The sequence below is a fragment of the Pectinophora gossypiella genome, chromosome 19 (genome assembly GCF_024362695.1).
Source record: "Pectinophora gossypiella chromosome 19, ilPecGoss1.1, whole genome shotgun sequence".
Taxonomy (NCBI): domain Eukaryota; kingdom Metazoa; phylum Arthropoda; class Insecta; order Lepidoptera; family Gelechiidae; genus Pectinophora; species Pectinophora gossypiella.
In genome coordinates this window covers 7,675,257-8,590,009 of record NC_065422.1, presented here as the reverse complement: position 1 = coordinate 8,590,009, position 914,753 = coordinate 7,675,257, and the positions used below count along the sequence as shown (strand labels likewise).

The 914,753-nt window shown below is 37.6% G+C and overlaps 12 protein-coding genes, 3 long non-coding RNA genes and 1 other non-coding gene across 36 annotated transcripts; 9 read left to right on the top strand and 7 right to left on the bottom strand.

The window, feature by feature from the left end:
- Positions 1-5,365: 5,365 nt before the first annotated feature.
- Positions 5,366-17,094, bottom strand: LOC126375714 (fibroin light chain-like). The gene is made up of 7 exons (XM_050022811.1): positions 17,021-17,094; positions 13,803-13,891; positions 12,088-12,283; positions 11,236-11,349; positions 8,429-8,526; positions 7,077-7,221; positions 5,366-5,913 (listed from the first exon to the last, which is right to left on the bottom strand). Exons 1-7 carry the CDS (start codon positions 17,063-17,065, stop codon positions 5,839-5,841), a joined length of 762 nt encoding a protein of 253 aa, XP_049878768.1. The 5' UTR covers positions 17,066-17,094; the 3' UTR covers positions 5,366-5,838.
- Positions 17,095-44,186: 27,092 nt separating this feature from the next.
- Trnaq-cug (transfer RNA glutamine (anticodon CUG)) lies at positions 44,187-44,258 on the top strand. The gene has a single exon. It is a non-coding gene; the product is annotated as a tRNA-Gln (tRNA).
- Positions 44,259-62,309: 18,051 nt separating this feature from the next.
- On the top strand, positions 62,310-64,455 carry LOC126375691 (uncharacterized). The gene is made up of 2 exons (XM_050022784.1): positions 62,310-63,199; positions 63,531-64,455. Exons 1-2 carry the CDS (start codon positions 62,408-62,410, stop codon positions 63,984-63,986), a joined length of 1,248 nt encoding a protein of 415 aa, XP_049878741.1. The 5' UTR covers positions 62,310-62,407; the 3' UTR covers positions 63,987-64,455.
- Positions 64,456-73,217: 8,762 nt separating this feature from the next.
- On the top strand, positions 73,218-77,037 carry LOC126375690 (uncharacterized). Of its 2 annotated transcripts, none has more exons than XM_050022783.1 (2): positions 73,218-74,086; positions 74,982-77,037. In XM_050022783.1, exons 1-2 carry the CDS (start codon positions 73,288-73,290, stop codon positions 75,431-75,433), a joined length of 1,251 nt encoding a protein of 416 aa, XP_049878740.1. In that variant the 5' UTR covers positions 73,218-73,287; the 3' UTR covers positions 75,434-77,037. The 2 variants fall into 2 exon arrangements, with proteins under 2 accessions (XP_049878740.1, XP_049878739.1); XM_050022782.1 differs by having other exon boundaries at positions 73,219-74,082; positions 74,978-77,037.
- An 813-nt stretch (positions 77,038-77,850) lies between these two features.
- LOC126375689 (uncharacterized) lies at positions 77,851-79,765 on the top strand. Its single transcript, XM_050022781.1, has 2 exons — positions 77,851-78,941; positions 79,239-79,765. Exons 1-2 carry the CDS (start codon positions 78,153-78,155, stop codon positions 79,704-79,706), a joined length of 1,257 nt encoding a protein of 418 aa, XP_049878738.1. The 5' UTR covers positions 77,851-78,152; the 3' UTR covers positions 79,707-79,765.
- A 22,723-nt stretch (positions 79,766-102,488) lies between these two features.
- On the top strand, positions 102,489-103,380 carry LOC126375758 (uncharacterized). The gene is made up of 3 exons (XR_007567644.1): positions 102,489-102,587; positions 102,866-102,921; positions 103,023-103,380. It is a non-coding gene; the product is annotated as an uncharacterized LOC126375758 (long non-coding RNA).
- A 41,869-nt stretch (positions 103,381-145,249) lies between these two features.
- Positions 145,250-148,971, top strand: LOC126375681 (uncharacterized). Of its 12 annotated transcripts, none has more exons than XM_050022766.1 (6): positions 145,250-145,611; positions 145,717-145,818; positions 146,157-146,754; positions 146,806-146,907; positions 147,010-147,264; positions 147,316-148,971. In XM_050022766.1, exons 1-6 carry the CDS (start codon positions 145,453-145,455, stop codon positions 147,537-147,539), a joined length of 1,440 nt encoding a protein of 479 aa, XP_049878723.1. In that variant the 5' UTR covers positions 145,250-145,452; the 3' UTR covers positions 147,540-148,971. The 12 variants fall into 12 exon arrangements, with proteins under 12 accessions (XP_049878723.1, XP_049878721.1, XP_049878722.1 ...); XM_050022764.1 differs by having other exon boundaries at positions 146,157-146,907; positions 147,316-147,366; positions 147,418-148,971; XM_050022765.1 differs by having other exon boundaries at positions 146,157-146,856.
- A 3,875-nt stretch (positions 148,972-152,846) lies between these two features.
- Positions 152,847-779,344, top strand: LOC126375645 (brain tumor protein). 7 transcript variants are annotated; one of them, XM_050022678.1, is made up of 5 exons: positions 152,847-153,252; positions 320,524-320,562; positions 586,892-586,966; positions 681,112-681,186; positions 775,875-779,344. In XM_050022678.1, exon 5 carries the CDS (start codon positions 775,894-775,896, stop codon positions 778,429-778,431), a length of 2,538 nt encoding a protein of 845 aa, XP_049878635.1. In that variant the 5' UTR covers positions 152,847-153,252; positions 320,524-320,562; positions 586,892-586,966; positions 681,112-681,186; positions 775,875-775,893; the 3' UTR covers positions 778,432-779,344. The 7 variants fall into 7 exon arrangements, with proteins under 7 accessions (XP_049878635.1, XP_049878638.1, XP_049878636.1 ...); XM_050022681.1 differs by lacking the exons at positions 152,847-153,252; positions 320,524-320,562 and adding exons at positions 345,854-346,156; positions 406,053-406,095; XM_050022679.1 differs by lacking the exons at positions 152,847-153,252; positions 320,524-320,562 and adding exons at positions 345,854-346,156; positions 356,625-356,672.
- On the bottom strand, positions 267,153-270,015 carry LOC126375755 (uncharacterized). Of its 2 annotated transcripts, none has more exons than XR_007567640.1 (4): positions 269,875-270,015; positions 268,618-268,686; positions 267,998-268,123; positions 267,153-267,276 (listed from the first exon to the last, which is right to left on the bottom strand). It is a non-coding gene; the product is annotated as an uncharacterized LOC126375755 (long non-coding RNA). The 2 variants fall into 2 exon arrangements; XR_007567641.1 differs by lacking the exon at positions 269,875-270,015 and adding an exon at positions 268,807-269,028.
- Positions 779,345-844,226: 64,882 nt separating the features above from the next.
- LOC126375670 (nuclear pore complex protein Nup58) lies at positions 844,227-857,073 on the top strand. Of its 2 annotated transcripts, none has more exons than XM_050022737.1 (14): positions 844,227-844,424; positions 844,588-844,799; positions 844,953-845,117; positions 845,452-845,565; positions 845,818-845,964; positions 846,799-846,828; positions 847,607-847,681; positions 848,420-848,550; positions 849,185-849,326; positions 850,164-850,307; positions 851,313-851,471; positions 851,870-851,992; positions 853,029-853,112; positions 855,270-857,073. In XM_050022737.1, the coding sequence occupies exons 1-14, from the start codon at positions 844,345-844,347 to the stop codon at positions 855,398-855,400; spliced, it is 1,737 nt and encodes a 578-aa protein (XP_049878694.1). In that variant the 5' UTR covers positions 844,227-844,344; the 3' UTR covers positions 855,401-857,073. The 2 variants fall into 2 exon arrangements, with proteins under 2 accessions (XP_049878694.1, XP_049878693.1); XM_050022736.1 differs by having other exon boundaries at positions 846,799-846,849.
- Positions 857,074-877,956: 20,883 nt separating this feature from the next.
- On the bottom strand, positions 877,957-882,351 carry LOC126375809 (uncharacterized). The gene is made up of 3 exons (XM_050022896.1): positions 882,102-882,351; positions 880,253-881,803; positions 877,957-878,058 (listed from the first exon to the last, which is right to left on the bottom strand). Exons 1-3 carry the CDS (start codon positions 882,336-882,338, stop codon positions 877,957-877,959), a joined length of 1,890 nt encoding a protein of 629 aa, XP_049878853.1. The 5' UTR covers positions 882,339-882,351.
- A 6,834-nt stretch (positions 882,352-889,185) lies between these two features.
- LOC126375808 (uncharacterized) lies at positions 889,186-891,261 on the bottom strand. The gene has a single exon (XM_050022895.1). The coding sequence runs from the start codon at positions 891,259-891,261 to the stop codon at positions 889,186-889,188; it is 2,076 nt and encodes a 691-aa protein (XP_049878852.1).
- A 2,623-nt stretch (positions 891,262-893,884) lies between these two features.
- Positions 893,885-895,550, bottom strand: LOC126375710 (uncharacterized). Its single transcript, XM_050022808.1, has one exon. It carries the CDS (start codon positions 895,018-895,020, stop codon positions 894,127-894,129), a length of 894 nt encoding a protein of 297 aa, XP_049878765.1. The 5' UTR covers positions 895,021-895,550; the 3' UTR covers positions 893,885-894,126.
- A 7,147-nt stretch (positions 895,551-902,697) lies between these two features.
- On the top strand, positions 902,698-905,097 carry LOC126375707 (uncharacterized). Its single transcript, XM_050022804.1, has 2 exons — positions 902,698-903,271; positions 904,161-905,097. Exons 1-2 carry the CDS (start codon positions 903,252-903,254, stop codon positions 905,047-905,049), a joined length of 909 nt encoding a protein of 302 aa, XP_049878761.1. The 5' UTR covers positions 902,698-903,251; the 3' UTR covers positions 905,050-905,097.
- On the bottom strand, positions 903,919-905,224 carry LOC126375766 (uncharacterized). Its single transcript, XR_007567652.1, has 2 exons — positions 905,099-905,224; positions 903,919-904,064 (listed from the first exon to the last, which is right to left on the bottom strand). It is a non-coding gene; the product is annotated as an uncharacterized LOC126375766 (long non-coding RNA).
- Positions 905,225-910,203: 4,979 nt separating this feature from the next.
- LOC126375807 (uncharacterized) lies at positions 910,204-913,523 on the bottom strand. Its single transcript, XM_050022894.1, has 3 exons — positions 913,389-913,523; positions 912,741-912,939; positions 910,204-910,673 (listed from the first exon to the last, which is right to left on the bottom strand). The coding sequence occupies exons 1-3, from the start codon at positions 913,521-913,523 to the stop codon at positions 910,204-910,206; spliced, it is 804 nt and encodes a 267-aa protein (XP_049878851.1).
- Between the last annotated feature and the right edge of the window lie 1,230 nt (positions 913,524-914,753).

Sequence of the window (914,753 nt, the reverse complement as noted above, 5' to 3'; positions counted from 1 at the left end):
TGGAAACCTGTTATTGGCTTAGTTTTTAAGTATATTTTTTTTGCTATAGTTGTTAAGAGCTGTTGGTCTCCCAAATATAAAATAAATAAATAAATAAATAGAAGAAAGAGGTTGGAAGGGTCAAGTGAGCGCAAAACGCGCGCCATACAGTTATGAGCAAATAGTTCATTATCAACTTTGCACTCCACTCGTCCGCAAACTTTACGACGCACGGAGTTCCACGATAGTATATTAAAAGGTCGTCTTGTGCATTATAACCTGCAGGGCAAAAAAAAAAACAAATATCGACTATCATACAAGAAGATCCCTTCTTATCACAGGACAGCTAAAATCCTTAGTATGATCGTCTATTTAAAAAACATACTTTTCTATAAGTACAGTAGCTTACGAAAATTAGGTATTGATAGGTATTCTTTAGGTCTCAAACGATTTGTATTTAAACTAAAGAAGGAATCATTCAGTGTTTACTGCATTTTTAGTCCAGTTTAACGAGGTCAATCATTTGATCTCACAACGCGCACGACAGAAGATTGTAAAGAAAATCTAAATCAATTTTCACTTTTTTGTGAGCTGGAATTTCACAACAACATCGTGAGGAAACCCACATTCCCGAGAAATGCATTTTCGGAGGTATGTGACCTAACCTGCTTTGGGCTGGTTTTCCCTTCGCGGGCTGGAAGGTCAGACAGGCAGTCGCTTCCGTAAAAAACCAGACCTGTCAAATCTTCAGTTTAGGTAAGCGGACCCTGTGAAAAACGGGATAATGCTAGAGGCATAATATGAGCTTGGATTGTCCCAATTTTCACTTACCAAAATAAAAATAAATTTGAGCACACACAGTTTCATTGTTTCCATCAAACGTGTGGATATTATCTTTCAATTAAGCGACATCGGCGCGGCGTCTCGACATGAAATCAATTTTGGACTGTTCATGAAATCCGCAACGGTGCTATGTCATTTTAAGTTGCAGTACGCCGTTTTTGCTCTAGCAAACACAAATAGCCTATACGAGTGTACGTTCCACTGTTGGATACAGGCATATAATAACAAATTACACTGCGTATAAAACGATTAACTCTCCACCTCAAACCAATTTGTATCAGGCGCCGAGCAAGCATATTTAGGCTATGTGCTAAGACATAAAAAGTACGAGCTGCTGCAACTCATAATGATGGACAAGGTCACAGGAAAAAGAAAAGTGGGTCGGAGGAAGAAATCCTGGTTGCGTAACATCAGGGAGTGGACCGGGATCACGAGTGCGGTCGAACTGTTCCGCCTCACGGGAGATAAAGATAAAATTTCGGAGCTGATGGCCAACCTCCACTAGTTGGAGAGGCACCTGAAGAAGAAGAAGAAGTCGAGCAAGACTTTAATCTAAATGGCCATAAACCAGACCATGCCCAGGCAGTCTAGTTTCTCTTACGCTCGCACTTACGTACGGTCACGAGCATTAATATATATACATTTTGGTACCATGTCACATTAACTTTTTTGACAAATTGAACTGTAAGTCTCACTAAATATCAAATATGCTAGTGCGACAGAGTCGTAAAGTGGGTACATTATATTGCTCATGACTGTACTGAGCACCTTATGATAATAGGCCCTTGTTTATTATTACTGTTTATGTATTTATTTATTTATTATTTATTTACATTTCACGACTTTACAGTGCAGAGGCGCCAATGCGCCGTGAAACTTTAAATATAAACAAGAATATAAAAACATATTTAATTTTCACACATCATTCATCTTCTCGCAGAACCTCAGACACTCGCGACACACATACGTCCACTACTCACAAACAGATCACACTCTGGTGCTGATGCAAGGAGTGCATTAAGCATGTGCACGGCACGGAGGAGTGGCGAGTGTGTGCGCATTTATAGAGCTCTGTTGATGTTTTAGGCTACTCAGTAGACCAAAGGATGATTTTAAGGTCCGAAGGTGGTAAGGAAATTTCGTGCAGCAAAAGGGAGTTTGCAAGTATTTTTATTGAAATTATGAAAATGAATCCTTGGGTTTGAAATATAAAATTCCTTTACAAACTGAAGAGGCGCGGTTAATAAATTATTTATACGAGTTGTGCGGCTTAGCTGTCTCCACAGAGCGATTCTTCCGGGCCGCGCCGAAATATTTACTCTGGCAATACTGCCGGAAGGTTATATATACAGAGTGGTCCAGAAGTTCATGTTCAAAATGAAAAAAATAGAAGGGCTCATTAGCTACCAGAAACACCCCCATATATGTTCAGCGATTATTTACGGTTTAGGAGATATGACCCATTTTGTACCTTTTTCTAGATTTTCTACCTTACTTCAGAAATCATTATTTTGTCGCTATCCCTTTCTTAATAATTATTTTATTTTACTTCTACTCTGAGTTTCTTTCAGGTTTCTGTGGTGTCCCTTTATAATAAACGTTTCTTTCTTTCTTTCTTTAGTCCAAGGTTAGCTGGAAGAAATTCCAACTAGGGATAAGCTCGCCTAGGTTTATGTAAGGATAAATTATATGTAAATTTCCTTTGTATTTTGAAGCAATAAAGAGTTCACAAACAATTTTAAATAGCAAAATTGCTTTACCTAACCAGAAACAGTGTACACGGTGTGAAAGAGAAGAGATATACCAATAAACTGTACTATTTTAACAGCTTATTTATTGTAATTGTTTATTCGAAACTCGATGACAATCTTACGTATAAAATTGTAAAGGCATTTTCTCTGCGTTCGCCCTTGCTACATCATAAAATATCAAGAATTCAAAACACAATAATGCACTTTCAAAATTCAACAATTTCACAGAAACTGCGCCGTATGTTTATGAAACGAAGGCTTCTCGACGTGGTATTACTCTTACAAAGTCAAATTCTGAGGTAAAGGTAAGGCCCCATTACTACTGAATGCAAAATTACTGAAAATGAACCTGACGACTTGACAGGTCCGGTTTTTTGCAGAAGCGACTTTTTACTATCTGATCTTCCAACCGAAGACGAACTAGGGGCCAGAAAATGATTTTTGTGATTTGTTCCCACCGGGATTCGAACCCGGGACTTCTGGGTCATTGGACAGCAAAAGGTCGGTATTACAGAAATCTAATTGTTACGGTAAGTACCTCCTTTCTCAACCGTCTCCCGTTGGTCTAATAAGGCTCGGTAAATTGCAGGTACAGTCATGAGCAGTATCATGTACCCACTTTAGAACCCTGTCGCACTATCATATTTGACATTTAATGAGGCTTACGGTTTAATTTGTCAATAAAGTTAATGTGACATAGTTGCAAAGTGTATACATATTAGTACTCGTGACAGTACTGTAAGGTTCATTGCACGCAAGTATCAATTTTAGGAATATTGTCATTTAAATATCGTCATTGTCATGCAATCTTGTTTTAACATCGTCGAAATTTAGTGGTATACTTAATAGGATTTATGTTGGCAACACTAGTGAGAGCCTTTATAAAAATAACGGTAAAATGTAGCTCGGCGAGGGCGCACTATTTTTCGGATATTTATGCAGTAAGATAGTAAAAGTGTACGGTGTATTCCACATGGTGCTAAATAAACTTTAAGAAACTTGTTCCCTTGGTTTCACTTCTGGATTTCCTATAGTACCTACTTAGTTCATCATGCGAGGGCCCCAATAAATTGGGAGTATACTTAGCTGTGAGCGACCATTTTTTTACAAAGAAAGCCGATCAAGTGGTACTGAAAAGACATTTCCGAGACTTTAACTTTGCTTACCCTACGCTGTATCTTTGAATTGCTTTGATTTATAAGTTTGCATACAGCTTAAATTTGAACTTGATACATCCACGCGTTCCCGAGAAAAGGGCCTTGACAGATAGACTTACGGACATTCGGACAAACAACAAAGTGATTCTAAAGGGTTCCGTTTTTCCTTTTGGGGTTCGGAACCATAAAAATAATGAAAGAAAGGAAATAGTCTGTCCCTTTCTTATCGTTATACAAAAATCACGCTAGCACTGCTACCTCGCCTTCTCCAGCAAATCTACAGTCAAAGCTGGAGATAATCCCGTCTTTCCTGTGGATCTTCTTTGTGATTGCGAACGGAGACTTTGGAAACAAAGAAACTAAACATAAGACGACCGAGGGAGCAAAAGCACTACTTTCATATACAAACGATTACTACTAAGTATGTTTCGTATCTGCTGCTGTTATGCAACAATTGACATAACAATACAAAGTGTTAGTGACATCGATCGTAACGAATACTCAAGTGTAATTTTCCGTCGCAAAATTCATGATATTTTTAAAAAAAAAATCCACTTCATATTAACTCAGAATCATGAGCTTCAGTATTCGTTAGCCGTACGAGTACGCACGGGTGTTAGTGACATCGTAACGAAAATTTTGGGGTATGGTTTAGACCATGATTCTGGCTTGATATCAAGTGGAGTTTCCTGCCGGAAAGTTCTTGAATTTTTTTGTCTTTTTACTTATTTTCAGTTCCATACTTTTGCGACGGAAAATTTCACTCGATATTAAATCAGGATCATGGTCTGAATCATCTCTCAAAGTTTTCGTTAAGTATTTATTATTTTCCAACCATCTTACCAACATCCAGCTTACTTCCCACCAGGGTAAGCAGAGACCATAGGATACCTACCATTTGCTTTGATTCCGACATACTTCTCTTGCTTCCTCTACATTCAACAATCGCTTTATATACGAACGCTGGTTCAGAGTAAACCTAAGGACACCCTTATAACAAGAAGCTCACGCCTATATCCCAATTGCGGCAGTCAGATATTCATCGCAAGATGATCGTAGTATCCACGTCTTACCGAGCTTTCTGTTAGACCAACGTGGCAGGAGGTGAGCCGTATCGCCGTCTATAATAGTCAAGCCAAGTGTGTTAGTGAATACTGCACTAACCTGTGTTAGTAAACTGCACACTGCACTGTTGCAGTAGACCGATAACAATAAGCGCTGAAGAGAGAAAGCATCGGCCACGCTGGCGGGGTCTGTATCAGGGTCCTGAAGTGTTAGTTGTAGCGAGCTGATTAGTCGCCTCTATGGCTAGCGTATTCGGGTCGTCAGGGTGAAAACGCAAAGTGGTCTGGTATGCATACGCTACATTAAGAAAAATCTGTCTTTTGGCTTTTCTATTAGTTGTAGATACTACCTATTTTAAACGCAACGGTCTAGTTCAGAACAATTACTGATTATATTTCAATAAACAGTTAGATCTTAGAGATTATGATCTCCTTGGATCTGTCAAAGTACAGAAGCTAGTGTTGTGACGTTCATTAGCACAGTGATGTATTCATTAGCACATTAGTCAGGATTTGGCAGATCGATTCTTTACTTATCTACTTAAAACATGGGAGAGTAAAAACAAAATAATTAAAATTGGGATACATCTTTATTGTAATAATAAAAATCATCGTGTGTCCGAAATAAAAATGCCAGGTCGATTTTGTTTTGTACATAAAAAACGTATATTTACATATCTTATTCTTCGTCTATTTTTCTTCAGTTCATTAGAACACAACTTACTACGTTACTTTCGTAACTTATTTTGTAACTTGCCTTCGTGGATGTATAATTATATACACGAATATATAAATTATAATATACCCTTTTACAGTTTGACCAAAAACAGTATAATTCGCCTCAATTGACAACACTGTCTTACATTGACCAATCAAGTTGAGTTAATATTCCTTCACTGACCAATCAGAATGGTTGGAAGAAATGTTGCCAGAGTTGGTAAACTTTTTCTTTTTTAGTCTTGCTTTCTGGGGTATTTAGCTGGTGAGAGTGACACGTGACTATATATATAATTAATACGATATATTGTGAGGGCTGGAGGAGGCTTAGGAGAGGAGTGCTTGCTTGGCGGCGGCGACGGCGGCGGCACCAACGTTGCCATTGGCAGCGGCTCTCAGGAACTGTGAATAAAAATGAAAAACATAGGTTATTCTAAGTCATTGACCTCGTTATAAACTTATAAAAACTTATTATGTATAGTATGTAAATTTTTTAAGTGCAGTGTTCACTAACAGTTAGCTCGACCATATATATGGCGATGCGGCTCACCACCTATCAAGCTAGTCTAACTGAATGTGAGGTGTGAGTACTTAGTTCATCTTACGATGGATGTACCTCTGAGTACCCCAACTAGAATAGTCTATTCGCTCGACGTAAAGGGAAAACGAAGCGACCGCATCTTTCACAAAGGCGACCGTAAAATGATTCTCCATCAATACCGGGAATCGCGAATAACGCCATAATTCTATTATGTATGTAGATAGAATCTCGTACACTGTTAAATGGGGCACTGGCGAGTGCTTTTTAACTGTATTAGGCGGTTATTAAATTTGCCAATGCATCCTACACAATGCGTCAAGGACACGGGTTTGGAAATCGTGTACAATACCAATAATTGGTGGGCGTAACCATGGTAACCGCGATCGAGCGCGTCTAATCGCTTCGATATTCCCGATCTAAATGCGCGCGAACCCGTGACCTTTATACATCGGGCTGCAACTGCAACAGGGTGACCACAATAACCGCTTTAGAGTTACAGCCATCCATATGAATTGCGGTCGAGAGTTTGTGTATATGCAGGGTGTTAGTGACATCGTAACGAGAACTTTGAGGGGTGATTCAGATTATGATTCTGAGTTGATATCAAGTTGGAATTTCCGTCGCAAAAGTATGGAACTGAAAATAATATAAAAAAACACATACATTTTCATAAACTTTCCGACAGGAAATTCCACTTGACTCAGACACTATCAACTAAGAATCATGGTCTGAATCATCCTCCTCAGTATTCGTTACGGTGTCACTAACACCCATACCTACTTGTATAGCTACATGTATGTGCTTGTACGGGGTGTAAGTGACATCGTAAGGACTACAGAGAGGTGCATTATTACGGAGTTAATAATATCAAGTGGAAATTTCCATCGCAAAAGTACCTGTATAATTGAAAATAATTAAAGAAAAAACATGAATTTTGCGACGGAATATTAACTCATTCAGTTTTTACATCTTCCTCAGTATCCGTTACGATGTCACCTAACATCCTGTATGTGTGTGTACTTACGGCGAGGACTGGTCCCAGGGCGCGTTGGACAGCAGTCACTACTGGAGGCAGGGCGGCGGCGGTGGCGGCGGCTCCAACGTTGTTACTACGAACGTTCAGCGCTTGGTACAGGCGCTTAGCTGTGCAGTACTCCTCGTTCACCAGGCTGAAAGGCATACGATATCGTTAGCTACTTCGAAGAGACCTTAAAGGGAGTTTTTACACATCTTAAGGAAAAATTAAAAGTTTTGATTACATTACAGGACCCGCGATATAGTCAGTACAATGACGTTATCTGGGGGGTTAAAATGGCCACATCGAAGCAATTCATCTAAGAAAGCAATATTCCTTTTTGACATTTGTTTGCATTGCGCACTTACTTTTATATGCGCAAATGTCAAATTGCAATATTGCTTTCTTAGATGAATTGCTTCGATGTGGCCATTTTAACCCCCCAGTTATTATGTTACAGCAGGCCTAGTAGAGCAATTTTTCCTTTTGCCCATTTGAGGGACAGGCTAAGATCGTAAGACCATGCTGCCTACGTAGCCATAGAGCAACACGGACCTCCGGGCGCGAGTAGATGTCTTTTTTTTTTTTTGACGTGACTTATTGTAGATTTGCCGCAGATGTCATTAACTACTTGGCCGGACAAATGGGGAGCGCTGAAGGCTCTCACCCGGTACAACGTTTAAGACAACAGGCCTGAGGGTGCCCAGTTGGGCGCGAACCTCGGCTCAGGGCGTCGTCTGAGAGGAAAAATATTTGAAAGAATTAATCGACCCTAGTGGGTCGATAGCGATAAGCGCTGAATGAGGGAAATCGTCGACCACGCCGGCGGGGTCGGTATCGGGGTCCTGAAGTGTTTGGTGTCGCGAGCTGATTGGCTGCCTCTATGGCTAGAGTAATCGGGTCGTCGGGATCGTATATTACGTCCTTCGGACGCCGATACTTTTCAGTACCGTCCCTAAGCGGGATGTATTCGGAAGCCGCAACAACCAGGGGATTTGGGTGGTGCGGAGCAGAATCGAAAAAACGTTTGGAAGCTAATTTGAGCCATTGGGCAATGGTTGGCAAACGAGTAGATGTCAAAGCGTACTAATATATACGGGTATCGTATACACTTTGATACCATGTCACATTAACTTTTTTGACCAATGAAACAAAGTCTTATTTAATGTCAAATATGATAGTGCGACATGGTTTTAAAGTGGGTACATGATATTTCTCATGACTGTACGTACTTATTATTTTCGATCCCGTTAAAAAATTGTGGTTACAAAAGCGATAAGCGCTGCATGAGGGAAATCGTCGACCACGCCGGCGGGGTTGGTATTGGGGAAAGTGTTATACTGACGTAATAAATTACTTACCCAATGGTGTATGGGTTAGCTCTGTTGAGGATGGCGTCCCAAGCGGCTTCGAATTGGTATGATCTGCCGCCTCCGGCGCAGTTTCCGCGTTGACCAACCTAACGGGACGGAATTTGAATAACTAAATTACGACAGTGACAAATAATAATCATCAAACTTTCATTCTATACAAGAAGACCTTAATACTGAGCCGCCAAAGGCCCCTGATCCGCTATTATTATACTCGTACAAAATTTTCCTGTACCCAAAAGTTGTCTGGAAGAAATTGCTGCATGAGCAATAAGGCCGCCTGTTGTGCTTTTCTGTATAATGTTGTTCTTATTTTGTGTCCATTGTGCTCAATAAAGCATTTTATCTATCTATCTTAATAATATTTCCTTCTTAAATGTTTCTAGTTACATCCTTTATCATTGGGTAGTTTCCTTGGTCAAAGATAAATTATGAAATTCTGATTACTAAATAAAGACACATCTAATAAAGGTGACAAAAAAGTTTTCTTTTTTTTCTATTTACTTAACTTATTTAAGAATTTTAATAAAGAGAAATAATAAGTCCGAAATTTTATTACGTTTTTCTATGACGTCACAGGTTGGTTTTTATACAAATTCCATAGTAATTTCGTGTTGTGAGGTTTAGTAAAAAGTAACTGATTTGATTTGTTAGAGGCTAGCCTATTGCTCTGTTTTTGTATGCGGTAAAGAGTACTATCCCGCTATAGCATATACTCAAAGGAAGAGATAGCTACTTAGCAATAAGGCCGGCTATTTCTATTTTTTGTTTGTTTTATAAGTATTGTTGTATTGCCTGTATGTGCAACAATGTATTTGTTACGCTATGTTTTGTATATAAGTATATAGTATACATAGTAGTTTTGTAGACATAGTACATAACATACCTACATATACTATATATACAAAACGATGCTTTCTATATAATAAGCATCATTTTGTAGACATAGTAAATAATTGTAATTATCCTTTTCACAAAGAAAAAAGTAACAATCAAGGGAAATTTTTGGAACTCAATTAAAAACTTTTCAACTTGGAGAGTGGGGGTGAAATAGAAGTTTCTTCAAACACAATTAATCTTCAGAAGAGCGATAGACACGGAAAAATCATCAATAACAATAACAGAAACAATAGCACAGGACGGGAAGTATTCGTACACACGACAACGACACGATTTGTTGGCAAATTATCTTACCTACTAATATTATAAATGTGAAAGTTTGCGCGTATGGATGTTTGGATGTTTGTTACTCTTTCACTACTGAATGGATTTTAATGAAACTTTACAGTAATGTAGCTTATACATCAGCATAACACACAGGCTTTAACAATTTAAAAAAAATAGGAAATTCTTATCGCGGAAACTGAATACCACGCGGACGCTGTCAGTAATATTATTTGTATAAATAATTACTGTCGGTAGCTAAATTAAGATATAAACATATGAGCGCCATCAAATTTCATAAGTTTGGCGGGGATGATTTGTAAATCTACCGTTTAAATTTTTCATTTCAATAAATTAAAAAAAAACGAAGTCGCAGGCGGCCACTAGTTATTCATATAGGTAAAATAATACCTTATTTAGCCTATTCGATCCCACTGCTGGGCGAAGGCTTCCACTTGATTTTTCCTGTCCTTTCGCCTTAGCGCGATCTCCGGCCAATCCCTCTGATAAGCATTGAGGTCCACATACCATATTTAACGTGGTCTGCCTCGACTTCTATTTCATAAAATGCTCCATAACATAAGGGGAGGTTTGTGTTCAGGAGTGGGCCGTATAACCATACGATATTTGAGTAAATGCTCATACTTCAACTTTGCACTCGCACGTTTCTAGTTACATCCTTTGTAATTGGGTAGTTTCATAGGTCAAAGATAAATTATGAATTTCTGATTACTAAATAAAGACAGATCTAAAGGTGCCAAAAACGATTTCTTTTTCTATTTAAGAAAGTAACTTTTTTAGGAATTTGAATAAAGAAAATAATAATAATAAGTGCGACTTTTGGTCACGTTTTCTATGATGTTACAGGTTGGTTTTTCATACAAATTCCATAGTAATTTCGTGTTTTGACGTTTAGTCAAAACGTAACTGATTTGACTAGTTGGCAACTACCCTCTTAAAAGTTCCGACGTTGTAAAGGCCCTTACTAGTGTCCACGTAGAGACAATACAGTGACAGGATAGACCAATGATTTATCACCTCTCCCGAATGTGATTAATGGTCCGTGCGTTTATTACGAATGCATTAGTGCATGTGCAAGGAAATTAATAGGTTTAAGGTCTTATAGCAGCTGGATGGCAACCGTTCTTTGTAAGATATAAGCTATAGTTACAAATTTGGCAATAAATAGTACGGTACCTACTTAATTTTTGTATTCAGTAAATTAATAATTTATTTCGTAAACAATAATTTGTCTTCATAAAACATAACATACGTCCCACTACTGGGAACAAGCCTACCCTCAATCAGCCGGAGTCACTACGGGTCGTAGGAGGTGTGTCAAGCTTGCAATATCCTTACTAAACAAAGGACTCTCACAAAGTGATTTCGGCAATGTCCCCATTGGGAATCGAACCCGGACCTCCAGATCGTGAGCCCAACGCTCTTACCACTAGACCACGGAGTAGAATTTCAAATAACGTTATTTTTACAAGTGTGACCGGCCTTATGAAATTATGTAATGAAATTAGTAATATCTAAGATTATGGTGACTTTATTCTGGCAGAATGAAACGACTGAGCCATAATGCCATATGACTAAATTATGATGATGATGATAAAATAGTCAATACTCACAGCGTAACGCAGTTTCTCTGGGTTGTTGGCGAGTTGAGCGATGAGGTCAATATTGGCAGCCAGTTGGCCGAGGTAGCTGTTGCCGCCACGTCCGCTGGCGTAAGCGTTGATAGCCTGGCCAACAAAACATCATGATGGAAAAAAAAACTCTTTTCAGACTAGAAATATTTAGTATATAAGTACATACATGCATATATAAACTCTTATTTCCAACCGGGGTAAGTAGAGACTATGGAATTCCATTTGCTTCGATCCTGGCACAGTTCTCTTGCTTCCTCCACATTCATCAATCGTTTCATACACGCACACCGGTTCAGAGTAGATCTTACTGAACCTTTTCTAATAAGGACATCTCCAATTTGGCATATGTACGTCCTTCTAAGTCTTTCTCTGCTAGCCCTACCACCAGCCTTCGCTTATTATGCTGCTTTCGTAAAATACTTAGTATTAAAAAAAATAAGTTTCGAAAGCGTGTTCTAGAGTTTCCTGGAGTGATCCTATATATAATTATGCCGTTTTGTCGATTGGTGCTAATATGTGAACCCAAATAAGTCATGTCGTTCTGTCGATATCGGTACTTTTGGACAATCTCAAATTATTGATAGGTAGTCCAAAACAATCGATAGTAGAGATAGTATTATGGCGCTCCGTCAATACTATAGTCACGTTTGGAGTTATCGATACAATGCTCTTTTTTATCTAAAAACTATCGATTGTAAAACTATCGGAAACACTAGTTTGGGGATATGTTAGTTTGTGGGCTCAGTTTTTCAAATTTAGACCCTAAGATGGTTCATTATGCGTGAGAAGCGGGGGAAAAACTAGTCTTAAATAAATGCTGTATATCCTTACGTTGGCAGCATTGCAAGCGTCTCCGGGAACACCAGTGGCTAGCTCTCCTAGGACGGCAAGGATGGTGGCGACGGCTTGCGCCTGCGCATAGCTGTTTGGTAGTCTGGAGTAGTCATTGACCACTTGTTCCAGGGTCAGGATGTGGACATTTGTGTCTCCGCCATCGCACAGGTCCCATAGGTTCAACAACAAACCGCTAAAATACAAAAAAAGTAAAAAGTATTATTAAAAAAAAAAGAAAAGTATTATTATAAAATATTATTGATTGAAATACAAAATAGAAATCTATCTTCACGCTCATGTTATGGTAGCAAAACGGCCAAGCCACATATTTAGGTACACACCTATAGTCAAGCCTAAGGTGTAGAGTTTGTGAACTTAGTGTTTGTATAGTTAGGGCGTGTAGAGTTACAAGTTTGGCTCTAAATGAGACCTACGCGTTAAAAATGACCACATAGAAGCAATTCATCTAAGAAAGCAATATTGCTATTTGACATTTGCTTGCATTGCGCACTTATTTTTACATGCGTAAATGTCAAATAGACAGTAGTCTTTTTTCTGGTTAAGTACTTGAGTTATTGTTGAGGTTTATTTTTGTCAAATTGCAATATTGCTTTCTTAGATGAATTGCTTCGATGTGGCCATTTTAACCCCCCTGATAAGTTTTTGACATTGAAATCGATATAATCGTCTTGGCATAATAGGCTAGTTTCCAACTAGTCAAATCAGTTACTTTTTACTAAACGTCAAAACACGCAATTACTATGGAATTTGTGTGAAAAAGCACACTGTGACGTCATAGAAAAACGTGATAAAATGACGGACTTATTATTATATTTTTCTTGATTAAAATTTAAAAATAAGTTAAATAGAAAAAAGATAATGTTTTTCCTTAGTTTTAGATCTGTCTTTATTTAATAATCCGAATTTCATAATTTATCTTGAACCTAGTACACGACCCAATTTTACATGAAAACGTTTTTGTTGGGATACAATATACATAACAATACAATAACATACTTAAGACTTGGCATCCCGTTAGATTTATCTTCTCTTTGGATACGAACTTGGCCTTCTTTTACATTTATGTTTTGGGTGAGATTTCTCTCCTTACATACACACACATACATACATCGTTGTATATAGTTATATCTTCACTGGCAAGAGATTTAGTCAATACATAAGAGAAGGTGTAGGCCAAAACCAATGGTTCTCGAATTCGTGTTTAGATGATAAATGATTATCACACGCACATCTAGTTCTTTAAGGTCATAAATGTAATTTTTAAATATTACAGTAGAGCGCTTTAACGATTTTTGTTTTGCCATATCTACGTTAATTACTAAGTTAAATCAATTTCAGATTTATTGTCATTTATGACTTTTAAGAACTAGATGTGCGACATGCTCAGCGGTGAAGGAAAACATCGTGAGGAAACCCACATTCCCGAGAAACGCATTTTCGGAGGTATGTGACCTAACCTGTATTGGTCTGGTTTTCCCTTCGGGTTGGAAGGTCAGACAGGCAGTCGCTTCCATAATAAACAGGACCTGGCAAATATTCAGGTTAGCTAAGCGGACCCTGTGAAAACCGTGACAATGCGAAAATTTTGAAAATTTAAAAAAGAAATATTTAAAAGTCGAACATACAACATTTTTAAGTCCTCCGCCACTCTAGAAGTCGATTAAAAATAAAAGGTATTTTTCGTATCTTACGGAGTGACTCCTCTTCCACTGTCGTAGGCGGGTGCAATCTCATTGATGGGGACTTGACTCACGGAGACGGATGGAGCGGCGAAAGCGCCCTGTCAACACAAACAAACGAATATCAATAAAATGTACTTAAAGTAGAACAATGAAATTGTCAACGCATATAGAACACAGGTACCTACTTATATTTCAATTAACGTAAGGTGTTCCATGTCTGCTCAGGATGAAGTATACTTTTTAATTTTATGATTAACAATCAACATTGTTACTTCGTTTGTGTGGGATTTGCTTAAACAAATTAAGTTTAAAGCTTCGGCTAAGGCGTGCGCAATAAAACTTTACCATTTGAGGCGGATACAAAAATTGCGAAGCATATGCCCCGCACGCCATACGCCGCATGGCCATGATATGAGAAATACGTGCGTAGCACATGGCTCGCCACAAATGTGAAGGGATGTAGGGTACTCATTGGCGGTACACATACGTATATAAACTCACGCCTATTTTCCACCAGGTTAAGCAGAGACTATGAAATTCGATTTCCTTCGATCCTGATACACTTGCTTCCTCCAGAATCATCAATCGTTTTATTTACGCCGGTTGAGAGTAGATCGTACTAAACCTATTTGTATTGTTGGATCCGGCTTAAATCTTAAACGGATGAAAGAAGCATTCATAATTGAGTTAAAATAAAATTCTTAACTAACTAAACAGAGGTTTACCATTCAAATAAGTTAGTTTTGACCCTCAAAAGTCATATTTTAAAAGAAGTTGTTTCAGAAGAGTATCTATTGTAAAGTTTTTCGTACTCGTAAAACATCTAACATACATCCAAAATCCATATCCATAGTATGCTTGTTACCACTTGTACAGAGTAACAAGCAAAGCAAGCATTCTCCTTTGTATTTCTCTGCATTTTCTCTGTTTTAAAACCTGTCTATACGTCGGATTACCTTGTGACATTACAAACTATATTGCATCTGCGGGATTGCCCTGTCACGGGCGTAACTGTTTTCATAACTCATAGCGGGTTTCAGCATCAATAGTGGGCAATTTATCCCACTGTCGGGCGTTCGATAGGTATATTAAATGTCACTCAATACTGACGCGTGTTAATTGTTTCGTCATTGGTCTGTTCATTGGAGTTTATATATTTATTGGATTGGTTTGGCTTAGCGTGGCTTTTTGACGTGTGTAATTGTTTTGTTGAATGTTTAATATTTTAATATCGAATACTGCATACGATAGTGCGATGAGTTGTAATTTAATTTGTTTATTTGCATTCAAATGAACAAATGAACCTGTCAATTTTTATTGTGTGGGTGCACCTGAAGCTATCTTCATATTAAACGTAAGTATATTTATAAAATGTAAAAAAATATGTATGTACTTAAGCATACAAATGCGTATAAACATATTTTTGTGTATATACATTTTACATACTTCCATAATCCATGTTAGGGTAAATCAGAACTTGGCTCTTTCATAATAAAATACCACAAAATGATATGCAAATAAAATTCGTCAGTACACTATAGTGATGTTGAGTATGGTTTGACGAAAACTTGGACATTTTCTTGAGGTAGTCCCATAATAAAAGCCCTGTTGTGCGACTTTTTAAAAGTTCATGCGAATTTTGAAAAAGGAACACTTTTGATATATTTACTACTACAGTCAGTTGCCGTATGCCAACGACCTCCATAATAGCTATACATAGCGTCGTATAAGTTACATTCAATCCGCGTCTTGCAATAAAACATTTTTATTCCGTTCTAGACTCTAGCGAATATTCATTTTTATATACAGATAAAAGAAAGTTCTCATTATAAAAATCGAAAGCTCCCACGTTTCTGTTTCGTAAGGATTGTCATAAAAATGTTGCATAGGAGTAAGGAGTAAGTTACGTGTCTTTTACAGTGTAATTGATGAAGGAAATACGACTTACGTAATAGCAGAAGCTTGGCAATGTTCGTGGTTTTTAACAAAGCTGGGTATCCCGCGAGGAAATATTTTTGCACACAGTCTTATTTAAATAGTTTTTTACACAACACAAAGATAGTTTTTTAGTTAAACTCACAGTCACTGTTTATAGCACTAAATTAACACTGAATAATTATTTTAATGGGAAAACAAAAAATATTAATTTGGTTTTGTTTGACACTGAAAAAAATCTTTTTTTTATATTTGCCCATTCGGGCAGGCAAAGGGAACTTAGCCCATATGAACAAACAAAACTGTCAGTCACTTATTGAAAAAAAAAAAAAGAAACTACCGAAAAATGTGTGTGATGAGGAAATGGCCATTGACAAAAAAGGTTTTTTTTACCTTTTCTCAATAAACCAACTTCAATAGTAATTATAAGGTAATTCATTTTATAATGAATTGTTCCAAAATCAAATGATTAAATTCTTACTGAAGTGTTTCGATTTTTTGGTGAGAAATATATTTTTAAGTACTTAGGAAAATATTGCCACGTTACAACTTGCCGTATGGTCACCCTACTCTCAACCCGTCATATGCAGAACGCGATTTCAATAACGTGCTGCGAGTGCCGTCGACGACGTGTTGTATTTACGTGCAAATCTCGACCGATGTACTAACAGGTAACGTTATATACTGCTAATAACTTGCGGAACCCAAGCTGCTACTTACTTGCTATAAATTTTAGTCACTTAAGTCATAGTAAACAGAGAACAGTAGTAAAATGTGTGGATAACATAACTGTGTGCCAGCATTTAGTGTTCTCCAAATAACTTTTAGGATCAGAGACCCCCAAAGCTTTTTGAAATGGTTGAACATGGAATATAATTATGTATGGTGGCCTCTAAGCTTTAAGACTTGCGTGGGTCATCTTAATACACTGTTTTCCTACCATAAGTTAAAAGTTTTTGTTTATTTCAGTCTATTACAACATGTATGATGTACCCGCACTTAAGTCGATATTTTTATTTTTTGACCTCACTTATTGTAGATTTGCCGCAATTGGCATTAAATACTAGGTCGGATAATTCTTTACGAAAATATAAGCTGAAAGCAGATAAAAAATTGTTTCACATCATGCGCGCCGTTAGAATTTTAAGTTTTATATGGAAAGTACAATGCTACCACATTGTCTGATATGTTCAACCCAGAGTGGACTCGTGGCCAAACTTGGCCAATTAAGACTTAATTAAATCAATCATACCAAATGTGAAAAAAGCAAGTGTAATAAAAAAAAAACTCACCGTAGCGACGAATAATACCAGCACGATAGGCAGCATCTTGGTCATTCGGTATAATTATACACATACTGTAGAATATACAACTAGTATTTATACATCTACATAACAATAGTCTAAATCTCGTGCAGTTGTCCAAATATAACTTTACTGAAAAACAAAAATTACAAATATACATTTTCAGTGAGAGAAAAGTTAATACGACTTTATTGTAAGGTCTTAAAGAGTATTTTTGAATTGTACTATATTGATGAAACAGAAATAAGGTTTGGCTTTTCAGTAATTCTGGATAAAGATGTATTAATTGATTCGTTTGTTCGTATGTTTGCCGTTGCGCATGTTATACATACAAGCATTATTCATGTTCATACAATAACAAATTAAGACTTTTTTTAGTTTAACGTCATTTGTTAAGCAAATTTATTGAAGGTGAACTTAGGGTGACCATGCGATCAAAGATTTATGAAAATTTATATTGACAAATCTATTGTCGTGAGGTTTGAACAAATCAAAACCGTATTGTTTCATTATTGTGTTTGAAAAAATACTGGCCTTACGAGGTTAATTGGATTGGAAAAATGGTTAGGTCAAGTGTACCTAATACCTACTCTAAACTGGCGAGTAAGTTTGAAATAAGAATATGTATGTTGGATGCGGGCAGCGCAGGACCGATCGTCGTGGAGATCCTTGGGGGAGGCCTATGCCCAGCAGTGGGCGTCGTACGGCTGATGATGATGATGATGTATGTATGTTTGCATATGTATGATGTCTTTGTCTTTTATGTATTTGTCCCGTTTGTTTTTTTTTGAAGGTTTTGATGACAAAGAAACACGTAAAAGCATGGTCTATAAGGAATGTTCTAAGTAGAATTCCATAGTGTCTACAGCTATACTGTCTACCTACCCCAGTGGGAAATAGGCGAGATTTAAGCATGAGATAGAAGCGACGCGCGGCTATGTATATATATAGTCTATAATGAACAATACCTAATGTTATTTGCAAGAGACGTCCTAGTAAGCTACGTGAACTACGTAAACTACGTGAGGTAACTCACGTTGTAATCAGGACCGTAAACGTACGTCTACGTCTACGTTTACGGTTATGAAGGATGAAGGAGCAAGTTCTAGACTTGAGGTTAAGTTTGTGTAGTGTAACCATAATTCTATGTATAGTTTGGAAATATCCAGAGGTATGCAAAATGTTGTAGTTTTTGGACAAGGCTCTACCTTTTTTGTTTCAGTTAAAAACTATTTTATTACAATTGTTCTTTTGGAAAAAAAGCACTGCATCTTAATATGACCATTTCTAATGTGAATTACATACAGCAAATAACTACATGGAGTGTGATAAAACACTCAAATCATAAATACTACTTAACTTACGTTACACTTAGGAGTTATGACGTTATGAAAGTAATGTGTTTTTTATATACTTAACTATAAATTCACGTCATCTGAGGTTAAAAAGGCCGCATTGAAGCAATAAAAGTATTTGACATTTGTTGAATTCTGCGCTTACTTTTATATACAAATGTCAAATTGAAATATTCCTTTTTAGATGAATTTCTTCCATGTTGCATTTTTAGACCCTCAGATGGTAAGTGAAGATTTGACTTAAGTTGGGACATGTTTACCTTATTCTGTTGCGTTGGGAAATGGGTGTCGCCACCCGGTATACCCACTAAAACCCAACGGTGTTCCGTCTTGTCCACTGTGTTGCCAGGACCCGGGAATCGCCGAAGCATACTTCCGCGGCCCAGCAGTGGATTGGGACATGTTTACCTAGCAAATGCCTATGCACTCTATCCTTGAAAACTACGAGATTATATTGTTTTGGAAACACAGACTGCTGCAAGCAGAATTGGTTAGTCAAAGCAAGTTTAATACTTAAACTTGTTGTTATTATGGTTGAACTGGTTAAGCTGTTTTCTGACAAATGAGTGATTCAGTTACCCCCATTTGTCCGGTCAAGTAGTAAATGCCATATGCGGCAAATCTACAATAAGTAAAAAAATGAAACCTCGCAAGAGCCTTTTTGAAAAATCATATTGAGATGTTACTTTTTTTACTAAAACTTCGCAATAATCACGCTACTTTTAATCCAGGTAAAAAAATGTAGTTGCTATTTTTACCCGAAATGAAATAAATTGAAGGAAATCGACGTTTTGTTTAAGAAAATTACATGAGAATGTGATTTATCAAAAGGGCGCTTACGGACCATATAGGATTTTCATTTTATGACGACGGTATGTAGGTATAATTTATGTACCTACTTAGATACTGATTTTTGTGCCAAACAACATTTACAAATGCGTATCCCCGTGTCAAATAAGATTTTATTAAAAAGCGGAGTTAAAATTATTTCCGTAAAGTACTTAATTAATTTTTATTGGTAAAATTTTATGTTCGATTAGCATCCATATCGAAAGAATGTAATGGTTTTAATTTTTAAATACTTACGTCAGGTACCTAATAGTCATAGTGTGAGAGCGTCGCCATGTTGGCTGTAAAATGTGTTGCTTTGGTAAGATTGTGTTATATTAAATTATCAGCTCTCTGTAACACTACTTACTATAATATTAGCATATAAGTTGAATTGTAACTATTAATTTATAATAATGAAAAATAAACATTTAAACCATAAACAAAACAGTTACAATAAATAAAAATACTACTTATTTAACACTTCTAATAATTGGGTAGTTTCCTAGGTCAAAGATTAATTATTAAATTTAGATTACTTACTAAATAAATTCAAGCGACAAAAAACTTTTTTTTTCCTATTTAACTTATTTATGATAAATAAAGAAAAATTTAATAATAAGTGCGACATTTTGTCGCGTTTTTTTATAACGTCCCAGTTTGCTTTTTCACACAAATTCCATAGTAATTTCGTGTTTTGACGTTTAGTAAAAGTAACTGATTTGACTAGTTGGAAATGACCCTATTATCCTAACTCTCACTATAAAATATATAAAAAATAATAGACATATTGAGACATAGAGATGACTTTGATTAAGGTAGTTGGTGCAGTACTTTTTGTAATGGGTCCTTTTCTGGTTAAAAAATCTAATAATAATATGAATTTACGCCACTGATATTAAGTGTAAGTATTTCGATGGTAAGATAACGCCACACCTAAAAGCGCCGCATGTTTCGGTGTTAAATACGTGCTTTTTTTTGACGTGACTTATTGTAGATTAATTACACCAATCCGCACTGGGCCCGCGTGGTGGTTTAAGGCCCGATCTCCCTATCCATCCATAGGGAAGGCCCGTGCCCCTGCTGTGGGGACGTTAATGGGCTGGTGATGATGATGATTGTAGATTTGCCGCAGATGGCATTAACTACTTGGCCGGAAGTGAAATACGTGCGCAGCGAATGCCTCGCCATGATTATAAGGGTACTTAGACAGATTGTCGGGCATGCGGGGCACATGCCTCGCATTGTGTGCATTCGGGTTTAGAAATAATAATAATTATCTCGATGGCGAAATACTATTTGATGGTCTTTTTTCAGGTGTTTTTAGCAAACATATTTGCATGCTATGGAAAGGATTTCCAAATTACTATCAGCGTGTCCTCCGGAGAAGATGGTAAGACCAAAATTAAAAAAGATTTTTAGTTATTTATAGATTGAATGGCTTAGAAAATAGCTTACAAGATCATGTCGTTTTTTATATAATATAATAAAATATATGCTTATTTAGTCAACACGTACATAGATGCTTGTCGACTTTCAACAACTTCAATAAATCATGTAGGTTTTAAACTACCTCAAAATACGACATTAATTAGGTATTTCCCTGTATCTAGAACTTTAATGCCAACGCAACGTGCTAAATAGCCTTTTATTTCTAGGAAAAGTACACATCTCCCAAAATTCGTCAAGGGAGTTTCGAACGGGTCAAAATAAAACTGAGAGGCACCATCGAAACGTACACGTAAATCGGCACGGATCAAATTTCTCTGAAGATAATCCCCATGGTATACTTACGAAGAATAAAGACCACAGCCATGTTGGGGGACGAAGACCTTATGTCGCTGAGAAGAGAGGGTTACAAAAGCATCATTCTACAGTCTCCAATGAAGATGCCAAAGGATCTACACAAAAGTCTGAGGATGTGAAAGGTAACTTGGCTGTACGGTATCTAGAAAATCTAGAACGACCGTTCCAGGGAATGCATCCAGAGTGGGAATATTCCTGTCGTAAAAACTCTTTAATAGTAAGGATACTGGCTGTTTTTTTACAAACTGTTCTTTCTTGTTCTCGGATCCTATATGCTCTGCCTAAGGGCTAGGTTATAAACCTCTTTTTACATAACTTTTGCGCCTTTTACTCCGAAATTTTTTAAAAGTCAGTATTACATTAACAGCCTCCGTGGTCTAGTGGTAAGAGCGTTAGGCTCACGATCTGGAGGTCTGGGTTCGATTCCCGATGGGGACATTGTGGAAATCACTTTGTGAGACTGTCCTTTGTTTGGTAAGGACTTTTCAGACTTGAATCACCTGATTGTCCGAAAAAGTAAGTTGATTCCGTGCTTCGGAGGGCACGTTAAGCCGTTGGTCCCGGCTATTAGCCGTAAAAACACCTCCACCAACCCGCAGTGGAGCAGCGTGGTGGAGTATGCTCCATACCCTCTCCGGTTGATTGAGAGGAGGCCTGTGCCCAGCAGTGGGACGTATATAGGCAGTTTATGTATTACATTAAAATCTCTTTTATTTTGTATTTTTTTTCCTGTGTGTGCTATAAATTATTTGTCATGTTGTTATTTTTTCAGATATGGACAATGAAATAAGAGCGTTCATTTTGGCGATTGACGAAGGCGTAAGATTGGACACGAAAAAAAGTTCTATACTTCAAACGATACTGGAAAATTTGCAATAAAATATAGCAAAATTTAATTTTACTTTCAAATAAAACACTATTACTACTTTACTTTTTTTAAATTTACTTTCTTTTGTTTTTCTTTTTTACTTTATTTTAATTATCACGTTGGTTTAACAGAAGGCACGTCGAGGTGTGGATACTAAGTTCATTTTGCGATGAACGTACCTCTGATTTTTGTTGAATATACGGTTATAAATAAAATAAACAATTAATTTTAAGACAATGAGGTACTTTCCCGGGTACATTCTTCAAAAACAATATAGATGGCGTTGCTGTAAGATTTTCCTTCGTTCAACCTAATTTCGTGGATAACAGACATAATGCATCTTATAAAATATCTTAGTTTTTAGGTATAAATGATGACTTTTTTATTACTCTTAGGCACAATTACATCTTCCACCCATTATTATTCTGATCAAAATAAAGAGAAGCAACATAGGTAGCAACATAATTCGATACTTAATTTAATCCAAATATCAAGCAACAAGTATTTTTATATATGCTTCTGCCATTATATTGTATTTTTGAATAATATTGTACACGAGTAATGAGAAAATAGATAACTAATCTCGTTAAATCTGTACAGCGCCATCTATATTATTTTTGGGGAACGCAGCCTGGAAAGTTTTTCATTGAATCTATTGCAAAAACTAAAAACTTACTGACAAAAAAGGCATCGCGAGTCATCTATTTTTTCGCTTTTTTTCTAGCCTATTTCAACTGTTTCTTCTTTTATTTTTCTGGCCTTTTCTAGTTGGTATATTTTTTCATTTGTAATTTATTCGTTCACCAGTAGTGTTCCGATGCGTCAAACCCCAAACGCCAGGCAGCAATGTTCACTGTTTGCAAAACGGTTTTTTTTTTACTCATTTTCCTCTTTCACTATGCAGTGTTGCCTTTCGTTCTATATTCCAGCCATGCAAATTGCTGTGGCTTGGCTAACACTGGGTTGATCAGTGTGAAGCTGTTTTTGTTGCGCTATGTGTTTGTACACATAGGAGACATTTTAAACCAATTTTTTACTCGTAAATCGACCTACAATCTTTGCCTAAATTTTTATGCCAATTGTGAAATTAGCACTTTATCGATTTAAATTTTCTCTTTGTCAGTTTCTCTAAGCGTGACTGAGTGCTATAAAAACGATCACACAAACTTACTTTTAATTTTGTTTAACAGTTTTTTGTTTTATTTTCGATAGTCTTATCGATAGTAAGTATAAATTTTCAGAGTCAATAATCGATAGCCTACTACTACTACAAACAATAACCGGCCATTATCTCATTTGATTAAGTAGACTAGGCTATTGAACTAAGAAGTCAAAATGTAACATCTCACTTTACAGAACTGTAATCCAACTGCCATTGGGAAGCCGATTACATTTAACTGCCAACATTTTGCGTGTTGTTAGCGTAACTGCATTGCAGTTTTCCTGGCTTATGCGTGTGGCGGACCCAACCAGTAGACTAGCGACTTCCGCCTACATGCAACAGATGGCGCCATCATTCAATAATGCAGTCCTGAAACGCGCTACCGAAGTTTGCACAGCGCGACGCATAATACAACTTGCAAAATGACACTAGTGGATCGTTGATCCCTAATCACACTACCAACTTGTCGCTGGCGGGATACTATGCTCTGTTCGGTACCCCGAATACCATCCCTGGCAGCAATAGTGATTTCGGCCAATTCATACTTAAATGCTGTACAAGCGGAGCGAAGCTAACGTTCCCATCTATCTCATTCATCCATTGTTAAGTCTTCATCTTGCTAAACAACACCTGATCCTTTGGTAGATAAGCAGCATAAAATATGTTTTTACGCTACATTATTCAAAACAAAAACTTAAGTACATTTAAATAGCTTGTTCCGGGTAAGAGCTCTCAGCGGTTCCCATTTGACCGGCCAATTAATGCCATCAATTTCCATCTAAACCTCAATAAGTCACGTAAAAAGAAACTAAGTATTGGGTATAATTGTGACTACCGATTCGGTAATTAACAACACCCGAACTTGCTCAATTTCGTTTATCATTTTGCAATCGACGAGCGTAAATTGCCCACTAAACTGTATTTACAAGGCTTAAAGTGCCTAGCACGAAAATTTTGCTTATTTAATATTAATGGAGGCAATTTATTCCCATGATTTTATTACCCATTGTCATCCTGAATAGAATTTCGCGTTTCCCATCGCAAAGGCCATATTTCGCAGAAGTTTTGTTTCTCTGAAACAATTTAGTGGACAAATAAAAATTAATGCGCATACCGACGTGGTGCATACAATTTAAGAGCAAAGAATAAATGAGAGTTTTACAGAAGGGGACGTTATTGTACCTACTTACAATACCTACCTTGATTCTTGAAGGTAGAGACCTTGCCATTGTATAGCTTCACCAGCGTAAGAAACGTGATTGTCACTTTTTACCTCCAACACTTTAATTTACTAATAAAAGAAAATACATATTATAAGTAATCCATTTAATTAGAAACATCATCACTACAAGTAGTGTTATTCCCACATCATTAGTTTATCTCGTGATGTATGTACCTTTGATTACCCCAATTGGGATATAGTCGTGAGCTTATGTTTATGTAGGTATAATGTGTGTCCCTTCTACCGCTGCTTACTCTGTGGCTATGATCGCACGCAAACAGCGTACGGCGCATATTTCCCGGTTTATCTGTGGCCCAGTGGGTGACAAAAAATGCCGCCACGTGGGATTAGTAGCCCACTGTGCATTGGCGCATAGCGCTGCAGTGATCAAGCTGCCACTTGCATAGTTTGCTTGAGCTATTTACTTCTACATAAAACATATTTCAGTAAGATTTTAGTTTAGCTGCTTTTACTTACTGAAGAAGGCCTGTTGATTTTCTTCCGGATGAGAGCCATCAGCGCTCCCCATTCGTCAGGACAAGTAGTTAATGCCATTTGCGGCTAATCTACAATAAGTTACGTCAGAAAAAACTTAAAAAGTGCATAGTCGCTACACGAGTCATGTCAGGGCTAACGCCAGGATTGGTGAGGCGGCTTTTGAGATTACAGACTTATTTGCAGTTGGTAAATTAATCGCAACCCTCTGTGCACGAGCCGGACTCGCACTTGACCGGCTTTTTTATATGCATGTAAATTATAGGTTGTAATTTAGTCATAGTTATAACCAGTGGAAAGTTTTTCCATAATTATAGGTAAGAATTTGAAATATCGTCTGGCATTGGTAAAAGTTCTTTCGAAAATTGATATAAAATAACCGAATAAAGTGGCGCATTGCGAATTTCTCTGCAGTTGGATTTTGTAAGTGAAACAACCCGACTTACTGGAGTCCCACAAGGCTCGATCCTCGGCCCTCTATTGTTCTTAATAGATACCAGTGACATTTTTAGATCTTACTGTTACTTGATTATTTTTTAAAATATTTATAATGTATATTTTCACTAACACAGTTGGCTCAACCATTTTAGACGGCAATATGGCTCACCACTTATCACGTTAGTCTAACAGAAGGCTCGGTGAGATGTACCTCTGAATACTCCATTGAGATATACTCGTGAGTTTATGATATGATAAATGTGTTATGAATGTTATGATACATAAACTCACGCCTATTTCCCACCGGGGTAAGAGAGACTATGAAATTCTATTTGCTTCGATCTGAACACATTTCTCTTGCTTCCTCCACATTCATCAATCGTTTCATACACGCACGCCGTTCAGAGTAAATCTTACTGAACTTTTTCTAAGGACATCTCCAATTTGGTCAATGTACGTCCTTCTAGGTCTTCCTCTGCCAGAGTCTACCATCAACCTTCGCTTTATAATTATATTGCTTTCGTAATTCTATTATCCTTCATCTGCTTTACGTGTTCAAATAAAATAATATAATAATGTATGCTTATACCTGCTCGGCTTAGCCATCATTTATAATTTGAATCAAATAAATAAAGTAAAAGAGTGTTAAAAAGACTGCCATCCGAAAAAGTTTCGTCCAACGTTTTCGGGATAAGGAAAAGTTGACTTCAAAACGAAGGCCTTTAGAGATATCTTTAAATGCAATCTTGCCTCACCTGCGTATCCAGAATAATTTGAACTACTTAATAAGGAATAGCCGAAAGAGAGTACCTTTATAAAACAGAATACGAAGTTTTTTCCGTCCTAATGAACAAGCGCCCTGCGTGGTGAACGTGGGTAGGATACCGGTGGTCAATTTCATTACTGTTAACGCAAAAATATCATAGAATATTTATTGGTCTTTTTTCAAATAGCCAGCTAGGACTTACATAAGTTGGCGACATACATAAATTCCAATTGGATATTTCCAAAAACAAAAAGATTCTACGCTATTTCTGCGTTCACGGTAATGTTTTTGACTTCCGGTGTTCCAAAAGCCACCCATGTATGGCGTGTAGAATCGGTCGTTCAAGAAAAAATATGAAATTCTGATTACTAAATAAAAACAGATCCAAAGGTGACAAAAAAGGTTTTCTTTTTTCCATTTAACCTATTTCAATGAATTTTAATCAAGAAAAACGTAATAATAATTCCGACATTGTATCACGTTCTTCTATGACGTCACAGTGTACTTTTTCATACAAATTCCATAGTAATTTCGTGTTTTGACGTTTAGTAAAAAGTAACTGATTTGACTAGTTGGGAACTAGCCTATTCTCCGAAATCAAAATACGAAATTTCTTTAAAACTTTGCATTCGCAATTCAAAAATCGAGCTAGTTTGCTTTTTTAATATCTGATGACATGACACACATTTCATATTCAACCTGCCATCACGTAAACATGTTACCGTCTCTTTGAAATGTTGTTTCGTGAAATTCAGCGTTAGTTTGTTAACAGAAGACAAGTTTAAAAGCACGAGCCCAGTGAGACCTGCATCGGCGAGGATTTAAATATTCATTTTTATGCCGTTTCAAGGGAACTCGGCCAAGTTGTAGCTTTTATTTACACAGTAGGTACAAATTTTTATTTACAAATGTTCCGGACATGTTGCATGGAATATTTTTAAGCTTAACGCTGAATGCCATGGCATGTGAGGGGCAAAATGTAAATGATATCATTTAATTTTTTGTAAAATTTTTGTAAAGCTGTTGAGAAAGAAAACATTTTGACGGGACGGCACATTAAAATGTATAATACTGCAACTTTGGATTTGGTTCTCATACAAGACTAACAATAAAGAATATAATACAAATACAATAGAGAATATCAGCGTCGTGGTTCACGCCGCGACTTGTGCTGAGTGAGGCCCTTTTATCTCAAGACGTCCACCACCACCTTATGATCATTTCGACAAACTTCCGTCGTGCTTTTTTGTAACTGTTTTAGTGGAAATTTGATATGATGTTGTTGTCTTTTTTTGTGTGTGTGGCGTCCTTTTATAATATACTATTTCTATTCTATTCTATTCTAAGACCAGTGCCACTCCAATATCGGGGGATCGAACTGGCGCTCCTCATTTGAGAAGCAAACCAAAGGACTATAGTGACTATATAATAAATATGATGAACCGTATTGTGACAGACCTCAAGTTTTGAAGTTATTTTCATTTGAAAGAATAAAAGCAAGACGAGTATTAAAAAATAGATACTAGTTCTTAGTTGAAACGATCCTATAACAAAGTTCACTTACCTTTTATAAATGTCGCCAATCAAAAAAATATTCTCGAAGCATTTCTTGTATCTTTGTAAAGACAAAGAAAATAAAAATGAGATGAAAGAAGCAGGAAAGCTCTCAGTTCGACCATTACTATTTAATGGATGCAAGATTTTTCTTAAAGGATTCATGAAAGTCTTTTGTACTGTACAAGATATAAGTACTTACCCCACGAGCGAAATCGTCTTTCCAACATAACCAAAAAAAAGTTGAAGTAAGTGTATAAAATGTAAAAGTAAAAAGTGAAAATTCTTTATTTATTTATTTAGGTATAGGAGCAATAAATATAAACTTTTACAGACAGCATTATAAAACCTTCCCAAATTACATGGGTACACAGCATTTACCGTTAATGACAACATACAAAATAAATACTAAACTAAATCAACACAAAACACACAAATGATATTAACACAGGTTGATAGTGGAACTTGCACCCTAAGAAATAGTGTAATCAGTATGATATTATTTCTAATATTATTTCCAACCTAAGTATAATTTTCACTTTGGTTTTGTCTAAACTTCTTCTTCTATCGTTTGGTTGTGAAGTAAATTACCAACCTCATCAACGCTCAAGGTCATTATTGAGTCACTAAAGGTCCCCTGACATGGCTCATGTGACGACTACTTACTTACATTAGTAAGTAATAACATGCACCAACAGCTTAACGTGCCTTGTTTAAACTAATATCCTTAGTTAAATAGCAGTGTAACACTCTGGATGAATTACAAAGTCACAACACTGAACAAAAAAACACCAAATAGCAATTTGGCTTTTCCAACACGCCCTTTATGAATTTCAAAATTTCCAGTTACAACTTTTCCACTACATAAATCACCTCCAACCTGTTAAAAATATCAAACTACCTGCACTCTATTTTACAGCGACAGAGTCCCATCACCTGCGTAGGGATTCTGATTGAGTACACAACATTTGCTCTCAAAACTCGGAATATGCATATGTAAGGACGTAAAAAAGAAATAAAAGCAGTGCACTAACTCTGTACGAGATTGCTGTTTGAGTAGTAGATGAAAAATGCACTCTGGCTCAACAGGGAATATTTAAGTGAACTTTATTAAAAAACGTAAAACATACGCGCAATTTTTGACCGTGCAGGTAGCGTTTGAGAGAAAGTGCAGGTTGAAATATTCGGTACAAACTCTATTTCCGTGCCGTGTAAGGGCTGTCACAATTTGTCCGGCTAAGTTGAGAATGCCGTCGGAACTTAGTTGAATAGATATATCTATCTAGTGGAGACGCGTGTGAACAATAACCAGTTTCAAAGAGGAACCAGAAGCAATCGGTCGTAGGAGAACGGTTGCAGAATCTGAAAAAATATACATACTCGTCCTTACAGGGTGTCCAATAAGTCATGGATTTACCAGCTGATAGTCCTGATAACGACTTACTAAAATAAGAGTTTGACCTCAGTAGCTCTACAGAAGTTTTCATCTCTAAGTTTTCATCTCGAGCTCCTCTGTGCTTCGGAAGGCACGTTAAGCCGTTGGTCCCGGCTGCATTAGCAGTCGTTAATAACCATCAATCCGCACTGGGCCCGCGTGACGGTTTAAGGCCCGATCTCCCTATCTATCCATAGGGAAGACCCGTGCCCCAGCAGTGAGGACGTTAATGGGCTGATGATGATGATGAGCTCTAGAGATATTTCTCGGATTTTTACACGCAATTTTTGCAAATAACAGTATATCGGTTCTATAGCAGTAGCTAGATAGTTTTCTGCGAATTTGCAAATTGTCCTTTGGATTTATTTATTTTTATTTCCATTTGTGTTTGGCTGTAAAAACCTGCCACTTTTTAAAATATTTTTGACGCGCGTAATATAATTATTATATGAAAGCATAACATGTTGTCGTTGCAATTAACGCCCTTGTTTGTTCCTCATAAAATTCACAGTAACCTTTACAGAAATTATTAAATTATCTCCTCCCTTGCTTTTGTACATTTTATTTTTGCCAGGTTTGTTTTAAATAACGGAGTAGAAGGTTGAAAAATTTGAATATATGAATAAAAAAATACTCTTTCCTTACTACAGATTTGAAAGAGCACTGCTCCGTTGCCGCCTATTTGTCTAACAGATACCATAGAATAAGAAATAATACTAGGTACATATACATCAAAAAGATCTTATTAATACCTAAAACATCGGTCTTTACCCGGTTCATAAATAAATCAAATGTACTGCACCAAAAGCGTGAGTAATAATTCAAGAGGTACGCGCCAACATAGGCGGAAAGAAGGATTGGAATTTTCACCTCAGCCTGATTAATATTTCAAAAAAGAAAAGTGGATACATGAATCTTCCTACTGCAGTGAACTGAACATGTGTGTTTTGTTGGCAGAGTAAATAAGTAAAAATTCGGCACCGGCTCGTGTTACATTCAGCCTTGTTGTACGTTTTGTGAGCATTGCAGTTGATCGCGAAAGAGTTGGGTGGATAAGGGGTTTTTGTAAGGATATTTTTGTATAAATAAATATTAACCTTCTCAGCTGAAGTAGGAGCTGCTTGTTATCCCAGGCATGTCGTGAAAGTCAGCTAGGAAAACGAATGTCCAATGTCCATTTAGTGTCTATACGCGCCATAACTTCATAAAAGTGAAGCGAATTCCAAATTCAAGTTCAGATTTTACAGAATTTCACGGCATTTACGAGTTTAGCAGTTTACTTAAAATTTTATTTACCTATATTCCGAGGTTTCGAAGCCATTTTAATTTTGATGGTTATGACATACTATTAAACGATAAACTACGATAAATTTTATATCGCGGGTCCTGCTTCGCATTACGTTATATTTTACTTTAATAGCCTTGGTTTTCAAGACGAGGGAGTCTGGGAATCTCCGGGAATATTACGTGTTGAAAGAATTTGGTGACAGACAAAAAACAGGCTAATATTTGTGTCGTCTCTAACGTGACGGATCATTGTATAGGCGGTGGGCCGAGCAGCTGTCACAATATGGTTCATCATATTTATTATACAGTATTTATTATACTGTGGTCCTGTGGTACACCGGCTTGCTTCTCAATCGGGGGAGTGCCGGCTTGAACCCCGGTACCGAACTTACACCAATTACTTATAAAGTAACACGATTGGCTCGACCATAACGTTGGTCTAACAGAACGCTCGGTGAGGTGTACGTACTTAGTTCATCTATACCTCTGACTACCTCAACTGGGATATAGTTTATCTTATGCTATATTTATTATCCATCTCAGGACGTCGTATCAAATATGACTGCAAGCTGCCGTATGATAACTTCTGGCCCTGCTCACCTTAAGATTATGGACTAGAGTTTATATTTTATATATGTGTATGTATCACGAACTGTACCTACATCCACAGTAAGATGTGTTGCTCGGATCAAGTTGTGGCCAACAAATATTTGATATCGGCGACACTCGACATTCGATTGACATTCCGTTGTCCACACGCGTCCACCCCATTCTATTCTATCGTGGATCACCCTTACTATTTGCTTTTCATTGTTCTTCAGAGCCGACGGCAAAAACTTCGAATTTGGTTTTATCTTCTTCTTTAGGTGCCTTATTGACAGGAAGTTTGCCGTACTTCATTCTGTTCTTCGCGAAGTGAAGAAGTTCAACAGGACTGGTGTTCTCCTAACACAATGAGTTGCTGTAAGTATAGTTCTCCTTCTTCTTCTATCGTGTGGGTTGTGAGGTGGATTATCAACCCCATCAACCCTGACAGGGTTACTATTGAGCCGCCAAAGGCCCTTGACATGGCTCATGTAACGACTACTAACTTACATCAGTAAATAGTAACCGGGACCAACGGCTTAACGTGCTTTCCGAAGCACGGATCATCTTTCTTTCGGACAATCATATGATCAGCCTGTTATGTCCTATAAGCAAACTAGGGATCACGAAGTGATTTTCGTGATGTGTGGGTATAGTTCATAATACTGTTTATCACCTCAGGTTACAGCAACCAAGCAGTCGTAGAAGTATTAATACAGTCAACATTCACTATTTCACCATACAAACTTATAAAGCTGTTTTCCCTTTCACTTTTATGAAGGAGACTCTTGCTATAAGTACAGAAAAACTTTAAAGGCGAATACTTTCAAGATGGTAACAACATTTCCAAAGGATAAGTACGACTAAAATATCGCAATAACGAGCGTGTGTTAGGCTACGTTTACCATGAATGGTGTGAGCATTGCGCTTAGGCTAATGTTGCATAACGAAACACCAGCTTAAATACTTTTGTCGCCAACTGAGAGAGCCAAGGCGTTTTCTCAGTAGGTTCTCAGTGAATTTCCGTAGTAAGAGCTTTAGAATATCGGCTAAACGTTTCGAGAGGCGGTCAAGCGATCGCGGCGCATCTTTACTGGAAATTTATTGCTAGCTGGCCATAGTCAAGGGAATTTTTGGCATACTTGCGCTCTAGGTTACAGTCTGCGGCAGACGGGATACGAGTACAGTTTTATGTGAAAACAGGGATGTATTCTGTAGCAATGCGGGGGTAAAGGGTCCCATTATTACCAGACTGCAGCGAAGCAAAAAGGTGGTTATGTGTTTAACCGCTACGTATGTGAGTGTATGAATAAGAATTTTAGAGAAATATACTTATTTTCTTATTTCATACTTTTTAGAGCGTGTTTTTTCCGTAGTCGGGTTTTAATTTTTAAACTTACATTTTTTTCTATAAAGTTGTATACTGTATGAATGTGCTTCTAGATGAAAACCCAATTTCCATGCAACTTTTACAGAGAACCTTATAGAGATAAATTCAAGATTGTATCCCAATTGTCAGAGATGCATACATCGCAAGATGAACTAAGTACCCACACCTCACCGAGTTTTCTGTTAGACCAAATATTTTTTGTCTTATGACAATCGCAAAAGGTGCAAATCATATTCGCCAACAAATTAAGATATATAATCTCTCAGCGACGTCAGCGACGAAATGACAGGTGGCGAGCCAATAAATCCAAGGTGAATGCGGGGAAGACCGGCATACTGTTCTAAAATTAGAGTTTAGCTGGATTTATTGAAAACGATATTATGTAGAGCAAGTCATGCCATCGGATATATGATAGATAATTTATTTCCTTATATTTATGAGTTTAGAAATGAGAGAGAGTGCCATAACCTTTTGATTTACAAGAAGTTATTGTCATTAGATGGTCTTTTAGCCCAGACGATCTTCCCCACATCTAGTTTATTGTTTTATTTTTCTACAGGTGTGCTTGGTGATTCAATAAGGATTTATATTAATAATTCTTTGTTGCTTTCCTGATGGATGCGACAGTAAAGTCAAGTGAAATTGGCACCGTGGGTCGTTGGCACTTTAACGTTGGTCACGGCTATTAGCCATAAAACATCTTCATCAACCCGCATTGGAACATCCTGGTGCAGTATGCTCTTGACATTCCTACCCCTTCCGGTTCATTAAGAGGAGATGTGTGCCCAGCTGTGGGACGAATATGGTCGTTAGATGTAGATATTGTTTTTGTGTTTGATATTGACTGAAGATTGACTGAAGGAGTCGCTTCTATAACAAACCGGACTTGTTAATCCTTCGAGTGAGGTAATAAAGGAGATGATGGTGCTAATTCCTGTAAATACCATCTAATTTTATTTTAAGTTATATCTGTCATTTTCTTATCCGCCGAAAAGGAAAGGGACGGGTAATTGACAAGCATAAAATTTATGGAACACACGTCAATTTTAAGCACAAATCTAAACCAACCGTCTAAAAATTTTACATCAGTCAATAACCCGACACATTCATTTACTCATTTTTCCTAAAATTAAGAGCTGTGAATCATCCGTCCCTTTCCTTTTCGACGGATATGAAAATGACGGATATAACTTAAAATAAAATTAGGCGGTGTTTGCAGGAATCGGGGCCGATGATTGACTAAAAACTTGAACTATTACCAACACCTACCTACCTACAACCAACCATACCTGTACCTGTGTGTGTTGTGTTTGTGTTGTATTTATTACCTTACAATAAAAACACAGTTTTGTCTAACACAAAGCTCGGTGAGCTTATGTTATGTTATGTATAATAAAATAATATGACTACATCTGCCTGAATCCGACTCTGTGACTTTCCACTTGGCTGCAAAGGGTATTATTTAATTTATACTTGGAACTGAAGGAGGCATTTTGTTAACGTCGTCACGTTTAAAGGACATCCGAATATTATTACGTATTTTGTGACCTGACCTAATCTGTACCTGTGGAGCCGTATTAGCTCAGTTGGAGGACGCATGACTGTCATTTTGAGGTCGTAGGTTTGAATCCCGGCAATGGCCTAAACCAATGACTTTCGAACTTGTTTTGGAATTCATGTTTGGATCATATATAATTATCACGTGCTCAACAGTGAAAGAAGATATCGTGAGGAAACTCACAATAGTGGCTTGTCATAGGATTGAGCATACTTACCTGGTTTTCTTATACCCTGATAGATAATAGATATCACTTGGTTTCCAGAATTTGTGCCCGGTTAATCGTCACTAATATGCTCAACCCAGATGTGCCCCAAAAATTGTGGGACGGGGCATGATGAAAACGATTATACATACATACATACATAAACTCACGCCCGTAATCCCTAACGGGGTGGGCAGAGCCACAAGTGAACGATTATATTTTCTTCAATAACTTGTTTTGTTTTTTGAAAAGGTTTTTTATTTTTACATCATTCATTTTTGAACAACCGATCACCATGTCCCTGTTATTCTGCAATCCTCTCTTCTCTCCCGCTCACTCTTCGCTCTCTCTTTCACACACCTTTACATTCTGTCTCATTTAGCATACCATTTCTACATTCGGCCATCCTGCTCTCAGTCTGTCCTCTGACTGATACATTCTGAATTGTATGGCACAGGGTACTAATTTATGATTAAAATATTCATGTATTTTATAGCAAGCTTTGACAGTATTGGTGTTAATTCATTCGAGGCACCAACTACCACAGACCGCTACAAAGGACAGTGCCAGAATATTACATAAGCTAAACCACACACAATTAGCCTTTGTGATCAATATATACGTACGGTCACGAGCATTAATATGTATACACTTTGGTACCATGTCACATTAACTTTTTTGACAAATTGAACTGTAAGTCTCACTAAATGTCAAATATGTTAGTGCGACAGAGTCTTAAAGTGGGTACATTATATTACTCATGACTGTATATACATGTTAGTGTTATCGTAACGGAAACTTAGGTATGATTCAGACCGTGAATCTGAGTCAAGCGGAGTTTTCCGTCGCAAAAGTATGGAACTAAAATTAATTAAAAAAATAACAAACATTTTCAAGGTTTCAGGTTTAAGATACTTTATTTCTCAAAATAAAACATTTGATTCGCTTACTGAGAAACAATCACTCAATAATTTCAAGAATTTACTTTAGAATCCACTTGATATCAACTCAGAATCACGGTCTGAATCATTCCCCTCAGTATTTGTTACGCTGTCACTAACACCCATACGTACTTATATGGCTACCTGTAGGCACTTTTACAGGGCTAAGCTACATCGTAACGAATACTGAGGGGGATGATTCGGATCGGATCGTTATTCTGACTCTAGTGGAATTTTCCTTCGCAAAAGTATAGAATTGAAAATCGCACATAACATTAGTCCATCATGATAGAAATGACATCTGTCAGGTTTTATGACATCCCTGCGAAGACAAGCGGCAATATTTCTTTCCGAGATGAATTGTTTCATTGTGGCCTTTTGAACCGTCTCCTGAACATGTTGTATGTTTTTTTATTGTTTGTAACACATTTTTTTTTGACGTGACTTAACTCAAGCCACGAGTGATTCAACTCAAGGCTTGTACAAGCCATATGCAAGCAATATGTCAAAATTTCAGTCTCTGGAACGCCTCACCACTTCCGTGTGCTTTAAGCTTAAGTTACAGACAGCCAGGTAATTTCATCCACAAGTTTCCTAAATACATAATCTTTAGATATTCCAAGACGGTGTACAGAGGTCGTTGCAGTATTCCTTAATCCTCGGTCAGGAGATTTCAAAGCAGGTTTCTCTTGGGGATTACTTGCACCGACTGCATATTAATACTGTAATCTTTAATAATACCTCGCCAAGATATTAAGGTAAAGACGTTTTAAGGCATTTTACGAGTAGACTGATCGTAGCGATATATCGCTTGAGTTGAGACTAGATTTAATTAATCTTCTATCGTTTGAGTTATGAGGTATATGACCGACCTCAACAACCCTGGTGTCAAGGTTATTATTGAACCTCCAAAAACACCTAACATGGCTCATGTAACGACTAAGTTTAAAACCATTACTTACATTACATACGCACATTACATATTACATTGCATTATATTACATTACATCATATAACATTACATAAAAATAACATTTTTGATTACTGTCGGATGCTAGTGTAAAAAAAAATTATTCCAGTGTAAGCTAGTTTCTATGTCACAATTCAAGGATACAAACCTTGCTCCCAAGTTTGCTGTGGGATCAGACCGGACATAAACTGACGCCACTAATCCCTTATGGGTTGGGCAGAGCCACAAGTAATCAAAGACAACTTGCTGCCACTGTTGATACGAAGTCGTAAGCTGGATATGATGAACCTTATGGTGATAAGGGATTAGCCTATCGCCCATAACATTAGTCCATCATTTTAGAGGACACAGTTCCTCTTATCTATAGTTTTCTACTTACCGATATTACACGATGCGCTTTATTAATAATTAATCGGACTTAGTCAAGGATCGCAATAAAGATAAGAACATAATAAAGTTTAATTAATTTTGTATTTACGGAACTTCCTTAGAGGATTACCTACCAGCAATTTTTGTAGTTTGCATTTTATTTTCTACCTAGAGAGAAAGTAATACAGGGTGTTAGTGACATCGTAACAAAAACTTTGAGGGATGATTCAGGCCATGATCCTGAGTTGATATCAAATGGAAAAGTATGGAACTGAAAATAATGAAAAAAAAAACTAAAAAATAATCAATAATTTTGCGACGGAAAATTCCACTTGATATCAACTCAGAATCATGGTCTGAATTATCTCTCTCAGTATTCGTTACGATGCCACTAACACCCTGTATATAAAATTATATTATGTGATTCCATTCCTAATCCGCCTTTCACCTCCTCTGCATACATATCATCCCCATCCATAAATCATAGGCGAAACGTTGAGTATTCAACATTCATAATTTGGGTGCTTAATAACCGGTTTAAACCGCTCCAAACTGGAACGATCCAGTATGCAAGATAGTTCAAACGTTGCCAAATCCACTTAAACTGAGAGCACTTAACGATTTTTTTTTCTTGTGGTAAAGAGGCTAATCGGCCAGTTTAAGGGAAGCGTACGGTATTCGTTTTATTCAAATACGAATTTCGAATTCTCGAATTCCGAAAATTCGGATTTTGTGGGCCTTTAAAGAGATTTTGATTGAAGTTCGATTTTTTGGTGTAGATTACATTTCTAAAGCGCGGAAAAAATCTAGTGTAATTAATTTAAACCTTCGCGTTTCCTTCAATACATATTCCGCTTGTAGGACTAGACCTAACGAAGGCAGGTGAAGAATTTAAAAAAAAACTTACCGTACATTATTCGTTGTTTTATGCTAACTGGTTTATAAAGTTAAGCCACTTCACTCAACAATTTCTTATTACTATTTCTTATTTCAAGAAGCTTCCACGCCCATAGAGGAGGCCTGTGCCTAGCAGTGGGATGTATGTATCTGGGCATGTTAAAAATCTTTCCGTTAAATAACTGTAAGTATTTTATACAAAAGCAAATAAAAAACGGAATTAGAAGGTCTAACAGAAAGCTCGAATAGATGTAAGTAGTTCACGGAATTAGAAGGTCTAACAGAAAGTTCGGTGAGATGTAAGTAGTTCATCTTGCGATGGATGTACCTTTGACTAACACAGTAGGGATATATACGTTTAAGACAACAGGCCTGAGGGTGCCCAGTTGGGCGCGAACCTCGGCTCAGGGCGTCGTCTGAGAGGAAAAATATTTGAAAGAATTAATTGACCCTAGTGGGTCGATAGCGATAAGCGCTGAATGAGGGAAATCGTCGACCACGCCGGCGGGGTCGGTATCGGGGTCCAGAAGTGTTTGGTGTCGCGAGCTGATTGGCTGCCTCTATGGCTAGAGTAATAGGGTCGTCGGGAAGTAGGGATATAGTCGTGAGCTTATGGTATGTAAAAAAAAAACGCGAAGCTAAGAAGCTCCTTCGTTTCCAATACCTACATGACTTGTTTCTGTAAAATGCGAAGGTATATTTTGCTCTAGGAGACCAGGCTGCCTTAGTAGAGATGCCCTAGTTTCTTTCTGCATAATATATTGCTGTACCTGTGAAACATCACTGGTATTATAATAGTTTTCTTCTACTCTACTCAGCCGATATCCACACACTGCTGGGTATAGGCCTCCTCTCTTTCACGCCATCCGTCATCATCGGTTAATTCATCATCATCATCCCTAGCATTATCCCGTTTTCACAGGGTCCGCTTACCTAATCTGAAGATTTGACATGTCCGGTTTTTTACAGAAGCGACTGCCTATCTGACGTTCCAACCCGCGAAGGGAAATCCAGCCCAATTGGTTAATTGTTTATAAATAATTTGATAATAATTATTTCAAACAAATAATGACGGGTTCTTACCGCGTTTAAATCAGGGAAATATGAGACTCCCGATATTTCTACACTGTGTATGTTATTTTAATTATGATAATACCGCGTAAACTTAAAACAATAAATTATTTATTTTGTAAGTTATTCTGATTGAATGTTCTCAAATGTGCCGTAATGTAAGACTGCTAAGATTTAGTTAAGTTTAATTGTGAATGATTAAGAAGATGCTCGACTAGGTATGTCATGCCTTATCTTATTAGACATTTAAGTCTTTTTGAGTGACTTAAATAAGTCAAAAATGGATTTTTGAAAATTCGTCCCTTAACGAGTTGAAGAAAGGGATAGGAGAAACAAACATTTTGCACTTTCTTGTGTCACCATCGTAAACCTAGTACAGTCATGAGCAATATAATGTACCCACTTTAGGACTCTGTCGCACTAACATATTTGACATTTAGTGAGGCTTACAGTTCAATTCGTCAAAAAAGTTAATGTGACATGGTACCAAAGTGTATACATATTAATGCTCGTGACCGTAGGTCTTGACATGACAGTCTTGTTTTAATTTTTTGGGTTTTTTTTTAATTAGGAATTGTCTTATTAGGAATTACGGGCGTGAGTTTATGAACGCTTTTAGAGAATTGCATTATTTTATCTGGTTCTATGCTTCTTGGTACCAACAACCCCACCACTATTCAGCTTTCACGTCTATTTTCAAAGCGCATTAAACACAAATATTGATTCGCGAGATCGAGCGAGGAACTCGTTAAACAGACCGATGCATCGCAACGAAAAGCAAAGATAATCAATTCCCGGGAAAGTTGTAATGGCGCTATCGCTCGTGATAATTCCTTTGACATCACAGTCTTCAACTAGAAGTTGGAGGAAGTTTAATCAGTTTTTGTTTAGTGAGGTAATGGTGCTAATTCCTGTAAATACCATCTAATTTTATTTTAAGTTATATCTGTCCTTTTCTTATCCGCCGAAAAGGAAAGGGACGGGTAATCGACAAGCATAAAATTTATGGAACACACGTCAATTTTAAGCACAAATCTAAACCAACCGTCTAAAAATTTTACGTCAGTCAATAACCCGACACATTAATTTACTCATTCTTCCTAAAATTAAGAGCTGTGAATCATCCGTCCCTTTCCTTTTCGACGGATACGAAAATGACGGATATAACCTAAAATAAAATTAGGCGGTGTCTGCAGGAATCGGGGCCATTGACTCGCATTTTTCCTTCGATAACGAAATACCACAGAACTAAAAGGTTGATTTATCTTCGGTTTTAAACTACAGCACTTTGTCCCAAAAAGTAAGACGGAGGTCCTTACTCTTACTAGGGGGCGGGTAAGAATCTTAATACGGGGCATTGCAGTCTTAACAAGCACCTACATAGAATGGAGCTGACCGAGTCCCCTTTATGCAGATTCTGTTTAAAGGAAGATGATACGCCATTACACCTGCTGTGCAGCTGTGAGGCTCTCATACACAGTAGAAGCAGAACCCTGGGGGGGGGGGGGGGTTCACATAAGGGATCCCCAGGAGGTCATGGAGCTTCCTCCGAAAAAGACACATACATACATACATAAACTCACGCCTATTTCCCACCGGGGTAAGCAGAGACTATAGAATTCCATTTGCTTCGATCCTGACACACTTCTCTTGCTTCCTCCACATTCATCAATCGCTTCATACATGCACGCCGGTTTAGAGTAGATAAAAAAAGACGCTCGATCTAATCGAAAAGATCGGTCTAGAGGAGGAGTTTTAAATAATATATATTTGTAGAGGGACTTGGCCCTAATTGATCTGACTAGGTCGCAGTGGCCATTCGGGCTGCATTACTTCGAGCCATCTTGATCAAATAATAATAATAAGACGGTTCCGTGCTTCTGAAGATCTCAAAACAACTCCTCCAACTCGCAGTGGAGCAGCGTGGTAGAGTATGCTTCATGCTACCTCCGGTTGATTGAGGAGAGCCCTGTGCTCAGCAGTATAAGATGTTTATGTATGTGTACTTACGTATATATAGAGATGTGGTGTTGGAGGCGAATGCTAAGAATACCTTGGACTGCGAAGCGCACTAGTGCATCGATCATGACCCAGCTCCAAATAAAAACTCGTCTGTCCACTATATGCCAACAACGTATCCTTTCTTATTTCGGCCACACGATGCGCAGAGGTAATGAAAGTTTAGAGAAACTGATTGTGCTTGGGAACACTGAATGCAAAAGATCGCGTGGTCGTTCACCGACTAGATGGACTGATCAAGTGAAAGACTCGTCGTCAGCCAAGTTCTACTTCTAGTAAGGGAAGCGCTGGACAGGAACTGGTGGACGCAGATCATACGCTCTAGGTGCAACCCCGATGCTGACCACGATCCTCAGATATGAGGGACCGACCAAGAGAGAGACCGACATAAGTAGAAATAAACCTACCTAGTACCTACTAACTTTGCTTTACATTCCTAACGTATTTAAATCTCGCATCGGAAGTTATTGGTTCAACCTATTGCGCTTGGGGATAAACTCATAATATCCGGAGTGTTCCTCGCTCAATCGGAAAGAACTAGGGGATATAAAAGGAAATGATTTGTTTGTTGTTTGTTTTGTTTGTTGTTCGTATCAACAGTGGCTGCAAGTTGTCTTTGATTACTTGTGGCTCTGCCCACCCCATTAGGGATAACGGGCGTGAGTTTATGTATGTATGTATGTATTTGTTTATAAAACACATTCTGTTTTGCATCTGACCGAACACCAATGCGATGTTGTTTCCATGCATTTATGTGTGCGGCATTAAGTTTGCGCTGGAAAAATATAAGGTAGAGATTGCTACTTAGCAATGAGGCCGCCTATTGTACTAATTCTATTTCTCTTTTGTTTTGTATTTTATTTTTTCCTGTTTGTGCAATAAAGTATTTGTTATGTTATGTTATGTAATTGCTTACTTTTTAAAGAGCTGTAGCACATTGCCTTTTTAAAGCCGAGATTTACAGACACAATAGCATAGAATAAGGAATAATACTATGCTTAGAACGACAATTCTGCTCCCCGCCAGTGGCTGAGTCAGGTTTACCTCACTCCCCTCGGTCTTACTTTAGTCTTCAATCGTATAGACGCCAGACTTTAGAACCCTGTTGCACTATCATATTTGACATTTAATGTGACTTACGGTTTAAGTTGTCAAAGAGGTTAATGCGACATGGTTTCAAAGTGTATACATATTAGTACTCGTGACCGTACACAGTGCACGTGGACGATAACGTCAATGTGTAGTGTCTGTGTAAAACGATGTTTTGTATGAAGTGTTCGGAGTATGACGATACATACATACATACATAAACTCACGCCCGTAATCCCAAATGGGGTGGGCAGAGCCACAAGTAATCAAAGACAACTTGCAGCCACTGTTGATACGAAGTCCTAAGATGGATATGATGAGTATGACGATAGTTCATTTTTTAAGACTTATTGTAACAAATACCTAATAATCGCGAAAGTGACGTAGCACGTAGACTAAGGCACGCAGATAGCTGTATGGATGACAACTTCTTCTTTTTATCGTGTTGTGAGGTGGAATACCAACCCTATCAACCCTGCTCTCAGGGTTATGATTGAGCCGCCAAACGCCCCTGACACGGCTCATGTAACGATTACTCACTTACATCAGTAAGTAGTAACCTGGACCAACGGCTTAACGTGTTTTCCGAAGCACGGATTATCTTACTTTCGGCCAATCAGGTGATCAGCCTATAATGTCCTAACGAAACTACGGATCACAAGGTGATTTTTGTGATATGTCCCCACCGGGATTCGAACCCGGGGTCTCCGGATCGTGAGTCAAAGCTCAACCACTGGACCACATAGGTCGGTATGACAACTTATGAGGAATTGCAAATGACATTATTTTCACATAATACCTCTATGTGTTATAAGTAACAGCGGAAGAATGTGTACTTTTTCAACCTTTTTTTGTGTCTGGTCTATTGTGTGTGAAGTATTAGCTTTTTTATTATAGAACGGCTTTAATTTATACTTTGACATACAAAGACGAAGACAGACGAAATATAGATAGTATAAGGTTGCCGTTAGTATAGAATATTCTTGTTAACAATTGGAAGTATCAGCAGTCAATTTCTAGTTCCGCTGCCAAGGTAATTGTTCTACCAGTTCCGCGAGATTACATCAAGACTTAAAGAACTTTACCGAGAAATAGATTGTAGAGACGGTCTGTAAAGTTTAATTGAAAATATCAAATACTTAAATTCCAATAGTAAATTCCACCATTATTGAGGAAATAAATAATATGCTTTCAGATACGTATAGATGTTGCTATCTATATTTCTTCTCTTTATTTTGATCAGAATAATAATGGGTAAAAGATATGTTGTGCCTGAGTGTAATAACCAGGGTCATCATTTATACTCAAAAACAAAGATAAAAGATGCAAATGTCTGTTATCGTTGAAACTACAAGGTTAAACGAAACTGTAAAACGCTATCTACGGTTTTTTTTGGAAAGTAGCCTGGAAAGCCTCTCATTGATACTTGATACTACTTAACAGGAAAAGGTGCATTCTATAATGAAATTCCTTCGATGCAAGTTTCATTCAATATACAGTTCACATTCACAGACTCGTAAACTAATCGCTTTACATTACGCGAATCGATGCTTTTGCTCGACAAATTGACTCAGGCGCTAAGAGCGGGCTTTAATTAATTCCTCCTTTAAGTTTAAAATAGTCTTTATTACTGATACATTTTTATCAGACTTCAAAGAAGAAGGCTATTCATCTTCAATACCTACATTTTCTACAAGATACAAGATGTTTTGTTGCGTAATTTTGCCTGAAATAATACTTTAAAAAAGTGGTTTTCGCGGCTTGCTGACAAACTATCTATCTGCTAGATATAAATCTGATAGCAACTGGAACACATTTGGGCAAGTCTATGCCTCTCTGATGCACTCATCCAACCATAGAGCAACACGGCTTCCAACAGTGGGATTTAGCCCAATGTTCGTATATTAGATAAGTAGTTTAAGTATTCTTCTATTTTTTTTATCCCGATGGGGACACATCACGAAAATCACTGTGTGATCCCTAGTTTATTTATAGGACATTACAGGCTGATAACCCGATTATCCGAAAAAAAGATGATCCGTGCTGTGGAAGCCACGTTAAGCCGTTGGTCCCAGTTACTACTTACTGATGTAAGTTAGTATTCGTTAAATGAGCCATGTCAGGGGGCCTTGGCGGCTCAATAGTAACCCTGACACCAGGTTCGATGGGGTTGGTAATCCACCTTACAACCCACACGATAGAAAAAGTTTAAGTATTGCAATTGTAACCTCTCTCCATTCGTTGTCGGATCGCATTTGCTCTACAAATTGAGTCAGGCGCTACGAGGAGAGTTAAATTAATTCCATCTCTAAGTGCATGCTATATTGCCGACATAATTCACCTTCGATGCTCTTAGCATCTACGAGATAGAGTCTGTAAATCTATGGATAAGCTATACTTTGTCTTTGTTTTACCTCTAGGTACTTAAATAGGAAGTAAACACCAAAATCTTGTGCCAATGAAACATAAGTACGTAAAAGTATCATAATATTTCTATAAAATAAACGAAATGGGATTGTTACTTTTATCAGAATATACATATTATGCAGGTATAGGTATTCTTTACAAATTCTTAAAAAACTCATAGAATTTCCTTTAAAAATCTTATAACAAACGTTTTATTTTCTCTCCCAGTTCTAATTTTAGTATATTCCGGCTCTACGTCGAATAAAATTCACATTCGTCGTATTAAATTCCCACTTACACATTCGTTTTATTGATTGACCAAACAGTCACAGCGCGAGACAGAGACGGCACGCTATGAGTAAGACAGACAACGAAACGATGTCATGCGTACTACGACTCTCTTACCTAGTAATACGTTCTTTCGTCGCCTCTGGCAGCGGTCCCATGGTGTAATGGTTAGCACTTTGGACTCTGAATCCAACGATCCGAGTTCAAATCTCGGTGGGACCTAACTTTTTGATACTTTGTTTTGTAATTTTCGTAATTTTGTTTTGGAGATTTCTATAGTTATTATTAACTAATTCACAGTAGAGCAAGTTGAGTCTACTGGCTAGCTAGCTACAAATTTAAAAGATTCTGTAATACTTTTACGTTGCGTAGAGGTATAACTTCAGGATCTATAAAATTATCAGCATATACGGATATTATAATATATGTTATTCCAAAAATATTACAAACATATTGGTCAGATTGATAACCTCCTCCTTTTTTGAAATCGGTTAAAAATAAAGTGTTGTAGTAATAACACAAGTGTGTTTTCATATTCAGATTTTATGCCCGTAAATATTACTCCATTGAAATTTTCTCTCTATTCTACAATAATTCGAATTAATAAGCCTTTAATAAAGTGTTAAATTATGGAAGTACTCATTGCCAATAACTTTGGAGAACAGAGTTAGAAAGAAAAAATCCTCTACTGAGATGCGATAAGGTAGTTACAATGTTTGTAGCTGATGGTGGAGTAGAATAAAAAATATAGAAGAAATCCTATTTATTATTTTATTATGGGGTGAGTCCATTATTTTTTTTCTTTGGTTCATTGGATGAAGGATTTTCTTTTTATTAAAATTTGTTTTAATTTGTTTCCCAGCTGCTGGATAGATGGCGATGAAGTAAGCTTACTTCAAGGAACTGAACGTTATTATTATTTCTGATTTTTCATGAAACGTAACATATAATATGTCACAATAATAATCTATCAAATTAAATCAAATATACTTTATTGCACAGAACTTAATAACAGAACTTAATTATGTTAAAAAAATGAACAAAATAACAAGGAAAAAAGAAATCCAAAAAATAACCAATTTCGGCAAATCTATGGTCACGAGCATTAATATGTATACACTTTAGTACCATGTCACATTAACTTTTTTGACAAATTGAACTGTAAGTCTCACTAAATGTCAAATATGTTAGTGCGACAGAGTCCTAAAGTGGGTACATTATATTGCTCATGCATGACTGTACAATAAGTCGAAAAAAAAAGTTTTTTATTCTGCCGAAAATCTCTAACAAAGTTACCTTACCCTTAACACGGCGATTTAGTTAGCTTAGAAGAAGGAATAGGTATGGACTGTTCTCTTTGCATTTTTATTGGACATTTTCCTTCTTAGCTGCCATTTGAATAAATGCTTTTAGGACGGTAACTTCTGATTTAGTATTGCATAATGCTTAATCTTTACTCATTTGTATTCGGGAACGAAATTTTTTGAGCCTTGTTAGAATAAGTTAAAATAAAAAAAATATTCTTCTTGATGGTTTTCAAGTTCCTTTTTTTTTGGTATATTTTTATTTTATGTATTGGACTAATACATAGATTCATCTGAGAATAATTATTCTTCTTCTATCGTGTGGGTTGTTTGGTAGATGACCAAGCTCATCAACCCTGGTATCAGGGTTAGGTACCTATTATTGAGTCGCCAAATGCACCTGACATAACTCATGACGACTTACATCAGTAAATAGTACGTGCCTTCCGAAACACGGATTATCTTACTTTTTGACAATCAGGTGATCTAATTAATCTTCATTTCAAATGTCAAAGATCGTTTTGGACAAAAAACTTTCAAAATGGTTTTATAAATTAATAATTATGGTCTATGTTGCTGACCCTTATCATTAGTACTAACCAAAAGTTGTTTTTTTTTATTTAAGATTAGACAGGTGAAATAGAGGACTCAAGGTTACTTGCGGGACACTTTACATTTCCTTTACATATTTTATTGATTATCAAATAGGTAGGAGGTTACATTACGTGTTACTGACTTCTTAGTTAGGTAGTACTAGTAGTAGTAGTAGTGGTTTAGATTCATCTACACGGATTGATGCGTGATACGATTATAAAGTTAGTTAGGTATGTTAATACATACCTTGCCAAAGGATACGGATGAAGACCTCAACGGTTGCAGGGCGGAGATGGGAGCATCGGTATGGCAATGCAGTATGGAAGAGGCGAGTCACAGGGACTGTAACCTGGAACCTGACAGTGGGCAGCAGTGACTGTGAGTACTATTCAGAAGCGGAGGACAGGATTCCTAGTACGGCTTTGAAATAGACTTCTCTGGGCGCCATCCCACTCGCGTCAGACAGAGTACTGCGGCGCGGAAGGCGATAGGGAAACCACTGCTCTATTTTTCTATAAAAAGTAGCATGGAGAATGCTATACCGAAAAGAGCGTGGCTCTTAAATTAGTGATTATATTACTATATATATACACATACCTACATTTGCAATAACAACCGTCGGGATAAAACGTTTAAGTTTAAACGTTAATCACGACTGAATGTTGGACGAAATTGACTTTTTTGAGAGCTCCCGCCGTGGACCTGTAATTTATGGACCCTCAGCCTGATATTGAAAAAGCTTTCACTGTCTTGAGGATTCTTAAGCCGGCGAAAAGAGTTTGATTACAATTTTAAATGTTTTCTAGAATTATTTAATTTTTGAAATCGTTTTTACACTTTGAGACATTGGTTTTTTTTTGACATGATTTATTTGCTGTATGAAACCTGTTTTATGTTAGTGACATCGTAACGAATACTAAGGGGGATGGTTACACATACAAAAATCCTAAAGTTCAATGTAAGTGCAACAGTGTGCAACTACATTTAAAAAGTGATGCTGTGTCATGATCCTAAAAAAATACTAAACGCTGAAATACTTAAAGATTTTTTTTCTACTACTGTTGGCACTAACGTAGTGAATTTTACTATCCTCAATAAATTCTAAATTTGTTAACTAGGTGACTAGGTTCACAAAGTGATGTGAAATAAACTGCACTTAACTGCTCTAAAATGGTTGCAAATAAAAATGGGCTAACTCGCCTTATCGTATAAAACGGAGAATTATTGCTCAATAGGGGTGTCAAAGGCAAAACATGTTTTAACGGTAACATAACATACGAAACATATCTTAACCTACCGGGTAGATACTAACAACAAGGCTTGCCTTAATAATGGAGAATAAATTAAATAAATAATGAATGAAGTAGTTTTTGCGCGATATTGCCAACAAATACACAGAAACATGTCAATTTCGTGCAACTCATCACTTCACTAGCATAGTTGACTCGACCGTTATAGACGGCGATACGGCACATCGCCTATCACATTGGTCTAACAGAAAGCTCGGTGAGGTGTGGGTACTTAGGTCATCTTGCGATAGACGTATCTCTGCCTCTCTTTCTCTCTCCCTCACTCTCTTGTGATGGTATCGCCATAAATTGAAAAGCGGTAGTATTATTTAAATAATCAATCAACATGAAGGTTTTATAAGCCTGACATCCCTGTAAGGCATTCCTTAGCGAAGCGCCACTTAAAACAATTGCTTGATATTCCGTTTTATGACGCAACGAGAAATTGATGAGAGAGGAATCTCGTTTGAGTGAATTGAATGGTGACAGACACAGAGCAAGTAAAGGCACCAGGGTTAACCCTGACACCAGGGTTTATGGTGTTGGTGATTCTCCTCACAACCCTCAAGATAGAAGAAGAGAAGAGTAAAGATATAAACTTCGGTCGTTAGCAGAGGCTCCTGTATTATTTACATAAGTATTCCCTATATACTGAATGGTAGTATTACTTAAACGAAGCTTACGTCTCATAAAATACGCAAGTTCTTACGTATATAGAAACAGCACGTTAGTGTACGAAACATTATAGTGATGTCCATTGGTGCTGATTCCTGTACACACCATCTAATTTTATTTTACCTGTCATTTTTTTATCCGAAGAAAAAGAAAGAGACGGGTAATCGACAGGCATCAAATTTATAGAACACACGTAAATTTTAGACAGAAATTTAAAACCCCTTCCAAAATTTTATATTGGCCAATAACTAGCACACGTCAGACGGATTGCATATGAGCACGATGCCTATTTTATTCACTCGGGTTATTCATTCATTTTTAAAACAGTAGTCAATCATCCGTCCCTTTCCTTTTCAGGGGATAAGGAAAATAATAGGTATGACTGGAAATAAAATTAGGATGTGTCTGCAGAAAAAGGGGCCATTTTGTCCATACGTAGACGTTAAGTAAGTACCAACATACCTACGTAATTATTGTATTTAGGTAATACTAATATTTGTAAAACAAATCTAAAGTTTTGTGTTGTAATTTATCTCATCAATAAAGCGTTTCACTTATAAGTACTTCGATAGTTAAACAATTATTCTACTTCAGTAGCGGCCTGATTTCCTTTCTTGCTCTGTGGGTAAACTGCTGACAGAGGTCGATGGGAATGGAGGGATTTTGGAATGTCTCAGCTATGGGGTTATAGGCAACCTTTTGCCTACAACCCTATAGCTGTTGTCTTTGAGAATGTTGAAAACTTGAAATTAATGATTTCTGGTAAATAGCGAATTCCTTCCGACGCAATAATTGAAGTTAGAAGAAGAAGACTATTGACGTAGTTATTTTTCTATATAGGGTTGTGAGTCTCATCGACTCTGATGTTAGGGTCATTATTGAGCCGCCAAAGGCCCCTGACATGGCTCATGTAACTACTACTTACTAACATCAGTAGGTCGTAATCTACTGCCTTCCGAAGCAAGGATCATCTTACTTTTGGACAATCAGGTGATCAGTCTGTAATGTCCTAACCAAACTGGGGATCACAAAGAGATTTTTGATATATGATGTCCCCACCGGGATTGGAACCCGGACCTACGCTCAACGACTGGACCATAGAAGCGTTTATAGTGTAAAAATAATAAATAGTGTAAAATATGAATTGTTATTTAAGGAAGTACCAACCAAAATACCTACAGGTTAAGTACCGTGCCCCCGAAAACACATTTCTTAGGTATACAGGTTTCCTTTCAAGAAGTTTCTAGCGATTTACATATGAATTGACAAACAAATGGGATTTAGTGGTACACCCGACTCAGTAACTTTTTTCTAGAAGACGTTCTGTCTGACCAAGTATTGGATGCCGTATTTAAGAAAAAAAAAATAACGAACAAAAAACTTCTAGGTACCTGTCGCGATCTAGAAATCCAGCCGGAATCTTCAATAAGTCACGTCCGAAAAAGAAAAAAAAGCTGCCTAGAATTATCTACGGCAAAAAAAAGAAAAATATTTTTCCAACTATTATTCGGGCTAGAAGCACTCTCATTATTTGTGGCAATATTTCTTGTGAAGCCTCCTCGCTCGCAGTGAGAGGATGCCTAGAGTTCTTTGCAAATAACTCGGTGAAGCCTATTTCGCTACTTCTTGTAGGTTTGTTTGAACCACCTCCGTGGTTTTGAATAAGTAAAGTCATAGTTTATTAAATATGAAAAGAGTATTTTCTCAATTCGTTTTTGCTCAGATACTTTATAAACGAGAATGACAAGCGCACGCGTTTTTTTTGCTTACATGAACGATCAGTTCGTGCGGGTGAGAGCCTTCAGCGCTTCCCATTTGTCCGGCCAAGTAGTTAATGCCATCAAAAAAAAAAGATCAGTTCGTGTTTTGTTATTGTTGGTTTTACTGTTTAAAAAACAATGAATCCAATGCGAATAAATGATTTGATTGATTGATTGATTGGTTTTATTTTAGTATGCGTTTATGGAGTCGTTGATGTTTTTTCTTACTAGTGTACGGCAGTTGTATTGTATATGGATTTTAGAAAATCAAGCGCCGTAAATTTTAGATATTATAAGTACTTATTTAGGGAAACAACAATGAATTGTAAACTTCTTTATAACTCATAGATATATGTTAAAATTTAAGAAAAAATAAGAATGAATTAATTTTGTAATAAACACGAATACTGCGACAGGTAACAGTACCCCACCCCGGACACTTCATACAAAACACCTCGTTTTACACAGACACTACACATTGACGTTATCGTACACGCGCATCTGACGTCCATACGATTGAAGACTAAAGTAAGACCGAGGGCGGTGAGTTAAATGTAGCTTAGCCGCTGGTGGGGAGCGGAGAGTTGCCGTTCTGTACGTAGTATTATTCTTTATTCTATGACGATACCATCAATCACGCCTTCACGGCAGACTACTAAGTACAACATTTGTGCGATTCTGGCGGACAAAACTTAATTAAACAGCCGGATAGCACTAAAAGTACGAGTATAATGCCGTCCTTCACTTACGACGAGTATAAGACAGAGATAGAGCTAGTTTCAGAACTGTCAAACTAAATTAAAATTAAGTATTTTTTTTACAGTATGTTCTCCGATCACTTCGACACTGGCAGTTAATAATAGTTGTAAGATTAAGCGACCCGCTGTCATAAACTAAAAAAAAAGTAGAATTGGGACCATTGTCTTATTTACGAGACTGTACCTACCTATTTTTTACGTTTAAAAGGATTCTGTTAAATATTTGTACTCAACCAGAAATTCACATTTAAAACAATCGATTCTTGAATAATAAGTTATTAAATTCGTTTTCGACGGACCTGAGTACACTATTCCGGTCAAATAATGAATGCTATTCGAGGCAAAAATATAAAGTCACAAAAAAAAATCTACTCTATCGACACGTCTATTCTAACCGACGTCTATAGTGCAAATGAGCAAAATTAAGTTCCGTAGGTCAATATATACCCACTCCCTATCAGAGGTCCCATGAAAATACCGTGAGAATTTCTGTTACCATTACACAGAATACCATTCTACTTATTAAGCTTTATTTTGAGGTGTTAAGGTTGAATATTGTGTCTGGTATTCGCGGTATTTGTTAATATAAATAGGCAGAGCATCACTTTCACGCCCGATGAACGTGGGACACAGAATCGTGGGAAAATATACAGGGTGTTTGGACTTTAGGCGTAGAATAAAATAATACTACGCACAGATGGGTAATTCTCGTGATCGTGAGGACACCCACATTCCCGAGAAATGCATTTTCGGAGGTTGACCTAACCTGTATTGGGCTGGTTTTCCTTCGCGGGTTGCAAGGTCAGACAGGCAGTCGCTTCTGTAAAAAACCGGACCTGTCAAATCTTCAGGTTAGGTAAGCGGACCCAGTGAAAAACAGGATAATGCTAGGAAGATGACTGATACCTAGGTAATTTTACGCACCGCACTAAGTCGTGACGGGTGCCGACCTCACCCCTTCTGAGTTTGACTTTAGTCTTAAAAGGCTATAAGCCACTAACGAGTAAGGGGGGGGGGGGGGCGCATTGTCTCTTTCGCACTTACGCGTTATGCGACTTTTGATGCAGTGTCTGGGTCTCTCTCTCTCTATTTAAGAGCTGCGCTCTTGTCGGTGGAGTGTCCGGGTACGTAGTATTATTTCTTATTCTATGGCCCGGGGTAGGTGTTTTAGGTCAATTATTCAAGTATGTAATTGTTGTAGTTGCTTCTTTCATGATGCATCTTTGGATTTTATTTAAATATGGCTCCAAGTGTGCTATTTAAAATTATGCATTACAAATTTATTAATTACTTAAGGTTATTAGGTAAGTATATGAATAATCATAATTCATCTTGGGATTTATCTAAATGCGGATAAATATTCCTAATTCATTTTATAAGAAATACTTTAAAATATCTGATAAAATAAGGAATAAATACACAATTTAAATTAAAATGTCATAGAGTAAAAATAAATAAAATATAATGACAATAACAACCACTTGAAAAGGCAATTGTAAATAACAAAGTGATCACAAAAAAGTGAATATTATTGTATCATACTGTATATCTCAATGTAATTTAGCGACCGTCGAAGGTCAAGGCCGTTCCCACGAAGTGTGGGTTTCGTGTGGGAAAGACCAGTCGAGTGTGGGAAACTGGAGTGCGGAAAGTTAAATCGTAGAGCATTTTTGTATAGTTTTTTTTTTATTAAAAGGCGTTTGCTCTTGACTTCGTTCTTCCACGAGGAGAAGAATATTAAAGGTTTTTTGTATAGTTTGTAAATATACCCATATTGTTAAACTGTGTTTATGTGTTTAGTTATACGTAGGCTAATAGGGATTATTTTTGACGTAACTGGCATTAAATACTTGGCCGGACAAATGGGGAGCGCTGAGGACTCTCACCCGGTACAAAATTTAGGACAACAACAGGGCTAAGATGCGCAACGTGATAAAATTATCGATCGATTAAATACATTTTGTCGAAGTCGATAAGTTTGTTTTTTTCTCTAACATGCGTGCCACGTGATTTTGTTCGTATTTTGACAGAACGACACGACTTATAAGGGTTTACATATTAGCACCAATCGACAAAACAACACAATCATATCGTAAGAATTGATAAGATGACCGTGATAATAACAAAAACAAAAATAAATTATTTCAATAATAAACAACATCGACTAACTGCTTTAATAAAATTTCTACGTCATAAGTCCACAATGTGTCCATAATAGTTCACAGACATAAATACTTAATAAAAAATGAAGTACCAACCCCACTACCCAACAATTTGCACCACATTAACCAAACCACATGTAAAACCAAGCGCCCATTATATCCTAATAACCCTCCTTACAGAGCGCGGTCCCCTCTGCTATCTCGGATATTTCCCACAATATTACAATTCCCATACGAAATATTTTCCTCCATGGGAACCTTATTTTATTAGAGTATTTACATACTGACAGAACTTATGGTTAAAAACATTATCTCATTAGATCGTAATGTTAAACGAAATTATATATAATGTGATTAGGTTTTGTAGATCTTAGAACATCTGTTATTGTGTCAAACATTACACACCAGTAATCACTGTTGTCGTCGAACGAAGTAAATACTCTATTGGCAAAAACTCTATGGTCTGGACCATACAAAAGAAACATAATGGCGGACATTTTTAAGAAGAAAAAACAAGAAAATAGGACAATTGACGATCTGGCACGAAAAGGATTAGTCGTCGTATTGAATAAATACTGGTAATTGGTAGATAATCGAATCAAATGTAAGCGTATAATGAATGTTGGTTGTCAATATAAATGTGCATGAACTAATATGGGTTTTCGTTATTATCACTTTTAAGGGTAAGCAGCTACAAGTCATTAGACGACAGTTTTGACGTACTTGTTATTGAAATCCTAGTAACAATATCAATATTACTATGTTTAGGGTTTGTTTTACCACACTAACTTTGCTAACTGACGTATATAATAAATAAAGAACAAAAAACCGTTTACTTTTTTTTTCTTTTTTTTATGAATTTTAATAAAGAAAAATGCGACATTAATAAGTGCGACGTTTGCCATGTTTTCCAATAACGTCACAATTTCTATGAAAAAGCACACTTTGTGCTTTAACATTAGTAAAAAGTGACACTACCTATTGGTTTATAGAGGTGAACAAAAAATACTTTCTTTTTTCAAATAAAGAACTTATTCCAAAACATCACTATCATTTCAATTCGTCTATCCAAACAACTATATCAAGTACAGGATATTACAACTAACTCAAAGAAAAAAAAACATCGTGTGAAATTCCGTTGAAGTGTATTTAGTGTAGGGTATCAGTGCGTGATTTTTTGCCCCCATGACATGGGAGGTCAACCGTCAAGGACGTTTGGGTTCCCATCCCACGAATCCCATGTGAACAGTCCTGGTGGGAATTTTACGTGTGACGAGTATTTTTTATGAAAGATTTGATTTTTTTTATTGGATAAAGTTTTTAAAAAGTGGTTTTTAAATTGCCTATTTAACGTTACAATTAATGATGCCTATAATTCATTGGGTTGTTTCCTAAGTCAAAGATACTTAAATTATAAAATACTAAATAAAAATAGATCTAAAGATGACATAAAAACGTTTTCTTTTTTCTATTTCACGTATTTATGAATTTTAATAAAGAAAAATGTAATAATAAGTGCGACATTTTGTCACTTTTTCTATGACGTCCCAGGTTGCTTTTTATACAAATTCCATAGTAATTTCGTGTTTTGACTTTTACTAAGTAAACTGATTTGACTTATTGGAAACTACCCTTTTGTTTCGAAGAAATGTCGCTCGAAGAGATAAGCATATAATAAAATATTATTTGATTGTAATGAAGGTGTTTATTAATTATTATTTTTGTTACGGAGAAGATACAGCAGTGGAATATAACATCTTAATATACGTAGCCTAAAACAAGTCACACGGTTGGGTAAAGGCTACTCCTTATTCTCTCTTTCCACTGTAACAATTAAAAACATACTAACATTTTATTTCGATTACAAATGTTAAAAATCAATCAAATTCGATTAATATGCAAGTAATTATTAATGTCAAAATTACGATTTGTAAATGATCTAATATTTTTAATATTGATAGCATTACGAAACTCTTATTAAAAGTCTATACTACTTAGCACATCGTAGTCTCATTATAAACACGTTACCCCTTCCCCTGAGAGATGAAATTCCCACGTTCCCTGAGATTCCTGAGTGAAGTGTGCGAACGTGTTTTTTTACTATGATAACGATGCAGACGTGTTGACCTGATAATTATATCGAGAGTGTTTTATACGCGACTACGGCGAAGCAAAAAGGATGTATAGTATGTGTGTATGCGCGTCTGTTCCAACCTAACTTCTAAACCACCTGTCAGAATTTAACAAATGAGGTGTCACTGGAAACGTCTTAATTATCTGGTGGTTATTAGGTGGTGATGTCTTTTGAAAAGGTTTAAAGAGTGTCAACTCATCGTGGAGCAATTTAATAGAATATGTATTATTTTCCCCAATAAATGAATGTTTTTTTTTAGAATATGTTTTTTTTTTTCTCCTCTGCTGGACTGGGAGTAAAGAAAAAGCATAGAATGCGTTCAGCTGCCTATTTTCCCGTGCATGTCGTAAAAGGCGATAAAGGGACAGCGTCCTGTCAAACATGATGGATCATCTGTAAGAGCGATAGGCTGATCCCCTATCATCATACGGTTTATCATTATCCTTAGGACTATGTATCAAAAGTGGCTGCAAATAGTTTCTTGATTATTTGTAGTTCTGCCCACCCCTTCGGGGAATACGGGCGTGAGTTTATGTATGTATTATTTTCCCCACTAATCGGCATGGGTGTTTCCCCAATGAGGCACTTTCCAGGCTACGTTCTTCAAAAACAATGTAGATGGCGTTGCTTTAATTATGATCATTACCTGTGTTCTGATTACTCGGATACATAATTATTCCAAAATACAATGTAATGGCAGACGCATATATGTAAAAATAATTGTTGCTTGATATTTGGATCAGATATGGTATAAAATTATATTGCTACCTATATTGCTTCTCTTTGTTAATGTCCGTTGTTTGGTAAGGACTTTTCAGGCTTGAATCATCTGATTGTCCGAAAAAGTAAGATAATTCCGTGCTTCGGAGGGCACGTTAAACCGTTGGTCCCGGATATTAGCCGTAAAAACACCTCCACCAACCCGCAGTGAAGCAGCGTGGTGGGGTATGCCCTGGTTGATCGAGGGGAGGCTGTGCCCAGCAGTGGGACGTATATAGGCAGTTTATGTATGTTTGTTATGATTAGTATAATAATGGGTGGAAGATGTGCCTGGGTGTAATAACAAAGGTCATCATTTATACCCAAAAACAAAGATAAAAGATGCATATTCTGTTATCCATGAAAGTAGAAGTTTAAAGGAAGGCAACTCTGTACAGCGCCATCTATTTTTTTTTTGGGAATATAGCCTGGATATGGCCTCCACCAATCTGCATTGGAACAGCGTGGTGGAGTATGCTCCATACCCCCTCCAGTTGATTGAGGGGAGGCCTGTGCCCAGCAGTGGGATGTATATAGGCTGTTTATGTAATGTATAGCCTGGATAGTTCCTCATTCAATAGCGAATGAAGCACCCCTATCTTTGTTCTACTGTCTCTGTAATAATATTCATTGACACCACAGAAAAAGTTCCTTCGTAGGTCTTTTAATAAATAATGAACTCGACTTTGCAACTGCTCCAAAGATATACCATAATTAATTCAGATTCCCACAACTATTGAGTCACAGGTAACCGTGTGATAAGTTAACGTACGTAGCTGCCTTTCTCAGGGGTAGTGGGTTCGATCCCGGCGCAGATAAAGTAACAGCAGGGGGACATAACGTGTACATTGTTATGCCGATCGAAATCTAATTTTATGTATAGAGTTTAAATACCATTATCGTTTGTCAAGTCTTGTTACGGTTTAGAATTGAATTGTTATAATTGGCACGAGCGTACTTATTTCTTTTTGTTCGTTATTGAAATTCAAGACGCGTAAATTAATTAAAATAATAGGTTTAAATAAATAAATAAATATAAATGTAAAAATTTAATGTAATAAATAAACAGAAAAAAAAGAAAAGTTATAAATAATAAATATTTATATATTACTATTTATTTATTTCACATTAATAATAATATTTAATAAATAAATCAAAAGTAATAAATAATAGTATATATAAATGTCGTATAGGAACTTCTACTCAATTATCTACTTAAGTATTGATACTTAGTTAGAGCTACAGATATGGATATCTTTGTATTTATGCAACAGTGTAAATAGGTAAGTAAGTACATAATAGTCCTTTGAGATGTATTCTATGTCAATATGGTCATTGGCCATTGTACATATTTATATTAAGTTGTATTTTCATAGCGCATCCGTCAGTAAACAAACCATTTCCTATTATTCAAGCAAACATTGTCATAAGGCCAAAGTTCCCACAAAAAATAAGTTCCCATGGAATGATAGGGTCCCGTGTGATACTATGGCATTGGTTTCCGTGTGACCGACTTTAAAGTCTCTGGTGTCATTTGATCGGAAATATTAAGGGGGACACGGCGCGTGCCGAGTGCCGAGTGCCGAGTGCCGAGTGCCTTATCTTTTGTGACTATGTAATTCGCTACATGACAATTTTGGGATAAGTATTTTAAAATTACAGACCTTTATAGAGATATGTTTTTTTCTGGAAAAGCTTTATAATAATATATTAGAAAAACATATTTTTCTTCAATTATTTTAAATTTCGCGCCAAAACGGTTGTTAACGTGATATTTTTACAAGTGACGTCACATTTCAACAAACAAAGACACTGTATAACTTGAAACCTGACAGATAGTTTCTGTTTATTTGTGAAATGTGACGTCACACGAAGTTCAATCATGGCCGCCCGTTGTTGGGTCCTGTCCTGTAATACACAGATAAAAAATGCATTCTTATTTTGTAAAAAGTAAATATTTAAAAATGATCTTTATAGAAAAACTCTATTGGATAATTATAGTTAAATGAATAACTATCATATCCGACATATTTCATATTTTATTGTTACAACTAGCCAATTAGTTTTTTTTTTATTATTGAGTAATTTCAAGAAAACCATTAGAGCCAAATTGTAGTAGAAAGAAAACACGACGTGGTCAAGTAAATTTGAGATCTCTGTGAAATGATATCTAGTCAATTTGCGATATAGTCTTTAATGTAGTTAGTCATCTTAATGTGGTACCTAGACAATCTGAAACCAACCCTAGAAATGAATACCTACGAAATACATATAGAAAAATGTAAATTGTTACGGGAAATGCATTTATTTTATTCTATTTTTATTCTTAAATTATTCAAACATTCTTAAATTGTTCAGTTAGTAATACGTATCCTTGAACTGGGTTAAAAATTCCCACAACATCAGTTGGTTCCCATTCCCATAAACACAGTGACAGGGTCCCGTGAGAACCAACTACGGTTCCTCGTGTAACCGACTTTTGAGACTAGTGTCAATTGGTCTAAAAATATAAGGGGAATGGTCGCGTGCCGCAAGATCTTTCCGTGATGATTGCAATGTTAATAACCCTTTATTTACAATGGTGACGCTTTTTAATTTACATAGGGTAACAGCCTCCGTGGTCTAGTGTTTAGAGCATTGAGGTGCGGGTTCGATTCCCGATGGGGCACTATCGGAAATCAGTTTGTGAGACTGTCCTTTGTTTGGCTAGGAATTAGGGATATCAAGCCACATTTATGGTCTGAATCATACCCCTCAGTATCCGTTACAATGTCACTAACACCCTGTGTAACTATTCAATGATTTGCAGGGAAATTATTTGTATGCGATAGACGGGGATCGTAAACCTAATCCAAAAAGAGTTCCCAGGAATGTACCTACATAAATATATATTTTTTTACTTATCTTCACACAGACATCTTAATAAAAGTTCGTGACCTAAAAAACGTAAAATTCCCACAAAATTTTGAGTTCCCATGGTCGCGATGTGGTCTCGTGTGAAATTCGGCGAGTTCCCACAGGATTGTGTTAAGTTAGTAGACAATTTGAAAGGTCATAAATAGGGGGCTTGTCACGTGTCTGTACGCAACTCACGCTCGTAATCCCCATCAGGGTGGGCAGAGATCAAGCGAGCACTAGAAGAAAACTTGCGAACAATACTTGGTAGATCAATCAATCAATAAATATATTTTATTGCACACAAACAAAACATACAAACATTTAGCCACAGTACAAATGGGCCGCCTTAGTGCTCTGAAGCAATTTCTACTAGGTGGTTGCCTGGAATCAGCCATAAAAAACTTGGATGCGAGCCGGTGCAGTAACAACGGTTAATATAATAACTACAGTTAATATTTATACAAATACACTTTATTACATAATAATTGATGCTTTACCTCATCGTAATAGTTGCAGTTTTGACTAATTTAAGTTAATTTGGCTAATATAAGTTATAGTTAATTTTAGTGATAATTTTGGGAAACTTTGTAAACCTAAATTTTAATATACCTACATTTCATTTTACCTTATTCATACAAACTCAGCAACCTAATTGTAATTTGGTTCCCCAAGATACAGGCTGTGCCTAGTTTGGGGACCTCTGCTCAATTTTTAAGAGATGGATTTATTTGGGTCTAAGTTTGAATATATCTCTGTATTTATAATTAAATGAATGTACCTAATTAAGTCCTATATCGGATACAATAAAAAATATTTTCATTTTCATTTTCATTTCATACTCAATATAATATAATATAATACATATTAACCTAATAATACCGTGGATATTGGATTTTTAAAGATAGATATCCGGACATTTTGGCGGGAACGGGAATGGGACGTGTGGTGTCTTCATTGAATAATAAAAGTAATACGAAGTGGTGTTTTGTGGTTAATGATCGCATTAAGTTGGTCGGAAAATATTCGCGATAGTGTTATTATATCGGAATATTCAGTAAATAGAGTTTGTCTATTTTTGCTTCGTGCCTAGAAACCGCTTCATAACTCGAAAGTTTTTGCGGACTTTTGAGTTAATATGTTTGGCGTTCGGTCGGGTGGGACTCTTTTCCGACAGTGGGAGCTTAGCTTTCATCATTCATCGTCATCACTCAGTTTGATCACGTGACATTTTGCTCAGTGACGTAACATTTCAATAAACAAAGAAACAGTCATACAGTATCACTTGAAACCTGACAGATACTTCTTGTTTATTCTGTGAAATGTGACGTCACACGAAGCTCAATCATGGCCGCCGTGTTTCGGGTCTTGTAATAAATAGATAAAAAATTGCATTCTTATTTTGAAAAAATAAAATATTTAATAATGATTTCTGATAATATAAAAAAGAAAACTACTTATTGGATGATTATCGTTAAATGATAAACTACTATATTTCATAATTTATTCGTACAACTGTCAAGTGGCCAATTATGTGCACCCTAGAATAAGAATTCCCACAGAATGTGTCGTTCCCATGGGTTTAGTGGGAACCAGTAGCGGTTCCTGTAAAACCCACCAAAATAAATATGGTCGCGTGTCAACAGATCGGCTAGTGACGAATTGTGGTTTTCTATGATAATGACACGTGCGTACTTAAAAAAGGGGGTATTAATAAGTATGACGATCGGTTAGCTTACCAATTGGGTAAGATAATATAACATTAGATAAGATATTTATTACAGTCCTAATGTAATGTACTAGGTTCAAGATAAATTATAATTACTAAATAAAGACAGATCTAAAAGTAACGAAAATTATTTTCTTTTTTCTATTTAAGTAACTTATTTATGAATTTTAATCAAGAAAAACGTAATAATAAGTCGAACATTTTATCACGATTTTCCTTGACTGACTGACTTGACATGTGCTTTTTCAAACAAATTCCATACTAATTTCGTGTTTTGACTTTTAGTAAAAAGTAACTGATTTGACTAGTTGAATTAGCCTATACCTAATATACTTTATTGCACTTAACAACTAGTTACATCACAAACAAGAAATGGACGTATCGTATCTATCGGGTATCTTTAGGCATGTTGTCTTAAATCTTGTACCAGATGAGACCCCCTCTCTATTTGTCTCTCTATAAGTCCGTCTATAAGTAAATAATAATAATCTGTATTGAACATAAGACTTAGAATTTTTCATTAATAAGAATATAGACAATTATAATATGACCAATTACTCTAGATATGCGGCGGTCCCTGCACTAAGCTCAGTTTGTATTGCAGGGACATCTAAAATTATTAATCTGAATGAGCGACTTTCCAGGCTAGGTTCCCTAAAAAAATATACCTAAGTTGGAGTATGATCCACACTCCCTCCGGTTGATTGAAGGCAAGCCTGTGCCTAGCAGTGGGACGAATAGGCTAATTATGTTAATATTATAATATAAGTACAATAGTAATTTCCCCTGAAAATATACATGGTGTTAGTGACGTCGTAACGAAAACTTTGATGGATGATTGAGACCATGATTCTGAGATGATATGAAGTGGAATTTTCCGTCGCAAAAGTATGGAACAAAAAATAATAAAAAGAAAAACAAAAATTTTCATGAATTTTCTGACTGAAAATTCCACTTGATATCAACTCAGAATCATGGTCTGAATCATCCCCCTCAGTATTCGTTACGGTGTCACTAACACCCATACCTACTTGTATGGGTACAGTATGTACTTGTGCGGGGTGTAAGTGACATCATAACGAATACTGAGGGGGATGAAACAGCTGATTATTCTGAGTTAATATCAAGTGGTATTTTTCATCGCAAAAGTATAGAATTGAGAATAATTTTAAAAAACTAAAAAAAAATCATGAATTTTGCGACGGAAAATTCCACTTGATATCAACTCAGAATCATGGTCTGAATCATCCCCCTCAGTATTCGTTACGATGTCACTAACACCCTGTATATCATATTTCATAACCATCATCACTCAACAAGTACAATTATACTTTATCTGATTATAAAATATCGCAAATAATGATTTTGTTTTTTTTTCTTATCAGGAAAACCACATCATCAACCGCAATTTACTGAGAATGAATATTATGTCAAGGTAATAATTACGCTACACAATTTTTTTGAATTAATCAATAGGTATATATGACTGATAACATATAATATATTATCATAAATATAATAATACGTGCACGATACTGTAGTCTTTTTATATGTGTATATATATACACATATCTCTCTGCTCTGCCAAAGGTTTTCTGGAAGAGATCGGTTTTAGCGGTAAGGCCGCGTTTTTCCACTATATGTAGTAGTATTTTTGAAGTAAATGCCATGTGGATGTATTTGCAAGAAAGTGTTAATTATGATCTGAATTATTATAATCAAAAAAATCACGTGCTACTAAATAAAACAAATAGCTACTACGAAAGAACGCAGGCCTGCCCTCCGCCAACCGGAGGTACACCTATGGAGTATACTCCACCACGCTCATCCACTGGTTTGGGCTAGTTGCTATGAACACAATATTTAAAATCCAAGTAGGCACGTTAAGTCGTTGGTACCGGTTACTACTTAGTGATGTAAGTTAGTAGTCGTTACGCCATGCTAGGGGCCTTTGGCTGCTCAATAATAACCCTGACACCAGGGTTGCTGAGGTTGGTAGTTCACCTCACAACCCACATGATAGAAGAAGAAAACCAAATAACAATGCATAAAAGGGAGGTATCCCTATTTTTTTTTCATAGGCTGCACCTTGTTGCCTCACTAGTATTCTTTTCTAATCTTATCATTCGTTGATATTATAATGGTTCTCTTTGTGGTAACCAGATATTGATAATCCTTTGTATGATTACGATTTAATTGATATAAAAAGTTTTCACAATTCAATCGTCTTGCAACCGTTAACTTCCCCGTAGTCGGGTAATAAGTATACCATTTTAATCTTTTTAAGACTTTGAACTTTTATTTTTGTAAAAATGGCGAATTTCGAAGGTGATTTAACCGGATTAAGTGAAAAACAATTAAATTTTATTGAGAATGTTATTGAAAAACGTGGTTATGTTAACCCGAAAGTTACTGTACAACCACTAGGCCGGGCTGGTGACAACTACATAGCAATTGTGAAAAGAATTACAGTTGAAGAAAATGGTGAGACATTAAAAATAGTTGCTAAAGTAGCTCCTGTAATAGAGGATCTGCGAAATACTATGCAAACTAAAGAAGTATTTTACAACGAACATGTGGTATACACTGAATTGCTGCCCAAGTTTACCGAACTTGAAATAGAAGCTGAAATACCAAAAAAAGAGAGACTAAGATACGCTGTTTGTTTTGGATCCTTAGACGAAGAGCCGAATGAAATTATATTACTGGAAGATCTACAAGAACCTGGCTTTACATTGCTTGATAGATTTAAAGCTTTACAAAACGACCAGATGAAACTGATAATAGAAAATATAGCAAAGTTACATGCGCTATCTTTTGCGTTGAAGAATAAAGAACCAGAAACGTTTGGTAAGATCAGAAATAAGCTATATAATAGTCGCCTACATATGGGTAAAGAGCCTACTACAAAGCATTTTTTAAATCATATAGAAAACCAATTTTTGGACTTACTCGTTGAAGAGAAGTACAAACAAGCCATTAAAGGTAAAATAAGTGGTATGGATGGCTTATTGGGGAAGCTACACAAGGCAGATAAAGATTCAAAACATCTAGTTATACAGCAGGGAGACTGTTGGACTAATAACGTCATGTTTAGATTGCAGGTAAATAAAAAATTGTATCAGCATGAAGATTTGTCGTTTGTTTTTTGTTTAGTAAAATATTTGTAGTAATGTCCAATGCCATACCAAATACATCAATAATGTATTTTATTCTTAATAGGTAGTAAACCCTTTACTTTGCCTTTTCTTGGATTTACACGTCATAAGCCTCTTCTAAATACGTAGACTAGTTATTTGCTGTTACCATCCTTCTCATTGGTTGCTTTTCTTTCACTTTCTCTTTTCAATAAAACCTTTTCAATTTTGTTTCTTTCACAAGTTGATCTGTATAATATTATATTTATAGATTATTTACTATTCTTTCTTATTTCAGGACGAAAATGTGGTGGAATGCTGCATGATAGATTACCAATTTGCTTGCGCAAATCTTCCAGTAGATGATGTGTATCAGGTGTTGTTCAATTGTTCTGATTATGACTCGAGAGCAAAACACTTCCAAGAATGGTTGGACTATTATCACATGTATTTTACCAAGTATCTCTACCACTTTGGTCTAAAAGCAGATAATGTTTATTCTAAGGAACAATTCGAGTCGGATATGATAAGATATGGGAAGTTTGCCCTGGGTCAAGCGGCATTTTCTAGCAGTTTCCTGTTAAAGAATGACGAAGATGCGGAGAAAATGAAAAGTGCTATGGACAGCGGTATTACAGAACTGACTGATGAAATGCTGAAAGAGTTAACATCATCCGGATCGTCAAGTATGGTCAAGCTCAAAACGAGGCTGGAAGAATTAGTAGACAGTTTTATTGAGCTTGGTTACTTGTAACATTTTACTCAAAAATATTGCTACTGCTACTGTATGATTTCTTAATTATATAAAATATGTGTTCATGTTATATGTTATAGTTTTTTTTTAAAGAGGGTGTTACATCGTAACAAATACTGAGGGAATTCAGATCATGATTCTGAGTTGATATCAAGTGGAATGTTTTTTTTAATTAAGTTCAGTTCCATAATTTGGCGACGGAAAATTCCCCTTGATATCAACTCAGAATCATGGCCTGAATCATCCCTCAAAGTTTACGTTACGATGTCACTAACACCCTGTATACGAGATAGAGCGACTGTTCTAGATGAATGATGCTAGTTTGGCTTCGTTATTAAACACGATCGTGTCTTTATGTGTTCCATGTATGTAATCTCTTCTTGGTCTTTCTTTTCCTCTCTTTCTTTCCTGTATCCTGCATGATATTTACAATTAACACGTTCACTGTGTATGAACCAATGAGGCAATAAATTTGAAACTCATACTTGCATGACCCACATGTGGGGCACATTTTTTCTTGCCATAGTGTGTTTATGTACATAAATTCCAATATGTTTATTGAAAAATAACATTGCACGTAAAGGGTTGATATCTAATTTTGTGTTAACTTCGTTTATCGTGTCTGGCCGTTCATATTGCCATTTTTGTTTCCAATGTACAGTCATGAGCAATATCATGTACCCACTTTAGAACCCTGTCGCACTATCATATTTGACATTTAATGTGACTTAAATGGTTTAATTTGTCAAAAAAGTTAATGTGACATGGTTATAAAGTGTATACATGTTATCAAGAACGTTACTAATCCTTATACATTCGTGCTACCTTTTTACCATAATGATTCCCCATTTTTCATCTCCGTTTACAAGTAGCGTGACAAATCGACTGAAATGAACTATCTGAGCCCTCAATTAAATAGTACCCCACTAAAGGCACGTGCCACCCTAATAATACTACTGCAATCCCCTTTGGAAAAAAAAACCGAAACGAATAACATTCGTCTAAAAATGGAATTCCGTTAATATGTGACCGTGAGAAATTCGGTTACATACATTATGTTACATGCATATTCAAGCCTGTAATCTCTAATGGGGTAGGCAGAGCCACAAGTAATCAAAGACTTTTCGAAGTAATCAAGATTCGAAGTTCGGTTATATGGAGCAGTTTTTTTGCTATCTTCAACCAGGCCCACCACGCTACGTAAGCGCGACGCGATGCGAGATAAAATAAGTTCCTTGGTACATGCGACTACCGGGACATCCGCGATTTTTTCAAGATATCGCACCCCAAAGGAAATATTTTATTAACGATTATTGCAGAAGAGCTAAGAGAAAGAGAACCCAGATACCAATTTTCATAAGAAATGAGAAAAATGTACAGGATGTTAGTGACATCGTAACGAAAACTTTGAGGGATGATTCAGACCATGATTTTGAGTTGATATCAAGTGGAATTTTCCAAAAGTATGTACTTAACTAAAAATAATTAAAAAGATTAAAATTTTCATTAATTTTCCGACAGGAAATTCCACTTGATATCAGCTTAGAATTATGGTCTGAACCATACCCCTTAGTATTCGTTACGATATGTCACTTATATCATGTATAGCTTTTGACATCATTTGTGTGACACATTTATCTAATTCAACTCGCGCTTTGACATTTTCTTACTCGCTCTACTCGCGCTGGTAGCGTGCTAGGCCTGCTGACTAAAGTATCCCGAACAGTTTATTTACACATTAAAGAAAAATAATTAATAATTATATATTATTTAATATATAATTAATTATATATAATAATATAATTATTAATAATTAATAATTACATAATTAAAACACATAAAAGAAAGAGGGTAGACAGATATGTCTGCCCGTAAAAATATGGATCTACCTACTTCACTGCAATCTCATCAGTCATCCCGTGAGCATGGCACTTGCGACAGTGTCGAAATATCGGGAGTCTCAATCCCTTTTTAAAACGCGGTAAGAACCCATTATTATGTGTTTTAGTTTATTTACACTTTTTTTTGACGTGACTTATTGTAGATTTCGCAAATGGCATTAACTACTTGACCGGAATTGTGTAAGTGTAAGTGTGCTATCTGCATGATAAGGATTCGTAAACAAATCTAATTATAGCCCGTAGCATTGAATAAATATTGTGCTACGTGCTTCTCAACAACAGGAAAGATTAAACTGGCTGATGACAAAATTGCACAAAGTTCAATACAGGCACGTACCGGTAAGTAGTCATAATTATGTAGGTAGATCATTGTCCTCAGTACAGTGTGAAAATGACAAATAAAATGTTGTTTCGATCTCCTAACAGGTGTCGCTACTGTTTGAGTGTTCTTAAATTTTGACAGTTCCCGATAGTATTTCAGTAGTAAACAAACATAATTGTTTTGAGGTTTTGGTTGTATTTTAGCACTATAACCCTTTGCACAGCCTTTAAATGAAAAATTATAGTGTTATGTTTATTTAGAAAACTTAGAAAATCTACTTTTCAATCTTCTTCTTCTTCTGGCGTGTGGGTGTGGGTTCTTTTCAATCAAAACTGCCCTTTTCCAACTAGCTGCTTTTCTTTTTCTTAATTCATCCTGCAGACGGGAAACACTTCATATTGCTCCACATTTTATAGCAATTTATCACGAATTTTAGCTGGACAGTATGGAGAACTGTCAAAATTTAGGAACACTCAGCAGTGCTGCCGCCTTTTGAGCTTGTAGTTTTTATTCGCATTGCATTTTATTGAGGTATAACGTGATAAAATTATCGTTAGTTTCAATAAATAAGTGTGTTTTTTCCCTGACACGCGTGTCACGTGAGTTTGTTCGTATTTTGACAGAACGACATGACTTATTTGGGTTTACATATTAGCATCAATCGACAAAACGACATACCTAATTATATCGTCAGAATCGATAATATGACTTTGACACAATTTTTACAACGCCCTACTGAGGAACTTTATGATTATTAGGTGTCACAAAATTCTCACGAAAATTTTCGACTGTACTTATAAGCGTTCTCACGTTTTCGGTTCCCGTGTGAAGTCCAGCAGTGGGAACGTTTGTGTGGGAACCGGAGGGTCCTTATCGAGTGATACAAGCCACGCGTCAAGTCCGGGAACTTTGGACCCCTGCATGTGGTAATTGAGCGGTTGATATGATTATATTTTACATACATACTTAAAGCTCGTAATCTGTATCTAGGTGGCCAGGGCAGTCTGCTAAGTAATCATGTACTATGCGTCTTCGGATAGGATTCAATTATAACCTTGCAATCTGGCTTGATGAGGTATTGGTCATTGACTTTACATTTTTTTTTACTTACTTACTGCAGATTTATCGCAAATCAAATCAATTCAAATAAACTTTTTGCACAGAACTTAACATAGCGTATTGTTTTTTAATGAATTAGGTGGGATGTAGAATTAAAAGGGAAATTTCATTTATCTGTTTGTTTCCTTAATAAAGAAAAATAAATAAATAAACAATAGTTTGACCTCATTAACAATATAACGGATTGTGTTCAGATTAGTTCCCATAGGCCTCGCTCCCTGGAGAATTTGAACCGGAACTAAATAAAAAAGAAATGGGACTGGGAACTACTTATTGTGTGGCTATGAGATCAGCAATTATTATTTTATACTCCTTTCCGAAGACAGAAGTGCCATCAACATAGCCCAAGAAACCAATGATGACAAATCATCATAGGAAACATTTCTCATCTAAAATATGGAAACACCTTTCTGAGTTTAAATTCATGCTGATCACCTGATTGTCCGAAAGCAAGATGATCCGTGCTTCGGAAGGCACGTTGAGCCGTTGGTCCCAGTTACTACTTAGTAATGTAAGTAAGTAGTCGTTACATGAGTCATAAGGTTGGTAATCTACCTCTCAACCCACACGAGAGAAGAAGAATTTATGTTTTTTTTTATCTGTATTTATTAATTTATTTATCGTTGTTACAATTTAATGTTACAATGTTTGGATCATAGATAAATATAATGTGGTATAATGTAATATGATGTGGTTTCCAGTATTTTTGCCCGGTAAATGGCAACTCGCCCTCTATTACATGGGGTTTAAACATAGGTGGCGAGGAGTTTGTCGATATACTATACATCTCTCTACCTACACCTTGAAGTTTACAGGTGTGATACTATGTTGTGTTTTGTTAAAGACAAAATTCGGAAGTTTTTCGATTTTTTCGATGAGAAGTGCAATTTTTTTTCATACAGAATGAATCATCGATTATGCAATAATGCATGAACGACCTAAAACTATTTAATCTGATTTGGTCTAGATATGTAATTTTTTCTAGTGTTAAAATAATAAAATATAATTTAATAAGGCTACCTGTTGTGCCTTTCTGTATATGTTGTCCTTATCTCTGTATCTTGTGTCCACTGTGCTCGATAAACTATTTTATCTATCTATAATTTGATTTCTTTCGTAAGTGCAAAACAACGAAATTCTTTTATTTATTGTATCCGTTTCCGCTGTTAATATGGCCACACGTGATGTGTGAACATTCTCGTGTTAAGTAGCGACGCGTGGCGACACCCCACTATCTACTTAGATTATTATTCTGTCACCATATTTTATATTAGTTGAAATAGTGGACAATATAAACAGATTTTATTTCAGCTGCAAGACTAACAAATATAATATTCGTGTTTTGTGTGAGCTTATGTTTACATTGTTTATAGTGTTAATAGCCTTAGATACAGTTTCACCGGGGTTGATGAGGTTGGAAATCGGTGGTAATAGTCGGCGCGGCGTTACGGCTCATCAGCTATCACATCGGTCTAACAGAACCAATCAATCAATAATACTTTATTGCACAGCGACATATACACAGGACATAAACATACGAATAAGCACAATAGGCGGCCTTATTGCTAAACAGCAAGCAGAAAGCTTGATCTTCTTCTTATCGTGTGGGTTGTGAGGTGAATTACCAGCCTCATCAACATTGGTTATTTTCCATTATTAGGCCGCTAAACGCCCCAGTCGTGGCTCATGTAAAGAGTAGCAACCGGGGCCAACGGCTAAACTTGCCTTCCGAAGCACGTATCATCTTACTTTAGGACCATCAGGTAATCAGCCTGTAATGTCCTAACTAAACTAGGGATCACAAAGTGTTTTTTGTAATATGTCCCCATCGGGATTCGAACCCGGGGTCACCGGATCGTGAGTCCAACGTTCAACCACTGCACCACAGAGGCCGAAATCTTGGTGAGGTGTGGGCACGGATTTGTATAATACGGGGCGTTAGTGACATCGTAACGAATACTGAGGGGGATGATTCTGACCATGATTCTGAGTTAATATCAAGTTGAATTTTCCGTCGCGAAATTCATTATTTTTTGTGTTTTTTTATTTATTTATTTTCAGTTGTGATTAACCCAGAATAATACTGAATCATCTCCCTCAGTATTCGTTACGATGTCGATACCCCGTATTATACTTTACACCCACTACTTGCCCGCACGACGCAGGAATCATAAAAAGTAAAGTTCCTTTTGAGGTCTAACAATAATAAAGTACACTCTTCTAGGGTAGCTAGATTGATAACCCAGTTAACAGCGTCTAAAGCCTCATTCTTTGAGCTCGGACTATCCAAACAACTTTGTGTTTGCGGAACGCAGACTTGAATGCAAGAGGGAGCTAATTGAGGACTAGTCTAGCTTAGTCCAGTCGACTAGACTCGAGTGTAGTCTTCAAAGTCTAGTGTTGACTGGGCTGTGTACACGCCTTGGGCTAATCGGGAAAGAGGAAATGGTAAGGACGCTTGGTTACTGTTAGAGCGAATAAGTTATCCCTCCCGACCCGTGGTACAACTGCGATGTCCAACTGGTTGTATTACGGAGAAGTAAATTACCCATACATAGTTCAACTCTTTTTTTTTTTTGGGTGCAAAAGTGCAGTCAGTAGTCCATTGGTCAAAAGAGAGTTTGTCCAATTATTATTTATTTGATAATTATGATAGGGTAAAGTAGGCGCAGGTGGGGTATGTAAAAGTAGCATGAAGGGAATTAGACTGGAATGGAAAATGCTGCACCGACAAGAGCGTGGCTCTTAAATTGATGATGATAAATGTAGTCGTGTAGCTGAGTGAATGATAGGTGAGTTGAGATGATTTTGTGAGAAGTAGACGAGTAACATGAGTAGTACAGAAGGTATAGAGTATAGAAGGGATGCATATAATAAATGATATAGTGAAGGAGTGAGAAGGGAAGGAGAGGGGGAGAGAGAGGTGATGGCAGACGGTAGACGATGGTGGTGTAAATTGTAGTACTGGGAGAATAAAAAAAGAAGTGTTTGAACCGTAATTGACTGTTGAATTGATTAAAAAGATCCGTGCTTCGGAAGGCACGTTAAGCCGTTGGTCCCGGTTATTACTTACTGATGTAAGTGCGTAGTCGTTACATGAGTCATGCCAGGGGCCTATGGCGGCTCAGTAATAACCCTGACACCAGGGTTGATGGGGTTGGTAATTCACCTCACAAGCCACACGATAGAAAAGAACACAATAGTCGAACCTTGGCATTCAGAGGATACAGGTACACCTATCCATACCTACTTGTTTCTTATCTCTCGAAGCCTTAGACTATATTTGGGGCGCAATTTGCCTTGCCGAATACATTTTACGCGCCAAAAGTTCCTTTGGAAAGGTTTTCGCCGTGTCTCGTCGAACTTTCAACCCTAAAAGGAAGTGTTTAAGGTGGAAAACGGTAGAGATACGAAGTTTTCAAGTATGTTATATTCACAAAGTGAGAAATTTCATTTGAGACGATTCTCGATTTGCTCCACCTACCCCCGAGGGAACTGTCTGTTGATTTATCAGCAAGTATTGCACAAGAAAAAAATGTTTTTTATAACTCTAGTCCCGTGAGACTGAATTTACTTTTCTTTTTATTTGTTTCAGAATTAAAACGATTGCGCGGTTATGAATGTACAACAATGCAATGTTTTGGTTCAGCTGAGCTGTTTACAGATTAGTGGTAAGAGCGTACGGTTCACGATCTGGAGGTCTGAGTTTGATTCCCGATGGGAATTAAACACCACACACGATAGAAGAAGAACACAATAGTCGAACCTTGGCATTCAGAGGATACAGGTACACCTATCCATACCTACTTATCTCTCGAAGCCCCTAATACGAGTATACATACTATACTATAATTATGTAAATGTATCTTTACAATGAGTTCGGGAAAAGTTGCCGCAACAGAAGACCTCGTTTTATCGACCTTCAGGAACCTCGAATTATTTCCTAGAACCTCTTTATCACACTGATTAATATCACCCCAATCGCCTCTCCGGCCGTTACCGTTTGTATCAGAAAATAACAAGTAGGTAACGTTCCACAAGTGTTATTAAGTTACCTAACAATGCCCCCTTAACTATAGCCAATAAACCTATAACTCAGACTTACAAAGCCTTTATACACTACCATTACCTCAAAACCACTTTATGTACCGTCGACAACCTTCTAACATTGTTAAACTAACCTCTAAACTTAAAGCTTTAGGGCAGTCTGCAAGTGAATTCTATGTTACAGAAATGCAAGGAAATGTTTGTCGACAGACAATATATTGTTCTCAAGGGGTTTTCGGCCGGTTTTTGTTTAGTATTGAAAAGTTCGAAGGAAAACTTGTAACATAATATATGGCAGTAAATGTCCCGCCTGTGTTAGGACAGAATGTTCCATTTTATTTATTTTTATTTTCATAGCATTCACCCGTGTTTAGGAAAACTCACAGCACACTATAAGAATAGTAGTTTTTACTCTTCTGTTTCCCATCCGGTTTGACAAGAGCTGCAGGTTCAATATTTAATTATCCAATATTTAATTTTCTCTTTATTCTTGCAGCTTTTAAGAAGCAACTAATGCTTCGTCCACACTTTTTACGCTAAAGTAGGTAAAAAATATGTCAAAAACCAAACGCTTCAACATAGTTAAGTAATAAAAAAATCTAATCCAAATACTGAAATGCATGCAATCAGAGATAAGAGTAGGTTAGAAAAAGTTGTGTAGCATTCAACATGTTTCAGTCACAAAATATGTCGATAATTTGAAAGGCGGATCAATTCAGACAGATGGTAACCCTATCACTAGTCTATAAGTCACGATATTGCGACCAATATCTAAACTTTGCCACACTTTTGCCCCTGTGACGTCACTCACGGGTTACATAATCTCTAGAGCAAACCTACAGGCGGTTCTATTCTTGTCTTAAACATCTACCCGTAAAAAAGAAGCTGAAAAATATCAGAGCATTCCTTTTTTGTATCATAATTTATCATATGTTTAAATCTGCACGCTATCCCTTCAGAAATCTAAGAGATATGATTTGCATTCCCTCCAGAGATGTTTTTGATTTGAATAAGGATGAAATTGGGAAGGAGAGCCTTTGGGACCGGACCGTATTTGTGATTACCTAAGGGCAGAAAGGACCGCGGAAGTACTTAAAAGTCTTACAAGAAGTTTATAACTTATGTCCGGTATTCTATCTGAGGGCTTATTCGAAATTTTAGGTCAAATAAGATTGACACTTAAGGAAATGTCAATGCTTAGTAATACTTCTTTGTTCGTTTTGATTGCCTTAGCGGAGCGTTGATAAATAAAAACAATTCATAAGTCCTCAGTCCTTTCATCTAAATTTCACATGCAATATGTACAGGTTTATCAATTGCCTTTTCCTATCAGGTAAAGCAGACAGAAGAGAAAACTTTGCATGGATACGCCTGTAGCAAAATTGTACGCAATATTGATAAATTAAGTAATAGCTATGGATATTTCGTTAGGCGTTAGTTTTTGATAATTATGACTACATCAGGTACATGGAAGATAACGAGTGCTCGTATTTCGTGAAATGTTGATTCCAATACTTACACATACCTACACAGTGGGCATATTTGATGTAAATATTTTCTGATTCAAGACTGGATTTATGCTCTACAGACCATGCTATTCTATAATAATCTGAATTGATCATGGGATTTTTTTATAAAACGTAATGATGTTGGTACCTATGATTTCGAAGGCGGCTAACACTAAAAGAAATACAAGCTATTCTTGTGTTCATCAAATCCAAATCAAAGAAATCCTTATGTTTTGTATACAAACATTATCTGGGTGGTTCCGAGATCCTATTGTGTTTATTACGTTGTGACGTATCGAATCTCGCGTACTATACAAACTACACTTGTTTATAAGGATGTATTCATTTAATAACGCAGTGCGCGGCGCAAGATTCATACGCGTTCACGAGAGTAGCTAATAATCATGTGTGCAATGATGTTTGAAGGTGACTGGAAGCAAATAAGTGAACGACAGGTGTCATACATTGCTGATGTGTTAAAAAAACGAGGCTTCGACGGAGCTAAGCTTACTATAGAACCAGTTGGCAAACCAGGAGACAACTATGCAGCAAATGTGAAAAGAATCAGTGCAAACAAAAATGGACAAGTGTTTAAAATGATAGTGAAAATCGCTCCTACAATTGAACAGATAAGAAAGGTGATTAATACCGCTGAGATATTTCAAAACGAATGTTTAATGTACACTAAAGTTTTGCCTAAATTAACTGAAATGGAAAATCGAGCCGATATACCAGAAAGTGAACAGCTTCGATACGCAGCATGCTACGGCTGTTTGATGGAAGAACCGAACGAAGTGATTCTACTAGAAGACCTGCAAGTGTCTGGTTACGAAATGCGCGATCGATTCAAATCCTTATCGAATGACGACATCAAGCTTGTACTCAAAAACTTTGCTATGTTACATTCATCGACTTATGCTTTAAAAACCCAAGAGCCAGACACATATTCGGAGATTAAGGAAAACCTTTACAATCTTGCCGAACTTTTCAGTAAAAGTGAAATGGCAATGTATTTTACACAATTGGAAAACGACGTGATGTCCATGATGGATAATGAGAAATATAAAAATGCAATTAAAGGCATAGTAACTCAAATGACAGATAATATGATCAAACTGTGTAAGATGGACAAGGACGCAAAATATTCTATTATACAACAGGGCGATGCTTGGACTAACAATATTTTGTTTCAGATGGAGGCAAGTAAATTATTTTATATGTGTAAAACACAAATATACAAATGAAGTGGACATTTATAACTAGCAGTAGGACCTTATTAAATTAGATTAGGATAAATTATTTTGAATCCAGTCGAACAAAAGGCTAGAATATTAGATTTAAGTACTTTGGATGTTCTTAGTATGCTACGAATCAGAAGTATAGGATAGAAGCCTTCGCATTGAATATCAATTACTCATGACTCTTGCGTATCTGTGGTTTGTTTTACTTAATAAAATTTCAATATCTCATAAATACTAACATACAATTTTATTCAGGTTGTTTGATTGAAATGATAACGTCCTAATTAAAAATGCTACCTATCTTTTTCTTCTTCTAATCCTTTTTGTTCTAATCCCTGTTGGGATGTAGGGTAAACATTATAACTATAGGAAATAACATAAAAATATTATACATCAATGAGTACGTACAATATTGCCGTGGCAGCCCAGTTGGTAGAACGCTTGCCTCTCACTTTGAGGTCGCAGGTTCCAATCCAGCACACGCCTACACCAATGATTTTCGAATTGGTTTTCCAATTTATGTTTGGATCATAAATGATTATCACGTACTCAGCGTTGAAGGAAAACATCGTGAGGTAACCCACATTCCCGAGAAATACATTTTCGGAGGTATGTGACCTAAACTGTAATGGGCTGGTTTTCTTCAGGTTAGGTAAGTGGACCCTGTAAAAAATGCGATAATGCTAAGGAGATGATGATGATGAGTAGGTATAATAATGAATAGCAATAACATAATTCAAGATTACACCATAGTAATCATAAATTACCAAGAATTCAAAGACGTGCATGACTCAAGCGTTAAACACATTATTCTGAACAAGTTTATTACTAGATTTTATTTGTAAACTTTCAGGAAGGGAAGTCCGTTCAGTGCTGTATGGTCGACTATCAACAGTCCAGAATAAATAGTCCAGTTGGAGACCTTCTCTATATGCTCTTCAACTGCTCTGATTACGAGACCAGAGCCCAACACTTCCACGAATGGATTGATTTCTACCACTTTGAGCTAGAGAAACGCCTGGCCAACTACGGTCTTAAGGCCAACTTTGTTTACCCAAGAGGCCAACTGGACGCAGACTTAAAAAGGCATGGAAGAGTGTCTCTTGGGCAAGCAGTTCTTCTCTCCAGTGTACTGTTAAGAGAAAGTGGAGATGCGGCGAAACTGCAAGCTGCGATGGAAGAAGGTGTGAAAATCGAAGATGTGATGGATGAGTTCAGAATGTCCGCTATGACGGCAGGGTTCATACAAAAGTATAAGAGTAGAATTGAAGGGTTGGTGGACAGTCATTTGGCACTTGGACTTGTGTGATTAAAGTATTACGAGGATTTTTTTAAGTATTAGTATTGAGTATTTTTATATTACTTACTTATGTTTTATATTAGCTTTTTCCCGCGGCTTACCTCGCGTTAAATTCGGGGTATCACGGTCCCCTTTTCCTAATGTACCAAAACTTATCTTTCTACCTTGAAAACTGCGAAAAGTCCCATATACATTGTCAGCCCTCTTTGAAAGGGTAAGGGGTAGATTATCACAAAAAAATGATGCACGATTTTTTGTTAGTAACAATTTTTAGCATACTAATTTTACAGCTTTCAACCTTGAATATTTTGGAATACTCCATAAAAACTTCCACCCACCATTTTGGTCGACGACTTCCTTCAATCAGCGCTTATCGCTTTCGACCCTCCCACAGGGTCGATTAATTCTTTCAAATATTTTGTGCCGATAACATAGTTATATATAAATTCAGGAACTTGGATTATATATCTATATATATTATATTTTTATTTTGAGATATCTTCATTAGGTGATCATTGTTTTGGTTTAACTTATTATATAGTTCACGGGGCAACGCTGCGATTGTGATGGGCACATTCGGTCGAGAGGTGGTAAAAGGGAGTATTTTTAATTGAGCTTTTTAATAGTTACTTACGTGTACTTACTTTTGTTTTTTTTTTAGTTTTAGTAGTATAGTTTTAATTATTTGTAATGTTAAGATTAATAATATTTAATTGTTAAGTTTATATATTTTGTGAACTTAGATATCTTCTTCATATCCATTTTTCGATCAGTTGCATGCTTGGTTAAAAAAAAAAAACAAAATTGTGATTTAAGTAGATACCTGGTTACAAATTGACGACCTGGCCTTAAACTTGTACTTACTTGTACACTAAGAATTTTAAACATTGTTTTTGAACAATCATTGGCCCCGATTCCTGCAGACACCGCCTAATTTTATTTTAAGTTATATCCGTCATTTTCATATCCGTCGAAAAGGAAAGGGACGGATGATTCACAGCTCTTAATTTTAGGAAGAATGAGTAAATGAATGAATAACCCGGGCGAATCAAAAAGGTATGTCGCTGGTATGCAATCCGTTTGACGTGCTTTCTACTTACCTGTGTCGGGTTATTGACTGATGTAAAATTTTTAGACGGTTGTTTTAGATTTGTCCTTAAAATTGACGTGTGTTCCATAAATTTTATGCTTGTCGATTACCCGTCCTTTTCCTTTTCGGCGGATAAGAAAATGACAGATATAACTTAAAATAAAATTAGATGGTATTTACAGGAATTAGCACCATTATCAGCTTTGTAAAAGTTATAGACCGAAAGTTCACAGTTTATATTCTTATCTGTAACTATACGTATACAAATTGTTATTATGTAAAATAAATAAATATTGTGTAAAATAAATAAATGACTAAGCAATAGATTAGATAAACCGACCGTTGCAAAGGTTTGCAGCAAATCTTATCAAATAATGTCTACCGTGAATAGGAAACGTATAATCACACCGCACACGCATACACAGGAAAATATTAATTCATGTTATTACTGTACATTATTAATTGTTGATTTACTTACTGTTAGAATATTATATAGCATAAAAAAAACAAAATATAGCACTAATGAGTTTTTAATTTACTTATCTTAAGTGCAGTTTTCACTAATACAGTTAGTTGGCTCGACCATTATAGACGGCGATACGGGTCTCCACCTATCACGTTGATCCAATAGAAAGCTCGGGGAGGTGTGGGTACTTAGTTCATCTTGCGATGGATGTACCTCTGACTACCTTAACAGGGATATAGTCGAGAGTTTTGTGTTATGTACCTATATTTCGTAATTCTTCGTTAATATTTTTTATTCTATTTATTTATTTATCGTTTATTTCAGGTACTATTCCCATAGCATTACAAATTATAAATTACATTTCAATACAATAAATTGAAGTGAAGTGAAGCTGAGCTGAGTGAGCTGAGTGATTGAGCTGAAGTGGCAGTGGGCAGGACACATAGCGAGGAGAACCGATGGCCGCTGGGGCGGAAAGGTTCTAGAATGGCGAAATTTTTTTTTTTCGTTTCTTTTTTTTTTTGTCGTGACTTATTGTAGATTTGCCGCAGATGGCATTAACTACTTGGCCGGACAAATGGGGAGCGCTGAAGGCTCTCACCCGGTACAACGTTTAAGACAACAGGCCTGAGGGTGCCCAGTTGGGCGGAATGGCGACCACGTGTCGGACGACGCTCAGTGGGTAGGCCCGTTACAAGGTGGACCGACGATCTGGTGAAGGTCGCGGGAAGCCGCTGGATGCGGGCAGCGCAGGACCGATCGTCGTGGAGATCCTTGGGGGAGGCCTATGCCCAGCAGTGGGCGTCGTACGGCTGATGATGATGATTTTGACAATAAATTTAATTGTAATACAATAAAATAAAATAAATATTAGTTTACAATTAGTTTAGAGCATAAAAAGGCAATAACCGTGAAATAAAAGGTCTGTATAAATATATCCCGTTGCTAGGCACAGGCAACCCTTTCATCAACCGTAGTTGGGCGGAGGTATGAAGCATACTCCAGTAAAGCAGTGTCACAATGACTGCACAAATACCATATCACACGTTTTACTTATCAGCGTGACAATTTAATTTCAGATAATATTTATTATTTGGTTTATATAAACATCAAAAATTCTCGATAACGGCATTTTAATAGTACTCTTCTCATTAACACGTACCGAATATAAAATGGTTGAACCGACATTTGAAGGTTCGATTGGTGATATAAATCAACGTCAACTTGAATTCATCAAGAGTGTGATAGAGGAAAATGGATTTGGTGGAGCAAAAGTTAACGTGGAAGTGGTGGGTAAAGCTGATGACAATTATATGGCCACTGTGAAAAGGATCACAGCAGAAAAAGATGGAAACACGTTTAAAATGGTAGCCAAAATAGCGTCATCTGTGGAGCAACTTCGTATGGCCATGAACACAGCAATGGCATTTCGTAATGAAAGTGTGATGTATACTGAAGTCTTTCCAAAGTTCACGGACCTTGAAATCACTGCAGGCGTGCCTAAAAGTGAAAGATTGAGATACGCAGCTTGTTACGGATGCCTATTGGAAGAACCAAATGAAGTTATTTTACTTGAAGATTTGAAAGAGTCCAACTACGTAATACTTGACAAATCCAAATCACTAGAAAATGAAGCCATAAAGTTAATTCTCAAAAATTTTGCTCGCTTACACTCTTTGTCGTTCGCCTTGATGCATATTGATCCTCAGACATATACCGAATTTAAAGGAAAAGTTATAGATATTTGGCAGGCGGGTCCAAATATCGAGCAAATGACGACGTTCTTAGTTGAACTTGAAACTGAATTATTGGGAATTTTGGACGATGAAAAATATAGGCGACCTTTTAGGGGTCTGATATCCAATATGTTTGCTCTTTCCAAAAAGTACCAAGAACATGAAAAATATTCCGTTATAATTCAGGGTGATCCTTGGACTAACAACATTATGTTCCAGTTACAGGTAAGTTAAATATTGCTGTACACGTACTTTTACACTGTCTCAATTTGTTTGAAAAAATAAAATAAAAAATCTTTAGGGTGATATTAAGGTGAATTATAAACTAGAAATCTACCACAAAATCGCGCGATATATTGGAATTGACTCGATACTTGATTTTAATCTGTTATTTTAGAAATGTTGATATTGTGATGATGCCAAAGTAGCTTGCATTGCAATTTCACGGCTGAATAATATCTTTTCTTAATATATGTATACTTATAGGTAGGTAATCACATTATTTGTCATTTGTGTTTTCAGGACGACAAACCAGTGGAATGTTGTATGATTGATTACCAGATTTCCAGGTTTGGCAACCCAGCCAATGACCTCCACTACATGATATTCAATTGCACTGATTACGAAACGAGAAAGAAACATTACTTAGATTGGATCGACTACTACCATACCGAGTTGGACCACTGTCTTGACAACTTTGGTCTTAAGGTCAACTTTATTTATCCAAAGGACAAGTTTGATGCTGACTTAAAGAGGTATTCAAAACTTGGTTTAGTGTTGTCAGCAATGTTAGGCAATGTTTTGGTTAGAAAAAGCGAAGATGCAGTTAAAATGAAGGAAAACATGCAAAAAAACCTTGGTGGCGATATAGAACAGTTCATAGAATCTGGAAAGGTAACTAATTTAGATGACAATACTATATATAAGTATAAAAAGAGGATGGAAGGAGTAATTGACAGTTTCGCTGAACTCGGATTTATCTCGGTATAAACACAGGTTATAAAACTAAATAAAACTCAAATCAACTTTAATTAAAAACTATGACTTATTTCTTTCCAAACCTCCTTCTTGGGCCTAACTTAAATATATATATGTCGCAGGGATATGAAAAAAACGGGGATTTGATAAATTCCCTAAGGGATTTGATCCCTTAACCTTTAAAATACCAAAGCAAAATTATTTTTGTCATTTCACTGAACCAATTTAGGGATTTGTTCAATTCACTAGATTTGTTTAGGGAAAGGATAAAATCGTGTTGTTATTATAACATCCACCGTGATTTGATCAAATCCCTTACGGAATTTATCAAATCCCCGTTTTTATCATATCCCTGCGACATATACATTATATTTTGTTATTTTATTATTTGCTCATAAATACATGATGATGGGCAATGGAGAGAGCTATGCTCGGTATTTCTCTGCTCGATCGAATCAGAAATGAGGAGATCCGCAGGAGAACTAAAGTCACCGACATAGCTCGGAGAATTGCAAAGCTGAAGTGGCAGTGGGCAGGACACATAGCGAGGAGAACCGATGGCCGATGGGGCGAAAAGGTTCTGGAGTGGCGACCACGTGTCGGACGACGCTCAGTGGGTAGGCCCGCTACAAGGTGGACCGACGATCTGGTGAAGGTCGCGGGAAGCCGCTGGATGCGGGCAGCGCAGGACCGATCGTCGTGGAGATCCTTGGGGGAGGCCTATGCCCTGCAGTGGGCGTCATACGGCTGATGATGATGATATTGAATGATTGGTTGCTGATGTAAAATAAGATGAACAGATATTCTCAAATTAAATATTATATGATTCTTTAAGTTTTACCAATTATGATATATTGAATTTTCTTCATAAAAATGTGGTTAAAACAAAAAGAAGTTCAGGAAGACGTTATAGATACCCTAACAAAATGGATTTTTTAAAAGTTTTTTTAAAGTATTATTATGGCTGAGCTTAACTTCAACAATCGCAGACCGAGCGCATTGACTGCTATGCCACCGAGCTCCTCAAAGCAAAGGCCGGTCATAGGATTGGTGACCACAAAAAAAAAAGTTTTCATCTCGGCTGCACGACAATCGCAGTCGTCAATAAGTAACCATCAATCCGTTCTGGGCCCGCGTGATGGTTTTAGTCCTGATGATGATGATGATGGCTGAGCTTAGTGAGGTGTGAGCACTTAGTTCATCTTACGATGTATGTACCTTTTACTGCCCTAATTGGGATATAGTCGTGTGTGAGTTTATGTTATTTTGGTATTATGATGATAGTGACTATAACAAGCATAACAAAGAATTAGTTTTCCAACTTGCCAAGTTCGTTTACCCAAAAGACCAACTAGACGCGGACGTTAAAGAGACATGGAAGCAGCTCTCTCTTGTATACCGTTGAGAGAGAGTGGAGAAGCAGCGAAATAACAAGCGATGATAGAAAAAGAAGTGAAAATGGAAGATGTAATGGGTAAGATCAAAATATCGGCTATGGTGGTGGATACAAAAGTATAAAACTAGTGTACACGAGGACAATCGTTTGCAGTTTAGAAATCCAAGCACCAGAGCAACAAATTTTATCAAATCAAACCTAACAAATTAGGATTCGTTTAGTCACACCACACTCACACAGACATGGAAATATTTAGCCATCTTATTATTGTAAACTGTGAGTATTATTACACCAGACAAGATTTGCGAATGAATTAAGCTAATTACTGTGTTACCAAGAATATTGTATAACAAGAACGATTTTTATTATTTTTGGATAAAAATATTAGAAAAGAAAATCCAGGATTCAAGTCCTTGTCAGATATATATCCCAGTAGAGCATAATATAACAATATTATAACAACATTAACACAATACGTCCATCTTCTGGCCACACGCATCCCCTGACATGAAGCTCCCTCCAGTAAAGCAGTATAGTAAAACAGGTGTGTGGTATTTTAACCTCAGAATGACTGCACAAATACTATATTTTTATCGAACGAATCTCTTTACTTATCATAATTAAAATGGTATCTTCAGATAACGTTTCCTAATTGCGTTATAAAACCAAAATTATATTTTCGATCACTGTATTTCCAAGTATTCCTTCCATGTACCTACACCTATAGAATTAAAAATGGTTGAAACAGCATTGCTAGCAGTGATATAAGTCCACGTCAACTTTCGGACAATCAGGTGATCAGCCTGTAATGCCTAACCAAACTGGGGACCACAAAGTATTTTTTGTGGTACTTATGTACTCACCTGGAATCGAACCCAGAACCTCCGGATCTTTAACCCAACGCTCAAATTAACGTTAACATGTTTATCTTGAACATACCTATTCACAATTAGTTTTCTAGTGAAGATTATTAATGCAAAAAAAAACCCTGTTTAGTGAGGTTATTTCCTTACAAACTTACTAGTTAATTTTATTTCGATTGGCACTAATTACGACGCACTAAAGTGTATGCTTGAACGTGCCTGCCTGAAAGAAAACTAACGGCGAAGTCGAAGTCAGTAACAGATGAAAATAATAATGTTGTGTTATTTATTTATTTATTTACAGCTAGTTAATTTAAATTAATCTTTCTAACCTAATCATTATCACGACCATGAGCACCTTCTACGTAATTTGAACTCACGTCGACCCCACCAAGAAATGCTGAAACAAAAAACAATATATTATATTATTAAAAAACTTGAAATAAACAGACGCAGTACAATAGTTACGGACATTGAAGAGTTCAGTATCGGTATAAACTGGAGATAAGGGTGATATTTGATGGCGCTCAAGGATGAACTTTGGACAAAAGCGGTAATGGTAAATCCTCACTGGATTTAGAGATGGGAAACAGTTAGTGAGTACGCCAGCAGCTCGGACCGACGGCATAGTAGAGATGGTTGACAAATGAGATAAGCACACGACCATACGCCATACCGTACCGTAAGCAAGAAGAGGCTTGTGCTTGCAGTAGTGGGTGAAGAAGAACTGGATGAATGAGTTAATAACTTAAAAGAACAATGGCTCAAGCTGGCTGGTGTCGACAAAGCTGACTTCAAAGAGAATTACATTACCCTTGAAGATAACGAAGACTTGCAAAATGGAGGAGATTGATTAGAAAAGGAAACCCTGGCGGCTCTAGCTTTAACGTAACTTAAAAAAATATCATCAAAGAAGAGTGTTATGTTACAACTATTGTGTCAAGTTTGAATGTTATTGAGAATGTTGCGGTTTCTTTTCGAGTAAGAAAGTCGGATAGCAACGCTTCTGTAAATACCTGGTGGTGTCAGTTACATCAGGTTAGGAAAATGACCCTTGGAATAAACGGTTTCAGTATGCTAGGAAATGATTTCTAGAGATGTCTAGAGATTTTAATGTCGAGGCGCCAACCTCACCTGCTCATAGTGTTTCCTTTTTCCTTTGGGACCTTCGCGTTTGTATTTCATAATTGAATTGTTTAATATGTTCTAAATCACTGTCGGCAGCAGCATCAAACTTCTTAAACGGCCGAGGCCAGGCTGCTTTTGGTCCTGCTGTACTTAGTTCATACAAAACAGTACAATACTAAAGATTTCATAGCAAACACACCAAACAAAGCACAAAAAATCCAAGATGAAACCCATTATATCGTCTTAGTTCCAATTGCGTAAACACATCACTAGTATAAGTTTTGTGATAATAAATGTATAAATAAATAAGTAGATAAGGATAAAGTTATATCACAAATTAATCTCTTACCTACATAAATATGAATGTGTAATACTTAAATATAGTTTAAAATATAAAAAGAAAAACATATTAAAGGCACGAACCCGGACGTTTTCTGAGAAATTCTTTGTCGCCAACTTGATTGTGCCTAAATTGACGCGTTTTATCTAAGTTCACAAACCATTGCGTTTTTTTTAAACTTGACGTTGTCGAAGATCAAGAAACTCATAAAGGTCCGGGAAGGATGATAACATAATAATTAAGCTCATGACTAGATCCCAATGGGGTAGTCAGAGTACATCCATCACACGATGAACTAAGTACCCACAACTCACCAAGATTTCTGTTATACCAATTTGATAGGTGGGGAGTATAATCGTTAAGTATACAAAACAAACATTTAGGGCAAACTGCACAAATGCAAAATGTTACGACACACACATACTGGGAAACCCATGGAAAGATAAATAATGAAAGTTTGTAAAAATATTATACCATCTTCGTTTTCGCAAGATATAGTCGTGCAGGAGGTAGATCCATCAGCTGCGCACACGCATTTGTTACAGTCCATGTAGAATGCCGAGAATGGTGTGCAGGGTGGGGCTCGGTCTGAAATATAACATTAAACAAACATGCAAATAATAATCGTTTCTTTGAGATAACGCATAACAAATTAAAGAGAAGGCGAAGCCGTGTCTTATGAGGAAGTCAAGAAATAGCGTTTGGTAGACACGAATGGGGAATGCTACACCGAAAAGAGCATGGCTCTTAAATTATTGAGATGATGTTGCGTTTTAGGTTTTTATAGGTTTGCTTTAGATGGCACTTACTACTAGGCCGGGCAAATTGGTGCTGAGGACCTGGTTCAGCTTCGGGTTTAGGGCTGGGGTATGTGTAATGTATATGTTACGGCTAATACCCGAAGTGCGGCTACACCTAGTTATAGCCGGTTAGAACTAGGTGTAGCCACTTACTCTTGTAAAACCTGGTACGAGCCGATTGTTTTCGGGTAAAACTTGGTCTAGCCTTTATCATGCTGGCTACAACTAAGTTCAGCCATTCCGTTGGATAAAACTAGGTCTATCCGATATAATTCCGGCTAGAACTAGGTCCCGACAATCCCTGTTGGATAAAACTTAGATGCGTAAACTTAGAATCGTTTCACCAGGGAAAAGACGACCTGCGGTGTACAGAAAAACCTACTTCGGTTTATGAGACACCGCATTAGATAATGTTGTTTGAAACTCTGTTGTCACAATTGAATAAAAAAAAAATGTTAATACACTTACCAACTTTCCAAAACAGTAGCATATCGTCATCAGAGGGCATTCGGTTATGTCGGGGAGGCGTTGGTCGTGATTTTACTGAGAGCATCAACTAAACAAAAAAAAAAAAAAACGTGATAGGGAGTCGAATTCTCTGCCGTCTTCTGTATTTCCGAATGCATATAACCCGGGTGGTTTCAAGGCCAGAGTGAATAGGCACCTTCTGGGCGAGCTCCATCTTAGGCCTCGTCAATGCCTTCGGGCAAGTCTGGGGCCAAGAGCAAACCCATCAAAAGTAAAAAAAAAACACTTATAGCCTAAAAGTGCCACACACAGCAAAATACATCCGCATCGTACGCGACAATTCAGACTGCGCGTACTATGCAGAAGAATTTTGGTCTGCTTTCAGCTTTAGATACATACATAGGTAAGTACATATAATCTCACGCCTATTTCCCACCGAAAACCAAACCGCATTCCATAGTCTCTGCTTACCCCAGTGGGAAATAGGCGTGAATTTATGTATGTTCAGCTTTAGATGGAACTTGATATTTGAACAACTGGGGGCACTAAGAACTCTCACCTCTTTAGCAAGTATTCTGTATTTATTCATTTATTTATTTTTCTAATTATTTTCTTTTTTCTCAAATAGTTTACATCACGGTTTAGGTACATAATTATGTGCTTAGACTTTAGAGCCAAGTTATTTGTTTCACTGTCTTGTGATTCCCCAGCCGGCTGCCGCTGAAAATCAGCGTCATAATCAAGCTACAGCTAGGCCGTGACATTTGCTGAGCTGAATCCATTTCGGCATTAAGTAAGTATAATAATTATTAAGACATTTAATTACCTAAGTATGTTATGTTAAGTATGCCGAATAAATATTTTTTCTTTCTTCTTTCTTTCACCAGGTACATAATGACTACCTTTGCAATAGTAAAGTCTAGTTTGCTGATACCCGGAGAAAGCATAAACTTGCCTTACACGTCAGTCGACTGCATAAAATCACTAAATCTTTCAAGGGGCGTTTTTACTAAAACATTTCCATTGACATTCAGAATTTACCTTTGACAGTAATTAAACAGAAACATTGTAAAAAAGGTTATTATAAGATTATTGACTATAATTATTTATCTAGTCTAAGTACCTTTGCTGAGGTTTTTCTTGCAGCTTCTTTTCCCTGGCTATATGTATAGGTTGTGAGAAGCTGCAGTAGTTTTAGGCGGATGAGACATTCGTTATGTACAAAATGACGATTCAAAGTGTACCTAACTAAGTTACCTACTGAATTTAGATATGTTTTGAATTTGAGTTTAAAATAGTTGTGAGTGTTTTTTAATATTATAGTCGTTGGCTTTGCAATGCATAAATATTCACTATTAGACTATAAATTGGAAACTAAAGCACTTCGTCTCTTCTTCTTTTTCTTCAGTCGTGTGGGTTGTAAGGTGGATTAACAACCCCATCAACACTAGTGTCAGTGTTACTTTTGAGCCGCCAAAGGCCCCTGACATGGCCCATATAACGACTACTAACTTACATCAGTAAGTAATAAACGACTAAAGCTGTGACAAACTAGAAAATAAATGACCAACCTTTTTTGTTTAGCATGGTCACTCAAAAGTGAGGTTAGCACAGTTCGATAACGAATTCCAATTCACATGTACTATGCAACGCTGAGAATTCATTTAACTGTTATCGCATGCGCACAATCATGCGCATAATCACAAATTTTCACATAAAACTTCGTTTAAATTCCAAAACAAAACGAATGTACTATTATTTAGGAAACAAAAAGCAAACAGCAGATGTACTCACACAAAATAGCATTAAGAATTTCGTGTACATAGTTATAGCAGCTGCGTGTGGTACTGGGATAAGAAGTCAATTTCATTATGCATTCATGAATTTAATCGATTGAATCAGATTAATCAACAGACGGTTGTTTAGTACGCGCAATTAAACATTACATCTCTAGTGACAACATACGATTTATGTTTCACTCAAAGGTATGGAAATTGGAAATGACGGGCTTTCCAGGCCAGGTTCACGAAAAACAGTACAGATGGCGTTGTACAGCTTTAAGGTGATAATTACCTATTTTCATATTCATATTCATATTCATTTATTGCATGTCACAAACATAAATTAAGGTGGAACATAGTAAAAAGGTACATGTGACGCCCTGCAAGGGCACGGCAATATAAAAGACGCGACACTAGGTGCCTTATTATAATAATATTATAACAACAAACTAAATATTATTATTAAGTAATTAGGTAGGTACAAAATTATATCATACAGTTGTTTAGTGTGTGTACCGCACCACACGTGTAAAACTTAATAACAAGATTAGAAAAAGAAAAAAAAAAACAACTTAAGAAAAAAGAGACATCAAAGCAATTTTCTTATTGCTCGAGTACATAGAAAAAAACATACCAAAATACAATGCAATGGCAGAGGCATTGTCGCGTGGTATTTGGCGCATATTATGTATAAAATTACGTTGCTACCTATATTGCTTCTCTTTATTTTAGTCACAATAATAATGGGTGGAAGATGTAATTGTGCCTGGGTGTAATAAAAAAGGAAATCATTTCCCAAAAACAAAGATATGCATATGTCTGTTATCCATGAAATTAAAAGGTTACATACATACATACATAAAATCACGCCCGTAATCCCTAATGGGGTGGGCAGAGCCACAAGTAATCAAAGACGACTTGCAGCCACTGTTGATACGATGTCGTAAGCTGGATATGATGAACCTTATGGTGATAAGGGATCAGCCTATCGCCCATAACATTAGTCTATCATGTTAGAGGACACAATCTCTTTGTCGGTTTTTACGAAATGCCCGGGAAGACAAGCAGCTGAACGATTTCTATGTTTTTTATTTAAAAGGTTAAACGAAGAAAAAACAGTACAGCGCCATCTATATTGTTTTAGATAGCCTGAATAGTCCCTCCTTGCTAATGGACTTTAACTAATGCTCGTAATCATTTTGGGTACGCAGAGTTTCAACTTTTCAAGATATACGACAACTTAAAGCTACACTTATGAGTTTTTCAAGACGTCCTAATATGAGTTAACTTTTTAAAGGACGTTTACAGGCAGTGTCCCGATTTTAAGTCGTCTTTATGAGTGAAATCTCAATCACCCATGATCTGTGTCCTTGAAAGTGTTAAATTTTAATAGTCCAAGGTTACCAGCACATTTGTCTATTGTTTCTTCATTTTATATAAATTGTCGTCTTTTGTAGCGTAAATAAATTAGCATGTTGTGTTTGCCTATAATTGGACGAGCATTAGTCCGGTATACTGGGCAGAATGCTGTGGAGGCTGACATCCTTACACGGAAATGGCGGTGGATTGGCCATGTCCTTAGAAGACCTGTGGATCACCCGTCCCGAAGAGCTCAGACCTGATGTGCGTGTGGAAAACGCAAAATGGGGTTTTTGTCTGTTGGCCAACCTAATAAATCTCGCTCGTACCGAATCGGAGCTGTCTTCGTCTGATGACCTGTCAACCGGCTCATGACGTGCGCCAACTCGTAATGGAACAGCATCTTTGAGATTATTCCGGCGTCGTGTTGACTTTCTTGGTGCTGGGCTGGAGTAACCTGTGACCAACAGATGACGCATATCATATCTTCTTTTTCCCTCGTACAAGTTGTAAGGTCAACGACCAACCTCGTTAACCCTTTTTTTTTAACGTTGGGAAATGCGTTACGCATACCACGCCGCCCGGGGGGACGACGTGGTTATGTGGGACTCCCCGGGTGTCGCCACCCAGTATACCCACTAAAACCCAACGGTGTTCCTGCCTGCACCATTTGACGGGACGCGGGGGCGCGCGAGCAACCTCGTTAACCCTGGTATCAGGGTTATCATTTAGGCTTAGGGTTTACAACTTACAAAGGAAATCTGTTGAAAATTCCCACTTCAAAAAATTCACTTTTGTTGTTCGACATATTAATCTGACAAATAGGTGCTTCCCGTTCACCCGATCAATCGATCTATTAAGACTTTTCTCGTTCGCCACACTAATCTATCGGTGAAAAGGGAAAAATAAATCCCATGGGGCCGATTGACCAATCGACCGATCGGATGAATAGAAAACACCTGAAACGATTGTTCCTGAGAGACGTAAATCCGTATTCTCTTCGACTCTGTTCCGACTCTGTTCTGAGTTGAGGCAACATCAAGGTCTTCCTCGAACTCAGCTCAAAATCGGCATTCTTAGCATGTCAACCTCAACGTTATCTAAGTTTACTCCAGTAAGGTACTGCGTCATTATTTTCGTATTATTTTGTTGGCAGTATGATATGCTCGACTCCGGTGAGTAAAGTCCTCAAGTCGAACATGCAAATGTCAACTTAAAGTATTGAAATTCTCAGCTGAGGCAGAGTTCTTAGAATACGGGTGTTCGTATACGAATTCTCCGTATCTGTAAAAACATTTCATGTAGATTGGCGACTTCTTCCAATATTTCGATATTCCTTGAGCCGTGGTCGCCTAGTTGGTAGAAGGCTTGCCTCTCACTTTGAGGTCGCAGGTTCGAATCCAGCACAGGCTTAAACCAATGACTGTCTTTGGATCATAAATGATTATGACGTGCTCAACGGCGAAGGAAAACATCGAGAGGAAACCCGCATTCCCAAGAAATGCATTTTCGGAGGTATGTGGCCTAACCTGTACTGGGTTGGTTTTCCCTTCGCGGGTTGGAAGGTCAGACAGACAGTCAGGTTAGGTAAGCCGACCCTGTGGATTTAAGGCTAGAGAGATTATGATTTCGGTATTCCTTGATTTACTTACCCAGTTTCTCATCATTCTTCAGCTTTTTGCGACTATGAGGTGGCCTTGTATTTTGTATAACTACCTGTACAAAAAGTTGAGTGTTAAATTACACCTCAGATATCACTTATTACTTGGACAACTGGGAGCATTAAGGAATCTCACCACAAATGGTAAAACAAGCGAAGAATCCAGGTGAGTGCCGTCACCGCTCCACATTTGTCCGGTCAAAAGTAGTTAATGCCATAAGAGGACAACCTACAATAAGTCACGTCAAAAACTTATCATCTCGATTGTATATATAAAGAAGTTACCATCGTCACAGAATACGACGTTTTACTAACATATCAGTACTGAAAAAAGCCCCAGTTATAAAATACTTTATCTAATTCACTCTAGTACTCTTGTTAACACAATAATCTCCGTTGAACTCCCTTGTTTTAATTATTTTTTCCATGGCGCCTTTCTCCACTAAATGACAACTGCTTAATGCTCCTTCGCGCAAAAGGCTGCGGTATGGCGCCCCGACGCACGATTTGCTTTTTTTTTAAATTCACGCAATCGCTAACAGTACCAATAGTCTATTGATACATACACATACATACATAAACTCACGCCCTTAATCCCCAATAGGGTGGGCAGAGCCACAAGTCATCATCATTATCATCATCAGCCCGTTAACGTCCCCACTGCTGGGGCACGGGCCTTCCCTATGGCTGGATAGGGAGATCGGGCCTTAAACCATCACGCGGGCCCAGTGCGGATTGATGGTTATTAACGACTGCTAATGCAGCCGGGACCAACGGCTTAACGTGCCTTCCGAAGCACGGAGGAGCTCGAGATGAAAACTTTTTTTGTGGTCACCCATCCTATGATCGGCCTTTGCGAAGGTTGCTTAACTTCAACAATCGCAGACCGAGCGCGTTTACCGCTGCGCCACCGAGCTCCTCGAGCCACAAGTAATAATAAGTAATAATAATGAGTGGAAGTTGTTATTGTACCTTGGTGTAATAAAAAAGGGTTATCGTTTATACCCAAAAACAAAGATAAAAGATGTGTATACCCGTTATCCATGAAATTAGAAGTTTAAACGAAGAAAAAAAAAGGTAAAGCTAAGGTTGCCTGGCAGAAATTGCTGTTTAGCAATAAGGCCGCCTATTGTACGTATTATTGATTGATTGATTGTTTGGAAAAACTTAACAACGCCATCTATCGTGTTTTTGGGGAACGCCGCGGCGCGCCGACAGGAAAGTCAATCATTGCACTCTGTCGATCGTCTATTGTCAGGTTTCGCTATCGATAATATCGATGGAATGCTCTTGAAAACTATCGATTGAAAAATTATCGATAGTTCCGCAACATTGTTTCATACCTATGTTATTAATTGCCTTAGCGATTGACAATTTGTCTCGGACGTAATTCATAGTTCGGTTGGAAAATGTTTAGAACAGTCTTTTTGTTTTTGATAAGGCATTTTCAGTCACTTACCAGGCTGTAACGGTCTCCGTGGTCCAGTGGTTGAGCTTTGGGCTCCGGGTTCGAATCCCGGTGGGGACATATCACGAAAAGTCACTTTGTGATCCCTAGTTTGGTTAAGACATTAAAGGCTGAGAAAGAAATTTAACATTTTTAATATTGCCATACCAACTCGGAGCTGTCTTCCTCTGTAGTTTTTTTTTGCGGTACAGGTCCACCATCCCCTGCAGGACTATGATGGCGACCGAGCTGTATTTTCCTTTGCGGTCTAGGGCTGGAGTAGCCTGCAATCAGTTGAAGGATGTTTAAGGGATGTATATTTTTTGTTTAATATCTATCAAAAGAAAAAAGCAATACTGTCTTAAGAATAGGAAGTAGCTTCCTTTGACGTGACTTATTATGAGATTAAACGAACTTACCTGTAAGTGAAGTTCTATCACAATTTTACGAAGCTCCTTGTTCGAGACGGGGACGATGCTGGAGCATAAGACGTAGACTACACTGTAAACCGTCTCGAACAAGGAGCGAGTATAATAGTAGATTATCCGCAAATGGCATTAACTACTTGGTGGAATAAATGGGGAGCGCTGAGGACTCTCAACCGGTACAAATGTAAGACAACAGGCCTGAAGGTGCCGAGTTGGGCGCGAACCTCGGCTCAGGGCGTCGTTTGAGGGGATAATATTTGAAAGAATTAATCGACCCTAATGGGTCGATAGCGATAAGCGGTAAATGAGGGAGGTAGGAAGTAGCAACACACCTTTGATATTATATAAGTGTCAAAGTTTTATTCCTAAAATTAATGTTAAATCTGGCATATAAATTCTTCCGCTATTTCAACAGTTTTTCGTTTACTTACCAATTTTCTGCAATAATAACATATTGCCTTCCATTTGGCGTCTAGAAGGCCGTGGTCTTGACACCATCTTTATAAAAAAGAAATGGTTTTCACATAACTCATTTTATTTTGGCACTCTGATATCACATGTTAACTTTGAGTTACATGTACTTAGTATAAGACGGAAGATGCATTTAAGGGCGCTCTCACATTACCTTAGGAAACCATGGTGGCGCCATCACGGACAATATTTTATAAAGTTAGTTTTGTAAAATAATTTTGTAAAGTAGTTGTATAAAGGATACCTTACCTGGTTGCGCAAAAAAGAATCCGTCGGTGGCGCGACTGTGGTGTTGCAGTGAGATAGGGCCTTAGCTGCCATCATAACAAGCTCACAACTATATTCCAATAGGGTAGTTTCCAAGTAGTCAAATCAGTTACTTTTTACTAACGTCAAAACACGAAATGACTATGGAATTTGTATGAAAAAGCAACCTGTGACGTTATGGAAAAATGAGACATTTCGCACTTATTATTACATTTTTCTTTATTAAAATTCATAAATACGATAAATGGAAAAAAGGAAGCACTTTTGTCACTTTTAGATCTGTCTTCATTTAGTAATCAAAATTTTATAATTTATCTTTGACCTAGGAAACTACTCAATTGGGTCATGTACTAGGTTCAAGATAAATTATGAAATTTTGATTACTTACTATTATACTAAATACCGCTAAAGACAGATATAAAACTAATGAAAAACATTTTCTTTTTTCAATTTATCTTATTTATGAATTTTAATCCAGAAAAACGTAATAATTGTTCGACATTTTATCACATTTTCTATGATGTTAGTGTGCTTTTTTATAAAAAATCTGTAGTAATTTCGGGTTTTGACGTTTAGTAAAAAGTAACTGATTTGACTAGTTGGAAACTAGCCGATTGAGGTAGTCTACTTTGTTCATCTTGCGATGGATCTACCTCTAACTACCCCAATTCAGCTTATGTTATGTAAGCTATATACATTTTAGCGTCATACCACATCATCGTGGTCTTGTTTAGGCGATTTTTCAAGGTCGGCAACTCCATCATCCCGTAATGCAACAGGACGTTGGAGTTCATGCTGTAACTCCTTTGGTCTGGGACTAGGGTAACCTGGCTGTAAAATAATTAAAATTCATCTTCAGATATTTTTTCCTTTTGCCCATTTAAGAGACAGGCTAAGATCGTAAATAAATGACACTTAAGTGTCGATTTTCTTAATTAATTAACATAAAGTCCTTTATAATCGACACCAGTGTCATATTACTTTTTTATAAATTGAAAAACCCCCATAAACGCCATTTCGTTATGGGGCTGAGGTGTTATTGCTAGTCGCAAACCCATTAAAAATAGTTTTATTTAAGTCTAAGAGCCTGCGCCCCTTGCTAATAGCTGTCAGTGTCATCATGTATCTAGTAAAATAGGTTCTGAGCCAAAAACTGACTGCAGTTTTGTGTTCTGACCAGCTAATCGTAAGATTACACGCTTTCTGTCTGTATAATGTTCCAAGTATATATGTTTAGCCAATTTCCTATTCACGAGCAGAATAAAGCCCGTAAAGTACACCGCAATACATGCTCCGATCTCATTGAAAATCAATCCGGGGTCGTCTAGTAATCGCTGTATAATCCAGGGATGTTTGCGCAACTAAAAGGGTCACAAACTCTCTACTGCATGAAACTTTCATATGTTTTCTCACTTGCACTTAAGATTCGGATGACATTTTGTCTCGTTCTCGAATCATGAGATGTTACATAATATATACATGTAGATCAATAATATACATCATAAATTCACATCCGTAATTTCTACATGGGTGGGCAAAGCAACAGTAATCAGAAGACAATTTGCAGCATTTTTGATGAACTGTATGGGGCGTATAGTGATCAACCCACTGCAAATTGTCTTCTGAATACTAAATAATAATAAGTCAAAGTCTTTCTGAAATAAAATACCGGTGAAAGAATATCCTTGCATATGGTGTAAATTAAGAGTCAGCGCAGTTCAAGAAATTGCAAATTTGCAAGACAAGAGCAAAAAAGACTGCTTGGGCCTTCTGGGAAATTTCTCATTGGGTTTGTGCTGACCCCAAAGGTCACATTTGGTGTAACATGAGCTCATGCTCCTTGTAGGCGATGGGCAGCTCTTTCTGATTTGGACTCACATACCAACTGTAAGCTGTCATCTGATGATTGCACGACATCTCCACCAACCGGTAAAGGAGCAGCGGGCTGAGGTTCACGCCGCTGTAACTCCCCATTTGGTCGAATAGAGACACCTGTCACCAGTAAACATGGACATCATCATCTGCCTATAGTTATTCCTTTTCACAAGATCCGCTTGCCTAATGCGAAGATTTGACAGGTTCAGTTTTTTTTATAGAAGCGTCCGCCAATCGCACCTTCTTTAAGGTAAGCCGTTAAGCCGTTGGTCACGGCTACTAGCCGTAAAAACACCTCCACCAACCCGAAGTAGAGCAGTGTGGTATGGTCTATACCCCCTCCGGTTGATTGAGGAAAGGCCTCTGCCCAGCAGTGAGACATATATAGGCTGTTTATGATTATGTCGATGATAATAGAATTCTCGATCGTGTAAAACAACTCGCGTCGATTGGCGACTGCAATTTAATACTCAATACTCAATAACATAAAATATTATGATTCGTTATTTACTTACCCAAATTAGATAAATATTGCATATCGGCTGCTGAGAGCTTTTGATGAAGATTCTGTGTTTTTATGGCGGTTGCGAACTGTACAAAATATAAATATTTTTATACAGGGTGTTAGTGACATCGTAACAAATACTGAGGGGGATGATTCAGTCCATAATTTTGAATTGATATCAAGAGGATTTCTCTTCATGAAAATTTTAAATGCTTTTTAAATTAATTTCAGTTCTAAACATACCTTTGTGTTGGAAAATTCTATTTGATATCTACTCAGAATCATGGTCTGATCCATCCCTCGAAGTTTTCGTTACGACGTCACTAACACCGCGTATATAGGCATATTTTTTCAGATATCATTTACTATTTTGTGATTATTCGAGAGTACTGAGGCATTGTTTAACGTGGAGCGAAGACGTTACTCATACGTAAGCATTCACGCAACGCAGACACGCTGTCACGTTCTATGGAGTGATACCCTGCGCAATTCCTAACGCTTAAAGCTGATCAAAAAATTCCCGTATCGAATGCGATGTCTGAATTTTCAGTTTTATATGAAATTGTAGTTACTTTCACTGAACAAAATAATTCCGATGCTGACTTATAATTTTTTAAAATTCGAATGCTATCCAGTGACTACGTGAAGAATTCCTCAGATAATGTCATGATAATTTGACCTTATCTATTCGGTAACGCGTAGGATACGGAACTTTGGCTTAACACTTAACACAGATTACTTGTCTTAATAGTTATTATGTAAAGGTAAACTTAAAGGTATTTGAAACAGAACGGACTAAGTATTATCTTATTCTGGTGCTTTTTTTTTTTGACGTGACTTATTGTAGATTTGCCGCAGATGGCATTAACTACTTGGCCGGACAAATGGGGAGCGCTGAAGGCTCTCACCCGGTACAACGTTTAAGACAACAGGCCTGAGGGTGCCCAGTTGGGCGCGAACCTCGGCTCAGGGCGTCGTCTGAGAGGAAAAATATTTGAAAGAATTAATCGACCCTAGTGGGTCGATAGCGATAAGCGCTGAATGAGGGATTATTCTGGTGCAATAAAGTATATTTAAAATCGATTATGAAAGGATATGGCACATAACAATAGCTCACGACTGTATTCCAATTGGGTTATATTAAAGGTACATCCATCGCGAGATGAACTAAGTACCCACACCTCACTAAGCTTTCACTTAGGTGATAGGTGGTGAGCCGTATCGCCGTCTATAATGGTCGAGCGAATTGTGTTAGTGAAACAAAAAGGAAACTCACAAAAAATAGGATTATAGTTTTCTCGATCATAATCCAACGTATAGTCGTTTCGTTCTGAGTTCACACTGTGTCAAAAATATGTTTTAAAGGTGTAATAAAATAGGGAATTACGATGTTGATAAAAATACTATAAACACCATGCAGTTTTAAGTTTGTGTGTTTAGGTATTTTTGTGTTTTGCGTGTTATTAAGCATAAATGTGTGTTATTTATGTATTTTGTGGTAAAATATTTCCGATGGGACATTGTATGGATTAAAATTAAACGACGCGACGCGACGGGGACAGTTGGGTTTTTCCAAGGGAATTTCCAAGGTCAAAGAAAAATAATGAAATTCTGATTTATAAATAAAGACAGATCTAAACGTGAGAATTTTTTTTTCTCTATTTAAATTATTTATGAATGTCAATAGTGTAAAATGTGCGACATTTTGTCACGTTTTTCTATGACATCACAGGTTGCTTTTTCATACAAATTCCATAGTACCTAATTTCATGTTTTGCAGTTTAGTAAAAAGTAACTTATTTGACTAGTTGGAAACTACCCTTATGGGATTGACGGAAAATTCCACTTGATATTAACTCAGAATTATGGTATGGTGGGGCTTATTTAAGAGATTTTTTGTAATTATTTCTTTCTATTTTGGTGCAATATATTGTATTGTATTGTATTGTATTGTTTGTATGGTCTGAATCATCCCCCTCAGTATTCGTTACGATGTCATTAACACCCTTAATATACATATATGTAAGCGGTGTTCAATATTTTTATGCCATTTTTTTCTTACTAATATTATAATTTAGTTCTAAAGATCTTAAATATCTTTACTTTTTGAAGCCAACTTCATTACATTTCCTCCGGCGTATTAACTTCCACCACGAAAGTCATTGAAAAAGAAAAGTGGAATGCCGAAGCTATCTGCTGACTGCAGTTAAACGTTGAACTCAACTAAAAGTAAAACTAATAGCCCGGAGTCGAGTTGTAATTAGTTCTGAATTCTTGAAAAATTATATACAACTTCTCTGGTACTACTGCACAGCGCAGTTTTGTGATGGATATAGAGGGGATAACTACCCCGCAAAATTATTTAATTATTTATTCTTATTTTTATCACGTGCTCAGCGTTGAAGGAAAACATCGTGAGGAAACCCACATTCCCGAGAAATGCATTTTCGGAGGTATGTGACTTAACCTGTATTGGGCTGGTTTTCGTCGCAGATTGGAAGGTCAGGCAGGCAGTTGCTTCTGTAAAATACCGTACCCGTTAAATCTTCAAGTTAGGTAAGCAGACCCTGTGAATACCGAGATAATGCTAGGGAAATGATGATGATTTTTATTAAAAAGCTTTTAATGAAAAATTGTTAAACATTATCTCTTGTAGTGGATGTAATAATAACTGCACAGGTGCCTTACCAGCTAAAACAGCTTCAATCTGAATTATTCCATAAGAATATAGTTATGAGATTATCATAACTATATTCTTCCAATATCCTAAAATTCCACCTTCCTGCTCCATCGCGAGATGAAGGAGTTGTCGAATTTAAAAAATCACCTAAACAAGAACACGGCGATGGGGTATGAGCATCCTAAAATAAAGCTTGAATAAGCTCCCGACCAATCCCAATTGGGATAGTCGGAGGTACATCCATCGCAAGATGAACTAAGTACCCCCACCTCACCGAGTTTTCCGTAAAAGGTAAAGGCGAGCCGTATCGGTGTCTATAATGGTCGAGCCAACTGTATTAGTGAAAACTGCACTTAAGATAAATTAATAACTCATTGGTGCTCCAATAAATATCATGTATAATCGGTTGTATCAGCTCAAAGCGATCCCAATTAGCCAGGCCCATTATCGGAGTTCTCAAGTGAAGCTTCGTGTGTTGTAATTGGCTTTCAGGCGTCGACTGCAGTTCAGACGACGGGTGATATATGAGTCCGAGTCGGACACTGTTCATCCGCGTTCGGACACTGAGTTCTTTCGAGTTCGGACACTGCGTTCATCAGAAATCGGACACTGCGTTCATCCGAGATCGGACACTGCGTTCTTCCGAGTTGACAATGCGTTCATCCGAGTTCGGACACTGCGTTCATCTGAGTTCGGACACTGCGTTCGTCCAGGTGCGGCTGGAACCTGGAATACAAACGTACATACTTAAAAGGGCTCCGAAAAAAACATGGCGTGACGAGTGGAAAAAAGGGAGAGGCCATTGCCCTGCAGTGGGATGGTGTAGGACAGAAATAATAATAAAAGGGCTCGTGGTCAATCAGTATGCTAAGCCTTATTCTTCTTCTTCTTCTTCTTCTTTAATTTCATGGAGATCAGTGTTTAAATAAAGTTAAAACTAGTTTACTTCAGATATCAAGAATTAAAGTGGGTGAGTACCGCTGGTGCAAGGGTTTTCTGGAGTGGAGACCGCATCTCGAGAAACGCAGTGTGGGTCGACTCCTGGCAATGTAGCAGGACGACTTGCAGAAGGTGGCTGGAAACGCCTGAATACGTAAGGCTGAGGATAGGGCTTTGTGGCGCGCCTTGGAAGAGCCCTATATCCAGCAATGAACTGCAATGGGCTGATGATGATGAGGTGTTTCTGTCGCAATAGGGGATCTACTATATCTTTGTCCCATTGTCATTATAATCAAGAGTATATACAAAACAATACACATATAACACACTACATATGAACATAAGCATACAGTCAGTATTCGATATATTCGGTACGGTGTTACTAGCACCTTGTAGAGGTACATTTTTTATACTATCGGGAGCATAATATCAAAATCAAAATCGAGTTTTATGGTTTAAACTAGTAGTAAATATAATTCGGATCGGAAAGCTCGGTGAAGTTTGGGTACTTAGTTCATCTGCGATGGATGTACTTCTGGGATAGAGTCGTGAGCGAATGTTATTTTATAATTCGGCTTGAAACAGTGCAAAGTCGCCTTTTGTTCGACTGGTACTAACTAGTGGGCAGCGTGTGTGAAATACGATCAAAGCTAGAAACACAACTCGTGCTAGTTATGAAGGCTAGAAATTCACTAACTGGACACTGAAAGCTTTTACACTGTATTACTGTGAGGTATAGTGTAAAAGCTATGTAATGGTATTTTATGCAACAGTTGTATAAGAAGGGTCAAAAAATGCTCGTGGCGTCTCTTATTGCGATGTTCTTTTTTGACCTAGTTATACAACGTTGCATACAATACTTTTTCTACGACGACGTCATTTTTCCTTTTTATTTTATACTTTTTAGTGTTTTGAAACGAAACACAAAAATTTTCCAATTTAAAGAAAGAAAGAAAGAAAGAAACATTTATTACTTCCGGACACCACAGACACAGACAGACAGGTACATTACATTTAACACAGGACAGAAACCACACGGAAATCAATAAGTACACAGACAAAAAAAAATATATAAAATAAAAAAATACCAAAACAAAAAGAAAAACAAACCAAATTCATAAAACAATAATAATAAAACAAAGTATCTAAATGCAACGCACTGACGGCCCGATCATCTGCGGTTTGCGTTTATTTTCCAACGCGCGGGAAAATAGCGGCAAATGTATACTTTTTTTTTATAGTATATCTATGGCACCAAACAAAGTAAAGGTGCCAGTTTCCAGGTAATATATTTTTCTACTCCTCTACTTTAATCTGGCATTTAAATAACCAAAAAGTCTAATATAAGTACATACATAATTAAACTCTTTGAAAAAGTGTACGCTCTATGGCCTATAAAAGCATTGTTTACAAAGTGTAACTGTACTATAATGTCGCCAAAAAAGCATTGTTGTTGTTTTTTTTTTTTTTGACCTGGAAACTGGCACCTTTACTTTGTTTGGTGCCATAGATATACTATAAAAAAAAAGTATACATTTGCCGCCATTTACCCGCGCGTTGGAAAATAAATTGGAAAATTTTGGTTTCATTTAAAATTACGTCGTCGTAGAAAAAGTATTGTATGCAACGTTGTATAACTAGGTCAAAAAATGCTCGTGGCGTCTCTTATTGCGATGTTCGCCAAGGCTCACATCGCAACTCACGCCACTCGCATTTTTTGACCCTTCTTATACAACTGTTGCATAAAATACTATTACTACACTTATATAGAGTCCAGTTACGCGATGAACTCATAGAATGTACAACAGTGAACATAAGTCGCATGTTGTTATAAAGTCAAACAGTAGTTTGTATTCTTAAAACTTGTGTTCTACAAGTTTCCTAGGCAGCTGGACTGGTTTGAAATTGAATTTCTTATTTGTGTTTGCGGAATCTTTTTTTCTTGTTTGCATTTACAGAGATATTTTATATTCAGGACTGCTGTAACTAACGAGGTGCTGTCCACATACATAAATTATATAGTCCCACTGCTGGGTACAGACCTCCCCTCAATCAACCGGAGGAGATGGAGTACGCTCCACCACGCTGTTTCACTGCGGGTAATAGCCGGGGCTAACGGTTGAACGTGCCCTCCGAAGCACGCAATTACTTTTTCGGACAATCAGGTGATTCAAGTCTGGAATGTCTAAAGGACAGTCTCGAAAGTGATTTCGACAATGTCCCCATCGAGAATCGAACCCCTGACCTCCAGATCGTGAGCCCAACGCTCTAACCACTAGACCACGGAGGCTGTTCACATCATGAGGTATAATCATCCTTTCTACATGAATACTATATGGGCGATAGGTTGATTACTTGTATCCATACTAACGAACCGCCCCGGCTTCGTACGGGCAGTATGTTATGTGAGGTTAGGGTAGACAGCTTTAAAAATAAAATATTTTCCATACAAATTCACATCCCCTATTTCACTCCTGTGTGAGGGTTGTTTAGAAAAATAATGAAATATTTTTTTATATTTCGTGATGAGTGAGTCACCTTTCGCTTCGATACAGGGTTTTAGTGACATTGTAAAGAAAAGTTTAAGGGATTCGCAAAAGTATGGAACTCAAAATAATTAAAAAAAAAAACACAAAAAGAACATAATATTTTAGACAGGAAATTCCACTTGATATCAATTCAGAAGTCTCAATCATCCCCCTCAGCATTCGTTACGGTGTCACTAACACCACTTGTGGCCGTGGAAGTGAGATCGTAACGAATACTGAGGGGGATGATTCAGTTTACTATTCTGAGTTAATATCATGTGGATTTTTCCATCGCAAAAGTAACACAAAAATAAAAAAAATAATTTTGCGACGATACTAATTTCTATTCCACTTGATACTAACTCAGAATCATGGTCTGAATCATCCCCGTCAGTATTCGTTACGATGTCACTAACAGCCTGCATAATAATTATATAGATTGAGACTTGGTGTCAAAAAGTTGCTGCATATTGAGTTATAGACAATAAGCAGCTGCACATGCCCTATGCTTTCACTTGCTACCAGTCCAGCATGGAAGCAATACAAAGAAGACTTCCCACGATAATTCTACGATGTTCCCACGTGTAGTGAGTTACATAATGAAGGTCGTCCTTTATTCAATTATTGGATTTCTTGGGACCTTCCAAGCTTGCTTCATTTAATTTACTGTAACATAATAATAAATTGTTTACCAGGGTAGGCACTACACATATTTGAAGTCAATTAAGATAACATACGAGTATTGCGTACTCGTAATCTAGGATACACAATTTTAGAATTATCTAATACTTCAGAAATATTACCTTAAAGAAATAAACTTTATCCCAATTCCAAATGTACGGTAAAGGGTAATATAAATTACGGATTAAAAACATTACAGAATACGCAATACCCCTCTTTAATAAAAATGCCAACAAAACGCGCCATCGTCGTGCGTCAACTTCAACCAAACAAAACGCATTAGACGTCAGCTTCATTGTGAACCGCCCGGCGCCGGCGCATTAAATCAAGAAAAGTAAAAATTAAGTACCTACTGTTGCCGCTCATGTAAGTACTTATTCCATTTGCTTTCACTATCAGTTGAGTTGTTAAAGATTTTTGCTTAAAACTGTCATGTGTTTGTAACTAAAAACCACAGAGGTTTTGTGTCCTTTTTAATGTGACTAAAGTAAGACCTAGAGGGGGTGAGGTGAGTTGGGTGTCCGGTACGAAATGGTGCGGAGCGGGGAGTTACCGTTCTTTCTCTCTTTATTTAAGAGCTGCCCTCTTGTCACCTCCTGATACGACACGACCTTTTCTTTTATTTGTTTCATAAATGTTCTCCTAGGTCTACCCCTTTTTCCTTCTATGATTTTTCCTTCTATGATGTTTGTTATAAATGAATCGTGTCGTATCAGGTGGCCAATCATATTTCCTCTCCGGTTCTCTATAGTCTTCACTATGGTTCTTTTTTCTTCAACTCTTTCCACCACTTTTTCATTTGACACCATTTCAGACCAGCTTATATCCTCCATCATTCGTCAATACCACATATCAAACGCTTCCAACCTTTCTCTGTCTCTCTGTGTCATAGTCCACGTTTCACTTCCATAGAGTGCAATGCTCCAAATGTATGATTTAATAAACCGTTTCCTTATTTTTAACCACTCTACAGTCGTTGGTAATTATAGCTACCGATTCCAAATTCACCTCAGGAGTCGATGGTAGCTATACTTACCAATAGTCGGGGTTCCGTTAGGGTGACCAATTTTATGGATTAACTAGTTTTACAAGCTAGTATAGATTATAAAATTATACTAGTATTGTGTACTATAAAAATCCTTACTAGGTGGTATTTGCATCTCTTCCCTATGAGTTGGTAACATTAAAAAAACAACTGTCGAAGTCAGACGAGTGTTGGTCGAGTCTACTGTCAACTACTGTGTTTGCGATTGAGTGTTTTAGACAAGAAATATGCCGTAAGTATATAAAATATATTATTTTTATTGATTAGCATACATCTTGAATATATCCTCTACCGTTTTCTACAAAAACCTGAACATTTAAGCCATGATTTTGTTCCAAAAACATTAAGAGAAAAATATCGTATCAAAAAAAACGTCTCTTGACACTAAAATGGAGGCAAATTACGGAATATTACACGACGCATTATATTTTATAATGTTTTAAATATACCACGTTACTTATTAGTTACTCGTGGAAACACATTATTTACCGAAATAAACAATTATTTCAGCAGATGCCCAGGATATTGATTGCAGGGTACACCAAATTTGGTCAACTTTCATCATGGTAACTAAACCTACCATCGACTTATCTGGGTTTAAGGGTTCGTACAAACGGAGCGCTAGCGTTATTTTAATTTCAGTTCTAAACAATGACTTTTTTTTCAGAGATGCTATAGTTCAGCTATAGAGAGGACACAGAGAGTAATTACAAAAAAAAAACGAATTACTAAACTGCCAGTAGATGTCCGACAGGAGCTTACGGACAGAAAGCGGCAGGCGCAATTAGATTTAGCAATAAGGCCGCCTTTTGTCTCTAGTGTCTCGATTTATTTGTTTGGTACGTCATTTTGTGCAATCAAGTATATTGTATTGCAAGACTGTAATTTTAAATTCTAATAAAAAATATATATTTTTAAGGTCCGAATGTTAAGTGCTTGGTAAAAAATGTAAATAAAACAAGCATTCAATTATAAATTGGTTTTAGTTCATATTAATAAACCTTAATTTTTCTACTGGTTTTCTTTAATTCCTGAAATCACACACACAAAATGTCTATGTCAATCTTACCCGTTATTGGTAACCATAGTTACCATCGACTTAAAAAGGCAGAAACGCTCAGTGCGAACAGAAACTTAGCGAGGGCGGCCATCTTGGTAAGAATACGGTGTTACAAATAAGTCGTGACCAGGTGTTATATTTATATTTCTTGTGTTTAAACTAAATAACATTAAAATATAATTTGAATACTAGTAAAAAGTGTAAGAAATGCGCTTTCAAATAAAAATTATTACAGTCCCTAGAACATGATACTTTACATGCTATTAACAGGCATGGCTGGGATAACTGAAAAAATGAGCGGATTCTGTCAATTCTAATTGGATTTGAGATAGATTTTATAATGTGATCTTTTTTATTTTTATCTAATTAGAATCATTGCACATCTGGCTTGCTGTTTCTGAATTTTCTTTATTATAGCCACAGTAGTTTTTGAGTTACAAGCCTATTTATAACACGCCACGATATCGCCCACCGAACGCCGCGCAAGTTCGAAATGCCTGGACTGTTGAGGCTAGATTTGCTAGTGCGCCTGGACTGTCAAGTGTTAATGATATGTTTTTGGTTTTCAAAATGTACCGTTCTATACGTAGTATTATTCTTTATTCTATGGTTAGGGTTAACATGCATGTACACTTTATGTCAGTGCACTCTCTGTATCAACCGCAACACACCAACAATTTCCTTTGAAAATCAATCATACTTCAACAAATGTTTCGAAACCATTTCACTTCCAATATGGCGTCAAACGAACTTGCCACTCAAAAATTTTACGACAAATAAAAAATTTTACGTCCACCGTAATACACTGTGGGATATCAAAAGAAAACTCGATTTTGATGTGGTACACCGACACCTTACAATGTTAAAGCAACGGTACTAACGGCAAGATAAAAATATACGATAGGTTTAATGATTTCAGGATTTTGTGGGCAGCTGTAAACTGGACTGTTACCGTTTTATTACCCAATGCCCGGCTTTGGTTATCATTTATTGGAAAAAGTAGTTGACACTGCAGCGATGTCGACCTCTCTGGTTGACATCTTGTCCACCAACTTTACATCCTGGCAGGTTGTCTTCCTGACAACCGTTCTAGAACCACTTTTCAAATTCAAATTCAAATTTTTGTTTCCGCTCATATTTTTTTGACGAAATCAGAATCATTATTCAACGTAATAATCATGGATAAACTTGTTGAAGGTTTTTTTTTCTTTTTTTGACGTGACTTATTGTAGATTTGCCGCAGATGGCATTAACTACTTGGCCGGACAAATGGGGAACGCTGAAGGCTCTCACCCGGTACTTGTTGAAGGTCAATGTAACATCGCAAGGTGTTATGCCTGAGAAGAAGAAATGACAAGAAACTGCAACAGCAACACATATTTTAAAAACCAATGAGGGTATACATTACAAGTTATTTAATAACTAGAGTAACACATTCAATACCAGACATTTTTATCATTTAGTCATTAATCTTATTATAAGCTTTTTTACATAAAGTAAGGTTCACATGAGCTTTAAATTTATTTTCTGAAAATATTATCTGGTATTTTATTGTAAAAACGTATACATAACCCCAAGAAAGATGAATTTAATGACGTAACGTGACATATAGTAAATTTGTTAAAAAGGCGTTAACTTTTTGGTCAGACAAATGTGGAGTGCTGTGGGTTCTCACCCGGTACAAATTTTAAAACAATAGGCCAGACGGTGCCCACTTGCCCAGTTGGTCGCTCGGCTCAAGGCGTCGTCTGAGAGGGTTACGTTGGAAAGAGTTATTCATCTATTCTAGTGGGAAAGCAATTATCACTATTAGCGCATATGAAAAAAATCGTCAACCACGTGTTTTTTTTTTAAATAAAATAGGCTGCTTTGACCACAATCTCACCCGATGGTAAGTGACGATGTGGTTTAAGATGGATCACGTTTACTTAGCAAAATATCTTCACTCTAGCCTTGAAGACCTTAAATGCATATAAAATATTGAACTGGCTGCTTTTTGTTAAATTATGTCTATTTTTTATTTTTTAATATAGTTTATATCTTGTTTTTCTTGTTCACTTGATTGTGCATGCTGTGACTACTTGTAATTGAGCTAGCTCTTAATCTTTTTTTTATTGTCTGTAACTTTGCATGTGCAGAGTGTAGCTTGTTAGTTGTCCATAATAAATAAATAAATAAATAAAATAAATAAATAAAGACTCCCAGATTATAACGAGTTGGAAAAATAGACGACGGCAGACAGTTTTCGCTCATGAGTCGAAAAAATCTACTTGAACAGTCGGTCCCGGTTACTATTTGTTGCTATTAGTATGTAGTCGATCGTAACCCATGTTAGGGGACTTTAGCGGCTCAATAGTAACCGTGACACCAAGATGGATGAGTTCGGTCATTGATCTCAAAATCCACACTTAAGTATAGGAACCTGATGGGGATAACGGGCATGAGCTTGTCTGTTATCGCTATTGAAGTAACTACGTAGAAACCTATCTTCTATCGTGTTGGTTGTGAGGTGGATTACCAACCTCATCAACCCTGGTGTCAGGGTTACTATTGACTCGCCAAAGGCCCCTGACATGGCTTATGTAACAACTACTTACTTACATCAGTAAGCCTTCGGAAGCACGGATCGTCTTATTTTTTGGACAATTAGGTGATCAGCCTGTAATGTCCTAACCAAACTAGGGATTACAAAGTGATTTTTGTGATATGGGATTCCAACCCGGGACCTCCGGATCGTGAGCCCACTGGACCACTGGAGCCACAACCACTGGACCACGGAGGCCGTCAGAAAGAAACCTATGTCGGTTTATTACAGAGCAAGTAATATGAACTGACAGAATTACTCCGGATTCCGATACAGGACGTATGAAGAGGGATTTCGTGTAAATCGGGACAAAATGTTATATTTCTACATTACCAGGGTAACGGGTTGGAATATTCAATATCGAAGTCTTCGCCCCTCGAGGCGAACACCGTTCACAACAGATTTCCTCTTAGCATACATGAATAAGCGTCGCGTAATGTATGGTAATCCCTTTTATTGCAAGCGCGAACTTAGCTCGCAAAATTTTTCGTCATAAATTGTGGTGACATAATGTATAAGTGCTTACGAAAAAAATCAACGTTAAAAAATTTTATTCCGGGCGCAATCGTTTGATATCCTTTATAATATTTTTTTACTTAGCCATCCAAAAGGACACACATTTTTTGGCAGAAGGAAAATAGTTTTTATCAGGATTCAAACACCTGTGTTTTGTTAGACAGAATTCAGTTATCTATTATAATATACTCCAGTAATTAACCAGTTTCAGTAAACTATAATTACGCCAGGATAGACTACAAATGTAAAAATGTTTCATACACTCATTTGTTTTAAAATGAACAGCTGGAAATAATCCGTCCCTTTCATTTCTGGCGGACAAGAAAATGAAAGAAAGAAAGTAAGAAAAAATATTTATTCGATATACTTATTGTTTTCACATATTAAAACAAAATAATACAATTATGAATGTATGCTGAAATGAGAGGTACAAATTGCCTTCAACGTTCCCCGGTACAACGTTTAAGACAAAGGCCTGAGGGTGCCCAGTTAGGCGCGAACCTCGGCTCAAGGCGTCGTCGTCTGAGAGGAAAAATATTTGAAAGAATTAATCGACCCTAGCGGGTCCATAGCTATAAGCGCCGATTGAGGGAAATCGTCGACCATGCCGGTGGGGTCGGTATCGGGAATCTTTAAACGAAACGGCGCCAATGCATCGGTGTCCTACTAAAGATAATCTTTCATTCATGGAAGCAGTGAAGGTTGTACCGGCCTTGAAACTTAGACTTCTATTTCAGGCAATGAAAGGTGAAAGTGCGCTTCATTTAGACTCAGCCGTTCAATGGGCCTAAATATAGTGTCTGCTATATCAGTAACCGCCCAAGCTATTTGTAGTCCGTTGGGAAAATCGATTGTCAGTCTTTTTCTGTCGTGTGGGTTGTTAGGTGGATTACTAACCCCATCAACCCTGGTGTCAGGGTTACTATTTAGCCGCCAATGCCCCCTGACATGGCTCATGTAACGACTACTAACTTACATCATTAAGTAATAACCGGGACCAACGGCTTAACGTGCCTTCCGAAGCACGGATCATCGTACTTTCGTACAATCAGGTGATCAGTGGTAATCAGGGATCACAAAGTGATTTTTGTGATGTGTCCCCACCGGGATTTGAACCTGGGACCTCCGGATCGTGAGTTCAACGCTCAAACCTCTGGACCACGGATGTCGTCGGGATGCCTAAACCAATCATTTTTGAATACGTTTTCGAGTTCGCGTTTGGATCTTAGGCTCTAGACAGACGGACCGCATTTCAACTGCAATCTGACTGCCAAATTGCAGTTCCGATGCAGTTTGAATGCAGTTGACACGACTGCAATAGAACTTCACGTTGTTTTTGTGATGACGACTACGAATTGACCTAAGTAAATAAAAAACGGGAGTAAGGACCAACGACTTTTTAAAATAATAAAACTCAAGAATATTTATTTTCAAATAAAATTTAAAAAAGGAAGAATACATGCAGAGGATGTCACACGGCGGAAGTAATTCTTGATTCGCTCATTGAACCGGAAGTGCTCCAAGCCCGGTCATGTTTCCTGTGTATACCGGATTCGAAATCCGAATTTGGCGGGAATATGTTAAAATGAATACTTACATTAAATATGTAAAGAAAATAAATTTTAAAACTGCTGTATACTTTTAAAATATTTACCCATTATTAAGGTAAATACATATCGTCAGATACAGTACAAGCCATCACGCCAGGATTCCTGTCGGGGTGGGCAGAGCCACAAATCATTAACAAGACAAAAAAATACGTTCTACAGTGCACGATAAATAATAAAATACATAATTACAATAACAAAAAATAAAGACAAAATATAATCGATTCTAGTTCCGATTCGATCCGAATAACACGAGTAATATTTTACAACTTATTATAATAAAATAGCTTGTTCTACATTTCAGTCAGCATTTATGAGTGTGGACTCCTACCAGGTGCTCTCTAGCCAAATGCATTTAACGCGGACACTTCGTCGCCACACTCACTATAAGGTCGCAGGTTCGAATCCAGCACGAGCCCAAACCTATGATTTTCGAAACCGTTTTTCGAATTCATGTTTGGATCATATTTATTTATTTATTTATTTGTTTGTACACAATAAAACAGACACAAGAAACATACAAAGAAAACAGATAGTACAGGCAAGCTTATCTCTAAACAAAGAGATTTCTTCCAGCTGACCTACGTGACAAGAGAGACTTTCAACGTATAATATTATATAGATAGACATACATACGCGTACAAAAAATTTAGAAATTACTTAATTACTTATACTAATATAAAACAAAATATTAACCTAAACCTACAAACCACATTTAAATAAATTATATATTATATAATATAATTATATTTCATAAATATATTATAAACATATTATATACTTTCTATATAGGTTTATAAATATACACACTAAATACAATATATATACCTAAATAAATAAGTAAATGCATACAAATACGGCTAATGCAACTCAAGCAAGACTCAAATAATAATCCTTCAAGTTCCTTTTAAAACTACCCACCGTATCACATTCCCGAGTGACCCTGGGTGATCATAATAATTATCACGTGCTCAGCGGTGAAGGAAAACATCGTGAGGAACCTAGATACCCGAGAAATTCGTTTCAGAGTTATGTGACATAACCGGTGTTAGGCTGGTGTTCCATTTGCGGGTTCTATATATAAATCCGGCCCCTGTGAAATCGGGATAATACTAGGGAGGTGGATAACGACTTCATCGTATTGATGTATATGGCCTGATTCCTGTAGACAACATCTACTTTTAAGTTTTACCCGTCATTTTCTTATCCGCCGAAAAGAAAAGGGACGGATGATTGACAGCTATTAATTTTAAAATGACAAAAACAAAATGACTGATTAATTGAATAACCCGGGCGAATAAAATAGTTATTTTGCTGACATGTAAATCTAAATCATAAATTCTGAATTACCTAGCCCTTCTTCTTCTATCGTGTGGGTTGTGAGACGGAGTACCAACCTCATCAACCCTGGTGTTAGGGTTACTATTGAGCCGCCAAAGGCCCCTGACATGGCTCATGTATCGACTACTTACTTACATCAGTTAACTACTTACTGATGTAACAGTAACCGGGACCAACGGCTTAACGTGCCTTCCAAAGCACGGATCATCTTACTTTCGGACAATCAGTAGGTGATCAGCCTGTAATGTCCTAACCAATCTAGGGACCACAAAGTAATTTTTGTGACATGTCCCCACCGAGAATGGAACCCGGGACCTCCGGATCGTGAGCCCAACGCTCAACCACTGGACGACGGAGGTCGCAACCTAGCCCTTAGGCAGATAGAATCAGAGTACAAGAAAGAACAATTAAAAAACCTTACTATTAAGTAGTTTTTACAGCGGGAACATTCTCACTTTGGGAACGCGATCAGTGAGTGTCGCTACATAAGACAGTAGGCCTTCTTCTTTTTCTAATTCATTTTATCCCCTATTGGGATGTAGGGTTCGAATAACAGATTTCCGCTCCTCGTGATCTTTCGCGTCTTCGATTAACAAAAGGTAGGCCTTCGCCTAAAAAACATAAAATAAAGCAAGAAAATCTTTTTATTATTTTAAAATTATGAGTATGTTAAGTCTTCGGAGAATAGATGATACACATTTTGACACAAATGTAGTTGCAGACATCGTTGTAAAAACTTATCTTGAATGTTATGTTGCCGTATATGAAATTATCACTCGCATGTGATCGCCTCAAGTCCATAATAGAGTGATAAGTACCCTGAAAAAAAAAAACATATAAAATGTTAATTAAAGTAAGAATTACATGAACCGACTTCCACAAATGGAGAAATTAACACAATAGCATAGAATAAGGAATAATACTACGTATAGAATGGCATCTCTCCCCTCCCCATCAGCGACTGAGCTAGGTTTACCTCACACCCCCTCGGACATAGTTTAGGGTGTCAGACTTCACCATAGAGCAACACGAACCTCCGCCTCACACACACACAGATGCGCGTGTAGAATAACTTGAATGTGAAGCGTCTGTGTAAAACGAGGTGTTTTGTATGAAGTGTCCGGTGTGTAACAACATTTAAACTAGGATTTGGAGTTTAAAAGGCATCTGACTATTTACCTTAGCAATAATACAACCTGAAGTAATGCGCAATAATTGTTTAAATATGTTTTCAAGCACATTATTCTGACATAAACTATCAACTTGAATTTTTGAAATTTCTCTTCCTTCCATCGAGCCAAATATTCGTAACTGAAAATGAATAAATTATTAATTACTTACTTAATTATTGTCTACTTAACCTACTTAATACTGCAAGCATAATTGGGTAGGTTCCTAGGTCAAAGATAAATTATGAAATTCTGATTAATAAAGACAGATCTAAAGGTGACAAAAACGTTTTCTGTTTTCTATTTAACTTCATCATCATCATCAGCCGTACGACGCCCACTGCTGGGCATAGGCCTCCCCCGAGGATCTCCACGACGATCGGTCCTGCGCTGCTCGCATTCAGCGGCTTCCCGCGACCTTCACCAGATCGTCGGTCCACCTTGTAGCGGGCCTACCCACTGAGCGTCGTCCGACACGTGGTTCCCCATTCCAGAACCTTTCCGCCCCATCGGCCATCGGTTCTCCTCGCTATGTGTCCTGCCCACTGTCACTTCAGCGTTGCAATCCTCCGAGCCTATTTAATTTATCTATGAATTTTAATAAAGAAATATTTAAGAAGTGCGACATTTTGTCACGTTTTCTGTGACGTCACAGGTTGCTTTTTTAAACAAATTCCACAATAATTCCGTGTTTCGACGTTTAGTAAAAAGTAATTGATTTGACTGGTTGGAATGGAAACTACCGTGTTTTATAACACTGAACTTCATTGAAGTAATAAGTAGTACCGTTGATGTAAAATAATATTATAATACACTTCTCATCAAAAAAATCGAAACACCTTGCAAGTTTACGTTTTGTCAGGATTATCAGAAAAATGTGTACATTTAGGAATAAATTTTAAATGTCGTTTAATAGTGAGTAATATGAGCTTATCAAATCTTAATGTTAATGTTCTAAATTTAAATGAATTTTTCATAGGTTTCGTATTTTTTTAAATGAGTCATTTTTATTCCGTATGGAGTATAAAGGAAATGGATAAAACAACACACGTAAATGAAAAAAAAAGCTAAAAAACGTTTATTTAATAACTTGTATTCCCTCCCCGAGCTCTAATTACTGCTTCCATACGGTTCTTCATCGATCGGATGAGAGTCACGATTACATGCTGTGGTATATTGTCCCATTCCTCTTGGATTGCATCTTGCAGCTGGCTAAGTGTTTCTGGGGCAGGATCTCTTGCTCGAATTCGTCTCTTTAATTCATCCCACAGATGTTCAATGGGATTCATGTCCGGGCTTCTTGCTGGCCATTCCATAATAGAGATATCGACTTCGTTAAGATAATCTCGTACGACGCCCGCGGTGTGAGCCCTAGCATTGTCGTGCATGAATATGAAGCCGTTGCCAATAAAATGTGCATAGGGCATCACATGAGGCTCGAGACACTCTTCGACGTACCGATGACAGTTTAGTGCAGGCAGACGTGGCCCAGACACGAAAGCAAGCTCTGTCTTACCGTCGGCGCTGATTCCTCCCCAAACCGTCCACGAACCGCCACCATAGCTGACCTTTTCTTCAATGCAGCATTGTGCATAGCGTTCTCCGTCTCTTCTGTAGACCTTGTTCCTTCCGTCGTTACCATACAGCATAATTTTACACTCATCAGAAAAGAGAACTTTGCTCCACTGTAGGTATGACCAATTTAGGTGCTCACGTGCAAAGTTAAGGCGCGCTCTTCGATGGTCTGCAGTTAATTTCGGCCCATTTGCTGGCTTATGCGGTACCAGTCCACGATCCTTCAACCTTCTTCTAATTGTAGAGTCACTTACAGCCACCCTTCGTACAACACGAAGCCGCTGCTGCAGTTGAAAAGCGTTAAGGCGTCGATTTCTTAAAGAAGTTGTTACAATAAATCGATCATCTCGCTCAGAAGTGACCCGATTCCTGCCAGATCCTGAACGGCGCGTGAACAAACCAGTCTCCCGATAACGTTTATAGACTCTATGAACAGATGACAGGCTTAGATGCAGTCTTGCAGCCACAACACGCTGACTAAGGCCAGAATCCAGCAATGCCACAACTTGGGCGGCTTCTGTGGGCGAAGTATCCATACGTTTTAGAAAAAAACCTTTTTTCAGACGTCCCAAAGTCACAGTATTGAAATAAAAAACAAAAAGTTTAAGGATAGGCGCCAATTTTTAGTTTTTAAACGCTAAATGTACTCCAACCCTAAACACACATTTGTCTCAAAACAGTGATTCATTTCGTTTATAAGATAAACAAATGAAATTCTAATTTTGAATTTAGAATTTTCGCTTATTACTGTAATGGCCAAACTGCCAGCTATACATTTATGTATTTTTTTTCATCGTATGAATTCTTTTTTGTGTTAAATTCGGACAGAAACAATGAAAACGGAAGTGTTTCGATTTTTTTGATGAGAAGTGTAGTATACTATAATTCAATTTACTATAGTCGTTAATAACCATCAATCCGCACTGGGCCCGCGTGGTGGTTTAAGGCCCGATCTCCCTATCCATCCATAGGGAAGGCCCGTGCCCAAGCAGTGGGGACGTTAATGGGCTGATGATGATGATGATACTATAATTGCGGACAGAGACTATGCCCATACAGCCAAGTCTTATGTATTTTTTCTACTCCTCTACTTTAATCTGGCATTTAAATAACCAAAAAGTCTAATATAAGTACATACATAATTAAACTCTTTGAAAAAGTGTACGCTCTATGGCCTATAAAAGCATTGTTTACAAAGTGTAACTGTACTATAATGTCGCCAAAAAAGCATTGTTGTTGTTTTTTTTTTTGACCTGGAAACTGGCACCTTTACTTTGTTTGGTGCCATAGATATACTATAAAAAAAAGTATACATTTGCCGCCATTTTCCCGCGCGTTGGAAAATAATTTTTATAAATAAAATTTTTCTTTGTATAATTTTTGTTTCATTTAAAATTACGTCGTCGTAGAAAAAGTATTGTATGCAACGTTGTATAACTAGGTAAAAAAATGCTCGTGGCGTCTCTTATTGCGATGTTCGCCAAGGCTCACATCGCAACTCACGCCACTCGCATTTTTTGACCCTTCTTATACAACTGTTGCATAAAATACTATTTTTTCTTGATGATGATTAATTAAATTATGAAAGGTGATGGCGATGAATAACGAAACCGGCTTATTATGATCAGATTCCTACTCCGAACCGCAAACGAATGAATTAAAAAGTCCACATAAACTTTCCGAGTTATGAAGTGGCTTCGTGGCGCGAAGGAAAACTAGATAGGTTAGGTACACTTTCTTTATTGAATATTCCAATACAAGTAATAACAATATCGCGAATGATTTCCGATTAACTTAATGCATTCATTAACCACTGAACACCATTTCGTGTATCATTTAGATTATTCAATGACGAAATTAAGTAACCATATCTTTCACGTTCCCGCCAAAAAGCTGGAGACATATACTATCTGGAGTCATAGACTTGTGCCAGGTCATGGCGGGAATATAATATCGTAACATGAAAAACATAAACAAACAGCCTATACACGTCCCATTGCTGGGCACAGGCCTCCCCTCAATCAACCGGAGGGGGTATGGAGCATACTCCACCACGCTGCTCCACTGCGGGTTGGTGGAGGTGTTTTTACGGCTAATAGCCGGGATCAACGGCATAACGTACCCTCCGAAGCACGGAATCATCTTACTTTTTCGGACAATCAGGTGATTCAAGCCTGAAAAGTCCAAACAAAGGACAGTCTCACAAAGGGATTTCGACAATGTCCCCGTCGGGAATCGAACCCGGACCTCCATATCGTGAGCCTAACGGTCTAACCACTAGACCACGGAGGCTGTTTGTGTAGATCGTACTAAACCTTTTCTAAGAACGTCTCCTATTTGGTCAATGATCTAAGTTTAAGTGTGTTAGTTAGTTTATGCTCACCTTAACTTTCGCTAAGTCTTGTTTGATACGAATCTCTGTGCTGAGCGAACTTTTGTTCAATACAGCTACTTTAATCATAAATAAATCATTGCCGCAATTTTTCCGTTTCGGGCCTCTGCATAATCCAACATTTGTGACGTTCAAATCGTATGGACCCTGTTGATATAAAAAAAAAACACTTACAAAGAAATGGCTGCATGAGCAAAAAGGCTGCCTGTTGAAAGTACTTTTCTGTATTTTTATATTGTGTTATTTTTTTTTGTTATTTTATTTAAGGACTTTTAACAAAGTTTGCTTTTCCAGCCCCATTGATCAAGATTTACTAAAAATGATAAAAAACATAATATTTAGTTCATGCCCCCACCCGCAACAGCCTAAGATGTGATGCTGTTGTGAACGAAAGCATAAATCAAATATGATTCCCTGCTGCTACCAGCTCTGATAAAAAAGCCTCCAAGATACCTTTATAACTACTCTGACTCCTAACTTTTAGTTGTTTGAATAAAAACAGCCTGTGTGAAGCATTCCGGGTACATTCATATAAGATATGGTACATATCTTCCATCTTCCCACAAACTTCGCAGTTTGGGGAAGAGGTTTTATTCATTAAGTAAGCAAAGCTCTTTAATGGAATGTGCGCAGATCCTAACCTACCTAAAATTAACAAATGTCTTATATTATTATAAGTCTATGTCTTAGGTCTGTGCAATAAAGTATATTTGATTTGATTTGATCCCCTTGGGGTAGGAAAAGACCTCGAAATTCCACTTAACTACGATCCTGACACACCATTTTTCCTTCTTCCACTCTTATCAGGGGTATCATGCATGCTTGGCGGTTTAGAGCACTATTTTCTGGTAAAAGTAAAACAAATACTTACGAACATTGGACCTAAGCAATCCACGGAAATTATAAAAAAAATGATAATTATAATTCTACAAAATAAACGTATTGTCGCAAACATTCTGTGCAATATTGTAATTGACAAAGTCACATTGGAATATAGATTTGATCATTTTAATTTGACGTGAAAGCCCATTACACACAGACATGGTATATTACCGCGAGCGTTACGAACCGGGAGTAGGATTTTGTATAATACTAGCTTTTGCCCGCGACTTCGTCCGCGTGGCGTGTTACAAAAGGGAGATATTTGTGTGTGTGGGAGTGCATATCGAATTTCAAGTATCTAACTTATGCAGTTTAGATTTCTACATACATTTTTATTAAACAAAATACAGCCATAACTAAACTTTATATTTACTAAGGTATGCATGCATGCTAGATTGAAAACATCTATCTTAAGCGGTTTCGATTTTTTCATACAAATGTTTCTTCCGTTTCCGTGGGAATTTTGCAATATCCTGTTGCAACTAAGCTTTAATTTAACTAAGGTATCTGCATGCCAAATTTCAAGCGTCTAACTTAAGCGGCTTAGATTTTTCATACAAAAGGATTTTCTCGCTAATTCCCGTTCCCATGGGAATTCCGGGAATTCCTTTCTTAGTGCACCTCTACGGTACCTAAGCTACGTCCCTTCCAAATTCCAAGTGCCTACGTTTAGCCGTTTAGGCTGTGCGTTGATATGTCAGTCAGTCAGTTTCTCTTTTATATTATAATAAAATTGTTACGGATTTCTATGTGCATACGTCGCAGTAAGACAGTTGGAGATGTAATATTAGGTAGTTAAATTCGCGCATATAAAAATAAGTGCGCAATTCACACAAATGTCAAATAGCAATATTGCTTTTTTAGATGAATTGCTTCGATGTGGCCTTTTTAACCTCCCTGTAGATAATTTTCAACTGTTACATTCTTTGTTTACATTCTGTATTCAATAACCGTTGGATTTCCTTGAATAAATAAAAAATAAAATGTTATTTCCTTTGGATGTTCTTTAGTGGATATATAACTATTTAACCAGATTAGTTTAGTCAGATAATCATATCACTAAACTGGAGCCGTGTTATAAATTAGAATCAGAATCATTGTTCAACGTAATTATCATGGATAAACTTGTTCAAGGTCAATATTTAACATTTTTAATTTACGTCATTTCGCAAGGTGTTATGGCTGAGGAGAAATGACAAGAAACTGCAACAGCAAAAATTTATCATATTCTGGTCTATAATTAAGGGACATATAAGTAAATTAGGGCTACAACTATCGTACTGTAACATATGTACCCAGTAAACTTGTGTAAAATTTAAAAAAAAAACACGTCCCACTTGTGTGTGACGCGAGTTTAAGTCCAAATAATTATGATTCGATCTAAAACTGTTTTTTATTGCGCTATTTGATCACTGTTTATTTTGATTTATGGGAATATAATTGACTTGTTATCTAGAATACTCTCTATAATTTGGCCAATGAGATGGTAAAATGAACATGACTATATCCCAATTGGGGTAGTCAGAGATACATCCATCTCAAGATGAACTAAGGGCCCACACCTCTCTGTGACTGTGCTCTCTGTTAGACCAACGTGGTAGGAGGTGAACCGTATCGCCTTCTATGACGGTGGGACCTCATAACTCATTGGTGCAAGTCCGGTACCGGCGATCTAACCGGTGCTCCCCGTTTCAGAAGCAAGTCGGTATACGGTCACGAGTATTAATATGTGGTTCTCTATTGTATTCCCTAAAATTTCTTATCCTACTTTTTATTTTCCTTCACATTTTAGTCCTAAGTATCGAATGTCCTAATGATCCTAGTCCAATTTTGTTAACTCCTAGTGTTCATTGCCCTATTTTTTTTCATCCTAATGATGGTAAGCCCTAATGTCCATAGTTACAATCGTTTATATTCATAAAATGTATAGTCCTAAATAAAATGTGAAGGAAAATAAAAAGTAGGATAAGAAATTTTAGGGAATACAATAGAGAACCTTCACCGCCGCCTCTCGGCCCTTCGGGCCTCGATGGTCACAAGTAACCTAACCCACTCGGCTATATGGCAGGGGGCTCGCTTTGCTCGCCCCCTGCCATACAGCCTTCGTAACCTATATCTACAGTGTCGGGGTGCCGCGAATTTCCGTGCTCGCTTCGCTCGCACCCGTGACTGCTGTCGTTACGAAACAAATCTTCACCGCCGCCTCTCGGCCCTTCGGGCCTCGATGGTCACAACTAACCAAAATATGTCAAATAGATCATATAGGGAATGAAAAATTCGGAATTTCAAACTTTAGGGACATTAATATTAGAACTAAAGAATATTAGGACAAGTATTACGGTAGGATAATCAATATTTAGGATGATCGAACATTAGTACAATTAAATATTAGGAAAATGATGTTCGGAAAATCGACTTTAGGACTATAAACATTAGGAAATACAACAGGCCCCCTTAATATGTATACACTTTGGTACCATGTCACATTAACTTTTTTGACAAATTGAACTGTAAGTCTCACTAAATGTCTAATATGTTAGTGCGACAGAGTCCTAAAGTGGGTACATTATATTGCTCATGACTGTACCACAGGGGCTTAAATAAGCATGGAGTGAGGTAAACCTAGCTCAGCCGATGGTGGGGACCGGAGAGTTGCCGTTCTGGATGTCACGGAGTAGCGTGATGTAGTTTAGACACTCTTTTTTTTATTTATACTTCACTGAAGATATTTATATCACGATTTATCATCAGACAGTGGTCACCCACTACTGGATGTAGTATTACTATCCCTCTTTTGTTATTCTTCCCTTTGAAAATAGATCAAATGAATCGAGTGATAAGCGTCCCTAAAAATGTTGTTTGTTGATATAATCGAACAAAACAGGACACGATTCTTGCCAATAAGCCATAAAATTGCCTAAACTGAAATCTCATTAATGTAATGTATATCTATTTAATATTATTTGTCAAGTACCAGTTTCACCGGGACTCCATCTATGTGGTAGGAAAATCCTGAATCAATTCAGGTCCTCATGGTCATACATACCATCACGCTTGTGTCCCCAAAAGGGCAGCCAGGGGTATTACAATTATTATAAAACAGATTATATTAGGGAACGTTTAGTTGATTTGGACACAAAGAGCGGATGCAGGATCTTCTATCTCTCGTTGTAGTCTGAACAAAAGTGCGCCAAAAACTTGCCGTCTATTTCCTTCCCTTGACAAGCGAAACACTGCGCTTGCTAAAGTAGTTTCCTCGAATAAATTATAAGTTTAAAACGGCAATTTCAACTATTTTACATGACAATGAATAGAGCGCTATTATTTTATGTAAAGTCCGTCTTCCTTTAAATTCTAAGAGGATTGCACCAAGTAGTTCCTGTAATGGGAAGATGTATGCGCGAAATTTTTCCTCTACATTCCACTGTTTTGTGTCGTACATAAATATTCATGGATCATTTACATTACACTTCACCATACTGAGCATTACAATGGCGCACAAATAAAACGGCCTCCTTGGTCCAGTGGTTGAGTTTTGGGCTCACGATCCGGAGGTCCCGGGTTCGAATTCTGGTGGGGACAAATCACAACAATCACTTTGTGATCCCTAGTTTGTTTAGGACATTATAGGCTGATCACCTGATTGTCCAAAAAGTGAGATGATCCGTGTTTGGGAAGGCACGTTAAGCCGTTGGTCCCGGTTATTACTTACTGATGTACCTAAGTACATAGTCGTTACATGAGTAATGTCAGGGGCCTATAGCGGCTCAATAATAACCCTGACACCACCTGTGAGGTACCCACACGATAGAAAAAGAAGACTATGTTTTGTGTCGTACATAAATATTCATGCATCATTTACATTACACGTGACCATACTGAGCATTACAATGGCGCATATCGCGCACTAACTGGAGGACAAGGAGAAGACACTATTTTTTTCTACATTGAATAAATAAAATACAATAATAATTATAATGAGGGAATTTCGAGGCTACTTTCCTAAAAAAAAATAGATAGCGCTGTACAGATTTATTACTTATTTTCTCATTACCCACATTGAGGAGCTCGGTGGCGCAGCGGTAAACGCGCTCGTGACCACTGACCGTGAATAGGATGGGTGACCACAAAAAAAAGTTTTCATCCCGAGCTCCTCCGTGCTTCGGAAGGCACGTTAAGCCGTTAGTCCCGGCTGCATTAGCAATCGTTAATAACCACCAATCCGCACTGGGCCCGCGTGATGGTTTAAGGCCTATCCATCCATAGGGAAGGCCCGTGCCCCAGCAGTGGGGACGTTAATGGGCTGGTGATAATGACCCAATATTCAATATTCTTTAATTATACTACAAGTTTGTAAGTTACATAATGAGTTTCAAATTATAGACCCTTTCGGGCACAACAAAATAGAAGTTTAAAAGAGAGAAGGAATCTTTTCAAATAGTAACATCAGTATCATTAAGGTATTCAATAGTGCTGTAGTAACATTTATTAATTAGAAGTTCTTTTATTCTATTTTATTTACCCATACCGAGCAAAACACACAGAAACATGCCTGTAGAAATATTTTGCTGTTGTGTGATTTTAGGGGCTATAACCTGTTCATTGTTTTTGTATACTAACTTACATAATGAACTTACTGAACCAACAAGGCCATTTACTTTTAATGTAACGTTACCCACCACGGCAGCGTTGTAAATATAAAGGTTATTGTTTCACCGTGCAGAAGTTAGCTGCAGGTCAATGGAATTGCTAACTTTATCACGTGCCAGAGGCGTGCTCGTCTCAAATTCTGGCGCAGCGTGTTGTTACTGCTACATAAATTATAAAGCCAACAACAGTTTGAAATTTCGTGGGCAAATGTGCAAATTGTTCAAATATGCAACCGTAGAAACAATGGTGTGTATCGATATTGTTGTAATTTTCCATGTATGGTCACGAGCATTAATATGTATACACTTTGGTACCATGTCACATTAACTTTTTTGACAAATTGAACTGTAAGTCTCACTAAATGTCAAATATGTTAGTGCGACAGAGTTCTAAAGTGGGTACATTATATTGCTTATGACTGTATGTATGAATGATAATTAAAGCACTCTAAAGAAGGCTAAAAAGGCCGTATTGAAGCAATCTATCTAAAAAACAAAGACATCTGTTGACATTGCGAGAGCCGTGGTAGCCCAGTTGGTAGAACGATTGCCTTTCACTTTGAGGTTGCAGGTTCAAATACAGCATAGGCCTAGAGCAATGAATGTCGAATTCGTTTTCGGATTCATGTTTGGATCATAAATGATTATCACGTGCTCAGCAGTGAATGAAAACATCGTGAGGAAATCCACATTCCCGAGAAATGCATTTTCGGAATTCCTTAGGCTTCTTATTATTATGTTGTTTTCCGACAACAATATATACAGTGCAATCGTTTACATATAAAATCGTTATACAAAATATAATATATGATTTAGGTTTAAAATTACATCAGCCCAAAATATTTCATCCTTTATTTTATTCTAATTCAATTTCAATCTATCGCACAATTCGCAACCGTATATAAATCATATTTCGTCTTCTTTTCCAAAAGCACCTTGAGGAACTCATTATTCTCGACAATCCGACTGTGATAAGTCCGTTATCAAAAGCCTCCAGTAGCCGAGTTACCTTCACACCTACATTCTTCAAAGATTTGATCGTCTCGATGCCCTCACATAACGGTAGTAAAAATGATAAGGTGTGGGAGGAAGTATTTCGTGTCCTCTACGATTTGCGCGAACGAGATATTTTTTTATTTCGATAGGTAGTTAACATAAATTAAACTCATGACTATATCTCAATTGGGGTAATCAGATGTACATCCACCGCAAGATGAACTACTGTTGACGACAGGTCGACATGGCAATCGGGGCATGAGGTGAGCCGCGGGGGCGGGGTCGCCCCGCACACCCGCACAGTCCCCGCGGCGTCTTAGTCTTAGTGTCGCACGAGTCCGTATCGACCGCGTTTATCGATTATAATCTCGCTCACATAATTTATTACTATTGTGTTTTAAAAATGGCTACGGTTGCATCTTCGTCGCGTGTTCAAGCAAAAAAACCAATAACGTCACTAGAGAATTGCCATGTCGACCTGTCGTCTACTCACCGAGCTTGTTAAACCAACGTGATAGGTGGTGAGCCGTATCGCCGTCTTTAGAACCCTATCGTCTCTTTGAGGTGAAAAATCATATTCTGTTGCATATCTAATTACATTCCTTTGAAGTGAAAAATAACATTCAATTACATTCCGGGTAAAAATTGGGACCACAAATACCCGCATTGAAACTAGCTTGCCTATTTCAAGGATTTGTTAACAAAAGTCATGCGATTTATTAAAAAGGCGCTTCCGTGGTTTTCACTATCTTCTTATCGTGTGGGTTGTGAGGTGGAATACCAACCTTATCAACCCTGGTGTCAGGGTTACTATTGAGCCGCCAAAGGCCCCTGACATGGCGCATGTGACGACTACTTACTTACATCAGTAAGTAGTAACCGGGACCAACGGCTTAACGTGCCTTCCGAAGCACGGATCACCTTACTTTCGGACAATCAGGTGATCAGCCTGTAATGTCTTATCAAAGTAGGGATCACAAAGTGATTTTCACTATAAGGCGACACTGATAGTTCTTACACCCTATTGTTTTTTTTGAATAGGAAGAGAGAAAGGGTACGACCAAGAAGTCCTTACATGGAACAAATTAAAAAGATGGCCAACGAGGTCTCGTAAAAAGTCAATGAATTCGCCTCGAGTACTGACGGATAGAAAATGCTATAGGTACCTACCGACTAGAGCGTGGTACTTAAGTTGTAATTATAATTCTGTTTTAGTTATAATTACTTAATTATAATTATAAGTAACTAAATTGTTATTGCAGGTTATACCATAGAAATGGGTTACTACAATTTCAAACTTAAATTTATTGTTTGATGTTTGAAAATGTATTTTCTCGTAGATTACTACACTCAAGACAAACCTGAATTCCGAGTTGACTTATTATGAATTTCAAGTTGTTTCTCTTGCTTTAAAAGCGTCTTTGTCTTATAATTATTGTAGTATTTAATTGCATTTTAGATGCCGCAATACAAATTGTTTCTTGGGATTATAACCTGCCGGCCAGTAGACAAACTTTAGGTTAATGGCGAGAGAAAGAGTATATTTTCTGGATTCACATTACCCTTGTATATTTTATTTCTACATGTACAGTCACGAGCATTAATATGTATACACTTTGGTACCATGTCACATTAACTTTTTTGACAAATTGAATTGTAAGTCTCACTAAATGTCAAATATGTTAGTGCGACAGAGTCCTAAAGTGGGTACATTATATTGCTCATGACTGTACGATAAACCATACGAGACATACGATAAAAGAAATGCTCATGACTGTACACCATATAAATGAAAAAAAAAAAAACGAAATAAACTTCTTCATAATTTGGGAATATCCATGTGCTAAGGCTGGTAGCCTGTGCCCATTGAATTATCATATCCGCGTTAAATCATTACCCAAAATACTTATTGTTTGCAAAACGTTAATCTCTTTAGATGAAGACCAGTCTCACCCTTTTGTCACCAAACCGTTCATCATACTTATTTCAGGACTTACTGTCAAAACTAGCTGCAACAAAATCCGTTTATTTTCTTTTAAAATACGATTTTATAAAGCACACCCAAACTCTTAAAGTATATGTACGTATGTATGTTTAAGTTATGTTTATTTCTATATTATAATAAAAACGGATATTGAAATTCAGTATCCGGCATGCAATCCAGCCTCGAATAGTTTCACAAATAGGGGTCTAAGTCCATCTATCCGTAGATACGGGGGAAAATGCACCGTCGCAAGTTTCCGACCGACAGAGCATATTGAAAAGATCGACGCCGATGACGCCACAAATATTTATGCTTCACGAGCGAACGTGGAAGGAAATACTGTATCGGCAGCGCCCCAGTCAGGTCACAGTTAGGGTGAGATTCCGATGTTGCGCTCTCAAAGGTCGAACACATAACATAACATTAGCTCTCGGCTATATCCCAATAGGCTAGTTCAGTAAGCAGAATTAATTACAGAATTAATAACTTCTTAAGTCTTCTTTGTTAAGGATCTCTCAATGCGTCTTATCGGGGCTTCGGGGGATGCTAGGGCTGGTAGTTATTTCTGTCAGAGAATTAGTCTGGCGATTCAGAGGGGTAATGCTGCCAGCCTGTTGGGCACCTTGCCTCGATGTGACGCATTGGAGGAGGTGTTTTATTTATAAGGTGTGTTTGTTTTGTTTTTAATTGTGCAATAAAGACTTAGATAACTTCTGATATTAAATTTAATAGGCTAGTTTCCAACTAGTCAAGTCAGTTACTCTTAAGGCTGGCCCCACATTGGGCGTTGGCCGAGCGTACGCGTTTCCTGAGCGTGCTGCCGGCGTCGGCGCGGCGCGGGCGTCGCGTCAGCGCGCCGTCTGTGGGGCGCGGGCGTCGCGCCATCGAACGCCATGCAAGCGCTGCGCACGCGCCGCGCCGACGTCGCGTCTTAAGCCTGACTGACTGACTGACTGAGATGCTAGCGGGCGCGGGGGGGAATGTGTGCGGGGGGCACGGGCGGCCGAACGCCCGTGGAACGCGACGTAAGCGCGGCGTCTGCGCGGCGTTCACGCAGCGCTTGTGCGGCGCTGGACAACGCGAAGCCCGCGCCCCGCAGACGGTGCGCTGACGCGAAGTCCGCGCCGCGCCGACGCCGGCAGCACGCTCAGGAAACGCGTACGCTCGGCCAACGCCCAATGTGGGGGCAGCCTTACCAAACGTCAAAACATGAAATTACTAAGGAATTTGTATGAAAAAACACACTGTGAGGTCATAGAAAAACGTGATAAAATTTCGGACGTATTATTACGTTCTTTGTTATTAATAATGATTCATAAATAAGTTAAATTGAAAATGTTTTTCGTTAGTTTTATTTTAGATATGCTTCTATGCTGTTCTGGGAGCAAATAAAAAACATAGAAAACGTTCAGCTGCTTGTCTTCCCGGGCATGTCGTAAAAACCGACAGAGGGATTGTGTCATCTAACATGATGGACTAATGTTATGGGCGATAGGCTGATCCCTTATCACCATAAGGTTCATCATATCCAGCTTACGACATCGTATCAACAGTGGCTGCAAGTTGTCTTTGATTACTTGTGGCTCTGCCCACCCCATTAGGGATTACGGGCGTGAGTTTATGTATGTTTGTTATTTTAGATCTATCTTTATTTAGTAATCAGAATTTTATAAATTATCTTGCACGTACATGACCCAATTTGGGGTAGTCAGAGGTACATCCATCGCAATATGAACTAAGTATCCACGTCTCACTGAGCTTTCTGTTAGACCAGTTTTAGGTCAGTTCATCATCACTAATTTAAGAGCCACGCTCTTGTCGATGTAGCATTTTCCAATCTTGTCTATCAAAGGCCAATTCTTTCACATCCTTATAAGACACGACGTTCGCCTTCTGTTTAATCTGTTCCACGTAAATTCTTCTTGGTCTTTCCCTTCCTCTCTTTCCTTGTAGCTTCCCTTCTATGATGTTTTTATTAAATTCGTCGTGTCTTATTAAGTGTCCAATCATCTAACCTCTTCTGTCCTTAGTATTTGCCTCTCAATATTTGCCTCTTTTCCCTTACTCTTACTAGCACTTCCTTATTAGTAATTCCTTCAGTCCAACTTATTCTTTCCATTTTTTTTAAATTGCAAAGACCTCGAGTCTCTCTCTGTCTTTGTGTGTCAGTGTCGAAGTGTGACATCCATACAGGGCTAGTACTACAAAATTCCCCTCCATGATGTCAGTTCAGTTACTTATAATAAAATGTTCTAATGAGGTCAGATTGTAAAGTTCATTATAATTTACACTGTGAAAATATGGACACTTTTCAAAGAAAAGCACTTCTCTCGTCGATCCGGTACCCCATGTGGATATTTCAATACAATAATTCTTTATGGCTCACAAAAGAAACACATTACATAAACAATTGGTACAATGGACGGCCTTATTGATGAGACAGCAATTTCTTCCAGGCAACCAAAATATAGGATATCATTTCAGTAAATGCGGGTATTCGTCGGAAGATTCTATATGTGGAAGCTTGTAATTGGCCTCATTCTAGCTTATGTTTGTACGTATTTATTTAAGATTCCGTGCTGTTAGCTTTCCCCAATAAATAAATTAAAAATAAAGAAGAAAGTTTATCATTTGCGTTGCGCCACGCGAGTCTTGCGCCCCTGTTGCCACTAGATGGGGCCCAGGCGACACGTCTGGGCCAGGAAATTGGAGGGTAGTGCGGTGACAGAGCAGGTTAGGTGTTAAAATGTATCCTAATGGTCTGCTATTGAGGTTACGTCGCGGGGTAATGGGTAAAGATGATTGAGTTTGACGCTACGATCGCAAATAAGAAACAAAGTTACGTACGATGTTTTTAAACGGTTTATTGAAGTAAGCAATTTTCAGTATGATCCATCATAGTAGGTATTTGACTAATTACACTCAATAATAGAATTCAGTTTAAATATTCCCAAATTCGCTCACCAAACCAAATATGTGGACAGTTCCGGTTTTTTTACAGAAGCGACTGCCTATCTGACCTTCCAACCCGCGAAGGAAAATCCAGCCCAATACAGGTTAGACCACATACCTCCTAAAATGAATTTCTCGCGAATGTGCATTTCCTCACGACGTTTCCCTTCACCGCTTGAGCACGTGATAATATGATAAATTTATGCTCCACACACAAATTCGACAATAATTGGTTTAGGCTTGTGCTGGATTCAAACCTGCGACCTCAAAATGAGAGACAAGCATTCTTCCCAAAAAACACTAACCCATTATTCCGTATTCGCTGTTTTTGAAGCTGTATTCTATGAGAAAAGATATAATGAAGAAGTCACGTAGCTCACCTTACATTGAATCTGTCAATTGACTGAAAAATTTGCTTATCTGAACAAAATGTAAAGGTCGAGGCTCCACATTGTCTTATTTACGAGGTGATCATCATTCCCTTAGCGTTATACCATTTTTCACAGGGTCCGTTTACCTAACCTGAAGATTTGACAGGTCCGGTTTTTTACAGTTCAAGCGACTGCTTGTCTGTTATTTATGAGGAGATGAAAATAGATTAATCCATACAAACTTATTCTGTTTTCTCACAGGATTTTGGCGGTAGATCCTTTGCCTATTAGCCTTTATCTATTAAGTACCCCCATAGTCAGATCACAGTTTTTGGAAGATACATTACAACATCAGATTTACTTTACGCTAGTTCCTTCATGACTTCTTAGACCTCAATTTCCTTGGTGAGAGCTTCCAGCGCTCCCCAGTTCCATGGGCATCCCAAGAGAGTTCACAACCAGGCACGTTAAAAAATAATAATAAAGTTACCATCATCTCCTCCCTACGTCCGGGTTTTACAGAAGCGACTGCCTGTCTGACTTTCCAATCGGCGAAGGGAAAACCATCCCAATACAGAGTGAGCTATCAGATACCTCAAGAACGCTGTTCAAAAATGTAAAACAGTAGACTCAATAAATTTATATTTTATCTTATAAATGCGTATAAGTTTAAAGACTGCAGTTGGCGGTATCATAGTACAAGATAAAGTGAGATAGTTGCAAGTTGGACGTCAAAGAAAATAAGGATCAATTTACTGAAGCAACATCGTGAGATATTGTAATGTACACTTCAAGAAAATAGTTTCTCAGTTCACTCGACGATGAGTTTTGGTACGCTTCAAAACTGGCCTTAAAATCACCATATTGGATTTCTGCAACATTTCCGAGGTGACACCATTTATTACACTATTTTCTCTGAAAACTCATACCTATACAATAATTATATTGTACGCTACAGAAAATTGTGCAAGTCTGTTAAAATAGCTTGTTTAGAATGACTACAGCTCCCACAACATGGAAATCGCGGCGCGGCGCGAATTATATCGAGCTTTTTTTCGCGCCTTATTATTCGAGGCGGCTACTCCACCGACAAGAGCGCAGCTCTTAAATAGAGAGAGAGAGGATTATTCGAGGCTTTGACAATAGTCGTAAGACATCTATCAAAGTAGATAGCATTCGCGCGGTTGCCACGCTGTCATGAGGGCTGGACAGAAAAATAGTATACCTATAGCCTAGTGCGACAGAGAGAAGCGTCCCGAAGTGAGACGAATAACATAAATTGACGACTATATTCCTAATTGGGCTAGTCAGAGGTACATTCATCATGCGATGAAATCAGAATCATTTATTCAACGTAATTATCATGGATAAACTTGTTGAAGGTCAATGTAACATTTTTGAATTCACGTCATTTCGCAAGGTGTTATGGCTGAGAAGAAGAAATGTCAAGAAATTGCAACAGCAACACATCTTTTAAATCAATAAGGGTGGGTACATTAGAAGTTATTTAATAACTAGAGGAACAAATTCGATACCAGATATTTTTATCATTTAGGTAATCATTATTCTTATAATAAGCTTTTTTACATAAAGTAAGCTTCACGTGAGCTTTAAATTTATTCTCTGACAAATTTATGATTATTTATGATGAACTTAGTACCCACACGTCACCGAGCTTTCTGTTCTTAGAACAACACGAAGTCCGCTCCGAACCGCCGCCGGGAGCCTGTGTCTGTTAACCCGATAACACGGATTATAACGTACCAAATACGCTAGTCAACGATAAAATACTGTAGACTTGAGAATGAAATTCCGGCAAACATTGTGAAGACAGTTGTCTTCTAAGATCTAAGTTTCATGTCGACTTTTCTATTTTCCGCATTTATGTTGTGGAATATATATTCAGTAGCAGTAACATCGTGTAAAGGTCATGTTTTCATATTGAAAATACGATTAAAATCTTTTTATTATGTGCTTTAATTATGATAATAACCGCGTAAATTTAGACTTTTTATGTTAAACCACAGTTCATATAATACTGTTAACTTGAAGATTTGACAGGTCCGGTTTTTTATAGAAGCGACTGCATGTCTGACTTTCCCACCCGCGAAGGGAAAACCAGCCCAATACAGATTAGGTTACTCCGAAATGCATTTCTCGGAAATGTGGGTTTCCTCAGGATCTTTCCTTCACCGCAGAGCACGTGATAATCATTCATGATCAAAACATGAATTCGAAAACAAATTCGAAAATCATTGGCTTAGGTCTGTGCTGGATTCGAACCTGCGACCTCAAAGTGAGAGTCAAGCGTTCTACCAATTGGGCTACCACGGCGATTATATTATACCTACTATAATTATTTTACGCAGAGATTGTAAGAGTCCCCATTTGTCCGGTCGAGTAGTTAATGCGTTTATGGGTCAAACCTACACTAAGTCACATAAAAAAGTAGATAATGGAGCATTAGGAACAGCTTAGAAAATTCTTATCGATTTTTTGGTGCCATATAGTTGAGAAAAACAATCGTCAATAGCTCGACGATTACCTTAGAATAAAAAATGAGATAATGAATGAGAGTGAGACGTGGCCGCTTACTATGGGTCTCGTGAGGAGGCTCGGTGTCGCTCAACGGGCAATGGAGAAAGCTATGCTCGGTATTTCCCTGCTCGATCGAATCAGAAATGAGGAGATCCGCAGGAGAACTAAAAAGTCACCGACATAGCTGGGAGAATTGCAAAGCTGAAGTGGCAATGGGCAGGACACATAGCGAGGAGAACCGATGGCCGCTGGAGCGGAAGGGTTCTGGAGTGGCGACCACGTGTCGGACGACGCTCAGTGGGTAGGCCCGCTACAAGGTGGACCGACGATCTGGTGAAGGTCGCGGGAAGCCGCTGGATGCGTGCAGCGCAGGACCGATCGTCGTGGAGATCCTCGGGGGAGGCCTATGCCCAGCAGTGGGCGTCGTACGGCTGATGATGATGATGATGAAAAAATGAGATTAGCAGAAGTCAAAATAACCCCTCAATAATTACAGGTTAGGATACTCGTAAATGTTTACGGAGTTAGTAAGGCTGAAATACGTAAAAATAAGTACGAAAAGCCGTTACAAACACATTTTCCATTTACAGTCATTCAAATATGGAAATACCCGTAATGACTAACCAAACATGACTTAGCTTTCGACCCTGAATCACTTTCTAAATTCGTACCGTATGAATCATAATTGACAAAATGTTTTGTCAGGGGTGGGAAAGCGTCAGTCGTTTGTGTAGGTAGGCCTACGGTCATAAAATTATGACGCATCAGGGGTAAAAATAAAGAATATAACATAAACAGCCTATACACGTCCCACTGCTGGGCACAGGCCTCCTCTTAATCAACCCCTTTTATGGACCATACTCCACCACGCTGCTCCACTGCGGGTTGGTGGATTTGTTTGGGCTAGAAGCCCGGGACCAACGGCTTATCGTTCCTTCCGAAGCATCTTACTTTTCGGACAATCATGTGATTCTTTCCTGCAACGTCCTTACCAAACAAAGGACAGTCTCACAAAGTGATTTCGACAATGTCCCCATCGGGACTCAAACCCGGACCTCCGATTGAAAAAAAAAATGTTTAAAAAGGGCTGTATTTAACCGCTATAATGTATGTGTGTATGCACGTCTGTCCCAACCTAACTTTTTAACAAATGAGGTGTCACAAGAAGCGTCTTGATTATCCGGTGATTTGCGACGAAAAATTCCACTTGATATTAACTCAGAATCATGGCCTGAATCATCCCCCTGAGTATTCGTTACGGTGTCACTAACACCCGGTGTTTATTTTTAGTGGTGTTAATCCCTTTTTATTTAGTTTGTGTTTTAAGTAATTTCGTAAAACCAAAAATGAATATTTATTTTTACTGTAGCTTTTTAAAATCCTCGTCTGTTCTAAGTAATAACAACCAAGTTAGAATAACAACAACGACGAGATTCGATTAGCACTCTCCCATCCGGGATTCATAAATATTTATAAATACCTACAATCCAATTATACATCCCACTGTCGCCTTCGGTTAATCAAACCGAGTACATTTTCATTAGCATTCCACCAGAAAGCCCTAAATTGTGGACGAAAGTGTATCTCTTTGGAGCTACAGTTTATTATAAGCTCACGACTAAATCCCAATTGGCAGACGTACATCCATCGCAAGAAAATTATGGATGTATCTATTAGACTCCAATTTTATCAGTCACCTCGTGATCATGGCACTTGTAACATTATTGACATATCGGGAGTCTCATATCCCTGAGTTTAACGTGGTTAGAACTCGGCTCAAGTGTGACAGCTAACAATTCAAGGTTAGCCCAGCTGACGTCATTCCACCCTGCTTTGCGACTATTGTTTTTAATTAACATTGCAAGGAAATTTTGAACTTTTAGTAAAAGATATAAACACTTAGTTTTCAATAATGATTAAGTCCTTGGAATGTTGGCGATACCAATTTAATAGTAACACAGTGGTAATAATTACGTCATCAAAGGGCTGGCAATGGCGGCTTGTCATAGGACTGAGCATACCTACCTGATTTTGTTGTACCACGCCTGGTATTCTGTATTTTAATTTCGATGTAAGATTTCCATTTATTAACATTAACCAGATAAGTTATTAACCAGAATATGGTAGTTATTGCAATTTATACAGACGTTATTTACATTTGAGATCAACATGTTCGGCCGTTATTATCGGCATGCAAATGTTAATTAAATACCAGTGCAATTGATATCAATAGACAATTTAGAGGTCCGGGTTTGATTCCCGATGGGGAGATTGTCGAAATCACTGACTATCCTTTGTTTGGTAAAGACTTTTCATGCTTGAATCACTTGAATAAGTAAGATGATTTCATGCTTCGGAGGGCACGTAAGCTCTTGGAGTAGGTTATTCGCCGTAAAAACACCTCCACCAACCCGCAGTGGAGCAGCGTGGTGGAGTAGCTATATTCCATGCCTCTTCCGGTTGATTAAGGAGAGGCCTGTGTCCAGCAGTGGGACGTATATAGGCTGTTTATGTTGTGTATATTATGTATATACTTAATAGATAATTAGATGAAACTTTATTTAGATATTGTTTCTCCACTATGATCTTTCTAAGTCTACGCATACCTCGGATATTAATCAAGGATTGGAAGGAAGACGAAACAAAAGCCTCGTCTACCAAAAGTTACAGAATTAGAAACATCATTATAAATTAGGGGAAACGAATTATTGTCTCGAACAAGAAAACAATTTTAGCGCTGAATTATAATATCCCTGGCCTTGTAAAGTAATATCCTGAATAATATTACCCGCCGATTTTCTTACTGGATGCTTTCTCTTCTGATTTCAAAGTCATAATAGCTTTTGGTTATTCAAATCAAATACATTTTATTGATCAGAACTTAATTTTTATCCAACTGCTTAGCGCAATTATGCGCACTGCTAGGGAGTGGAATTTTATTTTATTTATTTTATTTATTTTTATTTATTTACTTAATTTAGATGACAATTTAAAACCATAGACTTATAATAAAATACAAGTTACAAAAGTATGCAAATATAATGCACAGAAATTACGACAATCGGCTCCAAAACTATATGGTCATTATTAATAATTAATAATTATTTGTCATTGGTAATTATTTGCCGTCTTCTGTATTTCTGTACTTCGGGTGCTTTCAAGGCCAGAGTGAACAGGCACCTTCTGTGCGAGCTCCATCCTAGGCCTCGTCAATGCCTTCGGGCAAGTCTGGGGCCAAGAGCAAACCCATCCAAAAAGGCGGGTTATGTGTTTTACCACTCTGTATGTATGTAGCCCTGTCGAATCCCAATCTCTCCTAAAAGTTTGGTTACCACAGCATGCGACCAGCTAAACATCACTATATGAAGGAATGTTAAAGGGTAGTGGAGAATATATTCTAGTTTCACACTTTTTAAAGCGTGATTTTTCCGTAGTTGGGTTTTAGTTTTCACACTTATATTTTTTTTAACAATCACTCACACCACCACATTAAATACTCATCATCATATCCGTAGCATTATCCCGTTTTTCACAGGGTCTACTTACCTAACTTGAAGATTTGACAGGTCCGGTTTTTTACAGAAGCGACTGCCTGTCTGACCTTCCAACCCGCGAAGGGAAATCCAGCCCAATGTACATACATGTACATAAATTGCTGTAGAAAAATTACTTCGCATTTATCATCTGCAATAACAGTAGGTTTGAATAGCAAAAGCCACACAATATGGCTCGTATAGCCAGTAACATATCTTCAACAGAATAAATTCGTTTGTACGTATACCGGAAATTGATCTGCGTGGTACCGACTTCCGGCTGGAACTGATCCTGCGGCAGCCATTTCCGGTAGGCTTTGTTCCGTTTCCGCTTTAAGCAAGCTTACTTCGCCGAGTTATGTGGCCATTAAATTGATTATGTTAGGAAATTGGAGGTTTTTTTCTGGTTTATGGCCTTAGAAAACCATTACTGTTTAGAAAAAAAAAAACAAGAAAAGGTACATTAGTATAATATGCATCTAGTAATTAACCTCTCATCTGCCGAGATACCAGACACAATAGATTTTACATTGTGTCTGGTCGAGATCCGCGTTCCGGCAGATGAGAGGTTAAAGTATTATGTAATTTTTAAATATGGTTAGGTTTGATAGTATGATAGGTTAATGAGACACAGTATTGTTGCTTTGAATAAATAAAAATAATATATAAAAAAAACAGCCTCCGTGGTTTAGTGGTTTGAAAATTGGGCTCACGATCTGGAGGTCCGGGTTCGATTCCCGAAGGGGACATTGTCGAAATAACTTTGTGATAGTGTCTTTTGTTTGGTAAGGACCTCTTTGACTTTTTTTAATCAGGCGTGATCGTCTGTAAAAGTAATATGATTCCGTGCTTCGGAAGGCATGTTAAACAGTTGGTCCCGGTTACTATACATACTGATTTAACCGTTACTGAGCCATGTCAGGGGTCTTTGGCGGCTCAATAGTAACCCTGACACCAGGGTTGATGGGGTTGGTAATCCACCTTACTACCCACACGATAGAAGATTCGTGTGGAAGTATAGGTATACTGTTTATAACTAATATTGGGACGCAAACATATGACGTCACTCACTTCTATTAAGTCCATTTTCTTGTAGGTACATCCTTTAAGGCTTAATGACTTCGGGAAAACCAAAAATTCGCTGACTCACGCCCTTGTTGCTTGAAAAACTATGTCTGCGCAGCGAATGACGCTAATTGGGTGGCAACATTGACGGGAAAACGTTTTTTTTTTTTGGAAATTTCGTTTTTAGTTAATAACGTTGCCAATTTAAAAGCTCTTATGTCTCTTTGCAGAAGCTGTCTGGACGCAGAAGAACTTGCCCCCCATGTAATCCTGGAATGCACGGGAGTGTCAGCACAACGGGTAAAAATCCTCAAAGGAATGGGGTCGCTCCGCGAAGCCTGTGAAAACCCCAGGAGGCTTCTGAGCTTCTGGAAGGACTTAGGTTGCTTTACGTAGTCAACGATTACACGCATAATGGGCCATCTTAGAGTCTAAATGCGGAAAACAGAGCCCACTAACATAACAAGCTCTTATGTGTCGCCCTCCAAATTTATTTTTTGTCAAGATCGAATAGTATTTTGTTCCTAAAACATTCAGTACAAACTCTTATGTATGTAAATATCAATTATATTTTAATATTTTTAACACACAGTTATACGCAAAATTTTCAGGCGGAAGTTTTTTTTCTAATTTCTGTATAATTGACCCGATTGTACATAATAGATTTTAAATTGGCAGCGACGTTAAGTAGAAAGGAAGTACCTTTTGGACTGAAGTTTTTATACACCGCACTAGATTTTTTATACATATAGCAATTTAGTTCAACTGGTTGCCGTCATTTGTTATCTAGTTTATTTCTATTTGCCCGAAGATACGGATTTTAGCGATAAAGCTGTCAATTGCTTTGTACCTGGACAAGATTCTCAAGATTCTGGTATCATGAGCCGACGACATGACTCGTATAACCACTACCTACATGCTTAAGCACGAATCATCTTACTTTCGGATTACCGAATGATCAGCCTGCAATTTCCTCAACACAAAATGATTTTTGTGAAGTGTCGTCAACGGGATTCGAACCTGGTACCTCGAGATCTTGAGCCAAACGCTCTACCACTGGACTACGCGTCGCGATTTGCCTCTGAAACCAAAGAGTAAGTAGGTACCTAATAGAAGCGAATATCTCGAGAGGCGCCAATTCTCTAAGCCCCGTTAAGGTTCCACAAAAGAACACTAAACCTCAACCATAAACCAGTAATTTAACGGAATAACCTAACAACATGCCTCTTACTAAGTACCATTTACGTCCTGAAAATTGCAGCGAAAAATTTTTAAATTCAAGCTGCGGCAGTTAGCGATTACAACGCAGGTTTTTTAGCCATAAATATGTTTTTATTGCGCACACGACGAGCGATCTAGAGTGTAGGAAATGGCTATTATTGCTGTTGTTATGAAAACATGACGACGCAGGAAATTGACTCTAATTTTCCTGGTTAAACCTGTTGATAGGGGTCTTGATTTGTAGTCTAGTAAACTCAGCACACCGACATCCGATTAGAAAAAAGAAAGAAATATTTCTTTTTAAATATTAATTTCTTTTAAACATTATTATTTATTGTTAGCCCAGTTGGTAGAACGCTTGCCTCTCACTTTGAAGTCGCAGGTTCGAATCCAGCAAAGGCCTAAACCAATGATTGTCGAATTCATGTTTGGATCACGTGCTCAGCGGTGAAGGAAAACATTGGGAGGCACATTACAATTGGGAGGAACATTGATCCACATTCCAAGAAATGCATTTTCGAAGGTTTGTGACTTAACCTGTAATGGGCTGGTTTTCCCTTCGCGGTTTTGAAGGTCAGACAGGCAGTCGCTTCTGTAAAAAACCGGACCTGTCAAATCTTCAGGTTAGGAAAGTGGACCCTGTGATTTTTTTTTCTTATTTCATGTAAGAATGGTTGTGCAATTTCTAATATGATAAACATTTTTCTGTTGTTGATAGGCTAATCCCTTATCACCATAAGGTTCATCATATTTACCTTAGGACAGTGGCTGAAAGTTGCCTTTAATTACTGGTGGCTCTGCACACCTTATTAGAGATTATGGGCGTGAGTATAGTACATATGTAATACAACATATACTTCCCATTGCTGGGCACAGTCCTTTCAATCAACCAAAGGATAGAGCATACTCTGCCACGCTGCTCCACTGCGGGTTGGTGGAGGTATTTAGGCTGATAGCCAACCTGATCGCGAGACTTTTGAAGTTACCTGAAGGTTCCAACTTTATGACTATCTATAAGTCGTAACTCGGCGATTTTGTGTACCCTCCGAAGCGCTGAGGATCCCGAAATGAAAGCTACATAAAAGGTCGATGGACCTTTTATGTAGATTGCTATTCGATGGAATAGCTGACTGATAACAAAATTGCTTAACTTTGGCCTTGATTATTTTCTTGCTCTGTCCACCCCATTTGGAATCCCGTGATTCGGAAGGCACGTAAAGCCATTGGCCCCGGTTACTACTTACCGATGTAAGTGAGTAATCGTTACATGAGCCATGACAGGGGCCGTTGGCGGCTCATCAATAACCCTGACACGTGACGTTACGGACGTGAGTTTGTGTGTGTGTTCACTATTAAACATCGACGGAAATAACATTGGAGGACTTTTCTTCAGCGGCTCTGCCGACCCCATTCGCCATTACGTATATAGGCGGATATATTTATTATTTCATAATACACGGGTAAAGCAGGTTCATTTGAAGCTGTGGCATACGAAAACAATGCGACCACAAATCCGAATCAGCTTGCATTCTCTTGACGTCACCGACCGCAACATCCCAGACCGTGCAATACATTTTGTTACCATGTTACTTATACGTACACATTATATATTCAAAAATACCTTTATTCAGTAGGTAACATATTTTCACTTTGAATCGACAATTTTTAAATAGCGAACGTCTCATCCGCCTAAAACTACTGCAGCTTCTCAAAACCTGTATAGCCGGGGTAAAGAAGCTGCAAGAAATACCTCGGCACAGGGCCCTAGACGTTCTTTTAAAAATAGACGTAAAATATTTTTATACAATTAAGTAATTTAGCTGCCTAATATTTATTAGTTCTCAGACAGTTAATCCCATGCATTCGTATCTTCTAAATAATCACTAACTTTATAATAACATAGGAGCAGATAGGAAGAGCTCGGTGGCGCAGCGGTAAACGCGCTCGGTCTGCGATTGTTGAAGTTGGGCAACTTTCGCAAAGGCCGGTCATAGAATGGGTGACCACAAAAAAAAAAAAAACATCTCCAGCTCCTCCGTGCTTCGGAAGGCACGTTAAGCCGTTGGTCCCGGCTGCATTAGCAGTCGTTAATAACCATCAATCCGCACTGGGCCCGCGTGATGGTTTAAGGCCCGATCTCTCTATCCATCCATAGGGAAGGCCCGTGCCCCAGCAGTGGGGACGTTAATGGGCTGATGATGATGATTATAATAACATATTTATACATAAGCTCAAGACTACATCCAAATTATAATCCCAAGATGAACTATACACCGTAATCGATCTGTTTGTTAGACCAATGTGGTAGGCGGTGAGCCGTGTTCCCGACGACCCGATTATTCTAGCCATAGAGGCGACCAATCAGCTCGCGACACCAAACACTTCAAGACCTCGATACCGACCCCGCCGGCGTGGTCGACGATTTCCCTCAATCAGCGCTTATCGCTATCGACCCACTAGGGTCAATTAATTCTTTCAAATATTTTTCCTCTCAGACGACGCCCTAAGCCGAGGTTGGCGACCAACTCAGGCCTGTTGTCGAGCCGCCAAAGGCCCCTGATATGGCTCATATAACGACTACTTACTTACATCAGTAAGTAGTAACCAGGACTAACGGATTAACATGCCTTCCGAAGCACGAATTCATTTTACTTTCGGACAATCTGGTGATCAGCCAGTAATGTCCTAATCAAACTAGGGATCAGAAAGTGATTTTTCTGATATGTTCCCCCGGGAATCGAACCCGGGACCTCCGGATCCCAGATCCACGATTTAAGATTTTTGATTAACGTTTCTTTCTGCAGTATTAGGGCATTACTTATTTTGGCGTGAGTGTACGTATGATGTATGAATTTATGATTACTGGTGTTTGGCTGCTCAACAATGCACCCATATTGGACCTGCGCCAATTTACAACTGTTGCGGTTTTCTCATCGCCCGCTAGCGCCATCATGTTGAACTATAATACAAAATCGTTTCATGCGGAAAGCCACGGGAGCTCCGTGGTTCCTTCGCAAGGAAAATCTGCACATTAACCTAGGTCTGCCAACCATTGTCCAATGGCTCAAATTAGTTTCAAAACGTTCTTTCGATTCTGCTCCACACCACCCAAATCCCCTGGTAGTTGCGGCTTCCGAATACATCCCGCTTAGGGACGGTACTGAAAAGTATCGGCGTCCGAAGGACGTAATATACGATTCCGACGACCCGATTACTCTAGCCATAGAGGCAGCCAATCAGCTCGCGACACCAAACACTTCAGGACCCCGATAGCGACCCCGCCGGCGTAGTCGACGATTTCCCTCAATCAGCGCTTATCGCTATCGACCTACAAGGGTCGATTAATTCTTTCAAATAGTTTTCCTCGCAGACGACGCCCTGAGCTGAGGTTCGCGCCCAACTGGGCACCCTCAGGCCTGTTGTCTTAAACGTTGTACCGGGTGAGAGCCTACAATGTCCGGCCAAGTAGTTAATGCCATCTGCGACAAATCTACAATAAGTACATCTAAATCTACAAAACATGTTGAACTAAACGAAAACGTGGTAGCATAGAATAAGGAATAATACGTATAGAACGGCAACTTTCCGCTCTCCACCAGCAGCTGCGATAGGTTTACCTCACCCCCCTCGGTCTTGCTTTAGTTTTCAATCGTATGGGCGTCACACCCCGTACACTTCATAAAAACAACCTCGTTTTACCAATATGCAGACGATACATGTATGGTATCAGCTGATTCAAATCTCAATGTTGCAATGCATAAATTACAAGAAGACTTTGATAGGGTTTGTCAATGGTCTCATGACGCCGGTCTGGTTCTTAATGCTGAGAAGACTAAATTAATGCACATACACTCAAGCTACAATAAAACCGTAGGCAAAGTGGAAATCAAAGTTCACAGCCATGATTGCCTACACCTCAGTTCCTGTAATAAAACATTATGTCAATGTAGAACATTACAACAAGTACCTGAACAGACATATCTTGGCCTTGTAATCGATAATAGATTTAATTGGAGTAATCACATTAATAAGGTATGTAGTAAGTTACGGGCAATACTGGCAAAATTCTACATAATCAAAAATAGAATACCCTACACACTAATGCTGACTATGTACAAAGCTTTGGCTGAAAGCATCATATCATATGGCCTCAGCAGCTACGGACGGACTTTTAAATCTTACCTTGACCAAATATATAGGCTACAGGTAAGAATCCTAAAATTAATTACACCACATAACATCAAAAATCAATTAAAAAGCTATAATGAGATCTTTATGTACAATAAAATTTTACCAGTTCATGACAAATTTAAATTGAATATGCTTACCGAACAGTACTTTAGAACAGAAATACAGCATCCAACAACACATACTAAGATAACAAGACAAGTCACAAATAAAATACTAACTAAGCCCCGTTATAACAATTATTATGGCAGAAGAACATCCGAATATATCTTACCAGACCTAATAAATAAACTACCTAATCATGCTAAATTAAAAATAAACAAAAACAACTTATCTAATACATTAAAAAATGAACTGTTAAAACAACTAGAGTATCAAAACAATAACTTATATAAATAATACATATTATACCAACAAAATACAAAAAGATAAATAAATAAATTACATAATTGCTACAAAATGTAAACAATATTACTAGAATAAATAAAAATATAGTTTTTCAGGTTAAATAATAATAAATAATTAATAATAAAATTAAAATATCCACATAATTTAAAATAAGTAGGTACATATCTAGTTAACATTATCTGTGCCTCCCTGTATATCGGTTCTGAGTACGCGGCGGAGGTGAAGGCGGGAGGGTCCGGCTTAGCAGTGAGCGCAACCATCACCACTGCCGTGTTGCTATGCACATCGGCCAGTAGGCATAAGTTTTATAGGTAAAATTATAACTGTAGTTATCATATCACTTGCTTGCGCTCTGCGATGCGTAGCCGAGACACGAACTGCACAAAATGTTTGTTTACCTTTTGCTTACCCACAAGTTTTTTGTTACCTACTTATCTATGTATAATGTAAGACGGACATCGTAGATACCTAGCATCGACACAAACCATGGTTTAACGATGCTAGTTAGTTTAATCACTGTCTGTACTTAATTTTTGAAAAAAAAAAAAAAAAAAAAAAAAAAAAAAAAAAAAAAAAATTTACACAGACATAAACATTGACGTTATCTTGTTCATTCTTGTTATCAGGTGTAAACTGTGTTCGAGGAGGGGTGAGGTAAACCTAGCTCAGACGCTGGTGGGGGGCGAAGAGTTGCCGTTCAGACGTCACTCACAGGTGCGCGTGTACTATAACGTCAATGTATAGAATGTATAGTGTCTGTGTAAAACGAGGTGTTTTATATAAAGTGTCCAGGGTGTGATGATAGTATAAAAATCTTTTTAGAAATCTTGTTAGATATATAATATAATCAGAATGTAAATGAAAATATGACTTACTTACATAAGTATACAAAGAATCTCATGCCCGTAATTCTTAATGGTCTGGGACAGAGCCACAAGTAGAAGATAATATGATAAAATAAAAATAAAAAAAATATTCTTTATTTCACAAATTTTTATTTACATCATATGATACTATGTGGTTTATTACCAGTGGTTAAGCGATGAGTTCACGATCCGGAGGTTCCGGGTTTGAATCTCGGTGGGGACAAATTACAAAAATTACTTTATGAGCCTTAGTTTGGTTAAGACATTACTGATCACCCGATTGCCTGAAAATAAGATGATTCGTGATTCGAAAGGCAGTTAGTTTTTTTTCGGTTTAAATTTTATCTTTTTACATTAAGCTTGTTTTAAGTTTAAATAACAAATTATAACGGCATTAGGGCGCTATATTCTTTTTTTTATTAAAATAAAACATGTGTTTTTAAGGTAATTTATTGTAGCTTTATATTACAACTAATAGTTACAGGTTGTATTTAAAGTTATCACTAACAGATACAAACAAACATTTGCCTGGAATTTGTGCTTTGTGAATAAAGTTCTAAAACAAAGGCATTATCAAACGCATCATTACCAAACTAGGTTAAAACACAAATAATTTACGTGAATAGCGAATGTATTACACGCTATATTATTAAATAGCTTTAGGACTGTATTGATTTTGCAGATTTTTGGTGGACATGATAATTGAGTCGTGTACTACTACGTTGGAGATAAATTATAAAATTCTGATTTCTAAATGAAACCGACCTTAGAATAAGGTTTATCCTGTAAATGGCCCCGATTCCTGCAGACACCGCCTAATTTTATTTTAAGTTATATCCGTCATTTTCATATCCGTCGAAAAGGAAAGGGACGGATGATTCACAGCTCTTAATTTTAGGAAGAATGAGTAAATGAATGAATAACCCGGGCGAATCAAAAGGTACGTCCCTGGTATGCAATCCGTTTGTCGTGCTGTCTACTTAACTATGTCGGGTTATTGACGGGTGTAAAATTTTTAGACGGTTGGTTTAGATTTGTGCTTAAAATTGACGTGTGTTCCATAAATTTTATGCTTGTCGATTACCCGTCCCTTTCCTTTTCGGCGGATATGAAAATGACGGATATAACTTAAAATAAAATTAGGCGGTGTTTGCAGGAATCGGGGCCATTGTAGCTTGCATAACAAAACCTTAATAAAATTTAGTACAGTAACCCACCCGCTAGAGTGCGGTGAGCAAACCGCAACAGTTTGTATGTTGGCAAGGGTCCAATGATGCATTGTTGAGGAGACAACACACCAGCACTCCTAAATTGTACTTATCATGCTCAAAGGAGCTTGTTTGAACAACTGCGTTTCTATATTAACGTAAACTTTCGAGTGAACATAGCTATAAGAAAAGGAAAGACAAATTTATAACCACTTTTCATATGAAGTCGTAGGATGAATACTTTTATGATGAACCGTGTATGATACATACGGTCACGAATACTAATATGTATACACTTTGAAACCATGTCATATTACCTATCGTTTTTGAGAAATTAAACCGTAAGTCTCATTAAATGTCAAATATGATAGTCCGGGTTCGATTCCTGATGGGGACATTGTCGAAATCACTTTGTGAGACTGTCCTTTGGTAAGGACTTTTCAGGCTTGAATCACCTGATTGTCCGAAAAAGTAAGATGATTCCGTGCTTCGGAGGGCACGTTAAGCCGTTGGTCCCGGCTATTAGCCGTAAAAATACCTCCACCAACCCGCAGTGGAGCAGCGTGGTGGAGTATGCTCCATACCCCCTCCGGTTGATTGAGGGGAGGCCTGTGCCCAGCACTGGGACGTATATAGGCAGTTCATGTTATGTTATGTTATGATAGTGCGACAGGGTTCTAAAGTGGGTACATGATATTGCTCATGACTGTACGTAAACTCAGGTCTATTTCCCAATTAAATTCAATTTGCTTCTATCCTGACACACTTCTCTTGCTTCTTTCACATTCATCAATCGTTTCATACGCGCACGCCGGTCCAGAGTAGATCGTATTAAACCCTTTCTAAGGGCATGTCCAATTTGGTTAATGCACGTTCTTCTACGTAGATCTTCCTCTGCCAGCCCTGGCATCAACCTTCGCTTTATACACCGCTTACGTAATCCTATTATCCTTCATCTGCTCTACGTGTCCAAGCCGTGTATGGTGACAGTACAAATGTGATCTCTCTCTCACCCTTTCACTTACTGCTCATACCTATAATGGTCCATAGTGTTAGAAAAGAAATAATTCAATAAGTACTTCTGTCAGTTTAATTTTGGACTGAATTTGGAGTCAGAAGTTTTTTTTTTTATATATTGGACACGCCACTAATGTTATTGCTATCTGTCTGAGGCACACCTACAATGTGTGTGGCACTTTAAAAAAAGATGACTGTGACGAAAAACGCATTTAAGACTTTATAAACTAACAAGGGGTCCATTTCACATACCTACTAATGCCACGTACTAACAGAACAGTATAGCGAAATTGGGACCCTTCAGGGGCCTGTTCAATAAAACTTACAATTGTAAATTACAACGACAATTTGATGTTCATTACGTAGCTAATATGAAACTGCAAAATATTCGTGATCACACACTCCGCAAGGTACATCAAATAGTCGTTGTAATTTACAATTGTAAGTTTTATTAAACAGGGTCCAGGTCCTAAACTAAAACAGCAGCTGGTCAACTACCGAGCAGTCTGATGGCGGGAAGCTTGCTGATATCGAGCATAGTCTGTTCTTCGTCTTATCGTGTGGATTGTGAGGTAGAATACCAGCCTCATCAACCCTGGAAGGGTTATTATTGAGCCGCCAAAGTCCCCTAAAATGACTCATATAACGACTATATACTTACACCAGTAAGTAGTAACCGGCTTAACGTGCCTTCCCAAGCACGGATCATCTTACTTTTTTCGGACAATCAGGTGATCAGCCTGTACTGTCCTAAAAAACTAGGGATCACAAAGTATTTTTTGTGATATGTCCCCACCGGGATTCGAACCCGGGGCCTCCGGATCGTGAGCCCAACGCTCAACCACTGGACCACGGTGTCTGTTAATTTGTGTCAATATAAATTTTATCGCAAAACCACGATTTAAAGCCGATATTTTAATGAAATTTTATTAGTCGCGTCCTCCTATTACACCATAGTTGGCTTTCGGAATCGTGTCTCTAGTGTAATAAAGGCATGTCACGTGCTCGTTGGAGGCTACAGTGACGTCACACGCCGTGATCCCGCCAATTTAGCAGTTGACCGCAGTTTCTCATCTCGCGCCTGTTCATAAACACATGCAATATTGCCATACCAACAACTAGTATCAGCTATACTGCAGGGGTGGACTTAATAATAACTAACCATATTGGGCTGCATTGGGAGCGAATAAAAAATAGAACGCACTTGAGGTCTAAAAAGGTAATAAACTTAAATCCGTAATAGCCCTGTTCTGAGAATTAATGTCACGGTGTCGAATCCCGATTGGGTCTAAACTTCTGAATTCGACTTTATGAGTTTAAATTCACGTTTGGATCATAGTTGATACCACGTGGTTTCCAGGATTTGTGCCCGGTTGTGTATACCTCTGCCTACCCCTTCGGGGATACAGGCGTGATGCTGTGTTAAAATTTTGAAAGTCGTTTAAGATTTCTGGCCAATACTGACCGTATGTTCTATGTTTATGCCTGTTGATTATTCGTCCCTTTTCTTTTCTATTTTAATGTAATTTTTTAGATGGAATCTACAGGGACCAGTAATAATGATAAGAAAATATAAAATATATTAGAATACCTACAGACTAAAATTCAAAAAGTTCATTAGTTCCCGTCAAAAATTCTTTCTACCGTCATTAAGAAAAGAAAATGTTTTGTTGGCACTTCGCCGTCGCGCGCGTGTCCTTGCAAGAACTTTGCAAACCTTATAAAGACTGTTAATACTAATAATCTCGTTCAAAACCCATTGAAAAGTGCATCTTAGAGTATCCCGGGATTAGAAGAAAACAAATGCAGACGAAATCCGGTAAGTACTTGTCCTTGTATTTTAATTGGTAACATTTCTAGTTAAGTATCCTTAACTTCTAAAGGTATATGACGATAATTATGACTGTATCTGTATTTACAATAATTAAAAAGTAATATAATAACTCGCGGGTGTGTAAGAACCTACTCGTAATACGCCCCTGTGTTTCCACCCAGTATGATCAAAGTTCCGTCCTGAATGGGATGCGTAATTAATCCGTCGCTTAACTACTCATAATCGAACTAAAGCCTATACAGCGTTACATAAGCTGAGAAGTTAGTAACATTTACAGGTATAATTTTATGCAGCGCCTGTATCTTTGTTTAGAGACAAAATGCTGTCTTACGTAACTGCTGTTACAAAATTGACAGGCGTTATCGTAGGTTTTTAATTTGCTCTTTTGTGAATGATTAAGCTTATTTCATAGTGTGTCTACCTTTCAAATATAAAATACAAATATCTGACGCCGTAGATGACGCCTAAATTTTAGAATATAATAATATTATTATTGTAGCGGTTACAATTCGCCTTTGATTCGCGTTTGAAACGCAAATTCAAGAACGAAACAAAGCAAGATAAAAAATTGAAGCACATATTACAACATAACATAAGCATCACGCTTGTATACCGAAAGGGTAGGTACGACCGACCAACCGGGGTGTGGTCTATTCCGCTATGGTAATTAAGTCCAATGTGTAAGTATCCAATTTAAGCAGTCTCAATAAAGAAAATAAATACGTTCTATTTTTACCGGGAAAATACGCTAAAATTACGTTAGGCATTCTAACAAAACCCAGTTGAGCTGGCCTTCATTAAAATGAATGCCTCAAAGCCTCAAGCTTAGACATTCTAAGTGGTCTAAGTTTTTTACAAAGACCTAAAGATTAGTCCGAGACCATAGTACAATAAAAACAGTAGATGTCTTCTATCCGCCGAAAACGAAAGGGACACATTCATGCTAACAACGTAGGTATACGTCGAAAATCAATCTAAGTGATGTAGCACATCGTTTTATCACGCCGAAATAAAAACATGAGTAAAGCGTAGAACGTACAAGAACGTTGGATATCCGTATAAAAATCATAAAACTACGTACTAGCGCCACACCATATCTAAATCTCGGACTTCTAGCGCCACTGGAAATGTGTTTTATTTCATGATGATTCCCAGTCACTCACACAGTTACAAGTACCCACACCACAAACGCACAACGTCATCACACGGTGACCTTTGTACGCGCCGCCATACTGTCAGTGAGGCTGTTGCGCTCGCAGCGGGAACACGACGCAAACCAATTACGCGCGAAATCACCGACGTAAGTAAACATTAATTTTCTCGATGTTTTTGTGTATTGTAAGTTATATTTCGGTAATAATTTTGATCTACTATCATTTAATTTTCATTAATTTTATTGTTTTAGATGGAAAGTAAGAGGAAATCTAAAAAAAGACGACCCAAAGGAAAAGACAAAAATGAGACCTGCAATAGAAAAAATACGGAGAAATCTATTGAAATGGACACGGTAAGTTATTTTTTATTTATAAGAACTAGGCAGGTAACTATCTAAATATACAATTTTGTGATAAACAATTTAGGTGTCAGTTATTGGGTTCTTGTGAGCTGATAAATCCTACTAATATTATAAATCTGAAAATTTGTTTGCTACGTTTTTACGCCTAAACCGCTGGTGCAAAATTTCATGGAATTCCATGAAATTTTGCACATAGATAGACCATATCCCGAAAAAAACATAGGATACTTTTTATCCCGGGAAACAATAAGGTTCTCGCGGGATTCCGATGTGAGCGAACGTAGTCGCGGGGCAGAAGCTATAGTTTTAAATAATTTTACTGTCTGCAGGAGGAGAAACGACCACAACGGACGAACAAGGCTTCAATGAAAATGTTTGAAGATAATGTCTCGCCACGGCAAAGTACACCAGACCCATTTAGCGACGATGGAGAGTATGGCTCCGATGAAGAATATGATCCTGCCTCTGACGATTCAGACAGCAGTGTTGTTAGTGATTTGGAATTTTGTTGCAGACGCACTAAACCATCGTTGGGGAGCAGGTCTGAGTCTGAAGCTGGTACAGATAATGACGATGATAACGAAACCGATTCGTTTTCGGAAGCTTCAAGTAATAGCAGTATTTTTGACTCTCATCGCCGCCACCGTTTAGCTCTTAAACGTTCCCATTCAACCACTTCAAACAATGGCACAAACAAACCTAAAACAAAACAGGCGAAAGTTGAACATGCTGATGACAGTGCAGACACAATTTCTTTGCATTCAGAAACTTTAAGGAACAACTTGGGTGATATAAATGTTTTAGAAATCTCATCTTTGCTTCCTGACCCGACAGAAATAGAAAATATGTCAATTTGTACGAGAAATCAGTCACCTCTGGCATCGCCGCCACCACCGGATCCGGTTGAAGCTGAAAGAAATGACTCACCTGCGTCGCCGCCGCCACCGGATCCGGTTGAAGCTGACAGAAATGACTCACCTGCGTCGCCGCCGCCACCGGATCTGGTTGAAGCTGAAAGAAATGACTCACCTGCTTCGCCTCCGCCACCGGATTCGGTTGAAGCTGAAAGAAATGACTCACCTGCGTTGCCGCCGCCACCGGATCCGGTTGAAGCTGAAAGAAATGACTCACCTGCTTCGACTCCGCCACCGGATTCGCTTGAAGCTGAAAGAAATGACTCACCTGCGTCGCCGCCGCCACCGGATCCGGTTGAAGCTGAAAGAAATGACTCACCTGGTTCGCCGCCGCCACCGGATCCGGTTGAAGCTGAAAGAAATGACTCACCTGGTTCGCCGCCGCCACCGGATCCGGTTGAAGCTGAAAGAAATGACTCACCTGGGTCGCCGCCGCCACCGGATCCGGTTGAAGCTGAAAGAAATGACTCACCTGCGTCGCCGCCGCCACCGGATCCGGTTGAAGCTGAAAGAAATGACTCACCTGGTTCGCCGCCGCCACCGGATCCGGTTGAAGTTGAAAGAAATAACTCACCTGCGTCGCCGCCGCCACCGGATCCGGTTGAAGCTGAAAGAAATGACTCACCTGCGTCGCCGTCGCCACCGGATCTGGTTGAAGCTGAAATAAATGACTCACCTGCGTCGCCGCCGCCACCGAATCCGGTTGAAGCTGAAAGAAATAACTCGCCCCGTGCGTCACTAATGCCATCAAGATCTGAAGATGCCCAAAGAAATAATCCGACCGGAATCCCGGAATAGGGTAATGTTAGACAGTCTGGTAACGACATTGAAGCTCCAAATGACTGGGAAACTACAAAAGCGTTGTTTGAATTTGATGCCCTTTCTGCGGGTGCTCAATTTAATGTCGGCCCAGGTACGACGGTCATAGATGATTTTCATAAAACGTATATAAACGTAAATTACTTAAAATGCAAATTATGCACAAAAAAGAAAATTAGAAAAGAAACTGGTCTAAGATGCAAAGGCTGTGACGATAAGCCAGCATTATGTGCTGTTTGTTTCGAAGAATGGCATAGCCAGGTATAATTTGTAGCTGTCTTGTCACTTGTGTCTTAGATACCAGGGTTTAATCAGTGGTCAATTGTTAAATTTAATTCTAAGTACAAAAAATATATGTGTGATCTCATGGGCCAAGATAAAATCAAAGATGCTTTTAGATTTAAGTGCAATTGCTAATCAAGAAATATTATTGTTATATCAAGACTGATTAGTACGAATTTAAATATTAGCTTTTCAGGATATTGTTAATTAAAAACGTACAATTATAATATTATTAGATACCTATAAATAGGTTAATTATTCTAGTATGAAGCTATATCCTAAATTGTGAGACTGATTAAGAAAAAATAATAAAAACAAACATAACCTTTAGTGTTTTATTGACTGAATAATACCTAAAAACTACATAACAATGCTTAAGTACTGAAAAATAACGAAACGTATATTATGTACGTCCTTGTTCATTAAAAAAATAAACTTGATGCAATGTTTTGTAGCACTACATGAATAACCGTCAACGTACATAAGCGTCCCTTTGTATTAAAAACGTGTATTAGCAATTTCTTACAGCAGAACGTAAACATACGTTAACGTACACGTGCGTTTCGGTATTACTAGCTAATATGAAAACTATGCTCTGAAACACAGCGTACACCAACGTTACCGTGATAAAACGTTGTTACATAAGCACAAAATTTATAAAACTTTTTGTGACACAACGGTTATAAACGTTAACGTTTATACACGTTCTAGTATTTCTGGCGAGTGTATTAACTAAACTAGAAAGCACAACGTATATTCACGGTACCGTGATAAGACGTGGCTACTTATTCAATAGATAAAATACATGTTTAGTGGCACAACGCCTATAAACGTTGACGTGTTATGACGTTAGGTCTTTAATAGACAAGCAAAATGTTTATGAAATATGCCGGAACGTATATATACGTTGACGTATAATTACGTTCTTTTTGTAATTCAGGGTGCAATCTTTATTTTGTGTGACAAAACGTATGTATACGTTGACGTTATACAACGTTAGTGTGAAGATGTATGTATGATAATTATTTTATATTTCTCGGGACGTGTATGAACGTCGTTTAATTTTGTATGGAAAGACCATGCGCAACGCCTCATCTGACGGACTTAGTGGGATGCTTGCATGAACGTGTTAATGACAGGATAATAATTTATAGAACACAGTGAGGGACTTTACAGGCTACCTTCACTAAAAACAATCTATATTGTTTTTGCGTTGTACAGCTTCGACCCACTAGGGTTGATTAATTCTTTCAAATATTTTTCCTCTCAGACGACGCCCTGAGCCGAGGTTCGCGCCCAACTGGGCACCCTTAGGCCTGTTGTCTTAAACGTTGTACCGGGTGAGAGCGTTCAGCGCTCCCCATTTGTCCGGCCAAGTAGTTAATGCCATCTGCGGCAAATCTACAATAAGTCACGTCAAAAAAAAAAGTTGTACAGCTTCAAAGTGATATGTACCTTTGTTTTCATTACTTGGGTACATAATTATTCCAAAATACAATGTTATGACACAAGCATATATAAAAATAGTTTTTGCTTGATATTTGGATCACATTATGTATAGAATTATGTTGCTGCCTATATTGTTTTTCTTTATTTTGATCAGTATAATAATGAGTGGAAGATGTAATTGTGCCTGGGTGTAATAAAAAGGGTCATCATTTATACCCAAACATAACATAACATAACATAAACTGCCTATATACGTCCCACTGCTGGGCACAGGCCTCCCCTCAATCAACCGGAGGGGGTATGGAGCATACTCCACCACGCTGCTCCACTGCGGGTTGGTGGAGGTTTTTTACGGCTAATAGCCGGGACCAACGGCTTAACGTGCCCTCCGAAGCACGGAATCATCTTATTTTTTCGGACAATCAGGTGATCCAAGCCTGAAAAGTCCTTACCAAACAAAGGACAGTCTCACAAAGTGATTTCGACAATGTCCCCATCGGGAATCGAACCCGGACCTCCAGATCGTGAGCCTAACGCTCTAACCACTAGACCACGGAGGCTGTTATACCCAAAAACAAAGATAAAAGATGCATGGCTGTTATCCATGAAAATTGAAGGTTAAACGAAGGAAAACCTGTACAGCGCTATCTATATTGTTTTTCAGGAACTTAGCCTGGAAAATCCTTCGTTTGAATTTTAGGCAGAAATATGAAATTGGGTTGGTAGTGTTGGGGGTAAGGTTTACTACGGTCACGAGCATTAATATGTATACACTTTGGTACCATGTCACATTAACTTTTTTGACAAATTGAACTGTAAGTCACACTAAATGTCAAATACGTTAGTGCGACAGAGTCCTAAAGTGGGTCCATTATATTGCTCATGACTGTACGATAAACGATACGAGACGTACGAAATGGAATTCCCAAGTCTCTGCTTACCCCTCCCGGTGGGAAATAGGTGTGAGTTTATGTATGTATTATTATGTTTTAGTGTGTTTTAATTATGATAATAACCGCGTAAATTTAAAACAACGATAGTTTTTAGTTTGCCATCGGCACGATAAGAAGAAGATGTAAACATAATCGCTTAAGAAGCTGTTAGTCATGCCGGGAAGCTTGTAAAATTATTTGAACAAAGCTTCACGCCTATATCCCTGATAGTGTAGGCAGAGGTGTAGTGCAACCACTCCTCGTCAGCTTTCATTTTAAGTCCCATGTATTAGGGGCGATTAACAAATTTTTTTTGGCCGGACAAATGGGGAGCGCTGAGCCCTGAGCGCAGCGCGAACCTCGGCTCAGGGCGTTGACTGAGGAGAGAATTAATCGACCCTTGTTAGCCGATAGTGATAAGCGCGGAAAGAGGGAAATCGTCGACCACACCGGCGGGGTCAGTATCGGGGTCCTGTAGTGTTAGTTGTCGTTGACATGTATTATTATTTATGTAATATCTTAACTCTTTAGAATGATTTTACAGTGTTTTGTTTTTGAAAAAAAAAAACAATAATCATGTACCTAGTTCTGAATTAAAATTTCGGTACACGATATAAATCAAATACTTGATGGGTATGGTACTAGTATTAGATTAGGATATCATCGTATATTCGAAGATAGTCGAAAAGGATAATATATGAAAGAATTAATCGACCAAGGATCTCCACGACGATCGGTCCTGCGCTGCCCGCATCCAGCGGCTTCCCGCGACCTTCACCAGACCGTCGGTCCACCTTGTAGCGGGCCTACCCACTGAGCGTCGTCCGACACGTGGTCGCCATTCTAGAACCTTTACGCCCCAGAAAAGAGATTATACACGTTTGGTATCGTTCTTTGAACTGAGATAATTACTTTGAATGTACTGAGAATACCTAGATTCGTGAGTGAGGTAAGGCCGGTGAACGGACCAAGGTTCCTTACAACCACAAACATTAACCGTTGTTCTTCAATTACAGCAATTTTAATACTTTTACAGCCACCTAAGGATATTTGAAAGGATAAATCGAGCGTGTAAGGTCGTATCCACGCGTTTACTTAATAAGGATACTAACTCGTAAATGTTCTCTTAAATGCGAAATCTAACGAGATTTTAATTTGTCTCGCATTTACACACACTACGTTTATACACAGATTTGCAAAGAAGGTCATTTGCATTGATGTTAAAGACTCTTTTAACATGTTTTCACACATAATTTAAGAGCCACGCACTTGTCGGTGTAGCGTTCTCCATTCTTGTCTATTAAAGACCAATTCCTTCACTTCCTTATAAGACACGACGTTCGCCTTCTCTTTAATCTAACATAAACTGCCTATATACGTCCCACTGCTAGGCACAGGCCTCCCCTCAATCAACCGGAGGGGGTAAGATGATTCCGTGCTTCGGAGGGCACGTTAAGCCATTGGTCCCGGCTATTAGCCGTAAAAACACCTCCACAAACCCTCATTGGAGCAGCGTGGTGGAGTATGCTTTTTAATCTATTCCATGTAAACTCTTTTCGTTTCAATAAGTAGTTGTAGTTTTCTTTTGATTACTTGTGTTTCTGCTCACCCCATTAGGGATTACAGGCGTGAGTTTATTTCCTTTCCTTTCTTTTCCTTATTCATGTATGTTAGGTACGTTCTACTTATTGTATATGTCGCGACAAAAACATTTGATTTAGTATACCTTTTGGTTGATAACCATATTCACTGCTATCTAAGGGCAGTACTTAGTGTTAGGTAATTATTTTGTAGTACTTACTTAAGGTTCATCATATCCAGCTTACGACATCGTATCAACAGTGGCTGCAAGTTGTCTTTGATTACTTGTGGCTCTGCCCACCCCATTAGGGATTACGGGCGTGAGTTTATGTATGTATGTATGTATGTACTTACTTAAAAATTTGTTATACTGTTTTTTTAAAAAAAAACTTTCTGATATCAATCTTCATACAAATAGCCGCCGTCGAACTCGGAACAGTAAAGTAAATACATTACAAACTCTAAAAAAACAGATTACCTTGTTTCCTACATTTTTATTGTGTTTTTAAATTAATAATCCGTATAAAATATTGTTACGTGATAAAAAAATAAGCATTAAAATTTAAAATTCTGAGCGTAATATGCATTCTGCCTTAAAAAGACATCAACGCGTTAATGAGCTTTTTAACAGCTCCTTTTTTTTAAAACTCCTCTCGTCTCTCACTCACACTCAATCTCAAGTCATGTTTTAATCGAGGTCAATACAGGAACAAGGAGTGTCTATTACAGAGAGTTATCCCGAACCATTACGTATTTACCTCTATAAGGATTAAGCAAGTTGTATGTTTATCAACACTTATCTACAACCTTAGTTGGTAGAGCTGTGACTCAGTTCATAGTTCTGCTAAAATCCGCTGGCAGCCGCTACGCTGGGAGGAAAAGGGAAAACGCTCTGAAGATTATTCAGAGGCACTGAGCGAGAAAGAGACGAAACTAATTTTCCAGTTGCGTTTTCCGCTTGAAGCGCTTGCCGGCCGTTCAACGCTACCGAGTCGGCTGTTTTGTTTTTTTCGTTCACTCCGCTCAGTATTGGCCGCGCCATCGAGGCGTACGTTTTATCCGTTCCACTGGCAAGCAGTCGGAAACTGATAAAATACGTTGCGAATATACCCAAATATCACCCTTATGTCTGTGTTTACTCATCAAAAACAATAATCAATCGCTCGGATAGCTCTGAGACAACTTCAAAGCGTTCTTCCTCTTTGTTTTATCTTTATTTTTTCTTTTCTGTTCCTTTATTTTCGCCGGGAAAACGCCGGGTGTAAAATTGTGTGGATACGCAGTAACTTGTAGTGCTTGTGTAAGTAACGTTCAGTGACGGTTCGGACAAAGAAATTTTGTTAGACAACATCGTTTTTTGTGTGTTTGTTTTGGTATTTTTGTTGGTTTTTGTCCGACGGAGGTGTGGTTAACTGTCACGTGGAAATCGATCGCCCGGCTTTTCTGAGGTGAGTGGATTCTCCCATAATTCAAATGTCAATTCGCATTCCATTTTTTTAAGTTCTTTATATTATTTATCGTTAGTAAAGTGAAGGCACCAAAAAGTTTTGTTTATTCTTTGTGTTTATTTACGGCCAGTGCCCGAATGTTGTTGTTGTTTGGTTTTGTCGAGTTTGTACATTCGAAAGCGCAGTTCGGCAGGAAAAAAGTAGAGATAAGTGCGCTATGGGCTTCCGTACGATAAACAGCTGTGTTCGCAGACTCGGGTGAACGTTTGAGTGACGTAATGTTTTCTCGCAAATGTAGTCGTTGCCACGCGCCGCTTACTCTGAACTAGGGTATACGATACATTCATTGCCTAACATCATGTACTTTCTGTACAAGAGTCGTATCAAACGATGCATTGTTGGTATGGGGTAACAGGGCGATAGCCGAGATGTTTTTCATTTCAGTGTAGAACATATTTAAGACTCTATTTTGATTAATTAAAATGTTAATAATTTAGAAGTTCTTTATAAATAGATACACCTTAAGCTGTATATACCTACAAAGAGATTTTTTTTATCGAAAACATTTTCTGACACGGATGGAGCTTGAACCCGCAGCTATAGTCATGTCGGGACGAGCTTGTTAACCATTACACCACCTCCTTCTGTCCATGCGAAATTCTTTCGATCCATGTATCGCCATTAAACCGACGCCGACTCTTCTATTACATTACGCGATTACGCATTATGCGTCGCATTGACCTGTAGCCTTACATTAAATGTATGGCAAAATCTTGGTCGGGGTGAGCCCTCAGCGCTCTCCATTCGCCCGGCCAAGTAGGTCATAGTCATAGGTCATTTGCGGAAAATCTGCAATAAGTCACTTAAAAAAAGAAATCTTAGTCCCGTCCACTTGATGTATCGCGTGTTCTAATAGGGTCTTACCAGCCGTAGGCCATATCGCTAGTTATTTACATACATATCAGAAATACCTAACTACTAATACAAACTTGTAAGTGAAGTCAGTAAGGTATTTACCGATGTCATATGATTCTTGTAAGGTTTCTTACATCATATAAGTATAGTCGCAAACACACTTTATTACACTTATACACTTTAGTAAGTAAGTAAAATGTTTATTTTTCATGAGAAATACAGAAAATATGGGTACAATAAAAACCCCACAAAACCAATTCCTCGGTTTGTCTGTGGGAGTGGAGTTCGCTTAATGTTATTATGTTTAAGATACTTAAAGTTAACTTACAGCTAAGAGACCATGTCATATTAACATTTTCGACAAATTGAACGAGAATTGAACTGTAGCTGTCACTAAATGTCAGATATATTAATGCGACAGGGTTCTAAAGTAGATACATGGTATTGCTTATGACTGTATAATGAGATTCCAATGATACATACATAAATTACACGCCTATAATCTCCAACGGTATAGGCTGAGCTACAAGTGATCAGAAGATAAAGTTCTTGCAGCAATATTTGGCATTCAAATAGATAGATGGATATGTTAACCTTTCATATTATTATCATTTAAACAGCCTCCGTGGTCTAGCGGTTAGAGCGTGAGGCTCACCATCTGGAGGTCCGGGTTCTATTCCCGATGGGGACATTATCGAAATGACTTTGTGAGAATGTCCTTTGTTTGGTAATAAGGACTTTTAAGGCTTGAATCACCTGATTGTCTGAAACGTTAAGCCGTTGGTTCCGGGTATTACCCGTAAACACACCTCCACCAACCCGCAGTGGAGTAGCGTCGAGCATGCTCCATACCCTCTCCGGTTGATTGAGAGGAGGCCTGTGCCCAGCATTGGGATGTATATGGGCAGCTTATGTTTTATGATTTTATCATTTAAATAGACAGTGCCGCTAATTCCACTAAACACCATCTAATTTTATTTTAAGTATACGTGTCTTTTTCTTATCCGCAGAAAAGGAAAGGGATAGGTAATCTACGAGCATTTTACGGTACACACGTCAATTTTATGCACAAATTTAAACACTGGCCAATAATCTGACCGAATTAAATTGACAGCACACGTCAAACGGGATACAAACAGCGACATGCCAATTTGATTCCCCCGCGTTTTTTGTACATTCACCCATTCATTTTAAAATTAACAACACTGTCAATCATCCGTCCCTTTTTTTCGGTGGATAAAAAAAAGACAGGTCAACATCATCTCCATGGCATTATCCCGTTATTCACATGGTCCGCTTACCTAACCTGAAGATTTTGACAGGTCCGTTTTTTTACTGAAGCGACTGCCTGTCTAACCTTCCAACCCGCGAAAGGAAAACCAGCCCAATCCAGGTTAGGTCACATACCTCCAAAAATTGCATTTCTCGGGAATGAAGGTTTTCTCGCGATGTTTTCCTTCACCTCTGAGCACGTGATAATCATTTATGAATTCGAAAACAAATTCGACAATCATTGGTTTAGGCCTGTGCTGGATTCGAACCTGCGACCTGAAAGTGAGTGGCAAGTGTTCTGCCAACTGGGCTACCATAGCTAAAAAATGACAGGCATAATATAAAATAAAGTTAGGAAGTGTCTGCAGGAATCAGGGCCATTGCCTCAAACTCATATTGATACTTACATAATATAACATCTGCGGCAAATTACAATAAGACAGTCAAAAAAGGTATCCTAATGAGATAGAGCCCTAGTGTGGCAGTTGCCTGACAGCTCTACCTACATAAACAAGTACATACCTAATTTATTTATCATTGAGATACCTTGGCAACCATTGAGAATGGTTTACGTAACTCACGTAGGTTTTCGTAATACTTATTATTGTATGAAGTAACTTTTAATTGAGCTTATAGCTCGTAAAGTCGAGGTGAAATAAAATTGTTTTTTCTTACATACATACATAAACTCACGCCTATTTCCCATCGGGGTAGGCAGAGACTATAGAATTCCATTTGCTTCGATCCTGACACACTTCTCTTGCTCCACATTCATCAATCGCTCCATACACACACGCCGGTTCAGAGTAGATCGTACTAAACCTTTTCTAAGGTCATCTTCAATTTGGTCAACGTAAGTCTTTCTAGGTTTTCCTCTGTCAACGCTACCATCAACTTTCGCTTTATATACCGCCGTAATCTCAAACATCCCATCAGGCAACGACGCTCTGAGTTGAGATTCGCGCTCACCTGGGCACGCTCAGACCAGTAAGGCTAACATGCGAAACGGGACAAATTTTGTCACGGTTGTTTTATCGATTCTGACGATATTATTAAGTCGTTTTGTCTGTTAGTGCTAATATGTAACCCTAAATAAGTCGACGACTTCGAGAAAATTTATTAAAGCTTTTTTTTATTTCTTGGTCCCGGCTATTAGCCGTAAAAACACCTCCACCAACCTGCATTGGAGCAGCGTGGTGGAGTATGCTCCATACCCTCTCCGGTTGATTGAGTGGGACGTATATAGGTTTATGTTTAAATCGATAATTTTAACACGATGTTAGCTCTGCTGGTGTCTTAAATTTTGTGTCAGGTAAGGGACCCATTTGTCCGGCCACATCAAAAAGCCTCATCTTCCTGGTTATGTTAAAAAAATATCCGACGGAGGGATTCTGTACTCTATAACAAGGTAGACAATTGCTATATTCGATAGGCTGATCCCTTGTCATCATAAGGTTCAAAACAACACTCCTGGTGTGCTCAGTGGGCGCAAACGACGGCTTAGAGCATCGGCATGAGGGAAATCGTCGACCACGCCGGCGGGGTCCTGGAGCGTTTGTTGTCGCTGATTGATCGCATATATGTGTAGAGTAGTAACCAGTGGAGTTAAAAAGGCCACATCGAAATAGTTCATCTAAAAAAGCAATATTGCTATTTGACATTTTTATATGCGCTAATGTCAAATAGCAATATTGCTTTTTTAGATGATTCGCTTGGATGTGGCCTTTTTAACCCCCCAGGTCATCAGGAACGTATGAGGCAGGTATAGAAGTCTGTTTATTATAGTAAAGCTCTCTCTCTATTTAAGAGCTGCGCTCTTGTCGGTGGAGTAACCGCCATTCCTCTCTTCTTCCCGCCAAAACCTTCACCTCCCGATACGACACGACCTGCACCTTCTCTTTTATTTGTTTCTTAAATGTTATCCTAGGTCTACCCCTTCCTCTCTTCCCTTCAATTTTTCCTTCTAGATAATGTTTGTTATAAATGAATCGTGTCGTATCAGGTGGCCAATCATATTTCCTCTCCGGTTCTCTATAGTCTTCAATATGGTTCTCTTTTCTTCAACTCTTTCCAGCACTTTTTCATTTGACACCATTTCAGTCCAGCTTATACCTTCCATCCTTCGCCAACACCACATCTCAAACGCTTCCAACCTCTCTCTGTCTCTCTGTATAGTAAAGCATCTCACTATAAATCTACCTTCAGCAGTAATGAATTAAAACATCGCAACAGGGACTACTCACCTGAGGGTAAATCCCTTGTGTCAAGCCCCCAACAAAGGTAAATGGAATTACTAAGTCCCGCTAGTTGGGCAAACTGTGTCGGTTAAGATAAGGAGATAGGTACGAAATGTACGTAACTCAAGGTTTGTCTAACGTAAACTGTTACGTTTTGGGTTTGATGAGCAATTTAACGGTTTAGACTCGATAAGTACATAATATAGTGCTACATAACACCATCATTATCTTGTGTTCTCGAAAGGATAGATGACCATCTCTAGGAAAACCTTAAGGAGTGGAATGGGAACCAACGGCTTAACGTGCCCTCCGTAGCACGGAATCATCGTATTTATTATTAAATGATTATATCTCTCTTCTATCGTGTGGGTTGTCAAGTGGATTACCAACCTCATCAGCCCTGATGTCAGGGTTACTACTGAGCCGCCAAAGGCCCCTGACATGACTCATGTAACGACTACGTACTTACATCGGTAAGTAGTAGACTACGTACTTACCGGGACCAATTGTTAAAAAGAGAACGGTATATAAGATGATTATACATAATAATAAGGTGATTCAAGCCTGCAATGGCCTTACCTAACAAAGGACATCTAACAAGTAATTTCGACAATGTCCTTATCCGAAATCGATCTCGTACCTCCAGATCGTGCGCCCAACGCTCTAACCACTGAACCATTGGAACTAAAGTTTTTGGATTTTATAATAATATTATGAATACTTTATGAATGCATCCCTCGTGGATACCTAAACTTATTAATTTTGACTATATTCAACCGTAATTCGTGCGATTTTCAATCGAATAAATAACAATAACGTCATAGAATGTTCTCTAGTGTAACATTAAATATCGGTGCGACAGTAATAGGCATATTAATTAATGATTTCACTATTTCCCAACTGGGTAGATTTATAAAACGATTATTGTGTTCCGGATAATGTATTTCATTATCCAAAGCCCACCCCTCATCATCTCCCTAGCGTTTTCCCATTTTCACAGGCTCCGCTTACGTAACCAGAAGATTTGACAGCTCCGGTTGTTTACAGGAACGATTGCCTGTCTGTCCTTCCAACCCGCGAAGGCAAGAAAACAGCTCAATACAGGTTAGGTCACATCGGTACCTCCGAAATGCATTTCTCGGGTATGTGGGTTTCCTCACGATGTTTTCCTTCGCCGCTGAGCACGTGATAATCATTTATCGTCCAAACATGAATTCAAAAAACGATTTCGAAATTATAGGTTTATGCCCGTGATGGATTCCAACCTGCGACCTTACAGGAAGAGACAAGCGGTTTTTAAACTGGGCTACCGCGGCTACATTCGATGCATAGCCCTAATAAGTAAAAAAATAGAACGCAAAATGCTTGATAATATCCATCGACATTATGCCGCTGCTTTTTTCTGCCGCGTGGCGAAAAACTCGTAGTGCGCGCCTGGCCTATGAGTATAATCCAGCACAGAAGCTATAAAATAAAATAACTATAAAACATAAGTCAATTATCCAACTTTATGTTATTTTCACTACCTCAGTGTCTTTCGTAACTAACTTTGTTGGGGTCAAAAGGTATATAATATACTTACATCGCAAAATTCACCTTTCGCTTTCTAACTTGTGCGAAAAACATGCTTTTATGAATGCGATTCAGATAAGAATATAAAAGTGTCTAGATGTAGAGTAACAGATTAAGAGTTAATTAATACAATTAATGCTTGTATAAGTGAAGTGATTAGCAGCTGAAATGCTCTGGTATCTAATTTGACTCACAGTTGAGTAATAATTAAGAAATCAATAATCTTGAATGTTTTAATGGTCTTCCACACAAAATGTATCATTGAATCGTAATTTAACAATGACAAAAAATATTCAAAATCAACCATCTTTGGAAATTTTGTGAGTGAATACAAAATAATCCTATATACAGTCGATGTACTAACATAAGTATTTATTCAGGTTTATAAGGTTCATAAAAAGAATGTATCTAGTAATAATAAATTTAAACAATAAATAATCTGCTTGTATAGAATTTGTGGTAATTTTTTAAGAAGTACGGATAAAATAATTATCAATGGAATAATGGAATAACAAAATTCAAATTTGGGACACGTCTTTATTCTGCGAATTAACGGCATCTGACTAGTGCGAAATCGGCCATAGACTATCCCCGTTTAAAATACTGGTAGCTTAGAAACTAAAAGACAGATTATCTCTGATAAATCAAAATCATCGCAGACACAACACATGTCTTCTATAATTAAACATTCTCGTAAGAATATTTCACAAGTGCGATGTAGGCTAATTTGATTGACCAATAATAATTATGATGATCATGTCACGCTGCGTTGTGTGTTTACATAGTGCTTCGTCATTGACTACGAGTGCTTGATTTGTGATGACCCCAGACGATTTCCAGGTCAATATAATATTACGCCACCGGGTCCTCGTCCTGAACCATGTGTCGCGTCATTATGCCGACAATATAGATGAAAAAAACGCAAATACTCCTTAATTCCTTTCATTCTTCTGGACTCTGCGCTGTCTCCCGCCTACCTTGTATAACAATATTTTATGTTTATTTATTTTTTAAGGACATCTAGGGCCCTGTGCCGAGGTTTTGCTTGCAGCTTCTTTTCCCCGGCTATAGAGGTTGTGAGAAGCTGCAGTAGTTTTAGGCGGATGAGACGTTCGTTATGTAAAAATTGACGATTCAAAGTGTAACTATGTTACCTACTGAATAAAGATATTTTTGAATTTGAATTTGGATTTACCTCTCCGACAAGCATTAAGGTCATGATCATCTTTTACGGGGTCTACCTCGACTTGGATTTGGTGGGTGGACCAGGTCAAGCAGGTGGTCAAGACCAAAGAGCTGTACATATGGCACAGGCCTGATCCCAGTGGAGAAAGATTACATATAATCACGGTCCTCAGCAGTGAGCGACCTCGCCTTCTGTACCAGTATTGAGGTACCCAGTGAGTAACAACTCGTGCCCATCGCTCTGAACTCTGAAGAAAAACAAATGAACTCCGTCGAAGTCAAAATTGTCCGACCTTTGTTTTAAAATGTACAAAAGCTATTTCCTTTCCACTTTCCAATGATCTTCAGCTGTTTTCAAATGTGGGGCACACTATTACACCCGAGCTCGAAGTGGTCATAAGCGCAAACACCGATAAGAGGATAAAATGGAATAACACCGGCGTTATCTGGATAAACATTGTAATGCCTTCGCTTCCTTGAACAGGTCAAGAGGCACTCTTTTAAGTATTATACTCCTCATAAAGCGAACGTCATATTCGATTAACTTAAAAGCGCAATGTAAGTGACGGATGTATGTAGTGTGCGTACTTACTAGAGCCCTTCTTCCTTCTCTTGTAAGGGTTGTGGTTGTGAGGTTGATGACCGACCTCAACAACCTTGGTGTCAGGGTTATTATTGACCCGCCAAAGACCGTTGACGTGATTCAAGTAACGACTACTTACTTACTACTTACTATCAGTAAGTACACCAGTGGATGAGCGTTAGGCTCACGATCTCGAGGTCCCAGACTCTAATCCCGGTGGGGAAACATAACAAAAATCCCTTTGTGAGCTGGGTTTGGTTAGAACACTGCAGGCTGATCACCCGATTGTCCGAAAGTAAGATGAACCGTGTTCGCAAGCCACGTTAAGCCGTTGGTTCCGGTTACTACTTACTGATATAAGTACGTAATCGATACATGAGTCATGACAGGGGCGACTCAATAATAGGGCTGACACCAGGGTTGATGAGGTTGGTAAACTACTATAAAGGGTGTTAGTGACATCATAACGAATACCGAGGGGGATGGTCCAAACCATGATTCTGATTTAATATCAAGTCGAATTTTCCGTCACAGACACAGAATTCATGACATGATTTCTTTTTGTGCTTTATTAAATTATTTTAAATTCTAGATTAGCGATGGAAAATTCCACTTGATATTAACTCAGAATAATGAGCTGAATCATCCCTCAACGTTTTCGTTACGACGTCACTAACATCCTGCATAACCCACACGATAGAAGAGGACTTAGTTAAAATACGATACATAATACAAACCAAACAAAGACAAAAGTGACCATTCAATCTGTATTCTTATCCGAAGTTCGTATCTAACATTCATTAATGTCTTAGCTCTTGAGGTAGCTAGAAACAATAGGTATTTAGGTCGGCATCTCAATTCAGCTGTTAGAGGTAATGTTGCAATTGCAAAGGTTACTACAATCGTGGTGAGAGGTTCCTCGCGTTGCATACAGCGGAAGGCTGCAAGGCTGTGCTGTACTGTGGCTGATTGTTATGTCATGTTTTAATTCAAATTTTTATGGATCTGTGCAAGGACTGTTACTGAGTCAGTTATTAGTATATTACCTTCACAGTACAAAAATAATACGTAGGTTTAAATAACCATAATTTATGTATTCTTCATGTCTGAAGTGAAACTTTATTATTGGTTTTACACTAATATTATTGAGTACCTTGGTGTTGAATGGAAGTTTTTTTTTTTTTTGACGTGACTTATTGTAGATTTGCCGCAGATGGCATTAGCTACTTGGCCGTACAAATGGGGAGCGCTGAAGGCTTTAACCCGGTACATGTTTAAGACAGGGTGCCCAGTTGGGCGCGAACGTCGGCTCAGGGCGTCGTCTGAGAGGAAAAATATTTTAAAGAATTAATCGACCCTAGTGGGTCGCTGATTGAGGGAAATCGTCGACTACGCCGGCGTTTTCGGTATCGGGGTCCTTAAGTGTTTGGTGTCGCGAGCTGATTGGCTACTTCTATGGCTAGAGTAATCGGGTCGTCGGGATCGTATATTACGTCCTTCCATGAAAGTTTGTGGGGGTGAGGTAAACCTGTGAATAATAATGGTCTGCGGGGAAGGAAAACATAATGAGGAACCAGAGAAGTGCGTTTCGGGGGTATGTGATGTGTGTATTGGGCCGGTTTGCCCTTCGCGGGTTGGAAGGTCAGATAGGCAGTCGATTCCGTAAAAAAACTAGACCTGGTAAAATGAGATAACGCTACGGAGATGATGTTTAGTTTGCGAGAGATCAGTAATTTCCGACGTCGGAACAAAGTTCTATGATGCACTATATATACTTACCTCTGCAACAAAGTAAGTAAATACAATATACGAGTAACTCAATGCAGATGTTATTAGACATACTAAGTACCGCGTTACACGAACTCAAATGAAGCAAAAAATCCAGGTCAATAGGATCATTTGTCAGCGACCTTCAAGAGCTAGTAATCGAATGGATTGCACGGTGATTTACTGATACTTCCATAATTACGAGCTCTAACTTCCCGTGGTACCTCACGCATTAAGACCTGGGCTCAGTTTGCGAGGGTTCGGTGATTTGCAGCACGGAATAAAAAAAAGAGGATGGAAAGGCCCTAACGCGCATTTCAACCCCGCTCTCTTTTACTACTACTCCTGCAAACAGCCTCCGTGGTCCAGTGGATGAGCGTTGGGCTCACGATCCGGAGGCCCCGGGTTCGAATCCCGGTGGGGACATATCACAAAAATCACTTTGTGATCCCTAGTTTGGTTAGGACATTACAGGCTGATCACCTGATTATCCGAAAGTAAGATGATCCGTGCTTCGGAAGGTACGTTAAATCGTTGGTCCCGGTAACTACTTATTGATGTAAGTATGTAGTCGTTACATGAGTCATGTCAGGGGCCTTTAGCGGCTCAATAATAACCCTGACATCAGGGTTTTTACATTTTACATTTGGAGAATCAGGTGATCAGCATGCAATGTCCTAACCAAACTTGGGATCACAAAGTGATTTTTGTGATGTCACCACCGGGATTCGAATCCGGAGCTCCCAGATCGTGAGCCCAACGCTCAACGACTGAAACACGAAGGCCGTTCCTTCTTGGTATTAGATGGGATAAATGCTAGGGAGATGATTCTAATCGCTCTAGCGTTTAGATATGTCTTTTATTCCGGAATCGATTTTGGCCTATATTTATTGGCAGGCATATGCTAATAGCTCTAAACTCAAATCGGAAAGCATTAGGCGGCTTTAAATGACCGAATACTGGTCTAACTACTAACCTAGATTCCTTCACCTTGCTACCTTCATATACAGGGTATTAGTGACATCGTAACGAATACTGAGGGGGATGACTCAAACCATGTTTCTGAGTTAATATCAAGTGGAATTTTCCGTCGCAAAATTCATCTTTTATTTTTTTATTTTTTTTATTATTTTGAATTCTATACTTTTGCGATCGAAAATTCCACTTGATATTAACTCAGAATACTCAGCTAAACCACCCCCCTCATTATTCGTTACGATGTCACTTACACCCCTTACCAGTACTACAGGTAGGCATACAAGTAGGTATGGGTGTTAGTGACACCGTAACGAATACTGAGGGGGATGATTCAGACCATGATTCTGAGTTGATATTAAGTGGAATTTCCTGTTGGAATTTTTTTTTTTATATTTTTTTAAATTATTTTCCGTTCCATACTTTTGCGACGGAAAAATCCACTTGATATCAACTCAGAATCATGGCCTGAATCATCCCTCAAAGTTTTCGTTACGATGTCACTAACACCCTGTTGAGGTGATAATTATGTTGAGGAGGTATGTAGTAAGTACAAAAACCAGGCAAGTAAATACAAAACTCCCTACTGTATTTAATTCCACATTAAGCGCAGTGGAAGCGTTTGTCTCTTATAGCCCCTTTTAGCAGGTATCTAATGGACAAAGGACATTAACTTAAGTCCTAGGTATTGCTTTGAACAGCGGTTCTTGAACGTTTTTTGGCGGCGAGACTCTTTTGCAATTCTACTCAAGCATGTGATGGAACCTTAAATTAAGTATTACGAATGGTATAGTAAGTTAGGTTAGGCATCTGTTACAGTCTCTCTTCTATCGTGTGGGTTGTGAGGTGGATTACCAACCCCATTAACCCTGGTGTCTGTTACAGTGCGAGTACGAGATGAGATCATCTCCTTAGAATTATCCCGTTTTCACAGGGTCCGCTTACCTGAAGATTTGACAGGCCCGGTTTTATACAGAAGCGACTGCCTGCTGACCTTCCAACCCGCGAAGGGAAAACCAGCCCAATACAGGTTAGGTCACATGCCTCTGAAAATGCATTTCTCGGGAATGTGGGTTTCCTCACAATGTTTTCCTTCACCGCTGAGCAAGTGATAATCATTTATGATTCAAACATGAATTCTAAAATAAATAAAAAGATCATTGTAAGTAGGTATTATAATATATTATGAGATTTTATACTCTCTTTCCACTTCTTTAAGTAGGTACTAGTACTAAGTACTGATGATTGATTGGAATGAGTACATTAAAATTTAGCGGCTCATTCTATTTATTTTTTGTTTGTAATTTCGTATTGCCCTTGTATGAAATACAGTATTTGTTGTATTATGTTAATATTAATATTTAACGTGTCTGGGAACTGATATTACGCAGCCAAATTACTAAACGATATAACAATATTTTCCCCGGTTATGCAGGTTGTCAGAAGTTGCAGTAGTTTTAAGTGGATGAGACGTTCGTTATGTAAGAAAAGGACGTGTACCTATGTTACCTACTAAAGATATATTTTGGAATTTTAGACCTTTTATATGCATATGACATCGTACCGAATACTGAAGTGGATGATTCAGACCATGATTCTGAGTGGAGACCTAGTGATATTATCCATCGCAAAAGTAAAGAATTGAAAATAACCCCGATGTTACTAACACCCTGTTATCAGGTCAGGCATTAATCAAAAGTCACAAATCATTTAAACAGTCAGTTGTAGTGGTTTCGGCTGAGTAGATATATCAACAGCATTACCGTCTACGTGTTATTTGAATGGATGACGAAGCTAGTTGATATATGTTTGCGATATGCATCTACGTTGTACACTGGTCATTCACCCAGAACACCGACTTAAACCGGTACGAGCCCGTCCGCGGTCAAAGTTGATATAATGTTTATAGTTTGATTTAGTATATAGTGTTGATTGCTGATTGCAATATGTATCTATTACAATTCACAAGATTAGTACCTATTTTGTTAGTACTTGTATATTTTATGTCGTAAAGTCTGTATATTATAATTTTGTATAAGTAGCTCACATATACTCTGTTAGGGCATACCCCGGACACTTCATACAAACAATCTCGTTTTACACAGACACTACAAATTGACATTATCGCACACCCGCATCTTTGTGTGTGACGTCTGACACCATACGATTCAAGTCTAAACTATGTTCAAGGGGGGTGAGGTAAACCTGGCTCAGACACTGGTGGGGAGCGGAGAGTTGCCGTTCTATACGTAGTATTATTCCTTATTCTATGGTACATATAAGAAGACAGAACGAGCTCCACGGTTCTTTATGAACCTTAATAAATATTCTCTTTATTTAGATACATTATGTCATGAAAACCGAAAGTAGTCACTTGTTGTCTCATGATTACCTACCTCTACCCACTCGAATAGGAAGAATGATGAGTTTATGTATGTTTGCATGTGTACATACAAGTAGATTAGACGATGTAAAACATGAATCCACTCAACATGTCGACATTGTGACTCATACAAAACCAAAGTAAGTTATTTCAATAACAGTACAGGAAAACGATTGTTTTATTTTACAGGAAGTATAATTGTGGATCGATGTATTGTGTGACATGTTTTATTATAAAATATTTTGTTGAACAAGACAGTTTGTGTATTTGTAACTGAAGAGTTGTTAGGTTGAAACGAAGAACGATATTTAAAATTTTCTTTAAGAGAAATGATATAAACATTGAGTAATGATCTTACTGTCTATCGTTTGTATCGATTATTGAATTTATTCATAAGAATATCTAGTTTCCATATAATACTAAGTTGTTTTCTTTATATCTTATGGGAAACAGATATGATAGAAGAACGAAATTGAGTTTTATAACTACAAGAAATTTTTCAAATTGGGTAATCTATTTCATGAAATTATTTCGTTAACAAAAAACGTTTTTCAGATTAATTTCTATTTGAAATCTTGCCTTATAACCATCTTATTACAAAAGTTAATGTAACGAGCCCCAAGACAATAATTTACGGTGAGTTAAAATCTATGTAGTACCTGTGTATAAAACGAAAAGGACCGGTCCAGGTATATTACCCTGGGGAACTATGAAGTTACTTTATGGTTATATGAATGAAGTTGATATTACTACACTTTCTTAATCATGCAAATACTTATTATCATGTTACCCACGACTTACTAAAGTTACGAGGCATATATTTTCGTGTTAATAATGTAATAGAGCAATTTAAGTTGGTGATAGATCTACTGACGTACTTACATAATACTCGAGCTATAGAGACAAACAATACCTAATTATAGAGAATTTCTTAACTATTTCATATTTAAAAATTTTTTCTCTATAATTAACTGAAATCATTACCCTACAAAAGGATATGTATATTAATTCAGCATAAATATTTCAAAGTATTATTTAGATTGAAAACTATTATAACTACAGCCTATTTGAGCGCGCAACATGATATTCAGACCTATTTTGTTTGGCTTCTAATTAGAATATGTTTCTGTTTCCGTAAATTATGGTATAATTACTAAAATATCGATGCTTGTAAACATACCATAACGTTTTCGTTTACGTTAGTGTGCCATTTTGATTACACTGATCGATATGGTAATTAGTATGTGCGAAACTAAACACGTTGGTAACAGTACAAACGCGATTGGCAGATAAGCAAATTGTAAATATGGACAAATGCATGTTATCTATTTACATTGTCGTTAACATCAAAAAAATACTTTATCAGTTATGGTTTGTTTAAAATGTATTGTATTTGTGTTAAGGTCAGTGACAGAATGAAATAATGTCATGACAGAATGAAATAATGTCATACTTTTGAATCCTGAAAATAAGTGTTTACTTCATGCGTTAAGCTAAAAATATATATATTTTTTAATTAATAAAAATAAAATCACCTTAAATGTCAATCACATACATTTTTATCACTGTCACTGTCGATTGTGTAAACGTTTGCATCTTGGTTAAGGCCCTGGGTAGGCTGTCGGTATGGTTTCAGTTGGACACCTATTTAGGTATTTTATTCATATAATTTTAATTGAAAGTAAAATTATTCAATGTGATAAAAATTATATCAAGGCGCCAGCATTATGGGTACATTTGGGCTTTTAAAAAATATTTAAGTATATAATTTGTTTTATTTCTAGTTTTGTTTAATCGTTTTAGTTTTATTTAATTTATTTTTTTATTTTTTAGTTTTCAGTTTTTTGTTTGATTACCTATTTCTAGTAGTCTATTTCTTTACCGTTTTGTTTATGGTGTAAATAAATAATGTTTATTTTTGTTGCATTTGAATAATCGAATTCATTTCATTCTTTAAAGACGTCTTGGAGAAATTTCTTTTCTTGACTAAATTTGCTCGTGTAGAGTAGATAAAATATTTTCGTAAGCTCTGAAGGCTCAAAAAGGTGTAATGGTATAAGGTTTAATACATTTTTACCTTTTTATCAAACGTTATTTAAAAATATTCATATTTCTTACAAAATTATCAAAATACACACCTGCAAAAGAAATCCAACTCTTCATAAGTCGAGCAATATTTACGTAGGTACTTTTCAAAATTAAGTACGCTTTCAAAGTTTAATTGATGATTTATTCAGGATTTCATAAACCCATTTTAAAGGATGTTTATTCCGTTCGAAGTTCAACGCTTGCGGGCAAGTTATCCAAGTCAGGTACCCCATGTTAAACGTATTCAAACTTTTATTTACTTAACCACACATCGAACTTGCAACTTTTGAGTTCGCGAGTTCTAAACTCAAGTAAAAGAGAAGGTTTTATCTCAAGTGGGTAAATTTTGAATTTCTAAGCGATGGCAAAGTTGTTTTGTAGCTTACCTACTTTTATGTGAGTGCAAAAATATTGTAGATTAGTTGTTTGTGTTTGTGGTTGGGACTAGTTTCTTGTAAATATTGCTCATTTGTTTCGGCGAACTTTATGTTTTTAATATAAACAAAAACCAGCTGAAAACCTTAGCTGCCAGTTTAATGCACAGAGAGTAATTGATGGATTATTTATTAACAATTGTTACCTTACTACAATGAGCCAGAAAAAATATTCCAAGAAGGATAAGCCCATTACCAGCCCATATTTCCTATACCTAGTCAATAATGTTAAAGATAATCCATTACTTGGCTTGTACGATTATTTTGATTTGTATTAAACGATATTTGTTGGTTTGGGCACATAGAGTGGATGAAGGATAATAGGATTACGAAAGCAGTTTATAACGTCAAGTTTGGTGGTAGGCCTGGCAGAGGAAGACCTAGAAGAACGTACAATCAAAGAGCAAAAGTTCAGTCTCTGAGCCCAGCGAATTATTTGTTAACAGTGGTGAAATTATGAACCATTAGTTGTCATAATTATAACATTTATGTTTTTGTAGGTATTTTCGGTCTATTACAGAAACGATATGTAACCAGGAGGTCTTAAGTGCAACCAGTTAATTTTTTACTATGCAAGAAACTGATTGGACTTTTGCAGCTTACCGTACAGTGACCAATTCTAACATGTCTTTAGAAAAGTTTCATTACGATCTACTCTAAACCGGCGGGCGTGTATGAAACGATTGAATGTGGAGGAAGCAAGAGACGTGTGTCAGGATCGAAGCAAATGGAATGCCATAGTTTCTGGTTACCCCCATGGGAAATAGGGGTGAGTTTATGTATGTATGTATGATAAGCGCTAGTGTTGCCGAAAAATCGATAGTTTTACTATCAATAGTAAACAGCCAAAATCATCTACCCAATCGATAAGCAACGATAGTATCGATACTATCGATAGTTACAAGATGAAAAACTATCGATAGCATCGATACTATCGATAGTATCGATAGCTTGCGCAATATCGAAGAGCGATAGTATCGGTAGTTTTTCATTTCTCAACTATCGACACTATCGATAGTATCAATATTTTTTCAAGTATCGCTTAAAAATAGCAATCGATACTATCGATAGAGTCGATACTATCAATTAATTATCGATACTATCGTTTTTTGGCAAACTATCGATAGTTCGATCGAAAACTATCGATAGGGCGCTATCAAGCGGCAACACTAATAAGCTCATTCTGTGACTTTATTCCTGATCTAGTTAGTAAAAAGAACTATAGCAAATCCGGGTTGGCTTTCGTTTTTTTTACAAACCCCGGTCACGTTCTAACGATGGATCGAATGAAACAGAAAAAACACACATGAATGTCTAAATCTACATTATGCTGATCTTGTTATACGATTGACAATTCTATCAGCTTCGTCGAAAGGTCACATTTGCGTGGGAATAAAGCCACAGTTGCGAAAAAAGTGAAAGTAAGTGAAACTAGAATGTCGCCAAAATTACATTAGGTGTTTATGAGATAATAGATTTGGTTTTACCCCACTTTAAAAAGACCATTAAGTGTTTAGAAAGTATTTTGTATTATTTATTTGACTCCCATACGTAAAACGCACGTCAGTAATCCCTAACGGGGTAGGCAGAGCGCCCCAGAGAGAACACAATCCTACCGTCTGTTTCTACGTACCCCGGAAGATAAGCAGCTAAACGTACTATGTGGTTTAATCCAATGTAGAAAAGTAATTAAAAAACATCCCAATTTATAAAAGGTATACCTATCCAAGTACAAGTACTGGTTTTGATTTTGTAATAATATTCAAAAAAAAGTCATCATCATCAATTTAAGAGCCACGCTCTAGTCGGTGTAGCATTTTCCATTCCAGTCTATCAAAGGCCAATTCCTTGACTTCCCTATAAGACACGACGTTAACCTTTTCTTTAATCTGTTCCATGTAAGCTCTTCTTGGTCTTCCCCTTCCTCTCTTTCCTTCTATGATGTTTTTTAAATTCGTCGTGTCTTATTAGGTGTCCAATCATCTTGCCTCTTCTATCCTCAATAATTCTCAGTATTTGTCTTTTTTCCCTTACTCTTACTAGCACTTCCTCATTTGTAACCCTTTCTGTCCAACTTATAAAAAAAATTGTAGTCATAAATAAAAATAAAAAACTAAATTCAAGAATGGAATTTAAACACTTTAATTAATAAATTATATCAAATGGTAAAAAAATGAAAAAAAAAATATATGAAATCCTGATTTTACTAAATAAAGACAGATCAAACGGTTTATTTTTTTCAGTATTACCCAATATTTCTCCACATTGCTCAACTTCAAGTCTTCAAGCGTCTGCTAACATGAGAAGACGCGGCAACCATCGTTACCGCGATCGCTTATAATTAGATCTACGCTACAATTACGAAGTTACGTTTCTGTTACGTGATAAGTTACGTAGTGTCGCAGTGATGGGTAAAGAAACGTGAAGGGATAATGGACGGAGGATTTTTAATTGGAGTTAATTTTATATCCATTACGTTTTACTCTACATCTTCCTTCTTGTTATAATGCTTTTCCTACGCTGCCACTTTTTAGGGCGTCAAGCAAGACAGCAAACAACGATCAAGCTTATAATTTTAAGCATGTTGTAAAAGTCGATAAAGGACCTATGTCTACTTCAAAATGAACCATCTGCCCCGGTAGCGGTAAATGAACCAATAGAATCGCTTCATTTATCGCGTAGCCTATAAGTTAGTCCATTATATCGCCAAGCGCGCGATATGCGTGCAGCATGCCACCGGTGCTGCACGAGTACTTATATCACCTTTATTTTTAATTTTATGCTATTATGTTCCACATATCGTCGCTTTATAGAGAAAACAATATAAACGGCTTTCTTTAAATCACAAAACCTTGAAATAGACATGCTAATTTAACTTACGCCTATTTCCCATCAAGGTTAGCAGAGACTATGGAATTCTATTTACTTCGATCCTGGCACACTTCTCTTGATTCCACACACAAACACGCTAATTTCAATCCAAGTAATTTCGTTTGATTTGGTGTTGAATGCTTCCTTGTATCAATTTTATTACCTCAAACCTCAAGATTGCAGAGTTTAAGTAACAATGATATCTCCTTTAATATTTTTTATATCAATGTCACATAATCAACCCAGATGTATAATACTAGAGCAATTATCACCACCTCCGGGTGGCTAAATGAATAAAAACTCGTTTATAATAATAACATTACACATTGTCTTAGATAATACTCGGTTAAAAGTGGTCCGTGACAATTTATTGATCAATTAGTCTTGATAATAATTAGAAGAAATGTATGAAGTCTAAAAGGTTCGAGTTTCCTTTATTTTCTAGAACGAGACAATAAGAATGCTGAAATAAAATCCTTGTATTTGTCCTAGGTGACTTTTATCGTCTCTTTCTGTGTTTGTGACGTAAAAAAATGTAAGAAGTAGGTATAATAATACTCTTTTAATATGAAAAGACAAAACGAAACTAAACTATTTATCAATTAGAGAAAAGGTAGGGTTGATTTATAGCGCGTGTGGGTGGACATACCACAAAAAATCCTTTGTGATCCCTAGTTTGGTTAGGACATTGCAGGCTGATCACCTGATTATCCTAAAGCAACATGATCCGTGCTTCGGAAGGCACGTTAAGCCGTTGGTCCCGGTTACTACATACTGAAGTAAGTACGTAGTCGTTATATGGGCCACGACAGGGGCCTTTGGCGACTCACTAATAAACCTTTTGGTTGAAGAGGTCGGTCGGTAATCCACCTTACAACCCACACGATAGAAGAAGACATTACGTACCATCATAGCGTCACGCCTGTATTCCTGAAGGGGTAGGCAGAGGTGTATGTTATATAAACCCATTCCTCGCCATTTATGCTTAAGTCTCATATAATAGGGGGCGATTCTATTGCCATTAATCGGGCACAAACCCTGGAAACCCCGTGATATCAACTATTGAACATGAATTCAAACTTATAAATTCGAATTCAGTGATTTAGATTCCATGATAGGATTTGAACTTGAAGGGCTATATTAATATAAAAATAATATTCACTCAATGCGGCTAGTGTTGTGGGCACCTTTGCTCCGGGAACAGTGAGGGGCGGGTTATTTAACGACTAGTTTTTAAGTTTGTATTTGTGACGTATTGTTATATTAATATCAAGATTACATTATAACCTATTTTGTTGATTAAATTTCTATTCTATTCTATCTTATGTCTCACATGAAAACACTCATCATCACTAATTTAAGAGCCACGCTCTTGTCGGTGTAGCATTCTCCATGCTACTTTATAGGGAAAAATAGAGCAGTGGTTTCTTTCTTGCCTTCTGCCCCGCAGTACTCTGTCTGACGCGAGTAGAATGACGCCCAGAGTTGTCTTTTTTAAAGCCGTACTAAAACTCCTGTACTCCGCCTCTGAATAGTACTGACAGAAACAAAAACACTATCATAAAATAATTAAATTAAACTCCTATAACTAAACATGAATATCGAATTAAGTATTTATTCAAAATACGAAATTCAATCTGCATTAATTTGAAAGCACTTTGAAGAGCTGTGAAGTGAGTCAGGTAATGAACTTTCGCGCGGAATTAATGAATGAATGACGTCAGACTGAGTGAATGAGTGAGTGGATAATCTCATTATTTTCTATACGATAGTATTGTGTAATTCTTTCATAATGCGGCTCTTTGAAAATTTATTTTTTATAAAATTTAAAACTGCATACTTATTTTTTATAAAATTTAAAACACTGGGTTTGTTTGACCTTCAAATATACAATACAATACAAAAACTCTTTATTACACTTAAAAAAATTAAAAAATAAACGCTGAGCAGATCAAAACATAAATTTGAAAACAAATTTAAATCAAAGGTGTAGGCCCTTGCTGATATTCGAACTTGCGACTTCACAGTGTGAGTCAAGCGTTCTTCCGACTGGTCTACCACGGCTCTAATAACCAGCCAAGAACTAATTAGTCGATGACATACCGGCCTCAAATACACACGCCCTCAATCATAATTGGGTTGGGCAGACCCGTAGTCAACTTCAACTAGCATTACCAAAGTCAATTTACATCTAAATTATATATTTCACAGGCTCCTTTACTTTCCTTGTTACCAATATATTATGTCATGTAATTAGCACAAATTAATATTAAGACACTTAGTATTAATACACCAACTTAGTGTTAATACACTAACTTAATACTATTACACTAACTTAGTATTAATACACTAAGCATCACATCAAATTAAGTATAGTCGTAAAATTTATCGTTTATCTTTTGTTTTCCAGGTAAGACTCCAGATTACAAATAATTCTCAGAAAATTATCGTAAGTAAAATGTTATTTGAATGGGTCAAAGATAAATTTAAAATGCTAATCTAGTAATTCAAATTCAAATTCAAAATCTTTATTTTCAGACTATTGTCCATAGATGTTAGTAACATAGTACTTAATCCTAATGTTAGTAGGCTAATATATATTTATGAAATCAAATTATGTAAATTAGAGTCGTCTAGCGGGAGGAGGTATGTGTGTAATAGAAGCTCGTCTAAGATGATCAAAAATCAATCTAACTTTTCGACTTCTTTTCAAATTTTAATGAGTAGGACACGTTTGACCTTGACTGCTTTTATTGATGACGTCACAGGACAGTATTTCCATACAAACTCCAAAGAAAATTTTCGTTTTGACGTTTCGTAAAAAGTATCTCATTTGAGTAGCCTATTCGATATTTTCGCATTCACCTTACTCTCATTTCATTAATTTTGTCATGAAAATAATTAAAGTCCAATTTTAACGAAATGACTTTGATGGTACGCAGCTAAACGTATTTTCTCTTTTATGTCTTTATACTTAGTCCTAGAGATACAAACTCTCATACCCATATAGAAGGTCGTACAATGAGGTAGTCAGGGGTACATCCATCGCAAGATGAACTAAGTACCCACACATCACCGAGCTTTCTGTTAGACCAACGTGATAGGTAGTGAGCCGTGTCGCCGTTTACAACGGCTGACCCTACTGTGTTAGTGAAAACTGCGCTATAAATTAATAAATCATTGGTGCAAGTCCGGTTGATCCGGTTGGTTGGTATACAGTCATGAGCAATATAATGTACCCACTTTAGGACTCTGTCGCACTAACATATTTGACATTTAGTGAGACTTACAGTTCAATTTGTCAAAAAAGTTAATGTGACATGGTACCAAATTTTTTTCTAATCCTTTTATCCCCTATTGGGATTTATACTTCTCGCGATCTTTCGCAGTCTCTGTAGCTTGCTCCATGGCGAGAGATTTTTAATTCCCGGTCAACCGAGCGTCACCAGGTCTCTTTGGGCCGCCCTCTTTTCCGTTTTTCACGCGCACACCAGGTCAGAGCTCATCGGGACGGGTGTTCCACAGGTCTTCTAAGGACGTGACCACTCTACCGTCATTTCCGCGTGCGGATATCTGCCTCCACAGTATTTTGCCCAGTCAATCTCCACAGTCGTCTGTTTGTAATAGTTTTACGCCAGAAGATCTTTAAAATTTGCAGTAAACATTTATTAACAAACACTTGAAGTCTTTCCGGCCAAACCGTGTCTCATACCCGTATAGTAGGACCCACTTAACGTTGGAGGTGAAAAATCACAGCTTCCTTCTTCGTGATATAGTGGACTTAGTTCGGGAATTAAGTTGGCAGAAGTCAGTGTTTATTGATACATTTACTTATAATAGCCGAAAAATCTTTATGACTGTTTTTCGCAATGAAACTATCAGAGTAAAAACTCTGAGCTTAATCTGTTTAAGCCATTTGCTGTCAAAAAGTGAACGAAATACAGTTAGTGGAGGCAGTTTTAATTCCATTCTCCGATGCAGTGCTTTGGCAGAGATACCACTAACTCACTTATAGAATTGAACGAGCTTAGTGCCAGCGGCTTTTTCTATTGTCCGCGCGTATCATCGGTTGTTTTGCTAGACTTTTGGATTAAATTTATTACAAAGTGTTCAAGAACTAGGCACACTACAACTTAGGCATCGGTAAATGCAGTAGGCATCTAGTATAAATGGAAGCATGAGTCACTGGAGTATATAAAATCTGTTTATTTATTTTAGTTGTAGAAACAGAGAAATATTTATTATGATCGGATGCCACAGACACAGACAGACATTACAACAACATTTATACACGACAGAATCTACACAGAAAAAACTAAGATTAAAAATTACAACATAAAAGAACCAAATTCAAAATCATAATTAAAATAAATAAATAAAATAATACTAGGTACGTGTTGGTTTCGGCCCCACGCACGCCTTCCAAAAGTCCGGGACTCCATAAGTCCGAGATATGGAAACGAGATAATGTAAATAATAAAAAAATATCATTGAAGAGTATGTAGATCTATGTTCGTTATAGTAGATTTATATTTATGTCAACAAGTCATATACCTATAAATATAGGTATATCAAAATTTGCTACATATGTAACGATAAAATATGTATAGGTTTACCAACAAAAAAAAAAGAAAAAAAAAAGAAATTGTTCTCTTCAAGTTCTACAATACTGTTATTATTCTTTGTTATTTAATAAGCTGTTGGATATCTTCAATAAATAAATAAAACCTCCAAAGATAAAAACTGCGTAGGTAAGTAGGTACCTAAACATATTAATTTCATACCAGTATTATAAAACATGCTTGTTTGATACACATTCATGCAAAAAAAGAAAAAAGGTGGAAAGGAAGAATCCTAACCACTTGCGCTGTCTCCATACCCTGAAAATAGCCCAGCTCAAAGAATAAGGGAAACACTTACTTGATCAGCTTCTTCACTCTTTTAACCAGGCCTGGTTTTTGTTGACAGCACACGCAATCACAGCAGTCTATTTATTATTATTCACAATGATGTTTGCAAGAATAAAAACGTAATATATATAAGCAGGCAGAAAACAAGAAGAAGAACAGAAACGTCACTAACACCGTCGGGGTTCACACACTCAAGCAAAAAGTTTTTAATTATTTGTTTTTAATTTATAAAGTCTTTTTGGTGTTTCCCTTGGGTAGCTAGGCGTATTAGCAGAAATATAAAGGACAGCACAAGTGGCTCGAACATCATCCCCCACCTTGAAAGGTTTCCTTTCAATAAAGCAGAAATATAACAAAATAAAAATTAACTCTAAGTATAACAAAAAAGCAATAAAAGAAATGAAAAGCGGTGCGTTTCTAATTTAAATGAGGGAGGGGGCATAAACGAACCACAGGTCGTTTGAATGTACCAGTTTTAGTTTTGACTAATGCAACTCTAACTTGATTATCGTCTCCGTAAAAAGTGCGTATTATAATACCTAACGGCCAATGCAAGGGCGGTGAGTTGTCTTTCATCATAACAACTACCGTTCCTTCCTTTACTGGACACGTGTCAGTGTTCCATTTGTCACGAAGCTGAAGTGTATGCAAATACTCATTACTCCATCTTCGCCAGTACGAGTGCACAAGTCTGTCTAGTAACATCCATCGCGATAACAAATTCTGACTCACTGCAGGATCATTAACGGAAGGTAAATGAGCCAGTGGAGCGGTATTCAAAAAGTGAGCAGGAGTTAAAGGTAAAGGTTCACTGGGGTCTTCACTTAATATTCCTAGCGGTCTGGAATTCAGCAAAGCCTCAATTTGACAAAGAACTGTCAATAATTCTTCGTACGTTAAAATCTGAGAACCAATTACGCGAAATAAATGCGATTTAAACCCTTTAATCGTAATTTCCCATCCTCCTCCAAAATGAGGAGCGTTGGGAGGGATCATTTCCCAAGCAATGCGGTTGTTAGCCAAAGTGGCTTTAAATTCAGTATCAAAAGCGTCAGACTGTAAAAAGTTGTAAAGTTCGTTCAAATATGCCTTAGCACCTATAAAATTTGTGCCATTGTCCGAATAAAGTTTTTCTACTGGACCTCTTCGAGATAAAAATCTCTTAAAAGCATTTAAAAATGATTCAGTGCTCAAATCTGTAGCCACTTCAATATGAACTGCTCTCGTAGTAAGACAAATAAATGCGCATAAATATGCCTTTTGGCTTTTGACACCGCGTTTCCTATTTAGGGTAATAAAGAACGGTCCACCATAATCGACGCCCGTATGAGCAAAAGGTTTGGACATTTGCAAACGACATAAAGGTAAATTAGCCATAACAGGCGAAGAAGCAAGTTTAGGGCGTGCCCTAAAACATGGAACACATGAGTGCACTCTAGCACGAACAGTGCGGCGTGCGGAAAGTATCCAAAACCTTTGCCTGAGCAAACACAACATGTGTTGCGGTCCAGCATGGCAAGCAGTGCGATGAACAAAATCAATAAGTAAATCAGTAATCCTATCTTTGTTAGGCATAAGCATAGGATGTTTATGATCGAAAGTCAAGTTTGCATTTTCCAGTCGTCCTCCTACTCGTATAATTCCGTCGACTAAGAAAGGCCTTAGTTTTCGAAATGCAGCTGGACATTGCCTTTTAAGTAGCAACGCCTTTAATAAATCTGGAAAATGTTCTTTTTGAACAGCACGAACTATGATCTTTTCCGATGCGTTTAGATCATCAGTCGTAATATGGTCGCGAGTTTTTAAACGTTTCGTGAATCTCAAAACGTAGACGATTGTACGGAGCAATTTCGACCATTGGGAGACTCGTTTGCTTAATAAGCGTAGAGGCGATTCCTCTTTATCATCAGAGGGTACCGTAACATTAGATAATGTTAGGATTTTAACTTCGGGCAGATCATTATCATTTTGACTAGCCACGTAAGCTTTAATAGGCCACTCCAAAATATCATTGCGTACCCAATAAGGCGCGTTCATCCACGTTGGATGATCAACTAGCTGTGCAGGTGTAAGTCCTCTGGACAAGCAGTCGCTAGGGTTTGTGTTACCAGCGATGTGAAAAACATTTTGCGGGTTAAGACACTCTTGTATCTTTGTGACTCGATTCGCCACGAATGTCTTCAGTCTGTGTGGACTGGAATGAACCCATGCAAGGGCTACCGTAGAATCGGTAAAAGCAAAAACATTATCAAATTGAAAGCGGTTAGAATATGTTGCGATAACACTGCGAATCAGTTTTGCCATCAGAAGAATTCCCATTAACTCTAAACGAGCAAGACTTATGGTCTGCACTGGTGCAACCTTAGATTTCGCACATAATAATCTTACACAAACACCAGATGGCGACTGTGTGCGAATGTATAAAACAGCTCCATAACCCTTCTCAGAAGCGTCCGAGAATCCAATTAAGCATACGTTGCAGGACTCAGTCACACCAACATGACGAGGTATAGTCACGTTAGATAAAAGTGGGAGTTCATTATAAAACTTTTTCCATTGTTCTGCTATATGCGCTGGAGGCTCATCATCCCAATCAATTTTCAGCAACCAGAGCTCCTTAATAAGCAGTTTAGCGTATAAAATCAAGGGGGCTGCGAATCCCATGATATCCCATAAGCGAGCGATCGCCGAAAGCATATTCCGTTTTGTACAACGACCATCAGAAGAGTGTGTCACAAAATTAAAAGTGTCATGGTACGGATCCCAAGTCACGCCTAATACCTTTTGCGAGGCATTTGTATCGAACGTAACAGCTTGTGGATGTAAATGATCTTCGGGGAGCGATGTAAGCACCTCAGACGAGTTACTTGACCATTTATGAAGTTTAAAACCTCCAGCAGCAAACATTTCTATAAGTTGCGTTGCAGTATCAATAGCGACAGCATCATCTTTTACAGAGACACATATGTCATCCATATAATAAAAACCTTGTTCGATGACGTTAGATGCAAGCGGGTACTTATCCTTTTCATCCTCTGCAAGCTTACGCAAAGTACGCAAGGCAAGGTAAGGACTTGACGTTAATCCGAAACAAACGCGTTTGAATTCAAAGAGTTGAATAGGATCCGAAATATCAAATCTATAAAGCACTCTTTGATATTTTTGGTAGTGCGGATGGACCTTTATTCTGAGGTACATTTGCTCAACGTCAGCACAGAGCGCTATAGGGTAAAGTCTGAAATTTAATAAAAGCAGAAATAAATCAGACTGTATATTTGGTCCCGAATATAAGACATCATTGAGGGACAGACCAGTGTCTGTGGGCGCACTAGCGTCCAGCACCATGCGAGTCTTTGTGGTGAGTCTATCCTCCCGTACAACACCATGGTGTGGAATCACATACCCATCGGTATCAGTATCATCAGTCACAGGCGTGATGTAATCTTTTTCACAATATTCGACAAAAATCTTGTCATACGCGGTGCGAAAGTCTTGTGAATTTTTAAAACGTCTTTCTAAAGCATGAAGCCTTTTTTTAGAACTCTTAATTGAGTCACCTAAAACAGAAGGGTCTGTTTTAAATGGCAGTGCTACGACGTATGTACCTGTCGAGTCGCGAGTAGTGGTAGACTTATAAATCTCTTCACAGGCCTGTTCATCTTTACTAAACGTAGCAGAGTGCGGGGTAGAAACTTCTTCTATTTCCCAAAATTTCTTCATCATGGTATCTAGCGATTGTCCAGTAAAAGCACATAACGTAGTATTATGTGTAACCTGTGCAAGATTGCAGGGAGACCGATTATGAATCGGAGCTTCACCCATCAAAATGAAACCAAGCGGGGTTTGAACTGCATCAGGTGTCCCTTGTGGGCCCTGAATATGTCCCGAAAGCAGTAAGCGCGGAAATAACTTAGCACCAATTAACATTTCAACCTCTCCAGGATCAGAAAATGTGTCATCGGCGAGCGGAGTGCGGGATAAATAGTGTAACATCGACCTATCAATAGGCAATGTCGGTATGCGGTCAGTGATTTTATCAACAACCAGCGGTTGTAGCGGAAACGATACTTTATGATCAAAACGCGAGTGAATTACAACATTAGTAACCCCTTTAACTTGTTTTGAAGACCCACCAAACCCATTCACGGTAATTTGGCCGGGGAGCGTATGCATTTTTAAAGATAAGCGGTTGCATAGCTCAACTGTAATAAAGTCATTCATTGACCCATTATCGATCAATGCGCGTGCAATATATTCGCTACCATCAGTATTTTTTATTACAACGCGAGCGGTAGCAAGCAACACCGTTTTAGCGCTTTGATTAAGCAGCGATGTTTGCGAGCAAAGCGACAACTGCGAAAACTCGTTCGATGGTGATTGTGCAGTAGCAGGCGCAGTGACAACGTGAGGTGGAGCAGGAAAAGGCGACGTGACTGTAGGTTGCGGCAGAGGCTGCGCAGGCAACGGCTTAACGTCACACGCTGCGGCTACACACACAGCACTCGACGGACCGGGTGTCTGTGCGGACGCGGGGGTGCAAGTAGTCAAATCATTTTGTTGCGGAAAATGCAATAATGAATGATGCGTTTTCGAATGGCAAATATTACAATTCTTATTTGAATTGCATGATAATGTTCTATGACTGAAACTAAGACAATTGCAACAACTATTATGTTTTTTAACAACACCATAACGATCTCTGGGACTTAATTTCATAAATTCAGGACATTTATAAAATTGTTCATGACCCGATTTTGAACACAAAGGGCATACTACGTTTGCATTATACGAAGTTACAAAAGATTTCGTAACTTTTGGGTTGTTAATAATTTTTGGAAAAGCTGGCGATTGGAAGCGATTATTATTGTTTTTATTGCCATAAATCTGACATGGTTTGTTACTAGTACGATCAATTATTTTAATTTGCTCTTTAATGAACCGAATCAAACTATCATAAGTCGGCAGTTTCTCTGATCGTACAGAATTTTCATAAAGGCAAGCAGTTTCCTTGTCAAGTTTTTGAAAAGCCAAAAATAAAAAGATAAAATCAACTTTATCTTTGATTTTTAATCGATCAAATGCACAAACTGATGCGGCAAACTTATCTAAAAAGTTATTAAGCCCATCAGCTGACGCCAAAGTCAGCGGTTTCAAATTAACTATCTGTTGTAAATAGGTAGTTCCTAGCGTACGAATATCTTGATATTTATCAACCAAAGCAGAATAAATTGTGCTATAATTATCAGCAGTGGGAGGAATGTCAGCAATAGTAGTTAACGCAGATTTAGACAAAACTCCTGTCAAATAAAAGACTTTGTCTGAGTCAGTTAGACTTGTGTTGTTATGAACTGCGTTGTTGAAACATTCAAAAAATGTTGGCCAATTTTTAATATCCCCGTCAAACGTAGGCAAATTAATCGGCGGCAGTTTAAGACGCGGTTTTTCCATTGATGTTGATCTCAATTGGTCTACTGAGACTTGCAGTTGTTTCAAACTGTTTTTAATAGAAGAATAAATATCTTCAAAAGCGAGAAAAGATGAGTAATCAGGCTTATAAGTGGAATCATATTGTATTTTAGCGATATTTAAATTATCTAACGCGGTTAAATACTCAGCGCGTAATTGTTCTATATTTGCAGCTGAACTTATGAAGCGATTTTGCAACTCTTTTGTAGAAATATTCCGTGAAACGTCATAAATGCTTTGTAGTCTTTGAAAGAAAGCTTGCACTCGAGCTTCATTTATAAGAATATTAGGTGGCATGGGGCCCTCGACATCCTCGTCAACAGGTGCCTTTTTAGACATTGTAAATGAAATATAAAAAATGTATCAACAATAAAATTAAAATTATAAAATAATAAGAAACAATTTTTATATTAATGCGATGCGATATAGAATTGGTTCTGCGCTCAATACGTAATTAGGATGAGTATATCTAGTTAGTAGAATAACTTGAACACTCGTAACAAAATTGTGGATAAAAATGTGACAAAGTAATGCGTTGCGTTTTATTTTATTAAAAAATCACTACTGAATATTATTAGCGAGCAGTTTTATTCAAAAAGAATGGTACATTCAAATGCAGATGCGGTTAATATGCGGTAATAATAAGCAGCGAATAGAGAGAAATTGAGTATAGAAATGCAGTAAGTAATAAAGCAGTATAGAAGTAAATAACTACAGCCCCATCGGTCTGTAAGCTATTACCATTTGTTACTTATGAAAGAGCAACAAATTGCGGAATCAAAGAATGCTATTTTGCGGTAAGAAATTACTGGTTCACGGATATGAATCCGGCTCGAAGGACCATCTTATGTGTTTGATACACATTCATGCAAAAAAAGAAAAAAGGTGGAAAGGAAGAATCCTAACCACTTGCGCTGTCTCCATACCCTGAAAATAGCCCAGCTCAAAGAATAAGGGAAACACTTACTTGATCAGCTTCTTCACTCTTTTAACCAGGCCTGGTTTTTGTTGACAGCACACGCAATCACAGCAGTCTATTTATTATTATTCACAATGATGTTTGCAAGAATAAAAACGTAATATATATAAGCAGGCAGAAAACAAGAAGAAGAACAGAAACGTCACTAACACCGTCGGGGTTCACACACTCAAGCAAAAAGTTTTTAATTATTTGTTTTTAATTTATAAAGTCTTTTTGGTGTTTCCCTTGGGTAGCTAGGCGTATTAGCAGAAATATAAAGGACAGCACAAGTGGCTCGAACAATGCTACTTTCAAAGTAGCATGGAGAGTATTTTACAGAAATGCTGCACCGACAAGAGCGTGGCTCTTAAATTGATGATGATGATGATTATAAAACATACGAGACATGTGTGTGTATTTCCATATAATACGATGAGAATATAGCTGTCCAACAGAACTTTTTTCATTTCTTAATATCCAGTGGTGCGATGTACAAGTCATGAGCAATATAATGTACCCACTTTAGGACTTTGTCGCACTAACATATTTGACATTTGGACTTACAGTTCAATTGGTCAAAAAAGTTATTGTGACATGGTACCAAATTGTATACATATTAATTGCTCGTGACCGTAGATGCGTACTTTATTTATTTTTTAGCAGTAAACTGCGTACATTTCGATACGCTTCCACTTTTAAATATATTCCGCCTATAATTCAGGTATACCCGTAAGCCTGCCGTTTAGAATTTTCAAATATTTTCCTGATAAAATCGTGATGGGCATGCTGACAAAAATGGTGTTGGATTTCCGTTGGTCTGAGAGTAAAAGAGTGCATGTTTTTTTTCTATCCTGTGGGTTGTGGGGTGGATTACCGCCCCCATCAACCACCAGGATTATTATTGACTCGCCAAAGGCCCCTGACATGGTTTATGTATCGACTACGCACTTACATCAGTAAGTAGTAACCGGGACCACCTTAACGTGCCTTCCGAAGCACGGAACATTAATACCCAAATCAGTCAAGTCGTTTTGTCTAAATACGAACAAAATAAGTTGACTCGATCGATAATTATATCAATTTGCGCATGTTAGTCCTGATGGATGTTTTATTTGAGATTTATGAGGAAAGGGGTTACCTTCGCTATTTGTGCGCTGTGTTTGTATCTACATCATCGTGTTTATGAGGATTTTAAATAAAATGTATACTTCACTCGAAGACAACCAACGTCTACGGTGTAGCGGTAAGAACGTTCGTCTTCAGGTTTATCTGGAGGTTCCGAGTTTGAATCACTTGGGAAATACATTGTTTTAAGTTTACGCGGTTATTATCATAATTAAAACACATAATAACGGGTTCTTACCGCGTTTAAATGGGGATATGAGACTCCCGATATTTCGACACTGTTGCAATTGCCATGATCACGGGATGAAATATCGGGAGTCTCATATTCCCATTTAAACGCGGTAAGAACCCGTTATTATGTGTTTTAATTATCACTTGGGAAATATCACAAAATTCACTTTGTGGTTTCTTTAGAACGTTTACATTTGTTTGTTTAGATTGATCACCTGATTGTCCAAAAGTTGGAAGATCTGTGTTTTAACGCATGTTTACAACCCGCATTGGAGCAACGTGGTGGAGTATGCTCCATACCCCCTCCGGTTGATTGAGGGGAGGCCTGTTTTCAGCAGTGGGACGTATATAGGCTGTTTATGTAAGCCATAGGGGCCTTTGGGGACTCAATAGTAACCTTGACACCAGGGTAATCAGGTCGGTCATTGACGTCACAACTCATAGGAGAGAAGAAGATACATCACTAATTTAAGAGCCACGCTCTTGCCGGTGTAACGTTCTCCATGCTACTTTCCTAGGGAAAAATACAGCAGAAGAAAAAGAAGATTAGATAACCCTTTTCTTAATAGAAACACGTGTACACGTCGTGTCATTTAAAGCATAAGTATTCCAAGATTTATTATTCACAGCAAATCCGAAACATTTGCGAGAATTGCCAATATCTGACGCTGTCAAAATATTCGCAGCCGAAATAGAAGCATAATCAGGGATTGTAGGGATCCCCGGTGATTTGATCGACAAAGGACGGCCTTGTAGAGCCAGGGCACGATTCGGGACGACGATTGAATTATTTTATTTCCTACATAGGTGTGTCGATTGAGCTAGTAGATTTATATATATAACATATTATACAATGCTTTGGATAACCTGTAGGCACCAATTTTCAAAAAACAAATGAATTGACACATATTTTTATGTTCATCTGAATTATTCTAACATTGAGATCATCATCATCATCAGCCCATTAACGCCCCACTGCTGGGGCACGGGCCTTCCCTATGGATAGGGAGATCGGGCCTTAAACCATCACGCGGGCCCAGTGCGGATTGATGGTTATTAACGACTGCTAATGCAGCCGGGACCAACATCATTGACATCAATCAATCAATAATACTTTATTGCACAACGACACATACAAAGGACATAAACATAATGAATAAAAACATAAGCACATCACAAAATATTTACAACAAAATTTGTGTAGATATGTGAAATAAAAACACGGAACAAAATATAAACTTGCTTTGTATGCCAGTCGAGTACATTAAATGACAAAATTTGAGCGGAGCAATGTATTCGTTATTAAAATAAGATTAACATTTGGATAGATTTATGACAGAAACTTTTGAAGAAAAGGACAAGATTAGTGACTACTTAGAAAACAAAAATGCTTCGAAATAACCCTCTGGGCACAAATATTAGGCAGGAAAATTACTGATAATTTACTACAATATTTTCTACATCTATTTTATCGACAAATTGAAACGAATTAGTAGCTTCTCAAGTACATGCTAAGCTTACTTTTATCCAAGTAAAATAGGTAACCATTTAATACAGTAACAAATGACAGTAATATTGCGTACATAATTGAAAAGGCCTACAATAAATTAGAACGGAATTCATTAGGAGGTTTTCTTTCAGCACATTACTTACGGAGCCTAAATCGAAGCCTTCGTAATTAATACGTACCTACTTATTTTCGACTGGACTTGGCGGTACCTCGAATTACGTATATATATTATTACTACACTGTGGTCTACTGCCACTGAGGTCCTGTGGTTCACCGACTCGCTTCTCAAACGAGGAGCGTCCGTTCGAACCCCGGTACCGAACTTGCGGTTATTAACGTATCTTAAATGATTTTTCCATTCCATCCAGTACCTATGTACTGGATTTGCACCAATAAGTTATTAATTTATCTTAAGTGTAGTTTTGACAATGAACGTCGAATATGTTTTCGAATTCATGTTTGGATCTTAAATTATTATCCCGTGCTCAGCGGTGAAGGAAAACATCGTGAGGAAACCCACATTGCCGAGAAATGAATTTTCGGAGGTATATGGCCTAACCTGTATTGGGCTGGTTTTCCCTTCGCGAGTTGGAAGGGCAGACAGGCAGTCGCTTCTGTAAAAAAACGGACCTGTCAAATCTTCAGGTTAGGTAAGCGGACCAGTGAAAACTCGACTGCTCGACTATTAAAAACGGCGGTACGGCTAACCACCTATCACGTTGGTCTTACAGAAAGCTCGGTGAAGTGTGGGTACTTAGTTCATCTTGCGATGGATGTACCTCTGACTACCCCAATTGGGATATAGTCGTTAGCTTATGTTAGTGTCGTTGTTATGTTGTTACATTGGTACAACAGATAAAATAAGAAAATTACCCACTGAGAGTGAAAGATCTTTATTATCGTTGAAATACGGATTGTTCAAATACCTAAACATAACCCTCCGTTCGCTTCGCAGCAGTCGGGTAATAACTTTTAATCTGCTTAGTATCGATACCGTTAATACTTAAGTACTTTTGTAACTACGTAGATCATTTTTAAACATTCTGTGGGTTGCCTATAAAATTAACAAAATATATAATTTTATCTGTTTTGCGTATTTTTGGGAGCGATTCAAATTAACAGAATATATATCTAGGAATATAGTAAATGGTTGACATAAAGTTTAAAGCCTTTAGGCTGTCTGGTGACATTATCTGTAAACTATTCATGTCAAAGGAAAAAAAAACATTTCCGAACTAATGAAAAGCTGAGTTCCAAACAGGTTTTATCGTGACTGGACTATACAAAAAAAAAATCGCGTGACGTCAAGACACGCCGTAGAGAATGAATGTACCTCTGACTACTCCAATGTGGGACTCTCCAGGCTAGGTTCACCAAAAACAATATAGATGGCGTTGTGTACAGCTTTAACGTAATAATTACCTATTTTCTCATTACTCGGGTACATAATTACACCAAAATACAACGTAATGGCAGAATATATAAAAAATAATTGCTGCTTGATATTTGGCTGATATATTATTTATAGAATTACGTTACTACCTGTATTGCTTCTCTGTATTTCGATCAGAATAATAAATGGGTGGAAGACGTAATTGTGCGTGGATGTAATACAAAGGTTCATCGTTTATACCCAAAAACAGAGATAGGAGATGCATATTATGTCTGTTATCCAAGAAATTAGAAGGTTAAAAGAAGAAAAATATGTACAGCGCCATCTATATTGTGTTTGAGGAACGTAGCCTGGAAAGACCCTCATTGGGCTTCGTGTGCTTATTTTATGCTATGTTAGGCCAGGCGCGCACTACGAGTTTTTCGCCGCGCGGCAGAAACGAGCACCGACATAATGTCGCACTGTAATACTGCGCCGCTGCGGTGGCTCTGCCGTCAAGTGCGCGCAATACAATTTAAAACTGTTTGGTACAGTATTACAGTGCGATATTATGCCGCTGCTTTTTTTTGCCGCGCGGCGAAACACTCGTAGTGCGCGCCTGGCCTTACTACCTAACGAAATGGGTATTAAAGGACTAAGTTATGGCAGTATCGTACGGAACTCCATTTGTGATTCATAGTACGTTTTTGTGTGTTCACAATAACTCATTGAGGACGCGTGGGTGTCAAATCTAATTTGAAACTGACACTGCAACCTCTCGGGGATATGAGTGGCCGAGCCTTGCCGGCACTCACACCGAAGCGTAACATTTGTAGGTAAGAATTTATTATAATAAATATAATGATACGGTTTTACAATTTATTACACATAATCTGTCACTATAATATGCTTCAAAATAGATTTTAGCGAAATAAATTTAATAGTTTAAAAAGTATAAGTACGACGTTTGACCACGTTTATTGATGACGGCCTCCGTGGTCCAGTGGTTGAGCGTTGGGCTCACGATCCGGAGGTCCTGCGTTCGAATCCCGGTGGGGACATATCACAAAAATCACTTTGTGATCTAGTTTGGTTAAGACATTACAGGCTGATCACCTGATTGTCCAAAAGTAAGATGATCCGTGCTTCGGAAGGCACGTTAAAGGCACGTTAAGCCGTTGGTCCCGGTTACTACTTACTGATGCAACTACGTAGTCGTTACATGAGTCATGTCAGGGGCCTATGGCGGCTCAATAGTAACCCTGACACCAGGGTTGATGGGGTTGGTAATCCACCTCTCAACCCACACGATAGAAGAAGGGAACATTTTTGGGAACGGCATACCACTGGTCAAAACACACAACAGATTACAATGCGGTGTAAATGCAGTCATGAATACGTATTCAAGTTGTCGGCTGTCAATCAAAGTTGAGATTGTGGAGATGTTCTAGTGGTATTACCCTGTATAATACATGAGGTATGTAGATTACGAGTAGATAGTTGAAAGGTCAAGTAATATAAGTAGGTCTGTTTATATTACATAACGGTTTTACTAATAATATTAGCTATAATTATAAGCGGTTGAGTATCTGTTTATAAAAGAATAAAACATTAAGAAATCAAGCATCATCCCGTTTTACACAGGACCCGCTTACTCAACCTGAAAATTTGATAGGTCCGGTCCGGTTTTTTACAGAAGCGACTGCCTGTCTGACCTTCCAACCCGCGAAGAAAACCAGCCCAATACAGGTCACGTCACTTACCTCTGAAAATGCATTTCTCGGGAATGTGGGTTTCCTCGCGATGTTTTCCTTCATCACTGAGCACGTGATAATTATTTATTCCAAACATGAATTCGAAAACAAATTCGACAATTGGTTTAAGCCTGTGCTGGATTCGAACCTGCAACATCAAATAAATCTGGCCGATATACAACCCGCTTAACGTGTACTGTTATTTTAATTCTATCTGGTTATTGGCCAATTTAAAATTTTGAGTGTTGTTTAAAAATTTCTGCTTAAAATTGACGTGTGTTCATGACGTATGTTCAATGACGTGGATAAGAAAATTATAGGCATTACTTAAAAAAGAAAATAGATGGCGTCTACAGGAATTAGCACCATTGTACACATAAAATTAAAATCGTAAATATAAATTCTTAAAATTATTATTGTGAAGCTCAACTTCTAAATCTTAAGTTGTCATTCCGAGTGCATTGTTTCATCCAACATGGTTCATTGTGATTTGATTTGTGTCACATCTAACTGAATAAATAAGTACTTTTTTCTTTCTTTCTTTCGTATACCATAATAATACTTATCATATATTTGCCCTTATATTGTATATTATACCATACAATATAATTATGTCACGTTAAAAAAGAAAAACTTCCAACAGTTACTAAGGGTGGTATTAGTAAACTAATCTTAGCTTTGAGACTGCTCTCAATATCATGTCAATGTGACAGTTCTTATATAAAAACAGGTTCTTAGCATGATCTTGAGGGTAGTCTCAGCTGAGATTAGTTTATTAATACCACCCTAAGACATAATATCTGCATTTGCAAACGTTCACTTCAAACCTTCCGACACAACTTCATCCTTCAATGCCTGAAACCACAAAGCCAGAAGACAAACAATGTTGTAACTGTTCGCTTCCTGAATAATCTAATAACAATATCGGAATATGATTGATACACAGCGCGGTAGAGTTCACCGAATTGTTTAGGGAGTTAAATACAATGTATCAATATTACGGGGTGCACTTTTGAAAGTGTTTAATAAGAGTGCTGTTTGTAAAAAAGTGTTAGGGTTCGTAATGTTTATTTTATTATTTGATTATATAACTTAATAACAGACGGAATGAAGTCGTGAAACTGTGTCACGACTTTATTATTTTTAATTTGTAACTGGCTTATTATTTCTTTTGTTTTGATTTTTGATTTCTTCTTTTTCGAACGGGAACGTGTTCTCGCCTTTTTAAAAGGCGGTGGCGGGAATTTTGTTCGGTTGCGGTAATCTGCTATGAAGAGTTGGAGAGTTAACATTGTTTATGAAAATATAACATTATTCAAGAGAATTGCTGAATTGTTTGATTATAACGAGCTCCTCCCGACCTGAGAGCAGTAGTATTATCACATAAGGAACTCAAAGACATTGGCAACAATACCAGCGAAACAGCGCTTTGTCATTGGATAAAAGGTAAAATTTTAAAAAAATAATGCCTGTTTTAGGCGGAGCGTACCTACTTGCTAATATTAACTCACTATATCGTACGTGCTCGAATTCTTCTTCTGTCGTGTGGGTTGTGAGGTGGATTACCAACCCCATCAACCCTGGTAACAGAGTACTATTGAGCCGCTAAAGGCCTGAATTAGTGTCTATTTTTTATTGTCACCCACTTACGAAAATTCACCTATCTATACACTGTCGTCTTAAAACGTTTTTCGTTTCTAGTTCCATGCTATGCATGCCACATTTAAATTTAGAACTTTCATATTGTTGTTTTCTTCAAAAACAAAACATTGCAAAATCGTACTGAATACTTAAGATCGTATTACACAAATACGAATACATATCAACGACAACTAACACTTCAGGACCCCGATGCTGACCCCGCCGGCGTGGTGTACGATTTTCCGCATTCGGCACTTATTGCTATCGGCCGACTACTTTTTCTTTTTCCAGTGCCAGTCCATAGGGCCGATTAATTCTTTCAGATATAATCCCCTCAAACGACGCCCTAAGCCGAGGTTCGCACCCAACTAGGCACCCTAACGCCTGCTGTCTTAAATTTTGTACCAGGTGAGAGCCCTCAGCGCTTCCCATTTTTCCGGCCAAGTAGTAAATAACATCTACGGCAATCCTAAAATATGTCACGATAAAAAACATTGAACGCTGAATACTAAAATGAATTACATTGCAAATAATAATTAATTTAAAAGCTAATATTAATTAATAGCAATCAAAGTAATCCTATCGAATTTACTGGATCAATTTGTTACGGACCAATAGTTTGGTGCAATTAGTAGATTTATTATGGGCAAATAAGCATTAGTTAGTAATTATTTATGTTTAAATATGTGTTTAATCCAATTCGGTATAAGTTTCAATTTTAATAAAAATAAAGAATGATAAGGAATAATATTAGGAATAGAACGGCAACTCTCCGCACCTCACCAGCGTCTGAGCTAGGTTTACTTAGCTGAAAGTGTTCAGAATTTACCCTTGAAACAGTTTTAAGACAGTAATTAAACATAAACTTTGTATAAAGGTGATTATAAGATTTGTGATTATTTAGAAGATATGAATGCATAGGATTAGCTGTTTGAGAATTGATAGTAGGCAGCCAATCTACTAAATTGTATAAGTGTATTTTTTTTTTAAAAAAAGAACGTCTAGTACCCTGTGCCGAGGCTTTCTTGCAGCTTCTTTTCCCCGGCTATACAGGTTGTGTGAAGCTGCAGTCGTTTTAGGCGGCAGATACTTTCGTTATGTAAAAAATGACGATTCAAATTGTGACTGTGTTATCTTTACTCAGTAGAGTAAAGATATTTGAATTTGTTAAATTGTTGTTTTCATGTGTTGTAACAGATCATCCCTTAAGTAATAATTACCTTTAGAGACACGAATTTCAAGAAAAGCGGCCTCATTTTAAGCTTTCGCGTGAAACAAAATTTAAATTCCTTCTGCCTATCAGACCTTACATAAAATATTCTAGCTTAAGCCTAAAATATACCGTACCACTCAGTCTCAGTATTAAGTTCCCTTTTCTAAACAAATTGTCTGCGGTGAGTTGAAAAATGATATGCCAAGAATATTCGTTTGTTTGGTTTACTTCCTGAACGGCCCTCGATAAAATGTAGTAACTCAAAAGTATTTAAATTATGGGTAGGTCACACATTATGACTTTAGTTATTTTATGGTCACCTTGACCACTAAATCAGATGTTCAGTGTTTCTATACCCATTCAAGTTAATTTAGAATACAGTTTTTTTTATAAAATTACCTGGGTTAGGTTGTTTCTCAACTTGAATTCGAAGCTTGATGATAAAAAATGAAGTGTTGACTTTATTATTAGACATTACAAAAGGAAAATCTATAAATAAACCCTTACAGCTTCTCAATAGAAGATAACGTTGCCAGATACTTAAATCCTATTAACAAAATCATCCTGAAAAGGTTCCTGAACTTTTTCCTGCTGAGATACTTAACCTTAAAATGCAATATTCTTAAGTTACGTACTTCTGCTCCAGGGTGGGAGTAGGCTCAACCCTCTCAAGGTATAACAAATAGGGTGAGGGACGTGAGAAGTTCGCTACACTGTCATTTCGTTTCATTTCTTCTGGATAAAGACGTCTGCACCTTTGGAAATTGAGTCGGAGTACACTATGGCTTTTCTGAAAATATCTCTCTTTATTGAAGAGCTGCGCTCTTGTCGGGGCAGTAATCGCCATTACTCCATAGATAGGGCGTGAAGAACAGTGGATGCCCCAATCAGCTTCCGTCCCGCAGTACACCGACCAATTTCTCAAACGGTGATGAAGAAAACGGTGGTGAATTCCGAATATATGTAATATGTCAAGGAATGCGTAATTAGCTGGATCAGTATTGTCCAGTTCCCAGTAAAAATGCGCAAAAGTAGTGTAAAAAGAACTTTATTACCAGGAAAACAACATTTGAAAAAGCCGGCCTAATGTCCGTACTTCCCACTTCAACATTCCCACTTTGGGAAAATTCTGGGCTTACATTCATTTTAAGTCTCCGGATCGTAAAAGTTTTATTTTCAATAATATAAGCACGCTTTTAACCACAATCTCACCTGATGGTAAGTGACATCGCCTAGCCCCGCGGTGCACCGCTGCATCCTTGTCGTGTCTGAATCGCCTTAATAATAATGCTCCAAATATAAGGTCTTTACCTATGAAATTGTCGTTCTGCAGTACTGGCCATTTCAAATTAAAAATAATTTTTGTTTGTCTAAGAATTCTAATTTCAAATTTATTTTATTTTAAAAACATGGAATTCTTTTTCCAGAAGTAGTCATTTGTTTATTAATGTTACATTTGCGTCGCATTTCAATATTTTTCGTCATCATGGATACGTCAAAAGTTCGAGTAACATTCCCTTGAACCCCTCAAATCTGATGTATCCTTTGTACCCATCTTTATCAGATTGGAGGTTTAAGACGTAATTAATCACTAACAATGACCTATCTCGCTGATAACTAAGAGATTAGGACCGGAAAGGTCAGGATAAGGTCAGAGGGATAATATTTGCCCACACCACCTCTATCATATATGATTTTGTCATATTAGAACTCGTTTTATTAAAACGAATAGATTACTTACTTTTAATAAATTTATCTTGATACGAATATTAGGATTAGTTGCAGATTGCTTTATCGACGGTTTGTAGCTCTGCTCACCCCGATAGGGATTTGTATCCCTATAGCGTGATATAATATATGTATTCATGTTCGTTCTAATTTATGTTCGACACATAAATGTAGGTAGTTATATTGGGTGACCGCACGTGAAATGTGGCGAATTACAATATCCGCAATATTTTGTAGTTGACAGGCTAAAATGTTAGTTATTTAAATCAAGTGGTTGATTTTAGTGAATATGCGCTCCAAATTACTATGTTTTTTTAGGAATTATTGCGTTGACAGCAACTCCCCAAAAGGTGATTTCCACTACGGCGAGTCTCTTTACGGCGAGTATACCACAAAACACACTTGGTTAATAACACACTCGATTTTTTTTTATTAAATTAACGACTTCGGATCATGGTCAAATATTTTAGATACTTTCTCTCTGTGAATATGTGCTTTGGTTATTCTTTCGAATAGATTGTACTTTTTTATAAACATTCTAAGTGAGACAATTTCGCGAACCTATTATTATTAAAAATTAAATAAAAACCACACAGTCATACAGGTACCTAACGAGTTTGATATGGGTTGTGTGTGTATGTGGGTTTAGAATTGTGGGCGTGTGTCTATCGAGGTATGGAACTGACAGGAGTGGGATGAGCTATTCATTATAACTTTATGTAATATTAAAATTTATCAGTCTATCGTAAAGATCCCTTTAACAAAAAGTATACAAAACTGTTTACAGGTGACACGGAAAAATACAGAACCGTCTAAAGAAAGGAAAAGACTGTGTTTGACAGGCACTTACTTGGCTAATGACGTAATGTACAAGATCTTAAGGTACAGACGAGAATTTCAGATATATTTTCCTTTTAGATTATGTCGCTCTAAACTGGGCGGCCAATAAGCTCGCGGCAGAGACTTAAGACCTTCCACGTTTTTCCTTCTTTCAGCAAGAAAAAAAAACAATCTTACAAAAATCAAAATTAAAGTCTGTCAGACTCCTTGATTCAGTCCGACAATAGACACAACATAACATAAGATAAGGTACAGACTATGTCCCAATTGGATAGTCAGAGGTGCATCCATAGCAAGACGAACTAAGTATCCACACCTTACCGAGCTTTCTGCGACTTTAGACGAATAGAATAAAAACAAGAGAACAGTGTTTGTGAACTTTCTTTAACAAAACATTTTATAACCTTTTGCTTCAAACAAAATTGTTTCTAACAGTTGCAAACACCGGTGTGGGGGCACCTTTCCACGTTTCTCCAAAGGACGGGATTATGTAACACAAGACATAGACCTTGATCTTTGCAAAACTCTCATAAATTAATTTCATTACGATGTTTTCGTAAACTGACAACAATGGCTTGTTTTCGCTAGCTCTTTCTGAAGGAAATTAGTATTAGGTAGTATTAGTAACCTACCTAGCTAATAGCTGGATTAGAAACGAATAAAAAACTCACCATGCATTCAGTTGCTAATATTTACAGGATTTTCGTAAAAGCGACTGCCTGTCTGACCTTCCAACCCGCGAATTGAAAACCAGCCCAATACAGGTTAGGTCACATATCTCCGAAAATGCATTTCTCGGGAATGGGGGTTTCCTCACGATGTTTTCTTTCACCGCTGAGCACGTGATAATCATTTATGATCTAAACATGTATTCGAAAACAAAATTAATAATCATTGGTTTAGACCTGTGCTGGAGTCGAAGCTGAGACCTCAAAGTGAGAGGCAAGCGTTCTACCAATTGGGCTACCACGGCTTCAACGGTTTAACTGTCATCATATGGCAAAAAATAAATCAATAACTAAAATATAAAAATGGCCGCAAGTTGCCAAGTTGTCTGTTGTTGTTGTGTTGTGTTTTTGTCGCCATTTGCCATGTACTTAGTTAAGAGACTTTTTGTAATTATTTATTTTTATTTTGGTGCAATAAAGTGTATTTGTATTGTATTGTATTGTCTTCTTAGGTGGGTTTCTGTTAGTAGAAATAACGGGCGTAGGTAAGTTTACGAGTATGTAGCAAGGTAGAGCGGCTGTAAGTTCTCTATGTTTTATTCGTTCGAGGTCCAGAATAGAAGCTTCATATTACGTAAGAAGATAAATTATGAAACTTTGCCGTCTACAAGCAATAACTCGAAAACCTAATACCGTAACAAGTCTAAAATCAGTATACTACGTTATTGAAAGTTGAGCATGAATAAGTACAGTCTCAGATTTTGGTAAGAAGCCAACCTCCTCTATAATTCACATTATTGCAGATTCGTTTCTGAACCCCGTTATCCCATATCTGACTTGCGATTTACTCCAGGAATGGCCCATCGATTATAGATTTACCCATTCGGTCGACAAGATTGCTTAACTTACCTATTAGGTCTTCTTCTCCTTCTGTGGGATTAGTGCTCGACCTCATGAATCTTGGTCTCAGGGTTACTATTGAACCGCCAAGGCCCCTGACATGGCTCATGTAATGTGCGCTCCGCAACACGGATTATTTAACTTTCGGACAATACGGTGCTCAGCATGCAATGTCTTAACCAAAATAAGCATCACAAAGTCAATTTTGTAATAATTATGTCCCCATTGGAATTCGAGCTCGGGATCTCCCGGGTCTTTAGTGGAGTAGACAAAGCCAGAAGTCATAAATAAAACTACCCGCAGACAATTTGATCTAAGAAGGATGTCACCAACCATCAGTTCTTCTATCGTATATGGGTTGTGAGGTGGATTACCAACCCCATCAACCCTGGTGTCAGGGTTACTATTGAGCCGACAAAGGACACGACTCATGTAACGACTAGGTACATACATCAGTAAGTAACTGGGACCAACGGCTTAACGTGTCTTCCGAAGCACGGATCGTTTTACTTTCAGACAATCAGGTGATCAGTCTGTATTATCTTAACCAAACTAGGGATCACAAAGTGATTTTTTGTGATATGTCCCCGCCGGGATTCGAACTCAGGACCTCTGGATCGTGAGCCCAACGCTCAACTACTGGACCACCGAGGCCGGTGACAGGTTATTTACCCATATCGCACGAATAGCGCATCGTTCTAGAATTTTTCTTCTAGAAACTTCGTCCAGCTGACCTGGGAAAGCGACATAAAACGTAAACTTCTCTGTCAAATCATCCGTCGGATTTAATGGTCGGAGATAAAAGCTCAGTTTGGAATGGTTAAAGTGAGCCTTTATTGGATCTTTAGTTTTATAGTTAGAAGCCGTAAATGTCAATATTTAATGATCAAATATAACATATTTTTATTAAGCATTATGATATTTTGATAATATTTTCAATAAACTTGAATTGAATGCAAGTTGTAATACAAGTTAGGTTTACAATTTGCGTTACGTAAGTTTTCAGTTTACAAGTTTTTGGATAAGTAGGTATTACAAAATGTAAAAACGCTTAAAGTAGAGTAAAGTAATTAAGTAATTAGGCCGCCATTTGCCATATACCTAGTTAAGTCTTTTGTAATTATTTCTTTTTATTGTTGCAATAAAGTATATATTCAAATTTGTGTTTTATTCTAAAATTCTACAACAACATAGTATGCAAATAAAGAATATTGAATATTGGACATAGAAAGGTAATTTTAATCATTACTGTAATGATAAAAAATACCTTGCAGTTTTTATAAATGTTTGCTAAGAACTTTTGGCTTCCGATGAAATTTCCGATGAAGCCTAGTCGCGTCAAAGATGTTGTTTTTGGCCGAAGTTGGCTGAAGCCGAAGCCTCGGTTCGACACTAGTAGAGGTATAACCAATTGGACGACTTTTTGAAAAGGGATAATCTGGATAATGTAAGAGGGAAGAGGGAAAAAACGAAGAAAGCATAGCCAGAAACTAAGTGATCGCAATAAGGGGATAGTTTTACCCTAAAAATAAATGGTTGGGCGGTGAAAGAATCGACTTCCGCATGAATGAGGAAATATACAGTTTTATTTCGGATATGTTTATAGGTACATATTCTTGCTTGACCAGTTTATCAGAAATTGAGTTATTAGAAAAGATTAACTTAGCAAATAACATCGACATTATCAATGAAAATCTAACAGTGCATGAAACCGACTGCAAGACATTCAAGTCCGTAATCTATTGGACATAAACTATAAACCTTCTTTTTTGACGTGACTTCGTTATCGTAGATATATATGCCGCATTTGCCGGACAAGTCTTTTTTTTTTATCGTGTGGGTTGTGAGGTGGAATACCAACCTCATCAACCCTGGTGTCAGCGTTATTACTGAGCCGCCAAAGGCTCCTGACATGTCTCACGTAACGACTACATACTAACATCAGTAAGTAGTAACCGGGACCAACGGCTTAACAAGCCTTCCGAAGCACGGATTATCTTACTTTCGGACAATCAGGTTCTGGACAAGTGGAAAGAGCTGAGGGCTTTCACCCGGTACAAAATTTAAGACAACAGGCCTGAGGGTGCTCAGGTGGGCGCGGACCTCGGCTCAGGGCATTGTCTTGAGTAAATAAGTAAGAGAGAATACGTAATAATCGCCTTTTTATCAGACTAAGAAACTTGATCCAAGAAATAGTATAATTTACCTTTCATGTTTGTTACGTACAGCTCCCACGGGTCTGACTACAGGAAAAACCTTAACAAAATACCACCTCACCGTGCTTTGTACGTTTGTTTTAATTCAGAAGCTTTCTTTTAGAGTCGCTAATAAATACACTTTCCTTGAATAATAAATGTTTCCTTCTCTGTAGCTTTTTTATTATCGATTTTTAGCTTTAAGTCGTACTACCGAATGTCCTTACTGTATTAAGAATAAATAATAGAGACACAATTTACCTCTGTAAAGCCATGCACGGTGTAATCGAATAAAGTAAGCCTTGCCTAATTGTCGCGTACTTAATTGACCACAACCACACCAGCCGGGTCTGCTTGACAACCGCAACGCGCGCGGCGCGAATTACGTATATATTGAGTGCATCGACCAATTAAACGATAGGCATGCTATCTACATAGATGGACGTCAAACGGCTATTGGTCGAAGGCCTCGATATAAGTCGCGCCGCGCGCGGCGCGGTTACCGCGCAGAGCCTACTGAATGTGATATTGTAACACAACTATATAAAATCGTACATGCGGCACGCCAATAGATGGCGTTAGTAATCTATTAGAACGCGGTATCGATATTGTATTCGATTCTAATAAGAAGATTCTATACTCAGACCCAGGCTTCTGGATAGCTTGCCTACCTTTAAGAGACTATCATAGTGCCTCCCTAGGAGCCCTAAGTACTTCTTCCGACTGTGAAGCTTGCGCTTCATGTGACGTTGGGACTGGGACTGTGCGGCGGTCATTGCTAACTTTGCGTTAGTAATTATCGTGCTTTTCTGTGAGACTTTACTTATTGAAAGTGACCTATGCCGTGTTTATCAAAACTTACAAGTATACACGTTCAGAAGCTCAAGTTACTTGTAATAAGTACAGGGCAAGTTTTGATATACAGGGCATTAGTTCTTTTCGTACTTCTCCTGTATTACTCGGCTAGGATGAACCTGATCAAATCCCCTCTACAATTTTTCAATAAGGCGCTTACCTGGTTTTCGCTATAAGGCGACGAATAGGGAATCCCATGTCACCATTTTATGTCAATTCCATTTTTATTCGAATACCCACACTGTCATTTTTCGCAATCGTTTGCAACTTAGCTAAGGCCCGTGTATACCAAAGCTGTAAGTACACGGAATAGTAGGGAGTATTAGGTAAAAGCATATAATTATGAAACTTCGCTTAATACTCGTCAAAGTTAAAAGTCGTTAATCCGCGGTATCTGGGCGACATGTTCTCGAGCGAGTACGTACAAAGTTTGTGTGTTGTTTGTTACCAACTCGTGTTATCTGTGGACAGTTCCCCGAATTGCTTATTACTCGTCCGCCATCGTGAATGGGGAGATGTGGTGTAAGATATGAGATATTGTAATTTTAAATTCTATGCAGCGGGCTTAGCACCATAAGCGCGCGACTCTTTCTCGCCTCGACATACGTCACCCGTCACTCTCTCACAGTACTGCACAGAAAGAGACAGACGATCTCTGTCGCGGCGAGAAAGAGTCGCGTGGTTACGGTGCTAAGCTCGCTGGATTTGGAGCGAATAAAAAAAAACGCATTCGCGGTCATGTTGTAAAATCATTAAGGAATCATACTCAATAATAAATACGATGTTTGAAAAAAAAAAGTTAACTACCTACAAACGGTTTAGTACGATCTACTCTGAACCGGCGTGCGTGTATGATGCGATTGATGAATGTTGAGGAAGCAAGAGAAGTGTGTTAGGATAGAAGCAAATGTAATTCTATAGTCTTTGCTTATATGGGAAATAGGCGTGAGTTTATGTTTGTATGTATGTAACTACCTACAGTGGTATAGTAGCTACGTCTACTTACAATATAAACAGTCTATATACGTCCCACTGCTGGGAATAGGCCTCCCTTCGTCAACCGGAGGGAGTATGAAGCATTTTATTGACACATTTTTTTTTTAATTCTTCGATTCGAGGATCGCCAGCCAACTTGACTAAAATAAATAGAAATATCTTCCGTGCAGCCATTTTAGCGATATCTTACATCACACTTCAGAAAACGTCGGAATAATAATCCGTTGCTTTAGTTTCGCTCTCAAATTGTCTATTAATTTTCCCTTTTTTCTTTAGACTTACACCAAACAGTTTGTTGTCGGCTTTCAGCTTATCGCAATTTCTCCGTAGACCCTGATGATGCTCAACATTGTGACAAAGCCGCAGGGAAAGGCGTCGGACTTTTATCTAAATGATTGAAGGACAGGAAAAACAAACTGTCTAGAAGTTTTAGCGGCTCAGACATAATGCCTAAAATAGGAAATGTACATACATTTCCTTGGCAAGGCCGATGAAATATTTATGCGAAATAAAAAAAATATGTATGTATAATGTATGCGAGTTTCTTCAGCAAAACCTCGATTTCCTTCAATCAATTTCATTCCGGCTAAACATTTAGAATAAGTACAATATTTTACCTGGATTGAAAATAATACTTATGTATGAATTTTCGAGGTTTTGTTAATAAATATTATCATTCGGATGTGATTTTTGATTTTCATTATAAGGCTTTGTAAGATAATAAAGTGATTCTTCACGATTTTCCGCCACTGTTCGTCAGGGTTCGCAATCGATTGCTGAGAAGAATGTAATAAGGGGTCAAAGGCGCTTCAGGATGTTTGCTGCGCTTAATTTCGTCTTCTCCTCTAGTCTCAGGATTATGTTTAGCAACCGCTTTTTGTTCAACAATAGGTAAATCGCTTAACTAAAACCTCATTTGATAGTCTATATGTAGGAAGCGATCTGGTGAAGGTCGCGGGAAGTCGCTGGATGCGGGCAGCGCAGGACCGATCGTCGTGGAGATCCTTGAGGGAGGCCTATGCCCAGCAGTGGGCGTCGTACGTCTGATGATGATGATGTAGGAAAGTGAGTAGAACGGAACGTAAGATTGGTAGAAAGTAAGAGAGAATACTATGGAAGGCACGTGGAAGGATACTGAATGGGGATTTGTTTGTTAATGAATGGGACGGAAGGAAGTTTTTTTTAATATAATGTTGTGTATGATTGTATTGGGGTCGGAGGGTCAAGGTGCATTTTTTTGCAAAAAGAGAAAAATAAATAAAACGAGTGAAGAAAAATAAAATATCACTTTAATTAATTCTATATTCCACTTATTTCCATCCTCATCAAGTATTTAAATGCACTGAATAAATCTGAACGCATAACTCGTACAGTAGATAATAACTATGAAAAACCACTGTAAAAATGCATATGAAAAATAAACTTAATAAATCTCACTATAAACTATTATAATCCGACAAAGAGTTATAATAAAACATGTAGGTTGAACCTTTGTTCCGCACAAGTTTTTAATAAAGCAGATCTTATCCAAGCATTATTAATAACCATAGTTTTGAAACCTTGATACCCTCTGTAAACTCTGCCCATTCATAAGAATTAAAACTTTTTGCCAACTAAAACAAGACCGAGGCATGTTAAATAACTTCAAAAACTCATGTTCCACTGAATGCCTTTTGTTCGGGGATTAAAACTAAATTTTACTCTGAATAGCCGAGGCTGCATAATAGAAACCTAGCAAGTTTTGATGAGGCTAGCATCTACTTATCAACTGCTGGGCCACAAAGTAATTAAAATAAGCGAAGCAAACTATCTCTTCGGAAAGTTCGCAAAGTGATCTGAGAATTTTGTTTGGGTTATTTATTATAAACAAATTATGTACTTAGTCGAAAATTTCCGTTTGAAGAGCTTCTAGACTTTGTAAAGTTTGATAATTTCTTAGAGAGGTTAATTCTTAACAATGAATAATGTTTCAAACAACAAAATCGTTATAAAAATATTATTTTCAAAATAACACGCATATATCCTTAAAAAGGTATGTAAGTACGTAGAGTTATAGATACTGCCGTGGATAAGCTAAAATGCTGTTATCTACAAAAATCACATTTCAAGAAAACTGGGATTAAAAGGCGGGATGGAAAAAAATACAGTAATAGTAACCAGCTTTGAAATAAAAAGCGATCTTAACACTCAACAACAGATGGATGATATCAATTAAATCTACACTCCTAAGTCTGATTCTACTGAAATCCTCCCCAAAACTTGCAGTGAGTATTAGAGCGTTTCAATCTTCACCTTTTTTTAATCAATATACTTAAGTAGTTAAAAGAAAAAGGGGGGGTAAAAGAAAAGCTTAAAGGTTGAGGTAGTTAGTAGAGAAAACATCTTCATAGAGCGTGTGGTAGACCTTGCCGCTCTTGCGTTGGCTTATACGTATAGTCATGAAAAAGGCGTCCCCTAGACACTATATAAATCATCTCGAAAAGATGTATGAGGTCTGATGACATGAGTAGTACACTTATTCGTATAACAAAAGCTTTAGGTACAAGAAACTTCAGTGATTTCCAGTCGATCTTAAGGTGTAACTTTCCGTTTGACATTTTATCCTGTCCTTAATTCTGTAAGTGGTCGTGACGTAACAAATGTCCCCAATAAATCTTGGTCGCTGTGTTGCCAGTCGTTCCGGATTTTCTGCAAAAATCTCGAACTATTTCACTTACATTTGGAGAATTAAATCTGGCTTGACAAGCATTTACAAGCTCACGTCTGTAATCCCTATTGATGTAGACAGAAACGCTACTTTATGAAAACAATTTTGCAGCTACTCCACTCTGTTTTATTGCGGGTAGCTGAAGAAAAATCGAGATAAAAAAGTGTCCTAAATTGAACCGACCGAGATCCGAATCTAGAACCTCTCTTGTCGCTGAGATCATGGTAATTAGCCGTTACACCAATAAGCAAAAATATTTATTTTTATAATCTTATTTTCTACTGGCATCCCTAGCCCGCCATCTTTGAAGATACTTCTCGGAAATTCTTGCAACATTACTGTGATATAAGGAAATGTCACTTCAACGTACGATAATTAATTGTATTAGAGATTGAACGTAGGCGTTATAGCACAAAACACTTATAAGTACGGATTCCCAATAGAGTTGCTGTCAAATACTGTACTTTAATTTTCGTTTTTAATTAATGCGACTATTAGGGGCCATATCTTAAAAACAATACTGCAATTCGACTTTTGTGCATATAAAAGTAAGTGCGCAATAGCAACAAATGTCAAATAGCAATATTGTTGTTTTTTTTTTACTTATTAACGGCTAGCTTTTTAAATTACTTTTCTCATATTTCTTACGGAGCGGATGAAGGATAATAGAATTGCAAAAGCGGTATATAAAGCGAAAGTTGATGGTAGGGCTGGCAGAGGAAGACCGAGAAGGACTTACGATGATCAAATTGGAGATGTGCTTAGAAAAGGTTCAATACGATCTACTCTGAACCGGCGTACGTGTATGAAGCGATTGATGAATGTGGAGGAAGCAAGAGAAGTGTGTCAGGATCGAAGCAAATGGAATTCTATAGTCTCTGCTTACCCCGGTGGGAAATAGGCGTGAGTTTATGTATGTATGTATGTATATTTCTTACGTATTTTTTTTATTTACTTTCTTTGTATTGCTCTATTTATAACATTATTAATGACCGTATTCCTGGAGGTGGAAGCCTGGAGACCTATAACACAGGGTACCCTAGTTTAGGCTCCAGCCTCTACAAATATTATTAATATTCATGTTATAAAATGATTGTAAACTAGTATAAAAATAATGTTATTTGTAGAGGAAATAAATATTTTACTTACTTACTTACATTACTGGAGCAGAGTGGAGCAGCGTGGTATGCTGGAGAGGCTATAGCCCCTCCGGTTACCGGTTCATCGAAGAAAGGCCTGTGCTCAGCAGTGGGACTTATTATAGGCTATTTACTTTAACCTTTTAACTTAAATGTGGCCTTTTTAATCTCCCCTGTTCTGAACATGAAAGTATTAAATGTTCATTATGCAGCCCTAAAAAGTAGTGTGATATTCCCAAACGTTGATTTCATTGTTTTGTTAGATTTGTCAAGCTTTTCTTGGTACTCCTCTAGTAAGCATATTGACCTTAACTGAACACCCTCAGAGATCCATGTACAAATAAATGTCCCACTATCAAACTAAGCGACAAACCACAAGGTCGGCCAAACGAATCCACTTATATCGAAGCGGCCAAAGTGTTCAAAGAGCGATTTATTTAATGCCCCAAGTCTAGCCTGATAAGTTCCAAAGCCATTCATCTTCATTATACGCCAAATTGAAGTTTGGAGGTTGCTTGATATCACTCAATAGGCGCGGACAGAATAAATTTTATTATTTATTAATAGGACTTTAAATAATGACGAAATTGTTTCAATGAAAGAACTTGTATTTTCAAAAAGCTTGTTTGTTTTATGCAAGACACAAGAAAGTTTATTAAATAGATAAAACCGTTATTAATTTTAATACGTTACACAACTTATAAATATTAAAAAAATAAATAGATATTTTTTTTATGTAAAACTTAAAAGTAATAAGAGTACTAGCTGGTGGCTAATGTCGTATAGACTTAGACTTATAGACTTTTAAAAATAATAATTATCTAGAAGACATTTTAATCCCTAAATAAATACATTTTGTAGCGGTAACAAATACGTATATAAGATACCTACAAGATGAATTTACTGTTATACCTCTAGGTCCAAAAAAGATATGCTTTGTTGATAGATTAACTAAAACCATTTACGGAACCGGATAGAATTATAATCGTCATAAAAAGGGCTATCAAAATGTCGCAGGTACTGACTATGAATGTAGGTAAATTAAAAAAATTACACCGAAAATATTATTTTCAATAGCACAATGGTAGGTATTGTAATTTAACATACAATGCTGCTTCAAAACAGACCGATAAAATGTTGGCGCTCTACCAACACACACATAAATAGCATGTGTAAGTGAAACGATTGCAACTTTTGGTTATCGATAGTCAGGTGGTTGACATTTCAATTTGTTTCTCGTCGAAAGACAATTAATGCTGTAAGTTCGTCAGAAGTGCAAATTTCGGTGAAGTAAATATTTGTAACGGTATTTGTGTAAGGTTTGAAATGGTATTTGACAAAACGCGTCGTGAGAAACTATTGGATGCGGGCAGCAGAAGATCGATCAGTGGCGAGGAAATCGTTGGATGCGGGCAGCAGAAGATTGATCATTGTGACAAGGAAACCTTTGTTTGCGGGCAGCAGAAGATTGATCATTTTGGCGAGGAACCCGTTGGATGCGAGCAGCAGAAGATCGATCATTGTGGCAAGGAAACCTTTGTTTGCGGGCAGCAGAAGATCGATCATTTTGGCGAGGAACCCGTTGGATGCGGGCAGCAGAAGATCGATCATTGTGGCAAGGAAACTGTTGGATGCGGACAACAGAAGATTGATCATTGTGGCGAGGAACCCGTTGGGTGCGAGCAGCAGAGGATCGATCATTGTGGCGAGGAAACCGTTGGGTGCGGACAGCAGAAGATCGGTCATTGTGGCGAGGAACCCGTTGGATGCGGGCAGCAGAAGGTCGAATAGTTGTGGCGAGTAAACTGTTGGATGCGGGCAGCAGAAGATCGCTCATTGTGACGAGCCTTGGGGGAGGCCTATGTCCATCAGTGGACGGTTTTCGGCTGATGATGATTACGTGTGAACTAAATCAACAAAAAATACAAGTGACTTCTTAGTAAGACAAATCGTATCTATGGGGTGGCAAACTTTCTATACATCCATAATCTTCTGGATGTATGTAATGTTTAAATATGTTTAAAACACTATATTGTGTCCGTCAGAACCGCCGATCACCTTTAAATGTTATTTTATTGCTAAAATACGTTGGAAACAATTTCTATTGATAGGTACTAGGCAGCAATTATGAAGCACTATTTCAAGTAAAAATATGCCAACAAAATACGAGTGACCCGCGATTCTGACGGACACAATATATTCCTTGTAGGACACAAGGCAAAATTCCGACTCATATTACCATCACATCATACTTCTTCCATTAAAGCATCAATTTGCCACTACCCCACTATACACCGCTTGCCAGCAATAAAGAAACAATATAAATCTAGCAAAAAAGCTCGAAGCTTCCTAGGCGCTATATTTCTAAATTATACGCCCGATGAATAAGGAAACTCGGCCTCATAAATCAAGTGAAATTTAACAGTCTTTCAATTTGCCGGCTAATGCTTTTGTATCTGAGAATTGCAATATTCATAATCTTTTGAGAGAATTTTATGAAAAATAGGTATCTACTGGCTGTGGAATGAGATCCAACTCCCAGTAAATTGCTGGGAAGGACTCATCGATCTTATATTTACGTGTAATACGGTCGCAGGGGACATGATTTTTTGGTAGTACTGTTAAGAGCAATATTATGTACCCATTTTAGAACCCTGTCTCACTAACATATTTGACATTTAGTGGGACTTGCAGTTCAATTTGTCAAAAAGGTTAATTTAACATTGTACCATAGTGTAATCATGTTAATTAATACTCGCGACCCATCATTTACCTGGTTGGCAGAGTCAAAAGACATCTAAAGATATTTTTGTTTTCTTCGGTGTCTTATTTAACTTTTATGGCATATCCAATAATAATGACTGAGAGATGATAAAAACTGAGAAACATACTTTTAAGTATAGTTTTATTTTGATAGATCGGGATAGCTTCACAGTAATTTTGAAGCCTTGATAGTCTGTTCACTTTTACGGGAGCAAAGTTTTTCTGTAAACGAGTAAAAAATACCTCCAGAAAGTCCAGATCAATACTTTACATTGACATTTACAAGTGCCCTTTTGGAAAATCATACACGTACCAAAACCGACCTTACTCAACATGTAGTTTTGCATTTTAAGTTAATTTCAGATAAAGAAACTGATTATTAATATCCATTCTCCAAAACTGTGTGTAGCAGTAACTCGTAAAAAACTGAAAATAAACCACCCCGGTTTGACACCCGACGTAGACACCTTCTGATTGCCAATTTGCGCATGGATCCCTTTTCGTCGTTTTTATAAACACGAATAGAATTCCTCTTCAAATAAATTTATTGCCAAATATTTTGTTTTTCAAATTAAAAGGTTTTCTGAATGTTGTGTTTATAATAGTAAACATACAGAGTTTGCCGAGTCAGAAAAATAAATCATCTCCTAAGCCAAGATGCAAACGAAAGACGTCAGTGTAGTCGAATAAATTGCACGGGAGTTACTTATCAACTTTAATTCGATTACACTATCGAATTTCGTGATCGTTTGCAACTTGGCTAAGCTCCAGGCACATTGTATACATTGACCAAGAAATAACGGTGATAGGCTGGTCATCTGACATCATGTGCGCAAGTTTATCATCAAGTTTATTTTATTCTTATTCTTATTCTTAAGTTTAGTGTGGCTGCAAGTTATTGGTGACTTGTGGATCTGCTTACTGATGTAGCAACTACGAGCGTGAGTCCATCTGCCCTTTCTGTTCACTCATTTAATTTGTCTTCCAAAGTCCTGACTGTGACGTTTCATTCAACACGGCTACGACCTCTTTTCAACTGAGGGAACAATAAAAACACGAGCACTCCAGGAAATGTGTCATATAAAAGTTTCCAAGCAAACTCCGATGTCCATTCGTAGAATCGTTAACTGCGATCCAAACTACAGTTTCGAGACTTTTTCTCTCAAAAGCGTCTTTGTTAGACACGTTTAAATTTTAGCTTCAATTCGTTTAAAAACAGCTTGTGAATGTTCTGTTTTTTGTCGCTTTTGCAGCTTTCAGGACGTGTTTGCATTGGTTTTCGAATTTCAAAATGTCGAAACTGCATCTACTATGGTATATTTTCGTTATTATTATACTTACATATAGCGTGTTAGTGACACCGTAACGAATAGGGACGGTTACGATTCAACTCATGATTCTGAGTTAATATCAAATGGAATTATCCAATCATCTCCTCAGTAGCATCAAGTGTCCCTCGAATATACTTACTAGTAAGATCCTGTACTTTAATACCTCCTCCAAATGTAAAAACAATCGTTTATCAAAGGGAAAACAATATTTATTTATTATAAGATTTTTAAGAAAAGAATTATAATGGTGCACTGAAATGCGCTCTGGAGGGTAAAAAGTTCCAAATCAAAGCAATTCTTCTAAAAAATCAATATTCCAATCTAACATTTGCCCAATGCAAACACATTTCAAATAGCAATATTGCTTTTTTAGATATAGCTCCTCACTTCTCATTTGCTAAATAGGGTCTACCTTGAGTTAAGTCCACTTTTTGCATCTTTCTTTCAAAATAGATACCTTAATTTTTGCTTTTTCTTGAACTAGAGAAACAAGTAACTTTATTTTTTCCGAGTTCCTAGCATTTGTGTCCGACACTTAGACAATCCTTTCGTTCTCTTTTTGCTGACGCTACTACGAATTCAGTTTCAATTCCCTTTCATTTGGACTTTTCTTTTTATTTACTGACTTTCATTTACATAATGACTTTTGGTAGAGCATCATACGAAATTAATTTGAAATAACTTTTTAGTATTGTACGTTTCTTTTAGGATCGAGAATGAAAAAAAAAATGTTAACTTGTTTTTATACTTGCTGCTTGTGATCCTGAGACATATCATCTTATTTTATGACTCGGACTGTAACTAATTTGTGAATATCGACTTCATTATATTTATCTTTGGAAATTGATTAGTTCGGTCAAGAAATGTCTCAAGGGGTGTAGAGTGCGTGAGAGGTATTTTTCTTTAGAAATGTGTTCAGGGTATTTAGTGAGTTAAGTTAGGGTTTTTCGATAATATCTCAAAAACAGTGCGTTTTAGAGAAAAATATGGAATGTGTCCCGGCTTGAGACCTTTTTTTTCTAACCTACTTTTATTTTTCGAAATGAGTTTATTTTGGAGTTGCCTTGAACGGCATTCACTACTTATCTTCTAATCAAATGTTTAAAATTTACGTGTTTATCATAATTCAACACATAATACCGGGTTCTTACTACTACGTTAAAATCAGGGATGCTCTAACCCCCGATATTTCAACACTGTTGCAAATGTCATGATCACGGAATGACTAATGAAATTGAAGTGGAGTAGGTAGATGCATAATTTTCTAAGTACTTACAAACATATTATCTGTCTACATTTCTTTCCTGATTGTTTGCACTTTTGGAATGTTCGGAATGTTCCAGATTTAAGGTAAGAACCCGATATTATGTGTTTTAATGACCTAATCAAAACACTAGAAAACGGTCATCATCGTTAAGTTAAGAGCCACGCTCGTGTCGGTGTAGCATTCTACATGCTACTTTTTAGGGAAAAATAGGACAGAGGTTTCCCTTGCCTTCCGTCCCGCAGTACTCTGTCTGACGTGAGTGGGAGGACACCAGAGTAGTATATTTCAAAGTCGTACTAGGACTCCTGTCCTCCTCCTCTGAATAGTACTGACAGTCTTCTTCTTCTTCTATCGAGTGGGTTGTGAGGTGAGTTACCAACCTCATCAACCCTGGTGTAAGATTTATTATTGAGCCGCCAAAGGCCCCTGACATGGCACATGTAACGATTACTCACTTACATCAGTAAGTAGTATCCGGGACCAACGGCTTAACGTGCCTTCCGAAGCACGGATCATATTACTTTTTGGACAATCATGTGATTAGCCTGTAATGTCCTAACCAAACTAGGGATCACAAAGTGATTTTTGTGATATCTCCCCACCGGGATTCGGTAACCCAACGCTCAACCACTAAACCACGGAAGCCGTACTGGCAGTTACTACTGCCCTCTGTCAGGTTCTAGGTTACAGTCTCTGTAACTTGCCCCTTCCGAAAAAAAAACTTAGGAAAAGGTAGTGGATGATACGTACAATACATGCTGAACTATTCTTTACAAGTAAGTACTTAAATCCGTTTTTCGTTCAATACGAAGCCGTAAGCCCGCGTTTGAATTCCCCATTCAGTTAGGTACCGCTCTTATTTACACCATTTGTCTCCTGTATGTAGGTAATACGTTTGCACATTGCCCACTCCAATGTTCTTTACCGCCTGTCCTTTTATAAATTGAACGTTAACATCGTTTTCTTGAAAATCTTTTAGTTTGGTTATGGCTTTATCTATTTTTAATCCCCGACGCAAAAACGACGGGGTGTTATAAGTTTGATGTGTCTGTCTGTGGCATCGTAGCCTTTATTCCCATCTGCCCCCTTTAGGCTTGCCACCGGGGTGGTGGTTGGCACTAATTAGGTGCCGTTTACCACCCCGGTGGTCGATGGCACTTAATTAGTTTCATCTGCCCCCTTTACAGTTATAGTACGGGGGTTCATTCTCATGTCGTACTGGACATTAGATAAAAAAACGTTCAAAGTGATAATATTTTTAAAAAAATATATGTAAATTTACAATAATGGACTAGTTTAATACTTACATAAAAAATAAAATAAACGATTGGTTTTCATAATAATGTACCTAACACTAGTTAACGAAAATCTAACAAAGATTTTTTTTAAGTTTTAAAAAGTATTTTTCAATTATCTAAATTTTAAAATAATTTTGTAAAAATTTGTAAATTTTCAATTTACTTTTTGGAAAATATTTTATCATTTCGAACGTTTTTTTAAACAAAAAGATTACTAGATAATTTTAATTAAGTATATAGCTCCCAAACGGATGATCCGATTTTAATGCGATTTTTTTTATTTCAAAGGTATATCAGTCGAGAGTGTTCTTAGCTATATTTAGTGGAAATCGGTTCAGGTCTTCAAGGTTATCAGGTCGTTTGTTAGGTGTGATAGGAATGTTACACGCTCAGTTTGCTTGCAAGCATATGTGGGATCTGACATTTGAAACACTAATGTCTTCTGGAACCCCTGAGCTGGTCTGCTGTTAGCGTACTTTTTTATGGTCGGGGTTTTTTAATTTTAAATATAATTTTGTCAGTTGCCATTGGTGGTTCAATAATAATCCTTACACCACGGTAGATGAGCTTGGTAATCCACACGATAGAAGATCTATATAATCGATTATTGTGCACTGAATATTGATTACGATTGATAAACTTAAAGAGTGGATAAAGCAAGTACTTATAGAATAACACTTCATCACTCTGCGTTGATGAGTTGACTGCCTCCGTGGTCCAGTGGTTGAGCGTTGGGCTCACGATCCGGAAATCCTGGGTTCGATTCTCGGTGGGGACATATCATAAAAAATACTTTGTGGTCCCTAGTGTGGTTAGGACGTTACAGGCTGATCACCTGATTGTTCAAAAGTTAGACGATCCGTGCTTCGGAAGACACGTTAAGCCGTTGGTCCCGGTTACTACTTACTGGTGTAAGTACGTAGTTGTTATATGAGTCATGTCAGGGGCCTTTCGCGGCTCAATAGTAATCCTGACTCCTGATTAGGTTGGTAGTATAACCTCACAACCCACACGAGAAAAGAACATATACTTAAACAATAAAAAGAGCTTCACTTTATCACTCTGCGTTAATGAGTCGATCTCGCAAAATGCCTACGAACCTATTGATAGTATAGATGTATTCAATTATTGCTTACAATATGAATCACCAGCCAAAACTAGCACAAACTATTAACAGCTACTTCAATTCACATATTAAAATTATTGTTATTGAGTAGTTATAAAACAATAGTTATTATTGAATCATAACTATTATAGACTCTGTTATGAGAATAACATTTAACCTTGTATTGGTGACCCAAATTCGCTAATGTTATTAAATATACCGAAATAATATTACAAGTATTATTGTAGTCAATTATAATGCAATAATGTTTACGTTCTTATCCTATGTCGGGAAGTATGTAAACCATTAATTAGATTCCATGACGAAAATCCAAGTTCAGAACGTTTTCTAATTTTAAAGTATCAAGACTGAATGTGCTTTTGGAATCCAAACCCCATAGTTTAACTAGTCTTCTTCTTATCGTGTGGGTTGTGAGGTGGAATACCAGCCTCATCAGCCCTGGTGTCAGGGTTATGATTGAGCCGCCAAAGGCCCCTGACATGGTTCACTTACATCAGTAAATAGTAACCGGGACCAACGGGTTAACGTGCCTTCCGTATTAATCAAATCAGTTACTTTTTACTAAACGTCAAAATACGAAATTACTATGGAATTTGTATGAAAAAGCACTCTGTGACGTCATAGAAAAACGTAATAAAATGTCGAACTTATTATTACGTTTTTCTTGATTTTAATTCACAAATAAGTTACTTAAATAGAAAAAAAAATATACCTATATTTTTCGTTAGTTTTAGATCTGTCTTTATTTAGTAATTAGAATTTCATAATTTATTTTCAACCTAGTCATCATCATCAATTTAAGAGCCACGCTCTTGTCGGTGCAGCATTTTCCATGTTACTTTTCAACCTAGTACACGACGAACCAATTCTTTGACTTCTATATTGGGGCAACTCTTTCATTTATTTCATATATCGTCACTGGAAAGGCAAAATTACGTAAGCGCCAAAAGGCCATTTCGAGAAAAAGCCGTTTAAAGTTTCATTTTTTCGTTTTTTTATCATAACTTTTTACCCAATTATCCAATTTAGATGATGTCAATGTAAGGTTACATTGTTTTTTAATTTTCTATGTCCAGCAATACATATCATAACAGTTGGATTGCTATTTTAGGATATAGTGGCGCTTACGTAAAAATGACTTCAGTTTACAGTAAAGCAAATTTACTTAACCGCCATCTGGTTAAAATATTATTTGGAAGCAAAATTACTTACAGCTCTTACAACAATGCATACGAGAACGACAATATTTCTTTAAATATAATAATACTCTAATGTTAGCGGATTAAAAGTTACTGTAACGACTTTTACCATCTGCTTTCATTATGTGAAAATTGCCTATAAAGTGATCGATTGATTATGTCAGTTCACCAAAGATTCTTTAAAGTAAGTTTTTGTAATATCTTACATGGGTAAAAAGACGTAAGAGACAAATAATTATTCTTAATACCTCCTTAAATTACTTATTACTTCAATTGATTTATAAAAATAGCTATTAAAATACTGAAGTGCCAGAAATAAAATTTCATAAAATATAAATAATAGCGTACAACCCGTTATCTGTTTGTAAAAGTTTCTTTTTAACACTTTCAAAGACAGAACGTATATGGACGTTCCGATTCCAAGGTGTCATACTACCTATTATGAACCACCAATGACCCATGGTCTCTGTCCGTGAAAGGGTTAAACGGTTTTATTTAGCTAAACCCGTACGGTATATTTGTATCAAAATTAGATATTGCAATTTAAGTACCTTCCTGTTGTCAGATTGATCTGAAATTTGGTACGCACCTTTAATTCCGATGTCAATACAATATAATAAAATCAATAACATTATAAATCTAAGATGACAGCCGGTACATAATGGGGGATTATATATTTTTCCAACCCCCCTCAATATGGATATCAAATGAAATAGCTACACAAGTAGAATACTGTGATTATGTCAAAATTTAAAATCCAAGATGGACGATATTACAAAATGACTGAAAGAAGGATGTTGCCCTTAATTTTGTCATTGGCATCCACCGTCCATAATATGCAGGGCAGCACAGTGGATCGCTGGGTAATGATGCCGCCGACGAACTGGCAAGGAGAGGATCAGACACCAGGGTATATGGACCCGAACCAATCCTGCCGATACCTTTCAGTCAGTTACGCTCGTGGGTAAGGGACCATACCCAGCAACTACACAACGACAGATGGGCACAGCTGCCCACATGCAGACAGTCGAAGGATATCATGTCTATGATATCCAATTCACTCGCCGACTGCTTCGCTTAAACCGCAATGACCTCCAAATAGTAGTGGGCAGTATAACGGGTCACTGCCCACTCAACAAGCACCTATTTAACTTAGGGATAACGGACAGCCCACTTTGCAGAGGCTGTCTGGACGCAGAAGAAACTGTTCCCCATGTAATTCTGGAATGCACGGGAGTGTCAGCACAACGGGTAAAAATCCTCAAAGGAATGGGGTCGCTCCGCGAAGCCTGTGAAATCCCCAGGAGGCTTCTGAGCTTCTGGAAGGAGATAGGTTGGGTTAGGTTAGGTTAGATAGGTTACGTAGTCAACAATTACACGCATAATGGGCCACCTTAGAGTCTAAATGCGGAAAACAGAGCCCACTAACATAACATAACATATGCAGGGCAGCACAGTCGACCATGCAGTAGTATATTTGGGCTCAAAATTGATTGAATTAGGATAAGCATACGTGGCTCTAAGTCTAGTCAAGTCTCTGGAAGGGTCAAGTCTTTTTAATTACTCAATAATTTCTAATTCCTCAATAATTCCCCTTATTGTTTTTCAGAGTATTTACCACGAAGTTTAATACACTTTTCCATTCGCTCGAACCAGGTATTATTTAACATTTATTCCACTCCAAAGTAGAGGTGTTCAAAATGGCTGACTTGAAAGCGTTGGCCGCTTCTTCATCGCACTGGAACCTTTGACCGCGAAAAGTTTCTTTTTTAATTTTAGGAAATGTAAAGAAATCATTGGAGCTTAGGTCAGGACTGTATGGAGGATGGTCAAGAATTTCTACGTTTTCCTGCTTCAAATAATCGTTTGACGAGCGGTGTGTGAGCTTGCGTTGTCATGGTGCAGCATCCTGCACCCCTGCGCATCATCATGCGTCGCTTTGGGTTAGATTTTCGAAGTTCGGCGATGACTTGTGGTAAACAAATTGTGGTATACCAATCCGCATTAACCGTCCTACGATCTTCAAGTGCAATTGTCGCAACATGACCGATTTTCTCCACGAAGGTAGCCACCATCTTCTTTGAAGTGCTTCGAGAGCGAACAACTTTAGTCGGCTTTGACTCGTTTTGGAAGACCCAAACTGTGGATTGTTGTTTGGAATCAGGATAATAGCATAAATCCAAGATTCGTCACCACTGATGATGTCGTACACGTGATTTGACTCTTCTCGGTTGAACCTCTGAAGAGTTTTCTTACACCATCTGACGCGGGCTACCTTATGATCGTCAGAAAATGCGGGATGCAACGGAACGCTGTGACTAAACAATTGCATTAATCCTAATGCTTTCAATTGTTTTGATATTCGAAATTCTAAATAATTTGAATTTTGAGTTCTCGATTCAAAATAGGCGCTAAATATGCAAACGACAGAACTTAAAAAGTATAACAAAGTCTTTTTCTGTCCCTATATCCCTATGTACGCTTAAATCTTTAAAATTGCGCAACGGATTTTGATGCAATTTTCTTTAGTAGATACGTAGAGTGATTCAAGAGGAAAGTTTATAGGTATGTATAATAACATCCAATAAATAGTGTAGACATCCAATAAATAGATAGAAATACTGTTATTTTTGAGGATTTAATGTGATGTCGTAAATAATTTCATTTTTCCTCAGCATTGCATCCGAGCGAAGCCAGGCGGGTCGCTAATAAATTATAAAATCAATTCTAAAATAGTTTTACTTTTAGACCTATTGTTAAAAAATAACTTCCTGGGAAACTTACTGCTAGCCCACAAACTTGCTTAATAACAGCATAAAAATGCGAAGGCAAATTTACGTACACGCCTTACTTATTCTAAATACTGTAAGTCAAAATTACTTATACGCCATTCACTGCATAAACATGCTAAGACAATTTTTTCTTATACGCCTTACTTATTTTAAAAGCTGTAAATAAAAATGACTTATACATAGTCTATTTTTTATTTTCAGTAGTCCAAAATTACTAATAAAATGATACTTTTCAAACTATAGAATGCCAAATTTACTTAAAGTTAATATGTAGTTATTATATAGGAACACAATATTACTTATACACCAGTCACAAAAAAAACACCAAAATCTTGTCGTTTAAGAAACTGGAATCGAAAAAAGTCAACTATTTTTAAATTTACGTAAGCGCCAAAAAAGTGCTCGTATCGCAATGCTACCCAGACAGATCGACGCAGAATGAAACGCTGATTCCGAATATATAAAAAACCCAAAATACCTATTTTGGCGCTTACGTAATTTTGCCTTTCCAGTGACGATATAATCTCTTCTGTCAATATTGCATCGCTAAAATAAAAGCCATATTCGAAATAAAATCCAGCAACCTTTACATCTGCCGCGTTACATTTTTCAGCAACTCGGCCATTTCAATTTAAAAAAGGAAATTTCCGCTTTTTTGTTCCAACACCTGTCGATTGAATATTCCGTTCAGACTTGCAGTCCAGTGCATGTTCACAGACTGTTGGATTTCATAATATTTGAGAACAACACAGGGTGTTCCGTTTCGACTCAGCAAGCTCAGCACGTTTGCTTGGATTTGATCCCGTCCATCCGTGCACTGATCCTCGCTCCACCTCGTATAAAATACATTGTGTAGATAAAACAAATTCGTTCTTTTCTCTGTTCGACGGTTGAATGCAGTTTTGTTCAGAAATTGTTTGCATTGAAATCCGTCTTTTAGGTTTATTCCTAATTTGTGCAACAAATTGTAAGGTATTGTTTCTTAGTTGGACTTGTCGATTTTACTTACTTGGTAATATTTAAAATTCAGCCTATTTTAGAAGTAGGTACTTCTTCTCTAAGCTTAAACGGATAGACAGAATCGTTACGGCGTCGTAACAGAAATTAGTCATAGTCGTTACATGAGCCATGTCAGGGGCATTTGACGGCTCAATAGTAACCCTGACACCAGGGTTGATGAGGTTAGTACTCCACCTCACAACCCACACGATAGAAGAAGTACAGAAATTTTCCACTATAAGTAAAAAAAAAATATTTGTTATAAATACACACTACACTCATGCTTATAAAACTCATGCTCGTAATGACTTTAAGGATACTAAATAGAAACTTATAAAGATTAAATTTAATGAAATTTTAAAAGAATTCTACTCAGCTTAATAAAACAAGTAAGTAAGTAGGTTAGGTTAGGTCCAAGTCCATAGAAATGTCAGTGAAAAACAAAACTATTTCCCCACTATTTTATGTGAAACAAGCTTCGAATCTCATTCGCCTTTTACGTCTTTTATCAGTTTTCACGAACCATTTGCCCCAAATGTCTAGGGTCGATGTATTTAGTTTACGAAGCGCTCCGGTGCATTGCAAGTTGTTCTGTAGTTGCAGAAACTTTAGACGTTAGAGTAATAGACTAAATAATTCACAGGACATATCTAAGCCTGCATTTGATACACTGGGAAAACTTTCTTAGTGGGGGAAGATTGTTGTTTATTTACTGTTTCTAGAAAGATCTATTCCTTGTAAAGTTCAGCATGCAGCTAAAGTTGGTTTGTTATTCTTTTTACTAAAAATATAGCGGTCTAACAGACCAGTGGTGTCGAAAGAAGAGAATTAGCGATGAGGGAACCCTTGAGGGACTTTTAATTTGAAATAAGAAGGAATGCTGAATTATAAACAGCCAGAACGTAAAATGTTGTTAATGTTGTCAACTGATGAAGTTGACGCCGTTATAACTTAGTCAACCGAAATCCCTTGGTTTTCAAATTCATGTTAAAAAAATAATTATAATCAAAAATTTCTTTCCGATATTTGTTTTTTGTATACTTACTTATATAAGGAAGAAAAGCACATCAATACTTAAAGGTGTAATAGCTAAAAATATTTGTCTTTTGTTTACAGGTAATAAATCAGATGCCATCACATTTTATTCTGGTAATGTACATTTTTAATAATAAGCACTTATTTTAATAAATAGGTAGTAATTTAATATTTTACTATTTTTTTTTTGAATGAACCGCAATGTTAGTCCCGTATAATTTACTTTCTCGTTGTCTTAAAGTAAGAGGAAATTTTCCGCCGAATGGACGCCATTTTGTTTTTGATATTATTATGTAGGATAATGTTAAGATCTAAGTTTGTTAAATAGTATCACAAAAATGTACTTATTATATTTACTTAAACATTTTACATTATCAAAACTATAATAGGATTGTTAACTACGGTTCAACTAGTGCAACCGGTCTGTGGAGTGTTTAAGAATGGTGTGGAGGGTAAGCATACAAAAATATAAGTCATGCTACTTCGGTGTCACACCGTCATACGGTATGGTAGATAGGGTTTATGAATTTCGACGGTATTGTAACAGACCGTCGGGCCTAGTGGTAAAGCGTCCGCTTCCAGTTTACGAAGTCGTAGGTTCGATTCCCAGCGAGGCAAAAGTCTTTTTGTATTTTTAAATTTCTTGAGTGGGAATCCAAAGTTAACCATTTTAATTTTTAAGTAATTGTACGCGACGTATGAGGGCATTCGACCATTTCTTGTGTTTGAGGTCAAACCTGTGTCCACTGCAATTACTGGTCATTCAAACATACCGACATAGATTGTGGAATTCATTGTGGATTTGTGGAATTTATCCTGGCAATTTTTATTTATATTTATTATTACTTACATTCAGTGTGGTGCTACAAAAAGGGGTGAGTCCATAAGTCATAGAAAGGGAGGATAGTTAATAGACAAACTTTAGTATTCTGCCTCGGTGACTAATCCGTACAATTTTATTGTTGTAGCCTACCGATACGCCCTTTTTGATGGGCGAGACCTAGAGAATAATTTCATCATAACCATTATTCATCATAACCATCCATAGCCCTGAGCTGCTAGCCGGTGGCGAGGTTTTGGCAGAGTTCCATCAACGTTGGCAAATAAAAAAACTCTCCTGGCGTCCAAGCATTAGATTAAGTTTAGTTTTAGTTTTTTTCTTTTTTTTTTTTTATTTAGCTTGGCTCACAAGTATTCTTTTATTTAAATTTGTTATTAAACCTACATATCATTGATAGTGTTTTATCATTACCTCAACCCATAACAATGACGCCCAACGTTAAAACTTGTGGCTGTTGAGGTAGTGACTTCTTAGATTAAGTTTAGTTACAATTATAAATTTAGAGAGCCGGTATCACTAACTCTGATTAAGTGAAGTTTTGATTTGTTTAAGATTAGTGGTTTAAGTTATATGTGTAGGATATTTTATATAGGCACTAGAAAGATATTTCTATATATTGTAAGACTAAAATTGTAGGTAAATAGATTATTTTCGTGTTAACTTTGGATTTGTATTACAGTATGGATCCCAACTATTTACTCAAAGATGAAGTGGAATTCGAACTTGCGTCTCGAGGTATTCACATTAAAACCGTTGTCTCGACATTAAAGAAAATTCTTAGTGAACTAATGCTCAGTGAACAAACAGGCGCTGTGCCTTACAAAGTTTCTTCTCCTAAACAATGTCAGGAAAACCCTGCAGCTGAGCTGGAATTGTGTTTCCAGAAGTTAGGTATTCTTTCATCCTACATATCAGAAATAACTGACAAACCAGACAAGAGTCTTTTCAAGCGTATGATTTCACGCCTTTACCATGTGAGAAATCGCCTAGATTTAATCACTTCTATAGACCCAAAAGATATAGAACGCAAGGAGTTACTATTAGTTAGGAGTGATAATCTTCTCGCACAATTAGAACAAAAAGACGATATCGTAGATGCCGGAGATTTAACGACAGACATTAAGGACGCTTTGCACGAAACATTAGGGGATTTGGCTGATCAAATAATAAATAAAATAGAAAGCAAATCAGGGAACGTTGTCAATATTAAAAATCATCCAAATTTCGAACACGGTCTAGGTGACAATAAAAATGTAAATTTTGCTATTGAAGAGTTGGAAATTTCAAAAATTGATAAATCAGCAAAATCACCTTACTTATTGCGTAGCTCTACTATCGATGAAGGCTTACCTAGACGCAAACTTGTTCCCGTTAGCCAATGGGGAGTGCAATTTTCCGGCGACAAAAGCTTAAGCGTTAATGCTTTTCTTGAAAGAGTGGATGAACTTAAAGATGCCCGTAACGCAACTAAGGAGGATTTATGGCGGTATGCTATTGACTTCTTTAAGGGGGACGCATTGATTTGGTATAGGGCAAATAAAGAATACGCCACTTCTTGGGATGAACTCATTTTACTACTAAAGCGCACTTTCCAAGCTCCTTATTATCAAGAGGAGCTATTGTCAGAAATAAAAGCAAGAACTCAAGGTCAAAATGAGACACCTACGATTTATATCTGTACCATGCAAAACATGTTTAACAGGTTACCCAATAAGATTTCTGAGCAGGAAAAGGTAATGATTGTTTTAAAGAACTTGCAACCGTACTACCAAAGAGCTGTGTGTAGAGATGTGTTCACGTCCATAGCGGATCTCAATAATGTTTTGCGAATTGTAGAACAAACTAAAGTAAACTGTGATAATTTTGAAGAACCAAAACATTTTAAAACCACATTAGAGCCTGATTTGGCATATAGGGTCTCTACATACGCAAATGTGAGAAAAGAAATAAATGCGGTTGTGCAATCTTCAGAGGTCAATATTGTCGAACCTAACAAAAAGCGCTGTTGGAACTGTCGAGAAGTAGGACACGTGTTTAGAGTTTGTTCTTTGCCTAAACAGCGTCTGTTTTGTTATAAGTGTGGTCGTTTTGGCGTAATTTCAAAGGACTGTCAATGTAAGGGAAACGGTACCGGGGAAAACGCAAGTCCTGCCAAGTAGGTTTTCCCTCGGATAGAACGAATAAAGATTGGCAGAATTGGCTACACACGGTTAATCAGTTTATGACACAGGGATCGATTAACCCACTTCTATTAAGGAAACATAATGATAATAGACCCTATGTAATTTTGGACATATTAGGGTATATGCATGCGGGTTTGTTGGATTCTGGAGCTAATCGTACAGCCATTAACTCGAAATTTTCAGATATCTTAAAATCGTTAGGTTTGAAATCCCATAAATCAGTAGCTACACGACTTTCTACCGCTGATGGTACATATCATAACGTGTCTGAATTTTTTGACGTACCAGTTAAGTTTGACAATCAGTTCAAGGTGGTTACAATGTTGGTGATGCCAAATTTAACTCAAAAAATTATTTTGGGCAAAGATTTTTTTGATCTGTTTGATATAAAATTTCAGTTTAGGAGTAACATCTATGATGAATCAGCCACAATTTGTTCTGTTATGCATCAACAGTCAGCCGTTATTTCTAGAAATGATTTCAGTGATCAACAGAATGAAGATTTATCTCAGTTAATTGATGAAATGAAACAAACCATCGGTACAGGATTGGGGAGGACCCATGTTATAAAACACACGATAGATACAGGTAACACTAAACCAATACATCAAAAGCAGTACAATTTCTCGCCTACCATTAGGAAAGAAATTGAACGCGAATTAGATAATATGCTCGAAAAAGATGTAGTTGAACCATCGTATAGCTCGTGGTGTTCCCCAGTTTTAATTGTTAAAAAACCTAATGGTGATAACCGACTCTGTTTGGATAGCAGACAGCTAAATAAAGTTACCAAAAGAGATACATACCCTTTGCCCAGAGTATCTTCCACCATCGATAATCTCCGTAATGCAAGATTCTTAAGCACTCTTGATCTCAAGTCCGCATTTTGGCAGATTGAATTAGACACAGAAAGTAAGGAAAAGACAGCTTTCGCTGTACCTGGTCGAGGATTGTTTCATTTCAAAGTCATGCCCTTTGGACTTGTGAATGCATCGCAATCTCAACAGAGACTAATGGATATACTATTTCATTCCCTTGAGGGTAAAGTGTGGGCTTATTTGGACGACATAGTCGTGTGTTCGGAAACTTTTGACGAACATTTGGAGATTTTGAGGAAAGTCATGACTATTTTAAAGGAAGCACACTTGACCATTAATGTCGAAAAATGTAAATTTGCACGAGCTAGTTTGCGGTTCTTGGGATATATTGTTGACAAAGATGGGTTGCGCACGGATCCTGAGAAAGTATCCGCTATCTTAAATTTTTCTAGACCAAAGAATATCAGGGAACTTAGGCGCTTTATAGGCATTGCAGGCTGGTATAGGAGATTTGTCAAAGATTTCTCAACAGTGGCTGCTCCATTACACAACCTCACTAAAGGTAAAAAGACCAGACATTTCATTTGGGATATAGAGGCAGAGAAAGCATTCATGACTCTTAAAACCTTGCTTACCAGTACACCGGTCATGATTTGCCCAGACTTCTCGAAACCGTTCGTTATTCAGTGTGACGCTTCAAACAACGGCATTGGTGCAGTATTGTGTCAAAAAATTGGTGAATCTGAGCAGCCTGTTGCGTTTTTAAGCCGAAAACTGAGCGATCGGGAAAAACAATACTCCACTTCTGAGAGAGAATTGTTGAGTGTATTATACGCTATAGAGAAATTTAGACCTTACATTGATGGTTTGCACTTTACTGTTATTACAGATCACAGTGCTTTGCTGTGGCTACATAAAATGAAAGACCCTCATGGCCGCTTAGCAAGGTGGGCCATGAAACTGCAACAATTTAATTTTAACATCGTTCATAGACCGGGCAAATGCAATATAGTTCCGGATGCACTATCCAGATCAATTAATGCTGTGGTTGAAATATCGCAAATTGAAATTTTAGATAAACACAAAGACGATTGGTATAAGTCAAAAGTAAAAAAGATCCAAGAAAATCAAGAACGGGATGGCAGTTGGCTAGTTAATGAGGGTCTACTGTATAAGAAAATACATTTAAAGCAATACCCCAATGAAGAAAATGTTTGGAAGCTTTATGTACCACAATCTCTCAGAAGGGAAGTATTGAAAGAATGCCATGATAAAATTACGTCAGGTCATTTTGGCATCCGCAAGACTGCTTTTAGAGTTAAGCAATCGTATTACTGGCCGAATATATTGGATGACGTCAAAGAATATGTTAGGTCTTGTGAAAATTGTGCTAAATTTAAAGTCTCCCAACTTTCGCCTTATGGACACATGGGTAATCATAGAGAAGTCTCTGGACCATGGCAACTAATTTCTCTTGACTTAATGGGTCCCTTTCCAAGAAGCAAGAAGGGTAATACGATGCTTTTGGTAGTGACATGCTGTTTTAGTAAATTTGTTTTATTGTTCCCTTTGAAGACTGGAAAGGCAGACAAAATATGTGAAATTTTGGAGAACCAATTCTTGTTGTTTGGTGCTCCAAAAACTATCATATGTGATAACGGAAAACAATTTGATTCGAACTTGTTTAAAGATCTGGCCCATAAATATAATTACAATATTTGGTTCACACCGAATTATCATCCACAAAGCAATCCTACGGAACGTACAAACAGAGTAATAGGCACGATGATATCTACATACACCACTTCTAAGAAACATAATGAATGGGACTTACATCTTCAGGAAATAGGACATGCCATTAGAACGGCAGTGCATGAGACGACTGGTTATACTCCTTCTTACCTGTTTTTTGGCAGAGAAAGCAACTGTCATAGGACTGACTTTTGTAATGTTAGTTTTGATGACTCGCATCCGCCTCTTTTCAATACAGAAGAGTTTATTGCAAACTTGCAAAACAGAAAACCCTTGTTAAAAGAGGTCGAAAACAAATTAAGACATGCTCATGACTGCAGTAGAAAATTCTATGACATTAAACGTAGACCATCTCTTTTTCAAGTTGGCAATATTGTGTGGAAGAGAACGAAATATTTGTCCAGTGCAAACAACAAGTTCATGGCCAAGCTCGCACCAAAGTTCGAAAAAGCTATTATCGTCGAGAAACTGTCACCTAACGTCTTTCGTTTAAATAACGCTTACGGCAAAAATATCGGTGTCTGGCATGCCAAGGATTTAAAACATGTATAGGAGTAAATAAATAATAATATAAAACAAAAACATATATATACATATATATTATATAAAAAAAATATATATACATAAATGGTTATATATATTTTTTTTCTTGAGGGTAGGGGTATATATTATGTAGGATAATGTTAAGATCTAAGTTTGTTAAATAGTATCACAAAAATGTACTTATTATATTTACTTAAACATTTTACATTATCAAAACTATAATAGGATTGTTAACTACGGTTCAACTAGTGCAACCGGTCTGTGGAGTGTTTAAGAATGGTGTGGAGGGTAAGCATACAAAAATATAAGTCATGCTACTTCGGTGTCACACCGTCATACGGTATGGTAGATAGGGTTTATGAATTTCGACGGTATTGTAACAGACCGTCGGGCCTAGTGGTAAAGCGTCCGCTTCCAGTTTACGAAGTCGTAGGTTCGATTCCCAGCGAGGCAAAAGTCTTTTTGTATTTTTAAATTTCTTGAGTGGGAATCCAAAGTTAACCATTTTAATTTTTAAGTAATTGTACGCGACGTATGAGGGCATTCGACCATTTCTTGTGTTTGAGGTCAAACCTGTGTCCACTGCAATTACTGGTCATTCAAACATACCGACATAGATTGTGGAATTCATTGTGGATTTGTGGAATTTATCCTGGCAATTTTTATTTATATTTATTATTACTTACATTCAGTGTGGTGCTACAAAAAGGGGTGAGTCCATAAGTCATAGAAAGGGAGGATAGTTAATAGACAAACTTTAGTATTCTGCCTCGGTGACTAATCCGTACAATTTTATTGTTGTAGCCTACCGATACGCCCTTTTTGATGGGCGAGACCTAGAGAATAATTTCATCATAACCATTATTCATCATAACCATCCATAGCCCTGAGCTGCTAGCCGGTGGCGAGGTTTTGGCAGAGTTCCATCAACGTTGGCAAATAAAAAAACTCTCCTGGCGTCCAAGCATTAGATTAAGTTTAGTTTTAGTTTTTTTCTTTTTTTTTTTTTTTATTTAGCTTGGCTCACAAGTATTCTTTTATTTAAATTTGTTATTAAACCTACATATCATTGATAGTGTTTTATCATTACCTCAACCCATAACAATATTTTGGCGCGTTATCTCAAACAGATAAAGAAAACGTCTTTATTTCATCAGGTAGTGGTTGATGAGACGAGACGACCCAGTCCGGTTTAAACTAGACAATAACTCGCCCTGTGTCTCCCCACTCCCCCTAGTATTTTCCCGCGTTTTTTATTTCGTTCTCTGCAGCCATCCGCTCATTTCCTGCCAGCAATTGTCTTCTTTCAATTGCCGTGCTCGGAGGCCGTATAACGTTTAGTCCGCTGCTTCGTTTTCTTTTTTTTTCGGAGTTCGTCCAAGCCTGAACGGGTCTGTTTCTGAACTGTCTTTTTCCGTCATACGTGGGTGGTGATGGGTTTTAATCTTGGGATTTATATATGAGCATACTAGAGGGTGTTTTTGCAGACAATGCTTCGTATTATAAATATAGTTTTGTAATAAATACACTATTGTATGTTTTTTATACTTTATTAATTTGGTCGGTTAGTCGATCCTGCGATTTTTGTACATACCTCCCCCAAAGGACTACCCCAATTTGAGAATATAGCTGTGAGCTGATGTTATGTGATATGTTATTAATTTATTTAGTTTACGGCCTCCCAGTGGTTTGAGCGTTCGGCTCACGATCCGGAGGCCCCGGGTTCAAATCCCGGTGGGGACGTATCACGAAAATCACTTTGTGATCTCTAGTTTGGTTAGTACATTACAGGCTGATCATCTGATTGTTCGAAAGTAAGATGATCCGTGCTTCGGAAGGCACGTTAAGCCGTTGGTCCCGGTTACTAATTAATGATGCAAGTTAGTTTTAGCCTTTGGCGGTTCAATAGTAACCCTGACACCAGATAATAGGATTATAGAAGAAGAAGAGATTTAGTTTACCGTTCAGTACAATACGAGTTTAACACCAAATGTGACTGCGAGTTGCCTTTTGCTGACTTTTATCACTGGTCTCGGAGGACGCGTGACTCAAATCGTACTGTGTGTCACGGGTTCGAATCCTAGCTCGGGGCTTAAACCACTGAGCTCGACTTGATGAGTTTAAATTCACGTTTGCATCACAAATAATTGATATCATGTGGTTTCAAGGAAAATAGCTGGCGAGGAGTGAGTGTACATACAGGATGTTAATGACATCGTAACAAAAACTTTGAGGAATGATTCAGGGCATGATTCTGAGTTGATATAAAGTCCCGTCACAAAAGTATGGAACAAAAATAATTTAACCCTTTCACGTACAGAGACCATGGGTCATTGGTGGTTCATAATAGGTAGTATGACACCTTGGAATCGGAACGTCTGTAGACGTTCTGGCCTTGAAAGTGATAAAAAACAATAAAATTTTCGTGAATTTTCCGAAAGGAAAATCCATTTGATATCACGGGATAAATCAATCATCTCCCTCGGTATTCGCTACGTCACTGACACCCTGTATACTACACATCTCAGCCTACCCCTTTGGGGATATAGGGGTGATGCTATGTTATGTTGTGTTATGCCATTCCATAGTAAACACCCCCAAAGGGATTACAGACATGTGCTGTGTCAGTAAATCAAAGGTCACTTAAGTAACAGACTATTTAAGACCATCCATATATTACAAAGGCATTACCAGTAATAGTGCCTACTATTAGATATACGTACATACATAGGTACTGATCGTAGCTCCGTTTTATTGCCAATAAATGAGTAAGTCCACTTAAGAGAACCAGAGGTCACGAATGGAATACGGTACAGGAGAAAAGCGGACCATTTTACGATCTCTTTAGTGTAATGGAACAATTTTAGAAACGTTAAAGTCATTTATAATGTATTTCCGATAATATGTTTTTAACTGGCTTGTAAAAAGAAGGGGTTATCTATTGGACTCGAATGTATGTAATAGCTAATATTGGGCTGCTAAACACGTGTTCCAAATTTTATAGGTGGATGTATGTTGATTCACGCATTTCTCACAAACTATAAATCGTATTACAGTAAAATTTTTTTATACTTTCTCTTACTTATATTTTAATTCTTTTAAATGACAAATAAAATCATATTTTGTCAGAAAAATGTATAGTAAAAGTAAAATTAAATTCATTTAATTATTAACGGCCTCCGTAGTCCAGTGGTTTCAGCGTTGGGCCCACGATCCGGAGGCCCCGGGTTCAAATCCCGGTGGGGACACATCACAAAAATCACTTTCTGATCCCTAGTTTGGTCCACACATTGACGTTATCGTACGCATCTGTGTGTGTGTGACGTCTGACGCCATACGATCCAAGTCTAAACTTTACTACGTTCGAGGAGGGAGAGGTAAATCTAGCTCAGCCGTTGGTGGGGAGCGGAGAGTTGCAGTTCTATACGTATATTATTCCTTATTCTATGACATAACCCAAACAATTGCAAATTTTAGATCCCTAAAAAATAAAAATATTCTTTATTTCACATTTTTTTTAGTTACATGGTAGCCGAGACTTCCCATTGGTAAAGGTTCCAAGTAATCCTAGGATACTTGTGGCGGGAATGTCTCGCAATTCCCAAAGGGTAGGTACAGTTTGTGAGTTAATAAAAGTAATAACAAGTACTTATGACTTCTAATACACACATAAGAAAAAAACACTAACACATATAAAGAAAACACTTAATTAAGTAGGTGTAATCTAAAGATTTTCAAAGTAAAATCCCTCGAATTTCTATTTTTGATTTCTCTCTCGCGAATTCCCGGAGGTTTGAAATATCTGTTCGGACATAAGAACAATAAATGTTGGATGGTTAAAGGAAGTGCTAGACAGTAGTTTCTAACTCGAATCCAATTGAGTGGGGTGCGCGGTGGTAACTTTATATCAAGGCAATAGTAATATAACTTGTGTAGTAAATACGTACACGCTTTTAAGCGATAGTTTTCTAGGTAGAGCCAGGATAGTCTATTGGAAAAACGCTTGACTCTCATTGTGAGGTCGCCGGTTCAAATCCAGATGAGACTAATTTTCGAATTTATGTTTGGATCTTAAACGATTATCATTTGCTCAGCGGTGAAGGAAAACATCGTGAGGATACTGTATTTTCCGAAGTGACCTAACTGAATATGGCTGGCTTTCTCTTTGGGTTGGAAGGTCAGACAGGCAGTCACTTCTGTACAAAATAGAACATGTCAAATAACGCTGGTGAAGTGATGGTTTTCTAGGGATACTGAAGATTGCTAAAAAAAGTTGAATATAATTAGTATATTCAACAATAAATGTGATTGAATTGTTGTAATGTGCTTAAATCAAGATTTATTGTAATATTTTATTCATAATTATAACATTCTTTATGTTATTATATAATGATATTTAGATATCAAAAGATATTTGGAATCATAGAAATAACTTTCATTGGATGCCGTAGCCTTATAAGGCCCTGATTTCTGAAACACAATCATCTTTTTCTTATCGTGTGGGTTGTGAGGTGGAATAACCTCATCAAACCTGGTGTCAGGGTTATTACTGAGCCGCCAAAAGCCCCTGGCATGGCTCATGCAACGACTACATACTTACATCAGTAACTAGTAACCGAAACCAACGGCTTAACGTGCCTTCCGAATCACGGATCATCTTACTTTCGGACAATCAGGTGATCAGCCTGTAATGTCCTAACCAAACTAGGGATCACAAAGTGATTTTTGACACAATAATTAAACTATGGGTTTTGAATTTTAAAAGGCCTTGTACATAAATGCGCAAGTTTTCATATGGGAAACAAAATTGAAAAAGAAACGGATAAATATGTGTCGTGTGTTTTCAAGTATTTACTCAGAGTAAACCGAGGCACGAACCACTTCATATTATCAGCTGTTGGAAACATAACGTAGTAGTAATAGTATTTAGAATGTAATTCCTCTTTAAGTACTTATCTATTTATGCGTACCTACATTGCTTCAATCATACAAAATGTAAACCGTGGATAGTTGTAATTGGCTTGCAACATGTTTTTTACCATTTGTAATTCTTATATTGATAAGCTGTTACTATCCCTTTTAATAAATAAATAAATAAATAAATAACATAATATATTATGTAAACAACGTATTTATGAATGATGCTTATTCCTGTCACACGTCACACGTCCCTTTCCACCGAAAAGGAAAGGGACGTGTCATCGACGACTGTTAATCTTAAAATGAATGAATGAATAACCCGGACGAATCAAATAGGCATCTCGCTGGTTTCAACTTAATTTTGTCGGGTTATGTGCCGATGTAAAATTTTTAGATGGTTGTTTTAGATTTTTGCTTGAAAATGAAGTGTGTTTTACAAATTTGATGCCTTTTTTGTGAGTAAACAAATAAAATAAAAAAAACAAAGTGAACGAATCCGAAATCTTAAAGTTTGCTTTTTTAATTTTTACAGCTAGTGGTCCACTTCTTTGGAAATAGGTATGAAGTAAATAAAAGAATTATTAAGAAAGAGATAGCGAGAAACTAATGATTTCTGAAGTAAGGCACAAAATCTAGAAAAAGGTACAAAATGGGTCATATTATCTCCTAAATACATATAATAATCGCTGAGGATACATGGGGATGTCTCTGACAGCCAATGAGCCGCTTTATTTAATTTTTCATTTTTAAACGTGAACCTTTGGGCCATCCGCACGCACGGAGTTGACCCGATAAAACACCAGCGATATTATTTAAAATAGCAACATTAAAATGTTCCATCGACATTCAAAACACATTCACTAAACACATGTTTATTTACGATTACGAACAGGGAAAACTTCAATGTAGAATAACATTCGGCGTCACTGAACTATTTTCCTCGTTTTAATTATAAATAATGGCCACTTATAATTAAAAAATCAAATATTTATGTGAGCATTAATCCCTTCCTAAGGTGAATCTGGTGCGCCGTATGATACCAGAGATGAACGGCCATTAGACAATCGAATCCATCCAACCCGATGCGTCAAGAGGGGTTAAAATGGCCACATCGAAGCAATTCATCTAAGAAAGCCTTATTGCGATTTGACATTTGTTTGCATTGTGCACTTACTTTTATATATGCGCAAATGTCAAATTGCAATATTGCTTTCTTAGATGAATTGCTTCGATGTGGCCATTTTAACCCTCAAGGTCGCGGGCTCGTGCATCGAGATCGATAGAGGATAACAACTGCCTATTTCTCCCGTCAGGTGTCGCTACTTCTTTTTCTTATCGTGTGGGTTGTGACGTGGAATACCAGCCTCATCAACCCTGGTGTCAGGGTTATGATTGAGCCGCTAAAGGCCCCTGACACGGCTCATGTAACGACTACTTACTTTCATCTACTTTCTTACTTACTTTCTTTAATTTTTTTCATTTTTTCTCACCTTATGGTTGTCTGGAAGAAATCGTTTTAAGCGATAAGGCCGCCATTTGCCATGTACTTAGTTAAGAGTATTTTTGCAATTATTTCTTTTTTTTATTTTGGTGTAATAAAGTGTATTTGTAAGTATTTGTTTTTTATCAGTAAGAAGTAACCGGGACCAACGGCTTAGCGTGCCTTCTGAAGCACGGATCATCTTACTTTCGAGAGTCGCTACCTACTGTTGGGTGTTCTTAAGTTTTGACATTTCTCGACCAAAATATTTGAGTAAACAGACATATCGCCTTGGTTATATTTTTACACGATTATAACTCTTTTCGCAGCGTTTCACTACAAAATCGTAGTGTTATATTTACTCCCTAAGGATTGAAAAGAAGAAAACTTTAGAAAAACTTATTTTCAATCAAAACTTTTTCCAACTGGTTGCATTTCTTTTTCGTAACTCATCTTGCAGACGGGATACACTGCACGTTGCTCCGCGATTTATAGCAATTTATCACGAATTTTACTTAGACAGTAAGTATGGAAAACTGTCAAAATGTAGAAAGACTCAACAGTGCTGCCGCCTGCATTTGAGTTAGTAGAAAGAGACAAAACATCGACGCCGTCGGCAATATCCGTATAATAAAGAAAGAAAGAAAGAAACATTTATTATTTAGGACACCATAGACACGGATTACATATATATACGAATTATATATATAAAATGGTCTACATCATCGATATGTTATTTCCCACGTTCACAATGATTTTATCAATTACTAGAAAATTACATAAATAATTATGATAATGTAAAAATCAAAGTGAATCGCAAAAGGCTGGTATTGTATAAAATTCCATGTAAAATTCCGTAACATTGTGATAAGGTTCCCAATGGTTGTTTGACAGATACGGGAGCGATAGGAAGGTTCTCGAAGGTTATGTTATTAAAAAAACATAAACTTACGCCTGTAATCCGTAAAGAGATTGACAAAGCCACGAGTAGTTTGAAGACAACATGCAGGCACTTTTAATACAAAGCCCTAAGAGGAATGACGTATGCTATGGTGACAGATCACAGATTACATCACGGGAACGCGGGTGATAATGCCATTAGCATTTTTTAGGCGGATGAGACGTTCGTTATGTAAAAATTGACGATTCAAAGTGTAACTATATTACCTACTGATTAAAGATATTTTTGAATTTGAATTTGACATGTTCACTGTGTAACTGAAAAGTAGATTTTAAACCCTCACGTGAATAAATACAAAAAACAATAAAAAAAATATGTAGACACACTACGGCAAGAAATCTCATAAAAGGACACAATAAGTGGCCTTTTGCATATAGGCTATCTCTTTTTCTCTTCTTCAAGGGATCTAAATTGATTTGAAAATCGATGCAAGCAGGTAGGTAGAGCCCCATTTTACAATTACAAAAAGACCTTATTTCACTTACATAGTTACTTACATTATGATTTCTTTGAATGTAAACTACTGACGTAAAACTAGAAAATACATAATTTAAATACAAATATCCAAGGTAATTTATAAGAATCAATTTACAAAAATCTTTAGATAAGTAGATGCATATAAATTAGGTAGAGAAATGAAACGGCCAAAATAGATTTTATTGTTGCCAAAACGAAATCTAAAAGTAGAAAGTTGACAAACATATTCTAAAAATATGAATGAAGAGATTTAACTTTCCATTTAATTATGAATGATTAGATATACTATTTAAATAAAGTAGGTATAGTTATTTCTGTAAAGTAACGTCCGCGTTGCAATTGATAAGATATTTTTTATCAATATAAATAAACAAAAATATTTTGAATAGGTATGTCTTTGTAAATGTGTACTATAAAATACCCAATACCTAATTATAACAATAATTATTGTCAAGGCCGCTTCCGTCCTCGTTCCAATTCCTTATACCAGATGGCGTAATCGTCAGCTGACGGGCAGCTATAACATATTGCCATTCTTGTCGCACTTTGCAATTGTTATATCACCCTTTCTCTGTCTACGCTTATCAACTTTATTTTTTGTATTAAAGTTGTTATTATTATTTATTTATTATATTTCTTATTGCAAAAATAGTATCCTGACGAAGTTTGAGGTAATTATGAGGAATAGTTTAAGAGTTATTAACGAAAGTCCTAAAACGCGGTGTTGAAGTTTTCGCGATCGGTTGTATAAATACAAGTTCCGTGATAAGTATGTCGGGGAGTCCGATTTTACTCAGTGAGTTAGTACAACTGAGGGTAAAGAGCTGATCTAAGTCTTTGGGCCCTCTGTGGAACCCGAGTGCTATGGTCCGGGGCCTCGAGGTTATTACGGCGCTGTGACGCCTATGGTTTCAGGCTGGTATGCCTGCATTGTGTAATTGGCTGAAAGTATGCCACGAGTCGGTCTTAAATGGCCAATATGTAATGGGCACGTCCCACATACGGGAGGGGTATGGAGTCCCCTCAACACCACTGCAGTAAAAGCTTTGACTCTCTTTTGCCATTTTTTCTAAAAAATATAATAAATCATATCATAATTTCTTCAGTAATTTAAAATTAGATCTAAGGTAAAACACTGATAGAGCGCTAATTTTGGTTAGTTTATCTTTTTATTTCAAGCACATTTAAGTATGTAGATTAGACAAAAACATAATAAGTACTTATACATAATACGAGTATATCTAATATTGAAACACGATCGTTGTCAAGAATAGCGTAAACGTATAATTAATAATGGTTGGTAGGTATTTACGAATATTATTAAAACCACATCATTTGTAGTGATAATTTGTAAGTGGTTATGTAACTAGTTCAAACTATAAATCAACACGAGGCATAATAACTGGTCATCTTAAAACCAGTTTTGAGCAGAACGCCCGTTGCCATTTTTTTAATAAAAGGACATTTGGTCGGTCGAAACTGAGACAAGGTTAAATAACCTGTTTTCAAGGACGCACAGATAAGACAGGTAGGGAGAGAAAGTAGAGATAATAATTTAACGGATTTTGGGGTGACGCTGATTTGCTTTTGTATTCTTTTGTTATAGTTATTTTTTACCTACTCTTATAGGTATGTAAATATATCGTGTTTTGAATATATATAGGTGCTAATATTATAAAGAGGAAAGATTTGTATTTTTATTTGTATTGACATATATACATACATAAACTCACGCCCGTAATCCCTAATGGGGTGGGCAGAGCCACAAGTAATCAAAGACAACTTGCAGCCACTGTGTGTACTGTCGCTATTTGTATTGATTAACCCAAAAACAACTGGACCGATTTAAAAAATAAAACACAATTAGAATGCTACATTATCCCTGAGTAACATACGCTAATATTTATTACTAAAAAAGAGGGGTCCCCAAAAAAAATTACTCTTTTAAAAAGAAGAAGAAGCTGGGAAAGGGCCGGTAGTTATTCATAATTTACTTATCCGTCTACTTTTACCTATTTATTCCTACTTTAATACTGACACATACACACATACATACATAAACTCACGCCCGTAATCCCTAATGGGGTGGGCAGAGCCACAAGTAATCAAAGATAAATTGCAGCCACTGTTGATACGAAGTCCAAAGATGGATATATGATGAACCTTATGGTGATAAGGGATCAGCCTATCGCCCATAACATTAGTCCATCATGTTAGAGGACACAATCCCTCTGTCGGTTTTTACGACAGACGAGGTTTTTAATACTGACAGATGCAAATTATATTGTACCTCTGCCTGTGGGATGAACACGTTACAATATAACTTGCCATACACATACTTGGCGTTATTTCGTATTGTTTTCTGTCGTGTGTCAAATAGTTATCAATTGGGTTGTGTACAGTCATGAGCAATATAATGTATCCACTTTAGGACTCTGTCGCACTAACATGTTTGACATTTAGTGAGACTTACAATTCAATTTGTCATAAAAGTTAATGTGACATGGTACCTACCAAAGTGTATACATATTAATGCTCGTGACCGTACTAGGTTCAAGATAAATTATAAAATTCTGATTAGGTACTAAATAAAGAAAGATCTAGAACTAACGAATAACATTTTAGTATTTAAATTATTTATAAATTTTAATCAAGAAAAATGTAATAATAAGTCCGCCATTCTATCACGTTCTTCTATGACGTCATAGTGTGCTTTTTAATACAAATCCCATAGTTTGTGTTTTGACGTTTAGTAAAAAGTAACTGATTTGACTAGTTGGAATCTAGCCCATTGTTTAAACAGAATACATTAGATTTAGACTACTTGTCATCCAATTAATTATAAATTAATGATAATTATAATTAGGGTACATTTACGAACTATCAACTGTCACATTATGATGTAGGTACCTCTACTTAATCTAATTTGGGATATAGCCGTTAGCATATGTTGTAGATATGTATTACCTATTAACAAGCACATGCTTACTTTTAAATGCGTGAATTAAAATTGCAATATTATTTTTATAACTAGAGGAGCTCGGTGGCGCAGCGGTAAACGCGCTCGGTCTGCGATTGTTGAAGTTTAGCAACTTTCGCAAAGGCCGGTCATAGGATGGGTGACCATAAAAAAAAAGTTTTCATCTCGAGCTCCTCCGTGCTTCGCAAGGCACGTTAAGCCGTTGGTCCCGGCTGCATTAGCAGTCGTTAATAACCATCAATCCGCACTGTGCCCGCTTGATGGTTTAAGGTCCGATCTCCCTATCCATCCATAGGGAAGGCCCGTGCCCCAGCAGTGGGCACGTTAATGGGCTGATGATGAGATTATAGCTTCCATATTGTTGTCTTGAACAATGAAGTCGTTGATGTCTTTTGTATGGAGGAAGCCCTTATCAATGTTACTCACAACAACAACGAGGCACCGATTCATATATTTTTCAAATTTCAAATACTGATTGTTTTGTGATTTTTTGATTGACATAGTTTTGTAATTTCTTTGATATAGGTATTTAACAATATTGTGTGTACATAGTAATTTGATATTGTAGTAGGGTTGTTGTAGCATTTACTTGGCACCCACTTCAAAATTATAAAATTAATTACTTATTGAAAATACGTACTTATTACTTTGTTTTCAAGAAAATTTCTTGTAATACATGGCTTGTAAGTTTTGGTAAAAAGGGCACTGGTCGTGTCGTATTAGATGGGTCCACCCACCCCGATGGGATTACGGGCGTTAGTATTGTTACGTCTGTCTATACTTATAGAAATGTTAATTATGCAGAACAAAGCTCCTGGGGGCAAATTGTGCTCTGACCAGTTAGTGTCGTGCGTAATATTGTTGAACCATTGGTTCTCGATCGAAACTCGACATAACTTGATGATATTTCTAGTAATCTAACTACCTATTGGTGACGATTTTAACAAACAATTTCGAATTTTAAAAATATATTATAATATAGTCCTCTCTGACATTGAATTCGCACGTTCGAATCCAGCACAGGCCTAAACTAGAAAAAAAAATGTTTTCGAATTCATGTTTGGATCATAAATGATAATCACGTGCTCTGCGGTGAAGGAAAACATCGTGAGGAAATTAATATTCCCGAGAAAGCATTTCGGAGGTATGTGACCTAACCTGCATTGGGTTTTCTCTTCGCCAAAAAAAACCATAAAAGCAATTTTACAACAATTTCGTAGTTACAAAATGAGTAAGAAGCAAGTTATAAAATAATAATTTCAGCTGATGGCTAAAATAGACTCAAGCCTGTGTTATCGACATTAGCTACCATCTTAGTGTTACAATCATTTATAAATATATTATAATATATATTATTTTGGACACAGATTCCACACACACACACACACACACACACACAGAGAGAGAGAGAGAGAGAGAGAGAGAGAGAGAGACATACACACACATGTATTATGTTTAATTTACCTAAGTTTTACTTTAAGACAATATAGTGTAAATCAAATTGTACTGGTTGCGTTGGAAGAGCGAGGCATTCCCATCACAAGTGTCATCTGACTACTTTTAGGGAAGCCCCTGTAACTTGTTTGTTATAGATTTACAGAAATAAAACCCTTTTCATTTTTATTTTTTTTTAGATTCGTTACACAACCTTAGCTTAATGTTTAAAAGACAATAACAAGATAGTTATCTAAAATGAGTATTTATCATGCTGCAAAAGGTTTAAACCTACACAACGTCACTTACCATCAGGTGAGATTGTGGTGTAATGCTTGCCTAACTTCCACAATAAAAAAAAAACTACTTACCTGTGACTCCCATTCGAAATCCCTTGGTACCGCATCTGTTCATATCACTAACGAATCTTCTATTGTTCCCGTTGACCGTACAAGCTTCGGACGAGTATTGTATTACGATTGAATATTAAATGCATGCCTTTTACACAACCACAGTTGCTATTGAAACATACACCACTGTTATGCGCTCAATTATTTTGTACCTACATTGATAGGTACTCGTGAAAATACCACTTTCAAAGGGTTTCACTTTTAAATCTTTCGCGCGGTACCAGCTATAACCGTAATTTGGACTCACAAAATAGCACGGTCACTTCCGCAAATAGTTGTAGTTCTTATAATCATTCCTATGGTCAATGCAGCCCAGTTTCGATACAATAATCACTTAGGCCACGCCCACTTCTTTTTTAGACACAGACCCTTTTGTTGCTACTGTCAAAATTGAGTAAAATATTTTAAGTTTCTTTGAGCCATAACTCACACATATGCAGTCTACACACACATCCACACTACGGTTATAACAGTAATAGGTGTATGCAATTTTGTTCGCCATAATACGGCTGAAGCTGTACTGAATCTTAGATTGGAGAGATGTGTTTCTCAACAGTGTAAATACGGTCATGACAGCACTGCGGTTGACGCCGTACTTTGATTCACCTGGATCCTATATTATGCTAGGTAGACACAGTACGGCTATTGCGACTACGGTTTTAGATGTACTGATCCTAAGTAAATATTTTTTCTATATTACCCTCATCAGTACGGTATATGCGATTACTGTCACAGATGTTACTATCGTTATGTAGTGTTTTGATTTCTCATTTTAACAGTATGGGGTCGATAATTACTACTGCTAATTTACGAAAAACTAACGCGCGCCAACGTGTTAAAACAATGCTCAGGACGCACACTGGGGGTCCAACAAGGCCATATTGAAGCAATTCTTCTAAAAAGGAATATTATAATTTGACATTTGCGCATATAAAAGTAAGAGCGCAGTGCCAATAAACATAATATAGCAATTGTTTTTTTTTGTGAATTGCTTCAATGAGTCTTCTTTAACCCGCTGGTTTCATTGGTCTTTTAAAAATTCAAGGATGAATAATAAGATTACTGTATAAAAAAGTGAGGTATAAAAAATCAATTAAGTACCAATCATAATTATTATGTGATTGATATTTGTGTATATTTTGTGAAGAACTTAAATAATAAATGAAGATAAAAAAGGACGAATAAACAAACATCTCATAAATAAATTCATGTTCGTATTCTTCGTCAGGTTGTATGAATCGATCTTTTGGAACCACACTTGATATTGAAGTCTTAAAAAGAACGTTATGAATTTAGGCGACAGATTATCCGCTCTTCGCACCAGTAGTCAACATTTAAACCTGCCTATTCCTCCCATGAGTCGATACTGTTGAGTGTTTTTACATTCGGACAGTTCTTCATTCTATTTGAGTAAACAAACATATTGTTTGGTTATATTTTTCACTATTTTTCTCTCTTCTTTTTTGATTTTTTGATTCTTTCACCCTTTGCGCAACGTTTCACTGCAAAATAATAGTGTTAAATTTATTTTCTGAAATTCAGAAAGAAGAAAACCTAGAACCTTGATGAATGTGGAGGAAGCAAGAGAAGTGTGTCAGGATCGAAGCAAATGGAATTCCATAGTCTCTGCTTAACCCGGTGGGAAATAGGCGTGAGTTTATGTATGTATGTATCAAAGAAAACCTAGGAAAAAGTGTTTTATTGAAAAACTGCCTTTTTTCAACTGATGGCTTAAGTCGTCCTTCAAACGGGATACACTCTACGTTGCTCCACATTTTGTAGCAAACTATCACGAATTTTAGCTGGACAGTATGGAGAACTGTCAAAATTTAGGAACACCCAACAGTGCTGCCGCCTACATTATGAGCTTCTTGTTTGTATCCGCAATAAATGTAATATCTATGTTGACTTAAACACAAAACAAAAATGAATCGCACTTCAATAGATATGACCCCGCCGGCTGAGACAAACTGAGCTAGCATTTTGTAACGATAAATATACAATATATATACAATATATCATCATCATCATCAACAGCCTATATACGTCCCACTGCTGGGCATAGGCCTCCCCTCAATCAACCGGAGGGGGTATGGAGCATACTCCACCACGCTGCTCCAATGCGGGTTGGTGGAGGTGTTTTTACGGCTAATAGCCGGGACCAAAGGCTTAACGTGCCCTCCGAAGCACGGAATCATCTTACTTTTTCGGACAATCAGGTGATTCAAGCCTGAAATGTCCTTACCAAACAAAGGACAGTCTCACAAAGTGATTTCGACAATGTCCCCATCGGGAATCGAACCCGGATCGTGAGCCTAACGCTCTAACCACTAGATCTCGGAGGTTGTTACAATACAATATACATATACAATACACGTAAATCATATTCCAATAAGACATAAGACATCAAAACATGATGTACTGAAGTAGGATTTCTAAGTTGATACGCATTCAAAAAGAACCTTCATTCTATTCGTCAAGCTCGCGTGACGTATTGGGATAGGATTTCAAAGCGCAAAGTAGGGGTTATCCTAATTCTGTTTGTCAACGTGAAGGTGAGATATAAAAATTGGTTTCTGGTTTACAGCTAGTGCTTGGAACGCCTATACATATACAAATATATCTTCATTATCATCAATTTAAGAGCCACGCTCTTGTCGATGCAGCATTAAAATAATAATAATAATTACAAAAGACTCTTAACTAGGTACATGGCAAATGACGGCCTTATCGCATCATAAGAGGAGGAAAAATGTAAAAAATGAAATTGAACATATCTTCTCTTGATTGATCGGTTTGATTGAATTGATTGCTTCGGTTTGTTTGCCTATCTGTGGTAGTTCACCTCAAAAGCAATATTGCTATTTGACATTTGTTGACAATGCGCATTTACTTTAATATGCTCAAAGTGTCAAATTGCAATGTTGCTTTTGTAAATAAATTTGCTTCAATGTGGCCGTTTTATACCCCTTGATCAACAGAACACATCCGATGTTTTATCTCCCAGCAGAAAAGTTACTCAAATTAAAATAATATTACATACATCATAATCAACCCAAATGTCAGTGTGTTCGTCATTTGTTATCAAGCGAACGGAAGCTCCAATTGGTTTGGTTATCTCAATCTGACAGACTGACTAACATAGCACAGTCAAGTTAATTATTATTATCATAGTGATTGCGTCCCTGGCAATATTTTGAACATTGTATAATTTATCTTTGACCCAGTCAAATACCCTTTTGTCTAACTCATAGCAAGATATGTTCACGACTGTATTCCTAATTGGGTTAGTCAGAGATATTTATCGCAAAATGAGCTGAGTATCCACGCTTCACCTGAGCTAAACGGCCTCTGTGATCCAGTTGAGCGTTGGTCTCACGATCTGGAGGTCCCGGGTTCGAATCCCAATGGGGACATATCACAAAAACCTCAGGATATTACAGGCTGATCACCTGATTGTCCGACAGTAAGATGATCTGTGCTTCGGAAGGCACGTTAAGCCGTTGGTTCCGGTTGCTACATACTGATGTAAGTATGTAGTCGTTACATGAGTCATTTCAGGGACCTTTGGCGGCTCAATAATAACCCTGACACACCAGCGTTGATGAGGTTGGTAATCCACCTCATAACCCACACGATAAGAAGAAGACCTCAGCTAAGTCTGCATAAAACATGATAATTCTTGTTAACCTGTTATAATTCATAACCTAACGGTACTTATGCCTGAATTCAAACAAGAAATAAAGAAATAATAACAAGTCTCGTGTATCTTTGAGGTCACAGTGCCCTTCAGGAACTCAGACCGACCTCTGGATCAGTTGTCGGGCTAGTAGACCGAGACTGGTGACGTAAGTAACTAAATCTAAGAATAATATAGTGATATAATATGATATTTTTGATGTTAAATCAAGCGAAGGCTTCCAACATAACTCATGTAGAGAATACATCTATGAAATAAATAAAAGGTAGGACTGTATAACGTGCCTTCAGAAGTTTTTCTGCACCGCAGAGCACGTGATAATCATTTATGATCCAAACATGAATTCGCAAAACTTTGACAATCATTGGTTTAGGCGTGTGCTGAATTCGAACCTGCGACCTGAAAGTAAAAGGCAAGCGTTCTAACAATTGGGCTATCACGAGTGAAGAGACCCTCTGACCTATATCCATCAAAATTCTATGTATTCAAGCAGACAGATTTCCAAGAAAGGTTCGCTGTGTATTGTTTTTATTTTGTCCCCGATTACGTCATCGTGAGTGGAATAAAACAGTGGCCATCCTGTTAACTATGGTTCGTATTATTTTGTTATGTGTATAAATGGTTTCACAATAACTCTACTCGCTACTGTATTCACTCAGTGACGTATCATCCCCGAGAATGGTACCAGTTTGGGATCACTTTGGGTACTTTAGGGGGTTAAAAGGCCACAACGAAGCAATATTTAGCAATATTTTTTTACAATCCCTCAACTTTTTTGATAAACGTAATTTTTACGTACTTGTAGCTTGTAAACGTGTAGACTTGTAAGTTTTGATAAACACGGGAGTGAAAAGACAATCCATTTTATCCATATTTATTAAGATTTCGTATCAAAAGCGGATTACGGGCTTGTGATTATGTACTAGAGAGTACGATCGGCTTTTTTATTATTATTTTCATTTGCGCCTTATTGTAGATTTGCCGCAGATGGCATTAAGTACTTAGCCGGACAAATGGGGAGCGCTGAAGGCTCTCACCCGGTACAACGTTTAAGACAACAGGCCTGAGGGTGCCCAGTTGGGCGCGAACCTCGGCTCAGGGCGTCGTGTGAGAGGAAAAATATTTGAAAGAATTAATCGATCCTAGAAGGTCGATAGCGATAAGCGCTGATTGAGGGAAATCGTCGACCACGCCGGCGGGTTCGGTATCGGGGTCCTGAAGAGTTTGGTGTCGCGCTGATTGCCTGCCTCTATGGCAAAAGGTTGAAGTAAAACCCCATTACATCCATAATTGAAGCGTATAATATACAATGACTCATAAAACACAGTACACTACTGAAGCACTACCGTATGACCGGATTCAGAATTCATGTCATTGCCCTATGCAGCGATAAGGCACGCCATAATACTGTTTACGTCATGTTTTACTGGTTGTATTGTGTTCAAGTACAATTTATTACTTTATATCATAATAAAGTCATAGGTACATCCATCGCAAGGCGGACTAAGTATCCACACCTCACCGAGCTTTCTTTTAGACCAACGTGATAGGTAGCTGTATCGCCATCTATAACGGTCGAGCCAACGATGTTAGTGGAAATACAATACAATACAAATATACTTCACACAACATACAAAACAAATTTACACAAACGATGATAGATACAGTACAATCTGGCGGCCTTATTGCTAAGCAGCAATTTCTTCCCAGCAACCAGTGGAAAAGAAACATTATTACAATTTGGTGCGGGACAGTGCAACATCTTGTATAAAATAATAAATACTATAAATAAAAAAACAAATAAAAATAAAATAAATAAATACTTAAATAAAAATAAAATAGAAATATATAAATATAAATACATACATACATATACCCATTTATATCAGTCGTATATATTATAATTAAATACGACATTACATGTAGATATGACAATAGTTTCCAGGTTTCAGTATATCATTTAAAACACATTAATAACTGCAAGACCGGTACCGGAGTTCGAACCGGCGGTCCCCGTTTGAGAAGCAAACTGATACAACAACTAGTCGTAGTTTTGAACTTGTTGGTGCTACATAATTTGATTTATTCCGTTCTAATACCAAATACTAATACCACTTGGTATTAGTTTATTTCCGAATTTATATTCCATTCTGAACGAGTGTCACATTTTAAAACCAATACCAAAACAAGTTTGAAGGAATTAGGTATAGTCAGGTTCAGTAAAATTACAATGCTTTAAGTTTTAATGAAATCACATGTAATGATTAATCAATATTAGGGTTTGATATACATAAAACTCACATAATATATTTTTTTCTTCTAATTTGACATTTTTAGAGATTAAAAGATATCAGATAATTTCAAGTCCATCAAATTAACAAACACTAACGTTTTGGTATTCGTTAGTAATAGATTTTTTATTTTAAAAAACGTGGGAATGGAGAATAAATTCGGAAATAAACTAATACCAAGTGGTATTAGTTTTTGGTATTAGAACGGAATAAATCCATAATTTGTTGGTAGAGTTGTTTATTTGTAGCTAAATAGTTTTATGGGTGTACGGTTAATATTTTTAAGGGACGTGCCTAGATGTAACTTAAGATTTTTGGTGAACAGAAAATTATTTACAAATCTGTCAATGTAACCTATTGCATAAGGAACATCCCATATCGTGTCCGTTGAATTTATTTAATCAATATGTTTGATAACATTATGTTATTTGTTATCATGCGATGATGTTGCCCCATTGTTTTTTCGTTGTTATATTGTTACCTTTGATCTGTTATGCTTCGTTGTGCCTATTGTTATGTGTTGGTGCAAAATAAACTTCCTTGTATGACATGTATATTGTATCTCTAGAGAATATTAACCTTCAAGCGGGCGCGTGGCCTTTTGTGACGGGAGCGGGCGCGCGTAACCGAAAAGACGTTTGGGATGTATAAAGGAAATAAAGCACTAATCATTCAATAATTATTTATTTATTTGTACTAACATAAATATATTATCATTGTCCTTAAAGTATAATTTGTCAAAAAATGAAATTAAAACTATGAAAAAGAAACGAAAAGTAACCAAATTAAAATTGGCGTGTGATGTCTTCAAGGATCCCGCTATGTATAATTTATTTATTTATTTGGAGAACAAACAGATATAGACTTAAAAGCTAGATACAATTATTTGCGTTGCAATGTTTAGAGTATGAAGCCTACATCCTTAACATTCTCACTGAGACGCTTATATCGAATATAACAACTGCTCCTCAATTTACGGACGGGCCACTTGGTGACAGGCCATTAGCCTATCGCTTAAGCACCCAATAAAAGAAAAAAATAAAATAAAGTAATAGAATATAAACTCAAATTTTGTTGATGTGTGTGTGTGTGTGTATAATAATCCGAAAAGTGCTTGGATTTCCACCGCACCGGGACTAAAACAATTGCGATCTGTGGAGTGGTGGGAGCGCCCCCAGCCACGGTTTATTCTTTATTTTACTCCCAATGACATAGCGACAGGCTACTAAAAGTGACAAATAAATGTAATAGGTAATAATAATAATATGAACGAAAATGTACTAAGCGCGGTCGATTCGACTACGCGCGCCCGCTTGAAGGTTAAATCTTAGGGACCTGTCTCACTAGGACTCGCAACCACGATTGCGCCCTCATGAGGAGGGGGGGGGGGGGGGTCATGATTATGTAAAATTTGTAACAACATTATATTTTTTCTTTCAAATATTTTTCCTCTCAGACGACACACTGAGCCGAGGTTCGCTCCCAATTGGGCACCCTCAGGCCTATTGTCTTAAACGTTATACCGGGGAGAGCATTCAGCGCTCCCATTTGTCCGGCCAAGTAGTTAATGCCATCTGCGGCAAATCTTAAATTAGATTGGTAGGAAGTTCTCCGCGGGCTGAGACGGTACTAAACTTTCTATCTGTCCTTAATAGTGTTTACGAAGGCAATGAGTCTTAATAGAATAACTGCGGAATCATTGTTGTGTCTAATAATAAACCAGACATTCTTAGAACGTTGTAACTATTTGTGTTTATGTACTTATAATTGTTTTTGCGAATCCAATTATTTTTAATTGCCGCCTGTGATACTTTATGGACATAATCCTATGGATTACGTATTTTATAAAATTATAAGAAGTGAGAGCACTGAGGGCTTTTTTCAAATGTTTTTTTTTTGACCAAGTTAAATCTACAATATCCTACTTCACTTAACGGCATTGCGGCCCTTTCTATATAATTTTCGCCACAATAGATGGCGTAAGTGTAGCCAGACCATTCGGTGTGCGAAATATTTTTTTGTCTTGGATCATCATCATTCATTCATTCATTCATCATCATTAAAGTCCCCACTGCTGGGGCACGGGCCTTCCCTATGGATGGATAGGGAGTTCGGGCATTAAACCATCGCGCGGGCCCAGTGCGGATTGATGGTTATTAACGACTGCTAATGCAGCCGGGACTAACGGCTTAACGTGCCTTCCGAAGTACGGAGGAGCTCGAGATGAAAACTATTTTTTTTTGTGGTCACCCATCCTATATCCGGCCTTTGCGAAAGTTGCTTAACTTCAACAATCGCAGACCGAGCGCGCCACCGAGCTCCTCTTGCTCCTCTCTTGTCTTTGATAAAGTAAGCTAATTGAGCTCTACATCTTTTTACCACTAATTGAAAGTCTAGAGAACCTACAAACAATTAAAAATATTACTTATAACTCTTCCTATTGTCTTCAGGTTTACTCTGGGCGTGAATCTATTGAGAAATTCCTATTTAAATGTTATTTTTATAACTTATTATTAGAATATACACATAAAAGTTTTTAAAGGATTATTTACGTTTATTTGTAACGAGGAGCTCGGTGGCGCAGCGGTCAACGCGCTCGGTCTGCGATTGTTGAAGTTAAGCAACTTGCGCAAAGGCCGGATATAGGATGGGTGACAACAAAAAAAACTTTCATCTCAAGCTCCTCCGTGCTTCAGAAGGCACGTTAAGCCGTTGGTCCCGGCTGCATTAGCAGTCGTTAATAACCACCAATCCGCACTGGGCCCGCGTGGTGGTTTAAGGCCCGATCTCCCTATCCATCCATAGGGAAGGCCCGTGCCCCAGCAGTGGGGACGTTAATGGGCTGGTGATGATGATGAAGCAAGATTAGCGTTCAAACACAGATGTACCTACTTCTGACTGACTCAGTAGGCCTCATCGATGCCTTTGGGTAAGTCTGGGGCTAAGAGCAAACGCATCAAAGATAAAAAAAAAATGTGTTATGTACTTACTCGTGAGTTTATTTTATATATGTAGCATGATAGTAATGTAGAACTTTATCTATGTTATGTTCGAGACAAAATTAATCTAAATAGTAAATACATGAATACACTCACATAAAGTCGAATACTGATTATAAACACCAGCTTTGAATGTTCGATCGATCCGACCACACCACTTCTGATACAACCCAGGTACTTCTGTTTACATTAACGCAATTAAAAAGCAACTATTTCTGAATTTACGATGTTCTGTTTTATTACACAAATTCCCGCAGTCTTCATTGAGAGAGCAAAGTTACAAGACGTGTGGACACAAAAACATCAATATCTCCCTAGCGTTTTTTTTCATAGGATCTGCTTACCTAACCCAAAGATTTGACATGTCCCGTTTTTTTACAGAAACGACTTATTGTCTGACCAAAAATTAAAAAAAAGCAATATTCATAAACAGCTTATAATGATCTTTTCTTGTATGAGTTGTGAGATCAATGACCAACCTCACCAACCCTGATGTCAGGGATATTATTGAGCCGCCATAGGCCCTTGACATGGCTAAACGGCTTAGTACGGTCACGAGCATTAATATGTATACACTTTGGTACCATGTCACATTAACTTTTTTGACAAATTGAACTGTAAGTCTCACTAAATGTCAAATATGTTAGTGCGACAGAGTCCTAAAGTGGGTACATTATATTTTATATTTTTTCTTGCCAGAAAAGTTTTATAAGAAATATTTTGAGATCAACTCGGACTATTATGCAACTTTCAGTGTAACACTTTTAAAGTAGCATTTACAAAGTACTTAATCGTAATTCATTACACATTATCGTGTTAATGTTAAAAAATTAACTTTATGAGTTAAATTAAGTCAGTAATATAATTAATCACTGCTCATAATTCTTCGTTTATGACTCGCTGATTAATCTACGTCAGATCTTGGATATTTAAACCTTTTTTATGCTAACCTTTTTTATCTGAGTTAAAAATTTACTAAAAAAACTTTTCTAGTAAATAACTTAGTACTCATCTATAATTTACCAAAACAAAATGAATTTTGGAATCCACATAAAATGTTATTATCAAACGTTAAAAAGTTATATTTATTTACTTTTCATGTTTTATGACGGAAGAGAGTTATTCGATTAATTAAAAAAATATATATATTTTTGCTTTAATGGGAAAAAAAGGCAGATCAACGGAACATGTTTCGGGTTTAAGAAGAACTTTATTTTCCTCATAAAGAATTACATTCGCTTACGTGAGAAAAAATTCACAAAATAATATAGAAATATAATATAGGTATAGATAATCATTTTTTGACAGATAAATCCTCGTTGTAACATAACACAGCACCACGCTTGTATCCCCGAAGGGGTAGGCAGAGGTGTATAGAAATACACGTTTTCCTCGCCAGCTGTTCTAGTCCTATGTAATAGGGGGCGAGCCTATTGTCATTAACCGGGCACAAATCCTGGAAACTACGTGATATCAATTAAAATCAATTAGGTCTCTATGATTCAAACATTGAGGAGCTCGGTGGCGCAGCGGTAAACGCGCTCGGTTTGCGATTGTTGAAGTAAAGCAACTTTCGCAGAGGCCGGTCATAGGATGGGTGACCACAAAAAAAAAAAGAAAAAAAAATTTCATCTCGAGCTCCTCCGTGCTCCGTGCTTCGGAAGGCACGTTAAGCCGTTGGTCCCGGCTGCATTAGCAGTCGTTAATAACCACCAATCCGCACTGGGCCCGCGTGGTGGTTTAAGGCCCGATCTCCCTATCCATCCATAGGGAAGGCCCGTGCCCCAGCAGTGGGGACGTTAATGGGCTGGTGATGATGATGATGATGATGATTCAAACATGAAGTTAAGCTCATAAAGTCGAATTTAGTAGTTTAGATTCGGGATTCGAATCAGTGATGTTGTGAGTCACGGATTATGAACTCACTATCAACTATCCCCGGTCCCGGGTTCGATTTCCGGTGGGGACATATCACAAAAATTACCATGTGGTCCCTAGTTTGGTTAGGACTTTACTGGCTGATCACCAGATAGTCCGAAAATAAAATGATCCGTGCTTCGAAGGCACGTTAAGCCGTTGGTCCCGGTTACTACTTGCTGATGTAAGTAAGTAGTCGTTACATGAGCTATGTCAGGGGCCTTTGGTGGCTCAATAGTAACCCTGACACCAGGGTTGATGAGGTTGGACCTCCACTTCGCAACCCACACGATAGAAGAAGAAGAACTCACTATCAACTTAGTTAATTTAACATCTAAGTCAGTTATCTATTTACGAAATAGGGACTATCACCGCCTCACCGGACGTTTATTAAACGCATAAAAAAATAAATATATCTTTTAAATCCCATCGTAATATTTCTGTCATTTGAAACATTTCCTAAACAAAGAAACGAAAAAAATTAACACATTGCAATGACCTGAAAGCGAGGCAATTGTCCACTTAAAATCAAAGCAGTTATCGCGTGAGCCCTGTGTTTAGGTAACAAGGGCCAATTTCCACTGTTATTTCAACTTGTGACTATAGTCATGGTGTTTACAGGCTGGTTGTAAAAAAGTCAAATAGAAATATAGATAGATTTTTAAGATGATTTGCTTCAATGTGGCGTTATTAGACCACTTAGACGAAACTTTTTTCCTACCCTACCTTGCCTTTAACGCCGATAACGTCTAAGTAACTTTAGCCATAGAGCAGCTGATCAGCTCGCGACAAAATACTATTATACATAAAACTTTTATCTATTTTTCTTTTCTTATCTTTTTTTACATAGCTACGACATCAATAACTAGTACTATTAGTCCTATTATAATTTATATATAACATACCTAAACTCTTTATTGTACACATTAATATAGTTGATAAAGGCAAAAATAAAAAAAGACACAAAAGGTGGACTTATCTTTAAAAGAGATCTCTTCCAACCCTGCGTGGTGTGAGAGGTCAACAAAAGTAACCTAACGTACTATCTAAATAAAATATTCACACTTACTGGACTAGTTATAACTTTTATATTTATAAATATTTTTATTGATACTTACATTTAGTCCCAAAATAACCCAAATATCACCTTGTATAACCCCACACATCCATACAAAAGCAACATGGCGGATTACCATAATCATTCCAGAGCACGCGACCGCAACAGGTACCTTCACCCTATCTGCAGATGACACTAATAGCGATACGGAATAAGTGTTTGTATGACAACGTAAATAAGGGTGAACATGTTTTTGCAATTCATATATTGTGTTCGTTATTTCTCGGGCCGTATTGTGTGACGGATTTTTTGTTCCGCAAGGTTATTTATAACGTAACGTAATTTATTTATTTATTTTTTTAGGTAATTGCATGGTTAATTTTTGAATTGTCTAAATTGTCTTATATACAATCATTTGGAATTGAATCCCGTAATGATACCATTTATTGTATAATTCAAATGTGAAACATAAGGTCACGAATATGTTCCCAATTGGGGTAGTCAGAGGTATATCCATCGCAAGGTGAGCTAAATTGGTACCCAGTGACTCCACTGGGACTCCCCTAGCAAAATATTTAGGTGGTGCGAGACTTCAAAATACCGAAATATACCTAATTAAATCTTTTAGAAATGTCGTTTACGGCTACCCATTATAAGTATGAGGCCGTTAAGAGGTCTAATTCACAACAGGGCAGATGTGCCCAATCTAGTTACTCCCCTGTGGATCCGGGGCTGCCAGCCAGGGTCGTCTCGTCTTGGTCCCCCCCCCAAAAAAAAAAAACAGTAGCGTCGCCACTATTGGTGACCGCACTTCACCGACAGCTCCACCAGGGGCCATAGCTAACATGCGAACGAAACGACTGTAACGGTAATAAATATATGTGGGATTAAAATAGGGAGAACAATTCTCTGCCGTCTTCTGTATTTCCGAATGCATATAACCCGGGTGCTTTCAAGGCTAGAGTGAACCTTCGGGCAAGTCTGGAGCTAAGAGCATAAACATTTTTATCACTATCTCTGTCCTGCCCGGCCAAGTAATTAACACATGCCACATGCGGCAAATCTACAATGAGTCACGTCCAAACACTGTCACTTTTCGAAATCGTTTGCAACTTGGCTAACCCACAGAATATTTACTTACGAAAATATAATGCAAAATAATTTTATTTATTTACCTGGCTTACAGACCAAGTAACCAAAGACCATGGCCTCGAATAACCTTACGAACACAAAACCGCATCCACACTAAAGCCTTGTAATAGAATTCTTTATTATCCTTGCGGGTAATCGTTTAATTACAAACGCTAATGCTGAGTTCATATAAATTTAAATTAAGTCCGTCCATCCAATTTTGTGGGAAGGGATTCAGTCCACGTCCACACTTGGGTATCGTCCACAAGAATCCCGGTCTTTCCCTGAATGTATAATGAAGTAGGAAAAATACCCAATTGTCAGCAATTTAGTAGTCGATTAAAGGGCCAGTGTTTCAACTTTCAAAGGAATTAGAGTTTGGAAACTGTGAGCGTCGTGTTTGTTGATTGGCATTTGGAATGAATCGATATTAACAATGCGGGTTTCAAAATTTCTTGCTTTATCAGTCAGTCAGTGATATTTTTCTTCTTATAAGTAAGTATAGACCTATTAGTTGGTAACGACGGCTCAATAATAACCGAGATACCAGTGCTGCTGAGGATGGTTATCCCAAAACCCACACAATGTAAGAGAAGTTTGTGACTTGGTAAAAACTGTTAGCGCTCCTCAGTTTTTTGTTCAAGATTTGTTACTCTTAACTGAAAGGATGAGGAGGAGGAGGACTGGAAGGCGTGCGTGTATGAAGCGGTTGATGAATGTGGACGAAGCAAGAGAAGTGTGTCAGGATTAAAGCAAATGAAATTCTATAGTCTCTGCTTACCCCGGTGGGAAATAGGCGTGAGTTTATGTATGTACTCATGTAATTGAAAGGAATGCTCAGCGGTGAAGAAAACCTACATTCCCAAGAAATGTATTTCGGAGGTACCTATGTGACCTAACCTATATTGGGCTGGTTTTCGCGGGTTGGAAGGCAGGCAGGCAGTCGCTTCTTTAAAAATTATGTTAGGTAAGCGGACCCCGTGAAAAACGGGATAACGCTAGGGAGAGATGATGATGAACTAAAGGGAATGTAAGCATAACATAACATAAGCTCATGGCTGTATCTGCTGATATAAGCACGACTTTTTGTGTTAAAAATACCGTATTAAAAATAATACCTACTTTACCAGATAAAAATGTGTAATAAGTAACCCAGATAACCTAAATGTCTGTCGAGGTACCAGGCAACCATAACGACGAAGAACATTATCCAAGTCTAGCGAAACGTTAACCTTGAGTTACGTAACGTTTCGGTCTAGTTGGGTGGTAATTAGATATTCGATAACCGTTGTAAGTAGCAATCCATCGCTGGCGACGTGTAATTCTGCAGTATGTGTTACAGGGAGCGTTGCTAAGTTGCTACAGCGAGTAATACTGTAGTAATACCAGGTTGTAATACGTGCGAGAAATTCCGAGCGAGTGAGAAATTTCGGTAATTATAGCTGTTTTAAGAAATACGAAACAATCGATAGACGTGCAGGCTTATTTAATTAGTAAGGGTTTTTTTTATAGACTTAGTGCGAGGAAAATCGTACAATAAGTTGTTAAAATGTTTAGCTTGTGATTCTGGATATGTCGCCAAACCCAACCATCCAAATTATGAACTTTATTTGCAACTGGCAAGTCTGTCAAGTTTCATTCATCACGTCAATAACATGGATATAAACATCATAAAAGTCCATCATCATCATCACTAACTTAAGAGCTACGTTCTTGTCGGTGTCGCATTCTCCATGCTACATTTTAGAGAAAAATAAGGCAGTGGTTTCCCTCTTGCTTTCTGACGCAAGTGTGATGGCGCCCAGATTAGTCTAAGTATGTCAAAGCCGTACTAGTAGGTACTTCTGAATAGTACTGACAGTTACTGCTGCCCTCTGTCGGGTTCCAGGTTACATTCCCTGTGACTTGCCCCTTCTGTCCTGCATTGACGTACCGATAGCTCCCATCTCCGCCTCTGCAACCGTTGACGTCTTCACCCGTATCCCTGGGCAAAGGTTCATTATACAAACCACGTAGGTCTGTGTCATAAAAGTTAGGACAGAGATATTTGTGGAGGCTAAACTAGGATGCCCTCCGCTTTATAGAACGAAGACTAAATAGATAAGTCAGTATTAAAATATAGCGAAATAGTTCCGGCGGCGGCGACGCGCCATTGTCGTAGATTCTGCATGGGATATCTATGACTCGTCAATGGGTTTTATTACAATCATCGTAGATTTCTTTCGTGGCGCGGACTATAATATAGACTTGGAGTCTTTGCTAAGTTACTAGCGAATTGAAATGATAACGAAAAATTACAGTGACAGGGTTAAAAATATATGAGATTGATACGAGTATTAAAAAACCTCATCACCTAAACCTTAGAACCTTATCGATATTTAAGATAATTTACTAACATAGTTCTTAAGTTTGTTACTAACCAAATGAATCTAGTTGTTCGATAATATTTTTTTTTTTATTATCACCTTACTTCGCTTTTCGAAGTCGTTTGCAATTTGGTCAACCCCCCTGGTACCTATAACATTATATTTAGTTTCGTTTAGTATTACGTTTTTTTTCGTTTTTTATTTTTGGCGATTGGTTCTACACACACATACACACAGTTCTACACGCCCTATCTATGGAGTAATTAATATTGATTGGCAATTACTTACTCCAAATAATAAGAGTGAGAATATTAAAGAAATCAATGTTTGTTATAATTGACATCGCATTCAACTTGTTCATACCGAATTCGCCACGCGTCCACATCGAGCGAAGAAAGTGCTCGCGCAAGTTTATCGACACGTCATGGCCGACCACACGTGCACCGGCGCACGCGACGGCTGTTCGACACTCATGGATTGAGACGATGGTGAACTACAGATCAGTTTAAGACGGACAGGCACAAATCATTAAACGTAAACATGAATTAATTTTAAGATTTTAAATATATTTTTCACTCACACAGTTGGCTCGACCATTATAAACGGCGATAGATATGGCTTACCATCTATTACGCTGGTCTAACAGAAAGCACGGAAAGGTTCATCCATCGCAAGATGAACTTATTTAATTCTGAGTACCTTTTATATTGTCAAATAGCTTTTTAGGTGAATTGCTTTCTATGATCCTTTATAGGAGAGCCTAGTTCACTAAAGAGGTAATTGCACATCGTAGCTACCAATGTGTATAACACGACAACTGCTAACAGCGGCGCGACCAATCAGATGCGGTTACGCAACCCGTTGCATGCGACGCGCGACGTCGCAAATCGCAAACCGGTCGCAAAATGGAGCGTGCTCCAGTTGGTTTTAGTATTATAAGACTCATTCATTTACACTGCTTCTTGAATTACATACGTACATAACATGCACTCACGCAAAACTTATTTTGGAGTAGGTAGAGTCATGTAAGAACCATAATAGAAACTTTAGAGAACCGGAGAGGAAATATGGTTGGCCACCTGACATGATACGATTCATTTATAAAGAACATTATAGAAGGAAAAATTGAAGGAAAGAGAGGAAGGGGTAGACTTAGGGCTTAGTGCAGGCCGTGTCGTATCAGGGTGAAGGATTTAGCGGGAAGAAGAGAGGAATGGCGATTACTCCACCGACAAGAGCCCAGCTCTTTAATAACTCTCTCATTATTTATGAATATCTATTCACTTTTGGTATGATGAACTGTGTAATTAATGACAAGTTATCTACGAGCCTATCGTCTACAAGTGCATCAAGATAAGGTAGATGGCTTTCTTAAACGCATTCTTCCTTACAATACGAAGATTTAAGTTTATACCAGGTTTAAAATAAAGTCCGCGTGAGAAAGGAACTCCTACGGCCGCAGCGTTAGTGGTGTGAATTTTGCATAGAATTATTATGACTTGTCAATTAGTTCCACTCAAATCCGTGGACTTCTTTTGTGGCGCGGACTATATTTTCAACCTGGTATTATCTTTGTCAGAAACTCCCGCCTTCCTTTTTTTCCCTTAATGGTAATCTAGCAGAAAAGAAAATTGTTTAGATGACAACAGAAAAATTATTATGGTACATTTATGAGGACTAACATGTACCTACCCTAAGACTTTGTGTCGCGTTATCATAAATCGCCATTTTTAAGACATACATACATACATATATAAAATCACGCCTATTTCCCACCGGGATAAGTAGAGACTATAGAATTCCATTTGCTTCGATCCTGACATACTTCTCTTGCTTCCTCCACATTCATCAATCGCTTCATACACGCACGTCGTTTCAGAGTAGCCGGTTTTTTAAGACATACAATTCAAGTTTTGAAAAAATAATTTTTCTATTCTATTCTATTCTATACATGTTATATTAATGCACTTAAGGAAGATTATAATTTTTTTAATTAACGATCAAGGGAAATAAGATATGTCAAACAAGTAATAAAGTAGTATAAAAAGCTTGTCTACCACCGTGTTTAATTAATACAATTAATTGTCCTGAATAAATCACATATGACTTGACTGTTCTTTATTATATCGTGTTAATTAACGAGTTCATAGTTCATAGAAGCACTCAATTATTAGTAGTCGTGTTATACGCGTGCGTTACTAAACTTGTCAAGTTGTCGTTCACGTAACAACAAAAACCTGTATTGGAAAGCGAAATATTTTGCGTATTGTGTACGTTTTTACCCGACTGCGGCCAAGCAAAAAGGAAGGTTATGTGTTTGACCTCTATATTATGTATGTATATGTCGTGGCCAGATCGTAGAATTGATATTTTCACGATGTGTTTGACTATTTCATGAAATGGTCATATTTCAGAACTTTTCCATGTGTTGTTTATTTTGTGGGTCTGTGTATGTACTGCTGTTGATGCACCATATAAATATAAATAAATAATATATAAATAATAAATATAACATACATAACATACATAAATGGCCTATATACGTCCCACTGCTGGGAACAGGCCTCCTCTCAATCAACCGGAGAGGGTATGGAGCATACTCCACCACGCTGCTCCACTGCGGGTTGGTGGAGGTGTTTTTACGGCTAATAGCCGGGACCAACGGCTTAACGTGCCCTCCGAAGCACGGAATCAACTTACTTTTTCGGACAATCAGGTGATTCAAGCCTGAAAAGTCCTTACCAAACAAAGGACAGTCTCACAAAGTGATTTCGACAATGTCCCCATCGGGAATCGAACCCGGACCTCCAGATCGTGAGCCTAACGCTCTTACCACTAGACCACGGAGGCTGTTAATAATAAATATATAAATAAATAAAAATCTAATAATGTAATATGGACCAAATGTTACGACACAAAAGGAGTTCTCTCTAGTAACTATTGAAAACTCGTTGAGTCATCGGTATAATACATATCGTGCATCGACGGGCTAACCCCTAGAGATTCGAGATGAAATTGGATTGTCAGAGAACTGTCGAGCTTATCTACCTGTACAACTGACAGGTTCAGATTCAAACTCTCTCAGGATGCTATTAAATTTTTGAATACATACATAAGATTTTTGTTTTTATAGCACTTCCCATGCTTAGGGAAACTGACCAAGGGAAATTTTAAATCGTAAAAACATTGATTCGGACCGGACTTGAACCCGCAAAAATTCAAAAATAATTAATTAACGACGAGTGGCTTTATTTTCCCCCTACGTCGAGCGAGTTTTGACGTTAGTAGAGTTATAGTAAAAACTGTTGCTGCTTTCTTATACTTTTTAAGCGCGTCGCGCGTCGCGCGTCTATGGATTCGCTGCCATAATGCACAAACGTTGCGCCTCTATGCTGACGCGTTTGCGCTCCTCCCCCAGCAGAATCCTGAATGTGTTTTCAGACAGGTGGGACTCTTCTCTGTTAAACAGATGGATTTACGTTCACACTCACCTGAATAAATGAAACATGTGAAATTTTATATGGCATTAATTTAATTTAATACTAACACTAGGCTAACACTAACACACATTGTTACTAACACAATAATTAATGGAAGTAATTATTCCATAATAAATACATCTGAATTTGAATTAAGTTTGTTGTTTTTATATAAGTAGTACAGCGTTAGACCTATTGTACCCGGAATGAAATGGAAGCTATGATCAAGCTTACAAAGTTGACACTATTTCAAAACCATATTTCTACCTAGCTTCCTACAATACTGAAGATGAAAATCTTGAACTAACCTCAGGTTTTATTAAACATAATCCGTCTAAGACCGGATGAGCGCAGTCTTAGCCGGTGCAATCCGGTTCCTACCGGTTCTAGCTTCCATCTAAGGCCCTTTACATTCTGCGACTTTTTCCAACGATATTGTCACAAAATCAATGCAAGCGCATGGCAAATTTTGCGCGCATACGCAAGGCAAACGCGACACAACATCGCTTTTAGTACCGCTTGCATGTTTCTTTCTCCTCTAATCCCGTATATGCATCGCTACTTACGCACGATTACATCGATTCAAACACGACACTAATTGATACTACGCTGCAAACGCATATATGAATCGATCAAAATGTTTGTCAGAAATATAAGTAGATATATTACATTGCGAGCATGTGTTCGTACAAAATGTGTTGTTATAAAAATACAGAAGTGAGTATTATAGTATCAACATGGGTCTGGGGAGGCACTGCGACTAATAATACTCGTATTTATTTCGAGTATATCATTACTCTGTATTTTGAAATTAATATTTATTTAATATTACTAGTCCATTATATTACTCAGTAATAAAATTAATATTTATCATACTATATTTTAACAATATTATTTGCATTTATTTTATATGTTTATTGCGATTAATTTATAAAAACTTGCATGTTACTGGGAACCTTATTCAGAACTACTGACTTCAGGTGACTTTCCATTTATAAAATATTATTAAAAATATTCATTTTAATTTATCATTTATGGTGTAGCGATGCTATCGCGTTCCTAGCATAAACTGGGTACCCTTAAGACTGTTGTTTTAAATTTTGTACCCGATGAGAACTCTCAGCGCTCCCCATCTGTCCAGCCAAGTAGTTAACGCCATAAGAGCCAACTTAAAAAAAAAAAAACAACTGTCAAACGCGCGGTTGCATCAGTGCAAACAGTAGCACTGTATAAATAAATGTTTTAGTTCTAAGTAGTAACTACAGGATTCTTAAGCCTCTCGTGAAGATTCCCGGTATGGAATCCCGGATGTTGAATACCGGGACTATTACAGCCGATATGTTGAGGGAATCTCATTCAACTCGAGGAGTATTCGGACAGCAAGCGAATCTTATCTTTAACGATGTGGTATTAAGAAATAGACAATAACGAATTACTTTTTGTAAATATTTTTTGACTATTTTTTCATTTAAATTGTTCATTGATGTTTCATTTAAATTGACTTTACGGGCCCAGTCTCCGGTTGCAGAATTCAGAATTTGAATATTTTCACCCCTCTCGAGGAGCACCCCCGCTGACGTCACTATACCTGAAGTTGTTCTACTTTACGATTCCAAACATTCGGTAAAGAAAGAAGTAAAAGTAAACTTAATGCTTGCGAAATACAGAATAGATTTCTCGCGGTCCCGTTCGTACTCTGGCCAGTCCCTCCGACAAGCGTTCAAGTAGTCACGTCATCTTTTTTGAAGAAAAATGGAAGGAGGAAGAGGAGGCCTTTGCCCAGTAGTGGGATCTTGTAGGTTAGATTATATAGAATAGATCTTTTTAGAATTACCTAGTACCGTTTTCTGTAGAGCAATTACACCAAAAAGACCTTCAGTGCTCTGCGCGTTCAATATAACAACGCCTTCAGGGGGTTGTTGGTTAAATGAATTCATTCGATTGGACTTTTTCGGCTTTGAAATAGACTACTCTGGCCGCCATCCCACTCACGTCAGACAGAGTACTGCAGGGCAGAAGGCAAGAAATGCCCTATTTTTCACTAAAAAAAAGTAAATTAGATTAGTGATGAATGAATAAATGACTTGTTTCTTCTCTTCTGTTATTTTCGCACATAAACCGCATAAATGGTGATAATTTAGTTGACCCCTCCTCGTATTTTGGAAGGGTCGTGAATTTACATAGAAATAGAATAGTGCGGGCCCAGATTTAAGTATGACAAATAATCAGTATGCGACGTCTGTGTCCATTAATCTTTTTAGAAAACTATCTCTGACCCTAAATGACTGTATTTTTTATTACAAAGAATTGTTTAATATTTGTTATGTCTTTGTTTCAGGTAATACTCGTAAAGTTTTGTTATGGAATTATATCGAACCCGGCACCTTTGGCGTGATGGTCAAGAGGTAACGGAATAAACAAACAGTATTAACCTCTCATTTGCTGAAATAAGAGGCACAATAATTGTTATATTGTGTCTGGCCCTGATCAGTGTTTCCCGCATTCGAAGGGTTAATACCTACGTAAGTACGTTACGCGCCTATTTCATGAGACTATCTTATTACATGAGACATTTTTTTTTAATCTGGCATACCTACTTCTTTTGCTTATTTTACTACACATTCAATCTTTTGCCTATTGCTTACCGGGATAAGGAGCTACTATTACTACTACTACTGGTAAGGACTATGTAAATAACATAACATAACATTAATAGCCTATATACGTCCCACTGCTGGGCACAGGCCTCCCCTCAATCAACCGGAGGGGGTACGGAGCATATTCCACCACGCTGCTCCAATGCAGGTTGCTATGTAAATAAGTAATTAATAATAATTTAGTAAATCATTACTAATAGTTTATCAGAGCCGAACGTAACCATGTGCTAACATCCAAAATAGCTGACGCATAAATATATTTTATATCCATACTATTCCGAGACCGGATACATTGCTCATAAATGTTCATTGATTCAATAACATTATACCTGACGAAATCGAAGATTATTAATAGAAACGTTATGGATATTCTTGTGTCATTTGAATGAGTATGATGATCCGTGCATTGGAACTGTTCATCATCATCAGCCTTACGACGCCCACTGCTGGGCATAGGCCTCCCCCAAGGATCTCCACGACGACCGGTCCTGCGCTGCCCGCATCCAGCGGCTTCCCGCGACCTTCACCAGATCGTCGGTCCACCTTGTAGCGGGCCTACCCACTGAGCGTCGTCCGACACGTGGTCGCCATTCAAGAACCTTTCCGCCCCATCGGCCATCGGTTCTCCTCGCTATGTGTCCTGCCCACTGCCACTTCAGCTTTGCAATTCTCCGAGCTATGTCGGTGACTTTAGTTCTCCTGCGGATCTCCTCATTTCTGATTCGATCGAGCAGGGAAATACCGAGCATAGCTCTCTCCATTGCCCGCTGAGCGACACCGAGCCTCCTCACGAGACCCATAGTAAGCGGCCACGTCTCACTGCCGTAGGTCATCACTGGCAACACGCACTGGTCAAAGACTTTCGTCTTGAGACACTGAGGTATTTTGGACGAGAAGATATTCCGCAGCTTCCCGCTGCCCATCCGAGTTGGATCCGACGAGAGATCTCTTTCTCGAAGTTGGACTTACCTAACTGGATTATTTGTCCTAGGTAAATGTACTGGTCTACAACTTCGAGTGTAACGTTCCCAACCTGAACTGGAGTGGGTGCGACATGGTCGTTGGACATAATTTTTGTCTTTGCCATGTCCATGCTAAGACCCACTCGTTGGGATGCGTTACTGAGATGCTCGAGCATGGTGTTCAGAACTGGAACTTGGAACTGTTATAGATTGTAAATGATTAATGTGACATGGTACCAAATTGTATACATATTAATGCTCGTGACCGTACCTTATTCTCATAGCCCGTCTTCCCACGCATCCTAGTCAGTCTCATCCTATCCTCCGAGCGGTTCACAACTGTCTGTTTCTAATTTCCATTTCTAAATTTAAATTGTTTTCCATTTCTAAATTTAACGTAAAATATAGTTTTTTTCTAGTTTAATTTAAAATAGTTTCTTTTTAAATCCACAATCTCGAAACCCGTATAGCAAAACGCATGTAAGCAGTCCCGGCTATTATTTACTTAAGTAAGTGTGTTCCAAGAGCCATTTCAGGGGCCTTTGGCGACGCAATAAGTCGTTAAGCCGGTTGCTGCCCTAACAACCCACAATAGAATTTCATGAATAAAAACAGATACAAGTTCTGTCATTTTCTGATAAGATGAAAAGAAAGGGGAAGGGTGATTTAGAGCTATTAAATTAAATAAAACTTCTTTGGATTCTGCAGTAATTGTTGTCTGTTTCTCAAATTACATTTCTACTAAGTGAAAAAAAAATTGCTTTCAATTCATATCCATTCCAGTCATATCATTGAAGAGCTAAGGTATTATTTAGAGAAGTTTTGATATTCAAGTAAGTACCTCCACGTATACCGTACATAAAATTCAAAAGTAGTAACTCAAAAAATGGAAAATTTGACAGTTCATAGTTTAGTAGGAAAGCTAACGAGTTTTCTGAACTCATAACTATTTTCGTATTACTTCAAAACATATACAGTCTTACTATTATGACATGGAAAATAATTGCTTGTTGTATGTTTTTTTATTTTTTTTACTTAAGATGGGTTTTCTCTTGACTTCGTTCTTCCAAGAGGAGAAGAAGAGATCGACGATAGAACGAGCTTACCCAGAGTATACCATTGTACACCATAACTAGAAACACCTATTTTTAAGTTGTTACAGTTGAATAGTCTAACAGACTGAGGTGTGGATACTTAGTTAAACATGTGATGGATTAACCTCTGACTACCCCGATTGGAATATAGTCGTGAGCGATATCTAACAATTACATTGAGACATTACATTCACTAAACTTGTAAACGTCACGCTAAATCAAGTTTTAAGCCGACAGTGTCCACTTGTGTAAGACTATGCAAAACCTCATAGATACCAGTTATTGTACCAACTGGACACATAAATCAGAGTTTAACTTACCAAAGCGAATAGTGTTGCCAGTTTGCCAGCAGTCCCAATATTAGCGGGACAAGTCTAAACCCCGTCTTACGGTTCCACGGCAGCTGAGCGAAACGCCAAATATCCCGATTTAGCCAATAGGCCAGATGTATCGGTCAAAAAATAAATTATAATTACTAATTTTGAAATAGAAGCCCTTCTAAAATGATTGAAATTCCATCTCATTTTGATAGATAGATAGATAGATCGTTTATTTGCACGAACACAGTACAATGGTCTTAATAAGTAATATGTATGTCCTTAGTGTATTCAGCCTGCTTGCAGGCGTGCAAATATTAATTTACAATAAAAAGTATAAGTAATACAAATTTAGCTTGAAACAATTGGCGATTGCACTCAAAACATAAAACTTGCTAAAATTGCTTTTTGACTTATTTTCTTTTTCTTCGAATTTTGAATGAGGAACACGTTCATTGATGACGTCATGTGTGTGTATTTATTTATACTCGTTTTGACGTTTCGTGAAAAGTACTTCATTTTGTCCCGTCTAAGACCCCATGTCGGAATTTTACCTCTATGTCCTAACGGCCTCCGTGGTCCAGTGGTTGAAAGTTGTGCTCATGATCCAGCGGTCCCGGGTTCGAATCCCGGTGGGGACAAATCACAAAAATCAGTTTGTGATCCCTAGTTCGGTTAGGACATTACATGCTGATCACCTGACTGTCCAAAAAGTAAGATGATCCGGGCTTTAGAAGGCACGTTAAGCCGTTGATCCCGGTTATTACTTACTGATGTAAGTTAGTAATCGTTATATGAGTCATGTCAGGGGCCTATGGCGGCTCAATAATAACCCTGACACCAGGTTTGATAGGGTTGGTAATCCACCTCACAATCTACACGATAGAAGAAGAAGGAGACCTTTATGTCCCGCGTTCCGTCCCATCAGACTTCGCAGCTCTATTTAACTAACTAGGGCTCAGCTGTTCAGTTAGTTAGGAATAGGAACTAACTTCAAGTTAAATTAATCGTTCGCCTCTATTTCTGGCTTCTTACAAACAAGGTAACTAAACTGTTGTTCTAGTCGAACCTAATTTGTTGAACTTGTGTAATCATTTGGTGAAAATCGATGAAATATTGTAACAGGAATTTGATTATGTAAAACAAACCACTTCTAACAAGGTCTGTAAACGAATAGAAAGTAGGTGAATTAGAAGTATTAATTACGAAGTATTAATCGAGAATTTTGTTGGACTTCAAACATTGTTACATTATTATTTTGACCAAATTGGAGATTTCTTTAGAAAAGGTTCAGTAAGGAGTAGTAGTGTCAGACAGAGCATATACGTGCGTCTGAGCCCTACGACATTGTCTTGGGATCAGAGGTTGCTCCAAATTATTACCGTCCTGTTGTTTACGAATTTGTTGACCAACATGCTTCATACGTTATACGGATCAGTCAAGCAACTATGAGCGTTTGTTTTCTAGTTGCCAGGGAGATTACAATTGTCATTTTCAACGAGTTTCATTTTGTTGAAAGCAAGTTAGTTAATCTTTTAGAAACGTGTATAGTTGTACCCATCATTCCAGAGGTTGCGGAGGTGAGTTGTGTGTTCTCCATCGACTCTTCAAGGGTAAATTTTACAATGTTTGTATTCTCATACAACCACGTTTACAATAGCAAACGGTTGACCCCCTTCTACCCCGACAATATCCCATTCAAAACTTCAACAAGTGTCACACAACTGACAAAGGGGTTACCTTCCAATAAGAAATAAAGTCTGGCTCAGTGGTTCCCAAACACTTTCCCTAGTTTCCAGTCAAAGAAAGATATTACACTCGCATACCTCTTAAATCGAAATTAAAAAAATAGAACAATGACCCCGATTCCTGCAGACACCTCCTAATTTTATTTTAAGTTATACCCGTCCTTTTCTTATCCGCCGAAAAGGAAAGGGATGGATGATTGTCAAAAAGTTAATTTTAAAATGAATTTGTAGATGTTGTTTCAGATTTCTGCTTAAAATTGTCGTGTATTCCATAAATTTTATGCCTGTCGATTACCCGTCCCTTTCTTTTTCTAGGAATAAGAAAATGACAGGTATAACTTAAAATAAAATTAGATAGCGTCTGCAGGAATTAGCACCAATGCCAGAATCGTTCCGTTGATTTCAATTGGAGTGGACTACTTAATCGTCCAGATTTCTTATTTATTAATTTATTGCGCATCATATGATAACACATTTTGATAAAAAGAAAGATAAAAGGCTCTATTGTACTAATTTCTTGATTCACTAGGTTTACTAAATTCGTCGAATCTTGCTAAAATTACTCATACCAATTCGTACATTCCGACGCTCCGTCCATACCGATTCCGCTTAAGTGGACGCGCAGCTTAAGCTTAGGTTTGAAATTCCACGTACCCCAACCCGGATTACCCCTAGGGGTACTCGTACCTCTAATTGGGAACCACTGGTGCAGCTAGAATAAAGCCCTAGGTTATTGTATAACTGGCTGGAAACCAAATAATAATTGCGGCCGTGTTCAAACGAGCAGAGTTATGCAATGTACTAGAATGGGTCGGGGTCTAATTCGAGCGGTTTAACACGTAAAGGATTCATGGACGTTAATATACGTGGTGATTTAAAGTAAGATCATGTTTCTGAATGAAGGTATCAATAGTTATTGGACAGGAAATAAAATAAAAGATAATGGCCCCGATTCCTGCAGACACCTCTTAATTTTACTTTAAGTTAAACCTGTCTTTTTCTTTTCTATTCATTTTCTTATCCGCCGAAAAGGAAAGGGACGGATGATTGACAGCTCTTAATTTTAGGAAGAATGAGTAAATGAACGAATAACCCGGGTGAATCAAAAGGTATCTCGCTGGTATGCAAACCGTTTGACGTGTGCTGTCAACATAATTCTGTCGGGTTATTGGCCAATGCAAAATTTTTAAACGGTTGTTTTAGATTTGTGCTTAAAATTGACGTGTGTTCCATAAATTTTATGCTTGTTGATTAACCGTCCCTTTCCTTTTATACGGATAAAAAAATGACAGATATGACTTACAATAAAATTAGATAGTCTTTACAGGAATTAGCACCATTATCTGGATAAAACCCTGAGCGGTGGACGCGGATCGTCACGCATTGAGTGCCTCATGACTTGCACAGGATCGGGAAAAATGAAATGAGTAGGCGGAGGATTTTGCTCAGCGATAAGACCGCCATTTGCCATGAACCTAGTTAAGTCTCTTTTGTAACTATTTTCTTTTATTTTGGTGCAATAAAGTATATTTGTATATACTCTGAACTGGTGTGCGTGTATGAAACGATTGATGAATGTGGAGGAAGCAAGAGAAGTATGTCGGGATCGAAGCAAATGGAATTACATAGTGTCTGCTTACTTCGGTAGGAAATAGGCGTGTACTTGTATTTGTGGGATCCTGTAGCCTAGATTAGATTAGATACGGTTAAAATACAGTCACGAATCAACAAAAGTCAAATCGTAGCCAGTATGGCTAACGTACGCAAAGTGATAAAAAATTGTCACAGTCATTTTATCGATTCTGACGTTATAATTATGTCGCTTTGTCGATTGGTGCTAATATATGAACCCAAATAAGTCATGTCCTTCTGTCAAAATATAGAATAAAATCACGTGGGCCGCATGTTAGGGAAAAAACATACTTATCGATTTCGACAAAATGTATTGCATCTCCCTATCCATCCACAGGGAAGGCCCGTGCCCCAGCAGTGGGGACGTTAATGGGCTGGTGATGATGATGATGTATTGCACCGATCGATAATTTTATCACGTTGCGCATGTCTTGCCTTGCAGATCCTGAAGTTTTCGCTCCAAATTGTCTTCTGCCTATTTATGGCACTGCCCACCCCTTAGGGAGATTACTGGTGTGAATGTATGTTATGGTCTAAATAAACATTACCACGGTCTCTCGCAGTGGCATTGCACCCAGACTGGAAAGCTTGCAGGACAGGAAACAGTATTTTGCCACGTGGGTAGATGTCGTGGGATTATCTACTGCGAATAACTGGTACACCACGGTAATTGACGCAGCTCAACGTTGAGACACCGGCCGACCTCGAATCAGGATTTGAAGTATTTTTTCTTCTCTTATATAATAAAAAATACTTCAAAAAAGAATGAAAATAAACAAGCAATACATATAAATTTAAATCTATAAACACTTTTTTCGTAGTTTGTAATTGTGTAAGGTAGTGAACATATCGCTAGAACTGATGGTAGAACCTCTAGGCCAGGAAGACCAAAATGGAGAGTCAGCGCAAATAAACGCAGAAGCGGCATTTTAATGACATTCTCCTAGTATTGTCCCGTTTTACACAGGGTCCGCTTACCTAACCTGAAGATTCGGTGTTTACAGACAGGTCCGGTTTTTACGCGACTGTCTGTCTGACCTTCCAACCCGCGAAGGGAAAACCAGCCTAACACAGGTTAGGTCACATATCTCCGAAAATGCATCTCTCGGGAATGTGGGTTTCCTCACGAGGTTTTCCTTCACCGCTGAACACGTGATAATCATTTATGATCCAAACATGGATTCAAAAACAAATTCGACAATCATTGGTTTAGGCATGTGCTGGATTCGAACCTGCGACCTCAAAGTGAGAGGCAAGCGTTCTACCAACTGGGCTTCCACGGCTCTTGTACTAATATAAATATAAACAGGAAAAATGAAAATACTTCAATAAATTCAATTCAGTTCAAATACCTATACCTACTTTATACACCAAAAAAAGTTACAAAAGCGACTTAACAACAGGTACATCGCACCCTTCGTGGAAAAACGCAGTAAGTTGATTTTATCAACTTTTCAGGAGCTAAAAAAAACTGTCCTACTAATTAGTTATAAGTCCTGGAAATAACCTTCAAAGAGAAAATAATAGCAAAAAGTAGCCCGGATTGACCCACATTTATTAATTTTTAATTAATTGTGTATATTTGAAAAAAAATTAAAAAAACACGGTTGCGTAGATATTCCACGTAACTATAATCAAACGTTCCGTTGTAAGTACAGACACTGCTTTATTATTACGTAGTGCAAACAACATTGACAGTTGTAACTTTACCTACAACGTTGTTCACCTTCCGATTTCATCTTACTCGGATGTTGTAAGTATTAGTTACTTCGTTCTTACACGAAAAATTTTAACAAAATGTTTTGCGTAAGTTGAGAAACCTATTTGTTCCACGTGAAAGTAAATGATCTTTGATAGTGTAACTATATAAATTGCTTTTTTAATAAGGAAATATCTCAAAATAATTGTATGTATCTTTAAATACTTGTTTGTTGCAGGGGTTAGTCTAGAATGTAGAAGTATGTATGCTCATACATTATACAGGGTAGCCCAGAACTTCAAGTTCAAAATGAAAAATTAGATAGAGTGGCTCATTAGCTACTAGAAACACCCTCATGTATGTTCAGCCATTATTTATAGTTTAGGAGATATGACCTATTTTGTACCTTTTTCTAGATTTTCTACCTTACTTCAGAAATAATCATTTTGTCGCTATCCCGTTCTTAATAATTATTTTATTTTACTTCACAACTATGTCTAAAGATATATACCGCTAGGTAAAAAAATAAAAACAGTCAAATCAAAGACAAAAAAAAAGTTATTGGAAGTCAAAGTGAGAATTGGACCAAAATTGTCACAGTTGTTAAAACTTCGCCGAAGAATAATTAACACATGAGATTGGCATGGACGCTGAAAGTAGGTATCTCTAAAAAACTGCTCCATTTAATAGCCTTTTAGACACATCAAAAAAAAGTACCTTTAATAGAAGCAATAAACTAAATAATTAGACCTCAAAGATTGCAAGATAGACAGATTTGAAGGAAAAATTTACATTCTCATACAATGTAGGTAGCTGCTTCTTTCTAACGTTGTTCTATAACAACCTTTAACTACCTTTGTGCTCAAAGACACATTTTCAATAAAAAAAATCACGCTCATAATCGCTAACAGGGTAGACATAGCAACAGTCTGAAGACAAAACTTGCAGTCACTTTTGGTATTCATATTGTAATGAAGGAAAAAGTTATCCCCAAACACTGTTGGTGATTCATACTATAAGATGCTAAAATAAAATCTGTCTGTCTTGCAATCTTTGAGGGCTAATTACTTAGTTTTATGCCCCTAATAAGGGTACTTTTTTGGATGTGTCTAAAAGCCTATTAAATGGAGCAGTTTTTAAAAACACTTTCAGGGTTCATGAAAATCTCATGTGTTTATTATTCTTCGGCGAAGACTTACAACTGTAACAATTTTAGACGAATTCTCACTTTGACTTCCAACTTCCAATGACTTTTTTATCTTTCATTCGATTGTTTTTATTTTTTCACCTAGCGATACACATACTTAGGCATAGTTATGAAGCAAAATAATTAGAAATTAGAAAGAAAAAATTAGAATTATTAAGAAAGGGATAGCGACAAAATGATGATTTCTGAAGTAAGATAGAAAATCAAGAAAAAGGTGTAAAATGGGTCATATCTCCTAAACCGTAAATAATCGCTGAACATACACGGGGTAGTTTCTGGTAGCTAATGAGCCCCTCTATCAAATTTTTCATTTTGAACGTGAACTTTTGGGCCTATATTGAAACAAATAAAATCAGTGTTAAATTAAGTGTTTATTCTAATTTGTATTAAAAAAAAAATATTTATTTACTAGCTGTGCCGAAAGCCGTTTGACCCGCATGGGTTTTTAGTTTTCAGGGAGTTATTTCTATTTGTAATTAAAATCCAACTTTTAATTTTAAAACGTTTATTAATTAATACATGCATAATCACAATATATATTAATACGGTATGGCACTTGCCTTTATTAGAAAAACCTTCATTTTCAGTTATTACAGTTAGTCATTAAGTGTTTTCTTGAACATTTTGCTCCTTTCCGATCACCCCCTCTTTGCTTTTCGGTAGAACCTGCAAATGACAAAATATAAAAAACTATTAAGTATGATAATAAATTACTAAAAAGAAAAACAACCATTAATACCTTATATAGTAAGCTTAGAGATGAGCCAATTTTCCAACGTATCCGAAAAAATGTATGTGATTGACATAAGGTCTGTCACTGTCGTTTTACGTACTTAATCGTTTGCAACTTGGCTAAAACCCCATAAAAGCCAGTTGGTTTGCATAGGAGATAACTCTAGAAAAAAACTACATTAAGCAAATTAAAAATATATCTGTGGTTGTTATGATAAGAGGAAAATGACAGAATAATTATACCATAAATACACAGGCACTGACTATTTCAGAGAAACTTTACCACGCGCCGCTTCCAGGTTAGTAGGTAAATACCTATATCAATCTAGAATACAAATACTGAAAGGATATTTCGGCATACAAAACATGGAACGTTTTCAGCTGCTTAGCTTCCCGGCCAAGTCGTAAATCAGAAATGGTACTAATATTATTTTTTTTGCCCAAAAGTAAGATGATCTGTGCGTCGGAGGGCACGTTAGGCAGTCGGTTGCGGCTTAATTAAGTATGCAGGTATGTCGTCGTTACATGAGGCATGTCATGGACCTATAGCGGCTCAGTAGTAACCCTGATACCAGGGTTGATGAGGTCAGTCAATTATTGTCTCAACCCACACGAGAGAAGAACTTTAGTAGGATACGGATAGGTACATACGAACCTTCAAGAGAATGTGTCTCATGTTGACTACGACGAGAAGATATCCCATAGTTTCTTGAAATATTTTTGCATTTCTGGTCATTCTTCCACTGGGTTGTACTGGATTGGGTTGCAGTATTAGTGGAATCTGTTAATTGTAACATAATGGTTTAAATACATTGTTTGTAGGTAGGTACATAATAGACGTTAAGCAATAAAAAGGACCCATTACCAAATCACCCTAAAAATTAGACACAAACCTAGATATTTTATCGTTATTTAGGTATTAAATAGAAGGTTAGTACCAATGCGTTAATAATAAAATGTATATCAAACTCAAGCGCACAAATAACAACAAAATCAAGGGTGTTTTTGCAAAAGTTAACTTATATACCTAGGTAGATAATTCACAACCAAGACGAAATACTACAGTTGATCACGTAACAGTTTTTTGTTCAAATATCTTTATTTTATTCATATACCAGGTGATAGCGAATGTACAAAAACGGCACACCCCAATTTAAATAGGTAGTTAGTTTATAGATTAAAAGCACCGAATAGGCACATAGGCATGCTTAGTTTACTTTAATAATTAGTACAGAGCAGTGCAATCATCATCACGCATTAACCAAACCAACTTACGTCAAGTAGGTCGTCAGGTAGGTAGGTAGGTAGGGTAGGTAGGTAGGTAGGATCTGCTTCTGTGTAAACCTTACAAAACAAAATATTTATAATATTATTAGTCTAATAAATAGTAATATACTAAGTAGGTAAGGTAGTAGGTACCTAAAATCTAGCTAGTCTATTAAAATTTATAAGTAAATAACTCACCATCTTCGATTTTGTCCAAGTTGAGCATACGTATAATCCTTGGGTTTTTTACTTCCAAACAAAATGCACGCTTCGAGTAGCCACCATGAACAAATTAAATAGAGAGATAATTATTACATCTATCCAACATTCGTCAATCATGACTTTTTATTCTAACAAAAATCGACCTTATTATTACTACAATGCGATCGTTATTTGTAGGGCCGTATGCTGACTGACGGAATACCGAGGTAAAACTACGATCACAAATAGACAATCAGCTTTCACTCTACAAATAACGATCACAGTGCAATAATAATAAGGTCGTTTTTTATAAACTTCGTCGGCAATAATTTTGTCTATGGGTGATCTTGGTTTTACCGTGGTAAAACCACAATCAGCATACGACCCTACAAATAACGATCACAGTACAGTAATAATAAGGTCGATTTTTGGTTGAATTAAAAGTCGAGATTGACGAAAAATTGGTGGATAGATGTAATACCTCTCTAATATCTTTCTAATACCTCTCTTTGAGTGTGCAGCCCGCCGCCGCTGGCACGGCGTAAGTACAGTAACCAAATAAAACATAGGGATTTACGCTAGTGATAAGTAAGTATATTTACTTAGGACATTAATAAGTAGTCTATATTTGCAGGTAAGTAATTAGAATAACACGACAAATGATTCAAATTATTGTCTTTAAAAGAGTTGTATTCATATTTACGAAGAGTATAGTGTAAAATATATCATCGAAAAATGAAGATAAATGAAATAACGTAATAGTAATATCAAACCTTGCTTGGAAAAAACTACGTGATTATATTTACACCAAACCGTGACACTAAAAGATTCGCAGAATAGGCAAGTAGCTGGAGTTACAACAAATAGTAACGCTAAAACATTCGTGGAATAACGAAGTAACTAGACGTACAACCACTGTCGTGTCGTATAATGTCGTGAAACATGTCAGTACGTTAACTTACGACTCGACTATCCTAAAAAACTTTCGTGTAAAATCGAAGTAAGTGTTATTATGACTTTACTATATGGGAAAATACCAAAAAAAAATCACGTATTTATACTTACTTTCTTATTATGGGGGAAAAATATTTTTATCAATGTTGCACAATTTCATTGTTTTTGTAATAATTTCTTCATTTTTACTGATATCTTAATGAAAATTTGTGAGAAGGTGTATTCGTGTACGCTGAATTGAATGGTGCAATAAAAAAAAAATGTCGCTAGTCCACTTATTGCGTTTTTCCACGGGGGGTGCGACATGCCAAATGGCGGCCTTCAAAAACTAGGGGACCGAAATTTGCGAGACAAGAGATAAAACTTAGCTCAGTAGCAAGTAAAAGTTTTCCTAATCTGTGGTAAGACTAAGAAGAAAGGCTCTGTTAGTGAGCATTTGTATAAATTTTTGCAAAGGTCAATCGTTCGGGGTTCACACAATAGAGCGAGTAAAAAGTTTTTAATTACTCATTTTTTTTAACGCAGTGTTGTGTTTCGGATTCGATGAATTCATTTGACACCCAGCCTGGACTTTTGACGTTCTGTCAGTGACCAGGTCTGGAGAGGAAGGGGAGGCCTGTGCCCAGCAGTGGGCTAGATTAGATTTTTTTTTTAAATGAATTGAGCCTTTTTGGCGTGTTTGCCTTGAGTAGCTAGGCTTATTAACAGAAATACAAAAGATAGAACAAGTGGCTGTGTCTTTTCTAAAGCAAGTATAATTATTCTCATGTTTTTAGACGTGACGTGTTAGACGTGTGGTACATAAAAGAGTTTTCTACCCTTTGAATCTTTGCACATGTTCGATAAAGAATTTTTCCATATAAATGAAGCACACGAGTATATTAAGTCAGTTTCGAACTACAAAGAATATTCTCGCGTTTATGAAAAAAGAACTATTTTCCAATAAAATATACGTGTTAAGCGTGCTCGAGGAATATGGAAATGTTCAAAGACAAAAAAGTATAACTTAAAAATACGTGTTTGTAACGTAGCTTGAAGTATGCCTATTTCTACAATAATAAAGGTATAATGGTGCTAATTCCTGTAAATACCATCTAATTTTATTTTAAGTTATATCTGTCATTTTCTTATCCGCCGAAAAGGAAAGGGACGGGTAATCGACAAGCATAAAATTTATGGAACACACGTCAATTTTAAGCACAAATCTAAAACAACTGTCTAAAAATTTTACATCAGTCAATAACCCGACATAGTTAAGTAGACAGCACGTCAAACGGATTGCATACCAGCGACGTACCTTTTTGATTCGCCCGGGTTATTCATTCATTTACTCATTCTTCCTAAAATTAAGAGCTGCTGAATCATCCGTCCCTTTCCTTTTCGACGAATATGAAAATGACAGGTATAACTTAAAATAAAATTAGACGGTGTCTGCAGGAATCGGGGCCAATATTCCTGTTTATTTACATTTATCGTGGAAAATATCGAGAGATGAAAGAGAAAAATAATTTCTCTTTTGTGCTCTATTTACATCGCACTAACTGAGAATAAAGGAGGAAATTGTTATGAAATGGTATGAAAACGAATACTTTTTCTATTTAACTTTAATAAACCGCCTGTGCTGGTTTTTTTTCGTAGCCATATGTACTATGAGGGTATATTGAGAGTGAGTTTTATATTGAATTATAATCACAATCACCACAGGGTATTAGTAGTACAGTATAGAATTGAAAATGAATTTTGCAACGGCAAATTCCACTTGATATTAACTCAGAATCATGGTCTAAATCAACCGCCTCGGTACTCGTTACGATGTCACTAACACCCTGTATCATACTTAAGCTGTGCTATCATAGAGCAGATAAGTCCGATTTTCGTTATGCGTTTTGTTAATTTGAAATTTCGAATGCCATTCAGTGGCATTATGCGTTGAATTCTTCTGATGATGTAATCAGAATTTCTCAAATTAACATAACAAAAATTTACCTTATCCATTCTGTAATAGTGATTATAATAAGATACAAAACTGATAATTCGCACAGCTCGTAAGATGTTTTTAGGTGATACCCTGCAGCAGGGTATCACCTAAACCACCATTTCATTGTTCAAGAGACTCAGTCTTATATATCGATAATAAGAAGAAAAAGCTAACCCACAAAACATTCCACAAACCAAATGACAAAAGAAGACACAATCGATACCTATCTGTCGCGCCTCACAAAGATTAAGTGCGTAATATATTTGTTTCATACTGTACCTATCACTCACCTAGAAACAGAAATCAACAAAATAAAAACCAATCCTGCTTACAAGCTAGCCGTATTAAACTCCCACGGTCAGCATAGAGTAGCTACGAGTACGGGCGCATAATAGACGCGGAACTGCAACAATACATAATCTACCTACATACATGTACACAGATAGCTCGTCCAATTGAGTCCAGTGGCAACGATCGCTCGCTGGTCACGCTCTGGGGTCAAGACTGCCACAGAGTAATGTGTAGACGCGTCACTGCGCTCGTGCCGTTGCCTCTGAGAGACTGGCATTTTGGGACGAGGGCGATTAAACTGGTGCATTGTTTATAGGGCTGAAGGAAGTTTCTAAGTATTTATTGCGTAATAAATTAATGAGTTTCAATCTCTTATGAACCGTGAACTGAATAATATATTGAGTTCAATGCATTAAATGTGTTAAGTTATACCAATAGTAAGATCATTTGCAAATAAACAATATTTTAGTAGGTAATATCCTAAAAAAAATATTGTTGTGTGAAAATATTTATGGAAACTATGATATCAGTAAATAACACTTATGAAAATAAACATTTTATAGCGTTATAAAACTCATAAACATTCACAGTGCAACAATTTGCGCACATGATTCATTCATTAGCACATTGTAAACATTGCAATAAAAATCTCACATATGAATTCGCCTTCGACAATATACGTACTTGACAATGTACCTAGAAACAATACAGCAGATAGGTGTGGTGGGACTGGTTAACGTCACAATTTTGCAAAGGCAGCAAAAGTTATGTAAAAAGAGCTTTGTTAGCTAGCCTTTAGGAAAATAGGATCAGAGTGAAAAATGGAACAAATTGAAAAAAACAAGTAAGTAGATAAAATGACATATCAAAAAGCATCCAGTGCCCTTGCTATAAAAGAGTTCTTACAACAAAAACTAGTATGATTTTAGAAGACCTACGTATTAGTTGAAGTAGGAAACAATTAGGTCATTTTAATATTATATAAGACTTTGAATCTACAAACTTACTGATGTAATAATATACCTCGTAGCACTTGCCACTGTTTAGATGTTATGTTTTCATCCTGGATAGTGTAAACTGTATATTTTACTTATTAATATTTAATATACAATATATTAATTGTGTAATTGAAATTCGTTGATTGGTATTCGTAAGTGTTTTTGCCTACAAGTCCCAGTGTCGCGTCTGTAGACATTAGTATTATTTAGTCTATGTCAAGTTGCACTCACGCCCTACGCGTGCGATGCCCTTGCCCTATCTGTGCTGTGTTGAGGCAGGCCTGTTGTTTTGTTTTTATACATTTTTACTCTGTGGAATGCAAGTTACTGCTTTAAAGTGAATAAATAATCTTTTACTGTGGGGTGTTTTCAGTGTTTCTTTTAGGAATGTTGTTTGTGATTTTATTGGTTGATTCGATTTTGGAGTTCTATAAATACTTACAAATGAAGTATTTTGTGATTTTTTGATAGTGAGAGAATTATGCTAACTGTTCTGTTGTTAATAATACTCATATTAGTACTCAAAATTGTAGATAGATGTCGCCGGTGTCAGCTTAATGCCAAAAATCGATTAAGTATGTTATTAGTAAACGTTTTGTTTTGTTCGTATGAATTTTGGGAGGTAATTTCTGGAAGTAGGAGGTACCAACCGACTTGATTAAAAAAATATTTCTCATATTTACATTTTGAAAAATCTAATTTGATGTGATTTTTGTTAACAAAACATTGCAACAGAGACACAGAGTCTCAGTAAAAACCAGGAATAAATTTAATTTAATGAAATCGATGTTTCTTGGAAATAAATCAAATAAAAACGTAATTTTTCAGAAAAAACCTTGCTAGGTTTTAACCATAAGTGGCGTGGCCAATAATAAATTTTTGCTGACCAATAGGTCAGCAAAAATTTAGTTTCGATCGCCATCGACTCGCAAAGAAGAAGAACCATAAGTTATATAGAATTTTACTGACCATCAATGGGTTGGTGTGGTGGAGTCCCGTCCATAGCTTGAGCATACCCACGTCTACGGTTGATTGGGGGGAGGCCTGTGTAAGTGGATCAGTGACAAGTCTCTCCCCATTTGACCGACCAAGTAGTTAATGTCATTTGCGACAAATCATAAACAGCCTATATACGTCCCACTGCTGGGCACAGGCCTCCCCTCAATCAACCAACAACAACAACACAGCTTAGCTTGCGACAAGCCAAGTCCAAACAAAAATAAATTAATCTGAAGAACGTATAAGCTGTTTATTTTGTTTAAACACCAGGAGAGAGCCTAGAGAGCCCGCATCTGTCCGGCCAAGTAGGAATCGTCATCTGTAAAATAAGTCATGTTTATGTTACATAAATTATATTTGCCCTAAGTAACAGGTTACTATTTACTGATGTAAGTGACTAATAAATACAAGAGCCATGTCAGGGGCCTTTGGCGGCTCAATCACAACCCTGATACGAGGGTCGACGAGGCTGGTATTCTACCTCACAACCCACACGATAAGAAGAAGTAGTAGGGGACGGGAAACTAGTATACAATAAAGTAGTATTATGCAACACAAGCACAAGTGAGGTTATCCAAGTTGTGTCGCGCATTGTCTGAGTCTCATTACGAGGAGAGACCCTTAACTCGTTGCTGCTAATAGGCAAAATGCGCCTATTCTGACGTGATTATGAATATTTTTTTTTCTTTTTTTTTTGACGTGACTTATTGTAGATTTGCCGCAGATGGCATTAACTACTTGGCCGGACAAATGGGGAGCGCTGAAGGCTCTCACCCGGTACAACGTTTAAGACAACAGGCCTGAGGGTGCCCAGTTGGGCGCGAACCTCGGCTCAGGGCGTCGTCTGAGAGGAAAAATATTTGAAAGAATTAATCGACCCTAGTGGGTCGATAGCGATAAGCGCTGAATGAGGGAAATCGTCGACCACGCCGGCGGGATCGGTATCGGGGACCTAAAGTGTTTGGTGTCGCGAGCTGATTGGCTGCCTCTATGGCTAGAGTAATCGGGTCGTCGGGATCGTATATTACGTCCTTCGGACGCCGATACTTTTCAGTACCGTCCCTAAGCGGAATGTACTCGGAAGCCGCAACTACCAGGGGATTTTGGTGGTGCGGAGCAGAATCGAAAAAACGTTTGGAAGCTAATTTGAGCTATTGGGCAATGGTTGGCAGACCTAGGTCAATGTGCAGATTTTCATTGCGAAGGAACCACGGAGCTCCCGTGGCTTTCCGCATGAAACGATTTTGTATTACCTGTAGACACATTTCACTCTATAATAATAATATAATAAAGGCGTAGGCGTACTCCATCGCCTCCTGGTGAATTCATCAGCGAACCTGGTGAACTCAACAGTGCAGTCAGCCTCCGCAGACCAGTGAGTGATGACGATTTGCGGACTGAATTTCGACAGTACATTACTTCGACACGAGACACCTGTACAACGCTATCTATTGTTTTTAGTGAAGGTACCCTGGAAAGTCCCTCATATAACACTCACACAGATAGTATTGCGGGCTATCATTTTCTCCTTATAACCTTCAATTCCGCAACGTTGCCAAAAGATCTCAAAGATTTCCAAAATTTCTACAAGATTGCCAAAAAATCCCCAGGATTTCCAAAAACTCCCCAAGATTTCCAAAAAGTACCAAATGTTTCCAGAATTTTCCCCAGTCAGGTCTTTTAAAAATAATGCTACAAAGACTCTAAACCCACATTTCCGTGGAGCATACTGATCGTACAGTACTATGTGGAACATTAAATAGTAACAACATTTTATGTGTTACGGTTAAATCTCAAGATGGACAACTTTCTTGATGATTCATAAAGTTACAATGTAACATCATGACATCTGTGATACTGTGAGAGATACGGCAAGATTACAAACTTCATTATGACTACCCTCATCGGAGTTTGAAAGCAGTTTCGAGGTTTTTAATTAGGGCTTTTGTACGGTCTACAACCGCACATTGCACTTTCAGCACTTACACCTCGTTTTGTAATAATTAGGTCATTACAGGTCACTGCGTACAGCAAACATTCCGCGTATACTCACATAACTCTATCATACTCGTATAGCATTAATTATGTATCAATTATATTACTGTGTTGTTACAAATAAAATGAACTATTTTGACTATCAATGAGTTATCATTCATTTCTATAATGTGCAAGCATTAGAAGGTGTATTTTTTTAAATAGCTCGCGTTTGACCACGATCTCTCCTGATGGTAAGTGACATGTGGTCTAAGATGGATCACGCTTACTTAGCAAATGCCTATTCACTCCACCCTTAAAGACTCCCAGATTATAACGAGTTGGAAAAACAGACAATGCCAGGAAGTTCCAATCTTTCTCTGCGCATCAAAAAGGAATAGGCGAAACGTTTAGTGCGAATTGGTGGTGCCTAGTTGTCCGTAGATGGAAATGAGTGGGTGGAATTAACTCACGAAGTTCCTGCGCACACTCACCGAAGTGTATCCTATAAAAGACCGACGGACAAGCTACCCTACGTCTGTGGTTAAGGCTTTGGAGTCGAGACGAGTGTATGTCGCTAGTGGCTTTACAGCTTTATTTTACCAGTCTACTCAAGCTGTATCCAACTACTGCTGAGTATAGGCGTCCTCTCTTTCGCGTTCTTTCTTTCCAGTTCTGACCATTCCCACTGCTTTCCTCCTAACCTTTAATAGCATGTAAAGCTTTTTTTGCTGGCACCTTAAGTTGTAAACCATTTCTTGGCTACCATTCCGTAACTCCCTTGGTTAATCTGTTACCGTCTCGCTTCGCCAATTGGGTTACTAAATATGGCAAAGGTGTTAAAGTTTATTTTCACTAATACAGTTGGCCCGACCATCACAGACGGCGATACGGCTCACCACCCAGCACGTTGAGCTAACAGAAAGCTCGGTGAGGTGTGGGTACTTACTTTATCTCTTGATGGATGTACCTAATATTATTAATTAAGTGGTCGAAGATAGGAGTCTGCCTGTACTGTATTATTATAATTACTTGTAAGTACGTCATTTCCATATCTTGGGCCTATATATAATTTAATCTAAATGTTGTGTGACACCAACCGGCGATTATCCCCGGGTCGTGTAGGACTATTGCAGATTATGGAAACAAAGGAAACTGGGCGATTGGGTTGGGGGTTAGTGGACCGGGATACTGGGACTATGGGGGACTAATGTGCCTGCTCAACAAGTTATTTCTATAATTAGTCAAAGTCGTCCCCCAGGTCTTTCCACAACTCACGGTCCCGTAGGAGGTCTGTCCAGTCCATCTTTTCCGGGGTTTACCACGATATCGGTACTCATCCCGTGGTACTCAATGCGTGATGATCCTAGCCCATCTTTCAGGATGCATGCGGCATACATGACTAGCCAGCCCTGTGATGTATATGAAACAGAAAACACATCGTGTAGTGACTCTATCATAATCATCACTAACTTAAGAGCCACGCTCTTGTCGGTGTAGTATTCTCCATGCTCCATTTTAGGGAAAAATAAGGCAGTGGTTTCCCTCTTGCCTTCCGCCCCGCAGTGCAAGAGCACTGCGATCAGAAACTCGCGTCAGAAACATCTGACGCGAGTGTAATAGCGCCCAGAGTAGTCTATTTCAAAGCCGTAATAGGACTCCTGTCCTCCGTCTCTGAATAGTACTGACAGTTCTTGCTGCCCTCTGTCAGGTTCCAGGTTACAGTTCCTGTGACTCGTCTCTTCCGTCCTGCATTGCCGAATCGATGGCTCCCATCTCCGCCTCTGCAACCGATAAGGTCTATCATAATATCAGAAAAAAAAATTACAGACGTAAATCTTTTACACAGAATAGGTCCGCGTGATACTCAACAGTTTGCATATCATTAAGCGCGCTCAATAAGTGGATGCTTCTCTGGATACAATACTAAGTTGCACATAAAGGTATCTTTGCGTCGTAGCCACTGCACTGGTTGGAATTGTTAACTTTTTCTAAAGCTACACTCGATAGAACGAGTCTTGTTGGCTTGTTCTCATTCCCTATTGGTTTCAAAAGCAACTGCGTTTTATCTTAGTAACCTAAGAAGGTGTTGCTAGTTAAACAGAAAAAAATATACACCAATTTTTCTAATAAGTAATGTTTTTTTTTGTAAATTTTATTGTTAATACATTTCGCATTATTTTTTTTTCTTGCTGCTTCTTTTATACCTAAATACAGGTTGTGAGAAGCTGCAGTAGTTTTAGACGTAAGATACGTTCGTTATATAAAAATGACAATTCAAAGTGTATTGTACCTACAGATATTTTTCTGGACAGCGTGATAGATTATGCTTTATTATTCCGGTTGCTTGAAAGGACAATTGATTACCTAAAATGGCTACACTGAAGAAAACTTTAAAGCAATATTGAAATTTGTGCGTAGTGTTTGTTTATTTATTTATTTATTTTATTAGGTTTGCCAACAGACAAAAACACTTTTACATGTAACTTAACCTATTTACAAATACTGGACTAGTGCTCGTCCAATTATAGGCAAACACAACATGCTAGTGTGAGTGTTGGGCTCACGATCTGGAGGTCCTGTGTTCAAATCCCGGTGAGGACATATCACAAAAATCACTCTGTGATCCCTAGTTTGGTTAGGACATTACAGGTTGATCACCTGATTAATCAAAAAGTAAGATGATCCGTGCTTCAAAAGGCACGTTAAGCCGTTGGTCCCGGTGACTACATACTGATGTAAGTAGTCGTTCATGAGCCATGTCAGGGGCCTTTGGCGGCTCAATAATAACCTGACACCGGGGTTGATGAGGTTGGTAATTCACGTCACAACCCACATGATAGAAAATGAAGACCGATACCAACATAGAATCATAAACACTGCTTTATATTATATAATTGAATGTTAGTGACCCCCCACACTAGCGTCTTTCGAGCGTCGTAATCGTGCCAGCGTCCAAAGAGAATATATGACGAACTATTACAATTGATTATGTTGTGTATTGTACTTGTTCGCAAAACACGTTAAACTGGCGCTGCGGCTACGCGAAGCCAGCGTTGCGCACGCTCGGCGTTCGGCAGCCGGCCAGCAGCGCTGCCGTCGCGTCGCCCCGCGGCGTCCACATCGCGTCGACGTTGTGAGGACGTTGCCAAGACGACGCTCGAAAGACGCTAGTGTGGGGGGTCTCTTAAGCCAGGAACACGGCAAGTAGCTTACTTACCAGCTAAAATGTCTGTATGTGCCATGTACTGTGACGACATCGTGACTAGACCTGACCCCAGCCTGAGTCACTTTAAACATAATATAAACAGTAACAGTAACTTAGGTATTAGAATTAAACTATTTTAATTCTAATGATGCCTGTGCCTATGTTAGCCATTGCAGTCGTCACACAATAAACATACATAACATGAACACATGACCAAAGTCGCGATTGGGGTAGTCAGACGTATATCCATCGCAAGATGAACGAAGTACCTTCACCTCACCGAGATTTCTGTTAGATTAACGTGATAGTTGGTAAGCGGTATCGCCAAATGGGCAATCAAGTTTTAGTGAAAACTGCATTTCAGAAGTATAACAATAGCTTTTTGGAGCAAATCCGGTACCGGGGTTGAACCTGCGCTCCCTGATTAAGAAGTAAACCAGAGTGACCATGCCCACATTAAACCTGCAATAAAACCTGTTCCCCCCCTTCCCCCTCCGCCGCAAAAACGACGGGGTGTTACAATAATTTTGACGTATCTCTGTGTGTGTGTGTGTGTGTTAGTGTGTAAATGTGTATGTGTCTGTCTGTGGCATCGTAGCTCCCAAACGGATGATCCGATTATAATGCGGTTTTTTTTTGTTTGAAAGATATATCAGTCGAGAGTGTTCTTAGCTATGTTTGGTGGAAATCGGTTCAGGTCTTCAAGGTCATCAGGTCGTTTGTTAAGTGTGATAGGAACGTTACATGCTTAGTCTGCTTGCAAGCATATGTGGGTTAAATTATTTTTTGCTTTTTATACGGTTTAGCATTTTTAACCTTTTGTCATAATAATTGAGTACGTTTTTTGGTCCGGGGTTTATTTTTAATTTAATTTATATTTAGATTAATAGCAATTAATGTAAAGTGAAGTGAGGGTAGTTACACCCACAACATTTACATAATAACAATCACTCGCCTCGCCAGTCACCTTATGACCGCGGTCATTGCAACACGACCGAACGTTGGGAAAGTGATTAAAACATTTGAATGACTGAAAAACAACACCAACAAACAAAAAATAAGGTAAAAACAAAATAAATAAGCTAATTGTTTTTCGTAATAATTGTTTACTCTGAAAGACAAGAAGATAGAAGAACTATTTATAATGTTAAGGCGCCACAGATCTAGTAAAATGTTGTTTTAGGTTTACGCGGTAATTATCATAATTAAAACACATAAATGGGTTTTTACCACGTTTAAATCAGGGATATGATCCCGTATCCCGTGATCATGGCACTTGCAACAGTGTCGAAATATCGGGAGTCTCGTATCCCTGGTTTAAACGTGGTAAGAACCCGTTATTATGTGTTTTAATTAGTAAAATATTATTGTGAATTTCTTAGTTTCATTTGTACACGAGAGGGATCCGTTTAATAGCGAAGCGATCCATAATGTAGTAATATGTAAAACGTGCTTTTTACGTGGCTTATTGTAGATTTGACACATGCCATTAACTTACTTGGCCGGACAATTGGGGAGCGCTGAAGGCTGTCACCCGGAGTTTTCATTTTGACGTGACTTATTGTATATTTACTGCATATGACGTTATCTACTTGGCCAGACAAATGGGGAGCGCTGAGGGCTCTCGCCAGCCTCTCATCCGAAATCTCGAATCTGTGAAAGTGACTGTTATCTCTACGTCTTTGTATTGTGTAGTGTTTGATGAGAGTGGAGGAAGTGAAGGTGGTGTGTCAGGCTACGATCCTGAGCTTGAATTCCGTGGTCTCTGCCTACCCCATAGGGCAATAGGCGTTATCTTATCTATGTATGTTTGATTGTACTCAAATATACTTTTTCTTTTCCTTTTTAATATTGTAAATTATTGTTTTTATAATGAAGTGTGTTCTGTTGTTTATATTCTGTACCTCTTGAGTTGCTTATTATTTGGCATTTTGTATGTACTATTTATATAGGTACTTATATTATATTTTATTCTTGTATCTATTTTAAGTATTTATTTATTATTGTGCATGTATTTATTGCGAAGTTGTACTTGTAGTTTGTACCCGCAATCTTTCAATTTCAATTTTTATATTTTTCGTCGCCTTACGGTTGTCTGGAAGGAATCGCTTTAAGCGATAAGGCCGCCGTTTGCCATGTGCCTAGTAAAGAGTCTATTGTAAATATTCCCTTTTATTTTGGTGCAATAAAGTATATTTAAATTAGTATTGTATGGTGGTATTTCTTCGAAGTTAGTCCACTCCTGGTATAGCGTGTCAAGTCGTGATTTTCTAAACAAGAACCTTTACATTCACTTCCCTAGTAGTTTAGGTAAACTGTTTTTACCTTCGGGTCCCAGGTCGGAGTATTACTTAAGAGAAATGTTTATGTTGTAAATTGTTCGTATTTTGTTCTAGTAGCTCAAAATTGTTGTGCAAATATATACTATGTACCTAGGCATCATCTAATATCTTAGAAGTTTTTCTCAACTCTTCTGGGTTAATCGGGATAAGTAAGTAGGTAAGTAAAATGTTTATTTTAAGGATACAATAAATTGAGGAGCTCGGTGGCGCAGCGGTAAACGCGCTCGGTCTGCGATTGTTGAAGTAAAGCAACTTTCGCAAAGGCCGGTCATAGGATGGGTGACCACGAAAAAAAAGTTTTCATCTCGAGCTCCTCCGTGCTTCGGAAGGCACGTTAAGCCGTTGGTCTCGGCTGCATTAGCAGTCGTTAATAACCACCAATTCACACTGGGCCCGCGTGGTGGTTTAAGGCCCGATATCCCTATTCATCCATAGGGAAGGCCCGTGCCCCAGCAGTGGGGACGTTAATGGGGTGGTGATGTGTATGCATAATATATAACGTATGTGTGCGTACCTCCAAGCTTCATCACTGAAAAACACGCAACTCGCTACTGAAAGCGCAAGCGAAGCGGTTATACCGGCAAAACATAACTCATAAAATACAACATTCTCTTTCAAAGCATGTTTATTTTATCATCGGAATGATGTGTGCGCTCTGGAAACACACCCTTATGGTGCCTACTTAAATATACACATTCGCCTTTACGATATGACATAAAATAAAATCGTGGAGGTACGTGAGGTAATAACGGTTTAGAAGAAAGAAGTGTACCTCTATACGGTGTGGAAGTGACCATGGTAACGAAAATTTTGAGGGATAATTCAGCACATGATTCTGAGCTGATATCAAGTGGAATTTTCCATCGCAAAAGCATAGAATTGAAAATAAGTAATTAAAAAAAAAACTAAAAAAAAAAACAAATGTTGCGACGGCAAATTCCACTGTATATTAACTCAGAATCATGGTCTGAGTCATACCTCAAAGTTTTCGTAACGATGTCACTAACACCCTGTATAATATTACTTAAATAGAAAGACCAGTTTAAACCAGTTTAGACCAGTTTTAGTGAATGTTTGTTTCCTTTTGGTGGTTGCCTGGAAGAAATTGCTCTAGAGCAATAAGGCCGCCCAAATTGTACTGTTTTCATGTGTTATGTCTGATTGTTGAAATTTTAGTTCTGTGCAATAAAGTATATTTGATTTGATTTGACCAGTTCTTATCAGATTGTATTTCAATAAGATAAAATTTTACAATAGTCTCAATGCGCGGTAAGAATTAGATCTGTCAAAGTACGTCAGCTAGTGTTATGACGCGCTATAGCGTTAAGCCGTTGGTCCCGGTTACTACTTACTGATGTAAGTAAGTAGTCGTTGCATGAGCCATGTCAGGGGCCTTTGGCGGCTCAATAGACACCAGGGTTGATGAGGTTGGTAATCCACCTCACAACCCACACGAAAGAAGACGAAGAAGTGTTATGACGTTCATTACCTGAAGATTTGACAGGTCCGGTTTTTTACAGAGACGATTGCCAGTCTGACCTAACCCGCAAAGGGAAAACCAGCCCAATACAGGTTAGGTCACATACCTCCGAAAATGCATTTCTCCGGAATGTGGGTTTGCTCGCGATGTTTTCCTTCAGCACTGAGTGTTGAAGTCTGGTCTTCCAATTAAACGCCCAACTTGAGATGAATAGATTAATTGGCAACGCGTAGGTATATAATATGATGCTTGTTACACAGAGCGAGAGAAAGTGACAGGATAAAAATTAACTCACAAAAAAAGTATTTTAGTTGGTGTTGCCTTTTTTTTTTAAGTGACTTGTTGTAGATTTGCCGCAGATGGCATTAACTACTTGGCCGGACAGATGGGGAGCGCTGAAGGCTCTCACCCGGTGCCCAGTTGGGCGCAAACCTCGGCTCAGGGCGTCGTCTGAGAGGAAAAATATTTGAATTGAATTAATCGATAGAGAAGAGAAATGGGTCGATAGCGATAAGCGCTGAATGAGGGAAATCGTCGACCACGCCGGCGGGGTCGGTATCGGGGTCCTGAAGTGTTTGGTGTCGCGAGCTGATTGGCTGCCTCTATGGCTAGAGTAATAGGGTCGTCGGGATGTTGGTGTTGCCAACACTGAGCACGTTAATAATCATATGATCCAAACATGAATTCGAAAACAATTTCGTCAATCTCTGGTTCAGACCTGTGCTGGATTCGAATCTGCGACCTTAAAGTGAGAAGCAAGCGTTCTCCCAACTGACCTACCACGGCTCAATCGAATCGAACTTCTTCGGTCTTACTGACATAATAATATTATAATGGCCCCGATTCCTGGACACACCGCCTAATTTTATTTTAAGTTATATTCGTCATTTTCATATCCGTCGAAAAGGAAAGGGACGGATGATTCACAGCTCTTAATTTTAGGAAGAATGAGTAAATTTATGTGTCGGGTTATTGACTGATGTAAAATTTTTAGACGGTTGGTTTAGATTTGTGCTTAAAATTGACGTGTGACCCGTCCCTTTCCTTTTCGGCGGATAAGAAAATGACAGATATAACTTAAAATAAAATTAGATGGTATTTACAGGAATTAGCACCAATGCCTACTTAATTATATTTGTTAATTTTGTTGCAGGTAATACAGAAATCTGGACTTACAAGGTTGCTACATCTTTAAATGTGAGACCTGTTCATTATACTTACTTTTTATTTGCATGTATTCAGATTTTAATTACATCAAACTTAATGCCCACTGAACAAACACAGATTACCAATTTTTCAACGCAGCACATCTAAAAAAAGGTTAACGTAACGTAAAATAAATCCAATACGCACACATAAACGTGGCGTCATAAAAAAACATAAAGAATTTTATTAATGTTACCAATATGACTTGACATTTAAGTCGACGTTATAGATTTTAGAAAGGCACAGACAGGAAAGGCACTAAGACATCATCTCCATTAATCATTTGGCGTTTTGATGTGAGGAACGATATTGTAACGTTACGTTATAATGAAAGTAACATTTTTTATTTCTTTATTTTATTTCACTTTTTTGCGAGCTACACTGCAGCTGTACAACTGTACTATATCCTCTGTCGAAGATTGTCTGGAAGAGATCGCTCTTATGCTTTGTAAATTTGTATGCAATTTTTCGTCGCGCAACTTGAGTATTTCTACTTTCATTTCCGATGGTAACTTCTGATTTTGTAATAATACATTTTAAACAGGCTTTCAGAAGATGACTCATCGTTCCTTAAAAAATAAATTAAGTACTTACTTAGTCCTTTCAGTTAGGGATATCTCAATATTGTGCTGTTTGTTTTTATGACATTTTCCATATATTAGATTTTCTCCACTTGACCGAACCACATCGAAGTAATAGAAGCGCTAAAGATTTCATCCGATAAAATATTAGAGAACTATATGGCCGTTATTACTCAAGACGGGGATCTTTAATTTTTTTTTATTTCCTGACCATACATAGCATTAAAGTACTTGGTACGTATTATTATTATACACTCTTTATTGTACTATCTATTATCCACCTACTGCTGGGTATAGGCCTCCTCTCTTTCACGCCATCCTTTTTGGTCCTGTGCAAGTCTCATCCATAGCTTTTTTTGCTTAATTGTACACACATCAGTAAAATTAACAAGGACAGAAAAATAAGTATCTATATCGTTTTCCAAAGTATATTCTCGTTCTCAGCATCACAACTCGGTTTCTTTGTTCGCCTACACATTTGCGCAAGAGGCGCGCTTTGCGAAACGATCACAATTGAATGACGACTCTATTGCGGTAATTCTAAAGTTACATCACTTTCTAAACGATTTTAAACTTAAACCACATCTAATCGAGTTGTTTGTTCTGTGGATTAGCCCTTGGTTTTACTGCGAAATGTATGCTTGCGTTAGTAAGTGAATATTCGTGTAAAAGTATTGTATGAAGAATATTTTAATTCTTCTCGACTTTAATACCAAGTTAGGCTACAAGTTATCTTACTTGTGGTTCTGCACATTTCTAAACGGGCGTGAGTAACATTACTGATATAATTTAGTAATTACATAACATACCAAGCCTGGACTGAAATGGTGTCACATGAAAAAAGTGCTGGAAAGAGTTGAAGAAACAAGAATCAGGGAGGACATTGATTGACCACCTGATACGACACGATTCATTTATAAAAAAGAACATCATAGAAGGAATAATATTGAGCGAAAGAGAGGAAGACATGAGCGCGAGAGAGAGATCTAACACTTTACTTTTTGATACTTGAACATCTGTGCTTTCTCCTTATTCTAAATAACTAGAATATTCGGATTCGGTTTTAGTTTCGGAAATTCACCACTCTAACCTAGAAATGTTCATTGGCTTTTGGGAACGAGACTAGGCTCATAAATAATGTATGAAATCTATGCATAAAATCAGCTACCTCTAGAGGAAAATTTAGTTCCAAATATAGGTAGATACCGTTGCCTGATGCGACGTATCGAGGCGGGACAGTGGGGTGAAAGAACCGGGACGTGGGATTCGAAGTCTGGACATAGAATAAGAAAGAATACTACGTAACAGCCTCCGTGGTCTAGTGGTTACAGCGTTAGGCTCACGATCTGGAGGTCCGGGTTCGATTCCCGATGGGGACATTGTCGAAATCACTTTGTGAGACTGTCCTTTGTTTGGTAAGGACTTTTCAGGCTTGAATCACCTGATTGTCCGAAAAGGTAAGATGATTCCGTGCTTCGGAGGGCACCTTAAGCCGTTGGTCCCGGCTATTAGCCGTAAAAACACCTCCACCAACCAGCAGTGGAGCAGCGTGGTGGAGTATGCTCCATACCCCCTCCGGTTGATTGAGGGGTGCCCAGCAGTGGGACGTATATAGGCTGTTTATGTATGTATGTATGTACTACGTATAGAACGGCAACTCTCCGCTTCCTTAGGTCCCCCCCCACCCCTCGAACGTAGTTTAGACTTGAATCGTATGGCGTCAGACGTCACACACACAGATGCACGTGTACGATAACGTCAATCTGTGGTGTCTGTGTGTAAAAGAGGTTGCTTGTATGAAGTGCCCGGGGTGTGGTCTGGATTAAAAAAGCAAACGAATATACGAAATTGGGACGCAGATTTGGGGAGAAGGTTGTCCATCACCATTAAACGAAATAATGCGGCGAGTGTAATGGGGATCTTTGCGCCTGGAACAACAAGGGTGGGGGGGGTTCGTCATTTATTATTTATTTATTTATTTGTACACAATAAAACAGATACAAGAAACATACAAAGAAAACAGATAGTACAGGCAAGCTTATCTCTAAACAAAGAGATTTCTTTTTTTCTTTTTTTTACTTCCAGCTGACCTACGTGACAAGAGAGACGACGGCTAATGACTAAATTACTAAGTAGTGATTTGTATGACGTATAACTTGAATTGTTAATATGACTTTGTATTCAGTTTTGTATTGTAATATTTACAAATAAAATATGTCTCCTTTCCATAGACAAAAAAGACATGTAATGAAATATCGAAAATAATTTAATCACTTTGCGCATGATAGCCCTGATAAAATTATCGACAAGACTCCCAGAATCAACTGCGTACATTTTTTGGTAGCGCGAGCGTGATTGCGGCACCATGGTATCCCCGATACCGACCCCGCCGGCGTGGTCGACGATTTCCCTCAATCAGCGCTTATCGCTATCGACCCTCTAGGGTCGATTAATTATTTCAAATATTTTTTTCCTCTCAGACCTCGAGGCCTGTTGTCTTAAACTTTGTACCGGGTGAGAGCCTTCAGCGCTCCCCATTTGTCCGGCCAAGTAGTTAATGTCATCTGCGGCAAATCTACAATAAGTCACGTCAAAAAAAGTCACCATGGTATCCTAGTGAAAGAATTCGGGACGTACCGTTTAAATTGGAACATACAACACTAGCTGTAGATAAGTAAATGCAAATACCGTGTTGTTATCGATGTGATAAGCTTCAAATTGGTTTGCTATCTCCGGTTTAGTATCGATTTTTTCCTATCTTTAAAGGATTTGTTTTCTTTACTGATTTACTATTTATATGCTTACATACATACATACATAAACAGCCTATATACGTCCCACTGCTGGGCACAGGCCTCCCCTCAATCAACCGGAGGGGGTATGGAGCGTACTCAACCACGCTGCTCCACTGCGGGTTGGTGGAGGTGTTTTTACGGCTAATAGCCTTGACCAACGGCTATTTATATGCTTATATTTTACAAATAGTAAATCTGGTGCTGTGAGCTACATATTAAAATACTTCTTTGCTACTAACATAGCATCACGTCTGTATACACGTAGGGGTAGGCACACCTTTAGACAAGTCCACAACGGATTTATGACGTCAAACTACTACTACGAAAGCTAAGGTCAGTCGGGCTGGCAAATATACTCAAGTCTATATTCTACATACTAGGGTCATTCTCCTGGCGATATAAATCGGAGTCACGACACGACATCGTTAAAAGGTATTGTTTGAGCGGCAGACAAGGGTCATTCAAGTTCAAGGTCATCTTAACAACACGTGTTTCTATTGTAAATTTTGCCCGTTCCTTCGCATGGAAATTACCCATGTTTTATAATCGAGCGAGCTTTGTGGTGTAACGGGTAGACTCAACGACCAAACCGTGAAGGATTCGTTTCCCGATCGGGTCAATTTAAAAAAAAATGAAAAAAATATACATATATTTTTCTCCAGTATTTTACAATAACGAAATTGTGGACCTCCCAGTAAGTTCAAATTCAAATTCAAAAATATTTTTACTCAGTAGGTAACATAGTTACACTTTGAATCGTCAATTTTTACATAACGAACGTCTCATCCGTCTAAAACTACTGCAGCCTCTCACAATCTGTATAGCCGGGGAAAAGAACCTGCAAGAAAAACCTCGGCACAGGGCCCTAGACGTTCCTTAAAAAAAATTAAACAAAATATTGTTATACAATTGAGTAATTTAGCTGCCTAATATCAGTTCCTAGACAGTTAATTCCATGCGTTCATAATATGATAGGTATATATTATCTTATTTATAGATATTATCTTCTAAATAATCACTAAGCAAGTAAAAAAGTATATTGTAGCTCTTATTTATCATAATATACCCTCAAAATGCTTTTGTACGTATACTTAGTTTTTAAGTTCTCAATTAAGTGAATTTATATTCTTATTGAGAATAAAGATTTATTTATTTAAACCTTGGGAGTAATTTTAGGAACGAAACTTCTAAACGCGCGCGTACGTGTGCTCTACGCGTTGGCTTCGGCTCCACGGCTGCCTTCCAAAAGTCCGGGACTCCATACACCCGGGATATGGAAAGGACATAATGTAACATAAAATCTAGACTATATTCCCAATTGAGCCAGTGCTATATCCATCGCAAGATGAACTGAGTACCCACGTCTCACCGAGCTTTCTGTTAGAACAACGCGTTACGTGGTAAGCCGTATCGCTGGCTATAATGGTCGACGCAACTGTGTTAGTGAAATTGCCAACATGTAACTTTGCTTTTGGTGCCATTCGTCACTGGTATGTGATTCCCAGTCCAATATACACTATCACCTCTACACGCTGACGTGTGATTGAAGCTACATTGCTACAGTACTAGAACTTTTTTGCAATTACACGAATCGAACAAACCTACGTCTATGAGAACTCGCTCCCGTAACCCCACAGATAAACAACTAAATACCTCAAGCCAGAGCACCATATATGACATATATGACATATTCGACATGATAATGACCAAATGACAATGCATTATGTTTTTTCTTTATCAATAACCAGTTGAAATACTTACATGAAGGGATTTATTCTTCGTTTGTCCCACTGAGTTTTGTCCCACATAAAAAATTCCTATGTCGTCCCGAACAATCTCGTTTATTATAATTATAATATAACAGCATCACACCTGTATCCACGAAGAGGTAGGCAGGGTTATACCTGGAACAAAAGGTGTATCGTTTATTGATAAATACTACACACTACACACTACTACTCCACTACTACACAACACTACACTACACTACTCCACTACTCCTACTACTACTCTCTCTACTGCTTTATTGATACTACTTGCTGTATATTGTACTGTATTCATGTGTTATGTCTGATTGTTGAAATTTAGTTCTGTGCAATAAAGTATATTTGATTTGATAAATAATGTTTTATAATAATTCTTTAACCTAAGCGGTTTCAGAATCAGAATTATGATACTACTACTTACATATCTAAATACAGATACGTACATAAGATCACGGCTATTTTCCGCTGGGGTTGGCAGAGAACAACGCAATTCCACTTACTTGGATCCTGACACACCACTTCCGTTTCTTCCATTCCTCCCATGCCACATCCAAATTTAGTACCGGATAATAGCTCTGAAAAGGATAGGTACTACTAAATTTGAAAAGGACCTAACCTGTATTGGGCTGGTTTTTCCTTCGCGGGTAGGAAGGTTAGACAGGCAGTCGCTTCTGTAAAAATGCAGACCTGTCAAATTTTCAGGTTAGGTAAGCGGACGCTGTGTGAAACGGGATAACGCTACGAGTAGGTCGATGATGATATATCTAAAAAGGATAGTAGTCTAATGAAATCTTTCCGCAAATGACAGTGTTTAATCGATGTTCGTTTAAGCAAAATACGAATACGACGTGTTGATGAATACAATTAAGTTCATAAAATTACAATGAGTTCAGTTCAGTTTATTGAAAACTACATAACACCTATTGATTTCCGTACGACCCCATGAACGGTGCGAATGTCTTTTCAATGCAGTTTCTGAACGAACTTCGACCATATCTTCAGAACGCAGCCGTTCAAATGACGTAATTCAAAAATGAATTTCAATAGGATCGAGTTTTTAAACGCCCTTTCCAGATTACGGTTTAATCCCTTTCCAACGAAAAGCTTCGACAATTTTTGAGCGAGACATGAAAAATAAATTTAATTTAGCTGTTTGTTTGCCTAAAAATACGTAATAATAATTATGATCATTACTTATTTTTATTTTATTTTCTTTGAATTAATCTGTAAATATAGGGATTAAATTTCGCATAATCCCGTCTTAGTGAGCACCTACGTCCAAAAAGAAATTAAGCCTTTTAGCATTTATTTTTTGATTTCTGTTATTTCGTGATGAGTGAATCAATCAGTGAGTGAGTGTCCTTTCGCTTTTATACATTCATACACACACACATATTATCCTACACATATTCGTATATTATATACATATATTATGTACATAAACTTACGACTGTTTCCTACCAGTGTAAACAGAGATTATGGAATCCAGTGTTAGTGACATCGACACGAAACATTCGAGGCATGATTCAGATCATGATTCTGAGGTGATATCAAGTGGAATTTTCTGTCAAAAAAGTATGGAACTGAAAACACCTACTTAATTAAAAGGAAACACTAAAATTTTCATGATTTTTTCAACAGGAATTTCAACTTGATATCAACTCAGAATCATCTGTCTTTTCTCGTTCATTACGATGTCACCAACATTCTGTACGTATATTTCAACTTGATATCAACTCAGAATCATACTTGATATTAACTCAGAATCATCTGTCTTTTCTCGTTCATTACGATGTCACCAACAGTGTTTACCTACTCTATTAATACGAAAAGAGCATACTAAACGGAATAACTACGTATCAACTGGTCCCACTGCCAACTAGCCGAGTGGGCGATCAAAGCGAGCTGATTATACACAGACGAATGCATCTCAAAGTCACAGCTTTGTGGGATATTTTCACGGTCGAATCCAACTAGGCGTTTTGTACGACGAATCATTCGCTGGACGGATAGAATGAGCCATTTGCATTGTTTCAAACGCAACACTCGTTGCGTTATATACTTTATTGCACTCAATTTTACGTACACAAGAAAGATATGAACCCGTGGCTGGAAAAAAAATGACGGTTAGGCATTTCATCTGGCAAAAGAAATAGAGCGTGGACTCGTCGGTTCGGCTGATCGAGAAGTAGGGTTTGGAAATTCAGCGGGTATCCCTTCCAAAAACCTCATTATGTATTATTAAACAAAAAGTTTAATTCAGTATAATGAAGTACTGATTACATTTCAATCGTATACTTCTATCGTGTGGGTTGTGAGGTGGATAACCAACCTTGTCAATCCTGACGGGTTATTATGTAACGAATACGTACTTACATCAGTAAGTAGCAACCGTGACCGACGGTTAACATAACATATATAATACATTACATTTTTTTACATTTCAATATAAAAATGTTTTACAATAGATTCGATGCACGATAAGAGTTATTAAATCTGTCAAAGTGCAAAGCCAGTGTTGTGACGTTCACTAGCATACAATACAATATGAAATTCTTTATTACACAATTTGCGTAAATACACAAGAAAAACACAGTATACAATTAGGACAGAAGACGTACAATAGGCGCGCTAGGATAGTGATTTATCAGTCGAGATTAGGTCGATTGTGTTTTATCTAACGTTCTTCTTCTTCTGTCGTGTGGGTTGTGATGTGGATTACCAACCCCATCAACCCTGGCACTGATACCAGGGTTGATGGGGTTGGTAATCCACATTAACTCTGAGGTTAATATGGAGCCGCCAATACCTAAAAACAAAGATAAAAGATGCATATCTGTTATCTATGAAATTAGAAGCTTAAACGAAGGAAAATCTATGCAACGCTATCAAACGTACCACTAATTGGGTTTTAAAATATTTGCGATCCAGCTAAATACAATATACTATTTGTCTTCCCGAGCACGTCCTAGTAAATTAAACTACCATGTCATCAAACGTAATAAACCTTATCATATGCAAGACGTCACTACCAAGACTGGATGCAGGTAATTTTAAACGTATAGTAAACCAGCTTTTGCTCGCGGCTTCGCTTGCGTTAAATTCGGGGTAACACGATTCCCATTTCCTAATGTACCAATTTTTAGCTTCCTACATTGAAAACTGTGAAAAGTCCCATATACAATATACCTCTTTAAAAGGGTTGGGGGCAGATTTCCAAAAAAAAAGGTGCACATTTTTTTTTTAGTCACAAATTCTCCGCTTTCTACCGTGAAAATTGCGAAATGCTCCATACAAACTTCTACTCCTCATTTAAGGAAAGTGGGAGGTTAGAAAGAGACAAAGAATATCCTATATCACCTTTCATCACTTCTACTATCTCCAATTCAAAATCACGTCAATTCGTCGCTCCGTATTGCCGTGAAAGACGAACAAACAAACACAGACATACACTTTCGCATTTATAATATTAGTATAGATTACCTATGCTGCAAAAGACTTGATAAAGAGAACACCGGATATTGAATCCTGCATGCCTTGACTTCACTTTCTACACTTGACTTGATAACGATTAAAAAAAGTTGTTGGAGTCGGCTTTGTACGCGCAGACTTCGGTTATCCTGTACGGTATGATTTATCCCCTTAAGAGGTGATTTTCGAAATTAAAAACTATTCTATGTTCTTCCCTAAGTCTCAAGCTATCTCCATAACAAACTTGATAGATAGACAGTATTTGGTGTGGATACGGATTATGTGATATTGCTTTTCATTGTATATCCTAGAAATCGACCGCAAGGTATAAAAAATATAACTTAGCAACACGCCTGCATCTCCGAAGGAGTAGGCAGAGGTATTTAATATACACATCCACTTCTCGCCAGCTACAAATAATAATACTTTTGGTCTGTTTAAGTAAATAAATAAATAAAATACATAAACAAACTGGGAAGTTCCTTATAGAGTTCTACTCTATTTAAGTAAAGAACAGTTTAGTCTGCTGTGCCATTTCAATTCAATCAATGATTAACATTTTGACACCTCGCTTCAGCATTTGCATAGATTCCCCGGGAGTATTGCAATTGGAATTCATTTACGGAATTGTCTCAAGTTAGTTCAAGACATTTCTAAACTACGGGATGAAATTTAACATGGTAAATACTTCGTGTCAAAAACCCACTTACTTTTGAAAATGTTAACTGATGACTAGCGTTTTTAAAATCACAGCTGACTATATATTTTTTTGACGTGACTTATTATAAATTTGCCGCGGATGGCATTATCTACTTGGCCGGACAAATGGAGAGCGCTGAAGGCTCTCGTTACAACGTTTAAGACAACAGGCCTGAGGGTGCCCAGTTGGGCGCGAACCTCGGGTCAGGGCGTCTGAGAGGAAAAATATTTGAAAGAATTAATCGACCCTAGAGGGTCGATAGCGATAAGCGCTGATTATCGCTATGGACTGGCTGACTATAGTCTGCTATAAAATTAAATTAAGTGGACATATTGAACACAACGAAACAAAATCTCACGACTATATCCCAATTGGGGTAGTCAGAATTATATTCATCGCAAGGTGAACTAAGTACCCACACCACCTATTACGTTGGTCTATCAGAAAGCTTGGTGAGGGATGCAAGCCCCGCATTAAAAAAAAAATGATCCTACCCAATTCGAATCGGATAGGTTAGGTTAGGTTAGAACATGACTTCTGCATGTCACTTACCTGTTTAATGAAATTATGCCGGATATAATTTAGGACTAAGAAATAATTATAATATATATATTCCGGAATAGATTTCTTTCATTTTTCGTTTTATTTTTTTTTAAGTTTCCCTGTTTCCGGAATTAGGGCAAATGATAATATGACGAGTGCAAAAAAGGATAAGTAAATAAAAAAAAAATCGTACAAAATTTTTGTCTAACAATTTAGGGCAAATGAAAATAATGCGTACATAACATACATACATACATAAACTCACGCCCGTAATCCCTAATGGGGTGGGCAGAGCCACAAGTAATCAAAGACAACTTGAAGCCACTGTTGATTCATACATAACAGTTATAGTTAAATATGTGTAATGTGTATGCGAATCAAAAATATGCATATCGAACAGTGTGCCAGCCAATATAGACCCAGGTGGTGCGTATCGCCGTCTATAATGGCCTAGTCAACTGCGTTAATGAAAACTGCACAAATTAGTAAGTAATTGGTGCAAGTCCGTCACCAGGGTTCGAACCGACGTTCTCCGTTTGAGAAGCAATCCGGTGTACCATAGGGCCACAGTGACATGACACATTGAAAATTATTGGAAAACTGATAAAGGTAGGTAATTGATTCGTAAGGCTTACAAATCAATTCAATCAACAATTAATTGATCACTCAATCAATCAAATAGCTTAATTATTATCACTTTACTTGATAATAAAAATCGTTCGTCGAAGATTGAATGAGTGAACGAATAAATGGTAATTACTGCAATAGAGTCGACGTCGAGGGTACCTATTAAGGCGCATTGTAGGCGATAAAGCGATATATAGCGATCTAATACAAACTTTTAATAGGTATTTACTTTGTTATTGTCATTTTGGGGCTCATTTTCTTTTGTTAATATTATTATATCGTCACTGGAAAGGCAAATTACATAAGCACCATAATATCCTAAAACAGCAGTTCATTTTATAATATTGCTAGATATAGAAAATGAAAAACCGTGTAATATTACCTTGACGTCATCTTAATTGTATAAATATGTTAAAAAGTTATGATTAAAAATACGAAATAGCTACTTTAAGCGGCTTTTTCTTGAAATTGCATTTTGGCGCTTACGTATTTTTGCCTTTTCAGTGAAGATAATGTTTAATGTCTCAATTTCATAGTTAGTAGAAAGAAATTGAAAACAATACCGCTAAAATGAATTCGGAAATAGAATTATAGCATTAAGCTTTTGTAGAAGTTTTTTTTTTAATTGAATTTTCTTACCTTTGGATGGTTGCCTGAAAGAAATTTCTGTTTAGCAATAAAGCCGCCTATTTTACTTCTTCGGTCCTACTTGTAAGCTGTTGTTTTTTTGTGTGACTCTGCGATAAAGAGGTCCTGTATTGTAGAGTGAATCGACTGAAAAAGATAGTGATGTGAGACAATGTACAAGGAAAAACACAAGTTTGCAAATTGCGCAAAATCAAACTTGTAATTCGTAAGGAAATGCGCAAACTCATTCACATAAACGTCGAAACGCGTGGCGCAAGAGCGTTTTAATTATTTATTTTCATGGGATAAAAAACAATTAAACATGATATGTTAACAATAGGTGTAGGATATTTTCACATAAGTACAATTAACCTAATTATCCTCGTATTAGTATTCATGTGACTAAAGAGTGGTTAGTTACAAAGTCGCTATTCGGCCATACTTACGTTTATCGCTTATCGCTCTCAATCACACATTAGCCCATGTCGTTGAACCCAGCGAACGAACTAACAGACAATAGAACCAAAGCTTATACTTGCGTCAAGGACTGACATGAAAAGCGTATTGTCAATTTAGCTGAAAAATGCGTTTTATTTTTTATATGAAAATGTTATGCTTGGCAACATTGACTTGGCCGAATAAATGGGAAGCGTTGAGGGCTCTCATTCAAAAATACTAAAGACAACAGTCACTTTGTGATCCCTAGTTTGGTTCGGACAGTACAGGCTGATCACCTGTTTGTCCGAAAGTAAGACGATCCGTGCTTCAGAAGGCACGTTAAGCCGTTGGTCCCAGTTACTACTTACTGATGTATGTACGTCGTTACATGAGTCATATCAGGGGCCTTTGGCGGCTCAATAGTAACCCTGACGCCAGGGTTGATGATGTTGGTTATCCACCTCATTAAACCAACCTCATTAACCCTGGTGTCAGAGTTACTATTGAGCCGTCAAATTTAGTGTTTTTCTAAATTTCCAGTTTCATACCTTTGCGACGGAAAATTTCACTTGTCATCAACTCTGAATCATGGTCTGAAACACATAATAACGGGTTCTTACCGCGTTTAAATGGGGATATGAGACTCCCGATATTTCGACACTGTTGCAAGTGCCATGATCACGGGATGACATCATCCCTTGCAACAATTAACAATTAATTAATTATGATAATAACCGCGTAAACTTAAAACAATGTATGGTCTGAAACATCCCTCAAAGTTTTCGTTAGGATGTCACTAACAACCTGTATAGTCAACGATTACAATATTTATAACATAAACTTGTGTTCATAAACTGATTCTCTCTGATCTTTGATTTTGAGGTTCTGTTTTATTCTCAAAAGAGGACGTTACTTAATAAAATTCGAGTAGACCACGCCGCAAATTCGTAATAGTAAACTCACCTACAATCAGCTAATTATTTTTTTTCTTTTTTTTTTGACGGGACTTATTGTAGATTTGCCGCAGATGGCATTAACTACTTGGCGGGACAAATGGGGAGCGCTGAAGGCTCTCACCCGGTACAACGTTTAAGACAACAGGCCTGAGGGTGCCCAGTTGGGAACCTCGGCTCAGGGCGTCGTCTGAGAGGAAAAATATTTGAAATAATTAATCGACCCTAGTGGGTCGATAGCGATAAGCGCTGAATGAGGGAAATCGTCGACCACGCCGGCGGGGTCGGTATCGGGGCCCTGAAGTGTTTGGTGTCGCGAGCTGATTGGCTGCCTCTATGGCTAGAGACAATCAGCTAAAGTATTGGGTGAAATGACCACTAATAATCTGAAAAGCTGGCAACTCACCCACTGGATGAGTTTACAGTGGGTGAGTTGCTTGCTACCTAAGCCTGTAAAGTAGGTCCTTTAGGCACCATACATAGCTTTAATGTGTAAACTAAATGTTAATAAAAACTAGAGTCGACACCAACGCTACGTAGCATTGAGTCCTAAAATCTTACATAATTCATCTCCCACCATCACCATTCGAAGTAGAGACTCATCTTGTTACGAACATAACGATTTTCTCATTTGCAGTACAAGAAGGTACATTATCATATTCGCGCGAGATGAGCAACGCAATAAAAAAGTTGAATAAAAGAAAATTGTAACTTTTGCAATTGTTTGGGACAATATACAAGTATTATTCGCTGATTTTTCTTTGGTTGCGTACCTATTTAAAGTGTTATGTTATAAATAGGGTATAGTGCATCGAACATCCAAACACATTTATAACATTTGAAACACACTAACACTCAAGTACTTACTGTTCTAGATAAATTACGTTAAATGGGGAGATTACTTGGTTTTCTCTGATGAAATTAAATGGAACCTAAGTGAAAAGCCGAGTACTGAGATAAGAATTAAGTTTTAGTATCAGTTGAAAAGCTTTAAGATTAAGTACTTACATACACACGTACTGAAACTTGTGAGGGTAGAAGCCTCTCGCTTAATGAAAGATGATGGTTTTGACTATTGTACTTATAAATATATTGTAGAAATATAATAAAAACCCGAAAGGGTCGGGCACCCTCAGGCTGTTGTCTTAAACGTTGTACCGGGTGAGAGTCTTCAGCGCTCCCCATTTGTCCGGCAAAGTAGTTAATGCCATCTGCGGCAAATCTACAATAAGTCACAAAAAAACCGTGTATCAATTATTTATTCGTAGTATCAAACAGACACTAAAATAATGGGCGCAACGCCCTGCGACAAGGGGGTTAAAAAGGCAATTCATCTAAAAAGCAATAAAACCCCGATACCGACCCTGCCGGCGTGGTTGACGATTTCCCTCAATCAGCGCTTATCGCTATCGACCAAAGGTCGATTAATTATTTGAAATATTTTTCCTCTCAGACGACGCCCTGAGCCGAGGTTCGCGCCCAACTGGGCACCATCAGGCCGTTGTCTTAAACGTTGTACAGTCATGAGCAATATAATGTACCCACTTTAGGACTCTGTCGCACTAACATATTTGACATTTAGTGAGACTTACAGTTCAATTTGTCAAAAAAGTTAATGTGACATGGTACCAAAGTGCATATTAATGCTCGTGACCGTACCGGGTGAGAGCCTTCAGCGTTCCCCATTTGACCGGCCAAGTAGTTAATGCCATCTGCTGCAAATCTATAATAATTGACGTCAAAAAAATGCAATTTCACATTTGCGCATATAAAAGTAACTGCACTTAATAGTATTGGGGCGGTTATAATGAAACATGTGGTAACAGGTAATCAGCTGATCGCAACGCTTGTTTGGTTCATCATATCTGAAAGGAAACAATTCCTCTGTCTGTCGGTTGTTACGACATACCAGCTTAACAACATTCGATGGCATCGTATATCGAGTCCGCTTGTAATCAATAATATACTTACAATTAAAAAAACATGTTATTCCTCTCTTTCTCTCTCTTTATTTAAGAGCTGCGCTCTTGTCGGTGGAGTAATCGCCTTCAATACTACATAGATAGGGCGTGTAGACCGGTAGTTGCCCCAATCGCCTTCCGTTCCGCAGTACACCGACCAATTTCTCAATCGGTGATGTTCTAGCTAGAGCCCTACCAGAATCCATTTCCTCGGCCTCCAACCAGTACTGATACCGCTGCTGCCCGGCATCAGGGGTGCGCTTTTGAAGTAGCGGCGCCTACCTACTTGCTACGTCACAATATCGTCATAGAACCTAAGTAAGCTCGTCCCAGTGAGCTACCCACTACGTTCTGCTAATCCTGGCGCTGTTTGGTCGGGGAAAGCTTATTTTTATACTCGCAGCTAACCATCATATCTGATGGCCGTTCCACTATCCGCCACCTGTGGACCCCGCAGCGTTATTGCTCTAGACTACATATTATCATTAGCTCTATCATTCCTCAAACGCTACAAAACGATAAAAATGTCTCATTGAACAAGGATCAAGGACCTGTTCTATCCCTTTCGTTTTCAATAGAATCTCTCGCCCTTTCCCTCTCAGTGAACCGGTTCCTCACACGCATCGCAATGCAGTCAGGAATGTTGTAATATGTCAGGCATAACTCTCTTCATCTCTTAAAGGTCGCATCTGGTTTTAACTTCTATTCGAAATGAAGATACGCACATAAACATACTGACGCCCGTAATCCTTAAGAGAGTAGACGCACAAGTAAATCAGAAGACAAGATCACAACGATAAAATTGAAATTGAAAATAAATTCTGAATCTGACGGGACTTGAACCCGCAACTCTTGTCAAGCCGGGACGAGCGTGTTAACTACCGGGTCCTAGGGTCGGGTGTCTTAGAAGACAACATGTAGGTAGCCACTACCTGATGTTCAATCCTTCGTCGATTATACTTATATATATTCTTCTTATCGTGTGGGTTGTGAGGTGGAATACCAACCTCATCAACACCGGTATTTATTGAGCCGCCAAAGGCACGACACATGGGACATGGCTCATTACATCAGTAAATAGTAACCGGGACCAACGGCTTAACGTACCTTCCGAAGTACGGATCTCATGTAGTCTGTAGTCAGTAGTAGTAATGTCAAAAGGTATCTAAAGGTATCTATAATCTGAACTCAATCTGCAGCTACAATTTTGTTTTCATTTTTCAATTTCGATCCCAAATGTGTTCATTACTTATTGGTCATGGCGCACTTTACACATAACTGTGTCATTGGTTGCTATAGTAACTAAAGTGTCTGCAGCTGCAAGGATTACACTCCAAATCCAGATTCAAATTCAAATACCTATTGTTACGCTAATTCTTTTTTTAAATAAACTCGTAAACATCTAATCTCTATACAGTTGCATAAATTCCACAAAATGCAACTCGCTCGCATAAAAAAAATGTTGAGCTGAAAAACCGCAGTGCCCGATTAAACCTTTCATTGGAAACCCGAACGGGAACGAATGAAATGAACGAATGAGTGAGCATGAATGATAAAACTAGTAAAAGGAAGACTGAGGCTTAATGAATCATCGATATCTCTTTAAAACGATCTGGTAGTCGATGTAGCAACGCATAATGCCCATTTAGGTATAATCACTTCGGACGTTTGATTGAGTTTATAAAGATAACTTCGACCCTATCTCAGTACCACGCCCATGGCCGTTGCGCTACCAACATAATGTACTTATGCAATTGTACCTATAAATAGTACATCACACGGCTGCGCAACCAATTTCGTCGCAAAATTCATTTTGCGTTTTAATTAATTACTTAAATTCTATACTTTTACGACGGAAAATTCCACTTGAAATTTACTCAGAATAATGAGCTAAATCACCTTCTTCAGTATTTGATACGACATCACTTCAAGTACGTACAGGGAGCCATAAAAGTGCCTATGGTGTTAGTCACACCGTAACAAATACTGAGAGGGATGATTCAGACCATGATTTGGAGTTGATATCAAGTGGAATTTTCTGTCACTAATACCCTATATAAGATAAAATCCTTTTTGGTCAACTTTAGAAGATTTAGAAAATATGAATACACGGGATTAACTATCTGGGAACTTATATTAGGCAGCTAAAATACTAAATTCTGTAACAATATTTTATGGTTTTTTAAAGAAATAGGGCTTTGTGCCGAGGTTTTTCTTGCAGCGCATTTTCCCCGGCTTTACAGGTCGTGAGAAGCTGTAGTAGCTTTAGGCGGATGAGACGTTCGTTATGTAAAAATGACGATTCAAAATAAGAATTTGAATTTGTTAGTTTAGTTTTGTTTATTGGTACGTTCAGTTGCTTTTCAGTCCGGGTAGGATATTCCAGTAAGGGTCGATTGAAGATTCTTGACAATTCCAACGTTACGGATAGGAGCGACATCTTAAGAATTCGTATTGAAAGTGACTGCAAATTATCTTGTTGCTTTTGGCGCTGTACACTTCGTTATGGAATCACAAACGGAAGTTTATGTTTGTATGTAAGTAGTTATGTATATAGTTATGGAGTATAGCCCTCTATGGATGTGAAACGTGGACGGTGACTCAGAAAGACAGAGAGAGACTCGAGGCCTTTGAAATGTGGTGTTGGAGGAGGATGGAAAGAATAATGTTGGACTGAAAGAGTTACTAATGAGGAAGTGCTAGTATGAGTAGGGGTAAAGAGGCAAATATGACGAGTCATTGAGGACAGAAGAGGCAAGATGATTAGACACTTAATAAGACACGAGGAATGTATTAAAATCATAGAAGGGAAGCACAAGGAAAGAGAGGAAGGGGAAAACCAAGAAGAGCTTACATGGAACAGATTAAAGAGAAGGCGAACGTCGTATCTTCTAACGAAGTGAAGGAATTGGTCTTTGATAGACAAGAATGGAGAATGCTACACCGACAAGAGCCTGATGTCTCTTAAATTAGTGATGATGATAGTTATGTATGTTTGTATTGTACAAAACATACTACGGAATGTTCTCGAGACTTCGCCTCTAACCGCCTTTAAAAAAGAAACCGGGTACTATAGTATAAGCACCATCGTTTACATTAATGTATCCTCCTATTTCTCTCTCGAAAAGTCTGCAAGATTAATGGTAAGATTTCATGGAGAGTTAACTGGGATAATTCTGAGTGATTTTTTTACGTTTCTCGGGAAGAAAACTGGTTTTCCGTCAGTAGTTTTTAACCGGTTAACGACTTACACCCGGGTCCGGATTTTACACGGGTAACTTTATTAAGGGTCTTAATGACCGGTTTTGTTTTCTAGTGGCGCTAGCGTAATTGCTATGGTTTAAAGAAATGAATGTTTATGGCTTGGCTATTTTAAAAATAAGTTTATTTACAAGGAAATGAGAAGGAATCCAGATTTTTGCATCTAATGACAATAAAGCAGTAGAGCATTATCAAATTATCAACATTGATGTAAGGCAAATTATAGTACGAATCAGACTCAAACCTTTACTATTACTATTAGTAGTAAAAATCTTAAATGCGAGCTACTTAATGTTTTTTTTTCATTAAATTCTGGTAATAACCAAGCTCTGGTAGCCCAGCTAGTAGAACGTTTGCCTCCCACTTTGAGGTCGCAGGTTCGAATCTAGTCATACAGATTACAGGCCTAAACCAATGATTGTCGAATTTGTTTTCGAATTCATGATTAATAAATGATTATCACGTGCTCAGCGGTGAAGGAAAACATCGTAAGGAAACTCACGTTCCCGAGAAATGCATTTTCGGAGGTATGTGACCTAACTTGTATTAGGCTGGTTTTCCCTTCGCGGGTTCGATGGTCAGACAGGCAGTCGCTTCTGTAAAAAACCGGACCTGTCAAATCCTTCAGGTTAGGTAGGCGGACCCTGCGGGATAATGCTAGGGAGATGATGAAATTCTGGTAATAACCAGTATTTACCAAATAATCCGGTTCAAATAACCGGTTTAACCCTACACGAGTCTACCCAACTATCCATACAAGGAGAAGCACTATTGTGTACGCGATGGAATGCCATTGAATGTTATCTCCTGCACCAAGCGATCGACCTTTGAACGAGAAATGGAAAGGGGATTTTATAGACATAAAATTTTTCAGCTATTGAAATTCTACATTTATGTCGCTCCGCCCCGACGTCGTGGCTTAAGTATTAAAAGTTGAGTATGAAATTTTATACTGCCATTATTGACATTTAAACAGTATATAATAATAATAATAAAAACTTATTCCTGCTCATTTATAGAGCTCATACACAATAGAAGTACACAACTCATGGTCACGGGGAAAGGTTAGAGCAGGGGGTCTAAAGAGGCCATATTGAAGCAATTCATTAAAAAAACAAACATGATAGTTATGCCATTTGTCGACATTGCACTCTTACTTTTCTAAGCGCAAATGTTAAACTGCAATATTGATTTTTAAAATGAATTGCTTCAATGCGGCCTTTTTAGTTAGAGTCAACATCCATCGCAAGATGAACTGAGTACGCTTCACTTGAGCTTTCCGTTACACCAACATGATAGGTGGTGAGCCGTATCGTCGTCTATATCTACAAATGGACAAATTGCACTTAAACAAATGAATAAGTTATTGATGCAAGTCCAGTACCGGGAATCGAAATGGCGCTCCCATTTGAGAAACAAGCCGGTTACTCACAGAACCACATTGACATTTTAAGTTTGTCTGCCCTAGGGCGGTGCGGGGTGTGGGCTGAAGGGGGGGGGGGGAATCAACTGGTTCACCCTGGTCACAAACTACCTTCATCGGGTTAGATTGCGGCCACATAAAACTCATATAGGGTGGCCATAAACAACATTCTTAAAAGGTTTAAATAGGTTTATTCAGGTACCTGTAAACTAATCGAAACAAAAAATATTTTAAGGGGCTGAGGGGTACAGTCATGAGCAATAAATGTACCCACTTTAGAACTCTGTCGCACTAACATATTTGACATTTAGTAAGACTTACAGTTCAATTTGTCAAAAAAGTTAATGTGACATGGTACCAAAGTGTATATATATTAATGCTCGTGACCGTACCACTACGAGGTCTCGCTCCACCTATTTTGCTAAGGCCGCCACTGTACATGACTAAATACTAGTCACCTTCCATCAAACGTAATCTATAAAATATACCCTTGCACAAACAGATCATAAATCAACCACATCGAAAACCCCTATTTCGGTTAACGATCTTCAGTAACGCAACGTGAAATATACCAACTGCTTATGATTTATACTGCAGTGATGTTAATAATTCCATATATGACTTGGGCTGGAAAGAAAACTAATACCAGTATTTATATACTGGGTGTTAGTGACATCGTAATGAATACTGAGGGGGATGATTCAGACCATGATTCTGAGTTAAAATCAAGTGGAATTTTCCGTTGCCAATTCATGTTTTTTTTTAGTATTGTTTTAATTATTTTCAATTCTATACTTTTGCGATCGAAAATTCCACTTGATATTAATTCAGAATAATGAGCTAAATCAGCCCCCTCAGTATTCGTTACGATGTCACTTACACCCCGTACAAGTTCATACGGTAGCAATACAAGTAGGTATGGGTGTTAGTGACACCGTAACGAATACTGAGGGGGATGATTCAGGCCATAATTCTGAGTTCATATCAAGTTGAATTTCCTGTCGGAAAATTCATGAAAATTTGAGTGTTTTTTAAATTATTTTCCGTTTCATACCTTTGCGACGAAAATTCCACTTGATATCAACTCAGAATAATGGTCTGAATCATCCCTCAAAGTTTTCGTTACGATGTCACTAACACCTTGTATAGTCCACGCCACGAAAGTCTCAGTCGCGGCCCAGGCGCTAGTGTTGCAGATTTAGCATATAATTATCATGACTTGTCAATTAGGTCCGCTAAAATCAGTGAACTTGTTTAAGAGCGCGAGTTTTAAACTTAGTATTCTTAAACTAAAGTAAACTTAGTCTTAGTATAGTGACTTCGTAACGAATAGTGAGGAGGATGAATCAGACCATGCTAAATACCCCTGACATGGTTTATGCTGGTTCATGTAACTTTTTTGTAAATTGTTTCTTATAAGATCGCGGGTATGATAAAGGCTTCTTTTCAACTGATGATGATAGCCAAGTAGCCAATGTACCAATAGGTTTACATTTGATGTAACAACATTGGAAAAATGTTGGTATCTTAACGAGGTGTAGTGTGTACCTCCACACCCATGTAATATACATATCTATGTTATATGTCATTATCCATAAACAGACAATAAACGACCGTCTTAGAAGACACACGTCTCTTATTTAACTCCACAACTCCGACGTCCCACAGTGCATGGCGACCCTGCCAGTGCTGCCTTACGGCGGCGCTGCGCACGAGTTACAATAGTGAAATGTGCGAGTAAAAAGGACTTAAAAAAAACCATAAAATAGTAAATACTAAATATAAAAAAAAAACAAATATGGGACCGGGTACAAAGAACAATTTAAAAATACAGTGCACATAAAATTAAGTTTTAATACATAAGAAAATATAGGATACTAATAATTTAGATTACTTAAAATAAAATAACATAGCTACTAATCAAGAAATTAAATATAATGAAAAGCGTTAAAATACCAAATAAATACAAGAAGATTTGGACTATCGGCAAAATTAAATAAATATAACAAGTAAAAATGTGGTGCGGTAATCAACTTATGGTGATGGAAGATGGAATTAAGGAAGATCAGAGAGCCATCCAGCGGAGTATTGTTCGAGTCGGATATAAGAGGAGATAAGATGCAGGCAGCCGGTTGATGGTGTAGATGGTGTCTGATGAGGAGGCAGCCGGGAGTTGTGCGAAATCATCGGCTTGCGAGTTTATCATTACGGAAAAGTGGTTAACAACATTTTATAAATTCGGTTCAGATGCGGCTACCACATTATTTTAAATTTTATCAAGAATGAAGAAGAGGTATTTACGATTTATTTTAAAAATATATGAAAGTGACTCTTGGTTTGAAAATCACCACTTTCATTGAACATTTTTTTTAATTCACTTAGTAAAATATGATGTAATGTTTGTAAGCTTCAAGTTAATCGAATTATTTTTAAGCATTTATAAAATTAATCTAAATAGGTGCGCACCTGACCCTATTAAGGGCATTTGAAGACTATTTTTCTTTGCATATTCATATATCATTTCTTATATTTAAATATAAGTCTAATACGTACTATAAGCCTTCGTGTTTAGCGTTTATAATAACAATGCATAGTTTTAATTCATAACGTTTTTAAAATTTTATGCTATTACTATCTAAATATAAATGTATATTTCGTTAATAATTGTACTTATAATGTATCTTCTTAACTCATTTTATTTTCAAAAAAATGGAAATTCCATTCGAATATATTTTACTTTACGATTTGATTTTGATTACGTTTTTTTGGTAGGCGGTTTAAAAGAAAATTTTATATAGAATTAACAATCGTTCAACGTTAATAAATATATACACGTAGTACGGAATTACTTTCAAAACGTAAACTACAGAATTGAACATTTTAACATGTTTATGACTGTATTTTTTTTTTCTCTCTGAATTTCGATAATTTACGAAGTACTTAATACCAATTCAGAACCAATTAGCAGTGGAGTAAGTAATATAGGAAAGAGTTTTATCAATTATCAGTCTAGGCACATTTATTTGATCACTTGTGTAATCTTGTGTTTTGAGTTACAGACTAACAGTATTTCCTGAAAAGGTAAGTGTAAACAGTAGATATTCAGCAGCTCATCATTTTGTTTAGAATTAGCATTTTTGTTTAAACGTGACGATTATTAAAAGTTATCCAAAATATATTAACATATTCTATGTGACTAAATAACTTTTTAGCACACATAGATTTCATTCTCTTCTAATTCGTAATGAAAGTAAATAATTTCAATAAGTATGCAATTTCATTTTTTATACCATTGAGTGTTGTTATTTCATACAATGTTTAATGATAATTATTTTAGTAGCGAATATTAATAGAAACAATATAAAAACATTCCTAATTTTCCATACAACTACTACTATTGGGAGCTATCCAGTATTTTCTGATTCACAGTTAAAATTGTAGATATAAACAAATCTATTATGTAAACTTAAACATGACGAATAGATAAATTCCATTTCACTTTATTACATTAAATAATATTATATACGTTATTTCGTGATTGATTATTAACTTATCCATTAATAATTATTTTAACCACAGAAAACCATACGTAGATAACTTGATGAAGAACTTTAGGAAACAATAAAACTATTAAGCAGGTAAAAGTCGTAAAATTAGAAATAAAACATGATAAGTAGGTACAATCATACAAAAATATATCATCGTTTATCATTCTGCTTAAAGCGTCACTGGATACTTGTTATTGCAATAGAACAATTCGCTTACGTTGCAGTTGTATGCAAGATAGTTGCATAGAAGCTCGAATAGCTGGTTGATTAAAATAGCCCTGCAAATGGCTACACGTTACAGGTTCGATTCCTGTTCACAGTCAATAATTAAATTATTATATTTGATCAGTGTCGTTTATCTTTCAGCTTTTCATTTTTGAGAACAGTTACTTTTTCTAGTTAAATGTTTACACTTAAAGTATTATTTCAATTAAGTAATTGATTTTGTTATTCATTAATATTCTGTAAAAATATAGGTTCACTTCGAACTGAGCAGCATTATAAAATTCATAAGTCAGGACAAGAAGGTCTACATTATTAAATAAAAATAAGAATATATTTGTTTAGTGTTTATTGTATATGTACAATTACTCACCAGTATAAAGGATAGAGCTTAGTAACGTCGCAATTTGATTTTAGCTGACGATCTCAAATATTTCTACTTCGCTCCAGCTCAAGTAACTGGGAACGTAATCATGATGTGTATTCGTGATCAGTAGATAATATATATATTTAAATATTTTTTGGATTTTAATGTTTATTGTGTATATTTAGTAGGTACCGTTCGTCCTTTCGATTAGTAGAGACGCGTTTCGAATTTAGGAATGATGATGTTTTTAAACAAAATAATCATTTTCATGCGAAAAAAAATGTATGTAGTAAGTGGAATTATAAAAAAAAAATGCTTTAGTTAGCTTCGCGAAATGACTTAAAAATGTTATTAACACTTTGGTAGATAAGCTTACGTAAGCAACTGGACTGATCACCCAAGTGCAACACGAATGTTTTATTAGCTAAAGCGTTATTTCAATTTAATGGAAGGAATGTACTGAAGAAAAGTTCGATATGAAATTGAAAGCTCAAAATAGGAATGAGAGTAAAACGTAAAAAGAAAGTAAGGATTTATTCAATATGTGGTACACGTATGAGGTACATAGGGTTCAGGTCCTTCCGTTTGTCACAGTGTGAACGAGCTTCCTCTGAGAATGCTGTTGGAGACCTTTATGTAGTTGTCTTAATTCTGACCCTATAGATAATACATTGTGGGTCAGATCCTTCCATTCGATCATGGTGTAATCGAGTATTCTCCGTGAGATAAGTTGGTGTCCAAATGAGACTTAAAAATGACCACAATTGTAAATAAGGATGTGCGCACAATCCATATTGAGCACTATGTTACCAATAAATGAATAAATAATTATAATAAATGAAAGAAGAGTACCTCATATAAATATAATAATATAAATAAATGAATAAATATAATACGAGTAAGTAGCCGGCTACTCAAAATAAAATACCAAAGGGATGGTATTAAGTGTACCGATATTGCATTAAAGGTTTGGTAGGAGGAGATATTGCATTAAAGTGTTTGATAGGAATAGATATTGCATCAAAAGGTTTGGTACTAGGAGATATTGCATTAAATGATTTGATAGGAATCGATATTGCATTAAAGGATTTGGTAGGAGGAGATATTGCATTAAAGTATTTGATAGGAATAGATATGGCATTAAAGAATTTGGTAGGAGGAGATATTACATTAAAAGGTTTTGATAGGAATCATTAAAAGGCATTTGGAAGTTGTTTTTGTAAGTTGTGTGTGTTGGTTGTTGTGTGAGTTGCGCCAACTGTATTAAAAGGCCAGGTTGTGTGAGTTGGTTGTGCGATACTGCATTAGAAGGAGAGGCTGTGCAAGTTGCGATAATGCATAAAGTAGCGATAAAGAAGTATTAAGTAAATAATGAATATTAAAAATGAAAGAAAAAAGTTGAATAAGCAGCAAGGGACAGAATAAGAGAATTGTTTAAAATGAAAAAGTGTTCAATCTGATTTTAGATTTGACAAAATAAATTAATAGATCATGAACGGTACGTACCTACGTCTTTTGTAATCCTAATACTATAATCTTAATAAGTATATATTCATTATAATGAAAAAAATATTATAAATATGAATAAAAATATAGTTATTAAATAAATAAATAAAAAACACCATTAGAAATAAAATTAATAAAAATAAAAGTAAATATCTATGCATTGTTGTTATTATTATATTGTAAGAATATTATTGTAATCAAATGTTAAGATAGTTATGATAGTGTTAAGATTTTAAGGCGGTAACATTTCCATTATTTTTCCGATAGACCAGTTAATTTTACTTAAAAAAAATCAGGTCTTAATGATAGATAAAGTATGTATAGGTATAATGTATCGTATAGAAACAAATATAATAATACAATTTTCATAAGGAACAGTGGTCATTTCAGTTATTAAAATTGCTTTAATTGCTTTGTATGTGTAATTTTTAAAAATGTTACTTATCATCGATATCATATTATTGTTTTCATTACTAAGGATTATTTTTATAAAATGAATTAGAATTGATTATGTACGAACAAAAATACACTTTCATAATATACAGGTAATACTGCATAATATATTATTGTGATTTGTTAAATGAAATTTAGGTGACAATAATACAAATGAGGTTATAAATAAAAAAAAGGTAAATTAGAAAAAAATATATATATTGCACCGAACTTAAAATTATGAGTCATAGTAACATTTGCCTTTTTATATAAGTATGAATGTGTAAAAAAAAAATAATTAACTTGTATTTTTTTTTTCTCTAAAAGAAGGGAGGTGTAGTGTGTACCTCCACACCCATGTAATATACATATCTATGTTATATGTCATTATCCATAAACAGACAATAAACGACCGTCTTAGAAGACACACGTCTCTTATTTAACTCCACAACTCCGACGTCCCACAGTGCAGAGGCACTTTTCAGGCTACGAACACCAAAAACAAAATAGATAGCGTTGTACAGCTTTAACGTGATAATTACCAGTTTTCTCTTGACTCGGGTACATAATTATTCAAAAATACAATGTAATAGCAGAATAGTATTTTATGCAACAGTTGTATAAGAAGGGTCAAAAAATGCGAGTGGCGTGAGTTGCGATGTGAGCCTTGGCGAACATCGCAATAAGAGACGCCACGAGCATTTTTTGACCTAGTTATACAACGTTGCATACAATACTTTTTCTACGACGACGTAATTTTAAATGAAACAAAAATTATACAAAGAAAAATTTTATTTATAAAAATGAAGATGTAAATTTTGAATGGTATTGTGTGATATGGTAATATTGGGTACATTGGTAGGTTTTACTGCAGTGTTGATATTATATTTTATACTTTTTAGTGTTTTGAAACGAAACACAAAAATTTTCCAATTTATTTTCCAACGCGCGGATAAATGGCGGCAAATGTATACTTTTTTTTTATAGTATATCTATGGCACCAAACAAAGTAAAGGTGCCAGTTTCCAGGTCAAAAAAAAAAAACAACAACAATGCTTTTTTGGCGACATTATAGTACAGTTACACTTTGTAAACAATGCTTTTATAGGCCATAGAGCGTACACTTTTTCAAAGAGTTTAATTATGTATGTACTTATATTAGACTTTTTGGTTATTTAAATGCCAGATTAAAGTAGAGGAGTAGAAAAACATTATAAAAATAATTGTTGCTTGTTATTTGGATCACATTATGTAAGAATTATGTTGTTACATATATTGCTTTTCTTTATTTTGATCAGAATGCTGGATGGAAGATGTAATTGTGCCTGGGAGTAATAAAAAGGGCTATTATTTATACTCAAAAACAAAATAAAAGATGCCATATTAAGTCTGTTATCTAGAAAACTGTTTTTGACAATACAACGACGGGAAGACAACAGCCATTATGTTGTTGCCTTAGTCCATACTAAGGCTGTTACTGAATGGTGGCCAAGGGATGTTATGCAATATCGAGGCAGACCATCAGCCCGGTGGTCAGATGACATTGTGAGGTATACCAGGAAAGCAATGGATGAGACTTGCACAGGACCGGAAAGGATTGCGTGAAAGAGAGGAGGTCTATACCCAGCAGTGGGTGGATACAGACTGAGTAGTAGTATTTTTTTTTTTGACGTGACTTTATTAACTACTTGGCCGGACAAATGGGGAGCGCTAAACCACCCGGTACAACGTTTAAGACAACAGGCCTGAAGGTGCCCAGTTCGGAACCTCGGCTCAGGGTGTCGTCTGAGAGGAAAATATTTAAAAGAATTAATCTACCCTAGTGGGTCAATAGCGATAAGCGCTGATTGAGGGAAATCGTCAACCATGCCGACGGGGTCGGTATCGGGGTCCTGAAGTGTTTGGTGTCGCGTGCTGATTGGCTGGCCTCTATGGCTAGTAGTAGTATTGTTTTTAGGAACGTAGCCTAAAAAGTATCTCATTGCATTTTCTTAGGTATGTATTGTCAAGCACTAGCTCTGAATTAACATCCTTGAAGTCCGTTCACTCAAGCTATCGAATAGACTGTCGTATTTCGACACCATATCTAGGCCAATACCGCTTCCTTTCTGTACCATTCATATTATAGTAATCACTATAACCGTGTTTACTACGAAACAAATTTATTATAGCTGGAAATAATATTGCAAATAAGTTTTATGCTCTTTACTGGGATATGACAAATCAAAAATGAACTATTTCACTAGGACACCATGGTTACTTATTTTGACTTGACATATTGTAGGTTTGGAAACTACTTGGCCGGACAAATGGAGCGCTGAGGGCTATCATCTAGTAAACACCGTCGTACCGCAACCAAAATAAACCAACAACACTTATCCTTGAGTGATGCAAGGTCAGCAGCCATTTTGGAAAAAATATCAGTTCGGCAAAGGAATTATCAAAGTTCTTCCCTATCAAATCCGAATTCTCCCGCTTCTTTCATCTAATACGTTTTGTTAAATCGCACGGATGACGTTAGCTTAAAAGTCAGTAGGTATACTTATCTGAACTGCGTTTATGCTATTTATTTCCTTTCGTATCTTCTGTTCCATCGACACATTATTGAAAGCCTCTCTGACGGCGAAAAATTTAATGAGGAAAATCTGCGATGAAACGCGGTAAAAAGTTGTTATTATCCATTTTTTTACTGGCCTTGATTGTCCCACTGCTGGGCAAAGGCCTCCCTCTGAGCTTCCCCTTCTCCCTGTTCTGAGCGACCTCTCTTCAATCCGTCTCAAACGCATACAGGTCGTCTTTTCGTTGCAGCTTCCTGGGTCTGCCCCTGCGTCCAAGAGGTGTTCACTCCGTGACAGCTTTTCTTATCCATTATAAAACAAAAATAGATAGATAAAATACTTTATTAAGCACAATTGACACAAGATACGGAAATAAGGACAACAGATACAAAAAGGCACAACAGGCAGCTATATTGCTCGTGTAGCAGTTTCTTCCAGGCAACCTTTGGGTACAGAAAATAGCCTGTATACGTCCCTCTCCTGGGCACCAACATGCTCAATCAGACTGAGGGAGAATGAAGTACATTTCCATTGCAGGTGCTTGGCAAATTGTGTTGCAACAGTTTCCAATTACGACCCAGGGGTAAAGAATTGACATAAGGAGACGTTTTATTTCAATCCTCTACATTTTATTCGATTACAGTGTTATTTGCAGTAATTGTGTGTGTGTGTGTGTGTGTGTGTGTGTGTGTGTGAGAGGATCAGAAGAGCTCACCTGGGAAGTCCAAGATCGTTATCTCCCTAGCAATATCCCGTTTTTCACTGGGTATTTCCTAACCTGAAGATATAACAGGTCCGGTTTTTTTACAGAAGCGACTGCCTGTCTGACCTTGCAACCCGCGAAAGGAAAACCAGCCCAATACAGGTTAGGTAACATACCTCTGAAAATGCATTCAACATTCATTCATTTTGCAGGCTCTCTGAACTCGGACTCCGAACTCGAGTCGTTAACAAGTATGAAGTAGTGAATACCATTCGAGATAAAACTACTTATAATAAAACACTTCGCAAAAATGCACGTTTATCTTCAACTATCTTTTAATCCAAATCGATCCTAATTCGTAACTTGACTTCACGCTCGCTTGGTCACGTCGCCGGAAAATCGCGCTCCTTTCCATTGAAACGTCACGTACCCAGTTCCAATGTTCAGCGAAGCCTCCCCGTAGGAGGAAAGTGAATTTAGTGGCCTAACGTTTCTTTTTTTAGAAATCGCCCTCGGATAATATTCCTCTTGTTGTCGAGATTGGGAATTATTTCCTTTACCGCACAAGAACGTTGCGCGTGAGTTAATGTTAAACCGGATTGGGACTCGTAAACTTCAGTAAAGAATTGTGTAGTATGCACCCGTTTGGTAGTAAATAAAATCGCGCTTAACAGTGTATGAGAAAATGGTCGGCTTTCTGGTTATTTGCGAGGGAAAATATTGCAATGTTAAATGTGTACTTTATTACTTTATACATTGAATCAGAGGGAGGCACTACTGGTTGATTAAGGGGAAGCCTGTACCCAGCAATGAGACAACAAATTATGTATGTATAAAGTTTAATTTTAATGCGGGTTTCCTTAAAGTAGAGAGATCTCATAGAGTGCGAGGCAAAAAGGCAATTCTAGTGAAAAAACACTATTAAATTTTGGCATAGATTATTGATATCTGAAATATAATAGATATTAATCAAATATTGTTGAGTTGCTTCATTGGCATTCACTGGATATTCATTGAGGATAAAAACTAGAAGTTCAAATTCCCTGTTCCACATATCCCTACTGGGCTATGTGGTAGGGACGAATGGAATATTTTTCCACATATCGCACCCCCCGTGGAAAAACGCAGTAAGTGGACTAGCGACATTTTTTTTTTATTGCACCATTCAATTCAGCGTACACGAATACACCTTCTCACAAATTTTCATTACGATATCAGTAAAAATGAAGAAATTATTACAAAAATAATGAAATTGTGCAACATTGATAAAAATATTTTTCCCCCATAATAAGAAAGTAAGTATAAATACGCGATTTTTTTTTCTAATTTTCCCATATAGTAAAGTCATAATAACACTTACGTCGATTTTACACGAAAGTTTTTTAGGATGGTCGAGTCGTAAGTAAATGTACTGACATGTTTCACGACATTATACGACACGACAGTGGTTGTATGTGTAGTTACTTCGTTATTCCACGAATCTTGTAGCGTCACTATTTGGTGTAACTCCAGCTACTTGCCTATTCTGCGAATCTTTTAGCGTAACGGTTTGGTGTAACTATAATCACGTAGTTTTTTCCAAGCAAGGTTTGATATTACTATTACGTTATTTCATTTAACTTCATTTTTTGATGACATATTTTACACTATACTCTTCGTAAATATGAATACAACTCTTTTAAAAGCAATAATTTGAATCATTTGTCGTGTTATTCTAATTACCTACAAATATATACTACTTATTAATGTCCTAAATAAATATACTTACTTATCACTAGCGTAAATCGTTTTATTTTTTATTATATTTTTTATTTTATTTACGTTTTATTTGGTTACTGTACTTACGCCGCGCCGGCGGCGGCGGGCTGCATACTCAAAGAGAGGTATTAGAAAGATATTAGAGAGGTATTACATCTATCCACCAATTTTTTGTCAATCTCGACTTTTTATTCAACCAAAAATCGACCCTATTATTACTGTACTGTGATCGTTATTTGTAGGGTCGTATGCTGATCGTGGTTTTACCACGGTATTCCGTCAGTCAGCATACGACCCTACAAATAACAATCGCATTGTAGTAATAATAAGGTCGATTTTTGTTAGAATAAAAAGTCATGATTGACGAATGTTGGATAGATGTAATAATTATCTCTCTATTTAATTTGTTCATGGTGGCTACTCGAAGCGTGCATATCTTTGTGTGGAAGTAAAAAACCCAAGGATTATACGTATGCTCAACTTGGACAAAATCAAAGATGGTGAGTAATTTACTTATAAATAGACTAACTAGATTTTAGGTAAGTACCTATTACCTTACCTACTTAGTATATTACTATTTATTAGACTATTAATATTATAAATATTTTGTTTTGTAAGGTTTACACAGAAGCAGATACCTACCTACTTGACGTAAGTTGGTTTGGTTGATGCGTGATGATGATTGCACTCCTCTGTACTAATTATTAAAGTTAAACTAAGCATGCCTTTGTGCCTATTCGGTGATTTTAATCTATAAACTAACTACCTATTTAAATTGGGGTGTGTCGTTTTTGTACATTCGCTATCACCTGGCACAACACCTGGTAAATTAATAAAATAAAGATATTTTAACAAAAATCTGTTACGTGATCAACTGTAGTATTTCGGCTTGGTTGTGAATAATCTACCTAGTTATATAAGTTAACTTTTGCAAAAACACCCTTGATTTTGTTGTTATTTGTTCGCTTGAGTTTGATATACATACATTTTATTATTAACGCATTGGTACTAACCTTCTATTTAATACCTAAATAACGATAAAATATCTAGGTTTGTGTCTAATTATTAGGGTGATTTCGTAATGGGTCCTTTTTATTTCTTAACGTCCATTATGTACGTACCTACAAACAATGTATTTAAACCATTGTTACAATTAACAGATTCCACTAATACTGCAACCCAATCCGGTACAACTCAGTGGAAGAATGACCAGAAAAGCAAAAATATTTTAAGAAACTATGGGATATTTTCTCGTCGTAGTCAACATGAGACACATTCTCTTCTTAAGGTTCGTATGTACCTATTCGTATCCTACTAAAGTCGAGTAAACTTCTCCTTCTCTCGTGTGGGTTGAGACAATTGACTGACCTCATCTACCCTGGTATCAGGGTTACTAGTACTACTGAGCCGCCATAGGTCCTTGACATGCCTCATGTAACGACGACACACCTGCATACTTATTTAAGCCGCAACTGCCTAACATGCCCTCCGACGCACAGATCATCTTACTTTTGGGCAATCCGGTAACCAGACTGCAATGTCCTAGTGATCTCGCCGCTCGGTTGCGTTATGGGTATCACTTTGAGTACTTATGTATGTCGGTAATTAAGAAATAGTACTAATAATAAAATTAATATTAGTACCATTTCTGATTTACGCCTTGGCCGGGAAGATAAGCAGCTGAAAACGTTCCATGTTTTGTATGCCGAAATATCCTTTCAGTATTTGTATTCTAGATTGATATAGGTATTTAACTACTAACCTGGAAGCGGCGCGTGGTAAAGTTTCCCTGAAATAGAGTACTCTTATCATAACAACCACAAATATTTTTGATTTGCTTAATGTAGTTTTTTCTAGAGTTATCTCTTATGCAAACCAACTAGCTTTTATGGGGTTTTAGCCAAGTTGCAAACGATAAGTACGTAAAACGACAGTGACAGTGATTTGAGAGATTGACATGTAACCTTATGTCAATCACATACATTTTTATCACTGACACTGTCGCTTTTTTGGATACGTTGGAAAATTGGCTCATCTCTAAGCTTACTATAATAGGTATTAATGGTTATTTTTCTTTTTAGTAATTTATTATCATACTTAATAGTATTTTATATTTTGTCATTTGCAGGTTCTACCGAAAAGCAAAGAGGGGGTGATCGGAAAGGACTAACTAAAAATGAAGGTTTTTCTAATAAAGGCAAGTGCCAAAATGTACCGTATAAATATATTTTGTGATTATGCATGTAATAATTAATAAACGTTTTAAAATTCAAAGTTAGATTTTAATTACAAATATAAATAACTCCCTGAAAACTGAAAACCCATGCGGGTCAAACAGCTAGTAAATAAATATTCATTTTTTTAAAACAAATTAGAATAAACACTTAACACTGTTTTTATTTATTTCAATATACAGGCCCAAAAATTCACGTTCAAAATGAAAAATTTGATAGAGGGGCTCATTAGCCACCAGAAACACCCCCATGTATGTTCAGCGATTATTTACGGTTTAGGAGATCTGACCCATTTTACACCTTTTTCTTGATTTTCTATCTTACTTCAGAAATCATCATTTTGTCGCTATCCCTTTCTTAATAATTCATTTTTTTTCTTTCTAATTTTTAATTATTTTGCTTCATAACTATGCCTAAGGATGTGTATCGCTAGGTGAAAAAAAAAAAAACAGTCGAATGAAAGATAAAAAGTCATTGGAAGTCGGAATTCAAAGTGAGAATTCGTCTAAAATTTATACAGTTGTTAAAACTTCGCCGAAGAATAATAAACACATGAGATTGTCATGAACCCTGAAAGTGTTTTTAAAAACTGTTCCATTTAATAGGCTTTTAGACACATCCAAAAAAGTACCCTTAATAGGGGCATCATCATCAGCCGTATGACGCCCACTGCTGGGCATAGGCCTCTCCCAAGGATCTCCACGACGATCGGTCCTGCGCTGCCCGCATCCAGCGGCTTCCCGCGACCTCACGGGCATAAAACTAAGCAATGAGCCCTCAAAGATTTTACGACAGAAAGATTTTATTTTAGTATCTCATAGTATGTATGTAGTAACGGTTTGGGGAAAACTTTTTCCTTCATTACAATATGAATACCAAAAGTGACTGCAAGTTTTGTCTTCAGACTGTTGCTATGTCTACCCTGTTAGCGATTATGAGCGTGATTTTTTATTGAAAATGTGTCTTTGAGCACCTTTAACAACGATAGAAAGAAGCAGCTACCTACATTGTATGAGAATGTAATTTTTCCTTCAAATCTGTCTATCTTGCAATCTTTGAGGTCTAATTACTTAGTTTTTTGCTTCTATTAAGGGTACTTTTTTTGGATGTGTCTAAAAGCCTATTAAATGGAGCAGTTTTTCAGAGATACTTACTTTCAGCGTCTATGCCAATCTCATGTGTTAATTATTCTTCGGCGAAGTTTTAACAACTGTTACAATTTTGGTCCAATTCTCACTTTGACTTCCAATAACTTTTTTTTTATCTTTGATTTGACTGTTTTTATTTTTTTACCTAGCGGTATATATCTTTACACATAGTTATGCAGAATAATAAGATAATTATGAAGTAAGGGATAGCGACAAAATGATGATTACTGCAGTAAGCTAGAAAATCTAGAAAAAGGTACAAAATAGGTCATATCTCCTAAACTATAAATAATGGCTAAACATATATGGGGGTGTTTGTAGTAGCTAATGAGCCACTCTATCTAATTTTTCATTTTGAACTTGAAGTTCTGGGCCACCCTTTATAATGTATGAGCATACATACTTCTACATTCTAGACTAACCCCTGGAACAAACAAGTATTTAAAGATACATACAATTATTTTGAGATATTTCCTTATTAAAAAAGCAATTTCTATAGTTACACTATCAAAGATCATTTACTTTCACGTGGAACAAATAGGTTTCTCAACTTACGCAAAACATTTTGTTAAAATTTTTCGTGTAAGAACGAAGTAACTAATACTTACAACATCCGAGTAAGATGAAATCGGAAGGTGAACAACGTTGTAGGTAAAGTTACAACTGTCGATGTTGTTTGCACTACGTAATAATAAAGCAGTGTCTGTACTTACAACGGAACGTTTGATTATAGTTTCGTGGAATATCTACGCAATCGTGTTTTTTCAACTTTTTTTAAAATATACACAATTAATTAAAAATTAATAAATGTGGGTCAATCCGGGCTACATTTTGCTATTATTTTCTCTTTGAAGGTTATTTCCAGGACTTATAACTAATTAGTAGGACAGTTTTTTTTAGCTCCTGAAAAGTTGATAAAATCAACTTACTGCGTTTTTCCACGAAGGGTGCGATATAGTTACTAGGGGGCATAGATTGATATTTTGCTTCCACCTATTTCTACTAAGATACAGCACAAGCACATAGAAAAAACATTTATTGCAGATACCTAAAAAACCATCCTGGACATTACATCGGTACTGAAATTAATAATTAAACTTCTTAAACAAATCAACATAAGTAATTAAAACACATAATAACAGGTTCTTACCGCGTTTAAATCAGGGATATGAGACTCCCGATATTTCGACACTGTTGCAAGTGCCATGATTAAACGCGGTAAGAACCCGTTATTATGTGTTTTAATTATGTTGATTTTTGAAAAAGGCAATTCTAGTGAAAAAACCCTATTTGACATAGATTATTGATATCTGAAATATACATACATACATAAACTCACGCTTATTTCCCACCGGGGTAAGCAGAGACTATAGAATTACATTTACTTCGATCTTGACAAACTTCTCTTGCTTCCTCCACATTCATCAATCCTAAAACCTAAAACAATGTATAAATCAACATAAAATAATCATCGGAGCATTTCTAAAAAATGTCCAACCGTTATATCCCCTGTGATCAATTGCATTTGTGTATTTTCTGCCATTCTTCCCTACCAGTAGGGATAAACCAGTAGGGATATATGGAACAGGGGGTTCTAATGTAGGCGGCAGCGCTGTTGTGTGTTTCTAAATTTTGACAGTTCTCTGTACTATTTAGCTAAAATTCGTAATAAATTGCTATAAAATGTGGAGCAACTAAGAGTGTATCCCGTTTAAAGGACGAGTTACAAAAAAGAAGTCATCAGTTGGTAAAAGACATTTTTTCTTTGAAAATATGTTTTTCTTCGTGTAGTCAGGAGGAATAATCCCTAAAGATCGGAAAGAAGTATTCATCATAGTGTTATATGTATAACACTGCATGTTGTTTGCATTGCGCAAATGTCAAATTGCAATTATTTTATATGAATTGTTTCGATGTGGCCTTTTTCAACCCCAGATGGCAGAAATAGGCAGTTTTTATCCTCATTTGTCATATTGTGTATAATCAATATGTCAATGACCGTAACACAAAATTGCCCCAAAAACCTTGTTTCACAAATACATACGCATTTTATAAATATATCATATCATATGCCAACAGAATAAATAAATCATCAAAAACATCATGTGGGCTTCAACCATCCATTACGGCTGTCATATCAGTTCCAACGACAGCCTCAAAATTCCGGTTACCTCCCGTTTCGGTCGTCTGATTGACGTTTCGACCGCGATAAAAGTGTTGAAGATAACCTACTCAATCCCTACTCCATTCATAAATCACTTCACGTCGATCGGGACCCAAATTCAAATTGCGAACGGCGAATTCAAGCCTAACGATGTAGGTATAGATAGGTCCAGATGCCATCGCGAATGCCTTAAGTGAAATTTAGAAACATGCTGGTTTTTACCTGACCGCAACATTTGTCATTTGCCGCTCCCTTTTTAAGAGCCGCAAGGGATGATCTGTCACCTTGATAAATGACCTCGTCTAATGCGACCTCTTTTCACTAACTTGCTCTCTGAAATACAAAGTATAAAGTAAACGGCGACCCCAATGTGACGTTATTAAGTTTATTTTTTGTTGGCCGTAAACGGCAGTGGAAGTTATCTCTAGACTTTTCAACTTTGATCTTCATAGTAATTTTCCTACGGCGTATTCCAATTATGTTTTCAATTTGTTTCAGAATCACGAGGACATTGTGTGCGCGCGGAACACTTTTAAGGTATGTTTATGATTACTTTTGAGTTCCTTCGCAAATACTAATTGTAACTTTTTGCTTAAACGCTTCAAGATTGACTTTGTGTCTCTCGTTTTATTCAAACGTTTTCATATAATTTGTACGTAAACAATCTTAATGCTGGGGAAAGTCATCTCCTAATAGAAAAGGCGATTTAAGAGCATTTTAAATGTAGAGAGAAAATTAAATCGAAAAAATACTGACCCGGACGGACCCGCAGCCATTGTCCAGCCGGGACGAGCTTGTTAACCATTATACCACCGAGTCCTCCTCCTGTCCATGCGAAATTCTTCATATCGTAATTAATAACGACTGCGGGTTCAAGTCCCGTCCGAGTCAGATTTTTTAGATTTAATTTTCTCTTTGTGAGTTCCCCTAAGCAGTGTTATAAAAACGAAAAATACTTTAAATAGGTATACTTACTGGGGAATCTCGCTTTGTCAAACATAAACTAGCATAGGCAATTCGACTGTCAGTAATATTTATTTTTCTCTAATCACTGCTTTTATGAATATTAACCGATTTGTTTGTGTAGGTGTGTATATCTAAAACAGAATCTGTGTAATCACGAACTTTAAAATGTAATACACTTGGTAAAATCACATGGTACAAAAGTGTTTTATCCCGTTATGATTTGTTTAAACAAAGTGTACCCAATCATAGTAAGTACCTTATCTTTATAAATCATCATCACCAACCCATTAACGTCCCCACTACTGGGGCACGGGCTTTCCCTATGGATGGATAGGGAGATCGGGCCTTAAACCACAACGCGGGCCCAGTGCGGATTGGTGGTTATTAACGACTGCTAATGCAACCGGGACCAACGGCTTAACGTGCCTTCCGAAGCACGGAGGAGCTCGAGATGAAAACTTTTTTTTTGTGGTCACCCATCCTATGACCGGCCTTTGCGAATGTTGCTTAACTTCAACAATCGCAGACCGAGCGCGTTTACCGCTGCGCCATCGAGCTCCTCTCTCTATCTTTATAAATAAAGAAGTGCAATAAAGGATAGGGAAGTGTCTTTCTACAAGTGACGTCTTTCATCTCTTAACTCGGGACCCATTTTCCTTTTTCCATTAGATTTTCACAATGTCCCCTCAATATTTCCACGCGGGTACCTTAAGAGGATTGTCCAGACATGTTCACTGGTGTTGACCAGGGGTGGACTCGGGGGGTCATGGTCATGTCACTTTATGACTAGGCGTGCTTTATAATGGCCTCCGTGGTCCAGTGGTTGAGCGTTCGGCTCACGATCCGGAGGTCCCGGGATCGAATGGGGACATATCACAAAAATCACTTTGTGATCCCTATTTTGGTCAGGACATTACAGGCTGATCACCTGATTGGCCGAAAGTAAGATGATCCGTGCTTCGGGAGGCACGTTAAGCCGTTGGTCCAGGTTATTACTTACTGATGTAAATGAGTAGTTGTTACATGAGCCATGTCGGGGGCCTGTGGCGGCTCAATGATAACCCTGACACCAGGGCTGATGAGGTTGGTCGAAATTCTTCTCCTCACAAACCACACGATAGAAGAAGAAGACTAGGCGTGGGCGCCGCTATTGAACTTTTGCTTTTTGATTGTACCTACCTACAACACAACACACCTTATATTATATCGTTACTGGAAAGGCAAAATTACATAAGCGTCAAAATATCCTAAAATAGTCCTAAAATAGTAGTGTCCATCTAATGATATCTATTACTAGACATAGAAATTAAAAAAACAATGTAAACTTACGTTGACGTCATCTAAATTGGATAAATGGGTAAAAAGTAATTATAAAAACGATTAAAATACTTTAAACGACTTTTTCTTGAAATGGCATTTTGGCGCTTACGTAATTTTGCCTTTTCAGTGACGAATTATGTATACATATAAGTGTGTATGTACTTATATATTTATTTATTTACAGTATATTTTAGTTATGTTGGTAACATTTTATGCTTATTGCACCATCCCACGCTCCAATGCATAAACTTCTTTCACCCTAATGTTGCCTGGCAGAAATTGCTGTTTTGTGCAATAAAGAATGATTTATTGATTGATTGATTGAACACAAATTAATATTTTAGCCTTTTTTGGGCCTTAGGTACCTACTATTGACTACTTAAGATTTGACTACTGGTTAATCTTAAATACTCGTTAAAGCTGGGTCTGCATAGAAACTGCTAAGCGGCAAAGGTTCTTGTGTATATCAGCCAAACAGCCCATCACAGTTGACCCAGCGTTGACCACAGCGTGACCAATCATCAGAGCATCCAGGAGTTCCTACTACCAATCTGTAGGGTGTCTGGGTCAGGACAATCCTCTGTTAAAGTTTCCTCCTGGATTCGCGCCTGGTGACGTCACAAGACTGGGCTGCTGAATCGAAACGACATTTTGTTGGATTACCGGGCGAGGCAATTTCGCCTCTCGTCTTAACTGAAAATTGTCACCATTTTTTTTCTTAACTAATTTTATTTGTCAGAGTTGGGTGTTAATGTTCGGATATGCTGAGCATAGTTATTTACCAATTTCTTTGTCTTTCTGTATTCGTCGAATACTTTAGTTTTTAGCAAATCGGGATTTTTCGGAAGTTTTGTTGTGCTTGTGTAGTGACTAGTGAGTGAATACGCCGCACTCATAATCTTTCCATCGGGAATACTATGAAATGGTTAACAAAGTGATTTTTGTGATATACATGATGGGGTATGGAGCATAAAAAGAAAAAAAATATAACGGATAGGAATCATTGGTATAAGTTGATAAAAATTTTAAATACGCCTAAATACAAAAGGAATTTGTTTTTAAAGTTGTTAAGTTTAATTTATCGAAAATGTACAGTAATGAACAACGTTCCTTTTGCGTAAATACGGTCCTAAGCCCATTGAAGTATGAAGGGTTTAGGGGGGTACTTACTTGTGTATTCAGAATTTGAATTAATAAAGTGCAAAAAAAAACCAAATAATTTAGATAGGTATGATGATGATGATGATGATGATCTCTCCGACCGATTTCGGCCACGGCGACTACTTCGACTCCTAGATAGGTATAGTGTGCTAGGTAAGATGCGAAGTGCGAATGTGTCCAGTTTAGTGGACGTTTTTGGGACTTTATAGCGCCATTTCTAGATTTTTTGTCACTTTACAAAAAGAAAAACGTATCTATAATGTTCGTCAAATAATGTTCGTCTTTCAACGGTCAATTGATTCAAAGGCCTCCGTGGTTCAATGATTGAACGTTGGGCTCACGATCCGGTTCGAATCCCGGTGGAGACATATCACAAAAACCACTTTGTGATCCCTGGTTTGTTTAGGACATTACAGGCTGATCACCTGATTGTCCAAAAAGTAAGATGATCCGTGTTTCGGAAGGCACATTAAGCCATTGGTCCCGTTTACTACTTACTGATGGAAGTACGTCGTTATATGAGCCATATCAGAGGCTTTTGCCGGCTCAATAGTAACCCTGACACTAGGGTTAATGAAGTTGGTAATTCACCTCACAACCCACACGATAGAAGAAGTCAAAGATTCACGTTTTCCATTTTGTAAAGTGTCCAAAAGACATTTTGGTCACCCGTTATATAATATAGGTCAAAATCGCCAACCAAAACTCAAAAGGGAACTCAAAATATTGTCCCTATTCTAAATGCAAATATATTGCTGTTTCAATCCCAGTACTACAAAGAAACAATTTGGACCCCAAATGTCACTTTACCAATGACATTTCAAAGGTTTCCTTGTCCACCATAGCTGTTCCAAAATTCCGATAGGACTCAATAAGTGTTTGAAGGTACAATCAATCAGTTGTGGGGATTATTATTTCGGAAATTAATTCCCTTTGTTTGCGCTCAGGCTCATTTTGAAGCCAATTTTCAGTTTTAAGGATGAAAGACAATGGAAGTAATATAATATTCGGTACCAATAATACCCTTTTTATACGCATTTCTATACGTTTAAAGTATAAAAAAGTGAAATAACATTTTCCTCAACGTACAAGAAAAGTAAACAAATGCATAACCCTGTAAATAATCAAATTATCGGGGTCCGTTCAAAAACTCCGCTAAGCGAGACACGTCCGTTCAACAGGTGTTCTTAATTTGAAATCCAAATAAACGTTAATGCCTGATGTTCCTTCGTTTAAATGGTGGCCATTAGAGAAGAGCGGAGGTGGAAACGGGATAATGCCATAAATTTTGAATTAGGAATCCCAATTAGAAATGGTTCCCCGCATTCCTCGTTATTGAGTGTGAAAAATAAATTAATTTCTGGCTATGTATTTTTTATACCTAACTTTATCATTATGAGTGATTCATTTGATAATTTATTTATTTATTTATTTTTATATTTTTTAAAGAACGTCTAGGGCCCTGTGCCGAGGTTTTTCTTGCACCTTCTTTTCCCCGGCTATACAGGTTGTGAGAAGCTGCAGTAGTTTTAGGCGGATGAGACTTTCGTTATGTAAAATTGACGATTCAAACTGTAACTATGTTACCTATTGAATAAAGATATTGTTGAATTTGTTGAATAGGAGTCAGAGATACAATATAGAATAAGGTAGTCCATAACCCGTATGTTAAAAAGTACGTACATAATCCATCCGTCAACTTTTATGTCATGCTCAGGATGATGATTCCTTAAGGAAGTGACAGCACTGTATTTATGGGTTTCTTTTTTCTTTCTTTCTTCTATCTCTTCCCGTCTAGCAGACAAGTATAATACGTAACATGCCATGCTGCTATAATTATTATTTTTTATTATTTAAAAAGAAAAGAGCTCGAATTGATGCAACCCGAATGGCCACTGCGACCTAGCGAGATCTATTGTGACCAAATCCCTACATTTAAAAATAATCTTCCAGACAGATCCGTTCGATGAGATCTAGAGTATTTTTGGCAGGAAGCTCCAGGACTTCCTGGGGCTCCAATATGTGGCCGCCCAGTGCTCGGCTTCTACTGTATTCGAGAGCCTCACAGCTGCACAACAGGTGTAATGGCATCTCATGCTCCTTTAAACAGAATCTGCATAAAGGGAACTCGGTCAGCTCCATTCTATGTAGATACTAGTTGAGTCTGCCATGTCCCGTGAGGGCCCTTATAAAGATTTTTACCCACCCCGTAGTAAGCTGTTATCAGACTCATGGCTGTACATTCTTCTTCTTATCGTGTCGATGGCAAACTAAATAGTATCGCCCCAAAACTTGGCAACAAGTATGGCGCTATCTGCAGCGCTCATCAGATCCTCCTGCGTGCAGGTGTTTGGGCACACAGGACACGATGTAAGATGTTCCATCGTTTGAGGAACAGTGCCGCACTTTGTCCGAGCCATCCGAGAAACCCCACCTGAACAAATTGTCCTTACTTCGGCCCACCTGAGTTCGAAGATTTAGAGACTTCCAGGTAAGCCAAGGCAAATCAAGACCTGGCGGAGGTCTCTCGGACGGCGAAACAAAAGGTTTTGGGAGGTGTACCCGTTCCTGTTGTACATTTAAATACTGTAATATTATCTTCAAATCGATGAACTGTCATATTATGAAGTAGGTGCGTAAATATAATATGAAGATCTTTTGAAAACCTGATTCGAGCAATGTACAGAGAACGGAAGTAGGTAGATGCATCGTGTCGAGTTAGAGAACCCCTCGGGCCAATCTTGTTCGCTTAGAATTTAGTGATGTACCTACTTTTATCGATAGGTTTACTTATAGAGACAAATATCAAGCTTTTGAAGATAAATAGATCGTTCAGATACTTAACTAGATGGCTATAAAGATCTTTGCAATATGAAAACAAAGAAAATCTTCTTATCGTGTGGATTGTGTGGTGGAATACCAATCTCATCAACCCTGGTGTCAGGGTTATTATTGAGCCGCCAAAGGCCCCTGACATGGCTCATGTAACGACATACTTACATCAGTAAGTAGAAAAATAAAACATAAAAATTATCATTTTTTTTATCGTGGCAATAGACAACTGCGATACTGGCGGCTTCCTTCGTAAAAAGGCCTCACTCAGCATAAGCCGAAGCGCAAGCCACAGCGCTGGTATCGATATAATCGATAGAATGTTCATCGACTCTCGGCAACACTATGTATACAAGTAAGTAAACTACTGTTCAAGAACGCGCGTTTCCTGAAGGCATTAATAATGTCTAACTCAAACTTACGTGGATTACAGGCGAGGTTATGTAATAAACATAACTGGGATATGTACTCGAGACCTAGCTCTGAAGTTTGTCTGAAGGTGCAATAATTTAGACGCAAACTGCCTTTATAAGTCTCAGTATTTAATAAACATACGTACACAAGTAAACAGTACGTATACTATACCCATAGCGCGTACACATAGTACGTACCCATAGCGTGTACACATAGTACGTGTGTATGTAAACTCGCCGCATGACGGCATTATGCCTGAGGTCTCTTACTAGGTATAAAAAATAAAGATAAGCCTTTGAGAATTTTTATCATATAGGTACTGAACTCCGTGGTCCAGTGGCTAAGCGTAGACCTCACGATCTGGGGGACCCATGTTCGATTCCCGGTGGGTCTATCACAAAAATCACTTTGTGATCCCTGGTTTGGTTAGGACATTTACATGTGCTCTATATTTATCTACGGACGAACCACTTTCTTTCTGAAATACCTTTGGGTTTCCTCCTTTCTATTGGCCTTTAGAAACTATAAAGTTCCACATTAATCCGTAAATACTTTCCATCCAATAAACGTCGTACTTTGTTACCTCTCCTAGCACGAAATGCGACCTGACCCGAAGTAATTTAAATTCTGTAAATTAAGAAAACGTAACTTCGAATTTTGTTTGGCAACTAAAAGTTGGAAATGGGGTAGTATTCGTGAGTACCAATATTTACTTTACACGCGACAATTTCTGTAGAAATAGGTTTAGATATTGGATTTGGCACTTCTGGTAGAACATAACATAGCAAATAGATATTTTATTGCGCACATAGGAAATACAAGATACAGGCACAAAAGAGAAAAAAGTAAAATAGGTGGCCTTATTCCTAAGTAGCAATCTCCTCCGGGTAACGTATGGATTTTGGGTCTTTGCAGGGCTGCGTTTTGAAGATTTTTTTTCCAAAATGATGATCATGTATTTTTTATATTTATAAAAAAAAACCCGCAGTTACTATGTTCTGACACAGAACTTCCTCCATTTTTGAACTTTCTCTTTTTTAGTTTTAAAGTCGCCGTAAAAGTCGGTTGATAGCTGATGTCAGTAGCGTAGCATGCCATGCGCAAATTCTATTGCTTCGCGATAAATGAAGTATTTCTATTTGACAGATTTACAAAGATAATTTATTGCCCATTAGGGGATTATATAACGGAATTTGAAGGGTATATAGATAGAATTGTGAGTCGTAATCTCCTAAAAAATTAAAAAAGCTTCGTTTGGCAAAAAAGGCACATGAATGCAATTGAATAAAAACACTACACGTTTCAACGGAAATTAAATCGGCAGCATATATTTTAACCCGATTGAACAAGTTTCAGTTTAACTATGCGGATGTGGCATAAATTTTGTTTATCGACACTTTTCAGTGCGGACGGCTTTTGTTTCGTTAGAAAAATTGCACCAAATAACATTTGAGTGTCGAAATACGTAAAATATTGGCGTAACAGGACTGTAAATTTTCAGAAAACTGTTCAAAATGTAGCAATAAACTTGGTGTTTTCATGTTTGAGATCCACGCATGGTTATTTTTTTATTCACTCCTTATTGAATGATTAGTGTGCCATCCTGCCGGCATACGAGTAGATACGTAAAATGGTTAAGGGTGTTGGGACCCTCGCTCTATACATTTCGACGACAATAGATGGCGTAAGTGTAACCGATCGAAATCATTGTTTTTGTCATTGATAAACTAAGCTAAATGAGCTCTACACCTTTTTGCCACCACTTGATCCGTGCTTCGGAAGGCACGTTAAGCCGTTGGTCCCGGTTACTACTTACTGATGTAAGTAAGTAGTCGTTACATGAGCCATGTCAGGGGCTTTTGGCGGCTCAACAGTAACCCTGACACCAGGGTGATGAGGTTGGTATAACACCTCACAATCCACACGATAAAAGATTAGAAAGTCTAGAGAATAAGTTCTTAAGAAACAATAAAAATATACCCCTTCCTATTTTCTTCAGGTTGACTCTGGCTCTGAAGTTATTGACAACTTCCTATTTAAAAGTTCTTTTTATGACTTATTATTAGAAACTACATAAAGAAAAAAAATGTGAAGGTTTATTTACGTTTATTTGTAACAAAATACAGAAACTAGGTATATACTAAAAAATTGTATGGGTAATAATTATTGATTAAACCCGTTATATTTATTCAATGATTTAAAGAAAATACATTATTATTTTTACCTATTATGACACAAATAAAATGAAGTCTCAGAAATAATGGTAAGTAAATGAGAAAAATACTAAATTATTTACGTTTTACACTGTGCCATACACGTACGCCATCTAGGTAAAGGATAGGAACTAGACTATGGTCCCCACACCCTTAATGCGTTAACACATACATTACAAAACAATACAATTACTATTTATCGCAGACAAAAACACATACATACATATTGTCGCGAGTTTTTCCTGCAGTACCTGTGTTGTTTTGACGTGCCTCATTGTAGATTTTCAGCATATTATATGGCAAGAACTACTTACGCGACTGAAGGATGGATAGGAATTAGTCTAGGGTCCCTACACCCTTAAGTGGCAGTGGGCAGGGCACATCGGTTCTCGAGTGGAAACCACGGATCGAAAAGCGCAGCGTGGGCATGGTCCACAAAGTGGAGGTGGCGGGAAAACGCTGGATGCTAGCAGCAGAGAATCGGTCATATGTGGCGAGCCTAGGGGGAGGCTTATGTCCAGCAGTGGACGGTTTCCGGTTGATGATAATGATGATGATAATTAATGTAAAATGCTAAAAATACATAACATAAGTTCACGACTGTATCCCAATTGGATTGGCGTACATCCATTTCAAGATGAACTAAGTACTCACACCTCACCGAGCTTTCTGTTAGACCAACGTGATTAGGTGGTGAGCCGCATCGCCAAAAATACATTTCTAGAAAGTAGCAAAACGAATTTTCTAGTTTTTTTGTTAAGTACAGTTAAAAACAATCGGTTGTGCCATGTTTACAGAAAACATTTTGTAGCACCTATTGGCAATTTTTTTATTGTCTTGCCAACGCTGACGAATGAAGTGTTAGTTTTATAACTAACTCATTTAATTAATTCGCTGAATGAATTATTGCGTTGACAGCGACTTCCCGAACTGCGATTCCCGCTACGGCGACTGTCTTGACGTCGCGTGATTTTTTCTGTATAGTACACTCTAGGTAAAAACTGTTTGGAAATGAGCTTTTCATCAATTCGCCGTTCGGGGAGTCGCTGTCAGCTCAATAGCACCGAATTATCGCCCTTATAATAATCGTTGAATATATTTATATAAAATTCTTTAAGCATTTCAGAGTTTCGGAGTAAAAAAAAACATAATCCCTTTTTTATGAAGCTTCTGTTGAAAGAGGAAAAAAGGAGGTAGGAGGTATAAAATTAACAAAGTTTAATGAAAACATTTGGCTTGAAGATCATCCTTCTATTAAGAAGCAAACAGGTGTAAAGGCAAATAGATAGATGAATATAATTTGTAATTTTCTTAAGGAAAAAGTAAAGTTGAGTGATGGGATAAGGTTTCACAAAGAATATCGATAATGTAACATAAAAAGTTATATACGTCCCACAGCTGGGCATAGACTGCTCTTCAATCAACAGGATATTCCTTTATTTATGTAACAATGCCTTAATACATAATAGATTACATACAAAACAAACAAATGATTCAGCTTATTTCTAGTTCTGCTGGAAGAGATCAACAGAACTTCACAATGTTTGTATAAGAATATTTTTGTATAAAAATATACAAATATTTCAAATATTCGAAAAAAAAATTATTGCACTGAATAAAAAACAAAATAAAATAATTTTAACAAATTTTATTTTTATTTGTTTATTTTTTTTTTAAAGAACGTCTAGGGCCCTATGCCGAGGTTTTTCTTGCAGCTTCTTTTCCCCGGCTATACAGGTTGTATAAAGCTGCAGTAGTTTTAGGCGGATGAGACGATCGTTATGTAATAGTAGGGTCGATTGATTCTTTCAAATATTGTTCCTCTCAGACGACGCCCTGAGTTGTAGTTCGCGCCCAACTGGGCACCCTCAGGCTTGTTGTTTTAAACGTTGTACCGGGTGAGAGCCTTCAGCGCTCCCCATTTGTCCGGCCAAGTAGTTAATGCCATCTGCGGCAAACCTACAATAAGTCACGTCAAAAAAAATGCAAGATTATGAAATTTATGATATCAGTAAGGATAAGCCCATCTCTAGAAGAGTAATAAAAGATAATAAGCATTGTGGAAGCGGCCACTGCGAACAAAGGTAAAGAAAAAAAAAAAAAATTAGAAACTTTATTTGCTTCCTCCTTCGGGTTGGTTCTTGAAGAAAATATTAAATTCCGTGGAAACAATATACATACTTCGTTTCAGTATAAGAGCGGCAGAATAAAAACCAAAATAAAATATTTTTAACAATTTTTTTTTTTTTTGTAATATAACAATATTTTACTTTATGTTAAAGCCTTGAATGAAAGTGTCAACCTTGGAAGAGATTATAGCTCGTAAAAAGAACTTGTCTAATAAAGCAGCTTGGTGAATTATCCATTACGAAGAATACTTAATCTTCGCTTTATAGTGAAAACGTCTTTTCTAAAAATCACAACATAATATAACATAGCATCGCGCCTTCGAAGCACGGATCATCTTTCTTTCGGACAATCAGGTGATCAGCACTTACTGATGTAAGTTAGTAGTCGTTAATGAGCCATGTCAGAGGCCTTTGGCGGCTCAATAGTAACCCTGACACCAGGGTTGATGGGGTAGGTAATCCACTTCACAGCCCACACGATAGAAGAAGAATAGCATCACGCCAGCATCCCCTGTGGTGTGTACTATACTCCCCATTGCCAGATACGTAAGTCCCATGTATAAGGGGCAAAAAGAGGGGACGAGAATGACTTACATTGACCAAATTGGAGATGTCCTTAGAAAGGTTTAATACGATCTACTCTGAATCGGCGTGCGTGTATGAAGCGATTGATGAATGTGGAGGAAGCCAGCGAAGTGTGTCAGTATCGAAGCAAATGGAACTCTATAGTCTCTGCTTACCCCGGTGGGAAATAGGCGTGAGTTTATGTATGTATGTAATAGTAGCAAGCCTATTGTCATTAGCCGGGCAAAAATCCTGGAAACCATATGATATCAATTTTCTCAGACACAATAAAAAGAGTTTATGACATAATGATACGAAAAGGTACTTATTACCTATTTTCTTTATTAATATACCGGGTGTTAGTGACATCGTAACAAAAACTTTGAGGGGTGATTGAGGCCATGATTCTGAGATGATATCAAGTGGAATTTTCCGTCGCAAAAGTATGGAATTGAAAATAATTAAAAACAACACAAAAATTTTCAGGAATATTCAGACTGAAAATTCCACTTGATATCAACTCAGAATCATGGTCTGAACCATCCCCCTCAGTATTCGTTACGGTGTCACTAACACCCATACCTACTTGTATGGCTATCGTATGTACTTGTGTGGGGTGTAAGTGACATCGTAACGAATACTGAGGGGGATGATTCAGCTGATTATTCTGAGTTAATATCAAGTGGAATTTTTCATCGCAAAAATATAAAATTGAAAATAATAAAAAAAAACTAAAAAAAATGATAAATTTTGCGACGAAAAATTCCACTTGATATTAACTCAGAATCATGGCCTGAATCTTCCCCCTGAGTATTCGTTACGATGTCACTAACACCCTGTATATAACAAGGCAGATGCGAAAATGAAGATATACTTTGGTGTTTGTCTCATAACGGTCAATACGCAGTTGCGTTTCTAAATATCTCCCATTGAATCAATAATTCGCTTACTTTACTTCTTTTTGAGTCTTTTTGTAATTATTTCTTTTTATTTTGGTGCAAAAAGTGTATTTGTATTGTATTGTATACTTCAAAAGATCTCGCTTCAAACACAAGTGTTATAATACCTCATAATTTCATTATGATCGACACAAAGGTCGACCTCTGCAATTGAAGGGGAAATCAATCAGATTTTACTCAATGACAATAATAGGGAAAAATCCGGTCCCATGAAAATTGGTCCGATAATTTATTCCATTACACAACTTTTCCTGTTTTCTTTGAAAATGAAAACCCCGTAAGGAATATATAAATATTAATAAATAATATTTATTTCAGACACTGGTATAGGTAGGTAATTGGTAAGCCGTGGTAGCCCAGTCGTTAGAACGCTTGCCTCTCACTTTGAGGTCGCAGGTTTGAATCCAGCATAGGCCTAAACCAATGATTGTCGAATTTGTTTTAGAATTTATATTTTGAATATTGAATATTGGATCGTAAATGATTATCACGTGTTCAGCGGTGAAGGAAAACATCGTGAGAAGACCCATATTCCTGAGAAATGCATTTCCGGAGGTATGTGACCTAACCTGTATTGGGCTGGTTTTCCTTTCGCGATTTGGAGGGACAGACAGGCAGTCGTTTCTGTAAAAAACCTGACCTGTCAAATCTTTAGGTTAGGTAAGCGGACCTTGTGAAAAACCGGATAATGCTAGGGAGATGATGATTGGTATAGGTAGGTATACTTGAATTATTTTTAAAACTTGAGTCTATTACATAGGTCATCATCATCATCACTCTATTTGCATCAAATGCAGTGGTGTGCCGTTCTCGGGAATGCTCTCAGAGCGGGAATGTCCCCTTTATAAAAAATCTTTAATAGTAAGGACACTAGTTGGTTTTCTTTTTCAATTTGATTTTTCTTGTACTCTAGTCTTATCTGCCTAAAAGTTAGGTAATAACGCTTTTTTTACATATTTTTACGCTTTTTACTACTGGGAATGTTCAATCAATCAATCAAATCAATCACTTCTCAAATTCCATTAATTACCTGACCGGAAAAAAATAAAAACGCAACCCGTTTATTTTTTATTTATGTTTAAGATATCACCTGGATTCAGATGATCGTCTGGAGGTTAGCCAAGTTGCAAACAATTCGACGTTTTTGTTTTCTTTAATTTTTGACGTGACTTATTGTAGATTTGCCGCAGATGGCATTAACTTCTTGGCCGGATACACAATTCGACGGAGCTCCGTATTACTCTATGTATTACATCAATCCTATATGTTTTTTCACTGTTACTTTCTTTATTGTCAAAATCGTTTGAAACCTGACTAAAGCCACACCACGGACACTTCATACAAACAACCGTGTTTTACACAGACACCACACATTGACGTATTCGTACACACGCAACTGTGTGTGTGACTTCTGACGCCATACGATTGAAGACTAAACTATGTTCGACGGGTGGGGGGTGAGGTAAACCTAGCTCATCTGCTGGTAGGGAGCGGAGAGTTGCCGTTCTACACACATACATACATAAACTCACGCCTATTTCCCACCGGGGTAAGCAGAGACTATAGAATTCCATTTGCTTCGATCCTGACACACTTCTCTTGCTTCTGTTCGGTCTCGCCATTCTATGCGTAGTATTATTCCTTATTCTATGCTAAAGCCCCAGTCTTGTTGGTTGTGCAACCAGTCAAACATTTTGTGGGTGTCCTAGTGAGATAGGGCCCTAAGTGGGATGTATTTGGAAGCCGCAACTTCTATACTAGTAAGTAATGTATAAGTGTATAAAATAGTCGCATAGTAATAGTAACTTTTCTTCTTCCTAATCCTTTTATCCCCTGTTAGGATGTAGTGCTTGAATAACATTTACACTCCTCGCGGTCTTTTGCAGTCTCTATAGCTTGCTCCCATGACATGCCGAGAGTTTTTAATTCCCGATCAACCGAGCGTCGCCAAGTCTCTTTGGGCCACCCCCTTTTGTATTTTGCGTAGTAGTAACTATGAGAATAGGTACAAATAAATGTCAAACTTAGTTTAGCTATGCAAGCTTTTGTACATTAAGTTCAGAACCAATAAAGACAGTAATATTTGAAATGGTTATAAAGGCTGTAATCTAGAGTTCGTGTGAAATTTCTATGCAAATAATAACAACAAAGAGGCGTGTTACACAAAATGGAAGTCTAAATGCAATTGTTGCTAGGTATGGTGGCAGTGTGGTGAGCTTAGCGTTTTTGCTCCTTTTGACGACTTAATGACATTTTCCTTTAGGTCGCACTTTTAGTATGTTTCTTTAGCCTAACGTGTCGTACCGTGTGTGTGTTCATGTCCTGTGTCATGTTGTGTCCTGTGTCGTGTTGTGTCTTGTGTCCTGTGTGTGTTGTATCATGTCGTGTCTAAGGTACTTATAATTCATTTATAGTAAACAGTTACCAACACGGTAGACGAGACGAAAACTTTATCTAAATCAAATATTAGGTATCCAAATGTTATCTAGAAACAACTACCTTAGCAGCAATGTCTTCGTTTAATACTACTCATAATACTATTTAATTACAATATTTGTTTTTATAGTATTATTGAGCAATATAATTAAATTATCCTTCTTTGACAAGTAATAGAAATAGAAATGTTTTATTGCGACCATGTGTTCGTACAAATTGTGGTGTTATAAAAATACAGAAGTAAGTAAAACCGGGTCCATATTGATACTATAATCAACATGCACCCGGTAAGGGCACTGCAACTGGTAGAGAGGACAACATACTTAATTATTAGTCAGTCAGCCATCTTCGGGCGCATCAGCGTCGTGCCGACTAGGAGTCGAAGTGGTCGCTATGGCCGAAATCGGTCGGAGAGATCATTCACAATTTATATTTATCATACTACTTTTTAACAATATTATTGCACTTATATTTTAAGTATTGTTTTATATGTCTATTATGATTTAATTTATAAAATTTTATTAAAAATAATAATTTTAAATTATCATTTATATACTCATTAACTGTGACGTCACTCGGGAGTCTAAATACATTCTCGTCTCTATGCCAGACTATGTCACCATACTACATCATACATACTCTACACCTTAGTGTTATTGAAAAATAACTCCTTCAAAATTCGCTTTCCCTGTCACCATACCCTCTTTCATCGGAAAGTGCTTACCCTCGCAGTTAAGAGCCGAGTTAAGCTTCAGTTTATTAAGTTTTAAACATCGTTTCCTGGCTATTGTTACTACGTGCACTAAACACTGATGTCGTGGTGATTTTAACAATGTTGTTCTAGCAAGAAGTGCCTAGCTCCTTGATGGAGTCAGACTGGGTGGAGGCTTTATCCAGTGTAAGAAAGTAATTGAGAGTGAGATGCCTCTGAGTAGCATACGTAGATTAAACATACATAAAACATAAATAGCTTATATACGTCCCACTGCTGGGCACAGGCCTACCCTCAATCAACCGGAGGGGGTATGGAGCATATTCCACCACGCTGCTCCACTGCGGGTTGTGTGGAGGTGTTTTTACGGCTAATAGCCGGGTCCAGTGGATTAACGTGCCCTCCGAAGCACGGAATTTTTTTTTTTTTTTTCATATAATTAGGTGATTCAAGCCTATAAAGTCCTTACCAAACAAAGGACAGTCTCACAAAGTGATTTCGACAATGTACCCATCGGGAATCGAACCCGGACCACCAGATCGTGAGCCTAACGCTCTAACCACTAGATCACGGAGGCTGTTTTCTTGCTCAAAGTTATACGTATTTGCCTTTCTGTATTTTTTGGTGTGTCCCTCTCACAATTATGGTCTTTGATCACACCTTAATTACCAACTTAATTGTCCCTGGCATACGATCCTATGCGATTTACACATCTGAGAACATAATGGAGTTAGTAAGTTATTAATTCCAGATATCTTAATTATTAATGTTATCTGCCATTTGGAATTCACTGATATATTTATTCAAACTATGTGGGTTTGATTGACGTAATTATTATGTTAGTTTCATATCAGCTGTTAGGTACTAGATTTAATAGAACTGGTTTTGAAACCATATTCAATCACACATAATATTGATTCTCTCCCGTGTAAAATGTGAAATCAATAATCGACTTCATCAACCAGTGTCAGGGTCATCTTACATCGTGTCCTGCGTGCCCGAACACCTGCACGCAGGAGGATCTGATGAGCGCTGCAGATAGCGCCATACTTGTTGCCAAGTTTTGGGCCGATGCTATTGAGTTTACCATCGATACGATAAGAAGAGAAGTCAGGGTTACAACATCGCCATAATCCCCTAATATTTATCCCAACAAAAACATTTTCATGTAAAATGTGCCAAGTCGAGATCATATCGATGGCAAAGTCAAAAAGTTATCAGATCTTATGTAGAGCTAAGCTTCTAACTCTACACGGGCCAACAATACAAACTCTAAGTTCACCAACTCTACACGTTGGGCAAAATATGGGGCTTGTCCGTTTCATTCCTACAACTCCTACAAGTAACCATGATGACGGCATAAAATTGTTTATTTTTCATGTGATGATAGCGAAACGGCCTACTTAAATTGTACGTATTGTCAGGTCCGATGACAATTTAATCTACTATCTTTCCTTATCCGCGTGGACTGCATCAAGCCTGTATCTCCAAAGGGGTGAGCTGAGATGAATAAATAGTATATCAAATCAAATATACTTTTAATTTCAACGTACAGACATTACACATGGATAGCTATGTCGGTAAAGTAGCATGTAATAGGGAGCAACCCTAATGCCATTAACCGGGCACATATCCTGAAAACCACGTGATATCACTCAGATCTGTGATCCAAACATGAATTCGACTTTTTAAGTTTCATAAAGTCGAATTCAGTAGTTCGAACTCGTGACACGACTAAGTCACGCGTTTTTCGAATAGGGCTTTTTTTTGACGTGACTTATTGTAGATTTGCCGCAGATGGCATAAACTACTTGGCCGGATACACAATTCGACGGAGCTCCGTATTGCTCTATGTATTACGTCAATCCTATATTTTTTTTTCACTGTCACTTTCTTTATTGTCAAAATCGTTTGAAACCTGACTAAAGCCACACCACGGACACTTCATACAAACAACCTTGTTTTACACAGACACCACACATTGACGTATTCGTACACGCGCAACTGTGTGTGTAACTTCTGACGCCATACGATTGAAGACTAAACTATGTTCGACGGGTGGGGGGTGAGGTAAACCTAGCTCATCTGCTGGTAGGGAGCGGAGAGTTGCCGTTCTACACACATACATACATAAACTCACGCCTATTTCCCACAAATGGGGAGCGCTGAAGGCTCTCACCCGGTACAACGTTTGAGACAACAGGCCTGAGGGTGCCCAGTTGGGCGCGAACCTCGGCTCAGGGCATTCGAATAGGGCTACCAGGGAGGAAAATATGATAGAATAAAAATAATAGAATATAAATACTTTCTTATAAAAGGACGCCCCACACATAAATACAAGAGAATAACATCATTTAAAATTTTCACAAACAATTACAAAAAAAAGCAAACCGGATGTTTGTCGAAATGATCATAACAAAAATACGTACTTAATACTACAATGAAAAGCGGTATCTGGCTAGACGAGTCCTTTCAACTTCGTAATAAGTACCATAATAATATGGTGGTGGTGGACGTCCTGAGATAAAAGGCGCGGCGTAAACCACAACGCTGGTATTATGCGGACCCTCTTGGTTCCACAATATCTGCTCTAGCTATCCAATTTTACCCTCAGCAGGCCGAAAGTGACCCAGGAGCCAAAAATGGCAATTTTATTCCATTCCCTCCAAGTCTATAAGCCTGTCTGTTCGTCGTAAAGTCAGTGTTTATAAGGAAGTTAATCCAATATAGTTCCCGATACGTCCGCGCTGACGTGCCCTGCATTATTTATGTCTACGAACTTATTGGTAACAGTTGACGTGGAGTTGGGAAACCAAACAGTTCTAGTAGTCACTTTGTATCTGTAAGCAATATTGGACACCTCTGGGATGCAGTGGGTGAGCGTTGAGCTTAATCTGGAGGTCCTGGGTTTTAAAAGAGACTGTCCTTAGTTTACAGGCTGAAAGCACCTGGTTGTCCAAAAAGTAAGATGTTTCCGTTAAGCCGTTGATCCCGCGTACTACGTATATTTACGGTGGTATTAATAAACTAATCTCAGCTGAGACTGCCCTCAAAACCATATTCAAGTCCCATCTTCTATCAAGTCCCTCAAGTCCCTATGTTTATATAAGAACTGTCACATTGACATGATCTTGAGGGCAGTCTTAAAACTTAGATTAGTTTATTTATACCACCCTTATTGTAGTAAGTATCGAATGTAGTCGTTACATGAGCCATATATGTTAAGGGTCTGTGGCGGCTCAATAATAACTCTTGACATCAAGGTTGACGAGATCAGTAATTTCCCGCACAAATTATGATCTTTCTCGCGCTGAGAAAGAGTCGCGTGCTTACGGTGCTAAGCCCGCAGATAACAACATAACCATTTTTCTATTTTAAAATTTTCTTCCTTCGAATAAATAATTCATAAAATTCTTATGAATATTGTAATTTTCCTTTCACTTAACACACTGCATTGATTGATTGAGAAGGGAGTGTTAAAATAGATGGTATGGCACGTGGAGCGGATGAAGAATATTGGAATTACGAAAGCGGTGAAGGTTGTTGGTAGGGTTGTCAGAGAAAAACCAAAACGGATGTTGACCAAATTGGGGATGCATAAAAAATGGTTTAACTAGTACGATTTGCTCTGATCCGGCGCGCGTATATGGACCCATTATATGAATATGGAGGAAATAAGTGAAATATGTCGGGATCGAAACAAATTAGATTCCATAGACTCTGGTAACCTCGCGTTAGAGGGCCTTCTTAGGCCTGTTGTCTTAAATTTTGAACCAGGTGAGAGTCCTCAGCAAATTTACATTGAGACACGTTAAAAAACATACGTCAATAGCGTGATAAAATTCTGTCACGGTCATTTTATCTATTCTGACGATATAATTATGTAATGCTAATAAATATGCGACCCCAAATAAGTCATGTCATTCTGTCAAAATACGAACAAAATCACGTGACACGCATGTTAGGGAAAAAACAAACTAATCATATCGATCAAATTTATTGAATAGATCGATCATTTTATCACGTTGCGCATGAGCAGGAAATAGTCGCGACTTTATATATGTATTGGTCCTGATGAGGACCGATCACATTGGATCGCCATGCCCTAACACCTGCACTATTAAAGACCTGTACGAAGCCACTGACAATGCCGTAAGCGTGGCCAATTATTGGTCAGAAATTATTTTTTTTTTTAAATTGAAAAAAGTTTCGATCGCCATCGACTCGCAAAGAAGAAGAATATATGTATTTTTTTTTTGTGTATTGTATGTGTTAACGCATTAACCGGTGTTACGAAGCCTTCTCCATGTCTTCATACATCTCGCGTAGATATTCTTTAGTGGACAGTGAATTCGGTTTCTTTCGGACAGAATTTCTGCCACTACGCTGACAGAATAACAATGTTGGACAAACAGCCAGACTCATTTTTCCAAGTAGACAGAAACTGAATATTAGTTAGAGATGTTTCTAGGGTTTCGAATATTAAAAGGAAACAAGTAGTCCTTAGTTTTTCGTCTGTCTATCTGTCTTTTTTGGCCACGTTCAAGTATCAAGTTGAAGTTAACATCGAATACTTTCTGCGGTCAATTGAAGCTGTAAAAAAATCACGCGTCTATATCAACGCAATCTAAAGATACGGCTATTTACTTCCAGCTACTTCCCATAAGTCTATAATCATGAAATTTGGCAAAAAGGTGTAACAGCACAAGTAAAGGAAAAAATCCGAATCTTAATGTAGGCAGGTATATCGAATGTTCTTCTTCTTTTGTATGGGTTGTGGCCGTGGGAGCAAGTAAACTCAATTCATGTACAAATTCACAAACATCTTAATTCAGTAGGTAACAAAGTTACACTGCAGCTGTACAAGTGTACTATATGAGCGGTAAGGCCGCGTTTGCCCACCTTAGAATAAGTTTATCTTGTAAAGTGTGTAATAAAGTGTTTCATTATTATTATAGTTACACTTTGAATCATCATTTTTTACACACCGAACGTGTCATCCGCCTAAAACTACTGCAGCTTCTCACAACCTGTATAGCCGGGGAAAAGAAGCAGCAATAAAAACCTCGAAATGGCCGAGCTCATAGGATTTAGTGGTACATGAGTGAACCAAGAGGGTATTTAACATTATTAACGTACCTAATGAAACAGTGCGTAATACCTATATAAGCAAGTAACATAATGCAATGCATGGCAATAATTGCACGGCGTGGGAATGTGTTTATGCAACGTTGCACCACGCGTGTGTTGTATGGCAATCGCGGTTACTTGTTGATAATTAGGTATATGGTTTGTTAATTTGTCATCGCATGTACGCACACTCATACATTCATAAACTCACGACTATTTCCCACTTGGGTAAGCAGAGACTATGGAATTCCATTTGCTTATATCCTGACATACTTTTCTTGCTTCCTCCATATTCGTCAATCGTTACATACACGCACGCCGGTTCAGAGTAGATCTTACTGAACCTTTTCTAAGGACGTCTCCAATTTGGTCAATGTTCGTCCTTCTAGGTCTTCCTCTGCCAGCCTTACCACCAACCTTTTCTTTATATACTGTTTTCGTAATCCACTACGTACACTCATAGACCTATAAAATAACTTACTAGAGTAAGGACCGTATCTTACTAGGAGCTACGAGCTCGCGGTGGACACTAGCGTTCGAATTCAGGTGGAGACATTTTTTTTATTGTTCTGTTACAAACACTAGATTAATTTGTTTATTGCTTGTTACTAACCTCAATGGAACATGTCCGAAATAAACTCTTATTATTAATTTATACAACAGCCTCCGTGGTCTAGTGGTTAGAGCGTTAGGCTCACGATCTGGAGGTCCGGGTTCGATTCCCGATGGGGACATTGTCGAAATCACTTTGTGAGACTGTCCTTTGTTTGGTAAGGACTTTTCAGGCTTGAATCACCTGATTGTCCGAAAAAGTAAGATGATTCCGTGCTTCGGAGGGCACGTTAAGTCGTTGGTCCCGGCTATTAGCCGTAAAAACACCTCCACCAATCCGCATTGGAGCAGCGTGGTGGAGTATGCTCCATACCCCCTCCGGTTGATTGAGGGGAGGCCTGTGCCCAGCAATGAGACGTATATATATATAGCAATATTTCCAGCATTACTCCAACATACGATCGAGTACGACCAAATGTCGTTCCTAATGTCGTTTCTTGAATGGCATTTGTGCACGTAACGATATGCTAGATACAGACTTAGAATTTTAAAGAAGTCTTGAAATAGAATTAAAACTTACTCATCTTTTTAGTACTTATTATTTATTTAATATTTAGTAACGTGATCAGCAGTGAAAGGAAACATCGTGAGGAAACCCATATTCCCGAAAAATGCATTCCTAAAACCTAACCTGTATTGGGCTGGTTTTCCCTTCGCCGGTTGGAAGGTCAGACAGGCAGTCGCTTCTGTAAAAACCAGACTTGTTAAATCTTCAGGTTAGATAAGGGGACCCTGTGAAAAACGGGATAGTGCTAAGGAGATGATGATGTATTTAATATTTAGTTAACATTTCCTTTATTTATTTGATCCAGGATATTTAAAAGAAAGGTAAAGAGTACTCTAAACCAGCGAACATGCATGAAGAGTTTGGTGAGAGTGGAAGATGCGAAAGTGGTATGTCAGGATCGTTGTAAGTGGAATTCTGCCTACCCCGATGGGAAATAGGCGTGATTTGACAGCCTCCGTGGTCTAGTGGTTAGAGCGTTAGGCTCACGATCTGGAGGTCCGGGTTCAATTCCCGATGGGGACATTGTCGAAATCACTTTGTGAGACTGTCCTTTGTTTGGTAAGGACTTTTCAGGCTTGAATCACCTGATTGTCCGAAAAAGTAAGATGATTCCGTGCTTCGGAGGGCACGTTAAGCCGTTGGTCCCGGCTATTAGCCGTAAAAACACCTCCACCAACCCGCAGTGGAGCAGCGTGGTGGAGTATGCTCCATACCCCCTCCGGTTGATTGAGGGGAGGCCTGTGCCCAGCAGTGGGACGTATATAGGCAGTTTATGTATATATGGATGTAATGTTTACTTAACTCTGACGTACTCCTCTTGCTTCCTTCAGGTACCGGGTGAGAGCCTTCAGCGCTCCCCATTTGTCCGGCCAAGTAGTTAATGCCATCTGCGGCAAATCTACAATAAGTCAAAAAATTAAAAACACCAGAGTAGATTGTAATAAACTTTCTGTAAGGACATTCCTAGTGGAATGAAATGAAATTCTATAGTCCCTGCTAGCCGGTGGAAAATTGACGTGAGTTTATGATGTATTTATTTTTTGTTATACTATAAAAAAGATGGAAAACCAGCACCATGGCGACATAAAATGGTTCCGTCACAGCACAAGCTGAGCCATTTCCTTATCTAATCTACACGATCCCACTGCTGGGCAAAGGCCTCCCCTTACTCCCCCCCACTTCTTTTTTTTTTCTTTCTTTTTTTTATTTCCTTATGCTCGTATTTATATAATTAGTACATACATACACAGTATAATTAGTTCTTATGGATGAAATAAAAAATGTTTCTTTAGTACTTATTAATGATTGTTAGGGTGCGTGATTTTATATATGAATGCACAGGTAGAAATAGAACCCAGCTGACAGCCAATCTAAGATAACCATTAATCAATCTCATTTTACTTTTCGACTTATGAGTACGGCGTTTGATCGCTTTTATTGATGACGTCACAGAACAGTATTTCCATACAAACTCCAAATAAACCTTTCGTATCTCGTAGGCTGCCAAGTAGCCTAAATGTTAAAATAACGCAGTAAAAGCCAGCTAATAACTAATATTATTGTTTATATTGACATTGGAAAGGTCAGAGTGATATGAAAATGACCGATAATTATTTTATTATTATATTTACGTTGTTATCTCAATGTCAAGGAGTGAATTATGAGGAGATTATGACAATGAGTAGTAATTATCTACAACGACCTTTATCTTGTTAGGGTCAGGCACCTGAGTTGTTATTTAGAGTTCCTGGGTTCGATAAACAATTAGGTTAGCTCGTCCCGAGTTACGGTCATTCGTACGATATATGTCTCTGGAGATATCAGCGATATCGCCCCACATCGCACGACATATTACCTCGCGACTTTGCAGTACAGTTGGAGAGATCTTATCGATTATCATCTTAGACTACAGGTGTAACAATAATTAAAACACATAATAACGGGTTCTTACCGCGTTTCAAGCAGGGATATGAGACTCCCGATATGTCATATCCCTGCTTGAAACGCGGTAAGAACCCGTTATTATGTGTTTTAATTATGATAATAACCGCGTAAGCTTAAAACAAGGTGTTACAATGTCATAATTATGCTTAGCATACCTGGTATGTAAAATTTACTATTTGTCTGCTTTCAAACGCGTTTAAAGTAGAAATATAATCGAAACAGCAGGTTTAAAAAAATTTTTTTTTTTTTTTGGTAATTTTTTTTTCTAACTCGGACGGGACTTGAGCCCGCATTTCTTGTCAAGCCGGGACGAGCGTGTTAACCATTATACCACTGGGTTCTTCTCCTATCCATGCCTTGCATGCTGGCTTGACCAGAGCTGCGAGTTCAAGTCCTGTCCGAGTCAGTTTCTTTTACGATTTAATATTCTCTTTATGAATTTCTCTAAGCATGGTAAGTGCTACAAACACAAAAATCACTTTTAAAGTAATTTGCAATTAATTGATAACATCCAATACCTATGTTTATTTCACACAATTAATTATTCGCAGCTATGAACATGATAATTTTTAACAAGAATTCGATTATAAGCGGTCATTCACCTATTTAATTATCAACATAAACACTGTTATAAGACAAAAACATAAAGTATAAATTGCTATAAAGCCGATGAACTGTTATGCTTTTATAATCTGTTCTTTACGCTTAAAGTCACGCGTGTTATGCTTAATAGGGCCAGTGTCACGAGTTTAAAAAAAAACATGCTTATGTCTTGCTCATACATAAGTAAATGTGAATATGCATTGCAGCATCCCGTATTATTTTTTTATTATTAATTAAGTATTCTTTCAATTTAAGAGCCACGCTCTTGTCGGTGCAACATTTTCCATGCTACTTTTTTAGGGAAAAATAGGGCAGTAGTTTCCCTCTTGTCTTCCGCCCCGCAGTACTCTGTCTGACGCAAGTGGGATGGCGCCCAGAGTAGTCTATTACAAAGCCATACCAGGACTCCTGTCCTCCGCCTCTGAATAGTTAGTAATATGTATGTCTTTTTATTTTTATTTATCATAAAAAAATTAACCCGACCCCAAGGGAGACAGAGTCTTCTCTGCCCTCCACTGGGGCAATTCCTGTTCGGCGCGTCCTTGCGGGGATGGGCGCCTCTTATTTCGGCAAATATACAATAAATCGCGTCAAAACATAAGAATTGGTGACGAGGTTTTCATTATAGTTGAGCTTCTGCCAATACCTAAAGAAACATCGAGCTGTAATGTGTCGCATTCAATAAACAAAGCCACTAGGTAACCGTCTTAACGAGGTTTAATTAGTGGCACATAATAATGTTGATATTTTTACACAATACAGTTTTGTCATCAATGCTATTGTTCGATATAACCTCAAAATATAAACACGCGATTATTGGCCCATACAATGTAAGGTGAGGTAACCCGGAAACCTTCTTGTAAAAAATATAATTTAGATCTTTCAGGGATCCTTAGTCGCGTGGTGGACCGTACAAATCTGTAGACTTACTTAAGTAATTTTATGGGGAATTTTAAATACCTATTCTAATAAATTTGTATTTAGAATTCAAAAAGAATTATAGCTACATAATGTGGTATAAAACTGTATTGTTATTTATTCGGAAGTCAGACACATCAAATTGAAAACTATCTCAATTTTACGTAAATATTGAAAAACATAGAAATTACTTGTGTACGCTAAAATTTCGACACAATATGGCCGATAACTGATACTGTCTGGCTATAAACCGTACATGATGCCACATAAAGCGCAACGCTAATTATGCAAGTGATTATCACATGTTGCTATCAGACGACGAAATGGATACGATATCGATTTATTACAACACTATTCGGTGCGAATCTGTAATCGGTCGATTCATCGGTTCAGTCCTTCTGCAGACTTGGCGCGTTGCCCGCGCGCCAATCTCACGCCGCGATTTGAATTTCGAACCTTTTTAACGCCATTGATTGGTCGACTGGCAATTCTTTTAAAAAAGGAAAAATCCTGCGTTCGATTTGATTTGAATTTTTTGGATCGGAATTGCAGTGCTGGAATAGTGCATTTATGAATTCTAAAACGAGTTTTAGAATTAGAAACCAGTGCATTTGTGGTTCTTTAGTGCAGTGACATTGATGTAGTAGCTACTTTGAATTTCGTTTCTAAGTGCACAGCAAGGAGGTATTTTACGACGTCTTTGACTGGAGGTAATTAATTACAGAATAAATCATATTACTAACTATGACAAGATTACATCTTTTAATGAATATGTACACCAGGAAGTTAGTTGTGAAGTAAATTGGAAAGTTTTATAATTTGTAGTTTACGTGTGGTGGGGTTGATGAATCTCTAAAATGATAAAAGCAGCCTTAAAAAACTCGTAATAAGCATATAGCTAAGTCTTATCTTATCTTATTTAGCCTATTCGATCCTACTGCTGGGCAAAGGCCTCCCCTTGATTTTTCCACTCCTCTCGACGCCAATCCTTCTGATAAGCATTGAGCTAAGTATACCTGAAAGGATTAATTTAAGGGAAGTGTTTATTCAGTTAAGTCGAATACTCGAAAGTTTATATCTTTTAGGTTAGATTAAAGTAGTGAATAATTTGGTCCGATCACGGCATTCTGTAATTTTCTATATTTGTGCATGTGGGCTGTGGGGCAAAATTTGTGGGTTGCAGGGGCGGACCCAGGAATATTTTTATATTAAACTTAAGCAATAGATTTCTGGATAGCTGGATCAATAGATTTTCATAATGGTGATACCGGTTTAACTTCTGATAAATTATTAAATAAATCTTCAAAAATTTTATTATGATCTTATTTAATCTATGTAGGCAATAGGGAAGTTTCCAACTAGTCAAATCAGTTACTTTTTACTAAACGTCAAAACACGAAATTACTGTGGAATTTGTATGAAAAAGCAACCTGTGACGTCATAGAAAAACGTGTCAAAATGTCGCACTTATTATTACATTTTTCTTTATTAAAATTCATAAATAACCTTAATGGAAGAAAGAAAACGTTTTTGTGTCAGTTTTAGATTTGTCTTTATTTAATGAACAGAATTTCATAATTTATCTTGGACCCCTAGGAAAGTACCCAAATATCAAGAATAGAACTGTTGAAGAACAAACATTTCGTAGTGTATTATGGCTGAGAACAAGAGATAACATAAGCTCACGACTATATCCCAATTGGGGTAGTCAGAGGTACATCCATCGCAATATGAACTAAGTACCCACACCTCGCCGAGTTTTCTGTTACACCAACGTGATAGGCGGTGAGCCGTGCCGTCTATAATGGTCGAGAAAACTGCTTAATTAGGTAGCTGAGACGAAAAAATAATAAATAGAAACCAATTTGGTCCAATATGCTCCATACCCCCTCCGGTTGATTGAGGGGCGGCCGGTGCCCAGCAATGAGACGTATATAGGCTGTTCATGTTTATGTTTTATGTACTTATGTCCCAATATGCAGGATTTAAATAAATTTGACACCATATATTAAAAACTAAGTCCGTTCCCTAACAAAATCTGCATGCATGCAGTTTTAGAGTGGGTACCACAATTCTTTATGTAAATTTTGGTAAAATGGTGACTTTTATAAACGTTTTTCCGGCGGCCACCATGTAAATTGCAAATGTGAAAATGGCTCCTGCAAAACCCAGTATGAAAAAGTTGTGTGTTTTTATAAAACTGTGTGGTTTTTTTAATACAGTAAACGTGATTAGTTTATTAACATAACATTTTTCGTTGAAGGAAATTATTACTAAGTACTTAAATATAAATACTAACCTTTTGTAGTTCTTCATGTCCGTCTAAGGTTTTTTTTTTGACGTGGCTTATTATAGATTTGACATTAACTACTTGGCCGGAATACATCTTAAAACGGAATAAATAAAGAGAAAAATAAAAAAAAAAACTGAAATTCACCTACAGGATGTTAGTGACACCATAACGAAAATTTGATGGGTGATTCGGACCGTGATTCTGACTTGTTTAGCTACCTGAAAGTACTTGTGCGGGGTATAAGTGACATCGTAACGAATACCTACTGATTAAAATGATTCAGCTCATTTTCTGAGTTAATATCAAGTGGATGTTTTCATTGCAAAAGTATGCATATATTTTTTTTTTAAATCCACTTGATATTAACACTGAATCATCCTCCTCGGTAATCAGTACTATGTCACTAACACCCTGTATATTATTCAATGCCAACCTAAGAATTTCAGTGCCAACCTAAATCCAAAAATTGGGTCATATAAACCAGAGGTCAGGCAAAATAAATTAAAAGCTAACAACCTACCATGGGGACTTTAATAGCTCATTCCATTACGTCCTGTACCCCAACACTAAAGCTGCGATGGTGATGTAACTAGTATTTATACCCTAGTATCAGATTAACACCTCTTTTTCTATCACCACCAACAACAACTGCAGGACCCCGATACCGACCCCGCCGGCGTGGTCGACGATTTCCCTCATTCAGCGCTTATCGCTATCGACCCACTATTTTTCCAAATATTTTTCCTCTCAGACGACGCCCTGAGCCGAGGTTCACGATAAATTAAATTAACATTGTTACTTAATTCGTAATAAAATTCGATAATACTCGTAATTCAAAAAGAAAAATGAGTTTTATATATAGAGTGTTAGTGATATCGTAACGAATACTAAGGGGGATGATTCAGACCATAATTCTGAGTTGATATCAAGGAATTTTACGTCCGGAAATGAAAATAAAAAAAATAATTATTTTGCGACGGAAAATTTTCCACTTGATATTAACTCAGAATCGTGGCTGAATCATCCTACGTAGTATTCGAGATATTACCTTATTTTCTTATTTATGTATACATATTTCTGGATTATTTTTTTTTTTGCACCAAGTCAAATTTCCAATTCTGTGATTCCTATTAAATAACAGGTACTCAAATATCCCTGAGTTGTATCGAATACCTACAACACTACGGTAGTCTCGTACGGGTATGAATTAATTATAATTGAGATTCGCAAGCGGCTCAATGGTGAACTGTAGCTATATCTACGACCATGTATATATAAGGGATTACTGCGTCGAAATTTGAAGGTACCTTACGTGGATAGAGAAGTAGGCTACTTGAGAAATTAGTCAAATGAGATACATTTTAGGAAACGTCAAAACGAAAGTTTTTTTTTGGAGATAATTCATAAATAAAATTCGAAAATAAGTTGAAAATTAAAATATGATTGATTTCTGATCATTTTAGACTGGCTTCTATTTCTACATAAAAAAAATCAGTTCCATACTTTTGCGACGGAATATTCCACTTGATATCAGACTCATGATCATCATGATCTGAATCATCCCCCTCAGTATTTGTTACGATGTCACTAACAACCTGTATTCCCACTTCTTGCCAGTTCTGTTTGTTTAAGCTCCAGGGTTTAAGTAACAGGGAGTAAGCCTATTGCCATTAACCGGGCACAAATCTTGAAAACCACGTGATACATGAACATAAATACACTTTACACGTCAATTGTGTGAATTCTTTCGCATACGACATTCATTACTTGATAGCAAAGGTATGTAGTCATTAATCCTCTGAGGTCAACAAACGATTTAATAATGAAGATACTATTAATAAGTTTATTAATAACAATGGCTGAAACAGATCATGCTTAATTATTTAAATCCTTTAAAGCTAAAACCAAGGAAATTACAAAATCAGTGCTATTACTTAAAATTAATTAAAATTTTGTCACTGTCTCTTAATTTACAGCTCCCCTAAAAATCTTCTCTTTTGTCTCAATTTTTCAAATAAATTAAGATATTCATCAAGCCTTTGTTTCCGGAAAACGAAAAAAGTATTCGACAGAAACAGAAATTAATGGAACGAACCTTAAACCCTTTCAGCGAAAAAACCCCTTTGCTTTTTTATTATGAATTTTAATTGCCTAATAAAATTCAGTTTATCAAATTCTCCTTCTGAAAATAAATAATTGTTTCAAGAATTTCACATCGGCTTTGTGTTAAGTTTGAAAGGTTGCCTTTTGAATACATAAAGTGGTCTTACAATGAATATTTATTTATTGTTGTTGTTACGTTTTGTATAACTGGGCACTCAGTTAAACATCCTATATTATACGTCCCACTACTGGGCAAAGGCCTCTCCTCAACAACCGGAGGGGGAAATAATAGTAACTACAAATTGTTACAACCAGGAGTAGTTGAATCTAAATGAAGGTATGTCGAAACTTAGTTTGTTAGTATTGTTAGCTTAAGGTTATATTCCCAATCGGGGTAGGTACCTACATCCATCGCAAGATGAACTTCATACACACGCTTCACCGGGTTCCTATTAGACCAACTCCGGGTGAGAGCCTTCAGCGCTCCCCATTTGTCCGGCCAAGTAGTTAATGCCATCTGCGGCAAATCTACAACAAGTCACGTCAAAAAAAAATAAAAAAATAGACCAACGTTATAGGTGGTAAGCCGTATCGCCGCGCGCCGCCTATAATGATAGCGACAGCTTAACCAGCTGTGTTAGCTAGAAAACATAGCAAGGATCTAGGTACTTAACAGTTTGTCAACAGTAAGCATAATTAAAACTGCTTACTCTGTTTCTACTTATGTAAGTTTGCCGTCTTCTGTATTTCCGAATGCATATAATATAACCCGGGTGCTTTCAAGGCCAGAGTGTGGCACCTTCTGGGCGAGCTGGCTCCATCTTAGGCCTAGTCAATGCCTTCGGGCAAGTCTGAAGCCAAGAGCAAACCCATCGAAGGTAAAAAAAATGTACTTCTTTGAAATTATGGAATTTCAAGGCAATTCGTAAGTATATTGATTCTAATTTTCCGCACAAAGTCAAGGGACTTTGACAACAGAAGTATTATTAAACCTCTCTTAACCTTCCTCTGAATTAACTGTCTTTGATTGAATCTACAAAGGCCCTTAAAAGACCCATTAACTCAATGGTTTATTTTGTGCGCGATTCGTTTCCAATCACTTCTTTCTTAACCCCTTCAAGTGGTCAGAATACCTACAGATAAATCAAAAACTTAATTAGAAACTGCGTCTACTATTAGTTGTGAGAGGTTTCTTTCGCGGTCTTCGAAGGGTCTAGAGGAAAGAACTCTTAAAAGTGAAGAGAGTAAAATGCGGTCTAGTGGGGTAAAGAGTGGGTAAGGATGACCAAGATCAAAAGATGGGTAAAACTCCCGTATAATTAGGTAAACATGACGTTGATTGCTCATTCTTGAACGCTCTCAACACCCTTTGATGTGATAATTCTTTTGAAATTTTCCCGGGAAAAATTGGAAGTTACTCGAGTCTGTTTTAGTAAAGATTTATTCTGAACTGCTCTTAGTGATAAAATTTTGTACCTGTAGGTTATTATAAATATAGGAGGAACATTGTAGGAACGGGCAAAATAGCGTCGATGCCAAGGATGTTTATCCACTATACTGGACTGAAAGTGTCCTAAAAGTCCACACAAAGATCATGCCAACTTGATTGACTATTTTTTTCGACAAAATACAAGTTCTAAAACCCAACTACGGAAAAAACACTCTGTAAAAAGTATGAAACTGACTACAACCGGTGGCTAGCGAGAAGCATAGTTTACACGCTTTTTTATACATTTTGTTGACACCCGCTACAGTAATGTCCGCGACTGGCCTAAGAATTCCAAATAATCAGCGAATAGAAGTTTCTTCCTGCGTCATTATTCCCCAATACTTGCATAATAATTCGGGGATTTTTAAGGCAAGAGTGAATAGGCACTATTTACGTTTGCGTGCTCCATTTTAGAATACATCGCTGTTTTATGACCAGCCTGGATCGTGTTTGACCACTTGTTTTTTTTTTTTTTATTAAAATAACACACATGCATACATAAACCCACGCCTATTTCCCACCGGGGTAAACAGAGAGTAAAGAATTCCATTAACTTCGATCCTCGTTCATCATCAATTGTTTCATACACACACGTCGGTTAATAAAAATAAACACAAAGTAATCGCGAATATTCTCGATTCCTAAAGACTTACTTACCAATTATATTTCCATTACACCGATTAATATCAGTAAAGCAATCAATTTCTGACTTGTGTCAATTTTAATTACTTGAAGCCGTCGTTATTATAATCACGGTCTGTATAATGAAAACAGATTCTGATGAACAAGACGTTTGATTCTGTCAATAGTCTTCATTATTAAATTGATTCTTGTGTGCCTACGGCGTTGACTCGGGAATTATTGGAAATTCAAATTATAAGGAGTGGTTTTAGCAAGATGTGCCGTAGTGGGCGAAAATGGTTAAATAACATAAACACACGACACTACGGTCACGAGCATTAATATGTACTTATACAATTTGGTACCATGTCACATTAACTTTTTTGACAAATTGAACTGTAAGTCTCACTAAATGTCAAATATGTTAGTGCGACAGAGTCCTAAAGTGGGTACATTATATTGCTCATGTTAGTCATGGAGGTCATGGGTGGCCACTTTAAGGTTGAGGTACGTCGAGGTAGACCACGACGACGGTGGAGGGACGAGCTGGACGCCTTCCGGCACACCTGGCGGAACGATGCCCAAGACAGGGAGGGTTGGAAAGAGAAGAGAAAGGCCTTTGCCCAGCAGTGGGACATTAATTAGGCTACAGAAAAAAAAACTTTAAGCATTTAACGAACTTGAGTTTAACTTAAACAAACAACTAGAGCTTAAACTTATATCTACATTAAAGATAATAACGTACCCAATACCAAGGTATAGCATTGAGGTTGTAAGTAAGCAAACCCTAATAAATTGTAGCTGGGAGTGGTTTTCTACTAAAATATCCTTGATAATGAGTATCCAGTGTAAAAGGCATGTAGGAACTGAAAGTGTGCTAGGATTTATTACTAGAAACGACCAGACTATAATACAGGGTGTTAGTGACATCGTAACGAATACTGAGGGGGATGATTGACACCATGATTCTGAGTTAATTACAAGTGGAATTTTCCGTCGTACTTGCAGGAACGTATGGTAATAAATACTGAGGGGGATGACTCCGACCATGATTCTGAGTCGATATCAAGTGGAATTTGGAAAGTGGAAAATAAACCTTTCTTACAAGGAAACAAATAATTTTCTTTTTTTTACAAAATCTAGAATACAATATATTTTTTACAATAAATAAATATATAACTAAGTGTCATATGTATATTATGTCGTAGCATCAGGACGGAGGGAGGTAGGAGGTAGGAATGTATACTGAGCAAGATGGTCTTACTAAACTCTATTCATTTTCGTACGATTTTTCGTCATCAGTGTCGGCGTTAGAAGACAAAAATGGCCATCATTAGTATCACAATCTTTTTATTTACTTCCATATTGTTTATGTACCACGATTAATTCTTAATTCATAACTAACTCCGACATGTATATGTTATAACTGTTTAGTTATAAATAATAAACTTTGTTCATATTATTACAGAACAGTTTTATATATATACTCGTAGTTAAGTAGTACCTAATACAAATTTTGTATTGTTAAACTGTTTTGTAAACAATAACTGTTATATTTTTTTTAAGTTTAACAAGAATTTAATTCCTTAGCAAATCGTGATACCCGTTTATTTTTTTCCTCTACTTTCCATTTACATTTTCATTGTTTAGGCTTATATAAGTAATAATAAAGCACTGGAGGATAAAAGCTTCGCATTTCGGGGAAAACAAGATGATGGCACTCGAAAAGCAATCTTGTAGGTCCAAGTGCTTCACGCTTACCTCCAAAGGTTTGGTCTAAGGGAAGAGAAAACCAGCTCTAGTTATTATACTTACTCCAACACTCCATACTTTACATATTACACTCTGTCGGCGCTGCAGTAGCTCCGGCGTGGGGTTATTGTTTGTTGTGTTGTAGATGTTTAGCAGATAGGATTGCTTCAATGAAACCTTCGTCTTGAGGGGGATTGTTTATTGTCTTGATAATGGTTACATTTTTGTGTTGTGCGCGTACGCGATAGTTGGTTGTCGTTACGTGCGTGACGCGGAGATAGATCGTAGCGTAGAGAACGAATTGAAAGAAGACCGGGACCGGGACCGGAACGTCATCGGGGTTGCCGTTTTTCAATATTATGGTGCGTTCACGTTGGCGTGAACACACTCTATTCGGGTGAATACAGGCAGGGGGCTTAGCCAAGTAGCAAACGATTTCGAAAAGGAACAGGGATGGTGATAAATATCTATGGGAGTGACATAGATGTAATGTCAATCTGATATTTTTATATGACTATGTAACAACAGGCACTACGGAGTCTGCACGGTTACGCTGTCGCAGGCAATGCGACAGATATCGCGGGCTTTGAGCAGTCAGCTAGTGGGACGATAGCGATAAGCACTGAATGAGAGTAATCGTCGGGTATCGAGGTCCTGGTGACCTGGTCCTAATGGCTAGGATAATCGGGTCGTCAGGCAGTATATCACGTCTTTCGAGCGCCGATAGTTTTCAGTACCGTCCCTAAGCTGGGAAATGAGGCAGCCCAATTGTACTATTTCCTTGTATTATATCTGACTAGCTGTTTCCCGCGGTTTTACCCGCGTGGTTCCCGTGGGAATATCGCAAAATCCTTTCTTAGTGCTCCCGTACACCAAAAGAACCTATGTTCCAAATTTTGAGTCTCTAGACCTAGCGGTATAGGCTGTGCGTTGATATGTCAGTCAGTCAGTTTCTTCTTTTATATTATTTAGATTGTTAAAATTAAGTTCTGTGCAATAAAGTGTGTTTGGTTTGATTTGCTAATAGTGTCTATGCCCCCGATTCATTTTGTCAACCGCTTTTAACTTAGACCAGCTTTACGATTTGGCATACTTGGGGCAATCGCTCTAGGTTTTAGAGAGCGGACGTCACGTGTTCAGGATTTTTCCACTTAATTGATTAAACCCATTGAACCCAACCTTATTTGTCTGTAAGAGTGCTCACGATTCATTGACTACTGGTTGAAGGAAATGAGTTGGGAAAGGGCAATTTTCACCATTTTTTTTAGGCACGATAGTACAGTCATGAGCAATATAATGTACCCACTTTAGGACTCTGTCGCACTAACATATTTGACATTTAGTGAGACTTACAGTTCAATTTGTCAAAAAAGTTAATGTGACACGGTACCAAAGTGTATACATATTAATACTCGTGACCGTTCCTATTTATCTATCACACAGTACCTTGTTATACTTAACTTTGTACAAAAAAATATCAACAAAGATCTGTGTTTTGACTAATCAAGTCTAATAAAATATTCCTTATTGCACACATTACACAAGAAAAATAAGAACAGAATATAAATGGGTACCTATATATACTATCACACACAGGTCTCACACACACAGGTCTCACACACACACACATGCACAAGGATGTAACCTGGAACCTGACAGAGGGCAGCAGTAACTGTCAGTACTATTCAGAGGCGGAGGACAGGGATCCTAGTACGACTTTGAAATAGACTACTCTGGGCGCCATCCCACTCGCGTCAAAGAGAGTACTGCGGGGCGGAAGGCAAGAGGGGAAACCACTACCCTATTTTTCCCTAAAAAGTAGCATAGAGAATGCTCCACCGACAAGAGCGTGGCTCTTAAATTAGTGATGATGACTTGTACTATCAAAAAATATAGATACTGCTTCTGCCAATCCAGCCAAGCAGTCATCATCTCTGATGTGGGTTGTAAGAATGTTCGGCCAGTGAATGACCGGGTTCATCAACCAGAATACCTATACGAATGATAAGTGAATGACATTCAAGACAAAAAACATTGAAACATTATCGTTGTCGAGTTTCAAGACACAGGTACCTAAAATTTTACACCGAACTTACTGTCTCGCCGACTCTTCCTAAACACACTAAAATCCTTGAACTTGTGTCCGCACAGACAACATTGTAAACAGAAATGACTCAGTAACTGAATAGGTAAGTGTTACAACACTAAGACATTCCACCGCTACGTTATTAGCACTGTGTTAACACGTTATCATAACATGTATGTTACCAATTTGAACTCTCAACTTGGTTGTTATACAAGGCAATACTTTGCTTACAATACAGGGTGTTAGTGACATCGTAACGAAAACTTTGAGGGACGATTCAGGCCATGATTCTGAGTTGATATCAAGTGGAATTTTCCGTCGCAAAAGTATGGAACTGAAAATAATTTTAAAAAAGCTCGAAATTCACACATTATTCAAGTATTTAATACGAAATAAATACGATAAATACGAATAAATATTTCGAACATCAGTTCGTGATAGTATAGGAAATATTTATCTTCTATAATAATATTTTGTAAATAAAATAACCTTTGGTGTTTGTACGAAGCTGTGCCACTATGTGTATATTATGTAAAGTTAAAGTTGTTCATTGCTGCGTTTAGTAAACTGTTCCTACCTATATGTTGAGGTTTTCGTAGTTCTAGAAAGTTCTAGTGCTTACATTATCTTGTAATTTCATTTGTTGCTTCTAGTTAGGAAGGTTTTAGACTGTGTTGATAACGGAGTTGTGCTAACTTCAGGACTAAATAATTTACGTACCATCATTCAGGAACACGCATGTACTTGGAAAAGAGGAAATGTGGAACACAGAGTTTAGCATTAAGTACTTACTTAATTTGCATTTGAACTAATTTATTTTCATTTTTTTTACAGGTAATAGCAGAGTTAGAGGTACCTACTAGAGCACATTAAAATCAAAAGGTAATTTCTTGTTTTTATCCAACTTTGGCGAAGCGTAAAGCAGGGTTATGTTTTTGACCGCTATGTATGTCCGTCTGTTCCATCCAATTATCTGGATTCATACTTTTTAGAGCGTGATTTTCCCATAGTCGGGTTTTAGTTTTTAAAGCTTATATTTTTTGAAAATAGAACACTTAATACTGACGTTTACAAGTGGGTAATATAACACAATCAGCTGGTGCGTTGAAAAAGGCCACAATGAAACAATCATCCAAAAAGCAATATTTTAATTTGAAATTTGCGCGTATACAATTAAGTGCGCAATGCAAAGAAATGTCAAATAGCAATAATGCTTTCTTAGATGAATTGCTACGATGTGGCCGTTTTAACTTTCTTAATCTTATATCTCCGTAGAATTCGCTGCTACATTATCAAATTCATTTTAAGTAGACGCGCGTTAGAACAAAGCATTCAAGTACCAAAGATAAAAACATTTTATAGCCTTTAAAAGTCTTATCAGTTAATAAGTAATATGATTATGATAAATTATACAACATAAAAGCGATAGAAGGCCAACAAAAAGTGCAATCATTGACATTTATGTTAGATATTTCTTCACAGAAGGTATTTTTCACCAAAATATGTGTAAGTAACTATTATGGTGAACTAACTAATGGTGTTTGTGTGATGTACAGAGATATTGTAATGTAATGTATATAATGCGTACCTACTCTTGGAAATATTTGTAACAAACGTCGCGTAATATTTATTATGAATAAAGAGTTGAATTATCAATTATGGCTAAGTAGCTATCTCCAAGCAATATATACGGCTCTGCTAAAGTGAATGTGATTGAAACGAACAATACAATACAATAAAATTCAATACAAAAATATTTATTGCACTTGAAATAAATATTAAAAATAATCAATTTTATGAAGTTCATAGATACGTAAATAGTCTATATACCTACGTCCCACTGCTAGGCACAGGGTCCCTCAGTGAACTAACAAAGAGGGGGTCTCGTAAAGACCCCCATAATTTTCCCGCGCGACATCCCACGCAGACGCCATCTTGGTCGGCCATATTGTCACGGCTCAACGCGCCCGCCATCCGCGCCGGAAGGAAGTCGAGTTGGGCAACTTGCTCCCAGCTATGTCGGGGAGTCAGGAGGTACTTAGGTCAAGGAAATCCTTGCGATTTGAGGTATACATAATATTAGGTTGTATTAGGCTGTTGCTTGTATTGAGCTGGTTTTGGTTGGGTTGGAACGTTAGACAGGCAGTCGCTTCTGTGAAAAACCGGACCTGTCAAATCTTCAGATTAGGTAAGCGGACTCTGTGAAAACAGGATAACGCTAGGGAAGTGAGTTTTCATGATGAACATCTATTTGATGTATTGTGATGTTTATTATTATTTATTCATTTTTACAAAATAAGAGTACAAATATATTATATGTATATTAAATAGGTATGTGTGTGTGTGTGTGTGTGTGTTTAAGGAAGTAAGTAATCGTTACGTGACCCATAAAAAGCTCAATAATAACCCGACAGCAGGGTTGATGGGGTTGGTAATCCACATCATAACCCACACGATAGAAGAAGAAAATTATGTGTTTAGTAAGTGGTGTATTGGGTATTCGTATTAAGGCCCTATCTTACTAGGACCATGCTGGCGCCACCACAGCTGGTCCACCGACGATTGCAGACGATTATGGGCGAGCACGATTAAAGCCGATGGCAAGCGATCATAGATGATGATGGGCGAGGACAGTCGAGTATACCCTCTACACGATCCTGCTCGCAGTTATGCCGATTGTGCATAGGAGGCTAGTCTGGCCCCGTAACTATCTCGACCTAATACGACGTAATACCTACTGGATTCTAGTTAATCTTAGCACGCAAAAAGTACGAGAAAGCAAGTTGGCTTCTAACATGTTAAGTAACTAATTATGTCAAAATTCAAATTTCAAATTAGTAAAATACTTCTTAAAGGCTTTTGGTAAATCCTGTGTAACTTAATAACTAGACCTCGCTGATAATAAACAAGCATAAAGTCATGAGATAACGTCTCTAAGGCACAAGATACACAGAAGAGAGGCAAGACGCAGACACGTCACGGACGCGACTCACCTCCGGCGAATGTGAATGTGAATGAGTGTGGTGAATTGAATGAAGAGACGCAGTCCGTAGCGTCCCGTCTCTTTTGTATTTTTTTTTTACCTTTGATAGTTTTGCTCTTGGCCCCAGACTTGCCCGGAGGCATAGACGAGGCCTAAGATGAAGCGAGCTCGCCCAGAAGGTGCCTGTTCACTCTGGCTTTGAAAGCACTCGGGTTATATGCATTCTGAAATACAGAAGACGGCAGAGAATTCCACTAGCAACACATAACGTCACGACTGTATCCCCAATTCGTCTCTAACTGACGTATCTGAAATTTTAGCAAATATGATTTGCACCGTTTGCTATTGTCAATATGACACAAATAATTTTGACAAAATATTGCTGATACGTCAATTTGCAAAATCAGCCACGCATTGGGCTATTCTGAGTTACATCCATCGCAAGATGAACTAAGTACCCAAACCTTACCGAGGTTTCTGTTAGTTAGACCAACGTGACAGGTGGTGTGCCGTATCGCCGTCTATTATCGAGCCAATTGTGTTAGTGAAAACTGCACTTAAAATACACTACAGATCACTTTTCTGTGTGTTTGATGAAAGTACACTAAAGACACCTATGTCTTCGACGCGTCCGCAACGATTCGCTTTTGTTACACCTCTTCTGTCTATCTTACGCCTTATGCAGTCGCAAAACCTAACTATGTCTAAACTATGTTCAGCCAAAAGTTTAGATTAGGGGTTTAGACAGTGTCACCTAGAGAGCGGTAATCCTACGTAATGTAGTCTAAAATATTATGCAAGTTTAGAAATGAGGCTAGTATTACGAAGTTTGGGAGTTTATGTACATAGTTCATTTTTATTGGTGGGAGAAAATACTAAAGAACATTTACCCACAAATCATTTCTCCACAGGTGGTGTAATCAACAGCTCTATCCCACTAAATTGATCTTGGGTTCGATTTCCGTTCAAACCTATTTAAGAACTGGCGTGCGTGTATGAAACGATCGAAGTATGTTAGGATCGAAGCAAATGGAATTCCATAGTGTCTGCTTACCCCGGTGGGAAATAAGTGTGAGTTTATGTATGTATTTTGCTAAATTGATCCTAGTTGTATTATTTCTCTGCTAACCCGAAGTAGAGCAACGTGGTGGAGTACGCTCTGTACCCCTCCGGAAGGGTATGGGATGCGTAGATATGCTATCAAAGTAGTCCCTCGTCAATATAAACATGTAACCATAAACAATAAAACAGATAAAAGTAGTAACTAGTCACCTATCACTCTCCTTTACGGCCGAGGAGTGGGGTGCATAATATACCTCTCTGCCTACCCCTTTTGGGATACAGGCCTGATGCTAATGATTGATAACAACACCTGGGAGGCTAAAATGGCCACATCGAAGCAATTCATCTAAGAAAGCAATATTTCAATTTTACATTTGTGCATATAAAAGTAAGTGCGCAATGCAAATACAAATGTCAAATAGCAATATTGCTTTCTTAGATGTGGTCATTTTATCCCCCCTGACTTAACAAAACCAAACGTTTCCAATTACTATGCCAAAGCAGATCCGTCTACTTCCCCAATACCAGTACCTAGGTACTGAATTTTAAACCTGGACTGAAATTTGCAAGTGAAATGCAGATTTTGGAAGCAAATAGCGCGTCCCGTGGTGACGGCAGCATCTCCTCGTCTAATTGCGACCGGAAGCGAGCGCAATCGATGACCGACAGATAGTATTTACTATAGTGATGTACCACTATCGAGTGTTCACCCATCGATGGCTGAGCATAGAAATTTTGACTCATCTAGAAGCGGCATCTTTAAACCGTTGTCGCCAGTTGGAAGTTGACTCTTACTGTGGGTTGCAAGTTTGAATCCCAGCACGAACCTAAACCAATGATTTTGACTTTGTTTTCGAATTCGTGTTTGGATCATAAATATCACGTGCTCTGCGGTGAAGGAGAAAGTCGTGAGGATTCTCGAAAAATGCGTTTCGGAAGTATGTGACCTAACCTGTATTGGGCTGATTTTCCCTTAGCGGGATGGAAGGTCAGACAAGCAATTGCTGAAAGATTGAAAATGTCGACCACGCCGGCAAAGATATCTTTATAAAACCAGTAAAAAGATAAGACAACGAACCTTATTGTAAACGAAAACGAAACTTATCTATACAGGCAATGCGTGGAATGATTCAACTACATCGGAGAGACGCTTTATTGAACTAATAGCAATGAGCACTAAAGCTTAACAGTATCGATACGATACAAATTATCGACAGTCATGAATAGTTCTCGGAATTGCAAACAATCGATAGATTATAGAATCTACATCACTCATTCCCGGAAAGGACGTAGCATTGTCCACTGTTTAATTGTGAAATGCAGATTTCAGTGTGCAGCGTTCGACCAAGCGATAGCGGCGGCGCCTCGGGCAGTGAAACTCAGAGCGAAGGGATTTGGCGTTGTGGATGCGAAATTCTATGATATTTTATGGAAGTTTACGTAACTAGCTCTCTGAAAGGAAGGAAAGTTATTTAAATTATAATAAGCAGTTATTCTGAATTGGACGGGAGTCAAAAAATGTTCAGATACTTACTTATCTGTTGTCACTACGTACCAGAATCTACATATCCTCGATAGCGATTTGATTGGAAGAATTGATTGTTTATCATCTCTTTCATGGTAATATTGAGATTTTAATATGGAGTGTCTGTGTTTCATTGACTAATATCAGATTTAGACTCTCCTCAACAACAAACCTCTAAGGTCCAGCACGTAGTCCTAAGTGAGACGCCACTGAGCGTGTTAGACAATAGCTCAGAACGAGCGGTCACGCCTCAGATCTCCGATTAAACCATTAATATGCTAACTGCATACACGACTGCGCCGTCCATAGGTGCACACATTTTCGTGGGCTTGGATATGGTATGATGCTTTACAGACTACATTTTTATAGTGTGGGTTGTGTGGTGGATTATCAACCTCAGCAATATTGGCGTCAGGGTTACTATTGAGCCGTTAAAGGCTCCTGACATAGCTCATGTGACAATTATTTACATTAGTAAGTAGAAACGGGACCAATCGGTTTAACGTGCCTTCCGAATCACAGATCATCTTAGTTTCGGATAATTAAGTGATCAGCCTGTGATGTTCAAGCCAAACTAGGGATGACAAAGTAAAGTTTGTGGTATGTCCCCACCGGGATTCGAACCCGGGACCACGAAGGTCGTGTTATTATACTTCTATGCTGGACTGAGAATGATTGGTAAGGGGCGTAACTACGTATCTATTATACGTTATATTTATTTTTTGTGAAAAATTTAGGGCCCCCAAACATTTTCTTAAACGGGGCAGTTTTTAAAAACAATCATACTATCCATCCCGAAGAAGACAATATATTATTTATTTATATTAGTTTAGTTTAGAAAGATAAATTGCTTATTAGATTGTAATATTATGAAGCATATATTTTTAAGTATTTTAATGCGTTATTAAAATAAAAAAAAAACCATGAAGAAGACATATCGTGACGTGAGTATATTACTTTATCGCCTTTATCGGCTTGGCAATATAAAGGTTGTTGCGCATAATGGAATTCTAATAGGGTAAACCTTACGAAAGGGCAAGAGGCATTTTGTTGCGAAATTTTATAATAATATTATTATAAATGAATTTAAATGCATAATATAATATATATAATATTTCAAATATAAATATATAAACTTACGCCTATTTCTGCCCGCAGTAGCAGGATCTTTGGATTTATATTTGCTTCGGTCTTTGCTTAAGTAATTCTTTTTGCTTTAACATGTCAGTAGGTAAGGTTGTGTTAGTAAACGATCAGATTCGACTTTTGATGATCACATCCCCAATTTAGCTTACGTAGCTATATATTCGTATATATCTTCTTTTACTAACTAAAAGTTGTATACACTTTTGCTTTTGGGATTCTATTATATGTGTTTCTCTAGTTATTCAATAAATTGTAATGTATACTACATTGATTTAAAAGATGTGTTGCTGTTGCAGTTTCTTGTCATTTCTTCTCCTCAGACATAACACCTTGCAAAATGACGTAGATTCAAAAATGTTAATATAACCTTCAATAAGTTTATCTATGATAATTACGTTGAATAAATGATTCTGATTATTTTCTCAACTGCTTTACTACGGTCGAACAGTGTGTGCAGTGTGGATATGTCTACAACATGTTAGCTCTCTATCAATTTCTATAACATCATCTTTTATGTACCACAATGATACCATATCGTTGTATTCTCAGATCTCTGTTAGATAAGTATACCGACACTTCATACCTATAAGCTATGATAATGTGCTGGTGATTGATTCGGAATTGTATTCCTGTTAAATATACTATGTATTTGTCATCATCATACGACATCGATAGCGCCATCTATACTTTTTTGGGGGAACGTAGCCTGGAAATACCATTATTTTAATTGAAAAATTCCATTGGAATGTATCATTTGACGTTTCGGAAAAAGTAGTCGTCCTCTTGTCTATTTATTAGTAATTAATATTTTTAAATATATTTTACTAAGTACAGATGAGGAGCTCGATGGCGCAGCGGTAAACGCGTTCGGTCTGCGATTGTTCAAGTTAAGCAACTTTCGCAAATGCCGGCCATAGGATGGGTGACCACAAATAAAAAAAGTTTTCATCTTGAGCTCCTTCGTGCTTCGGAAGGCACGTTAAGCCGTTGGTCCCGGCTGCATTAGCAGTCGTTAATAACCATCAATCCGCACTGGGCCCGCGTGATGGTTTAAGGCCCGATTTCCCTATCCATCCATAGGGAAGGCCCGTGCCCCAGCAGTGGGGACGTTAATGGGCTCATGATGATGATGATGAAGTACTGGTGTTTTTTGGAAAATTTCAGGTGGTATTTTATTTCGCCAGAATGACCTACAAAAGTCAAGGAAATCTTTACTTTTTCCCATCCTCACGATCATTTACGACGCTTCCTTATTTGCTAATGACTATTTTGATCTATTTCTGTCTTGTCAATCACTATGATAGATTACGTAATTAAAGTACAATGGTTTACATTTGATAAAGATGAATCGATACGACGCGACCTTTAGACAATAAGGAATACTACGTTCAGAACGGCAACTCTCCGCTCCCCGCCAGCGGCTGAGCTAGGTTTACCTCACCCCCCCATCCCTCGAAAATAGTTTAGTCTTTAATCGAATGGGCGTCAGACGTCACACACACACACGCGCGTGTACGATAACGTCAATGTGTAGTGTCTGTGTAAAACGAGGTTTTTGTATGAAGTGTCCGGGGTGTGTTTTAGTGGTACTTTAATAAAGATTTCCTACTTAGGCCAGGCGCGCACTACGAGTTTTTCGCCGCGCGGCAGAAAAGAGCAGCGGCATAATGTCGCACTGTAATACTGCGCCGCTGCGGTGGCTCTGCCGTCAAGTGCGCGCAATACAATTTAAAACTGTTTGGTACAGTATTACAGTGCGACATTATGCCGCTGCTTTTTTCTGCCGCGCGGCGAAACCTCGTAGTGCGCGCCTGGCCTCAGCAATAAGGCTTCCTAATGTACTCTTGCTTATTCTCTTTGTAGTTTTGTCTTTCCTATATATGCAAGTCCCGGGCAGACAGTAATAAATAAACCCATCGCAGTCAGGCCATAGCAGCTATGTCCTCGTAAAACACTTCAAAATCTTGTCCTTCATATCGTCACTACACTCAGGTTAGATAAACTGATTGCGCCACGCGCAGCGCTTTTAGCTCAACAAAAATTCCAACTAGCAACTAAATCTGCATACCGGGAGCCATTTAAATGACATTAGCTTCAGCCCTAAAGTGGTTGTACATATAAAATTCCATCTCACTTGGCCGCTTTCCATTTGGAAGTGAATCCTCGATGAACTGACTTCATATTGAGGCCGTTAACATTGGTGACAATCGCCAGTTTTGAACCGTGGACTCTTGGGATGAAGATTCATACTTGGAATCATAGATGTCGCTTCTTCTTTGTATCGTGTGGGATGTAAAGTGGATTACCAACCTCAGCAACAGGTCTTATTCTATCGTAAGGATTGTGAGGTGAATTACCAACCCCATCAACCCTGATGTCAGGGTTATTACTGAGCCGACATAGGCCCCTGACATGACTCATGTAAGGACTACGTACTTACATCAGTAAGTAATAACCAGGACCAACGGCTTAACGTCCTTCCGAACCACGGATCTTTTTACTTTTTGGACAATCAGGCGATCAGCCTGTAATGCCCTAACCAAACTGGTGTTAGGGTTAATAATGAGCCTAACCTATCCTTACATGGTTCATATGTCGATTTCTCGAGCTCCTCCGTGCTTCGGAAGGCACGTTAAGCCGTTGGTCCCGGCTGCATTAGCAGTCGTTAATATCCATCAATCCGCACTGGGCCCGCGTGATGGTTTAAGGTCCGATCTCCCTATCCATCCATAGGGAAGGCCCGTGCCCCAGCAGTGGGGACGTTAATGGGTTGATGATGATGATGACAATTACGTACTTACATCATGTGCCGCTATCGTGTGAGATTCCAAAAGAAAATCAAGTTTACGTCAGAAAAGCGGATGCTTATTATTTGGTTGTCTTAATACATAATAAAACACTATTCCCTGTCGATTACCCGTCTCTTTTCTTTTCGGCGGATTAAATGACAGGTATAAATTAAAATAAACTTATTGATCTAAATCAATGATAATCATATCGATAGTATGTATGATATACTCACACTATATTGCCGAACTATCGATAGATTGTCAAGTTATCGATAGTTCGGCAACAGTACTGTATAGAAAAGCAGATCAGCAATGAAAACACATTGCAAGTGCGAATCAATCTGCTGCGTAGGATGTACTGATGTATGCGCCTGCGCCGCGTCGTGCCCTTGTCTGGTCGTTGTCATCGCGGTGTCATTCGCATCGAGAGGTATGCAATGTCATGACTCCACATGCATTTCTGAAGCCATGGTATATTCTACTCTATATAGCGACAGTTAAGACTGTTGATTCTTTATATTCAACAAGAGAAGTTATGGTCTTTTGGTTCAAAGTAAAGACGTAGTTGTAAACGAATTTGAACGATAAAACAACACTCAATGAGTCGATTTTTGAGAAACTTTATAGAGCTACAAAGGGCATTATCCAGCTCCTGTAATGCATTCCGGTGTTTGCAATCCAAAAAGAAATCTACGTCGATGGGTTGGAATTCCGAATTGGTCTGTGGGGTGTTTGAGTTACGACGTTTGATCGCTCGGGAGGGCTCAATGGCGATTGTCGTTTGTTTTTAAAAGGACTATAACAACTTGTACGGGGTTTTCTAAAGTGGGTTTTGTACGGATGAAGGATAAGGTGGATTTTGGAGTGTTTCAGTGCAAGGTTACGCCCGGCGCGGTGCGTCGACACCACAATTTTAGCCCGGATGGTCTCATGCAGTTTTTGTTGTCATAGGGTCAACATGATGCTTTCTTTTTGCTGAGCGAACGATTTCTGAGTACTCGATAGTTTTAATTACGTGAGTGATTGCTGGATTAGTTTTATTTATTGCGCAGGGTGAATCTAGATTAGGGTAATTTATTGCGTCTTCATCGGTAGTTAGGTACTAATGGTAATTACTATTGCTTTACTTATTATTTGGTGTTATTGATGTTGTGAATACGTTATGAGAATAGGGAATGAGCTGTACTAATTTACCATCCTAACTATATCATGGTACTACCCTAAATGATAGTACCGCTTCTAATAATAGTACTTACTAGTCAAATGGACTTTAAGAGTGGACTTTTTACTAAACGTCAAAACACGAAATTACTATGGAATTTGTATGAAAAAGCAACCTGTGACGTCATAGAAAACGTAAAAAAAATTTTGCACTAAAATTCATACATACATAAATTATATACCCTATATACGTCCCACTGCTGGGCACAGGGCTCCCCTCAGTCAACCGGAAGGGGTATGGAGCATACTCCACCACGCTGCTCCACTGCGGGTTGGTGGAGGTGTTTTTACGGCTAATAGCCGGGACCAACGGCTTAACGTGCCCTCCGAAGCACGGAATCATCTTACTTTTTCGGACAATCAGGTGATTCAAGCCTGAAAAGACCAAACATAGGACAGTCTCACAAAGTGATTTCGACAATGTCCCCATCGGGAATCGAACCCGGACCTCCAGATCGTGAGCCTAACGCTCTAACCACTAGACCACGGAGGCTGTTAAAACTAAAATTCATAAACAAGTTAAATAGAAAAAAGAAACGTGTTTTGTTACCTTTAGTTCTGTCTTTATTTAATTATCAGAATTTCATAATTTATTTTTAAACTAGGAAACTACCCAATTGTATACCACCTGTTAATTTACATTAAGTGCGTTAATGTGCATCTTAAGGTCGTAAGGCAAATGCCTTTAAAATCCATCTCCATTATTTATCTATTGTGTCTAGAAATCCGAAACTTATGAGATTATTACACTTTTTTTCGTCATCATCCTCTAAATAGGGTAAGCACAACATGTACAGAAATGAGCAATATAATGTACCCACTTTAGGACTCTGTCGCACTAACATATTTGACATTTAGTGAGACTTACAGTTCAATTTATCAAAAAAGTTAATGTGACATGGTAGCATAGTGTAAACATATATTAATGCTCGTGACCGTACCTAAGCTAACAAAGCATCATACTAGTACCAGAGCTTTCTGCCAATTCGCAAAATGACAATTATTTTCAACAACCAAATAAAGACATCAAAAGCGACCGGTCGCCTTTGAAACACGCACTTCGTCCTGGCAATTAGACAGGCGCGTGCGGCGGCCGTGTTATTTTTAATTTTAGTTTGTTTTTGGGCCGTGAACTTGCATTCGTACGCATGAAACTTGTTCTTACATATTTATGTGGACATAATATTCTCATCGGGGTAGACAGGGACCACGAAATTCACTTAGTACACCTTACACACCACACGAGAGAAGAAGGTACTCGCCATCTTCTTATACATACATCATCATCAGCCCATTAACGTCCCCACTGCTGGGGCACGAGCCTTCCCTATGGATGGATAGGGAGATCGGGCCTTAAACCATCACGCGGGCCCAGTGCGGATTGATGGTTATTAACGACTGCTAATGCAGCCGGAACCAACGGCTTAACGTGCCTTCCGAAGCACGGAGGAGCTCGAGATGAAAACTTTTTTTTTGTGGTCACCCATCCTATGACCGGCCTTTGCGAAAGTTACAGAATGTTAAGTTACATAGACAAAATCACGCCTATTTTCTGTTGGAGTAGGCAGAGTCCACGGTATACCACTTACTACGATCCTGACTCTCCATTTTCACTCCTTCCACTCTCATTAAAACTGCATGCATGCTCGCCAGTGTAGAGTACTATTGACCTGGGCTTTCTTTAACACTTTCAAGAACAGAACGTCTACGGACGTTCCGATTCCAAGGTGTCATACTATCTACATATTTTGTGGCATTCTAGGTGTAATTATTGAGTGGTGTGCTGGTAATTAAATGACCACATAAAGAAATATTTTAAAGGTTTTATTGTTTTCTCACATATTTACACTTTTATTATTATTAATATTTTATAAATCACTGTGTTTTTTGTATTGTTTGAATTAACTTTTTAACACAAGAAATTATCAATTATGCAGCCATTTTTGATGCTAAGAAGGAAGTCTATATCTTTGTCTATGACAATACCTTTTTTATAGTAACCAAAACCGTAGACATTTTTACATTTTGTTCGTGATCCGAACATATTTTATGAACCATCAATGACCCATGGTCTCTGTCCGTGAAAGGGTTAAAACATCTTGGCTTTGATCGCGTCATGTGCGCCAAGGCATTCCTTTTCCAACTCTACCACTTAAAACCGCATCATAAATCTTTTCCGTAAGTCTTCATTGATTCTCATTCTCTCTACTTCCCCATTTGTCCGGCCAAGTAGTTAATGCCATCTGCGGCAAATCTACAAAAAAAAAATCTCTCTACTCTAAACCATCTAAGCATCATTTGCTCTTTGGTATCTTTAAAAAGGATTTTTGAGGAGCTCGGTGGCGCAGCGGTTAACGCGCTCGGTCTGCGATTGTTGAAGTAAAGCAACTTTCGCAAAGGCCGGTCATAGGATGGGTGACCACAAAAAAAAGTTTTCATCTCAAGCTCCTCCGTGCTTCGGAAGGCACGTTAAGCCGTTGGTCCCGGCTGCATTAGCAGTCGTTAATAACCACCAATCCGCACTGGGCCCGCGTGATGGTTTAAGGCCCGATCTCCCTATCAGTCCATAGGGAAGGCCCGTGCCCCAGCAGTGGGGACGTTAATGGGCTGATGATGATGATGATGATCTTTTAAAAAACATAATTAAGCACTCATCTGTCTGGCCAAGTAGTTCATGCCAGCACTGACGAGACTAAAAAAGAAGTGTCGTAGTCAATCTTAATTCTGAACTTTCATTTATACTCATACTTTGAACGCGTAAATCTGAAACGTAGACGGCTAACGCCCTCATACGACCATGAACCCCACATTTGCTCTTCACAGAAATATCTTGCTATAAATACTTATGGCGTGATGATTATTTTTGTTTTATTTACGACTGTCTTGGTCACGTTATCTTGCTTTTATGGAATAATGGATGGAGTTTATTTCTGTACAGATATTGTAGGAAAGTAGTTTATTTTACAAAGAAAAAATTGAATCGATAAAAAATCTGACTCGGAAGGGGTTTGAACGCGCAGCTCTTGTCCAGCCGGGACGAGGGTGTTACCCATTACACCACCGGGTCCTCCTCCTGTCCATGCGAAATTCTTTTCATCTATGTATAAACGCGGCGCGGGTTTGCACAAGTCTGCTCATAATGACAATGTACCTTTTTATCTTCATAACTTATCTAGGATAACCTTTAAGTAGTTTAAGTTGGTTTGTTAAAAACTTTGTTAAATGTTCTGTTTTATAAGCTGTTGGTTATCTAAATTAAATAAATAATCTATGTATCATCATACGTAGAACTGCTCAAATCCCGTCCGAGTAAGATTTTTTCGATTTAATTTTCTCTTTGTGAGTTTCCCAAAACACGGGTGAGTGCTTTAAAATCAAAAAATCGTTTAATTTATTTTACAAGTGTAAGTAACTATTAGTATCAATATCAATATCATAACTTGAACAACCTATTTCATACGAGTAAGTACATGTCGATGCTGCCACCTCCCTCAATCAGCGCTTATAGCTATCGACCCACTAGGGTCGATTAATTGTTTCAAATATTTTTTCCTCTAAGACGGCGCCCAGAGCCGAGGTTCGCGCCCAACTGGGCACCCTCAGGCCCGTTGTTTTAAACGTTGTACCGGGTGTGAGCCTTCAACGCTCCCCATTTGTCCGGCCAAGTAGTTAATTCCACCTGCGGCAAATCTACAATAAGTCACGTAAAAAAAAAGATGCGCCACATGTAACATAGCTGGCGAGGTGTGAGTGTATATACTATAGACCTCTGCCTACCCCTTTGGAGATGCAGGCATGATGCTATGTTTTGTTATACTCGATGTTTCGATAGGCCTTCTTTCAATCAACCGATGTCATTAAAATATTCAAATACACAAAAAAAAATAAAAGATTTGCTTGATAAAAAGGTTTATTTTAATCGTAGCAACAACAATCATAGGCAACAATAAAACTTAAGATAAAATTAATCGACGCTCTTTAACGGGTAAGGTCCCCATTAGTCCAGCCAAGTAGCGTATTCGTATCCGCCATAAATGTACTACGAGTCAAGAAAAGAAACGAAAAGAAATAGCCCACTTCAACTCAGCTCACTTGCTATCATCATAAATAAACTCGTCAAAAATTCTACCAAAACTCGTCATTTAGTAAGCGCTGACTTGCAATTTTCGTACTCCATTCACCTATTTACGAGGTCACTGCCCTCATTCTTTGTTCCTTTACAAAGAAAGAAGCTGGGAACTCACTACAGTTTACTAGATGACAAGCGAGTCTAATTGAAAAATCGTTACTTCTTGCTTTGTTGAACATTTCGCGTCTTCATAATATTTGTTATTTGAGGATTTTTTTATCAAAAGTAGTATTTTTGGTTTACGATTTTTACCTAAAAACCTTCTTAGGAAAATGCTGATTATAATAGTAAAAACCTCAAATAAATCCATTCAGTGGTTCTTGAGATTAACACGAACAAACTTCGTATTATAGGTAGAACCTATTGATAATATTGTAAAACTCTCACATCAAGAGTACCCAGGAGTCAAGAGAAAATATCTTTCATAAGATGCTTCCTTTAAGTAATTATGTTATTAAGGCAAAATCGACCTCAGTAGTCCAGGGGCTCACGATCCGGGTTCGATTCTCGACGGGGACATACCACAAAAATTACATTGTGATCCTGTGTTTGGTAAGGACATTACACGCTGATTACCTGATTGTCCGAAAGTAAGATGATCTGTGCTTCAGAAGGCACGTTAAGCCGTTAGTCCCAGTTATTACTTGCTGATGTAAGTAAGTAGTCGTTACGGCTCAATAGTAACCCTGACACCAGGGTTGATGAGGTTGGTACTCCACCTCATAACCCACACGATAGTAGTAGTAAGGCAAAATGGGATTGACATAATATATAGTCGTTTAGAATAAAAAATTCAAAACTAAAACATAGAATAAAAACACGACGTCTTTCCTTTCCGAATTTCGATCCACATTGCTCTGAACTGACACAGTGTCACCACTTCAGTTAAATACATTACCTACCTACTAAACAAACCGACCTAACATGCCTCTACCAATTTATTTCTTTCTACTTTTCCTCTTTTAACAAAACAACAATATTTCTCTAGACCATTACGAGAGAGGAAATAATAAAGCCTCAACCTTCAATGCTGGTTGGTGTCAAGCACGACTAATTGAAAAATCGATTTGTTGTCGTTAAGAGAAAAAACGTTATAAGAAGTGAATTGTAGCGCGCTAGTTGGGTTCTGCCCGTATTTATTGCAAAATTGACACAAGTTTAGATCTATTTATTTATCTGTCAAGATAATCAATTTCATGGGGCATTTATGGGCAGATGTAGGGTGCGCTGGTAGAATGTAACGTACAAAGTAATTAAGGTGAAGTTTATTGATGACTCACATTTTTTTATTTTATTTAATTATTTATTTATTTGTACACAAGGAACATACAAAGAAAACAGATAGTACAGGTAAGCTTATCTCTAAGCAAAGAGATTTTTCCCAGCTGACATACGTGACGGGAGAGATATTCAACGTATAATAATACAGGGTGTTAATGACATCGTAACGAATACTGGGGGGATGATTCAGACCATGAAAACTAGTGATTTTAGTGTTTTTTAAATTATGTTCAGTTCCATACTTTTGTGACGGAAAATTCCACTTGATATCAGCTCAGAATCATGGCCTGAATCATCCCCCAAAATTTTCGTTACGATGTCACTAACATCCTGTAGATATATAAAATTGTGTTAGTAATAATATAAACCTAAACCTATAAATTGAAATAAATTATATATAATACATATTATTATATGTTATGTTACACAATTATTACACTTAAACCTATGCGTTATAGATGCTGTTAGATATTTCTTTCCGGCTAAGTACTTAATTCGACTAAGTACCTAGCCCCACGTGCGACAAATCTACAATAAGTCCTGTAAAAAAAATGTTATTTGCATGACTGTAGATTAGTAAGGGGTACTAGCATCCCCACGAGTAATGTGCACATTATAATCTACACTTTGTTACTACACCGTTTTCTTTCAATTCCCAAGGAACCCCAAATAGTTAATGTACTTAATGGTAAGAATAATCAGCGGGGACGCTCAATGTCGTGCCCCAATGACTTTGATAGTTGCAGGTACGGAACCCCTATGCCGGTTTATGGTAATGTAAGCATTTGCGAACCATATATAAAACAGGTAATTAGTCTGTCAGTTATACCTAGATGAGTTCGCACGTGTAATTTTTTACCAACACTACAATTTCAACAGTCATCATCTCCTTAGCGTTACCCCGTTTCGAAGATTTCTTCACGTTAGGTAAGGGACCAAAAAACTGGACCTGTCAAATGACAGGTCCAGTTTTTTACACAAGCAACTGTCTGTCTGTCTTTCCAACCCGAAGGATAAACCAGCGTAATACAGATTAAATCACATACCTTCGAAAGGTATTTCCCGGAAATGTGGGTTTCCTTACCGCTGAGCACGTGATAGTCATTTATGATTTAACCATGAACTCGAAAACACATTCGAAAAATTGGTTTAGGCCCGTGATGGTAGTCAAGCGCTCTTCCATTTACGGCTGCCACGGCTCTTTCTACAGTTTAAACAGAAAATAATCTATTTGTGAAAAACTACCTATTCCACGCGACTTCTTCCGCATCAGAACTCTTTCCGGTGAAACCAGTCGCGCCACCAATAAAATGTCTGGCCGCCTGGAAGAAATTGCTGTAGAGTAATAAGGCAGCCAATTGTGATGTAATGACAATTGCCATAAGCACAACATGCTGCCTGTGTATGTTTTGAACTGTTTCATGGATGTCTATGTTTTGAAATGTTTCATATATTATAAAGTATAACAATGATTTGATAGCATTTACAAATAGGTACATACATTTTGTAGGTGGCGCGACTATTCTTGATGGTGGAATCCCAGTAAGGCGGAGTTTGATATACTTATACATAATTGTCATTATTACCTACTTTCTTTGCCAAGAACATGACTTATTACTTTACCGACATAATTTTTATTATATTTGTCGAGACAATTACACTGTAATTGCCAAGTAAATGGGAGCTGACGTCATATTTCACCTTGAGCGGAATAGGAAGTAGCAATAAGGATAACTTGGCGAAATGAAAGAGTCTATTCAATCCAGAAATAGATATTATTTTCATTATTTCTCTGAAATTGTAATCCGCCTGATTACAAAAGGTAATAACCAAGTTATAAATATAGGGTGTTAGTGACATCGTAACGATAACTTTGAAGAATGATTGAGATTGAGTACTGATACGTATGAGTGTTAGTGACACTGTAACGTATACTGAAGAGGATAATTCAAACCAACGATTCTAAGTTGATATAAAAAAACACACTAAAAAAAGAAATCCGAGAGGAAATTCTGTTTGATATCAACTCAGAATCTTCAGTTTTTAATAAATCAATCAATAATTCTTTATTGCACAGATCATATACACAGGACATACGAATACGAATAAAAATAAGAACAATAGGCCTTATTGCTAAACAGAAATTTCTGCCAGGCAATCTTAGGGTGAAAGAAGTTTATGCATTGGAGCGCGGGATGGTGCAATGAACATTAAATGTACTTAATGTATTTAATGTATTTAAAAATGTATTTAATGTACCAATATAACTAAAATATACCGCAAAAAAATAAATATAATATTCGTTACGGTGTCACTCAAATTCCTACGTATTTGTACGGGGTGTAAGTGACATCGTAATGAAAACTAAGAGGGTGATTCAGCTCATTATTCTGTGTTAATATCAATATGGCGTGATAATCTTGAATGTTATCGGAGGGACTGGACCGCAGCTTGTGGACATGGAGGAGGCCTTTGCCCAACAATGGGATCTAATGGGCTACCTATAATAATAATTCCAGCAAAAACATAATTTAATATGTATTGAGTAAAATAAGTACTTACAAATCTTTTTTTTTTGTCCTCAGGTATGCCCAAAGAAAAAAGTGCACCGTAAAATATTCGCCAAAGAATTTTGAAACAAAAAGTGAGTTATTCAAAAGAGGTAAAATTTCTTACCAATTAGATTGAACAATATTTTTAGCTGAACAGACTTTGAGTGTACTTAACTAAAAAAAAATTCTTTCACGTTTTTCGAACCGTGGTTTACGAAGTTCTTTTGACAGAAAGAAGTTTGCAAGTTTTTTCAGGGTAAGTACATCTGTTTCGAAAAAATGATCCGTCCTACGTTTCTCGGTAACAAAAATATTACCATGTTATACCTAAATAGTATGCCAGTGATTGTCGAATTTCTTTTCGAATTCAAGTTTGGATTATAGATGATTATCACATGCTCAGCAGTGAACGTTCACATTCCCGAGAAATGCGTTTTCGGAGGTATGTGACCTAACCAGAATTGGGCTGGTTTTCCCTTCGCGGGTTGGAAAGTCAGACAAGCAGTCGCTTCCGTAAAAAACCGGACCTGTAAAATTTTCAGGTAAGCGGACCCTGTGAAAAACGCTAGGGAGATGATGATAGATAGATAGATAAAATACTTTATTGAGCACAATGGACACAAAATACAGAGATAAGGACAGCATATACAGAAAAGCACAACAGGCGGCCTTATTGCTTATTGCTTATGATACCTAAGTAGTATGCGAGAACTCGATACTATTTTGCAACTGAGAAAAGTTTTCATATAAAGAATAAATGGAATCCTTACATACATACATAAACTCACGCCTATTCGCTACCAGGTTAATCACCAATACGACCTACGCATTCGAGAAGCGTCAACAATATATCGTCACTGGAAAGGCAAAATTACGTAAGCGCCAAAATAGGTATTTTGGGTTTTTTATATATTCGGAATCAGCGTTTCATTCTGCGTCGATCTGTCTGGGTAGCATTGCGATACGAGCACTTTTTTGGCGCTTACGTAAATTTGAAAATAGTTGACTTTTTTCAATTCCAGTTTCTTAAACGACAAGATTTTGGTGTTTTTTTCGTGGCTGGTGTATAAGTAATATTGTGGTCCTATATAATAACTACATATTAACTTTAAGTAAATTTGGCATTCTATAGTTTGAAAAGTATCATTTTATTAGTAATTTTGGACTACTGAAAATAAAAAATAGACTATGTATAAGTCATTTTTATTTACAGCTTTTAAAATAAGTAAGGCGTATAAGAAAAAAATGTCTTAGCATGTTTATGCAGTGAATGGCGAATAAGTAATTTTGACTTACAGTATTTAGAATAAGTAAGGCGTGTACGTAAATTTGCCTTCGCATTTTTATGCTGTTATTAAGCAAGTTTGTGGGCTAGCAGTAAGTTTCCCAGGAAGTTATTTTTTAACAATAGATCTAAAAGTAAAACTATTTTAGAATTGATTTTATAATTTATTAGCGACCCGCCCGGCTTCGCTCGGGTGCAATGCTGAGGAAAAATTAAATTATTTACGACATCACATTAAAATCCTCAAAAATAACAGTATTTATACACTATTTATTGGATGTTATTATACATACCTATAAATTTTCCTCTTGAATCACTCTATCTATTAAAGAAAATTGCATCAAAATCCGTTGCGCAATTTTAAAGATTTAAGCGTACATAGGGATATAGGGACAGAAAAAGCGAATTTGTTATACTTTTTAAGTTCTGTCGTTTGCATATTTAGCGCTAATTTTGAATTGAGAACTCAAAATTCAAATTTGTTGGAATTTCGAATATCAAAACAATTGAAAGCATTAGGATTAATGCAATTGTTTAGTCACAGCGTTGGTTTGAATCTGTCAGGTCACGTCCGAAAATGAATCTTACAAAGAAAAAATTTCTATAACTTTCGAAGAGGCCTACCGCGACTTCAGTGTTTCAAAGAGTTAAAATCTCTATTCCACGATGAAGTGCCATGTCTGCGAACCATCGAACGCTGGTATTTAGAATTCGAGCGTGGATCCGCCTTCACTGAAGATAATATCGTTGCTGTCATACCGAGAATAGAGGCGTTATTAGGCATTTCAGGGACAACCATTTAAACGATATTGCATGAGGCACTTGGTGTGAGAAAACTAGTTTGCCGTTGCATCCCGCATTTTCTGACGATCATAAGGTAGCCCGCGTCAGATGGTGTAAGAAAACTCTTCAGAGGTTCAACCGAGGAGAGTCAAATCACGTGTACGACATCATCAGTGGTGACGAATCTTGGATTTATGCTATTATCCTGATTCCAAACAACAATCCACAGTTTGGGTCTTCCAAAACGAGTCAAAGTCGACTAAAGTTGTTCGCTCTCGAAGCACTTCAAAGAAGATGGTGGCTACCTTCGTGGAGAAAATCGGTCATGTTGCGACAATTGCACTTGAAGATCGTAGGACGGTTAATGCGGATTGGTATACCACAATTTGTTTACCACAAGTCATCGCCGAACTTCGAAAATCTAACCCAAAGCGACGTATGATGATGCGCAGGGGTGCAGGATGCTGCACCATGACAACGCAAGCTCACACACCGCTCGTCAAACGATTATTTGAAGCAGGAAAACGTAGAAATTCTTGACCATCCTCCATACAGTCCTGACCTAAGCTCCAATGATTTCTTTACATTTCCTAAAATTAAAAAAGAAACTCTTCGCGGTCAAAGGTTCCAGTGCGGTGAAGAAGCGGCCAACGCTTTCAAGTCAGCCATTTTGAACAACTCTACTTTGGAGTGGAATAAATGTTAAATAATACCTGGTTCGAGCGAATGGAAAAGTGTATTAAACTTCGTGGTAAATACTCTGAAAAACAACAAGGGGAATTATTGAGGAATTAGAAATTATTGAGGAATTAAAAAGACTTGACCCTTCCAGAGACTTGATTCGACTTAGAGCCACGTATGCTTGTCCTAATTCAAACAATTTTGAGCCCAAATGTACTACTGCATGGTCGACTGTGCTGCCCTGCATATGTTATGTTAGTGGGCTCTGTTTTCCGCATTTAGACTCTAAGGTGGCCCATTATGCGTGTAATTGTTGACTACGTAAGCCAACCTATCTCCTTCTAGAAGCTCAGAAGCCTCCTGGGTATTTCACAGGCTTTGCGGAGCGACCCCATTCCATTGAGGATTTTTACCCGTTGTGCTGACACTCCCATGCATTCCTGGATTACATGGGGGGCAGTTTCTTCTGCGTCCAGACAGCCTCTGCAAAGTGGGCTGTCCGTTATCCCTAAGTTAAATAGGTGCTTGTTGAGTGGGCAGTGACCCGTTATACTGCCCACTACTATTCGGAGGTCATTGCGGTTTAAGCGAAGCAGTCGGCGAGTGAATTGGATATCATAGGCATGATATCCTTCGACTGTCTGCATGTGGGCAGCTGTGCCCATCTGTCGTTGTGTAGTTGCTGGGTATGGTCCCGTACCCACGAGCGTAACTGACTGAAAGGTATTGGCAGGATTGGTTCGGGTCCATATACCCTGGTGTCTGATCCTCTCCTTGCCAGTTCGTCGGCGGCATCATTACCCAGCGATCCACTATGCTGCCCTGCATATTATGGACGGTGGATGCCAACGACAAAATTAAGGGCAACATCCTTCTTTCAGTCATTTTGTAATATCGTCCATCTTGGATTTGAAATTTTGACATAATGACAGTATTCTACTAGTGTAGTCCTATCATTTGATACCCATATTGCCCTCAATACATATTACATATTTTTATTGGTACATATTTTTCCACAACCCCCTGGTTGTGGAAAAATATGTACCTAGTCCGCTATTTTGGAACGGCGGCCATCTTGGATTTTAAATTTTGACATAATCACAGTATTCTACTTGTGTAGCTATTTCATTTGATACCCATATTGAGGGGGTTTGGAAAAATATGTTTTCATCATCAGCCGTATGACGCCCACTGCAGGGCATAGGCCTCCCCCAAGGATCTCCACGACGATCGGTCCTGCGCTGCCCTATGTAATCCCCCATTATGTACCGGCTGCCATCTTAGATTTATAATGTTATTGATTTTATTATATTGTATTGACATCGGAATTAAAGGTGCGTACCAAATTTCAGATCAATCTGACAACAGGAAGGTACTTAAATTGTAATATCTAATTTTGATACAAATATACCGTACGGGTTTAGCTAAATAAAACCGTTTAACCCTTTCACGGACAGAGACCATGGGTCATTGGTGGTTCATAATAGGTAGTATGACACCTTGGAATCGGAACGTCCGTATACGTTGTCTTTGAAAGTGTTAAAAAGAAACTTTTACAAACAGATAACGGGTTGTACGCTATTATTTATATTTTATGAAACTTTATTTCTGGCACTTCAGTATTTTAATAGCTATTTTTATAAATCAATTGAAGTAATAAGTAATTTAAGGAGGTATTAAGAATAATTATTTGTCTCTTACGTCTTTTTACCCATGTAAGATATTACAAAAACTTACTTTAAAGAATCTTTGGTGAACTGACATAATCAATCGATCACTTTTTAGGCAATTTTGACATAATGAAAGCAGATGTGTAAAAGTCGTTTCAGTAACTTTTACTCCGCTAACATTACAGTATTATTATATTTAAAGAAATATTGTCGTTCTCGTATGCATTGTCGTAAGAGCTGTAAGTAATTTTGCTTCCAAATAATATTTTAACCAGATGGCGGTTAAGTAAATTTGCTTTACTGTAAACTGAAGTCATTTTTACGTAAGCGCCACTATATCCTAAAATAGCAATCCAACTGTTATGATATGTATTGCTGGACATAGAAAATTAAAAAACAATGTAACCTTACATTGACATCATCTAAATTGGATAATTGGGTAAAAAGTTATGATAAAAAAACGAAAAAATGAAACTTTAAACGGCTTTTTCTCGAAATGGCCTTTTGGCGCTTACGTAATTTTGCCTTTCCAGTGACGATATGTATTCAGTCTAATTTGAGCGACAGACCCATTACCGCGGGTCTCTTTACAAAACGCCAACAGACATCACCCTTGATAATAATGTAGCTAATAACAATATTTGCCACATTTCCCTTTTCATCATTCGTCAGAGACGCCCTCTGACTGGGCCTTAAGGGCTGTGTACATGGACGAGCAGGATCACCGAAAATCACGTGCGCGAAACTCGGAACTCGAACATTTTGGATCTTCCATACTACTTCAGTACAAAATTTAACACAACAGGCTTGAGAGTGCCCAGTTGGGCGCGAACCTCGGCTCAGAGCGATGTCTGAGAGGTTCAAATATAATAGAAGCCGATAGCAATAAGCGCTGAATGAGGAAAATGCTCGACTACGCCGGCGGGGTGAGTATCGGAGTTACTTCTGGCGACATTTTCTTATCAGCCATACACAAAGTAGCAGGAAAGGTAGGTAAGTTGTTATTTATTGAGCCACCATAGGCCGTAATAACCTAACCAGGATTGATGGGGTCGGTAATCTACCTTACAACCCACATTATAGAAGAGAAGAAGTAGGTAAGTGATACGATTGGAGAATAGACTAAATGGGATCTCAACTATGAATTCTTCCTTGAAAACAAACGATTTTTGATTGATAAGTAGAATAAACAAATGAATAAACTACGTATGGAAACAAAAGAGTAAAGCGAACACGAACAGTAGCTAATGGCTTTATCGACATTGGAAGTAGACGATAGTTTAGAAAACTTCACCCAACATAATGACGAGTTCATACGGAGCATACAAATTGGATCGCTACCCACTAACATTTTTGATAAACATATTGTCTTCGTTAGTTGATTACACATGCAAATCTCTTGTGTATCCTGTATCACCATTGTTTGCCAGTGTGTACACGCCTTAATAAGCTTCTATCTCGTCGAGGCACGCGGCTGCTTATCATAAAATTACAACAGATATATTTACGTTCCCCGCATAAAGAAATAATTTACGCCGAAAATCCGCTAAGCGTGCTCTAGGGTATAAGCGATTTTTTTATCTGTGTTTTTTCCTTGACTTCTTCCTTATAACATTCTATGTATACAGCCTGTATTTAACCGCTACGGAGAGATATATCTCTTCTCTTTTTCGCGGCCTCTTGAAATCTCATTTAATGTTACTTTCCACCATATTATGTCATTCAACAATCGGGCTGGTGGTTTTCCTCGAAGTCATAGACCATCACTTGGCTACCAATCAATTGACTCTTCCATTCAATTGTTATCATCCCTTTGCTATGAGCCTTATGCGTTGTTAAGTTCATGGTACGGATACTACACGTTGTTTTACTGACGGGAAATATTCAGACGCCAGACGACTTACAAAAATTCAGCTTCGAAATTGACTCCACCGGGAATTTACCTTGAGATTTCGTATTGGGTCTTCTTAAGTCAAAGATAAATTATAAAATTCTGATTACTAAATAAAGATAGATCTAAAGGTGTTTTCTTTTTTCTATTTAACTTATTTAATAAATGTGTAATAATAAGTGCGACATTTTGTCACGTATTTCCAAGACGTCCCATGTTGCTTTTTCATACAAATTCCATAGTAATTTCATGTTTTGGCGTTTAGCAAAAAGTAGCTGATTTGAATAGTTGGAAACTACCCTATTCCCAGCTACAGCACCTGTTTTAAAATTATCAGCATCAAGTGTCCCCGCAAGTTTTCCACTGATAACTCTTGGCTCTCACTTTTTATAAACGTGACTTGAACCTGTGACAAAATAATACTAAAAATCTAAGGGTCCCTTTTGGACCATACCCTAAAGAAGCTCCGTGGAAAAAATTACGTAGCTACCGTCGACAGGCCGTTACGTGAGATGTGATCGAGTGGCATGACTGGCGAGTTTACCCGGCGGGGTGAACTAGCTCAGGGTATGGCCAACTGCTGGCGTGTGATTAAGTTCAATACACGTGTAGGATACAAAATCCAATACTGCAACATATTAAAACAAGTATATGGATGACACTAAAACACGATATACTTATTTATATTATTTTACAAATTATTTTCACTATTTCTCACCACTCCGTTGTTCACGCCACGCATTTTGTAGCTCGAATGCCGCGCCCGTGGCGCCCTCTGTCACCAATCAATGCGAATCAAGTACGCAACTTATTTTCAGATTTACTCAAGAAATCCCTTTAATCAACGAATTTGAATTTAATCTTTCAATTTTAAGTAAATAAATTTGATATTACTAAAAATAGCTCAAAAAACATAACATAGCTTTATTACATGGTATGTACCATGTAATGGAGGCGAGCCTTTACCGTTAACCGGGCAGAAATTCTAGAACCACGTGATATCTATGCTGATCCATAAATTCATACTCAAAAAAACGAATTTACTAGTTTCGAGTCAGAGCTAGGACTTCTATTTACGTTATAAAGAGCAGCTAAACTCTCATTCTTTGTTTTAAAGTTAAGCATAGGAAAACACATAATATCGAATTTTTACCGCGTTTAAATCAGGGATATGAGACTCCCGATATTTTGACACTGTTGCAAGTGCCATGATCACGGGATGATTGATGAGACAATGTTTAAGCGTAGGAGTTTGCTTGAACCTAATGTATTAATTTTATACGCTTTGCGCGCAGCTCGGTTGCAGTACCGTGGGTGCTGTGTAAGTATGCGAACTCCAGCTGACCTACTACCTATAAGAAGAGCTACTCATAAAGATATGACAAACACAAACATCGCATTTTTTTTCTCGTTTAAAATGGATCGCAATAAGAATTTATGGCAGGCCAACAGTACAAAAAAAAGTTATAAACGCAAGGCATCCCTACTGACATTAATTTTTGATAAAAAAAGTACTAATGTATTTTATTTTTCAGCGACAGCCTCCGTGGTCTGACAGCCTCCGTGGTCTAGTTGTTAGAGTGTTAGGCTCACGATCTGGAGGTCCGGGTTCGATTCCCGATGGGGACATTGTCGAAATCACTTTGTGAGACTGTCCTTTGTTTGGTAAGGACATTTCAGGCTTGAATCACCTGATTGTGCGAAAAAGTAAGATGATTCCGTGCTTCGGAGGGCATGTTAAGCCGTTGGTCCCGGCTATTAGCCGTAAAAACACCTCCACCAACCCGCATTGGAGCAGCGTGGTGGAGTATGCTCCATATCCCCTCCGGTTGATCGAGGGGAGGCCTGTGCCCAGCAGTGGGACGTATATAGGCTGTTTATGTGTATTTTATTTTTAAACAAGATTTTTGCTAAATTTGCGCTCTTTTATAAGCCCGCTGTCACTGCGACCCGACCTTTTAAGCTCGCGATAGTGATATCCAACTCATTACGACGACGATGTCGGATATTATACACATTTGTTTGGAGCCGCGGAAGTGGGCAGAAAAGCTTCTTTTTTTATTTATTTGGGGTGATTTATTCCGTCGTTAATGGAATCGTGGGGTGTCGGCTCCTTATCTAGTGGCTGATCGCTGGTAATATAAAAATCGGGTGAGAGTTGTTTGGGGAAAACATTATCAATGGGGAAAATGAAAACAGACAGTCTGCTAAAGACATATATGGGCGACGCAATATTATGTGGTTGATGTCTAAAATACGTACCTACCTGTTATTCAAGAAAAAAAACCGCCAACCGCCAGAGTGCTTACGATCCAGAGGCTCTGGATTCGAATCCCGGCAGGAATATATCACGAAAATCGTTTCGTGGTTCCTCCACATACATCAATCTTCTGAAACTGAAGATCTACTCAAGTACGTCACTTAATAAAACATATACACCCACTCACACTTATACTCAAATGTTTATAGTTAGTGGAAGCTGCTTATTAAACAGCTTCTGAACCCAAGAAATAATTCGTAGGGCTAACACACACACACACACTAATAAATAAATATAATATGATACCTAATTAAAGCACATAATAACGGGTTCTTACCGCGTTTAAAAGGGTAGACAGATATGTCTGCCCGTAGAAAATTATGGATCTACCTACTCTACTCCAATCTCATCAGTCATCCCGTGATCATGGCACTTGCAACAGTGTCGAAATATCGGGAGTCTCATATCCCCATTTAAACGCGGTAAGAACCCGTTATTATGTGCTTTAATTATGATAATAACCGCGTAAACTTAAAACAATATGTTATACCTTTCTTATTTTATCAGTATTTATAGAAGAGCGAGGCCACCTGACACTGGTATCTTGCATACCTACTAGGTAGGTCTTAGCCCTAGCCTATAGATTTGATTTTTTGATAGATTTTGTGTGAGTTATTGAAATAAACATTTTATTTAATCTGCAATCCACAAAAGCTACATGCAGAATGCGAGATTATCATAGCGAGATACCTAATATTATCATCAAAATTTTCCGTTCGATTTACTTAAAACTCTCAACTAAAGTCTTTAATCAATTCGACTGCATCTATTTGTAACTGTACCAAGTCGAAATTTACCTCGGTCTGTATATAAATTCAAAATCGCTTAGTAAGTTTTTCTATTCTTTGGCGTACGTTTTCGGAATGGATTCTAAACTAAAAGAAATAGATTGATACAGACTGATGATGATGACTAATATACAAAAAGAGTAAGTGGTATTATATTTCTTGCTGCTTCCGTATTCTCAAACTTAGAACTCTTTAAAACTTTGAAGACCGAGCGAACGAACTTAAGGTAGGTACTCTAGTTAGCATGAGTAAAAGTACTTCCCAATGAGTTCGTTTTCATTATCATTTTTTGATGGTGAAAATGAAAGTGGAGGAAAGAAGTATCTATAAATATTAAAACTAAATTGTGGCCAAAAAATATCTTTTCTAAAACGATGAATGATTTTCGAATTCACTTTTGGATCTGTATGATTATCACGTGCTCAGCGGTAAAGAAAAACATCGCGAGGAAACCCAGATTCCTGAGAAAAGTGTTTGTGGTGATATGTGAGCTGACCTAACCTTTTGGGCTGATTTTGCTTACGGGTTAGAAGGTCAGTCAGGCAGTTGCTTCTGTAAAAAAAACCGGCAGCCCAGTTGGTAGAACGTTTGACTCTCAATTTGAGGTCGCAGGTTTGAATCCCAGTATAATTCAAATTCATGTTTGGATCATAAATGATTATCAGGTGCTCAGCGGTGAAGGAAAACACCGCGAAGAAACCCACATTCCCGAGTAATTAATTTCGGAGGTATATGACCTAACCTATATTGGGCTAGTATTCCCTTCGCGGCTTAGAAGGTCAGACAGGCAGTCGCTTTTGTAAAAAACCGGACCTGTCAAATCCTCAGGTTAAATAACCGCACCACGTGAAAAACAAGATAAGGTTAGGGGATGATGTAGTGTATATCTAGCCTCTTTATTCTATAGTTTGGAATAGTCATGATAAAAAAAGAACAACATGCAGTAAAACAGTAAGGTCGCTTTGTAATGAGTATAGAATGTATAATGCAGTGCTGCAGTGCAGTCCTTGATCTATAAACACAGTTGGCACATTTTATAAAGGAACGATGACACGTTATCATTTACGTATAGCGAGGGAATAAAGTCGGAAAGAACTTATTTTTTATTTATTTTTATGTTATTTAAAAATGGGTTTCCCTATTTATTACTTTACTCGGTCTATTATTATAAAGATAAAATTTCTGCCAACGCAAATATCGCATTTACTAATTAGAATAGAATATTAGCAATTGTATTTGTTGTGTTTCTCTGTTTGGCTGTAAATAAATAAATCTATCCATCTTAGAAGTATGTGAAGAGTGTGGCTACATTTTGACTGTTAGCACACCGAAAACTTCATACAATAAACCTTGTTTTACATAGACACTACACATTGACGTTATCGTACACGAGCGACTGCGTATGTGACGTCTGACGCCCATTCGATTGAATACTAAAGTAAGAACGAAGGGGGGGGGGGGGTAAACCTAGCTCAGCCGTTGGTGGGGAGCGGAAATAGATATACCATACTATACGTAGTATTATTCCCTAATAACAAAAGACGAATGATACGACGTGTAAAACTGTAACACTCCGCCCGCACCAATTCCTATCGGGCGCTACCTCACCCCCTCTGGGTCTTTTTTTCAACTTATATAGCCGAAAGGTGCTAAGGAGTAAGCGGGATCGCATGTGCTGTCTGTCCCGCTCGCATTTACGTGTTGATAATGAGATTTTTTTATGCAGTATCCGGGGCGTGCTTTGAGAGATAATTTATTTATGTAAGTAAATATAATTGTAAAATCTCTTGTAAAAGGATTGTGACTAAAGATTATAATTTGCATTCATCACCCAAGTATTCTGGATATGCATAATGTCGAACGGAATCGGGGTCACAACATACAACCCACACTGAACTGAACATACTTAGTTAATTGTTATTAGCCATTGTTCTCGCTTTATGTAAATAAGCTTATCGCGGTGGTATTAAGTTCGTAATCTCTCAACAGTAAAAATATTGTACCTTGCGTTTAAAAAAAATCAGTAATTAACCTTTCAATGATAAATTTACACACACGAATTTACTTACATATGACGGTCGCAAGCACAATATAGATTTAAAATCCTTTTGTTTAATTATTTGGTCTGGAAAACCCACGAGCCACGAGATTATACCTACTAAAATAAGATGAACAGCTATATAAAGATAAAGATACAAACAATTATGACATTCCTTATTTAACAGACAGAAATATGTAAGGTCTTCAATAAATCTCTACTATTTTAATTTTAAATATTACCTACTTACATAGGTATTTTACAAAAAACATCTCTTATTCTAATTATCAAAACGACACCAGACAGGAAACATAACCTCCTCAACTCCTCAACAGCCAATCTGTTAGTCAAAAGCGGAAAAACAAAACAAAAGTGGGGTAGTTGACAATACATCGTAGAGTAGTTTGGCACTTGTTCAAAGCCGCCTTAGTTCATTGAGAAAAGCGTCCGTAATTGATACTGTCGCCTCCGACAGTCTTCTGTTTACAAACAACTATTTTATTTATACTCCGTTCGCTGCGACTTTTTTCCTCCGCTATACGTGATGTATTTTTATCGCGTTCATCGTTTAAATGCTGTAGGGTAGATATATGTAATGAGGTTGTCCTTTATTAACAGTATTCGCTGTTTACTTATGTTAAAATGAGGCATACATTTTCTTATTTATTCCATTCTTCTATAACATAGCTTTTTTTATTAAAAGATTTTAGTGCGTTTGACCATGATCCAGCCTGGTCTTCAGCGATGTGTTAAGGTGGACTACGCAGACTCAGATAGGGCCTATTCACTCTTACCTTAAAAATCCCAAATTATAATATGTTTCGGAGAATAATGATGCAGGAAGAGAATTTCATTCTTTAGCAGTTCGCGTAATGAAGAAGGTAGGGAATCTAGCGGTTCAAAGGGGAAGAATGTCGACCACATATGGATGAAATCCTTCGCCGCGTCGCATCGTCTTATTAATATGATGGATAACCATAAGCTCACGACTATATACCAATTGGGATAGTCAGAAATACATCCATCGCAAGATGAACCTCTGTTTATACCCATTAATAAGTGTGTGGTACTTAAACCCACACCTCACCAAGCTTTCTGTTAGACCTACTGATGGGTGGTGAGGCGCATCGTCGTTTAAAATGATCGAACCAACTGTCTTAGAGAAAATTCTATTTAAGATAAATTAATAGGTAACTCAGTGGTGCAAGTTTCGAACCGGGTTTCGAACCTGCGCTCCCCGTTTGAGATGCAAGCTGGTGTACCACAGAACCTCAGTGACCGTAACTTCTATTCTTTTATAACGCCATGAAACCGTTATCTACACATACAAGCCATGCTACTTGTTGAACTAAATTCAACTCGCCTTTTTTCATAGTCTTTTCGTTATCAATCAATCAATCAATAATACTTTATTGCACAACAACATAATACAAAGGACATAAACATACGAATAAAACATAAGCACAATAGGCGGCCTTATTGCTAAACAGCAATTTCTGCCAGGCAACCTTGGGGTGAAAGAAGATGTTCTAATTTATTTCGTTCCCAGATCGAATCAAAATATTCTTGTAAGAATTTTTTATCTATACAATTTAATATACAGGGTGTTAGTGACATCGTAACGAATACTGAGGGGGTGATTCAGGCCATGATTCTGAGTTAATTTCAAGAGGAATTTTCCGTCCCACTTACTTTTAAATATCCGAATATATCTGAATCTCGCCTCTAACTTTTGTACCACATCTATAGATTTATGTTTCGACGATCATTGGTATCAAATGAATATTCATGTCATGAATGGAAATGCCTAAATTGAATACCGAATATATGTAAAATACGAATCCTATTATTTATTCGTTTGTTGGTTAGATATATTATACGAGGTACACAACTTAAACTGACAATTTAAATCAATAGTAATGAAGCCATGTCAAAGGTCTTTGAGCTGTGCAAAAAATCAGGCGTATAAGTTCTACTACTCCAAACCGAAGCTTAAAAGCGGTTAAGGTTACCTTACCTTTTCACAGACCAATAGGAAAACGGTACCGTAATATTATACCGGTATAATAAGCGTGCCGTAATATTTACCGCTTATATCATCATCACCAGCCCATTAACGTTATTTAGTTAGATGTTATAATATTATTATAATAAGACACCTAGTATCGCCTCTTCTATATTGCCGTGCCCTTGCAGGGCGTCACATGTACCTTTTTACTATGTTCCACCTTAATTTATGTTTGTGACATGCAATAAATGAATATGAATATACCTAAACGTCCCCACTGCTGGGGCACGGGCCTTCCCTATGGATGGATAAGGAGATCGGGCCTTAATCCACCACGCAGGCCTAGTGCGGATTGGTGGTTATTAACGACTGCCAATGCAGCCGGGACCAACGGCTCAACATGCATTCCGAAGCACGGAGGAGCTCGAGATGAAAACTTTTTTTTGTGGTCACCCATCCTACGATCGGCCTTTGCGAAAGTTGCTTAACTTCAACAATCGCAGACCGAGCGTGTTTACCGCTGCGCCACCTAGCTCCTCCGCCGCTTATATACTAGAACTAATTTCAAGCCATGGTCCAAACATCTCAATAGGCTTGTTTCTCACTAGTCAAATCAGTAGCTTTTACTAAACGTCAAAACACAAAATTACTGTGGAATTTGTTTGAAAAAGCACACTGTAACGTCATTGAAAAACGTGATAAAATGTCGGAATTATTATTACGTTTTATTTATTAAAATTCATAAATGAGATTAATCATCACTACTTTAAGAGACACGCTCTTGTCGGTGTAGCATTCTTCATTCTTATCAGAATCTATCAAAGACCAATTCCTTCACTTCGTTAGAAGATACGACGTTCGCCTTCTCTTTAATCTGTTCCATGTAAGCTCTTCTTGGTCTTCCCCTTCCTCTCTTTCCTTGTAGCTTCCCTTATAATATGATGATTTTAATAAATTGGTCGTGTCTTATATAAGTTAAATAGAAAAACGAAAATGTTTCTCGTTAGTTTTAGGTCTGTCTTTATTTAGTAATCAGAATTTCATAATTTATCTTAAACCTGGTACACAACTCAATTATTGCATAATTATTAATAACAATAGTTTTTCAATATAGTCACTTTTTACTAACATATATAGATGTAATGTGTTTGATCGGAAATAAACATTTTATTTAATTTTTCTTTAATAAATGATATAATATTTTATTCTAATACAAATCCCTCGAGAAAAAGCAAAATAGACGTTGTGTCTTGTGACGATAGACGTAAAAAACTTAGTCACTAAATCGCAAACAATTTAGTTTTTTCAACTTGACAACGTAATATAATCTAAAATAATAATACCCTTTTAGTCTGGACTTAACACAATAAAGGTTGAAATGAGGTCGGCGAAATGAAGGTAGGTAACAGGCTGATAATATAAAATAAGATGAGATTTTTTTTTTTTAATTATACCGCTTTGTATTGCTACCGCTTATTATTTTATTGTGATGGCCCGATGACGCTACGCCTCATCATCTATCATGTTGGTCTAATAGAAAGCTCGGTGAAGCGTAGCTCTTCGTCTTGCGATGGATGTAGCATTAATATGACACTTTGGTACCATGTCACATTAACTTTTTTGACAAATTGAACTGTAGGCTTCACTAAATGTCAAATATGTGAGTGCGACAGAGTCCTAAAGTGGGTGCATTATATTGCTCATGACTGTACCTCTCACTAGCCTAGTTCTCCAAAGACGGAATAAAATCCTGAGCTTATGTTATATTAACAGTTCACTTTCTTCTTCTATTGTGTGGGTTGTGAGGTGGATTACCAACCCCATCAACCCTGGTGTTATGGTTACTATTAAGCAGCCGAAGGCCCCTGACATGGCTCATGTAACGACTACTAACTTACATCAGTTAGTAGTAACCGGGACCAACGGCTTAACGTGACTTCCGAAACACGGATCTTCTTACTTTCGTACAGTCAGGTGATCAGCCTGTAATGTCCTAACCAAACTAGGGATCACAAAGTGATTTTTATGATATGCCCCCACCGGGATTCGAACCCGGGACCTCCGGATCGTGAGCCCAACGCTCGACCACTGGACCACGGATGCCGTTGAAGCTATCTTTAAGCGGCAGCGGCAGCAAGCTTCAGAACCGCGATAGCGATTCTGCCACCGTGGTTAAAATTTTCCATCTTTCAGCACTTATTGCTATCGGTCCTTTAGTGCGTCCCACAGCTGAGCACAGCCCCCTCTCAATCAATCGGAGTATGTAGTATACTCCACCAGACGGTTCAATGTTCTGCTTTACGACTACTGCTAGTAGGTACATATTGTGTCAATTTTAAGTACTTATCACAAAACTTTCAGTACTATTCAGAGGCGGAGGACAGGAGTACTAGTATGGCTTTGTAATATACTACTCTGGGCGCCATCCCACTTGCGTCAGACAGAGTACTGCGCGGCGGACGGCAAGAGGGAAACCACTGCCCTATTTTTCCCTAAAAAAGTAGCATGGAGAATGCTGCACCAACAAGAGCGCGGCCCTTAAATTAATGATGAGGACAAAACTTTAATATTTGTTTTTGTAATTGGAAATATTAATATGAAATATGCATAATTCATTCCAATCACAAAATTAATTATTGCCATCACGTCGTCCATTCATTCACATCGAATTAATGCGATCGGATTAATATAATTCCCTTAAACACGTTAAAATTATCATAATCTGGACATTAAACTAATTAAAATGTTCGCATGTTTATTTACATGACTAACAAGATTAGATTAACTTGTCAAAATTGTGTATTTTAATCGACATAATATGTCATATACATACGGTTTAAGAAATTTATTTCTCCAAAATACAATTCACTTAACTAGAGAAATACATATATTATATAATAAATATTGACTATAAACCTCTAATATGTAGGTATTGGTGTGGTTAGAACGATAAACATTACATGCTACTTGTGTTCAGATTATTTAGGCTTTTTTGCTTCTATACTGAACTATACCGTCTCAATCAGACTTCGTCTGCCTTCGTAATAAATAATACAAAAGTTCGTTACGTACATATTTGTTGTTTCATTCAAATTGGACGCCCCTGCTTATAAACCACTATGACTTTACACATCTTCAGAACTATTTATTATTTTCTAGATAAGCTCGTTTCAACGTCGATCTCTTCTTCTCCTCGTGGAAGAATGAAGTCAAGAGCAAACCTATCTTATTAAAAAAAAAAAAAACTGTCTATTACGAATTTTACCTAATGTGTGTCACGCTTCGCGCGCCCGCCCCCGCACCTCACTCGGTCCCCGCTGTCGCCATACCCCGCGCCCCTGCACCGCGCAGGCGAAGTCTGATTTAGACGGTCTACCTATAGGAGCGAATAAAAACAATGACATACAACACGTTTTCTTTAAAGCCGATAGATTGTATTCTTCATACATATACCTCGACGAGGCCGCTTACTATGGATCTCGTGAGGAGGCTCGGTGTCGCTCAGCGGGCAATGGAGAGAGCTATGCTCGGTATTTCCCTGCTCGATCGAATTAGAAATGAGGAGATCCGCAGGAGAAGTAAAGTCACCGACATAGCTCGGAGAATTGCAAAGCTGAAGTGGCAGTGGGCAGGACACATAGCGAAGAGAACCGATGGCCGATGGGGCGGAAAGGTTCTAGAATGGCGACCACGTGTCGGACTACGCTCAGTGGGTAGGTCCGCTACAAGGTGGACCGACGATCTGGTGAAGGTCGCGGGAAGTCGCTGGATACGGGCAGCGCAGGACCGATCGTCGTGGAGATCCTTGGGGGAGGCCTATGCCTCGTATAACAAATAGACAGCCAATCTTCGTAAAAAACAATCCGCGGCGAATCTTGTCACAAGCGCAGTGTGAAACGGCTTAACGTGCCTTCTGAAGCACGGACCTTCTTACTCTTTTGTTTGGTAAGGACATTTCAGGCTTGAATCACCATATTGTTTGAAAAAGTAAGATAATAATTCAACCATTTTGCCAATAACTTGTCAGAACACTGTAATACACTGTAATTTCAAAGTAAGAGAATAAATAAAGCCAATCATGTCATTTGAAATTATAACATATTTCGATATGTTAAGACTGCAAATTCCCGAAATTGTAAATCGATATGTTATTGCAGACAAGGTGACTCGAAGTGACCTTTTGTTTAACCTGATTTGACCTCTTATTATAACAACAAGTTCAATTCAAACTGAAACGTAATGAGATGTTCTACAGATTCACTTCGGCTTCAACGGCTAAAGTAAAAGAATTTAAAATAGGTAAACTTGTGGGTTTTCTTCTCTCGTATGGATTGCAAGGCCAATGACATTATTTCTCACCAGCCGTTTTACAAAACGGCTAGTCGTAATGTAAAGCGGCGGATGTTACAATTCGACTTTTATAATAATACTATTTTCCTATTAGTCTACAATGTTCTTGGAGGTACCTTAATTGGGAAAATGTCATTCCATAGTTAGGTGACTTTGTAAGCCCACAGTAGTTAACTAACTAGTGTAAGTCTGTCGTACCTGTTACATTAACTTCCAGTAAGTAGTCACCTTCCCTATTATGCCAATAGATTTATTTACTAAATCTAAATTATATATTTAGTATTAAATATACAATTAACCAATGCCCTGAAAAATGTTGAGAAAGTTTCTCTGCAGGAATAAGTCTCTAATTAAAACATAAACATCTTATGTACGTTTCACTGCTGGGCACAGCCCCCCCCCCCCCCCTCAATCAACCGGAGCTGCGGGTCTGTGGAGGTGTTTCTTACGACTAATAGCCGGGACCATCAACGGAAGAACACGCATCCACGCGCTACGCTGCATCATGCGGGGCAGTGTGAGAATCGCCTTTGGCTAAGACCCGTGTGTCCATTATTATATCCGCATATAACAAATCGTATTCTGGCGCCTGCGATACACGCTGTGCTTAGTGCAGGGATAGCCTCTGTGGTCCAGTGGTTGAGCGTTGAGCTCACGATCCAGAGGTCCTGGGTTCGAATCCCGGTGGGGACACATCACAAAAATCATCTTTGTGATCCCCAGTTTGGTCAGGACATTACAGGCTGATCACCTGATTGTCTGAAAGTAAGATGATCCGTCCTTCGGAAGGCACGTTAAGTCGGTGGTCCCGGTTACTACTTACTGATTAACTGAGTAATCGTTACATGAGCCATGTCAGGGGCCTTTGGCGGCTCAATAATAACCCTGACACCAGGGTTGATGGGGTTGGTAATCCACCTCACAACCCACACGATAGAAGAAGTGCAGGGAGTGCATGGATAGTTTCCAACTAGTCAAATCAGTTACTTTTTAATAAACATCCAAATACGAAATTACTATGGAATTTGTATGAAAAGGCAACCTGTGACGTCTTAAAAAAAAGTGACAAAATGACATTGATATCGATACTGAAACATCGATAAATATTGTAGTAAGAACGCAAAAGTAGGTACTATAACTGTATACAAATGAACGCGTTTAAAAACTTACGTTACCTACTGTATTTTTCTTGAAACTCAATTATTGTTTCAAGAAAAATACAGTATTGGAAAATAAACTTTTTTATCTTTTAATTTCCCGTTCAATTATCTTTCTTTACTCTTATTAAAACCTCAAATACTAACCATCAAGGTAAGGGTTTAATATGACTGATGGAAATTATTAGTAAATGCTTCTAATATTTACATTTTGCATTTTCTTACTCCTTAACCAAGAACATCAACTATTTGTCCTACTTACTGTACAAAAAACAAAAATAGGAACGCGAACATAAATATTGAAACTAGACGTTTGAAACGTTCAAAAGTAAATCGACCAGACAGAGAAGAATAAATAAAACAAATGGTAGCAGAGAAAAGGGTCAAAAAGGCTTCTATTTTCATGTAAATGTTCAATTGTGCCGAGAACTCAACTCTTCAATCTTTGATGTGTAAAGGGAGAGGGTGGTATCAAAAGGGAGAAGGGGATGAAAGGGTGGGAGGGGGAAGGAACAAAGGTGAGATAACATGAGATGTTTATTGTTCGATAAGGATTCCCGACTTTCTTGTCAAGGATAAAATGTGATGGTATATTTTGTGTGCAAAGCAGTGTAGGTTTAACAAAGGCGGTAAGTACCTATGTGATATTCCGAAAAAGAATTGGGTAGTTTTCTAGGGCAAAGATAAATTGTAAAATTCTGATTACTTATTAAAGACAGACGTAAAGGTGACTAAAAGGGTTTTCTGTTTTAAAGAAAAGAGTAACAGTTTTATTAAAGAAAAATGTAATAATAAATAATATATGACATTTTGTCACGTTTTTCTATGACGTCACAGGTTACTTTTTCATATAAATTCCGTAGTAATTTCGTGTTTTGACGTTTGGTAAAAACTAACTGATTTGACTAGTTAGATACTAACTAGCCTATTATTATCTAAAATTATGCGTGTGTTCATTTTTAATAAAGTCCAAAATTCCTGAGGCGTCACAACACTCGCAGTTACTTTTGAAAATGGCATATATAGGGTATAAATAATATGATAATTGAGGAGCTTGATGGCGCAGCGGTAAACGCGCTCGGTCTGCGATTGTTGAAGTTAAGGACCTTTCGCAAAGGCTGGTCTAAGGATGGGTGACAACAAAAAAAAAGTTTTCATCGCGAGCTCCTCCGTGCTTCGGAAGGCACTTTAAGCCGTTGGTCCCGGCTGCATTAGCAGTCGTTAATAACCAACAATCCGCACTCGGCCCGCGTGATGGTTTAACGCCCGATCTCCCTATCCATCCATAGGGTAGGCCCGTGCCCCAGCAGTGGGAACGTTAATGGGCTGATGATGATGATGTATATTATAATGACCTGTAATAGTATAGATTAGAGAGAACATTATCCCAACGACACGCACAGAATAATTACAACATGGAACATTATACAAGCATCACGCCTGTATCCTCTAGGGAGTAGGCAGAATTGTATAGAAAATGTGCTTAGACTTCGTGTCCATTTTTCGTTTAATGTGCTCCCTGATTACCTTACCGGTTCCAATTGAAAATCAGCGCCATAGTCTAGGCTATGACATTATGCTGGAACCGTTTCGGCATACGTTCATAATTGTATTATTTTTTAATATGTGAAAACATTAGTTTGTCGATTTTTTTTTCTTTCTTTCTATAGTATACACACCTACTTCTGGCCAGCTACGTTTAAGTTCCATGTAACAGGGGGCGAGTATTCCGGCCAAATAATTAATGCCATCCGCGGCAAATCTGCAATAAGTCACGTCAAAAAAAGGGGGCGAGCCTATTGCCATTATATCAATTAACTATAGGTATTCCAAACATGAATTTATACTCATAAAACCGAATTCAGAACATCATGGAACATTATATTTAGAATTAATTTGAACTTGGAATGAAACAATTCTTTTTTCATTTTGTCCCTAAAAGTTCACGAGAAATAATGTGGAGATTTTTAAAACGTGTTTGTAATTGGAATGTAGAGCGCGTTTCATTTGGAACACAGCCATGAGAAAATTGGATATGCAAAGAAGTCTGATATGAATCTGATCTTGTAACTTCTTGTTTTGCATATGTAGTTTCATGCGAGTTACTTGTTTTCATGGATAATGGTAGAAAACTTTATCCAACGCGGGAAACACGAATTTCCATGAAATCTCATTGCGTCGTGCCCGGATTTCTATTAGTCCGATTACATGTATAATCGTCCGGTATCGTCTTATGCGTCTTCATCTGCATGAAAAGACCTTTGTTTTTTACATAAGTGACAACATTTGATTTCGAAGTAAGTCACATGCCCCTATCATTATCCCGATTTTCACAGGGTCCGCTTACCTAACTGGAAGATTTGACAGGTCCGGTTTTTTACAGAAGCGACTTCCTGTCTGACCTTCAAACCCGCGAAGAAAAAACCAGCCCAATACAGGTTAGGTCACATATCTCCGAAAATACATTTAATTTCTCGGGAATGTGGGTTTCCTCGCGATGTATTCCTTCATCGCTGTGCACGTGATAATCATTTATGATCCAAACATGAATTCGAAGACAAATTCGACAATCATTGGTTTAAGCCTGTGCTGGATTTGAACCGGTGACCTCAAAGTGAGAGGCAAAGCGTTTTACGGATTTTGAAGTAAGTATATTCGTCAATTTATTTTGAGGGCTCTCACCCGCTACAAAATTTAAGAATAAGACGACAGGCCTGCTTGGGACTTACATAATATTCTGTTTATGTACCTTGTGGTACACATTGCATTTTACCTCGGTGAGTGTCGATGAACAGCCCTTTAGAGAGCTGAGGGGCAAGCAACTGTCACCTAAGATAGCGAATGCCCATTCTTTCTCACCAACTTAACACGTTGACAGTCCCCATACGAAGTGTTTTGACGTCCTTATAAGTCCCACATATTACTTCAATTTTTGTCAACTGATGTCTATTTAGTTTATTGAAAAAGTAAAGCTGATACTAACAGATATTTTTTACTAAACCTTCAGTCACTTCAGCCTTCAAACAGGTGGACAGTAGCATACATCAAACATACTGTAATACAAACCTTTGCTAAGTTACCCGGGATGCAAGTGGAGCACCCGCCCTTAGTGCGTACCTGGTCTTCTTTTAGTGACCCATGTATGTGCCACTGACATATGGAGCTAGTCCGTCATGACCCGTATATGGTTCACTGGACTGCCAACGTGTTAATAATACATATCCAAAGAAAACATCTTACCATTGATACGTAGGTTAGGCAACTCTAGCATCCTAATCTATATCTCGGTACATCAATCCTTCTTGTCGTCTCCATATGTTATAACTCCATTTTTAGAAGATTTACAATCCTTTCAGGTAAGCAGGCAATGTTGGGGAAATACAAAACATCGCAACTCGCGTTAGAGGCATCTGTACACAAACTCTTATGATTAATGGCCGCTGGAACTTCTAAGTATTTTCTCGTATTGCTAAACATGTGTTTGAATTGGTCCCAACTCTGCGCATAGGGATTTGTTTTATTAAAACTAACTCATGTGAAATTGTGCTCTGTGTCTTTCCACCTCTGTTGTCGTTTTTGGTAATCGTTTGCAACTTTGCTAACAACCATGGTCGACTTTTGTTTTGTGTATTTTGACACTCAAACTCAAAAAAATCCAGTTGGTAACATAGTTACACTTTGCATCGTTAATTTTTACATGCATATTTCACAACCTGCATAGCCGAAGAAAAGTAGCTGGTAGAAAAACCTCGGCACAAAGGTCTAGACGTTCTTAAAAAGTATATTATAATATACAGGGTATTAGTTCGTCAATTGAAATTTTCCATATAAATTATATTAAGTGGATTTTCCATCGCAAAAGTATAGAATTGAAAATAAAATTAAAAACACAAAAAAGAAAATGAATTTTGCGACGGAAAATTCCACTTCATATAACAACTAACTACTTCATATAACTCAGAATCATGGTCTGAATCATCCCCCTCAGTATTCGTTACGATGTCACTAACATAACCTCAGTATACGTTACGCGCCGAATGCTTCAAAATAGACAAAACAAAAATTGACCTTATCTGTTCTGTGATAAAGATAACGGGTATGATTTGTGTATTTTTTTGTAACTATGACACGTATGCACAAAAATAGCCTATATACGTTTGAACCAAACAAGCTTCAGAAATTCTGTACATGTTTTATGTAATAAAGTATTGAAATTGTATAAACCAATTTGGACGTATTACAGACTTATAGTTATCTATATAGTTGGATATTTGCACGCACATATTCCGTGAAAAATCAAAAAAGGAACCAGTTACCGATTTATGAACCTTTTTAAAGAAATATACAGAAAAAAAGCAGCCAGCATAACACCTGATTCAATAAGTTTCTGTGAGTGTGGAAGTTTTCCTCTTTCGCTATTTTTGGTGTTATTCTGTTAGTACGAGTACCTACTTATATTGCCAGCCAGCCAGCAATATGTTTCCAAATCACGTACAGAGTTTACATAGGGAGGAGTCGTTTTACGTTTATATTTCCTTCACAGATCCACAGTGTGAGAAACATTCCGGTTTGTTTTTCGCTCTGATTTGCATTGAGAGCTTTTCGGAAGGAAATATGGCTATAGTATCGATTAAAAACTAGTCCTATGTTTTTTTTTAACAGTAACCATTTATTATTAGTCTTATGTACCTACTAATAAAGATGTACAGTGTTCCCCCCCCCCCCATTCTTAGTGCTTTCTTAAAGATAAAATTGTTTGAGTAACATTTCAAACTTTTTTGTGATATTGTTATTTCAGTCCATAAAAATATAACAAGCGTTCTAGTTTTTCATTGTTTCATTTTTTAAATTAGCTCCATTTTCTTACGAGCATTTCCAGCTCAAAACCATACGAAAACGAAGCAAAATCCAACGAACCTCAGTTCAAACCACGAGAATAGACCCAGTGTTAATGTACTGTGAAATCGTTTGCAATTAAAATTTTCATACTTGTTTTGTTTTCTTCACAAACGGTTTATGGTTTTATTGACATTAAATTTTGAACACTTAACTTTGAAATAATGAGTGTACACTGTACTATAGTTGTTAAGCCACGTGTGGACTATTTACAGAGCTGAATTTATTACGTTTAAATTGTGGGCGAAGACGACTTTTATGAGTTTTTTATTGCACCATCTTTTAGTATTTCTTTGAATTTGGAATACCTGCCTAACTTATAAATAAAAAGTTGGTATTCAGCCTTCCACATAGAAACAAAACGAAAAGAAATGTATTTATCTACTTTGATTATGTATCTGCCGACCCATAATAATTATGTTGGTATGTGTCGTTGTATGTGAATAACTTTTTCATGCCTAAATCGTTAAACGGATTTAGCTAAGAGTCAATATATAATAAGTATATAATATAATATATAATATAATAGGTATGTATGTAGGTATATAATATTTTATATGTGTATATATTTATAGAAGCTTAGGCATATGTTTGTGTATATATATTTTTTTAAACGGTTTTATATGTAGATATAATTATTATAATGTATTTAATATATTGCACCTCTTTTTATTCTTCCGCAGTTACTCTAATACTACCTCTGGGTTGGCTGGAAGCGAGATCTCTCTTAGAGATAAGTCCACCCTTGTAAACGTCCATTTCTTGTTTGTGATGTAACTAGTTGTTAAGTGCAATAAAGTATATTAAAATATTCATACTCAACGTGATTACCAAAGTCGATGCAGCGGAAGTCACGGGCGCAAAGCTATATACTTATATTGAGCTTATGCTCAACTGTATCCCAATTGGGATAGTCAGAGGAAGTAAGTACCCACACTTCACCGAGCTTTCAGTTAGACCAACATGTTAGGTGGTAAGAAGTATCGCTGTCTATAACTCGAACTGTGATAGTGAAAACTGCACTTAAGATAAATGAATATTTATTGGTACAAGTCCGGTTCCGAACCAGCGTTCTCCGTTTGAGGAGCTTACCAATGTACCACAGAACCACAATACTTTAGCCATAGAGAGGAAGAAACCGCACCAAATTGTAATAGATGTTTTCTTGCCACTGGTTGCCTGGAAGAAATAGCTGCTTAGCAATAAGGCCGCCAGATTATACTGTATCTTTCGTCCATGTGTTTAAAATTTGTTTCGTATGTTGTGTGCAATATAGTATATTTGTATTTGTAAGAAATATTTTAGGACTCCGATACCGACCACGCAGGCGTGGTTAACGCTTTCCCTCATTCAGCGCTATAAGTAATCCTCCCAGACGACGCCCTGAGCCGAGGTTCGCGCCCTACTGGGCATCCTCAGGCCTTTTGTCTTAAATTTTGTACCAGGTGAGAGCCCTAAGCGCTCCCCATTTGTTCGACCAAGTAGTTAATGCCTTCTGCGGCAAATCTCTAAGCTAATACAATAAGTCACTTTTCAAACAGGGCACTGACTCAACGCGTGAGTCGGCTCACTAATATGGTCATATTATTGAAACGATATCGTGATCCATCACTAATATACTATCATCACGTAGCTGAGTGGGTGCTCGTGCGTCACGAATTGCGTTTATAATACTTATATTAGTATTTAACAGTTTAATTTGTAGTTTCATACATAATTTAGGCTTCGTTGTCATTGTCTGTGCGTCGCAGCGGTATACTCAATAACTTTATTGCCATGCCACAACGAAGGTACAGTTGACATTGTAATATAAGAATTATAGGATTTTTTGGCTGGTAGCTCAGTTAGAAAAACACTTGTCTCGCACTGTAAGGTCGCAAGTTCGAAACCAGCACGGGCCTAAATCTATGATTTTCGAAAGCGTTCTTGAAATTCGTGTTTGGATCATGATTATCACATGCTCAGCGGTGAAGGAAAACATCGTGAGGAAACCCACATACATACCTGATTTTTGATCATCTTAAACTGGCTTCTATTTCTAGATTAGCATTAAATAACTTATCTTTGACCCAATCAATTACCCTATTTATGTAGAAGCACACACCGGAGACTTCATACAAAACACCTTCTTCTTCTTTGCGAGTCGATGGCAAACACCTTGTTTAACACAGACACATTGATGTTATCGCACACGCGCATCTGTGTGTGTGACGTCTGACGTCCATTGAAGACCGAGGAGCTCACCGTTGGTGGGAGCGGAGTGGAACGGAGAGTTGCCGTTCTATAACATAACATAAACAGTCTATACACGTCCCCCTGCTGGGCACAGGCCTCCCTTCAATCAACTGGAGAAGGGGTACGAAGCATAATCGACCACGCTGCTCCAGCGGGTTGGTCGAGGTGTTTGGGCTAGTAGCCCGGGACCAACGGTTTAGCGTACCTTCCGAAGCACGGAATCATCTTACTTTAACCTTTCTACACGTAGAATTAACCCTTATTCTATGGTACGAGTATTCGAAGGACGTAATATACGATCCCGACGACCCGATTACTCTAGCCATAGAGGCAGCCAATCAGCTCGCGACACCAAACACTTCAAGACACCGATACCGACCCCGCCGGCATGGTCGACGATTTCCCTCAATCAGCGCTTATCGCTATCGATCCACTAGGGTCGATTAATTCTTTCAAATATTTTTCCTCTCAGACGACGCTCTGAGCCGAGGTTCGCGCCCACAGGGCACCCTCAGACCTGTTGTCTTAAACGAGAGCCTTCAGCGCTCCCCATTTGTCCGGCCAAGTAGTTAAAGCCATCTGCGGCAAATCTACAATAAGTTACGTAAAATAAGGTACGGGTATGTTTAGTACAGTTTTCTCACACGCAACGTGTCAGAGAGCGTATTGAGAGAGCCACAAGCAAGTACTCAATGTATTTCCGACCGGGCTATTTTAGTCGCATGCGCCGATCGCTATGTTTTTCAATTCCGTAACGGCTATGAATAGTTCGGATATTTCCTATATTTCTCGTTTCGATACTGTTGCGAGTGCCGGGGAAGGAATGCCGTAATACTCTTTGTATTATTTACAATAGATACCTATTTATAACCGGCTGAGGGGTCTCGGGATCACTATCATTATTGGTATTGTTATGACATTTAAACCCACCCGGACTTACGAGCGGCATAAGAGTCGCAACACCACGATAAGTATCATTGAAGACCAAGATCACTCTCAAGATTTGTCATTGGTGCATCGCTAGCCGCGGAAGCCAGAAGAAGAAAAAAAAGAAGCGCAACGCGCCTGCGCGCCTTTACAAGGTTACAGCAACGGGTCTGCGCGCCGCTACGAGGGCACTGCGACGATCTCGGTGGAACAGCTGACGACACGCTCTTTTCTCTTATTTACTTAAATCAACAATTACCAGTTTTTACAGTCCGCTCATCGTTTCCTAGCACCGTAAGCAAGCGACTATTGTTAATTCCCACGGGTTCTACGTAGTCGTTACATGAGCCATGTCAGGGGCCTTTGGCGGCTCAAAAGTAACCCTGACACCAGGGTTGATGGGGTTGGTAATCCACCTCACAACCCACACGATAGAAGATAGAAGAAAGCCCCATATAAAATGTATTGACTTCCTTGTAAGTCTCGTATATTACTTATTTTTTTGGCAACTGTTGTCATTCTAGTTTAATGAAAAAGTAAAGCTGAATAAGCAGATATTTTTGATTATTTGAATATTTTTACTAAACCTTCAGTCACTGCAGTTTTCAAACAGGTGGAAAGTAGCATTTATCAAACATGCTGTAATATGAACCTTTGCTAAGTTACCCGGGATCCAAGTGGAGCACGTGCCCTTAGTGCGTACCTGGTCGTCTCTTAGTGACCCATGATGGGGAAGATCCTATTACCCTTCTACGTGTCCACACCAACTAACCAATTATGTATGTCGCTACAATAAAATGTGTATTTCTTATAGAAAATTAGCTTGACGACAATAGACAAAGGCGTATTATCTCCGGTCGTCACTTCTTCACACTTCGTTAAGTGTCAACGACTTCGACTATAAATTACATTGACATTTGTCAAGTACGTGTATTAGGCGCTCATTTATAATGAATTTGAGTGCAGACATCAAATATTATGTACCGGGCGAGAGTCTTCAACGCTCCATTTGTCCGGCCAAGTAGTTAATGCCATCTGCGGCAAATCTACAATAAGTCACGTCAAAAAAAACGCTGCTAAAGCAAGTAGATAAGTTAACTGACTTGATCATTATATCATTATCTTTCCTTTAAATTAAGTTATTTTCACATATTTAAAAAAGAATCTTGCTACTTATTTTTGTTTGTTCAAAACACTTATAAATTATTTATTTTCACAGTAAAAGACGCTTATCTAAAAGCCTGAATAAGGCTTATGCGAGCAGCGAATGAAAATTGCCCCTCGTAATGTATTATATTTTTAATTAAGATAACTATGTAACAGCATATTATATTTTATCCTAAATACAAAACTTTATCAACGTTTAATAAGTAGGTACTTACACTTAACATTCAATTTCCTTACAATAACAAATAATTAGCTCTATTATTATAATTATTTGCACATGTGAGCAGACAGACAGACATATTTAGACCAGTTCATTGCCCTATGACGTCATCGCTGAATGAATATGCACAAACAAAACTAGTTAATGGCCCCGATTCCTGCAGACACCTCCTAATTTTATTTTAAGTTATACTTATAATTTATCTAAGTTATGCCTGTCATTTTCTTATCCGCCGAAAAGGAAAGGGACGGATAATTGACAGCTCTTAATTTTAGGAAGAATGAGTAAATTAATGAATAACCCGGGCGAATCAAAAAGGTATCTCGCTACGTATGCAAACCGTTTGACGTGTGCTGTCTACTTAATTCTGTCGGGTTATTGGCCAATGCAAATTTTTTAGACAGTTGTTTTAGATATGTGCTTAAAATTGACGTGTGTTCCATATATTTTATGCTTGTCTATTGCCCGTCCCTTTCCTTTTCGGCGGATAAGAAAATGACAGATATAACTTAAAATAAAATTAGATGGTGTTTACAGAAATTAGCACCAATGTCTGTTCTATACTTAGTATTATTCTTTATTCTATGACTTAATATGGCAATTATGTCACTAGTAACAGTTTGTCCGGCCATGTTGTTAATGCCATTTACGGCAAATCTACAATTAGTCACGTCAAAAGAAATAAAGTTACATAATTTATACATCAATGTAAGTAATAATAAATTACGGTGAAGTTTATTTTTGTCAGTGTCGAAATGTTTTTGTGTGGGTAAGGTTGATAGATAGATAGAATACTTTATTGAGCACAATGGACACAAATACAGAAAACAACATATACAGAAAAGCACAACAGGCGGCCTTATTGCTCATGCAGCATTTTCTTCCAGGCAACATTTGGGTACAGGAAAATTTTGTACAAATATAATAGTAGCGGGTTAGTGCATTCTAACGTAATAAATAATTAAAAAGAACTACCCACATAAATATGTACATTAAGCGCTTTATCAGAGAGGTGAGTAAGCGGCTAAGGGACAAGGTAACGACTCCCGGGAAGGAATTACCTAGCGCATCATATTTGCCTTGCCATCCAACGGGGTAATGGGGTTTGGTCGAGAGGTGGTATAAGGGAGCATTTTAATTGAGCCAATAGTAATGTACTTTTGTTTCTTTTTGTTTTTAGTTTTAGTAGTCTAGTTGTAAAGTTAAGATTAAAAATATTTAATTGTTAAGTTTATAAACAAATGAAATATAAATACATATACTACTTAGACGATAAAAAACTATTTATAATATCGTCATCATCAATTTAAGAGCCATGCTCTTGTCGGTGCAGCATTTTCCATGCTACTTTTTTAGGGAAAAATAGGGTAGTGGTTTCCCTCTTGTCTTCCGCCCCGCAGTACTCTGTCTGACGCAAGTGGGATGACGCCCAGAGTAGTCTATTACAAAGCCATACTAAGACTCCTGTCCTCCGCCTCTGAATAGTACTGACAGTTACTGCTGCCCTCTGTCAGGTTCCAGGTTACAGTCCCTGTGACTTGCCCTTTCCGTCCTACATTGCCGTACCGATGGCTCCCATCTTCGCCTCTGCAACCGTTGAGGTCTTCACCCGTATCCCTGGGCAAGGGTTCTACGTTATACCCCGTAGGTCTGGGTCCCTATTCGAACATTATAAATATATAAAATTAATTTATATAAATATTGGCATACCTATATAAGACCTAGGTACCCCTTTGTAAAGTACCGTAGGTATACTTTGCTAAATCATACCGCAGTCGTAAAATTCGACTAAGGAATTACACTGTGTCTAATTTAATGTACTCATGTATAAATCAAACGGTCTCGGCTGAATATTATATTCCAGTATACTACACTATAATTTAGCTATGACACACAGTAATAATCACAAGTTGAGTACAATTTACAATGATAATAATATGAGTATGATTTGTGACTGGCCCATCATCATCATCATCTCCCCAGCGTTATCACGTTTTTTACAGGGTCTGCTTACCTACCCTGAAGATTAGACACCCTGGCCCACGAAGGCCATAATTGAAAAAAACATTCAATTTGCACATTTAATTATTTTATTAAAGTTAGAAAAAACGCATAATTCTTACAAAATGCAGCCAACTTATAAATTTGGGCCGATAAAGTACCTTTAAAGTCTTAAACTGTTGTGTATCTGAAACAAAAAATAATAATAGAAAAGCATTTTTTACGTCTTTATTCTTTAGTCAAACGAAATTGGACTCTGCAGTTCACTTTTATCAATTGCGCCATTTGTCAGTTTCATGCTAGCGGGTAACTGAACTATTTACTATAAGTATATATAATCGGTTTGGTAGGTACAGAACATGTTTTAAAGATTCACAGGCAAAGGGATTCTCGTTAAGTTTTGGGCATGATTTGGGTTCAAGTGACAATATAGGGTCGTCATTTTAATAATGTCCAATATTCAAGGAATTATTTTTACCCTGAAATCAATGTCAATTAAGTATTTATTGACCCCGATTCCTGCAGAAAGCTACTAATTTTATTTAAGTTATATCCGTCATTTTCTTATCCGTCAAAAATGAATGGGACGGATGAGTTTTTCTTTTTGAAATGAATGATTAACCCGGGAAAATTAAATAGACATCTCGCTGATATGCAAACCGTCACAACTTCGTTCTGTCGGGTTACTGACCAATATAAAATTTTTGGGAAAGTTTTTTAATTCCTGCCTAATAATGACGTGTGTTCTATAAACGTAATGCCTGTCTATGACAAGTCCCTTTCCTTTTCGGTGGATAAGAAAATGACTGGTGTAACTTAAAATTTGATGGTGTGTATTGAAATCATCTCCATTATTTTCCTACTCTAACTACACACCTATTACTAGATACTACACCTATTTACCCTTTAGGGATACAAGCGTGGTGATATGTCATTATTATGGTGTATTTTGTTCCATTTCTAATTAACCCACACGTTATCAGAAGACTAGCAGCCCTATTAATAAAACGGGAAGCTGTCATACTGTTTTGAACTATTTCTGTCCAGTTATGTGTCCGCGTCGCTAATCTGCTTAACAATAACAAATAGCCGTATTTGCGATGACGTTTTGTTGGATTTTTAATGGATATTAACTGTACATTTCATTTTATTTTCAGGTAAACTCCGGCAACCATTCATTGTAATCTTCAACAGTAAAAGGTATTTTTCATCTCACTCAAAGCAGTTGTTAAGTACTTACTTTATTTTTGTCCATTGAAAGTATTTTAACAATTTTATATTAATGACACTACATTTCATAAATTAAGCTCATGACTAATATGAACGGTATTAGTGACGAAACGAATACTAAGGAGTATGCACTAGTAGACACTTTTGCGACGGCAAATTATACTTGATAATTAATCATGAATCATGGTCTGAATCATCCCACTCAGTATTCGTTACGATGTCACTAACACCCTGAATAGATAACATACATAAACAGCCTATATACATCCCACTGCTGAGCATAGGCCTCCCCTTTTTTTATTGACGTTGGGAAATGCGTTACGCATACCACGCCGTCCGGGGGGACGACGTGGTTATGTGGGCCTCCCCGGCTGTCGCCACCCGGTATATTGCACACAACCGCGTCCCCGCCGGCGGATGCCCTTTAGGGCCCAGCGCCCATGGGAGCGCGTCAAGCGCCTCCCCCTCCACCGAGGGTTGCCCGGAACACTTGGGGAGCCCTACAGCATGAGCCTCCCCTCAATCAACCGGAAGAGTTGATCTCAAAAAGTCGACTTCAAAGCCTGAGTCGGGAATTGAATCTGTGACACTACGGTGTAAGCAACGCGTTCTCCGAACAAGACAAACACGGATTCAGATAATCAACAACAACATCAGACTAACAAGTACAAAACATAACTTATTCACTACATAAGCAAGATAACAGCTTCATTAACGTCCTGAACAAAACACAAATTCTGGGTCGAGGTCAAATAATAATGCGAAGGAATCCCTAGGGTCTGTCATAATTGAGAGATGACGGCGACAAGGTGTCAACTTGACATCATCATTGTAATACTGCTCACAAGTTACAACCTTAGCATATTAAGCAAATAGCCTTGGAAGTTTAATTTAGTAATTATTGTTGGTATATTATGTACACACATACGGACATAAGATCACGCCTATTTCCCTTTGGGGTAGGCAGAGAACACGGAATTCCACTTATTACGATCCTGACACACCACAAAAAGAAAGTGGTATATTCCACCACACATATTTGTATTTTTTGCATTTGTGGTGGTTTTTTAGTGGTATTTGGTTTCCAGCGAAAGTGGTGTATTATGTGTATATGTCGCTTTGTCGTTTTGGGTTTTTCTTAGGTTGTCTAGGTAGCAATATGACTAACTTCATTACAGAGTTTATCGCGAAACGCCTAGACATCAGTTTACCTAGGTCCTATATTGACCTCGGCGTCGTTACTTGGTAGTCAAATTTCAGGGCTTCGTAGAACTTCACGCCCGTAAACCTTACAGGGTTTGTAATATAATATAGGTATCCAGTCGCTCGTATAGAGGAGTAAAATCTACAACTGAAAAAATAATACTTATTTTAAGCAATATTTACAGTAATATTGATATTTGAAATTGTTCAATACGTCAATTTAAAATATTAATATCCCCCTACCTATCACGCTGGTCTAACAAGGACCCCGATATCGAACCCGCCGGCGTGGTCGACGATTTCCCTCATTCGGCGCTTAGCGCTATCGACCCACTAGAGTCGATTAATTCTTTCAAATATGATCCCCTCAGATGACGCCCTGAGCCAAGGTCCGCGCCCAACTGGGCACCCTCAGGCCTGTTGTCTTAAATTTTGTACCGGGTGAGAGCCCTCAGCGCTCTCCATTTGTCCGGCCAAGTAATTAATGCCATCTGCGGCAAGAAAAAACTCAGTCACTGATCTAACAGAAAGCTTGGTGAAGCGTAAGTAGGTACTTAGTTCATCTTGCGATGGGTGTACCTCTGTCTACCTGAATTTCAAATAAAGTACTGTGCTTATGTTATGTTATAAAATGTCGAAAATGAAACTAAATATTTCCTACCCAAAAAAGAAGGTCAAACCAACATCAATTCGCAATTTCACGCCGCAAAAAATCGTACAAATTTCTTGAAAAAGATTTTAAAATCTTCGCAAATTTTGCACGTAGTTCGAATGTAGCGTGTGTTTTTAATTTTTCATGGCATTCCCTGTGGAGTACCCACATAAGCTGATTAATTTATTCTCACGTAAGGGTCCGTCCCGTATCAGTTTTACGACTTCGACCTTCACCTTCCAAAGGCAGTGACCTCTGGTGGGGTACAACCCTATCTATTACATTTAAGGAGAAGTTATGGATCGAAATTTACACTGGAGACAAGGCAATTTTCAGTCAATTTGCTAACATTGGCGTCCCAAGACAGATTGATGAACTGTATTGGGACAGATTACTATCACCTACAGGTTTAAAAGAGGCCATTATCTAGAGATTACAGCATTAGATAAAACGTAGTTTTTAGTTAGTTATCACATTTGCAATCCTTGGCTGTTCGCATCAAATAAGGAAGAGGCGAAACGTTTAGTGCGGATTGGTATATCATTTAACAGCCTCGGTGGTCTAGTGGTTAGAGCGTTAGGCTCACGATCTGGAGGTCCGGGTTCGATTCCCGATGGGGACATTGTTGAAATCACTTTGCGAGACTGTACTTTGTTTTGTAAGGACTTTTCAGGCTTGAATCACCTGATTGTCCGAAAAAGGGCACGTTAAGCCGTTGGTCCCGGCTATTAGCCGTAAAAACACCTCCACCAACCCGCATTGGAGGAGCGTGGTGGAGTATGCTCCATACCCCCTCCGGTTGATTGAGGGGAGGCCTATGCCCAGTAGTGGGACGTATATAGGCTGTTTATGTGTATGTGTGTGTGTGGTATATCATTTAGTCATAAACGATGTTACATTGGCATCAATATTTTTGATCTTCAACATTATCAAGCTGGCAAGGCCTGGAACCATTACCAGCCGCTAGTACTGCTCATAAAAAGATGAAAAGTTCCGTTACGTAAGACCAAACACATTTTATCACAAAACTAAACTCAGCTCAGAATTATGAAGCATCAAATATACTTTATTAAACCAATATAAAAGAAAATACTCCGTGCTTCGGAAGGCACGTTAAGCTGTTGGTTCCGGTTACTACATACTGATGTAAGTTACATGAGACATGTCAGGGGCCTTTGGCGACTCAATAGTAACCCTAACACCAGGGTTGATAGGGTCGGATTACCAAATCCACCTCATAACCCACACGATAGCAGAAGAAGACAAACTACTTACAAAAGAGACTTAACTAGGGGATAAATGGGGACCCTATCGCTTAAAACGATTTCTTCCAGACAACCGGTGAGGAAATATGTAAAAGTTAAAAGATTGCGGGTCATTATCATTAATTTATAAGTGGAAAAGTTGGGAGACAAGTTGGCCATGTTGCAAACGATTACCTATGTTAGTAGACAGTTACACTGATAAATACCTTATGTTCATCGCATACATATTTTTTATCATTGTCACTGGTTTCCAAGTTTTCTACTTATAAATTAATGATAATAATAAAAATCAAGTCCATTTTTCGTTACGCCATTCTTTCCGGTCTTAAATGCCCTAAGCTTAAAATTGTTTGCTCGAACAAAAAAAGAAAAACAAAAACTAAAGATTCTTATCACGGAACATAAAATGTTATATTTTCCTGTTAACACTTTAAACGTTTGCGTAGTCACACGCAAAAACAAAGGTTAATAAACTTTGCAGGCATTTCCGATAGAGTTCAAAGTTATTGACTCTGTTTTGAAGGCTGTCTCTTTATCTCATGACTTTAAATATAGATTTGTGTAATCTGTTCTTTTACCTTGACTTATTTTTATTATTTCTAACAAAATTTCGAGCTTTCGTAGTCGTTCAAAATTTAAAAAATCCCTATGAATTTCATCATGTTCAGGACACAATCCCTTGGTTGTGCAACCAACGAGACACCAGCAGAGTTGGCTGGTGAAGATGTATTTAAGTAAACAAATCTTAACGGCGCAACCACGGTTGGGCCGCTATGGTGTCCCAGTGAGACAGGACCCTAAAATAGTGTTCTCGCTGACATGATGAATATGTATCATTAGGTACATACCTGTAGATATATCTATCCAAAGACTTCAATACCAAATATGGCCTTAAGTTATCTACGTATGGCTTGTGGCTCTGTTCACCTCTAATGGTGTTGACGAGCAAAACCATCTATATTCAGGAGGTAACATAGTTACATTTTCAGTCGTCATGTTTTTACATAACGAACGTCTCAACCATCTAAAACTACTGAAAGAAAGAAAAAAAGAAAATTTTATTATAAAGGGACACCACAGTAACAAATACAAAACAAAATAACAAATATGTAATATAAAACACGGAGTAACACACAACTTACATTCAAACAAAACACATAATAAAAACAACATACACGAGAAATACAAATAATTGAGTGTATGGACTGGTCAACGATGGTGGTGGTGTCCTTTATAAAAGGGCCTCACTCAGCATAAGCCGCGGCGCGAGCCACGACGCTGGTATTCTGTGGACCCTGCTAAGTGAGGCACAGAAGCCGTGTCTCCCACAAATACAACTTGAATGAATACATAATAATATTTACTTATACTATGAAAACAAAGTAGTTTACAAGAACATATATTAAAAGCGTACTGCAGCTTCTCACAACCTCTATAGCGGGGGAAAAGAAGCTGCTAGAAAAACCTGGGCACAGGGCCTTAGCTGTCCTTAATTTAATATAATGTAATGTGTAACTTACGTGACCAAATTGGTGATGTCCTTAGAAAAGGTTTAATACGATCTACTCAGAACCGGCGTGCGTGTATGAAGCGATTGATGAATGTGGAGAAGCAAGAGAAGTGTGTCAGGATCGAAGCAAATGGAACTGCAACCCCGGTGGGAAATAGGCGTGAGTTTATGTATGTATGTATGTATGTAATGTGTAACACTGATCCTATTTTCCTTACCAGAATTATGAAAATGTTTCTTTAGTATGTAGGCTTAAATCAGCACAATTTGGCCTGGGTACATTGTATTTCACGCTTCCTAGCTCTAAGGGTTAAAATACTAAAATATCTCACCTTTTTGCTTTATAAGGCAACACATAAATCTTTTCTGTGTTTGAACATGACTAAGGTAACCCTCTGTATTTTGGCAAAAATGTTTGTCCCGCATGAGGGAAGTAAATACAATTCTTTTGTCGTCATAAAACCCATATTTGTCATATTATTGTAGTTTTTATTTTATACACGGTGTTAGTGACGTAACGAAAACTTTGAAGGATAATTCAGACTTTGTGTAGTTATCAAGTGAAATTTTCCATCGCAAAAGTATGGAACTGAAAATAAAGAAAAAAAAACAATAAAATGTTAATGAATTTTCCGACAGGAATTTCCACTTGATATCAACTCAGGATCATGGTCTGAATCATGCCCCTCAGTATTCGTTACGATGTCACTAACAACCTGTATACTTTATTATTACTGTAGTAGCTCTCATTTTGGACTACTCCAAACTTCAAGGGCAATTACAACCCGTCTTCTTCTATCGTGTGGGTTGTGTGGTGGATTACCAACCTCATCAACCCTGGTGTCGAGAGGGGTTACTATTGAGCCGCCAAAGGCCCCTAACATGACTCATGTAACGTCTACGTATAACCCGTGAGAATTAACAACAGATACCTCGCTCTTATGATGTAATAATGACGTCCAGTGCCTTAGCCAAGTAACAAACAACCATGACAATCGACACTGACTCCCCTTTACTCCTTACCGATTACCCGTCCCTTTCCTTTTCGGCGGATAAGAAAATGACAGGTATAACTTAAAATAAACTTAGATGGTGTGTCCTGGAGTCAGCATCTCTATATCCTATATTCTTTGATATTTGTATCGCTTCCCATTATTATTTTTACGGTAGATGATTTTTTACGTTTATCATACTCTCAGACCGTCACATCTTTATGGTTTTGTTTCTGGTCATTTGTGTCGAATGAGGCTTTTGAATGGGCCTTAATGTTTTGTCGTGGATACAGAATGCCCTTTCCGTTTTAATAAAATATCTCAGAGAGAAATATTTATTTTACGGATCGTTTCTTTTTCGTTATGAAACAAATAAAGGACGCAGTCTTAAATAATGGTCATACACATAAAAGTAGGACACGTCTCTATCCCCAAAGGTATACATCGTGTTAGTGACATCGTAACGAATAGTGAAGGGGATGATTCGGACCATGGAACTGCAAGTGGAATTTTCTTTCGGAAAATTTATGTTTTTTTTTGTCTTTGTTTAAATTATTTTCAGTTCCAAACTTTTGCGACGGAAAAATCCTCATGTCGCTAACACCCTGTATAGACCCACTTCTCGCTAGCTGTAATAGGGAACTCACAAAGTCGAATTCAGTGGTTTATTGGCATATAACATAACATAAACTGCCTATATACGTCCCACTGCTGGGCACAGGCCTCCCCTCAATCAACCGGAGGGGGTATGGAGCATACTCCACCACGCTGCTCCACTGCGGGTTGGTGGAGGTGTTTTTACGGCTAATAGCCGGGACCGACGGCTTAACGTGCCCTCCGAAGCACAGAATCATCTTACTTTTTCGGACAATTAGGTGATTCAAGCCTGAAAAGTCCTTACCAAACAAAGGACAGTCTCACAAAGTGATTTCGACAATGTCCCCATCGGGAATCGAACCCGGACCTCCAGATCGTGAGCCTAACGCTCTAACTACTAGACCACGGAGGCTGTTAACTTAAAAGTACATAATATACACGATGTTAGTGACAGCGTAACGAAAACATTGAGCGATGAGTCAGACCATGATTCTGAGTTGATACCAAGTGGAGGTTAGTGTTTATTTAGAGTCTGAGAACTGATATTTAGCAGCGAAAATACTAAATTGTATAACAATACAAACAAACATTTAGGGCCTGTCCCGAGGATTATCTTGCAGCTTCTTTTCCCCGTTTATACAGGTAGTGAGAAGCTGCGTAGGAAGAGACGTTAGTTATATAAAAAATGTCGATTCAAAGTGTAACTATGTTACCTGCTGAATATAGATATGTTTGAATTGGAATTTTTGAATTTATGAGTTTGCGAAGATGCTTCGAATGAGATATTTCTGAAATCTGTTGGTTTAGAGGGACATTTTGACTCATCGTCCTTTTGATGCTTTTTGAGGACTTGTCAATGTGCTCACCTCAGAGTAAAGCGACTTATAATGTATGTAACATTTTACTAAGCAAGATTTATGGTTCTCAACCGTCTTCTATTTCCGTTAAGTTTTTTTTCTAAACTTGTAGAATGTACAAAAACACTACAATAAGAAACGGATAAATCTCCATTAGGAACAATACTGTCAGGAAAAAACTCAATGTCAATAACATTTCGACATGTTTTTTTGCGACTTTTTAAGACTACAAAAGGTAAATCTGAACGGAGTTTCAGACCTTAACCAAGCGAATCATTTTATGAAAAATATTGGGCAGTTATGAAATTTGAATTTGTGTAATTCTGTCGAGCTTAGAAAAACCCGAAATAAATGTGGGTTGACTTGTGTATATGTACCTAAAGTCTAAAAAAAACTGTACCGTTAATATTATTAATAAGTACATTCCTTTTTAATTATTTCTTCCAGATTAAATATTTTGTTATTTTTTTAAGTATATAAGCTGTTGGGGTACCTTTTATAAATAAAAAAGTCCATTAAATAAAATATAATATTACCTACTTCAAAATGTTGAAAAGATATCGTTTCCTATTAGATGTGTAGTCGTACATGGGCCGTCGTTACACTTAAAACTTTGTAGATTTGCAGCAAATGACAATAGCTACTTGGCCGGACAAAAGGGGAGCGCAGGCTTTCACATAAACTACTTCATGCTTAACTATTAATCATGTCAGTACTTAGTTAAACTTTATATTGTTGTACATGTCCGTGCAACGACTCAACTACGCAATTACCGTTTAACTACTTCCAAATTTAAATTAGAATTCAATTACGTTCGAAATTTGAATCAAGATAGCGTAATCATCCTCCAATCAGCGTTCGGATCTGCAAACGTAGGTATGACCGTGACATAACGTATTCAGCCAGTAATTATAATTCATATTTAGAAGCAAAAATAATGGAATGGCTTGATACAGAAAAATATGCTCATATTTTTTATAATATTACTTAATTAGATTCACTCCCGCAATATCAGAATGAATAAAGGGTTGTACCCATGAGTAGTCACAAAATAACAAGCACTCACTAAGTATATTCGAGAACATTATGGTCTTCTCTCTCTCTCTCTCTAAAAAGAAGGAGAAGAAGAAGAGACTGCCATGATAACAGATTAACAGATATCGCTCATAATATTCGAAAGGACATTTACTCTTCATTGACTTTTACGGTGCTCGGGACGGTAAACTCTTATAAATGAAAAATCAAGTTAGTATAAATACATATCAAGAGAGGTATGCTGTCTTATGATTATGTGTGGTTCTGTACACCCCATTATGAATCACGGAGATAATTTTATATATATACGTAGTACGGTCACGAGCATTAATATGTATACACTTTGGTACCATGTCACATTAACTTTTTTGACAAATTGAACTGTAAGTCTCACTAAATGACAAATATGTTAGTGCGACGGAGTCCTAAAGTGGGTACATTATATTGCTCATGACTGTAAAAGTAAGTACTTATAACTATTGCACAATATTCCATAGCTCACAAGCTTCTAAAGTTAGTGCATCGTGCATCAACCAACCGATAAGCACTCAATTAGTATTAGTAGATATTTTATGACGAAACTCTTTCGAAATAAATCGTGATGAGCCAAGGTTTCCTTTTATACTGAATCTATTGGGTTTCTTCACGGCAATGCAATACTGACATTCAATGGAATGATTAAGCCTACTGATTCGAAACCCACAGAAGCAAAAGGTTAACATGTCTTTTGTTATTGTGCCACTTATAATGTTGCATACTGGCGTTTATCTACCTATTCAATATAAAAGGGCTAGACAAAAAATAAAAGCCTCACTCCACTCACGTTTTATCCTGGGAGCGAGGCACTTCAATCCAGGGTATTATTGTCACAATTAACACAGGAACGCGAACCGCGGCCGGCGATAGTTTTTTCCAAGCTGACGGTAGCGACGCGTTGCGGCGGATTTGAGAACCGCGCGGCTCCCGCGTCAGGTGCGAAAATTTTAATGGTAATTTCACGCGTTGAAAGGAGGGAGGAGTTTGTAGTTAGATTATTAGCCCAAAACCCAATACATACAGAATAAAGCAGTTGGTTCCCGCAGCCTACTTGAGAACTTAGTCTAATGAGATACTTACTTATTTTTTACGAAACGTCGAAACAAAAATGTATATATATGGAATTTGCATGAAAATATTGCGGTATGATGTACCTTACCTAATTGATGCTAGTGGTATGTGAACGATGATGATGAATGAACTTACTTAACGACGGACCCTTCACTATCATAAATAATTACCCAACAATTAGTAGTACGTAGACGCCACTCCACATCCCGTTTCATACGGCGAATTTCGTCACACGTGCAATCGGAACCGAGTGGAAACGAAGCCTATTATTTCACTGCGATAACAGCGAACTGCGTTTACGCAACTCATTCGGTTACGATATTCTTGTGTAACGCAAGCGCCTCGTGAGTGCACTTGTGAAGTCAAATCTTAGCATAAGTACGTATGTATTGTATTCATTAGTATACGTTGGCTCGATCATTATAGACGGCGATAAGGCTCACCACCAATGTTAATCTAACAGAAATCTCTGGAAGCGTACTCGGTTCATCTTGCGATGAACATAATCATGATCATTATTATCAAATTCAAAAATATCTTCTTCTTCTTATCGTGTCGAAGAAGAAGAAAAATATCTTTATTCAGTAGGTAACATTTTTTACAAAAATAACGTCTCATCTGCCTAAAACCACTGCAGCTTCGCTCAACCTGTATAGCCGGGGAAAAGAAGCTGCAAGAAAAACCTCGGCACAGGGCCCTAGACGTTCAGAGGGAACGTTAAGTTGTTCGTCCCGGCTATTAGCCGTAAAACACCTCCATCAACCCGCAGCGAAGCAGCGTGGTGTAGTATGCTCCATACCCCCCTCGGTTGATTGAGGGGAGGCCTGTGCCCAGCAGTGGAACGTATATAGGCTGCTTATGTATGTCTATGTATGTATCTACAATATAATATTATAGTCGGTAATTGTAGTTTTACCAATAACACCTAAATAACTTTTAATTTAGCCGGACAATGATTAAAAACAACCCGCAGTCACTTGTCTATTCCAAGGTAGATTCCAAGATAAATTATAATTACTTCGTCACTTTCCGACATTAACCTAAATATTAGCATTATTTTAACCTAATTTAATAAAATAACTCTACTGTAATTTTGACCTAATTACATGTTTAGTTAACAGTACTGCAGTTGCTATTGTTTTTAATTAATGGCAAAAGCCACGCTACGTATTTGCCTTAATCTTAATGTAAAAAATAACTTTCGGATATATTTTTTGTTGGTACAAAAATTTAGGTCAACAGTCGTGCACGGAGCAATAAATTGTTTGCCATTATACTTTTGTTTTCCTTAAGGTCTCTACGCACATAGACAGTACCGCAGGCGATGCGAGTCGCGGAGCGAGAGTTTATACGAAAACGAGCCAGTGTGAACGCCGCTTTTCAAACTTGATATTCCCGGCGTGAAAGACCCCAATATCGCCGCCTCTGTATGCATTAATCTTTACCGTATGTTAAATGCATATTGACATAAAAAACCTCTGTCACTTTTAAGGAGAAATAGGGATCGATAAATGACAATCAATGTAGCGTAAAACATATTATAAAATAAATATTAAAAAAAAACATTCTTCTTAAAAGCCACTGCATCATAAAACATCAATGAACCTCCAAAAAAGAAAATGATTAAACGACGTACAAAATAACATCTCAACTTCACATCACATTAACCTCGACATTCTTAATCGATCAACTATTACCGAAAGTGACATCACTATTCGATTCAAAAAAGAACATTCGCTGACCGCGATGGCCAGTGAAGTAGTGACATACAACTTTCTCAGCTGAGCAAAAAGTGACTGTAACATCGAGCAGCAACGGAGCGTTTCGTTCGTGGCGTTAGTAGGCTATACTTTCACTAAGTAATGCCAATGTCAGCTAAGCTATTTTCTCCGATATTATACAATCGGTTACACCGATTACGATGTTGCGCAATCGATTCGCGGCGCACGTGGTAGTCAGTGGTTTGAACGCACTACGTTCGATTGCGATAAAGTCGTTTAGATTTTTCTTTTGCTATTAGAATAAATTATGGTTTTTTCACGACTTTATGAATTATTTGAAACACTGACACAAGAAAGAAACTCGTACAATACATTCGGCTACTTATTATGTATGTCATAGGCTTGTCGTAAAACTCGACTAAAAGATTTGTGTCTTCTCCAACACGATGAAAAATATTTTCTATAATATAATTCACAATGAATTGGTAAACTTAGCCGTCTGACCGACTTTACAACCCACACGAAAGAAAGAGATCGGTTAAAAATATACTTATAAAAAACTACCATATTGTTTAATTGGTAAAATAATTATATTTTTACAGTAATTACTCCAAAGCTTGCATATTAATGCAGCAATACCTAAGCTTCGACTCTTCTCCTTTTTTTGAAGTAGGATATAATATATTTGTAGTTGGCATTAGACGATTTTAACATTCAAACGCACCAAACTCAAGTAGCTTGTATTTTTATCCTCTGTATGTATTTCTTTACCCTTAAACAAGCCAACAAAACAATTATCCACTTTCAAAGGCGAGCTTAACTCAATAATTCGAGTTGCCGTATGAATCACAAAGTAATAACCATGTTAATCATTTCGGATCTTGTATACAATATTCTAAAAGTTTGTAAGTACTTACAGTTGAATTTGAGATTGCTAAAATTAATATTTAAGTTTCAAAATATCAAATAACTTCAGATTTATTACAAAAGTTTTGCATTCTCACTCGCTTTGTAATAACCAAGCCACTAGTTGGAACTTCTTTCTTTTTCATTTGTACAGCTCATTTGGTTTTGTATTTACAAAATCGTTTAGAAAAATACCTTAGTTCTTTGTTAACTTATCAAATCATGAAATAACATCCATAGTTTTCATTACTTCCGTCGCTCCATTTTCCACGTTTTTTTATCGTCAGACAGTAAAGCAGTGAAAACTTTTAGCGCGATTGCATGTGACTATGTTAGGAGATAACAGTTTATGGCTATTGACTTTTTACAGTCCCGCATAGGTCATATTTACACAGGCAATGTAGGTCACACGAACTTTACATTAATGTTTTTCATTTGTCGCTGGGCAGAATCTGCCTTCGAAAATGACCATGCAAACTTCGTGAAGTATAGGCGTCTTAATGCCCGTGTGACGCAGATAGTTTTTAAAACAAAGGAATACACCGACTTGATATTTTAGAATATTTTTGGTATTTAACCCATCCAAAATAATGTCGAAAATTACTACTTATTAACTTTACAGTGTTATCAACGTTGTGATGGTGTTGCAAACTATCCTTGGGTTTGCATGAATTATTATTGCAGGCCGCTCATAAAACTTATATATTATAATTTTAAACTATAAAATTGTTACTTAATTACAACTTTGATACAGTTAAAGGTGTTGTTGCGTGACTTGCAGTACTTACAAAGTTTTATGTGGTTTCGTTGGTGAGGCATATCCGCGAAGTTCGTACATTTTTATTATAAAATTTTCACTAAGTACTTATTAAGTCGTATTTTTTTCGAAGTCGTTTATAATTCTTTGTAACAGTTACACTCGTTAATTATAATATTATAAATACAAAAGTTTAGTTTTTTGTCTTGACCCAAAAATTTTTTCTTGCTTATATGTTTTGGTGACTACTTATCCAGCTTAGTATATTGCATTTTTTTAATAATTAAATGTATTATTTATCGTCCTCCTTGCAGAAGCAGTGCGGAAAATTATGTCTTTTCATTTTATACAATACTGTGAGTTTTCTCCGTTATATTCTAGGTTTATGGTATACGGGGTAAGCTGTAAAGTCTTATTTACAGCAGTAGCTGTAGGCATCGCTTCAAAATTTTACGATCCAATGTTTATACAGAAGATAGTCTTGGTGATAATATACTAGATGTGCTTCAGATAGATAGTAAAACAATGTGTTAGGAACTAAAGGATTGAAAACTAAGGAATTCTCAATTAAACTTTTTTGTTGGTTTAAAGGTCAATATTGATAGATAGATAAAAACATTTATTTGGTCTACAGACACACATGCATACAAAAATGTAGAAGATTAGACACAGACAGCTAATCAACAGAGACATAGCTCTGTATTGAATACGCTAGGTAAGTATGGGTGCTGCAGCAGCGCAAGACGGTCATAGTTCAGCGCAAGTTTTTGCTCTCACGAACAAAACGCTGATTTTCAGCTACAAAACGGCTGGAGAAAGCCGCGAGTATGGCAACCGAGCTATTATTGTACGATTAGGCATGTTGCTTGGGCCAAAATCGAAAGCTTTCAAACTTATTGTAACTACCACTACCATATTAACCTAGCCTGGTTTCTAGAATTGCAACCACATTTTTCCGTCCCGGTAACTCTTCTAGATTGAACTCTACCTATTTGTGGGTACACTAGCTTTGTAAATTTCTCCTGAAATAAGAACAAGATATTAAAATACCCCTGCAGGTTTGTTATACTGCGTATTTCTCTTTCTTTTTTTAAGTATGAGTAAGTAATATGATAGAAAGGAATCAATCGATATAATTTCGACTGATACATCACTATGCTAATGAACCTTACAACACTGGCTTCTGTACTTTGAAAGATCTAATTCGTACCGCGCATTGAAGCTGTTATAAAATTATAAAACCAAAATAAAATAATGTAAGTAATAATATATATTATAAAGACAAAAAAGTACTTTCTTGTACGTACGTATATCACCATTTTGGATGTCTAACATAAAGGATTATTATTATGTCTTCAGATGAAATGAAAAATAAATGTCGAAAGAAACAGCACTGTCGTGTAGAATATACAATAATATGTGAATAATATCCACAAAACAGACCATTTTGTTGTCTCGGGTAACATTATATACTATCAGCATAGATAGTGTATTCATGTTAGCGTAATATTCTTCCGTTTTCAGCGCATAAAGCCAGATAGCAGCACATATTTTATTCCCGCATGCATATAGCCTTATTGAATTAGGCACGAAGCCCTTGGAATACGGAGTTTTGTACAAGGTTTTATATGACATTGCTAACTCTCTTTTATAGGGTTTTTGGGATAGTGGATTTCTATCCCGTTTTCTGTATATTTAGGTTCTTTTTTAGGGTTGTAATATATCTATCATATCCATCTTTAGACTTGAATACCAAGTGTGGGAAGTTACCTTTTTGTGAACTGATTCTGCCTGTTTCTATAAAGAGATCTTCTTATCGTAGAGAGAGTAGAGATCTCCTAGAATCACTTCATATACTTTTGGATGGCCTTGCCTCCGTAAAAAATATTTTTCTGATGGGTGATATAAACATAAAAATTAATATTTTAAATACAGATACACTTAACTACTTGGATCTACTAAGTTTTCATGGTTTAATTCCAGCCTATGATTCACCAACTAGAGGAAAAAAATGTCTAGACCACGTCATTATTAAAACAAAACTGAGTTCTATCACATGTGTACTACAAACGACAATCACGGATCATCAGTCCATTTTGTTCTGTTTAAAAACTGCGTGTATAAATACTCAAAACACAAATAAGTTTACCACAAAAATAGACCTAAAAAATATAATAGCACAGAGTAGTAGCATAAACCTCAATCAATTTCAAGAGCAATTAGACGTAAATTTGGCAACACACTATATCATTGAACAAATTCAAAAACTAATGATAATGAATACGATAAAAACTAAAATACCTAGAAATAAAATAACAATTAAACCGTGGATTACAGTAGGACTACTCAGGTGTATCAGAAATAGAGACCGAATGCACTTTAAACTCAGAAAAGAACCGGATAATGAAATATTAAAAACAACTTATAAAAGATACAGGAACTACTGTAATAATATCCTAAAAAAATGCAAGCGTCAATATCACAAATCTAAACTATATGAGGCTGGGAAAGATTGTAAAAAAATCTGGGACAATATTAAAAGTATAACTAATCTTGACACGCCAAAAACTAAACCAAAGGAACTTCTTGAGATAGCACAAACGAAAACTCAATCAGTTAATCTGATAAACAGCTTTTTTATAAATGTAGGACCTGAATTGGCTAGTCGAATCCCCGTGAATGTTCTTCCTTGTCCGGAATCGACACAATCCACAACATCACAGGTGGAATCTTTTGTGCTATTGGACACCACGTGTGCAGAGGTAGAAAATACTATCACAAACCTAAAAACCAATTGCTCTCCAGGATGGGACGGTATCACAACAGTAGTACTTAAGTCTTTAAAGGATACAATTGTACCTCTTTTAACAAACATTATTAACGAGTGTTTCAGACAGGGCATTTTTCCGGACGCTCTTAAAAAATCTATTGTTATTCCGATACATAAGGGAGGGAAAAGAGACTGTGTGAATAATTATCGCCCAATATCGTTACTACCAACCATATCTAAAGTAATTGAAAAAATTCTAAATAAAAGGCTCATCAACTACCTTGAATCTAAATACCTCTTAGCAAGTACTCAATTTGGTTTTCGAGCCGGTAAATCAACAGAAGATGCTGTAAACAATTTCACTAATTTCTTAGTACGCAAACTGGACTCTAAACAAAAATGTGTAACGATATTCCTTGATTTGGCGAAAGCCTTCGACACGGTCTCTTTTCCCAACCTATTAAAAGCATTGGAAAAATTAGGAGTACGAGGCAAACAGCTAAATCTGTTCCACAACTATCTCTTACACCGTAAGCAGTGCGTTAAGGTAGACGACATAGTGAGCACGGAACTTCAAACAACACATGGGGTTCCTCAGGGCAGCATTTTGGGGCCTAGCCTATTTCTGTGCTACATTAACGGCTTATGCCAGCTAAAACTAAATAAGTGCAAGATAATCTCGTACGCGGATGATACTACACTGACCTTTTGGGGAGATACGTGGAGGGAGGTTTTTGATGTTGCTCAGGAAGGGTTTAGTGTGGTCTGTCGATGGTTGGCTAGTAACTCATTAACACTGAATCCTGACAAGACAAAGTACTTAGCATTCACTATGAGAAACTCCGAAGATGATACTTTGCGCGGTTTCCAAATCGTTGCCCATTCATGCTTCCAAAACGTAACTGGCACTTGTACATGCCCTGTAATTGAAAGAGCTCAAAGTATAAAGTACCTTGGTGTTGTTATCGAAAAAAACCTAACGTTCGACGAACACATAATTAGCCTTACAAAGAAAACAAGGAAACTTATTTACGTTTTCAAACAACTAAGATACGTAGCGGATACTAAGCTGATGAAAACTGTATACTTTAGTTTATGTCAATCCCTTCTTTCTTACTGTGTCTCTTCATGGGGAGGAACAAACAAGACAGCGATGCTGACAGTAGAACGGGCACAAAGACTTATATTAAAGGTTAGTCTGTTTAAACCAAGACTTTTTCCCACCACACTGCTTTATAGGGAAGCAGAAGTTTTAACAGTCAGACAATTATTTATCTTAGCAATAATATTACGCCAACATGCTGATATGACATATGACAGTAACAAACTGCCTACCCAACGTCGTTACTTCGAGGTATGTAGAAGGACTCAAGTGAGAACTGCGTTCGCCCAAAGGTTCTCGGCTTTTCAATGTAGTAGATTGTATAATCACGCAAACAAACTTTTGTCTATATATCCTAAAAATATGAAAGAATGCAGAAAAACGTTAATAATGTGGCTACAATCTTTGACGTACGATGATACTGAGAAACTGCTCGCAATATGCAGATAGTAGTAAATTAGGTAACTAAAAAAAGGAACACCACTCGCATGACTAGCACACAACCATACACACACACACGCACACGCACACACACACACCTATTTTTCAATAATTGAAATAACGTCGCCAATTTCATGTACGTATATATGTGACCTCCGGGAGTGGGAACCTGGTGACCTGGAACACAGGGTTATACCTAGATCAGGCACCAGATTCTCACATAATGTATTGTTATATTACAATGGCATTACTTTTTGTGAGAGTAAATAAAGATTTTATTATTTTATTATTATCGTGTGGGTTGTGAGGTGGAATACCAACCTCATCAACCCTGGTGCCAGGGGTTATTACTAGGCCGCCAAAGGCCCCTGACATGGCTTATGTAACTACTACATACTTACATCAGTAAGTAGTAACCGGGACCAACGGCTTAACTTGCCTTCCTAATCACGGATCATCTCACTTTCGGGCAATCAGATGATACTGCTAACCTAACCAAAATAGGGAAAAAATATATAAAATATAAAATAAAATTAGAAACTTATTTTGGCCCAATTCAGTTTATCAATATGTGGCATTTCCACATTTACCCCGGAAGGTGTTAAGTCCCGTGAATGTATTTATGTTTAAGATATAAATATCGCAAATTACACAAAACTTATACGGTTAGTTGTTTACTTAACCGTTTGAGAAGTAAAAGCTGTTAATGTCACCCGAAATAACGTTTTAACCGCTTCACAGTCGTTTAGTAGTTAAACCACACTACATCCTGCTGTTAAAAGGAACAGGTAAGCGAATGTTTACACTATCTTCATAGTAGTGTTACATCCGGGGTAGATAGAGAATATCTACATAGTAACTGATAGGATAGTACCTATAGATATGTTAATATTTCTTCTAGCTAAAGTTGTCTGTGTAATGTGGTCTCAAAAGGGGAACGATGGTTCGAATACTGGTACCGAACTTGCATCAATGAGTTATTATAGATACTTTTGCGGTGCCCTTACAGGGTGTCACATGTTTGTACATATTTACTTATAAGAATAATACCATGTGACATACAATTAATAAATTATTTTATGTTAAGTGCAGTTTTTCCAAACACAGTTGGTTTGGCCTTTATTATAGCCCTCCAGCAGCCCAACTTTATGGAATTAATTTTGCCTATTAAAAACTATATTCGGGGTAACAAGATTCCCCTTTCCTAACCGCCAATTTTTAGCTTCCTACCTTGATAACTGCGAAACGTCCTAAAATTTCACCCCCTCTTTGAAGGGATTCGGGATAGATTTCCACAAAAAAAATGATGCACTATTTTTATGCTTACTCCGGCCAGTCTCGCCGGCAAGCGTCCAAGTCGTCACGCCATCTTTCGAAGTCTACCACCAAGCCTATACGGGACATGTCTGGACACAGACCTCATGACGGGTAATAAGCGTCGTGGTATGAATCTACTAATTATTCATCACCTCCCATGGTCCGCTTACCTGACCTAAATATTTGACAGGTCCGTTTTTTTTAAAGAAGGGAAAGAATACAATTTAGGTCACATAAACATCTCCGAAACGCGCTTCTCGGGAATACGCATCTCATTTCGATGTTTTCTTTCACTTTTTACGATCCAAACATGAATTTTAAAACAAATCCAAAAACCATTGGTTTAGGTCTGAGTTGGGATTCAAACCTGCAACCTGACAGTAAGAGTTAAGCGTTCTTCCGACTGGGCTACCACGGCGGTATGACTCTACGTAGTTACTTAAATGGAAGTCAAATATTTTAATATAAAAAAATATAAAATAGTTTATTTCACATAATTGTAACGAAGTTTGTTGTCGAGACTTCCTAGTAAGTAACTAGAGTACTTGTGTTGGGAATGACTCGTAAAGTCCCCTTTGGTATACATAAGATTTAAATGAATGAAGACTTCCACGGTATATCGTATCTTAACACGTTGACAGTCCAGTGAACCATATAAGGGTCATGATGGACTAGCTCCATACGTCCGTGACCCATACATGGGTCTCTAAGAGACGACCAGGTACGCACTAAGGGCGGGTGCTCCACTTGGACCCCGGGTAACTTAGCAAAGGTTTGTATTACAGTATGCTATACTGTCCACCTGTTTGAAGGCTGAAGTGACTGAAGGTTTAGTAAAAAAATATCTTTTAATATCAGCTTTACTTTTTCAATAAACTAAATAGATATCAGTTGACATGAATTGAAGTAACATGCGGGACTTACGAGGAAGACGAACAATTTTGTATGGAGCCTGTCAACGTGTTAAACTCCATAACTCTAGACTATTATCTAGGTATAAAATAAGCGATAAACACGTCTATAGGTGAGAGGTTATCTACGTAACCGGCGTCGGTGTCAACGGATCATAAAGTGTGAGAATAATGGCCACCTACTATGATGGATTCGTTATAGAGATACCGTCCTTTTACGGTTTCGGATTTTACTCCGCTTTACGTTACCGTATCTGAGTTATTGGCCTGGGTCGTGGTGGTCCTATTATTATTATAGCATCTATATTTATATATACAGGGTGTTAGTGACATCGTAACGAAAACTTTGAGGGATGATTCAGGCCAAGATTCTGAGTTATTCTGAGTTGATATCAAGAGGAATTTTCCGTCGCAAAAATGTCGAACTGAAAATAATTTAATAAAACCATAAAAAAATTCATGAATATTCCGACTGAAAATTCCACTTGATATCAACTCAGAATCATGGTCTTAATCATCCCCCTCAGTATTCCTACGATGTCACTAACACCATGTATAGTCCTCGTAAAACTTTGTTTTGAAAACCCGTTCACATTGGAGGCAGAATAGCTGTCCATCAGAGTTGAAAGTGTAGTTATATATGGGCTTGGGACGATTCTTGCGTGTTTGACGTTTTTCGCCGAGCTCTTTCGGTACAAGGACATCTTGAAACGTAACCTTACCGCCTGCGACATCTCCACTGGGAGGACCTTGATGTTTTAAGACCTGAGTGGCGTCACTGTGTCAAAACAGGGGTAGAACACTTTCCTCTCACTTTGAGGTCGCAGGTTCGAATACATGCACAGGCCAAACACAAAACTGTCGAATTTGTTTTCGAATTCATGTTTGGATCATAATTGATTATCAGGTGAAGGAAAACATCGTGAGGAAACCCACAATCCCGAGAAATGCATTTTTGGAGGTACATGACCTAACCTCTATTGGGCTGGTTTTCCCTTCGCAGGTTGAAATTTCAGACAGGCAGTCGCTTCTGTAAAGAACCGGATCTCTCAAATCTTCAGGTTAGGTAAGCGGACCCTGTGAAAAACGGGATAATGCTATGGAGATGATGATCAAACATATCACACTTTAAGTGTAAATCTGTCTTTGTAAGTAGTTGATATTACAAGGTTTCCAGGACTTGTGCCCGGTTAATGGCAATAGGCTAGTCCCCTATAACATGGGACTCAAACATAACCGGCGAGGAGTGAATATTATCTATTATATACCTCTGCTTATCAGATGACAGCCTCCGTGGTCTAGTGGTTAGAGCGTTAGGCTCACGATCTGGATGTCCGGGTTCGATTCCCGATGGGGACATTGTCGAAATCACTTTGTGAGACTGTCCTTTGTTTGGTAAGGACTTTTCAGGCTTGAATCACCTGATTGTCCGAAAAAGTAAGATGATTCCGTGCTTCGTAGGGCACGTTAAGCCGTTGGTCCCGGCTATTAGCCGTAAAAACACCTCCACCAACCCGCATTGGAGCAGCGTGGTGGAGTATGCTCCATACCCCCTCCGGTTGATTGAGGGGAGGCCTGTGCCCAGCAGTGGGACGTATATAGGCTGTTGATGATGATGATCAGATGACATGTGAATCCGATAAATTTTAATAGACTTCACTGTCGCTTCTCGTAATCGTTTGCAACTTGGCTTAGGGCCCAGGCTATCGTTAGTTACTCCCATTCGACTCCCAGTCCAGCAAATAGGCAAGTCTTTCATCAACTATAATTCAATTTGCTAATGTGGAAACCGTTTAAAAGCCATAATATTTACATCGTGTTCCTTGACCCCACACAGAGAACATGTGTCATGAGTAATTCACCATAAGCGTAGTTTATTACCACCAGAACTCGCGGCATGGCAACCACGCCGCGCGCGTTGCAAATTATATCACAGCTTCGACCAATAGCCATAATACGCTCTATCTACGTGGATAGCATTCGCTGCTTCAATTGGTCGAAATTCTCGATGTAATTCGCGCGGCGCGCGGCGCGGTAACCGTGCTGCGAGGGCAGATCTCAAGAGCTACGCTATATGGACCGTTACAGTCAGTGTGTGAATGACCGTACTATGAACTCAATTAGTCGATGCTGTAAATTGTAAATTCAATGTTTCGTGCTACACATGCTGTTTAAAAACACCCTTTATTAGTACCAACCCACTAAATATTAACCACTTTAATTTTTTAATGACGCTTTTAGGTTTACATCGGCAACCTCAGGAGTCTGTTATTTGGCTCGACAAATAGCGAGCAACAAGAAGTCTGAAAATAGGTAGTTGCGACTATAAGTCACATCACATGAGTTTACTAAAACTGTAGAGTGTTAGAGTAATTGTGAGAATAACCGTACTATATTGTCTCAATTGACAGACGGTATAAAGACATTCTTGAGTTTATTAATTTATGCCTGATGTTCCAGTGAAATAACCGACAAACATTAATTTCATTAAAGAAATCGTAATTTTTGGAAAGCTATATTTCAGTATCATGTCTATCATGTCGAATCGACCTAACTTTTACCCAAAAACAGTAACTCCACCACAGTTTTCCCATAACCTTGGTAACCTAAAATTAACCCTTTACATTTTAGTATAACCGAAAACCCAATAAGCAACTAACCTTCGTAGATACACCATCAATAACGGCGCTTCGTTTACGACTAGCTATAAAACTTCTAATATATTGGGAAACCTTCAAGCTGTTTATTTAGACCTACCCCTAAAACATTATTATGGGGGTTAGATGAAATCTCATAAACCCCACACCGGGTACCAGTTTCGTTTTTCCTTTTTTAAAATAAATGGGTGTTTTTAATCTTCTTCTTCTATCGTGTGGGTTTTGAGGCGAATTACTAACCTCATCAACCCTGGTGTCAGGGTTACTATTGAGCCGCCAAAGGCCCCTGACATGACTCATTTATAACGACTACGTACTTACACAGTAAGTAGTAACCGGGACCAACGGCTTAACGTGCCTTCCGAAGCACGGATCGTCTTACTTTCGGACAATCAGGTGATCAGCCTGTAATGTCCTAACCAAACTAGGGACCACAAAGTAATTTTTGTGATATGTCCCCACTGGGAATCGAACCCAGGACCTCCGGATCGTGAGTCCAACGCTCAACCACTGGACCACGGAGGTGTTTTTAATTTGATGCAATCAAAGATAATGTTTGTGCTGATTCAACCAAGAATTTTTATTTTCAACTGATCCTTTTTTAGAAATCAGGAATCAGAATTATTTATTCAACGTAATTATCATGGATAAACTTGTTGAAGGTCAATTTAACTTTTTTGAATCTCCGTCATTTCCCAAGGTGCTATTTATAGCTGAGGAGAAGAAATGACAAGAAACTGCAACAGCAACACATCTTTTATATCAATGTAGGTATACATTACAAGTTATTTAATAACTAGAGGAACACATTTAATATTAGTCATTTTTATAATTTAGATAATCATTCATCTTATAATAAGCTTTTTAACATAAAGTAGACTTCACATGAGCTTTAAATTTATTTTCTGACAAATTCAACATTATCTGGTATTTTATAGTAAAACCCACCCATGAACCTGAAAAAGATGAATTTAATTTACTTACTAATCTAGAATAACGGCCTCTGTGGTCCTGTGGTTGATCGTTGGTCTCACGATCCGGAGGCCCCGGGTTCGAATCCCGCTGACGACATATCACAAAAATCACTTTGTGATCCCTAGTTTGGTTAGGACATTACAGGCTGATCACCCGATTGTTCGACAGTAAGATGATCCGTGCTCAGGGGCCTTTGGCGGCTCAATAGTAACCTTGACGAGGTTGGTAATCCATCTCATAACCCACGCGATAAGAAGAAGAAGACCTAGCATTTTGAATTTATGTCAAAGACAGTGGCTGTGTTTGAACAGAAATTAGGGGTTAAAATGATATGTAACTATAGAACACCTATGTAGGTACCTACATCCCCTTCTTGCTCTCGTCCAGTACCAAATGTAATTAAGTCCATTCCACACTGACCCTCTCATACCATAGACTTCGGAAATACGAATCAGACAAGTTCGGTGGGGAGGTTTTACGATACCCATAAAAGCGGATAATATACTTAGTAGAAAGTGCCCTGGAGACGCGTGATCGAAATACGTAGGTACTAACACTGAATGACTATTTATTTAGTATAAGAAACGTCTGGAATAAAACCCTGGTTCTGAAGTTATTGGACGTCTAGCTTCGGACGGTAATGACATCGTAACAGTAACGTCTAATGTTTTCGTGACTTCGATTCATATTAAGGGTTTTATTCATATGTTATATTGGTAAAATATGTCGATATAAGTGGAGGTTCAACTTTTATTAGGTTTATCAACTTTTGTCTAAGATTTGAGCTATTATCTTATCACATAAGGAATATAAGTCAGCAAAATTTTTATATCGATCGCCATCGACTCGCAAAGAAGAAGAATAATATAGGGTAATAGTGACATCGTAACGAATTTGAGTTAATATCAAGTGGAATTTTCCATCGCAAAATTAATGTATTTTTTTGTGTTTTCTTAAATTATTTTCAATTCTATACTCTTGCGATGGAAAATTCTACTTAACCAAGTGGGATTTCCTATCGGAAAATTCATGAAAAGTTAATATTTGTTTTTTCAGTTCCATACTTTTACGACGGAAAATTCCACTTGAACTCAGAATCATAGTCTGAATCATCCCTCAAAGTTTTCTTTACGATGTCACAAACACCCTGTATTCTATACCTCGTAAGTACCTACTTATACCTATAGACAATTTTTATTAGATACTTAATTAGTATTTCCATAAAACTTTACCCATTAGAACGGAATGAAAATAACTGCATATTGATTTTTTCCTAGTTCTTGTGGCTTTGTGTAATTCAGTAAGGATATAAAACTAGAATAAGTATGTGAAAAATAAGTAAGTGTTACGTAGGTACTTATAAAACTCTCCTGCGGCATTCCAAGCGTTAATTCAACAAAAAAGCAACAATTCTAACTCCAAAAATAACCCTCAAAGTTCTCCGACCGTATCAGCGTCCTGTCACAAAAGTTTCACACAATCGCGAAGCCCAATTCATCGTATGAATAGCGAAATCAGTGCAAAACTCTCTTATTTTTTTTTTTTTGATTAAGATGGGTTTGCTCTTGACTTCGTTCTTCTACAAGAAGAAGAGATCGACGTTGGAACGAGCTTACCCAGAAAATGCCTATTCACCCGTGATTTAAAGGACCCCAGGTTATAAGAGTCAGGAAACACCGACGCCGGCAGCCCATTCCATTCCTTGGCTGTGCGCATTATGAAGGATGAAGCGAAGCGCTTGGTGCGGATTAGTGGTATGTCAACCAAGTAAGGATGGTAACCCGCCGTACGTCTGGATGTCCTCAGATGGAATGGACTTGGTGGAATGAGCCGATGGAGCTCCTGTGCACACTCCCCGAAGTACAATCTGTAAAAAACCGATAGACAGGCGACTTTACGGCGGTGGTCTAGGCTATGCAGTTTGGCTTCCACCAGCTTCTTGTCGCCGATCAACCTCTTAGCACGTCGCTCAACAGAATTCAACGCAGCAAGTTGGTACTTAGCTGAGCCATCCCAAAGGTGAGAACAGTACTCCATGCAAGAACGGACTTGTGCTTTATATAAGGTCAAAAGTTGTCCAGGTGAGAAGTACCGCTTAACCCTATTTAGGATGCCCAGTTTTTTGGCTGCAGTCTGAGCTTTGGATTCAATGGTGGTTCCAAAGTTGAGGCGAGACGTCAGCTCCATTCCAAGAAGCTCAAGACGGTCGGTGATCGGTACAGATGCACCTCGGAAAGTAGGAGTCCTGTTGAACGGACTCTTCTTAGCGGTGAACAGACACGCCTGTGTTTTTGAAGAGTTGAACGTTACCAGATTTTTGTCTCCCCATTGGGACACATGCTTCAGAATCTCATCCGTTCGTTCCACCAAATCCTCTCGAAGAGATCGAACTACTTCCGCGGTAGCTGCAGCACCGGACACATACCTCTCTAAGACAGTACTGTCATCAGCGTACCCAACAATGCCTGACATAAGCAAGTCATTGATGTGCAACAGGAAGAGAGTCGCAGAGAGGACAGACCCCTGAGGAACCCCGGCATCAATAGCGATAAGGTCAGAAGAGCCGCCGTCAATGACTACTCTTATCGATCGCTCACTCAGGAAGTCTGATATCCAGGTGCTGAAGCCAGCGGGAATGCCGTATGCTGGAAGCTTACTTAACAAGCCAGCGTGCCATACCCGGTCGAAGGCCTTTGAGATGTCCAAGGACACAGCGAGGGCCTCGCCGTGTTTCTCGATGGCCTCGCCCCAGTAGTGCGTGACGTACACTAGAAGATCACCGGTTGAACGACCTCTGCGAAAACCGTATTGGTGATCACAAAGCAGATCGTTTGTCTCTAGGTACGTCAGCAGTTTACTGTTTAGGACTCTCTCCATCACTTTGCAAATGATGGAAGTAATGGCGATCGGCCGGGTCGGCACGGCTACCCTTCTTAGGCACCGGTTGTACGTTAGCAAGCTTCCAGGATTTAGGCACAGTTCTTTGTTCGAGAGAAAGGCGATACAGGCGTGTCAGGACAGGAGACAACTCAGGCGCACAAAGCCTAAGTACCCTAGCAGGAATACCATCTGGTCCACTGGCCTTATTCACATCGATACTGCAGAGTGCCTTGCGTACCTCTCTCAAGTGAATTGTGACCTCCGGCATGGAAGAGTCACATCGAGGTAACGTAGGTGGTGCACTTAGACCTGCGTCAAGACGCGAATTGTTCGCGAACAAAGAGGCAAATAGGTTTGCCTTCTCGGTTGCGGAATGAGCCAGTGATCCATCAGGTCTCTGCATAGGAGGCAAACTGGGGCGGCAGAAGTTCGACTCAACCGACCTGGACAGGGACCAAAACTGCTTGCTACCGGGAGGGTAGGAAGCCAATCTGGAACCGATACGGCCAACATGGTCAAATCGTGCCCTCTGCAATACCTGTTTGAAGGACCTCGTGGCAGCATTGTAGGCTCTCTTCTTAGACCGTATGCGCCGTGGACTGGCTTTTCGGTCGCGGGCTTGAACCCAGGCCTGGTAAGCAGTCTCTTTGCGCATCTCAGCGCGAGCGCAGTCAGAGTTGTACCAGGGTCTGGCTTTGTAACCGGGCGATAAATCGGAGAATGGAATAAAATATTCCATTCCCTGCCGTATTACATCCACAACCGCGTTAGCACATGTCGTTGGGTCATCGGAGGAGAAGCACACTTGGCGCCATGGGAACGCTGCGAAGAAATGTCGCATTTCGTCCCAGTCAGCTGATCCGTACCTCCACACTCGCCTCGTACCACTAAGGGTTTCATCCGGAGGGGAATGGGTACATACGGCTTTGACCAGACAGTGATCCGACGTTCCCAGCGGAGCCGAGACCGAGACTGAGTAACAGTCCGGTTCCGTCGCCAGCACGAGATCCAAACAATTGGGTGTGTGGCTGTCAACATCCGGTACCCGCGTGGCAACATTCACCAACTGAGTGAGATCTAGCGCCAGGGCAAAATTGCGCGCCTCTCTCCCAGCGTGGTCGGTTTTCTCGAACGGGAACAGCCACTCCTTATGGTGTGCATTATAGTCCCCGAGAAAAACGAGTTCTGCTGTTGGGTACCGTTGTTGAGCCAAGTCAGCCTTTTCAGTGAGGTAGTTGAATAGCCTGGTTGTCTCCTGGTCACCGGTGTGCGAACGGTAGACACAAACATAAAGAGTCTTCTTCATGCTAGCGTCCACCATAAGCCATAAGGCAGAAAAACCTGGGTCCTCAAAACAACGGAGACGGCGACAGCAGACGCTATCGTGGACATATGCACAGACCCCGGCTTGTTTTTTGAACTTATGCTCAAGTGTGTAGCTCGGGTAGTTGAGATATGCCACGTCTGCAGGTGTCGTAATTTTGGTCTCCGTTATGAAGAATAGATGCGGCTTTGCGGTCTCCAGGTGGTGATGGACCGGGTCGATATTTGAGTGCAATCCACGGATATTCGTCAGGTGCACTTTAAATGGGAGGAGGTGCAGCCGTTGAGAAACCTTATTCTTCTTGTTTGTGTGTTTCATTATTGGTTTTTTCTGGTGATATAAGACGGTGTCGAGGTGTCGACTTTATAACCACGATTAGCATTCATCAGCTCAACCGACCAGTGGGAAACTCAAATGGAGACTGCGGGGACGCCCGAACCCCCCCGAAGATGCTCACCGGGTCCTCCCATCTAGTCGCCAACTAGCACGGTGGAGCATTTCGGGATTTTACGCAAGCTGGCGGGGCAGCCTTTCGCACGTGGCTAGCGTGCTACTTGGGCCCCCAACTAACTGCGGTCGGCCAACGGCAAGACCGTGCTTCGGATCCCGCTACCCTCCAGTTTGAGCTACCCGATACGGCATTACTGAGGAGCCAGAGACCGGTTTAAATCGACTCAACTAACACCGACACAACCCCCAAAGGCACTGGCACTCTCACACACGCGACGGAACGCAGCAAGCTACTTGGCGCCGGACTTTAGTGAGAGGGTGGTCGTTATTTATTTAGCGAGACACGATTCTAAATCGTATTACCTATGTAACTATGTAACGTAACGCTCCTACATTGCCTTCGTGTGGGGAACGATAAATAAATAAAGCAACGATTGTCGCCGCCATCTTGATTTCATTACGTCACATGACGTCACAATTAGTTTACACGTTCTGTATTGCGCGCGATTCTGCGGCTAATCTTGTTTCAGTGGCGTGCTTTATAAGATTATCATGAGTGGTTTTAGCTTGATTGTTTGGCATGTCAGTTGCTTGGAAGATTTTCTTATTACATAAAATCATTCTTAGCCATATCTAATAAAATATGTTTCATTTATAAATACCGACTTACTTACTAATATATTAAAATCATAGGTTGCGAGCGTGTACCTGCTTTTTTATGTGTTCGTAATGTAAAAAGGGAGTAGTTGTGTGGGCTGTTAAGTTTATTGAGATTCATCATTTGTCATTAATATTAATCACATAAATAAGAACCGGAATAAAATGGTAAATGTAATAAAATGGGTAGTATCAACCGGGTCATCTCAAGTCATTTCGTATTTTCTATGAATAATAAATATTATTATTGCGTGCCCGCATTGTAAAAACATTTTTACTGCTTTTTCTATACCCTTTGAATGGCTTATTTTTATTTTGGGAGGCGGTAACGTAAACACCATAATTAATGTCAAAAAAAAACAATAATATATATTTTTTTTTTTATTTAGAATAATTATTTTTAGTGAAAAAATTGGACATTAGATTGTCTTTTTTTCCAGCAAGCTAGCGGCACAGTGGAGTATGGACCATATCCTATATTATACCTCCTATATTATAGGTAGACTTCTTGTGAATTGAGGAGAGATTTGCACTTGGTATTGGGATGCTAATCAGTAAAACGCGACACCGCTTCTGCGTAAACGGTTTTATATACCTCCATATGTTTGAATTCATCGCGCCGCGGTTCCTTTAACGATTCCTTACAAAAAACTCACAGATCATCTTACAGAAGACTCAAAAAAAGTTAAAACGTATTTTTTATAAAATTGCCGTAAAGCTAATCGCGACAAAATCAAATATATTCAACAGACCCGTATAACAGGAAGGCAAAGGTAAATCCGCTGTACAGACGAAGTATAAAGTTGATTTATCGCTTTACTGAAGCAGTCTTATTTGATTATTGATATTGATTGATATCGAAAGAGGGTAGGCGTCGAGTGACGGAGGTCGCTTTGAAGCCAAGTCACGAGATTTTATGCTGCCATATTGCAAGACTAAATATAATATACCAAGTTAATATAGGTAATAGTACGTAGGTTCTTTGCAACGGGGGCATTTATAACGTCACTCAGAGAAGTATATGATAGATTAACAACTTAAAGTCGTAAGACTTAAGACCGAATGCCCTTTTAAAACCCAAACCCCCATGTTTATCTAATGTGTCTGAAAAAATAATGTTATCAGTCTATTGCCAAATATACAATTTACTTATCATGTTAAAGAGGTTACATACAACCTGTTGGTCGACTTTTAGGGTGAAGATGAAGATCAGTGAAGAAAAATGTCCTCAGCAGAAGTATAAGTTTGACTATACTTCTCTTGTCACGGACAAGCGCCATCTAGTGCGCAATTTATGAACCAATTAGTTCCCTTCTTTCCCATAAAACCTAACAGATGTCGCTATTAACCAACGTAAATAAAATAGTTTCTACCAAGATGAGGTGGCTATTATTTATTTTTCGCTCCCAATTAATTATTACTACAAACTACAAAACAATTCATACCAAAATTACCAATTTACATCTCTATTTCTTATTTTTCTAGACATATTTTTCGCATTCACCGCTATCGCTTACACCTTGCGTCGGCCGTCAAAAGCGCAACTTTATTAATCGTGATAGGGCACGTCATAACCTATAGAACAGAGCGTCACTCCTGTTTGCTGAAAGCGCTCCCAGCGCTCCATGTAGTCTTGTTATCTTTACCATGGTTCTTTCTTTTATTAAAAAATCTACCAAGAGCGAAGAGCGACTCGGCCTAGCGTTAACAGCGTTCCATACCTACTAAAGCGTGCGCAAATCGAACCTTTTAAGATGAAAAATGTCAAATATGATTATGAATGCCGCAATTAATAAGCTCTGAACTCTGTAGCCTTTTCTAAAAATTATCGCTTATGTAAATCACTTATGTAAACAATTAAAAAATGTACCTTTTTGGTGGAATAAGGTAATATGTAACAGAAAGGATAAGAGTGTTTTTCCTTTTTTATGGTACGGGCTCCTAAAACTGACGCAAATCCGATTTAGAATGACAGTTGATAGGAGATGGGTTGTGAATAGGATTTTTTATACAGTGATCGGTTTATCTGACTTGAAATTGATAAGTAAGGTTTTTAACTGAAGCGATTGACTGTAAGCGCCAGTCACTCTCTCACAGTACAGCACAGAAAGAGACAGATGACCTGTCACTTTAAACAAACAAGTGGACAACAACATAGCGGCAAGGTGAACTTTATTAGTGAATTTTGCAGAATTAATCACTAGAACATACGAATTAATCTTATAATAAAAGAGCTCATTCTATTACCTAGGTACTCGATACACCAACAACAAATCCCGATAGAAATAAAGGAGCGGACTGTAAAACAAGCAAAAACATAATACATTAATTCAACCCTACTGGACTCGGGTCACTGTGGATTCCTCGTTAAATAGATAGATGGAGCTTACTTGCCGGCTCATTAATTTTAACAAGCCACGCTAATTTCACCTTTATTGCTCTGCATCTCAACAACGTGTTGCTTTGACTTTTTGTGGACTCGGTGAGGGACTAAATTACTCAGCGACGTCTGCAATTGTTTTCTATTTTGTGACTGCACAGTTGCAGGGCTAACATTCGCTAATAAATTTTTGTCACGGTCATTTTTTCGATTCTGACGATATAATTATAGAATAAAATAGAATAGAAATTGTTTATTATAAATGGACGCCACATACAAAGACAAGACAATCACATCACTTAAAAAAAAATCACAAAACAATTACAAAAAGCAAAGGAGGATGTTAGTTACAATGATCATAAGGTGGTGGTGGATGTCCTGAGATAAAAGGGCCTCACTCAGCACAAGTCGCGGCGTGAACCACGACGCTGGTATTATGTGGACCCTGTTGGGTGAGGCACGAATGTCGCGTTTCATAAATATACGTTAATATTCGTACATAGATTAAATATTACCAAATTACTTAAAATATAAATTATATGTAAGTACATAATAATATATATATACACATACACATTATGTCGTTTTGTCGATTGGTGCTACATTAGCACCCACATAAGTCATGTCGTTCTGTCAAAATACGAACAAAATCGCGTAACACGCATGTTAGGGGACAAAATAAACACCGATTTTGACAAAATTTATTGAATCGATGGAAAATAACAGTTTGCGCGTGTTAGCGCTGATGGTGAAGATTACATTGTTCAAATGAACATAATTTATCTTAACGTACAATTTCTTAGAAACTGTAATAGTATGCTCATAATCTCTACTAGAATTAACAGAACGACAACTAAGAAGACAAGTTGCACACTAATTGTACTCTCTGAAAACATGGTGAACTATGTTCTGTGGGCAATGTGCTGATTACCTATGAGTATTTTTCTTTAAGCCGTTTTTTTTTCGTTAAGCCGTTGGTCCCGGTTACTACTTACTAGTGTAAGTACGTAGTCGTTACATGAGCCATGTCAGTGGCCTATGGCGGCTCAATAATAACCCTGACACCAGGGTTGATGGGGTTAGTAATCTACCTCACAACCCACACGATAGATGAGTATTTTTCTATGATATTCTATGATAATATCCATCTTAGGCTTAGGAGCCTACCTCACTGGGACACCATGGCGGTGGTGACCATGGTGTCTTAGTCATATATGGACCTTAGAGTGACCATAGTGACTTAGTTAGATATGGCCCTTAGGACCACGTATAACAAGTGCAAGTTGAAATAGAGATAGAAATGTTTAATTGCGACCATTATGTTCGTACAAACCGTGGTGTTATAAAAATTCAGATGTACTTAGTATTATATTTTTTATTATAGTATCAACAGGGATCACCAGATCCATGTTGATACTGGGCACTGCAAATGGTAGAGAGGACAACATACTTATTTATTAGTCAGTGATAAAATCGAATCGTGATCGTCGTGGAGATCCTTGAGGGAGGCATCGTACGGCTGATGATGATGATGATTAAATTTATATTTATCATACTATATTTTAAGAAATAACATATTATTTTTTTGTATGTTTATTATGATTTAATTTATAAAATGTTATTAAAAATATTCATTTTATTTTATTTATCTTACTAGTTACTAATATTATAAATGTGAAAGTTTGTGAGTATGGATCTATGAATGTTTGGATGTTTGTTACTCTTTCACGCAAAACCTTTCGAATGGATTTTAATGAAAGTTTACAATAATGTAGCTCAGAATAATACACAAGGCTTAACAATTTAATAAAATTGGAAATTCTTACCGCGGAAACCGAAATCCACGCGGGCGAAGTTGCGGGCGGTCTCTAGTCATTTATATATTATGTATATTTATTATCTGCGTAATTAACTTGTAGCTGTGCCAACCCCATTAGGAATTACAGTTAAGTTTATGTATGTTATTGTTGTAAGGACACACTAAACACGTCACATACATGTCTCCTCCATATTCAATCAGACATCAACAGCGCTGGACTATCTATTAGCAAAGCACATACCAATGCTCAAACAGCGTTTCTGTGTGCTTAGCCCTAATCTGTCCGAAATGGGTTGTTGTACTACCACAACAAGGATCAAACAGGCTTTCTGAATACCTAATCGGTTATATTAAGGGTCTGAGTCTTGATTAAGTATACATATGTATAACTAACGACCGTCAGCAACGCTCGTGTTGGATTCTGGGTTTCTTCACGATGTTTCAAACCACGTGATAATCATTTATGATCTAAACAAGAATTAGAATTAGCCGTCTGTACTTCCGAATGCGTATAACCCGGGTGTTTTCAAGGCCAGAGTGAACAAGCACCTTCTTTGCGAGCTCCATCTTAGGCCTCGTCAATGCCTTCGGGCAAGTCTGGGGCCAAGAGCAAACCCATCAAAGGTAAAAAAATAATAATTCGAAAATCATTAGTTTAGACCTGAATTTAAACCTGCTACTTCATAGTGAAAATCCAGCGTTCTGTCAATTGGGCTACCATGGCTCAAAATACTGATCTATACTTAATTAAAAAAAAACTGCCCTCAGGATGCTCTGGTACCGTCTCTTGTACATTGACCTTTAATCTTCACAATGTTCTTCTTATCGTGTGGGTTGTGAGGTGGAATACCAACCTCATCAACCCTGGTGTCAGGGATTATTACTAAGCCGCCAAAGGCCCCTGACATGGCTCATTTAACGACTACATACTTACATCAGTAAATGGTAACGGTAAATGGTTAACGTGCCTTCCGAAGCACGGATCATCTTACTTTCGGACAATCAGGTAATCAGCCTGTAATGTCCTAAGCAAACTAAGGATCACAAAGTGATTTTTGTGATATGTCCCCAACGGGATTCGAACCCGGGACCTCCGGATCGTGAGTCCAATGCTCAACCACTGGACCACAGAGGGCGTTCACAATGTTGTCAGGTACTTATACTTACTTACTTTTTCGTGAATCAATACTTTTTCAACTTTTCGACTGTCACAGGTAATATACATACACATACCTCTTCAGATCACCTTCAAGTTATTTTTCAATCTTCATTCTTGTGTTACTTAAAGCTACAAACTACAATGTTGTAATAAAATTCTTTGAAAGAATTCATTCTATTATACACTCCTGTCTTGTTCATTAAATTGTGTACTGGAAATCCAGAAATTGTTGGAGTAATAATAACTGAGAAGGGTTTATTAACTTATTACTTTTATTATAAAGCTTTAATACTAATAAGTAAATCCTGAGAACCTATAAGTAAATCTTTTTAATTAAGTCTATTATGCACCATATTTTGCCGAACTTCATAGAATAAGGAATAATACTACGTATAGAAAGGCAACTAACTCTCCGCTCCCCACCAGCGGCTGAGCTAGGTTTACCTCACCTCAGTCCTTCATATCCATCTTAAGACAATAAGAGAGAGAGTTATCAAAAGTCTCTTTGAGTTTTCTAGCTTATGACTCGTGGCTCTGTCTTTCTAATTAGATGATTAATGTGTAATAGAGGTTGCCTGGAAGAAATTGCTGCATGAGCAATAAGGCCGTCTACTGTGCCTTTCTGTATTTTGTGTCCGCTGTAAATAAGCGCAGATTGGTGGGAGGGCTGGCAGAGGAAGACCTAGAAGGACATCGGATCGGGACGGGATCACAAAGTGATTTTTGTGATGTCCCCACCGGGATTCAACCCGGGGCCTCCGGATCGTGAGCCCAACACTCAACCACTGAACGAAATAAGTCGTTTGCAAACAACTAAGCTCAGAGTAACTAAGTAACAGAGTAACAAAATTGTACTACGCTCCAACTCGTAATCAAGCATAAAACATGGAAAGTCCAAATACATTTTTAAACCAACTCGTTAAAAAACTCCACAAAACCTTCAACTTTTCATCACCTCGCTTGGCGTTCCCAAAGGGGCCATTCGTTGGAATTGTGGACTAAATGTGGCAGCATGATTACACCGCGCGGATCCGTCTACTTCGGATTGATATGCTGGACTCTTGTTTATTGACTTGTTAACTCAATTTTACTGATACCTCTGTTATTAAAATTGTTTTTCTTCTTGTTAATAAGTGTGGTTTTATGAATGTAGTATTAGATTGAGTTAGTGGTCTAGTTAGTAACGCTCTAAGCGTTAAACTCACAATCATTTTCAAAATCACTTTGTTTGGCAAGGACAGAAAATTAATGTAATTTTTTGTGTTTTATTTTTTTATTTATTATGAGTTCCATATTTTTGCGACGGAAAAATCCACTTGATATTAATAACTCTGAACCATGGTTTGAATCCGCTAGACGACTCAAATTTTCTACTAAATACTAGTCTACTAAATATTTGTCTACTAACATTAGGATTAAGTACTATGTTACTAACATCTATGGACAATAGTCTGAAAATAAAGATTTTGAACTGAATTGAATTGAATCATCTCTCATAGTTTTTGTTACGATGTTACTAACACCTATTTGGTGCAACCACAGTCGCGCCACCGTGTGAGATATAAGTCCTTAGGGATTATATACGTGGAGCTTATAGAATAGAATGTAAATAGTTTATTATAAAAGGACGCCACGCACAAAAACAAAACAATAACATTATTTGAAATGTCCACAAAACAATTTCAAAAATGCAAAACGGATGTTCGTCGAAATGAGCATAAGGTGGTGGTGGACGCCCTGAGATAAAAAGGCCTCACTCAGCACAAGTCACGGCGTGAACCACTACGCCTATCTATGTCTATCTGTATCTATGTGTTTTGTAATAAAATATTTCGTTTTGTTCCAGGTATTTGCATTTACCATCAAACTGTAGTGGCGAGGGAACTATAATATCATCACGTAGGTATGTAAACCAAATACCATATTGACACTAGATACCTACAATCATATCTACAAAGCATTCCTAGTCTACATCTACACATATACAAATGTATACATATATAAATTCTACATACCTAAAGTAACATTCTAATAATAACTTCTATATTACACATGGAAAAATACGATTTCTATTGAAAGAAATTAACATTGCAAAGGTATTATTATTTTCAAAATTCTATAACTGTTTAGGAGATAATAATGAATTGCTTGATAACATTTCAAAAGTAAAACCAAACCCCAAAGTTTTGTAAAAGAAACCCCAATCAACCCAATTTGACCTCAAATCCGATCTCATTTCAGACATTGCTACATGATAGTATCATATATGTACATACATAAAACATGACGACTATATCGATGGGGTAGTCAGAGGTACATCCTTCGCAAGATGAACTACGTACTCACATATCACCGAGTTTTCTGTTAGACCAACATTTAGATGTTGGCACATACTATACAGGTTGTTAGTAACATCGTAACGAAAACTTTTGAGGGTTGATTCAGACCATGATTCTGAGTCGATAATAAGTGGAATTTTCTAACAACCTCTATAATCATATTGTTACATATTTAGATTTAGGTACAGGGTGTTAGTGACATCTTACGAATACTGTGGATGATGATTTACCTCATGATTCTGAATTAATAACAACTAGAATTTTCCATCGCAAAATTAAATTATTTTCAGTTTTATACTTTTTCGATCTAAAATTTCACTTGATATCAACTCAGAATCATGGTCTAAATCATCCCTCAGAGTTTTCGTTATGATGTCCCTGTATAATAACTGTAAACTGCTGTGAACGCACATGGATTGCCCAGTAGTTGTAGCATTCGAAGCTACAGTAATAATCACAAATAGCCTGTCCATCCAATATATCGTTAAATCTACCGGGGGCTCGAACAAGACATGAATTGGACACTACATTGACGTTTACGACATACAGAATTGTGTCCAGCTCAGAACATCGAAACCGTTTGCAACGTCCATTCGTGATTTGAAAGCATTACACTGCAGGGACATTAAACTGATATATTCTGGAAATTGCCAGACAAAATCGCAAAATACTTTTTTAAACGTAAATAACAGATGGAATATGCTTCTGATATTATAAACGTATAAATTCTACACCTTTAGGGATACAGGCGTGATTGTATGTACGTATATGTATAAATTTTTAAATCAGCATTCCGAGAAATGTTATAGATGATGTACTAACCCCCGTAGCATGCTGCTTTAAACGAGCGTGTTGTGATAAATGAAATTGCCAGAATATATCAGTTTTAATAAAGTTTTAATAAAGAATAATATATGCTTCTGATTTTATACACGTATAAATTCTACACCTTTAGGGACACATACAGTGTGATTTTATGTATATGTATAAATTCTAAGCACGGCATTCCGAGAAATGTTATACGTATAGATGTTACTTTGACACTAGCCTCCGTAGCATGCAGCTTTAAACGAGCGTGTGATAAATGAACCAACTCTATTGGCTACGCAAAAAATAAACTAATTCTATTTAGTCAATTATAAGGAAATAAATTACTTTTGACTACGTACTTCTATAAGACGCCAAACACAGTAACAATAGAACATCAGATTTACGTACAATAATGGTGGACATCCTCAATAAATGGACATCACTCAGCATAAGCCGTCCGGACTCAGCTACTCGTAAGACGCTGACATTCAGGCCCAGGCGATAATCGCGTTGCGTGCGCTATGCTTTTACCATGTTACGGCTGCAGGGTTTTTAATGTCGTCTTTTTGGCGTGAATTATTGTAGATTTACCGCAAATGGTATTGGCCGGACAAATGGGGAACGCTGAAGGCTCTCACCCGGTATTAATGTTGTCTATGTAACTCACATGAGATGGACGGAAAAAGGTGAAAAGAAGAAACACAAAAGGAACAGAATATAATGATGAGTCCTTTTGATGGCTAAACTTATAAGTTTAAGTTTGTTTCATATATGAAACAAAGATAACCACATTCATCCAAACAGAATAAAATAGTTTCTCTTTATATAAGTTGCATACTTCACAATAAAGAAGTGTGAAGCGAATAGCTGCTCATATTTTGCTGTCAACATCGCAGCTTTTAGCAGCTGCATCGTAATTAATATTTCCTCCACCCTCTTTTGTTGGCAGCTACCACGATAAAATCTAAGGAAATGAGGCCATTTCATTACAAGGCTATTTCCTTACCAAGATTATTTCATTTTTTACTACAGTCAGCTGGTTGCATGTAAATAGTCGGTTATTAACACGTTATTAATAATTCTGGAGCTGGTTCGAATCTTGAATAAGAAGTATGTCAATATCAGAAAATTATGGTAGAATTAAAACCCTTTTATTACCGACTTCAAAAAAGGAGGAGGTTCTCAATTCGACCGGTTTTTTTATATATTTTTTTTTTTTTTCAAATAAACTCTCGTAACAAACATAAATAACTTCTTTTTTTAATTTCAAACGACAATAATGACACTTCAGTTTTATAATAACAGATCAAAAGGACTTCAAAGGTAACAGCCAAATCCGAGATTCAAATATTTGAATTTGTAACTTCAGGTGAGCTCAGCCATCAACTTAGTTTCTTATCATAAATAACATTATTTACAAAAATAAAAAAACACAGAAATATTTAATAACCATACCAAATTAAAAATACTTTTAATTCAAATTCAAATTCAAAAATATCTTTATTCAGTAGGTAACATAGTTACACTTTGAATCGTCAATTTTTACATAACGAACGTCTCATCCGCCTAAAACTACTGCAGACTTCTCACAACCTGTATAGCCGGGGAAAAGAAGCTACAAGAAAAACCTCGGCACAGGGCCCTAAACGTTCTTATGATGGAAACCGGACCTGTTAAATCTTCAGGTTAGGTAAGCGGACCTTATGAGAGAGAGAGAGAGAGAGAGAGAATAATGCTAGGGAGACAATGATGATGACCAAACGGACACTAAACCGGAAGACAAAAAATTCAAAACTGGGAATTGGGTCGTGTTCTAGGTTCAAAATATATTATGAAATTCAGATTACTAAGGCCGCCATTTGCCATGTACGGTCACGAGCATTAATATGTATACACTTTGGTACCATGTCACATTAACTTTTTTGACAAATTGAACTGTAAGTCTCACTAAATGTCAAATATGTTAGTGCGACAGAGTCCTAAAGTGGGTACATTATATTGCTCATGACTGTACCTAGGAAAGCGTCTTTTTGCAATTATTTATTTTTATTTTGGTGCAATAAAGTATATTTGTATTGTAAATAAAGTGAGATCTAAAACTAACGCAAATCATTTTTTTTTTTGTTAACTTATTTATTAATTTTAGTCAAGAAAAACGTATTAATAAGTCCGATATTTTATCACGATTTTCTATAACGTTACAGTGTGCTTTTTAATACACAGCCTCCGTGGTCTAGTGGTAAGAGCGTCAGGCTCACGATCTGGAGGTCCGGGTTCGATTCCCGATGGGGACATGGTCGAAATCACTTTGTGAGTCTGTCCTTTGTTTGGTAAGGACTTTTCAGGCTTGAATTACCTGATTGTCCGAAAAAGTAAGATGATTCCGTGCTTCGGAGGGCACGTTAAGCTGTTGATCCCGGCTATTAGCCGTAAAAACACCTTCACCAACCCGCAGTGGAGCAGCGTGGTGGAGTATGCTCCATATCCCCTCCGGTTGATTGAGGGGAGGCCTGTGCCCAGCAGTGGGACGTATATAGGCTGTTTACGTGCTTTTTAATACAAATTCCATAGTAATTTTGTGTTATGACGTTTAGTTGGAAACTAGCCTATTTGTTGATAACAATAATTTCCAACGACAATAATGGCATTTCAGTATTATAATAACAGATCAAAAGGACTTCAAAGGTAAAAGCCAAATCCGAGATTCAAATATTTGAATTTGTAACTTCAGGCGACCTCAGCTATCAACGTAGTTTCTTATTAATTTCCAGTTTTCTACCTGAATTGTTCCAATCCCTTGTCTATAACTCGATTGGAGATGGTTCACGATCGGCACGAGTTTCAATGTCGTCGAGTTCTACTTTGTTAATAGTTTTTGTCCCATTAAAACTTTCAAGGCGGAAATTGTTAAAATAATTCTTTTATCCTTTCCTTTTGTCCAAATTGTTTTCTTATTGTGTCAACGCGTTTGACTTGATGTATGTTATGTGATCCGAAGTATTTGTACGATTGGGTTCGGTAACTTCGACACGAATTATGTTTGATTGATCGGATTTGGAATGTCTTCGTGTTTTTCCCATGCGTCTGTTTACATCTTGAAGAGAGATAATTTCTGTTTTACACAATTATTTTGACAGTTGTACCTAACAATAAAATTTAACGATAACTATCTAATAATTTATTACAAAATAAGATTTTTTATCTGCGTATTCATCATCATCATCATCAGCCCATTAACGTCCCCACTTCTGGGGCACGGGCCTTCCCTATGGATGGATAGGGAGATCGGGCCTTAAACCATCACGCGGGCCCAGTGCGGATTGATGGTTATTAACGACTGCTAATGTAGCCGGGACCAACGGCTCAACGTGTTTTCCGAAGCACGGAGGAGCTCGACATGAAAGCTTTTTTTTGTGGTCACCCATCCTATGACCGGCCTTTGCGAAAGTTGCTTAACTTCAACAATCGCAGACCGAGCGCGTTTACCGCTGCGCCACCGAGCTCCTCAACTTTGTTGTATTTTTCTTAATTTTCTTAACAAAAACATAACTTCACACATGTATCCCTGAAGGGGTAGGCAGCCACAATACTAATAGTACCTACACCCACTCCTTGCCAGTCATATCAAATATTTATATTCCAAATATGAATTCAAACTCCTAACTATTTATCTTAATATAAGTAACATTTGTATATTATATTTTACTTTTCACTTTTTAAATTTGAGTGAGTGAGTTTGAGTGGTCTTTCTTGCTTAATGACTTTCGATGATTTTATTTACGTGACGTGATCTACTCTGAACCGGCGTGCGTATATGAAATGATTGATGAATGTGGAGGAAGCAATAGAAGTATGTCAGGATCGAAACAAATGGAATTCCATAGTATCTGCTTACTTTGGTGGGAAATAGGGACGGCACTGAAAAGTATCGGCGTCCGAAGGACGTAATATACGATCCCGACGACCCGATTACTCTAGCCATAGAGGCAGCCAATCAGCTCGCGACACCAAACACTTCAGGACCCCGATACCGACCGCGCAGGCGTGGTCGACCATTGCCCTTATTCAGCGCTTATCGCTATCCACCAACAAGGGTCGATTAATTCTTTGAAATATTTTTCCACTCAGACGACGCCCTGAGCCGAGGTTCGCGCCCAACTGGGCACCCTCAGGCTGTTGTCTTACACGTTGTACCGGGTGAGAGCCTTCAGCGCTCCCCATTTGTCCGGCCAAGTAGTTAATGCCATCTGCGGCAAATCTACATTAAGTCACAAAAAAAAAGGTGGGAAATAGGCGTGTATGTATGTTATTTACGAGATTTATAACGTTCACTACTTGCCCAAAATTTCACTTGCACCATATAACAATCTCATATCGTAATATAGTTTATTCTCTCGTTATAAATAATCATTCAAGCTTACAATCAACATAGACATAATACGAAAGTACAATAAGCAGAACCAATTTTGCCGGAAACACGCTTCATTTATGAATTTCAATATTTAATTTGGACATTTGGATGTCGCATACAACGACCGCAGAGCTGTAAAACCCGGAATATCTCATACATTTTGAACCCGGATAATTATTTATCCAGGAATTACCGGTTTATTATGCCTGCGAATGAAACCGGTTAAATTTTTGATGGTTTTATTGCACAGCGAGATATTATGAAATCATCTTTATATTCTTATATTATAAGCGGCTGCAATTTTTCTTCTAATATACTATGTTCTATGAGCCCTGGGGCCTGTTTAATAAAACTTACAATTGTAAATAACAATGACAATTTGATGTACATTGCGTAGTGTGTGATCACAAGTATTTTGCAGTTTCATATTAGCTACGTAATGAACACCATATTGTCGTTGTAATTTACAATTGTAAGTTTTATTAAACAGGCCCCTGGTAGCACAGTTGGAAGAACGTTTGACTCTCATTATGAGATCACAGGTTCAAATCCCACGGGCCCATAATGATTTTAGAATTTGTTTGCAAATTCGTGTTTGGATTATGAATGATTATCACGTGCTCAGCGGCGAAGGAGAAAATCGTGACGAAACCCATATTCCCGAGAAATGCTTTTCTAACCTGTATTGGGCTGGTTTTCCCTTCGCGAGTTAGGAGGTCAGACAGGCAGTCGCTTCTGCTAAAAACGGGATCTGTCAAATCTTTAGGTTAGGTAAGTGGACACCGTGAGAAACGGGATAACTAGGGAGGTGATGACGATGATGACACTATGTTCTATGCATTTACTCAGTACCTGTCTACCTGTGTACGACCATAATTATCAAGATGTGTGCGGTTGTGGAATAGTCATCATCATCATCAACATCCTATATACGTCCCACTGCTGGGCACAGGCCTCCCCTCAATCAACCGGAGGGGATATGGAGCATACTCCACCACGCTGCTCCAATGCGGATTGGTGGAGGTGTTTTTACGGCTAATAGCCGGGACCAACGGCTTAACGTGCCCTCCGAAGCACGGAATCATCTTACTTTTTCGGACAATCAGGTGATTCAAGCATGAAAAGTCCTTACCAAACAAAGGACAGTCTCACAAAGTGATTTCGACCATGTCCCCATCGGGAATCGAACCCGGACCTCCAGATCGTGAGCCTAACGCTCTAACCACTAGACCACGGAGGCTGTTCAATAGTAATAGTGTGGAATAGTAAGTCAGATTATACTCGCTCCTTGTTCGAGAGGTTTTTAACAGTGTAGTCTACGTCTTATGCTCCAGCATCGTCACAATTTTCAAAGCTCATATCCAAAGCTAAAAAAAAAAAGTTAGTTTCCCGCTTCCGAGCGCACCTGTCAACTAATATCATTACGGTTTTTGTGCACCGGCGCGTCACTTCGCCTCCGTAAATAAACTAATTGAAAACCAATATTTAATACAAAAACATGATTGATATAGTGCGAAAAATCTGTTACTTACATAATCAAGTGCTTTTTTCTCTAAAAAAGCTAGAAACAGTACCAAAGAAAAAATGTGGATGACGACGAGCGTAAGTTCTTTTTGATAAAACAAAATGTGGATTAAACTGGTAAGTCTTAACATTATCCATCTACTAAAACAAGAGAAGATATAATTATGATCAATTCAATTTAATTCCTTTTATTGTCGAAAACAAATTACTTTTTTTGAGGTTATAATTTATAATCCTAACATTCGAAGAAGTAACTTAAGTTGGTACTTATTACTAATAAAAGTAACTAGTTTTATTAACATAAATAATAATATTAAAATTGTATCGTGTTCGTGTTATAACAGTGATTTAAAAGTTATACTTTATTCCGATGTTGATGTTGTTTAAATTCGCCTTATATAAGGCAGGCAAAGATCTGAGGACTATACAGTCTTGACTTTAGTAATTTAATATTCGAAAATCACGATCAAAATAGGCCTAAGCCTTGTCTTCAGTCCCTGATTGCCGCGTTTTTATTTTCATCTGTCAAAAAAAAAAAAAAAATTTTTTTTGTTTCTTTTTGTAATTCGTGTTCTTGGCTTATGTTGCGGTTGATAACTTACTATCAGCGAATGAAATGAGCAGTTTTATTATAAAACAAAGAGAACCAGTGAAATATAACCGCAGAATGGCATAGAAAAGTAAATAATTAACTCGGAAATAATTTGACAAGTTCAGATAATTAGATGACAGAAGCACTTCATGTTTACCCTGTTCATCAAGAAGTACCCATGACACAGTAGTACTCGATATCACAGAGGTCATCTACACCATTGGTAGACAAGATACATAACTTATTCAAGATAACACTTAAAACATTTAGAGAATTATAATTGGTTTACTACAGGATAACCATACTTAAAAATGATATTATATATATTATAACAGTACATAATCCCTTCTCACAGTCTCTGTTAAGTGATGTTAATAATGTTATCTTCTCCGAATGATACTCACAATATAAGATGAGATAATATACCCTAACAATAAAAACAGAAAGAGTGTTAAGAGAGTACAGGCAAAAGATAGCCTTATTATAGTAAGCAATTTCTTCCAAATTACTCTAATCTTATTATAATTCAAGCTTCCAACGTATGGGTGATGATTATTGGTACCAACCTAACCAACAAGAGAACACCACTTGGAGAGTCACCTAGTTAAGCACTAGTAGTGAACTGTCTGACTAGAGAATAGACAGACTATTTGTTTCCTTTTAGAGCTATCACAATAGAGGATAGACAATGGACTTGATGTATCAACCCTATTAACATAAAAATCAACCACTAAGACTGTTGCAAAGCGCAAATATACCTATGCCTTATTTTAATACCTAGAGCTATCATTTAGCGGATGGACAGTGGACTTGATGGTACCAACTTAATGTACATAAGAGCTATCACTAGGAAGTTTGCCATTGCTAAGCGCTAATATACCTATTTTACATTTCCATACCTAGAGCTATCACTTAGAGGATAGACAATGGACTTAAAGGCACAATGCACATAAGAGCTACCATTAGGAAGGTCGCCATTGATAAGCGCTAATATACCTATTTGTCATTTCCATACCTAGAGCTATCACTTAGAGGATAGACAATATACTTGAAGGTATCAATGTAATGAACATAAGAGTTACCACTAGGAAGGTCGCCACTGACAAGCGCTAACATACCTATTTCTCATTTCCATACTTAGAGCTATCACTTAGAGGATAGACAATGGACTTGATGGTATCAACCTAATTAACAAAAGATCTAGCACCAGGAAGGTCGCCATTGCCAAGCGCTAATATACCTATTTATCATTTCCATGCCTAGAGCTATCACTTAGAGGATAGACAATGGACTTGAAGGTATCAACACAATGAATGTAAGAGCTACCACTAAGAAAGTCGCCATTGACAAGCGCTAACATACCTATTTCTCATTTCCATACTTAGAGCTATCACTTAGAGGATAGACAATGGACTTGATGGTATGAACCCTATTAACATAAGAGCTACCACGATTATGGTCGGCATTGGCAAGCGCTATATACCTATTTCTCATTTCCATACTTAGAGCTATCACTTAGAGGATAGACAATGGACTTTATGGTATGAACCCTATTAATATAAGAGCTACCACGATTATGGTCGGCATTAGCAAGCGCTATATACCTATTTCTCATTTCCATACTTAGAGCTATCACTTAGAGGATAGACAATGGACTTTATGGTATGAACCCTATTAATATAAGAGCTACCACGATTATGGTCGGTATTAGCAAGCGCTATATACCTATTTCTCATTTCCATACCTAGAGCTATCACTTAGAGGATAGACAATGGACTTGATGGTATCAACTCAAATAACATAAAGCTACCACTACAAGTATCGCCTTTTGCTAAACGCTAGTAGATAGCAAGAACATAGACCAACTATTTTTATACTTTTATTTCCATGTTTGGTTTGTCACTTGAGGAATCGAAGATAAACCATTGAATTGTCGGGGCTTACCTACCCATGTTGAAACTCAAGATTAGACTAATGCTGAGAAACAATAGACTATTATGTCAAATTGATTATTATAAAATAATGAGAGTACAAATTCTGAAGAAATAACCAACAATTCAAAACCTAAAAGCCTCTGTTCTATTAATCAACCTCATCATCACAGGCCTTTACATCTTTATCAGATGATTCAACTGTGCTAGAAATCAAAGTATTAATAGTATATAATGTCAGAGATTACTTTCAAAAGAGATAACTGTACACAAGACATGGTTAGAGAATACTGCTATTAAATTCTTTCAACCAACATCATAAAATTCAAATAGCACATAAATAATAATGAATAACATTGCTCGAAGAGTGAGTAAACGAGATAGCAACAGGATCTGTGGAACAGAGACAAAAGTATCAGCAGGCAGCCCCACAGCCAACAGCATGAACAGAAAGCCCACAAGGAACAGTATCAGCAGGCCGCCCCACAGCCAGCAATAAAAGCAGTGATGCAACCAGTCATGATCAGCAGTGCCATAACCAGCAGTACCAGCAGCCCTACAGCCAGCAGTAGTAGCAGAGCTACAACCAGATGTATTAGCAGTCTCACAGCCATTAGTATCAACAGTGGCCCAGGCAGCAAGGCCGTTTAAGAATAGTACCTCATGAGGAGGAAGAATTCCCTATAAAGTTATAATGGGAAAATTTGCACAAGCAAATATATTTTTCAAAATTCTGGTAAAATTAATTCCGAATGTCTATCACTAAAAGTTTTAGCATTATCATTAAGACATGGGATTCAAATCCTGTCTTTGTTAATCAGGAATAACAATACTAATCTCAGTATAAATTGAGGTACCTACCTGATAATATTATAACTTCAATGAAAATTTCCTTCAAGTATTACATTCGAAATTGTAAAATATTGATACCTAGTTCGGTTAGATAGAATAGTTCCCCTTTTTATTATTAACTCATAGGTGAAAAGGAAGGAAAAATAGTTCATTATTAACATATAACTTACATCACCATTAGCGTTTTCTCTAAATTATGTTGTTGTAGATTTATTATGTTGTTGCTGATCAGCCCAAAACACAGTTTACAATTAATATAAAAATTACAACAATAATGTCCCTCCACTTAATCAATCGGAACCAAACTGCAGTGGAGAAGTAACAATAATATTTTCATGATAAATATATGTTTATCCTATTTTTTCCAGTAAATAATAGGACGTTACTAGTACTGTCCTAAAAACAAATTCAATAATTATTACACTAAAGAGATAGCTGCGTAAACAATGTTATGTGTGTTAATGTGTTGTGTGTACGTTGTTCTATCATCTGATTGGTGGGTGAAAGGTTGCATAGAGGAATAGGAAAAAATTCCACAACAAGTTTTATTTATTATTACCACATAAAAAATTATACTAAATGTTATTACCAAGCCCATATGGTCGATATTAGGTAATACACAATAACGTGGGCTCAGGTAATCTATTTTAATAAAAACAAAATCTTAATTATTCCGAAGATAATTATCACACAAGTACATAATGTAAATGCACTTCCCCTCTTTATACTTTCAGCCTCATTTAACAATATCTTATAATAAAGAGGAAAGTTTAGTTCAGTGGTTCTGAATATTTTAATGAAAAAGGTCATTTGAATAAATGTATCGAAATTCTTACTTGCACTTATATTTGTATTTTCTCTAATCAATTTGACATGTTGTCTTAGGATTCATTTAACTACTCAATGTCGACAACAATTGCCAACTTAGCACAGAATGTTACAATCAATCTTGTGTCTGGGTGCCCTCGTCATTACCCGTTCTTCTTTATGTATTTCTTCTTCTTTTATGTATGTAAACAAATAATGTGTAACTTTGATAATTATTGTAGCCCTTGGTGTGCCAATGAAAAATGAGTGTTATACTATATGATGAAGTCTCACAGTCCTTTCGACTATAACTATCGTTGTTGTTCAAGAGCTTCGGAAATGTGCTCTATGGTGAGGTCCCTGTGAGGCTCTTATAGCCAATCTTGATGTTGAGCTCCATCAGAAATTTGTTCTTGTGTAGTTCTTTTGTTGTGAAATTGATAGTAATGTGAAATAGGTATTTAATGTACTTGCTCAACTTCAACTTTATTATTTAGAACTATGTATCTATTCTAGTACAGTATAGTATAACCATATATAACATACATAATATCGATTCCATTCTTGAGAACTGGTGAAACTTGTTTAGCGAACAGTTATTATTCTTATTGTTTTTTACATGATAATATCAAAACGTTTGGTGGAACGCCGCGCTGAGTTTATCAGGAGACGGCTGTACCTCTGACTGCCTTTATTGGAATTAAAGTCATGGGCAGCTTAATTAGCTTTTGTGATAACAATGTATGTACTTTATTCATTAATGAATAATCATATTATTGGTACTCGTTTCAATTTAAATGTTTCATTCCCAACTAAACTTTGAACATCTACACTGCTAAAAAACCTCTCGAACAAGGAGCGAGTATAATTATGAGATTAAACGAACTTACCTGTAAGTGAAGTTCTATCTCAATTATACGAAGCTCCTTGTTCGAGAGGACTCCCTCCCTTCAATTTTAATATCCCGCCCTAAAGCTTCCACAGGTGATGGAGTTGTCCATGAAACATGCTTTAAACATAATGATATTAGTTGACAGGTGCGCTCGGAAGCGGGAAACTAACTTTTTTTTTTTAGCTTTGGATATGAGCTTTGAAAATTGTGACGATGCTGGAGCATAAGACGTAGACTACACTGTTAAAAACCTCTCGAACAAGGAGCTTCGTATAATTGAGATAGAACTTCACTTACAGGTAAGTTCGTTTAATCTCATAATTATATTATCTCAAATGGGTAGTACTGACGGTATAAGTTGGTATACGTGCAGATTGTGGCCGACAAAATTCAATTTTTTTTAATCTGACAGATCTAAAAGTAACGCCGTCCTTCAATTACGACATGTGAAAGACATCTTATCTAGCCTAAAGTGCACATAATAACGGGTTCTTACCGCGTTTAAATGGGGATATGAGACTCCCGATATTTCGACACTGTTGCAAGTGCCATGATCACGGGATGACTGATGAGATTGGAGTGGAGTAGGTAGATCCATAATTTTCTACGGGCAGACATATCTGTCTACCCTCTTTCTCTGCCGCTTGTTTATGTTTTTGATACCGAGGTCTCATATCCCCATTTAAACGCGGTAAGAACCCGTTATTATGTGCTTTAATTATGATAATAACCGCGTAAACTTAAAACAATGTATAGCCTAAAGTGTCCCACTGCTGGGCAAAGGTCTCCCTCCATTTCCCCATTCATTTTTGTTCATTTTCATTTTTTGGCCAGAGGAAGCACTGGAGAGAGTCCTGGTAGAAATAGAAGCTTGTTATAGAACAACTTTTCTATAACTTTTCAAATACGAGTAATAATCCTCGCAGACGACGACGTGAGAGGTGCACCCTCGACTGGACACCTCACGCCTGATATATTGAATTTTTGTACATATTGAGATCCGTCAGGAGAGCGGGAGCACCCTCGTCCAACCAAGTAGTTAATGCCATCTGAGACAAACGTAGAACAAGTCACGTGAAGAAATATGTCCATGTTTGTCAGAATTGGTAATAATATCTACCCAGATTTTTTTCATCTGGACAATTTTATCAAATCCTACGATCACATATTAGGATTCTCAAATTAAACCGCATTTTATTATTCTTGTGAATGGAGTTATACAATGCTATCACCTTCACGAGAGCATCTCACTTAGCGTGCCATATAAGTATACCAGACATAAAATAACAAATATATTTTATACTCCCCGCTGTAAAGCGAATCTTGGTCTTCAAGCCCCGTTAACCAGAACTTTTAAAGAATACAACTCTTTTTGTAACAAAATCTTAGATCTTGATGTGTTCCATGATCCGCTGAATATATATATGAGAAAAATTTTAGATTATTTAAAGCTCAACAGATATTAATTACTTACTTATATTTTACTTTTTTTACATATACTTATATCTTTCTAATTTCTAATTTTTAAGTTTGATGTGTAATTTTAATTTTACTCTATTTTTAAATTTAAGTAGGTACCCTTAATTGTATAAGTTATGTACGCCGTAATTGTCATATATATTAGTCACAATACCGTAACCTTATAAATGTAAAATGTTTTAATATATGTGATGTGGTTGTACTTTATAAATAAATAAATCAGAATCAGAAATTAATGTAATTTATGTAATTATCATGGATAAACTTGTTGAAGGTCAATGTAACATTTTTTTAAATTATGTCATTTCGCAAGGTGTTTTGGCTGAGGACAAGAAATAACAAGAAACTGCAACAGCAACACATCTCTGAAATCAATGTAGGTATACATTACAAGTTATTGAATAACTAGAGGAACACATTTAATACCAAATTATTAGGATATCCAGAAACAATGATTCAACACTATCGTTCAAGGCAAACCTAGTAAATTAACCAAATCCCCGTTCTTCTATCGTGTGGGTTGTGAGGTGGATGACCAACCTCATCAACCCTGGTGTCAGCGTTATTATTGAGCCGCCAAAGGCCCCTGACATGGCTCGTGTAACGACTACTTACTTACATCAGTAAGTAGTAACCGGGACCAACGGCTTAACGTGCCTTCCGAAGCATGGATCATTTTACTTCTGGACAATCAGCTGATCACCCTGCAATGTCCTAACCAAACTAGGGATCACAAAGTGATTTCTCCCCACCGATTTTCGAACCCGGTACCTCCGGATCGTGAACAGAACACTCAACCACTGGACCACGGAGGCCGTTAAATCTATCAATTACGTCAAACCTTAAACCCAATTTGCTCTCCTTAATCCAAATTGAGCAGTTTGCAATAATATGGTAATCTTCCCGTCCTATTTGTGCTGTTCCCGGATTATGAGATAATTAGGTTTCTGATAATTAGCAATCATGATACGGATGCAACAGGCTCAAAGCAGTTATTGGATTATTAATGCAGAAATGAATTAGCCACATGCATCAAAGCAAACACTTTATATCGGTATCAGTTAGCGATATGTAATGTACGATAAGCTGCCAAAGTCTAATCAGTTTCTTGCAATTGTTACATATCGTTTCTGTAATAGACCAAAAACACCTGCGAAATATACGGTCGAATTGAGAACCTCCTTTTTTGAAGTCGGTAAAAATCATAAATTGTGTAATTATGACAAATAATGGTTTATAAGTTCACCACTGTTTACAAATAATTCGCTGGGCTCAGTGACTGAACTTTTGCTCTTTGATTGTACATAGGATAAAAAAAAAACAAGTAAATCAAATGTCTATAGACGCATTTGGTTTTTTTTTTCTCTCAGACGACGTCCTGAGCCGAGGTTCGCGCCCAACTGGGCACCCTCAGGCCTGTTGTCTTAAACGTTGTATCGGATGAGAGCCTTCAACGCTCTCCATTTGTCCGGCCAAGTAGTTAACGCCATCTGCGGCAAATCTATAATAAGTCACGTCAAAAAAAAGGTTTTTTTAGGAAGTAAGAATTTATTCATAGGAAACTATTTTCGCCCAGTCGACCCGTAATTAAATCCATACTTACTAATATTATAAATGGGAAAGTGAATGTGTGTCTGTCTGTTTGTTTCTGTTTTTCACGGCAATACAGAGCGACGAATTGACGTGATTTTTTAAGTGGAGATAGTTGAAGGAATGAAGAGTAACATAGGCTTTTTGTCTCTTTCTAACCCCCCGTTTCCCTAAAATGCAGGATGGAAATTTGTATGGAGCATTTCGCAATTTTCAAGGTATAAATCCAAAAAATGGTATACGGACTATTTGTGACTAACAAAGAAATGGCTCATAATTTTTTTTTGGAAATCTGCCCCTAACCCATTGAAAGACGGGGTTAAATTTAATATGAGACTTTTCGCAGTTGTCATGGTAGGAAGCTAAAAATTGGTACATTTGTGAAGGGGGAAATTTTACCCCGAATTCAACGCGTGCAAAGCCGTGGTCAAAAGCTAGTGTTATTAAGGAAAAAAACAATTACATTATTATTATTTTACTCGACTTTTTTAATGCGTCGCAGCGACAGTGGGTAGTTGTCATTGCGAAGGGTTTGTCGGTGTAATTATCTCACTTCTATGAACATTGAGCATAAACATCCTTATGTACAATACAATAACATTAAAGAAACCTTTAATACTTAATTATCTTCCTAGCATTATCCCGTTCTTCACAGGGTCCTTAACCTAACCTGAATATTTGACAGATCCGGTTTTTTTACAGAAGCGACTACCTGTCTGACCTTCTAACCCGCGAAGGGAAAACCAGTCCAATACAGAATTCTCGAGAATGTGTGATTCCACAGCATTTTTTCCTTCACAGCTGAGCACGTGATTTGTAATCCAAACATGAATTCGAAAACAAATTCAACAATCATTGGTTTAGGCCTGCGTTGGATTCGAACCTGCGACCTCAAAGTGAGAAGCAAGCGTTCTACCAACTAGGCTACCACGGCTCCCACCACCAAAAAACCACTTACTTAAAAACTTACTACTAATCGCTTAAAATGACAACTTCCTTGTAAGAAATATTTGTAGGGAACTCATTTCTTAGGCCAGGGTCACACGATCGAGGGTACACTGCTAGCGCCTACCCAAATATGGTTGCCAATATTGACTTGCCTTATGTTTAGGGAGTAATCCCTACTAAATTGATGTCGTTTAATCCGCCCACGTTCAGAAGTGCGTCTAAATAAGCAAATGGGATGCGGTGTGTTGACTGTTCAATTTAGTCGGGGTGTAAATATGAATCCTTCAGGATTAAGACATTTTAGTCCCATCGTAATTGAACAGCGTACCATCAAATATAAGTAGATATTTATATTTTCGAGCTATATTTCAAATAATATTGGGGTCGAATGACCCTGCGACCTCAAAGTGAGAGGCAGGCGTTCTACCAACTGGACTACAACGGCTCCAAAATGACATCAGAATATGATTTTTCAACACGGTCCTTACGTGGTACTCACAGCTACAAATAGATTTCAGAAAATGTAATTCTAATAATTGACTAAAATTAATGAAGAAATGGTACCTAAAAACGGTTAGCTTCAAACCTATATTGAATTTACTACTGAACAAGGCTCGAATATTAATTCATCTTTAGTACACCTGACCCTTACGTACATACATACATTACGTCCCACTGCTGGGCACAGACCTCCCCTCAATCAACCGGAGGCGATATTGAGCATACTCCGCCACGCTACTTCAATGCGGGTTGGTGGAGGTGTTTTTACGGCTAAAAGCCGGAACCAACGACTTAACGTACCCTCCGAAGCACGGAATCATCTTACTATTTCGGACAATCAGGTGATTCAAGCCTGAAAAGTCCTTACCAAACAAAGGACAGTCTCACAAAGTGATTTCGACAATGTTGGGTACATTGTCGGGAATCGAACCCGGACCTCCAGATCGTGAGCCTAACGCTCTAACCACTAGACCACGGAGGCTGTTAAACGGAGGCTGCTGTCACCTGACCCTTAATAGGTACAAATCTACCTTTTACCCTTTAATGCTGCGAAAAGATCGTCATTTGTATAGAGGTAAGGTCGGTTGTTATCGCTCAGTGGCTGTTGGGTAACTGCGGCCAGATCAAGCTTACATAAAGCTTATCTGAAGGGACATACGGGTAGGAACATCGGTCAACTATTGGTAATAAACTTGGCTGATATTTTAACATTATCATCATCATATTATGCTTCTACGCTGTTCTGGGAGCAAATAAAAAACATAGAAAACGTTCAGCTGCTTGTCTTCCCGGGCATGTCGTAAAAACCGACAGAGGGATTGTGTCCTCTAACATGATGGACTAATGTTATGGGCGTTAGGCTAATCCCTTATCACCATAAGGTTCACATTTCCAGCTTACGACATCGTATCAACAGTGGCTGCAAGTTACAATTGATTACTTGTGGCTCTGCCCACCCCATTAGGGATTACGGGCGTGAGTTTATGCATGTATGACATATATATATACATTGTATGTATGTATCATCATCATAGGCCTTTACATCTTGATCAGATGACTTATACAGCATTTCTGTGGCAACGTCTTATATGGCTGAAAAGTCCAATACGGGAGCGACAATAGCGTCTGCACAACTAGCATAAATAATTTTAACATAAACAACCTGAATTATAAAAAAAACCTTACTTCTTCTACAGTGTGTGGATTAACGACCTCATCAACCCTGGTGTCAAGGTTTATTGAGCCGCACAAAACCCCTGGCTCAAGTAACGACTACTTACACCAATCTGTAAGTAATAACACGGCTTTCGGACAAATAGGGATTACGAACTGATTTTGGTGGCATGTCCACACCGGGATTCGAACCCGGGACCTCCGGATCGTTAAGGCATAGCTGAACCGCTGGACCAGAGGCCGTCAATGTCCTACTAAGCACAGGTTTATGCTCGATTTCTCGGAAGGGGTAAGTGTAGATTTATCGCACTGCTATAAGTGTTACGGGTTAGAGCTGAACATTTTGTTGCCTGTTATATACTTAGCTATTTAATAACTAGCCTATATAATCGTCTGCATGGATACTTTTTTCCTATATTAAATACATTCCACAAACATAAGCCTATCTTCCACCGGGGTAAAAAGAAACTATGAAATTCCACTTGCTTCCTTCACATTCATCAATAGTTTCATACACGCACGCCGGTTCAGAGTAGATCGTACTGAACCTTTTTTTTCCTTGGTTTTCCAAAATCCGTTCAAATCAAATCAAAAAATATAGGTACCTGCTATTATTGCGCATTAACGTAGAACGTACAACAATTCTATCAGATTCTTATAGTGCTTACCTACATAAACTTTGTAATTTATTAAACAGTTTGCCATGTTTGGATTATAGATAATTGATATCACATGGTTTCCAGGATTTCGGTCTATGGCACTAAGGCCCCCTATTACATGGGACTAAAATATAGCTAACGAGGAGTGAGTACACTTCACATTGCACATACATACATGCATACTATTCACTTCTGCAAAGCCCTTCGGGATATAAGCGAGCTGTTATGATATAGATAGATAGATAGATAGATAAAATACTTTATTGAGCACAATGGACACAAAATACAGAGATAAGGACAACATATACAGAAAAGCACAACAGGCGGCCTTATTGCTCATGCAGCAATTTCTTCCAAGCAACCTTTGAGTACAGGAAAATTTATATTAATATTTATATTAACTAATACTGAGCCGCGCGCATATGACTTCTATGCCATCATGCGGACGCCAAACACCATTCTGGGCGTGTTCGCTGATAAGTGGGACTCCCCATTGCTGCGCCGATGGTTGAAGCTCCACCTCTCTTAAGTTTTCATTTGCTCCGTTTTATACTAACCCTAGCTTTAAGTTTGCATTGTTACTAACATCTATGGACCTGTGTCTGAAAATAAATAATTTGAATTGAATTGAATACTATTAAATAGTATAATATATTTTTATTCCTGCCTGAGAAGAAAATGTATATTATTTTTATGTAGGATAGAAATTGCTACATTTTCCGTTCGACCAAACAGTGTGTCAGTGAAGCTTATCACAAGTTACATAACGCCTGTGGGTTGTATGGTGGTTGTATACGTAATCTGTGGCGCCTGTTGCCAGTCCTAGTACTAGAACCTAGATACTGGGTCTAGATGACGTAACAACCCTGTACTTGCCGCTAGGAACCTTATGAAACCGGTTTATATTCTATAAAAAAACCCCCGTGGTCCAGAGGTTGAGCGTTGGGCTCACGATCCGAAGGTCCTGGGTTCGAATCGCGGTGGGGACATACCAACGAAAAATTACTTTGTGGTCCCTAGTTTAGACATTACAGGCTGATCACTTGATTGTCAGAAATTAAGATGGTCCGTGCTTCGTGCACATTAAGCCGTTGGTCCCGGTTACTACTTACTGATGTAAGTAAGTAGTCGTTAGATGAGCCATGTCAGGAGCCTTCCGCGGCTCAAAAGTAACCCTGACACCAGGGTTGATGAGGTTGGTACTCCACCTCACAACCCACACGATAGAAGAAGAAGAATTTTATAATCAGGTCGTTTGTGATACCATAGCGAATACTGAGGGGCTTATTCAGCTTACGATTATGAGTTGAGGTCAAGTGGAATTTCTCGTCGGGAAATTCCTGAATATTGTGGTGTCTTTTTTAATTATTTTCAGTTCCATACTTTTGCGGCAAATTCCACTTGATATCAACTCAGAATCGTGGTCTGAATCAGCCCCAACAGTATCTGTTACCATGTCACTAACACCCTATATATTATGTTGCAGTAAAAGCCAGAAGTACCTACGGTAAATATTATGAAATACCGGTAAATTTATACAGTTGCTAAATGTGTCTATGTTTAGTTTGTGTGCAATAAAGTTTTATTTGATTTGGTTTAAATCTAGGGCAACCCCTCAAATTGTGCTTTAATACACATGCCACAGGGAAGACTCCAGCAAATTCGGATCGTGTATCCAAATCCAAACATCTCTTTGTTTTTAACATTTACCTACCGTGTCTCAGTGGTAATGAAACATTTTCATCATCATCACTAATTTAAGAGCCACGCTCTTGTCGGTGTAGCATCCGCCATGCTTACATTTTAGGGAAAAATAGAGCAGTAGTTTCCCTCTTGCCTTCTGCCCCGCAGTACTCTGTCTAACGCGAGTGGAATGGCTCCCAGAGAAGTATATTTAAAAGCCGTACTAGGACTCCTGTCCTCCGGCTCTGAATAGTACTGACAGCTACTGCTGCCCTCAATCAATCAATCAATAATACTTTGTTGCACAACAACATATACAAAGGACATAAACATACGAATAAAAACATAAGCACAATAGGCGGCCTTATTGCTAAACAGCAATTTCTGCCAGGCCACCTTAGGGTGAAAGGAGATTATGCATTGGAGCACGGGCTGGTGCAATAAACATATAATGATACCAACATAACTAAAAAACCCGCCCTCTATCAGTTTCCAGGTAAATAAATGTTTTAATACTTGGTTTAAAATTTAGTGTCTCAAACAATATTCAGTTATAAGCCCTGTCACTATTAAAAGTATGAAAAGCTTTTATAAGTAATAATATTACTTTCTACCCTTTGACACCCATTTTCAATATATGAAATTTTCTCTAAAATTTTTCGAACAGAAATAGGTTTTGCGAAGTCACATATACCCGCGGGTAATGTCATATCGATAACGTAGCCAGTAGAAATTTTGTTAAAAGGGAATCGAAAATACGAATAAAATAGTATTTTGAAACGAATGATATTATGAATAGATGGGTTGCTGTAGTATGATTAATATTACCTGTTTTACCTGCGTCATTTTTCTGAAATCAGAAATCATTTATTGCAAGAAATATACGTTATTTACAGATCTTTTTAGAATTATGGTAGAGTTTCAGTACATTTCAAATATATCTCATTACAGTCATAAAAGAAATTATCAATCAGGTATATAATACACTTAAAAAAGCTACAAAATTAAAATAAATTATGAAATGTCATTATCAATAATCTTTAATAATAAATTTCGTCAAAAAATATTTATTTGGTAAGCCTTAACGAAGTGGCGATCTTATTATAGTATACCTTAATTTCTAAAATGTGACAATTTTTTCGACGTACAGTTGTGTTGCAGCAAGTCACTACCAAACGTTTCTTTATTTCAGAGGAAACAATCTTTCAACCTGTGATATCAGAACGTAACAAAACAACAACACAACATAGCAACAACATAAACAACAACACATCATAAACAATACAGTTAACACACAACACAAAACATAACATAGGATTACTGGCGTGGAGTGGGTGTTTCTACTGTACAGTCATGAGCAATCTCATGTACCCACTTTAGAACCCTGTCGCACTATCATATTTGACATTTAGTGAGACTTACGGTTTAATTTGTCAAAAAAGTTAATGTGACATGGTTTCAAAGTGTATATGTCGTGGCCATATCATAGAATTGATCATTTCATGATGTGCTCGATCATTTCATAAAATGGTCATATTTCATGAAATAGAATATCATTCGTTGGCCACATCATGATGTAGTTAGGCCAGATCAATGAACACAAAACGTTTAACGATATGAGCAACTAAATGCATGATTACTTCATGATATGGCCAAACGTTGGTAATCATATCGTAAAATTAGTAACATTATCCACCGATAGTGGCGCTGGTGTCGATTATATATAAAAACTTGATTGATGTTATAATCGATGAATCAATGTTATTGTTTAATTTTCCATATCGAATAGGTACAAAATTTTTAAGAAATTAATCGACTATTCGCATTTTTATTACACCACATAACATATTATGGACACCACCTACATTAACGATATAGCCAAACGTTGATTGATACATCATTAAAAGTTGACGTTTCAACGATATGGTCAACTTAAGTTGACCATTTCATGAAATATGACCATTTCATGAAATGGTCGACCACATCATGAAATGATAAATTTTACGATCTGGCCACGTCATATACATATTAGTACTCGTTACAGTACACCTCTGCTTACCCTCCGGAGGTGCAGGTGTGATATTATGTTATGTTATTATTGATATTAACAGTTTATAGATTTATACAGATTATCGTAAAGCATGTTGTAAATCATTGTTTTAAAAGCATATTTTACAATTATCGTTATAAATTTTACAGACTTAATGGCCTATACACATATTAATATGAGTAAATTTGTGCTGAAGTTCACCTCAACTTCTTGTAATCCTATTATCCCTGTTAGGATATAGGGCTCGAATAACAGAGCTAAAGCCCACCTACTACAGTAGAATTTAAAATAAGTACCTGTTAAAGCGGATTTATTTTTCTATCTAACAAGTAACTTAAGAAAACCAATCCCATTACATTTCCATCACATCTAGAGAGGTAACCATAATTAGTTTTAACCTGCTTCAACTTCGGCCTGTAAACGTGACAAAGGTAGTTCTAAAGGTTTGCAGGCTAGACACAACTCTCCAACCGCTTTCCATTAACCTACTTCGAGAACATTCAAAACAGCTGATCACAACTTGGGCCTATCAGAATTCACGTAACTGCCCGAAACCTAGCAAAGTTAGGTCTAACTAATTAAGAGGCTCTTAGTCTTCAAGTTTGATGCACTAGGTACCGAACAGGTAGATACTAGACTAAGAGTGTCTAGAGTTAGTTTCTTGGACAAATTGACGGGACCAGAACTGCATTGTCTTCATATTAGTATCAAGTTCCAGATTGTTCTAGTTCGTTGGAAACTGGTACGTTTGGGGCGGTGGGTGTAATCCTTGCTTCTTATAAATACATGATAGTGTAACTTGTACCCTGTACTTAACACTAGTGTTAGATAAAATAAAGTGGCTATGGAATTTGAGAAGCAGTAGAGCTATCGTAGTTATCTGTTCACAGGAGTAGTAGAAAAGGAGAACTATGAAAAAAAAAGAAAAGAAAGGCAAACATGAAACAGTAGGACTAGGGCCCTGTGCTGGGAGGTTTTCTGGCCACGTCTTTCCCTCAGAGTTAAAGATTCCGATGTGGTAGTAGTTTTACAGCTAGTTACATAATATGTAATCTAATTTTTTTTTGACGTTTAAAAAGCGCTAACTTTGTAAGCCAATTTTGAAAAATAAATATTTTTGAATTTTGAATGAACTGGCGACAGCAGGGGGGTTAAAATGGCCACATCGAAGCAATTCATCTAAGAAAGCAATATTGCTATTTGACATTTGTTTGCATTGGGCACTTACTTTTACATGCGCAAATGTCAAATTGCAATATTGCTTTCGTAGATGAATTTCTTCGATGTCGCCATTTTAACCCATCTGTTCTCATGCAAAATGCGCGTTAGGGCCTTTCGATCGTCTTTCGTCTATTACGTGGGTAACACGCTCGTCTTGGCTTGACAAAAATTGGCTACTTAACAGTTTTCGGATAAGTATTAATTAAAAAATTACAAACGCTTATTTTATACCGCTTAAAATATTTTATTTCTCGAAAAAGCTTTATATAATAGAAAAACTTTTCTTCATTAATTTCAAATTATGCCCAGTGACGTCACATTTCAACAAACAAAGAAACTGTCAAACGGTATAACTTGAAACCTGTCAGATATTATTTTTTAGTCTGTGAATGTGTCGTCACACAGAACTCAATCACGGCCGCCCGTGTTTCAGGTCTTGTAATACACAGATTGAGGTGCTCGGTGGCGCAGCGGTAAACGCGCTCGGTCTGCGATTGTTGAAGTTAAGCAACTTTCGCAAAGGCCGGTCATAGGATGGGTGACCACAAAAAAAAGTTTTCATCTCGAGCTCCTCCGTGCTTCGGAAGGCAGGTTAAGCCGTTGGTCCCGGCTGCATTAGCAGTCGTTAATACCATCAACCCGCACTGGGCCCGCGTGATGGTTTAAGGCCCGATGTCCCTATCCATCCATAGGGAAGGCCCGTGCCCCAGCAGTAGGGACGTTAATGGGCTGATGATGATGATGATGAATACGCAGATAAAAAATCTTATTTTGTAATAAATTATTGGATATTTATCGTTAAATTTTATTGTTAGGTACAACTGTCAAGTCCAGTCCGAGTCAGAGTTTTTTCGATTTGAAATTTTCTTTGTGAGTTTCATTTTCTTCCAAATACACCTAACGAAGTAAATTGCATACGTTTAATGTAATTAGCAAGGTCTGACCGGTTAATAGCATATCCCTGTACGGCTTATGCACGATCACTGATTCCGGTAATCCCGCATAGGGTTGTACCATCCGGAAAAGGGCTTGTAGGTACTTAAAGGTACCTATTTTAAGTACCTAATGTTACATGTGTAAGTTGTGAAATGTACTGACGATTTTTAATCATATTATGTTTTTTCGTTTAACCGGAGGACGCGTACGCTCACGAGTACTAATATGTATTTACCTTTTGAAACCATGTCACATTACCTTTTTTGACAAATTAAAGCGTAAGTCTCATTAAATGTGAAATATGATAGTGCGACAGGGTTTTAAAGTGGGTACATGATATTGCTCATGACGGTACGTGCAGTAATGTGCCCTTCTCGGTAATGTTACACTGGGAACGTTCCCGGCAATAAAAAGGCGCAAAACTCATGTAAAAAGAGCTTTATTACCTAACCTTTAGCATAGAATAAGGAATAATACTACGTATAGAACGGCAACTCTCCGCTCCCCACCAGCGTCTGAGCTAAATTTACCTCATCCCCCCTCGAACATAGTTTAGACTTCAAGCGTATGGCGTCAGACGTCACACACACAGATGCGCGTGTACGATAACGTCAATGTGTGAAAACGAGGTTGTTTGTAGTGTTGGGTTCTTACCCGGAAAATTCCCGCGTTTTGGGAATTTTCCCAATTCTGAGGGAAAAAACCCGAAAAATTCCCATTTCAAGGGAAAATATTTTTTATCGCATATATTTGTATAAAAGTAAGGATTTCCAACAAAGACCATATAAATATAATGTATGCCTACTTATGCCCAATTTATTTTCTGTCGTAGTGTCGTAGAAACTCTTAAAAAACTTAAAGGAGAACATCGGATTTCGGCCCAGAAGTCAAAGTTCCGGCCAAAAAATAATTTTGCTATATTCCGTTAGATCTTATCCGTATGAGCATTTATTACTATGGCACCAAAGCTGTAGGGTCAATATCTTCGGTTTTATTCGATTTTAAAAAACTGTATTTTTCATACAATTTTGGTGAAAATATAAAGTGCCGGCCAAGTAACAATAATGGTATTATCCAAAAAATAATTTTGCTATATTCCGTTAGATCTTATCCGTCTGAGCATTTATTACTATGGCACCAAAGCGGTAGGGTCAATATTTTCGGTTTTATTCGAATTTAAAAATACTGAATTTTCATACATTTTTGGTGAAAATGTGAAGTGCCGGCCATGAAACAATATTTGTATATCTCGTTAGAACTTATCCATTTGACCATTTATTATTAGGGCACCAAACGTCTATGACCATTATTTTGACTTTTGTTGGACTTTACGTTATAGTTTCTGTGTGAAAAGTGCCGGTCAGCAAAAAACACATGTCAAAGCTATCGAGAAGATACCTGTAAACATTATTCACTATGACCAAAACGTGTATGACCATTAATTAGTTTGGCTTTTGTTGGATTTAAAAAAAACTTGATTTTTGATTCATTTTGTATAAAAATAAAATATAACAGGCGCGTTATTTAAAGGATCGTCAGAATGTTTATTACTATGGCATTAAACAACTATGACCAATACTTTGAACTTAATTCGATTTTTCAAAAATAAAAAAAAAGTTTTATCTAGTGATAATGGAACTATCTTGCTAAAGGCGTAATATGGTGGTCGTCTTTTGAAAAATAGGTTAGCGTTTGACCACTACCTTACCTAATGGTGATACACGCTTAAGAAGCTACTTTTTTTAAAGAAAAGTGTATACAAGGAATTAACAGTGGGGTGATAGAGGTACTATGTTATCGGCCGAGTAGCACCAGGACATTGTGATAGGCATACTTGCAAAGTACAACTACCCGACTCTTGTTTTCCCTAACAGATACTTCAGACGTCATGCCAAAATACGAGTTTCGTCACTAGATGGCAAGCTTATCTTTGGAGGGTGGTAACCATTTACGGTCAAGGTGAATCAAAACCATAATTCAACCTAAACTTAGGCCGTAACGTTGAGTCGAATGCAAAAACTACAGCCAACGTCATATCTAAAATCAGATAGTATTCATATAGAAGTTCACCTAACAACACACAAAACAAAAACACAAAGTACATATTTATCTGACTAATAACTAGTCATTGGGAAAGCTCTGCTTGTCATTGTTAAAATGTATAAAAAAAAAGTTTTTTTAAAAAGTCCAATAAAAGCCAAAGTCGACATTTGGTAGTATAGTAAAAATACGTTTCAAGTCGTTTACCAAAAGATTTGACTTATTTTGTTTCGCTGGCTGATATTTTCCCATTTGAACCAAAACGGAAAGAGAGACGAATGAAAAGTCAAGATAACGGTCAAAAATGTTTTGCGCCAGATTATTAAATGTTCTAAAGGTCCTTTGTAATCCGCCGTACCGCATTTTTTACCCAAAGCACTTTATTTTCATACAAAATAAATAAGAAATCAAGATTTTTAAAATACACTAAAATCCAAACTAATGGTCATACCTACAGATATTATTTACTTGGACTATGAAAAAGCTTTTGATCGAGTTCCTGTCACACGATTGATTGCTAAATTAGAGCCCTTTGGAATCAGATGCAATGTCGTGAAGTGGATTGAAGACTTCTTGTCAAATCGCAAATTCTCTGTGCGCATCGGAGAATCATACTCTGTTCCCAGAAAAGTCCTCAGCGGTGTGCCGCAGGGATCGGTGTTAGGACCTATTTTATTCAGTATCTACCTTACAGATCTTAAACATGGTATCATGTCTGATATATCACTCTTTGCAGATAATATAATCCAAGATGATCTTGATAGAGTAATTGCTTGGACCCGAGATTGGCTAATCACATGAAACGTAGACAAATGCACTGTGTTGCATGTTGGCAGTAACCACCCCACGTTGAGTTACACCATTGACTCAAAACCTCTCGAGTGTGTTAAAAAACAAAAGGATCTTGGCATAACGATAACACATAATCTAAAGTGGGACGAACACATTATTGGAATCACTAAGGATAACTCCCTCTTATACATAATTAGAAAAGCTTTTTATCATATAGATACGGAATTGTTTCTTAGGCTTAGGAACATGGGTTTCAAATATGGAGACTTTACTATCGGAAGGACATTGCACTACTAGAGAGAGTCCAAAGAAGAGCAACAAAGATGGTGACAGTACTGGCTGGCCGGAGTGGACCTTAGCGGGGGCCGCAGGACTCTCACCTCTGGCTTGCCTTCATTGGCCAGCCAGAGTGGGGCGTTAGAGCTATACGCTCGCAGGGTGGAAGTGAAAGATGCATAAGTCGCGAGTTGGTAAGGCGGGTAAACCGCCTCGCAGAAAGCGGTGTACACCTCTTGACACCCTGAGATGCTCACAACCATGTTGCTGCCTTGCCGTCCAGTCGCGTCGGCTAGATAGGTGGCCCAGCCAGTGAGTGACGAGTCACCGCCTGCCCAATGTATCTCTGTTATTAACATTGGTCGAGCAGGCGCCATAGTCCCCATAGCCCCAGTATCCCGGTTCACTAACCCCCAACCCAATAGCCCAGTTCCCATAATCTGCAATAGTCCTACACGAACCAGGGATTGTCTTTGGATGCACTCCCATAGTGCATACAGGGATAATCGCCGGTTGGTGTCACAACACATTTAGAGTAAATTGTCTTAAGGGGCCTCTACGTGTTGGCTTCGGACCTACGCACGCCTTCCAAAAGTCCGGGACTCCATCACAGACCCGACCCGAGACATGGAAACGACATACAAATAATAATAAGATTAAAAATAATTAAATAAAAAATATTTTCCCATAATTCGGGAATTTTTCGGGTGTTTATTTTATTTTCCCATATTTTCCCGATATTTTTTCTTTCCCACCCAATTTTTTCTTTCCCTGCCCATCACTAGTTGTTTGTATGAAGTGTCCGGGGTGTGCCTTAGGTAGATAACACCATAGTACAAGAGAGAACAATTTGAAAAAGAATACCGGCCAGTATCCTTACTATTTCAAAGTTTTTTGGGAACATTATCAGGAACGGCACAACACTGCGTGTGTGCGAAAATATACAGATTATCGCGAGGGCTTATTTGTTGTTTTTTTGACGTGACTTATTCTAAATTTGTGGCAAATGGCATTAACTACTCGGCGAACTCATGTGGAGCGCTGAGTTACCACATACTCACTTGTCTCACTCGGTAACCGCGTGGAAGAGTGCGATGGAATGCCTTATAAACTATTCTATGTCACCTTGTGCTTATGCTCAAAAGCATAAGAGCTCCAATATCTACCAAGGGTGATTGCAAATTGTGTTCTAATTGTGTTTATGACAGGTCATAATAACTCAAGAGAACACAAAAGACCTGTCTTTTGTTCCTGCACTTTGGAAATCTATTTTAAGATTTGGTACTCTCTCTATTATATATTATTTCTATTATTATAATTATGTACTTACCGACCGATGATTATTAAAATTTACTTCTGTGCAACAAAGTATATCAGATTAGATTTGATTTACAATTTCTCGTTTGACAACCCTATGTGATTCGATAGTGATTATCTAGCGAAGCGTAGAGCCTGATCGGATATCAGTTTTGAACTTAATAAACAGATCGATACTAGATCTGATCAGCTTCAAAACATAGGCAGGCATCAAGGTATAATTTTAATTAAATTGTAGTTTATTTGTTTCGGTTTTGAAACCGTAAATTAAATTCCACACCCCGTTCAGGTCGTCTCGCTTTCCCGGCTCTGTGTGCATCAAATTTTATAGTTATCGCATTCATGTCTAGCAATTCCGTGTCTTATTAGCTATACATACAGTCATGAGTAATATCATGTACCCACTTTAGAACCCTGTCGCACTAACATATTTGACATTTAGTAAGACTTACAGTTCAATTTGTTAAAAAAAGTTAATGTGACATGGTACCAAAGTGTATACATATTAATGCTCGTGACCGTACATACTACGAATAAAACACTTAATTTTTATACACTTAATTTTTACTTCTAAAGAATTTATTTAATTGTACAACAGTTAATGTCGCGACAATGTGCCAGGTAGTAATCTTTACTGAAAAATATAATGTATTCCTTTCACAATAAAGTAGTACAGTTTAATTCACCTACAAACAGACAAAAAAACATTGAATAAATGGCTTTTGAAAGTTTTGCCTTTGCAGAACCAGAGAACCGAAGTAAAGGTGAGAATTCTTTCACCTCCTCCATTGTGAAAATTATTGCGACTTCCTATTCTGAAACTTTTAAATTAACAGTGAGTTTGGCTTTTGAAACGCTTAACAAATTTTTTGGGAAAGTTGAAAATTTTTTGTTTGACTTTTCAAGTTATTTAATTAAAAACTGGCAACTACCCTGAAAATATGATTTTGTAGGAAAAAAATAGTTTCGGAAATTGAATAACTATTAAATGCAGATTATATTTAAAAAAAAACTGTTTTTAAACTGTAAAATAAATTATTTAAATTCTTTTAGAATTTTGATATTACTGATCAAAACATTTTTTAAACTGAATATAATAATTAAAAAGCTTGTAATATTGATGATAAACGAGGCATATGAACCCAGTTACATAAAGGTTCTATATAAACACACTCATTATTTGAATCAAATGAAATTGTAACTAAAGTTTACACAAATTCGCTTATATAAGTTCAGGGCTGGTAATTACACAAACGATGCAAACTCAAAGTTTCCAAGCTAACTTGCATTATTAAGTACAAGTTCTATTATTAATGTGCCAACATTAGTAAAACTTTAGTGCTTTGGTGAATTTGAGTTTCACTTACATATTGCCCTAAGTTCAAAGCTAGATGTCATGTTTTATCTACAGACTGGTACTAAACACAGGGGGGTTAAAATGGCCACATCGAAGCAATTCATCTAAGAAAGCAATATTGCTATTTGACATTTACTTGCATTGCGCACTTACTTTTATATGCGCAAATGTCAAATTGCAATATTGCTTTCTTAGATGAATTGCATCGATGTGGACATTTTAGTCCCCCCTCCCCCCTCCCATAGGGTTCTAAATAGGCCATACCGTTTGCAATTCATCTAAACAAGCAATATTTCTACTTCAACAAATGCGCACACTCAAGTAAGTGCGCAATGGCAACAAATAGCAATATTGCTCTTTTAAGCGAATTGCAACAGTGGTCTTTTTAACCCCTATGTTCACTTGTGAACATGGCTTAGGTGAAGCCACACGTCGCCAAAAAAACAATTTGCAACGTCTCTATGTAACCTACCTACTTTTATAAGGATATCTCCAATTTGGTCAATGTGCGGTCTTCTTGGTCTTCCTCTACCAGCCCGACCAACAAGCTTGACCTTTAACACGTTGGCGCGCGGTAGTTTTTCGTAAATTAGCAGTAGTAATTATCGACCCCGTACTGTTAAATTTATGAGAAATCAAAACACTACATAACGATAGTAACATCTATGACAGTAATCTGCATATACCGTACTGATGAGGGTAATATAGAAAAAATATTTACTTAGGATCAGTACATCTAAAACCGTAGTCGCAATAGCCGTACTGTGTCTACCTAGCATAATATAGGATCCAGGTGAATCAAAGTACGGCTTCAACCGCAGTGCTGTCATGACCGTATTTACACTGTTGAGAAACACATCTCTCCAATCTAAGATTCAGTACAGCTTCAGCCGTATTATGGCGAACAAAATTGCATACACCTATTAGTGTTATAACCGTAGTGTGGATGTGTGTGTAGACTGCATATGTGTGAGTTATGGCTCAAAGAAACTTAAAATATTTTACTCAATTTTGACAGTAGCAACAAAAGGGTCTGTGTCTAAAAAAGAAGTGGGCGTGGCCTAAGTGATTATTGTATCGAAACTGGGCTGCATTGACCGTAGCAATGATTATAAGAACTACAACTATTTGCGGAAGTGACCGATTTTGTGAGTCCAAATTAACGGTTATAGCTGGTACCGCGCGCCAACGTGTTAATAAGTAAAGTTTTCATAACATAACATAAGCTCACGACTATATCCCAATTGGGGTAGTCAGAGGAACATGCAAAAACTAAGTTCCACACCGAACTTTCTATTAGACCAACGTGATAGGTGAGCCGTATCGCCTTCTAGAATGATCGAGCCAACTGTGTGTGAAAATTGAACTAAGGTTTGGTAAAATTTGTCTTGCTTTTACTGTGCACAAAAGGCGCCGCAGCCATTCCCATCAAACGATCGCTTAAACCTATCGCCGATTGTGCTTGTAGGAGAATATAACCGAAATTGCTTTAGTCAACAATATGCCTTAATTTAATAAGTTGGAAGACGCCGACGGGTGCAATAAGCCGGTTCCGGCGGCCAATGAGAACCGCTCTGCTGGTCTTAACAGCGGTAAAGATGGGGCAGAAGTGTACGCGACACGGTGCTGGTGAAATTATTGTTGTTAGTCCAATTTGGTTCTACTGCTGAACTATTAAGAAACGATTTACACGTGTTCTAGTATAAGTAGCTGTATTATATTGTCACCAAATTACTCAATTTTAATATACTTAAGTAAGTTGTTATTAAACTGAAGATTTGCCAGGTCCAGTATTTTACAGAAGCGACTGCCTGTCTGACCTTCCAACCGAAGGGAAAACCAGCCCAATACAGGTTAGGTCACATACCTCCGAAATGCATTTCTCAGGTATGTCGGTTTTCCTTCACCGCTGTGCACGTGATAATCATTTATGATCCAAACATGGATTCGAAATACGACTTCGAATATCATAGCTAGGATTCGAACCTGCGACTTTCCAAAGAGAGTCAAGCGTTCTTCCAACTGGGCTACCACGACTATGTAGTTATATAATATCTTATAATTTTATTATTTTAAAGGACCTCGTGTCGCCTCTTTAATATTGTCGTGCCCTTGCAGGGTGTCATATGCACCTTCTTCCTAAATTTCACCTTAATTATACTTGTGACATGCAATAAATGAATATGAAACTTAAAGAACTTTATAAGTAGGTCAAATGTAAATTCAAATTCCAAAATATCTTTCTTCAGTAGGTAACATAGTTACACTTGGAATCGTCATTTTTTACACACCGAACGTGTCATCCGCCTAAAACTACTGCAGCTTCTCACAACCTGTATAGCCGGGGAAAAGAAACTGCAAGAAAAACCTCGACACAGGGCTCTAGATGTTATTTTTGAAAAACTTAAATATTCCGATTAAGTATATTCCGATTCCCGTTGTTATGATGTGACGACGAGATTGTAATAGTGACATGATAAGTAGGTACCTTTCCATGGCCTATAGTAGTTTAGTACTCCTGCAATGTTAAACAATACTTTCTCACTTTTTATTCTGCTATTTAAAGTTTTCTTTTTAATCCTAGACTATGCAAGGCACTTAGATCTTACTGGAAAAATACATAAAAAAAATGTTCATACGTTGACACACGACTTTATTTTTGACAACGTCGCATGAACTAATATTATTGTAAGACACCTGGTAAACTTTAGCGGCGAAATTCAATTTTGGAATGTCGAAACGTTATGGCGGTACCTACAACACGACAGTTAGAAAATAAAAGCTTTCGGTTGTCTTGATCTCGACTTCTGACAAAAGAGAATTTGAATTTTCACGCTACAATTCGAATTTTCATACTACAATTTTTACTGCCTTGTGGTTCCGTTTCCAGGAGTTCGTAATTAAAATAGTTTTTTGTCGGGTTCAAAAGGTTTCCAGTTGATCCTCAATTATGAAATAACAACAGTGTGTTAAAGGCAAAACTGTTCAAAAACATGTACACATTACAGTATTTATGTTATTATGAATGAATAAACACTTAATTGTATACACTAACACTAAATAGGTGCAAGATAAAATTAAACTAAAACACAACACAACAAGACACGAACAACATTCAGATTTGTTTGAATATACACTTTTCATCAAAAAAATCGAAACACCTTGCAAGTTTACGTTTTGTCAGGATTATCAGAAAAATGTGTACATTTAGGAATAAATGTTAAATGTCGTTTAATAGTGAGTAATATGAGCTTATCAAATCTTAATGTTAATGTTCTAAATTTAAATGAATTTTTCATAGGTTTCGTATTTTGTTAAATGAGTCATTTTTATTCCGTATGGAGTATAAAGGAAATGGATAAAACAACACACGTAAATGAAAAAAAAAGCTAAAAAACGTTTATTTAATAACTTGTATTCCCTCCCCGAGCTCTAATTACTGCTTCCATACGGTTCTTCATCGATCGGATGAGAGTCACGATCACATGCTGTGGTATATTGTCCCATTCCTCTTGGATTGCATCTTGCAGCTGGCTAAGTGTTTCTGGGGCAGGATCTCTTGCTCGAATTCGTCTCTTTAATTCATCCCACAGATGTTCAATGGGATTCATGTCCGGGCTTCTTGCTGGCCATTCCATAATAGAGATATCGACTTCGTTAAGATAATCTCGTACGACGCCCGCGGTGTGAGCCCTAGCATTGTCGTGCATGAATATGAAGCCGTTGCCAATAAAATGTGCATAGGGCATCACATGAGGCTCGAGACACTCTTCGACGTACCGATGACAGTTTAGTGCAGGCAGACGTGGCCCAGACACGAAAGCAAGCTCTGTCTTACCGTCGGCGCTGATTCCTCCCCAAACCGTCCACGAACCGCCACCATAGCTGACCTTTTCTTCAATGCAGCATTGTGCATAGCGTTCTCCGTCTCTTCTGTAGACCTTGTTCCTTCCGTCGTTACCATACAGCATAATTTTACACTCATCAGAAAAGAGAACTTTGCTCCACTGTAGGTATGACCAATTTAGGTGCTCACGTGCAAAGTTAAGGCGCGCTCTTCGATGGTCTGCAGTTAATTTCGGCCCATTTGCTGGCTTATGCGGTACCAGTCCACGATCCTTCAACCTTCTTCTAATTGTAGAGTCACTTACAGCCACCCTTCGTACAACACGAAGCCGCTGCTGCAGTTGAAAAGCGTTAAGGCGTCGATTTCTTAAAGAAGTTGTTACAATAAATCGATCATCTCGCTCAGAAGTGACCCGATTCCTGCCAGATCCTGAACGGCGCGTGAACAAACCAGTCTCCCGATAACGTTTATAGACTCTATGAACAGATGACAGGCTTAGATGCAGTCTTGCAGCCACAACACGCTGACTAAGGCCAGAATCCAGCAATGCCACAACTTGGGCGGCTTCTGTGGGCGAAGTATCCATACGTTTTAGAAAAAAAACCTTTTTTCAGACGTCCCAAAGTCACAGTATTGAAATAAAAAACAAAAAGTTTAAGGATAGGCGCCAATTTTTAGTTTTTAAACGCTAAATGTACTCCAACCCTAAACACACATTTGTCTCAAAACAGTGATTCATTTCGTTTATAAGATAAACAAATGAAATTCTAATTTTGAATTTAGAATTTTCGCTTATTACTGTAATGGCCAAACTGCCAGCTATACATTTCTGTATTTTTTTTCATCGTATGAATTCTTTTTTGTGTTAAATTCGGACAGAAACAATGAAAACGGAAGTGTTTCGATTTTTTTGATGAGAAGTGTATTTCATTCTTTAAAAATCTAGTGTTTTGTGTAACTAAACAAAAAGAAACGCTCTCGCCAATGCCCGACCCAAACTCTTGAGCCTTCAATATTTCAGTAAAATGCAAGCAACGGTAAATGGTGAAATTCCTTTATGCAGTACGCCTTTAATATTTAACGGAGAGGTCTTCGAAACACTAATGAAAGAGTTCAGTGTTGCCGCTGTTATGATTTTAACATAACAACATACGTAGTAAATATATGGCCTGTATCCCAACACAAGATGAACTAAGGACTCACACCCTTTCGAGCATTCTGTTAGACCAACGTGTTAGGTTGTGAGCCGTATCACCGTCTATATTGGTTGAGCCAACGGTGTTAGTGAAAACTGCACGACTGTTATGTTTTTAGTTAGTTTATTGTACGGTCACGAGCATTAAAATGTATACACTTTGGTACCATGTCACATTAACTTTTTTGACAAATTGAACTGTAAGTCTCACTAAATGTCAAATATGTTAGTGCGACAGAGTCCTAAAGTGGGTACATTATATTGCTCATGACTGTAGCGAATGGATATTATTGGACACGATAACGTCGCCTCATAAAAGCCGAAAAGCTTGTAAGCGCTTTTTATAAAATCACGTTCGAATATGATATTTGTTAACAACCTCGCAAATAGACACGCTAGTTTCAATCCTGGTAAAAAATTACAGTTTCAGTTCCTTTTTACCATGAAAATAGGGCGTCCGTTTCAGGGTTTTTTGTTCAACAAAAAGTCAACTGAAGGATCGTTTTGTGTCAAATTTTATTGGAATTTTTATTAAACTTATCTGCTAGAAGAAGTGAAAGAAGCGTGTGCTCGATGGACGCGACACTCATGACCACACCTGGTTTGACACACTGGCGAGCAGGAGAATGAAACGCCGTCAAACCGACAACAATCCACCAGTTGGAGATTTCTCCTGCAGAGTGTGCGGTAGAGTTTGCCTTTCTAGGATTAACTTGCACAGCCATGAAAGAAAGTGCATTTATTTCTTCGAGGCAATGACGTCATAAATCGTCTGAAGCAGACGTATAAGGCCAATGATGATGATATCTGCTAGACTCATATTAAAGAACAAGCATATAGTCATCATCATTCTTACATATTGAAAAAGTAGACAAAGTTTATAATTATGACCTCCATGAGGTCAAACTAATATCATAATTCATTTTACCTTGACCATAGAATAAGGAATAATACTGCGTACAGAACGGTAACTCTCCGCCCCGCACCAATTCGTATCGTCCGCCGAGCGAAGTTTACCTCACCCCCTCTGGGGGTGTACTTTATACTAAATAGCTGTAAACCGCTATGGAGTAAGACGGAATTCGCGCGGACTGTCTCCCTCATACTCGTGCTATAAGGCAACACACAGTAAAAATGCTTGCCCGAAGTGTGCCTTGTTTTTTTTTTTAATAATATAGTGACGATGTGGTCTAGGGTAGACCACGCTTACGTAGCAAATGCCTATTCACTGTAGCCTTGAAGGCTCTCTGATTATAACGAGTTGGAAAAACAGACGGCGGCAGACAGTTCCAGTCCTTCGCTGTTCGCATCAAAAAGGAAAACGCAAAACGTTTAGTGCGTATTGGTGGTATATCTATACGTAAGGGTGAAATGTCTGCCGACGTCTGTTTCTCGTCTAGTTGTCCGTAGATGGAATAAAGTTGGTAGAATTAACTCGTGAAGTTCGTGTGAAGTTTTAATATCAAATGAAAAGCATGTGTTCTTCTTGTAATTAGGGGCTCTGCCTACCAGACCAGATAAGGACTAGAAAGATCTTCCTTTTGCATTTTAGTCCTTTCAAAGATCCCCGTACATCAGACGACACGGCCTCACTAAAAGCCGAAGTAATAAAACCAAACGTATTCTTTTATTACCCCATTAAATTGTAACACACTGGTCATATATACAGCGATACCAATTTCAATTACCATCTCAATTGGATCGTGTAAATTGGGTTTTTATGTCAGCAAATTAAGCGCCTTTTCATATGATTAATTTTACTACCTACCTTTAAAGGACTTTAGTGTAAGTAGGTACCAATATAGCATTTGTAATTGGCCTGGTTTTCTGCCCCTTTTCTGGTCTGACTGCCCCAAACTTTATAGCACAAAACTTAATTTTAACAATCATACATAACACATGAATACAGTACAACTTCGGCGGCCTCTTTGCTCTAGAGCAGTTTCTTCCAGGCAACCACTACCAGGAAACAAACATTTACTATACTTATAATCGTGAGCATATTGACATTTTGTTTATGTTCCTTAATGTACGGTTAGATTAATTATTCCATATAAAATAACCCCGGGACAAGCTTACTAACTACACCCCCCATTTGTTCGGGAAAGTACTTGATGGCATATGCGGCCAATCTACAATAAATCACGTCAAAAAAAATACTTAATAATTAAAGCGTGTTAAAAAGAAATAATTATTCTATTCTTTAGGCTGCACAAAAATGAGTCGTTGCGAGTTTTGGTGACAATTGTTTTTTTTTTTTAAGCAATGTTAGAAGCAAACTGTTTCTTCTTTCATAACCGAATGTTTGGAGTAGTAAAGTAGAGCAACTTCAGGTATAGAGACGTCAGCGGGGGTGCTCCCCGAGGGGTGAAAATATTCAAATTCCGAATTCCGCAACCGGAAACTGGGCCCTTAAGTATTATAACCCTAAGATAAACTGGGGCGATGATAACAGGCCAAAATTAAGATGTTCGATTCCCAAACTATATTACTCCGGAAATGCGGGTATTTCATGAATTCGCATAGTCAGGTCCCTCTATAATAATTTCAGACATGCAGAGCTTGTTACTGCGTCAGCACTTCTCTAATTGACCACATGTTAGATATCTAGGTTTCTGGGCGTGCTTTTACCTAGATGTTTGTGAATATATACAGGCTAGGTTGTTAGTGACATCGTAAAGAAAACTTTGAGGAATGATTCAGACCATGATTCGGAGTTGATATCAAGTGGAATTTTTCATCGCAAAAGTATGAAACTGAAATGAATTAAAAAAAAACACTAAAATTTTCATGAATTTTCCGACAAGAAATTCCAATCGATATCAACTCAGAACCATGGTCTGAATCGTCACTAACACCCATACCTATTTGTATGGCTACCTGTATGTACTTGTATGGGGTGTAAGTAAAGTCGTAACGAATACTGAGAGGGACGATTCAGCTCAGTATTCTGAGTTAATATCAAGTGGAATTTTCCATGACAAAAGTATAGAATTGAAACTAATTCAAAAAATCTAAAAAAAACATGAATTTTGCGACGTAAAATTCCACTTGATATCAACTCACAATCATGGTCTGAATCTTCCCCCTCAGTATTCGTTACGATGTCACTAACACCCTGTATATAACGTTAGTAATCTAATAATAATATGTCACACCACATTTAGATTAAACTGTCTTAAGGGGCCTCTACGTGTTGGCTTCGGCCCCACGCACGCCTTCCAAAAGTCCGGGCCTCCATAGGCCCGAGATATGAAAAAGACATACAATAATAATAATAATAATAATATTCAGGTAAAATCTACGACACACATATACATTTACAACATGAAAATATACACACATTACATTAATCTCGTGATTGCGCACTGCGTTCAAAAACGGGAATCGCTGATGTGGGACAAAAAGCCGCCAAACTCAAATGGGATTGGGCCGGACATGTTTGTCGCATGCACCCTGAGCGGTGGGCACAGATCGTCACGCATTGGGTGCCTCATGACGGGTACAGGCGTCGTGGCAGACCTCGAAAGAGATGTCGTGACGACTTGGACGTTTGCCGGAGGAACTCAAAATCAAAAATCAAAAGTGTTTTATTGCAATTGTACAGTCCAAAAAAAGATGTCATAGTTACATTATAAAAAGAAAAAATACAGTTCTTAGGTACAATTTAACCCAATCGGGCGTGCAATATTACATAGGTATGTACTTAAATATTACAATATTAAAATTTAATTCATAGTCAATCGAGCGTGCATCATTACATAATTATATACAATATTAAAATTAATTTATTGTCAATCTAGTGTGCAAATTAATAACCCTAGCAAACAAATAGTCTACATATTTAAGAAGAAAAAAAAAACTATAATACAATGTCTTGTTTATTATATAATATTATATTTATTATTCCAATCAAAATATTCTTTCAGATTATAAAAACATTTTTGTATTAGCCATTTCTTAAGACACTTTTTAAACTGTATATTATTTTCTTTTCTAATATCTATAGGTAGATGATTGAATATTTTTATATATGTATGTGCCTTGACTAGAAATTTTTGTCCTTATACTTGTAATCATTAATGTTGCTTTGTGTCTTAAGTTACGGTTGTTAAATTGCCTGTTATCTATCGGGAAAAAATCGTTGTGTTTTCTTACGAAAGAACATAACTCTAGTATATAGATGCATGTCAGAGTTAACAATTCCCCCTCCCTAAACAGAGATCTGCAGCTATTTAGATAGTCCCTTTGATAAATGGCCCTTACACATTTTTTTTGCAATCTGAATATAAGTTCAACATTTGTAGAATTACCCCAAAACACGATTCCATAACAAAGAAGCGGATATACATAACCATAATAGGCCGTGATAACTGTCCCTCTAGATGACATTTTCGCTAAGGCTTTAATGGCGTAGAGGCTGCTTCCCAGTTTAGCCTCCACATGACATTTCCAGTTCAGATGACTGTCCATTATTATACCCAAGAATGACGCACTTTTTACCTGCTCTAGGCTCATGGACTGGTACTGAATTTTTAGATTAAGCGGCTGGACCTGATGAGGATGAAATTGTATAAATTTGGTTTTACTTAGATTTACTTTTAAATTAATACTATCTAACCAAGAAATCAAACAACCCAGTGTTCTATTAATTTCCGCTTCATGTTCCAAAGCATTTAGTCTCTGTCCCCTAATAAGTACCGATGTATCATCAGCAAACAGCACACAACGATGATTCAAGTGAAGTGGCAGCTCGTTTATATATATAAGGAACAACAAGGGCCCTAGTATACTCCCTTGAGGCACACCCAATTTGATTTTTTCAAACGATGACCTATATGTTTCGATGGTATTTGAGTTCCTATTAAGGGACACCACCTCCGTTGACTGTAGTCTATTGTTCAGGTATGAACTAAACCATTCCAGAGCTTTTCCACGTATACCTATATATTGTAGCTGTGTAAGCAGTATAGGATATTTGACACAATCAAAAGCCTTGCTCAGATCCAGTAAAATCACTGTTGCATATTCTTTACTGTCTATCGCTTCCCATATGCCTTGCAGCATTTTAAATAATGCAAAAGACGTGGAGTGATCTTTCCTGAATCCGTTTTGTGAACTACTTATCCATAAAATTAATTACCCTCGAATACATTACCTTTTCAAATACCTTTGAAAATACTGACAATAGTGCCACAGGCCTGTAATTATTTACATCCATTTTTGAACCCTTTTTATACAGTGGTTTAATCACGGTTTTTTTAAGTTCATCCGGAAAAAACTCCAGTCTCAAGGGACAAATTTATAATGTACAGCAAAGGCTCCAAAATTAAAGGTGCTGAGTTTTTTAGCACTTTTGTATGCACTTGATCAAATCCCGTGCTCTGCTTATTTTTTAAGTCTTTAATTATTTTTATAAGCTCTGGCTTATATAACGGTTTCAAATATATTGAATTAAGACTTCGTTCGGTATGTGATTTATATTGATTGATTACATTTAGATTTCTGATATTTAAGTTTATATAATGGGAATTTATTTTATCACAGATTGTTTGAGGGTCTTTTGTTACCTTATTGTCAACACATAAAGATTCTAAAAAAGAAGGTACCTTACCTATTTTATTTACTGTACTGTTTATAATTTTCCATGTCGATTTTGTTCTATTGTCGCTATTTTGTATTATATTGTTATTTGATTTAATTTTGCTATATTTAATTAGTCTTTTTAATGTTTTTGTATATTTTTTATAATAATTTTGTTTAATGGCAGTTTTATTTTTTATTAACTCATAATGTAATAGTCTCTTTTTTCTACATGCCTTTCTAATAGCCTTTGTTTTCCAGTTACAAGTAGAAAGATTACTCACTTTAATCTTTTTGATCGGAAAGCAAAGGTCATACAACAGTTTATAAACCGATATGAATGAATCAAAGGCTTGATTTACACACAATTTATTTAAGACGTCTGTGAATTTTATTTCCTTAAGGTATATATTGAATATTTTCATATTGTAGTTATTAAGGTCACGCTTAAAAACATGCCAGTATTTGATTTCATATTCGTTTCTGCTCGCAAAGGTGATGCTTTGTGCTGTATGATCGGATAAGCCAGTTTGATGAACTTTTGTAGAACATGACTTTATATTCGTCGCTATATTATCAATGCATGTCGCTGTGGTCATTGTTGTTCTGGTAGCTTCGTTTATTTGTAAAGATAGATGGAAGGACCTTAGTACACTCTGTAGATGTGTTAGTACTGATGTCTCGACAAAATTATCTATGTTAAAATCTCCCATTATTATAATCTTCTTTTTTAATCTGGATTGAGCTACAAAGAGTCTTTCTAAAGTTAATTCTAATTTATCGGTGAATGTGTTTGCTGAGCTGTTTGGACTACGATATACGCATAACACTATAAGATTAATTTGTGGAATCTCTTTGCCGCAACATTCGAATACTTTATCTACGCAATAGTTCTGCTATCCAATCCAGATTTCTGTACTGTACGGTATTTCTAACACAGATGCAGACCCCACCACGGCTTCCTGTCCCCCTATTGTAATTTGCCGCTAATTTAAAGTTTTTAATTTTCAGTAGATTTATATTATTATTATTTAAGTTGGTTTCTCCGAAGCACAAGACGTGAAATTGTTTATTAAAATCCTCCAAAAGTAAATCCAGCTCGTCACATTTGCCTAAAAGGCCAGCAATGTTTTGATGTAGTAGCCTAAATTCATTTGCGTTGGGAACGAAAAAAAACTGTTTGAATACCACATGAAGCAAGAGATACCTCATCTGTTTGAGTACCCCTAGACACCATCACACTTGATGTAGCAGCAAGAGTGTTGGTCGGTTCCATGATGTGATTTTGTTTATTCCTGCGTTCGTACATATCGTAAGACATTTTATATCCTGTACGAAAAATCTCACGGACTATATTTCCGCCTATATATTTTTTCCTATTACCATAATATCCATCAGATACAAAACCCATGTCCAAGAAAGTACAAAAGGAAAACTGAGAACACTGAGCCCGCATATTATAATTTAACATTTGTTCCCGTAAATAACGGTTTCTAATTACTTCTGAAACAATGACATTGGTGTGCTTCAACTGGTCGGAGTACACACAGGACTGCGAAAAATGGAAAGAGGAAGGGAAGCCTTTGCCCAGCAGTGGAATCTTGTAGGCTAGGTTAGATTAGAATCTCATGATTGTTAGTAGTAGAAGCCAACGAGTCTCAGGACATGTGTCAGGACAGGATCGAAGTAAGTGTAATTCCGTAGACTCTCCCTACCCTAAGAGGAAATAGTCGAGATCTAATGAGTACGATTACTTAGTATTCGATAACTCCTCTCATCTCTTCTCCATCTCCATCTCCTTAAAGAACGAAGATTTAAAAAAAAGTTTTACTAAATATCGTTTCTATGAAATATACATTAATATAATATAATAATATTTTGGGTAGTTTCTTAGGTCTAAGATAAATTATAAAATTCTGATAAGGTTCTAAATAAATAAAGACAAGACAGATCTAAAGGTGATAAAAAAGTTTTCGTTAAAATGTTATAATAAGTGGACCTTTTGTCACATTTTTCTATGACGTCACAGGTTGCTTTTTCATACAAATTCCATTTTAATTTTGTGTTTTGACTTTAACAAAAAGTAACTGATTTGACTAGTTGGAAAGTAGCTTATTTTGGTATCGAAAAGCATAGATGCTTCTTGCGTATAATTATCTTTTCCACCTGCTTTTAGGTGGAAAAGATACGTGTATATGTGAGGACGTAAAATATTGCATCGTCAATAGACATTACTAAGGTTCCGTATCACTTGGGGAACATCTGCTACAGTGCGAGTGTGGGGATCGATCGGAATTCAATAAAATTAAACATTCAACGAGCGCGCTCAAGAAAAGCTTGGCGATGTGTGGGCGAAGTGACGGCAGTCGGCGAATGACGGCCACAATACAATACTATATACTTTATTGTGCCATGCTCGGGTAGAGAGCCCTCAGCGCTCCCCATTTGTCCGGCCAAGTAGTTAATGCCATTTGCGGCAAACCTACAATAAGTCACAAAAAAATGTACCATGCCCGTGGCCTTTGGCGACTCAATTATAACCCTGACACAAGAATTTATGAGGAGAGGAGAGAAGATTGCACCAAAAAAAGTGACTTGCTTAAAGTTTAGTTAGGATCACCAGAAACGTATGAACCTATTTATGTTTGAAGCTTAAGGATAAATAGATTAAATTTCTACAATAGTATACATACTTTCCGATTACTTTCCGAAATTCTTCCATAAAAAAAAATTGTGTGAAAGTGAATTTCGGTACATTATGAGGCAAAAAGAAGAAAAAAAGATAATGTAGATGCATCTAAAAGGGCATACATGCCGGGTTATGAAACCATAGTATGAGACAAAGGTATTCAGCAATAGGAAAAAAATATTATTATAGCGACCACAGTCTATGACTTGGACCACAAATAACAGCAAATCCAACAGCCGCATACCCACTTTACGTTTAATATGTTTATTTACTATGTACTACCCTAAGAACACACAATGTAGGCAAATGTAAATTATATACTTTTTGTGTAAAACCTCCAATTTGTATTCATGCAGGGTTCACTGTTGTATGCTTTTCGATTGATTTATTCCAATTTCTTTTACATATTTTCTCAATAAACTTGAAGATTTCAAGAATACGTTATTGAATTGAAAGTATCGTAAGTGAATAAATTAAATAAGTTCTTATAGAAGAGAACAATGTATTTTATTTTTCTAATTTGTTACCTGTAAGCAAAAATCTGAAATCTAGATTTTATACGGAAAAGTTGCAAGTAGACGAAAGAATTCAGTTTTCTTCCTGCAATTTAGTTTTTCGTTTCCAATCTAAGGTGGATAGCGAGTTTCTATGAAGTACAGGATTTGGTAGTTGAACTTATTAGTCTGACTTGTTTCAGTTTGCAACAAGTTACGTAATAATTAGTAGCAGCATGTCGAGAGAGGGAGTTCCCCCTCCACAGTTTGACTTCATTTGCTTGGAGTGTTTCAGTCTCTTCGGACAATCAGGTGATTCAAGCTTGCAATGTCCTTACCAAACAAAGGACAGTCTCATGAAGTGATTTCGACAATGTCCCCATCAAAAAAGTATGATAATTCCGTATTTCGGAAGTTGTTGGTCTATGCTATAAGACGTAAAACAGCTTCACCATCCCGTAGTAGATCAGCGTGGTGGAGTACAGGTGGGTAGGCTCCATACCCCCTCCGGTTGATTGAGGGGAGGCCTGTGCCCAGCAGTGGGGCGTATATAGCGGTATGTTTATGTTATGTATGTATGTTTCACTCTCTTTTAAATATATCTACATTCTATAAATATTATAGAACGAACAGTACAGCAAGCGTTCTAGCTTGCCTCTCATTTTGAGGTCGTAGGTTCGAATCCAGCATAGGCCTAAACCAATGATTTGTTTTCGAATTCATGTTTGGATCATAAATTTCGGATTATTAGCGGTGAAAGAAACATCGTGAGGAAACCCACATTCCCGAGAAATGCGTTTTCGGAGCTATGTGACCTAACATGTATTGGGCTGGTTTTCCCTTCGCGTTGGTTGGAAGATCAGACAGGCAGTTGCTTCAGGTTGCAGTTAGGTAAGCGGACCCTGTGATAAACGGGTTAATGCTAGGGAGATGATGGTGATTTCATAGATTTGCAAAGGAATCGCTCGGCTACGACAAGCCGATGGTTTAATTTACCGAACTACAATGTAGACCTACTTATAACTATTCTATTATGTCAAGCAGTGGTTCTCGAGATTAGTCAGTTGAAGCCACTTCAATTCAAGTTAGTGAGCTTCTCGTTTAACTAGAGCTAATCAAGTTCAATTCAGATATGTAGCCCCCGAGCCTTGCAGCGCCTGTCCTCTTCCTGTAATTTCCTAAATTCTGGTATGATAGCTGTGATCACGCTAAGGAAGAAATAATGTATGATACATGAGCCAGATTTAAATGGGATTCAGCCGGGCATGTTTGTCGTAGCACCCTGAGTGGTGGGCACGGATCGTCACGCATTGGGTGCCTCATGACGGGTACAGGCGTCGTGGTAGACCTCGAAAGAGATGGCGTGATGACTTGGACGCTTGCCGGAGGAACTAGTCGAGGCGAAAATCGGGGGTGCGGTAAAGGCAGGCTCTAGTGTTGTTCATATCATCGCATTATAGGCAAAACCTCGAAACGAACACCCTTTTATTTTATTCTTGATAAAAACTGACGCTACAATTTTTTGCCTGAGTTGAAGTCAGGATGTATTTTTTATAAAAGATGCTCACGAGGTGTTTATTACAAGGCGACGAAATGGAGCCATCTCCATCATCATCTGGACAGAAGCCTACCCCCAGACCTGCCCGATCCTCTGTTGCCCGCATCCAGCGTTTTCCCGTGACCTTCAGAAAGTCATCGGTTCGCCTTGTGGGGAGTTCTGCCCACTCCTCGCCAGTGCTGATGCAACTTATCTACAAACAATTAGGCTAGTCAGAGGTACATCCATTCCAAAATGAATTAAGTAGCTACGCTTCACCTATATTTACATTCTTTTTCGAAATTTTGAAATGCTAGTCACGCCACTTAAATGAATGATAAATTATAACCACTTCTAGAAACGCGAACTTGTAAAATAACTTTTCAATAAATTCCGTATCTATGTAACAGAAGTGCGTACAAAGTTTTATGCAGACCAAGTTTGCCCAAGTTTGGCCACACTCACCCAACTTGTGCCAGCGTCTCGTTTGATGTTGTCTGCTCTAATGGGTTCTGTCGGTGCGGTGGCGTACTAACCACGGGTCGGAAATTAATTCTGCCTATGCGCACAGTGATTGGAAAGTTCAGGACACGGGCAATTTGCGTTTCAAATTAATTTACTACGGTGTCCTTTATTCATGAGCTGTGGTCAGGTACTTTGTTAGGCATTTGGACAGTGACGATGTAAATTATGGGTTCGGATTACATTAGGGATAATTGATAACGCATACTTATTATAGTAAACTTTATTGTTCTTATTTAAGTATTTTCAGGAAGAATTCTAAGTGCTAGTTCTTGCTAAGAACAAGTCAAATGCAGTGGTACCTACTGGTATTGGTATTCGCGTCCGTTTTTCGTAACTCGACGTCTGAGCTCCTATTCTGCGACCTGAAACTGCGTGATCACTCCAGCCAGTCTAACCCGTTTTCTAAGATGTTTACTCGAAACTTCCTCCACTCGACTCGACCTCAACTGAGCATTTTGATATTTCCAGTTGACGTTTACGTTCTCCACTGAGGACTTTAGTCACTGGAGTCGAGCATATCATCTCTCTCTCTTTATTTAAGAGCTGCGCTCTTGTCGGTGGAGTAATCGCCTACAATACTCCATAGATAGGGTGTGTAGAACGGTGGTTGCCCCAATCGCCTTCCGATCCGCAGTACACCGACCAATTTCTCAATCGGTGATGTTCTAGCCAGAGCCCTACCAGAATCCATTTCCTCGGCCTCCAACCAGTATTGATACCGCTGCTGTCCGGCATCAGGGGTGAGCTTTTGAAGAAGCGGCGCCTACTCGCTACGTCACAAGATCGTCATAGAACCTAAGTAGCATTTTATAGGTTAGCCCGTCCCAGTGTGCTACCCACTACGTTCTGCTAATCCTGTCGCTGTTTGGTCGGGGACTGCTTATTTTTATATTCGCAGCCAACCATCACATCTGATGGCTGTTCCACTATCCGCCACCTGTGGACCACGTAGAGGGCCTACAGCTCAGCCAAACCAACAAAATAATACGAACATAATCACTAAACTCGAGGTAAGGTTCAGACGACATCCAAGAATACCGATTCTGACCTGAGTTCCAGGTCTTTCCTAGAAGTCGCCGCAACTGACGACGGATTCGAGGATGGTTGATTCTTAGAATACTGGTGTAATTCCACAAGGAAGTCTAACCTCTGTCTTCTCCATACAGGCTCTGCGCATAGAGCATTCTGTGACACCCTTTGTATACAGATGATTGTTGAAAGCACCGTCACCACAAATGACAGCTGTTACCTGTCCTACGAGTACTTAAAGCTTCTTCCTGTACAGTCATGAGCAATATAATGTACCCACTTTAGGACTCTGTCGCACTAATATATTTGACATTTAGTGAGACTTACAGTTGAATTTGTCAAAAAAGTTAATGTGACATGGTACCAAAGTGAATACATAATTATTAATGCTCGTGACCGTACCTCTACAGAGCCTAACTTGTTTAACTGAAACTTGAATCTTTAAATCGGTGCAAGTTCATACAGATTCTACTACGACACATGATATTTATCAATCAAACAATAATACTTTATTGCACAACGACGTATACAAAGGACATAAACATACGAATCAAAATAAGCACAAAAGGCGGTCTTATGCTAAACAACAATTTCTGCCGGGCAACCTTATTGATTATTTATCTGCTTTATCGTCGTTGGCTTATCTCTAGCGCTTGTCATTTTCAACACTGCGACCAAAAATGAATATTATTCGTAAATTTTTCGGTAAAATCAGTAAAAAGTAGATGAAAAAGGGGTGAAAAGGCATAGTAATTGTGGAATGGTGAATTGTGTGCAATCAGCGAGCCATTTACTGGCGGAAATGAATTCTCGCATCGTTTACCGGCAGGCTGTTGTACGGGGTTGTCCCAATATAACATAAATATCTATAGTAATCCTTAATAGCTTGAGCAGAGCTATAAGCTATCAGAAGAGAAGACAACTGGCAGCCCCTTTTTTGATATTTGGACTTCTAAAATGAATGTCAACAATAAACCTCTAGCATACGCCGAACACTTCATACAAACAACCTTGTTTTACACAGACAGTACACATTGACGTTATCGTACGGTCACGAGCATTAATATGTATACACTCTGGTACCATGTCACATTAACTTTTTTGACAAATTGAACTGTAAGTCTCACTAAATGTCAAATATATTTGTGTGACAGAGTCCTAAAGTGGGTACATTAAATTGCTCATGACTGTACAATACACGCGTAAATACGTCGTGACGTCTAAGGGCTGCCAATTACAATATCTAATTTATCCGTCCGTCATTACTTACTTAGGTAGATAGTACTACTTACGAAAGCTTTTACAATCATTAGTTATCTAATATTTATTTACGAGTGGACGGAGAATGGAGGTGACTTATTGTTTTTTTTACATCTCCATTTTCTCATACCTTTATCTTCTATCGTGTGGGTTGTGAGGTTGATTACCAACCTCATCAACCCTGGTGTCACGGTTATTATTAAGCCGCCAAATCCCCTGACAAAGCTCATGTAACGGCTACTTACTTACGAAGAAGAAGAATATCTATATGAAACTTTTAATATTGTAAACATATCGCATAAAACGAAAAGATTTTTGAAAGAAAAAAAAACTTATTTAAGCATTTTTGATTTTGTTCCTGTAAAAAACTTTTTATAACGTTATTGTAACGGTATTGATCTTGTACTCCGACATGGTATTTCAGGTGTAAGCTTTGCCTGTCTGAAACAGGGGGGTTAAAATGGCCACATCGAAGCAATTCATCTAAGAAAGCAATGTTGTAATTTGACATTTTCGCATATAAAAGTAAGTGCGCAATGCAAACAAATGTCATGTATTGCTTTCTTAGATGAATTGCTTTGATGTGGCCATTTTAACCCCCCTGTTTCAGACAGACAAAGCTTTTAACCCCTAGGGGCAAAACATCACGCAAAATAACAATTCAACCAATTTTCTCTTTAATATTTACAATTAAGGTTCATTCACAATCCACCGGTCTTGCCTACTGGTAATCATTTAACGTTAATTCGTTAACGGTTGGCCATTTGTCAGCGGTTCCTTTACAAAATTGGCAAATTGCGATATTAAAAGGTTCGGTGACGATGTTAAAGCAACTATTGATTCTGAACGGCGAATTGGTATTTATACCGGTATATTTTCGTTTAATGACCGGTATTATTCGATGATTGAAGATGAGTGAACAACTATAAACGGAATTCCTTTTTCAATCCAATTTCAAAGTGAATAAGGAAATGATACCAAGTTAATAATAAAAATATTTAAATGACTCCCTAGTATTCTCCCGTTTTTCATAAGCTAACCTAACCTGAAGATTTGACAGGTCCGGTTTTTTACAAAAGCGACTGCCAGTAAGGGGGATTAGGGATGTTATCCAAAGGGGTAACGCTGCGAGTGTGATGGGCACATTCGATACCTTTTTAAATTACGAGTTTTAAATATAGTACTTATATTGTCGAACAAATAAATATAACCTTTATTGTTCTTAAACGTCTTAATCCGAACTTATCACTACTTATTATTTAAGAAATTGTGGGCACTCATTGTCTTCACTTATTACTTTGTAACATACAAATGCTGTTTTATAACTGTCAGTTGTACAAAATAAAAAATGAGCCTCATGACGTCACTTACTTAGTAATCAATAATTCATTACTTCATACGTATATTAATACATTATGATGAACATAATCATTCAACTGCTAGTCGTTATAAGATTAGTGGATGTTAATTTAAATAATTATTATAGTATGGAGAATTTTACTGCTGTTATGTATATTTCAATAAAAGTACTACGCCGAAACGTGTTAAATACATTCAAATAAATTCAATTAATAATGTTTTACAATAATTTATGATAGAATAATTTGCAAGAGCTTTATTTTATGAAAAAGTAAGTTAAAGTATGGCTTCAAACTTTTAATAACTTATTTGAGTTCTGCGAAATCTTAAAAAGAAAGCCTTCCCAGATTTCTTCTGAAAAATATTTCATTAAGTATTAATTTAGTAGGTACTAAACATTTTTAATTTTCAGAATATCTGACTGAATATTTTTAAGTCCGGTTCGCCAAATTAAATAAAAAATGTATATTAGCTAAAAAAAATATATTAAAAGACACTGCTCTTTTTTATAAGTAACTAATCTTGAATTTCTATTTTTTTTTCAGGTATGTGGCCTTTGTCGTCGTTTAAAGCTGTGAGTAAGAAAAAATACGCCAAGGGAAAGTCGGACTTGCGTATTGAGGGTTCCGTACCATCACACAGGGATATTATTTATATTGTGTATTTACCAATTTTATTCAGTCTGAGATCCCTAGCGTCAACCCGAGTCACGATTGGCCAGTTTTTTTATGTACTTTTTGCTTTTGTTATGATATGTTAGGGTATCCGTCATAATAATAACACATTTAAAAAAAAAAACTACCAGTTACTTATAACGGTTTGAAATGTTCAGGCGGGTTGTGAGGCCGTATTGAAGTAATAGGCTACATGACAACCAGTCAAGTGAGATACATTTTAGGAAACGTCAAAACAAAAGCTTTCTATGGAATTTGTGTGTAAATACTATACTGTGACGTCATCAATAAAAGCTATCAAACGTCGTAGAGATGAACCCGCGGGCTCAGTTGTCCAGACAGGTGGAACGACTCACCCACGCAAAAAATCGAAAGGGGTCATTCAGCCTGCGGGACGATTTTTATGTGGGATCAGATGACCATGAAGGGGTACTTAGGCTCTAAAATTAGAAAATAAGTCGAAAAGTATAATGAGATTGATTTTTGATCGTCTTAGAGTGGCTTCTATTTCTAGATTAGCGTTTTATAATTCATCTTTGACCCAATCAATTCATCCAATACCTACTTATTGCTATTTAGAATTGCTTCTATGTAGCTTTTCTAGACCCCCAGCTCTTTAAGTGTAATGCAAACAGGCGTAAAAGGCGCGGCGACATAGGCGTAATAGTAATTGGTTCCGCGTATGGAACCCTAAAAACCACGCTTGCTAAAGCAAAATCTTCGAAATTTATTTTGTGGGTAATCCCACTATCATAATAATAGAAAAGAATGTTTTCTTTTGTGAGAATATAAAGAAAAATTGCTCGCAACTTCAGCTTATCTGTCGCTAGGGAGGAAAGATGTGAACTTTTTCAATCTGAACAAAAATTTTACTGTTAAACATTATTCTTGATTTTTGTTTTATTGTCTTGCTAGAATCAAGCCAATCAACATTTTTCTCATACGCTTTATTTTTTTTTTAGAATTCATAGGGCAGATTGTCCGTTTGTGTCCATTTCATAAAACTATATGCACTCGTACTGCACAAATATATTATTTTACACAAATCTAAAACAACACTCTAAATATCGGCCAATAACCCAACAGAATTAAGTTGACAGCACATGTCAAACGGGTTGCATACCAGCGAGATACCTATTGGAGTCGCCCGGGTTATTCATTCATTCACTTATTCATTTTAAAATTAACAGCCGACAATCATCCGTCCCTTTCCTTTTCGGCGGATAAGAAAATTACAAGTATAACTTAAAATAAAATTAAATGGTGTCTACAGGAACAAGTATTCATAGCAAAGATATATTTCGTTTTATCGAAAGCTCAACAACTCAGACCACGGCCCTACCTCAAAGCATTTACGATCATAATTATGTTCTTGTACATATAAGGTTTCATAACCTTTCACTTTCATACACCGCTTGCCATATGCCCATCCGGACACTAGTCATACCACTTCAAAGTATAACGTGTTAAATAACGTGTTATAATCACGAATCTTTACATTTACCAACTGTTTTTTGCATCTGAAGAACTACGAGGTGCGGTCAAATTATATTAAGGTTACGATTTGTCAGCTGCAAATTAAATTGGCTTGAGTTCTTATGATTGAAATGTGGAGTGAAAATAACGTTTCCTAACTGTAAGTTTTACCGTCTTCTTCTTATCATGTGTGGGTTGTGCGGTGGAATAATAATTTATATTAGAATTGTAATTTTTAAATAAAAGTCTGCAAAAAGTGTTTTAAAATTCGAATAAAATATAATATTTAAGAATGTCTGTTTGTATACACATCTTCTTAAAACACAATTTCTGCAATCCTGGAAGGCAAATAGACAAAAATGTAATATGTGCCCATAATTCAACTTGTAATATAATATTGCAACAATATACAGTTCTCACAGAATCCGCAATGTAACATAATCTGCAACATATGGCAGGGCATTTTGCATCGCTGCAGTTTACAATGATGTATATTTATAATACATAAATGTATATAATATACACTGCATGGCTTTATATTTGTAAAGAATTCCGATTGTATAATTGTAATGAATTGTAGAGTAAGATGATCCGTGCTTCGGAAGGTACGTTAAGCCGTAGGCCATTGGTCCCGGTTACTGATGTACGTACTTAATGATGTAAGTACGTAGGCGTTACATGAATCATGTCAGGGGCTCAATAATAACCCTGACACAACCCACCCGATAGAAGGAGATCGTAATGAAAATTTCATTCATGATTGTGCACAAGAAATCTACAAATAGATATATACATAAACTCACGCCAATGTCCCACCGGGGTAAGTAGAGACTATAGAATTCAATTTGCTTCGATCTTAACACAATTCTCTTGCTTCTTGTGTAAACATATACGCAATCAGGTTCAGAGAAAAACGTACAACTACATCCTTTTTTAAGGACATCCTAATATGGTCATATGAGGGGGAGGGGGGGTGTCGCGAGCCTATCGCCATTAACCGGAAATCTTGGAAATCACGTGTTGTCAATTATCTTTGATCCAAACATGAATTCAGACTCATAAAGTCGAATTCAGTAGTTTAGAACCCGAGCGCGGTTGAATTTAAATTTTGAATTTGCATTCGATTCGAACCCGTGACAATACTATGTCACCCATCTCAGGCCTTTACATCTTTATCAGATGATTCAAACAGCGTTTCTGTGGCAGCTTTTAAAATGGCTGTAAAGTCCAATGCGAGAGCGACAGTAGCGGCCGCACGACTGGCATTGTAGTTGAGGGTTACTAGATGGTACAGGATGGACTAGATGGACAGGTGGTAAATCGGCCCTCTCACTTCTGTGTCGCCTCTCGCGCTTGTCGGCTAGATTCTGGAACCAGGTTTTATCGTGTGCTTTGCACCCATCGGCCAAAGACGTCCTCCAATACTATGTAAGTATGTATGTATGTGTATGTGTGTGTGTGCAATACTATGTAAGTCACAAGTAAACTGAAGTAAGTGAAAGAATTTCCAAGTAAAATAACCAGCATTATTAAACAGCGAGGTACTGTTCTTATATTTAGTTTTAAAAGCTTTTCCAGCTGTTTTAATACCCTACTGACACAAGCGGATGTCTGCAGATGACCGGTAAGTGGCGAGCTGTAAGATGACAGATTTTATCCACCGTTATATGACTTCTACTCAGCTAAGAGTTGAAGACTTACGTTTTGTTAAGTGACTCTTAAGAAGCTTTTAAATTTATTGCAGGATATTTAGGAGAAACACCTTAGGTAAGTATATTAATTTTCTACTGTTCAAATTACTTAATATTTCAAATACTTACTGAAGAGGATGATTAAACTCATCTTCTTCTTCTCTCGTGTGGGTTGAGAGGTGGATTACCAACCCCATCAACCCTGGTGTCAGGGTTACTATTGAGCCGCCAAAGCCCCTGACATGACTCATGTAACGACTACTTACTTACATCAGTAAGTAGTAACCAGGACCAACGGCTCAATGTACCTTCCGAAGCGCGGATCATCTTACTTTCGGACAATCAGGTAATCAGCCTGTAATGTCCTAAGCAAACTAAGGATCACAAAGTGATTTTTGTGATATTTCCCCACAGGGATTCGAACCCGGGACCTCCGGAACGTGAGCCTAACGCTCAACCACTGGACCACGGAGGCCGTTAACCTCATGATTCTGAGTTAATATCAAGTGGATTTTTCCACAGCTGTTTAGCTGGGGAGGTGTGAAAGTTTACACCATATATCTCTGCCTACCCTTTCAAAGATTTTTACATGTTACGTGAGCCATGTCAGGGGGCTTTGGCAGCTCAATAATAACCCTGACACCAATCACACGATAGAAGAAGAAGAAGTGCCATAGAAACGGGATGACTGATGAAAACAATGTAATAATGTATGTATAATTATATTTACTAAAACGTGTCTCAATATAGGACGGTATAGATCATCCTACAGTTCTTTGACCCCTGGTCGTAATTTTCCATAAAATGGGCGTCACGTCAGTCAGGTGTCATCGCGCGACCTTCACAAGTCAAAGACCTTGATTCGTCACGCTAGAGGTTTCCGCCTCGCTAGCTCCGATGATCTGTTATTGCCTAAAAATTAGACTTCGACTACGAGAGACTGATTTTTCTCTGAAATAGTTTTACATAAAAACTGATAAACTCAACATAAAGGATAATTACAAAATGACAGCAAAAGAACCTACGAACAGCGAGTCCTATACCCACAGCTGGCTCATCAGGACCATAGGTCAAGGAACCTTAAACAACTACGCACAAAATTCGCCGATAGAACATTTTGCTAGCATTTGGTAAGTGATGACGTCATGACATGGTTGGCTTTCAATGACAAACTTGCAAAGTAAAAACAAAGTTGCAATCTCTCTTAGTACCGCCTGCTCACACTGTGTCTATCGATGCGGAAGCGGCATTATTTATCGCTAACTGACGTATCTGAAATATTTGGCGAATCTGATTTACACTTTTTGCTATTGTCAATAGACACAAATTTTAGCAACATATTACAGATACGTCAGTTTGCAGAATCAGACACGATTTATACTGAAAACCACGTAAGCCACTATTTGAAAAAGAAAACACATTCGCATGTGGTTTTTGTAACCAAAATCTCGCTAGTTTGGCCTACTCTAGTTTCAATCCAAGTAAAAATTCGTGGTCTCATTTTATACACTGATTGAAATTAATTGAAAATAAATAGACTTTTGTTGAAGAAAATCACATCTGAATACAATTATAATTTTTCGAAAAAGGCGCTTACATGGTTTTCAGTATTACACGACGATATGTCGCAGTAAGGTGATTGTGTCGGATAAGTCGGATTAAAATCATAACCCTAGAAATATGATCATAACACGGCTACAGTCTAGTAATAATATGATCATAAAACTAGATTAAGTTTAGTGAAATGATTAAAATACTACTATGATCATTTACTGACTCATTTCATTTCACTAATGATTATAAGGTAACTTAATTATAAGGTAGATTATCAACTATTTTCTTTTTATATTAATCAGAAATTAGTTTTTTTCTCATCCGCGTTCGCACCCGCTCCCGCTTGTGAATTTGAACGGCCTTATGAGTCTGGAGAAAATGCAAAGTTTAAACTTTAAAACTACTTTTCTCTTATTTTCACTCAGTTGAAAATTAAAAACCACCTGAACACTTTTCTACCGTGTAGGTTGTAAGGTGGATAACCTACCAACCTCATCAACCCTGGTGTTAGGGTTATTAATGAGCCACCAAAGGCCCCTGACGTGACTTATGTAACGACTACGTTCTTACGTAAGTAGTAACCGAGACCAGTGACTTAACATCTTCCGAAGCACGGATCTTCTTACTTTTGGACAATCAGGTGATCAGCCTGTAATGTCGTAACCTAGGGATCACAAAGTGATTTTTGTGATTTGTCCCCACCGGACACTAAAGTCATCAGATTGACATCTGATGCTGACGAAGAGACCCTGCGGTCACACTAAGTATAGAAATCCAAAGATGCTTATTATGTAGGTGTTCATCATGTCGTCACTCGGAGAAATTAAAGACGGGCCAAGCGCACGCGTTCCCCTTTAGCGAAGTACATGAATTATCAGTTCATGATTTGATATTAAAATTTGTGTGACGGTTTTCTTTTGTGATTTTTTATAAGTATGCGGTAGTGAATAGATAAATGTGTTCTGCACCTACATATACACTCCCCCCCCCCGTACCCAAACAAGTGTCAGCAAGCCTGGGGTACGTTGACCTATGGTATGACAATATCATGAGTCAACGTGCCCCAATCCGCAGCTGATGTAAAATTTTTGACAGCGCTCTACGCTCTGGATATTATATTAGGTACACCTTTGTCGGTGTTTAGACGCCGACTCACTTATTATAAACTTGCAGTTTTCTTCTCTCGTACGGCTTGTGAGATCAATAGTCGACCTCATCAACCTACATGGGGTACTATTAAGACTGATCGGATCTCACCTTCGGATAATCGGATGATCACCAAGCAATGTCCTAACCGAACTAGGAATAACAGAGTGTTTTTTTTGGAATTATGTCAACACTGACATTCGAATCTGGGACCTCTGGATCGTAAGCCCAACGCTCTACTCGACCACGCTGGCCGTTTAAAGTGTTATTATGTAAACCACGGTTTCCTCCACGTGTAAGTAAGTATATTAAAGAAAAAGACGGTTATAGCATCCGTAATTTCATTGGTCACATTTCGTTGCTGAAGTCGCTAACTGACGCATATTAAATTTTTGGCGAGTCTGATTTACACATTTTTCTATTGTCAATAAGACAGAAATTATTTTAGCAAAATATTGCAGATACGTCAGTTTGCAAAATTAGCCACGATTTGATGTAGGTGATTAAAAAACAAGCTGCCTTTATGTCACTATTAGCCACATTTAGAGCTTGTGGGCGTTAGGTACTATTCATGACACATTGAGGTGTCAAACATGTTTTAACTTGTCGTGTTATTACATAAATTTATTTTATTTTAAGTTATACCTGACATTTTCTTATCCGAAAGGCTAATTTTAAAATGAACGAGTGAATGCATTAATAACGCGGGCGAATCAAATAGGTATCTCGCTGGTATGCAACCCGTTTGACTTATGCTGACAACTTAATTCTGTTGGGTTATTGGGCAATGTAAAATGTTTAGAGTGTTGTTTAAATTTCCGCGTAAAATTAACTTGTGTTTCATACATGTTATGTCTACCGATTACCCGGCCCTTTTCTTTTTGGGCGGATAAGAAAATGCCATAAGAAACAGATGTAGATTCAAACCTTTACATACAGACTGGATTTGTATAATACAAAAGGATCACAGTTACTTACCTTTAAAAAAGCGCTTTTTCCAATAGGCCACATCAAGGCAAAGTACCCGCCAAGCTGGTAATATTTCCCCTTTGAACTGTCAAACTCACCCCTTGATGAAAGTAACTGTCAGCCGTTGCATCTCCCAAAGCCTCGATGAGACGTATTGGAACATCCTTGACAAAAAGTTTTGCTTTAAGGCCCAGTAGGCCGAGGCACGCTACGTAAGCGCGACGCCACGCGACGCGAGATAAAATAAGGTCCTTGGTACACGCGACTACCGGGACGTCCGCGATTTTTTCAAGATGTCGCACCCCACAGGAAATATCTTATTATTGTGTATTGCTTATGGAAGCCAAGAAAAAGGAACAACACATACCTATTTTCATAAGAAATGGAAAAATTCGTGGCTGACTTTGCAAAGTGACGTATCTGCAATTTTTTGCAATTATCTGAAATCGTTTGGATTATAGATAATTGTTATCACGCGGTTTCCAGGATTAGTGCTCGGTTAATGGCAATAGGTAAAACACTATACAAGTGAAGTAAACATAGCTGGCAAGGAGTGGGTATATATTACTCTGGCCTAGTAGTTAATGCCATCTGCGGCAAATCTACAATAAGTCACGTCAAAAAAAATGTGTATATTACTATTACTATATACCTCTGCTCACTTCTTCAGGGAAACGGGCGTGATGCTTTATTACGTACTTAATTGTTTTGTACGTGGAAAATTTCTACAAAAACATGATAGGTCATTGAACTTATCTAGTCTATTGTATAGTATTAATTACCCTATTATTCTATAGTTCAATGACTCCACATCATGGCGAATTTTGTATGACCTTGGTCGGGTCATACACGTTTTGTACAAACGATTTTTTATAGTCAGTATATTTTTTTGTCACTTCTCATCGAAAAACCATGATATTTTACTGTTTACCTATTACTGTGGGCGTAGAGTACAATTTTCTTTAGATGAGAATTTTCCAGAGGTAAACAACATTTGGTTGAACAAATAATGGACCTTCACCGAGGTTATTGTCAAGTAAAGTAGCTGAAGTACGCAATATTTTATAAGAAAAATGTTTACGGCTACGAGTATGCGCTCTATATAAAAGTGAGTGACCGTTTTTTATTTATTTTATGATGATGATACTTTAACGGACAAGTTTGGGTATAAGGCAAAGACCAAATTAGAGTTGCTTAAGTAGTACTTAGTAGTGTAATAGGGTATTTTCCGACTAGTCAAATCAGTGAGGTACTTTTTACTAAACGTAAAACACAAAATTACTATAGAATTTGTACGGTCACGAGCATTAATATGTATACACTTGGGTACCATGTCACATTAACTTTTTTGACAAATCGAACTGTAAGTCTCACAAAATGTCAAATATGTTAGTGCGACAGAGTCCTAAAGTGGGTACATTATATTGCTCATGACTGTACTGCGGCGTTTTTCCACCTCATGACTTTTTTTTCGTAACTCATACTTCAGACGGAACTACACTCTACGTTGCTCGACATTTTATAGCAATTTATCACGAATTTTAGCTGGACAGTATGGTGAACTGTCAGCATTTTGGAACACCCAACAGTGCTGCCGCCTACATTTGAGCTTCTTGTTTTTATCCTCAGGCATACAGCCTTCATGGTAGGCGTAGGTAATCTAGCAAATAGATATTGTATCATGTCGTGGATCCCTTGTCCGGAACGTCGAAGTGATTAGACTCTGTCCGAGTATATTCTCTATGTAGAACGTATTTATTGAGTACTTAATAATTTCTTTATTCAGGTAAAAAGGCTACCCACACATTGGAAAAATAAATACATAATTTACATAATTTTAAATCGTTAAAATAATATAAAATAAATATAAATGTAAAGTTAAAATTAAATTAATACTAAGTGTACAAAGTGTCAAAAATTATCACAGTTATTTGCGATTCGCACTCTGGTGCACCTCCCGCCACGCTCTGTAGATCGGGCTGTCAAAATAGTCATTAAAATACTGCACAATATTGTTATTCGAACTTCTCAGTCCATCCCAATAACCCAAGTTTACGTTGCCGTGTCCAATCAACAGATGCTTGACAGTCAACCTTTTCTGTGCAAATTCCGGTGCTAGATTTAGGAACCGCTTTTCGATCAAGAACAGGTGACTGATCATAAATATTTTAAAAATGGAATACTTAAAATAAAAAAATAATATTGCATGTAATAGTTTACATGCAAATTTGAATGTCCAATTTTTTCCTTCCAGAGGATTTTTACCATCACGCTATAACATAATTTATCCTCAAGAAAATACCCTTACCTTGACAGATACAGCCTATACATTTTATAATCTAAGTGTACGAAAAACAGGAAACTTTAGCCATAATCATTGCCTGTCAAATATACTTCTAAATTAAGTTGAAATGATTGAGCTATATTTAGCTGCCTTTATTGTAAGTCTCCTCCAACCTGCTGCACTGTGCAGTATGCTTCTAACGGCCTTCTGGTTGATTAAGGAGAAGCCTGTGCCCAGTAGAGCTATTTATAGTAAGTAGGTACGTTTTCATATCATAAGTACAATAACCATGTTATAACATGGTAGGCCTCAACCACTGGGTTGAGCATTGGGTTCACGATCCGAAGGCCCCGGGTTCGAAACCCGGTGGGGACAAATCACAAAAATCACTTTGTGATCCCTAGTTTGATTAGGACTTTAAAGGCTCATCACCAAAATTAAGATGAACCGTGCTTCGGAAGGCACGTTAAGCCGTTAGTCCCGGTTACTACTTACTGATGTAAGTATGTAGTCGTTACATGAACCATGTCAGGGGCCTTAGGCGGTTCAATAATTACCCTGACACCAGGGTTGACAAGGTTGGTGTTCCACCTCACATTCTACACGATAAGAACAAGATATGGTAGGTGGGTAACATATTGGTGGGAACAGCTATCCGCCTTACATCCTATGCGACAGAAGAGGTCGCTGCTTTTATATCTAACGCACATTCTTTTTTTGACTTGACTTGTTGTTGTGGTTTGCTTCATATAGCATCGACTACGTGGCAGAAGCCATTATCCCTGCTCTGTCATGGCTACTTAGCTTATATATGTGTCTATATCTTTGATTTCTGGCTCGAACTTGCTATCCCGGGTCCAAATTGCCCTAATTTAGGAAGAGAAGTTTTGATCTTTCATTAAATTGATTCTCGTCTACGTGTGAACAGCAAACTACGTGATCCGTGCGTTTTCCGATGAAATACAAAGAAGTGTAACAAATAAAAGAAAACGTAAACAAAATATAGAAACACCTCCACAACGTCCCCAAAAACCGGTCATAAAAAACGAAATTAAAATGCCAGGTGGTAGTTCCTGTCCAAAACTGCTATCCAATACAGCCTTAATTACAACTGTGACAGAACAAAGAGTACCTGTCCACAAATATAATGGATGTTGCGTGCCGATGTTACCGTGTTATTTATTTCGCCACCAGAGGGCACTGAACAATAGTGACTGGGAAAACTATTATAAGCCTGGCCGAGGAAAAGAGTGGTTTAAGTAAGGAGCTTGTTACTTTTGGTCGCGATAAAATGCCTGTATAACATTCCAACATGACAAAATTACAAATATACATAACATATACATATACATATACATATACATATACATATACATATACATATACATATAAATATACATATACATATACATATACATATACATATACATATACATATACATATACATAGACATAGACATAGACATAGACATATACATATACATATATCGACAATAAGTGACGTCAAAAAAAATATCTAGGAATTTTAAGTAATTCCTACGCATATATAAGTAAGTGCGCAATGCAAACAAATGTCAAATAGTAATATTGATTTTATAGGTGAATTTCCTTTGATATGTCCTTTTTATCACCCCTGCAGGGTACATGCGCAACGTAATAAAATTATCGATCGATTAAATAAATTTTGTCGAAATCGGTAAGTTTGTTTTTTCCCTAACAAGCGCGCTACGTGATTATGTTCGTACTTTGACAGAACGACATGACATACAATCGATAAAACGACATACTTATATCGTCGAAATCGATAAAATGACCGTGACAAAATTTTACAATTAAGTATTTTACAAAAAAAATACAGTTAACTATTTTAGTTTTAGATTTGTAATTTTAATTTTATGAGTACAATTTTAAGTTTACAATCTTTTTTTTTCCCTGATGTGTTTGTATTTTAATTGTAATTTATGGGTCTGAGCCTAAAGTAAATAAATATATTATTATTATTATTTATCACGTTGCGCATGTTAGCCCTGTTGATCGCGATATGTACAGTCATGAGCAATATAATGTACCCAATTTAGGACTCTGTCGTACTAACATATTTGACATTTTGTGAGACTTACAGTGCAAATTATCATAAAACATCATGTGACATAGTCCCAAAGTGTATGCATATTGATGCTCGTGACCGTACATACACTGCCAACACTGCAAGACAAAAAAAAAAGACTAATAAATGAAACTATTACTTGTACTAGCCCCGAACGCGAGAAAAATAAGGCTCTGACCTCACCTCGGGGCCTATCTCTTGTTAGGGCTGCCTCTTCCTAGTTTCAGTTGATTTGTGGACGAAGCACCTCCTCTGGGAACAAACTTGTCGCGTAGACAACAGGAAAAATTACTAGTAATAAGTTCGAAGTTACACCCCGTAATAGGTTTCGTAAAAGCTTTGGGGAAATCGTGGTGAAAGTATTGACATGTTCTTTTGACTAGGTACCTACTTTCGTAATGCGAAGGGCAAATGTATATTTTTATACTTTATAGGTACTCTTGGGATGTAGGATATCAATCCTGCTTTCCTACTTTTATGTAGAAGAACTATAAATGTCACTAGATATATTTTAAAATCAGATGTATGTTTAAAACAATTTCTCTTTTTTTAAATGTAGATGTGTATATGTAGTAGTTCTTCTTCTTTGCGAGTCGATGGCGATCGAAACTAAATTTTTGCTGACCAATAATTGGCCACGCTTACGGCATTGTCAGTGGCTTCATACAGGTCTATAATAGTGCAGATGTAGTAGTTTAAAATATTGATATTTGTTATAAAAATATATATTTTTTTATTATGTAAGTAGTTTATATACTCGTAAGTGTATGTATTTATTTTTATTATTATTTATTTATTTAGTTCGGAAAACAAAGAGTTCCATTGGTGTTAGTAGCACTTAAAGTAGGTTAGTAAAATTAAACTAAACACAAAACAAATAGGATTCATAATGCGCCTATTGCCACGCGCACGAGATGCTTATACGTACAAGTATTCCCATTCTGCACTATCCCGCTATATTATATAATATTAAATATCTCCTATACTTAAAGGTTGTCTGGAAGACATAGCTAATTAGCAATAAGGCCGCCTATTGAACTCATATTTTACTCTTTTGTTTTGTATTTTCCTGTTTGTCTCTAGAATCCTATATTTATTTATTTATTTCAAATCGGGAAACGAACAGCTTAAATAACAATTTAAAAAATGCAAATAGTTTGTACATTAGCCAATGAAGTTTCCACTTATAACTAATACATGCATCACTGAGAAGTAGACAGAAGCAATAAATAAATTAAGTAAGCAAGCAATACAAAAATAGAAAGAAAAGTTGATGCTACATTTGTTCCAACGTTTTGAGGGCAGATACAAATTGATTGTGCTTAAGATGAAATATGTCAATGCTATTGTATTTATCATTATATTTGCTACAAGTTCTAACTATAAAACGGTGTATCTATAATACAGGGTATCCTAGTTTAGGTTCCAGCCTTTACACATGATCACCTGTTGTGTTTAATCCTATTGTCTAAGATGTATATGTACACTTTGTATCATGTTGTGTAGGATTTTTTTTTGTGCAATAAAGTATTTGTTATGTTATGGTATGTTTCAAATAGGATAAATATCTTTGCTCAGGGTAAGGTTACAAAGAAAAAATACACAGTAGTTGGTAAATATACGTAAATAGAAAGTAGTAGATAAATAACTTGTAGGTACTTAGACTTAGTGTATAATTGGTCGGTGTACTGCTTAACGGAAGGCGATTGGGGCAACCACCGTTCACACGCCTTATCTATGAAGTAATGAAAATGGAGGCGATTATTCCACCGACAAGAGCGCAGCTCTTAAATAAAGAGAGAGACTTAGTGTATGTGTGTCAGGATAGAAACAAATAGAATTCCATAGTCTCTGCTTACCCCGGCGAGAAATAGGCGTGAGTTTATGTATGTATGTACACGGTGTAACGGATCACTAATAAAATAGGTAAGAGTTTTTAAATAAATACTTCTAGGTTTTCATGTTTTAGTTTACAAGTAGATAAGCCGTTATATTATAAGTAGAATTATGGAATAAAAACCTTGATAAAAGTCGTAAAACTTTGTGCACAAGTGACTCAACCCTAAACAACGTTACGCAATCCCTAAGCGCTCGCGGTATCTAAGATATAACTACATTATAATATAGTACGGTGAATTGTTCTACTTTATCTTTTATATATTAATATGAAGTTTCTTTAACACAATTTGAGCTCATAATGGTGATAATTCCTGTAGACACCATTTAATTTTATTTTAAGTTATTCCTGTCATTTACTTATCCGCCTAAAAGGAAAAGGGCGGGTAATCGACAGGCATAAAATTTATAGAACACACGTCAATTTTAGGCAGATATTTAGGAACCCTCCCAAAATTTTATATTAGCCAATAACCCAACAGAATTAAGTTAACAGCTCACGTCAAACGGGTCGGATAAGAGTAAGAGTATAAGTGAGTGTGTGTGTGTGTGTGTGTGTGTGTGTGTGTGTGTGTGTGTGTAGGAGTGAGTGTGAGTGTAGTGTGTGATTTGAAGCGATGGGGTGTCCGGATCATAGTAAGTGGCCCGAACACCTGCACGCAGGAGGATCTGATGAGCGCTGCAGATAGCGCCATACTTGTTGCCAAGTTTTGGGCCGATACTATTAGTATAGTTTGCCATCGACACGATAAGAAGATAGTAAGTGGAATACTGTGATCTCTGCCAACACCAACGGGAAATAAGCGTGATCTTATTTACTTATGTATGTCGCCTTCCACCTATATACTGTCTATTGCGTTATTATTTTTCATTGGCCATCTTGGGATTTCAATTCATCCATCTTCAAATTGCTTTCTAGTGACGACTGACTGTCAGCACGGATAGGGTTTCCAGGCGTGATGATATTGCTACGAAAGCAAGTTTTCTTTTTAATAAAATGACATATTGTGTTGTGCGAGATGAACTACACACAAAAACATAAGTTCACGCCTGTATCCCCAATTGGGGTAGTCATCGTTACATCCATCACTAGATGAACTGAGTACCCACGTTTCACCTTTGCTTTCTATTCAATACTGAGCCGTAACGTATCGCCGTCTGTAATAGAAATACGAGATATAATTAGCGTTCTCGAACATTTCAGTAAGTTACACAGATAAAATATTAATTCCGTAGAGCGTATCTTAAAGACGTGCTTGTTCGGAATATCGGAAAGCTATTTAACGCCATCTCTCTTACGATAACGCAAATTTTCGCAGCTTATACCGCGTTAATACTGATATTTACAGCGAAAACGATCGCCTAAAGTATTTCACTCCCGTTTTACTGATATTAACCTGTTGTAAAGAGGGAAATTACGATCATCGTTGAATATTTTGATTACCAATTTTGCTTTACCATAGGGCACTCGAGAATTTGTCACTGTAGGTACATACATACATACATAAACTCACGCCCGTATTCCCCGAAGGGATGGGCAGAACTACAAATAATCAAGAAACTATTTCCAGCCACTTTTGATACATAGTCCTAAGGATAATGATAAACCGTATGATGATAGGTGATCAGCCTATCGCTCTTACAGATGATCCATCATGTTTGACAGGACGCTGTCATTTTGTCGCCTTTTACGACATGCACGGGAAGATAGGCAGCTGAATGCATATCACTGTAGGTAATTTCTAATAAAGTTTGTAGAACTGTAGTACTATTTAAGTCTAATTTGACTTACATTAGTTGTATGTATGTATATATTATAGGCATATTCATGTATAAGTCATAACATAACATAAACTGCCTATATACGTCCCACTGCTGGGCACAGGCCTCCCCTCAATCAACCGGAGGGGGTATGGAGCATACTCCACCACGCTGCTCCACTGCGGGTTGGTGGAGGTGTTTTTACGGCTAATAGCCGGGAACAACGGCTTAACGTGCCTTCCGAAGCACGGAATCATCTTACTTTTTCGGACAATCAGGTGATTCAAGCCTGAAACGTCCTTACCAAACAAAGGACAGTCTCACAAAGTGATTTCGACAATGTCCCCATCGGGAATCGAACCCGGACCTCCAGATCTTGAGCCTAACGCTCTAACCACTAGACCACGGAGGCTGTTAATGTGTATAAGTCATTATAGTATATTTATATATAAGTATATACCAATTTATTGGTTTCGCTTTGTCTTAGTTTTATATAAGTTGGTATATTTGTTCATGGAATTTTTACTTAATTTGTACACGTATAAAGGTATGATTATTTATTGTATTATGCCCAAGATCGTTGGAAGTGAAAATTGGATATGAATTTAGGCTGATATAGATATATAGATAGATCTATTGTATTATACACTGCATGTCTCCTTGTCACGTAGTTAGAGATAAGCTTACTTGTACTGTCTGTTTTCTTTTTTTGTCTGTTCTATTATGTACAAATAAATAAATAAAAAAATAATAAATATTTAAATAAACCAATGAGAGATTTTTCGGCTATGTTCCCAAAAATATATACATGGTGCTGTGCATATTTAACGTGATAATTACCTATTTCCTCATTTGTCTGGTACATAATTATTCAAAAATAGAATGTAATGGCAGAAGCATATTATATACAAAACAAATGAAGCTATTGGGTCAGATTATGTTTAGAATTATGTTGGTACCTATATTGCTTCTCTTTATTGTGATCAGAATAATATGGAAGATGTGTCAATCTTAGTCACTATAAAATACATATTGTCTGTTACATTACATCTCTCTCTTATTACACTGTTTCTCACTCTATCTCATCACCATCAGCCCATTAACGTCCCCATTGCTGGGGCACGGGCCTTCCCTATGGATGGATAGGGAGATCGGGCCTTAAACCATCACGCGGGCCCAGTGCGGATTGATGGTTATTAACGACTGCTAATGCAGCCGGGACCAACGGCTTAACGTGCCTTCCGAAGCACGGAGGAGCTCGAAATGAAAACTTTTTTTTTGTGGTCACCCATCCTATGACCGGCCTTTGCGAAAGTTGCTTAACTTCAACAATCGCAGACCGAGTGCGTTTACCGCTGCGCCACCGAGCCCTCATTCTATCTCACAATTAAAGAAATATACGTGATCAAATGTTAAGTAAGGTAACATTCTCTTTTTCATCTGGCATGCCAATAATATAATTCAAACACGAGAATACCAATTGGACTTGGAATAAATAAACCCCGTCTATTTCGATGTGGAAATTTTCCATATCGCTTTTGTGAAAGTTTTGTTTACCGAAACGCTCATTTTTATGCCTCACTGATCATAACACGGGGGCAAACGAATCGACAAACTAGTTCCCAGTATTTTAATATTCCTAGTAGGTAAACTGCCACACAGAGTTGATAACACTGGGACCGAAATTGAGGAAAACGAACTTTTAAATTGACATGATTCTCCACCTTATAGGTACCCATAATTATAGAATAATACTCGCGCCACTCAACGGTGAATATCAAAATGTGCCAAGTTTGGTGGCTAACTCTCTTAAAATCTATATAAATCTATCTTACTTAAAAAGCTGTAAGTAATACCTTTGTTTGTATTTTTATTCCTAGCGTAGAACTCTCTAGAATTTTCCTCTTGATTCTAACCTTGAAGCGTTTAAGATTATAATATTCAGAGAAAAGAGAAAGCTGATATTTTATACTTTGTATCTCATCAATTTGCTAAAGCGAATTAACGCAGGTTTGCAGAAATGAATAATCCCGCAGTAAGTCTAGTTCTCAGAAGGGATTCCGTAATGGTAAATCGATAAATACGTTGAAAATCTTGAATTGCGCAGGAAGTTAAGGTCAAGGTTACAAATGGGTAAAAGGGATGGCGCAGAGAACTACGTAATATCATCTTAAGTACATAATTTATTATAAATGTTCTTATTGCCAATTACATTGGCATTTATGTAGGAAAGTGAGAATGCTATGTAAGGATAATGAATGCATGGTTAATGAATGGGAGGTTTTAAAAAGTAAGAAAGGGGAGGCTTTGGTGCGATGTCGGTCGGGTTAGAGAATTTTGGTTTTTAATATAAGGTGTGTGTGTATAAAAAAGGAGTAAAGACATTTAAAAAATATCCGAGTTATTTCATTATCCCACATTTATATTGGTTATGTCCTAAATTGGTTATGTTATGGATTAATTCTTTTTCCTTCTTAATTATCAGATTTCATTTGGTCCCGCCTACTATAATCGCAACAGTTTTAATACACTTACTTACTTTTAGCTAAACGTCAAAACACGAAATTACTATGGGATATGTATGAAAAAGCACATTGACGGCAAAGAAAAACGTGATAAAACGTCGGACATATTATTGCGTTTTCCTTGATTAAAATTCATAAATTATTAAATTTGAAAAAAGAAAATGTTTTTCGTCAGTTTTAAATTTCTTTATTTAGTACTTAATCAGAATTTCATAATTTATCTGTGACCGAGGAAATTTCCTAATAATAAGTATGAGATTTTTAAGTACATTTCTTTATTTTTACATGACTACACTTTTACTGACATGACTACATTTACTTAAGTAAATAGTAGGTAACCGTAGCATATCACAGCTAGGAAATGCGAGAGTCCCTCCTAATCCCCACTGCGTTGTAGTTATCAAGTATTCACCTCTCATCAGTTGAGTTACCCATGTACGGAGGTGACCCCACTAAATATTTACTGAGTGCACACTACTCGGTCCGCATCCAGACCTTTTTGGAGGATTAAAAGTAATTCTTAAGTCAATTAATGGCCACATCGAAGCAATTCATCTATGAAAGCAATATTGATATTTGACATTTGTTTGCATTGCGCACTTATCTTTACATGCGCAAATGTCAAATTGCAATATTGCTTTCTTAGATGAATTGCTTCAATGTGGCCATTTTAACCCCTAATTCCTGTAGAAACCATCAAATTTTAAGTTATACTTGTCATTTTCTTATCCCATGAAAAGGAAAGGGACGGATAATCGACCGCCATAGAATTTATGGAACACACGTCAATTTTAGGTAGAAAAAAAAACTCTCCCGAAAATGTATATTGACCAATAACCCGTCAGAATTAAGTTGACAGCACACGTCAAACGGGTGCATATCAGCGAGATGCCTATTTTATTCGGCCGGGTGGGATGGGAAAATCACCCCGATACAGAATAGGTCACATACCTCCGAAAATGCATTTCTTGGGAATGTGGGTTTCCTCACGATGTTTCCCTTCGACGCTGAGCACGTGATAATAATTTATATGATCCAAACATGATTTCGAAAACAAATTCGACAAACATTGATTTAGGCCTGTGCTGGATTCGAACCTGCGATCTCAAAGTGAAAGGCAAGCGTTAGTCCTTATATGAGTATCTTTATTTTTCACTTTTCTTCCACCGGCTGTAATTGGAATACCATTGTATTTAAGTCTATAAATTATGTAATACAAACTGGATTTAAAAAAAAAAAGAAAAGAAAGGAAAACATGAAGTCGCTGCTACTGTAGGACTAGGGCCCTGTGCTGGGAGGATTTCTGGCCACGTCATTCCCTCAGCGTTACAGATTCCGATGTGGTAGTAGTTTTACAGCTAGTTACATAATATGTAATTTGATTTTTTGACGTTCAAAAAGCGCTAACTTTGTAAGCGAATTTTGAAAAATAAATATTTTGAATTTTTTGTTTGCTGAATTTTGAGTACTTACCTATATCCTAAGTACGGTCCTGACTTCGCTTACTCGCAACAGGTTAGGGGATCATTAACAATTCAGTTTGTTTATTTGCAATTTGAGGTTATGTGGGCCACTTACGGCTTGTAATGAGTACAGTTTGACTAGCCTTTAGTGCCCATTTATTTATAGTTTAGTAAAGTTTTCGGGTATTCTGCCACTACGCTTTCAAGTTATAAAACAAATACCTATAACTTTATTGACGAACTACCGATAATAAAAACGGTTCTCGTACAGACAGAAAATATAATATACATATTTTACAAGAAGACAAAAAAGAACCAAAGTCATTATCAAAATCAAAGACATTTTTTTTGTTTTGGTTTTCCCCGAAGGGTAAGGCAAAGGGAACTATGCCCATACAGCCATGTCTTACGTATTTTTTTTCTTGATGATTTCCCTTCGCGGGTTAAATCCGGTAAAATCCGGACCTGTCAAATCTACTTACTGGTGCAAGTTAGTAGTCATTACATGAGCCATGTCAGGGGCCTTTGGCGGTTTAATAGTAACCCTGACACCAGGGTTGATGGGGTTGGTGATCCACCTCACAACCCACACGATAGAAGAAGACTGACACCACGTCCTGGTTGCCTTACTGACTATTTCCCTAGAGCACACGTTCAAAATTTCCAATGACTTCGAATATTGTGTGACCCGAGCATCTGACTTATACATGTACTTAAGTAGGATTAATACAAGTTCCTATATCGACATACCAACCAAGGCAATACAAGATGATACGAAGGGAAACCGATTCGATTGCATCTCGGCCATTGCAAATTCATCCGTGGTATTCGAAGTAAACGTTCCACTCTAAACCAATATGTACCATGCGGGTTTCACCGAACCCAAATTGACGCTGCATTGTACTTGCAAGGGTTGTTTAGAGAGTCCGTTTCTATAAGGAATATAATAATATGTCGTGGCCAGATCTTAGAATTGATCATTGCATGATACAATACAATACAAATATACTTTATTGCACACAACATACAAAACAAATTAACACAGATTATGATAGATACATTACAATCTGGCGGCCTTATTGCTAAGCAGCAATTTCTTCCAGGCAACCAATGGATAGGAAACATTATTACAATTTGGTGCGGGACAGTGCAACATCTTGTACAAAATAATAAATACTATAAATAAAAAAAAATAATAATAATAAAAAAATAATAATAGAAATATATAAATATAAATACATACATACATATATCTACATGATGTGCTCGATCAAATGATGAAATCATGAAATGGTCATATTTCATGAAATAGCCAATTTAAGTTGACCATATCGTTGAAACGTCAACGTTTAATGATATTTCAATAGAATTGAGGACTTTTGAGTAAATTCGTTTGGGGTTCGAAGTAGGATTTCATCATTCATCGTCATCGCCTTTGATCATTTCATTAATCGTCATCAAGAAAATAAAATACATAAGACATGGCTGTATGGGCATAGTTCCCTTTGCCTTGCCATTCGGGGAAAACCAAAACAAAAAACGAAAGTTGACAGGCGTCAGGCTTTTTGGCGGGAAACGGGAACGGGACAGTTGCTTTCTTCATTGAATAATCTAAATAATTAATACGAAGTGGTGTTTTGTGGTTAATGATCGCATTAAGTTAGTCGGAAGACATTCGCGAGTGTTATTATATTGGAGTATTCAATAAACAAAGTGTATCTGCCTATTTTCGCTTCGTGTCAGGAAGCCGCTTCATAACTCAAAAGTTTATGCGGACTTTTGAGTTAATTCGTTTGGGGTTCGGAGTAGGAGTCTACTCCGAGGGTGGGGGCTTAGGTTTCATCATCATCACCTTTCATCATTTCATTAATCATCAAGAAAAAAAATACGTCAGACATGGCTGTATGGGCATAGTTCCCTTTGCCTTACCCTTCGGGGAAAACAAAAACAAAAAAAAAAAAAAAAATTGACAGGCGTCACTACCTAGTAGAATAGCGCAGGAATAGCTAACGTTCGGTGTGCATAGCAACTGTTTACAAGCATTAGTATACCAGTCACGTTACTCGCCCACGTCTCTCCTACAATGTGTCGGCCAACTCCGTAATGAAGTCTGTATAACCTCACTATTCTAATGAACGGAGTCTTTTAATCGTTACGTGTGGGGAAAGATAAGGAGATAATACAATTTGTTCCTGGTAATATTTGGTAACGGAATTGTTTTCTCTAGCGTTACCCCGTTTTCACAGGGCGTGTTAACCTAACCTCAAGATTTGACAGGTCCGGCTTTTATAGAGGCTGTCTATCTGACCTTCTAACCAGCTAAAAGAAATCTAGTCTGACACAGGTAGCGTCACACACGAAACTCATTTCTCGGAAGTGTGGGTTCCCTCTTATGCGGGTTTTATTCAAACATTTTTTATGACCCAAACACGTATTTTTATATCATTTTCGTTTTTGTAAGCATATCAAAACTTATCTACGACAATTATTATTTTTATATAAGTCAATTTAGTTCGAAAATCAAAACAAATTAAAAATTTCGATTTTTCGTTTTCGATTTTTTCAATTTCGATTTCTTTTTTTTTCTTTTTTTTATTGATTGATTGATTGATGGATTGATTTTGAGTATCGTTTTTGTTTTATTTTTTTTTTTTTTTTGTCTTAGTAATTTCACGATGCTCAATATGTGAAATTTGTTTGGGATGAGTTACTTGAATTTGCCTTAAAGCAGCCGTATAGTCCAACAGGGGGACACATTAGGCCAGAAAAAAATAATTTTCACATCCAATAATGCCTTTGTTCTGTTGACCTGTCCACATTTTCTTTTATCATCTACGTCTTTTGTCTCCTGTATAAAGCCTGTATACAATAGGTAAATAAGTTACTTTGCTTTTTTAGTCATAATAGCTTTTATATTGCAAAAGAAAATGTGAAAACCACCTGACATTTATTAGTATAATTAGTTTCCTCATAATGTCTTCAACTTCAACTTAATGTCTTGTCGTCAACTGCAAAGCGAAAACAAAAAAATATAAACATTTTGAGCAATTGTAAGGAATTGTCTCCAGTCCAATCACCCAATATAATCAACACGGGGGCTGTCTTCTTCTATCGTGTGGGTTGTGAGGTGGATTACCAAGCCCATCAACCCTGGTGTCAGGGTTATCATTGAGCCGCCAGAGGCCCCTGATATGACTCATGTAAAGTCTACGTACTTACATCAGTAAGTAGTAACCGGGACCAGCGGCCAAACGTGCCTTCCGAAGCACGGGTCATCTTCCTTTTGGACAATTAGGTGATCAGCCCGTAATGTCCTAACCAAACTAGGGATTACAATGGGGGCTGTAAGATAGTACAACAAAACAAGGTATTCTCAATTCTACGAAAAGCCGCCATTGCTGGCAGATTGATGACGTCAGTGTTACATGGGCGAGATGACGTCAGCGCAGCTACCCTTGAAATATTAGCTGTCACTTTTGAGCATACTTTGTTTTGTTGTACCATGGGGGCTAACAACTGTCACACACCAAATTCGCTATTCAAAATAAAAAAGGTTTTCCTCGTGTTAAACTTAGTATAAAGTCAGTTTTTGCCTATTTAGCTAACAGCCAATAGGTCCTATGCAAAAAATTAGGTACAATCATTGAATTCTAATTTTAAAAAAATTACATTAACCTCTCATATGCCGAGATACCAGACACAATAGATTTTACATTGTGTCTGGTCGAGATCCGCGTTCCGGCGTTCGAAAGATTAATATTATCAAATTCATTATGTACTTAACTAACGTTATCAAAAGTAGCCAGTAAACAAGTCTCTATTCACTTGCAAGTCTGTTACGTATTACGCGCGTGACTTTATAAATATAAGGCTTTTGTGAACATAAAGCAATATACACCACCTGAATGTTTATATTTTATTAGTTTCCTCGTAATAAACGGACCGCTACGGAGTAAGGAAGGAATAAACGAAAATCTGGCGAATAGCACGGATGTCTTTTATGGGCGGTAGAGGTCGCTTCATTAGTTTTTATCGGGACCGCCCGGCTAATTATGAACTTGAGGTTGCCTTGAAATATTGCAAGGCCTGCTTACTGGGTTTGTCTGTATCCCAGTCTTTTTTTTTGTAAGAAGAAAATGTTGTTTATAGTATGTTAGTATATGTTATTAATGTGAGTGTATGAAACTATTGACGAATGTGAAGTAAGCTCTGCTTACCCCGGTGGCGTAAGTGGCATAATGTGGTGCCAAGCGCAGGATTTTCAATGAATTAACCACTAGCATACTATAAAGAAATAGACTCACACTCTCTATAGAGTTTTTTTTTTAAAAGAGTGTCCGAAACGTGTTGTAAATATCTATACATTAAGTTATGTATGTAGTATGTAGTTCCTTCCCTCAAATTAAGATGTTATGGCTGTTAAAATAAAGTGCAATATCGGTTGTACGGTCACGAGCATTAATATGTTTTCACTTTAGTACCATGTCACTTAATTTTTTTGTTTAAATTGAACTGTAAGTCTCACTAAATATCAAATATGTTAACGCGACTTGGTTATAAAGTGGGTAGATGATATTGCTCATGACTGTACAATGTCGTTACACACCGTCGCTTGTGACAAGATGCGCCTCGGACGCTTTTTACAGAGAATGGTGGTCAATTTATTATGCAAGGTCAATGGAAATAACAATCAAAATCACTCACCGCAGGCCGTCTTTACCCCGTTTTCCCTGCTCTGTGTGCATCAGGCCTTACACTAAAACCTCACAGAATTTAATTTCAAATAAACTCCAGTGAAGATAGTCCCAGAGGGTTCATAATATGAGCATATATGTTAAACCTAGTAGCTGGGAATTTGTACCAGTGGAAACAGAATAGTGAAACAAGTTATTTTAATATTCTCTTAGTTAAGTACATACCATGGAGCGCACAATATTCTTCTTCTTCTCTTATGTGGATTGTGAGGTGGATTACAAGCTTAGTAACCCTGGTGTCAGGATGATTAGATATTGAGGTGTACCAGCGCACCGGGCCCCGAAATATTGGTGCCAAAATCAACCAAGACTGATCCACCCTGGCCGCAAACTAACTTCATCGGGTTAGATTGCTCATATCGGGTGGCCGTAAATAACTAAATAACTTTTTTTTATTTTAAGGGACTGAGGGGTGCCATTCTGAGGTCTATGGTCATTGATGATACACCAATGGAACCGTGCTTCGGAAGGCACGTTAAGCTGTTGGTCCCGGTTGCATTAGCAGTCGTTAATAACCACCAATCCGCACTGGGCCCGCGTGGTGGTTTAAGGCCCGATCTCCCTATCCATCCATAGGGAAAGCCCGTGCCCCAGCAGTGGGGACGTTAATGAGCTGGTGATGATGATACACCAATAAAGGCACGACTGTAATCCCTACAGGGGCACACAGCAACAACTCGTCGATAAGACAACCCGCAGCCACTCCAGGCCCTGCGGCACAGCAACGACGCCACACGCGGCGCGAATTATATCGAGGGCTTCGATTAATAGCCTTACGACTTTTATCTGCGTAGATACTCGTAGCATTCGCTGCATCTGATGGTCGATAGAATTCAGACCCCGAACAGCGTGGCTGCTATGCCGCGGGAGCAGGAAAGATGCTATGATGAAGAGTTAGATAACAGATTATATACAGCTAATGTCACATAAACATGCTCTGCGGCTGTGCCCACCCCATTAGAAATTACTAGCTTGACTTTACCTAGGTATGTCTAATACAATAGAGGAAAGCAATACGTAAGGGTAATAGAATATCCATAATAATAATAAAATACAGGGTTTTAGTGACATCGTAACGAAAACTTTGAGGGATGATTCAGACCATGATTCTCAAGTGGAACTTTCCGTCGCAAAAGTATGGATTTGAAAATAATTAAAAAAAACACAAAAAAATTCATGAATTTTCCAACAGGAAATTCTACTTGATATGAACTCAAAATCATGGACTGAATTTATCCCCCTTAGTATTCGTTACGATATCACTAACACCCTGTATATTTGAACCTTCATGTAACATGAAATGAAATAAATAAAAATAAATGTGAGACAAGTTATTCAAGCATTCTCTCAGTTCGCTAGCGTGCAACTCACAAAAGATTAGTAAACGCGAATTTTCAATTTGTACTGCAGTGGGATTCCACTTGCGGCCGCCTGGCAAGGTCAGTGTAACAAGCTAGGGCTGGCAAATGTATATTATTATCATAATAGTTACCCTGGTAACTTATGGGACATTCACATAATATCGTCAAATCAAATCAAATCAAATCAAATATACTTTATTGCACAGAACTAAAATTTCAACAATCAGACGTAACACACATGAATACAGTACAATTTGGGCGGCCTTATTGCTCTAAAGCAATTTCTTCCAGGCAACCACCAAAAGGAAACAAACATTTACAAACAACTTGGGTGCGGGATGGTGCAATAAAAAATAAATACCTAAAAGTAAAACTAAAGTTAATATAATAAATACTCTATACTATACGTACGTCGTACATATATTAATAAATACTCAATATAAGATCGTCCATTCTATTTTAGGACTACAATACCGTGTGTAGATGTACCACACCCCAGACACTTTATACAAAACACCTCGTTTTACACAGAAACTAGAATAGAATAACTTTATTCCCAGAACAGTGAAGGTACAAAAGTACTCACATAAACTAAGATTAACAATTATGACTAGTAGCTAACACTGCCCAGAGAAACTACACATTGACGTTATCGTACACGCGTATCTGTGTGTGTGACGATTGTAGACAAGGGATTGGGGATTTGGGTGAAATAAACTTAGCACAGCCACTATGGAGCAGAGAGTGGCCGTTCTATTAATTGTGCTATTCCTTATTCTATGGTTGTACGCTATAATTTGGCTGAGTGTAGCGTCCTTTTATAATAAATAATGGCCCTGATTCCTCCAGACTTCCCCAATTTTAAGCTGTACCTGTCATTTTCTTATCCGCCGAAAAGAAAAGGGAAGGATGATGGACCCGTTTGATGTGTGCTGTCAACTTAATTCAGGCGGATTATTAGCTATGGTAAAGTTATGATTTCTGCCTAATTTTTTGCATGTTTTCCGTAAATTGTATGCCTATTGATTACCCTTTCCTTTACTTTTCGGCGGATATAAAAATGATAATTAAAAATAAAATTAGATGGTGTGTACTGGAATCAGCACTTTCTTTTTTAAATTTTGTAGTTTGTAGATATGCCTATTTCAATAGCAGTAGGGGTAAGAATTGTATGCCTATCTGACTGTTCATTTATAAATAAGTAGAAATCCCGCGTACAAAGCTCGTAGCATTTTCTACGGCGTAGCTCTGTACCTAATCAAAACTTGTATTTCGCGTAGCGTACTGTAGCGCCTTTCTTTATTGCTTCTGCTTATTTCGGTAGACCTAGTTCTCTGCTGAACTGCAACTTAAATTAGAATGAACTATTTATTTAGGTGCGGTCACGAGTACTAATATGTATACACTTTGATACCGTGTCACATTAACTTTTTTAACAAATTAAACCGTAAGTCTTAATGAAATGTCAAATATGATAATGCGACAGGGTTCTAAACTAGGTATATGATGACAGTGCACCTCGATAAGGATGGGACTCATTCTACTAGCTAATCAAAGTATATACACGTATTTTAACTATCAAAAGGACCAATAACCTAAAAATCGAAATACTTTTAAATCTTTTTAAAAAGAAGAAAAGAAACTTATTTTCAGACATCTTTTAATCTATAAAGCCTTAAAAACCATGTTAGTAGTTTACCTAAAAGGTCGAAAATGGAAATTGTAAGTAATTTAAGTGAGATGAGGTATAAGATTTCATCTGGAAAAAATATGTTAGGTTCCCGGCAACCCTTGTAGCCCAAGAGTAGTAGGTACACACACTAAGGTTTAAGTTTTCATTGCTCCAGCGAAATGTCACTGGAAATTTCTCGTCCTTGCTTTAAGTACTTACTATAAAATTCGCAACAGCTCGCCGAGCCAAACTCTTTTTGGAACTAGAATTGAGGGCTTACGTGCATATAACTTCTTGAAAATCCTTGTTTTTGAACGAAACACAAAATTTACTAAGAATTTCATTTAAGTTGAGTTCTTTAAGAACGAATACTTTTGTTCTACCATGTAGTCAGTCTAAAATAAATCACAAGGAACAGGAAAGGAAGCTAAAAATAGAAGAATTTTAATAAGGATAGAAGACTCAAAGCAGAGGCGGAAGGGCCTTTGTCACACCCCGGACACTTCATACAAAAATCTCACTTACCGTATGCCACCCAAGAGCGGCTCCAGCTGTTATATCAGGGGCTACCAACTCGCAGACAGCCAATCTCCGTAGAGAATTCGATAAAATTGCAGTGACCCACCCCTGAATCCGTCCATGGTGCCGCGTAGTACGTAAGTGTGAATGAGACAGAAATACGCGCGCTCCCTCTTACTCTGTAGCGGCTTACGGCCATCTGAAAAGTATCGGCGCCTGAAGGAAGTAATATACGATCCCGACGACCCGATTACTCTAGCCATAGAGGCAGCCAATCAGCTCGCGACACCAAACACTTCAGCACCCCGATACCGACCCCGCCGGCGTGGTCGACGACTTCCATCAATCAGCGCTTATCGCTATCGACCCACTAGGGTCGGTTAATTCTTTCAAATATTTTTCCTCTCAGACGATGCCCTGAGCCCAACTGGGCACCCTCAGGCCTGTTGTCTTAAAACGTTGTACCGGGTGAGAGCCTTCAGCGCTCCCCATTTGCCCGGCTAAGTAGTTAATGCCGCCTGCGGCAAATCTACGATATTTTACGTCAAAAAAAGGCCATTTGAGATTAAAGTGAGGCCAAGAGGATAGATGTTTTAGATGGATACGTTCAATGTGGCCTTAACCCCTCTGGTGTCTAGTTGCGTCACCAAAGTGTCCCAGTGAGCTACGGCCCTAAGCGATAAACAAAATATGAAAGAGCGATCGTATTATTTAAATGCTACATAGTACTAAGTATTTTTCCTAATGACCTACAAACATGTTTTAGAAGAAGATTTTCTCATCGTATAAAATAAATAAAATAAAATAAAATAATTTTATTTCTGACAGATGCCCATATTTGTTAGTATTACAAAAACTTAAAAAACTATAGCATTATCCCGTTTTTCACAGAGTCCGCTTACCTAACCTGAAGATTTGACAAGTCCGGTTTTTACAGAAACGACTGCCAGTCTGACCTTCCAACCCGCGAAGGGAAAACCAGCGCAATACAGATTATTAGGTCACACCCTACGGTCACGGAAAATGCATTTCTCGGGAATGTGGGTTTCCTCACTATGTTATCCTTCACCGCAGAGTACGTGATATAATCCAAACATGAATTCGAAAACAAATTCGACAATCATTGGTTTAGGCCTGTGCCACCAACTTGGCTACTACAGCTCGAAGGAGATTTTCTATAAAACATAAATAATGATGTATATATATAAAAAGAAAATAAGGATATGTAGGTATATGATGTGGGTTGATGAGGTTGGTACTCCACCTCACAACTCACAAAAGAACAGAACAAGAAGATGAAGATGTATTTCCTCATTTGAACCCTAAACGTTACAAAGTATTTTACAGCCCTGGAATGCTTAACTTCTTACCTGACGAATATTTCCGTCCTCGCATGGTATTATCCTGGTGTATAAATCACGACCATAAATTTGTTCTGTAATGTTTTAAAATTTGGACAGCTTCCCTTATTTAAAGCCCACCTCGGAAACTTCAACGGTTATCCAGTTCATTTCTCTTCTAAATAGTGATGCAGGAGTAAATCTGTAACAGATTTATACTAGTTATGTACTAGTTAAACATATTCGTTACCAAAAGAATCAGAATCATTTATTCATGGTAATAATTATCATAGGTTAACTTGTTGAAGGTGCATTTAACATTTATGAATCCACATTTCGCAAGATGTTATGGCTGAGCGGAAGAAATGACAAGAAACTGCAACAGCAACATATCTTTTAAATCAATTTAGGTATATGTCGCAGGGATATGATAAAAACGGGGATTTGATCAAATCACGGAAGATGTTAAAATAACAACACGATTTTATCTTTTCCCTAAACAAATCTAGTGAATTGAAGAAATCCCTAAATTGGTTCAGTGAAATGACAAAAATAATTTTGCTTTGGTATTTTATAGGTTTATTTGGTAATTCTTCACAAAATTCAAAAAGATTTGCTGATAAATTGAAAAACACTTCTTCTAAGAAATTCAAAGATATATTAGTTGGTTCCACCGTTTTGGTCCCCCGAAATCCCCGTTTTTATCATATCCCTGCGACATATACATTACAAGTTCCTTAATAGAGGAACACATTTAATACCAGGCATTTTTATCTACATATCAGGTAATCATTAGACTTACAATAAGCTTTTTTACATAAAGTAAGCTTCACATGAGCTTTAAATTTATTTTCTGACAATTTCTAAACGCTGTCTTTTATTTTGTTGTAAAATATACCATCATCGTCAATTTAAGAGCCACGCTCTTGTCGGTGCACCATTTTCCATGCTACTTTGTAGGGAAGAATAAGGCAGTGGTAAAATATACAATTAGAAAGAATTATTTATTATTAAAGTGCACACATACGTTGTAACAAATGACATCGAGAATAAAAACACTTACACAAAAGTACATAGTAAGTAACAAAAGATGCATTCGTGATAGGTGGTCGTGGATGTCCTGGATAAAAGGGCCTCACAGCACAAACCGCGGCATGAACCACACTACTGTTATTTAAACTGTTTTACTGTTATCAGTGCTGTATTTTTCCCGGGACTGTTTTTCAAAGTGCGAATGTTTCCGTTGTAAAACTCTTTAATAGTAAGGAAAGGCAAATTGTTCTTTCTTGTACTCTGGTTTTATCTGCCTAAAGGTTATGTAATAAAACTCTTTTTACATAAGTTTTGCGTCTTATTACTGCCGGGAACTTTCCCAAAGTGGGATCATTCCCGGGAACGCACTTCACTAACTGTTATGCTGTTTTTTTTTAATTTACATACACATACATACATACATAAACTCACGCCCGTAATCCCTAATGGGGTGGGCAGAGCCACAAGTAATCAAAGACAACTTGCAGCCACTGTTGATACGAAGTCCAAAGATGGATATGATGAACCTTATGGTGATAAGGGATCAGCCTATCGCCCATAACATTAGTCCATCATGTTAGAGGACACAATCCCTCTGTCGGTTTTTACGACATGCCCGGGAAGAGAAGCAGCTGAACGTGTTCTATGTTTTTTATATGCTCCCAGAACAGCATAGAATTAAGCAGCAGCAGCAGCATTTTTTAATTTATATTTAAACTAGAGACTGTAGCTGCTGTAAGACTTTCAATGCGTTAGTGCTACATAATATTTCCTGCTAATTATCTGTAATCAATATATCTTTAACAATAGGCTATTTCATAACTTAGTCAAATAAGATTTTGTTTAGGAAACGTTAAAACGAAAGTTTTCTTTGAAGTTTGTATGGAAATACTGTCATGTGACGTCATCAATGAAAATAATTCGAAAAATAAAATGAGATTGATTTTCGATCATCTAAGACTGGCTTCTACTTCTATTTTATAATTTATCTTTGACCCAGTCAAATACCCTATTCTATTTTTTTTCTCTTACTATTACAAAAATGTTGATCATATAAATTCACCATTAAATTACTTAGCTATTTACTCAATTGAAAGTGACACTTTCTGATACCTCGATATTAGGTAAGTACTAAGTTTTTCAAAAATACTTAAGTACACGTCTCGAAATATAACTTTTCTTGGGTAACACGCCATAAAGTATATTTGTGCTTTATATTAAAAACATCATAGAAGGCAAGATACAAGGAGAGAGAGGAAGGGGAAGACTAAGAAGAACTTTTATTAAACAGATTAAAGAAAAGTTGAACGTCGTGTTTTATAAGGAAGTGAAAGAATTGGCCATTGATAGACTAGAGCGTGGCTCTTAAATTATTGATGATGATTGTTATTACAAAGTATAAAAACAGCTGGAAGATGCAGGCGTATGCCTTACCTAAAGGGTGTAAACAAAATGTTTCCTATATAAAAACGATTTTTTGCCAAAACTTTCTTCTTCACATCCCTACGCCACCTACACCATGAATCTCAAATACCAAAACAGCAAAAGGCAACTTAAATTAATGTCTTCAATTAAGTTAACACCCTGTACTTCAGTAGTAATTACAAGTACATCTTTGAACGGCAGACTTCATTAAGTGAATGTACAACAATAATTTGTTATAATGTTTGTTAGTACAACTCAAGTCATTACTGATGTCATCAAGTTTAATGGTGGGTTATGTAGTTTACCATTTAGTTCGCACAAGTTTATATCAAGATGTTAGGGTGATTTAGGAGAAGCGACATTCCAGCGGATATGAATTATCTATAGTTTAGAGTGTTTTAGTCGAAGAACATCATCATCTACCCAGTGTTGAAACTTAAAGGCTCGTAAAGAAACTCTTTTTAAATAGTAATAACTATCTTCTGTGATCGAAGCAAATAGAATTCCATAGTCTCTGCTTACCCCTGTGGGAAAAAGGCGGGAGTTTATGTATATGTGTTTGTATTTTCTAAAGTAAAAACTCTTTTAAACTCATAAAATAAGGCGTTATCCGGTTTGGACAGCGTCTGCTTAACTAACCTGAAGATTTCAAGTCCGGTTTTTAACAGAAGCGACTGCCTGTCTAACGTTCCAACCTGAAGGGAAATCCAACCCAATACAGATTAGGTCACATAACTAGGTCAGTTAGTCGAAGAACACACATATTCAATGGTACATAGAGAAGTATCATCATCATCAGCCCATTAACGTCCCCACTGCTGGGGCACGGGCCTTCCCTATGGATGGATAGGGAGATCGGGCCTTAAACCATCACGCGGGCCCAGTGCGGATTGATGGTTATTAACGACTGCTAATGCAGCCGGGACCAACGGCTTAACGTGCCTTCCGAAGCACGGAGGAGCTCGATCTGAAAACTTTTTTTTTTTGTGGTCACCCATCCTATGACCGGCCTTTGCGAAAGTTGCTTAACTTCAACAATCGCAGGCCGAGCGCGTTAACCGCTGCGCCACCGAGCTCCTAGAGAAGTATAAATGTACATAATACTATTATTCCTTTGATGAGTAATAATATATAGAGGTACATATATAAATAATAACTACATAGAACTACTTTAACAATATCATCATCATCAATTTAAGAGCCACGCTCTTGTCGGTGCAGCATTATCCATGCTACTTTTTTAGAGAAAATTAGGGCAGTGGTTTCCCTCTTGCCTTCCGCCCCGCAGTACTCTATCTGGCGCAAGTGGGGTGGCGCCCAGAGCCAAACAACAATAACAATACAACCGGGCGAATATAGACAGCCACAGCAGCCCAGTTTGTAAAACGCTTGCCTCTCACTTTAAGGTCGCAGGTTCGAATCCAGCCCAAGCCTAAACCAATAATTGTCGAATTAGTTATTGAATTCATGTTGGGACATAAATGATTATCACGTGCTCAGCGGTAAAGGAAAATATCGTGAGGAAACCCACATTCATACATGTGACCTAACCTGTATTGGGCTGGTTTCCCTTCGCGGGTTCGATGTTCAAACAGGCAGTCGCTTCTGTAAAAAATCGGACCTGTCAAATCTTCAGCTGTGCAAAAACGGAATAGTGCTACGGAGATGATGAACTACTTTAACAATATAACACTTAAAAAGGGTAGGTACTTTCTTCACAAGGCCTTTACATTTTACAATCCCCTTAATCCCTTTGCATATCTAAATGGTTGGTAACCAGTAGCAGAACTGATTTCACGCACATTTGCTTTTATGTGAGCACCTATTAAAATAAGACAGGTCATTAATATCATTGTTATATACTTAACTTATACATACATATTTAAGCTTATGTATATTTGTATGAGGAGCTCGGTGGCGCAGCGGTGACGCGCTCGGTCTGCGATTGTTGAAGTAAAGCAACTTTCACAAAGGCCGGTCATTGGATGGGTGACCACAAAAAAAAAGTTTTCACCTCGAGCTCCTCCGTGCTTCGAAAGGCACGTTAAGCCGTTGGTCCCGGCTGCATTAGCAGTCGTTAATAACCATCAATCCGCACTGAGCCCGCGTGATGGTTTAAGGCCCGATCTCCCTACCCATCCATAGGGAAGGCCCGTGCCCCAGCAGTGGGGACGTTAGTGGGCTGATGATGATGATGATGATATTATATGCCGCATGCATCCGGAACGATGGGCAAAGATCATCACGCACTGGGTACCACAGCAGAAGTACATATAAAAATAATTGATGCTTATATTATGTATAGAATTATGTTGTTACCTACATTGCTTCTTCTTCCCTGAGTGTAATAAAAAGGGCCATCATTTATACCCAAATTAAGATGAAAGCTGCATAATTATATATTATGTCTGTTATCCTGTCAAATCTTCAGGTTAGGTAAGCGGACCCTGTGAAACTGGAATGAATTCACAGCTTTGAGAAGTGTTTTTTTAACATCAAGTACCACAATAATAAAACAATTATTTTTTTAACAAATTATGATTTCCTATCTTCTTCTTCTACCGTGTGGATTGTGAGGTGGATGGCCAACCTCATCAACCTTGGTGTCATAAATTCCTATGAAAAGGCAGGAAGGAATGGTTGCTAGGAAAACTCTTCCTAGGTAGATACTTATAATACAATCTTCATTTAGGATGTCTCATAAAATAGGATTATCTTGGCTTAGGCAACAGGCTTCCGTTTAATTTATATGCAAAACCTAGATTTAAGTACCCATTACTTCAAATCCTGTGGTACAATCTAAATTAATTTTGAAACCTACCTGCGTTAGAGGCGCAAATAATAAAACGTACTTACAATATTAAATTTTAACGACAATAGTAAAAAATCACAATAGTAAGGAAGTCCTTAGGAAGGTTTAGTACGATCTATTCTGACCGGGGCGAGTGTATGAAACGATCGATGAATGTGCAGGAAACAAGATAAATGTATCAGGATCGCAGCAAATGGAATTCCATAGTCACTGCTTACCCCCGTGGGATATAGAGGTGAGTTTATGAATGTTTGTAAGGACAATAGTAAACTATTTTAACAGGTCGATACGTGATTAATCATAATGCTAGGGAGGGTTATTCCATTTGCACGGGGTCCGCTTACCTAACCTGAAGATTTGACAGGTCCGGTTTTGTTACAGAAGCGACTGCCTGATCGATACGACAAATACAATTCGTCAAAATGGGATTAATCTCATTACTGACACCTTTTACACACATAATTCTCCTTCTCCACACAATGCATCTACACTTTTAAAATGTTGTCATTAAAACACACAATACCGGGTTCTTACCGGGTTAAAACAGTAAGAACCCGGTAAGAACCCAGAATTAAAACCGGTGTTTGATGACGATAATAACCGCGTAAACCACAAAGTTTTTGTACTTATCACTTTGTACTCATTCAATGTGGAGTTTCATAAAATAAAAGGTAACTATTTGGCGGGGTTTTCGTTAACTACGAGTATTTTGAGAGTTTGAGAACCCCTGCTTTATCATGCTCCCAGTCCAGCAATGAAGTGCTAAGAAACTTTATTATAATGTTCCGTTAACTCCCGGCCATTTTACAACTCACTACCATCCCATCCCACGTACAACACATGTCAACCAATCCTTATCTCACTCAAGAGAGAAAAGCCTGGCTAAGTATGAGTCAGGCTCGCACAAAAGGGTTCCGTACTACCCCACGAGATATTCGTGTATTTTATTTAATTTTGTTCGCACCTTATAGAATTATTTACAAAATAGACTTAGGTAATAACGAGTTAAGGCCAACTGCAAGCAACCACAAATAATTTTAAAACATATACTTAATTATGCTTTTACAACTAAAAAAAATGTTAAAAAGTTACGTATTAACAATGAAGAGCATTATAGTAATATGTTATCGTATTTTTTTTTTTCGTTTTGATCAGATTTCTTAGTTTTTTTTTTTGACGTGACTAATTATAGATTTGGCTCAGATGGCATTAACTACTTGGCGGACAAATGGGGAGCGCTGAAGGCTCTCACCCGGTACAACGTTAAAAACAACAGGCCTGAGGGTGCCCAGCTAGGCGTGAACCTCGGCTCAGGGCATCGTCTGAGAGGAAAAATATTTGAAAGAATTAATCGACCCTAGTGGGTCGATAGCGATAAGCGCAGATTGAGGGAAATCGTCGACCACGCGGGGTCGGTATCGGGGTCCTGAAGTGTTTGGTGTCGCGAGCTAATTGGCCTCTATGGCTAGAGTAATCGGGTCGTCGGGGTCGTATAGTGCTTAGTGCGGAACCCAAAAAACGGAAGAAAAAACCGTCGATAAACGTTCTATTCTGAAACGGGCGAAATCTTGCACACATTACCAGCCCGGCAGCTATAACCCTGCGATTGACCCCAAACATACCCCTAATGTACCTCAGTCTCCCCATTTGTTTTTATGAGGTCGTATTTAGCGGCTGAAGCAAACTATCATTTTATATCGTGACTAGTATTAAGCGATTGCGACGGACGAGGGCCGCGTTTGCATTGAGACGTTAGACCGTTTAGGGCGTCAATGCTAGAGCCATAAAGCTTAGTAGTTGTGCTAAAGAGTGCTATAAGCCTAAACAGTTGTTCGGAAGATCGACTCGTGATGGTAAGTGCTTTGCCTGTGTGGTTATGGTTAGTCTAGTCAGTACATTCCTTTAAACGGATCATTTCTCGTGAGATTTGGAAGATTTGGTGTCATTGTGCATGTTAGACCGTTATAGTATTACAATAAGGAACTTTCCAGGCTATGTTCTCCAAAATTCAAATTCAAATTCAAATTCAAAAATATCTTAATTCAATAGGTAACATAGTTACACTTTGAATCGTCAATTTTACATAACGAACGTCTCATCCGCCTAAAACTACTGCAACTTCTCACAACCTGTATAACCGGGGAAAAGCAGCTGCAAGAAAAACCTCGGCACAGGGCCCTAGACGTTCTTTAACAAAATAAACATAAACATAAAATATTGGTATACAATTGAGTAATTTAGCTGCCTAATATCAGTTCTCAGACAGTTAATCCCATGCATACATATCTTCTAAATAATCACTAACTTTATAATAACCTTTTTTGAAAAGTTTTTTTTTACTACTGTCTTAAAACAGTTGAAAGGCAAATTCTGAATGTCAATGGGAATCTTATTGTAAAAACGTATACATTGCCCCTTAAAAGATTTAGTAACCTTGTGTAAAAAAACTATAGATGAAAATAATTAAACATACATAACATACATACATACTATAAATAGCCTATATACGTCCCACTGCTGGGCACAGGCCTCCTCTCAATCAACCGGAGAGGGTATGGAGCATACTCCACCACGCTTCTCCACTGCGGGGAAAATAATTAAAAAAAAAACAGTCAAAATATCATGAATTTTCCAACAGGAAAACCCACTTGATATTAACTCAGAATCATGGTCTGAGTCATCCCTCACAGTATTCGTATCATGGTCTGAGTCATTCCCCTCGGTATTCGTTACGATGGCCTCCAATGTGACTGGGTGTTTCAAACAAAGTTTGGCTTTGCCAGTCACACTCGAGCGCACGAGAGAAGAGACTGAGGTCGCCGTTGTCGGACACGACAAGGAGGACTATTATATACTATCATCCTGTATAGTAACTAGGACGTCATAATAAGAAGGCATATAGGGAATAAACGTTTGCCTTAATTATCATTATTAAATTCAGTTTGACACACGCAGAACGTACGTACAATAACTCGATTAGGTGATTCCATGAATATGTATGCGCTATCAACATGGTAGACGCCGTTTGTATGGCAGACACACTTCCTCTTATATATAGACACACTACATTGAATACATACATAATATTTCAACGCGAGGACAAAGAACTTGTATTAGTATAAAACAGGTTGTATGTAGATTTATCTAATAGGCTACTTGACAACCTAGTCAATTGAGATACTTTTTACGAAACGTCAAAACGATAGTTTTCTACTGAGGTTGTTTATGGAAATACTGTCCTGTGACGTCATCAATAAAACTTTGTACTCATTGTTACTTAATTCATAAATAAAATTCGAAAATAAGTAGAAAAGTAAAATAAGATTGATTTTTGATCATCTTAGACAGACTTCTATCGAAGCCCAGACGGACAAAGTCGCAAGCAAAAAGCTACTCATTTTTAAATAAAAGACATAACAGAGCATCACGCCTGTATCTTCAAAGGTGTAGACAGATGTGTAATCTATTGTTAAATAAGAAAATTGACTTTATTTAACTAGAAATGTAACAAAGATATTTCTTTTATTATTATTTTTGACGTGACTTATTGTAGATTTGCCGCAGATGGCATTAACTACTACCGGATAATTTTTCTTTCAATACCCTCACTAGTAAAGTGTTATACTTAAATGAATATTTTACTTACATAGTTACTTTGCCAAGCCCAACAAAGGGTCATAAGATTCTTTTGGCAGTCAAGGTTGTTCAAATAGGGTCATGAAAGCGAAAGTACTGTCGGATCGAGGCCAATAATACAAGAAAGCGGTTGAGGTCACCAGACAAGGTTTCTTTGTAAACAAATTTGACGGCAGTGGACATATTTTGGGTGTGGGCACTTACATCATTCGATTTTTTATCTGTTTAGAACGAGTACGTATGTAGGCAAACAACTATGTTTTACACAGACACTACACATCGACGTTATCGTACACGCGCAACTGTGTGTGTGAAGTCTCAGGGCTGCAAGCTCAAATCCCTAATTTAACTGTCATTGCTTTGTGATCCCTAGTTTGGTTAGGACATTACACCGCCTCATGGTCACCTTGTGGTTGTCTGGAAGAAATCGCTTTAAGCGATAAGGCCGCCATTTGCCATGTACTTAGTTAAGAGACTTTTTGTAATTATTTATTTTAATTTTTGGTGCAATAAAGTGTATTTGTATTGTATTGACATTACAGACTGATCACCTGACTGTCCAAAAAGTAAGATGATCGATGCTTCGGAAGGCACTTTAAGCCGTTCGTCCCGGTTACTACATACTGATCTAAGTAGTCGTTACACGTTACATGAGCCACGTCTGTAGCCTTTGGCGGCTCAATAATAACCCTGACACCAGGGTTGATGAGGTTGGTAATCCACCTCACAACCCACACGATAGAAGAAGAAGTGAATTCAAAAGTTGAGTCTTCACGTTGGCTCGACAACAGCATATATAAGGAAGAAAATGAATAAAGCTTACGCATTTTATATAAGAAAATAGACACGTGTAACATTATGTTGGTATTTGAATTATAGTAGGTACTTTTCACCTTTCAGCATTTTATCCTGTTGGTACAATAGAATCGCCAAGAGTAGTCCGTTTAACCTGTATCTCTAACTATATCTCATATTAAAAGTAAAAAAGTAGTCACTTTATTATTTTTTATAATTAAAATACTGTAACCTCTAACCTAATCAGTTTCAACACAAAAATAAAATAATTATTCATTTTAAATGTACAGGCATAGTATAGAACGGCAACTCTCCGCTCCCCACCAGCGTCTGAGATGGGTTTACCTCACCCCCCCTCGAACATAGTTAAGTCTTGAATCGTATGGTGTCAGACGTCACACACACATGCGCGTGTACGATAATGTCAATGTGTAGTGTCTGTGTAAAACGAGGTTGTTTGTATGAAGTGTCCGGGGTGTGGTACGGTCACGAGTACTAATATGTCTACACTTTGAAATCATGTCACATTAACTTTTTGACAAATTAAACTGTGAGTCTCATTAAATGTCAAACATGATAGTGCGACAGGGTTCTAAAGTGTGTACATCATATTGCTCATGACTGTACAGGCATAAACTTGAGACGTAGGCGGTAATAAAAAAAATATTATTTCCTTTAATTTTGCATTTTTATTCCTTTGTCCATTCGTTTAATTAAATTCTATAGACCACGTTTCCAAATATAGCTGCGTTATATTAAATTAATTCTATATTTTACGCTTAACGTGTGCAATATAAATAATAACACGGTAGCTAGTTCTTATGTCATGTTTATACCTGGTTTATTTATATTAGACAGTCTATAAATCTTCATCTGTCGTGTGGGTTGTGAGGTGAATTACCAACCCCGTCAACCCTGGTGTCATGATTACTATTGAGCCGCCAAAAGCCCCTGACATGGCTCATGTAACGACTACTAACTCATATCAGTAATTAGTCACCGGGACCGACGGCTTAACGTGCCTTCCGAAGCACGGATCATATTTCTTTCGGACAATCAGGTGATCAGCCTATAATGTCCAGACAACCATAAGGCGAGGAAAAATGTAAAAAATTAAATTGTAAGATTGCGGGTTTAAACTATAAGTACAATTTACCAATAAATACATGCACAATAATAAAATTAAATAGACCCCGTGACCCGTTAATTATAAAAGAAAATGGTGAAACAAGGATGGAACTCGCAAAGAGGAGGTCATTCGACTGAGTTGCCCCAGCTGCTACACCCAAATAAAAATGTATTTATTAAGTCTACTTCCTTTCGGATTCTGCTCCCGTTCGGCAAAACTAATTATTTCTTACTCGACGTCATTTGTTTCGTTCGCCGTTGCTATCGCCATTCCCTTTGGTGTTAATTTTCCTTTTTTTTTATGCGAAGGGAATTGGAAATTATGTGTTCTTGGTGCTTCCGAAATAATTTCGCGAGAAAACTTCCGAGTAGCGTTATGCAATTTACGGGGCCATGAAACTTTAATAGCTTCTGAAGTCCGTTATTGAATTGTAATATGTGCTTAAGATAAGGCTACGTTATTAAAAATTAAAAATGTATAATTGGGTTCTCTCATACAATACAAACAATTTGGAATGGAGTGCGCAGTACAATAAGACAATTTTCGTGAGAATAGAAGATATAGATACTTTTACTTTCTACGATATTAACATCGATGACAGTATGTATACTTAATATGTAAGCCGTATATTTGATATTTTTGAAACTAGAGTCAGTAGGAACTTAATAGGCAAGTAGGTACCACAATACAATACAATACAAAAACTCTTTATTGCACTTGAATCACATTAAAAATACATTAGTATTATAATTAAATTGGTAGTACAACAGGCGGCTTTATTGCTAAGGTAGCAATCTCTTCCAGGCAACCTTTAGGTATAGGATATGAATTTAATGAAAAATGTAGCGGGATAGACAGTGCAAAAAAAATAAAAATAAACCACCCACCACTTTAAGCCACATCGTCGCTTACCATCACGTGAGATTGTAGTCAAAGGCAAACCTACTTTTATTAATTTATACGTAAAAGCCCTCCTTCCCCCCCATCCATGCCCCCTCAGGTTGATTGGGGGGGGGGGGCTGTTTATGTTATGTCATACGTAAAACATTATTTTTATCTCCCCAAACCATCTCACTGTAAAGCAAAGGCCACACTCCTTGCCCTCCAATTCTTTCTCTGATAATGATGATGTTATTTCTATAATGTAGGTATAATATATATTTTTAAATAATTCCAATTCTTCATTATAAAACACGCAATTATCAAGAATTTTAAACTTGGTCTTTTTAGCTTTTTTTTTGTTTTTTTTTTTTTGACGTGACTTATTGTAGATTTGCCGCAGATGGCATTAACTACTTGGCCGGACAAATGGGGAGCGCTGAAGGCTCTCACCCGGTGAAGGCTCTCACCCGGTGGTCATTTTAGCATTAAATAAACTCCTTATTGCCTAAGATAATTTTCTACCGTGATAAACTGGAAATTTTCAATTAAAAACTTAAAGATTTCCCTCGCTATCCGAGATAATGAACAAACTAAACTAACGCGACAGAAGAATTTCTTTGAATCCAGTGTAAAATGGTGTAATTTCCTCGACTATCTCAATTTTCACCGTTCGTTAACAATACAAATGGAGCAGTAATAAAATGACTTTAATTGTAATTACAATTACTGTTCAGATCATTAAAAAGGGCACTTTGTTACAAAGAGACGAATTCGCTCAAGATTAATGGGAGATAAAACGTCTTCAACAACCCACCCAGCACCCAGCACCAGCGATTCAAAACTCGCTCACGCTCGTAAAGCCACTAGCGTAGGCAGAACCACAAACCATCAGACAACTTATTGAAGACACAATACATGTTCTAAAACGAATATAGTCACTGACAGTGACCTACATCGATGGTGACAGGTTAACAGCTCAGTGACTTACACTTATAGTGACAGGTCGATAGTTCAGTGACCTACACTGACGGCAACAATTTAATAGCCCGGTGACCTACACTGATAGTGACAAGGTAACAGCCTAGTTACTTACACTGATGGTGACAGGTCAACAGCCCAGTGACTTACACCGATGGTGACAGGTCAATAGACCATCGCTCATATAGATATACATTCCATCATATTGGAAAAGGCAAAAAATCTCATTTTAGTGCTATTATTTAAGGGTGACGGGCTCTCCGGCCAAATAGTGATTGCCATCCGAATGACATCGACAATATATCACAAGGAAAAAACAGCCTGACTGCTAATCATCATTGTCACTAGGACACCATGATTGCGCCACTAACGGTAACAAATTGGTAGCGCAGCCATGGGGCCCTAGTGAGAGTGAGACTTTAGTCAATCATTATTGAGAAGATCATAATATTCTCGTATATGGGACGTTCTTCTTTTTTATCGACAATGGTTCGTTTTTTCGTTCTAATAAGTTGTGTTTTAGAATTTTATTAAATCTTTTCATTGTCTAAAAGTAAAGTTAATCTTTTTATAAGTACTTAAAATACTTATCGATTGATTGTTGTATTGTGTCGCTTGATTGTTTTTCACAAAATTATGTGACAGAGTGGTAAATCGAAATGCCACTCTGTCACCATATTTTTGGCATGCCCATGCAAAGACATGTATGTTACCTTGGTAACATACATTAAAAAGAAACACTAAATACTCTTCTACAGACACATTTTATATGACATTTTAAAATATTTATTGTTGTTATAATTTGAAAGATGTTAATTCCGATATATCGAGAAAGATATTTTATAGTCGATAACAAAGAAGACTACCCATGTATTCGTTTGACAACTGATTAAATAATAATAAACAAAACAAATCAATCAACGAATATGCGGAGATAGTACGACATGACCAATATTTGTTTCCGCATAAATCACAATAAAAATAAATTTTCACGTTCCGTCCTATTCGGGTATCGTGTGACAAGGATTAAACCAACAAATCATTTTGGGATTTGGACCGTCATTCTCATTCATTCGCGTACAAATCATACTAAAATAAAAGCTACACAATGTTAATACAAATGTAGTTAGTTTACTGCATCAAAAAGAACAGGGTCAAAGATAAATTATAAAATGATAGTCTAGATTTTTTTTTTGACGTAGGTAACTTATTGTGGATTATATGTGTCAGGGTTATTATTGAGCCGCCAAAGGCCCCTGACATGGCATAATATATGTAACGACTACATACTTACATCAGTAAGTAGTAACCGGGACCAACGGCTTAACGTGGCTTCGGACAATCAGGTGATCAGCCTGCAATGTCCTAACCAAACCAGGGAACACAAAGTGTTTTTTTTTTTATATTTCCACCAGGATTCGTACCCAGGGGCCTCCGGATCGAGAGCCCAACGCTCAACCAATGGACCACAATTTGTACTTTAAAAACATCAATGGAAGATAATTATCGTCATTTGAGAATCGAGTTTTAATAATTGTGTGTACTCTATTTTTGTGTACTTGTCGTGTTAATTAAATTTTGTGTTAATTGTGTTTACATTGTTTCAGGTAAATTAATAGACTCGTTCAACAAATACCATTAATTGGTCTGGGTATGTATTGGAACATTTTAAATAGACAACGATAATTTATTTACGTTCAAAATAGCCTGTTAAGCCCCAGGGCCCTTATTTTTAAATCGCTCGTCATCAACTCGCGTTCGAAAATATATACCTGTCTCATCTTGCAAATGACAAGTTCTGATGTGCTAAAAAGCATTTGTAAGAATTAATCAACCCTAGTGGATCGATAGCGATAAGCGCTGAATGAGGGAAATCGACGACCTCGCTGGCGGAGTCGGCATGTGTGTGTGCGCGCGCGCGCGTGTGTGTGTGTGTGTGTGTGTGTGTGTGTGAGTTTGTGTAATACAATAGTAATAAAAGGGTCTTGTTTTTGTAGCACCGCTTAGACTGCTTAGGGAGACTGACAAAGAGAAAATTGTATGGAAATAGTCTGACTCGGACGGGATTTGAACCCGCATCTTTAGTCAAGCCGGGACGAGCGTGTTAATAATGTATATTTAGTATATCACTCGGGGACTACTAGTTTTTTTTTTCTCCCTGAACATTCTTTCTAGCTGTAACCATCAAACGTTGCAAAATTAAGGACATTTAGCCGGAGCTTATTACGACCCGAAGGTTTACGATGTAACACAGATAGATCTAAGAAACAACTCTGGAAGTGTCATCTTTAATGAAATTTCATCACTTATTTAAGAGCCACGCTCTTGTCGGTGTAGTATTCCCCATACATATTTAGGGGAAAAATAGGGCAGTGGTTTCCCTCTTGCCTTCCGCCCCACAGTACTCTGTGGATAGCGCCTGAAGTAGTCTATTTCAAAGTCGTACTAGGACTCCTGTCCTCCGCCTCTGAATAGTACTTACAGTTACTGCTGCCCTCTGTCAGGTTCCAGGTTACAGTCCTTGTGACTTGCCCCTTCCGAACATTGCATTGCCATACCGATGACTCCCATCTCTGCTTCTTAATGCGTTGAGACGAAAACTTTACTGGACAAAATTAAAAATATAAGTTATTAAGAGTAAAAATTGATACAAATTCGCAAAGAAATGAAGATAAAATTATATAAGCTTACCTGTACTATCTGTTTTATTTGTATGTTCCTTGTGTCCGTTTTATTGTGTACAAATAAATAAATAATAATATAATATACACCTCTCAAATATATTAATTATTTTTATTTATTTTAAGGAAGCAAAACAAACACAACAACAAAACACAAACAAATAACAAAGTTCCAAAACTACAAGTTTTTTTTTAGAAAATTTAAATAGCCACAAAACAAACTTAAAAATCATTAAAGAATTTACAGTAAGTATTCCTTAGACAAATATTTTGAACTTTCATGTTAACGTAGTACTATAAATACACATAGATATTTTAACCGACTTCAAAAAAGGAGGTTCTCAATTCGTCGTGATCTGTTTTTTTTATGTACGTTCCCCGATTACTCGTTTTCAATAAGAGAGAGTGCTCGAATTTCAGATTTTAGTCGATTCTATCCGTCCTACTTTTAAAATAAGTATTATGTTTTCATTTCATACCATATCCAGTATCTAACATAATTAAGTCATTTTACTGTTCAGCGGTAATTTAATGAGACTAAGTTTACCGTCGTTACCGAAGATAATTAGTATATAGCGCTTGTAGTAAACTTTTTAAGGTGGCTTATGTAATATATTCTTTCACTTAAAAATATCTCGGACCAGGCTTCACTATTCGACTAGAATTTAGTAAACTATTCTGACGGGTGCATACGTGATTCAATATTAAATATAACATAAAGTCAATTACTTTATTTTTTCCCTCCCTCTCTCACCATCCATGGTGGAAGTGTTTTTACGGCTATTAGCCGAGACAACTTACCGTGCCCTCCGAATCACGGAAGCTATTATATGAAGTGCACCTCAAGGGGGGGGGGGGGGGGAGTAAAATGGCCACATCGAAGCAATTAATCTAAGAAAGCAATGTTACAATTTGCCATTTGCGCATATAAAAGTAAGTGCGCAATGCAAACAAAAGCCAAATAGCAATTGCTTTCTTAGATGAATTGCTACAATGTGGCCATTTTAACCCCCCTTGATCTCTTTTTGTGGACGCCGCGCTTTTAGACCCCCAGAACTCTCGTGCACCAGCCCTGATCAGTCAATCATAATCAATCATGTTGCCTGAAGTACCTCGACACCTAATGTTTTTGTTATTTCACCAGCCCATGCATTGTCTTTCAGGTTATAGTTCGTTTAGATACGCAGTCTATAATCTATGTGTATATGCTGCCCTGTTTTGATGTGTTGCCTTATGGTCTTTAGACTTTACTGATCGCCATCATCATCTCCCTAGCACTATCCCGTTTTTCCCAGTTTAACCTGAAGATTTGACAAGTCCGGGTTTTTGCTGAAACCACTGCTGTCCTTCCAACCCGCGAAGGGAATTCCCAGCCCAATACAGGTTAGGTCACATACCTCCGAAAATGCATTAGACTTTTGGTTTTTTGATATGAGAGCCATGAAGAAGTTTTTTTTCACAACCAAATATTTGTGGAAGTCGAACAGGGGGGCTAGAAGGCCATATTGAAGCAAGGTGAATTGCTTCAAGCAACATTGCTATTACATTTATTGATATTGCGCACTTATTTTCATATGCGCATATGTCAAATAGCAATATTCCTTTTTAGATGAATTTATTCGACTCGTTTTAACGCCCTAGGACTGTTTTCAATTGAATAATGGAAAAGTGTCATCAACACGAGTGACTCGTCATAATGATAAAATGATTCGTTAATATTTAAGATAATATTAAGAGTCATGATCCGTGTATATTTAAGATTATATTTAGAGTCATATATGAGTTGAGTTGTATGTTATGTTATGTATATTTAGAGTCGTGTAAAAAGAGTTTATATCTCATAAAATAATGGGACCTTCAATACAATACAATACAAAAACGCTTTATTGCACATATAAACACAACACTAAAAACAATTACAAATGTGACAAAAGAAGTACAATCGGCGACCTTCGTGCTAATTTTAATGAACAACAATAATTCAAGTTGTTATTTTTGTGTACTAACCTGTTCAGGTGTCTTAGCCAAGATGTGTATGAACAACAGTGTAATCGAATAAACTGTGTAGGATTTACATTAAGGTGACATATTGATTACCTACACTCTCGCTTTTCAGAAAAGTTTTATAAAATAAAACAGAGCCCTGGCAATAAACTAATCTAAATAAGAACTAGGTAGAACTCAGATCCCAGCATTTTTATAGTCGTAGCTTAACTTTATTCTAGCCTGAACGCTCCACCGGCCCGTAGTAAAACCTCCTTTAGGAAAATATTTTCCTTCCTTTATTACCTAGGCGTATCCATTCCAGATTTTTAAGTAGATACCCACGGAAGGGGGTGAAATGGGGGGATTAAAAGCATGCACAATTCACCTTAACTGCCGACGGAAATTTAAGCGGCAAACACTGGGCAGTGTGGGGCAGCCTTTATATTGTGGCATCAGCAAAAAAATATATATAAGCGAAATGAAAAAATATGGTTATTGCCCCGCGCAAAATGGTGTAATGGGTGCGTCGCGCTAGGAGTTATGGTGATTAAAATTTTCAGTGCGTGTGATTTTTTTAAAGATACATTTTAGTATTTGAAGATCAGAATAATGTTCGGGTTTCAATGACATGTTTATTAATTTTTTTTACAAAGTTTTACAGTTTAAAATGCACCAACAAATCGGCAATATAAGCACGAGCGAAAATGTTTTGCTAAATTGTTAGTAGCAAATTGGTCCTTAAAAGTTTGACACGTAGATAAAACATAACTTTTTAAGGTGAGTATATCGAGGGTTGAAAGGCAAATGGGTTTAAGCGACATTTTGTGAACTTTACAGGAGAGCCATTTAAAGTTTTATTTTTTCGAAAAAAATTCATATAAAAAAAACTACTGAATCAAAAGTGTTCAAAATGCTAAGAATTATTTTAAATTAAACGTTGCACAATTCTGTATTTATTTGGTTCGAAAAACACATCAGTTATAGATTTTAGAAGTCGCTTAATACAAAATGCCTCAATTGAACTAAATTACAGTTGAAGGAAAAACGGTTGATATCCACTAGAGCCAAATATTGGCTAAAAGCAAAATGCTTTAAGAGACCTCTCACTTATTAGTTTGACTAAAGCTAAATGAGTTAAACGACTTCTTAAAAAAAGAAGGCTAGAGGCAAATCAGCTTAACCTCCATAAAAGGTTATATGACAGGGAAGGAAAATATCTTAAGTGACCATCCGCTACTAATTTCAATTGTATGAAATCCAAATATTAGTAAGATCGGAAATAAAGTCGGTCCTTAAGCCGTTTTTCCTGGGAGAGATTTTAGTCGGGCAAGGCATTTACAGATATTTGTACCTTACAATATTAGGAAAAATCACGGCGGATATAATGAGTAAATCGATTTAATTAAGAAACAGGATCTAGAATATAACCATAAAGATTGTTACACATGCTTAATTCGACTTTTTAAGTATATGGTAAACCGCGTATGATGGCGGATGACAGATGACTGTCACCAACTGAATGCGGGCAATAAAAGAAACAAATAGCTTTGAAAAAGTCTTAATATGCTTATACTCTGTGCTGAGTTAAATCTCACTATCACAACCTGTTTCCGATTTACTGAAAAATTTAAGACCACGTGGCTGGATGCAAGTTCCAAGCACTGGCTCCTACTAGATGGTACGCGGTACTAGGACAGACTGCAGTGAAGTACTGATTGCTCTCATATTAAGAGACGGCCAGGGGTGGGTAGATCAGCGACTTGTTTGATCAAAATTTCTGTTACATTTGCGCCTAAAACCTCCACTTCAAGCTGGCCATAAGATACCGTCGAAGTTGACAAACAATAACAGAACTCGATCATGCTTTTAAAGCCGAGATACGTCGGACATCGCAGCAGACACATCTGTCGATGAGATAATATAGATGATAATAATAATAAATAGATGGTGTTCCTTTGCCGAGCATTTTTATAGCTGTGCTCTGCTCTACCGAAGTTATTGGTTGGTAAACCAGACCGCAAAACTAAGATTGGTGCGATGGTTCTAACGTGAAAATCAGCTCGTGGGGAACTACAGGCGGGCTTTTCTGTCACCATATGTCTCAAAAACAAATGCCAGGTGGAATAACCTTGTGAAATTCAGCTCTATGCTGATTCCTATCAATCCAGTTCCGGTAGATTTTCGACAGCTTCAAGACTGTTTTCGGCCACAAACTTTGAAGAGAGTTTCAATCTACAACAAGGAAAAGACCTAACGCCTCACTGATCAGAAAGACTTATTAGCAGCGCTTTGGACACATTTTAACGATGTCTTAAATCCCAATAGTGACTTGTTTGTTACAACATATCAGTCGAGTTTGTTACAACAAGGTCGGGGGTTTCGCTTAAGATCTAGCGGCACCCCCGACCTTTGAAGAACTTCTTACCGCGCTAAGAAGGATGACGAATACCAACACATCAAAAATACCATCTGAACTGTATAATATGCCTACACATTAATAACTGGTTATACAAACTCATCCTGAAGATATGGGAGTCAGCTGCTGGAATGATTTTAGCCTTCTTCCTCTTTGCGAGTCGATGGCGATCGATATTAAATTTTAGCCTTAACGTTATTCTATCCCGTGATGCAGAAAAGGTACTTCCGGAAACCCAATGATGATTTTGTCCGGACAGAGATATGGGGGTACGGTTTTGTTATTAAACAGATTCAGGCCAAAAGGCTTGAACAACATCGGCCTTTGTTATGTGCTGCGTGAGGCTTCACGCGGCTTGTGGATTGCTCTAAAGAAAACAGATTGTCCTGAAAAGTTATGACTTATCCTGATACGACAATATCATGACGACATGATGACGACAGTTTGATTTCAGAACAGAACTTTCAGAACTTTTCAGAGCTATTCGTCGTTACCTACGGCGCGAAACAAGGCTATGTCATAACACATGGAGCCATGGTTCCTAGTCTATTTTCTTTATATATCGCTTCTGTATCACGCATAAGTGGGATACTCTGTGGAATTGTTATTTATAGCTTAATTGAAATTAAGGCTAAAATGAATAAGATCATTTTTGATCTCTCACGTCTCACATCTATGCGTCAGTTAACCAAACTGGCCGAGGAATGGCCGATTCAATTAAGTCATACACCAGAATATTTATAGTTTTGTGCAAAACCCTTTTAAAATAACCATCCAGAGGATGCTCCGGGGATGTAGCTTCTTCCAATGTTGCTTTAAATGGCGCTGAGCTAGAGAAAGTTTCAAAATTAAAATATTTGGGTTCTCAAATATGAAATGACTCCAAAGTCATCGAAGTTGCCAGCCCGGATAACAGGTGCGGTGGCAGCCTTTGGAAAACTTAAAATATTAGTGTACAAAGTCTCAGCGGCGTACTTGATACGTAACACTTTAAATGTCTAAGGTCCATCCTTCGCATAAAGCGGCAAGATGGTTTTCCAATAACAGAAGTATTACGTCGTTCTGGCATATTCGGAATAGAAGCTCTCATCATAAAACATCACCTACGATGGTGCGGTCACGTCATGCGAATGGATGACAGAAAGGTTTTCTATTTCGAGGTGTCTAGAAGGAACTGTAAACAAGGTGGACAATACCTGCGGTACAAAGACGTACTCAAGCGCAACCATGTGGCTTTCAACATGCCAACTGATAGTTGGGATGAGTGTGTCTGAACCTGGAATAGCGCGTGATATAGTCCTCGAAAATCTTAGTCCAAGACGCCAAATACGGAAAACTCAACGGAAACCTTCCTACAATTACACGGTAAACTCGGCTGGCCAGCTTGATTGTATGCCATGTTACTAGATCTTCAATTCGAAGTTCGATTCCGCTAGCCACGTCAAAGTCTACCACAACAACGACTTGGGATAGACACAAATAGAAGTCACCATCAACGGATACGGCTTGGGTGACATGATGACACGCACACTCCCGGTCTTTCCAATCGTAATTTTTAGCTGTGTGAACCGCCCAACCAGGACCTGCCCATACTTATTTTGATATGTTGAAGTGATGCGGGCACAAGGTTTCATACAAAATTGCGATGACTGAAATGTTAACATTTATTTCTTTTTTGTTTTGGAAAAACGTTTTAAGTCCTTTCAAAAGAAAATGATAGTTGTTTTATACGACAAAAAATTTAAAAAAAATGTAACATAAATAGCTGAAGTCAAATTCTATGAATATTTTCGGTAAAGGCAAAACAGTTCAAGTGCCAATTTTACTTTTAAACTGTCAAAGGCAAAACGGTTGAAGCGACAATATTTATAAAATCTGGATTAAAGCAAAAAGATTTAAGCGCCAAATCTATTTTCGTTTTGTCTAAGGACAAATGATTTAACCGACTTATCTATAACAAAACACTGTCAGGGAAAACGCTTTAACAGACTTCAAATCATGAAAATGAAAAGACATAACAGCTTATGTGACCGACTCATATCCCGGAATACGACTGATTTGCCACCCGCCCAGAATTTTGTGCATTTTTTTGTCGGTTAAAACACGGGTTTTTAAAAATGTACCCAAAGTGCTAATTGGTTGAAGCGCCAAAAAGTAGCTTCGATTGATCTGAAACCAAGATCAGTCGACGCGGAAAAAATCGCTGATTCCGAATATATATATAAGTCAGTTTCGCCCAAAATGTCGCTTAAACCCATTTGGCTTTCAACCCTCGAATATTTTATATTTTTAGACTTTAATTAAATTACATATAAAATTTGTGTTTTCCTGCTCTTACTTCCGTGCAAAGTTGTTCAATCTCAGAATAGTACGTACACTACCAAAACTGCAGCCATATTCTTTAAGAGCATCTCCATCTTAACTGCTTTAACAATAACAATATCTTCTTATATTACCGAAACAGTTACATTTTATCTAGACCAATCAAAAGTTGCAACTTAATTCGTTGAAACTTTGTATCATGAATTTGAAGACCTTACCACGACCAGTGCTGCGCGCAGACCGAATTATATCGACGCTTCAACCAATAGCCATACGACGTTTATCTACGTAGATAGCGTTCGGTGCGTCTATTGGTCGAAGCTCTCGATATAATCCGCGCTTTACCAAGGATAAACAGATATTTTTTTGTATAAAACGATAGTTTTTAAAGATAAATCTTTACTAAGCGGAAGCGATTTTGATTGTTTGCCAATCATGCATTAACTATTCAACTGATATGCGTTATAAAGACTAGTAGATACAAAAAGGCATAAGTTACTAAGGTTCTAATTGACGTGAAACAAAATGTACTTGACACGACAAAATTGAATGAAGTACCGATGACTTGATGATGAAAATAAGTTACTTATATATTTTTTTTTTAATTTTGGAGTCCGAGGCACATGTCAAAAAGGTTGGGAACCACTGATCGAAACCATCAATTGGTATTATTATTATTGTGTATGGCAGACAAAAATAAAATATCCTACGTCGATCATATATCCAGCTTAAGCTCTCTTAACCAAGTCTCTAATACAGCTCATACAGTCAGCTAATGCAGCTCGGCTATACCACCTAGGAACCGTTCAGAGTGCAGAGGGCACTCGTTCACCATCAATTGGTAAGTTCACATTATTCACAAAATATTTTTATCCAAGTTGACTTAATTCGACCCACTCCAACTTTGTCCCTCCTTTTCTTGCAGACCATACGACATTACGTGGTGAAATAGTTAAACTTGTTAACATTACTCGTAAAACCATACTAAAAGCTGCACAATGAAGATATACCGGCAGTTACCTACTCTCAGTTAACCTGCAGGGTATAAAAATTGTAGGAGAGAAAATTTGTGTAGCTTTTAATGGACTATGTTACTGCCGCTACTGTTTTTGGTTTGACGGTCTTACTGTTATTTTTTTTTATTGGCTTGCGTTTGACGACAATGTCACCTGTTAGTGAGAGGACGGGTCATAGGTACCTACGTATTAGCCTATTTTAGCCTGAAGGCGCACACCGGACACTTCATGCAAAATACCTCGTTTTACACAGATTGACATTATCGAACACGCGCATCTGTGTGTGTTGCGTCTGACGTCTGACTAAAGTACGAATGAGGGGGGTGAGGTAAACCTAGCTCAGCCGCTGGTGGGGAGCGGAGATTTCTTTTACGTAACTTATTGTAGATTTGCCGCAGATGGCATTAACCACTTGGCCGGACAAATGGCAAGCGCTGAGGGGCTCTCACGCGGTAATACGAGTCACCAAAAGGCAACTACCACTGTTGTTGAACTGCCTAGGTACTCGAGGTGTCTTTTTAACATTCACAATCAACACTGGAAAATTATCAGATATCCAAATCGCTCGTATTTATCAACACCATCATCCGATTGTATTCAAATGATCGTATTGTTCGACCGTATTCATCGGTTTATGGAAATACGATGGTCATCTGACGTCATTCCCTTTAATGTCGTCAATGATAACATAGCATAAATAAAACAGTAATTGCATGAGAGAAAATCTATTGAAAGTTTTCGAATACATTTGACCGATTCCGACCAATGATATGTCCCGACCGGGTCATATTTGTCTTATGGTTGTACATAAATGGACCTATTATTGCCGGATTCTGAATTTCGGGGATAACGGGGAATTTTTAATGGCATTATGTTGACGATGGTTTGGCCTTGTTTCTTTTTAACTAACGACTCCCCCAACTGACATCTAGCATTATATGCGACGTATATGGAATCGACACTAGCGTTCGCAGCGGTGTGATCTGAACCTACTCTTTATTTGACAGTTTTAAAAGTAGTAGTCATCGTTTCTGCCCTCCACTGGGGCAATTCTTGTTCGGCGCGTCCTTGCGGCAGGGGCGGGCGCCTCTTACTTCAGTAGGCCGAAGTGAGATGGTGGCTGAGTTCGGACAGGGACCCAGACCTACGGGGTAAAACGTAGAAGCCTTGCCCAGGGATACGGGTGAAGACCAGGGAGACGGTTGCAGAGGCGGAAATGGGAGCCAATGATACGGCAATGCAGGTCAGAAAAGGTGAGTCACAGGAACTGTAACCTGGAACTTGACAAAGAGCAGCATTAACTATCAGTACCTACTATTCAGAGGCAGAGGACAGGAGTCCTAGTTCGACTTTGATATAGTACTGCTCTGGGCGCCATCCCACTCGAGTCAGACAGAGTACTGCGGGGCGGAAAGCAAGAGGGCCACCACTGTCCTATTTTTCCCTATAAGTACCATGGAGAATGGTGCACCGACAAGAGCGTGGAATTTTTTCGTATGACGTCGTCAGTTTTTCAAATTAGTAAAACTAAACTTGACCTTATGCGTGCTGTAGTTGTAATTATAATTCCTTATAAGTAATTAAAAATTTTGACAGCAGGTATGTTGCGGAAGAATTTAAGACTACTTTCAACGTAGTCATAATATAATTCAACAATCCAAGAAGTGTTTCACTGTTCGTGGAGGCATGAAAGTTTCTTATACATATATGCCCATGTTGGTCACCGAGTTACAAACAAAGAAACGAAGTTAAGTAATTTCTTTGTCTTTGAATCAGACAAAGAAAACGTCTTCTTTCTTCGCTTTTATATGGGAAGGTCACGAAATAGTAGTTAGGGTTTAATACCTTTGTTGAAATGTGAGAAGAAATAAAATATACTGTTTATAGGTAGGTACTTAGGTAATTTATCTGTTCTATCTTATTTCTTTGTTGTGTGAATAGTAACATTATTTAGTTACGTAAATAGATTATTACTATAGAGTACTGTTATGTATGTAGCCTAAGAAGAAGTTTTTACTAACACAGTTCTACGGCCGCCCCAATTGTACTGTATTCATTTGTTATGTCTGATTGTTTAAATTTAGTTCTGCGCAATAAAGTATATTTGATTTAATTTGATTCTACCATTATAGGGGGCGATTCGGTTCACCACCTCTCACGTTGGTCTAACAAAGCTCAGTGAGGTGTAGGTAGTTAGTTTATCTTGCAATGGATGTACATCTAACTACTCCAGTTGGGATATAGTCGTGATCTTATAATCCATCAAATTCAAATTCAAATTCAAAAATATCTTTATTCATTTGGTAACATAGTTACACTTTGAATCGTCAATTTTTACATAACGAACGTCTCATCCGCCTAAAACTACTGCAGCTTCTCACAACCTGTATAGCCGGGGAAAAGAAGCTGCAAGAAAAACCTCGGCATAAAATATTGGTATACAATTGAGTAATTTAGCTGCCTAATATCAGTTCTCAAACAGTTAATCCCATGCATTCATATCTTCTAAATAATCACTAACTTTATATTAACGTTTTTTGTAAAGTTTTTGTTTAATTATACTGTCTTAAAACAGTTGAAAGGCAAATTCTGAATGTCAATGGGAATCTTATTGTAAAAACGTATACATTGCCCCTTAAAAGATTTAGTAATCTTATGTAATCGACTGACTTGTAAAGCAAGTTTATTTTTATTCCGGGTATTTACAATGTGCCGATCGCATTTTTTTGCAAATAATCCTATTATGTCATCAAACCTTGTATCAGGGTTTTTGAGCCGCCATAGGCCCTTGACATGACTCGTGTAACGACTACGTACTTACAAAAATAAGTAAGTAGTAACCGGGACCTTAGCTTAACGTGCCTTCTGAAGCACGGATCATTTTACTTTCAGGTGATCAGCCTATAATGTCCTAACCAAACTAGGGATCACAAAGTGATTTTTGTGATTTGTCCCGACCGGGAATCGAACCCGGGACCTCTAGATCGTGAGTACATCACTCAACCACTGGACCACAGAGGCCGTCAATATGTATGTGATAAAACTTATGAATTCACATTCCTGCTTCATTCGAACTCCGGTTCTGTTTCAACTTAGCATAATCCTAGGATTTTCGCACGTCAGCTTTAAATAGTCGGATTTAACTTCATTCCGTTCTAAGTAACTTTTGTTAATGAAACTGAATTTTCAAATGAAATTATATAAGATGGTCGTTTAACAGAACTATTTAAAATGTGACTTTGCTTCCAAGTGACGCATGCGGAGATTTATAGGTGTTAAATAAGTTATGTGTTTGTATTGTTTTTAATTGTTGTGTGAATAAATGTTTTTTTATAAATATGCATTTTCATATTAAAAGTGTTTGCTACTTTTTTTTCTATTACCAGTGGCTCTGCAGATCCCATTTGCCATTACGAGCGCAAGATAGATGAAATACTTTATTGAGCACAATTGACACAAAATACAGAGATAAGGACAACATATACAGAAAAGCATAACAGGCGCCCTTATTGCTCATGCAGCAATTTCTTCCAGGCAAGTGGCCTTGTACAAATCACGTAAGCGTCTTTACAAAAAAAAATACTTTCGGATGTGATTTTTATCGACAATATCCCGCAATAGACCCGCTAGTTTCAATCTAGGTAAATGTATTGAAGACTAGAGCCCTATGACTTTACAAGGGTTATCTACTCTGGTGTTATAATAAAACTATCAGCGGACTGTCATCATCATCATCAGCCCATTAACGTCCCCACTGCTGGGGCACGGGCCTTCCCTATGGATGGATAGGGAGATCGGGCCTTAAACCATCACGCGGGCCCAGTGCAGATTGATGGTTATTAACGACTGCTAATGCAGCCGGGACCAACGGCTTAACTTCCGAAGCACGGAGGAGCTCGAGATGAAAACATTTTTTTTTGTGGTCACCCATCCTATGACCGGCCTTTGCGAAAGTTGCTTAACTTCAATAATCGCAGACCGTTTACCGCTGCGCCACCAAGCTCCTCAAGTACAAACATACAGGTTGTTAATGACATCGTAACGAATACTGAGGGGGTTGATCAGCTCAGGATTCTGAGTTAATATCAAGTGTATTTTTTTGCAATATTCATTTATTTGTGTTGTTTCTAATTACTTTCAATTCTATACTTGTGCGATTGAAAAATCCACTTGATATTAACTCAGAATAATGAGCTGAATCATCCCCCTCAGTATTCGTTACGATGTTATTTAGAACCTGTACAAGTGCGTAGCTATTAAGTGGAATTTCATGTCGGAAAAGTCATGAAAATTTTAGTGTTTTATTATTTTCAGTACCATAAATAATTTCGCGACGGAAAATTCCACTTGATATCAACTCAGAATCATGGTCTGAATAATCCCTCAAAGTTTTCGTTACGATGACACTAATATCCTGTATATATAAAATAATATTATTATTATAATATTACAAATATATGTAACTGAAACTTAATTCTGGCAACTATAACACAGAATCTATTAACCTCATGCAAGACCCTTGGGTAATATTTGATGCTGCATACTAATTACATCGGGTCATTACGGAATTAAAATAATTGGAAGTCGCAACACTGCAGTGCATAATAACATTAAAAAGGTTATATATAAGAGACCGGCTTTTTAATATTAAATGGTGAGTTGTAGAAATAGGAATAGAAACATTTTTCCTCATATTACCTGGCGATGGGAAAAGTAACATAAATACTTACTGTACTAACAATTTACGACGTCGCTTCATCTTCAGTTTACTTGTGGTTCTGCTCACCCCGTTAGATATCACGGGCGTCGGTCTATATAGGTATTGTCATGTATCAGATTTTTTAGCTGTCGGACCGCCCGCCGCGATATGTATGTGTGGGTGATATATATACTTCAATATTACACTCGTCACCTAATTGTCTGAAAAAGTAAGATGATTCCGTACTTCGGAGGGCACGTTAAGCCGTTAGTCCCGGCTATTAGCCGTAAAAACACCTCCAATAGTGCGCAGTGGAGCAGCGTGGTGGAGTATGCTCCATACCCCCTCCGGTTGATTGAGGGGAGGCCTGTGCCCAGCAGTGGGACGTATATAGGCTGCTAATGATGTTTATGAATAAACTCGTATTTATTAATTACGGCTTTTATCTGGTTTGCAAACATAAATATGTACCTATTAAAACTTGAAAGACAAGCTCTACAAAGAGAAAATCCGTAAACAAAATTCAATATAAAAGCCGTTTAAATTTTACGCTACCATTTTGCGACAACGTTATTATATTACTTTACGTACACTAGCAGGTTTTTTACTTTTTCACTCTTATGTCACTTCCAGTAGTTTTCAAGCATCTACGTTAGCCGTAATAAGCGCTCTCTCGCTGCGGTGATATTAGTAATATTAGGCGCCATAGTAACATGTAGCTTATATTAATATTAAACCTTGCAACGTAGAGCGCAGCGCCGCTATCGTGGTTCCGTATACGACGGGTAGGAAAATTTGCCACATCTATAAGATTATTAGCGAACTTTTGTTATTTCGTCGTACTGCTGGGCACAGACTTCCTCTCAATCAACAGAGGCAACATGGAGCATACTCCATCACGCTGCTCCAGTGCGGGATCGTGGAGGACGGAGGTGCTTGGTATAGTAGTTGCCCGGGACTAACTACTTAACATACATCCTGAAGCACGGATCATAGAACTTTTTACATTAGACATCTCATGTTTACAAAACTAAGGACAGTCCCACAAAGTGATTTTATGAATTGAAACTCATAAAGTCGAATTCAGTGTTTTAGGGTAGTATTAATAAACTAATCTTAGCTTTGAGACTGCTCTCAAGATCAAGTAACGCGTTCTTTGAACCGGGCTATCACTGGTTAACAGGGACTGCTGAGCTAAAGGCATTCTATGTTTTTATTCTGTCTTGGTATCTCTGTCTTACCCAATTGGGAATAGAGTCGTGAGCGTGTGTTAATGTTTCTTTTTTGCTTCCAAGTAGCACAGACAACAGGGGGGTTAAAATGGCCACATCGAAGCAATTCATCTAAGAAAGCAATGTTGCAATTTGACAATTGCGCATATAAAAGTAAGTGTGCAATGCAAACAAATGTCAAATAGCAATATTGCTTTCTTAGATGAATTGCTTCGATGTGGCCATTTTAACCCCCCAGTTCACAACACAACGATTGACGGTGAATCAATTTAAGCACATCGTTGGCTTTTTAATAAAAGCGATCTCTATTATTTTCATTTATTAATTTTGTGGGGAAATTTCCACAAGCTTGTAATTATTGAACCGACAAAGGCATTTTCTAGCTTTCACAGTGTTGTGAAACGTTAATTAGCTACATGCGGTCTTGTTTGCATAGTATCACTAAAGTTTATAACTACACACGTTTTATAAACTGGTTGGATATTCGAATCAAATCGAAATCAAATATACTTTATTGCACATAAAAAAACACAAACATTTACAAAACATTTAGCAACAGTACAAATCATCATCATCATAATCTCCCTAGCTTTATCCCGACCTTTATCACCACTGCCAAGAATCAGGATATTCATCACAATCACAGATTGATTTTTTTGGCTTACGACTATTGTAGATTTGGCTACAATAAGGCAAACTACTTGGCCGGACAAATTGAAGACAACATACCTGAGGGTGCCCAATTGGGCGTAACCTTCGGCTCAGAGCATCGTCTGAGAGGATAATATTGGAAAGAATTAATCGACCCTAGTGGGACGATAGCGATAAGCGCTGAATGAGGGTAATCGTGGACAATACATTAACACACTAACAAAACTTAACACACACTTTCTAAGTGTCTGTTCTCTGTCTGTGATTAAGGATAATCAACATAATATGAACAGTTTATATGCGTCCCATTGCTGGGCACTTGCTTCCCCTCAATCTACTGGAGGGGGCATAAAGCATACTCCACCACGCTGCTCCACTGCGAGCTGGTATAGTTTAGTTTTTTTTATGGCTAAAAGCACGGAATCATCTTGACTTTTAGGACAATCAGGTGATTTAAACCTGTAATGTCAACATTTTAGTAAAATTCGGTAATTAACCGCATATAAATGAATAGAATATGTTTATTTATTTTAGAATAGAAATATGTTTATTTATTTAATTATTTATTTATTCAAAAATATAAATGAATAAATTGTATTCATTGGCGAAATGTTGTACAGAATACGTAGAAACGAGGTAAGTGAACTTAAGAAATGATTGAAGAATACAGAATTCATGAATAGGTACGTTTTGTATTCACAGAAATTGGTAAACCAATTATAATTTGTAAAGGAATTATTGAGATATCAGAATAGCAATTTATTAAGTACATTTACACTCCATAATATTTCTTCTTCTTCTAACATATTTTTATCCACTTTTGGGATGTAGTGCTCGAATAACAGATTGCCACTCCTCGCGTTCTTTTACAGCCTCTGTAGCTTATTCGTAGCAGAGTTTTTAATTTCCGGTCAACCGAGCGCATATGTTTCTCCATATATTACATACATACACATACATACATAAACTCACGCCCGTAATCCCAAATGGGGTGGGCAGAACCACAAGTAATCAAAGACAACTTGCAGCCACTGTTGATACGAAGTCCTAAGATGGATATGATGAACCTTATGGTGATAAGGGATCAGCCTATCGTCCATAACATTAGTCCATCATGTTAGAGGACGCAATCCCTCTGTCGGTTTTTACGACATGCCCGGGAAGACAAGCAGCTGAACGTGTTCTATGTTTTTTATTTGCTCCCAGAACAGCAACTCCATATATTAACATTGTATAAATCTTGTAATACCAAGGCAAGTAACGTGGGGGAATTCACTGTTGTTGTTATTGTCGTTTGATGAGGCTGGTAATTCAGCTCACACCCACACGACAGAAGAAGAAGACTGTAATTTTTCGTAATCGTTAGCATCTTGCCTTAGCCTGATATGATAATAATTATTCGACGAAACGTTTCGAGAAAAAGTAGGTAGTTCCCTGCCCTTGCGCTTCGCTTTGCTCGTCTTGGCGGGGGCACTCCCGTGCCCCCAGATCTTTTTTACCTCCTCTACTGAACTGGACTTATAAAAGTTTCGAATGCGTTCAGCGACTCAACAGCGAGTTCTAAAGCCGAGTAAGACATTTGTTGTATATACTGGTAATATTATAAGACAAAAATGTTGATGAATGTTGAATGGAATATCAAGAAATGGCCACGCTGATTTTATGCAAGAAAAATAATTAATACCTATATTAATTACATCCCTTTGAACACTATATGTTGTCACTTCCTAATATAATTGCATAGAATAACGTCAGAGTAAAAACACTTATAATTCACAGATTCCGGTATTTAATTGTCAAAATAAGTATACCACAGTAAGTAAGTAAGAGTACTTTGTGAATAATAAGTATTTTTTACTCTAATATTATTGTTTTTTATTTATATTTAGTAAAAATCTGTCGTTATCATGAACAGCCAGCTACTTACCTACAGTAAGTACATAATAATCTCCGACAAAGTAAAAACGAGCATTTTATATTCATACCAACACGTACATGCTCGTATGCTCGGTTTATTCCCATCTGCCCCCTTTAGGCTTGCCACCGGGGTGGTGGTTGGCACTAATTAGGTGCCTTAAAATACTTTAATATTTTCAATAGCTTAAATTTCTTAAATATTTTCAATAAATTAAATTAATATTGCTAAATTTTCATTTTTTTATTTTATGTCCAGTACGACATGAGAATGAACCCCCGTACTATAACTGTAAAGGGGGCAGATGAAACTAATTAAGTGCCATCGACCACCGGGGTGGTAAACGGCACCTAATTAGTGCCAACCACCACCCCGGTGGCAAGCCTAAAGGGGGCAGATGGGAATAAACCGTATGCTCCACAATGCGCCGTCTCAGCGAAACAAAACATAAATTACTTACCCCATCCCCTTAGAAGTTCATTATCACCGCGACACAAAGCGTTGTAAAAATTCTAGAAAGTTCTAGAAAATTCCAGATTCCAGTCTCTTGACGCCGTTGTTGTTTTGTACCCATTAGTCCGCTTTGTTAGCGGTCTTACGTAAGAGACTGAAATTAACCTTTTCTTTTTATTAACCCCTCTTTCACTGGAAGTGGATTTAGTGAGATGCCGATGGATGTCGTAAAAGCTTTAAAAGCCTTTTCATATCTTCGCTAATGTATGAGAAAACGCATAAAAAAGCAATATATTTGGCAATGGCCGCGTCTGTACTTACTAATGTTTCTTCGTAATTTTCATCCGAGTGGCTATTGAAAATAAAAATATACATTTTTATTTATTTACTCTTCATGTGTATGAAGGACATACATGTTATATGTATAGAACACATCGCATAGTAGTAATATGATAACGTTTGAAGTAACAAGAAAGCCAATTATAAACTACCCTGGGTCAACACACGAAACGAGTAACACTTAGTTTACAAGTTACAACATAGAAAACAAACAAAAAAAAACATATGCCTAGTACTGGTTATTATTCCTTACGAATAATCGCAGTGTAGTTATGATATACGAGATATCACGTGGAATTTTCCGTCGCAAAAGTATAGAACTGAAAATAGTTAAAAAAAAACACTAAAATGCTCATGAATTTTCCGTCAAGAAATTCCACTTGGTACTCAGAATCATGGTCTAAATGATCCCCCCTGAGTATTCGGCACGATGTCACTAAAGAGTAATACTTTCTAGTGGTTTGAATTGTAACATTGTACTTAGACAAGCTCTTGAGGAGCTCGGTGGCGCAGCGGTAAACGCGCTCGGTCTGCGATTGTTGAAGTTAAGCAACTTTCGCAAAGGTCGGTTATAGGATGGGTGACTACAAAAAAAAGGTTTTCATCTCGAGCTCCTCCGTGCTTCGGAAGGCACGTTAAGCCGTTGGTCCCAGCTGCATTAGTAGTCGTTAATAACCATCAATCCGCACTGGGCCCGCGTGGTGGTTTAAGGCCCGATCTTATCCATCCATAGGGAAGGCCCGTGCCCCAGCAGTGGGGACGTTAATGGGCTGATGATGATGATGACTTAGACAAGCCAGTCCCGCATTTTAATGTTCCCATTATATTTGACCTTCATGACATGCTCAGAGTGAAACAGCTAAACGTATTATTCTAGTCATTAAGGGCCCTGTCTCATTCTTCTTCTTATCGTGTGGCTCATGAAGTGCAATACCAACCTGGTCAATCCTGGTATCAGGGTTATTAATCAAATCAAATCAAATATACTTTATTGCACAGAACTAAAATTCCAACAAAATTAAAGCACATAATAACGGGTTCTTACCGCGTTTAAATGGGGATATGAGACTCCCGATATTTCGACACTGATCACGGGATGGCTGATGAGATTGGAGTGGAGTAGGTAGAACCCGTTATTATGTACTTTAATTATGATAATAACCGCGTAAACTTAAAACAATGTAAAATTCCAACAATCAGACAAAACACATGAATACAGTACAATTTGGGCGGCCTTATTGATCTAGAGCAATTTCTTCCAGGCAACCAACAAAAGGAAACAAACATTTACAACTTGGTTATTACTGAGCCACCAAAGGCCCCTGACATGGCTCATATAACGACCACATACTTACATCAGTAAGTAGTAACCGGGACCAACGACTTAACGTGCCTTCTGAAGCACGGATCGTCTTACTTTTGGACAAAAAAATAGTCAAGGCACAGTTACAAAAATGACACGCCAGGTATTTTTATCGCCTGTTTTACCTATTTATGTCCAAAGTGATGTAGGCTATCTATACAGAGCACGGTATAATCTCTCGGTCCGTTGCTACTAGAAGCGTGTACAGTATATTAAAAAAAAAAGTATCTAAGAATGTAAGAGGGCTTTATGAATGGGACTGCGATGTTGAAACCAATCACCTATTGTTGAACGAAAAGCTGTTCCTAAACTTAACACCGGGACTTGCGCAGAAGAGGTTGTCACCGAGCATCTGTCGGATGGAATTACGATGATTCAGATATCAAGTGAAAATTCCTGTCGGAGAATTTTGCAGTTTTTTTTTTATAATTCCACTTAATATCAACTCATAATGATTGTCTGAATCATCTCTAATTTATAATAAGTTTTCGTTACGATGTCACTAACAACCTGTATAACTCCTGTCTATAACATGCGAGCGTAAAGTCCTTGCTCTGTGGTTAGACAAGACCACCACCGGTGTCGTGTCGCACGTGTGACCTAGATGTAAAATGGTGTTTCAGCCTGAAACTTAGTCCCTACGTGACTTCAGGTCATTACGACAACCAATTCAGAGCAATTTTAATTATTAGGATGTACTAGGTAACTTAGGTAGCTTAATACATAAATTATACGAGGTTTATTTATTGAGGTAATGTTTTGTAAATGGGATAATTTGTACAAGTCTTATCTTCTCCTTCTATCGTGTGAGTTGTGAGGTGGATTACCAACCCCATCAACCCTGGTGTCACGGTTACTATTGAGCCGCCAAAGGCCTCTGACATGGCTCATGTAACGACTACTAACTTACATCAGTAAGTAGTAACCGGGACCAACGGCTTAACGTGCCATCCGAAGCACGGATCATCATTTCTTTCGGACAATCAGGTGATCAGCCTGTAATGTGCTATAACTAAACTAGGAATCATAAAGTGATTTTCGGGATATGACCCCACCGGGATTTGAACCCGGGACCTCCGAATCGTGAGCCCAACGCTCAAACCACTGGACCATGGAGGCCGATGTAATGCTAATGATTCTGTTACTTTACCTGAGAATGGTAAGACAGATATACCTATTATTTAAATTTAAATGTCTCTTTGCCTAATTGAGTGTGCACTGCAAATTGACATCTTTACTGATATAAGTTAGTAGTCGTTTTATGAGGCATGTAAGGGGCCTTTGGCGGCTTAAAAATAACCTTGACACCAGGGTTGATGAGGTTGGTATTCCACCTCACAATCCACACGATAGAAGAAGAGAGATGAGATTTAACCTTTGCTTATAACCTGAAGGGAGTAGACTCTGGTTTTTTCACGCTTTTAACAGGTGATTATATATTATAGTTAATCTTCGGACTTTGTAATAATAGTGGCTGTAAGTTGCCGTTCAATTACCTACTTGTAGCAATTTGGATCGCGAGTGTGTATAATATAAACATAAACACTTATTTTTTGACTTCCTGAATACCACTTTAGCCACCCGACTACGTCGTAGCCGTCGTAGCTACGCTACGGAGCAAGCTACTGATATTCGAATGTAACGCATTAATGATCGATTTACGAAATGTTTACAAAACCGACACAAAGAGGTTACAAATAAAGCAACTCGTCATTTAAAAAAAAAACAATGTCTTTACACAGTCTTAAGGTCCGTTGGTCCCGGCTGCATTAACAGTCGTTAATAACCATCAATCCGCACTGGGCCCGCGTGATGGTTTAAGGCCCGATCTCCCTATCCATTCATAGGGAAGGCCCGTGCCCCAGCAGTGGGGACATTAATGGGCTGATGATGATGATGATGATGAAGGTCCAAAGTCCTCTAACCCAATTATTTAACTAATGTGTTTAGAAATCTGGACAGCAGAAGGATATTATTATTATTACGTATAATATTACGGCAGACCACCCGCCCACCCGCAATGGAGCAGCGTGGTGGAGTATGCTCCATACCCCCTCCGGTTGATTTAGGGGAGGCCTGTGCCCAGTAGGGGGACGTATATAGGCTGTTTATGTATGTTTATGTATGTATTACGGCAGAAAATCAGTATTTTCATCACTATTTTTAAAACGTATAACCTAAATGAGAAGGTTCACATATCACCTTACATAATTTGGTATCGTACATAAGTTATTTTCCGTTCTAAAATATGCTCGAATCGATATTCAATTTATGTTAACGTCCCTTTAACGTGTGCGACGCTAAGCCCTTTAGCCGAAAATATATCTACTAAAAACATATTGAAAGGCTCATCCAATGTCAAGGTTACTTCGGTTCAAGGTTAAGTTTATTCCGAAGGTCACTTGGGTATGAGTTAAGGCGAATGACCTTCATACTATCTTTTTGTTGTCTTAGTTTATATTTGAGTATGTGATAATATACCTAAAATAACTCGATAAGTTTTACCTACCTGTTTTTGTTGAACGGTCCCGTATCCAAGTTTGTTTTTAAGGCTGATTTCTAGTAGCGGTTGCCTGGCAGAAATAGCTTTAAAGCAATAAGGTTCGTTGTTTTTGTTTTTCAAACAATGGTATAGATACACTTGTACATAACATAAACAGCTTATATCCGTCCCTTTGCTGGGCACAAGCCTCCCCTCATTTAGTATGGGCACGGAGCATGTTCCACTATGTTTCTTCACTGCGGGTTGGTGAAGAGAAAAAATTAATATAAAGTATATATCTTTTGTTTTAAAATCAGTTTTGTTGTCCCGAACCCTTTGTCTAACAATTACTTATTTTATTCAATTTATCAGAAATACAAATATCATTTAACTTTTAGGAATTAATTCTGCTTTAAAAGTATGCATTTCACCGGGAACAAAAAACTTTTAGTGAAACACTTTTAATTATATTAGCGCGTAAAACCTTTTGGTCAAAAAGATTTTTCTAAATAACGTTGAAAACATATTTCAGTTGCAAATGGCATCTGTTGCACAGAAAATTCTTCTAGATATTTTCAATATTTTATTTCGAAAACTATATTTAAAATTCTGAAAACAAAGCTGTTATTGAATTGAACAATATTTTTGTTTAAATAAGAACAACACTGGTTGTTGTCGAATGTTTTGTGCGAATAAAAAATATATGCCCGTGTGCGTTGATTAAAGGGTTGAAGCCAGGGACGGTGTAGGGTTATGAGCAAAAATGACACGTAGAGTTATATGTACAATGTACCCACGAGATAACTAAAAAGGGTCAGGTTTTTAGACAGCACCAGAATTTTTTGTACGCGATAGAGTTTTTAAATACCCTTTAACGACTGTATTGCATTGATCGGATTCCAGTAACATAACAAAAACAGCCTAAATCCGAACCACTCCTGCGCACAGACCTCCCCTCAATCAACACGAGGAAGTGCGCGTTGGTTTATTATATTGAAAAATATAAATTACACGCAGACGAAAATCAATAAAAACCGTTTAAGTATTCTTAGCGTCTTACTCGCGTTAAATATATATTGACTTAAATAAAATATACAAGGAAAGTGTTTTTCTTTGGTAACACAAAATATGTGTGGGTAGGTTGATATTTAGTACTCCCAAATTATTTTAAAATATAGCCTTACCACGAGGAGTAGAGTTGTATATTTTTATTTATTTATTTATTTATTTATTTATTTCTCTCTCTACAAAGGATCAGTTAATACTGTAAAGGTCTTCCCATTTCTCGCCAGATATGTTAAAGTCCCATGTTATAACTAGGCTCCGGCGAGCCTAATGCCATTAACCGGGAACAAACCCTGGAAACCACGTGATATCCATTATCTATGATCCAAACATGAATTCAAACCCATAAATTCGAATTCTGTGGTTTAGAACCCGAGCTGCGATTCGAACCCGTCACAATACGATGTAACTCACGCGTTCTGGGCAGGGCACATCGCGGAATCGGATATTCGTCTGTGTTCTTCGTAAAACAAAAGTAATATATTTAAAAAATCCAGTCTTTTTCTTCTTATCGTGTGGGTTGTGAGGTGGATTACCAACCTCATCAACCCTATTGTCAGGGTTATTTAAGTTAGTAGGTAAGTAAAATGTTTATTCTTCAAAAGAATACAAAAAATATTGGTACAATAAAAATCCCACCAAACCAATTTCTCGGTTTGTCTGTGGGAGTGGAGTTCGCTTTAAGTTATTATGTTTTAAAATACTTACAGTTAACTTGAAGGTGGCTTGAGTTGAAGGTGAAGGATTTGGCGAGAAGAAGAGAGGTATGGGGATTACTCCACCGACAAGAGCGTAGCTCTTAAATAAAAAGAGAGTTATCTTATAGCTAAGATCCCTTTTGCATAAGATGTTTAAATAAAGATTTATTGAATTTATTTATGTTGCACTCCTGATATATATCGACAGGCAGCATGTTATACAGGTACTCGTTTACGGAGTGTTCTGTCACCGGAGTACTTGGCAACTCCTGGTACAACATACCTGCCCGGCGACATCATCCGCGTACACTGGCCATGCTCAACAAGTTCTCCATGGTCTGGATTACTATGGTTATTTAACATTAATAAATAGATGTGCTTTAGACTAACAGAAAGTTTATTAAATAATTATTGAGCCGCTAAATGCCCGTGGCGGCTCATGGGACCTTGGGTACTTTCCGAAGCACGGATCATCTCACTTTCGGATAATCAGGGCACATCATGGATTCGAACACTCGTCTGTCTCTCTCTCTTTATTTAAAAGCTGCGCTCTTGTCGGTGGAGTAATCGCCATTCCTCTCGTCTTCCCGCCAAATCCTTCACTTCCTGATACGACACGACCTGTGTACCTTTTCTTTTATTTGTTTTATAAATGTTCTCCTAGGTCTACCCCTTCCTCGTCTGTATTTTTCACAAAACAAAAGTAGCATCTTTAAAAAATCCAGCTTAACGTAAAGCCGTAGTTCTGCAAAGTAAATTAAAATCCAAAGAACCCGAAGCCTAAAAACTTCACCGTCCAGCTCAAATGAAGTTGAAAGGTCAAACCCAACTCATCTAGGGACACTGGTGCTGATTCTAGTACACACCATCTATTTTTATTTTAAGTTATATCCGTCATATTATTTATTATCCGCTGAAAAAGAACCAAATATAACCCTGAGGTCATAGAATAAGGAATAATACTACGTATAGAACGGTAACTCTCCGCTCCCCACTAGCGTCTGAGCTAGGTTTACCTCACCTCCTCGAAAGTAGTTTAGACTCGAATCGTATTGCGTCAGACGTCACACACACAGATGCGCGTGTAGGATAACGTCAATGTGTGGGGTCTGTGTAAAACGAGGTGTTTTGTATAAAGTGTCCAAGGTGTGCATTTCGTTCTTCTATCGTGTGGATTCCAACCCTGGTGTCACGGGCATTATTGAGCCGCCAGAGGCCCGTAGCACACACATACATCAGTAAGTAACCGGAACCATCGGCTTAACTTACCTACCGCAGCTCGGATCATATTGCTTTCGGACATTCAGGTGATCAGCCTGTATCTTAACCAAACTCGGGATCACAAAGTGACTAGGGTTGATGAGGCTGATAATCCACTTCACAACCCATACGATAGAAGAACGAAATAATAAAAGAAACTTATTAAAATAACGATCATCATATCCACCTTCGGACTATGCATCAAAAGTGGCTGCAAATAGTTTCTTGATTATTTGTAGTTCTGCCCACCCCTTCGGGGAATACGGACGTGAGTTTATGTATGTATTAAAATAACGAAATAAACACCTTCGCATTCTTTTAATGGACATGAAACAAAAACTAAAACTACATACAAGTCCGTCCCAAGAGAATGGTTTTGTACGAAAGTACTTTTAATACAATTTTGATGTCAACAATGTAATTATAAAAAGGTCAAATTGAGGTAATGTTTGTTTAAAAAGTGTGAGAGGGTGTCAAGGATTTGGGACGCCAGTTTTAATATACAAATAATGATTACTAGTTCTTGACATTTTATGTGCCGCTTAAAGATACTTATCAAGGCTTTGTCGAGATAACGTAGATATAATTAAAATCGTATAATGCAGTCGTATTCAAAAGTAATTTCTTTTTAATGTTTCTTCACGTTAGACCGCAGCTTTTTTACTTTGGCAATAGTTTCTACGGCAGATTATAATATTTTGGGAACCTAAACTAAGGTATAAACCTTAGAACTTCGTAGTAAAAGTTCTTGCAAGTTGCCTTCTAATTAATGATGGCTCTACCGCATTGGGAATACAGGCGAGAAATGAAATTAAATTGAGTATATATTTATGTAAGGACGTAAAACCCTGACCATAACCGCATTTGAGAATTTCGAGAGCCCGAAACTTGTCTCGAGCAATATTCCCCTATTCGCATCATTGGCTCTTAGTGTGGTTACCGCGGCTCGTTACACGGCGTTACGCTCCAACGCGCTACGCCTTGTAGCAAAACGCTACGATGCTACGTCTCAATATACGCATGCACATAATAGTAGAAGCCTTATATGTTAGGATTAGGCAACACTAAAACTATTTTGCTTAAATTGACACATACATTTAATATTTAAATAACACTATTAGGCTTAATTTATTTTAGTCTGTTTCTTCAGAATACTAGACAGATTTAGTCTGTTGGTTCACAAACTGCTGAACGTGCTCCGTTCATGTTTCTATTCACTTCTATGCTACTTTAGAACAATGTACGGTCACGAGCATTAATATGTATACACTGTGGTACGGTCACGAGCATTAATATGTATACACTTTGGTACCATGTCACATTAACTTTTTTGACAAATTGAACTGTAAGTCTCACTAAATGTCAAATACGTTAGTGCGACAGAGTCCTAAAGTGGGTACATTATATTGCTCATGACTGTACCATGTCACATTAACTTTTTTGACAAATTGAATTGTAAGTCTCACTAAATGTCAAATATGTTAGTGCGACAGAGTCCTAAAGTGGGTACATTATATTGCTCATGACTGTACACAAGATAACTAAAGCATTCCCATATAAAACAGCTCGACCAAATTAATGTCGAATACATATAAATATATTAAACCACACACAGGCATTGCTAAGTGTAAATTGGATGTAGTTACCGTCTAACTTTAGCAATTAAGCATAAAACATGATATTTACGCTGTCCTTATGCGGGTTTCATTACAGAAATATTTTAACTAAGAAAGTACTTAGTAGTTAAAATATTTTTACAGTCCTATATTTACAGACAGGCATCATCATCATCAATTTAAGAGCCACGCTCTTGTCGATGCAGCATTTTCCATTCCAGTCTACCAAAGGCCAATTCCTTGACTTCCCTATAAGACACGACGTTAACCTTTTCTTTAATCTGTTCCATGTAAGCTCTTCTTGGTTTTCCCCTTCCTCTCTTTTCTTCTAGCTTTCCTTCTATTATGTTTTTTATAAATTCGTCGTGTCTTGTATAGAGAGAAATAAATATTATAGAATTTCACACATCATTCATAATTTCCCAGAACCTCAGACACACAAACGCCCACTTTCTTACAAACGGGGGTCTAAAAAGGCCATTCATGTTAAAAGCAATATTCATCATCATCAGCCCATTAACGTCCCCACTGCTGGGGCACGGGCCTTCCCTAAGGACGGATAGGGAGATCGGGCCTTAAACCATCACGCGGGCCCAGTTCGGATTGATGGTTATTAACGACTGCTAATGCAGCCGGGACCAACAGCTTAACGTACCTTCCGAAGCACGGATCAGCTCGAGATGAAAACTTTTTTTGTGGTCACCCATGCTATGACTGACCTTTGCGAAAATTGCTTAACTTCAACAATCGCAGACCGAGCGCGTTTACCGCTGCGCCACCGAGCTCCTCAAAAACAAAATTTAACATTTGCGCATATAAAGGTAGATGCGCAAACCACAAACGTCAAATAGCCATATTGCTTTTTCAAATGATCTGCTTTAATTGAACCTTTTAACCCCCCTCTGACGCTGACTCAAGGAGTGCATTGAGCATGTGCAAGGCACCACCTAATTTTTTTTTACCCATGATGGGTTTGCTCTTGGCCCCAGACTTGCCCGAAGGCATTGACGAGGCCTAAGATGGAGCGAGCTCGCCCAGAAGGTGCCTGTTCACTCTAGCCTAGAAATCACCCGGGTTATATGCATTCGGAAATACAGAAAACGACAGAGAATTCCACTGCCTGAATCCCGTCTCGGCTCGTTGTGACCATCAGATTGACCGGTCACCGGCATATTTAAAGTTGAAATAGTGGTATAGTCCAACATACGTGTATTATGCAATGGAAATATTTATGAGCCAAAAAATGTTTCTGAACTCTATTACTACGGTTAAATTTATAACACGTACAGCCTATAAGTGTTCCGGTAAAAAAAACTTGACAAATATTAGTTTCTAAGAAATATTTCGGATAGATAGCGTCATAATAATGATATTGAAAAAATTCGTACCTATGGATAGGATGGATGACTTTAAATGTTATTTAATTTCTTAAATATTTGAAGCAAAAGTATGGTGAAAGGAACACAGCAGCACTGATAGGGAAGCAATGATTAGGCATCATTTCAGCTTTAAATATCATTGAGCGGCCATTCTGACTCTAGTGGCTGGTTTTCACCCACTTCCTTAGATCTATATTATGCATCAGTTGGGGAACCTGCCAACCCCATCAAAACTTATATCTACATGACATGATCATATACCTTCAAGTATTTAACTCCACGTGAGCCAACCTCTACCTAAACCACTTAATTGAAATACTTCAGAACTCACAAATACCTTTAATTTACTAGGGCAGAAAAGTTTACTTGACGCATAATATACAGGGTGTCAGTGACATTATAACGAAAACTTTGAGTGATTCCACGTGTCACTAACACAGTGTCACTAACAGCCATACGTACGAACTTGTATGGCTACCTGTATGTATTTATGTGGGGTGTAAGACGTGACATCCTAAAAACTACTGAGAGGGGTAATTCAGCTGATTATTCTGAGTCCTCCGTGACGACCTCCGTGGTCCAGTGGTTGAGCGTTGGGCTCACGATCCGGAGGTCCCGGGTTCGAATCCCGGTGGGAACATATCACAAAAATCACTTTGTGATCCCTAGTTTGGTTAGTACATTACAGGCTGATCACCTGATTGTCCAAAAAGTAAGATGATCCGTGCCTCGGAAGGCACGTTAAGCCGTTGGTCCCGGTTACTACTTAATGATGTAAGTAAGTAGTCGTTACATGAGCCATGTCAGGGGCCTTTGGCGGCTCAATAATAACCCTGACACCAGGGTTGATGAGGTTGGTAATGTACCTCTCAATCCACACGATAGAAGAAGAGAAGATTCTGAGTTAATATCAAGTGGAATTTTTCATCGCAAAAGTATAGAATTAAAAAAAAATGTGATATTTGCGACGGAAAATTCCACTTGATATTGACTCGGAATCATGGTTTGAATTATCCTCCTTAGTATTCGTAACGATATTCTCTTAAATTTTGTACCTGATGAGTGTTTCCCATTTGTTCGGCCAAGTAGTTAAAGCTCGCAGTCACGTCAAAAAATAACATAGGTACAGCAAACAACACTAATGTACTCTCAAGCGTTTAGCTAAACGTCTTCAAAGGCTACCTAAAAAGATAAAATGTTTCATCACAGTCGAAAGCACTGCCTGGAAAATTCTCAATTTTTTTCACTTAACTTTAAAATTAAGCGCCGACGAGACCTAATGAGTTTTGCCCGGTTTCATAGGGTGGCTAAAAATTAAGTACTTTTTGAGGACTTAGGCATTTTTGTTATTATATTTTGATATACCGGGTGTTAGTGACAACGTAACGAAAACTGAGGGGGATGGTTCAGAACAAGATTCTGAATAAATATCAAGTGAAATTTCCTGTCGAAAAATGTATGTAAATTGTAGTGTTTTTTTTTTTATTATTTTAAGATCTATACCTTGAAACGGAAAAATCCTCTGGTTATAAATCATCCATCAAAATTTTCATTACGATGTCACTAACAATCTGTATAATATCTGAAGCCAGGTTGGAACGACAATTTAGATATCATTACCATGGTTGTACTCAAAAATATCTATATTCTATATAATAACATACATTCATAACAAAAACAAACACAACTTAACCTAAAAAAGTAAAAGCGTAAAAAAAAGATACTCCTCACTGCTTTCTGTTAGACCAACGAGATAGATAGGTCGTGAGTCGTGAGCCGTAATATTAAAAATTATTTATTTTATTCTTGGTAATAAAATTTAATTTCGTGTATAAGACCAAAGTTGTCTAGTAAAGTAGATTTCTAGGAAGCATGGTAGTACTATTCCGTAGCAAATGAGGTCGACCCCGTGCCGAGTTTCAGCAATAAAACTGGATATTCCGTCATGAGGGGACAATTTCACTCTAATTTTGAGAACTACCGAGTTTTACCCGGGATTTCTAAAATTAAAATATGACTAAGTAACAAGTCAACCTGAGTTTCATATTATTCAGAAATCTGCAAGTAAGTAGTACTGGTTGAGTTCTAGTAAAATGTGGTTTAACATAAACTAGATATTAACAGAACACGTGTCGTTTGTACATATACGTCGCATTCGCAGGTACATTGTCAAATTCGCGGGTACATTGTCAAATTCGCAGGTACATTGTCAAATTCGCAAGTATATTGTCAAATTTGCAAATATATTTTCAAATATTTGTGAAAATAAAGAGATGGAGCAGATTGTCCATCTAATGTGTATCTATTATAATTTAGTGTGTCAAATTAGCGTGAGTTTATGCGTATGTATAATTTCACTCGTGAAATTCTCTAACAATAATTTCGCTAAAACATTTATTTATTTAAATTATGGTTTTATTAGTGAAATTATTATTGGATATGAGCCAAAAAACGACTACTTAGTATTAAGGACAAATATGTTCGTATAATCCTACATAACATAAACATACATAAACTGCCTATATACGTCCCACTACTGGGCACAGGCCTCCCCTCAATCAACCGGAGGGGGTATGGAGCATACTCCACCACGCTGCACCACTGCAGGTTGGTGGAGGTGTTTTTACGGCTAATAGCCGAGACCAACGGCTTAACGTGCCCTCCGTATGTATAATCCTACTAAATTAATATTCACAAGGAACCCACAACGTCTGACTCCTAGCACAGAGTAAGCAAGAGTGAGGGTAGTTGGCGTCTCGATCGGACTTCGCACCAAAAGTCTGTAAGCCATCTTCTGACTACTTATGGTCCTGGGTTGCGAAGCCCGTTAAGGAATATAAGTTTATGTATCTACATAATCGACGTTGGTTACTACCTCACAACCCACACGATAGAAGAAGAAAATATAGTGAATTGTCACTCAATCAAGAAAAAAATCAAATGTGTCCAAGGTCTTTTCTATACTCAATAAGTTCTAAGAGTTCGTTAGGTTGAACTCTTACAACTAAGAACTATCTACCAATTTCCTTAGTAAGTACTGATAAATTAATTGAAACTGAGTACTTAGTTGAGAACTAAACAACATCAACTAGGTCTAACTTTATACAATTAGTGTTTATTCATTATCCAGGAATAGGACGAAACGGCGAACTATAGAACTCAAAGTATTTTAATTAAGTAAACTACTAATTTTCGAGACAATGGGACGCTTTCTACTTACTTTAAAGTGCCAGTTCAGATAAAGGGCAAACTATACAGGGTGTTAACGATATTGTAACGAATACTGAGGGGGATGATTCAGCTCACGATTCTGAGTTAATATCAAATGCAGTATTTTAAAATTATTTTCCACTACAAATGCATACATACATATGTAAACTCACGCCTATTTCCCAACAAGAAATATAATTCTAACAGTCTCTGCTTACCCCAGTGGGACATACCAATGTATTAATCCAAAAACCATTTTGTTACAGGTACGCTATCCATTTCGCTCCGCGAGTTAGTAAGTTTATGGATTCCATCCAACAATTCAATATCTAACTTTATTCGTGTTTTCAAGTTAGTCGTCGTGAAGAATACTTAGACACCGCAAAGTCTTAGCTGAATACATTACCAGGAGTTTGCTCATGAATCTATTATGGGGAACCCCAAGTTTTTGGACAACTTTCTGGTTTCATTGTTTCAGTTTTAAAGATAAGGGTTTCCTCTTTAATGTTGACATGTGCGCTGTTTTCCCTGGGTTTTTTCGTGTTTCAAGAATACCTATTGATAAAATGATTTTAATATGCTTATGCAGGAGCTCGGTGGCGCAGCGGTTAACGAGCTCGGTCTGCGATTGTTGAAGTTAAGCAACTTACGCAAAGGCCGGTCATAGGATGGGTGACCACAAAAAAAAAGTTTTCATCTCGAGCTCCTCCGTGCTTCGGAAGGCACGTTAAGCCGTTGGTCCCGGCTGCATTAGCAGTCGTTACTAACCACCAATCCGCACTGGGCCCGCGTGGTGGTTTAAGGCCCGATCTCCTTATCCATCCATAGGGAACGCCCGTGCCCCAGCAGTGGGGACGTTAATGGGCTGGTGATGATGATGATGCTTATGCTATAGATCTATTTTGTAGGAAATTACAGTACTTACTGACATTACTTAACGATGGCGTTTTTGGAAATGCCAATAAATATTTAGTAAAACGGAGAAAACAAATTCGTATAAAACTGTAAAAGTCAAAAAGATTTCTTACCTGCCTTTTATTAATCACTAGTTTCACTCGCGTCACACGAGGTGACACTATGTAGTTATCATATCACTAGCTTGTGCTCTGCGATACGTAGCCGAGACACAAACTGCACAAAAATTATTATTTACCTATTGCTTACCCACAAGTTTTTGTTACCTACATATCTATGTATAATGTAAGACGGACATCGTAGATACCTAGCATCGACACAAACCATGGTTTAACGATGCTAGTTAGCATAATCACTGTGTGTACTAAATTTTTGAAATAAAAAAAAAACGGTTCCCCTTTCCTAAAGTACCAATTTTCAGCTTCCTACCTTGAAAACTGCGAAAAGTCCCATATAAAATTTCACCCGCTCTTTGAAGGGGTTGTGTGCAGGTTCGGGGGGTTAAAAAAAGGCAAAAACTCCATCTCCAACCCTTAATTGCCTCCACTTAAAAAATCACGTTAATTAATCGCTCCATTTTACCTTGAAAGACAAACAAACAAACAGACAGACACACACATACACTTTCCCATTTGTAATATTAGTATGGACAGTAATGAAAATTTTCTGACGTAAATTGCAAGTTACCTTAAAACAGTCGCTACTCGGTCGAACAATTTAAAATGTTGAGAACTCTCTAAACAGCTTGAGCTTAATCACACTCGAAATAGCTCAGCACACTTGCAATTATGCACTCTCCGTTACTTACTTTGCAAGACCTGGTGTAAATATCTGTTGAGCCTTTAATCTCTAAGGTCTTCGCACACAGATGATACCGGGAAAGTTCCGTACAAAATTTAAAATCTCCGGTTACGTTTTTTGTTCAAGTTTAGACGCGTAAGGTCACCAATTCACCTAATCACATTAACTTTTTAGACAAGTTGAACTGTAACACAAGTATTATAAATAAGATATTAATTCGACTCTTCCTCGACTAGACTCGGCCTTAGCTTTAGTATTTTATGTTGACATTTACGTCCTCGACTTGAGGACGTTACTCACTGGATTCAAATTCAAAAATATATTTATTCAGTAGGTAACATTTAGGTTACACTTCGAATCGTCAAAATTAAGACAACAAGCCTGATGGTGCCCAGTCGGGTGCGACCCTATCGGACCGATAGCGATAAGATGCTGAATGAGGGAAATCGTCGAGCGCAGCGGCGGTATTCCTATCGGTTTTTGTTATCGTGAGCTTATGGGCCGCCTCTATGGCTTACTAAATGTCAAATATGTTAATATGATCATTTCAGGCCTTTACATTTTTACCAGATGATTCAAACAGCGCTTCTGTGGCAGCTTTTAAAATGGCTGTAAAGTCCGATGCGAGAGCGACAGTAGCGGCCGCACGACTGGCATTGTTAATATGATAGAGTTCTAAAATCTTGACTGTACTCATAGAAATCCCACTGCCTCGCAACGCAGTTTCATGCAACTCCCTTCTCCACCACTTATATACAACGTTTCCGTTACCGTTACCACCTCTGTGTGACACTTCAAGCTCAACCCTTTCGCCGCTCTTTTTAATTTAAACAAGAACACGATTACCGCCGCAATCTCGGCTTTGCGGGGTGGAAACTCGATCTCAGCACAGAATGCAGCTTCCGAGACCAAAACAAATTTCATCCGTTTCCAGCGTGGCTCTCATCAAATATACTGAAATAGGTAAAGGATGGCTCCTTTGTGGGGACTTGCTTTGCATCTCGGGGCTGGTAAGGTCTTCCTTACAGCGGAGAATCTTTTAGTCTATACTCCATCACTCCGCAATCACACTCATTTTGTTTCTTAATTCTTGATGTGATCAGCAAAGGTACGCAATATCTGCTATTTCCTTCTTTCTTTTTTTGCCTTTTGCAATATTTTTTCCCTTTATTCGGTATTATCTTGGATCAGGATATTGGGACTAAGACCTTATACTATATATCGATAATATCGTTAAGTAATTTTAGTATCTCAAATAAGGTCAAGTATTGTATGGGATCCGAGGCAAATCTACTGTAACGCAAAAAAGTTGTATATATTTTTTCTTGTTATGTAAACGTTGAACGATTTTATGTCTAGTTTTGGGTTTAGGTAGGTTCCGTTCTGAAGGTGAATCGGATGTCTAACTCCTACTTGTAGCTTCTAAACTACGCTTCTAAATTCAAGAGCAACAAAAATTCCTCCGTGGATATATGTGAAATCGCTAATCGCTGCATAAAACATCGCAGCCCAAACACTGCAATCTCTTTGCTCGGTTAGGCTTATACGCCACTGCATTGCTCACTAAGGCTTAACCTTTGAAAATACAGCCTGTTTCAGATTTACCTTTGAATAATGGAATAGAAAAGTTCTCTTTCTTTGATATATGTGCCTTTGTATCGTGACGCCTTAAGAAAGGCTTTCGGCCTTTTGAAATCTTTAGCTTCATAGTAGGACTGAAAAAGATAGAGGTTGCAAAATATTGAATTGTTAGCTTTGTCGGATCATAACAAGTTCCGTGGACTTGTGGTTGGAGCGGGCTCACGATCTGAAGGTCCAAGTTCGATTCCTGACAGGGACATTGTCGAAATTACTTTCTGTTATGTCCTTTGTTTATAGGACATTGAAAGAAAGAAACATTTGTTATTTAAATAAGCCACAGATGCAAATACATTACAATAACATCACTCATTAATCACCCGATTGCTCGAAAAAGTAAGACCATATCTGATATATTATGACCCTTAGAGTTGACATCTATAAGTCGAATTTTACAATATGCCCGCAATGATAAGCAATGGGAAATCTATGGCGTTTCATTAATCGCAATCCAGCAGAAATATATAATTTACACCATGTATCAATTAAATTTATGAAATCAAATAATGCAAGGAATATACTTCCAGGTAGTGAATAAGTATCTGAACGAAAGAATCCTTTAGCTCGACTCTTTGAAAGTTAGTCCTGGTTTGTACAAAGGCGTTCTTTTTGTTAAGTAATTGCACGTTTCAATAGATGAGCCGTATTCTAGACGTGTGCTGGTTCAAGAGGTGTAGTCCTATCTATATAAGTATCTACTAGTATTTCGGAATCTTTGTTTTTTTTATATATGTTATAAAAAGTATAAGAATTATTTGTTTATTTATTTTAAACAAAGAATAGGTTTTAATTCTCTACAATTAGTTCGCTAATTCAAAATTCGAACAGGTCTTTCATAATGACGCGTTTGAGCAAAAGAACAATTTACGCTTAAACGGGAATTTCTAAGGAAAACCGCGGTGGGGAGAAGCAATAAAAAAGAAATGAGGAAAATAAGCAGCATCCGAAAACGTCTCATTATCGCCTTTGAAAGTGTACAGAACGAGAGAACAAAGGGTAGACTGTTGGAAAAAAAGAAGTAGGTGCTCTTGGCACTGTGAAGCGTGTCAGATATTTATTCAATGACAAAATCGTTGCTTTATAGTTTTATTTCTAGTCTTGCATGTTCGGCTAAGTAGTTTTCCGTCCAAGTAACGCCATTTGAGACAAATCTTCAACAAGCCAAGTCAAAACTAGTCTATCATGGACATACATATTGTTGTACAGACGACATATATTGACATATATTTTTAAATGATGATTGGGGAAAAATTTTAACAAATTGAAGGCATATCGACAACGTTCATTTCATATTTGTTTTATATTTTATGTTTTTGCATTGTTATATTGGTATCCTGTAATAATAAATACATTTCTTCTTCTTCTTTAATTTTAAAACTAAATGTTTATAAATAACACAATATCGTAGGTCGAGGCTAGTCGTTCAAACGCAATGAGCGCGTAGCATTGAACTTGAATTGTGGCGGGCTCTGGTTGGATTAGCGTGGATGTGACTTTACCCGACTTTGACAAAATGAGTATCGGATCATTGTTAAGATTTTTGGCAAAATGTCTGCTCAATTTGTATTTATTATCGTGAAGAAAAAATAAATAAATTACGGTTCCATAAGACATTTTTCGTTCAGGATTATTAATTTTGATTCCTCCTTTTTGCTTGTAATACGACTAACATACAATTGAAAACCATCGAAGAAAGTTGTATACAGTTAAAGCGTAAAAATTGTTTGTTCGTTATAACTGCAATTTGAGCATTTCTTATTCAGCGGTAAAATCAAAAGTGCGTTGACTTTAAGTCCAGAAAACTGGGTACGTTTTTTTATTCCATTTTTTTCTTAATTTTTTTTAAATAGGTTAGACTTTTTACAAACCGCATCCAGTAGTTTCCAAACACACGTCGAGTGTCATTAGTCGTCTCGCGGCAACCGACCGCGTCCCTCCTCACGCATTCGTACGGAACGCGCCTTCCTGTGGCCTTCCCAATTTTGAATTACGAACGAATTCTCTATGGAAATTATTTCACCGAGCCCTTCTGCTGGGTTATATTAACATATTTCTGAAGCACTTTCTAATTCTGTCGGGTCTTATCCTCATTTATCTTTCGTCGTGTTTTATTTAACATATTTTGGTTCGTAAATATTTTGTTGAGTTAATTATGTTTGTAAGTTTTATTAACTGCCAATAAAAATATATTTTTTGAGAATGCTGCATTTATTACCTACATTAAAAAGTTACAATACAAAGCAATATCTTTACGTTGTCAAAACTGAGTTTGAACCAAATTAAGGAATAATTGTTATTTTCATTTTAACTTAAAACCAATTAAGCTATTAAAGTATCGATAGGTACCAATACTGGGTGGTATACTTTATGTTTTGGTTTTATTACATCCAATCTAGTTCAATTTACTTTCTTACGTTTTATGATAGCTACTCCAGTAGCAAACATAGTAAGTACTTAATATTATGATTACCTTATAATAAAAGTATAGTTCGTCATACCAATTAATAATAAATAATATTAATAAACACGTTAAGCCGTTGGTCCCGGCTCATAAACCACTAGACCACGGAGGCGTGGTCCCGGCTATTAGCCGTAAAACACCTCCACCAACCCGCAGTGGAGCAGCGTGGTGGAGTATGCTCCATACCCCCTCCGGTTAGTTGAGGGGAGGCCTGTGCCCAGCAGTGGGACGTATATAGGCAGTTTATGTTATGTTGTAATATTAATAAAAAGGTTTATTTCTCTACTTAAAAATATAAAATAAAATAATCTTTGTACGCTAAGTCTATGATACAACACAAGTGTATTTTTGTATGTCAGGATCGAAACAATTGGAATTCTATAGTCTCTGCTTACCCCGTGGGAAATAAGCACGAGTTTATGTATGTATGTAAGTATTTTAAGCTGGTGCTTGTAGAAGGATTTCCCTTGTACTACAGGTCACCAGGCCCCAACCCTTGGAAATCATTTTATCTATTCTAATGCGTTACTAAGTTAAGTTATTAGATATATTCATAATATAATCAAAAATATAATATTTATGTTATCAATTTCACGATAAAACAGAAATAAAGGAAAAAATAAGAAATAGCAAAACAGACAGGGACCTTCGAAATATGCAAATGCATGTGTGTGTGAGAGAGAGGGTATGTGACAAGAATTACTAAGATAGATAGATAGATAGATAAAATATTTTATTGAGCACAATGGACACAAAATACAGAGATAAGAACAACACATACAGAAAAGCACAACAGGCGGCCTTATTGCTCATGCAGCAATTTCTTCCAGGCAACCAAGATGTTAGTCTTCCCGGGCATGTCGTACAGTCTGACAGAAGGATGTGTCCTGTCCAACATGATAGGCTAAGGCCTTGTCACCGTAAGGTTCGTCATATCCATCTTATGATTTCGTATCAAGAGTGGCTGCAAGTTGACTTTGATTTCTTCCATTCCATTATGGATTACGTTTGTGAGGTTATATTATGTGTTAGCATCCACAATGAGCAGTGGCGGCCCTAGGGCGGTGCGAGAGGTGCACCGGGCGCCGAAATAGGGGGAGCACCAAAATTAACCAAGACTGGTCCAGCTTGGCCGCAAACTTACTTATCGGATTAGATTGCGGCCACATAAAACTCATACTGAGTGGCCGTAAACAACATTTTTCAAAGATTTAAACAGGTAAATTTCAGAAAGCACCTAACTGATGTTGGACGCAATGCAAAGAGTCTCATTTAAGTAGTTAATAAAAAACGTTTTTATTGACGTGATTTACTACTAGGCCGCATTGAAAAGTGTAAACCGGACTTTAGCTGATTCCCTTTAATCGACTCGAATCTGACCTGCAAAGCACGGAAGCAAATTACATATGACTTTTTCCCGTGCTTTAAGTATCTGTTTGCATGCACTTGAAGTTTACTACATGGAATTTAATTGATATAAAGTGACATTAAAGCAAAGGTGATAGCATCAAGTTACATTTATAAAATGTCGAGCTACATAAATCAAGGAGAGGTTAGGTTAGGTCAAGTCTGAATGTTTTATATTTATTTATGTGCTTCGGAAGGCACGTTAAGCCGTTGGTCTCGGCTGCATTAGCAGTCGTTAATAACCATCAATCCGCACTGGGCCCGCGTGATGGTTTAAGGCCCGATCTCCCTATCCATATCCATCCATAGGGAAGGCCCGTGCCCCAGCAGTGGGACGTCAATGGGCTAACGATGATTTACACTATGTCTGTGTTCATAGATGCTCGTTATTTTTGAAAATACCTATGCTGTGTATATAGTTTTATTGTTTTTATTTCTGAGGAATGTTACACCCCTTTGTAATAATAGCTTGATATTCATAACAAAATTAAAACAGCAAGAGCTCGGACATAAAACATCGTATTTCGTGTAGAGTAATAATATTTTTTGTCATAAAGGCAAATGTGCTAATATGAAAATCGGGTTTGTCCCGTGTTCATTTTAATGATAAAGTGCCAATTTAAAAGCAATCGTAGGGGTTTGTTTTAGAACTTGTGTTTAAATGTAAATTTTGGTGTAAGTAGATGTATCTGTATATATTTTTTGACGTGACTTACTGTAGATTTGCAGCAAATGGAATTAACTACTTGGCCGGACAAATGGGGAGCGCTGCGCTCTCACCCTGCACGAAAATTAAGACAACAGACCTGAGGGTACCCATCTGCTTAGTACGTAATGATGTTCAAAACTCAATTCAACCAACAGAATGTCTTTGAATAAGTATTTTAAATTACAAAGAAGTTCGTTTATACCGGTCCGGTCAATCGAACACCCTCCTTTTATTCGTGCACTTCCGAACGCACTGGTCTAGAACGCACCTTCCGCCTGTTGCCGCCTTTTTCGAATTTCGAACGCTCGCTGACAATGACAGGAGCTTAATTTGGAACTGACTGTACAAAGGATACTTTTTTAAAAAGAAATACTGTTTTAATTAAAAAGAATGGATTCCCAGTTGTTTGTATCGGAATGAATTTTGAATATAGTCAGTTAATTTTATAATTATACGCTGTAATTGAAAATAACAGCAATTAATAATTTTGTTACAGTCTTTGATCATCATAATTATTAATTTAAGAGCCACGCTTTTGCGGTGAAGCATTCTCCATTCTTGTCTATCCAAGGTCAATTATATGTTAGTTTTTGGTAGGCTTCTTCTAAAATTGGCATGTCATACCCCTATACTCTCCGTAAGGGAACAACTTAAGAAAATATAATGATTAAGTATGAGTAAAAACATCCCGTGGGAATCGTGGGATAGTATACCAGGCCGTTGTCACTTCCTGTCGGCTGGCAACACTTTATATTTTTATATGCGGGTAGTTCATAATGGTGGTATTGTTTAGTTGGCAGACGCTAAGTGAATGGGGAGCGTTAATAGCTGTCGTTAGGGTTGCTAGAGACGAAAATTTTAGTACCTAATTTTCTTTTTGATTATTATCTAAGTAAATTATACAATGAATGGGTTCAACTATCTAATAATTTGGGCTTCTCGTAAAACTGTCCAAATGTTATTTATTAGTAATTTCTAAAATGGCAGATGATATTATTATTGCTTCATCGTGTCCATCATGTTTATCAACGACTCGTATCATTCATAAAATATAAGTCAAAAGCTTCAATTAAAAAAAAACAAAATTTCAAATCACACAACCATCAATAAAAATTCAAAGAAAATTAATTATAAAGATTTATCGTAATTAAGACAAATAACACGTACTTAAGTCGTTATTAATACGATTGATTAATCAAATTAATATCGAATCACTTCTGACGTTGCAGCCCTAGCCCCGTTTACAAACGATCAAAATAGTGATGGGGTAATGATATCGATAATTGGTTTTCGCGTAAATTTTCAACCCAATACTATTTTAATTAAATCCTGTTATCGGTAAAGTACACGCCAACACTTCATTAATTTTCTGAGCGTAAAGATAACAGAGCGTAAACAACATTTCATCCTATTTAACATGTTTCATCGAACGATGTCGATTACTCTAGCCATAGAGGCGGCCAATCAGCTCGCTACAACAATCACTTCAGAACCCCGATACCGACCCCAACAGCGTGGTCGACGGTTTCACTCATTCAGCACTTATCGCTATCGACCCACTAGGGTGAATTCGTTCTTTCGCATTTTATCCTCTCAAACGACGCCTTGGGTCGAGGTTCTTCGTATTTTGACAGAACGACATGACTTATTTGGGTTCACGTATTAGCGCTAATCGACAAAACGACATAATTATATCATCAGAATCGATAATGTGACCGTGATAAAATTTTATCACATTGCGCATGTTAGCCCTACTGAAAAGCATTTTTTTATCATTTTAGAGTAGGTATAAGTTGTGTTGCGTGTAAAAATAAAGTTTTCAGCTCGAGCTCCTCCGTGCTTCGGAAGGCACGTTAAGCCGTTGGTCCCGGCTGCATTAGCAGTCGTTAATAGCCACCAATCCGCACTGGGCCCGCGTGATGGTTTAACATTTCCCTATCCATCCATAGGGAAGGCCCGTGCCCCAGCACTGGGGACGTAAATGGGCTGATGATGATGATAAGTTGTGAGAAGACATTCGACAAAATGTCGATGTCGATATCCCAACAACACTACGTCATCACTTAACGTTGGAGTAAACAAGCTATGGCCGTACATTCTCTAGATGTATTTATAAACACAAGTTATCTATAATATAAACATTATATTTGTTTACCTTATAATTGAGAATTTCACTATTCAGATATGATTCATTGTTCTAAGTTAGGCAAATTGAATAAATACATAACGTAACATTGATAAATTCACGCCTTTAATATCTCAAGGGGTAAGGTATTTTTTTTTTGACGTGACTTATTGTAGATTTGCCGCAGATGGCATTAACTACTTGGCCGGACAAATGGGAAGCACTGAAGGCTCTCACCCGGTACAACGTTTAAGACAACAGGCCTGAGGGTGCCCAGTTGGGCGCGAACCTCGGCTCAGGGCGTCGTCTGAGAGGAAAAATATTTGAAAGAATTAATCGACCCTAGTGGGTCGGTAGCAATAAGCGCTGAATGAGGGAAATCGTCGACCACGCCGGCGGGGTCGGTATCGGGGCCCTGAAGTGTTTGGTTTCGCGAGCTGATTGGCTGCCTCTATGGCTAGAGTAATCGGGTTGTCGGGAACAAGGGGTAAGAATAGCCATAAGTAGTAAGAGAAAAATTGCATCCACTTTTGATATCGAGTCCTAAACGGGATATTATGATGAACCGTTTGGCGACTGATACATACATACATACATAAACTCACGCCCGTAATCCCAAATGGGGTGGGCAGAGCCACAAGTAATCAAAGACAACTTGCAGCCACTGTTGATACGAAGTCCTAAGATGGATATGATGAACCTTATGGTGATAAGGGATCAGCCTATCGCCCATAACATTAGTCCATCATGTTAGAGGACGCAATCCCTCTGTCGGTTTTTACGACATAGAAGCACTGTTTGGCGACTGATGACCTCTCTAAAAAGGTCTAAAAAGATTTAAGCGCGGTAAGAACCCGTTATTATGTGTTTGGCTTCCACAGTCTCATTTTCAGACAACAGCTTATACGAAGTTCATAAAACATAAAGCAACGCTAAACAGAAGGGTATTAAAAGTTTAAATTGTTTAATTCATATAAAACTAGCTGACGTTTTAACAATTACCAACTGAAAGCTAAATGGGAAGTAGTTTTTTAGTGCCAACGTTTTGAGTCAGTTTAAATTACATATTCTCATTCATTTAGAATGGAAATGAATCTGCATATGCAAAACACAGCCTCACTCTTCCATTTATTAACTAAGTTTCGCACCCTCAAGGAAATGTTGGATTCTGAAATAAATATGCTGAAACTCCACATATTTTTTACCCGATATCTAGATTTACACATAACATAACAGAAGCACACGGTCATATCCCAATTGGGGTAGTCAGATGTACATCCATCGCAAGATGAACTAAGTACCCACGCCTCACATAGCTTTTTGTTAGACCAACGTGATAGGCGATAGGTAAGTAAGTCAGTAAGCAAACTCTTTATTTCCTCTTCAAAAATACATGGTAATATTTGTAGAGGCTGGAGCCTAAACTAGGATACCCTGTGGTTTAGGACTCCAGGCCTCCACCTCCACAAAGTCATGGTCAAGAGAAAATAACAAAATAGAATAAAGTGTATACTGTATGTTTGTGTCTGTGTGTGTGTGTGTGTGTGAGAGAGAGAGAGAGAGAGAGAGAAAGAGAGAGAGGTAATAGTAATCTATACAAACACAAGCACGTGCGAAAAGCCAGTTATAGAAATGAATTAAGTACCACAACAAAAGCACAATAATACTTACACCACATTCCCATGCAACGATGCACGTTTTTAATCTACTTTCTGGCTGGCAGAAAAGAAAAAAAAATCTCAAACATTCTATGCATTCGTAATATCTTAGGGACTCAAACAAATGACGCAGCATTCCAACTTTGAATTAACATAATAGACACGGACCTACACCAACACACTATGATAATATGTTATGTATTCTTAAACGACTAGAATCTATTCTTGAATGTAACGGTACTGTAAAATTGGGTAGTTTCCTAGGTCAAAGATAAATTATGAAATTCTAATTACTAAGTAAAAACAGATCTAAAGGTGACAAAAACATTTTCTTTTTGTATTTAACTTATTTATGAATTTTAATAAAGAAAAATGTAATAAATTATTGCAATTTTTTGTCATGTTTTTCTATGACGTCTCAGGTTGCGTAATTTCGTGTTTTGGCGTTTACTAAAAAGTTTCTGAATTGACTTGTTGGAACCTAGCTTATACGGTTATACGGTTCTTTAAATTGATAGGATGATAGGGTCTTACGGAGTTGAAAAGGCAGTCAAACATTAAAACAAAATAATATAAAACGTAACGAATACTGAAAGGCATCCCTCTCACAGAATTACCAAAATTCAAATTCAAATTCAAAAATATCTTTATTCAGTAGGTAACATAGTTACACTTTGAATCGTCAATTTTACATAACGAACGTCTCATCCGCCTAAAACTACTGCAGCTTCTCACAACCTGTATAGCCGGGGAAAAGAAGCTGCAAGAAAAACCTCGGCACAGGGCCCTAGACGTTCTTTAAAAAAATAAAAATAAACATAAAACATAAAATATTGGTATACAATTGAGTAATTTAGCTGCCTAATATCAGTTCTCAGACAGTTAATCCCATGCATTCATATCTTCTAAATAATCACTAACTTTATAATAACCTTTTTTGTAAAGTTTTTGTTTAACTACTGTCTTAAAACACCCATCGAAAAAGTAAAGAATTGAAGATAATTTAAAAATACTAAAAAAAGAACAGAATTTTGCGACGGAAGATTCCACTTGATATTAACATGGTTATGGCCTAAATCTTCCCCCTTAGTATTTGTTACGATGTCACTAACACCCTATAAAACCTAATCTGTGGTGGAGGACAGGAAGTCAATTAACAACCCCGGCATAAGTAAATTTTAGGGTCCTCATAGGACCTTTATCCTGGAATGATGTAGGTGCAGAATTTCCCAAAACTCAACAGTGAAAACAATTAGTTAATTAATTATATCTTATCACATAAACCAACAGTGAAATTAATTGTTCAGTAAATTCGTCTGAAAGTGCGCAGGCGTGGGAGAGAGTGGGAGTAGGATGTCTGGTCAACGGTCAGGTCACAAGGTCGAGAAATTTCTTTATTATTTAATTACTTTATTTTATTCGGGATTATTATTGGCCCGGATTCCTGCAGACACCTCTTAATTTTACTTTAAGTTATACCTATCATTTTCTTATCTACCGAAAAGGAAAGGGACCGATGGTTGACAGCTCTTAATTTTAGGAAGAATGAGTAAATGAATGTAACACGGGCGAATCAAAAAGGTATCTCGCTGGTATGCAAGCCGCTTGACGTGTGTTTAATTCTGTCGGGTTATTAGCCAATGTAATTTTTATAGGGTTGTTTTAGATTTGTGCTTAAAATTGACGTGTATTCCATAAATTTTATGCTTGTCGATTACCCGTCCCTTCACTGTGACCCTGTTGTACACAGGCATGCTTCTGAATCGGGGAGCGCCGGTTCAAACCCCGGTAGGTACCGGACCTGCTCCTATAGTTGCATTTTTCACTAACACAGTTGCCTCAACCATTATAGACGATACGGCTCATCACCTGTCACGTTAGTCTAACATTTTTTTTTTGACGTGAGTTATTGTATATTTGCCGCAGATGGCATTAACTACTTGGCCGGACAAATGGGGAGCGCTGAATGTGCCCATTTGGGCGCGAATCTCGGCTCAGGGCATCGTCTGAAGAAGAATATTTGAAAGAATGAATCGACCCTAGTAGGTCGATAGCGACAACGCCGGCGAGGTCGGTATCGGGGTTCGTTAGTCTAACAGAAAGCTCGGTGAGATGTGGGAGAACTTCGTCTTGCGATGGATGTACCTCTGACTACCCCAATTGCGACTTTTAGTATAACATAGTCGAGAACGATGTTATGTTATACTAAAAGTAATAATACCGTCACACAGTCAAAGCCATGCTCAAACCATAGCTACATAGGTTCTCTATTTCCAGACATCGCTTGCTAAAAGCTAGTTACCACTAGTGATTTCATTAGTCGACCACAGTCTCCCGTCTAGCCGTCTGGTTCACAGACAGACATAAAACACCTAGGAGGGAGTGGCACCATGGCTATGTTGTATACAAGTTATAATGGAATTTGCTAGATGTTGTCTAGGGCAGGGATCGTCAACGTTTTGAGTCGGAAGACTCAAAAATTACAATTTACATAATTTATTTTTTTAAAGAGCCACATTTTTTCTTGTAAATAATAAATAGTACATACTTGCATATAAATAAAGTTTTTTGATAGGAAAAAAAATATAATATAAGTAGAGTTTTTACAACAGACAGACAGACAGAGACAGAGGGATTGTGTCCTCTAACATGATGGACTAATGTTATGGGCGATAGGCTGATCCCTTATCACCATAAGGTTCATCATATCCAGCTTACGATAACGTATCAACAGTGGCTGCAAGTTGTCTTTGATTGCTTGTGGCTCTGCCCACCCCATTAGGGATTACGGGCGTGAGTTTATGTATGTATGTATGTTTTTCACAACAAATAGGAGTTTCCAACTAGTCAAATCAATTACTTTTTACTAAACGTCAAAATACGAAATTACTATGGATTTTGTACGAAAAAGCATACTGACTGTGACATCATAAAAAATCGTGATAAAATGTCGGACTTATTATTACGTTTTTGTTGATTAAAATTAGTAAATAAGTCAATTAAAAAAAAGAAATGGTATTTCGTTAGTTTTAGATTTGTCTTTATTTATTAATCAGAATTTCATAATTTATCTTGACCCTAGAACACGACCCAATTATATAGATAAATATAAATTATATAAATATAGGTATAATGATGGTACTATTCGATAGGTAATCATTTATTATTTAGGTACTTAAAAATGAAAGAGAGTGCAAGTGCCTGGGAGATAAAACTGGCGCCTAACGCTCGTTAATCGATTCAGAACGATTTTTAAATGTACTTATCTGTTTTTAAAAAACAAATAATATTTGTCTATGGAAGACAAAGAGCCGCACCTTCGCATCCAAACAACCTCATGTGGCCGCGAGCCTCAGGTTGCCGACCCCTGGTCTAGGGGGATGTTGTTTGAGTCTAGTCAGATGCAATTTTGAAGTTCAAGCTATTCCTGGGATGGCATAGACGTTATTATATTATCTACGGAAGTGGTTGAAAGCAGTAGTTTGTAAGGTAGTTAAGAGTTTTTCTTTTTTTGTTGACGTGACTTATTGTAGATTTGCCGCAGATGGCATTAACTACTTGGCCGGACAAATGGAGAGCGCTGAAGGCTCTCACCCGGTACAACGTTTAAGACAACAGTCCTGAGGGTACCCAGTTGGGCGCGAACCTCGGCTCAGGGCGTCGTCTGAGAGGAAAAATATTTGAACGAATTAATCGACCCTAGTGGGTCGATAGCGATAAGCGCTAATTGAGGGAAATCGTCGACCACGCCGGCGGGGTCGGTATCGGGGTCCTGTAGTGTTTGGTGTCGCGAGCTGATTGGCTGCCTCTTTGGCTAGAGGTAGTTAAGAGTGAAGTGCTACTTATTGTATGTACAGGTAGGGTCCTGAAGTGCTACTTATTGTATGTACAGGTAGGGTCCTTGTCCAAGTTGCAAACGATAAGACAATCGACAGTTATATTGATAAAAATATATGATCATCGACATGTTACCTCATGTCACGGACCTCAAAATATTTTTTTAGAATTCTCAGCGGTATGGAAAACATCGTGAGGAAACCCACATTCCCGAGAAATACGTTTCAGATGTATATGCGACCCAACCTCTATTGGGCTGGTTTACCCTTCGCGAGAAAGAACGTCAGACAGGCAGTTGCTTCTGTAAAAAACCGGATCTGTCAAATCTTCGGGTTAGGTAAGCGGACCCTGTGAAAACGGGATAACGCTAGGGAGATTGAAGTGTATCATCGTATTATGATAATCCCTTATATTTAGGTATGTCATTGTTGATTGTCATAATGGTTTGCAAGTTAGCTAACCCCTAGGGGTCCTAGGGCCTGTATTGATTTTGATTCGACTGTACGGAGCAAAATATATAAAAAAAGAAATTGCATTTTAGAGCATACTTTAATAGAGCAGAATTTTTATAAATTCCATAACAATTCTTAGAATTTCGTCGCGTCTGGCTGTTTGAAATTTTTTATATTATTTATAATGGAATATACTAGATTCTTAAGAGTCAGATGCAATTTTGAACTTCTAGTAACATTCCCTGTGGAATGCGGTAGATGTTATTATATTATGATGTACGGAAGTGGCTGAAAGTTGCGACAGAGTTCGTAATTTAGTTTGATAAAAGCTAGATAGAAAGGGATATTGATTTTTATTCATTTTTTTTTTGACGTAACTTATTGTAGATTTGCCGCAAATGGCATTGACTTCTTGGCCGGACAAAAGGGGAGCGCTCAGGGCTTTCACCCGGGATTCAATATAACAAGGTATAAAAGTATATGAAAAGATTGCAAGATGTTGTATTGTGATAATTTATCATCAGGTTCTATAAAATTATTCTCTTTATAAATTGCAACATGATTTTTCAGCTCGACTTCAGCGAGAAACTTAAAGGGTTATCCAAACTGGAAACGATTATGACAATAGACAGTGAGAGTGATAAAAATGTATGGCTTTGACACTTGGGGGATTGACCCCTAGATCAGGGGTCAGCGACCTGAGGCTCGCGGCCACATGCGGCATAAGATGACATGTCAATACCATACATTTTTATCACTGTCAATGATTATTAGTCATTTGCAATTTGGGTTCCTTGGCCCCTTGTTTAAGTCGCTGAAGTCATGTTGTAAAATCATGTTGTAACTGGCTAAAGCCCCGGCTGGTAAGCAAGCAGCACATTTTAATTAATATCATTGTCATTTCCAACGTTTTCTACCTAATAAAGTTCTAAAATATGTTCTCTAATATACCGAGCAGGTACTACGAAGCTAGTTTAATATATAGATTAATGTTATCTCATGCCGGAGTCCCCAGACACATATATCAAGTGCCCGAGACATGTCTCCAAGATTTACTTCACTAGAAGGGTGCATAGGGTTCCCTACCTCAAAAGGAAATAAGGAACCCTTATAAGATCACTCAAGTGTCTGTCTGGCAAACCCATTTATTTCAAAACTTGACATCGAGTCGTGAATTTTGTAATAAGTAGTTGTAATTGTATTAACCCGCTACGCTATGTTTGACTGAGGCTGAGAATTCAACAAAATTTTACTTAAAGTTTGATTGTTGACATTTTATAACAAATACTTTTTATTTTTAAATTTTCATACAATCACTTTTGCTTCTGACTGTACTTTTTCTCATAAAATGGGACGAGTTGACGAATGAAAATATTAATTATTTTGTTTGTCACCAACTCGTCCCTCATGGGCCGTCGGTATATTGAACGAGTTGACGAACGACTCAATACTTGTCATTTAGGTTTTTCTAGAAAGGATAGCATAAACTCGTCTCAAAATTAGGGTTTTTTAGAAAGAAAGAAAGAAACGTGTATTATTTAAATGATCATAATTATTCTCCTTCCTCTATCGTGGGAGTTGCGAGGTGGACTACCAAACTCAGTAACCCTAGTGTCAGGATTATTACTGAGCCGCCAAAAACCCCATACATATCTCATTACATGGAACTTAAACATAGCTGGCGAGGAGTACATGTACTACACACCTCTACCTACCCTTTCAGAGATACAGGCGTGATGCCATGTTATGTTTTTGATAGAAGACCATTTGAAAATTTATTTGTTCAGTTTTTTGAGAAATAAAAAAGAGTACGGAACTCAGTGCGCCAGACGAACTCTTTACTTTGCCGACTTTTTTTAAACTATTTAGATAGAAAAATACTTATAGAATGGCGTTAGTTTCGATCTAGACGTCATATATCTTTGTTTTGTTAAAATTGTAAGACTAAATACTGCTGAAAGCGCTGTTGAAAGCTTATAAGTACTTACATTTAATAGAAACAGTGCTTAAGTAGGTAAAGTCGCTTTAATCGAGAGATAAAGTCTGTTTCTTCTTCTTCGTCGTTCCCTCACTGCTGAGGATCGCGACCACAGGTTATGGTTTTCCACTCGGTACGGCTATATGCTGCGTGGACCGCCCTCTGTATGCTGCCGCCCACCGTCTTCTTCACGATGTCAGACCACCTCGTAGGCGCCCTTCCTCGCGCACGTTTGCCATCCATTTGCGCAACGATGATCTGCTTCTCCAGACTGTGCTTCGGAGACCGCATAATATGTCCGAAGAAGCTTACGCCACGATTCCGGCATATTGAGGAGAGCCGCGTCGTGATCTTGAGCTCTTTTAATATGGACTCATTCGTACGCATCGCAATCCAAGGTATGCGTAGCAACCTACGCCAACACCACATTCACCAAAGTCTGTTTAGGTATCATTAAATTCATAATACCTAAACATTGTTTCTGCAAAACGCGATGAGGCTTATCAGCTTCAAAACGAAATACGAAACTATAAAATACGAAAGAAGACCTTTGCCCCCTTTTGCCTTTGAGTTGGGAGGTCCCACTTCCACTGCGCCGGGTTAGAGCCTTCAGCGCCCCCATTTGTCCGGCCAAGTAGTTAATGCCATCTGCGGAAAGTCTACAATAAGTCACGTCAAAAAACCCTCCCATTGCTGGGCAAAAGTCTCCTCCGACCTAGACAAGAAGAGGTGGACGCGACTTGTCACTAAACAATTATTCATATCCCTTGAGAGATAAGAAATACAAGCACAACTATTCAATCAAAATACTTATGAACTACTTGTTAAAATATTTCTAGCGAATGAATCGTTTCTCGCATTAACATTGATGATATTGTCATAGATAATTAATTCCAAGAGCCCTATTAAAAGTATTAAATAAGTTTACGTAAAGCAGAAACTTTTGTTTTTATAAGAAAATTGATTAACGAAAATTCATCTGGCTTCAACTTTGGGATACTTAGAAATTTTGACAGCGTAATTAACACTTTCATTGCGGGCAAAGATCATAGACATGCAAATAGGTAGGTATTTTGAAATTCTATATTAAAAAACTTAAATTGGTTAAAAACGTCATTTGTCGTATTTGTATTATCGCGTGTTGTCATTTTTTTTCACCTTACATTCATCGACAAAGAGGTATTCTCGTTACATAGAGGCTCTAGGGTATAATTTTCGAAAAAGCTTTACTTGAATCAACTTGCATGTTGCTCGGAATCCTTTTAGTGTATTAAAATAATATGAAACCGACATTCCGACAACCGTTTCTAGTATCGTGACTGTTAGTGCAATACTATTCATACTTTATGCCTATCTGGGTAGGCTCAACCGTTGGAATTATCCTTTTGAAGATTATAATTTTGATGTAGGTAAGTACCCAATGGCCCCGATTCCTGCAAACACCTCCTAATTTTACTTTAAGTTATACCTGTCATTTTAAATTTGTAAAGTAACCTTGGTGAATCAAAGACGTATCTCGCTGGTATGCAAACCGTTTGACGTGTGCTGTCAACTTAATTCTGTCGGTAAAATTTTTATAGGGTTGTTTTAGATTTGTGCTTAAAATTTGCTTAAATTTGATATGTGTTCCATAAATTTTATGCGTGTCGATTACCCGTCCCTTTCGTTTTCGGCGGATAAGAAAATGACAGGTATAACTTAAAATAAAATTAGATGGTGTCTACAGGAATTAGCACGAATACCTAATTTCAATTAGGATAATGTTTTACTTATCAAGTAAGGTTAAAACGAAACTAGAAAGTAAGTTAAATTAAATTAGATTTCTGTTTGGTGTGAAATGAGAACCCTCGACGCTCCCAATTTGTCCGGCCAAGTAGGTCCCTACAAATAATCAAATGAATCCTTTGATCAATATTAAAACATAAAGTAAGGCTACTGCGATACAGGGGAAACCCTAGTGCAGGGCCCGCTATTAACTTGTATTAATTTTACTTTATTTGGGAAATAAATATATTTTACTTAAAAAAAAACACACAGGTACAAACCCTATTAGGTTGCACAAAGCAGCACTAGTGCCATTAGAAAAAAAAACCCTATTGGGTACTTACTACTTAAATATTTTACAATTATTATTATTACCTACCTACCTACTGGTCTGATTGAATCAAAAAAGTACCACCTACCTACCTAATTAGGTAAGACAAAAACTATTTGTGTCTTCAAAAATCAAATCACACCAAAATAACTTATAAAACAGCGTGATTTTTCCGAAACCACCGAACAGATGGCATTTAAGTAGGTAGGTACGTATACATACTGGTGATATATTTTTATATCATGTCCGTGGCAATGACCGCGGCTGACGAGTCGGTTCATGGCCGTTTAAAAACGTTCGAAAACGCTTTATCCTTCCTTGTTCGTCGCTGCCGTCACGGACAATAAAGGTCTTGTTTCATACAATTTTCGAAAGAAAATCTGACTTATGCTTCCGTAGACTTCATACAAACCACCCTAGTATAGTCGAAAATAAATAAACGCCGCAGTCAAGTCAGGGGCGGCGCAGGGCGCACGCACACACACATACACTATACTCATACAGCAGCATAAAGGACGCGCGGCGAAGGAGAGGGCGCTTCGTTCGCTCAGTCTCGCGCCGACCGCTTCAGAGGCCGGACGCTTGTCGATCATGCGAACGGGAAAATAAACTAGTTTTGTTCCGAATTACCCCATTGTGCGATCCAAAAGAATTTTACGTGTGTATGGACTAAAAACTGTGCTGTGTGTTTTTCAAAAGTGAACGGTTCGTATCCTCTTTTCGTACGCCGGCATTCACATGTTCAATGTTTACATCTGTAGTTATATCCAGACATGTGTTTCGTTTTTTTTTTCTCCCCCTTGTTGGGTATTAATATACGGGTAGATCGGGCGTCTGTATGAATCACACAGCGGTAGATTAATAAAAGTCGTTTCTGTTTCCAGATAAAACTGTTTGGGATTGATTTGGAAGCTGTGAAACAAAGGCTTGAAAGGTGAACGTACTTCGACTTATAGCAGGTATGTTCCATGCTATGATTTCGTATTTACAGTGTATTTTAGATTTTATACGTCAACATTCCCAAGTGTGATAAAACATACGTTTTCGAATCGATTTTTGAATGAAGAACCAGTAGTAACGTTCGCGACTATCCGTTTTTGGGTCGATGACCTCCTTCTGTGCTATTGTAGTTTAAGAGCTGTGTACATTTTTAATTCTAATTGCGTAAGAACATGTAGGCAGGTAATTATCGTGTTGCATATCAAAACGTGGAATTGAGTGGTTGTTTTACGCCTTATATAATTTGTTAACCTTTTGTTTGACATTTTGATAAAGCCTTTCAAATTGCAAACGTGATTCAGTTTACTTGTTGCTTCTAGCTATTTGAATAAATCGGTTCTGGGTACGTACAAAACATGTGTTTAGGTACATTAGGTACAAGTATCGGCATTTGTATGTTATTGTCTGACTTTTTGTAACGTAATTTGTGGTGTTTGTTTTCGATAATCGAATAAAGACGTAGGACAATGTCGTCATAGATTATACATTGTCCGCAGAAACGACCGGTTGTATTTTCCACCTACAATATTTTTATCATCTGTTTGTTTACTTAAATAGCGAGGTAGTTACATGAACAGATATTCTATATAGGTTAGCTCAGTCAACAGTTGAATCGATTTTCTTTGTGTACATTCAACATACCTACGTACCTACCCTTGAATGCCGTCACGCTATCATATTAAATTAGTTACATTGTAGGCGAAATGCTCGAAAATTTAACACATTTTCAATTAGGTACAATACCTATCTATATACAATTTTGCTTTTGTAAAGGTGCCATCAAGTTGTCTTTGTTCTCCTTATCCGCGTTTTCAACAATGACACAATACGTAATATACAACGTAGGTACCTACGTAGGTAGGTATTAGGTATGTATAGGTACGATTTGGTAGGTACGCCTAACGACCAAAACCTGGAATGTAAAGTTAGTAAGCAAACTCGGGTCGACATTAATTTTGTTTACTAGGTAGGTGTGTAGGTTAGATCCAGCTTCTATAGGGAGGCAGTACATGTCAGGTTTTTTCATCAGGATTCCCGGACCCAACTATCGAAAACCGTTCGAGCCGTAGGTAACCTTTGTTTGAACTAACGAACGCGTTCGAATAGTCAAATCCGTTTCCCGGATCCGGGTGAAAAAGCCTGACGTGTATTGCCGGTCTTACGGTTAGGTTAGCTTAGGTTTTTGTCCAAACTCGACCAGATTTTAGGCCTTCCGTCCTGCTTTCTGACTAATAGGTAAATAGGCTAGGACGTAAGCCATGTCAAAAAATCAATAGCCATTGGTTTTCCTATCAGATATCTGGGTAAGATTGTAGAAATCAGGATCTGTGATAAATATATTTATAGTTAATCAAACGAAGCACAGCTGCGTTTACATAAAGATCAATATTTTTATCAGTGTTTAGCTACAATGAATACGTCTATTGGTATATTAATAGATAGGTAAGTAGGTAGGTACATAGTCATTTTCTACAAATTTACACAATATTATACATGTTTTATTTCGTAAAGTTGTGTTACCTGTTTTAATGATTCAGCATTTTTTGTGGGTAGGATCGATAGGGCCATCAAGAATTCTGATATTTTTTTGTCCTAAAGTAGGTACCTCTGAGATATATTGTATATGTATACTTATATGTTCTAAAAAACACGCGGATTATGTATCAATTAATATTGTTACCCTGTTTTATTCGTCTTTAGTAGGTAGGTACCTAGCTAACTTGCATTCCTAGGTTGTTTCCAATCCACCAAGGAAAGTGTCTTAAGGTTAATTTTATTTCCAAAGAAGCCATTGTCCAAATAGTTATTAAATAAATGTCCCTGACCTAAGATTTGCATTTTGAAATTGGCGATGCTGAATAGAATGGGGTCGTTGCTTCCACTATTTCGTAATTTCCTTGAAATTGTAACATAAACCTTGTCATTCGTAAGACTGCCGAGACCGGTTGGCGACAGGCGGTCGTGAAGGCGCTCGTAGAATGTATATAATCACGCTCTTATCCCTAACAGGATGGACAGAGCCACAATAGGGTAGCTTCCAACTAGTCAAATCAGTTACTTTTTACTAAACGTCAAAACACGAAATTACTACGGAATTTGTATGAAAAAGCAACCTGTGACGTCATAGAAGAACGTGACAAAATGTGGCACTTATTACTACACTTTTCTTTATTAAAATGCATAAAGAATTTGAATAGAAAATGAAAACGCGTGTGTCAAAAAATTGCAATAATTTATTACATTTTTCTGTATTAAAATTCATAAATAATTTAAATACAAAAAGAAAATGTTTTTGTCACCTTTACATCTGTCTTTATTTAGTAATAAGAATTTCATAATTTATCTTTGACCTAGAAACTACCCAATTCGCAGCCACTCATGATCGTTGTAATATTACGTTATAGACGGCGGTATGGCTCAGGAAAGTGGATGGATTGTGGGAAGAAAGATATGTGTGTGAAAGGTGTGAGTACTTAGATGATGAGTTGAAGAGGAGTACTTGTTGTGCCGACCAGACTTGGTGGGATATCCTCCTAGGATGAAGAGAGGGCGGTACGGCTCACCACCTATCACGTTGGTCTAACAGAAAGCTCAGGTGACGCGACGGATGTGCCTCTGCCTAGCCCAATTGCTAATATAGTCGTGAGGTTATAGGTTATATTATATGATGAACCATACGATGATAAGTAGGCCCATCGCCCAAAGAGATAGTGCTTTTCTGAGACACAGTGCGGTCGTGCTTGAAAATTACATTGAAAGAAAAACTGTTAACATTTTAGGTTCTATAGTCTCTGCTTACCCCGGTGGGAAATAGGCGTGAGTTTATGTATGTATGTATGTATTTTAGGTAATAGGTACAATAAGAAAAATGGAATTACATAGTCTTTGCTTACGCCGGTGAGAAATAGGTGTGAGTTTGTCTATGTGCGCGCGCGTGTGTTTGTGTTATTACCTACCTATTTATAATGTAAGGTAGGTATAAGAAATAACCAACATTATCGTTCTAGAACCCTCTCGAATATACGAAATGTACAATTCAATAAGTTTCAGCGCAGAATTTATATAGTTTACGCTCTGCCCGTGGGTGTGAGGGGACAACTAAGACTAATGGAATATTTGGGCAGCCCCTATCGAACCGCCTTTGATCTACCGACGGCATTCCGATTCAATTCGGTGTGCGACCGGTTTTTATGGCAACCCTGTGGATTTTCCAAATTTTATCACGTGCTGCTTCACTCTCGAACGTTTCAATGCTACGCTTTGTAATTGTACGTCTGATATAATAAAAAATACACCCCTATGTGTGTGACAACAATATGTGTGACAGTGTGACAACACTTGGTACTAACCTGGGGTCTGTTTAATAAAAACTAACAATTGTAAATTACAATGACAATTTGATGTACATTGCGGAGTTAGTGGTCACAAATATTTTGCAGTTTCATATTAGCTACGTAATGAACACCAAATTGTCGTAATTTACAATAACAGGCCCTTGATAGAATATAGAATAAATACTTCGTATCGTATAGAAAGGTAACTAACTCTTCGCCCCGCACCAATTCGTACCGGGCGCCGACTTCACCCCCTCTGGGTCTTACTTTAGTCTAAATGGCCGTAGGTAACCCGCTAAGGAGTAAAAGGGAGCACAGACTGTCTATCTCGCTCGCCCTTAAGGGGGCCTACGATTAGAGTGAGACTTTTGTATGGAGCGCCCGCGCACGCTTGAGTCCTAAGTGGGTAAGATGAACCGAATGGTGATAGGTTACCACCAGCCCATCAACCGTGGAGTACTGACTGATTTAGGTACATCATCTTGGAATGAATTTTAATTACCTACTTACCTTCTAATTGTGAATGTTATATACGCCGTAATTGTCATAATATATGTGGTATGGTTGTCCTTTCAAAAATAAATTAATGAATTTGATATGTTTTTGCGAATAGGATTATAGATATAAGCGCGAATTACATTACCTAAACCACACAAACCGATGCGTCAAGGTCACATCAAGAGTGGGAATATCGACGCCATTACACATGCTATGCGACGCTATCACAACATGACTAAATGTGCTGAGCGCTACAAGCATCACTTCCATCGATATACCTATTTCATTTCATTACTAACTCGAGATCGTGGTTACCATGGTTACACCCAATTTGACACTATACGATCCTGATCGGCAAAAATTCAAATTCAAAATTCAAAAATATATTTATTCAGTATGTAACATAGTTACACTTTGAATTGTCAATTGTTACATAACGAACGTCTCATCCGCCTAAAAGTACTGCAGCTTCTCACAACCTGTGTAGCCGGGGAAAAGAAGCGGCAACACGTGACCTTTACGTACGGATTGGCAAGTGTAGTGTGTGTAGTGTGTAGCTTTTGTGTGTAGTTCTATGCCGGGATACCTACTTACAATGTAGCAACTATAGGAACCAACATGTTATGGCATGTCATGTCCTAAAGAGACATCAAGGATAATCTGTTCATATCCGCCTTACTTTAATGGAATCATATTTACCTTTACACTATGAGTAATATTAGTTCCGTATATGTTCCGTGACTGAGTTACACGTGCCTTAAATAAAAATCTATTTAAACCCCGATTTATACATTTGCCAACACACAAAACACTTTTAGATGTAACTTAACCTACTCGTATACCACCCTAGACACTTCATACAAAACACTTCGTTTTACAGACACCACACATTGACGTTATCGTACACGAGCATCTGTGTGTGTGACGTCTAACGCCCATACGATTGAAGAAAAAGTAAGACCGAGGGGGTGAGGTAAACCTAGCTCAGCCGCTGGTGGGGAGCGGAGAGTTGCCGTTCTATACCTTTTCTTATTATATGGTATCTGTCAAGCTCGTCTCCGACACAATGTTAAAATACTCAGTACTTTTAAATAGTAAGAACACTAGCTGCTTTTCTTTTTCAAATTGTTCTTTTTTGTAGTCTGGCCGTATATGCCTAAAAGTTAGGTTATAAATATATATGTATAAATAGGTAGTATTATTCCTTATTCTATGCCTATTATACAAATACTGGACTAGTGGGCCAATTATAGACCAACACGACTGTGTTAACATTTTTCTTGAATATTTTAGCTAATTTAATCAAAGCACACAACTAATTTAGTGACTAATCAGCTGTTTTTTCGATTCTCAAAACACACATACATTAATTATTACATGTCGGTTTACTAACCATACGAAACAAATCGGATTCCACAAAAAAACTCCAAAGTCTAATCACAGAAACAAAACGTATACTTACGTATACCAACCTACGTACATGTAACTACTGCGCCACCGCAACCTCGTTCAAGCAAGCGGTTTATCTGAAACATTATGCAATGCGCGCGAGTGCAATGTCACGTCAACTAGGTTTCCACGGCGCATGCGTAAGCGCTTCCGTGAAATTCTTTACCAGTCTCCGATTGGTGGTATGTGTGACGCACATGTATTTATACAAGATTATTGAAATAGTATTATCAGTATTTTTTTTATAACAGGGGGGTTAAAATGCCACATCAAAGCAATTCATCTAAAAATAATATTGCTATTTGACATTTGTTTGCATCGTACAGTTTTGTATGTCCAAATGTAAATTGCAATGTTGCTTTTTTAGATGAATTGCTCCAATGTGGCCTTTTTAACCCCCAGGACACCATAGGCACCTAACCTGCATTGCGTCTATTTTCTTAATGTCCCTTGGTAATTATCGCAATTCCGAATACAAACAAATGCTAATTTCCTTGTTCATCAATTATTCTATTTATAGTCTTGTAACAGAATTTGAATTCAGAACGTAAGTAGTATTGTTTTGTTTTTATGCCCGCATGAACAAAACAATAAAGTAGGTACCTACTACTACAAAATTTGAAATCAGAACTAAATTCAAATTTTGATACACGATGAATCTAATAGTCTGAATTAAAATTTACGAATAAGTAAAATGCGATAATTGTTGGGAGACATTAAGAAAATTGGACTGTATGTTTTATCGTAAATGAACCTTCTAGAATGTCGGTGAAAGTAGTAAATGGTATTTTTTTGCCTGCTTACCCCTATAGATATTACGAGCGTCAGTTTTGTATGAATGTAATACCTGCACTATAAAATAACACAACGGCATATAACAGTCAACATTTATAATTTCTATACTCTCTTATGGATATTAATAACCGTTTTTCTTTCGATGCATTTTTCATAGTAACCACCATGACGGCATGGCATTCCATAATGCGTGTCCCTTCAAATTATTGCCCTTACATGGAGTAGCCGTCCCACATCCCCTTTCATTAAAGGGTAGAGTACTCTAATTAAGGCAATCATTCAATTATGTAGTACATTAGAGCGAACTAGTGTTGTTCCGAGTAAGAGTCGAGTACACCGCGCCAGAGTGGAGTATTTACCTCAAAACTCTATCTTAAGCTGCTGCTGCTCAAGAGCCCTCAGCGCTCCCCACTTGTCCGGCCAAGTAGTGAACGCCAATAGAGGCAACTATTCAATACTTAAATACAGTCATTTAATTACTCATAACATTGTACATGATATTACTATACCCACTTTAGAAACCTGTCGCACTATCATATTTGACATTCAATCTGTCAAAAAGTTAATGTGACACGGTATCAAAGTGTAAACATATTAGGCGGCCTTATTGCTCATGCAGAAATTTCTTCCAGGCAACCTTTGGGTACAGGAAAATTTGTACAAATATAGGTAATAATAGCGGCTTAGTGCATTCATCACGACTATATTCTAAAAGGAGTAGGCAAGGTACTGTCACGAGCACTAATATGTATACACTTTGAAACCATGTCATATTAACTTTTTTGACAAATGAAACCGTAAGTCTCATTAAATGTCAAATATGATAGTGCGACAGGGTTCTAAAGTGGGTACATGATATTGCTCATGACTGTACATCTATCACAAGATGAACTAAGTACCTACCCACACCTCAACGTGATAGCTGGTGAACCGTATTGCTGTTTAAGATAAATTAATAACTCATTGATGCAAGTCCGGTACCCCGATATTCGTACCGGCGGTAAACCACAGAGCCACAGTGACTTCGGCTGTTAATCGAATAAAAAACCCTCATCGAACATCACTAGGGCGATCAGCTTGTCACCGTCGTCATGGCAACGGGATCCGTTCGGCGAACCCTGGCAGGAATATCTGTCCTTCTCTGGTTTGATACTCCTTATGTAAGTGCAAGAGGGACGGCAAATCATTGAATGGATCATTGACATGGACGTGTTATTTAAAGTTTTCATTATGTTTGTGTGAGGTCGGTTAATTATTGTTACAGATTAATTTTTTTTAAATAACATAAATACCGGGGTAAGCGGAGACTATGAAATTCCATTTGCTATTTTTTTAAAGTGTTACATTAAATCACATCTAGTGTGTGGTATTACGATAAAATTAAATGATCTCGATCCTTTAGCCACCATTTATTTAACCCGAATGCATCGTCATACAAATACCCTCACATACCTAATAGTAATCATATTATTATATGCATATGTCGTGGCCAGATCGTAGAATTGATCATTTCATGATGTGCTCGACCATTTCATGAAATGGTCACATTTCATTAAATAGAATATCATTCGTTGGCCACATCATGATGTGGTTTGGCCAGATCAATGAACAAAAAACGTTTAACGATATGAGCAACTAAATGCATGATTACTTCATAATATGGCCAAACGTTGGCAATCATATCGTAAAATTAGTAACATTATCTACCGGTAGTGGCGCTGGTGTCGATTTTATATTTAAAACTTGATTGATATTATAATTGATGAATCGATGTAATTGTACAATTTTCCACATCGATTAGGTAAATAATTTTGAACATAAGAAATTAATCAACTATTCGTATTTTTATTACACCACATAACATGAACACCGCCTGCATTAACGATAAGGCCAAACGTTGATTATCATTAAACGTTGACGTTTTAACGATATGGTCAACTTATGTTGGTTATTTCATGAAATTGACCATTTCATGAAATGGTTGAACACATCATGAAATGATCAATTCTAAGATCTGGCCACGACATATACATATAACTGCCCTAGATAGTTTCCACATACATTTTCTTAGTTATTAAATGTAACATATGGACTAGAGGGAGAGGTGTTAAGTTCGATTACCAGTCTGATCTATTTAGGGCATTTACGAACTTTTTTATTATTTCTGGCCTGGGTGTCACATAATCGAAGGAAATCTCTTACATACAGTATAGTGTTTAGCGAAATGTAGGCGCTTGCTCCCTATTAGTCCGGCCAAGTGGATAACATAATCTGCAATAAGTACGGGACGTTACAAAAACAGCGAAATGTATTTAGTTAATTTGGTGTAGATCCATTTATGATCAAAAGATGCATTGATTATTTTTTAAATAAAGGCCATACAAAAATGTTTACTTAAAACTAAAAATGTGCTCAGGTATTACTAATAATAGAGCAATTTTATAATAGCAAATATTGTATATCAAAGTGCACATTTGCATCATTAAACGGTACTTTTCTATTAAAAATATTAATACGGTTTCCTCATTATAAAATCTTCATAACTCAGACACAAAAACACTTAACAGGGTAAAAACAAAAAAACATGTCGATTGCTATACGATCTCTTCATTAGTGCACTGTAATTATACCAGCTAATAGTTATAACTTATAACCTATGTGAGAATCAAAATCATCAGTCTTCAGTCTAGCTTTTTCTTTACGCACTTCTCACTCCCCCTCGAGTTTTTCAACCAATCACAATTAGTCCGTAATCACGTTAAAGCGACGAAGGGAGACAGGTCAAATTATAATGGTTGTTTTCAATTTCTCATAGTACTATAACCCCCCCTTTCTCTGCGCAACTAGCGTAACACCACGCAAGACAGTTCTCAGGCTTATGCCTCGTTTGGACGACTTTGTACTTGCCCGTGTCACGGGCGAGTGGGTTAGTTATGTTCTTTGTTATGCACGCTGGAAGCTTTAAGTGCACGGAATGACTTGTGACAGATGTGAATGTTTTTTTTTATTTTCGAATTGGAATTGGTAGTGCCTTGTTGAAAAATTGTTTAAAGAAATAAAGATAGAAACATTTATTACTCCCGGACACCACAGACGCAGACAGACAGGTACATTACATTCAACACAGGACAGAAAGCACACGGAAATCAATACGCAAATAAAACCGTTTAAAAAAGAACACCAAGGTCAAAAATCATTAACAAAAAAACAAACCAAAATAAAAAAAATATATAATTTACTTTATTTAGTTGTTATTATTATTATTTCACTGGTATATACCCCCACCGCCTATGTTCCGATATCCGGTTTTTGATATATGAAATAGACTCGTACATAGTTATTTTTAAAGCTGTTTTGTAGTTCATAATGGGACACCGGTTCAATCAGTAGGTATACCTATAAAAGTAATAGCGTTTCAACATCTGTTGGAATCGGTACGCGAGATTGCCACGATTCTTACGAAACTCGAGCGCTGTCCTTTGTCAAGGTCAAGTATTTGATGACGACATGGCCCTGGTGAAAGAATTGCGGAAAATTCGCGAGGAAACATAAAAGGCCGTTTCATTTGCGTCAATTTCACTTTAAAGTGCGTATTATCTCGATCGCGTTGCCAACACGTTTTCTTGGCATCATATTTATAATGTAAACAAGTCTTCAGTAGAAAAAAACTTTAGTGCACACTTTACAAGACATTAAAATTTTAATCTTTAAAAGAAAAACATAAATATTGATAAATAATTCAAATCCAATTTATACAACTAATACAAAATAAGAATATAAATAAAAAAATAACAATAAAAACAATACCAGCACATTATAAATACCTCTTCCAGCGCGCCACACTGAGGCAGAATCAGTAGAATATCAAATGAACTATATTCAGGAATTCACGATACATTTCTAGACGACGTAAAAAAACTTTACCTCTGTTTGTTTTCAAACATCATATCAAGTTCATGGACATACACACTCATGGCATCAATCCAATTCTTCGTTTATTGGTATTTATTCACAAGGACATTCACCACACATGCTTTCGTCTCATCGCCTCTTAAAACAGCTGGTCTTCACAGTTCATGGTCATATTACATTAAGTGCATTTCCGTATTAGTGCAAAATGAGCTATAATTTGCTAAACACTAAACTATGAACCACTTGTAATTTTCCGTACAATCGATGAAATTAAAAAAAAAACTTTTTGATTTTGAATTCAGTTTTGATCCAGTGACCATAGATGGTTCATTACTTTCATATTAGGATTCGTGTTTCGTACGACACGTTAAGCAATGTGTCCCGACTGTTTTATTTTATTTACTTCAGCAAACATGGGCTATATCAGGGGTATGTGGCGGCTCAATAATAACCCTGGCACCAGGTTTGATGAGGTTGGTCATTGATCTCATAACCCACACGAGAGAAGTACTCCAAGTGAAGCTGCAAGGTTTCTTGTGGCACTACCCACACCATTAGATTGATAAACACGCTGACATGTTCATTGACAAGTAATTATTTCATCGTCTATTTTATATCCCCTATAATTAAGTCCTGATCGATAGACAAATGTATTATTAATGCTAACCTTATCTACGTATATACAACACCTTCACACATGCATAACTTAAACCTTTTTACAGCAATATGCTTTACTAACAAGTATTAATTTATTCAGATCACTTGCCTATAAAAAGTGACTAGTGAATGGTTCAAGTGACCCGTGTAAACGTTCCTTATCAGGTTTCTCACCAGCCAGACCACCAGCTTACCTTGTAGATGTGGAGTAAACGGTTTCCGCATCATTTGTTCTGCAGATTTGTCCTTTATTTACTTCTATGATGCGATAGTACTAATGCACTGAGTGCATTTAATATAAAAGCTCGTATTAAACGCTCAAATATGCATAAAGAAACATAGTTTCCCGGCCTTGGCATTTTTAACAAGTCCGCTTACTTAAAATCAAATCAAATATACTTTATTGCACACAATATATAAAACAAATTTACACAAAACACACACACACACAATCACACTTAAACTGAACTTGTTGACAAAATATAATACACACAACAATAGGTCCGCTGGTTTCAAAACATATTTTATTATTCATATAAGATCATTACGGAACACTAGCTAATTACCTTTTTTTATTCAAACGGATTTGCTCTTGACACCATTCTGCCTCTTAGAGTGGTTAAGAAAGTGTCAACGATGTAGCGAGCTTATCCAGAAGGTGCTTATTCAAAGTTGTCTTGAAGGAACTTAAGTTTTATGATGTAGGGAAGACTGATGGCGGAAGTGCATTTTACTCCTTATGGAGGGTATACCAACCAAGTGGTGGGTGGTCGGTATATGACCTAACCTGTATTGGACTGTTTCACTCTTCAGGTTGGAAGGTCAGACGGACAGTCGCTTCTGTAAAAAACCGGACCTGTCAAATCTTCAGCTTAGGTAAGCGGACCTTGTAAAAATGCGATACCGCTGGGAAGATTATTTTATATTTTATTTGCGACGATGAGATGATGAACCAAGTATGGGTGACTCAGGTGCGTCTGGTAGTATCTGGTGGGATGGACTAGGCGGAATGAGTTAATGGAGCTCATGAGCACGCACTTCGCATCAAATCTAGATGAGTTGTGACTGCGCACCATGATAGGGGGTTACGGGCGTGAGTCAGGTCTGACGTCTGACTATACAGTCTGTGACGTGCTTTCAAGTAGAGAAACAAAATCCTATCGCGACATAATATGTTATAAAATACAAAAGTGGCACTAACTGGCCGCTAACACAGTGTAACCGACTCCAAAATTGATTTCAAAACTTTTTGTTCTAAAAAAGTATACTTCTATTGTTTTAAAAACATATCAAGATCATCGCTTAGATTTGAACTATGTAAAACGTTTCCTGTGTACTCGGCATACCATTCCGACCATTATGTCGAGGTAAATGACACGGTAATGATTCACAATCATGATTCTACAAGTTTTTTTTAGCTTTATATAATTGAGTAAAAAATACGTACGGGACGACGACCACTTCTGGTGACCTTGTTAGGGCTTTCTGTTTGTAAATTTAATGAAAAATATGGAGGAGGCTTCAGTGCCAACTCTTTGTCTTCAAAGGGTAGTGTCCACAACTCAATTCTTAAGTCCTATAGACTCTGTCGTTGCCCTGGCAACGCTTTTGAGTACCTGTGTAAGAGGTGACAAAGTTTATTTCCAACCACGTGTGGTCACTTTTCTGCCTGGACAGGAGTGCCAGGAGATCCAAATGGATGTATTTTGTTTATCTTCTCTCGCGTGGGGTGTGAGTCCAAATGACCGACCTCAACAACCAATTTTATTTATTATCGGCATCGAAACTAAGGAAAACAGAATCATTATGTTAGCATTTTGGTTATAGCATTGGCAACACTAGTTGGCAATAAAAAAAAACTTTAAAAGAAAAACATAGAGATCGCCGGGATTTTCCAACTATTGCGCAAAGTATTTAAATTTATTACATGGCATCGAAACTAAGGAACAGAATCATTGTGTTAGCATTTTGGTTATGACATTGGCAACACTAGTTGGCATTAAAAAAAACTTTAAAAGAAAAACATAAGAGATCGCCGGGAATTTACAACTATCATAGTTGCTCTTGCTTTATTTTTACTTTTTTTATTGTCCGATGTTATTAAAGCTCGGATTACATGTTAATTAGTACACAGTTACTTCTATTATTTAAAACCCCCTTCGGTACTTTTAATTGGTGCTGATTCCAGTACACATTAACTAAGTTTATTTTACGTTATACCCGTAATTTTCTTATCCGCCGAAAAGGAAAGTGACGGATGATTGCCAACAAATTAATTTTAAAACAACAACGTGCTGTCTACTTAACTCTGTCGGGTCTGCAGGAATTAGCATTATTATACGTCCATGCTTAAAAGTGTTAGATTCAAAAACCAGATGGCTAGACTACTCAACTAATTGTCTACGCTATGAAGTGTTTCCGATGAAATTACAAATAAAGATGATGTCATGACTTATGATCCACACCACACGTGGCAGTCGCATTCTTTTTGTACTATTCGACCTTTGACAGTTCACGACCGAGACGAAACCGAACGCATCAGACAACCACTTACAAGTTCTCAAAACTACAAAAGAGTCTTTATTTTTCCATATTTACGCAAGCGGAAGTGAAATGGACATATGTAGGATGCGCGCGGGTGAGCGAGCAAGCTGCCACAGTGAAAAGTCGCGGGTATGCCGCTCACGCGCATGGTGTTAGTGATGGAAGATTATAGTGTAAAAACGCATATAAAATGCAGTCTTATGTGTACAGTTTTTTTATAGCTGTGAATTTTATTTTATAATATCGTTCAATAATTTTTTCATCGATTTCATCATGATTTTATCACTATAACAACCACTGGCGACAGCTGTGGTAGGAATTGTGTAATGATACCTAAGTACCATAGTACGAACTATCTACTCATGTAGACTGTATAGACGAGTAGACTCCGCGCCACGCGCTAGTGTCGTAGTATCTGCATAGAATTGGGTATTTGACTGGGTCAAAGATAAATTATAAAATGCTAATCTAGAAACAAAAGTCAGTTTAAGATAATCAAAAATCAATCTCATTTTACTTTTCGAGATATTTTCGAATTTTAATTACGAATTAAGTAACAATGAGTACGACGTTTGACTGCTTTTATTAATGACGTCACAGGACAGTATTTCCATACAAACTCCAAAGGAAGGTTTCGTTTTGACGTTTCGTAAAAAGTATCTCATTTGACTAAGTTGTCATGTAGCCTATTATTATGACTTGTCAATTAGTTCCATTAAAAACACCGGGAGTTCTTTTGTGTCGCGTCCTAAATGTCCCATTGGATACAAGCATCCAGTCGACTAGAGAAGTTAAGATTTAATCCAGGCAGGCCTGATGTACCATGAACTTACGGCCATGTAGCCTACTCGTGTGAGGTTGCGTGGGAGAGCTTGCTACTTTGCCAGTTTGGCAATAAGGTCAGATAACTCTATTACTCTTAATGTGATGTTTCGTTGTCCACGTGTTTTTTTGTATTGTCATAGAGTAAAGAATTAGCTGATCCGCACTAATTCGTAACGGGTGCCAAAAGGGTCTTACTTAAGTGTAAGTGACCGTAGTCTAAGGAGTAAGTCTGCGTTTCCATTGACATGGAGATGAGCGGAGATGTGCAGGAATCAACCAATCACCGTGAGGGAGAGAGTGACAAACCGTCTACGTTTTTAACGCTGTGATTGGTCAAATTCGCACATCTCCGCTCTTCTCCGCCCATCTCCGCGTCAGTGGAAACCCGGCCATAGGCGGTGCGCGCGCGGACTCTCTGTATCGTTCTTTACGCGGTAAAGCACGCAGTAAGAATGAGAATTTTGTACGCAGCGTCCGGGTTGTGGTACTGAACTAAGTTGTCATGACGGAGCTATTGGGCGACCAAAGAACTTTGACTTTGCTTAACGAATACAGACATCCGTCAGTACTAAGAATCGACAGTTGTACGTGCTTTCCACCGATTTCCGACTGACTAAATCTAATTTTAAACCGGTTACCCAAACATCTTTATTTATATGTAACGCGGAGAATTAAACGCAAATACTTTGTTACAATGAACATTCATAGTCCAGTCACATTGAAAAGGACTTACGAAATGTCCAGGATAACATGCGAATGGTCACTCACTGATCACTTATCTGGAAATCTCAGGAACTACGAGTGTTAAAAGAGTTTAAAATTTTGCTTCACGTAAGTGCTCACTAAGACGGGATTTTGAGAAATTCAAACTCTATGGGGGTAAAATGGGGTGGCAAAGTTTCAAACTTCTATAGTTTTGATAGTAGGGTTTCACGCGAACGTTTAAAATATACTTAAATATGTTACGAATTTTTTTAACTGAAAATTCAGTAAAGTGTTCCATCACTATTGTGTTGATGACCCTGAGCGAAGGCCGTACAATCGGTCAGACAGACAAATGTCACGGCCGCACCACAGGAACTGCGTCACAGAAGAAAAAAAAACGTGAGTCACTGGCTGGCAACCACTGACAAGCCAGCCGGGCAGCCATTTTGGACGATAAATGTTTTTGACGTATCCATACAGCGTGAGTATTCCGATTTACTTGTGCTGTAGACTACGGCTGTAGAGTTATTAATAAAGACTCATCTATCCTTATTGGATTTCTAAAAAAAAATCGTTTTCTAAAGAGATCGAATAAACCGAACGTATTTCATCTTGCATAGTTTACTAATGCCGGCCTCGGTACCGTTTCGAATTTAATCATTTCAATCTAGTTTAACCCTGCCAATTCAATCATAATTGAAATTGAAATGTGTTATACACGTGTCCTTTGCACACTTTCGTACGGTCAACAATTAGTAGGTACACGTTGACCTTGCTAAAGAGAATGCCAATGACATTGGCTCGATTAAGACGCGGAAAACGGAAGGCATTGCCACCACGGCTCTCGACAGAAGTAATTGTGATGTACTCGAGCTGAATGCAAATCTCTTGAACTTGGCAGTCGTAGAATCTTACAGGTATCTACACTATGTCATATTCATATCTGTTTCTTTGTGTGAAAGTGTAGATCTTCACCGGCGGTGAACCTCGTTAACGCTAAAGAATCTTAGAATCTTTGACCTTTTTGCAAATTTCCAGAAGATTTCTAGAATTTACGTACGTTGGCGACATAAAATTTAAGCCCTGACTAGATATTTGCAAAAAGACAAGATATAGATTTTTTTTGCGTTTACCGTTATGATATTGAGTTCCGGTGTACAAAGAACTACCTGAAAACACTGAATATTTACATTCACTGATTGTGCTCTGGCCGTGACATGTTTACTTCGAATTTTTATTTTGAAATAGGAAGCTCACTACCCAATGACAGCTTGACCGTAAAATTTTTACATTTCTAATTGTAAATATTCCCTCCCTTTCTTTCAAGCCCGCATTGTAGTACCTACTCCGACTCGTAAACCTATATTGTAACTTTGGGTTTGACGTTCGTTTACGACTGTCAAAATCGTATTTCTAATAATAAAATGTCTCAATTTGGAAGAGGCCGATGTTTTATCGCGGGTATAAAGAGATGGCATTAAACATTTTTATGCTTTGTTCGCGTATCATTGGGACTGATGGGATGGTATGATTGTGAAGGGTATCATGGAATTTCTAGTTTGACAAAAATCTCACTGCGTTTCAAAAGTTCAGTTGTAAAAGGAACAAAATGTACCTAGTAGGCACTGTCGATAGTACTAAACTCTCCATAAACCGAAAGGTCATTTGTTTACTAGATATAATGAGATATAAACATATTCACGTCATAAGGCGTTCGTGACGTAAGTACTTATGAGATTACAAGTGGTTTAGTGTTTAGATCATGACACAAATCAATACCTTAGAGGTTTACTGTATTGCGAACTGTTATTGAGTGCGATCCTCGGTAGGTTCTAAGTATATATATAATCACTATATTACTAATACAATGATATTACTGAAGTCAACGAGTTTAATAAATTACACCGAATGTATGTCAATTGAAAATACAAACGTCACGTCGTAATATGAACTAAAATGATTTAAATTAAACTTTAGTGTCAACTAAATAACAAATTTTCTTCAACAGTACTTTTCCTTACAAGCTTCTATAAAACTTCCCTATTCAAATATGCAAAGGAAGGATCGAGAAGAGATAAAAAATATATTCGGTTCACTGTGCATGCATCCCTTTATTATTAGGGAAGCGTATAAACCAGATAGTAAAAAATGGTTTCATAACCCTTCCTTTTATCCTTCATTTTTATCATTCTTGCGTTGGATAACTATGCATATGTACCACCTCCTCGGTTTTATTGCCTTATTGTCTTCATTATTTTAATGGTATAGTATACTTATATAAAGTATATAAACAATGCGGTTTTTACTGTTAAGATCTGAATTTCTGTATAAAAATGAGACAGGTTACAAATTTTATCTTTTATAAAGAGTAAATGCGTTTATTCCATCGCATGCCTTTTATCTGCCGATAAATTGTGGGAGTTTGCTCCATCACAGTGCTCTGTTGCCGTTTTTCTAAGTATTTCGTGCCCGTCATAAAGTCCGCCACGCAAGTGTCATGACCTGAAGGCACGTTTACACGTGTTGTTGATCTCACTTAGTATGTTCTCCATAAGTCACCTTATCTAACCGGAGGCTCGCCGGACGCGCGTGTCGTGTCGCCACGTTTTTTATAACGCGTTATAAATAATTTTGGTATTTGTCCGTGGTCGTCGTGCCGCGTACCACTGCGCACGGTGCGCGCAGGTAGACGATAAACTTGTGTACCTGCACCTTAGTATTTATTAGAGTTTTAAATTACATACATACATAAACAGCCTATATACGTCCCACTGCTGGGCACAGGCCTCCCCTCAAACAACCGGAGGGGGTATAGAGCATACTCCACCACGCTGCTCCTATGCGGGTTGGTGGAGGTGTTTTTACGGCTAATAGCCGAGACCAACGGCTTAACGTGCCCTCCGAAGCACGGAATCATCTTACTCGTTAGGACAATCAGGTGATTCAAGCCTGAAAAGTGCCTACCAAACAAAGGACAGTCTCATAAAGTGATTTCGACAATGTCCCCATCGGGAATCGAACCCGGACCTCTAGATCGTGAGCCTGACGCTCTAACCACTAGACCACGGAGTGTGTTAGTTTTAATATGTTTTAACGCAGCCTTATAGTTGAAACTACGTAAGCGCCTTTTTGAAAAGTCACATTCGGATGTGGTTTTTGTTAACAAAACCTCGCAATAAACCCGCTAGTATCAAATTTCAATCCAGGTCAAAATTTATGGTCTCAATTTTTACCCATAATGGAATAAATTGTAAAAAATCGAGAATCAGTATTTTTAAAAAAGCTGATTACGTGGTTTTCTCAATAAGGTAGATAGTTATGCAGGGCTAAAATGCGCAACGTGATAAAATTATCGATCGATTCAATAAATGGCGACATAGATAAGTTTTTTTTTCCCTAACATGCGTGGCACGCTGGCACGTGATTTTGTTTGTATTTTGACAAAACAACATGACTTATTTGTGTTCAGTTATTAGCACCAATGGTTGTCTTATCTATTACGTTGTTCTATAAATAGAACAGGGCAGAAAGGAAAACTTGTAACACGCGCTTGTAGTTCAGTTCAAGGCCAGAACAATTCGTTAGGGACCAATTTCACAAACGTCAAGATGTGATGAAAATATCTCTCGCATTCTTATTGGCGCGACTGAAAGCCTTTTGAAAGGAAAATTACCTACTTACATATAACATTCGATACACAACTCAGGACCCCGATACCGACCCCGCCGGCGTGGTCGACGATTTCCCTCATTCAGCGCTTATCGCTATCGACCCACTAGGGTCGATTAATTCTTTCAAATATTTTTCTTCTCAGACGACGCCCTGAGCCGAGGTTCGCGCCCAACTGGGCACCCTCAGGCCTGTTGTCTTAAACGTTGTACCGGGTGAGAGCCTTCAGCGCTCCCCATTTTTGTCCGGCCAAGTAGTTAATGCCATCTGCGGCAAATCTACAATAAGTCACGTCAAAAAAAAAAAAAAAAAAAAAAAAAAAAAAAAAAAAAAAAAAAAAAAAGATACACAACTACGTGAGGAGCTCGGTGGCGCAGCGGTAAACGCGCTCGGTCTGCGATTGTTGAAGTTAAGCAACTTTCGCAAAGGCCGTTCATAGGATGGGTGACCACAAAAAAGTTTTCATCTCGAGCTCCTCCGTGCTTCGGAAGGCACGTTAAGCCGTTGGTCCCGGCTGCATTAGCAGTCGTTAATAACCATCAATCCGCACTGGGCCCGCGTGATAGTTTAAGGCCCGATCTCCCTATCCATCCATAGGGAAGGCCCGTGCCCCAGCAGTGGGGACGTTAATGGGCTGATGATGATGACACAAATACGTATGGTGTATGAGCTTCAGAAACCTGCTCATTTTGAACCCCTATGCGGATATTTATAGTGTATTAATGCACTAGTAATTACTATTATGTATGTGTAATTACTATTATGTATAATGTCCTCCGTGGTCCAGCGGTTGAGCGTTGGACTCACGATCCGGAGGTCCCAGGTTCAAATCCCGGTGGAGACATATCACAAAAATCAAGTGATTTTTTGATCACAAAGTTGTGATCCCTTGTTTCGTTAGGATATTACAGGCTGATCACCTGGTTGTCCAGAAAGTAAGATGATCCGTGCTTCGGAAGGCACATTAAGCCGTTGGTCCCGGTTACTACTTACTGATGTAAGTGAGTAGTAGTTACATGAGCCATGTCAGAGGCCTATGGCGGCTCAATTATAACCCTGACACCAGGGTTGATGAGGTTGGTAATTCACCTCACAACCCACACGATAGAAGAAGATTATTATGTATGATGTATTTTATTTATTTCTATACTTGTATTGTCTGTGTTTGTGTGTATAGATTATTATATATTATTAAAGTTTATTTAGATTATGGTTACGTAATACATATTTACCAAAGTATCATCATCATTAATTGAAGAGCCACGCTCTTGTCAGTGTAGCAATCTCCACTCTTGTCTATCAAATGCCAATTCCTTGGTTTCCTTTTTAAGATACGACGTTCGCTTTCTCTTTAATCTGTTCCATGTAAAGTCCTGTCTCGTAACGTCGTCAAAAACTTAAACTTACCACTTACAAGCCCTGGAGAACTGTGCCGTGATTATCAAAAAGTTACAAGATACAAGTTACTCAAAAGTACGTGTAAATTACGTTTATCAAAAAGTAGAGGCATTGTAAAATATACTTGTAAAATAAATATTGACATTTGTAACATGTAATTTACATTTATTGTTTTGATAAACACATTATATTTTTTAATTTTAATTTTTGTTTTATTTAAAAAATATTTATTCAGAAACAATAATAATAAAAAACAGAATGTAAATCCACCACAGGCTTCGTTAGTACCAACATTCATATTAAAATAAATAAAATAAAAAAAAAATAAGGGAAAGCTTATTTAATTCATACATAATAAAATCCGCACAAGCTTCGTCAAAATTATATTTTGTCTATTTTGTTTTAATATGTGAAAACAATAAGTATGTCGAATAAATATTTTTTCTTTCTTTTCTTTCTTTCTTTCTATTCTTGTAATCATGAACATTTTTACAAGAAGATTACTTGTAATACAGGGCTTGTAATATAGAACTGCAGTGTAGCAAAAATGAAAGAATGATTTGCCATTCTTAGTATTCGCTTTAGTTACGCAAACCAGACTAGCGCTCGATTTGTACTTGCATATTGTGCGTTTTTTTTGCGCAGTTTGCCTAAGTATGACCCGGTTACCAATTGTGGGTCACATGAGATTCGCAAGACTTAGTTTTAGAATTACGGTTGGGCAATTTGAAAGTTTGTCTTATGTCACACGTAATAGAGCAGAGATTTGAGACGTGCAAAGGTGCAGTCTATGCTTGGTATTATGAAGATGAACTGGTGAATACTTACTCTAAGATTCAATTTGAAAGATACAAGAGCCAGGAGGAGAGAGGTGACAGGCGAGGAGTGGGAGTTATATAATATAAACTTCTGTCTACCCCTTTACGGATACATGCGTGGTGATTTGTTAACCACAAGCCAATCTGCAAAGGATGCACAGTCATGAGCAATATAATGTACCCACTATAGAACACTGTCGCACTATCATATTTGAAATTTACTGGGACTTATGGTTTAATTTGTCAAAAAAGTTAATGTGACATGGTTTCAAAGTGACCGTACCATAAGCAGCACGAAGATGTATTTGTTACGACTTCGGCTGGAAACATTATTTCTTTATCTGCGTCTTACAGATATGCAGATCATAACAGAAAAAATAAAACACATGGAAATCCATACAGCGGTTCCCGAGATTACCCCAAACATACATAACATAGCACAAAAGGGTATCTGACCTCATTCTAAACATTGATACTATACATTAATGATCATTCTATATATAACACAGATGGCTCGACCATTATAGACAGCGATACGTCTTACCACCTATCATGTTGGCCTAACAGAAAGCACGTTGAGGTGTGGGGTACTTAGTTCAACTTGCGATGGATGTCCCTCTGACTACCTCATTTGCGATATAGTCGTGAGCTTATGTTGTTTTTACACTACATCATTTGACGTAAAAATAGAGAATATATAATTAGTTCATCATCATCATCATCAGCCCATTAACGTCCCCACTGCTGGGGCACGGGCCTTCCCTATGGATGGATAGGGAGATCGGGCCTTAAACCACCACGCGGGCCCAGTGCGGATTGGTGGTTATTAACGACTGCTAATGCAGCTGGGACCAACGGCGTAACGTGCCTTCCGAAGCACGGAGGAGCTCGAGATGAAAACTTTTTTTTTTTGTGGTCACCCATCCCATGACCGGCCTCTGCGAAAGTTGCTTTACTTCAACAATCGCAGACCGAGCGCGTTTACCGCTGCGCCACCGAGCTCCTCTATAATTAGTTACAAAATTCAAATACAATTATTATTTTGATGAGACGTTCGTTATGTAAAAAATGTACTTATGTTACCTACTGAATAAAGACATATTAGAATTTTAATTTGAAATTGAATTACAAACAGGAACATATCGAAGTAGAATAGACATTATGATCCGAATGTACTTTAGTACGTTATAAAAACCGGTTTCAGAACAATTAGCGTGCAATTAATCAGTATTGAAAGAAATCAACACCGCACAGACAATAGAAATCTGGTTTTAAGTAACGCATTATAATACCAAGTACATCTAACTCACGCCCGTATTCCTATCGGGGTGGGCAGAGACATTTTTACGGTTAATGGCCTCCGTGGTCTAGTGGTTAGAGGCTAAGGTTCACGATGTGCAGGTACTACTCCCGGTGTGGTGTACTTATCTTTTATAATAAATGATGATGAGAAGGAATAGCCACCAAGTAGGGATGGATTCCAGTTTTACGTCTGTAAGGCCGATGGTAACAAGAGAACTGGAGAATGAGCTCATAGCTTATGAGTACATTCCTCGATGTGTGGGTAACCAGGTGGATTACAAACGTCATCAACCCTGGTGTCAGGGTTATTATTGATCCGCCAAAGAGCTCTGACATGACTCATATAACAATAACGCACTTACACCAGTAAGTAGTAACCGAAACCAACGGATGAATGTGCCTTCCAAAGCATGGATCATCTTATTTTTGTAAGTAAATGATCATGTCAAATACTCGTCTTTGGACTCGCCGTGTTTCGGCATTCACTCCATCTTGGTAATTCTGTTTATTTGTGTCGAGTTATTCGAGGGGGTTAAAAAGGCCACATCGAAGCGATTCATCTAAAAAAGCAATATTGCTATTTGACATTCACTTTTATATGCGCAAATGTCAAATTGCAATATTGCTTTTTTAGGCGAATTTCTTCAATGTGGCCTTCTTAACCCCCCAAATGCCGATCTGTTAGATTTTTTGATAACTAAGTTACATTTTCAATTATCTTGACTTTGAAATAGAAACGAACGAACGAAGCGAACTAATTGGTTCCTAAAATATGCACTAGATGGCGATTGTCCGTGATACAAGGAAATGTATTAGTCAGATCCTGAATCACTAAACGTGTAGCTTTGTTATTAGATTACTGTGTGATAGTCTTATGATTAATCCGAGGCAATCATCGTAATTGTAGCCACTGTTCCGATTCAATACGTTCTACTGTAATACTGTACTACTTAGTTGTATACAAGCAACTCTATAATATAAACTGATAATGGCTGAACGCATTCGCTATTTCAATTTACACTTTCCAACTGAAATCTATTTTTGATGGCCTGTAGTGTTGTGAAGGAATTGATATGGTTTTCCTTTTGGGTTAAAAGGTAGTTGTTTCTGGAAAAAACATCTATCTAAACCTTCAGGTTAGATAAACGGGCTAAGAAGATTTGTCTCATAGTCCAGTAAAGTTACATATTTCCCACCGGGGTAAGCAGAGACTATGGAATTCCATTTGCTTCGATCAACACACACACCTCTTTCTCTTCAAGCATCCTCCACACTCATCAATCGTTTCATACACGCACGTCGGTTCAGAATAGATCGTATTAAACCTTTTCTAAGGACATCTCCAATTTGGCTAATGTATGTCCTTCTAGGTCTTCCTCTGTCAGCCCAGTAAAGTTGTTATATTACAAAACATAACATACATTTTCAATATCATTGTCAATCAAATATTCCTTAAGTAGACCTTACGAGAAGGTCCATATGGGAAGTAGTCCTTATGGAACTAAAGGATTCTCATTCTATTAGGGTCGTCAGAGGTATATCCATCGCACTATACCATTATATAATATTGATTGTTATATTATATTGATTGAAAATAATAACATTTTGTAATAAAAATTTTTCTTGTTTTTCAGGTAAACATCTCGTTTTTATCCCTGAAAAACTTCTCCACTAAAACTTGGTAAGTACTTACGTGGCTCCAATTCGCGGAGATAGAAAAATATGAAGAGGAAAAAGCGAGGCCAACTTTCGCGAATCCAATACTGTATTTTCCGCTCGTAAATTGAATCGAGGCACTAACAGCCCACTTGGGTGCCTCAAAGCCCCTGGAACAGGTGAACTAGGACCAATGAGCTTAGGGATCCACATTTATCACACCAGGTAGATTACGATGCTTCAGAATCTCGGAACTTAGATGAAAGGTCGAAAAGGTTTCGATTTTTGTATATACTCGTGGAAAGTTTTTGTTGTTTTGACCATTTAAATATATATAACAGCCTATATATGTTTATCAACCTTTAGGGGTATGGAGCATACTCCACCACGTTGCGTTGCACTCGGAATTATATCGAGAAGTTTACTAGCTTTTCGTTATGTCGGCATATTTAATCACTGCAATATTATATATCTCTTTGCCTTGCCATTGTTGTTAAAAGATTCGCCAATCTGCATGAAATGCTTTTAGTGTTTTCCCAGTATGTTATTACGTCATGAAGTGTCTGGTAGGTTAATAATACATAGACAGATACATTAAAATAATTATTGGTAGGTTGGTACATCCTTAATAGGCGAAACAGTCGTTAGAATTTCAGTGCACGTCCAGACATGTCTCGCCCGTTTATAACGTCTATTTTTTTCCAAATCGCTATAAATTTACCGCACACCAACGTAATCTTGAAGCTAAATCAAAATGTTACCAAATTGTTCACTTATTTTTTTTTTGTCATCCAAATAAGCACCGAAGCAGACATTAGTAGTCATTTGGATAGTCACGCACTCCAGGAAACGTTGTTGACAGCTGGAGACATCATTCTAGGAAGCGAAAGACAAATTACGTAAGGGTGTCGTGTCTACTCTATTTAATCTATGACTAACTACGTACTCGAACGAGAGTAAAGTGAAGATGAATCTATTACATTTGTCAGCTGTCTGCTTCGCAAACTAGATTACTTTTTTCCTTCTTTTTCCTCATAGATTAAGATTATCTTCGAATGAAAGGAATATTTTATTAATTAACCCTTAAAAACCCTTGTCAACGAACACTTAATTAAGACTGCGACCTTTTTGCAACGCCATATAAATTACCAGTAACATGTCCGTGGTAACCTGAAACGTTTCCATTTCATTAATTAGCAATCTGTTGGACATCCTAAGTCAATAATTCACGCAAACACGTACATTGAAACTGCACGGTCAATACACTGCGCACGTCACGGCCCAAAGTAGGTACAATAACACAGAGGCGCAATGGGTGGCAGGTAGCAGAGCAATGACCCGTCTGTATCTTTATTGCTGTTGGTATATGTTCGAAATATGAGGTCGATAACGTATTACCAACGTCTTTACTCAATAGTTATTTAAGTAAATGAGTGGCTCAGTGTTTAATTGAGTAAGTACTTTTATTCCTCGCAGTTACGCCTACTCGTGTATTGATTGAAGTGCAATGAAAGATTCAACAACATTGATGATTGTTTTAGATTGCGTTTTTAATGTGCCCTAACATAAATAAATGGTTGCGTTTATGTGAATATCAAATGTAATTGCATTTTGTTATTGCTCATAATTCAACTTTTTTTTTCCTTTAAATATCTACAATCAGTCGCAAGACTTTAATCAGATTTGGTGTGTGAATTGATTAGTTAGAAGTAAAGCAACCAATGCCACCATCTTCCATAGTACTCAGCGCCCAAGAACATCCTTCCTTTTGAGCCTCTTCACCCTGTTGCTAGCTTCCAACAGCATAGTTGCTAAGGGATTTGGATGGTTACTCAACCGCCCAAGTAGCAACCGATTGTCTTAAAAGAGAATTGTAGATATCTTGAAGGCAAGTAGACTAAATCAAGCCCTTGTCTTGGATAAGTCTTATATGTCTCCAAGATATCCCTCAAGATGTCTTGAAGATACAGTTTAGTAAAAGTGGGCACATACTTTAACTCTTATACAAGACAGACTTAAGACAACGTTAAGTCAGACTTAAACCCTACTTTAGACAATGTTCTTGCGTATTCTAAACTTAGAATTCTTGTAGTATCACTTAATACCAAAAATGTATACTTGAAGATATCTACAATACTTAGTTAAGACTATAGGATTGAATTGCACTGAGTCAATTGTAACTTAACGAAGTAAAACTTCAGGTCATACTAAAACGATTTTTACTTCACGCGTCTTTATTTTAGAATATAATGGCGAACATTTTACATTAACACAAGAAATGAAGTCTGTAAGAAAATGGCGTCTAAAATATTTGTTAAGTTGTTTTAACAAAAGGTTATTCTGCCGTTTCACATACAGGAAATTATAAACGCATGATTGTTTCTCGTGTAAAATCGATAGAAAATGTTAAAAAACAGAAGGGCCTTTAATATACCAGAAAAATAATAATAAAATTTGGATTGATTATTCAGCAAATAAAAAAAATGGTGACATATAGTATAGAGAAATTCATTTTGTATTAATATGTGACAGCTGAACGCAGTAATTGTTACTACAACAGAGATATGTATTAATTTACTTCAGTTTTTGACGATAATATTGTCAAAAAAATATTACATGTTTTCTTCCTGTAAGTGCAAAATGGCGTTAAGTAATATTTTTCTAAATGAAGTAAGACTTTAGAAACAATTGATTTCGTAAGAATCAGTTTAGAAAAGTAAAGTCAAGTTGCACTTCATCAAGTACTAGTTAAGATAAATTTTACTTCAATTGTCTAGGAGTATACCAACTTAAGACAAAAAGTATTTAGTGAATTCCTACTTAAAACTCTTATGTCTAAAGTGATCCTCTATTTTGATTTAGTAAAGTAATGTCGTAAAATCATGTTTGTTTATTTTGTGCCAGAATCATCTATGTAACAAGTAACAATTAAAATCGAACAAGCTTTTAAAACCTATGGAAAGTATGTTTGTTTGAGAGGTAAGTTTTTCGACTCGTGGAAGATAAAAATATTGTTATGCTGAGTTCTTACTTGGATAGGAATGTGATTTACTTAATTATTTAATATTTATCGCAATTGGAACTAACAAACATAAACTCAATTTGCTAATGAGTCTCCGCGCATACATTCTCATAGGTACCTACATGGTTCGCTGACGCAAAGTAGGTACGATCACCGCGCTTCTAATTGCCAACGGAAACAATGTGATTATTGTAAAAATTTACGAGTATCCGTTGAATATTGTATATACGAAGAACCCTTGCAATTTGATTAACGTCGTGTGTGTGCGCGGTAGTTTCTAAGCCCACCAAAAACATTATTGTTAAAAAAGGCGGCCCAATTCCCGATGACTTTATCAAGCTAAAAAAATAAAGGAATCGAATCTAATGCCCACTTTAAATGCATTTAACCATACACAAAACTTAAAATAGATATGTTTTGTTTATGATTGTGAATAAAGCTTAGTTAAAAATAGGTACATTTTTAAAATTATTAAAAGAAAGAATGAAAGAAGAAAGAAAAGTAGCTAGACACGCGGTAGCGTATCAAGCCAAGTTCAAGAAATAGAACTGGCGAGCCGCACCGTGTGTAATATTACACGAACCATTTGCAGCCACTTTTGACCCCCTCATAAATTAAAACTATTTTACATAAACGTATCAAATCGTATCGTATCGTAAATTTGGCTCATATATTGAGACTTGTCAGATACATATAAGTGTTCTAAATTTCATAAGCTTATCTCAAACGGTTATTTAGATATTAATGTACAAAAATCCTCATTTTTATCATTGACTGACTGACTGACCTATAAATCAAAACTCTAACCCAGTTCCAGATGATCCTAGAGAGTTAAAATTTGGTATTTGGTAAGATAGGTAATTAGATGAATATAAAGGAAAAAATAATAAACTGGCAAAAAATAATTAGATTCTATTATGAACGCTTAACATAAATACCTAATTAGTGCCTGTACCTAACTATAGATGCAAGAATCAGTAAGTAATCAAAACTCATGACAGCCGGTCTTTTTGTGGTAGGTATGTGGATTAACTTAACATAACATACAATCACGCCTATATCGGGGTAGGCAGAGCACTAAGTGATCATAAAACCACTTGATGCCATATTCGACAAGTACTTTAAGGGTAGGTAAGCAAGTTGGAACATGTGTTTAGCGGTGATAGGTTGTCAGCTTTTCGCCCACGATACAACACAACTCACATCCATTTTACTGGTATATTATTTTTTTTAACTTAACGTGAATCTTAAACGAGTTTAATAGGTATTCAAATGTATTATATCTATAAAGTCGACTTTTAGTTTTGAATTTGTCCTTTTAAAAGGACCCACGCGTTACGAGGATATGTACTTACCTACAATAAGACAGACCTTAGGCTACAATATATTTATGTTATAAGAAGATATGATATGTTATACTGTTACTTATAAATAAAATTCAGGACTGACCATTGAACTTGGCACCCATTTAGATCTCACTTCTTTTGTCGTTGAAGTCAACAACCAAAGCATTGCATAATATTGAACTTGGCTCTCATTTCACATTTATGTTTTTGATTGGATTTATTTATTATTAGACTAATAGGTACCTAATTTTATATTTGAACTTAGCAGGTTTTACTATAAAACTCGATTTTTCATGGTGTAGTGTTGCCGTGCGCTTAGATTAGGTTAGACTAGCTTAGTCATTTTTGAGAAGATTTGTGCGAGACGTAGGTACCTGGGCCGCCACACGCTGGATCGGATTTGAAAAACAGGAACTTACGATTTTTTTGCCAAAATTAAATGATTGTGTTATACCAATCGATATAAAAAAATGATGGCAATGAAGAAGATATCGCATCGCTAACAAAAACAGTGGGATGTGCATTATCACAGGTTAATTTTCTGTATTTAATATTCTGCCTTCGAAAACCACCAGATCCTTTTATTATTTGGACTTCATCCATCTTTCTGCTTGCTTCTATTTCGATTTTATCGTCCATTGAATAGACTTTTCTTATGTTTTACTTATTGTAGTCAAAAACGAATAAAACAGTCTTGTATAGGAGCAACAAATAATAAAAATTGCCTTAAGTATATCTAGGCAATCAATTTTTACTTTACAAGACTAAACTGATACTTCACTAAATCAATTTAGTGTTAAGTGAGCCTTCAAATAATCTGAGTAAAGTAAAAGAATACTTGTAGACTTAACAGTAGGCTGAGATAAGACTAAATAGTTTTGTGAATACTTAACTTGGTTTTGTGTATTCTAAATTATCTAAAGTAGGATTTGTTGAAAACTATATAGAATTAAAGAAGGAAATGAATTTATGAAGTCCTAATAAGTCCTATTTGATTTGGATAAATCTCACTTTAGCTAAAGTTTAGACATATATGACTTAATCACAATTCTTGATTGCTACTTGGGCGTTCCTTATGCCTTTTGTTGCCTTCAACTTAAAGGTTTGAAAAATGACTAGACTTCTAAGTAACTTGGTCCCGGGTTCGAATCCCGGTCGGGACATATCAGAAAAATCACTTTGTGGTCCCTAGTTTGGTTAGGACATTACAGGCTAAAAAGTAAGATGATCCGTGCTTCGGAAGGCACGTTAAGCCGTTGTTTCCGCACGTTAAGCCGTTGGTCTCGTACTACATACTGATGTAAGTAAGTAGTCGTTACACGAGGCATGTCAGGGGCCTTTGGCGGCTCAATAATAATCGTGACATCAGGGTTGATGAGGTTGGTAATTCTTCACCTCACCTCACAACCCACACGATAGAAGAAGAAGAGAGTAACTTGGTGTTTTCGTGTCTTATTTTCATGCCAGTACACTAGCCTCGCCCACAAAAATCATTTTCAAATCATATCAAATATACTTTATTGCACAGAACTAAATTGCAACAATCAGACATAACACATGAATACAGTACAATTTGGGCGGCCTTATTGCTCTAGAGCAATTTCTTCCAGGCAACCACCAAAAGGAAACGAACATATACAACAACATTTTTTAAACCAAAACTAAAGTTAATTAATAACTACTCTATACGTACATATATTAATATATACTCTATATAACAATATAATACCCATGCTGTGCACGGCAGTGGGACGTACATAGGCTGTTTATGTTATGTTTATGTATAATATAATACATATTTACTAAAAATATACCTCACCATAATCTACATTCTTTGAACACAAAAGTTTTATGACAACTTGAGGCTCTGTCTACCCCGATCAGGGTCATATGGTGTAGTTTGTATTGTACGTAACATAATAAGAATAAGGTCGATCATAAGTAGGTGACGGCTATAGCAAAAAAAAGTGTCCGCGTATCAGTCGGTAACACGTTACGTAAGCCGACACGTTTTGACAAGTAATCAAGTCGGTGTCTTGTTTTAATAGAATCATGTCGCGACACCACGTATCTTAATGGTGGTACTAGACCTTGGCTGTCTGAAGATAGGTGCTTCTTTGTGAATAAGGGTAACGAGGGATTTTCCAGGCTATGTTTCTCAAAAACAACATACAATGCGCTGTAAAGATTTTCCTCCGTTTAACCTTCTAATCCTTCCTCTTCCCTTCTTCCCCTTCCCCCTCCTGCCCTTCCCCCTCCTCCCCGTCCCTCCTTCCTCCTTCCTCTTCCCTTCCTCCTCCCCCCCCGTTTCCTTCTTCTTCTTCTAGCCGCTGGATGCGGGCAGCGCAGGATCGATCGTCGTAGAGATCTCATGTTATTTCATGGATAACAGACACATGCATCTTTTATCTTTGTTTTTGGGTATGAATGAGGACCCTTTTTATTACACCCAAAATAATCAAAAGCAATGTAGGTAGCAATATAATTCTATACATAATGTGATCCAAATATCAAGCAACAATTATTTTTATATATGCTTCTGCCATTACATTGTATATTTGAATAATTATGTACCCGAGTACTGAGAAAATAGGTAATTATCACGTTAATCTGGACAGCGCCACCTATAATGTGTTTGGGTGAACGTAGCCTGGAAAGTGCCTTATTAAAGTGGGTTCTATAGACACGACGTCTAGCCATGTAGATATCATGCGCTGCGTCTAGCGGTTGAAATCAGAATCGTTTATTCAAACTATTTATCATAGATATGATTGGAGATGTCCTTAGAAAAGGTTCAATACGATCTACTCTGAACCGGCGTGTGTATGAAGCGATTGATGAATGTGGAAGAAGCAAGAGAAGTGTGTCTGGATCGAAGCAAATGGAATTCTATAGTCTCTGCTTACCCCGGTGGGAAATAGGCATGAGTTTATGTATGTATGTGTGTTATCATAGATAAACTTGTTGGAAGTCAAATTATCATTTTTGAATCTACATCATTTCGCAAGGTGTTATGCCTGAGCAGAAGAAATGACAAGAAACTGCAACAGCAACACATCTTATCTATGTAGGTATACATTACAAGTTATTTAATAACTAGAGGAACACATTTTTAATCCTCTATATAATACGCCCCGCGGCGCGGTTGTCGTGCAGAGCTAGCTGATACCAATCTCAAATTCCAAGATGGCTATGAGAACCTCGTGGTGACAGTTTACCAGAGCATTGCCCAAAATATATTTCTCCATTATCCTTTATTCCCGTCTGCCACCACCAATTCTACCACCAGTGGGGGCAGATAGAACTTTTTAGTACTGTCTACCCCCATGGTGGCAGAAGCAACTAAATGGCCATTTGCGACCACTAAGCTTATTAGGTTAACTTTTATAGGAACCGATTTAGAATAAAACGCAATATTGTTATCGGAATAGTACACAGTATATTGCAGATTTTATTTGCTTTAAATTGAATTGTTTTCTTGTTCAAAATTAATCTGTAGCTGTTTTTACTCTATAGAAATATAATATAAAGTCATATAAATAGAAAACTAAATTATAAGCTTCTTTTTATAAATAAATATACGCAAGCATTTACAATTACAACCTAAATATACCAGTAGCATAGCATACATTGCACGACGACGACGCGACAAATAAACAAATTAGGTATCTTCCTAGGCGATGGAACGGGTTCATATACCGCACCCCGTGTGATACGGGGGTATCGTGCTAATGGTGCTAATTCCTGAAGACGCCATCTAATTTTATTTTAAGTTTACCTGCCATTTTCTTATCCGTTGAAAAAGAAAGGGACGGGTAATCGACAGCCATAAAATTTATGGAATACACGTCAATTTTAAGCACTAATCTAGAATAACCGTCTAAAAATTTTACATCGGCATATAACCCGTCAGAGTTAAGTAGACAGCACGTCAAACGGATTACATACCAGCGAGATGCCTATTTTATTCGCCCTGGTTATTCATTCGTTTTAAAATTAACTTGTAGAAAATCATCCGTCCCTTTCCTTTTCGGCGGATAAGAAAATGACAGGTATGAGTTAAAATAAAATTAGATGGTGTGTATTGGAATGAGCACCAATATGTTACAATGTGTGTATGTGTTTTTATTTTGGTGCAATAAAGTGTATTTGTATTGTATTGTATTGTATGTTACAAAAAGAGAGAGAAAGGGATAAAAATATTTATTTAACTTCTGACATATTTTAGACAGAGCAAAAGAGAAAGAAATTCCACGTAGGCAACAGCAAGCTTATTTAAACCAACCTGAATCAGATAGCCTAGTCAAACACTCAAGGTTGAACTTAATGATCACAGTGATAACAACTCTTTTATATCATAGACGTAATTCCTAGAAATCCTTTGTTCCGATTAGGTAGACAGGGTCACAGGTAGAAGCGTGACGACGTCGTTCGTTATCTCCCTCACGCGTTACCTGTGCGTGCGTTTTTAGGGATCCGTACTATAAACTAGTGATGTGCCGGTTCGTTAAAAATGTATATCCGCGGATACGGATCTGAATACGGATATTTAGTGTAAAGATCCGCGGATACGGGTACGGATCATTATTTTCTAAAAAAAAATGACAGTGATATTTTATCTTGCTTTCATCATAATTTTAAGAAATAAAAACAATCTGAATGAAATTTTATAGTTTTTTATTTAATAATTCTACTTAATTACCTGAAAAAGATCCGTAAAAGATCCGCGTGAAAGTAACGGAACGAACGGAATATCTAGGCAATAGGCATCGTTTTATTTATTTATAGACCACAGAAAAAATATAACACAATAGAACACAGAAAATACACACAAAGAAATCAGACAGTACAGGTAAGCGTATCTCTAAAAAAGAGATTTCTTCCAGCTGACCTACGTGATAAGGAGACATGCAGTGTAAACAAACCACCGCTACCTATCACGTTCTAACAGAAAACTCGGTGAAATATCGGTACTTAGTTCATCTTGCGAAGATTGTACCTCTTACCACACCAATTGGGATATAATTTTGAGCTTATGTTATGTAGTTAAACAAGTATTATCCAACTTTTAAAGGAAAAACGGAATTATTTTAAGATATATCCTACAGGTACCTTGGTTATTTATAAATTGGTTATTTCTAAAACTAAACAATAATAATTATTGGGCTAGTCTTAATAGGTTATAATGTCATATAATATCGGGAAAGTATTATTTCACTGTACTGATTGCTAAAAGAAACATAGTATTATGTAGTGTTGTGTAGTAGGTAGTGTATAGTCTGCAAATGCAAAGAACAAGTAAAATCCCACACATTATTTAACTTGTGACTTGTATTTAAATAATCCTTATCAGATAGTCTACTATGTGATAAGGATTATTACTAAATGTGGTATAACATTTTACATTGAGTGTACCTTGAGTATGTTGACAACATTGAGTAACAACTATGTTACGGAACCCTTTTAGTGGTCTACTCGCTCTTGGCCGTGTTTTTTGTGCGTTTCCTTACCTGCGGCCATCCCTACAGGGGTGAGTCAGTGTGTGTAAGCTTGGCGTCAGAAGTGGTTCGGATAGAATTAAGTTATTATCAGTCCTATTTTATACATTCTGTGTTTATTTATACATGTACCTCTACAATATTATTTATTTATAAACAAATAATAAATTAAAAGCACTTAATCACATTAATATAATGAAAACGCACTTACAAAAGCAAAAGGAGGCTTTATTAGGTAGAAATTTAAGTCGAAAATCTACATTAAAACTATAATATACGACGGCAAATATTTGTATAAAGTGATTTTTTGACGGGATTTGCTGTCTGATCAGGGAAAAAACCACGTATGGCTGGACAAAAAATGCATTTTTTTAAATGCACCTAAGGTATTTACCCGTAGGTAGCTTTAAGATCACAGGTCAACTAATGAAAGGCAAATAGGTCAAACCTTTTATCGTTACTTACTGAAAATAAAAAAAATTCAATGAGCATTCCCATTTCACGACCAAGCAATAAATAGTGAAGCAAAAATCAAACAAAGAACTCGTTAAAAAAGAATGATTGCTTCGAATTCCTTTGTTGAATGAACTTGTCTTTTGTACCAGATTGTACATTATGAAGGTAATATAAAATGTGGGTGTTTTGACCTCTCACGGTGGGTGCTCGACTAAATTATACCGTCCGATATACCAAGCATTTGTTGGGAACCAAATAAAATAACAACGAAATAAGTATTAAGCAAAACAGACCCGAAAGGGTGTTCCGCATATACTTTTAAAATTGAATAAATTTGACACGCATTTGTCGAAAAATAAGATTACCGCAAAATTCGTTTAGCTGTAAAAATCTTGTATCAAAAATGCATGTGTACTTAATCACCAGTAAGTAGATACGCAGTTATGTAACAATAACGATTTCTAAACAAAACAACAACCACGGCGAATTCTTTGCAATTCAGCCATTAAGTTATAAGAAAATTGGTTTATAGTACATGAAGTAAAAAGTAAACTATTCAGGATAAGTTTCAAGCGTCCCGGTACTCTATTTCATTTTTTTTTTTGTTATGGAATATCGTGAAATTGCCACAAATTCATGGGTTATTCTACATAAGGCAACGGATCGTCAATTATTAGCCGTTGTTCGATTCGGGGCATGTAGGAATTTTACTGAGGTGATCGAACCGGATAACGAACATTTTATTATAATGTATCGATTATTGCTAAGGAAATAATTGCTTTATTTGTTTTTGGCACCGAATTTAATCAAACTGAAATACCGTGCATAAACCGTACGTATGTAGATAGGTATGTCTATCTGTAGTATTATATATACTGCATGTGATCCTTATCACGTAGGTCAGCTGGAAGAAATATCTTTCTTAGAGATAAGCTTACCTGTACTGTCTGTTTTCTTTATGTGGTTCTTTCTGTATTCTATTGTGTACAAATAAATAATAAATAAATGAACTGACGCCGCTACAAGTAATTGACTTACAGCCACTCTTGATACGAAGTCCTAAGATGAATATGATGAACCAGATGACTATGATGACTAACCCATCGCTCATATTCTGGTCCATCATGAAAAGCCATAATCCTTCTACCGGTATACTCGTAGGCATATTGTTGCACTGTAGCATAGAATAAGGAATACGTATAGAACGGCAACTCTCCGCTCCCCACCAGCGGCTGAGATAGGTTTACTTCACCCCCCCTCGAACATAGTTTAGACTTGAATCGTATGGTGTCAGACGTCACACACACAGATGCGCGTATACATACGATAACTGTGTAAGACGAAGTTGTTTCTATGAAGTGTCCGGGGTGTGACTGTCGTTACGTATGTAATTTTAATATTCATTAAAACATTTTTTTAGGCTAAGTTGACGTATATAACACAAACATTACATCATGCCTGTATCCCTGAAGATATACTATACACCTACTACTCGCTATATTCAAGTTCCGTGTAGTAGGGGGCGAGCCTCGCCGTATTATTGTATTATTATGAGACCCAGGAGGAATAAGCATCATGAAACATTCCTAAGCATTATCTTTATTTCAGACCATATAACAGATATTACGGTCTCATTAATACTATTTATTACTTACGGTAGAACAATTTTATCCCGGCGAAGAAATATGGGAAAGCAACAATTTATCTCTTATTATTCTGCAATATTAATTTAACTACAATGTACGGGATGAGCGCAGCGACTGTAGGAATAGGGAGCGTGATTCGCGGCGATAAGCGGGTAAATCAAACATATGACGATGTATGTGAGCATCCACGGAGCCGCGATTTTCTTAAGCGATTCACGTAGAATAAATACATAGCGCGCCGTCATCGTTGGCAGATTATCGAGTACTGAAGTCATTAACCCGCCATACAAATAGTCCATCATGTTGGGCATAATCCTACTTAAATTTTTTAACATTTCTTTTTCTTTACACCCAATCCATCAAAAAAAACGGAATAAACTGTGTTTCGCTTAATGTTCCACGTCTTTATAAACACGGCCTTAAGGAAGTACTGTTCGCAATTTATTTTCATAGCAGGTGGCCCAGTCACAAGTAAGCTTACACATTGTTTTGGATCGCACTAAATCAAACAGCACGCGCTTTAGGGAAAAACACCCTTGTAATCGAGATTAGCTGCACGATTTTGTTAGGAGATAAGGTTTGGTACGCCCGACTCTATAGTTAGGTATAGGTATGTGGATGGACTTTATTCATGTCCCACTGCTGAGCAACAGCGTCCCCCTTCCCCCTTCGTCTTATATCTATGCTGTGAGTCCTGTTGCCAAGTGTTTTGTCCCCAGGGTCTACCTCTGCGTTGACGGTCTTGTGGGACCCAGTTAAGTTATTTTGGTGCAGTTGTCTGGGTGCATATGGCATACACACCCAGAAGGAAGATTAAATCCAGATTAAGCAATCGAAATTCAATCTTTTTATTCATACAGATAGATGATTACAACGGAAATTATTACGATAACGTACTGAACAGAATATTTCTAGAACTGAATATATATTAGCAACATATTTCTTAGCCAAATAAAAATATGAAGCAAAATGTACGCTACAGTGAAGTTTTCCGAGAAAACAGAGGACAGGAAAGCGAAAAATAAATCTCAATGGAATGATGTAGTGAAGAAAAATGTTACTTTACTACTACTGAATGTGTTCATAACGCAATTTTTTTGTACGCTGCAAGCCGCGTAGTACCGCCTTCTCAGAACAGAAAATAAAGCTCGCTTTAAAATAAATAAAATCTTTTTGGAATTTCACATTTTCAAATTCAAATTTCGAGCTATAACTACAGAATTTCAAGTCCTAAGCTCTCTGTGCGAAAACGAATTGCTTCAATGTGACCCTTTTTAGAGCCCCAACCTATCATCTGTATGAGATAGTCCGTCATACTGGAAAGTTAATATTCAATAATCGACTTTTATGACATGTTGGAGTTGTAAAGCAGCTAACTACTCTCATTCTGTTTTTTTTACTCCCAGACCACCAGTGCTTGGTTTTACGCAAAATTCTATATTTTTCCTAATAACAATAAATTTGAACTATGTTAAAGTACCTAGAGGATTATGGCTGCGTGGGGTCGGAGTAAGTGGCTATGGGGATATAAATGAAAATTTATGACGGCGTTACTACAGCAGAAATCATTTTTAACCCTCATTCCTATATCAGTTTCCCTATAATTGTATCAAAAAGGCATATTGTGTACGTGAAATCGAAATACGGAATATTAAACGTCGTAATATAATTTAAAAGGGGAATTATTATGAAATGAAATTCAGAAACGTTGGCAGACAAAATATGGCGACAGGGTAGGAAAAATGCTTGAAATATATTAATAGAATTGTTACTTATAAACATTCATAACATAACAGAAACAGCCTATATACGTCCCACTGCTGGGCACAGGCCTCACCTCAATCAACCGGAGCGGGTATGGAGCATACTCCACCACGCTGCTCCTCTGCGGGTTGGGTTATAATACTTATTTGAGGGTACAAAATAATTACCTAGATCTATTAGAAACGACACGTCAACATAATTACGCCTGTATCACCGAAGGTAGAGGCGTATTTTCGATACACTCGACGACAAGTCCAGATGATAATCTCTCAGACTGACAACTGTCTTTGAACATATAAAGAACCTACCAAATACCGACGTACGTACAATCTAGTATTTTACAAAATTACATTTACAATTAGACAAATATAACCTCACTACAAGCCTGGTTGTCCTCTTAAAAGGACTACTTATTAGACATAACTTTGTATAAGATAATAGGATTATACCTAAGTTCTTGCGAGTTATGTTACATCTCGGAAAGGCCGTGTCGGCTCAGAAACTTTGCCTTATATCGGGACGCATCTACTCATTATACATTATGTCGCAAATAACATACAAAAGTTCTCTCATTCCGCGAAGAATTTTGTCCCTTATTTTTCGCTTTTTGGAAGAAAAGTTTAAATATCTCTTGGCATGCTATGTTTTGATAACAGCTTCGTAGAGTAAAAACATAGGGTCGTAGGGGGATCAAGTATACATTACTTGGCGTTAATATGATTAATAAGTAAATAAGTACGGGAGACAAGACATAGTTTCAACGGCTTCATGCAAAAACATGCTTGCTTCTTAAAGACATGTTGTAATAGCTATTTCAAATGTCTTAGATAGTAAAATACTTTATTGAGGACACAAGATACTGAGATACGGACAGCAGATACTTAAAGGCACAACAGGCGGCCTTATTGCTCATGCAGCAATTTCTTCCAGACAACCTTTGGTCTTCCAAAGATTCAGCCAAAGATGTCTTCGCTATTCCTACTTCGGAAAAAAAAGTCTTTTCGGGGAAGAAGAACATTCAAACACATCTCGAAAGAATTATGTAAGTCCCAACAAATAAAAAAAAAACATTAAATAAACAAAATAGAGTGTATACCTATATTATGATAGCGAAAAGACGTGCAGTTTTTACTTTGGCAGTAATTTTAATGTAATCGTAATTAAACACGTGTATAATTTTGGCATAGTTCAGACGTAATTATTATGACCTACATTATTCAAGTGACCTAATGTCGCCAGACGACGAAATACAATTCTAGGCTGAACGCGTGTATCGTTTAGAATGTCTTGATCTAAAAAAAAATGCCGTAACATGTTGCTCTCATACCGCGCGCGACGCGATAAAAGAACCATTTTTATTGGCTACACTGCCTATGCGATAATCAAACTAATTCTATTGGCTCAATTTAAATAGGTCATCACGCTATACGCAGGCATCACTACTACTGGTCTTTGAAAAATTCACAATAATATTTAATAATTTAAGGAATAGTCATCTTCTATCGTGTGGGTTGTGAGGTGAATTACCAACCTCATCAATCCTGGTGTCAGGGTTATTATTGAGCCGCCAAAGGCCCCTGACAAGGCTCATGTAATGAGTACTTACATCAGTAAGTAGTAACCGGGACCAACGGCTTAACGTGCCTTCCGAAGCACGGATCATCTTACTTTTTGGACAATCAGGTGATCAGCCTGTAATGTCCTAACCAAACTAGGGATCACAAAGTGTTTTTTTGTGATATGTCCCCACCGGGATTCGTACCCGGGACCTCCAGATCGTGAGGTTAACGCAGTGGAGCAGTGTGGTGGAATTTTATGCTCCCTTAAGCCCTCCGGTTGATTGGGGGGAGGCCTGTGCCCAGCAGTGGGACTTATACAGGCTGTTTAAGTTATTTTATGTAATTTTAAGGGCTGAGTTTAAGTAAGACCGATTAACCGATTCCGCAAGTATTCCGCTTTGCCAATTTCGCCCCCGGAACACCAATAAAAACACTTCTGTTCACTCCCATCTTGAATTTGTATCAAATACATTTTCTTTTCAAGATACTGTCTATTCATCGTGTTGTCAGAGGAAATTTTTCTATTTATGGGGAAACTGTTTGAAAGGAAAATGCAGAAATAAGTCGAAGACAAACTTTTACTTGGGGGTTTTTTGTTCGCCGACTCTTAGTTTCGAGATTTTTGTGTTTTATTTTGATCGACATTCTACGACCGGTTCGATGAATAAGGCTGCGTTTTTTGTCTCGTCTGCCACCTGCAGGTAACAGGAGAGGCCCGTTGAGACGCATTAATGCCGTTAATGTATTTTCCAGGATCGATGTCTTTTATAAAGTTTTTATAACACTAAAGCTTTGATAGCACGCAGACGGTGTTAGAGCTCTCGCTGTAGAGGCTCCTTTTCTTAATGGCTAAGGAAAATGAATAAAATTGTTTACAGAATTATTAATTTATTATACAGAATGTAAGCTCCTAAGAAAGTATCTTTAATAGAATGAATTTTCATCGCTTAATTTGTTCCAATAGATAGATAGATATATAGATAGATAAAATACTTTATTGAGCACAATGGACACAAAATACAGAGATAAGGACAACATATACAGAAAAGCACAACAGGCGGCCTTAATGCTCATGCAGCAATTTCTTCCAGGCAACCTGTAATAATGCAATAATATAGGTTTTCTGGAAAGAGCAAGAGAATTCATAGTCTTCCAAGAATTCCATAGTCTCTGCTATTCGAGGCGGGAAATAGGCATGTGCTTTGTGCTTATGTATGTTCTAAAAGGAATTGATTTGACGTTGTGAATACATAAGAATATTTTATTTTTATTTTAAGGAAGAAATCTCATGTCATTTTGAACCTCAAGGACTGCATCAAAATTCCCTTTTATGGTTATGCCAATTGAAAAAAACAATATTCAACACATCGTTCTAGTTTAGAACATAACGGGCGCTTACGCATCGAGTAAAGCAAACAGCTCCCTTGCCCTTAACCCCAGAACGGAAACGTCGATCTATTTTAGTTAAAATAAATTGAACATTCTAGAAATACAAGTTTAGTCGTTCACATATTTTATTACGCCTTCCGTTACTCAGACAGCTTTAATGAAGTTTCTAAAACAGGCATTTGTTTGACGGCACGCGTGTAGTGTTACTAGTTATGGGGAGCAAAGCTTTTATGGCGCAAAACTTATAGATTTGGGCTTCTATGCTGGGCGAGGTTCGCACCCAACTGGGCACCCTCAGGCCTGTTGTCTTAAAGAACGCGAACGAAAAACGGCGGAGGGAAGGGTGGGGGGGGGGGGGGGAATTTAAAAAAGCATCATTGCATTTTGATATTTACGCATATGAAAGCAAGTTCTCAATTAAAACAAATGTTAATTAGCAATATTGCTTTTCTAAATAAATTTCTGATGTGGCCTTTTTAACCCCCCAGAACTGTCCATAGAAACAGAGAAAGTAATTTTTTTTTTTATGAAAGGACACACCACACAGTAACAATGACAATTAAGAGACTGATGCGGGTGGGTAAGGTTCAATACGATCTACTCTGAACCGGCGTGCGTGTGTGAAGCGATTGATGAATGTGGAGGAAGCAAGAGAAGTGTGTCAGGATCGAAGCAAATGGAATTCTATAGTCTCTGCTTACCCCGGTGGGAAATAGGCGTGAGTTTATGTATGTATGTATGCGGGTGGAATGATTATAATGATCTTCTCGTGTATGTAATTTAAACCGTCTAGATATTAATTTTATTTAATTTCATTACATTTCGCATTAAAATAAGGTACAGTGTCTGAAATAGACTGAGCCCGTGTTGCAGACTGTATATTGTATCATGAATGATACAATATACAGTTGTGTCTGTGGGACTGGAAAGACACAACGAGGAATTGGTTTTGCGGGGTTTTTATTGTATCTACATTTTTTTGTATCCTATGAAAAATAAAAACTACTTACTTACCTGTCATCCACACCCATGACCCACCCACCCATGGTTCGTCATGTCTGTCTTAAGATTTTAGATTTCCTACGAAAAGTGACTGCAAGTTCTGTACTGATTACTTGTTCTGCTCACCCGGTCAGGGATTAGAGGCGTGAGTTTATGCACCTATCTACGTTGTCATCATAGTTGGTTCCAAGAACAGGTCCTGACCAACCAAGCGTAGCGATCTTTGCATAATTCTTTCACCTTTACTTCATCCATTATTCTCGTCACATATTATCTGTCTTGTAATGTAGTCCCTATTTCCGTCCTTGTCTCTCTCCAGCCAAGACAAAAGATAGTTAACAAAATAATGAATCGACGGAAGACAGAGACGCTTAGTCATCCCGGCAGATGTGCGAGTGAGTCAGCGATATGCGTAATTTGTTGGTGTGTGCGTATACGTCGTTGGACGCATCACTTTGGACATAGTCTTGAGTGTGGTTGGGTATTTTATCGAAAAATTTACTTATTTTATTGAAATACTCGTCCCATTGACGTACTCATCAATATGTTGGCCCTATTGCTTGTATCAAAGGTCTAAGAAGGATCTGATGAAACCGAAAAACGCTGTAAAAGTGTTAGTTAAAGTTATAGCACAGAATTCGTATAATTCTACGCACTTATAGTACAATGTGTGGCAGTCGACTCGATAGTAATACATTTGGAAAAATCAACAACCAGCATCAAATTTTTAACCTATCTTTTAGGTACGAAATTAAAGTCGAATGAATAACAGTCAGAATTATTTAATTCTTTTATGTGGTGGATTATCAACCTTAGCAACCCTGGTGTCAGGGTTATTATTGAGCCGCCAAAGGCCCTTGACATGACTCATGTATTTCGGACAATCGGTTGGTCACCCTGTAATGTACTAACCAAACCACGGATCACAATTTTTTTAATTAACTTTTCTTCTGATGTGAAGCTGGCACTTTCGGAATGCTCGATAAGAGACATATCCACTCTCTATACCATTGTTACTAGAATCTTATTCCAAACACAATCCCCTTACCTTATTCCAATCCCTATATCCTTACCTCTATTATATTCTTAGCAGGTTCCACATCCAAAAATTCATGGCATAAATAATACATAGCCGCCTAAAAGCATCCCAACATCCCTAGTAAAAAACCTTCACATCTAACCTGTCGTGCACAACCACTATATTTGAATTTTACGCGACAGACAACCCATAAAATTTCGCTCTAAATTCAGGGAGGATTGAATTTAAATCACAATGCACCGGTTGATGTAGGAAAAGGAGCCGAGGATGGTTCTGACAGAGGATCTTCTAGATAGGATCTATAAGGGTTCCTATCACCGTTTGCTCGTAAAACGATTTCGTGACATGTTATATGCTTTATGACTGTGTATTTTTCTCTTCAGTGGCGTTACGAGACTTTTTGTAGACATGCGTGGACGGGTTAAAGGGTCACTTCATCAGGTGTAACAACGCGTAGGCTTAACCCTTGTTAACGACCCAAGTGACAAGCTGAAAACTCCTCGCCGTTAATCAATAGGGTCTCCTAAAAAAAAATTCGAAAATAGACTAAATTAAAAAAATGTTGTCGTTGGGATGGATTTCATTATTATTCCGTGGTCTCTGCCTACCCCAATGGAGTGAGTGAGTACGCAAAATTGTTAGGAATAGCTCAAAGAAAACATAGATGTTTCCTGAAACTCCTCGCAAAGAAATGTCTTGGACGTTACCCTTCGCACATAATCCAAAACATGGCAGTTATTAATAATATACAAAAGGGAAATACACTGCGCACGTGCGTTACACTGTCAAAACATAAATACGAGGACAATGGAGTGAGTCGATCACATTGCTTTTGTTACTTAAGCGTTAATCAGTGATGTGGTTGCTCGATAATTGCCTTATCGATACTCGGCGGAAAACCAAAGCGGTTCTAGAAATATAACGCTATTTGGAATTTAAATTGCTTGTACAAAAAGGTAAATAATTTAATAGAAGTTTCCTTTCTGTAACGGATAATTCAATTTATAGTGAGTACTTGTTTATGTTGTAGTTAAAAATCCAGTTGCGATTAAAAAATGCACGTGATCTATATCTATGAATAATAGATAAGTAGGTCTGGATTTACTAAAAGTCTAAATGTCAAAAACTCTAAGAAACACATATTTCTTTCCAACCAACTGTCTTCAAACTTACTACAGACTTCCTTGCTCTTCATAATCTTCACATGATCCCCATTCCGTCTTATAACCTCCAAATTTATCAAAGGACATAGATGTAAATCGTCCCATATTAGGCATTCAATGCACGTCTCTCAGTTTTCGTACAAAACAAAAAGTCGTGAGCCCGTCTGGTCGGTGGAATATTTAAACTTCGTCTGAGCGAAACAATAGTCTGTGACAGACCAACCCTCCTCTTTGTTATGTTAAAATTAGGGCCCAAACTTGATAGTTTTGACGCGATGACGGAGAACATACATATTCACTCGCTTAACCTATTGACTGTGCTAGATAAAATAGAAGATAACTTACAGCCTCGAACCTGGTATTGAAGTTATAAGATGAACCGTATGGTGCCACTAGGGTCTGTACGACATTCGCGCCGCGCGCGGCGCAGATTACGAGTAATATATCGAGGGCTTCAACCAATAAACTGGGCGAATGCTACAGTACAGCGATTGGTCGATATAATTGGCGGCGCCGTGCTGCGAGGGCAAGTTAGGTTATAAGGAGATGTAGAAGACACAATGTCTTAGTTGACTTTTATATCATCAAAATAAACATGCAACACATTTCATGTTTATTCTTCGCCGTGTGTCGTCTTACCTCGTATGTGTTAGCGAGACAGACCGTCCGCGCTTCTACTTTAGGCCCTAAAGTATTTCAGGGGTAAGCCGTTTCGAGCGCCCGAAAGCCATATCGGCAGTCATAAGCATACCTAAGGACGCCGAGGCTGGTTTTGGGTTAACTTCGATTAAACAAACACATCGCAGAGCACTCGTAACGTTATGTGAAAACAGTTGTGCGTGTGTATTTATAACGGTGAATTGGGACTTAGTTCTCATTGTTCATCTTGCTGAAGAAGAAGAGAAATTATACCCTAGTTAACCGAAACTATCCTCGGCGTCCTCAGGTATGTTTACAACAGCCGACGGCGCCCGAAGCAGAATTCAGGCACCCAAAACCGCCCGAGGCAGCTCTCAGGCGCCCGAAACCACCGTAAGACCTCCGAAGCTGCCGTGCGGCGGTCGAGCTGTACCGAGCCGCACCGATGCCTATCGATAGTGCCCCTACTCGGGGAAGTGAGGTAAATCAAGCATGTATTGATGCGAGGCGGAGAGTATCCCTTCTATACATAGAATTATTGTTAAAATAAGTTAAAATTAAAACCCAAACTTTATTGAAAATTACTTTACTTCTTGGAAATTATCGATATATCTGTTGTTAAACGCCTTACTATCCATTTGAAAGGCCAAGTTTTCTCTAGAACAAACAGTAATTGAAATACAATTCGAGTAGGTGTAGGAAACAGGAAATTAATTAATTGATTCATTTAATGTGTTCTAGTCTATTGATGACGTTTGATAAAACCTTTTGTTCTTGTTTAAGAATAGCCTACGCATGTCGGATATTCGATTCTATTTAGTAAATGATGGCGTGATGAATGGTAGTTCTGATCGATAACCACATCACAAAGTAATACAAGTGGCTTCCAGGGGGGTTCCAAAGGCCAAATCGAAGCAATTCATCTAAAAAAGCAATATTGCAATTTGACATTTGCGCATATAAAAGTAAGTGCGTGATGCAAACAAATGTCAAATAGCAATATTGCTTTTTAGGTGAATTGCTTTGATGTGGCCCTTTTTAACACTGCTTGAAGAAGTTGTCTTCTAACGGCATGTCTACTCATCCCGGCAGGGATTATAGATGTGAATCATGTCTCATCATCGCCCTAGCGTCTTCGTTCAGGTCTCCGGAACCTATCTTGAATTTATTAAGTTCGGATTTTCTTTACATACCTATAAATAAAAATTGCTGTTGATTCCTGCAGACACCACTGAATTTTATTTTATACCTGTCACTTTCTTATATGCCGGAAAGGTAAGAGACATACGACTGACAGCTGTTAATTTTCAAATGAATGAGTGAATGAAACAATATACTGGACGAATAGGTATCTCGCTGGTTTGGAACGACTCGACGAGAGGTAGCAACTTAATTCTGTCGGAATTAGCACCAAGTGTCAATGAACTATATTTTACCTGACATAAATGTTTTGTTCATAAGTTATTTACTTCCGTAATACATAGATAGCGTGAGCTACAAAGGCTTCCACCCAAGCGCTAATCTAAAGGAGAATTCTTGGAAAGTAATTAATCATCTCGTTAATAATTAATACAAGCTTAAATATGTGTACTCTCATTATGGCTTAGCGAAACTTGCGCTTCTTGATATTCGCTCGTTGTAAGTTCGGAATCTATCCCAATATGAGCGGAAATTAATGAAAACAGGCTTATCATTTAATGATTCCGACGAAACCGTGTATATTGTGGTCTTTAGAAATTAAATTATAGTATTTTATGCAACAGTTGTATAAGAAGGGTCAAAAAATGCGAGTGGCGTGAGTTGCGATGTGAGCCTTGGCGAACATCGCAATAAGAGACGCCACGAGCATTTTTTGACCTAGTTATACAACGTTGCATACAATACTTTTTCTACGACGACGTAATTTTAAATGAAACAAAAATTATACAAAGAAATATTTTATTTATAAAAATGAAGATGTAAATTTTGAATGGTATTGTGTGATATGGTAATCAATAGTTCTTCATCCATTTTTCCTTTTTATTTTATACTTTTTAGTGTTTTGAAACGAAACACAAAAATTTTCCAATTTATTTTCCAACGCGCGGGAAAATGGCGGCAAATGTAAACTTTTTTTATAGTATATCTATGGCACCAAACAAAGTAAAGGTGCCAGTTTCCAGGTCAAAAAAAAAAAAAACAACAACAATGCTTTTTTGGCGACATTATAGTACAGTTACACTTTGTAAACAATGCTTTTATAGGCCATAGAGCGTACACTTTTTCAAAGAGTTTAATTATGTATGTACTTATATTAGACTTTTTGGTTATTTAAATGCCAGATTAAAGTAGAGGAGTAGAAAAACCATATTAAAGAATATGAGACATTATTTATGAGCAAATCGAATTTTGAATTTAGAATTTATGAATTCGAAATTTGAAATAATTTTGAGATGAATAATAACAACCATTTGTAATAAGACAGTCTATTCATTTTATAACAATCGCCTATAAAGGTTACTTACTATGTACGACAGAAACTGCGTAGCATGTGCCCGGTTTACGTGAGATGCGTGTTGCGTGCGTTGTATGCATGCGTAGCATGTGTAGCGTGCACTATTGCAGTAGGTAAGCCACTTAGTGCTCTTGTATTATTTAATATATTATATTTTAAACAAGTACGTCACTAAACTATACGGAAGTTGGCGCGATTTAAGCGTGACAACGAATTGTTTTAAACACTTTAAATCTTCGCATGAATAATCAGAATCGTGTTAGACATGGGAATAAATTTATCGATAATAAAATGTACAAATTAGTAACAATTATAATATGATGTGAGAATAAAACTCCAAAAACTATAATAGTAGGTATGTGACTATATATTTGGTATCGTTTCTACAAAAACTACTAGTCATCATCTCCCTAGCGTCATCCCGTTCCTCACGGGGTCCGCTTACCTAACCTGAAGATTTGACAGGTCCGGTTTTTACAGAAGCGACTGCCTGACTGACCTTCCAACCCGCGAAAGGGAAGCCCAATACAGATTAAGTCACAACTCACATACCCTCCCAAACGCATATTTCTGGAATGTGGATTTCTTTACGATGCTTTTCTTCACCGCTGAGCACGTGAAAATCATTTGTTTAGGCCCATATGGAATTCGAACCTGAGACCTCTCAGTGAAAGTCAAACGGTCTACCAACTGGGCGACGGGTTTAAAAAAACTACAGCAGTAGTGAACAGCAACAGTCATGAGTAAATAAAAATAAACTTAAATCATAATTCATAATAATTTATTTATTTATTTATTTAATAAACACACGTAACAGGTTACTGACACAAATCTTATGAAATAATACACTTATTTATCCGCAATAAAAATGGTATTACAGTTTGCAGTTGGTTTGCTTACATACAAAGTAGAGCTGAATGTTTCACTGTAGCCTCTCTCAATTTAGAGTTTATTAATAAAGTCATCCTCATCCCCGTTTTATATACCTAATACATTTTCTTCCCCAGTGTAAATTATCTCTATGCCATACTTCCTCCTTAGGCATTGTACTACGAGATTTATTAAAAACCGTCCCAACCATGCAGGCAAAACAATGCCATAGTATACAGCAGATCCATTTCATACAAGCTTCTTAGCGCACGCTCGTAATTTAACATTTACTTACATAGTACAGTAACAGTTGGTCTAGGTAGGCTCACAATCTGGAGGTCCAGGTTCGATTCCCGATGGGGACATTGTCGAAATCACTTTGTGAGACTGTCCTTTGTTTGGTAAGGACTTTTCAGGCTTGAATCACCTGATTGTCACATTAACCGCGGGACCATTTTCCCGCCTTTTTAAAAGGCGGTGGCGGGAATTTTGTTCGGTTGCTGTACGAGTAATCAGTCTGCTATGAAGAGTTGGAGAGTTAACATTGTTTATGAAAATATAACATTATTCAAGAGAGCTCCCCACCTGAGAGCAGTAGTATTATCACAGAATATTAAAAAAAAAATATTCTTATCATCGATTATAAAGTTGAAAAAATATTGCTTTCTCTCATATTACTTTGAACGCTATTCTTTAGCTTGATAGATGAAATAATCCTGTCTTTGCTTTAGTCGAATTTCTTGTCAGTATGCCGTTTAAACACAGAAGGCTCAGCGTAAACATAGGATTAACGGAAACCACCGTGAGAGTGTGTGAGGTCCCTTATATCTGTGTGTTTAGGCCCTAAGCTCTGACTTGTTAATCTTTGGAATTGCCGTTTTTGTGACCGAATGTAAAGGGATAAGATCGGACCACATGTTGAAGGATTTAAAACAATAAACTGGTTCAAGAATAAATAAAGCTGTATTTCCAAGGGATTCTAAGAATATATGCTACCGTTTTTTTTTCTAAAAACATCGGGTTTGGTCTGTTGCCTAATAACATACATACATACATAAACTCACGCCCGCAATCCCAAATGGGGTGGGCAGAGCCACAAGTAATCAAAGACAACTTGCAGCCACTGTTGATACGAAGTCCTAAGATGGATATGATGAACCTTATGGTGATAAGGGATCAGCCTATCGCCCATAACATTAGTCCATCATGTTAGAGGACGCAATCCCTCTGTCGGTTTTTACGACATGCCCGGGAAGACAAGCAGCTGAACGTGTTCTATGTTTTTTATTTGCTCCCAGAACAGCATAGAAGCAAACTGTTGCCTAATAAGATATTTTTAAAACCTAAAGAATCCCTTATTTTAAACTTAACGTTAGATGTTCCCATAATGTAGTATTTACATAAATACAAAAGATCGCGCCTATTTCCCTTTGGGGTAGGCAGAGACTACGGAATTGTACTTCCTATGTTGTATTTAATGAGTTTTTTTTTGTTTTCAGGTAAATATCGCTGATTATTACTGATACCATAAGGTAACAAAATAACACTTGCTACTTTCATCACAGATAATGTACATTGTTTTAAGTTTACGCGGTTATTATCATAATTAAAACACATAATAACGGGTTCTTACCGCGTTTAAATGGAGATATGAGACTCCCGATATTTCGACACTGTTGCAAGTGCCATGATCACGGGATGACTGATGAGATTGGAGTGGAGTAGGTAGATCCATAATTTTCTACGGGCAGACATCTCATCATCTGTCTACCCTCTTTCTTTGCCGCTTGTATATGTTTTTGATATCGGAATGTTCGGAACCATCTGAACTCGCACCAAACTCACTACGACAAACCGCACCGAAAACCGTGTCGAAATATCGGGAGTCTCATATCCCCATCTAAACGCGGTAAGAACCCGTTATTGTGTGTTTTAATTATGATAATGTATATTGTGTACAACCCATTTGAAATGAACCACATAGCATAGCATCACGCCTTTATCCCTGAAGAGGTAGGTAGAGGTGCATTGTATATTATTGTACATCAACTCCTCGCCAGCTATGCTTAAGTACCATATAATAGGGGGCGAGCCTACTGCCATTAACCGGCCACAAATCCTGAAAACCACGTGATTTCAATTATATATGATCCAAACATGGATTCAAACTCATAACGTCGAGATCCGAACCTGTGACAATCATATTGACACCACGATGTAAATCACACTCTCAGAATTATCTCCGGGCTACCACGGATAAACTTTTTTTTATAATGGCCAAGTATGTTGGCTCAACTATGCCTGATGGTAAACATAAAGAAGCCCTAATTGCAGTAGCAAGTGAAAAGCAACGCAATGAGTCAGTTTCGAATCAGTTGCGACTACCATACTGGCCTACTAGGTGCTTCTTCGCGCCTCGCTTGAAAGACTCCATGTTGTAAGGAGGGAACACTTGAGCCGGCAACCCGTTCCACTTTTTAATGGTGCAGCTAGTAACGGCCTCGGTGGTCCAGTGGTTCAGAGTTGGGCTCACGATCCGGAGCCCTGTGGTCATTTCCCGGTGGGGACATATCACAAAAATTACTTTGTGGTCCCCAGTTTGGTTAGGACATTACAGGCTGATCACCTGATTGTTCGAAAAAAAGACGATGCGTGCTTCGGAAGGCACGTTAAGCCGTTGGTCCCGGTTACTACTTAGTGATGTAAGTACGTAGTCGTTATATGAGTCATGTCATGGGACCTTTGGCGGCTCAATAGTAACCCTGACACCAGGGTTGATGAGGTTGGTGATTCACCTCACAACCCACACGATAGAAGAAGAAGATGGTGCGGCAGAGATAAACCTACACCTATTTTGAATAGGAAGAAATATTATCTCGATCTGGTGCATTATACTCAGGCGGGGTTTCCTCATACAATAGAATGTCACGTGTATTTACCGTGTGCATGCACGTTGCGTAAGTCTGTTATAGGAACGGAGTACCTAAGGCTACGTCACTGATATTATGGTTACGCTGGTATCGAGCGAATTCCATGCGATACGAAATCGCCGCGCGTGTTGCGAGGCTGTTTTGTACGTACATGACAGATCACTTGCGTTGTATGTGCGATGGTAAAACATAAAACACATGGATCGCTTGATAAGAAAGCTTTTTGCGTGTGGGCAACCGAAGAGCGTGGTGCGCGGCGGAGAGCTTAGCCAGAGAGGATAAAAAAGAAAAAATATCAAAATGAAGTGACGCGCAGACGAGCGCCATCTAGCGCCGAGAGTGCCCGCGCCAAATAACGTAAAAATTTTTTTTATAAAAAAAACAGCACAAGAAAAAGTAATACGTTGCCCCTTTATTTTTAATCTGTCATATTAGGCACATTTAATTCGTGTCGCTAACAAGTTGGTAACATAGTAACACTCGAAGCGTCAATTTTAACATAAATCATGTATTTTTGTCAAACGTCTCATCCGTCTGACACTACTGCAGCTTCTCACAAAAAATATACGTTTTTCAAAATAGACATTAATTGATAGCCTTTAAAAACAGAATCGAAAGAAAATGTTTAGTACGATCTATTCTGAATCGGCATGCGTGTATGGAACGATTGATGAATCTGGAGGAAGCAAGAGATGTGTGTCAGGATCGAGGAAAATGGAATTCCATAGTCTCTGCTTACCCCGGTGGGAAATAGGCGCGAGTTTATGTATGTATGTGTCTATGAATTGAAACAAAAATAAAATAGTTATAGCCATAGCTTCATTTTATTTCAATTTCATTCGAAATCAGGGAGTTAGAAAGGGCAACAGAAACGCGTGTCACGCAAAAGAATACATACATACATAAACTTACGCCCGTTATCCCTAATGGGGTGGGCAGAGCCACAAGTAATCAAAGACAACTTGCAGCCACTGTTGATACGATGTCTTAAGCTGGATATGATGAACCTTATGGTGATAAGGGATCAGCCTATCGCCCATAACATTAGTCCATCATGTTAGAGGACACAATCCCTCTGTCGGTCTGACGCAAAATAATGTTTGTTAGTATCCTACTTGATCTTTGGCAACTAGCAACTATCTCATCATAATCTCCATTAAAGTCCTAGAATCGTCCAACGAACTCATTCAGAAAAATAGAAGTTTTATATTACCACAATTATTATGATACTTGTAAAGTTTTTCGTAGAAACCTTACAAATCATATTTCTTTTATGAGTTTGTTTCACAGATATTATTTCTATTGCTTGAAAACGATGACGATGCGACTGAAACAAAACGTTACATTGAAATATGAATTAAAAAGCATCTGTCATATGTTTAAAATTGCTAAGTTTGTTAGTCGGCCACCATGGTGTCCTGGACACACCACCAATATCAGCATCATGTTCGCACCATCAACTAAAAATATGCAGTTGTATCAAATCTCACATGTCTTGTTGATTGCGGAACCAAGTGTCAACTGCATACATTTTTGTTGATGACGAGGCCGTGGTTGCGCCCTTATATCCTAGTGAAATTATCATCTCCCTAGCATTATCCCGTTTTTCACAGGGCCCGCTTACCTAACTTGAAGAATTGACAGGTCCGGTTTTTTACAGAAGCGACTGCCTGTCTGACCTTCTAACCCGCAAAGGGAAAACCAGCCTAATACAGTTTAGGTTAGGTTAGATTATAGAATGTGGGTTTCCTCACGATGTTTTCCTTCACCGCTGAGCACGTGATAATAATTGATCCAAACATGAATTCGAAAACGAATTCGAAAATCATTGGTTTAGGTCTGTGCTGGATTCGAACCTGCGACCTCAAAGTGAGAGTCAAGCGTTCTACCAACTGGGCTACCACGGGTACTGATATCCTACGTAGAGCAATATATACCTACCTTATTTACTGGACTGGGTCCTGACCACACATAGATGTGTTCATCAGATTTTTATCCCGATCACTATTTTGTGGGTGATGGTCTGACCAGGGTAGATAACAGACCTCACAACTCACACGAGAGAAAAATAATAATTGTATCTTCATTTTTAAACTTCTACGGCTGAAAGAAGTCTACGGATTTCATATAGATAGGTATCTCTAACAAACTACATACATACATAAACTCACGCCTATTTCCCGCCGGGGTAAGCAGAGACTATAGAATTCCATTTGCTTCAATCCTCACACACTTCTCTTGCTTCCTCCACATTCATCAATCGCTTCATACACGCACGCCGGTTCAGAGTAGATCGTATTAAACCTTTTCTAAGGACATCTCCAATTTGATGGTGTATCTCTAAATAGTAGAAATTAAATTTGAACTTAAATGCTTTAGTCATCCCTCAATGAATGATTCTTATGAACTCAGGGGCAAATGATAATCTGCAACGAAGTTCAAATAACATCTGACATAGCCATATGATTCATGTAAGTCAGTCGTATCCAGTTACAAAATCTTTAATATCTCTTGTCATTCTCGACTACATATACGTAATATCGCCTTACATTGCTTCTTATTTATTGCGATTTAAATTTCATAGACGTTATAACTTGGTAATGTATTGGTATGTGCTCGCATTGTTCGAGATTATTGCACTCAGAACGCATTATATGTATATGAAATAGCTCACATTACACCTGCGGTGATTATATAATTAAGTTACTTACTATTTATTGACGTCAATATTTTATTTAATATTTCTTTATTATTCTTTTCATTTTTATTCTTCAATGTTACGTCACTGGCATTTCTTACCCACGTCATAAAATAAGGTATAAATACTACATAGCTCTTGAGGAGCTCGGTGGCGCAGCGGTAAACGCGCTCCGTCTGCGATTGTTGAAGTTAAGCAACTTTCGCAAAGGCTGGTCACAGGATGGGTGACCACAAAAAATAAGTTTTCATCTCGAGCTCCTCCGTGCTTCGGAAGGCACGTTAAGCCGTTGGTCCCGGCTGCATTAGCAGTCGTTAATAACCATCAATCCGCACTGGGCCCGCGTGATGGTTTAAGGCCCGATCTCCCTATCCATCCATAGGGAAGGCCCGTGCCCCAGCAGTGGGGACGTTAATGGGCTGATGATGATGATGACTACACAGCAACTCTCCGCTTCCAATGGCCGAGCTAGGTTTACCTCATCTCTCCTCGGTCTTACTTTAGTCTTCAATCGTATGGGCGTCAGACGTCACACACAGAGAGATGCTCGTATACGATAACGTCAATGTGTAATGTCTGTGTGAAACGAGGTTTTTTGTATGAAGTGTCCGGGATGCGCCCACGTGAACACTCACCTTCTCTACGTCGTTCAAATCAAAAATCCATCAGAAAATAATAAAAGTAAAAGTATTCCGAGGTACGTAAAGTTAGCTAGTAAAGTCATTCCTGGTTTGAAGGTTAATATTTCCCTCAGATTGTGATGGTCTATCAAACCGGCCGCCCACGGATTCAACCATATTTTTTATGGCCCGCATCCTTCCATTTTGGAATTCCATTCGTCCCCACACAATTCTACCCTTTAACACTATCACCATAGGGAACAAAATAATCCAAACTAAGGGTGGTGTGACGAGGTGCGTTAAATATGAACTCTCTGTCGTTTTAATAGAGCATAGTAAGGTATATATTCGAGTGTGGTTGGTTCGTCTATTGTCACTTTGAATAGACTTTGATTTGGGTCGGATGATGTGACGTGTCACCTTTATTTTTTTCACTTTTTAACCTGTCACAGGAAGATGCCTTTAGGTTATTAATCAAGGGATTCAAAACTCTTTTTCTTGTTAGGAAATTTTGAACATTGTCATACAGCCGCGTAGGGTTAACGTTTTGAATAATTTGGTCATCAATTTATAGTAAATTCTATATATATAATATGCAAATTAAAGTGCTCCATATAGTCGAAATTAATGTTTAATATATTATTGTATTCAACAGATTTTATTACTCTCGAAATGATGACTGCATAATTTAGTATATACATAATATTTCTTGTATCGCCATGACAATAGTGTTAGTAGAACGTGTAGTTATTTTTACAATGGAAGCCTTCATAACAAAAAAATAAGCGACAGAATAAAGTATTTGATGAGGTCATAGATAAATTGTAAAATTAACATAAAGAAATAGAAGGCAGTCTAAGATGATCAAAAGTCAGTCACATTTATCTTTCGAATTAAGTAACATTGAGTACGATAGTTGACCGCCTTTATTGATGACGTAACACGGACAGTAATTTCAGACAAATTCAATAGAAAATTTTCGTTTTTTACGTTTCGTATAAAGTATCTAATTAGACTTAGTTGTGAAATAGTCTATTGGATTTCTGATTCTCCGCTTGCGCCAGTTGTCGCTAGGTGGCGCTAGTCTGTGTAAAATAAATAACTTGAGAAGCTTAAAATAGCCACTAAGAAGCTAAACAAATTACTCTGGGAAGTCAAAATTTATCTTACGGCTTAAGCCGTGGCTCGGGGCATCTCATGTACAGACACGGCTTCGTTACACGTTATTACATATTTAGATTAATCGTGTTGATAACGACGTGCTTGTTCAAAACCCTTTCGGAGCTCGGGGGTTTCTAGTATGAAGTTTGGAAAGAATAACTCAAGAGTTAGTTCTGCTGCACACACACAAAAACGATGCATAAACACGTAACCAGGTCTTTGAGGTTTAGCTGGACTTAAGCTTCTTAGATAAGAGGTTTTGCTTACACTGGCTGCACTTGGTGTATTTGCTAATGTTTTTACTAAGCTTTACTGCACACTCAAATGCGTACAATGTACTAAGTAGCTTAAGCATAGCGCATTCGAACAAAAACTTTATTCTGACCATGTACATTGGTAGAGGACTATAGTCGGAACTCTCGTTCCGACTTGCACTTGCGGTTGACTCTGTCAAATGATTTAAACTTATAATATGCCATGAGCTTCGTGTATCGTTCCTTCAATCGTTTAGAAATTAAAAGGTGAAGCTGAACCACATCCCGGACTCTTCATACAAACAGCCTCGTTTTACACAGACACTGCACATTGACATTATCGTACACGCGCATCTGCGTGTGTGACGTTTGATACCATACGATTCAAGTCTTTGAGCTTATGTTGTGTAAAATGTGACCGAAGTAATAGTAGTAAATGTCTTCAACAGTTATCAGCCATTTATAGATAATATAGGAAAATTATACAAGTCACAACGTGGATCGTAAAAGCAAACTTAAAAGAAATAATGAGAACAAAATGGAACAAACTTCTCGCTTAGTGTCTGAATCAATCAAACGAATGTCATATCCATCATTTAACAGTATTGTCAACTCGCAACGCAGATGACTGATGACCTTTAAGATCGATTATACCTCACTTTGCACTCGAGCTGGTCATCTAAAACAAACTTAATTGATGTGGCTTTTGGTACTGGTGACTTCAATAGGGCTGGCGTAGCTATTTATAGCCAGTCGTACGAATTTACGCTTTTAAAGTTTAAAAACTTTGCTTTAAAGGAAATATTTCGACATAAATCCGTTTCACTGAATTTTAATTTCTGTTTTAGACTTAGGTGCTACTGTACCTTTCTTATAAAAGCTTGGAAGGATTTCAAGGTCTGGAAAGATCTTTGTTATAATATATTTTATATAAGCCTATATATATTCAAGTTTCTTGTCTTATGTTTCTAAGTATTTATTCCACTTACTTAGCGAAGGGGTTCTTCAAAAACATTAAGCTTAGCCAGAGATTTTCCCCGAGTCATAATTCTCTTTCACCGTCCAAGAAAATCAACAGAAATTATGCGCAGATTAAAAATAACACCCTGTTTGTTCTTTTCGTCCATTTAATATTAAAAACGGTTTCTGTGGCGGAACTTAAGAATTTATAAAGTGATTTTAAATCGTAGCTAAATTATTCAGGGTCGGATTCTTTGGGGATTATCTTGATAGGTTTGGGGATCTTAAGTAAGGTGTTTTTTGCGTAATACATTTTGTTGCTCACCTTCGTGGGGTTCGCCGTACTTAGGGGGCTCTTTTACGTGACTGATTTTTTTTTGAGCGGTCCTGGGGGCGGCTTGAAGGGGAAATTAAGCGTGACGGTTCTTAAAGAAAGGCCAGTTCTACATTTAAAAAATGAAATATTTTTTATAAAATTACGGGTAAAGCAATGACAGTGATGCAGTCGTACTTCATTAGCTTGCTTGTTGTTGTTGTAGTTTTAGTGCATTCGAAATTTAAAACAAGTTGATTGGAATATGATGTATCTACGGAATATGATGCTACTATCCTTAAAGTACGCAAGTTTCTCAACAGTCCAGATTTCGTGTCCCCACTATATTGCGAGTTAAAGGTGAAAGAGAGCCTTATAAAGCGAAAACAAAAGTACTTCCATCGAAGTAGTTTTATATAAAAATCTCAAAACAGTGTTTGTGGTTGCGCAACTATTCATAAACATTCAATACAACGTTATTTTTTAAACTGTATCTTATATTTTATGTTGATGTTTCGATATCACATGTCTTATACCTATTTGACTTTATATCACATCCTTTCTGAAATGAGTAATCATTTCTATTACATTAGGCTATAGGAAAAATACTTCAGTATACTAGGAGAGCTATTGATATACTCCACTACTCTATTACGTGATGGCCAATGAGATCATCTCCCCAGATGCAACCCCCCGGTTAAAAAGGCCACATTGAAGCAATTCATCTAAAAAAGCAATATTGCTATTTGACATTTCTTTGCATTGCGCATTTAATTTTATATGCGCAAATGTGAAATTGCAATATTGCTTATTTAGACGAATTGCTTCGATCTGGCTGTTTTAACCCCCCTGATCCTTAAAATGTTGCATATCCAAACTTCGTTCGGTGAAAGATCTTTTATAGATCATACTCTACTAAGCGAAGGTTGATGGTAGGGCTGGCAGAGGAAGACCGTACGTTGATCAAATTGAAGATGTCCTTAGAAGAAGTTTAGTCCGATCTACTCTGAACCGGCGTGCGTGTATGAAACTATCGATGAATGTGGAGGAAGCAAAAGAAGTGTGTCAGGATCGAAGCAAATGAATTCCATAGTCTCTGCTGACCCGGTGGGAAATAGGCGTGTGTTTATGTATGTATGTCATCATCATCAGCCGTATGCCGCCCACTGCTGGGCATAGGCCTCCCCCAAGGATCTCCACGACGATCGGTCCTGCGCTGCCCGCATCCAGCGGCTTCCCGCGACCTTCACCAGATCGTCGGTCCACCTTGTAGCGGGCCTACCCACTGAGCGTCGTCCGACACGTGGTCGCCACTCCAGAACCTTTCCGCCCCATCGGCCATCGGTTCTCCTCGCTATGTGTCCTGCCCACTGCCACTTCAGCTTTGCAATTCTTCGAGCTATGTCGGTGACTTTAGTTCTCCTGCGGATCTCCTCATTTCTGATTCGATCGAGCAGGGAAATACCGAGCATAGCTCTCTCCATTGCCCGCTGAGCGACGCGATGTATGTATGTATACTCTACTAATTGGTCCAAACCAATTTTATTAAAGGAAATCAATTGGTAGGTAAACAAGGTGCTTAATAGCTAGGACACAGAGGTCGACAATTGAGCCAATGGAATCAACAATATGTATTTATTAATTTTCGGAAGCGGCCGTCCCGTTTCCGCCGCGCCGATACTCCTACATAAATTCCCAAAAAGTCCATTGTGCTAAACAATCGTTTCCGTTGAACTCATCCCGTTGTAATGCAAATAGCCTTTTGGACTTTTCGATTTCATTGAAAGATCGCCCTCAACGTGAATAATAATTGGGAACGAACTTCGATTCGAAACTGTAACTACTCTTTTCTGTTAAACATTCATTGCGCGTTCATTGTTCGAAAGTATTTCGGGGTAGAGATGTGGCACAGCAGTGGATTTCGGGTTCTGCGATTGTGTCGTCGAAAAATTATAAGGTACAAATGAAGCGCAGACACCGTAACGATGCCGTGGATGACTCATTTGTGTATGTAAATGGTTTTAAAATTCAAAACCTTAGGTTCAACTGAGACTTTTGAAATTCAAATTTCACTCTTGCACTAAAATTATTCTGTATACTTAATTGTTTTTTCGTCGATCCCTCAAAGCGACCACCGACGATGTTTCGTAGATGGAAAAAGTTGATTAATAGCAGTAAAAGGCCGACATTTTTGTGTTGATTGTGGGTTGTTAGGAGCAGTCGTTTGTATACGTGCTTTGTTTCCATGAAATAAACCCGAAATTGTGTTTCTTTCGTATCTCGAACATACATGGTATAAATTATCACTAAAAATAAAATTTACCCTTTGCGCTCGAGATACAAACAAACAGTGATGAAAACATCATAGGCATTTTAGGCCATGCAAATACACACATGGTGTTGTTAAGTGGAGATGGGCAGGACACTTAGCAAGACGACTTAGGAAGACAACAGATGGACTAAGGCTTTTACTGAATGGTGGCCAAGGGATGGTATGCGATATCGAGGCAGACCATCAGCCCGGTGGTCGGATGACATTGTTAAGTACGCCGAAAAGCTATGGATGAGACTTGCACAAAACCGGAAAGGATGGTGTGAAAGAGAGGAGGCCTATATCCAGCAGTTGATGGATACAGGCTGAGTAGATAGATTGATAGAAATACAAATCTTTATTGGTAACATAAGTTACATGTCAATGGTACAGGCGATGGTAAGTACATTAATTATGTGTAGACATTATTATAACAAAGAAATTAATTAAATTAATAGAATATGTGTTAAACAACCATTCTTTTATGAGCTGAGGAATAGAGGGGAGGACGCTGCATCCAGTATTTCAGCGGTTATATACGAATGGGCCTTTATATAAACGGATTGCTAATTTTTTTTTTAATTGTGTTGGGGTGTTACCAATTGGTTCTTTTTAGAACATATTGTTGCTTCGCGTCTCTTTTATAGAATTTACAAATAACTTCTATAACCTTATTTCTTACATAACGTAATAAAAATAAAATTTTCCATTAATTGTTAGGTGTTTGACCTCAGCAAAAAACATTTATACCTATAGAAAAATGTCTCATACACACATATTATTTATTACCTATGAAGTTATCTTCTTAATATATAAAAGGAGAAACTGACTGACTGATATATCAACGCACAGCCTAAACGGCTAAACGTAGGCACTTGAAATTTGGAAGGGACGTAGCTTAGATACCGTAGAGGTGCACTAAGAAAGGAATTCCCGAAATTCCCACGGGAACGGGAATTAGCGGGAAAAATACTTTCCACGCGGACGAAGTCGCGGGCAAAAGCTAGTTTTCCAATAAAATCCGAGATTCGGTTCGCGGTCGTGTACCTTGATAATTAAAAAAAACTAGTTCCGTGAAAACATGTATAGATAGATAGATAAAATACTTTATTGAGCAGAATGGACATAAGATACAGAGATAAGGACAACAGATACATAAATGCACAACAGGACTTATTGCTCATGCAGCAATTTCTTCCAGGCAACCTTTGGGATCCAACCCAGCAGTAGGATCTCGTAGACTAGATTATATTATATAATAATAGCAGTAGTAGTATGTAGTATAATAGTATAGGTATTACGTCGCTTTTTTTGTTGAGGATTTGAATACATTCTTGAGTCCGATTTCCTATAAAGAAAGACTGCCTGTCTGACCTTTCAACCCGTGAAAGCCCAATACCAACCCCAATATAGGTAGGTTACGTCCCATACCTCCGAAATACATTTCTCGTGAATGTGGGTTTCCTCACGATGTTTGACACCGCTGAGCACGTGATAATCATGATCCATGGATTCGAAAACAAGTTCGAAAATCATTGGCTTAGGCCTATGCTGGAATACGAACCTGCGACCTCAAATTGAGAGTCAAGCGTTCTACCAACTGGGCTACCACGGCACGGCTTTATTTCCTTAACCTACCAGACGAAATTCATAGAATTTATAAGAGCGTTGTTTGATCTCCAAACGTTCTCGTCGAGTTGCTTTTAAAAATACGTACTTAGTCTCATTTCCTCCATATAAATCTTCCATGTTGGAGTAAGGTTAATTTCGTTGGGTTATAAATCCGGTAACGTCAAGCAGGTGAACTTACCCGGATACAGGAAAACGGTGTTTCTCCAACGTAAAGTAAGGCTGTATTGTGTGAAGCATAAAACATTCCAAGGAAATATCCGAAACCCAATACCTAAGGTAACATAACATAACAAGTTGCATATCAGCAAGATGACTATTTTATTCACCCGGGTTATTCGTTCATTCATTTTTAAAATTAACAGTTGTCAATCATCCGTCCCATTCCTTTTCGGCGGATAAGAAAATGACGCGTATAACGTAAAATAAAATTAGTGATAAAAAATGCATTATTATCATTGTATACAAGTATTACTAATAAAGGACTATTAGACACTCTCCTCATAGTATTAGGGCTCAGGGGTTAATTTATATATATGACTAAAATAAAAATATAAAATAAAATTTAATATTTATTTTTCCTTTTACATAGTAAATCTTAAAACTAAATTACTGTGGTCTCCTTTTAAGCAAAGTATGCCTGTGCCAGGAGACCTCGCTCTTCTAAACATTGTAATTTTTTTTGACAGTCCATAGCAGAAGTATTATGAAAATCATTATTTTGAACGCGTCTTTATGAAAGTTTCGAATATTCTAGAAATTCTTTGGGTACATCTCTAGTACCATGTTTGCTTAAGATAATGTCGCTGTGATGCTTAGGGGACGTTATCATCTGTTTAATTTATTTTTTACGCCTTTCTATAATGAGCTTAAGATATTTAGGGGTTAATTAGGCGAAGCGTTGTCATTTAGCTGTATACAATTTTGTGAGCATTACTTTAATTGTATTTCTCTCTCTCTTTATTTAAGAACTGCGCTCTTGTCGGTGGAGTAATCGCCATTCCTCTCTTCTTCCAGCCAAATCCTTCACCTCCTGATACGACACGACCTGCACCTTCTCTTTTATTTGTTTCATAAATGTTCACCTAGGTCTACCTCTTTCTCTCTTCCCTTAAATTTTTCCTTCTATGATATTTCATTGTATTTAACTTTCTTAATTTTCTAATTATAACTTGCTTATTGCATGCTTATGCTACTATTACTAGAAGTAAATGTCGTCTGAAAGCATCACGCTTTTATCTGCAAAGGGGTCAGCAGAGCTACACTCCTCACCAGCTATGTTTAGATAGGGGGAAAGTCTATTGTCATCAAGCACATATCCTGGAAACCTGGAAAGAAGTCCACTATTAAAAAAGTATGGTGTTATAAAAATGCGAATAGTCGATTCATTTCTTAAGTTCAAAATTATTTACCTAAATTATAGTTTTGCAGTAGTTTTAGGCGGATGAGACGTTCGTTATGTAAAAATTGACGATTCAAAGTGTAACTATGTTACCTACTGAATAAAGATATATTTGAATTTGAATATGGAAAATTGTACAGATTCATCGATTATAATATCAATCAAGTTTTAAATACAATCGACACCAGCGCCACTACCGGTGGATAATGTTACTAATTTTACGATATGATTGCCAATGTTTGTCCATATCATGAAGTTATCATGCATTTAGTTGCTCATATCGTTAAACGTTTTGTGTTCATTGATCCAGCCAACGAGTGATATTCTTTTTCATGAAATATGACCATTTCATAAAATGATGGAGCACATCATGAGATGATCATTTCTAGATTTGGCCACGACATACGATGCTGGTGCTTGCTTGAAAGGTCCTGTCCCAGTATATTCATTATTCTAAAATACCAGATTGCTCTTTTTTAGATGTGTTTATGTTGATTTAGTTGCTTTGCGTGACTCTCCTTTGAAAACTAGCTTGAGCGAAGATTTTTGTAAGTTATTTTAAACTTTAATTTCATCTTAATCCCATACATCTTTTTCTGAGTTCATTCTGTTCCCATAAATCGTGTGACGTCACGACCAAGCTCAGGTAGGTACTAGCTATTCTCGTCCATGGTCAGTGACCACAAGGGACCTTTGCTTGGGGTGACTGTACGACCAGCGTATATTGACCCCCCACGCCTCTGGGCCGCCTTGCTTTTCTTACCAAACGAGACGAAATTCGAACCTCATGACGTCTTCACTTAAACTGGTATATATGGCTCAGACCAGATTAAAAAGAACCCAGTGCAGTCACAATGTTCTTATTTTAAAACGTGAAATAAAGGAAGTCTGTCGGGTGGAGGGGGTCTTGTTAAATTGGTTGGCTTTGTGTTGATGTTTTCTTTTTTCAACCATATGTTTTCTGGTCTTTTTGCTGGCCTTGAGAAGGAATGTCTGGTTAGTGCACTGTGCGCCCGATGTCGTTTTATTTATAGTCTACCCTCCCCCTTATGGTGTTCGTCAAAGATTTTTTACAGCTACTAAAATAGCCTATTTCATTGCTTGTTAATTGTATGTAAATTCTTTACAGATTCTTTTTTTGTTCGCTTTTATTTCATGTGTATCTTAAATGTTCTTTTACATCTATTTCAAATTCACTTTATCTGTTGTAATATTGGCTTTTAAAAAGCGATGGGTTGCTATCTTACTATCGTCGTACGTGTTTTCTATTTCAAGTCACAAATAATAAAATTTCCATAATTACTAATAAGAGATAAGAGTTTATACAAGACATTCACGAGGTGGCATTTTGAATTTTGTTCACGAAAAAAAATTATAATTCTACTTAATTAAGTAGGTTATAGATTACTAAAAAGCTGTAAATCCTAATATATTAGCTAGCTTAGTTTAATGAATTTCAAATATTTAGATTAAATTTTACTGTTCACAATTTAAATTCTTTTAAGTTTCATTTAAATATTAATAACCTAAATTAATAAATTAAGTATTTGAGCTTTGATGTTCAATAAAAAGTTATTTTACACAAAGCCGTTTAAATTAAATACCCAGTAATAAGATTTCTGATGTTATAATGTATATTTTCATCATAAAATTCCTTTTTTCTTTGGATTTTTTAAACAGTACTTGAATATGTTTGCTTCTTAACCTAACACAATTATTCAAACATCCTTGTAATACTTACCTATTTCTACAGACTATATTACACGCTCAAATTCCTAAAGAAATCGAAATGGTTTTAAATCATAGCCCAACTTATCCACCAAACGAACGGACCCTTCCCAAACAAAAGACAGGCGAGTTGAAACGCTATGACGTAGCATAAGGGCCCCAGTAAAGGCATGTTCGCTCCATCGGCCGGTATAGTTAAAGTTGTTTAAAGACCAGAAAAGTGGTCAAAAGCGGTCAAACGGGTTCCAAGTTGGTCCAACAGGCAAGACTCGTTTCATCCCGTTCGTTTTATCTTATTTTTGTTTTGCGCGAGGCACTGACCACCACAACAAAGATCCGTGGGCCGGCCATGTTTTTTTTTTTGAAGGAGCAATGGCTTCGAGACGGAGCCTCGGAAACAAAAATAAAACTTTTTTCTTCTAGCTCTACGTTTCATTGTCCTGAACGCGATGACATTTAAAAATTGCTTTCTTAAGTGAATGGTAATGGGTATTTAAATGCGACTGAGTTGTATAAGTATTCTGTGTCACGTAAACCGGGCTTCTCTTCGGATCTTTGTAATTATATTACTTAAAGATAATTCGGGTTGAAGCATTATATTTATAATAATAATACTAAGAAAACAAGGCTGTGCGTAATCATTATGTACTGTACATCACTATGTAACTTTATAATGTACGTAAATTTAAAAATTACATAATTGCGACCCCTTTTTGACTTCACATTTTTCATCGAGTATATCTATTTACATCTCTCGATTTGGTGACCTGTCACCAAATGGTCCATCATATTTTATCGTCATAGAACATTGTGACGTCATCAGTAGAATTCGGCGCGTGACGTCACTGGACGGCATCTGAACTTTTCAACAAAACAAAAATCGACTGTTCTGTTCTGTGATTGGGATTGTAATATAATATAAAACTGAAAATTCTGACAGCGCTATGATGCGGAAATAAAATGATTTATTAATGTTATTTTGAGAAAAACTTACGGCCATAAATATTTTTTAAAATATTTAGCAGGCTTTCTGTCTGTATTATATAATACGTTCCAAAACTGAATAGGTATTACTTTACAACATATTTTTACATAAAAATAGTACTTTATTACAGAGCAAATTGTGGCTGCAAATGGTCTTCTGATTATTTGTGGCTCTGCCCACCCCTTCGGGGAACATGGGCGTGAGTTTATGTATTTATGTATGTGTTTATTACGGAGCATACTCCACCAGGTTGCTCTGTTGCTGGTCTGTAGAGCATATAATAACAGAATGTTGTCAAACTTTGACGTACCTATGTAAATACACTCGCAATTACGGTCTTTGAACCGATCACGCAATTTGATTGACAAACCAAATATTGATACTACTTACTGCCTTTGATGAACGGAATATGATTGAATGATTCAATCAAGGAATACTGATGTTGAAGGCTGTAATTTATGTATCAGTCAACATAGTTTCAATGAGTTTAGGAGTTTAAATGGTATGTTACACAGCTTATCTATAATTATACACACATAATATACGAGTATAACAGCCACGCTCTTGTCGGTGTAGCATTATACATACTACTTTTGTAGGTAAAAATAGGACAGTGCAGGACAGAAGGGGCAAGTCGCAGAGACTTTAACGTGGAATCTGACAGTAGGCAGCAGTAACTGTCAGTACTATTGAGAGGCGGAGGACAGGAGTCCTAGTAGGGCTTTGAAGTAGACTACTCTAGGCGTCATCCCACTTGCGTCAGAGTACTGCGGGACGGAAGACAAGAGGGAATATATAGTTATGATGATAAATAACATAACATAAACTCACGCCCGTAATCCCTAATGGGGTGGGCAGAGCCACAAGTAATCTAAGACAACTTGCAGCCACTGTTGATACGATGTCGTAAGCTGGATATGATGAACCTTATGGTGATAACATTATTCCATCATGACAAATAATTAAAAATAATTCCATAACCTATGTGGAGATTATGTAGGGTATTAGAATTATCCTAATAGCGTATTTGACTGGGGCAAAGATAAATTATAAAATGCAAATCTAAAAATAGAAGCCACTCTAAGATGGTCATAAATCAAACTGATTTTAAATTTCGTCTTATTTTTGAATTTTATATATGAATTAAGTAACAATGAGTACGACGTTTGATCGCTTTTATTGACGACGTCACAGGACATTATTTCCATACAAACTCCTAAGGAAACTTTCGTTTTGTCGTTTCGTAAAAAGTATTTCATTTGACTCGTCTGTCAAGTAGCCTATTGGGCTTAGACTGAGGTACATCCATCGTAAGAAGACCCACCTATAACTACCATTTTATACAATTCACTAATTCACCGAGCTTTTTGTTAGGCCAAAGAAAAAACAGCCGATAATAACATATCCATTAAACCAAAATCGTGATCAATCACTGCTATTGTCATTCATAAAATAACAGATAGAAGTCTAGAGCTGAATATGATGAGCCGTATGGTGTAGTAACTATTATCTAATCTGTGGTATAGTTAGGTATTACGATTACCAGCCCGTGTTCTATGTATGTACTCACAGTTCAGCGAAAGACCTAAATCAAAAACAACATTCTAATTTCAAATGTAAAATCCGTTCCGTTTTACCATTAGGCCGCGTATCTGTTTTAGACAGTTAATTAGTAAAATCGGTCCTCTCAAGTGGCATTGTCAGAACTACTCGCATTGTTGAGATTGAGTGCGCGCGACTTTGATGGGGGTCCGTTGGGTCAACCCAAATCACCTGAATTCGGACTCCTTATTTTAGGAGTATATTTGTACTTTTTACACGGTACTGGGACTACATAAGACTATAGAGCCACACGCAAAAGTACGTACAAACATTTTTTGTTTGTGGAGTCTTACGATGGATATGATGATCAGCCCACTGCCCATAGAACTTTAGTCGACCCACGCTTCTAGCTTAGCGATATTTAGACCATTAGTGATGATGATTATTATTATTTGCATTAGACAGGGCTCAAACCGATGTATCTTGAATGGCCACTGAATCCCTACATATATTTAAAACTCCTCCTCTAGACCAATCCGTTCGTTTAGAACGAGCGTCTTTTAGGAAGGAATCTCCATGACCATTAGTAATGATTACGATTATTTTCAATTTTCTATACTCCTTTATAGCCGTAAGACCGAATGTTCTTTTAAAATCCAAAACCCATTGTTTAACTATTGTGTCTGGAAATCTCGGCGTTAAGAGGTTAAAACGCTTAGTTCAGACTCAATTTCCTAAAACAATGCTATTGTCATCACCAGCCCAAAACTACGCATCAACCCTTGCAAGGACGAGCCCAATTCGAAGTTCGTCTATCAACGTATAGATAGAACGTCGACACATAGTTTATTTTTCTATTTATAACCACTAACCAGCAAGTGTGCGTTACTCCTCAATGTTTACTTTGAGTATTTCTGGCGCGCCCCGTGTGTCCGTGGTTACACCACGTGCGGCCTCTAACGCGTGTTTTTTCCTTTTTCTTTTCCCGACAGTGTTTTGTTTACTAGGAATCGTGTGGGTGGATTCCTTATTTGAATTTTCGAATTTAGTGCAGCGCCATCTAGCGGGGACAGGGTGAAAGAAAATTGTAAAATACTAGTGTGTAATCAGTAACTAAAGGATTATCAAAAATCTGTTAAATTATTTATTTTTTCAGTCCTACTTCCTCTACCTAAAGTAGAATGCGAGCTACTGCCCCGTTTTTCTGGCATGTGTAAATGTTATTTTTATCATTATTTAATGCCTTAATGTTATCTTCATCATTATTTCAGTTTAACTATTTATATTTTAGTCTTAAATATAAATTTTCTTAGTTCTAGAATACTATACGCTATTCCTAAGTCTGACCTAATTTTCTGTTTCCAGGTAAATACACAAGCAGGCTGCAATGCCAGTGAGTGAACGAGATTGTTCCTAATGTTTATTGAAGATAGAGTTTCTATTTCCTTGTCGAGAACGTGTTTACGGGACGACAAAATACCATATTTCTTTATAAACATTACAAGATATAAATAAAATATCTTCAAAGAAATTTGCAAATATAAATTCACGCCTGTAATCCCCGGTGGGGTGGACAGACCGACCATGAGAAGACAGCAATGTCCTGTAGTTTCCAACTAGTCAAATCAATTACTTTTTACTAAACGTCAGAACACGAAATTACTATGGAATGTGTTTGGAAAAGCAACCTGTGACGTCATAGAAAAACGTGACAAAATGTCGCACTTATTATTACATTTTTCTTTATTTAAAATTCATAAGTTATACAGTACAATGAAAAGGATTTTTGTCACCTTTAGATCTGTCTTTATTTAGTAATCAGAATTTCATAGTTTATCTTTGACCTAGGAAACTAAACAATTGGGGTAATTATTAAGTACCCTCACGCCACCGAGCTTTTCTGTTATAATTAACTAAGTCTAACCTAATTTGGACCATCTTACTAATGTAAGATGGTCCATCACGTTAAAAGAGCGATTTTTGCGACGCACCCAGAAAGATAAATAGGCGAATGCGTTCTTTATTTTTCATTCGTTCCCAGTTCCGCATATCAACATTATATTTTGTAAACATAGCCATATGGTGCTATACTTTAGCAGTCTTCTAGTTTTGATATACGTATTGTGGATTCAGATGATGCGCAAAATCTACGCCGTGGGTAGGTACGGCCTCCGTGGCCTAGTGGTTAGAGCGTTAGGCTCACGATCTGGAGGTCCGGGTTCGATTCCCGATGGGGACATTGTCGAAATCACTTTGTGAGACTGTCCTTTGTTTGGTAAGGACTTTTCAGGCTTGAATCACCTGATTGTCCGAAAAAGTAAGATGATTCCGTGCTTCGGAGGGCACGTTAAGCCGTTGGTCCCGGCTATTAGCCGTAAAAACACCTCCACCAACCCGCAGTGGAGCAGCGTGGTGGAGTATGCTCCATACCCCCTCCGGTTGATTGAGGGGAGGCCTGTGCCCAGCAGTGGGACGTATATAGGCCGTTTATGTATGTATGTATGTATGGGTAGGTACGGCGTAGATTTTGCTACGGAATAGATGAAAAAGGATGGAATGGCCCTACTTAACACGCATTTTGGATGAGTACCTTTATCGTCGGTACAACTCCACTCTCTTTCACTACTACTCCTACAAACAGATAACTACGAAAGCAGTATTATTCTTCAAATTCCATAGCCACTTTACCGGAGTTCTATATTTTATGTGATAGACTAAAATTTTATCATTACTTTTCGTAAGATACTGCATACAAAGGTTTTTGTTTGATAAGTAACCCATCATATTAGGCCAGGCACGGCAGAAAAAAACCAGCGGCATAATGTCGCACTGTGATTCTCTACCAAACAGTTTTAAATTGTATTGCGCGCACTTGACGGCAGAGCCACCGCAGCGGCGCAGTATTACAGTGCGACATTATGCTGCTGCTCTTTTCTGCCGCGCGGCGAAAAACTCGTAGTGCGCGCATGGCCTTAAGGTTCTTAGCTTTCTTGTGATAAGGAGGGATCTCCTTGATAGTCGATATGTGACTTGCCCTGCAGGTTATATGTAATACACAAGACGAGCTTTTAATATACAGGGTGTTAGTGACATCGTAACGAAAACTTTGAGGGATGATTCAGGCCATGATTCTGAGTTGATATCAAGTGGAATTTTCCGTCGCAAAAGTATGGAACGGAAAATAATTTAAATAAGCTCTAAAATTTTCATGACTTCTCCGACAGGAAATTCCACCTGTTATCAACTCAGAATCATGGTCTGAATCATCCCCCTCAGTATTCGTTACGGTGTAACTAATACCCATACCTACTTGTATGGCTTCTGTATGTACTTGCACGGGGTGTTAGTGACATCGTAACGAATATTGAGAGGGATGATTCAGCTCATTATTCTGAGTTAATTTCAAGTCGAATTTTCTTTCTCAAAAGTATAGAATTAAAAATAATTAAAAAGAAAACATGAATTTCGCGACGGAACATTCCACTTGATATCAACTCAGAATCAAGGTCTGAATCATCCCCCTCAGTATTCGTTACGATGTCACTAACACCCTGTACAATACACAAGACGAGCTTTTAATATATTTTCTCGGAGGTCCGTGTGTCGTAAAGTTGGCGGACGACTGAAGTGCAAAGTTAAAGTATGAACTATTTGCTCATACTTGTATGGCGCGCGTTTTGCGCTCACTTGGCCCTTCCAACTTATTTCTTCTATTTCGTGTACCAACAGAACACTCACATTCAATTCGCAATATTTTCTATCATAGCCAGGAATTGAACTTACTAACGATCTTTAAAGGAAATTAATTAAAGCTTCTCTTGCAGTAAAACTGTCCCAAAAATAATGTATACGTATTCTATGACAAATACACTGCGCACGCTAGTTATTGTAGAAATAGACTATTTAATCACGTGTTTCTAATACTAACACTTCCATGAATGTTATATGAGACGTGTAGGTAAACTCACTATTGATGAACTTCATTAATTATTTATCTTAATCCTACCTTACACGGTCTAGCTAAGGCACGGTGTATATCTTAGACTATTACGTTAGACAGCATATAAACTTTTAATCGACTAAACGACACCCCCGGGATGATAAGAATGTACTTAACATAACATTAGTATCACGCCTGCATCCCTGAAGGGGTAGGCAGAGGTATACTAAACACACTCCGCGCCAGCTATGTTGAAGACCCATGTCATAGGGGGCGAGCCTATTTCCATTAATAATAAAATAAATAAATAAAATAAAATATTCTTTATTTCTCAAATTTTTAGTTACACGAGGTTTTTAGCCTCGAGGCCGAGACCTCCCATTAAGTAATCCTAGGATACTTGTGGCGGGAATGTCTCGCAATTCCCAAGGGGTAGGTACAGTTTGTGAGTTAAAAAAAAAGTAATAACAAGTATGACTTCTTTAAAGAAAACACATAATTAAGTAGGTGTAATCTAAAGATTTTCAAAGTAAAATAAAACGAAATATCATATTTTTACATTTTTACACGTTATATCCGTGATTCCAATTTAATAAAAATATCAAAAACTAACATACATAAACTAGACTAACGCCCGTAATCCTTATGGGGTAAGCAGAGCCAAAAGTTATCAGAAAACGATTTGCTGCCCCTTTTGATACGAAGTCGTGATCGTAAAGTGACAGGTGATCAACCCATCACCCATAATACTAGTACCACACATTACATAACACCCTTACGTACAAGCTCATTACAAATGTGCTGTATGTCACCTGAGTTTAGCACAGCAATGCCCGGAATATATGTAGACTCCGGGACGTTACGGGACCTAGTATTCCCATGTTGTGGGGCAACTCTACCCGTGTTTACTTTACGAAACACAAGTGAGCAGTCTTTGTACGAGTTAGCATACGAAGGCGAATTTATTGAATTAATAAACAAGCGAGAGGGTTTGGTACTACTTACGTTGATTCTAACTAGCTGTTCTGAATAACATATTTATACATACCTACTTGTATTCTCTAGGTGGTTAGATATAACTTTGACTCTTAAGTCGTCAGAAGAAACATAACGTTAAGGTTTCCTGGAAGAGGTTGCAACTTAGAAATAACGTCACCTATTGTACTCTAGTTATCTTTTGTTTTTTCTGTGAGTGCAATAAAGTATTTAAAGTCTTATCTTCTATCGTGTGGGTTGCGAGGTGGAGTACCAACCTCATCAACCCTGGTGTCAGGGTTACTATTGAGTCGCCGAAGGCCCCTGACATGGCTCATGTAACGACTACTTACTTACATCAGTAAGTAGTAACCGGGACCAACGGCTATGCTAGTATTTAAAGTATTAAAGTATTTAACATACCTACTAAAAAATCAAAAAGTTAAACAATGTGACTTAAACATAGATGGCGAGAAGTGGGTGTGTATAGGTACTTTAAAACACTGCCTACCCCTTGAGAGATACAGGCGGGGTGCTATGTTAGTTAAACAGCCTTTGGGCCTGAAGACCATATATATAGATCGTCCATTGTGTTAGATTGAAGGTTATTCCTCTACTTTTATGACTGCTCGGGATTATAAGACCTTTTTTATTCCCAGTGCAAAAGGTTTTTTAGGGTTGTGCCGACTACGAGTTTGGTCGACTAGACTACTGACTAGATTATTCGCCCTCAGATAAATACTTTCTGAAGTAAAAGAAAGTATGAAAAACATACATACATACATACATAAACTCACGTCTATTTCCCACTGGGGTAAGCAGAGGGAATACCGACATACTTCTCTTGCTTCCTCCACATTCATCAATCGATTCATACACGCACGACAGGTCAGAGTAGATCGCACTGAACCTTTTCTAATGACATCTCCAATTTGGTCAATGTACGTCCGTCCAGGTCTTCCTCTGCCAGCCCTACCATCAATCTTCGCTTTATATACTGCTTTCGTAATCCTATTATGAAAAGCATATGCGTGTGTCTAGAATATGTTTCTCTAGTTATTAAATAACTTGTAATGTAAACCCTCATTGATTTAAAAGATGTGTTGCTGTTGCAGTTTCTTGTCAGTTCTTCTCCTCAGCCATAACACCTTGCGAAATGATGTAAATTCAATAAAGTTACATTGACCTTCAACAAATTTATCCACGATAATTACGTTGAATAAATGATTCTGATTTCTGATTTCATAATTCATAAATAACGTCGAAAGAAATGGTTATCAATGATTATTCAATGCGAAAGCGGTATACATATTTTATTAATTTAGTGTCAATATTGATTAATTCATGTTCACTGAGCTGTTATTTCACGTAGCTATGAAAATACTTAATGCCGACTAGTCGGCTGTTTTGCCGACTTGTTACTGACTATGATGTTAGCCAAGGGATACGCGTGAAGACCTCAACGGTTGCAGAAACGGAGACGGGAGCCATCGGTATGGCAATGCAGGACGGAAGGGGCAAGTCACCGGAACTGTAACCTGGAACCTGACAGAGGGCAGCAGTGGCATAGGGTATCAATACTATTTAGAGGCGGAGGATAGGAGTCCTAGTACGGCTTTCAAATAGACAACTACTGAAACTACTGCAGGAAGGCAAGAGAAAAACCACTGCTCTATTTGACCCTTAAAAAAGTAAGAGTTCTTATCTTAAATTAATGATGATGATGTTAGTTAATAGTCGGTGACTGACTTAAAGTCGGCTTTCCCGGCTAGTTGGTACATCTCTAACCTTTTTATATAATGAAAACATAAATGATTACTTTTCGCTCGTAAACACGTGGATTGCAAAAGAAATTGCTGATTGTCACGTACCATCGAAGTAACCTGCGATTTAGAGTGTCTAGAAATTGGTAGATGTTTAGATAAAATCTTCAAGTTGGTGTTTCCATTAAGTTTATTTTCTACACAATATTTTCTCTGCAATACAATATCTTTTTATTGGACATAAAACATGAGAACTAGTACAATTACAATTAGGACTTTAGGACAAAAGAAGAACCTATAATGGGTAGCCTTATTGCTTCTTCTTCTATCGTGTGGGTTGTGATGTAGTAACCGGGACCAATGGCTTAACGTGCCTTCCGAAGCACGGATCATCTTACTTTCGGACAACCAAACTTGGGACCACAAAGTAATTTTTTGTGATATGTCCCCATCGGGAATCGAACTCGGGACCTCCGGATCGTGAGCACAACGCTCAACCACTGGACCACTGAGGTCGTTATGTCTAAAGTAGTACTTTTTCTGTTCAATCTTACGGGTTCAGCCCATAGAACCGTGTTGCAGATACAAACTTATTTAAAAGTATTTTTAGCTTATTTCCATCCAAATACGGAGCCGCGTCAGTAGGCAGTAATAACCGGGTGGCTCTGAAAAATTCCCAAATATTTGTCCCAGCCAAGATTGCTGGAAACAGATGGTTTAAGTCAAATTTTGATGAAAAAATTCCCTCGCTGTTTACTTTGTCCGGGAACGCTAATGAACACACCCGAAGGCGTCTGTTCTTGTGCCGGCGATAAAGCGAAAGATGTAAACTACTTTTTGACATGACATAACATAACATAGCTCACTATATCCCAATTGGGAGAGTCGCATCCATCACAAGCTGAACGCCTTAGCGAGCTTTCTGTTAAACAGTGTTCGATTGTGTAGGCTTTGTCTTGCTGTTTATGTTACTACATTTGGTAAATAATAAATAAATATTGAAAACAAAGAAACTGGGTTATAAAAGGCACAGTGATTATTACACGAAATTAAAAAAAAAACTAAAAAGTATCACCGCTGTGCCGGTCGGAGTGGGGGGTGTTAGGTTATTTTCGTTACGGAATTTCTGGATTCGGTCTCCACGCTCAAGGCCCGCGATAGAAGCTATGCAATAGCTTAAAACTATACGAATTGCATGATGGTATATTTTATACATACTCTCTTCGATGGATTTGAAGAAGACTGTTGCCTTATATACTTCTGTTTAGTGGGTTATGAGGTCGATTACTGACCTCATCAACCGAACCTAGACGAGACTAGACGCCAATCGCTTGCAGTGAACCACGCAAATTGCTTTTAAATCAACTTTTTCAAAGTCGCTAAACATAAGTTGAATGAACTACAATTTGAGAGTCCGTAAACGAAATTATCGATGTCTTTAAGCAATTAACGTTATGTTATTTGGCATTGAAGATCTGTTATTAACAACTGAAATCCGTCCTTCGGAAGGCACGTGAAGCCGTTGGTCCCGGTTACTACTTACTGATGTAAGTATGTAGTCGTTACATGAGCCATGTCAGGGGCCTTTGGCGGCTCAGTAATGACCCTGACTGACACACACAATAAGAAGAAGAAGAACTCAAATATATATTGATAGCCTAGCTCTTGTGGTTTTGTATATAGGCAATACCAAGAGCGTCTGCAAGAAAAATGTATATATATATATATATATATATTATATATCTTGTGTTAAAAAGAGTTTATGTAGATATATATGTATGTATACAACACGAGGATTCTGTCGTAAACTACCTTCTGCCCCCGCCAACTTAGGGGATTACAAATGAATTATTAATGTGGGCATTCACATAAAACCTGGGGCTTTTTAGCGTATCGCCCCCTGTTTTGCCCCGTTGCGGTTTCTTTTATATTACCTGGGCTTAAAAAAGATTTCAGTTTTGGGTTTTATAACATAACGCCTTTATCCCGGAAGAGGTAGGCGAGGTGTATAAAAGTATAATACACCATCGAAACGACAAGCAGAAGATCGGAGAGCGACAGAGAAATAAACCGTACAACACGATTTGCAGTCACACTTGACTGATAAGATGAACCATAGAGTATGAAGTTTCCAATCCTTCGCTTATCTCATTCTACCTTCATCATCATCAGCCCATTAACGTCCCCACTGCTGGGGCACGGGCCTTCGCTATGGATGTATAGGGAGATCGGGCCTTAAACCATCACGCGGGCCCAGTGCGGATTGATGGTTATTAACGATTGCTAACGCAGCCGGGACCAATGGCTTAACGTGCCTTCCGAAGCACGGAGGAGCTCGAGATGAAAACTTTTTATTGTGGTCACCCATCCTATGATCGGCCTTTGCGAAAGTTGCTTAACTTCGACAATCGCACACCGAGCGCGTTAACCGCTGCGCTACCGAGCTCCTTCTTCTACATTCTGCCTTATAGGTCGGGATTTCGCATAAAAATCTTAAGGAAAGGCCTTTTCTCAGCACTGCGGCAATACAGCCTAGATAGAAAAAAAAACAGCGTTATACCTACATCGCCTTTATAAATATCATCTCAGAACACGTATAGAACAATAACATTCAAAACCCTAAAATTTCCTACACCCTTGCATCCGCACTCCATCTTCAATGATCATACATCATCGCTTGTAAAATATCCTGTCGTAATCTAATCTGCGCGACGCCGACCCGCACGGTCCCTACGAAATTATCACGTCAAAATGGACCCCGATCCCTTATTTTCATAATACGCCATTCGACGCGAGTCTATCGTGCTGCCATCTGTTGATTTTCTTTGTCAACCCACCCTTTGTTTCGGGATTAACGGGGACGATGAACAAGGGCTGACGAGTCAGTGAGTTGAGTCATGCGGAGGCGGAGTGAACTTAATTTCAAATTAAGAATTGTTATAAAAAAAATGTTTTCGAGTTTAGACTTCCGCTTGTCAGTTACATGACAGAAAATTGTTGGAAAGTTCGAAACTGGCTGTCTGCAAGTAAAATTGGTTTTTCTGGCGTTATGTGTATGTAACATACAATTTTTGGTAATTTGAAGTATTTCTAACCATTCGAAATATTTTAAGTCAGACATGCATTCAGTTGAGTGTACCTACATTCTATTTTTTTTCTCTAGTTGCACCCAGAGACCCTAAAAATTAGATAACTATAACTACTGTATAAGTTTTATACCTAATTACGTTATCTGTTTAAATTTTCCTGTGCATATAAAAATAAAGTCTTTATAAAGATGCGCTGTTTGCTTTGTTCACCAACAGAGGGCGCCCGTATCGTGTGCGTTTACTCATTACTGCAACAGCCCGTATAGGTACTCTACCAAAGTTGCTTCGGCACTTCTTTCGCTTTTTAATTCTCTTTAGCCTGCATCTACGTAACAAGTGCTTTGTAGCCGAGATTTTGCGATCTAAAAGCAATTAAAAATACCTACCTATTTATTTTAATTTGAAAATCTTTACTAACATGGGTAGAGCAAGTGATTATAGGAAATAAATTGCGTTCACTATTGTTACTGTGTCTTGATGAAACACATTTTTTTCTGATTTTACTTGTGCCATCTCTCTCTCTCTCTCTCTCTCTCTCTCTCTCTCTCTCTCTATTTAAGAGCTGCGCTCTTGTCGGTGGAGTTCTTCCCGCCAAAACCTTCACCTCCCGATACGACACGACCTGCACCTTCTCTTTTATTTGTTTCATTTGTTTTGTTTGTTTGTGCCATAGAATAAAGAATAATCGCAATTCGTATCGGGTGCCGACCTCACCCCCTCTGGGTCTTACTTTAGTTTTAAATGGCCGCCAAGGAGTAAAAAGACAGCGCGCGGACTACGTCTCGCTCACACTTACGCGTGCCTATAATGTAAACAAATCTTAAGCCACTACAAATAAAACATAATAATATCATATCCCAAAGCACAATATACCAAGTTAAGCAAAATAAATGATCATTACCAATACAAACAAACATAACAAGTTATTTATGGGTGTTTAAACCACATAACAAAAGCACTAAATAATATTAGCTAATAACAACACAAAGACAATGCAAATAGGATACGTCAATTTAAAGGAATATATGGACCTATTAAATATGTAGATATAACGGATACAGATAGAATACTTACATTTGAAATTTGTATCTAGTAGATGTTTGTATGTTCGTCAGTAGAAGAATATGGACTCAAATTTCCATTTAAAAAATATTACACTTTTTATTATAAATCCTGTCCTTGTAGATGGTAGATTCTTTGTATACACCAGTAACTACTAAGTATGTAACAATATTTTACTTTTATTGTTCCCTAAGTACTTTTTACGCTCAGTAATTATGTATTTGAGACTTTTAACGAGCTGTAATGACTATTAAAGTCTAGAATCATATTTTATGCCTTTGAACCTATTCTAGTAAGTAGTTGTTTCTTGAAGTCTGTGTACTAGTATTTTCGAAACATAATAACTTTAATTAACCTGAAACATAAGGTTTCAATTAATGCCAGTAAACTTTTCTGAAAGCTATTTGGAAAGTATTCAGTTGTCAACGAAGGTCCTTTTAAGAAATTAATAGTGTATTTTTTTCTAATTTGCGATTCAAGTTCTGATTAATTTCATCATCGTCTATTGAAGACGATTTAAGAATGCTTAAACCGATACTAATTTTGTCTCACATATTTTTCTTTTTCATTTTTTCGCAGACATTTTTGTGATTGTGATTTAAGAGACATAAGAATAACTTCTACTTTCTTTTAAATGTCGACGACTTCTGAAATTGATATCATGACCAATTCTTTGGTATAATGGTTGAACCTGACTATCAAATCAGATACCCGTACTTGTCAACACACTTGCTTGGAAAGTACTTTTATTCCACCGCCTTGAGATAACTAATGTAATATACTGGAGAGTATAGACATTACCTATAAAAATTTATAAGCTAACCTAAACTATGATTATCTTCAACCCGCCAATTCCCTTTCACATACGACAGCGTAGTAATTCATGAGTCGGTATAAAGGCCTTTTAACACGTACTAATTTGGTATAGCAAACGGCACGAAAGCTATGCACAAAACCATTCCAGGCATTTCCCAGTAGCGCATGCCGCTCGGTCGTTGTAAGCCAACCAGCCAACTTAAAACCTTACCCCCCCTCCCTGTTCACCAGTTATTCACCCACAAAGGGTTAACATTCAGACATCCACAGTTCTTAATAAACCGGTCACCGTTTTAAAACCGCCACCAAATGACGCTGACCTCACGCCAAGCATTCTTTATTCAAATTCAAATTTCGAATGCGGTACGATTTATCTTTTCAATTTTGACGTTTCGTGAGTGGCTCTGGCGAAGTTAGTACGGCCTTTAAATTATAAAAATCTATATATTTTTTTACATAATTTATTGCTTTAGTTAGTTCGTTTTCGCTTGTAATAAGTTATTGTTGACTTTAAATGGATTACTGTTCATAAATCAACCAACGTTTCTAAATAAAAGCAAAAGCTAACTTATTCGTAATGTGGATGATTTTTTTACGTGTTTAAAATAATCTTTCACGGAAGGAGCTTAATAAATTGTATGTATGGAATATTGTTGGAATTGTACAATATTCCTATAATGATTTTCGTTTTTATAGCACTCAACCGTGCTTAGGGAAACTCACAAAGAGAAAATTTTATCGAAAAAAAATCTGACTCGGACGGGACTTGAACCCTCAGCAACCTGGCAAGAGTCAAGCCGAGAGGAGCGTGTTAACTATTACACCACTGGGTCCTCCTTCTATCTTAATAAAATATTTATATAGTAATAATAATCGAATATTCATATAGGTATGTTAGTCTTTACTTAATAATTTAAAATCAAATATTGTATGTATGCAACAAAATAAGTAGGTGCCTATTTACTTATTAAGTATTTCTTAGCTTTTATTAGACAGATTTTGAAGTTTCTTGTGACGAGAAATGAATCATTTACGTATAAGTGTTCTTTTTAATGTATTAAGTAACTTACACAACCTTTTCTCCCTTTTTCATCCATCATTTTACAATATTAATATAACGAAGATGGCCGCCTAATGAAGACTTACTTAATCTCAAAATAAAAGAATGCACTGAGACATTCGACGCTCTACATTCCCGCCATATCGCCATTACGAAAGACACAGCTGTCATGTCAAGTGCGGCCCGCATGTGCTTGCGTTGCCCTTATCTCTTCAGTCACGCCATCTGTTGTCGTCAATGGGCACTATTGTGCCTTGGCCCTTACACGCACTGTTTTGACGTAATTTGAACTTGCCTCTGTGTCTGCTTTTGTGGGATGGAATGGGTTGACGAGTAGATCATGTTTTGTAGGTTATTTTTAACACCTTGATTGACGCGTAATATGTTATGGAGTGGTTATGAAGTGTTTGTGTCAGTTGGCATTGCTAATAAATAAATAAACAACGTGTAATCTCTTCCTAAACCATTGGGTCGATAGATTTCAGCGTGTACAAACACATAGTTGAATTTACTTAGGTAAGTACTTTGATATAATTTTATATGTAATACTTACGTATCTACACGATCCGGGACGTGTTATCCGTCACTACAAAAGTTATTATGTTTGCTTAGGCCACGTTGTTCTTTCATATATATTTAGGTGATCCATCGGCGTCCAACCCTAGTATTATTTGTTTGTACTTTCTGCCTGTGTATATTGGTTAATGTTTAAGTGTTTCCGGTGTTAAGAAACGGTCATTTAAGACAACATTCATAAATTGAAGTCCTCGGATAGACATTATGAACCATATATGTTCTTTTAGGGACGTCTAGGGCCCTGTCCCGAGGGATTTCTTGCATTTTTCCCCAGGCTGCGGGTTGTCAGAAACCTCAGTAGTTTTAGGGGATGACACGTTCGAATAAAAACTTTCTTTTTTTGCAAATATTGACTGTTCAACAAAATGTAGTTATGTTACCGACTAAACAAGAATATTTTTAAGTTTGAGTTTGCTGATAAGTCGCCGGCAAAGTTGGATTAGACAAAATCACTAAGGCTGGTATTCATAAACTAATCTCAGCTGAAACTGCCCTCAAGATCATGCTCAATTCCTTGTTTTTACATAAGAACTGTCACATTGACATGATCTTGAGAGCAGTCTCAAACCTGAGATTAGTTTATTAATACCACCCTTAGTCCACATATGCAATTCGGTGGGAGTGATAAGCAGCTAAACGCATTATATTTGCTAACATAGACGTTGTAAAGAATTATCATTTACATTATTTTTCATAAACTGAACATTGTAACTAGTACCTTTATTTATTAAGTCATACATCTTTCAACATTGCTAATGCGAGTTCATTCGTCTTGTTCGCCCCTATGTTAATTGTGTGAGGGCCCCATTACACGCGTTGTAAAGGCAAGCAAATTACTAATTGTTGTGAATCACTGTAAATCGCTACCCGTATGTCAAAGTCCTTATTTGCGGTCAAGTCTGCATTTCTCAGGCCCCTTGCGAATTGTTAGAAACACTCACATAGAATCCCGTACATCTCGGATTCCATGCGTTTAGACCCCCATATATAATTACCCAACCGACATCAAAGCCCCAACTTTTCACTTAGGCTAGTGATGTACGACGCGTCATTTCGTAATTCAAGTAACTCGATTTTCATGGAGCGAATCAAAGAGTATAACGAACTTCGTGCGAAGGCAAAGAGAACGCTTTGGATAGCAATGACAAGAAAATGTTACACTGACAATAGCGTAGCCTATGTACAGAAGAAAAAACTTGGTTTGAAAATAGAATGAATCGATGTTCTCGGTTATACGGTTGAACTTCAACTCGAATTCAGTAACAAACACGGAATCCGAAAAACAACAACAGTTCGCGGAAGCAAATTCATGTGCTTACGACGCAAACGATTACTTCTGAACTCCTGATTGATTCCCAATACAAAATTAAAGTGGTGAAGGTTTTTGTATATCTATATATAATTATATATCACTGTATTTGAGGGATGTTTCAAGTATACTTGAAATCTGAAATCGGTTCAGTCTTTTATAAGTATTTGATTTTTTTTAAATACTTGAATCCAACAAATCGAATAGAATTTCCCAGTTAATTCCGGCCAACTTACTCGATTTTCACCTCTCGACGTCACTACATTAAACTAACAAGCATCCCTCTTTGTTGGGCCAATTATATTCATAGATGGGTGATCACGAATGCCTCACGACATATTTAAAGTGGCTTCCAAGTTAATGACGAGACTTGAGACGTCTTTTAATATAACTCCCGGATCACAAGTTGTAAAGGGTAAGATCGTTAGGCTTGGTCCTTTGTGAAAATTTCGCTTAGGCAGATAAAGGCATTGTGCTCCTTACACGGGATTACACTAATAACTCGTGTATTGATCAAACTTGTTCTTATGGGATTTGTCGCTTCTGATATTATTGTTATGTATAACATACATACATACATACATAAACTCACGCCCGTAATCCCAAATGGGGTGGGCAGAGCCACAAGTAATCAAAGACAACTTGCAGCCACTGTTGATACGAAGTCCTAAGATGGATATGATGAACCTTATGGTGATAAGGGATCAGCCTGTCGCCCATAACATTAGTCCATCATGCTAGAGGACGCAATCCCTCTGTCGGTTTTTACGACATGCCCGGGAAGACAAGCAGCTGAACGTGTTCTATGTTTTTTATTTGCTCCCAGAACAGCATAGAAGCAAGATGAGATGATGATGATGATGGTAGATGTTATGTATAAGTATCTGTTTTATGCTGTACGGTCACGAGCATTAACTTTTTTGACACATTGAACTGTAAGTCTCACCAAATGTCAAATATGTTAGTGCGACAGAGTCCTAAAGTGGGTACATTATATTGCTCGTGACTGTACTGGGCTGATTTTCGCGGAGTAGATTACCTTTTTCTTTTTATACATTTATTGTTACAAAACATTGTTATAAACATCATTAATATGACGTCGTTAAACCCCGAGAAGGTTTGTCCGGACTCTATAGTTCTATACCCACAACACGTATTAACGTTGTATTATACAATGAAAGGGCCCACGCGATAAACAATGCTTGGTTTTAGAAGACGCTTCCAAGAAGGTCAGTCGCTTCTGTACAAAACCGGACCTGTCAAATCTTCAGGTTAGGTAAGCGGACCCTGTCAAAACGGGATATCGCTGGAGAGGTGAAGACAAATAACTGATGTAATCAATCTTTTCTTTATATTTTTCAGCCCTATGTCTCAATTTTTAACTGCAGGTGCTGTGTTATATAGTTACCTACACTATTTTATTATGATCTGTTTACCTGTTGTACCCCAATGGTTTTTGTTTTTTTTTATTAATAATTTGGTAAGTACAATTTTACATTTCTTACAATATTAACCAGCCTCCGTGGTCTGACAGCCTCCGTGGTCTAGTGGTTAGAGCGTTAGGCTCACGATCTGGAGCTCCGGGTTTGATTCCCGATGGGGACATTGTCGAAATCACTTTGTGAGACTGTCCTTTGTTTGGTAAGGACTTTTCAGGCTTGAATCACCTGATTGTCCGAAAAAGTAAGATGATTCCGTGCTTCGGAGGGCACGTTAAGCCGTTGGTCCCGGCTATTAGCCGTAAAAACATCTCCACCAACCCGCAGTGGAGCAGCGTGGTGGAGTATGCTCCATACCCCCTCCGGTTGATTGAGGGGAGGCCTGTGCCCAGCAGTGGGACGTATATAGGCTGTTTATGTACAATATTAACCCGCCAAACTGTTACGTTTGATGGCGAGATGCGCTTATCTAATAAACATAAATTTCTACTCACCTAGATAAATAATAAAATAGAAAAACCATAACAATCAAGGTAACTTACAATATATAAGGTCCAAGAAACCCATCGCTCAGCTTAGATGCCATTCCACATAGTTCGAACATAACCCAACAAGAACGTTAGGTACTACATATTGGTGACTGCATATTTATACTAGCACATTTACTTCTGGCTTTAAGGAAATATTCTAGCTAGTATATAACTTGACGTGTTCAAAGGCTCTTTTTGATGCCTTATAACAAGAAGTTCCCCATCTTTTTATCGATTTTCGTAATTGATAGAACATTCCCTTTCCGGCTTTCTAAGTTAATTCCAACTTGAGGAAGATTTAATGGACGTCGTTCGAGTTGTATTCCTTTTATCCTTAATTCAGCGTCTATTATTCGATTATGGTTGTACGGAAATCCGGTACAAATATAGATAACAGATCCTTTGTTGTATTGTGTTAAACTTGGTATAAGGAGCTGTCTGAAAGTTAAAATGTTTACTAAAACAATTTTAAAGTAATATAGAAATATACTAAATTTAATTAGCATGAAGACAGGAACTGTGTTCAACGTTGATTCCCCTTATATATTTTCATAAAACCTTATTATTATACTTACCTACTGATAATTAAAGTATTTAAAAGTTATTAATTAGATGTTTTATAGTGATCAGATCGTTTGCCTCATTTGTTTTTAAGCAAACAGGATAAGATTAATTTATAATTATCAATTCTTGAATAACTTTATTTACACAAAAATAATGTGAATGAGTGGCCACAATTTAGTAACTTATTTTGATACATACGTACATATACTCAACCCTGTTTCCCACCGGGGTAAGTAGAGACTGACATTCCGTGTTTGCTTCGATCTTGACACACTTCTCTAGCTTCTTTCACATTCATCAATCGTTTCATAAACACACGCCGGTAACAAATCTACTTCTGTCCGACCCAGTAGTGTCCATCTGCAGCAAATCATTAATAAGTCATTTATAAAATAAATAAAAAAATCTAACACAGGCACCTTCTTTGCGAGTTTGCTCCATCTTAGGCCTCGTCAATGCCTTCGGGTAAGTCTGAGGCCAAGAGCAAACCCATCAAAGGTAAAAAAAAAAGTAATAATGATTGAAAATTTCACTTCCATAATAAGACAAATTCATATATTTGGAAACGAGGCAATTTAGTAGGTAGGTTCACAATGGGCAAGGAAACAGTCCTGCGAAATTCACCCTTGCAATAATTTTGAAAATTAATTAGTTGAAATTAGGTTAATATAAATTTTGCCGTTCAGATGCTGCCGAGTCCTGACCCCGCCAGTAATTAACCCATGTAACATTTTGTTCGCTTACGTTTTACATATTCTTTACTCGGGTAGCAGGTAACGTTCCGCCATGATGTTTTTTCCCGTTGAAATTGTTTTAATTTTAAACCTGAAAATATTTTAACAATCTTTTTCATATTTTGATATTTTATTTATTCATACTGTCGGGTTGGATTTGTACAATACATTTATACGTATATTTCGGTTTGGGTCAGAATTCTGAATGTACCAAATAGATTAATCCTAATCCTAAATTGTGTTCGTAATCGACCAAAAAAGGTACATTCGCTTCAAATTGTATTTATTGTAGATACTATTTAATGGGTATCAAATTCCCGAGCTATTTCTATTGTAATGATTTACACCAAAGTAATTAAAAGCTATATACCTACTTAATTTGCCGCCATAATTTGACTTAAAACAATTCAATTTTCCAACGGCACGGCACCCTTTACAATAACACAATAAAACCAAATTAGGAACGTCAATTAGGAAAACAATAACATCGCCCGTTCGCATTACAATTCTGGCTCGGTAATTAGGGATCGCTCGTTTAGCATACGGACGGTTCGATCTAATGAAAGAGGACGTCAGATGTCGCTCGGATGTCGGGAATAAATTTTAGTCGCGTCACGACTACAGCGAACAGCGGGTAGTGGGGCGGCGACTACTACGAAGCCGTAAGAAAGTACAAAGAAATGTATAACACCTTTCGTTTTCCTTAGCTTATTTATTGTGTTTCTTTGGTTGTTGTGCCCCACTACCACAAATTAATAAATTACTGCTTCTTACTAAAGAATCTGAATTTGGAATCTGAAATTCTGATTACTAAATAAAGACAGACCTAAAACTAACGAAAAACATTTTCTTTTTTCCTATTAAACCTACTTATTTAATCAAGAAAAACTTAATAATAAGTCCGACATTTTATAACGTTTGTCTATGATATCACAGTGTGCTTTTTCATTTGTATCCAAATTCAAAATGAGTCTTTTTCATAGGAAATAAAATATCAATGAAACCAATATGGATTTAGTCATTGGATCTATATTATTTTCGTATAAGGTTGCTGTTCCAATGGCGTGGCCGCCTATATGTACGGTCACGAGCATTAATATGTATACACTTTGGTACCATGTCACATTAAATTTTTTGACAAATTGAACTGTAAGTCTCACTAAATGTCAAATATGTTAGTGCGACAGAGTCCTAAAGTGGGTTCATTATATTGCTCATGACTGTACTCATTCCTCGAATGCTTTGGCTCATTTGATTATTTTACAAAAATCCGCTGGACGTTCTCGCTGTCGAGAACAGCTCCATACGAACGTGTGTGTTTCATCGCTCCGCTGAAACGCTGTGTTCGAGGCCTCGGTCAACCCTTGTCACCATGATTTGTCCGAGTTGTCATTGTTATAGAGTCGGTGTAACGTCGGCATTATTTGTATTGAACATAAACATCTGGAAAGTGATGATCGACATATAAAAAAATTAAAAAAATAGGTATTTCTTTAGGCATACGCGTATCAACTTCATTTTCCTGAGATACAGACTTCCCTAGTTCAGGAAATAGGGGTACTTTTTTATCTAATATCATAATCAGGGTTACTTTGAGGTATCGCAAAATGTATGTCAGCTCTTTAGTCTTCTCTTGAAAATGTAGGACGGAATCACCCACTGAGCCGACAGACACGCACGCCATGCACAGTTGATAAGACTGCATGCATAACATAACTAACTATAATGAAGCGTTTTATACACGCACGCCCGTTCACAATGGATCTTACTGAACAAGGACATCCTTTTAGGTTTAGATTCTTCTAGTGTTTCGTTTCGTCACACACTAAACATTCCACACAAAAAAATAAATCAAATTTTAGCGTGTGCTGCCTTAGGGCATAAGTGCGAATGAGACCGGCATTCTCTATCGCACGCGGCGCGACATAATATTGCGGGCTTCGAATAGATTCGTACGACTTTTATCTACACAGACATCATTATCTGGTCATAAGTCGCTTATGCTTATTGTGCCCTAAGCTACGGCGTAACCTTCGGGGTTCCGTACGCGGCACCGCAATGGACAAGCGCCTTTACACTGAACTGGACAACCAACATTATAGTGTAAATCCCTCCTGTCTCCCTCACCCTCCCAATTCATTAGTTCCCTCCAAGTTTAAACGAGTTACAGTTTATGTGTTGACATTGTGTGTTAGTTCCGAGTTAGCTTTAACTTAACTGTTAACAGAAATTAGGAAAATTTTATAAGTAAACCTAAGAGACATTTCCGAGTATGTGGTTTCTTGTTAATAAGTTATACGACGTAGATGATTAAGTTACAGTAATTAAATTTTCGGCAGTGACGAAGCTGAGTTGTCCTGTCGAGAAAGGATTTGTCAATCTGCGTAGAACGCTTTCGTAGAAGTCCCAAGGACCTCTGGATCCCGACGTAACGATATATTATAGTATAATTGTTTGCGATACGGATATTAAATAGTATAAGAAATAGGGAGCCGTGGTAGCCCAGTTGGTAGAACGCTTGCCTCTCACTTTGAGGTCGCAGGTTCGAATCCAGTACAGGCCTAAACCAATGACTGTCGAATTTGTTTTCAAATTCATGTTTGGATCAAAAATGATTATCTCGGCGGTGAAGGAAAACATCGTGAAGAAACCCACATTCCCGAGAGATACGTTTTCGTGGTATGTCAGCTAAGCTGTATTTGGATAGTTTCCGCTTCGTAATAGAAAAAATAATACATGCATAGGACTCGGTGTCGAAGAAACATAAGCTGTCAAACGTAATCCAAAATTGTCCGAAACTTTTATATCAGTTACGAATATATGTAGCTTTTTATTTCGGATATTAGATAGATTCGGTTTTCAGTAACGGAGTTCCGCAATATCCCTAGTAAATATACATAGAAAACGTAAATTGTATATTATAAAACTCAAGAAACGTTATTACACAAACATTACACAAGAGTATCCAGCAATATTAAATTTCCAAGTTTTCTCGTAAAGGCTTCAAACCTTCCAATACATTTTCCGTTCAGTGATGCAGTCAAAATCTACTTGACGAGTTCTCAACCGCATATTTTAGGAGACAGATTCCAAAGTTCGTGTTTATACGCATTTCTAGCAACTTTGAAACGTTTGATTGAAGATAAATATTTTCCTTGAACAAATTATAATTAGATATTGGGAAATCTAATATTATGTTTCGTTTGTTTTATTTTATACGACTTTGAACTGAAGTTGCAAGTCATTGTTAGACTTAGGTATTTAGAAGTCAACTTGAAGTATTTTGAACACATTGTTGCGTGATCCACCCTACACCACATCGTCACTTTTTATATGATGAATTTCTGGTCAAACGTGAGCCTATACAATACACATACATAAACTCACGCCTATTTCCCACCGGGGTTAGCAGAGACTATGGAATTCCATTTGCTTCAATCCTGACATACTTCTCTTGCTTCCTCCACATTCACCAATCGTTTTATACACGCACACCGCTTCAGAGTAGATCTTACTGAATTCTAAGGACATCTCCTATTTGTTCTAAATACATCCTTTTAGGTCTAGGTTCTTCTAGGGCGAGCCTATATTATTATAACAAAAATGTTAGGTTAGGTTAGGTTTCGTCACACTCTAAACATTTTTTTTTTCTGTAGCCTAATCAATGTCCCACTGCTGGGCAAAGGCCTCCCTCCCTCTAAACATGCCACACAAAAAAAAACTAATTTTAGCGTGTGCTGCCTTACCGTATAAGTGCGAATGAGACCGACCACTCTCTCCTTGGCAACTTACGGCCAAAGTAAGACCTAGAGGGGGTGAGGTATGGCGCCCGATAATATTCTTTATCCTTTGGTTTTTATTAATAGGTCTCTGTGTCTGGCTACCTTCAAGTCACGTACGGCTCACCGTATCCATCTTACTTGAATATCAAGTTCTGCTGCAATTTTCTCTTTTTTTGTCTTTTTTTCCGTACTTCGGAGAGGACGTTAAGCCGTTGTTCCCGACTATTAGCCGTAAAACACCTCCACCAACCCGCAGTGGAGCCGCGTGGAGTATGCTCCATACCCCCTGCGTTTATGTATGTTTAAGTTTTGACCTGTAGTTCTGCCTACTTCAACAACAATTATGAACGTAAATTATTTCTGTCTTTTTGTCCTATCCCTGCCAACACAAAGAACGCTTGTGTTTAAAAATATTCAATAATGAGTGTAAAAGACAGAATACGCAGTTTTAAAACAAAGAAACGATGGAAGACGTCCTTGGGCGACGCATTTTGCTTGCAAACACCTGTTGCACTGTATGCAATAAAAAGTACCGCATTCCGTATATTCGTAGTGTAGTAGTACACAGTGTTGTTGCATTAGAAATAAGATACCTTAAAATACATTATATAAAAGCTCACGACGTCCCAAAGGAGTAGCCAGAGGTACATCCATAACTACAACTATTATTTATAACTGTACCTAAATTTATACACAATAAAAATCTTTATCTGTATCTTTACATCCATCGCAAGATGAACTAAGTACCCACAGCTCACCGAGCTTTCTGTTAGACCAACGTGTTAAGTGGTGAGACGTATCGCCGTATATAATGGTCGTGCCAACTGTGGTGGGGACAACTTTTAATCAATCTGTAATTAAATTACCAGAAGGAACATTTCACCAATAAACATGCTTCACCACGCTGCACCATTGAGCGTCAAGTGAAAATACTTCACGATATCTTATCAATCACGTTCGTTTTCTCTCAATTTTGTCGGGATCCCATTAGGGTTGTCTGATCGCGTTTGTCGCGGTGTGTCGCATCGAGTCGCATTTGTCGTGGCTCCGACAACGTGTTGTGTTAAAAACAATAAAAACACTCGTAAAATTCCACAAATTGGTCGCTGCGGGCTTTGAATCAATACAAATGGTGTTACAGAGTTTGCTTTCCGACACGGACGTCGATCAAAGGCATCGGTTTTGGCTCGTTACGTTCCGAATTCGCGTATAATCGTACTTTGTGGCCGAATAACATTGTTAGCCGGTCAATGCAGTCATTCGCCGGCTTTTGACAAATAACTGTGAAATATTAGGCGTGTCAACAGATTACTTATAAAGCCTATAATTGGTAGGAGGTATTAGATGAATACGTCCCTCTGCCCATTTGTCCGGCCAAGTAGTTGATGCCATCTGCGGCAAATCTACAACAAGTCACATCGAAAAAAAAAATACACTTTAATATAAAATACAGAAAATAGGAGAAATATAAAACATACACAACAGGCAACCTATGCATATATGTTTATATGCTTATATGTTGTTTTTTTTTCTTTTTCAAAATAATATACAAATACATAGAAGCGGGTTAGTGCAATGTAAAAATAAAAGTAATAAAAATAAAATAATTATACTTAGGAATAAAATTAAAACCACACACAAACACAGTTGGTACCGTCCATTATAGACGGCGATACGGATCAGCACCTATCACTTTGGTCTAACAGAAAGATCGATGACGGGGTATTTAGTTTATCTTGCGATGGATGTACCTCTGACTACTCCAATTGGGATATATCTCGTGAACTTATGTTATGTTAAGATTAAAATAAAAAGTAGTTTTTTTTTTCTTGACATGACATATTGTAGGGCTATCTCGAGGGTGGGACTAATGAGGAGCTCTGGAGGCTTTGAAGGCAACAAGCGCAGATGAACTTAGAAAGTCGCTGAGACTAAAGAAAACTTGATATATTGAAGTGTTTATCTTTTAGCTATAAGCCTGGCGTCGAAATCTGAAAGATCAATCATCAGGCGCCACATGCAAACTTTGACTACAGCTTCTCATCATCTTGTTTGTTCTACCCCAAGGTGTTATAGAATAAATATGTTCTTTACAAAAAGCCTGTCTACTTGAGTCAATTTGTCACGTATAGCTTTCTGAAATAAATTGTATCTATAATGAAAGATAAAGGGTACATACGTATCTATAATATATATATATATATAGAGGAGCTCGGTAGCGCAGCGGATAACGCGCTCGGTCTGCGATTGCTGAAGTTAAGCAACTTTCGCAAAGGCCGGTAATAGGATGGGTGACCACAAAAAAAAAGTTTTCATCTCGAGCTTCTCCGTGCTTCGGAAGGCACGTTAAGCCGTTGGTTCCGGCTGCATTAACAGTCGTTAATAACCATCAATCCGCACTGGGCCCGCGTGATGGTTTAAGGCCCGATCTCCCTATCCATCCATAGGGCAGGCCCGTGCCCCAGCAGTGGGGTCGTTAATGGACTGATGATGATGACGTATTTATAATATAAAATCACGCCTATTTCCCATTGGGGTACTACGGAATTTCACTTACGATGATATGCCACCTTCTACTCACACATGCTCGCCTGTTTAAAGTACACATGGCCTGGGGGGTTAAAATGGCCACATCGAAGCAATTCATCTAGGAAAGCAATATTGCTAGTTGACAATTGTTTGCATTACGCACTTACTTTTACATGCGCAAATGTCAAATTGCAATATGGCTTTCTTAGATGAATTGCTTCGATGTGGCCATTCTAACCCCCTGTTCTTACTTTAAAACATTCTGAATTTGAATAATATTTTAAAATAAAACCTTCCTTAAGAAAAGAAGACAAAGGAACGTTCTCGAACGCCTAATCGAATTTGAATTTAGTTCATTACCACAGTCGCGGAGATCCAATTCCGCACGATTCATTATACGAATGCTTCCGTGTAAATTAACGACCAAATTGATTTACTGTTTAATCATTCATTAGTTTGCCGCAAAACCTGGGTCTAGGTAAGTTATGAGTTATGAAGCGAACACTTGTTTTGTTACTACGAGCACCAATATACTAACAATACAGAACAAAATACAACCAACTTATTATTGCACAAAAAGCAACTAAATTATATAAACAATTTGGGTTTCAATCTGGTTTTTGTTCTTATCCACACTTTTCTTTTCATATTTTATTTATTTCACCTAATATCTTTGTTTCTTTCTTTCGTTTTTTATAAGTTTTACCTACTAATAAAATTCACAATTAAGTACGTAGTTTGTACAAAATGCGTGTTAGTGTCCCAATGTGTTTAGTGCAGTTTTCACTAACACAGTTGGTTCGACCGTTATAGACGGCGACACGGCTCACCACCTAACACGTTGATCTAACAGAAAGCTCGTTGAGATGTAGGTACTTAGTTCATCTTGCGATGGATGTACCTCTGACTTCTGATATACTCGTGAGTTATATATCTGCCAGCTAACCCCGCGACATCGCATTAGTTTTCATAACTAACTTCAACGCAACCGTTTTACCACTCGAAATACAGTTTTTTTTTGCCTCTGACGGAATACCTACCTATTTTTTTCCAACCGTTCTATCGAAGCATTCTACGGTATAAAAGACTGAAGCAAGACAAAGCACATTCTCGCTTTCCATCCAAACCTGTGGATCCCGCCACATCACGTCCTGTTGCTACCTGCTCGAGATATTTTTTTTCCTTCACTTTTAGGGTTCGATAAGTCAGTGTGTCCAAACGGTAGACGTTTCGTTGTTATATGTTGTTCGCTAGTAAAAATACTAAAAACTGGTGACTCCACCGGCAGAAAAATAAAGAAAGGAACAAAATATTTTTATTATGCGAGAACGCCACACTGACAATATCAAACACACATAGACTTTTTTACTAGCCTGGATTATCCCACTGCTGGGCAAAAACCTCCCCTCTGAGTTGCCTCTTCTCCAGTCTTGAGCGATGTCTCCACAATCCGTCTCAAACGCATATAAGACGTCTTTCCATCGCTTCCTAGGTCTGTCTCTACCTTTGCGTTCAAGAGGTATCCACTCCGTGGCAGCTTTTGCCCTACTATCATGTTACATTCTGCAAACAACACCCACATAACATATTAACACTTTCGAGGACAGAACGTCTATTGACGTTCCGATCTCAAGGTGTCATTGTCATAATAGGTAATATTATGAACCATCAATGATCCATGATCTGTGTCCGTGAAAGGGTTAAAATACACACAAGCAAATATGTAGCTTCTGTCTGTCTGTTATGTAGTTTTGATTAATTATCATCATCTTTATCATCGATAAATCTTAATAAGCAATGTATTTTAGAAGGCAATTTTTTTTTACCAGGAACATTCATATTTACTAAATTGCTTATACATACATGGGTAGGCCATGATCACTAATTTAAGAGCCACGCTCTTGTCGGTGCAGCATTCTCTGTGCTAATTTTTAGGGAAAAATAGGGCAGTGGTTTCCCTCTTGCCTTCTGTCCCAAGAAGCTTTTATAGGAGAGGTCTTCGGAACAAAATTTACTGCCACATTATGATAAACAGATATTTGGACCGAAGAAGTCTGTATATCCGATCATCATCATCAGCCCATTAACATCCCCACTGCTGGGGCACGGGCCTTCCCTATGGATGGATAGGGAGATCGGGCCTTAAACCATCACGCGGGCCCAGTGCGGATTGATGGTTATTAACGACTGTTAATGCAGCCGGGACCAACGGCTTAACGTGCCTTCCGAAGCACGGAGGAGCTCGAGATGAAAACTTTTATTTTTGTGGTCACCCATCCTATGACCGGCCTTTGCGAAAGTTGCTTAACTTCAACAATCGCAGACCGAGCGCGTTTACCGCTGCGCCATCGAGCTCCTCAATATATCCGATCACTTATGATGAATTACTTCTAAACACTATTTTGTGTCCCTCTACCTCTCAATATTCTAATTCTATTGGCCACCAAGGGGTTTTAAAAACGCCACATCAATTTGACATTTGCGCATGTAAAAGTAAATGCGCGATGTCAACTAATGTCAAATAGCAATATTGCTTTTTAGATAAATTATTTTGATGTAGCCGTTTTAACTCCCCTGAATATTATTTATTTATATACGGAACCTCTCAACATAGACTCGCAGTCACCCAGTTATTTTTTTCCTTTCTTGTCCAAGGTTGACGGTTACCATTATAGAGTCTTAAACGTGCCCCGCTGGCATACAAATGGATAACGTATTTCTATGAGTAATATTATTTATTTCAACCGTTAAATATGATTATGAACTAAATTGGGCTATTTGTTAGCTTAGATGTAGTTAGAATTAAAAGAGTCGTGAAATCGTGAAATATTTCGTTAATCTTGTAACGGAAGAGCTTAACTTTGATAATTTATTTAATGGTGGTGATTCCTGTACACACCATATAATATGTATTTTAAGTTATACCTGTTAGCAAACTAAAAGAATACAGCAACTAGTCTTTCAGTTTTCGCTTCTCTCGATAATAATCGTCTTCACTTGTTTTTTCTTCGTAGTCCCAGACGGAACACCCGCCAAAACGTTTTTCTCTTAAAAAGTGACGTGACGTTCCTTTTTTGAAATTGCCAACATACCTGTCATTTTCTTATCCGCTGAAATAGAAACGGACGGGTAATCGACAGGCATAAAATTTATGGAACACACGTCAATTTTAGGCAGTTTCAAAAACTTCCAAAATTTTATATTGGTCAGTAACCCGACAGAATGAAGTTGACAGCACACGTCGGGTTGCATATGAGTGAGATGCCTATTTTATTCGCCCGGGTTATTCATTCATTTTAAAATTAACAGTTGCTAATCATCTTATTCAAAGGAGGGCAAAGGCTCCCACGCCGGCGGCGGCGGCGCTAGGTCTTCTTGCGATGCTTTTTCCTCTGACTAGCCCAATTGAGTATATAGGCATGAGCTTATGTTGTCTCTAAACAGACCTTATACAACTTGCACCCACTTCTTTTGAAATCCAAACACCATTGTTTAATTATTGCAGCAGATAAATATGTTAACATAATATGTAAATATAATATTATATTTTATTGTAATTATCATTAGTTGTTATGCCCTTCCAGGGTGTTATAGTTTCATGTATAAAGCTGCCTTGATGAAATATTTCACATGTAACATACAATAAATGAATTTACAAAAAAATAAAGACCTCCGTGGTCGGTGAAGACATACCATAAAAAATACATTGTGATTCCTAGTTTGCTTAGGACATTATAGGCTGATCACCTGATTGTCCGAAAGTAAGATGATCCGTGTTACAGAAGGCTGAAGCGGTAAGCCTACTTACTTTCAGTAGTCGTTACATGAGCCATCATGTCAGGGGCCTTTGACGGCTCTATAGTAACCAAGACTCCAGGGTTGATGAGGTTGATAATCCACCGCGCAACCCACACGATAGAAAAATATATTAATTCTTGTTTCCTATTGTTACAGAACCCAGTGTACTTGAAGGACGAGGCAAGCTGGACGCCGATCATGTATTAGATATCGCACAAACGATATCGAAACGTAAGTATAGTATTGTAGCATACACGCACGCGCATAATCTCTAGCGTGGAGACACCCACAAGTAACCACCACACAACTTTCATACATTTTTGACAAAAAAATCTTCTTCGGCCTCCATGGTCCAGTGGTGCGTTATGCTCACAGTCCAGAGGTCCCGGGTTCGAATCCCAGTGGGGACAAATCACAGAAATAACTTTGTAATTCATAGTTTGATTAGGACATTACAGGCTGATCACCTGATTGTCCAAAAAGAAAGTAAATCCGTGCTTCGGAAGGCACGTTAAGCCGTTGTTCCCCGTTAATACTTACTGATGTAAGTACGTAGTCGTTACATGAGTCATGTCAGGGACCTAATGGCGGCTCAGTAATAACCCTGACACCAGGGTCGATGTGGTGGTAATCCACCTCACAATCCACACGATAGAAGAAGACACAAAAATCTTCTTAATATTAACTCAGAATCATGGATTGAATCATCCCCCTCAGTATTTGTTACGATGACACTAACTAGTCGAACTTTTTAGTAAGGGATTGGATTATAGTAGGTATATAGCTTAAAAATGGTACGTATATGTGCTAAAATCGGAATGCTACATACATACATAAAGCCCGTATTCCCCGAAGGGGTGGGCAGAACTACAAATAATCAAAAAACTATTTGCAGCCACTTTTGATACATAGTCCTAAGATGGTTAATGATAAACCGTATGATGATAGGGGATCAGCCTATCGCTCTTACAGATGATACATCATTTTCGACAGAACGCTGCTGTCCCTTTGTCACCTTTTACGACATGCACGGGAAGTTAAGCACCTGAACGCATTCTATGTTTTTTCTTTACTCTCAGTCCAGCAGAGGAGCGGAATGCTAAGCCTAAAAATACAGGTCATATCGCAATACATATAGCTGATATATAGGGCTTCCTGTATGATTAACGGCATGAAAGCGTCAGAGCGAAGTATTGGGTGAAAGAGTGACAAATATTAGATGGAAACTAAATAGAGGCAGGTCCACACAATTATATCTCGCGGACAGAATGTCTTGTATAAATTATCTGTTTTAAAAAAACTGTTGCATAAACATATTTATGCGGGGTCCTATCTAACGCGCACACTAACCTCCGCGGTCCAATGGTTGAGCTTTGGGCTCACGATTCGGAGGTCCTGAGTTCGATTCCCAACGAGCACACAAAACGTCACTTTGTAAGTCTATGCCTTGTTTGGTTAGGACATTACTAAAATAAATAATAAATATGTAAAGTAAATTTACATATACTCGTAGATAAATAAATAATCAAGATATTATACTTACATACTTATTTAATCAATTTCGTTAGTGGTTTTTAACAGTTGATGTCCTTAGTTCGACTTGTTCAACTTTCGTATCAGCATCTTAAGACGCGATGGCAAAATAGATATAAGTAAATACAAAGATTAAAACACGTAATACCCGGTCCTTACCGCGTTAAAAACAGGTATATGGGACTCCCGATATTTCAACTCTGTTGCAAGTGCCAAGATCACGGGATGACTGATGAAATTGGAGTAGGTTTGATACATAATTTTCTAAGAACGCTGTTATGTGTTTTATTTATGATAATAACCGTGTAAACTTCGAAACAATGTACAGTTTGGATATTAAACGATTTTCGATATATAAAATGAACCTAAATACCGATTCCAATAAGTGTATAGCGACCCTAATGGCAACGAAATGATTTATCGCACTACGTTGATTGCTCATGTTTTCATAGAGTTTCGGCTCGGCATTCCTTACGGCTTCGGCCTAAGCGAGCGGAGATCCGAAAAGTAATGGATATTGTTTATTGTAGATAGATAAACGTGTTATACTTTTTTCCTTTTGTGATGGAGGAAAACGGATAGGGGCTTTGTTTTTCTTTTATTACAAACTATTTTTTTTCTTTTGTGAGAAATGATGCGTCTGTTTTGAGCGAAAAAAGGAAACAATAATGTACGGTATGATTTTTTTAGATATTTTTATATTATATGGAAACCATTACTGAGTGTAGCTTTTAGGGCCCTAGCTCACTAGGACACCGACAACGACACTACAACAAGATACAAGGTGAGGTAGCGTTTATACAATTGAACTGAGAAAGAGAAGAGAACTGATAACTACTGACTGTTTATGTCCTTTATATATGTTCTTGTGCAATAAAGTATTATTGATTGATATTAGGCAGCTAAATTACTCAATTGTATAAAAATATTTTATGTTTATTTTTTTTAAAGAACGTCTAGGGCCCTGTGCCGAGGTTTTTCTTGCAGCTTCTTTTCCCCGGCTATACAGGTTGTGAGAAGCTGCAGTAGTTTTAGGCGGATGAGACGTTCGTTACGATGACGATTCAAAATGTAACTATGTTACCTACTGAATAAAGATATTTTTGAATTTAAATTTGAATTGCAAACATTTGTTGGTGGCGCAACCGTGTTTGCGTTACAATGGTGTCCTAGTGTGATAGGGTCCTATAGACGTCTTCTACTGGAAGGAATATGAAGCATACTTCACCACGTCGCACCACTGCGTTACGGATTGGCACCCAGATTGCTATAAGTTGTCTCCTAATTTATTTTGGGTCTGCTAACCTTGTTAGACACCACGCGCTTAATATATCACGGCTAATTGTACTGGATTGTACGTGCATAATATATCACGGCTAATAACCCAAAAGCCACAAACATTAGCAACTATTCGTAGTATATGAAGATTTACATTAGACTTGAAACACTCCACAGCAAAATCCAAGTGGAGCTATGGTAATGAAGATTCGCCTCGCGTCTGAATTTATTATAAATTCGCTAAACTTCAACAGTTTGCTAGTTAAATATGTTATAGTTTACACCAGGGATACATTTTTAATAACCAACTCCCTCTGTGAGGTAAACGTCATATTATATCACTATGTTTATAATATGACGTTTAATAATACTACGTATAGAACGGTAACTCCGCCCCGCTCCAATTCGTATCAGGTGCCGAGCTAGATTCACCTCACCCCCTCTCTTACTTCATTCAGACGGCCTAAAGGCCTCTGTGGTCCAGTGGTTGAGCGTTGGGCTCACGCTCCGGAGGCCCCGGGTCCGAATCTCGGTGGGGACATATCACAAAAATCACTTTGTGATCCCTAGCTAGTTAGCTAGCTAGCCAGCTAAACCAAACCAAAGTTAGGACATTACAGGCTGATCACCTCATCGACAAAAAGTAAAATGCTCCGTGCTTCGGAGGGTAGGGTAATAGAATAACCCTCGAATAACCTTCTCTCTATATATATAACATTACAATGACAATTATTTATTATAATTCTATCCAAAAAATTGTAAACATAATTATGTAAAATTAACAATTCAAGCCCGAACGCGTCTAGTCGTCAAACAATCCCCCCGAGTTCTTCCAGGCGCAAAGACTTTGTAGGCACCTGCCTACAATAATATTGATTGGGTTCCTGGAATTGCGAAGTAGATTCTATTTTGTGTTGCGAGAATTGATTTTAGCTTTATTATGAGCCCGTGGTATCGCTTGTTAATTAAATCTGACGAAAAAAGTGTAGTAAGTATATTATACAAAGCACCTGCTTTGTATAATATACTTAATATATTTTTCTGTCCCTCAATAGTATCGGGGAAACAATCAACAGGTAAGGAATTTATTGGGCATTGTAAATTCAGAATTAAACGAAATTGCCTTCGTCCCAAAATGAAAAGAAAGAAGTCAATTATGGTTTTTATTCGATTCCTCTCTATCCCCCCAACTGCCAATTCTGTCAGTGCTTATTACCTATTTGTCTCGTTTAATGCCTACTGTCTCTTATTCCGCAAAGTAATATTGATTGGGTTCCTGGAATTGCGAAGTAGATTCTATTTTGTGTTGCGAGAATTGATTTTAGCTTTATTATGAGCCCGTGGTATCGCTTGTTAATTAAATCTGACGAAAAAAGTGTAGTCTACAACGAAATATGCGTTATAGAAGACTTAAATTTTGTTATGTAATTAACACTGAAGTTGAGGAAATACTTATAAAATGTCTATAAACTGAAACGTAGCTCCGAAGCAAACAGCATTAACAAAAGATACGGCATAATGTCATATAATTTTGACGTTAAATAGAGGTATATCTCGGATTGGTGTCGTCATGCAATAAATTAATTTACGTCAGCCTTAATTACTCGTCGGCGCAGTGAAGAATATAATAATTCGCTCGAAATTCGCGAAACGAGGGTTAATTTGCGTACTAGCACCGAATGCAAACGGCATATTAGACGTTCGGGAATATTGCCATCTGACAAGTGGGATAACTCACTTAGGAATTTGACAAAATCATTTAGAAAGATCTACTATACTTTTATTATTCATTTATTTAATAATTTTGTAACAAATATATACATTAGTAGGCTCTGCACGGTAAACGCGGCGCGCGCGGCGCGAATCATATCGAAGCCTTCGACCAATAGCCGTTTGACGTCCATCTACGTAGATAGCATTCGTATTGTTTATTGGTCGAAGGGCTCGATATAATCCGTGGCGCGGTTGTCATTGGCTGGTATATTAACAAGCATTTTGAAACCCGAGATAAACTTTGCTAAGTGACAGGAATACAGTGGGAGAAGTACGTAGAGAGAGTTACGTTAGAAGTCAACTTTTAATTGATGTTCACGCCAATTCGTTTCATGCACGGAGCAATGGAGCTGGATTGTACCTGTACCTACAATACATAAAATCAACCCATGATTCCTAATGAGGTGGGCAGTGCCACAAGGTAACTTGCAGTCACTTTTGATATGAAGTCCTAAGCTGGATATGATGAACCGTATGCTAACACCAATAGGGATAAGTACCATAACAACATAGGGAAGACCAAGAAGAGCTTACATGGAACAGATTAAAATGAAGGCGAACGTCATGTCTTATAAGGTAAAGAATGGAGAATGCTACACCGACAAGAGCGTGGCTCAAATTAGTGATGTGACCATAACAACATAACATAAACTCTCGACTATATCCCAATGGGAGTAGCCAGAGGTACATGCATCGCAAGATGAACTAAGTACCTACACCTCACCGAGCCTTCTGATGGACCAATGTGATAGGTGGCCGTATCGTCAGCTATAATGGGCGAACTAACTCTGTGAGAGACTTAGGGATAAGAAGTATGACTTTACATGACTCTCTCTCATGTGGGTTGTGAGGTAGATGACCAACCCCAGCAAGCTGCGAGAGCCCTTGACATGGCTCATCTAACGACTACGCACTGATCTAACGTATACTTATAATGCCTTTAAATTGAAATGTCTGGTATTAAATGTGTTCCTCTAGTTATTAAATGACTTGTAACTTGTAATGTATACCCTTATTGATTTAATAGATGTGTTGCTGTTGTTTCTTGTCATTTCTTCTCTTCAGCCATGACACCTTGCGAAATGACGTAAATTCAAAAATGTTACATTGACCTTCAACAAGTTTATCCATGATAATTACGTTGAATAAATGATTCTTATTCTGAAACGGAAACGAAAACGCGTGTCCAGTAGAATTTCTATTATATCAAATGCGTTGTATTGTTCGTATTGTACTTGTTTGATTTCTTAAGTTATTTCAGTCTGGTAATTATTTATGATTGGCATTTGAAGTTGGTCGTCATATTGCTTTGACGTCAGAGACGTTATGTAATCGATTTGTGTCTGAATACTGTAGGTATAGGAATGTTTGACTAAGTTTGTTGTAACACCTGGCTTGTTACGCCTTAACTCCAAATCTCTTGAATGAGTTATTACTTGGTTCGTCAGAAGTGTTTTTTGTTTTTCTATTTTATTAAGCATCATGGATCATTTTTTCTTATTATTGATCATGTCGCTGTCTAAAGACCGTGTTCATTTTAAAACAGACACGCGAAGTCCATATTAAACCATTTCTTCTTACGCATGTCTAAACGCCATTTTTCTATGAATTCAATGAATCATGTTTCCACAGTCAACAACGTTTTAAACTGTATTTCGCGACAATAAAGTTTCGAATAACGTCTTATATTTCAGAGGCACTCGACAAGAGATAAGAACCCTTTGTCTATGGTAACTCGAAACGTTCTGAAACGTTAGAATTCCAAATTTAATTTTGTTTATACTCGACAGATTAAAAGTAAATTAGATTTCGAGATGTTTATTTATACGAATTGAATGAAATGTTGAAAAAACACTCCGAATAATTTAGAAGGTATTTATTTTGTGGCTTACGTTGTTATACCTACGTCATAATTGGAATCTTCTTTCTCAAGTTGACTTTTAATACTTTTTCAGAAATACCTACTCGACGCTTCGCTGTGTATTGATTTTTAATGCTCTTATGTACATAACACATTTTCGAGTGGTTTTCGCCCGTATGAATTTTAACGTCGGGATTTTCGTTTATAAACCCATTATCGAATAATTAACGTTTAATTTCGCGCAGAAATGGTCCACTTATAGCGTTTGTGGTCACATTGAGTCGAGCACGCTTCAGTTCTGCCGATGACGTTCGGTTTTTTGGTTTTCAATTTCCAAATACAAAATAATGTATTACGATTCTCACCTCATTGAATTATAAATCACTTTCTGAACGAATAAAACTTTAAATGAGATCAGCCAGCGTCTTTGAAAAGGTTTTAAGGAATGATACTTTCATTGAAAATGTTTGTAAAAGATTGCGTTAGGCCTATCTTGTTATTTAATTAATTAATGGGCCGTAGAATAATGTCGAGTAAAGGGAACTTAAAAACATTAACTTTGCTTAGTAGGCCGACAAGTCCTTTCCTTGTGTAGGATACTAAGTATAATGTTTTAAAGTAACTAAAGAAGTAAGTACTTCGCTTAAGATACTACTCAATTCCTTTCGTATCTAAGCTAACATGAGAGAAACAGCAATAATATTCTGACTTATAGATATTTAATTAAAGTGCAAATGCATGAAATTATATTCATAAGCAAGATTTTTAGTTAATGTACCTAACATAATTATTCATAGAATATAATAGTGTTGTGTGTGCTCGTGTGTGTTTGTTGTGTGTGTGTGTGTGTGTTCCTTATCATCTGCATTTAAGTTTGAGTGCTGTCAAACTGTAATTTTTATTTTATTTATTAAAAGAAAACATACATACGTACATATAGATATAACATACATTAGGAAGTACAGCAGCCAATCAAGTTTTCAATTAACGCATGCTATTGGGTATACAAAGAAAAACACGTATGATAAATGAAAGAGAAAATTAACGACAATTGAAAGGACATAATAATATTCGTGAGTTCAGTATATCTTTGAATACCCACTTTCAATAGTAACATATTATACATGAATTACTAAATTACTACAAAATTAAAAACAGGTACTTATTTCATTTATATATTTTTACCTATAGTTTTCTAATGCAGATTTTTTATACAGGGTGTTAGTGACATCGTAACGAATACTGAGAGGGATGATTCACACCATGATTCTATGTTAATATCAAGTAGAATTTTCCGTCGCATATCGTCGCAAAATTCATGATTTTTTTTAAATTATTTTCAATTCTATACTTTTGCGATGGATAATTTCACTTGATATTAACAGAATAATGAGCTAAATCATCCTCTTCAGTGTTCGTTACGACACTTAACACGCGGTAGAAGTACGTACAGGTAGTCACACAAATACGTATGGGTGGTATTGTCATCGTAACGAATACTGAGGGGGATGAGTCAGACCGTGATTCTGAGTTGATATAAAGTGGAGTTTCCCGTCAGAAAATTCATGAAAATGTTAGTGTTTAAGTAATTTATTTTTGCATGATTTTGCGATGAAAATTCCACTTGATACCAACCCAGAATCATGGTCTGAATCATCCCTCAAAGTTTTCGTTACGATGTCACTAACATATTGGATAATACTGTTCATTTTCAAAATAATATACTTGATACAGATGTAGCGCAACGAAAACCAATTCACTCGTGCTGAAATTCAAAAGTAATTTTTCAAATATAGTTTTTAATATTTTCTGATACTTACTGAAGATTAAACAATTTATCCGCACTTTGGTGCTGCTACAAAAGTAATTTTAATAAAGAATACTTTATTATACGAATTAAAAGCTCAATTTTGATCCCAAGGGAAATAACAGCGACGGAACGTGTGTATGTAATACGAACATCTTGTTATTATTTTAACCCTATGCTCGACAAACGTTTCGTATATTAAAAATTCTATGAATACTTATGTTTAGTTAACACGTTGACAGTCCAGTGAACCATATAAGGGTCATGATGGACTAGCTCCATACGTCCGTGACCCATACATGGGTCTCTAAGAGACTACCAGGTACGCACTAAGGGCGGGTGCTCCACTTGGATCCCAGGTAACTTAGCAAAGGTTTGTATTCCAGTATGTTTGATGTATGCTACTGTCCACCTGTATGAAGGCTGAAGTGACTGAAGGTTTAGTAAAAAAATATCTTTTAATATCAGCTTTACTTTTTCAATAAACTAAATAGACATCAGCTGACAAGAATTGAAGTAATATGCGGGACTTACGAGGAAGTCAAACCATTTTGTATGGGGATGGTCAACGTGTTAACTTATATGACGTTATCTTGCGTGTATGGAGATAGACACAGATACGGTTACGGATAAGTATTATGTATACAATATAATAACCATGTCACAATATCGTTTTTGATAAATTGCACCGTAATTCTCACCAAATGTCAAATATGTCAATGCTGCAGGGTTCTAAAATGGGCACATGAAATATCATATAAGATGTAGGTAGTTGAGTGTGCATACAGTAAAAAATATCACGAAAGCCAAAACATTGTAAGCTGATTTATTAGAACCAAAAACTGTCATTTAAAAACAACAGAACTTAACGAATAGGACAATATATTTAAAAAAGAACAAAACTTGGGACGACCACGGGGGCCGTCGTTAACATAGGTACTCACATCTCATGCCCGCAATGTATACCGGTGTAGGTAGAATTACAAGTCACCAGAAGATATCTTATAGTCACAGCTGGTGTTAAAGTCCTAAGAGAATAATGTCACATAGGCCATAAAGATATGTACAGTCATGGGCAATATCATTGAAGAACTCAAGTTAGAACCTTGCCGCATTAACATATTTCTCATTTAGTGTGACTAAGTTCTAATTGTCAAAAAAAGTTAATATGACATGGTACTAAAGTACCTATATATTCGATAAAATTGAGAAATATACCGAATAATCGAACCCCCCTGAGTACATCCTTGCTCACTGCTTTAACATTGGAATCACGCAGATAATTTTGACTAAGTCGTAACTTATTAAGCAAAGTCTCCTAAGCCAGACATCATATAACGGGTTAACGAACTCAAAGCACTCGTGCGAAGATTAGCAAGGGGATGAGTCGAGGTACTCGTGTGTTTAAATTAGGCTCAATACATACATAACTCATGCTCAAATACACGCATACATGATAGCGCGACAGCGAAATATTGAAAATCTAAATATTACATTAACTGTACATTACACGTGCGGCTAGCCAACAAACAACACCTGCACTTGTTTTCGACACACATGCAAGGTACGGTGGTGGGAACAGCCTTATAAGACGGCGAGCCGCACGAGTTGTACCAAATCGCCCTCATCGTTACCCAAGGGATCTCCTCTCACCCGGGAAGAGGGAACCAGGGCAACGGAAGAAACCTGATGACGCAGACGAGGAAGACCAGCCCGCGCCTAAACGGGGTCTCACCCGGTGGGCTAGACCGCGAAGGCGGGACCTAAACCCAGGGACCCTTCCGTAGCTGCGGAAGGCGTAGACAACCACCTTAAGGAGCAGGAGCTCCAGAAGGTTTCCCCACACACTCGTGTGTGAGAAGAGTTGTACCATTCTTGTGTCGAAATCCGTACAGAGAACATCCAATAAAAGTAATCTGTGACAGTGAGCTATCGTTTAACTGGCGCTAAGCGTCCTCCACAAAGGTCCCTATTACCTTGAGATCCAATACTCGTGTTCATACATAAAATCATGCATATTTCCACTTGCTTCAATCCTGACCCCAAATCCCCTGGTAGTTGCGGCTTCCGAGTACATTCCGCTTAGGGACGGTACTGAAAAGTATCGGCGTCCGAAGGACGTAATATACGATCCCGACGACCCGATCACTCTAGCCATAGAGGTAGCCAATCAGCTCGCGACACCAAACACTTCAGGTCCCCGATACCGATCCCGCCGGCGTGGTCGACGATTTCCCTCATTCAGCGCTTATCGCTATCGACCCACTAGGGTCGATTAATTCTTTCAAATATTTTTCCTCTCAGACGACGCCCTGAGCCGAGGTTCGCGCCCAACTGGGCACCCTCAGGCCTGTTGTCTTAAACGTTGTACCGGGTGAGAGCCTTCAGCGCTCCCCATTTGTCCGGCCAAGTAGTTAATGCCATCTGCGGCAAATCTACATTAAGTCACGTCAAAAAAAAAAAAAAATTCAATCCTGACACACCACTTTCGCTTCTTACATTCTCATCAAAGACTTCATGCATACTTGCCGGTTTACACTACTCTTGACCTTTCTTTAAAACGTCCTGGATCTGATGACATAGACATAAAACCTGCCATCCCTTTCTCTCCTGAGAAATCTCTCTCCACTCCTAATAAACGATTTAATACATACACTATTCAATTTTATTTTTAAAAAGAGGTATGTTCGGTCTCGAGTACTCATATGTATACACTTTGAAACCATGTCACATTAACTTTTTTGACAAATAAGACAGTAAGTCTCATTAAATGTCAAATATGCTAGTGCGACAGGGTTCTAAAGTGGGTACATAATATTGCTCATGACTTGAAATCCTTCCGTATAGTATTTGAAATCCTTCCGTATGTTTAAAAGATGGCCGTGTTCGTATGCCGTAGTAAACAAACTATAATGACAAATTTGCCTACGACCACGGCTTTCTTCTACACATCACTATTCAAAATAATTTCAGAGAAAGATACCTATTTTCTTGTTTCATACTTTTTAGAGCGCGATTTTTCCGTAGTCGGGTATTACTTTTTAAACTTTTATTTTTACGTTGAAATATTGAATAATTAATATTCGATATATATTATATTTATTAATCTTTTTCTATCGTGCGGGTTTTGAGGTGGAGTACCAAACTAAAAAAACTACTACTACTACTTTTATTGAAATATTGAATAATTAATATTCGATAGGTATATTAATAATAGATGTTATCATCGTAGAAGAGAGAGACATAAGTGCAGGAACTATTCAGCCGACGTTCCCCAATAAAAATATGATGCGGCCCAGAAAATCCATCTTCTTCCTTGTGCTATCCCACTTTAGGTGGGCTCGGCTCTCCTAATTTTGCGGCGCCATGACATTGTCTAGGGTTATCGGGTCGGGTAAATTTTCAATTTTCAGTAATGGGGAAGCGGCCCAGAAAGTCCATCATTGAATTATATTGACAAGTACAACTGTTCTGTGGTTTATCGATAGATTAGTGATCTTAAATCTGTATTGTTAAGGAGTTATTTAGAAGACGGTTCCGGCTATTGGCACAAAGTTGTAGGTTGTAGTAGTTTCACTTGAGATGTAGAACTAGAAGCATTTAGGTAAATACTGACTATTTATTGAATTCGCTAACTTTGAAACCTCCACCAAAGTACAGTAAAGACGTGATTAGACTACTAGTAACGTAATATCCCTCAATGACGTCAGTCTAACTCGGTGTATATCTTCTATCGTGTGGGTTGTGAGGTGGAGTACCAAACTCATCGACTCTGGTGTCAGGGACTTAACGTGCATTCCGATGCACAGATTATCTTATTTCGGACAATCACCTGATTGTCCTAACCCTGTAATGTCCTAACCAAACTAGGGACCACTAAGTAATTTTTGTGATATATCCCCACCGGGAATCGAACCCAGGACCTGCGGACCGTGAGCCCAACCACTGGACAATTATACAGGGTGGCCCAGAAGTTCAGGTTCAAAATTAAAAATTAGATAGAGGGGCTCATTAGCTACCAGAAACACCCCCATGTATGTTCAGCAATTATTTACGGTTTAAGAGATATGACCCATTTTGTACCTTTTGCTAGATTTTCTACCTTACTTCAGAAATAATCATTTTGTCGCTATCCCTTTCTTAATAATTATTTTATTTTACTTCACAACTATGTCTAAGGCTGTGTACCGCTCAATCAAAGATAAATCAAAGTCAAATCAAGTATAAAAAAAAAGTTATCGGAAGTCAAAGTGAGAATTCGACCAAAATTGTTACAGTTGTTAAAACGTCGCCGAAGAATAAAAAACATATGAGATTGTCATGGACCCTAAAAGTATTTCTAAAAACTGCTCCATTTAATAGGCTTTTAGAAACATCCAAAAAAAGTACCCTTAATATGGGCAAAAAACTAAGTAATTTGACCACAAATATTGCAAGACAGACAGATTTAAAGGAAAATTTGACATTCTCATACAATGTATCTGCTTCTTTCTAACGTTGTTAAAGGTGCTCATTGACACATTTTCAATTAAAAGTAAATAAAAATCACGCTTATAATCGCTAACAGGGTAGACATAGCAACAATCCGAAGACAAAACTTGCAGTCACTTTTGGTATTCGTATTTTAATGAAGGTACATAGATTTCAAGGAAAAAGTTATCCCCAAACACTGTTGGTGATTCATACTATTGGATACTAAAATAAAATCTGTCTTTGAGCACTTTTAACAACGATAGAAAGAAGCAGCTACATTGTATGAGAATGTCAAATTTTCCTTCAAATCTGTCTGTCTTACAATCTTTGAGGGCTAATTACTTAGTTTTATGCCCGTATTAAGGGTACTTTTTTTGGATGTTTCTAAAAGCCTATTAAATGGAGCAGTTTTTAGAAATACTTTCAGGGTCCATGACAATCTCATATGTTTATTATTCTTCGGCGAAGTTTTAACACCTGTAACAATTTTGGTCGAATTCTCACTTTGACTTCCGACAATTTTTTTTTTTTTTTATACTTGATTTGACTTTGATTTATCTTTGATTGAGCGGTACACAGCCTTAGGCATAGTTGTGAAGTAAAATAAAATAATTATTAAGAAAGAGATAGCGACAAAATGATTATTTCTGAAGTAAGGTAGAAAATCTAGCAAAAGGTACAAAATGGGTCATATCTCCTAAACCGTAAATAATTGCTGAACATACATGGGGGTGTTTCTGGTAGCTAATGAGCCCTTCTATCTAATTTTTCATTTTGAACCTGAACTTCTGGGCCACCCTGTATATTACCAGTAGGTTAGTTTCCAACTAGTCAAATCAGTTACGTTTTACTAAACGTCAAAACACGAAATTGAAAATGTGCCCAAATTTCGCACTTATATTTTTCTTTAATATACTTATAATAAAATTAATAAATAAGTTAAATAGACAAAAGAAAACGTTTTTTGTCACCTTTAGATCTGTCTTTATTTAGTGATCAGAATTTCATAATTTTGACGTAGTGATGACTGACATAGGACACTATAAGATAAATACATCTTTGGGGGGTTTGAATTCACCTACCCATAATAATACGTATATCTAATCATACATAATAATCCGTTGTGTTATTAGAGGTGTGTGTCTGTGTGTATTTGTATACGAAACGCTTGCTAATTATGTATTAGGTACTTTAGCAACATTAAACATCTCCAGGGACTTAGGGTAATCATGATTAATTCGAGCCCTTGAATTTTCAATGGAAATGTTTAGCATATTATATTGAGATACGTAATTATTTAACATATACTCATCATGTTAGAGAACTTTGCATAAACGTAAGCATACGTAATCTTAATAATATTTCTGTCTTGTTCGAGAAAATATAGAATCATTATTTATTTCAGACGTAAAATGTTTTGAAAACTGTTTTTTTCTAAACCATTGACTTTGGATTTTACACGTAGTAACAGCCCGACTTAGTACCTAATGATTCGAAGAGCTACAATAAGTTGTTTTCATTAAAACTTTTATACCTACTTGTAATATCTGTTCTAAAGACTATTTTTTGTTAAAGACATCAGTCTGGATTGTTAATAAATCTGTACCTAGAAGAAATACGGTTTATCGAACCTTGTAACTGCCTAATTTCAGAGTTTGGAGAATTTACGAGTAGGCAGGATTGTATTCAACTTTCATATGATGCAATACTTCATATAATTCATGGATTGCGAAAAGAAAAAAAAAACGAGTTCACCACTTTGTGAAGCACCGAGACTAATACCTAAGCAAACTCCATTAATGAGGACGTCCTCCACCGCCATAATGACTTTTTCGACCAACATTTTTTTTTTGTTTCTTTATGCTTATGAACCATGAAACTCACATTCCCGAGAAATGCGTTCCGAAGGTATGTGATCACACCTGTATGGGGCTGGTTTTCCCTTCGCGGGTTGGAAAGTCAGGCAGTCGCTTCTGTAAAAAAGGTGCTGTCAAACTTTCAGGTTAGGTAAGCGGACGCCGTGCGAAAGAGATGATGTTCTCCTATGTTTCTGTTATGTCACTTTATGTAAACTTATGGTGTCTTCTGATAAGAAATACTTGTCTTTCTTTCTTTCCATCTTTCAAAATTAATTCGATTATTGACCTATTCGCAAACAATTTGAATGTCTAAATGCTAAACACATACATACATTAGGCATGCATAAATAGCCTTATTTGAGTGAGGAGCTCTGTGGCACAGCGGTTAACGCGCTCGGTCTGCGATTGTTGAAGTAAAGCAACTTTCGCAAAGGCCGGTCATAGGATGGGTGACCACAAAAAAAAGTTTTCATCTCGAGCTCCTCCGTGCTTCGGAAGGCACGTTAAGCCGATGGTCCCGGCTGCATTAGCAGTCGTTAATAACCATCAATCCGCACTGGGCCCGCGTGATGGTTTAAGGCCCGATCTCCCTATCCATCCATAGGGAAGGCCCGTGCCCCAGCAGTGAGGACGTTAATGGGCTGATGATGATGATGATGATGAAATAGCCTTATTATCCTGTTGTAAAACCATAGAGGTGGTCCAGAACGACAAGCAATATACTTAAACAATATAACGTGAAATTAGCTCACGAGTATATTCCCATTTTTGCTAGTCTAACAACAAAATAATAAACAACATATTCTAAGGATTTCTAGTTTCCTTACTGAGAGTGGAATCTTATAAATAAAATCATTTATATTGCAACTAAGCACCTTCTGCAGGAGACCCTACTAACGTTTTCGCAATCTACCCTCTTGCAGTGAGCCATAATAAATTATATCACCCCTTACTTCAAAGGGGATTGCATAGTGAAGTTACCAATCAAATATTCAGTTGAGTCACTCGATAAGACAGAATCAACGTAGGTTAAAAAAATAATTGTTATATTTTTGGTAAAATAATATATTTCTTTTACTTAATATATACATGAACTCACGCCGAGGTAAGCAGAGACTTGAATTCCATTTGCGTTTGTTTTTTCTTTTACTTAATGTGAACATCAAATTAAATACTTTTTTTACTTGACTTGGGTAGTTAGCCCAATAGGGATGTCAGTCGTGAGATGTTTGGGTACCTATTATATCTATCTGGTAAGGACGCTTTTAAAGTATTTACCAACGAAGCGTAGCATATTCTGTACTTATTGTGAACTATGTTAAAATATTACATCACTACGTCTAGTGGGTAATTAATACGTATTAATTCGATGAAACAATCCAATAATATTGTTAGTACATGGAAATGTAACGATGATTATATAACGTATAGGTTTTGACAACCGCTCAAATCAGTTTGCGTTCTGCCTATGACTGATAAAATTGTACCTGGTTGTATTCTCGATTGGGAAAAGTTGTCTATTCTTGATCTCTTCAATATTATGCGGCTTATGGTCAGTGACATCCATTTATTGAGGAGGTCCCCACTGCCATGTGACTTTTCGACCAAAATACAAAAACAAAAGTATTTTAGTCTTTTGTTGGGTTTTTCTTCTTTTGTCTTAGTTTCATTTTCTTCTTTTTTCGTCTTTTTGTAATAAAACATATAAGTTTAAAGACTAAAAAACCCGACTACGGAAAATCACGCTCTAAAAAGTATGAAACAAGAAAATAGGTATATTTCTCGGTCATTCTTCCGAATAGTGATGTTAACACGTTGACAGTCCCCATACAAAACATTATGACTTCCTTGTAAGTCCCGCATATTACTTCAACCTTTGCTAAATTACCCGGGATCCAAGTGTATGGGTCATGTATGGGTCACGGACGTATGAAGCTAGTCCGTCATGACCCGTATATGGATCACTGGATTGTCAACGTGTTATGAAGATAGCCGTAGGCGTATGCCTTGTACAGTCAGTCTTGTATATGAGTAATATAATGTACCCACTTTAGGACTCTGTCGCACTAACATATTTGACATTTAGTGAGAGTTACGGTTCAATTTGTCAAAAAAGTTAATGTAACATGGTATCAAAGTGTATACATATTAATGCTCGTGAACGTACCGGGTAAGCAAACTCTTAGGACAGATTGGCATATGGCCACGGCTGAACATAACTATTCAGAAATAATATGCTTAGAAATGAAAACAATATTATCCTAAATGTATCTCGCAAGATCCGAGATGGCTGTTCACAATGCAGTGCTTGTCCCTACGCTGAAGTACGGTAGTGAATGTTGGGTATGGCAGAAGAAGCATGAAAGTAGGATCAATGCCGTAGAAATGAGGTCTTTGCGTAGCATCTGCGGTGTGAAGTTGAGTGATAGAGTGAGAAACAGTGTGATAAGACAGAGATGTGGTGTAAAAGACGATATAGTGACTAGGATTGAGAAGGGAATGTTAGGTTGGTTTGGACACGTTGAGCGGATGAAGGATAATAGAATTGCAAAAGCGGTATATAAAGCGAAAGTTGATGGTAGGGCTGGCAGAGGAAGACCGAGAAGGACTTACGATGATCAAATTGGAGATGTCCTTAGAAAAGGTTCAATACGATCTACTCTGAACCAGCGTGCGTGTATGAAGCGATTGATGAATGTGGAAGAAGCAAGAGAAGTGTGTCAGGATCGAACAAATGGAATTCTATAGTCTCTGCTTACCCCGGTGGGAAATAGGCGTGAGTTTATGTATGTATTATCCTAAATGGTGTTAAATCCCAACCACATTCCCAGATTCCAATCTTGTGTCTACGTAAAGTTCTCTTTGTGCAAAAACAATGGCTTCTTACAACAAAGCTCTTATTAATACATTTGAACCGTTACGGAGTATTGAAACAAGGGCTTGTTTCAATACTCTTTTGTGTTGAAATATTGTGTTTTATTGATCAAATTTTATTATTTTTTCAGGTAAGTACCGTGGCGTTCCGTGAGAAATTTTAGTAAGCTCATATACTTAATTTAAGAGCACAGGGGGTTAAAATGGCCACACCGAAGCAATTCATCTAAGAAAGCAATATTGCAATTTGACATTTGCGCATATAAAAGTGCGCAATGCAAACAAATGTGGCCATTTTAACCCCCCAGTACTGTGTGTATGTACTTCAGGAAAAGTTCTCGAAATAATAAATAAATCTATAAGGCACATATTGGGTCTGATTCCTGCAGACACCTCCTAATTTTATTTAACATATACCCGTCATTTTCTAATCCGCCGAAAAGGAAAGGGACGGATGATTGTCAACAAGTTAATTTTAAAACGAATGAATAACCCGCGCGAATAAAATAGGCATCTCCCTGGTATGCATTCCGATTGACGTGCTGTCTACTTAACTCTATCGTGTTATTGGTCGATGTAAAACTTTTAGACGGTTGTTTTAGATACCTGCTTAAAATTGACGTGTGTTCCATCAATTTTATGCCTGTCGATTACTTGTCCCTTTCTTTATCAACGGATAAGAAAATGACAGGTATAACTTAAAATAAAATTAGAAGGCGTCTGCAGGAATTTGCACCATTAAACACTTATTCTAAGTAAATCCATCCCCTTTTCATTGTTCTGTACTTGAATTTCAAACAGCTCAAACTTCAATTTCCTCCAAAATTGATTGGCTACCGAAAACGAGAGATTTTCCTTTCAAAGTCCCGGGCATTGATTGGCTGATAAAACCTGCGCTCATAAATATGCGTTACGATTTGAATTTCGAACGCATCTACAATGGCGTGTCATAACAAGGAGATTTACATAACTACAGCCAGTCCTTAGGGAAGAAATTAAAATTATAATTGAAAAATCTTTGTAATTGGTCCTTTAATTAAAAAAAAATGCCAGCCCCATATCATAAAATATTACAAATGTGTATGTCCTCTACTTCGTAAATAAATAGTAAAATCGCCTAAGACAACATCCAAAGAGGATAAATTATGATTTTCTTCTATGACAGTATTTACTGATATAATGTTACATTCGAACTTAATTGCTTCTGTTTATCATATAAATTGGTATAGGTACACATAAACCTACACACAAGCTTTTCCTGCTAGCCTTCAGAAAACACCAGAATAGCACTTTCTTTTTCTAAGATTGGCACAAAATCGTAGCTGTTACATGAAGCTGAAAAGAGGGATCGTCGGTCTATATTAAGACAGGTAGGTATCTAAAACACGCTGTCCAATAAATAATTAAATCTAACTAGCTAGACAAACCTGTGTTGCTAACACACCCGCTGCGAACGGCGACCGGGCGGGTAGGGGGCTGAAGCGAGGGGTAGGAAGTGACGAAATCTCCCGCCGCGTTGCCATGGCAACCGCCGTGTTTACCCCGCCATATCGATCGCCGGCGTCCCTGTTTACATTGCTATGCAAGTTTGTTGCACGGTGCGAATGTTCGATTTGTTTCACGCGTAGTTAGGTATCTCAGAACGGAAAATATATCTGTGTTGGGTCCATATAACCCGAGCGGATTAAGTAGCTAATTAGTGGGTAGGATAGCTGCTAAGTGTCTAGTTGACTCACATAATTATGCCTGGGGTAAGCAGAGACTATGGAATTCCATTTGCTTCGACCCTGACACACTTCTCTTGCTTCCTCTACATTCATCAATCGTTTAATACACGCACACACAAACAAAACAAACACGAAAGGCGTAATATTTTTCTTTTAAATAACACTTTACAATTCAGACCGCAGCACTATGGAATATGGTAGAACAAACGCGTATCAAAATTCATTTTTTCACTTATTGAAATAGGTCCTTCTATCAATGTAATTTAATAGTTCGAAAGTCGAAGATTCATATTCTGTAGCGTAATTCATATTATATTTGGTGAAAGTAGTTGTTTTCATGTGGTAAAGTTAAGGTTCATGAAATTGGGAAATATCAAGTTCCTCATTGACGATTTTCAAAGTCAGATAGTTTTAAAACTTAAAATGAAAGGTATATGGTATTATATATTTTTGAAAAGCTTATCTATCGGAAAATTTAAACAAATTAAATTGATTGTTTTTAATACGAATATGTACGTAAAAAAAATTAAAGAAGAAATGGAGGAAAAAAAAGGTTTTCTTCAACTTCGTCGAAGCTTTTAACATTTACCGGCGCTTACCGGTGCTTTGAATTTAATGTTAATTGATAGTTTAGTTACTTATCAACAACATATATAAAAATTAGCTGCGATTTTTTGCGAACTTTGGAGATATGAGATAAAATCGAATCCTAGTCAGGGAACGGAAATTGCTATCAATTGCGGTTTCGTGGTTGACTTGATTTAACTATACTTATTGATTATTTTATATTGTTAAGTTTTTATCATTTTGGTGTCATTTTCCGTGAGAAAATAGATATCTGAATTAATTCACACATTCTGAAACAATATAAAGGGAGGTAACAAAATATGTTTCCATTACAATTTCAGTGGTATTTTCGTATAGTACGGCTATTTTACTCTTCAAAATGTCTACTTTTAACTGTAGTAAACGTGAATTAATAGAATCTTATATAGAAGGCGGTAAAACGACTGCGGCACTTTCGACATATTTGGAGGAAAAACAAGTATCAGAAGACAATATATGTTTTATAATTGGTAAAATTCAACAGACTATCATCCCTGCGTTTAATAGACGCTGGAAAGAAGCAGCACGCAATAAGAATATATTTTTAAAAAATAACACAAATTGGCTGGATTCTGAAAAGCTTTTCGTTTTGAATCACTTTGATAACGCAAAAATAATCAAAATGCTTACAGATGAAGAAGCAATGAACCTAACAAGAAACCCTATTACATAGCTAGTTAAATTAATAATATTAAGAAAATTTTGATTCATTCCTATGTTTAGCATAATGTATAGCTATAGGTACTGTACCATTTTTTATTTTATTTTATCATTAATATGATAAGTTATGTTAATTGAGTAATTAGTGTTAAGAAATACAGGTAAGATAATATAACTAAAAATATAAATTTCAATAAATATATAGCATTTTAAACGATTGTGAGTTTTCTTTATTTAATAAAAAAAATTACGCGTAATTTCAATTCACCAAACCATACTTATATGAATTTTTATATATTCCTTTATATTAGTGCAAAATTACATCGCTCTATCTTTAAAATTGACGGAGCTACAGATTTTTGATCCGAAACACACCCAAATATTCCACAGTGCGCAGTCTTGCTCGCCCATCGTTTTTAATTCGAGTAATTGTTGTGTCTATTGCGAAAGATTTATCTCAATTCTTTATTCAATTCAGTACGTTCGATTCAATTACATGGAAAATACGGAAATGTAACGCGAAAGCGTAATTTAGGTTAGCGTTAGCTGGGGATGCGAAGAGAAAATATATATTTTCTTGTCAGACGGACAGACAGACGTGACTCACGCCCGCAATCCCTTTTGTGGTAGGCAGTACCACGCGTCAGAAGACATCTTGCAATACTGGTTACCTACTTGCGTCCTCCACTGTGCTCACTAAACTATCTTTAACGGCTTCCGTGGTCCAGTGGTTGAGCGTTCTGCTCACGATCCGGAGGTCCCGGTTTCGAATCCCGGTGGGGACAAATCACTTTGTGATCCCTAGTTTGGTTAGGACATTGCAGGATGATCACCTTGTCCAGAAGTAAGATGATCCGTGCTTCGGAAGGCACGTTAAGCCGTTGTTCCCGGTTACTACTTACTGATGTAAGTACGTAGGCGTTATTTGAGTCACGTTAGGGGCCTTTGGCGGCTCAATAATAACCCTGACATCAGGCTTGATGAGGATGGTCATCCACTTAAACACTCACTTGGTCATTCACTGTGTAGAATGTAATGTAACTGTCTGTCTGTGTCTATGGTGTCCGGGAGTAATAAATGTTTCTTTCTTTCTTTCACTTCACAACCCACACGATAGAAGATGACTAAAGTATTTGTCTATCTACCTAAAGGCTAAGGCCCTGTAATATATGACATAGTATCAATAAGATTTTTATGCAGTTGTATAATGGGTAGGGCTATCTCACCGGCTACCGAATCCCGAATATTTTCCCTCTGGTGCAAACATAAAACCGTGGCTAACTTTAAATGACGTATCTGTATTTTTTTGCTAAAGTGATTTGTGTCTTTTTGACAACTGCAAAAGGTGCAAATCAGTTTCGCCAAAAATTGGAGATACGTCAATTCGCGATATCAGCGACGTAATGGTGTCCTAGTCAGATAGGATTCTAACACACGTGTAGGTAGTTTAAATTAGTAAATACCTTATCTATGGTACACTTGGATTTACTGCACTCTAGTCGAGAAATTCTTAAATGTATATTTTTATTTTATGTTATGCGCACTGCTAGGGAGTGGAATTTTCTGCCGCCTTCTGTATTTACGAATACATATTTATAACCCTGGTGCTTTCAAGGGCAGAGTGAACAAGCACCTTCATGGCGAGCTCGCCCTATCTTAAGCCTCTTCAACGCCTTCGGACAAGTCTGGGGCCAAGAGCAAACCCATCAGATGTAAAAAAATCTTTGTTAATATTAGAGATTATTTATATTTATAACCCGCCTACGCAACTAAACACTAATTGATACTTGTGCTTTAGTAAACAACCTTTCAACTTCAAATATAAATTACAAATTGACTTGTTAAATAACATCTTTGATGAAATTGAAAAAATAAGAAGTTTGAATAGAGTAATCAGGGTGATTGGTTCATTGAATAATGAAACCTTTATACAAAAGAAAATTACTCAGTTGCTATATGGTCTTCTATCGTGTGGGTTGTTAGGTGGATTACCATCCTCATGAACCCTGGTGTCAGGGTTTATTGAGCCGCCAAAACTCCCTGACACGGCTCATGTAACGGCTTAACGTGCCATCCGAAGCACGGATCATCTTTCGGAAAATCGAGTGATCAGCCTGTAATGTCCTAACCAAACTAGGGATCACAAAGTAATTTTTGCGGTATGTCCCCACTTGGATTTGAACCCGGGACCTTCGGATCGTGAAGGAGAGGAGTCGTTATGCCATGTCGTTATCTAGTGGCTTATGCTGCTGAAAGGATACAGAACTAAGTTATTAAATTTGAAGATTACTAATTCGAATGACTCGAAAATGTTCGTGTAAATAATGCTTGATATGCGTGCTTTTCGAGAACTTGTCATGCGCGCTGCCGTGTCCTTAGATAAGTTCGCATTTTTTTATACTATGACGTGATTCAATTTTAAGATACACACACTATTTAAGCTTACGACTATACCTATTCCCAACTGAGATTCATTGATCGCAAGGCATAAACAGAAATTCATACTCACAAAATCGAATTCAGTGGTTTGAAGCCTGTACCGGGATTCAAACTCGTGACATATATGTAAGTCAGGCGTTCTCTAAACGGTCTATCACGGATTGAATTTAAAATCAAACTCTAATTAAACCAATTAATCAATACAATTCGCCTATTGTAACTTTATTACGACGAAAACCGATATTTCTGAAATCAGAATATATTTGTGTTCATTTCAGTTGATTGTACAGAATTAAATTACATTTTGACATGAAAGTTACTCGAATTACGCTTGCTTTCTCGATTCATTTTCTATTCAACAAATGAAATTGTGTTTTCCGTGAAACATACGGAATCAATGGGAGTGTGTATTCTGTTTCGTTTCCTAGTTAAGTTCGTTTGTGTTTATCGAAAAGTTGCAACAATTGTGAAACATGTGGAATTCGGCTGCGGCATTTTTTTAAAAAGAGGTCCGCTTGTTACTGTATTCTTACCCGATACGGTTATGACATAGTTGTGTGGATTGGAAACGTTTAAAAATGATATTCGATCTCTTACAACCTTCCAAGATTTTCGTGCCGAATCAACTCTAGCAATATCTCAGCTGTATTTTCTCAATAAAAAAACAAACTTCTCAGAAATGTGGAAACGGTCTCACGCATGACTGAGTTATCTAAATCTAGAACACTAGTAGTTAACCTCGACATCCTACAGCTGCAATCGATACACAAGAATCGTATTACAGATATCGATGCGTTGCAATCCAACCCTAAACGGAAGGACTCGGTAACCGCTAACTTATGTAATTTTATTCTGCAATTTTGTTCCTCCGCAGTCTTTTATACATGCAAACCTTTGTTTTGTGACCACGAATTTATTGCTAAGAGATATTTTACTAATACTTTTGCGTTTTGTTTATATTGAAATTAGTTTTACATACATACATACATAAACTCACGCCTATTTCCCACCGGGGTAAGCAGAGACTATAGAATTCCATTTGCTTCGATCCTGACACACTTTTCTTGCTTCCTCCACATTCATCAATCGCTTCATACACGCACGCCGGTTCAGAGTAGATCGTATTGAACCTTTTCTAAGGACATCTCCAATTATTTAGTTTTACATACGTCTCTATAGTCAGCCAAGCCAGTAGTAGTAGTTAAGCCGTGGTAGCCCGGTGGGTAGAACGCTTGCCTCCCACTTTGAGGTCGCAGGTTTCAAATCCAGCACAGGCCTAAACCAATGATTGCCGAATTTGTTTTCGAATTCATGTCTGGATCATAAATGATTATCACGTGCTCAGCAGTGAAGGAATACTTCGTGAGAAAACCCACATTTAAGAGAAATGCATTTTCGGAGGTATGTTACCTAACCTGTATTGGGCTGGTTGTCCCTTCGCGGGTTGTAAGGTTAGACAGACAGCCCAGGTAGCACACTGGCTGATTAAATGTCGAACCTACCTCTTATTTAAGTGTAAAAGTGTTATATAAGATGTTTAATGTTTTTTTTAGCTTCCATAGGCTGTTATGAAACTTTGAAATAAGTTAGTTAATCAATGGTTGGTAAAAGGTACATCTAAAATACGTAATTAAGCTGTGGACTGCATACGAGTTCATAGTTAGTGTTTTATAACGTTTTTTGCTGTTGAATGGCTGAAAAATATTCTTTTATAACGACAGCTGGTTAACGGTACGGCCCAGTGGTGTTCTAACGCTTAAAGCTGGTGAAGGCATCTTTTATCAAGCTTTTACACTACTTGTGGTCTATTTTGAAACCAATAAACAGACTTCGGGTTAAAGCTGTAAAATAAATACTTTAAACAGCCTGCAGCTGCTTAAAATACGTCAAAGTATAATTTAATTACTCCTGAAGCTGTAAAAGTGTATCGAGTCGTATATTTTAACAGCTTGGATTGCAAAGCTGTTTTGTATAATTTTACAAGTGGCTTATAATTCTTATAGAAACGTAGTGTCATTTATGCGTACTTTTATAAAGATTATCACATCCCGGCAAACCCTTATGGAACTTGTTGCTCTTGATGACTCCGGTTTGGGCTGTGATCCGCCATTCAGGACAAAGGATTGTATAATATATAATATAGATAGATAATACCGGTTTAACGGTTTTTATTATTTGCCAAAGGAGCCCTAATATGCTGCTTAAAGTAGTTGCTGAAATACGATATACCTCATTAGTCATTAGAACTGCGTACCCCAAAACCTTGTAAAAACTAAAAGTGTAATTGAAAGTATCTTATGCAGAACATAAGCAGCCTGTGGCTGATTATTGGTATTCTTTTCAGCAAATAGAATCACAAGATATTTTTTCAACGACTTAAGCTGAAACCTTATGGACGCCATAACTAACCTCAAAAATATAGTTTGTATCAAATTTTAAATCCTAAATTCTTCAAAACTACACATTTATTTCACATAATAACTTTGTTTCAACTTAAAGTACGTTCATAAAAGGGTATTATATATGATTACAAGTAAAATTTTACCAAAAGCTTTTTCACTCGAAACTTATGTACACATTTCTTTCGATATAATTAAATAATTCTAAGGGCGCATCAATTATTAGTTATAAATTAGTATATACTACACGATGAAGTTGCACTCGCAATCTGAACTTATTATAATAATCACTGGTTTAAGTTACCGTAACTCGAAGCAGTAATATTTTAATTCAAAATGGGTGCCCTGTCGCTGTTGAATAGAAACTTATTCTTCTGTCGTTAAAAATTTTAAAAGATTAAATATTTTTATATGGAAAGCTGAAAAAAACGTTTCAATTGGATACCGGGTACGTCAAAAGCTGCGCAAGCGCTGGATATGGTAATCTTAAACAGAATGAAACGTTTCGAAAGTGTTTATTGCAGCTTTAATTAAGCCTTTATTAACGTAAACCACAGCCTATTTTCAGCCATTATAATACCAAAGGCTGGTTAATTTGGGGCCCTTTTTGGCTGAAAAAGCGCTTTTTCAGCTTTAATACAGCCAATTTAAATACCGTCATACAGCATTGATATTCTTAACCAGCACTTGTTCAGCGCTTATGCAGCAATTTTGTGCTACCTGGGAGTCGCTTCTGTAAAAAACCGGACCTGTCAAATCTTCAGGTTAGGTTAGCGGACCCTGTGAAAAACGGGATAATGAGTTTTATATATGTCTTTAAGCTCAACTAGGTTCTCATAGTGTTGGTTGAATTATGATAAACTTTATATTGACAGGACACTCGATACAAAAATCTCATTCTTACCGTATCTCGCCTTACCGCGTAAGTGCGAGCGAGACAGGCACTCCGCGCGCTTTCCTTTTTACTCTTTAGTTAGCCCCAGAGGAGGTGAGGTAAATCTAGCTCGACGCCCGCTACAAATTAGTGCGGGGCAGAGAATTACAGTTCTATACCTACCTATTATTATTTATTCTGTGGCCTATCAAATCAAAATGACAAGTCTGTTATTTTTCCCCATATAGTTTCCATGATGTATTTAGGTAGATAAGTATATTCCCATGGTATTGAGATCACAGACAACTGACTTTTGTATTGGTACAAACTGTAATTTATTTCAACCGCTAGTCTTTCATTAAGCCACCCCTCCGACAGAGGGAAGCAGGTGATCGGGCCGTGTGTTTCAATAAATATTGCCTAATGATATTCCACGTTTCCCACCAGAATTCGAACCGACACTTCCGTTTCCATAACCGAAATAATCACTAACCTATTTCCTACCGAGTATTTGCATTACTATGGAATACTTTACTTCCCTTGCATGGTATGGGACAAAAATAAAAACTCAAAATATCTATGCTACACCGTGACTTTAATCGTATTACCAATTCATCACATAAAACCAATTCATGTAAAAAGCAATATTGCCATTTGATATTTCTTGATATTGCGCATTGCTTTTTAGATGAATTGGTTTTATGTGGCCTTTTTAACCCACCAGATGAATTGGTCCATGGAAAGGACGATAATCTTTTAGTTCACTCTGACTTCATATTCGGAAAATGCAATTTCTACTCTCGTTCTAACAGAGAAATCGATCACTAAAAAACTTCAGCCAGCAAAGAGACAGAGTCCTAAGGTGACACTTAATTACCTTGAAAGTACTAGACTAGACAAGCACATCGTTCACCTTCCCAATATATCTCGCATCTCCCCAAACAGATGGAGTTTGTACGTGAAACCACTTTAGCACTCAACCTAGCTGGGTATTGGGTATCCTGTAGAAATTCTAACATTTTCCAATATTACTAGGAAATAACGTTTCGATATGCTGCAGGAGAAATGAGTAAGATATGTGTGGTACGGTGTAACTAACATGGTACATGCATTTTGCCAAGTAAATGTATGTGGAATACTTCCTATATTGGAATGCTATTGGATTTCGGTCGATATGTCTAGTACATGGAGAAGACGTTTGATATACTGTAGAGGAGTACTCTAATATTGTTGTAATAGAGTTTAGCAACAACCACATACCATAGCATTATAGACATATCCCTGAAGGGGTAGGCTGAGGTACACCTCACACACGCTGCACTACACTGTACTATGTATAGTGCAGTGTGTATATAGTGTAGCGCAGTGTGTGTATAGTGTAGCGCAGTATGTGTATAGTGTAGTGTAGTGTGTGTACAGACCAGTATAGTGTAGCATAATGTAGTAGAGTTAAACTGATTAATTATCGTTCCGGATGTCGTAAAAGTGGAGGAAACTGTTAAATCTTGTAATAAGACAGCCCACACCTTAACCAAGTTGCAAACGATTACAAAATGACATAAGACAGTGTTAAAAATGTATAACATTATATATTCTCACGATTATATCCCAATTGGGGTAGTCAGAGGTAGATCCATCGCAAGATGCACTAAGTACCCACAGCTCACCGAGCTTCATATTAGACCAACTGATAGGTGAGCCATAACACCATATATATATTGGTCAAGCCAACTGAGTTAGTGAAAAGTGCACTTAAACTAATTAAATAACTCATTGGTACAAGTCCGGTACTGGGGTTCTAACCGGCGCTCCCCGTTTGAGAAGCAAGTTGGTGTACCACAGGACAACAGTGGCCGTAAAAATACATGGGACCATATCACATTATGTCACTTTCTGTTAACACCATATATTTTTAGTTAATGCCATATATACAAATCTACAATGAGTCACGTCGAAACTGGGGTTGGAAGACTTGCAAGTTAAAACTAGTGGAGGTGTAGTTTTTTTCTTAAATTAAATACCATCATCATCATCAGCCGTACGACGCCCACTGCTGGGCATAGGCCTCCCCCAAGGATCTCCACGACGATCGGTCCTGCGCTGCCCGCATCCAGCGGCTTCCCGCGACCTTCACCAGATCGTCGGTCCACCTTGTAGCGGGCCTACCCACTGAGCGTCGTCCGACACGTGGTCGCCATGCCAGAATCCTTCCGCCCCAGCGGCCATCGGTTCTCCTCGCTATGTGTCCTGCCTACTGCCACTTCAGCTTTGCAATTCTCCGAGCTATGTCGGTGACTTTAGTTCTCCTGCGGATCTCCTCATTTCTGATAATTAAATACCAATGATATGTTAAATATACTACAATACTGAAACATATTCAATGGAAACTTTCAATTTCAATCAGTTACTATAACATTAACACCTACGTTACGACTTTACGAGTCGATGTTACCATAATGGACGACTAGTTCGACTGTACGCGCAGGCGCGGAAGTGAATGTATCGTGACCTTGTATAGATCCTGTTTTAAAAGTAAATACTTCGAATTGCTATGGTAATGCACATTTCACTTTACTGCGGTAAATTAAAGTTGCATGGTGTTTTGTTTGTATGTATTTTATGGGTCTAACCCGCACTGGAACAGCGTGGTGGAGTATGCTCCCTCCGGTTGATTGAGGGGAGGCCTGTGTCCAGCAGTGGGATGTATATAGGCTATTTTATGTTATGTATTTTGTGGGAGCAGATGTTCTTTACAATTTCAAATCTAAACTTATTCGAGATTGGGTAAAGATTTTGCTTATTCTTACTATTATCTGAACAATTGAGGGTTAAAAGGCCACATTGAATCAATCCCCCCCTCCTCCCCTGACATAAAAGCTGGATCCGCTCCTGTATTGTTACTCATTATTTATTTATTTTTACAGATTAATACTCTTAAAATATATATGAGTAAAAAAGACTACATTTTTTTACTGGTTTTTATCCGAATCCTCATAATAAAGATTTCTTTGAAAAACAGTGATTCAAAATGTTTTTGCAGAATTCATATCATCTTTTAACAAATGTAAATTGTTACTGGCAATAAATTTATTTTATTCTTATTCTTTTACCTACTCTCTTTTTTTCGCAAATCTTAAATTCCTCACAGTTTCATCTATTTATTAAAATCCACAAACAGAATAATTTATACAATTCCTTACAAGTAAAAAAGCTCCAAAGCATCATAGCGAGGCAACCTACATATTGAAAGCCAATTATCAAAAAATATTTTTCAATATTTAGATATTTAAGTATCTCTTGGTGCTAGTAAATGACACAAAATTTAATAGTATAATAGTGGGATTCTTTTTCTAAATATTGGGTAAGAATATTTAAATAATAATTGGCTGTTTGCAGCATTATTATTAAGAATCTCCCTAGCTTAGCTCCCTAGCCACCTAATTCGTCCGAATACAAACCTGTTTTATCTAGATTGTTCTGGATTTTTTCAACCAATGAAATATGGTGGAATTTATTATTTAATCCGTTTGATTTGTGAGACCTGTGGTCAATGAGAGGACGTAACAATTGTTTATGCGTGTTATGCGTGTGTTAATGTGAACGAACCTTCAACAACCTTAAAGTCCACAGACAAAGTAACAATAAACTTGAAACATTTACATGAATCATAACGCATCAATGTTTAAGTCGTAAAATATGATGGCGTCATCTGTCGGGTCATTGCCCCGGGCGTTGACCCGTACAATATGGTAACAGTCGGTACCTTTAGGTATTAATAGGTAATTGCTAGCACATCCGGCCTACCTCAACGTGACAACGTTTGTATGCGCCATGTGCAGTCGGCAGATATACGTTGATATGTTGCATATAACTAGGTATAGTTCGCTAGGTATTAATAATGTACGTATAGTTTAAGAGCCGGTTAATACTCCCACGCGTGGACTGGCCTTTTATAGTACGTTTATTCTTAATTCAAAAAATACCGAGTATATAAAAAGCGATTTTTTCTTCTTCTCTTTTACAAATCGTAAATTTTTACTGTAACAAATTGCAGAAAAATGCACGTAATATTTTTATACTGGAACATGAGACAATAAGTTTCAATATATCATTTATGAGAACAACTTACCAGCGTGTTTCAGATAGTAACTCCAATTTTCTATATAGATTTAAAATAATGCATCTTACCTTTTAGGAGAATTTTACTTCTTGAAACAATACTTGTTTCAAAGATCTTATTAATTTAATACATTATATTGTAGCTCTGCCCTATCCATTACGAATAATTGCCGTGAGTTTATATTTGACCTGTGACTTTTATTAGCCCTTTGAATGCATAATACTTTCGAATCCTTGACACTTTAGTTTTATGAGTTTATAAGTTCGTTTTTAAGAATTCCTACGGTAGCCTCTCAAGTTCGGGTTGTTTTTTTCCAAGAATCTTGAAAATTATTTCGAAATATTTCGGCTGCTTGTAAAAGTTAGTCAAAGGCTCCGCTGTTCCCATTTTGAGAACACGTGGTCTTTTTTTTTTTTGCTAATAGTTGCATCTTAACTTGTCTAGTGGCGGAAACAGAAAAACTAAATGAATGAACAAGAACTTAAGAGGTTTCGACTTTTTCTGATCCTTGTGTGAGCTATATTTATTTTTTGTTTCGCTCCGTGGTCTAGTGGTTAGAGCGATAGGCTCACAATCTGGAGGTCCGAGTTCGATTCCCGATGGGGACATTTTCGAAAACACTTTGGGAGAGTGTCCTTTGTTTGGTATGGACATTGCAGGCTTGAATCACCTGATTGTCCGAAAAAGTATAATGATTCCGTGCTTCGGAGGGCACGTTAAGCCGTTGGTCTCGACTATTAGCCGTAGAAACACCTCCAACCCGCATTGGAGCAGCGTGGCAGAGTATGCTCCATACCCCACGGTACGGTACGGTTGATTGAAGGTGGGCCTTTGACCTGTAGTGGGACGTATAGGCTGTTTATATTTGTTTCAGTGCAATTGTGTATAAAAGAGACAATGTTGAATCAATCCTCACTCAGAATAATGTCACTATTGGCTATAATTTGTATTTCAACACTAAAACGATATCCCGAAGCTTGAATGACTTGATTAATAAAAACATTTATAACCATAATTTCCAATAACTGCATATACAATATATGCTATGTACACCGACAAGAATATTAAACAAAAATGACTGATTTCTGCAAAAAAAAAAAATGTACTCACCTCATTTCACCTTGCCGTTTTTAAGTTAATTTTAGTGTCGCATACAATCCTAAAATAGACAAACTAAAATAGCACGTGTCCTGTCTACAATTTTACTTATTTCAATAAACTTAAATGGCCACTATAATCCTCATTGTTCGACATTGGAAGCTATAGGATCTTCCAGTTTAAAGACCACACAGAAGGTTTATTTATTTATTTATTCACAGAAGGGAAACTACAGGGAAAGAGAGGAAGCGGAAGACCAAGAAGAGCTTACAAGGAACAGATTAATAAGGTGAACGTCGTATCTTATAATCGAATTGGCCTTTGATAGACAAGAATGGAGAATTATACACCGACAAGAGCGTGGCTCTTAAATTAATGATGAATGTTTTCTATATACACTTCTCATCAAAAAAATCGAAACACCTTGCAAGTTTACGTTTTGTCAGGATTATCAGAAAAATGTGTACATTTAGGAATAAATGTTAAATGTCGTTTAATAGTGAGTAATATGAGCTTATCAAATCTTAATGTTAATGTTCTAAATTTAAATGAATTTTTCATAGGTTTCGTATTTTGTTAAATGAGTCATTTTTATTCCGTATGGAGTATAAAGGAAATGGATAAAACAACACACGTAAATGAAAAAAAAAGCTAAAAAACGTTTATTTAATAACTTGTATTCCCTCCCCGAGCTCTAATTACTGCTTCCATACGGTTCTTCATCGATCTGATGAGAGTCACGATCACATGCTGTGGTATATTGTCCCATTCCTCTTGGATTGCATCTTGCAGCTGGCTAAGTGTTTCTGGGGCAGGATCTCTTGCTCGAATTCGTCTCTTTAATTCATCCCACAGATGTTCAATGGGATTCATGTCCGGGCTTCTTGCTGGCCATTCCATAATAGAGATATCGACTTCGTTAAGATAATCTCGTACGACGCCCGCGGTGTGAGCCCTAGTATTGTCGTGCATGAATATGAAGCCGTTGCCAATAAAATGTGCATAGGGCATCACATGAGGCTCGAGACACTCTTCGATGTACCGATGACAGTTTAGTGTAGGCAGACGTGGCCCAGACACGAAAGCAAGCTCTGTCTTACCGTCGGCGCTGATTCCTCCCCAAACCGTCCACGAACCGCCACCATAGCTGACCTTTTCTTCAATGCAGCATTGTGCATAGCATTCTCCGTCTCTTCTGTAGACCTTGTTCCTTCCGTCGTTACCATACAGCATAATTTTACACTCATCAGAAAAGAGAACTTTGCTCCACTGTAGGTATGACCAATTTAGGTGCTCACGTGCAAAGTTAAGGCGCGCTCTTCGATGGTCTGCAGTTAATTTCGGCCCATTTGCTGGCTTATGCGGTACCAGTCCACGATCCTTCAACCTTCTTCTAATTGTTGAGTCACTTACAGCCACCCTTCGTACAACACGAAGCCGCTGCTGCAGTTGAAAAGCGTTAAGGAGTCGATTTCTTAAAGAAGTTGTTACAATAAATCGATCATCTCGCTCAGAAGTGACCCGATTCCTGCCAGATCCTGAACGGCGCGTGAACAAACCAGTCTCCCGATAACGTTTATAGACTCTATGAACAGATGACAGGCTTAGATGCAGTCTTGCAGCCACAACACGCTGACTAAGGCCAGAATCCAGCAATGCCACAACTTGGGCGGCTTCTGTGGGCGAAGTATCCATACGTTTTAGAAAAAAAACCTTTTTTCAGACGTCCCAAAGTCACAGTATTGAAATAAAAAACAAAAAGTTTAAGGATAGGCGCCAATTTTTAGTTTTTAAACGCTAAATGTACTCCAACCCTAAACACACATTTGTCTCAAAACAGTGATTCATTTCGTTTATAAGATAAACAAAGGAAATTCTAATTTTGAATTTAGAATTTTCGCTTATTACTGTAATGGCCAAACTGCCAGCTATACATTTATGTATTTTTTTTCATCGTATGAATTCTTTTTTGTGTTAAATTCGGACAGAAACAATGAAAACGGAAGTGTTTCGATTTTTTTGATGAGAAGTGTATTACGCGTACTTTATTGCGCATAACATACTTATAGAAAAATATAAATCTCAAAATCAATGATAATCAATATTGAGCACGAAAACCGGTGTTAATTATATGAAACTTAGATAGATGATTAATAACTATATTCTAAAGCAAAAGTTGATGGTAGGGCTGGCAGAGGAAGACCGAGAAGGACTTACGATGACCAAAATGGAGATGTCCTTAGAAAAGGTTTAATACGATCTACTCTGGCGTGCGTGTGTGAAGCGATTGATGAATGTGGAGGAAACAAGAGAAGTGTGTCAGGATCGAAGCAAATTGAATTCTATAGTCTCTGCTTGCCCCGGTGGGAAACAGGCGTGAGTTTATGTATGTATGTCTAACTCCATTACTCTTTTCTCCAGATATTAGAAGTAATATTAATTAAAATTGACTTTATTCAGCGATTTGTGTAGTAATACTGCCAAGTACACTAACTAAATACTCAACAATAAAACTTAGTTATGTATTTAGCAAATTATTATTCAACAAGTGTTGAAAAAGGTTTACGAGCTGCCATACTCGTAAATTAAAACAACAATTGCATAAATTAACACTGCAACTATTTAACAAATTGTGTATTATTTCTACTCCCGTTAGTTATAACTACACAAAAGATCGATTCGTTTCTGATACAAAAAAAAAGTATAACCATACACCCCTATGTATGCGTGTGTAAATGCATGTAATGTAGTCATACATACGCGTGCCCTAAAGTTTGTATGCGTGTGTGTATTCGACAGCTGCAAAACTTGAATCCCACCGCCAGAGGTGCTCAAACTTTTCCCATTAACTATTGCAGGATACCGACTTTGCCTTACTCCATTAATTTGAATTAACGTCGTGCGTGTTTGTACAGTTGTATACGTCTATTGTAGCTAAATTAATGTGCTAATTTATTACAATACGTATCTATTAATCAGGAAAAAAGTAAGCACACGTGGTGAATACTACAACAACTATGTCTTTATTTACTTGTCTACTAAATGGATAAAATGTAACTGATATAGTATGGTAAAAAAATATGCTAATACGTTGAGGAATTCCCACATCAACACCAAATGTATTAATGTCGAGATCTAGTTGTCAAGGAAATATTTCTACCTATCAAATATGGTCATTCAACTTCCAGTCACATTTTTATTTTAAAAGTCAAGATGGATAGTAATCTGCCTAAACATAATTTATGGTACCTAGTCATGAGTCAGAACTGATCAGATCATTTAGACTGATTGGAGTGAAAAATAATACTTTACAAGCACAGAAACAGCTTTTTTTAAACATTTCAACTTGAGTACAATGAACGTAGCCAGATCGCCTTGAGAACTCGATTCGAAAGATCTTTACAAAAACAAAACAATTAATAAGCTTTTTATTTTTTTATTACTTCAGATAATTCCATAATAACACCTGTACAAGTGCTTTTTTTCGTGATAAAAACACGAAACAATAATAGCATTTTTTCAATAAATTTGTAATTAAATTGAAATAAGGACAAGGACCTTATTCGAAATTGTTTAAAAATAATAGTTTAATTTCTCGAAAATTACACGTGGAATATTTGAGAACCACATTTTCGGGCGATAATATTTAGGGTTCTTTTTGTTGTAGTCATCTCGGCCGTAACGTATGGGTGCCTTTGCATGTGCGTCTTTTTTTTTCGAAAACTTGACCCCCTCGCATTCAGTCAGTTATGATCCGACCGCCGTTGCGATCGGTTGTCTCGCGCGTTCGCAGAGAAATCTAGTCATTGTGTCCAAAATAGTAGTCCGCTAGTGATTCGATAGTAATAAGCGTGTTTCTAGTATTAATTTAGTAAGTTTGTGTTTAATTTAATATTTTAATTGAATAGTTTGGCAAAGAAGACTGATTTTTAATGAACGGATTTGGTTTGCTTTGGTAAGTAGACACTTAATTTTTTTATAGTGATAAGTAGGTATTTGTATGAGAAAAAAACTTGTATTTTGTTTAATTTGTTTTTTAATTGATGTAGGTACCTACGTATTATTTCTAAACCGTTCTAACTTCAACGTAAGTGATTTAGAAATACATTTTGTAAGAATTTTAACTGGCGTGTTTTTAAAATTACCTTTTCACGAGTCTATTGTATAGTAACGGACAATGTTGCATTTTTTTAGTATTTTAAACTTTATATTCGTTGTTAGGCACAATGATAACCATCTCAAGGCCAAACTGTGATGTCATAGCAACGTATTTCAACTGTCGGGTAACGAACCTCGTGCTATAATGTAATATAATTTATTACTTTATAATGTGCGAATAATGAACCGCCATTTACTATATCTATTTACTTATAAATATTTAAAAAAAAAGAATTGACGCTTATGACTGCCGTATGTGCTGCGCATATCGCTGTGTTTAAACTTTTACACATCCGTAAGAACCCAGCAACTGGTGTTAGGGAAACATCCCAAATATAAACATTTATTCCAAAATAATATTAAAAAAATAATACAATTATATATTCGAAACAATATATATATAATTTATAATATACATTCCGAATAGGGAATAAAAGACATAAACGTAATACTGTTAATGTTCTTACCCAAGGTGGGTTCGAACCTGGGGATTGCTTTTAATTCAAAAATATCTTTATTCAGTAGGTAATATAGTTACACTTTGAATCGTCAATTTTTACATAACGAATATCTCATCCGCCTAAAACTACTGCAGCTTCTCATAACCTGTATAGTTGAGGAAAAGAAGCTGCAAGAAAAACGTTGACGCAGGGTAATAGACGTTTCTAAAAAACACACATACACATATAAACAGCCTATACACGTCCCACTGCTGGGCACAGGCCTCCCCCTGCCCTGCCCACCCCGCCTGCCGCCGCTCTGCCTGGCTGCCTGGCCTGCTGGGCTCGGTGGGTCTGAGGTTTCTAAAAACACATAAAATATTATTCATACCTGCGTCCGGATTACATAGTCGCTAACGTGGCGGATACTGTTACAAACGACGGTTGGGTAACCTGTATTCGGGTGTATGTTTGGGTGAGTCGTGGTAGCCCAGTTGGTAGATCGCTTGCCTCTCACTTTGAGGTCGCAGGTTCGAATTCATGCAATGCATTTTCGGAGATACTTGTATGTGACCTAACCTGTAATGGGCTGGTTTTCCCTTCACGGGTTGAAAAGTCAGACAGGCAGTCGCTTCTGTAAAAAACCTGACCTGTCAAATCTTCAGGTTAGGTAAACGGACCCTGTGAAAATCGGGATAATGCTAGGGTCTATCCGGTAGTAACCATCCGGTTGGGTAACCTATTATCTTAAAGACATAATTTTAAAACTGCAAGATTTTGTTGTGTCGAGGTGACGCTGTGAGTTTAATCTCTGCCTTCCCTGAAAGTAGGTCTGTCACATAAACTGCCTATATACGTCCCACTGCTGGGCACAGGCCTCCCCTCAATCAACCGGAGGGAGAAAGTAGGTCTGTGAACTAGTGTAATACGGCTCGTTTTAGCTTTTAGCCCTTTCTTTATTCATGATGATGAAATAAGTACAGGTTTGTACGGCATACTCATAAAATAACTTACGCCGATTTTCCCGACCAGCAGTGAAGCACCGTGGTGGAGTATGCCCCATACCCCGGTTGATTGAAGGGAGGCCTGTGAGCAGCAGTGGGACCTTTATGCTATTTTTGCTTACCAGCCATCGCCAAATATATCCATCATGTTTGGACCTTTTGCTTCCTCACCTAGTCCGCAAGATAAAGAAAAAAATATTTTAAAGTGCAGCTACAATAATTCATCTACCGAGAAGACAATATGTAAAATAATTAGGCATTTGATGTCAAGGTCCGAACCCCAGTACCGGATCAATGAGTTTTTGTTTTCACTAACACAGTTGGCTCGGCAATTATAGACGGCGATACGGCTCACCACCCATCACGTTGGTCTAACATAAAGCTCGGTGGAGTTACTTGTTCATCCTGCAATAGATGTACCTCTTCCTGAGCTTATACGATACAATACAATACAAAACTCTTTATTGCACTTGAATCACACTCACTCACTCAATCACTTATGTTATTTATTATGTCAGAGGTATTAAAAACTGAAACGTATTACGCCTTTGAAATAGTGCCTTTGACTAAACAACTACAAAAGTTCTACTCCACAAAAATAAAATTTTTAACAAAAAAAAAACCGACTTCAAACGCAAAACTAAAAAGCAATAAATAAATTTACTTCGCACAAAGTAATTAGTACGTATTTTCAATTAGTTAATTTATAAATCTGAAGCCGGTGCCAAGGAAATGCTACAACGAAGTACCGATTCATATATTTTTCAATACTGATTGTTTTGTAATTTTTTGTTTGACATTGTTTTGTAATTGCTTTGATATAGGTATTAAACAATATTGTGTGTACATAGTAATTTGATATTGTAGTAGGGTTGTTGTAGCATTTACTTGGCACCGACTTCAGAATTATAAATTAACTAATTGAAAATACGTACTAATTACTTTGTGCGAAGTAAATTTATTTATTGCTTTTTAGTTTTGCGTTTGAAGTCGGTTTTTTTTTTGTTAAAAATTTTATTTTATTTTACGATTTTAAGTGATGGTTAGACCGAGCAAGGATGCAGACAGACAGATTTTCTGATTTATATTCATATATAATAATATAATATATTATTAGTAGTGATCACAATTATTATTGATGAACATGTTTACACACACACACTCACACACGCGCTAACGCACACGAGCACACGCGCACGTACACACGCACACACACAGATACACGCACACACACAGACACACGCACACACACACACACACACACACGCGCGCGCGCGCGCGCACACACACGCACACACACACACACACACATGTGTATGTGTACATACACACATGTGGTTGTCAGTGGAAGCTGCTATCATACACACTCACGCATACATATAGATACAGTAGATTTCGCGTGGTTCGCTCGCTGCTAAAGCAGCTCGCGTGTCCTGTTTATTCGAAACTGTCCCTCTTCGTATGGCGGCCATCTTGTTTTTCCGCCATTTTGTTTTTTTTCACCGGCGACAGAATTTGACCAAGATTTAAATGGGTGTCGTGGAAACAAACAAAATCCAGGTGCAATAGGTTTGCCAGACCGTAGGATGTCTCCCTGATTGGGAGCAGTTTTCAAAGATGACGTTCCGATCACACCCCTATACATCATTTTTACCCCCAAGACATTTTCTGGAAAAACAAAATTGTGTATGGCGGCCATCTTGTTTTTCCGCCATTTTGTTTTTTTTTTACGCGCTATGGAATTTGACCAAGATTTAAATAAGTGCTCTGAAAGAAATATTGGTTCACGTGCGATAGTTTTGCCAGGCCGTAGAGTATCTCTCTGATGCGGAGCAGTTTTTGGTGACCAGAAAGTATTTCCGTACTCTACATGACGTTTTGAGTAAGCGCCCCATACATTATTTTTACCCAAACGGGCTTCTTCCAAAATCAACAAAATTTTGTATGGCGGCCATCTTTTTTTTCCGCCATTTTGTTTTTTTTGCACCGGCGATTGAATTTGATCAAGATTTAAATACGTTTCGTGAAAGAAAAATTGCTCCAGGTTGTATAGTTTTGCCAGGCCATAGGGTATCTCCCTGATGCTGACCAGTTTTCGAAGGTCGGGAAGTTTTCCCGAAGCCTAAAGATCGATCCGATCAATATGACTTTACAAACGCACTAGTCGCTCCTACGATTTTTGAAAATTCCCCTCGATTTCTCTGGTCTTCCATCATCAGATCCTGACTTCCTTAACATGGGACCCCCTTGGGTATATCTCCTTTCAAACAAAAAAAGAATTATCAAAATCGGTTCATATACGACGAAGATATGCCCGAACAAACATAAAAAAAAAAAAAAAAAAAAAAAAAAAAAAAAAAAAAAACGGTCGAATTGAGAACCTCCTCCTTTTTTGAAGTCGGTAAAAAGTAGTAGCAATAATATGAAGGTTTACACTGTATAAACAGCACAGGTTAGTTATACAATCAGAGACGTACAGCCCTGAAGTTGCTGCGGTTAAGCGAAATCCCGGCTTGGTGTGGGATTCTATCACGTGATAGTTCAAATAGTTATTAGTACAAGATCCGACTTTGCTGTAGTGGTTTATGTTTATTGCATAAGCGAAGCGGGAAGCGTTTATGTAACTTCTAAAAATAATAATTTCACTAACACAGTGGGCTCGACCGTTATAGACGACGAGACGGCTCACCACCGAATAAACTTGGTTTATCTTGCGAGGGATGTACCTCTGTCTACCCCGATTGGGATATAGTCGTGAGCTTATGTTATGTTGTTGTTGTAAAAATACTAATTAATTGAAGTAAATCATTCGAATCAATTACTCAATCATTTGTTTCTTATTGAACATCATAAGGTTACTTATAACATATTATATCAAGCGTTACTAGGAATAGTCGTTAATAGAATAATTTGTTTTAAGTCATACGTTGTATGTGATTTCTCATTGAGTCTGAGGAATAATAAATACCAATGAAACAATGCACTTCATCAAGTTGAAAAATTAGGAGATTAAATTCATTGACGTTTTTGACGACAAGTACATGTCATAAGTAACAGTTATATATTATATCAGCTTAAGGTAAGCCATCGTATCGTGTCCTGTCTCCATCCGGGATTTGCCATTCAAATTTCAGTTAGTCGCTCGGCGTGATTTGATTAATAGCTTGCCGAATTATACTGTACGAATTGAAGTCCGTTTCATCCAGTTCCTACGTTTGACTTATGTCTAAATTGCTGTATTGATTTAGCCAAGGGTTTCTCTTATGTCCTTTTACTCTGTATTTTTGAGAAAATTTAAAAGTTAGTTGTTCTTTTCTTTTAGAGTTTTAAACAATTTTAACCCATTTTCCCATGACTAAACATTCTATGGAATTTTTAAACAGTTTTATGGAATTTTCGTTCAAAGGAATTAGTAAACAAAAATAAAAGTGCTGTTAAATGAGACACTTTGTGAACTATCTGCAAGGCAAAGTTTGTTATTATGAATGCAAAACTAAGTTTGTGTTCGTCGAAAAGCATTTCTAAGGAATTTTTACCTGGGTTGTATCAACAATAGGTGAATTAGGGCCCTGCTGTTGGTAAAACCCCTGGGCTGCCACTTTATTCTTTTAGCCAGGTAAGACTCCTTAAGTGATGTTAAACATTGTCTTTGAAAAATATCGGGCTTTCTTTCCGTTTAATTTCGTTTTGTTCTAATATTATAAAGCGTTCTTCTAAATTATGTATTCATAAGATTCCCACGCTGATTCTTTAACATGGACACGTACCATGTATTCATCATCGTCTTCTAACGTGTGGATTGTGAGTACTTGTGAGGTGAATTACCAATCTCATCAACCCTGGTATCAAAGTTACTATTGATTACTAACAATCAGTACGTAGTAACCGGGGCCAACGGCTCAACGCGCCTTTCGAAGCACGAATCATCTTACTTTCTGACAATCAGGTGATCAGCCTGTAATGTCCTAACTAAAGTAGGGATCCCAAAGTTTTTTTTTATTTGTCCTCACCAGGATTCGAACCCGGGACTTCCGGATCGTGAGCACGCTTTATAGCCTTTTTACATCGCTTAGCAATTGTCACTAATTTCGTTTCGAATCTTTCTCTATACCAAGTATGTTCATGAAGTAATCGAAGCGTGTACAAAGTTATATCAAAAGTACTTATAGATGTATAATATACGTATTTTAATATAAATCGAACCATTATATGCAAACGAGTTAGCGTGTAAACATTTACTAATTAAAACTTTCAATTATATTGTATTTGCTCCTAAATTAATTTCGCGTCCCATCTCAATCATACAGGTTCAAACATACCTCACTAAATGGGATAAATATATACGTAGAATTCGATGACCTTCCATTTAGAGGGGGGATACACTTTTTTATCAAGTTCCCGGGCTCAAAGCTCAATTCGACTATTGAAAAGCGTTCGAGCCATGCATTTGTTTGAACAAACGAACGCATTTCGATAGTCGAATCGGCGGCTTTAGTATACCACACCCACTCATTAGTGGCAGAACATAAATTACCTAAATTTTATTTTACACACTACTTTATCTATCTCTGGGACCGACTTATTTAGTGCAGGATACCTAAGGTTGTTGACCGTAACCATTTTTATTTTAATATCGAGTATTTTAAACGCTCATACTTATCAAAGGTCTATACTCAAAATGATTATCAATTTTAAAGTCCTCTATAAGAGATATAGATGTATTACTATATTAGGTTTGGTATTGCTCCAATAACCCGCAGTGGAGCAGTGGACTTGGACCTTATTCCACTGCTCCACTAGTTTTGTTTTCGGTTAATAAGGTGATTAAATTACGAAGTATCTTCACAGACAGTCCATAATGTATGTGTTTTAAAAGCAGAAATAAATTAACGAATGCCTCCTAAAATCTTGTGAGGTTCTTTTTGTATTTTCCAATTTCCCAAGTTGAGAGCTTGAAGAGTAACTTGAGGAAAGTCAAACGGCCCTCCATTACTCATCAGAGGAATGCCTAAACGCCACTCGCTATTAATCAAATTAATTACAACGTTTCCTTGCATAAGAGGGATTTTTGTTTTGCAAAGTCATAAGCGGGGGCGAATAATGTTCGACGCATTTTTTGCGTACATAGTTATTATTGGCGCGGGTGATCGCGCCCGTAACGCTAGCGGGTTGGATAAGGACACGAATTATCGGGAGACGACTTAAGCCTTACTTAAGCTGTGTCTTGGGCGACATTTGTCAACCCACAGACATTGGGTGTTATCGTCGGCAGCCTTCGCCCGACGTTCCAACTAAGTGACAATTAGATGTCGTGCGATGTCTGCCGACGTCCGATATCGGGGACACGTATCGGCCGACGAATATTGCCTAGTGAACACGAGGCTGAGGTGATATTGAAGTCATAAAAAAAATATATTATGACCAATACGCCTCCGTGGTCTAGTGGTTAGAGCGTTAGGCTCACGATCTGGAGGTCCGGGTTCGATTCCCGATGGGGACATTGTCGAAATCACTTTGTGAGACTGTCCTTTGTTTGGTAAGGACTTTTCAGGCTTGAATCACCTGATTATCCGAAAAAGTAAGATGATTCCGTGCTTCGGAGGGCACGTTAAGCCGTTGGTCCCGGCTATTAGCCGTAAAAACAATTCCACCAACCCGCACTGGAGCAGCGTGGTGGAGTATGCTCCATACCCCCTCCGGTTGATTGAGGGGAGGCCTGTGCCCAGCAGTGGGACGTATATAGGCAGTTTATGTATATGTTATGTATGACCAATACGGAGACTGGTTGGTTTCCAGCCCATGTTAGAGACATTCCACCACCTCCACTGTGCTTTGGTGGAGATACAGTCGACTCGACTGGGAGTTGAAATCTATGTGGTGGTCAAGGTGAATAGGCAATATACCATAGGAGAGTTCGTCAGAATGTAGATATTCTTAGTCCGCTTTCTTTTTATAAAATAAAATCCAATACACATTACTTCAGAAGGATCATACAACTCGGGAATACAGGTAAAATAAAAGTAGGTACAAAAGGCGGCCTTCTTGCTAAAGTAGCAGTTGCTTCCAGGAAACAGTTGGTAAAAATTATATACTTATTACTTGAAAAAAGCAAGCGTATCCACGGGAAAAATCAAAAGCTTTATTTAATACGTACTTAAATTGCGTCGGAGACCGGTGACGTCATCGTGTAATGAAATTATCGACAAATTGCGTTCCAGTTTTATGGAACATACGTACATACATACGAGCCATGTCAGGGCCTTTGGCGGGTTAATAGTAACCCTGACACCAGAGTTGTCGAGATCGGTCATTCATCCCACACGAGAGAAGCCTTTAGTCACTTTTTTTAGATTTAACTTTCCATTCGTGTTTTTCTCTAAGTACGGGTAAGCGCTATAAGACGGCCTCCGTGGTCTAGTGGTTGTTCGTTGGGCTCACGATCGGGATCCCTAGTTTGGCTAGGACATTACAGGCTGATCACCTGATTGTCCGAGAGTTAGACGATCCGTGCTTCGGAAGGCACGTTAAGCCGTTGGTCCCGGTTACTACATACTGATGTAAGTACATAGTCGTTACATGAGTCATGTCAGGGGCCTTTGGGGCTCAATAGTAACCCTAAGGTTGGTAATCCACCTCACAACCCACACGATAAGAAGAACGCTATAAAAATCGAAAATCATTTCGGCATTTGTTTTCTTCAAAAATCACGCATCAAACTATTACGTATCTCGCATGCGTCGATGTTACGCCATTGCACCTTTATAACGAAGTTTTCCATAAATTAAGGTCTAGCTACAGCAGTAATAGGGATGAAATTGCATTGATTAAACACAAAACCTATTACCGATGCGTGAAGCTAAAACTTTAAAAGGAAAATTGTGATGTATTTTTTCTGGGGAGCATTTTTATGAAGTGTTTTTTTTTTAGATTTTTGTAGTTTCATACTAGTCATTGTTATTTAATTTTGTTCGACCGCTATGATATTTAATTATGTATGAGAATACGTACGTCTGTTACCGAAAAAGTATGAAACATTTTCCATAATCGGGTTGTAGTTTTTAAACTTATATTCCTATTCTGACGTGTCTCTAACACGGTAGATAAACTAACATAACTACATTATTTAAGATTCACCATAAAAAAATTTAACACGTCAATTTTAGGCCGAAATCTTATGATTTGCTGCTTAGCTCTGCCCACCTCTCTAAAATTATAAGGCGTATCGTTACATTGTCATCAATATTTAGTGATTGCAAATAATATCAACCTAATACTGTTTATTGCACAGCCCAGCACCCTTAAAAGTTGTCAAAAAAGCATTAATATAAACAATAAAAAAAGAAAATAATGTATGAATATTTCACTTTTCCTTTCATTCCTTCATTCCCAGTTAGTTCATTAATGTTTATTGTATTAGAAGACGCTGTCCATCGGACAATATTTTATTAGCCCAAGTTTCTCTACTTTTAAAGTCGCAAAATTCCCATGACTACAAATCGTGGTAGCAACAAATTACAAATCCAAACAATACACTGAAAAAAAAGTTAAGACTATCTATTTCTAAAACCGTTAAAACCATTAAACTATTCCCATTGTGTTCTTACTTATTTTGGTTTATATTTACATAAAAAACCATCTTAAACCCAGGGGTCATGGAATCTGAAGATTATAATAGCCGTAGTCAACCCCTAGATATCAATGTGAGAAGGCAAGGCCCCTATTCTTAGACCACCCTTGTCTATGAATATTCTCACAGACAGGTGCTTTTTCTATTCCTGAACAATAGAATAGACCCCCGACCTGTTCGTATTTCTTAAGCTATCGTAACGGTTTTCTAAAAAAAGTATATGACCTCAGACGTGTTGACATGTTAATTCTTTTTTTTTTTTTAATCAACCGTACAGTAATGGACTGTGGGAATAAATATCGAGTCGTACCTACTAAAGTTGAGTTAACGATCTTCGATTTTAAGCAAAGAAAATAGTTCGACTGACGGGTTTAATTCGACGAAATTATGAATGAGTAAGATCATGACGTACTGGTTAAAAAATACTCCCTTAAAAAAAAGCACGGTAGGTTTTCAGAAATATAGAGGTTGTTAGTGACATCTTAACGAATACTGATGTGAATGATTCAGACCATGATTCATAGTTGATATCAATTGGAAATATATTCAGTCGGAAAATTCATAAAAATTTTGGTTTTTGAATTATTTACAGTTCCTTACTTTTGCGATGGAAAATTCCTCTTGATAGCAACTCAGAATCATAATCTGAATCATCTTTCCCTCAAAGTTTTCGTTACGATGTTACTAACAGCCTGTATAGAATAACGAATCTTTCTGTAATGAATAACAGAGTAAATCCTTACGTTTCTTGATTGACTCCGTAAATCCGGAATACTCGTGATGATCGGGAAAGCTCGGGATTAGGACGATCAAAGGACGTTAACTGTCTCCACGATATGTGTCAGATGGCCACGAGAATAGTTTGTAGCGAGACTTAGAATTCCAGCGGAATTATATACACGCGTTGGCCTAACAGAAAGCTCGGTGAGGTGTGGGTACTTAGTTCATCTTACGATGGATATGTACCTCTATTTGTTGCTGATTCCGGGTAGTGGGTTGTCTGGTAGAAATTGTTTTAATATATACATACATATATATACATATATGGTCTATATTACTTATATTTTTGTATATATATATGTTAATATACAATATAGTATTTTGAACATAGAACATGCAGACGAGACTTTCGCATATGAATTTGAAAACTCTTTCAGCAACCCGCAGAGGAGAATGTGTAGAGGTATCTTTGATTGACAAGAATATAATTGCTTAAGAAGTTTGTTGTAGGGCGCTACAATGAAACAGCTACTTAGTAGCTACTTTGCCTCCCATCTACGAAAGCCTCTTGTTTCCAAGCCCCCATCAAAATCCTTAGTCATACATTATGTGTGAGTAAGTACGTTTGTCTGCCGCCAGGAAGCGATCCGCACGAATTATTTATGAGACACATGTATCTTATATTAATCGATGCTGTATGTGACACGACTTCGAAAACCTTTTGATACCAGCTTAAGGTTCATTTGTTCGATCATTCATAACATCCAAAAAGATTCCTTTCTTTTCACACAGTCGTGAATATTCGCTAAAAAGCTTCCGGAAAGATGGCAACAAAAAAGAATAAATCGTTCCTTTTTCAAATTGAAATGACATAAAAAAATGCGGCCTCACTGCGGCGAAATGTTTATGTTTTATCTGTTCGAGTGGCGGATTTACGCAGCGAAAGATCAATTTATGTCATGTCGAGGAAAACCGTTCCCTGACTTTTAAATTATCATGGAATGTTCCACAGGAATATTCATTTTATGCAAACGAAACACGAAATTCATCCTATTTCTTAACGTTGCGTAATGGTTACTCAAAAATTTCGTCTTAAGTACGCGAATATACAAAAATTAAGCGTTGAGTGACAAAGCGGAAGGGCGTACCTCAAAACCTTGAAATGGCATATTTCCGTCCGCTAGGTCGACAACTAGCACCTCATGAGCGGGCCGCGTTCCCTAGCAAATAAACCTAAATTTATTTAAGTTACGTGTTTAGAAGCTGTAAAATTAAGTTGACGAATCACCCGGCTTGGAACGAGGTAACCAAATGGAATGTTTGCCGTACGTAGACCGGGCGCTTTATTTTCAAAAGTTACGCAACATTTACTCATACAAAAACCCACGTAGCAAAAACAAACATTTTTTTATTTATTTTTCTAGAAAAACAACAAAGGCTAAATGGCTTTTGTTAAATTGAAATTTTTCATACGACCTTTCTGTTATTAACGTAGATTCCTTCGGGACTGTGATTAAATTTTATAGTACCGTGATTACAATTTTATGAAGACATAAAAACATAAAATTTTATGTTACTCAGACGACCACACCTCTAATATAGTACGAAACACCCTGATTTTAACGGTATGGTTTATTTTAAAACTAATTTTCTCTTTTATTGTTTTCAAACATAATGCTGTTACTGGTAATATGGAACTTGATAAAATTTTAGAATCAGAATTATTAATATTGCTCCTGGTGTACCCCTTAAGAAATTCTAATCTAAATGTAGATGAATTTCCTCAAATTGGGGTAAATTGTGTGCTTGGTAATCAGGGTGCAAGGCCGATTTAGTTGCCTTGTTTATATTTTAATAGCTCCGCGACCCTTGTCTTTAAAATTCCACGGCGGTGTGGAAATATTAGCGGTAATAAAAAAACACCTTTTGTTAATTACCCCGTATGAATCAGACTGGATAGAGTCGCTTTATTTCAGAGACACAGTTCTAAAATTTGAATTCTTGTTTACTAGACGACAAAATTGGGTTTTTTACAACACCCTTTTTTAGTCATAACTGGCAACATATCTCAAGGGCATGTTAAAGCCATGAAACGAGACAAACAATAATATTAAAGCCCCATAACAATTTTCAAATCTGGAATTCCGCACGTTATTTCCCACCACCGGATATGGCGCGAAACTTACTCCATTAACAGTGAAAACGTTTTTAATTTTGTCGAAACCCTTGTGAAATTAATGGACCGTTACCGGTCGTTATCAAACCGCCAAAAATAACGTTATAACACGTTATAATAACGTTATTCCGAAGCGCTCTTTGTTTGCGATTGTTGATGCGAAGCGTTTTGTATAGCTTAATTTAGGATTACAGGTATGCGAAAATGAACATTTGAATATGTTTTTGTTTATTGATTTGCGACAAATAATTAATCTAACAATGTTTCGTTTTGTATTACTATGATTTCTTTGTCGTTTAAATAACTTTGGGGTATACAAAAGGCTGAGTCTTTGTGATAAAAATGTCATTTATGAAAAAAAAAAATAAACATTTGAATACTACAATACATTTATTTTTTGAATATTACCTTATGACGTTCTAAACATAAATTCTCTCCCCACTTGTGGCGTCAGCGATATCTGTGATTTACTGCCACGGGGTGGTTTACCACGCTAATGTTGCCATAGCCAATTTTCCATTTGCTTCATCCCGCGATAACGAATTTATTAGGCCGAATGAAGTCAAAATTTGGTTAGAACTGATGTAATCATGGCCGCCAGAACTCGTAAACGAGATTGTCATCAAATAGGGCGGAATTGCTCAGGGTTGCCAAGGTTAGGGTTTCTGTACTAAAAGAAGGACCTGCTAAGTACTAACGCTTTGTGGTGCAACAAACAAAATTATCTGCAAGATGGTCACGCTTGGAAGAACTGGGAAAGGGTTGGACGGAGACTAACGATCACTATTGCTGTATATACATACATACACTCACGCCTATTTCCCACCGGTGTAGGCAGAGACTACGGAATTCAATTAGCTTCAATCCTGACAGTTCTCTTGCGTCCTCCACATTCATCAATCGGTTCATACACACACGCCGGTTATATACTGTATAATATAACAATACAATACAAAAATTCTTTATTTTACAAAATAAATAACATAATACAAAATGTACAATGAAATAAAGTTAGCAATTGATAAATTATTTTTACAACTAAGGTAGGTATCAAAACTGAACATGACGTAAGTAATCGGATTGTACGATATAAATAAAAAACCTAACTCCAGTAAGCGTTCATAAACAGCCTACATACGTCCCACTGCTGGGCACAGGCCTCCCCTCAATCAGCCGGAGGGGATATGGATCATACTCCACCACGCTGCTCCACTGCGGGTTGGTGAAGGTGTTTTTACGGATAATAGCCGGGACCCCTCCGAAGCACGGAATCATCTTACTTTTTCAGACAATCAGGTGATTCAACCTGAAAAGTCCTTACCAAACAAAGGACAGTCTCACAGTGAGTTCGACCATGTCCCCATCGGGAATAGAACCCGGACCTCCAGATCGTGAGCCTGACGCTCTAACTACTAGACCACGGAGGCTGGCCACTCGCCGTAGCGGGAATCGCCGTTCGGGGAGTCGCTGCCAACGCAATAATTCAAATAAAAAAATAAACGTTCTTTGATTTTGTTTACTCGAACTAATTTGGCCGCGGACCCCTTTTAACTTTGCTTGACATTTCTGTTTACAAAGAATTACTGCATTAATCCTGGTTGTTAACTGTAGTAGTCAAATGGATGTCTACCTGCAATGGTTAATTGCAGTAAAGCAATAAAGCTGGGTATAGAACCCGCCTGAAGTCACCTCTCACACCATGCGGGGTTGGCTGAAAGAGATTTATTGTAGAGATAAACCCACCTATTGTAACAATTTGTCTTTTTGTTTTCGTTTTTGTTAATGTGTGCAATAAAGAATAGAATATAAAGAATTAGAAGTATTTCGAATTTTCCAGAACGTGCGGGAATCTGTGGGGTTCGTTTATTTTAGAGTTTATTACGATGTCCTTGAGTTCTTACTAGGAAACCATAAATTGTTCCCGATAGGAACAATTCTATTTGGTTTTCTTTATTTCTAAGATTTTATGATTGATATCCCACTCACTTGATATACAGAATAAGGAGTATTATAGGTTAGTCAACAGAATCGACCTCCGCGATTCAGTGGTTGAGCGTTGGGGTCACGATCCAGAGGTCCCGGGTTCGAATCCCGGTGGGGACTTGTGATTCGTTTGATTAAGACATTGCAGTCTGATCACAAGTCGTCGAAGTCGTGATCAAGAAGTAAGATGATCCGTACTTCGGAGGACGTTAGCAGTCGCTCCCATTTACTTAAGTATGCAGTCATTACATTAGCCATGTCAGGGGACTTTGGGGGCTCAACAGTAACTCTGGCATGTCATTGATCTTACACCCACACGAGAGACAAAGATATAAGGGTAGATATCTCTCTTCTACTGCGTGTACAAACTAAAAAACAACCGTTTACCTATAAAAAAGTAAGAATTAAATTTCCGCCACGTGCCCTTATAATATCCAAGAAGACACAAAAACCAAAAGTATATATAAATTTGGACAAACCCTGGCACGATTTGCGTCAAAAGGCGTGCTTAGCCGTGCCGTCACGTCGACGATGGTAGATAAAACATGACGCAGTATTTAAATCAAGGCGCGTAACGCGAATTCTCTTCCTGCCCAACCACATTGAACTGTGGGAGAAAATGGCGAAATGAGTTCTTTTCGGGGGTAATTAACTTGTCATCGTGGAAGTTCTTCCACGCCTCGAAATGTCCAGTGTAGTGGTGTGTAGTACCTAGTATTGAACAGTTCAGTACAATTATTGATTATTATTTCAATAAGATAACATTTTACAAGTCTCAATGCGCGGTAAAAATTAGATCTTTCAAAGTACGTAAGCTTGACGTTTATGGGCATAGTGATGTATAAGTCGATATTAGGTCGATCGATTCTTTACTATCTATCTATCTATCTATATCTATAGATAGAAAAGAATGCTTTAATATACAACTATTTGACTTTAAAAAAGCAATTCGAATAAGTAGTGAAGATTTGAACTGTCGTAAGACTGTTACCTAAAACTGGAAACTTAATGTACTAAAAGTAAGAAAGTGTTTTTTTTTGTCTGGACAAAAAATGTTTGAAAATAAGGGCTTAGGTAATTCCGTTTATCGTCCAACGGAGGGAAATAGCCACAGATACTGCCTAAAGATAAATTGGTGTCAAGGTCACAACTCCAAGAAAAAAAACTAAAGCCATATCGCACTCGGAATGTTCTAGAGATGTCTAACAAAAGGTCAACATAAATTGGCTACTCGTAAAAATGTATCTACTCTCGGTGACGGGTCAAATGATGCTGGTTGAAACGCGAAGTTCATTAATTACTTTTTAAACTTACAAAGGGGAGGCAATGGCGGTGTATTTTATACGTCTTGTAAGGTTTTTGTGGAGAGAAATGTATGACAGTTATTAATGCTATAATTGCGTTCGACGTCCGTGTAGTAATTCCTAATGAGTTTGAGTTCCTAGTAAAATTTGCTACCTTATGTAATATGATAACTCAAATTAAAAAGGTAATAAGTTTGTATTTAAAGCTAGTATGAAACAGGCACACAACAAAATGTTTCATTCCAGGTAAAAATTGAGAGTTGCAACTTGCAATTATTCTTTTTTTTATATATATATTTGCCCATATAATTTAAAACCCGAACTACGGCGTTTATATAAAAGTGAAAATATTGTTCATATTCCCAAGTAAAACACAATCAAGCCATATAACACAAACATTGTTTTGAAATATGTCGAATGCGTTAGTTATTCTGCCGTGTTTTTGTTTTTGAACGTTTCGTAAAAGTTAATATATTTTTTTAATAGCAACCATTGTTTCCCGGTTCTGGTGCTGTTTCAATCAAAAGTTCACCGGGAACATTTAACATGTTTGTTTCGTGTATCGTAAAACTTCGTTTCGTTTATTTTACTTGTGTCCAATTAACGAGTTAATTTTCTGCCGAAATGTTTGACTTGTTTATGTTTAACGTAACAATTATCCGAATAGCTCCCGCGACGTTGTGGCGAGGTTCTCGAAGAAACGAAATTTTGATTACGCCTTGAAGATTTCTTGAGCCGTTGTAGACTTCAAAGGAATTAAATAAAATAGCTTTCCGAATTGGATTTGCCACGTGTATTGACTGGACTTTCGTCCATCCGCAATAGCGCAGTGTGGTCGAGTGCGTTCTTTATCTTTTTAGAAAAAAAAGCGTTTAGTGAGATCTACAAATTTACAGAAGACTAACTACGATATTCTTGATGTGATTAGATTTAATATGATGCGGTATAATGACAAGGTGGCTTGGCTTATTTACCTACTACACGACCATTTGTCAATGTCGACAATACACGAGATTGATATTCATTCTGTTTCAAAACATTTTAATGGCGAGCAGACCATTATTTCATTACTGCGTAAAAGTACCGTATGAGTAGGTACTAAGAAGTCTAATATTAATATTTGCCGAACTTTCCCGTTTCACATCCCGATTACGTACGTTATCCGTAAAATCTTAATGCGAGGCAAAATCTAATATATTATGAACTCAAGCCGTTTTCTGCTCCATTTCCCACGATTCAATCGAGTAAGCATCGATTTTAATTTGTAAAGTACTGGGAAAATCGAGATCTCCTCGATTCGAACGTGTATTCGGAATCACATAGTGTTAACACACGCTTCGGTTGCGATTCGCTCGGCCCACTTGGCTTGGCTTTTAGATACATGAAAATGTATTTTCTAATCGTATTTTTGTATTGGTTTTCCATTTATCAGTGCAATCACTTTTAAAAGTTTCGTTCATTTGTAAATTAATGACGAAAATAAACACGCGTTAAAACTTTTTCTTTTTTCAAAATTTAAATAGGGTTGTTCTTTTTTTGAAAACACGATACCATTTTAACATCAAAAAGTCCTTCGCAAAAAAAACTTTGTGGATCGAAATTACTGCTCATATGGAGGATACTTAAGGCACTATTTTATTCATAGATACCAAACTCCATTGCTATAACAGAAGGCACATTGAATACTCGCTTCATTTCCCTATACGAGTGATAATACCATATCAACAGGTTTAGTATTCATATCAGCCATCAACCGATACATGCTTGGAAATGTGGGGAGTGACTAAAAATAACGTAGCAACAAGTTTGGCCCAATTGTTTGCCTAAAGGGCTGCTCTATGAGTATTCAGTCGTGTTAGACCGAACCAATTTGAATATTATCACATATCACAAAAGTGATCATTGATTGATAGCTTTTCCACCTATGGACAGAAATTGTCAGAATCGTGCTTTGATTAAAGATGAAAGGAATTTGCATTCTATTCCTAATTGTAATCCTGTGTCGTAAAAGTCAATTATTGACTGTACAAAGACTTGACATAGGTTCTGTCTTTAAATAAATAATAAGTAAAAACGTATAATATTAACGATAATCCATCTGCACTATTTTTTTGTATGTAAGGAATTGTTTATATAACAGGTTTCTTTTATGTGCAATATTATTGTATTGTAAAACCAGCTTATCGGTGGTCTAAAATCAATCTAATCTGCAAATCTATGTATTTCGAATCTCTCTTTAAAGCCATGTACAAACCGACTGCAATTCGTCCAATATATACAGATATATATAATATATTAAGCGACATATTGCACACAGTCGTTCAATTCCCTAAACGCAGGTGTTATTCGTAAGGTGATGTTATCCAATGAAATCGCACGTACGGTGAATGCAAATCGATTTACCTCAATATTCCCGGTGCTACCTATTTCGGAGTGGAAGTCCACTTTGTAGGAACCTGCATTAAGTGTTCAGGAAATGCAGGGAATCTTATGCTGAGAAACGAAAAGGAGTTTGCATATGGGGTTGCGTTAACGAATTCTATTTTATCTGGAATTAGGTTCCTCAGTTGGTTAAGTATTAAGTTCATGAGACGTTAGGTGCGCCGCCATTTTCCTGATAATAGGTAGACGGTATAAGATACTTATAAAGCATTTTTTCTTTTTGAAAAATAAAAAAAAACACTTTCTGGTGGGATTTTCTTCAACAAAACCTCGATTTTTTTTAAATAATTTCATTCCGGTTAATAAATCTTCAGCTATCGTGTAGGTTGTAAGGTAGAATACCAATCTCATTAACTATTGAGCCGCCAATGGCTCATGTAACGACTTACATCACATAGTAAGTAGTAACCGGGACCAATACCTTCCGAAGCACGGATCATCTTACTTTCGGACGATCAGGTGATCAGCCTGTAATGTTCTAACCAAACTAGGGATCACAAAGTGATTTTTGTGATATGTCGCCACCGGGATTCGAACCCGGGACCTCCGGATGGTGAGCCCAACGCGCAAGCATTGGACCATGGAGTTCGTTAATGTCATTATAGCAGTAAAATAAAAAAGGGACTGGATCCGCTCCAAGTGCTTAGATATGATGTAATTACGACCTGACAGATAATAGACCTTTGTATTTAGGGTCCAGATATGATGATTTATTATGAGTTAATTGTCTGATAGCGTGCTAATTACAACTGAAATGAAGAGGTCTTTAAACCTTTTTTTTAGTGGAATAAATTGTGGTAGTAGAGACAAATTATGCGGCTTTTATGTAACTATTACAAATTTGTTATTTTTATTCCGCATTTATAAACGATGCTAGTAGAATCCATATTCCACTTCCAAGCCACTTAGATGGATAACAGCTTAGCGCTACCTAAGAAATCTCATTTTCTTGTTTTAAAAATTTCCTACTTATATACAGAACAGACCTCATTTTAGGAAAAAAAAAACAAAATATTCTACATAAAATAATAAAACTCAACTCCCTTTTGTTTAGATATCTCTGAGTAAAAATACAAATTCTAATATCCTATAATATTTCACGCGAATATCTTTCATCCGAGATTACTTTCTATTCAACATTAAGATATATAAGTACGCATGAATACTTCTAAATGATTTTTCTGTAAAGGTATTCGAAGTCTTTCAGAATGTGAATTCTAGCGATACGCGTGTCTATTGAACCCTTTTAAAGATGGACGGGTCAAATATACCCTTTGATTCGATCAACTATAGTTTAATTCGATTAATTATTGGTCATTGATTATATAATTTTAACGTTGGCAATACTATTGCAGACGGAAGGTATGTCCTCGTAAAAGACTGATTCATCAAATCAAATCAAATATACTTATCATCATCATCATCATTATGTTCATCTGCTTACTGTTCTATAGATCTAATTCATATACAAGAATACGCGCATGAGTCTTCTCATATCTTCTCATATTCTTGATATTTTATAAAGACGTTAAGTATGCTCATCAATTTGTTTTACGATGTATGAAATACATCTATAAATATATTTAAAGTCAACTCGAACCAACGAGATTTATGATCGAATTCAAGTTGAAAAACATCCTTATTCAGTAGGTAACATAGTTACACTTTGAACCGACCATGTTTATGTCATAAACGTTTCATCCGCCTAAAACTACTGCAGCTTCTCACAAACTGTATAGTATCAAAGCCGAATCAATTTACTAGGGTGAAGTACTTAGCGTATATAGTCATGAGTAATATCATCTATCTACTCAGCCTGTCCACCCACTACTGGGTATAGGCCTCCTCTCTTTCAAGCCATCCTTTCCGGTCCTGTGCAAGTCTCATCTTTGCTTTCCGACGTACCTCACAATGTCATCTGACCACCGGGCTGATGGTCTGCCTCGATATCGCATACCATCCCTTGGCCACCATTCATTAACAGCCTTAGTCCATCTATTGTCTTCCCGTCTTTACTTAAGCCTAGCAATTCGTATACCTATATCTTCTTTAATGCGCTGCCGAATTTTGACGTTTGGTATACGATCTATTAGGTGGATGCCTAACATGGCGCGCTCCATAGCCCGTTATGCCACTCTAATTTTATAAATGTGCTCTTTCGTGAGCGGCGCCACATTGGTTAATATCATGTACCCCACTTGAAAACCCTGTCGCACTATCATATTTGACATTTAGTGAGACTTACGGTTTAATTTCCAAAAAAGTTAATGTGACATGGTATCAAAGTGTACATATAGTACTCGTGACCGTCTCAAAGTACTTTCACTGAATTGAATTTGTTTACCTCATTCCGATAGTCCTAGGGTATGTTATCGGTGTCAATTGTTACCAACTCGTCAAGAATAGTCAATATTGGCTGAGGTATTCAAATAGGATCGGTATGGTCTCGATCTTGTGGACTTTCGCACTCTTTACTTCGTACCTACTTTTCGAGAAGGTCCTTCGCTGAAGCACAGATTACTTAATACTGAACGTTATTATATATCACACTTTTTTAAAACGGCTTTTAAAAGGAGAATATACTAACATTAATAATATAACGGCCTCCGTTGTCCAGCGGTTTGAACGTTGGGCTCACGATCCCGAGGTCCCGGGTTCAAATCCCGGTGGGGATATATAACAAAAATCTCTATGTGATCCCTAGTTTGGTTAGGACTTTACAGGCTGATCACCTGATTGTCCGTAAGTAAGATGATCCGTGCTCCGGATGGGACGTTAAGCCGTTGGTCCCGGTTACTCGTACTGGTGTAAGTTAGTAGTTAGATGAGTCATATCAGGGGTCTTAGGCGGCTCAATAGACACCAGGAGGGTTGATGGGGTTGGTAATCCACCTCACAATCCACACGATAGAAGAGAAGATTAAAATATAATGGGACTGTCTTATGGGACTTAAACATGGCTGGCGAGGAGTGGTACCACATACTATACACCTCTACCTACCCCTTCCGGGATACAGGCGTGATGCTGTGTTATGTTATTAATATGCCGGTGGGTTTAGTTAAGCAAAGGACTTTTATATGGTCTTCTTCTATCATGCGGGTAGTGAGGTGGATTACCAACCTCGGCAACTCTGGTGTCAGGGTTATTATCGAGCCGACATAGGCCCGTGACATAGCTCATACCGACCAAGTACTTATACGTACCACGTATAAATAACCGTTATGCGTTGGTAAAAAAAAAATAGGAATAATAAAGAAGCCAAGTCTATTTTTGAATTTTCTGGATAATCTTTTGAAGCTTATAAAGAGTCATCTCATTATATCTACTTCTACAATTCCAATATCTGTCCTAAAATACATACGATTACGATTCGTTATTTCCTTTTACATATCAAATTAACTAACAAGCACTCTTCAAAGAGGCGCAATTATTGAAAGAAATAGGAACGTATTATCATACATACATACTTAAACTCACGACATAAACCCACCGGGGTAAACAGACACTATAGAATTCCATTTGCTTCGATCTTGACACACTTCTCTTGCTTCCTCCACATTCATCAATCGCTTCATACACGCACGCCGGTTTAGAGTAGATCGTACTAAACCTTTTCTAAGGACATCTCTAATTTGGTCAATGTAAGTCCTTCTAGGTCTTCCTCTGCCAGCTTTACCATCAACTTTCGCAAACTTTTTTTTACTTTTCTTGTGTATGCGTATTATTATGCAAATCAATATTGCTTCATATATTGGTACATAAATAACATAGCTAACGAATATGTTCACGCAGTTTTTGATACATTTACACACACACACACACACACACACATAAACAGCCTATATACGTCCCACTGCTGGGCGCAGGCCTCCCCACAATCAACATATATGTGTTTTTGATACATTTACCTGATAGTATCGATAACGTGTCAGTAATTCACAACACTAGTTGGCTTATCGCCAGCCGAGGCTTTCTCACCATTTAATACGAATTTTCACCAAATTTTGTGCCTTTTTTGCTGTCGATAACAGAGATTATTCGAGGCTTTAGTTTCAGGATTTACATTGGCAAAATACCTACGATAAGGCTTACCTACTATACAATATATTCCCTCTCTCTCTCTCTCTCTCCGTTGCATTATTCTCACATGAGGGTCTCTTTTTCGCGTCGTTTCTTTCTGTCTGTCCTGTCTTCCGCGCAAATATTGCAGAAATTCAGATCGTTATTGATGACGTATGCTCATCTTGTTAAAATATATTCCCTACCAAAGCAATTAATATTGCTACAAAACGTTTCATGGATTTCCTTCTAAAATGTCCCATTATGTGTTCGATAAATCGTTTTCTCTGAGAACTCTTTGTGCTTTGAAAAAACAATTACTTTGATATAATATTTAAATGACAATTTTTCTTGTTTCAGGTAAGTATTCGAGTGCTGAATACGCTCTTGGAAGACGTATGTGAAGATCCCCTTCTGGTAATGAAGGAAAAAGATCACCATGTTATTGAGGGTAATGGCTAATTTTCTATGCTATGTTGTTTCGGAAATTGCTTATGTTATGGAATCCCTCGAGGCGTCCTATTATGAAAAACGGAATCGTATTTTTTTCATTATATTTTTAAGACAACTCTTTGTTCACTGTGGAATATTTTATTATTTTTCTTCGTTCGACTTTCAAATAATAATAAAAAAAAAAACAAAAGTTCAGGGAACGTTATTTCCCTGAATAGATTTCGCTTCAATATCTGTATAAGGGGAGTGTTTGCCAACTGTGGCGGTAAAGTCCTCTCGGATATTGAACCCTTCCGCTTAACCTGTCCTTAACATATAGGACCTCTAAATCTCTCGCTGATGTGACGTCATTTGCCTCTGTAACCCTCTGATAATGTTTATTTTATCACCATTCACTAGTAAACTTTTTTCTAGTTGTTTATTCCGGTTGGCTTGATCCTTGGCTGTTTACTTAAAATGCTTTAAAATATAAATAAGTTCTTAAAGAGCTGTGGTAGTCCAGTTGGTAGAATGCTTGCCCCTCACTTTGAGGTCGCAGGTTCGAATCCAGCACAGGCTTAAACCAATGATTGTCGAATTTGATTTCAAATTCATGTTTGGATCGTAAATGATTGTCACGTGCTCAGCGGTGAAGGAAAACATAGTGAGGAGGCCCACATTTCCGATAAATGCATTTTCGGAGGTATGTGACCTAAACTATATTGAGCTGGTTTTCCCTTTGCGGGTCGGAAGGTCAGACAGTCACACTTCTGTAAAAAACCGGGCCTATTAAGTCCCGTCCGAGTCAGATTTTTTCGATTTAAATTTCTCGTTGGGAATATCAATAACTCAGACTTTTTCCTTTAATATACATACACACATAAACTCACGCCTATTTGCCACCGGAGCAGTGAGCAGAGCCTATGGAATTCCATTTGCTTCGATCCTGACATACTTTTCTCGCTTCCTCCACATACCTACATCAATCGTTTCATACACGCACGCCTGTTCAGAGTAGATCGTACTGAACCTTTTCTAACGACATCTCCAATTTGGCCATACGCCCTTCTAGGTCATCCTCTGCCAGCCCTACTACCAACCTTCACTTTATATACTGCTTTCGTAATCATATATCCTTCATCCTTTCTATGTGTCCAAAGTCCAAACCAACTTAACATTACCTTACATACACACTCCTTTAATATATGTACTAGAAAATAGATATCTATCAATGTACATTGTTCTGAATTTTAAGAAACTTACTAAATCCAAGCCTTCAAATGATTAAGCAGCTAATTAACATTCGTAACAGTTACATTTTAACTGAATGTGACTTTTAACAGTTCCCTTTTATAGTATTTTCATTCACCCGGACCCCTACTTGGTGCCCGTTTGAAGTCGTTAAACCACCCGGCCTGTATAACTTAACAACTATTCTTTGTAAAAATATAACACTTCACTTTAGCTCTTTCTTAAGGCTTTCATTTTGAGGATAATTTTAATAGTCTCTTTTGTTTTTAAATATTTTTTTTATATTATGTTCAGCTGCTTGTCTTCCCGGATAATGCGACATAGGGATGATGTCCTTTCTAACATGATAGACAATTGTAATGGGCGATAGGCTGATCCCTTGTTCATCATAACCATCTTAGGGTTTTGTATCAACAGTGGTTGCAAGTTGTCTTTGATTACTTGTGGCTCTGCTCACCCCATTAGGGTATACGGGCATTGCGCACACCGGACACATCATATAAAACACCTAATGTGTACTACATACACATTGACGTTATCGTACACGCGCGTCTGTGTGTGTGACGTCTAACGCCCATACGATTGAAGACTCCTTAGTAGGTTTTGGAAATATGTTCAAAGACAGGCAAGAGACAAGAATGCCGTCAGTCTAATTACTAATAAACCAATTCTATTGGTTTAATACGACATAGAATATATGGACATAGAATATATATACGATCGACGAGAATATATATAGATATATGCGACCCCGGACACTTCATACAAAACACCTCATTTTACACAAACACTACATATTGACGTTATCATTCATGCGCAACTATGTGTGTGACGTCTGACTCACATGCGATTGAAGACTTAAAGTAAGACCGAGGGGGTGAGGTAAACCTAGCTCAGCCGCCGGTGGGGAGCGGAGAGTTGCCGTTCTGTACGTAGTATTATTCTTTATTCTATGACCCTAGGGCGCGTTTACCGTAAAGATCCATAATGATATTGTTAAGGCCACGTGCCGGTCATACGCAGGGCAGTTACCCTATCATGTACTGAATTTAATGTACCTCTACAATGTGAGACGCAGATGTCCATATTATATAGGGTATTTTAGTAATAAAAATAATTATTATGACATTGGGAGCCGATTCTGGCATCAAGAACTTTATTGTAGTTTGACAATTGATAAATGAGGTTAGCCGTGGTAAACCATTTAGAAGAACGATCGACTCTCATTGTGAGGTCGCAGGTTCGAATTTCGAATAAAAAAGGGTAAAAACTCATTATTTAAAAAAATTAAAAACGTATTTCATTATTTTTCTAAATATTACATACACACATAAACTTCGTATGGAGATTACATACACACATAAACTTACGCCTATTTCCCACCGGGATAAGCAGAGACTGGAATTCCATTTGCTTCGATCCTGACACACTTCTCTTGCTTCCTCTACATTCATCAATCGTTTCATACACGCACGCCGGTGCAGAGTAGATCGTGCTGAACCTTTTCTAAAGACGGTTCAATTTGGTCAATGTACGTCCTTCTAGGTCTTCATCTGCCAGCCCTACCGCATAACATCCCGTAACCGAAAACGTATGGAGATTAGTTTATTTTTTAAAGCTATCGACTCCAAACTCACATGGATCGCTAGTAATTCATTTTTTCTACTCTTCTACTTTAATCTGGCATTTAAATAACCAAAAAGTCTAATATAAGTACATACATAATTAAACTCTTTGAAAAAGTGTACGCTCTATGGCCTATAAAAGCATTGTTTACAAAGTGTAACTGTACTATAATGTCGCCAAAAAAGCATTGTTGTTGTTTTTTTTTTTTGGCCTGGAAACTGGCACCTTTACTTTGTTTGGTGCCATAGATATACTATAAAAAAAAAGTATACATTTGCCGCCATTTTCCCGCGCGTTGGAAAATAAATTGGAAAATTTTTGTTTCATTTAAAATTACGTCGTCGTAGAAAAAGTATTGTATGCAACGTTGTATAAGTAGGTCAAAAAATGCTCGTGGCGTCTCTTATTGCGATGTTCGCCAAGGCTCACATCGCAACTCACGCCACTCGCATTTTTTGACCCTTCTTATACAACTGTTGCATAAAATACTATTATATGTGCTATAAACTGCTCTAAACATACCTAACTGCACAAACCTATCCCAACTATGTTCTCATTTCGTCTGAAATTATCCTTTATAACGCCACGTGTCGACTAAATCCCGTCTGATTGTGAAGGGGAAAACCAATTTACCCTTTGTGCTCTGTGCACCCCTGTATTCCGCCTATCTCTCTCCCACCCATTCGTAAAACCCCATCAGCAAAAGAGACAGGAGACAGAATTCGCAATGAAATAATCCGTTTGCTTCATGACAGTAGACCGTAGTGTAATTGTTTTTTTATTAAAATTATTCCTCAACGCATTTAATTTTACAAAGTAAGCTTTCAGTGGGTATGAGGATAATTATGTTATGTTTCTGCTGCATAAATAATGTCGAGGAAAAGCGTATTTTTTATATATATTTTGTGCTAACGTCAGAAATGTGAAATTAGTATCATTGTACTTACGAGTTTTCTGAAACATAAGCACGACCTCGCAACATGCTGTAGACACACACATTTTCACTACAAATCATTTTGGTTTAGCATACATAACATTGAATCACGCTTGTAATGATAATTGGGGTGAGCAGAGCCACAAGTTGCTCAGAACTTGAACTACACAGTTGTAATGAACTCGACTTATATAGAATTATAACGACGACTTAATCCATCACACAACAAAATTTTTAGACGGCTTCTATAAAATGTCTATTATGACTATATCAACTCTACGGTAATAAGACAGTCATAAGAAACAAAAATAATCACATTACAAGGAGACTTTTCACAATTAGTAGGGTCTAGAGGCCATAAAAACAGTCACAAGAAACAAAAAATAACCACATTACAAAGAGACTACTACACAATTAGTAGGGACTAGACCGACATAATCTATGACCATAAACATTGTACCTAATTTCAGAGTATGTAACATAATTTTTCGCAAAAATAAAAGGTATAATACTAAAACATGTAACTGTTGTACGTAAATTGAGGTTAATTGACAGATACAGTATAATTTCTTGGTACCACGCTGGCTAGGGCCAGAATATGAAAATGTGCTGTTTTCCATTCTAGTTTTATGCAAATTTGAAGCTTTTCAAAGCTTTTTGCTTACCTACATGTTCTCTAGATTATGCTCGCCTTGTAAGTCAGTGGGTTTTTGTAAAGTAATATCCATTTTGTAGCTTCTTAATCTTCACGCCTTGACTCTTCTGGAACAGACTGAAATGTTGATCCTTTGGAATAATTCAGGTGCCGTTTTGTGCCACAAACCATTAAATATTTTCTTAACTACATTTAGGAATCTTATAGTATAAGTATGATCGAAATGTAGTGATAATTGCATAAGTCATAACATCTTCTATCGTGTGGGTTATGAGGTGGATTACCAACCTCATCAACCCTGGTGTCAGAGTTACTATTGAGCCGCCAAAAGCCCCTGACATGACTTATGTAACGACTACGTACTTACAACAGTAAATAGTGTCATAACTTAATATAAAAAGCCTATATTCGTCCCACTGCTGGACACAGACCACCCCTCAATTTACCAGACCTTGACAGTGACCAGAAAAGTAATAATGTCATTAAAATATTATTTATTTACAACTTAACCATATCAGTCTATATGTATACTAGAATGCATAATCAATTATTTCACCGCACTTCCAATCAATATATCCACGAAGTTTAAAGCTGTTTTACTCCAATAAATAAGGGGAAGCAAATACTGGTAGTACAAACTAAAACTATAGTTATCACGAGATCGGTTAAACGATAAACGCAGTTTTGACTTCGGCCGTAGATTATATCTACGTAGTTAAACCAAATCCATTTAAACTTACCAGACTGATTAAGCGGTTCCCAAAAGTTTTTAAACGAAATATTAAATCGGTAATTTTGTTTTATTAACGCCTAGTAATTCAAGTGGTGTCACATATTAATGTGACCTTACACGTTGGTCTAACAGAGCTCAGTAACAGAACGAGGTTGGTCAGAGAACAATGGAACATCTTACATCGTGTCCTGCGTGCCCGAACACCTGCACGCAGGAGGATCTGATGAGCGCTGCAGATAGCGCCGTACTTGTTGCCAAGTTTTGGGCTGATACCATTTAGTTTGCCATCGACGCGATAAGAAGAAGAACTCGGTGAGGTGTGGGTACTTAGTTCAACTGCCTACCCCAATTTCGATACCGTCATGATCTTATGTTATATGTGGCGATCTTGGGTAGCGACAATGGCTCAATAGTATCCTGACGCCAGGGTTGATGAGCTCGGTCATTGATCTCACAACCCACACGAGAAGAAGACGGTATACTCAGGATGGCAAGCAAGAAAGAGTATTAAACCATGTTTGCCCATAACGACGTCAAAATAGCACATGAGTCAATTTACACCAATTCAGTACATAAGGCAGCCCAGTGTCCTATGTCGTATATAACACCCTATTATAAAAGCACTATAGGCGTAATGTATGGTAAGCAAACAAGATGGGGCGTTAGCAACGGTGACGCGCCCAGGCGATCGCATTTCAATCGATAACCTCATAGAGTAAAAACCCGGGAAAGTCACAGTTTATATGCTGTTTCATGTACTGTTTACGCGTATCTTTATGCTCTACATCTTGTAGGTCAGGAATACTATATTAACTGCCCAACTAAATAAAAAAGAAACAAATTATCAACGTGTGTAGAGGTAAGTTTTTGACGGCCAATCGAATTATTTCATAATTAGATTCAATTTTGCTTTACTTTTAAATACTGAAACACACGTTAACAACTTGTTTATTTTTTATTGGTATGGTGGTAAGTACTTACGTTCTATAAGAAACTTATTTTAAGTAATTACTTGGTTTTTTTTTTAAAAAAGTTTTCCTAATTTTTTTAAGTTAGGAAGACAATAGGTACACTGAGCCTGCGAGTCAGGAATGACGATTTATGTTTCTGCTAGGTAACACAATTTAAAAACGCGCTTAAGACTAAAATGCGTTTAAGACTATGTCCTTACTATATTACTTCTTTTACTTACTTCTGATGAATGATACATAGCGACTATGTATGGGTCTTAGTTACCTGAATGTAATAAATAAAATAAATTAAAGCGTTTATTTTTGTCACGTCTGATTCTATTAAGATATTCTTAGTCTTCATAAAATGTACAGCGGACATTGTTTGAACGAATCTATTACTAATTTTATATATTAGTTAAGCAACTTTCGCAAAGGCCGGTCATAGGATGGGTGACCACAAAAAAAAGTTTTCATCTCGAGCTCCTCCGTGCTTCGGAACGCACGTGAAGCCGTTGGTCCCGGCTGCATTAGCAGTCGTTAATAACCATCAATCCGCACTGGGCCCGCGTGATGGTTTAAGGCCCGATCTCCCTATCCATCCATAGGGAAGGCCCGTGCCCCAGCAGTGGGGACGTTAATGGGCTGATGATGATGATGATGATGACTAATTTTATAGTGCTTCTCAACGGTGTGCGCCGGTTCGAACCCTGGTACCGGACTTGCACTAATAAGTTATTAATTTATCTTAAGTGCAGTTTTCACTAACACAGTTCGCTCGACCATTATAGACGGCGATACGGCTCACCACCTATCACGTTGGTCTAACAGAAAGCTCGGTGAGGTGTGAGTACTTAGTTAATCTTGCGTTAAATGTGCTCACGTTATGTAAAAAAGAAATAAGTCTTTATATTTCCGATAACTTGCATCTATAATGTTAGCAACAATGATTTCTTACTTGCTAATGTTAGTACACATAATAATAAGACATATTTAATATCTTGGCTAAAAGGACCAACTTTAAAAAAAGGCCTTAGAGTCAATATTGTCATATGAGACTAACGCATATATATGACTTTCCCGGAAAAGAAAGCAGTTATACATCTAATCTAGCCTACAAGATCCCACTGCTGGGCAAAGGCCTCCCCTTCCTTTTTCCATTTATCGCGGTCCTGTGCGTATTCCGGCCAGTCCCTCCGGCAAGCTTCCAAGTCGTCACGCTATCTCTTTCGAGGTGTACATACGCGTTTTATTTTTGTTTTTATTGGCTCCCACTCCTGCATAGAATCAAAACAAATTTAGATTACTACATACAAATCAAATTCTGACCCGAACACATAAAAAATTAAATTCGTTTTAAGTTCAACCTCATCGCCTGACGTTAACGCGATTGGCTAGTATAATGAGGCAGTTAACTAAATGACCGGTTTCCCCAAATGACTGCGACATGTCCACAAAATCGCTCGTAATTAGCCTGTAACCACGCCTGTTTGTTTTTTAACAGAAAAAGTGAATTTGGTGGAATATCTGTTTATTTTTCTTGTGAAAGAAGTCTACACTAAGCTTTGCACTTATCCTATGTGTTATGTAAAGAATGAATACTTGATCACCCTAAAATATGTCGTCATACAACTTTATGTTACAAAATATGTACATTTAAAAATACCACAGTGCATAAACTATAGAGGTATATACTGTAAAACAAATCCGACAGTTCGCCACTTTACGCCAAACTCGTATTGATAATATATATGCCGTTGTTTCAGTGCGTTTTTTAACGTGAATTATCATTAATGGATAGAAGGAAAGAGGACGAGGAAGATAGGAGAGCTTACATGGAACAAATAAAAGGGAAAATGAAGATGTCAGAAGGCGAACGTCGTGTCTATGGTTACAGCGCTGGATGGCGCCATAACATGGCTCCATGGCAGCACAAGCTGAGCCATTTCCTTTTGCCCGTATTCGTAATATTCATAATTACTTAGTTTATATAGCAAATGTCAATTGTTACTGGCAATAAATTTATTTTATTCTTATTCTTCTATTCATATAAAGAAGTTAAAGAATTGGCCTTTGATAGACAAAATTTCAGACAACAGACCTGAACCCTCAGATGGACCATTCTATGGTTACTTTAATAAAAGTAACATAACATTCCACTGATCATCATCATCAGTATCAGAGCCACGCTCATGCCGGTGTAGCATTCTCCATCCTCGTCTATCAAAGGCCAATTCGTTGACTTTGTACGACATGACGGTCGCCTTCTCTTTGTATTCTTGGTCGTTCCCTTCCTCTTTTTCGTTCATTAATGATAGCTCACGTTAAATAACGCGCAGAAACGGCGGCATAGCAACTGCATCACGATAAAAATACAGGGAACAATCGTATAATAATAAGCTTAAAAAGGTCCTGGGTAATAATAATGCATAATTTGTGTAAAAGCAAAGCGCGTGCCGTATTATACAGGGGGTACTTTACGGCGAGGGGGGCTCACGATGACAGCTGCGAGCGAACGACGCATCTGCCCTTAACTCACACACACACACACACACACACACACACACACGCGCGCGTATACTTAGGGCTGCACCGTTCGATCGCCGTAACCAGTTATGTAACTTGTGCCTTATATGGTTATGTGTTGTTACGTAAAGTAGAAACGGATTGTTTCAGTCGTTTGATAAACCTAGAACGACTTGTGATGAATATATAGTTGGATTTGCGTTTGAGTTATATTTTGATTGTTATTGATAAACAAATTGATTTTGCGTTTAATAGAAGAAAACATAGATTAGAAGCTACGCTCCTAAAGCTTAACAAAGTGTTTCAAGATTTACCTTAGTAAGTGTAATTACAAGCTTAAAGTCTTCGTCTAACTAATTGATTAAGTATAACAAACAACCCCCACTTACCTCTCACCAGAACAGAAATCTCGGTGAGGTGTGAGTACTAAGACATCTTGCGATGAATGTACCGCTGACTACCCCAATTGGGATATAGTCGTGAGCTTATGTTGTTTTTGTTGTGTTATAAAAAACAATCGATATCCTTTTCGAACTGTGACAGCTCTATTAAACACAGTGTGTCGTCACACTGCACGCACACATACGAACGTGCTTACACACAGAGACCTTACACCTTGTAATCGTGGGGTGTTCTATAATTTGACAGACTTTCAGGGCTGTGCCAATAACAGTTTTGTTTTTACTTGTTGAATGCGCTTGATTGATGGTTTCGGATGATGGATTGACTCTTTCACCCGCAGTAGTAATAGAATTCACAAAAGCCGAAAAATGTTCTGCGTAAAACGAATTTGGACCGGCTTCGGATTTCGATTGATTCGATTTCTGAACTGAATGCGTAACGATTTTAATTCATACAGCCAACTTCATTAAAAAGCTTAACGCGGTTTTTCAACTGAGAATTACGAAGCGTTTATTTACAATTCAGTGGTTGTGCTAATGAAGTATTGTGAAAAAAACTTAAATGGAGTGAAGCGTTTGATCTGAGCGCCCCTTCGGGATTTAGCTTCGATTACTCGATTGGGATTTGAACGATTTGCGCTGTAGTGTTGTGACGTTCAAAAAGATATATCCGAAACAATAAAATGGAATGATCACAATTCAAAAACTCAAGCTCGTAATCCTTAATCGGGTAGATTGAGTGATATTGCATTGCAAAGCAATATGACGGGTTGTAAGTCATCAGATTACTATTTATAAGTATTTACGTAAACAGTATCCTTACGTGACTTACACATATTGTAGTACATTTGGCAGCATACAATCTCTTGCATCTCCTTATGGGTCACGTTAGGGTGAAACCTTATATTACAAACACAAATAGAAAATACTAACCGACCTTATTGCTTATCTAGCTGCCATCTAAGCAAATACATACATATAGGGAACACGTGAAATTATATAAAACAACGGAACGGTAGTTAAGTAAAGTAATCTATTCTTATATTTTGTACATATACATACAAAAGCTCGCCTATTTCTCCGAAGGGAAGACAGACTATGGAATTCTATATTACACTTTCGCTTCCTCCACAACATGCATTATACAATAAATAATTAAACACAATACATCCCAGCTTTTACCAAACAGTCTAAACTCAACGTCTTATTTGCGGAACCTTCGTTGCAATTTAATCAGTTAATGTATCATTGAAGGCCCCTAGTTTAACAACCGCAATAGTGTTGTGAGCTTTTAAGCTGTACGGAGTGAAAACCGAATTTATAGTCGGGCATAAAATGGACTGGTCCAATTACTATGTCTTTTGTTTAGTTGATTAAAACCGGTTTTGTAAGAACTACTGAAAGAGTACAGATAAAGGTTTAGTACGGTCTACTTTGAACAGCGCGTGTGTGAAACGATAGATGAATGGGGAGTAAGCAAGAGCAGTGTGTCTGAATCAAATCAGGAATATTTCATAGGCTCTGCTTATTGTATGGGACATACCTAATAGTCTACCATTTATGGTCAGTCACATCTCTAGCGCGAGCAAACCAACGCGTCTCAATGTTTGAATCTTGTAATTTAATATAATATCCTAAGTAATACAGTTCATTCAATTATTTGTGTGAGTTTTTATTATAATTTACCAGCGCTCCCTACAGGTTATACTGATGGGAAATAAGCGTGAATATATGTATGTATAAGAAGTTTAAGCTACTCAAATTCAAAATCTAAAATATCTTTATTCAGTACACACTAACATACGTATAGTTACACTTTGAATTTTCATTTTTACATAACGAACGTCTTATACGCTTATGACTACTGCAGCTTCTCACAACCTGCATAGCCGGGGAAAAGAAGCCACAAGAAAAACCTCGGCACAGGGCCCTAGACGTTCTTTAGAAATACACATAAAATGTTGTTATACAATTTAGTAATTTGGCTGCCTAATATTAGTTCCCAGACAGTTAATCCTAAGAATTCATATCATCTAACTTGCAGTTCTTTGTTTAGTCATATCACCACTGATATGACTAAACAATGTTATCCTTCGGAATATATTACCTTATGCGGTGAAATTATGTGCTATTTTGCGTGAGATGTTTAAAAAAAATATGTTTAAGATTCCGAAAATAAATCAAAATGCATGATAATTATATGATAATGTATTTTTTTGTATGTTTTGGGTATAATTACATTTTAAATAAAGTTACCCCGTCCAATTATCACAGAAATAATGAAGCAAACACTCAGATTCAACGTAAGATTATATTTGTTTGTTTCATACGAGTAGCGGTGGCAAATAAATATTGTTAATGTTTCCGTTCCATCTTCCCTTATATCTCGGCTAAATTAACGTCCGTAAGCCTCTCGAGTCTATTCCAGAGAACAAGGGGTGAGAAATTACATCGTTCCAACTACACAGGTTCGCGCTAACTTTTATTAAGACGTATGGTGGCTAGATGGCGCGGAATCATACGGAAAAATATCCCGAGTGCTTAGACGTGTTTGTATCATTGCGTATATTACACAACTATAATATACCTACGCCATTACCACAGCCCGGACACTCCTTACAAAAATCTCATTATTATCGTGTGCTGCCTTACACATGAATGCGAGAAAGACTACGCGCGTTCTCGCTTACTCCTTAACTGCTTACGGCTATTTAGACTAAAGTGAGGGGAGTAAATCTTGTAATGTAACTGAAACGAATTGATGCGGAGTGTCCGTTCTATACGTAGCGTTATTCTTTACTCTATGCCATTGTTTAGAAGTAATGCTTGTACATAAATGACACTGTGAAAGCGTTATTAGTTAGTGTCACTGTATCATATTTTCTCCCCGTTTTTGTGCAGTGTTTAAATGAAATAAAAGAGTACAACTATACATTCTCATATTCTGCACTCGGACTATGCATTCAGCGACACTCAAAGAGAAATAGAAACATTATTTGACTTCAAAAATAATGTGTTCTCACCCTAGACACTTTTACAACATTTTATTATTTTTATCACAGCTATCACATCACAGATTAACGTTCAAGTTCACAAGTTCTAATAAATTCACACATCTCCCTCAGCATTATCCCGATTTTCACAGGGTCCGCTTAGTTAACCTGAAGACAGGTCAGATTTTTTACAGAAGCGACTGCCTGTCTGACCTACCAAGCCGCGAAGGGTAAACCAGCCCAATACAGGTTAAGACACATGACTCCGCAAATGCAAATGCGAAAATGCAATCCGAAATTTCCTTACGATGTTTTCCTTCACCGCTGAGCACGTGAATTCGAAAACTAATTTCGACGATCATTGGTGCAACCAGTTCTAACAAATTCATCCTTTTTAAAATAAACTTCGTCTCAAGCTTCTTCTGTGATACAAGCAATCCAGTAAGTACCTTCGTTCCACAAGAATGTTGTCAAGTCCGATCCTTTGTACCATTTTATTTGCGTCCTGACTTTACTTACGAAAGTTAAGCTAAAGGAATTCCTGCTTACAATCAACTTCCGATCTCTTCCAGAAGTTTTGTACGAGACTTGCTTTTGGCATGGTCCTTAAAAGGTATCTTTGGTGTGGTTAATATTAATATTCACAAAGAGAAAATTAAACTAAAAAAAAATTGACTCGGACTGGACTTGAAAGCTCAACTGAAGATCTGCTTTATGACGATACACAGATAGAAGAATTGCGCTTGGACAGGAGAAGGACCCGGCGGTTTAACGGTTAACACGCTCAAGACAAGACAGACAAGACTGCGGGTTCAATTCCTGTCCGAGTCCAATTTTTTCGATTTATATTTCTCTTTTTAAGTTTCTCTAAACACGGGTGAGTGCTATAAAAACAAAAAATATTAATATTATGAATCCTTGGCCCTATTCAGAGAAGGCAGGGGACACAGCCGGATTTGGCGCTATACTACTGAGGAGTTGAGCCCGATTAATTACAATAGAGCGAGGCTTAGTTATTTATTTACATACATGTGGGAATGAAAGCTTATTATTAACATGATGTGTATGAGGTGAAGTTTATGAACGTGTTCTGAGGGGGAGTGAGAGGGGAGAGAGAAAAGGGAAGAGGTGTAAATGTGCGGCAGCGGGTGCGCGGAAATAAAAAGAAAAACTAAAGGAATATCACTTTTATTGAAAATATATACAAGGAAAAAGAAAATACATAAAAAAAGCAAAAATAAAATAACTTAAAAACTCAACGACCTATCTTTGAGACAGCGAAAAAAAGAGAAGATAATAAACAAAAGACAGTCAAACCATATAGAAGAATAAAGCAGTAATTCTTATAAACTAAGGAGATTGTATATAATTATGAAAAAGTATAAAATCCATATAAAAATGTCCGTGCGTCGTTAACAAGGGATGGCGACGGATAGATTTTGAAAGCGAGGTTGTGCTCTGTATAATATTGAAACTTTAAGTATTACATAGTTACATATTTCAATTTTCCTCCACCCCCCTACATACATTTGCTACATTACATATAAGATTCTCATCACTAGAATTCTACTTATACTATACATACCTCTGCCTACCCCTTTGGTGAATCAGGCGTGATGCTACGTTATGTTATTATGTACACTTAAACTTATAACAACTTTAGTATTGGCGAGTATTTCAAAATGTTTCACGTGTTTATGTTTATGACTGACCTTGTATGTAAAACTGCAAGGTTCTTCTAAAATGTTCTCAAGGATTTTGGAGTGTTGCCTAAAAGTCTACAACTCGGTTGGTCTAGGATCTCTAGGGAAATCAAAGTGAAATAGTAGTCTAAGAAGATAAAACTATTTGGTCAGTGCTTTCGAAGATTTCTCTATTTACACTTTCTTTTTTAAATCAAAACTGCAAACGTTTTGTATTTTGTACCTACTACCTATTGGAAGAATGCACAAATGGCAAGGGTCTGTCATTCATTACTTACATTTAAAAATAAATTTCTGTAGGTACAAAAATAATATCCCCTATACTGTTACTTTGTGACTAGTATTATAATTATTTTAACGATAAATCGATCGAATAAACATAAATTGAAAAGCAGCTTTATTTTTAGTATATTAAACATTTAGTAACAGTACAAATGGGCGGCCTTATTGCTCTGAAGCGATTTCTTCTAGGCAACCACTACCAGGAATCCGCCATAAAATCTTGGATGCGTTACGGCGCAAGAACAACGGGTATAAACTACACTTAATATATATTATGTTACCGGAAATGTATGAAATCAAGGAATTGTATACAAATCCTAGGAAATGTGTACAATTCCGATACTATTTAGGAAATGTGTAAAATATTGTTTGAAAAACTAATGCATAGATGTCCTAGGAAATGTATAAATTTCCTCGGAATTTGAAAATTGGGAAATGAATAAAGTAAATGCTTTCTGTAACTAAACACGTTGTTAATAATATCTTAAATGTTTTACATTTCCGATTGCTATTTAGGAAATGTATAGATTTCCTAGAAAATGTGTAACGTGTAAGTATAATATAATTTATTTCACACATTTCCGTGCGATTTTAGGAATTACATACATTTCCTAGGAATTGTATACAATGACGGATTACATAAATTTCCGTTAACATATATACAAATACACTACACCTAGTAATACATAGTCAATGGGTCGGATTCCTGCAGATATGTATTTTTATTAAGGGACGAACGATTGACAGCTGTTAATTTTAAAAATAATGAGTTATTGAACGAATAGCCCGGGCGTATTAAATAGGTAACTCGCTGGTATGCAAATCGTTTGACGTGTGCTGTCAACTTAATTCTGTCAGGTCAATGTAAATTTTTTAGTGTTGTTTTTAGAGTTGCAGCTAAAATTGACGTGTGTTCCATACATTTTATGCGTGTCGTTACCCGTCCCTTTCCTTTTCGGTGTATAAGAAAATGTCAGGTATAATTTAAAACATAATTAGATGGTGTTTACTGGAATCGGCACCAGTATCTAACAGTATTATATGTAAAATGAAACTATACGACTCAAAATGGCCTATGCTAGGTCTACTTAAGGTGTAGTTCTGCCAGCTACTTGGCATTCTCGCTCGGAATTCTCAACTTAGTGATTTTACAAGTGTTTTTAAATGCAAAGGTGTTCCCAGATGGTAATCCTGCCTATAGCACCTGCCTTTGGGCATTTCTCCAAGTTCTACCATCTCAGAGTCAGTCCAAATCTCGCACTGTAATATAAAGGCTTGAAACTTAAAGTTCTTTGCTAGACTTTTTTACCTCTATTGAGTTTTATACGCTCTTAGGCTCTATTGAAAATAGTTTGAGGTTAGAAGCTTTGGCATATAAAACTCTACATACTAAACATAACGTTCACTACACTTGTTTACCATAATTACTGATTATATTTCAATAATATAACGTTTTACAATTGCTTCAAAGCGCGGTACAAGTTAAAGCTGTCAAGTATGGAAGCCAGTCATTGTTTTAAGTTTACGCGGTTATTATCATAATTAAAACACATAATAACGGGTTCTTACCGCGTTTAAATGGGGATATGAGACTCTCCGGTCATCCCGTGATCATGGCACTTGCAACAGTGTCGAAATATCGGGAGTCTCATATCCCCATTTAAACGCGGTAAGAACCCGTTATTATGTGTTTTAATTATGGAAGCCAGTGTTGTGACGTTCATTAGCATGGTCATTTGTCAATCGAAATTAGGTCGATCTTTTTTTATGTAACACTATAATTTATTATTATAAAAGTTGGTATGGCATATACTGTACATACATATACCTACAGGGTGTTAGTGACATCGTAACGAATACTGAAGAGGATGATTAGACCATGATTCTGAGTAGATATCAAGTGGAATTTCCTGTCGGAAAATGCATGTAAACTTCAGTGTTATTTTAATATTTTCAGGTCCATGGCGACGGAAAATGCCACTTTAAATTTGGTACTCTTTATCAGTTTTATCTTATAAATTCTTTAATTTCGTAGTTTTTTTGTTTTCATTGAGCCATTTATTCATTTAAAATTAGAATTCCCAAGAATGTACTCTTGGGACACGATATCACAGTATCCATATTCGTAAGACGGGTTTGTACCCTATAGGCTCGCTTGACACTACATTACACCCAAAACATGATCAGCTGGGAACAATACACATCTATTATCATAACTGACTTGAATCTAAGGTCAATAGGAACCAATAGGTCCCCAGGGTCCTTATTGATATCACAGATGGCCGGATTGTGAAAATTTGACATTTATTAATGCTCAGATCGTTTCAAGCGACAGATATTAATAGTGCACCAGTACAGGGGTCCTTTAGGGAGTTGTGACTGCTTTTGAAGATTTTTTTTTATCTACTGGTTATTGGTACAGTCATGAGCAATATAATGTACTCACTTTAGGACTCTGTCGCACTAACATATTTGACATTTAGTGAGACATACAGTTCAATTTGTCAAAAAAGTTAATGTGACATGGTACCAAAGTGTAAACCTATTAATGCTCGTGACCGTACTTATATAAAGATGAAAAGATAAAAGGACTGGTTATTATGGTCATTATTATAATTATCAAAATGTTTACTTTATGAGTTTTAATTCATGTTTAAATTATAGAACGTATTTTATCCTTTAGTAGTTATAGGAAGCTATTGTCATATCTACATGTAATGTCATATTTCATTATAATATGTACGTCTGATATAAATGGGTATATGTTTGTATGTATTTATATTTATATATTTTACTTTTATTTGTTTTTTTTATTTATAGTATTTATTATTTTATACTAGATGTTGCACTGTCCCGCACCAAATTGTAATAATGTTTCCTATCCACTGGTTGCCTGGAAGAAATTGCTGCTTAGCAATAAGGCCGCCAGATTGTACTGTATCTATCACCATCTGTGTTAATTTGTTTTGTATGTTGTGTGCAATAAAGTATATTTGATTTGATTTGATTTTAGATAATTGGTAATACGTGGTTTTCAGGATTTGTGTCCGATTAATGGCAGTAGGCTCGCCATGGTAGTAGGTTACATGGAACTTATTAAACATAGCTAGCGAGAAGTGGGGACTGTGGGGGAGGGTACTATCTATACATATCTGCGTACACTATGTTATATGTTTACTTATATTATTTATTTTCACTAACAAAGTTGGCTCGACCATTATAGACGGCGATACGACTCGCCACCCACGTTGGTCTAACAGAAAGCTCGGTGAAGCGTTGCTACTCAGATCATCTTATGATGGATGTACTTCCGACTAGATCAATTGAGAATAAAGCCATGAGCTTATATTATGATTTAAGACGGAAACCCGTGCAAATTAACGAGACATATCTCGTCAGGAAAGTTGCATACCAACAAGATATCAAGTTGATTCGCAGATGTTATACATAAAGTCGGCAAACTGTTTCATAAGAAATTTTAGTGTTTGAATTGTGAAATAGACCTCTTGCAATGAATGGTACTACTAGTCGTGATCTTGATTAAGGCCCGGAGGCACAACCGCCTGAGCTACCTACGTACAACCAACCTTGCACTATAAATATTTAAATACAAGTTTTAATAAGGGCAAATAATTTAATAAACCAGTAGTTACATAAAATAAAGATGAAATATAAATAAGTTATTGCGTCAGATTATTTTGGCGTTAAGGTTATAGTGACGTCGTAATGGCGGAGAAAGCGACTAACAGTTGCATGTTTACCAGTTTAGAATATCTCCTTTTAAAGTAAATTATTTTTAAAATCATAGTCTGAGTCCCCGTATCATCATCACCAGCCCATTAACGTCCCCACTGCTGGGGCACGGACCTTCCCTATGGATGGATAGGGAGATCGGGCCTTAAACCACAACGCGGGCCCAGTGCGGATTGGTGGTTATTAATGACTGCTAATGCAGCCGGGACCAACGGCTTAACGTGCCTTCCGAAGCACGGAGGAGCTCGAGATGAAAACTTTTTTTGTGGTCACCCATCCTATGACCGGCCTTTGCGAAAGTTGCTTAACTTCAACAATCGCAGACCGAGCGCGTTCACCTCTGCGCCACCGAGCTCCTCATGTTGAAAACCCCGTATATATCCTGCTTAATTGTTTTTGATATAAAAAAAACTACATCTCGAACAGCTGAAGAACACGTTTCCAAAAACCTTTTTTTTTTATTAATGAACTGTCAACATAATCACATACTAATTCTTCGGTCAAACGGCTACCGTTACCGTTGATCCCCCAGTTTTTGTTCCGAAATTAAGGGACCGTGTATAAATATTACGGACCTTATATAAATTAGCTACCGGAATATTTTGCATCCCCAAAATTGCTCGCGGAGTTGATGTGAAAAGTCATGAGGATTTGTATGACGAGGGCTGTTGTTTTGTGTACATACCCAACGTTTTTTGTTGTTTGTACGATAAGCTGCAAAAGTCCAATCAGTTTCTTGCAAAGTAATAAATTTACTGGTTGCACTTAAGGCCTGTAGGCTCTGCACGGCAACCGCGCCGCGCGCGGCGCGAATTCTATCAAGGCCTTCGACCAATAGCCGTTTGACGTCCATCTGCATAGATAGCATTCGTATCGTTTATTGGTCGAAGCGCTTAAATGATTATGATCGTTGTGCTGCGCTCAGCGGTGAAGGAAAACGTCGTGAGGAAACCTACATTCCCGAGAAATGCATTTCATGACACCACATGATGAACGGATTCTTACCAGCGAGATCACTTTTGAATTTTCTGGGTTATTCATTCATTCATTTTAAGATTTTTAAAATTAACAGCTGTCAATTATCCGTCGTCAGTCGACTAGCGTAATTAAGTAAGAAGCCGAAAAAAACGTTGAATCCTTTGTTGAAATTGATGATTGCTATGTTCTTTCTTTGTAATTATTACTCGGCCTGTCTACCCCGGTATCCGATATGGCGTGAAGACTGGAGTTGTCCAATCGATCCGTTCCGCTCATTCCCAGGGAACATTCGCTGGTGCAATGCGGTGCAATGCATTAGAGATTGCACTCCTTTGGAACACCCAATTGAATGTGCGATGTGCAATAAAGGGGCTTTTCTGTTTCTTGCGTGTATTCAATTATTTTTATTTATTTTGTTCGAGGAATACAAATACAGAATAGAAATTGTTTGCAGTATACTGGAATTATATGGTTAGTGTGTAATATAGGACACATAGAAACTCTTGGTCTTGATACATACATACATACATACATAAACTCACGCCCGTAATCCCAAATGGGGTGGGCAGAGCCACAAGTAATCAAAGACAACTTGCAGCCACTGTTGTTGTTGGTCTTGATATTTGTAGGTTATAATAATTATAATGTTTTCCTTTCCTCACAGTGAAATATAAAAAAGTTTTTGTATTAAAATAACGTAAGCTCACGACTTGTGGTAGTCAGTGGTACATCCATCGCAAGATTAACTAAATACCTACAACTCACCGAGCTAAAAAAAGCTAGGCCAAAAAAGCGAAGATGAGAGTCTTAGCATAAACTATTAAATGTTATTTTATTTAAGACTTTAGCCTTTCAGAAACTTGTCTGACTTGTGATAGTGGCATATTTAGTCGTATTTTATGAAAACTTTTACTCGTCTGTCAGTTTCTAGCAATTACAAATGTTACAGACACGATAATAGCGTATCGTGTCGGCTGAAACTATAAAACTGAAATGTCAGCTATCATTTCTACTGAAATTTTGTTTTAGTATAAAGTATTATTTTCTGAACGCAGACAATTTAGCTTGTTCAAGGAAAATGTGATTGTGAGAAATAAGCTACTTTCATTTTGGAACGCTGAAAAATAGGTATTCCGAAATATACATGAATTGCATGTTTCACTAAGCTCATTTCAAGTATACGTAGTGTTGCAGTTACAGTCGTGTAATGTTCCATATTTAAATTCCCAAAGCTCATAAATAACTTAACCGTTCTCATTAATTTCAATTTCTCTAAAAACAATCGATTCATTAAATCCTTTTGTTGTCCATTAAATATAACAACTTCTCAACTTTGTAAACGGAACGCAGCTCTAAACCACTGTCAAAACTTCCCACTTAAAATCCCCTGGCTCGTAGTTAACTCAATTTACTGAATGCCAAATTGATTTCTGTTACGTCGGCTTTGCGACCAAAGTCGCTCGAACATATCCCAACTTCCACTCACAATAACCGTACCAACTTCAAACGCTGCTAATGAAATAGAATTCCGCATTACACCTCCTACTCCCGTATTTGTGCGGATGATAAACGAGCTAGAATTAACTTGGAATTAATAACACAGCAACATATATATTTTTTTAATTTTAAAATTTCGAACAGACCTGCATTCGAATCGCGTGCCAGTCAGTTCCTTATTGCATCACGAGATCTGAAGCACGGGAACAGTATTATTCAGCCAACTTTTACAATGTTTTTATTGTATCGAGTTTACTAACACGCAATGCTAAATGGCGAAAATTACTTTAATACAAAGCGGTTATGATAAAATACCTGCATTCTGACTTGGATTTAAATAAATGGAGGCTTTTTTTACTGTGGCGGGTTTTGAAGGTATTTTAAGGGCGTGTGTGGGTGAGAATTAAAACCACAGTGTATAAAGAAAGAGGGAGAGAGCGGAGACGTCTCTCTAACAGCCAATATCCGTTCGATCAGCTGTGCCGCCGGAAACAGCTGGCGGCTCGAGTGCGCCATTCACTCCAGTCGATTTTTTTCGAGTGACTAACGATTTTTTCGTCGCTAACTAATTCGCGGCAATTTATTTTTTCTATGAATTTTCGGCGAGTGGCCGTTACAAAAATGTGCTGCAGTCGGTGACAGATGTTCTTCTGTGACGGAAAACAAAATTTGTCTCATTTGTATCGTGAATTGTTTCACATATTTTTTAAATATTATCCTTTTTCATTTTTCAGGTTAAAATTCACTTAGGGAGGTTTTTGTGGGTCTTAATTTTAAGATTTTCATGTTATTCTTTGCTTTCGTCCTGCGACATGTCCAAACTATGCTTAAGCAGCATGAAACACTTTTTCTCTCCTTTTCTGACCATAGGTACATAGATAAATTGTAATAAATATTCAGAGTGTAAATCATATTTAATCACTGCTGAAGGTTACAGTATTAATGGCACGCGTTTACACCTGAAATTATTAATTTAAGCCTAACCAACTCCCGACGGGTTTCCTTTGATTAATATGTTAATTTCTCGTAACACAAAACTGTTCCAATGTTTCACTAGCTCTCTGTATTGTTTATGTAGTTGGTACGGTAAAAGGAACTTCGTTGGGGGAATTATCATAAATAAACTCACGACGATAATCCGTTTTGGGGTAGGCAGTAACCAAGTCGTTAGGCGATATTGCAACTCTTCTGGAATTTGTCTCGGAACTGAAGGTATAGTGACCAGGTTACCAGACCTTTGCCGATAATAATGTTTGATGGCTCGTGGTAGCTCAGTTGGATGAACGCTTGACTCTCACAGTGAGATCGTAGGTTCGAATCCAGCAGGGGCCTACCAATGCTTACGATTTTTTTTTTAATTAATGTTTGTGTTGCGAACTCTTCGTAGGTTTTGTAATCTTTTTATATTATTATGTTTTTATATTTATTCTTTTTTGACGTTTTGTATGTTGATTTTGTTTTACTTCTTGTCGTTTGCTTTTTGGTGACTGGTGAAAATATATTAAATAATTCTCAAAGCTAAGTATCTGTTATTCCTTCATTTCATTTAGTTATACAGTCCACTTCATATTCATCAGCTACCACTGTAGCTCACAGTTTGGGTCATATGATTATCACGTTCTCAGCGGGGAAGGATAAACATCGTGAGGAAACATATTGGGCTGGTTCGGTCAGGTAGTCAAAAAAGTCAGCCAGGCAACCGATTTTGTAAAATATCGCACCTTCAGGCAAGTAAGTGGTAGGTAGGTAAGTGGACCCTGTAAAAACAGGAAAACGCTAGGAAGGTGATGATAATGGGTCTTGATGGAATATGAGTAAGTGAGAGACAGACATGACATAGAAAGAAAACACAAGAAATCCATTCTTGGTCATGAATCGTCATACATACCTACTACTTAACAAAATATGAAACATAAAAAAAAATAAACATAAGTAAACAGAAAAAAGTTTTAATTAAAACAAAGCTGCCTGTATAGACAATAGAATTTGGAAATCGTACAACTGAGTGAAACAGTTGGAAACAGCTGTTCAGAACTGAAGTAATAGCCGAACAACGGGTACACAAAGGCCTTAAGTTAAGGTAATATTTCGAACGCCCTGTTCGCAATTTGAAAATTCAAATATTTGTAATATAAATTTTAATAGACATTGTCTGTGTATTAAATAATTTGTAGACGGAGCCATTAATTATAAGTACCTATCTACTTGCTTTAAACTTTTGTAATCCGTTACATTTAAAATAGAATGAAAAAAGCTTATTTTTGCATTTTTGTAGTAGGCAACTTGAAAATGTATGAAGAATTAAACAAAAATTTACCGACACAAATTACTATAAACGTTGAAAAAAAAAACATAATAATCGTGTAATAAATTATCTCTACAAGTCGCTAGAATCTAGTTTTAATTTTCATCTTTTTGAGGGAAAACTTAAGTGCCTACTACAGATTTTAACTAGGGAAGTCCACTTGCAGTGCAGCCAATACTAACTGGAAGTCTGAGTTCTCAATTCATAAAAAGATATGGTCTCTACGAGTGTACCCTTGTGAGTTTGACGAAGTCTTACGAATGACTTACGAACTCACTTTTCACGAAAAAAGGCTCTTTTGCGACGGAAAATTCCACTTGACTAACTCAGAATCATGAGCTCAATCATCTCCCTCAGTATTCATTACGATGTCACTAATACCCTGTAGAATTATATTACAAAACATACATTTAAGTTGCTTACTTAATAACGTAACGTAGTCACATATATATATTTACTATTATAAGCTGTAAGCTCCCCAAACAAAATAAAATAAAATATTACCTATTTCACCAATGTATTACTTAGTTTTAGTAAAATAGGTAATATAATGAAATATAAATTAGGTACTTACTTAAATTGTAAATAATTTATAAGTATATTAAGTATTGCAAAACAAACTACGTCAAATTCCGCACAGATGTGTCAACAACAAAACACAATTACATAATACGCATCATAATCATAACATAACAGGTAAAATGTTATGTTTGTTACGTTAGATAACACGGTTACCGTGAAATGAGCGAAATTCACCCCTCATCTAGTTTGCAGTGGTCATTTGACTGAAAATTTTACATAACATGTGACCGTAATTTGTCTGTAATCCATTGCCTATTTAGTTTCACATGGGGTTGGGAAATTACAATTTAAATTAAAGTTGAAATAGCTATGTTGTTCTTTGATAGTACTTAATTTGATATTGAAGCGAATATTTCCTACCTATTTGTTTTCCATCATTGTTTATTTATGCATGTTAATACTTTTGCCTATCATTTACATTGTGCCCAGGAGAACTTGTATCTTTGTACATAGGAAAGAATCTGTATTAGAAAAAAATATATAATAAGACAATAACATATAGATGTACGTCCCATGCCAAGCACAGGCCTCCCCACAACCAAGAGAAAAAAAAGAAAAAAAAAAGAAAAAATAATAATAATAATAGTGTTTCTGAACAAATGTTTAAATATGGTACCTTCAAGTTAAAATTAATGCTTGCAAGTTCCAATTTGGGATTTCGTGATTTGTATTCTACACGAACTCTAATTTCTCATCAAGCAAACTTTAATAAAGAACTCAATCTTGTCCTAATCAAATTTCGTTTTATATTTGCATGGAAAAGTCCAAAAATATAATTAAGCTATTTAGCTTAAATGAAACTTCGAATTGTTTCGAACGCTTCAGGAATTTTGATTTGAATCAAAACAAAGTTTGGAGTTTCGTTTGCCAATTTTTTTTTCTATTGAATTAATTTTTGCTCGCTGCTGAAATGCGTTGATCGAGAGGCCGGTATTTTTGTTAAATCAATATATACGTACTTAATAAATGTGTATCTAAGATGTTTTATTTACCAATGACTTTCTTGTTTTCAGGTAAGTATCTCAGGCAGTTCACGAGAGAGCAAATTCCTTCAGTAGATGCAATTTAAGGTTCAGTATGTGTAAAAACTTCTTATAAAGTTTTTTCCCTATTTGCATCCTATTATTGCGAATTAGCATATCGTCTTATAGTGACAACCACGCAAGCGCCTTCCTTTAACAACTAACTCGATTTCTTTCAATTAATTTCATTTCGGATAAAAAATGGAACCACAATTTTTTACTTGGATTTGTCTAATGCGAGGTTTTCAAATCAAATCATTATTGTGTGAATTTGGGTACACAATTTGGTCTTAAAATTAATCTTATGGCTAAGTCCCACCAAACTCTATCTTTGCAGACATTTACAAACATTATTTACACTACGGGAAAATCACATTTACAAATATAAATAGATAACAATATGTAGGCTTAATTATTTAAAAATTCATTGAGATCATAATAACTATTTTTTTTTCTATTATTTTTTTTTATTTCTATAATAGGTACTTATCTCTAAAATCAGGTAATACATTAACAGTAATTAAAATCGAGTGTGATTTTTAACTACTAATATATACCGATTGAACCGATGGCCGATGGGGCGGAAAGGTTCTGGAGTGGCGACCACGTGTCGGACGACGCTCAGTGGGTAGGCCCGCTACAAGGTGGACCGACGATCTGGTGAAGGTCGCGGGAAGCCGCTGGATGCGGGCAGCGCAGGACCGATCGTCGTGGAGATCCTTGGGGGAGGCCTATGCCCAGCAGTGGGCGTCATACGGCTGATGATGATGATGATGATGATAAATTTTACTAGTAATCTATGTATCCTATTATAATCTCATTACTCGGCTAAAGTTTGGCCTTTCTGACTATTGGCGCTCGTTATTCGTCATTTATATACGTTCCATACTTAAATAGTTGTAGTATCTTTCTCGGCTCATGTTTTATCTCCTTTACTTCGTCAAAATGTAACGTGTAAACGCCGTAATTGCTTGCTATACAAAAGTATACAACGCATTGTCAACAAAAGACGCGGAGTACTGTTGATAAATCTGAGCGCTCTACCAAATTCCCATCCCAAATATTTACCTCTATTATCCAATTTAGAGTATTTGTCTAGGGAATATTGGTTTAAACTAGCGAATTCTGTTTTCTTTGATTAGCGGGACTCGCTTTGACAGAACAGGCGCGGTATCCACTATCTATAGCCCTTTAGGTATTTATTCCCAATTGTTTTGCCTTTGTATTTAATACAACTTTCCTAATGACCTTTTAATACAAAGACACAAAACGAACTGCCTTCTTCATGGTAATTCAATTAAAACGACGATTACTTACTAACTACGCCGTCGTGTATTCAAAATTCGATTTGCGAGCGAGCGCCAGGATTCATTACCTTCAATTTGAAATTTGGAATCGCCTCAGAATTTTGATGAAGGCAATTTATGATATCGCATAACGTTATCGCTCTCAGCGTAAGCGCCTTACTGCCGCGAAAATAATTGTCTTTAAGCTATAATTAATATTACCCAGGGAAATTGTTAATGAACGCGCTTTTGCGCTGTCACTCAAGGGCGCTTTACTTTGAGCTGTACAATGCTACATCCGTTGAGTGGTGGATTGTCGCCCCCCGATTTGCATTAACGTGTGAACGAAGAGCTTTTCATTTCGTAGAACTGTCACATGTGTAACCTCAACAGCTCAAATTCCAAATTCAGATAATAAAACCGCGAAATATTCGTCTAGAAGGGATACGTTTTACACCGTCGTTCAAACGACGTTCGTTTTATTTTCGCGTACTAAAATCTTAATACTAGACATAAACGTACTGAGGTACTGTCAAATAAGGAGCCTCACTTCATACATTATTTATTAACAAAGGACACAGATTTGCATATCTCTGGAGTTATTGAACAAGTTTTATATTTTCTCATTCAATATTAAAGATTAAAGATGCGCTAGGGAATATTTTTAACATTTTGTCAGATAACGCGATGCCGTGCTGACGCAGCGTATGGGATTAATAAAAAGCGATCTTCAAGAACTGAAGTCCAATTGTTTAAAATCCACCTTTGCATCGATTCTTTCTCATGTATCTATCTTGTCATGCGAATAACTAAATTTTTCTTTTTAAAATTGTCGCATGCTTAAATATGTGTTTGAGTCCTTAACGCTACATGAACTTATGTTTCTTTGGAAAAGCATATAAGCTCCGCTAATTGAGTACAGTAGGTACCTCTATTTATAAGACAAGGAGTTAACTTACAGACGCAAAAGAATGGCAATGAAAAAAACTTTAGAGGCGATCAATCGCCGCGTTTGGCTACCATTGTCGGTTCAGTTCCAAACTTAAACAAGTCTCCTCGTAAAAAATAAGCTTAGTATACACCGTGCCGCATTATTCAGGAAAGTTTTCATTAAATATAGATAATGTGGCTCTCCTTCAAGTTTGTCTCCATCTTAAAGTTTAGTAATAAGGCAAGAATAAAGACAGAGAGAAGAAAAATTCGCCCTTAATTTTGTTTAGTAATATTTTCGTCGTGTTTATGAATGCTACATAATGATTTTATTTCTTGTACAAGACTATTTTTTAACGTGTTGCGAAAGAAAACATACATTAAATGCGTATTTTATTGGTAATTAAATACTAACCGCAAAGAGAAAATTTAAATTGAAAATAATTCTGACTCGGACGGAATTTGAACCCACAGCTGTTGTTAAACCGAGAGCGTGTTAACCATTACACCGCCGATTATAAATTGATACAACCAATTTAAATCGAAAAAATATATATCTATACAGGGTGTTAGTGACATCGTAACGAAAAAAAAAATGGAACGCCTATTTTATTGTACTAAAAACGATGGTGGGTGTTTTTCTTGTCGCAAATGTTTAATTAAGATTTTCAATTTTTACTGTGCCGCAATGTAAGTCGAACAACGCGCCACACAGACGCTAAACTTACGCGCGGCTACGTTACGCGTGTGAGATACGATGTTGATATCTAGGTAGGAGTTTTCATTCTCTTGTATTTAGATGCTTAGTAGTGGTTCAACGTTTAAAAATGTTGTTTGTTGAAGTAGAACACCTACTGCCACGATTTTTCACGCACGGTACCTACCTACCAGTTATTAAAACGTTCCTAACTTATTAACAATAAAAACCCTACTCTTGCCTTACCTTAATTGTTATTCCTTCGGATGAAGTACCTAGGTAGGTACCCTAGAACATGTCACGTCACGTAGGTATGCAACATCGCGTTTCCTCCGCGGTAGGTAGGTATCACACGCACTCACAAACACAACACCTTGCTCTTTAATAAACATCAACAATCTTCCATACTTTTGCGCAGTAAATGGTCTATGATCTATCATCATAGTCGACACTACTCATTTACAGAATGAAACAAACACTCACAAACACGAAAAAAATATCCTCGAAAAACATCACGCGATTCGGGTCAAGCTTAGTATTCGACTGAGCGGAAGCGCGCGGCGGCGGCGTTAGCGCAAAGCATCAAAGGCGCCGACTAAGGGCGCCGACGACGCACCGGCCGCGGCCGAGTCGAGCCGACGACTAGAGAGAGAGAGAGAAGTATGTTTATGGTGCAAGTGACAGAGAAAGAAATAGTATCTGTTCGTATGCCTACTTTATTGGCGAGCGTTGCCCTTGACCCGTGCGCCGGCTATTCACCTGCGCATAGCTGAAGTTGTAGATACGTTATTATTATTATTGATGACATTGATAAAATTTAATAATTAGTAATTTTTATTTGTTTATTTTAAATGTGCGTTCTATGCAGCTTAAAACACAATATGGGACTGAAAAAAATCTAATTTTTTTATGAATTTGGCGACAGGAAACTTCACTTGATACCTATCAACTCAAAGAAATACCTAGTATCTGTTCGTAATGCCTACTTTATTGGCGCGCGTTGCCCTTGATCCGTGAGGCTATTCACGTCCGAGTATCCATCAAGACAGATCAAACAAGCCCTAACTCGGAGGTCTTGCGTCCCAGGATCCTTTAATTATGTCTTAGAACCTTCTTGGCCTATGTGGTCCAGTGGTTGAGCGATGGGATGCGGAGGGTCCGGGTTCGTATTCCGGTGGGGACATATCACAAAAATCTGTTTATAAGGCCTTTGGTTGGGACGTTACAGGCTGATCACCTGATTGTCCGAAAGTAAAATGATCCGTGCTTCGGAAGGTACGTTAAGTCGTTGCTCCCGTCTACTAGGTACTTATGTAAGCACGTAGCCGTTACATGAATATTGTACACAGAACAGGATAGGTTTAATTAGTTCTTTACTGATGATTTAACAATGAGATTTAAAACTACGAATAACTTAGTACTTAGTACCTCGGTACGGTACCAACATGTAACAAGAAAAATAAGATCACTCCACTCGGACAATTTTTTTCTTTGAACATGCCGACATTGCCTACGCGGCGGAGTTGCCGAACTATCGATAGGTAGATTATCAATTGTTGAACTTGAAAATTGTCTAAACTATCGAAAGTAGTGATAGTACATTTAGATCGATACTAGCGATAGTACCGATAGGTCTTGCTTTGTAACAATAATGGGTATTGATCTAAAAGATCTATCGATAGGTACCTACTATTGTTTTTTTTTTAACTAGGTATCGATAGAATATCGATAGGCAACACTCTGGCGGAGTGTCCGCCCAATTTTAGACGCGATCTCGCTCGATTTTTGTGTAGCGAGGTTTTGCGTAGGTACTTACATACTAAGTTGGTGGATGGTTGACATAGTAGGTAACTAATTACCTAATCTGTGGTGGTTGTGTTAGTTGGTTGTTAGTTATTCTAATGACAACAAAGAATACAATTATTTACTGTTTCAACTGTTTTAGGTAGATAATGGCCCTGATTCCTATGAGTAAATGAATGAATAACCCGGTCGAATCAAAAAGGTATCTCGCTGGTAAATTAATTCTGTCGGTTGTTTTAGATTTCTGCTTAAAATTGACGTGTATTCCATAAATTTTATGCCTGTTGATTATCCGTCCATTTAAGAATAAGAATAAAATAAATTTATAATTTACGATAGACAGAGAAAGAAATAGGATCGGTTCGTAGTGCCTACTTTGTAGGCCGCGCCGCCGCCGCGCCGCCGGCGTGCGGCGCGGGGCGCGCGGAGCGGGGCGTGCGGAGCGGGGCGCGCGGCGCGGTGCGTGTGGCCGTTGACCCGTTCGAGCAGCTGTTGTCTCCATTACATCGAAAATTTTCGATAATTTGTCATTATTGTTTTTTTTATTGAAATTTGGGTTCTATGCAGCTAAAAGCACAATATGGAATTGAAAATAATTAAAAACAAAACTCAAAATTTCATGAATTTTGCGACGGAAAATTCCACTAGATATTAACTCAGAATCATGGTCTGAATCATCCCTTTCAGTATTCGTTACGATGTCACTAACACCCGGTATATGTTCGCTTTGTGAGTTTCCCTAAGCATGGATAAGTGCTATAAAAACAAAATTCAACTAACCGCCTTACCAATAAAAATGATATGCTTAAATATTTGACAGCCAACATAAACATAAACAGCCTATACACGTCCCTCTGCTGGGCAAAGGCCTCCCCTCAATCAACCGGAGGGAGGATGGAGCATACTCCACCACGCTGCTCCACTACGGGTTGGTGGAGATGTTTGGGCTTAGTAGCCCATGGTTGCCCAGAGCTGGTGCTCGGGACCAACGGCTTAGCGTGCCTTTCGAGGCACGGATTGCACGGAGTGATTCAATGTCCAACCAACCAACAGCCAATTAAATTATTTGTATACTTAATTGGTTTCAGTTTTGCTTTGCTGTGAAATATTTAAACACACGTTCACCGCTTGTTTCTTGTTTATTGGTGAAGATTCTTGTGGGTTGTGAGGTGAATTACCAACCTCATCAACCCAGGTGTCAGGGTTACTATTGATCCGCCAAAGGCCCCTGACACGGCTCATGTAACGACTTACTGCTTACATCAGTAAGTAGTAACCGGGACCAACGGCTTAACGTGCCTTCCGAAGCGCGGATCATCTTACTTTCGGCCAATCAGGTGATCAGCATGTAATGTCCTAACCAAACTAGGGACCACAAAGTAATTTTTGTGATTTGTCCCCACCGGGAATCGAATCCAGAACCTCAGGATCGTGAGCCCAACGCTCAACCACTGGACCACGTAGGTCGTTTCTTAATTTAATATTACGATTATTGCGCTCTCACGAACAAAATAGGAAACGTTTTTTATTTACATCATAGATCAAAGAATATTGGTCCCTGGACGGATTTTTTTGAGCTCTCGGTAACAAAAAAAAATATTTTTTTTATTTCTTTGTAACACAAATAAACCTAATGAGCCTACAACTTTTTTACGATTTGTATCTCTGCTCATCCCGATATACAGACTATATTTATGTTTGTACCCTAATAAATGAGAAAGATACATAAAAAAGATTACATTCACAAAAAAAAAGAAGAACGTCTCCATTATCTTAATACGTGATGTCGTAAACGTGTGGTGTTACCAGCCGTGAAAAATATGCGCCTGTCCGGAGATGTTCTCATGAATTTTAACGTTTACAAGTGTCGAGTTCTGAATAATGCACGCATGGCAACACTGGAGTGTAAATAAATCTCTGTTTTAGTTGCATATTGCTGTTTGACATTTAGATACTGTACTACTGTAGTAGGAATTGAATGGTTTTTTTTTAAATTTCTGTTAGTTGCTTATCAGTTAGATGAGGCCCCTCAGCATTCCATTTGTCCGGCCCAGTAGTGAATGCCGTCTGAGGCAAACCTACTTCGTAACTACCTCTCCATCATAATTAACTCCATACCTGCAAGTTATCCTCTACTGAATTTTATAACTCTGCCCACCCCTATAGGGATCAGTGCGCGAATTATATTGTATCGTTGTAATTACCTTGATTCACGTATTTTTAAACCGCCATTTTACAAAAACCGGTAATTTAAAATCGCCATTCTTGAGAACGCAAGGTGCGCTTTTGTGAATGAACGCCTCCACACACACACACACCTATACACAGACACACACACACACACACACACACACACACACACACACACATACACACACACACACACACACACACACACACACACAGACTCACACACACACACACACACACTCACACACACATCTTTATGCCAAATTCTAGAGTAGTGTGCGGCAATAAGTTATATTTTCCACTGTCAATGTCCTCGGCAGATGTATTTGATAGTCGTTTTGATATTGGACGGAAGATCTTCATTTCAATGATTTATACAATACCTAGGTACTGCTTTCTGCTCGACCAGCGTGATAGGTGGTGAGCTGTATCGCCGTTTATAATTGTGGAACCAACTGTGTTAATGAAAACTGCACTTAATATAAATTAATAACTCAGTTCAAACAGGCGTCATTTTTTACATAACGAACAGGGCCCTAGACGCTTTTTCTATATAAAACTGAACATTCTAATAGCGCTTATTTTGATCTGCATGTTAGTTTCCCATTGTGAAAGTTGTGAAAATGAAACAAATAAATAAGTAAACCTTCGCGTTTATAATATTAATGTGATCCGTACACCAAAACTTAAAAAATAACAGCAACTTAAAACAAGAGATAATCTAGCAACAAACTTTATAGAAATAATCATCATTAGGTATGTATCAAGCGAGTTCTACGTACTATACTTAGAATGTGCAATCCGAGAACACACCATGAATAGACTCGTATACATCTCAACAACTCTTCACGAGATGACTTCAACAGAATGGTACAAGAATTCACGGAAAACCCTCGACAAGTTTCCTGAGAAGCGGTGTTGTCGCCTTTATTGTGGAACTGAGTCGTATAAATGTATCCACACGTCTTATGTCCGCGGTGCTATGGGACATTCTGATTTAATACTTCTGAATTTGAAACAGTTAATGCCGGTGTTACGATCTGAAGGAACAGAGTTCGGGTTTAAATAGGTATTCGTAAAAAAATATGGAAAACATCTCATAGAATCTTGTTAATTCACGTGTATAATCTCGTTCTGATCCCTAATGTGGAGGGCATAGCAGAAGGAAACTTGCAGCCAATTTTGATACGATGTCCGATGAATTCGGTATTTTCTACTTGGTAATTAACTTTCCCATTCGTTCTGCGTTCCGCCCGATCAGTAACGCAACTGAAATATAGCCAAAACCTTTCTTCTACACATTACCCGCAATAAGTAATGTACTGAAATTAGTACGTGTTACCATCAAATAATGGTCTTAGTCCACCTTAACGTCTGGCATGACCACAACTTTGGTTTCTTACATTTCAATTGACCCCCGAAGCTTGTAGGAAAGTATTCTTTACTTGGAGGTGTTAAAGTTCTGTTTGAGCTGGCTTGGGTATTGATTTACAGCTGTTGCGAAAACCTTTCGGGTTCGGTAATCTGCTTTGGGCCAATTGCAATTAATGGGGTCCCAGGGCAGTGCGATGCCCCTTTCGCAGATGTACTGACGCTAGATATGTTTCTTAATATATACTTATGTGAATACATAGAAAAATAGCATACACGGCCGATATTTAGCTCTGTTATGTCAACGGGTTTTGTAAACCGAATCTTGTCAATATTGTCGCATTGCTGGAAGAAGATGGCCGCCTGTTGTACTACCAATTTATTTATAATACTAATGTTTTTTTTAATGTGATTCAAGTGCAATAAAGAGTTTTTGTATTGTTTTGTATTGTAAGATATTATGGTGCATCGCTATGCCATCAAGTACAAAATAAATATTATAGCACCAAAAATGTCTATCTTTACGGTCATATTACAGTTACAAAGTTAGTAACCTTGACACCAGGGTTGATGAGGTTGGTATTCCACCTCACAACCCACACGATAAGAAGAATGTTAGTAACTAATGATCAATATTATTAGATCGTTTATTATTGAAAAATGAAAAAATAATCATTAGATCTATTAAAGAATTGAATTTTTAAAATAATTAAATTGATAATTCATTCACTTCCGAAAACCGTCTTTCTGTTTCGGCGTATAAAGTGCCCGAAAGTTCTATATATAGCAGGTTCTAACTTCTAAGAAATCTTCTTCATCTCGTCACGTCGTGCTTCTTCAGAATTATCTACAAACTTATTATAAACGCTATTGTTAATTTTCTTCTTATTCTATTCTTCGATACCAACGTTCATTATCATCTCCCTAGCGTTATCCCGTTTATACGTAATCTTAATCAGTTAATAGTCAGAAAACCAAAAATGTAGGTTATTAAAGCTTATATTTCCTGTGTTAATGCTCTCGTAAATAACATTGCCAACAATCCTCAGCCCATTCTCCAGCTCTATATCCTTGTCAATAACTAAGGGAGCACCTTTCCCCGGAGAATAGCCCCTACAATGCTATACAATTTTCAACTATTGTGCTTCTCGCTGCCATCTCGATACGAAGCACAACTTAAATTGGGTTTTCTTAACAAATTCGCCAAACCTATTTACCTTCATTCTTGAAGGACAAAGGCTTGGCCTTTCCTTAATTTTCCTTTATGGACGTCAAATAGTGTTATTTTGGGACTGAGACCTGATAATATACAATGCATACGTGTATACTTAGTAGTGCTTACGATCGATCGTAAGGGGTTCGAAACGTAGTATGTCATGTCACTGTGCGTTGGTGGAAACCCACTAGTTTGTAACCTACTAGTCAGAACATAGCCTGAAATTTTCAATTCAGAAACTGTTTTTGATTGATGACTTTATCAATAACCGGTGTCAACCATAGAGTTCAAAAAATCGGCCTTACCTATATTCTGTGGTTCTTCTTCTCAACAATGGTTTTACTTCTCTAACTAAGCACGTTTCTAAGTGTTGTAAAATGATCACTCGATTGTGCTATATCCCAATTTATTTTATTATTTCTAATCATCAAGCAGCTTGGCATTCTGTATATCCTGTAGTCTAGGTATCTTGGTGCGATAGTCCACAATTTCCTGAACACAATAATATATTTGGTGCTTCAAGGCATGTGCTTTAGTATGTGGCGTTTCGGACATTGTGTTCCAGACATGAGGTGTCACGAATGATGAGTCTAGCGGCATTGTTGCCTATCGCTTAGTTTCTCCATTATTGGGACAGTACTGTATAAGTATCTTAGGAAGATATATGAACGATGTTATCATTATCGTTATTATTATTATTATCGTGTAACGCAGTTGTATGTTCAAAAACCTTTTCAATGTATACTTTCACCTCTCCTAGTACTAAGTGTGACTTGCTGCACATACATAATCCGTACGTCTTATCGTTTTTCTCCTTTCTAATCCTGCCAAGGTCGTAGGTCAAAATACCAGTCTTTAATTTAAGAAGGCATTATTTTTTTTGGGATTGTCAAACCATCAGGGGATAGCCCTGATTTCAATCCCAGAAATTAATCACCAAAAACCGTATTCACAAAGGCTTGTCCAACGATATTGGCCTGTAAATCTGCTTGTGTAGCTCGACAACAGCAACACGCCGCCATGTAATATACGAGGTAGATGCGCCACTAATTACGTCGTACTCAATCTGCAATCGCACTGCGTTCGAAATTGCTGAATCAGAAGCTTTCGGTTCCATTTCAGATATAACATGAATATGGGTGCTGGTAATGGCGTTGTCAGTGTATACGACGTTTTGAATTAACGCATGAACCAAATGTCTTTATGAAGCTTAAGTAGGTAATATAATAGCTTAAGTAGGTTTTCCTTAAAAAATATTCGTCAAAAATCTTCACGTTTTTGGTTCTATAAAAGCGGATAATAAAGTTAGATAAACAGGTAGCAACTGGTAATCTAAACTCAGCACTCAAATGAAACTATTTACGATTATATTCAATTTATCTAAGTAAAAGATACATAAACGTCGTACATATTTCATAGCTTACGTAAACAGTAGGAACATTTGCCAAGTGTAAATGAAAACATAAGCAGCTTTAAAAAGTTGAAAGCATTCATTAACACAACTTTTGTTGTACAACTTGGGAATTTTGAAAACAAAATTCAGTTTCCTATTGATGGCTAACGGGACTTTGTTCGGGATTATTTTCGTTAATTAACAAAATTTCAAAGCAATTTTCATGTTTTTTGTTATCCACTTTGTATTCACGTAACTGGATTTCATTGTTTCGTGCTTTCTTCTTTTGAAATAAAAAAAGAAGTTACAGAATAGGTGATTCTTTCAATAAATATTTAAACGTATTATTACTGATACTTTACATTTCAATATTTGTTAGCAAATTGGAAACGTAAATGAAAATTACCTCGCATTACCACACTACAACCAATTCTTGTATAATGCAGAATCTATCGTCAATGCCATGATAGGTCGGCATATTTAACTAATATATTTGTTTTATCAATATCTTTATTTACGAGGTTGCATTTTGTAAAAACGATGTCGACATTAGTTCACTCACATCATTAATACCTACTGCATTCTAATTCATCTACGTATACGTTGGACATTCTGCAACGCAGAGGCAACTGTCTCTCAATACATGTGGCTCTTCACAATACATCACATAAAGCCCGTCTAATGCCCGATACGATACTAGTTCGCTATAGGCCCCCAGAGCCGTACAGGAATTTACGTGATGTATGATTACATGGGATAGAGGCAACGGACGATGCTCGACATTCGCTACGATTCGTTGGAATATTTCGCCACTCAAAAAAGGGCTTATTACTTTCAAATCAATGTTATGATTGTTATTTACATTCTCTAATTAAGAGTGTATAAGGTATATTTTGATTTTACTAACATTTCAAACCAAACTGAAATTAAAAGCTTAATTTATTATAACTATGTGCCTATAACAAAGCAACCAAAAAGCTTAATGTAATTGTTGAACCCTTCCATTTGGTAATTCCACTTTTGTTCTCCCTAAAATTTCATGTTATGGTAGAGCGGTTCTAATTCATGACCGCAACGGGTTTATGTATGTGTGTGTGGGTGTATGTGCGTATGTGGGGTGAGTGGTTGTTAGTCCCCCGTGACGGGCACGTCGGCTCGATTGCAACGGTGCATCGCATACAAAATGACCACCACCGAACAATAGAGATGTTAAATTGCACATGTTTTTGGGCTATTTACCCTAATGCTCGGTCAAAGCCTGAATAATGCGCTGACGATAAACGTTTTCTCTAATAGTAAAAGACTGGTAGAGGTAAAATAAATGTAAATGATATGTCGAGATGGTTCAAGGTTCTAGACGTCTGAAGACTACGAAGTTAACATTAATGCAATCGTTCTCACGCAAATTGCTCGCGTTTTAATATTAAAAGCAAAGACAGACGCTATAATTTTGTTTTGCAATCCACTGGCATTTCATTGCAAATGTTACTGCGTCCAAATTAAGCTTCAATTTAAAGTTTTACAGCTACCGTCCAATTTCGTTGCTTTCGTTGAACATAATTCTGAACTACCTACTACAAAACAAGGCCGTTCACCTCGCAAATATCTCCCCTAGGTGGTCCGCTAAACACGGGGGAGTCGAAAATAAATTTCTACCCTCACCCTTATTCAAATAACACGAAGTATCCCCTTACGATTTGCCCTATGCGTTGCCATGGCGACGCGGCCCTTCGTAGAAACTGCATCGCGGTAGGATGTAAACAGACCCAGGATAGCTCTGCAGTTTTGGACGCCTCCCCGACGCCATTATTGATGTTTTCGATGCTCCATTCCGCTTCTTCCGGCATTTGCTCGGTTCGCCGTAAATTCCCCCAAAATATTGAGTAAAGCGTCTCTATTTATCACATTTATGACACGACTTCGGTATCTATAAGGTCAGGGGCTCAGTAAAATGTTTAACGCTGTATGCCAATGGGTAGTAGAAAATTTGTGACTAAACGATCTAACCTATTTTATGTTTATAGCGTAATAAAATAAGGACTACTCGCTACTTACTCTCTTATCTGTTTATTTAAAGTTTTATGTGAATTTAACGACATGTTTTCTGTTGTTGCAGGGATGCCGGTTTCCTGAAGATGGCCTCACGCACCCCGTCCCTTGAGTCGCTGCCCGGTGCTAACTCTATAGGTTCGCTGGAGCGTGGCTCCTTATCGCCCTTGACCCTGAGCGGCTCATCGCCTCCTGCGAGTGACTCCGCCGTATGTGACCTCCGCGAGTTCGACGGCCTTGACACCATCTGCGCGATCTGCCGAGAAACATTCGTCGACCCGAAAGTACTCAACTGCTTCCATACTTTCTGCCGGGCTTGCCTGGAGAGGGAGCAAACACACCCCGACAAAGTAACGTGCGTTACCTGCCGCGTGGACAGCCAGCTGCCGCCCGCGGGTGTACCTGGTCTGCTCACAAACCTAGTGGTAGCCGCCGCCGTCGAGCAGGACGCTGACTTGCTCCCGTCTGCTCGCCAAACAAGCTCGCCGTCTGCTCGTTGCACCGGCTGTAAATCAAAGGAATCAGACGCCGTAGCGCGTTGCGTCGACTGCGCCAATTTCCTCTGCCCGAATTGCGTCATGGCGCACCAATTCATGCATTGCTTCGAGGGCCACCGCGTGCTGGCGTTCACAGACTTGAAAGATGATAAGGGCATGCTCGGATCTGCACTTACGACGAGCGGAGACAAGACCGCTTTTTGCCCACGACACAAAAATGATATACTTAAATATTATTGTCGTACATGCTCTGTGCCGGTATGCAAAGAATGCACTATAATCGAACATCCAGCTACCCTACATGATTGCGAGCATTTATCCGATGCAGGACCCAAACAATTAGAGCTTATGCAGACGGCTGTAAATGAAGCTAAGACACGTGCCACTGAAATCAGGCATGTTGTAAAAACTGTTGAACACGCCGCTGGAAAACTGCAAGTTCAGTACCACAAAGCTCAAAACGAAATTAACGACACGTTTCAATTTTACCGCTCAATGCTCGAGGAACGTAAACAGGAACTACTGAAAGAACTCGAGAGCGTTTTCTCTACAAAACAAATCGCACTCACAGTAGTTGGGCAGAAGGCTCAAGAGACTGTTGATAAGATTTATCAAACCTGCGACTTTGTAGAGCGACTGACTAAATGCGCCAATATAGCCGAAATATTGATGTTCCGAAAACTTTTAGACACAAAGTTACAGTCACTAATGAGTTCTAATCCAGAACAAAGCGTACAAACCGCATGCGAGCTTGAATTCGTTTCCAATTACCAGGCGATTCAAGTTGGAGTGCGTAACACATTTGGATATGTGCGATCAAGCTCGGAAGCAAATGTTGGGCCTACTAAACAACCACCCATTGCTCGTCCCACCAATGGCTCTCTATTAAATGGTGGTTCTTCATCCAGCAGCAGCAGTGTAAATGGAAGCTCTGGTAGCTTGAATGGTGGTATTCACCTACCGACTGGACTCAACGGCGTGCTAGACCGCCCATACACGAATGGTCTCCTTGGACCCACTAGCCAATCGACCTCGCCTTTCGAGTCGAATATAATTTCAAAACGCTTCAACAGTGCCAACAGCCTTGGCCCCTTCTCCACTGCCATTGGAGATATCAACCTAAACGGAATCAATCCTTATGAAAAGTGGTCTAATGGAGGCTGTGACTCGCTCTTCCCGCCTGCAACTACCGATCCTTACTCGCTAACAACAAGCGCGCATACAGACCCTATTCTAGATTTGACGAACAAACTGATTTCCACTGCCATTTTCCCACCGAAATCTCAAATTAAGCGCCAAAAGATGATTTATCACTGCAAATTTGGTGAATTTGGCGTTATGGAGGGTCAGTTTACTGAACCTAGCGGCGTCGCTGTCAATGCTCAAAACGACATCATTGTCGCTGACACTAACAACCACCGCATCCAGATCTTCGACAAGGAGGGCCGCTTCAAATTCCAATTTGGCGAATGTGGCAAACGAGATGGACAATTACTGTACCCGAACAGAGTCGCCGTAGTGAGGACGTCCGGTGACATCATCGTCACGGAGAGATCGCCGACGCACCAGATACAGATCTATAACCAGTACGGACAGTTCGTACGAAAATTCGGTGCCAACATACTCCAACACCCGCGAGGTGTCACTGTCGACAACAAAGGACGTATCGTCGTTGTCGAATGCAAAGTAATGCGCGTCATCATTTTCGACCAGGTTGGCAACGTATTGCAAAAGTTCGGGTGCTCCAAACACCTAGAATTCCCTAACGGAGTAGTGGTCAATGACAAGCAGGAGATTTTCATCAGTGACAACCGAGCGCACTGCGTCAAAGTCTTCAATTATGAAGGCATCTATTTACGCCAGATTGGAGGTGAAGGGGTGACTAATTACCCGATTGGCGTGGGCATCAACGCCGCTGGAGAGATCTTGATCGCTGACAACCATAACAATTTCAACCTAACGATATTCACCCAGGACGGACAGCTAGTGTCAGCTTTGGAGAGCAAAGTAAAGCATGCACAGTGCTTCGATGTGGCTCTAATGGATGACGGGTCGGTGGTGCTCGCCAGCAAAGACTACCGGCTCTACATCTACCGTTACGTGCAAGTGCCGCCTATAGGTATGTGAACCGTACGCCCTGATCACCGGAGATCGGAATGACCGATGAACTATAAGCCAAAAATCGACACATTCAAACGCATCCCGTAAATGTAAGAGACTAACGGCCATACGTGTCAATTTTTGTATAAAGTGACGTTCAAGTGAAATACGGAACTTGCTAGTTTTTATAAGTGCAAGTGATTATTATTGTGGCTGTCTCGGTGTGATCAATTCAAGTAACGATAAAGTCCTATACAATATTTTCGGCATGAGATCTCTGTATGCATTATTTCTAAACGAAACTGTAATGAGATTAGCTATAGTATTGACATTGTTATTTGGTACCTATTGGAGGATAGAGATTATTCCGTTGGGTCGATCCAAAACAAGCGAACGGTGTTCTCCACCCCTATCATTTTTTGATCTATTGAATAATATTTTTTCATATCCCACGTCGTTAAATTAGGGATGAATATTAAGGGCATTTGTATTATTTAGCCCATTTGTTGGACCAATATTTTAACTATTACTTAACAAATTGTTAGGCGTTAAGCGTGTGATTTTATCGTAATAAGAGAGCATCGAGCGGTATTGTTGTTAGTTTTAAGGATATTCTTCGGCACAATGGCACTTCCTGTTTTTAATTAGCACTTATTCTGTGTCGATGGAAATATGATTATGAAACTAAGTAAGAAGTTGTTACATTATTATTAGATAAGTGTTAAATTGATTGAGCTGATATGGACAATCTTTAGTTACTACCCCTCTTTGTAGTTACAAAATTGTAGGGAAATGTGATGGTAGGGGTTTTATCAATGACAAAGTCGACTGCGGCGTTATTCCCGACAGAGTCTCCAGATGGCAGTGAGGAGCTGCCGATCCTTCGAACCAAAACATATTAAACATCACAATGATCGAAAGTGTTTTATATCGCTCAGATAATTTCTAGTATGAGTATTATAAAGCATTTTAGATTACGGTGTAACTAATTTATGATTATGACTAATAGTGATGGTTGTAGTTTTTTAATTCTCAGATTACTCTAGACATTTTACTCTTAACGACCGTTCATGTCATTACCGCCTAGTCACTGAGAGCCCACGGACCTTAAATTTCTCATGTTTCGTTATTATTTTTTAACAATTAGTAACATTTGGTTGATAATATTGTTCGTTTTTATACAAATGTAGTACCTATTTGAATGTTTTTTTTTAAGTAATTGGACACGGTAGTAACTAGTAGAGCACTTTAGGAAATGGTCGTCTCGCTAGACTTTTTTTAATGATGATAAATTTGAGATTTTAGCTGAGATAAGAGCACCGCGTGGTTGCCCGCGATTCTTACTGGGGTATTACAGCTTGCTCGGTATACAAAATAATATACAATTCGTTATTCTGGTAAGATATTTTTTATATGAAAACAACTTTATTTTTGTAGTGGTAGTATTATACGGTGCATGTGTAACGTTTACTTTTTGTATTTTATGAATATTATGCTATTATTTTTTACTACATTACCGTGTGTTTGAGTGTGTTAGCAGAATTATTTTAGTTCGATTTTCATTAGTTTTTGGTTTTTTTTCTTAGTGAATAATGATTTTTAGTATTTTTTTTGCTGAATCTATGACAATAAAAGATCTGATTCGATACGTGCGTTCGGGTCATGGATCGTTTTCTTAATTTTTGATCTGCATTAGTATATTTAGGTTACGCGTTTCAATTTGGTGATATTCCTATGTTATAATAATTGCGCTTTGAAGCCACGTCTGCAGATGGGGAGAGCTTTGGTTGACTTGCGACACCTGTTTAACATGTGCCATAAAATCATGTTGTGATTTAATGAGTGATATTTAGTATTGTTTGTAAATATGTACCATACTCTGATTTATTAAATCTAATCGTAAGGTTTCCTGAACGAACCCTTTCAACTGCTTAACCTTTATTAGTGCAAGATAAGCCATGACAGGAATCAACAGATTGCGCTTCTTATCTGTGTTATCAAAATCGTCACGAAAGGTCCTTGAATGAAATCAGTATTTATTTGAATAAAATAGAGGAATTTTGAGTTGATTATTTATATTATCGTTTACATACTTGCATTAATTACTGAGCATTATGTACCATCAGTTCTCTTTCAAGTATTTTTGCTGTATTTTGCAATCAACCAAGCTACCTTTCACATCTTGACGTGTCTTCGATCGAATAGTAAATGCCTTTTCTCTCACTAGATTAGGTGAAGTGAAATTCACTGCTACCCTTTAAATACCCGAAATGTACTTAAATATTGACACTCTTTATAATATCCTTATTATGTGAAATGAGAAATAAGTACCTACTACAGTAATAAATTCTATTCTACAACGTTATGTTCTTATAATTATGGAAGGGGTTTTAACCTGATCGTTTTAATTTAAATGTATGTGTTTATCATTCAGCGCATTTTAAGTTCCATTTGGGTATTTGAAAGCAGAATCCAAATTTCAGTGATTATCACCAATGAATTCGATGTAGGCTTGTCTGTTCCTAATAAATTTATCATTTGAACGGTTTCACTTCACTTAAACTACTGAGATATTAATTTAGTTGTCAGTCGATTCAAAAGCCCGTATAGTTTGCTTTTCCTCAGTTTTTTGCTAATTTAATAAAATTGAAATTATTGAAGAATGTAATCCATCGTAATGTAATGTCTATGTAATGATTTCTTGAATTCTCGCAATGAACTGAGGGTTTGCTATCCAATACATAGTTAGACTTAAAATTTAAAAGCTTTATTCGTTAAACTTTACAGTTGTAATTAAAACTGTAAGTTTTGCGAATAAAACTTATTTTGGTAACAACATACGCTTCTACTTAATTGAGATCGTTTAAACGTATTATATTTAAATGTAGTAATAGTATAGTGGCAAAATTTTCTAATAAGTAAGAATTTCAAATTATGACAATTACACCTTCACGTTAGGAAAGTGTAATAACTTTTTTAACGATATTATTTTCCAATGACAGTAATGAGTTATGTTAATTTGAACCTGAAAAAGGTATTTTAAGTTTCATTTATAATGATTATTATTACAAACTTTTCGTTCACAATTAACTTTTTTGTGTTTTGCATAATATGTAAGTGAAAACAAATGATTTTCAGTACGAAAACATTTCATTCTTAAAATTGCATTTCTAAAGCTTGAGGACTGATTAAAATTGAAACATGTTTTGTCTTTAAATATATTTTGTCGATGTTTGTTGTTATAATTATTATATTTTTTTAATTATTTGTATAAACAATTGTTCTTTAAATTAATGTACATCGTTTTGTTTTGAATTATTTTTGTTGTATAATTGCTTTTTATAATAATACCAGTTCATTGCAGTTTTACTGTGTGTTTTATTTTGATTTTCTTTTTTTTTTTTGCCCGAGTAGTGCTTATGGTAGTGTTCCTTTGGATTGGTCTTGACTTTTTTAATTTTATTAAAGAAGTGTCGACTGATACTTGCATGTTTGTGCCATTGAATCTGCATAGTATACTATGCATTTAATTTGCAACGTTAGTACTATATATATTACGTATATTGTATACTGTACTAGGTTGCTGTTGTCAATCACACAAGTCTCTTACTACATATATAAATATATTCACTTAAAACTGCATAATCAACATAAGTTCTTGTTCTAACATATCGGTCGAATTGCTTGCTTAGGATCTAAATTACACTTTACTACCCAATTAAATAACATCAAAATAGAAAAATCAGTTCTGGATAATCAATTTGATGAAGTAATCAAATCGATTCCTTGGCACAAACTTTTACCTTAGTGGTGGTAGGTCCAATGAGTGTGTGTTACTTGTGTGTGCGTGTGTGTGTGTGTGCTTCTTGTGACATTTTCAAACAGTTGGTGTTGGGGAACAAATGGTGGCTGGAATTCGTAAGTATTGCTTTAGTCTTAAGTATCGTTACACCTGTCTTCGGCCACATTTCTGTTAAAAATTGCTTTAAATAAACATATAGACCATTACAAACTAGAACACTGGTCTAGGCACAACTCTTGACAATACTTTATACAAAATAGGAAAATAAAAATATTTGTAGGTACTGTACCTACAACTACGGCACAACCCAAACGTTGGATTCCATTTAACTATCAACAATTTTGTAACAATTTCAATGAGATATCTCTTATGAGCATATGAACGAAAATTGTATACTTAAAAGTACGCAGTTCTTTGAATTTCAACTTAAATAAAGATCGAATGCAATCCTCGCTTTTTTACGAAAAAAAGTAGGCATTTTTGAATTTCGATAATTATAAATAAACACATTTATACATTATAAAACGAATAGAATCCTTATATTATTCGTGAGCTCTTAATCTAATACAATGTAATTAAAAATCCATTCATGTGGCCGAGGTATTAAACAGCACATTTTTATAAGTTTTGTAGTTTGATTGCACTACAACTTTTGCATTTTTTACGTCTAAAAGACTCATAAAATTACCAAATGAATAAGTATTTTGTGAAGAAAACACAAGACTATAAGTCTGTAGAGACTTGTAAAATACAATATTAGATTCACTGACCAATTCGAATATAATTAATTGGACAACGTTACCTTCAAAAGGAGTTAGTATATTATTTAATCTTTAAACCGTAGCTCAAACTTCTGAAATAGTTCAAATCTTTAGTCAATATCTAGGCCTTGGATTCTCAGTGACATGGACGATAAAACTGAAGTGTATGTACTAAACACGGATAAATCAATGAGGAATACATATTCTTATGAATGTAGGCTATAACTTCGTGTAAGGACTTTTTATTCTAAAGTAAGTAAAACTATCCCGACTAAGCTTTACTTTTCTACGATGTAGCTATTTATATGGTCAAGGTTGAGAGTGCATTGGCTGACACTGCGTAGCTCGCAGAGAGAGACGGCGCGATTCCGAATCGCAAAGATGTGACTGAGACGGACAAAGTCGGTTCTGTAACCGCATCCGTGTCTAGGTATGGTTGTACGTGTGTAGGCTACCCACCCGGCGCGCGGCGGACGTTGCAATGGGCTCTCTCCATGCACTGATGGCGTCAGCCGGCATTCAGCCTTCAACTCCTTCGGATACAGTCCTTCTCCTTCCCTATCCACAGCAGCACTGCTTAAAAATACTTAAATAATGCGCTAACCAAAACCACTACTTCCAAGTCAATTACTATAGGGAACATTTTTACTAAACTAACTTTAGCACCTATTAGAAACGTAAGCACGGCTAGGCTTACAAAAATTGTTTATAATTTTATACTCAGCAGTTTTCTTAAGGTTAAAATTAAGAATCAAATACACCTAAACTGCTTTCGGTTTCAGATAGTACGACGTAAGTATCAACGAATTGTTTCATTGTATAAAGCCATGCGTTTCCACCAGCCATTACTGAAACCAAATATTGCTGCTGTACGTTCCTCTTAACCCTAAGTAAAAGCGACCCATGCGATCATTGACCTTTTATTCCCACGACGTTGACACTTTTCATTGATGAAATTTCAAGCTTCTGCCTCACCCCTTCATCCTGAAAAATCTTTTCACAAAATTCGACATGCCAGGAAGTGTGTAGTAAATTAACTGTATATAAGCTTAGAATAATGATGTTGGTAGTATTACCGCTTAGTTATAAGGGATGCCGGGATCTGTACAAGAGGAAATCGACGGGAAAATCAAACTGGAATGGTTAGCAAGATTGTGTATTTTTGTAATGGAAACTATGAGTCAACGATAGGTTAACTTGTAAGACGTTATTTAGGAAGAAGGTAGGCATAATATATCCAATGATTTGTTGTTAGGCATAGACGGACCGATATCCGAATTGGACAGGATAAGATGCGAATTAATAAGGGTTAACAGTAACCATATCGTTAGCTGTACGTGTAATCTTAACATTGTTTGAAATCGGTAATTTTGTGACAGTTATAAGTTCACCTGTTAATGTATTCATCGAGGTAGATATTGTATCTATGTTAGCATGTCAGATGTACTTATGTGGTTGACGGTTTGGTCACTTTATTATTACGTAGAGCGTCGTTGAATTTTAATAAAACTTAACAATATGTTGACGTGTAATGCGAAATATGTAAATACATTGTCGCTTGTACGTTCCTTTAGTAGTCAGCCGATCGGCGTATGTAGTTCGCGCGAGGGCAGTTTTGAGTTGCACGATTTGGAGACGCCGACGCGCGCATTATGCCGTTTTATTTACGCAACTTCGTGCAATTTAAAGTTGCTTGTATGCAAGACATGTGTGAAATACGCGTATAATTGCTCAGGAATTGTATTAATTTTCTCATTACCATTTGTATTTTATAAAGTCTTTTTTATCATCGCTTTGACGAGGAACTTAATTATATAAGGAGGCGATGTTGTATCATTGTTGAATTTCATTAATTCGCTACTAATTTAGTGAATTGCACAGAATGTTAGTATTTCACTAGATTTTTTTGATGTATTTTTTCTTGGAAGAGAATATTCAATAATTTACTGTATTCGATGACTGATGTTGATTTTGAAAGTGAATGAATAAATTCGTTAATGTAGTGTGAGTCAGGGTGGCCGGACGGCCGGCTGACGTGACTTGCCGGCGCCAGGTGGTGGTCGCGACCTGCGCCCGCGCAAGTTGTCAAAAATGTGATTGTTGTAAGTTAAGGTGAACAAAGCACATATGAGCACAAACCATCCATCCTCAAAGAAACTACGCTGAATGTTTTTAAATTTAACTCACGTTTGAATTTATGATACATTTTATTGTAAAAAATATTTTACTATCGCTTATGTTAGTTGAAACGTTTGCAAATAATAGTATTTATTTTCTCAATGATGAATAATTTTTTAATGTCAAAGTTTTGGAGTTCGTAAGGTATTTTATTATATGATGTGAATTCTACTAAAATATTGACTAGGTATTATGTCTTCGTACAGCTATCATTCATTGTGGTTTTGCCCTTAAGTTGGACTTTCATATTTAGATTAAGTTTGCTTTGTGTCCTAGTTGCTGGCATCTCTCTCGATCCTACATGTACTAGGAAATAGAAAGAGATGAACAGTTTCACATTAACCCTTTAGTTTCGTATGCTAGGTACTTAATGTAAGGTGTGTGATTTTTACTTATATAAATGTGTTTTTATACATAGAAAGATTCCAAAAGAAGCTGCGTGGTAAGACGGTGGTGTAGCTAATAACATATCAAGTAATGTTTCTATTTTAACATTTGGTGGTAAGGTAGGGAATGGTTAGTGAAGTATACGGTACGAAATGATGTATTGCGACGTTGGACGCTGTATCGAGGCACTCGAGGAAACAGATTGTTGTGATTAAAAGCCATAGAGTTGAATACACTGGCTGTATTGATTACTGAGACCTCTCAGACTTATGTAGGTGTGATTAGAATGCGGTTTCCACGAGTGCCACAGGTACAGAACTCACTATATTTTATTTGATAGACTTGACAATACTGATCCAAATTCAGATTATTCCAATGTTAAAAAAATAAAAAGATTTAATAGCAAAATTGTTTCGGACATGAAACGTGACATATCGTCCACAAAGTGGCGTCAAATAGACAAAATTAGGCCAAATTCAGTTTTTGTTCAGAATGTTTGTAAAGGATTACGATTGGACGAGATTGGTTGTTTGGAATCTTTCTTCACGGAGCTAGTCGCCAAAGAAATTGCTTTTAGATAATTAAATGTTAATATGTGTATGCACATAAGTTTTAACCTAAATATTAGTTATATGATGCTTAAATTGTCCACACACAAATCGATTTTACAACACTTAATTAATGCCATCCTGCCAGTTATAAGGAAAAACGCATGCTTATGATGAATTAAATATATATAACCTACGTAGAATACGGATGTAGTGTGTATTTTTAGATATTGCATTGTCTATGTTAGTTTAGTCGTAAGTACACCTTGAGCTTTGAACAGCTATGTCTGTCACCAATATTTTTACATACGAGTAGTGTAACGTAACCTTCAAGCAGTGCTTTCATGTAGTTTGTACGTTAGGGTTAAGGTAATATTGCAGATTTTCACGAGATGCTTTCGCACGATTTCGTTCAATAACTTAGCCAACACGCGTCTGCTTGTCTGGACACTCGTACGCAACACGAGATCAAGCACTGCGCTCGACACTGTAAATAAGGCCCGTTATATAGTATATGTCAACTATAAAACATAAACGTAATTCAGTAATCTAACTTTAATATACTGAAACACCATTTTGCGCCGTGGCCTTAAACTTGGAGGAATGTGTTAAACCTTTTATAAAAAAAAAGTAAACTCGTTTGAAATTTTGTACAGATAAAACCTTGGTGTGTTTCGCACATTCAATCATTATCTATACTGTTAATGTAAGTGCTACGTCTAAATTTGTATCGTACCCTGTATCTAGGTTAGATGTTACTGTAGTGTCCTGTGTAGGTATCGCTTTAACTACGTCCTAATGTGGTAATATTGTTGATTTCAATATTTCGATTCGTGCATATCCCCATTTAACACGTTTGATAATTGTTACCTACTCATTAGTTACTTCGAGACTGTTCAAAATGTACTCTATCGAGTTTTTCTGTAAGGAAAGGGCTGTTTTAGCAGATATTTTTGATACTTTGAGGATAATCGAAGGGAAACGATCGAGTGGTTAGGATTGTATCGGCGCCCGCGCACCGTGCGTGGTGGGCCGCGGTCTGGTCGACGTACCACGAGAGTCTCTTAGACCTGTTACTTCCCATCTCTACTTCGTAAGCGTGGATAATACAATTAATGTTACTGTAATGAAAAAAAAAACAATGTTGTTCTTATATGAAATGCGATGGTTTTCGCTGATAAAAAAAAAAACTTGTTGTTTTTCATATATTCATAATATTTCCTTTATTTTTTGTACTCTTTAGTATTAAGATTAATATTAAAATGAAAACTATTCAATGTTGATTACTCTAAAACCAATAATAATGTATGTGTTAAGGGTGGTGTAAATTAGTTTCCCCGAGAGCCTTACTAGCGGAGAAGCCTTTTCCTTAGACAGGTAAATTTCCCTTTTCCATTTAACTATGAAGCTGATATGTAATGGGTAGCGATTGACTTGGCAAATGTGAGAATGGAGAGCCTTTGAACCAATGTGAAGAGAACAACATCGATATTGTAACACCTTCTAATATTAAATCGTCGCCTACACTTGTATACTATATGGCTGGGACCCTCAAGTTAGCAGTGATACCGCAAGGAAAAATATCTGACTTAATAAAGAGAATAATTTGTATTAATCAAGACATAATTTTACCATCAGAATTTCCTTATATACTTGCCAGTTAGTATGCATAGGTAAAGAGATGCTTCTTTTGTCAGCTACCTATTTAAAACTTGCCTTACTATTTTTCTCGTTTTTGGCCAACTTGCGGGCCCCAGCCTTTCTTTTAATCTCCCTAAATAGTACTAACTACTTCCACTTACAGTTCACTTGATACCTCACCGCAAAAATGATGTTAGCTCTGGCCTAGCAATGATTTAAGATAAATTTAAGAATTCATCATTTCTTAGTTAGATCGTATGACTCAATTTTAAGACTGATCACAGTAAAAGAAAAATGATAAAAAACGACTAAAAATCCTGGATAAATTGTTTCTTGATTAGGTAGTTTTTTGTTTTAGGCGTTGACTGGCGGGCCGAATAGTATGGTAGAGTTTAATAAATTAATTTGATAGCCAAATTTAAGGAAATTGGATAGTTGGGCCCGTCAGCCGACGTTGATGGCGTCACATTATCGAAACACGTCTACTGTCGACTTTTCTGTCTTCTATCTTTAAAGACGATGAAAATAAACGGACTCGATAAATGTTTGGAATAACAATCCATGGTAATGTTAACTACAATAATGTTGACGTTACTGTTGAAATTGATGGAGTAAAAACTAAATACTGTTTGTTGCCAAAGTGTTGTTAGGGATAAACAAGTAGTTATAGAAATCGGTTGTCACATGCATAATTAAGTTGTTCTTGGGTGGTATGAAATTAAGGAGAGAAGTTGAAAAATATTTCCATTGATATATTTTTTCATAATGAACTTGAATGCTAATCGATACTTAAGGTTTATATCTGTGTAGGAATTTAAATATAACGTGTGGTAAAGTACGTCGTTGCCACGATTTTGTCTGTGTGGCCGACGGGAGTCGCGGCCCGGGGTGTTTGTCGAATGTGTCAAGTCAAAATATCGAAGATTTTCCATCCAGAGTACTATTTCGCAGACGCACGACAGAATGTAAAAAACAAAATAAGGAAAATTGTATGTTTTGTGGTTGGTTTTTACATTTTTACGCGTGGTCACAAAGATATGCAATGAACCGGTACTATTACAAGTCTTGACGAAAGTATCGCTATGGAATCGAAGTTTGTTTCTGTTTGGATCCAAATACATTTGCATCTCAGTATTTCATTTCAATAACGTCATTATTTTGTCTCAGTAGATTTTATAGTTACATGTCTACGTACATATTGTATGATTAATGTATATCAAGCTATAAATAACTCCCTCGATTTTTATACCATGTAGTAACAGATAAATCGTGGCAAATGATTTAGTTGTTTAGTGTTCATGTTCTATAGATTGTACTTACACCTCTGATCTCTTTACCGAACAGTTTCCTAATGCACAGTTATTATTACAACCCACTTAGCACTTATGTTATTGCACCGATAAGTTTTTTTTGGTACGATTTTTGTTTGTACGAAGCCAAACATTGAGATAGGAATATAAAAAAACCCTGCAATTCGTTAAGAGGTTTTGCATTCTATTTTAACATTTCACTTCTAAATCCTTACAGAATTAGTAGTGATACAGTTCATTGACGATTTCAGCCTGGAGTAATCATTACACAATTTAAATGATTTTTCAGGAATATGCCCATGTTTCACCATACCTTACTCTGAAATGAGTAAGCGGCCAAATCTATTCAAAATAAATAACAAGGAAAATAGTTTTCAAGATTTTGATCATAGATCTTCAATATTTGCCTGGCTTCGTATGAATATGTCTTATTATTAATTATTTAATACGTATATATTTATTTTGTCTTACTTGTGTGTATTTGCGGAGCTAGTCAGTGAAGTTTCGATTAGGTTAGCCCATAAGTTTCTTCGTAGTTTTATGAGTTAAGTTCTCGGTAACTCACGTACTTTTATTATATTCTATAATTTTGTTTCGCCGAAGTTTTTGCTTCTCTCTAGTCACAAGCTTTCGACACTTTTTGTGTCCTTATTATATTTTCCTTTAGCTTGTTTAAGTTACCCAGTTTAATACGTTTCCCCTTCTGTTTTGTACTTCCCCCTATTTGTAAAAAACTATATTATGAAAAACAGAAAATGTGTAGTCTCTGTGTTAGTTGATGGTTGTCAAATAGTACTGACTGTGTACCTATTGTTTTATTTAAAATATATTATATAAAACAGCGTATTTCGAAGTTAATTAAATTGTAATGTTAACTGTCATTTGTCTTTGAGATAAAAGGGACTTTCATGACGATTTGTTTTCGCAAAAGTTAAAAGTAAGTTTTCACCTTCTTTCAGTTGTCGTTTCAGCGTGTGTTTGTGTTTTTAATATTATTTTATTTATTTCTTTTTTTGTATTCGATTAATCTTGTAATACGACTTCATTTTTTTGCATTTACTGACAATTGGAATTGAAGTTTCCAAATCGAAACATTCCATGTTTAAAGGGTTTATTGTCTTAAGCATTTGTTATTCATCTGTTTCATTTTTCTTTTATAACTTTTGTGTGGGTTGAACAGCTACTGCTATATAACTTAATGATACAAGAAATAATTTGACGTGTATTTTCGAATCTGTGAAGCATGATTAATACTCATACATACCTACTTGTTATTCAGGTCTTAATTAAGTTAGTGAGTAAGAATTGATAAATAATATCTGATGATAAATTTACTTGTATGTTGTATTAAAATGATGAACACGAAATAAAGAAACTGGTTTGAAAAGTTGTGTTTTATTTAAGCACCCTGTTGTTTTAAATTACACAAGCCTCTTACATCACAAGTTACTACTGTCAATACTACTACTGCTGGTATAATGTGATGTTCATACGAACATGAAAACCTTATGTAGACAATTATCTACTAGTAAGCTCTAAAACATAAGCCCATATGGGGTAGTCAAAGATACATCCATCGCAAGTTAAACTAAGTACTTACCTCACCGAGCTTTATAGGACAAACCATGGAAAGTCGAGCCATCACTTATATAAATGGGGCTTAAAGAAGTCGCCATACTTTGAATGCGGTCACTTGGATCAAACCATATCTCACATAGTGAACGAGTGCCGTCTACACCGGTTCCCAGATGGCATAGGCAAGCTGCATTGTGTGACGGTTTCGGCAGAGACTTGGTTAAGGGAGTTTAAGCGGTATATATGATAACAGCCTCCGTGGTCTAGTGGTTAGAGCATTAGGCTCACGATCTGAAGGTCCGGGTTCGATTCCCGATGGGGACACTGTCGAAATCACTTTGTGAGACTGTCCTTTGTTTGGTAAGGACTTTTCAGGCTTGAATCACCTGATTGTCCGAAAAAGTAAGATGATTCCGTGCTTCGGAGGGCACGTTAAGTCGTTGATCCCGGCTATTAGCCGTAAAAAACACCCCCACCAACCCGCAGTGGAGCAGCGTGGTGGAGTATGCTCCATACCCCCTCCGGTTGATTGAGGGGAGGTCTGTCCCAGCAGTGGGACGTATATAGGCTGTTTATGTATGTATGCTAATATTAAAAATGCGAAATTATGTCTGAATTACGTGTATGGAATCAATGCGTATTAAACTGAAATTACAGGGTCCGCTTATCTTATGTGAAGATTTGACAGATCCGGTTTTTTACAGAAGCGACTGCATGTCTGACCTTCCAACCCGCGAAGGGAAATCCAACCCAATACAGTTTACGTCACATACCTCCGAAAGTGCATTTTCACCTTTCACTAACTAGACTAGATTAGAACCTTGTCTCTTTTTTTATTATAAACTTTTTTATAATTTGACCTCAATCTCACCTGATTGTAAGATGGTAGATACTTACCTAGGAAATAGCTATAGGTTGTCCTGTCCTTGTCTACACTGAGACGAAGCCAATGATTACACAGTGGGTCTGACGAGGGGTCCAATGACGTCACAGGAGAAACGTGACCATCGGCTGACTCGTCACGTGTTGCGGACTGGGGGGGGGGGTGATAAAGGGAGGGGGGTTTGAAGTTATTGCGATTATTATCGTACTTTCTTGATACTACGCAGCAGCTCGACTATCGACCCGATTGGTGTAGTCAGTGGTACCGCCGCAAGATAAACAAAGTACAATCTCATCAAGTTTTCTGTTAGACCAACGCAGCAGATATTACAGCCAAATTCAGTAGATATGTTTACGAGTGGTTTACAATACTACCACGATGAGAAACAGGCATGGTTTTATTTTAGATGGTTTTAATTAAGTATAGATGGAGCGACTTTCTACCTCTATACCAGATAGTTTCTCTGATGATCATCTACACCACTCATGCGTCGTCACAGTTTAACGTGACCTCCGAAACACGTAGGTCATCATACATTCAGACTATCGGGAGATCAGCCTGCTATGTCCTAACCACACTAAATCTCACAATGTGATTTTGGGTGATATGTCCTCACCGGGAATAGAACCTCACCAGAACCAGTTTGATCTGAACCAGATCGAGACACTAAAGCTCTTACCACGGAGAACACACAGTTAATAAACACATAACTCTCTTTCTACATTCTATTTGGTTTCTTTTTATTTTTCTGTTATGCTTTTTATGTACATTTCATTTTTGTTTTATTTTTCTTTAATGTTTTTGTTTTGTTACTGTGGCGTCTTCTAACAATAAGTTCTTTCTTCCTTTTTTTTGTTCGCCATAGTCGGGTAAAAATGGTTTATTTTTTTATTTATTTATTTGTACACAATGAAACAGACACAAGAAACATACAAAGAAAACAGATAGTACAGGCAAGCTTATCTCTAAACAAAGAGATTTCTTCCAGCTGACCTTTTTTAGTTTAGGTTTATCTACCTAAACTAAATCCTGACCAGCTCGTGAAGTATACGGCACGTGAGATGCGTAGGCGATGTCAACATCACGCGACTCTTGCGTCAGTTGTGATGTAAGGCGGATCGGGGGCGTAATCTGGTGCTGAAGGATCTTATGACGTCTAGCAAGATTTATTCTCACTCGCTTGTACGTGACAAAAATTAAGTCTTATTTTTTGTTACGGCTCACCTATTTTTTTTACCATTGATGGGTTTGCTCTTGACCCAAGACTTGCCCGAAGGCATTGACGAGGCCTAAGATGGAGCGAACTCGCCCAAAAGGTGCCTGTTCACTCTGCGGCGTTTAGGCTAGTATCCGGGCACCACCACCGGCTTAACGTGCCTTCCGAACTGTTTACTCCATAATTATTGTTTTTGTGGTCAAATGCGTACCTATAGTTATACAGGGTGTTAGTGACATCGTAACGAATACTGAGGGGGATGATTCAGACCATGATTCTGAGTTGATATCAAGTGGAATTTTCAGTCGGAAAATTCATGAAAATTTTTGTTATTTTTTTAAATTATTTTCTGTTTCATACTTTTGCGACGGAAAATTCCACTTGATATCATCTTAGAATTATGGTCTCAATCATCCCTCAAAGTTTTCGTTACGATGTTACTAACACCCTGTATAGGCAATAACACAACATATATCAAACACTTTTTTAAATTTCCGTATAAAAATATAAATATACAAGCTGATGACTGGCAGAAGAAGATCTCGAAGGGCGTAAGTTGACCAATTGGAGATGCCCAGTAGAAAAAGTTCAGTACGATTGAGGGATACCTAAAGGAAGCAAGAATAGTGTGTCAGGATTGAAGCAAATGGAATTCCATACTCTCTGCTTACCCAGATGGGAAATACACGTGAGCTTATATATGTGATATAAAACAGAGGAATCCGCAAAATAGGTATATATACATATATGTAACGTTGTAAAGGATCACACTTTGTACGTTGTCAGAAGACGAATTTATTACACAGGGTGTCAATGACACCGCAACGCAAAATTTGAGGGAACAAGTGGTTTTTCTATCGCAAAAGTATGGAACTGAAAGTAATAAAAAACACTAAAATTGACACTAGTTGTCATCGACAGGAAATTCCACTTGATATCAAATTGTGGTCTGAATCATCCCCCAAAGTGTTCGTTACGGTGTCACTAACACCCATACGTACTCGTACAGCCACCTGTACGTACTTGTACGGGGTGGAAGTGACCATAGTAACGAATACTGAGGGGATTATTCTGAAGAATAATATCAAGTATAGAATTGAAACTCATGAATATCACTTGATATTACGCGACGGAAAAATCCACTTGATATCAACTCAGCAACATGAGTTGAATCATTCCCCTCAGTATCCGGTACGGTGTTACTTACACACTGTATAAGGAACGCATTTGTGTAAAAGTACTCCGGTTTCCAAGGGAATGTCTTACCTTGATCAAATGGAGGTTCAATCCCTGTTTATAGCATTCCAGATACACGTGTTCGTGGTTTACTACCTACATGCACCCTATATACCTTTTTCGTCTGAAATTTAGTTTGCCCAACTGGTAAAAAAATGGAATTTCGCATATAAATAAAATGTGAATATATATTTTTTTGAAATGAGGCGGTGAGGCTTTTGACTGTCCCAATTGGACTAAAATCGTGAATTTCTGTTATGTAAAAAAAAATATTTTTTTTTGCTATTGACTTTGTCTACCCAAATAGGGTGTGCTTTTCTGTAAAGTATATTAATAAAGTATAGAAAAAAATAAGAGATAATACCAATAGGTGGGAAATAGGTGTGAGTTTATGTATGTACATGATACATGATAAAAATGTAGCTGATTTAAACCGAATACACATTTTTGATTTTTTTACTAAACATACCACTAGAGTTTATTTTCTAAATTCCAGCGATATATGTCTGAAACAAACAGACAAATTAATTTGAAACACTCAAGTACGTCTCGTAAAATCCAATGATTCACTTCCGTAGCAACGTTACGGCGTAGTCCGTAGCCCGTAGCGATGTAGACTACGCCTTCAAAATTCATGACCTCCCTTTTGAAGTGTAAAGTCCTGTAGCTTTAAAGGGAATATGTTTGAGTTTAAAATACATATTCTACGTTTATAATAATATGTAAATTGTGTAGGGTTGCCCCGGCGTTGGACATGTTTGCTCTCATGCGGTTATGCTCGCCTAGTGCTCGGTAAACGTACCCACACGTTACATTTTGCTGTAAATAACAATTATTCATTCAATAACGCAGTGCATTTCTTATGTTTCTTTGTTACACAGATTGATATGTACTTTGCTTACATATTTTGCCGCCCTTAAACAAATTTGAACTAAATAATAGGCTCTGCATACATTTTTGTAAATAGTGAATTGAAAAATATTGTATGTCAAGCCACGAATATATTTTATTTGATTATTACGATCTCCTTCACTTCATAACTAGGCGCGCATTTTGAATAAACACTGAACTATGCTTAGTTATGTACATTTTATAGTCCATTTTATACGATCCTGATGAATTACTTACTTGACGCAGCTAATCAGCTTGCGACAGCTAACACCTCTTATTCCCGATACCGTTGCACTGATGATGATGATGATCTCCGACCGATTTTGGCCTTGGCGACCACTTCGACTCCTAGTCGGCACGACGCTGATGCGCCCCGTTTGAGGAGCAAGTTTTACGATAGAACCAAAGTGATCATGAATAACTCATGTCAAAAATTCGTAATGAGATTAATGACCCGCCAAAGGCCCCTAACATGGCTCATGTAACGACTACAAACTTACATCAGTAAGTAGTAACTGGGACCAACGGCTTAACGTGCCTTCCGAAGCACGGATCATCTCACTTTCGGACAATCAGGTGATCAGCCTACAATGTCCTAGCCAAAATAGGGATCAAAAAGTGATTTTTGTGGTATGTCCCCACCAGGATTCGAACTTTGTCGATCTAAGTATATCATTATTATGCCGACGCCTTTGTGAATTTACTAAGCAAGGGTGAGTCTTATGAAAACAAAAATCCTTTACCTTCGCATATTTCGTAGCTTCAATCCTGTTAACAGTTGAAAACGCAACTGTAACCACTAATTTTGTCTCTAGTACTCTACTTAGATATTGTTAAGAGCCTTTTGCACTCAATTCGCTTTATTATGTGAAGTAAAGAGGAAAATCCTGTTTATTTCTGGCCTCTGTATTCCTTTTATATTATTTTAGGTGTAAATTTCTGAATTAATGTATCTAAGTATATTTGAGTGTTTGCATAGAAATGCGAACGATCCGACGATGCGACGATCTGGTGAAGGTCGCGGGAAGCCGCTGGATGCGGGCAGCGCAGGACCGATCGTCGTGGAGATCCTTGGGGGAGGCCTATGCCCAGCAGTGGGCGTCGTACGGCTGATGATAATGATAGAAATGCATGATCTGCATGCATTTGACCACAATCTGACCTGATGGTAAGTTTATTTCTTATAACAGAGACAAAACTCACTCTCATATTTTTTGTTGATAGATAAAGTCAAAAGTGATCAGAGGAATAACACTTCCAATTACAAACGCTTTATATTAAACCTATTTAATAATATTTTAAATCATTAAATTATAGGACCATTTGATTAGACGACAAAAGTACGCTGTTATGTGCTGTCATACTTGTTTATGAAGTACTAAGAATAGGTACCATGATTATAATAAGCTACTTGACAACCTAGTCAAATGAGGCACTTTCTACGAAACGTCAAAACGAAAGTTTTCTTTGGAGTTTTTATGGAAATACCGTCCTGTGACGTCATCAATAAAAGCACTCAAACGTGTTACTTATTATTACTACATTCACAAATACGAAAATAAGTCGAAAAGTAAAATGTGATTGATTTGATCATCATAGACTCGCTTCTATTTCTATAGAAGCATTTTATGATTTATCCATGACCCAGTCAAATACCCAATTTGTATAAGGCCCTATCTCACTAGAACAAACCTCAGAAAAGCTCGGTGACTTGTGGGTATTCAGTTCATTTTGCGATGAACCTCTGGCTACCCCAGTTGTGAGCTTTTGTTTATGTTTTATATGCTCACTAGGACACTGTAGTAGCACCACTACTGTTGCGCCACCTACAAAATATGTGCAAGGTATAAGTCTTCGAGGGATCGAGTCTTTACCGATTGAGAAATTGGTCGGTGTACTGCGGAACGGAAGGCGATTGGGGCAACCACCGTTCTACACGCCCTATCTACGGAGTAATGGCGATTACTCCACCGACAAGAGCGCAGCTCTTAAATAAAGAGAGAGATAGGTAAGTCTTACATCACCTGGATGCGCAAATAATGAGTTGCCGACAACTGAATCCCGAACAATTTCCGCTGGTGACGTCACTTCTAGTGAGATAGAACCCATATACTGCTTTCTTCTGAGCATAGGCAGCAATATTTCAGCATGGCTATCTGTGCACTGGGATCTCAACTTCTTCTTCTTCTCTCGTGTGGGTTGTGAGGTGGCATACCAACCTCATCAACCCTCGTGTCAGGGTTACTATTGAGCCGCCAAAGGCCCCTGATATAGCTCATGTATCGACTACTTACTTACATCAGTAAGTAGTAACCAGGACCAACGGCTTAACGTGCCTTCCGAAGCACGGATCATCTTACTTTCGGACAATCAGGTGATCAGCCTGTAATATCCTAACCAAACTAGGGATCACAAAGTAATTTTTGGGATATTTCCCCACCGGGATTCGAACCTGGGACCTCAGGATCGTGAGCCTAACGCTCAACCACTAGACCACGGAGGCCGGCACGGGATCTCAACTGAAAATAAACCCGTCATTTTACCATTTAATGTCTTGTGTATAGTTTTATTATTATAATATAATATAATGTCTTATTGTATAGGACTATTGTACTTACGTTAAGACTACTTTTTTCTGAGAGTTATTGAGGACAGAAGACGCAAAATGATTGGACACTTTATAAAACACGATCAATTGATTAAAAACATCATGGAAGGGTAGCTACAAGGAAAGAGAGGAAGGGAAAGACCAAAAAGAGCTTACATGTTAACAGATTAAAGAGAAGGCGGACGTTTTGACTTATAAGGAAGTAAAAGAATTGGTTTTTGATAGACATGAATGGAGGACAACAAGTTTATGCTAATTTTGAGGAAGATTTAAAAATTTCCTTTTAGCAGATATTAACTATTAATTGTTTTACCTAATTATGTCCACAATACAACTATTATTATCACAGACTTCCCCTCAATCAATCGGAGGCAGTGTAGAGTACGCAGGTATATCATGCATCTTCTCTACGGATTGAAAGGAAATCACCCAGACCTAAAACTATTGAAAAACTATATTTCCTAATTAATCCGATCCCAACTCGTTTGGTCGTCAAAGTGTCTAGCCATAACACCGAAGAGCTCATCAACCTTATTTAAAACAGCATCACTTAACTAATAAAAATGACTGCCACAAAAGTGACAGGTAAACAAACAGATGGACATGACAAAGCTATAACAATGCAAATATAGAGGAGACCGTAACGAACCCGAAAACCCTTCTCAAACCCTTTTTAAAAGATGGGTAAATTCAGGTGATACCCCAGGACAAATTAGTCAGGCAGCGGTCAAGTAAAAATACGCTTAGAAAATTAGATAGTCAGCATATTCTGCATGTTATATGAGACTGCAAGGCATCCAGGCATCTCTTTTTTCTAGGCACTAGCTAGGAGAAAATAAAACCAGCTTTGTCATCAACGTCAATATATAACGACATGAGTCATATCAGAGGCCTTTGGCGGCTCAGTTACAACCTTGAAACCAGGGTTGCTGAGGTCATCCACCTGACAACCCATGCGATAGGAGGAGAAGAATACAGATTACAAGCCAATTGCCAATATAAATAGTAAGTACACAATTCCCCGGTTGATTTTTACCACACGTCTGGTGTGATAAACAATTAAACACATTTTATTATTGACCTAAACTTAAATGTTTAATATTTGTTAATACACAAACATTTTTAATAAAATTCGACTCAGTAAGCTTAGGTAGTTGTCAATTATATTCGTGGAGTGATGAAACGAAATACGAGGGTTGAAGCACCCCACATCTAAACCGAATATTGATTTTGTATAGAGTTGCACCACAATATGCAATGAATAACCTAATATACTCGTACATACCAGTAATTGGTACTTAAAATGAGCGCTCCGAAATTAATCGGATACTAACATTCATCGGATAGGATTTACAGCAATTTGAAAATTATTTAACGCATAATTCACCGTAATATCGTAACGCTCATCAAATATTTATTAGTAGGTCATCATTAATAATTTAAGAGCCACGCTCTTGTCGGTGTAGCATTCTCCATGCTGTTTTTAGGGAAAAATAGGGTAGTGGTTTTCCTCTTGCCTTCCACCCCGCAGTACTCTGTCTGACTGGGATGGCGCTCAGAGTAGTCTATTTCAAAGCCGTACTAGGACTCCTGTCCTCCGCTTCTGAATAGTGCTGACAGTTTCTACTGCCCTCTGTCAGGTTCCAGGTTAGTCCGTGTGACTTGCCTACTCCGTCCTGCGTTGCCGTACCGATGACTCCCATCTCCGCCTCTATATATCCCTGGTCAAGGGATACGTTATTGGTCTACGTTATACCCCGGAGGATCTATTAGTAGGTAAACTGATATATTTTGCTACTTTGAACCATTGTTAATTATTTGTACTTTAGATTTCATACATTCCAAACTTTTTTTTATTTATGGCAAACTGCTGGAACTTACATCAATTCACGCTAAAGTTTCACTTGAAATTCTTATTCTAAGATTGCATTACTTATTCTTGACTTAAACGTCGTTATATCCTTTTTAAAATCTGTTCCTGCTTTAGGTTCGTACTAGGTACATATTCCCTTAAAAATAACAGTATGGGACCGCTCTAATTCCCTCTGGAGTTCCCGAGGGGAAAACTATTGATTGCACATCCCCGTGTCTCCCCATGTTGTAGTGGTTTAGTAATGTGTATGTATTTAAGTGTGTGAGTGTGAGGGTGTGTGTGGGTGTGTATATGTGTTAGCTTGGTCATGACCATGACTTGCTTATTGCAGTCCCAGGCAGATTATTTTTGTTTGGAATTATTTTTTCGAAGGTTGTCTGTTTAGGTATGTACCTATTAGTATACCTGGTAACATAGTTTTATTTTATGTTCATGTTTTAGTATTTTATTTATCTAGATGTCAGCTAGCCTTGGAATAAAAACGCCGTGCAGTGAAGGTTTTGTCAGCAAAAACATTTAGTTGGAAGAAATTGCTCTAGAGCAATAAGGTCGCATAAATTGTGCTGTATTCATGTGTTATGTCTGATTGTTGAAATTTAGTTCTGTGCAATAAAGTATATTTGATTCGATTTGATTAGTTGCCTAAGAGATGTCGTTATAAACCAATATGGCAGTTTGTACTATTATTTTCAAACATCGTGATCCTTTTAGACAACTAAAATTCTGTCTACCCCAATAGAGTTTATGCGAGCGTGAATGTATATTGATATAGATATTTACACTCGGCTACACACGTGCTGTTCGTCTATGTCATGTTATTCAGCCGTTCTAGCATATTTGCGAGATGTATTGTACCAGAATATATGATATTTTAGGATTGTTTACATTACCCTTCCTAAATCCCATCTTGAGACGATTATACTTATATAATGTGTATGAATATCCGTCTGTACGTAAGAGGAACATAGAAAACTCATTAACTGTTTCAAAGGAGCACCTTTAGGCGGTTTCCAAGAAAATCTCCTGTTAATATCTTTGAAGGGTTATACTTATCTTATTTAATATTATAATGTGCGGGTTCACAAGTTGGGTTGTGGTTTAGTTTATCACCTGCTGTGTAGGAAGTCCCAAGTTCAAATCGTGTCGAGTTATTTCCAAATTGTTGCGAATCTAGTTACTTTCTTGTTCATGCAGCAACCTAAGCGGCGTCATAAGGGAATAAAAGTGAAGGTCCCGTGTTCAATACTCTGTTAGATGTTTCACCATGGATGCCTGTGCCTGGCAGTGGGACCTGTTAAAGCTGATTATGTATGTATCTATATTATGTATGTATATATATGACGGTCGGATGTATTTTTTCTTCACAATAATAATAGTATCCTTAACAAACAAACAGTTTTTAACATGTTAATAAAGTCTTTTTCTTCTTCTATCGTATGGGTTGTGAGGTGGATTACCAACCTTACTGGGGTTACTATTGGGCCAAAGAACCCTGACATGGTTCATGTAACGACTACTAACTTACATCAGTAATTAGTAAACGGGACCGACGGCTTAACGTGCCTTCCGAAGCACGGAGTAATGAATGAAGTACTCTTGTGACTTTTTCGCAGTAAGTGTAAATCAAAGTCATTACTAAGTAGTCCATATAAGATCTATCCACTTTTTTCTAGATTTAATATTCCAGACCGCTTCGTTAAATCCTAATGGGCTTATAGACAGCCGTAGAATAGGTACTGTAGATTACTATCGCTCGTGGATTTAGTTTGATTATTTTTATCTGATTCTCAATTACTCCTAGTCATGGGCAGTGATCACGATTTATTAATTCTTTATCGCCTTTTAAGTTACTATCATTGTGATGAAAAAAAAACTGATATAAAGCACAGTTTTAAATGACAAACAATACTTAATCAGCTAATTCAATAATTTGATCAAATGATTTTGATTTTGATGATTTTTTGTAATGTAAGATTTTTATAATATCTTTTGTAATGAAGAAATAAATAATAAATAATCAGGGTGAAAGTGACATCGTAACAAATACTGAGGGGAATGATTTAGACCCACATTCTGAGTTGATATCAAGAGGGTTTTCCTGACGGAAAATTCATTAAAATGTTTGTGTTTTTTTTTAATTATTTCTTGATATCAACTCAGAATCGTGGTCTGAACTATCCCTCAAAGTTTTCGTTACGATGTCACTAACACCCTGTGTTTTCTATATTAAAGGATTTTTCTGCCTGCATGGAAGCTGATTAACATAGATTCTGGAAGTTTCCAACACGTACGTATGTACTTATACATAATAATCACGCCCGTATTCCATTAGTGCGAGCAGAGCCAGAAGTTATCAATAAGCAACCGCAGCCACTCCAAATATTAGACCAGATATTCGTTAGAGCACGACACAGGATTCAAACCCGTGCCTCTACGGCGTACGTCGCGCGTTCTCCGAACAAAGCTATTACGGATGTAATACTAATTAATGAATAGTAAAACAGCTGCACCCAATCAGATCTGATTTTAATTAACTTTTTTAATTTTATTCCGTACAAGCGCAATAACATTACGCAAAACTCAATTTCCCAGAGTAGCGATTGAATTAAAATATCCTTTTACCAGGCAATGACACAAATAAAAAATATCTGGTCGGTGTACGTACATTTTTGTCAATTAAAATCGGCTCAGACGGATTCCCTCTGGCCAGATTAAAAGTTGCATTTGTCAACAGGGTTGGCTATTAATTAGTTTGACAAAAAGTGGACATCAAAGCGCCATTCACCCTATGATGTTTTTGCCCGAAAGGCACTGGGTGGATTATGTTTTCGTTTAATAATTCGTTAACAGTGTTGTTTATAATTTGCTTCCCTCATTCAGCGCTTACGCTATCGACCCACTAGAGTAGATTAGTTCTTTCAAATATTATCCTATTAGACGACGCCCTGAGTTGAGATTCGCGCCCAATTGGGCGCCCTCAGGCCTGTTGTCTTAAATTCTTTACCGGGTGAGAATTAGTAAATCAAAAAAAAGTTAATAACTTGTATTTAGCCCAAATAATGCATTAAATCATAATTTCCAATGTATCGAACCCTTATTCTGAGCCAATAATAATAAAAAGGACAGAAGGCAAGAAGGAAACCACTGCCCTATTTTTCCCGAAAAAGTAGCATGGAGAATGCTACACCGACGAGAGCGTGGCTCTTAAAATAGTGATGAGGATAACCCTTATTGATATCCAAGATTCATCATCATCAATTTAAGAGCCACGCTCTTGTCGGTGCAGCATTTTCCATGCTAATATTTTAGGGAAAAATAGGGCAGTGGTTTCCCTCTTGCCTTCCGCCCCGCAGTGCTCTGTCTGACGCGAGTGGGATGGCGCCCGGAGTAGTCTATTACAAAGCCATACTAGGACTCCTGTCCTCCGCCTCTGAATAGTACTGACAGTTACTGCTGCCCTCTGTCAGGTTCCAGGTTACAGTCTCTGTGACCAAGACAATAATCCAAGATATAATTCAATAATCATGTATTTGCTTAAAATATGGTATTTAAACAGCAACATTGTAAGTACATCATGTTTTGCTTATCATAGTTATCTTTTTTCATCGTAGTGCCCTGGTTCGCATCATGGTTCTGGCTCTAAACCTACGAAGATACGAGCATTATATTATGTTACATAAGTAAGATTCAATTTTGAACATTAATTCGAAAACAAATTCGACAATCATTGGTTTAGGCCTCGCTGGATTCGAACCTACGACCTCAAAGTAAGAGGCAAGCGTTCTACCAACTGGGCTACCACCGCTCACGGCTAGTTATAGCACTGTACAGAGAACATGTGACTTGCAACGTAGTATCGCGGGTTTGAATCCCAGCTGGGGCTGCAAACCGTTGAATTCATAGACACGTTCACATTTTAGATCATAGATCAGTATTTCAAGAGTAGTTTGAACTATTACTAAGCAATCAAGTCGCCTATTATGCCTATTCTTTTTGTTTCTGTATATCTATTTTCCTGTATGCAATCAAGTATTTTATTATATTTACGATACTCAGACCTGTTACATACAAATGCATGTTGGACACAAGGAAATTGTATAGGGGAGAGCCAGACAAATCGATTGATGTCCACGGCAACACGATGCCAACACACACATGCACACAAATACATACATCATGACACACCTGTTTTGTGGGTGTGTTAGTGAAGGGAAGGCAGTTACGGAATATTGTGTTATTGGGGGTAAGTCAAGTGGAACAAATGTAGTGGAATACTTGAGTATTTTCGAATATGAATTGACAGTTTGTTTGTCTGGTAATAAAGTTTTATTCCTTTCTCTCTCTTGGTCGGTCCCTCATATCTAAGGATCGTGGTCAGCATCAGGGTTGCACCTGGATCGTATGATCTGCCTCCACCGGTTTCTGTCCAGCGCTTCCCTTACTACTGTGTAGAACTTGGATGAGGACGAGTCTTTCACTTGATCAGTCCATCTAGTCGGTGAACGACCACGCGATCTTTTGCCTTCAGTGTTCCCAAGCACAATCAGTTTCTCTAAACTGTCATCACCTCTGCGCATCGTATGGCCGAAATAAGAAAGGATGGAGGAAAGGAGGAAAGGAGGTTGTTGGCATATAGTGGACAGACGACTTTTTATTTGGAGCTGGGTCATGATCGATGCATTTTATTCCTTACGTGATACTTATTCCCTGATTGATAAGCGCTGATTGATTGAATCGCACGGGTCGATTAATTATTTCCAATATAATTTTTCATATTTCAATAAGTGGGTACGCTTGCCTCTCACTTTGAGTCCGCACGTTCGAATCCAGCACATGCCTAAACCAATGATTGTCGAATTTGTTTTCGAATTCATGTTTGGATCATAAATGATTATCACGTGCTCAGCGGTGAAGGAAAACATCGTTCAACCCACATTCCCGAGGAATGCGTTTTCGGATGTATGTGACCTAACCTGTATTGGGCTGGTTTTCCCTTCGCGGGTTAAAAGATCAGACAGGCAGTCGCTTCTGTAAAAAACCAGACCTGTCAAATCTTGAGGTTAGGTAAGTGGACCCTGTGAAATCCGGATAATGCTAGAGAGGTGATAATTCCAATAAGTGGGTATATTATATCGCAATATTCGCGACTACCTTCGGAACGGTTGTTGAGGCCACTCTCGGTCTCGGCGGTTTATCTTGTGAATTTCGGACTATAATTGTGCCTATTGTGAACTTAAGTGTTTTCCTTAAGCCCTCAGCGCTCCCCATTTGTCCGGCCAAGTAGATAAATCCACAATAAGTCACGTTAAAAAAATATTGAGCCCTATCAAGGGTAGACAGACCTGTGCAGTGAAATAGGCGAACTTCGGCGGTCACGCGTATTCTTACGACAACTATAAGTTAAGGTCAGTGATATACTTAAGGTTGTATGTTAAATACGCGAGAAACCCATCAGAGAACCAAATCAGCCTAACTGAAGCTATCGAAGGGTAAAAACATAGACGACGCTTTGAGCCGAGGTTCGCGCTCTAAGGCCTGTTGCTTTAAGTTTGGTGTCGAATAAAAGCCCTCAGAGCTCCCCATTAGTCCGGTCAAGTAGTTAATGCCATCAGAAGGAAATCTACTATAAGTCAAGTTTAAAAAGAGATACAATTTATTTTCATAAGATAAATTGAGTAAAATACTTAATTATTTCAAAATTACGATAGCGAACGCTCAACTCCACTTCAAAGTTAAAGTTAATTTTATTAAAATAGAAAGGTTGAAACTACAACAGGTCAATTTTCATTACGAGTACCTGAATTACAAATTAAAGGAAAAATTTACTTTGAATACTTAGTACCTAATTCAATTACCTAAGTAAAGTAAAATGGGTATTTTTTTCCCAGTCATGTAACCCATATAAGATACCTGGGGTGGTATTAATAAACTAATTTCAGCTGAGACCGCCCTCAAGATCATGCTTTAGTCCTTGTTTTTTTATAACAATTGTCACATTGACATGATTTTGAGGGTAGTCTCAAAGCTGAGATTAGTTTCACTCCTAGTATCCTTACCGCTAGAAAATCTACAAAATTTTTCATTCCAACCAACTTAAAAAAAACGCCAGGATATATCCAGTTCAACGCGTACATGTATTGTATTTTGTTTTTGTACAAAAGATCTTTTTGAGTTCAAAGGTTACATGCGAAATTGGAATACTTGCATTGGTCTTTTTGCCTTCGGGTGAATTCTACTTTGTGTGGCATTGTCGCCAATAGCTTTGAAACTCTGAAATTGGACAGAACAGGGTCTAAAAGGGCCTCAATAAATTCATTCAAAGTAAGTGCGCAATGCCAACAAATTTCTGTTTTTAGATTACTTAATTGCTTCGATTCGGCCTTTTTAACCCGATTACACGCAAAAAGGAAGTCTGGTATTTTTATTTACTAACTGAAAATAATAAAGAAGCAATCGAGTTTTTATGAATTTCTGAGATAACTCTCATCGAAACGTCATGGCCACGTCGCCAAACAATTCATATATTGAAATGTATGGCTGGTTACTCACTTGGCGACCTTTGGCAACGAAGCCCTTTCAATACAAACTGGTTGCAGACGTTGCCGGTAACGTGACCTTGCCGGTAAGTTAGACAAATATACAGAAAAATCGTAACGTAACATAAGTAAATAAAAGAAAATAGTAGCCGGGACTGATTACTTGACGTGCCCTCCGAATCAGGGAATCATCTCATTTTTCGAACAATCAGGTCTTCTGAACTTTCAGCCTGCAATGTCTTGACCAAACCAGAGACAGTCTCGTTACTGTTTTTTTAATCGACACGGAATCGAATTCAGGACCTTCGGATTGTACGCCCAACGCTCAACCACTTGACTAGGGAGGTCGTTCTCTTCATCTTAGGAATAGGTAAGTGTGACTGCCTGATGGTGCCCTGTCCACCCCGATAGGTAGCTATGGCCGGAATTAGTTATAGGTTTACACCCAGCATTTCCGTATCGCAAGGAACAGTGAAAGGAGCGGAATTAGCATAATACTCGGAACTCCATCTGTCTAATTGCAACGTCAAGCCACATGAATATTTATATCGAGGATTTGCATTAAAAATTATAATATTACATGTAAATTCAATTTAATTTTTTTGGGAAAACGGAGGTTTGAGAGGTGTTTTATCTTTGGGGTAAAATGTGCAGAATTGTGTTCAGAGATTACAACCGGCGACCGGCGATCAAAATTCTAAATCATTAAATTTTATTGATTTCACAAGGTACCTAACCTAAGTTTTCACCAAAAAGTGGTAATTACCCCCTATATACTTCAATGCAAAGTACAGTAAACTCTGCCCACCCCGTAGAGAATACGCGCGTGAATTATAACTGTCCAGTTCAGATTACACAATATTTTATTTCACAGAAGTAATATACGTAGGTACAACCGGAATACAAAAACGCCGAGATAGGTTTATATATCGATTATTCAAATTCAAATTTTGATTGTCTCATATCTCGTAAGTTTTTGTTGGTTAATAGTTGACTGTTTCTCAGTTTAACTAGCGAGGAGTGGATATAATAAATACACCTCTGCCTACCTCTTCGGCAAATCGGGCGTGATGCTATGTTGTGTTATGATCTTCATGATATGGGCTATAAACTGTTACAAATAACACTAGTATTACAGTTGTGCTTGTATACTTACATTAATAGTTATCTTTATGTTTGTTCCAATTATTCCTGCATTAATATAATAATTGAATACCTAGTTATATAAATTGTTATACTTATTGTAAATTATTTTAACTTCAATTAATCGTGTTAGTAACTCACTCTATAAACGTATCCTCTCGTTTGACGTTAGGTGTCAACTGTCAACTCGAGGATTTGCAGTCTGTGGTTAGCGCCAAAACGTACGGCTTTGTTATTGATAATGTTAAAATTATATTTCCATTTCATAAAAGATTTACTTGTTATACTAACATAAAGTTATTATTTACACGACAAATCCTTTCCCTGAGTTGTAGTCTAACAGTTAGTTGTAAGTTTATTGTATAAAACACGAATAGTGAAATTATGATCTAATACCTCACAGACAAGTAACTGCCCACCCCGTAGCAACGAAGGAAATCAAGTTACCAAAGTCTACTCGATATTCCAGTGCCTATGAATATTCACTTGAATTCTCGAACACAACTGTATTATCTATTTCGTGGAGCATTTCAGTACATGAGTGTTGGTGAGAGGTTAACGATTTACGTATACCAAATACGGGTACCAACTCAAGCACCGGTACTCAAATGGCACCTATTATTGATAGGTATATTGTGTGTGTGTGTTATGGTTATGGTAGTATCTATATTCACTATTACATTATTATTTTACCTCTTGTGGCACAAATAAAATGAATTATGAAGCCTCAGAAATAATGATAAAAAAGAAAAAGACTAAGTAATTTATTTACGTTATACACTGAATGCGCTACGCGTACGCCATCTAGGTAAAAGATAGAAACTAGACTAGGGTCCGTACACCCTTAAAACGAAACTTTTTTCGATACTGTACCCACAGCCAAACCAGAACAAGAAACCTTAGGAAATAACAAGTTCCTTTCATTTTGCAAAATGGCGGCGCGCCGCAAAATTTTCCAGTGAATTTTGCCGTCGAAAAATGTCTGTACCACATGGGATGCAGACAAATGGCCGAAGTGCACCCACAATGCACGATTCAAATGCAGATGTTTTGACTGAGGGATCCAGAGGGTTGCACCCTCCCAGACACGGGTATTGATTTTTGGACTCCCCTATAGTGGGGTCGTTATTATTAAATATAAATGGCGACGAACCGAATGTAATGTTATGGGTAGGTTGATGATGTTTGATGGGTTTAATATAGGTACTCTACGATTCACTTATTTTCCAATGCTTTTATTTTCTAACATAACATAAGCTCAGGACTGTATCCCAATGGGGTAGTCAGAGGTACATCCATCGCAAGAAGAACTAAGTAAGAAGAACCCACACCTCACCGAACTGTCTGTTAAGCCAACATGATAGGTGGTGAGCCGTATCGCGTTTCCATAATGGTCGAGCCAACTGTGTTCAAAATTCAAAAATATTTATTTTTCAATATTGGCTTACAAAGTTAGCGCTTTTTGAACGTCAAAAATTAAATTACACATTTTGTAACTAGCTGTAAAACTACTACCACATCGGAATCTGTAACGCTGAGGGAAAGACGTGGCCAGAAAACCTCCCAGCACAGGGCCCTAGTCCTACGGTTTCATGGTTTCCTTTCTTGTTTTTAAATCCAGTTTGTATTACTTACATTTTTTACAAGGTAGTTTGGTTATAATATACATACTACGCCTGTTAACTTAGGGGTAAACAGAAACTATGAAATTTCACTTGCTGCTAAAACATTCGATAAAAAGCATATACTTACTTACTTAGGTACAAAATAGACCTGAAAATAAATCTAGAGCATAAGTACCTGCCTTAAAATATTTTTTTCTAACAATCCACTTTATCGACCGAATTCATTAGCAAGCACAAACAATTAATATGTTTCACCAAACTTTTAGTTGTAAGTGACTCGGGACATTATAGTTTCCGATATCCAAATGTTATAAATTGTAAAGATACTCACATGCGTTGGATTTCTAGTGACAATATTTTAAACATTTTGGCGGCGAGGGTGTGCTGGCCAAAGGATGTTTTCGGGGTACCGAACTGAGCATAGTACCCCGCTAATCAAGAGTTGGTAGTGTGACTAGAGATCGACGATCCAACGGTGTTATGTTGGAAGTTGTATATTATATGCGTCTTGCTGTGTAAACTTCGATATCGCGTTTCACGACTGCTTTGAAGACTGCATTATTGAATGTGGCGCCATCTGTTCCATGTGGGCGGAACTAGGTGGCCAACTAGTTGGGTCCGCCACAACATTATTGAACAGATTCTCGTAAATCATAAATAAATAGCCTATATAAATATATATATTTTATTCCCACTGCTGAGCACAGGCCTCCCCTCAAACAAGGGGGGGGGGGATGGAATATACCTCACCATGCTGCTCCTCTGTGTCATAGAATAAAGGATAATTACTGCGTATAGAACGGAAATTCTCCGTCCCGCACTAATTAGTATCGTGCGCGGACCTCACCCGCTCTGAGTCTTACTTTAGTCTTATCGCCGTTAGCCGCTAAGGAGTACTCGTAAGGGAGAGAGCGCGCGAACTGTATCTCTCTCGCACTTGTTAAAAGGCAAATAGCAAGAAAGTGGTTTTTGTCTGTACTGTCCGGGGTGTGTCTGAGTGTAGTCACGAGCGATACATTTATAAAAGAAATACCTGCATATAATTCAGCAGACATAACATGACAATAAGTTCGTATGGGGCGTCGTCTATAAACTTAAATAAACATTGACTTTACTCTTCAACAGAAACGCGAGTTTATTCTACGTACTGTGACGGAACTCCAAAACCCACTTCAATTTAAATGCAAATTTTAAAGCTATAACATCTTACACGAAGGTTTAATTTAGTTCAAAAGTCTCTCAGTGATTTATATGGGTTTATTGAGACAAATTTATTCGCTCAAGTTGTTCGATAGCATCGGAAACTTATTGAATCGATAGGCTTACGGCTCGACAACCAGAATGTGTAGTGACACGGATTTGCGAAAGTTATTCCGCTACTATTTTAAGGATAGATTTAGTGGGTGGGATCAATAGCACACCGGGGGCCTGTTTTATAAAACTTACAATTGTAAATTTTAATGACAATTTGATGTACATTGCGGACTATGTGATCACAGTGGTCACAAATATTTTGCAGTTTCAAATTAGCTACGTAATGAACACCAAATTGTCATTGTAATTTACAATTGTAAGTTCTATAAAACAGGCCCCAGGAGTCTTCCGAATCGCACGCGTTGTCAGAATTTTCAGTTTTGTATTTAATTATAATCCAAATTATACCTATATATACATAAAAAAATGAACACAAAAAAAAAAAAAAAAAATTAATGAATGTTACATTGACCTTCAACAAGTTTGTCCATGATGATTACGTTGAATAAATGATTCTGATTCTGATATGTTCGATCCTTATACAAGGATCGAAACAAATGGAATTCCATTGTCCGCGAGCGCTCTCCCTTTCTTCTTAGCGGCTATTTAGAATAAAGTAACCCAGACCGAGAGGGGGTGAAGTAAATGTAGCTCGACGCCCGATACGATTCGGTGCGGGGCGGAGAATTACCGTTCTATACGTAAGTATTCTTTATTCTATATTGTGACTCTATCTTGCGGCTTTCCAAATTTGTTCCAGATGTCACTATGACAACGCTATTAAAAAACCAATAAGTACGTAGAAAATACGGTACATATATCGCCTCTTCGATTCACATACGAAATAAGCGGCTCTGATTTTGACGGCAATCCCATTTGAGCACGGAATCCACACTAATTTGCACTTAACTCGATTGCGATGGTTGTGTTTGCTTGGAATCAGATTAAAAATCTCAATTCGTATGTTGACATTCAAATTCAGATACTTGCGGTAGCGATTGGGTATATGCCTGGTAACGTTTTGCGGTAAGTGTATTTATGAAAAGATAATAGATTTACGAAAACATTTATGACGCGTGTGTAATTGTTAGAAATGAGGTCTTTGCGTAGCATCTGCGGTGTGAAGTTGAGTGATAGAGTGAGAAACAGTGTGATAAGACAGAGATGTGGTGTAAAAGACGATATAGTGACTAGGATTGAGAAGGGAATGTTAGGTTGGTTTGGACACGTTGAGCGGATGAAGGATAATAGAATTGCAAAAGCGGTATATAAAGCGAAAGTTGATGGTAGGGCTGGCAGAGGAAGACCGAGAAGGACTTACGATGATCAAATTGGAGATGTCCTTAGAAAAGGTTCAATACGATCTACTCTGAACCGGCGTGCGTGTATGAAGCGATTGATGAGTGTGGAGGAGGCAAGAGAAGTGTGTCAGGATCGAAGCAAATGGAATTCTATAGTCTCTGCTTACCCCGGTGGGAAATAGGCTTGAGTTTATGTATGTAAGTGTTAGAGTGTTCGCGTTAACACATAACGCGATCAAATTCAGAATGTCTTAAGAAGGGGCAGGTCAAGAGTAGGTACTCTATACCAGCGAGCATGCAGGAAGACTTTGATAAGAGTGGAAGATGCAAAAGTATGAGGATAAGGAGTAGTAAGTGAAATCCCGAGGTCTTTGCCTACCCCAATGGGAATTAGGTGTGATATTAATGTATGTATGAACTCAAAAGTATACTGTGAAGATGCTAAATGGTTACCCATTTAAATGACCGCTCCTGATCAGGGGGGTTAAATTGGCCACATCAAGGAAATTCATCTAAGAAAGCAATGTTGCTATTTGACATTAGTTTGCACTGCGCACTTACTTTGTATGCGCAAATGCCAAATTGCAATATTGCTTTCTTAGATGAATTGCTTCGATGTGGCTATTTTGACCCCCAGAAGCCAATCAACAATTCACAAGGTATATTTCTTCACGTAAACCAATTTGGAAGCTTTTAGGGAGGCTTGAAAACGTTATAAAATAGTTTGGGAAGAAGCCCTAACTCCTCAATTAACGCACAATGGAGCAGGATGGTGGAGTAGGTACTTTCCTAGCTCTTACTAAGTATATATTTAAGTGTGTAATAAATCTTGAGTAGAAGTCAGATAAGCGTAATGTAAATGGCTTTTGCAATATACTTACAAAGGAAGTAACAGCATCTTTGCAACATAAAGGATTGTACAAATTGTATCTTTTGAGTTGAGACTACGGGCTTTAGTCCTCCATCGTTAGAGGACTTCGGACTGAAGACTGAATAAAACTATAACGAAGGTTGTACTTGTAAGAAATTATGGAAGAGACATTGCTATTGCATTGTCATCCCGTGATCATGGCACTTGCAACAGTGTCGAAATATCGGGAGTCTCATATCCCCATTTAAACGCGGTAAGAACCCGTTATTATGTGTTTTAATTATTGCTTCAAATATTATGTTAAAAAAAAGAGTAAGGTAAAAGTGGGCAGACTCATAAATCTTTGAAAGATAACTTGTAGCCTCAGTTAATATAACCACCTCCGTGGTCCAGTGGTTGAGCGTTGGGCTCACGATCCGGATGCCCCGGGTTCGAATTCCGGTGAGGAAAAATCACAAAAATCAATTTGTGATCCCTAGTTTGGTTAGGACATTACAGGCTGATCACTTGATTGTCCAAAAAGTAAGATGATCCGTGCTTTGGAAGGAATGTTAAGCCGTTGGTCCCGGTTATTGCTTACTGATGTAAGAACGTAGTCGTTACATGAGTCATGTCAGGGGCCTATGGCGGTTTAATAATAACCCTAACACCAGGGTTGATGGGGTTGGTAATCCACCTCACAATCCACACGCTAGAAAAAGAAGACCGAGCCTTCTGTCAGACCAGCGTGATAGGTTAGGTGAGCCGTATCGCCGTCTATAATGGTCCAGCCAACTGTAGTAGTGAAAATTTATTAACTCATTGGTGCAAGTTTCCTACCGGAGTTCGAATCCACGCTTCTCGACAGAGAAGGAGGAGGAGGTGTACGACAGGACCACAGTGAGTCTGAACTTCAGTAAGTAGGTAATTATAACTGTATACGTTTTTACAATACGATTCCCATTGACATTCAGAATTTGCCTTTCAACTGTTTTAAGACAGTAGTTAAACAGAAACTTTACATAAAAGGTTATTATAAAGTTAGTGATTGTTTAGAAGATATGAATGCATGGGATGAACTATAGAACTGTAGGCAGCTAAATTACTCAATTGTTTAACAATATTTTATGTTTATTTTTTTTAAAGAACGTCTAGGGCCCTGTGCCGAGGTTTTTCGTGCAGCTTCTTTTCCCCGGCTATACAGGTTGTGAGAAGCTGCAGTAGTTTTAGGCGGATGAAACGTTCGTTATGTAAAAATTGACGATTCAAAGTGTAACTATTACCTACTGAATAAGGATATATTTGAATTTGAATAATAATTCCTTCCAGTACTGAACAGATCTGTGTTGAGAAGAGTCGAGTCATTCCGCAGAACATAGCGCCCCGCGGTCACAGTAATTATTTCACTCGACTCGCCTATGCGGACAAAATTAAAATTTCCATTACAGAGCCACGGCGGCGGGAGGTAATAGAAAACCTGATGAACCAGAAGACCACACGGACAGATGAAATCATACTTTTTATTTTATTCAGAAGTTTTCCCTCGAGAACCTCTGTACAACGATTAGTCAGTCATTGGCATTGACTCCAGTACACACCAACTAATTTTATTTTAAGTTATACCTGTCATTTTCTTATCCGCCGAAAAGGAAAGGGACGGGTAATCGACAGGCATAAAATTTATATAAAAATAAAAATAATTTTAGGCATAAATTTAAAAAGCTCTCCTTAAATTTTATATGGGTCAATAACCCGACAAAATTAAATTGACAGCACACGTGAAACGGGTTGCATAACAGCGAGTTACTCATATAATTCGCACGGGTTGTTTATTTATTTTAAAATTGACAGCTGTCAATCTCCCGTCCCTTTCCTTTACAGTGGATAATAAGATGACGGGTATAACTTAAAATCAAATTAGGAGATTTCTGCAGGAATCGGGGACTTTTTGACACAACAACAACATCTCTTTTGTTTTTGATACTGTCACACCCCAGACACTTTTAGTATTTATTTTATTTTTACATTATTAATAAGTACTTAAGTGCCGTGTTACCTTGATAGAAGCCTTAATAACCCTGTTCGAAGAACGCGAGACGTGTGGTCTTAGTATCACTGGTTCGGTTCCATCTCGGAACTCTACACCACTGAATTCGACTTTCAAAATCAAAAAATATTTATTTACCAAAAATCAATACAATCCTCGTGTTTGGGACAACTTTTAAGCAAATATTTACTTGTATTAGTAGCCCCGCTCTTCTATGTGATACATTGGTATTGGTAATAAAGTAAACATAAAGAACGGATCGGTCTAGAGGAGGATATTTAAATGTAGGGATTTAAGGTCACAATAAATCTGTCAAGGTCGCAGTGACCTCGCGGGCTGCATTCGGTCCGGCCCTCACAACTTTCAAATAATAATAAACATGAAGAAGTACAAAATTAATGAACAATAAATGTACAACTTTGTAAGTTTGAATTCAAGTTTGCATCGTAAATAATTGATATTACGTGTTTGACATGATTTGCCGATTAAAGGCAATTTTGCCTAGCCTATTTAGGCTCGCCCTCTATTACATGAAACTTAAACATAGCTGGCGCTGAGTGGGTGCATATACTATACGTATACTATACACCTTTGCCTACCTCTTCGAGCATACAGGTGTGATGTTATGGTATGTGTTACCGTGTTTTTACCTCGGAAATGGAAGTTCAGTTTGGAAGGAGGTGTAATCTTACTGCTTACTAGCTTCAGACGCGTTTTTTTTTTTTTTTTTTTTATTTATTTTCTTATAGAAACAAATACCATACTTCCCAAATATTTGTCAATTTGAAAAATACCCACACCTATTAAGTTGTGTGTGTGTGTGTGTGGGTGTTCTTGTTGAAATAGAACATAGCTAGAAACGGAAACGATCATTTGAGAGACCTCTAACCGCTGTTTAGGGTTATGACACAGCGTAAGCGCTAGCGGGAAGCAATAATTACTTGTAAACACTAACATCACCAATGTTACCCAATCGGAGATGTCCTTGTGAAAATAGAAATTAGACATTCGCGCGTAGAAAAGCAAGGAGGGACTTTCCAACTGAAGTTCCCCAAACACATGATAGATGGCGTTGTTCACATTTAACGTGATAATTACCCATTTTCTCATTGCTGGGGTGCCGTTACTTTACATTTTTGAATGTAATGTAATGTAATGGCAGAAATATAAAAAAGTAATTTCATTTCATTTCATTTTTATTTTCGGTAACAATAACAATATTGTGTTCGAACACATCTAGCAGATTTTACATGCTTACAAATTATAAAAACATTAAGTCAATATTGAAACAAAAATATCTTAAGAATCAAACATAATTTTAAACAAGACGTCAACTAAAATACATTTAAAACATCGATTAATATACATGCGAGACATCAATTAAAATACAATTAATAATACATAAATGTCAAATTAATATTAGAAGTCAAAACGATAAAGATAAAACACGACTTAAAAAACAGACATGTCATCAATTAAATTCACTTAACAAGACTACATAAAAACTGCAAAATAAACAAAATGTAATTATTAAAGTGTGAATAAATAATAAATTTCAAACTTACTAAGACTCAAAATTGATCAACATGATAGCAACACTTCTGTAATTGTTGCTTGATATTTGGATGTCTAAAGGTGTGTCCAAACATCGAGCGGCAATCGAGCGCGGCTGCCGCGCGCGGCCCGCCGCGCTCTGTTCAGACGACAGCCGCGCGCGAACGCTTCTGGCTAGCTGCCGCGCGCGAGCATTCTTAGTCAACATTCGGCAGTAATTGTGTTTGGACGTATTTCTGCGCACAAACATGATTCTGATGCCAACAGAAGCGCGCGGCATATCTTGGTTGTGCCGCGCAGTACTGCCGCGCAAACATTAGTTGGCTTTGTCCAAACTAGAGCGCGGCAGAAATGTGTCCTACAAATGCCGCGTGTTGCTGCCGCGCTCTTGTTGCTCAATGTTTGGACACACCTTAATGATTAAAACGTTCGGTCCAGCTTGACAAGTGCCGCGGGTTCAATTCCCGTGTCAGATTAAGTATTTCGATTTAATCTTCTCTTTGTAACGTAAGTAATTCATAACACCCGCTCAGATTATGTACTGAATTGTGGTCTTGCGGAACGATGGCGTCTTCCAATTAACGAGCGGATTTGTCAAACTAAATACTGGCATGAATTTGGGAAATTGGTAATACGAATAATGCGACAAACAATTAATAAACTTATATAAATGTGGGATATAGAATAAAAAGGGATATTTTATTTATATTTAGTTTATTTTATTTTTTTACTGCTTTAATTTTCTCCTTTTTACAAAAAAGAAATGCTTTACACTCCGACCCCAATAATCGTCTTCTTCGTCGTTCCCTCACTGCTGAGAATCGCGACCACAAGTTATGGTTTTCCACTCGGTACGGTTATATGCTGCGGGGACCGCCCCCTTTATAATCATATCCCAATAACCCTTATTATTTTAAATAATAAATAAAATAAAAATAATGTTTATTTCTCTCACTAGCTTAGAACTTGAGTACAATATCCAATGAATACGGTTACAGATTAATAAAGGAGGCCAGAGACTGGTGTCTGTGATAGGCATAAGCCTGTGTTACAGATCACCAGGCCCCAACCTTCGGACATTACGGAATAGATATTTTCATACCATAAACAACCAAATCCCCATTCATTATCCTTCCATAGTACTCTCTCTTACTTTGTTATCAATCTTACGTTCCGTTTTACCCACTTTCCTAAATAAATAACTATACATAGAGAAGCGGCTGTGTATTTTATACACCTCTGCCTACCTCTTTGGGGATACAGGTGTGATGCTATGTTATGTTATAAATAATTATGGTATCTAAGTAATAGTATATTTCTGTCTGTATTGTTTTATATCGATTATCCAAAGTCAGATTGGCAGTCGCTTAATAAAAACCGGACCTATTAATACCTCAGGGTGGGTAACCGAACCCCGAAATAAAGAAATAATGAAGTTTTATCTTCTATATGTATACTTACTGTAATTCGGTAGTTTCCGAAGTCAAAGATAAATTATGAAATTCTGATTACTAAATAAAGACTGATCTAAATGTGACAAAAACATTTTCTTTTTCTATTTAACTTATTTATGAATTTCAATAAAGAAAAATGTAATTTTAATTGCGACATTTTGACACGTTTTTGTATTACATAACAGGTTGCTTTTTATACAAATTCCATAGTAAGTAATTACCGTAAAAGTAACTGATTTGACTAGTTGGAAACTATCCAAATCATAATTTCGCACTTAATATATTACGCGGTTTTATCGCATGTGGATTGGAATAGTGAGAAGATCAACATTTAAACTTATTTGTAGATTTGTAGCACGTTCCGCTTACAAACATTTGTCGTAGCAAACGCTACGTGCTACGGCGTAGTGCTACGTGTGTACAACAGACAACGTGATAGCCTATTTTTTTATTTATAAAATACTATATCTGCGACAGACATTCATCAATTCACGTCCGTGATGCCTAAAGGGGTGGACAGAGCCACAAGTAATAAAAAAACAGGGATTTTCTCTGTTGCACTGCTAATTATAATTCCGGGTATGAATAGAACTGCGTGTAGAACGCTTACTCTTCGCCCCGCTATAATTTGTATCGGACACAGAACTCACCCCCTCTGGGTCTCACTCTAGTCTAAATGGCCGTAAGCCACTAAGGAGCAAGGGAGAGCGTGGGCGGACTGTCTATCTCGCACACATTCAAATTCAAAAATATCTTTATTCAGTAGGTAACATAGTTACACTTTGAATCGTCAATTTTTACATAACCGACGTCTCATCCGCCTAAAACTACTGCAGCTTCTCACAACCTGTATAGCCGCGGAAAAGAAGGTGCAAGAAAAACCTCGGCACAGGGCCTTAGACGTTGTTTTTTTTTAAATAAACATAAAATATTATTATACAATTGAGTAATTTAGCTGCCTCAGACAGTTAATCCCATGCATTCATATCTTCTCAATAATCACTAACCTTACAATAACCTAATAATAAGCGAAAGTTGATGGTAGGGCTGGCAGAGGAAGACCGAGAAGGACTTATGATGACCAAATTGGAGATGTCCTTAGAAAAGGTTCAATACGATCTACTCTGAACCGGCGTGCGTGTATGAAGCGATTGATGAATGTGGAGGAAGCAAGAGAAGTGTGTCAGGATCGAAGCAAATGGAATTCTATAGTCTCTGCTTACCCCGGTGGGAAATAGGCGTGAGTTTATGTATGTATGTATGTATGTTACAATAACCTTTTTTGCAAAGTTTCTGTTTAACTACTGTCTTAAAACATGTAATTTACTCAGTAAGGCGGCAATCGGTAGGAATGGGCTTTTTGTATGCATATCTGACATAGATACAGTGTCTATGTGGTTCTGGATTGTATTTAGGGTTCGACCCCGGTAACAGACTTGCACCAATGAGTTATTAATTTATCTTAAGTGCAGTTTTCACTAACACAGGCGTCTCGACCATTATAGACGGCGATACGGCTCAGCTATCACGTTGAATATAAAGCGGTGAAAAGTGAGTACTTAATTCTTCATGCGATGCTGTACTGACTACCTCAAATAGAATATAGTCCTGTGCTTATTTCACGACTCACATTAGAAAAGACTATTGGACATACACGTTATGTTATAATGGGTAAGTATGTAATCGTAAGCTTATGTTTATATTTAGGGCTGTATGTTGTATGTTCATATGTGAGAGGAAGGGGAAGACCAAGAAGAGCTCACATGGAACAGATTAAAGAGAAGGCGAAAGTCGTGTCTTATAAGAAAGTGAAGGAAGCATATGGATTCATCAATGTCAACACTCCTTACTAGAAGCCAATCCTCTTTTGCACAATTGCAGGATCTGGTGTCTTTTAAGCCGTGACCTGGTCGTCTCCTTGTTAGTCAGCTGGAAATGTGTTAATAATTAAAAAAAACCAATATAAAACACTTTATCGCACAGAGATGCAAATAATTGATAGGATAAACACATAACAGACAGAAGTGGTAGAGGCTCTGAACTTCTAAATTCATCTTTATGAGTTTGAATTCATGTTTGGATCAAAAATAATTGATATCACGTGGTTTTCAGGATTTGTGCGCGATTAATGACAACAGGCTCGCCCCCTATAACATGAGACTTAAACATAACTGGCGAGGAGTAGATACGTATAATATACACCTCTACCTACCCCTTTGGAGATACAAGCGTGATTCTATGTTGTTGTGATACAATACGTCATCATTCTGCTTACAGGTCCTTATTATACTTAAGTAAATGTATAGCGACGCGCACCCCGGACACTTCATACAAACAACCTCGTTTTACACAGACACTACACATTGACATTATCGTACACGCGCATCTGTGTGTGTGACATCTGACGCCATATGATTGAAAACTAAAGTAAATTGATGGGGAACGGAGATTTCCCGTTCCATACGTAGTATTATTGCTTATTCTATGTCAACAGGCTAGACTAATTACTATCTAGACCAAACAGACAGGCATTCTACTTCATTTCATTTACTCGGAGCACACTCGACTAATTGGTGACATGTCACTTTTGATGACGTCACCATTCTGACAAGTTGATTAACTCTGATAGAGCGATAGTTCGGTAATTAATGCGACATTGGTGCTGATTCCATTACACACCATCTAATTTTATTTCAAGTTATATCTGTCATTTTCTTCTCCGCCGAAAAGGAAAGGGACGGATAATCCACAGGCATAAAACTTATCAAATTATAGGCAGAAGTTTAAAAAACAGCCCACGTCAAACGGATTACATATGAACGAGATGCCTATTTTATTCGCTCGGGTTATTCATTCATTTTAAATAAAACTAACACTTGTCAATCATACGTCTCTTTCTTATACGGCGGATAAGACAATGACGGGTATAACTTAAAGTGAAATTGGCAGGTGTCTGCAGGAATCGGGCCCATTATTATTATATATAACTTAATAACAGATGGAATAAAGTCGTGAATCTGTGTCACAACTTTATTATTTTTAATTTGGAACTGGCAAATTATTTATTTTGTTTTTATTTTTGACTTCTTTTTCGAACGGAAACGTTTTCCCGCCTTTTTAAAAGGCGGTGACGGTAATTTTGTTCGGTTGCGGTAATCTGCTATGAAGAGTTGGAGAATTAACATTGTTTACGAAAATATAACATTATTCAAGAGAAATGCTGAATTGTTTGATTACGACGAGCACCTCACCTGAGAGCAGTAGTATTATCACACTACCTAGCGCTAAGAATCTCTAAGTCTAAATGTCAGTTTTGCTCGAGATACTTTGAAAGTTAATTTCAAAAGAGTGAGTGTATGTACAACACCTCTGCCTACCCCTTCGGGGATATAGGCGTGAAGGCATGTTGATATGTACTACTTTCGAATTTATAATTTTATAGTAAGTATTATTATGTTTAATATGCGCCAGGTTTTCTCGGATCGTTTTGACAATGTTATTCGGAAACGGTTTTATCTATTTTGTCATGTGGAATATTTGTACGTTATAGAGGTACGAAAGTATTGTTCCTCGTCTAATAAAAACGTACAGATGACTTCAATAAGGCGCCTCTTCTACTGGATATTGTCTGATTGACATTTTTTCTGTTGTGTAGTTAACGACCCCATAAATAGCACTACACACAGCCTGATTTAGCTCAGTAGAGATATCTTTTTTACATGAGTTTACAGCCAATTGGGTGTTTGCTTGGGGCAAAGATAAATTATAAAATGCTAATCTAGAAATAGAAGCCACTAAGATCATAAAAAATCAATCTCATCAGCACTTGTTAGCTACTTCGTTTCCTCTATTGTTTAGATATTCTTATTTTTTAAGTATTTTTTCCATTCGCATAAGGTCTTAGAACCATATTGTAAAATTTTCTTTTTTTTTTTCTTTTTTTACAATCTGTGGAAGCTCGTTAATAGCTTTTAGATATTTAAGTTAGTATGTAACATTGTAAATTTTGCTGTAAGCTCCCCAAATAAAATAAAATATTTTACATTTCGACTTATTTTCAAATTTTATTTATGAATTACGTATCATAGAGTTTTTTTTTTTTGTTTTGGTTTTCCCCGAAGGGTAAGGAAAAGGGAACTATGCCCATACAGCCATGTCTGACGTATTTTTTTTCTTGATGATTAATGAAATGATGAAAGGTGATGATGATGAAACCTAAGCACCCACCCTCGGAGTAGACTCCTACTCGGAACCCCAAACGAATTAACTCAAAAGTCCGCATAAACTTTCGAGTTTTGAAGCGGCTTCCTGGCACGAAGCGAAAATAGGCAGATACACTTTGTTCATTGAATACTCCAATATAATAACACTCGCGAATGTCTTCCGACTAACTTAATGCGATCATTAACCACAAAACACCACTTCGTATTAATTATTTAGATTACTCAATGAAGAAAGCAACTGTCCCGTTCCCGTCTCCCGCCGAAAAGCCCGTATCATAGAGTACGTTTGACAGCTTTTATTGATGACGTCACAAGACAGTATTTCCATATAAACTCCAAAGAAAGCTCTCGTTTTGACGTAAAGTAAAAAAGTACCTCATTTGATAAGGTTGTCAAGTAGTCTCTGAGTATGATCAAAGACAAATCAGTCGGTGTGTAGGCTTCACCGACAACTGAAGGGAGGGCAGACAGATTGCTTCAGACATCGACGCAGGTTTTACTGTCAATAAAAGCGAAGTGCCTCATGCCGATAAACGGACGAGGAGGTGGTTTGTGTTGCGGCCCCAATATTGGTCTGTTTAGGTCAGATTGGTCGACGTCTAAAGGTCACGTTAAAAGTGCGTATAAAAATATGTTAACTTGATTGCTTGGAGCAGCGTGGTGGAGTATGCTCCATACCCCCTCCGGTTGAGGGGAGGCCTCTGCCCAGCAGTGGGACGTCTATAGATTGCCACCTTCTAACGTCATTTTTGTGCTTGGCTCTCATGCCCGGACAAAGAATTAAGGGTACCCAGACAGAAGGACATATAAGTTCTGTGTAAGTACAAATTAAGTACTTACTTAAAAAGAACTTGCACTTAATCATTTATGTGCCCGTAGTAAAAACTCTTTAATTGAAAGGACACTGGCTGCTTTTCTTTTTCAAATTCTTCTTTCTTTTACTCTGGTCTTAAAGGTTATGTAATAAAGCCTTTTTTTACGTAAGTTTTGCGCCTTTTCACCGCCGGGAACGTTCCTAAAATGGGAATATTGCCGGGGACGAACATCACTGCACTTGATGTAGTAGATTAAGTTACACTAAGTTAGTTTACGTATATAATGTTGGAGAAGGCAATTTACTATTTAATTGGTTTTTACGTCATGCCCAACAACAGCCTCCGTGGTCTAGTGGTTAGAGCGTTAGGCTCACGATCTGGAGGTCCGAGTCCGAGTCCGAGTTCGATTCCCGATGGGGACATTGTTGAAATCACTTTATGAGACTGCCCTTTGTTTGGTAAGGACTTTTCAGGCTTGAATCACCTGATTGTCCGAAAAAGTAAGATGATTCCGTGCTTTGGAGGGCACGTTAAGCCGTTGGTTCAGGCTATTAGTCGTAAAAACACCTCCACCAACCCGCATTGGAGCAGCGTGGTGGAGTATGCTCCATACCCCCTCCGGTTGATTGAGGGGAGGCCTGTGCCGGGCAGTGGGACGTATATAGTCTGTTTATGTACGTCATGCCCTTAAGTAGATATGTAGGGAACACAACATAAGCTCATTACTATATCCCACGTTGGTCTAACAGAAAGCTCGGTGAGGTGTGGGGACTTAGTTCATCTTGTGATGGATGTGCTCTCAGGTGCAATAGACCAGTTTCTTGCAAAATAATAGATTAACATGCTGGTGGCATTTAAGACCTTCTGATTTGCGCCACCGAGCGCTCGGTCTGCGATTGTTGAAGTTAAGCAACTTTCGCAAAGGCCGGTCATAGGATGGGTGACCACAAAAAAAAAGTTTTCATCTCGAGCTCCTCCGTGCTTCGGAAGGCACGTTAAGCCGTTGGTCCCGGCTGCATTAGCAGTCGTTAATAACCACCAATCCGCACTGGGCCCGCGTGGTGGTTTAAGGCCCGATCTCCCTATCCATTCATAGGGAAGGCCCGTGCCCCAGCAGTGGGGACGTTAATGGGCTGATGATGATGATGATTACGTGTCGTTCCTGTAATATACCACAAATGAAACGAAATGAAAAAGGCATATATTTGCTACATAAATATAGAAAATGAGCTTTCCCAGTAAGTGAAATAAATTCACTTGTGTTGGGAAATGACTCGCAACTTCCTCCAAATTTGATAGTTTTCAGTTTGATTCGATTTATAAAAGGTAGCCATCCAAATTCGCAATTGTATTGTCAATAGATAGATAGATAAAATACTTTATCATATCAGGTTTTTTTTATTATTCTTTATCTTTTTTTTTGTCAATATAGTTTTTAAAAAGATCACTTCGTTTGAATTGTAGCGTTGACAGCGACTTTCCGAACGGCGACCCTAGCTACGGCGATTGGCCTTATTTTCCCTCTACGTCGAGCGAGTTTTGATGTTATTGTACAGTTATGGTAAAAACTGTTTTGCTGTTTTCTTATACTTTTCAGTTCGTTGTTTTTATATAAGTAGTAGTGTTTTCACAAAGCGGTGTGTGGGGACTTAGTTCATCTTGCGATGGATGTACCTCTGTCTACCTCAAATAGGATATAGTCGTGAGCTTATCTCACAACCCACACGAGAGAAGACTAATGGACATACATATCCTGTCATCAATCCGGGAAGGTACGGAACGTATACCAACGCTGCTCGACTGTGGGCAACAAAAGAACAGGTAAGTGAATTTGTTTCTTTTTTTTTTGCATGTTTTCCTAATGTGTTGGCTTCAAATAAGACAGTTTGATTCGATTTATACAAGGTGGATAGCTACCTTCGCAATTATAATATCAATTTAGTTTTTAAAAAGAAGACTTTTTATCACAGAGCTCGCTGAGGGTACAGTCATGAGCAATATAATGTACCCACTTTAGGACTCTGTCGCACTAACATATTTGTCATTTAGTGAGACTTACAGTTCAATTTGTCAAAAAAGTTAATGTGACATGGTACCAAAGTGTATACATATTAATGCTCGTGACAGTAATTAGTTCGTCATGCGATGGATGTACCTCTGACTACCTCATTAGTATTATACTCTTAAACGTATGTTATGTTATGCTTCCTATCAACTGGCCTCAAGTTGTCTTTTGCTCGGACTTTATGTTTGTATGTTTACGATAATCACGTAGAGATGCACTTTTAAATTTTCACCCAGGAACTTCCCAGGAAGAACAATGGCACGTGCGCTTATTCGCAGCGTTAGTTGCTAGTATGGCTGGCGTTTATATTCCATGGTACATGTCTGGCTCGCAAGGGTGGGGATTGCCGCCGTCTGGACGCATCGATTGACACCGCCGTTGATGGTTATAGGGTAATTTTATCCTGCACATTGATATCTCAATAGCTTTATTCAACGTAATTATCTACTTCTTATCGCATGGGTTGTGAGGTGGAATACCAACCTCAGCAACCCTGGCGTAAGGGTTATTATTGAGCCGCCAAAAGCCCCTAACATGACTCATGTAACGTAATTATCATAGATAAAATTATTGAAGGTCAATTTATTTGCATGAAATTTAACATTTTATAATCTACGTCATTTCGCAAGGTGTTATGGCCGTGGAGAGGAAATGACAAGAAACTGCAATAACAGCACAACTTTTCAGTTAATGTAGGTATACATTACACGTTATTTAATAACTAGAGGAACATATAGGCATTTATATCATAACGGCCTCCGTGGTCCAGTGGTTGAGCGTTGGGCTCACGATCCGGAGGTCCAGGGTTCGATTCGCGGTGGGGACATATCACAAAAATTACTTTGTGGTCACTAGTTTGGTTAGGATATTACAGGCTGATCACCTGATTGTCCTAAAGTAAGACGATCCGTGCTTCGGAAGGCACGTTAAGCCGTTGGTCCCGGTTATTACTTACTGATGTCAGGGGCCTTTGGCGGCTCAATAGTAACCCTGACACCAGGGTTGATGAGGTTGATAATTCACCTCACAACCCACACGATAGAAGAAGATTAATAATAATATTATTAGTATATACTTATAATTATTTTGCTAGAGATAAAACAAATATTGAAATTAGGTACTTACTAGGTACTTAGGTACTAAGTGTCTTTATTTCTACAACGTTCCTTACACGGTCTAGAATGAAAAGAAAACACGGTTACTTCCTATCTCGGGTACGTTGACTAAGGGGCATGGTCAATGCACGCCCGTATTTGGTAGAATATACCACGGTAGGGGTAGATATACACAAAAGTCGTACAGTCATGAGCAAAATGATGTACCTACTTTAGGACTCTGTCGCACTAACATGTTTGACATTTAGTGAGACTTACAGTTCAATTTGTCAAAAAAGTTAATGTGATATGGTACCAAAGTACCATGATACCAGACCAGATACCAGAGCATTATCGGTACGGTCACGAGTATTAATAATGTATACACTTTGGTATCGTGTCACATTAACTTTTTGTCAATTTGAACTGTAAGTCTCACTAAATGTCAAATATGTTAGTCAGACAGAGTCCTAAAGTGGGTATATTATTATTGCTCATGATTGCGTACATACTTCACATTATTTTTTATCTTTTTCCCAATTAATACCTACATGAAACGCACTAACGAAGCAACTGTCTGCGGTTTTATTCCAAATTTGCACCCAAAAGGTGTTCAAAGTGCAAACGTGGTGCAGGGGTAGTTGGTGACTGCCCGTCGCGACGCATCGATCGACACCTGTGGCGCTGCCAGACTTCCCTGTCGGCTCAGATCGCAAATTCCATGATAATAAAATTTCTAAGAAAGGCACGTCAATAGTGTATTTTTCCGTAAAACAGTTTTTATACGTTATTATAAAAAAAAGTAAGTCATTTTTTAGATCTTAGTGTGCAAAGTGTGAGTACTGAGATGACGAGTCATCATCATCATCAAATAAACATGCAGGAGTCATAGAGATGGTGGGAAGAGGTATACATGTTGTGCCGAGGATTTCATGTTGGAGACAAACTTCTTATCGTGTGGGTTGTGAGGTGAAATACCAACCTCATCAACTCTGGTGTCAGGGTTATTATTTAGCCGCCGAAGGCTGACATGACTCATATATTATAACGACTACATACTTACATCAGTAAGTAGTGACCGGGGTTATGGCATGACTCATATAACGACTAAGTACATACTTACTTCAGTAAGTAGTAACCGGGATCAACGGCTTAACGTGCCTTCCGAAGCAGGGATCATCTTACTTTCGGACAATCACGTGACGCGACACGTGACGCCTGCAATGTCCTAACTAAACTAGGGATGACAAAGTGATTTTTGTGACATGTCCTCACCGGGATTCGAACCAGGGGCCTCCGGATCGTAGGCCCAACGCTCAATCACTGGACCACGGAGACCGTTTGGGGACAATACAGTCTATATAATGCTACTAGCAACTATCTAGCGCCTTATTTTACATCATATTGAATCTTTTTGTGTTTGCTGTCAAAAATATGAGATGTATATTTTGAAATGGAAATAATGGAACTTCTTAAAGTTGCCAATTTTTTTTAGACTTTGTTGTAAAGATTTATTTCGAGCATTATTATTCTGATAGTTTTACGATATTGGGTTTTAGACATATTTAATTTGATAACACTTAACTAGTTTTTATAAAAGAATATGAATTTAGTGTACGAACATCCGTGTGTGCCTCTTAGAGTGATTTTAGTTAATCCCACAAATGAAGTGTTAGTTATGATTTCCATAAAAGCACTCCGTGGTGTACTTTTTGGACTACACCAGTTGATCGACTTGGTCCTTTTGGTATATGCCAATGATATAGCGAAGGCGCAAGAGTTGAAATGGAATCTTGACGCAGCAGCTTTCCCATGCAATAATAGTGTTACAATCACATCTGATATACCTAGGTAAATAATTTAAATTACGTGACCTAACTAGTAAACCAGTGATCCTTCTGGTTGGAAGGTCAGACAGACAGTCACTACTGCAAAAAACCGGACTTGCTAAGTCTTCAGGTTAGGTAAGCGACCCTGTGAAGTGAGCGACCATCTCCCTAGCGTTATCCCGTTTTCCACGGGGTTCGCTTACCAGGTCCGGTTTTTTACAGAAGCGACTGCCTGTCTGACCTTTCAGTCCGTAAAGGGAAAATGAGCCCAATATAGGTTAAGTCACATACCTCCCAAATGCATTACTCAGGAATGTGGGTTTCCTCATGTTTTCTTAAACAACACACACACTGAACACTTGAATATATTTTTTTTAAATACTTATTTTATATTTTAAATATTTTTTCAGGATTACCGACGCCGATGTATTTATTTTCATAAGTAATTTTAAAGATCCTAATTATTTCGCCATTGAGATGATGGATGATGAGGATCACTTCGATTCACTGTACTTGTTTCTGAAAATAGCTAACAACTTTGAGATGCCTGAGACAACTGATGAGCCACAGGAAAAATGTCCTTTTTTGAAACACTTTACGACACAAATGAATAAACCCAGACGCCCTGTAATACTAACCGATGGTTTAGTGGCTTTAGATATTATTAAGACTTTCTCAAGAAATCTGCCTGACGATATATTTTTTTGTCCGTGTTCAACAACTGCTATATCGAAATCTATTTTGGGTGACCAGATGAAGGTGCGATGTTCCAGATTTTGTCATACTTAATAGATACCAGGGGCTAAAAGGGGCTTAAAAGGCCACTCCAGTATTCAGTTGTGTCATTAATTAAAGCACTGTGTTTTGTGTTTTGTACTTGTGACCAAGCGAACCCCATTATACGGGTGTTAGTGACGTACGTACTTATGTTTGGTTGTAATACCTTCGACCTACACAACCTAGAAGGCAAAATCCGCCATAAGCTTTAAATAATTTTATTTAATTCTTTCATAAAACTGGTGAACTGGTGAGACCCGTGGTAGCCCAGTTGGTAGAACGCTTGCCTCTCACTTTGAGGTCGCAGGTTCAAATACAGCACGGGCCTAAACCAGTGATGGTCGAATTATTTTTCGAATTCATGTTTGGATCATAAATGATTATCACGTGCGCGCGCGGTGAAGGAAAAACATCGGGAGGAAACCCACATTCCCGAGAAGTGCATTTTCGGAGGTATGTGACCTAATCTGTATTGGGCTAGTTTTCCCTTCGCGGGCTGGAATGTCAGACAGGCAGTTGCTTCTGTAAAAAACCGGACCTGTCAAATCTTCAGGTCAGGTAAGCAAATGCAGTAAAAAACGAGATAAAGCTAGAGAGATGTTTCATAAACCTGGTATTTATTATCATATTATCCAATATTTGATGACTACTGGAATATTTATAATTTTATACTAATTTTAGATACAATGCACCGATCTCAATAATCTGTATGTGTGGGCAGCTAACGATAGAGTGTTTCATGTGGATATTAAGAGTCCTATGTACCTTCCCGAAAAGATGACTCGAAGAACGCGTTGCGAATGGGAAATGTTGGCAGAATTAGATTACGAGGCACTGAATATGGATACTACACAGATAAATGCAGCTTGGATGAAGAAGGACTTCATTAGCAAGGTATTACCACCATTAATCAAATGTCGAAGCTCGTATGGGCTTAGATTACTTAACTTAAAAGTTACGCCCCCGAAATGGTCCTGGAACCCTATTTTGTGTCATCGTCACTAATATAAGAGTAACATTCTCTATGCTACTTTTTTAGGGGAAAATGGGGCAGTGGTATCCTTCTTGCCTTCCGCCCCGTAGTATTCTGTCTGACGCGAGTGGGATAGCGCCCAGAATAGTCTATTTCAAAGCCCTACTAGGACTCCTGTCCTCCGCCTGTGAATAGTACATACTGACAGTTACTGCTTCTATTTTGTGTATTAAGCTCTAATCGTTGTATAAGTCCTTTGGTGGCGCAGTATCTTACAAAAAGCCAAGTTTTTGTATTTCAACATAAGACAGAGATGTTTAGTATATACACTCCTAGCCAGCTATGTTTTATGTTGTTGTGTTTTTGTATTTCAATGCAAATGATCATCATCACTAATCCCTTTGTTTTCTTTCCTGTCTACCTTCTATATGTCACATGATAATGCGTTGTTGTTTTCATAGATTTATTCAATCATATCAAACCATAGCCACGGCAGTATATACAAGACCGCTAAAGTCACAAAATCTTTACAAAATATTTGGAGGACACGCTCGCTGAAACCTGACTCGGAGTACTTGTGCAATATTGGGATTGTTAGTGATGGCAGTCTTGGGACTTATAAAGGTATGTACGGTTCTAATGCTTGCACACACAGACGAGAATTCGAGACAAACGGATTCCGGCCAAGTTAATGCCAATTTCTGCAAATCTACAATAAGTCACGTCAGACTTTGTAAAGGGCAGTACACATTGATACATCACGCCATCAATCCGGCGGCCTGTTTGCGCCGATTCGGGCAACCACCAACTTAATTTGACAGGACTAAAACTAGCTGCATCTCTATCTTGCACTTATTGAAAGTGAAGGACGGCAGTAATTAGGAGCTGTCAGACTATTTGGTTACTTTTGTGTCTGGTAATGTTACAGGGCTTCCGTACATTTTACCGGTAATATTTCGTGAAGACAAATACATCATCAATGAGCACCTGAAAGAGGATGTCTACCTTAAACAGGAGATGAAGAGGATCAATAAGGCAGCATTGGAAAGTCATCAAACGGTTCGTGTTAATTAACTTATAAACACACATACATAAACTCACGGAAGCTGTGTTCTTCTTGGGTATTGTATGTCGTATAAATTTTATTTAATTGTTACAGCTAAAACGTTATTGTAAAGCCTTCTTTGAGAAGAATGTGGTCAGACAAGAATTCATACACCATGGGGAAAGAAGTGACACTGATATGGAATTCACAGCTGGTACTAGCTCAAGTGACTAACGTTATGGTCAATATGGTGTATATCTATTTAATATTTATTACAATATCTTTGTTCAAGTGGTAATAAAGTATTACCTACAAACCAAAAATATACACTGTACAACACAGACAAATCGCCGAATATTATCTGTGACTTTGCATTTATGCACAACACATTTTATAAGAAATTGTTTTACTTTGTAGTAACTATGTATCTTATAATTCGTATATACTTAAGTACTTTAATTTATTTTTAAAAGGCAATTGTTTTAGAAAATAATTTATTTTTAGAATTATATTGTTAAATTAATTAATTGCTTTCTTCATTTAAGTAGGTAAAGTCTCTCTAAAACTTGATCACCTGCGTACAGCGGAGATACGGAATAAAGTATGATCCGTATTCTTTCTAAGCGAGTCTGTACCTGGCAGTCATACGCATGGACAAGGACACCCATGTATGTTTACAATATGTATACGGGTGAATAAACAAACACAGACAGCTATGAAAGGCACACGTGTTTAGAAGCCAACGTAGAAAATGACAGGTAAAGCTTAAAATAAAATTAGATGTTGTGTATTGGAATTAGGACTATTGTGCAAATTCCAACTATATTACATACAATACGGGTCAAATTAATAACCTCCTTTTTTGAAGTCGGTTAAAAAAAAGGGGGTTTGGAGTCTGCTACTTTTACGGACCCATAAATTAGAGCCTTTTTCATCTATTTAGTGCCACACTAATGAAAGTCTAGGTTTTAAATTAGTGCCGGAGTGCAAAAAGTTAATGGACGAGTTAGTTGAACTTTCGTTAAGTGGTTGTTTCTAAGAAAATTACAAAGTAAATTATACAGTTGCTTGCAGAAATAAAACGTTTGTGAATGTTACTGCAGAGCATCATAGTATAAATTGTATTCTGTCCTTATGCAGTGGTGCATAATAGGGTCATATCATTTACATTATTCATTTTTTTTTAAGACACTGGCTCGATTATCTAAGGTCCAAAGTGCCAAGTTCTACAGCTTACCAACACCTCTCACTGGCACATTTCACGCCTGCGGTCCCAATTGTAGTGAGCAGAACAAAAAGTTACTCTTAGGTAATGTTTTTATACGTAATAAGACGAAGCGTACTTTCTTATTTTGACACGATTTTATTAAATGGATATACTTACCGCTGTGTACGAATGTATAGCTAAATAAGCGCCTGTACAGCTATATCTACGGTAGTGGTAAATCAATGCGTGGATCGCTTCCTCATATTCGTGTAAATGCATACGACGCGAGCTTCAGCGATCGTGCCCGAGGCGCTACAGGAGCGAGGCAGCCACAACAACAACCTAAAAGCGTTGTTGAACTGACGCGGATGGCTCTTGTGTATGTTCCCCGATTATTTACTAACAAAATACATTATTATGCATGATTTATAGGCCAAAATAAATGATTCGAATTGAATTTTATTTACTTTATTACTGTTGATTTGCCTTGGATGGCATTCACTACTTTGTCAGACAATGGGGAGCGCTGAAGGCTCTCGGCCACTTGGTACTAGTAGTAGTCAACATACAGTTCACCGTACCCGCGTCCGATGTCGACCCCGCCGGCGTGGTCGACGTTTTCCCTCATTCAGCGCTTATCGCAATCGGCCCACTAGGGTCGATAGATTATTTCAAATATTATCCTCTCAGGCGATGCGCTGAGCCGAGTTTCGTGCCCAACTGGGCACCCTCAGGCGTTTGCCAAGAAGTTAATGCCATCTGCGGCAAATCTACAATCAGTCAGGTCAAAAAATAATAATCTGACGCCTTATGGTGCTGCCCACCTCTAAGGGATTACAGGCGTGAGTAATCTATGTATAGCACTCTTACACACTCGGTACAAGAAGCTCTCTTTCCAAGGGGACACTAATGACGTAGTTACGTAACACCGTGTTAGTGGACACTGCACATTGTTCTCTAACTACTTTAATATAGAACACGTTAGGTTACGGGAAACTAGGGTGCGAGGAACGGGCCTTCTTGCGTGACGCATCGTTGTCGCAGTCGGATTGTCTAATCCGTCACATTACATTACGACTAGCCGTTTTGCAATGCAGCGGGTCAACAATTAGCCGGCTTGTCGTTGCAATATGTTTTACAATTTGGCAGATTGGCGGCCTACGTTCAGCCGCATTGTGATAATTTAACATTGTAGGGTAATATGCTGATCATAGTAACAAAATAAAACAGTGTTTAATTGAAAACCAATTTTAATATTACAAAACGCCTAGGCGTAATGTTATACGACAAATTTTAGAATCCGGCTGTGATGTCCATATGTATATTATACTAATATTACAAATGCGAAGGTAACTGTGTCTGTCACCTTTTCAAATCAGCCCTTAAGGGAATGAAATGGGGGGAAGGGGCCAGCCCCAGCAGTGGGACATATTTAGGCTATTAAATGTATGTTATGTTATGTATGTGATAACCGTAAACCATGCGGGCGGAGTCGCGGCCTAGAAGCACACCGCGGACACTTCATACAAACAACCTTGTATAACACAGACACGACACATTGACATTATCGACACGCACTGTGTGTCTGACGTCTGAGGGCTGCCAATTACAATACCTAATTTAACTTACAAAAGATGTTTAATTTTATAAAAATCAGTTACTTAATATTTATTTATTTATTTACCACACTAATCACAAACAAGAAATTGTCTATACTTATAATAAATCTGTAGAGAGGTCAATTCTGTACATAAAATATTTTTTCAAAATAACTATCAGGGGGTGATAAGTGGTCGATACTGATGCCAAAAATGCAATCAGTAAAATTTTTGTCTGTCTGTCTGTCTGTCTGTCTGTCTGTCTGTCTGTCTGTCTGTCTGTCTGTATGTTCCTTATAGAAACAAAAACTACTAGACGGATTTTAATGAAACTTGGTACAATTATTCTTCACACTCCTGGACAGGTTATAGTATACTTTTCATCACGCTACAATCAATAGGAGCAGAGTAGTGAAGGGAAATTCTTTTGTATGAAAAATCTAAACCACTCAAGTTAGACGTTTGAAATTTGGCATGCAGGTACCTTAGATACCGTAGAGGTGCACTAAGAAAGGAATTCCCGAAAATCCTACGGGAACGGGAATTAGCGGGAAAATCCTTTTGTATTAAAAATCTAAACCACTCAAGTTAGACGTTTGAAATTTGGCATGCAGGTACCTTAGATACCGTAGAGGTGTATTAAGAAAGGAATTTCCGAAATTCCTACGGGAACGGGAATTAGCGGGAAAATCCTTTTGTATGAAAAATCTAAACCACTCAAGTTAGACGTTTGAAATTTGGCATGCAGATACCTTAAGTACCGTAGAGGTGCACTAAGAAAGGAATTCCCGAAATTCCTACGAGAACGGGAATTAGCAAGAAAATCCTTTTGTATGAAAAATCTAAACCACTCAAGTTAGACGTTTGAAATTTGTCATGCAGGTACCTTAGGTACCGTAGAGGTGCATTAAGAAAGGAATTCCCGAAATTCCCACGAGAACGGGAATTAGCGGGAAAATCCTTTTGTATGAAAAATCTAAACCATTCAAGTTAGATGTTTGAAATTTGTCATGCAGGTACCTTAGATACCGTAGAGTAAGAAAGGAATTCCCGAAATTCCCACGGGAACGGGAATTAGCGGGAAAATCCTTTTGTATGAAAAATCTAAACCACTCAAGTTAGACGTTTGAAATTTGGCATGCAGGTACCTTAGATACAGTAGAGGTGTACTAAGAAAGGAATTTCCGAAATTCTTACGAGAACGGGAATTAGCGGGAAAATCCTTTTGTATGAAAAATCTAAACCACTCAAGTTAGACATTTGAAATTTGGCATGCAGATACCTTAAGTACCGTAGAGGTGCACTAAGAAAGGAATTCCCGAAATTCCCACGAGAACGGGAATTAGCAAGAAAATCCTTTTGTATGAAAAATCTAAACCACTCAAGTTAGACGTTTGAAATTTGTCATGCAGGTTAGGTACATACAGCTTAGGTACATACAGCTTAGGTACCGTAGAGGTGCATTAAGAAAGGAATTCCCGAAATTCCCACGAGAACGGGAATTAGCGGGAAAATCCTTTTGTATGAAAAATCTAAACCATTCAAGTTAGATGTTTGAAATTTGTCATGCAGGTACCTTAGATACCGTAGAGGTGTACTAAGAAAGGAATTCCCGAAAATCCTACGGGAACGGGAATTAGCGGGAAAATCCTTTTGTATGAAAAATCTAAACCACTCAAGTTAGACGTTTGAAATTTGTCATGCAGGTACCTTAGGTACCGTAGAGGTGCATTAAGAAAGGAATTCCCGAAATTCCCACGAGAACGGGAATTAGCGGGAAAATCCTTTTGTATGAAAAATCTAAACCATTCAAGTTAGATGTTTGAAATTTGTCATGCAGGTACCTTAGATACCGTAGAGGTGTACTAAGAAAGGAATTCCCGAAATTCCCACGGGAACGGGAATTAGCGGGAAAATCCTTTTGTATGAAAAATCTAAACCACTCAAGTTAGACGTTTGAAATTTGGCATGCAGGTACCATAGGTACCGTAGAGGTGCACTAAGAAAGGAATTCCCAAAATTCTCACGGGAACGGGAATTAGCGGGAAAATCCTTTTGTATGAAAAATCTAAACCATTCAAGTTAGATGTTTGAAATTTGTCATGCAGGTACCTTAGATACCGTAGAGGTGCACTAAGAAAGGAATTCCCAAAATTCTCACGGGAACGGGAATTAGCGGGAAAATCCTTTTGTATGAAAAATCTAAACCATTCAAGTTAGATGTTTGAAATTTGTCATGCAGGTACCTTAGATACCGTAGAGGTGTACTAAGAAAGGAATTCCCGAAATTCCCACGGGAACGGGAATTAGCGGGAAAATCCTTTTGTATGAAAAATCTAAACCACTCAAGTTAGACGTTTGAAATTTGTCATGCAGGTACCTTAGGTACCGTAGAGGTGCATTAAGAAAGGAATTCCCAAAATTCTCACGGGAACGGTAGTTAGCGGGAAAATCCTTTTGTATGAAAAATCTAAACCATTCAAGTTAGATGTTTGAAATTTGGCATGCAGGTACCTTAGATACCGTAGAGGTGCACTAAGAAAGGAATTCCCGAAAATCCTTTTGTATGAAAAATCTAAACCACTCAAGTTAGACGTTTGAAATTTGTCATGCAGGTACCTTAGATACCGTAGAGGTGTACTAAGAAAGGAATTCCCGAAATTCCCACGGGAACGGGAATTAGCGGGAAAATCCTTTTGTATGAAAAATCTAAACCATTCAAGTTAGATGTTTGAAATTTGTCATGCAGGTACCTTAGATACCGTAGAGGTGTACTAAGAAAGGAATTCCCGAAATTCCCACGGGAACGGGAATTAGCGGGAAAATCCTTTTGTATGAAAAATCTAAACCACTCAAGTTAGACGTTTGAAATTTGGCATGCAGGTACCATAGGTACCGTAGAGGTGCACTAAGAAAGGAATTCCCAAAATTCTCACGGGAACGGGAATTAGCGGGAAAATCCTTTTGTATGAAAAATCTAAACCATTCAAGTTAGATGTTTGAAATTTGTCATGCAGGTACCTTAGATACCGTAGAGGTGCACTAAGAAAGGAATTCCCAAAATTCTCACGGGAACGGGAATTAGCGGGAAAATCCTTTTGTATGAAAAATCTAAACCATTCAAGTTAGATGTTTGAAATTTGTCATGCAGGTACCTTAGATACCGTAGAGGTGTACTAAGAAAGGAATTCCCGAAATTCCCACGGGAACGGGAATTAGCGGGAAAATCCTTTTGTATGAAAAATCTAAACCACTCAAGTTAGACGTTTGAAATTTGTCATGCAGGTACCTTAGGTACCGTAGAGGTGCATTAAGAAAGGAATTCCCAAAATTCTCACGGGAACGGTAGTTAGCGGGAAAATCCTTTTGTATGAAAAATCTAAACCATTCAAGTTAGATGTTTGAAATTTGGCATGCAGGTACCTTAGATACCGTAGAGGTGCACTAAGAAAGGAATTCCCGAAAATCCTTTTGTATGAAAAATCTAAACCACTCAAGTTAGACGTTTGAAATTTGGCATGCAGGTACTTTAGTAAACTTAAAGCTTAGTTGCAACAGGATATTACAAAATTCCCACGGGAACGGTAGTTAGCGGGAAAAAACATTTGTATGAAAAAATCAAATCTAAATAAAAGGAGAAACTGACTGACTCAGTGACTGACATATCAACGCATAGCCTGAACGGCTAAACGTAGGCATTTGAAATTTGGAAGGGACATAGCTTAGGTACCGTAGAGGTGCACTAAGAAAGGAATTCCCACGGGAACGGAAATTAGCGGGAAAATCTTTTTGTATGAAAAATCTTAACCGCTTAAGTTAGACGCTTGAAATTTGGCATGCAGGTACCTTAGTTAACTTAAAGCTTAGTTGCAACAGGATATTGCAAAATTCCCACGGAAACGGGAGTTAGTGGGAAAAAAACATTTGTATGAAAAAATCGAAACCGCGTAAGATAGATATTTTCAATTCAATTCAATTAAATTATTTATTGCATTCCATGTAGTACAATGGGGTGTTACATAGGCATAGGAACTAAAACATGGACCCTGTAGGGCACAGCAACGTTGAAGGGAAGAGAGGAAGTGTGTATTAAAATTAAAACTCAATGAACAATCAATTAAAAAAAAACAATTCAATCAATTGATTCAATCTAGCATGCATGCATACCTTAGTAAATATAAAGTTTATTTTTGGCTGTATTTTGAAAAATGGGAGTTATTGGGAAAAAAAAATGTACTAATGAAAAAATCTAAACTGCATAAGTATGCACTCCCACACACACAAAGATCTCTCTCTTATATAACACGCCACGCGGACGAAGTCGCGGGCAAAAGCTAGTAAACAATAAAGGTTCACAATATATTTCACTTAAAAAAAACACTGAACTAATTAATCGTATCCACATTATTTTTACTTAACCTAGGTTCAATTTTATTGCTAATTATTAGAGTGTTTTGATAAACAATTACCATGCAAAATAAATATTTATAGGCGCCACCCAGGCGAGCTAGCACGGGAATTACTGTGACAACAAATATTTGAATCAGACGAAAGAACGTCGGCCTCCAATTTCAAAATTCGAACATATTTAAACTTAACTGATAAAGAATAAAAACAACGGTCCGCGCTATGTTCGAGGAGGGGTGAGGTGGACCTAGCTCAGACGCTGGTGGGGAGCGGAGAGTTACCGTTCTATACATAATATTGTTCCTTCTTCTATGCTAGAAGCTAGTTAGGTAAATATTAAGTATACCTACCACTGGTACGTCCGGCCAGCACCGAGAAGACCCTTTTTTCCCTGAGGGGTTACAAGGTCGACAACCGACCCCACCAAGTCTCTTGTCAAGGTTAAGGTGATCCAAATATTGAGCAAAGGTCACCCTTGGTCCTTACGTCTTTTGGATCCGGCCAAAAATCAATTCTGTGATTAAAAAGTAATTCCAACGGTTTAATTATTATCCTGTTACGGCGGCGATATAGCCTAATGCGAAACTCTAACAATCCATGTATAAGTGCATCTCAGGAAGGCATCGATCGCACTCGCACTGCCGGGGGTGGCTGAGCTTAGGGTTGTCACCAGTTTTCCCATACTTTTTAAAGACAATCAAGGATGTTCCTCGAAGTTTGAGTACCAGCACCGGTCTCTTCCTGTATATTACGCCTGGCTCAAAATTACGTCAGAAATATGGGACTAATTTGGGGAACACTGACTTACTGTTGTAAACTTTGAGTAAGAACATAGTGTAGACTTTAATCGTATGGCGTCAGACGTCACAGAGATGCGCGTGTACATACAGGGCGTGCACATTATTCTGAGTTAATATCAAGTGCAATTTTCCAATAGAATTTAAAATAATTTTAAAAAACTAAAAAAGAATCATGAATTTTGCGACAAAAAATTCCACATTGATATCAACTCAGTATCATGGCCTGAATCATCCCTCAAAGTTTTCGTTACGATGTCACTAACACCTGTATATTTTTTTAACTTTACATAACAACTTAATATAATACATAATACAACAGTTACAGGTTCTACAGATTAAACATTTGAGTATTAATCATATACATAACAAAACAAACATCACGCCTGTATCCCTGAAGAGGTAAGCAGAGAATAGTTTTAACACCTCTTCAGCTATGTTTAGCTGTAACTTTTTACTGACGGCATATTTTTGAATGCGGTCTTGGTATTAATTACTCAGTATTAAAGTCCTATACAAATATATTGGTCCCATTAGTGGTGGACATTTGTCCACTTTTGTTCAATCTCCTTTATTTTTACGAATTCTTCGTATGACGTCGATACACTCAGCCCTGGTGCGTCGCGTCTGGGCAAATAAAACAAAATGCACCCCGTCGCCCCACCTCCCCTAGTCTAGTCAGTAGACAACAAAGGGTGGTCGCACCAACTTACTGCCCCTATAAATCACTGGAAAACCGCCCCTATATCACCCAAATACAGTGGTGATAAAATGTAGGATTCCCGTGGTCTGGAACAGGAAGCGATGTGTTAAACAAAGTTTAGAGTTAATTGCGTTTACAGATTTTATGGTGGAAATGTTGACAGCTGCTGCGTTGAGAGCTCAAAACAAGCAGCGTTGTGTACCGAAGTCGTTGCTTTTGAAATCCAAGCACCTTTTAGAAGAAATAATTTAATTAAACTCATAAGCTTACGCAGTTTTGTTTGGCAGATATTGTTCGCCTCATAATCTATAGTCATGAGCAATAATATAATGTACCCACTTTAGGACTCTGTCGCACTAACATATTTGACATTTAATGAGACTTACAGTTCAATTTGTCAAAAAAGTTAATGTGACATGGTACCAATGTGTCGCAATTTTATAAGTTTTTAAACGTACACGTATTTTATTGAACTTGATTTTGTTCAAAGAATTTAATTTAAAAATAGCCCGAAGGTAGATTCCAACTCTGCTCAGAAGTCAATAATTTGAATTAAACGTAAAGTACAAGGAAGAAAAACGGTATATAACTTACTTCATTAAAAATGGCAAGACGAAATGAAACATCAACTTTTCCATTTAGAATTGTAAAATCTTTCGTTACAAATGAGAAATGACCGTCTACCGGCGCGGCGCCTCAGTGTATCTTTCCAAAGTTACTAATTAAAAATCTTGAAAGTCAATTAAAGTTACCCCCGTCGTCTGGTTTTCTACCGATTGAAATGAATCGGGGAAAATCAAACTTTGATATTATACGAGTATTGTTCTTTGCCAAGTGGTTATTGATCGGGGCTTGCTGTAATAAGTATAGGTAGTTACTTAGTGCATGAAAATTATTTGATGAATGGTATTCAAATGTTTGTGAGTTTGCCCAATTGCTTGTGGGTGGTTTATATTTATATAATGAGTTATTATGTATTTATATGTACATATGCCTATGTATAATATGTTTTATGTTGCTCGTTATAAGTTCTTTTTTTACTTATTTACTTATACCTGTATTGCACCGTCCCCGACTCCAATATGTAGCAAGTTCATTCGCCCTAAGGTTGCCTGGAAGATTGCTATTTAGCAATAAGGCCGCCGATTGTACTTCTCTTGTCACATTTGTAATAGTTTTTAGTGTTGTGTTTATATGTGCAATAAAGCGTTTTTGTATTGTAATATTGTAATTTAGTATTACAAGAAGGTATTGTTTGTAACACCGAATACTTTAGTGTACCTATAACAAAGACTGAGTTACGATATATCTCACACATTTGCCTGCCACTTTGTTGAGACAAGTCTGACTGCATATTGTCCTCAAAAGTTTCGGCTCCCGGGTATCCTTGTCTAGTAAGTGACAAGTATTTAATCATATTAATCATTCATGTTTTGCCGGCAGTTTTCTTGTAACATTTCTCTACTGCTGAGTGAAATAAAAAAAAAACATAATTCCTCAACAGAAGTTTATTAGTACATCATACTGCAGTGATGAAGGTACAACGTTGATATTTATTCCCTCTAACAAAACCAGGAGCGGATATGACGTTGCATGTTACCAACTTTTCATTCAGGTAGTCCGCTGTATAACGCCGTGTAGCCTTGGACACCTTTCCAAGTGGATATATCTTCTTAGGCATCGTCATAAGCACACCACTCCGGAATGGGGTAGTTTTGAAAAAAACTTTACACGAGCGATATATAAAACCACCGTTCGCTAAGAAGTTCATTGTTATCTCACTCTTAAAACGCGCTTATAAAAATAACGCAGATAATTTTTTGCTTTTGTACTTTTTATGACAGTCGAAAATGAAATTTCACGGTGGTTAGGTATATCCTCTTTGGATCGAATTATCCTCTTTTTATGTAGATGAACAAAAAGAGGATTTAATGCAATGAAAAACCTGGTGTGTATAGTGATGGGCAGGGAAAGAAAAAATTGGGTGGGAAAGAAAAAATATCGGGAAAATATGGGAAAATAAAATAAACACCCGAAAAATTCCCGAATTATGGGAAAATATTTTTTTAATTTAATTATTTACTTATAATCTTATTATTATTTGTATGTCGTTTCCATGTCTGGGGCCTATGGAGTCCCGGACTTTTGAAACGCGTGTGTGGGGCCAAAGCCAACACGTAGAGGCCCCTTAAGATAATTTAATCTAAATGTGTTGTGACACCAACCGGCGACTATCCCTGTATGCACTATGGGAGTGCGCCCAAAGACAATCCCCGGTTCGTGTTGACTATTGCAGACTATTGCAGATTATGGGAACAAAAGGAACTGGGCTATTGGGTAGCGGGTTAGTGAACCGGGATACTGGGGCTATGGGGGACTATGGGGCCTGCTCGACCAATGTTAATAACAGAGATACATTGGGCAGGCGGTGACTCGCCACTCACTGGATCCACCTATCTAGCCGACGCGACTGGACGGCAAGGCAGCAACATGGTTGTGAGCAGCTCAGGGTGGCAAGAGGTGTACACCGCTTTCTGCGACTTAAGCATCTTTCACTGCCACCCTGCGAGCGTATAGCTCTAACTCCCCACTCTGGCCGGCCAATGAAGGCAAGCCAGAGGTGACAGTCCTGCAGCTCCCGCTGGGGTCCACTCCGGCCGGCCAGGACTGTCACTATCTTTGTTGCTCTTCTTTGGACTCTCTCTATTAGTGCAATGTCCTTCCGATAGTAAGGTCTCCATATTTGAAACCCATGTTCTAACAGCGGTCTCACGTAAGTTTTGTAACGCCTAAGAAACAATCCCTTATCTATATAGTAAAAAGCTTTCTATTATGTATAGGAGGGAGTTAGTCTTCTTAGTGATTCCAATAATTGTTCGTCTCACTTTAGATTATGTGTTATCGTTATGCCAAGGTCCTTTTGTTTTTTAACACACTCTAGAGGTTTTGAGTCAATGGTGTAACTCAACGAGGGGTTGTTACTGTCAACACGCATCACAGTGCATTTAATTTGTCCACGTTCAATGTGATTAGCTAATCTCGGGTCCAAGCAATTACTCTATTCAGATCAACTTGGATTATATTATGGCTAATAAGTGGATTCCCAACACAACAGCCTGGGTGGTCTAGTGGTTAGAGGGTTAAGCTCGTTAGTGGGACATATATAGGCAGTTTATACATATGTGAGTGGATTCCCCATTATTTTCGTGTCATCTGCAAAGAGTGATATATCAGACATGATAACATGTTTAAGATCTGTAAAGTGGATACTCAATAAAATTGGTCCTAACACCGATCCCTGCGGCACACAGCTGAGGATTTTCTGGGAACAGAGTATGATTCTCCGATGCGCACAGAGAAGGTGCGCTTTGACAAGGAAGTCTTCAATCCACTTCAAGAGATTGCCTCTTGATTCCAAAGAGCTCTAATTTAGCAATCAATCGTGTGACAGGAACTCGATCAAAAGCTTTTTCATAGTCCAAGTAAATAATATATGTAGGTATTCGTGCCTCCCAATTTCTTGTCCATGTGTCCAAGCAACAGAATAAGTTGGTAACTGTTGACCTCCTTGGCACAAAACCATGTTGCTCCTCGATGATGACATTCTCTCGTGCCAAAAACATCCTATACAGAATGTTAGTGACATTGTAACGAATACTGACGGAGATGATTCAGACCATGATTCTGAGTTAATATCAAGTGGAATTTTTCGTCGCAAAATTCTTGTTTTTTTTTAATTAAGATGGGTTTGCTCTTGACTTCGTTTTTCCACAAAAAGAAGAGATCGACGTTGGAACGAGCTTACCCAGAAAATGCCTATTCACCCTTTTTAGTTTGTTTTGTAATTATTTTCAATTATATACTTTTGCGATGGAAAATTCCAATTCATATTAACTCAGAATAATGAGCTTAATCATGCCTCTCAGTATTCGTTACGATGTCACTTACACCCCGTACAAGTACATACATGTAGCCATACAATTAGGTACTTATGGGTATTAGTGACAACATAACGAATACAGAGGAGGATGGTTCAGGCTATGATTCTGAGTTGATATCAAGTGGAATTTCCTGTCGGAAAATTCATGTAATATTTTGTATTTTTTTATTTTTTTTTAGTTCCATGCTTTTGCGACGGAAAATTACATTTGACATCAACTCAGAATCATGGTCTGAATCATCCCTCAAAGTTTTCGTTACCATGTCACTAACACCCAGTATATCCTATTCTTCTTCTTCTTCTATCGTGTGGGTTGTGAGGTGAATTACCCACCTCATCAACCCTGGTGTCAGGGTTACTATTGAGCCGCCAAAGTCCCCTGACATGGCTCATGTAACGACTACTTACTTACATCAGTAAGTAGTAACCGGGACCAACGGCTTAACGTGCCTTCCGAAGCACGGATCATCTTACTTAGTATATCCTATAATATGTAGGTATCTTTGCACGGAATTATTAAAATCGAACATTCCATTCAAAAGATATTAAGAATTTAAGTTTTAAGAGTTCATACGACACTACGACAGAACATAAAATGGGCATAAGTACGTAGGCATACATTATATTTAAATGGTCGTTGTTGGAAATCCTTACTTTTAATACAAATATATGCAATAAAAAATATTTTCCCTTGAAATGGGAATTTTTCGGGTTTTTTCCCTCAGAATTGGGAAAATTCCCAAAACGCGGGAATTTTCCGGGTAAGAACCCAACACTAAGCGTGACATGCGTTAAATGAACTACCTAGTAGGTATATAATGATAGGTACAACCTGGATATTGTAGATAATGCCAGCCAGAAAGGTATGATAAAATCTGTGGGTAAAACTATGTTTTACGTAGTCTACCGTGCGTGCAGGAACCTGTCATGCAAATTCAAGCAGGTGACTGAGTGTGCTAGCCACAGGCGGTGTATATTCTCGCCATGGATTCTTCTGCAACAAAATGACACTAGATTGTGCTCCCAGATAAAAAAAAAACCGCCACATGGGTAAACCTAACATAATAATAATAAATTATATTGCAGCTTTAAAACTCTATACGAAATCCTATAGGCTGTATGGCTGTGTTTATAAATATAGGTAATAATAAAAAAATATAATATGCCATGTTTTACTATGAAACGAACATGTATAGGGCTTTTTGGCGGGAAACGGGAACGGGACAGTTGCTTTCTTCATTGAATAATCTAAATAATTAATACGAAGTGGTGTTTTGTGATTAATGATCGCATTAAGTTAGTCGGAAGACATTCGCGAGTGTTATTATATAGAAGTATTCAATAAACAAAGTGTATCTGCCTATTTTCGCTTCGTGGCAGGAAGCCGCTTCATAACTCGAAAGTTTATGCGGACTTTTGAGTTAATTCGTTTGGGGTTCGGAGTAGGAGTCTACTCCGAGGGTGGGGGCTTAGGTTTCATCATCATCATCTTTCATCATTTCATCAATCATCAAGAAAAAAAATACGTAAGACATGGCTGTATGGGCATAGTTCCCTTTGCCTTACCCTTCGGGGAAAACAAAAACAAAAAAAAAATAAAACGAACATGTATAGTATGTTATCTCTTTCTTTCGCATATTGGGTGTTCACTTCCGTCTCTGTTCATCGTACTTTGGTTCAAGTTCAAAATGGCCGCTTGGCCTCTGCTGTGTTAACCGCCTTTTCGTACTATAGAATAATATTTGTATCATTCTGTGATTTATCGCAAAGTTTTGCTTAAATAACATAACAAACATGTCGTTTTCGTTTGGGACACCATCAAGTGCCCCTGCCTCAACAGGACTCACCGGAGGGTTCAGTTTTGGCGCTAACAAGTGAGTTGGTTTATGTTACAAAAATCTTTTTTGAAAGAGGTATATTCGCCAATGTTAGGACCTTATTCTTGTAACGTTTGATTGAATTACCGAAAAAGTTATCAGTCTAAATAATAAACAAAAAAAAACTGTCAGTTGTAAAACATAACCTCAATGTGTTTAGGCCTGCTACTCCCGGTTTTGGATTGACTGCGACTTCGCAACCGTCGACCGGTCTGTTTGGAAGCACTCCAGCGACATCAGCACCTGCATTTGGCACGACTACGCCCGCGTTTGGGGCCACAGCTGGTTTTGGTGCCGGTTCTACTCCAGGGTTTGGAGCCAGCGCTACTCCAGCATTTGGTGCCACCTCTACCGCTCCTGCGTTTGGTACAGGTAGGTTTCTACATTATATAATAACAATTTGAAGTTGACCATGCTCCAAATTTCTTAAATAAAATATTATCCTTGTTTTGAATCATAATTGATTTCTTTTTTCTACTCTGTGGTTAAATGTTGGTTTATAACAAAACCGTTTCCGTTTTAAAGGCACAACACCTGCTTTTGGTGCAACATCAACTGCTCCAGCTTTTGGGGCCACTGCGGCTCCCGCATTTGGGTCCACACCTGGGTTCGGGGCCACCTCCACAGCCCCTACGTTTGGAGCCACTAGCACCCCAGCATTTGGGGCCATATCGGCTGCACCTGCGTTTGGTGAGGAGACTATAATATACCTACAACCTGTGCAAATGAATGAGACACCTTATGTCAAGGTGAAGTCTACCAACAATATGATGGATTGCTTCACAGGAGATAATGTGTAATCTCATGTAGACATTTACATAATTCTGGCTCATCATTGAGATTTTGTAATGATAGTGATGTAAAAGAACAAACTATGTCTATGACTGCAATTGTTGTTGCTAAACGTAGACTGTTTCACTTTTAAAGATTAATGCAGTTTAATCTTTTAATGACCCATTAAAAATATTTTACTACTTATTCTTTTTGTTTCTGACTCTTGTTCTAATTAATAAACTTGCTACAGGATCAACAACAACACCTGCATTTGGAGCAAATACTACTCCGGGATTCGGAGCAGGGCTGGGTACAGGCGGTCTCAACTTTGGCATTGGCACCAACACATCAACTGCACCTACAGGTTAGATACAATTATAATTCTATGTATTAAATATTTAAATGATATGAGGTCATTCTTTTCTGTATTTTTCTATAAGGTACATATAACAAGCAACATATGTGCTGTAATTTTTATTATGTTCTCCTTTGAAGTCTGTTTGATTGATGGGAGGCCTGTGCTCAGCAGTGAAATATATACAAGGATACTTATGGTATGATGGCCGCTAAATACATCAACCTTGCAGCAAAACTTACATACACTTCATATTTGCAGGATTGACCCTCGGAGCACCAGCAACCACAGCAAGTGTTGGTCTTGGAGGGCTAGGAGGCTTCGGGTTTGGCACTACAACCACACAGAACACCGGCCTCGGTGGAGGCCTGTTCAACATCAGTACCACAACTTCTGCTGGACTATTTGGTAAGCACTAACATTGTATTTCATTATATTGTGATAGAGTACATTGCAGTTGAAGAACTTTGAAACGTTGTGGATAAGTTGCATTACAATTCCTTCCTCTTTGATTAAATCAAATCAAATATCCTTTATTGCACACAAACAACACACACAGACTTTAAGCAACAGTACAAATGGGCAGCCTTATTGCTCTGAAGCAATTTCTTTCAGGCAACCACTACCAGGAATCAGCCATAAAAAATAAACTGCTACTCATACATACATAAATGATATTATTCATACATTAATATGGAAACAAATTCATATGTATGAGTGTAAAAAAATACATGAGTTTTACAAATCAGCCATTTAAATGATATCCCCTTTGCAGAACCACCATGTTTCCCCAACTTCCTGGTGGCAGTCCAATCATCCCAATCACGCAAACATTTCAAATGCTGCCTTATATTCCTGCTTTGCAACCAAGATGTATGAATTCTGGCAATTTTGACTGTCCTAACAGAACCTATGAGATTAGAAGTCCTATGAGAGATTGCTACAAGACCATAATGCCGTCTTGTGGTGAGATTTTTTTTGTTTATTTGTTATTTTTTACTGATAACTTGAGTTCCTTTAGGGCAAGACTGAATAGGCACCTTCTGGGTAAACCTGTTATACCGTCGGCTCTTTATTAACCTCTGTAAGATGCTGGTGTTAAAGGCAAACAGATTTGATCAAAAATTGTTTTTCTACTTGACATATCTTTGTTTTTTGTATGATTCTAGAATAGTAAATAAACTAAATAAAGATCTTCGTGTGTCGATAATTATTATATACAATGATTATTTTTCTTCTTAGGTCCAAAACTGGGAACAACTACAGTAACAGGTACACAGCCATCTGTGTCAGGTATTTATTTTATTTTTCTTTCGTTCTAACTCTTAACAACAAACAATCATAGATTCTTGGTCAGCTATTTTACTTAAGACATTCCAACAAGGTATTCAATGTCAAACATACGTAAATACAGTAAAATTATCAATAAAACAGACAACACTACCATGAACTTTCAATCTGTTGAATTGATTTGCCATGTGTGTTTGTCATAATTACCCGTGGCAGCCGAGTTGGAAGAATGCTTGACTCTCACTGTAAGGTCGCAGGTTCGAAACCAGCACGGGCCCTAAACCTATGATGTTTAATAAAAATTTTCGAATTCATATCTTGATTATAAATGATATCGTGTTCAGCAGTGAAGGAAAACATCGTGACAACCCACATTCCTGAAAAATGTGTTTAGGAGGTATGTGACCTAACATGTATTGGGCTGTTTTTGCCTTCGCGGGTTGGAAGGTCAGACAGGCAGTCGCCTCTTTAAAAAACCGAATCTCCATGCTACTTTTTAGGGAGAAATAGGGCAGTGGTTTCCCTCTTGCCTTCACGCCCTAATGTAGATAGAACACAAGTAAAATTATGCTTTTATGAAAACGCTTGTGTCGGTCTGTTGTTTTTTTACCGCCACAGCCCCGGTGTTGACTGCTACACCGCCGTAACGTGTTCATTTAGATTTCACATTACATAATAGATTTATACCTAAACTTTCACCATCCCTAAATACAATAATTTACCCTTAACACTTAACATTAATTGTCACTTATTGTTTCAGCCGCTCCATCACTGGGGTTAGGCGGAGTACAGCCCTCTGGGACAGCTAATACTACCACTTCAGGAGATGGAAAGAGTAAGTTTTTAGACGCGTCTATACATTACATTAATGCATGAGTTGAAATAGTCGTATAGCCGAAACCGGCTGGATCAAATCATCAGCATCACTCAATGATCTGGGTAGGCACTGGGTAGTCAAGTTATTTAACAACTCATCATCACTAGTTTAAGAGCCACGCTCTTGTCGGTGTAGCATTCTCCAATTTACTTTTTAGGGAAAAGTAACGGCCTCCGTGGTCCAGTGGTTGAGCGTTGTGCTCACGATCCGGAGGACCCGGGTTCGAATCCTGATGGGTATAAATCACAAAAATCACTTTGTGATCCCTAGTTTGGGTAAGAGATTACAGGCTGATCACCTGATTGTCCAAAAGTAAGATGATCCGTGCTTTGGAAGGCACGTTAAGCCGTTGGTCCCGGTTACTACTTACTGATGCATACATACATGTCGTTACATGAGTTAAGTCAGGGGCCTGTGGCGGCTCAATATTAACCCTGACACCAGGGTTGATGGGGTTGGTAATTCACCTCACAACCCACATTACAGAAGAAGGAAAAAGTAGAGCAGTGGTTTCCCTCTTGCCTTCCGCCATGCAGTACTCTGTCTGGGATGGCGCCCAGAGTAGTATATTTCAAAGCCGTACTAGGACTCCTGTCCTCCGCCCGTGAATAGTATTAATTAGTATTGGGATCGTACAGTTTTCATGTGTGCAGTGAAGCATATTGTGTTAATTAATTGTAATTATATTTTTTACAGCTGAGCCACCAAAGCAAGCCAAACTTCCAAATGAGATTGTAACTACAGTGGATTCATTCAAAGACTTTGTGAAGAAGCAAAAATCCCTTAGCTCTGAAATAATGCGAGTCTCCGTCAAACCGCTGCATAAGGTAATTGAAATTTCTTTTTAGTTACTCGATTTGTGTGATTTGAGGGCGTCGCATTTTCTTTAGGTAAGCGGACCCAGGAATAAACGGTAAACAATTAGCAACGGTACAAATCGGCGGCCTCATTGCTCAGAAGCAACTTCTTTCTAGAGACATTGTATCTCTCCTTCCGAGAAACTGTGAAAGGCATACTTACAATACAAGGAATAAAAATAAAATTGTTGTTCAAAATTCTAGATTAAGTAAATTAAATACATCTTTTTTGGGGTTATTTTAAATTTGTCAGAGATTAAATTTAAAGCTCACGTGAAGCATACTTTATGTAAAAAAGCTTATTATAAGATTAATGATTACCTAAATGATAAAAATGTCTGGTATTGAATGTGTTCCTCTAGTTATTAAATAACTTGTAATGTACCCTCATTGATTTAAAAGATGTGTTGCTGTTGCAGTTTCTTGTAATTTCTTCTCCTCAGTCATAACACCTTGCGAAATGACGTAAATTCAAAAATGTTACATTGACCTTCAACAATTTTATCCATGATAATTACGTTGAATAAATGATTCTGATTTCTGACATGATGATTTACGTAGTGCACACTTAAATTTGCGTTAAGAATGCTGTGTGTCGCCGCAGGTGGCGCGCGAGGCGGAGGCGACGCTGCGGCTGGCGCTGTCGCTGGGCGGCGACGTGGGCCGCGCGCGGGCTCACTCGCGCCGCCTGCGGGCCGCCGCCGCCGCCGCGCTGGCCACCGCCGAGAGCCTCGCTAACTGCCCAGGTAACCCACACACATACATACTACTTCAACTTCAACTTTACGGTTGTATGGCAACCGGTCGTCATAGAGTAGAGACAACCATTACTGCCAATGTCACATACATACTAAAGTCGAACTTTTTATTAGCTGCAGTAAAATGACGTTTTGTGGGTTGCCGCTTTTTGAAGAAAAGTAAATAGGATGATGTAACTAAGTGAGTGAGTGAATCATTCAATGAATAATCAGTTTGGTTTTTCTTTTGGAATAAATGAATAATTAAAATAGAATTAAATCAAAATCAAATCTAATAATTTATTTCGAACTACTATGGTCGATATTGATGTTAGATGAGTTAGTTGTGGAACGATTAGATCTTTAGTGAACCGAATCACATCCCTATTGAGATTAAGCTGGCAACATTATTTTACGGAATGACATTTTGAAACGTCAGTTTACTGCAGCTGATTAAAAGTTCGACTTTAACTTAAAAGAGAGAGATAGATAAGTTGCAGCCCCTTTTAACAAGAGCATCGTTCGAAGGACATGCTAGTACATGTGGGATGTATGAAAGTGTAGGGAAAAGAGTAAGATAATATAAGATGAACGAGTAAGAGAGAGACAGATGCAAGATACATGCTGAAAAGAGCGGAAGAGCGTGAGGTATAAGAATGAAAGGGTCAGAAGAAGAATGGAGGACGATGTGGTACGCGTCCCTGGAAGCTTTTTATTTCATTTTCTTTAATTGATATAGTTTTCTGTTCTGTTAAAAAGTTTTAAAGATAATTAGTAGGTTATAAAGATACCAAGAAAACGCTCCCTCCCATGTATTATGTGATTCATAATAATATTTTTCCTCAGCCACGGAGCTTGAAGGCACAGCACCTCCGTCGTACGTCAAGGAGTTGATATCAGAATTGGAACAGCAACTTATTGCGTTCCGTCGGCAAATGGACGTCGCAGATAAGCAAATGCAGGCGTCACCTAAACTTCTTACAGAACAAGGTATGCACTTATAATTTACTTTTTTTGTAGTAGTAACTTACCGTTCGCGTCCCGTGCACGCGTCTTTCAATCTGTTCATCTGCAAATTTTCATAAAAGTCTGCTCAGCGGTTTAGATGTGAAAAGTAACTTGAGGTAACTTCCTCATTTATAACATTGGTATGGATTTGCTACTAAAAAAACCGGACTTGTCAAATCATCATGTTGAGTTAGGACCCTGTGGAAACGGGATAACGCTATGGAGATGGTTATGGTGTGTGTAGGTGCTGATGTAGGGAGTGCTGGTAAATTATAATAAAACCCCACACAAATAATTGAATGAACTGTATTACTTAGGATATTACATTAAATTACAAGATCCAAACATTGAGACGCGTTGGTTGGCTCGCGCTAAAGATGTGACTGACCATAAATGGTAGACTATTAGGTATGTCCCATACAGCTGACACAGTGCTAGTGCACGGCTAGCGACACGCATACTAAACCTTCTGATAGAACACGTGATTTGTTTTATACACTCTCAACTTTAATACAGTGTTTTACTTCTGAGATTCCTAACTTACAAGCCAACGTAGAGGCTCACCTAGAGGTCCCGCCAACCTTCTAGGGTCGCACACATGTTTATACACACAAAACTCTTTTGCTACTAGAGCTGGCAATTAAACTAACACACATAACATAAACAGCCTATATACGTCCCACTGCTGGGCACAGGCCTCTCCTAAATCATTCGGGGGGTATTTGGACCATACTCCACCACGCTGCTCCACTGCGGGTTGATGTTTGAGCTAGTAGCCCGGGACCAACGGATAAAAGTTCCTTGCGAAGCACAGAATCTGCTTTTTTGGAAAATCTGGTTATTCAAGCCTGCAATGTCCTTACCAAACAAAGGACAATCATACACAGTGATTTCGCCATCAGGAATCGATCCCGGACCTCCAGATTGTCAGCCTAACACCTAATTAACTAACCTAACCTCTAATAATGTGTTTTACTTTCCTTTCAGAATTGACGATGGGTATAAGAAGGATGCACGAGTCATTAGTAGCTCTCGCAGGGCGCCTACAGGCCGTCCACACACAGGTTGAAGAACAAAAGGAGCAGTATCTCAACTTGAGGAAATATGTACTCAAGGACCCTACCAATGTCTTTGACACGCCAGACAGTAAGTAATCAAAAGAAAATACAATGGTTAAGAGTGACATATCTCTCGTCTCTTTGGTGCCAAGTACTCAATACAGAAAAACCATGTACCGTAAAATCGTCTTTCGCACTAAGCGATGAATCAGGTCATTCTGATTACATGTTCAAATGTAGCATCTGAGCACTGTGGTTATAGTTGATTCTATATTATCTTGTATTGTGTGTGTAAGATAATACTACTGAGGAGCTCGGTGGCGCAGCGGTTAATATGTATACACTTTGGTACCATGTCACATTAACTTTTTTGACAAATTGAACTGTAAGTCTCACTAAATGTCAAATATGTTAGTGCGACACAGTCCTAAAGTGGGTACATTATATTGATCATGACTGTACTTCAATGAGTTAATTTTTTTTCAGCGAGTACAAGCTTAGACCAAATTCTACGGGATGCAGAAGGAAGTAGGAAGAAGACTAAACCGAGCCATTTATCTGGGTCAAACCTCACTAGCGCGGTATTATCAGATCCTCGAGCCGCTTTAGGTAAGCAATTTATCTTTTTTTTCTTATTAGCATGAAGTGAAGTTTGCTTTAAATTGTTAGGGAAAAGGCATTTGTCATTTTTCGCATTACGTATTTCAGTACAAACTATCCTGTTTCTGTTACCGTGGCAACATATTTTTTTCTTATTTCGGGTTCTGTACCCAAAGGGCCATCACTAATTTAAGAGCCAAGCCCTTGTCGGTGTAGCATTCTTGTCTAAAATACTGTCCATGATACTTCTTTTAGGGAAAAATAGGGCTGTGGTTTCCCTCTTGTCTTCCGCCCCCGCAGTACTCTGTCTGACGCGAATGGGATGGCGCCCAGAGTAGTCTATTTCAAAGCCGTACTAGGACTCCTGTCCTCCGCCTCTGAAAAGTACTGACAGTTACTGCTGTCCTCTTGTCCGGTAAATGATGATGATGACCCCAAAGGGTAAAAAGGGGACCCTATTACTAGGACTTCGCTGTCAGTCACACCATACTTTATCTCGAGAAACTCGTTAGCTCGACAGTTGACATTTTCACGAATTGACCATTTTTGTTGCCGCTGTAACATCAATTCAGGTAGGGCTCCCATACAACAAACGCGATATTGCCCTTTTTAGATAGCAATGGCTACTGTAGTTTACCTAGTTAATAGTACCGAACTTTTCGTGCGAGATTCCTAGTCGTACTAGGCCGGTTTTCGTAGTTTGATTCGCGCCCAACTGGGCACACTCGTCTGAGTGTGCCCAGTTGGGCGCGAATCAAACCTCAGACCTGTTGTCTTAAACGTTGTACCGGGTGAGAGCCTTCAGCGCTCCCCATTTGTCTGGCCGAATAGTTAATGCCATCTGCGGCAAATCTACAATAAGTAACGTAAAAAAAAATTCGTTGTTTAACAATGGTAGTTTGTCATGAAAGTTTTTGATATAACATAGTTCTCATCCTCCTTTGTCAAGTAGTGTATTTTTTTTCACACGGTGTCGTTAAAAGCAAATAAACGTACTTGTTACATTTCCATCTAGTCAACACTAACACGTCCTATTCCATTACAGGTAGCATACAGCAGTTGGCTGGGCCAACCCCATTCACTTACATTGGTAGTGCAATATCACAATTCCCTAACACTGATACGTCTGGTAAGTAAATATGATACTCTACAATATTAACACGTTGGCGTGCGGTACCGGCTATAACCGTTAATTTGGACTCAAAAATAGTCACTTCCGCAAATAGTTGTAGTTCTTATAATCATTGCTACGGTCACTGCAGCCCAGTTTCGATACAATAATCACTTAGGCCACGCCCACTTCTTTTTTACACACAGACCCTTTTGTTGCTACTGTCACAATTGAGTAAAATATTTTAAGTTTCTTTGAGCCATAACTCACACATATGCAGTCTACTCACACATCCACACTACGATTATGAGTTATGACAGTAATAGGTGTATGCAATTTTGTTCGCCATAATTCGGCTGAAGCTGTACTGAATCTTAGATTGGAGAGATGAGTTTCTCAACAGTGTAAATACGGTCATGACAGCACTGCGGTTGAAGCCGTACTTTGATTCACCTGGATCCTATATTATGCTAGGTAGACACAGTACGGTTATTGCGACTACGGTTTTAGATGTACTGATCCTAAGTAAATATTTTTTCTATATTACCCTCATCAGTACGGTATATGCAGATTACTGTCATAGATGTTACTATCGTTATGTAGTGTTTTGATTTCTCATAAATTTAACAGTACGGGATCGATAATTGCTACTGCTAATTTCCGAAAAAGTACCGCGCGCCAACTTGTTAAGAAGTTATGAAACGTCTTATACCTAAATAAATATTTCATCTGTGTGGGGTAGGCATCGCCTATGCTATAATTCAGTGGTTTAGAGCCCGGGCCAGGACTCGAACCAGTGACACTATGACGTAAGTCACGCGTTCTCCGAACAGGGCTATTACGGATACAGGTTTAATTATATCTATAAATACCGGGGAAATATGTAAAATCATAGGCTACTTGACAACCTATACCCTGTTTATCAAAACTTACAAGCCCCGTATTACAGAAAGGACGATGAGTCAAAACGTCCCCAGCAGATTCCTGACATATCTCATTCGAAGCGTCTTAGCGAGTTGATATTTTTGTTATATGGCGACTTTCTCGAAATACGCGGTCTTTAGCCGGAATTCGGCTTTTTAAATATGATTTTGGGTACCTCCTGGTACATCATTGTTTCAAGTTTTCAACCAACAGATTCCAGACATATCTCAATCGAAGCGTCTTATCGAGTTGATATTTTTCACTCCATGGATTTTGAAGCTAAAACTAATTGGTAGTCTTTTTATAGATGCTAATGAAACTACTTACACGTATAAAGTATCTGTTGGAAGGGGGCACGGGTCTCATACTAAATATGATCATTGTCGTTTACTTGTAAAAATTTTCATTACTACAAGAATGTATTTATCAAAATTACACATGTAAATTACATGTTACAAGTGTCAATATTCATTTCACAAGTATATTTCACAATCCCTCTACTTTTTTGATGAACGTAATTTACACGTACATGTGAGTAACTTGTAGCTTGTGAACGTGTAGACTTGTAAGTTTTGATAAACACGCCACTGGTCAAATGGGATACTTTTACGAAACGTCGAAAGTTTTCTTTGGAGTTTGTATGGAAATACAGTCCTGTGACCTCGTAAAAGCAGTAAAACGAAAAAAAAAATTAAAATTATTTATTTACCAAATAAAGTAAAATTAACACAAGTTAATAGCGGGCCCTGCACTAGGGTTTCCCCTGTATCGCAGTAGCCCTATGGTATAACAATTTTTGCGTAAAGATTAAAAATACGAAGTCCGGTGGAGACTCAGGTACCTATATACATTGAATTAAAAAATAATAGGAACATAATGATATATTTTAAATTTAAAGAGATCAGGAATTAAACATGTAAGTATTTTAAACTCTAGGAATCTTTAGAATCTTACAATTATAGAGATCAGAAATAAAATTAAAAATAAAAACAAAAATTACAAAAGACAATATAACAATAAGTATAATTAGGGACTTTAACAGCGTAGTGTGGGTGTGTGCGGAGGTGTATGTTTGTGTGGACGTCGTACTCTTTGTTTACTTAATTCATAAATAACATTCGAAAATAAGTCGAAAAGTAAAATCAGATTTATTTTTGATCATCATAGGTTTCTATTTCTAGATTAGCACGTTATAAATTACCTTTGACGCAGTCAAATACCTTATTTATTTAGTTTCCATGACAATTACAGGCGCTAGTTGGCAGCCACAGTGTCAGCCCAATGTAAACACTTCGCTCAACGTAAGTTTCGGAGCGACGACGTCCGCGGACTCCAGCACCTTCCAGCTTCAGAAACCGCCGGGAAAGCGCGGGAAACAATGATATTGGCGCTAAACCCGCAACGGGTTCACCAAAGTGCCAGGACACAGTCGTTTGTACGTAACGTTGTAGAGCAACGCAGTGCTGCATGTGTACGGTCACGAGCATTAATATGTATACACTTTGGTACCATGTCACATTAACTTATTTGACAAATTGAACTGTAAGTCTCACTAAATGTCAAATATGTTAGTGCGACAGAGTCCTAAAGTGGGTACATTATATTGCTCATGACTGTATTTTGAAGTTTATATTTCTTCACATTTTTTGTCACTACTATAACAACATAACGTCACGACTCCCATTGAGAGACTTTCCAGGCTACGTTCCCCAAAAACAATATAGATGGCGCTGTTCAGATTTAACGTGATAATTACCTACTTTCTCATTGCTCTTGGTACATAATTATACAAAATATAATGTAATGTCAGAGGCATATATAAAAATAATTGTTACTTGATATTTGGATCGGATATGGTCTAGAATTATGTTGCTATCTATATTTCTTCTCTTTATTTTGATCAGAATAATAATGGGTGGAAGATGTGTTGTGCTCGGGTGTAATATCAAGGGTCATTTATACCCAATAACAAAGATAAAATTGAAATTAGAAGGTTAAACAAAGACAAAACTGTACAGCGCCATCTACAGTTTTTTGGCGAACGTAGCCTCATTGGGGTAGCCAGTTTTTACCGAGCTTTCTGTTAGACCTACGTCATAGGTTGTGAGCCGTATCGCCGTCATTATTATAATTCTGTACAATTAAGTACTACTGCTTTTAAATATGAATACATTTCAATAGGTGGCTAGTTCTAGACATTTTAAGACATTTGTTTTGAAATGAACCGTAGTTATAACAATTGTTAACGTCATAATGTTGATACTGTAATAAAAAATTGGTTTGTATACGCGTCTCGTACATAATTGATGTCTGATGGTAAGTCTAACGGTAATATACAAGCGTGTTGTTAATGTCAAGTTAGTAGTATTAATATCGAGCTCACTGTTGGACAGTTGAGTTTATTATATCATGCTATAAACATGGCATAAGAAGACCAGGTATGCTCAATCCTATGACAGACCGCCATTGATAGCCCTTGATGACGTAAGTGTTACCATTAAATTGGTATCGCCAACATTCCATACACGTAAATTTTATTATTGAAAGTAAAGTGAATAACTGACTAATGTATTTAATTACTATTATTTGTCACTTAAAACTGTACGTAAATCTTTTACTAAAAATACAAAATTTCCTAGCTAAGTAAATTAAGGTTAGCCCAGCTGACGTCATCCCACCCTGCCTTGCCTTTTCGTAAGTAAATAAATTATCCACGTCTATGTTTTTAAAATGATAGCTGTCAATTTTGAGCATAACTGGTTTTCTTATACCATGGCTATAAATACGTCGCTTATATGATTTGTTAGTACAGAATTGACTGATAGGATTATGAAGAACATTATAAAGTGCTTTGTTCTTCGTCTCTTGTTGATGTTCCAACACAATTGAGGTATATGTATGAGGTAATTTTGTACAAAACTGTTATTATATACTTCATATTATACTTAGCTATTACATCAAATATTTATCAGAAATTCGTCATTGATATGTATGTACAATTGGATTTGTTATATAATTTTTATACGAAAATAAAATTATATTATTAGAAATAGTACCTTTAGTCGTAAAATGTTATTATAATAATATTTTAGTTAATGCGAATTTATGTGTTCAGGCTTTTTAGATTTTGGTGTGAAGGAGAATGGACAGACAGGGTACAGAACAAAGCTGTTTAATAGAGGCTGAATACATTGAATACTGTAAAAAAAGCCAAGGACGCCATAGACCAGGCAGACGAAAGACATCTTAAGAATAAGAAATGGTTTATTGCGACCATGTGTTCGTACAAAATTTGGTGTTAGAAAAATACAGTACAGTAAATGTCCAATCTGTAGAATTTCCGTGAGTGCGGATTGAGTACTCTATTGAATAATCCCTGGTTCGTGCGGCTGTGGACAAAGTGACGATCACCGTAATGATCGCCAGCTAGGAGACTGCACCGAAAGCAGAATTTTACTTTAGTTGCTTTTGCTCTCCTTAGTCAAATTCAAATATACTTTATTGCACTAAAATAAAAGTCTAAAGTTACAAAAGTGACTTTACTAGTACATGGCAAATGGCGCCCTTATCGCTCAAAGCATGTAACAAATATATCGTTTCTATCTGTACTTGTTCCATAAATCGATATGCGCAACTTTCAAAAGCTTTTTAAATCATAGTCAGAATATTTGGCTATTCAGGTCAGTCATTCAGGAGAAAGATACTTGCAGTTGTCTAGCAAAACCGGTGTTGTTTCAGTCTTCCCCAGTCGACGAAATAATGTAATTCAGTTGGTACGAAATCTACAGCGCTTAGCCCTTTTTGGTAATTTGTCCCGGTATGAATTTCAACTTCCCTTTTTGTTGTTGTGACTTGTTTTACAAAAGTACAGGCGCCATAATTAAAAGTAACTCTATTTCTTTAAAGACTAGACAGAATGTGACTAGTCAGGAACTAGATTTACTTGTAGTTATTGCAGTACACTTGTAAAACGGGTGTCTGTTCGTTTTATAACTCGATCCGCTAATCACTTGGATTTTTTTTTCTTGGTTTTGGTTTTTGTTTTTTCTTGGATCTTTGTTTCTTTGACCCTTTTTTACAAAGGTACAGACATAATTAGAAGTAATACTATTTCTTTAAAGACTAGGCAGAATGTGACTAGTCAGGAAATATATTTAGTTGTAGTTATTGCTATACACTTGTAAAATTGGTGTTGAGAGTGCATACAGAGAAAAATATCAGGAAAGCCAAAACATTATAAGCTGATTTATTAGAACCAAAAAAACTGACATTTTAAAAACAACAGAACTTAACGAATATGACAATATATTTAAAAAAGAACAAAACTTGACACGACCAAGGAGGCCGTCGTTAACAACTGGTATCAGTGTGTTTTATAACTTGATCCGCAGGTCACTTGGATTTGTTTTTTTTTTGTTAATCAATCTCTGCTTAGATGTTATTTTTAATACTTACTTCCGATACTTTATTTCCAACTTCCAGCCAATGAATGAGTTACTTGTCGCTTAAGTTACTTAAATCTGCAATAAGTTTGTTAAAAACAAAATATTCAGAATACTTTGACCTTGTGATGGTAAATACTATTACTTCCTCTTTGTTTTTGTTTTGATCTGTTTTTACAAAAGTACAGGCGTTATAACTCGAAATAACTCTGTTTCTTTAAAGACTAGGCAGAATGTGACTAGTCAGGAAATAGATTTACTTGTAGTTACTGCAGTACACTTGTAAAACTGGTATCAGTGTGTTTTATAAATAGATCCGTTAGTCACATGTCTCATGTGTGTCATGTGTGTCTTTTTCTCTTAATAAATAGAGAATTATCTTTTGTTTCTTTGACCCTTTTTAACAAAAGTACAGGCGTCATGATTATAGAGTTCGGCCAAGTAGTTAATGCGGGAAACCTAAAATAAGTCGCATAAAAATGTTGGTGTCAGTGCCTTTATGACTCGATCCGTAAATCAGTTCGAGAGTTGGTTTTATCGCTAATACATTGGAGAATAAGTAATGTTTGTTTAGCATTCACCAACTTCGTTACCGTTGCAACCATGTACTTCGTCACCGTTTTCCGAAAACAAAATTCTTTCGTATTGTTAATATCTGCTTGCCAAATTCCATTACAGTTTGAGTTTGTCCATGCCCAGTAATTTTCATATTCAGCAAAGTGTTCTAAATTGCCTGGCGACAAAGATGTTTTCTCCGGGTGTTGTGAAGATTGTTCAATGACAAGCTTTTTAAATCGCTTGATTTAAGGAGTTAAGCATAGTTAACGGGGTCGTTCTTCTTTCTAACCTACAATTTAACAAAACGTTAGCTTAATTATGGTAAAATTAGTAGTTATGGTCTAACTTGACAACAAATAAAATTTCCAAAAACAAAATAAAATAATCAACATTAATAATAGCACAATTTAGCAAGACAATATTTCCATTTCGAAGCCACAGATTAAGTCTTCATTTTTCGAATACTGAAAGTGGTTCTTCGAACTGAAAATATTGTCTATTTCCTTTTTTAGTACATACTGCTATATGTAAGGTGATTTGATTACGAGAACCACCAGAATGATGAGACTGGACTTCAGAGTGATACTTGCAGGCATAACTCTCACTAAAATCTATAATATGTAATGCTGCTTCACAATCTGTTAGTCCGTCGATGTACTGTCGATAAGCTCTGTATTGGTCTGATATTGTGGATGGTTCCATGAAACTGAATACCTACGCAGCCATTAGCTGGTCGAAGCGATCTACCCCTCCCATGTAACGGTTACAATCAGATATTGATTGCGGACACTTGACATCTTCTTTCTGATCAACTTTATTAGTTCGAGGCACACTAGTGATTGACGCTGGATTATGCATATTTGATGCTATTATGACACATTTCTTTCCCCTGTCTTTCCACTTAGTGACAGAAATGCTTCTTTGGGGATGGGCGGCGGTGCGAGCCCGCTGAATCCCTCTTTGCTTTGCAGATATCTTGTCTCGTTGTTCGTTCGTTCTTGGGTACGTTCCAATTACAATACAAAATTTTACGTCCAAAACGTTTAATTATATCTCCCACAGTTCACCATTAATTTTAACTACTTAACTAATCAATCATTCATCCACCATAAATAGCGCACACAATTAGCCAGTTCCTTTTTCCACTTCTTATATCGTACTGTGTTTAAACTCTTGTCCCGACTCCCGTGTGTGTGCGGGAGCGCGGGCGGGGATCGACCGGTGATTGGCTGACGATTGGCGGCAGTTTTCCAGCTGCCACACTTCCATCCATAGTACTGTCAAAGTCCCCGGTAGGTAAATCCTTATCATCACGAAGCTTGTCAATAGGAAAATATTTTCTTGAAGCTAGTAAAGTACCACATGCAAATATTTTTTTCTGGAGATGCTGTAAGCAGAGACAACGAATTGAAACATCTGTCAAAATAAATGCAAAACCCAAGTCCTATGAAAGCCTGAGTCAATCTCATTACCACCTTTTCCCCTAAACCAGCATCCGCAGTTGCTATCTTTTCCTTCATAAATATCCAAAGCAACCAATATACCCAGTCATAGCGCAGCAAATAACCCAAACATTAAAAGCACGTTTTATGGGTTTTAGAGGCATGTCCTGTTTTAGCATTGATCTGCCTTTGAAAGGTATCATGCTCTCATCTACACTCAATTAACGTGATGGACTAAAAGCATTTTTGAAACTTTCTGAGAGCATAGTTAACATTAGTCTGACTTTGTGTAATCTGTCATATTGGGGATCGCCTCGAGGTTTCATTGTAGAATTGTCGTTTAGGTGCAAGAATCTTAATATATTTTAAATTTTGCGAGACATCAAATTAGCAATACGAGAAAAATGAAAATTAGGGTTACTAAACCAGTATAAACGAATGGACGGCAGTTGATGAAAACCCATTATTACCAACATGCCCAAAAATTATTAAAGTTTGTCAACTGTTAAATTCAAGGAGTCACGATTGCTCTGATATACAATGTGCTTTAGCAAAACATTTGTAAAAAAAACAACGTAAATATTTGTAATGGAGAGGAAATATTCACTTCTTTATTTATCCCATGGTAAACTTGGGAACGGTGGGTTTTAAATTCTTCGGGTGTTCGAAATATTTTACGAAATCTAAAAGGGTTAGTTGCAGACCCTGGTTGTCTTGTCCTGTGCTCTCACAGAACCTCTGGTACGAATTCGGCCTCGTCCACGTCGTTATGCTGATAATATTCCTGTAGGGTTGGAGGATATAGGGATTGGGAAGCTTTGACTTCCATGGAGTCGTTGTCTGAAACTTCGTGGGATTGATTGGCTACCATATTCATTGGAATCTGATCTTCTGGATCGAAATCCCCGCTGTTATGCATGATAGTATCCACATCATTATCAGTTGGTAAAACAGCACAATCTGCCATGACAACTCTTCCAACATTTCCAGGTGGTCTTACAGAACCTCGTTCTCACAAAAGCTGTCGCCCTCGCGTTTTTCTTTGAACGGCTCGGTAGTGTTGGTGGTATCGGTGGTTGTGGTGATAAACCTGGTGATATCGGCATCGGGGAGTTGATAAATTCAAATGAAATATGTTTACGTTTGTAACTCTTCAGTATTAAATTAGAATATAACAGAACGATTATAGCAGCTGATGTACTTGAATGAAAAAAGCCAGCCGAGCAAGTGAAAACGTTACCTACTTTATAAATCATAAGAATACGTATTTACATCAATGGAGTGGGTTTTTTTTTCTTTATTTTTTATACATTGGCTCCATTAATTTTATATTCAATAAAATAAGTAGAGCAATTCCATTGGGATGAAGTCTCAGTGATATAAAGGTAAATACATTTTCCGCCAAAATATTTTCAACTCCATATACAGGCTCAGTCTTGTTTCTTTTAATTACTCGTATTTCTAACAGTTAAGGTTAGGTCAAATCCTTTCAATAGTCAATTTTATTTTGCGTAAGGGAGGATGGGGGAATTGCGGACACTGAAGGAAAATAACGCACAACATTCGTACTATCAGTAATAATCAGTCTTTCTTTATTAATTATAAATCTTTAGTTATACATCTACAAAAACAATTATACTTATTAAACGAGATCAATCAACACGGAGATTTTAGCAAAAACAAAACCTTGTCTGTCCGTAATTATCCGTAGCGCTCGGGGTAAATTCGGACTGACCCTGGGTTAATTACGGACAGCGTGGGGTATATACGGACACAAACAAAGACACAACACCACATTACAGACAAAAATCACAAGTAAAGCCTTTATAAGAACTTCCGGCAGTGCAGTTCTCATGAGCCCACTTCTTACACTTTGAACACATAATCCAGTCTTCGGTGGGTGGATCACTGTACTTTTCCTGACAATAAATGCAAAAGTAATCAACATTTTCTTCATTTTCAAAATTATTCAGATTTCTTACACCCTTTGATCCTTTCCAGTTTTGACTTTTTTAGCTTTTTAGATGTAGTTTTATTTTTTTTTGTTCCTTTTCTTCTAGATTCTTTTTTGCCGGTGTGCTGGTAAAAATGATGGAATCTTTTTTGTTTACTGCCTGTTTGCTACGATGAATTTGTGGAGTTGGGACCTTTATTAAATCACTAAGTGCTACTGATGAAGATTGACTTCTTTGACTTGTCGTACTTTGGTTTAAATTAGCTTCACTTATAGCATTATTCTCATTTACTTCGTCTTGATCAGGTACATTGGGAACGGATTCATCGATAATGTTTATGTTGCTGGAGGGCTGAGACTCTTGTTGAGATCTTACTTCACTAGGAATGCTATTATATATATTAATATATTAATTTGAAAATATATATTAAATATATATTAATTTGAAATTCGCTATGAAACTCTTTGGCTGTTATGATTAGGACCCACATGGCTGGTATCACATGGAGTTTCTGGTGTAATTATATCACCGAAACTTTCGAAAGTGTCCTTAAATTTATCTTGAACTGGGAAAATTCCAGCACTCTTGAAGCCATTTATAGCTTTATCAATAGACGAGGATCGGTTAAAAGCTTTTTTATAAAGACCAACAATATCAAATGCTGTAATTTTTGCTCCAGAATGGTTAACCATATAGGTTTCACATTCTCTGTTGTATGCTGTTTTTAGTGGTCCATGGAAGGTGCATTCTATGCGATGTATGTGGAGGCAATGTCAAAACATGGATAAAATTTTTACGACAAAACTCGTAAACTTTCAGACTTATATGGCTCTCGTGGTTGTCTAGAACTACAAAACGGGATTGTCAGCCGATGGTTTAGCGAATTCTTTAAAATGCTGAAGCCAATCAATAAATATCGATTCATTGATGCAACTACGTAGAGTCGGAGACACAAGCTACCATGTTGCTATTACTGTCTTTCATAAGCTGAGCATTCATCCTTTTTCTTTTAAAGATAAAAAATGGTGGAATGTACGAGCCTCCAGCATTAAAGCAATTCACAACTGTAGTTAAAGAACCACGTTCTGCACTGGTACATTTTCCAACCTGTTTTAGTCCCTTTGGTGCAAGAATCCTGGAATTGCGTTGTACCGTACTAATCCCAGTTTCATCCATATTTTAAATTGAATTCCCCCACTCTCCCCTAAGCCATAACATTTGCATACATATCATTGTCATTTTCTTTTTTTTTTATTATATAAAGAGTTAATATTTGGGGCTTTCTTGATGCAAACACGTTGATAAGGAGCATTATCCTTTACTATCATCATCATCAGCCCATTAACGTCCCCATTGCTGGGGCACGGGCCTTCCCTATGGATGGATAGGGAGATCGGGCCTTAAACCATCACGCGGGCCCAGTGCGGATTGATGGTTATTAACGACTGCTAATGCAGCCAGGGCTAACGGCTTAACGTGCCTTCCAAAGCACGGAGGAGCTCGAGATGAAAACTTCTTTTTTTTTTGTGGTCACCCATCCTATGACCGGCCTTTACTTTACTTCAACAATCGCAGACCGAGCGCGTTAACCGCTGCGCCACCGAGCTCCTCATCCTTTACTATAATTCAATTTTTTTACAATATTTATTACGTGCCATTTCTTGCATCTGTGATGCGGTGGGTAGCGGTTCGAAATGAAAGGCCCAAGTGCAGATTAAATACTGAATTTATTTGAATAAATGCACCCTATTTATAATGGGTTGTATGACTAACATTCTTATGATAAATTTATATTGGGTTACAATGTTATGTTAAGGATCAAGTTTAAGGTATCTTATAACTAATCTCATTATCCGTAAATGGTCATAGAATATGGTCATATAATATTTCTTTCCTCTTGTTACGATCAAAACAAACCTTATATGGTATACACGTGTACCGTCTCTTCTTTCTTTGTTTTTCTTATATATCTACCTACTCCTACACCACATCTTCATCCTTTGGGAAAAATAATAATAATAATTAAAGTATATTATTATTATTTTTGTTTACACAAAATACAGCTTTGTCCTATTCTTGTGCACAATATTTTCTTTGTTATCTTCTTTTATTTTTACATTTTCACCCATATCACTAATGACTGTGAATGGTCCTAGGTAAATTTTACCCAACTTATCTCTATTTTCATTTTTAACCAATATTAAATCTCCTGGTTCATATTTTATTGCGTTTAACCTTTTATCATGAACTGTTTTTCTTTTTTCCTTTGATTTTATTAAATTTTCTCTAGCTTCTAATTGTGATTTCTGTAATCTGTACTTTAATTCTATTGGATAATTATCATAGTTATAAATTGGGTCAACTTTACTCATAAGATTGTTTGGTATATTACATAGTTTTCCAAATACTAGTTCAAATGGTGTAAATTTTGTTTCACTGTGTACAGTAGTATTATATGCAAAACACCAGTATGGTATCCATGAGCTCCACATTTGATAATGATTATCTGTCTGGATTCTTAGGAAAGCTCCTAAGGATTTATGTGAGTTTTCTAAAGATCCTATACTTTCATGATGGTATGCAGTTGCTTGAATTTGGTTTACATGTAATAGTTTACAAACATCTTTCATGATTACTGAAATGAATTCTGTACCTCTATCAGTTGCTATTTCGCAAGGTATACCGTATCGTAAAATAAAATTGTCAACAAATGATCGTGCTACAGTTTCGGCTTCCTTGTTTGGAATTGGGTAAGCTTCGACATATTTAGTTAGTTCACATTGTAGAGTCAAAATGTATACATATCCATTTGCATCTTTATTAAAAGGTCCTACTATGTCTAAATAAACTTTTTCAAATGCCGTAGATGCTGTAGTTGTGATACACATTGGCTGTTTGATATTCTTATGATATTTTTGTATTTGACATTTTTCACACTTCTTTACAAATTTCGCTATATCATTATCCATGTTTGTCCAATAATAATGTCTCTTAATATTGTTCGTCATTCGCCTAATACCTGCATGGCCACTGCTAGGTAAAATATGAAAATCATTCAGTATAACTTTCTGGTCATCTGTATTATCTACTTTTTTAACACCTTGTATAATACACAATCGTGGTCCCTGCCACTTACTTTCTTCTTTTATTTTCTTAGCTAGCTCTTTTATAATTTTCTTATTATCTTCACTGCGAATTATGCATAATTCCTTTATTTCTAATTTGTTACAAAATTCCTCTAGTTCTTTCACGACGAAAACTCGTTTCAGCCATGATCCAGAACTGGGATTTATAGTAACCATTGAGTTCATAGGTGTGTACATAAATGTATCATTTCCCCTACGTATTCCTTTGCCACATAATGCATTCTTTTTATATTCATTTTTATCAAAACTTAGTTCTATATAATTTTTAGGCTTTCTTGTTAATTCTACGACTCTTGGGTGATCAGTCCAATCGTCTGTATCATTGCCTTTTATTTTTTCGGTAGTTTCCTTGTTTCTTCCATTTTCTATCATTTGTCGCCGTTTTCGTGTCATGACCATTATAGTATTGATTTTGTCGTTCATTGATTTTAACTCGTCTGACGTTATTATTATTCGCGATAATGCATCTGCTGCTGTATTGTCTTTCCCTCGAGTGTACTCGATCACAAAATTATACTCTTCCAAACACAATCTAAACTTTGTTAATCTACTTGACGGGTTGTTCATGTTGAATAAGTATATTAATGGTCTGTGATCTGTACAAATTTTGAATTTCCTGCCGTACAGGTAGGGTCGAAAATATTTAACTGCCCAAACTATTGCCAATAGTTCCCTTTCTATGACTGGATAATTTCTTTCAGCTTGATTCAACGCACGACTTGCATATGCTACTGGTAGTTTGTTTTTATTTGATAAAACACATCCAATTGCTAACCCTGAAGCGTCTGTTTGTAAAATAAATTGGTTTTCTTTTTCAAAATTTGGGTATTGTAATAATGGTGGATTTTTTAGCGCATCCTTTAGCGTTTCAAAAGCAATTTGACAGTCTTTATTCCATTCAAATTGTGCGTTTTTTCGTGTTAATTTATTTAAACTGCTGGTTATTTTTGCAAAATCTGGTATAAATTTTCTGTAATAATTCGCAAAAGCAACGAATCTTTTTACTTCATCCGCATTTTTTGGTACTGGATACTTTTCTACCGCTTTGATTTTATCAGGATCTGGTTTTATACCTGTGGGCGTTACAATGTGACCCAGATACAACAGTTCTTTTTTCAGAAAATTACATTTCGATGGATTCAATCTCATGTTTACTTTTCTTAATCGCGTAAAAACATCGATAAGATTTTTGTTATGCTGATTTAAATTTCGTCCTACTACAATGATGTCGTCCAGATAAACTATACATTTATCATAATTTAAACCTGATAATGCAATTGTCATTGCTCTACTAAAAGCGTTCGGACTTGTTTTTAAGCCCATTGGTAGCCTCTTCATTTGATAATGTTTATCCGCCACGAACGCTGTGTACTTTCTACTTTCAGGATCTAATCTAATTTGATAGTATCCCTGATTTAGATCAAGATGACTAAAGTACATAGCTCCTGACAATGAATCTAAGATTTCGGTTATGTTTGGTAGAGGAAATTTGTCGTCTTGTATACACTCATTTAACTTTCTATAATCAAGTACTATTCTCCATTTTCTTTCCCCACTGGCGTCTATTTTCTTTGGTACTATTAGTAACGGACTTGACCACTCTGAGGTTGACTCTTCAATAATGTCACTGTCTAACATTTCTTGGATTTGTTTTTTGATTTCTGCCTTTTGAGCATGTGGTAAACGATAAGGTTTGGAATATACTGGACTAACGCCTGCTTTTAAGTGTATCTTCTGTTCATATAAATTACAAATGTTTAATTTATCCCCTGGCAAATGAAATATATCTGCAAATTTCGCACAGATTTTGGATATCTCTAATTTTTCTTCATTGTTCATTTTATCTAATTTAAGCATTTCAAATAATTTTCTTACTCTTTCTCCGTCTTTCTTTACTTCTTCGAAAGTATAGCAATCATAAACTTCAAGAGGTTGTATCTCGGGAGTTAAGCAATGTATGACGACTTCTGTCTCCCTTGTATTTATTAGTCGTATAACAATTTTTCCATTGCTACATTTACTCAAACTATTTGCCACAAACACACCTTTGCATACTTCGTTTGCCTTAATTACACAATCTTTTTCATAATTTGTGTTAATTTCAACAATTTTTTCGCACCTTGCTGGTATCTTTATATTGTAAGCTTTATTTACTGATCCTGTTGTGTATAAATGCATTGGTATAATAACAAAATCATTGTCTTTATGTAATGTCAAAGTTTTATTTTCAAAATCTATTTGCGCTCTATATCGTACCAGAAAGTCTTGTCCAATAATTCCATCTATGTTTTTTGGTAAAACTTTGAATATATGAAATTTGTGTGGGAATGTTACTTTCTTATAATGCATTGTCATTCTAACATAACCTTCAGTTGTGGTCTGACCACCTATACCAGTTATGCGTATAAATTCTCGATGTATTTCATCTATAGATAGTGGTTTTGAGGATTCTTTTATTATTGATAAAGAAGCTCCTGTATCTATTAAAAATATAAATGATTGTTTACCTATGTATAACTGCACCGAGTTTATATTGTTATAGGTTAACACATATTCATTAGTCTCGAAAAAATGTTTCAGGAATTAAAATTTCCTCCTCTTCTTTTTCTCCCTGATGATTATGCAGTTCATCAGTCATGTTTACATAATGTCTCCGAGTGTTATTTTGGTTATTTCTGTGGTGGTTAGGCCTATTTGGACCACTTGATCTACCACGGCTTCTCACAAAATGACCTCTGTTAGATGCTCTCACATAATTTGTGCGAAAATTTGAAAATCCTGCCTGTAAGGAGCGATTTTGATTTTTAGAGTTAGTTTGATAATTTGGTTTTCCACGAGTTGCAAAGTTATGAAATCCTCGTTTTAAAGGTCTTCCCCTAGTCCAAAACACCTGTCCTGTTGATGAGGAACCCGTGTTTACTTCTGCATCTTTTGCCCCTTGAATTGCGTCTTTTAACGTTTGGTAATTACGTGCTGCTATGATTGTTCTTAATTTTTCATCTTTCAGCCCTTCTGCAAATTTATTAATTGCCTGTTTTTCATTTAGTGGTTTCAGAATATTATAAGCGTCAGCTTTCCCATCAGCTTGTGAAATAGTTAGGTCAACAAACATCTGTTCAAGCTGTGAGCCAAATTTTTCAATAGTCCAATTTCCTTGATAACAAGTTTGCATTTTCTTCTGTAGCGCGACATCTGATTTAGTTGTTAAGAGATGTTTTTTCATATCAGCAATCATTTCTTTAACACTTTTATAGTTACTTCCTAGCCTTAACTTTGCTACTTGGGACAATCGTGTCTTTAACACGAATTGTACAAGGTTTGATTTACTTTCTTCAGTAATCATTGTAGAATACAATTCTATAGCATCTATCAATTGTTTCGTAACTGTTTCTGAACCATCCATTACTGGTAGTAATGAAACTGCTGTTTTTAATTCTAATTCAGCGGCCATGTTTGTCTTATTCATTAACCTTTCTATCTCTAAATATTTTATGTTTATTTCCTCTATTAACTTAACGGCGTCCTCTGACAATTTTACCTTTTCGTATAATTTTAATGCTATTTCAAAGTTTGCAAATGTTTTCCTAGCTTCTTCTAGTTTACTTTTAGCAGCATCACTTGTTACACGTTTTTTACCAAATTTAATTAGGTATTGTCTTATATCATGCAATTCCGTGTGAAACTTATAAAAAAATGTTTTCTGCCATGTGACATTAAGTACTTGCTAACCATAGTAATATATATTATTTATATGCTTTGACTTATTATCACTAAAACAATCATCTCAAAACCAAATTTAAGTATGTGATTAAATATAAAGTAATAGAAATTATTTAATTACACTTACAGTACATTTTACTCTGCTCTGCTCACTACTTCTTCACTTTTATAACACTTTAACCAACACTTTACTTACTGATCACTCACTCACGTTTACTGTTGATGTTGTCACACTGATAAACGTTGCGATCGTAGAACTGCTGCAGTGGATTGCCGCTCAATCTTCTTGGTTAATCGCTTATGCAATTTTTTGTAGATCATGTAAGCTAATATTATGGCACATATTACCACAATGGCAATGGTAAGATTGTAGGTATCTGCTGTTTTTTCAAAGCTTGGGATGCTGTTTGGAGCAAAGTTATTTTGACCACTTTGGGTGATAATCACTTCTTCTTTTTTCTCCTCCTTTGACTGCTGCTTACCCATTGCTATTACTTTACCAATCTGCATAAGTTGTATCTCTCTCCCACTTGATCTTCCATAACCACAAAAGTCTTCCTGCATTCACTAACTGAAGATCTGCTATGGCTTTCGTTCCATCTGGAAAATCAATGTCCAATTGATTTTCTACTACCGCTTTATGAGCTGGTGTTATTGTTTTTGGACATAAGTTTACGTGCCCTATATGTCCCTCTATGTACGCCGAAATAACGTTTCGACCGTCTTCTGTTGTGAACTTCAAGTCCAGAAGTACTACTTCGTTTATCTTGCAGAACGTACGTAATCTCCTTTTAATAATGTCTAGGTACGAGAAGGTGTCCACCAAGTTGACGTTGATCTCGAACTCCATCTTGAAGCCTCGAATACGACTGACCGATTTCAATTTGTTTCTCCATTATTAGAGACCAATTATTAAACAATCTAAATTACCGACGCATTCCTACAGATCACTTAACTCAAACTCGACACTCTCGTGCCAAATATGGGAGGCGTTGGATAGCCGACACTTAACGCGAACGCACTGGCAGGGTCGCCATGTGATGCGGTGGGTAGCGGTTCGAAATGAAAGGCCCAAGTGCAGATTAAATACTGAATTTATTTGAATAAATGCACCCTATTTATAATGGGTTGTATGACTAACATTCTTATGATAAATTTATATTGGGTTACAATGTTATGTTAAGGATCAAGTTTAAGGTATCTTATAACTAATCTCATTATCCGTAAATGGTCATAGAATATGGTCATATAATATTTCTTTCCTCTTGTTACGATCAAAACAAACCTTATATGGTATACACGTGTACCGTCTCTTCTTTCTTTGTTTTTCTTATATATCTACCTACTCCTACACCACACATCGGAGGCAAACTCTTCTTTAGGCAGGATAAATCCGTGCTCTCTAATATGCGATTTATTTTATTACACCAATTCATTATTGAGAACCTGATGGTAACAATTAAAAATTGCTATTAATTATTTGATATTTTGCAAAATATTGTTTTTATGACTTTTGTGTTCCAAGTATTAAGAGATAACGGTACCGAATACATCTTTCAACACCTTCAGATGGGTAGCAATGGTTTTAGTGAATTCTTTTTGACTGAACCAGTCTTGTATGGTATTTTTCCTCACTTGTGAAGGGTTTTTTGCAGACATGCATTGAAGGCCCGAGAGTGAATATTTTTTACGCGCCTGCTCCATTAGTTTTTCCATGCCTGAAACGGAATGTCCCGGAGCGACACTTTTTTTCGTCAAGTAATTGTTTTGAATTTAATACTGGATCTGCCGGGTCACCTTCACAATTCAAAAATGTGTCTTTATGGAATCTTATAAACCTGGTAATCAAAAATGATTAATATGTGCATTGGAAACTATGACAGTTAGGGTCATTATTTCTGTAATTATATGCCCTTATCTGGTCAAAGAAGTTTTCGATGGGATCTGAAACGAAATATCTTGGCTTCATTGGTTTGACCATTTAAAATCTGCCACAATCTAATATAGGACTCTAATATCGTTATAAAGTTTTTTATAGAGAGCACTGATTTCTTTTTACTACTTCCATCAACGTTTTTTTTTTTAAAGACTGCACGGCTTCCTGCATACATTAAAAATGTGTCTTTATAGAATCTTATAAACCTGGTAATCAAAAATGATTACAATGCACATATGCATTGGAAACTGTGGCAGATAGGGCCATTATTTCTGTAATTATATGCCCTAATGTGGTCAATGAAGTTTTCGATGGGATCTGAATTGAAATATCTTGGCTTCATAGGTTTAACCGTTTAAAGTCTGCCACAGTCTCATATAGGACTCTAATGTCGTTATAAAGTTTTTTTATAGAAAGCACTAATTTTTCCTTACCGCTTCCATCAACAAATTTCATTTTTTTTAATGCTGCACGTCTTCCCGCAAAAATTGTGGTGCTGTGACCTTTCCCTTACAGCTGGTAGCAATGGCTTTTTCGCTGCTTTAGCACCGGTATCGACCCTGTCGAATAGTTTGTCCAAAAACAGCACAGTTTCTGCTGTATTTCACTCACTGGCTTGCCGTCTGCGTAGTGAGATCTAGTGAATTATTTTTCTCGGAAGAAAGATTAAGCCATGTAATGTGTGCTAATTTAAAAAAGATGATGAAAGTAAATGGATGAAATAAAAGTGTAAGAAAATGGGTTTACTCGAATTTATTTATTACTAATAAAACCAAAGTAAGTAACACAAAAGTATAAATAGGTATTTGGAACTTTTAAATCCTAAGGGTACATTCCAGGTATTCAAGGCCACTGGTCATTCGTTAAGCGTTAAAAAATAAGAAAGGTGTTATAAAAACCTCCCTAGCTCGTTTGATAGCGGCGGCAGAAAGGAAGCTGAGCCGACAAGGAGCAGCTACCAATAAGCTGTACGGAACAGCTGTACAAAACACCCGTACTTGACACGCCGTACTAAACACTCGTACAGCCCGTATAAAACAGTCGTCATAGAACAGCCGTCCTAGTACACCTCCTGTCGAAGGTCGAGAAGCCACGTATGCGGCCAACGTACGATGACGTCGATGCCACGACGCTGGGACAAAATGGCGGAGCAACGTGTCCACGCCACGGACACCAAAACCACACCAGAATAAAAAATTATGAAGATTTGGCGGCGCGTGCGACGGAGTTGCGGGCCACCGGTCACACGCTTATAAACCGCCCGAAATTCACACTAAAAAATTTGACACACCCGCTCGGCGGAGCGCTGTCTGGGGAATTGAACGATTATTTCAGATAACAGTTGTCTTATAGTAGGACCGCGTTACTAGGCCACACATGACAATTCAATAATCTGTTAGTTTTAACAGCTGCTGTTCAAATTTTAAACGTTATCTCCGTTAGAGTATTTAACTCCCATATATTATATTGTAGCAGTTTCAAATAAGAGAGTTGGGATTCTTGTACACATAAACTCGCAGTAGCTCGATTCCAGCCCTTTGCTCCCAATGACCGCTATTCAAAACGTCAAATAAATTATTGAAAATTCGTATGAGACGAGCTGTGCCATCACATACATATTCATTGCGGACCCACCATACCACTAGCCCTACCCCTGGTAGTAGGGTGGGTCCCAAACCATACCACCATCATGCCATCAAGTAATAGTGTTGTTATTAAAAATTAAAACATTATTAAAACAAAAGTTTTGACATATACATACACTTATTATTATTTACAGCAAATAAACTAAAATGGATACACCGCTATTAATACACATTAAAAATTAAAAAGGAACAGAATAAAAAAAATATTATGTACGCAATTTGTCCAATGCATGACCAATGGTAATTTCTTTGTTGACTAATTGCATTTGTACATCAATTATAAAATCGTCGTTGATAATTTGGTTTATTCGCCGTTTTTTAGGTACCATATTTGCATCATGAATCTTATGTAATACATTCAGTAAACGCATTAATGTCACAGTATTCTTGTTAAGTAATTTATTTATTTTCGAATGAAATGATTCTAAAACGTTGGTTGTTCGATGGCGCTCACCGAAAACGCTAAATACTACAGGGGAATGTATTTTCAACCAAAACGTTTCGATGTAGTTTATAAACTTTTCCATTCGTTTCAAACTGTGACATTCTGATTTTATATAATGAAATCCTGGTAACACCTCATCAAGAGGTAGTAGTGGTAATGCGGCAGTGAGAGCTACTATTCTCCTTTCAGGTTTATTTTGCGTATTCTTCAGGGATTTCGCCTTTTTCCAAATATTGCGCACCCAATGATAATAACAACCTTTTAAAGTAACGTTAGGGAATACTTTTAAAATTGCGTTCATTGCCGCTATTTCATAATCACTGTGAACTTTATATGGTTTCCATCCAGGTATTTGGGACAGAATCATATTAAACAAAATTACATAACTCTTTTCTTTCCGGTCTGACATAAGTGCAAATACTAACGGCACGACTTTAGTTGTTCCCGTGGTACTCCTCATATCACCATGAATATTATATAATTGAGAGAAGGGTGCTGGACAACTATAAAAGGTGCCGTCAATAAAATATTCTTTAATAGTTGGAATTAATTTTCGGGAATCATTGGAAGAAAAGACTAATATACGGGTTTCTTCTCCTGCTTGGTCATGGTAGTAATCCGCTAAAAGGAAATCTTTGAACTGAACTGCTACCTCCACTTCACCAAAACTTTTGAACACTGTCTTTGATACTTTTGCAAATTTATTTCTTGCGTCGTGTAAAAAATTTTTAACTCCTTCGTATGGCGGTAAACTCCCCATTCCTAAATTTAACCCCTTGTCTGTGAAATCGTTATATTTTTTGTCATATACCCTTTGAATGGGTTCATCTGATGACATTACTTTTTCCCGCAAGTCACATATTTCTTTTAGTACTTGATTTTTATGTACATCTACTTCACAGGTATGCTCTTTTCTTCTAAGGATTTTCTTATCCTAAAATACATAAAAATAATTCTGAACTCTTTCAGCACCAATCACTGAACTACTTAACGAAATCAGAGCTAATTGATTAGATTAAAAATAAGTGGACTAGTGATACAAGGGGAATTCAAATTCTTCATTGTTTGTCTATTATATTCACAGGACTTATAACTAGTCTTTAAACATATGGCCTTCTCACCTCTGTAATCGTTACTGTACCGCAACATTTGGTAGTAAAATACGACGTACACCTCCATATCACTGAACTATTTTTATATTTTTTGTGTCGGTGATACCTATATTTTCCGCAGAGCAAAGCCGTTCCGCCATTTATATTAATAAAATCAAGTTCTTCTGAATCCATTTTTAATCAATATTATTGCAAAAGTCACTTAATAAATCAGTTTTTAAATGTCACTTTAAAATAAATCGTTTTTTGAAAGGAGTTTTTCACATTGGCGGACTCATTTAATGTCAGCCAGTGTATATTTAATGTAGGTGCTGGGATGATGAAAGGAATATTGAACTTGAATTGCATGATAAGACTTACATTATTGCAACAAATAGATAATAATAGTTGCGGAAACAATAATCATAGATAAATAACCATACGAGTACTTTGTCACATCATTATGGTGGTATGGTTTGGGACCCACCCTACCACCAGGGGTAGGGCTAGTGGTATGGTGGGTCCGCAATGTACATTTAAATATTTATTTTATCAAAAGTTAAACCATCTAAAATATTCTACTTTTAATTAGAATAACACAGTACTTATTTATCCAAGAAATTCAATCTAAAAATCATGTTCTTTTGGTACTTATCAGTTTTATCGTATTTAATGTTTGAAGAAACTTTTTTAAGTAAGTCTTCTTCTTTGATTATTGATTTATAAAATGTGTCACAAATTAAACTCTTTAAATTTTATTGAACTAAAACTATAGCTCGAACTGAAGACACGTCTCACACATTTCAACTCTGGACCATGGGTAAGTGAGGAGCCTCAAGAGCTCGTAATACATAATATACAGGATGTTAGTGACATCATAACGAAAATTTTGAGGGTTGATTCAGACCATGATTTTGAGTTAATATCAAGTGTAATTTTCCGTCGCAAAAAAATGTAACAGAAAATAATTAAAAAACACAAAAAATTTCATGAATTTTCTGACAAGAAATTCCACTTGATACGACCATCTCTCTCAGTATTTGTTACGGTGTCACTAACAACCATACCTACTTGTATGGCTACCTGTATGTACTTGTACATATAGACAGCTCGTCAGAAATAGACTAACGTACAGTCGTCGGTCTTCGACGTTTTCCAGTTTTTGCGGACCAATTTGGGGTGATCTTCCCACAAGGAAAAGTTATTTTCAGGTTTCTCAGAATGATCAAAATCTATCTCATTTTGTTCTGTAGTTTTCATCAAGTCTGACTTTTGCCACGGCCGAAGAGCAAGCAAGAAGATTTGTGAAATGCATTTTCTTGAATCTTGGGTACAGTAGCGATAGCGAGGGGAGTCACATTCTCTATGACACCCATTCTTTTGGCAATCTCTTGCAAGACTAGCGATTGCAGTTCTTTTCTAAGAGAATCCTCGAGCTGAAGAAGTTCTACATTCAAAATAAGGCAATAAATGAGTGGAATTACCTTGCTGCTAGTACAGTACTTATCGCCGGACACTTCTTTGGTTGCAGCTTGTATTGGTCGCAGAACTTGTAAAACTGAAGTAAGAATTAATAATAGTTCAGACGCAGTAAGCATCATTTCTATAACTAATTATAATATTATTAATGACAAAACGGAGTTCTATAAATCTTTCGATCATATAAAATGTGCTGTTCCACCTGGTTGGAACTTCTAGAATTAATTTAGTCTCTTTGTCGGTTGCTTTACGTAATTCATTACTAGCGATATTACTTTGTTTGAACCAAGTAACAATATCCTTAACTTTAGTAATTAAGTTTCGTAGCTCTGTACACTGCTGAATGGAATTCTTCGCCACCAAATTTAATACGTGTGCAAAACATGGTATGTGTTTTTTTCCAAAGGCTTTTACCTTGTTAGCTGCGTTGTCTGTGACCACAGCCGCAACTTTATCCTTTTCGATGCCCCATTCACTGCAAGTGTTGAGCAGCATTTCTGCTATGTGTTCGGAAGTAATTGAATTTAATTCAATACCGACACCGAAGTGTGCTGTTATTCCTAAAAAGCTCCTCCTGGTCATTGTTTCAGTCCACATGTGAGTAGTAAGAGTAATATTTTCAATATTTGACAACTTTTCTTTAAGGTCGGTAGTTTCTCTTTCCCCGGCGTTCCCCATTCGCACCTGACCTTTATATAATCAATAGTAGAGATGGGACGGGTACTGGTATATGCGACGGGTATATCCGGCACTTTTTTAGGATCCGGCCGAGTACCGAATAATAGCGCTGGGTAATTTGAAGAACGCTAAAATTAAATAACAAGTTATTCCAAAATCAGTCATTTAAACGTTAGATACTAATATAATCACAGTCTTTTATTATCATAGAAGGGATTATTAATATTTCCTATTGAACCTTTCCCGTTACATTTAAGATCCATAACTATGTTATAGGAAATATAATCAACCTTTAATGTTCTGTTGGTATTATGCATGGAAAATACAATAATGAAACATTAATAATAGGAAAGTAAATTCAAAATTGCCATAAAAAGAAACAAATGAGATCTAACTTGAAAAAGTAACAAGTCTTCTAACTTGGAAACTACCAAATAATAATGTTCTACTAAATATATAGGTATGTGTAAACACAAGTATGTTTTTGAGCAAAAGTACAATAATTAATATTTAAAATGAAGAAGAGGTAAGTTATAGTGTAAGAATACAAGCTTTTCAGCAGGGTCAGGGTTTAGTCTATTGCGTTTCTTTTCATAGACATTGCCTGCTTCAGAAAAAAACCTTCCAGTATATACGGAGCTGGCGGGAGTGGTCAGATATCTGATTGCAAGATTTTTTAAAATTGGGTAGAGGCCAGTAACCTCGCCCCACCACTTAAAGGGATTTATCACTCTTCGAATTCTTGCAGAGTTCAGGTAGTGATCTAATTCAACCGCGGTTGTTTTTGGAAGAACTATGATCAGTTCCTATTGACTCTTCGAAACCGGTCCAAAACAAATTGTGTTTTAGATTTTATCAAGTTTCTTTGAAACTAGTAATACAAAATTAAACTCTTTTTCGAGTCCTTTATCTTATCTTTTAATACAAAAGTCGTCAACAGCTTTCTACGCGCTGCGCTGTATTGCCAACGCGCTGCCCCAGGTGAGTCATGACAAAATGGCCGCCATTAGTAATACACAGCGCGGGCCCGCGTTAAAATTTGGTGTAACGCAGATCAAAGAGTTTCTTACATTACAACTTGCGCGGGCCCGCATTCAAACAGCGCTGCTACTGTCCCACGTTTGGTGTGATTTTCCTTTATGTCATTTTAAATGATTTCAATAGCAGCTTATCTTAAAAAAAATAGTTTACTATTTTCCTAGAAAACAATAATCACTAAGCAATATAGAAATGTTAGCCACTAATATTTAAAATATTGTTAATATATTTGAGTTGGTTTTGTTAGGATGACTACGTGAGCTTTTTTCCAATGCTTGGGGAAGTATGACATTGTCAAGCACTTGTTTGCTATGGCCATGAACACCTCCACTTTGCATCTGATGCCTCTGGCGCATATTATGTCAGATGTGAGTCCGTCCGGCCCCGGCGCCTTCAGGCACCGTGAACGTCGGGTCGTCGTCCTTCAATTCTCCCAACTCGCTTTTTTCTGCTTTTCCCACTCTCTGAGTTGTATGTGGTAGGTGCTGTCTGTTGAAATTTAACCAAGATGTAATCTCCGATGGTGTAATTCTGTTGGTTGATTGAACTAGGTCCAGCCAGTGCAGCGTCGTCGTCGGTCTTTATTGTGGAATCCTGTGAGTTGTCCATGTTTTCACTTTCAGAGTCTGTGTAAATATCATCTACGTTAAGTTTTACCGAGTTTTTGTACTCTTAACACTCCTAAATTGAAATGCTGGCACTCGTCTTCACAAATGCAACTTACTTTTCATTATGTGTGTGGCACTTGGAGTTGATTCCAGAGGACTTCTTAATATTTCAGCCTTTATTTGGTGTATTTTTAGAGTGCCATTGAAGCTTTTTAAATTACGTGTTTCTTTTTGAAGGTCCTCTGTCAATTCCTGGATGGCTTTATCTTCGATTGTAAACAACGTAATTGCGGAACATCTTCGTTGAATGGCCTCTACAAATGACTCCAAACTATCAATATCACCTCCTGTAGCGACGACGGCGGCAGCGGTTCTCTTGCAGGTCGCTCCAATGCCATCAGGGGCCCCTTTGCCATGGCCACTCTCTGAATAGTTCCAGGTAAACTTCTTCACATTTAAAAGCTCTTGTTGAAGCCTTGATGCCAGAATGTAAAACATAGTTTTGTTTTTGTATTGAGTTACGGGTCCATCGCTGACGAAGTGGATGCCCCTTATGTTAGGTGAGTTTTAAAGATTGGCCGCAAATGTGCCCATATTGCAGCTGGTGAATGTGTGACATTTTTGGAAACGGTGCAATTCAAAAAACTTCAGCTGTGCACAGATGAATAGCCGCACGAGTCAATGGCAACGCGCGCCAATAAAGTAGGCATTACGAACAGATACTATTTCTTTCTCTGTCGCCTGCAGCATAAAAATGCTTCTCTCTCTCTCACCTTTGACGCTTTGCGCTAACGCCGCCGCCGCCGCGCTTCCGCTCAGTCGGATGCTAACCTTGACGCCAATCGCGCGAAATTTTTCGAGGATACTTTTTTCGTGTTTGTGAGTTTTGTGTTTGTTTTATTTTGTAAATGAGTAGTGTTCACTACGATGATGGATCATAGACCATTTACTCCGCAATAGTATGGAAGAATGTTAATGTTTTATTGAAGATGATGTGTTGTTTTGTGAGTGCGTGTGATACCTACTCACCGCGGAGGAGACGCGATGTTGCATACCTACTTCATCCGAAGGATTAACAAGTAAGGTAAGGTGAGAATAGCGTCTTTAATTTATTTTATTTTTTCGGGGAGCTTACAGCCTAATTTACAAAATGTAATGTTTTAATTAGTTAGGTACCTACATTTTAATAATTGGTAGGGGGCCGTTCAAGTATTACGTAAGCAGATTTCTTACCATTTTTTACCCCGCCGCCCCCCTTGTCATCAAAAATAAGCAAAGCACTTACTCCCTCCCCCTATGCTTACGTAAACATTTTTAGTAATAAATGTTTTTTTTATATTGTTATTTTTAAAATAGGAAAATTCATGGAAATATTAGGTTTAACTGATACACATAGAGTAAATGACAAAAAATGTAGAATAATAAAGAACATAACTAACATAAAGAATATTTTCGGAACACATTAACAGTCTTCAGTCCATGAAACCTGAATCCATGATTCTAAGTTATCGATGACATTGGATTGCTGCTCAGTGTTGTGAGTCTGCTCATTTTCATCCGATTTTGGAATGTCTACGTCACTCTCATCGAGCCATTCAACATCTTGGTGCTCTAAATTTTGAATAATGCACATCAGTTCATTAGCACGACGAGCAGCGACTCTTACAGGTCTAACTTTTCCCTCTGTGGGCGTGTTTACTTTTTTATGGATCTTCTCGATGTGACGGTTTAATGATTTGACGGAAGCATGATAAAGACCACACGTTTTGCATGTTCGGCTTGAGAGCCTCAATTTTACCGTCGGACAAAAATAATCGTAGGGCATTTGCAAAAAATCTTTGAGGGTAGTACTCAAGCGTAGAGCTAAATTGACTGGAAGATCAAGAAATTGTCCTCCTTCATCCAAAACCAAGTCATCAACTGTTTGTTTTACTTTTGCAGGTGGTGGAAGAAACCTGTTGTCTAGTAATCTCAATAGGCCACTTCTTGGACGACAGCATTCTGTATTTTTACATTTTACAATTTGAAGCAAGTATTGGCTTTCACGCACATGTTCTGAGTACCATTTAATGTCTGGAAATTCAGGAACATCTTGTTCATCAGCCTCAACATATTTTGCAGTAACATTATAGCCATCAATTTCAATTGAACTCCATACTTCAGCTAATACATTTCCTGCAAATTCGAAATTATATCTTTCTAATTGTTCATCAATTGTAACGCCACGTTCATCCAAATGCGACCCAAAATGGTCATGAGGCAGTATTAAACCAGCCAGTTCCCGACTCGGAGGAGCCATTCTTCGCTCCACTCTGTTATACGCACTCCTTCCAGGAGCATTGGTAGCTATAAACAATGCATCGAGATCATGTCGTTTAAAATGTTGTATAGCAAACCCTATGACTTTTTGATAACGCGGATTCTCATCTGGCCCTCCATCAACCGTCATAATTACTACTGGTTTTACTAGTCCATGGTCAGTTTTTGCTAATGGTCGAAACTCTTCAAGTTCGAGAAGCGTCTCGAAATCCTGAGCATGAGTATTAGCAGTAGATGAACTATGCTTTCCACTTCGAATAGCGATGAATGTTGGCCCAGAATATCCGACGGCTTGCGGTTGTCCTAGCATATTGGAAGTAACTTTGATACCAGCATAAACAGATGGTATTAATTTATGACGCTCAGCGATTACCCAATCGTGGTCAGGTAATTTGATTCTATATTCCATATGCATTAAAAGAGGTGCTTGCTTATTTGCCGCAGTTACGCCAATAGGGACTCGAGCTTTGTCATCTTGAGATAAGAAAAATACTTGATCTGGTCCAAGTATGGATGCTATGTTCTCTAAATAATGGATTGATGTTTCAGCGAACTTGCTATCTAAGTGGCTCTTGTGGTGATCAGTTTGAGCCCGAATGAGCCTAACAGGGACTGTCGATACATGTCTTCGTCCCTCTGTAGAATTCGATTTTCTGGGAATCAAACGAAGATATGTCGCACTGCGACTAATGTCAAATCCTAGTTTACGCAGTTCTTGTGTGAGTTCGTCAAGAGTTTTTACGCTGCGAATAGATTCCGTTCGTCTCCTGTCATCACATGCACTCCCAAATAAAGCTATATCCGCAATTGTTTTCAATAGTAATGGTTGATCGCTTTCAAGTTTAGGATGTCCTACTGAATCCCTCAGAGATAGTCTTCTTTTTATTTCAGGATTTTCCTGACAAATATCTTCTAACTTTCTTTTCATACCATCCCTGTGTTTCTTCTGGGCAACTACGTTTTGAATCTTCCTGTTTAAAGTATTTTTTGCTGTTTTTAGTTCCTCGCGCAACTTAATGATCTGTTTATCAACTTCAGCGCAATTTGGCATAGTATCTCTGGCAGAATACAAAGCGTTCAGATTTTTTTCGAGTAGAGTAATTTTATTTTTCAAAGCTTCTTGAGAAGGTTTTGCTCTTTGTTTATCTGCATTATCATTATTTTCGCATTGCTCTTGTGATTCATTGCCGGTTTTAATTTTATCTTCTTTCTGTTTTTCAATGTTAGAAAATGGCTGTATAATTTGTGATTTTTCTGCAGGTTTACTGGTAGAAGACGTTGCCTAAAAATGAAAAATTTCTAAGAGTTCTGCTGGATATTCTCTTATTAAGCTACATAAATTCATCGTATTTAATAAAACCAGCGTTTAAATATTATTGAAAGCTTTTCCCCACAGAAACCCTTCACATACAGATATTGAAAACACCGTGTATTTTGTGACCAATTGCCGGAGTCGATCTTAAGAAATAAAATATCAATCATTTACCTTTTTACTTTGAGATAGGCCATCATATTTTTTACTCATAAATCGTTTTAATTGTTACAGAACGTAAAGAGAAACTTTGTTTATATTTACTCACCTTGGAAAAAAAATGAAGCAGATTGGATTTATTTTTAGTCGCCGCTTGCAATTCTTCTTCGATTCTCTTAGATACAATAATATCTAGTTCCTTATCTGTCTTTGCTTGTAATTTATAATTTCGCCAAACTTCGTTAACTAACTTTTGTACATTTTGCACTTTTGTCCCAGTATGAGATTTTTTAAAACTTTCGAACAGTTTTTGGTATAACTTGGATTTGTCTATATGATATGACATTCTAATAAGATATTTAAATAATTAAAACGTTAAACTTTGGCTAATTGCATCAACATAAACACAAATGATAACTTTCAATGCTTACAATACGTTTAGAATCCAAACAAAACAATACTGATAGATGCGCACTTGCAGCCGGCCGGCACGAGAGCGAATTATTAGACAAGTGAATAGCGCACGGTAATTTCCCTAATACGCGGTAATTCCCCTAATCAGTTATCAAAGCGAGTGCCTACGCATATGTATTATTTGCGGGAATCCCCGAAAGAACTTGAATAACTAACGATGACGTAATCATCATCTAGACCCCCCCACCCCCCATGTCATCCAAAATAAGCAAAACAGAGACCCCCCCACCCCCCCTTGGTGCTTACGTAATACTTGAACGGTCCCTAGGTAGATACTTCAACAAACTCAAAAAAAATTAAATGTTGAACCACTAAGCATCTAAATAAAAGTAGGTATCAACATCGTATCACTCACGTGTAATCTGCCGCGTTATCAGTTATGCACTCGTTATTAGGTTCTTCTACTGGATTGCGGCTGAGCGTGTCAACATGATCCATTCGGTTACCAGGACGGTATTCTATTTCATATTCATACTCTTCCATTTGCAACAGCCACCTGGCTGTCCTTGGCAAGATGTCTTTCTTCCTAAATGTTAACCGAAGGGCTTTGCAATCAGTGAGTATTTTAAATGGTATTCCCAGTAAATGAATCCTGATTTTTTTTAATGAAGAAACAACAGCTAGAGCTTCGAGCTCGTAGGAATGGTAAAATCGTTCTTCTGGTGACGTCTGCCTATTAAAGTAGGCTACAGGTTTTAGTTCCTTAGAATTCTCCTGCCATTGCATTAAGATTCCCTCAATTCCTATAGAGCTTGCATCGGTGTACTAACGAGCATTGTGCCTCAAAAAATCGGACATAATTATTAATTACTATTTTCTTGTTGGAAATTAATAAAAATGCATGAATGAATATATATTTATATTCACGTATATTTTGGGGTCAAAAACCGGTAAAAATTTAAAAAGATTTTTTTTGTATTATTCTGGTGATATTTCTTCAGCCTCCGAAATGCTGATTTCTTCAGGCTCGAAAAGCTCTATTGTTTCTTTTAGAAACGGATGGCTTTTACTTGGTTTACGTTTTCGTGAACAACTTATGTGACATACGTTGACTAACGCTAACCGCAAAAGTCAGCTCCTCGACAGGTACCTGCTCCCGGAGTTCTTTTGTTTTCCGTCGTTTAAGTTAGTTCTTGGAATCCTTTACTTGGGCGTCCGGGCTTATTTTGTGCTTTGCTCCCACTTATGTACTGGTATGGAACCATTAAGCCAAAACTCATATACAATACCAAAATTTATTACAAAATCTTAGATTTCACATAATTAATATTAAGTACCTACATACCTTGTTCTCTAAGCTTACTTACTTACTTTTATCTTGATAAGCCCTTTGCCCTGTGCGTGCACTCCCACGTTTGTAAGTTACTTTTGTTTTTCCTTTTTAAATTATACTGATGTCCACGGATATATTTATAATAGTTTATATTTTAAGAAGTTATAATAGCATACAAGCAATTTACTTAAATTAATATATAACTTACACTCTTCAATTTGTATTATTTGAATGTCTTCAGCTAGGGTGCTTCCAGAAGGCGATGGTAGCCTTATATCTTCAACAGGGTCTGGCATATTTGTTGCAATATTAATCTCCTCAAAAAGGTTGATATATTTATACATGCTAGCCTATCACCTAGACAGCACAAGATCCTTTTCCTTTAGTCACCTTATGCATAACCCACAGGAGGAAATACAGTGCTCCTATTCCTAGCAACAAAATATACTGAGACAAGAGGTGTAGAATAATAAATATAATTACCTGTGAAAAACCTGCCTCTGCCACTGTTAAGCCTGTTGCAGCCTAGATAAGATATGGAACTCTTTGTTCTAAATCTGTTAGCTTAATTGTTAGGACAAGCCCACTACCAGTACCTGAGACTGCTCGAGCAGATTTTTTTTTTGTATTATTTTTTAAGTCCTTCCACACGTTGAAATAAGCAAAAACAATGATATATACATAATTAACTCTTTACCATATCGCTCAAAAATAAGTAATTTATTATTAACTAACCTTTTTCCACTTTCAGTGGTTTTTGTGTCACTGCTTCCATCGCTATTTAGTAATGTAGTTAATTCCTCCCACCGTCTAATTGTAATCATCCTGCCTCTAGCATTGGTGGAGAGTTTGCTTAAATCTCCATGCCTATATAGCACAATCATAACACAATGAGAAATTATGAATCGCGATTTTTTCGTCATATTCCAAATTGGTCATCTTCCAAACATGACACTTTCCAAACTGGTCATATTCCAAACTACACTGGTCAGCAAATAAACCGGGCCACCCGCTCCCGTAGCACTCTAATTCGATTTCCAAAAAAAGTATAAAACTTACAACGGTTTAAGTTATACCTAAAGAAAGTGCATTTTGTGGCGATTAAAATGATTGAAAATTTATTGAAATTTATCGTTTTTATTAAGTGTTTATTAAGCAATTACAATAAAGACTCATTTGCCGGACTGTTTAATCATTGGTAAACGGAAAAACAAAAAACAAAAATAAAGCAAAAAATGAAACGCAAGGCTTAAAAAAGTTTTTGATTAGTATTCGGTATTCCCTCCCTTTGCTCGGATAACTGCCAGCATTCTCGTATTCATCGACCTCACGAGCCTGACGATAAAATCTTGAGGAATTGCATTCCACTCTTCTTCAACAGCGATTCGCAGCTCCTGAAGGTTTGCTGGAACAGGTGATCGGGCCCGAACTCGACGTTTTAGCTCATCCCATAAGTGTTCTATCAGATTAAGGTCCGGACTTCGAGCTGGCCAGTCCATCGTACGAATGCCGACGTCACGCAGGTACTGGGTCACCACTTGTGCAACATGAGGTGGTGCATTGTCATGCATCAGTTGCATATCCTGCCCGATAAATCCAGCGTAAGTAATCACATGATCGGCAAGGATTTCAGTAATGTATCGATGAGAAGTCAATCCTCGTGTACCGCCCGTCGGTTCGACGAAAACTAACGCGGTACGTGCGGTTAATGAGATGCCGCCCCAGACCATTACAGATCCCCCTCCATAAGCAACTGTTTCTTCAATACAACACTGAGAGTAACGTTCTCCTGGGCGACGATATACCCTCTGGCGTCGGTCACTTCCATGTAGGCTGACCCTGGTCTCATCAGTGAAGAGTACATTGCCCCACTGCTCTAATGTCCAATCTCTATGCTCTCGAGCGAATTGAAGTCGTGCTCGACGGTGGGCTACCGTCAATTTCGGGCCTGTTGCTGCTGTTTTCGGAGTTAGTTTTCGTTCAGCAAGTCTCCTTCTGACAGTATCTGAACTTATGACCACTTGGCGTTCGTCACGCAGGCTTCGTTGGACTTGAACAGCATTAAGGCGGCGATTTCGCAAAACAGTAAGTTGGATATAACGATCATTTGCTGCTGATGTAGCTCTAGGTCGGCCAGTACCTGGTCGGCGGTCGAATGCTCCAGTCTCTAGGTATCGTCTGTAAACCCGTTGTACCGATGATCTGCTGATTCGAAGTCTCCGAGCGACTTCACGTTGCGAAACGCCTGCTTGAAGTAATGCAACAGCTTGAACGGCTTCCTGAGGTGTCGTATTCATCATTGAATGAAGAAAGTAGCAAAAATACACGCGTTAGGAGCAAGTGATGAAAGATAACTAAAGAAATTATGAAAAATATCCGACTACGCTCATTGAAGAAAAAGAAACGGAAATCGAAAACTCTAGGCAAAAGAGGGTAAATCGTTAGTATTGTGTTTGTTGTTTAATTTCAATGTGAATTGATGGTAGTTTAGAATACATTTTAAGTCATTATAATTAACATAAAATGCACTTTCTTTAGGTATAACTTAAACCGTTGTAAGTTTTATACTTTTTTTGGAAATCGAATTAGAGTGCTACGGGAGCGGGTGGCCCGGTTTATTTGCTGACCAGTGTAGTCATATATTAGATTCGTCATCTTCCAAACTTGTCATTGTACAGTCAAACTGAATTTTAATAAAAACTAAAGTAACAATAATGTAAGTAATTAAATTTATTTCTTGTTAAAACATTTTTTAAGATTTAAAATATACCTATTTATGTTAAAAGCAAACACACTTTCTTTGCAATAAAATAACAAAGTATTCTCCTTAGAGAAAATAAATCATTAATAAAATTATACTTCACATAGCCTACTCAGACACTCCACAACAGTTATTTTTTTATCTACAAAATCCTGTACTATCTCCTTTTCTTTTGTAAATTTATTTAATTCTTTAGTTCGTCGGCGGTGCGTTTGGTTGGAATGTAAAAAAAAAAAAAATTATTCTTATATCCTGGTGTAGTGCTTCTTCCCTCATCTTTTTTACAAAAAAATACAATGAACCTTTTTTCTTTAATCTATGGTTAATTCTGTTGTTCCAACCTTCTACGGCATTATTTGTGCGGAAATTATCTTCATCAACACAAAATAAATTGCTAGTGAACTTTTGCATCCAAAAATTTACAAAATAATTATGAAATAACCTTATCTCGTTTGAATCTGAGGCAGAGTGAGATATTTCTAAGTATGCCTCCGGTACGTATTGTTTAGGTAACAAAGCTAGTTTTGCACATAATTTTGTGTAAAATCTGCCTTCTTCAGTAGCGAATGCTCCACAATCCTTAGATTTTTTCCATAAGGCTTTTTGGTAATGGAAATAACATCCTGTTACTGTTGCGTTCGGAAATACTGATAAAAAACCGTTTATACCAGCTAACTCAAAGTCACACTTAAACTTGGTGATATTTAAACCAAACCTTTCTTTTAGAAGGAAAAATAAACGCCGATAAATCTCTTCACTTTTGCTTGGTAAAAGCGCATAAACGAGTGGTACAAAATATGAATTTATAACACTTGACTCCAAATTTGCATGAAGACTATAGAGTTGGTTAAAAGGGGGTGGCGCAACCTTAAATGTACCATCAGCGTAATAATGTTCAGTCTTTGATAGAAAGTCCAAAGCAGTGGGCGATGAAAATATTAAAATTTTATCGTCAAGTCCGTCACTGCAAATTAAAAAATCTTTGGATAGCTGTTCTGGGATCAAAACATCGCTTACTTTATCATATGTGCATTTTCGCACATTAAGAAATCTGTTTCTGACATTGTATAAAGTACTTTTTTATTTTTCCATATCGGTAGCTCCGACAGAGAAGATTCTCCATTAAGTTCTATAAAATCTTGTTCAATTTTCTCGAATATTTTTGGTATAGGTTCGAAATTATTGGTGACTGCCAATTTCATATTATCAAAGCATTTGTCAGCCTCTAACTTCATAAACTCCGGATTACATACATGGTTAGGCTGCCTCATGACGACATTATTATCATTTACAGTAATGGAAGTTGCACACTCACCCCTTTTTGTACATCTCCATGTAACAGTACCATTTTTTTTTTGTGTAGACTGTATTTGTATCCAGAATACAAAAGTAACTTTTTCCCTCTTTCACTTGCGATAAACTGCATTTCTTCGTGCGTACTATTATTAGAAGTCATCTTTTTATTTCATTAAAATTATATTCACTCAATATAAATAATAAAGTGACAATGACATTAACTTCATGATAGACAAGTAACACTCATATAAATAGGTTCTTATCATAAAATTTACCACAAAGGATTTATTGAATTAATTTGTGCAGGCAAATGTACATTGTATGACAAATTAGGAAGATGACGAATCTAATATATGACTAGTTTGGAATATGACCAGTTTGGAAAGTGTCGTGTTTGGAAGATGACCAATTTGGAATATGACGAATCAGGAACAAATCTGAATCACGGAGCCATTTCAACTTTCCAAAAAACTTCATATTTGTACCTAATTTTCAAATATTTATACCTAATAAATAACATTAAATCTTATTTGAACTTACTCCTGCGTAAACGTCACCATTAATTCGAATTGTGATGAGCTAGTTCTCATTCTTATTGGTTTTAGAAAACACGAAACTCAAAATGAAAACAAACAAAGCAAAACGACGCGACGCGACGACCCAAACAATAACAAACTTGTGTTGTTGATTTCATTTTGGTTATTGTTTATTAAAATGTAGCAATTGTTCGTCCTTTGTCTGACATGACGTGATTAAATGCGTCCTAGCAAGAGCCACACATTTTCATGAATGCCATAATCAGGCAGATCGTCTAACTGATTTTCGCGATATGTTTCTATAGTGTATAGGCCGTTATGAAGGTGCTCGCTGCAATAACTTCGCGCCAGTTTTAATTGATATGTACCCAAGGCTAATACAATTATTTGGTCTTCGGTCAGCCTTGGGAAGTTTTCAATCTGATTAGCTTCGATTCTTTGAAAGTCTGCCCTCCGGTTATTTAGGCGCTTTGTTTGCGTCGTATATGATTTAAAAAATCTTTGCATGGGCGTTATCTTGGATAGGCACGTGGAAGTGGTTTATAATAGCAGCAGCTATTTTGAAATCCACGAACATGTGAGGAAGCGCTCTATTAAAATATTTTTGCCGTAACAGCTTAAAAACTCATTTAAAGCGGCCGTTCGCCACTTCCACTGCCCAGCGGCACATTGTCACAGCTCGGGCATCATTCGCCTGTTCTGTAGTAAGCTGTGTCTCCGACTACCACCAACTGAAGACCGTGGAGGTCTTCAGTTGGTGGTACGAACCTAAACCCTAAGTCCAAGATAAATGCGTCATTTTCTTGGAGTAAAACATGTAACGAGTTTTCTTCGTCATTCATAATGTCTTGAATTATTTGCGGGTCAGTTTTCGTGGCGGCAAACGGTACCAGAACCGCATAGGTCTAGGGTTAAGGAGCCTCGCTCTTGCTGAGGTCCACCCCACCTGGATCCGGCCAGAGCCAGCCACCTTCTTGGCAGCGGTGACAGGGCAACTCACCCACAGGGAGCCGTCTCCTCGTGGACCGACTACCATCCTGCCACATTTAATTGCTTCGGAGGGGCACCCTCCCTCCTTCGCAATTGCCTCCGCCACCTCGAACGCGTCGGCCGAATCGTCCAGCCCCGTGACGCGGATTTCCGCCCGCTTCACGGGCCTGGCGACTCGGACTGCCTCTGCGCTCAGGACCTCTCTAAGCTTACTGGCTAGAGAGTCCGCCTTTTCAGCTGAGGCCTCACCCCCAACCTCCAGCATGCGTGCTCCGGTTGCAGTCCTGCGGAACCTCAAGCTATCGATCTTGAGGTCCGCAAGACGGACACGCTGCTTGGCGTCGGAGAGGATGGACGCGTACGTCACACCCCTCTCCTCCGCCCCTGGCACCAGGGTGAGCGTCACCGCTGCAGTTTTCGGCGCGCGGAGCCTCACTTTCGCGCGCGCCGTGGGCTGGGCCTTTTGCGGCTCCTTCGCCAATTTGGCCGCCTTGGCCTTGGCCTTTCGGCCGACGACTGCCGTCCAGGGCAGCTCCTCCGGTGCGGAGGCAGGCTGACGCCGTGCCTCTGCTGCCTCCTGTGCAGCCAGGCTTTTCTTCTTGCTTTTCCCCTTCTTTCCCGAAGAAGGGGGAGCAGAAGAGGCCTGGCTGGTCGTGGGAGCCTCTTTGGCGGGCTTTGGCTTTGCGCCTGGCCCTGCCATGGGGCGAGCACTGCCGCTTGTGGGAGCGGCCGGGGCCCCCACTGGCTCTTTGGGAGCAGGGTTTGCCCTGGCGGCTTTGGCGTCCGCAGCCAGCGGAGGCCTCATACGCGGCTCAGGAAGGAGCCGGCCCTCGATGCCGGCCAGCCGAGCGTTTAGCATATTGCCAAACATCTCGGCATTGGCGCGGGCCGTCTCCTCCAGCAGTTCTCGGAGACTTGACTCCTGGGACTGAGCCGGTTGCTTCCGCATCTCCTGCAGGTCGCGACGCAGGTCGGCGACCTCTTTTGCCAATTGAGCATTGGCGGCCTCCAGTCGAGCAACTTCCTCAGACGTAGTCCGGGCTCTAAATAGGGACACCGCCTCCTCAATTCCCTTCGCAGCATCCTTCAGGGCCCGGACGTAGGTCCCCTTCAACTGGGAAGACTTACTGGCCACCATCAAGATGGTGTCCAGTGAAGCCTTGACAATACCGGCCAGGGCGGTACTTGTCTTATCCGACTCCTCTGCGGATTGTGTCTCGACTTGGAGGCTGGGCTGTAGAGTGGCCCTAGCCTCCCTCACTCCTCGAGCCACGTCGGCGACCTCCGCTTCGGCCACGAGCCGGAGGCTCTCAGCAAGCTCCCGGTTATATGCGGCCCTGGCTGCGGCCAGGCCCACATACTTCCCGGTGGAGGGCGGGCGTCCTCTCCCTCTCTTAGACCGGTGAGCTACCCCTTCAAGGGGCAGAACAACCGAGTCGCCAGAGTCATCCTCCACCTCGAGGTCTGACCGGTTCCTTTTCAGGAACCGTCTTCCGCCCGACAGCTCCGACCCCACTGTTATCATGCTAGCGCAAGAGGAGTCGTCGTCCGAGTCCATAGACTCCTCCTCCCGGCTAGCAGGCCTCGCGGCGACAGGCGTGTCGCAGCGCGTTAACACTACGCTCAGCCGACGCCCTTTCTCGACTTCGAGTAGCCGATCCTTGCCGCTAAGGATCGGCTCCCCGGAGTCAACTCCCTCCTCATCGGTCCCCTTACGGAGACGGCTGGCGCAAGCGCCTAGGCCAGGGCCTTGCAACGCTTCCGGGGTGGTGGTTCCCGGTTGCATCGCAGGGTGCCCCGCGGACTTAGTGTCCGCCTTACGGCCGCAAGTCATCAGTGCCTGAGCACGCTTCTTCCCCTCAACTTCCTCTCCCTTTCCTATCTCTCCGCCTCCTCCCTTCAGCTCCGAAATGTCGGCATCATTATTATAAACATTCATTTTTGGATCCCACGAGTATGGGGGAAAGGGTGGTCCATCCGGGCAGTGCCCCCTGTACCCGGATAACCCTAATACCGCTGGGGTGCGGGAGGTGCCCCAGGGTTGGTCGCTAGCTGGCGGAGAATACCCCCTCCGCCACCTTCCGGCGCCCCGACGCCGCGCGAAGGCCCGAAGGCACCTCAACGCCGGGACTTTGGGGGTTTTTTATTGAGGTTGGCTCCTCTTGGGCCGGCCGACCAAGGCAAGCCCCTTGGTCCTGGTAGGCCGCGAGACATGTCCACGACACCTAACCAGGATAACAAGTTTGGCGACGGTGGCCGAAGCCTGTCCGACGGGCATGTGTTCATGGCCGCCGAACCCGTCACCACGGCGCTGAACGCCTCCTCCACCAGTTGGATTTTTTAAAGAGGTTGTCTCCTCGCGGCCCCCCCCACTTGCGTGGGAGCGGCCCCCACGCCTCGGAATACCGAGGGTTGCGGGTGGCCCGACGGCCGCCGTGCAATACGAACGACCGCCGCGCGCAGGCGAAACGCCCCCTCCTGGCGGTTTTTTACAGAGGTTGTCTCCTCGCCAGCCGGTCATTTTTTGGAACTTCTTCGTTGTTGGAAAAGTGGAGCATTCTAAGCAAAACTTCGAAGCGGTTGCGACTCATAGTCTTTTTTGCAAAAGATTGACCAAACATTTCATCATTAGACCAATAGTCTACGATTTTTGGTAACTTCACTATACCCATCCAAATAATCACGTCTAAAAATCGTTTCATTTCTTCTTTGTCGGTTGGCGTCCTGAGCCGTAGTCTCGACTTATCTTTAATGCCACCTTTATCGATACTTTGTTGGGCAAATATATTCGTCTGATGTGCTATATTTTCAAATAACTGGTCAGTGACTAAGAGGGAATAGAAATCAACAGGTGTAGCATTGGCTAGTTGATTTCGAAGTGAGTAAGGTTTCAGTCCCGGTATTTCGGTAAAAGGAATTAAACGAGGCTGCTTACCACGTGGCTGGTACCACTCACATTCAGGTGTATGGCCGGATAAAGCTGGAGATAAGTCACGGTCATCTTCTTCACTGTCCGACAAAATAACTCGACGTTTTCTGGTACGTGGAATATTTATCACTTCATCACCCTCACTTATGACATGGTCAGTACTGCAATATGACCTCTCTAAACTGTCAATTACATGTAATTGTTCTTGTGTAAACTCAAAGTCAAAAAAAGTGTCCATTTTAACACTAAAACTATTTTTCTGCTAAACAAAATCTTAGTGTGCATTTGATGACCAAAACAAGTGCGAACTAACGAAAACAATCCGTGATTGGCTTGAGTCATAGGGAGAGGTGAAAGGGGTGAAGGGAGGCGGGAACAACAACCGCACGCACCACGCACGGTGTACTCCCGCGCTAGCATCCATTAGGCGCGCGGTACCCGTGCGTAGTAGACGTGTCTATAACGTTTGTCTATGTCTCATCGATCGAAATTTACGCGTACGTAAGTACGCTGACCGTCATTGTGACCGGCAAGGCCTGAATGTAATAATTATTCCGTTTAGGCCGCGCCGGGTCATAATGACCGGCACTTAAAAAAACCCTAAAATAAAGCCAAAATAAACAAATATCACTGTAAAACTTTTATATATGAACAAATAAACCTATAAATAATCATAAAAACCAATGACATTTTTTTATGATTTTGTAAAATAATAGTCGGCGATGAACGTGTTTTAATATTGTCAAATTTTGGTAAGTCAGCAACTAAGTGCACGCCATCGTCTTCCAGTTCGCATACTACTTCTTCAAACTGTTTTTGTATTGGATCGACATTAGCTACTATTTTAGTTTTCAAATCTTTCATTTTCTTCAAAACTAGATATTTTGCACTATTAGGTAAACAATCAATATCGTGCACGCCCTCTTTAACTATATGGTTTTCATTGCTTAATGTCACATTACCTTTACAACCGGTTTTATTGTAGCATTTCCAAAAAACATTTTCGTTCACATAAGTTTTAATTTTATGGTACTGACGGCCGTCGTATAGTAGTTTCTCGCGATCCCTTTTTGTCGTTATGAACTCCATGGTGGGCTTAGAAAGCGACATAGTTTATCACTTAAGTTTTCGGTTGCTTTAAATTTTATATAAATTGCACTCAATTGCAATGAAAAACTAAATAATACTAAAATGACAATGTCAATGTCATGCCATTGCAGTTTACATATCAATAATAGATAATAATTTATTGAGATAAGAACCTCATCCGTTTTCCGCATGCAATACTCTCGATAAAAACTCTAACTCTGTTGTTTTTATTTTGATTTAAGGTTAAAGGAAAAATGTTTTTGCTGACTGTAGCTAGTTATAAAAACATAATCATAATTATTCGTTTCTTAACTATTTGTGATTGTCAGTTATGAATGAACACTTCGTATTCTTGTTTAAAAACCAGTTGTGAAAACAATAATAAAAAAGGGTTTTTCTTAACCAGTTAACAAAACTTAGTTATGAAAGTGCACGGAAGGCAATTTTCTGCCATGCGTTCCTTTTCATATTATGTTGATCCATGTAGAAACGGGAGGAGACATCGTATATACACTCATGCGAACGAATCGAAAATGGCGTCTAAGTACTTGCAAAGACAGATGGTAGGGTCAGCAATACTAGGGTTTAGTTCCCGGGAAATTTCGAAAAAATAGATATTTTTCAATTTTATTAAAAATATTTTTTAAGCAAGATTAATATTCCGGGATCGAAAACCCATTAGTTTCAAGCTTGTTAAGAGATACATAAGTATGTAGAATACATAGGTGTAAATATAAAACAATGCTTTGAGCGAAACATTATTATTTATTTATCAAAATAGACAAATTAATTTTGAGACGTTGATGGCCTATCACCGGTTTTAGTAGACGTTGATGTCCCTTCACCGGGGTCATCGTAATCAATCTCTTCAATCCCAGACATCTCACTGTCCCTTTCTTCCGCCGAAGTATCAGTTTCACTTGATGAATCGTCGCTGCTATCCATACCCACTCGTATAATGAAATCATCTATTTCCGTTTCATTCGTAACGTCACGTGTCCAGTACGTTTCTTCTACTCTTTTAATATGGTTGATTTGTTTTTTCCAGTCTTCAGCTGTTATTGATGAGATGGCATCTTTTGTTAGTTGTTCAATTTTGTTTTCATGCTGTTCCACATTTTTGTCAGCAACCCTTTGTTTTAACAAATTCCAGATATGCTCAATCGGGTTCAAATCACAGTTATATGGGGGCAATCTTAGGACTTCGTGTCCGTGTGATTTTAATAATTCATCCACTACATACTTTTTCTCTGGCATTTGTTTCTTTAACTCTGTTAGGAGCTCTGCTTTTGTCCATTCCTCTCTGTAGGTTATATTATGTTCCTTCATAAATTTTTTTACATCATCTTTTCGAGTAGCCGTTGTTGGTGCTTTGTCCAATTGCATCGAATGATACGAAGCATTGTCTAGTACTAGAATACATGATGGAGGCAGATTTGGAATTAATTTTTCATTCAAATATTTTAGAAAATTTTGGCCATCCATTTCGTCGTGGTAGTCACCTGTTTTACATTTCGCTTTAAAAACCAGGCCAGCACCACTCACGAAACCATTTTCACTTCCTGCGTGAACTATTACCCACCTTTGGCCAGGGCTGTCATTTTTTCGAACACCCTTATCCCTCGAACTTTGCCAGCATTTGCTTACTGTATAGTGGGCGTGAATCCATGTTTCATCCATATATATCACAGGTTTTTTATCGGGTCCTAATGCATCATTTTCTCTAATGCGTCGCAAATAGCGGGCTCGCCAAGCTTTAATATTGTCTTTTTCTATAAGAATCGATCTGTTTTGACGGCATTTTTTGAACCGATAGCCAAGTTTATTTTTTAAAATCCGCCTCAAAGTTGTTTTAGATCCTTTGAAATTTAAGTCTTTTTTTGCGGATGCCAATATTTTATTTAACGTGGGTACTTCTTTACGCACATCGTAAATAGAATTAACAATATTTCCGATGGCACAGATATCAAAATTGTCAATGGGGACTCTAGTATTATGTAGACCACGTCTCCCTTTGCTGGGTGTCCGAATTCTTGTCTTCTTCTCCTCAGCAAGTTGACCTTAAAAAACAAAAATAATTCTCAGCATTAATAAAAACATTGAACATTGCAGTTATCATCGGATATTAGCCGTAACATATCGAGAATATCTAAGAAGTACCTATTTATAAGCATATTTTATTCCTTATTTTTATAAAAGAAATAATTTGTATTATACATACTTATAAATCTTATTATAAGATTAAAACTTAATTTTCGTTTCCAAAAGAAAGATTTAGTTCAAAAATGGAATGAAAATATTTCCCATTAGTTGTTTTTTACAGAAGATAGCCTATATGGGCTATGAGCTTTTGCATGCTAAAAGCTAGGCGAAAATAACTTAAAAAGAAAAACAAAGAACTAGCGATAAACTAGAACTCCGCGCCACAAAAGAAGTCCCGTGGATGAGGTCGTTGCACGTCAAAGGCGGCCATCTTGAGACACGAAAAAGAACTCTATTGCAAAGAAATAAGAAAAGTCAAATTTAGTTCCACAATATGCCGCGGGACTTCTTTCGTTTCAATCTAGGCAACATGGTCTTATTTTATGAATTAGGTATGATCTTAGCCTGCTCCACACTAACTGGACGAATTTAAAAAAAAAATAACATCAATCGTGTAATATTGAGGTTATTTTATTATTTCTCGTAAATTATAGATTTCTTCACAAAAACTATTTAATGTCTATACTTGTGTACAAAATCATGCCGCGGGTTACTAATGACATACCCTTGTTAAATACGAAAAATATATTACATACCTTCTTTTTTTATTTTCACAATAGTGCTAACAGATAAACCCGTGGCCATGGCGGCGCGAGCGTTTGCGTATTGAAACGGATGATACCGTTCCAAATTTTTTTCTTCTTGGAAGTATTTGATGACGTTATAAACAATATCACGTGCATCACTTCAAAGAACCTTGCCTCGTTTTCCAGAAGTCGTCATAATGACCACGTATCAACACGGCACTTAAAAGTTGGGTTAGGAATTTGGAAACAAACAGCGTCGTGAGCGTCGTAGCAGCGGAAGAGCAAAACCAGACTGATTCATTTTTTTTTTGTATACGGTACGCCCGTGTGTGAGTAAAGACAGCAATAGCGTGCGAGTGAGAGAGAACGATGAGTGACGCCATTTTCGATTCGTTTCTTTAATGGCGCGGCTTATACATTACATTTAACACAGGACAGAAACCACACGGAAATCAATAAGTACACAGACAAAAAAAAATATAAAATAAAAAAATACCAAAACAAAAAGAAAAACAAACCAAATTCATAAAAACAATAATAATAAAACAAAGTATCTAAATGCAACGCACTGACGGCCCGATCATCCGATCGATCCGATCATCTGAGTATCGCGTACGCACGTGCTAATTACTTGCCACGCTCAGTCAGTGTGAGAGAAAAAATCGCGCGCGCCGGTGCGTTTTCTCCCTCCCTTGCCCCCGCGCACCGACCGGAATGCGCTCCATCGAAATGCTGCACAAGTTTCAACCTTATTTCAACTAGCTAGCAATCATAATTCCTCGACCCCAAAATGACCCTTACGTCTCACGGGATGCAATGGCGTGCCGCGGAATCCTGTGGAATGAAAAGGCAAGACACGTCATACCGCCGCATGCTGCGGCGTGCCTGTTGTACCGTATGCACCATTGACCTGCACCATTAATGGTGCAGATGAGACTAATTAGTTTCATTTGCACCATTAACATTAATACAACTTACTTCCCCCTACTTCACCATACTTTATGAATACAAAAATAATGACGCTTCATGTCTGAAAACTACAAAAACGTTCACTCAGTTCACACACACGTATATTCCCAATAAGTAACAGAAACACTTTTTTTACCTTAACTTTTCTAAAAATAATGGCACATCAATGTCGCCATTAGTTAATTGCATTTGTACATGCATTATATATTTACTACGTTCTTTGACGTTTTTTGTCCTGTTGTTATATGGGTATGTTGTTAATGCGTTAACAGCATTAAAAGCGGCATCCTGCTTAAGCACAGTTAAGAATTTATGTAAAGTCAGAGGTCTTCTTTTGAAGCAGTTATTAAAATAACCATTCCATCCCTCACAGACGTTGTTCGTACGATGCCGCTCACCAAAACAGCACCACAGTGTCTTCTTGGGCAGCCAAATTCTTTGGACGTAACTCAGAAATTTTTGCATATTAACATCTCTTCCTACAACATCAGGCAGTTGTCCCACCAACGACGAGAAAACGACTAACTATCGGCTATTTTCTCGCTCAAGAAACGTACGATAGATATACTTTCCGGGTGAACAAAAGAGATGCATATACAAACAGTTGATCGCTGACTGTTCACACTGCCAGGGAGCACTCGCTTCACTAGTTTGTCGCTGAGCGACAAGAGCTATGAAAGATAAAACTCGCTCGGCGATACTCGCCAAGCGATTAGAACTCACGCCGAGAGAGCAACCAGTGGTCATTTCTCTACAGTGCGTATCTGAAAGTACACGTTTTTTATTTATTTAATATGAATAACGAAAAATCATTTGAATTATCATTGTTATCTAGTTCAGACGACGATGATGATGAATTATATGATAGGATTTGTGTAGTGGCTGCGGCAATTCTGAATAAACGTAAGGAAAAAATGAAGAAAAAAAGAAGAATATGGATGGAAAATATTAATTATTTCAGAAAAGAATGCAGTGAATTCAAACTATTCTATGAATTAACAAATGATGCCTTTCGCACATATTTTAGAATGACAAGAGACGAGTTTGAATATTTGCATAGTTTAATAGAAGATGACATTAAAAAAGAAAATACAAATTATAGAGAAGCTATTGGTACAAGAGAGCGTCTCGTCATTACATTAAGGTAAGGCTCCATCGCTTGGAGTGATTTCAGCGGCAGACATTGAATCTTGGATCTCTTCGTTTTGGCTACGAGTACTTGTACGAGTAGTATGTTCTCCAATTCCAATTTGCTGCACACCAGAACCGCTGGGTTCAGGTGAGGCAGAACCGTGTCCAGTAGAAAAATTAGTCTGACTCGTAGAAGGGCGAGAGTTGTAAGAATAATCGTTTGAGTAGTAACCGGTATATGAATAATTTGTATTAGCAATATTGTCTTCAGCATCCATTACCAATTGAAACAACTTTCTTTTTATTGTTCTTTGATAATACTCCGGCGTCTGCTTTGTACTATGATACATTGAATCAAAAAAAGCTTTTAAAGGATCACTTGATGTTAGTACTTCTTTACGTAACTCATCCCTCTGTGCAGTTCGTTTTGCTCGATTATCATCATTATGAATCGTCATTATGAATTATTTCATCCGTCTTCCTTTTTTTGGAGCTGTTATCGTATCTGCTGAATCTCTACTAACATCTGTATTAGCTGTTTCCTCGAAACTTGTCGAAATATCAGGATGTGGTGTAACATTTGTATCTCGTTCCGCATTTGTCATATATGGAAGCAAAAACTCCATGTGACTCATGTACTTCCAGGGTTTTATTTGTTTTTGTGACTGTCCACTTGTTGTCTTCTTGATTTTTTTCAATTTTTCACGGTGCGTGTCTCGCAAATTTTTCCATTTCAATTTTGCCTATGTAACTGCAAATAAAACAAATGATTATAACACACCACATTAAAATTAATTTTATGTTATTAACTAATATTATTTGATATTTTTATTTATTTTCAGATATCTTATAACCGGAACTACATATACAGCATTGTCAAAAAGCTATAGAATAGGCCGTTCTACGCTCTCCGAAATAATACCAGTAGTATGTGAATCTTTATGGATCAAGTTGCAGCCAAAAGTAATGAAGCTCCCTACTGAACCCGAATGGAAAGTTATAGCAAAAGACTTTTATGATTTGTGGAATTTCAATAATTGCCTTGGTGCAATTGATGGCAAGCACGTGGTAATTTTTTCGCCCCGTAAATCGGGATCTCAGTACTTTAACTACAAAAAAACATTTTCGATTGTACTGTTAGCAATTGCTGATGCTCATGGAAGATTTATAATGATCGATGTTGGATCAATGGGCAGATACAGTGACAGCGGAATATTCACCGATAGTAATTTCTACAATGTGTTGCAAAACAATGGATTGAGATTACCCGCAGATGAACCCCTATATGAAGGAGGTTTGCCTCAGCCTTATGTTTTTATTGGTGACTGTGCATTTCCGTTGATGACACATTTATTAAAACCATATCCTGATCATGAAAGGTTGAATAAAGACCAGTTAATATTTAATTATAGACTGAGCAGAGCACGCCGAATGGTAGAAAGTGCGTTTGGTATGTTGGTGCACAAATGGCGTATCTTTTTTAGGCCATTAGATGTTAAAATAAGTACCGCCAAAAAAATTGTAAAGGCTGCGTGCGTTCTACATAACTATGTATTACGCAATGAAATCGAAAAGGCGCCTTCACAGTCAGTTTTTTCTGATAATATGTCAAGAAATTACTACGAGGTATCTGAACAAAACTCAGCAGATTTTGAAGACGGCTTTTTTGTGAGAGAATATTTCATGGAATATTTTAATTCCATTGGAACAGTTTCGTGGCAAAATAACCGTGTGCAAAATGTATTAGATTCTGATAGGACAACACATAACTTACATTAGACTCTGCAAAATAAATATTGATTTAACTATAGGTAGGTATATGTTGTGTTAGATAAATGTTAAATAAAAAACTTACCACTTTCTATGTTTGTTTTCTTTAAAATCTCTTTCCAAGCTGCGTCCTTCACGTCTAATTGTTTATATGAAATCAGTTTTGTGTCCCAAAGACACGGATATTGTCGGACACATTCAATAAAAAACTCATCCATTTTTATTGGAAAATTGCGAACACGTGTATCACGTATGAGGCCGCAAGACTGACTGACTGTACGCTTGACTGCCGCGAGCGAGTGATGCGAGTAATCGCCCGCCTCACTCGCACACTTGCTTATAGCCGAGCTACACAAATATCGGAACTACGCACTCGCTCCCCGCGTCTCGCTAACTCGTTTCTAGTTCTAGTTTTACTCGTTACTCGTTAATCGTTGCCGGTGAGACAAGTGCCTCAATTTCAGAAACTATGTAATCCCATCCATCGTCAATTCTTGATAAAGGCAAAAGAGGCAGGACAGTGCACAGAGCCACAATTTTCCTATTTTTGTTTTGCATCTTTAAATTAAGACGTTTTGCTTTCCTCCATAATTGGTTTTGGTAATGGAAATAACATCCATGATGCTTTGATAAAGGAAACACACTTCTAACGGCGCCGATAAATGATTGTTCATAGTCCGATATAAATTTAGAAGGATTCCATTCTGGAATTTGCGACTTTATCATTTCCAACATTAGAATATATGTTTCCTTTTTTTTATTTCCCAAAAGTATATAAGCAACCGGTACTACAAAGTTCTTATCTTCGGTGCTTCCTAGGTCGCAAAAGATCACATACAACTGTTTGAATGGCCTAGGACACTTTTTGAAGGTACCGTCGCAGAAGAAGATTTTCTGGTTTTTTATCATTTCTCTAGCTTCTTCCGAAGCAAAAATTAAAATACGGTCGCGTTCGTAATGATAGTCAGCCAAGAGAAAATCTTTATGATCGTTACCAATTTCGACTTCAGTTGCGACACTGTAAGCCGTCTTTTTAACTCCCTGTTTTTTATTTATTCGTCTATAAGCAACAGATTTATAACTTTCGTACCGTGGTAGTGTTTCTATTAGGTTTAGACCCATATCTTTGAAAGTGGCCACGGTCTTTTTATAAATGGCAGGTACTGTTTCTTCTGAAGTTGTTGCGGTATCTATGCTCGAACTAATTAAATGGCATACGGCATTTTTGTTTTCATCAGGCGTACAGTAATTGGAATGCTCCCGTTTCTTCACAACCTTCGATTCATCCTAAAAATTTGAAACGTCTACATACAATTATATAATTTTGGTAAGTAAATAAAATTATAAAAAATACATATTATCGCCTTTAAAACCAATCATAAATGCTACGTACCTCTGTAATGGTAAGCGTTCCTGTACATTTTGTTTTTTTAAAATATCTACACCTCCATATGCTATTCAATTTTTTGTACTGTGTGTGAAAATGGTATTGATACCCTTCGAACAATAACAGTCTTCCTCGACTTTGTGCAACAAAAGTTAAATTAGTTTCGCTCATTGTAATTTCTTTTATAGTCTAAGCTCCAATTTTATAATTATTGACAGAATACTACTTATCAATGTCAAAACAAATACTATTAGAATATGCAAGAGGAAATACTTTCAGGAAATATCTAAGTACCTATACAACCGCATTGATAGTATAGTGTCATCTCAATGGTGCAAATGAGACCGTACTTCAAAACTAATTAGTCTCATCCCCCTATTCCACCTATCCCACTTGGCTATCCCACCTGGGTGGTAAGAGTGGAAAAAATAATCCACTTTTCCCTCCCAGGTGGAATAGGTGGAAGAGGAGGAATTGTAAATGTTCTTTTATCCCACCTGGGAGATTATTACGGCCGCTCTTCCCACCCAGGGGGGATAAAAGGAACATTTCAACTCCACTCTTCCTACCCCATGGCCCCAGCCGTTAGCGAATTAATATAATCATCATTATCATCAACGTTCAAATAATCAAAATAATAAAACTAGCATTTAATTCGTCATAAATACATATTTAATATAGGAACAGGAATTATCGACGCATCATTTCTAAAAAAAGGGGGACATCGATTTCACCCGTTATTAATTGCATCTGTGCATTTTGAATGATAGTGCTACGCACTATCTCTCTTCTTTTTATTACAATTTTTTGTAAATGCCATATAGCGGTTTCTTTGATATGAGGAGTTTAAAAATAATCGTTTTAATAAGTGAAATAAAGTTAGCTTAGTACTAGTTTTATCGTTAATTGAGAAATGCCATGCTTCGGATTAATTGTTAGTTCGATGCTTTTTTCCGAACACACACCACTGCTCAACGTGCGCGTCATTTTTGAGCCAGAATTTCAAAAAATATTTTTTAAATGATTCGTGCTCAGTTCTCCGATCATTTGTGATTGTATATAGTCCCATCCATCGTTAATTTTGTCTTTCGGTAGCAATGGTAATGCTGCAGTTAAAGCTAGGATCCTTCTCTTGTCGTTATTTTTTGTAAGTTTAAATTGTTTCGCCTTTTTCCACAAACTTTTATTAAAATGGTAGTAACAACCCTTCATTGTCACGTTTGGAAAGAAGGACTGTATGGCTTGCCTCAGAGGCAGTTCAAAATCGGACATAACGCAATCTGGGTCCCAGTCTGTGACTTGAGTTTTTAGCAGGTCAAGTAGAATCATATATGTCTCTTTCTTTTTATTGGGAAGCAGGGCATAAATTAACGGGATGATATTAGTGTATTCCATCGAACTCCCCAAGTCACAATGAATTGTGACCAATTGTAAAAATGGTTCAGGGCAAATTCTGAATGTACCGTCAATACAGAAATATTTTGCTGTGCTCATTAACTTTATAGCCCACCCACACCCAAATACCAAAATGCGTATATTGTTGTCCGCATAGTCTGCTATCAAGAATGATTGATATTTGGGTGGAATTTCAATTTCTTCGAAATTCTTAAAATGTATTTTGCTCGTACCAACAGCTTTATTTCTTTGATTGTAAAGACCTGACTTCTTATTACTAAAATTCGGTGTTTTTGCAATCAAGTCTATACCGTCATTTTCAATGCCAGAAACCATATCCTTAAAAACTTTTGGTACAGGAAGCGTAGGATCACTTCCTACGCTTCCTGTACTGTAATTTGGTTGAAACCTTAAAACCACATATAAAAAAGCAATATACCAAATTCAGGAACCCTTTAGAACCAATTGAAATGATTGGTATTACATTGAGGTAAGTAATTCAAATATCATAATACTCGTAATGTTAATCAGTTATTAATTTATTATCTTTAAAAACAGTTTAATTTAAGTATTACTATTAGGCAACAAAGCAAAGTTATAATCTTCTTCTTGACTATCATCAGTAAAATTATTAATCGTAGTGTTGGTTGAGTAGGTAGCTTCGAATTCATCTGTTCGATACGATGATGGCGATGGTGACTGGGCATGTTGTCCAGTTTGATATCCGCGTGACTGCAATGGTGTTGCTTGATACTGTTGTCCAGTTTGATATCCGCGTGACTGCCATGTTGTTGATTGAGTCTGTTCCCCGAACCGAATTTTGGTAATGATATTTATAACTTTGCTTTGGAATGTCAAAGTTTGTAATTCCGTAAAGCTGTCCAAAGAAGGCAAAATTCCTTTGAAAAATGATAAGTGGCGGTTTTCTTTCTCTTGCAACGCTATTAATGCTTGCGCCTCGAAATCATCTATTGCTTGGTTTGATCTCTTACGGCTTGCAGGCACGTAGCGAGAAGGACCTGGGGGTAACGAGGACATTTCTATTGTAGGAAATGGAGAAGATGATGCTGTGTTTTCATTTCGTTCCGTTTCTTCAGACACCATTTCAAGGCTACTATCAGTTTTATTTTGGGCAACTTTCATCAAAAACAGCAACTGATTGTAATAATGATATTTCTTCAATTGTTTTGCCCCTGATCCAGACGAACTGTTTTCTTTTATTTTTTTTACGTATCGAAAAAAGTTGTCCTTCACGCTTCTCCATTTTTTCACAACCTCGTTACCTGCAAAGAAAGAAAAAAATGTGTAAGTACCTAACTTGTCTACACTGACCAATCTAAATGGGCCACCCTGTTTATTTTTTTGTGTTTCTATTTCAGGTACTTAGGCAGCGGAAATTCGATAAACGACTTGCATTTCAAATTTAAACGTGGAAGAGCAACAATTTCTAGAACTATTTCGTCAGTTTGTCAAGCTATATGGAAATATGTTCGACCACAGTACATAGAAGAGATCACAGTAGAAAAACTACAAAATATTGCATTAGATTTTGATCTCAAAGATAACTTTCCTCATTGCTTCGGGGCAATTGATGGGAAACATATACGTTTAATAAAACCAGACAAAAGTGGCTCTCTGTTTTATAATTATAAAAATTATTTTTCAATTGTTTTGCTGGCGGTTGTTGACTCAAATTATAAGTTTGTTTTTGTCGACGTGGGTGCATATGGTAAGGAAAGTGATTCTACTATTTTTAGAAATTCGACACTGTACAAGATTTTAATGAGAAATGAATTACCATTGCCTGATCCTCAACCACTTGGAAATGATCATAATAACGAGCCACCAATCCCTTATGTACTCGTCGGTGATGAAGCTTTTGGTTTAAGTAAGCATGTTATGCGCCCATACGGCGGATCCAATCTCAATGTGAAACAAAGAGTTTATAATTATCGCCTTAGCAGAGCACGTAGATACGTGGAATGTGCATTTGGGATCATGGCAAATAAATGGCGCATTTTACATAGGCCAATTGATACGTCATATGATTTAACTATTAATATTGCGAAAGCATGTTGTGTTTTACACAATTTTGTTATACAACACGATGGGTTAAAACAACAAGACAATATGGCAATAAGTAGGTTCTCACAATTGAGACCCCATAGCAATGAAGAATCATTAGCCGAAAATTTTATCAGAGATCAATTTGCTAATTACTTTATGAGTCCAGAAGGGGCTTTACCATGGCAGTTGAAAAAGATATAAATTAACTTATGTATTGAATTTACAAATAATATAATAAATAACAACTCACCAATTTTGTTCTTTTTTTGGTCCTCAAACTCCTCGTAATCTTGAAATATTTTTTTACAAACAGCTACCCATTCATTCGCTTTACGAAATTTATCACTGTAATGTTCGTGTGATTTATCCCATATAATGGGTCTTTCTTGGACCAAGGATATGAGAAAATCTATATCAATATCCTGCTCACTCATGGTAAAATAAAAAATGTCGTTACGCTCGTCTAGCTTCCTCCTCTAGCAGTGCATCACTGCCCTCCGGACACTAGGATCCCATGACTTCGCTCCCATGGGATCCAAAAATAATTTTTTCGCCTCTTGGCTCCCATGGTATCCTCAGATACCATGACTCCTCTCCCATGGGATCCAAAAATATTTTTTTCGCCTCTTGGCTCCCATGGTAGTCATGGGATCCTAGTGTCCGGAGAGTCAAATCCCATGATCCCGCTCCCATGGGACCCGAATATAATTTTTTGGCCTTTTTGTTCCCCTCCAGACACTAGGCTCCCAATACATCGTTCCGATGGAATCCACAGAAACTTGTATTGTTTCGTGACTCCTATAATATAGAATTAAGAATGTATTAATGTTTGTCTTACGTGTTGTGACAATTTTGATCCCATGACCGTTACAGAGGATCGGAGCGAGTTATGTTTTTCCAAAGTATATAAAATGAAGACAATAAAGAAAAGTAATAATTGAAATGAACTTAAAATCTTTACTTAAAACTTAAAAAACTAAAGTAAATTAAGTACCTACATTAGGACATCGCCGCGCCGCTTCTATTCGCCATTGCTACTTCACGAGAAATATAAAATAATCCAGAACGAAACACGAAAAAAGTATGATATTACTATTTTACTTGCTCTAAAAAGTGTCCTATTGTTATTTCTCCGTTTATTAATTCCATTTGTGATTGCAAAAGAAATTCATCATTTTCTATTTGCTTTTTCTTTCTAATATTAGCGACGCTGTTTTTTATACGTTTATTGCTATATTTTGCATCCGCTTTTATTATTTGTAGAAAATTTAAAATGTTTCTGTTTTTCTTGCCCAATTTTTTATTCAGTCTCGTATGCCACCCCTCCAAACAATTGTTTGTCCGGTGGCGTTCACCAAATACGGTCCAAATACTCTTGACATAGTTATTTGTAAACCAGAAATCCATGTAATCTTGAAATGACAATGGGCACTTTTGTATGAAACTTGGTCCAAGAACCTCCACTGATGAGACTTATATGTAATGAAAGCTTATGCTTCCCCTATGATTCTGGCAAAGTCCTATCAGATTCTGTCCCGGGGTTCTTTTTTTACGACCATGTTTGTCCTGGCTAAAAATGTGATAAAATACAGTGGGAGCTAAAATCGACTCAAGATTTGTTGCTGGATAACTAAGTCTACATAAATAATTATGTATCATATTGTATATCATTTTAAAGAAGATCTTTTCCAGAATCCGAAACATAAAAAAAAACAAAAAAATCTTTTTGTAAGCGAATTATAGTCAATTTATATCTGCAGCGCCATTGTTTCTCGGTAGCTAAGTTCAAGTTTCATGCCTTTTACCCATTCCAAAAGTATCTTACCGATTTTTTTCATATTGCTTCCGGAATTTGATCTGAGTGATAATAACAAGAAAAATAAATAAACACCTCTCCGATAGAGACCGACTAAGCTATTGCCTATTGCAAGAAATCGTCATCATTAGCAAGTCATTACGGTATTGCATATTATAAGCTTATCAGCAACTTGGAACTTGGTCCAAGAACCTCCACTGGTGAGACTTGCATGTAATGATAGCTTATACTTGTCCTATGAATCTGGCAAAGTTCTATCAAACTCTGTCCTAGGGTTTTTTTACGGCCATGTTTGTCCTGAGTGTACAGTAGTGGACTGCAAAATCACCTCAGGATTTGTTGTCGAAAAACTATTTAACTAAGCCTATATACATAATTATATATCATAATGTATATCAATTTTAAAAGGGAAGGTTATCAGAATCTGAAACACAAATAAAAAAAATGCATTAAGTATGTAAACGACTTTTAGCCAACTCACGTCCGTAGCGCCATTTTTCTCAGCAGCGACGTACGAGTGTCGCGCCTTCCAACCTTTCCAAAGAAGCCCAATCATTTTTTCCTTCTTCTGGTATTGCATTCTTAACCTGACAAGACTAAGTGACAACAACAAGAAATAAAATAGATACCATTCCGATAGAGGCCGCGTAAGCTATGGACCTATTGCAAGATAACGTACTCAAAGGCTAGTCATTATAATCCAACAGACGTAACATGATTAGAATGCGGGAGGACGCAAATGTAGTATGTTTTCTTTCACCACAATCTTGTTTTATTAATCCAGGCTTATATCTTGTCTTATAAACAATGCCGAATGGTACAACAAACGTATCGTAAACGTAAGGTTGCCTGGTAGTAATTGCTACCTTGGCAATAAAGCCGCCTTTTGCACCAGTTATTGCCTGAACTTGTTTAATAAATGTGTTTCTTTTGTATACAATAGAGTCATTGTATTGCATCTTGATTAGAATGACTTATTTCTTGTTTCTCTCGTACTAAGCTGTATAGTTGTATTGCTGTTAGTGTTAAAGAGACACATATTTCGTCTCTTTCGCATAAGGCGATGTACTACATTTCCGTCCCGCCGCATTCTAATTATGTTACGTCTGTTGGATTATAATGACTAGCCTTTGAGTACGTTATCTTGCAATAGGTCCATAGCTTACGCGGCCTCTATCGGAATGGTATCTATTTTTTTTTTTTCTTTGTTGTCACTTGTCAGGTTAAGAATGCAATATCAGAAGAAGGAAAAAATGATTGGGCTTCTTTGGAAAGGTTGGAAGGCGCGAAACTCGTACGTAGCTGCTGAGAAAAATGGTGCTACGGACGTGAGTTGGCTAAAAGTCGTTTACATAATGCATTTTTTTTATTTGTGTTTCTGATTCTGATAACCTTCCCCTTTAAAATTGATATACATTATGATATATAATTATGTATATAGGCTTAGTTAAATAGTTTTTCGACAACAAATCCTGAGGTGATTTTGCAGTCCACTACTGTACACTCAGGACAAACATGGCCGTAAAAAAACCCTAGGACAGAGTTTGATAGAACTTTGCCAGAATCATAGGACAAGTATAAGCTATCATTACATGCAAGTCTCACCAGTGGAGGTTCTTGGACCAAGTTCCAAGTTGCTGATAAGCTTATAATATGCAATACCGTAATGACTTGCTAATGATGACGATTTCTTGCAATAGGCAATAGCTTAGTCGGTCTCTATCGGAGAGGTGTTTATTTATTTTTCTTGTTATTATCACTCAGATCAAATTCCGGAAGCAATATAAAAAAAATCGGTAAGATACTTTTGGAATGGGTAAAAGGCATGAAACTTGAACTTAGCTACCGAGAAACAATGGCGCTGCAGATATAAATTGACTATAATTCGCTTACAAAAAGATTTTTTTGTTTTTTTTTATGTTTCGGATTCTGGAAAAGATCTTCTTTAAAATGATATACAATATGATACATAATTATTTATGTAGACTTAGTTATCCAGCAACAAATCTTGAGCCGATTTTAGCTCCCACTGTATTTTATCACATTTTTAGCCAGGACAAACATGGCCGTAAAAAAAGAACCCCGGGACAGAATCTGATAGAACTTTGCCAGATTCATAGAGAAAGCATAAGCTTTCATTACATATAAGTCTCATCAGTGGAGGTTCTTGGACCAGATTCGCCCATTCTCCTTTTGTAATTTGTGGATTTTCATACATTTTACTTTTTACATATGTCCATGCACTTTTTAACATATCATGTGGGACTAGTGGTAAAACTGCACACATAGCTACAATTCTTTTATTGCGTTTTGACTTTGTGAGACCCAATTTGCGTCCAGTCTTCCAAACGCTATGTGTGAAATGGTAATAACAACCTGTTATTTCAGACTCTGGAAACTGTTCACGTATACTTTTTATTACTGCTACCTCAAAGTCCAAAGTAAATTTATTTGGTTTGAAAGATGGAACACGGCTTTTGATTAACTGAAAGGCTAAGCTGTACGAGTCATTGGTTCTATTTGTCATCAATAAATATAATAAAGGAAGAACGTTGTTACCAGTCAGTCAGTTACAAGATCCATTTTTGTTTTTTGTTTTGCAGTGATACTTATAACCTTTATGTAGAATTAATTCTCCTCTTTTATTAATATAATTTATATTATCCATAGTTAAGAGAAAAATAGCGTAGGTATGTACTCATTACACTTTCACAACAACGCGTAGGTAATTTGTTATGAGAATTGTCATATCTTGTCACATAGTGGCCAGTGCTAATAAGGAAAATATTAAATGACTAAGCAGGCCACATTGAAGTTTATATAGGAGCAAAGAGGATTATAAAAATTCGTATTAGATTCCATGGGAGCCAAGAAGAAAACAAAATTATCTCAGGATCCCATGGGAGCCAAGAGGCGAAAAAATTATTTTTGGATCCCATGGGAGCGGAGTCAGGCCTCTTTTCCATTACACGGTTGTTCAAACGTACGGTGTGTAAGCCGTACGGTTGAAAAAACGTGCTAGCTTGTACATGATACGGCAAAATCACCGCGCGAGACATTGGTAAGTACTGGCTAGTAGCGCTTTTTACTCGGGCTGTGTAGGACGTGCTGCGTCATGAATTTTCTTACGAAAAAAAAGATTGTAGTTGCTTATTACATATATAGGAAAAAGAAAATAGAAAAAAAAGGGAAGTAAGGTTTTGGATACATCCGATTTTAGAAAAAAGGGAGGAATATGGCGCGTTTCATACACTTGTCAAGAATCAATTGAGAGAAGATGAAGACAAGTTTTACAATTATTTTAGAATGCAGAAAACTACATTCGACAACTTGCTCCAAAAATTATCCCAGGAACTAAAACATCAAGATACTTTTATGCGAGAGAGTATATCGCCCGCAGAAAGATTGGCTGTAACTCTGAGGTAAGTAGGTACAAAATTAAATTTATTGCACACAAACAAAATTATTACATGTAATTGAATTTTAATAATTATTAATTTAAGAACGAGTAAATCAAAAAATACACTACGCTGAAAATGCTACTCAAGTGCGGTACTAAAATCGAATTCGTCTTCAATAGAAACTTGAGAATCTGCCGAGATACTTTCCGCATTTACACTATGTACAGATAATTGTGATTCGGGTCGGTAGTGGATTGGCTCTAAACCAGAACCGTGTCCAAAATCATGAGAAGACGTCTGTGGACGACTTATTCCATAGCCCGATCTAGCAGCTGTAGAATATCCATATGTTGACGATTGCGCATTTGAGGATGCTGTACCACTTAAATATCCTTGATGGCCTTGATCCCATTGGTTTCTTGATGTAGGTATATACTGAGTACACTGTCTTTGTTGAATATTTTTAATTATTGAAATTACTTGAAACTGAAAGTCTATCATATTTTCATCACTGAACTTGTCAACTGTATCAGCGATTCCCATAAAAAAGTTCATACTACTGCTTTTCTTTTTCTCATCTCGTTCTGCTGAATCACTAACAACCATACCTACTTGTATGGCTACCTGTATGTACTTGTACATATAGACAGCTCGTCAGAAATAGACTAACGTACAGTCGTCGGTCTTCGACGTTTTCCAGTTTTTACCGACTTCAAAAAAGGAGGAGGTTCTCAATTCGACCGTATATTTTTTTTTTTTTGTTTGTTCGGGCATATCTTCGTCGTATATGAACCGATTTTGATAATTCTTTTTTTGTTTGAAAGGAGATATACCCAAGGGGGTCCCATGTCAAGGAAGTCAGGATCTGATGATGGAAGACCAGAGAAATCGAGGGGAATTTTCAAAAATCGTAGGAGCGACTAGTGCGTTTGTAAAGTCATATTGATCGGATCGATCTTTAGGCTTCGGGAAAACTTCCCGACCTTCGAAAACTAGTCAGCATCAGGGAGACACCCTATGGCCTGGCAAAACTATACAACCTGGAGCAATTTTTCTTTCACGAAACGTATTTAAATCTTGATCAAATCCAATCGCAGGTGCAAAAAAACAAAATGGCGGAAAAAAAAGATGGCCGCCATACAAAATTTTGTCGATTTTGGAAGAAGCCCCTTTGGGTAAAAATAATGTATGGGGCGCTTACTCAAAACGTCATGTAGAGTACGGAAATACTTTCTGGTCACCAAAAACTGCTCCGCATCAGAGAGATACTCTACGGACTGGCAAAACTATCGCACGTGAACCAATATTTCTTTCAGAGCACTTATTTAAATCTTGGTCAAATTCCATAGCGCGTGAAAAAAAAACAAAATGGCGGAAAAACAAGATGGCCGCCATACACAATTTTGTTTTTTTTTTTTTTTTTTTTTCAGAAAATGTCTCGGGGTATAAAATATATATCGGGGTTGTGATCGGATCGTCATGTTAAGTATGGAAATACTTCCCGATTTTTGAAAACTGCTCCGCATCAGGGTGACACCCTACGGCCTGGCGAAACTATCGCACCTGAACCAATTTTTCTTTCACGAAACCTATTTAAATCTTGGTCGAATTTAATGGCCGGTGAAAAAAATACAAAATGGCGAAAAAACAAGATGGCCTTAATACAAAATTTTGTTTTTCCAGAAAATGTCTTGGGGGTAAAAATGATGTATAGGGGTGTGATCGGAACGTCATCTTTGAAAACTGCTCCCAATCAGGGAGACATCCTACGGCCTGGCAAACCTATTGTACCTGGATTTTGTTTGTTTCCATGACACCCATTTAAATCTTGGTCAAATTCTGTCGCCGGTGAAAAAAAACAAAATGGCGGAAAAACAAGATGGCCGCCATACGAAGAGGGACAGTTTCGAATAAACAGGACACGGAAACCACGCGAAATCTACTGTATCTATATGTGTGCGTGAGTGTGTATGATAGCAGCTTCCACTGACAACCACATGTGTGTATGTGTGTGTGTGCGTGTGTGTGTGTGTGTAAATATGTTCATCAATAATAATTGTGATCACTACTAATCATATATTATTATATATCAATATAAATCAGAAAATCTGTCTGTCTGCATCCTTGCTCGGTCTAACCATCACTAAAAATCGTAAAATAAAATAAAATTTTTAACAAAAAAAAACCGACTTCAAACGCAAAACTAAAAAGCAATAAATAAATTTACTTCGCACAAAGTAATTAGTACGTATTTTCAATTAGTTAATTAATTTTATAAATCTGAAGTCGGTGCCAAGTAAATGCTACAACAACCCTACTACAATATCAAATTACTATGTACACACAATATTGTTTAATACCTATATCAAAGCAATTACAAAACAATGTCAAACAAAAAATTACAAAACAATCAGTATTGAAAAATATATGAATCGGTACTTCGTTGTAGCATTTCCTTGGCACCGGCTTCAGATTTATAAAATTAATTAACTAATTGAAAATACGTACTAATTACTTTGTGCGAAGTAAATTTATTTATTGCTTTTTAGTTTTGCGTTTGAAGTCGGTTTTTTTTTTGTTAAAAATTTTATTTTATGTATCTAACGGAGGTCACCTCTCCTATCAAAACAACTATGCATAAGTAAAAAGTTAATAATTAAATATCTGTAACTTACCAAACTTGTTTTTCTCATCACCACTTAAATCTTCAAATGTGGGCTGGAAATGAATAAATATTTCTTTCCAGGAATCATATTTAAGCCGCTTATTTTTATAATCGTCGATGGTCTTATCCCATATTACAGGCCTTTCTTGAATCAACGTAATTAATAATTCTTGATTTAGGCAGTTGTCCCACAAACGATGAGAAAACGACTAACTATCGGCTATTTTTTCGCTCAAGAAACGTACAATAGATATACTTTCCGTGTGAATAAAAGAGATGCATATGCAAACAGTTGATCGCTGACTGTTCACACTGCCGGCGAGTACTAGCTTCACTAGTTTATCGCTGAGCGACAAGACAACACTCGCTCGGCGATACTCGCCAAGCGATCGCGTATGAGGCTGCAAGACTGACTATACGGCTTGACTGCCGCGAGCGAGTGATGCGAGTAATCGCCCGCCCGCCTCACTCGCTTATAGCCGAGCTACACAAATATCGGAATTACGCACTCGCTCCCCGCGTCTCGCTAACTCGTTTCTAGCTCTAGCTCTACTCGTTACTCGTTCATCGTTGCCGGTGAGACAAGTGCCTTATGTTCATTTTATAATAAAATCGCGAAACAGCGTATACATATAAGCGGTCACGAATCCGTGCGTACGTCCGGCACCGTCGACACACCCCGATAGACTGCCATACAACACTGGTGAAAATCACGCCGTGCGTAGACGGGGCGCGCCGAGGGGCAGTCACGGCGCACGCGGCCGCGGCGCCGTGCCTTGGCGCCACCGTGCATGTCGACAAGCTCATATAGTGATCCATACCACACTGACGACCGTGCCTACACGCGGCGAATTAACCGTAGATTTTCACGGCGAGAAACCGTGTAATGGAAAAGAGGCCTCATGGTATCTGAGAATACCATGGGAGCCAAGAGGCGAAAAAAATATTTTTGGATCCCATGGGAGAGGAGTCATGGTATCTGAGGATACCATGGGAGCCAAGAGGCGAAATAATTATTTTTGGATCCCATGGGAGCGAAGTCATGGGATCCTAGTGTCCGGAGGGCATCACTGTCCGTCGTCGCAGCGGAGCTCCGACAACGCAGCGCATCACCCTCCCTCCCGCTTCGTCTCTTGTCCGTCGATCCGTTGAAACGTCGCGCGCGACGACGCAACGGTCTGATGGGGCATGTCATAAAAAAATGTATGGAAAACGACGCAGCGACGACGCTGCGACGACGCAACGCAGCGCAACGCACTAATGGGGCCTCGCCCTTACCACCCAGGTGGGATGGCCAAGTGGGATAGGTGGAACCTTTGTTCGCATATTATTACATTAGCAAAATATTATATTCGCAAAATATTATATTCTCGAATTATTATATTCTCAAAATATTAGAAGTACAATCAAACACAGTGAAAAATAAAAATGAACGATAAGGCCGCCATTTGCCATGTACTTAATTAAGAGACTTTTTGTAATTATTTATTTTTAGTTTGGTGCAATAAAGTGTATTTGTATTGTATTGTTTGTATTGTATTGAATTTATTCAAACTAAAATCTCTTTATTCCAATACCTAGGCATCATGGAAACACTCGAACGTAATACAATATTAAAATCAAAATTGCAGTATCATACAGTATTGCAAGATTATTTGCATTAATCATTAATACAATATAATTAATAATAACTGAAACTAAACAAATCCCGCGTGAAGTGCATACAAGTTTTCACAAGTGGCACCTGTTTCCAAGCACGACGATTGGTACAGCCGCTCAACAATAAAAATTACAAAAGTATATGGAAAATTTATGGGAGCTTATTCAACGCCGCTAACATGGTTAAGCATTCTATTGATTGAATTTTGTTGGATAAACAGTCTGTGATAATACAATTAATTTTTCTATCATTTTCAATGTATTTTAAAGATCTTTTTTTATCAGGGCAGTGGAAAGCACTTTTTAGCAATCTTTTATTTTGAATTTGAGCTTCTACTTTTAATGCTACTAAAAATTGGAAAAT

What these genes read in the sequence shown, in the direction of transcription:
- LOC126375681 (XM_050022763.1), top strand. Translation starts at nt 145,453, where the DNA reads ATGATGATTCCCAGTCACTCACACAGTTACAAGTACCCACACCACAAA. An exon ending in TTACGCGCGAAATCACCGAC is followed by an intron (nt 145,612 to 145,716) that starts GTAAGTAAACAT and finishes TTATTGTTTTAG; the next exon opens with ATGGAAAGTAAGAGGAAATC. An exon ending in AGCTGAAAGAAATGACTCAC is followed by an intron (nt 147,265 to 147,315) that starts CTGGTTCGCCGC and finishes GAAATAACTCAC; the next exon opens with CTGCGTCGCCGCCGCCACCG.
- LOC126375807 (XM_050022894.1), bottom strand. Translation starts at nt 913,523, where the DNA reads ATGCACGGTGGCGCCAAGGCACGGCGCCGCGGCCGCGTGCGCCGTGAC. An exon ending in GTGTGTCGACGGTGCCGGAC is followed by an intron (nt 912,940 to 913,388) that starts GTACGCACGGAT and finishes GCCGATAGTTAG; the next exon opens with TCGTTTTCTCATCGTTTGTG. An exon ending in TGATGAGAAAAACAAGTTTG is followed by an intron (nt 910,674 to 912,740) that starts GTAAGTTACAGA and finishes CCATACAAGTAG; the next exon opens with GTATGGTTGTTAGTGATTCA.
- LOC126375690 (XM_050022783.1), top strand. Translation starts at nt 73,288, where the DNA reads ATGTGTGCAATGATGTTTGAAGGTGACTGGAAGCAAATAAGTGAACGA. An exon ending in TTTGTTTCAGATGGAGGCAA is followed by an intron (nt 74,087 to 74,981) that starts GTAAATTATTTT and finishes ACTTTCAGGAAG; the next exon opens with GGAAGTCCGTTCAGTGCTGT.
- LOC126375707 (XM_050022804.1), top strand. Translation starts at nt 903,252, where the DNA reads ATGATTGGTATTACATTGAG. An exon ending in ATGATTGGTATTACATTGAG is followed by an intron (nt 903,272 to 904,160) that starts GTAAGTAATTCA and finishes TTTCTATTTCAG; the next exon opens with GTACTTAGGCAGCGGAAATT.
- LOC126375714 (XM_050022811.1), bottom strand. Translation starts at nt 17,065, where the DNA reads ATGACCAAGATGCTGCCTATCGTGCTGGTATTATTCGTCGCTACG. An exon ending in TGGTATTATTCGTCGCTACG is followed by an intron (nt 13,892 to 17,020) that starts GTGAGTTTTTTT and finishes TTGTGTTGACAG; the next exon opens with GGCGCTTTCGCCGCTCCATC. An exon ending in ACGCTTGCAATGCTGCCAAC is followed by an intron (nt 11,350 to 12,087) that starts GTAAGGATATAC and finishes TTTGTTGGCCAG; the next exon opens with GCTATCAACGCTTACGCCAG.
- LOC126375689 (XM_050022781.1), top strand. Translation starts at nt 78,153, where the DNA reads ATGGTTGAACCGACATTTGAAGGTTCGATTGGTGATATAAATCAACGT. An exon ending in ACATTATGTTCCAGTTACAG is followed by an intron (nt 78,942 to 79,238) that starts GTAAGTTAAATA and finishes TTGTGTTTTCAG; the next exon opens with GACGACAAACCAGTGGAATG.
- LOC126375645 (XM_050022676.1), top strand. Translation starts at nt 716,269, where the DNA reads ATGAACGGATTTGGTTTGCTTTG. An exon ending in AACGGATTTGGTTTGCTTTG is followed by an intron (nt 716,292 to 775,874) that starts GTAAGTAGACAC and finishes CTGTTGTTGCAG; the next exon opens with GGATGCCGGTTTCCTGAAGA.
- LOC126375691 (XM_050022784.1), top strand. Translation starts at nt 62,408, where the DNA reads ATGGCGAATTTCGAAGGTGATTTAACCGGATTAAGTGAAAAACAATTA. An exon ending in ACGTCATGTTTAGATTGCAG is followed by an intron (nt 63,200 to 63,530) that starts GTAAATAAAAAA and finishes TTCTTATTTCAG; the next exon opens with GACGAAAATGTGGTGGAATG.
- LOC126375809 (XM_050022896.1), bottom strand. Translation starts at nt 882,338, where the DNA reads ATGTCATATCATATAGACAAATCCAAGTTATACCAAAAACTGTTCGAA. An exon ending in TGCTTCATTTTTTTTCCAAG is followed by an intron (nt 881,804 to 882,101) that starts GTGAGTAAATAT and finishes TTTCATTTTTAG; the next exon opens with GCAACGTCTTCTACCAGTAA. An exon ending in TTAAATGGTACTCAGAACAT is followed by an intron (nt 878,059 to 880,252) that starts GTGCGTGAAAGC and finishes CATACAACTCAG; the next exon opens with AGAGTGGGAAAAGCAGAAAA.
- LOC126375710 (XM_050022808.1), bottom strand. Translation starts at nt 895,020, where the DNA reads ATGGATGAAACATGGATTCACGCCCACTATACAGTAAGCAAATGCTGG.
- LOC126375670 (XM_050022736.1), top strand. Translation starts at nt 844,345, where the DNA reads ATGTCGTTTTCGTTTGGGACACCATCAAGTGCCCCTGCCTCAACAGGA. An exon ending in ATCGGCTGCACCTGCGTTTG is followed by an intron (nt 845,118 to 845,451) that starts GTGAGGAGACTA and finishes AACTTGCTACAG; the next exon opens with GATCAACAACAACACCTGCA. An exon ending in AACTTCTGCTGGACTATTTG is followed by an intron (nt 845,965 to 846,798) that starts GTAAGCACTAAC and finishes TTTTCTTCTTAG; the next exon opens with GTCCAAAACTGGGAACAACT.
- LOC126375808 (XM_050022895.1), bottom strand. Translation starts at nt 891,261, where the DNA reads ATGAATGTTTATAATAATGATGCCGACATTTCGGAGCTGAAGGGAGGA.